This window comes from Dreissena polymorpha, chromosome 10 (genome assembly GCF_020536995.1).
Source record: "Dreissena polymorpha isolate Duluth1 chromosome 10, UMN_Dpol_1.0, whole genome shotgun sequence".
NCBI classification, from domain to species: domain Eukaryota; kingdom Metazoa; phylum Mollusca; class Bivalvia; order Myida; family Dreissenidae; genus Dreissena; species Dreissena polymorpha.
This window is the reverse complement of record NC_068364.1, coordinates 10,067,235-11,090,691: the sequence shown is the minus strand read 5'-3', so window position 1 is coordinate 11,090,691 and position 1,023,457 is coordinate 10,067,235. Positions and strand designations below refer to the sequence as shown.

At 36.2% G+C, this 1,023,457-nt stretch overlaps 11 protein-coding genes and 6 long non-coding RNA genes across 68 annotated transcripts; 11 read left to right on the top strand and 6 right to left on the bottom strand.

Annotated features, from left to right (window-relative positions):
• The first annotated feature begins 20,432 nt into the window (after window positions 1-20,432).
• On the top strand, window positions 20,433-31,636 carry LOC127847505 (uncharacterized). Its single transcript, XM_052379514.1, has 2 exons — window positions 20,433-20,727; window positions 31,039-31,636. Exons 1-2 carry the CDS (start codon window positions 20,463-20,465, stop codon window positions 31,251-31,253), a joined length of 480 nt encoding a protein of 159 aa, XP_052235474.1. The 5' UTR covers window positions 20,433-20,462; the 3' UTR covers window positions 31,254-31,636.
• Window positions 31,637-74,419: 42,783 nt separating this feature from the next.
• Window positions 74,420-454,382, bottom strand: LOC127847484 (sorbin and SH3 domain-containing protein 1-like). Of its 21 annotated transcripts, XM_052379427.1 has the most exons (34): window positions 454,318-454,382; window positions 453,846-453,977; window positions 357,854-358,005; window positions 345,454-345,533; window positions 324,788-324,874; window positions 323,086-323,217; window positions 318,395-319,681; window positions 302,723-302,779; window positions 295,061-295,278; window positions 294,241-294,835; window positions 289,722-289,775; window positions 249,026-249,082; window positions 240,003-240,205; window positions 232,746-232,821; window positions 223,904-223,954; window positions 220,849-220,920; window positions 217,190-217,672; window positions 209,063-209,113; window positions 208,208-208,301; window positions 198,655-198,705; window positions 191,359-191,473; window positions 182,359-182,460; window positions 166,625-166,668; window positions 157,553-157,689; window positions 136,771-137,094; window positions 136,245-136,271; window positions 122,303-122,412; window positions 119,394-119,479; window positions 101,304-101,327; window positions 90,616-90,759; window positions 90,065-90,290; window positions 87,439-87,607; window positions 83,409-83,880; window positions 74,420-74,615 (listed from the first exon to the last, which is right to left on the bottom strand). In XM_052379427.1, the coding sequence occupies exons 2-34, from the start codon at window positions 453,936-453,938 to the stop codon at window positions 74,444-74,446; spliced, it is 6,045 nt and encodes a 2,014-aa protein (XP_052235387.1). In that variant the 5' UTR covers window positions 453,939-453,977; window positions 454,318-454,382; the 3' UTR covers window positions 74,420-74,443. The 21 variants fall into 21 exon arrangements, with proteins under 21 accessions (XP_052235387.1, XP_052235393.1, XP_052235398.1 ...); XM_052379433.1 differs by lacking the exons at window positions 453,846-453,977; window positions 454,318-454,382 and adding an exon at window positions 396,257-396,314; XM_052379438.1 differs by lacking the exons at window positions 453,846-453,977; window positions 454,318-454,382 and adding an exon at window positions 365,202-365,385.
• On the bottom strand, window positions 203,900-204,741 carry LOC127847509 (uncharacterized). Its single transcript, XR_008033999.1, has 2 exons — window positions 204,613-204,741; window positions 203,900-204,456 (listed from the first exon to the last, which is right to left on the bottom strand). It is a non-coding gene; the product is annotated as an uncharacterized LOC127847509 (long non-coding RNA).
• LOC127847487 (rap1 GTPase-GDP dissociation stimulator 1-like) lies at window positions 453,979-566,167 on the top strand. 5 transcript variants are annotated; one of them, XM_052379458.1, is made up of 16 exons: window positions 453,979-454,000; window positions 490,383-490,484; window positions 493,803-493,919; window positions 497,277-497,405; window positions 517,856-518,002; window positions 520,433-520,561; window positions 523,865-523,990; window positions 535,883-536,035; window positions 539,483-539,614; window positions 542,164-542,245; window positions 542,303-542,355; window positions 557,288-557,413; window positions 558,103-558,192; window positions 559,530-559,706; window positions 560,093-560,221; window positions 562,249-566,167. In XM_052379458.1, the coding sequence occupies exons 3-16, from the start codon at window positions 493,823-493,825 to the stop codon at window positions 562,386-562,388; spliced, it is 1,710 nt and encodes a 569-aa protein (XP_052235418.1). In that variant the 5' UTR covers window positions 453,979-454,000; window positions 490,383-490,484; window positions 493,803-493,822; the 3' UTR covers window positions 562,389-566,167. The 5 variants fall into 5 exon arrangements, with proteins under 5 accessions (XP_052235418.1, XP_052235417.1, XP_052235415.1 ...); XM_052379457.1 differs by lacking the exon at window positions 453,979-454,000 and adding an exon at window positions 454,267-454,482; XM_052379456.1 differs by lacking the exon at window positions 453,979-454,000 and adding an exon at window positions 477,253-477,368.
• Window positions 462,272-463,287, top strand: LOC127847511 (uncharacterized). The gene is made up of 3 exons (XR_008034001.1): window positions 462,272-462,329; window positions 462,588-462,773; window positions 463,067-463,287. It is a non-coding gene; the product is annotated as an uncharacterized LOC127847511 (long non-coding RNA).
• Window positions 500,654-501,814, top strand: LOC127847512 (uncharacterized). Its single transcript, XR_008034002.1, has 2 exons — window positions 500,654-500,871; window positions 501,689-501,814. It is a non-coding gene; the product is annotated as an uncharacterized LOC127847512 (long non-coding RNA).
• On the top strand, window positions 503,101-503,723 carry LOC127847515 (uncharacterized). The gene is made up of 3 exons (XR_008034005.1): window positions 503,101-503,251; window positions 503,305-503,357; window positions 503,517-503,723. It is a non-coding gene; the product is annotated as an uncharacterized LOC127847515 (long non-coding RNA).
• Window positions 566,168-595,163: 28,996 nt separating the features above from the next.
• Window positions 595,164-619,231, bottom strand: LOC127847500 (voltage-dependent anion-selective channel protein 1-like). Its single transcript, XM_052379509.1, has 9 exons — window positions 619,139-619,231; window positions 615,762-615,836; window positions 611,319-611,453; window positions 610,606-610,726; window positions 608,404-608,514; window positions 600,485-600,601; window positions 600,052-600,202; window positions 597,848-597,905; window positions 595,164-595,753 (listed from the first exon to the last, which is right to left on the bottom strand). The coding sequence occupies exons 2-9, from the start codon at window positions 615,823-615,825 to the stop codon at window positions 595,668-595,670; spliced, it is 843 nt and encodes a 280-aa protein (XP_052235469.1). The 5' UTR covers window positions 615,826-615,836; window positions 619,139-619,231; the 3' UTR covers window positions 595,164-595,667.
• Window positions 613,631-614,037, bottom strand: LOC127847514 (uncharacterized). Its single transcript, XR_008034004.1, has 2 exons — window positions 613,893-614,037; window positions 613,631-613,736 (listed from the first exon to the last, which is right to left on the bottom strand). It is a non-coding gene; the product is annotated as an uncharacterized LOC127847514 (long non-coding RNA).
• A 25-nt stretch (window positions 619,232-619,256) lies between the features above and the next one.
• Window positions 619,257-639,864, top strand: LOC127847495 (sphingomyelin synthase-related protein 1-like). Of its 3 annotated transcripts, none has more exons than XM_052379482.1 (5): window positions 619,257-619,325; window positions 627,755-628,421; window positions 628,872-628,989; window positions 629,349-629,496; window positions 639,522-639,864. In XM_052379482.1, the coding sequence occupies exons 2-5, from the start codon at window positions 627,760-627,762 to the stop codon at window positions 639,848-639,850; spliced, it is 1,257 nt and encodes a 418-aa protein (XP_052235442.1). In that variant the 5' UTR covers window positions 619,257-619,325; window positions 627,755-627,759; the 3' UTR covers window positions 639,851-639,864. The 3 variants fall into 3 exon arrangements, with proteins under 3 accessions (XP_052235442.1, XP_052235443.1, XP_052235441.1); XM_052379483.1 differs by lacking the exon at window positions 619,257-619,325 and adding an exon at window positions 619,853-619,929; XM_052379481.1 differs by lacking the exon at window positions 619,257-619,325 and adding an exon at window positions 626,975-627,428.
• A 20,732-nt stretch (window positions 639,865-660,596) lies between these two features.
• On the top strand, window positions 660,597-678,120 carry LOC127847507 (PHD finger-like domain-containing protein 5A). The gene is made up of 4 exons (XM_052379515.1): window positions 660,597-660,714; window positions 669,149-669,172; window positions 672,988-673,154; window positions 676,448-678,120. Exons 1-4 carry the CDS (start codon window positions 660,663-660,665, stop codon window positions 676,535-676,537), a joined length of 333 nt encoding a protein of 110 aa, XP_052235475.1. The 5' UTR covers window positions 660,597-660,662; the 3' UTR covers window positions 676,538-678,120.
• Window positions 678,121-678,830: 710 nt separating this feature from the next.
• Window positions 678,831-681,175, top strand: LOC127847513 (uncharacterized). The gene is made up of 2 exons (XR_008034003.1): window positions 678,831-680,709; window positions 680,876-681,175. It is a non-coding gene; the product is annotated as an uncharacterized LOC127847513 (long non-coding RNA).
• Window positions 681,176-704,533: 23,358 nt separating this feature from the next.
• On the top strand, window positions 704,534-829,063 carry LOC127847496 (RNA binding protein fox-1 homolog 2-like). Of its 14 annotated transcripts, XM_052379491.1 has the most exons (13): window positions 704,534-704,941; window positions 776,971-777,014; window positions 783,314-783,385; window positions 795,009-795,224; window positions 801,348-801,506; window positions 803,941-803,994; window positions 808,599-808,691; window positions 812,885-812,948; window positions 814,116-814,127; window positions 815,066-815,243; window positions 823,869-824,033; window positions 824,459-824,537; window positions 825,112-829,063. In XM_052379491.1, the coding sequence occupies exons 3-13, from the start codon at window positions 783,317-783,319 to the stop codon at window positions 825,154-825,156; spliced, it is 1,134 nt and encodes a 377-aa protein (XP_052235451.1). In that variant the 5' UTR covers window positions 704,534-704,941; window positions 776,971-777,014; window positions 783,314-783,316; the 3' UTR covers window positions 825,157-829,063. The 14 variants fall into 14 exon arrangements, with proteins under 14 accessions (XP_052235451.1, XP_052235458.1, XP_052235449.1 ...); XM_052379498.1 differs by lacking the exon at window positions 783,314-783,385; XM_052379497.1 differs by lacking the exons at window positions 704,534-704,941; window positions 783,314-783,385 and adding an exon at window positions 771,164-771,331.
• A 4,147-nt stretch (window positions 829,064-833,210) lies between these two features.
• On the bottom strand, window positions 833,211-840,492 carry LOC127847494 (uncharacterized). Its single transcript, XM_052379479.1, has 2 exons — window positions 840,036-840,492; window positions 833,211-839,752 (listed from the first exon to the last, which is right to left on the bottom strand). The coding sequence occupies exon 2, from the start codon at window positions 836,998-837,000 to the stop codon at window positions 835,741-835,743; it is 1,260 nt and encodes a 419-aa protein (XP_052235439.1). The 5' UTR covers window positions 837,001-839,752; window positions 840,036-840,492; the 3' UTR covers window positions 833,211-835,740.
• A 1,329-nt stretch (window positions 840,493-841,821) lies between these two features.
• On the bottom strand, window positions 841,822-910,280 carry LOC127847498 (E3 ubiquitin-protein ligase MARCHF8-like). Of its 6 annotated transcripts, XM_052379502.1 has the most exons (7): window positions 910,160-910,226; window positions 908,969-908,991; window positions 904,466-904,516; window positions 901,080-901,202; window positions 868,075-868,810; window positions 851,875-852,144; window positions 841,822-846,081 (listed from the first exon to the last, which is right to left on the bottom strand). In XM_052379502.1, the coding sequence occupies exons 5-7, from the start codon at window positions 868,609-868,611 to the stop codon at window positions 845,662-845,664; spliced, it is 1,227 nt and encodes a 408-aa protein (XP_052235462.1). In that variant the 5' UTR covers window positions 868,612-868,810; window positions 901,080-901,202; window positions 904,466-904,516; window positions 908,969-908,991; window positions 910,160-910,226; the 3' UTR covers window positions 841,822-845,661. The 6 variants fall into 6 exon arrangements, with proteins under 6 accessions (XP_052235462.1, XP_052235463.1, XP_052235461.1 ...); XM_052379503.1 differs by lacking the exon at window positions 908,969-908,991 and having other exon boundaries at window positions 910,160-910,242; XM_052379501.1 differs by lacking the exons at window positions 908,969-908,991; window positions 910,160-910,226 and adding an exon at window positions 905,497-905,610.
• Window positions 910,281-916,858: 6,578 nt separating this feature from the next.
• On the top strand, window positions 916,859-959,822 carry LOC127847491 (heterogeneous nuclear ribonucleoprotein F-like). 6 transcript variants are annotated; one of them, XM_052379472.1, is made up of 14 exons: window positions 916,859-916,975; window positions 938,621-938,715; window positions 939,042-939,194; window positions 944,040-944,180; window positions 947,092-947,230; window positions 948,108-948,304; window positions 950,997-951,092; window positions 951,532-951,564; window positions 951,699-951,731; window positions 954,080-954,288; window positions 955,121-955,256; window positions 955,709-955,846; window positions 957,099-957,128; window positions 959,111-959,822. In XM_052379472.1, exons 2-14 carry the CDS (start codon window positions 938,634-938,636, stop codon window positions 959,224-959,226), a joined length of 1,503 nt encoding a protein of 500 aa, XP_052235432.1. In that variant the 5' UTR covers window positions 916,859-916,975; window positions 938,621-938,633; the 3' UTR covers window positions 959,227-959,822. The 6 variants fall into 6 exon arrangements, with proteins under 6 accessions (XP_052235432.1, XP_052235435.1, XP_052235436.1 ...); XM_052379473.1 differs by having other exon boundaries at window positions 916,886-916,940; XM_052379475.1 differs by lacking the exon at window positions 951,532-951,564.
• A 12,705-nt stretch (window positions 959,823-972,527) lies between these two features.
• On the top strand, window positions 972,528-1,018,585 carry LOC127847485 (nuclear valosin-containing protein-like). 3 transcript variants are annotated; one of them, XM_052379447.1, is made up of 25 exons: window positions 972,528-972,675; window positions 973,336-973,730; window positions 976,249-976,322; window positions 979,295-979,344; window positions 979,595-979,628; window positions 983,033-983,114; window positions 983,997-984,090; window positions 984,505-984,726; window positions 985,903-985,967; window positions 986,222-986,356; window positions 991,404-991,505; window positions 991,718-991,835; window positions 994,027-994,168; window positions 994,769-994,906; window positions 997,620-998,182; window positions 998,815-998,894; window positions 999,312-999,434; window positions 1,001,904-1,002,008; window positions 1,002,355-1,002,417; window positions 1,003,928-1,004,050; window positions 1,004,795-1,004,894; window positions 1,005,360-1,005,466; window positions 1,016,197-1,016,273; window positions 1,016,856-1,017,012; window positions 1,017,919-1,018,585. In XM_052379447.1, exons 2-25 carry the CDS (start codon window positions 973,347-973,349, stop codon window positions 1,017,979-1,017,981), a joined length of 3,201 nt encoding a protein of 1,066 aa, XP_052235407.1. In that variant the 5' UTR covers window positions 972,528-972,675; window positions 973,336-973,346; the 3' UTR covers window positions 1,017,982-1,018,585. The 3 variants fall into 3 exon arrangements, with proteins under 3 accessions (XP_052235407.1, XP_052235405.1, XP_052235406.1); XM_052379445.1 differs by having other exon boundaries at window positions 983,997-984,726; XM_052379446.1 differs by having other exon boundaries at window positions 972,554-972,601; window positions 983,997-984,726.
• Window positions 1,018,586-1,023,457: the final 4,872 nt, after the last annotated feature.

The following is a 1,023,457-nucleotide window of genomic DNA, read 5'->3' as shown; positions in this document are numbered from 1 at the left end:
CTTGCCTATTTGGAACGTTGGAAACATGTGTTTCAGCGATGAGTACAACGGAAAAATCAGTTTGTAAAGAGTCATGCTTTGTGCTGTTTCGCATCATACTATCATCAAAAAGACACTAAGTTTCAAAATTTTACAAATTTACAATTTTTTTGAACTGTGTTTATTTGCGTATCTGGAACGGTGTGAAAACATGTGTTTCAAGCGATGAGTTTAACGGTGAAGAAACAGTTTGAAAGATTCAAGCTTTGCTGTTTAGTATCATAATATGATCAAAAAGAAGTTAAGTTCAAATTTAACAAATTTGCAATTTTTTAACTATGTTTATTTGCTTATCTGACGAACGGTGAAAACATGTGTTTCAAGCGATGAGTAAAACGGTAAAGTAAGAAAAGTTTGAAAAGATTCATGCTTGCTGTTTTCGAAATATCATCAAAAACAAGCTCAGTTCAAATTTCACAAATTGCATTTTTTAAACTTGGTTATTTGCCTATTGGAACGTTGGAAAAATGTGTTTCAAGGATTAGTTCACGGTAAGAAAAGTTGTAAACATTCACGCTTTGCTGTTTTCCCATAAAATATATTCACAAAAGATTTTACAAGATTTGAGTACAACGGTAAGAACAGTTTGAAAAGATTCATGCTTTGCTTTTTTTCGCATCATAAAATCATCAAAAAAAGCTAACTTCAAATTTTACAAATTTGCAATTTTTGAACTTTGTTTATTTGCGTATCGGTGAAAACATGTTGTTCAAGCGATGAGTACAGCGGTAAGAACAGTTTGAAAAGATGATAGCTGTTTCGTAATTTTTTTAACTTGTTTATTTGCGTATCTGCCAACGGTGAAAACATGTGTTTCAAGCGATGAGTACAACGGTAAGAACAGTTTTGAAAAGATTCAAGCTTTGCTGTTTTCGCATCATAATATGATCAGAAAGAAGCTAAGTTCAAATTAACAAATTTGCAATTTTTGAAACTTTGTTTATTTGCGTATCTGGAACGGTGGTGAAAACATGTGTTTCAAGCGCTGATTACAACGGGAGAACAGTTTTGAAAAGATTCCTAGCTGTTTTCGCAGCATAATATCATTCATCAAAAAAAGCTAATTTCAAAATATAAAAATTTGCAATTTTTGAACTTTGTTTATTTGCATATCTGGACGGTGGAAAACATATGTGTTTCAAGCGATGAGTACAACGTTAGAAAAGTTTGATAAGATTCATGCTTTGCTGTTTTCGCATCATTGTATCATCAAAAAGTAGCGAAGTTCAATTTTACAAATTTGCAATTTTTATTTTTTTTTTTTGCGGATCTGGACCGGTGAAAACATGTGTTTCAAGCGATGAGTAACAACGGTAAGAAACGTTTGAAAAGATTCACGTTTTGCTGTTTCGCATCATAATATCTTTCAGAAAGAAGCTAAGTTCAAATTTTTACAAATTCAATTTTTGAACTTTGTTCATTGTGCGTATCTGGAACGTGTGAAAACATTTTTTTTTCAAGCGATGAGTACAACGGTTAGAACAGTTGAAAAGATTCACAATTTGCTGTTTTCGCATTATATATTCAAAGACGCTCTAAGTTTAAATTGTACAAATTTGCAATTTTTGAACTTTGTTTATTTGGGTATCTGGAACGGTGAACATGTGTTTCAAGCGATGAGTACAACGGTAAGAACAACAGTTGATAAGATTCATGCTTTGCTGTTTTCATAATATCATCAAAAACAAGGTCAGTTCAAATTTCAAAAATTTGCAATTTTTAAACTTTGGTTATTTGCGGATCTGGAACGTTGGAAACATGTGTTTCAGCGATAAGTACAACGGTTAGAACAGTTTAAAAGGATTCACGCTTTGCTGTTTTCGCATCATAATATCATCAAAAACAAGCTAAGTTCAAATTTTTCAAATTTGCAATTTTTGAACATTGTTTATTTGCCTATCTGGAACGGTGAAAACATGTGTTTTCAAGCGATGAGTACAACAGTAAGAACAGTTTGAAAAGATTCATGCTTTGCTGTTTTCATAATATCATCAAAAACAAGGTCAGTTCAAATTTCACAAATTTGCAATTTTTTAAACTTTGGTTATTTGCGGATCTGGAACGTTGGAAACATGTGTTTCGAGCGATGAGTTCAACCGTAAGAACAGTTTGTAAACAGTCACGCTTTGCTGTTTTCCCATAATAATATATTCAAAAAGACGCTAAGTTCAAATTTTACAATTTACACAATTTTTAACTTTGCTTATTTGCGTATCTGGAACAGTGTGAAAACATATGTTTAAAGCTATATGTACAACGGTAAGAACAGTATGAAAGATTCATGCTTTCTGTTTTCGCATCATAATATTGTAACAACCCAGTGCATAGTTCATTATTTAAGTGTTAATCAAAATTTACATTGAAACTAGTTACCTGAATTTCCTTGTCAACAGCATAATTGTTTCAGTGTTCATTCATTCATGTTGCATTTCCTAGCCTGGTCATATAATTAATAGTGCTGACCAATTTTATATGTTACAGACCAGCCACTAATATCACATGTTTAGGCTAGAATTAGTTTTCCTTCATACTCACGATTTTTACTCCATTGCTATTGTCAAAATGTTCCTATCGTTAAAGTACCTCTTCTCGAACCTCACCTCTTTTCGAACCCTTCATTTGTTTACATTTTATTCGCATGCGCGCATGCGCACTGCGTCACCGTTTTTGTGTATAAGTAATTTGTTTACGACGACTGGTACGTAGCGGCAAATCAACGAAAATGCGTCAAAAACAGTTAGAATAAGTAGAATAATCATAAAACACATAATATCATCGTATTTCTTTATGCTTTTTACATGTACAAGGATTTTCCTTTAAAAAAACTATAAAAACATGGTCTAATTTTTGTACTCAACTTTGCCTGACAATTTACACATTTGGCTGCTGCAATAAGTCACGTGACTATGGTCTTAACATGTGACTACTTTTATTTTTAATGGTGTACACTGAAGGGTTCGAAAGCAGGTACTCAATGTTTGGCGGCATAGATAGTTTTACATGATGTGGATGTGCTGGAAACTTGGAAAATCTGTTATCACAAGAGGATTTACATAGCAATTAAAGTTGCCAGCCATGTAGAAACAAGTTAGTTATCAAATAGAGTACTAATTAATATGTTTTCACTATTTCCAATATTATATTTGAGTCAAATTAACGTGTCAAAAATTAAGAGGTTTGAAGATGGACATTTGTCTCTTAAAGTTAATGTCATTATTTAAGAATTCATATAAAATAAGTAGCAGCTATCAAGTTTTAGTCCTATTGTGCACATTTCTGCCAATTTTTGACAGTTAGAATTGTTTAAATCAATTGCTTTTTGATTTAAAACTCTCACACTTGTTTCTTAGAAATATACGGCAGCCATCTTGATTTTTACCGTGCCCGTTGCTAAGCAACTTCTGTCAAGCCGACTTTTAAAGTCCTTAAACATCATTTTGTGTTTAATAATTTGTTAAAGTGCTGAAATGAATCCAATTCATGGCAGAAAACGTTCCTTTGAGGTATTATTATGTTGTTATATGTTTTGCATATTTTAAGTTGTTTTTACATTACAAATAGTCCATACTTATGAACATTCTATTTGAGCACCTGTTAAGAAGGCACATAGAATACTGTGTCAGGCACAATTTTTGTTGTTGCAGACACACTGTGTCATGTGTATGGCACACTGCGTCATGTGCATGACACAGGGGACAGTGTGTTACTGGAAAAGTATAAATACCTAAGATTTTCTGTGCCAAGGATTCAATTCCATTGATAGTACAACTCCATTCTGAATTTTTGTTAATAACTCTGGTGCCAAGTTAATATTTTAACACATTGCAAGTAAATATGCTCAGTACTACTTTACAGTAAATATTAAAGAATATATTTCATCATATGTGTAACTCTTTTAAGTTCCTTGCTGGACAATATATTAAATTGAAAAACTTAAGTCTGTGTTGACTTATTTTCATGGACAGAAATAACCATTATATTGAAAGTGAGCTACTAATTATACCTGATATAAGACATGCGCATACCAGATATAAGACTTGCGCCTGAACCAGGGCACAACTTTTGGTGGCAGCGGTGGGATTAGTATTAAATTATAACTAATCCAGTGATTTGAACCAAACGCGAAATAAGTTTTTGTAATTAAATAAAATTATAAAATTAAGTGCTCTGTATCACAAATCGAATAAGTAAATACATGACATTAATTTATTTTATGATGAAATTATACGCTACCAATGACTGTATTTAAAATGGGAACTTTCTTTTAAGTGTGACTGTTTAAGTGAGTGTGCTTGACTGAGCGAGAAATCTAGATCTATAAGTTAGCGATTCAACTTAATAGTGTAACAAAATGTCTGAGCCAAATCCAAGTGATAGCGACAGCGAAGTGTTCATTCGGCAAAGAACAAAGGAAGACTACGAAGACAGCGACAATGATTCTGTTCAGCCCAGACCTGAAAATGACATTGGAACACAAGAAAGAGATAAACAATAGAACAGCAACCCATAGTAACGTTAACCAGCAAATAGCCTGCCTGATGGACATGGTTAAAATTATGGCCAAAGACATTCAGGGTTTAAAGGAGTCAAACGGGCCAGAAATGAGGGGTCATGACAACTTTAACGATAATCGATCTAGACGGTGCAATCCTGCTGAAGATGTGAATCATCGTTATTCACGCAATGTAACAGATCACGACAATTTGCCTCAACAAGAATCACAGCAGGTCTTCAACTACTATGGTAGCACCCCATGTGAACAAGACTGTAGTGAACGACAACCCAATATAGTGAACTCGAGAGAGATTCACAATAGAAGATACCAGTATAACAGTGTCAATAACCCTGAAAATCAGTACAGTGTGAACAACCTCTGGAACCAACAGAATGAGGTGAATTCTGGAAACCGATACAGAGGTCCAGTACATGAAGCCAGCAGTTAATAGCGCAAAACCAAAGGGGACAAATGACGCCACATTACACAGAGTCCAGCTTACGTCAACCAAGAACACCGCATATCAGGATGCCACCATTCACCGGTAAAGAGGGCTGGGAAACATGGCGAGCACAGTTTGAAGCCATAGCAAATAGATATGGCTGGGATGAAGAAGAACGGCTAAACCAACTGTTACCTCGACTTGAAGGTGCTGCTGCACAGTTTGTCTTTTCACAGCTCTCCCCCCATGTGTTGAATCACTACCATGAACTTTTGAAGGAAATTGACAGTCGCTTTAGAGTCATTGAGACCCCAAGGACATTTGCAGCAAAATTTAGCCGTCGAAGCCAGCGTTCTGGTGAAACATTAGAGGAATTTGCAGCAGATCTAAAAAGACTGTATGACAAGGCACATAGTGGACGAGACAGGCGAACAAGAGACGAAGATCTAGTTCGGCGCTTTCTCGATGGTATCTATGATGAAGACATTAGGTTTGAAGTGGAGTTCAATAAAGAACCAAGAACAATTGAAGAAGCAGTCTACTTTGCTGTAAACTTGTTACAAATCAGAAATATGCATAAGGACTCTAGAAGAAATAGGTCTGGAGCCAGAAGAGTTAGTGATGATGGCGAATGCATGCAAGACACAAGTATAGAAGAAACCATAAGAAGGTCTTCCCATGATGTCAGTTACAAAACGCGTCCTTTTAAATCAAAGGAGGAGAAAGAAGCAGAATCTAAAATTATAGAAGATTTGAAAGCAAGAATAGAGCAACTTGAAGCACTGAGAATGAAGCCAAGAACCATAATAAAAAGAAAAGATGCAGAATGTTATAGCTGCCATGAAAAGGGACATTTTGCAAGGGAATGTCCAACAAAACAGAACAGAACAAGAGACACCAACAGCCCAATAGTAGATCCGACAAACAGCTCACCTTTAAACGCCAGGGGACCAGCTCTTGCGGCCAAAGGAAGGTCCGAGTAGAAAGTCAAGAGGATAAAGGCCAATTAGAAGTAAACCTTAACATGAGAAGAGCACCAGATGAGGTCGACATCGATAGAGGACTATGTGACCTCGGAGATGGGCTGTATGTGAAAGGCTTTGTGAATGAGAAGCCAATCATATTTACCTTGGATACAGGAGCTTCTAGAACAATTATCTCAACAAGGGTATACCAAAGATTACCAGAGGGAAGTAGACCCAGTCTTAGCAAGGGGGCAAGTTTGAAAGGGGCCTGTGGAGCTCCCATTGCGGAAATGGGAAAAGGCATGTTCAAACTTAGGCTTGGTAAGATGGAGAAACTTCAGGAGATTATTGTTGCTGAAATAGAAGATGATGCTCTTCTTGGATACGATGTTTTGGTGAACAAGAGTGGCAAACCAGCAGACATTTTACTAAGTAGAGAAATTATCATGTTAGAAGGGTATGAAATACCATGTATCAGCAAAGCTAAATGTAGTGAAGCTAGAAGGGTCACAGTAGCAGAAGATATAAACATTCCAGGAAATTCTGAAGCCCTTGTTGATGTGTTTGTAAATAGAATAGAATGGGATGATGATCTATCGGGTGACTTCTTAATTGAACCAAACCAAGCATTCAAAGAGGGATACCCATTAATCATGGCCGCAACTATGGTTGACATTAACCGTTCACCAACATGCAAGGTGAGGTTAATGAACCCATTTTCACAAGATGCGGATCTAAGAAGGGATGCAGAAATTGATGTGCAGAAAGAGTTGAAAGAGTAGTGAGTGTATTGGCGACAACAGAGAATAATCCAAACGAAAATGAGCCAGTTAGTGTGAGAAGAATCCAATTAAATCAGGTGAACACAGTGCCGGTCGTTGGAAGGTCATTTGATGAAGCTAGCGAAAATGAAGTACCAGGACATTTGAAAGACCTATATGCAAAGTCAACTGAAGGAAATACCCTTAAAGAAAGGCGTGTTGTTGCAGGGCTACTGAAGAAGTATGGCAAAACCTTTTCCCAGGATGAATGGGACATTGGGGTAACAAATGTAGCGGAACACACCATAGACACTGGTGATGCTAAACCTGTGAAACAGCATCCTCGTCGCGTAACATTAGCTTATGCAAGTGAAGAAAAGAAAGCCATTGAGGACCTTCTTCAGAAAGGTGTCATAAGACCAAGTATGTCTCTTTGGGCCTCACCTATTGTACTTGTCAAAAAGAAAAAAAAAGTGCTGTGAGACCATGTGTGGACTATAGGCGGGTTAATGCGCTTGTCAAACCTATTGGCTTTCCAATCCCAAGGGTCCAGGATTGTCTTGATTCTGTTGCAGGGTCAGCCCTTTTCAGTAGTTTTGACCTTACAAGTGGGTATTTTCAAATACCATTGAAAGAGGATGACATCCCGAAGAGCGCATTTGTTTGCAAGTTTGGCCACTTTGAAATGACACGCATGCCTTTTGGTCTCAACAATTCTAGCAGTACTTTCCAACGAACCATGGAGCTGGTGTTACAAGGGTTACAGTGGGAGATCTGCTTGGTATATGTTGATGATATCATTGTGTTTGGTGTCGACTTCCCGCAGCATCTCCAAAGGGTAGACCTGGTCCTGGATCGCATCACCAAAGCCGGCTTGAAACTACAACCAAGCAAATGTCACATGCTTCAAACTGAAGTGATATTTCTTGGTCATATAGTCACCAAAGATGGAGTTCTTCCAGACCCGACAAATGTGGCAAAAATAGCTGGCTGGCCAAGACCCACAGATGCGAAACAAGTCAAACAATTTGTTGCAACAGGATCATACTACTGGCGTTTCGTCAAGAATTTCTCAAAGCTAGCACGACCCTTGGTTGACCTGACCAAGAAAGATGCCAAGTTTGAATGGAATGCAAGCTGTGAAGACGCTTTCGCAAAGATCAAAGAGATACTTATGGGTCCGGAGATAATGGGTTATCCACTGAATGATGGTGGACCATTTACATTGAACACTGATGCCTCAGGATCAGGAATAGGTGCTGTTCTTTCCCAAATTCAGTCTGGACGAGACAAAGTGCTTTCCTATGGCAGCCGTAGTTTGAGCAAAGCTGAGAAAAATTATTGTATAACAGAGCAGGAGTTACTTGCTGTTGTGTACTTTGTACAATACTACAGACAATACCTGTTAGGGCGTCACTTTGTCGTTCGTACTGACCACCAGGCGTTGGTATGGCTTTTTAGCATGCGTGAACCGAGTGGTAAAATATCACGATGGTTGGAAATCTTGGCACCCTATGACTTTGAAGTAGTTTACAGACCTGGGAAAAGCCATGCGCATTGTGATGGTTTATCACGATGTCCGAATCCGCGGGACTGCCATTGCGACCAAGTTGTAATGGATGAACCATTGAAATGTGGACCCTGCTCCAAATGCAGAAGGAGGGCAGAATTGATGATGTCAAGTCAACACTCAACGGTTGAATCAGACCTGTCAAAAGGTAATGAAAACGCAGCCTTGGACAAAGCAAAAGAAAATAGTGGGGAAACCACAACAAATTGTCAAATCCGGGCAATCGGATCTGAAACAGAAAAGGAACAGAAAGCACCTGTGGCTGGAGGTTCAATATCAGTATGCTTCAAGTCGTGGGCTGGAAAGTATGCACCAGAAGACATAGCGAAACTCCAAGAAGTAGACGCAGACATCAGCCTCATACGCAGATCCATGCTTGAAGGGGTAAAACCAAAAGTGCATGAAGCAAATGAGTGTAGCCGTGAGACTCGCCACTATTTGGTACTGTGGGACAATTTAAAGCTAGTCAATGGTTCTCTCTACCGCTCCTTCAAGAAAGCTGATCAACAAGATGCACATCTGCAGTTAATTGTACCAAGAGTACTGCGAAAAGAAGTGATTCGAGACGCACATGACAGTGTCACTGCTGGACACATGGGCGTTAAGAGGACATACAATCGTATCACCCAAAGCTTCTACTGGTTTGAAATGAAGGCAGACATTGCATTGTACATCAAAGGGTGTGACATTTGTGAATCAGATAAGAAGCCACAAAAGACGCCAATAGCACCTATGGGTCACATCAAAGCAGGCGCACCATGGGACATACTAGCAGTTGATTTTCTGGGCCCTTTACCAAGGACCAAAAAGGGCAATAAGTATGTACTAGTGCTGACTGACCACTTCACCAAATATGTGGAGGATATTGCCGTCCCAAGTCAAACAGCTGATGAATGTGCAAACAAGATCCTCAATGAAGTGATCAACCGATGGGGAACACCTTTAGTTATTCACAGTGACCAAGGCTCAGCTTTTGAAAGCAGAATTTTTGCAGAACTTTGCAATCTACTTGCCATTAAGAAAACACGATCCAGTCCTCGCAACCCAAGAGGTAATGGGCAAGTAGAGCGCTTTAACCGGACACTTATGAAGATGGTCAAGGCCTACCTGGTTGACGAAGGCGATGACTGGGATTTATTCTTAGGATGCCTTGCTGGAGCATACAGAGCAACACCAAACCAGTCAACTGGAGTCACACCAAATATGCTGACTATGGGGCGGAAAATAAGGCTTCCAGCTGATGTGATATACGGTCATGCCAACGTATCGAATGCTATGCCTAAAACAGCTTGTGAAACAATTACTGAAATGCAAGAACACATGCACAAGGCCCATGCAATAGCCCGAAAACACCTAGACAGTGCTACCAAAAGAAGCAAAGAAATATATGATACACGTCTTGCATTCCACCATTATGATGTTGGAGATTTAATTTGGTTACTTCATGAAAATAGAAAAGTTGGAGTGTGTCCAAAATTAGAGAAAACCTATGATAGTCCTTTCCTTGTCACAGAGAAGATTTCAGAAGTTAATTTCACAGTCCAGTTAGATAAATCAGGCGTGAAGAAGTTGTTCCACCATAACAAGTTGAAGCCCTATTATGGAAATGCAGTTCCAAAGTGGATCACAGCTGTTTAAAAGCATTTGAAGAAATTAAGTGCATAGTTACGTGCAGTGTCTGACCAAAATTGTGCGAGTAAATGTGTGTATGTGCATTGTGGACGGATGTGTTGAAACAAAACTGTTTTTAGGACGTGGCGGTTATATATGCAAACACTATAATAATAGGAATAATAGCAATTAAAATACTTTAATTACAAGATAGGGACAGCCAGCAAGGAACAAACCTAAACCAATGTTATAATATATTGACTGATTTGCTGATGAATAACAACTGATTCATGCAGCAGCAATCCGGTGAACATAGTGAAATTTGTTTACTTGCAGGTCATGGAGTACGGACAGAAAGCAAGAAAGAGACCTCTCTTCTCATGTATACATTGCAAGAATAATATGACAACATATATAAATGAGAGATACAGAATGGTTGACCATGTGCAGAAGCACCATTTTGCACTTAGTGAAGCACAATTTTACTGTTCAATGTGCTTGTTTCGGTGTTCCACTAGAGAGGCTTTGGTAAAGCATGTCACAGACTATAGAAGACACGCGCTTATGTCAGCAATGCAAGGAGGTGGTGATCAAAGCAGGTTCCTGATAGAAAACCCTCACCCTAGGGTTGTGAAAGAGGGTGTGGACTATGAGGTGACTCAGCAAGGCTGCAGTGATTCCGGTGATCTGGTCAGTGTTAAAATGACACCGCAGCTTCTTGCCAGCCTACTGAATCGTGGTTCCAATGTGTCTGGAGAAGCTGTGGTTCCATCGCCTCTTGCTGCCAACCTACCTTACACCCCTACACGACCTGAATACAATAGGTGTGAAACGAGTACAGCGGTCACCGCGGAGCAAGACGATGTGGAACAGTTTGAAATGCTACAAGAGCTATTCCCTACGCCATATCCAGCCTCAACATCCCCCTACTTAATGCCCACATTTCCAGCCTATCAGCCTACACCAGTGTCTGCGAATACCACATCTGTGTTGGGAATGGGGTTTCCCAATTATGTGCCAACGCCAGTTTCATCTTCAATGGTAGGATGTCTGCCATCATTCACGACTCCTGCTCCTGCTGTCCCAGTGTCCATTTCCAGGCTGAGCACCCCACTATTGGATGAGCCAAGGCGCCTACCTGTGAAGACAGCAAGTACTCAGACAGAGGCAGAACCACGCCGTGAAGATAGTGTTCTTGCAACAGCGCTATTCCAAATAGAAAGGACTCTTGAAAGCTCTATTGGGAAACTTGTGTCTGCTGTTGAATGGAACAGCCGAGCAATAAAGAACTTGGAGACTACAGTGCGAAAGCAAGGCGAATCCAAACGAGGCAATGAAGATGGCTCTGCTGAAAAGGAAGCAAAACATGTTAAAAAATGAACATATATGTTTATTGGTAAACCAAGCCAACATAGTTGCCATAATCCATTTGTTGAAATCCTTTTGGGACATTTGGCATATTGCTCAGATAAAGTGTTCATTTTGTTTGTTTTTATGTGTTCAACCGAAAGTGTTCTACATGTTTATATATGACTGTTATTCTAAGGAACTTTACATATAACATTTTCATTAAATTGCCAATATGCTATTTATATGGCAACGGGAGTTTGCCATAAGAGACAGGGGGGTAATGTAACAACCCAGTGCATAGTTCATTATTTAAGTGTTAATCAAAATTTACATTGAAACTAGTTACCTGAATTTCCTTGTCAACAGCATAATTGTTTTCATTGTTCATTCATTCATGTTGCTTTTCCTAGCCTGGTCATATAATTAATAGTGCTGACCAATTTTATATGTTACAGACCAGCCACTAATATCACATGTTTAGGCTAGAATTAGTTTTCCTTCATACTCACGATTTTTACTCCATTGCTATTGTCAAAATTTGTCTCTTAAAGTTAATGTCATTATTTAAGAATTCATATAAAATAAGTAGCAGCTATCAAATTTTAGTCCTATTGTGCACATTTCTGCCAATTTTTGACAGTTAGAATTGTTTAAATCAATTGCTTTTTGATTTAAAACTCTCACACTTGTTTCTTAGAAATATACGACAGCCATCTTGATTTTTACCGTGCCCGTTGCTAAGCAACTTCTGTCAAGCCGACTTTTAAAGTCCTTAAACATCATTTTGTGTTTAATAATTTGTTAAAGTGCTGAAATGAATCCAATTCATGGCAGAAAACGTTCCTTTGAGGTATTATTATGTTGTTATATGTTTTTGCATATTTTAAAGTTGTTTTTACATTACAAATAGTCCATACTTATGAACATTCTATTTGAGCACCTGTTAAGAAGGCACATAGAATACTGTGTCAGGCACAATTTTTGTTGTTGCAGACACACTGTGTCATGTGTATGGCACACTGCGTCATGTGCATGACACAGGGGACAGTGTGTTACTGGAAAAGTATAAATACCTAAGATTTTCTGTGCCAAGGATTCAATTCCATTGATAGTACAACTCCATTCTGAATTTTTGTTAATAACTCTGGTGCCAAGTTTAATATTTTAACACATTGCAAGTAAATATGCTCAGTACTACTTTACAGTAAATATTAAAGAATATATTTCATTATATGTGTAACTCTTTTAAGTTCCTTGCTGGACAATATATTAAATTGAATAACTTAAGTCTGTGTTGACTTATTTTCATGGACAGAAATAACCATTATATTGAAAGTGAGCTACTAATTATACCTGATATAAGACATGCGCATACCTGATATAAGACATGCGCATACCTGATATAAGACATGCGCATACCTGATATAAGACATGCGCATACCTGATATAAGACATGCGCCTGAACCAGGGCACAACAATATCATCAAAAACAAGCTAAGTTCAAATTTTACAAATTTGCAATTTTTGAACTTTGTTTATTTGCGTATCGGTGAAAATATGTGTTTCAAGCGATGAGTACAGCGGTAAAAACAGTTTGAAAAGATTTATAGCTGTTTTCGCAACATAATATCATCAAAAAGAAGCTAAGTTCAAATTTTACAATTTGCAATTTGCAATTTTTGAACTTATTTGCAATTTTTGAACTGTTTATTTGCGTATCTGGAACGGTGAAAACATGTGTTTCAAGCGATGAGTACAACGGTAAAAACAGTTTGTAAAGATTCATGCTTCGCTGTTTTCGCAGCATAATATCATAAAAAGACACTAAGTTCAAATTTTACAAATTTGCAATTTTTTTATTTTTTTTTATTTGCGTATCTGGAACGGTGAAAACATGTGTTTCAAGCGATGAGTACAACGGTAAGAACAGTTTGAAAAGATTCATGCTTTGCTGTTTTCGAATCATAATATGATCAGAAAGAAGCTAAGTTCAAATTTTACAAATTTGCAATTTTTTAAGTTTGTTTATTTGCGTATCTGGAACGGTGAAAACATGTGTTTTAAGCGCTGAGTACAACGGTAAGAACAGTTTGAAAAGATTCATAGCTGTTTTCGCAGCATAATATAATCAAAAAGAAGCTAAGTTCAAATTATAAAAATTTGCAATTTTTGAACTTTGTTTATTTGCATATCTGGAACGGTGAAAACATGTGTTTCAAGCGATGAGTACAATGGTTAGAATAGTTTGATAAGATTCATGATTTGCTTTTTCGCATCATTATATCATCAAAAAGTAGCGAAGTTCAAATTTAACAAATTTGCATTTTTTTATTTTTTTTTTATTTGCGGATCTGGAACGGTGAAAACATGAGTTTCAAGCGATGAGTAACAACGGTAAAAACAGTTTGAAAAGATTCACGTTTTGCTGTTTTCACATCATAATATCTTCAGAAAGAAGCTAAGTTCAAATTTTACAAATTTACAATTTTTTAACTTTGTGTATTTGCGTATCTGGAACGGTGAAAACATGTGTTTCAAGCGATGAGCACAACGGTAAGAACAGTTTGATAAGATTCATGCTTTGCTGTTTGCGCATCATAATATCATCAAAAAGCAGTTAAGTTCAAATTTCACAAATTTGCAATTTTTAAACTTTGGTTATTTGCGTATCTTGAACGGTGAAATCATGTGTTTCAAGCGATGAGTACAACGGTAAGAACAGTTTGAAAAGATTCATGCTTTGCTGTTTTCGCATAATAATATCATCAAAAACAAGCTTAGTTCAAATTTTACAAATTTGCAATTTTTGAACTTTGTTTATTTGCCTATCTGGAACGCTAAAAACATGTGTTTCAAGCGATGAGTACAACGGTAACAACAGTTTAAAAAGATTCATGCTTTGCTGTTGTCGCATCATAATATCATCAAAAAGCAGTTTAGTTCAAATTTTACAAATTTGCAATTTATGAACTGTGTTTATTCGCGTTTCTGGAACGGTGATAACATGTGTATCAAGCGATGAGTACAACGGTAAGAACAGTTTGAAAAGATTCATGCTTTGCTGTTTTCGCATCATACATGTAATATCATCAAAAAGAAGCTAAGTTCAAATTTTACAAATTTGTTTTTTTTAACTTTGTTTATTTTAATAACTGAAACTGTGAAAACATGTGTAACAAATGATGAGAATAACGGAAAGAACAGTTTGAAAAGATTCACGCTTTGCTGTTTTCGCATCATAATATCATCGAAAAGAAACAAAGTTCAATTTTTACAAATTTGCAATTTTTGAACTTTATTAATTTGCGTATCTGTAACGGTGAAAACATGTGTTTCAAGCGATGAGTATAACGGTAAGAACAGTTTGAAAAGATTCACGCTTTGCTGTTTTCGCATCATTATATATTCAAAAAGTTTAAATTGTACAGGTTTGCAATTTTTGAACTTTTTATTTGCGTATCTGGAACGGTGAAAACATGTCTTTCAAGCGATGAGCACAACGGTAAGAACAGTTTGAAAAGATGCATGCTTTGCTGTTTGCGCATCATAATATCATCAAAAAGTAGCTCAGTTCAAATTTCACAAATTTGCAATTATTTAACTTTGGTTATTTGCGTATCTGGAACGGTAAAAACATGTGTTTCAAGCGATGAGTACAACGGTAAGAACCGTTTGCTGTTTATGCATCATAATATCATCAAAAACAAGCTAAATTCAAATTTTCCGAATTTGCAATTTTTGAACATTGTTTATTTGCGTATATGGAACGGTGAAAACATGTGTTTCAAGCGATGAGTACAACGGTAAGAACAGTTTGAAAAGATTCATGCTTTGCTGTTTTCATAATATCATCAAAAACAAGCTCAGTTCAAATTTCACAAATTTGCAATTTTTTAAACTTTGGATATTTGCCTATTTGGAACGTTGGAAACATGTGTTTCAAGCGATGAGTACAACGGTAAGAACAGTTTGTAAAGATTCATGCTTTGCTGTTTTCGCATCATAATATCATCGCAATGAAGCAAAGTTCAAATTCTACAAATTTGCAATTTTTGAACTTTGTTAATTTGCGTATCTGTAACGGTGAAAACATGTGTTTCAAGCGATGAGTACAACGGTAAGAACAGTTTGAAAAGATTCACGCTTTGCTGTTTTCGCAGCATAATATCATCAGAAAGAAGCTAAGTTCAAATTTTACAAATTTGCAATTTTTGAACTTTGTTTATTTGCGTTTCTGGAACGGTGAAAACATGTGTATCAAGCGATGAGTACAACGGTAAGAACAGTTTGAAAAGAATCATAGCTGTTTTCGCAACATAATATCATCAAAAAGAAGCTAAGTTCAAATAATAAAAATTTGCAATTTTTGAACTTTGTTTATTTGCATATCTGGAACGGTGAAAACATGTGTTTCAAGCGATGAGTACAACGGTTAGAACAGTTTGTAAAGATTCATGCTTTGCTGTTTTCGCAGCATAATATCATCAAAAAGACACTAAGTTCAAATTTTACAAATATGCAATTTTTGAACTTTGTTTATTTGCGGATCTGGAACGATGAAAACATGAAGCGCTGAGTAACAACGGTAAGAACAGTTTGAAAAGATTCACGTTTTGCTGTTTTCGCATCATAATATCATCAGAAAGAAGCAAAGTTAAAAATTTTATAAATTTACAATTTTTGAACTTTGTTTATTTGCGTTTCTGGAACGGTGAAAATATGTGTTTCAAGCGATGAGTACAACGGTAAGAACAGTTTGAAAAGATTCCTGCTTTACTGTTTTCGCATCATAATATCATCAAAAAGAAGCTAAGTTTAAATTGTACAAATTTGCAATTTTTGAACTGTGTTTATTTGCATATCTAAAACGGTGAACACATTTGTAACAACTGATGAGTACCACGGTAAGAACAGTTTAAAAAGATTCACGCTTTGCTGTTTTCGCATCATAATATCATCAGAAAGAAGCAAAGTTCAAATTTTATAAATTTACAAATTTTGAACTTTGTTTATTTGCGTTTCTGGAACGGTGAAAATATATGTTTCAAGCGATGAGTACAACGGTAAGAACAGTTTGAAAAGATTCACGTTTTGCTGTTTTCGCATCATAATATCATCAAAAAGAAGCTAAGTTCAAATTTTACAAATTTGCAATTTTTTAACTTTGTTTATTTGCGTATCTGTGACGGTGAAAACATGTGTTTCAAGCAATGAGTACAACGGTAAGAACAGTTTGAAAAGATTCACGCATTGCTGTTTTCGCATCATAATATCATCAGAAAGAAGCTAAGTTCAAATTTTACAAATTTGCATTTTTTTTTCAAGCGATGAGTACAACGGTAAGAACAGTTTCAAAAGATTCATGCTTTGCTGTTTTCGCATCATACATGTAATATCATCAAAAAGATGCTCAGTTGAAATTTTACAAATTTGCAATTTTTTAACTTTGTTTATTTGCATAACTGAAACTGTGAAAACATGTGTAACAAGTGATGAGTACAATGGTAAGAACAGTTTGAAAAGATTCACGCTTTGCTGTTTTCGCATCATAATATCATCGCAATGAAGCAAAGTTCAAATTCTACAAATTTGCAATTTTTGAACTTTGTGAATTTGCGTATCTGTAACGGTGAAAACATGTGTTTCAAGCGATGAGTACAACGGTAATAACAGTTTGAAAAGATTCACGCTTTGCTGTTTTCGCAGCATAATATCATCAGAAAGAAGCTAAGTTCAAATTTTACAAATTTGCAATTTTTGAACTTTGTTTATTTGCGTATCTGGAACGGTGAAAATATGTGTATCAAGCGATGAGTACAACGGTAAGAACAGTTTGAAATGATTCATGATTTGCTGTTATCGCATCATACATGTATTATCAACAAAAATAAGCTAAGTTCAAATTTTACAAATGTGCAATTTTTGAACGTTGTTTATTTGCATAACTGAAACTGTAAAAACATGTGTAACAAGTGATGAGTACAACGGTAAGAACAGTTTAAAAGGATTCACGCTTTGCTGTTTTCGCATCATAATATCATCGAAAAAGAGCAAAGTTCAAATTTTACAAATTTGCATTTTTTTTAACTTTGTTTATTTGCGTACCTGGAACGGTGAAAACATGTGTTTCAAGCGATGAGTACAACGGTAAGAACAGTTTGAAAAGATTCACGCTTTGCTGTTTTCGCATCATAATATCATCAAAAAGAAGCTAAGTTCAAATTTTATAAATTTGCAATTTTTGAACTTTGTTTATTTGCGTTTCTGGAACGGTGAAAACATGTGTTTCAAGCGATGAGTACAACGGTAAGAACAGTTTGAAAAGATTCATGCTTTGCTGTTTTCGCATCATTATATCATCAAAAAGTAGCGAAGTTCAAATTTTACAAATTTGCAATTTTTGAATTTTGTTTATTTGCGTATCTGGAACTGTGAAAACATGTGTTTCAAGAGATGAGTAACAACGGTAAGAACAGTTTGAAAAGATTCACGTTTTGCTGTTTTCGCATCATAATATCATCAGAAAGAAGATAAGTTCAAATTTTACAAATTTACAAATTTTGAACTTTGTTTATTTGCATATCTGGAACGGTGGAAAAAATTTGTAACAAGTGATGAGTACAACGGTAAGAACAGTTTGAAAAGATTCAAGCTTTGCTGTTTTCGCATCATAATATGATCAGAAGGAAGCTAAGTTCAAACTTTACAAATTTGCAATTTTTTAACTTTGTTTATTTGCGTATCTGGAACGGTGAAAACATGTGTTTCAAGCGATGAGTACACCGGTAAGAACAGTTTGAAAAGTTTCATGCTTTGCTGTTTTCGCATCATAATATCATCAAAAAGCAGTTAAATTCAAATTTTACAAATTTGCAATTTTTGAACTTTGTTTATTTGCGTTTCTGGAACGGTGAAAACATGTGTTTCAAGCGATGAGTACAACGGTAAGAACAGTTTGAAAAGATTCATGTTTTGCTATTTTCGCATCATAATATCATCAGAAAGAAGATAAGTTCAAATTTTACAAATTTGCAATTTTTGAACTTTGTTTATCTGCATAACTGAAACTGTAAAAACATGTGTAACAAGTGATGAGTACAACGGTAAGAACAGTTTAAAAGGATTCACGCTTTGCTGTTTTCGCATCATAATATCATCGAAAAAGAGCAAAGTTCAAATTTTACAAATTTGCATTTTTTTTAACTTTGTTTATTTGCGTACCTGGAACGGTGAAAACATGTGTTTCAAGCGATGAGTACAACGGTAAGAACAGTTTGAAAAGATTCACGCTTTGCTGTTTTCGCATCATAATATCATCAAAAAGAAGCTAAGTTCAAATTTTATAAATTTGCAATTTTTGAACTTTGTTTATTTGCGTTTCTGGAACGGTGAAAACATGTGTTTCAAGCGATGAGTACAACGGTAAGAACAGTTTGAAAAGATTCATGCTTTGCTGTTTTCGCATCATTATATCATCAAAAAGTAGCGAAGTTCAAATTTTACAAATTTGCAATTTTTGAATTTTGTTTATTTGCGTATCTGGAACTGTGAAAACATGTGTTTCAAGAGATGAGTAACAACGGTAAGAACAGTTTGAAAAGATTCACGTTTTGCTGTTTTCGCATCATAATATCATCAGAAAGAAGATAAGTTCAAATTTTACAAATTTACAAATTTTGAACTTTGTTTATTTGCATATCTGGAACGGTGGAAAAAAATTGTAACAAGTGATGAGTACAACGGTAAGAACAGTTTAAAAAGATTCAGGCTTTGCTGTTTTCGCATCATAATATCATTAAAAACAAGCTAAGTTCAAATTTTACAAATTTGCAATTTTTGAACTTTGTTTATTTGCGTTTCTGGAACGATGAAAACATGTGTTTCAAGCGATGAGTACAACGGTAAGAACAGTTTGAAAAGATTCATGCTTTGCTGTTTTCGCATCATTATATCATCAAAAAGTAGCGAAGTTCAAATTTTACAAATTTGCAATTTTTGAATTTTGTTTATTTGCGTATCTGGAACTGTGAATACATGTGTTTCAAGAGATGAGTAACAACGGTAAGAACAGTTTGAAAAGATTCATGTTTTGCTATTTTCGCATCATAATATCATCAGAAAGAAGATAAGTTCAAATTTTACAAATTTACAAATTTTGAACTTTGTTTATTTGCATATCTGGAACGGTGAAAAAATTTGTAACAAGTGATGAGTACAACGGTAAGAACAGTTTAAAAAGATTCACGCTTTGCTGTTTTCGCATCATAATATCATTAAAAACAAGCTAAGTTCAAACTTTACAAATCTGCAATGTTTGAACTTTGTTTATTTGCGTATCTGGAACGGTGAAAACATGTGTTTCAAGCGATGAGTACACCGGTAAGAACAGTTTTAAAAGTTTCATGCTTTGCTGTTTTCGCATCATAATATCATCAAAAAGCAGTTAAGTTCAAATTTTACAAATTTGCAATTTTTAAACTTTGTTTATTTGCGTATCTGAAACGGTGAAAACATGTGTTTCAAGCGATGAGTACAACGGTAAGAACAGTTTGAAAAGATTCATGCTTTGCTATTTTCGCATCATAATAGCATCAACAAGAAGCTAAGTTCATATTTTACTAATTAGCAATTTTTAAACTTTGTTTATTTGCGTATCTGGAACAGTGAAAACATGTGTTTCCAGCGATGAGTACAACAAAAAGAACAATTTCAAAAGATTCACGCTTTGCTGTTTTCGCATCATAATATCATCAAAAAGAAGCTCAGTTTAAATTTTACAAACTTGCAATTTTCGAACTTTTTTTATTTGCGTATAGATCTGTAACGGTGAAGACATGTGTTTCAAGCGATGAGTACAACGGTAAGAACAGTTTAAAAAGATTCATGCTTTGCTGTTTTCGCATCATAATATCATCGAAAAGAAGCAAAGTTCAAATTTTACAAATTTGCAATTTTTTTAACTTTGTTTATTTGCATAATAAAAATTAATTTATATAAAAAAATAATTTCATTTATTTGAAGTAGCGAATACATGTCTTCGGTAAAGAAAGGTTTAAATCTCGTGCGATTATAAGATACTAGCAGATGATAATAATCCATGACGAAATCGATTTAATAGTGACCTTCTGACGTCACTCATAGGTATATAAACCAGAGCACCATTCCTTCTCATTCTTTACGAAATAGCTGTCGCTGAAACAACTTGTGTATACACATTCATATATCTACAATGTCGGGTAGAGGCAAAGGCGTGCGGAGACGGACAGGAAATGCCATAGCGGGACGGGAACGAACAGTGGAAAAGGGGATGAGAGCGGCGGTCAATCCGGCACCGGCGGTGGAACCAATGGCCAGACGGCGTAGAAGGGCTGCAGCGGAAACGGTGCCGGTACGAGATCCGGCACCAACCCCGGTTCCTGGGCCAGAACCAGAGGCGGCAACCGCAGCAGCGCCACCTGCAAAGCCTCTACGCGCAGACGAGAGCGCCGGAAATGGTGAGATAATTGATTTTTGCGACTTTTTTTAGCACAGCCAATGGTCAACCACGTGGTCACAACGTGGTTGAGCACGAGGTGACGTACAATGCAAACGATTATTCATGTCTGTCTCAAATGAATAGCTTTTAGAGCATTTCTATATTGCCTAGACAAACATCGTATTTGTCGTGGAGAATACATAAATCTTGCATTATTGCTTAAGGGACCAGTTGAGCTAGCGGACTACACAAACGGCGGTTCTGTTTTAGTTTTGAATAATGGGTCGTTAGAAAGTCGTCCAAAAAAGGAGTGCAAAGATGTTATTAGTTCAATCGAACGTTGGTCAGATGCATTTATAATTTTCATGGATATATATTTATCTGCTCAATCTCAGAGGCTTTACGAAATGTTACACTATTTCTATACAATAAGAGTGTACAGCACGGCAGGGGGGAATGTCTTGGAGGGAATATGACCACCAGTTTCGGTCTAGACAGGCGGTCATGCCTTCTTCATGGTCGGCGCTCAATCAGGATTTGTGGCTTAGATGCATGTCATTTAGAGAAACGGGTGTATCACAAATGAAAACGGGACGGTACTTTTGTCGGGATTTTCTCAAAAGTTCATGTCGATTTGGTCATAGCTGTAAATTTGAACACGTGTGTGTCAACTGCGGTGGCAGTCACCCCTTCACTTCATGTTCTCCGGGGAATAGGGGGCATTCTGGTCTGTCAAATATATATCGCCAGCCAAACGTTCAAGGTCTAGAGGTCAGTCGCTTTCGCGATCAACCACGTGGTGCCCCAAGGTCAATGCCGTTTCATAGGCCCGGAAGGGGCGGCTTTGGTCGCTAATAGCAGGTAGCTCCATCGCCAATCAAATTAGAAGTTTAAGAGTCATGGCTAAAGAATTATAATTCAGTTGATAAACATGTACTTTTGTCAGGTTTCAAAGACGGCTTTAGGCTAAGCTATGAAGGCGAACGAAAGGCCAGATTTTCCAAAAACCTTAAATCTGCGGCTCAATATTCATCAGTAGTACAACAAAAAATTGAATTTTGACGAAGCAATTTATATGGTTCAGGATCTGGGTAAAAATTGTTTTTTGTTTAAAATGGACATAAAGAGTGCATTTAGATTGTTGCCAATCCATCCTTGTGACTTTGAATTGCTTGGATTTTATTTTAATGAGAAATACTATTTTGATAAATGTGCGGCTTTTGGTTGCAGTATTTCACCTAAATCGTTTGAAACGTTTTCGACATTTCTAGACTATGTTATCAAGGCCCGTTTAACAAACCGGTAGCTTTTGACTTCCTTTCTGGGCACATATCAGAACAGGGTTGTCTGTAGCGCCGTTAAATGTCGCATCGCCGTTATATGTCGCAGGCTACGAGATTTGTCGCAACGTTGACGATAAATGTCGCAAGGAACGATAAATGTCGCAAATCCTACTGACGATATATGTCGCAACTTTAACGATAAATGTCGCAAAAAATCTACCTGCCGATATATGTCGCAACATTAACGATAAATGTCGCACACCTTTGTAAGTCATGTAAAAAAATGAAAAGTTAAAGTAAAATGACTAAAACTTTTAGGTTAGATCTATTATACCCGACAAGGTTCATTTGGCCGACTTCCATCAGAATGGTCAGTTTTAAGTTAGTATTGTCCAAAATGGTCAGTTGCGGTCAGTTTTGTCCGAAATAGTCAGTTGTGGTCAATATTGACCCAATCAATTCCTATAATTCTTGGCTCGAGTGGCCAGTTGTTGATTTCCCTGTGCTAAATGGACTGCTGTTATCAAGATTGGCTAAAGGTTGTAAGATGTGATAAAACTGTAACATTATTACAGCTACACAAATTACGATAAAATTGTATTGAATATTGTATGGTAGTTACATGACTGTTGTTCATGTATCATTATATTGGAATGGCAACTCGTGTCAGATCATTTTTAGTCGTTCGCTTGCGAACAACTTAGTTTAATAGCAAGTTTTGCAACATTTTTTAACTATACGCGTCGCGGAAGAGTAAGTTTATGAATTATTAAAAAAACGTCCACTATATGCTACGTCAGTCAAGTGGTATTTTTGCGCAGCACAGGTCATTCCAAATCTGAGTCTATTAATACATCAGGTAAAATAAAACGACTGCTTGTCAACAATGGGATGTCGATATTACAATACACCATCTTGCGTCTTTTGCGTAACCTCGTTGATAGCGCTTGACTGATTATAACACCTTGCTTTCAATATATTTTGCTAAATAAATAAAAGAAACTTACTCCCAATGTTGTGCTATATATAGAGAGAGATATAAAGTCCATGATTTTGTGTTCGATTATTTATACGTGAAACAAAAAAAACGCATGGGTAATAATACACGTATTATAAAATCGTTATAGAAATATTAAGTAAATAATTTGAAAAATCCGAGCTTTTTAGAACGAACAATACTAGTTTTACAAAATAATCAATAAATAAACACTAAACGTTAGCCTGACTGTGTTTTGAATGTATAAGAAATACATACATTTACCATAATTAAGTGTGTACATGTACTTGTTAAAGTAATACACGCCTATTACTACTGACAGGCAATAATTTTCTTTCTGTTCAATCAACATTATGATCAATTTCCGCCCCTTCGCCAGCTTCCTAATTGATATTCGTGTATTATTCATAGAGGCCAAACAAAATACTTATTTTCATTATATGAACGCCATTACATTCAGATTATAACACAACGTGATGAAAATTGTATAACTGTACATTAAGTTCTAGATTGGCGGCTGTAGATATTATTATTCTTAATTTAACCCGATTAATCTAAACAATTGTGAAAATTTAGATAATAAAATATGCACCAGTTATTGGTCTATGTTGTAAAATTGCTGTATGATTGTATTAATAATTAAAAGTGGCCTAAAGGCAATTGACAACATTAACAACAACAATAATTACACTCGATATAAACCAGTTGAACGTTCTGACGTATAGTGCTTGTAGCCTTACATTTATTAATGTAAGCACTACGAGTATGACATACATGACATTCTCGGATAGGAGTTGTAATTATTTTAGCACATATCACAAAATTAAAGTGAAAAATGAGCTTTGCGCGATAAATATACATGTTATCATGTTTCACTCGAGAAAACTGAGTTCTTTGATAACTTCAATTCGAAGAATCCGAGGTTATTGTTTCAATATTATACTTTCAAATTACTCCCGGTCTGACGCTTCTATAACATCCGGCTAACAGCGACAAATCTTTTAGTGGATGTATGGATTTTATTTACGTGCCTGGTAACGGAAAATTGATATAATTGAGAGTAAACGATTTTATTTATGCTTCAATAAACTAGGATGTAAAAGATTTAGTTAGTTTTTGTCATCGCATTAACTTTCCATGCGTTTGATGTTTGGTAATGACGCTTTTACATCAATATGTGCTTAATAGTTGTTTTCATGTTAACGACTCAACTGAAACGTACGGGGAATGTGCGCATCACACGTTTTATGATGGTGAAATATTTTTTTCCATTAATGGTTTATTCCCTCCAAGCATTTAAAAGAGCAGAGTATTATAAGTTCATGATATTGCATACAAAACGCAATGAACAATTGGAGCTTGGGCAAGCCATTTTTGTCACCTTTAATGAAATGACTTAACATTGACAGACTCTATCTGGTTATTTAAGCGACACACATTCTAAAATAGGTTTATATTTGCAGCAATTCATTTTGAAATCCTTACTCGCAACGCGAGATTAAGTTCAAGTTCAAGAGTAAATTCGAAAGCCACCAACAACCCAACCTATAGAAAGAACAAGCGAATGCAAAAATCATTGTTACATATAGCAACCGATACCTTTCTGTTATTTGGAGCTAAGGACACCGCCATGTTCTTAAATGACTATGTACCGATTGATTAAAAACCAACATGATTTCATTGATATGATGTTTCACTTGATTTCCTACAATTATGCAATCATGCACAGGTTTTGACTTTATATGTTTGTGTGATATAAATAGGCATTAATTTTAGCTCGACATCTATACAGACGTTAAGCTGACAATGTATACAAGTGCATTATCAGCAAATTGTGTGCAAGCGTATAAGAAGATTGTTTTACCTATTCTTACTGCAAAATTGAAATAAATATTAATACGCCAGAAATTGAATCATTCAGTTGAATTTAAATTCGATGTTAGGATTTCATTACAGGGTATAATTTGTTTAACTGCTTGTTTTTTTGATACAGGATATAGGCGTTGGGGAAAATTGTTAAGGAATTTGAATAACATCCGTTTGTACAGTTGTTTTTAAGCGTTAATATATCAAGCGTGTTAACAGGGAGTTTTTTTTTGTTGAAAATGGATAAAGCGAAAAATACGGTGTTGTTGTTCGTTTTGTTTGTGAACGACATTAACATATTTAAACCAATGAAATCAATTAGAATTGTGGTGACTTATGTTGCGGATGCTTTTGTTTCGTAAATGTAATATGAATCCCACCAATATCTGAACGAGGTGTTTAGCCAGATTTTAATATGCATGTATCAATATAATATATTGATGATAATTTATCAATAGCTAAAGCGCACAAATACTATGTTTAATATGCAATAAAAGAATTGGATTACCGCACAATCATGAATCACCCATTCATATTTTAAATATGTATACGCGCGCGTTCTTTCCACACCTGTTTGAGTTCAGGTCATCACCGCCACCGCTCAGTTCATAACCGTCAGAGCACAGGTCATAACCACCAGCGCTCAGGTCATCACCACCAGCGTTCAGGTCATCACCGCTAGCTTTCAGGTAATCACCGTCCGCGTGTATGCAATCGTCAGCCTTCACGTCATCAGCGCCAGCGTTCAGGTCATCACCGCCAGTGTTCAGGTCATAACCGTCAGCGTTCAGGTCATCACCGCCAGCACTAAGGTCACCACCGCCAGCATTCAGGTCATAACCGCCAGCGCTCAGGTCATCTCCGCCAGCGCTCAGGTCATCAACGTCAGCGTTCAGGTCATCACCACCAGCGTTCATTATTATGTCCAAGTATTATTCGAGGGTAACGGCTTGTCAGACATATACTCCCATCCGGAATTATCAATATAGTGGCACTATTCCTAGACGACACTATCAAAATGTGCATATTATACAGCTGCGACATCGCTTGCAATGCTATTTGGTCACCGTATTCATATTCTGTAGACATCCGCAACAAATATTTTCATGGTTGCTCAAGTATTGAGTTCCACCAGTTTGCTCCACAAATCCTATTACCAAGTACGGGTGCTGGCCTCAAAAAGGTTGCTACGTCTTGTCTAAGCGTTTCTTCCGACGTATGTATCCCATATTGGTTAAGGTGATTGCCGTCAAGTTATCAAGCTGAGACGATTTTGTTGTAGGTATAATATTGTTTTCGATGTAACCGTTTCTTGTTGCTTGCACCAGTTGATGTACACGAATAGTGTGTGAGGTTGTTTACGTGACACCATTTATCTTCCGAACGGGCAGATTGTCCTGCTCGAGCAGATTCGGGGCCGCGATATTTAATTTGTAGATGTTTGTTTTCAAAGATCGCTTCTGTATCACTGCCCATATTCTCCTATTCAATAAATCTATTTTTCTTATAGCGTAACAGTCTCCAATATTATAAATCGGTGTTTTGTTTGCCATCTTGTGACATCTGTCATTTCGGCTATTACACTTTAGGTTTGCGATTTTGCGGCATCTCTTAGTTTCGTTACTAGCAGTTTGCGATTTTGCTTTGAATTTTTATTATAAGGATCCCTTCCATAGTAAAGTTCATGCGGTGACTTCGAATCCTTGCTCTACATTGTTTTTGGTCATTGTTTTATATACGTTGATACTCTGGTAACTGTTTTGCCCAGTTTAAACCAAAGCTATCAGCATGCGTGAAATCGTATGCAATCTTTTGCTTCAATGTTTTATGCATCATTTCAAGTTTACCCTGACTTTGAGGGTGATAAGAGCGAATTTTGCGAATCTTTTTATTGAGAACTTTCAACAACCGTTGTACTTCCCCATCGAGTTCACGTCCTCTTTCATGCTGAATTATTTTGGTTTTATCAAATTCTGCAAATATGCGACTCAAATGTTAAGTGATTACATCGGCTGATTTGCTAGGTATGGCTCGTAACCACACAAACCGACTTAATATATCCATTACGCTTAAAATGAATTTAAATGTTTCTTTATGTATATAAATGCATGTGTCTGCCATATTGACGATATAGATTTTAAGTATATCGTGCACAGAACTGCTGCACACATGCATTACAGGTGCTTTGTTCGAAGACGTTGCATTGCTCTTCTGATAATGTGGCAGTTTCTTCGCAGTGTAGATCGTTCTAAGGGTGTCTTTTCTGCAACCGGTACATGACACGCCCCGTCCGATACCACTTCGAACATTACCCTATACTCTGTATCGGACATTAGCACGCACGTCTTCCAGCCCTTTGCTAGCGCCATCACAATCAACAACAGCAAATATATCAACCTTTAATACAGCATTAATATTATGTTAGTGAACAATAATAAAATAAAACTCTGTTAACGGTTCTATTTTATTGCTTTTACTAAAATGTTTTATCAACGTTAAACTGTTGTAATATTTTAAGAATACCATTTTTCGAAAAATCGCAAAATTAGGGAATTCCAATCTCTATTATAAGACCTTAATCAAAAGCTCTGTTCACCAAGCTTGACATACAGGTACACTGCATGATATTATTCCAATTAAATCGTTATGGTTACGACGTCATTTCCCCGTCCGATCATATGAGACCTTAATTGTGCGTTCCCTTATTCCAGAGCAAACGAAACATATTTTCCCCATGCGGTAACACATGTAATAAGCATTTGGTAATACGATGGGTGGACACAGTGTCATGTAAATTTGTCAAGTACTTTGATAATGATTCAAAAACTCTAGATGCTTTGGGCCTGACCCTCGTACCCCGTTATCTCAACATTTTACAGTATTGTTTAAATTAAGGTATCGCGAGTCACTGCGCACTGAGTTTAAGGGCGAATACTCTACTGTTTGTGTCGGAGCAGAAGTCAGAATCTGTCTCCGGGTTGAACACTACCGATTGTTTCCATTGGCTTATTTAATACAGAGCGCGTGATTACGAATTGCGATGGCACGTGCGCTTCATTAAGATAGCCAATGAAAAAACTCTAAAGTATTTTAGTCCGGTGGCAGCATAATACTTCTGCACCGACAAATTCATTTAGAGTAGTCGCCTTTTAACGCTCGCGATACGTTTATTGGCGACGTCGACGTCTTTTTATTTGACATGGATGTCGCAACATTTCCGCTACAAAATTGAATAATTGCAATATATGCATTCAGTAATTAAAATATATTTCGCCATATATAAGTGATATTTCACCGTGGAATAGGAAGGCGATGCAAAGACGATCCTTTTTGCATTGAAGATTTCTCATTTTCGCATATAAACTTTATTACAGTATGTTGAATCCATATAGGAAATAAATAATGAAATCGGTCCTGGTCTCGATGTATTAAGGATAATACTAGTTGCGACAATCATACGTTTTTTGCTGAAACATATACTTTTCATGTTAAATGCATTTTATAATGACAATTAAACCATTAAGTAAATAGACGGGATGTATGTACCAATTTAAATATTTCGTTTAAAGACTATTGACAACGTCTTAAAGATACAAGAAAATGAACACCCGCAAATATTGCACCCGTGTCCTACGTTTTGAAGAAATTAAATGTTCGCATCGGATAACAAAACGTAATCTTAAGCGTCATTGTTTTTCATTTTTGTTATCGTCTTTCAAAATTAAAATGCCTTTGTTAACATTGAAAAAATGTCAAAATTCACCAACAAGGCTCATGCAAATCACGTTTACTTTATGTATATGACTTTGCAAAGCTTTTTTATAAAATCTGGTCCCGGTGCGATCCTGGTTCGATGATTCTATCCAAGAATATTTGCCTTCTATCGCTGATGCAAAGTTAGCAAAGCTGTCAGTATCCAGCAGAAATACCGAGGAATTCACATTTGTTTTACCCAGACGGTTCCTGTAAGACTGACCTAATTTAACCAAACTTGTCGAAACTGCCTTAAACCTAAAACAAAAACTTACGGGCACCTCGCTTTTCCGTTTTCCGATCAAGACAAAACAAGGATTTTTGTCATTTTTTAAAACAACTTAAAGTTTTTTGGTCTGAAATGAATAAATATGACCGCTTCGGTCGATCTTCACCGCAGCTGTCAATTATTGATAATACTGACCACAACTGATTCAATTCGGGCAATACTAACTAAAAAGTGGGGAAAGTCGGCCAAATGAACCTCGTCGGGTAATCTAGATCTAACCTGAAAGTGTTAGTCATTTTTACTTCAACTTTATATTTTTAACATGACATACACAGGTGTGCGACATTTATCGTAAATGTTGCGACATATATCGTCAGTTGAAATATTTGCGACATTTATCGTTAAAATTGCGACATATATCGTCAGTAGGATTTGCGACATTTATCGTTCCTTGCGACATTTATCGTCAGCGTTGCGACAAATCTCGTAGCCTGCGACGTATAAAGGCGATGCGACATTTAACGGCGCTACATTGTCTTCGGAATATGGAAATATTTACTGAAGCCATGCAAGAAATAGGCGTTCCATTAGCTAACGAGAAGACGGATGGACCGACGCACGTTTTAGTATTTTTAGGGCTCGAACTTGACACTGTTAATATGGTTGTTAGGATCCCCGCTGATAAAGTAAAAGAGGTTGTCGAAAAAATTCACGTTGTTCTTCACAGCAAAAAGGTTAAGTTGAAAGTAATGCAGTCTCTCATCGGCTCGTTAATTTTTTTTTTAACATTTTAACGGGGTTTCTGTTTTTCACGATCGATATTGGCTATCAAATGACGACATCCTGTTATTTACTGATAGTTCGGGTGTTATAGGTTTCGGTATCTGGTTTAACGGCCACTGGTGTCCAGAAAAGTGGCATGCAGATTGGGTTCGGAAAGGGCTAACTAAAGATATAACATTGCTGGCTGAATTGTTTCCTATAGTGGTAGCCACGGTCGTGTTCGGTAAACATATGACTAACAAGAAAATTCGCTTTCATTGTGACAATAAGGCCGTTGTTTACATTTTGAATACTATGTCGTCCAAGTCGGTTCGCGTTCTTGCTTTATTGAGAGTATTGACCATGCAAGGAATTTTTCACAATTGTGTATTTAAAGCGGACCATATTCCCGGTAGCAAAAACGATGTTGCAGATGCATTATCACGGTTTCAGCTAGAGCGCTTTCGGAGACTGGTCCCGTTGGCGGACACGGCAGCAACTCCAATGCCGGCCTATCTCTGGAATATATTCAATATAGAACTAACGAATTGGTACTCGCAGGCATTTCTAAAAACACGCAATTATCATATAAAACGGCGATATGTTCATTTAATAAATTCAGGGAGTTGTATAGATTAGCTGTAGTATGGCCAGCTCCATGTAGCCATGTAATATGTTTGTTACGTATTGTTTCGAGAAGCATTATTCACCGTCTTCTATAACAACATACATATCTGGGTTGTCATTTTATCATAGGATTAATGGTTGTTACTGCATTTCGGACATATTTGTTGTTAGCAAAATACTCCAGGGTTGTCGCAGGCAAAGGCCTGTCGTGGATAAAAGAGCCCCTATCACGATCTCTATGTTGGAAAAAATATGTTCAATTCTTCCAATGGTCGCTCATGATCATTACGAATCTTTATTGTTCAAGGCTATCTTTACATTGGCATTTGTTGGTTTATTAAGAATCAACGAATTAGTTTTTACACATAATGGCAATATGTCATTTTTGTTTGAAGACGTGCGGCTGGCCGCCGGTCAGCAGCAGGTTTTGATATGTTTAAGACAGTAAAAAACTAATCAGTTTGAAAATCCTATTTATTTGAGACTTCCTTGTGAAACAAATAAATTAATATGCCCAGTTTGCAACCTCAAACTATACTTTGGCATTCGGCCCGTAACATCGGGTCGGCTTTTTGAGCACAATAACTATAGACCAGTCACGCGTTATCAATTTTCAGCAGTTCTTAAAAAATGTTTAATTCAGTCTGGCTTTGATTGCAATGTCTTTAAATCACATAGTTTTAGAATAGGCAGAGCGACACATTTAACAAGAACAGGGGTGTCAAACGATCAAATTATGCGGATGGGCAGGTGGAACTCGAATGCGTATATGTCATATATTAGGTAACTGCTCCTGTATAAATATTATTTCAGAAGTTTGGATTACTGGAGATTCGATCCCCTATTGGGCCGGTCAGCGGGCGGAGTTGCAAGGGATGCCGGACCTTAACCTCCCGGGTGGGACACGAGTGGTTTGGATGGGCGTTTCCGGTATGGGGTGGGCAGACGCCGTACACCACATGCAGCTCCCCGCTCTATTCCGGATGCAACCGAAGGTACTTGTGGTCCACCTGGGGGTAATGATTTGATCCGGCATAACCTTCAGGTCTGTTTTAAACACATTCAAGATTCGATTGAATATTTACATCGGGCATTTCCGGCGAGCATTATCGTCTGGGCAAACATTTTGCCAACATTTAATTGGAGGGCTCCGGAAACAGAAAACAAGCAAATTGACAAAAAACGGAAACGCGTAAATTAATTTGGCCATAAAATGATGCGCGTTGTGGAAGGGCATGAGTTAAATATTGACATATATTTAAAAACACCTGGGTTTTTCAGAAATGATGGCGTTCATTTGTCTGACGTTGGGCTCGCCATGTACTTAGATTCAGTGCGCGAGTGTCTATTAAGCTTAGTCTAAAATACGTCATAGAATTTGGGGGAAAATAAATAAATTTATTGTTGTGGCGGAAATTCTATGTCTTGGAGGTGATCGGAAGTATTAAAGGTATAAATAATTAACTATAGGATAATAAACATATGTCTAGGGGAGGTAAACTTTGCATTTTGTTGTCATCCATCACGTAGTACTAGTCTGTGTGAGGATGGCAGGAATGCTTTCAAAATTATTTTCGGGATAGTATGGGTGTTCTGATACTCGCTCGATGGCACTGCGTGCTTAGGCGTACTTGGAATAGCTCTTTTTGGCTAAGGAAATTGTGGCATTGCGAATATTGTATTATAAGTTGCACTTGACAATCGCAGGTACTGCGTACCAAGAATTTAGTTGGCCGGTTGCGTTGGCCTTAGCAATTGCGCGTGTATAATGATATATATTTCCGAACCAGTCAGGTGTTCGTTGAAATAGGAATTGCATAAATAAATGTGAGCACGTTGCGGTGCTCTTGCAAAATAGCATAGAATGCGGTGCTTTATCTGGTGGCGGTGATTGCATAAACGAGAAGCTAAATTAATAGTGCAACTGGGTTGGGGGTTACCTTTAGGGCAGTACTTCCGGTCGCCTCCGCGACATGCCTCAGTTGTAGTGCTAGTCTATAGCTGAGGTGTTATTTACTCTGGTGCTAGTCTGGTGTAAATTATATTCCGCCATTTTGCCAATAAATTCCATTTATCTTTTTGTATTGTTCCTTTGATATATTGTATGGTTCAACAATAGAATATCAAATTGTGTTAACGTTATGTAACACATTTAAGAATTGTAATAAAAATGTTATTGACAAAGTTGACTTTTGTAAAACAAAAAACAAGCTAAGTTTAAATTTTACAAATTTGCAATTTTTGAATTGTGTTTATTTGCATATCTGGAACAGTGAAAACATGTGTAACAAGTGATGAGTACAACGGTAAAAACAGTATAAAAAGATTCACGCTTTGCTTTTTTCGCATCATAATATCATCAAAAACAAGCAAAGTTCAAATTTTACAAATTTGCAATTTTAAAAAATAGCAATTTTGGAACATTTTCATATTTACATATGTAACACGGTAAAAATTGTTAATTGTGTGTGTACTGATGAGAGGAAAGTAAATACAGCTTGATTTTACAAATTTGCAATTTTCTAATTATGATGCGAAAACAGCAATGCATTTATTAACGCAAAAATTAACATTTGCATTAAAAATTGCAAATTTGTAAAATTTGAACTTTGCTCCTTTTTGATGGAAAACTTTATTCAGATGCGAAAACGCAAAAAAGTAAAAAAACAAAAAACAAGCAAAGTTCAAATTTTACAAATTGACAAATTTAAAAAAAATAGTCATTTTTGAACATTTTTTTAATTTGCATATATAAAACGGTAAAAATTGTAAATTTTGTGTGTAGTGATGAGAGCAAAGTAAATACAGCTAGATTTTACAAATTTGCAATTTTCTAATTATGATCCGAAAACAGAAATGCATTTATTACCGCAAAAATTAACATTTTCATTAAAAATTGCAAATTTGTAAAATTTGAATTTTGCTCCTTTTTGATGGAAAACTTTATTGAGATGCGAAAACGCAAAAACAGTAAAAAAAAAAAAGCAAAGATCAAATTTTACAAATTTGCAAATAATAAAAAAAGTCATTTTTGAAACAAAATTTATGTGCATATGTAAAACGGTAAAAATTGTAAATTTTGTGTGTAGTGATGAGAGCAAATTAATACAGCTAGATTTTATAAATTTGCAATTTTCTAAGGATGATGCGAAAATAGCAATGCAATTAACATTTTTATTAAGAATTGCAAATTTGTAAAATTTGAACTTTGCTTCTTTCTGATGGAAAACTTTATTCAGATGCGAAAACGCAAAAAAGTAAAATACAAGCAAAGTTCAAATTTTACAAGTTTGCAATTTAAAAAAATATCATTTTTAAACATTTTTTTATTTGCATATGTAACACGGTAAAAATTGTTAATTGTGTCTGTACTGATGAGAGGAAAGTTAATACAGCTTGATTTTACAAATTTGCAATTTTCTAATTATGATGCGAAAACAACAATGCATTTATAAACGCCAAAATTAATATTTGCATTTAAAATTGCAAATTTGTAAAATTTGAACTTTGCTGCTTTTTGAAGGAAAACTTTATTCAGATGCGAAAACGCAAAAATTAAAAAAAAGCAAAGTTAAAATTTAACAAATTTGCAAATTAAAAAAAAAAGTCATTTTTGAACATTTTTTATTTGCATATGTAAACCGGTAAAAATTGTAAATTTTGTGTGAAGTGATGAGAGCAAAGTAAATACAGCTAGATTTTACAAATTTGCAATTTTTTAATTATGATGTGAAAACAGCAATGCATTTATTACGCAAAAATTAACATTTGCATTAAATATTGCAAATTTGTAAAATTTGATCTTTGCCTCTTTTTGATGGAAATCTTTACTCAGATGCGAAAACGCAAAAAAGTCAAAAACAAGCAAAGTTCGTATTTTACAAATTTGCACTGAAGAAGGTCATTTTTTAACATTTTTTTATTTGCATATGTAAAACGGTAAACATTGTAATTTTTTTGTGTGTAGTGATGAGAACAAAGTAAATACAGCTAGATTTTACAAATTTGCAATCTTCTAATTATGATGCGAAAATAGCATTGCATTTAATAAGGCAAAAATTAAAATTTGCATTAAAAATTGCAAATTTGTAAATTTGAACTTTGCTTCTTTTTGAAGGAAATCTTAATTCAGATGTGAAAACGCCAAAAAGTAAAAAAACAACAAGCAAAATTCAAATTTTACAAATTTGCAAATTAAAAAAAGAGTCATTTTTGAACATTGTTTATGTGCATATGTAAAACGGTAAAAATTGTAAATATTGTGTGTACTGATGAGAGCAAAGTAAATGCAGCTAGATTTTACAAATTTGCAATTGTCTAATTATGATGCGAAAACAGCAATGCATCTATTAACGCAAAAATTAACATTTGCATTAAAAATTGCAAATTTGTATAATTTGAACTTTGCTTCTTTTTGACGGAAAACTTTATTCAGATGCGAAGCAGTATGATGATAACAATATTATGTAGCAGTATGATGATTACAAAATTCTGTAGCAGTATGATGATTACAAAATTCTGTAGCAGTATGATCATTACAACATTCTGCAGCATTATGATGATTACAACATTCTGTAGCAGTAAGATGATTACATCATTCTGTAACAGTATGATGATTACAACGTTCTGTAGCAGTATGATAATTTAAACATTCTAAAGCAGTATGATGATTACAACATTATGTAGCAGTATGATGATTACAACATCTGTAGTAGTATGATAATGACAACATTCTGAAGCCTTAAGATCATTACAACATTCTGTAGCAGTATGATGATTACAACATTCTGTAGTAGTATGATGATTACAATATTATGTAGCAGTATGATGATTACAACATTCTGTACCCGTAAGATGATTACAACTTTCCGTAGCAGTATGATGATTACAACTTTCTGTAGAAGTATGATGATTACAACTTTCTGTAACAGTATGATGATTACAACTTTCTGTAACAGTATGATGATTACAACTTTCTGTAGCAGTATGATGATGGCAACTTTCTATAGCAGTATGATGACAACATTCTGTAGCAGTATGATGTTACAACATCCTGTAACAATATGATGATTACGACATTCTGAGGCCGTAAGATGATTACAGCTTTCTGTAGCAGTATGATGATTACAAAATTCTGTAGCAGTATGATGATTACATCTTTCTATAGCAGTTTGATGATTACATCATTCTGTAGCAGTATGATGATTACAACATTCTGCAGCAGAATGATGATTACAAATTTCTGTAGCGGTATGATGATTACAACATTCTGTAGCATACTGCTTCATACTGCATACTGATGATTACAACAATCGGTAATGGTATGATGATTACAACATTCTGTAGCAGTATGTAGATTACAACTTTCTATAGCGTAGCAGTATGATGATTTACAACAATCTGTAGCAGTATGTTAATTACAACATTCTGTAGCAGTATGATGATTACATCTTTCTATAGCAGTTTGATGATTTCATCATTTTGTAGCATTATGATGATTACCACATTTTGTAGCAGTAAGATGATTACAACATTCTGTAGCAGAATGATAATTACAACTTTCTGTAGCAGTATGATGATTACACTTTTTTTTAGAAGTATGATAATTAAAACATTCTGTAGCAGTATAATGATTGCAACATTCTGTAGCAGTATGATGATTACAACTTTCTGTAACAGTATTATGATTACAACTTTCTGTAGCAGTATGGTGATTACAACATCTGTAGTAGTATGATAATAACAACATTCTGAAGCCGTAAGATGATTACAACTTTCTGTAGCAGTATGATGATTACAACATTTTGTAGCAGTATGATATTTACAACTTTCTGTAGCAGTATGATGATTACAATTTCTGTAGCAGTATGATGATGGCAACTTTCTGCAGCAGTATGATGACAACATTCTGTAGCAGTATGATGATTACAATGTTCTGTAGCAGTATAATGATTATAACATTGTGTAGCAGTATGCTGATTGCATCTTTCTAAAGCAGTATGATGATTACAGCATTCTGTAGCAGTATGATGATTACAATTTTCTGTAGCAATATGATGATTACGACATTCTGCAGCAGTATGATTATTACAACTTTCTGTAGCAGTATGATAATTACAACTCTCTGTAGCAGTATGATGATGGCAATTTTCTGTAGCAGTATGATGACAACTTTCTGTAGCAGTTTGATGATTACAACTTTTTGTAGCAGTATGATAATTACAACTTTCTGTAGCAGTATGATGATTTCATCTTGCTATAGCAGTTTAAAGATTACATCTTTCTATAGCAGTATGATAATTACAACATTCTGTAGCAGAATGATGATTACAACATTCGGTAGCAGTATGATGATTACAACTTTCTGTAGCAGTATGATGATTACAACATTCTGTAGCAGTATGATGATTACAACATTCTGTAGCGTAGCAGTATGATGATAACAATAATTGTGTAGCAGAATGATGATTACATTTTTCTATAGCAGTATACTGATTACAACATTCTCTAGCAGTATGATGATTGCAACATTCTGTACAAGTACGATGGATGATTTTAACTTTCTGTAGCAGCATGATGATTACATCTTGCTGTAGAAGTATGATCATACTGCTACAGAATGTTGTAATGATCTAACGGCTTCAGAATGTTGTTATTATCATACTACTGCAGATGTTGTAATTATCATACTGCTACAGAATGTTGTAATCATCATACTGCTACAGAAAGTTGCAATCATCATTCTGATACAGAATGTTGTAATCATCTTACTGCCACATTATGTTGTAATAATCAAAGTTGTAATCATCTTACGGCTACAGAATGTCGTAATTATCAAATTGCTACAGAAAGTTGTAATCATCATGCTGCTACAGAATGTTGTCATCATACTGCTACAAAAAGTTGTAATCATCATACTGCTACAGAAAGTTGTAATTATCATACTGCTACAGAAAGTTGTAATCATCATACTGCTACAGAAAGTTGTAATCATCTTTCCGCTACAGATTGTTGTAATAATCATACTGCTACAGAATGTTGTAATCATCATACTGCTACAGAAAGTTGTAGTCATCTTACGGTTTCAGAACGTTGTTATTATCATACTACTACAGATGTTGTATTCATCATACTGCTACAGAATATTGCAATCATCATACTGCTTCGCTACAGAATGTTGTACTCATTATACAGCTTCGCTACAGAATGTTGTAATCATCATACTGCTACAGAATGTTGTAATCATCATACTGCTACAGAATGTTGTTATCATCATACTGCTACAGAATTGTGTTATCATCATACTGCTACAGAATGTTATAATCATCATACTGCTACAGAAAGTTATAATCATCCATCTTACTTGTACAGAATGTTGCCATTATCATACTGCTACAGAATGCTGTAATCATCATACTGCAACAGAAAGTTGTCATCATCATATTGCTTCGCTACATAAAGTTATAATCATCATACTGCTACAGAAAGTTGTAATTATCATACTGCTACAGAAAGTTGTAATCATCATACTTCTACAGAAAGTTGTAATCATCTTACGGCTACAGATTGTTGTAATAATCATACTGCTACAGAATGTTGTAATCATCATACTGCTACAGAAAGTTGTAATCATCTTACGGCTTCAAAACGTTGTTATAATCATACTACTGCAGATGTTGTAATCATCATACGGCTACAGAATATTGTAATCATCATACTGCTTCGCTACAGAATGTTGTAATCATCATACAGCTTCTGCTACAGAATGCTGTAATCATCTGACTGCTACAGAATGTTGTAATCATCATACTGCTACAGAATGTTGTAATTATCATACTGCTACAGAATTTTGTTATCATCATACTGCTACAGAATTTTGTTATCATCATACTGCTACAGAATGTTGTAATCATCATACTGCTACAGAAATTTATAATCATCCATCTTACTCGTACAGAATGTTGCAATCATCATACGGCTACAGAATGCTGTAATCATCATACTGCTACAGAAAGTTGTCATCATCATATTGCTTCGCTACATCAAGTTATAATCATCATACTGCTACAGAAAGTTGTAATTATCATACCGCTACAGAAAGTTGTAATCATCATACTTCTACAGAAAGTTGTAATCAATCTTACGGCTACAGATTGTTGTAATAATCATACTGCTACAGAATGTTGTAATCATCATACTGCTACAGAAAGTTGTAATCATCTTACGGCTTCAAAACGTTGTTATAATCATACCACTACAGATGTTGTAATCATCATACTGCTACAGAATATTGTAATCATCATACTGCTTCGCTACAGAATGTTGTAATCATCATACAGCTTCGCTACAGAATGTTGTAATCATCATACTGCTACAGAACGTTGTTATCATCATACTGCTACACTACAGAAAGTTGTAATCATCATACTGCTGCAGAATGTTGTAATCATCATACTGCTAAATAATTTTGTAATCATCATACTATTACCGAATGTTGTAATCATCATACTGCTTCAGAATTGTGTAATCATCATACTGCTACAGAAAGTTGAAATCATCTGACTGCAACAGAATGTTGTAATCATCATACTGCTACAGATTGTTGTAATCATCATACTGCTACAGAATTTTGTTATCATCATACTGCTACAGAAAGTTGTAATCATAATTCTGGTACAGAAAGTTGTAATCATCATACTGCTATAATATGTTGTAATGATCTTAAGGCTTCACAATGCTGTTATTATCATACTGCTTCAGATGTTGTAATCATCATACTGCTACAGAAAGTTGTAATCATCTTACTCCTACAGAAAATTGTAATCATCATACTGCTACAGAATGTTTTAATCATCATACTGCTACAGAAAGTTATAATCATCCATCTTACGTGTACAGAATGTTGCAATCATCATGCTGCTACAGAATGTTGTTATCATTATACTGCCACAGAATATTGTAATAATCATCATACTGCTACAGAAAGTTGTAATCATCATTCTGCTACAGAATGTTGTAATCATCTAACTGCTACATAATGTTGTAATCATCATAATGCTGCAGAATGTTGTAATCATCATACTTCTACAGAATGTTGTAATCATCATATTGCTACAGAATATTGTAATCATCATACTGCTTCGCTACAGAATGTTGTAATCAACATACAGCTTCGCTACAGAATGTTGTAATCATCATACTGCTACAAAATGTTGTAATCATCATACTGCTATGTTACAGAAAGTTGTAATCATCATATCGATTTAGAAAGTTGTAATCATCACACTGCTACAGAATGTTGTAATCTTCATACTGCTACATAATGTTGTGATCATCATACTGTCACCGAATGTTGTAATCATCATACTGCTACAGAATGTTGAAATCATCATACTGCTACAGAAAGTTGTTATCATCAGACTGCTACAGAATGTTGTAATCATCATACTGCTATAGAATGTTGTAATCATCATACTGCTATAGAAAGTTATAATCATCCAATTTACTTGTACAGAATTTTGCAATCATCAAACTGCTACAGAATGTTGTAATCATCATACTGCTACAGAAAGTTGTAATCATCATATTGCTACATAATGTTGTAATCATCTTACGGCTACAGAATGTTGTAATCATCATACTGCTACAGAACGTTGTAATCATCATACTGCTACAGAAAGTTGTAATCATCATACTGCTACAGAATGTTGTAATCATCATACGGCTACAGAATGTTGTCATCATACTGCTACAGAAAGTTGCCATCATCATACTGCTACAGAAAGTTGTAATCATCTTACGGCTTCAGAATGTTGTAATAATCATACTGCTACAGAATGTTGTAATCATTATACTTCTACAGAATGTTGTAATGATCTTACGGCTTCAGAATGTTGTTATTATCATACTACTACAGATACTGTAATCATCATACTGCTACAGAAAGTTGTTATCATAATACTGGTACAGAAAGTTTCTACAGAATGTTGTAATCATCTTAATGCTACAGAATGTTGTAATAATAAAATTTCTACAGAAAGTTGTAATCATCATACTGCTACAGAAATGTGCAATCATCATACTGCTACAGAATGTTGTAATCACCATGCTGCTACAGAATGTTGTAATCATCATACTGCTACAGAATGTTACAATCATCTATCTTACTTGTACAGAATGTTGCAATTTTCATACTGCCACAGAACGTTGTAATCATCATACTGCAACAGAATGTTGTAATCATCATACTGCTACAGAATGTTTTAATTTTCATACTGTTACAGAAAGTTGTAATCATCATACTGCTACAGAAAGTTGTAATCATCATTCTGCTACAGAATGTTGTAATCATCTTACTGCTACAGAATGTTGTAATCATCATATTGCTACAGATAGTTGTTATCCATGCAGCAGTAAGCAAGGGGATGAAGAATACACTACATCCACTTCCAATATGATCCCATTATAAAACTGTTAATTTTCAAAGCATTTTTCCTTGGACCAATTAGGGATACTTAAGATTTAGTGAAATTTAACCTTACAGGGAACTCATTGTTGTCCTATTTCAAGCTTCCTTTACATTTGCTTTGGGCTATTTGGACCATGCATGTGCAATTTATATTCATTCGAATCAGTGTTAAATGATTAAAAGGGCGATTGAAAGTGAATTGGACGCACCAGAGTCGGAAAGCATGTGTTTTTTTCCGATATCATTGTATGCGCCATCAATCAATACATCAGCAAAAGGCCAAAATAAATGAATGTGTGTGTATCTGTATTTTCTTGAGCACAAACTTTTTTAATGGATGCCCTTTTATTGAAGAAAAACATAACTTAAAGCTTATAAAATAAAGTAAATACTTATTAATTTCATTGGCAATTAAAATACTTAAAATAATGAATGGAATGATGATGAGAGGCATAATGTGCAGATTTTTAGCCCATACAAACCTGATACACACAATTAACACTTATGAAGACTCTTAATTGCTCCTTTGACAGTTTACAATACTATTTGATGTTATGGCACATACGTGTAGAAATGTATCAGTAGGTAGTAAATATACTGCATTTCCCGATGATATTAACAAAGGATCATACCAACCATTCATTTGTATCGATATTTGTGAAATATGTGAAAAAGTCACTTTAATTGCTGTTAAAGAACTTTTTGAAATGGAACCAATGGTATTAGTATGGCTGCAGACAGGGTGCAATAATTTGTTCCATTGCTGAATGTATTGTTGTGGTTTCTTGGAGACATCCCATATTACCGTAAATTCGCAACCCAATCATGCTCCTGCAGCAGACAAGTCAATTTTTTAAATTAAGCTATTCAATTCCGAGATAAACATTGAATGTATCTTATTGATTGCGTAAGTTTTTGGTTCCTTATTTAATTTAACTAATAAGAAAGCCAACATAAATAAGAAATTATGTTGGTACTATGTACTCATAGAGAAAATTAATACATGTCCCCGATTATTTATTTGTTTTCATTTTGCAAGATGTCCCACAAATTTGGTTGTTACCAAATCGTTACAAGACCCATTTTAGGTTGCAACTTTTATCAAAATTATGCAATAAAATTGCAATGTCATAGATTCACCGCAAGACTTATTGATAATAATGTTCCCCTACATTTTACAGCAAGTTTCAAGTTTTTTATTGGAAAATGCCTTTGACCATTTACATATTTAAGTTAACAAATTATGGTTGAAGTGCATCAGTACAATACAAAGAACATACATAATTGTACACATAGATAACTATGTAAAGTGTTCAAACATCATTTACAAAAGTAAATGTATTGACAATTATGTAAGAAGAAACAAGTAGTAAATAAACAATATATTAACGATTCCATACACCATTAATTTAAGAAGCAGCAAATACTTCTACTTTTTCATCACGGAGTTTCATTGCCTCAGTAATGAATCTTGCAACATTGTTAATTACTGTAGTATTTTGACAAGATAGTATATTTTTAAATTTGACTAAGTTTGGCCAGTTAGAACCAATACAATATTTTGTTCGTAGATCTTTATAGATGGAGCAAGTAAGAAAGAAGTGATATTCCGATTCAACAGTGTTTGCGTTACATAGTTTACATTTACGTTCAACTCTGGGTATGTTATTATATCTACCAGTCTCTATTTCTAATTTATGGGCGCTAAATCTGGATAACTGTTGTTTATTATTTCTATTATTAATGCAATCTAAATATTTTTCATAAGCGAATTCAGTCTTAAACATTTTGTAGTATTCTAATTTCGGTTGGCTATTAATTGTATCATGCCAATTTTGTATAAACTGATCTTTTATTCTTTAATTAATTTCATAAGAATAATTACAGTTGTCATTTAAGTTATTGTAAAATATACCATGTCCTAGTTGATCTAATTGTTGTTTTACAAATGTACACCACATATTTGTGTTATTATTATTATTCTCATTGTAAATATTACATTGTTCGTTATAAACCGTGTGCATCAAAGAGTTCGGGTTTTGCTTAATTTTAACCCAATAACTGAGTGCACGTTGTTTACATATTATAGAAAGAGGAAATCTGCCTAATTCACCCAAAACAGCAGCATTAGAAGTCTGTGAGCGTACACCAAGAATAGTTTTACAAAATTTGAAATTAAGTTTATCTACTTCTTTAATGTTGTAAATTCCCCATATTTCAGATCCATATAGAATAATTGGAACAACTAGGGAGTCAAATAGAGAGAGTTTTGTTTTAGTGCTAAGCTTCACTTTACTAAAAATTGACAATAAATGATTGTAAGCTTTTAAGGCTTGTTCATTATTTGCCTTAATAGCTTTAGATATATTACCAGTGTAGTGAAGTTTAAGGCCCAAGTAGCAGAATTCATCAACAATTTCGAGAGCCTGTTGATTAATAGTCCAACTGTACAAACATGTACTTTTCCTTTTTTCAAATATGCAAATTTTAGTTTTGTTTACATTTATTTTTAATCCCCATTTACAGGAGTATTGATAAATAGAATTTAATTGTAATTGTAGACTTTCTTGATTTGTAGTAAATAATGCAATATCATCAGCAAATAATAACATATAAATAGATAATAAACGAATATCTTTTTCGGTTAAATTATTAATATTAATACAATCATTTATATCATTAATGAATAAAATAAATAATAAAGGTGATAATGGTTCACCCTGTTTTACTCCTAACGTAACATCAAATAGCTCAGAATAAGACATATCTTTATGGTTTTTAACACATGATTTTACATTCTGATATATAGACTTGATCATTTTTAACATTTTACAGCTTATTCCTGCTTGTACTAATTTGACCCACAAAGCTTCATGTATAACAGTATCAAATGCTTTTTCATAATCAATAAAAACGCAATAGAGTTTTGATTTACTATTAATAATGTTCTGGATTATAGTGTGCAAGATAAAAATACAATCAATCGTGCCACGATTATCTCGAAACCCGAATTGAGATGTGTTAAACATATTGTTATTGTCGCACCAAGAATTAATTCGATTGCGCAATGTAAGTGAAAACGTCTTAGCTATAATATTTACTAATGTAATACCACGATAATTAGATGCAACACAGGATGTGATAAATTTCCGAATATTAGTTCTTGACATGCCTTCATTAGAAAATACTATTATCATTATTTTAAGCGCAATGACTTTATGAAAAGCATGGGCACATAATTACTTCACATTGTGAAAATGTCCACCGCTATAGGCGAGTTCCGTCAATGTTGAATCATTAGTGTCCTTTCACAATATACCGTAGGCGTGTTCCGTCAATGCAGGGACCTATACAAAGCAATATTAACTAGAAATGGCGCGGCAGAGGCCGACGCGTATCCCCACGCCGCATGTATGACCCCGGGGCTCCCCATGGTTGGTAATAAGTCCATGCAAAGTTGAGATTGACCGTATTGTCATAAGAGAAGTTCAGTATCAATTAGAAGTGAATCAGTGTAGAAATGAAGAAATTATAGTAAAAGACAATTTTGGGTTGGTGTGGCCTATTATGGGCGGGGCGCCCCAGGGTTGGTAAAGGGGCCATACATAGTTGAGATTGACCTTATTGTCCTAAGAGATGTTCAGTATCAATTTGAAGTAAATCGGTGTAGAAATGAAGAAATTATAGTAAAAGGCAATTTTGGGTGGGCGTGGCCTATGTGGGCGGGGCGCCCCATGGTTGGTAAAGGGGCAATGCATAGATGAGATTAACTGTATTGTCATAAGAGAGGTTCAGTATCAATTTGAAGTGAATCGGTGTAGAAATGAAGATAGTATTGTAAAACGCAATTTTGGGTGGGCGTGGCCTATGTGGGCGGGGCGCCCCAGGGTTGGTAAAGGGGCAATGCATAGATGAGATTAACTGTATTGTCATAAGAGAGGTTCAGTATCAATTTGAAGTGAATCGGTGTAGAAATGAAGAAATTATAGTAAAAGGCAATTTTGGGTGGGCGTGGCCTATGTGCGTGTGGCCTATTATGGGCGGGGCGCCCCAGGGTTGGTAATAGGGCCATACATAGTTGAGATTGACCGCATTGTCATAAGAGAAGTTTAGTATCAATTAGAAGTGAGTCGGTGTAGAAATGAAGAAATTATAGTAAAATATAATTTTGGGTGTGTGTGGCCTATTATGGGCGGGGCGCCCCAGGGTTGGTAATGGGGCCTTACATAGTTGAGATTGACTGTATTGTCATAAGAGATGTTCAGTATCAATTTGAAGTAAATCGGTGTAGAAATAAAGAAATTATAGTAAAAGGCAATTTTGGCTGGGCGTGGCCTATGTGGACGGGGCGCCCCAGGGTTGGTAATGGCGCCATGCATAGTTGAGATTGACCGTATTGTCATAAAAGAGGTTCGGTATCAATTTGAAGTGAATCGGTGTAGAAATGAAGAAATTATAGTAAAAGGCAATTTTGGGTGGGCGTGGCCTATGTGGGCGGGGCGCCCCAGGGTTGGTAATGGGGCCAGGCATAGATGAGATTAACTGTATTGTCATAAGAGAGGTTCAGTATCAATTTGAAGTAAATCGGTGTAGAAATGAACAAATTATAGTAAAGGCAATTTTGGGTGGGCGTGGCCTATGTGGGCGGGGCGCCCCATGGTTGGTAATGGCGCCATGCATAGTTGAGATTGACTGTATTGTCATAAAAGAGGTTCAGTATCAATTTGAAGTGAATCGGTGTAGAAATGAAGATAGTATTGTAAAACGCAATTTTGGGTGGGCGTGGCCTATGTGGGCGGGGCGCCCCAGGGTTGGTAAAGGGGCAATGCATAGATGAGATTAACTGTATTGTCATAAGAGAGGTTCAGTATCAATTTGAAGTGAATCGGTGTAGAAATGAAGAAATTATAGTAAAAGGCAATTTTGGGTGGGCGTGGCCTATGTGCGTGTGGCCTATTATGGGCGGGGCGCCCCAGGGTTGGTAATGGGGCCATACATAGTTGAGATTGACCGTATTGTCATAAGAGAAGTTCAGTATCAATTAGAAGTGAATCGGTGTAGAAATGAAGAAATTATAGTAAAATACAATTTTGGGTGTGTGTGGCCTATTATGGGCGGGGCGCCCCAGGGTTGGTTATGGGGCCTTATATAGTTGAGATTGACTGTATTGTTATAAGAGATGTTCAGTATCAATTTGAAGTAAATCGGTGTAGAAATGAAGAAATAATAGTAAAAGGCAATTTTGGGTGGGCGTGGCCTATGTGGACGGGGCGCCCCAGGGTTGGTATAATGGCGCCATGCATAGTTGAGATTGACCGTATTGTCATAAAAGAGGTTCAGTATCAATTTGAAGTGAATCGGTGTAGAAATGAAGAAATTATAGTAAAAGGCAATTTTGGGTGGGCGGTGGCCTATGTGGGCGGGGCGCCCCATGGTTGGTAATGGGGCCATGCATAGATGAGATTAACTGTATTGTCATAAGAGAGGTTCAGTATCAATTTGAAGTGAATCGGTGTAGAAATGAAGAAATTATAGTAAAAGGCAATTTTGGGTGGGCGTGGCCTATGTGGGCGTGGCGCCCCAGGGTTGGTAATGGGGCCATGCATAGCTGAGATTGACCGTATTGTCATAAGAGAGGTTCAGTATCAATTTGAAGTGAATCGGTGTAAAAATGAAGAAATTATAGTAAAAGGAAATTTTGGGTGGGCGTGGCCTATGTGGGCAAGCCCTAGGGTTGTTAATGGGGCCATGCAAAGCTGAGATTGACCGTATTGTCAAAAGAGAGGTTCAGTATCAATTTGAAGTGAATCGGTGTAGAAATGAAGAAATTATAGTAAAAGGCAATTTTGGGTGGGCGTGGCCTATGTGGCCGGGGCGCCCTAGGGTTGGTAATGGGGCCATGCATAGTTGAGATTGACCTTAGTGTCATAAGAGAGGCTCAGTATCAATTTGAAGTAAATCGGTGCAGAAATGAAGAAGTTTATGTAAAATAACATTAAAAATGAGTGAAAATCTCTGACCCGGCCCCGCCCCAACCCCCATAACTTTTGACCCAGGGGTCAGATAAAAATTCCGTCACTGTCACCGTCGCACATATGCTCATAGCTACCATGTATGTAAGTTTCAAGGTTCTAGTGCTAATAGTGTAGGAGGAGCAAGTGGCCAGAACGGACGGACGGACAGACGCACATCAATACAATATCCCCACTTTTTCTCCGAAAAACGTGGGGATAATAATAAATGGTTAAAAATTACTGTAACACAGTTTAAAAAACCTGACAGTGGACAGGCGATATTATTTCAGCGATATTTGAACAGTACAAATCGCGACTGTCAAGAAAAAATATCGAGTATCGCTTCGTGTGTCTAGTGTCGCGGTCTAAAATTAGACCGCGATACACGAGATTCGGATAATATGGGCGATATTTGAAAAATAAAATATCGTGCGTCGCCGCGACTGTCAAGAAAAAGATCAAGTATCGCTTCGTGTGTCTAGTGTCGCCCTTTGAACGCGACACTACACCCACGAAGCGATACTTGATCTTTTTCTTGACAGTCGCGGCGACGCACGATATTTTTCTTGAAAGTCGCGGCGATACTTGATCTTTTTCTTGACAGTCGCAGCGACGCACAATATATTTAACACTATATATTGCCTTTTTGGCTACCTACACAAGGGCGATATATCGTGTTAAATATATCGTGCGTCGCCGCGACTGTCAAGAAAAAGATCTTGCTTCGCCGCGAATGCCAAGAAAAAGATCAAGTATCGCTTCGTGTGTCTAGTGTCGCCCTTGATGAAAGAAGTGCGAGATTATAGATGGCACTATCCGGATTCCGTAGAAAACCGGTCTAAAGGCATGTGCGTAAAGTATTTCCCAGATATTAAGACAGTGAAGTCAGCATACCAGTCGTGATACACCGACTATCTCCGAATTTAAGAAATAAATCGTCTGCCGATCCAGAGTGTCAGCATACCTGTACCACGGGGGGGGGGGGGGGGGAGGGTGTTGAACAACGTTGATCACGTGACCGCAAAAGTAAATGCCGGTTGAAGAAACAGTCTGTTATCTTTCACATTTGAGTTGGGTTTTTTTCGGCGTAGCTGTATACACCAGCTTTTCACCTTACCTGACCTTTGTAACTGACCAATAAAATTCAAATAAAATTTCCCGCGGCTAGGTCAGAATGAATTCACTTCATTTATCCCATAGACTGATTTGAGCATACGACCAGAACATTTGAAACATGTCCGCGTCTTTGTGACACAATTTTATCTCTAATGAAAAGGCTTAATAGATCGAACAGTTTTACACTCAATCTCGACATTATTACAGTTTGTGCGTGCACCATTTATTTTCAGAGGATTGCCAGCGCGAGAACGTTTGTACTTAAAGGCTATGTTCTCATATTTAGTACTAACTTCCATATTCCTGTCAACATGTTAACATGTATAAGTATAAAGAGCAGTGGAAGCGAGGCCTCACTTTCATGCATTGCATTTCAACCTCGGGTCAGTTCGCGGTTAGTGTGTGTCAATGTCAGAGTTTATATACAGGTCATCGCTGCGTCTTCACGAAGAACAGCACAGAAAAAGACATTCGCTATCCTTAATCTCATTCATTGAACGCTTTACCTTACATAAACTCCAACCACAATCAACGCCGTATATCTTTTTAAAAGATATTTCTTGTTTCATATGATCGAAATTTCAGTTAAACAAAAGCGATAGCCTATAACACAGTATACTTAATACACGTTAATTTGATATGATTAGATTGTTTTCACTGTACCACTTTCCGAAGACACAACATTCTGAAATGCAATCCAAACGTTTATATGGTTTTATTGATTTTCTTGATAAAAAATGGTTTAAAGGGGCCTTTTCACGTTTTGGTAAATTGACAAAATTGAAAAGGTTGTTTCAGATTCGTAAATATTCGTTGTAGTAATGATATTTGTGAGAATAATACTGAACATTTACCATGCTCTAAAACATCCATTATATGCATGTTTTGACGATTTCAAAACCTGAAAATTATAAAGCGTTTCAACGCGAAACGATTGAATATTTTGGAGAATTCTTTTGTTGTCGTTATATTTTGTTAAACTACGAGGATTGCTTATATAAAGGATAAAATACAATCGTCATTGTGTGAGCACGGATTGCCGAGTGGTCTAGGCGGTAGACTTTTACTCCAGGACTCCAGGTGTCAGTGGTTTGAGCCCAGTTAAGGGTTACTTTTTTCTTTTTATCCCCGTCGAAATTTCGGAAGGGGATATAGTAATAGTCTCCGTCCGTCTGTCCGTCCGTCCGCCTGTCAGTCTAACAAAATTTACGTGATTCAAAATAATGTTGACAAAACTAAGACATTCACCTGTGGATAATAAACGGCAGTTCTTTTACTGACACATGTTTTCACAAGACACCTAACTAAATAACTTAAATTAAACTTAATACCGGTATATCAAATATAAATAGTATCGGTACCTGACTATGTCATCAAAATATTATAATAACAACACACACACAAACAAAACACTAAAACGCGTGTACATATTTATTTGACGCATTATATGTAATTCCATGCTTACATTCTTATAAACATACAAGCATAATAATTACATACTTACATACTTCCATCATTACATATATGGATATATCATTTAATACTTACAAACTTATATACTTTTATAATGACATACATGTACTTATATTTTAATGTTTACGTAGTTACATGCTTGCAAACTGAAATACTTGTATACATGCATATGTGCATGCATGCTCACATATTTACACAAATTCACGCTTACATACTTGCTTACTTTCCTCAATACTTACGCATCTACAAACCACAGGTGGTTAGCGTGTTGCTTTGATATTAATTAGTGAAAACATCATTTTGAATGATAAATAATCATATTATAACGAAAAATTATCTTTTCTGAAAAAAAAATTCACTATCAAATATATATATATATATATATATATATATATATATATATATATAACAAGGTATGCAACTCAAAATCTTGCAATATTTTTACAAATGCTGGGTCAACTTTTTAAAAATAACGCGATACACAACAAGCATGACCCAGTTGACAATGATCATGCAGTCTTGAAAACTGAAATCTTCACGGAGTAAAGGGCATCTTCCCTACAAAGTTCATGTACTTTGATACCATAATTCAATAAAACTTGTGAAAAAATATTATTACCGTTCTTGTCGTTACATTATGCATCAAGACTAACTGTCCAGCGCCGTTTAAAACCTTTGTTTACATACATTTCAACTAACTGACATTTTAAACAAACGAGTGATTTCATTGGTCCAATGCGGAGGTGTGTCTTTACAACTAGAGATTTCATTTATAAAGACTGCATGATCATTGTCAACTGGGTCATGCGAGTTGTGTATCGTGTTATTTCTTAAAAGTTGACCCATACATTTCCAGAAAGGAAATTCATTTCTGCGTTGAATAAGACACAGAGATCGTGAAAATCGCTGCAAAATATTATCATTTCAATACTTAGTATTTCTAGAAAATGGCATTTTTTGTAAGTTCTACTAAGCGAAACGAATAAGCACAAGGCAGCAGCTCACATGAAGTAAACCGAATGCCGAATGCATTAAGACGAATGCATTAGTAATACTGAATTCATACACGACGGAGAACCAGAGTTGTCGGTCGTTTACGGTAGTTTTCGTAAAAGGTAATATTTAGAACGGTGTTGTATTATATATCTACCAGATGAACAACTCTACCGGGCGCGCCCTCTACCGCGTCGTTTCGAACGCATTCTCCAATGTTCTTATACCATTTCCAACGCGGCAATGCGGTCTTGACAAGAGCGAGTGGAAGCTTCAAGAATTACCGAGATCCCCTTTATAGAACATTAATTTATTTCACAAACTTGAAATGCCATATAAGCAATAACTAAGCATTATTGAGTATGTATTATGTCACGTGTGCATGTAAAATAATTGAGAATTTTGGTACCCAATTCGTGTAACTTTACGAAATCCCCGTTCAAAATCGCGTATCTGTGTGTGTCAGAAACAAGTGAAAACCATTTTGTTATTATTTCAATAAAGACGTATCGATAAATGCTATTGTAAAAGAGTTATTATTATTGATATTAGTTAACCACGGATTCTAGATTACACGGATAAGAAACGGGACCGTTACGCCAAATATCTTGTCGTGTCTAAGTCACGTGACCGTGTCGTAACTATCGATCTTTTATCGAAGCGCCGAGGTTATAAATTTGATGTACTCACTCACGTATTTTGTTAAATTATAGTTTCATTTCTAGGCCGATTTTGACAAATTATATATCATTAGAAAGCTAACGTAACGTAGTTTTCAGATATATCATTATATATTGAGTTTTTCTTCTGATTTCGGCAGCCCGGCGAGTTATAACTTTAACTTTTGCAAATAACATACCGTTTTGGAGTTTTAGAATCTAGATTTACGGTTGACATGTTCGTACTTTATACCGATTTGTAGCGTTTATATTTGGAGTTCAGTTTTAAAAATAACATCTTGCTTAGGAGAATAGAATTCTGTATACGATAGAAAAAAAAATTGTTTAAAAACTAAAGTAATTAAGGAATGAAGGCGGGAAAATGTAGCGCGCGTTCCTAACGCTCTGAACTGATGCTACGGTCTTGGCGATTATGCTTTTGTTTAGATACCGGCCATTGAATTTCCTTTGCCATGATTATTATATTTTTTATGAAATATATTGAAATATTTTGTTCTAGAGACATATCCATAAAGCTAAGTATTAATGAAGCTTAATAAATTTACGATTTCAGCTCTTGATTATAACACAGAAAGGGTGTTAATTTTATGATGAAACAGCGTATACAAATGTATAGCGGACCCTCTTGATATTTTTCGGCTTTGCATACTTCAAATATAATGGGTGTCAAAACATTCATCGTTTGTTGTTTATTATCAAAAAGGTAATTATGTAAAATTATATGAAAGGTTATTAACCATAAATTATAAATTAATTAAAATTATTTAAAGATTCTTGAAAATCACGGTCAACTGTCTATGCATGTATATTGAAATATCTTTATAAGTTAACAGAGTTATAAATATATAGAATTCTAAATTAAAACACTGTATTATTTGTATTTTTCGGAAAGATTATTCATACACTCTTTATAGGACTACGAAATGACGGAGTTTTTTTACCGGTACCCGCTAAATACGTCAAATGTTAAGTATTAGATTTTTTAAATGTTTAAAATGTACATGTATAGGTATTAAGCACTTATAATTATTGTGATTTAGCTGGCTGACATCTATACAGTATTTAGTTTATGGCAATCTGTATGGGCAGATGACTATAAATGTTTTCAATACGCTACATATCTCATAAACGCAAAATTGAGTATTGGGCGTTACATTACTCCAAGAAATGACCACTAATACCACGAGAAGACATGGAGGTATCATAAAAAGTGTAATCTGACCAGACATTGCCACCTGTGGTTAGGGACCAATATACAAGTATAGGTCCCTGCTGTGGCGTATGACACCATAGTGTTATTTAGTATTGGTCGGCACAGTATCTGATCATAACGAGATAATTGGTTTGTGCTGAACACAGGGGCAATAAAACCACAGATCTATCAATAAACAAGATTATTGAGATATCTTTTTTTGAACACCGCGATAAAAATGCTCAAACCATGGACTCTAGAATACACGGATAAGAAACATGGCAACATTCTCAGAATCATCACTGCTATATGTGTAATCACCTAACAATTCGTCTAAAAATAATTTATATATTTGAGTTGAAGACGATGTACTGTTGTTTAAGTCTGAATAAACTATCTGTCTGCCTGTCTAAATCCAAGCCGTCATCGTCCCGGTGAAAAAATCTGATTTTCAATAGTTGGACATGATGCCCTGATGTCAAAATACGAAATGACCCGCGTAACACGGACCGTGATTTTCAAGAATCTTTAATAAATTGATAATTTAAGGTAAATAACATTTCAAATAATTATACATAATTACCTTGTTGATAATAAACAGCAAACGATGAATGTTTTTGACACCCATTTTATTTCAAGTATGCATGCAAAGCCGAATAATATCGAGAGGGTCCGCTATATACGCTGTTTCATCATAAATTTTACAACCTTTCTGTGTTATAAACAAGAGCTGAAATCGTTAATTTATTAAGATTCATTTATAATAAGCTTTATTGATATGTTTCGTGAACAAAATACTACAATATATTCCATAAAAAATATAATAAGATGGCAAAAGAAATTCAATGGCCGATTTCTAAACAAAAGCATAATCGCCAAGACCGTAGCATCAGTTCAGTGCGTTAGGAACGCGCGCTACATTTTCCCGCCTTCATTCCTTAATTACTTTGGTTTTTAAACAAATTTTTTTTCTATCGTATACAGAATTCTTTTCTCCTAAGCAAGATGTAATTTTTAAAACTGAACTCCAAATATAAACGCTACAAATTGGTATTAAGTACGAACATGTCAACCGTAAATCTAGATTCTAAAACTCCAAAACGGTATGATATTTGCAAAAGTTAAAGTTATAACTCGCCGGGCTGTCGAAATCAGAAGAAAAACTTAATATATATTGATATATCTGTTTACTGCGTAACGTAAGCTTTCTAATGATATATAATTTGTCAAAATCGGCCGAGAAATGAAACTATAATTTAACAAAAGACGTGAGTGGGTACATCAAAATGTATAACCTCGGCGCTTCGCTGTACGCTAATCGTAAAAGATCGATAGCCACGACACGTTAAAACGCGCGGTGGTAAAACATAAAATTTGTATTTCTTGTGTTTAACTCGCTATAAATCCATTAATAACAACAGGAATATACTAAAAGTTATATTTTTTGAAAGAGGAATTAATAAGCAACAAGATAACGTATAAACCAATAAAATCGGATGAATAGTTTTTGCATAAGATTGAATTTACTAAAGTAAGGGTCAAATACTCGATTCATCTCCTGTCAATATACACTCCGTGAGTTAACCAATAAATGCGGAAACTTCGGGGAAGTCGGTACCTGCGCGAGCGTCTGATATTGGTAGCCTTATTAATTTATAATAGCCTGACCGTATTCCATTTCGTACAACGCTAATTTTATATATGAAAATGTCCAAAAAAACTTACTGTGTTGTTTTTTTGCGCTTTAAATTACAGTAATTGATAAATGTCCCATAAGCAATGTTTAATATGATTAATATCACTTTTATACGCAATAACATGTGGGATTGAGGTACCCACCCGGCGTCAGAAAGCGCGTAAAACTTCACCGAATTCCCAGTTATAAAGCGCTATTTTGTGTCAAATACACGGGTAGGGGGGATGTTTCGGTAATTATTTTGTTAATAACACGGGTAAATACCGGTGAAGAGTTAATTTATTGCAAATACCACCATTACACGTAATAACGGGTTCGATTTCGGTAAGCGCGCAAGCGTTTGAGAGCGTGTTTAATGTACCGATTTACCCGTTATAAATAGATGATGTTCTCTTTAATCGTATATTTTTTTGCATTTGCAGAATAACTAAATGGCATCAACCCCTTTACAAGTGTAATATGGTGTTAAACAAGTCTATAAAATCATCCGGAATATCGCGTAAATCTATATGCAGTCTATAGGCAAAGAAGCCATTTTGGTGTTAGCTTGTCTAGGTTTTCTTCCCGCTGAGCCACGTGATTAAGTGGGCGGAGCGATCACTGATAAGGCGTCATGTCAATTGTTATTGTTTACATTTGGGATTTTCCGCGCATGCGCACTGACTGGTTGGCAAAAACACTAGTTACAGCAGGGACCTATACAAACATTTTGTGTATGGATATTGTTATTGTTCATCAGCGACCGAAAGTGTATTATAAGAGGCGCATTTAATCAATTATAAAACAATGCCATAAAAACGGAATACATTACAATCGTTAAATGTTGTGGTAATTTTCTTTTCCATAGAATTTCCGTTTCGTTTCCATTGAATTACAATATTAATAAATTTTAATATACAAATGGAAATAAAACCTGCATCTTCTGCAAATTGAACTGTCTTTGCATGTATATTGAAATCTCTTAACAAGTAATAAGGAGTGATGCATGTAACAATCTAGCATTTTATGATAAATATATATATATATTTATTTAATTTATTTTACGCAAATATTGTTTATCCATTGTGATTGCTTGGTTTCGTTATGGTGTAACGTGCATTGCAAGAACGTACAATCTTTACACTAAATTGCCGAGTTTACATTTGACGGTACCCGCGTTAAATACATCAATTGTGTAGCAGTAATATTGCACAATATTTTAAATTTAAAGTTATAAAGCACTGTATTATTATGATTAAACTGCCTAACATATAGATACACATGTTCCCGTTAATCCGTTTCGGACAAATATCTTCTTTTTTTAATATGTTAAATTATTTATTAAAGCAAATGTTACGTATTTTCGCTTTAATATTTGGCTTGCTCAATATGACTGCTCAATATGCCAAGAGATGACATGGAGGTATCATAAAGTCTGCCACATGTGGTCTATGCAGGGACCCAATTAAAGTGTAGGTCCCTATGTTATTGACACCGGCATGTTTTCTGTGTAATTGTCTGGGCAGTCTCCGATCATAACGAGATAATATGCTTGTGACGAACAACGGTGCAATTGACACGGTTAGAAATGCTGAAACAAAACTGTCAAATTTGGTGTGCGCCATTAAATCAAACAATAAGATTTATGAATTTATTTGTTGTGTAACAATGTAAGTTTGTACAGATCTATAATATTAAGGTTAAAATCAGTTACTATATGTTGCGAACAAAAAGCGATCTATTTGTTGTTTGTTTCATCCTTATTTGTGTTCTTTCATTAAATTTAATTTATTCTAAAAGAATTTCTATTCCTGAAATGTTGTATCTTAAATGGACGTGAAGATGCGTTTAGTAGAGATATTTGTGGTAACCACATACAGAGCTCGTAGATAGTGTTCCACTCCTGAGCTCGATTTTAGTAAAAACAAATAATAACAACAATATAATCGTTCCAAAAATGAATTTCCATGCATGCTTATGTTTTATTCAGACATAAATAGTAACATTATATTTGATACAGTTCATGATTATCAATAAAAACGATGATTATGTCAACCTTCTCTATATGTGCTTATATGAATTCCACCTCTTTTTGCCAACCAGTGTCTAAACTTTGCAGGTGCGTGTGACATCACCAGGGTTGGCATATTGACCGGTCAATTGAGTATTGACCGGGCCGGCGGTCAATACCCGGTTAAAACCGGTCAATACTGGTCATTACTGGTCTTTACTGGTCAATACTGGTCGATTGAAAATTGTAGCATTTAAACATCACAAAGGAGCCATTTTATATTAAATGAATAATTATTCTGTAATTGATAAACTCTTTTCTGAGTTATTTATTGTAAAAAAAATCTTAAAAGCTGTAAAAAGTTACTTCTTTATTATTTATGGAAACAGCCACAAATACATAAGGACTAAGGCAATACCTTTATCTCAGTGTATCACATCTGCTACTAAAGTATTATTACTATTGTAGGTACCATAGTATTTCACTTATCTATTGATATATCTATTTGATAAGCAGATGGACAAACAGAACTCTTGTGTATTCTAGGGTAATAAATCTGGCCTCTAAGCCTTAATTGGTAATAAAATGCATGCAGTGTTATGTCTCTGATATTGACAATTAAGCAAATCTGCCCTTAGGCTATTTCATATCACTCACACAAAAGGAGATTGCATTGTACTTAATAGTTACTTTTAACTTGTTTCCTTTCTGTATTAAGAGGGTTTTTTCCCTTTCATATTTAAAAGTTCAATTGGTATTCAAATGAATAAACAATCAAAGTTCTTGATTTTGCCAAAAAATAATGTTTTCTAATTGTGGGTCTACTCTTCTTTTAAATTATTTTTTCTTTTAATAATTATTTCTTAATATGTTTTTTATTTTTATATCAATGGAAAATGAAAGATTTTTTCACTATTTTGTTTAAAAAGTATTTAAAGAAATCAATGCAAAAATACATGACAAGTAAGGATCATGTCAAAAAGGTGCCATTTAAGGCCCTATCATCAGTTTTGGGTACCCTAACCTGTATAGGTGAGAAGACTGTAAGAAGACTGTAGGGACAGTGGGGCATGAGGAACAACTCATACACAGTAATTGACAGGTTCAGGTTCTTGTTGAATCAAGCACAGAATTATCTGAGCATTCATAATTCATTACAATTTTTAAAAAAGTTCAATCGACCAGAAAAATCCAATTGACCAACTTTGACTAATTTGCAAATTTTGAGAGATTGGCCTACAAATTGCATGAACAGGTATAAAATAGTGGGTATTAATAGCTTAAGACATTGTTGGCAACATGTCTGTTTAATTTATATTATCAATATTGTTTAATTAGGCATGGAATATAAATCAAAATTGGGGGTAAAGTTCAATCGACCAGTATTGACCAGTAATGACCACTTCGGGAGTATTGACCGGGGCGGTTTTAACCGGTTAAAACCGGCGGTTAAAACCGGGGGTGGTCGATTGGTGCCAACCCTGGACATCACGCTTTAACTCGTCTATAAACTATAACGAAAGTGGGTTACGATGATCACAGGAAGCAGTATCATAAATTTGCCCCCCCCTCCCCCCCCCCGAGCTTACCCCAGGGGTTCCAGATTGTTAAATGTACACCTATTGTGTATGGTTTGACTTTTCAACAACGAATATTGACAAAAATTCATAGTTTGAAAAAATAACCCTCGTATAGGTATTATATGTATCAAACCATACACAATAGGTGTACATTTAACAATCTGGAACCCCTGGGGTAAGCTCGGGGGGGGGGGGGGGGGGGGGGGGGGGGGTAACAGTTATCCTTTATGGATTTTCATGAAATTAAACCATAATAAAGAAAATTTTATTCTCTTTAATCTGATATATAAATTATTATAATACACTTAGTGAAAAACAATTAATTATGCTGTTAAAGGTTTTTCTATTTTTTGACCTAGTTTTTGACCCCAGATGACCCATATACAATCCCAACCCAGATTTCATCAAGACAAACATTCTGACCAAATTTTATAAAGATTGGATGAAAAATGTGACCTCTATTGTCTACACAAGTTTTTTCTATTATTTGACCTAGTGACCTAGTTTTTGACCCCAGATGACCCAAATACAATCCCAACCCTGATTTCTTCAAGATAAACATTCTGACCAAATTTCATAAAGATTGTATGAAAAATGTGACCTCTATTGTCTACACAAGGTTTTTCTATTATTTGACCTAGTGACCTAGTTTTTGACCCCAGATGACCCAAATACAATCCCAACCCAGATATCATCAAGATAAACATTCTGACCACATTTCATAAAGATTGGATGAAAACTGTGACCTCTACTGTCTACACAAGCAAATTGTTGACGGACGCACACACACACACACGCACGCAAGCACGCATATACGGACGCCGGACATCACACGGTCACATAAGCTCACCTTGTCACTTCGTGACAGGTGAGCTAAAAAGTCTATTGCACGCATGGACGCACGACGGAAACCACGCCATGACATTAACTCTTCCGGCCTTCGGCCAGTAGAGCTTATAAGGGTCATCGACTGTCCAAGGCCAATGCACATGTGAACTATCAAGCCCAATTCGTTGACGAGTTATGGATTGGAAACAAACTGGTCAACAGTCAAGTTACCATTACCGGATCAGTAGTGTAAGTAAGTTGTTCTGGTGAAAAGCAATAAATGTTTTTTGACTTCTTTTACACCAGTTTGATTAAATATTACCTTTGCTTACTGATTCAGCACATACCTTTTTTTCGCCGCAGAATTCATGCATGAACAGATCAGTTGTAGCCATAACGGATCACGTGACTGAAACCACTCAGGGGGGGCATCTAACACGCTATTTGAACTGTCCAAACATGAAATGTGTAATTTACAATGACCAAGTTACATTGCCAGTTATCAATTATATTAATTTTTTTTGTTATAAATTGTTTTCTGTATGTGATTTTGTATCCACACTTTACGCATGGTGTTCTTGTGTGAATTATCTGTTGAAAATCCTAAAAAAATCGACAGGATATGGGCATCTTATAAACAATGTAAATTGTTCGAATCATATCTAATCATCGATATTGAACATGGAACATAAGTAAAACATTACGATTGAGATCATTCATTGTAAGAATCATCAAGATTTGCATTTATTTTAATATAATATTTTATCAATACGCATATTATCACGCTTAATCCGTTATTGCCCTTATTCTTAATTTCATTTAAGGTGTTGCAAAATCTTAAACACAAATCAAAACTGGACTTTTGTAGGCAGAAAGACTACTAAATGGCCTTTAAATTAATGCGTAAACTTTCTACTTTCCAACAGAGTAATAGCATGTGGCCGTGAAAAATGTTCAACCTCAATTTGGAAACAAGACGGAAGGCAACAAAGTCGTATATACATGTCAGCAAAACATACCGAAATGTTTGACAAAGAGTAGCTCTGTTTACGACTCAAACAATGCGTTTTAAAGAACATTCCTTGAAGATGCTTTAGGCAGAATATCATCTAAAAATGTCAACTATTTATCGCGATATGCAGTCTTGAAACATCAAAGTGATCCTCTATGGGTAATGATCCAGTAATGGTTACTTGACTGTACCATCATTTAGACTGCTCAACCGACAGACAAACAGACCCCACATCCAGCAAAACAATATACCCCTTCTTTTTTAGAGGGGCATAATTACTGGAAAAACGCCCAGCAAATGGAGGATATATAAACTACATGATTTGGCTGATATATCTGGTCTCCGCATGAGCCAGGTAAAAATTGCTTGGCTGGATAAGCCCTTCTTAAAGCTTAAAAAAGAACACTCACACAATCAATGGCAACTGTTTATTCAAATAAACCAAACATTTGTTAAGTCCCCCATAAAATATTGAATACTGTGAAACATGTGTTCTTTCCCCAGTCAAATATTTGCTTAAGTTGTTAACATATCAACAGTTACTTAAAATTGATTATGAATCGGGATATACAATTCCTTGAAACTCAAATAAGGTCCCTGAAAGCAGACCTGATATTCCTGTATTAAAGGAACTTGTTCCCATATGCAAACCAGCAAACTAGCAACACTCCTCAGTTAAAAAATATTTAAAATAACAGTGTATTTATGGATAATCATCAGTAGATAAAATTATAAAATATTTGTAGATAATTTTGAATATTTGTGTATTATTGAGAGCGTTGAAAATATGCTTTTAATTTCAAAAAAATTGTGTGGTAAGCTTTTCCGCCTGGGTTTCAATCCCAGTGTTATGCACCTTTTTTGTTTGCTTGCATAATTATAAAAAAATATTCCAAAAATCCTATTGGTGTTCATAATTTTTTCAATGACATTTAAAAACAAGAGAGCCATGTTTCCTAAGGCACTTACCTGAGACTAGAAAGAACTAAGCTATTCTGAGGAGATGGAGTTAAGAATAAAAAAAGAGTTTTATAAAACATTTTTTTATTTCTAGGCACATTTTTATGTTTTAACTAGGATGAGATATCATTACAGCAAATGTTCTCAACCAGCTTCCTTAAGATTTGACTTGAAATAAGACTTCATGAGTGTTAACAATCATTTTCTTTCATTTGACCTAGAGACCTAGTGTTTTAACTCACATGACCCAGTTTCAAACTCGGTCGACATATTAATATTCATAATATTCTTACCAAGTTTCATGAAAATTGGACTAACTAGAGTCTTAACTATGTTTCACTATAGTCATATAATTAAAAGTGCCCCAACCATAGGTGAGCATGTTTTTTCAACAAACCAGAACCCTTTTCTAACTCGACCCAGATATCATTGTAACAAATGTTCTGACTAAGTGTCATTAACATTGGAAAACAATGTTTTGTTGACAAGGTTTTACTATAGCCATATAAGGAAAACGTCTCTTACCCTTTGCGGCTATGTTTCTCAATAAACAATAACCATTTTTGATCTCAGCCAAGCATAAGAACAAATGTTTTGACCGAGTTTCATGATGAATGGACTGTGAATGTGACTTTTACAGTGTTAACAAGTTTTAGAATAGCCATGTGAGGAAAACTGCCCAGGTATGGCGGCCATGTTTTTCAAAAGACCAGAACCATTTTAAAACTAGGCCATGATATCATTACAACAAATGTTCAGACAAAATTTTATGAAGATGAAGTACTATAAATTTACTTCAAGAGTTTAACAAGCTATTTCTTTAATTTGACCTAGTGACCTAGATTTTGACCTCACGTGACCTAGTTTCAAACTCGGCCAAGATATCATTGTAACAAATATTATGACCATTAAGTTTCATTAAGATCAAACAATAAATGCGGCCTCCAAAGTGTTAAGAAGGTAAATGTTGACAACGGACAACGCATACCGGACAAAAGACAATCAATAAAGCTCACCATGAGCACATTTTACTAAGGTGAGATAAAAATAGGAAAATAAAAGAACAAGTCCTTTTAACATTACCTGGCACTTATTTTCCTGCTTGATGTTATTTAAATGATTAACAATAACAAAAATGATTAAAGCACAACTATATAATTAAGTTTATAAGAAATAAATATGCATTTCTATTATATTTCATGAACTGACACAACCAGTATATAACACAAGAAATAATTAACCACAATAACTATTAAAACCCAACAAATAATAACTACCTGAACATAACTTTATGGAGAATGAGAAAAACTGCTTTCCAAATAAAATAGAACAAATAGAATTCTTTGTTCATGATCAGCAGACTCCACAACACAGTGTATTCTGGTACGCATAAACAAAACACAAGAAAAAGTGAGTCAAATATAATACGTCACCATGAAAATCAACAGTGACTAGAATATAATAGTTTATAAATGCTAAATTATAACAACGAGAAAACAATGATAACTAATAATTTTTCTGCAGGAACACCATAATCAAGCAAAGCCAACATCAGGCCATATTCAAATCTAGGTACCTATGATTTTGTTACTACTGTAGTCCCATGTAGCATTGTCCACATCATTATATGATAATTTATGCTTAATGCATCTTGTCATCTAATTATTCAAAACAAATATTGTATTCTGAGCTTCTTACACTTGCCAAACCAATGCACTAATTTACAATTTATCAAGAGGGCCATGATTGCCCTACATCTCACACAAGAGTTTAAAAGCATGAAACAAGCGCACCAAATGACACTTAACTACTAAAACTATTTATATATGGATCTTTAAGTTTCAGAGGAAGATTTTTATCATCTGTACAAACCTTGTATAGGGTGTGACCAGTATTTGAAGAGCAACCAAATACTTCTGCGAAATAGGAGACAACTGGACCTTGCGGTGTGAGATGACAAGATTTGTTTAACCCAGTTTGTAATACTCTTTGTGCAAGACCTCCATATCATATTGCCAACAAAATATGAAACCTCTTGGCCATTGATATTATGATTTGGATATTTATTTTTGTAGTGTCCATACGCCTTCACCATTGCGCATTCTTTACCTAAAAGGCAAGAGAACAATATAATAATATGATAACAAGAGCTCCGCAGTCAGAGACAGATGCCCCCCCCCAAAAGGGCCTTGACACCCATCACTCAATCCTTTGATGACATATCAAACGGAAACCAATTTAATACTTAATGTCACAGTGACCTTGACCCTTGAACTAGTGACCCCAATTTCAATAAGGGTCATCTATTGTCCAAGGCAAATGAACATATGAAGTATCAAGACAATCGGTCAATTCCTTAAAGAGTTATTGATCAAAAATGATTTGCAAACTTATTGTGACAGTAACCTTGACCTTTGACCTATTGACCCCAGTTTCAATAGGGGTCATCTACTGTCCAAGGCCAATGCACATGTAAAGTATCAAGTCAATTGGTCAATTCATGGAAGAGTTATTGATTGGAAACAATTTTCACACTTATTGTGACATTGACCTTAACCTTTGACCTATCGACACCAATTTCAATAAGGGTGATCTTCTGTCCAAGGCCAATTCACATGTGAAGTATCAAGCAAATCGGTCAAATCGTTGTCGAGTTATTGATTGGAAACGAACTGGTCTACCGACCAACCCACATCCAGCCAAACAAAATACCCCCTCTTCTTCGAAGGGGGGGGGGGGGGCATAAAAAAACAAGAGGGCCTGAAAGGCCCAAAGTCGCTCACCTGAGATTCAAAAGGATCTGACCTATTCTGTGCAGCCCAAGATGTCATTAGAACAAAATGTTCTTTCCAACTTTCATGACTAGTGAACACCCTGGCAGCCACCTTTTTCAACAGACCAGAACCATTTTTATACACATTTAAGATATCATTTAAACAAATATACTGACAAAGTTTCATGAAGATTCATAAGTCCATATATGAAAAAATGCCCCGCCCACTGGTGGTCATGTTTTTCAAGCAACTTGAACCATTTTCGAACTTGCCCAAAATATCATTGGGACAAATCTGACAAAGTTTCATGATGAACGTACAATATATACGGCTTCCAGAGTGTTAAAAAGGTTTAACTTTAGCTATATAAGGAAAAATGCCATGCCCCCTTGGCGGCCATGTTTTTCCACCAACCGGAACCATTATCGAACTCATCCAAGATATCATTGGAACAAATTATCTGACCAAGTTTCATGATGATCGGACAATAAATGTGGCCTCTAGAGTGTAAACAAGGTTTTACAAAAGCATGATATATAGCCATATTAGGAAAAATGCCCCGCCCCCTGGTGGCCATTTTTTTTAAGCAACCGAAACCATTTTCAAACTCATCCAAGATATCATTAGGAAAAATCTTCTGACCAAGTTTCATGAAGATCGGAAAATAAATGTGGCCTTTAGAGTGTTAACAAGGTTTTACTATAGCCATATAAGGAAAAATGCCCCGCCCCCTGGCGGCCATGTTTTTTAACCAACAGGCATCATTTTTTAACTTGTCCAAGATATTATTGGGATGAATCTTCTGACCAAGTTTCATGAAGATCGGACAATAAATGTGGACTCTAGAGTGTTAACAAGATTTTACTATAGCCATATATAGCCATATAAGAAAAAAATGCCCCGCCCCTTGGCAGCCATGTTTTTCAAGCAATCGTAACCATTTCTGAACTCATCCAAGATATCATACAGACAAATCTTCTGACCAAATTTCATGAAGATTGGACAATAAATGTGGCCTCTAGAGTGTTAAGGTTTTACTATAGCCATATAAGGAAAACTGCCCCGCCCCCTGGCGGCCATGTTTTTTCACCGATCTGACCATTTTCGAACTCGTCCGAGATATCAATGAAACCACTGTTTTGACCAAGTTTCATGATGATTGGGCAAAAATTGTGACTTCTAGAGTGTTCACAAGGTTTCTCTATAGCCATATAAGGAATACTGCCCCGCCCCCTGGCGGCCATGTTTTTCAACGGACCGGACAAAATGTTGACGACGCACGACGGACAAAAGGCGATCACAAAAGCTCACCATGAGCAAAAATGAAATTAACATTGTGTGATCACAATAGATCACCTTCAGCACTTCATGCCCAGGTGAGCTTAAAATACTTTCTACTTTTTGAATAAGCTCAGTACTATGTAAGCATTCATTTCCAAACAGTAATTTGGTGTATATTTATCTTACCTCTATTTTGTTAGGAAGTTAAACAGTTCACCTTTGAAATTGTATTAATTTAGGATATAAGGGCAATATGTTTCCATCTTAAATAAACAGTTTTAATACAATTAAACATAACTTAAAATTCCAATAAAAAGGGTAACATAAAGTTATGCAAAAAAACAACACAACTAATTATAACAATAACTAATACAGAGTTTTCCCAAAGACAAAAATTGCGGTTGGATTTAAACGTAAGTAGAATATATATGTATATGTACATTAAACATCTACAAATCACTTACTAAATTATATTTATGCATTATATAAATTATATTTATGCATTATAACAAATTGCCATTGTAAAATATTCATAAATTTCTTAATACAGTAAATTTACAAAGTAAACTCACATGTTTGAAACATGTGATACTATTGAAATGTTTGTTTTCATGTCATTACTTACTAGAGTACAATATAACTGTGTAGTAAAGCTCCATGACAGGATTAAAATTTGAATGAGAATTTTAGAGCATATTTGGCAATATGACTATTTGATGTTCCATTAGAGACTATCCAGAAAGCAGTACATGTATTTCACACTTCTTATTTAATAAGTAAAGTTTGTTCAGTGTCACAATACTGACATGTGTATCCTTTCCGCATACAGTCCAAGACCCAGTGTCTATACATGGCTCAGTACAGCACACATGACGCATAACTGACTACTTGGCAATGTTTATGTACTAAACTATGGTATCAGCCAACATACTACACTGTGTACATTCTAACACAAGCTGAATTCCACATAATTCATTGAAGAATTGATTAGGTGCCATATCTTTTGTACATAATGATGACTTCACTCACTTGGAAGCGTATTGTTTATTTGCAAACATTTACAACCCACACATGTACTACACATTTCACTTGGCACTTCTGGTTTGTTGTCTTGTTTTCTTCTGGAAGTTAAAAATGTAAAGAATGTCAGTAACCTCATTTGCAAGAAAAAACAACTTAAACAAGCTTTCTATATAAACATTTTGAAAGCATGTGCAAGAGGGACTAGTTTTTACAAAGCTATATGGGGATATAAGGATATCTCATCTACACTTTAACTTAAATGAAATGTCAGTTCAATTTCATACATAAAGTCCATAACATTTTTGTTGCAAGAGGGCCATGCACTGCCATGTAATTAAAACAAGACTGCCTGAAAGGCCCAAAGTCACTCACATGAGATTTGAAGGAACTGTACTGTTCTGTGCAGCCCAAGATGTCATTAGAACAATATGTTCTTACCAACTATCATGATTAGTGAACACCCTGGCAGCCACGTTTTTCAACAGACCAGAACCATTTTCATTCACATCCAAGATATCATTTAAACAAATATACTGACAAAGTTCCATGAAGATTCATAAGTCCATATAAGGAAGAATGCCCCACCCACTGGTGGCCATGTTTTTCAAGCAACTGGAACCACTTTTGAACTTGTCCAAAATATTATTGTGACAAATCTTCTGACAAAGTTTCATGATGATCGTACAATAAATATGGCTTCTAGAGTGTTAACAAGGTTTAAATATAGCTATTTAAGGAAAAATGCCGCGCCCCCTTGGCGGCCATGTTTTTCCACCAACCGGAACCATTTTCGAACTCATCCAAAATATCATTGGGACAAATTATCTGACCAAGTTTCATGATGATCGGACAATAAATGTGGCCTCTAGAGTGTTAACAAGGTTTTACTAAAGCATGATATATAGCCATATTAGGAAAAATGCCCTGCCCCTGGCAGCCATGATTTTCAACCAACCAGCATCATTTTTGAACTCGTCCAAGATATTATTGGGATGAATCTTCTGACTAAGTTTCATGAAGATCTGACAATAAATGTGGCCTCTAGAGTGTTAACAAGATTTTACTATAGCCATATAAGGAAAAATGCCCCGCCCCTTGGCAGCCATGTTTTTCAAGCAAACGTAACCATTTTCAAACTCATCCAAGATATCATTGAGACCAATCTTCTGACCAAATTTCATGAAGATTGGACAATAAATGTGGCCTCTATAGCCATATAAGGAAAACTGCCCCGCCCCCTGGCGGCCATGTTTTTGTACCGATCTGGACCATTTTCGAACTCATCAAAGATATCAATGAAACCAATGTTTTGACCAAGTTTCATGATGATTGGGCAAAAATTGTGACTTCTAGAGTGTTCACAAGGTTTCTCTATAGCCATATAAGGAATACCCTGGTGGCCATGTTTTTTAACGGACCGGAACCATTTTTGAACTCAACCAACATATAATTTAGACAAACATTTTGACAAAGTTAAATGAAGATTGGGCACCAAATGTGACTTCTACAGTGTTCACAAGGTTTTTCTTTTTTTTGACCTAGTGACCTAGTTTTTGATCCAGCATGACTCAGTTTCGCACTCAGTCGAGGTATCAATGGGACAAATGTTCTGACCACATTTCATAAAGATCAGACAATAAATGTGGCCTCTAGAGTGTTCACAAGGCAAAATGTTGACGACGGACGACACACCATGGACGCTGCACGACGGATAAAAAGCGATCACAAAAGCCCACCATGAGCACATTGTGCTCAGGTGAGCTAACAAGAGGCACATGGTGGCCATGGGGTCACTCACCTGAGAAGAAGTAACGTTAAGCAAGGGTTGTTAACGTTGTTTTATGAAAAGAAAGGGTTTGTTGTTTTGGCAGATATATAATTATATGCTTATAAGTATTTTTTTATGTTTGTTTATGTTTTTTAAATTAGACATTTGTTTCTAATTGCCACAAAGGTTTTTTTGGATAAAAGTGATATAAGGACAGTAATTTAATAATGAGCATAATCAGCAAAAGAAAATGGAAGTACATTTTTTTTTCAAAATATGTAGTCAAGCTTTGAGATCATGAGATAAGCATCTCAGCATCTTAGGATGTTTTACCGGATGACTAGTTACAACTTGTTTTTGCAAGAACAGCTTTAGATACCGAAAACAACTGTATTCTTTCAATAGATTGTATGTTCATGAAATAGTTTTTTCATAATTTAATACAATATGTTGAATTGTTATCATATATCAAAGTCGGTTATAAGAAAGTAAATGAGTATGAGAATATCTACTAGAAATTCAAAATTGATCTTTTTAGGAACCAAACATTTGACACTTAATCTTTCTTATAGCTAAAATATAGAAGTAAAAAAACACAAGAAATTTGAAAATTTATCATATCCGAACAACTGTCAAACTATTTGGAATTTAAATGCACAAAACAAGAGATGTGTTTGTCAGAAACACAATGCCCCCTACTGCGCCGCTTTGAATTTTTTTTTATAATCATTTGGCAGGTACAGATAATTATCTCCCTTTGAAGCTTATTACTTCCCTTGAATTTGTTTTTTGACCTTTGATCTTGAAGGATGACCTTGACCTTTCACCACTCAAAATGTGCAGCTCGATGAGATACACATGCATGCCAAATATCAAGTTGCTATCTGAAGCGACATAGAAGTTATGAGCATTTTTCGAAACCTAAACGCATTTAGTGTGACGGAAAGACAGACGGACGGTCCGATCGCTATATGCCCTCCTTCAGGGGCAAAATAAAAATCTGTAGCATAAATAGATCAATTTTGCAAAAACAACTTCCAAAACAACATTTCTATTTAACCAAACAGTGTTTGTGCATCTTAAAAATGTGATATTGTTTTTTTTTTATTACCCAATTGGTCACATTTTGGACAAAGTTTTTTTAATCTACCAGAACAATTTTCAAACTCACCTTGCAATGATAATTTTTATTGAAACAACAATAAAAACGGTTAAAATCACAAATCTTTGATAATCACACACAAACTACTGAATGACTGCAAACTACCTTAGTCTATCTTATCAATGGTGTCCATCTTACATCAAGACAAAGGTCTTTGATGTGTGAGCCCAGTTAATTGGGGCCAATTTCCAGGGAACTGTAAGCCTGTATTCAAGAAGGCATCAGTCAACAGTATTGTACTGCAACAATGCAAGCACAGGTATAAATGAGTTTTAAAGAGAGTAGGATAAGTGAATGAAAGGTCAAATAAGATTCATACCACTATGTTGACTTTCTGCAATCTAAAGAAAAAAATCTGAAGTAATGGCACTAATTAATTGGAGTAATGCAATAATTGTTATTAGATATTTGGGTTGTTGTTAATTTTTCTCAATCCATTACCAGTATACCATCACAATCATCATCATCATCATCATTGTGCACCAAAACCCTCATTGCAACTAGAGTGTCAACATGGTTTCAATTAAGCCATATAAGGAAAACTGCCCTGCCCCCTGATGGCCATGTTTTTGAACGAACCATAACTATTTGAGAACTCAGCTGAGTTATCATTAAAAGACTATTCTGACCAAGTTTCATGAAGATTGGACTATAAATGTGATTCCTAAAGTGTTAACAAGATTTTACTATAGCCATATAATGAAAACTGCCCCGCCTCCTGGCGGTCATGTTTTTCAATGGGCCGGAACCATTTTCAAACTCAGCCGAGTACAAATGTTCTGACCAAGTGACATGAAAATTGGACCATAAATGTGACTTTTAGAGGGTAAACAAGGTTTTACTATAGCCATATTAGGAAAACTTCCCTGCCCTCTGGCAACCATGTTTTTTAACGGACCGGAACCATTTTCAAACTCGGCCGAGCTATTATAAGAACCAATGTTCTGACCAATTTACATGCAGATTGGACCATCATGTGACTTCTAAAGTGTTAACAAGTTTTTTCTATAGCCATATAAGGAAAACTTCCCCGCCCCCCCCCTGCCGGCCATGTTTTTTAATGGACCGGAACCATTTTCGAACTCAGCCGAGCTATCATAAGAACAAATGTTCTGACCAATTTACATGCAGATTGGACCATAAATGTGACTACTAGAGTGTTAACAAGGTTTTACTATAGCCATATTAAGGAAAACTTCCCAGCCCCCCTGGCGGCCATGTTTTCAACCTTTCAAAACCATTTTCAAACTCAGCTGAGACATCATTAAGACAAAATTTAATGTTATGGCCCAGTTTCATAAAGATTGGACAATAAATGTGACTTCTAGAGTGTTAACAAGCTTTTTCTTTAATTTGACCTAGTGACATAGTTTTTGAGTTCACATAACAAAGTTTCGAACTCAACCAAGATATCATGGGGACAAATATTTGGACCAAGTTTCATGAAGATCAGACAATAAATGTGGCCTCTACAGTGTTAACAAGCCAAACATTTTATGACGGACAACGCACGACGGACAAAAGGTGATCCCAAAAACTCACCATGAGTACGTTGTGCTCAGGTGAGCTAAAGACAGATAAAACAGTCGTCTGAATGCACTGCACACATAACTGGCAGACCTTATCGTCGCTGTCGTTCTCAAACCTCGTAGCTCCAAAATTTTCAGAATATTTTTTTCGTCTTTTCCGAATATATTAAGTCTGGCACGTGTTTTGTGCTATATCTCGTAGCTCTACGCCAATCAGAGCCCTTGAAAAGGCCACATGACGAAATGTTGTAGAATGATTGTTGGCTTTTTTCCCGGCGAAAAGTCGTAGCGGCGCCATTTCACATATAGGTACGTCGTTTCGTTTGGACAAATTTGACAAAAACGTTTTTATAAAAAAAATTATTTGCAACTACGAGGTTTCCTATCAGGACGAATTGTCGTACCTCATAAAAATGACAAAACTGTGGTGACAAAATATTGTAGCTACCATGTCTGACTGTCAGTATGACTTATCAGTATGACTTACGCGTCTACGGCTTATACCGTATTTTGCAGCTTTATTTGTTTGGTATTTTTACAGAATTTCAATTTCTAAAACATTGTTATAAAAAAATGAGACGGTTTTTTCTTTCTCCTGAAAAGTTGGCATTTTGTAGCTACGAGATTTGAGAACGACAGCAACGTTATACTGTTACTCAGTTTATCCCTAAAACATGTTCTTCTGTTTGTCACATGGGCAAGACTATTGTTCAGATCATCCTATCTGAATCAATTTCATTCAGGTAATCCCATGGACAATGCTATAATTCAGTTATTATCCAATGGAACACCTGCACACATTAACAAAGCTCCAAAGGGAATAATTACATTTGCTGAAAACATTCTTAAATGTGTGTCCATTATACATTTAAGCTTTTATTGTCACTGAGTTGATACTGAAAACAATTTTATGGATTTATGATCTTATTTTTTTAAATCTGAAATTTCCATACAAATACACTTAGATTATATTTGTAATGACCATATTTTCTCATTTCTCCTTAAAACAAGAAAATATCTTAAAATCAAAATATTGTTAATGTGATTGATTAATTTAAAATTAAATGGTTTCAATATGATTAATATTGATAAGACACCACATTTGAACTAGTTACAGATTCATATCTACATACAGTACAGTCCACGCGTTTTCCCCAATTTCCCTCGCTACTCCGCAGGCACGCTTATGGAGAGAGAAGGAGTTTGCATGATTGGGGACTCCAAGGTTAACGATTGGCAAATTGATAAGCCGACGCGGCGACCCTCGGCGTTGGGCAACGAGGAGGAAACTAAGTGTTTAACGAGATAACGATCAATTTAACTTTGTTTGACTTCCTGATTTTCAAATAAAATTACATTTATTACAAGCACATATATATGCATTCGGCAAACAAGGATACATTGTAAATAACCGAAATAATAAATATTCGGTCCATTAGGAATCGGCAAAAAATGACTTGGCAAACTGGAAATTCGAAATTCGGCAATCCGGTACAAAGATGGGGACGATCACAGCTTCATTGCTTTATCCATCCGTTTAACCGATTTTAAACGCTTAGAGGTTAAACAACCTTCGACAGCTAATTGGTGTTAATCTGCTGTGTAATGTCAATAAAGGTGTGAAAAACTCGTGAGTCAGTGTTTATTACATGTATTCCCTATCAGAGCAGTACGTGTAAGAAAAATAAATGAAATAATTCAGACGATTTATTTACATGCAAACGCAGTGTAACTTTTAACAGATATTCACTTTAATTTTTACCCGTTATCAAAAAGTCCCCGGGAAGCACGTTTTTTTACATACTGCGTATGACACAATAAAATATTTTTTTGTACATGATCATATTGCATTCAATCTAAATTTAAATTCACTCGTCCAATGAAAGCTGTGTCCCATAATGCACTGTACTCTTTACACTTCTGAACAAGAGCTGTCTCCATCGGAAGACATATGCCCCTAAAAAACGCTTTTTCGCAACCTAAACACAGATTTCGAAACCTAAATGCGGACCCTAAGTTCAAGGTCAAAGGGGTCAAAATTTGTGTGCGTATGGAAAGGCCTTGTCCATATACACATGCATACCAAATATGAAGGTTACATCTTAAGCGACATAGAAGTTATGAGCATTTTTCGAAACCTAAACGCAAAAGTGCGACGGACTGACAGACGGACGGACGGACAGACGGACAGTGCGACTGCTATATGCCACCCTACCGGGATCACAAAAAAAGTTAAGTTTTGATATAGGACAATAACAATTTAACATGCACAACTTGGTAACACAAGGAAAAAAACTCAATTTTTTGATGATTCAAGGGCTGTAACTCAGGAGTGTCTTAGTCAATTTGGCTGATTATCAAACTTGACCTAGATCTTATGACCTTACACATTTTCATGAAGTGTGGCGGAGATCCTATGACATTTGCTCGAGTTATTGAGCGGAAACGAGAAAAAGACCAATTTTACGATGATTCAAGGGCCGTAACTCAGGAGTGCCTAAGTCAATTTGGCTAATTACCAAACTTGACCTAGATGTTATTGCCTTACACATTTTCATGAAGTTTGGTGAAGATCTGATGACAATTGATCGAGTTATTGAGCAGAAACAAGAAAAAAACAAATTTTACGATGATTCATGGGCGGTAACTCAAGAGTGTCTGGATCAATTTGGCTGATTATCGAACTTGACCTAGATGTTATTGCCTTACACATTGTCATGAAGTTTGGTGAAGATCTGATGACAATTGCTTGACTTATTGAGCGGAAACTAATCCGGACGGACTAACTAACTGACTAACTGACTGACTTACTAACCGACGGTGCGATTTTAATATGCCCCCAGAACCTATGTTCTGTGGGCATAAAAATGGCGTAGGCATGTGGTTGTGTTTATGAAATTCTTTTTTTTTATCGTCATAAATGTTTAAGATTAATTTTTCGTAAGTGATGTTGTAATTATATTGGATTATCGGATAAATGTGAACATTAGAAAAGCGGTGTGTATACAGTTATCCCTACCATTCGGTTTAGCCACAGTATTTAAACAATTTTTAATTACAATATTTTTATTTTTTGGCATGCACAGTAGCACACTGGTACCGCGGTGTTGTGCGGCGGTGTCCTGATAAGAACGGAAATTGTCTGCAGTTACCGACTAGGCTAAATTAATACACGCCGCGGGTATAAGCTAACTCGGCTGAATGCCGAAGATTTAAGCGAGTACACCTCGCCTTCCCCGCCGCAGAAGCACTCGCTTGCAGACAAAAGCCCCGCGGAGGGAGCAAGTTTTTTGGGGAAAACGCGTGGACTGTACTGTATATACTATAAAGATGCCTGTCTGTGACATGTCTAGCACACTGTGAATAATTATTTAATTATATAACAAGGGCTGTTTGTAAAACATGCATGCCCCCCATATGGGCTCTCCGTTGTAGTGACAGCCATTGTGTGAATATGTTTTTTGTCACTGTGACCTTAACCTTTGACCTAGTGACATGAAAATCAATAGGGGTCATCTGCGAGTCATGATCAATGTACCTATGAAGTTTCATGATCCTAGGCATAAGCGTTCTTGAGTTATCATCCGGAAACTTTTTTATTATTTCGAGTCACCGTGACCTTGACCTTTGACCTAGTGACCTGAAAATCATTAGGGGTTATTTGCCAGCCATTATCAATCTACCTACGAAGTTTCATGATCCTAGGCATAAGCGTTCTTGAGTTATCATCCGGAAACCATTTTAGTATTTCCGGTCACTGTAACCTTGACCTTTGACCTAGTGACCTGAAAATCAATAGGGGTCATCTGCGGGTCATGATCAATCTACCTATCAAGTTTCATGATCCTAGACCTAAGCGTTCTTGCGTCATCATCCGGAAACCATTTTACTATTTTGGGTCACTGTGACCTTGACCTTTGACCTAGTGACTTGAAAATCAATAGGGGTCATCTGCGAGTCATGATCAATCTACCTATCAAGTTTCATGATCCTAGGCCTAAGCGTTCTTGAGTTATCATCCGGAAACCATTTTACTATTTTGGTTCACCGTGACCTTGACCTTTGACCTAGTGACCTCAAAATCAACAGGGGTCATCTGCGAGTCATGATCAATGTACCTATGAAGTTTCATGATCCTAGGCCCAAGCGCTCTTGAGTTATCATCCGGAAACCACCTGGTGGACGGACCGACCGACCGACATGTGCAAAGCAATATACCCCCTCTTCTTCGAAGGGGGGCATAAAAAGCAGCATTGGTTTAACCTTTGATTTCTATCATGACCTTGAACATTTCAGGTAAGTTATTTTACAAATTGCATGATGAGTGATGAAGTTACAATTTGGACAATCTGTTTTAAGGCCTTATTTGACCTTTGACCTAGTGTTATCTAGACCTTTGACATAGGGAGTCTTATGATATTGGTCATTTGTGGTAAATTATTTTAAAATTGAATGATCACTGACAAAGTTACAGTATACAAAAAGCTCTGAGGTATGCACACATGTACACTTGACTATTGTGACTGCTTTATACAGCTTTTGCAATTGGGTTCAACAAATATTTAATGCATTAATTTTATTTAAATTAATTTAAACAAGATTCTCCACCAGCTATCTTAAAATGACAAGTAACATAAGTAGGTAATGAACTATACCATATGAACTGGGCTTTGGTTTAGCTACTGTGTGCGGATGACGTAGTTGCCAGGGAAAGTGCCAAACATGCCCGTGCGGCCGGATGTTCCGACATACCAGCCGTCATCGCAGCGCTCCATCACATACACCTCATCATTCTCCCACAGCTCCAGCTCATCCTCATTCTGGGGCTTGTACGCATAGATGGCACGATAGCTGCAATCAAGCACAGAAATGACTTAACATCAAACACACAGAATGGAGTAACAGATATCTGCAACACCAAACACACAGAATGGAGTAACAGATATCTGCAACACCAAACACACAGAATGGAGTAACAGATATCTGCAACACCAAACACACAGAATGGAGTAACAGATATCTGCAACTCCCAACATTATATGTGTATAATGAAGTAACAGATCATTGTTAAAACATCCAGCAGCATCATGAATAAGTAACAGATAGTTATAACACCCAACACAGAATAACTGAATGCTGCAATACCAAATGTACAAAATGGAGTAACAGACTGATGCAACATTCAGAACGTGTAACAGATTGTTGCAAACCTAACATACAGAATGGAGTAATATATTGCTGCACCATCCAACATTCAGAATGAATTTATGCAACTTCAACACAGAATGGAATAACTGATTCACAGAATTTACAAACAAGAATTTATAAGAGTTTTGTCACAGACAAAACATGGGAGGTTATAGCCTACCGGGTTTATGTTGTTGGAGTAAGGACAAAATCTCCAGAAGTTTTCTTAACCTAGCTTAAGTTCTTTTTAGTTATTGAAGAATGCAGATTTTAGTTTTAATTTAATTCTGTAACAACACAAAATGTTGGTCCAACTAAAAAAATATATAATATGCATTTGCCTTATACCAACTTAAATAAGTTTCATCAACATAGCTTTGAGTTCACAGAATCCAGATTTAAGATTTCACTAAATTCTGTGACCATAAAAAACACATTTTCTTTTTGCCTTACAAAAAACTGAAATTATATGCATATGGCCAAGATGAACCTCTATCCATATACTTAGTTTCATCAATCTAGCTTAAGCACTTTTTCAGTTAACACAGGATCTAGATTTTTTTGATGGACAGACAAACCGACGGGCTGACTAACATGCATATTCCCCATTTTTGGCTAAAATAATTTTTTTTAATGACTCAATTTGTTGGATTTTTTTTCGGAAATTTTTCTGATTTCGTCAATAATTTATTACTCTAAATTTATGGACTGTAAATGTTACAGCGCTTTTTTTTTTTATCAGACCTGACTTCTTCCCAGTTTTTGCTTTTCTGTGTCACTTCCATTATCCGTTTTTATGACTGGATTAAGGTCATAAAACCTTAGCAGGTGAATGCCCTAGGGCAATGGACTATATCAATTGCGTAACTGGGTAAATAACCATGTATATGGGTAATAAAAAATGGTTTAATCCCGAGAGATAACTGTGACAAACAAGGGCTGTTTGTAAAACATGCATGCCCCCCATATGGGCTCTCCGTTGTAGTGACTGCCATTGTGTATGTTTTTGTCACTGTGACCTTGACCTTTGACCTAGTGACCTGAATAGGGGTCATCTGCCAGTCATGATCGATGTACCTATGAAGTTTCATGATCCTAGTCATAAGTGTTCTTGAGTTATCATCCGGAAACCATTTTACTATTTCGGGTCACCGTGACCTTGACCTTTGACCTAGTGACCTGAAAATCAATAGGGGTCAACTGCGAGTCATGATCAATATACCTATAAAGTTTCATGATCCTAGGCATAAGCGTTCTTGAGTTATCATCCGGAAACCATTTTACTATTTCGGGTCACTGTGACCTTGACCTTTGACCTAGTGACCCGACAATCAATAGGGGTCATCTGCCAGCCATTATCAATCTACCTACGAAGTTTCATGATCCTAGGCCCAAGCGTTCTTGAGTTATCATCCGGAAACCACCTGGTGGACGGACCGACCGACAGACCGACCGACATGTGCAAAGCAATATACCCCCTCTTCTTCGAAGGGGGGCATAATAATAAACGCTTTAGAATGCAATGCACCCCTTTTACTATACAAACAATTGAAGGTGTTGGACTACAGCTGAAGAACAAACAAAGAACTCATAGTTTGCAGATTTTTATTAAAGTGCATTAATTGCAGGTTAATTATAATACTAGTATTGGTAAATAAAAAGCTCATCTTTGAACCAGTTGGTCAATAAAAGATTGTCGGTGTAACTTTCTGTACAAAAGAGCTTGAGAAATAATTTTTAATAAAATGCAAATACATGTAAAAGTAAATTGAACTATACAGCATGGTATTTAACAAGCACATGATATTAGTCGTTAATACATTTTACATATTGTAAACCCGCATCGGATCGTCAATGCAATCTTTTAAGTTTGTCTCTAAATTTTTGGACACCCGTATTTTTTTTAACTTTCATATCTACATTTTTGCAACAATTTAAAAAAAATATTTTTAAAAGTCTGAAAATTTAGAGAAATTGAGGTACATATTATCTATTACCCTAGCAACCACATTTTTTCTGGCAAAATAACTGAGGTAATGGGCATATTCCCTGTCCCCCTCTGTCCACATACCATGTTTCATAAAACAAGTTTGAGAACTTTTTAGATGGGCGCTTTAGCGCCCGTCTAAAGTGCTTAGTGTGAAATTCAGGTCGATACGACTAGGTATGATTAACCCAATACCCGCTTGCGTATCTGCGCAAGAAAGAGTTGTATAATTTATGCAAGAGGTTTGAGTTCTCCAATTATGTGTATTCACAAATGGCAACATTATATTAATATCGTGTTACATTCAATATTTTCGAACGGTGTTTTATAGAAAAGAATCAATAAACAATGATCGTATTGTACGTGTCGCGGAGGAGATTGTTTTTGAATGATTAAAATAGTCCACTTTCTGCTGCGTGTGCGTGACGTAGTATTTTCGCTCAGCTCATTCATAAATCTGAGGCTGGCGATAAACAAAGGGGAGTCCGTGTGAGAATAACGCAGTAGTATAAGGTTACGCTTGTTTATATTCACAGGTCTTAATTAATAATACGTTGACCACGAGTTCAACAATTATTACAGGGATACGATAGACAACATAAAAAAATGTTTCATTATCGCTGAAACTTAAAAAAACATTTAAATATAACAATAATATTCTCTAAAAAATGTAGTCTTGCTGTTTTGAAATAAGGTTTGGAATTTTGTTTTCTAAATAACTTAATTCAAAACAAAAGTTTAATTATAGTGTTTTTTACTTGTTAGTCGCATATTTACCGCATTATAATGTGTGTTATAATAGGCAAACCATACATTAGTAAAATTCAATCTGCCTTCGCACATAGAAGCAGGGACCTATAGGTGCTGCGTTTCCTTTGCTTACATCAGTTAGAGGTCAATTATTTAAGAAATAGCAATCACAAGGCTCCGACTTCAAAGGAATTGCGGAGCTTTCTTACATAATAAAAGTCGTAGTCGCATGGTATTTGCGTTTTGCGTCCTATTTGGTCACGTGGTTCTTTTTCCCGGTTGTTTTGGCATTCATGATATATGAAGCTATTAATAGATGCGTCTGTCGATAAACAAAGGAAAGTTTACGGGTTATAACAACGCAATAGGTTACGCTCTCGCATACAACTCAATGACGTAGTACAGGTCGTAAAATGAGAGATTCGGGAAAAAGTTGACGCTTATTTATATCAAAGACCCATATTATCTATAGGTCTTTGTTTATATTCTCAATTTATAAAACGTTGAACATAAGTTCAACAATAACTTCAGCGATACGATAGACAAAAAAAAGTTTCATAATTGCTAAACCTGAATATAACGAACAATTTATAATAATAATACGAATGCAATAGCAGAAGGTAAGTAGAAGGTTAAGCTTGTTTATATTCACAGTTCTCAATACATAGACAGTTGGATATGAGTTCATGAATTACTACAGGCATACTATAGGCAACCTCGAAAATGCTTTTTAATCGCTAAAACCGAAAACAACCTAATATATTATATTAAATATATTTATAACAATAAATGTCTTTTAAAAATGTAGTCGGCGTATACGCTGACTTTGAAATAAAATTAGCAATTTACTTTTCTAAATAATTAAATACAATTAAACAAAAGTTTAACTATTGTGTTGTGTTTTTCACTTGTAAGCTGCATATTCACCGCATGAAATGTGTGTTAGCATTGTCAAACCACACATTAGTGTGAGTAAAATAAAAAATATACTACGGGAGAGCACTTCATATGTGTCCTCATATGCCTTGTTATGAGTATCTTTCTTCACTATCGAAATATATCGTATGTTTATATTTGATTTAAACGCAGTTTTCTTTCGACACATTTAAATCACACGTCAATAGCGCCGTCATGCGAAAATGGGTCTTATGCGTTTCGGCAAGCGTTTGCTAAACCCAAAATGTGCTTTTGCGCAGTCAGGCCATAGGCGATGCTGTTCGCTTTAAAATCACTCAATATGTTATTTTTCTCCTTACCAGAAGGAGTGATAGCTGAGTGGGCTATTTATATGATGGGCGCATATGGAATAAGACCCATTTTCACATGAAGAGGGTCATTACAAATCTCATTGCGAATTGAAAATGCCACATTTAAGAACAATGCTTTTTGATACAAAATTGAATTGAAAATAGCAAACTTGTTAATAATGGCAGCCTATCCACACATTAAGGAATGATTTCCAGACGTGCTGACCAAGTACGGCAAACATTGTGGTATGATAATTAAACGATTTTCTCTTAATCGTGACACTATACTATTTCGCTAATGATTGTTTTCTCATCTTGGAGGCGAAAGTGAAATTCTGCGAGATGGATTGTAACGCGTAATTGTAACAGGGCCACAATTTGTGTCGTTTGAGCATACAGAGAGTAGTCCGGAATTCCTTACACTGAACAGTGCTACATCCTTTGAATTGAGCACATACGCAGTGATATAGCAAAAATTCAGAGGTTGTATCTCGAATCAGCTTATTAAATATTCGAAAATATTCATGCGTGTCTGTTGGCGTTATGTAAAAGTCACTAAGATGAAAACTGAAACAGCTACGCCTAAAAGCGCATGAGTGCTCTATACCTATGTTTATGTTAGCGTTGTTGACACCGTGTGAACTGCTCGGGTAATAAGTAAAGCATAAACAGCAATGTTTATATACTTTTATTCCTCCATATACAAGATACGAAGATTGTTGTATATTTTGAATTTGTATATGGTGTCAAAAATCAAAAGTTTTGTACACGGAACTTTCATTATGAATTTATATTCTTGGTGAGATAGTCATTTGATATAAGAAAAAAATATTCCTTTAATATGGTGACTGCAAATTTTCTTTATATTAAGTTATCATTACCATTTTCATCATACTTTCTATGCTTTCAGAACTTCCAAAAAGCATGTTGTTTTTATTTTGTCTTAGTTATTTCTATGAAATAATAAGGAGGATAAAAAGTGCACACAAAACTCGACCGTGCGCTATGACACACACTTTATAAAGTTGAATGGCGTGTGTTCATTTCAAACTTGCGATTGATTTTCAAAAATGAATTGCGTGTTGAATTATGCAATAGCGAACATCTTCAGTGCCTTCAGCGCTTTGATTTTAAATATAGCAGTAAGTACTTCATTTGTATATCGCGGTATCGAAGTCACATGCCCATAGTCAGCATACCGACCCATAAGCTCTACCAACTGTGTTAGCCTACAGAGCAGTTTTCTGGTCAAAATGTTATTTCAATTTTATTTCATTTTTTTAATTATTAACTTTACAATTTTATTGTAGTTGTATTTTGAATTTCTTTTCAAACAAACCACTCTGGTTAGAATACTAAATTCTTATCTGCAATGCCATTAACATTAAATGCCATATGTAAAATTAGAACTTTGTCACACATGACATATACCCCCACATGCTGCATTGACACAGACAATTTTGCATGCTGTCTTCACAAAACAAGGGAAGCTAATGTATGGTGATTTTTAAGAATTATCATGCCATTATCATTTATGGCCATTTTGACCTTTTGAACTCATGAATTCTTTTGCATGACACGCCGTACAATATCTGTGAACAAAATTAATGAACAGTCATTTAAAAATCTCACAATGAATGACATAGTTATGGCCCGGACAAGCTCATTTATGGCCATTTTTTACTTTTGAACTCCAAGTGTGACCTTGACCTTGGAGATATTGATGTTATTCTTTTGCATGACACACTGTCCAATGATTGTGAACAAATGTACCGAGTAATTTTAAAATCTCACAATAAATGACAAATTTTGGCACGGACAAGTTCATTTATTGCCATTTTTGACCTTTGAACTCAAAGTGTGGCCTTGACCTTAGAGATATCGACATAATTCTTTTGCATGACACACCGTCCAATGATGGTGAACAAAGGTGCCAAATGATTTTAACGTCTCACAATAAATGACAAAGTTATGGCCCGGACAAGCTCATTTATGGGCAACTCCAAGAGTGACCTTGACCTTGGAGATAGCGACGTACTTCTTTCGCACGACACACTGTCCCATGATAATGAACAAATGTACCAAGTCATTTTAAAATCTAACGATAAATGACATAGTTATGGTCTGGACAAACTTTCCGTTTAAAACGCAATAAGTGACCCTGTGACCTTGTTTTTGACCCGGCATGACCCATATTCAAACTTGACCTAGACATCATCTAGATACAACTTCTGACCAAGTTTGGTGAAGATCAGATGAAATTTTTGGGACAAACAGACCGACAGCCAAAGACAAAAAGTGACTCCTATATAGCCCCCATTACCAATGGTAATGGGGGTATAAACATAATTCTTTATGAAACTTAGCACAGAATACAAGATATATCTAAAACATAAATGTTGTGTAGTAACTTCACAGTTTAATTACATGATTGTGTTTATTTTAGTTCTTCAAAACATCACAAAATCTGAATTTGCATTTTATTTTCTTAAATTACACTTGAACAGAAAAGTATCAGATCAAGCATGATTGTGTACACACTGGGTCATACTGACCTATGAACTTTACACTTGAACAGCAAAGTATCAGATCAAGCATGATTGTGTACACACTGGGTCATACTGACCTATGAACTTTACACTTGAACAGCAAAGTATCAGATCAAGCATGATTGTGTACACACTGGGTCATACTGACCTATGAACTTTACACTTGAACAGAAAAGTATCAGATCAAGCATGATTGTGTACACACTGGGTCATACTGACCTATGAACTTTACACTTGAACAGCAAAGTATCAGATCAAGCATGATTGTGTACACACTGGGTCATACTGACCTATGATCAAGCATGATTGTGTACACACTGGGTCATACTGACCTATGAACTTTACAGAAAGCATTATGGGTTACTATGTAAAAGTATTTTCAATTTCAACACAAAATGTGACCATGACTTTTACTTTCTGTTTCAAGCATAACAACATGAAAGTGTTAAACACTTCTATTGCTATGGACAGTTTTCAGATCTACATACTGGTATCCAAGGGGTCCTGTGTGAAAGTCTTATACCATCACAAAGTAAGTAACCAGCACTAGTACAAAGTTGAATTGCAAACATTTGTGATGCCTTATGCAGCCAAGTAAAGGGTTGGCAGTAGCATAGTGACTTTAGGGTATATATGCAATCATCTTTGTAAAGTGTAACATCAATTCTATAGTATGCATTACATAGCAAACATGTCTTTCAGGGAAAGACCTATACATAGAGAAGTGTCGTAACCATAAACTTGTCCATATTTGAGACAGCTGTAGTAACGCCAATCTGATAAAACTAAATTGACCAATCATAGTATAAACTACATTCCAAGATCCACACCAGCTTGCATATAGCCAATGCCATGTTATTTAAATAACACCATGGTCTGTGGCGACACTATTTAGCTTTTAAAATATTGACACCTATTTGATCACCCGATATATCATTAGGACAAATGTCCTGATCAAGTTCCATTAAAATTGAGCTAAAAAATAGACTTCTAGAGTGTTAACAAGATTTCACCATAACCATGTAAGGAAAACTGCCCCGGACATGGCAGCCATGTTTTAAGACAACCCAAACTTGTTTAATTTGGCAGAGCAATCATTAGAACAAATGTCTTGACCAAGTATCAAAGATATTGGACTTAAAATGAGACTTCTAGAGTGTAAACAAGTTTTTTTTCTTTCATTTGACCAAGTGACCTAGTTTTTGATCTTACATCATCCAGTTTCAAACAAGGCCATGTTATCATTGGGACAAATGGGACAAACATTCATGAAGTTGTGACTTCTAGAGTGTTCCCAAGGCTTCAACAAAGTCATAAAAGGAAAACCGCCCAACCCCCTCGGGACCAGGTCTTGCCATGAAATTTTGTTCAAACTCAGATAAGACTTCATTAGAACAAATGTTCTGATTAAGTTTTATGATGATTCCAATATAAATTTGACTTCTAGAGCTTAAACAAGCTTTTTTTCTTTAATTTGATCTGGGTTTTTACTTCGTGGTGACACATTTTCAAACTCAGCTTAGATATAATAGGGACAAATGTTCCGACCCAGTTTCATGAGGCTTCAACAAAAAAAATGTGGCTTCTACAGTGGTAACAAGGTAAATGTTGACGACAGACAATGGGCAATCCACGCCAAAAAAATGACAAAATACAATCAATAAAGCTCAGCATGAGCCCCCTGTTGAGCTTTAAATACATTAAAAATTATAATGACATGCATTCATTATCAAAATAAGTAATTAACAAATAGAAAATATAATATAAAATTAGTTAATCATGACAAGAATCTTAAACCTTACACCTCCACATATTAGCCTGCCCTTGTAAAAGCTGGAAATTACATTATCAATTAATTGTTATGAACCAGTACAAAAGTTTGTACAACAATCCAACTGTCAGTGTGTGTGGCGAGCAAACCTACCTGGCCAAGGCAAGGTCCTCCTCCTGGTTATTGTTCCTGCAGTGGTCTTGCGCCCTCACATTAGGACTTGACACAGACTTGGCTGTAATTTGCATGGCAGGAACATTGTCTTTTCTGAAGTGTTGCTGGCTCTGAAAGCCTTCGTAACGTTTGCTTTGTGTTGGCAATGTAGAATATCCTCCATTCACTTGCCTTGACTGACTCTGACTGCCATTATGATGTCTATGAGGAGGGGCAGTGTTGTGCTGCCTCTGGGGTGCGTGATCATGGTGGCTGCTCGGTCCAAACTGATCCTCTGCTTTCTGTGGTGAAGTGGCCTGCTGACTGAATACTTGTTGCTTGTGGTTGCCCAAAAGACTGCCCGAAAGAATGGGCTGATCCTGGGGGGGCGACCTGAAGGCTCCAGGGGAGGGCTGGGGCGGAGGAGTGGGCGCTCCGTCGTAACTAAGGGGCGACAACATCTCAGGTGTGCCTGTCAATGACAAATATTTCCTGTTAACATTCTTTGGTTTTGTACATTTTTATTATGTATTGTTACATGATTTTATAGCAACTCCTAAGAAGTCTTAAGGTACCAGAGCTGACAGCAAGTGCCTAAAACAGTTGGCCATACCCATTTAAATAATGTGTTGCAATATGTTAAATACAACTTGTAGTTTTTCTTTTAAAATCATTATTAAAAAAATATGGATTGACAGTTGAAATAATTATAATATTGTTCGTATTATTGAAAACATGATCGCCCTTACATGCTCACTTATGTTCAGGGACACCTATTCATGAAAACTTGATCAGGTGATCTACTTTTTGACCCCACATGAGCCAGATTAAAACATGGCCTTCATATTGTCAAAGTGAACATTCCTCAAGTTCAATCACGAGTGAGTCATAAATGTGGCCCTAAAAAGGTAACTTTTTTTTACAATTGCCGAGTTTTTAGATGTATCTGACCCAGATTCAAATATTGCTTAAATATTGTTAAGACAAACATTCTAGCTTGCTTAATAAATGTTTCCCAGACTGTGGTAATTTTTTTTAAAGATTTCACCGAGTTTCTGATCACACATGACCCAGATTCGTACTTTGCCTAAATATTGTTGAGATAAACATACTGACCAAGTTTCACCAAGACTTTATCCTAAATTTGGCATATAGATTGGTAAAAATGTTTGTCTAAGATGACCTAGTTTCTGAACACACATGAGCTAGATTCAAATCTTAATAGATATTGTTAAGTTAAACATTCTGACAACAATAAATGTGGTGAGAAAAATGTTTTTGTTATATTTGACCTGGTTACCTAGCTTTGGGAATAATGGGAGTAAGATTTCAATTAATTTCAGATATTATCAAGATAATTATTCTGACAATGTTTCATCAAGATTGAGTCATAAATGATTTCCTTGAGTGGTAACAATTTTTTTTTAATTGATGTAGTGACCTAGTTTTTGAAGACAAAAGACCCACTTTGGACCTTGTCCTAGACATTGTCAAGATAAAAATTATTATTAAGTTTTATTAAGATACATTTGAGTCCTGAAAAAGGCTTCTAGTGTAGTAACAAGTTAAATGGTTGGTTGTTAAAGTAAAGTCATATTGCAAACAATCAAAACTGTGTTTTGTACTTAAATGACAAAACAAGTCTAGTTTTAAGTCAGAATTTCAAAAAACATAAAGTAACTGACAATAAGCATGACCACAAAGCAACACTTCTTACATCTCAAACTAACACTAACTTAAAATATTTACTTATATTTTGTAAAGTAAGAACAAGATATATCTTTAAACAAGAGATGTGTTTGTCAGAAACACAATGCCCCCTACTGCTCCGCGTTGAAGCCATATATTTGACCTTTGACCTTGAAGGATGACCCTGACCTTGACCTTTCACCACTCAAAATGTGCAGCTCCATGAGATACACATGCATGCCAAATAGCAAGATGCTATCCACAATATTGCAAAAGTTATGGGAAATGTTTAAGTTTTTGGACAGACGCACAGACTGACAGACAGACAGACGGACTGATGGACAGTTTAACTGCTATATGCCACCTTACCGGAGGCATAAAAAAGAAATTCATTGTATATCCTGACTTTGAAATAAAGGAAGACAATTTACTTTTTTTAGTTATTAAATAAGTAAATGAAATTAAATTGTTGTGTCCTTTTTTTATACTTAAAAGTCGCATATCAACTGCATGAAATGTTTGTCATGAAGTGCATGTACATAAAACTACATAATAGTGTTCTTAGATACAAATTTTACCACATGTGATCTCATAATATGTTTCCTAACATGGCTTATTATGAATGTATTTCTTCGTCATTAAAATATTTAATATTTGATTAAGACACAGTTTTCTGTCCAAACATATAAATAACACTGTCACATCCACATCATGCAAACAATGGTCTTATGGCATATGCCTCCAGCGTAGCTCAAGCCCAGCCTGCATACTTAAGCAGTCTTGTCAGGGGCTACGCTTCCTACTATAAAAGAGCATGCAATGTTTCACGGTATCTCCTCAGTATGCATATCCTGACAAGACTGCGCGGATGCGCAGGCTGAACTGGAGCATAATGTTGGCAGTGAATTGCATAAGTCCCATTTTCGCATGTGGGTCTTTACAAATCTCATTGCTTGTGTAAATGAAACATACTTTTCAATATAAAATTCCAGTCACACTGTGCTATTTATAGCAAACTGGCAAATGTCAGTAGCCTATTCTGGCTTGCAGGAAAGATTTTCAGACACACTGACTGTGTACATCATACATGTGTGGCTAGATAAATAAACAATATCCCTTATATCATGGACACTATTGTCTAACAATTTAAAACAAATTCATGGCTGTCCCAAAAACTTATGTTATTTGACTTTGTCTTCCCGACCATTTACTGACACTGAAATTCTTGGGGATGGAGTTTACGGGTAAAGCGTAATTTGACTGGGCCAAAATGAACAAGCAGAGAGTGGTCCGCATTTCCCTGAACTGATTAGAGTTCCACCCTATACTTCAAAGATGCGATGTTATTGCCAATGTTCCGGGGGATCATGCTAAAATCAGCCCATGGAATGAACGGATTGTATTCATTTGGGTCTGCTGGCATTATGTAAAGGTCATTTCAGGTGAAAAGCTGGGTTAAACAGCTATGCCTTAAAAGTACTACAGAATATGGCTTTCTAAACAAAGTATAACTTCTGTGACTCAAAATCACATAGAATGAAAACATTGCTTAATTTTTCTCAATTTGGAAGTAAGAATTCATAGTTGTTGATTCAACTTATTTTTAGTCACTTTTAATTTATAAGCTAATGCTGTATTAAAAATACTAATTAGACTTGTTTACTGTTTTCATATCCTTAAAGGGAAAGCTGGATTTTGATCATTATCCAGCCAACCTTGTGCTGTAACTAAATATTGACGTGCAACTCGGTGCTTAAAATGAATAAAAATGAAATACAAATAAATAAAATGATGCCTTTAATTTCAGGTGAACAATATTTTATTTAAATGTGGTTTGATTTATACTTATATCAATGCTTTTTGATACCAATACATTTATGCTAATAATTATTATGTTTTTCATTCTTGGTTAGTCTCTCACACTAAGCCTTAGGTTCACTCATATGTAAAGCAAATAAGGTTATGATGTAACGCTGAAATTTGGCTACTAATTTAGCGCCAACCTAGGTAAATCGTAAACAATCAGGAACTTGCGTATAAAGTCTTCAATAACTTTTTAATATTGACAATGCATCTACAGGATATATACCGAGATTAAATGCATATTAGTAGATCAGGATATTGTCAAATAAGTATGGGAAATGAACAAACCTTCAAAAGTTTGGACAAAAACATATACAAATCAGCAGTTGATCGCCATTTTGAACACCAGATAATAATTTTCTCACTTATGCCACACCAGTTACTTGCGTACGATTTACCCCCTGCTATTTTCTTATACTGCACTACACTTGTGATGCAGATATATCTGCACAATTGCCCTGGTTGCGTGGTGCCTTACCTCTGCCGGTCATGGGCGTGGTGATGACGGAGGGTGCTGGGGTGACCAGGGGGGTAGAGGGGGCACGAACCACGTCCACATATGCCACAGGGAAGATACCCTGCTTGTTGCCTGCACGACCCTCAAACCAGTTCTCGTCAACATGACGCAACAAAATCACAACCTCACCCTGACAACATAAATGATAGATTTAAAGTGTGTGTTTGTTTATATTTAAAAATGTTTAGTGGTTTTCATATGAATTAATATTTAATGGAAGTGTATACCGTAATTACTCTTTGTTTTCGGACACTTAAAAATAATTATTTTTGTTCGTGTCCGAAAACTTAGATACGATAAATATTCACAATAAACAGGTGTCCGAAAACTTAGAGTCGAAAATTGAAGTGTACGAAAATAGCGTCAATTGTATCAACGACTACCGGTATAGCACACGCTTGTAAAATACCATGCTGTATAGTATAAATAACAGTTATATATGTTTGCACTGCATTTTAAATAATTTTAAATGCCTAATTTATTTGAACGAAAATTACTACAAGGTTGTACTTTGACCAACGAGTTAAAAGACTAGCATGTGATGTACCGATACTCGCTAGTACGAACCTGTCATTAACACAATAAAAAAGCAAACTATGGATTCTTTGTTTGTTTATATCCGATAGTTGTTGTCTAATTGTTTGTAAAACTTGCAATAGGGTGCATCACACTTTGAAGCGTTTAGTGTTTGTCACAGTTATTTTACTGAGAAGGGGTAGTTCAATTGCAGTAGATATTTGAACTGTTAATTGGCACTACCCATGGTCATTGTCATAACGCTTAAGCTATCGGGCGAAACCACTGTTAAATACCGGTTAACAAGGTCATTTACCCAATAACGCAAATGTAATGGTCCGTTGCCCTCAGACATAAACCTGCTATGTTTTATGATGTTCATCCGGTTGTAAAACCCCATGATGAAGTGTTATTAGATATTAAAACAGGACCAAAATTCGCTAAAATAGCGCTGTAAAATATACTGTCCGAAAACTTAATGACATTAATTTTGGACGAAAACTCGAGTGTCCGAAAATTAAGTCATGAAAAATAATTATATTTGCTAAAAAAAAAAGGGTGTCCGAAAACTTAGAGTGTCCGAAAACATAGAGTAATTACGGTAAATAAGAAGATTATTTCTCACTGTTGTCTTCAACTTATTTTATTCATGCTGAACAGATATGTTATCAAGTGTTTAAGTTTACTTACAAAAATTGTCCAAGCTTAACAATAAATAAACAAGGGCTGTTTGTAAAACATGCATGCCCCCCATATGGGCTCTACGTTGTAGTGACAGCCATTGTGTGAATATGTTTTTTGTCACTGTGACCTTGACCTTTGACCTAGTGACCTAAAAATCCTGCAAATCAATAGGGGTCATCTGCGAGTCATTATCAATCTACCTATCAAGTTTCATGATCCTAGGCATAAGCGTTCTTGAGTTATCATCCGGAAACCATTTTACTATTTCGGGTCCCTGTGACCTTGACCTTTGACCTAGTGACCTGAAAATCAATAGGGGTCATCTGCCAGTCCTTATCAATCTACCTATGAAGTTTCATGATTCTAGGCATAAGCGTTCTTGAGTTATCATCCGGAAACCATTTTACTATTTCGGGTCACGGTGACCTTGACCTTTGACCTAGTGACCTGAAAATCAATAGGGGTCATCTGCCAGTCATTATCAATCTACCTATGAAGTTTCATGATTCTAGGCATAAGCGTTCTTGAGTTATCATCCGGAAACCATTTTACTATTTCGGGTCGCCGTGACCTTGACCTTTGACCTAGTGACCTGAAAATCAATAGGGGTCATCTGCGAGTCCTGATCAATCTACCTATCAAGTTTCATGATCCTAGGCATAAGCGTTCTTGAGTTATCATCCGGAAACCATTTTACTATTTCGGGTCACTGTGACCTTGACCTTTGACCTAGTGACCTCAAAATTAATAGGGGTCATCTGCGATTCATGATCAATATTCCTATGAAGTTTCATGATCCTAGGCCCAAGCGTTCTTGAGTTATCATCCGGTAACCACCTGGTGGACCGACCGACCGACATGAGCATAGCAATATACCCCCTACTCTTCGAAGGGGGGCATAATAAAATAAAAACAAGAGCTGTCTCCATAGGATGACATATGTCCCCAATAAACGCTTTGATAGAAGTTATTGAAATGCACTAAGTAACCACGTGACCTAGTTTTTGACCCATCATTACCCATATTCTAACTTTACCTAGATATCACTTAGACACAACTTCTGACCAAATTTGGTGAAGATCGGATGAAAACTACTTCAACTAGAGAGCAAACACCATACTTAATCCTTAAAATGCACTTAGTGACCACGTGACATAGTTTTTGACCCGGCATGACCCAAATTCGAACTTGACCTAGATATTGTATAGATACAACTTCTGACCAAGTATGGTAAAGATCGGATGAAAACTATTTGAATTAGAGAGCGGACACCAAAGTGTGACAGACTGACAGACAGACTGACGGACAGTGCGAAAACTATATTCCCCCTTTTCTTCGAAAGGGGCATACAAAATTATTTGTTTCCGAAAATAAAATCTCCATTAACCTTTCTCATTGAGAGTTCTACAGAAGTCTGTGCGGTGAAGTTGTATTTTGCTCGTGCCAGCCCCTCTGACTGCTGGGCAGCGCTGTTTGCCTCCTCTATGGAAGTCAAAATCTCCACATAATTCACAGGGAAGATGCCCACACAGCCATTTATCTCTCCTTCAAACCAGTTGGCATCCACCTTTCTAATCAGGTACAGAATGTCCCCCTTCCGAAATGTAAGTTCCCTGTAATATTTCCACAGTATAATTGTAGTGTAATGTCACTCTCATGCAAAATTGTATAAGAATTGGCCCGTGGAAGCCCTAAATATATAAAATATTTGTTGGTCTTAGGGTCTGTTCCAATCACTGTATTTGTTCAGGAACTGGTTTGAAACAGAGAAAATTTGTAATGCGTTAATTTTTAAAATTTTAACAGTGAAATAACTATTTTGATTTAGTGATTTTTCCTCTTAACAACCGATATGCATGACAGAAAACCTGATCTTTATTGACAACTACTACAGTATTCCCCTTGGAGTCCTGATAAGACACCATGTTAAGTGCTGACCTGTTATTTTGAGCTGTGAAGTTGAACAAGCCTTTTGCCTTTCCATGGATCTGAAAGCCACGTCTTCTCTCATCCGGGACCGCCCCGTATCGACCCGTAGGCTCCTCAAACCTGTCACTAGGGATCGGCGACTTCTGGGAGGGCCTGTAACAGGACACCAGAAGAGTCCTATCAGGACTGATAGATGAAACAAACATTGTGTCTATCAGGACTTTTAGATGGAAAACAGACTGTGCCAATCAGGACTGATAGATGAAACAAATATTGTGTCTATCAGGACTATTAGATGGAAAACAGATTGTGCCTATCAGGACAAGTAGATGGAAAACAGATTGTGCCTATCAGGACTGATAGATGAAACAAACATTGTGTCTATCAGGACTATTAGATGGGAAACAGATTGTGCCTATCAGGACAAGTAGATGGAAAACAGATTGTGCCTATCAGGACTGATAGATGAAACATGTCTATCAGGACTATTAGATGGAAAACAGATTGTGCCTATCAGGACAAGTAGATGGAAAACAGATTGTGCCTATCAGGACTGATAGATGAAACAAACATTGTGTCTATCAGGACTATTAGATGGGAAACAGATTGTGCCTATCAGGACTGATAGATGAAACAAACATTGTGTCTATCAGGACTATTAGATGGAAAACAGATTGTGCCTATCAGGACAAGTAGATGGAAAACAGATTGTGCCTATCAGGACTGGTAGATGAAACAAACATTGTGTCTATCAGGACTATTAGATGGAAAACAGATTGTGCCTATCAGGACTGATAGATGAAACAAACATTGTGTCTATCAGGACTATTAGATGGAAAACAGATTGTGCCTATCAGGACAAGTAGATGGAAAACAGAGTGTGCCTATCAGGACTGATAGATGAAGCAAACATTGTGTCTATCAGGACTATTAGATGGAAAACAGATTGTGCCTATCAGGACAAGTAGATGTAAAACAGAGTGTGCCTATCAGGACTGATACAGACCTGTTTACCCTACCAATTGCTTCTTAGTAGTATGGAGGGCATCTCTCGGTAGTTTGGGGCTGTTGTCAGTAGTTTTAAACTTTTCAATCATTTTGAGCATTAAAACACCATGACTGGGTGCATATCAGTTTAACGGTACATAAAGCATTTGATTAATTTACTTGCTAATAATAAAATCTGTTAAGTGATATTTTTTTGCTTTGATCTGTTACAGCCTGTGCCATTTGGATTGGGAAAATTAGCGCGATAAACCATAAAATTGGAAAAATAGCGCGAGAAACCATGAAATTTGGAGACATTAAGCATATGATTATAAGTAAAAAAAAAAAAAAAATTAAGTGCATGTTTGACAGCATTTTATATTATAAAGTGTTGCTTCAATGTCTTCTTAAAATGAAGACAATATATAGTTAATATATATCCACATGCATATTAAACTTGCAATAATCTATAGATTCTTAAATACACCATTTGATCATAAGCTCTTTAAGAGCAGCTATTAATTTAATTCAGTATTTTTTTAAATTAAATATCATAAGGGGAAAACATAAACAAATATTGACAAACATCCTTTAGTATTCTTGTTGTGTTAATGATGTATTAAATGGAGTAAAAATAATATATTTTATTTGTTTACCTTTCAATATTTTGCACTTGACAACCTCAGTTCAATGATATTTCATTTAACTGTACAGCGTAACAAACATAATAAAGCAGAATATGCATATGAATCTGATTATACACAGATCCACTAACATATAAATCAAATCATGTTTGTCTCTTTCCATTTTCGAACGATACTCATCTTATTATAATAAATGCTTTAACTTTGTGAGTAGACTAAACTCCAATTTTCCAACACCCGTTTCCGTGACGCACATTCACTGTGCAGATTTCTGATAAATATGTGTTTTTTTGTTTTTTTTAAAATCTCAAACGTAGTATGTTGCGTTAATTGACACACGCATTACATTATTCCCTAATGACCATATGATATTATCCGTTGTTAATTTGAATGGTATTTATTATTTTCGCCGTTTATCGCAATTTCTCGTCTGCTTGCCGCCATCTTGGACGTGTGTAAAAACAGGCGTGCTCAATCACGATACATCGACTATCGTCATTATTCTCCGCAATAGAGAGAGAGATGTGTATACTGGATAGCAACATCAAATCGTATATATTCGGCTAAATTTGCAAACCAATACGCAAGTCACTTCGGTGACGACTCGACAATCTCGATTGGCACTCGTTCCCCGGGAGGCTTGAATTTCAACGTTTTTTACTACGCAAGCGCCAAAATGATTATGATTGATAAATTAACCATTAAGACCGAAAATAAGCGATAGTACGATTTAAAACTGACATTTGACCATTTTGATCAATGGATCTGTAGTTTTTCAGTACAAATCCGTAGCGCATAGTTAAGCCAAATAATCGGTAGTAACTACAGCAAATCCGTAGAAGTTAACAGGTCTGCTGATAGATGAAGCAAACATTGTGTCTATCAGGACTATTAGAGGAAAAAAGATTGTGCCTATCAGGACTGATAGATGGAACAAATATTGTGTCTATCAGGACTATTAGATGGAAAACAGATAGTGCCTATCAGGACAAGTATATGGAAAACTGATTGTGCCTAAAAGGACTGATAGATGAAACAAATATTGTTAGACTATTAGATGGAAAACAGATTGTGCCTATCAGGACTGATAGATGAAACAAACATTGTGTCTATCAGGACTATCAGATGGAAAACAGATTGTGCCTATCAGGACAAGTAGATGGAAAACATATTGTGCCTATCAGGACTGATAGATGAAACAAATATTGTGAGACTATTAGATGGAAAACAGATTGTGCCTATCGGGACCAGTAGATGGAAAACAGATTGTGCCTATCCGGACTGTTAGATGGAACACATATTGTGTCTATCAGGACTATTAGATGGAAAACAGATTGTGCCTTTCAGGACTGTAAGATGGAAAACATATTGTACCTATCAGGGCTATTAGATGGAACAACAAGGGCTGTTTGTAAAACATGCATGCCCCCCTATATGGGCTAAAAGTTGTAGTAGCAGCCATTGTGTGAATACGTTTTTTGTCACTGTGAACGGTGGTGGTGGTGGTGGTGGTGGTGTAGTAGTAGTAGTAGTAGTAGTAGTAGTAGTAGTAGTAGTAGTAGTAGTAGTAATAGTAGTAGTAGTAGTAGTAGTAGTAGTAGTAGTAGTAGAAGTAGTAGTAGTAGTAGTAGTAGTAGTAGTAGTAGTAGTAAAAATAGTAGTAGTAGTGGCAGTAGTAGTAGAAGTAGTAATAGTAGACCATGGTAGAATAAGTGGTGGTGGTGGTGTGGTGGTGGTGGTGTAGTGGTGGAGTAGTAGTAGTAGTAGTAGTCGTCGTCGTCGTCGTAGTAGTAGTAGTAGTAGTAGTAGTAGTAGTAGTAGTAGTAGTAGTAGTAGTAGTAGTAGTAGTAGTAGAAGTAGTAGTAGTAGTAGTAGTAGTAGTAGTAGTAGTAGTAGTAGTAGTAGTAGTAGTAGTAGTAGTAGCAGTAGCAGCAGCAGTAGCAGCATTACAATACCAATACTTAAGAATGATCAAATGGGAAAAGGTAACCTAGCACTGGCAGTAAATATGGGTCTCATTTACAGGTCAGATTTGGAATCTCTGCTGTAAAATGAGATTTTGAATGAATTAAAGGGAGGCAAATCTGTAATAAAAAGAACATGCATAAACCGTAGTTGTTTCCCTTTTTTGAACCATGCTAAATCCTTATAATGCCTATTTCCAGTAACTGTGACCTTCACCTGTGACCTTGACCTTTGACCTAGTGACCTCAAAATCAATAGGGGTCATCTGCGAGTCATGATCAATGTACCTATGAAGTTTCATGATCCTAGCCCCAAGCGTTCTTGAGTTATCATCCGGAAACCACCTGGTGGACGGACCTACGGACCTACCGACCCACCGACCGACATGAGCAAAGCAATATACCCCCTCTTCTTCGAAGGGGGGCATAAAAATTGTGTCTATCAGGACTGATAGATGGAAAACAGAGTGTGCCTATCAGGGCTGTTAGATGGAACAAATATTGTGTCTATCAGGGCTGTAAGATGGAAAACAGAGTGTGCCTATCAGGGCTGTTAGATGGAACAAATATTGTGATGACACTCTGTATTGTGATGACACTCTGTATTGTGATGACACTCAAATATTGTGATAACACTCTGTTTTCCATCTAACAGCCCTGATAGATCAGAGCTGTTAGATGGAAAACAGAGTGTGCCTATCCCTGTTAGATGGAAAACAGAGTGTGCCTATCCCTGTTAGGTGGAAAACAGAGTGTGCCTATCAGGGCTGTTAGATGGATAACAAAATGTGCCTATCAGGACTGTTAGATGGAAAACAGATTGTGCCTATCAGGACTGATAGATGGAAAAATATTGTGTCAATCAGGACTATAAGATGGAAAACAGTGTGTGCCTATCCCTGTTAGAGAGAAAACAGATAGTGCCTATCAGGGCTGTTAGATGGAAAACAGACTATGCCTATCAGGACTGTTACATTTTTAGATGGAACAAATATTGTGTCTATCAGGACTATTAGGTGGAAAACAGATAGTACCTATCAGGGCTGTTAGATGGAAAACAGACTGCCTATCAGGACTGTTAGATGGAACAAATATTGTGTCCATCAGGCCTATTAGATGGAAAACAGAGTGGGCCTATCATGATGTTAGATCGAAAACAGATTGTGCATATCAGGACTGTTAGATGGAAAACAGATTGTGTCTATCAGGACTGTTAGATGGAAAACAGATTGTGCCTATCAGGGCATCATCTACTTAACATGATAGGCACTATCAGTTCTCCATCTACAAATTCTGATATACACAGTCTGTTTTCCATGAAACAGTTCTGATAGAAACAATCTGTTTTCCATCTAACTGTCCTGATAGGCTCAATCTGTTTTCCATCTACTGTTCCTTACAGGTTTAATCTGTTTTATCTCACCTGAAAACAGATAGTGCCTATATGGACTAGTAGATGGAAATCAAATATTGTTCCTTTTAGGTCTTTAAGATGGAAGACAGATTGTGCCTATCAGGACTTTGAGAGTGAAAACAGATTGTGCCTATCAGGACTGTTAGATGGAAAACAGATTGTTTCTATCAGGACTTTAAGACGGAAAACAGACTGTGCCTATCAGGAAAAGTAGATGGAAAACAGACTGTGACTATCAGGATAAGTAGATGGAAAACAGATTGTGACTATCAGGATAAGTAGATGGAAAACAGATTGTGCCTTTCAGGATAAGTAGATGGAAAATAGATTTTGCCTATCAGGACATTTAGATGGAAAACAGACTGTGCCAATCAGGACTGTTAGATGGAAAGCAGAGTATGCCTATCAGGACTGTTAGACGAAAAACATATCAAGACTTTTAGAAGGAAAAAAAGATTGCTCCTTTAAGAACTTTTAGATGGAAAACAGATTGTGCCTATCAGGACTTTGAGACGGAAAACATATTGTGCCTATCAGAACTGTTAGATGGAAAACAGATTGTAGATCTGTAGAAAACAGGATTAGTAGATGGAGAACCGATAGTGCCTATCATGTTAAGTAGATCGGAAACGGACTGTGCCTAGCATGTTAAATAGATGGAAAACAGATTGTGCCTATCAGGATAAGTACATGGAAAACATATTGTGCCTATCAGGACAGTTAGATGGAAAACAGATTGTGCCTATCAGGATAAGTACATGGAAAACATATTGTGCCTATCAGGACAGTTAGATGGAAAACACTCTGTGCCTATAAGGACTGTTAGATGGAGAACAGATTGTGCCTATCAGGACTGTTAGATGGAAAACAGATTGTGCCTATCAGGACTTTTAGATGGAAAACAGGATAGTGCCTATCAGGACTTTTAGATGGAAAATAGACTGTGTCTATCAGGATAAGTAGATGGAAATCAGATTGTGCCTATCAGGATAAGTAGATGGAAAACAGATTGTGCCTATAAGGATAAGTAGATCGACAACAGATTTTGCCTATCAGGACAGTAAGATGAAAAACAGACTGTGCCAATCAGGACTGTTAGATGGAAAACAGACTGTGCCTATCAGGATAAGTAGATGGAAATCAGATTGTGCCTATCAGGACTTTTAGATGGAAAAAAGATTGCTTCTTTTAGGACTTAAAGATGGAAAACAGATTGTGCCTATCAGGAATGTAAGATGGAAAACAGATTGTGCCTATCAGGACTGTTACATGGAAAACAGATAGTGCCTATATGGACTAGAAGATGGTAAACAGGTTGTGCCTATCAGGACTGTTAGATGGACAACAGAATGTGCCCATCAGGACTGTTAGATGGAGAACAGACTGTGCCTATCTGGACTGTTACATGGAAAACAGATTGTGCCTATCAGGACTGTTAGATGGAAACCATATAGTGCCAATCAGGGCTTTTAGATGGAAATCAGATTGTTCCTTTTAGGACTTTAAGGTGGAAAACAGATTGTGTCTGTCAGGACTGTGAGATGGAAAACAGATTGTTCCTATCAGGACTGTTAGATGGAAAACAGATAGTGCCTAATAGGACAAGTAGATGGTAAATAGGTTTCGCCTATCAGGACTGTTAGATGGACAACAGAATGTGCCCATCTGGACTGTTAGAAGGAAAACAGATTGTGCCTATCAGGTCTAATTGATTGAAAACTGACTGTGCTGACCAGGACTGATAGCTGAAAAAACAAATACTGTATATCAGGACTATGAGATGGAAAACATATGATGTATATGCCAATTTTTGCATTTTGTTTCATATTCATGGAGCAATTCAGGTGTTTCTGGTGCATCTTGGGTAAATTATATTTCATACACAAACAGTGTAAACATTGACTGAAAAATAGTCTCTTTTCCAGATAATGTGAAATTCATAATATATTTTTTATTGTCTAATTGTGTTAAATCATCTTTTGAACTTTAAACATAGTTAAATTGGTGAAAATTAGTAGGAAACAACAGTATATTTTCTAAATTATAAACATTACCACAAGAAGGCAATAAATTTGTTGTTTTTTTTCTTATCTATATTGTTTATATTTAAATTGAAATTACATTAACTTTTTATCCAGAATAGAGCCCATTATTGATTTTCGTCTTCACAAATAAATTAAAATGACTCTAATGCGTGTATCACCATTTACAGTACAAATTAATTTAATTTTAACATTAGAAACACTATGGTTATCAAAATAATGTCATAATAAAGTATAATGTGTGTCAAAAACAAAAAAGCAACAGTGCTAAATTTGGTAAGCTGTTAGTAAAAAAGGTAATTGTTCTTTTAGTGTTTTTGTGCATTCCATTCATGCATAATCATCATCTTTATCTGACTTTAACCTCATATTCTTGACAGTTGTCAGACCCTGTATACTTCCGATTATTATTGACCAGTGAGCCCATGTGGTAATCATATACAACTTCAATAAAGTCACAGTGTATAGCCAACTGCAAAGGGCAATAAAGCCTGATATATAGTCAGCTGATCTGAACAATGGCAGAACTCTGCATAAGAATGATCAGCTCACCTGAACTGTGTCAGCATACTGCATACAAATGACCTGAGCTGATCTAAACCATGGTTACACTGTGCAGTAGAATGATCAGTTTATCTGAACAATGGCCACACTGTCCATTAGAATGATAAGCTGATCTAAACCATGGCAACACTGAATTAGAATGATCATCTGATCTGAACCATGGCAACACTATGCATTAAAAAATCAAGATAAAACTGTGTATAAGAAACCATGGCAACACAGTGCATAAGAAACCATGGCAACACAGTGCATAAGAAACCATATCAACACTGTGCATGAGAAACCATAGCCACACAGTGCATATGAAACAATGGCAACACTGTGAATAAGAAACCAAAGCAACACATTATAGCTCAATATAATGTTCCAATTGCCATAGGAGGATTAATAGTAAAACACAAATTTATTGTGCACAACAAACTTATTAATTTATATACAAACAAAACTGACAAGAAATTTGGAAAGAAAGTAAACTGTTATTTATAAAATAAAAATCTTGATGTAAAGAAACTGCAAGTGGTAATGATGTTGTTATTTTACATGTAAGGGAACTAGTTTTCAATACAGCATAATCAAACTACTGCATGATACAAAACTATAAAGTACAGCCATAAGGACAGACAAGTGCAATATTTTATACCTCTGAATAGAGCACACACACATCAGTTCACATTCTCATACACATTAATTTTGTTTAAATTTATTGTATTTTTTTTAAATATAATCCAAGAGTCATAACTAAAGCATAATAAAACTAAAGCATTATAATACAAGTTAAACTAGAATTTGACAAAACAGCTACGAAATGTCTTTATGTGTATCATGATGTCATAGAATGTATAAGTTTAAAAATGGCCATAACTTTTGTTACTTTTATCATAGAAATAGAATTGCACATGCCAAATTTCATATCCTAAGGAAAAATGCCATCAAAATGAAACGCTTATTCCATCAAAAAAGTGGCAGAATGCCTCTGGACAAGTCATGTCTATGGAGAGCCGGAAAGATGGACATATAGGTCCATGGTGATTCCAGTATACTGCCCATATTTGTTATATTATCTTTTTTTTATAGGACAGTGTTAAACATCAATGGTAAAGCTAACACGTCATCTTAAGCAGTTTGGTTATCCTAGGTCATCCCCTGTACTGTGTGGATAAACCAAACTTGGGAAATACACTGCAGACAAACATCTGCTATTTAGCTGATATCAGGAGGTGATTGGTCTGCGATAGGAAAGCATTTACATAATTATTGAACACATTTATAAGGAAAATCTCTTACACTATTACATATTAACTGAGTAACAGGATATGACTGCTACCCCCCAAACTATAGGCTTGTTGGGGCATTGGGGAATAATGAGTTACAGGATATGACTTCTACCCCCTAAACTCTAGGCTTGTTGGGGCATTGGGAAATAATGATCTCTGACACTATTACATATTAACTGAGTTACAGGATATGACTTCTAACCCCCCTAACTATAGGCTTGTTGGGGTATTCGAAATAATGATCTCTGACACTATTACATATTAACTGAGTTTAACTGAGTTACAGGATATGACTTCTACCCCCCAAACTATAGGCTTGTTGGGGCATTGGATCTCTGACACTATTACATATTAACTGAGTTACAGGATATGACTTCTACCCCCCTAACTATAGGCTTGTTGGGGCATTCGGAATAATGATCTCTGACACTATTACATATTAACTGAGTTACAGGATATGACTTCTACCCCCCAAACTATAGGCTTGTTGGGGCATTGGGGAATAATGATCTTAAGTTTTATTTAAATCCTTACAGGCATGTTTAAGTTACAGAAATTAAACTCATAACCTTTGACCTTGGATTTTGACCTTGACCTGTGACAAAGGAGCATGTAAGTTCTTTGCAACACATTGTCTGGTCATGTGGATTAGTAATCCAAAGGAATATTCAATTCATTCCAGGGAAGTAAATTACAGAGCTAACACAAAATCTGAACCGACTGACCCAACCAACAATCCACGGACAAAGAGTGCAACAACAATATGCCCTCCTTTAGGGGCATAAAAAAATATATCAAGTCTTAAATGAAACAATTTCCCCAAACTGTGCAGGTATTATTTGAGTTTCATTATATATATTGACATGTATTGAACAAAACTCTTACAAAGTAACGATATAATTTACCTAGAAGGTCACTTATTATTAGAAACTACTAATTAAGCCTGGACTTAATACAATTATTTTGTGTAACACTGTCCCAGTTAGTTCCTATATATTTAATTTCACCTATCGACATCCAATTTAAATTGTATTGTTCCACAAAAATAACAATGCAAAGTTAGTTTGGGGCATTCAAACAGCACATAAAGCAGATATAGAGATGATATTTGTTGGATTCGGTGGAATATTGATTTTATTTCGAGTGATCAAAGGAAATAATATTTTCACGAGTGGCGAATTAAAATCAACATTCCACCGGATCCAACAAATTTTCTTTTTATTTTATGCTTTTTTTCACCATTTATTTACCCTGTCAAAGAGTTTAACTGGAGAATTTCGCTGGTATAATGACATCATTTCGTCGAAAAAATGACGTCATTTCACAGTAAAACAGTGAAAAAAAACGATAATTTTCACTGTTATTTTTCACTGTTTGAAACAGTGGAATATCAGTTTTATTTCACTGATATTTTTCTATAAACCACCGGTAAGCATAAAATAAAGCACAGTTGCTTCAACAAATTCTGGTTCATACCTAGTTGCAAAGATCAATGCATTTATTGCATACAAATTGACAAGTCTACTGTATTTATTTTCACAACTTTTTACTATTGGAAATCATTTAAAACAGTTTGTTATCACTACAAAGTTTAATTTAATGATTACTAATATTTTTTATTTCAAAATTTAACTTGCCTAAATGAGTTTCGGGAAATAAATATTAGTTCTTAAAATTTCAACCATCATGTTTTGTCAGCAATTTGTATTACCTACGGTAAGTCTGGTTTATCAACATTAAAGTGTTAGTGGTTGTGTTAGTGAGAACAGAAAATCCCATTCTAATATTATAGCAAAGAAGTTACTTACACTGTCCCTGGATGTTGGTTTGACCTAAGTGATACGAGGGAAAACACAATTACAACACATAATTATAACAAGAGTACCGCATAACAGGTGCCAACGCTCGGCTGCGGATGCATTTTTGAATAAATGAAAGCTTGTCAGAATATTACATTTTTTAGAGGTCACAGTGACCTTGACCTTTGACCTAGTGACCCAAAAATAGGTGTGGCGTGTAGAACTCATCAAGGTGCAGCTACATATGAAGTTTCAAAGTTGTATGTGGAAGCACTTTGATTTTAGAGCCAATTTTCAAAAGGTAAACAAAATGTTAAGGTTTTAGCACGACGTGGACGGCAGACGACACGACGACGGACACAACAACGGACATGACGAGATGGCTATGACAATACCTCGGATTTTCTCCAAAACAGCCTAGCTAAAAATCACATTCTAGATATGTATTTCTTTTACAATGACAATAAATGACAGACTGAACCCCCCCCCAACAAAAAACAACAACAACACAAAAAGCAACAACAAAAACACAACATCTAATAACTTTTTCCCCACTTACATTCTATAATTTCATGATATCTGTTTATCAACACTCAAAACTAGACTTTAATTAAGAAAGAAAACGTCTCTATAAACGCCTCCTATTAGTACTGATAAATCCTGTGAATTTCATCTTGTGGTTATTAAAAAACTTTAAAAAGGGTCAAAACTCTGCAAAATTTGTGTCTTTCACTCCTTCACATTGATAACAATAACAAAATGCTTCATGTTGATTTATTGAATCAATTTCGTAAGTTTAAGTCCAAGTAACTCTGCAACAAACACAGAAGAGCTGTCCCAAGACAAACTCAATTATTCCTCGGCTTAAATAGTATATGTATTTTTTCTGACAGTGACCTAATATAATGACTAGGGATGCAAAAGGTTACAAAAAACATTAACGGTTTAACCTTTTGCCATAACCAGTTATAAACCGGTTAACCGAAAAACCTTATATAGTAACAAGGGCTGTTTGTAAAACATGCATGCCCCCCATATGGGCTGTCAGTTGTAGTGGCAGCCATTGTGTGAATACGTTTTTTGTCACTGTGACCTTGACCTTTGACCTAGTGACCTGAAAGTCAATAGGGGTCATCTGCCAGTCATGATCAATGTACCTATTAAGTTTCATGATCCTAGGCCTAATTATTATTTAGTTATCATCAGGAAACCATTTTACTGTTTCGAGTCACTGTGACCTTTGACCTAGTGACCTGAAAATTAATAGGGGTCATCTGCCAGTCATGATCAATGTACCTATGAAGTTTCATGATCCTAGGCTTTAGCATTCTTGAGTTATCATCCGGAAACCATTTTACTATTTCGGGTCACTGTGACCTTGACCTTTGACCTAGTGACCTGAAAATCAATAGTGGTCATCTGCCAGTCATGATCAATGTACCTATGAAGATTCATGATCCTAGGCGTAAGCGTTCTTGCGTTATCATCCTGAAACGGTTTTTCTATTTCAAGTCACTGTGATCTTGACCTAGTGACCTGAAAATCAATAGGGATCATCTGCGAGTCATGATCAATGTACTTTGAAGTTTCATAATCCTAGGCGTAAGCGTTCTTGAGTTATCATCCGAAAACCATTTTACTACTTGAGTCACTGTGACCTTGACCTTTGACCTAGTGACCTCAAAATCAAAAGGGGTCATCTACAAGTCATGATCAATGAACCTATGAAGTTTCATGTTCCTAGGCCTAAGCGTTCTTGAGTTATCATCCGAAAACTATCTGGTGGTCGGACGGACAGACTGACATGTGCAAAACAATATATCCCCTCTTCTTCGAAGGGGGGCATAAAAATGTTAAATATACTTTAAACGTGTCATACCCCTCGTACGTGTACTATATAGAAACGAAAGTAATTTGAGATAGCTTGCGTTGATAACATATCAGTTTCTTTATAATATTTTATAACATTTATTTCAATAATTTTGTAAATGTAGCTTTGTTTTGTATTTATTTTCCTACGTAAACGCATGTAATTAAAAATTATACAACTACAAAATGTTCATTTGTACATGTCATTAATGTTTTCTTGGTTGGGCCGCTTATATTACGTTCGGGTCGTATTGCTCACAATAATGTTCTGTTTCTTGATTCGGTCTGTTTTAATTGCTTAAACTAAACTTTACATAATATAAATTTTATTTTAAATATTTAAGCTAGTGCAACACTATCCAACAGTTTCTACAAATCAGCAAACACACATGTCTATGCAGAACATGCACAACACGTGTTCAATTGGTCAAGAAAATCACTCTGTCCACTAGCTTGTTGCTGATGCAATTGCGAGCCTTGATAAAAGGACGACATGTTTTTGAGAACAATCGCTCCCATGGCACAGATGTCAATGGAATAGACAAAAGCTCCCAAACCATGTGCGCTATTGTTGGGAAACGTTTATTTTCTCACCACCAACGGGTCGCCATCGGGTAAACAATTCACTCGCATGATTGTTAACGCACCGTACCGCGCAACTTTAAAGCAATTGCATAAATGATTTAATGATTTTATTTTTATGTAACTTTTTTCTTGGTGTTAATAAATTAAATGAGTTTAATAAATTGCTTTTTTTAAATAAAACTTGCCTCAGATGGTAGTGGTGAGGTAAATTACTAATGAAAACATTAAATTATGATAAAACAAATATGACGTTAGCATGACAAGTTTAAAACTACTGAGGCAAATCTTGATAAAAATTTTACTAACAAACACTTTATTATCGCAAACAATCAGCGTTGGCTATTGGTTTACAAACATCAAAATAAGCCATCCAACTGAATTTTATCGCGAGCAAATAAAGGTGTCAATTACATCGTTGCTAATAGCCCCGTCTCCCCGCAATTTGCTAGCTAAATATTTAAGAGTGAAACATAACAATAATGACAATTATCAAAACTTACCCTCTGTTTGTAACCACAAAGGTCTGATTTATTACTTGATTTCTTTGTTGTTTTTTTACACATTATTTAATACCCTCGACGGTGCGGCATGTTGTTTTAACTGGGGCACCAGCACAAGTTTGCAGTATGTCGCACGCAAAACCGCACTAATTATTCCATGATTTTTTTTTAACCAGGTTAACCTTTTCCAGAAAATGTAACCAGATAACTGGTCGTTTTGGTAGATTAACAGGTAAATCTCTTGCATCCCTAATAATGACCATAAAGACATATGAAGGGTTGGGGTGAGACTAATGTATCTGATATAGAAATAGAAAGCAAAAACAATAGTTCCCCACTCATGTCTCAATATTTGAAGTTGAAAATATGTATCATTTGTGCAGTTAATGTAACTAAAAGATGAAAATTGTGGAATATAACATGAAATGTTACAATTCCAAGAATTTTTTTTTTCCTATTTCATTTAATTGAATTTAATTAACTGTGCATATACCATTTGCATATAAACTACCTACACAGAAAATTACAGCTCAATACCTTAGATGAAAGTAAAGTTATCAAATGAAAACACTTTGAATATTTTTAACAGTAACCTTGACCCCACTCTCCTAAAATACAACGCCTCACTAGATTAGTCTGTAACATACCTACAAGCAAAACTTGAGTTGTTCAGCACAAATTTTTATCTCCTTTTATCCCTTTTTAGCAACAGTGACCTTGACCTTAACCCAATTTGCTCCACATGCACCCCTTGTTAGGTCTGCATTATCATGCTAAAAGGCGAGTCACATTTATAGGTCTTGACCAGAAGTTGTAAACAAAGACCTTAAATACATAATAATAAAATTATATTTAGTTTGATTTCAATATCTGTGGTAGACAGAGATTTGCCGTTAGTGAACACAAACGTTAACCTGCACATTTACTGCAGGAGTTAAAAATATGACTTCTCAACAGTTTACTTTTACTTAGTAACCTATTTTTTTTACCAAATCTGCGCAAGTTTCAAAACTTGCTGATTAATAATTTTGACAAAGGATGGACACAACTTATTGCTTCTACAGTGATTACAAACAACAAAGGATAGACAAAAGGTGATTACAAAAGTTCCCCATAGCATGTATGTTAAGTAAAAACACTAATAATAAGACAGACAGTAGAATATTATCAAAAACTCCCTAAAAAGCCAGTTCAAAATGAGAGTATCCAGCTGAACAACTATTGTCATTATCAGTAATACTGCACGAGACAACAACAGTTATTTCACAAAAAACAGAGCAAGCTATAGCTTGTCACCATAGTGAAAAATACCACCTGCAAACAAGAGAGCTGTGGTGGCCCTCTGTCGCTCACCTGAGCAGTTTTAACATTCAGCAAGGGTTGTTCAAGTTGTTTTGTGAAAAGCAAGGGTTTGTTGTTTCGGCAGATAAAACATTTGTTACCTGTTGCAACAAAGCTATGTTTTGGATAAAAGTAATATGAGGACAGTTACTTAATAATGTACATCAGCACAATAAAATGGAAGTAATTTTTTTCACAAATTGTTGTCCAGCTTTGAGATCATTGGATAAGCATCTCAGCATCTTTGGCTGTTATAGGGGATGACTAGTTACAACCTGTTTTGCAAGAACAGCTTTAGATACTGAAAACAACTGTATTTTATCAATAGATTTAATGTTTATGAATAAGGTTTTTGCATGATTAAATACAATATGTTAAATTGTTATCATATAATATATAAGTTATAAAGAAGTAAATGAGTATGAGAATATGTACAAGCAATTCATCATTGGTCTTCTTTTAAGGTAAAAAACATTACTTGACCTATCATATTAGGAAAACTGCAACTTCCCTTGCAGCCATATTTTTCAACAAACTGTACCATTTTCGAACTCAGCTGAGCTATCATTAGAACAAATCTTCGGACCAAGTTCCATGAAGATTGCACTATTAATATGATTTCTAGAGCATTAAAAAGGTTTTACTATATCAATATAAGGAAAACTGCCCCGCCCCCTGTCGGCCATGTTTTATTTCAACAGACAGGAACCATTTTCAAATTCAGCCGAGCTATCATTAGAATGAATGTTCTGACCAAGTTTCATGAAGATTGGACAATAAATGTGACTTCTAGAGGGTTAACAAGGTTTTACTATAGCCATATAAGGAAAATTCTCCGCCCCCTGGCGGTCATGTTTTTCAACGGACCGGAACCATTTTCAAACTCAGCTGAAATATTTTAAGAACAAACCTTCTGACCAAGTTTCATGAACATTAGACTACAATTGGGACTCCTAAAGTTTTAACAAGGTTTTACTATAGCAATAAAAGGAAAACTGCCCCTCCCTCTGGTGGCCATATTTTCAAAGGAACGGAACCATTTAAGAACTCAGCAAAGATATTATTAGAACAAATGTTCTGACCAAGTTTCATGAAGATTAAGCTGGACTAAAAATAAAACTTCTAGAGTGTTAACAAGGTTTTGCTATAGCCATATAAGGAAAACTACCCCGCCCACTGGCGGTCATGTTTTCCAACTGACAGAAACCATTTTCGAACTCAGCTAAGATATTATTGGGACAAATGTTCTGACAAAGTTTCATGAAGATTGGACGATAAATGTGACTTATAGAGTGTTAACAAGCCTTTTCTTTCATTTGACCTATTGACCTAGTTTTTAACCTCACGTGGCCCAGTTTCAAACTCAACCAAGATATTATTGGGACAATTCTTTTGACCAAGTTTCATGAAGATCAGACAATATATGTGGCCTCTAGAGTGTTAACAAGGCAAAATGATGACGGAGGACGACGCACGATGGACAAAAGGTGATCCCAAAAGCTCACCATGAGCATGTTGTGCTCAGGTGAGCTAAAAAATGAGCAAAATCTTTTGCAATATTTAATAGAGGATAATAAGAAGAAGGCTCTGATGGCTCAAAGCGCTCACACAAGCTGAAATGGTACTATCAACAGTGGATCATTTGATGTTGTGACCAAGCATTATATACATATATGGGTGAGTCATGTTAAATTTCACCATTATCAGGTCATAAACTAGGAATCTAGAGTATTTTTATATTTTTTCTATGATGACCATGAATTTTGCCCTTAACATTGTCAAGATAAAATGCTGGTAAAGTTTCAGTAAGACTGATAAAAAAAAAAAGTGACCTCTTGAATGTTCACAACGTTTTATACAGATCTAACTAGTGACTAAATGTTTAATACAAACTTGAAACATTCTGATGAAGTTTCATCAAGAGTGATAAATACATGTGGCTTCTAGAGAGGTCACAAGTTTTTTTCTATGATTTGACCTTATGAGCCCACTTGACTCAAATCCAAAGTTGGCCTAGATATTGGAATTATACAGAGTCTGACCAAATTTCATCAAGAATGAATAATAAATACTAATTCTGACCATATTTCATCAACATTGAATCATAAATGTGGTTTCTAAAGTTGTAATTATATGGCACCGAGCTCAAAGTAGATGTTGCATGATGAACACGATTCAAGATATAGATTGATAAAAATAGCTTAAGTCCCAGTCCCATTTAGATGCCGGATCAACACGGATGATATCTGGCACAATCCGGCATGTAAACTGTGTAGCCGCCTTGTACCTCAGTGTAGATTCTTGTAGGTCCTGAAACATCTGGGAATGTCCTTGGAGCTCTGGGAGGCCACAGCAGTTTTGAATTGTGTTGATCCGTAACAATCCGGGACGATGGCAAAATCCGGGATGATCCGGGATACTCAGTGTAGCTGCCATTTAGGGTCCGGGGGCAGCTATATGAATGACTTGGTTGTCCTCGTGCGTCCTTAACAGTCCGGAACACATGTAAGTACAACACGTTGTAATTATATGGTATTTATTATATTCCTTCCATCTCGCTATGTGAGACACCAGGAACACAAAGTTCTGCATTATCAAGTTTATTGTTTCTGCCTCTCTCCTTGTCTCTTCCTGATTCTCTTGTACAAGGTCTTCAACATAGGCAGAGACTCCAGATTAAGCTCTGCTGCGTTTGAATTACAGAGTTCTTTCTCCTTTGCTGTTTTTTGTATTTTTTCATGCTCTTCATTTACAACATAGAGTTCTCCGTAAACCAATCAGCAATGTCAGCCCAATGTTCCTCTGAACGCACAAGGGTGGTGCTGATGCTTTTAGACCTACTAATGAAGCTGATGGCGATCTTGATCTGGACATTGAGCTTATTTCTTCTTCTTTCTGCTGTTCATCATAACTAGCCGATGGAGCTCGTATATGATCATTTGAGAACTGGAAGGCCCACTTTTACAGTACATTTCATTTTGGCTGTCATTTGAAGAGATCCGATTGAGAATGATGGAATCACCGTCTTTGTGTGTGTGTGCGCGTTTCGCAGTTTAGGAGGCCCTTCCGCGCCTTTGGCGTCATTATGTGAGTACTTGGAGTGACGGTGTCCCAGCACTCCTACCTAATTAATTTACTTCACAAGCAAATTTGTTTACCAATTTTGAATCATACCTGCAATTTCCAGCTATTTTTCCTGAAAGATTTTAACATTAGTGTTGTCTTGTGCTGTTGGTGGAAGCCGTAGTAACCGGAGTTATGCTGCTAGGAATTGGTATTGAACCTGGGTCACCTAGGTGAGAAGCGCTTGTTCAAACCACTACACTAACAGAACAGCTAGATTGATGGAATCACCTGCTTCTATATAAATTGTCGTCGGTCAGAGGCAAATCGTGTTTGTTCCATATCGCTGCTGGGTTTATCTGTGTTGTTGTCGTGTAGATCCGGGATGCTCTGTTTAGACGTGTTGGTCAGTGTTTATCAGGGGCTATTCGTATTATTGCATGTTGCTCCTGAGATTGGTCCATCTCTGCTTTAATGGGGTCGTGTTTAACCTATTGAGCTAAAAGAGCACTTTGCACAATGTCACATAATCAGGAACAATCTATGCACGTTTGAATGTTGTACATTGTTAATTACAGAGAGTAAGGGTAATTAGAAAGACAAGATTGTGTCTACTGACAACAGGACGGACAGATGTCTATGGTTAATCCAGTATACACACTGCTACCTTGTTGCAGGTGAATATAAAAAAAACACATCATTAATTCACTATTTTAATAATTCATGATGTGGCCCATAAACAGTACAAGAATAGTAAATATATAAAGCATATTAGGAAAACAACCAAAATTAAATATACAACATACCGTAATTACTCTATGTTTTCGGACACTCAAAGTTTTCGGACACCCCTGTTTTTAGCAAAAATAATTATTTTTCGTGACTCTTAATTTTCGGACACACGAGTTTTCGTCCATAATTAATGTCTCTAAGTTTTCGGACAGTATATTTTACAGCGCTATTTTACCAAATATCGGTCCTGTTTTCGATATCTAATGACACTTTGATTACAGGGTTTTACAACCGGATTAACATAATAAAACATTGCAGGTGCATGCCTGAGGGCAACGGACCATTACATTTGCGTTATAGGGTAAAAAACCTTGTAAACCGATATTAAACAATGGTTTCGCCCGATAGCATAAGCGTTATGACAATTACCAGGGGTAGGGCAAATTAGCAGTTCAATTATCTACCGCAATGGTACTACCCATTCTCAGTAAAATAACTGTGACAAATACTTAACGTTTCAAAGGTTGGTGCACCTTATTGCAAGTTTTACGAACAATGGAAGGTGTTAGACAAGAAATATCGGAAATGAAAAAAGAAAGAATTCATAGTTTGTTTTTTATTGCGTTAATTACAGGTTCGTACTAGCGAGTATCGGTACATCACATGCTCATCTTTGAACTTGTTGGTCAAAGTACAACCTTGTAGTAACTATCTGTCAAATAAATTAAGCATTTAAAATTATTAGAAATGCAGTACACATATATAACTGTAATTTATACTATACGGAATGGTATTTTACAAGTGCATGCTATTACCGGTAGTGGTTGATACAATTGACGCTATTTTCGGACACTTCAATTTTCGACACCTGTATTATGTGAATATTTTTCGTATCTAAGTTTTCGGACACGAACAAAATTAATTTTTTTAAGTGTCCGAAAAACATAGGGTAATTACTGTACATTTGAAAAAATGCAACTAAAACCTAATTTTTGACATGTTATTCTTGCACATTGTAGTGACAGCAACAACAGCAACCAGAGCTATATCAATGAAGGTGACAATTCCCCTCATATTGCTCTGATACAGATTATGGCGACAACAATATGCTCTATTTTAACTATTGAGCTCAAGTAGGAGGATCACCTCAAAGGTGCACATTTTTTCATAACATTTGGGTATAATTTGTGCTAAGTCTTTTAATGCATGAGTATGTAAGAGTTTTGACAAGCCTCTCATAAACATAATCGCTGTTTTGGACATACAACCTCAAATATGACCTAAAACTCCTAGGTTATTTGAAAATCCTTAAAATGCATGTGTACATTTGAGCTCTGATAAGCTCTTGTAACAAAATATTTGACCTTGGGTAGTGACTTTCAACATCGATAGACAAAAATAGGTCAAGCTAATGAAGAAGTGTCTGTTCATAAAATATATGTTTTATGTATGTTAAATCTATTCCAAGTTTTGAGCAATGGCAGAGTAAATATATTACTGCAATTATGTAAAAAAAATTACCTAAAATTGTGACCTTCATATCTGAATGACAGCTTGGGTCATGAACTAGTTATAATAACATTTTACTATGAGGACCATAATTTAACAAGAACGCCATGTCTGGCCGTGGGTTGATAAAATGAGTTAAAGGTACCATAATGCAGAATGTTATTGTTCTCAAATATTTCAAATAATGCAGTGACAACAAATGATTTTAATTGAAACGAGAGTGCCTGAAAGGCCCAAAGTTGCTCACCTGAGATACAAAGGAACTGACCTGTTCTGTGCAGCCCAAGTATTGTTCTGACTAAGTTTCATGAAGAGTGAACTATAAATGAATCTTTAAGAGTGCTAACAAAGTTTAACTATAGCAAGACAAGACAAGACAAGACAAAAGTTTATTTTGTAAATAAAGGCCACCGGCCCAAAATACAGCATACATAAGTAACAGCATGTTATTTTTTGAGTTGTGATACATCAAGTTTGAACATCAATTTTGATCTACATCTTTCTTTTTCATTATTTCAGTTACAAAAAAGGCTATGCTTTTAAGTTTACTTTCGTCAGAGATTTGCATAAGATTGCAAAAATTTAAGAAATTTTGTTCACCATTGTACCATGAAAAGATATACATTTGCCTTTCTTGGTTGAATTTTGGACATTTAAAAAATACATGAAACTCATCTTCAATACACATATTATTAAAAACGACTGAACAATATGTACATAATCGGTTTTCTCTTGAAATTCCTAAATGTCGACCAGTTTCAATAGCTAATTTATGGCTTGAACAACGGAATCTAGCAACTGACTTTCGAACATAAAATGGTATATCGATAAACAAATACTTTTCTGGGTTTAACATAGATTTGAACTGTTTGTAAGTATCGCATCTTGGTGAATTTCCAAGAGCTTCAAGCCAGTTCTGTGTATTACAATCAATCAATATTTGTTTAAATGACATTAAGAATAATTCCACATTTCCTATCTCTTGACTTATCCAAACAAAACCAAATCCATAACGGTACAAAATATTTTTTACAGATGTCACCCAATTAGTTCTTCCGATTTCGTCATGCCGCTTTAACATAATATAACAGTTTCTAGGATATCGATCCTCTGTCATACTTATCAATTTACACCAATATTTAACGCATTTTACATGATGTTCTATACAAAGAGGTAATCTACCACATTCTCCTAATACAATGCTATCATTTACAGATTTATTTACACCAAGGAAATATTTACAACACTCGATTTGTACTTTTTCGAGAATGTCTGAGAATTCTATTCCATATATCTCAGAGCCATATGTAAGTATGGGTTTAACCATTGAATCAAACAATTTAAAATATTCCGTGTATGAAAAATATCCAAAGTTTCTTTGGTATGATTTAATAGCAAAAATAGATTTTCGGGCTTGAGCTGCAAGTTTTTCTTTCGCTTTCCTCCATGATAATTTGGGTGTAAAAAGAAGACCCATGTATTTATATACAGATGTGACATTTACGGGATTATTTTTTAAGACCCAATGTTCGTATGCTCTTAGCGGACCTCCATTTCTAAAAACAATAATTTCAGTCTTTTGTTGATTAATTGTCATACCAGTATTATCACAAAATTCTGATATAGAGTTCAATTGTGATTGTAGCTCGATCGCGGTATCGGCGCAACTCGCAACGTCATCGGCAAAAAGAATGCAAATAATGTCTGAAATATCTTCGGTGATAAAAATACCCCTATGACCTTTAGATTTTAGAAAGGTAGACAACTCGTTCATGTATAAATTAAAAATTATAGTGCTGGTTACGTCCCCTTGCCTAGTGCCGATGTTACAATTGAAGTTTTGCGTGACATTTTTATCATTTACCCGTACACATCCGCGTAGATTTGAATACATCGATTTTAATACTTGAAAAAGCTTCCCCTTGACCCCATTTTTACACATAGTTGTAAATAGTTTATGAATAATCAAACTATCAAATGCTTTTTGGAAGTCTACGTATAGAACATAAAACCTACCACCAGGTTTACACGTATATTTTTGGACCATGCTTTGAAGAGTAAATAAATTATCAATGGTTGAATATCCCTTGCGAAAACCGGCTTGTGCTTCTTCTATTTTATTGTTAAAATCTGCCCATTTGCATAATCTGTTGTATACGATATTGGAGAATATTTTATACATTACATTAATTAATGATATACCTCTATAATTAGAGGGGTCATCTGTAGCGCCTGACTTATAAATCGGCACAATTATACTATCCCGCCAGATATTTGGAAAATGCCCTGTATTTAGAATCTTATTAAATAAATCTCGAAGTAAAGGACTTATCATATGCATCGTACTTTTATAAAATTCTGCCCCAAGGCCATCGGTCCCTTGCGATTTTCCATCTTAGAGTTTTGAAATACTTTTTATTATTTCTTCGTTCGTGATTTCTGAGTTTAAAATTTGATCTTGATCATCTTCAGTTTCGTTAACCTCTAGCTGTATATCAATTAGACTTGGTTGATTTTCTTTACAAAGAAGGCCTTTAAAATAATCGTACCATGCAAATGGATCTATATTACAAGAATCTTTGTTTTTCGTCTTATGACTACCTTTTATTAATTTCCAGAACAAATTTGGTTTAGTACGCGATGAAACCAATTCGTTTCTTTTCGTCGTTTGATACGCTTGTTTTTTGTCCGAGCACATATTTTTAAACCCTCTACGGAGTGATATATAGTATTGATAATCCGATGCATCATTACTTAAACGGAATCTTCGTAATGCTGCGTACTTCGTTTGTTTAGCTGCGTTGTATTCTCTATCCCACCACGGTTGATTTAATGAATTGTCATTTTTATTAAGATAGTGTGTTTTATAATTAGCCTTCATATCGGATGCAGCGTATTTGTACAAATTTAAAATTTTATCGATCGCTTCGTCAATATCCGTGCACGCGATTGCTTCAAATATTTGCGCATGCTGAATGTTGAAACTGTTTTCAAATACTCTTATGAAATTTTGCTTGTGTGCGTCTTTCCATTTATACTTTTCTATTTTTGGTAAGTGTTCGCTACCGTTATTAAAGTAATGTTGATTGCCGCAATTAGCACGAATAATTTTCTTTTTCCCCAAAACTATTTTAGAACTAATAGGCAAATGATCAGACTCATCCCTAATCTCCACACAAAAATAAGTAATATGAGAAAATAGCTCAGTGGATACAACATGGTAGTCAACAACACTAGCGCCATTATTTGTAAGACATGTAAAATTTCCTAAAAAATCATCGTAGCTACGCCCATTTAAAATATGCATACCTTGCGTACAACACAGTTCAACGAGTGTTTTCCCAAAATTGTTATATCGTTCTGAGTCTTTGTTATTACGTGGGCGATCAAAGGGATCCGTGTTATAATCAACCTCTATGTTAAAAATGTTATCCACATTATCATCAGGTATATAATCTAATAATTTTTTTGTGCGTGCGTTTAAATCTCCTGCTAGGTATATACATGCATCAGCATAAAGTACTCTTAAAGAAGAAATATTAGAGTCAATAATAGTGATACCATTATTCTCATTCATTCGCTCATAAATTGGTGAACCTTCTGGCGATACATAGGCTATATATAATATGATATCTTTTAAAGAGCTATACATAGAACTTTTGATATACAGAACAATACAATCCTGATAGTTATGACATATTTGTGAAATGAAACCTTCTTTTAACAGATCGTTTTTTACATACGCGGCTATTCCACCACTATTACGCCATGCATTAGTTACTTTTGTTCTCACATAGTCAAAACATGTATAATTTGCTAATAAATCACAAAATTCATTGTTTTTCTCACCCCATGTCTCTAATAAACCTATGATATCAAATGAAAGTAGATAATTTACAAAGTCACAATTATTTACAAGTTTCCTTAGACCACACACATTCCATGTTATAATGGTAATGTTTTCTGTTGGGCCTTGACCTCGATCCTATTCCACCCCGCCTGTTGCCCCAGCTTCGCTTTCGTCATCGGATCGTTCCGCCTCACTGCCCTCGCGATAATCCCCTCTCACCACATTCCGCTGGCTATTGTTCGTGCGTGTATGTTGTCTTCCACGGGTATTTCCAATTTTAGTAATTTCGCCGGTCACCTGGTACACCTCGTTATAAATAAATAGCCGTATAAGGATAACTTCCCAGCCCCCTGGTGGCCATGTAATTCAACAGACCATAACTATTTTCTAACTCATTCAAGATATCATTTAAAATAAATGTTTTGACCAAGTTTCATGTTGATTGGACAATAAATGAGACTTCTAGAGTGTTAACAAGTTTTTACCATAGCCATATAAAGAAGAATGCCCAGCCCCCTGGCGGCCATGTTTTTTAACCAACCGGAACCATTTTTGAACTTGTCCAAGATATCATTGGGACAAATCTTCTGACCAAGTATCATTAAGATCGGCAATAAATGTGGACTCAATAGAGTGTTAACAAGGTTTTACTATAGCCATTTAAGGAAAAATGCAACACCCCTGGCGGCCATGTTTTTCAAGCAACTGAAACTATTTTCAAACTCCTCCAAGATATCATTGGCACAAATCTTCTGCCCAAATTTCATGAATATCGGACAAAAAATGTGGTCTCTAGAGTGTTAACAAGGCAAATGTTAACACCCCAAAACGCACAACACACAAAAGGCGATCACAAAAGCTAACCACGCCATGAGCACATTGTGCTCAGGTGAGCTTCACCATATGTTAATGCTGAATTGCCCAAGTATTGTTTTTACTTATAAGTGTGATATTAACCTTACAAGTTTGAGACAACAGACAAGTTTTATTTATTTATTTCATGAAAAACAGTAATTTCAATGTACTCTATTGACGTATTAAATTTAATTTTAATCAATTTTTAACTAATAGTCATGCTATACTCTTGAAAATAAAAGGGCAGTGACTCCATAAATATCAAAGAAAGAGTTATGATTTTTGCACTCATCACTTCTTCTTAATTTTCATTACAAGAAGTTTCCTTGCAATCCATTTAATACTTTTAGTTGCCAATTGCACTACTAAACTATAATATGTAATAGACAGGTATCGTTTAACTAATTTCAGCTATTATCACAACACAATTATATTTCGATGATTCCGTAACAAGGCCTGCATTTATCTGTTCTATAGTGGTTACTACTGTTTGCATTTATGAAGCAGTCATTTTACATCTATTATCTTAAAATGATCTTTAAATTAGTTTAAACCTATTTTTTTAGCTCGATTTGCATAGAAAGCCTAAGGCTTATTTGAAACGCTCTTGAGTCTGTTTCCTGGGACTTGAACCAGTACTTGATCTTTAAATTAATCCCTTGATTTACAAAATTAACAAAACACTTAAAACATTATGATAGGTGTCAATATATTAGCAAAAATTTCGCTAATGAGAAACAATACAAACAGACTAGCGTTCTTACAGTAAGACTTTCAGTCATCTTATTGCTATCGAATCTTAACTAATAAGTGACAAGAATGTAATCTAGTATGAACACATGACCACTTAGTGGCCAGACTGTATTAAGCTGGATCCTGATTTATAGATGACACTTTGCAATTACGTACTCAACATGGATCATACCAATTAGTGCAATAATCCAGGGTTCACTGTCTCTACAATTATGACACTGGCTACATAAAATTTGGTTACTAGTTCATGAAATTCAAAAACATTTTAAGTGAATAAAACTTCATTTAAGACAATAAATAAACAATATTTCTAATATTTCTCTTGATTAGCAAAAAACTATATGAATTGTATGGATCTATCAAGTATCATGTTCAATCAGATAGATCTATGGTGCTTCACTACATACAAATACTACAAACACTATTATTTTCGATAGTAGGGGGTCGTGTTATCATATTTTTAACTAATGTATTATTTTTCTAGTAAACTTTGTACCAATAAAAAGATTTACTCCTCCCTTTCAATATTCTTAGGTAGCAGAGATAATAAATGGTCATTGTTTACTGAATTATGCATTTAACGCCTTGTATATTATAACTATTTTTAATGTTCCAATATTGATGAGTGAGTACTACAACATTTGAGTAAAAACAAAATGGTCTTGACCATGTAAAATATCAACTAAATATCCTTTACTATTTATAGTAGGTCAAAACAAAATGTTCATTAACACATTAATGATCAAAAGTATTTAAAGTCCACAGAACATTCAGTTCACAGGACATTCGGTGATTGCAGGACCGGACTGGGAATCATAGGACCGAAACATCATGTCACCGACTCATATTTATTGACATAAAAATAATTGGAAAAATGAAATGGAAAAATAAACGACACAACACTGAACAATGAACACTAACAAATCACAACACACTCACAGTATTCTTAAGAAAAATATTTAAACCAAATATTAGTTAAAAAACAAAGCAATTTCTCAATTGTAAATTCAATAATTGTATGATGGAATGCAAATTGCAGTTAAAACAAGACTATTTTCGAGCAATATGATCCCCTACCGGTGCAACTCCACCAATGTCAGATTATTTTTAATTTTTTATATTTGTTGCCATAGCAACCAGAATTTTTGACGTAGGAACAAAATGAAATGACGTGCATTATCTCTATATTGCCATCTATCCATGTTTCAAGATTCATGAACAAATATGAAGAACTTTTAAACATATCGCAGGATCCAGAAAAGTGTGACAGACTGACTGACTGACAGACACACAGAGCGCAAACCATAAGTCCCCTCCGGTTTCACCGGCAGGGGACAACAAATGTTTTTAGAAACGGATAGTCAAGTGTGACACTGACTGAAGAATAATAACAAATATTTTTACACAAAAGAAATCACATTTATACTTGTTAGGAATCAATGAAGTACCTAAAGCAACAGAACACATGTGGGATATCAATTACATAATTTAACAGACTAAGTTTTAAAAGCACAAAGCAATTATCCGTATTAAAAAAAAAATAATGACAAATTTTTTTTTGGTCGCCAAATTAGGTCCAATGGTCCGGCACATTTGGGAATGTCTGTAATCACTATTGTTTTCATGTTTCAAATTAAATTAACAGCAAGTAATCTCCACACAAAAGAAATGCACAAATGAATATTAGAACTGTACAAGTATTTTATGCAAGTCATTCAGGGATATACTTGAACTGCATAGGATGCATAAACTGATGAAACAGCGTCGCAGTTCCTTTTTTTAACAAACATAATATGATTTAAAAACTGGCTTGTAAGGAAAATTTGCTTGTTTCCTGTTTTAATGTTTTATGTCTGAAAACCCAAAGCAGGGAAAATTTGGAACCCAACTTAGACAAATGGTATCTCTTGTCAATGGTATCCCTTTCCATTTTAGCAGAAGATTTTTAAAGTTATTTTGCTATATAAATCTATATTAAATCATGTGATCCATGAGGCGTGGCCATTTTCAACCCCCAAGGGCACAAACTTAATAGATGTACACTAGATCATGTTACACAACAAACATGAAACTCCTATCCCCTGCCGTTTTAGAGATTTTTAAAGTTTTCATTTAACAAATTTATTTATAGCTCTAGCGACCTTGATATGCAATGGACTGGAACTTTGAAAGAGGATCACCCAAGGATCATTTCTGTGAAGTTTCATTAAAATCTGTCAAAGGTTTCAGGAGCAGAAGTTGTTAGAAGAAAAGGTTGACACAAACACGCATGCACCTAATACATAGGCAGACAAATGATCACAGTATCTAACTACAAATGGCGCAGAAGAGGCCGACGCGTATCCCCACGCTTCATGTTTGACGCAGGGGCGCCCCAGGGTTGGTAATGGGGCCGTGCATAGTTGAGATTTAACGTATTGTCATAAGAGATGTTCAGTATCAATTTGAAGTAAATCAGTGTAGAAATTAAGAAGTAAAATAACCTAAACAAATGAGTGAAAATCTCTGATCCGGCCCCACCCCAACCCCCATAACTTTTTACCCAGGGGTCAGATCAAAATTCCAAAAAGTGCACTGGCACACATATGCTCATAGCTACCATGTGTGTAAGTTTCAAGGTTCTAGTGCTAATAGTGTAAGAGGAGATAGTGGCCAGGACGGAAGGACAGACGGTGGAGATAACCACATAATCCCCACGCTTTTCTAAAAGCGTGGGGATAAAAAGCTCCACATGAGCACTGTGCTAATATGAGCTAAAAGCAACCATTTGACCTTAAGTTATTATCTGAATCGTGTAAGGGCCATGGGTGATGTGCATGATTAACAGACAAACCACATTAATTCCATGTATAAGATAAATTCCAATGATAAGAAATACTGTATGACATAAACGTATTTAATATCACACAGCTTTCAGCATCATTACCCAGCCAGAATATAACATTTTACTGTGGGTGGAGTAATACTTTTTTAAAGTAAGGAATAGGTGTGAAAGCTACAATTGCGACACACTTGTGATTATGGAGACATAGCTATACTTACAGGAGGAAGTCAGAGTGCTTGCGAGATTCAATGTCTGCCTGCTGCTGGGCCGCCTTCTTCCTTTTCTCCTCCTCAAAGATTTGCTCCTGAAAAATGGTATACATACTACATAATTTATAAGTCTTATTAGCATAAATTTGTGGATAACAATTACTTCCTGGCCATTAAAAAAGGAGCATAATTAATTTTCAAGATTCCAAAAATATTTAATGAGGTGATATTGCTGTTGAGTCGTTGGTTTATTCTATCAATACATTTCAACCCGCTTTCTAAGTCAACTGAGAACTGTGGTTACCTGCTTATAGCAGTCAGTCAAGATCCCCCCCCCCCCTTGACGATCATCATTAAAATATCCCGACTTTGAAATAAAGTTAGAAAAATATGTCTTAAATAATTAAATTAAACAAAAAGGTTTAAGAGGCTGTTGTTGTTTTTTGTCACTGGTAAGTTGCATATTCACCGCATGATATGTGTGTTATTAATTGCACATGTATTCAAGCAACACGTAAATGTTCATAAATAAAAATTATACTACGGGAAATCTTATCATTTGTGTCCTCACCTTGCTTATTATGAGTTTATTTTTTCACCATCGAAATATATGGTAATTTTATATTTGATTAACCCGCGGTTTTCTTTTGACACATTCATATCCTACTTTTAGAGCTGCATCATGCGAAAATCGGTCTTATGGCGTGTTGGCTAGCGAAGTTAAAGATGTATGCGCAGTCTGGTCAGGAGCTATATAAAACACACACAGTTTTTTGGTCTCATTAGGTATCTCCTGACCTACTGCAAGATGGGCAGGTTGGACCATAGCTAAGCTAAGCTAGCCGCATATGACATATGACCCATTTTTGCATGACATGGGTCTATAAAAATATCTTTGTTTCTTATAAATGGAACATCTTTGCACAATAATTTTCGATAGAAAATTGAAGTCAAACTGTGTTATTTATAGCAAACTGGCGAATTTTGGTAGCCTTTCAAGAACGATTTCAATACCAACTGAATGAGTAGGGCAAACATTTTGGTTAGATAATGAAACGATTTCCGTCTTTTTGTCGCAAAATGTGAACTAAATTAGACGGTAGCAATCAAAGTTTAACTTAGCACAAATTATCTAAACTAAATTTATATTTAGTCAAGAACCTGTGGTCTTATTTTCGGGTGCTGCCACCAGTCCATTTGCACAAATTTCCATGTAACTTGTACAACTAGCCGAGCTAGTAGAAATTAAATAAGTCATTTGTTTCTACTAATACAGTTTATTAACAAAGTATACACACTTTATTTCCAATATTTCCAACAAAAGTCCAACATTTAAAAATACACATCAAGTTAAAACATACTAAGTTTAATCTCGTATTTCTAAGTTCTATTTCTTAAATTTCAACCATTCCATTCTAAATCCAATTCCCCCCCCCCCCCCTTCACAAGTTTCCCCAGGCCTTTTATAGTCCCTGTCATAAAATAGCTGAGACGGCAGGGAAAGGTTACATCACTGCCGTGACAAAAATAGTGACAGCAGGGAAAAAGTAACATCACTGCTGGAACAACAATAGTGACTGCAGAGATAAAACTATCCATGTAAAATCATGGGATTTATATACAAGTTTAAACATTACTGGCAAACGGTCATGGTTTAATTGCCGGAAGATATGAGTCATTACCAGAAATTAAGAGGTATGTGAGTCACCACTCACAGGAGAGATGATGGCCTACACCTGGTATTTATCAGAATTGTGTGAAACCAGCAATTAGACTAGATCATAATAAAATGGCCAATATAAGCTTAGCAAAAAAATGCAACATTATCATGACACTATATTATTTCTGTAGTTTTTGTTTTCTCATCTTTAAAGCAATACTGTGTAATCAACGTTTATCGATAGTCAATTATGTCTTCCCTGGACGATTATCAAGTCAAAATGTGAAGCATTATTTAAACATATATCACACACAATAATATTGAAATTGATCAACAAATTAACAGTTTTGTTGTTTCCTTTTGAGTTTTAGCGAATATAGATAAATAAATTCCGATTGTCACGAATTTTCCCAAATAATTGCGTTTTACTTATCCTTATGAAACAATAATGTAATGGAATTTATATGCATATTAAAATAAAACATTTTTCTTTTAATATTTTTAATTTGCTTTGCACAATGAAATAATGGTTTTATTGATCACATAGTCAAATAGTATTTGAATTTTCTGTTTTTCTACCGTTGATCTGATAGCCTTATCTGCGCACGTGTATGTGTACTTTAGAGTTCATTCAGAAGTCCTGCTGCGTCTTCGCCAATGCATCTTTTGACCCTGTGACCTTTAAGGAGAGCTGTGTTACGCAATTATAACGTAACACGCAGTGGACTATTTTCATTAGGCAAAACTGTTATGTAAACAGTTTTTATTTATTTTCCGATCTGCGAATTCTTTCTCCGTGTGACCAGCATAATGCACTACTTTTAATTGCGTAAAGTATACCTCCGGGAATTATTTCATGGCGAAGATTGCCTTCAATCCTCGATTTGCGAGTGATTTTTGTGAACGGTAGTGATAGACGTACCGATTTTCAAAACAGAACCATAAACCCCAGTTGTTCTAGAGAACAACTAAAAACTGTTATACAAACTTGTATGCATTTTTAAAATGAACAAAAAGAAACAGGTTGAATGAAAGTATATTTTTTGTTAGCTTGTATGATTTTACCTTTAAAAATGTGGCAAGATTTTGTCTTTTTTTAATGAAGAAAACTATCCAACAAGCTTAAGTCTAGTTTTCACCATGACTAAACATACAAAGTAAAAGCAACTTGGTGCAATCAACACTCATAACTAACAAAGTTAGTGTTTCAGGCATTGGTACGGAACTCTGTTGTAGGAGAATTGTGTGGGCTACTTACAAGCCTGCGTCTCCTGTAGGCCTCCTCCTCCTCCTTACGACTGCGCTCACGTGAGCTTGGCCTGTGCTGCTGCCTGGCTCGAACCTCGTCCGTGGTCAGGTGACGGAACGCTGCAATAGGACAGACAGCCTTGCTAACACCACACCAGTACAAATATGTGATTTATTATAACATCTACACATGAAAAATACTAAAGGTGATAATATCAACACCTTAGATAGGCATATCAATGCCATGTTGTGTATACAGGGTTAAAAATAAATGAAAAATGAAGATAAACATTCTGACCAAGTTGTTATCAGTCATTAATGTGGCATTAACCCATGTATGCCTAGCGTCTAGAAAAAAGGCCTTGGCAAACAGCGTAGACCCGGCGTCTCATCTGGGTCTTCGCTATTTGCTTAAAATAATTTCTATAAGAAATGTTCTAAATATAGAAATAAATATACTAGACATCCCTAATTTTGGAAATAAAATTATCCAATTTATAAGGATGGGAGAGGCCACTAGGCATAAATGGGTTAAGAGTGTGTTTTTTTTAAAAAGATTTGATCTAGTTTTTAAAGATTTGACCTGGTGACCTAGGTTTTGGATGCATATGCACCAGATTCAGACTTGGCCAATATATTGTCAAGATCAACATTTTGACCACATTTCATCAAGATTGAATCAGACTAATGGATTCTAGAGTGATAACAAGGTTTAACTAAAATTAGAACTGGTGACCTCATTTTAGGATGCACATAATCCAGATTCGAATTCAGCCTAGATATTTTTAAGATAAACATTCAGAGCAAGTTTATCAACATTGAATTAAAAATGTAGCCCTTAAATTGTGTGCTATGAGCTTAACATTGATGCAAAATGACAGACAACAGACAAGAACTGATGCCTGACATAGGATTATCACAAAAGATCATTAATAGTACTTGGTACTTAGGTGAGTTAACAAGAGCTGTCAGAGGACAGCGCGCTCAACTATTCAAGTGCTTGACACTATAACGTAAGCCATCATGGGGAAATTGTTCATATTAAATAATTAATTAGACGATCTTTCAAAAATAAAACAAGATGTGTTTGTGAAACACAATGTCCCCCTATATGACGTTTGACCTTGAAGGATGGCCTTGACCTTGACCCTTCACCACTCAAAATGTGTAGCTCCTTGAGATACACACGCATTTCAAATATAAAATTGCTAGCTTCAATATTGCAGAAGTGACATTACATGAGCAATTTTGACCCATATATTTGACCTTGAAGGATGACCTTGACCTTTCACCACTCAAAATGTGCAGCTCCATGAGATACACATGCATGCCAAATATCAAGTTGCTATCTTCAATATTGCAAAAGTATTCATAAAATAAGCGATTTGGGCCACATATATTTGACCTCTGACCTTGAAGGATGACCTTGACCTTGATCTTTCACCACTCAAAATGTGCAGCTCCATGAGATACACATGCATGCCAAATACCAAGTTGCTATCTTCAATATTGCAAAAGTATTCATAAAATAAGCAATTTGGGCCACATATATTTGACCTCTGACCTTGAAAGATGACCTTGACCTTGACTTTTCACCACTCAAAATGTGCAGCTCCATGAGATACACATGCATGCCAAATATGAAGTTGCTATATTCAATATTGCATAAGAATTCATAAAATGAGCGATTTTGGCCACATATATTTGACCTCTGACCTTGAAGGATGACCTTGACATTTCACCACTCAAAATGTGCAGCTTCATGAGATACACATGCATGCCAAATATGCAAAATGTTAAAGTTGGCGCAAACCAACAGACCAACCAACCAACTAACCAACCAACCAACAGACAGGGCAAAAACAATATGTCCCCCACTACTATAGTGGGGGACATAAAAAGGAAAAAAAAAAAATAATTTTTTTTTTTTTTGGGGGGGGGGGGGGGACGGAGGGTTGAGAGGGGGGTAGAATGTGGGGTGGGGTCATTTATCAGACGATCTTTAAAAAAATAACAACAAAAAAACACATTTTTTTTGAGGGGGTAGGGGGGGGGAAGGGGGGTGAGAGGGGGCTATAATGTGGGGTGTGGTCATTTATAAGATGAATTTTCAAAAATAAAAAGAAAGGAAAAATAATTATTTTTTTTTTTTGGGGGGGGGGGGGAGGGATTCTGGGTTGGGGTGTGGAGTTTTGTTTGGGTGGAATCCATTGTGGTATTCAGGTAAGTGTTGTTTTGTCAAAGTATTAATAAAATCTGATCATAAATAAAGAAGTTATGGCAATTTAAGCAAAATGCTCAATTATCTAAGTATAAAAGGGGCCATAATTCTGTCAAAATGCTTGATACAGTTATCTGCTCTTGTTTATAGGTTGGGGTCATGTTGGTAGTCAAGTATGCAAAATATGAAAGCAATATGTCAATGGACACAGGAAATATTTGGGGTATTACGCAAACTTTAACATAGATTTAAATCTATCAATAATATGCATATTCTAAGTATAAAAGGGGCAATAATTCTGTCAAAATGCTTGATACAGTTGTCTGCTCTTGTTTGTAGGTTGGGGTCATAATGGTAAACAAGTATGCAAAATATGAAACCAATATGTCAAGGGACACAGGAAATATTTGGGGTAATACGCAAACTTTAACATAGATTTATCAATAATATGCATATTCTAAGTATAAAAGGGGCAATAATTCTGTCAAAATGCTTGATACAGTTGTCTGCTCTTGTTTGTAGGTTGGGGTCATGATGGTAAACAAGTATGCAAAATATGAAAGCAATATGTCTAGGGACACAGGAAATATTCGGGGTAGTACGCAAACTTTAACATTGGCGGCATATTCTAAGTGGAAAAGGGGCAATAATTATAAAAAATGCTTGATAGAGTTGTCTGCTCTTGTTTATAGGTTGGGGTCATGTTGGTTAACAAGTATGCAAAATATGAAAGCAATATGTCAAGGAACAATGAAAATAATTGGGGTAGTACAACAATTTTAACATTTGCACGCTAACGCAGACACCGGGTGAGTAGGATAGTTCCACTCCAGTATATATATTTCATATATAATAGTCGAGCTAAAAAGGATTTATGCATTAACATATAAACTTTTTCTCCTGTAATAAAATAAACTAGTGGAACAGATATTTGATTATCACAATTTTGGTTCTGTGCAGATGACTTTTAATATGTATCAGTCACAGTTTTGACAACAGCTGTCATCATTAATATATTGATAATTGTCATACTGGAGGTTGTTGAGAGAGAGGTAGTGTTTGTATTGGTTTTATCTGGACTTTTACAGAGGTGTTAATTCAGCATGTTTAATCTATTGTTCAAGATAATTGACATGTTATTCATAATTCATCCTCTCACAAATAAAACAATAGAGACAACCCGACTTACAAAACCTTCTAATGGCCAATCATCCATATATTAAGTTCATGAATTTAGTTTCTCCAATATTAACCAATTACATGTGTTTTTAATAAGTATCAATTTATTTAGGCTGGAGATCATTCCGTTCAAACTCTCTATATATTCTAGATACATCTACGATTTAGATTCTAAGTACTTTTAAGTAAAAACTTATCACAGTATCACCCTCTTGTGTTTGTAACTATTTTTTGGAACTATAAGTGCTTAATTGATAAGACAAAGTCAACATCGAGGGTTTGGCGCAAAACTATTGTAACTCACATTTTTAGAATTTTACAGGAGATCAAAAAAACATCCTTGTTTCCCTAATTTTCACTTCCTGATAAAAACCAGGCTAAAACTTGTAGTAAATAACTGTATTTAAACATAACAGTTAACAATTTGTTTAAATATTGATTCATTTAAATGTATTTGATTAATATCAAGATACAATACTGTTGCGTTAAAATTTATTCCTTTTTAGCCAATATAATTTGGTGCAAAACTATTGTATCTAAAGATACATTACTTTTGCACTAAGTTTTTATCTAAAATTGATGGTTTTGACATATCCAAGAAATATTGTAACTATAAAGGAAGATTTTTAATGGACATGTCCTTTTGTTTATAACCTTAATTTTATAATGTAATTATAAAGAAGGGAAGAAATCTTTTAATGACATTAAATTAAGTATACTTCGATGGACGGTTGGTTTCATTTCAACTGTTACAGTAGAAAATGCACACCATGACTGGCCAGGTACTTACAACTGACAAGACTGGTATCTTACAAAATAACATTCCATCAAAATAAACAAATTTAAATGAGTGTATTATGATAATAATATCAATAATCATTGATACAATGCCACATAACAGTTGCAAGTGAAAATAAACACTTAAGTCTTGATATGATAGGTATCTTTAATATTTACAAAAGTAGATTTACCTTAAGTACCTTTAATATAAAATTGAAATATGTTATTTCCTTAATCTTATTTTTTTTTATTTAGCAAAGATTTGTTTAATTCCCATTGTATGCCATTATACTAAAATGCCATAGTTATAATCAAATAATGTATAAAGACAGTCATTTAATTGCAGAACTTGTGAAATAATTGGCAATTGATATGTGAATTAAAAGTCTGCATTATGCAATTAAAACATGTTTTGTTATAATTACACACTATTCCTATATTTCTAATGTTTAGGTCCATAACTTCATTATAAACAAACAAAACAAAAAATCCAAAACATTAAAATGATACTTAATGCTAACATATAAACATTACTTCATCAGTAACTTTCATACAAAATTTTCATAAAGGAGGAGAAAGAAGAATGTATGTTGGACACCAATGGAATGGCATGAGCTTTGCAAAGCATTAAATGTGCCTTTTTCACGTTTTGGTAAATTGAAAAAATAAAAAAAAGTTGTTTCAGATTTGCAAATTTTCGTTATAGTTATGATATTTGGTGAGGAAACAGTAAAATTCGGAACAATTACGATGCTCTAAATTATCCATTATGCATCTTTTGACAATTTAAAAACCTGAAATTATAAAGCGTTGCAACAGGAAACAAATGAATAATTTGGAGAGTTCTGTTGTTGTTTTTATATTTTGTTAATCTACGAGGATTGCTTACGGTATATAAAATATCAAATACATCAATCATTGTATAAGCACAGATGGCCGAGTGGTCTTAGCGGTAGACGTTTACTCCAGGACTCCAGGGGTCAGTGATTCCAGCTCAGCTGAGGGTTACTGTTTTTTTTCTTCTATTTTTATTTCATTCTTGTTTTACTGGAGCTTTGTTGATCCAATGTTTACAATTATCAATATAAAGCATTTAATGACAATCTTCAATACATGCCAAAATCTGTGAAAAGGCCCCTTATGAGGTCTCTGTCTTTTTCCCATTTCAATTTGATTCAACAGAATCCTCCTTTGAATTTCTTGGTCGTTGCATCAGATTTAACTCATGAAACCATATCGGTACTGATACAACACCAATACCGTGTACATTTAACTTAATTGTACTAAATGTTATTTATCATAGTCAGCAATACCATACGTTGACTGATGTACCCGACCGTGTAAACTCAAACATCCTTAATGTTATTCATCATAGTCAGAAATATCATACCTTGACTAATGTACCCTTGTAAATTCAATCATCAAAATGTTATTTATCATAGTCAAATATGCCATACCTTGAATAATGTATCCGTTTAAATTCAAACATCCTGAGTGTTATTTTTCATAGTCAGATATACCACACCTTGACTTAATATGTACCTGTGTAAATTCAAACATCCTTAATGTTATTTACCATAGTCTGAAATATCATACCTTGACTGATGTACCCGTGTAAATTCAAACATCCTAAATGCTATTTATCATAGTCAGGAATACCATACCTTGACTAATGTACCCATGTGATTAAAATATCCTAAATGTTAGTTACCATACTCAGAAATACCGTAACTTGACTAATGTACCAGTGTAAATTCAAACATCCGAAATGTTTTTATTTATAGTCAGATATTCCATACCTTGACTCAGATGTACCCGTGTAAACTCAAACATCCCAAATGTTATTTATCATAGTCAGATATACCATACCTTGACAAATAAACCCGTGTTAATTGAAACATTCTAAATGTTATCTACCACTGTAAGGAATGCCATGATACCTTTACTAATGTACCCGTGTAAATTCTTACATTCTAAATGTTATTTATCATAGTCAGATATACCATACCTTGACTAATGTACCCGTTTAAATTCAAACATCCTTAATGTTATTTATCAAAGTCAGGAATACCATACCTTGACTAATTTACAAGTGTAAATTCAAACATCCTAAATGTTATGTACCATAATCAGAAATACCATACCTTGACTTATGTACCGGTGTAAATGTAAACATCCTAAATGTTATTTATCATAGTCAGATATACCATGCCTTGCTTTATAAACCTGTGTAAATGTAAACATCCTAAATGCTATTTACCACAGCCAGAAATACCATACCTTAAATAATGTACCATACCTTGACTGATGTTCCTGTGTAAAATTATCCTAAATGCTATTTATCATTGTCAGGAGTACCACACCTTGACTAATGTACCTGTGTAAGTTCAAACATCCTTAATGTTATTTACTATTATAGTCTGGAATACCACACCTTGACTGATGTACCCGTGTAAATTCAAACATCCTAAATGCTATTTATCATAGTCAGGAGTACCATACCTTAACAAATGTACCGGTGTTAAAATTCAAGCATCCTTAATGTAATTTATCATAGTCAGGAAAACCATACTTTGAAAAATGTACCGGTGTAAATTCAAACATCCTAAATGTTATTTATCATAGTCAGCAATACCATACGTTGACTAATGTACCCGTGTAAATTCAAAAATCCGAAATGTAATTTATCATAGCCAGCAATACTATACATTTACTCATGTACCCATGTAAATTTAAACATCTTAAATGTTACTTATCATAGTCAGAAATACCATACATTGACCAATGTACCCTTGTAAATTCAAACATCCTGTATGTTATTTATAATAGTCAGATATACCATACCTTGGCTAATATGTCCTGTGTAAATTCAAATATCCTTAATGTTATATCATAGTCAGATATACTATACCTTGACGAATGTACCCGTTTACATTCAAACATCCTAAATGTTATTTATCATAGTCAGGAATACCATACCTTGACTAATATACCCGTGTAAATTCAAACATCCTTAATGTTATTTATAGGGATGCAAGAAGTAAACCGGCTAACCGGTTAACCTTCTGAAACGACCAGTTAATCGTTTACATTTTCGGAAAAGGTTAACCTAGAAAAAAATATTTGATTATGTTGCTTTTTTCATGGAATAATTCGTACTTGTTTACTTTTTTCGTGTGGCATACTGCCAACTTGCGCTGGCGACTTGTAAGAACAACAGGCCGCACCATTGCCGGTAATAAATAACATGTCAACAAAGTAATAAAGCAATTAATCAATACCTTTGTGATAACAAATAGGGGGTACGTTTTGATAACTGATACTATTAGTCTTTTGACTCGCTAAAATTTAACTAGCGAACTGCGGTGAGTGGGATCTACCGGTATTAGCGAAGACGTAATTGCCACGTTTATTGAACTCGCAATAAAAAACAGTTGAGACTTTGGACGGCTTATTTTGATGTTTTGTTAACCAATATCCAACACTGATTGCTCGCGAAAATACCGTGTTTATAAGTAACAATTTTATGAAGAATTGCATTCGTAGTTACAATCTTTACGAGTTAAAAATTAATATCATTGTGATAATGTACGTCCAACAATACGACCATTACTGTCCGATGCAAGTTTTATTTAAGAAAGCAAATTATGAACTAATTAAATTATTAAACATCAAATAGAAATATTTTAAAAATAAACCCATTAAATTATGTATTCGTGTAATTGCGTAAAATTTGTGCGCTATGGTACGTTTACTAACATACGTAACTATCAGTATTCAAAATCATTATACTTAGTTACATCGCTATTTAATAAATGTACTGATTATATTAAATATTCAACATACATTTCGTTCAAAATTAATTTAATTTGCTTTTGTGTCCTTTATTTTATGCACATTTTTTATTGTAAAATGAAAATCAAACGATACAGCTTCGTCTACAAACGCTAAAATGCAAACAACAAAATACATTGTATGCAATTATCGAATAAGAAGAGGTGCGGATTCGTTGAACACACATAGCCCACTTTACGTCGCATTGAAAGGAAAAAAACATTTCTATATTAAGGCAATTTGAGTTTTAAATATTATAACAGAACGAACAAAGGAATACGCCATTTTTGTGAACGAAACGACGTAAACGTAATATAAGCGGCCCAACCAAAAATAAGTTAATAAAACATAAAAATGAACATTGTGTAGTTCTTTAATTTTTTACTCCTATGCATTTACACAGGAAAAATAAAAAAATATATAGCATACATTTATAAAATTATGAAAATAATTTGTATAGTACATTTTATTATCAAACTGGCATGTTATCAACACAAGCGATTTCAAATTTGAAATAACTTTTGTTTCTACGGAGTGGTTCGAGCTGTATGACATTTTTTACGTACTAAAAATTATTTAAACTACATAAGGCGTTTCGGTAACCGGTTAATGACCGGTTACTGAAAAAGATTAACCAGTTAATTATATTTGTAACCTCTCGTATCCCTAGTTATTTATACCATAATCAGAAATTCCATACCTTGACTAATGTACCGGTGTAAATTCAAACATCTTAAATGTTATTTATCATACTCAGATGTACCCGTGTAAATTCAAACATCCTTAATGCTATTTACTACAGTCAGAAATACTCTACCTTCAATAATGTTCCTGTGTAATTTCAAACATCCTAAATATTATTTACCATAGTCCGGAATACCATACCTTGACTAATGTACACGTGCAAATTCAAACATCCTAAATGTTATTTATCATTGTCAGAAATACTATACCTTGACTAATGTACCTGTGTCAATTCAAACATCCTAAATGTTATTAATCATATGGTCAGAAATACCATACCTTGACTAAAGTACCCGTGTAAATTCAAACATCCTAAATGCTATTTATCATAGTCAGGAGTACCATACCGTGACTTATGTAAATTCAAACATCCTTAATGTTATTTATCATAGTAAGAAATACCATACCTTGACTTATGTACCTGTGTAAATTTAAACATTCTTAATGTTATTTACCACAGTCAGATTTACCATACCTTGAATAATGTACTCGTGTAAATTCAAACATTCTTAATGTTTTCTACCACAGTCAGGAATACCATTCCTCGACTAATGTACCCGTGTAAATTCAAACATCCTAATAATGTAATTTATTATAGTCAGAAATACCATACCTAGCCTTATGTACCTGTATACATTAAAACATCAAAATGTTATTTATCATAGTCAGAAATGCCATACTTAAACTTATGTACCTGTGTAAATTCAAACATCGGTAATGTTATTTACACTGAAAATATATTGGAAATGCAGTAAAACTTGGTTCATTACTATTGTAACTCAAGTTACAATAGTTTTGCACAAAATATATTTATATGAAAATACATGCAAATTAATTTGCAAAACTATTGTATCTTGAGTAACAATAGTGTTGCAATAAAAAGGAAAATATATAACTACTGAGTATATATGTGCAACACTATTGTATCTATAGATACCATAGTATTGCAATATGACTTTTTGTTTGGATTCAAATATGTTATTGCAACACTAATGTATCTTGAAATACAATAGTGTTGCAATACATTCTTTACATATTTTAGATACAACATTTTTGCAGGATCACTATAAAATTGTACATGTTAATTATATAACTGTGATATTTTTTTTATGGATGCAGGGTATGAAAATATGTACAATTTTAGTGGAAAGTGGTTTTGAGAAAAAATCATAGTTACAATAGTTTTGCGCCAAACCCTCGACATGTAATTTGTGTACAACGAGGAAATATAATTTATATATCATCAAAGTTCTATCCAAGTTTTGACATAATATTGGATCTAAACAAATTTGCAAATTATAAAAAAAAAAACATCTAGGGGCAGTCCTCCAAATAATTTAGAATAGCATTGAACTAAATGAGAATTACAGTAAATGTTTACCGGATATAAAGATGTCTTATTAATTTAAAATGTATGAAGTGAAAAAAAGAACCTAAAAATCAATTTTTGTTTTTGAAAAATGTTTTCTCTATCACTTTTATCAAACCTGCATATATTAAAGGGGCCTTTTCACGTTTTGGTTAATTGACAAAATTGAAAAAAGTTGTTTAATATTCGCAAATTTTCGTTTTAGTTATGATATTTGTGAGGAAACAGTGATACTGTACACTTACCATGCTCTAAAAATAGCCTTTATATGCATCTTTTGACGATTTAAAAACTTGAAAATTATAAAACGTTGCAACGCAAAACGATTGAATAATTTGGAGAATTCTGTTGTTGTCGTTATATTTTGAGAAACTACGAGGATCGCTCATATGAAGAATAAAATACTTCATTACTTGTATAAGGAAGGATGGTCGAGTGGTCTAATGCAGAGACTTTTTACTCCTAGACTCCAGGGGTCAGTGGTTCGAGTCTACCCTTTTTTCTTTTTTTTTATTGTTTTCTTGATTTTTTACTTGAGCTTTTTAGATCCAATGTTTACTTTATCAATATAAAGCATTTAATGACAAACTTCAAAAAATGCAAAAATCTGTGAAAAGGCCCCTTTAAGATACAATTTCAAACAGCACTTAAATGTGGACAATCATTAGTTTTTACATTTAAATCATAGGTTTTTCAATAAAATATTCCAATATATAATCCAATAGTGACAAACAGATATTATACTATCATTTTCAGTATTGGTTCCCATCCCTAATAAATACATTATAAATAAAATAAAAATTCTGTATTTAATGTTGAGGTAAAGCATATTCTTTGGCTTTCTTTTGTAAATTTTTGCTGATCCCTTTAATTTCTATAAATATTGTAATTTTTGAACTTGTATGAGATATTGTTAGAACAAGCTAATTCCTTGAATTGATATCCCCCACCAATATCAAAATTTTGTGACATATGGACAGACTGAATGATGGAAAGAGAGAATGACGGACGAACAATAACACTTCTATATCCTTTCGCCTTTGGGGTGGTATAGCAAATGTTCTTACCAAGTTTAACTTTTTTTTAATTGGACCTAGTGACCTAGTTTTTGACCTCGTGTGACCCAGTATCAAACTTAGAAAGATTTGATTGGGATAAGTATTCAGACCAAGTTTCATTAAGATTGAACAATAAATGAGGCAAATAAAGCATTTACAAACCTTCATATAAAAAAAAAACTGCCCTGCCATGTTTTTAAATGGACAGGAACCATTTTTTTAAACTGGGCCCAGATATCATTAAAATAAATAAGCTGACCAAGTTTCATGAAAATTCCACTCCTAGAGTGTAAACAAGGTTCACAATAGCCAAATAAGGAAAACTGGTCCCTGGCTGTCATGTTTTTCAATGAACCACAACTATTTTCAAACCCGGCTGAGATTTCATTAGCACAAAAGATCTGACCAAAGTTCATTTAGATTGGACTAAACATTTGACTTCTAGAGAGTTAACAAGGTCTTACAAAAGTCATATAAGGAAAACTGCCCCACCACTTGGCGGCAATATTTTTTTAACCATTTTCGAACTCAGCCAAGCTATCAAAATTTTAATGTTCTGACCAAGTTTCATCAAAATTAGATTAAAATGTGACTATTAGATTGTTTGCAAGGTTTCAATTTAGCCATATTAGGAAAACTGCACCAACCCCCTAGCAGCCATTTTTTTGACAAAACACACACGTTTTTTTAAATTTGCAGAGCTATCATTAGAACAAATGTTCTGACAAGTTTTATGAAGATTGGACTAAAAATGGGACTAATAGAGTGCTCGCAAGGTTTCACTATAAACAAGCAAATTCGTTGAATTGATATCCCCCACCAATACGCTTCTGGACACAAAAGTGTTATATTTGACACTCAAAAAAGCATTTTTTCAAGATACAAAGGGCCATTACTCCGTTATTAACAGATGGTGTACAATGCCATTTGGTGTGCATCATCCTCTTATCCATAAATATACTCATACCAAGTTTCAATGAAATCCGCCAAAGCTCTTCCAAATATGGCTCCGGACACAAAAGTGCCGGACGGACGGAAAGACAGACAGAAAGAAGGACGGAAAGACAGACGGACGGACAACGCCAAAACAATATCCCTCCGCTTATGGCAGGGGATAACAATCAGGAAAACTTCCACTCCCAATAGCGACCAAGTTTTTTGACAAACCATGGCCATTTTTTTACTCAAATGAGACATCATAAGCATTTAATGTTCTGACCAAGTTTTATGAATATTAGACTATCTAATTACTTTTAATATTCACATGTGTTTTCTTTGATGTTATCTAGTCACATAGTTTTTTACCTCACAAACCCAGTTTCGAATTCAGATAAGATATCATTGGGACAAAGGTTCTTACCAAGTTTCATGAAGATTGGACAATCAATGTGGCCTACAGAGCGTTAACAAGGTAAATGTTGACCACGCACAATAAACAATGCACAACAAACAAAAGGCAGTCTAAATAGCTCACCATAAACAAGTAGTGCTCAGGTGAGCTCAATCTAGATTAAGACTTGTACAAGCAGATATGTGCATACATAGTGAGATACAAAAAGAAAACTGAAATAGCTGATTATATGTAACCAATTTTTGATCCATCTTCACTTTAAAAAAGTAATGTTGTTGGTTTTTATTTCAGTTTAAAGTAACATATATACTAACAAGAGCACTGCATAACGGGTGCCACGCTCGGCTACGGGTGCAGTTTTGAATAAATAAAAGATTGTCAGAATTTTTTATTTTTTTTGTCACAGTGACCTTGACTTTTGACCTAGTAACCCCAAAATGGGTGTGGCGTGTAGAACTCATCAAGGTGCATTTACATATGAAGTTTCAAAGTTGTAGGTGGAAGCACTTTGATTTTAGAGCCAATGATAAGGTTTAAGGACGACACGGATGGCGGAAGGCGGACGTCAGACGACGAGCTGGCTATGACAATACCTCAGGTTTTCTCCGAAAACGCCGAGCTAAAAATCAACAAATTGTTCGTAAAATAATTAGTAAAATACACTTAACCCATACAAAATCAGTGTTTCTGGGCTCTTAAACATCAATTTAATTTGTATAAAAGTAAGTAACTTTAAGAAAGGCAGGTGTTAACTATGATATACCATTTGTGTCAAAAGTAGGAAGGTATACATACAGGTATTAAAAGTTGCTAAAAGGCACACATTTTTGCCTACCAGTATATGCAGGTATATCCATAATATGCATATAGTCACAAATTTGTGCCTGTTAGCAACTTTAAGCAATAATCCATGCCTATAGTCACTTCATTTATTTTGTTTTTCTTGGTAAAGTTTTCCTTGATTTTAGTATTAACATAACAATCATTTTATTGTTTTCTTCCAATGTTGGACCTTTTTGTTAGTTATGTGTTAATACTACATGGAATGCAATTGACAGATAGTGGATAAATTTTTCATGTAGGGTCAAAAACTATTTTTAAATATATATTCTGACGCCATACATTTATGCCTGTAGGCGCAAAAGTATGGCTGTAGGAACATGAGTGTGCTAGACGGCATAAATTTAACCTGTAGGCATATCTAATTTCATCTGTTGTGTGTATATTTTGACCAAACATTAAGGAATGGTTTACATCAAGTATTTTAAGCAATAGAAATAACAGTGCAGCCATTCGTTAGTGTGATGTTAGTGGCCCGACGATCTGAGACTGGTGAGTGATATGGCTGCCATGGATATGCCTGGCTGCCATGGAGATGCAGGTTATGGTTTCTATGGTAACCAGGCAGATACTCACCCCAAAGGTCACTAGTCTCCTCCTCCACTGTTAAAAACATCACAGCATTGAAACACCAAATGAAACCAGGTTTACAAGTCGCTTATTCAGTTATCATTCAGTTACCATTACAATACAATTTTAATTTACTCATACATAAATTATTTGAAAAGAATCAACAGCTATTCAAGAGGGTAGTATATAAACCATTATTCAAGAACAATTCCAAAAACATTTGCCAATGAATTATCATAATGTGGGCAAAACTTCAGTAATTAAAGTATATACAAATATTTCTTTCATGGACCCGATTCGCATGCATTTTTAACCCAGCAAGGTCAGGTTTAAAACTAGCCATTTGGTGAGATTTAGAATCCAGAAAGACAATGGGTTTAACAGGAAAGGTACTTATTGAGGCTCTTGCTATTCATGCTATTAATAAACTGAATTCTAACAATTCAGAAACTCTAAAAATTCTGGCACTTTGACTTAAAAATTACAGCAACACAACAGCAAACACAATGCAAAAAAAAGTGAGACAAAGTACCTCCATTGACACGCATGGGTGGGTGACTTTTCACACCCAACTGGTCGGCAGCAGATTGCGAGCTTTTGTGCTTTGAGCTAGTAGATTTGGAGCTTGGAATAGAAACCTTCAATGTATTCCTGACAGGAGGTTTTGGTATATTGGTGGTTTTTATTGATCCATTTGTTGAGTACAAAGAATTTGTGTCTTCTGCTTTGATTGGTTGACAATATTCGTAAGGTGAAGAAACAATGCTTGCTATTGGCTGATGATTTATATCAGGTGATTTAATTGGATCATTTGAAGAGAGGGATGAGTCTAGGCTCTGTTCACCATGGTGTTTCTCTAAAACATGCAAAACAAGGCTTTGGAAGTATTGCAAGAAATACAAGAGTCCCCTACCGATGTTGATCCCTATTAATTAATGGTTGGTTGGGCATTAACTTCATGTTGCACTTTATCTTTACAAGTGCAATGTTAACTATTCACCTGACATTTGACCTCTGGTGAAAAACTATTGTGCACAAACCTCACATTGCTCTTCATGTGTATTCCGTTTTATGATTATATTTTATGTTCCTTTTAAGTAATTGCAGTATGATTATGTAATTCTGTTTGAAGTTAAAGTCACCAGACATTTGACCTCTGAAGTGTCATGCATAATCTCGTCTGCACTTTTAATAAGCATACAAAGTTTCGTGACTACAACTTGTGTTCTTTACAAGTTATTTCATATTTTTGCGGAAAGATGGTCATTAAAATAGAAAAGAGGAAGAGATGAACAGGAGACAAATGGCAACCCTATAGCCCAATTATCACATTTTTGTAGTCTTTGTGTTATTACAACATTAAATTTGTGGATGGACAGACTATCGGAGGGAAAACCTTCAGTCCCCTATGATGAAACACCAGTAGGGGACTCACAAGGAAGAATGAACTCTAAGCACGACATTAACATGCATGTGAATTCAATTTATAGACGCATTCCAACAACATTTATTCTTATTTCATACTTATCCAGAAGTAAGGGGATCCAGACATAAGCCCCCCAGGACAAAACCCCCCCAATGAAAAAATAAACATTTGGACAATTGCCCCCCAGTCGAAATGACAGGTAGGATATAAGCCCCCAGTGCTTATTTTGCATCTGGTCATTTGCCCCCAGTGCTTATTTTAGAAGAGGACATTTGCCCCCCAGTGCCTAATTTTCAATGACATTACTCGATTGAGCAGATAATCATGTCCAATTATCACCACCTGCTTACTCAAAACCTTTGAGATGATAATCCATTTAACCAATTACCACCACTGAAAGGCTTAAATAATGGAAGGGATAAATAAGAATATACCGTGTTAAAAAATAATAATTTTATTTTGCAATTATAAATACAATAGCAATTACAGTTGTACATACTTTAAAGCAGTTTATCACAAAAATGCAATTTATAACATCAAGTGTTTGAATATAGAGAATTATCATATATTATAAAGCACAAAAGAAGCAAATTTTTGGAAAGAATTAATATTCTATTATAACAATAAATCCATTTAATTATTATTGTAAATTGATAACACATTATATCATATTGACAAACAAGAAATTGTTGCTTGAATTAATTATTGCATTATATACGTTCTAACCCATTGAACCATTGAACATTTTTAATCAGTCTTACTGGAACAACTCATATAATATAATAGAATCAAATACATGATATTATTTGCACACTTTAGACATACTCTCATATTACACTCTTCAAAACTTACATTGGCATCAATACTTAAATTTGATCCATTGTCCAAGCGCCTGCAGAAATGCAGAGACAGTCTGTTTTCCCTCGGAGAACTGTTAACACAGACTCTTCAACTTATGTTGGTACTGTTTCATTTCCCTCCTCACCCGTTTCCTCACTTGATCACCCCGTCTCAACCGTTCAAGTTCTGTCAACACGTTCAAGTTCTGTCAACACGTTGATCTGATCCTTCTGAATGCTACTCATACAATACCACAGACTGGGGTTCTTCTGTCCTGCTAGATAGGCCAATCCATTGTTCCAAGACTCGCAAATATTGTTGGTATGTGACCCGTCATTCAGAGTCGCTTCATTCACATTCCACATATCAACTGGATACCTGGGATTGTTTGTTCGGGTAACTTTGATCACTCCTCTTGACCCCTGGGTTGACTGGTAAGGGCCACTTACATAATAAGTGTCAAAATATTCCAATATTTCACTGAGTCACAAGAGACTGAAGTTGGATTTGGTGTTAGTTCATATATGTGTTCACTTTAATTATCATTATTTGTACTAAATTATGATAATTATTATTGATAATCCTTTTGATTGATTAAATAAAAAAGCCTTTAATTTTCATTAACAAGTATATGATCAAAGCCACAAGCCTTTAACAAGCTGATAATCCTTTTGATTGACTAATTAAAGAACAAGGGACAAAATTGTCACAAAACCAGGTTTTCATTGTGAAAAAAAAATCTGATAAAGGGAGAAAACTCAAACTGAACTTTTGAAATGAACAAACAAAATTAACCCCCTTTGTAAGTTTGTTTTTAAAAAAAATCTATTTTTAGTCGTGGCGACCTTGACATTGGAGATATTGACGTGATTCTTTCGTGCGACACACCGTCCCATGATGGTGAACAAATGTGCCAAATGATTTTAAAATCTCACAATGAATGACACAGTTATGGCCAGGACAAGCTCATTTATGGCCATTTTTGACCTTTGAACTCAAAGTGTGACCTTGACCTTGGATATATCAACGTAATTATTTCGCGTGATACACCGTCCAATGATGGTGAACAAATGTGCCAAATGATTTTAAAATCTGACAATGAACGACATAGTTATGGCCCGGACAAGCTTGTTCCGCCCGCCTGCCAGCCCGCCAGCCAGCCCGCCAGCCAGCCAGCCCGCCCGCATTCGACAATCTAATAACCAGTTTTTTCCTTCGGAAAACCTGGTTAACAATAAAATTCTTTAAGATGTTTGTTTTACCTAAGATTAGGCAATTAAAGTGAGTTTCTGGACCTTTTTTATTTAAAATTATAACGATCCAAGTTTCTTTGATTGTATATTTATGAGATATGAAATTATACTGAATCCAAAAACAGATATATACTAGTCTAATGGAAACAACATATGCTATTAGCACTGGGGGGCAAATGTCCACTTATAAAATAAGCACTGGGGGGCAAATTCCAGATGCAAAATAAGCACTGGGGGGCTTATATCCTACCTGTCATTTCTACTGGGGGGCAATTGTCCAAATGTTCATTTTTTCATTGGGGGGAGGGGAGGGGTTGTCCTGGGGGGCTTATGTCCTACAATCAGAAGTAAGAGATTTGAAATAATAAATGCCTATATTACACATATCCAGGTGGGATATGTTCATAAAGACAACACCAGCATTAAGATTTTTTTCATTTGTAACGAATTATGATTGAATTCACATATGAACTAAAATAATATCAACTGAAATATTCATACCATGCATTTGAACATGATACAGAACAAAAACATCATTCAAACAAATATCAAGAAAGATTCGGTAGTTCCAGACAAACCAGGGATCAAAAATAAGTTTAAGCATAAACTGAAATTATTATGAATTTGAGATTTTAATTTACTAATGTACTATATTGTGAGCTCTGTGATAAAAAAATCATTTGAAACTTATTTTAATTACATATCAAGACAAATATTGTAATTATTGTTCTTAATAAAAATATAGTATAACATTTTGTAATTGCACATACATGAACTAGCAGTTTTGCAAAGATATCACTTTACAAATAATGCAACCTTAATAAATTGTGTTTAATTAAATCATTATATATTTGTTTCAAATACATGAACTAGACATTATTTAAATAATCTCATAAAAACAGCAAAACTATTGGGCAAGGCAAAAGGCTAAACAGAACCAATAACTAAAGGTGACACAGACATATGCAGGGAAGGCAAGATGGGTCACAAGGCATGCAAGGGCTGTGTTGGTCTCTTACCAACTGATCTCTTAATGTGGCCTACAGTTTTCTGCACTGCAACACTGTCCAGCAGCTTATTTCCATTATCATCAGGAGTTTTTTCACAATGGTACAGGGATGAACTATTTGTTTCCAAATAGTTTGGTAGTTTCTGTCCATCTCTTGCCTTGTTTGTGTATGTATCTTGCCTCAGTTTGCCTACAGAGACACTGTTGTCACTATACTGCTCTTGTTTCCATGGCAACAGTTTAGGTTTGCCATCTGAACCATGTGCTGATGCTTTTGTAGCTGGAGTTGGCACTGCTGAGGGGGTCAACTTTCTTGTCAATAAAGACTTGGGTTGTAAGTTACTAACAAAGTCAACACCCATCTGTCTTGCACAGGTTTCCTCATTAACATACTGTGCGATTTTTGGAACACTCTTGTTAATGTCATGATTAATCTGTGATTGTGAAATATTGCAACCCTGTGTTTCTAGTACAGGCTCCCACTTGTTGGGTGAGACAGCCTTATCAGACCCAACACAAGTTTCTGGTCTTGGCAAACTGGTTGCATCCTTGTGGTCTGCTGAGTTCCACATTGACTTCTTGCAACTGCTTGATGCCCATTCTTTTTCAATCTCCTGGAGGTAGTCCATTGTCATTTTGCTGACCTGGGATGGAGTCCTGGTCAATGTCTTTGGTTTGGAATATTTGTACAAGTCACATGTCTTCATCGTATCCTTAACAATTCCATCCACTGGGATATAATCATCGTAGCAATCATTCAAATAACCACAACTTCTTTCTCCAATTTCTTCTTTGAAAGAAAAGCCTTGATGTTTACTGTGATAACTTGGAGGGGGAGTCAATGGGACATTCATTTCCATGTGTTTGTTCTTGCTTGCTCCCAAGTTTCTTTCTGGTATATTTGGGGGCTGTTTCTGGTGCAGATCATGAGGTTTTACTTCAAATGTCCCTTTTTCCATATTTGATGAATACACTGGTTTTATCTGACCAAACTGCCCTGTCAAAGCTGGTGTTGATTCTGATTTCAATGAGTCAAAGAAGTTTTCTTTTGTGTATGTGAGATTGAGAGGAGGGCAGTCTGTCTCATCCTCACTGTCTTTGACAATGAATGTATCCGTGCTACTGGCACTATTCCGACGTTTATCAGTGTAGCTCTCTCTGTCAAACAATCGGTTTTCACCTTTTTCTAATGTGTTTGGTTTTAAATTAGTATTAATACCACTATTATTACCTGTTTTATCTATATGCAGGAACTGATTTATGATTATCCTTGGTTTTGTCTCAAACATTTTCCCTATAGCTGGTGCCTGGGGAACAGGACCATCTGATGCCTCCATCACAGTTTCCTCAGCCGTATTATGGTGAAAAGCCAGCAGGGATTTGGGATAAAACTGACTCTTACACATCTCATTATCCTGGGCAAGATGCCGCAAGTCTCGTACTTTGAATGCTGGAACAGTTTTTGACTCTGACAAGGAAACACTGGATGAAGGATGCTCAAATGAAAATTGCATAATGTCTTGCTTGCCTATTGGTGCTAGATACTGATCACTGATGCTCTTTTGTCTATCATGAGTTACTGGTCTGGCCACTGGAAAGTGTAGCTGATTATCTAAAAGGTCTGGAACTGTCTGACTACGAGTGATTCTACTGTTTCTCTGATCAGAAGGTGTGTCTATATTATCTGCACTGTAATAATTCAATGTAGTTTGTTCCCAAGCCTTCCCATCTGCTGCCACAGTATTGCTAAGGCCTCTGTCTACACTACTTCTTCTGACAGGACGTGGTGGTAGCTGCAATGGAAATTGTTCTCCAACATTTAAATGTGTCTCTGACTGAGGTTGAGCCTCTGAAATGGTTAGCTCTTCAAGTATTGTTTCTGCCATGCACTCATGAGACACTCTAGGTGATGGTGATCTTGACAATTCTGTGCACAGGTACTCCTTATTTGAAGCTGTTACTAAAAGTGAATTAGGCTGGAAAAATCTGAGTGAAGGCTCCGATGGATTAAAAAAAATAGCTTTACCTAACTGTGAACTATGGCTTTCAATCTGATGTACAGCTATATTTTCGTGGCTAATTATAGGTCTTTCAGTGACGGAATGCCTGGGACTCCTTCCAGATCTGTATCTATCCAGTGAGGTGACAATATAATTTCCATCTGCATCCTTTTGAATAAAAAAACTGTCATTTGATCTTCCACGTGATAACTTTCGAGCTGGGATGCCCTCATCCAATGAAACAGTGGCGTGATATTGAGGGTTTTCCAGTGAGTTGTAAATCTGAAGATTTGATTGCATTGGCCGTGCCACAGGATCTGAATTAGTGGTGACTCTGTTAGCAAAGTCATGTGGTCCTGAGAGGATTTTGGAGAATGCAGGACCTGGTGACAGCTTCCTAGCCGTCTGCCTTGGGACAGGGGTTACTTCTGCAACATTGGGCTTGGGTCTGGGCTCAGGTGGTTTTGGCTTTGAAAACTGAGCTCCAGTGGATGAATCCGACCGTTTATGACCTTGAGATTGAGCAGTGGAAAATGGTACTGACAGGTGCCGAACATGCAAGTTATCAGCTGATAACACCACATCCAAATCCTTTTTTTTCCATTTTCTTTCTTCCACTTTAATCTCAAAAGGATCTACTTGTTCAGGTATATTTGTTCCATAAATTGTAACTACCTTTGCAGTGACATGTGACATCTCACCAATGTAATCAGCAGATGCATTCTTTTGTTTTGGACATTTCTCTCCCTTATACATTTTGGCGTTCTGACTCTCAAAGAAACTTTTGGATTCATTTTTTTCTTTTTGATGCATTTTCTCTTCATCATTTTGCTCATACACTTTTTTCAGGTCATTCAGAGACTTCCCTTTTCTTTTCAATCCAAAATCTTTGGTTGGTTTCCACTGATAGACTGCCAACTTTTGAAGATCGTAGAAAAATTCCTCATTCTTCCTGGCTTTGCTGAGTTCCTGGTACAACCACTGTAGCTCTTCAACACTCTGCCCATCATACTTGGTATATAACTCACTAAAGTCCTCCCCGAAACGTATCAACTGACTTGCAGAAAGCTTTGTCTGATCTTCAATTGCTGCTATCCTTGCTAGCACAGAAAAGTGCTTCTGTAATTTTACAAATTTCTCAGATTTCCCACTGGAATGAAGCAATCCTGCAGTGTATGACTGATAGGTTAAAGGATCTATGCGAGTTTTGTCATTGCTTAAAGAACTTCTATTTAACTGAAGTTTTTTCGAAAAATCAAATGGAATTATAGGTCTTTCATCAGACAACAAGCCTTTGCCATGTTGAACTTCTTGGCCATTTCCCCTTTTCCCACTACTCTGTTGCTTTTTAAAATTGTCAACACCCTGGTCCTCTTCCCTGTCACTACTGTCAGTCCCATCACCACTGGATGGATATTTCCCACTCACTGGCTCTCTGATGCTATTCTCCTCATCAGCATCATAGTCCATGGGTGTTGGGGAGGCACTGGGTCTTCCAGAACACTGTATCACTAGTTCTGTCATTTTGTTCCGTTCCTGTGAAGCCAGTTTTTGTTTGTGCTTTTTCATTTGTTCCTTGTAATATAGCTCTTGATCAGTGGTCTGATGCAAGTCTCCAGCTCTTGGGGGGCATAGCCAGGCTTCCATACTCTTTCCAACAGCCATAACCCCTTGGGAGATCACAATCTCCTTCTGTCCAGTGTCAGAGAAATTCAACTCTTCATCTGAATCATCGGAAAGTTCTTGTTCCGACTCAAGATTAAGATTTTCGCTGTCCTTTTCCTTAATGTATTTATCATCCTGAATATAAGTATCACTGAAATCACCAAAATGTCCCTTTTCATCACATGAAACTTGTGTCGAGGTATTGGTCATAATGTTTTTATCATTATCATCAACAACATCAAATGAATTGTTGTTTGATTCTGCATTAATGAATTCATAATCTTTACTTTCAACATTTTCAGCATTAACAGCAGCAGCTTTGGCACCATTTTTAGAGTCACAAATGTCACCTTTATACTCCGAATTTTGCAAACCTATTTCCATATTCCCACTTAGCTGACCAGTTCCTTTCACTAGCAAACTTCTATTGAAATTCAAATCAATAACATTCTCTCGATCCAATTTTGAATCCATGCTATTTATATGGAATGACACTTGAACTGTACTATTGTTCTGATAATTACACATGTTATTAGCCTCTTTATCAGTAGAAACATCCTTTTGCTGGGATTTTAATCTCTCAAGGGACTTTGAACGTTGATGATCTATCTCCCTCCAGACAGTTTTATCAATGCCGGTATGATACTGCGGGGTGCCCTCTGTCCTAGCTAGGTTGCATCCAAACTTTGCATGTATCTCTGCAGTTGTGAAGGCGTCACTGAGCAGGCTGGCTGACTGTGGTGAGAGCTGCTCCTCCTCCACCAGGCGGCCGTAGTGCCTCTCCACGCGGCCCCGGTATTCCTCACGACGCTCCTGCTCATCTCTATCAAACAACTCATACCCCATGTCAACACTGATAGCACCAGACAATTGGCCTGGCTCCCTGTTAACACTTACATGGGAACCAGTTGTTAAACAGAGAGATTGGGGCCTAGTTTCCAGCTTTGCATCTTCAAGTGTCATGTCAAGTTTAGATATAAAACTATCATATAAAGACATGGCTGGCTTGTGATTTTTTATCTTAAGAGTTTAAAGATAATAATAATGAGTGGCGCGGCATGTAAATAATTTAAACTGATAATTAAACAATGTGATCTTATCTTCTTTTCATGCAAAAAGAAATCGTTACAGATCAGATATATTTAACATATTCAACTTTTGTTTCCAAAGATATCCTTTCAGTATGAAACAAGCTCAGAGTCAAACGGTGTGCCTGCACTGATCATTCACATATTTTTCACTTAACACAAAGCACACATAATTATCTATTGTTTTCAGAACTTAACATAGTGGCACTGCTGATGTCATCAGATAATTAGTCTCTGCTCTGCTGCTGCACTTGTGTACAAGAGTAGCAAAGACTCAAGCACATCAATGATCTTTACTCAATAGTAGTGGAATTTTGCAAATTGAATAGTAATGCCTTCCAGCTGATACCCTCAATGGCATGAATTCGGTTTGAAGTGCAGATCACATGAAGGGACAGGTATTGAGTTTAGGAATGCCTTGCAGCTGCTACCCTGGAAAGGCCTGAATTAGGTTTGCAGCTCAGGTCACATATACGGAGGGGCAGACAAGCACAACTAACTGAAAGTGTCAACCTACATGAGATCCACATGCAGACTGTAAAATAAACAAGATAAACAAGGTTAGTAAGTGTAAGAATCTCAATATATCGGCAACTATCTTAAACAAAGTGTTATTTATCACAATATTTTACAGATAAACACCTCAATAAAATAAAACAACAAGAGGACAATTGGCCCTAAGGTGCTCACCTGAGATTCAAAGGAGCTAAACAACTTAAATCTTACTACTTGACCATAAAAAGGTTTCACTATAGCCATGTAATGAAACTGCTACACTTCCAGGCGGCAATGTTTTTCAACAGACTAAAACACTTTTTTGAACTTAAACAAGATATAATTACAATAAATGTTCTTACTAATTTCCTGCAGATTTGACTTCAAATGTGACTTCTAGACTGTGAACAAGCTATTTCTTTCTTCTTCTTCTACTTAATTATACTGTGCAAGATCCCTCTCTGGGGCATTGTCGTAAAATAAACTATGTACACAAACTTAAAAGTAAATAACGCAAATAAATAAATAAATAAATAAATAACAAAAAATAAGCAGTCTAGTGGTTACATGCACTTTGATTCAACCCCTTCATTGAAAGTATCAAGGCTGCAAGCAGTAAATTTGTTCTTTAATTTGAACTTGTGACCAAGTATTTTACCTCACATGATCCAGTTTCAACTTGGCCAAGATATAATATTACAGAGAAAAGTTTCTATGACAACAAATGTGACTGCTGGAGTGTTAACAACGTTACACTACATCTATATTACAAATAAGAGGCCCCAAAGGGCCCTGGGTCGCTTACCTGAGAGACTTTGATGGAAAGAAACAAAGATTAAAACTCTTCAGCAAATATTTCAAATTATTAGAATGACAAGACTGACTTTAAAAATAAGGTGTTCCAAAGTATTTACAATAGGCCTATATAGAAAATTACCCCACCCACCCTGGCGGCCATGTTTTTAATACCCAGATTTTTTTAGATATATATATAAGAAAAATGCTTTCTACAAACATATAGAGAAAACTGCCCCATCCCCTGGCGGCAATGTTTTTCTACTGATCACGACCATTTTCAAATTCATCTGACATCAATAAAACCAATGTTTTGACCAAGTTTCATGATGATTGGCCAAAAAATGTGACTTTTATAGTGTTCACAGGCTTTTTCAGTATATAAATATAAGGAAAATGACCCCCCCCCCCCCCCCTGGCGATCATGTTACTAGATGGATCAAAACCATTTTTGAACTCAACCGTCATATCCAGGAAACAAGGGTTGTTAACGTTGTTTTGTGAAAAGAAAAGGTTTGCTGTTTCGGCAGATATATAAATATATGCGTTATCAGTAGTTTTGTGTGTGTGTGTGTTTAATTTTTTTTTTAAATAGACATTTGTTACCCGCTGCGACAAAGCTATTATTTTGGATAAAAGTAATATGAGGACAGTAATTTAATAATGAGCATCAGCAAAAGAAAATGGAAGTACATTTTTCAACAAATTGTTGTCCAAATTCTAGATCATTAGATAAGCATCTCAGCATCTTATAGGGGATGACTGTTTACAATCTGTTTAGCAAGAAAACTTTTAAACACTGAAAACAACCGTATTCGTTCAAGAGATTGTGTTTTTATAAAATATTTTTGCATAATTAAATAAAATATGTTGAATTGTTATCATAAATCAAAGTCAGTTATAAAAAAGTAAATGAGTACGAGGATATGTACAGCTACTAGAAATTCAATATTGATCTTCTTTTATAGTACAAAACATCACTTGATCTTTCTTATAGTTATAAATGTGTGCAAATATAGAAATAAACACACACAAGACATTTGAAAATGTATCATATCAAAACAACTACCAAACTATTTGTAATTTAAATGCACAAAAAATATGTAGCATAAATACATTATTCTTGCAAAAACAAATGCAAATCAACTTTTCTTCAAACAGTTGTTTGTACTTCTTAAAAAATGTGATAAGTTGTTGTTTTTTTTACTACCAAATTGTTCACATTTTTGACAAAGTGTTTTTAAACAACTGGAACAATTTTAGGACTCACCTTGCATTGATATTTCCAATTGAAACAACAATAAAACCTGCTAAAATAACAAATCTTTCATAATCACACACACACTACTGACTAACTGAAAATTGTTGGGGTAAAACATTTCAAGTTGTACTGTCTTATCCATCTTATGAATGGTTTCCATCTGACATCAACACAAAGCTCTTTGATGAAAGTGCCCAGTTAATTGGGGTCAATTTCCAGGAAATTTACACAATTACCACCTGGCAACAATGCAGGCACAGGTATAAATGAGTTTTATAGAGAGTAGCCTAGGATAAGTGAATAAAAAGTCAAATAAGATTCATATGTAACACTTCTTGTTGTTTTATTGGTTTTACCACTATGTTAAATTTCTGCAAAGATATAGATAACAATCATAAGTAATGGCAATAATAAATTTGAGTAATGCAATTATTATAATTAGATATTTGGGTTGTGGTAAATGTTTCTGAATCCATAACCAGTATCATCATACTCATCATCATCATCATCATCATCATCATCATACTCATCATACTCATCATCATCATCATACTCATCATCATCATCATCATCATTATCATCATCATCATCATCATCATTATCATTGTGCATAGACATCCCCATAAAACTAGAGTTTGGTTTTAATATAGTCATATTATGAAAACTGCCGCTACCCTGGCGGCCATGTTTTTCAACAAACCGTAACCATTTTCGAACTCAGCCAAGCTATCAATACAACAAATCTTAGGACCAAGTTCCATGAAGATTGGGCTATAAATGTGACTCCTAGAGTGTTAACAAGGTTTAACTATAGACATATAAGCAAAACTGCCCTGCCCCCCTGGCGGCCACGTTTTTTGACCGATTCGAACCATTTTCGAACTCAACCATCGTATCCAGGAAACATATGTTCTGACCAAATTTCATGAAGATTGGACCAAAATGTGACTTCTAGAGCGTTTACATGTTCCCTGGCGGCCATGCTTTTTAATGGACCGAAACCATTTTTGAACTCAACCAACATCTCATTAAGACAAACATTTTGACAAAGTTACATGAAGATTGGGCATCAAATGTGACTTCTACAGTGTTCACAAGGTTTTTCTTTTTTTTGACCTAGTGACCTAGTTTTTGACCCAGCATGACCCAGTTTCGAACTTGGTCGAGGTATCATTGGTACAAATGTTCTGACCAAGTTTCATGAAGATCGGACAATTAATGTGGCCTCTAGAGTATTCACAAGGCAAATGTTGACGACGGATGCACGACGGACGACAGACAAAAGGCGATCGCAAAAGCTCACCATGATCACGTTGTGCTCAGGTGAGCTAAAAACTGCCTCGCACCATGGCAGCCATGTTTATAAATGGACCAGAATCATTTTTATTATTAGAAAAAACAAGATATGTGTTTGTCAGAAACACTATGTCCCCTTCTGCGCCGCTTTGAAGCTATATATTTGACCTTTGACCTTGAAGGATGACCTTGACCTTTCACCACTCAACTTGTGCAGCTCCATGAGATACACATGCATGCCAAATATGAAGTTGCTATCTTTAATATTGCAAAAGTTATGGCAAAATGTTAAAGTTGGAGCAAACAAACAAATACACAAACCAACCAACCAACCAACAGACAGGGCAAAAACAATATGTCCCCCACTATATTGGTGATCACGTCTTATACAATTTGGACTAAAAATGTAACTTCTTAAGAGTGAACAATGTTTAACTATAGCCTTTTAAGTAAAATTGCCCTGTCAATGGACGGCCAGGTATTTCAACAAACTCAGCCAGTTATCATTAGAACAAATGTTTTGACCAAGTTTCATGAAGACTAGACCAGAAATATGACATCTAGAGTTTTTTACTATAACCTTATAAGGAAAACTTTCCCACACTCTGGTGGTCATGTTTTTCAACAAAATGGAATAATTTTGAAACTCAACCTAGATAGCTTAAGAACAAATGTTCTGACCAAGTTTCATGAATATTCTAGAATATATGTTACTTCTAGAGTGTTGACAAGGCTTTTATATGGCCATATATGGAAAACTGCTCCGCTCCTGGTGGCCGTGTTTTTCAATGAACTGGAAACATTTTCAAACTCAGTTTAGATTTCGTAAGAAAAAATGTTCTGACCAAGTTTCACAATGATTGGACATTAAAATGTGATCCTAGAGTGTTAGCAAGGTTTTACTAAAGAAATATCAGGAAAACAGCCCCACCCATGTGTCCCTGTTTTCCAACCAAACCAAACAATTGTCAAAATCAGCAGGGCCATATTTTGCCATTGACCTCTTAGTGTGACTTTTGACATCAGGTGTTCTGTTAACTGTCATCCTTCTCATTATAGTCATCATTTGGGGGTAAGGGATATTAAAACTGAAGAATTAAGGATGAAGTCAAGAGCCCAGACAAGCTGTATTATTCCTATATTTAATGTTTGATTGTTGACCTCTTTGTTCACCATTTACCTTTGACACATGGCACACATGTCATGCAAGTGTTACCTTGACTTATAAGCTAGGGATCAAGGTTTGTCAAATTAGCTGTTAAACCCAGCTTTTCATCTAGGATGACCTTAGTAAGCCTCCAATGACATTGAATACAATTTCTTTCTAGTATGCTAAAAACTCTTCGAAACAGAAAAAGCGCAATCTACAAACAGTTATTGCATTTACATTAATAGGTAATTCATTTGACTTTCTATTTCGTTCAGTATATGGTATGAAAAGGGATACACAGTTGTGTTTTGCAACAATTTAAAACCCGTGTTCAGCATGAAATAACTGTATTTCTATTAAAAAGGCCTGAGAGATGCAACAGTTTTACACTTAACTCTCAACATTCATACAGTTTGTGTGTGGCCCTTTATATTGAGAAGATTTTCAATGTCAGAGCGTTAGTACTTAAAGTCTATGTTCTCATATTAAGTAAATACTACCATTTTGCATTCTGTGAACTAGTATAGTCATATAAGTATAAATGTTCTCTATCCTGATATTCGCTTTGACCTAAATATTTTTAAATTGTTTTCGAAATTTACCGTTAAACAAGTAAAAGTATTAAGTTTTGAATAATCTGCTGTTCCAGCAGTGGACTGGTGACCTCACTTTAATGCAATACGTTCCCTCACCCAAGGTATCAAGGTCAGTTCCCCGTCAGTAAAAAGATTCTTTATATAAACTCTATTGTGTGAATTAGATGTACATGAATTTAATTTTGACCAGAATTACCTTAAATGAAGATATTATCGGAGATATTGTTATGATACGCCAATAATAGATTCTTGATATGCTTTCAACAATTTCTTGATAAGTATTATTTTTGATTAATTAAATAATAGTAATGCCACCATGTTAACCAATTAAGAATAGGCGCGATCATTCTCAATACTATTATCAAGGGCTGTTTGTAAAACATGCATGCCCCCATATGGGCTGTCAGTTGTAGTGGCAGCCATTGTGTGAATATTTTTTTTGTCACTGTGACCTTGACCTTTGACCTAGTGACCTGAAAATCAATAGGGGTCATCTGCGAGTCATGATCAATGTACCTATGAAGTTTCATGATCCTAGGCCTAATTATTCTTGAGTTATCATAAGGAAACCATTTTACTATTTCGGGTCACCGTGACCTTGACCTTTGACCTAGTGACCTGAAAATCAATAGTGGTCATCTGGGAGTCCTGATCAATGTACCTATGAAGTTTCATGATCCTAGGCATAAGCGTTCTTGAGTTATCATCCGGAAACCATTTTACTATTTCGGGTCACGGTGACCTTGACCTTTGACCTAGTGACCTGAAAATCAATAGGGGTCATCTGCAAGTCATGATCAATGTACCTATGAAGTTTCATGATCATCGGCATAAGCATTCTTGAGTTATCATCCGGAAACCATTTTTACTATTTCGGGTCACCATGACCTTGACCTTTGACCTAGTGACCTGAAAATCAATAGGGGTCATCTGCGAGTCATGATCAATGTACCTATGAAGATTCAAGATCCTAGGCCTAAGCGTTCTTGAGTTATCATCCGGAAACCATCTGGTGGACGAACGGACGGACATACATACAGACCGACCGACATGAGCAAAACAATAAACCCCCTCTTATTTAATGCTTTCTGGTGGTTTACAGAGAAATATCAGTGAATTAAAACTGATAATTTCACTGTTTCAAACAGTGAAAATTATCAGTGAGAATCATTGATAATTTTCATTGTTTACTGTGAATTGACGTCATTTTTTGACGAAATGATGTCATTATCCCAGCAAAATTGTTAAGTTAAACTTTTAAACAATGTATATAAACTGTGAAAAATGCATTAAATAAAAAGAAACTTTGTTGGATTTGGTGGATTATTGATTTTAATTCACTCATGATCATAGAAAATATTTTCTATGATCACTCGTGAATTAAAATCGATAATCCACCGGATCCAACAAATATCCTCTATTTCTTCGAAGGTGGGCATAATAATAGAATCAAATAACAATGTCTGGCAAACCAATAACAGGTTAATCAAAGAACGCTTATCTAAAAATGTCAAATATGTATTGATGATTAGCGTGAGGCTGTTTGACTTGTATGTTTTCATTTCATTTCCATTATTCTTTTGTATTTGTGTTATGTATTTGTTGATGTATGATCAATAATATCTAATAATGCAAGATGAGCCAAGAAATATGGCCCAAAACCATGTAATTGATTTGCATGTGATGCAGTTAAGAAATGCGCAGGAAAAGACATTCGCTATCTTTGATCTTATTGATATAACTCTTTATCTTTCACCAACACCAACCACAATCAACACTGTTATTTATTTTCCATGAACACTATCTTGTTGACCCAGGTGTTAACTTAAGAACAAAGACAAAAGTGCTATGCAGTTCACATGCTTGATTTTTATGTCCCCCACTATAGTAGTGGGGGACATATTGTTTTTGCCCTGTCTGTTGGTCTGTTGGTTGGTCTGTTGGTTGGTTTGCGCCAACTTTAACATTTTGCAATAACTTTTGCTATATTGAAGATAGCAACTTTATATTTGGCATGCATGTGTATCTCATGGAGCTGCACATTTTGAGTGGTGAAAGGTCAAGGTCAAGGTCATCCTTCAAGGTCAGAGGTCAAATATATGTGGCGAAAATCACCCATTTTATGAATACTTTTGCAATATTGAAGATAGCAACTTCATATTTGGCATGCATGTGTATCTCGTGGAGCTGCACATTTTGAGTGATGAAAGGTCAAGGTCAAGGTCATCCTTCAAGGTCAGAGGTCAAATATATGTGGCCCAAATCGCTTATTTTATGAATACTTTTGCAATATTGAAGATAGCAACTTGATATTTGGCATGCATGTGTATCTCATGGAGCTGCACATTTTGAGTGGTGAAAGGTCAAGGTCATCCTTCAAGGTCAGAGGTCAAATATATGTGGCCCAAATCGCTTATTTTATGATTACTTTTGCAATATTGAAGATAGCAACTTGATATTTGGCATGCATGTGTATCTCATGGAGCTGCACATTTTGAGTGGTGAAAGGTCAAGGTCATCCTTCAAGGTCAGAGGTCAAATATGTGACCCAAATCGCTTATTTTATGAATACTTTTGCAATATTGAAGATAGCAACTTGATATTTGGCATGCATGAGTATCTCATGGAGCTACATATTTTGAGTGGTGAAAGGTCAAGGTCAAGGTCATCCTTCAAGGTCAAATATATGGGTCAAAATTGCTCATGTAATGTTACTTCTGCAATATTGAAGCTAGCAATTTTATATTTGAAATGAGTGTGTATCTCAAGGAGCTGCACATTTTGAGTGGTGAAGGGTCAAGGTCAAGGTCATCCTTCAAGGTCAAACATCATATAGGGGGACATTGTGTTTCACAAACACATCTTGTTAAAATTGCATTTAACAATTTAAAACAATGACAAGGGACAATTGTCACAAAACCAGGTTTTCATTGTGAAAAAAAATCTGATAAAGGGAGACAACTCAAACTGAACTTTTGAAATGAACAAACAAAATTAACCCCCTGTGTAAGTTTGTTTTAAAATAAATCTATTTTTAGTCGTGGCGACCTTGACATTGGAGATATTGACGTGATTCTTTCGTGCGACACACCGTCCCATGATGGTGAACAAATGTGCCAAATGATTTTAAAATCTCATAATGAATGACATAGTTATAGCTCAGACAAGCTCATTTATGGCTATTTTTTACCTTTGAACTCAAAGTGTGACCTTGACCTTGGAGATATTGACGTAATTTTTTCGCGCGACACACCGTCTAATGATGGTTAACAAATGTGCCAAATGATTTTAAAATCTCACAATGAACAACAAAGTTATGGCCCGGACAAGCTTGTTTCGCCAGCCCGCCAGCCAGCCAGCCAGCCCGCCCGCATTCGCCAATCTAATAACCAGTTTTTTCCTTCGGAAAACCTGGTTAAAAACCTGGTTAAAAATGCCCTTGCCTGGTAAGACTAGAATTAGGCTAATCAAGCACTCCCAATAGCATTGTTAACCCAACTTGACAAGTGGAATAAAACATCCCTTATTAAAATAACAAACACTTTGAAAACAATTATATTTGATGGATTATTTACTGATTGATGATTAACCTTTTTTTACATTTTCAATATTTATCCCCACGCTTTTTGAAAAAAAGGTACGGATATTGTGGTTATCTCCGCCGTCCGTCCGTCCGTCCGTCTGTCTGTCCGTCCGTCCTGGCCACTATCTCCTCCTACACTAAAAGCACTAGAACCTTGAAACTTACACACATGGTAGCTATGAGCATATGTGCGACCCTGCACTATTTGGAATTTTGATCTGACCCCTGGGTCAAAAGTTATAGGGGTTGGGGTGGGGCCGCGTCAGAAATTATCACTCATTTTTTTAGGTTATTTTACATTTACTTCTTTATTTCTACACCGATTCACTTCAAATTGATACTGGACCTCTCTTATGACAATACGGTCAATCTCAACCATGCATGGCCCCATTCCCAACCCTGGGGCGCTCCGCCCGCATAGGCCACACCCACCAAAAATTTCCATTTACTATAATTTTTTCATTTCTACACGGATTCACTTCAAATTGATACTGAACTTTTGTTATGACATTAGGGTCAATCTCAACTATGCATGGCCCCAATCCCAACCCTGGGGCGCCCGCCCACATAGGCCACACCCACCAAAAAATTCCATTTACTATAATTTTTTCATTTCTACACGGATTCACTTCAAATTGATACTGAACTTCTCTTATGACATAAGGGTCAATCTCAACTATGCATGGCCCCATAACCAACCCTGGGGCCCCGCCCACATAGACCACACCCACCCAAAATTGCCTTTACTATAATTTCTTCATTTCTACACCGATTCACTTCAAATTGATATTGAACTTCTCTTATGACAATACAGTCAATCTCAACTATGCATGGCCCCATTACCAACCCTGGGGTGCCCCGCCCACATAGACCACACCCACCCAAAATTGCCTTTTACAATAATTTCTTCATTTCGACACCGATTCACTTCAAATTAATACTGAACCTCTCTTATGACAATACGGTCAATCTCAACTATGCATGGCCCCATAACCAACCCTGGGGCCCCGCCCACATAGACCACACCCACCCAAAATTGCCTTTTACTATAATTTCTTCTTTTCTACACCGATTCACTTCAAATTGATACTGAACTTCTCTTATGACAATATGGTCAATCTCAACTATGCATGGCCCCATTACTAACCCTGGGGCGCCCCGCCCACATAGGCCACGCCCACCCAAAATTGCCTTTTACTATAATTTCTTCATTTCTACACCGATTCACTTCTAATTGATACTGAACTTCTCTTATGACAATACGGTCAATCTCAACTATGCATGGCCCCATTACCAACCCTGGGGCGGCCCTGGGTCAAACATGCGGCGTGGGGATACGCGTCGGCCTCTGCCGCGCCATTTCTAGTTTTATAAGCCTTGAGTATTATGACTTTTTCATTTTCTTTGTCATGTCTGTGAACAAGTCCCTTAAAACTGTCTTATACATGATGGGGTTGAAGTAGAAACAAGCAAATTCGTTGAATTGATATCCCCCGCCTATATGCTTCTGGACACAAGAGTATTATATTTGACACTCAAACAAGCATTTTTTCAAGATACAAAGGGCCATAACTCCGTTATTAACAGATGGTGTACAATGCCATTTGGCGTGCATTATCCTCTTATCCATATATATACTCATACGAAGTTTCAATGAAATCCGCAAAAGCACTTCCAAGATATGGCTCTGGACACAAAAGTGACAGACGGACGGACAGCCGGACGGACAGCCGGACAACGCAAAAACAATATCCCTCCGCCTCTGGCGCGGTTTATATACTCATACCAAGTTTCAATGAAATCCACCAAAGCACTTCCAAGATATGGCTCATGACACAAAAGTGCCTATAGTAAAAAGCATTTTTTCAAGATACAAAGGGCCATAACTCTGTTTTTAACAGATGGTGTACAATGCCATTTGGCGTTATCATCCTCTTATGCATATATATACTCATACGAAGTTTCAATGAAATCCGCCTAAGCACTTCCAAGATATGGCTCCGGACACAAAAGTGCCGGACGGACGGACGGACAACGCCAAAACAATATCCCTCCGCCTCTGGCGGAGGATAATTAAGTCAAACAGACATAAATATGGGATAAACATTTACAACTGGTATGATGGGAAAGTGAATTGCTTAATGTCTACCACTTTGTGGGAGCTTATCAAAGCCAGAAGCTTAGATCTCAAAAATACATGCATGTATTTATTTCCATTCACTACATACAGCATGCAAAACAGTATCTTTCTAGTTCATGCATTTATTTTTTTTTCTCCATTATGCACTTTTTTGGCAAAATATAAACATTGGTGTTGTATCTGTATGGCTGTTTTATAGACAATAATTTTAAGTCTAAAACTGTCCTATGGTCATGAAATATGGTTTAAATGAGGGACCACAACCATGATCAATCTAGAACATCTCTGAATGCAGAATTCTTTTCACTAACATCTGTTTCACGACCATGACCACAAAGAAGTCATTCTAAATATCCAACTAAATATAAACACCAATGCCAACAGCTTATTTTATGTCTTTTAGTTTTTCATTTGCTAATATATAAGGTCAAGTTCAAGATTGTATTGTATGGGAGCAGTCGCCTATATTGAAGTGGTTCTTCGAAACCATTTCATGTACAATATATATGGAAACAGACAGAACATAAATTTTATCCTTTCATAAAAAATATTATACACATTGAAATACTAATGATATACTGTCAAAACAAAATCACTATTACTGAAACAATGATTGAACCATTTATGGGATAAAATGGTGGGGAAAAAGAGAACTGGAATAGCAAAACGAGGGTTTCTGAGTAGAACAGAAGGTTATATGACGTCATGAAGACTCACTTGACTTTTCAGGCGCAGGCTTTTGAAGTCCTTTATATGGGATTTCTCCTCCCTTCTGGATGCTTCTGTATGCGTCTGCAGCATCAACATCCGCTGTGTCTGCAGGCTCTGATATCAGACGACGGCGGCCCTCAGTGCTGCAGAGGTAAGCAAACTGCGTTAAAACAAACACCACCTTCTTGAAATATCATATGAGATCGTTGAAATTTTACATTAATCAGATTATGCTAGCAAGTACAGCCTTATTTCTTGCTGAAATTTCTTAACCCAAATACCACCATACCTTTCTCTACTCTGTTCCCTACAGAATTCCAGTATTCAAAATTGTGTTTAAAAAAGTCAAGAGGTGCAAAGGAACCCTAGACTGCGCACAAATATCATGGGGCATGCATTTAACAATCTTAGGAAAGGAACCTGATGTCACATATCAATTATAAAAGCTGTGTGCATTGTGGTATCAGTAAATTCTTTTAATTATTATGCAAAACAGCGTGGATATACACATACTAGTTACTGATTTCATTTCTGGCTTGTAATATATGCTCCACAAAAAATTAAAAAGCCGTGTAAGCATCTTATTTTCAACTACATTTTGACAAAACTATGCTCTTGCTACAGTGAACTATATGCACTAACAATGGTTACACATATTTGTGTCACCTGTAGACACTTGTATAACACTAGGGCCCACACCTGAGTTCAAGCATACCATTTTTTAAGACTTGACCTGGTAACATATTTTTTCATCCCACGTGACACAGATTCAAACAAGGCCTTGATATTTTTAAGATAAACATTCCTCCCATGTTTCATCAAGATAACGATTAATAAATTTGGCCTCTAGAGGTGTTACAAGGTTTTTCTCCGATTTGACCCAATGACATACGTTTTGGACACATGTCACCAAGATTTGCCTTTATATATACATGATAACAAGAGGGCCAAGATGGCCCTAGTTCGCTCACCTGAGAGGTGTCGGTTCATTCAATCTTTACCAAATGTCAAACTTGACCTGGATATTGTCCAGACAAACATCCTGGTCAAATTTCATCATTATTTCATCTGCGAGTCATGATCAATGTACCTATGAAGTATCATGATCCTAGGCGTAAGCATTAATGAGTTATCATCTAGAAACCTTTTTTCTAAGTTGAGTCACCGTGACCTTGACAGCCATTGTATGAATACATTTTTTGGCACTGTGACCTTGACCTTTGAACTAGTGACCTGATAATCAATAGGGGTCATCTGCGAGTCATGATCAATATACCTATGAAGTTTCATGAACCTAGGCATAAGCGTTCTTGAGTTATCATCCAGAAACCATTTTATTATTTCAGGTCACCTTGACCTTTGACCTAGTGACCTGAAAATCAATAGGGGTCATCTGCAAGTCATGATCATTGTACCTATGAAGTTTCATGATCCTAGGCATAAGCGTTCTTGAGTTATCATCCAGAAACCATTTTACTATTTCAGGTCATCATGACCTTGACCTTTGACCTAGTGACCTGAAAATCAATAGGGGTCATCTTCGAGTCATGATCAATGTACCTATGAAGTTTCATGATCCTAGGCATAAGCGTTCTTGAGTTATCATCTGGAAACCATTTTACTATTTCGGGTCACCGTGACCTTGACCTTTGACCTGAAAATCAATAGGGGTCATCTGCGAGTCATGATCAATGTACCTATGAAGTTTTATAATCCTAGGTCTAAGCGTTCTTGAGTTATCATCTGGAATCCATTTTACTAATTCAGGTCATCGTGACCTTGACCTTTGACCTAGTGACCTGAAAATCAATAGGGGTCATCTGCGAGTCATGATCAATGTATCTTTGAAGTTTCATGAGCCTAGGCATAAATGTTCTTGAGTTATTATCCGGAAACCATTTTACTATTTCGGGTCATCGTGACCTTGACCTTTGACCTAGTGACCTGAAAATCAATAGGGGTCATCTGCGAGTCATGATCAATGTACCTATGAAGTTTCATGATCCTTGGCATAAGCGCTCTTGAGTTATCATCCGGAAACCATCTGGTGGACGGACGGACCGACATGAGCAAAACAATATAACTCCTCTTCTTCAAAAGGGGGGGGGGGGGGCATAATGAGAAAACTGCCCCCCTCCCAGCAGCCATGTTATTCAACTGACCGGAACCATGTTTTCAACTCAACTCTCGTATCAAGAAAACAAATGTTCTGAGCAAATTTCATGAAAATCGGGCCAAAAATGTGACTTTTACTGTGTTCACATGTTTTCACTTTATACATATAGAGAAAAATGCCCCGCCCACTGGCGGCCATGTTTTTTTTCACCGATCCCGACCATTTTCAAACTCGTTCGAGATATCAATAAAATCAATGTTTTGACCAACTTTCATGATGATTGGGCAAAAATTGTGACTTCTAGAGTGTTTACAAGGTTTCTCTATAGCCAAATAGGGAAAACTGCCACTATTTACATATAGAGAAAACTGCCCTTTCCACTGGCGGCCATGTTTTATCACCAATCTCAACCATTTTCGAACTCGTCCGAGACATCAATTGAACCAATGTTTTGACCAACTTTAATGATGATTGGGCAAAAATTGTGACTTCTAGAGTGTTTACAAGGTTTCTCTATAGCCAAATAAGGAAAACTGCCCCGCCCACTGGCGGCCATGTTTTTCAACGGATCGGAACCACTTTTGAACTCAACCAAGATATCATTAAGACAAACATTTTGACAAAGTTACATGAAGATTGGGCATGAAATGTGACTTCTACAGTGTTTACAAGGTTTTTCTTTTTTTTGACCTAGTGACCTATTTTTTGACCCGGCACAACCCAGTTTCGAACTTGGCCGAGATTACATTAGGACAAAGCTTCTGACCAAGTTTCATGAAGATGGGACAAGAAATGTGGCCTATAGAGTGTTTACGAGCAAATGTTTACGGACGGACGGACGGACATACGACGGACAAAGACCAGTCACAAAAGCTCACCTGAGCAGAATAATTGGATAATAACATTTTTTTATGATTGGTCACAACCATGCTCAGGAATATTTCATCACCCATTGGGTCTTTTTGTAACTAAGGGCGAACATGAGTTGTCGTTCGTTCGGGACGGTATCGGGTAAAAAGGTGAACAAAACAAACGAAAACACGTTCTGCACCTCGGATCGCTGAAATCATAATATATACTGGTAATTTCAATTCAAATTTACTTATACAATTATATATTCATTGACTGATATACTCAAAGATCTAGTTTGTTTATATTTGAATTTTAATTCTGGCTTGTCATATAATTTCGCGACCCTAAACTTTGCATCAGTAAAAGTTTAGAAACTGTGATAATAGCTGTCTGCTAATAAAATTGTGCCTGTTGCATTATTCAATTGGTACCCAACATTTTTAGTGTGAGAGTTAGCTCACGCTAATGTTACAGAGTACATTTTGCAAATCAGTATGCGCCTAACTGCTTAACTACGCTATGGAAAGACAACCACTGCCTGTTGCAGACGACAGCAGTGGGTGTATACAGGGTCCCTGGTGTATATGACTGATAGTGTTTAACAGCTTTTAAGACGACATTGGCCAGTCAAGTGTTTATCATTGAAATCTGTACATCTTGGCTGCTTTCAGGGAAAACGGGACTTAATGCATGTCAAATAAGATTAGCCTGTGCACACTGATTAACATGTGCAATGCGCACAAGCTAATCAACGACGACATTTTACAACAGCGAACACCTACAGTGCCTTCAGCGCTTTGATTTCCTATGCTTTCAGCGCTTTGATTTCCTATGCGGTAAGGTATTTCAATGATTCATAGTCACTATAAATGTGTGTTTAGTTTTAATATTGGTTGATATCCTTCTGTCCATGTTGCACTTAACTATCAGTATTAGTTTCTGGAGACATTTATTTAACTACAATTTTCAAACCAGTTTAGTGTAAATTTCTTGATTTTTCTATTACTAAATTATGCTGTTTTGAACTGTTTTCTGGTTTAAATATTGTCTTTATAATACTGTGTGAGAGTGTTGTCATTGGTCATGGTTCAGTGTTGTGTTGTTTGTTTTAAATGTCCACTGACCAAGTTTATTAACCGAGTTCTTCTACAGATACAGCATCACATGATTATGTGGGGTTCACATTTAAATGTTAATGGATGTAAAAAATACCGTTATGTGGTACTTTGTTTTAATAACTTTTAAAAACAAATTTTCTTAAGAATTTTAACAGTTGAACTAGTGCATGAAAGACAGTTTTTGTATGCTACTTTTGGCAATGTGAAATACATCAGTATTACACTGCAACGCCGATATATCGCGGACCGTTATATCGCGCTGTCCAATATATCGCGCTTTGGCTATGGCTCCCAAAAATCCGACGAGCATGATCACTAAATGACATGTTTTAATCTGAGAATTCTCTAACTTAAGCAAAAAACCGGTTCTAGCTAGTATTAACACACAATATTTCGCGGCTTACTATGGTACGCAGTGAAGCGTGAAAAACTGTCAATTAGTGACAATGTTGTTTACACAAGGCTGGGGTTGTTTTTAACACTTAGGAAATATTCAATTAGTGTCATTGCAAAGGTAATAATGGCAGTATACTGGTATATAAATCGTTAAATTTCGGTTCTGGTCATGAATTTCTTTGTCCTGATAAAAAGCGCGCGAAAATTGGCGTGGGTGTATTTATTTGTAAATAAAAATTTTGTAGCCGGTACAACATTGCGATATTTTAATTTCCGTTAAAAGTTTCGTTGTAAATTTCAACAAAAGAACCGCGGTATCTCGCGAATTATGTGGAATTGACATTTCCCCTTAATAAAATATAATTAAAACACGCGGTATTGTTACCGTTACGCTAAGGGCAAATTCGAACCTATGCACAAAATATTTTATACGTTTTTCACGGCAAGAATTTTTTATTTTTGCTGATTCGCAGAGATCGTACATGAAAATAAAAAACATAATTTACATTTTGGTTTTATGATAAATACACAGATACTTATTAAGAAATGAAAACGTTTATTGTAGAATTGGTTTGCAATTATTACAATACAAATATGTAGCAGCACTGTATATAAAATGAAAACATTAGAGAAATTTGACAAGTTCACCACAATATAATTAAGTTAGACATTTCTCAAGTTATATCGCGCGCCGGATATATCGCGCTCGCGATCTTTGGACCCCACCAACCGCGATATATCGGCGTTGCAGTGTAATTTATTTACTAAGCCTGTGTTCTAGGCCAAAAATGTGATGTGTAACGCATTCATGTATATGGTTATGTTACACACAACGTGAAATGTTGGCACCGATTTCAGATGTATTAAATTATTTATTATAAAATCTTAAGATATCACCACAAAATTCAAGAAAAAGGGTCTTTTATGCACTGAATTTGTTTTGCAAATGTATTTCAATAACTTGAGATATGTGCAACAAATAAAGTTTTTTAAGGTGTGTTTACATTCTGACCAGCCCGTGTTTTGACCAAGTTTCATGATGATTGGGCAAAAAATGTGACTTCTTGACTGTTCACATGCTTTTTTTTACTATATAAATATAAGGACAACTGCCCTGTTCCCCCGGCAGCCATGTTTTTCAACAGACCGGAACCATTTTTGAACTTAACTCATGTATCTAGGAAACAAATGTTTTGACCAAATTCATGAAGATTGGACTAAAAATGTGACTTCTAGAGTGTTCACATGTTTTCACTATATACATATAGAGAAAACTGCCCCGCCGCTTGGCAGCCATGTTCTTTCACCGATCTGGACCATTTTTGATCTTGTCCGAGATATCAATAACACCAATGTTTTGACCAAGTTTTATGATGATTGGGCAAAAATTGTGACTTCTGGAGTGTTAACAAGGTTTTTCTATAGCCAAAGAAGGAAATCTGCCCCACCCACTGGCGGCCATGTTTATCAACGGACTGGAACCACTTTTGAACACAAGCAACATATCATTAAGACAAACATTCCGACAAAGTTATATGAAGATTTGGCATGAAATGTTACTTCTACAGTGTATACAAGGTTTTTCTTTTTTTTTACCTAGTGACCTAGTTTTTGACCAAGCATAACCCAGTTTTGAACTCGATCGAGGAATCATTTGGGACAAATCTTCTGACCAAGTTTCATGTAGATCGGACAAGAAATGTGGCCTCTAGAGTGTTAACAAACCAAATGTGGACGACGGACCCACGGATGGACAGGCAGACAACGGACAAAGACCTATTCAACAAGATGTGTTTGTGAAACACAATGTCCCCCTATATGACGTTTGACCTTGAAGGATGACCTTGACCTTGTGAAGGATGACCTTGACCTTTCACCACTCAAAATCTTCAATATTGCAAAAGTATTCATAAAATAAGCGATTTGGGCCACATATATTTGACCTCTGACCTTGAAGGATGACCTTGACCTTTTACCACTCAAAATGTGCAGCTCCATGAGATGCACATGCATGCCAAATATCAAGTTGCTTTCTTCAATATTGCAAAAGTATTTATAAAATAAGCGATTAGGGCCACATATATTTGACCTCTGACCTTGAAGGATGACCTTGACCTTTCACCACTCAAAATGTGCAGCTCCATGAGATACACATGCATGCCAAATATCAAGTTGCTATTTTCAATATTGCAAAAGTATTTATAAAATGAGCGATTTCGGCCACATACATTTGACCTTTGACCTTGAAGGATGACCTTGACCTTGACCTTTCACCACTCAAAATGTGCAGCTTCATGAGATACACATGCATGCCAAATATGAAGTTGCTATCTTCAATATAGCAAAAGTTATTGCAAAATGTTAAAGTTGGCGCAAACAGACCAACAGACCAGCAGACAGGGCAAAAACAATATGTCCCCCACTACTATAGTGGGGGGACATAAAAAGCTCACCTGAGCAATCAGGTGAGCTAAAAACCAACATTCTAATTAGCACCCAAGACATGGAGGTTTGTTCAATCAAAATTTAAAAAGTCATCATTGGATATATATGAATCACCTATGTCATGAGCTCTAAATAATTTAATTTAATGTATAATAAGACTTAAAAACAATGTTGTTAAAGCTGAAATCATATGCTTCTTTCAACTGTAATATTTCCATGAATGTAACATACGTGGTTTAAATATGATATATGTTCTTTTGGAAAATACATGAAAAGAAAATTGCTTAATAGATAAGTGTAAGGAGAAGGAAATTGTTCTTCACTGATTAAATAATTTATAGATTAAAAAAAACAAACACGGCTATTGTCAAGCAATATGGTCCCCTATCGGCTCCACCATTGTCAGAAATTCCACCATTTTCAGATTTTTTTATATTTATTTTTGGTTGCCATAGCAACCACAATTTTTGACGTAGGAACAAAATGAAATGACATGCATAATGTCCATATTGCCATCTATCCATGTTGCAAGTTTCATGAAAAAATATTAAGAAATTTTAAAGTTATCGCAGGATCCAGAAAAGTGTGACAGACAGACAGACAGACTAACAGATGCACAAAGCGCAAACCATAAGTCCCCTCCGGTGAAACCGGTAGGGGACAATAATACTGGTAAAATGTTTGCAGAAAATATATGTTTACACTTGAAAAATTAATTTTGGCTCAACAGCTTGAAAAACTATATATTGTACATTGAAAAGCTTCCAATAATAAATTGTTATGGATATGCCTATATTTTATAATTGTAATTTCAAAAGTAACAATAGCTATAAAGAACGTTAAAACAAAGAAAGAAAACAAATTAAAATCAAGAAAAAAATTGAACCAAAAACGACAGTTGGAAAAAATGAACATGTTTAGCACATGAAATAAATTTGCATATATTTGCAGTTTGACTGCAGAAATTGAAAACAAGTTACCTAGAAAATTTGTAATCAATATATAATTTGAACATAGTATCTTACAATATTCTATTGCAATGCTTTACTTTGCTAATCGATTAGTGAAACTTTCAAGATGGCAGACAATTGCAACGTTTCATTGACTTTTTAAGATTTTCATAAAGTAGCGAAGATTTTCCGTAAGTTACAGTTGATAGTCCCTGCCATAGGCTAACCAATCAGAAATCAATAAATAAAATACTGGGCCAATTCAGTACCAAGCACAAATTTCCTGAATTCCAAAGAAGCTTTAACATTATTCATTCTCAAATGATTGCGCACTAAAATGAATTTGTCCTTACACCACTGTCTAAAAAATACTGATCAGATTTAGATTGATCTCTAAATCGAACCTGGACAGCTAAAATCGAGATTTCCGAATTAATCCAGACAATGGACAACCCTGGATATTAATAGAAAAGATGTGTAGACTCAATTTAATTCAGATTGTTCAGCAAAACGTATCAGTATTTGTGATTTATAGTTAACAAGATTTTTTTTATTTGATTTGACATATATTTTGATGCCACATGACCGCCACAACTTGGACTAGACATCATAGGAATAAATTCCAAAAACAAGTTTCATGTTAATTGGACAATTAATCTAAGAACTAGAGAATATAAATAAGCTGACATTATTTTGGCTTAGTGACCTATTTTTGTTCTACCAAAAATCACCAGTTTCGATTTCAGCTGATGCATCATTAGGACAAAATTTGATGCTCTGACAAAGTTTCATAAAGATTGGGTAATACATGCATCTTATAGAGCATTAACAAGCTTGTTTGTCATCTTGTGACCTAGTTTTCCACCTAACATGATCACATTATAAATACACATGAAAAATCATGCGGACAGTTGTTCTGATCAATTTTTTAAAATTAATAATGGGTTATTAACAAACTCTAAAATGTGACCTAGTGATTTGGCTGTTTCAAACCAGACCCAAATGTTTATAAGTTAAATGAAGATTTGGTAAGAAATGTGACCTCTAGAATGTTATCATTTTAGAAATGTTACCCATTTGGCTGACATGCAAAAGGCAAGCACCAAAGCACACCATGACCGCAGAAAAAACATGCTCAGGTGGGCGAAAACCCCCACAAAAGATCCCAATCATATCCTACATCACTATTACTGCTACTTACTATGTGCTATACTGGCCTGGCAAGTCTGGGGGAGGGTTGTGAGCCTGAAATAAACAACAGAAGTGAGGCAGCCATCAATACAATGAAACCAACAGCAAACCACATTTAAGACCAATTATGCAGCTTTCAAAATTAATGTTATCCATATTACAACATAATTATCTTTAAACAAAATTCAATTTGCTACATAACTTCAAAAAACATTTAGTAAATCACTTCAATTGTGATTATTCGTCTGTTTTCTTTTTTTATTAATATCTGCAAATTTGTTCTTTATAAACTAAGCTATACCATGAACAATGTGTAAGCGATACAACCCTTCTAGTTTGTAGACTAATAAACAAGCATTTGCAAGCCACTTTGTAAAATTGAACAAAGTATGATTTACTTCGGAAAAGATTTGTTAAAGATAACTGCAATACTAAATGATGTACATGAGGTATGAATATATACAATTTTTAATAAACATTTGTTTTATGTTTTGAATATCAAGTCTTTTCAAATTACTAAATGACTGTGCTTTCATTTGTGTATAAAATAGTTAAAAAACAAACAAATTAAGGTAACCACAAGCTAACACTTACATAAAATAAAATATCTGGAAATAAATTAACCAAAAGAAACATGTTAACAGTTGTTAAAGAAGCAAGCAAACAGCCATGTCTCATATAATTGAATATTACATGCATGCTAAATAAAGAAGTAACGATGTCATAGTACTGTGTGCTGTATAAAACAGCATACACATGATGCACTGGGGTATAGTTAACATAAACAAGGGCTGTTTGTAAAACATGCATGCCCCCCATATGGGCTCTCCGTTGTAGTGACAGCCATTGTGTGAATATGTTTTTTGTCACTGTGACCTTGACCTTTGACCTAGTGACCTGAAAAGCAATAGGGGTCATCTGCAAGTCATGATCAATCTACCTATCAAGTTTCATGATCCTAGGCCTAAGCGTTCTTGAGTTATCATCCAGAAACCATTTTACTATTTCGGGTCACCATGACCTTGACCTTTGACCTAGTGACCTCAAAATCAATAGGGGTCATCTGCGAGTCATGATCAATGTACCTATGAAGTTTCATGATCCTAGGCATAAGCGTTCTTGAGTTATTATCCGGAAACCATTTTACTATTTGGGGTCACCATGACCTTGACCTTTGACCTCAAAATCAATAGGGGTCATGATCAATGTACCTATGAAGTTTCATGATCGTAGCCATTAGCGTTCTTGAGTTATCATCCGTAAACCATTTTACTATTTCAGGTCACCGTGACCTTGACCTTTGATATAGTGACCTGAAAATCAATAGGTGTCAACTGCGAGTCATGATCAATGTACCTATCAAGTTTCATGTTCCTAGGCATAAGCGTTCTTGAATTATCATCCGGAAACCATTTTACTATTTTGGGTCACCATGACCTTGACCTTTGACCTAGTGACCTGAAAATCAATAGGGGTCATCTGCCAGCCATTATAAATCTACCTACGAAGTTTCATGATCGTTTCATGATCCTAGGCATAAGCGTTCTTGAGTTATCATCCGGAAACCATTTTACTATTTCGGGTCACTGTGACCTTGACCTTTGACCTAGTGACCTGAAAATCAATAGGGGTCATCTGCGAGTCATGATCAATATACCTATCAAGTTTCATGATCCTAGGCCTAAGTGTTCTTGAGTTATCATCTGGAAACCATTTTACTATTTCGGGTCACCGTGACCTTGACCTTTGACCTAGTGACCTCAAAATCAATAGGGGTCATCTGCGAGTCATGATCAATGTACCTATGAAGTTTCATGATCCTAGGCCCAAGCGTTCTTGAGTTATCATCCGGAAACCACCTGGACCGACCAACCGACAGACTGACCGACATGTGCAAAGCAATATACCCCCTCTTCTTCGAAGGGGGGAATAATTAAGGCAGTTGGAATAATAAAACAAGCTGAGAATATGACTATCAATATCAGCAGGTGCAAACATTATTATTAGAACTGCTATTATGTTAACTGTAATGATAGATGGTGTCAAAGCACATTGGGCCATACTCTTTACATTCATGAATGTACCTTAAATAGTAATAATGACCATACATAAAAATGAAATGTATGAATGAAATAAATGATTGCACATGTATTAAGACTACAAAGAAGGTTTGCACATATAAATATTTTTTATTTAATGACACAAATTCAGGTCCTATTACCTGTGCAGTGTCATCTTCTGACAATATCTGCTTATAGTTCACTTATTACAGTATTTACAACTGTCCAAGTAAAACCAGCAATATTAAGAGTATCTGGCAATACACTGGAACAAGAAATATCTTTAAACAAGAAATATCTTTAAAAAGATATACGGCGTTGATGTTGAAACGCAATAGAAAATAAATACCTAGATTCTCATCCAAATTTTTGGGGAAATTGGGGCGGGTTGGTGTTTTTTTTTTATTTTTTGTTTTTTTTATTTCATTTTATGTGTCGGACCTATATATAAGTAATGAAATCTTCATGAATTTGTTGGTTTATATGCATAACGCCTATATGTATATATGTTTGTAAAATTATATAGAATAAAAGAAAAACATTATCAAAATTTGACTATTGTGTTTTATTTTACCCTTTTAATATCATGTTAAACATATTCTGACATTCAATAAAACATTGACTAGACAAAGTATAAAAGAAAATACAAATCTGTACCAGAATAGAATAAAATTTCTTAGGCAGCCGACAGCTTGAAATAATGTAACATTGGGTGACACATGTGTCAATTCTAATTAAATTCGGCCGATGAAGGCACAGACGATTTTCTGGTGGTCAACTTTCAACGATGGGGCTTGATCATACGAACCACAAATGAACTAATCGTACAGGTCCGCGAGAGTTAAAGTTTCTGCACATTTTGACACCCCATAATAATCTTTGACGGTTGTAAAGCCATTATTACAACTCAAAATAATAAACATTTTGTTGTTGTTCGCGTTCGATCACTAAAATTTAAGACGATGCTCGTGCGCCGTTAAAAATCAATAAGCGCCTCGGAGACATTGAGTTGCCGATTCGCGCTTCGCTATTTTCGGGGTGCGCCCTTTTTTCATACTTCAGCCGTTTCATCTTCAGTATTTTGCGGCTCGATTTTTTTTTACGGATTTTTTTTCAAATAAAAAACGTTCGGGCCGGATGATTTTCGAGGGGCGGGCGGGGATAAGAATCTAGGAATTAATTTTCTATGGCCTAATGTTTGCGACCAGTGAAAGGAGATGGAATTAATGAAGCGACCATGTATTTTAATGAAGGTAGTGAGTGATAATAAGATAATATATATTTTAATGTATTAACAAATAAAAATGAAGAACAAGAAGAGGTGAAATTGTATGTTTTATTGTCAATAAGTATTGTAATGACTAGGTTTTCATAATTGAACAAGTAATAAATTAGGTTCAATAGGAAAAGAAAACATATTCGCCACTGAAAAACTATGAACATAATATTGGAATAAAATAAAAGATAATGTGTCCGTATCCCCATCCGCATCCGCATATATGCATCCGCAAAAAAATAGAACAAGTTGAAATGCACAGCACTTATTCCATTCATCCGCATCCGCGTATCCTCACGCGCAAAAGGCGTCCGCAAAAGAATGCTCAAGTTAGCATTCTAATGCGGATGCGGACAAGATACGGACCGCATTTAGCACCATGAGGTGTCATCTAAAAAATCAACTGAAAAACTAATCGAATTCGTGAAAAATTACCCCAAATTATATAACCAACGCAGTTCTGCATATTGGGACTGATTTTACTTCAAATGTTTGGAAAAGCATAGCCAACACACAAGAAGATGTTTCATGTATTTACCATTTGTATTTTTTTACAGACAGAAGGATGATTTGTACCATACTGTGAAATCATTTATTTTCGCCAGCACGAAATTTCGTCATTTTTAGAAAAATGACGTTTTCGTCAGCACTTAAATTCGCCAATTCCTGACTTTGAAAAAAATTAAATGCATCAGTCAATATCCAATTTGTTTGTCCGAAATATATCGCGGTTGCGAAAAATCGTAGTGGGGAAAGAGGGAGGACACTTGAGAGTCACTTTTAGGAGGTGGGACCTGTTTGTCACATGTCAATATACTAGTCTTTTATAATCAGGTGATCAATAATTTGCCCCACATTAGTGTATCATTATTATGATAAGCGGATTAGTGGGACCGAATAACCGTTAACGAGTGTTTGAAACCCGGGTTTGAAACAGTGAAGCCAGTTGCCAATTGGTCTTATTTATTTATTATCATGGTCAAACTAATAACATTCTTACCTTTATCGGCGGAAAGTTGAGAAGGTGCGAAGATTATTGGTTAAAATTAGTGTCAGCAAACTATTTGGTCAGTTTTTAATAAAATTTCAAGAGTTTTGCATCGTAAATATTTGATAAGATAAAGAGCAATATTTTTCGGAAGTGTACAATTAACAGTGCATTATTGGACAGCGGTTTCATAGGGCAAAGTTCAGATTTAATGTAACAACCAATGGACGAGTGAGTTTAAATTAGATTGAACGCAATAGGATACAAAGCAATGTTTTATTGCGTCATACTCGGCCATTCGAAACACGTGCTTTCCGGGGATTTCCTAAAAATCGCGCAAACATTAAAGTGAATTTCTGAAAACAATTTCCCTACGTTTGGATGGAACTAATCGTCATGATTGCTAATTTCTCTTTACCTGTTACGTTTTCAATTGCTACAGTAACACTTATTTGAAACATGTATCGTAAAACTTGTAATAGATGTCAATGATTAAAAAGATCGATAGCCAATAAAATAGCACAGGCTATTTTTACACCTGTATTGTAGAAAAACGCAAACAACCAAACACAAATCAAAATGTTCGGTATTTATTTGTAATCAACGCGGAGAATGTATATACGGTAAGTAGATACATCATCATCTTTTAATTTTGTTTATTGTCTTTGTTCCAGATCTAATCCGGTGCGTGGAGGCTGTATAATCTTCTGCAACAATACTGAAAAACACAATACACACAATGGGTTATGAAGTTGTTAACAATTAGCGGTTATCATTACAATTCTACCTAAACGAAGTCAACGCAGTCGATACAGCTGTACTGCTTTCGCGTTTAAGAGCAATGTCACGTGCCAGTTAAGTACACTGTGTAATCTACCCCCTTTTGTGTCAAAACCGGATTTATCTTGATTACGTAAAAGACGGAGTATGTATGCGTTGATTACGTTGGATCTTAGTGCCTCATGCCTTTGGAAATTCAGTCTTAATTTGTTCAAATATGGGACATAATTGTTCGTTAGGATCTTGAATTTGTCAATCGGTCGACTGACGATATATACGAAAATTAATGCCCGACGATATATAATGGTTTCACAGTATATCTACTTAAATTCACGCTTGTCCTTCAAAATAATTATCTACTTATAATTTTCAGTTTCAACTACATATTTTTATCCCAATTAAGAAAGATACGCTCGACGCATGCGGATAAATGGAATATAGCGTCCATATTACAATTTTGCGGATATGGATGCGGATACGGATAAATGGAATACTAGCCTTATAATGTGTACAGATGTTAGTAGAATGTAAACATAAAAGACTCAATATTGCAAGCATCATAGTGATATGAATTTTTTGCAGAAAAACAGAACTTTATATAAAAAATGAATGAAACAAATTACTAAGAAACATATTAACACTAATAAACGCAAATATGGATTATAATAAATCAAAACAGATATACTTCCAACACCTATATATTTCCTTAGTATCGCGGGCTACCGCCCCAAACCCCCACTTGGTCGATAGTGGTAAACAACTGGGTACCGATAAAGTGCAATCTAGCCTGTTTTTGTAGTGTTTAGTGCAGCCCCTACGACATGTAAACAATAGATTCTTTTAATTGTACAGACATGTGATTAATGCTATATTGCTTTGTAAACTAAGGAGAAACGTTTCGATGTAATGTTTAGAGGATGTTTTGTATCATGACAGTTTTTATTTATTGTAATTTACATGTAATTTACAATATATTCATATTTCATTTTCAGTTCAAATGACATGCATCCAATGTTTTAATCTGGGAATCAGACTACCAATGTTTACGGTGATTTTCGTATTATTAGCCAATGAACAATTCGGGTTTATTCATTTCGGATCTATCATGATGAAGGTCATCTAAGGTCAAAAGTGACATTAAACAGCTACGCCAAAAAAGATATACGGTGTTGATTGTGGTTGGAGTTGGTGAAAGGTAAAGAGTTTGCTGAATCAGATCAAAGATAGCAAATGTCTGTTTCCATGCAGTTCTTAGCTGCATCGCACTGAGAACGGGATGTTACGCAGAGTTTTTGCGGCTTATTTGACATTATTACATATTGCCTATCATATATCTATAGATACTAAACAGAATAAGAAGGTCATGATGGCCCTGAATCGCTCACCTGACTAACCAAATACAATCCCAACCCAGATTTCATCAAGATAAACATTCTGACCAAATTTCATAAAGATTAGATGAAAACTGTGACCTCTATTGTCTACACAAGGTTTTTCTATCATTTGACCTAGTGACCTAGTTTTTGACCCCAGGTGACCCAAATACAATCCCAACCCAGATTTCATCAAGATAAAGATTCTGATCAAATTTTATAAAGATTGGTTAAAAACTGTTACCTCTATTGTCTACACAAGGTTTTTCTATTATTTGACCTTGTGACCTAGTTTTTGACCCCAGATGACCCAAAGACAATCCCAACCCAGATTTCATCAAGATAAACATTCTGACCAAATTTAATAAAAATAGGATGAAAACTGTGACCTCTATTGTTTGTACAAGGTTCTTCTATTATTTGACCAAGTGACCTAGTTTTTGACCTAGTTTTTGACCCCAGATGACCCAAATTCAATCCCAACCCAGATTTTATCAAGATAAACATTCTGAACAAATTTCATTAAGATTGGATGAAGACTGTGACCTCTTCTGTCTACACAAACAAATTGTTGATGGTTTTTCTATAATTTGACCTAGTGACCTAGTTTTTGACCTCAGATGACCCAAATACAATCCCAACTCAGATTTCATCAAGATAAACATTCTGACCAAATTTCAAAAAGATTGGATGAAAACTGCAACCTCTATTGTCTACACAAGGTTTTTCTATTATTTGACCTATTTTTTGACCTAGTGACCTAGTTTTTGACCCCAGGTGACCCAAATACAATCCCAACCCAGATTTCATCAAGATAAAGATTCTGATCAAATTTTATAAAGATTGGTTAAAAACTGTTACCTCTATTGTCTACACAAGGTACTGTGACCTCTATTGTTTATACAAGGTTCTTCTATTATTTGACCTAGTGACCTAGTTTTTGACCTAGTGACCTAGTTTTTGACCCCAGATGACCAAAATTCAATCCCAACCCAGATTTTATCAAGATAAACATTCTGACCAAATTTCATTAAGATTGGATGAAGACTGTGACCTCTTCTGTCTACACAAACAAATTGTTGATGGTTTTTCTATAATTTGACCTTGTGACCTAGTTTTTGACCTCAGATGACCCAAATACAATCCCACCTCAGATTTCATCAAGATAAACATTCTGACCAAATTTCAAAAAGATTGGATGAAAACTGCAACCTCTATTGTCTACACAAGGTTTTTCTATTATTTGACCTATTTTTTGACCTAGTGACCTAGTTTTTGACCCCCAGATGACCCAAATACAATCCCAACCCAGATTTAATCAAGACGAACATTCTGACCAAATTTCATAAAGATTGGATGAAAACTGTGACCTCTACTGTCTACACAATGTTTTTCTACTATTTGACCTAGTTTTTGAGCTAGTGACCTAGTTTTTGACCCCAGATGACCCAAATACAATGCCAACCCAGATTTCATCAAGATAAACATTCTGACCAAATTCAATAAAGATTGGATGAAAACTGTGACCTCTACTGTCTACACAAACAAATTGTTGACGGACACACAGACACGCACAAACGGACATCACACGGTCACATAAGCTCACCATGTCACTTCGTGACAGGTGAGCTAAAAACAAAAGAAGAATGGAAGTGAAATTAAAACATTTATGTCAACCGGCCACACGCGAAGTCTCCGTACATATTTTAAATATTTATACGCGCATTCATCGAACAAACCTGTTTTAGTGGTGTGTCGGACATTGCCATTTGATTTGATTATTAACAATATCCGGAATCATGGCGGTCATGCTTAACAAATTGTTGAAAACACATTAAGAATCTATGATTGACCTACCATAGTTATATCGCCAAATATCTTCATTAAGCTGCATATATCTGGTCTAAATACAATTCCAGTTCACCAAGTTAACGCAATATCGCCTATATTATGTAACGATCCGTTTACTGGCCACGAAATGACCCTGATACCATGCGGGTTGGAATGCAATGCATTAAAGTGAGGTTACAATTATACTGATAGAACAACGGCTTGTTTAAAACTTTATACTTTCACATATATAATGTTTAATTTCGTAAATAATTAAAAATGGTTTGGCCAAAACGAACAAGAGCTTTGTCACAGACGTGACGTATACCCCCACATACCGCATTGACACAGAATATTTTGCATTCTGTCTTCACAACCAAGAGAGGCTTATTTATGGCGATTTTTTAGAATTATTTTGCAATTATTATTTACGGCCATTTTAACCTTCAAACTCTTGAATTCTTTCGCATGACACGCCATCCAATGACTGTGAACAAAAGCCATTTTTGACCTTTGAACTCAAAGTGTGACCTTGACCTTTGAGGTATCAACATAATCATTTCGTGTGACACACCGTCCAATGATGGTCAACAAATGATTTTAAAATCTCACAATGAAGGACAAAGTTATGGCCCGGACAAGCTCATTTAAGGCCATTTTTTACCTTTGAACTCAGTGTGACCATGACCTTGGAAATATCGACGTAATTCTTTCGCGCGACACATCGTCCAATGATGGTTAACAAATGTGCTTAATGATTTTAAAATCTCAAAATGAATGACATAGTTATGGCACGGACAAACTCATATATGACCATTTTTGACCTTTGTACTAAAAATGTGACCTTGACCTTGGAGATAGCGACGTTATTCTTTCGCGCAACACACTGTCCTATGATAGTGAACAAAATGTGCCAAATGATTTTAAAATCTCACAATGAACGATATAGTTATGTCCCAGACATTTTTGACCTTTGAACTTGGAGTGACCTTGACCTTGGAGATATCAACATAATTCTTTCGCGCGACACACCGTCCAATAATGGTGAACAAATGTGCTGAATGACTTAAAAATCTCACGATAAACGACACAGTGATGGTCAGGACAAGCTCATTTATGGCCAATTTTGACCTTTGAACTCAAAGTGTGACCTTGACCTTGGAGATATCAACGTAATTCTTAGCGTGACACACCGTCTAATGATGGTGAACAAATGTGCCAAATGATTTTAAAATCCCACAATGAATGACATAGTAATGGCCCAGACAAGCTCATTTATGGCCATTTTTGACATTTGAACTCAAAGTGTGACCTTGACCTTGGAGATATCAACGTAATTCTTTCGCGCGACACACCGTGCAATGACTGTGAACAAATGTGCCAAATGATTTCAAAATCTCACAATGAACAACATGGTTATGGCCCGGACAAGCTAATTTTTTGCCATTTTTTACCTTTGAACTCAAAGTGTGACCTTGACCTTGGTGATATCAATGTAATTCTTTCGCGCGACACACTGTCCAATGATTGTTAACAAATGTGCCAAATGATTTTAAAATCTCACAATGAATGACATAGTAATGGCCCGGACAAGCTCATTTATGGCAATTTTTGACCTTTGAACTCAAAGTGTGACCTTGACCTTAGAGATATTGAGGTACTTCTTTCACATGACACACCGTCCAATGATGGTGAACAAATGTGCCAAATGATTTTTAAATCTCACAATGAATGACATAGTTATGGCCTGTCAAGCTAATTTTCGGCCATTTTTTACCTTTGAACTCAAAGTGTGACCTTGACCTTGGAGATATCAACATAATTCTTTCGTGCGACACACCGTCCAATGATGGTGAACAATTGTGCCAAATGATTTTAAAATTTCACAATAAACAACAAAGTTATTGCCCGGACAAGCAAAAAAAAAGAAGAAAAAAAAAGCTGCTTAACTTTTCTGTGAAGGTAGAGGTCAGGATAATAGAAGTATTTAACATAAATATTTGCAATCTATGCACATTAATATTTTTAACTCAAAATTATCACATCATGGAAACAAATGTTCTGACCAAATTTCATGAAGATTCAACGTGAAATTCTACTTCTCAACTGAAACCATACCTTTTCTTTGATTGAACTTAGTTACCTAGGTTTTCACCTCACATGACCCAGTTTCAAACACGCCAACGCTATCATAAGGAAACATATCCTGACTAAGTTTCATGAAGATTGGACAAAACATGTGATTTCTAGAGAGTAAGCAAGGTTTTACTACAGCCATATAGGGCTGTCACGATACGCCGTGAGCGTACCGCGGTATATAGTGGTACGGCAACACTGTATCGCGGTACGTACCGCGATATTTTATAGAATATGTATCTGTGAAGAAAACAGCAGAATAAAAAGTTTTACATACTTTATTAAACTCAATAATCAGAAAACACTGGTATCATAGTATGACTAGAAACTGTAAAAGAAACTGTAATAAACTTGATAGAAGTAGTCATTGTTATTGTTCGCGTCTTTTTCTAAAATGTCCGCCATGTTGCTTACAATAGCCGTGACTACGATCTGTGTAAATCAAACGCTTCAAGGGCATGTTCAAAATGCGGAGTCAGAGGGCCCAGTATTGAAAATCCGTAGCGTTCTGACTCTTCCTCGACTTATTCAGAATCTTAAGATAACATGATTCGGAAGTGCCATGCTTTGAACGATAGATATACTAAGGAAAGAAAATAAGAAATAGAATAAACATCTTTTGGATAATTATGAACTTATTTGCAAAGGAAATCTGTCCCTAATTCCAAAAAAGGTACGGACCCATACATCGCCGTATTTTAAACGTGAAAGTTAAACATCTACAAGTGGAAGCGCTTGCTTGACCTGGATATTAACGGATTATTTATTTAGCCCTTTTGAACCGCTTCTACATTTTTCAAAACGATATCTATATCAAAATAATTATGTAATGTATTTATATCTGTGCTAATATAATAATATTTAAAAAACCGGTGCGGCAACGCCGTACCGCGGTGCGATTTTTTTCACGACATGCACCGCGATATAACGGTATACCGGTGAATCGTGACAGCCCTACTGCCATAAAAAGGAAAACTGCCCAAACACTTTTTCTCAAAAACTCATATGCTTTGGAAATGTGAAAGTCATTTGCTTCACGACCTTTTGAGGACAGACTGACTCACAAACCGACAGACAGTGGTGACTCAAACAAACCTCCTCTCAAACTTTTTTGTGGGGATAAAATAAAAATCTGTACATATGAGGGATCATTATTATGATTATTATTGACTTAAATAGCTGTAAGAGAGATGGCAACAATTGATATTCAAGACATGACAGATGCAGAATATGGATCTAAACAGACAGGTGAATGGTATTCAAAGAAACTAGTCGCTATAATTCACGCCGGTAATGCGGATACTTTGATAACGGATGGCACTTTGATAACAGAGAACAATAAAAGCCACACGCAAGAGGTGAGTTTTTCATCTTTTTCGCATTTATTTTCTGTTAGGTGGGCTTTTGGCACGGAACTTTGTTTCGCCGATTTATGGTATAGCACTTCATATTGCGAAGAAACAAATTTGCGAAAAAAACGCTTGATTATATAAAAAAGACGATACAATTTCATCAAAAATCAGCATGAAGTGGATGATAAGTACATATTTCAACTAAATAAATAATACTTAGAAATAACTCAAAAACCTGTACTATTCGAATTACAAGATTAATATGTCTATTAATGTAACAGCATCTTAAATTTGTGGTTTACTGACATATGGGAGGAATTTTCAAATTTTACAGAGTCGGATGCCACATTTTCATGGACACTTAGTTAGCCAATCATCTCAATTACAATGGCACTTCTGTTAAAGCTTACCAGACACTTTTTTACAGATATAATACACAATTTTTAGTGAACCCGAAAGGCACAATTTGCTGTTGAATACTGTTAGAGAAAGCATTAATAATTAACAATTTCTGGATTTATATTAATAAAAACGAATCACCAAACATTTGCTTCATTTTTCTTATCCCTTTGGAATTTGAGCATGATTTTGTTTTTTATAGCATATTCAATTAAGACACGACTTCTCAGGGATTAAAATCTGACCATTATAGCGTGAAGTTTCAATTGATTGTTCTTATATCAATTGTAACGCTGAAGCTTATATACACTCCTGTTGATGTCTGCTTCATTGGCACTATACCAGTACTCTCGCCGGTCTACAACAGAGTGCCAGATTATCCGACGTGTCAGTTATCAAAGTGTCTACAACATCATGCATACCACCTTTTAAAACATGATCTGTCTTCATTCATATTTCATTGAACATCATCAAAATTTCAGTGCTTTAAGCACAGTAATTAATTTACATGCTGGAATAGCTAACACTTTGGTAAGAATAGTACCAATCAGGGGCGTAGCTGGGCTGATTTTCAGTGTATGCAAATGGCATGCTAGGGGGGTCTGGGGGCATGTTCCCCCTGAATTATTTTTTTATCTCTATGAAGCCGTACGTGCATTCTAGAGAGGTTTCAGATAATATTATAGTGCAAAATATGGCGTGATAAACTCGGATATGATACCATTTATCTTCGATTTTAAAACATGTGATTTTCCTTCAAGATTTTATTCCAGAATTATGGTGGGGTATGTCATTTAATGGATGTCTAAATAAAACCATGATATGGTATGGTATAAAATAGGACATAACACTTTTGGATGAAAGTAACTAAAGCTTAATTTGTATTGTTAAAACACAAATAAAAGAGACATTATAAATCTATATATCCATCTTTTAGCTAGCAACTATGTCTATCATATTTACTCAATAACTCTAGTCACTTTCATCTCGTCTTGTATTCTCTACCTATAGCAACAATACACGTAAACCTTAAACATTCTAATTAATGCAAGGTCTCCTGTATTACATGCATTACATTACACACGAAATAAAAGAGCCAAGCGCTCCTTTCGTCTTGCAAATACGGCAACGACCTCTTCCAGATCGATCTCTTGCTCTCGGTGTATATTCAACAGGGCAAGACCGAACATGCGCTCCGTTCCCATGGTGCTACGGAGGTATGTCTTCACCCGTCTCATTGTAGAAAAAGACCTCTCCGCTGTTTTTGTCGATACTGGCATGCAAAGCAGAACGAGAAGACATCTTCGAACATTGGGGTAGGAGTTTTCCGTTGCGGGGGTAAGCCCCGACTCAAGGGTTTTGAATGGCTCGGGAGATAAAATCTGCCACTTCGCCTTCCACCTTCTACACTCCCTGGCAAATGTTACATCATAGACCTCAAGGTCCGGCTGGAACTCGGTGAAAATCTCTTGAACAAGATTGTCGGTTAATTCGCTCACCTTCAATATAAAATCAAAGCACTGTAGGCGCTAAAGGCCTGGAGCTAGATTTAGTGTCCTTGGGAAGAAGTATTATCCGAATTTCTCCCTTTGTCCGAATGTATACGAATTGACCCTAGCGGTTGAGTGGAGAAGCTCAGAGACTGTAAGATTGTGTATATACTATAGTGTACAAAGACGGTGAAGGACTACACGATACTGGTGGCGAGATTCAACCAGTGCGCCTTGCAGTGAGTGTATACAGCTCTCGCGACGTTGGATTGGATGCGAGCTCCCCCCCTTCTGCTTCCCGGACATGTTCAACACATCATCATAACCTTGACCGCGCATTTTTTCTGAATGTTTACTCCAAGAGCTTGAAGGTTCTCGAGGAAGGCATTAACCAGAGCTCTGCACGTGGTAGACATGAACTCGGCAAACCCAACGAACTCCTCCTGGAGACATGCTTTCTCTGCATCGTAAAATCGAAGGCAGAGAGCCATTTGCTCCATAGTGGCAGCATCAGTGGCTTCGTCCGCAATAAATTCAAAGCAGAACGACTGTACTGGATGTTGGCTGGTCTGATTTTCCGTCGAAAAGATCTCTGTATGGGGCGACATCAAATAAGCAGCCATTCTTAAAATCGCCCGCTTCGTAAGCATTCCATTCGGATACATAGTACAAAACAACGATAAAGCCCAGTCGATAATTATTTTATTTATAGTCACCACCAAAAGAAACGTGACCTCGAAAATGATAGCTAAATCATGCGCATTATATGAAGTCGAAAAACAAACAAACTTTCAAGCAGTTTAAGTGGTTTCGATATGAAAACACATCTCTCTTATAGAAAATATGCCTAACCCGGGTTAGGCCTCACATTTTATTGCATTTTTCGATCACTTTAATTTTGTATTTTTTCCAAACAGCGTACGCACGTGCGTATTTGGGTATGCCCAGCTACGCCCCTGCCAATATAAATAAATGCATTTCAAGTTGAAGATAAACCTCGGATATCATAGTGCCCAATTTGTTGAGTGTCTCCATTATCTGACGTGCCCTTTATTGGGAATCAAAGTGTCTACAAAATCATCCATTATAACTTCATACTAAAATATCCTCTATCCACGTGTATATTTCATTGAGTACTATCCAAATTTCAGTATTTGAAGCACAGTATTTACTCTACATGCTGGAATAGCCAACACAGTATTGCAATATTTCTAAGTTTGTTTATTTTGTTAAAATGGGTACTGATCATCCAGTTTATGCTGTTTTCCAATGGAATATTCTCAAATGTTGGCAAAATCCTATAATTCTTCTTTGAAATTCTTCCCACATTATACAAAACAATATATTTATCAATCCCACCATGTAATGTGTCTCAAAAACTAATATTAAGAATATAAATTGAAAAAAAAAGAGGAACTTATATTTATTGCGTGGCTTTTGTTTTTCTCTGTTATCGAAGTGCCATCCGTTATCCAAGTATCCGCATTACCAGCGTGGTATTGATCTCATTCTCTGTATTTCTGTGTATGCTACAATTCTACAAATATAAAGTAAGGATTGTCGATTATTAGTCTCTCTTTTAACTGTAATTATTTACTTGTATAACAATATTCTTTTAAAGAAAAACAAACTTAATGTGTAAATTCGTGCATATTACCATAGGAAAGTTTAATAAAATGTTCTATTTATATGTCAAGTTACAGATTTGTCTCAACCACACAAGAAACAATATTCATGTTATACTTGCACACATGGCTGCCAAACAGCTGTTAAGCCTACAGAATGTAACCATTTCTGTGCATCCCGAAATTTTTAGCATGTTTATGTTTTTTAATTTCTAAAGTCTCAAACATTTCAAAACTTGAGATAATACTTATGCTAATGTGATTGTAGTATAGAAGATGTGCAGAAATGTTTACATTCTGAATGATTTAAATGTTAAAGAAGCTGCTAAAAGCCCCCAGTTCTATGGGCTTCACCATATTAGCTTCAAATACAAAATAAAAACACCACACACAATGTTTGTAAGAGACAGCTTTTTTCTACTGGGGAAGTGCTACCTTCTTAATTTTTCGTTTTATAGCTACGAGTGTCCTCTTGTCTTGTTTTTCTCGTTCTGCAGGGGACAATCCTGTATAACTTTTTGGTCGCTCAGAAAGATGCTAAACAGGAAATGTTCAAGTCATCACTGATCATGCTAACAAACAAACGCTACATGCTACAAAACATTTACATATCAACATACACTACATGCTAAAAACATATATATATCAAAATACGCTTCATGCTAAAAACATTTACATATTAACATACATTTCCTGGCTGGATTGGCATAACTGAGGTGATTAATTTCTTATTTGCAAAATATGCTTTATATAAACGAAATGCAAACATAGATATTGTAAAACATGTATGTCCCTTAACATGCACTGCAGATACACTGTCAATAAATGCAGTAGTTAAAAGATTGTTTAATATTGCACTGAACAAACCAGCATAATAAGTGTACTCGAGATATTTTGTTGACACAGTTTAATCTAATGAGATGCTGTGACCTTGACCTCTTACTAGTTGACCTCAAAATGTCCTGTCCTACCAAATAACCCCCATACTAACTTTGGGGATTGTTGGTCAGAGAGTTCTATAAAGCCTGTCCAAACAAAATAGTTTTTTGGACCAACCTTCCTGATATTGCATATATATTACAAGCACTTTTGAACATGAAATTTCTCCTATCAATCTCACAATCAATAGTGGTCTTCCTTTCCTATCAACCTCACAATCAATATTGGTCTTCCTTTCCTATCAACCTAACAATCAATAGTGGTCTTCCTCTCCTATCAACCTCACAATCAATAGTGGTCTTCCTTTCCTATCAACCACACAATCAATAGTGGTCTTCCTCTCCTATCAATCTCACAATCAATAGTGGTCTTCCTCTCCTATCAACCTCACAATCAATAGTGGTCTTCCTTCTCCTATCAACCTCACAATCAATAGTGGTCTTCTTTTCCTATCAACCTCACAATCAGTAGTGGTCTTCCTTTTCTATCAACCTCACAATCAATAGTGGTCTTCCTTTCCTATCATCCTCACAATCAATAGTGGTCTTCCTTTCCTATCAACCTCACAATCAATAGTGGTCTTCCCTCCAATCAACCTCACAATCAATAGTGGTCTTCCTCTCCTATCAACCTCACAATCAATAGTGGTCTTCCTTTCCTATCAACCTCACAATCAATAGTGGTCTTCCTTTCCTATCAACCTCACAATCAATAGTGGTCTTCCTTTCAACCTCACAATCAATAGTGGTCTTCCTTCCCTCCCAAGCATCTTAATCTGAATGAATTTAGATCAAGGCATTCTCTTGATATCTGAGAAAACAGAATAGCCTACATGCTGACTGACATTCAGACAGGTGTAAAGCATTAAAGTCCTTCTTTGAAGGTGGACACTGATAACAGTTTGATAAAAAAATTGTCTGAAGACTCATTGGAAACTACCTAAAACAAGAGGGCCTAAACAGCCCTGAGATACAAAGGAACTGACATGTTCTTTGCAGCCCAAGATATAATTAGAACAAATGTACTATAAATGACGCCATGTTTTTCAACAGACCAGAACCATTTTTCAACTCATCCAAGATATCATTACAAAAGGGCCTGAAAGGCCCAAAGTCGCTAACCTGAGATACAAAGGAACTAATCTGCTATTCTGCCCCAAGATATCATGAAAACAAATGTTCTGATCAAGTTTCATGAAGAGTGAACTATCAATGTAAATTTAAGAGTGCTAACAAGGTTTAGCTATAGCCATATTATGATAAACAAGCAAATTCGTTGAATTGATATCCCCCGCCAATATGCTTCTGGACACAAAAGTGTTATATTTGACACTCAAAAAAGCATTTTTTCAAGATACAAAGGGCCATAACTCCGTTATTAACAGATGGTGTACAATGCCATTTGGCATGCATAATCCTAGAGTCTATATATATACTCATAATAAGTTTCAATGAAATCCGCCAAAGCACTTCCAAGATATGGCTCCGGACAGACGGAAAGACGGACGGACAACGCCAAAAAAATATCCCTCCCCCGATGGTGGGGGATAATAACCAGTGGTCTGGTGGCAATATTTTTCAAACGACCGGAACTATTTTTGAACTGATCAAAGATATCATTAAAACAAATGTTCTGACCACGTGTTAACAAGATTTGACAATATATAAATGTGAGTTTTAAAGTGTTAACAAGTTTTAACTATAGCCAAATAAGGAACAATGTCCCGCCCCCTGGCGGCCATGTTTTTCAATCAACCGGAACCAATTTCGAACTCATCCAAGATATAATTGGGACAAATCTTCTGAAAAAAAATTCATGAAGATCGGACAATAAATGTGACCTCTAGAGTGTTATAAAGGTATTAATATCGCCATATAAGGAAAAATGCCCCTCCCCCTGACGGCGATGTTTTTCAAATTCGTCCAAGATATCATTGGTACAAAGCTTCTTACCAAATTTCATGAAGATTTGACAATAAATGTGGCCTCTAGGGTGTTAACAAGGTTTTACTATAGCCATATAAGGAAAAATGACCCGCCCCCTGGCGACCATGTTTTTCAACCAACCGGAACCAATTTCAATATCTTCCAAGATTTCATTGGCACAAATATTCTGACCAAATTTCATAAAGATCGTACAATAAATGTGGCTTATAGTGTGTTAACAAGGCAAATGTTGACGCTGCATGATGCACGACTGACAAAAGGTGAGCACAAAAGCTCAACATGAGCACATTGTGCTCAGGTGAGCTAAAATGTAGGCAAATCAACTAGGAAATCCCCTTTACAATGCTTTGCTGCAAAACACATCCTAATGCATTCTGAATCCTAATACAGCTGCAAGTTCAGGGCTGATCTCCAAACAAAAATTGAGAGAGAAATTTGGATTCACATAAAACCCTATTTGCTTTTATATCCTATTGCTTTTGTTTTTGTGAAGACAAAACAACTGTTAACAATATGGAAGGGGTGGTTTAAGCAAGAGAACAAAATTCGACAATAGACCCATGGACTTACTGAGCACAGGGAAAGATGAAGATAGTTGTGAACAGTTTGAACAAAGTCTTGCAATATTTTCTGAAATTATCTACGGTAAAAGTTTGTATATAATGTGCTGTCATGTATGATGCGAACCTAGTGGAAAATTAGGAAAACATATTTGGGAGTAAAAACAACCTTTAGGTCGAGTCTTAGATGTGTAGATTTGCAGTTATTTTTAAACAAAAGGACGCAATAAAAATCTTATCCAATTGAAATCAAAATACATGTCAGGTTTGCAGACTTTTATAAAACCAAAGTGCCATGGGTCTAACGGCAATCAAATGAGACAGAAAGGAACTAAATTGACAATCAAAATAATTCCAACAAAGAATGTTTATAAACATATTTAGACCTTAAAATATTTTTTGGGGGACAACTCTGTTGGAACAACCCAGTTATAGCCAGTAGATAGTTGTCTTCCCTGCAAAAGAGGCTGTCTCTAAAAAGTTCAATAGGTCACATTAAAATTATCAATAGATAAAATGGATATATTCCAATAACAGCTCCAGGTGAAATAAGATTCCTTTGAAAACAAGATGTGTTTGTGAAACACAATGCCCACCCCCCAATATATTTGACCTTTGACCTTGAAGGGTGACTTTGACCTTTCACCACTCAAAATGTGCAGCTCCATGACATACACATGAATGCCAAATATCAAGTTGCTATCTTCACAGTGCTTTCCACAGGATTTTTGTCAGGCACCGCGGGGCTGATAGGGGTGGTTAGGGAGGGGTGTCCCCTCCCGAAGTTAATTTTTTTTTAAATTTAACGTGTCAATTCACATTCTGTGGTGCGTTATAACTCAAAGAAAAACAGCGTCAAAAGATGTCATTTGGTGCACTATGACTCTTCAAGAAAATCCCCAAGTCATTTAAAAATATATATAATTTTTTATATTGTTTAATTGTTTTAAACCTTTTCCGTACATATAGTAAAATCCCGACTCGAACGATTCCCCAATACATCCGTTTCAACCCGACTCTATTACTGTACAGTATACTTACTATTATTTAAGTTTCTATTGATTAACCGATAATCCCATTTATTCCGTTTTTATAAATCACTTTCTGGTAAATATTTACGATAAAAGCTTTCAATTATTTCTTTAACACAAACCTTGCTATTTGTCTATAGTATCAAATAAATTTTAAGTGACTATTTATAGATTTGATGAAATATTGCCTCTGAACATGCGTCAATCCCCTGACGTGTTGTGTGCTTGTTAAAACGATACACGCACGTTTTCTATGCAAATGACGCTATGTTGTACATGCTGCATAATTTTTGCGCTCTTTTATATTGAGAAAAAGATTCAACACAAAATAAATTTGCACTGCTAATTTGAAGCAAGAATATTTTAACGTTGCGGTAACATTTACATTCGGAAGTGTGTTTCGGATTAAAAACGCGTTAACATCGACTTACGGGAATGGGTTTCGGATTACAAATTAAATTATTCCTATTTGAGATTTCAACAAATATTAACAGTTGCGTTATGAATTCAACAATAATTTGTTTAAACACTTAACGAGTTGAATAAATGTTTTGACGGAATTATGCATGAAATTCACGTTGTCCACGATGATTACGGCCGGTTGCCATCATCAGTCTTCTAAGTAGCGATTATTGGACAAAACATTTACAAGTGTGTGTAATTAATTCAACGAAAATTTGTTAAAGCGCATTACGTGTCGAATAAATGTCAGAAAAACGAGGTGAATCAGTTCTTTAAATGGACATGATGAAATATACATGTACTGGAATTAAATTGTTATCGCATAATTGTAACCGGGAGTTATTTGCACATCTTACTCGCTATAAGTAATTAACTGTTTACCACTTGCAATTTCTGGTTTTAATGATGAGTCATAGGTTACACTAGTTTACAGTAAAAAGGTGTGATGATGATGCCTGAAACCGTCTTTAATGCACTGTTCTACTTACCGGTTTTATATTACTTAAATGTTACAGCTTCTTGCTAATCAAGCTGCGATAAACTCTTACTTCGTGCCCAACGTCAATCAAAAATAATGGTCGATAGTTAACACCGCCCTCATAAGCATTCGCGTAACCGATGGGACGATGAACATCACAGTTTGACGACTGGAAAGTTACCTGATACATCCTTGTCAGCATTTAAATGACTGTGTAATGTGGCTAGAAAAATCGATACGCGCGTCATGCTATTCTCTAATCAGTGGATTATCCATTACCCCATGTGGTGTTTATGGCGATTACTTGTGAAAGCAGGTACCGAGTGCTCTTTTAAAATACATTGATCGGAAAATTTCAAGCGCCCCGGAGACTCTGATTTCGAAATTCAAGCGCCCCGGCGAGGGATCGTTAAATGCCCTGTGGAAAGCCCTGCTTCAATATTGCAAAAGTTATGGCCAAGTTCAAATCATCATCATCATCATCATCATCATCAAAATTAACTACAACATAACACTTTCAGAGTATCTCTTTCATGGTTGTAAGCATCTTTAGAAAGAAACAAAATTACTATGTTTTAAAAAGGTTGCACATAAGCCAAAATGACAAACTAGTGACGTATTGCAGCCATATTTTTCAACAAACTGGAAGCATTTACCGACTCAATTCATATAACGTTAAAAACACATTCTCAGCAAGTTTAATGAAGATAAGGCACAAAATGCAACTACAAGAGATTTAACTGGGTTTCAATATATCCATATACAGAAAACTTTACCTTCCCTGGTAGCCATGTTTGTGAAAATACCAAAACCATTTTTGAACTTGGCCCAGATATTATAAGATCAAATTTTTTGACCATCTTTCATGATGATTGAACCAACATGTGACTTTTAAAGTGTTAACAATTTTTCAATATAGCATTATCACGAAAATTGCCCCACCCACTTGTGGCCATGTTTCGCAATGGACTGGAACCAATTTCGATTACAGCTGAAGATTTGACTTAAAATGAAAATTTTAGACTGTTATCAAGCCATATTATTTTAGTCGTTTGAGCACGGCAAATTAGACACAAATTATTTTCCATTTAATGTAGATCCAATAGGCGGAGCTGTAAGAGAACTTTGTCCTGGTGCGCGCGTAAATCTGATCAGTCATTCAGCGTTGGGATTGACTGACTGATACACACATTAATGTTTCACTATGTAAACTTGTACCTTGAATATAAGCACAAGGCCTGGCTATTATTGTTATTTTCAGGAAAAAAATGGACTTAATTAATTTAATTATGGAACTTTTAGTAGAAGCGCGTGCGCAAAATATAAGATCAATAGAGCCTAGTTGAAGCAGTCAGGAAGAATATCTGTCTGTATCTCCCTCAACCTCTCATAAAAATGCAATTTAAACAGGTATTTATGAATAACAAAACATAAATTATGTCAATTACCTTATTTTTCACACATTTATCGTGCTTATATTCTTTAAATCACCATTAAATTCATAAAACATCCATCAAAAATACTCTTTTCTACATTGCCGGGGACCCTGCAATATTCAGGGGAGGTAAGAAAAGTCTCCGTAAATAAGCGCTTTGTTTTCCTGGGACTCAAAAGGGGGCATTCATAAATTAGATCGACGCATTACATTTTACAATAATAGACGTCCAATTAACACAATCATCATTGTTTATTGTTAAATTTAAGCTCTTTATTGCAGCGTCATTGTCTTTGTTTTCCACCACTTGATTAAGAACAAAATATACTTTTAAATAATTTTGTTATTGCGTTTTTATAACAAGTTGATATAAGCTTTGGGTATCTACAATTTCAAACATTGTCCTTGTTAAGCAAAACAGTCGTATCTCCTTCATTTCAATGAACAACAACAATATTCTCCTTATATCTGGACTCATACTCTGACTTCTAGAGTGTTAACAAGGTTTTACTATAGCCATATAAGGACAAGAAACCGTCGGAGACGGGTGATGCTCCCCAAAGGTTTTTTTTGTCACAATATTGCACTATATATTCAGATAAAAGGAAACGTCTTGAGGGGCATTACTATGGACAAAATAATACGATGGATGCTTTAGCAACTTAAAAATTTAAAAGGGCCATAACTCTCTAAATAAATCATCTTACCAGAACCCACTAATAACATGCGCATCTCCTCAAGGTAGTTAAGCTTCCCATAAAGCTTCATTGTATTCCAGTCAGTAGTTGGGGAGAAATAGCCCAGACAAGAATTGCACTATATGTACAGTTTATAGAAAATTTCAAAGCGCCATAACTCTGTGAAAAATCATCTGCCCATAACCGGCTAATAATATGCACATCTCCTGTTGGTAGTGAAGCTTCCCATGAAGTTTCATTGAATACCCGTAATAAGGTGCTGAGAAATAGCTCAGACAAGAATTGCACTATATGTACAATGGAAAATTTCAAAGGGCCATAACTCTGTGAAAAATCATCCGACAAGAACCAGCTGATAATATGCACATCTCCTCTTGGTAGTGAAGCTTCCCATTACGTTTCATTGAATTCCAGTCATTAGTTGCTGAGAAATAACCCGGACAAGAATTGCACTGTATGTACAGTTAATGGAAAATTTCAAAGGGCCATAACTCTTAGAAAAATCATCCGACCAGAACCGTCTGATAATATGCACATCTTCTCTTGATAGTGAAGCTTCCCATAAAGTTTAATTGAATTCCGGTCATTAATTGCTGAGAAAAAGCCCGAACAAAAATTGTGCACGGACGGACAGACACACGCACGGACAGACAAAGCGGCGACTATATGCTCCCCCCAAAAATTTTGGGGGAGCATAAAAACTGCCCCGCCCCCTGGCGGCTATGTTTTTCAACCGTTTTCGAACTCAGCTGAGATATTATTGGGACAAATGTTCTGACACAGTTTGATGAAGATTGGACAATAAATGTGACTTCTAGAGTGTAAACAAGCTTTTTCTTTAATTTGACCTAGTGACCTTGTTTTTGTCCTCAAGAGACCCAGTTTCAAACTCGACCAAGATATCATTTGGACAAATCTTCTGACCAAGTTTCCTGAAGATCAGACACTAAATGTGACCTCTAGAGTGTTAACAAGGTAAAATGTTGACATCGGACAAAAAATGATCTAAAAATTGTGCTCAGGTGAGCTAATAAAACAGAATTGGTTTATCTATTAACCTGTTGCCCATTACTGTCTTGTATAAAGTAAATTACACAGTAAAATCCAATCATCAATTAGATGCAAACTAAAATTTTAATACCAAAATAATTTTTCTCCAAACTAACTCTAATAAATTCACCTATCCTGTGTGCACAGAGCTATTGAATAGCTTTAGCGCCGTATGTGCTTATTACCCTATTGATCTGTTCTCTTGCTTCCTAACACAACTATGCCAGATGTGCACACATGCAAGCTGTTGAACACAGAAGCAGTATCCAGCCTAAGTGTAATTTACCCAACAGAATCAGAAATGCTTGACTGCTCATTTTCAAGTTAACAAAGAAATCAATTATTCAGTTTAAACAATCTAATTCAGTCCACACAACAATAAGACAAATGTCACCTACAAGCTGTGAATGAAGCTTTTCATACACTGGGCAGCATCAGAACTTCTATATACTTTGTCAGTTGTATTTATGTATAGACCCTTGATAATGTACAGGTTAATTACAGGTTTAGACATTAACCTTGTAAAAAATATATCTTATTTTAATTCAAAACCTGATAAATGAATAAACAAAACCAAACAAGAATAGCATTGACAATCACAAAATGAAGAATGTAAAGGTACCTTGTAATATGAGGACAGTACTGTTGCAAAATGATGCTTGAAATGATACTGATAAAAAACAAAAGTTTGAAATTGAATTTTTCAAAACATGAAGGTTGAAATACATTATTGGGATGATAGAATCACTCTCAAGATGCTCAAACCAGAAAACATGCACCTGTGATACTCACTACATGATGGAGTTAACATTAACTTGAGTTTAAAATAATCTTACCGATTTTGATTCCCGGAAAGCGATTGAAGAAAAACCTGGTTCATAATCTATGATACTACGGGGCTGGTTGCGATACACATCATGAGTTGACCTTGCATTAGCAGGTGACCATTCGCTGCAAGAAACATGGTGCAAAATTCATAATTTTAGACAACAAACTTAGCCAATCAATCGTGTTCACTAGCTTACAAATGAAATGCCTATTTGCTAATTTGTTTACTTTAAACAACAATAAACAACATTTACATTATTAATTACAATGTAAGTTGGTGAATTGGTTATAAAACCTTGCAGTGAACATACAGGGAACGCAGCATGGCAATATTTAATTTTGGTCATCAGCTGTTATTGCATAACAAAATTAGATAAGGTCACATGGACAGACAGAGGTATGCACAACTAGGCTTCTTGGGGAATGGGGCAGATTGATATCCTAGCTAGTTAAAAGCTGGTATCATCCAAACATGACCCACACATCTGGAGGACACTTAATCTTTTAAAAACTTTTTTTTCATTCAAACTTACATGCAAATGTCACAACACAAAACAAAAACATACTGAATTAGTAATACTATAAAAATATGAACAACTATCTGCATTTCATTTTGCTATAAAGTGACATGATGCCAGCTGTCAATCACTTTCTTCTTGGTAATCAGGGTGCAGGATCACATGACTTTGTGGGGTTCCCAATCAAACATTAATGGATGTAAACAAACCAGTAAGTTGTGCTTTAAAAAAACAACACTTTTTAAAACAATTTTTCTTAAGAACTTCAATTAGTGCATAAAAGACAGATTTTTATGCTGCTTATGGCAATGTGAAATACATTAGAATGACTTTATTTACTGTGTTCTTGTTAAAAAATTCCTTTTGTACTGCACAGTTTTGCTTCATGCAACATGAAATTTTGTCACCGATTTCAGACGTATTAAAGGATTTATTCTTATACCTTAACATATCGGAACAAACTGCAAGAAAAACAGTCTTTTATGCACTAAAAATTGTTGCAAATGTATTTCAATAACTTGAGATATTTGAAAAAATAAAGTTCTTAATTGTTTGTTTACATTCTGTCCAGCCTGTGTGTTAACCCCTGAAAACCCCGTTGATTCTGCACCCTGGAAATCAGATCAGCCAATCACTTAGGCTGTCGAATACACACAGTCCCCACATGAAGGTGTATACAAGAACTTCACTAAATGTCACAGATCAATACTGACGTATCTAAAGAACCTTTGCGCGTTTGACCTAGTGACCTGAAAATCAATAGGGGTCATCTGCCAGTTATGATCAATGTACCAATGAAGTTTTATGATCCTAGGCTTAAGCATTCTTGAGTTATCATTTGGAAACCATTTTACTGTTCATGTCACTGTGACCTTGACCTTTGACCTAGTGACCTGGAAATCTATAGGGGTCATCTACAAGTCATTATCAATGTACCTATAAAGTTTCATGATCCTAGGCGTAAGCATTCTTGAGTTATCATCCTCATACCATTTTACTGTTTCGAGTCACTGTGACCTTGACCTTTTACCTAGTGACCTGAAAATCAATAGGGGTCATCTGCCAGTCATGATCAATGTTCCTATGAAGTTCCATGATCCTAGGTGTAAGCATTCTTGCCTTATCATCCTGAAACCATTTTACTGTTTCGAGTAACTGTGACCTTGACCTTTGACCTAGTGAGCTGAAAATCAATAGAGGTCATCTGCCAGTCATGATCAATGTACCTATGAAGTTTCATGATCCTAGGCGTAAGCATTCTTGAGTTATCATCTGGAAACCATTTTACTGTTTTGAGTAACTGTGACCTTGACCTTTGACCTAGTGACCTGAAAATCAATAGGGGTCATTTTCCAGTAATGATCAATGTATCAATGAAGTTTCATGATCCTAGGCGTAAGGATTCTTGAGTTATCATCCGGAAACCATTTTACTATTTTGAGTCACTGTGACCTTGACCTTTGACCTAGTGACCTGAAAATCAATAGGGATCATCTGCCAGTCATGATCAATGTACCTATGAAGTTTCATGATCTTAGGCTTAAGCATTCTTGAGTTATCATCCGGAAACCATTTTACTATTTTGAGTCACTGTGACCTTGACCTTTGACCTAGTGACCTGAAAATCAATAGGGATCATCTGCCAGTCATGATCAATTTACATATGAAGTTTCATGATCCTAGGCCTAAGCGTTCTTGAGTTATCATCCGGAAAGCATCTGGTGGACGGACCGACCGACATGTGCAAAACAATCTAGCCCCTCTTCTTCGAAGGGGGGCATAAATATTAAAGCCAATGCTTTCCAAGAGGAAGAATGATGTGATAATGTACATAAAGTATAATTCTTGCATGCTAATAGTACAAATAATTTGCAGGAGTGTTTATTTGTGGCTAGATTTTAGCATCTTTAGGGAACAATAAATATTGGTAATTCTTTTCAGATAACACATTTTATTATAACATTTTCAATTACTTATATGGAATAATGTTTTGATGTTGAACATATATAACGCATAAGGTAGGTAAATAGCTTGTTTTGAAATTGCAAAACTATGCTAATCCATACATATACATGCATGAATGACCTGACAAGTTATATCGCGCGCCAGATATATCGTGATCTTGATCTTTGGACCCTGCGAAATACGTTATAATGGAGTTGCAGTGTATTTAACTTTGTCTTTAGACACTCACTTCAGACTCCAAGGAACTCAACTGGTCTGAGAACATAGTCTGCACAAGCTTTTCAAATAGTCTTGAAATGGAAACTGACCCAACACCAGGTATCCATGTTTTTGAACAACCCACGTTCATTTGCAAACTCAACCCAGATATCATAAAAACATTTGTTTCATGTTCTGAGTAAGTATTGTGATGTGTGGGCGACAAAAATTGACTTCTCAGTTTTTAAAATGGTATTACAATAGCCATATATATCAAAAACATCCCTGCAGAAATGTTTTTCAACGTATCTGAATAAAGCGCCATGGTATCAGTAGAACAAAGGTTCTTCTATGAAGAATGCGCAAACAAATGTGACTTCTAGATTCTAGATTGTTCACACAAAAAATTCTTTAATTTTACCTAGTTTTTGACCACACCAGACTTAGTATTGAACTAGGCCCTGATTATTAGGAACAAAGATTGGAAATTAATTTTGCCACTTTTGAGTGTTCAAAAGCTTTTTGTTTATTTTAACCTAGTGATTAAGTTTTGCCCCCACTTAATTTCTTACTCCAAATGACCCAGTTTTGTAATCGGCCAAGATTTCTGACTCAGTTTCATGAAGATTGGCGATAAATTTGGTCTTCAGATTGTTCAAAAGCTCTTTTTTTAAGTTGACCTAGAGACTTTGGGTTTAAGAGTACTATAGGGTATTTCTTCGATTATAAAACGGATTGACTATTAGACAGGGCCCCCACTTTTTTGTAAATTTTGCTGCATTTTGCATCGCCCTTCTTATAAGACTGGGTCAAAAATATCCAAAAAGAAACTTTTTTCTTTCAACAACGCCAGATTAACCATCAAATTATGCAATCCAACTTTTCCAGAACTGAGAACACTACGTAAATTCACCAAACCCAACTATAAACAGACAGAAACTGCCCTGAATCGGTTTCAAATTGTCCCTTCTTTGACAAAATAACAACTGTCAAACATTATTAAGAAGAAAAAATAAAACTGTTCACACCACTGTCCCTAACACATGCGTTGACACAGGTAAAAGGTTTGTTATCAACACTTTTTTATGCACCACACATTACTTTTCTTAAAATGCAATAGAGCAAAGATAATAAATGCAATAATTCCACCTAAATAAATTGCAGCTAAATATTATTCATATATGATCACCATTATATTGTAGTTCTTAAGCTGTTGAAGTCTCAGCTAAATGCTACAAGCAGGTAAAGGAGTGAAAATATTTCATAGTTACTGTTTTGATGTAGAGACAATGACAAAAGGCCTTTATTCTGACATATTGTTAACATCAATTACTTCTTTGATTTACCATTCACAGAAGGTTTAAGTTCATCAGAAAGTAAGAAAAAAATCTGTCAGGAAGTTTAAGGGTTTAGTCAATGCAATAACAATGAGGTTTTGAGGTTTGGAGTCCAGACCTTTTAATTGAGGTCTGGATTGCACCTCTTTTCATTGAGGTCTGGATTTCAAACCGTTTCATTGAGATCTGGAGTGCACACCATTTCATTAAGGTCTGGAGTGCACACCATTTCATAGATGTCTGGAGTGCACACAATTTCATTGAAGTCTGGATTTTACACTATTTCATTGAGGTCTGGAGTGCACACCATTTCATTGAGGTCTGGAGTGCACACCATTTCATTGAGGTCTGGATTTCACACTATTTAAATGAGGTCTGGATTTCACATCATTTCATTGAGGTCTTGAGTCCACACCAGTTCATTGAGGTCTGGAGTCCACAACATTTCAATGAGGTCTGGAGTCCAACACCATTTCATGGAAATTTGGATTTCACACCATTTCATTGAGGTCTGGAGTGCAAACCATTTGATTGAGGTCTGGAGTGAACACCATATCATTGAGGTCTGGAGACCACACCATTTTATAAAGGTCTTGATTTCACACGATTTCATTGAGGTCTGAAGTCCACCCCATTGAACGGAGGTCTGGTGTACACACCATTTCAGTGAGGTTTGGATTTCACACCATTTTATTGAGGTCTGAAGTCCATCCCATTTCATGGAGGTCTGGGGTACAAACCAGTTCATTGAGGTTTGGATTTCACACCATTTCATTGAGGTCTGGGGTCCACACCATTTCATTAAGGTTTGGATTTCACACCATTTCATTGAGGCCTGGATTGCATCCCATTTCATTGAGGGCTAGAGTCCACGCCATTTCATTGAGGTCTGGATTTCACACCATTTCACTGAGGTCTGGAGTCCATGCCATTTCATTGAGGTCTGGATTTCTAACCATTTTGTTGAGGTTTGAATTGCACACCAATTTATTGAGGTTTGGATTGCATTCACAGAATGTTTAAGTTCATTTGAAAGTAAGAACAATATCTGTTAGGAAGTTAAAGGTATTGAGTCCATGCCATTACATGGAGGTCTGAAGTCGACACCATTTTATTGAGGTCTTGACTGAAAACCATTTCATTGAGGTCTGGATTGAACACCATTTTATTGAGGTATGGAGTCCACACCATTTCATTGAGGTCTGGAGTCCACACCATTTCATTGAGGTCTGGAGTCCACACCATTTCACTGAGGTCTGGATTTCACACCATTTCATTGTGGTCTACAGTCAACACCATTTCATTGAGGTCTGGATTCCACATCGTTTCATGAGGTTTGGATTTCACAACCTTTCATTGATATCTGCATTCCACACCATTTCATTGAGGTCTGGAGTCCACAATATTTCATTGAGGTCTGGATTTCACACAATTTCATTGAGGTCCGGATTTCACACCATTTCATTGAGGTTTGGATTGCACACCATTTCATTGAGGTCTGGATTTCACACCATTTCATTCAGGTTTGGATTGCCCACCTTTCATTGAGGTCTGGATTTCACACCATTTCATTGAGGTTTGGATTGCACGCCATTTCATTGAGGTCTGGATTTCACACCATTTTATTGAGGTTTGGATTGCACACCATTTCTTTGAGGTCTGGATTTCACACCATTTTATTGAGTTTTGGATTGCACACCATTTCATTGAGGTCTGGATTTCACACCATTTTATTGAGGTTTGGATTGCACACCCTTTCATTGAGGTCTGGAGTTCATGCCATTTCATTGATGTCTGGAGTCCACACCATTATATTTAGGACTGGATTGCACCCCATTACATTGAGGATTGGAATGCAAAACATTTCATTGAGGTCAAGATTGCACATTATTTCATTGAAGTCTTTAGTCCAGACCATTTTTTGAGGTCTTGGTTGCACATTATTTCATTGAGGTCATTTGGCTCTGGAATACACACCATCTTAAGTCTGGATTCATATCCATGTCATTGAGGACTAGATTTCACACTATTTCATTGAGGTCAGGAGTGCAATACCATTTTAATTAGGTCTGGAGTCCACACATTTAAATAAATGTAATACTTCATGCAAGCACTTTGTAGGGGAAATCACAATTGTAAACATAACAATATTCTAATTTTATTAAACATAATTGTATGGCTTAATAAATCATTATTGTTATAAAAATTAGAACACAAATATTAAATTATATATTATTATAATTATAATAAAAATTATTAACAATAAAACACACACAATTGTTTAATGGGGCAGGGTGAACGACAGTACAAAACAACACAGTCAATAAATATACAAACCAAACATACCACTTTGTTAACTTTCTGTTCCGAAAAGAGGCAATAAAATAAATAAACATTTCATTTCAAGACTGTTAAAAATATAATGTTCATACTTTAAGTCATGTGGCTATGAACATGTGTTTTTTGTCCAACAAAATGTGAAGCACAACCTTATAAATTGTAAAATACATTATGAATGAGCATGGTAATACATAACACCCTCTATTATTGGCAGTTCTTGAGTAACTGAAACATGAATTGTAATTTAAATTTTGCTATTCACAATATAACAACAGAAATATTTATAACAAATTGTTCACATAATGTTACCTATTCCTCCATATTTTCAATTATCAGATGCTATGAGCTTAATATATATTGACAACTGCGTGTTTCTAATTTAAATTACATATTATCAAATTGTATGGTTAGACTATGGATAAACAATTCATGTATGAATTGGCTGTTCCAGGAAGGTTGACCCAAGAATAAATAATTCTTTTAGGTAAAATGTCTATTGTGTTAAGTGTGTTGTTTAAGCAGGAAATTGTTCATTTGCCTATAATACAAGACTTGCAGACTAGAATTTCTCTCCTGATGTTTCTGAAGTTCCAATGTTTTCTATATAATCACAAACATGATAAATTAATATGTCTCATTCATAGCATATAATCATTGTAATATTTGCAATGCAAGGTAAAAGGTGACATAATCATATTATTGAATCTAAAAACTTATCATCGAGCAGTGAAAGTTATTGCAGCATTGCATAGAAACACATATAAACATAAATCTATATTATTAAAAATAATTAACTATTTTCAGAAGACTGTAGGAACATTGGCAATATATACTTATCAAGCTTAAGTTATTATACAGATAAATGTGGTAACAAAATGTGTCTCAACAAAACATATATATAATTCATAACAAAATTGGGTGGGGTAACAACAAATTCAACACCTACTCCAAATATTGGATGAACTCTTCCAAATCACCGGGCAAGGAACCTATATCTCTGTAATTCAGGAGGCAGAGTAAAATATAATACTTAAACATGTTTGATATAACATTAAGTCAACTGTATACAAGTCAAACAAATAACAGGGTTATTCACAATAACAATTTATAAAACTGGTTTAAAATAAAATATACTTGTTTTTTTTTTTACAATTTAAACAATTCACATAGTTAATAAAAACAAACAAATTCATTTCATACTAAACTTGTTTATAAATAAGCATTATGCCTGAGTCCCAGGGGCAGCACATTTGGTCTTTGATATAAGCAAGTAAGAACAGGAACATGACAAGAATATAGAAGTATAAGGAACTGCAACACTTAGGATTAAAATTCAAATACAAAACTATTTTTCTGACCCTTATCAAAGTTTTTAAGCATACTTCTCTTTGCAAAATATCTACTTGTTTGTCTCATAAATAACTGCTCTTTGAAAGTTGTGCAAGTATTGCATGTACCAAAGGAGCACATAAGTGAGGAAAAACCTTTTCAATTACAGATTTGCATTGCCTTCATATCGCAATTCATCTGTACACATGAAGCTTTTCCTGATCAAATCCCATATTCATTTGTCACTGCTGTATATCAATTAACTATTTTTTAAAACAGACAAAAAGTATGGCCTCTGGTGAAAACAATAATATCAGTAATACTAATCATGCACTTTGTAAATGGAAGGGTAAGCAGGTGAAAACTAAATAAATAATATAAACAAGAGGCTCTGAAAGGCCCAAAGTCGCACACCTGAGATACAAAGGAATTGGCCTGTTCTGTGCAGCCTAAGATATCATAAGAACAAGTGTTCTGAGCAAGTTTCATGAAAATTGAACAATAAATATTACTTTAAAGGGGCCTTTTCACGTTTTGGTAAATTAACACAATTAAAAAAAGTTGTTTCAGATTCACAAATTTTCGTTATAGTTATGATATTTGTGAGGAAACAGTAATTCTGAACATTTACCATGCTCTAAAATAGCAATTATATGCATCATTTGATGATTTAAAAACCTGAAAATTATAAAGCGTTGCAACGCGAAAGGATTGAATAATGTGGAGAGTTCTGTTGTTGTCGTTATAATTTGTGAAACTATGAGGATTACTTATATAAAGAATAAAATAGTATAGTATAGTATATAGTATGAGCACGGATGGCCAAGTGGTCAAATTTGGTAGACTTTTACTCATGGACTCCAGGGGACAGTGGTTCCAACCCTGTTAAGGGTTACTTTTTATTTATTTTATTCTTGATTTTTTACTGGAGCTTTTTAGATCCAATGTTTACATTTATCAATATAAAGCATTTAACAACAAACTTCAATACATGCCAAAATCTGTGACAATGCCCCTTTAAGAGTATTAACAAGGTTTTACTATAGCCATATAAGGAAAAATGCCCCACTCCCTAGCGGCCATGTTTTTCAACAAACTGGAACCATTTTTTTAACTCATCCAACATATCATTAGAACAAATATTTTGACAATTAAGTGTCATGAAGATTTGACAATATATGTGATTTCCTATGATTGTTAACAAGGTTTTACTTTAATTAGCCATAATATGGAAAAATGCCCTGCCCCCTTGGCAGCAATGTTTTTCAACCAACCAGAACCATTTTCAAACTCGTCCAAGATATCATTGGGTCAAATCTTCTGACCAAGTTTCATGAAGATAGTTCAATAAATGAGGCCTCTAGAGTGTTAACAACGTTTTACTATAGGCATATAAGAAAAAAAGCCCTACCCCCTAGTGGCAATGTTTTTTAACCAACTTGAACCATTTTTGATCTCATCCAAGATATTATTGGAACAAATGTTCTTACAAAGTTTCAAAAAATGTGGGCTCTAAAGTGTTAACAAGGTTTTTCAATAGCCATATAAGGAAAATGCCCCACCCTGACAGCCATGTTTTTCAACCAACCAGAACTTTATTCAAAATTCTTCAAAGATATCATTGGGCAAAATCTTCCGACCAAGTTTCATGAAGATTGGACAATTTATGTGGCCTCTAGAGAAGTAACTAGGTAAATGTTGATGCTGCACAACCGGCGATCACACAAGCTCACCATGAGCATGTTGTGCTCAGGTATGCAAAAAAATCAAAGGGCAGTAACTGTCTGAAAGATTAATTGACAGAAACAACCTTACAATATACACATGAACCCTTAGTACAGAATGTCTTATTTGTAACAAAAGAGCAATAACTCCCAGACAAATTATTTGAGAAGCATGGCCACACAACATTCTCATGTCCCTCCTGTAAAGAGACTGCATACACAGTTCCATCAAATTCCTATCATCACTTTCTGAGACATTTCATGGAAACAAGAAATTTGTTAGAAAATATCCCATTTAAAATCAAAGAACAAACCTAAAACCATCTTTGCTGACATATCAGTAGGGGACTCACAAGTAAGCAATTCATACATCAACCAATAGAAATTTTCTATTGTATTGAAAAAATGTAAGCCTTACGTTTTTTAGTCAATCCATTGTTTTTCTGGCCTTTTAAACAACACAAAACAGCTGGAATAAAATCCGTTCTTTTGTTCCAACACCAACACCAAGATAGACACCTGAATCAATACTATCTCAGGTGGACTCACGCCCCCACAAACCAACACACTGCCATGAATGCTTTATAACTGTTGCCATAGCAACTCCACAAATCACTGAACGTCACTGTTTACTGCAGATATAATGGAGGACAGTCCTTAGGTGCTTTATTTTGATGCACCAGTAGGAAAAACTGAATATCCATTGCTTTCTATTATGTCTTCATCACTTTTGTTTGGTTACAAGAGAGCAGTAATTGCAATTTTTCCAAATAAAGACAGACCAAGAAATGCTGCTCCAAGTGTTTCTTTGATTTGAGAAAGACCGGATTGCTAAGGTGATAATTTAGCTACTGGCTTCCATGGAGTGTACAGTATTGATCTGCAGGTATTTCCTGTATCAGTCATCAAGTCTGCATTACCAGGCCACATGACTACAATGTATATTGGGAATTACACAAGAGACAACTGCAACTGTTTAATAACAGGAAAAGTGTTTATTTATGGAGCTTTAATAATGAAAGGACTGCGTTCTCCTGCAACAGTAATGAACAGATCCTTGGGAAAACTATGCTTCTGTTAATTCAGTTCAAGAAGTTTTTCAAAATTTCCAGACAAAATTCTATTTAATACATATTTCCTTACACAGGTGCATTAAAGTAGCAGGACAGATATCGTGCATATGCAACTACATAATTATCATGAGAAACAATGCATCCAAGTTTGAATATAGTACATTGAAAATGTTCCAAACTCTAGGAGAGATATGGTCAATGGACAGACAGACTGACTAATGTTACTTGCTTTTCAAGTATACTCTGTTCTACTACATCTCGTATGGGTATAATTACATGGCGAGAAAACATATAGCATCATACACTTGTGCATATAGACAAAGAATAACTCAAACTGAACAAACAAAGGTGACACATAGCAAACCACTCTTGAGTTTGACAGAGAGCCGAATGGGCTCAACCATATTAAACTTAATTAGGAATTATATTATTTTAAATGTTTGATACTGTATCATCCATGAACAGGGTGGCCACTTAAGTTCTGCAGTCAAATTCTCTCATTTTTCCTTGATTGGAATTTGAAATAGCATTAATTGGCGAATTATTGGTAAAGTAACAGTAAGCACATGTCCGAATTGATACTTTTAGTCATTTTTTATAACCAATTTTTTGGGGGGGGGGGAGGGGGGGGGGGGGGGGGGGGAACAAACATAACTAGAAATGGCGCGGAAGAGGCCGACGCGTATCCCCAAGCCGCATGTTTGACCCAGGGGCGCCCCAGGGTTGGTAATGGGGCAATGCATAGTTGAGATTGACCGTATTGTCATAAGAGAGGTTCAGTATCAATTTGAAGACAATCGGTGTAGAAATGAAGAAATTATAGTAAAATAACCTAAAACAATGGCTGTTTGTAAAACATTCATGCCCCCCATATGGGCTGTCAGTTGTAGTGGCAGCCATTGTGTGAATACGTTTTTTGGCACTGTGACCTTGACCTTTGACCTAGTCCTAAATATCAATAGGGGTCATCTACGTGTCATGATCAAATGTACCTATGAAGTTTCATGATCCTAGGCGTAAGCTTTCTTGAGTTATCATCCGAAAACCATTCTACTGTGTCAAGTCACTGTGACCTTGACCTTTGACCTAGTGACCTGTAAGCCAATAGGGGCCATCTGCTAGTCATGATCAATGTACCTATGAAGTTTCATGATCGTAGCCATTAGCGTTCTTGAGTTATCATCCAGAAACCATTTTACTATTTCGGGTCACCGTGACCTTGACCTTTGACCTGAAAATCAATAGGGGTCATCTGCCAGTCATGATCAATGTACCTATGAAGTTTCATGATCCTAGGCATAAGCGTTCTTGAGTTATCATCCGGAAACCATTTTACTATTTCGGTCACCGTGACCTTGATCTTTAACCCAGTGACCTGAAAATCAATAGGGGTTATATGCGAGTCATGATCAATGTACCTATGAAGTTTAATGATCTTAGGCATAAGCGTTCTTGAGTTATCATCCAGAAACCATTTTACTATTTCGGGTCACCGTGACCTTGACCTTTGACCTAGTGACCTGAAAATCAATAGGGGTCATCTGCGAGTCATAATCAATGTACCTATGAAGTCTCATGATCCTAGGCATAAGCATTCTTGAGTTATCATCGGGAAACCATTTTACTATTTTGGGTCACCGTGACCTTGACCTTTGACCTAGTGACCTCGAAATTAATAGGGGTCATCTGCGAGTCATGATCAATGTACCTATGAAGTTTCATGAACCTAGGCCTAACCGTTCTTGAGTTATCATCCAGAAACCATCTGGTGGACGGACATACGGACGGACCGACATGTGCAAAACAATATACCCCCTCTTCTTTGAAGGGGGGCATAACAAGAGCTGTCAGAGGACAGCGCGCTCGACTATTCCAGTGCTTGACAGTAAAACGTAAGCCATCATGGGGAAATTGTTCATATTCAATAATTTATTAGACGATCTTTCAAAAATAAAACAAGAGCGCCGCATGACGGAGCAATATACGCCCGATTCGTGTGCCATTGGAGATGATACACTGATGATTGATGTATTTGTTTTGGAAATAAGCAAAAAAAACAACAACAACTTATATAACTGATATATTCATATATATGCATTGATATCAATAAGTGTACACTTAGTCTCATTTGTTCTCTAAAACACAATATTTAAATCATAATTGTTTAGACCTACATAGGTATAGAATGGCAGTATTTCCTGTACTGATATTACTTATCTTGAAACTACTGACCAAGTTTGGTAAAGATCGGATGAATACAATTTGAATAAGAGTCCGGACAAAGTGGCGCTGTTGAAAATGGACTAATTGACCCTATGACCTAGTTTTTTACCTGGCATGACCCATATTCGAACTTGGCCTAGATATCAACTAGATGCAACTACTGACCAAGTTTGGTGAAGATAAGATTTATACAATTTGAATTAGAGTCCGGACAAAGTAAAATGCACTAATTGACCCTTTGACCTAGTTTTTGACCCAGCATGACCCATATTCGGACTTGACCTAGATATCAACTAGATGCAACTACTGACCAAGTTTGGTGAAGATCGGATGAATACAATTTGAATTAGAGTCCGGACAAAGTGGCGCTGTTGAAAATGCACTAATTGACCCTATGACCTAGTTTTTGACCCGGCATGACCCATATTCGAACTTGGCCTATATATCAAATAGATGCAACTGCTGACCAAGTTTGGTGAAGATCGGATGAATACAATTTGAAATAGAGTCCGGACAAAGTGGCCCCTTTGAAAATGCACTTATTGACCCTATGACCTAGTTTTTGACCCGGCATGACCCATATTCGAACTTGGCCTAGATATCAACTAGATGCAACTGCTGACCAAGTTTGGTGAAGATCGGATGAATACAATTTGAATTAGAGTCCGGACAAAGTGATGCCTTCCGCCCGCCGCCCGCCCGCCGCCCGCCCGCCCGCCAAGGGGTTTCACATAATACGTCCCGTATTTTATACGGGCGTATAAAAAAGGAAAAAATAAAATATTTGTGTGTGTGTGGGGGGGGGGGGGATTGAGAGGGGGTATAATGTGGGGTGTGGTCATTTATAAAACGATATTTCAAAAATAAAAAAAGGAAAAAAAAAATTGGGGGGGGGGGAGGGGGTAGGGTGGGTGAGAGGGGGGGGGGGGTATAATGTGGGGTGGGGTAATTTATTAGATGATGTTTAAAAAAAAAATGGGGGGGGGGGGGGGTACGGGGGGTGGGGGGTGAGAGGGGGGTATAATGTTGGGAGTGGTAATTTACTGTGAAACCATTTATTTTTGTCAGCACGAAATTTCGTCCTTTTTAAAAAAATGACTATTTCGTCAGCACTTAAATTCGTCCATTTCTGGTTTTGAAAAAAAAGCGTCCGATTTGTTTGTAATGTTTGTAATACGCGGTTGCGAAAAAATCGTGCTGGGGAAAGAGGGGTGACACTTGGTAGTCACTTGCAGTAGGTGGGCCTTGTTTGGCATTTGCCAATTAACAAGTCTGTTATTTCAGGTGATAGTAACTGTCCCTTATTATTTTATGTCATTGACACGTTCTTTGTTATGATTAGTGGATAAGTGGGACTGAATAACCGTTAACGAGTGTTTTAAACAACGAAGGTACGGGTTTTTTATGTATATGAACAAAAATAGTAGATGCAGTAAAAACCAAACAACCAAACACAAATCAAAATGTTCTTTATTAATTTGTAATAAAAGCGCAGAATATATTTCAGTCTGGTGTTGATCACACATCGTCATATTTTAATTGCGTTTAATAGAATTGTCTTTAATCCGGATTCGCTGCGTGTTGGCTGCATAATCTGCAATACCCCTGAAAAACACAATACACACAATGAGTAATAAAGTTGTTAACAATTAGTGCTAATCAACACTATTCTACCTAAACGAAGTCGACGCATTCGATACAGCCTTATTGCATTCGCGTTTTACAGGAAATGTCAGTTGTCAGTACACTGTATAATGTACACCCCTTTGTGTCAAAACCGGATTTAACTTGAGTGTGAATAGTCGACTGTTATATGTTCTTTGTATCAATACCATCTGGGTATCTGTACTATAAGTATACCAGTCTACAAACAAGGTGCGCGCTTCCGCATATGGGTATTCGGACGTTCAAAAAATTGACCTACGGTTTAGCATTCATGCCGTCGAACGCATTTAGCAATATAACTTGTTTTTTTTTTCACTATTTCTTTACTTGCAAAAAATACTAGTAGCTTATAACTTACCTTGCAATATTTTTTTACTCGCATTTTGTGAGTGTGCGAGTGTTAATTTCGAGCCCTGTGAACATGCGTGGATTCCGCTGGATTTAAGACGAAAATTAATGTCTGACGAATAATAATGGTTTCACAGTATTAGACGATGTTGAAAAAAAAACTGGGGGGGGGGGAGGTTGGGGGGGGGGGGAGTGATTCTGGATAGGGGCATGGGGTATTGTTTGGGTGGAATCCGTTGTGGTATTCAGGTAAGTGTTGTTTTGTCAAAGTAGTAATAAAAAGTGATCATAAATAAAGAGGTTATGGCAATTTAAGCAAAATGTTCAATTATCCAAGTGTAAAAGGGGCCATAATTATGTAAAAATGCTTGATACAGTGGTCTGCTCTTGTTAATAGGTTGGGGTCATGTTGGTAAACAAGTATGCAACATATAAAAGCAATATGTCAAAGGATATAGGAAATATTTGGGGTAGTACGCAAACTTTAACATAGATTTATCAATAATATGCATATTCTAAGTATAAAAGGGGCAATAATTATGACAAAATGCTTGTTAGAGTTGTCTGCTCTTGTTTATAGGTTGGGGTGATGTTGGTAAACAAGTATGCAAAATATCAAAGCAATATGTCAAGGGACAATGAAAATAAATGGGGTAGTAAGAAAACTTAAGCATTTGCTGCATATTATAAGTGGAAAAGGGGCCATAATAATGACAAAATGCTTGATAGAGTTGTCTGCTCTTATTTATAGGTTGGGGTCATGTTGGTAAACAAGTATGCAAAATATGAAAGCAATATGTCAAGGGACAATGAAAATAATTGGGGTAGTACGAAAACTTTAACATTTGCACGCTAACGGAACGGAACGGAAACGCCGACGCCGGGGTGAGTAGAATAGCTCCACTATATATATTTCATATATAATAGTCAAGCTAAAAATAAGTAAAAATCTTTGACCCGGCCCCACCACAACCCCCATAACTTTGGAGCCAGGGGTCAGATCAAAATTCAAAATAGTGCAAGGTTGCTCATATGCTCATAGCTACAATGTGTGTAAGTTTCAAGGTTCTAGTGCTAATAGTGTAGGAGGAGATAGTGGCCAGGAAGGACGGACAGACGGACAGACATACAGACAGACGGCGGAGATAACCACAATATCCCCACGCTATTCAAAAAGCGTGGGGATAATTAATGTAAAATCATTTTCAGCTTAGAATTTGTGTACACTTTTGTTCGAAATTCCCAGAATGTTTCTGTAATTTTGCCATTTGTTTGAATTCTCTCATTTTTTTCATACATAGCATTAGGTTGACTCAAGATTCCTGCATTCAATAGTCAATGGCCACCCTGAAATGTAACTGACATAGAACTATTACATTTCAATCAAGACTGACAACAGTCCAAATCATGCACATGCTTGTTGCAGAGCATACAAAGGTTACATATAAACAAATGGGACAGACCTTGTCAACAAAGAAATTGATAAGCCACATTTATGTTCCCCAGTGGAGGAAGGTGAGTGGCTGGGGAGATGGGGGTGGGGGAGACTGTATAGTATAGAGAGACTCCAAACTGGTCTTTTGCCTATCAATCATGTAACTAAAAAAAGGTAATAGCAAAATTATTGTTCAATATTTTACAGATAATGTTCAATGACATACACAAGAGGTCAACATTTATTAAATTCAATGATAAATTGAATATTGCAGAGCCATTTTTGTGTACAGTTCATTGCCACCTAGACAGGTACAGTCAACAGGATTATGGAGATGGGTGGGGTACACACGCATATGCAGGGAGGTCGAAATAACATGTACTGCAGTACAGCATACTTCAATATTTATCAAGTACAACTTTGTAAAAACACACTTAGTGGTACTTATAATCATGCTTTATAACATAGATTTTGAGTTGTGTGCATAATTGTGCATTTCCTTTCTTGGAAACGTATAATTTAAAAATTATTACATTATATATTTATAAATTGTGTAATGCATAAAGTTTACTAAATAAAACAGGATGTAATCTTGTAATATGTTCAGTAATTTCAAATTCGCCTATGACAAATTATTGCAATTTGGTAATAGTGTAATTGCACCAGAGTGAAAAGATGAATAGGTTTGAAAGGGTGACTTACAAAGCGCGGGCTGCCTTGCTGATGTTTGATGTGCTCTTGCTACGTTGCTTGGAGCGGTACTCCGGCTCAGATCGGTAGCCAGCATCAATGTCACCTGAACACAAGAATAACAGGGTCAATGTCACCTGATTTAGATCATAACAGGGTCAATGTCATCCAAACACAATACTAACAGGGTCAATGTCACCTGAACACAATAATAACAGGGTCAATTTCACCTAAACACAATAATAACAGGGTCAATGTAACCTTTAGTTTCAATGAAATCCGCCAAAGCACTTCCAAAATATGGCTCCAGACGGACAGACGGAAGGACAGACAACGCCAAAACTATATCCTTCCGTCTATGGCAGGGGATAATAATAACAATAAGGTAGAGATTATCTGCAAACAATGATGACAAGGTGGATTTTACCAGAGAACAAGAGATGTGTTTGTCAGAAACACAATGCCCCTTTCTGCGCCGCTTTGAAGCCACATATTTGACCTTTGACCTTGAAGGATGACCTTGACCTTTCACCACTCAAAATGTGCAGCTCCACAAGATACACATGCATGCCAAATATCAAGTAGCTATCTGATTCTGAAGCGACATAGAAGTTATGAGTGAACCCTTAACGCGAAACCTAAACGCAAAGTGTGAGGGAAGGACAGACGGACGGACGGTCTGATCACTATATGCCCTCCTTCAGGGGCATAAAAATGATGACATGGTGTCATGATTTGAAATCAACGTCGAAGAATCAAACCTTACACACTTCATGCTAGATGAGCCAACCTGTTAAATGAGTATTAATGCTGTTGTTTGATGCATTCTGTCAGTATCAACAACTGTCCCTTCAAAGGTTGACCTACCTTTCACTGAGCGAGCTGGCGCTTCATAGCTGGGCCTGTAGGAGTTCACATCTGCAAGAAAAACAGACTTCAGTCAATGTAAAACTGCCCTGAGCATTCAATTTGTTCACTTATAGAAAAGGAAATATTTTCACATGATGTGCTACATTTTTAACACATCATGTTTTCAGTGTGCACAATTTTTCGTATTCAACAATTCAGCAGCATTTAACCTTCCAATGTTATGAATTCAACTAACAAGCTTTTTTTTAATAAACATGGAAATATGCTTAACATTATCCAAAACAACATAATAACAAACAGACACAACTTAACCATTTTTATTTGAAGGTACAGTAAAATATTAAATTTATAAATACTGACACCCTTTATTAAAGTGTTTTCAGATATTATTTTATTGTTATATTTAGTAATAAATGGACTCCAATGTAAATAAGGCATTATGATACTGTTACAATTTTGGGGGGGGGGGGGGGGGTAAAGTTCATAACTTCACAACACAGTATATACACTCTACATTTTATTTACACACTACCAGAATAAATATATACACCAATAATGTTTATTTGTTAACTGTCTTCACAATCTAGGTAAAATCCATTCTCTCTCAAACTTCCACCAACTCTCTCAATTACTAGTACTTGTATCTTTACATCTATACGTTCAATTCTACTCTCTCCTTAGCTCCTCACTGAACCTGGCTTTTCATACAAATCTGCCCACCCTCCGAAGCAATTATACTCTTAAATTATATGTCATATTTGTTATATTTACAAAACTACTGTATTAATCTTATTATAAGACGTGAAAATTAACCGCAGATTTTCATTAAAGAGTTTGGACCAGTCCAAAAAATAAACTTGAAAATGTTCAAAGATTTGTTAGTGTAAATGTTAATTATTACAGTTGATAGGCACATGAAAATAACACTGACATGGTAAGAAGCTATTATTATGTATTAAATGTATTTTAACAAGAGATGTTTTTCAGAAACAAAATGCCACCTGTTGCGCCGCTTTAAAATAAAATTTCAATATATCATTTTGCAGGTTTAGAAATTATCTCCCTTTTAAAGCTTATTATTTCCCCTGGATTGTATTTTTTTACTTTTGACCTTGAAGGATGACCTTGACCTTTCTACACTCAAAATGTGCAGCTTCATGAGATACACATGCATGCCAAAAACAAAGTTGCTATCTTCAATATTGCAAAAGTTATGGCTAATGTTAAAGTTTTCTGACGGACATACAGACAGACAGACAAACGGACTGACAGTTAAACTGCTATATGCCACCCTACCGGGGGCATAAAAACTTACCTGAAATATACCTATTGTGCATAATTAAATTTGGAATCTGAAACGAATTGGTAAATTGTATTGTTCATATAATGTGAACAAGTTCTAGCTACAAATAAACAGTTTTAATGTATATCTGTTAATTCTTCATCATTCAAAAGCATGCACAAAATATACTCCATGTAATATCACATCAACATTGTGGAAAACGTGGACTTAAATATTTGATTGCTGATTCAGAAGCTTGTACAAAGGTGAGATTTTGTGGTTAAAAATGTGTAGTGGGTTTTTACAAACTGTGGCAAACCCTTTCTCTGAATAAACGAGACTATTGCCAAACAATATAGTCCCCTACCGGCTCCGTGCCATTGACAGAAATTCCACCATTGTCAGATTTTTTTTTCGTTGTTGCCATAGCAACCAGAATTTATGACGTAGGAACAAAATGAAATGACGTGCATAATGTCCAAATTGCCATCTATCCATGTTTCAAGTTTCATGAAAAAATATTAAGAACTTTTAAAGTTATCGCAGGATCCAGAAAACCACCATTTTCAGCAGTATTTCTAGTCTATTTGTTGCCATAGCAACCAGAATTTTTGACGTAGGAACAAAATAAAATGACGTGCATAATGTCCATATTGCCATCTATCCATGTTTCAAGTTTAATGAAAAAATATAAAGAACTTTTAAAGTTATCGCAGGATCCAGAAAAGTGTGACTGACTGACTGACTGACAGACAGACAGACAGACAGACAGACAGACATACAGAGCGCAAACCATAAGTCCCCTCCGGTGAAACCAGTAGGGGACAAAAACTATTTGTTTAAGCATCTACAGCGCTACTACAATTCATCACCTCTATGTTTCCAGCTGCCTGTTCTGATTGGATGAGACAATTAAAGAGATGAATTTGATTGACAGCTTGCATTATGTCAGTGACTTGCATATTAGAGATCATTGTCAAGGGCGGCACACACAATGACATAGAACTGTATAATTTGATGCTGGGTAAGTCAGGTTATTGTTTGTTGCACTACACAAGCGTGAATTGATACAACATGAAAGCAAGACAATGAAAGACACAGTAGAGAAAGGGAATTAAAGAGCGTGTTTAAAACTGGCCCATGGCTGCCTCATGATATATTTTTGAGTGACCTCTTATTGACTTTGAATGACTTACCCTCACAACAACCTACCATGATTGAGAACTAATTGTGTAGTCACAGTATAATGCAGTTATTTGCCATATGATGTTTTAGAAGTTAAATGATTTTTAAGAAAAGATGTGTTTGTCAGAAACACAATGCCCCTTACTGTGCCGCTTTGAAGCCATATATTTGACTTTGAAGGATGACCTTGATCTTTCACCACTCAAAATGTGCAGCTCCATGGGATACACATGCATGCCAAATATCAAGTTGCTATCTTCAATAGTGCAAAAGTTATGGGCAACATTTAAGTTTTCAGACGGACACACAGACTGACGGACTGACTGACAGTTCAAGTGCCATATGCCACCCTACCAGGGGCATAAAAATATGATGAAAGCACTTGAAACAATGTTATTACATTTTAGACATGTACTTTATCTACCATAATTAAAATTCCATAAATATCAAGCTCTATATGCAACAGTGTCCATTCTAGACCATGTGATTGCACGATTCACGCTATTTTTCTGAAGATTGCGTATATTTTAAGCATGTGTGCGACAAAATTTGAACGTTCAATATCAAGATCAAAGCAATATCAAATGCAATGGGTTGTTGTTTTGAAAAATCGATATTGGAAAATGAGAGCACACTCTTTGAAAGAGCGACAGAACTTGTAGGCAGTCAATACCTGCAGTAAAATCATGCAGACAACGCATGACATGATTGCCATAAGTGTGTGTATTTGTGAAAAATTGTGTGGGCTTTGTTATACCTAACTCAATTAATGCACAATATGGTAAGCACTTCACGATGATATTGTGTCCAGTAACTTAGAAAACTGATGATTAAAACCCGGTGTAATAATTGTGATAATTTTGCATTTCATGCATTATATTTTTAAAACATGTATTCGACACTTGACGCGTTTTAACAAATTATCGTTGAATTAATTACACATAACTGTAAACGTCTTCATTATTCTTGAAGGAGCGTTATTAAATTTATTATCCAAAACACGCTTCCGAATTTTAATGTTAACGCGACGTTAACAAATTATAGGTTCAAATACACTTCCCATGTATTTAATAGATTTCTTTGTATCGATATAAAGCAGGTGAAAATCATGCTGCATGTCACGTCATCCGCTCGGTGAGAGCGTATCAATTGTTGTAACAAAACTTTGTAGCGCTGAGCTCTGCATATCATGAAAGGCATGCATATCAGTAAATGTCTATTTTTTATTATTTAAAAGGATACAGAAATATCATGTGGTAACATATTTTACTTTTTTAGTCAAGAGAGTTCATTACTATGGAAAGTGCTGTTTAATTTAACAGTATTTCACTGACCTGACAGTATGTAATAATATTTAAGGTAAAACGATTAAACATTAAAACAAAGATGTTTAAAAATTGGTATTTGATAAATGCCCCCCTTCCCCCTTTTTCTGAAAAAAATCCCCTAATTTGTAAGTCAAGGGGGAATTTCCCCTCTACTTTTGGTTTTCTAGAATAGACACTGATGCAAGATTTTGAAAACTGATACTGTTATGAATCATGTTACAAATTACACTCTGTGAACTTGTATTTCACAGGTCTATATCTAGCTGTTAAAATTCCAATTTAATGCACTATCACTGATAAAGCTAGATTTCGGAATCAAAGTGTTGAAGGCACTCTATTGCATAGCATTGATACAGCTAAATTTTCAATTTTCAATATTTGCTTTTCAAAGTTTTAATAAAACACAACACATTTGAAGTGTCTGAATTTCAACAATTTGTGTGCACTGTTCAGCAACTAGAGCGTAGAATTATATGGTGATATAAATTATTTTTCGGCGTAAGCTGCATACGCCAGCTTTTCACCTTAGCCTGACCTTTGTAAGTGTCCAATAAAATTCCAATAAAATTTCCCGCAGCTAGGTACGAATGAATACACTTCATTTATTCCATTGGCTGATTTGAGTATACCACCAGAACATTGGAAACATATCCGCGTCTTTGTAACACTGTTTTACTGTATGAAACAATTTTATCTCGAATGAAAAGGCTTAATAGATAGAACAGTTTTACACTCAATTCTCGACATCAATACAGTTTGTGCGTACACCTTTTATTTTCAGAGTATTACCAGCGCAAGAGCATTTATACTTAAAAGGCTATGTTCTCATATTTAGTACTTACTTCCTTATTCCTGTCAACATGTTAACATGTAAAAGTATAAAGAGCAATGGAAGCGAGGCCTCACTTTAAAGCATTGCATTTCAACCCGCGAGGTATATCGGGTCAATTCGCGGACATTCAGAGTTTATATACAGGTCATCACCGGAGTTGGCGGCCAGTAAAATAATCGTTATATAATAAAGACGCTATCCGTGAACTAGGTGACCTGGAATTTTCTTTAGACCAGAAATATGTTAAATGAAGATATTCAGCAATATAATTATGGTATGTAAATAATAGATTCTTAATGTGTTTTCAACAATACAATGATAAATATTATTGTTGATAAATTTAACAATAATTATTCGTCCATATTGCCTAATGTACTAAAGTGATATTATGAGCATGTAACAGTTTATAGGTGTCTATTGCAACCGTTGATTATTTTTTATGTTTCTACTTCATATACACTTATATTAATTAATGCAGCATCATCATACTAAAACAATATACCAGAAAGAGAAAAATAATGCATTTGAATATCAACCGTACTTTCGTTTGACAACTGATCATAAGTTTACGAGTTGAACCTAAATTTAGTTTTAGTGCAGATTTGTTCATACGACACAAAGACACGAAATTGTTTTACGGATCATTTCAGCTTACAGGACTGGGTGGGTCACGTAAGAATATCGAATATAAAATATATTTTTATAAACAACTGGTAGCAAGGTGAGTTGCAGATAATTAATCAGTAACCACATTTTAACTAACTATTTTGACCTGTTAATTCTTTTCAGCTCAATTCAACAGTGCAAAATGCCCATAATATCACTTTAAGCATTAGCACGATGATAATTGATACTGTTAATAATCGAATCAAATAGCAATGCCCGACAAACCACTAAAACAGGTTTGTTCGAAGAACGCGCCTATAAATACGGATACTTCTCGTGTGGCCGGTTGACTCATATGTTTAAATTTCACTTCCATTCTTCTTTTGGTTTTCTGTTTTGTATCTATAGGTTTATGACCAGCAATATGTTATAATGTAAAATAAGCCGCGAAAACTCCCCGTAACATCCCGTACTGCGTGTGATGCAGCTAAGAACTGCACAGAAAAAGACATTCGCTATACTTGATCTCATTCATTAAACTATTTACGCCGTATATCTTTTTTAAAGATATTTCTTGTTTCAAATATCACCAACAAGTCTGTTTTGGTTCGATTTGCACAAGGTATAGCAATTATGTTGACAATTGTGTTATAACAACCAGTCAATATAAAATACAACTATGTGCAATCACCAAAAAATGGTTATGTTGTCTGAAAATTGAAATCCTGTTATCCTATAAATGCAATTACATGCTAGAAGTGCGCCTTTAAAACATGTGTATATTCATACCACTTAATCATACTATAATACACAATTTCACTATTGATAACATAATAAAAAAAAAAATCATGAGCAATACTGAACTCAAGAATATGTCATACAGCAATAGCGATACAGAAAATGCAAGAAATAGTACAGTAATGCTGCGTTTACACCAAGTTCCCAGCGACCACGGCAATCACGTTTTGGGCCACCATGGAGGAAACGGGATGAACGTGAGGCAACGTAGGGGAACGGAATAGCCAAACGTGACACAACGGGGTTGCCGTGCCAAAATTTTAAACTGTCAAAAAATTTGCCACGGCAGTCACGGCGGAAATGAGAAACGTGATAGAACTTGTTAAACGCAACACAACTTGACAGTACGTAGCAGGCCGTAACAGAACCTGAAAAGTGTCCGTACTCTGACGGGAATCCTTTTCATTCCCCGACATGTTAAGTTTCTATCACGTTGTGTTACGTTTTGTTACGCTTTGTCAAGATAACTACGGCAAGCTAGGATAATTGATAGCCGTTTTGCTACGTGTTTAATCCGACCCGTTAGGGTGTGTTGCGTTTTGCAGGCAGATGCGTTACGGCCAGTTGAGTTGTTGTACGGTCTGACACGATTCGTGCGGTCTGAAGCTGAGTATATAAAAGCCGTGCTTCTCAGGAAACTTTCATTTCAGTCTGAACACTCGATGAGCAAACATGCCACCAAGAAAGCGCCGAACAAAGGCTACCCCCCGAGCTGCAAACGACGTTCAAGTGGAGGAACAACCTGAAAGTACTTGCCTTCCACCAAATGCCTCAGAGTCAGTGCCAGTTTCAATCCAGGTGTAAGGGAGGAGCAATACTTCGTATCTTGTCTTGAGATGACTTGAGATATCCGTTCAAGGATCTCGTCGAATAGTTCTGGGGGCATCCTCAGATAATTCTGAAAGGTGTTGATATCTTCGTTGCGGAGTTCCCTGGTAAGAAATGCATCAAAGTGTCCCTGCTGCTGCCTTCTAGCTTCCGATAGCCATGGACGAACCCACAGGGACCTTGGCCTCCTTTTTCGTCTTTTCCCAGACTTTTTTGCTTCTTTCAGCTCTTTAAAACGCAAAGATTTTATTAATGCTGCAAATAAGCAGGCAAACATAAAATCATCCTCGTCGTTCACATACATGTCACTGGAATTATTTTGTTATAATAAATACTGTTGCTTGAGAGTTTTCTTTTATACCGGGAGCACAATCGTGCCCGAAACCTCTCGGATGTCCACGTTTGATCTGCACGGTACCTTGACAGAACGTGACAAATGAATGGCAAACGTGTACAACGTATCAGACCTGCATAACAAACGCAAACAACGTGCGGGAACTTAACAGAACGCATCGTACCTTGAAGCAACATTTATACATCCGTGGCAGACCGTGAATGAAAACTTAGCGCACCGTCGAAGGGCCACGTTTTCGCTTCGACGGCACGTCACGGATACCTTGATAAACCGTGAGGAAACTTAGCAAAACCTACCAAACCTTTGATTTAAGGTCAAAAATTGCAAAAGCCACACGGCGCGATACGTTTCGGACAAACTGGACTGCCGTGGTCGCCGGGAACATGGTGTAAATGCAGCATAAGCCTATATGTACTCACTTCATCCATAAAACCCCCCATAACATTTGGACTATATTTTGTGCATAACAATAAAAATCGAAAAACATATCTGAACACACAATCCATAGGCAGGCCATTTTTAGATACCTTTTTACAAACTATACTGTGAGAAAATTTCGCTTAACACAAAAAACTGGAAATAATAATAATGGACTTACATGTCATGTTTAGGTACCACTGTCAGACAGAACTTGAAGGATATTTGGATGTAAATACATAAAATAGTTTTTAAATAAACATGATTTTATGTAAATATCAATTTGAACAACACAGCCAAATATAGTAAGCTAAACATGAAACTTCCAAAGGATGTGAGTAGCAAACTGTTAAGCAGGTAAGAGGTGGTTAGTAATAATCCTTTAAACAGTGAGGTAGCAGAACAAAAGCTAGCACAGTTGGGTGTGGGTTTAGGAGTAAACACTGGATAAATTCTATTACATCTAAAACAGTGCTGAACTGCACACTGATACCTTCTGTTTCTACTGCTTTTGCAGGTACTGCCCGAAATTCAATGTCATCAAAAGTTTTAGTTTGCCTTCCACTGGAAAATTTTGCATCCCTTCGTACTGATTCAGAGACGTTAGTCAACGTGGACTTGGCTTTCTCATACTTTTCTGATTGAGACGTGGAGAGTTTTGAGCTGTTAGCAATTGCACTGGGCGATTTTGGATTTGTGCTCAAAAGCAATGATTTATCCACGCTTCCATTATGAGGCGAGGTGGTGAAGCTGTTGGGGAGAGTGGATGACGTGTATGTGTACTCTGACTGAGACTTGGGTGGCAGAGGCGAGGCAGGCGATCCCCCAGACATGGCCATGCTATCAGGTGATGCAATCTGAAAGAATGTTCTCGCCTCCTCTACCCTGCTGATGAACGTGCTGTCCCCGTCATCCTCAGAGTGCCACTGAGGCTCCGACCTCGAGGTCGAACAGACGCGCGAGTGTTCAGATGTCACTGCGGACACAACATGCAGTCATGCATTACATGCAAGAAAGAATCACCATATGGTGCCTTAATGGTCAAATAAACTGTTTGTGCTTCAAATTTATCAGAGGGTGAGGTTAACATGCATCCAAACAAGATACATGAATGCAAACAGGGAAATGTGCAATTGGTGGTAATCAACATGGACTCCCAATACCAACAAGCATTTTAATCAATTAACAGTTATTTTAATCAGATAGCTTCTGATCTTTGCTACTATTATAATTATATAAACATTTTTTTAATGAGGTCATTGACACAAGGAATGAAAAGCACATTTTTGCAAATCATATCAATACTCCAAACCCATGCAGCAGTCAATTTACCACAGAATTCAGTTAACTGAGGAGATTTTATATGACTAACATAAGTTGGTATACAAAACACAAAACCTTGTAAGACACATTCTGACACATCTAACAAGAAATAAAATAAATTGAATTTTATATAGTTTTACAAGGAGAATATTAAATAATAAAATTTGTTATGTTCACACAGCTACATGGGAGCAAACTGCAAACTCTTATCAAATACATTGTCAATTAAAATCTTTAATAAAATATTTGTTTCATCCAAAATCAAAACGACTACCAACAACTTAAAGGAACGTTGCCATTAACAGGGCTTTGAAAGGCAACTTCTTAAAAAAGAAATCTGATTTAACAAGGGCTGTTTGTAAAACATGCATGCCCCCCATATGGGCTGTCCGTTGTGGTGGCAGCCATTGTGTGAATACGATTTTTGTCACTGTGACCTTGACCTTTGACCTAGTGACCTGAAAATCAATAGGGGTCATCTGCAAGTCACGATCAATGTACCTAAGAAGTGTCATGATCCTAGGCAAAAGCGTTCTTGAGTTATCATCCGAAAATCATTTTACTATTTCGGGTCACCGTGACCTTGACCTTTTACCTTGTGACCTCAAAATCAATAGGGGTCATCTGCAAGTCATGATCAATCTACCTATGAAGTTTCATGATCCTCGGCGTATGCGTTATTGAGTTATCATCCGAAAACCATTTTACTATTTCGGGTCACCGTGACCTTGACCTTTGACCTAGTGACCTCAAAATCAATAGGGGTCATCTGCGAGTCATGATCAATCTACCCATGAAGTTTCATGATCCTAGGCATATGCGTTCTTTAGTTATCATCCGGAAACCATTTTACTATTTCGGGTCACCGTGACCTTGACCTTTGACCTAGTGACCTCAAAATCAATAGGGGTCATCTGCAAGTCATGATCAATCTACCCATGAAGTTTCATGATCCTATGCGTATGCGTTCTTGAGTTATCATTCAAAAACCATTTTACTATTTTTGGTCACCGTGACCTTGACCTTTGACCTAGTGACCTCAAAATCAATAGGGGTCATCTGCAAGTCATGATCAATGTACCTATGAAGTTTCATGATCCTAGGCCCAAGCGTTCTTGAGTTATCGTCTGACAACCACCTGGTGGACGGACCGACCGACCGACATGAGCAAAGCAATATACCCCCTCTTCTTCGAAGGAGGGCATAAAAAATAACAATGGCATATAATAATGGAAACAAAAAAAAACTAGGCCCAATTATTGAGTTATCATCAGGAAACCATTTTACTGTTTCAAGTCACTGTTACCTTGACCTTTGACCTAGTGACCTGAAAATGAATAGGAGTCATCTGCCAGTCATGATCAATGTACATATGAAGTTTTATGATCCTAGGCATAAACATTCTTGAGTTATCATCCGGAAACCATTTTACTGTTTCGGGTCACTGTGACCTTGACCTTTGACCTAGTGACCTGAAAATCAATAGCGGTCATCTGCCAGTCATGATCAATGTACCATGTTTTTTCATGATCCTAGGCGTAAGCATTCTTGAGTTATCATCCGGAAACCATTTTACTATTTTGAGTCACTGAGACCTTGACCATTGACCTAGTGATCTGAAAATCAATAGGAGTCATCTGCCAGTCATGATCAATGTTCCTATTACCTTTCATGATCCTAGGCATCAACATTATTGAGTTATCATCAGGAAACCATTTTACTGTTTCGAGTCACTGTGACCTTGACCTTTGACCTAGTGACCTAAAATCAATAGAGGTCATCTGCCAGTCATGATCAATGTACCTGTGAAGTTTCATGATCCTAGGCGTAAGCATTCTCGAGTTATCATCCAGAAACCATTTTACTGTTTCGTGTCACTGTGACCTTGACCTTTGACCTAGTGACCTGAAAATCAATAGGGGTCATTTGCCAGTAATGATCAACGTACCTATGAAGTTTCATGATCCTAGGCGTAAGCATTATTGAGTTATCATCCAAAACCATTTTACTATTTCAAGTCACTGTGACCTTGACCTTTGACCTAGTGACCTGAAAATCACTAGGGGTCATCTGGCAGTCATGATCAATGTACCTTTGAAGTTTCATGATCCTAGGCGTAAGCATTCTTGAGTTATCATCCGGAAACCATTTTACTGTTTTGAGTCACTGTGACCTTGACCTTTGACCTAGTGACCTGAAAATCAATAGAGGTCATTTGCCAGTCATGATCAATGCACCTATGATGTTTCATGATCCTAGGTGTAAGCATTCTTGAGTTATCATCTGGAAATAATTTACTATTTCAAGTCACTGTGACCTTGACCTTTGACCTAGTGACCTGAAAATCAATAGGGGTCATCTGCCAGTCATTATCAATGTACCTATGAAGTTTCATGATCCTAGGCAAAAGCATTCTTGCAGGCTTGGCGAAATTGAAAAAAATCTGCTGGTCATCTGGACAGGCATTTCAGAAAATGTGCCGGTCCGGAGAAAATTTTGTCGGACCGAAAAAAAACAACACAACTATGTTCATTAACATAAATAATGATGATCATCCAACAAATATGTAGGGTGAACAAGCCACATTGACTGTTCAAGAAGAGTACACATATATACTTTTAAGATAATAATTTTCTTGGAAATTTGAAGATATTTGGGACATTCAATTCCTGGTAAAAAGAGTTAAGACTGAAAGCTCATTTTTATTATTGATTTAAGAGTTTTGCTAGTTTTTAGGTAATTGTATGAAAGATGCAGGGTTAGACATGCAGCACAAGACAGTGTACAGGCACAAGGGTGGGTGGTGTAAGTTACATATGTAGGTCATACCGTCCACTGATCTAGTGTCCGACTTGTCTTCATCATCTGGGAACTGGTAGGTAGGCTTGTAGTTATTCACAGCTATACAAGAGAACAAACAGCTTTTAAATAGTTAAAACATACATGAGAACATCAACATGGTATTAATACAAACATTCTTTTTGTAGGATTTTTAAAATTTCAACTTGTTATTACAGATTTTTTTGTATAATATTAAACATAATACATAGGAAAAAGTCTCTGACAAGCATTTTATTTCAATATACTACTATTAAAGTTGAACTCATTTTACTTTCTATATTTGATTGCCAAACTGTTAAAAAATGAAAGATTATCTCCGTAAAACAAAAGTTGAAATAAAAGAACAACATGTAAGCCAAATTCGACAAATTAAGATAAATAACATTCATCTTTGTTATTTATTAATAAAAACAATCTCTTTACATAGATGCATATATATGTATATATTCTATATAAAGAATAGCAATACAGAATTCAGCAAGGATTGATTATGTAATTTTGATCCATTTGCAACATTTTAAAGGAAGGGGCTTATTTTAAAGATGAAACATGTTGAATTTCAATTCCTAAAAACTTATACATAACCTAACCTGGAAAATGAATTCCTAATAAGTAGCAATTTCCAAATGAACTGCTTTATATAACAAGAGCTGTCAAAGGACAGCGCGCTCGACTATTCGAGTGTTTGACAGTATAACGTAAGCCATCATGGGGAAATTGTTAATATTCTCTAATTTATTAAACGATGTTTCAAAAACAAAAAAAGGAAAAAAATAATATTTTTTTTTAGGTTAGGAGAGGGGGGGGGGTGTAGGGGGGTGGGGGGGGGGGTGAGAGGGGGGTATAATGTGGGGTGTGGTAATTTATTAGATTTTGTTTAAAAAAAATATTTGGGGGGGGGGGTGGGGGGGGGTAGGGGGTGAGAGGGGGGTATACTGTGGGGGTGGTAATTTATAAGATGATGTTTAAAAAAAAGAAAAGTTTTTTTGTTGTTTTTTTTTGGGGGGGGGGGGGTGGGGGGGAGGGGGGAGGGGGGGGGTGGGGGTGAGAGGGGGGTATAATGTGGGCTGTGGTAATTTATTAGATGATGTTTAAAAAGAAAAATTGGGGGGGGGAGGGGGTGGGTGGGGTAGGGGGGTGAGAGGGGGGTATAATGTGGGGTGTGGTAATTTATAAGTTGATGTTTAAAAAGGTTGGGGTGAGGTTGGGGGGGGGGGAGGGAATTCTGGTAGGGGCGTGGGGTATTGTTTGGGTGGAATCCATTGTGGTATTCAGGTAAGTGTTGTTTTGTCAAAGTAATAATAAAATGTGATTATAAATAAAGAAGTTATGGCAATATAAGCAAAATGTTCAATTATCTAAGTGTAAAAGGGGCCATAATTATGTTAAAATGCTTGATACAGTGGTCTGCTCTTGTTTATAGGTTGGGGTCATGTTGGTAAACAAGTATGCAACATATAAAAGCAATATGTCAAAGGATATAGGAAATATTTGGGGTAGTACGCAAACTTTAACATAGATTTATCAATATTATGCATATTCTAAGTATAAAAGGGGCAATAATTATGACAAAATGTTTGATAGAGTTGTCTGCTCTTGTTTATAGGTTGGGGTCATGTTGGTAAACAAGTATGCAAAATATAAAAGCAATATGTCAAGGGACAATGAAAATAAATGGGGTAGTACGAAAACTTTAACATTTGCTGCATATTCCAAGTGGAAAAGGGGCCATAATTATGACAAAATGCTTGATAGAGTTGCCTGCTCTTGTTTATAGGTTGGGGTCATGTTGGTAAACAAGTATGCAAATATGAAAGCAATATGTCAAGGGACAAAGAAAATATTTTGGGTAGTACGAAAACTTTAACATTTGCACACTAACACTAACACAAACGCCGACGCCGGGATGAGTAGGATAGCTCCATTATATACATTTCATATAAAATAGTCGAGCTAAAAACCAAATTGCTAGAATTCTGCATTTACATTTACATATATTGAATGTGTGTACCTATAAAAGTTGAATAAAGTTTGAAAACATAAACAATTCAAATCTTCAGTATATTGTAATGTAGGCAGGAGTTACTTTTCTCATATACAACTGAGAGGGATGGTTCTGTACAACATGCACAGCTTAAATAAATAGATAACATTTAATGTTCAACATTCAATCATTTATTAAAATAATTAAAAGACAGCGGAAATTATGGAGAACTCAGAATAAAAGTAACCAGGATCAGTAGCAAAAACTGAATGACCAATCATTGTTGGGAATCATTCTTAAAGTCACAGAAGAAAAGAATCAGATATAAAATTAATATGATTTATTAAATAGGGCAAACATATTACAAGAACAAACGTAACAATCTGAACTGAGGCAAACAAATGAATGTTTCATGCAGAAATGTGAAATTATAAATAAAGCCATAGTTGAGATGGAGGGCATGTTTAAAGTCTCTTAATTAAATCAGACTGCATGCTACAGCTGGGCAACAAGGCGGGCCTCTTAAATCAGACTGCATGCTACAGCTCAGCAACAAGGCGGGCCTCTTAAATCAGACTGCATGCTACAGCTGGGCAACAAGGCGGGCCTCTTAAATCAGACTGCATGCTACAGCTGGGCAACAAGGCGGGCCTCTTAAATCAGACTGCATGCTTCAGCTGGGCAACAAGGTGGGCCTCTTATATCAGACTGCATGCTTCAGCTGGGCAACAAGGCGGGCCTCTTAAATCAGACTGCATGCTACAACTGGGCAACAAGGCGGGCCTCTTAAATCAGACTGCATGCTTCAGCTGGGCAACAAGGCGGGCCTCTTAAATCAGACTGCATGCTACAGCTGGGCAACAAGGCGGGCCTCTTAAATCAGACTGCATGCTACAGCTGGGCAACAAGGCGGGGTTCTTAAATCAGACTGCATGCTTCAGCTGGGCAACAAGGCGGGCCTCTTAAATCAGACTGCATGCTACAACTGGGCAACAAGGCGGGCCTCTTAAATCAGACTGCATGCTACAGCTGGGCAACAAGGCGGACATGCATAAGCACCTGCAGTCTTAAACAAGCAATCCATCATGGCTGTTATTCCTTGAACTGTCACTGAAAACAACACTGAACAGTTGACAACATGGCATAGCAACACTACCCATAGCAACAGACTTAATTCTTTTCCATAGCCTCAACATGATATCCACAGTAAAGTTCACATGTACATGGATAACAACTGACCAGTAGACACCTGTCCATAATAACCTTCATGGATTTATATCTTAGCACTACATAAAAGCCCATGATTGCAGTAAGTAATCATCCTTTGATACACAAGCAATTGGAAGAGAAATCAATTTCTTTTAAGTGGTTTATCACAAAAATTGTCTGAGCAAATACTGTTAAAATTAACTCTTCAGGCATAATTTAACTTAAACACGTTTCAAAAATATTTAACTTCACATTTTGAAGCAGCAGTCATCTTCTATTTACTAAATATAATCAGCAATTGTTTTAATGAACATCTTACTGACCAACATGAAAGCAAGAATCTGTGTTTTTGACAAACACTGTGTTTGCCCCCCCCCCTTTTGATGGAGTTGGATAGCCAATTTCAGGTCTAGGTCAAGAAGTCAAGATTAGGTGATACATGGATAGGGAGTTGTAATAGGCAACAGCTGAATTAAAGTTGCAGCAACTATTGTTGGTTCTAGATAAACTAGTAAAATCTACTAAAGATGTCCACAACAAATGGTTTGCCTCAATACTGTTCACATTGGGAAAGGGTATATGTAGTGGCTTGAAATGGTCATATGCATCTATGTGTCAGTTTCCTAGTGTTATATCAAGCTGCTGTTGAAACGATTATAACTAGCAATCTTAAGTTCATATTCAGTCTGGGTGAAATTGAAGCCTTACATGGTAAACAGAAATTCAAATCATGTAATTAATAATCTAATCTTTGCAGTCTCATGACTAAGGACACAACAGATTGATAAGGTGTTTGTCTTTGCTCATAAAGTTTGACTTGTTTATCCCTCAACCCACATCTGAAGTGTTTAAAAGCAGAGTGTTATTGTTTTTTAAGTTATCATACCATGAAACAATTCTTCACAATGGCGACATATGAACAGGACCGAGCCAGTCTGATTGAGTTAGCTAAATTGTCTCAATCGGCATACCTCGCTGATTATCATTGATAACGGTAAAGGCAGCTTGGTTCCCGTCCTCTTTCAAATTTATCAAGAGGTTTGGGACAGGAACCAGACACGAAACTGCCAGGTGATATTTCAAACGCTGTGATGCTGGGAAAACCCAAAATATAGTTATTTTTAGATTTAATCAAGAATGTAACCCGCCTACCATTTTCGCTGAATGGGTCAAAATGTACCTTTAAAATAGTACATCTAAAATACTAAAATGCGGAGATGACCTTCACTCTACAAAGGATAGCTAGTTGAGACCACAGACAATAGCCCTTGCATGTGTGAGAGAGAGGGAGAGTGCTGAAGAAGGTAATTATGCTTGTAGAACACATACCAGTGTCACAATCTAATACGGAACAAACAAACACACAGTCATGGTAAGGAGGAATTGTTAACAATCAGCAAACAATATACACATTCTGAATGGAACATAGTTCATGATAAAACGATTGTATAAATAGCATTGCTCATTGCCATAGTTACTTGGTTGTTTTTTTGTTGGATTTTTTGTCAGTTGACATAGTCACGCGTTTTATTGGTGCTCTTAGTCCAGTTTACCAATAGAAATTTCACATACTATGTCAATTATCTTAAACCGCTCATTCAGCAGTTCTTGAGGGATTATAAACAGCAACCATGATCTCAAGTAGGACAGCTATAGTCATAAATAGTAAATAGCTAAAATGTCTCTGACGTCCTTGAAATGGTTGGATTTTTTAATACCGTAGGTTACCATTTACAGTGCAGAGTTTTTAATCTCCATGTTTCTAATTTAAAACAAGAGAAAAAATTGTCACAAAACCAGGTTTTCAATATAAAAAAAGTCTGATAAAGGGAGACAACTGCAATTCAAAATGTGCATTGCTACTGATTGTTCATCACAATTTCCCCCCTTGTTTCAAAATCAATCTGTTATTCGACCCCATGACCTAGTTTTTGACCCGGCATGGTCCATATTCAAACTTGACCTAGATATTGTCTAGATACAACTTCTGACCAAGGTTCGTAAAGATCGGATGAAAACTATTTGAATTAAAGAGTGGACAAGCTTATTCCGCCCGCCCGCCAGCCAGCCCGCCCGCATTCGCCAATCTAATAACCAGTTTTTCCTTTGGAAAACCTGGTTAAATATGAGTGCAATATACATTGATCCAACACTGTTTTGGCTGCAAACTTGAATATTTAAACAAAAAATGCCCATTTTTTATTTAGATGAAAAAGTTTCCACTTAAAAAAGCATGTTTTTTTAACCAAAAGTAAAAAGTCTTAAAGATAGTTGTCTCCCCTGCACTTCAAAGTTTTCATGCAGCATTCAAATGTAATGCCCAGGCTTTCCCCAAGAAAGAATGAAATGATGTACATGACGTATTATTTTGGCATTTTTTAAATCATTACAAAGGATTTACACAAAATATGGGCGGACTGTTTATTTGCCACCAGAAAATAATACAATTTCCTGACGAAAAAAACTTTGCAAGGCATAACGCTAACTCTGTTGAATAGAACAAGAGATGTGTTTGTCAGAAACACAATGCCCCCTATTGCGCTGCTTTGAAATAAATTTTCAATATATCATTTGCCAGGTTTAGAAATGATCTCCCTTTTAAAGCTTATTACTTGCCTTGGATTGTATTTTTTTTACTTTTGACCTTGAAGGATGACCTTGACATTGACCTTTCACCACTCAAAATGTGCAGCTTCATGAGATACACATGCATCCCAAATAACAACTTGCTATCTTCAATATTGCAAAAGTTATGGCCCATGTTAAAGTTTTCGGACGGACGCACAGACTGACAAACTGACAAACTGACAGACTTACAGACTGACAGACAGACTGACGGACAGTTCAACTGCTATATGCCACCCTACTGGCGGCATAAAAATAAGCTTTTCTATGCCCGGATTATTTGATTGGCACAAAGTTAAATGTCGGTCATTTTCGGTGTGATTATCTAGTTTTCTTTGCTTGAAATATTAGTCCCCATTTGGCATGAAAAAAGGCGGTGCACATCATACATGGTTGCCCGCTATACAAGATTACTTTTGGTAGATATCAAGTTTAAGAATTTTAAAACACACATTTATTAATAGTAAATATCCACAGTAAATGTTTCCAGAAATGAACATTTATTATACACTGATAGGCCTAGAAAACAAACATTATACAAAATCAGATTCATAATTAATGTTTGAAACCAAATGAAAACATCAAACATGAAAGAAATGTCTGTGCATCATATTGATTTCTAGGATGTACCAATATAAACTTGGTCATATGACCCAAAGATGTCAGAAACACATTGTGGACACTCACGATTTACAAACAGTGATATTTAACAGAAATTCAACCAAACTAAGATCATTACTTGTTCTTATTACACCAGCAGTAAACTTTGATTTTAAGTAATGCTTTTAAGATTGTCAAAACAACGTGAAAGAATCCAAAATGGAGAAAATCCCCATCATACAGCATATAGAGACACCTGATGGGAAAAATAGCCATCAACAAGATGGAATTACAACTTGTCTAGTGTTTAATCTTGTGTGATTTAGAAGTCATTAATAGCTATCTGATCATTTGTAAGTGAGATCTGAAAGCAGCAATTTATTGTTATATTGATGGGCATATTGATCTTTTTTACAAATCAGTAAATGGGCACAGTGGTCTGTCTAACATGGTGTTAATATCAAATCTGTCACAGATAAGCTCATGCTTTAAATTATACACACACGGTATTTGAAATAATCATTTTATACCTTAAAACAATCTTATAAAGACAAATATGTAGAAAAATATGACAACTGCAAGCTGAACTTAGTTCAAATAATAATGCCAGATATGAGTTTATCACTGCAAATCTGTAGTAGTAATTAGAATACAAGCAAATACATTAAGTGAGGTTTAAAATAACATACAAATACTAACAACTTGATATCTTAAAATCTCCAGACCACTTAGCAAGCCCAAGATCTATCCACCACTTAACAAGCCCAAGATATATCCACCACATAGCAAGCCCGAGATCTATCCACCATTTAGCAAGCCCAAGATCTATTGTCCACTTAGTAAGCCCAAGATCTAAAGACCACTTAGAAAGCCCGAGATCTATTGATGACTTAGAAAGCCTGAGATCTATTGACCACTTAGCAAGCCCAAGATCTATTGACCACTTAGCAAGCCTGAGAACTATCCACCACTTGGCAAGCCCAAGATCCATTGACCACTAAGCAAGCCAAATATCTATTGACCACTTAGCAAGCCCAAGATCTATCGACCACTAAGCAAGCTCAAGATCAATTGACCACTTAGTAAGCCAAAGATCTATTGACCGCTTAGCAAGCCTGAGATCTATTGACCACTTAGCAAGCCTGAGATCTATCCACCACTTAGCAAGCCCAAGATCTATTAACCTTTTAGCAAGACCAAGATCTATCCACCACTTAGCAATACCGAGATCTATCAACCACTTAGCAAGCCCAAGATCTACCAACCACTTAGCCAGCCCAAGATCTATCTACCATTTAGCCAGCCCAAGATCTATTGGCCACTTAGCCAGCCAAAGATCTATTGACCAACTAGCAAGCCCATGATCTATTGACCACTTAGCAAGCCCAAGATCTATCAACTACTTAGCAAGCCCAATTTCTATTGACCACTTAGCAAGCCCAAGGTCTATTGACCACTTTGCAAGCCAAAGATTTATTGACCACTTACCAAGCCAAACCTATATTGACCACTAAGCCAGCCAAAGATCTATTTACCACCCAGCAAGCCCAAGATCTATTGACCACTTAAGAAGCCCAAGATCTATTGACTACTTAGCAAGCAAAGGATCAATCAACCACTAAGCAAGCCCGATATTTATTGACCACTTAGCCAGCCCAAGATCTATTGACCACCTAGCAAGCCCAAGATCTATTGACCACTCAGCAAGCCCAAGATCTATTGACCACTTAGCAAGTTAAAGATATATCAACCAATTAGCAAGCCAAATAACTATTGAACAATTAGCAAGCCCAAGATCTATTGACCACTTTGCAAGCCCGAGATCTATTGACGACTTAGAAAGCCCAAGATCTATTGACCACTAAGCAAGCCCAAATTCTATTAACCAGTTAGCAAGCCTGAGATCTATCCATCATTTAGCAAACCTGAGATATATTGACCACTTAGTAAGCCTGAGATCTATCCACCACTTAGCAAGCCCAATATCTATTGACCACTTAGCAAGCCCAAGATCTATTGACCACTTTGCAATCCCAAGATCTATCCACCACTTAGCAAGCCCAAAATCTATCAACCACTAAGCAAGCCCAAGATCTATCAACCACTTAGCCAGTCCAAGATCTATTGACCATCTAGCAAGCCCCAGATCTATTGACCACTTAGCAAGCCAAAGATCTATAGACCACTTAGCAAGCCTGAGATATATTGACCACATAGCGAGCCTGAGATCTATTGACCACTTAGCAAGCCCGAGTTCTATCCACCACTTAGCAAGCCCAAGATCTATTGACCACTTAGCAAGCTCAAGATCTATTCACCACTTAGCAAGACTGAGATCTATCCACCACTTAGCAAGCTAAATATCTATCAACCACTTAGCCAGCCTAAGATCTATCTACCACTTAGCCAGCCCAAGATCTATTGACCACTTATCCAGCCAAAGATCTATTGACCACATAGCAAGCCCAAGATCTATTGACCACTTAGCAAGCCAAAGATCTATCAACCATTTAGCAAGCCCAAGATCTATTGACCACATAGCAAGCCCAAGGTCTATTGACCACTTAGCAAGCCAAAGATCTATTGACCACTTACCAAGCCAAAGCTTTATTGACCACTAAGCCAGCCCAAGATCTATTGACCACTTAGCAAGCCCAAGATCTTTTGACCACTTAGCAAGCCCAAGAGTTATCCACCACTAAGCAAGCCCAAGATCTATCGACCACTTAGCCAGTCCAAGATCTATTGACCACCTAGCAAGCCCAAGATCTATTGACCACTTAGCAAGCCAAAAGATCTATCAACCACTTAGCAAGCCCAAGATCTATTGACCACTTAGCAAGCCCAAGGTCTATTGACCACTTAGCAAGCCAAAGATCTATTGACCACTTACCAAGCCAAAGCTATATTGACCACTAAGCCAGCCCAAGATCTATTGACCACTTAGCAAGCCAAATATCTATTGACCACTTAGCAAGCCAAAGATCTATCAACCACTAAGCAAGCCAAGATTTATTGACCACTTAGCCAGCCCAAGATCTATTGACCACCTAGCAAGCCCAAGATCTATTGACCACTCAGCAAGCCCACGATCTATTGACCACTAAGCAAGCTAAACATCTATCAACCAATAAGCAAGCCAAATATCTATTGATCACTTAGCAAGCCCAAGATCTATGGACGCCTTGGCTAGCTGAGATCTATCAACCACTTAGCAAGCCCAAGATCAATCGACCACTAAGCCAGCTCAAGATCTATTTACCACTTATCCAGCCAGAGATATATCGACCACAAGGCTGAGATCAATTAACCACCTAGTAAGGCTAGAAATCTATTGATCATCTCGCAAGGCTGAGATTCATTGGCAACATAGCAAGGCTCAGATCTATTGATAACTTAGCAAGGCTGAGGCAAGGTCGCCGTGGTGTAATGGATATGGTGTCCGCCTTGCGACCGGGAGGTCACGGGTTCGATCCCCACCGTGGGAGCGTTCTTTAGATCTCCCCCAAAGACACCAAGTACTGGTTCTAGGCCCAGGAAACGGACTCGAGAGCGTTTATATAAGCCTAAGGCTTTCGACGCAATCGAGCTAAAATAAATAGGTTTAAACTAAGGCTGAGGCATATTGACCACTTGGCAAGGCTGATACATATTGACCATCTAGAAGCGTGTGACATATAGACCACTTGGCAAGGCTGAGACTTATTGACCACTTGGCAAGGCTGATACATATTGACCACCTAGAAGCGTGTGACATATAGACCACTAGAAAAAGGCTGAGACTTATTGACCACTTGGCAAGGCTGAGAATTATTTACCACCTAGAAGGGTGTGACATATAGACCACTTGGCAAGGCTGAGACTTATTGACCACTTGGCAAGGCTGAGACCTATTGACCACCTACAAGGGTGTGACATATAGACCACTTGGCAAGGCTGAGACTTATTGACCACTTGGCAAGGCTGAGAATTATTTACCACCTAGAAGGGTGTGACATATAAACCACTTGGCAAGGCTGAGACTTATTGACAACTTGGCAAGGCTGAGACCTATTTACCACCTAGCAAGGCTGAGCCATATTGACCACTTGGCAAGGGTAAGACCTATTGACCACTTGGCAATGCTCCGACCTATTGGCCACCTAGCAAGGCTGTAACCTTTTGACCACTTGGCAAGGCTGAAACCTATTGAACACTTGGAAAGACTGACATCTTTTGACCACTTGGCAAGGCTAAGACCTATGGACCAATAAGCTGAGACATATTTACCAATTGGCAAAGCTGAGACCTATTTAAACAAGGCTGATATCTAAAGACCAGTGGCAAGGCTGAGATATTCAGACCACATGGTAAGACTGAGGTCATAGACCACTTGGTAAGACTTGGATCTATAGACCACTTGGTAAGACTTGGATCTATAGACCACTTGGATAGACTGAGGTCATATACCTATTGGTAAGACTTGCATCTATCGACCACTTGGTAAGACTGAGGTCATTGACCACGTGGTAAGACTTGGATCTATAGACCACTTGGTAAGACTTAGGTCATTGACCACTTTGAAAGACTTGGATCTATATACCTCCTGGAAAACCTGAGATCTATAGAAAACTGTTTACTGTTGATATTTATGCAGCATCACTTGTCATTCCTTTTAAGTAATATCATAATATCAGTTGGCAAGGCTTTGACATGATATCTATAGAGCCCTTGGTTAGGCTTTTAAGTAAGTGAGATATATAGACTTTAAAGGCTTTCACATAAGATCTACTGACTACTTATTAAAGCTTTCACACCATATCTAGAGACCAATGGTCAAGGCTTTCACACAAGATCTAAGGACTAAATGTCAAGGCTTTCACATAGGATCTACTGACTACTTATTAAAGCTTTCACACCAGATCTAGAGAACAATGGTACATGCTTTCGCATTGGATCTTGTTACTACTTATTAAAGCTTTCACACCAGATATAGAGACCAATGGTCAAGGCTTTCACATAGGATCTACTGACTACTTATTAAAACTTTCACACCAGACCTAGAGACCAATTGTCAAGGCTTTCACATTAGATCTACTGACTACTTATTTAAGTTTTTACACCACATCTAGAGACCAATTGTCAAGGCTTTTACATTAGATCTACTGACTACTAATTAAAGCTTTCACACCAGATCTAGAGACCAATTGTCATGGCTTTCACATACGATCTACTGACTACTTATTAAAGCTTTCACACCAGATCTAGAGACCAATTGTTTAGGCTTTCACATTGGATCTACTGACTACTTATTAAAGCTTTCATACCAGATCTAGAGACCAATCGTCAATGCTTTCACATAAAATCTACAGACTCCTTGTCAACACTTTCACAGGAGATCTAACATTCACTTAACAAGGATTTCCCATGAGATCTATAGAACACTAAGCAAAGTTCTCCCAGCATAGCATCCCTAACTCCGACTCACCTTCTTTCTTGCTAGTGCCGTGCAGGCTCTTGTACATCTGCTTGTACCAGTCATGCTGCTTCTCCTCATCCACGTTCTGAAACACACCACATAATGTACTGGCAAGAGGCATACATTCAGACACTAGCACAGGGTGCGCTTAACAGATGCCTTGTTCATAATCAACTTATCAACTTTCTGTCACCATCACATATAGTACCTAACATCAAAAATATTATATTAGGCATTATAATCCAGACTCAATACTAGTATTTTCTGTTTCTATATCATATGATTAGCAGGACATTTGTTAATGTCACAGCATGCAGACATCTAGGCTCAAGCAAAAAGAAGAGTTTATGATATATGGTTAATGTTCTTTTTTTTTAGAGATTTTAAAATATTGACACTAATTTTTGTATGAAATGAAATATAAAGACATTTTACGCAATTTGTTTTCAATACATTATATTACATATTGTTACAATAAATAGTAACACAATCACATCGTGTGCGGGCCGTTATTTGTACCTAAGGGGCAAAAAAAAACCACTTTAAGCCGGGCCCATTGTTCATATCTTAAATGAATAAGATCAGGCAGCTTCAACTAAACAAAATGGCGTCTGCATTTAGTATTAGCCAACTGTGATCAATAAAATTAAGCCACAACTCAACGAAAGAATTGAACATAATTATAATGACACGTAGCCCACAATTTGGATAATACAAATATCGATTGAAACTGAACTCTTCTGTACATTAGATTGATGTCTTTATTTGAGCTATAACAGTATTCATCAAACAGCAAAATTTTATAGTAAAAGACACACTTACCTCCATGACAACTTGAATCCGATGCTTACAATAATAAAATAACAACAATGTGCTTCTGTTTTCTTTTGTTACATCCATTTATCTATATAGATTTGAAATGACACTTTTTAAGCGGTTGTATCAAATGCTAACCGCTGTCACCAAAAACACGATTTACGAAATTGAATGATTTGGAGCGATTTCAATAAATGTATTCCTATTAAAGCTTATAATTCTGCATGACACACACATAATCCGAAATACATTTTGGATTCATTGGATGCTTACAATATATTTAACTGCTAAATAAACTGTCCAAATTTTTATCCCTAATATCCAGAGAGTCTAGCTTAAACTAATATCCAGAGAGTCTAGCTAAAACTAATATCCAGAGAGCCTAGCTAAAACTGGTGTGTTTTGTGACATGAGATACAAAGGATCTGACCTGTTCTGAGCAGCCCAAGATATCACTAGAACAAATCTGTGACAAAGTTTCATGAGGAGTGAACTATAAATGTAACTTTTAGAGTGCTAACAAGTACTATAGCCATATATGAACAAATTCCCCACACACTATTTTCGAACTCATCCAAGATATCATTAAAACAAATATTCTGACTAAGTTTCATGAAGATTGGACAATAAATCTGAATTCTAGATTGTTAACAAGGTTTTACTATAGCCATATAAGGAAAATACCCCGCTCCCTGGTGGCTATGTTTTTCAACTTACTGAGTTTCATGAAGATTGGACTTAAAATGTGACTTCAAGAGGGTTAAAAAGGTTTTACTATAGCAATATAAGGAAAAATGCCCCGCCACCTGGCGGCTATGCTGTTCAACAGACGAGAACCATTGTTAACTCATTCAAGATATCATTAGAACAAGGTTTGATTAGGATTGGACAGCAAATGTGACTTCTAAACCGTTGTACTTTAGCTATTTAAGGAAATCTGCCCTGACCCTGGCAGCCATGTTTTACAACAGACCAGAACAATTTTCAAACTCGTCCAAGATATTATTGGGACCCTTGTTCTGACCAGGTTTTATGAAGATTGGTAAAAAAATGTGCCTTCTAGAAAGTTAACACCGTTTTACGATAGTCATATAAGGAAAAAAGCACTGCACCCTGGCGGACATGATTTTTAACAGACTGGACTAATTTTTGAATCCATCAAAAATATCATTTGAACTATTATTCAGACAAAGTTTCATGAAATCTGACTTCCTGAGTGGTACCGAGGTTTTATAAAAGCCATATAAGGCAAACTGCAACACCCCCTGGCAGCCATGTTTTTCAACAGACTTGAACTAATATCAAACTCATTCCAGACACCATAAGAACAAATATTTTGACCATGTTTCAAGAAGATTGAAATGTGATTTCTAGAGTGCTAGCAATGTTTTACTACAGCTGGATCAGGAAAACTGCCCCACATCCTAGAGGCCATAATTTTCAATGGAACAGAACCATTTTGGATCTCAGCTAAAATAAAATTAGAACAAATCTTCAGACAAAATTTCATGAAGATTGGACTGAAAATGTGACTTCTGGAGTGTTAAAAGTTGTGTTTTTTTAATTTGATCTAAATGTAGACACAATTTATAACCTATTGTGAACCAATTTCTAACTCTGCCAAGATTTGATTGAAACAAATGTTCTCACAAAGTCTCATGAATATAGGAAATACATGTTGCTAATAGTGTTAACAAGGTTTCACTATTGCCATATAGGACTAACAAGGTTTCACTATTGCCATACCGGGAAAACTGCCCCGCCGCCTTACAAATATGTTATTCAACTAACCCAAACCAGTTTTGAAATTTGGCTGAGAGCAAATGTTCGTAACAAGTTTCATTAACATCAGACAAAAAATGTGACCCCTAGAGTGCTAACAAAGTTTCACAATAGCCATATGAGGAAAATTGTCTTGCCCCTTTACTGCCATGTTTTTAAACAAACCAGAACCATTTTCTTATTCAGCTGAGATATCATTAAAAGTAATGTTCTGACTAAATTGTATGTGGATTGGACTAAAAATGTGGCTTCGATGAGTTAACAAGGTTTTCCTTTAATTTGACCAAGTGACTTTGTTTTTGACCTCACATGACTCAGTTTTAAACTCAGCCAAGATATCATTGGGACAAATATTCTTACATAGTTTCATGAAGATTGGACAACAAATGTGCCCTCCAGAGTGTTCACAGGGGATAGATTGATGACATATAATTCATGACTCATGATAGAATAGTGTTCCTCCTAGGGTAATTAGGCTGACCATGATACTACATTGTAGATATATCATAACCTCTCACAAAGCTTCACTAATTTTGACAAATCTTAAAGTATGGTTACCAAACTTGGTCTATGGAGTCATTTTAATATGGGGAATGTACATGTCTAAAGTTTTAATGAAATCCTTCATTCCATTTCTGAGAAACCAGCTTAGAAAATAATTTATCCCTGCATAATATAGTGCATATGCGAATTTCCAAAGGCAAATGGTCACAGCATGGCTCATGGGGTCATTTTAATAAAGGGAATAACAAGCCTCATGCAGCCTACATTCAATTTTAAGAGAGAAGTGATTTCTTCCTCAGCTTCAATTAGGGACAAGTGAGGCAACTTAAAAGAGATGTGGTTTTTGTATAGGGTTTAATCAACTCTTCACTTATTGTATTCCTCTCATTACGCATGCTCATCATCATTATGATAAATCAGAAACAATTTATAATCGGCAGTTTAGGGGAAAAACATATAAACAAACACATTTAAGTGTTAATGTTGTGCTATTATTGTATTTAACTGATTTCAATTTATATATTAATGGCAAATTTCTGGCTCAATGTAAATCACAAAATTAGTAGAAGTCATTTCTCCTTCATGTTATTAGAGGGCGAAGTTGATATGTCCATTAAGCAGTTATCTCCCACTTCTCCCTTGAATAAGTGTTGTAGGTTTGAAGAAATCCCTCAATTTATTTCTGAGAAACTAGCAAACCCAAACGTGGGTGAAAGCAAAATAGCTTTCTTTTTCTCCTTATTCAAGCTTAAATACTCATGACATTGGTGCATATTCGATGAAAATTGTTTTACTTGGAAAATGTTAACAAGTAAAAGGATTATTGTAGATAATTCAATCACTAAAATCAACAATTATATTGGTGATTTGGCTGATTTTAACTTTGGGTGGATATTATCCCAAAAACATTTTCAGAAAGTTTGGTGAAGCTCAGAGCAGGCTATACAATCCAACAAACAAATCAAAAAGAATATCAGATAAATCAATATCAATGTCAGAAAAAACAACGGCAATGAATTAGAGAGCAGACACCATGCTGAATGTGTAAAACGTACTAAGTGACCCAGTTACCTAGTTTATGACCCGGCATGACCCATATACGAACTTGACCTAGACATCATCTAGATAAAACTTCTGACCAAGTTTGGTGAAGATCGGATGAAAACTACTTGAATTAGAGAGTGAACACCGTGCTTAATGTTTAAAACGCACTAAGTGACCCCGTGACCTAGTTTTTGACCTGCCATGACCCATGTTCAAACTTGGCCTAGACATCATCTAGATACAACTTCTGACCAAGTTTGGTGAAGATTGGATGAAAACTACTTGAATTAGAGAGCGGAAAACATGCTGAATGTTTAAAACGCACTAAGTGACCCCGTGACCTAGTTTTTGACCCAGCAAGGCCCATGTTTCAACTTGGCCTAGACATCATGTAGATACAACTTCTGACATAGTTTGGTGAAGATCGGATGAAAACTACTTGAATAAGAGAGCGGACACGGACCGACAGACAGACTGACCGACCGACAGACAAGCTCACTCCTATATACCCCATATATAATAATTCAACAATACCTAGGATGGTTTGGCCGAGTTTTTTTCTTTGGCGGTCAAACAGAGCTAAACAAGAGCACCGCCTTGCGGGTGCAGACCGCTCATCTATTTTCTTTTTAAAGGTGAAGGGACTCTCATTTTCAATCACAAAGGAGGGAGGGGTGGAGTGAAGAGGGGTGTATAGTTTGGGGTTGTGGACATTTATTACATTATCTTCCAAAAAAGCGAAAAAAAAAAAGAAAAAAAAATCGGGGGCGGGGGGGGGGGGGGGGGGGGGGGGGGGGGGGGTGGGGGTGGGGGGAAGGGCGATGGGGGGGGGGGGGGGATTTTTTTGGGTGCCATGGTTGAACGGTATTTCAAACATAACCGTTTAAAAAAAAAATTGGGGGGGGGGGGGGGGTGGGGGTGGGGTATAGTGTGAGGGTGTGGTGGTAATTTGTGAGATGATCTTAAAAAAAAAAAAAAAAAAAAAATTAAAACAAAATAATTGGGGGGGGGGGGGGTTGTATAGTGTGAGGGTTGTGGTGGTCATTTGTGAGATGATCTTAAAAAAAAAAAAAAAAAAATAGGAGGGGAGGGGGGGAGGTGGGGGGGAGGGGGGGAGGGCACGGGGGACGGTTTGGGTGGAGTCTATTGTGGTATGTCAGGTAAGAGTAGTTTCGTCAAAGTATCAATCAAATCTAATCATAAATAAAGAAGTTATGGCAATTTTAGCAAAATTTAATAATTTGACCTTGAGAGTCAAGGTCATTCAAAGGTCAAGGTAAAATTCAACTTGCCAGGTACAGTAACCTCATGATAGCATGAAAGTATTTGAAGTTTGAAAGCAATAGCCTTGATACTTAAGAAGTAAAGTGGATTGAAACACAAAATTTAACCATATATTAAAAGTTACTAAGTCAAAAAAGGGCCATAATTCCGTAACAATGACAACCAGAGTTATGCAACTTGTCCTTTTACTGTACCCTTATGATAGTTTTTGAGTGTTCCAAGTATGAAAGCAATATCTATGATACTTTAGGGGTAAAGTGGACCAAAACATAAATCTTAACCAAATTTTCAATTTTCTAAGTATAAAGGGCCCATAATTCCGTCCAAATGCCAGTCAGAGTTACATAACTTTGCCTGCACGGTCCCCTTATGATAGTTAATAAGTGTTGCAAGTATGAAAGCAATAGCTTTGATACTGTAGGAATAAAGTGGACCTAAACACAAAACTTAATCAAATTTTCAATTTTCTAAGTATAAAAAAGGCACATAATTCTGTCAAAATGCCAGTCAGAGTTACATTACTTTGCCTGCACAGTCCCCTTATGAAAGTTAGTAAGTGTTGCAAGTATGAAAGCAATAGCTTTGATGCTTAAGGAATAAAATGGACCTAAACACAAAACTTAACCAAAATTTTCAATTTTCTAAGTATAAAAAGGGCACATAATTCTGTCAAAATGCATGCCAGAGTTATCTAACTTTGCCTGCCCAGTCCCCTCATGATAGTAAGTAAGTGTAACAAGTTTGAATGCAATAGCATTGATACTCACTGAGAAAAGTGGACCTAAACGCAAAACTTAACCAAAATTTTCAATTTTCTAAGTATAAAAAGGGCACATAATTCTGTCAAAATGCACGCCAGAGTTATCTAACTTTGCCTGCCCAGTCCCCTCATGATAGTAAGTAAGTGTACCAAGTTTGAATGCAATAGCATTGATACTTTCTGAGAAAAGTGGACCTAAACGCAAAACTTAACCGGACGCCAACGCCGACGCCAAGGTGATGACAATAGCTCATAATTTTTTTTCAAAAAATAGATGAGCTAAAAAAGGCCAGTTTAGGTGATTCAAGAGCAAAAATTCAACACTACAGAATCCTCTTTAAGATAATTCAAGGACCATAACTTAACCCAAAATAGTCCAGTTAAAGATCATTAAAGGGCAATAGCCTAACAATAAATATTTTACTTTAAGATAATTCAAGGGCTATAACTCATCACTAAAAAGTCCACGTTAAGATAATTAAAGGGATATCACTCAACACTAAAAAGTCCACTTTTAGATAATTCAAGGGCTATCACTCAACACTAAAAAATCCACTTTTAGATAATTCAAGTGATATCACTCAACACTAAAAAGTCCACTTTAAGATAATTCAAGGGATATCACTCAACACTAAAAAATCCACTGTAAGATAATTCAAGGGATATCCATCAACAATAAAGAGTCCACTATTAAATAATTCAAGGGCAATAACTAAACACTTAAAATATTCAAGTTTCAAATATAGGCCAAAATACAACACTATACAGGCAATTTTTAGATAATTAAAAAGGCATAACAAAACACTGCCAAGAGATGTGTTTGTCAGAAACACAATGCCCCCTATTGCGCCGCTTTGAAGCCATATATTTTACCTTTGACCTTGAAGGATGACCTTGACCTTTCACCAATCAAAATGTGCAGCTCCATGAGATACACATGCATGCCAAATATCAAGTTGCTATCTTCAATAATGCACAAGTTATTGCAAAAAACTTTAACCATGGTTAAAGTTTTGGGACACAGAAAGACAGACAGACAGACATATATTCAGTGCAGTTTGTTGGTTGTTTTGTACCTGTCTGAAGGACAGGGGCATGCCACTCTCCTGGTCGATTGGCCCAATGTCCTCATATCGCTTGGGGCTGCTGACCTTCATCTCATGTGTGCTGGGGCCCCTCTCCTCTGTGGGCACAGCGTAGAAGGTGTCAGTGTGCTTTACTCCACCTGCCAACGTCTCACTCTGACCCAAATAGATGGCACCCTTAGGGATCTTACCCTCTGAAACATACAAGCACACACATTAAGTCTATTGCTAGCCAAATAACATGATGCAAAAAGACATTTAAAACCAAATAATAATTGTATTATTCATAGAGAATATCAGTTAGTTTAGTGTTGCTTAAAGGTTGAAATCTCCATTGTGGAAGAAAATTCTAGTCCACTGTCCATGATTGAGGTCATTTGAATAGTGCAATGTAAGAGGTCAAAAGACTCTTGTGCACTCACTAGACCCAAAAAAAAACTTAACAATCTGAATTTGTGATTTTTGTGTAAAAGTTGACTTTTGACGAAGATTTTTTATCCCTTACATCATATCTATCATATAGGCAGAGACAATATTGGAACAAATGTTTTGCAAAAGTTTGATTATAAGGAAAACAAGAAGGCTTTTGTTTGGTTGACCGTTTTGAAATAATGAAATCAAAGTTTGGTACACATACTATCATGTCATACCAGGAAAGCTGCATCACCACATGGCAGCCAAGTTGTTTTTATTAAATCAGAAAATTTATCATATGATAAAATAAAGTTCTGAGCAAGTTGCATGATAATTGGATAAATATGATATTTCTTGCTGGTTCAAATATTTCAATAAAATTGTACAAATAAACTTCCCCCTCTCTGGCAGTAAATTTTTAAACGGACTGCAACCATTTTTCAACTCAACATGGCAATCAATAGAACAACATAATCTCTTTTGCAAGGTTTATGATGATTGGAAAAAAGAGCTGTCATCCAAAATGTGTTTAAATGTTTTCAAGTTGACATACTGATCTTGTTTTGAACCTGATCTTGTTTTTAACCCCAAATGACCAAATATAGAATTCAGCCGAGATATCATATAGACAAATTTAATGTTAATTGTTCTGACCAACTTTCAATATTGGCAAATAATGTGGCCTCTACAGTGTTCACAATATAAATTGTTTACAATAGATATAACTGCTCACAAAAAGACCATCTAAACAAGTTTTGATGATGAGATAAAACTATTTATTTTTTTACTTATTGAGTTATAACAGGACTTTAGTACATAACAGATAGAATGCAGGCATGTAATACAAATGTAATCTGTTGCAATCAGTTGTGGGAATACATCTTTGAATACAAGTACTTTATGACACATAAATATTTTATTTCTAGGAACATTATACAATTTTGTAAATTGAAAACATTTCCAACACAGAACTATGTATATGTACATATTTATACCCTATATTAATTTATAAGGGATAACTCTACTTCAACAACCCAATTAGGCAGTAGGTTGTTTCTCCTGAACAGTAAGCTGTCTATGCAAAATTTAATAGAGCACCTGTGAGTTATTTACAGATAAAATCCTGATATAACATGTATATAGAATAAAACAATCAAATAAGATCCAAAATTAAACAATTTGTTGTTTAACTGGTTGTAGTGCTTTTCTGTAAAAACAAGACTATTACCAAGCAATATATGTCCCCTACCGGCTCCACCATTGTCAGAAATATAAAATATACAAGAGGGCCAATATGGCCCTATTTCGCTCACCTGAGAGGTGTTGGTTCATTCAATCTTTACCAAATGTCAAACTTGACCTAGATATTGTCCAGACAAACATCCTGGTCAAGTTTCATCATTATTTCATCTGCGAGTCATGATCAATGTACTTATGAAGTTTCATGATCCTAGGCGTAAGCATTCTTGAGTTATCATCCGGAAACCATTTTTCTAAGTTGAGTCACTGTGACCTTGACAGCAATTGTGTGAATACATTTTTTGGCACTGTGACCTTGACCTTTGAACTAATGACCTGATAATCAATAGGGGTCATCTGCGAGTCATGATCAATATACCTATGAAGTTTCATGAACCTATGCATAAGCGCTCTTGAGTTATCATCCAGAAACCATTTTACTATTTCAGGTCACCGTTACCTTGATCTTTGACTTAGTGACCTGAAAATCAATAGGGGTCATCCGCGAGTCATGATCATTGTACCTATGAAGTTTCATGATCCTAGGCATAAGCGTTCTTGAGTTATCATCCAGAAACCATTTTACTATTTCAGGTCACCGTGACCTTGACCTTTGACCTAGTGACCTGAAAATCAATAGGGGTCATCTGCTAGTCATGATCATTGTACCTATGAAGTTTCATGATCCTAGGCATGAGCGTTCTTGAGTTATCATCCAGAAACCATTTTATTGCTTTGGGTCACTGTGACCTTGACCTTTGACCTAGTGACCTGAAAATCAATAGGGGTCATCTGCCAGTCATGATCAATGTATCTATGAAGTTTCATGATCCTAGGCATAAGCCTTCTTGAGTTATCATCTGGAAACCATTTTACTATTTCGGGTCATCATGACCTTGACCTTTGACCTAATGACCTGAAAATCAATAGGCGTCATCTGCGAGTCATGATAAATGTACTTATGAAGTTTCATGATCCTAGGCATAAGCGTTCTTGAGTTATCATCAGGAAACCATTTTACTATTTCGGGTCACCGTGACCTTGACCTTTGACCTAGTGACCTGAAAATCAATAGGGATCATCTGCAAGTCATGATCAATGTACCTATGAAGTTTCATGATCCTAGGCCTAAGCGTTCTTGAGTTATCATCCGGAAACCATTTGACTATTTCAGGTCATTGTGACCTTGACCTTTGACCTAGTGACCTGAAAATCAATAGGGCTTATCTGCGAGTCATGATCAATGTGTTTATGAAGTTTCATGATCCTAGGCATAAGCATTCTTGAGTTATCATCTGGAAACCATTTTACTGCATTGGGTCACTGTGACCTTGACCTTTGACCTAAAAATCAATAGGGGTCATCTGCAAGTCATGATCAATGTATCTATGAAGTTTCATGATCCTAGGCATAAGCGTTCTTGAGTTATCATCCGGAAACCAATTTACTATTTCGGGTCATCGTGACCTTGACCTTTGACCTAGTGACCTGAAAGTCAATAGGGGTTATCTGCGAGTCATGATCAATGTACCTATGAAGTTTCATGATCCTTTGCATAAGCGCTCTTCTTGAGTTATCATCTGGAAACCATCTGGTGAACAGACGGACCGACATGAGCAAAACAATATACCCCCTCTTCTTCGAATACAGGGGGGGGGGGGGCATAATGAGAAAACTGCCCCCCTCCCAGCAGCAATGTTATTCAACTGACCGGAACCATTTTTGAACTCAACTCTTATATCAAGGAAACAAATGTTCTCTGAGCAAATTTCATGAAAATTGGGCGAAAAATGTGACTTCTACTGTGTTCACGTTTTCACAATATACATTTAGAGAAAAATGCCCTGCCCACTGGCAGCCATGTTTTTTCACCGATCCCAACCATTTTCAAACTCGTCCGAGATATCAATAAAACCAATGTTTTGACCAACTTTCATGACGATTGGGCAAAAATTGTGACTTCTAGAGTGTTTACAAGGTTTCTCTATAGCCAAATATGGAAAAATGCCTCGCCCACTGGCAGCCATGTTTTTTAACAGATTGGAACCACTTTTGAACTCAACCAAGATATCATTAAGACAAACATTTTGACAAAGTAACATGAAGATTGGGCATAAAATGTGACTTCTACAGTGTTTACAAGGTTTTTCTTTTTTTTGGACCTAGTGACCTAGTTTTTGACCAGGCACAACCCAGTTTCAAACTTGGCCGAGGTTTCATTGGGACAAAGCTTCTGACCAAGTTTCATGAAGATGGGACAAGAAATGTGGCCTCTAGAGTGTTTACGAGCAAATGTTTACAGACGGACGGACGGCAAAGACCGGTCACAACAGCTCACCTGAGCAATCAGGTGAGCTAAAAATCATTTTTTATATATTTGTTGCCATCATAACCATAATTTTTGACGGAGAAACAAAATGAAATGACGTGCATAATGTCCATATTGCCATCTAACCATGTTTCAAGTTTCATGAAAAAATATTAAGCACTTTTAAAGTTATCGCAGGATCCAGAAAAGTGTGACAGACTCACAGACTGACGGAGTGACAGACACACAGAGCGCAAACCATAAGTCCCCTCCGGTGAAGCCGGTAGGGGACAATAATTATTCTACTAATCTTAAGTAATAGGACAATTTTAGTTATTCATTATCATTTGAAATTTAAGTTTGTGTTAATGTTTTGAATCAATAATCAGTATCATCATTATCATAATAATCATAACCATCATTATCATATTCATCCCTTACCTCTTCAACATTAAACTATGAAAGCTATAACATAAATAGTTGCAATAATCTCCAGAAGCAACATGATGTGTGTAAAAAAGTGCATTTAAGTCAAAACTACAAGCTAAACTTACACATACCCTTGCAGCAATAATTTTCAACAGACTGCAACATTTTTCTCACTCAGTTGACACATGATATGATATGAAATATTCTGAGCAAATGTCAAATTTTCGTGTTCAAAATGCGATTTTAAGAGTATTAAGGGAAACTGCCTCAGCCCCAGGTGACCATGTTTTTCAACAAACCTAAACCAATTTTTAACTGGGCCTAGTTATCATTAGAACAATCTTCTAAGCAAGTTTCATTATAATTGGACTAAAAATGTTACTTCTGCCCCGTCCAGGTAGGCCATGTTTTTTAAAGGACCAGAACCATTGAAACAATGTTCTGAGTGTGAAATAAAAATTAGACTTTCAGATCATTTACAGGATTTCACTATAGCCATAAAACGAAAACTGGAATCCCTGGCAGCCATGTTTTTCAATGCACCAAATCTATTTTCTAACTCAGCTGAGATGTCATTAAAATAAATTTTCTGAGCAAGTTTCATGACCATTAAAGTAACAAGAGCTGTCAGAAGACAGCGCGCTCGACTATTCGAGTGCTTGACAGTATGACGTAAGCCATCATGGGGTAATTGTTCAAATTATTCAATAAGGTCAAGGTAATAGTTCATGTATATTTTCCACAATCTATTGAACATTTGTAAAGACATAAAAACTATATAGATTTTATTTCAAGTTTGATAGCAATAGCTTGGCTGGGAAGTTTGGACGGTCCTTCAAAAATAAAGTAAATAAATAAAAAAGGATTTATTTTTTTTTTGGAGGGGGGGGGGGGGGGTAGGGGGGCTGAGAGGGGGGTATAATGTAGGGTGTGGTCATTTATGAGATGATCTTTCAAAAATAAAAAAAGGAAAAAATAAATATTTTTTTTTTGGGGGGGGGGGGAGGGGGGGGGGGAGGGGGGGGGGGGGGGGCAGGGATTCTGCGTATGGGCGTGGGGTATAGTTTGGGTGGAATCCATTGTGGTATTCAGGTAAGTGCTGTTTTGTCAAAGTATTAATAAAATCTGATCATAAATAAAGAAGTTATGGCAATGTAACTAAAGTAATATGCATATTGGAAATGGAAAAAGGGCAATAATTCTTACAAAATGCTTGATACAGTTGTCTGCACTTGTTTATAGATTGGGGTCATGTTGGTAAAGAAGTATGCAAAATATGAAAGCAATATGTCAAGGGACATTGAAAATATAAGAGGTGGTAAGCAAACTTTTAACAAAGATTTATCAATAATCTGCATATTCTGAGTGAAAAAAGGGCCATAATTCTTACAAAATGCTTCATACAGTTGTCTGCTCTTGTTTATAGATTGGGGTCATGTTGGTAAAGAAGTATGCAAAATATGAAAGCAACATGTCAATGGACATTGAAAATATTTGAGGTGGTACGCAAACTTTAACATAGATTTATCAATTATATGCATATTCTAAGTGAAAAAAGGGCCATAATTCTTACAAAATGCTTGATCCAGTGGTCTTCTCTTGTTTATAGGTTGGGGTCATGTTGGTAAAGAAGTATCCAAAATATGAAAGCAATATGTCAAGGGACATTGATAATATTTGGGATGGTAAGAAAACTTTTTGCACCCTAACGCTAACGGGAACAGGAACGGCGACGCCTGGGTGAGTAGGATAGCTCCACTATATATATTTCATATATAATAGTCGAGCTAAAAATGTGACTCCTATATAGTGTTAACAAGGTTTCACTGTAGAAATATATGGAAATCTGCCCCGCCTCATGACATCCATGATTTTCAATGGACAGGAGCAATTTTCGATCTCAGCTGAGATATCATTAGAATAAATGTTCTCAATAGGTTTCATCTTGATTGGACCAATACTTTGACTTCCAGATTATTTACAAGGTTTTAGTATAGCAGTTTAAGGCAAATTGCCAAGCTCCCTGGCGGCCATGTTTTTAAATGGACTGGAACCATGTTTGATCTCGGAAGAGATATTTTTAGAACAAATGTTGACAAGGTTTCATGAAGTTTAGACAAACAATTTTATTTCTAGACTGTTTACAAGCTTTTTCTGTAAGTTGACACAGTAATCCAGTTCTTGACCTTACATAATTCAGAAAAATCTTAATTGGACAATTACTGTGTGCTGAAGAGGGTTTAACAAGGCATATTGTGCTCAGGTGAGCTTCTAAGCACAAAGACAATATAACAGGTAAAACAAACTGTTGTCTTGAAATGTTACATTTCAAGATAAAATCATTGCAAACATAACATTTTTCTCAAACATAAATATACTTTGTAAATCATGTGTGCATAGTGACATTGATTTTACCTCATCTAAATGAGAAGCTAAAAGATTAACTGGCCTTAACATGAATTAGTATGTGGCATGATCTGCTGTGATTTATCACACCATGTAAGTGGGAGTGGATACATGATAGCAACTGATGTAATATATAGATAGTGTTCAAGTATATACTCACATTTCATTTCATTAAATGTGGCTAATTAAGTACAAGTTAAACTACACTTTAGTGAAATCCTAGTTCAAATAGCCATACAATTATCCAATTATCAAATGTAACATCATATAATTGTACATATATATATTATCATTCATCATCATTTCTAAAACCAAGTAAAATATGTAAATATTTATCATTTTGTAGCAAATACAATACAACATTCATGTATAGCCATGAATATATGAAAATCATGATAGTCACAGCCAGAAAAATGCCATGCATAAACATATAACACACATTTGCAAAAAACACTAACTACACACCTTTCAAAAATGGATTTTTTACAAAACATTGTTTTATTTATGATATAATCTCATCGTGCATGCGCCTACCATATTTCAGTGGCTCTCTGTACTATTTATCCCTAAATTAGTCTTGTCATCAGAATGTTCATCAGCAAGACTTGAGAAGTGAATTTTACATTAATACTTTTTTTGTCTTCAGGTTGAACTAGAGCTTTGTCACAGACGTGACGAATACCCCCACATGCCGCATTGACAAAGAATATTTATGAATATTTAATAATTATGTCAATTTAAAGCTTATTACTTCCCTTGGATTTGTTTTTTTGACCCGTTGACCTAGTTTTTTACCCGGATTGACCCATATTCTAACTTGACCTAGATATTGTCTAGATACAACTTCTGACCAAGTTTTGTAAAGATCGGATGAAAACTATTTGAATTAGAGAGCGGACACGAAAAGTGTGACAGACTGACAGACAGACAGTGCGAAAACTATATATCCCCTTTTTTAGCATAGGTGCGTTTACTATGCTTATGGTATATACCACATTTCGAAAATCCACATCGATCGGTTGCCCATTATGAAGCCTTACCTGATCAAAAATCAGACGAAATATCTATTTAATTTAGTATATGGTCATTCTTACAATTTTTTTTTTGGAAACGTTTTTCTAACGTTTTCTTCCAAGAATATTGCTGACACCGTTTTTAATGAATTTTTCTAAGACCGTTTTATGTCAAAAAATCTTCTTATAACCTAAAACAAATTTTGTTCGTAAAACAATTCTATCTGCACTATAAATCTCAATCTCCTACGCAGTGGCCTCCCTTATACTAGAAGTTACTGACCGGGCGAAGCAAGGGAAGTAACTGCTGTGAGGAGTTTCTATAAAAATCTGCATTCAGAAATCTGTATTCAGAACTCAATCTGTTGTGCACGTCTGCATCTAACACTTACCACAAGTTTTACGACAAATTCTTGACGCAGACGAATAGGGTAGCGTCTATTTTCATTTGTGAAAAGAATAGTTCGATACAGATCTGTCCGTGCTTAAATTTTGAAAGACTTAGGTAATTATTTTTCATAAGCGTTTCAAACACTGATGTAAATGGAAAGATTATCTATTTAAATAGTCGGTAATTGTTTGAAATTATTGATTTGAGAAATTCGCGGATGGCGATATCGAACTACATTATACCACGTGACGCCATTCTTCCCTGTATCTTGCACCTATGCTTTAAACGCCATCGGCGCTCTCGTTTCGAAAGGGGGCATAAAAACAGTAGACACCATGCTCAATGTTTAAAACGCACTAAGTGTCCCCGTGACCTAGTTTTTGATCCGGAATGGCCCATGTTAAAAGTTGGCCTAGAGATCATCTGGATAAAACTTCTGACCAAGTATGGTGTAGATTGGATGAAAACTACTTGAATTAGAGAGCGGACACCATGCTGAATGTTTAAAACGCACTAAGTGACCCCCTGACCTAGTTTTTGACCCGGCAAGGCCCATGTTCGCACTTGGCATAGACATTATCTAGATACAACTTCTGACAAAGTTTGGTGAAGATCGAGGAAAACTACTTGAATTAGAGAGCGGACACGGACCGACCGACAGACAGACCGACCAACCGACAAACATGTTCACTCCTATATACCCCCCTAAACTTCCTTTGTGGGATGTAAAACCCTCTACAAGCCAAGTATGAAGATTCATCAAGAGAAACATTGTTAAATGTTTGCTGACTGATTCTCATATGACTTATCTTACCCTCAGTGACCAAGACTGGCTCGCCCACAAACTCTATACCCTGCTGGTAGCCGTTCACTGAAAATGACAACATGCAGCTTCCAATACACATGGTAATAGTATATGCATACACAGTATGTAAAACGTATAGCTGGGTTAGTAACATGGGCTGGTCCTCATACAGGGCTTTTTTTCCAGATTTTGTGAAGCAGCCCTGGCCCCCTCACTTTGTGAACAAATGAGTCGCGAACTTTTCAAAATTGTGAAAAAAATAGTCGGTAACTTTTGAAAATTGTGAAAAAATGAGTTGCAAACTTGTAAAATTTGTGAAATTCAGGTGGTTAAGAATAAGTATAATACAAGAGGGCCATGATGGCCCTGAATCACTCACCTGACTCATTAAGATCAGATGAAAACTATGACCTCTATTGTCTACACAATGTTTTTCTATGATTTGACCTAGTGACCTAGTTCCTGACTCTAGATGACCCAAATACAATCCCAATCCAGATTTCATCAAGATAAACATTCTGACCACAGTTCATAAATATTGAATGAAAACTGTGACCTCTATTGTCAACACAAGGTTTTTCTATTTATTTGACCTAGATTTTTACCCCAGATGACCCAAATACAATCCCACCCAGATTTCATCAAGAATTCTGACCAAATTTCATAAAGGTTGGATGAAAACTGTGATCTCTAATGTCTCCACAAGGTTTTTCTATTATTTGACCTAGTGACCTAGTTTTTGACCCCAGATGACCCAAATAAAATCCCAACCCAGATTTCATCAAGATAAACATTCTGACCAAATTTCATAAAGATTGGATGAAAACTGTGACCTCTATTGTCTACAGAAGGTTGTTCTATTATTTGACCTAGTGACCTTGTTTTTGACCCCAGATGACCCAAATACAATGTACAATCCCAAAGCAGATTTCATCAAGATAAACATTTTGACCAAATTTCATCAAGATTGGATGCAAACTGTGACCTCTACTGTCTACACAAACAAATTGTTGACGGACGGACGCACGGACAAACGCAGGCACGCACAACGGACGCCGGACATCACACGATCACATAAGCTCACCGTGTCACTTCATGACAGGTGACCTAAAAATATGTGTCGGAGATAAACATGAACAGTTGTGGTTAAAATCCCATAGAAGCAAGGGCTGTTTGTAAAACATGCATGCCCCCCTATATGGGCTATAAGTTGTAGTAGCAGCCATTGAGTGAATACGTTTTTTGTCACTGTGAATGGTGGTGGTGGTGGTGGGTGGTGGTGTGTAGTAGTAGTAGTAGTAGTAGTAGTAGTAGTAGTGGTAGTAGTAGTAGTAAGTAGTAGTAGTAGTAGTAGTAGTAGTAATAGTAGTTGTAATAGTAGTAGTAGTAGTAGTAGTAGTAGTAGTAGTAGTAGTAGACGTAGTAGTAGTAGAAGTAGTAGTAGTAGTAGTGGTAGTAGTAGAAGTAGTAGTAGTTGTAGTAGTAGTAGTAGTGGTAGTAGTAGTAGTAGTAGTAGTAGTAGTGGTAAAAGTAGTAGTAGTAGTGGCAGTAGTAGTAGAAGTAGTAATAGTAGATGTGGTGGTGGTGGTGGTGGTGGTGCTGGTGGTGGTGGTGGTGGTGGTGGTGGTGGTGGTGGTAGTAGTAGTACTAGTAGTAGTAGTACTAGTAACAGTAGTAGAAGTAGTAGTAGTAGTAGTAGTAGTAGTAGTAGTAGTAGTAGTAGTAGTAGTAGTAGTAGTAGTAGTAGTAGTAGTAGTAGTAGTAGTGGTAGTAGTAGTAGAAGTAGTAGTAGTAGTAGTAGAAGTAGTAGTAGTAGTAGTAGTAGTAGTAGTAGTAGTAGTAGTAGTAGTAGTAGTAGTAGCAGTAGCAGTAGCAGAAGCAGTAGCAGCATTACAAGACCAATACTTAAGAATGATCAAATGGGAAAAGGTAACCTAGCACTGGCAGTAAATATGGGGCTCATTTACAGGTCAGATTTGGAATCTCTGCTGTAAAATGAGATTTTGAATGAATTAAAGGGAGGCAAATCTGTAATAAAAAGAACATGCATAAACCGTAGTTGTTTCCCTTGTTTGAACCATGCTAAATCCTTACAAGTTTGGAAAGAATTGGATGAAAAATTTGGACTTCATTGCATAAACACCATTTTCTCAATTCAAGGGGAGGTAATTCTGTACTTCATGGACCAATAATGCTCATTTTTTGTAGGGTTCGTGTCCTCATTGATATAAAGACACTGTGCAAATTTGGAAAGGATCGGACAAAAAATGTGGAAGATTTTTGAAAGTTTTCACAAAATAGGCAAAAACGAATAAACATGCAAAGTTCAACGAGCTCCTGCGGCCATGTTTTTTGACGAATCAAATTTCTTTGAACAACTTTTTCAGGGGAGCCTTCAAAGGTCAACCCTGTGAAATTTTTTGAAAATCTGATGAGCGGTTTCTGACAAGAAGATTTTTTAAGGTTTTTACCATATATGGTCATGGCGGCCATCTTGGTTATGTGATCAAATTTTTTTTAACAATTCTTTTGTCCCATGACCTAGGGATGCTCCACATGAAATTTAGTTGAAATTGGCTCAAAGGCTTAGTAGAAGAAGATGTTTACAAATTGTTTACAGACGGACGGACGCCGGACGCTGAGTGATCACAATAGCTCACCTCGAGCTATCGCTCAGGTGAGCTAAAAAGCATGTTTAATACTTACATCATAATGATATGTCTTTAAATAATGCATTAAAATCATATTTTCTTTGTCTCGACTCTTTCAACAAATAAGCACTTACAGTTAGATCAACAATATTCTGACAGGTAACCTCTATCTAAAACCATAAAAAAGCCTAACCCCTGTCAATATCTTGTCTCGCTTCATAAACTTATTTAAGAAATGTAAACCATTCATTATATTTTTTCAGATTTTACAAAGCATAAATATATACACTGATTGAACATTACTGCGCATCATGAAAATGCATTAAAATCAATGTTCATATAAATGTATCATAGTTATACTTTAGTTTAACCAATATTTACAATTGTAACAGATAAGATATACAATAACAAGTCTTCCTCTCGGTTATCAAATAGCATGTGCTTTCGTCAAAATTTCAAATGACTTTCCTCATAATTTAATCCATGTCCGTTTTACTATTGGATTGTAAAAACACTAACCCTTCTGTAGAAATCTTATGTTTCTTTATTGTAATCCCTACTTGCAATAACTCGGGATAATTTTATGTTTTTTAAATCTTATTAACATAGGAACGCGAGTTTCGCGACGCCATTTTGTTTGTTTAATGGTGACTTTGATCAGCCGCGCTTAAACTAATACATCGATTGCACCAGTTTCAAAATTTTAATCGATTCATGTTTGAAATGGATTTAAACAAGCGGCGCCAGTTAAACAATAAGTAAACAAAATGTTCGAATTTGGAATGAAAAACGGTGAATTGCACGTATTTTTAAATTGTGAAATGACTGTTATTGACAGTTTTTAGCACAAAAAGACCGTTTTTAAAAGTTTAAAACGCACATTTTTGTAAAAAATCGCGGGTGTTAGATTTGTGAATTGTTCGTGTCAAAATTGTGAAATGTCCATCCACGGCCAGTCTCAAATAAGGAAAAAAAGCCCTGTCATACACATACACAGACTGTACAGCTGGGCTAGTAATATGGACATCCATAGCGCTGGTCCTTATACACATACACAGACTGTACAGCTGGGTTAGTAACATGGACATCCATAGCGCTGATCCGAATAAACAGACTGTACAGCTGGGTGAGTAGCATGGACATCCATACGACTGGTCCTAATACACAGACTGTACAGCTGGGTGAGAAGCATGGACATCCATAGGACTGGTCCTAATAGACAGACTGTACAGCTGGGTGAGTAGCATGGACATCCATACGACTGGTCCTAATACACATACACAGACTGTACAGCTGGGTTAGTAACATGGACATCCATAGGACTGGTCCTAATAGACAGACTGTACAGCTGGGTGAGTAGCATGGACATCCATACGACTGGTCCTAATAGACAGACTGTACAGCTGGGTTAGTAGCATGGACATCCATACGACTGGTCCTAATAGACAGACTGTACAGCTGGGTGAGTAGCATGGACATCCATACGACTGGTCCTAATACACATACACAGACTGTACAGCTGAGTTAGTAACATGGACATCCATACGACTGGTCCTAATAGACAGACTGTACAGCTGGGTGAGTAGCATGGACATCCATACGACTGGTCCTAATAGACAGACTGTACAGCTGGGTGAGTAGCATGGACATCCATACGACTGGTCCTAATAGACAGACTGTACAGCTGGGTGAGTAGCATGGACATCCATAGGACTGGTCCTAATACACAGACTGTACAGCTGGGTGAGTAGCATGGACATCCATACGACTGGTCCTAATAGACAGACTGTACAGCTGGGTGAGTAGCATGGACATCCATACGACTGGTCCTAATACACATACACAGACTGTACAGCTGAGTTAGTAACATGGACATCCATACGACTGGTCCTAATAGACAGACTGTACAGCTGGGTGAGAAGCATGGACATCCATACGACTGGTCCTAATAGACAGACTGTACAGCTGGGTGAGTAGCATAGACATCCATACGACTGGTCCTAATACACAGACTGTACAGCTGGGTGAGTAGCATAGACATCCATACGACTGGTCCTAATAGACAGACTGTACAGCTGGGTGAGTAGCATGGACATCCATAGGACTGGTCCTAATACACAGACTGTACAGCTGGGTTAGTAGCATGGACATCCATACGACTGGTCCTAATACACAGACTGTACAGCTGGGTGAGTAGCATGGACATCCATACGACTGGTCCTAATAGACAGACTGTACAGCTGGGTGAGTAGCATGGACATCCATACGACTGGTCCTAATAGACAGACTGTACAGCTGGGTGAGTAGCATGGACATCCATACGACTGGTCCTAATAGACAGACTGTACAGCTGGGTGAGTAGCATGGACATCCATACGACTGGTCCTAATAGACAGACTGTACAGCTGGGTGAGTAGCATGGACATCCATACGACTGGTCCTAATAGACAGACTGTACAGCTGGGTTAGTAGCATGGACATCCATACGACTGGTCCTAATACACAGACTGTACAGCTGGGTGAGTAGCATGGACATCCATACGACTGGTCCTAATAGACAGACTGTACAGCTGGGTGAGTAGCATGGACATCCATACGACTGGTCCTAATAGACAGACTGTACAGCTGGGTGAGTAGCATGGACATCCATACGACTGGTCCTAATAGACAGACTGTACAGCTGAGTTAGTAACATGGACATCCATACGACTGGTCCTAATAGACAGACTGTACAGCTGGGTGAGTAGCATGGACATCCATACGACTGGTCCTAATAGACAGACTGTACAGCTGGGTGAGTAGCATGGACATCCATACGACTGGTCCTAATAGACAGACTGTACAGCTGGGTGAGTAGCATGGACATCCATAGGACTGGTCCTAATACACAGACTGTACAGCTGGGTGAGTAGCATGGACATCCATACGACTGGTCCTAATAGACAGACTGTACAGCTGGGTGAGTAGCATGGACATCCATACGACTGGTCCTAATACACATACACAGACTGTACAGCTGAGTTAGTAACATGGACATCCATACGACTGGTCCTAATAGACAGACTGTACAGCTGGGTGAGAAGCATGGACATCCATATGACTGGTCCTAATAGACAGACTGTACAGCTGGGTGAGTAGCATAGACATCCATACGACTGGTCCTAATACACAGACTGTACAGCTGGGTGAGTAGCATAGACATCCATACGACTGGTCCTAATAGACAGACTGTACAGCTGGGTGAGTAGCATGGACATCCATAGGACTGGTCCTAATACACAGACTGTACAGCTGGGTTAGTATCATGGACATCCATACGACTGGTCCTAATACACAGACTGTACAGCTGGGTGAGTAGCATGGACATCCATACGACTGGTCCTAATAGACAGACTGTACAGCTGGGTGAGTAGCATGGACATCCATACGACTGGTCCTAATAGACAGACTGTACAGCTGGGTGAGTAGCATGGACATCCATACGACTGGTCCTAATAGACAGACTGTACAGCTGGGTGAGTAGCATGGACATCCATACGACTGGTCCTAATAGACAGACTGTACAGCTGGGTGAGTAGCATGGACATCCATACGACTGGTCCTAATAGACATACTGTACAGCTGGGTTAGTAGCATGGACATCCATACGACTGGTCCTAATACACAGACTGTACAGCTGGGTGAGTAGCATGGACATCCATACGACTGGTCCTAATAGACAGACTGTACAGCTGGGTGAGTAGCATGGACATCCATACGACTGGTCCTAATAGACAGACTGTACAGCTGGGTGAGTAGCATGGACATCCATACGACTGGTCCTAATAGACAGACTGTACAGCTGAGTTAGTAACATGGACATCCATACGACTGGTCCTAATAGACAGACTGTACAGCTGGGTGAGAAGCATGGACATCCATACGACTGGTCCTAATAGACAGACTGTACAGCTGGGTGAGTAGCATAGACATCCATACGACTGGTCCTAATACACAGACTGTACAGCTGGGTGAGTAGCATAGACATCCATACGACTGGTCCTAATAGACAGACTGTACAGCTGGGTGAGTAGCATGGACATCCATAGGACTGGTCCTAATACACAGACTGTACAGCTGGGTTAGTAGCATGGACATCCATATGACTGGTCCTAATACACAGACTGTACAGCTGGGTGAGTAGCATGGACATCCATACGACTGGTCCTAATAGACAGACTGTACAGCTGGGTGAGTAGCATGGACATCCATACGACTGGTCCTAATAGACAGACTGTACAGCTGGGTGAGTAGCATGGACATCCATACGACTGGTCCTAATAGACAGACTGTACAGCTGGGTGAGTAGCATGGACATCCATACGACTGGTCCTAATAGACAGACTGTACAGCTGGGTGAGTAGCATGGACATCCATACGACTGGTCCTAATAGACAGACTGTACAGCTGGGTTAGTAGCATGGACATCCATACGACTGGTCCTAATACACAGACTGTACAGCTGGGTGAGTAGCATGGACATCCATACGACTGGTCCTAATAGACAGACTGTACAGCTGGGTGAGTAGCATGGACATCCATACGACTGGTCCTAATAGACAGACTGTACAGCTGGGTGAGTAGCATGGACATCCATACGACTGGTCCTAATAGACAGACTGTACAGCTGGGTGAGTAGCATGGACATCCATAGGACTGGTCCTAATACACAGACTGTACAGCTGGGTGAGTAGCATGGACATCCATACGACTGGTCCTAATAGACAGACTGTACAGCTGGGTGAGTAGCATGGACATCCATACGACTGGTCCTAATAGACAGACTGTACAGCTGGGTGAGTAGCATGGACATCCATACGACTGGTCCTAATAGACAGACTGTACAGCTGGGTGAGTAGCATGGACATCCATACGACTGGTCCTAATACACATACACAGACTGTACAGCTGGGTTAGTAACATGGACATCCATACGACTGGTCCTAATAGACAGACTGTACAGCTGGGTGAGTAGCACGGACATCCATACGACTGGTCCTAATAGACAGACTGTACAGCTGGGTGAATTGCACGGACATCCATACGACTGATCATAATACACAGACTGTACAGCTGGGTGAGTAGCATGGACATCCATAGGACTGGTTCTTATACACAGACTGTACAGCTGGGTTAGTAACATGGTCATCCATAGGACTGGTCCTAATACACACACACAGACTGTAAAGCAGTCGAGTTAATGATTGGAAAAGATTTTCCCACTTATTGTGACAGTGACCTTGACCGTGTGACTCCAAGTTTAATAGGGGTCATCTACTGTCTAAGGCCAATGCACATGTGAAGTATCATGCCAATCTGTCAATTCATTGAGGAGTTGTTGAAAAGAAACAATTTTCCAACTTATTGTTACAGTGACCTTGACCTTTGACCTAGTGACCTCAATTTCAATAGGGGTAATTTACTTTCCAAGGCCAATGCACATGTGAATTAAGAAGCCAATCAGTCAATTCTGTGATGAATAATGATTGGAAACGAACTGGTCTAACGACAGACCAACATCCAGCAAAACAATATACCCCCTCTTCCGAGAAGGGGGGCATACAAAGGCCCTGCCCCCTGGCGGTCATGTTTTCCAACAGACTGGAACCATTTTTGAACTCGTCCAAGATACAAATATACTGACCATGTTTCATTAAGATCAGACAATAAATGTGGCCTTCCAGAGAGTTAACAAGGCAAATGTTGACATTTCACAAAGCAGGACAGACTACGGATGACACACAAAAGGTTAATCAAGAACTGGTTACGTCTTCAGTCCAATTATGTAAACTGTCTAGTTGGTGTGTGCCTTCTACACATACAGCAACAATTTTAACTCTCCAACAACTGACTATATTAATGACATATATCCAAACAAGATTTATCATTGTTGTTTTTTGCATGTATTTCCGTTTACTTTATTTTATTTATTAAACAATTTGTTGAAAAAAAACACATAAAACTGCAATGCAACATTTTAGCATGCTTCTTAAATAGAAGACAATCTTAAACAACAAAAATTCAATTTAAACATTAAATTCCAGATCACAACAATAGCACACATTTGTATCAGATGATGTTTATATTCAACTCATTTATTCCTTAATTGGTTAAGCTGCTTATCGCAGTCCATCAAGCCTGGTCTTACGCAGCTCTGACACTGGGTCGAGGATTATCACACTTTGTTCAAAACAAGTTCAGCATATTATCCACTAGATCAAAAAAATATGTAACATGCTAAATTTTGTAACATACAATTTAAATATACAAGTAATGGTTTTAAACAAAAGTCTGTTTTGTGACTAAATGTTTTCACAACTAAATACTAAACAACCAGTAAAAGAACTTTCTGAAATCATGGCTCTCTTAAAGATTTTTTCAATTAAATATTTTGGTCATATTTGAGCAATTAAATACCCTTGAATGTAATCTTCTTTTAAATTGATTTATAATAGAATTATTACCTGTGATTAAACACCTTGAGTGGTGTTGCATTTTATTTAATCCAGATTGAATGTATTTTACTCATTTACAGCTACTAGATTCCAATAAGGATTGATAGAGAGATAATCACCATTGTATATTCACTCTTAAACATCAATCACACCATATTCATGTTATCTCAACACCTCAATAGAAACGTAAAATTTGACAATAAAATGGGCAAAGTTCAAAACAGTTTCCAATTTTTTTCTGTCCTTATAACTGCTTTACATCTCTTATATACAAGCTTATACAACATGTTCACTGCATACAGTTGTAAGGAAGCAGTAGTTGTAAGGAAGCAATGATCCAGTATCTTCTCACAGGCCTTAGACATGGAATAAACACTGGGTTTTGTATTAATAGTTAAAGTGTGCCAAAAATGTTCATGAGTTTTTGGTTTTGTCAGGTGCACTAAAATAATGTTATGTCCAGCGTAACAAAGCGTTCACTGGCATAGCTATATGCTTTTCATATGACTGGACATGACAGGAACTGGTGATTAAAAGTTTAAACGAACATGAAAGTTGATGCAGTATGTTAATACAGAGTTAAGAAATAAGTTAAAAGAGATTTTAGATGATCTTACATCCTGATTTTATAAAACATTTGCTATGACAACGCTTACTACAAGATGGCACTAGATCACTTGTGCCATTGGGCCATGCCAATTTCAAACCCTGGATATCATTTGAATGATATGTGTAAGGGACCACACTATGATGACAGATTTATGATGTTACATGCCCAAGATGACTAATCTTGGTAGTTTTGTTTCAGATAATATTTTATAATTTCACAATGTATATCACATGAACTCTGAATGGTTGCCATTTCTGACCCTAGTGTCATGAATAAAACAAACATTTATTCAAGGTCGCCATGACGTAGTGGATATGGTGTCCGCCTAGCAGGCAAACGGACTCAAGAGCGTTTCAAAAAAGCCCAAGGATTTCTATGCAATCAAGCTAAAATAAATAGGTTTAAACTAAACATATATTTAACCACACAACATTAAAATTTCATTACGATTTAGGATAGTAAGGTATCAGTAACTTCTAAGGTGTTAACAAGGTTTCAAAAATGCAGGAAAAGTGCTAATGACCTAGCACCCATGTTTTTCAACGGACCAGAACCATTTTCCAACTCCAACAAAATATCATTTAAGTAAATTGTGTTATTAAATTTTGTGAGAATTTTACAAACAAGAGGGCCATAAGCCCTAGTTTGCTCACCTGCCGACGTGAGTTACTAAACAAATCTTCACAGTTTTGTAATCTATGTATACTAAGTAAGAAGATGAATACTATTTTATTTTATTACAGATTTCGAAACCTAAACGCGGACCCCAAGTTCAAGGTCAAAGGGGTCAAAATTTGTGTGCGTATGGAAAGGCCTTTTCCATATACACATGCATACCAAACATGAAGGTTACATCTGAAGCGACATAGAAGTTATGAGCATTTTCGAAACATAAACGCAAAAGTGTGACAGAAGAACAGACAGACAGCCGGACAGTGCGATCACTATATGCCCTCCTTTGGGGGCATAAAAAACAATTAGCCGTATATTTTATATCAACCCATCTGTATATAATTCCACAAGTTAATTGTTTCATGTGACAAATTAATAATCTATAATGTATGTAAATTTATCAAAGGAGCTTTTATAAGGAATGTGATTGTTAATAATACTGTTCAATAACTTTAGTATCGCCTTGATGGAACCAACGTATTTTTACAATCGATTGTATTAAATTGTATCGTATTCTTTAATGACTATTCAGGCATTTCCCCAGGCAGTTTTAGCACAGCGGCCCCGCGGTTCTTGGACTTTCGCCGCGGCGCTTGATTTTCCTATCATGTTGTTGCGACGCTTGAAAATTTCACTAGCGCTTGCAAGCTATGGTCCGAATGTTGTCTGCATTCGGCCAAAACAAGCACGCGCTAATCATCTTTGTGGGCATAAAGATTAAGATAAGAGATTTAAACGTTTTACGGGTCTACTGTGGGGGTTTATAATAGTGTTTGTCCATTAATAATGGTTGATATCGATCGACGTTGCACGTTGCGTAATAGCAATTACATGTATGCTAAATTTGTTTGTTTGTTTTATTTTAACTCTTAACATCTATTTCATTGGTGTTTTAACCATAAACAATAACTTGTGTTTGTTGCGGTAATGTGTAATTGAGTTCATAATAACAATTAAATGGAGCCAAACGACTCATTTGATTGCTCCCGCCTTCTAAAAATGTTTCCACACTATTTTCTAATTAAAAACAGTTGTTAAAAAACTAATCCACTCTTGTGTGTATGACGTCCTCTGTATGCATTTTATCACATGATTAGCTGTCGGTACTGCTCCTTGGATAGAAGTGCCTTGCACATGGGTAGAAAGGGACACACTAAGCCGCCATCAGAAGACGACAAAGACCAACTCCCAGGCCAAAAAAAACAGGGTTAACCGACTGAGAAATCGGGTTTGGCAGCTTGAATAGATGGACTCTCTACAGAAAGGTACCAGGATGGCAGCCTTCACGAATTTGAGCTGGTTGATGAAGCAGAAAATTCCTCATACAACAAACTACCTCCCTCATAAGTATTTAGGTAATTTTTCACCTTCTCTTCCTTAGATAAACATCTTCAGCTGGTAGATGCTTGACTCGGCCGTCAAGAACACACTTACAAACAAACAAAAGATGCTTTTTTGCTTAAACGTCCTTTCCTATTTAATTTGAATCGATTTAAAAGATCTTATGCCAATTCGAGTAATTTACAAATCGTCACCATAGCGCAAAACAGTGATAAGTGACATTTTTTTCAAAAATGACTTTTTTGCATAAAATGATCTAAAATGATGTCATACATGTCCTAAATAAATATCAGAATGGTATTCCAGTTTAATTGGTACTTTTTAAGAAAATATCATACTGTATTATTTACACTCATAGTTCTGTTCGGTGCAGTATGTAAATAAGTTCACTTGTCTACTTACTGCACCAATGTTATTTTCATTTAAACTGCTTGGCATTGTGCGAGAAAGTCACAAGTGCACTTGTTCACTTTTTGCACCAAAATAAGATTGATTTCCAGCAAAGTTATTTGGTGTAATATAGTGATAAGTGTAATATATCAAGGCCAAATGATGATATCATAGCTAGAAACTATGCATTGAATCCCACTTAAAGGGACATTAACACATAGAAAAATGTTGGAAAATTAAAACAAAGCAATTGAACCATAAACTTTATTAAAATCAACTTGAACACCAAACTGTACATAAAATAACAACGGGGTCACCTAGAAATATCCAATTTTCATAATATTTGCATAATCATTGACACACTGATATTCTAATGTCAGGTACGTTATATTCATTTTAACACATCAATACATATAAATCACTTCGCACAGATTCAATTATTATTTATCATTATATTTGGTAGTTTGTGCTAAACAGATACCAGACTGTTATTTCATTTATTGTTAATCATTTGAATTTTTGTCGTCATTTTTTAAAATTTACTTAACAAGTTTTAAAAAGGGGTGTTTGTTAAATCATGCTGTTCATTTAAAGGATTATATAAATGACATTTGAACAACGTTGGTTTAAAAATCAAATTCAAACATACATTTTTACGAAAACATCATTAATATTTTCTTACAAGGAAAAATTAATATCTCAGCCAAAATCAAGTATGTTAACAACCTTTGTATTTTTAACGTACCTGACCATCAAACTTTCATAACGTACAATTCAAAGAATCTTTATAAGCATGCCTAATTCGTTTCATTGATATAAAAATGATAAAAATCTAATGGCTTAACTTGAAAAATCTTGAAATACACATGTACACGGAAAAACATAGATTTGAAAAACTCTTAAAGTCCAACAGATAAAGCGTTGTATCATGCAACGCGAAACAATATTTTGGGAAACAACGAGGATTGCTTATATAGCTATAAAATACATCCGCTCAAAACATGAACGGTGATGGTCGAGTGGTCTAGGCAGGAAGCTCTTATTCCAGGACTCCAGGGGTCAGTGGTTCGAGCCCTGTTGAGGTTTACTTTTTTTCCCTTTTTAAAAATGTATTCTTGTTTTTTTACAGGAGATTTTTAGTTCAAATGTTTAAATTAATCAATATAAAGCATTTAAAGCATTTAATGACAAGCTTCAATACATGCCAAAATCTGTTGGACGAACCCTTTAACGTGCTTGACAAGTCTATTTTGTTCTTATAGACAACATGCAATTACAACTAAGTCAACTACGTTTACATTTTCAAATAACAAACATTATGATTAAAACGTTCACATTTAATAAACACAACCATTTATGAGTTCAACAGTGGTTTATATACTGTTATACATACTTCTAAGAACTATTTTCGAGTCAATGTACGTGACACTTTTTGTCAAAACAATCAATTTTCACAAAACAAACTACATAAACTGCCTTTTGCTTTTGCTACAAGCAATTGGCTATTGAAAGTGGTGTCAAAAAACGTGTAATGGGCATCTTCAAGTTTAGACTGCCTTTTGCTTTTGCAGCAAGCAGTTGGCTCTTGGATTTCACGTACAAACTGTTCGAATTCAACATCTTGTACGTCTTCTCTTAACGGCCACTTTAACAAATCTCCTTTCCCTTGAGTTTCCTCCATGAATAAAACTGTCGCCTCCTGTTTATCATCATCAACCTTGAGAAGTTTCCCTGGGTAGACGATATCATCCAACTTTACAAGATAGTATGCGTCTTCAGTGCTCCAGCTAGGATTTGAAAAGGGCATGGGGGGGGCTTTTTGTCAAAAGGGCACTTTCAACGCGCAGTATTTTGTCAAAAGGGCACTTTCAACGCGCAGTATTTTGTCAAAAGGGCACTTTCAACGCGCAGTATTTTGTCAAAAGGGCACTTTCAAGTGCGCTTGAGTCTATGGAATGCTTCCTGTTGTTGCTGCATGTTCATTTATATGTTTTTAATAATTGTTAGAATACATTATTCCCATTATTATTAAACCATTCAATGTCTACAATGAGCAATAAATTAATAACAATGTAATAAGAGATTCATTACCGGTAATAATCATAATTTAATGTAAAAAAAAAATATATATAAAAAATTAAAGGGCAGGGGAGGGGGGCCCCTAAGCGGGGCAGGGCGGAGGTTCGGAGGGACAGGGCAGGGCACGAATTCAATTTAGACCTAGCTGGAGCTATGATCTTTGACTGGTTTGATCAATGGGGATTCATTTTTATCTGAGACTTTGGGCAACACATTTTCATCTGCGATATGTGAAGTGCCATTTCTGTCTGCGCACATTTCAGGTATGTTTAGCTTCTGTACTTTTTTCTGTTTTATCGATATTTCCTTCATGATCTATAAATTTCCGTTTAAGTGAACATTCACATAGGCTGGCTTCGTTACTTACATGTACATTGTGTTTTTCTGGTACAGTATATATTTTCCAGTGTCCACAGTATTTGCCTTTTGAACAGGCTTCACAGTAACATGAGACCTTTGCGGTATATAACTGATTGTGTGCAGCAAATAATGCATGCAACTTTATGGTTCCCGAAACAGAATTCGGGTTTTTCATCTCAAGTTCTTTGGCTGTGGTTTCATACTCAGTTCCATTATAAAACACAATCATACTCGATGCTTTCATGTCATGGACTAGTTTTTTTCAAGATCGTGACCAGCACTGTGGAATTATGGTTTGTGACATCAGAAACAACAAGAGCACCGCCTTGCGGGTGCAGACCGCTCATCTATTTTCTTTTTAAAGGTGAAGGGACTCTCATTTTCAATCACAAAGGAGGGAGGGGTGGAGTGAAGAGGGGTGCATTGTGTGGGGGTGTGGACATTTATTACACTATCTTCCAAAAATGCGAAAAAAAGGGAAAAAAAAAATTCGGGAATTCGGGTGGTGGGGGGGGGGGGGGTGGGGGGGATTTCAAACATAAAATAATAAAAATAAATATTTGTGTTTTTTAACCATTTCAACAAAAAAATTGGGGAGGGGGGGTGAGGTGGGGGGTATAGTGTGAGGGTGTGGTGGTAATTAGTGAGATGATCTTAAAAAAAAAAAATAAAAATAAAAATTGGGGGGGGGGGGATTCGGGTGGGGGGGGGGGGGGATTCTTGGGTGCGATGGTTGGACGGTATTTCAAACATAAAATAATCAAAATAAATAGTTTTGTTTTTTAACAGTTTAAAAAAATTAATTTGGGGAGGGGGTGTGGTGGGGGGGTATAGTGTGAGGGTGTGGTGGTCATTTGTGAGATGATCTTAAAAAAAAAAAAAAATAGTGGGGGGGGGGGATTCGGGGGGGGGGGGGTGGAGGGGGGGGAAGGGGGGGGGGGGCACGGGCGATGGTTTGGGTGGAGTCTATTGTGGTATGTCAGGTAAGGGTAATTTTGTCAAAGTATCAATCAAATCTAATCGTAAATAAAGAAGTTATGGCAATTTTAGCAAAATTTAATAATTTGACCTTGAGAGTCAAGGTCATTCAAAGGTCAAGGTAAAATTCAACCTGCCAGGTACAGTAACCTCATGATAGCATGAAAGTATTTGAAGTTTGAAAGCAATAGCCTTGATACTTAAGAAGTAAATTGGATCGAAACACAAAATTTAACCATATATTCAAAGTTACTAAGTCAAAAAAGGGCCATAATTCCGTAAAAATGACATCCAGAGTTATGCAACTTGTCCTTTTACTGTACCCTTATGACAGTTTGCGAGTGTTCCAAGTATAATGAAAGCAATATCTATGATACTTTAGGGGTAAAGTGGACCAAAACACAAAACTTAACCAAACTTTCAATTTTCTAAGTATAAAGGGCCCATAATTCCGTCCAAATGCCAGTCAGAGTTACATAACTTTGCCTGCACAGTTCCCTTACGATAGTTAATAAGTGTTGCAAGTATGAAAGCAATAGCTTTGATACTGTAGGAATAAAGTGGACCTAAACACAAAACATAACCAAATTTTCAATTTTTTTAGTATAAAAAGGGCACATTATTCTGTCAAAATGCCAGTCACAGTTACATTACTTTGCCTGCACAGTCCCCTTATGATAGTTAGTAAGTGTTTCAAGTATGAAAGCAATAGCTTTGATACTTAAGGAATAAAATGGACCTAAACACAAAACTTAACCAAAATTTTCATTTTTCTAAGTATAAAAAGGTCACATAATTCTGTCAAAATGCACGCCAGAGTTATCTTACTTTGCCTGCCTAGTCCCCTCATGATAGTTAGTAAGTGCACCAAGTTTGAAAGCAATAGCATTGATACTTTCTGAAAAAAGTGGACCTAAACGCAAAACTTAACCAAAATTTTCAATTTTCTAAGTATAAAAAGGGCACATAATTCAGTCAAAATGCACGCCAGAGTTATCTAACTTTGCCTGCCCAGTCCCCTCATGATAGTAAGTAAGTGTACCAAGTTTGAATGCAAAAGCATTGATACTTTCTGAGAAAAGTGGACCTAAACGCAAAACTTAACCGGACGCCGACGCAGACGCCGACGCCGACACCAAGGTGATGACAATAGCTCATTTTTTTTCAAAAAATAGATGAGCTAAAAATCAAATTCTTGTGTTTCAGCTCTTCTTCTTCTTTATAGTAAGCAACTACCGGATGCAGTGTAAATCCTGTGCTGTTCCAATAAGCGCTTTAAAATTCGTCGGCGCTGCTGCATGTAAAATTTTCTGCAAAATCCATATGGATCAATATTTCATTTCTTGGCAAGTTGGCTTTTAGATTTCTTATGGCAGTATATTGCGTCTTCACCCTAGAAACATGCTGCAATAAATCTCGGAACTGCAGTTGTGTATGTTTGATTATACTCTTCTTTTGTGTTCTTGGATGTAACTTTTTTCGTTTTCTTCTTCCCCTCTACTTCTACACGTTTCAACTCCTCAAACTCGACTTCTGTGTCATCCTGATTTTTATTGGTTAGCATATCAGTCATGTCCTGTTCAGATACTTTCTTGCTAACCGTTTCTGGGTTTGGTGAAATATCAATTCCTACAGAGTGAATGCTTATAAATTTCATAGCGTAATTTTTATGTTTGCTGCATGAACATGTATTCCAGGTTATCGGCTTTGTCAAAAGTATATAGTCGGGATGCAGGGTTTTCAGCACAGAACTTGTGTCGCTCAATGAAGTTGATCACCTCCCTTTTTATTCTTTCTCTTTCCAGGACTTTTCTTCTCTTTGGAATAGCCATCAATGCCTTTGCAGTGGCCCGTCTTAGTACTTTTCTCGAAAGCCCTGTTTCTTTACTAAGCGAGGAAATACATTTGTACTTTTTAAGGATATTGCCGCTCACAATATTTGCAATTGCCATGCCTGAAAGGACTTTCAGGCCTGCATGGTTACAAGCAGACCACTCTTCAGGCTAAATGTAACAGTCTAGTAAACCATAATATCTTACCTTATTCAGTTATTGCACAAAGAAAGTCCAGTGCAATATAGTAATAAGTGCACTTGTTACAGTATCGCACTACAAATATTTCAGTGTCAAATGAAGTTATGTGCAAATTCATCAAATATAATATTACTTGGTAGCAATATACTGAAATACATTTTATCTAATATATTTTTAGTTTAAAAACTGTATAAAAATGTTAACAATGTTAAAATCAAACCTCAATCTTTTATAACAATCAGTTTTTTTACTCTCCTGTAAAATTTTGAAATATGGACTTATCACTGTTTTACACTAAGGTGACGAAATTGTGTGTATTTCAGACTGCGAGAGGGGCTTCAGCACAATGAAAAGGGTAGACAGCTGTTATCGTCTGAACTTTGAAGTCTGTAATACTCAATGATCTGATGATGGTCAACATAAAACAACAAGACATTGAGAAAGTGGACCTAAGAGGAATGGTGTATGTCTTACACCAGGAGAAGCCACGATAAACATTTTTTTAAAGTTAACAATGTATATCTCTATACTAATGGTAAAATATGTATCGTTGTTGTTGTTGTTTTTCAATCATTTTGCGTTTGAATGCCTACTGTTATTTTGCTTGTTATTTAATATAACATGTATAATTTTTGACTTAAATTAAATAAATTGAGAACACTTAAATAAATTATAAAATAATATGTTGTGTTTTCATTGCTTTAAAGTATTGTAGATTTTGATTTAGATCATTCACAAAATAACTCTACACGCGAAAGGGAGCCCGCCCCCTTCCGCATCGACCCACCGCGCTGTCTCGCCGCTGTGCCTGACCAAAATCCTGGGGAAATGCCTGCTATTATATGTATTGTAATGTTATGTTGTTATACCTATAGTTACGTGATAGAGAAGGATGTGTGTATTTAAGCATGAAGACAATGTGCTTTTGTATAAGTCTGAATAAATTGTTGCTCTATCTGTCAGAATAAATGTGTTTTCTGACCTTGCTTCCTGCCTGGCACCATTTTGAATAGCTGAGATAGCATTAGAACAAAATTCTAATTCATGCTGATTGGGCAAACACATGTTACTTCTGAAGTGTTCACATGGTTTAACTACAGCTTTATAGGGAAAACTGCCCAGCCAAATGGTGGCCATGTTTTTCAAATGATAAAAAAAAGAATATTTTTCAAACTTAACAAATATTTTGAGCAAGTACAATAAAAAATGGAAAAAAAGTGACTTCTAGAGTGTTCAGAGTGTTTCACTGTAGCCATATAAGAAACATTTGCCAAGCCACTTGTGGCCATGTTTTTCAACTGACTGGAACCATTTCCATTTTCAGCTGAGATATCATTAGAACAAATGTACTGTGTAAGCTGAGATATCATTAGAACAAATGATCTTAGTATACTGAGATATTATTAGAACAAATGATCTGAGTAAACAAGAGCTGTCTCCATCGGAAGACATATGCCCCCCAATAAACACTTTTTTCGAAACCTAAACACAGATTTCGAAACCTAAACGCGGACCCCAAGTTCAAGGTCAAAGGGGTCAAAATTTGTGTGCGTATGAAAAGGCCTTTTCCATATACACATGCATACCAAACATGAAGGTTACATCTGAAGCGACATAGAAGTTATGAGCATTTTCGAAACCTAAACGCAAAAGTGTGACAGAAGGACAGACAGACAGCCGGACAGTGCGATCACTATATGCCCTCCTTTGGGGGCATAAAAAACAATTTGCTGTATATTTTATATCAACCCATCTGTATATAATTCCACAAGTTAATTGTTTCATGTGACAAATTAATAATCTATAATATATGTAAATTTATCAAAGGAGCTTTTATAAGGAATGTGATTGTTAATAATACTGTTCAATAACTTTAGTATCGCCTTGATGGAACCAACGTATTTTTACAATCGATTGTATCAAATTGTATTGTATTCTTTAATGACTATTATATGTATTGTAATGTTATGTTGTTATACCTATAGTTACGTGATAGAGAAGGATGTGTGTATTTAAGCATGAAGACAATGTGCTTTTGTATAAGTCTGAATAAATTGTTGCTCTATCTGTCAGAATAAATGTGTTTTCTGACCTTGCTTCCTGCCTGGCACCATTTTGAATAGCTGAGATAGCATTAGAACAAAATTCTAATTCATGCTGATTGGGCAAACACATGTTACTTCTGAAGTGTTCACATGGTTTAACTACAGCTTTATAGGGAAAACTGCCCAGCCAAATGGTGGCCATGTTTTTCAAATGATGAAAAAAAGAATATTTTTCAAACTTAACAAATATTTTGAGCAAGTAAAATAAAAAATGGAAAAAAGTGACTTCTAGAGTGTTCAGTGTGTTTCACTGTAGCCATATAAGAAACATTTGCCAAGCCACTTGTGGCCATGTTTTTCAACTGACTGGAACCATTTCCATTTTCAGCTGAGATATCATTAGAACAAATGTACTGTGTAAGCTGAGATATCATTAGAACCAATTATCTTAGTAAACTGAGATATTATTAGAACAAATGATCTGAGTAAACTGAGATATCATTAGAACAAAAGTTCTGAGTAAACTGAGATAGCATTTGAACAAATAATCTGAGAAAGCTGATATATCATTAGAACAAATGTCATGAGTAAGCTGAGATATCATTAGAACACATGTTATTAGTAAGCTGAGAAATCATTAGAACAAATGATCTGAGTAAGCTGAGATATCATAAGAACAAATGATCTGAGTAAGCTGATATATCATTAGAACAAATTATCTGAATAAACTGAGATATCATTAAAACAAATGATCTGAGTAAACTGAGATATCATTAGAACAAATTATCCGAGTAAACTGAGATATCATTAGAACAAATGTTCTGAGTAAACTGAGATATCATTAGAACAAATTATCCCAGTAAACTGAGATATCATAAGAACAAATGATCTGAGTAAACTGAGATATCATTAGAACAAATGATCTGAGTAAGCTGAGATATCATTAGAACAAATTATCTGAATAAACTGAGATATCATTAAAACAAATGATCTGAGTAAACTGAGATATCATTAGAACAAATTATCCGAGTAAACTGAGATATCATTAGAACAAATGTTCTGAGTAAACTGAGATATCATTAGAACAAATTATCCCAGTAAACTGAGATATCATAAGAACAAATGATCTGAGTAAACTGAGATATCATAAGAACAAATGATCTGAGTAAGCTGGGATATCATTAAAATAAATGTTCTGAGTAAACTGAGATATCAATTGAATAAATGTTCTGAGTAAACTGAGATATCATAAGAGCAAATGATCTGAGTAAACTGAGATATCATAAGAACAAATGATCTGAGTAAGCTGGGATATCATTAAAATAAATGTTCTGAGTAAACTGAGATATCAATTGAATAAATGTTCTGAGTAAACTGAGATATCATCAGGGAAAATGATATGAGTAAGCTAAGATTTCATTAGAACAAATGATCCAAATAAACTGAGATATCATTAGAACAAATGTTTTGAGTAAGCTGAAGACATTGAAACAATTTCACTTCTTGAATGTTCACAAGATTTTTTCAGATTTGATATATGTAAGCAAAAATCTTGCTTTATACAGAAATCATATCATCATTGTGGAGATCACAATATCTTTAAAAGACCGAAAAAGTGTTTTTTTCTTACATCAAAATCTAGCTTAAATTTTTTTAACTGCTGAACATCATTGTTTCAAACTGGCCAATATACAGTAACAAGCAACCGTCAGAGACGGGTGATGCTCCCCCAAAGTTTTTTTTTGTCACAATATTGCACTATATATTCAGATAAAAGGAAACGTCTTGAAGGCACAGTAGTTGGGGGGACAAAAAAAAATTTATAGAAAATTTCAAAGGGCCATAACTCTGTGAAAAATCATCCTACCAGAACCCGCTGATAATATGCACATCTCCTCTTGGTAGTGAAGCTTCCCATAAAGTTTCATTGAATTCCGGTCATTAGTTGCTGAGAAATAGCCCGGACAAGAATTGCACTATATGTACAGTTAATGGAAAATTTCAAAGGGCCATAACTCTGTGAAAAATCATCCGACCAAAACCCGCTGATAATATGCACATCTCCTCTTGGTAGTGAAGCTTCCCATAAAGTTTCATTGAATTCCGGTCATTAGTTGCTGAGAAATAGCCCGGACAAAAATTGTTCACGGATGGACACACGGACGGACACACAGACGGATGGACAGACAAAGCGGTGACTATATGCTCCCCCCAAAATAAATTTTGGGGGAGCATAACAACATGATCATAAGACTGACAGAAAGAAAGGATATTGTTGTCACCTTATAACATGAAGAATCAATCATTATATGGATAGGAAATAAAAGAACATTCAGGTAAAGATTGTCTTTACACCAATATACAAAGCACAGGCTAAGATGTCACATACAGTCAAAATGACAACAGAAGGAATTTAAAGGGGCAGCATCAGATTCACTGCTAACAAATTTAATAATTTTTTTATTTAAAACAAGCTACAGTGACACCAGACACCAGTGTCATGCACAATATGTCGTGTCCCAAATTTGAAATCAGGAAAATTAAGCAGAGAATAAGCGACTGTAGTAAAAAGGGAATAGAAAGCAGACGCTCAGAGCCCTAGCTTACTGTTCATTTTTAGTCTTACTAGGTGCAATGTCTGGTGAGTACATTGAAAAATATTATAAACCAGACCCCATGTGTATTTGTCATTCTATAAAGATATTATACACATCCTCGATAATAATAAATTAAAATCAGCTTTGTCACAGACGTGACGAATATCCCCACATGCCGCATTGACAAAGAATATTTTGCATGTTGTCTTCACATAAAACAGCGGACACAATGCTCAATGTTTAAAACGCACTAAACAACCCTGTGACCTAGTTTTTGACCCAGCATTACCCATGTTCAAACTTTACCTACAAATCGTCTAGATACAACTTCTGACCAAGTGTGGTGAAGCTCAGATGAAAAGTACTTGAATTAGAGAGCGGACACCATGCTTAATGTTTATATCGCGCACTAAGTGACCCTGTGACCTAGTTTTTGACCCAGCATGACCCATATTCGAACTTGACCTAGACATCATGTAGATATAACATCTGACCAAGTTTGGTGAAGATCGGATGAAAACAACTTGAATTAGAGAGCAGACACTTAATGCGCACCGACAGACAGACAAGCTCACTCCTATATACCCCCCTAAACTTCGTTTGTGGGGGTGAAACAAACCATACTTTCCGAAAACGACTGTTGAGATATGCACATGAAATAAAATATGCATATTGTTTGACTACAGAAAATGAAGACTAGTAACCAGTAACCTAGCAAATACGCAATCAATATATAATATGGTGGACATATTGTTTGAAAATATGATATTGCAGTGCTTTACTTTGCTAATAGATACTTTGAAATTTCAAGATGGCGGACATTTGTAACATTCTTAGAATTGTACGGATTTCGGAAAGTAGCGAAGAGGTTTCTTCAGTTATTGCTCATGTCAGTGCCAGCTGCTTACAAATCAGAAATCAATAAATTAAAGCCCGGGCAAAATCGGTATACTGAGCGCATATGTCCAGAATGCCGATGAGGCTATAACAATATTGGCTCTCAAATGATCACGCACTCGAATAATATGTCCCTATCCCCCCCCCCCTACAAAATAAACAGGCAATCAAATGATTCAGTAAAAAGGGTCAATATAACATAAAAGAGTGGAACAAATGACTATTTTAATATTAAGTATTAAATACAACTGAACAAATGTATCTAAATGTACATATTTATTCACCTGTAATTCATTGCAAATTACCAAGTGGTCCGCCATGATTGCAGAGGTCCACCGTGAGATTTGTTGCCGGATAACGCCTGCGCTCAAGTTCTTATCAACATATTTGATCGAGCCTGTCACGGCGCCATTCCTACATTCTACTGTGTGTCACGGCTACGAAAGTAGTTGCCACGCTGGGCTGAATCACGGTGATTCGTGGCAGAAGGGAGAAATTACGCTAAACGTAGTGTACTGGCAACATTGACCGCACAGGAGACTAGTCATTTTCACAATCAAACTCTTTTATTACTGTTATATTGTTTTTAAAAGCGATCAAAGTCAATGAATACTGCTTTTATTATGTATCATATAGATGAAAAGGCTGCATTAAACTATTTTATACAGCACCATAAAATACAAGATTTGAAAACCAACATCCCTCATATTATCAACTTAATTTTACTTAAATTACAAATCATCAACAAGGTATCCCTTCAATCATCCAAAAAATTAAGACATGTTGAATTTCACCCATGTATTATTAATTCACTTTATGAAAAAAATGTGTTCATCTAATAAAGCTAAATTTCTGGCTTCAAGAAGATTTATTAAATCGCCTTTTTTTAAGATGTTCGCAAGAACAGCTTAAGTTAATAGTGATGTTTTGAAAATCAGGGTGTAACTTTTCACCAAATCAAACTCAACCCGCATCTGCGCCTAGAAGAGCATACTAAAATTTGTGCATAATGAAAATAGTCCACTGCGTGTTACATTAAAATCACGAAACACAGCTCTCCTTAAAGGTCAAAGGGTACAGGTCAGCCAATAGATTCATTCGCAGAGACTCAGTGGGACATGTAAATGAACTCTAAAATACACACATACACAGCCCAGCAATGTAGAGAGGCTATTAATTACCAACCTTTATTACAGCTGATTACTTATGATCAACCGGAAAAAAAAGGAAAAACCCAATACCATTTCACTAACTGATCAATGCAATTGAACCATTATTTCATTATGTAAAGGAACACAAATAATATTAATTAAATAATAATACAAAGACAAGGGACAAAATTGTCACAAAACCAGGTTTCCAAAAAAAATAAATTTATAACTAGAGAGCTTTGTCACAGACGTAACGTATACATGAACTCACAGTGTGACCTTGACGTTGCAGATATCCACGTAATTCTTTCGCATTACACACCGTCCAATGATGGTGAACAAATGTGCCATATGATTTTAAAATCTCACAATGAAGGATATAGTTATAATGGCCCGGACAAGCTCATTTATGGCAATTTTTTAGCTTTGTGACCTTGACCTTGGAGATATTGACATAATTCTTTCGCATGACACACCGTCTGATGATGGTGAACAAATGTGCCATGATTTTAAAATCTCACAATGAATGACATATTTATGGCCTGGACAAGCTCATTTATGGCCATTTTTGACCTTTGATCTCAAAATGTGACCTTGACCTTGGAAATATTGATGTAATTCTTTCGCGCGATAGACCGTCCAATGATAGTGAACAAATGTGCCAAATGATTTTAAAATCTCACAATGAATGACATAGTTATTGCTCGGACAAGCTCATTTATGGCCATTTTTGACCTTTGAACTCAAAGTGTGATCTTGACCTTGGAGATATCAATGTAATTCTTTCGCGCCACACGCCGTCCAATGATGGTGAACAAATGTGCCCAATGATTATAAAATCTCACAATGAACAACATAGTTATTGCCCGGACAAGCTTGTTCCGCCCGCCTGCCTGCCAGCCCGCCGACATTCGCCAATCTAATGACCAGTTTTTTCCTTCAGAAAAGCTGGTTAAAAAATTTTAGTATCCATTTCATTATTGTTCCATAATAATAAGTAATACACTGTTAATTGTTAACAATCACGACAATCAGAAATAATTTATCCATATTCGCTTAAACTGAACAGAAAACAACAAAAAGGTTTCTTTTGATCATTTCCAATATTATTGTGTTTGATAAACTTTTAAATAATACTGATATTACTATTAAACCAGCTTTTTGCATTGATGGCAAACTTCATCTGTGAAAGACATAGTGGACTATCGATAAATGTTGATAACACTGTATAGCTTTCAAAATTCGGAAACAAAAAAACTCGTTCTTGCAAGACTGAATAGGCTAGCACAATTTTCCAGTTTGCGATAAATAACACAGTTTGACTTCAATTTTATTTTCAAAAGTGTATATTTTAATTATAATTATCAAATAAATTTTTAAAGAACCGCATCATGCGCAAAAATGTCTTATGGCATATGCAGCCAGCGTAGCTATAGTCCAGCCTGCACATTTCTCAGTCTGGTCATGAGGGGGGGGGGGGGGGGGGGGGGGGGGGTTTATAGGAGTTGCACCTTACTGTTTATACATGAAAATGAACAAATGGAAATAAATTCAATGAAGCATTTAATTTCAGGCAAAAATAATACTTTTTTTTAATGGTTTGCTTGAGAATTTAATACAATGCTCGTTGATACCAATACAATTAATATAATAATTATATTGTGCTTCATTCTTTGGTAGACTCAAGCAAAGAGACAGGTACACTAATGTAAAGAGCAAATTAGCTTATCATGTGGGTCGTCATCGTAGCACTTTAACTTAGCTACTAATTTTTCTTATTAGCGCCAACAGTTCAAACTGCCAATAAAGTTAGACCAGTCAATGGATTTGGTAGTTTTGGTCTTTGTTCACAGGTCTTTATTGGCAGGGTGATTGAAACTTTGCAAAATATGCTAGTAATCTTTTAACAGGTAACTTATTTACGTATGTGCTCTAGTGTTTAAATGTGAGAATACTAATACATGTATCATTGATTTGAGTCTTGCCTACAGCAAGATCACTAGCCACTCTCCTACAACTGTGTCCTTTGTCTAACAAACTAATAACCATAACGCGTTCATCCAACGTCAAGAACTTACGCTTGGATGCCATAATGGTTAACCTTAACTGACAATTTACTTATCTATAACCTATGCACGTCTTATAAGGGAGAAATGTAAGAAAGGAATTAATATCAAAATGTAAGTGTGTAATTGGCATCGTTATTATAACGAAACAGTAAGTTTCATTAATGAGTTGATGTAAGCCCCAAACTTTTCTTTGATATTTTTGGCAATTTGTACATTAATCGCGATCCACTAAAATAAAAAGGCAACTTCTTACACTTTCTGCAAACTGTCGAATGCATAAAAGAAGCAGGCCTCTACCTATTAGCAATGTGTGTTAAATAAACACAACGAGAGCGCCGATAGATTAAAAGCATAGGTGCAAGATACAGGGAAGTTGCTGCTTAAGTAAATGTTAAGGGAACAGTTGACTGAATGAAAAACTAAAAGGCTATCAAGAAGAAAAGTTATTTTTAAGATTAAGTACAAATAATGAAACAGGAAGTGAGGAAATATTGCAAATCTTCCTATAACAATTGGAACATCAGGAGCTACTCAGTTACAAAATGGTGTCACGTGGTATAATGTAGTTCGATATCGCCATCCGCGAATTTCTCAAATCAATAATTTCAAACAATTACCGACTATTTAAATAGATAATCTTTCCATTTACATAAGTGTTTGAAACGCTTATGAAAAATAATTACCCAAGCCTTTCAAAATTTAAGCACGGACAGATCTGTATCGAACTGTTCTTTTCACAAATGAAAATAGACGCTACCCTATTTGTCTGCGTCAAGAATTTGTCGTAAAAATTGTGGTAAGCGTTAGATGCACACGTGCACAACAGATTTAGTTCTGAATACAGATTTCTGAATGCAGATTTTTATAGAAACTCCTCACAGCAGTTACTTCCCTTGCTTCGCCCGGTCAGTAACTTCTAGTATAAGGGAGACCACTGCGTAGGAGATTGAGATTTATAGTGCAGATAGAATTGTTTTACGAACGAAATTTGTTTTAGGTTATAAGAAGATTTTTTGACATAAAACGGTCTTAGAAAAATTCACTAAAAACGGTGTCAGCAATATTCTTGGAAGAAAACGTTAGAAAAATGTTTGCAAATAAAAAATTGTAGAATGACCATATACTATATTAAATAGAAATTTCGTCTGATTTTTGATCAGGTAAGGCTTCATAATGGTCAACCGTATCATGTGCATTTTCGAAATGTAGTATAAACCTTAAGCTTAGGTGCGTTGCACCTATGCTAAAAGCTGCTATCCAGTTAAGTAAACTGTCATTTGCCAATATCTCCTTAGCGACCGACGAGTGCACTGGTAAGATGTTCATCACGAGACTATCACAGCAACATGGCAGCCATTGTTTTATTGAAAGTTGTGAAATCGTTTATTGTTAAGATTTAAGTGTTCGTTGTTAGCCTCGTTCAAGGAATACAATATTTTTTTATTTTGCAAACCGATGACAACATACAATGTTTTATAGATAATTCTGCAAAAAATATCTTACCATTTTATTAATAAGTTAATGTATGCTGTTTTGTCCAATCCAAATTATTCATTATAATATGTTATGATATATAAAACAATTTTGTTAGTCAATCGACTTTTGGAAATGTAAAATGTCGGTCGCTGGTCATTGAAGTGGTCGTTGTTAGCTATCAAAATCGACTTTTGGGAATGTAAAATGGCGGTCCGTGGTCGTTGTTTGAAGGCAGGCGTTATTCGCAGGTAAAATATATAGTAAAATCGTTCGGGGAAAATCAATGTGGTCATTATGGACAGGTGGTCGCTATTCAAAGGCGATAGCTCGGGAAGGTTTGACTGTAGTTCAAATTTCTTTTTTAAAGATAGCACAAGTATGTGGTTTAATAGTAAAGTAAGTAAATGGCAAAAGCAAGTATTTGTTTCCAAACTACAGCACACAGCCATCCAGGCCATTAATTACATATTCATGTCAAATAGCTTTAGTAATAAAACAAGACAATACAGTTATTTAAAGATGCATTTTATATTTGTTGAAAAATAACAGGTAGAACATTTTTTAATATCATAAATCTATCAATGTGATATTAGTGCAACATTTTTTTAATCTATAAGGTTGCGTTCACAATAAGCCCTGAAAATGGCTATTGTATAATGTTGTTATTTATTATGTCACTGTCAATGTGAGGTTGGGGGGGGATAGGGGATAAGGAAGCAACAACAGTGGTAAAAGTGTTTGAATCATGAAACAGTCCATTTATATGATTAGAGGTGCTAACTAGGTCCTGACCACCATGAAGTGAGAAGAAAATGATGGATAGGGGAGGGTCCTCAGGCAACAAATGTGCAACTATCAAAGAGTGTAGTAAGGGGCGTTGGTGCACAGACTGACGGACCGGCAGAAGAACCTACAGAACAGAACAATAAACATATGCCTTGATCTCAATAACACACTTATTGGATGATTAAAAGCAAACATTACTCATTTTTTTTAAACATTCACTTCAGGACTCACGCTGGGCTCAAATTTTAGGGAGAAGTGACTTCTACCTGGACACTGATTTAGGGAGAAGTGAGGAGACTCTAGGGAGAAGTGGAGAGACTCGGACACAAGGGTTAGCATGTAGGGCGTTACAACACACATATATGTGTATCACATTATTGAAGTATACCACTGTATATTTCTTTTGTGTATCTTAATTTTTCCAGCAGTTCTAATTAACCAAGTAATAATAGACACAACAGATAAATAACTAAAATTTTACTAGCTCTATATTCAATCCATTTTGATGTAAAAATCATATTATACAGACTAAAGTATTTCAAAGTTGAAAGATAATATGTTTATGAAGCAGTAGATAACATTAGCTTAATAAAACTGTCAGACCAGATAAATATTCATGTTTGAAATATGACATTTAACATATGCTTTCTAAATAATTATTTGTTATTTTTTATAGTCTTTCCAATTGCAATTTCATGTGAATACAATTCGAAATATGATAAACCACACCGTCCACATCACCCCATCTGTATTCTTCATTCTATTTCTTCGTTAAAGAACTTCGACATTAAATTATAATCGATGAAAAAATAATGTATCCGAAAACGACAGTCCGAAAAATTGTACGCGTTATGCACATGAAACAAATTGTGCATATATCGTTTGTCAGCAAAAAAAAAGAAAATCGGAAACCTAGCAAATACGTAATAATTAACAATTTAATTGACATATTGCTTTACAATAGGATAGTTTGTGGGTAAAAAACAACTTAATTATCACCTTTTAATTTCAAACGATAATCGGCAGAAAGGTGTAACATCAGCGACATAGATCTAATTATTTAATTATCATCCTTTTGTTAATTCAGATCGATAGTCGGTACAAATGTAAAGTGATCAACTTAGAAATATTTTTTTGGATTGTTAGGCTCCTTTTTATTTGTTTATCTTTAAATACGACGTTTGCCATCAGCCGCTAGTGTTGACAGACGACAATATCAACTGTATACACTGTAACTCCAATATAACGCGGATGACGGGGTCCAAGCCACGCAACAGCGTTATTAACGGACAGCGTTATAAGTTTTGAGCTTATTTATTTAAGGGGCTATAAAAACAGGTATAGTATAGCCTATAATATAGGTCCTGTGTATTGCCATGCTGTGTTGTCATCCGCAAATACATGCATATAAACCGAATCGAACGATAACAGTAAACATACCTCTTTTCTAATGTGCACATTTATCCGATAATCCAATATAATTACATCACTTACGAAAAAATAATGTTTAACATTTATGACACGAAATATGTTTACGAACTACGTAAACAAATTCATAATTATGCCAACGCCATTTTTCAGAAAAATTAGTACATTGCATTATGGGACACAGCTTTCATTGGACGAGCGAATTTAAATTTAGATTGAATGCAATATGATACCTGTACAAAGATATGTTTTATTGCGTTATACCCAGCATGTAAAAAACGTGCTTTCTGTGGACTTTCTGATAACGGGCAAAAATTGAAGTGCATCTCTGTTAACTATTACACTGCGTTAGCATGTAAATAAATCGTCAGGATTTTTAAATTTATTTTTTGTATACGTACTGAAACATTAAACACACACAAAGATATTTTTATTTATCAAGCATGTGTAGCATATAATAAATGATAACACACTTACATAGCCATAGTTTATACAATGAAATACAATACACGATACATACAAAACATAACCAGGTAATCGTTTTAAATAACTTTAATTTGATAATTATTCCGCTTGCACTTGCTTTATTGAAATTAGCGCACCGAACCGCTCTGATAGGGAATACATGTAATAAACACCGACTCACGAGTTTTCACACCTTTATTGGCATTACACAACAGATTAACACCAATTAGCTGTCGAGTGTCGTTTAACCTCTAATCGATTAAAATCAGTTAAACGGACGGAAAAAGCAATCAAGCTGTGATCTCCGGCTTCTTTGAATTTATGAAAATACTTGAAGTTGCATAACATGGATTTGAATCAATAGTGGAAGGTTGGAGAAAAAACGGGATCCAAGGACCCCCCGCGTTACATTGGACACAGCGTTATAACGGACCGCACTATATTGGAGTTACAGTGTATTTCCAAGTATACAGTGTCTGCGCATGAATGACCCAATATTATGTGTGAGCGAACTCAATGTTGATGGGCCAGCTACCATGTGACTTGAATGCTGACTTGACTGAATGCTGACTTGACCAATATCGATCGCCGATTAGATAAGTTCGGGGCGGGGTTAACCTCAAATTACCTGTCGCTCAATTGCGACACACTCCGGGCTGTGACAGTGTGTATTGGAAAATTGAGTCAGACCTTGACATTGAGAAAACCAGATGTAAACAAATTCCGATAAGAGGGAGACTGGAAGTCGCTTTTTATCTACAATTTCTTAAATTTTAGGCGGCGTTTGGCGTAAGAAAGCGACTTAGTCGCTCACGTCGCCCCCTAGCGCCAGCCCTGCACTTGTCACAATATTTATGTACTTTGGGCACATTCAAACAAAAGCATAAATTGTATCAAACTTTTGAGAAAGTTAATACATCAAAGAAACACCATTTAAATAGTATACATTCTTATTGTATGCATCTGCAGTGATTTTTTTTGCCCAAAATTACTGCCGATATTCGGCTGCTTCCCAATTGCAAAAAATGACGTTTTTTTTTTCCAAAAATCTGACCAAAATTTCCCAAAAAATGACCAAATTTTCCCAAAAAAGCCAATAAGATTACAATGTCATTTAGCGTTAATTTCGTAGAACGAGTGCCGATCGAGCTTGTCGAGTCTTCGCCAAATGACAACTGACTTACAAATGTTCGCGAATGTAGCCAAATACGATTTTACGTTGCTATCCACATATCTCTCTCTATATTGCGGAGGATACCGTCGATAGTCGATGTATCCCGATTGTTAACGCCTGTTTTTTACACACGTCCAAGATGGCGGCAAGCAGATGAGAAGTTTGCGATGAGCAGCGAAAATGATAAATAACACTTAAATTAACAGCGGACATCACATGGTTATGAGGAGATAATTCAATGTGTGTGTCAATTAACGCAAAATACTACGTTTGAGATGAACAACAACAAATATTTATTAGAAATCTTCACAGTGAATGTGTGTCACGGAAATATGTGTTGGGAAATTGGAGTTAGTTTACTCACAAAGTTAAAGCATTTAAGATGGGTATCGTTCGAAAATGGAAAGAGACAAACATGATTTGATTTATATGTTAGTGGATCTGTGTATAATCAGAGTTATATGCATATTCTGCTTTATTATGTTTGTCACGCTGTATTATATAGTTTGGTGAAATGGCATTGAACTGAGGATGTCAATTGTGCAAGATATTAAAAGGTAAACAAATGAAATGTATTATTTTAGCTCCATTTAATACAACATTAACACAGCAAGAACACTTAAGCATCTTTGTTAATATTTGTTAATGTTTTCACCATATCATATTTTACTTTAAAAAACATCCTGAATTAAATTCATTCTCTTAAAGAGATTATGATTAAATCATAATGGTACATATATATTGAAGAATCTATAGATTATTGCAAGTTTAAAATCCATGTGGAAGGATATTAACTAAACGTTGTAAGAAGACATGAATGCAACACTTTATAATACAAAAATGCTGTCAAACATGAACTTAGCAATTTTTATTCTGTTCTTATAATCATATTTATAATGTTTCCCAATTTCATGGTTTATCACGCTATTTTTCCCAATTTCATGGTTTATCGCGCTAATTTTCCCAATCCAAATGCCACAGGCTGTAACAAAAAAAAGCAAAAAAATCACTGATCTGTCAACCCTTCAACAACTTTAAATATATCTCACCTCTGGAAATGTAAATAATCCATTCAACAGTCTTGATAAAGTTGGAGCAAAATTAATCGATAAACTAGGCAAATTACAATACACTTGTTGCTATTTATACAATTTTTTTTAAAGGTCCATGATGTTTAATATTGCTCACTGCCATGTAACAAAAATGTTTGTTATTAATAAGTCACCAATATCACTTAACATAATCCTGACAGGTAAACAAGTGACACACACTTGCAATATTTCAACATCAAACTGACAACTCACTACTCCAAATAAATCTACCTGGTATATTTGCAACAGGACAATTTGCACTGACACTGTATATGGCTTCACACTTGATGTATTTCCTTCCAAAAAAGTTGGTTTTGCTCTAATCTCAAATAGGCACAGTTTCAATATAGGCATACTAAATACTACCTCAAAGCTGAAGAAGTTAAGTCCAATTTACTACAACCTTTCAGTCTAAACCCTACATAAGCATAATCTTATCTTCAGAGTAAAATTAATGCCCTAGCAGTTGTTAACTCATACCTATGTTTGTTTCTCAAAATAGCTTTGAGAGAGGCATTTTTAATACAGCAAATTACAATTCAATTAAAAAAGGGTAACTCTGTTCACTACCAACAAGATGAATGGGGGTTTAAATAGAAGAATGTAGACTTCTGTACTGACCAGATACTTGATCTGAGCAAACAAATCCACTTAGATGTAAAAGATAATAGAACCATTCATGTGCTAAGGTTGTTTGTGTTTGTTGTTATCTATGCCATAATAAAGTAAATGTTGAACCACCTTAAGATTATTATATAAGGCAGCCATACCTTGGGTATGTAGAGTTTGGAACATTATTTAAGTACTTATACCAAACTTTAAAACACTACAAATCACATGGTTTCTTAAAAGGACCTTTCCCTAAATCCAAAATATGGCTCATATTATGCAATAGGAATGAAATAAATACATAGACAATGAACAGGGACCATATTTTAAACACTTATAAAATCACATTTAAGTTTTATGTTTGTACCAGCACATATAAGCATAGTTTTAGTCTTCATTTTATAATTAATTAATACACTTGTTTTAAATACACATTAATCAAATTTCTATGTCAGGCGGAATAATACGAACTGTGAAGGGATCCAGACCCATTGTTTACAACTGCTGTGCAGTAAAGAAAGTGTCTACACCCTGAAGACCTCCCCGTACAATGATAGGAAAGTGTATACACCCTGAAGACCTCCCAGTACAATGATAGGAAAGTGTCTACACCCTGAAGACCTCCCAGTACAATGATAGAACAGTGTCTACACCCTGAAGACCTCCCCGTACAATGATAGGAAAGTGTCTACACCCTGAAGACCTCCCCGTACAATGATAGGAAAGTGTCTACACCCTGAAGACCTCCCAGTACAATGATAGGAAAGTGTCTACACCCTGAAGACCTCCCAGTACAATGATAGGAAAGTGTCTACACCCTGAAGACCTCCCCGTACAATGATAGGAAAGTGTCTACACCCTGAAGACCTCCCCGTACAATGATAGGAAAGTGTCTACACCCTGAAGACCTCCATGTACAATGATAGGTCTACACCCTGAAGACCTACCCGTGCAATGATAGGTCTACACCCTGAAGACCTCCATGTACAATGATAGGTCTACACCCTGAAGACCTACCCGTGCAATGATAGGTCTACACCCTGAAGACCTCCATGTACATTGATAGGTCTACACCCTGAAGACCTCCATGTACAATGATAGGTCTACACCCTGAAGACCTCCCCGTACAATGATAGGAAAGTGTCTACACCCTGAAGACCTCCCCGTACAATGATAGGTCTACACCCTGAAGACCTCCATGTACAATGATAGGTCTACACCCTGAAGACCTACCCGTGCAATGATAGGTCTACACCCTGAAGACCTCCCCGTACATTGATAGGTCTACACCCTGAAGACCTCCATGTACAATGATAGGTCTACACCCTGAAGACCTCCCCGTACAATGATAGGTCTACACCCTGAAGACCTCCCCGTACAATGATAGGTCTACACCCTGAAGACCTCCCTGTACAATGATAGGTCTATACCCTGAAGACCTCCCCGTACAATGATAGGTCTACACCCTGAAGACCTCCCCGTACAGTGATAGCAGCTTATTGTACTACTTTTGTATTGCTAACAATTGGCAAAACTATTTCTGATAAATTTAAATTCAAGTTATTTTTGAGAGCTTATTGGTCAATATGCAATTATATCACAATATTGAGTTTTAAAATCACAATTAATTTTCAGATATAATCAGATGTAATTATATTACAAAATTATTCTTCATTTAATAAAATCTTTTGTACATTAGTTAAGCAATTGCTAAAAACACAAATACTTTAGTTTACTAAGGGGAATGTTACAAATGGTGACAACTCTTTCATGAAAATGCAACTCATTTTCTTCATAAAATAACATTTCAATAATTTCATGAAAAACATGGCATTAAGTGTTACATTTCTATTCTAAACAAGCTATGTTTTATATGTATAACTGTTTGTAAAGTCTTCTTGTCCAAAGATATGCATGGCAAGCGTGCATGTGAGCTATATCACACACCTAACAAGAACATCAGTCTTAGTCTGCATTCAGAGTTTGCATTCAAATAGACAACAATCCATACTTAAGCAACAAAGTACAAACTGAACAAAATTGCACTACAATATCTATACGTAAAAAAAGATAAGAAAAATGAAATAATAAATCAGCTTATTGGATTTCACTGCAACTCTTTTATATTGCGGTTCATGGGATCGTGGATCGCAATATATCCGGATCGCAATATAACTTGTCAGGTCATTCATACATGTAAATGTATGGATAAGCATAGTATGGCAATCGCAAAAGACGCTATTTATCTACCTTATTGCATTACGTGTTATTTACACAATAACACACCGCAGAGCTGGGCCAGACGTCTATAATCAGCCTGCTGCGGGCATAACTGCCCTAAGGCCTTTGGCCTGAGGGCAATTGAGGGGCTAGGGCCGATTATAGACATCCGGCCCAGCTCTACAATATGTTATCGTTTATATTACATATCATTCTTTTTTGTTCCTTCACTTAAATTTATTACAGAACCAGCTTTCCGTATGTTTATTTTCATCTAATTGATTACGCAATTTATGACGTATCTCATGTGACATAATTTCTGTGACAAAACACACAAGTTTTACCTTGACTTTCTGGATTTTAGGGACAACAATTCGGACATACAGGGTTTTTATTAAACAGTGACATATTTTTAAGCATCAAACTAATCCAAATCATATTTTGGATTGTGTATTTGCCATGCATAATTTGAAGTTTCAACAATAGGAATTGCCCAGACAACTCATTTGATTTGTGTAAATCTCGTTTTTGGTGACAGTGGTTTGCATTCGATTCAATCGTTTAAACAAGAGGGCCTGAAAGGCTTAAAGTCGCTCACCTGAGATTTAAAGGAACTGACCTGTTCTGTGCAGCCCAAGATGTCAACTTTCATGAAGAGTGAAAAAAATATATATATGTATCTTACAAGGTTTTACTATAGCCATATAAGGATAAATTCCCCGCTCCCTGGCGGCCACCTATTTCAACAGACCAGAACAATTTTTGAACATATCCAAGATATCATTATGTTCTGACCAAGTTTCATGAAGATTGGACTATAAATCTGACTTTTAGAGTGTAACAAAGTTTTATTCATTGCCATATAAGGAGAAATGCCCCGCCCCCAACTGGCCATGTTTTTCAACCAACCGGACCGTTTTTCGAACTTGTCCAAGATATCATTGGGACAAATCTTCTGACCAAGTTTCATGAAGACCGGACAAATAATGTGGCCTCTAGAGTGTTAACAAGGTTTCACAAATGCCATCTAAGAAAAAATGCCCTGCCCCCTAGCAGCCATGTTTTTCAACCAACCGGAACTATTTTCAAACTCATCCAAGATATCATTAGGGCAATCTTCTAACCAAGTTTCATGATGACAGGACAATAAATGTGGCCTCTACAGTGTTAACAAGGTTTTACTTTAGCTATATATTGCCATTTTAGGAAAAATGCCCTACCTCCTGCCGGCCATGTTTTTCAAGCAATCAGAACCATTTTAGAACTCCAAGATATCATCAGGACAAATCTTCTGACTAAGTTTCATGATGATCTGACAAATGAATATTGCCTCTAGAGTGTAACAAGGTTTTATTAAAGCCATATAAGGAGAAATGTCCCGCCCCCCTGGTGGCCATGTTTTTCAACCAACGGAAACAATTTTCGAACTCGCCCAAGATATAATTGGTACAAATTTTCTGACCAAATTTCATGAAGATCGAGAATAAATGTAGCCTCTTGAGTGTTAACTAGGTTATACTTTAGCCATATATGGACTAAAACATGCCCCGCCCCCTTGTGGCCATGTTTGTCAACCAACTGGAACCAATATCAAACTTGTCCAAGATTTCATTGGCACAAATGTTCTGATCAAATGTCATGAAGATCGGACAATATTTTATTTGTTATAAGCATCAGATTAAAGTTGTCATCGAGGTATGTGTGTATTTTACTATAAATTTTGCTGTTTGATGAATCCTGTTAAAGCTCAAATAGAGGCATCAATCTTATGTTAAAAAGAGTTTCAGTTTTCATAGATATTTGTATTATCCAAATTGTGTGCCACGTGTCATTATAACTATGTTGGATTCTTTTGTCAAGTTGTACTGGCTTAATTTAATTGATCACAGTTGGCTAAGACTGAATGTGGACTGAATTTTGTTCAGTTGAAGTCACATGATCCGATTCTTTTCTTATATGAAAAATTGGCCCGGCTAAGGGGGCAGATATTATTTATATTGGACCACTAGATACAAATAACGTCCCGCTCGCGACGTCATTTTGTTACTATTTCGCTCGCGACGTCATTTTGTTACTATTTATAGTAACAATATGCACTATATCCATGTGTTATACTTTTGTTTAACATAAAAACAATATTCCATGTAAGTATTTAAAATGTGTATAATAAAATTAGTCATCCAAAAAGCATTGCCATTTTTTATTGTTAACGAAACGAAAGATCTAGCCGCAAATAAACTATCTTCGTACATTTCCTGTTAACCCTTTGTACTGATTAAGTTGCATGCTAAAGTTGGACCTCATGTAGCGCATGGGAGACAACTCACTCTTAAGATCTTAAATTTTGGATAAAAAAATTGTAGTGCAAACAAAGATGTGTTTGTCAGAAACACAATACCCCTATTGCGCCGCTTTGAAGCCATAAATTTGACCTTTGACCTTGAAGGATAACCTTGACCTTTCACCACTCAAAACTTGCAGCTCCATGAGATACACATGCATGCCAAATATCAAGTTGCTATCTTCAATATTGCAAAAGTTATGAAGAAGGTTAAAGTTTTGGTTAAAGTTTTTGAATTTGTTTTTTTTTTACCTTTGACCTTGAAGGATGACCTTGACCTTTCACCACTCAAAATATGCAGCTCCTGAGATACACATGCATGCCAAATATCAAGTTGCTATCTTGAATATTGCAAAAGTTTTGACCAAGGTTAAAGTTTTGGTTAAAGTTTGGGACACACACATACAATGACAGACAGGCCAAAAACAATATACCCCTGATCTTTCTATCCGGGGGCATAAAAACTCTGCAAACTTTTCTTCTTCTGAATTAAAAACATGAGTTTCATGCTGTAATTCACGCGTAAAGGTTTTTGAGATAGGTCAGTTTGATCTGTTTCATTTCCAGTTACTGCATACACCTTCATGTGGGGACTGAGTGTATTCAGCAGCCTGAGCACCACTTATATGATTTTCAAGAAGAAAGTAATTGACAGATGGCATCATGTCAATTCAAAGCAAATTCAAGGTGACATGTGAAATTAGCTTTGATGTTGGGCAAGTGGGGTTGTTTGTCGAACTACAAAAGCATGAATGTGGTGCGCAACGAATGTAAATAATCTTGACCAAACTGGATTTATGAATGTCGGATTACACAGAAAATTAAAGTGAGTGAAAAAAATGGTGTCCATGGCTGACTCGCGATATATTGGACAACGCTATATAATTATAAAAGACCGCGATATAACGGAATTGCAGTGTACTATAATAAGATGAGTTTCACACATATAATTCAGTTGGTCTAGAGGAGACTAACAGTTAGTTTGCCAAGTAGTGCGTTCAGTTACAGCGAACGTTCGCCAATGATGGTTCGTTTGCGATTCGGTCTTATTGAACGATAAGTTCGGCGCGAACGTTTCAAGATGGCGGCTCCCAGAAAATTGATTGCGATGTTGATGGCGGAAATCGCTAATAACACAGAAAGTACTTATCTAACAGATATTTCAAAAATAATAAAACCTATAATATTTTGATTATAATTATAAGTGGTGTGGATGCGATAGTGTTATTTTTCATTAGCGATCGAAATTTAGTGTAAGAGGTACATTGAATCAGTTATAAAACAAAGCCCTAAAATAGCGCAATACATTACAATCTTCAAATGTAGTTGTTATTTTCTTTTACATTGAATGAATTTTCGTTTCGTTTACATTTAATGAAAATATTAATAAATTGTAGCATTCAAATGGAAAAAAACACCTGCATATTTTGCGAATTGAACTGTCTTTGAATGCACATCTATATTGAAAACTTATTGTAGTGATAATGAGGGATACAAATCTGGCATTTTATTATACCATAATCTATACATTTATTTTACCCAAGTATTTTATATCCGTATTATGATCAAACGCGATTGCCTGTTTTCACGATGATGTTTCGAACACTGCAAAAACGCACGATCTTTACACGTTATAACATCGGAGTTTACATTTGCAGGTACCCGTTAAATACGATAATTGTGTAACAGTAAATTTCTACAATATTTTAAATGTATTTCATTATAAAACACTTTAGTGTTATGTTTAAACTGGTTAATATACATACTTAATAGTTCCTGTTAATCCATTTCGGACAAAGTCCTATTTTTTAAATATGTTCAAATGTTTTATTAAAGCAACTGTTAAGTGTTTGGCTTAATCAGGGACCTATACAAACAGGTATACAGGTCCCTGGCTTAATATGCCAAGAGATGACACGGAGGTATCATAAATTGTGTTTAATGACCAGACACATGTGGTTAAAGACCCCATACTGAGTCATACAAATATAGGTCCCTGGGTTTATGACACCCTGTTTTCTTAGTTATTGTCTGGACAGTATCCGATCATATCGAGATAATCGGTTTGTGATGAAGGGGCAATTAAACAATGGGTGGTTAAACATGCTGAAATAAGGAGTGTCAAAATTGGTGTGAACAATTAAATAAAAACATTTACATGTATCAAGAGGATTTAGTTAATCTCCAACAAGGTCAGTTTTTACGGACATATAGGTTCAAATAGTTTCTTTATGTTGATTACATAAAATCAATCAATTTGTTGTTTGTTTTCGTCCTTATTTGTGTTCATTCATTGATTTCTATTTAATCTGAAAGAATTTCAATTTCTGAGTATTTTGTTGTTCTTAAAAGGGTTTCGAATATGAGTGAAATCTTATCACGATGCGGATCATCAAACGCAAACAAAAGCAGAATGGCCGCAGTGTTGACGGCCAAAATTTGAGGATGCGCAAACGCGACGTCATTATCGGAATCCCCATAACCTCATATACACTTTGTTTATTGTTCAATTCATTTTTGTACTACAAAAAAAGGAAACAATATCGAAGTTACACTGAACAAATACAACATATTTATTTGTCCGCCATCTTGGTTTCGCTAGCGAACTATAGCGAACTACCTCCCAAGAGGGTTCGCTTCGGTTCGCGAACGTTCGCGGCGAACCGAGCGTTCAGTAGCGAACGTTCGCGACCGTTCGCGAACTATAGCGAACGTTCGCTGTAACTGAACGCACTAAAGGCCTCTTACCTTGACCCTGTTCAGGTCGTTTTGACCCTTGAAATGTTATTTCCTGTTCTTCATCTAGAAATTATTATTGAACATAAGCAAAATATTTTAGTATCAATCCGTCTGATAGAATACAGCCAAAGTTAAGATTAAAGGACATATCTATTGGTGAAAACATTACCTTTTCTAGTATATCAGCAAAAAATTTGATTTCTTTACATATCTTGTCTTTCACAAACCATACAATATATTAAATTCTACATATCCACAACATGCATGAAAAGGGCAAACTTTTATCACACGCACAAGGCAAATCACTTCACTTTATAATTATTGGATTGTTTAACAAAACAAGGGCTGTTTGTAAAACATGCATGCCCCCCATATGGGCTGTCAGTTGTAGTGGCAGCCATTGTGTGAATACGTTTTTTGTCACTGTGACCTTGACCTAATGTAAGTAATCATCCGGAAACCATTGTACTATTTCGAGTCACTGTGACCTTGACCTTTGACCTAGTGACCTGAAAATCAATAGGGGTTATCTGCCAGTCATGATCAAGGGGGGGGGGGGGGGGGGGGGGGGGGGGGTGTAGGGGGGGGGGGGGGGTAGGGGGAGTGAGAGGGGGGTAAAATGTGGTGTGTGGTAATTTAGATGTTTAAAAAAAAATTGGGTGGGGGGTGGGGGGTTGGGGGGTGAGAGGGGGGTATAATGTGGGGTGGGGTTATTTATAAAATGTTTCAACAAAAATGGGGGGGGGTGGGGGGGGGTAGGGGGGGTGGGGAGGTGAGAGGGGGTAATAATGTGGGGTGTGGTAATTTATAAGATGTTTAAAAAAAAAAATGGGGGGGGGGGTGGGGGGTAGGGGGGAGGGGGGTGGAGGGTGGTATCATGTGGTGGGGTGTGTATTTATAAGATGTTTAAAAAAAAAAAATTTATTTGGGGGGGGGTGGGGGGGGGTAGGGGGTGGGGGGTGGGGGTGAGAGGGGGTAATAATGTGGGGTGGGGTTATTTATTAGATGTTAAAAAAAAAAAAATGGTGTGGGGGGGGGGGGGGGGGGGGGGGCGGGGGGCGGAGGAGGGGGGGGTTAGGGGGGGAGTGCGATGGGGGGTTGGTTATAAGTGGGGTGTGGTCATAATTTAATAGATGTTTAAAAAAAAAAAAATGCGGGGGAGGTGGGGGGGATGGGGGGGGGGGGGGGGAAGGGGGGGGGTGGGGGTAGGGGGGGTATTTATGGTAGGGGGGTAGGTGGTATTAGGGGTGGGGGGTGGGGGTGGGGGGTATGGTGGTATACTGTGGGGTGTGGTATTTAAGATGTTTAAAAAAAAAAAATGGGGGGGGGGGGGGTGGGGGGTGGGTGGGGGGTAGGGGGGAGTGAGAGGGGGTATAATGTGGGGTGTGGTAATTTATTAGATGTTTAAAAAAAAAAAAAATTGGGGGGGGGGATGGGGGGGTATGGGGGGGGGGTGGGGGGGGGGTTAGGGGGGGTGGGGGTGAGAGGGGGCGTATAATGTGGGGTCTGTGGTCATTTATAAGATGTTTACAACAAAAAAATTGGGGGTGGGGGGGGGGGTAGGGGGGTGGGAAGGTGAGAGGGGGGGTACTAATAATGTGGGGTGTGTGGTAATTTATTAGATGTTTAAACAAAAAAAAAATTGGGCGGGGGATGGGGGGTAGGGGGGCGGGGGGTGAGAGGGGGGTATAATGTGCGGGTGGGGTTATTTATAATATGTTTAAAAAAAAATAGGGGGTGGTGGGGGGGGGTAGGTGAGAGGGGGTAATAATGTGGGGTGTGGGTAATTTATAAGATGTTCAAAAAAAAAATTGGGGGGGGAGGTGGGGGGGTAGGGGGTGGGTGGGGGTGAGAGGGGGTAATAATGTGGGGTGGGGTTATTTATGAGATGTTAAAAAAAAAAAATTGGGGGGGGGGGTGGGGGGTGGGGGGTGTGGGGGGGGGGGTAGGGGGAGTGAGAGGGGGTATAATGTGGGGTGTGGGTAATTTAATAGATGTTTAAAAAAAATTGGGGGGGTTGTGGGTTGGGGGGGGGGGTGGGGGGTAGGGGGGTATAATGTGGGGGTGTGGTAATTTATAAGATGTTTAAAAAAAATGGGGGGGTGGGGGGGGGGGGGGGGGGTGGGGGGGGTGGGTAGGGGGGGGGGGGGGGTAGGGGGGGGAGTGAGAGGGGGGTATAATGTGGGTGTGGTAATTATAGATGTTTAAAAAAAAATTGGGGGGGGGGGGTGTGGGGTGGGCGGGGGTGGGGTGGGGGGGGGTGGGTGGGGGGGGGTGGGGGGGGGTGGGGGGGGTAGGGGGGAGTAGGGGGGTATGTTTTAGTGGGTTGGGGGGGGGGGTATTAGGGGGGGGGGTGTTGGGTGGGGGCGGGGGGGGGTGGGGGGTGGGGGGTGGGGGGGTGAGAGGGGGGGTATTAATGGGTGTGGTTGGTTAATTTATAAGATGTTTTAAAAAAAAATGGGGGCTGGGGTGGGGTGGGGGGGTGGGGGGGTAGGGGGGTGGGGGGTAGGGGTGGGGTAGGGGGGGTGGGGGGTGTAGAGAGGGGGGATAATGTGGTTTGTGGTAATTTATAAGATGTTTAATAAAAAAAAAAAATTGGGGGGTGGGGGTGGGTGGGGTAGGGGATGTGGTTGGTAGGGGGGTGGGGGGTAGGGGGTGGGGGTGAGAGGGGGGTATAATGTGGGGTGTGGTAATTTATTTGATGTTTAAAAAAAAAAAAATTTGGGGGGTGGGGGGTAGGGGGGTGGGGGGTGGGGGTTAGGGGGGGGTGGGGGGGGTTGAGAGGGGGTATAATGTGGGTGTGTGGTAATTTATAAGATGTTTATAAAAAAAATTGGGGGGTTGGGGGGGTGGGCGGTGGGGGGGTAGGGGGTGAGAGGGGGGTATATAATGTGGGGTGGGGTAATTTATAAGATGTTTAACAAAAAAAAAATTGGGGGGGTGGGGGGTAGGGGGGTGGGGGGTGAGAGGGGTGGTAAAAATGTGGGGTGGGGTAATTTATAAGATGTTTAAAAAAAAATTGGGGGGTGGGGGGGTAAGGGGGGGGTAGGGGGAGTGAGAGGGGGGTATAATGTGGGGTGTGGTAATTTATTAGATGTATAAAAAAATGGGGGGTGGGGGTAAGGGGGGAGTGAGAGGGGGGTATAATGTGGGGTGGGGTTATTTATTAGATGTTTAAAAAAATGGGGGGTGGGGGGGTAGGGGGGGTGGGGGGTAGGGGGGTGAGAGGGGGGGTTTAATGTGGGGTGTGGTTATTTATTAGATGATGTTTAAAAAAAAATGGGGGGGGTGATATCCTCTATTCATTAAACATGAAATTTTAACTTATTGCATTTGTTTCCCCTGTATATAAGAAAGATATAATAGTGTATTACCTCCCCTGTCCTGCTTATATTTATATTAATCAACAAAATTAAACATTAACACAATATTTAATATACAAAAAAATCATATTCTGATAATATTTTTACTTATCCACTTTATTTTACTCAAAGGATTATGTTTCATTGGACTGATAATTATAGATTTAGGATTACAGACCAGTTGCTTCAGTTATATTGTTCAGAGTTCGCCCTGTTGGCCGTGTATGCATTCTTGAGTTATCATCCAAAAACCATTTTACTATTTCGGGTCACCGTGACCTTGACCTTTGACCTAGTGACCTCAAAATCAATAGGGGTCATCTGCGAGTCATGATCAATGTACCTATGAAGTTTCATGATCCTAGGCCCAAGCGTTCTTGAGTTATCATCTGACAACCACCTGGTGGACGGACCGACAGACCGAAATGAGCAAAGCAATATACCCCCTCTTCTTCGAAGGGAGGCATAAAAAACAATTTAATGACCAACATCTTAGTATTCTAACCCAAATATACATACAGTTTTATGTAGGATTTTTCTTTCAATTTAGCAATTTTGTTATTTATTTTCTTGATTAATATTTATTATATCTTCTGATTACCATGTATTGAGCGGTTAAGAAAACATATAAAACAATTTCAAAATTAAGACAATAAATTCAGCAATAAACGATTTACCTTCAAATATTCTTTAATTCCCATTAAAGCCATGTGAAAACTGTTTTAGGCAACTTTTTTTTTAAATGAAGAGAAAATGAGAGTATTTTTGTAAGTGTTGTTTTACCACTACAGTAGTGCCATTGTCAGCTTCACTTTGCAGAAAATTTAATGAAGTGGACCAATAAAAAGTTCAGAATATGAGTAACTTTGGATTATTTTAGTTGAAGTAACATTTTGAAATGCCATTACACCTGTTTTTTCCTCATTTTGGTTGTGTTTGTATTTATTTTCAAGCTTAGTAATGTTAGTGAAATAAAATACTTGGAGCGCTTGCCTGTGAAGTAATCAAGAGCCACATTTTTAATGTAAACAAAATGATCAATATCAAGAGATGCTCGTTATCAGGGAATCATACAAGAATATCAATACTGAAAATGTTTTCATAAATGTTAAAACTATGGTACATGCTTGGTTAGTTGGATAGTTGGCCCCTTGTAGGTTGCTCACCTCTGTTTTTCTGCAGCAGGGTGATATAAGGGTTCTGTGTGAGGGGTAGGCGACTGGGCTCCTCCTTTACGTGCACCATGCTGGTGGAGACATTCTGTGTGAGGGGTAGGCGACTGGGCTCCTCCTTTACGTGCACCATGCTGGTTGAGACATGAGCATCTCCTGAGCTAGGCTGGGGTGAAGAGGAGGTCTGGGACCAGGGGCCCGTTGGCTGGGGTGAAGAGGAGGTCTGGGACCAGGGGCCCGTTAACATTGACACGTTTCCTTTCCCTTCAATATGCTGTTGGTGTTGTAAGGGTAATGATGATACTCCTGATGAACTTTGCACACTAGATTGCGGTAGGAAGGTTGAGTCTATGCTAAAATTAGATCTACTGTTCTGTATACGAGATAACCCATGACTACCATTCTGTATTAGATCTGGTTGATATTTGACCAGGTTATCCAAGGGTTCAGTCTGCTGGACAGGGGAGGGGGGGTTGTAGAATAAAGCACTCTTGGGCTGGGACTGACTGTTTGGCTCAGTGCTCTCAGAGGGGGTCAATGAAGAAAGGTCCTCTGGTTTAGGCATCTTGACAGTTGCAGGACTGGAGACCTGCAGACAGTAGAACCAACTTCTAGTATGAAAGTAACCTAACTAATACTGCTGTCATAGCTTATTTTGTATTCTCTCTATTGAAAAATTGACTTACATTGACACGCAATTTCCAGAGCTCCCACATAAATAAATACATAAATGGATATATTCAAATTTATCATGGTAAAGATAATTTTATGTCAGTGCACATGCCATGTATGCCCTTGCTGGCAGTGTAGTTACCTGTGAGTGTTCTGGCGGTCGAGTAAAGTCAGGTTTGATGGGTCTGTAGCCTTTGGGTCCAAGGACAGTCAAGCCACCAGGGGTCCACTTCTGGGGCACTTCTTTGAGAGAAGGGCCATCTGACCCCACTCTAGAGCCTGAGTCTGACCCCACACTGTGGTGAGCATGTAGGGGATGGGGCTCTGGAGTGGAGAGGTTCAACCCTGGATTCCACATGGCTGAAACAGATTACAGTTTCCTTGTACTGCTAGTATCATACACAGTCTATACACACATGAGTAGCTATATATGTTCAATACTTTTGAAAAAAAGCAAGAAATTCTAATGAAAAGATTTTCTGAAAAAGTAAAGTAGAAATGTTTTTTTATTTGCAAAAGGCACTTACAATGCATAAGCTTGGAAACGCTTGAAAGCCATGGCATATGCACTGAGTAAGGTAAGAGGCATGTCTATCTATAACAAGCAAATTCGTTGAATTGATATCCCCCGCCAATATGCTTCTCGACACAAAAGTGTTTTATTTGACACTCAAAAAAGCATTTTTTCAAGATACAAAGGGCCATAACTCTGTTATTAACAGATGGTGTACAATTCAATTTTGTGTGCATCATCCTCTGATCCATTTATATATACTCATACCAAGTTTCAAAGAAATCCGCCAAAGCACTAGAGCTGCAACGATTCGATCCGATGCATCCAAAATCGGTTCCAAATGCGTCGATTCGATTATGATACCAAACCTAGCAATCGATTCGATTCTTTAACATATAGACATATATATATACATAGATACGTAAAGCTCGCTGTATTCTGACTATTTAATACGGGAAGGTGTAGGTTTTATCCTTACCTGTAATTACGACGCGCGCGATTGGCTGCTTATTACTTTTGTCATCCAATCAATAAGAGCGTTACGGTCTACTTTCGGAAAAAGCGTCAAAATGGCTGAACAAGTTGTGGCTGACGCATTTAAATTATCAGATGCGCCTAAGAAGCTAAAATCAAAAGTGTGGCAGTATTTTGGGTTACGGGATGGTAGCCCTCCCGATAAAGCAAAGTGTAAACTGTGCTTCACGGATGCAAACATAACGTTGATTTAGCAAGACTAAGAGGTTGCACAAGTGCAACTACGCAAGTTGCCAGCCAGAAAAGTAGTTCTGTTTCTGTTGGGAATTTGTTAAGTTTATTAGAGAATGTGCTTTGTCCTACAGGTAACAGGTGATGCTGTCACGGCACAATGGTAGACATGCTTGTAGTGGTTTTGGATATAAGTATAAAAGTGATAGTCCTTTCGCTCCACTGATTCAAGATGTTCTTATGATTATTTATTTAATTTTATATTATTGTGTATTCAACACAATCTTCTAGTCAGAAGTTTTTGATATTAAAATTGAGTCCTAATTTGCTATTCTTGTTTTATGGTAGCAGTACACGGTAGGAAGCAGAAATATGCGAAATGGCCCCGGTCAAAAAGTGAAATATTGGTAAAGGGTAGGTTTCATCGCCAAATTTGAGGATATAGGTCTTATTATACCCCAAAATTTCATAAAATCCTAAGAATATGACCATTTTCAAATGCGAAACTGTGGGGTCAGGACCTCTTGTTGTTGTTGTGTTCTTTGTTACTCGGGAAGGACAACTGCAGTAGGCATATTGTATTTTGGGTTCTTTTTAAGCTGGAATCTCTAGTAGGGTCAAGCTGTGAAGTATTGCGCGAAAACCACCTGGATACGTGGTATTTATTCATGGTTTGATCGGTTGTGCTATGTTTTGCGTGTAAAAAAAATCATTCCAAAAGCAGGCTATCATTACCTTTAATTCGTCCCCAGCCACTTTCGTACTCAGTTAAAAGTTGATTTTGAAGCCCCTGTTTGCGGCCTTGCCATTCTTTTCTTTTTGTCAATAGTATCACCTGTACAGGTTCCATATGCTCTTTTTTATCTTAAACGTAATTTTTAGACTACTTGTGTGCAGTGAATGTGTTTTTATGATTGCAGGTTCATTGTTTTCTGAATTGAGCGTGGTGGAGATCAATAATAGTGTTTGTCTACCGTGGTCTGCTACCTATTGAAATATTGACATAGTTTGAAAGACAATTGGCAGTTTCTTGCAAAATATTTCTTACAACTGTTAATTTAACACACTTTCAACAGTTTTTAAAACACTGTTGAACCAACCAAACTATATCAAACAAACACACAATTTGACAAATGCCCAAGATATCTAGGTATGCGACACTTTTGAACAGAAATATTTATTTTAAGGCAGAAGAGTGAATGTATGATAAATCTAGGTTTGAAGATGAATCAAATCGAAAAAATCGGTATCGGAGTGTCTGAAATCGAAATCGAATCGAGCTGTTGGTGAATCGTTGCAGCTCTACAAAGCACTTCCAAGATATGGCCCCGGACACGCAAAAAAGCATTTTTCAAGATACAAAGGGCCATAACTCTGTTATTAACAGATGGTGTACAACGCCATTTGGCGTACATCATCCTCTTATCCATATATATATACTCATACCAAGTTTCAATGAAATCCGCCAAAGCTCTTCCAAGATATGGCTCCGGACTGACGGATGGATGGAAAGACGGATGGACAGACGGGCGGACGAAAAATGCCAAAACAATATCCCTCCACCTATGGCGGGGGATAATAATAATATGCAGAACAAATGTGATTTAATGTTACCATAACATTGTTCTTTAATATTTGTTTTGCATTTGGTTGATGAGAAGTTCATATTACAAGAGGGCAATTATGGTGGCCCTTAAAATCTCAACGGTATTTAGTTGTTGAAGATTGCACCACATGACTAAATTTGAGGGCACATGTGACCCATATTCAAACTTGGCATTTATTATCAATATAAACATTGTAACAATTTTCAACATTGGATAGAAAAGAAGGCCAAAGTCTCTGAGGAACTATCCTGCAACACCAATTAACTGAACTGTTCTGAGCAGGTAATGTTCACAAGTTTCAAAATAGACTTAAAGACACACACCTTGAAATAAAAAACATGGCATAGTAAATTTAAGTATAAATAAGAATAATACTTTATCTATGCCAATTAGAATATATCTGGTGGTTACAAGGTATAAATCCGTCTCTTTTGCGCTTCAAAATTTAAAAATAATTGCGTTTGTCGAAATGGACGTATCAGTCTAGAAATCCTACTTTCGGTTTTCAAAGAGGTACCGTTTGAAAAATAATAAATTACTTGCTAACTAAGCTATATATTTAATTTTATCTATCTCAATTAGAATATATCTGTTTGTTACAAGGCAGAAATCCGTCTTTTTTGCGCTTTAAAATTTAAAAATAATCGCGTTTTCGAAATTGACGTAGAAAGTATAGAAATCCTTCTTTCGGTTTAAAATTTAAAAAAATTAATTACTTGCTAACTGGGCTATAAGTTTAATGACAATTTTGCACACTTTCTAATTGCATCTACATGTATTAATTAACATGTACTTCATTTCAAGGTGTGTGGCTTTAAGGAAAACTGCGCAGTCACCTAGCAGCAATTTTTTAACAAACAATAACATTCATCCAGATATAATTTTCACACAATTTGTCAATGTTCTGCGCAAGTTTCATGAAGAGTGGGTAAAAAATGGGACCTTAAGTGTTCAAACATTTTCATAGCCACATATGGAAAACTTCCCCCACTGCATGGCAACTATGATTTTCAATGGACATGAAATTCAGCAGAAAAGTCGTGCTCTGAACGTTTCAATTTTAATAAACAAGCAACTTAAACCAAATGACCTAGTTTTTGACCTCACATGATCTCATTCAAATGTGTTCAATATATCCAGCTTCATACAGATTTGGCAATAAATTAAGTCTAAGAATTGTTCGGTGAATATGGGCCCTAGTGACCTATCTTTAGACTTCTGGCTGTTGTGTCAAACAGTTCTGTGTGTTATATTGCTATGAAAATACCATGTGATAGTATTGTTGAAGTTTTCCAATATCACTACTCATTTAAACAATACATGCTCATACCATTTCTCATGTGTAATCAAAAGTTATCAGGAATATTCCATTTAATTCTTTGTTTACACTAATCCCTGCATTTATATTAAGAGAAGTGTATTAATTTGCTCCAGTTAGTTCTGCAAAATAATTGAACAGGAGATACTGTTAGCAGCTAACTGGCTCCTCAGTCCAAATTCTTCTTAGAACACTTTGAGCATTATAAGCTATTTTTTTCTATTCAATACTGTTTATGAGGACCATTTCCATACCATTTATGAAGACACATTCAATAAGCTAGAAATTAGCTAGAATGTAAAAGATACTATTTAGGCCATTGTTTTTCTGTGAAGCATGGGAGACAGATTTGTTTGAACAGTCCATATATCATTCAACATACATGTTTCATTGGCCCCCAAAACCAAATCTACAAAGTAAAGGGGCTATTGCATATCATAAAGATTTTGTTTGTTGAAATTAACCCATATCTTAAATAAATGTCGATAAACTAAGTTCAGATCACATTTAAACAAACGAAATCTGCAGTAAAGGATGAATTCTAAATTAATAACTTCTCAAACACATCAAACAATCAACATATCATGAACAACAAGACTATTGTCAAGCAATATGGTCCCCTACCTGTCAAACTCCACCATTGTCAGAATTTTTATTTTATTTTTCTATTTGTTTGACGTAGGAACACAATGAAATGGCGTGCATACTCTCCATATTGCCATCTATCCATGTTTCAAGTTTCATGAAAAAACAAGAAATGTGTTTGTCAGAAACACTATGTCCCCTTCTGCGCCGCTTTGAATTTATTTTTTTTGACCTTTGACCTTGAAGGATGACCTTGAACTTGACCTTTCACCACTCAAAATGTGCGGTTCCATGAGATACACATGCATGCCAAATATCAAGTTGCTATCTTCAATATTGCAAAAGTATTCATAAAATGAGCGATTTTGGCCACATATATTTGACCTCTGACCTTGAAGGATGACCTTGACCTTTCACCACTCAAAATGTGCAGCTCCATGAGAAACACATGCATACCAATTATCAAGTTGCTATCTTGAATATTGAAAAAGTTATTGCAAATGTTAAAGTTGGAGCAAACAGACCAACAGACCAACAGACAGACAGGGCAAAAACAATATGTCCCTCACTATAGTGGGTGGGGGACATAAATATGAAGAACTTTTCAAGTTATCGCAGGATCCAGAAAAGTGTGACAGACTGACTGACTGACGGACACACAGAGTGCAAACCATAAGTCCCCTCCGGTTTCACCGGTAGGGGACAAAAACTAAGAGCTTTGTCACAGAATATTTTGCATGTTGTCTTCACAAAATACAGCGGACACTATGATCAAGGGGTGTGATTGAGGTAAAATCAGAGGGGAGGAAAAATTCTGTAGACTGATTTTGACTATGCGAATGGTGCGCACAACCGAATGACAAACCGTAAAACAAACATTAAAATAAACAACTACTTGAACTTCATAACAATATTTCTTTATAAAAACCTGTTAAACTTCACATTAAACATACTGAGGATGCAAAGTAAACAGTATTTATTGTGATCATTAGTAGCAGTTTTTCAAGGTATTGAATTACAGTAAATGGACTAAATATAAAAAACACACTTGAGTGTTCTTCTTGTTTTAATGATGTATTATACCGAGTTAAATTAATGTATTTAATTTGTTTACCTTTCAATATCTTGAATTTCACATCTTCAGTTCAATGCTTTTTCAGTTAACTGAACAGCGTGACAAACACAATAATGCATATTAATCTGATTATACACAGATCCACTAACATATAAATCAAATCATGTTTGTCTATTTCCATGTTCGAACGATACTCTTCTAATTTGTTTTACTTCGCGAGTAGATGGAACTCCAATTTGCAAACACTGGTTACCGTGACACAAATTCACTGTGCACATTTCTAAACAAAATATGTGTTGCTTGAATCTAAAACGTAGTCTTTTTTGTTAACAAACACATTATATTATTCCTATCAAACTATATGATGTCAGTCGTCAATTCGATTGTTATTTATCATTTCAATAATCTTAATTTTCGCTTAACAACGACGCCATTTGCAAACGAATCCTCTTAGAAATACCAAACACATTTTAAGAAACCAATTTTAATTGGAAGATTGGGAAAAGACAGCCAATTATACCGCTCGTTTTAAAAATGCTTAGGCAGAATCTACCAGTGTAAAATGCAGAGAGATTTCGCGGGCCGCGGATATTTCGAGCCGCTTATGAAATACGTCCGTGGAATCGGTGGTACCCCCTCTCCCCCACATTTTTTAAAACAAATTAAATCGAATCACAGAAGTGACCCCCGGGAAAACCCGATCTGTGGAAATCCGCGAATCCGCGGAAATCCGCAGAAAAATCACACCCCTGATGATGAATGTTTAAAACGCACTAAGTGACCCCGTGACCTAGTTTTTGACCCGGCATGGCCCTTCTTTGAACATGACCTACACATCATCTAGATACAACTTCTGACCAAGTGTGGTGAAGATCAGATGAAAACTACTTGAATTATAGAGCGGACACCATGCTGAATGTGTAAAACGTACTAAGTGACCCCATGACCTAGGTTTTGATCTGGCATGGAACATGTTCGAACTTGGCCTAAAGATCATCCAGATAAAACTTCTGACCAAGATTGGTGAAGATCAGATGAAAACTACTTGAATTAGAGGGCGGACACCATGCTGAATGTTTTAAAACGCCATAAATGACCCAATGACCTACTGTTTGACCTGGCATGACCCATATTCAAACTTGACCTAGACATCATCTAGATCTTAAATGTAAGGTAGCAATATAAGGAAAAATACCCCACCCCTGGCGGCCATGTTTTTCAAACAACTTGAACCAATTTCGAACTCATCCAAGATATCATTGGGACTTATCTTCTGACCAAGTTTCAAGATGATTGGACAATAAATGTGATCTCTAGAGTGTTAACAAGGTTTTACTAAAGCCATATAAGGGAAATGCCCCGCCCCTTGGGGGCAATGTTTTTCACCCAACCGGAATCATTTTCAAACTCATCCAAGATATCATTAGGACAAATCCTCTGACTAAGTTTCAGATCGCACAATAAATGTGGCCTTTAAATTGTTAACAAGGTTTTACTTCAGCCATATTCGGAAAAATGCCTCGTCCCCTGGCAGCCATGTTTGTCAAGCAACCGTAACCATTTTCGAACTCGTCCAAGATATTGTTGAGACAAATCTTCTGACCAAATTTCATGAAGATTAGACAATAAATGTGGGCTCTATGGTGTTAACAAGGCAAATGTTAACTCCGCACAACGCACGACAGCCAAAAAGCGATCACAAAAGCTCACTATGAGCACATTGTGCTCAAGTGAGCTAAAAAGGTCTCAAAAAACGTAAATTATTTGTAGATAAATCATATCATGGTAGGGGTGATTGTGAAAAACGTGAAACTAATGGCCACCATAAAGCAAGTAAGGGAGACCTGATTAAGTCAGATGGTAGCTTTGCAGGGCGAGTGGCTTTTAGTTAAAAAAACGAGAGTTACCAAAGCCTGAAGATAAATTGTGAGTACAAGCAGTACCCTTTGGTTGCTTATCAAATCCTGGCCATATAGTAGTGGTAAAACCAGTGTCCTTACCTGAGTTATCAAAGCTGGAGAGACTTGAGTCTTTCCCATCATCACTTGGCTCTCCAGCTGTTAACAGAAACAAGAAGATCGCAATCCACAAATCTGTTAGCACTACAAATCAGATCTCTAGTTCTATCCATGATATGCTTTGTTCTTATTTGAACAAACTTTAGAATTCATAATGTGGAAATAAAATTTAAATTTCCATAATGAAACAACATTATTATCAATTAGTCCATTCCATGTTAAAACAAGATGGATTTACTTGACAAATATCAATAATGTAACAAAAAGAAATGTTTGATATTTATATTGGTTTCTATAAGACTTCCTTCATCCTATAGTTAATTCTTCTTTATATTTGTTTTAAAACATCTAACTGGCATTTCAAAAACACTCCATGACATATCAAACCTCCTTCAATAAAAGAAACCTTTCATAATTCATTTACAACATAAGTACATTTCAATATATGCTCATTCAAATTATTTAATACATAAACTTAAGTACAAGCTTCAGTTCAAGAGACAATGATATTTGATAACAATTACTATTTTTAACCAATATCCACAGTCTTTCTAATCACATAAACATCCCTTTCTGAATGAATGATCACAATCATAAACTTACTCCATATCTATACATGCATCTACCTACATTGCATATTTCATGCTTTACAACCATTCATTTAATATTAAACCTTCATGAAATTAGTGCTAATGAGTTGCCCACTACCATGCTGTTCACGCTCTACCTGGCTATAACAGGAATACATGCACGCTACATGTGAAACATGGCAGGTCTCAGTGCACTTCATCTCATATGCATCCAGTCTAATAAAATTATGTGTAATATTTCTGCATATTATGCAGCAGCACTTGCTTCACACAAATTTGACATTGTTATGTTATAACAGGTATAACAGTGTTTCACTGACATTAAAATAACCATAGGATATTATAAACTAAAATCAACATCATGTTTAATGACACAAACATTTCTTGTATGTTTTTGAGACAAAAGTGCATAAAAAAGTTTGGTGAATATTTTGATATTTATATACACATAACAAAGTGATTCGATATCAGGTAGAAAAGGAGTATATCAAATATTAGGATTGCAAAGATTCAGAAATTGTGGGGCAAAAAGATTAAAACATTTCAGCGAAGGCTTTTAGTATAAAAAGTTCTGTCAAGATGGTATGTTAATGCAGTAAGTCGAAAATCTTCATCAAATATTTGCCTACTTCAAAATATCAAACCAAATAGCTATGTCAACTAAGCACCAATACATCAGATATAAATCAGCAATAAAATTTTAAGATAAAATTAATTCCAAAACATAAATGTGCTATTTAAGAAGTAATGTTGAGTTTTAAGACAAAAACACATATGACAAGTTATTTAACTGATGTATTATAATGCAGTAAAATTACAGTTATTATTAAAGCGATTTTACAGCAATTTTTTTCCTTCTTTATAAAGTACCCAAAAACGGCACTTTCCCAAGTAGAAAAAAACTACAAACCCAATGGCTTGAACCTATGTTAATATAATATTGACAACTTGACAACATTTAGTTATCAATTTTAAAGTATTTGGGAGCAAAAAATCACATACACCAATTTCCCAATAAGAAGACTTCATGATGTAAATGTTCCCATTTTAGGGCTGTTCCAGAGAAGTCAGCAAACACAAGACCAACCAGCAGATCAGGGTTGTTCCAGAGAAGTCAGCAAACACAAGACCAACTAGCAGATCAGGGTTGTTCCAGAGAAGTCAGCAAACACAAGACCAACCAGCAGATCAGGGTTGTTCCAGAGAAGTCAGCAAACACAAGACCAACCAGCAGATCAGGATTGTTCCAGAGAAGTCAGCAAACACAAGACCAACCAGCATATCAGGGTTGTTCCAGAGAAGTCAGCAAACACAAGACCAACCAGCAGATCAGGGTTGCTCCAGAGAAGTCAACAAATACAAAACCAGCCAGAAGCACAGGGTTGTTCCAGAGAAGTCAACAAACACAAGACAAGCCAGCAGAACAGGGTTGTTCCAGAGCAGTCAGCAAACACAAGACCAGCCAGCACAACAGGGTTGTTCCAGAGAAGTCAGCAAACACAAGACAAGCTAGCACAATAAGGTTGTTCCAGAGAAGTCAACAAACACACGACCAGTCAGCACAACAGGGTTGTTCCAGAGAAGTCATCAAACACAAGACAAGCCAGTAGAACAGGGTTGTTCCAAAGCAGTCCGCAAACACAAGACAAGCCAGCAGAACAGGGTTGTTCCAAAGCAGTCGGCAAACTAAAGACCAGCAGGCAGAACACAGTTGTTCCAAAGAAGTCTGCAAACACAAGACAAGCCAGCAGAACAGGGTTGTTCCAAAACAGTCGGCAAACTAAAGACCAGCAGGCAGAACAAGATTGTTCCAAAGCAGTCAGCAAACACAAGACAAGCCAGCAGAACAGGGTTGTTCAAAAGCAGTCAGCAAACACAAGACCAGTCAGCAGAACAGGGTTGTTCCAGAGAAGTCAGCAAACACAAGACAAGCAAGCAGAACAGGGCTGTTCCAGAGAAGTCAGCAAAAACAAGACAAATCAGCAGAACAGGGTTTTTCCAGAGAAGTCATCAAACACAAGACCAACCAGCAGAACAGGGTTGTTCCAGAGAAGTCAGCAAACACAAGACCAGCCATCACAACAGGGTTGTTACAGAGAAGTCAGCAAACACAAGACAAACCAGCATATCAGGGTTGTTCCAGAGAAGTCAGCAAACACAAGACAAATCAGCAGAACAGGGTTGTTCCAGAGAAGTCAGCAAACACAAGACAAGCAAGCAGAACAGGGCTGTTCCAGAGAAGTCAGCAAAAACAAAACAAATCAGCAGAACAGGGTTGTTCCAGAGAAGTCATCAAACACAAGACCAACCAGCAGATCAGGGTTGTTCCAGAGAAGTCAGCAAACACAAGACCAGCCATCACAACAGGGTTGTTCCAGAGAAGTCAGCAAACACAAGACAAACCAGCACAACAGGGTTGTTCCAGAAAAGTCAGCAAACACAAGACCAACCAGCACAACAGGGTTGTTCCAGAGAAGTCAACAAACACAAGACCAGCCTGCACAACAGGGTTGTTCCAGAAAAGTCAGCCAATTCAAGGCCAGCCAGCAGAATAGGGTTGTTCCAAAGAAGTCCGCAAACATAGGACCAACCAGCACAAAGGGGTTGTTGCAGAGAAGTCAGCACATTCAAGACCAGCCAGCAGAACAGGGTTGTTCCAAAGAAGTCTGCAAACAAGTTTTAGAAGAGTGAACTAAACATTTTCAATTTGCAAAAAACATCTGGCAAAAAACGATTTTCATTTAATTTAAGTTATAATGGAAATTGAAATTATATTATAGATAAATATGAATTACATTACTTTCTGTATTTTTGTATTGCATTTGTTGGTAAAAAGCTACACACTATGTTTATAAATGGTATAGACTTTGAAGACTGTGATTTACAGCTATATAATGGCTCGTATTTTTTTAAATTGGCAACAATATTTTTCAAATGCCAAAAAAGGCAGTCAAAATAAAATTTTAACCTTGCAATAGCCCTTTATGCAAAAAAAAAGCAAGTTTTCTAGTGAAACTATAGTTCTAGCGCTAAAGTTTATTATTTAATGACATTTGTTTAGAAAAGAGGACATAAAGCCCTACTTCCCTCACATGACACAAGAAGAAAATAAAAATGTTTTGCACATATTTTTGTGTTGTGTAATAAGTGTGGTTTTTATGTAGGTTCTTTACTCATCATGACACAGATTTGATATGGTCTAAGTAAATATTATAAACAAGAGGGCCATGGTGGCCCTGGTATCGCACACCTGAGTAGAAGTAATGTTAAGCAAGGGTTGTTAACTTTGTTTTATGAAAAGAAATGTTTTGTTGTTTCTGCATATATATTTGTTTCCCATAGTTAAAAAGGTTTATTTTGAATAAAAATGTAAATGAGGACAGTAATATAATAATGAGCAAAAAAGACTTTTAAAGTGTTAACAAGATTTTACTGTAGCCATGTAATGAAAACTGCCCCGCCCCCTGGCAGCCATGTTTTTCAGCGGAACAGAACCATTTTCGAACTCAGACGAGCTGCTATTAAATAAATGTTGTGACTAAGATCCCTGAAGATTGGACCATAAATGTGACTTCTAGAGTGTCAACAAGGTTTTGCAATAGCCATTAAAGGAAAACTGCCCCGCCGCTTGGCAGTCATGTTTTTCAATAGACCGGAACAATTTTCAAACTCAGCTGTGACATCATTAAGACAAATTTTATGACCAAGTTTTTATGAAGAATGGAAACTAAATGTGACTTCCAGAGAGTAAACAAGCTTTTTCTTTAATTTGACTTAGAGTTGACCTCACATGACCCAGTTCGAACTCGGACAAAATATCATCGACAAATCTTTGGACCAAGTTTCATGAAGTTCAGACGAACAATGTGGCCTCTATAGAGTTAACACGTCAAAATGTTGACAACTGACAATGTACTATGGATAAAAGGTGATCCCAAACGCTCACCATGAGCATGTTGTACTCAGGTGAGCTAAAAATTCAAGTTTTTACTGTCTACATTAAAAAAGTTACCTCTAGTGTGATGCCGAATTTTACTAGAGGGGCATGATTTGAACAAACTAAGTAGAGGACCACCATTGGATGTTGCAATCCACAAAGTAAACCCCTTACAATTGCGGTTTCGTAGAATCAGATTTTTGAAATAAATAAACATTTGTTATACAAGTCTATATTAATCGTTTTAAACCCTTGGGACGTGGCCAGTTTTAACTAGAGCTTTGTCACAGACATGACGTATACTCCCACATGCTGCCTTGACACAGAATATTTTGCATGCTGTCTTCACAAAACAATAGAGGCTAATTTATGGCGATTTTTAAGAATTATTATGCCATTATCATTTATGGCCATTTTGACCTTTGATCTCTTGAATTTTTTTCGCATGACACGCTGTCCAATGACTGTAAACAAAATTAATGTACAGAGTCATTTTAAAATCTCACAATGAATGACATAGTTATGGCCCAGACAAGTTCAATTATGGCCATTTTTGACATTTGAACTCCAAGTGTGACCTTGGAGATATTGACATGATTCTTTCGCATGACACACTGTCCAATGATTGTGAACAAATGTGCCAAATGATTTTAAAATCTCACAATGCATGACATAGTTATGGCCCGGACAAGATCATTTATGGCCATTTTTGACCTTTGAACTCAAAGTGTGACCTTGACCTTTGAGATATCGACGTAATTCTTTCGCATGACACACCGTCCAATGATTGTGAACAAATGTAGCTAGTAATTTTAAAATCTCACAATGAATGACATAGTTATGGCCAGGACAAGATCATTTATGGCCATTTTTTACATTTGAACTCAAAGTGTGACCTTAACCTTGGAGATATCAACATAATTTTTTTACATGACACACCGTCCAATGATTGTGAACAAATGTACAGAGTAAATATTACATTCTCACATGCAATCACATAGTTATTGCCCGGACAAGATCATTTATGGCCATTTTTTACCTTTGAACTCAAAGTTTGACCTTGACCTTGGAGATATCAACATAGTTATTTCGCATGACACACCGTCCAATGATGGTGAACAAATGTGCCTAATGATTTTAAAATCTCACAATGAATGACAGTTATGGCCCTGACAAGCTCATTTATGGCCATTTTTGACCTTTGAACTCACATATGACCTTGACCTTGGAGATATCGAGGTAATTCTTTTGCATGACACACTGTCCAATGATGGTGAACATATGTGCTAAATGATTTAAAAGTCTCACAATAAATGACAAAGTAATGGCCTGGACAAGCTCATTTATGGGCAACTCCAAAAGTGACCTTGACCTTTGGGATATCGACGTACTTCTTTCGCATGACACACCGTCCCACGATTGTGAACAAATGTACCAAGTCATTTTAAAATCTAACGATAAATGACATAGTTATGGTACAGACAAACTTTCTGTTTAAAACGCACTTAGTGACCCCATGACCTAGTTTTTGACCCGGCATGAACCATATTCAAACTTGATCTAGACATCATCTAGATACAACTTCTGACCAAGTTTGGTGAAGATTCGATGAAATTTTCGGGACAGAGAGACCAACTGACAGACCGACCGACAAAGTGACTCCTATATAGCCCCATTACCAATGGTAATGGGTGTATAATAACAGGGGCATGATTGAAACAAACTTAGCAGATGACCAATATAAAACTTACATGCCACATTACAAACCTAATGGTCCTGCAGTTTCAGTTCACTTTTTAAAGTTTTGATTATATGCATATAGAAAGAAAACAAGTTAGCCCTAGGTTGTGGCCAATTTTGACTCCAAGGCCATAATTTTAACAAACTTTGCAGAGGACAAAATATAATGATACACACCAAATATTAAAAACCCTGACCCTTACACATTCAAATTTTGTTTTGTATAAATGTTAACTAAAAAAGTCTATATAATTATGTGACCCCAGGGAGTGGACAGTTTTGACCCCATGGGCATGATTTTAACAAACTAAGTCTATACAATTTTACAACATTTTTTTTCTATTAAACCCCTGACAATTATAGTTTAAGAGAAACATTTTAAGTCAAATGGTTAAGGAGGAGAAGTTGTTACAAGAAACAATTCATGCACCTCCCACCTCACATATGCACTAATGTATGACAGCATAACAGCTTCTTAAAAGCTCCTGTTGAGTTCAGGTGTGCTAACAATCTGTGAACTAGTCCCTTAAAAAGTCCATGCAAAAGCAGCAATATACATATAAGATTTGATTCCCATATGCTACTTATTCAAATTGTACAATTGAGGCTATTAATCCACCTGTTTATTAATATTTTTTATAAATATACCATTTGATTTGACTTACAAATAATCAACAACACCAAGATGACTCAAGTCTTTGAGAAGCTTAAAAATGGCCTGGCAGACCTATAACAGGATATTGCTTCTTGGATACTCTCCAGCAGTGAAAACCACAGACAGTCTATAAACCATTAACATGGCTGACACATGGATAACATCTTGGCAGCAAAAGTGAACAAAGAAGCACACTTTCATAGGAAAATCTCATTTGACTGATAAAAAGACACAGCCGATAATTACAGAACAATTTGATTAATTTGCTGGTATTTTGTAATATAAGTAGTGATTCACAATTTTGGCATTCCAAACTTATATTAAGATAGCAAATTGCCTTATCTTGTGTTTCATTATAATTATGCTCTATGCTAACTTCTTGAAAATAAAGACTACGGTCGCTCACCTGAGACTTAAGGGAACTGAACTGCTCTCAGCAATTTTTGAGATGTTTCTGAAACCATTTCCAAACTTGGCCAAAATATCAACTAGATAGTTTCAAAGGTTTTACTATAGCCATAAAAGGAAAAATGCCCAGCCCACTGGTAGCCATGATTTTCAACAGACGGGAACTATTTTGAAATTCACGCCTGATATTACTTCTATAAATATGAGGTCGATTTACATCGACCTCATATCGTTTAACGTTATTTTGCAATAGCATCGTTCCGACATGAATTCATGTCGGAAGCTTTAACGGCATCAAATTCATATAACATCACAGAATAATCATGCAATAAATTATTAAACATAAAATATAAACATTATTTTACTAATTGCATTAGAAAAATGTTTATACAAACTTACAAGTAATGATAGTCCAGACCTTAAAACACTACCACTGTTCAAATTCCATATTGTTGCCATATAGCACTGTGTAAATTGAAAGTTGCATAATGTTACCTCATTGGTCGGTTATAAATACATTGTTTCTCTATATATAGTATTCGATTTAGACGAAAATAATAATTTACGTGGAATGTCATATTAGTTTTCCATTAAAACTTTGATTTTGCTGTGTGTGTTTATGGACGTTATTAATTATGTTATACTTATTTTTGTATTTCATTAAGAATTAGAACGTGTAGCCCTTTTTGTTAACTGTTTTTAGCAAACGATTCGCGGCTTAATAAGACACGGAAAATAGTTAAAGCGACACTTTCATTTAAAGGTTTAATGTGAACAATATTAAATGAAACCTTTTTTGTATTAATATATTTTATTGACATGTTAAATTCGATACTTGAAAAGGTGTTTAGTCTTTAAAAAGATGTCGCTGATATTGTTAATTTCAATAACTGTTAATATGCTTAATGTTGTGTAAGAAATTGAATAGTTTCACTGAGTTTTATTCCCGCCTAAAATCCGATATCGTAAAACAGGCAACGGTTAAGAATAAGGTCTCAATAAGTTTAAGTATTCAGATCTGAATATCAGCAGCTGTGCCAGCTGGGAGCCCCGTTTTGGCTTTAACAACCGCAAGCGAAACAACATACTTTTTTAAGTCTTGCACTTAGACTCCATGATCACAAGTATAGGTCCCTGCTGTGGCGTATGACACCATAGTGTTATTTAGTATTGGTCGGCACAGTATCTGATCATAACGAGACAATTGGTTTGTGCTGAACACAGGGGCAATAAAACCACAGATCTCTCAATAAACAAGATTATTGAGATATCTTTTATTGAACACCGCGATAAAAATGCTCAAACCACGGACTCTAGATTACACGGATAAGAAACATGGCAACATTCTCAGAATCATCACTGCTATATGTGTAATCACCTAACAATTCGTCTAAAAATAATTTATATATTTGAGTTGAAGACGATGTACTGTTGTATAAGTCTGAATAAACTATCTGTTTGCCTGTCTAAATCAAAGCCGTCATCGTCCCAGTGAAAAAAAATCTGATTTTGAATAGTTGAACATGATGCCCTAATATCAAAATACGAAATGACCCGCGTAACACCGACCGTGATTTTCAAGAATCTTTAATAAATTGATAATTTAAGGTAAATAACATTTCATATAATTATACATAATTCCCTCGATGATAATTAACAGCAAACGATGAATGTTTTTGTGACACCCATTTTATTTCAAGTATGCATGCAAAGCCGAATAAAATCGAGAGGGTCCGCTATATACGCTGTTTCATCATAAATTTAACACCCTTTCTGTGTTATAAACAAGAGCTGAAATAGTTAATTTATTAAGATTTATTTATAATAAGCTTTATTGATATGTTTCGTGAACAAAATACTACAATATATCATAAAAAATATAATAATCATGGCAAAGGAAATTCAATGGCCGGTTTCTAAACAAAAGCATAATCGCCGAGACCGTAGCATCAGTTCAGTGCGTTAGGAACGCGCGCTACTTTCTTCCGCCTTCATTCCTTAATTACTTTCTTTTTTAAACAATTTTTTTCTATCGTATACAGAATTCTATTCTCCTAAGCAAGATGTAATTTTTAAAACTGAACTCCAAATATAAACGCTACAAATTGGTATTAAGTACGAACATGTCAACCGTAAATCTAGATTCTAAAACTCCAAAACGGTATGATATTTGAAAAAGTTGAAGTTATAACTCGCCGGGCTGTCAAAATCAGAAGAAAAACTTAATATATATTTATATATCTGTTTACTACGTAACGTAAGCTTTCTAATGATATATAATTTGTCAAAATCGGCAGAGAAATAAAACTATAATTCAACAAAAGACGTGAGTGGGTACATCAAAATGTATAACCTCGGCGCTTCGCTGTACGCTAATTGTACAAAATCGATAGCCACAATACGGTAAAACGCGCGGTGGTAAAACATAAAATGTTTATTTCTTGTGTTTATCTCGCTATAAATCCATTAATAACAACGTGAATATACTAAAACGTATATTTTTGAAAGAGGAATTAATAAGCAACAAGATAACGTATAAACCAATAAAATCGGATGAATAGTTTTTGCATAAGATTGAATTTACTACAGTAAGGGTCAAATACTCGATTCATCTCCTAACAATATACACTCCGTGATACAACTGGTAGTTTTAACACACACATATAGGTTCCATTTAATTAAAGAGTACAGAAAGCTAAAAAGTGATGTGGTTTGTTGTACAACAACAATTGGTTATGTGTAACCTATTCAAAAAATAATTTCGTTCAAGATAATTCAATGTAATTCTATAAACGACAAACACACGAAGTGTGTTGTGTATGTTTATTTTAAAAAATGTACATAAGTGGTTTAAAAGCACAATTTTTACACATTTAAGAGGTAATCGCTCACATATATGTCTAATTAATGATAATTTTATGCATTAGCAAAGATTTAACGAGAAATTCTCAAGTTTTAGTTGAACTCAATTTGCTATAGGAAAACGACGGTAGCCGTTTAGACGTAAGCGGGGTAGCTTACGTCTAATTATTTGGACTAGCCTGATATCATTAAAAATGTTCTGACCAAGTTTCATTAAGATTGGACTATAAATGTGACTTTTAGAGTGTCAACAAGTTTTTTTACTATAACCATAAAAGGAAAAATGCTAGCCTTCCTAAAAATTGGACTAAAAATCTGACTTCTAAAGTGTTAAATAGGTTTTACTATAGCCATATAAGGAAAAATGCCCCACCCCCTGACAGCCATATTTTTCAAAGAAACATAACCATTTTCTAAATCAGGTGAGCTATCATTTGAACAAATTTTTATTACCAAGTTTCATAAAGATTGGACTATAAATGTGACTTCTAGAGAGTTAACAAGGTGTAACTATAGCCATATAAAGAAAAATGAACCGCCAATAGTGGCCATTTTTTTCAACGGACAGGAACCATTTTAAAACACAGCAGAGCTATGATAAGAACGAATGTTCTGACCATGTTTTATAAAGATTAGACCATTAATTTAACTTTTAGGGACTTAACAAGCTAAATAGCCATATAATGAAAAATGCCCTGCCCCCTTGTGGCCATGTCTTTCAACAGACCGGAACCATTTTCGAACTCATCCAATATACCATTAGAACAAATCTTCTGATTAAGTTTCATGAAGACTGGACAATAGATGTGACTTCTATAGTGTTAACAAGGTTTAACTACAGCCATATTAGGAAAAATGCCCTGACCCCTGGCAGGCATGTTTTTCAACAAACCAGAACCATTTTTTAACATGTCCAAGATATCAATGGGACTAATCTTATGATACGTTTTATAAAGATCAGAAAAAAATGTGGCCTCTAGAGTGTTCACAAGGCAAATGTTAACGATGCACACCACACGACCGACCGACAAAAAAGGTGCTTACAAATGCTCATCATGAGCACATTGTGCCCAATAGAGCAAAACTCATGGTTGAATAGTCTGATTATGATACTAAAATCATCTTAGACCAACTGGGATATAAGTCGTTTGTTTACATTGAGCACAGTATGCAGCAACGGCACATTGGCTTATTTTCTTAACAGGTACCCATTTATACTCTGCAGGGTGGAGAGTAACAGCAAGCTTAGGATTAATTTTTTGCTTAGAAAAATTCTGTGGTCTGAGCAGTATTCTAACCAGGGACCTTCCAATTCCTAGACCAGCATCCTACCACTTGACGACCGTCCCACAATCAAACTCCAGTAACTCTATCAGGAGGGCAATGCTTGTTTTATCCACTACTTTTACATCCAAACACAAATAATAAATATACAATGACAAAAACTGGGAGAATCGTCTTAGAACAGTCTATGCAAAACAATGTGGGCTTTAACCGGATAAGACCATTTCTCATTATTATTTTAAGGTTGGTTATGAAATTATACACCCACATTTAACCCATCACCATCACATTTAATGAGGTCCAATTATTCATTAATTACTCAATTATGAACAAGTTGAAATCACATTGTGAAACAGCAGTTTCTTCTGCCAAACTAACTAATGATACACTTAATCGCTTCACAGACAGGAACACTGCAAACCAATTCAATTATTATGATGATTATGTGTTCACAATAAGAGTAGAAGCAGTACTGAAGCATTGATGACACTACCCTTAACTAAATATCAGAACTGTCCTACAGTGAACGTACATGATAAGGCAAATTTTGTTGAGATATTTAACTTCAACATAGTCTAAGACCTGGTTGAAATCTGAGTACCTAAAGAATTTTACTTTTTATGACATCATTAGAGTTACCCCTCTTAGAGCCTAACTGACCATTATTTTATGTTCACTTTTAGAGCACCATTTGAACTAGACTATCTGTTCAATGTATGACTAATGATATTAAAAAATGTTAATAATTTTGTTAAAGGATGATGATTAACTTACAGTGGTACTTGAACTAAATCCTTATATCTTATCCTTATAAGATCCCAATAGTATTGTTACACAAACAGATACCCAGTCTGTTAAACACACACAGAGACATAAGTGTATTTCCATGTAACCCAATACACATGTAAGTATAGTTCATATTTAGTGTTAACATTCTCCCACACATGTACAGATAACTTGCCTTCCAATTGCTATCATTTGTATTAAAGGCGTAGGACAGCTTAGTAAAAATACTCATAAAAACTCATGTTCAGCAGCTAGTTTCAGTTTGTCGTCTCTTGTCCTGGTTATTAATTATCCATCTGAAAAGACAATATTATGTGAGTTATACTTGATCCCAGTCCAGTGAATGGTTCCCTCTTTATCTGCAAACTGAGAAAGCAGGGCATCAGCTTGACAATTAGCCAATAGGCTTCTGGTCGTAATCAAGGGATCCAATACTGGCAATCAACTAAGGAAACACATGAACTATTAAAAGGTTGAAATATGTCAATAAAACTGCCTTGCCATTTGTTTATTTCTAAATTTGGTATGATTGGTCAGTATTGATTTTCTAAAGCAGTCCTGTGCCTGTGACTGCAGACGACAGATGCAGACAGTAAAAATGACCTTGTGAAGCTGCGGTCAATGCATCGTCATCTCAACAGAAAGTATCAAAATGACTTATTGAAAGATTTCCTTATGTGGTATTTAATATCGAAGACCGCAGGGTTTGTCTTTTTTTTTCATAATAAATCACATCTACAATAATGAGGAAAACAGCAATCAATTTAACCCATTTATGCCTAGCGTCTGAAAAAAAGACATTGCAAACAGCGAAGACCCAGATGAGACGCCGCATAATGCGGCTTCTCATCTGGGTCTGCGCTGTTTGCTTAAATGAATTTCTTTATGAAATATTCTAAATATAGAAATAAATATACTCGACACCCCTAATTTTGGAAATAAATTGGTCCAATTTAGAAGGATGGGAGAGTCCACTGGGCATAAATGGGTTAATAATTCAGATGACAACATTTGTGACAATGCATGTCCAAAACTATTAAGAGTAAATTTTAGGACAGCGATTAAAACAAGCCAAACATTTTTGTTCCTATTTTCAGATCGGACATGGAGCCAAAATGGTGGCAAGCCTCTCTATTGATGGACTTTGAATTGCCCAGCAGTTGGATCACTTTGGACTAACACACATTTATAAAAGCTAATTGAAACAATAACACCTTAAATATTGCAGCTGTAAAATCTATAAAGTTGTGTTTATTAATATAAAAAAAACTGTATTCTTATATTACATTCAATGCTATGCTATACTAATTTATCCTCCCTTATTAATATATTATTACAAATATACTGTAATTTTGATATTGATCTCCATGGCTGACAGCCTATAATTGTGTAACAATAAAAAACATGTAATTGTATAAAATAACTTGTTTTATCACATGCTATACCCTGTTTCCCATGTAATACAATCATTACATAATTTTTTATATTACACAATGTGTAATACAACATTTTAAAGCGTTTTCATTGGCTTAGTTTTCGTTTATTGACCAATCGCATCTTATTATTTTGCTGAAATGATGTTGCAACGTCACATGACGTCACGAAATGTAAAAACATTTGATTTATCATTTAAAAGGATGTGATAAAAAAGATCTGACACTCGTTGTCATATCATACCATACTTTATTTAACTTGTCCAGGAAATTTGTTAGTAAGCTCGTAAAAGGCTCGCTTACTAACAAAATTCCTAAACTCATTTAATAAAATATAGTATGATATGACAACGCATGCCAGAGCCTATATATATGACTAGAGGAAATTTCCCTCTTAGCAATATGTTAACAGATACATTGATCAGATGTTTGTCAGATTTGCCATGCCTTAAATTCATTAAATGTTTTTCTATTCATGTTGTAGCCTACACTACGTCTAGCGCGATTTCTGCCATCCACCTCACTCCAACCGTGGACAATTTTTCGTGAGCGTGGAAAATCACCACTATCGGAAGGTGTTTCCATCATGATAGATCGCGTCGACAGTGGCTGAACACCGCGGGCATTATCGGGAAATCGATCTCACGGTGGACCACCATGATTGCGGTGGACCACCGCGGCCTCGGTGGTTCGCGGTGAAATACAGGTAAATGTGAATGAACATGTATATTTCGATATTGCAGACCGTTTAATTTTTGCAAAGTTCTAGAATGTTTTGTTACGTTTGTATGTACATTTGTATACATTGTAACTTGATTGTTAACAATCGTCATTATTTTCTATTGTTTACCCTCGTTCCAGAATCATTTAACATGTCGTACATCGAGCGTGATGTACTTTATATTTGGTTTCTACAGTTTCTGCGTGAAGATTTATTTGTTGTTTATTTAAAAAATTGTTTGTTTTTGTTAAAATTTTGGAAATGCTTTCTCGTTTGTGCACGTATAGCTTGCGGTATGCGGACATACTGCCCCCGGACAATCGGCACCCAGTGTGGGGTTTTTTGCGGACAGTCGGCACCCTGTAAATTTTTATTTTTTTATCTTTAAATTTACTGCACTTGCTCACTGGAATGTTTTGGGGCCAAACTGCATATATAACAGATATAATTGTTGTGGCCTTATACTTAAAAGGTTACACAATGCTTACAATCACGATATGCTGAACAATTTAGAAGATTCCATAAGGCTAAAACATGTTTTAAAACTTGAGGAAACAACCAATCTGATGTGAGTGAAGCAACAAAACTCACTGATTATTTCAACTCTGCTACACTTCTAACTGCATAGATCATGCAGATATAACAATGCCATTGCAGGGTAACAACACATCACAACACCAAAACAGATATATGACAGATAACATAGATATAGATATCCAGAAGACCAGATCTAGGATCACCAGGTGCAAGGTGCTGCTCAAAAGTGGTCGGATGGAATATGGAAATATTTAAGTGACTATACCAAATAATTAAACAATACTGGGAATTTCTTAGTACTACACTTCTATGTAAATGTCTATTTATTCGCCTTTAAATATTGAAAACATATTTCATTTTTACAGATGTTCCCATTGTTTGTGTTGTCTGACCTTGAAAGGAATAAGGGGTGGGGAAGAGCAGGGCCCAGCAACCAGCTATTTCACTCTAGATTTGTTCCTATCTTAAACTGTAACTATCTCAGAGAGTACACAAGTACTCGGAAAAAAACATGACCAGTGCACCATCATGTCAATAAAGAGAATGTTTCATTGCAGCTGCTAATATAAGGGGTATCAGAGAAGGGTTTGTACAATGTCCCTATGCAGTCAGCAGGCAGGATTTGGCAAGGCCACACTCATTGTTGTTAGCTAATACCATCAGTATTCAGTCTCCTAACTCAATGCTTCATGCACTGTTACCTTTTCTTTGGAGGATCTGCTCATACTTGATCTGTATGGGTATGCATGTTTGACTTTGTGTTTTTAGGTTCACTGGCTGTCCGTTCTGTTCAGAGGTCAGTACTCCATGACCTTGACCAGCAGTTCTGCTTGAAGGTGAAGGAGCCTGCATAGGTTTCCAATCTTTCACAGGCACATGATACACAGGGCAATTAGAGCCCTTGGTTTCGTGCTCAGGGATTTCCTTAGGGGGGATGATGGGTTTCCAGATGTGCCGCGATTGAAGAGGAGAATCTGAAGGTCGCCAGGATGGCCCAGATTTCCCCCTACCTCCTTCCACATCACTAAAGCTGTAGTCATAATCCTTTTCAACCATCTCCCGCCTCGAGATAATTGGGGTTTCTTTACTTTTGTGCCTAAACGATGGCAATGTAGAATAACTTCCTGAATCAGGGGAGTTGGTAGGCTTGGATTGATAATCTTCTGACGTTCTCCTCTTTGAAGGCAAAGTACCATATGACCCACTGCCAAAAGACTGAGGAGCTGTCTTCTCTAAATCCTTCTTCTCCATGGCCTGCCAGAAGGTTTGCATGGCTTGCTTCCTGTCAGCCATCTGCTGCTTCTCAATGACCTCCTCTCCATCCACTTCCTGCTGACCAGCTCTCACATCCTTACCTGGATCCTGTATCGTCTGCTTTTCGTATACAGGCACATGTTTAATAGCCTCATTAATGACATTGTTAATGTCTCTCTCAAGGGTAAGCCTGCGGTGTTCAAGGTCAGCTTTCCTCTTTTCTTGCTCAGAACTGCTGGGCTGTGCAGATTCTAATTGGGTGTTTCCTCCAAATTCTTGAGTGGTGCTCTTTCCTGTCTGGTAATAGATTGGTATTGTTCTCTTTCCTTGACCTTGATCAAATGACTTCTGACCTTCAACCTGGGAAGGTAAGGTCATATGATGATGCAGTTTACCTGGTACTATTGGAACACTTCTTAAACTGTGAAGACTTTGAGTTAAACCTTCAAAGACTACTGGTATATCTCGAGGCAGGTCAGTTTGACCCGAGGCGAAATCTCTAGGAGGGGGGACGACATGTTGGAGTGTTGGCTTTGTTCTTGGGGAATCAAGGCTCTTGCTTTGTAACTGGGGAGAAGCAGGAGTATTGTTCTTTTTCTGGTCAGCTTCCATTCTTATAGGCAATGTCCAGCTATGGCTATCCTCAGTGCTGTATGTGTGGGAGCCATAGGATGGCGGGGGATAGTCTGGCGGCCTAGGTTTCCATGGCTGCTTGGAGTTGTGCTCAGCAGAGTCTAATAATAGAAAGATAGGCATGAAGTCTGACACTCTCACAAGTAAGAACTGCCATGCAAGTACTGCTGTCTAGATGTGTGTTTTAGGCCTACAGCAGCCAAATAGCGCCATCACACACCCCGATACAACCCAACAACATAGGAGTCTTCTGACATTTGCAATGTGGTAAAAAGTGCTAAATTGATATTTAACGCACACATCTTTAATTGGTACAATACTCTTCTTTTATCCATTTTTTTGGCTGTGTATGTCTTTATAAAAACTTATGTTAGCAATAGTTTGCTTTTCAAATGTTTGGTGGCACATGCTGGAAAGTTGGCAAGTTATTGTTAGGAGTATTACTAGTATGTTAAACAGGGAGCAAATGAATAAAGTGATTAAAACTGACACAAATGTTTTGCAAAATAACCCCTCTGATGACATACAAAAGAGCCATGATGGCCCTAAAGAGGTCTTTGAGAACAAGGTAAACTAACTGGTGAACCTTTGTATGGTGACCTAGTTTTGGAATACATATGAATTTACCTAGGTATTGTCAAAAATAATAATCTAATAATAAGTTCATCATGATTGAGTTAAAAATAAGACCTAAAGGTTTTCAAACAAGAGAGCCATGGACCCTTAGGCGCTCAACTGAGATGAAAGAGAACTGTGCTATTCTGAACTAGTGTTAAACAGTTTCACTATAGCGAAATATAATGAAAACTGACCCGCATCCTGGCTGCCAAGTTTTCTAATTCTGCCCAGATACCATGAGAACAAGTGTTCTTACCCAGTTTCATATAGATTGGACCATAAATTTGACTTCTAGAGTGTTATCAAATTTTCACGATAGACATATACAGAAAACTTCATGGCAGAAATGCTTTTCAACAGACCAGAACCATTTTCAAACCAAGCCCAGATATCATTTGAACAAATGTTCCTACCAAGTTTCATAAAGATTGAACTAAAAATGTTACTTCTACCGTGCTAACAAGATTTTACTTCAGGAACTATAGCCATATAAAAAAAACTGCCCCACCCCCATAGCGGCCTTGTTTTTCAATGGACCATTATCCATTTAGGCCAAAGACACCAGTTTCAAATTGATTGTACTAAAATTCTGACTTCTTCAGTGTTAACATTTTTTACAATAGCTACTACAGCCATATCAGTAAAACTACCTTGACCGATGGTATCCATGTTTTTTTTTACAGAACCCAACCATTTTCAAACTAGATTCAAAATTGACCAAGTTATTATCAAAGGTTAACATTCTAAAATAGTTTCATCATAAATGTGGATAAGGTTCTTCCTAAGATTTGACCTTGTGACTTAGTGTAATGATGCATGTGAGCCTCATTCAAGATTGAGTTGTTCAAAATAGCTCACCATTAGCACTTTGTGATCGGGTGAACTAAAACAATAACACGTGGAAAAACAGAGTTAAGATGAAACATGCAAGCAATGTAAAATCATATCCACAAGTTAACATGGATGCTCAGCACTGATAAGGTAGGATTCATGCAAAAATTATCCATGCTCATTCCTGCAAATCTGCTATTATATTAGAATGTCATCGTAATGTCCCAGTCCAGTCAACACAGCAATCAACAACAATTGTTAACAAATGGGGCAAGAAGTTGAACATTAATATAGGGACAGAATTATTGTCCAACAAATCCAAAAAGTATACATGGTTTATTTATCTTTCCAACCAAGTATTAGAAAAAAAATTCAATACGAAGACAGACAACAAACAGAGCAAGGAGACAACTGTTAAGGCAAAGATTTTGAGACCTGAAAGGCATAGATAACATAACCTTGATATTATATGTAATGCAGCACCCATCACACATCCAGATGAAAGACAACAGACATGGTATTTCCCAGACATAGAAGGCAAGACATGTTCACAAGACCTGAAAGAAGCGACGTGTAACATACTTGGCACACTGCAATTTCTCAAGCCTTCACACTGTGTAATTCTGGGATACCTGACAAGCCTTCACACTGTTTCAATCTGGAATACCTAATATGCCCAGATCACGGAGTTGCTTTTGTATCCGTTGAAATAATCGCAGACCTTTGGACTTTTTAAGAGGAGCCACTGGTTTATCTGCTCCCTTGTGAGCCACAGCTAGCTCCCCGCCCCCTTCCTCACTGCTAGGGGACATGTCACGCAGTGAAAGCCTCACACGACGCTCTGTCCGTGGGGAAAAGGGGGGCCTGGTTGCCATGGGCAGGTACTGATTCCTTACAACGCCATTTATACCTATGTCCTCCTCAATGTCTCGGGGTAAGAAAGGGGTTGGTTTGAAATACTTGGGTAGGCGGGGCCTAGAGGGGGGCGTTGATGTGCAGGAGGAAGGGGGTGTTGTCGAATAATAACCACGGTAACTAGGCGGGGTGAGTGGAGTATCTTCTGATGATTTACAGCTGGATGCAGATGAATGTTGCAATCTAGAAACTGTGCAAACACAAATAATTATGTGTTCGTTCTCAACCAAAAAATTACAAGTGATATCTTTTACTTGGTGATTCTCTAGGTAAGTATTAAATACCTAAGTTTCTAAATTATACACATCTGAAATTATGCACTTGCAAAGGGAACAAATGATACATATGCATCTGGCAAAAGGATTTCAGTAATTTAAGTTTGTTTTACACAAATATATTAACAAACACTACAAAGCATTCACAACTAAGATGTTTTTGAAAGCAATTCAGTATATAAACTATTGTATGCTAATGAACATTATAACTTCTAGCATAACTAAGCTATTAATATGTAAAGAAACAAATGTCTGAGAATTAGACTGGAATTGTTGTGTTTTCAAACTTTTGATTAATATCAAACACAAACATAAATATAGTTGTCGTCTGGCATAACAATTTACTCTGATCATAAAATTCTGGACTGTGGACTGCACAGCTTTTTATTGACCTGATATCACAAGATGTGAGGGGTCAGTAATGTGGGGGGTCAGTAATAAACAATTTAATGAATTAAGCATGCAGAGTACCACTCATTCGGAAGAATCAATGTAATAATATGAGAAAAGGTAGCTTTACTGTATCTTATGAAGTTTTCTAGTTTACTCCTGCGGCAACATTTAGCGTTAATTAAGTTTCATGAAAAGAAAATATTATGGGAAAATAATATTGATCATGTGACCTGGCTTAGGCAGTTAAAAACAAGTAATCTGTACGAGGTAAGATGCATATTTATATTACACTACTGCTATGCTCTCCGACAAAATGTGCAACATAATTATTTAATAAGAAAATATTATTCAAAATTGAATATTTCAGTTTATACCATTATATAACTAATAAGCATTTCACAGTACAAGCACAGGTGAAATGAATTTCATTTGTATTTAGAAGTCTTTGCACATGAGAGACCATGCACAATTACCGATGTGTTTGTATGCTGTCTTTGGTGACAATACTGGTATGCGCAGTACCGACTGAAAGCTTGTAGGACTGGATGGTGCTCTGCGGTTCCGAGTCTGCAGTAACGGACTGGCAGGGGCCGTGCGCGACCCCACTGAACAGAAACATTCACCATGAGGGATCCAGCACATTATTGGGAAACAGAATATTAAAACACATATAATAAACCTCTTCTGTGGCATATTAAGTTGTAATCGTTCTCAGCAATATAAGCACAATAACAGTCCTATTCACAAAAATAGTACATTTGACTGAACACAATACGTCTACATTGTCTAAGTTACCACAACACAGTACAATATTTAAAGAATGCCTTAGTCTAACACTCTATCAAGCCAGTATATATAGATATCAAAGCATATATAAAGGGAAACAACCTCTACAAACATCTATCTAAATAAGATTGGTGTAATCACATATTTAAACAAAAATTTCATTTAAATAAATTTATCCAAATGTTTACCCATTAAAAAATATCAAAATTACATTTAAAAAATGCAATTCTTTGTTATTTTAAACATTTATTGACAAATATAACATAACAAGCCAATTTGTTCTTCACACAGCATTTAAAAGCAGTTGAAACCCGATGGCTGGAATGCACGGCTGGATTGCGCTTGGGTCGAATTTCCATGTGGCTCAAACTCTCCTCAAACACTGTTTTTTTATTGCTATATATTCATATCAATTTCTGCCTGACAGCTCAAATTCCTAAGGGTCGAATTATCGGATGGCACGTAATGTTTTCACAGTCCTGGCCAAAATGTTCACACATTTTTTTGTTCATTTGGCTTGAACTTGCTTTGGGTCACATACAGCTGTTGATCAATTAGGAGCGCTTTATTAACTCTTTCCCCCATAAGAAGTAAAGTGAAAATGGCAATCAGCATAAAACCAGAACAGCCTGCGAGTAACTCGCGGTCTGTTTAGGTTTAATGCTCTTAGCTACAATATTGCAGTGTTTGTAGATGATGTATTACTATGGCTGGAATGGCAGCATCCCAATATGTACTATGTCAACTTGATGGAAGAGAAAACTTTGTATCTATACATCATGCCATTAAAAAAAGAAAAAAGCAAATAAACAAATATGTTGTGCTGTTTAATATTTCAGCAATTTGCATGTAATGCTTATGTATGTTTTGTTTCTTTGTGCTGTTCCTTAAATGTGCTTTGCAAAAATGGGCTGATATATTCTACATTTATAATATGATACTTGTTTGATTGTATTTGTAACTGTTTTAAAATATTGATAAATAAAAATATCAAGTTTATATTTGGTTTTTATTAATTGAAATGCAGAAAGTAGTACAGAGTTTAGGCAGTATGAATGTTGCTGTTGGTCGAGTCGTGTTCCAGCCATTGGGTTTCCACTGTATATCAACTGGAGATGTAAATCTATTGCAGATTCCTGTTAGTAAACATAAGTATATTACAAATAGATTGGTTCAAAATCCGAATGGCTCGAAACTTTGCTGTTGGTCGAGTCGAGTTCCAGCCATTGGGTTTCCAATGTATATTAATTTTAATAGCCTTAGATGCAGTTTACTACACAGATTCAATATAACTGTCGATGAATATAAGACTATACAAAATGACAAGAAAGAGATATAAGAAAGAGCTTTAAAAGATGAGTAATGATGTGTTGATGTGCTTCCTCTTACCAATATTTCTGTTTACTGTGACTGTCATGGGAGATGTCTGCTGGGAGAACAAGAACGGTTTGTAGGGCTGGCCTGACTTCTGATCACCTGCAAACAGTAAACAGTAAAAATAAGTCAATACATTTGGTACAGGATGACTGGTACAGGGCACATGATCAATAAACATGTAACAAGAAATGTTGCACAGCCAATGCATCTGGTACAAAACACCTGGTATGTGAAACACAGTCAATACACCTGGTACAGCACAGTCAATACACCTGGTATAGCAAAAATAGTTTATACAACTGGTACAGGACACACAGTCAATACACCTGGTACAGGACAGACAGTCAATACACCTGGTACAGGACACACAGTCAATACACCTGGTACAGGATACACTGTCAAGACACAAGTGACATGACAAACAGTCAATACAACTGGTACCGGATACATAGCCAATACACCTGGTATAGGACACACAGTCAATACACCTGTTACCAGACACACACAGTCATTAACCTGGTACAGCACACACAGTCAATACACCTGGTACAGCACACACAGTCAATACACCTGGTACAGCACACATAGTCATTAACCTGGTACAGCACACACAGTCATTAACCTGGTACAGCACACACAGTCATTAACCTGGTACAGCACACACAGTAATTAACCTGGTTTAGAACACACAGTCAATACACCTGGTACAGGACACACAGTCAATACACCTGGTATAGCACACACAGTCAATATACAAGATACAGGACACACTGTCAATATATCTGGTATATGAAACACGATTTAATAGGCCTGGTGCAGGGTAAACAGTCAAAACACCTGATACACGACTCACCGTCAATACACCTGGTACATAACACACAGTCGATACGCCTGGTATATGGCACACAGTCAATACACCTGGTATATGACACACAGTCAATACATCTGGTACAGGACACACAGTCAATACACCTGGTAAAGGACACACAGTCAATACACCTGGTATATGACACACAGTCAATACACCTGGTATAGGATACACAGTCAATACACCTGGTATATGGTACACAGTCAATACACCTGGAATATAAGACACTGAGTCAATAAGCCTTGTATATGGCACACAGTCAATACACCTGGTATATCGCACACAGTCAATACACCTGGTACAGGACACAGTCAATTCACCTTGTACAGGACACACAGTCAATACACCTGGTACAGGACACACAGTCAATACACCTGGTATAGGACACGAAGTCAATACACCTGGTACAGGACACCACAGTCAATAAACCCTTTACCTATTAGATACGTATTTTGACGCATTTATAGTCCCTAACAGTCAATACACCTGGTACAGGACTCGCAGTCAATACGCCTGGTATATGGCACACAGTCAATACACCTGGTACAGGACACACAGTCAATACACCTGTTACAGGACACAGTCAATACACCTGGTACAGGACACACAGTCAATACACCTGGTACAGGACACACAGTCAAAACACCTGGTATATGGCACACAGTCAATACACCTGGTACAGGACACACAGTCAATACACCTGGTACAGGACACACAGTCAAAACACTGGTATAGGGCACACAGTCAAAACACCTGGCAGAGGACACACAGTGAATACCCCTGGTATTTGACACACAGTCAAAACATCTGGTATATGGCACACAGTCAATACACCTGGTACAGGACACACAGTCAATACACCTGGTACAGGACACACAGTCAATACACCTGGTATATGGCACACAGTCAATACACCTGGTATAGGATACACAGTCAATACACCTGGTATATGACACACAGTCAATACACCTGGTACAGAACACACAGTCAATACACCTGGTACAAGACACACAGTCAATGCACCTGATACAGGTCACAGTCAATACACTTGGTACAGGATACACAGGCAATTCACCTGGTATATGATACATAATCAATATACCTGGTACATGACTCACAGTCAATAGACCTGGTACAGGACACACAGTCAATACACCTGGTATAGGATACACAGTCAATACACCTGGTATATGGTACACAGTCAATACACCTGGAATATAAGACACTGAGTCAATAAGCCTTGTATATGGCACACAGTCAATACACCTGGTATATCGCACACAGTCAATACACCTGGTACAGGACACAGTCAATTCACCTTGTACAGGACACACAGTCAATACACCTGGTACAGGACACACAGTCAATACACCTGGTATAGGACACGAAGTCAATACACCTGGTACAGGACACCACAGTCAATACACCTGGTACAGGACACACAGTCAAAACACTGGTATAGGGCACACAGTCAAAACACCTGGCAGAGGACACACAGTGAATACCCCTGGTATTTGACATACAGTCAAAACATCTGGTATATGGCACACAGTCAATACACCTGGTACAGGACACACAGTCAATACACCTGGTACAGGACACACAGTCAATACACCTGGTATATGGCACACAGTCAATACACCTGGTATAGGATACACAGTCAATACACCTGGTATATGACACACAGTCAATACACCTGGTACAGAACACACAGTCAATACACCTGGTACAAGACACACAGTCAATGCACCTGATACAGGTCACAGTCAATACACTTGGTACAGGATACACAGGCAATTCACCTGGTATATGATACATAATCAATATACCTGGTACATGACTCACAGTCAATAGACCTGGTACAGGACACACAGTCAATACACCTGGTATAGGATACACAGTCGATTCACCTATTATAGGACACACAGTCAATACACCTGGTAGAAGACACAAAGTCAATAAACCTGGTACAGGACAAACAGTCAATACACATGGTACATGACAAACAGTCAATACACCTGGTACATGACACAAAGTCAATACACCTGGTATTTGACAAACAGTCAATACACCTGGTACATGAATCACAGTCAATACACCTGTTACAACACACACAGTCAATAAACCTTGTACAGGACTCACAGACAATATACCTGGTTCATGATACACAGTCAATAAACCTGGTACAGGACTCACTGTCAATACACCTGATACAGGACTCATAGACAATATACCTGGTACACGACACACATTCAACTCACTTGGTACACGACACACACTCTATTCACCAGGTACAGGACAGACATTCCATACACCTGTACCAAATTGTATTGCTGTCAATAGCATAATTACAGCTCTACCAAGTTTTACTGTTGACAATAGTGGTATTTCATTTGTATTATGAGTTGCTGCTGACAAAAGCAGCAATACAAATGTACCAAGTTTTTCCATCAACAATGGCATCATTAGAACTGTAGAAAGTTTTTCTATTAACAATAGCAACATTATTGTTGAACCAAGTTTAACTGCTCACAAAAGTAGAATTAAAACTATACCAAGTGTTCTCTGCTCATAAGAGCAGCTTGACAGCTTTACCAAGTTTAGCTGCAGACAATTACAGCATTACAGTTGATTTAAAGTTTTAACTACTGACAATACTAGCACATTGCCACTGTATTAGGATAAACTCCTTACAAAAGCAGCATTACAATTATACTAAGTTTCTTTGATGACAAAAGCATCATTATAACTGTTAAGTTTTACTACTGAAAAAGTGTCATTAAAACTTAACCATGTTTTCCTTTTAAACAAGAGGGCCTAAAAGGCAAAAAGTCGCTTACCTGAGATACAAAGCAACTGACCTGTTTTGTGCAGCCCAAGATATCATTAGAACAAAATGTTCTGATCAAGTTTCATGAAGAGTGAACTATTATTGTAATTTTTGGAATGCTAACAATTTTTTACTATAGCTATTTAACGATAACTTCCCAGCCCCCAGGCCCCAATACTTTTCGGCAGACCAGAACTATTTTCGAACTCATCCAAGATATAATAAAAACAAATGTTCTGACCTAGTTTCATGAAGAATGGAAATAAATGTGACTTTTAGATATATAGTTAACATGTTTTTCAACCAACCTGAACCATATTATTGGGAAAAATCTTCTAACCAAGTTTCATGAAGATTCAAGCAACTGAAACCATTTTCAAACTTGTCCAAGATATCAATGGCATAAATTGTCTATCCAAGTTTCATGATGATCAGACAATAAATGTGGCCTCTAGAGTGTTAACAAGGTTTTACTATAACCATATCAGAAAAAATCCCCCCCCCCCCCACCAACCCAGCCATGTTGTTCAAAATACAAGAATTATTTTCAAATTAATCCAAGATATCATTAGAACAAATGTTTTGACCAAGTTTCATGAAGATTGGACTATAAATGTGGACTCTAGAGTGTTAACAAGTTTTTACTATAGCCATATAAGTTAAAATTCCCATCCCCTTGGCGGCAATGTTTTTCAAACAGCCAGAACCATTTTTAAAATCATCCAAGATATCTTTTGGATTAATCTTCTGACCACGTTTCATGAAGATTGGACCATAAATGTGGACTCTAGAGTGTTAACAAGTTGTTTTCTTTTAGTCATATATAGCCATATAAGGAAAAATGCCCTGCCCCCTGGTAGCCATGTTTTGCAAGTAACCATTTTCGAACTCATCAAAGATACGATAAGGACGAATCTTCTAACCAAGTTTCATCATGATTAGACAATAAATGTGGCCTCTGGAAAGTTAACAAGGTTTTACTATAGCCATATAAGGAAAAATGCCCCGCCCCTGGCAGCCATGTTTTCCAACCAACTGGAACTATTTTTGAACTTGTCCAAGATATAATTGGCACAAATCTTTTGACAATATTTCATGACAAGAGGGCCTGAAAGGCCCAGAGTCGCTCACCTGAGATAACAAGATATTATTGGAACAAATCTTCTGACCAAGTTTCATGAAGATCGGAAAATAAATGTGGCCTCTAGAGTGTTAACAAGGTTTTACTATAGCCATATAAGGAAAAATGCATCGCCCCCGTGGTGGCCATGTTTTTCAACCAACCGGCGTCATTTTTAAACTCGTCTAAGATATTATTGGGATGAATCTTCTGACCGAGTTTCATGAAGATCAGACAATAAATGTGGCCTCTAGAGTGTTAACAAGATTTTACTATAGCCATATATATAGCCATATTAGGAAAAATGCCCCGCCTCTTAGCCGCCATGTTTTTCAAGCAAAGGTAACCATTTTCGAACTCATCCAAGATATCAATAAGACAAATCTTCTGACCAAATTTCATGAAGATTGGACAATAAATGTGGCCTCTAGAGTGTTAACAAGGTTTTACTAAAGTCATATAAGGAAAAATACCCCACCCCCTGGCGGCCATGTTTTTTAACCAACCGGCATCATTTTCGAACCCGTCCAAGATATCATTGGGATGAATCTTCTGACCAAGTTTCATGAAGATTGGACAATAAATGTGGCCTCTAGAGTGTTAACAAGATTTTACTATGGCCATATACAGCCATAAAAGGAAAAATGCCCCGCCCCTTGGCAGCCATGTTTTTCAAGCAAAGGTTACCATTTTTGAACTCATCCAAGATATCATTGGGACAAATCTTCTTTGCAAGTTTCATGAAGATTGGAAAATAAATGTGGCCTCTAGAGTGTTAACAAGGTTTCACTATAGCCATATAAGGAAATATAGAGAAAACTGCCCCGCCCCCTGGCGGCCATGTTTTTTCACCGATCTAGACCATTTTTGAACTCGTACCAATGTTTTGACCAACTTTCATGATGATTGGGCAATAATTGTGACTTCTAGAGTGTTCACAAAGTTTCTCATAGCCATATAAGGAATACTGCCCCGCCCCGTGGCGGCAATGTTTTTTCAATGGACCGGAACCATTTTTGAACTCAACCAACATATCATTTAGACATTTTGATAAAGTTACATGAAGATTGGGCATCAAATGTGACTTCTACAGTGTTCACAAGATTTTTTTTTTTTTTACCGAGTGACCTAGTTTTTGACCCAGGATGACCCAGTATCGAACTCAGTCGAGGTATCAATGGGACAAATGTTCTGACCAAGTTTCATGAAGATCAGACAATAAATGTGGCCTCTGGAGTGTTCACAAGGCAAAATGTTGACGACGCACGACGGACGACTGACGATGCACGACGGACAAAAGGCGATCACAAAAGCTCACCATGAGCACGTTATGCTCAGTTGAGCTTAAAATCAGACAATAAATGTGGCCTTTAATGTGTTAACAAGACAAATTTTGAAGCCGCATGCAGCAGGACACAAAGGGGATAAAAGGCAATCACAAAAGCTCACCATGAGCACATTGTGCTCAGTTGAGCTGAAAAAGCGCATTACAACACAGGGGTGTGATTGGGGCAAAGTCAGAGGGGAGGAAAATTCAGTTGACTGATTTTGACTACGCGAATGGCGCGCATAACGCAATGACAAACATAAAAACAGACATTAAAATAAACAACTTTTTGAACTTCATAGCAATATTTCTTTATAAAAACCTGTTAAACTTCACATTAATCATACTGAGGATGCAAATTAAACAGTTAAGTAAGTATTTATTGTGATCAATAGCAGCAGTTTTTCAATGTATTGAATGACAGTTAATAGACTAAATATAAACAAACACACTTGAGTGTTCTTCTGGTGTTAATGATGTATTAACTGAGTTAAATTAATATATTTAATGTGTTTACCTTTCAATATCTTGCATTTTACATCTTCACTCAGTTCAAAGCTATTTCAGTTAACTGAACAGCGTGACATACATAATAACGCAGAATATGCATATAAATCTGATTATACACAGACCCACAGGCATATAAAAATCAAATCATGTTTGTCTATTTCCTTGTTCGAACGATACTCTCTAAATTGTTTTAGGCCTACTTTGCGAGTAGACTACACTCCAATTTGCAAACACTGGTTTCCGTGACACAAATTCAATTTCAGTGAGCACATTTCTTAACAAAATATGTGTTGCTTGTATCTAAAACGTAGTCTTTTTTTGACAAACACATTTAATTATTCCTATCAGACTAGGTGATGTCAGTCGTTTATTCGATTGCTATTTGTTATTTCAATTATCTTAATTTTCTCTTCACAACGGCACTATTTGCAAACAAATCATAGAACACATTTTAAGAACACGATTTTAATTGGAAGATTGGGAAACGACAGCCAATTATATGGCTCGTTTTAAAAATGCTTAGGCAGAATCTACCAGTGTAAAATGCGGAGAGATTTCGCGGGCTGCGGATATTTCGGGCCGCTTATGAAATAGGTCCGCGGAATCGGTGGTAGCCCCTTTCCCCCAAATTTTTTAAAACGAATTTACGCAAATCTCAGAAGTGACATCCGGGACAACCCGATCCGCGGAAATCCGCGGATCCGCGGAAAAATCACACCCCTGCAACAGTATGTTTTACTCTTGACAAAGTCAGTTCAAACGCTGAAAATAACAGCATAAAAACTGTGCCTAATTTAGTTGCTGACAATGTCAGAATCACAGCTGCACAAACTTCAACTGCCAATATTAATATAATTACAAATGTTTCAACTTAAACTTCTGAAAATAAAACACAACATGATCATTTTCCAATTTTAATTGCTGAAAACAGCATTTCAGCTGTACCTAGTTTAACGGATGGCAATATCAACTGAATCTCACATATAAATTTGTCAAGTGTGTTTTTACAATGCTGAATTAGATCATGTGTATGTGACTGTTCAATTGAAGCAGTCAAGCACAACAAACCCATCTTCCAGCACCGCTCCTCTGGCTCCCAGTCAGTTGAATACAAATCCATGTCTCCCCATGAACACAAATACCATGTTATCAGACAGAACAGCCCTCCTCTCTTGTACTGCCTTCATGCACAGTTCTCATTCCAACCACAAACAAATATTATGAAAGCTTTCCTTTCCTACAGGCCACAATAAATTACTAGCTATCACACACCTCTTAGTTTGTTAAGGAAATTTGATTTCATTCCAGGACTTTTCTTGCAATTTTTGTTTTTTGCACCCAAATGATGAGTCACGCAGGTAACATTCTTAGAAAGAATTTATAAACAAAGATATATTCCAAGTGTCTTTCCATTATTACATAGCCTGTCACTTTTGCTTTAGCCCAGAATAAATCCAGGTTTTGTTAGTTCTCCATTGTGCATACATAAAACTGCTTCACATAGATGCACATTAAATGTTTTTATTAGGTTTAAATTTTATCAGCCATAACTTCAACATGAATGCTTATAACTTGAAATTTTTTAGCTCACTTGAGCACAAAAATGTCATGGCGAGCTTTTGTGATCATCTTTTGTCTGTCGAGCGTCGTCTGTCGTGCATCATCTGTCGACAGTTGTCCGTCTTCAACATATTGCCTTGCTAACACTCTAGAGGCCAAATTTTTTGTCTGATCTTCATGAAACTTGGTCGAAAGCTTTGTCCCACTGATATCTTGGTCAAGTTCAAAGCTGGGTCACATGAGGTCAAAAACTCTGTCACTAGGTCAAATTAAAGTTAAGCTTGTAAACAATCTAGAAGTCATATTTATAGTCCAATCTTCATGAAACTTGGTCATAACATTTGTCTTGAACTCTCAGCTGAGTTTGAAAATGGTTCCGGTATGTTGAAAATCATGGCCACCAGGGAGCGAGGCAGTTTTCCTTATATGGCTATACATACCTTATATGGCTATATATACCTTGTTAATTTTCTAGAAGTCACATTTATAGTCCGATCTTCATGCAACTTGGTCAGAACATTTTTTCTGATGATCGTTGGGCTCAGATAAAAAATCGTTAAGATCTGTTGAAAAGCATTGCCGATAGGGGCGGGGCATTTTCCTTTATATTGCTATAGTAAAACCTTGTTAACATTCTAGGAGTCAAATTTATAGGCCAATCTTCATGAGAATATTTTTTCTAATGATAACTCTACTGAGTTCTAAAATGGTTACGGTTCATTGAAAAACATGGCCACCAAGGGGGCCAGGGCATTTTTCCTTATATAGCTTAATTAAAACCCTGTTAACACTCTAGTTGTAACGAAGATTTTTGTGAACAATGATGACCATGATGATGCTGATACTGATTATGATTCAGAAACATTAACAACAACCCAAATATCAAATGATAATAATCCATTACTCAAATTATTTATTGCCATTACTTCAGATTGTATTCTGTATTTTACAGAAATGCAACATGGTTGTAAAACCAGTAAAACAACATGAATTGTTTCATATTAATCTTATTTGACCTATCATTCACTTATCCTACTCTCAATAAATCTCATTTAACCTGTGAATACATTGTTGCAGTACCATAGTGTTGATTGATGCCTCCTTAAATAGCTATGTGATGATTGTGTAACAGGCTTACAGATCCTTGGTATTTGGCCCCCAATTAACTGGGCACTCACATCAAAGACCTTTGTCTTGATGTCAGATGGACATCATTGATAAGATGGACTGCTTATACAGTTTGCATTCAGTCAGTAGTTTGTGTGTGATAATCAAAACAGGTTTTGTTGTTGTTTGAATTGGAAATTTAATTGCAAGGCGAGTCTGAAAATTGGTCCAGTAGTTTAACGAGAGCGCCGATGGCGTTAAAAGCATAGGTGCAAGATACAGGGAAGAATGGCGTCACGTGGTATAATGTAGTTCGATATCGCCATCCGCGAATTTCTCAAATCAATAATTTCAAACAATTACCGACTATTTAAATAGATAATCTTTCCATTTACATCAGTTTCTGAAACGCTTATGAAAAATAATTACCCAAGCCTTTCAAAATTTAAGCACGGACAGATCTGTATCTTTTCACAAATGAAAATAGACGCTACCCTATTCGTCTGCGTCAAGAATTTGTCGTAAAACTTGTGGTAAGCGTTAGATGCAGACGTGCACAACAGATTGAGTTCTGAATACAGATTTCTGAATGCAGATTTTTATAGAAACTCCTCAAAGCAGTTACTTCCCTTGCTTCGCCCGGTCAGTAACTTCTAGTATAAGGGAGGCCACTGCGTAGGAGATTGAGATTTATAGTGCAGATAGAATTGTTTTACGAACGAAATTTGTTTTAGGTTATAAGAAGATTTTTTGACATAAAACGGTCTTAGAAAAATTCACTAAAAACGGTGTCAGCAATATTCTTGGAAGAAAACGTTAGAAAAACGTTTCCAAATTTTTTTTGTAAGAATCACCATATACTAAATTAAATAGATATTTCGTCTGATTTTTGATCAGGTAAGGCTTCATAATGGGTAACCATTCGATGTGGATTTTTGAAATGTGGTATATACCATAAGCATAGGTGCGTAAACGCACCTATGCTAAAAACACTGTCCAAAATGTGAACAATTGGGTGTCAGATGTTTGGTACCTTAAAAGAAGATCAATTTTTATTTTTTAGTAGATGTCATAATACTCATTTACTTCCATATTACCGCCTTTGATATATGATTACAATTCAACATATTTATTATGCAACAACTATTTCATGAACACTCAATCTATTAAAAAAATACAGTTGTTTTCGGTATATAAAGCTGTTCTGGCTAACTAGTTATCCCCTATAACATCCAAAAATGAGATGCTTAATTATCTCTAAATCTCAAAGCTGGACAACAATTTAATTACATCCATTTTCTTTTGATGATTATTCTAATCCAGAGCGGTCACCATAGGATAACATATGCCCCCAAAAAACGCTTTTTCGAAACCTAAACGCAGATTTGGAAACCTAACTCGGACCCTAAGTTCAAGGTCAAGGTCAAAGGGGTCAAAATTGAATGTGCGAATGGAAAGGCCTTGTCCATATACACATGCATACCAAATATTAAGGTTACATCTGAAGTGACATAGAAGTTATGAGCATTTTTCGAAACCTAAATGCAAAGTTTGACAGACGGACAGACAGACGGACGGATGGACGGACGGACAGATGGACAGACGGACAGAAAAGGGATCACTATATGCCCACCTTCAGGGGCATAAAAAATACTGTCCTCATATTACTTTATTCCAAAATAAACCTTTGTCACAATGGGAAACAAATGTCACTTTAAATAAACATAATCAAACACACACAAAAACTACTTATAACGCATGTTTGTATATATCTGCAACAACTGACTTTTTCTTTTCACAAAACAATGTTACAACCCTTGCTTAATGTTAATACTGCTCAGGTGAGCAATCCTAGTGCCACCACAGCCCTCTTGGTTACATTTCTTGTCAGACTATACATTGTCTGACCAAATGTTTGTGAAACAGTTACAAACAACAAATAGAAATGCCATATCTGACAAAGTACAAGACCTGGAAACCAGGATGTTAAACAATGTCATCATTTAGCACTTGAGACGCATTTGATAAACAGAAACAATTTAAACCATTTTACGTAATTCGCTTTTGATACTTTCATATGGTCAAAATACAAATAATATCAATATAAAATATAACTATTAATTACTCTATGATATATAAATAACAAACATTATTAAGTATTTCTGTTTTTTCTCAGAAAATAATAAATGTCTAGAAAAAAGTAATAAAATTCTACATACAGGTGTGTGATAAAACAGATAGAAACATAAATAGCTAAATTCTGGAAACGGTAAGTTTGCCATGCATAAAATGTATTGGAATGCATACTTGAGTCTATTCCTATACAAGCTGCTTGTTACATGGAGTTAACAGGGTGCAGAGATACAAACATGATTAAATGTTTATATAAGTTCTAACAATAATTTTATTTAAATATATTAATTAAATACTGTAAAGATACTCAAGGAATGTCAAATTATTATATATTATTTTTCCATCTGACAAAAACTTATTTTCAATGAAAACAAGTAAAGAACTTGTGCTCATAAAATGTTCATTACAGAAATGTACAGAAATGCCAATTAGATCATTTGATTTAAGTACACCAATATTATGGCTTAATATTACAATGTATCCTTGCTGACCTGTCAAAGGACAACACATTTACAATAACCAGTCAAAGTTCAACACATGTACAGTGATGGCTTAATAAGACAATGTATACTTACTGAACAGTCAAAGTTCAACACATGTACAGTGATGGCTAAATCTGACAATGTATACTTACTGAACAGTCAAAGTTCAACACATGTACAGTGATGGCTAAATCTGACAATGTATACTTACTGAACAGTCAAAGTTCAACACATAAGTTCAACACATGTACATTGATGGCCAAATATGACAATGTATACTTACTGAACAGTCAAAGTATAACACATGTACAGTAATGGTATGACAATGTGTACTTACTGACCAGTCAAAGTTCAACACATGTACATTGATGGCTAAAACACATGTACAGTGATGGCTAAATATGACAAAGTATACTTACTGACCAGTCAAAAGTCAACACATGTACATTGATGGCTAAATATGACAATGTGTGCTTACTGACCAGTCAAAGTTCAACACATGTACAGTGATGGCTAAATATGACAATGTATGCTTACTGACCAGTCAAAGTTCAACACATGTACATTGATGGCTAAATATTACAATGTATACATACTGACCAGTCAAAGTTCAACACATGTACATTCATTCATTAAATAATGTTACTAGCACAACATTGCATTGTTTTTTATTTTACAATAAATCCCAGTAATCATAGGTTCTTCTTGCTACAATAACTGACAAGTCACTGAACTTGGTATGCCATATAATGAATAGATTCATCTGTTCTGGAAAAGTTTTTTATCAATGATAATTCTTCTAATCAATACCTTACAATGAGTATAAGTCTCATAAATACATTTTTGCAGAAATGCATAATTAAGTTAAGTGACCAATAACAAAACAACATAACATTGTTAAATGTGTTAAAGCAATACATTTTTGACTAAAAAGACAATTAATGCCATCAGTCTAGAGCATTAAGACAATTAATGCCAGACATTTTGGATTGAACAGAAAATTTACACCATACATTTTGAACCAAGAGAGGATAGAGTCTTTCATCATAACTTATCTGGAGCACTGCATCAGAGGAAATATGGGAAGAACATTAGTCTGACCAACTAGAGTAAGGTGACTATGGGCCCTTCTCCATGAATAAGAAAGAAACCAATAGCAATAGTATTGAGAAACACATCATCTGTAGATGATTGTGCAGTGGTAATTTGGAAATAATTCTTATCTTAAGCTAAAGATGCCCCCACCACACATTAGGTACCCAAACATAGGGCTGCTTTAGCAGATACAACAAGCAAATTTGTTGAATTGATATCCCCCGCCATTATACTTCTGGACACAGACATGGCTCCGGACACACAAAAAAAGCATTTTTCAAAATACAAAGGGCCATAACTCCGTTATTATTCAATGGTGTACAATGCCATTTGGCGTGCATCATCCTCTTATCCATATATATACTCATACCAAGTTTCAATGAAATCTGTCAAAGCACTTCCAAGATATGGCTCCGGACACAAAAGTGTTGGACGGACGGAAGGACGGACGGACGGACAACGCCAAAACAATATCCCTCCGCCTATGGCAGTGGATAATGAAGAGCAAACAACAAAACATTTGAATTTGCCCACCAAAATTATCATATTATCTATTCAACTCAGGATAGTTAAAAGCTTTATTTCTTTTAGTATAGAATCATACATAATAATCATACGAATTGAACACTGAATAATGATTCCCTTCAAGCAAGAAAATGAAATACCATAAAAAAGGCAATCTAAAAGTAAAGATCTTAGAGTGAGTTGTCTCCCATGTGCTAAGAAGCTTTTATAACAGCATTCAAATTTTGTTTAATGAAAATGCACTACATTTTTTTAACCAGGGGTTAAGAGTGAGTTGTCTCCCATGACCAACAACGTATTTATTCAACTTTCAAATTTAATGCCCAGGCTTTCCCCAAAGAAGAATGACATGATGGACACAGGGGTGTGCTTGAGGTGAAGTCTGAGGGGAGGAATATTCTGTAGACTCATTTTGACTAAACAAATCGGGTGCATAATGAAATGACAAACCTTAAAACAGACATTTAAATAAACACCATCTTAAACGTATTAACAAGATTCGTTTATGAAAACCTCTTTAAATTCACATTTAATATATTATGCAAAGTCAACAGTATTAATTGTGATCAAAATGTAAGTGTGTTCCTATCCCTGTGAACGACGACGACAATCTTTCATGTGAGCTCAATGTCTTTAAATTCGAAATCAGGTCAACAATGTTACAGTGGGGGCATAAAAATCAATACAGACATGCTTTCCATGTGTATGGCGTGATGTTTTACATTGCCGCATTAATTTCGCACACTTTTTGTCGGGACAAAAGGTCAACATAAAATACATGATGATTGTTTATTTTAAGCTAGAATTTGTAAACGTCGCGTTAACATAAAGAAATCAGAAGTGTGTTTCGGATTACAAATAGATTTCCAGTTGATGTCGCGCGTGGGAAGTAAACACCACTAAAAATCGTTCAGCGCTGTTACCATATATAATTGCTTGATTATAAAATATATGAAATTTCTATATATAGCTTTATGATAATTCCATTTCTGGCAGTGTGGTATCGAATGAGCTGTAAACTTTACAAACTGCAGATCCTATTATAAGAATACATTGTGGGCAGTTTTTATTGAGTTACTTGAACTGGCATTTATAAGGTGCCCCCCCCCCCCTAAATTTTTCTCAACGCATTAACACGATTTGGAAAAATGGCCTCAGTGGGGACACCAGAACCGGATGTCCCGTTTAACCCGGAAAACTTTAACCCATGTAAATGATTTACATGAAGCCACAAATTGTTTACAAAATGTATGGTTTTTGGCCCCTAGGTACTGAAGATGGTACCAGCTGTGAATCAGTTGAGAGTGAATAACCCTTGTCATGATGATTTCAGTGGTTTATAGCAGTTTGTAGGCTTTGTCATACCAACCAAACTAATCAGTTCCCAGGGTGTACTCATCCAAGTGGCAAGTTACTTAAGAGACTGATGATGGAAACTAGGTGTAATCCTCTGGCAATTGTGCTGTTCATGCATAATGTTGTCTAAACATTTTTTCTATAAGTAAAACGCTTCAGCAAATTATCATGGAGATTATAAAGCACAGCTATAAATTGTATAATTCTAAAATTAGCATAATTAAATGTGTAATCCTAATCACACTTCCGAATTTTAATGTTGTCACGATGTTAACCAATTCTAGCTTCCAATCAACAGTGCTCATGTACACTTATCTTGAAGACTTTTCTAAGGCATCACTCTTCAGACTTCAATATCTCAGTTAAGACTTAAGATTTTGACTACAGTCTGTGCAAGCTCATGATACAAATATTCATCTACTATGACTGGACACTTTCCAATGTGGGGAAGGTAATGGTTTCATCTTTAACCAGTGGAAGTGTTAAAACTTTGTAATGACTGACTGGCCTGCAACATGCCATATGCGCATTTGCTTTCTTAAAATATCCATCTATATGGTTTTTAAAAATTAATTTTATGTTTTCATGCTGTAAGAAACCAATGATGAAATTAAACTAAAATTAGAATTATATTGCGTTTCCACTTTATCAGATACATTCTGGAAAATATATACAAGAGGGCCAAGATGGCCCTAGTTGGCTCACCTGAGAGGAGTCGGTTCATTCAATCTTTACCAAATGTCAAAACTTGACCTAGATATTGTCCATAAAAACATCCTGGTCAAGTTTCATCATTATTTCATCTGCGAGTCATGATCAATGTACCTATGAAGTTTCATGATCCTAGCCGTAAGCATTCTTGAGTTATCATCCGGAAACCATTTTTCTAAGTTGAGTCACCGAGACCTTGACAGCCATTGTGTGAATACGTTTTTTTGCACTGTGACCTTGACCTTTGACCTAGTGACCTGATAATCAATAGGGGTTATCTGCCAGTCATGATCAATATACCTATGAAGTTTCATGAACCTAGGCATAAGCCTTCTTGAGTTATCATCCAGAAACCATTTTACTATTTCAGGTCATCGTGATCTTGACCTTTGACCTAGTGACCTGAAAATCAATAGGGGTCATCTGCGAGTCATGATCATTGTACCTATGAAGTTTCATGATCCTAGGCATAAGCGCTCTTGAGTTATCTTCCGGAATCCATCTGGTGGACGGACGGACCGACATGAGCAAAACAAATATTGTTTTGTTTTCTTCGAAAGGGGGGGGGGCATAATGAGAAAACTGCCCCACTCCCAGCAGCCATGTTATTCAACTGACAGGAACCATTTTTGAACTCAACTCTCGTATCAAGGAAACAAATGTTCTGAGCAAGTTTCATGAAAATTGGGCCAAAAATGTGACTTCTACTGTGTTCACATGTTTTCACTATATACATATAGAGAAAAATGCCCCGCCCACTGGCGGCCATGTTTTTTCACCGATCCCGACCATTTTCAAACTCATCCGAGATATCAATAAAACCAATGTTTTGACCAACTTTTATGATGATTGGGCAAAAATTGTGCCTTCTAGAGTGTTTACAAGGTTTCTCTATAGCCAAATAGGGAAAACTGCCACTATATACATATAGCGAGAAAAATGCCCCGCCCACTGGCGGCCATGTTTTTTCACCGATCTCAACCATTTTCGAACTCGTCCGAGACATCAATTGAACCAATGTTTTGACCAACTTTCATGATGATTGGGAAAAAATTGTGACTTTTACAAGGTTTCTCTATAGCCAAATAAGGAAAACTGCCCCGCCCACTGGCGGCCATGTTTTTCAACGGATGGGAACCACTTTTGAACTCAACCAAGATATCATTAAGACAAACATTTTGACAAAGTTACATGAAGAACTTCGGGCATGAAATGTGACTTCTAAAGTGTTTACAAGGTTTTTCTTTTTTTTGACCTAGTGACCTAGTTTTTGACCCGGCACAACCCAGTTTCAAACTCGGCCGAGATTTCATTTGGACAAAGCTTCTGACCAAGTTTCATGAAGATGGGACAAGAAATGCTGCCTCTAGAGTGTTAACGAGCAAATGTTTACGGACGGAGGGACATACGACGGACAAAGACCGGTCACAAAAGCTCACCTGAGCAATCAGGTGAGCTAAAAATATAGGAGAAAGAATACTGATGGTTCATGCCAAACGTTACATCTTCTTGCCTTTTGGTGTTGTTTCTTAGATTTTTTATATTTAATTATACAAGTGTACTTAAATTATGTGACACAGAGGCGCAGCCAGTTTTTACCCCAGGGGCATAATTTGACCAACCTTGTAGAGGCCCAATAGATGATGATAAACACCTAATATTACATCTCTGAGCCTTGCAAATTCAGGAGATTAAAAAAGTTGGAACCATTTTTTTAAATCAGCCAAGATTAATTACAACATATATTTTGACCAAGTTCTATGAAGAATGAACAGTAAATATGACTTCTAGAGCGTTTAAAAGATTTAACTATAGTCATACAAGGAAAACTGAGTCCCCCCCCCCCCCTCTCCCCCTTCTGGCCATGTTTTTTAACAGACCGGAACCATTTTGGAACTCAGCTATCATTAGAACAAATGTTCTGACCATTTGAAGATTTGACTAAAACTGTGACTTATAGAGTGTAAACAGCTTTTTCTTTCATTTGTTTCAGTGACCTTTTTGACCTTACATGACCCAGTTTCAAAATAGCCCAAGACATCCAGTGATTTTTTTTGCTTTAATTTGTTACAGCCTGTGCCTTTTGAATTGGGAAAATTAGCGCGATAAACCGTGAAATTGGGAAAAATAGCGCGATAAACCATGAAATTGGGAAAAATGAAGCATTATAAATAGGATTATAAGTAACAGAAGTGATATTGTTTTTAAGTGCATGTTCAGGGAGTTTTCTAGAAAAGGAGTCTGGTCAAATTGTTGTTTTTTTTAATCAATAAATGTGGCAAGTTTGTTTTAATAAATAAAAGTGGCAAGTTTGGGTATGATTTATGGACAAAAATGACTAAATTCAAGTTTTGTAAGATGTTTAAAAAATAAAGTTGAGATCTAGATTTAAGAAATCATAATTAAGTTATATGAGACTTCTTTCTAAAAAAAAAAAAAAAAAAATTTATTATTTTTTTTTTTTTTTTTGGAAGTTGGGCTTTTTTGGGGAAATTTTGGTCAGAATTTTGGGAAAAAACGTGTATTTTTGCGATTGGGAAGCAGCCGAAATTCGGCTGTAAATTTGAGCAAAAAAAATCACTGACATCATTAGGACAAATCTTCTGACCAAGTTTCTGGAAGATTGGACAACAAAATAGTAGGGATGGCAACGAATACCGATATTGGTATTCGGATATTCGGTCATCCTTCCGAACGAATATTCGGATATTCGGTCAACATCTGTTAGAAAAAAATCAACTTTGTTTACCGTACCATTGCTCCATGAATTCTACTTTCGTTTTTACCGGAAGTTCCCCTTAAGTGACTAAATATTGACACAGCATTGCCGTCGCAAATTGTTAAAATTGAATGACGAAAACTGTTTTTAAACTTCTAATATTGTACATCAACAATAGAACGAGAAACATAATATTTACATGACGACAAAACAATTACATAACAAAACAGTTAGATCTATAAATAATTTAAGCTGAACTTAAACGTAGTATTTACATAGCGAACACGTGCTTTAATATTGTACATCAACAATAGAACGAGAAACATAATATTTACATGACAACAAAATAATTACATGACAAAACAGTAAGATCTATAAATAATTTAAACTGAACTTAAACGTATTATTTACATAGCGAACACATGCAAATAAAACACCGTTGCCACATTTAAAAGTCACTCGGATCGGCGTCACTGGGCACATGAACATTGTTCTTATTTAAAAACACGATTGCGTCGACCAGATCACTGGCGAGTCTATTTCTCCGCAATAGCACATGTAATCCGTTCACTTTCGGAAACACACTTTCTTAGGAGTACTCAAAAACGATGACATTGACGACTGTTTCTTAGAGTCCCCAGCATCATACGAAGATGCAGAAGATGGATGTTTGTTACTAATATGATTGAGAAGATTGGACGTCGTATCGCCCTGGATGTACGTAAGATTAACTCCACACAAGTTACACGTTGCCGACTTCTTATTGGATGATCTCGTGAAATACTTCCAAGCAGCGGAAGGTGTAGGTGGCACTTTGATTGGACAGAGATTTACTTTATGCGTGTAGCAATGATAATATTTTCAATTAAATGAGGGCGAAATACCAAAACATTTCTTTAAATATAATACCTGATTGAATATTGAGTAATTAATTAAAGTTTGGACCATACGATACGCAAATACTCATTAGAGGTTGAGTAAATTATTTTCTAACAGCTTTTTTGATTGGACAACGTGATTATAACCATACGATCTTTTTTGTTTTTCACACCAAGTCGGCACTTCCTTTACTTATTTAATCGTTGATCATGTTAAATGTAATTCGAGTTATTAGATCAAGACGGGTCGGTGTTTAAATTGTCATACGGTCTTATTTGTTTTTTTTACAACAAGTCGGCTTTTCCTTTACTCATTTAATCTTTGATAATTTTAAATGTAATTCGAGTCATTGGATCAAGTGCAGGTCGATGTTTTGATTGCCGATGCGATTTGAACCTATCATAATTTTGACACAAAGTGACTGTCTTTGTTAGGCAATTAGCGGGATTTATGACCGGTATACTGTCATCACCATAGCGACGAATTATCCGGACTAAACATTATGACACGAGGAACAACTTTTTTACAATGTTTGAAGCAAATTTCAGGAATACAAAGTCTTTGAAATTACTCGATGTTATTTGATTTTTTTCTTCCGAATATTCGATTCGGAAAATAGTATCCGAATATTCGGTCCGGGACCGAATATTCGGATATTCGGATATTCGTTGACATCCCTACAAAATAGACAATAAATGTGGCCTCTAAAGTGTTAACAAGGCAAATGTTGGCAAGGAACAACAGTCAAGCATCATTAACTAAATAAGACATAAAAAATGACATCCTAAGAGCAGAGTTTCTGGAAAAGTAGATTTAATTATTGTGTGAATGAAACAAATACTTTTTTCTTGAGAGTTAAAAATGTAAATGTTGACAAGGCAACAGATGACAGACCAGGAACGACTGACAAAACGTAATCACAATTAACGGCTCACATTTTGCTCAGATTAGCTGCAAATTGGTATGGGTGCACTTAAAAAGATAATGTCATACTGCTTAAATTGTACTATTCAGTGTATTGCATTGGGTTAAAAGATTTACAAAATTGTCAACGTAAGACACTCACATTCAATTCATAATTAGTTTTTGTATATTACCCGTTAATTTATTTCCATAGTAACAAAACATCTTGAATTATGAAGGTTTTTTCATGAGAAAGTATTGCTTTTCTGACAGAAAGTTTTGGCGACAAAAAAGCACACGCTTTCAATGAGGCATAGAATGGGTCTATCTTAAATGATGACCTGCAACTACAAAACAGAACCTTGAAAGAAAGGTGATGCTCAAAGCTATATACATACAATACTCATCACTTGCACAGAATTATTATACATACAATAGTCATCACTTATACAAACTTATATCATCACTCATATCAACATAGTACCTGGCCAACATTGTCATACACGAGAAAACAAGGATATAACCTTGACCCAACATGTGACCTCTGACCTACCCGAGTTGAGAGCCTCCAGTTCATGGTCAATGTGGTTGTGTATGTCACCATTCATAGCTCCCTTGGGATTGGAAGCCACTCTGAAACAAGACACAAGTAGTCAGATTACACTGATAGTTAACTACTTATATCTAGCAAGAAAAGATGCAACCTTTATATTTGTTAATGATGACAATCATTATTAAACTTTATTAAAGCTTGTATATGCGGATGTGCATTTTTCGGCGTGCTGTATTAAGCCAGCTTTTCACCTGATCTGACCTTTGTAAGTGTCCAATAATATTCAAACAAAATTTCCCGCGGCTAGGTACGAATGAATACACTTCATTTATTCAATTGGCTGATTTGAGTATAACACCAAAACATTGGAAACATATCCGCGTCTTTGTAACACTGTGATACTGCATGAAAATTTTTATCTCTAATGAAAAGGCTCAATAGATAGAACAGTTTTACAATCAATTCTCGACATAAATACAGTTTGTGCGCGCACCTTTTATTTTCAGAGAATTACCAGCGAAAAAGGGTTTATACTAAAGGCTATGTTCTCATATTTAGTACTTACTTCCATATTCATGTCAACATGTTAACATGTAAAAGTATAAAGAGCAGTGGAAGCGAGGCCTCACTTTAATGCATTGCATTTCAACCCGCGAGGTTTCGGGTCAATTTCGCGGCCAGTGTGTGAAAGACAGAGTTTATATACAGTTCATCACCGGAGTTCGCAGCCAGTAAAATAATCGTTATATAATAAAGACTCTATCCGTGAACTAGGTGACCTGGAATTTTCCTTATAATAGAAATATGTTAAATGAAGATATTCAGCAATATAATTAAGATATGTCAATAATAGATTATTAATGTGTTTACAACAATACAATGATAAATATTATTTAAGATTAATTTAACAATAATTATTCCACCATATTAACTATTGTATTAAGCATGAGCGCGATGATTCTCGAAACTGTTAATAATCGAATCATATAGCAATGTCCGACACACCACTAAAACAGGTTTGTTCGAAGAACGTGCTATAAATACGGATACTTCGCGTGATGCCGGTTGACTCGTATGTTTTAGTTTAACTTCCATTCTTCTTTTGGTTTTCTGTTTTGTATCTAAAGGTTTATGACCAGCTATATGTAATAATGTAAAATAAGCCACGAAAACTCCGCGTAACATCCCTTACTGCGTGTGATGCAGCTAAGAACTGCACAGAAAAAGACATTCGCTATCATTGATCTCATTCATTGAACTATCAACGCCGTTTATCTTTTTTAAAGATATTTCTTGTTTAAACTACCTGCACACAAAAAGCCATGAAGTAGATCTCTACCTATGACCTATGCACATAAATATCTCAACAAAAAATACATTGATAACTGTGAAAACTGGTCAGTATTAGCTTAATTACACATTTACCAAATTCTGCTCTTGGCACACGGTAAAACCACTGCTCACTGCACAAACACTTAGTATACAACATTCATTATCCTATGGAATTACAAGGTACATTATTACTAAGGGTAGAACAGGTGCTAACCCATGAACAAATTACAATTATCCCTCCTTAAATTATGGAAACCTTTAACAAGGCCAATCAACAAACCATCATTGCCAGATCAAGATAGACTAGAACTAGTAACTGAGACAATGCCATAATATGAAACATGTGTTTTGTGTTTACACTTCAGCAGTAGTTGAGCATGTGCTTTTCTGCATGATGCTAGTAGTTGGACCAGGAAAACATGAATGAGCCCAAGTCTAGAAAGACACCTGTGGGGCTGGCCACTGTGTTTAGATTTCAAGATTCTCTTAATGTGTTTGTGCTGTACAACATGTTGTACAGGTCCAGGTATATTAATGAATATCTTACACATAAATGATTTCCCCAAGTTCCTGAATATGATAATTTAAACCATAGCCGGTTGATCCAGTCTAATATACCTCAAACATATAAGAAACACCTATCTTACCATAAATCATAAACATTATACACATTGCTTGATATAAATATCTAGTAGGCAGCGTTGAGTGATTGAATTGTTTTGATTGTTTGACTGTAAAACATAATATTCTACCTGCCTGTGCCCCAGTCCCAACTAAACAAGGACAATATTTCCCATAGTCTCACTGCCAAAACAATTGTTCACCCCAGTTACCTTTAGTCCCCCTGTCTCAATTTTAGTTCCCCATTGTCACCTTTAGTCCCCCAAGTCTCACTTATAGTCCCCAATTGTCACCTTTAGTCCCCCCCCTGCCTCACCTGTAGCCCCCTGCCTCACTTAGTCTCCCCAGTCTCACCTATAGTCCCCCTGTGTCACTTATAGCCTCCCCTTGTCTCACCTATATTTCCCCCAGTCTCACCTATAGCCCCTTGCCACACCAATAGTCCCCCTGCCTCACCTGGAGTCAATCTGCCTCACCTATAGTCCCCCTATCTCACATATAGGCCTCCTGACTCTAACCTTTAGTCCCCCTTGTTTCATCTCTATTTCCCCTAGTCTCACCTATAGCCCCCTGCCTCACCAATAGTCCCCCTGCCTCACCTGAAGTCAACCTGCCTCACCTAAAGTCCCCCTGTCTCACCTTTAGGCCCTTCAGTCTCACCTTTATTCCCCCTAGTTTAATCTCTATTTCCCCTAGTCACACCTATAGCCCCCTGCCTCACCTGAAGTCAACCTGCCTCCCCTTTAGTCCCCCTGTCTCACATATAGGACCCCCTGTCTCACCTTTGTCACCCAAGTCTCATCTCTATTTCCCTTAGTCTCAACTATAGCCCCCTGCCTCACCCATTGTCTCCCTGCCTCCCTGAAGTCAGCCTGTCTCACCTTTAATCTAACCTGTCTCACCTTTAGTCCCCCTAGTCTCACCTCTATTTCCCTCAGTCTCACCTACCCTTGCCTCACCTATAGCCCCCCCCCCCCCTGCCTCACCTGCAGTCCCTCTGTCTCACCTATAGTTACCCAGTTGCACATATAGTCCTCCCTGTCTCACCTTTAGTCCCCTTAGTCTCATCACCTAAAGTACCCTCTACCTCACCTATTATCAGTGAAAGTCTCATCACCTAAAGTACCCTCTACCTCACCTATTATCATCACTGTCTCACCTCTATTTCCCTCAAACTCACCTATAGCCCCCCTGCCTCACCAATAGTCTGCCTGCCTCACACAAAGTTAACCTGTCTCACTTTAAGTCCCCCTGTCTCACCTATAGTCCCCTCTGTCTCACATCGAGTCCCCCTTTTCTTATCTATATTTCCCCCAGTCTCACCTGTAGCCCCCTGCCTCACCAAAAGTCCCCTGGCCTCACCTGAAGTAAGCCTGTCTCACCTATAGTCCCCCTGTCACACCTATAGTCCCCCTGTTTCACCTTTAGTCACATGAGTCTCATCTCTTATTTCCTCCAGTCTCACCTATAGCCCCCTGCCTCACCAATAGTCACCGGCCTCAAATGAAGTCAGCCTGTCCCACCTATATGCCACTCTGTCTCAACTTTAGTCCCCATAGTCACATCTCTATTTTCCCCAGTCTCACCTATAGCGCCCTACCTCACCAATAGTCTCCCTGCCTCACCTGAAGTCAACCTGCCCCACCTGAAGACAACCTATCTCACTCATAGTCCCCGTGTCTCACATATAGTCCCCCTGTCTCACCTTTTGTCCCCCTAGTCTCGCCTCTATATCCCTCAGTCTCACCTATAGTTCTGCATGCCTCACCTATAGTCCCCTCAGTCTCACCTATGGTCACCCCAGTCTCACCTATAGTCCCCTCAGTCTCACCTATAGTAACCCCAGTCTCACCTTTAGTCCCCTCATTCTCACCTATAGTCCTCCCAGTCTCACCTATAGTCCCCTAAGTCTCAACTATAGTCTCCTCAGTCTAGCCTATAGTCCCCTCAGTCTCATCTATAGTCCCCAAGTCTCACCTACAGTCTTCCTTGTCGCACCTAAAGTCTCCCCACTCTCACCTATAGTCCCTCCAGTCTCACCTATAGTCCCTCCAGTCTCACCTGTAGTCCCTCCAGTCTTACCTATAGTCTCCCCAGTCTCACCTATAGTCCCCCAGTCTCACTTATAGTCCCTACAGTCTTCCTTGTCGCACCTAAAGTCTCCCCACTCTCACCTATAGTCCCTCCAGTCTCAACTATAGTCCCTCCAGTCTCACCTGTAGTCCCTCCAGTCTTACCTATAGTCTCCCCAGTCTCACCTATAGTCCCCCAGTCTCACCTATAGTCCCTGACAGTCTCACATATAGTCTCCCCAGTCTCACCTATAGTCTCCCAAGTCTCACCTATAGTATCCCAGTCTCACCTATAGTCTCCCAAGTCTCACCTATATTCCCCCAGTCTCACCTATAGTCTCCCCAGACTCACATATCGTCTCCCAAGTCTCACCTAAAGTCTCCCCAGTCTCACCTATAGTCACCCAGTCTAACCTTTAGTCTCCCCAGTCTCACCTATAGTCCCCTCAGTCTCATCTATAGTCCCTCCAGTCTTACCTGTAGTCTAAAAGTCTCACATATAGTCACCCCAGTCTCACCTATAGTCCCCTCAGTCTCACCTATAGTCCCCAAGTCTCACCTATAGTCTACCTAGTCTCACCTATAGTCTTCCCTCTCTCATCTATAGTCCCTCCAGTCTCACCTATAGTCTCCCCAGACTCACATATCATCTCCCAAGTCTCACCTAAAGTCTCCCCAGTCTCACCTATAGTCACCCAGTCTAACCTTTAGTCTCCCCAGTCTCACCTATAGTCCCCTCAGTCTCATCTATAGTCCCTCCAGTCTTACCTGTAGTCTAAAAGTCTCACATATAGTCACCCCAGTCCCACCTATAGTCCCCTCAGTCTCACCTATAGTCCCCAAGTCTCACCTATAGTCTACCTAGTCTCACCTATAGTCTTCCCTCTCTCATCTATAGTCCCTCCAGTCTCACCTATAGTCCCTCCAGTCTCACCTATAGTCCCTCCAGTCTTACCTATAGTCTCCCAAGTCTCACCTATAGTCCCCCAGTCTCACCTTTTGTCCCCCTAGCCTCGCCTCTATATCCCTCAGTCTCACCTATAGTTCCCCATGCCTCACCTATAGTCACCTCAGTCTCACCTATAGTCACCCCATTTTATTATTTCGAGTCACTGTGACCTTGACCTTTGACCTAGTGACCTCAAAATCAATAGGGGTCATCTGCCAGTCATGATCAATGTATTTATGAAGTTTCATGATCCTAGGCCTAAGCGTTCTTGAGTTATCATCCGGAAACCATCTGGTGGACGAACGGACGGACCGACCGACATGTGCAAAACAATATACCCTTTCTTCGAAGGGGAGCATAAATATGAAATATAACACTTTTAAATCACAAAACACTGACTAGAACTGCCTAAACTTTGAACACAGTTTTGAAAACATGACTAGTACCAATAAAATCCTTGAGTAGAACAATTAAGAGTCAACAGTTGACACATTAGTGACAGTACAGGGTTGTCATTATTAACCGATTGCCGATCGAATTCATCGGTTAAAATCGCCAGAAAATCGGTTGTTTTTCCCGAATCTTTAAAATTGCGATCAGAAGTTTTGATCACGCAAACCGCCAATAATTGACGAGGAATAACCATAGTATAGTAGATAGACGCCCGGTCATTCAGTCAGTCCATTAACTCCGCCTAAGAGCTACTGTTTTCAATGAATTTCTCAGCGAGTGGCCAATATTGATATTTCCAGCGGTCAATCAAATTCTTCTTGGTAAGCACGTCAACCAATCAGTGCTCAGGCAGCCGAATACATGCCCAAATACACGCCGACCCCACGTGAAACTGTATCAAATAGCTGTACATTTCACAGATTATTACTGACCGTAGCTCAACGAATGTAGCACTGTAGAGCGTAATTAACTAGTTTTTTTAGTGAGAGAAAAGGTTTCAACATATTAAAAAATGCTCTTCGATTTTCTACCAAAATAAAAGATATTAGCGACCTCTGCCCTACAAATTTGTTATTCAGCATCTAAATATTAAAGTCCAAGCTTTCCCAGAGGAAGAATGACGTGACGTTATACATGAAGTCTAATTTTGGCATGATTTTCATCTGTACATGAAAAACACCAGAAATGTGTCTCTGTTGCTAGAATTTTCTAAATTTTCCGTGAATAATGAAATCTGAAAATGATTTAGGATAACACGTTTAAATATACGCACTTGAAAATACTTTAATTAAATAATGCATTTTGATATACAAATGGTCATAACGCATAATGTAATAAGTAGGTAAATAACGTGTTTTGAGATTGCCAACCAGGTCTACATGCATGAATGACCTGACAAGTTATATCACAATCTGGAATGAAAAGTAAAATTTAAAGAAAGACGCGTTTTTATTCTTAGAAATTCACTTTCACTTTCTCAAACTTTTCTGAAAGGAGGTACATGTAACAATTAAGATTGAGCCGTTGAGTTGTCATAATTACTAAATATAAACGGTTTTTAATGCTCTCAAATTGCATCACGTGATTCACGCATGTTCAATGGGAATTCCCCAATCCCACAATTCAATTTATATATGCACTTGTGTTAAATAGTGGACGACATTCATCGTCAATATTGGCCATAATTTGGTTTTGAAAAAAAGAAATCGTAATCAGGGGGGTTTTTTTACTAAGAAAGTGACGCCGATATTCGGCGTCTTCCCCTACCAGAATTTTTCCCCTCAAAATACAATTTCCCCACCAGAAATATCATTTTCACCAAAATATAATATTTTCTCTCAAAGAAATGTTTATTTTTCCTTTGGGCATTCGACAATTATCCAATTTGCACCATGTACAACGATCTTTCTCTCTCTCTCCAGAAGAACACAAAAAATCTGGGAATCCCAGTTATTCTAAATATAGCTCTTAAATAACGTTATGTAAACTGGGCAACTAATCGTAATAATCATGTGACTATTTAACTGGATACCGGTCTTGCGCGAGAAGGATGTTTCGTCAATAAATTACCAGAAACCAGTCGAATTTTCATATGGGCTATGTGCAAGCCAAGATATAAACGTGAAAACAGAAAAAAATGTCTCACAATTGGCGTTCTTACACAAACAAAATAAAACATTCGGACTCGGAAGATACTGAACGCATCGAGGCATTTTTTAAGAAAGAATCATCAAAAACCGTTATAACCCATCAGGATTCTGAGGTAATCAACATCGAACATTGTGAAAGTGAAAGTAGACAATCGGCAGCTGCCGCTCCTTTCCCTTCCAATACTGTAGCAGATCAAGATCGTCAACCCATTCATCATGAAATTGAAATCACAAAATTGACATCGTCCCCCGGCCCCGGTACAGAAATATAGTTGAAAACATTTCCCATAATTAGATCTACACCTGCAACTTAATTAAGGACTTTGACTTTAATACGTGGTAAATGTGTTTTAGAACAAAAAGGACGGAGACAAGCCTCTTTTGATGAGTTATAGACATTGAAATGAACAGTTTTTATTTTTTCCCCTAATATGTCTCTTTCGCACTCTTTTTTCCCCTTTCACCCAGCGTCCAGCGTCTTCCCCTTTCTCTAAAAAAAAACCCCTGGTAATAATACTGGATTATCTGGTAATGGATAGAATTGGAACATGCAATGATTTATCAATATAACATGTTTTTACATTGTACAGTATACTAAAAATGTGAAAATCTTATAATTGTCTATTCTTTCTAGACCTCATTTTAACTTTTTATGCTCTGAGAATAGCAGTATTTTGTCCCTAAAATGTCTAGAATTCGTTTGTGGTCGGTGGGCTTTGCCCCCTGACCCCCCTACCAGGGCCTTGCCCTTGACCTTGACCCCCGGCCGAATCGGTTACTATTCCAAAATAATCCTTTGTTTACATCATAATGACAACCCTGCAGTACCCATTCACATTTTTTTAATGCGCATATGCCAGATAGGTGATGTAGATGATATTTCAATGTCACCTATCTGACATATGCTCATTTGATATATTGCATAAAAACAGTGTGACAATACAACAAGAGGGCCAAGATGGCCCTAGTTTGCTCACCTGAGAAGAGTCGGTTCATTTAATCTTTACCAAATGTCAAACTAAACCTAGATATTGTTCAGACAAGCATCCTGGTCAAGTTTCAACATTTTTTCATCTGCGAGTCATGATCAATGTACCTATGAAGTTTCATGATCCTAGGCGTAAGCATTCTTGAGTTATCATCCGGAAACCATTTTTCTAAGTTGAGTCACCGTGACCTTGACAGCCATTGTGTGAATACGTTTTTTGGCACTGTGACCTTGACCTTTGACCTAGTGACCTGATAATCAAAAGAGGTCATCTGCGAGTCACGATCAATATACCTATGAAGTTTCATGAACCAAGGCATAAGCGTTCTTGAGTAATCATCCAGAAACCATTTTACTATTTCAGTTCACTGTGACCTTGACCTTTGACCTAGTGACCTGAAAATCAATAGGGGTCATCTGCAAGTCATGATCATTGTACCTATGAAGTTTCATGATCCTAGGCATAAGCGTTCTTGAGTTATCATCCAGAAACCATTTAACTGCTTTGGGTCACCATGACCTTGACCTTTGACCTAGTGACCTGAAAATCAATAGGGGTCATCTGCGAGTCATGATCAATGTATCTATGAAGTTTCATGAACCTAGGCATAAGCGTTCTTGAGTTATCATCCGGAAACCATTTTACTATTTGGGGTCATCGTGACCTTGACCGTTGACCAAGTGACCTGAAAATCAATAGGGGTCGCCTGCGAGTCATGATCAATGTACCTATGAAGTTTCATGATCCTTGGCATAAGCGCTCTTGAGTTATCATCTGGAAACCATCTGGTGGACAGACGGACCGACATGAGCAAAACAATATATCCCCTCTTCTTTGAATGGGGGGGGGGCATAATGAGAAAACTGCCCCACTCCCAGCAGCCATGTTAATCAACTGACCGAAACCATTTTTGAACTAAACTCTCATATCAAGGAAACAAATGTTCTGAGCAAATTTCATGAAAATTAGGCCAAAAATGTGACTTCTACTGTGTTCACATGTTTTCACTTTATACATATAGAGAAAAATGCCCCGCCCCCTGGCGGCCATGTTTTTTCACCGATCCCGACCATTTTCAAACTCGTTCCAGATATCAATTAAACCAATGTTTTGACCAACTTTCATGATGAATGGCCAAAAATTGTGACTTCTAGAGTGTTTACAAGGTTTCTCTATCGCCAAATAGGGAAAACTGCCACTATTTACATATAGAGAAAAATGCCCCGCCCACTGGCGGCCATGTTTTTTCACCGATCTTGATCATTTTCAAACTCGTCCGAGACATCAATTGAACAAATGTTTTGACCAACTTTCATGATGATTGGAAAAAAATTGTGACTTTTAGAGTGTTTACAAGGTTTCTCTATAGCCAAATAAGGAAAACAGCCCCGCCCACTGGCGGCCATGTTTTTCAACGGATCGGAACCACTTTTGAACTCAACCAAGATATCATTAAGACAAACATTTTGACAAAGTTACATGAAGATTGGGCATTAAATGTGACTTCTACAGTGTTTACAAGGTTTTTCTTTTTTTTTACCTAGTGACCTAGTTTTTGACCCGGCATAACCCAGTTTCGAACTTGGCCGAGATTTCATTGGGACAAAGCTTCTGACAAAGTTTCATGAAGATGGGACAAGAAATGTGGCCTCTAGAGTGTTTACGAGCAAATGTTAACGGACGGACGGATGGACGGACATTCGACGGACAAAGACCGGTCACAAAAGCTCACCTCAGCAGTCAGGTGAGCTAAAAAGTATTGAACAACAAATAGTTTCCATTACCCCATAAATACTGATCACAACTCAAATTTTCAACCGGTGCCCGCCATTTTTGTTGATAATCTCACTGTGTAACATAGTGGGTGGGATAAACATGATGAAAAACGCCGGAATAAGAAGAAGAACATTTAAATATAGGGGTTTATTATATGAACCTTCATTTGTAAGGTAAGATGAGATGATTAAACTTTAAAACTCGAAACCATGTTGTTTGTCTTCGTCAAATATTCGGTTCGGGAGGTAGCAAATAACAAATACAATTCGTCCACAGCTGTATTCGAGTAATTCGAATATTCGAATGTATCATTACAGCCCTACCTATAGTTATCCCAATCTCACCTATAGTCCCCTCAGTCTCACCTATAGTCTCCCCAGTCTCACCTATAGTCCCCTCAGTCTCACCTATAGTCCCCTCAGTCTAACCTATAGTCCCCTCAGTCTCACCTATAGTCCCCTCAGTCTCACCTATAGTCCCCCAGTCTCACCTATAGTCTTCCCAGTCTCACCTATAGTCTCCCCACTCTCACCTATAGTCCCTCTTTCCTCACCTATAGTCCCTCCAGTCTCACCTATAGTCCCTCTAATCTTACATATAGTCTCCCAAGTCTCACCTAGTCCCCTCAGTCTCACCTATAGTCCCTGACAGTCTCACCTATAGTCTCCCAAGTCTCACCTATAGTCTCCCAAGTCTCACCTATAGTCTCCTAGTCTCACCTATAGTCTCCCAAGTCTCACCTATAATCCCCCAGTCTCACCTACAGTCTCCCAAGTCTCACATATAGTCTCCAAAGTCTCACCTATAGTCTCCCCAGTCTCACCTATAGTCTCACCTATAGTCACCCAGTCTCTCCTATAGTCCCCTCAGTCTCACCTATAGTCACCTTTGTCCCACCGATAGTCACCTCAGTCTCTTCTATAGTCCCCTCAGTGTCACCTATATTCACCCCTAGTCTCACCAATAGTCCCCCCAGTCTCACCTATAGTCCCCCCAGTCTCACCTATAGTCCCCTCAGTCTCACCTATAGTCCCCCCAGTCTCACCTATACACCCCTCAGTCTCACCTATTATCCCCTCAGTATCATCTATCGTCCCCTCAGTCTCACGTATAGTCCCCCAGTCTCACCTAAAGGCTTCCCAGTCTCTCGTATAATCTCCCCACTCTCACCTATAGTCCCTCCAGTCTCACCTATAGTCCCTCCAGTCTTTCCTATAGTCTCCTCTATAGTCAACCCAGCCTCGCCTATAGTCCCTCCAGTCTTACCTATAGTCACCTCTATAGTCACCCCAGTCTCGCCTATAGTCCCCTCAGTCTCACCTATAGTCCCTCCAGTCTCACCTATAGTCCATCCAGCCTTACCTGTAGTCTCCCAAGTCTCACTTATAGTCTCCCCAGTCTCACCTATAGTCCCTGACAGTCTCACCTATAGTCTCCCAAGTCTCACCTATGTCCCCCAGTCTCACCTATAGTCTCCCCAGTCTCACATATAGTCTTCCCAGTGTCACCTATAGTCTTCCCAGTCTCACCTATAGTCACCCCAGTCTCACCTATGTCCCCCAGTCTCACCTATAGTCCCTCCAGTCTCACCTATAGCAGCGATTTTCCTTGTCCAATTGGGTAAAGTACCCGTACCGGTCCGATTGGGAAAAATTGAGTCGTGAAAACCTCAAAATTGGGAAAAATCGAGTCGTGAAATCCTGAAATTGGGAAAATCGCGTCGTGAAGTTTGGGTCTTATTGAATACATCATACAGTTCATACTTAATTGAACATACCCATTTAAATAATCATTTGCAGGCATGCCTTAATGACCATTAAGTTATAAAGTTTATATAAATAACAAAATATTATAAAGAACACACCAAATCAATTACTAGTTGTTTAAATCTCTTTTAAAGCAATGTCTCTCTCTTTCATTTTTGTGAAAATTTCAACAATCTTTGATGTTTGATCATCACTCAGTTGCTTGCATCCCTCCCTGCACAGCATCATTATTGCTGTCAATGTGTCCTGTGATAGATGGTTCCGATTGGTTTTTTGGCATAATATTTGCTATTATGACTCATTTCAAACTACGATAAGGTTACAAACCGACGTAAAACAGTACGCTGGCTGCCTGGCAAAAGAACCGGAAACAGTAACAACTCTATTGATTGAATGCGCTGAATAATAAAACCCGAAATTAATCGAGCGCGTGGTTACACACAACTAAACGATTTTCTTTGTTCGCTCGCCGAAAGTTGTTTTTTTTACGAAACTTTCTATCGTTTTGAGAAAAAATTGGGACGCTGATTGGGATTTTTCCAGATGCCGATTGGGAATTTGGGAATTTTCGCTCGATTGGGAAAGTACCGTTTTGGGAATTTGGGAATTTTCGTTCGATTGGGAAAGTACCGTTTACCGGTACTTTATAAAGAAGGAGGAAAATCGCTGTATAGTCTCCCCAGTCTCACAAATAGTCTTCCCAGTGTCACCTATAGTCTTCCCAGTCTCACCTATAGTCTCCCAAGTCTCACCTATAGTACCCCAGTCTCACTTATAGTCTCCCAATTCTCACCTATGCAGCTCCAGGATAAGTTGGTCTGAAGCAGTCTTCACCAGCCTCTGTACATCCTGGTGCTCAAGCCCAGATGTCCTCTGACCGTTTATGCTGTCCACGTAGTCTCCAACCTCGATACCCTCATTGCATGCCTTGCTGTTAGGGTTGATCTGAAAATACACAAACACTCATTAAGATTTCAAATCAAATAATAATGATTTTTAATAATACTGAAACAACAGAATCTGAAACCAAGGCGTATGTTTGCTAGTTGTAGAAACAAGAGCTGTCAGAGGACAGTGAGCTTGACTATTCGAGTGCTTGACATTATAACGTAAGCCATCATGGGGAAATTGTTCATATCCAATAATTTATTAGACGATCTTTAAAAAATAAAAAAAGGAAAAAAAAAAATATTTTTTTTTTTTGGGGGGGGGGGGGGGGGGGTGAGAGGGAGGTATAATGTGGGGTGTGGTAATTTATTAGATGTTTAAAAAAAAATGGGGGGGGGGGGGTAGGGGGGTGGTAGAGGGGTTGGGGGTGAGAGGGGGTATAATGTGGGGTGGAGTAATTTATTAGATGATGTTTTAAAAAAATTGGGGGGGGGGGGGTAGGGGGGTGGTAGGGGGGATGGGGGGTGAGAGGGGGGTATAATGTGGGGTGGGGTAATTTATTAGATGATGTTTAAAAAAAAATTGGGGGGGGTGGTGGGGGGGAAGAGATTCTCGGTAGGGGCGTGGGGTATTGTTTGGGTGGAATCCATTGTGGTATTCAGGTAAGTGTTGTTTTGTCAAAGTAATAATTAAATGTGATCATAAATAAAGAAGTTATGGCAATTTAAAAATGTTCAATTATCTAAGTGTAAAAGGGGCCATAATTATGTAAAAATGCTTGATACAGTGGTCTGCTCTTGTTTATAGGTTGGGGTCATGTTGGTAAAGAAGTATGCAAAATATAAAAGCAATATGTCAAGGGACAATGAAAATAAATGGGGTAGTACGAAAACTTTAACATTTGCTGCAAATTCTAAGTGGAAAAGGGGCCATAATTATGACAAAATGCTTGATAGAGTTGTCTGCTCTTGTTTATAGGTTGGGGTCTTGTTGGTAAACAAGTATACAAAATATGAAAGCAATATGTCAAGGGAAAATGAAAATAAATGGGGTAGTACGAAAACTTTAACATATTCTAAGTGGAAAAGGGGCCATAATTATGACAAAATGCTTGATAGAGTTGTCTGCTCATGTTTATAGGTTGGGGTCATGTTGGTAAACAAGTATGCAAACAAGGGCTGTTTGTAAAACATGCATGCCCCCCATATGGGCTGTCCGTTGTACTGGCAGCCATTGTGTGAATACGACTTTTGTCACTGTGACCTTGACCTTTGACCTAGTGACCTGAAAATCAATAGGGGTCATCTGCAAGTCACGATCAATGTACCTTTGAAATGTCATGATCCTAGGCAAAAGCGTTCTTGAGTTATCATCTGAAAATCATTTTACTATTTCGGGTAACCATGACCTTGACCTTTGACCTAGTGACCTCAAAATCAATAGGGGTCATCTGCGAGTCATGATCAATCTACCTATGAAGTTTCATGATCCTAGGCATATGCGTACTTGAGTAATCATCCGAAAATCATTTTACTATTTTGGGTCACTGTGACCTTGACCTTTGACCTAGTGACCTGAAAATCAATAGGGGTCATCTGCGAGTCATGATCAATCTACCTATAAAGTTTCATGATCCTAGGCATATGCGTTCTTGAATTATCATCCGAAAATCATTTTACTATTTTGGGTCATCGTGACCTTGACCTTTGACCTAGTGACCTCAAAATCAATAGGGGTCATCTGCGAGTCATGATCAATCTACCCATGAAGTTTCATGATCCTAGGCGTATGCGTTCTGGAGTTATCATCTGGAAACCATTTTACTATTTCGGGTCACCGTGACCTTGACCTTTGACCTCAAAATCAATAGGGGTCATCTGCAAGTCATGATCAATCTACCCATGAAGTTTCATGATCCTAGGCGTATGCGTTCTTGAGTTATCATCCGGAAACCATTTTACTATTTCGGGTCACCGTGACCTTGACCTTTGACCTAGTGACCTCAAAATCAATAGGTGTCATCTGCAAGTCATGATCAATGAACCTATGAAGTTTCATGATCCTAGGCCCAAGCGTTCTTGAGTTATCGTCTGACAACCACCTGGTGGACCGACCGACCGACTGACCTACCGACCGACCGACATGAGCAAAGCAATATACCCCCTCTTCTTCGAAGGGGGGCATAAATATGAAAGCAATATGTCAAGGGACAAAGAAAATATTTGGGGTAGTGCGAAAACTTTAACATTTGCACGCTAACGCTAACGCAGGCGCGGACGCCGGGGTGAGTAGGATAGCCCCACTATATATATTTCATATATAATAGTCGAGCTAAAAACTAGAGCTTTGTCACAGACGTGACATATACCCCCACGTGCCGCATTGACACAGACTATTTTGCATGCTGTCTTCACAAAACAAGAGAATCTAATTTATGGCAATTTTTAAGAATTGTGTGACCTTGACCTTGGAGAAATCGATGTAATTCTTCCGCGCGACACACCGTCCAATGATGGTGAACACATGTGCCAAATGATTTTAAAATCTCACAATGAACAACATAGTTATGGCCCGGACAAGCTCATTTCTGGCCATTTTTTACCTTTGAACTCAAAGTGTGACCTTGACCTTGGAGATATTGATGTAATACTTTCGCGCAACACACCGTCCAATGATGATGAACAAATGTGCCAAATTATTTTAAAATCTTACAATGAATGACATTCTTATGGCCAAGACAAGCTAATTTATGATCTTTGAACTCAAAGTGTGACCTTGACCTTGGAGTTATCGACGTAATTCTTTTGCGCTACACACCGTTTAATTATGGTGAACAAATTTTCCAAATGATTTTAAAATCTCACCATAAAAGATAAAGTTATGGCCCGGACAAGCATTTGACCTTTAAACTCCAAGTGTGTCCTTGACATTGGAGATATCAACATACTTTTTTCACATGACACACTGTCCCATGATAGTGAACAAATGTGCCAAGTCATTTAAAATCTAATGATAAATGACATAGTTATGGTCCGGCCTAACTTTCGTTTTAAACACACTAAGTGACCCTGTGACCTAGTTTTTGACCTGGCATGACCCATATTCAAACTTGACCTAGACATCATCTAGATACAACTTGTGACCAAGGTTGGTGAAGATCGGATGAAATTTCAGGACAGACCGACAGACAGACCGACAAAGTGACTCCTATATAGCCCCCATTACCAGTAATGGGGGTATAAATATATCAACAAAGTGTTTGAATTTTAAGACCAGCTAACTCATTTTATGCTTTTCATGAACTTCAAACAGCATTATGACAATCATGTGATAAGAACGTATTTATATAGTAGGTCTTCGAGTTAGTTTCCTACAAGGATGATTGCTTTTGATATTATTTAATACAGTAGGTGAGTAAATGTTGTCAACAGCAGCACATAGACAAACAGTCTGTTCAGCTGGAAACAGTTCAAGACGGATTTCATTGGCACTAATACACATGTAACTAGTTCTACTACAAAGTATGTCTGAAAAAATGTATTTCTCTATATAGAAACATTTCACAGCGGGATATTGTAAACTTCCGTATCACAATTAGTTCATCAAAAGTTTGATACAATTAGTATTTACCAGGCAAAATACAATAGGACAAATAATACTTGTGCAAGTATAAACATTTATTGCATTCAAATCCATTATTAAGCTCAAATATGAAAAATTGTCTTCACGAGTGAAAATAGAAAACAATTTTTTTTCTATCATTACGAGTGCATTTAAATCGATATTCCACCAAATCCAACCATTTTTCTTTTTATTGTATGCTACCAAATGATTATTTTTGTATTTTTGCCATGTCAGGCAATATAATTCCCCATTCGCCCCGACATATCATTACATGTATGTTCAAAGGAATCTAATCAGTATGTTTTCATAAACATTCAATGCAGAGTAGTTGCCCTTGGTAAAATTGGGGTTCACAATAGGGAAACCAAAGATATCTATAACAAGAGATGTGTTTGTCAGAATCACAATGCCCTTTTTTGCGCCGCTTTGAAGCCATAAATTTGACCTTTGACCTTGAACGATGACCTTGACCTTTAGCCACTCAAAATGTGCAGCTCCATGAGATACACATGCATGCCAAATATCAATTTGCTATCTTCAATATTCAAAACGTTATGACCAAACTTTAACGAAGGTTAAAGTTTTAGGAACGAAAAATACAATGATATTTGACCTTTGACCTTGAAGGATGACCTTGACCTTGACTTTTCACCACTCAAAATGTGCAGCTCCATGAGATACACATGCATGCCAAATATGAAGTTGCTATCTTCAATATTGCAAAAGTTATAAAAGTTTAACCAAGGTTAAAGTTTTGTGACACACACATACAATGACTGACTGACACAATGACAGACAGACGGACAGGCCAAAAACTATATATCCCCCGATCTTTCGATCTGGGGGCATAAAAATAGTTCCAGTAAAACAATAAGAATTATCAATAATTTTCACTGTTATTTTTCACTGTTTGAAACAGTGAAATATCAGTTTTAATTCACTAATATCTCTCTATAAACCATCAGAAAGCATAAAATAAATAAAATACAAAGATGATTCAACTTACTTCGATGCAAATAAGTGGAATAAAAGATGACCTAAATTCCAGCCTGAAAGGCATTATTCAGGATGAAATCCAATTTGAGTGTAAATCCGAGCACAATGAATGTATCCATCCAATGTAAGGATGAAAGCTTGAAAGGCAAAAAGCAAAAGATGGACACGCCCATTAAAGACACTGATCAATTGGACAGTGATTTAGACGATTTTTTGACAAGTGGTCAAATTAATTCAAATATTGAGAATTCCACCAAGTTGTTTGATCAGCTGACGAGTTTTTTGCGAACGTCTCTAAAGAAGGGGATGATATTGACGAAAAGTTGGCGAGAATAATGAACAAGGCTTTTACTAGCCAGCACAATGACGAAAACATTAATTTAAAGAGCTTCAAAACAGGCACAAGCAGCCAAGAAACGTCAAACCTTTACAAATTCCCATGGTTGACAAGATTTTGTGGGACCAATTAAAGACACACACTAGGTCCACTGACTATGAACTACAAAGGTTGCCTTTCATCATTGGCACAAATGGCAGTTCCCATGATAAAGGGAAACTTGTCTGAGGCTTTCAAGCTTCTCACATCAGCGTTTAAGGAAAACATCCATACCAGGCAGGAATGTAAAGTACAAGTTAATAGCAAAACTAGATTCAACAGCAGAACTGCTTTTTGCTGACAAGCTTGAAGAAACCATTAAGCAGCACACAAGGAGGCTTTTTTAGGCTATGCAAACCAAATATTTACAAAAAATATGTCGTTCAAAGAACATATACCATCAACAGGAGCAATACCAAGGAGCAGTACCAGAGATACCATCAGAGACCTCAGTTCCAGCGGAAAGGGGGACAATTCCAAAAGAAATAAATGTGGGTAACACTGTATGTCATCTTCGCAATACGACAGAAAACTTTGTAGCCGGTAAAACACAACATGCTATACAACAATTGCAAAATATTTACTTTTGATAAACGGATTTTAAATTCTATACATCACTATTTACCATTTACTGGTTACCATTTAATCTTGTAATTTATAAATATACAGGTAAACAAAATATTTCCATAAGGGCTCACACACCCAACCCTACCCTTCCATGTAAATATTCCTTATAAATTAAAAACCCTCACAACCTTTGACATCTGTAAAAACTGATCAGTTGGCTGCGGTTATGCGCAATCTCTGTGTGTGAGCCCTTAAGGAGTTTGCAGTCAATGAAATTGTAATCAACCTTCAACTTAGGTAAGCCTCTGTTAATCTCTCAATTATATAAGTAAGTGCTTGTTCAAATATGCAAAGTATGAATGTATCTAAAATATTCATTCTTAATACATTTGCTGTACTCTGTGTGTTCATGTCGTGGCCCAGAATAAGGTTTTCACAGTTGATTGTCCCAAATTAAAAATCTGGAAAATTAGGTCGAAGGGTCTGGGAACGCAGGTCCCCAATGAAGATAAAGGGCAGTGCCACCCCCCCCCCCCCCTCGAGCCCTCAATTTCTGGTGAATACTATGGGAGATATTATAAATCAGACCACCCGTAACACTGAATGTGTTTTTGTTATTCTATGTTTCTTTATTAAGGACGTCAAATATAAATTAAATCTGCGAAAAATGCTGTATATGAAAAGGACAATCAGAAAGATGTATGTGTTTTGAACATGAAATAAAATGTGCATATGATTTGGCTGTCAAGAAATGAAAAACATTTACCTAGCAAATACATAATCAATATATCATTTGCTTTACAACATGCTATTGAACTGCTTTACTTTGCTAATCCATCGCTAAGAATATTTCATGATGGCGGACATGTGCAAAGTTTCATTGACTGGTACGATTTTCAGAAAGAAGCGACAATTTTTCGTCAGTTACGGTTCATGTTTAGCCATCTGCTAGCCAATCAGAAATAAATACAATACCAGGAAAAATTGGTACCAAGCGCAAATTTCCAGAAAGACAATGAAGCTTTATCGAATAAGTTCATGTCATGCTCAATTGATCGCCCTTTCAAACGAATCCCCCCCCCCCCCCCACCCCCGTCTATGTATGACCTGTATGGATGGATATACAGACATGTCCAACAGATCTATTGCAGGATTTTGTCATGTAATAGATATCAGATACATGTTTCAAAATAAACAAACAGCTATGACAATCTTGATTATTAGTTTTCACTTGCTAACAATGTTGTTACTTACCAAACATAACGTTATATTTGCTACTTTGCTTATTGTTTTACAACATATTAGCTTAACTCATTAAGTATACAAACAACTTTCATTAAATCATATCACATTAACTCTGAAATGAGTCAACAAGGTAAATATGTCCATAAAGAATTATTCCAAGCAGTTCACAGATCACATGTTCATGTTCATCTTGTGCACAGAGTGCTTTCCCTGATGGGGGTACCATCACATGATGAGACAACTAACACCATCATTATCATACAGGCACACAGTAATGCTGACCACATGTTTGGCTGATTTAATGACTTCACAGCAGCCATCATCACTTTATAACCTAATTACTTACCTGCTACAGCTGCCTACTGTGCAGCTGAAATAATCCTTCCCAAGTAATTTAAGCTATATTTTAAACAATATTTGTATACCAGGTATACTAATTTAATACCTTCAAAGCACTGCAAAATCCAGCCTAATGCAGAACACACACAATTAAGATACTAAACAGCAACTTGGGAAATGAATATTCCTTTTCTTTCCAGCGAAATCAAAATACTAATACGAAAGTTTTCCCAAAGTAAAACCACAACGACTTGTAAGTTGTTCTTTTCCTAGCCTATTCTCCCCTTAGAGCTCTGTGCTGCAAAGAAGGCACCAATTGCAGGCAGCCACGTTGGACTGGTTTTTCTACCTTAGAATCATTGCACAGAATTCACCAGAACCAGTTGGATTTCTGTTTGCCCTCTTCAAATTAATTTCCATTAACACTTTGCCATCTAGTTCGTTTACATGTGAAATTAGATTTATTGTTTTTACTTCTGAGGGCATTATAAGACGTCTTATATCACTTTTGAAAAAGATTTGTATAAATGCGTAGCCATGAAAAGGTAATTTGATGTCATAATTATATAGATTTTACATCAGTAAAATTGAACATTACAGATTTATTGGGGAAATGTAATTGTGCTGGATAACTAAATGGCATGCAAACTTTTAACTCATATACATGCATCAATTACAGAAAAGAGAATCAAAATCCATCATATTTCAATAAATGGAAAATTGACATTAAATTCTTGAGCATGATATTTATGAACTTTTATTTAATAGATGACGTTTCATAAAGATTTATTGAGGAGTGTGCATTAATTGGTATTCAAATATCCAGTACATTTAATTTCCATATTATAAGAGAGCCATGATGGCCATTTAGTGCTACCCATAGTCTATGGGAAAACAATTACCCAAACTTGATCTGGTAACTTATTTTTAGAAAAAAAACATAACCCAGATTCAAACCTTGCCTTCAATTGTCAAGAAAAACATTCTGAACCAATATGTCCAAGATTAAAACGCTTTGACTAAATTTCATCTATGATTTGACCTAGTGACCAAGTTTTTGGACACACAAGATTCCAGATTAAAACTAGACCTCTATATTTTTAAGGTAAACATTCAAGTTATGATATGAGTAACAAGGAATATCTTTAAAAAGATATTCAGTGTTTATTCTGATTTTGAAAATAAAAGTTGAACATTTACATTTTGAGATAATTATAAGCAGAGTTTTATGTTTGCCTACCATAAGTTACCACGTATAACGCACAGTGTTTTACCGCTAAATGTCAAATTAAAAAGCTTGTGTGCCTTATACGTTGATACAAAGCTATTCTGGCTGCTAAACTGCGAAAAATTTGTTATGTAATCGTAAATAATCAAAATGGCCACCTTTTTTTTCCAGAAAACTACCACTCTATAATCTTACAGACTGAGGGGCCTTTGTTAAAACAACAATAAGTCAGTACCGGTTGATATGGACGGGTTAGAAAAAGTTTTGGTCAAAAATAAATTTGTTTGAATAAAATTGCAGACATTTCTTAGTTTGTGTTTTTAAACTTTGCATTGATTTGGCAAGGTTTCATATAATTTTTTCACAATATAAAAATGTTTGTGACTCATTTTTTTATTCATGTTTGTTGCTTCACAGGAAAAAGGCCATCTACGTCAGATTTTACTGTTCTTCAAGGTGATCTGGGAACTAAGATGTATTGTGTGAATGATCATGGCGTGAACATAGCCGTTACATTCTTACATCATGCTATACCTACAATGCCACCAAGACGTCACATTGCTGATGGCCAATGTATATATACATGAAGAGTAGGCATGACAGTTGCCCCAAAGTTTCATACTAGAAGTATCTGTAGCAAAACAAACTACAACTAAGTACAGTTGTATATATGTCCTGACTGTACTAGAAGGATGGAATTGCTAATACAGTTGTAGAAATATGCTTGATAAAGTAATAATTGATGTAGGACTATCCTATGTTTATATGTATTTTGTTCAAACAGGATTGATGCCTCATGGCAATCAAGATCATCAAAGATACTGCAAGTACCATACAGATACTGCAAGTACCATACAGATACTGCAAGTACAATACAGATACTGCAAGTACCATACAGATACTGCAAGTACCATACAGATACTACAAGTTCCATACAGATACTGCAAGTACCATACAGATACTGCAAGTACCATACAGATACTGCAAGTACCATACAGATACTGCAAGTACCATACAGATACTGCAAGTACCATACAGATACTGCAAGTACCATACAGATACTGCAAGTACCATACAGATACTGCAAGTACCATACAGATACTGCAAGTACCATACAGATACTGCAAGTACCATACAGATACTGCAAGTACCATACAGATACTGCAAGTACCATACAGATACTGCAAGTACCATACAGATACTGCAAGTACCATACAGATACTGCAAGTACCATACAGATACTGCAAGTACCATACAGATACTGCAAGTACCATACAGATGCCTACATTGGAAAGTTCACATTTTACCAAACTGATTCCATAAATTGTAGACAATCAAAGCAAAGGCGCTGACAGTGTGAATTGGCCTTAAAAATATAAACAAGAAATATCTTTTTTTTAAAGATATTGCAGGTATATAATTATCCTGACTTTGAAATAAAGGCAGACAATTTACTTTTCTTAAGTTATTATATTAAAAACAAAGGTTTAAGTATTGTATAAAGGTAGCATCATCCGCGCATGACATGTTTGTCGTGAAGTGCACGTATATTAAAGCACAAAATAGTGTACGTAGATACAAATTTACAACGTTTCTTCCTCATCGTAATGTTTGATATTTCACAGTTTTCTTTCCACATATTAAAATAACACTGCAAGATCCCCGTCATGCAAAAATTAGTCTTTTGGCAAATGCAGCCAGCTTAGCTCAAGCCAATCCTGCACACTTGTGCAGTCTGATCAGGATCTACAGTTTCAGCTTTAAAAAGCACACAAGGTTTCATGGTATCTCCTAAGTATGTTCCTTAGTAAGGACAAGACTGCACGGATGTGCAGGCTGGACTGGAGCTACGTTGGCAGGATATTGCATACGTTCCATTTTCGCATGATGCAGGTCTTAAATAATATCATTGCATCTTGTAAATGGAACATCAAACCAACATACTTTCTGATAGCAAATTGAAGTCTCACTGTGTTATTTATAGCAAACTGTAAAATGTCAGAAGCCAAGTCTGGCTTGCAGGAAAGATTTTTAGACAGACTGACTGTGTATGGCATGCATGTGTGGCTAGATAATTAAACGATTTCCCTTCTATAATGGACATTATACTAGTTCTTTAGTTTTGTCTCAAAGTGCAAGACAAATTGTATTTACCAATCGGTTTTTATTCATTTATTTAGCTAAAATTCATGTTATCTTGAAAGCAGCAACACTGTGTTATCAACATAAGGCCAAAAAATTTTATTAAAATGATTTTCTGATTTTTTGTCTAAAAGTGTCGGGCAGGCGAACGGAAAAAAACAACAACAAGAGGGACAAGATGGCCCTTGTTCGCTCACCTGAGAGGATTCGGTCCATTCAATCTCTACCAAATGTCAAACTTGACCTAGATATTGTCCAGACAAACATCCTGGTCTAGTTTCATCATTATTTCATCTGCGAGTCATGATCAATATACCTATGAAGTTTCATGATCCTAGGCGTAAGCATTCTTGAGTTATCATCCAGAAACCATTTTTCTAAGTTGAGTCACCGTGACCTTGACAGCCATTGTGTGATTACGTTATTTGGCACTGTGACCTTGACCTTTGACCTAGTGACCTGATAATCAATAGGGGTCATCTGCGAGTCATGATCAATATACCAATGAAGTTTCATGAACCAAGGCATAAGCGTTCTTGAGTTATCATCCAGAAACCATTTTACTATTTCAGGTCAACGTGACCTTGACCTTTGACCTAGTGACCTGAAAATCAATAGGAGTCATCTGCGAGTCATGATCATTGTACCTATGAAGTTTCATGATCCTAGGCATAAGCGTTCTTAAGTTATCATCCAGAAACCATTTTACTATTTCAGGTCACCCCGACCTTGACCTTTGACCTAGTGACCTGAAAATCAATAGGGGTCATCTTCGAGTCATGATCAATGTACCTATGAAGTTTCATGATCCTAGGCATAAGCGTTCTTGAGTTATCATCTGGAAACCATTTTACTATTTCCGGTCACCCTGACCTTGACCTTTGACCTAGTGACCTGAAAATCAATAGGAGTCATCTACGAGTCATGATCAATGTACCTATGCAGTTTCATGATCCTAGGCCTTAGCGTTCTTGAGATATCATCCGGAAACCATTTTACTATTTTGGGTCATCGTGACCTTGACCTTTGACCTAGTGACCTGAAAATCAATAGGGGTCATCTACGAGTTATGATCAATGTACCTATGAAGTTTCATGATCCTAGGCCTAAGCGTTCTTGAGTTATTATCTGGAAACCATTTTACTATTTCGGGTCATCGTGACCTTGACCTTTGACCTAGTGACCTGAAAATCAATAGGGGTTATCTGCGAGTCATGATCAATGTAGCTATAAAGTTTCATGATCCTAGGCATAAGCGTTCTTGAGTTATCATCTGGAAACCATTTTACTATTTCCGGTCACCCTGACCTTGACCTTTGACCTAGTGACCTGAAAATCAATTGGGGTCATCTGTGAGTCATGATCAATGTATCTATGAAGTTTCATGATCCTAGGCATAAGTGTTCTTGAGTTATCATCGGGAAACCATTTTACTATTTCGGGTCATCGTGACCTTAACCTTTGACCTAGTGACCTTAAAATCAATAGGAGTCATCTGCGAGTCATGATCAATGTAGCTATGAAGTTTCATGATCCTAGGCATAAGCGCTCTTGAGTTATCATCCGGAAACCATCTGGTGGACGGACCGACATGAGCAAAACAATATACCCCCTCTTCTTCGAAAGGGGGGGGGGGGCATAATGAGAAAACTGCCCCCCTTAGGAAAAATGCTCCGCCCCCGTGGTGGTCATGTTTTTCAACCAACCGGCATCATTTTTGAACTCATCCCAGATATTATTGGGATGAATCTTCTGACCAAATTTCATGAAGATTAGACAATAAATGTGGCCTCTAGAGTGTTAACAAGGTTTTACTAAAGCCATATATAGCCATATAAGAAAAATTCCCCGCCCCTGGTGGCCATGTTTTTAAAGCAACAAAAACATTTTTGAACTCATCCAAGATATCATTGGGACAAATCTTCAGACCAAGTTTCATGATGATCGGAAAATAAATGTGACCTCTAGAGTGTTAACAAGGTCATACATTTCAATATAATTTAAAATAAAACTTAGGAAGAACATGTGTCGAAAAATGTGAAATAAGCGAGATATTTAATTCTGAAATCTAAAATTTCTGTACAGTCAAATTCGCTAGAATGTATATCATGCCTGTACAATGTGAATCTTAATTTAGTTTAATGGTTGTTTTTAAATTCCTGCAGCGATGTCTATTCATTTGACACACGAACACTAACTCCGATCCTAATAAAAAGACGAATTCTTCTGTTATTGTAGGAAAATATGTACGAAATATCTTCGTCACCATCAGCTCGGGGCGCTAATTTGTCTTTGCTGCATTTTATGAAATTCGTCTTCAATATCTTACCTATTTTGTGTTATTGTAACATGTATTTATCAATATATTACAATTTAACACATATTAAAATCGTATAGTCTCGCTTTAATTGTTTGACAAAAGAATGCCATATTGAACAGAATCATCAAACAATAAAAAACATATTCAAAAGTTTGCTATCTTCCAGAATGTAAAACTATCATTTATAATTAATTCCACTTAATCTTCTTGTGCTTAAAACAAATATTTTAGAAGGGAGACAACTCTGTCAATTCAACATAATTTTTCATTTGCAGTTACTTCCCTTGACATGATAAACTATATAGTGTAGGGCTCCCATGGGTCAAAAATTGTCTTCGGGTCGGGTCGGCGAGTCAAAATTTGAAAGTATGGGTAATTTCGGGTCGGGTCGGGTATTTTTTTTTTTTTTTTTTTTGTAAACTACAATAAAACATTTATTTTCTTTAAGGCTAAACACATCAGATACATGTTATCAAATAACCGTTGTGAAATAAGACTAAATTACTTCACAAAAAAGTATTCTTTATGCAGAATTACCGCATTCTTTATAGTAATACATAAATTCATTATAATTTTAAGCTTGATAAAACCTCAATTATGGGATATATAAAGACAATGTTTAGCAAAATAAATTGTATATGAGTTGAAATAACTCTTTCAATAAAAAAACACTGCTATGATGTGCTTTCTCTATAAGAATGAAGGTGTATCTATTAGAATCAAAATGACTAGAGATCATGGGAATAGAGGTCTATCTTATTTCGATATTTGGTATTATTTTCTTTAAATTAAGCACACAAAATAAAAAGGCTAAATATAGACTGGTTAAAAACAAATCCTTCATAACTTTGTTACACTAATTGTGAAAAAATGTAACTTGATGTATCAAACTGTAAACAAGATCTTATCTCACCATATCAACCTTATTAAGACGTATATAAGATGAAAGATGACTAGAAAACTGGGGAAAGTGAATACTTTCTTAATTTAAATTATAACAAAACTTCAGTGTAAACAATTCTATACTAGTCAAATCCCTAAGTTCTTTTTCAAAAAGAGCAACATATCAACATTTTCATGCAGGATCTTTGCACACACACAATGTAACCAGCTGTGGAGAACACATGCTCACTGGCAACTGAAGTTGCTTGAGTAATTAAATACTTCTTGGCGATGTGTGCTAATTGTGGGTATTTCTTCTTGTTGGAATTCCACCATTGAAGTGGATTTTTGTCCAATTTGATACTTGGTTCAGCATGGTAACCATTCAGTTCAGTTGATACTTTATCAGAATCAGGAACACTAAAACAACGCTCATAACGGCCATTTTCGAACTCGTCCAAGAAATCAATAAAACCAATTTTTTGACCAACTTTCATGATGATTGGGCAAAAATTGTGACTTCTAGAGTGTTTACAAGGTTTCTCTATAGCCAAATAAGGAAAACTGCCCCGCCCACTGGCGGCCATGTTTTTCAACACACAGAAACCACTTTTGAACTCAATCAAGATATCATTAAGAAAAACATTTTGACAAAGTAACATGAAGATTGAACATAAAATGTGACTTCTACAATGTTTACAGGGTTTTTCTTTTTTTTTGACCTAGTGACCTAGTTTTTGACGCGGCACAACCCAGTTTCGAACTCGGCCGAGATTTTATTGGGGCAAAGCTTTTGACAAAGTTTCATGAAGATGGGACAAGAAATGTGGCCTCTAGATTGTTTACGAGCAGATGTTTACGGACAGACGGACACACGACGGACAAAGACCGGTCAGAAAAGCTCACCTGAGCAATCAGGTGAGCTAAAAAAGATGGGTGACCAAATATGCACTCATTTAAAAAATGTTATGGTATAAAGTTCTTTTTACTAAGCAACAACAGTGATTTTTATCAAACATGTTGATGTGCAAAATGATCATAATCAGACTGTAGGTCTTGATGTGCAGTTTTTAAATTAGTTTGAATTTTAAAAATATCTTAACTAGTTCAAAAGTTATGCAATTTTTTCAATTGTCAATAATAAACGTTTTGGTGATTTTTTGCTTAGCATTTTGGTCATAGTACCTGTGCGTTTTGCGGACTTCGTGCGTGGAACAAAATAAGGTTTTTTTTCTATCATTTGAATTTATTTTTTTGTTTTAATTGTCTCATTTGGTTGAAACTTGCCATCTCTATGGGTTTTTTTTTTCACAAGGAATCCATATGTTGCATTAAAAATACTTTATCTCAACAAACAACAAATAAGCTATTGATGTTTAAAAGAAACATATTTAGTTTATTGTCCAGTAAAAATCAATACCACAGACAAATACAAATAGCACAATAAAACGCTTTTCAGGGGTTTCACTGGCCCCAAAAAAGTTGTCGCCACTTTATCGCGGTGTGAAAACCGCCCGTAATTCAAACTTAATCAATAAGGACAATCATTTAAGGAACCTTGCTACATTAATGAATAATGGCATTTACTATATTTTTATTACTCTGAGAAGTATGTTAATACATAAATAACAATAAGTACCTTCATAAGTCTTAATATTAAAAGCTTTATTTTTATATAAATAACATTTTTTCCACTTGATAAACCAGATAACCAACATAATATAACGTTAATAATAATGTAACAGTATGCTGCATAAATGTTTCAGAATTATTTATTAAAACCTAGAATCACACAAATATATATCATCTGAAAGGAAAAATAAATCGAACATCAGAAAATAAAGTATCTCAATTCAAATTGTTAAAGAGTTTATACATTTGGTCATTTGTACATGATATACTTCTGTTTATTATCAAATTTCACAAATTCTAAAAACAACACCTTTTGTTAAAAGGTTTTCTGTTAGTTAATTGTGGTTGTTGATTTCCAGGTTCAATTAAATGAATATTTTTTTCACATCTATTTCTCGACAGAAAAGCCCAGGATAATTGCCACCATCTATTCTTGTTGTCTGAAATAACACAAAACATATTTGTACAAACTATATACAACAAATCAACACATAAATGTCACTATCTTTATATATGTCCGAATTTTAACATATCCAAAATATAGTACATCGAGTGAAGGACCTTCTTTTGATTTCAGAAATAGTTGGTATCTTAATTAAAATATATTGTTCCCAGAACATTTTAATAATGGAACTGTTAAACAAAAATGCATGTTGAAACAAGTATACATGTGTTTTTGTCATGGTATTGATTAAAGAAATAGCGTCCCTAATAATCGTTATAATTATTGATCTTCGTGACAGTTTATCCCAGGATAACATAATTGATAGTTCAATGTCATAAAGGAGCTGATAATTCGATAATAACCCCCATAAACTTGACTATTTTATTTGGACATTCATGGTTTGAAATAGTTTTAAAAACTGTTGATTTTGCGATTTTTTAACTTTTGGTACGAACCAGTTCAAAACAAAACCGAAGTTTCGTACCCATTGAAAATAACGAAAAAACACATATTATATGCACAAATTTGTCACGTAAAATATGGAATGTTTAAAGTTGATATGCATAAATGGGTTTCGCATTGCGAGCACCTGTTAAATTAAAATCGTTCTTTTCTTATTGCTTTCATAATAATTTTTAGTCATTTTAATACTATCAATTTTATAAAATTGTAAAGAAATAATAAAATATTTACTTACAAATCGATTCCATTCAGGATTTCATTTGACGGTTGCATAATTATTGGGAAATTAGCAGACTTTGCTGATGAAAGCGTTGTAGCGTTCTTCAACTTCTTGCACAAACAATGATGGCGTAGCTGTTGGTAAATTCCAGCACATGTACACTATGAAGGAGGTTCACATATTAATGTGGGTAATTAAAACTGGGTTTATAATGATGATTTATAACTCATTTGAACTTTTTCTAAAACCCGGCAAGCGTTTTGTGTTTAAAAGCCAGCTTTTGGCATCCGAAAAAAAAAAGATTATTATGTTATTTTTTATTTTTGTTTCTTAAAAAATTGGAGTCGGCAGGTCCGAAAATCATTTTATACAAAAATTCTGGCTTAAGGCGTGTATTATTAGTACATTTTGTCTTCCCCTGACGATTTACTGATCCAGCACTGACCCTTAAAGTCTTGGGGATGGAATTTACCAGTATAATTGTGAGATTGTTACATACTCTACTACAAAGATGGGGTGATGTTGGCAATGTTCCAGGGGATTATGCTCAAATCAGCAAATGGAATGAAGTGTATTTATTTGGGTCTGCTGGCCTGATTTAAAGGTCATTTCAGGCGAAAAGCTGGGTTGAACAGCTATGCAAAAAAGAATATTGTATCAGAAATTCTTTACAAGTTTCATATTATTACACCACAAAACTGCTTCTTCAGCTCAGAAGCAATTGAACTGTATTTGTACTAGTCATTTAAATGTTGTGCCATGTTGTATATCAGGCAATACAACTGCTCTACCACCCAGGCAGTCTCCAACATGTTCATGCCTACATTTGAATAACACAGTGAATCTAATCATAATGTAATTCTTAAGTCTCAAACTTGGAAACTTTGTTGAACATGGATCTTCTGGAAAAGCTCAGTATAAGTAGAACTTAACATCATCCCTTTCAGGACCATTAGAATCTGTTACCACAGAGCTCTTTATCTACCTGTAAACATAGTTCATATTTTGAAATGGCTCATGAAGCAGTAATTTTGGAGTCAAGTGGTGCTCTGTCAGGTAAGACTAAAATAGTCTCCCTATGATAATCTCACACTCCATTATCTGCCATTTCCGCTCCACTAACTTCCACATATTTCAGAAACCAAAATATCTGGGATAGGTTCTCTGAAATATTTTTTCAGGTTATTAGTAATATATTATCTACAGTTAAAGCAGTTAAATTGGACTTTAAAATGTATATGCTGTTTATCACAAAAAGTTGTGGGTCCATAATTAACAAATCATAAAATAAATAGCAATCATGTTTAACTATACTAAGGAGCAGTGAAATATTTTAAGACTTAGTCCACAAATAAAATGCTGTGTAGTCAAGCAATTTTTACTACTTTGAAACAACTTATAAAATTGCCACTTATGATATAATCTTTTTCGACCAAAGAACACGAAAAAAACCACACCATGAAAAGAAACAACAGGATAATCAAGAAACATGGCAACGCCACAAAACCAGGCTTTTAAAGATAAGCTATTTGGGGTGCTGGATCATGTAACTTTGAGGGGTTCACAATTGAAAGTCATTGGTTGTCAGAGTCTCCTTTGGGCTTTAAAAACTTGCAGCCACTTATTTTTGCCAAATTCAAAAAGTTGTTGCCACACTTAGGCTATATCAGGGCAATGAAGATCATATTATTATAAAACATTTGAGCACTTTACAGTGTGATTAATACATTCAGTTAATCATTTCATGTTCTTTGGTCGAAAAATAACTTGTAACAACACCTCAAAATCATCGCAATTATCACCATTAAATGCCATCGCAATTATCACCATTAAATTCCATCGCAATTATCACCATTAAATGCCATCGCAATTATCACCATTAAATGCCATCGCAATTATCACCATTTAATGCCACTTTGCAACAGTCAGCATTCTCTCAAAATCATCGCAATTATCACCATTAAATGCCACTTTGCAACAGTCAGCATTCTCCATTGATTTTTGCAGTATCACTTACATCACAAAAATCTATTGCATGACGAAATTAAATTAAATGTGGTGCTTTCCTTCAAATAACTTTTGAAAACAATTTTTCTTAAGAATTTTAACTAGTGCAAACCAAAGCAGGGGTGTGATTGAGGTTAAGTCTGAGGGGAGGAAAATTCTGTAGACTAATTTTGACTATGCAAATTACATGAATAACTCAATGGCAAACCTTAAAACAGACTTTTATATAAACATCATCTTAAACTTATTAACAAGATTTATTTATGAAAACCTTTTTAAATTCAAATTTAACATATTTATGCAAATCACCAATATTAATTGTGATCAAAATCCATGTGTGTTCTGATCCCTGTGAATGATGACAGCAATCTTTCAGTTAAGCAACAAGATCATTCCTGGCACACCAAGGGAACATACAACAGAACATTTCTAATATACCAAGGGGTGAAACAACAGGATCAATAGAACAAACAGAACATTTCTAATATACCAAGGGTTGAAACAACAGGATCAATAGAACAACAAGAGCATTCCTGAATGTCATGGGTTGAAACAACAGGATCAATAGAACAACAAGAACATCCATTAATACCATGGGTTGAAACAACAGGATCAATAGAACAAACAGAACATCCCTGAATACCATGGGTTGAAACAACAGGATCAATAGAACAACAAGAACATCCATGAATACCATGGGTTGAAACAACAGGATCAATAAAACAACAAGAACATTCCTGAATACCATGGGTTGAAACAACAGCATCAATAGAACAACAAGAACATACCTGAATACCATGGGTTGAAACAACAGGATCAAAAGAACAACAAGAACATTCCTGAATACAATGGGTTGAAACAACAGGTTCAATAGAGCAAACAGAACATAACTGAATACCATGGGTTGAAACAACAGGATCAATAGAGCAAACAGAACATCCCTGAATACCATGGGTTGAAACAACAGGATCAGTTGAACAAACAGAACATCCGTGAATACCATGGGTTGAAACAACAGGATCAATATAGCAAACAGAACATCACTGAATACCATGGGTTGAAACAACAGGGTCAATAGAACAACAAGAACATTCCTGAATACCATGGGTTGAAACAACAGGATCAATAGAACAACAAGAACATTCCTTAATACAATGGATTGAAACAACAGGTTCAATAGAGCAAACAGAACATAACTGAATATCATGGGTTGAAACAACAGGATCAATAGAGCAAACAGAACATCCCTGAATACCATGGGTTGAAACAACAGGATCAATAGAGCAAACAGAACATCCCTGAATACCATGGGCTGAAACAACAGGGTCAATAGAACAACAAGAACATTCCTGAATACCATGGGTTGAAACAACAGGTTCAATAGAGCAAACAGAGCATAACTGAATATCATGGGTTGAAACAACAGGATCAATAGAGCAAACAGAACATCCCTGAATACCATGGGTTGAAAAAAAAGGATCAATGAAAAAATGAACCCAAACATTTCCTGGCATTCTATGAACATACACTGAGAACTGCATTAAGAAACCCTATGGGTTGTATAGCTGAAGATAAGTTGACTTTAAAATAAAATTTATATCCAGTATCAGGTATAAATCAGGACTATATTCTGGGCACTATCAGGCAATCTTGAGCCAAACAGCTGTGGAGCTGATAACACTATCTCTCTGTTACATCCTTATTATGATGTCAGCCCTCTGTCAGAACAAGATTCCACAATTCATGAATGGAAAGATAAATTATGTTAGTTTTGTTATAAAATAATCATGAGTAATAAAAAAACTTGATCCCAATAAGAATATTTTGAAAAGCTCCATTAATATTTAAAAAAATAGCTCTGGTTAGCTGTTCTACAATTTAATAGACAATTAGTTTGAAATCCTCTTATTTCCACGAATTTCTTTGGTCCCAATTTGATTCATTTTTAAATTGAGTAACAAATTTATTGTTTAATTAGACCCCTGTTATATGCAGTTTTCACTATTTTGAACCCATTTTATGAGTCCAATCTACAGACTTCATGCTATTGATTAATTGCTAATTTGAAGTGATACTCTGTGCAATCATCTTTTATTAGATGTACTGTTAATATTAATAGGTTGCATTTGATATGGATTCATCTTGATTTCATTATTCACTACAATCCAAGCATGCCAGGGTACTGGGCAAAGTATTTTGCGAAGTAACAAATGGCTGTGAAAACTAATTAGTATTCATTTTCATAGATTAGCATTAATGAATTCAATTTAAAGGGGCCTTTTCACATTTTGGTAATTGACAAAATTAAAAAACAAGACGGCCTGCAAGGCCCCAAAGTCGCTCACCTGAGATATCAAGATAGTATTGGGACAAATCTTCTGATCAAGTTTCATGAAGATCGGAAAATAAATATGGCCTCTAGAGTGTTAACAAGGTTTTACTATAGCAATATAAGGAAAAATTCCCAGCCCCCTGGCAGCCATGTTTTTCAACTAACCGCCATCATTTTTGAACTCTTCTAAGATATTATCGGGATGAATCTTCTGACCAAGTTTCATGAAAATCGGACAATAAATGTGGCCTCTAGAGTGTTAACAAGATTTTGCTATAGCCATATAAGGAACAAGATACACTACGCGACCCGTGATTGTTGCCTAATTCATGGAGTCAAGGCGAACAGTTTGCTTTTTAAGTGGAAAATCACCGGGATTTCACATGATTCGTCACTCCGCCGTCGCGCGAGAGCAAGATAATCTCTACGCTGATTCCGCTCAATTTTGCGGTGATTTGCTGCAATTCGCCGTGAATATCGGTGACATCAATGATTCGCCAATTGATGCATATAAACCGAACCGTATCGATAACTGTATACATAACACTTTTCTAATGTTCACAATTATCAAATAGTCCAACATAATTGCAACATCACTTACGAAAAAATAATCTTAAACATTTATGTCAGTAAATATGTTTGAAAATTTTATTAACACAACCATATGACCACGCCATTTTTCAGAAGTGTAAAGAGTACAGTGCATAATGTGGAACACAGCTTTCATTGGATGAGCGTATTTAAATTTAGATTGAATGCAATACAATTAAAAAAACAACCTTGTATTGTGTCATACGCCTTTATGTAAAAAAAGTTTTCCTCCTGGAAATTGTGCTATTCATGCATAATTTTATCAAAACATTTTTTCGACACATAAGGCGTTGTAACAAATTAATATACAATTAAAAACAAATATACCATAAGTATAAATGTTCCGTTAAATTCCCAAATGAGAATAATAATTTATAATACGAAACACACTTCCGATGTTTTAATGTTAACATGACGTTAACAAATGCTTCCAATATAGTCATCATGTATATTTACTAACAAAAGAGCGCTAAAATTATGCGGCAATGCACAAGGTCAAGGTATACGAGTGTGCAAGTATTGATTTTTTTACACAAACTGCGTAGCGCAGAGAACATTGAATTCTGTTGATTTCAGTTAAATGTTTCTTTGGTATTTTTAAAACAATTATAGTTTTTTTTGTTTTTTTGTAACAGTTTTAACGCCAACAATTTGATATTTCTTTTATAGTCATTTCAAATCAAACACGCCGTATCCGTATCGTTCCTGATAGAAGTAAAACATAATACATTGACTTGTATAGTTTTTTTGTTGTGAGAGACTATCTGAGTAATCGCAGAATAATATATACAAACTTTTTTTTTGTCAATGCCCTTTGATCCATTCTCGCACTTAATTGGCAGCGCCATCCTGTTGTTTCTGTGATTGTCACATCTTTTCACAGTTTGAACACGTACAAAGAGTGCCAATTAGACACTAGAACAAACACTATCACCCGCTGGACAGTACACAAGAAATAATCAAATGTTGAGGGGTTTTTTTTGTTTTGGGCGTGAAAACCCAGAGGAATGCATGCACATTATACATCATCATCAAATTTATTGAACTCTGCGAACGCTAAGTGCTACGTTGATATACTCGTTTTTTTCAGCAAAACAAACACAATGTTTAATGGCTTTAATATATAGGCAATGTCATGATGTAATAACAACATATTATATAACACGATGTCATAATAACATGTACTTAAAAATAGAACAGTAATGTATTTCCTATTTCCGGCTTATCAAGCATTGAGAATGTATGTACAACGCTGGGAAAGTAATGCGAGTAACACTAGTTATCCGCATTGGAGCCTGAAACAGAAAAGAAATAAGTATAGCATAATTTAGTCCAAATAATTAGTCGTAATCTACCGATTACATTTAACCTTTAAATGAAAGTGTTACTTAAACAATTTTCCATGTCATAAGGCGCGAATATTTTGCTAAACACTGTTAACAAAAGGGCTACACGTTTTAATTCTTAATGAAATGCAAAAATAAGTATTAACATAATTAATAACGTCAATAAACACACACGGTAAGATCAAAGTTTAAATGGAAAACTTAAATCATATTTCTCGTAAAATACCAAATTATTAGTTTTGTCTAAATCAAATACCATGTATAGAGAAACAAGGTTTTTATAACCGACCAATGACGAAACACTATGCAACTTTCAATTTACAAAGTGCTACGCTACATGTATATGGCAACAATATGGAATTTGAAAAGTGGTAGTGTATTCGGGCCTGGAATATAATTGATTGTAAGTTTTAATAAACATTCTGCTAATGCAATTAGTTAAATAATGTTTACATGTTATGTTCAATAATTATTGCATGATCATTCTTCGCTGTTATATTTATTTGGAGCCGTTAAAGCTTCCGACATTACTTCATCAAGTTCATGTCGGAACGGGAGTATTTGAGCTAATACGCCCATTGTATACAACAACAACAAAAGCTTTATTATTGCAATGTATAAGGTAAGTGTATACATATCTGTTACATGTACATGTAATGTAGTGTAACCCTCAAAGAAAATCGCTTAAAAAGGTGAACCACAGCGGTTCGTGGTGATTTGCTGTGATTCGCGCTGATTGCGTCACAGCGAGATACATCGCGCGACGGTCACCGTGGAGTCGCCGAGACATCACCCAAATTTTCTTGTCGCTCGGAATCACCGCGATTTGTCACGTTGCATCAATTGCGGTGATGCGAGAATTGCGGCAAAAATAACAGGTTGCGTAGTGTATGTGTGCGTCAGAAACGAAATGCCCCCTACTGCGCCGCTTTGAAAAAAAATTTACATTTATCATTTGGCAGGTATAGAAATCATCTCCCTTTAAAGCTTATTACTTCCATTGGATTTTGTCCAATCCAACAGGGGGGGACAGTCAAAAATGACCGAGTCAGCATACATGCCAGAATTTGTTAGGTCCAAAGCGGGACATTCCATAAAAATTGTCGGGACATTTGACCAAAAAGCAGGACACCTAAAACGATCTATCATTCCACCTTTACTGTAGTCAGTATAGTACTAACAAAAACTCTTGATACTTTTAGTCAAGACCTAAAACATCTGATATGAGGCATGAAATCTAAAACATAACAATAACAGTTTTATTAAAAAAGACAATAGCAAACAACGAAGATAATATTCATCTTTTTAGAGTACAAAATCTGGAACATTACGACAACAATACTCATTATATTACTTTCAATGGCAAACATTAACGAAGGGGAGGCTATCCAGTACACTGAAAGTACGGGTTACAGTAAACTATCTAAGACAAGATGGGTTCCACTTTTACTGTTTGTTGCGATGTTTTTTTAAGAATGTATCCATGCGCAGTTTGTTACTTGTCAATTGTCGCGGCTTAATTGGAGTAAGGTCAAACTGTCATGCATAGCACCTCGTTGTTTTTAGCTTAATTGGAGTAGGTTCAAACTGTCATGCATAGCACCTCGTTGTTTTTATGACAATTACACTAGACAGGATGGGTATCACTTTTTGAACTGTTTGTTGCGATTTTGGTATATTGCACATTCGGATTATCCCGCTATTTTGGAACTAAACATTGAATGTAAAACACTCATTAATGACGTAGAGTTAATTTTACAAAACAATTACCGTTTCAAACAAAGACAAGACCAAAAACACATTTATTTCATTATAATACAACTATCGATAGCAATAAGCGACCACTATCTTGAATACCACCATGGTGTGAATGCCTGATAAAATCAATAATTAGCAGATAAATCGCTGATAAGGTGTCATAAACAACACTAATACACACCAGATTTAGAATCGGGTTGTTAATTGGGGGCAATAAAGGGATTAGCGGTGGTAAGTGTTAGCGAAACAGAGCTTGAATAGCGAATTTTATTGGGAACCTATAGACCTTACATCGTTTTTTACGAATGTCGAGACAAATCGTCTCATATCGGGACGTCGGGACATAGCGCCCAAAAGCGGGACTGTCCCGCCGAGATCGGGACGTCTGGCATGTATGCGAGTCAGATATCACAGACAACCAGGGCCTATGGTTTATCACAGAGATCATAGCCAGAGTTCATCATGTATCTATGGACATAAGTCCACAAGTATGTAATGAACCCTACCATTCACAAATTAGTACAGGAAAGAAATGATAATTATATCATTAAAAAAAAACGTTGACAAATCAATCAGTTGAGTTATAAATAATCAAAATAAAAAATCTGTATAGTACCTGTGAAAAGAACTTAAATTCTTGGTAAGGACATATATAATCTGAGATTTATAATTATATAAATTACTTCCCTTGAAAATAATTGTCTCTAACAAATCTCTATTTTTAGTAGCAAATAATTAAAAGCCACTACCTTGACTGTAGATTCACCACTCAAAATGTGCAGCTCCATGAGATACACATGCATGCCAAATATCAAGTTGCTATGTTCAATATTGAACAATTATCTCCCTTTAAAGCTTATTACTTCCCTTGGATTTGTTTTTTTGACCTTAGACCTTGAAAGATGACCTTGACCTTTTACCACGATGTGTTTGTCAGAAACACAAAAAAATATAATTTGGCAGGTCAGATAATTATGTTCATTTAAAGCTTTCCACTTCCCGTGGATTTGTTTTTTCGACCCCCAGACCTAGTTTTTGACCCGGCATAACCCATATTCGAACTTGACCTAGATATTGTCTAGATACAACTTCTGACTAAGTTTTGTAAAGATCGGATGAAAACTATTTGAATTAGAGAGTGGACACGAAAAGTGTGACAGACTGACAGACAGACTTACAGACAGAAGGACAGTGCAAAAACTATATACCCCCTTTTCTTCGAAAGGGGGCATAAAAATGCCCCACCCCTTGGAAGTCATGTTTTTCAAGCAAACATAATTATTATTAATTAATTAATTAAATATCATTGAGGCCAATCTTCTGACCAAATTTCATGAAGATTGGACAATAAATGTGGCCTCTAGAGTGTTAACAAGGTTTTACTAAAGCCATATATAGCCATATAAGGAAAATGCCCCGCCCCTGGTGGCCATGTTTTTCAGCAAACCAGAACCATTTTCAAACTCCTCCAAGATATCATTGGGACAAATCTTCTGTCCAAGTTTCATGAAGATTGGACAATAAATGTGGCCTCTAGCGTGTTAACAAGGTTTTACAATAGCCATATAAGGAAAAATGTCCCGCCCCTGGTGGCAATGTTTTTCAACCAACCAGAACCATTTTCCAACTTGTCCAAGATATCAATGGGACAAATCATCTGACGGAGATTCATGAAGACCAGACAATAAATATGACCACTAGTGTGTAAACAAGGCAAATGTTTACACCCCACAACGCACAATGTACAAAGGCAATCACATTGTGAGCTAAAAATCAGCTCATTATCTGAAAGCCTTGCGTAAAAAACCCTCTGGACAACAGTTACTATATGGATCACTTTTTTTAAGTCCAAGGCCCATTACTAAGCCAAAAATCAACAGACCAGAAGAAATTTCACACTTCATCTGTAAGTTATGTAGGTAGACTCACATGCCAAAAATCAACAGACCAGAAGGAATTTCACACTTCATCTGTTAGTTATGTAGGTAGACTCACATGCCAACAATCAACAGACCAGAAGGCATTTCACACTTCATCTGTAAGTTATGTAGGTAGACTCACATGCCAAAAATCAGCTCAATCAATATCAGGAAGGGTTGCTTAAAAACTCCAGAAAATGGTTATAATATAGAAAATTTCTAAGTCCATGGTCCATAACTTCCTAAAATACTCCCATTCAGACATGAACTTGATGAAGCAATGTCGGAAGCTTTAACGGCTCCAAATTAGTATAACAGCGCAGAAAGATCAAGCAATAATTATTGAACATGTAAACATTATTTAACTAATTGCATTAGAAGAATGTTTATTAAAACTTACAAGCAATTATATTCCAGGCCCAAATACACTACCACTGTTCCAATTCCATATTGTTGCCATATACATCTAGCACTGTGTAAATTGAAAGTTGCGTAGTGTTTCGTCATTGGTCGGTTATAAATACCTTGATTCTCTATACATGGTATTTGATTTAGACGAAACTAATAATTTGGTAATTTACGAGAAATATGATATAAGTTTTCCATTTAAACTTTGATCTTACCGTGTGTGTTTATTGACGTTATTAATTATGTTAATACTTATTTTTGCATTTCATTAAGAATTAAAACATGTAGCCCTTTTGTTTACAGCGTTTAGCAAAATATAATCGCGCCTTCAGACACGGAAAATTGTTTACGTGACACTTTCATTTAAAGGTTAAATGTAATCGGTAGATTACGTCTAATTATTTGGACTAAATTATGCGATACTTATTTATTTTCTGTTTCAGGCTCCAATGCGGATAACTCGTGTTACTCGCGTTACTTTCCGAGCGTTGTACATACATTCACAATGCTTGATATGCCGGAAATACATTACTGTTCTATTTTTAAGTACATGTTATTATGACATCGTGTTATATAATATGTTGTTATTACATCATTGCCTATATATTAAAACCATTAAACATTGTGTTTGTTTTGCTGAAAAAAAAACGAGTATATCAACGTAGCACTTAGCGTTCGCAGAGTTCAATAAATTTGATGATGATGTATAATGTGCATGCATTTCTCTGGGTTTTCACGCCCTAAACAAAAAAAAACCCTCAACATTTGATTATTTATTGTGTACTGCCCAGCGGGTGATAGTGTTTGTTCTAGTGTCTAATTAGCACTCTTTGTACATGTACAAACTGTGAAAACATGTGACAATCACAGAAACAACAGTATGGCGCTGCCAATTAAGTGCGAGAATGGATCAAAGGGCATTGACAAAAAATAACAGTTTGCATATATTTTTCAGCGTTTACTCAGATGGTCTCTCACAACAAAAAAAACTATAATTGTTTTAAAAATACCAAAGAAACATTTAACTGAAAGCAACAGAATTCAATGTTCTCTGCGCTACACAGTTTGTATAAAAAATCAATATTTGCACGCTCTTATACCTTGACCTTGTACATTGCCGCATAATTTTTGCGCTCTTTTGTCGGGAAATATACATGATGACTATATATTGGAAGCATTTGTAAACGTCGTGTTAACATTAAAACATCGGAAGTGTGTTTAAGATTATAAATTATTATTCACATTTGGGAATTTAACGGAACATTTTTACTCTTGGTATATTAGTTTTTAATTGAATATTAGGCCAGCATTTTTTTATTATCTGTTTTACGGGAGCAACCGACCCTATTTTTCGACAAATACAAACAAGAGGGCCATGATGGCCCTGCATCGCTCCACTGTTTTTTCTTTGCGAAAAAAACGTGTAATGCGCATGGGTTGAAATGTACTCAAGCACGTGACTTTCTCTTTCTATCCCTCGTCCCACTGGGCGCTTAAAGTTGGAAGGATGAGCATTTTTATATATGGAAAAAGTTACTACCGTGTTCACTAAACAGACAAAAAAGCCCGGGAATTGTTGCACAGGTCCTTTGCTTATAACGTAGGTACATTTATCTCTCCAAAAGATATTGTCGTTCTTTCTATTTCACATATTTTTAGATGCTGAAGATCAAATCTACGCATTTGATTTGAAACAGATTCACAAGAACCATAGGAATCAAAATTCCTTAACCCTTTACCAAACAACACATTTTGGACTTTCCCAATTTGAAAGAGGTTGCAGACGTCAATTGAATTAAAATGGAATATGAAGGAAATTATCAGGTAGGGTAGAAATAATTGTGATAAAAGGAGAAATTGCTCATCAACCCACACATCCCTAAGACCAACAAGCCTGAGAATATTATGATAATCTAAAGATTATTTCTTTATATTTATTAATGTATTTAATTAAGTAATACATTTGACTTCTAAGATCAATTCATAACTAATATTAAGAAAATTATAAAATGGTCAGAAATATATATGGATTGTTGAGCAATTGACAATCATTTCAACAATTCATGATCAGTCACGATTCACAAATGGAACAATGAATCATTAGTTATTAAAAAGCAGCATATACGATAGTTAAGAACATTGCACTTCATTAATTTCAACACCTTCTCTTCGATACAAAGTTTAAGTTTACCGTGCAGTATCATATATTGACTTTCCTTGAAATAATTATGTTCATGGAAGCTGTGTTTTTAAAATCAATAATATATTATTAAACTGGTTTTAACACTATGAAAAAGACACGAAATTAACATGTCATCCAAAATATTTTCATCCGGATATATGGTCACTTTCGACATATTTAAATATAACCCGACTTTTTTCAGTTTATAAGAAAAACATTCATAACACATGTTCTTACTTCAATGCCTTTGTAAGCAGTCACCATCTGACCTAAAATGGCACTAAATGACAGGGTTTTATCTCATGTTTACAAGATGTTGATGTTGTTGTTGGTCACAGCCAAACAGCCGCAGTAATCTCCACTGGTAAACGTCATATGTTCAGTTTTGTGACCCCTGGGGCCGGGTCAAATATGAGCCCAGGGGAATAATTTGAACAAATTTGGTAGAGGACTATAAGATATCACTACATACCAAATTTAGTAGCCCTAGGCTCTATAATTAAGAACAAGAAGATTTTTAAAGTTTGCACAAAAAAGGCCTTATTTAAGCATATGTTCATTTTTGTGACCCCTGGGGCACGGTCAAATTTGTTCCTAGGGGCATAATTTGAACAAACTAAGTAGAGAACAATTAGATGTCACTACCTACCGAATTTGGTAGAAATAGGCCCAATGGTTATGGACAAGAAGATTTTTATAGTTTGCACAAAATGGGCCCGATATAAGCATATGTTCAATTTTGTGACCCCTTGAGAACGATCAAATTTGATCCCAGGGGCTTAATTTGAACAAACTTGGTAGAGGACTATAAGATGTCATTACATACCAAATTTGGTAACCCTATGCCATACGGTTATGGACAAGAAGATTTTTAAAGTTTGCACAAAATAGGCCTTATATAAGCAAATTTTTGATTTTTTGACCCCCCAGGGCAGGGTCTAATTTGACCCCAGGGGCATAATTTGAACAAACTTGGTAGAGGACTTTTAGATGTCACTACATACCAAATTTGGTAGCCCTAGGCCCAATGGTTATGGACGAGAAGATTTGTAAAGTTTTCACAAAATAGGCCTTATATAAGCAAATTTTCAATTTTTTGACCCCCCGAGGCAGGGTCAAATTTGACCCTAGGGGCATAATTTGAACAAACTTGGTAGAGGACTATAAGATGTCACTACATACCAAATTTGGTAGCCCTTGGCCCAATGGTTATGGACAAGAAGATTTTTAAAGTTTTCACAAAATAGGCCTTATTTAAGCATATGTTCATTTTTGTGACCCCTGGGGAAAGGTCAAATTTGTTCCTAGGGGCATAATTTGAACAAACTAAGTAGAATACTATTAGATGTCACTACCTACTGAATTTGGTAGAAATAGGCCCAATGGTTATGGACAAGAAGATTTTTATAGTTTGCACAAAATGGGCCCGATATAAGCATATGTTCAATTTTGTGACCCCTTGGGAACGGTCAAATTTGATCCCAGGAGCTTAATTTGAACGAACTTGGTAGAGGACTATAAGATGTCATTACATACCAAATTTGGTAGCCCTATGTCATACGGTTATGGAGAAGATTTTTAAAGTTTGCACAAAATAGGCCTTATATAAGCAAATTTTTTATTTTTTGACCCCCCAGGGCAGGGTCAAATTTGACCCCAGGGGTATAATTTGAACAAACTTGGTAGAGGACTATTAGATGTCACTACATACCAAATTTGGTAGCCCTAGGCCCAATGGTTATGGACGAGAAGATTTGTAAAGTTTTCACAAAATAGGCCTTATATAAGCAAATTTTCAATTTTTTGACCCCCCGGGGCAGGGTCAAATTTGACCCCAGGGGCATAATTTGAACAAACTTGGTAGAGGACTATAAGATGTCACTACATACCAAATTTGGTAGCCCTTGGCCCAATGGTTATGGACAAGAAGATTTTTAAAGTTTTCACAAAATAGGCCTTATATAAGCAAATGTTCAATTTTTTGACCCCCGGGGCAGGGTCAAATTCGACCCCAGGGGCATAATTTGAACAAACTTGATATAGGACTATAAGATGTCACTACATACAAAATTTGGTAGCCCTAGGCCCAATGGTTATGGACAATAAGATTTTTAAAGTTTGCACAAAATAGGCCTTATATAAGCAAATTTTCAATTTTTTAAACCCCCGGGGCAGGGTCAAATTTGACCCCAGGGGCATAATTTTAACAAACTTGGTAGAGGACTATAAGATGTCACTATATAGCAAGTTTGGTAGCCCTAGGCCAATTGGTTATTGACAAGAAGATTTTTAAAGTTTGCACAAAATAGGCCTTGTATAAGCAAATTTTCAATTTTTTAACCCCCCGGGGCAGGGTCAAATTTAACCCCAGGGGCATAATTTGAACAAACTTGGTAAAGGACTATAAGATGTCACTACATGGCAAATTTGGTAGCCCTAGACCCAATGGTAATGAACAAGAAGATTTTTAAAGTTTGCAGAAAATAGGCCTTACATAAGCAAATTTTCAATTTTTTAACCCCCTGGGGCAGGGTCAAATTTGACCCCAGGGGCATAATTTGAACAAACTTGGTAGAGGACAATAAGATGTCACTACATACCAAATTTGGTAGCCCTATGCCATACGGTAATGGACAAGAAGATTTTTAAAGTTTGCACAAATAGGCTTATATAAGCAAATTTTCAATGTTTTGACCCCCGGGACAGGGTCAAATTTAACCCCAGGGGCATAATTTGAACAAACTTGGTAAAGGACTATAAGATGTCACTACATAGCAAATTTGGTAGCCCTAGGCCCAATGGTTACGGACAAGAAGATTTTTAAAGTTTGCACAAAATAGGCCTTATATAAGCAAATTTTCAATTTTTTGACCCCCCGGGCAGGGTCAAATTTGACCCCAGGGGCAAAATTTGAACAAACTTGGTAGAGGACTATAAGATGTCAATACATACCAAATTTGGTAGCCCTAGGCCTAATGGTTATGGACAAGAAGATTTATAAAGTTTGCACAAAATAGGCCTTATATAAGTAAATTTTCAATTTTTTTAATCCCAGGGGCAGGGTCAAATTTGACCCCAGGGGCATAATTTGAACAAATTTGAAAGAGGTTCACCACAGGAACATTTCTGAAAAATTTCATCAGATTTGGACCAGTAGTTTAGGAGAAGAAGATGTTTAAAGAAAAAGTTAACGCACTCACGCACGCACGCACGCACACACGGGCGCACGCACACACGACGGACACAGGACCATGACATAAGCCCCGCTGGCCTTTGGCCAGTGGAGCTAATAAAAATAAAACTCACTTTCGTTTTTTGTATATTAACATTTTACCCGCCGACCTAGTATTTTATCCAAAACTAGAAAAAAAAATTGCGCAGATTGCCGAAAGTGTTGTTCAAAATTTGTTTATAATATGGGTTGTTTCGTTGTGCCAATTCGACTTGTAAAGCGTCAGTGATTTTCATTGGCTATTGCAGCCAATACCACACGCTATTAGCCAATCGGTGAGTATTTAAAAAATGATTTTCATATTGCATTTCCGAAATTGCGGACATTAACATCAACGAGACAAATGTAGCATATTTTAAAATCATATTAATTAAAAATGGAGCAGAAACAATTTCAATTAGAAAAGATATCTTCAGAACACCATTGTTGACATCATGCCCATATTATGTGATACGAAATTCAAAATAATAATGAGTTTTTGCAGATGATGCAGAGGTGTCACCATGGATAACTTTCAGTGTGTTAAAAAGTTTTGGGTAGGTTTAATAAATATGCGTATTTATTGAAATGCATATCCTGTAATATTTTTATAGATAAAAATCAACATCCCGAAAATGTCCAAAAAGTACTACTTTACGTTTCTTTATAATGAACATGAGGACTGAACCACAGGTACTTGCATCAATAATCCCATTCCCCACCCACCCATATATATTCTTTATTTAGAAAAAAAGTATGCAACACAGCTTCTGAAGAAAATAACATTGGGTCCCGATGTTCGTATGTCCGTCAAAGTCACAAGAAAGTTTTATTTATTTTTCTTGACATTATTTTTCAAAAATGAGTTATTATTTAGCCAAAATATGATGTTCTATCAACTGTAAATAATGCTTTCATACTGCAAGATTTGTACTGCAAGGAATGCAAATAACTTTATCACACCTCAGGCTCTGTTGATAAATGTGCTCAATCGACTCAATATATGTATTTGTTCCAAGGGTTATTATTATCTTCACATTTATATAGCTCTCTCTGTTTATTATATATATCCAAAACATGTTATTGCTGTTTCTCCTTAAAATAAAACAGATAACACATTCCATAGAAATTTTCATTTGAACTTAAACTGTGAATAAGAGAGGAACAAAATAATATGTGCAAAAGTTTACACCATTTTATTTTGACAATACTGTGAGTCTTTTGCGAAATTTTTAAAATGAAATACTATTTTAAAATATACAATTACACAGTTCAAAAGGTGTGTTTTCTATATAATTAATCTTGCGAGTAAGTTATATACAGTCAGCAGAGTAATTCTACTAGAACATTTTGAATCCTTGCTACATGTGCTATTTAATTCTTTATACGGCTTTCACTTAAGAAAATGTTCAATGAAATAAATCTAGGTTTCTAGGTATATAATGTGTCTTTTACCTCAATATTTTGTTGGGGCTAATGTGAAGCCAATGGACATGATACAAAACCTACGAAGATTACCGCCATACAATGTCACATACAAAATAATTATCACCTAACCCATGCGTTTTGAGAGAATAATATTGTTTAACTCTTTATTATATAAGTAAACATTAAGCATGTGAAACAAGGACAGGTTATTTTTAACTCCATATGTATGATTTGATCACACCTAGAAGAAGAAAACACTAACATGTTACACACCAAATATTGAACCCCTGACCGTTGTGGTGTCTGTGTTGTTAGAGATTATCAAACACATTAATCTATATAAATCAGTTGACCCCTGAAGCGCAAACAGTTTTGACCACGGAGGCATGCTTTCAGGAAACTTAGCAAAGAACCACTATATGGTTGGCATGCAACGCAACAAAACAAAGGGCCTTGCGGTTTCAGAGAATGATTATATTATTTATATTTATAAGCAAAACAGTAACCCCTAGGGAGGGCAAATTTTCTGCATGATTAGAACAAACTTCAAAGAGAACCTCATAACGATGTTACACACCAAATATTGTAGTCATGCCTCTTGTGTTCACTTTACATATATAAACACTATAACTCTCTCTGAATATAAAATGAAATGCAGCACATGTTTTTATAAGTCTATAACTCACGGTTTCTTAAATGAAATATTCACATTTTATGTACTAAACACTGTATTATGTGAATTGGGAATAAGACATCAAACTGGGAATGGACATCATTTTGGTGATTTTCTCAAACAAAACTATTCATTTCATGATCTACATATATTTTTGTAATATATAATCTATAATTTAAGCTTAATAAGCAATTTTCCATGACTTTTTCATTAACAGTGATTGTATTTTTATCATTTAAAGTGTATTTTTAAACCGTGTCCACACAGTTTCATTTAATGAGGATTTTTTTTAAATTAATAAAAAATCCAGTTTTGAAGTAAAATCAAATTAAATGATGCTATTATATAAACAAGTATCTGTTTTAATTATAATTTGTCAAACAAGATATATACAACATATAAAACTGCATATTATGCACTTTTGATAAAACACAATTTATTCCCAAATTGATGTCTTATTCCCAATTCACATAATACAGTGTTCACTAGAACTTTCACTACACAAAGTTTGGAATAAGATCAATTCAAGCGATGTCTGATCAGGATCCAAAGTGTTCGCTTAACATCTTTAGAAGTACTGACTGAATGACAATTATGTTGAACAGTTTGGATCCTGATCAGACTGCTCTTTTGGAGCCAAAATGGTCGCAATCGCCCTAAGGTCCAATTTCCTGTGATGTGGCTCATTTTTTCTCATGATTGATACAAATTTCCCGTGATATGGCTCATTTTTTCTCATGATTGATACAAATTATCATGATATAAAGCACGTCTGTTGTATATTAAATAGTATTTTTTAGTGTGCATATTCCACCCATGGATGAAAGTTACAAAGTTGGCAATTATTTAAAGCTATTAAACAATTTAAAAAGTGTTCAATTCTTTTTATGTCCCCCACTATAGTAGTGGGGGACATATTGTTTTTGCCCTGTCTGTTGGTCTGTCTGTTGGTCTGTCTGTTTGTGCCAACTTTAACATTTTGCAATAACTTTTGCTATATTGAAGATAGCAACTTCATATTTGGCATGCATGTGTATCTCATGAAGCTGCACATTTTGAGTGGTGAAAGGTCAAGGTAAAGGTCATCCTTCAAGGTCAGAGGTCAAATATATGTGGCCAAAATCGCTCATTTCATGAATACTTTTGCAATATTGAAGATAGCAACTTGATATTTGGCATGCATGTGTATCTCATGGAGCTGCACATTTTGAGTGGTGAAAGGTCAAGGTCAAGGTCATCCTTCAAGGTCAGAGGTCAAATATATGTGGCCCAAATCGCTTATTTTATAAATACTTTTGCAATATTGAAGATAGCAACTTGATATTTGGCATGCATGTGCATCTCATGGAGCTGCACATTTTAAGTGGTGAAAGGTCAAGGTCATCCTTCAAGGTCAGAGGTCAAATATATGTGGCCCAAATCACTTATTTTATGAATACTTTTGCAATATTGAAGATAGCAACTTGATATTTGGCATGCATGTGTATCTCATGGAGCTGCACATTTTGAGTGGTGAAAGGTCACGGTCAAGGTCATCCTTCACAATGTCAAGGTCATCCTACAAGGTCAAACATCATATAGGGGGACATTGTGTTTCACAAACACATCTTGTTAATTTAAGTCAAATGCATGCTATATTTGTTATGAACATACATATGATTAACACTAAACAAAAGTTTAACGATCACTATAATACACTACACACCTGGCGAGGTTAATGGTCTCTATTGAAGCAATATAGTATAATACATGCGAAAGGTGCTTTTACATATAAATATATATAAAAATATGTTTACTATTATTATAAAAAGCTTCTGCAACAGTGTAATAAGATATATAAAACACTTAAAGGTTAATGTAAGTATACATAAGGTTAAATTGGCTTCATTTTAAATTTTCAAAAATAAAAAAAATTATCAGTTTAGACAGTTTTATTTTTATTTTTTTGGTAGACTGCTCACTTTTCATGATTTTATGTTTATTTTTATTTATCCCCCCCGACTCATTTTTTTTATAAAAATTTCCCGTAAAACAAATTTTAAAAAAATGCTGGCCTTAATTTGTTACAACGCTTTACGTGTCGAAAAAATGTTTTGATAATATTATGCATTAATAGCACAATTTCCAGGAGGAAAACTTTTTTTACATGAAGGCATATGACGCAATAAAACATTTTTTGTAAGATCATATTGCATTCAATCTAAATTTAAATACGCTCGTCCAATAAAGCTGTGTCCCACATTATGCACTGTAATCGTTACACTTCTGAAAAATGGCGTCGTCATATGGTTATGCACGGACTCTAGATGAGTCAATATACGCTCCGTGGGTTGTGTTTATGTAAATTCTCAAACATATTTACCGACATAAATGTTTAAGATTATTTTTTCGCAAGTGATGTTGTAATTATGTTGTATTATTTGATAATTGTGAACATTAGAAAAACATTATGTATACAGTTATCAATACGACTCGGTTTATATGCATGAATTGGCCAATCATCAATGTCACCGATATCCACTGCGATCACGGCAAAACGCGGCGAATCAACGCAAAATTGAGGGGAATCAGTGCGAAGATTATCTTGCTCTCGCGCGACGGCGGAGTGACGAATCACGTGAAATCGCGGTGATTTTCCACTAAAAAAGCAAACTTTCCGCCTTGACTCCGCGAATTAGGCAACAATCACGGGTCGCGTAGTGTAGGTTAACTCAGATACCAAAAATAGACTCAATATCAATATCTTAATCAATATCTTAATGCGTTGTGTAAAAAACAGCTGTAAAATAGGGGTAATAAAAATTGTTAACATTTAAATCATCCAGAAAAATTACAAAGCAAAGGCTACTTACACATGTAGCTCTCATATATAACTAAAAGCTTTATTCAAATTAGATAAAAAATATATAATTTGAAAATTTCCCAATTTCCCTGAATTCCCTAAGAAGAAAAAGGGGCATAATTCTGCTAAATTGCAGGTCAGAGATATAGGCATCAGTAAGTGACCTTGCATGATGATCCCAAAGTATGTAGTTTCAACAGAATATCTCTAACAGTTACATGGATATGTACTTGTTGCATGCAAACTTAAGCAAAAGTTTTCAAAGTACAAAGGGGCATAATCCTGGTAAAAGGCTGGTAAAAGTTATAGGTCTTTGTAAGTGACTATTTATAAATACCCTCAACAAATGCGGCAAGTTTTATCTCCAAATCTGTAGCGGACAAAGGCATATGCTGATATTGCATGCAAACGTTCACCTGTGAATTTCTAACAACAAAACGGAGCATAACTCTAAACTGCAGTTCATAGTATTTTAAGGATCCTTTGAGGATCCTTAAGACAAATGTTAAGCTTCAGTTGAATGAATATCTGTACTGGATACAGAGATATATGTATTGAATATATATACTGGATACAGCGATATGTATTGAATATCTGTACTGAATACAGAGATATCAATTGAATATCTGTACTGGATACAGAGATATCTATTGAATATCTATACTGGATACAGAGATATGTATTGAATATCTGTACTGAATACAGAGATATCAATTGAATATATGTACTGGATACAGAGATATGTATTGAATATCTGTACTGAATACAGAGATATGAATTGCATATCTGTACTGGATACAGAGATATGTATTGAATATCTGTACTGGATAAAGACATAATTATGAATTGAATATTTGTACTGGATACTGTGATATGTATTGGATATCTGTACTGGATAGAGAGATATGTATTTGTTTGCATCCATATCTTACCTAAATTTCATCTTGCATGCACACATTAACCCCAGTTTTATAAGCACAAAAGAGGACATACTTCTGTTAAAAAGCTGATATCAGTTATAGTTGTAGGTATGAGAATGTTCATAAAGACCCTGAACACATATATTAAGTTTTATTACAATATCTGTGATAGATTCATAAATATGGTGTATTTTCCAAATTAATTATACTTACCTTTACCATTGTTACTTCTCTAACCCCACGATCAATAAATCCACACAAATATCAGTACAAAAACACTTAAAGCTATATTAACAAACATTTTATAAAAAAGCTATTATTGATCTTATAATTTGTTGACACAAGACATCAAAATCCTTTAACTAAAATATTGCAATAAACAATTAAGTATGTGCACTGTCTCCTTATACAGGCAGCACTTGCTTCTGTTTCACATCAACACCACAGAGTTACTACAGCACATTACCCTTCAAAACTCCAACCATTTTGAGATCAAATCAGAAATGTCATAAAACACAAATTTGTCTTTTGCCCATCTCAAAAGCTTATCAGAGGCAAAAGAGGCCCCACTGTGAAGAGAAGGAGATTCTATCATCCCTTATCTCTGTATGAAGCAGCTTCACTTGAGTCACTTATCCAACACTTGCAAACAGGTCTGACTATCCCTTATTAAATCAATCTTGGAACCACAGCAAGAAAATAACAATCTTATATTTAACTGGGTTGATATCATTAGGTCAGTTGTGAAGCCGCAGACAAGATAAATTTTGCTGCATTTTGAATTTATTTCAGGAAAATGATGGCCTTAAATAAATTCTTTACAATAAACTTTCTGCCTAAAAGTGCTTACAGATGCTGCAAAATAAACTAAATTATGCATTAAATTATTTACTTGCCAGTGGATTTCAGCTTAAATTATGTCAAGTGTATTTGGCTGATATATTTCATGGAATAATGCTATTGTATAACAAAAACAAACAAGCAACGTTTATTTGCAAGCTCGTTATAACCAAAGTCTCATCAAGTTTGGTCAATGCAAACAAAGTTATTGACTGGAACCCCCTTTTTCTTATTTCTTTAATTTTAGTTACGATGACTGTTTTTCTTGACCTATCAACCCACAAATGCATTGCAAAGCTTTGCCTATATACACTTAGTCCGTGAAATACCTCAATGCAATTCAAGTTTTTTTATCAAAAACCTTTTTTCCTTTAAGGAACAGCGACCTTGACCTTTACCCAACTAGCACCTTCCACCAGATAAGTCTTCATGGAAGCTTACTAAAGCCAAAGCTTCAAAACAATAGGTCAATCCAAACTAGCTATTGAACATCAACAACCTGTTTGATGCAGCCCCAAGCACACACTGGTCACAACCTAGACTGTTTGTATTTAGGTCAGAATATGCTAAATAGTTTCCCTATATACTGTGAAACCATTTATTTTCGCCGGCACAAAATTTCGCCCTTTTCATAAAAATGACTATTTCGTCCGCTCTTAAATTCATCCATTTCTGGTTTAAAAAAAAAACGTCCGATTTGTTTGTAATATATGTAATACGCGGTTGCGAAAAAATCGTGCTGGGGAAAGAGAGGTGACACTTGGTAGTCACTTGCAGGAGGTGGGCCTTGTTTGGCATATGCCAATTAACAAGTCTGTTATTTTAGGTGATAGTAACTGTCCCTTATTATTTTATGTCATTGACACGTTCTTTGTTAAGATTAGCGGATAAGTGGGACTGAATAATCATTAACGAGTGTTTTAAACAACGAAGCCAATTGCCAATTAGTCTTTTTCCATTACTATCATGGTCAAACTTAATTTGTAACAAGCGCGGAATATATTTCAGTCAGGTGTTGATCACACATCGTCATATTTTAATTGCGTTTAATAGTTTTGTCTTTAATCCGGATTCGCCGCGTGTAGGCTGTATAATCTGCAACACCCCTGAAAAACACAATACACACAATGGGTAATAAAGTTGTTAACAATTAGCGCTTATCAACACTATTATACCTAAACGAAGTCTACGCATTTGATACAGCCTTATTTCATTTGTGTTTTACAGGAAATGTCAGTTGTCAGTACACTGTATAATGAACACCCCTTTGTGTCAAAACCGGATTTAACTTGAGTGTGAATAGTCGATTGTTTCATGTTCTTTGTATCAATACCATCTGTGTATCTGTATTATAAGTATACCAGTCAACAAACAAGGTGCGCGCTTCCGCATATGGGTATTCGGACGTTCAAAAAATTGACCTACGGTTTAGCGTTCACGCCGTCGAACGCATTAAGCAATATAACTCGTTTTTTTTTCACTATTTCTTTATTTGCAAAAAATACTAGTGGCTAATAACTTACCTTGCAATCTTTTTTTCTCGCATTTTGCGAGTGTGCGAGTGTTAATTTCGAGCCCTGTGTATATGCTTGCATAGATTTCGCTGGATTTAAATGCCTCATGCCTACGGTAATTCAGTCTTATTTGTTTCAAATATGGGACATGATTGTTCGTTAGGATCTTAAATTCGTCCATCGGTTGAAGGACGAAAAAGGCGAAAATTAATGTCCGACTAATAATAGTGGTTTCACAGTAATTCAATGTAAAAGCGACAACTTTGAGCAAAAATTAATGCAACATTTTGCACATAGAGACCCCCATAACAATACCTTTTCTTAAAGGCCATTCTAAGCGGAATTGATTTACGCAATAAAAAAGATAGGTCATGTTCAATCCAAGAAATAACTTGACACGAATCAAAATCGACTGTTTTTGCAACTTTTTTTTCGACCGTTTTTTAGTGGAATGTAACCTTTTTCAGTGCAAGACTTAACATTAGTCTCCAAGTTTATCATATTTCAGGGATTCGGTCGTGGACACCTATTTATGCCCTACCATTATCTCCGAAAGATAAAACCCAAACAATAGTTCGAGTCAACTATGATATTTTTTTAGAGAGTACAGCCCTACATGAAACGATTATTTAGTATATTGTAACCTACAGCCCTGCATTATCATTTTTATAGAGATAACTCTCTCCTACTTCTTGTACAGTACTTATACTAAACAGAGTTACGTTTTCTTATCTGCTTAAAATGCATTCAGCCAGAAGAGAAAAGGAGCTTTGATATCGTATTGCAATACATCTCAAGAAACAATTGTGAAATAAGAAAAGAAAATTATCAGTCTGTTGACAGACTAGTCACAACCAAGCCGCGCTTCATACACCAATCTAACAACCAGGGTTTTCAACCTCCCAAGACAGCCAACACAGCAATTCTTCTGCTTTGATGGGTAATTTTCATTATCTTTCGGTGAACTGATATAATTACAGGGTTGTCATTATTAATTGATTGCTCTTCAAATTAAACGGTTAAAATCTCCAGAAAATCTGTTGTTTTTCCCGAATCTTTAAAATTGCGATCGGAAGATTTGATCTCGCAAACCGACAATAATTGACGAGGAATAACCGTACAGCATTTTGACATGGGGTTGTTTTGACTAGCTACCGCAACACCAATAGCTTGCCGCATTTTGTAAAATTGCTTTTGATTGGTTTATCTCGTCGGCATACGGACAATCATGTAGCGCGGTAGAAATTAGTCAACATTTCTCAAAATGGCTGAACCAAAGAAGAAAATTAAGTCTTGAAGACTTAGGATTTATGCATAAACAGAAACTTGTTGAGATCGATTTGGATTTGCAAAACAGTTTATTTATTGTTCCTCTTTTGTTCAGATGCATGCGTATACATACCACACGATAATTCAGCCGCAGATCCAAAACTGCAAAAGCGTCGCACCTCGTGGAATAATTATGAACTGTGCGTTCTCAACCAATATATGCTGTTTCAGTGATAAACAAACTAAAACATGAAAAAAATATCATGCGGTGTTTATACTTGTTTCGAGAGTTTGTTTTGTTGAACAAAGTGTTTGTTTTTAAGTTGTGTTTTTGCATCGATTTTTGCAAGGCACTCTTGGGAGGAGGCGTTTTTCATTTCTTTGTTCTGTTGTTACAATATTCAAGGAAGAGGCTGGGGAGTCTGACCAAGAAGATGACAGCTTTTACTAACATGTACAGTATACTAAAAATATGAAAATCTTATTATTTCCCAGGCCCCCTATCAAGGCGTTGCCCTGGACCCACATGGGGCCCCTTGACCCCTGGCCTAATCTGTTACTATACCAAAATAATCCCCTGTTTTAAATCATAATGACAACCCTGTAATTACAGTGAAAACATAATTATTTGATGGTGTATATCTGTAATAGGTACACAGATATATGCAAAATCGAGCAAAAATCCCACTTTCATGCTGCCTGTCTGAATTACCTTCCTGACCAACCAAACAAAGTGGGTTAACAAGCAGCAGCAATATGATGCTAATTTTGTAACACATGACTTTATTAATCCATTTATGCCTAGTGGACTCTCCCATCCTTCTAAATTGGATCAATTTATTTCCAAAATTAAGGATGTCTAGTGTATTTATTTCTATCTTAAGAATATTTCTTACAGAAATTCCTTTAAGCAAACAGCGCAGACCCTGATGAGAGGACCATCATGCGGCGTCTCATCTGGGTTTACGCTGTTTGCCAAGGCCTTTTTTCTAGACACTAGGCATAAATGGGTTAAACCTTGAGTATTTGATTAGAAGCTTTATTGCAGTTTTATTGCAACTATGAACCTGACTCTACCTTCCCTATTTGCAATCCTATGCTAGGTCTCTGTGTTAAGTAGCTTTATTTTTATACTGGATATGGCCTATCTTGACTGTCCACTCTTATTAATAGAGCAATTAAAATTTCAAAACGCAATATGGACAAAGGTATTCATCTGAATATATCTTTTATTTTAACTTATTTGGCTACCATTATTTCAAATGTGCTGATTTTCCAAGGAAATAAACTATGACAAATAAACAAAACAAGAACATCAGTGAAACTGATGGATGCTCCCCAATGATGCTTTGTGAATATATATGTTAAATGTGTGGGAAAAAAGTGTGACCTTGAGAAAATCTATTATTATAGCCTCAGTGACCTTGACCTTGACCCCAGTGACCTCAAACCTCATCAAAAGGTAGAGGTCAATGCAAGGTACCTACCATGCCAAATATGTAAGAGATCGGTAAAATATTGAAGGCGCTATGAGAAACTGTAACAAAAGTATGACAGAAAAATATATTATAAGCCTTGGTGATCTTAACCCTGAGTCCATGGCAGTGACCTCAAACTTCATCAAAAGGTAGAGGTCCATGCAAGGTACCTACATGCCAAATATGTAAGAGAACGGTAAAATATAAAAGGCGCTATGAGAAACTGTAACAAAAGTGTGACGGAAAAAAACATATTGTTAGCCTCGGTGATCTTGACCCCAGTGACCTCAAACCTCATCAAAAGTTAGAAGTCCATGCAAGGGGCCTACATGCCAAATATGTAAGAGATCGTTAAATTATTGAAGGGGCTATGAGACACTGTAACAAAAGTGGGACAAAAAAGATCTTTTATTAGCCTCGGTGACCTTGACCTTGACCCCAGTGACCTCAAACCTCATCAAAAGGTAGAGGTCCATGCAAGGTACCTACATGCCAAATATGTAAGAGATCGGTAAAATATTGAAGGCGCTACGAGAAACTGTAACAAAAATGTGACTGAAATGTGACTGAAAAAATCTATTATTAGCCTTGGTGACCTTGACCTTGACCCCAGTGACCTCAAACTTCATCAAAAGGTAGTGGTCCATGCAAAGTACCTACATTCCAAATATGTAAGAGATCGGTAAAATATTGAAGGCTATAAACTGTAACTAAAGTGTGACAGAAGTTAGGACAAACTGGCAACTATATGGGCCCCATATATATATATGGGGAGCATAAAAACAAATGCAATAGTTGGAATAATAATAATAACAAGGGCTGTTTGTAAAACATGTATGCCCTGGTGGTGGTGGTGGTGGTGGTGGTGGTGGTGGTGGTGGTGGTGGTGGTGGTGGTGGTGGTGGTGGTGGTGGTGGTGGTGGTGGTGGTGGTGGTGGTGGTGGTGGTGGTGGTGGTGGTGGTGGTGGTGGTGGTGGTGGGGGTGGTGGTGGGGGTGGTGGTGGTGGTGGTGTTTATTGATACAATGCATTACAAAAATGCAGTTAGCCTTACATTTGGTAAAATTTAATATTACAAGGGAGGCAAATGCTGTAACAAAAAGAACATGCATAAACGGTAGTTGTTTCCCTTGTTTGAACCATGCTAAATCCTTAAAATGCCTATTTCCAGTAACTGTGACCTTTACCTGTGACCTTGACCTTTGACCTAGTGACCTCAAAATCAATAGGGGTCATCTGCGAGTCATGATCAATGTACCTATGAAGTTTCATGATCCTAGGCCCAAGCGTTCTTGAGTTATCATCTGACAACCACCTGGTGGACGGACCGACAGAACGACCGACTGACAGACTGACCGACATGAGCAAAGCAATATACCCCCTCTTCTTCGAAGGGGGGCATAATAATAAATATCTTGAAAAAGACAGAAGGCATTAATTTTGATGGGTGTTGGTGAAAGATAATCAGTTATATCAATGAGATCAAACATTGTGAATGCCTTATCTGCGAAGTTCTTAGCTGCATCACATTAAAATCAATAGACTTATCCCGGAAAAGCACGAGTTTAGAAAAACCCACTTATCACCCCGGTACAAACAACGCTGGTCCATAATATCAACCAATGATAGCTTACTTTAAATCCTAACGGTTGATACAGTGTGTGATTTTGAAAGGATTATAAATGGGTCAGCTTTATTTGTACCAGCAATTAAGTGGGTTTTTCCAAAAAGTAGTTTTTTCCGTGATACATGTATTACAGGGTGTTGTGCCTTATTTTGTATTGTTAGATATTTTTGATTACATGTATTTGTCTTAAGATACAATACTGACATACAAAAGAAGAATGAAATGAAATAAATTCATATAACTTAACCCGTCAACCACATATAATGTATAGTTAAATTGAAATAAAATTACATGCAAGTTCTTCCAACAGACCTGTTTGAGTGTTTTACCAGATTTCTGTATTCCGTTTTGATTAATAATAGTATCAGGAAACATCATGATCACATTAAATAAATTGGCAGATATGGCGTTATAATTGTTAAATTGTCAAAAAAACTATTTATCATCTTATTGTTTAACACACATTAAGTATATGTTATGTACATTACATGTGTGCGCAGTAATATCGCTGAATATCTTCAATATATTGCTGGTCAAAATACAAGTCCACTTTGACAGCGAACTGACCTTGATACCTTGCGGGTTGTAATGCAATGCATCAGAGTGAAGTCGCTAGAACGCAGGCTTGCTTAAAATTAATAACTTAACATGTTTAAAGGTAAATTTTGAACCCAATTTAAAATATTTAAGTAAAAACAAATGTCAGGATGGGATATTTCCCCAACACTTAAATGATATAAAATAAACTAGTATCAGAATGCTATAATGGTAGAAATTTCTAAGCACCAACACTCTAGCTCTGACAATCTGCACAAAATATAGAGGGGCACACACGAACTGTAATGATGGAGAGTTCAGTGTGAAACTGCTATATCTCTTTAGCTTTTTCATTAGAGATAATATAGTTTCACACTGAACACACAATTAATAATGTTGCAAAATTGAAGTCGTTTAATCCTCAAATTGGAAAATTGGCCACTTAAAACTGGTTATTAAAGGTCTTTAATTACTTGGTACATAATTGCACATAGCCATTAAAATAATTGTTCACAGGAAAGCCAAAAATGACCAATTTGTTCTTAAGCTGGTTATATAATAAGGAACAACAAGAGCTGTCAGAAGACAGCATGCTCGACTATTCGAGTTCTTGACAGTATAACGTAAGCCATCATGGGGAAATTGTTCATATTCAATAAGGTTAAGGTAATATAGTCATATTCTAAGTGGAAGACGACCATAATTGAGACATATTGATCGCTTATGTTTGAAAGACGTTGTTCTTTATAGACGATTCTGAGTGCAGGTATATTTTCCACAATCTATTGAACATTTGTAAAGACATAAAACAAAGTAATAAGATTTTATTTTAAGTTTGACAGCAATAGCTTGGGTGGGATGGTCCTTCAAAAATGAAATAAATAAATATTTGTTTTTTTTTTACCATGTTTATTTTGTTTCATATCTTTTTGGGTGTGGGGGATATGGGGTGGGGGTGGAGAGGGGGTATAATGTGGAGGGGGTGGTCATTTATTAGATTATCTTTCAAAAATAAGAAGGAAAAAATTGAAAAAAAAATGTTGTGTTTGTTTGGGGTGGGGGAATCTGGGGTGCGGCATGGGGGATGGTTTGGGTGGAGTCCATTGTGGTATATCAGGTAAGTGTTGGTTTGTCAAAGTATGAATCAAATCTGATCATAAATAAATAAGTTATGTCAATTTAAGCAAAATTTATTAATTTGACCTTGAGAGTCAAAGTCATTCAAAGGTCAAGGTCAAATTCAACTTGCCAGGTACATTACCCTCATGATAATAAGAAAGTTCTTAAAGTTTGAAGCAAAAGCCTTGATACTTAAGAAGAAAAGTGGATCTAAACACAAAATTTAACAAAATATTTAAAGTGACTAAGTCAAAAAAGGGCCATAATTCCGTAAAAATGCCAACAAGAGTTATGCAACTTTTCCTGTACAGTCCCCTTATGATATAGATTTACATAGATTTATCAATAATATGCATATTCTAAGTGAAAAAAGGGCCATACTTCTTACAAAATGCTTGATACAGTTGTCTGCTCTTGTTTATAGATTGGGGTCATGTTGGTAAAGAAGTATGCAAAATATTAAAGCAATATGTAAAGGGACATAGAAAATATTTGAGGTGGTACGCAAACTTTAACATTTTCACACTCACGCCGACTATATATATAGTCGAGCTAAAAATTAGCAACTGCATCAGAACAACTTTGAGTTGAGATCTACATGGATCTACATGCTGGGCTTGGTTTGACAAACACAGATGGATCTACATGCTGGGCTTGGTTTGACAAACAGAGATGGACCTACATGCTGGGCTTGGTTTGATAAACAGAGATGGACCTACATGCTGGGCTTTGTTTGACAAACACAGATGGACCTACATGCTGGGCTTGGTTTGACAAACACAGATGGACCTACATGCTGGGCTTGGTTTGACAAACAGAGATGGACCTATATGCTGGGCTTGGTTAGACAAACACAGATGGACCTACATGCTGGGCTTGGTTTGACAAACACAGATGGACCTACATGCTGGGCTTGGTTTGACAAACATAGATGAACCTACATGCTGGGCTTGGTTTGACAAACACAGATGGACCAACATGCTGGGCTTGGGTTGACAAACAGAGATGGACCTACATGCTGGGCTTGGTTTGACAAACAGAGAAGGACCTACATGCTGGGCTTGGTTTGGAATAGATAGGCAACCATCAACTGCAGAAGCACAATTGTAAATTCATTCTGCTGGACATATTCAGAATTAATGCTTTTATTTTGACACTTGGTCAACTTCAACTTTACTATTAAGTAAAAACAATGATCAGGTTAAAAAACGAGAACTACAATTGATGGAAAAATAAACCAGAAAAGAAACAGCTCTTTCAATTGCATATGTTCTGTTATAAAACTTGAATTACATGAGCGCGAGTTTACAAACAACTTTTTGTTGTAAATATAACTTCAAAGTACATTTTTGATTTATATCTGTGTATTTTGATATCTATAAATATCTCTACAGACCCGTGTTTTATTGTGTAAACTCTTCAAGATTTATGCCAATATTTTGCTACATAAAATCCTGAAAGAATGTTAACAAGCAGACTGAACAATAAGGTTAAGAATTTGAAAGACAAATATTGACCAAGACCATTTATGTTTGCATTAGCTTAATCGCTGTCAAACAGATCAACTGAGTTATAATTTTAAAACCTAGACTACCTGTATGCATCTTAGCTTATACAAAGAACTCATGTTATAAAAACTTCTTTTTAAAAAAATGTCGGTCCCAAAAAAACCTTTGGTCAGAATAGCCCATACATATAACTTAATTATAACGGTGATGTCTTGTAAATTCAAAATTTGTTGAAAACATAAAACATTTGCAAACACACATCACCAGCAATAAAACAAACTGCTGCAGTGTACTATTAACTGTTGTATGAAAACCACAAAGAAGTGTACTATCAACTTTTATATCAAAACCACAGACAAAAGTGTATTATTAACTATTGTATCAAAACCACAGACAAAAGTGTACTATCAACTGTTGTATCAAAACCACAGACAAAAGTGTACAATCAACTGCTGTATCAAAACCACAGACAAAAGTGTACAATCAAATATTGTATGAAACCACAGGCAGAAGATGTACTATCAACTGTTGTATAAAAAACACAGACACAAGTTTACTTTCAACTGTTTTCCCTCTGATTAATACTCCTTTAATTGATGTTTCTGCATAATGCCTTTAACAAAACAATGGAAATTATATGTTAACTACAATTTTACATCTTTTGACTGAACAATTTAAATAACAAAGAATTTTTTTTTAAACAGTTGAAAGTAAACTTGTGTCTGTGACCGCTGTTTTTTCGTTCAAATTTGGCTCCGGTAGGGGGACCAATTCCTAATGGAAAAACAGTACATATCCCCCCCTTGGTGCAAAAAGGTACCATGTGACATTGAAATGAGAGGGCACATAGTACCTTTTTGCACCAAGGCGGCGATATTTTTCCCAAATGAGACTCAAAAAAAATCTCAATTGAAGATTTCAAAAACAATATTTAAACAAGAAGGCCTTAAAGGCCCAAAGTCGCTCCCCTGAGAAAAAAGAAATGACCTGTTTTATGCAAACACTGCTATATTTGATCGTGATTAAACAGTTAATAGTATGTGGCTACTTGTAGTTTTGGTACAACAGCGGATAGTACACTCTTATATTTGTTTTTGATTAAACGGTTTATAACGTATGTGGCTACTTGTTGTTTTGGAGCAACAGTGGATATTACACTGCTACATTTGATTTTGATTAAACAGTTAATAGTATGCGGCTACTTGTTGTTTTGGTGCAACAGTGGATAGCACAATGCTGCCTGTGTTTGATGCAACAGCTTATAGTACACTGTTGTATGTGGCTTTCATTTAAACTGTTAAAAGTACACTGTAGTTTTGATGCAACAGTTAATAGAACAATCTTGCCTGTCGGGTTTTTATGCAACAGTTGATAGAACACTTCTACCTGTGGTTTTGATGAACAAAATGATACTTAACTTTTGTGTGTGGTTTTGATACAACAGTTGAAATTAGACTTTTGTCTGTGGTTTTGATACAACCGTTTAAATTAAGCTTTTGTCTGTGGTTTTGATAAAGCAGTTGAAGCTCAGTTGAATTATCCTAAGGGATATTAAATAATTATAACTCTTAATTAACGTTTCGGCATAATGCCTTTATCAAAACAATGGAAATTATATGTTAACTACATTTTTACGTCATTTGACTGCACAATTTAAATAACAAAGAAAATGTTTTAAAGTTATTTGTTTCAGAGTTAGGATCCATAGAAGGCATTCAAGAAATAAAAATTAAGTGTTATGTCCTTGTATTTGATCTATGTGAAGTAGTTACAGATAAAGTTTTGAGATTAATATAACGTAAATTAAATTTTTTAACTCGTCGAAGATATCAGTGGGACAAATCTTCTGACAAAGTTTCATGAAGATCCTACAATAAATGTGGCCGCTACAGCGTTACCAAGGCAAATATTCATGACGCACAGCGGAAGACAGACAATTGACAAAAGGTGATCACAAAAGTTCACCATGAGCAAAAAATATTATGCTCATAAAGATTGTCACCATGTGTGAAGATGATATTATCAAAACTAATTGAGTAAACTATATCAAGATATGATAACAACATTTGCACTCAGCAAGTGTCATTCAGATTGAACTAAAAATGTGACTAAAAGTATTCACAATGTTTCACTATAAACAAGAGATTGCCAAGCAATATGGTCCCCTACCGGTGAAACTCCACCATTGTCAAATTCCTGAGTAAGAGTTACTGCCCATTCTATAATATAATTAAGTTCTGAGATCACTTCCTTTCTGGCATTGGATTCCAAGGATTTAACCTACAGAAAAAAATGAAATTAACAAGCAAATTCATTGAATTGATATCCCCCGCCAATATACTTCTGGACACAAAAGTTTTCTGGATGGATGGACAACCTATGTTAGCTCTACCGATCGCCAAAATCGCCATTGGCGATAACAATTCCTGGCTGGCGATTACAAAAAAGATTTTCATAAAATTGGTGATTGAAAAAAATAGACCCTATGTTTTTCAAATCACCGAGCATATATTGAGTCCGTGTTCAAATGCACTATCTAAATGCCTGTTTTCAGGCCATATAAATCGCCAGTAAGATTACACAGATAACACCATTACCGGAAAGGCCCCAGGGGATAATGACAACACTTTGGTCGATAATCCACATGGCTAATGTCTTAATTTGTCACGTTTCACACTGCGATCAGACTTTTATCGAACATTGGGTTACTCGGCGATTTACGTGATAACTGAATCACTGAAGCGTGCCATGTAATGACCTATAGATGTTATGCTTCAACGTTATCAAATCGACCAGTACGGAATTGTCATTTAATAAGATGGGCGGAGTAATGACATTATTGACAACTAATTTCTCAAGAAACGCGATATTGATTGGCTAAAAAAGTATATAAGAGTAACTTCCCTTGACGGTCGCTATGCAACTTGAAAATGAAAGACCCATTTAGAAAGTGGAGTTGCAGATTCCGGAAAAAAAAGGATGCTTCGAACAAAAAAGGAAAGTCTAAGCAACAGATGCTAACACAATTCTCTAGAAAAGAAAGCAGACAGAATAATGTATACTCAGGAAATGACCAAATGTTAGGTTCGCGATTGGATGATGTCTCAAATAGTGCAGACGCGAATGCAGACCAATAACAGACCAACATGTGCAACATTAAAGACCAATATGTGCAGCATTATAAACCAATATGTCCAGTATTACAGACCAATGTGTGCAGCATAACAGACCAATATGTGCATCATCACTGACCAATATGTGCAGCATTATAGACCAATATGTGCAGCATTATAGACCAATATGTGCATCATCACTGACCAATATGTGCAGCATTATAGACCAATATGTGCAGCATCACAGATCAATATGAGCAGCATCACAGACCAATATGTGCAGCATTACAGACCAACATGTGCAGCATTACAGACCAATATGTGCAGCATTATAGACCAATAGGTGCATCATCACTGACCAATATGTGCAGCATTATAGACCAATATGTGCAGCATTACAGACCAATATGAGCAGCATTATAGACCAATATGTGCAGCATCACTGACCACTATATGCAGCATCACAGACCAATATGTGCAGCATCACACACCAATATATGCAGCATCACAGACCAATATGTGTAGCATCACACACCAATATGTGCAGCATCACGGACCAACATGTGCAGCATTATAGACCAACATGTGCAGCATCACAGACCAAAATGTGCAGCATCACAGACCAATATGAGCAGCATTATAGACCAATATGTGCAGCATTACAGACCAATATGAGCAGCATTATAGACCAATATGTGCAGCATCACTGACCACTATATGCAGCATCACAGACCAATATGTGCAGCATCACACACCAATATATGCAGCATTACAGACCAATATGTGTAGCATCACACACCAATATGTGCAGCATCACGGACCAACATGTGCAGCATTATAGACCAACATGTGCAGCATCACAGACCAAAATGTGCAGCATCACAGACCAATATGAGCAGCATTATAGACCAATATGTGCAGCATTACTGACCAATATGTGCAGCATTACAGACCAAAATGTGCAGTATTACAGACCAATAGGTGCAGCATTACAGACCAATATGTGCAGCATTATAGACCAATATGTGCATCATCACTGACCAATATGTGCAGCATCACAGACCAATATGTCCAACATTACAGACCAACATATGTAGCATTACAGACTAATATGTGCAGCATCACATACCAACATATGCATTACAGACCAACATGTGCAGCATTACAGACCAACATGTGCAGTATTACAGACCAACATGTGCAGCATTATAGACCAATATGTGAAGTATTACAGACCAATATATCCAGTATTACAGACCAAAATGTGCATCATCACTGACCAACATGTGCAGCATTACAGACCAACATGTGCAGCATCACAGACCAATATGTGCAGCATCAAAGATCAATATGTACATCATCACTGACCAATATGTGCAGCATTATTGACCAATATGTGCAGCACTACACATCAATATGTGCAACATTACAGATCAATATGAGCAGCATTATAGATAAATATGTGCAACATTACAGACCAACATGTGCAGCATTATAGACCAATATGTGAAGCATTACTGACCAATATGAGCAGCATTATAGACCAATATGTGCAGCATAACAGATCAATATGAGCAGCATTACAGACAAATATGTGCAGCATAATAGACCAATATGTGCAGCATTACAGACCAACATCTGCAGCATCACAGACCAACATGTGAAGCATTATAGACCAATATGTGCAGCATTATAGACCAATATGTGCAGCATCACAGACCAATATGTGCAGCATCACAGACCAATATGTGCAGCATTATGGATAAATATGAGCAGCATTACAGACCAATATGTGCAGCATTATAGACCAATATGTGAAGCATTACAACCAATATGTGCAGCATTATAGACCAATATGTGAAGCATTACAGATCAATATGTGCTGCATTATAGACCAATATGTGCTGCATTACATACCAACATGTGTAGCATCACAGACCAATATGTGCAGCATCACAGACCAATATGTGCAGCATCATAGATAAATATGTGCAGCATTATAGACCAATATGTGCAGCATTACAGAACAACATGTGCAGCATCACAGACCAATATGTGTAGCATCACAGACCAATATGTGGCAGCATTATAGATAAATATGTGCAGCATTAGAGACCAATATGTGCAGCATTATAGATCAATATGTGAAGCATTACAGACCAGTATGTGCAGCATTATAGACCATTATGAGCAGCATTACAGACCAACATGTGCAGCATCACAGACCAATATGTGAAGCATCATAGATAAATATGTGCAGCATTATAGACAATTAGTGCAGCATTACAGACCAACATGTGCAGCATCACAGACCAATATGTGAAGCATTACAGACCTACATGTGCAGCATTATAGACCAATATGTGCAGCATCACAGACCAATATGTCCAACATTTCAGACCAACATATAGCATTACAGACCAATATGTGCAGCATCACAGATCAACATGAGCAGCAGTACAGACTAACATGTGCAGCATTACAGACCAACATGTGCAGCATTACAGACCAACATGTGCAGCATTATAAACCAATATGTCCAGTATTACAGACCAATGTGTGCAGCATCACAGACCAAAATGTGCAGCATCACAGACCAACATGTGCAGCATTATAGACCAATATGTGCAGCATTATAGACCAATATGTGCATCATCACTGACCAATATGAGCAGCATCAGAGACCAACATGTGCAGCATCACAGACCAATATGAGCAGCATCACTGACCAAAATGAGCAGCATCACTGTCCAATATGTGCAGCATCACAGACCAATATGAGCAGCATCACTGACCAATATGAGCAACATCACAGACCAACATGTGCAGCATTACAGACCAACATGTGCAGCATTACAGACCAACATGTGCATCATCACTGACCAACATGTGCATCATCACTGACCAATATGAGCAGCATCACAGACCAACATGTGTAGCATTATAGACCAACATGTGCAGCATTACAGACCAATATGTGCAGCATTACAGACCAATATGTGCAGCATTACAGACCAATATGTGCAACATTACAGACCAATATGAGCAGCATCACAGACCAATATGTGCAGTAATGTAGACCAATATGTGCAGCATCACAGGCCAACATGTGCAGCATTACAGACCAATATGTGCAGCATTATAGACCAATATTTGTAGCATTACAGACCAATATGTGCAGCATTATAAACCAATATGTGAAGCATTACAGACCAATATGTGCAGCATTCAGACCAATATGAGCAGCATTACAGACCAATATGTGTAGCATTACAGACCAATATGAGCAGCATTACAGACCAAATGTGCAGCATTATAGACCAATATGTGCATCATCACTTACCAACATGTGCAGCATTACAGATCAACATGTGCAGCATTACAGAGCAATATGTGCATCATTAAAGACCAATATGTGCATTATTACAAACCAACATTTGCAGCATTACAGACCAATATATGCAGCATTACAGACCAATATGTGCAGTATTACAAACAAACATGTACATCCTTACAGACCAACATGTGCAGCATTATAGACCAATATGTGCAGCATCATACCTACTAGCCAACCAACGGACTGAAAAGTATACTGCCACAAACTTTTATTGCAGGAGTATTAGTACACTTGACAAATAGGATTGGTGTAACTGAGCACTGAATACATCAACAACCACCATGATGATTTTCAGGGAAAAACATCATCCCAGCTTGGTTAGAATATACTATGTAACCTAAGAATAACTACAGAAATACTGCACAAAAACAAGAGGAAGGACTGACATAGACAGATGCCAGCATTAATTTGAAATGATTCATACAGCCTTTTAAGCAAACAGAACAAGACATAACAAGGGACAAAATTGTCACAAAACCAGGTTTTCATTGTGAAAAAAAAATCTGATAAAGGGAGAAAACTCAAACTGAACTTTTGAAATGACCAAAAAAAATTAACCCCCTTTGTAAGTTTTTTTTTTTTTTTTAAATCTATTTTTAGTCGTGGCGACCTTGACATTGGAGATATTGACGTGAATCTTTCGTGGGACACACCGTCCCATGATGGTGAACAAATGTGCCAAATGATTTTAAAATCTCACAATGAATGACATAGTTATGGCCAGGACAAGCTCATTTATGGCCATTTTTGACCTTTGAACTCAAAGTGTGACCTTGACCTTGGAGATATCGACGTAATTATTTCGCGCGACACACCGTCCAATGATGGTGAACAAATGTGCCAAATGATTTTAAAATCTGACGATGAACGACATAGTTATGGCTCGGACAAGCTCATTTATGGCCATTTTTGACCTTTGAACTCAAAGTGTGACCTTGACCTTGGAGATATCGACGTAATTATTTCGCGCGACACACCGTCCAATGATGGTGAACAAATGTGCCAAATGATTTTAAAATCTGACAATGAACGACATAGTTATGGCCCGGACAAGCTTATTCCGCCAGCCCGCCAGCCCGCCAGCCAGCCAGCCAGCCCGCCAGCCAGCCAGCCCGCCAGCCCGCCCGCATTCGCCAATCTAATAACCAGTTTTTTCCTTCGGAAAACCTGGTTAAAAATGCTGGATCTTTCATTTTTAACCAACTGTTGCAGGGTAATTATTACCACACATCTCTGAAAGTTGGAACTTTTCTTCTTGTTTTCATAAAAGGAGCCACCTACAGATTCTTCATGAAATGTGAAACATACTGTTTGTTCAAAGCAAACTATATCACAATGACGGAAACATTCATGAAGCATTTGTATAAACAAGCAACTTTTATTGTACAAGGGCTGTTTGTGAAATATGCAAGCCCCCCATATGGGCTGTCAGTTGTAGTGGCAGCCATTGTGTGAATACATTTTTTGGCACTGTGACCTTGACCTTTGACCTAGTGACCTTAAAATCAATAGGGGTCATCTGCGAGTCATGATCAATGTACCTATGAAGTTTCATGATCCTAGGCAAAAGCTTTCTTGTGTTATCATCCGGAAACCATTTTTCTGTGTCAAGTCACCGTGACCTTGACCTTTGACCTAGTGACCTGAAAGTCAATAGGGGTCTTCTGCAAGTCATGATCAATGTACCTATGAAGTTTCATGATCCTTGGCGTAAGCATTCTTGAGTTGTTATCCGGAAACCATTTTTCTAAGTTGAGTCACCATGACCTTGACCTTTGACCTAGTGACCTGAAAATCAAAAGGGGTCATCTGGGAGTCATGATCAATGTACCTATGTAGTTTCATGATCCTAGGCATAAGTGTCCTTGAGTTATCATCCGAAAACCATTTTGCTATTTCGGGTCACCGTGACCTTGACCTAGTGACCTGAAAATCAATAGGGGTCATCTGCGAATCATGATCAATGTACCTATGAAGTTTCATGATCCTAGGCATAAGCGTTCTTGAGTTATCATCCGGAAACCATTTTACTATTTCTGGTCACTGTGACCTTTGACCTAGTGACCTGAAAACCAATAGGGGTCATCTGCGAGTCATGATCAATGTATCTATGAAGTTTCATGATCCTTGGCATAAGCGTTCTTGAGTTATCATCCAGAAACGATTTTACTATTTCAGGTCACCGTGGCCTTGACCTTTGACCTAGTGACCTGAAAATCAATAGGGGTCATCTGTGAGTCATGATCAATGTACCTATGAAGTTTCATGATCCTAGCTAGGCATAAGCGTTCTTGAGTTATCATCCGGAAACCATTTTACTATTTCGGGTCACCGTGACCTTGACCTTTGACCTAGTGACCTCAAAATCAATAGGGGTCATCTGCGAGTCATGATAAATGTACCTATGAAGTTTCATGATCCTAGGCATAAGCGTTCTTGAGTTATCATCCGGAACCCATTTTACTATTTCGGGCCACCGTGACCTTGACCTTTGAACTAGTGACCTCAAAATCAATAGGGGTCATCTGCGAGTCATGATCAATGTGCCTATGAAGTTTCATGATCCTAGGCCTAAGCGTTCTTGAGTTATCATCCAGAAACCATCTGGTGGACGAACATACGGACGGACCGACATGAGCAAAACAATATACCCCCTCTTCTTCGAAGGGGGGCATAACAAGGCATTTCCTATATAAGTAATAGTTTATGGTTAAACATTTGTTTGCTATTTGCGTATATAAAGCCAACTTTAGCCAAAGTCAATAATTAACTTTAAACAAAGAAAAAGCACCAGTTATTCATTTTTGAAAATAAATCAATATGTCTTACTTATTTATAAACAAGAGGGCCCAGGGCCCTGAGGCGCTCACCTTAGACCCAATGGAACAAGACTATTCTGAGAAAGTGCCAGCTGAATCATGAAGATTGGACCAAAAACGTTACTTCCAGAAAATTAACTTGCCTTTTTTTTCATTTGACCTTATTATCTTGTTTTTGAGCTTACATGACCCAGTTTCTTGTAGACGTGGGTAATAAAACACTAAAAAGTATTCACTAAAGCCATATCAGGAAAACTGACCCCCCCCCCCCCCCCCCCCCCCCAGCCATGCTTTCAACAAACAAGAATTATCTTAGATGACCTAGAAGTCATTAGAACTAGTATTCTGACTAAGTTTCATTTAGATTGCACTAAAAATGTGACTTCTAGAGTGTTAACAAGATTTCACTATAACTTTATAAGGAAAACTGCACCGCCCCATTGCAGCCATGTTTTTAAACGAACCATAACCATTTTCGAACACAGCCCGGCTATTATTCAAACAAATGTTCTGAAAAGTTTAAAAAAGACTGGACCATAAATGTGAACTCAAGAGAGTTAACAAGGTTTTACAATAGCCATTTAAGGACAACTGCCCTGCACCCTAGCAGCCATATATTTGAGTAAGGGATGCAAGAGGTTAACCCGTTAACCAATTAACCTACCGGAACAACAATTTGACTGGTTACATTTTCGGGAAAAGGTTAACCTGAAAAAAACATGAAAATGAATATTCATTGCATAATTCTTACGATTTTACGTTTTGCGTGCGACTGACTGCCCACTTACGCTGGCAACTAGTTAGAACAACATGCCCCACCATCGACGGTAATAAATACCGTGTCAACAAAAAAAGTAATAAAGCAATATATCATTACCTTTGTGGTTACAACAAGGAGTATGTTTTGATAATTGGCGCTATTGTTTTTTTTTACTCGCAAAAATGCAATTAACAATGCTGGGCGTGTGGGCAATTAGCGAAGACATTATGGACACATTTATCTAACTCAAGATAAAAATCAGTTAAAAAATTCGACCACTTATATTGATATTTTGTTAACAAATATCCAACACTGATTGCTCGCGAAAATCAAATGTTTATAAGTAACATTTTCAACAAGAAATGCATTCGTAGTTAAAAACTTGTCGAGTTGACGTCATATTTGTTTTATCAGATATAAAAATTATTATCAGTAATTTAATTTTTAAAACTCATATAATTAATAAATATCAATAAAAAAGTTATTTTTAGAAAATAAAATCATCAGGACGATTGTTCTCGATAACTTGTTACCAATGCTCGCAACTGAATCAGTCACAACCTACTGGACAAAGTCATTTTCTTGACCAAATGAACACTGTTGTTTTGTGCATGTTCTGCATATACATGTATGTTTGCGGATTTGTTTGAACTGTGAGACAGTTTTGCACTTGCTTAACAATTATTTTATAACATTTTAAAAGTAAATTAATTTAGATTAAGAAATTAAAACAATGATTCAAAAGATTGATAGCACATACATGAAATAATAATTTTCACTCCTGTATTGCACCAATAAATAGATAATCACACTTAAACTGTCCTATTCTACAGTAATTGTTAGTTTCTAATCGATTATACTTGAGCCATTATACAATCAGCACATCGGACTCCGCCGTATTTGAATGTCAAGAAAACGCTATAGACCAAAATGGAAGGTTGGAGAAAAAAAACGGGAGCAAAGACCCACCCTTGTTATATTGTATTCAGCGTTATAACAGAGCGCTTAATGATGGATTTACAGTGTATAGCACAAAGCAGTGCTGTCAATGTACCTGTAAGTGCCACATGCCTCCTAAGTATCGTTTGACCCAAAAATGTGTTGCTGACCTTCACAGCTAGGGAAAACAAAGATGTCAATGTCTTCTATTGATATAGGAATTTTCATTAAAATCAATATAATACTGATTAATATGCTTTACAAAACTAAACCAAAGAGCAATAACTCAATAAATTAAAGAAAGAGTTGTGTTTCTTGTACTTGGCACTTCCTCTATTGCCTATATCCTTATACAGTACACTCCACGCGTTTTCCCCAATTTCCCTCCATACTCCGCGGGTTTCGACCTGGAGGGAGATTAAGAAAATCCCGCTATACGCGGCGTTTGCATAATTTTGGACGCGGCGGTTAACGATCGGCAAAACTGATAAGCCAACGCGGCGGCCCTCGGCGTTGGCAACGCGGGGGAAACTCCGCGTTTTACGAGATAACGATCAATTTAATTTTGTTTGACTTCCTGATTTTCAAATAAAATTACATTTATTACAAGTACATACATGTACATGTAGTATAATATTTACAATAAAAAAAAACGACCAAGATAGATCGATCCCGACGTGGTTGTAGAAGTAGTTGTTGTATAGAAAACTCGTTGATTTACGACACACAAAACGTCGTCTTTTAACTAATACTTACCAATTAATATAAACACAGTTTGCAACATTATTTTTATTTTGATAATTTAATCCAAAGTTTTCATATTAGCAGGTGATTTTCTATACTGAACATGTATACAAATGACCAAGGACCCTAAAAATCTCGCAAATCTGTGTGAATTGACAGTTTGACGTAATCAAAGAAAAGCCGCTTCCTGTCTACAGGCATAATTTACTCAAGTAAACACGTTCAACGAATGCATAAGGAATGGTTTTAATTGTCGGAACAAAGTCAATTCTCTGCTCGCTAATGCATTGATTTTCTCTTTGTTTGTAGGTTATTCCATTGATTGCTAAAAGGTGGTAACTATTGAGTTGATAATTGCATTTAATATTCACAGTTGTATTCTTGTTGCGTCGACATTCTAAACAATGTTTACCAGTAATTATGGACCAAATCGGCAGAGTGACATTCACACATGTTAATCCCTTTTGTCAAAACACCGCAGACAGCAGTCTACACAATAGGTCAGTAGACAAGCTTTGCGTGTTTTCATAACGTCAAACACTTAAAATCCAGTTCCGCCCAGATGTCTTCTTTAATCAGTTTACTATACAATTAGTGTTAAAATAATTACTCTACTAAAATACCGTAACGATAAAGATTCGGCGTGTTCGATTTGAAATTATTTTAGAGGAAATATCAACTTTTTCGCGATATAATTTCGTTAATAAATACCAAAGAAACTTTTAACCGAAATCAACAAAATTCAATGTTCTCTGCGCTATAAAGTTTGTATAAAAAAATCAATACACGCACGCTTTGCAGGAGTATACATTGTACCTTGACCTTGTACATTGCAGCATAATTTTCGCGCGCTTTTGTCGGGAAATATACATGACTGTATATTGGAAGCATTTGTAAACGTCGTGTTAACAATTAAAAATCGGAGTGTGTTTCGGATTACGAATTATTATTCTCATTTGGAAATTTTACGGAACATTTATTCTTGTGTCATATGTGTTATGATTTAAATATTAATTTGTCAAATGTATTATATTAGACTAATTCATATCGTAGACGTACCTGTGAATTAAAAAACATAATTTTTATACGTATTAATTTTCTATACAATTATCTTTTTTATACATGTACTACAGTATTTAAACAATTTATTAGAACAATGTTTTTATTTTTTGGCATGCCCAGTAGCACACTGCTAACGCGGCGTTGCGCGGCGATCACTGATAAGAACGGAAAGTGTCTGCATTTACCGACTAGCCTAAAGTAATACACGCCGCGGGAATTAGCGAACGCGGCGTAACGCCGAGCGTTTTATCGAGTTCACCTCGCTCTTCCAACGCCGCGTGAACACTCGCTAGCAGAAAAAACCCGCGGAGGGAGCGCGTTTTTTGGGGAAAACGCGTGGAGTGTACTGTATGCAGTTCTATTTGGATCCCTTAATTTAGTACTTGTTTAGTTATGAGTTATTAAGTCTGCACAAGAAATAACTACCAAGGGCCAAAACTACAGAGAATGTCATAGCCACTGCACTCTGTACTAACCGAATGATCTCTGTATATTTATTAAGTTTTATCTTTATTTCTTAAATTGTAATGTAAATGCTTGGCATTTTGTCTTAAATCCATCTAGAGCTAGAATACCTTCCATACGTGCTACACACCATACCAACAATAAGCTAAGGGCAAGTACCACAAACAGATCTATTGATAAAAGAGTTGTGGTTCTTGTACTCTGCACTTCCTAACATCTCAATCTACACAGCTTTATTTTTTAACCTTTTATCCCAATGAAGTTATTTTCCGCAAAAAAAAAGACTGACAGCCAATAACAACTTAAGTTTTTATTCTTCTACTCTTTACTTCCCCTTTAAGCGCTATATTGTTTCTCTGCATTAAAATATGAATAATATTTACCAGCGCTTTTGGTTTGGATGCTGAAGTCTATAGAAACACCCCCTTCTAAATGTTTGTTTACAGTGCCTGTACAGTACCTGTACACATATTCCTCAGAGCTAATTTCACCAGACTCTAGGAGTGCCTGATTAGCAATGACATTATTATCTCCCAGGAATGTTTAGTCTACCAGTTTTGCAATAATTTTGTGTACAGCTCTCTGAGTGTGCCAGCTAGAGGAATGCTCCCCAAGTAATGGAGATTTTATTAAGATGCTAGTCTAAACTCCAACAACAACTTGTTTTTTGGAAAGTAGCTGTTTAACCCAGCTTTTTACCTTAAATGGCCTTTACTTAACGCCAGCAGACCCAAATGAATACATAGAGAATACTAGGTTAGCGTTGAATACAGAGAAGTTTATGTTGCGAGGCTTAGAGCGCCGGGAGCGCGAGCCTTGGCGAGCGCTTTCGGTGTTTGAGCCGAGCAACATAAACGTCTCTGTATTCAACGCTAATCCTAGTATTCTATTTATCCCATTTGATTTTTTTTCAACGTGACATTTAACATAACTAGATCTAATAACCTTAGCCTAACAATTATTTTAATTAATTCTTAAAAATCGCTTAAAATCTAACGAATGTAACAATGCGTAGTGATATTAATGTATTTGTTCTGGTAGGCAAAATAGTCTTAAAAAAAATTCACACACAAACTGTAAAACTAGTAAAAATATCACCATATGCCTCGATTCAATTTTACGCAGCATGCAAATTGTAACACGTTACGACCGCGAAAAGAAGATTTTACTTGAATATAATTCATTTTATTTTCGAAAGAAAATGATCAAAATCCAATATGGGGGCGATTGCTCCTGACAAAATGATGTTGATGTCAACATAGATTCTACATGTACACTATCGACAAGTAAATAGACAATTGCAGCGACTGACACTTAATTTTACTTAATATGCAGGGCAATACGTTTTTCGACTTCAGACGACGAATTTAAGGACGCGCAGACATGTTTTTTTTAATATAATGTTAAGGGTATGCCGTGTGTGATCCAATTCATCAATGGCCCCCTAAAATCATTTACCTGAGAACAGGGAACGACAAAAGTACAAACAAAAACAAAAACACGTTCGAACTAGTATCTTAACTTTAATTATCCTTTAAAATCCATCTAATAATCCATTTAACTCAATAATTGGCGATTTTGCATCTAGGGTCTTTAATATTTATTTTAGCATAGTTAAATAAAGACCCTTATGCCATCCTATCACTATTTTCAAATGAATTTATGAACTTGTTTAACTTTCTTATTCGTCACACGCTTCGTCATGTACTCTATGAACATTTTTAGCAAAGCATTTGCAGGGGTCAAAGTTGGATATTTTGAAAATCCTGAACTTAAAGCTGGGGGCCAGGGGGCCGCAGGGCCCTCGGTGGGTCCAGGGGACAAGGGGGCCAGAGGCCCCCAGAAGCTCCTGGATTCGACACATTTAAAGGGTGCCTGTACCTGTTCTGGTGATTCTATTTTCTTAAAAAAACAACATACACATATATTTAAAAATCTTCATGTATTTGATAAAGAACACAAAGTTAGTCAAAAGGCAATTCATTCACATGCACCCTCTGTCTGGCATGGACTCGACTGCAGGTGTTGCTTTTGAAGAACCAGATAAAACCTGTAACAGTGGTTACAAATTATATTTTTCACACATACTTTAAAAAAGTCAATAATACATGTTTAGTTAATGCAGAATCAAATGTCACCATTTATATTCACAGAATCATGCTGCCAGAAGCCTCCACATACACCTAAGAAAATTGGGTATGGTGGCTTCTGCTAAACAGTTAAAATTGAAAATTTCAGCATGGGTTCCCCTAGTTTTTATCCCTATCATTGTTTGAATGCTAAATAATTGTATCCTGGTGTGACCCAGATTTGACGATGTAACGGTTACATGAAGCAATATTTAGCAAATAATTTAAGAAATAATGAATGTTTAATAGCCCAAAATAATAATTTTAAACTCGGCTGTATTACTTTGAAATGATTCCAAGACAATAATCATCCATTTAATCGATAAAAATAGAACATCGTCGAATTAAGGTGTCGGCGAATTTGGATTATGGTAGGTTGCCCATATTTGTTTTACAAAAAGTAAAAAAAAAAACATTTCTTGCTGCTGGGCTCATATGTTGGGGACAATAAAACATTTTATTTAACTAAAAAAGACCTGTCCCAATCAGCAAAAATGGCGTATTTGATCGTATTTTCAATTACTGTTAAAATTCTTTTCCTGATTTATGCTTTATTCAAAGGTCAAAATGTTTAAAAAGCTCACAATCAATGAATCATACGTTATTAATAAAAAAAAATTGGCAAATTTGCTAGATCTATCTTGTCGAATTTTGATGCAAAACAACCTAAACAGTAAACTTTAGCAACAGAAAATACGACCAAATTCGGGGTGTTAGTTTAAAAAAATTAAAACCCTACCTGGTTGGTCTTGATGGTTCTTATATTCTTTATGTGATAAGGGCCCTCTGCGTGGAGACGCAATGCCTTCTTCCCACAAGACTGATAATTCAGGGTTTTCTTACAAACTTCTCAAACCGCTTTTCCACAAGCTTCCACTTTTCTCCACCAGTTCACTACCCGCCCGTAGACTACAGCGGGGAATGGCCACCCATTATAAACTGTACGCTGAAGTTTCTTTAGCTACCAACAGGCAAGTATCTCATTTCCATTTTTCTCAACTTAAGTCTTAACACAGCTTCCCATTCGGCATCAAATATACGCAAAAAGTACTCAAATTGATTTAAATCGGCAGCAATCTTTAATCTTTAATCAGATGTAATTGTTTATTTAATCCTCTACGATGTACGATTTGTTTTCACATCAGTAATTTGTCTCGATGACCGGTGTTAATGCCGACTGCGTATGAATTTTTCAGGTCAATAACACGGCGATGTATTGATGCACAGTCTACAGCTGAAAGCGGTTAATATCTGGGACAGCATGTCAGGAAAAAAATCAATACCGATAATTCGCATTGTTCATTAATTAAGCAACGATTAATAACACTTATCCTTTATGGATTTTCATGAAAGAAAAACCATAATAAAGAAAATTTTATTCTCTTTAATCTCATATATAAACAAGTTTGGAAAGAATTGGATGAAAAATTTGGACTTTATTGCATAAACACCATTTTCTCAATTCAAGGGGAGGTAATTCTGTACTTCATGGACCAATAATGCTCATTTTTTGTAGGGTTCGTGTCCTCATTGATATAAAGACACTGTGCAAATTTGGAAAGGATCGGACAAAAAATGTGGAAGATTTTTGAAAGTTTTCACAAAATAGGCAAAAACGAATAAACATGCAAAGGTCAACGAGCTCCTGCGGCCATGTTTTTTGACGAATCAAATTTCTTTGAACAACTTTTTCAGGGGAGCCTTTAAAGGTCATCCCTGTGAAATTTTTTGAAAATCTGATGAGCGGTTTCTGACAAAAAGATTTTTTAAGGTTTTTACCATATATGGTCATGGCGGCCATCTTGGTTATGTGATCAAATTTTTTTAACAATTCTTTTGTCCCATGACCTAGGGATGCTCCACATGAAATTTAGTTGAAATTGGCTCAATGGTTTAGTAGAAGAAGATGTTTACAAATTGTTTACAGACAGACGGACGGACGGCCGGACGCCGGACGCTGAGTGATCACAATAGCTCACCCCGAGCTATCGCTCAGGTGAGCTAAAAACTTGTCACGCGACAAAGCGACAATGGCGTCAAAATTGTGAATTTCAGAACGATGAGAGTTATTTTCATCTATTGTAAGATGCATTTGAAACATTTGAACCTTAAAATATTCCCCGATGCAGTAATTTATATTCATTTACCAATATACGTAGAAATGTATCCAAGAAAATTAGCTTTCTGTGATTAATAGCATGACATAAATATGTTACGGCTCTGGTTGACTTTCGATATGGGGTTGGCTTCAGCGTACAGGTATGTCAATACTATATAAACTGTACGCTGAAGTTTCTTTAGCTAATTGGAGAGACATCCCCCAGATCTTTGGCCACATCACTGCATCTGAGTAAAGGAAGAAAAATTGTTCAGTGTTAGGAATTCCAGACCTCTCTCTACATGTTCATACAACACATAGACACAAATTTTGACCCATTTACAATAACATGTTAAAATCCATCTTGCAAAATTTCAGGGTCAATAAATTGTCCCGGGACGACATAATGAACTATCGATAAATGTTGATAACACATTATTGCTTCTAAGATTAGTATACTGTCATAATAAGATGGAAATCTTTTAATTACCTAACCACAAATGTTTGCCATACTCTGTCAATCTAGAAATCGTTTTTGAAGCCCAAATAGGCTACCAAAATTTGAAAGTTTGCTTTCGCAAAGTATTGTGCTTAAATGTTCCATTTGCAAGAGGCAATGAGATTTTAAAACCTGTGTTATACGAAAATGGGTCAGGCGGCCAGGGTAGCTGTAGCCTGCCATTCTCGCAGTCTAGTGATACCTAATAGCCCCGTCACACCGGACTGGCGTGCTTAGGGCAACCTAAGACTGAGTTTCTGAAAATTTCTGATTGTCGTATTGAAGACGCCAATGACTTTTTCGGTAAAAATGCTGTTTTTCGCCTTCCCGTCACACCAGCGTCCTGGTTTATGGCGTTCTGCGCATCCTCACGGCGTCCTTAATACATCCCTGGCGACCTTACTGCGTTCGTACCACATCCTTACAACAACCAAAGCAGACCATACGGCATCTGAGCGGCATCCTTGGCATTCTTACTGCATTCTTATTGCAACCATAGTCATTCTGAGACCGCAATAGACGTACAAAGGACATATTAATATTGCAAAAAGGTCGCCGTACCGTCGCCATGCAGTCAATGATCATTTTTTTGTGGGTTTGAGCGGCAACCACACGACGTCCGTGGCGACTTTACAGCGACCCTACCACGTCCCTACTACGACTACTGTGTCCCGGACTTCGGCGATTACTTTGAACATGTTCAAAGTGGTTGCCATGGGCTCGCGTCCTTAGCATTTTTCAGCGTCCTCACTGCGCGCTATAAATATACTGCGTCCCTCATGCATCTATGGCGTCCTCACTGCGACCTGGGTAATGGGGGTATAATTAGACAACAAAATCTTGCGTGATTTTAAAGCAGACAGCCCAGCTCCTGACTAGCCTGCCTATGGGACTAGTAAGTAAATAAAACAAACAAGACTTTGACATTTGTTTTCAATTTAATTATTTAAAAAAATAATTTTTCTAACTTTATTTCAAAGTCAGTATATATGGGACTATCTTTTTCACAGAAATTTTTAGTTATAAGTTTCAGTCAGTCATTTGAAGATTAAAACTAAGTCAAAATTGCATTATGAGTCATGTTGAGTCAAAAGGACACTCCCTTATGAAAATGCAAACCATCTCTTTCTATATTTTTTTCTGAGCCAGATTGCAATGCTAACTATGGAATAAAAGATTTAAATACAGAAGAAAATAATCAATATGAAAACATGTACCGGTATAAATTCACCTCTCTCATGACAGCCATGGGAAACATTAAACGTTTAGCCTCAGTCCACGATGTACAACATGGTATTCAACTGCATTCTGGTAACATAGATTTAATACAAAATGCTTGTTTGTATTTTTTGTGCAAAAATATTCCATGTTAATTTCCCACCTCGATATCTGAACATTAATGAGCAAACGCAAGACTGGAAGAACAAGGTATACATGATTACTATGTCGTGCTTACGAAGCTGCCAATTTCGCGTTAGCGCTCAAATGGAAAAAATTGTGACAAAAAATAAATAAAAACCAGCTTTTTGTATCGCGTTAAATCTATGTTACCAGACCACATCTAGCATTGAAATTGTGGCTATTGCTATAAGGAACATTGATTTTTTATGTGTTAACTTTATTTTCCAAAATATTGAACAAACTATACATGTATTTTGTGTTTATGGGCTTTAAACACTTGTAAATGCATGTGTATTCAATTGAAAATATTTAATAGTGTAAATGATTCCTATTTCTTAAATATGTTCAAGAAAAATATGGAGCTCATGATCTACTTAACTTTGACAAAGTTTCAGGAAGATCAAGCACTGAATCATTACAATGTTCATTAGAGATTTCTTTAATTTGATCTAATAACATAGTGTTTTTATCCCATCTGACTCATTTGAAAATTTGGCGGAGATATAAGTTGGAAAAATATTCAAACACAGTTTGATTGACATTGTGTAATAAAATGGCGTATTGAGTACAGTCAATCTTGTATGAAGAGACCACAAAAGCGAGTAACCAAAAGTTTTGAATAAAATGGTCTTTTAAACAAGGGCTGTTTGTAAAACATGCATGCCCCCCATATGGGCTGTCCGTTGTAGTGGCAGCCATTGTGTGAATACGTTTTTTGTCACTGTGACCTTGACCTTTGACCTAGTGACCTGAAAATCAATAGGGGCCATCTGCTGGTTACGATCAATGTACCTATGAAGTGTCATGATCCTAGGCAAAAGCTTTCTTGAGTATTGATCCGAAAATCATTTTACTATTTCGGGTCACCGTGACCTTGACCTTTGACCTTGTGACCTCAAAATCAATAGGGGTCATCTGCGAGTCATGATCAATCTACCTATAAAGTTTCATGATCCTAGGCATATGCATTATTGAGTTATCATCCGAAAACCATTTTACTATTTCGGGTCACCGTGACCTTGACCTTTGACCTAGTGACCTCAAAATCAGTAGGGGCCATCTGCGATTCATGATCAATCTACCCATGAAGTTTCATGATCCTAGGCGTATGCGTTCTCGAGTTATCATCCGGAAACCATTTTACTATTTCGGGTCACCGTGACCTTGACCTTTGACCTAGTGACCTCAAAATCAATAGGGGTCATCTGCCAGTCATGATCAATCAACCCATGAAGTTTCATGATCCTAGGCGTATGCGTTCTTGAGTTATCATCCGGAAACCATTTTACTATTTCGGGTCACCGTGACCTTGACCTTTGACCTAGTGACCTCAAAATCAATAGGGGTCATCTGCAAGTCATGATCAATGTACCTATGAAGTTTCATGATCCTAGCCCCAAGCGTTCTTGAGTTATCATCCGGAAACCACCTGGTGGACGGACCGACCGACCGACCGACAGACCGACCGACCGACATGTGCAAAGCAATATACCCCCTCTTCTTCGAAGGGGGGCATAAAAATAAGACCCTTCTGAAAAACAAAGTAAAATCATCGTCAGTATAAAATTCATAGACTAATTCTGTGACACAACAATCTTGTTTAACATTTTAATTATATAAAATAATCCAGATATTAGTGTAGTTAAACATATCATTACCTTGCAATTTTATAACTAGTCATAATCCAACAAAACACTGTTGCCGTTTTTGACGATAAATGTGTTTAAAGAATTTCGTAAACACAAAAGTTCACCATTTTAAGAAATGTAAAGGAAGTTGGTATACAGGGTTCGACACTAAGGCACGTCCGACAGACATTGTCTAGTAAGATCAGTGGTCGGGCTAGTAAAACCGTACATTAAAAAAAGTATACTGATTCATAAAACTTTAACTAACTGCTGTAAATACCCTTTTCCTTAATGTGTAAAATTACTCTTGTATCCGTTATTTACATCAGAACAGAACTAGCGTATATAAATAAACGCAGAGCATTCACATGATTCATCGCTTTTTTTAGACGCGAAGAAAAGCTTGCCGCAGGAATTGCTTGTTTCCATTGGTCAAGTTGTCATGAATATTAATTATTTTCTGCAGTGTCGTAAAACTTTACAGCATGTTTTTACGACTTCTATCGAAAAATCGGTATCGTCAATCATGTAAACATTTTTGCGTAGCAGACAAGATAATGTAATTTAAAGAATGGCTTTGTTCAAGTTCGGATTTTCGTCCGACAAATCACATAAAAAAGAATCCGACAGTTAAACTGACAGGAAACATAAATATGAAGAAAAACGAAAACATCAACTTTATCCTATGGAAAATCAAGTCAGTTCCCATGGCATGAATTTGACGAATAAAAGCAAAAAAAAAATTAGTTTTATTTTATTGATTTATTCTATGCATCAAAATAACTTTCTCATGTTCATTGATTATTTACTGATAGATCCTGATTAAAACAGTAACGTGACACAATTGTGTTGTGTCATTTATGGTCTAGTAGACATCAGATTTGGGCTAGTACATTTTAAGAGGAGCTGGTCCGATGGTCTTGCTGTAAAAAAGTTAATGTCGAACCCTGGTATATCGGAACTACTTGGCCTTTCGCGAAAAGCCGATACAAATGTATTCATTATTTTAAAGCTTATGCAAAGTCATTACGACTGCAAATAATTGGAGCTGAACATGCATGAATAACATGTTCATTATTAGCACATCAGGTAGAGCACTTAACCGTTAACTCAGATTCAAAAGGCGGAGCTATGCACATGCTTTTACACAATTGACATGACGCTGCCTGTCAATCAAGTTCTTATCTAAGAACTGATCTACCAATCAGCGATCCATTAATCGGGCGCGTTAGTTAGCAACGAACTGTCCGCCATTTTCTAGACAAGCTATGTATAGGTTCACTTTTACTTTAGCGAGTTTCTTTTGTTTTCCTCTTAAAAAAAGTAGATTAAAAATGGTTAAACGGTGTCGATGTGGACTATGTAACTCGGACAATCGATATCCTGAAAGATTAGTTGGTGACATTTAATTTATATCGTTTCCAAAGCCGAAAAGAGATTTTAAGAAGTGTAAGAGATGTATAAATGCATGCGGTCGTCACCACGACCAACTGAACATCAACACTGTCAAAGACAATTATAATATATTTTTATGGGATATACTAGCAGATTTAAATAGTTATCGATCTGATTATCACATAATATTTCATGTTTTTTTAAATAGTTTTATCAGTTACTAGGTCATTAATATACAGAAGCGAGGTTCATCTGCATTACTTAAAGAGAAATAAAACCCAGCATGAAGCCTAATTTGTGCTGTGTTTTATATTTCTGATAGTTATGCACTTTATTGCCATTATACATGTTATTAGAAGGTGACACGTGATATATTATATTAATAACGGTATCTACACATGTGCAGACATGTGATGTCACCAATGAACGCTTTTAATCCACCTTTGAGATCGAATGCCTAGTTCTCATTTTTTCAACGAGTTTCGTTTAATTTGTTTGAAAAAAAAAGCGGAAATGAAATAAGGCAAAAACAGTGTGAATAGGTTTTATGTAACTCTGACATTCGGTATCCATAAGTAAGATTAATTAAATATATACCATTTCAAACGCGGAAATGCGGTCTTGACAAGAGCAAGTGGAAGCTTCAATGTGTAGAATTACAGAGATCACCCTTATGGAGCATTTATTTATTTTAAAAACTTGAAATGTTATGTTAGAAATAACTACGCCTTATTAAGTATGAATTATATCACGTGTGCTTGTAGAATAATAGAGAAGATTGGTACCAACTTTGCGTAACTTAACGAAATCCCCGCTATAAATCGAGTTTTGTGTGTGTCAGAAACAAGTGAAAACGATTATATGTTTCTATTTTAATAGAATCTAATTGATAAATGCCACATAATAAGATTTATTATTACTGAGATCACCAATAAATGCCAAACTTGGGAGAAGTCGGTACCTGCGCCAGCGTCTGATACAGGTAGCTTTACTGAATTCCCCTTCATACAGCGCTACTTTATATATGACATTGATAAATGTCCCAAAAGCAATGTTTAATATTATTAATATCACTTTTATACGTAATAACATGTGGGATTTTGGTAGACTCGGTGTCAGAAAGCGTGTAGAACTTCACCGAAATCCCAGTTTAAAGCGCTATTTCGTGTCAAATACACGAGTGGAAATGTTTTGTAAATAACATGGGTAAATGCCGTTGAAGAAGTGTTAATTCATTGCTAATACCAACATCACACGTAATAACAGGTTTGATTTCGGTCAGCGCGGAAGCATTTGAAAGCGTTATTCATGTACCGAAAAACCCGTTATAATTAGCTGATGTTCTCTATAAACGTATATTTTTTGCATTCGCAGAATAACTAAATGACACAAACCCCTTATACAAGTGTCATATGGTGTCAAAAAGTCCATAAAAATGATCCGGAATATCGCGTGAATATACATGCAGTATATAGGCAATGAAGCCATTTTGGTGTTAGCTTTTCTAGGTTTGCTACCCGCTGAGCCACGTGATTAAGTGGGCGGAGCGATCAAAGATAAGGCGTCATGTCAACTGGTTTAGCATGTTGAGAAAGACAAAGGAAGCCAATTTTATTGACGAGAAAATTTTGTTTTATGACTTCTTGACAGGAAGCGGCTTTCTTTTCGATTACGTCAAACTGACAATAAATTGGCGATCAAGTTTGTCCCTTAACGATCAACAGGTTTTACAACCACTTAGATGCTAAATCCAATATTTGGTCATCAAAATACTCAAATATCAGTGGTCGCTGGTTGCGTTAGACAAAAGTTGCTTAATGCAATATCAAAATAGAGTGAAAACACTCGATGGGTTTGAAATCTAACGCCAAAACAACATTGAGATGAATGTTCTGACCAAGTTTTATAAAGATTGGGCAATATAGGTGACCTCTAGATTGTTCCTAACCTTATTTAATTCAAACAGATGACCAAGTTTTTTTATGCCACCTCACCAAGTTTTAAACTCAACTGAGATAATTATCATAATGACTAATGTTCTTACCAAGTTGTGTGAAGATTGGGCAATGACCTCTAGAGTGTTTACACAGGTTTTTTAATTTAATATTGTAACTTAGTTTTTCATTGCACCTTTTGCCCTAAAATACAATCTTGAGATATGTCTATCCTATATTTCATCAAGCTTGGTCAAAGCAAACTGAAGTCATTTACCTGAAACGAGCTATTGACACTACCTGCTGGCCTGAAAAGTCATTTACCAGAAACCAGCTATTGACACTACCTGCTGGCCTGAAAACCCTCTTGCCTTACAACAAGGGTTTCAATTTTGTTGAAAACCTGGTAAGTAACTGAGGTAAACATTTTAGATAGAAAATATAGAAGCTGCATGCAGACATGGCCTATGTGTCATTTCTAAGCAGCCTTCATGAATGCATCAGACACATTCTTGGCTGTTGTGCACTACCTGGATGCCAAAATTCAAGGCGTATTTTTCTTGCTTGATGGCCATGATTTACGTTGCTTTTTTCCTTTAATGTGAGTGAACTCTTAATCATAAAATATTCCAATTATAAGACAGTGATAAACAGTAAATATATTCCTTAAACGATTTGTTCCAAAAGGAGTCTTTAGGGAAGTAATTGACAAAAAAAATCATAAAAAGTTGATGAACATGTGGTGCTCTTGAGTTTAGTTGTTGCATTACAGTCCAACTTATTCCTTGAACACTTTAGCTCTTGCATAAAAATGCATCAGAACCAACAAACATCAGCTACACCACATTCAACTCAACAGACATCAGCTTCACCACATTCAACTCAACAGACATCAGCTTCACCACATTCAACTCAACAAACAGCAGCTACACCACATTCAACTCAACAGACATCAGCTTCACCACATTCAAATCAACAAACAGCAGCTACACCACATTCAACTCAACAAACAGCAGCTACACCACATTCAACTCAAAAGACATCAGCTTCACCACATTCAACTCAACAAACATCAGCTACACCACATTCAACTCAACAAACATCAGCTGCACCACATTCAACTCAACAAACATCAGCTACACCACATTCAACTCAACAGACATCAGCTTCACCACATTCAACTCAACAAACATCAGCTTCACCACATTCAACTCAACAAACATCAGCTGCACCACATTCAACTCAACAGACATCAGCTTCACCACATTCAACTCAACAAACATCAGCTTCACCACATTCAACTCAACAAACATCAGCTGCACCACATTCAACTCAACAAACATCAGCTACACCACATTCAACTCAACAGACATCAGCTTCACCACATTCAACTCAACAAACATCAGCTTCACCACATTCAACTCAACAAACACTCAACAAACATCAGCTTCACCACATTCAACTCAACAAACATCAGCTTCACCACATTCAACTCAACAAACATCAGCTTCACCACATTCAACTCAACAAACATCAGCTTCACCACATTCAACTCAACAAACAAGAGGGCCAAGATGGCCCTAGTTCGCTCACCTGAGAGGAGTTGGTTCATTCAATCTTTACCTAATGTCAAACATGACCTAGATATTGACCAGACAAACATCCTGGTCAAGCTTCATCATTATTGAACCAAAGCTCTGGCGTAGGGAGTGTTTTTGTTTTTGTAAGATTTGAAATGGAGACCTATATTTTGAGTTGACCCCCCAAACATCAAACATCAAACTTTGCTTACAAGGATTTTGTATAATATAATGAAAATTTGGACAATCTAAGGGCAATAATTATGGCATTAATTATGTGATTTTGCTCATCATCAAAATTGACTGAGATCTTTCAGCAACTTTGATAAAAGAATGCTTGAGAAATGTGAATGCTAGAGTGTTTACAAACCAAATGTGGACGGACGGACAGCGCAGGTCACAGGGGTAAAACAAATTGTGCGAATGGAAAGGCCTTGTCCATACACACATGCATACCAAATATGAAGGTTATATCTCAAGGGACAAAGAAGTTATGAGCATTTTTCCAAACCTAAACGCAGATTTAGATGGAAAGGCCTTGTCTATATACACATGCATACCAAATATGAAGGTTATATCTCAAGGGACATAGAAGTTATGAGCATTTTTCGAAACCTAAATGCAGATTTTGAAACCTAAACGCGAACCCTAAGTTCAAGGTCAAGGTCACAGGGGTTAAAAATTGTGTGCGTATGGAAAGGCCTTGTCCATATACACATGCATACCAAATATGAAGGTTATATCTCAAGGGACATAGAAGTTATGAGCATTTTTTGAAACCTAAACGCAGATTTCAAAACCTAAACGCGGACCCTAAGTTCAAGATCAAGGTCACGGGGGTAAAAAATTGTGTGCGTATGGAAAGGCCTTGTCCATGTACACATGCATACCAAATATGAAGAAATATATCTCAAGGGACATAGAAGTTATGAGCATTTTTCGAAACCTAAACGCAGATTTTGAAACCTAAACGCAGACCCTAAGTTCAAGGTCAAGGTCACAGGGCTAAAAAATGTGTGTGTAAGGAAAGGCCTTGTCCATATACACATGCATACCAAATATGAAGGTTATATCTCAAGGGACATAGAAGTTATGAGCATTTTTGGAAACCTAAATGCAAAGTGTGACGGAAAGACGGACAGACAGACAGACGGATAGACGGACGGACAGTCCGATCACTATATGCCCCCTTTTCTTCAAAAGGGGGCATAAAAACATCCAAAAAACGCCTCGAATAACAATTAACACATAAATGAAACACAACTTCACTGTATTATTATAAAAACATTAATAATCAAAGGGGAGTAACTACTGTATTCTTAAATGCAACAAGAGTTGTCTCACATGTTACATGACCTTAATTCATGATTGTTTGCAAGCCTTTTAACTATATAAATATAAGGAAAACCGCCACGTCCCCCTGGCAACCATGTTTTTCAACAGACCGGAACCATTTTCAAACTTAACTCACGCATCTAGGAAACAAAAGGTCTGACAAAATTTCATGAAAATTGGGCCAAAAATGTGACTTCTAGAGTGTTGAGATGTTTTCACTATATACATAAAGAGAAAAATGCCCCGCCCACTGGCGGCCATGTTTTTTCACCGATCTCGACCATTTTCGAACTCGTCCGAGACATCAATTGAACCAATATTTTGACCAATTTTCATGATGATTGGGCAAAAATTGTGACTTCTAGAGTGTTTACAAGGTTTCTCTATAGCCAAATAAGGAAAACTGCCCCGCCCACTAGTGGCCATGTTTTTCAACGGATCGGAACCACTTTTGAACTCAACCAAGATATCATTAAGACAAACACTTTGACAAAGTTACATGAAAATTGGGCATGAAATGTGACTTCTACAGTGTTTACAAGTTTTTTTCTTTTTTTTTACCTAGTGACCTAGTTTTTGACCCGGCACAACCCAGTTTCGAACTCGGCCGAGATTTCATTGGGACAAAGCTCCTGACCAAGTTTCATGAAGATGGGACAATAAATGTGGCCTCTAGAGTGTTTACGAGCAAATGTTAACGGGCGGACGAACATATGACGGACAAAGACCGGTCACAAAAGCTCATCTGAGCAATCAGGTGAGCTAAAAAGGGCTGGTTAACAACTAATGTATGTTATTTTTCTGCAAAGCTGTTTTACCCAGCTTTTCACCTTAGCTGACCTTTGTAAGTGTCTAATGAATGTTAATATACAATTTCCCAGCAGTAGGCCTGAAATTTTTCAGAATAGAAAACATGCTATATACAAAGCATTACATTTACATTAATATGTGATTCAATTTACTGTTTATTTTTGGGAAGTATATGATATAAAAAGGGAGTGATACTATAAAAAAAATAATAGTGAGTTTTGCAACAATTTTAACTGCGCCGTCAGCATGACACAATATTATCTCTAATGAAAAGGCTTGAGGGATAAAACAGTTTCACACTCAACTGTAAACATCAATACAGTTTGTGTGTGTCCTATTATATTTAGAAATTGTGTCAGCACAAGAGGGTTTGTGCTTAGAGGCTCTCATATTTTGTATTGCAATTCTGCGAACTCGTATATTTTAGATCATATAAGTTTTGTTGTACCCTATCCTGATAATTATACGCTTTGACTAAAATATTTAAAATATTTTAAATTGTTTTCGAAATTGACCGTAAAACATGTAAATGTATAAAGCTTTATTTTCATACAGATAGTGATTTTATTAGTGACTTTAATAATGAGGAAGTGGATGTTAACAAACTTTGTTACTTTTCTTTGTTACTCAAAGTAATATGATAAAAAATAAAATGATAAAGAAATATTTACGTATGTCTAATTATTTACATTTTTCTTAGTTTTGTTTGAAATTTTACGTATGTTCTTTGGTCTGACAGAATAACCTTAGGTCTGAAAGAAAATTCTGACCAGTCAGACCAAATGTCTGACTGAAGGCTGTTGAGTTTCAGGAAGTCTGAGTGATGTAACAAGTTTTTTCAATACATAAAATGCGTTATTTGAAACACACTTCGAAATTTTCATGTCAACATGACGTTAACCAGTTGTAGCTTCGATTAAAAGGTGCTCAGGTATTTCATGTTGAAAATAACATCAGACATAACTTCAAGTTACAATGTAAGCAATAAACAGATGGGCTAATCAATTTCTACATTTTCATCAGTATTTTGGCTAGTATTCTTTGTTGTATTTTTTTACTCATAAATAATTCATGGTTTGCTGCATTTAAATCCCTGCATTTGCTTCCCACATCCTGGTAATGGCATTATTGGTTGTATCTGAACACTACACTGTAAGGTGATGGCTGGTGATGTGTGATTTAATCAACAGTGAAATGTTGTTGCTTTGATTTCATAAAAACCTTAAGGCTTATCAGGGGTGCTGCTGAATGAATGCAAAGGATTAAACTAGATTTCTACAGTTCAAAACAATAATATAAATGTATATGTACGGTATTACAACTGTATCGCACAATCAAATAAAGTCTGTAATAATGTACAGTAAAATGTCATAATTGTTAAATAAAAAATCACAAACCATGCCTGAATGCTAATATTAGGATGATTCACGTGGTGGAAAAACTTCATCTGTACTTATAACAACAGAGAGTTAGAAGACTGACTTCAGGCTGTATTACCTGGATCCTATGTAAAGTATGGAATATACATGTTGTGAAAGAAATCCAAATGCCTGCCGTGGGTTTCCCATTTTTCGGAAGCCCTGCAATTCATTCTAGATAATTTTAAAGAAGCGAATACCTAGGTACATGTAAACTCATTTTAAAGGAGTGAATACCTAGGTACATGTAAACTCATTTTAAAGGAGCGAATACCTAGGTACATGTAAACTCATTTTAAAGGAGCGAATACATAGGTACATGTAAACTCATTTTAAAGGAGCGAATAGCTAGGTACATGTAAACTCATTTTAAAGGAGCGAATAGCTAGGTACATGTAAACTCATTTTAAAGGAGCGAATACCTAGGTACATGTTAACTCATTTTAAAGGAGTGAATACCTAGGTACATGTAAACTCATTTTAAAGGAGCGAATACCTAGGTACATGTAAACTCATTTTAAAGGAGTGAATACCTAGGTACATGTAAACTCATTTTAAAGGAGCAAATACCTAGGTACATGTAAACTCATTTTAAAGGAGCGAATACCTAGGTACATGTTAACTCATTTTAAAAGGAGTGAATACCTAGGTACATGTAAACTCATTTTCTTAGGTAAGACTGTTCAAGAGCTGTTCAATATTGTTACAAAAATGTAACTAAAAATTAATATTTTTTTAACATCTGTTCTGAAAGTTTTCAAAACCATTTGTTCACAATGGTTCTTGACATTCTGAACGCATTATATAATTCAAACTGTTTGGATATATAGCTTGTAGTAATAGATATTTATTAAAAATACATTTAAAATAACAAGAGGGCCATGGGACCCTAAGGTGCTCACCTGAAACCCTATCCGGAACTAAACAGTAAACTATTCTGACAAGGTGGAGTTGAAAGTAATGAAAGTACTTTATGAAACAAAAATATTTAATTGTTCGCCAATTTTTATTTTTAAACTGGGCTGAGATATCATTAGAACAAATTTTCTAACCAAAAGTTTATACAGATTTGACAAAAAAGTGATTTTCTAGAGTATAAAGATGCTTTTATAAATTTGACCTAGTGACCAATCTTTTGAGCTCAAATTGAGAGCAAAGATTGGATTGGACAAATTTTTATTTTCTGACCAAGTTTTATAAAGATTTGCATATAAATGTGGCCATTAGAGCTTTAACAAGGCTACAGCCATATAAGAAAAACAGCCCCACCCCATGGTTTTCAACAGACCGGAAACATTTTTCAATTCATCCCAGATATCATTATAAAAATCTCCTGACCAAGCTACATAAAGATTTGAACATACATTTGACCTCTAGAGTGTTTACAAGGTTTCCATAAAGCCATATAAGAAAAACTGTCCCGCCCCCTGGACTCCATGTTTTTCAACAGACTAGAACCATTTTCTTACACGGCCAAGATATTATTATAACAAATGTTCTGACCAAGTTTCATGAAGATTTGACTAAAAATTAGACATCTAAAGTGTTAACAAGGTTTTACTATAGCCATACCAGTGCTTCCACTAGCTTTCAAAAGATGGAAGTCCTGACTTCCAAGCCTTAAATTTTGGATGTCCCAGACATAAAGTTGGAAGAACCACTTGCATTTCACTATTTTAGAAAACCCTACCAAATTTGTTTATCTCTCGAAACAAAATGCTCCAACTCTTACCATACAACCATATCTGATCAAAACGTGACAAATGTTAAAATGCACAGTTGAACTAAAAAGTTTAAATGTGCAGTGATTCAGATTGGAGTCGAAAATCTGCAATAAATTACCAATAAGAATCACTAATTGCCGATTATTTTTTAAGAATTCAGACAAAAATGTACAATTTAAATTATATTTTTGGGGACAGAATCGGTCATTGTTTTATATGAAAAATATGACAAATCTATCGGACATACAGTGCAGGGTACGAATCATGCATATCTATTAATGCATGAGTATGCCAATTATACACTTAAAAATTCTGAACGTAAACATGTAAAGAATGTAAACATTTTTGATCTTTGAAAAAGTTACAATATCTGTTTAAAAAAGTGGGCCTAAGGTTTCTTATGTTTTAGGACAAACTTGCCTATGAAAATTTCAGCACTTATGACTGCTGTCACATTAAGTTGATCAGATTTGCAAGTCACAGTGTTTCATTTATCCGCCCTTATGATCAAGGAAGTAAATCAAGAACATAGTGAAAATGAAAATTAGTTATCATTTAGAAATACCATGAATTCCTCTGAAACGTTCAAAACAGAATAATGGACCAATTATTTAAAAATCCTATTGTTCTATAAACATTACAAGAGGGCCATGATGGCCCTGAATCGCTCACCTGACTAACCAAATACAATCCCAACCCAAATTTCATCAAGATAAACATTGTGACCAAATTTCATTAAGATTAGATGAAAACTGTGACCGCTATTGTCTACACAAGGTTTTCTATTATTTGACCTAGTGACCTAGTTTTTGACCCCAGGTGACCCAAATACAATCCCAACCCAGATTTCATCAAGATAAACATTCTGATCAAATTTTATAAAGATTGGATGAAACTGTGACAGGGATTTCAATAGACGCAGAATCCTGCGTTTTGACGCGAGCAAATTAAAAATGACTCGTTTTTGACGCAACCCTTTTTTCTGCCGTGCGTCATGTTGACGCATCGAAAATTTGACCCGTGCGTCAGTCTCTCGAGTTCCATGGTAATAAATCCCGCTGTGCTCCTAATTGAAATTAATGTTTCAGTATTTGAAACTCGGAATACCCCGACGCTGTTTATCTTATCTCATCTCTTCCAATACACATGTCACCGTCTAAATAGTGCGTGCACACTAACTGGGTAATTTACAGCAGTGATTACGTGATAAATGATTGACCATCCAATAATTGCAGGGTTTTTTCAGACTTTGCAGACGGCACGGTTTAAAAAGTAGGCAAAAGTAATTAAAGAAAAAACAAAATTGATCTGTTTATTAATTACGTAGATCCACTAGTAAGTCCAGTTTGTTAATCCACTCATAATTACGAGTAACACCCATCTAAAATAAACTGGAATCACAGTTCACTTTTTATACTAACAAGTCATAAAACTACACATAAACTTTGAGAAAACACATTTCCTCGATTAGATATAAATTATCAGAGAAGAATTAAATTGCTACGTCATGACCTTCGACATTGTAAATGGCGGACATAATGTAAATTAACATTCAACCCGCGTTCAATTCAAAGCAGCAAGCTGGCGATTTAAATTGCAAGTAATGGAGATTCAATAATAGAGAAAGCATTAACTAGATTTAACAAACATTTGATAAGGTTTGTTAAACCAGATATCAACAATAAAAATTTGGATTATTAAAGTTAAACTACTACCGGTAAGGCATTCTTAATTGTACATATTTCGGACATGTATAGTTTTCGGATGAACAGTAATAGATATACTAGATGTTCCATGCATTTAGATTGTGTTTTGTTAGAAAAGCTATCATAGGGATGATGATAATATAATGACGATACATATGTGATGAAAAGGTGCTAACGGTACATATCTAAAGTTACTTAAATGTGTTAAAAGACTTAAATGTGTTATAAGGAAGTAGATTTTAATGTAGTCAATATAAATTGCCGCCTTAGAGTCTTTTGATGATTTTTGCTTTGGCAGACTCTCTTCAGATTTATTCTGAACGCGAATTAGTTCAGCGAATTTTAATGTACCAATTCATTAAAATTTGTTGTGTTATGTATCATGGTATTGTTATTTAATAAAGCAGTATAACTTTTTAAGATATTGTGTTACTCTTAGAGCATATTTTTATCAAAAAATTGAATTATACAGACAAAAACACAATTAATGCGCTTCAAAATTGACCCCAGCATTTTTCAATTTGACTCCTCAAAATTTCAGTCCAGGGGTCATTGACTCCTGGTTTTTAAAATCTATTGAAATCCCTGTGTGACCTCTATTGTCTACACAAGGTTTTTCTATTATTTGACCTAGTGACCTAGTTTTTGACCCCAGATGACCCAAATACAATTCCAACCCAGATTTCATCAAGATAAACATTCTGACCAAATTTCATAAAGATTGGATGAAAGCTGTGACCTCTATTGTCTATACAAGGTTTTTCTATTATTTGACCTAGTGACCTAGTTTTTGACCTAGTGACCTAGTTTTTGACCCCAAATGACCCAAATACAATCCCAACCCAGATTTCATCAAGATAAACATTCTGACCAAATTTCATAAAGATTGGATGAAAACTGTGACCTCTACTGTCTACACAAACAAATTGTTGACGGACACACGCACACACATACGGACGCCGGACTTCACACCGTCACATAAGCTCACCATGTCACTTCTTGACAGGTGAGCTAAAAAACAAGCTGATCCACTCTGCCAGTCATAAAATAGACAACCTTTTAAACATAATCTGATCAAATTACAATACACAATACTAACAGTAATCATGGTCAATTTGATAATGATTTCATGGATAATGAATGTGATTATATTTATATTCTTATTCTAATCTTATTTATTTTAGATAGATATATATTGTACAAATACAATACACCAGCTGTGTTGCATTTAAATAGTCTATTATCCAGCATGTTAAATATTTATTATTGATAAACAGATAGTGTGCCATAACATTTCATATAGACTGAACAGCTCCTGGATTAACATTCTTGACAGAACTAACACATACATTAATCTAAGTGGATTTTTGATCAGCATGCAATATCTATCATGTAAATTATAATGTGACACTTACTGTATGTAACCTGTATTTCGTTTTTTTAGATGTTTTCACATGAGTGATGCTGGTGTTTTATGTAAAGAAAACTAATTACCCAGGTAGATTAATTGAACATGTAAACCTATGCTAAATAGGATTATTGGGGTAACAACCTGTCAACCAAATAATTCAAACACAGATTATCTTGTAACATGAAAATATATAATACTTTAATTAACAATATTTATTTTTACACAAGAGGGCCAAAGGTCCCAGGGCGCTTGTCTCAGACCTGAAGGAACTTAATGGTTTTCAGCAGGTTACATATAGTGTTCACTGTGTTTCAAAATAAAACTGCCCAAGCACCTGGAAGTCATGTTAAAAAAAAATCATTCTTTTTCATAAGTACATATATTATAATTACACATTTTTTATAATACTCTTAGCAAGTTTCATGATGAGTGGGTTACACATTTGATTTCTAGAGTGTTCATATGGTTTAACTATAGCCATATAAGAAAAACTGCACAAGACAGCCTTGTTTTTCAATACCCTAGATTCATATGTCCCTTGGCTGAGAAAATCATTAGAACGAAATCTAGTTTTTGACCTTACATGACAAAGTTTCAAACTCCGCCAAGATAGCTATGGGAGAAATCTTTAGCGTAAGTTTTATGAAGATTGGGCCATAAATGTGGCTTAGAGACTGTTCACAAACTTGTTCTCTTATTCTACTAAGTGACATAGTTTTTTACAACACATGACCCAGTTTTTTGTTGAGATATAACTAGAAATTTAAACTTTCATTCCAATGAGGCAAAAAATGTTGCTTCTAGAATGTTCAAAAGCTTTTCTTTACTTTGACCTAGAAACCTTGTTTTTGACCCAACATAAATCTGTTTTGTACACAAAACATAATCTGGAAAAACCTTCTGACCAAGTTTCATGAAGATATGGCAGTAAATGTGGCCTCTACTATGTTCACAAACATTCTCTTTAATTTGACCTAATGACCTAGTTTTTGATCCCAATGGATATTTTATTTGACCTTGTGAACCAATTTTTCACTCCATTGAGTCTCAGTTGGGAATAATGTTCTGAAAATTTTTCATAAAGATTGGACAATAAATGTGAGCTCTAGAGAGTTCACAAGCTTTTTCTTTAATTTGCCCTCATGACCTAGATTTTGACACATGCATTACAGTTTTTATCTCAGCAGAGATATCATATTGACAAATGTTCTGAGCAAGTAACATTAAGATTGGGCAATTTCTGTGACCTCTAGAGTGTTCATGAGATTGTTCTAAATCATAGAAAGAAAGCTGCCCAGCACTCTGTCAATTGGTTTTTCAACGGACAGGCCACGTTTTTAAACTTGGCCCAGATATTATTAGAAACAAGAAATATCTTTAAAAAAGATATACGGCGTTGATAGTTCAATGAATGAGATCAAGCATAGCGAATGTCCTTTTCTGTGCAGTTCTTAGCTGCATCACACGTAGTACGGGATGTTACGCGGAGTTTTCGCGGCTTATTTTACATTATTACATATTGCTGGTCATAAACCTATTGATACAAAACAGAAAACCAAAAGAAGAATGGAAGTGAAATTAAAACATATGAGTCAACCGGCCACACGCGAAGTATCCGCATTTATAGGCGCGTTCTTCGAACAAACCTGTTTTAGTGGTTTGTCAGGCATTGCTATTTGATTCGATTATTAACAGTATCAAGAATCATCACGCTCATGCTTAAAACATTAGTCAATATGGTGGAATTATTATTGTTAAATTAATCAAAAATAATATTTATCATTGTATTGTTGAAAACACATTAAGAATCTATTCAGTCTTCGAATTAGCCTACAAGCCCGAAGCCTGAGTCGATTCTTGGGCCGTTCGGTCGATCCTAAATGCTTATAAAATAGCCCGACCGGTCGATTAAATATTTGAGCGTTATATCAATAACCTGATTTATACGCGTTTTTAAGAGGCACGATTAAATTCTCTATTTAAATGACTAAAATGACGTTATACGTTTTACAGAATTACATGAACACATGCGGCTGCCATTTTTTTTTTAACTGTTGTGTAAACATCCGGGTATGTTGCTATTTAAAGTAATGATGACGCCCAATCGAGATGAGATTATTCAAACTCTCATTCGCACATCGGTCACTTCGTAATGTTTTAAAATAATGACCAATCTAGAAGCATATTTAATTTTAGAAGCGTTTTTCGAAAATGTAAATATAATTCATGAAAAATGGACGAAGTAATTTTTCAATAAAAATAAAAGAGTCTGTAAGGGATATTGTACGCATTGGGTTACAAACAAATTGATCCTTATTACAGTTAGATTTCCATGTGTTTTAATCAATTATTCTTGCGTATTAAAAAACTTTTTTTCAACTAATTATTAATAATTGTAGTACTTTTGTTTATTCTGTAATCTCGTTCTGCTACGTGACCTACTTAGCTACTTATAATCTGTTTACGAATATACAATACTTTTCACGGTTGACACATGCTTATCAAAACATCGGGAGTAAATTAAAGAAGCAGACATTGTCATTTGGTAGATTAGGCAATTAACACACACAGTGGCCTTTTTGTTCTGAAGCCACATGCCGACAATTCGGAAATTCACCGACGATTGTCCTAGTAATAATACGATAATAATCAATTTGCTTTTAAATAAAACCAAACACCGGTCAAACTGATTAATGGAATCATTGAATGAGAACATGTGTAATAATAAAGTTACAATAAACAGCATAATCATCTGGTGCATTTTGTATAAAATGCATTTCAACAGGAAACAGAATATCCTTTATTACTGTAATCACATGCATCTGTTGTTACTAATGGAAGTAGATTTTCTGATTGTTCATAACTATTTTGGTGTTCCTATATCATGTTGCTATCAAACATGTCTTCGGGCTATTCAAAATTCCATCTGATTAGCCTGAAGGGCTATTTTGCTAAAAAAATTAGCGTGAAGACTGAATATATTATTGACATACCATAATTATATTCATACATGCCAGAATTTTTTAGGTCCAAAGCGGGACATTCCATAAAAAATTGTCGGGACATTTGACCAAAAAGCAGGACACCTAAAACGATCTATCATTCCACCTTTACTGTAGTCAGTATAGTTCTAACAAAAACTCTTGATACTTTTATTCAAGACATAAAACATCTGATATGAAGCATGAAATATAAAACATAACAATAACTGTTTTATTAATTAAGACAATAGCAAACAACGAAGATAATATTCATCTTTTTAGAGTACAAAATCTGGAACATTACGACAACAATACTCATTATAGATTACGCATGCGCAATTCATTTCCTTCTATATTACATATAAAATGGTTGAAGTTCGATATCAATTTTTACCATGATCAAGCAATGACCCACTATATCATCATACATCATTGGAAAGATAAATGCATAATCTTTTGAAAAAAATGGATGTTATTAAATTCTATACTTTGTAACTCAAAATATTCACCTTAGAATAGGCAAACCGGTTTTGACAGCTGTGCAGACGACCATTTTGGGCTCAAATAGTATGACCTACTTTCAAAGCCGGGAACCATCAACAGAAAAAGTAGAGCACAAAAATGGCTTTTTTTCTTATTGCTTACAAATATACCTTCAAATTGATACCAAAACATTCCATTTGCAATGTATTTTACAGATCCTATGCAGCATGCACTGAACAATGTGTGCTAAGTATCAAACTGGCTGCATGTAACCCTGCAAACAGGAGTTCCGGTCTGGGGTTATGTGACCTATATTACTTTCAATGGCAAACATTAACGCAGGGGAGGCTATCCAGTACACTGAAAGTACGGGTTACAGTAAACTTACTTTTCAATTGTCGCGGCTTAATTGGAGTAGGGTCAAACTGTCATGCATAGCACCTCGTTGTTTTTAGCTTAATTGGAGTAGGGTCAAAATGTCATGCATAGCACCTCTTTGTTTTTATTACAATCTCAACCAATTACACTAGACAGGATGGGTATCACTTATTGGACTGTTTGTTGCGATTTTGGTATATTGCACATTCGGATTATCCCGCTATTTTGGAACTAAACATTGAATATAAAACACTCATTAATGACGTAGAGTTAATTTTACAAAACAATTGTTTTGTAAACCGTTTCAAACAAAGACAAAAACAAACACATTTTCAACATTTATTTCATAATAATACAACTATCAATAGCAATAAGTGACCACTATCTTGAAGACCACCATGGTGTGAATGCCTGATAAAATCAATAATTAGCCGATAAATCGCTGATAAGGTGTCATAAACAACACTGGTACACACGAGAAGTAGAATTGGATTGTTAATTAGGGGCAATAAAGGGATTAGCGGTGGTAAGTGTTAGCGAAACAGAGCTTGAATAGCGAATTTTATTGGGAACCTATAGACCTTACATCGTTTTTTACGAATGTCGGGACAAATCGTCTCATATCGGGACGCGGGACAAAGGGCCCAAAAGCGGGACTGTCCCGCCGAGATCGGGACGTCTGGCATGTATGATTATATTGCTGAATATCTTCATTTAACATATTTCTGGTCTAAAGAAAATTCCAGGTCACATAGTTCACAGATAGCGTCTTTATTATATAACGATTATTTTACTGGCCGCGAACTCCGGTGATGACCTGTATATAAACTCACATTCACACACTGGCCGCGAATTGACCCGATACCTCGCGGGTTGAAATGCAATGCATAAAAGTAAGGCCTCGCTTCCACTGCTCTTTATACTTTTACATGTTAACATGTTGACAGGAATATGGAAGTAAGTACTAAATATGAGAACATAGCCTTTAAGTATAAACGCTTTTGCCCTGGCAATCCTCTGAAAATAAAAGGTGCACGCACAAACTGTATTGATGTCGAGAATTGAGTGTAAAACTGTTCTATCTATTAAGCCTTTTCATTAGAGATAAAATTGTTTCATGCAGTAAAACAGTGTTACAAAGACGCGGATATGTTTCCAATTTTCTGGTGGTATACTCAAATCAGCCAATGGAATAAATGAAGTGTATTCATTCATACCTAGCTGCGGGAAATTTTATTTGAATTTTATTGGACACTTACAAAGGTCAGGTAAGGTGAAAAGCTGGCTTAACCCTTTCCCTGATAGACCTCTTATCTGATCTGCTACTCCAGGCCAATACCAGTCCTGCTGTTCTGATAACAGTGACTCCATATACAGCTGATAAGCCTGACTACACCATCTCAATAGGGTTATTGGGAAAATAATGGAAACATTCTCAACTGTAACACCTGTCTTGTTTAGGCTTAATTTTCACTTAGTTTCTTGCATTTCACATCATTTGTGTCAATGTAAATATTGTAGAGAAATAAATTCTCATTCCAACCATATAAATTTTAAGTCTGTATTCTTATAAAAAATACGAGGATATAAGTTATAACAAGTAATACAAGCGTATGCGAATGCAACAAGAAGTGCAGTGAGAACCCCACCTTAAAATATTGAATTGTAACATTAAGAGATTAATCTTTTGATTTGTCGGCATTTTGTTTTTATTTCAGACTCCATGCAGTTTTCAGATCATAATCTCTGTGCTTTATTACCCGAACTCGTTAGTTTCTGGACACGTGTGCTACTGAAAAAAGCCACCGGGATTGCGTTTTATGGCCCAAACAAGCCCAAAGTGTCTAGTATCCCGTGTGTTTTATCCCTAAATGTTAGATAAGCACATGCATTATTAATTATTATGTTGGTCAGTACAAAAGGCCTACTGAAAACCGCCGACTGCGTCTTTGTTTTATTGCTCAATCAAGCAGCGATAATCCAATATCCTGTGTATTACAAAAACACCAACTTTAGATTAGCACGTGTCGTCTGTCAAAACCATGATTTTATATGTCAGTAAATATATTGAAGTAATTCTCGTAAATGATCTCGGAAACGGGACTTGCTTTAAACATTTATCATCACGATATTAATTTTAATAAGATAAATGAGAACCAAATAAACATACACAGACAACATAAAATATAAATAATTATGACAAATTAAATGGAAAAAACGTTGGTCTATTTTCGAAAATCACTTTTACTTTCTCCCAATTTCCAGAAAATGACTTGTACATATTGCATAAAATCTAAATATAGATGACGCTGTTAATTGGTCGTTGTAAAAGAATATTCATGAACTGTACACGGCACTTTGCGTGCAATCAGATACAGTACAATAATTGTTGCAATATTGAAGGAACTAACATATGAAAATGATACAGCGTTTATTACTTTTATTTTATTCAGGAAAATGTCAAAATCATTTGCGAGATGCCCCAATACTTAAATGGAAATTCACTACGAAGCTTTTACGTTGCTGTCTGCGCTACGCAGTTTTTGTTATAAATAAATACACCCACGCCTATTTTCGCGCTCTTTTTGTCCAAACAAAGACCTGACACGAAAATATCATGGGCATATACATGTATTTATTTCTGGCTACAATTTGTAACAGAACAATAACTGTACACGATGCGCGCACACCACATTATGTTATTTACGCTAATTTGAATACCATTGTCCCGATTGGACACCTATTTCATCAAATCTTTAAATAGAAACATATGCCGAAATTTATTTGACACTTTAGAAAAATGTCGGATGTTTGTGTTTATGAGTTTTCTTGAGCACTTTTGTCGTTAATATCAATCAGAATTTGCATTTGAAAATGGACATTGGGAATATACGGGATTATCGGGTAATGGATAGACACGGCCAAATTCGCATGTATGCGGTAATCGATAGAGACGGTAATAAACGCATGTATCGGGGAATCGATAGACTCGGGATTATACGCATCTATCGGGGAAAGGGTTAATACAGCTACCCCGAAAAAAGAACAGCTTTAATTAAAATTATACGTGTTTTTCGGCTATTGGTTCTCTTCAGCTAATGACCCTACACCACAGTATTAGAGTATTCCGGGTTACCCTTTTCTATCAATCAAAATTATAACAGCTTAAAGCCTTGTCAGAAGAAAAATACCCCTTCATTTCAACCATGTTCATATGAGTTTCTACATATTTGACAAGATGGCCGCATTTTTATAACAACACTGTACAGATTGGTCGGGATTTAACAATACCCTAAGCCCCAGGGCTCCTGTTGCAATTTAAAAAAAATCCCAGAATCCAACAATATAGAAAAGTGGTGCTAAAATCTTTCAATTTGCGGAAAAAAAAGTGGTGAAAACGGATTTTCTATTATTTCTCGCTAAACAATGGCATAAGCGACTTTACACAAAACAAGCATCTGTGTGAGCGCATCTTAAACATGTATACTTAGTAACTTGGCGACATATCTCCATAGATCAAGCGAGTCAACCATAGCTCCTCCTCTTGGTGGAGTCTATCAGGCAGAAATGAGTGTATTATTCAATCAGAACAAAGTATTTGCCAAGCATTTAAAGCATGCCTGTGTGGCTTACATGGTACAATAAGAAGTGTCGTCATAATCAAAACATTTTTCAAAGCTAATAGGTTAGTATGGTCAGATGTTATGTATACATGTGTTCCGCAGAAACACTTAGTCATGCTTGATAATTAATTTGCAATTAACAAGTAAGGGAATTAACAGGGCTCTCGAAAGAGCTTAATTAAGCGTATTTGTAAGCATAAATTTGACAAAGGAAGCTTTACACAAACCATTCAATAAACCATGTGATGTACATTTTGAATGATTGTATGATGCAATGAAACATTGCTTTGTATTGAGTGGCATTTAATCTTAATTTAAATTCACTTGTCATTATAATTTTATCTGAACAATGCCTGATACCACGTATATACCGTTACCTGCTTTGCGCACTTTCAATTGGAAAACTCCGGTCCCATATGTCACTGTATGCTTCACTTTAAAAAAAAAGCAACTTTTGTGTTTAAGAAATTATAAAACACATTAATTGTCAATATTTGCCAGAATTTAATATTAATTAAAAAAATAAATAAATATATATACTAGAAAAGCGATAAGTATTCAGTTTTTAGAATGGTATATATAGTCTACATGCATCTTTTGGCAAATGACATGATGACAACACAACACAGCAATATACATGTATGAGCCCATTAAACAGTCCAGGGACCTTGCTTGAATTTATACATCAGAGTCGGTGGGGCCCTTAACATTTTTCCATCAGTTTATTTTTTCAGTTACTGCAACTAGACATTCTTAAGATAATAGGGATATCAACTTTGCCGAATAGCCAATTCACAATTCTTCTGTCAAATATTTCTTCCTCATTAAGGCTACTATTCCATCTGTCTGTATCCGCATCCGCATATCCGCAACCGCAAAAAAATAGAACAAGTTGAAATGCACAGCGCCTATTCCATTCATCCGCATATCCGCATGCCAAAAGGCGTCCGCAAAAGAACGCTCAAGTGAGCATTCTAATGCGGATGCGGACAAGATACGGACGGCATTTAGCACGATGACGGAAGATGTCATCTCAAAAATCAACTGAAAAACTAATCGAATTCCTAAAAAATTACCCGGAATTATATAACCAACGCAGTTCTGCATATCAGGACTCTGATTTTACTTCAACTGTTTGGAAAAGCATAGCCAACACACAAGAAGAAGATGTTTCATGTATTTACCATTTGTATTCTTTTACAGACAGAATGATGATTTGTACCATATATCTACTTAAATTCATGCTTGTCCTTCATAATAATTATCTAAATTATAATTTTCAGTTTCAACTACATATTTTTATCCCAAAAAAGAAAGATACGTTCAACATATGCGGATAAGGCGTAAAAAAAATATTGTTTGTTTCCGGTGGCCCGACCCTACCTCATTTTTTGCCGCCGATCCTAATCTTTTTTGAGCCCAAAATTTGAAGAAAAAAATCGGACCATATATTTTTTAACTTTCAACATAAACAAGCGCCCAGCGCCAGCTCGTTGTTCGCTGCATTTGCGAAAATATTGAGAATTTGGCTCAAGCAAAGTCTGATTTGCGAAAATGCTTAAATCTCGTAAAATTTCATTGAAAACATCCGCCATTTAAATCCAGACTGGTTTTCTATATTTTTCTCTTTGTTTCAATGAAAGTGTTCGCAATTCGAACAGTTAACGAAACCCGGTCTGTACCAGAACATGAGACATCGATTGACCTTATTGTTATTGAAGCGCACGTGGTAACTGGTCAATCAACATTGAGTTCGCTCACACATAATATTGGGTCAATCATGCGTAGACACTGTATACTTGGAATACACAGTTGATTTTGTCGTCTGCCAACAATTTAACGGCCGATGGCAAACATCGTATTTTAAGATAAACGAATGAAAAGAAGCGTAACAATAAATAAATTATTTCTAAGTTGATCACTTAACACCTTTCTAGCGACTATCGATTTGCCGATTATCCTTTGAAATTAAAAGGTGATAATTAAGTTGTTTTTTACCCACAAACTATGCTATTGTAAAGCAATATGTCAACCAAATTGTATATTAATTACGTATTTGCTAGGTAACTGTTTTTCATTTTCTGCAGTAGCAATATGCACATTTTATTTAATGTGCAAAACGTGTACAATTTTTCGGACTGTCGTTTTCAGATACATTATTTTTCGTCAATTATAATTTCATAAATTTATTTTTGAAGTTCTTTATAGAAGAAATAGAATGACGAATACACATGCGGTGATACGGACGGTTAGTTTATAATATTTCGAATTGTATTCACATGAAATTGCAATTGGAAAGACTATACAAAATAACCATTAGTAAGGGCTCTGGGTGGGGTGGGGGGGGCTCTGCCCTTTATTCCTGTTGGGTTCCTGTGGCTGCGGTTCCAAGACCCCCGGCCTAATTTTCAAAATTTCAAAGTTGGGACAATCGGGCTTACTGTGACTTGTAGTAGTTATGCCTTTAATTGGTCATAAAATGGACTATTAAAGCCGTTGCCAGAAGTCAACATTAAACTCGGAAACAAGGAAAGCAACAAATGCAATATTAATGATCAGCTAGTTTTATTTCATAAAATTATTTAAATACAGCCATATAGCACTACATACATCATCAAATTTATTGTGCATACAGCTGTACACAATAAAATGACAAGAAGATGCACCATATACGACATTTTCTAAAAAAAAAATATTTTAAAAAATAAAATTATTTGCCTACCTACCTACCCTAATTTTTTTGGCCATGTAAGTGGAAACAAACACTTTTTTTAGGCCTAAATGGAATATAGCGTCCATATTACGATTTTGCGGATACGGATGCGGATATGGATGCGGATAGATGGAATACTAGCCTAAGCCGGCCTTAAGGCTGAGCGTTGTTGTCATAGAAAATCTATTTTAGCAAATGAGAGCACATGCTTTGAAGGAGCATTCATAGGCAGACAATACCTGTAGCAAAAACATGCAGACCTCACGTGATGTTATTGCCTTTTAAAGTGTGTGGTTTTGTGGCAATTTGTTGGCTTTGTTATACCTACCACTCTCATTGGTCCCTACGGTGAATATGTAGTAAAAACAAGAGGACCAGGGGACCATGGTCGCTCACCTGAGACTTCAGGAAACTTAACTACTCTCAGCAGCTTTTGAGATGTTTCTGAAACCATTTTTCAAATACGGCCAAAATATCAACTAGAGTTAACAAAGTTTTACTGTAGCCACATAAGGAAAAATGCCCTACCCCCTGACGGCCATATTTTTTTATAAACCATAACCATTTTAGAACTCAGCCTAGCTATCATTAAAACAAATGTTCTGACCAAGTTTCATAAAGATTGGACCATAAATGTGACTTCTAGAGAGTTAACGAGGGCTTACTTAGTGTTTGTTTTTCTTCTTTAAATTATTAAGGAACGGAAAAAGGCACTTTCAAAATGTGGAAAAAACTAAAAATTTCCCAATTTTTGACAGAAAAAATTCCAATTGAAGGCTTCCAACAACAACAAAATTGTAAATAAAATGCAACATTTAGTTAATTTCCCTATGCAGCTCTATGGCTTGAACCTAAGTAAATATGATTATGACAACTTGACAACACTTAGTTATCATTTTTAAAGTATTTGTTAGCATAAACACCAAATACAACAATTTCCCTATCTGAAGACTTCACGTAAGGAATTTTCTCAATTTCAGGTTTTATTTGTGCTATTTTTTCCCAATTGGGCTGCTACAGGTTCTTTTCCCAATTGGGAAAGAAAATCGCTGTTACAATAGCCATATAAGGAAGATTGGACCAAACATGTGACTTTTAGAGTGCTAACAAGGTTTTACTGTAGCCATATACAGAAAAATGCCCCCCCTCCCTGGTGGCCATATTTTCCGACGAACCATAACCATTTTTCAACTCAGCCAAACCAACATTAGAACAAATGTTCTGACAAAGTTTCATAGAGATTGGACCATAAATGTGACTTTTAGAGTATTAACAAGGTTTTGATTAAGCAATATAAGTAAAAATGCCATGTTTTTCAAGAGACAGGAACCATATTCAAACTCATAAAAGATATCATGATAAGAACAACTAGAAATGGCGCGGCAGAGGCCGACGCGTATCCCCACGCCGCATGTTTGACCCAAGGGCGCCCCAGGGTTGATCATGGGGCCATGCATAGTTGAGATTGACTGTATTGTCATAAGAGAAGTTCAGTATCAATTAGAAGTGAATGGGTGTAAAAATAAAGAAGTTATAGTAAAAGGCAATTTTGGGAGGGTGTGGCCTATGTGGGCGGGGTGCCCCAGGGTTGGTAATGGGGCCATGCATAGTTGAGATTGACCGTATTGTCATAAGAGAGGTTCAGTATCAATTTGAAGTGAATCAGTGTATTAATGAAGAAATTATAGTAAAAGGCAATTTTGGGCGGGTGTGGTCTATGTGGGCGTGGCGCCCCAGGGTTGGCAACGGGGCCATGCATAGTTGAGTTTGACCGTTTTGTCATAAGAGAGGTTCAGTATCAATTTGAAGTGAATCAGTGTAGAAATGAAGAAGTTAATGTAAAATAACCTAAATTTTTTTTATAGTAAATGGATTTTTTTGGTGGGTGTGGCCTATGTGGGCGGGCGCCCCAGGGTTGGGATTGGGGCCATGCATAGTTGAGATTGACCCTAATGTCATAACAAAAGTTCAGTATCAATTTGAAGTGAATCCGTGTAGAAATGAAAAAATTATAGTAAATGGAAATTTTTGGTGGGTGTGGCCTATGTGGGCGGGGCGCCCCAGGGTTGGGAATAGGGCCATGCATGGTTGAGATTGACCGTATTGTCATAGGTGAGGTCCAGTATCAATTTGAAGTGAATCGGTGTAGAAATAAAGAAGTAAATGTAAAATAACCTAAAAAAATGAGTGATAATTTCTGACGCGGCCCCACCCCAACCCCTATAACTTTTGACCCAGGGGTCAGATCAAAATTCCAAATAGTGCACCGTCGCACATATGCTCATAGCTACCATGTGTGTAAATTTCAAGGTTCTAGTGCTTTTAGTGTAGGAGGAGATAGTGGCCAGGACGGACGGACAGACGGACGGACGGACGGACGGCGGAGATCACCACAATATCCCCACCTTTTTTTCAAAAAGCGTGGGGATAAATATTCAGAACAAATTTTATGAAAATTGGACAATACATTTTTTACTTCTACAGTGTTAACAAAGTTTTACTATAGCCATTTAAGAAAAATTTGCACCCCTTGGTGGCATTGATGATGTTTTTCAACCATCCGAAACCATTTTTGAATACATCATTGGGACTACTAACAAAGTTTCATGAAGATAGGACAATGAATGTGGCCTCTAGAATGTTAACAAGGCAAATGTTGATGATGCACAATGGACACTCAGTGGTCACAAAAGGTCACCATGAGCACATTCTGCTCAGATAAGCTCATAAAAACAAAAATGACATCAACCCTTAAAGGGGCCTTTTCACGTTTTGGTAAATTGACAAACATTAAAAAGAGTTGTTTCAGATTCGCAAATTTTCATTTTAGTTATGATATTTGTGAGGAAATAGTAATACTGAACATTTACCATGCTCTAAAATATTGATTATATGCATCTTTTGATGATTTGAAAACCTGAAAATTATAAAGCGTTGCAATGCGAAACGATTTAATAATTTGAAAAGTTCTGTTGTTGTCCTTATATTTTGGTAAACTACTAGGATTGCTTATATAGGTAAAAAATACATCCGCTCATAGCATGAGCACGGATGATCGAGTGGTCTAAGCAGGAGACTTTTTACTCCAGGACTCATGGGGTCAGTGGTTCGAGCCCTGTTGAGTTCCTTTTTTTTTCTTTTTTAATTGTATTCTTGCTTTTTTAACTAGAGATGTTAGGTACAATGTTTAAATTTATCAATATAAAGCATTTAAGCTTCGATACTTGCCAAAATCTGAGAAAAGGCCCCTTTAATTTTATTAGTATAGATATGCTTATTATTTCCAAAAATAAATACCAAACACTATTGATATAATTATATTGCAACATAGGGTATGATCACTACAATCGTTAAAATTTAACTAACCTTTGCGATCCTTATCGGTTTATTAAATTCCCTCCCTCCCTGGATTCGAAATCCCCAGGGTAAACCTCCTTTAAGTGTCACTTTAAATGCCATCCTCAATCAACTGTACCGCCATCAAATACACCTGGTTGACTGAAAGGAGTTTAAAAACAAGGGTGGATATTATTTCCGACATTAATATATTAGCGAGGCAAACTATAGCGACTTTCTGCATATGAACACGTATTTATGCTATTTACCAACACAAATTATTGAAACTGATTGATATTGATGTGAATTTTGTCTTCATTACAAATGTAAATACTACGTTCGTATATGACCCAATTTCGATCTGGTTTACTATGACATTCGCAACGGTTAAAGCGGATCCTCTTGTATTCATTTAACTGATTTGTAATATTTTTATATATCAACACTAACTGATATCGAAATGATTGCATATGACACTTATCTAAAGCGCTACAATATGTACATTTTATCAAGAAGACTTATTAATAGAATATCTGCTGTTGCCAACACCGCTTTTATACATCCGGTGTCATGGCTGCCTAAGCATGGGTTTGACAGTTCGTTTGTCTAATACTGTATTGCCATTTTAAACTAACACCAGTTACTGATACGAATTATCTGAAAATGGGTGAGAATCTTATCTTTATCTTATCTTTTCCTGTCTTCCAGAGAGAAAAAGCATGTACAATACAAGAACATCTTGCAATTTATCGAATCACATAATCATCAATGTCTTAGTATTAGGTTTAAAAGAAAGTGATAGCCCAAATATTACTTATTTACAGGCAAAAGCCCGTTCCCAAGCAATATGAGTATATTGCTAATAGCATGTCTATCCGTAGTGTCGGCCCACTTAATGAATACATACGAATTTACAATGTGAACAAATGCAAAAACACGCATGTGATATATGTCAATCGATAGTTAAATGTGTATTCTTGGACATAACAATGAAAATTGCATTGATTTAAATCAGCAACGTTTTGACAAAATACTGGCTAGACTTTGCTCCCTGTAGTAATCTACCTTGTGTGTCATCTTTGTGTCTTCTAGGGACTTTCAATAGCTCTTACAGCTAGTTGATCTCTTTAAACTACTTCAATTTTAATATCTGGTCTGAATTTTGTTTGTTGTAAATGTCACAAGTTATTTAAATTTGCTAAAATTAATACACTTCTGATATATCAAAATGCTTTTAAAACCATAATTTGTCTATTTGAGTCTTGAACGAATTTATGGTATCACATTTCACAATGTCTTGTTCCAAACTGAGATTGTGCGATGTCCAAAAGAATGGTGGGGAACTGACTAATGCGCTTTCGGTTTTGCAAGTTTTAAACAATGGTTCTTGTCCCACTATTTTCAGCATAATCGAAAATTTATCCAGCATCAATATCATCAATTTTACAGATGATCTCATCTTAAATACTTGAATCATATCGAATCTTTTCCGTCAAAAGTCCATTGAAGAAAGATTTAATTCAGCCAAACGATCTTGAAATGATAGTTCACGGATTTCAGGTACTAATCTGGTGGCCCTTTGCTGTGCATTTTTGTCCCCTACCGGTTTCACCGGCGGGGACTTATGGTTTGCGCTCTGTGCGTCTGTCTTTGAGTCTGTCTGTGAGTCTGTCTGTCACACTTTTCTGGATCCTGGGATAACTTTGAAAGTTCTTCATATTATTTAATGAAACTTGAAACATGGTCAGATGACAATATGGAGATTATGCACGTCTTTTCATTGTGTTCCTACGTCAAGAATTCTGGTTGCTATGGCAACAAATTTAAAAAAAATATGACAATGGTGGAGCCGGTAGGGGACATAATACTGTTTGGCAATAGTCTTGTCAATTATTTGTTTACATTTCTTAGTGTGAGGATAGTAAACCAAGTCCCCATTGTCCATATGAGATCTAATGAGCAACTTGTAGTGTGTCAAAAACAAGGATATGTTCATATGGGTGAATTTTCTCAATTATTCTGTTGACTTTATTAACTGTGCTACTAATGTGACTCTCAAAATTCAATTTCGTCTACTGAATGTAATAACTAGGGTAACTGACATTTTGTGAATTGTTCAGGAATGCATATTTTCAGACATTTTCCAAAATACAGTAAGAGCACTTACGTTATTTTTTGCGCTCAAAATATTTCAGTGTTGAAATTATGGTAACTGCTCCTTTCTTAATTTTTTTATTGTTTTAAAAAAGGCATATCAATTTGGAGTTTTGTTTCGTTTTTCAAGTGTTATTATAATACTAATCAGAAAATTTGAATACGGAAAAATGTGTATTATTTTAATAAAACATTTTTTTGCTTCTCCTGAAAATTTAACAAAATGTCAGTTACGCTACTTTTTACATTCAGAAAATGACATGTGTTTGTTAGGTCAATTTTGAAAATTTGATAAAAACATTATTTTTACCAAAAAGGTTGACTTAATATTTTAACAGTTGATGTATGTCACCTAAATATACACAAATGGAAAAAAGTAAAAATGTATAAAAATGTCAGTTACATGACTTATAACATTCAGTAGGCGATTTGTTATTGAAGAGTATACCAAGGTCCTTCTCAGAATCATCTCTGGTTAGATTTTGAGCATTTCCATCACCATCCAATATGTTATAGTTGAAATAAAATTTCTCATTTCCGTATGGCACAATTTTACATGTGCTAATGTTGAAATTTAACAACCAGTCCTTACTCCATTTGCAAAATTGATCAATATCTTCCTGAAGGTGTTGTTGTTCATTTATCGATTCAATACCCTGATAAATTTTGCAATCATCTGCAAACATCTTACACAAACAGCCAACCACAAAATCATTGCAAATCATTGATAAAGATAATGAAAAGTACTAGCCCAAGAATAAAACCCTGAGGAATCCCAGACAAAACACTCTGTCAACTGGATTTCTGTCCATCAATAACTACTCTTTGCTTCCAGTTATATAAAAAATATGTAGGCCAATTCAAAATGGAGCCTGAAATGCCATATCCTTTTACTTTTTTCAGAAGTCTCTTGTGTGGTACACTGTCGAACGCCTTCCTAAAATCTAAATATATAGTGTCAACTTGAAGGTTATTATCTAGCAGACATGGCGAAAGCCCGTCGGCCATTGCCGACGAACATTTAAAAAGGTCAACAGTGAAATGCAAAATCGTCGGCCTTACTGGCCGGCGATTTTTGCTTCAAAAGAGAATTGGAATGCAGTCTACTCGCGAGAAAAAATACATCTAAACAGTTACAGGATTATCGTTTGAAAATGCACAAAAAAAGACAAACATGATTCGATTTATATGCAAGTGAATCTGTGTTTAATCAGATTCATGTGCATATTCTGCTATATTATGTTTGCCACTGTATACAGTTTACTGTAATGGCATGTTAGTGAAATGGGTATTTTAAGGTAAACTTATTTAATATATTAATTATTCTTAGCTAAATACATTGACAACACTCAGGTATATATGTTGAAAACGTAAATATATCCACAAACTGAAACTTATAACACGCTTAATTTATTTCCCCAAATCAAGTTTTGATGCTTATGTTTGCGCTTTTGTGAATTTACTTTGCCATGCCGAGACAAATGGCTCTATGCGTTCCCCGGTCAAACACTTACAATTGAGACCTGTGAAAAGTTCTACTGGCCTGTGAATTTGTTCGCCTGATAGGCCAGTCTGGCCTGTAAATTGTTACGGTCTTTCGCCATGTCTGATCTAGGGATCCGTCCAGTCCTCCAATACAGCTAGCAATTGTAACACAGTATTTCTATTTTTTCGAAATCCAAATTGACAGTCTGACATTAGATTATGGGTAGTCAAATGCTGAATGATATAGAGTTTTATTTTCTCAAGAATTTTGCAAACAACAGAAGTTAAAAATACTGGACGATAATTTCCTGGTTCACATTTGTCACCTTTCTTAAGTATGCAAGTTACATTAGCTAGTTTCCTCTCACTGGGCAATGTACCAGTAGATATTGATTTCTGTAATAGTTCACTGAGGGGTTTCATGTACATTTGTCTCATAGTATTGGCCCTTCTGATTGGTTGCTAAGATTTGTTACTATGCGCATGTGCTTGTTCTAAAAAAAAAAGTAACTTAATGGAAAAACGTAACTCTTGCTTAAAATATTTTTACATTTTATTCAAAAATAAGCAGCATATAAAACATTTGAGAAAGCTATTATTAATCCATAAACAAACTAACATAATTGTGTGTTACGTAATTAAAAATCATAGCAACTCCCTGGAATAAACATGATCTACTTTCCAACCAACACTTGGAATCATAAGAATGATCATCGTAATAGTCATGGATAACCATCAAATAAATTACAACTTCTAAAAATTGAAGAAAACATTTTCAGCAATTCCTAAAGGTTTTATGTTAAAGCACAATACTTTGAGGAGCACAGATACTATGAGAGTAAGGGATATGGTCATTTCACCTCTAGTTGCAACTAGCCTAGATTTACACCTTTGTTTTTGTCACATTACCTGACCGAGATTTCTTTCTGTGCATGCACAATCTTTGGAAAATGTAAATGAATTGTTTGCCTAAACAATTTTGAAAAATAATGCATTTGAAACAGGTAAAAAGTGTGAATAAAAATCAATTAGCCAAAGCTAGGTTTGCAATAAAGAACAAAAGTAGGAGCCAAATTTTAGCGTTGCAATGACTACCCACATCATGAGCTACCTGTACATAACAACATTCTTATTACCATATATGTATTGATATCAACAAGCATTGTATTAAATTATCATGCAAACCACATTTAAATAAAATATGTAATATTTTTCACCTGAAGTTGAATGCTTTAATTTAATTATTTTTATTTTCACTTTTATTCATTTTTATGAATTGACAGTAAAGGGTAACTCCTCTATGCCCCCCACCCACCCCGCCCTCCGCCTCAGTAATATTTTTTACAAATGTATTTGTCAAACAAAAGAGTCTGGTGCTTTTAGGCTTTTTAAAAATATATCCACTGCCATATATTAAACATAAATTGACATTTTTTTTCTATAGTTTTATAAATGGGTCAATACACTACGCGACCCGTGATTTTTGCCGCGATTCTCGCATCACCGCAATCGATGCTACGTGACAAATTGCGTGATTCCGAGCGACAAAAAAATTTGGGTGATGTCTCGGCGACCTTCGCGCGATGTATCTCGCTGTTACGCAATCAGTGCGAATCACCGCAAATCACCGTGAACCGCCGTGGTTCACCTTTTTAAGAGATTTACATTAAGGGTTACACTACATCACATGTTCATGTAACATATATGTATACACTTACATTATACATTGCAATAATAAAGCTTTTGTTGTTGTTGTATGCAATGGGCGTATTAGCTAAAATACTCCTGTTCCGACATGAACGTGATGAAGTAATGTCGGAAGCTTTAATGGCTCCAAATTAATATAACAGCGCAGAAGAATGATCATGCAATAATTATTTAACATAACATGTAAACATTATTTAACTAATTGCATTAGCAGAATGTTTATTAAAACTTACAATCAATTATATTCCAGGCCCGAATACACTACCACTGTTCAAATTCCATATTGTTGCAATATACATGTAGCGTAGCACTGTGTAAATTGAAAGTTGCATAGTGTTTCGTCATTGGTCGGTTATAAATACCTTGTTTTTTTACATGTTATTTGATTTCGACGAAACTAATAATTTGGTAATTTACGAGAAATACGATATAAATTTTCAATTTAAACTTTGATCTTACCGTGTGTGTTTATTGACGTTATTAATTATGTTAATACTTATTTTTGCATTTCATCAAGAATTATAACGTGTAGCCCTTTTGTTAACAGTGTTAAGCAAAATATTCGCGCCTTAAGACACGGAAAATTGTTTAAGTAATACTTTTATTTAAAGGTTAAATGTAATCGGTAGATTACATCTAATTATTTGGACTAAAATATGCTATACTTATTTATTTTCTGTTTAAGGCTCCAATGCGGATAACTCGTGTTACTCGCGTTACTTTCCGAGCTTTGTACATACATTCACAATGCTTGATAAGCCGGAAATCGGAAATACATTACTGTTCTATTTTTAAGTACATGCATTTCTCTGGGTTTTCACGCCAAAAACAAAAAACCCTCAACATTTGATTATTTAGTGTGTACTGTCCAGCGGGTGATAGTGTTTGTTCAAGTGTCTAATTGGCACTCTTTGTACGTGTTCAAACTGTGAAAAGATGTGACAATCACAGAAACAACAGGATGGCGCTGCCAATTAAGTGCGATAGTGGATCAAAGGGCATTGACAAAAAATAACAGTTTGGATATATTTTTCGGCCTTTACTCAGATGGTCTCTCACAACAAAAAAAAATGTATTATGTTTTACTTCTATCAGTAACGATACGGATACGGCGTGTTTGATTTGAATGGACTTAAAAAGAAATATCAAATTGTTGGCGATATAACTGTTTTAAAAATACCAAAGAAACATTTAACCGAAATCAACAGAATTCAATGTTCTCTGCGCTACGCAGTTTGTAAAAAAAAAAATCAATACTTGCACACTCGTATACCTTGACCTTGTACATTGCCGCATAATTTTCGCGCTCTTTTGTCTGGAAATAAACATGGTGACTATATTTAAAGCATTTGTAAACGTCGTGTTAACATTAAAACATCGGAAGTGTGTTTCGGATTATAAATTTTTATTCTCATTTGGGAATTTAATGGAAAATTTATACTTATGGTATATTTGTTTTGAATTGTATATTAATTTGTTACAACGCTTTACGTGTGAAAAAAATGTTTTGATAATATTATGCATTAATAGCACAATTTCCAGGAGGAAAACGTTTTTTACATGAAGGCGTATGACGCAATAAAACGTTGTTTTTTTGTAAGATCGTATTGTATCAATCTAAATTTAAATACGCTCGTCCAATGAAAGCTGTGTCCCACATTATGCGCTGTACTCTTTACACTTCTGAAAAATGGCGTAGTCGCCCTTGTCAAATAAAAACGCACTTTTTACCAAAACACACATTTAGCGCACTTAAAAGTGCGTTAATTGTGTGTTTTTTGTTAATATGTGCGTTTTCAGTGTTCAAAAATGCATATAAGTGCGCTTTTTGTGCGTTTTTTCTATTCAAGTGCGTTATATTAGTGAAAAAGTGCGTTTTTTGTGTGTTTTCTTCATCTGTAAGTGCGCTTTTGAGTGTAGATGTGAGCAAAATGTGTGCTTTTTATCTAAGAAGTGCGTCTTTTATTTAGGAAGTGCGTCTTTTATCTAAGAAGTGTGTTTTAAGGTTTACAGATGTGGGTTTTTTCTCACAAAAGTGCGTTTTTCTATTTTGATGTGCGTCTTTTTTAAGCATAAGTTAGTCTTTTATTTCATAAGTGCGTTTTTATCATATGATCTGTTTTAAAAGGATGTATCTAAAAAGACACATGTTTAACACACTTCTTAAAAAGTGCGTCTTTAACAACCGTTTAGCAAATGTTGTACAGAAATTGAACAAGAAACAAAATTGTTGAAGGCTCTAACAATTTATTTACATCAAATGATTAAACATAGACATATATCTCAGTTACCTGTAATAATATAAGGGGCAGTTTGAATAATTACTGGTTGTCCATATTAACCAGTTTAATGTTTACATACTTTATCATACAATTTCAATGCATACCTATTGCTTACGTTTTAATCTCAAACATTTCTAAAAATTTCCACCTAAATCAGACTGTGCGTAACTAATTAAAAATATTGAAAGTGTCAAAAGTATTATGTGGGCTTGATAGTATCAATTATATTTCCTCAACATAAATAAGTATTTGAACTTTCTTATACTGATATTTATACCCTAATACAATTAATGTCTACCACATTGACCATATACATACATTTTAAAGGCAATTAAAATAATATTTATACCATTAATATTATTTGCTAAAACCATTCAGCATGTTATATTTAAATATTTACAATTAAATATAATGTGTTAAGGGTGCTGTGTATTATTCAATCAATATTTTGGTGTTGAAATTACTGCCTTATCAGTATTTCTCAAATTATGCAATTTTTGGCTTAGACACAGCATGGTATCAGATAAGAGAATAGCCAGTCCCTATCAGTCCTCCATCTAAGCCTAACTAAGGGGTGTTGATATACTTTTGATTTGTTCAGGCACCATCTATTTGAGAACCACAGATAGGAAGTTATTTTTTGAAAACAAGCAGCATCAGCAACTGACTTTAAGCTAGAATTAAGTCTTATTATTCTAGTGTAAAATGTCTTGAAATACTTTCAGCATGAAGTATTGTGTGATGAAAAAAATGTGTATTTACTACAATGTGTAAATCAACAATAAAGGAGATCAAAAGTGGGTGGTTAAAGACATATAAAGTGATATGGTCTGGTTCAACAACTGCCTGTATTTTTGGAATACTGAAGAACAGTCTGTTGTAACAGGTTCGTATTTTCAATTCTGCATTCCTTTTTTATTTAGTTTATTGAATTAATTATGATCATTTTCATATTTATGTATTGTCACTGGGAAATGTAAATGGATGAGTAAATGTAATGCAATTTTAAAAGAAAAACAACACCATTTGAATTATTATGGCTGTATTTTATGGTTATTGTCATCTTAAAGTTATTTATACCTATTTTTGGTCATTAATGAACAGATTTTTCCCCCATATTAAATGAGAACTTTTAAATTAAAAGGTTAAACCCCATGGAAAGAATGTGCATCATCGCATCGCCTGCCAAAAAAAGGAGCAAAAGAGAGACTACCTGATGTATGGACTTGAATACCAGGTTTTACCCTGCACAAGCTGGCCGACATGAGGAGAACAGGAGTGGGAAAACCGCGCCCTCTCCTTGACCAAGAAAAGCTGGATTTGTTTAGAGGTAAAACTATACAGGGTACTGGTTATTGCATTTTAAAGGAGTCACACTTCCGACCAGTCCACACAGCAAAATGAGACCACGTATCTTGGTACATTTTCGAACAGTATTTTCTATCAAACGTATTTATTTATGAAAAGCGTTAAGTCACATGTGATCAGGGGTTTAAAATTGCAAAATAAACAACCAAAAACAACAAGCAAACAAACTAGTTTTGATTTAAATTTATAATTTTTATAGCAACAAGATTACCATAACAGCAATTTTCAACACTTACATTATAAAATATCTTTCAGGACCTGATCAAATGAGATCATGCACGAGACGCATCGCGCAAAGGCCATGACAGTATAATAGTTGCAAAGAAGTTTGACCGCCTGGTGGCAGACTTGGAGAGAAAGATGAGAGCTGCACTCCGCTGCCTCAAAGAAATGCTGAAAGGCCTTGATTGATATGCATCTTTCTTATGTATATAGCTGTTCGTGTGTATATACTGTACATGTTATTATAGTATGCTATTATTTTTTTTTTATTTATAATCAAATTATGTTTATATTTATTTCATCAAATTGCCATTGATATTTAATTACTCATGTATGTTAAAAAATGTTGGTGTACATTAAAGTATAAAATTGAATTATCTTGTAATTATTAAAATACAAAAATATATATGTTTATATAATTATTGGTTTTTATTGCATATCTGAATTAAAAAAAACTTTTAACAGCATATAATTTAATCAACTGTTAAGGCAAAAGATGCACCTTTAACGCACATATGTGCTTTCTGTAAGTGCGTTTTTTGCTGCCATTCATGTGCATTAATTGTGCGTTTTGTGTGGGTTATAACTGCGCTTAACGTGCGTTAAATGTGCGCTTTTTGTGAGTTAAATGTGCGCTTTTTTATTTAAAAAGTGCACATTTAACGCACATAAAAGCGCACATTTAACACACATGTGCGCTTTTATGTGGGTTATAACTGCGCTTTTCGTGAGTTAAATGTGCGCTTTTTAAATAAAAAAGCGCACATTTAACTCACAAAAACGCACATTTAACGCACTTAAAAGCGCACATTTTACACACATAAATGGCAGTCAAAAACGCACTTATAAAAAGCGCACGTTTAACGCACATTTAACGCACATAAAAGCGCACTCTAACACACATGTGCGCTTTTATGTGGGTTATAACTGCGCTTTTTGTGAGTTAAATGTGAGCTTTTTAAATAAAAAAAGCGCACACTTAACTCACAAAAAGCGCACATTTAATGCACTTTAAAGCGCACATTTTACACACATAAATGGTAGTCAAAAACGCACTTATATAAAAAGCGCACGTTTAACGCACATAAAAGCGCACATTGAACACACTTATAAAAAGCACACGTTTAACGCACATAAAGCGCACATTTATCCACAAAAAGCGCACATTTTCTTGTTTGTTTGTTTTTGTTAAAAACTCACTTGGTAAGAAAAAGCGCACAAAAAACGCAGTGCCAATACCGCCACGTTTAACACACGCAAAACGTACGTAAAACGTACATTTCACACACTTTTTTGAGAAGGGTGACATATGGTTGTTTCAATGAAATTCTCAAACATATTTACCGACATAAATGTTCAAGATTATTTTTTTGATGTTGGATTATCGGATAATTGTGAACATTAGAAGCGTTATGTACCGTATTTTACCATGTATAGCGCGCTACCATGTATAACGCGCATGCGATTTTTTAAAGCCAAAATGGAGAAAAAAAAGAATTCAAGACCAAAAACCTGAAAATTTGGCCGAAAATGGCCGCCATTCTCATATTGCGCAATCATTTAATCTGAGTTTTTCGGGCGCTTAATTTTTTGTTTTAAAGTAGGGAGCGTTTATACGATCAGGAGCATGGGTTGCATAGCACTATATTTTCGACAATTTTTAAGATTATTCTCTCGAGAACACCGTTATGTCCTTATTGCCGCTGCGCATGTTTTTTCAAGACCCCTGCGCGTTAAATTCGAACCACTATTACCTATTCCTCACATTTGAACAGTGTAACACTTTCATTACCTGCCGCTCACAACATCGTATGACATCTTCTTCTGCAGACCCGCAACATCTCAATGTCCAATTTTACGCAAATCGTCCGTGGATCCCATTTTATTTTTCATCGACTTAAATATTTCCCCATTAAGAGATGCTCCCCAATAAATCCAGTTTGATCCGGTATTTCACGCCTTCACTGCGTCTAGTTTATAAGTATTTATAGTAAGACAAACAATACACCCGAACGCTCAATTCCATACAGTTGGCGTTATCCGCGTAAAGCCATTTGACAAATATCATTTGTTTGTCTCTATTGAAAGAAAATAAAACGAGTCTATATCTCTATTGTTGGTTTGTAACCTACGAAGTATACTCGCACAGTAGCATATTTATGCAGAGATCGGAAAATCATTGATAAATGTATTCGTCGTTTCAATGCTTAGGGCCTAGTAATTTCGGCAAATCGGAACTCAACTTACGTAAAACACTTGCTCAATTAACCGTTGAACTCCACCTCCGTTCTCTGCAAAAGGTTCGAAGGCGGAGCTTTGCACGTGCTAATATTAAATTGGACGATTGCCATTGAGGAACAAACACAAGATTGGTTCGGCATGTTGATTGCTAGACAAAGGAAGCCAATTTTGTCGGCGAGAAACTTGTCGCTTTATTGCTTCAGACAGGAAGCGGCTTTCCTTTGATAACGTCAAACTGTCAATTCACATAGAGTGCAAATTTTCGGAAATGCTAACATTAAACTTTGGATTAAATTATCAAAATAAAGCAAAAGCGAAGTTGAGAAATATTATTGAAATAATTAGCCTCAGTTCAAATAAGACGTTTTGCGTTGTAAATCAACGAGTTTTCATGACAACAAAAACTTTAACAAACAATACCGCGGCGCACGGGGATCGATATACCTTGATTTTTTTTAATGAACAATCAATGAAGAAGTGTGAAAACACCAACAAAGACATTTTTTTCATCTTTTAATTTTTGTCAAAACTATTACTACCCCGTTCATTCCTAACCTTTCCCGCTATTTGTTGTTTCGACAACGGCCTCTTCAGTCTATAACATTATAGGGTGTAGTTTTTTTGCAATAACAAAAATGGCGGCAATTGTGAAGATTTACGATTACGAAATGGATTTTTTGCAATTTAGCAACCAGGAAAGCGTTGTGTCAATGTATTACGCGCACTGAATTTTTATTTTGAAATTTGAAGGCAAAAAACTGCGCGCTATGCATGGTAAAATACGGTACATGTATAAAGTTATCGATACGATTCGGTTTCTATGCATGAATTGGTGAGTCATCGTTGTCACTGCGATCACGACGAATTGCGGCGAATCGCAGCGAATCACCACAACATTGAGGGGATTTAGCGCGAAGATTATCTTGCTCTCACGCGACGTCGGAGTGACGAGTCACGTGAAATCGCGGTGATTTTCCACCCAAAAAGCAAAATGCCCGCCTTGACTTCGCAAATTAGGCAAAAATCAGGGGTCGCGTAGTGTACTTTCCCTGTGTGTGCATTAATTCCGATGTCAATGTTTCATTATAAAATACTACATGTACTGAGTTGCACGTTTTTATTTAGTTACAGCGCAAGGTCTTTTGCAACACGCATGCTTTCCATGCGTGGAAGTAGATAGACTACAGCAAAAAAAATCGCTCTTATTAAAACATGGGTTTTACATAGCTTATATGTATAATAAGAATTGATCATATGCTCACACTGCATAAGTAAACAGAAGAGAACCAATCTAATTTGCTCTATAGTACTGAATTTTCAACTAAGCAATGAACCAGGCCTTGTAAAAAAAGGTGAGCGAACTAGGGCCATCTTGGCCCTCTTGTTTTATTTCTTTTTGGTCTTGGTGTTCAACATAGGGTTCTTGAGCCAATCGGCAATGTCAACCCTCTGTTCCTCTGAAAGGACAAGGGAAGTTTCCTTTTTCTTTTAAGCATCAGTTGCAATGGGTGGTGCAGATGCTTGTTGATCTATTTATGAAGCTGATGACGATCTTCATCTGGACCTCAAGCTTGTTATCCCCACGCTTTTTGAAAAGCGTGGGGATATTGTGGTTATCTCCGCCGTCTGTCTGTCCGTCAGTCCTGGCCACTATTATCTCCTACACTATTAGCCATAGAACCTTGAAACTTACACACATGGTAGCTATGAGCATATGTGAGACGGTGCACTTTTCAAAATTTTGTTCTCACCCCTGGGTCAAAAGTTATGGGGGTTGGGGTGGGGCCGGGTCAGAGATTTTCACTTATTTTTATGCCCCCGGTATGGTGCATTGGTCATAACTTTTGCAATATTGAAGATAGCAACTTGATATTTGGCATGCATGTGTATCTCATGGAGCTGCACATTTTGAGTGGTGAAAGGATAAGGTCAAGGTCATCCTTGAAGGTCAAAGGTCAAAAAAATAAATCCAAGGCAAGTAATAAGCTTTAAAGGGAGGTACAGGGTTCTAAGCCAACCTGGAAATCAGGGAAAACCTAGAAAAAGACTTTAACTTTTTCCAGTCAGGAAAAAGTCAGGGAGTTTGGGGAAAGTTTATGAAATCAGGGGAAAATCAGGGAATTTTGTTTGATCAGACTTTCCTGACTTGTGTCGAAAAGTCCCTACAATTAAAACAAAAAATCGATTCATCTGCATGGCTATGGTGGCTTTGTAGTATACATGTAGCTTAGTGTACTACATTAGGGTGGAGCTTAAAAAACATAAAAAAAAAATAAGACATATTTTTGCCCATCTCACCCTCCAAATCAGTTTGATATCATATAAAAACACTCAAAATTTATAAAATGGTAAACAAGAGCTGTCAGAGGACAGCGCGCTCGACTATTAGAGTGCTTGACATTATAACGTAAGCCATCATGGGGAAATTGTTCATATTCAATAATTTATGAGACGATCTTTCAAAAATAAAAAAATAAAACAAAATTTTTTTTTGGGGGGGGGGGTTGAGAGGGGGTATAATGTGGGGTGTTGTCATTTATTAGACAATCTTTAAAAAATAAAAAAAGGAGATATTTATTAGATGATTTTTTAAAGAAAAAAAAATTGGGGGGGGGGAGGGGGGGTGAGAGGGGGGGTATAATGTGGGGTGTGGTAATTTATAAGATGATGTTTAAAAAAAAATCAGTTTTATATCATATAAAAACACTCAAAATTTATAAAATGGTAAACAAGAGCTGTCAGAGGACAGCGCGCTCTACTATTAGAGTGCTTGACATTATAACGTAAGCCATCATGGGGAAATTGTTCATATTCAATAATTTATGAGACGATCTTTCAAAAATAAAAAAATAAAACAATTTTTTGGGGGGGGGGGGGGTTGAGAGGGGGTATAATGTGGGGTGTTGTCATTTATTAGACACTCTTTAAAAAATAAAAAAAGAAGATATTTATTAGATGATTTTTTAAAGAAAAAAAAATTGGGGGGGGAGGGGGGGGTGAGAGGGGGGTATAATGTGGGGTGTGGTAATTTATAAGATGATGTTTAAAAAAAAATGGGGGGGGGGTAGGGGGGGTGAGAGGGGGGGTATAATGTGGGGTGGGGTAATTTATTAGATGATGTTTAAAAAAAATTGGGAGGGGGGGGGTGGGGGGTGAGAGGGGGGTATAATGTGGGACGGGGTAATTTATTAGATGATGTTTAAAAAAAAACATTGGGGGGGAGGGATTCTGGGTAGGGGCGTGGGGTATTGTTTGGGTGGAATCCATTGTGGTATTCAGGTAAGTGTTGTTTTGTCAAAGTAATAATAAAATGTGATCATAAATAAAGAAGTTATGGCAATTTAAGGCCAAAAAGAAAAATAGTTGTGTTTCAGGTCACCTCCTGAAAAAAAGTAGGGTCGGTAGGTAGGAAAAACTTATTATTATTTAAAATTCTTTTTATTTTTCATGTTTTCCATAAATCAGTGTAAAGTGTTGAACACTGTTATAATATCTAAATATAGCAGTTCGGATCAGATATATCAAATATTTGTTGTTAGATATTTCACACGATGTTAACTCTTTACCATCTGAAGGTGAAAATTTTCATTTTGCTGCAGACTACTTTTAGTTTTTTAAAAATGTGAAGAACCTTTTATATGTAAATAGTTCTAAAAAGTAATGTTGCAAAAGGAGGTTGTACTTTTGATAAGCAATTTCTTTTTTTGCCACAATGCTTTTTGAAAGTTGTCTGCTGTATCAAATATTAAGGCACATAACTGTGGCGATAGGTGGAAAGGAGTGAACTCATCTTTGTGACTTCAATCCAAAATGCAAATTTCTTGTGTTTTAATAGTCTTTGGGTACACAAATTCAACAGAATATATCAAATTTTGACAAGACAAGATGAGCTACAGGTGGACATGCTTTTTATTATGTTGCATGAGTATTATTGCTTTTGAAAGTGAATAAAGGTATATATCTAATAAATATATATATTGAATAAGAATTTTAAGACTTTGTTCCGGCATGATGAAAACATTCAAATTGACGGACAAAATGGACGACGCCATGTTTACAATCAAACGGAACGCCGGATATCGATTTTGCGGGTAAAAAAGGCTGGTCCCCCGATTGCACAATGTGTTTAATATAAAGCGTTCGCAGCGACGGGATGTTATTTTGCAGGTCACAATACAAAAATTATGGTAATCGCCGAATTCGACCGGACGGAGATGGAAAAAAATCGCCGAACTCGGAACTCGACGGGGAAAAATTAACAAAAAAGGCAAATATTGGATAACAAGTTTTTGGGTCGGCCCCAAAAAGATAGGGTCGGTCGGGTTTTCTTTTTGGCCTAAGCAAAATGTTCAATTATCTAAGTGTAAAAGGGGCCATAATTATGTCAAAATGCTTGATACAGTGGTCTGCTCTTGTTTATAGGTTAGGGTCATGTTGGTAAACAAGTTTGCAACATATAAAAGCAATATGTCAAAGGATATAGGAAATATTTGGGGTAGTACGCAAACTTTAACATAGATTTATCAATAATATGCATATTCTAAGTATAAAAGGGTCAATAATTATGACAAAATGCTTGATAGAATTGTCTGCTCGTGTTTATAGGTTGGGGTGATGTTCGTAAACAAGTATTCAAAATATAAAAGCAATATGTCAAGGGACAATGAAAATAAATGAGGTAGTACGAAAACTTTAACATTTGCTGCATATTCTAAGTGGAAAAGGTGCCATAATTATGACAAAATGCTTGATAGAGTTGTCTGCTCTTGTTTATAAATTGGGGTCATGTTGGTAAACAAGTATGCAAAATATGAAAGCAATATGTCAAGGGACAATAAAAATAATTGGGGTAGTACGAAAACTTTAACATTTGCACGCTAACGGTAACGCAGACTGTCACTTTCATATATAATAGTCGAGCTAAAAAGCAACAAATTTCACAACGTTTATGAGTTTCTCTCTGAATTTATTTTCAATAACAAAGTCAAAGTTTGTACTTTCAACATAACAATAGTGAATTCTTGTCCAGTTTTGAAAACAAATTATAATCGCAGTCTAACAACATCCAGGGAAATCTAGATTATGTTGCATTCATGGCTGCCCAGACAGAGTTTGCTTCCTGCTATCGGGATACAACCTACGATGGTCTTCAACAACTTGAAGAAGGAATTACAGCTGAGTTTCATCACATGTTAAAGACCCACTGTACACCTAAATGAGAGCCACTCCACGCTCAGCTTGGTCATTGACACTTTAAAGGACTCTACTTAATCGCAGGCCTGCCTGAAATCATCTCTGTCCTGCCACAAGTCTGGATCAACTGCGAAAAATCCAAGTGGAAGTTCGAGCAATTTGATCAGTTTCATTGACTTTGCTGTGACAGTCTTCCAAGTTTGTGTCCTTAAATGAAGTCAGATCAACAGTTCGTCGCTTGGAATGATCAAACTCATGGAAATCATTCTGGATGGCTTTAAACATCAGTTTCTTTGTAGAAGAACTGACACGACTATCAAAGAAGGCCAAGCCAACAAGTTCCTGTGATAAGTATCACAAGTGTTTGGAAAACTTTTGTGCAATTGACTTTGCAATAACTGAATGGATTGATGAATATGCAAGTAGTGACTTCAAAAGCAGCAGGTCACTGTATGGAGGGCATGATGCCAGAGGTAGTCTTGGCAGACTCTGTTTAAGGTGATTGTTGGCAAATTCAAAGGTGCTTTCTCGCATGTCTTCAACAAGACCAGCAACATGATCATCTGCGATGCACGTTTCAAACTTGTCTGTGTCAATGAATCCCCAGTATTCCTGGAAACGTTTGAAATGTGGAACTTCTGGAGAAGCTGTGGCTCCCATACATATTTTTAACACTGCACCAATTTTCAGTTCTATAATGTGGTGCCTACAAACCAGCAATAGGAGCTCTTTTTCAAGCTTCTGCTCAAGAAGGACACATGCTCCAGCAATTCATCCTGTATTTGAGCTGGTGGTGTCAAAGCACATAGCCCGGATCCTATCCGCTATGCCCCAATCTTAAATGACTCCAAAGACAGCAGAAGCCTGAGCCACACCTGTTCAAGATGGAAGCTTGGCAACTGTAAGAAGCTGAGACATGCCTTGTCCTGAAACCAATATAGGGAGACGATCAACCTTCTCCTTCCCAATTAGATCAGGAATCAGTGTCCTATCCCAATGAACAACAAGAGGAGTGTAACCCTGAAACTTGGCCTTAATGTTTGCAGCTCTTTGGCTTCTGCATTCAACTCTATTTCGGCTTATCGGGTCTTTGTTTAGAGCAAGTTCATCAATGTTTTGCCCCAAGCTTTTTGCTGTTTCTGCTACTACAAATATAGCCTTGTGGTCAGACACTTTGTGCGGTCTAGAGCAGCTGCAAGTTCTGGAGTGACAGGTTTTCGCCCCCATTTTCTTTTCAGTGTATGACTTGTTACTCGCTGGGCTAACAAGAAATCCTTCTCTTCTTGTAATACCAATGTTGTGGTCAGAGCATCAGCATGAGCAACATCAAAAAGATCTTCAAGCCTGGAAACAAAGGCCATCTCTCTTGCAAGTTGTGTTGGTGACTTTCTAGCTTTGTTCTGTTTTAGAAGTCGCCATTCTTTAAAAGTCTGCTCAAGTTAGGCTTGGCAGTGTTGATGATCCCTCATAGGGATTTTTGCTTTATTCCAGAACTGAGCTATTTTCTTGACATCTGACGATTGTCTTATTGTCTCCTTAACATCAATATGGTGATGAAGGAAGTAACCAAGAGCCATATGCAAGGACAGCAATTTGCTTCCTGTTAACTCAGATACAGAGGCACCAAGGAGATACAATGCAGTCTAAGACCTTGTTGCTTTTGCCATGGATGAAATTTTCAAAGATATCTTGAATCTGAATAAAAAAAAATAATGGCATTGTTAAGACCATTTGGAAAAAAATTGCAAAATTGTATTTTACTATTCGGATACCTCCCATTTATACACACTAGACAGGACCTTGTCTCACTTCAAATAGCAAATCTGACCATTTACATCTAATAAATTATTTTTAGTTACTGATCGATTTGGGGTGTAGAATGTTGTTTATCTCATATTAATATTTCTGATTTAAAGCTTTTCAAACAAAAATTAATTTCATTATTTACTTGCCAAAATGTCATGATTGAGGTTAGGCTGGACACCAGGTTTCACATCAATTGCCAAGCATCAACATAACAGAAATCAACTTAAAACATTTCATACAGATGAATTAAGGCCACGACTTTTTTTTTTATTGGTTTACAAAAATTATTTTGAAAATGGTCCATCGGGCGGTCGAAAAAAAAAAAAAAAAAAACATCATTGGAAAAATAAGTTAATACTAATAACATCAGAACAAAGACATCATATCTTTTATAACCTTAACACAGAGACGAAAAATCAAATTATGCAATGAAACACATCTATATCTTCAAATGAAATGAGTCACCTAAAAGCACCTTTTGTAACATCAGGCAATTTTAAACACTCCATTCAATGACATGCGTACTTCTCCAATTAAAACGAAAAACTGCGCTTCATTTCCGTAATTCGATGCGCACCATTACGCAATGCGATGCCCGTTGCATAAATCTTATATAAGATAAACTACTCATACACAAAGTATGTGTTTGCTCTTATTCGACTTATGACATCGTCCATGAAAAAAAAATCGAGGTAGATCGATCCCCGGGTCGTCGCGGTAATGTTTGTTAAAGTTGTTGTTGTCATGAATACGATTTTTATATGTGCTGAATTGTAAAATATTGATACAAATATGTTATTATAACACACAATATGCAAGAAAAATGATACATTTAAGACGAATTTCATAAAATACAGCAAATACAAATTAGCGCCCCGAGCCGATTGTGACGAAGATAATTCGTAATTATTTTCCTACAATAACCGATGCATTCGTCTTTTTAGTAAGTGTTCGTGTGTCGTATGAATCGATATCGCTGCAGGAATTTCAAATGAACCGTTAAACTAAATTTAGACTCACATCGTACATGCATGATATACATGCTGGCGAATTCGGCTGTACAGCCTTTTTCGATTTCAGAATTAAATATCTGGCTTATTCAGCATTTTTCGACACATGTTCTTCTTAACTTTTATTTTAGTTTATATTGAAATATATGTATAATAAGTTTTTAACACATTTTATATTAGTTAATAAATATTTGACAAGATCGTATATACCCGCTTTAATATAATAAACATGTTAAAGCGGGTATATACGATTTTTATATGTGCTGAATTGTAAAATATTGATACAAATATGTTATTATAACACACAATATGCAAGAAAAATGATACATTTAAGACGAATTTCATAAAATACAGCAAATACAAATTAGCGCCCCGAGCCGATTGTGACGAAGATAATTCGTAATTATTTTCCTACAACAACCGATGCATTCGTCTTTTTAGTAAGTGTTCGAGTGTCGTATGAATCGATATCGCTGCAGGAATTTCAAATGAACCGTTAAACTAAATTAAGATTCACATCGTACATGCATGATATACATGCTGGCGAATTCGGCTGTACAGCCTTTTTCGATTTCAGAATTAAATATCTGGCTTATTTAGCATTTTTCGACACATGTTCTTCTTAACTTTTATTTTAGTTTATATTGAAATATATATATAATGAGTTTTTTACACATTTTTTATAAATTCATAAATATTTGACAAAATCGTATATACCCGCTTTAAACAATATAGTTGCGTCACAGACTCGGAAATAAATTTTGATGCGGTCGACATTTTACTGACGCTGATTTTCCTATTGTCTGTAATTAAATAAATTTTGAGAAGTGCCCATAAAAGGACTGGTACATACTGTGTCACATTAAAAAATATCCCGATCTCTGTAATATATGTGAACCAATCGTTGATTGTACTTACTTGATTTTATTCGCAACCGTACTCAAACCGGATCGTTTTTTTTCTCGTTTCGCTCGTTTTTCAGTGCGGTCGGGAATAAAATATATATAAAAAAGACGATTTTCCGATTTTATTTTTTTTCCCATTTTCCAAAAATTACGGTCGGCGGTTTTGTAAACCAAGAAATATAAAAGTCGTGGCCTAAATAACAACATGTCACATTAATGATTCAAGCAACTATGCTGCAGTAACCACTGTAACACTTTAAGTCAGCATACAAGCCTGGAAAAACCAACAATAATAAACATCTAGATTATTGGTACTTGGTATTAATCTTTAATGATGGATAGTTGTGATGTGAATATGAAAATGCCAATTTTGATTGGCGTTTTAAGAATGGGCTTTTATTTTATTGCAAGAATTAGTATTTAGGCACTTAGCAGACAAAAAAGGTTGTGCATCACCGGCATGTTTAGATTCCTAGAAATTTCACAACCATTGAGCTACCTCTAAATATTGTTCTATTGTGGTCATAGTTTAACAGATTTGTTTTTTCATACATATGAACGAAATAAGAGGATGAGAAGATCATGTTTCAAAAGTTAAAAAATAAGCTCCACCCTAGTACTACATGTATTACCTATATATATTTATTGAGGGTGTCTAAAACAAGAAATAGGTCGAAATTATGATCCTGGAATTTTTATTTTCCATCAGGGAAAAATCAGGAAAAAATCAGGGAATTTTGTTCATACAAAAAGCTGGGAACCCTGAGGTAAGTAAATAACCTGCCAAATGATATTAAAATTTTTTTAATAAATCAAAGCGGCTTAGGAGGGGGCATTGTGTTTATTCATCCTTCAAGGTCAAAGGTAAAAAACAAATCCAAGGAAAGTAATAAGCTTTAAAGGGAGGTAAGTAATGAACCTGCCAAATGATTTTTTTTTTTTTAAATAAATCAAAGCGGGGCAGGAGGGGGCATTGTGTTTCTGACAAACACATCTTTTTTAAATATTATTTTACATTAACTTCTTCATTTCTACACTGATTCACTTCCAATTGATACTGGACATCTCTTATGACAATACGGTCAATCTCAACTATGCATGGCCCAATTACCAACCCTGGGGTTGCCCCTGGGTCAAACATACGGCGTGGGGATACGCGTCAGCCTCTGCCGCGCCATTTCTAGTTTCGTCTTGTTTCTGCTGTTCTTCATTTGAAGCGGATAGTCTTGTAAAGATCGTTTGGGAACTGAAAAGCCCACTCTTTCCATACATACCATGTTGGCTGGCATTTTTACGTTTTAGCTATGTATACAAAATACAAGGTTACACCTTCAAGGTCGGATTGCAGTGGAATCATGGTATGTGGGTGTGTGCATTTTGGAGCTCATGAGCCCATTCCTCGTCTGAAGCTGCATTATGTGAGTACTTGGAGTGTGTCCCATCAATCCAACCTAATAAATTTACTTTGTTAACAAAATTTTCAACTTATTTTGAATCATAGTATGATACCTGCAATTTCCAGCTAATTTTTTTTTACTGAAAGAGTTCATTATTAGTAAGGTCATGTGCTGTTGGGGGAAGCCAGAGGATGTGGAGGAAAATCCACCTGTCCATTATGGTGGCAACCAACCAAACTTACATGCTTCCTGGAATGGGTATTGAACCAGGGTTGCTTCATGAGAAGCACGAGTACCAACTATTGCGCTAACCAGAAACCTAAATTGATGGAATCACCGAAAATAAACATTTTTAGCTCACCTGAGCACAATGTGCTCATGGTGAGCTTTTGTGATGGCCTTTTGTTCGTCGTGCGATGTCAACATTTGCCTTGTTAACACTCAAGAGGCCACATTTATTGTCCAATCTTCATGATATTTGGTAAGAATATTTGTCTCAAAGATATCATAGACAAGTTCCAAAGTTCCAGTTGGTTGAAAAACGTGGCCACCATGAGGGAGCGGTACACTTTTTCTTAAATGGCTATAGTAAAACCTTGTTAACTTTCTAGAAGCCACATTTATTGCCCGAATTTCATAAAACTTGGTCAGAAGATTTGTCCCAATAATATCTTGACTGTGTGGGCACAGTGTTGACAACGTCTTGCTGCTGAGACTGTCCATGTTGGTACGGTTTGGTCTGTGTGAATACTGTGTTGTTACCGGGATGATGGCCTTTGAAAGACTGCTGTCGCTTAAAAATGCCACGGATTGTCCTGGATCTTGATCCGTGAGGATGGGGGACTGTCATGTCCATCGGTGCTTAAATGGGATTGGGTCTAAGGCAAATATAGCAATCACGCACAACAGTATTTTAAGCAGTAACACACAAAATTAGCAAAATAAGGGTATCACTTTGACTAAAAAGTCCACAAGTCTCTTCATGGAACTCCATGAAGAGAATTTAAATCATAGCGAATGTTTGCACCAATATTTGTCATAATTTGAATGATACCGTTTACTGGTTCCATATGAATACCAAAATCTAAAAAGGATCATGTAGCGACATGGTTGATTACACAAAACGGCATTTTGAAACTTGTGAAATGGAAGTTCATTCTAAACTTTACTGAGTCTTAATTGCCAATCTTATTTCTTGCCAACATAATTTACAGGCTCTTAGTGTTTTGATTTAAATAAAGAGTCCAGTCAGTTCTGTCCCTAAAGAATTTCCCAGGTTATCTATGACAACTGCAACACCACAGTAACATTAAAGTTATGGAGTTTTTTTAAATAGGATGTTTTTATGAACCATTGAAATTGTATCTTAACTGTGGATTGATATATTGGCAACTTTCAATCCTTAACATTTGAAAATAAAAAGTATCAATACTGTAATAAAGTGAGTACAAAATCACATCAATACCTTTGCTTAGAGAAATCCCATTTGTTCATCATGTTTAACAAAATTCAGTTACACTAACAGCCTTCTGTTATTGATCTATTCTTTTTTTCCTCTTTTTACAATAGAAATAACTTGTGTAATTAAGTCACTCACATACTCTGCAACTGGGAAGCATCTTTCCTCTTGTGGTGGCCGTGTATTGGAGAAATTAGTTGTGTCATATTTAGAGGTCCATTGTTTTATCTAAGTCTGCAACAGCAGACATTAAATAAAATTGTTAGAATTTGTTGCATGGCTTTTGATCTTGGATACATACTATGGCATCAGAAAGTGATCCAGGTAAATTTAATTTCATTGCAATTGCGATTTTTTTATTTGAAAATGTTGAGTGTAAATTCATTATGATTTTGGTATTGTGTGACATATTTAGTATAATTCTGATTAAGTTGTATACATATACTGATAGTTTTATCTAAAAGTTATGTCATGAAATAATTAAATACACACAGCTGTTATGTGAAAAGTTGAGACATATGTTCGAAGATTAAATTCATTATGTGTCATTATATAATAAATAACAATGAATGAAACTTTAAGGCCATATCAGATACATGTACCTACATATACATGAAAGCAAATGCCCAGTTAATATCTGAGTATCTAGTCTGAGCCTGGATGCCATGTATAACAAGTAGCCATCTATTTCTTGTCATAGTAGTTTCCACATTGGGATGGGTGATGAAATAAAAATACGTCTGCTAGGTTTGCTTGTTGTTCATAGTTTGTTAATGGGTAGGTATGATGGAAACAAATGTGTGTGGGGGGTGGGGGGGGGCATACAAGATCATAAAATTTAATGATGTTATTTCAATAAAGAACATGCATGTATGACAAAGACATGGTCTTTGATATGAACATCAACATAAAACAGGATTCCTCTTGGCATTTATCGCAACTTGACATTGCCATTTAAATAACGATCATCAAAGACACAAAGACTATTCTGTTTCCGAATGGCTTTTTATAAGTAAGCATCTTGACCAGACCCTACTCCAAACGGAAACAACGGAAAAAGCTTTAAAAAAAAATTATATAAAAAAAAGCTTTTGGGTCAGGCAGCAGCAATCACACCCACAACAATTATGTTTGCCATGTTTCTTTTTTATACGCCCGTATAAAATACGGGACGTATTATGTGAAACCCCTTGGCGGCGGGCGGGCGGGCGGCGGGCGGCGGGCGGAAGGCATCACTTTGTCCGGACTCTAATTCAAATTGTATTCATCCGATCTTCACCAAACTTGGTCAGCAGTTGCATCTAGTTGATATCTAGGCCAAGTTCGAATATGGGTCATGCCGGGTCAAAAACTAGGTCATAGGGTCAATAAGTGCATTTTCAAAGGGGCCACTTTGTCCGGACTCTATTTCAAATTGTATTCATCCGATCTTCACCAAACTTGGTCAGCAGTTGCATCTAGTTGATATATAGGCCAAGTTCGAATATGGGTCATGCCGGGTCAAAAACTAGGTCATAGGGTCAATTAGTGCATTTTCAACGGCGCCACTTTGTCCGGACTCTAATTCAAATTGTATTCATCCGATCTTCACCAAACTTGGTCAGAAGTTGTATCTAGACAATATCTAGGTCAAGTTCGAATATGGGTCATGCTGGGTCAAAAACTAGGTCACAGGGTCACTTAGTGCATTTCAAGCATTTAGCATGGTGTCCACTCTCTAATTGAAGTAGTTTTCATCCAATCTTCACCAAACTTGGTCAGAAGTTGTATCTAGACAGTATTTAGGTCAAGTTGGAATATGGGTCATTCCAGGTCAAAAACTAGGTCACAGGGTCACTTAAACCATTTCAAGCATTTAGCAAGTGCTCTCTAATTGAAGTAGTTTTCATCCGATCTTCACCAACTTTGGTCAGAAGTTGTGTCTAGACAATATCTACATGTAGGTCAAGTTCAAATATGGGTCTTGCCAGGTTAAAAACTAGGTCACGAGGTCCCGTAGTGCATTTCAAGCATTTAGCATGGTGTCTGCTCTCTAATTGAAGTAGTTTTCATCAGATCTTCACCAACTTTGGTCAGAAGTTGTGTCTAGATGATATGTAGGTCAAGTTCAAATATGGGTCATGGTAAAGTTATCAAGTTGTCCAAAGTCTTAAAACGGGCGTATCTTGTGACAGTTTGGCACTCTTGTTTGACTTGAAATTTTTATTCTGGTCTTAATTTTTAATATAAAATCTCTTTTGTGATGTATTTGGAACATATTTTGTATAATTTTATTATTTACATGGTCAAGTTCCTGGTCAAATATTTTTATACCCCCACAAACGAAGTTTAGGGGGTTATATAGGAGAGAACTTGTCGGTCGGTCTGTCTGTCGGTCCGTATTAAGTGTCCGCTCTCTAATTCAAGTAGTTTTCATCCGATCTTCACCAAACTTGGTCAGAAGTTGTATCTACATGATGTCTAGGCCAAGTTCCAACATGGGCCTTGCCGGGTCAAAAACTAGGTCACGGGGGTCACTTAGTGCGTTTTAAACATTCAGAATGTTGTCCGCTCTCTAATTCAAGTAGTTTTCATCCGATCTTCACCAAACTTGGTCAGAAGTTGTATCTAGATGATCTTAAGGCCAAGTTCGAACATGGGCCTTGCATTGTCAAAAACTAGGTCACGGGGTCACTTAGTGCGTTTTAAACCTCACCATGTTGTCCGCTCTCTAATTCAAGTAGTTTTCATCCAATCCTCACCAAACTTGGTCACAAGTTTTATCTAAATGATCTCTAGGACAAGTTTGAACATGGGCCATTCCGGGCCTAAAACTAGGTCATGGGGTCATTGAGTGCGTTTTTTAACATTTAGCATGGTGTCCGCTCTCTAATTCAAGTAGTTTACATCCGATCTTCACCAAACTTGGTCAGAAGTTTTATGGAGATGATCTTAAGGCCAAGTTAGAACATGGGCCTTTCTGGGTCAAAAACTAGGTCAAGGGGTCACTTAGTGCGTTTTAAAAATTGAGCATGGTGTCCGCTGTTTTTTGTGAAGACGACATGCAAAATATTATGTGTCAATGCCGCATGTGAGGGTATTCGTCACGTCTGTGACAAAGCTCTAGTTATATTTGAAACTATTTAGTTATTTAACATGTGACAAATTGATATTGTAATGACCCTGTCCGGTCATTATACGCCTATTTGCTTAAGTTTTATACTTACGTGGAATGCAGTTTCCAGAGTGATACTACTAATAATTATACTAATATTAATGATGACGAGGATGATAATAATGATGATGATGATGATAATAATAATAATAATTGCACTTACCTCGTTTTTCACGTAAGGCTGGCTATGCCCATTGTTTACATCACTTTAACACTATAATCCATTTCTTTTCCATTACTTTTCCATTATAACGAATTATAAAGTGCATGAATAGAACACCAAGTATGACATTAACTGTTTCCATTTGTTCCTGTTGTTTATAGACACGCCATATTTATGCATTTGTATGTAAATGTTATGAATAAATCTGACCTGTCATGGCCGCTAAGACGCCGAATTTGCCAGCATCATGGTGGATTCTGACAGCTCAGGCTGACAGATTGTGATTGGTTTATTTTACGAGCTGTCAGAATCCTATTGGCTGATTGGGATGATGCTGGAAGGCTGTCATATGGTCATTGGTCAGTTAAGGTCACGTGGGCACTTTTGAGAAAGTATATAAGGGCGGTAGATTTCAAAATTGTCAGCACAACTTCCATCTTGGTAGCTCCACTTGACTGGGCAGTAAAGTGAGTAAAACATCTTGGGTAACTATCAATAACTTGAATCGTATTTTCGAGAAAGTGTCCACCCAAACTTTCCTATATTTGAAAGAACATTTTTAACCTACTAAATAAACATATTATTTAAACTGCCACCAGTCTTGTTGAATATAATACACTGAAAACCCAATAAACCCATCCTGACAGACGCCACAATTGGTGTCAGAGAAGTGAGATCGTTCAGTGCCGAAGGACGATTTTACAAACCTGCCTGAAGTTATAGTAAATTCCAATGTGATGAGGTCATTGAATGAATATATGACGTAGTATTTACTAAGCGCTCGCTGAAGTGGTTTAAAGTGGCATATCCCTCGATAATTTAAAATATTTTGTCCGTAATTCGCGAATCGCAATAATATAAAAAAGTTAAATATTTTGTGTGTTATTTCTGCAATAACATACATACTGCGTGTATTTAAAGCCTGTGTACAAGGAACATTTAATAAATATTGTGTTTAATAGAAATCTATAAATCTTTCACTATTCCTATAAAATAAGTGCAAATTAAAAATATGGCTAGCGAAAGTTCGGATTCCGAGGTTGTGTTAAATTTGAGAAATTTAGAAAATGGTGAATTCGAAACTAGGAACAGTAAGCTTCAGTAACTTCTCCCATGTCTACTGGTCGCCATCGTCGACGTCAGCGAGCAACACCTGTCCGGCGTGTACGTCGGACAGTGATTCCGAGACAGGGTCCAGTCCCGTGCGCCGATATGGCCGAGCGCAAAATCTCAATTTCAACAACGTAGGTGTTGACCGTTGTAACAACTGGAGGGCATCCGAACGTGTCCCCCATCTTAAGCCAGAGCCATACAGCGGTGAAGAGCCTTGGGAGAGTTATATTTCCCATTTTGAGGATTGCGCCGAGCTTGGTGTTTGGAGCCAGAGGAGCCGTGTCTTATTCCTAGCATCCAGTCTTCGAGGTTAGGCGCGGCAGTTTTACATGAGCCTGGACGAGTACGAGCGCCGCGATTATTGTATGTTGGTAAAACGTATGAAACAACGATTTGGCAGCAGTGCACATGAATCAAAGTACCTTGGCATGTTGGAGAATAGACAGCGCCGGCCTGGAGAAAGCATCATCTCTCTTTGTGACGACATCAGACAACTCACAAAGAAAGCGTACAGCCAGTTGAACACGCAATCACAGGACATTGTTGCTTTAAATCAATTGTACAAAATAATTTCACCTGAAATGAAGTGTCGCTGTATCGACAACAACTGTTCCAGTATTCACAAGGCCGCTGCTGTGATCGATAAATATGAGTTGATCCTCGGGGATAGTCAACAAAGATCCAGCCGTGTTCGAGCCGTAGACACCAACGGCATAGACCGGAAGTTGTCGGATCTCATTAAGGGTCTGGACTCCCGCCTGGAGCATCTTGAAAGCGTGTCTTTGGCAAGATCAACGCAAACCGTCACCCAAAACAAAGAGCGAGGCGCGTAAGTGTTTCAAGTGCCGCTCGGAAACGCATCTCTTCCGGGATTGTCCCCAGCGTGAACGTCAATCATTTGGCGAAGAATCTCGAATTGTTCCTGCAAATTTGAATCAGGGAATCGGCTCGCGGTAGACCCAGTAGGCCTTGCGTCAACTGAATCCAATCAAAATCGGCCTGCTGGAAATGTAATTCGCACCGGTTGTTTTTCTGATAAAGTTTGGGACAATGGTTTTACGTGTCTGGAAAACTTGATGTTCAAGAAGTAGAATTTTTTATTGACTCCGGTGCAACATGCTCCATCATATCAAGTACTGTTTATGAAAATATACCTAAGGTTTCAAAACACTTCATGGGTCAAGCTAGGCTCAAAATTTATGGAGAAGTCACTTCTCCCTAAAGCCAAAATAGGGAGAATTGGTAACATATTTGGGAGAAATGGTACATTTTGGTCATAGATCTTAGTTTTACGTATATTTTGCAGCAACTTAGTGGTTTCTGTTCAGCTTTCAATCAACTCTTCACTTGTTTTATACAATAAGACATTTTAAGTGTATAAAACCAACATTTTCCTTATTTCTCATTGATTGTTGATTATAATTGAACTTTTAATTACTTTTTTTCCTTAACAGGTGTATCTAAGAAACTTCAATTGTAACAAGCCAGTAATGTTCAGAATCTTTTTACTTCCTTGTTAATTTTAAGCAATTCAATATTAAATCAAATTCATATTTTGTTAGAAATATTTGTTTTAAATTAAAAATTCATTTAAAATCTCATTTTACAGCAGAGATTCCGAATCTGACCTGTATTTATTGCCAGTGCTAGGTTACATCTTCCCATTTGATCATTCCTTAGTATTATTTAATGGGCTATTTAACATAGCTAAATCATAGTTATTGGTTGCCAGCAGAAGGCAATTAATCAAGGCATCATCTATTAACAATTTCAAGAAGTGTAATAGCTCCAGGCTGTTTCTTTTGAATGTTCAACTTAGCATGACAGGGTTTTTTTACCTTATATAACAGACGCCGAATATCGGCGTTTTCCCCCACCAAACTAGGCTGGGTTTTTTTCCCTTTCCGGTCCAAAAAATTCCCCCCAACAAATTTAATATAAAGATATGTCTCGTGATTATAATATTTCAATTCTTTTTTACTTTAATCTTGTCAAACGTACTAAATTATGAAAAAAAAACAATGAATATAGTGCAAACATATACAAATGTTATAATGAGAGAGAAAGTATTTTTCCCCCAAAGTAGAAAATCACGCGTAAAATTTCCCCCACATTAGGGCTAAAGGCCCCATCCCCAACAACCCCCAAAAAAACCTGCATGACCTGTACATGGGGCACTAATGGCTGAGAATCCTCCTGTGTCCAATTCTCCACATCAAATAGATTTTAAACGGTCAATGTTTGGCACAATGTAAATCATTAAAAGGAGGAGAAGTCACTTCGCCTTCATGAAATTAATGTGCAAAGTGAAGATTAATTTGGTGAAGGAATCGCCCATTTCGCCCACTCGCGAGACCCCTGCACTTATTAACTTCATTTGCAACCCCTGTATTCGATCCTGGTTCAAATCAAATTAACTGTCATGGCCAAACTGTTTTAGAAGTTACACTAAATGGTTTTAATTTCATCATTGATGTCTTAGTTTGTGACATTGCGCAAGATGGCATATTAGGCCAGGATTTTCTCTTGAAGTATGTTGAAATTATTGATTACAAAAGCGGTAAACTGATTACCCATTTTAATGAGATCCCGTGTTTTGTGGGCTCTGAAAAATCTGTTTCATGTCGCGTTATTGTGCGCCGGACAATTGTAATTCCTGCAAATTATGCAGCTTTTGTATCAGTCGGCATTTCTAATAAAGATAAACTGACAAAATACTCCCTGGCAGAACCTATTTGCTCTGCAAATCCCCACTGTTTTATGTTGCCTGGTGTGTTAACTACACATGATAGTGACATTAAAATTAATTATGTAAACTGTTCCGACAGTCCTGTAACTTTACACGAAAATCAAACAGTTGGCACATGCGAACCGTACATTGATCAAGAATTGTTTGATAAAGTTCAAATTCGATCAGTGACACCAACCAGTGAAAATAAAGTTGAAAACCCCACTAGAACTAATTTGCCGGAGCATTTAAAAGATCTTTATGATAGAAGTTCTACATTTTTAAACAAAGAAGAGTGTCATCAGTTAGCAATACTATTATTAAAATACAGTTCAGTTTTTGCAAAACATTCTAGTGACTTTGGAAAATGTGACCGTGTACAACATTGAATTAATACTGGTCAGGCCCTACCAATTAAACAACCATTGCGACGATTACCATTGGCAAAACAGGAAGGTTTGCAAATTGAAATGGCGACAGAGGACCGAGAAAAGACGGCATTTGCCACATCACTGGGATTGTACCAGTGGGTGTGTATGCCATTTGGCCGTGCAAATTCCCCATCAACCTTTCAACGTTGCATGAAGGATGTTTTACGCGGTTTGCAGTGGGTGGAGCTAGTCCTGTACATGGATGATATTACATTGCCAGCTAACACTGTCTCTGAAGGCCTTGAAAGTTTGTCCCATATTTTCGACAGACTCAGTGATGCCAATCTAAATTTAAAGCCATCCAAATGTGCTTTCTTTCAAAAGAAAATAACTTTTTTAGGCCACATAGTGTCTAAGGAAGGAGTTTCCACTGACCCGGAGAAAATAAAAGCAGTCCAAAGTTGGCCAGTCCCAAAGTCAGCCAAAGAAGTGCGAATTTTTCTTGGTCTTGCCTCATATTATAGATTTTTTGTTGAAGGTACCCGGATGTTGTCCATGGCTTGTTCCAATAATTTCAGTCCATGGCAGTCCTGTGATGATTGTGTCGTGATTTTACTTTTCTGACAGTGATGTTTTAAATCTGTAACAATACATTTAATTATAAGTTATTAAGAAAATTAATAGCTCAGCGTATGAACTATTTGAATATTTTATTTCGAACCAAACAATAATAAACAATTCATTCACTTTAAAATTAATTAATTTGTGTAACACAAGAAACTCGATAAATAACTTAAAAGTAAACAGATTGACAATAAATTTATACTTCACCGTGTACGGCAATGTTCATCATTTCACTTGGACGACTTTGAATATAATACTAAGAAGTGAAACTCTAGTTACTTCAGAAGTATTGCATTTTTATTATACTGAAACTACACGTGTTTGTAACTTTGGAACGAATGTTTTCCAGAAAATTCATTTGTGACGTAATTTCCGGTGTAATAGGCTACACCTAACTGATAATTTAACCGTATACGGCGTCTGGACATTGACTGACATATATTGTCGCATGAAAGCAAATAGTTTTTGTTATGTGAACTAGATTTGTTTTGATGTACAAATGTGTTGTATTTTATTATTATGCCCCCCTTCGAAGAAGAGGGGGTTTATTGCTTTGCACATGTCGGTTGGTCTGGCGGTCCGTCGACCAGGTGGTTTGCGGATGATAACTCAAGAACGCTGAGGCCTAGGATCATGAAACTTCATAGGTACATTGATCATGACTCGCAGATGACCCCTATTGATTTTGAGGTCACTAGGTCAGGAGTCAAGGTCACTGTGACCCCAAATAGTAAAATGGTTTCCGGATGATAATTCAAAAACGCTTATGCCTAGGATCATGAAACTTGATAGGTAGATTGATCATGACTCGCAGATGACCCCTATTGATTTTCAGGTCACTAGGTCAAAGGTCAAGGTCACGGTGACCCGAAAAAGTAAAATGGTTTCGGGATGATTACTCAAGAACGCTTATGCCTAGGATCATGAAACTTGATAGGTACATTGATCATGACTCGCAGATGACCCCTATTGATTTTGAGGTCACTAGGTCAAAGGTCAAGGTCACGGTGACCCGAAATAGTAAAATGGTTTCCCGATGATAACTCAAGAACGCTTATGAATAGGATCATGAAACTTGATAGGTAGATTAATCATGACTCGCAGATGACCCCATATTGATTTTTAGGTCACTAGGTCAAAGGTCAAGGTCACAGTGACCCGAAATAGTAAATGGTTTCCGGATGATAACTCAAGAATGCTTACGCCTAGGATCATGAAACTTGATAGGTAGATTGACCATGACTCGCAGATGACCCTTATTGATTTTCAGGTCACTAGGTCAAAGGTCAAGGTCACGGTGACCCGAAATAGTAAAATGGTTTCCGGATGATAACTCAAGAACGCTTATGCCTAGGATCATGAAACTTGATAGGTAGATTGATCATGACTCGCAGATGACCCCTATTGATTTTCAGGTCACAAGGTCAAAGGTCAAGGTCACGGTGACCCGAAATAGTAAAATGGTTTCCGGATGATAACTCAAGAACGCTTATGCCTAGGATCATGAAACTTCATAGGTACATTGATCATGACTGGCAGATGACCCCTATTGATTTTCAGGTTAAAGGTCAAGGTCACGGTGACCCGAAATAGTAAAATGGTTTCTGGATGATTACTCAAGAATGCTTATGCCTAGGATCATGAAATTTAATAGGTAGATTGATCATGACTCGCAGATGACCCCTATTGATTTTGAGGTCACTCGGTCAAAGGTCAAGGTCACGGTGACCCGAAATAGTAAAATGGTTTCAGGATGATAACTCAAGAACGCTTATGCCTAGGATCATGAAACTTGATAGGTACATTGATCATGACTGGCAGATGACCCCTATTGATTTTCAGGTCACTAGGTCAAAGGTCAAGGTCACAGTGACCCGAAATAGTAAAATGGTTTCCCGATGATAACTCAAGAACGCATATGGCTAGGATCATGAAACTTCATAGGTACATTGATCATGACTCGCAGATGACCCCTATTGATTTTCAGGTCACTAGGTCAAAGGTCAAGTTCACAGTGACAAAAAACATATTTACAAAATGGCTATCACTACAACTGAGAGCCCATATGGGGGGCATGCATGTTTTACAAACAGCCCTTGTTTATTTGATAATTATTGACTTAACTGAGTGTTTATGTATTCAGTACAGTATATCATTATTCTAACGTAAACTGAAACAGAGGAGTAACGTAACATGTATTATTACGTGTTATACGTGTTTTTAAATCTTGATAATAGTTAAAGTATTATTAGTAATTTGTAAAGGTATTAACAAATTATTATGAATTTAAAGTTGGAATGTTACGTACCTTTTTTTAAAACTTATAGTGTTATTACTGTTCCAGTCAAAACAAATATTTTGATTGTCCGTGCACTGCAAGCTTAACTATGGATTTACCGTAATTACGTTACTGGGTTAGTAATTAATTGTGAAGGTAAATCAGAGAATGGTTGTGTAGTGTGCAACCATTTGATGCAAAGTGGAGCCTTTTAAGATATGAGTATCTTAATGAAACTTATTTACCGCGTGTCAATAAGTACGGTGTAATGGTATGTTGTGGAAGTTATGCACTGGATAATAACTTTTTTTTTACCCATTGTTTCTAATGTGTTAGTTCGTTTTGTTAATTAATGTTAATACTTAAATACGTTTGTATTGCAGTATATATATGATAAATGTCAGCAATTTTTGCTTTTGAGCTATCCTATAATACCAAAAATTCGGGAGAATTTTAATTTTTAAGGTGGGGCGAGTGTTATGACCCAGTCTGGTCATTATACGCCTATTTGCTTAAGGGTTATACTTAAGTGGAAGGCAGTTTCCAGAGTGATACTACTAATAATTATACTTATATTAATGATGACGAAGATGATAATAATGATGATGATGATGATAATAATAATAATAATTGCACTTACCTCGTTTTTCACGTAAGGCTGGCTATGTCCATTGTTTACATCACTTTAACGCTATAATCCATTTCGTTTCCATTACTTTTCCATTATAACGAATTATAAAGTGCATGAATAGAACACCAAGTATGACATTAACTGTTTCCATTTGTTCCTGTTGTTTATAGACACGCCATATTTATGCATTTGTATGTAAATGTTATGAATAAATCTGACCTGTCATGGCCGCTAGGATGCCGAATTTGCCAGCATCATGGTGGATTCTGACAGATTGTGATTGGTTTATTTTACGAGCTGTCAGAATCCTATTGGCTGATTGGGATGATGCTGGCAGACTGTCATATGGTCATTGGTCAGATAAGGTCACGTGGGCACTTTTGAGAAAGTATATAAGGGCGGTAGATTTCAAAATTGTCAGCACAACTTCCATCTTGGTAGCTCCACTTGACTGGGCAGTAAAGTGAGTAAAACATCTTGGGTAACTATCAATAACTTGAAACCTATTTCCGAGAAAGTGTCCACCCAAACTTGTCTTTATTTGAAAGAACATTTTTAACCTACTAAATAAACATATTATTTAAACTGCCACCAGTCTTGTTGAATATAATACACTGAAAACCCAATAAACCCATCCTGACGGACGCCACAATATGTTTCCAAACTTGAGAACATTTCTATGGATAGCTGGAATCTTCAGGTTTGCAAGCCTTTGTACACTTTTTCCTGCTTAACTTTTGATTTCTGTGTTTTCATATTTGCAGCATTTGCTAAAAAGTTTACATCCAACAGCTTGTGTTTTCAGAAAGACCTTTGATAAAAAGTTTACATCAAGCACTTTTTTTTTTTCAGATGCAACAATGGCTAGAGAGTTTACATCCAGCACTTTGTTTTTTTCAGATGCAACAATTGCTTGAGAGTTTACATCCAGCACTTTGTGTATTCAGATAAAACCTTTGCTTGAGAGTTTGCATCCAACACTCTGTGTTTTCAGATGCAACAATTGCTAGAGAGTTTACATTCAGCACTTTGTTTTTTTTCAGCTGCAGTCATTGCTAGAGAGTTTGCATCCAACTCTTTGTTTTTTTTTTCAGCTGCAGCCATTGCTAGAGATTTTGCATCCAACACTTTGTGTTTTCAGATGCAACCATTGCTAGAAAGTTTACATCCAACACTTTGTGTTTTCAGATGAAACCTTTGCTATAGAGTTTACATCCATCTCTTTGTGCTTTCAGATGCAACCATTGCTAGAGAGTTTATATCCAGCACTTTGTGTTTTCAGATGAAACGTTTGCTAGAGAGTTTACATCCATCACTTTGTGTTTTCAGATGAAATTTTGCTAGAGAATTTACATCCATCACTTTGTGCTTTCAGATGCAACCATTGCTAGAGAGTTTATATCCAGCACTTTGTTTTTTCAGGTACAACTATTGCTAGAGAGTTTGCATCCAACACTTTGGTTTTTTTCAGCTGCAGCCATTGCTAGATGAGAGTTTGCATCCAACACTTTGTGTTTTCAGATGCAACCATTGCTAGAAAGTTTACATCCAACACTTTGTGTTTTCAGATGAAACCTTTGCTAGAGAGTTTACATCCATCGCTTTGTGCTTTCAGATGCAACCATTGCTAGAGAGTTTATATCCAACACTTTGTGTTTTCAGATGAAACGTTTGCTAGAGAGTTTACATCCAGCACTTTGTGTATTCAGATGAAACCTTTGCTTGAAAGTTTACATCCATCTCTTTGTGTTTTCAGACGCATCCATTGCTAGAGAGTTTACATCCAGCACTTTGTGTATTCAGATGAAACCTTCGCTTGAAAGTTTACATTCATCACTTTGGGTTTTAAGATGAAGCGTTCGCTTGAAAGTTTACATCCAGCACTTTGTATATTCAGATGAAACCTTTGTTTGAAAGTTTACATCCATCACTTTGTGTTTTAAGACGCATCCATTGCTAGAGAGTTTACATCCAGCACTTTGTGTATTCAGATGAAACCTTCGCTTGAAAGTTAATATTCATCACTTTGGGTTTTAAGATGAAGCGTTCGCTTGAAAGTTTACATCCAGCACTTTGTATATTCAGATGAAACCTTTGTTTGAAAGTTTACATCCAGCACTTTTTATTTTAAGATGAAACCTTTGTTAAAGAGTTTACATCCACCACTTTGTGTATTCAGATGAATATTTCGCACTTTATGTTTTCAGACGCATCCAAAAACTAGTGTTTCAGATAAAATCATTCAAGATTTTGTATACAACAGCTTCTATTTTCAGATTTGCAACCATTGCTAGAGAGTTTAAAGATAGTGGATGATGCAAACACAACAGACAAGGCTCTTAGTGATATACTAAAAAGGTTTACAGACTCTAAAAATGGTAAGAATTTCTTTAAGTATAAAACATGGGAATGAAATTAATTAATATGTGTACCCAAGTCAGATAAATATACATAATCAGTGCACATTTGATTGATTATAAGTTTGATCCATAAGTAATATTACATAACTTTTGTGCTTTCACTTTTGCAGCCATGACAGCAAATTTTTAGGAGGTTGTCTGTAATACATTTTTCTGTTCATCCTCATATCAGAATGCAAAGTGTATTTCCAGATATAATGTCACTTCTGTTGTGTATGTTTTTGTTGCAAAATGTGCTGTTACTATGGTTGTTGTTGCAGTGTTTTAATTTCACGATTTTGGGAATGGAGCCGGGTCCCTTTGAAATTGGAAAATTCACATTGTTATGACTCAAATTCGGAAATCAGTGTTTTTGTTTTTCACCAGCAAATACTTTTGAGGTCCATAAACGCTGCTAATTACTATTATGCTATATGAAAACTTCCAACAACAAAAAGTGCCATACAAAGGTTTATTACAATAGGAAGACCCTTAAACAACTAACACTGGTGTAAAAGCGTTAAAATACAAACATTCTGCAACTTTTTTGCGACTAAAAATTGTTTCACGAATGTCATCTTGTTTCATTGTACAGATGATTTTGAGTCAGGATCGAATTCAATTGGTTTGTGTTAATATACATAATTTGGAGCGCACTTGCCTTTTAGGTCCAAGCGCTATTACAATGGACAACAGACAACTTCTAAGTCATGTTAAAACTCCATTCTTTCTTTGACGCAGTTCCATTCAGTTATATATTGCTGCACATAAACTTTCATTTTGCAAGCTATCTTTTCTTTTTTCTTGCTAATTGCTTCGAGCTGGACGTCCTTGGACGTGAGGTCAGCTAATTAATAACGTAATGATCATTAATAAAAACTACGTCATGCTTCCGACGCTGCCTGAAGCCAAATTTGCCTTGGCACATACATTTTTGGATATCTTTGGGGGAAATTCAAATTGAATATATTGTCCCACAAAAATAAAAACAAGCGTTTTGTATTTTGTTAAATCATTGTTACCAGACCACATCTAGCATAGAAAGTTTGGCTATTGCTCCAAGGAACACTAATTTCTTTATGTGTTAAATTTAATGTAAGAAGTATTTATTTATTTTGAGTGTTTATTGATTTTTAAAATTGAGAATAAAAGTGATTTTAATATAACGTTTACTAAGGTTTATATAATTGGATGGGAGAAAAACTTGATGCTGAGACTTATAAATTCTATTTTTTGGAAACCTATTCTGAATCTTTTGATCCCATTAAGGGAAAAATATTTATCACATGCCATACCCTGTTTCCCATGTAATATAACCATTGCATATATTTTTATCTTACACATGTGTAATATACTTTTTAAGCGTTTTCATTGGCTTATTTTTCCTTGGATTGACCAATCGCATTTTGTTATTTTGCTCAAATGATGTTGCAACGTCAAATAACGTCACGAAATGTAAACAACATTCGGGATTTATCATTATTTTTGCGTAAATATTTATTTAATTTGCCAATTTAAAAGCATGTGATAAAAAAGATCTGACACTCGTTGTCATATCATACCATATTTTATTAAACTCGTCCAGGAAATTCGTTAGTAAGCTCGCCAAAGGCTCGCTTAAAAAAATTCCTGAACTCGTTTAATAAAATATGGTATGATATGACAACTCATGCCAGATCCTATATACATCATTTTTATGCCCCCGAAGGAGGACATATAGTGATCGGACTGTCCGTCCGTCTGTCCGTCACACTTTGCGCTTAGGTTTCGAAAAATGCTCATAACTTCTATGTCGCTTCAGATAGCAATTTCATATTTGACATGCATGTGTATATGGACAAGACCTTTCCAAACACACACAAATTTTGACCCCTGTGACCTTGACCTTGAACTTAGGGTCCGCGTTTAGGTTTCGAAATCTGCATTTAGGTTTCGAAAAAAGCTCATAACTTCTATCAAGCGTTTATAGGGGGCATAAGTCATCCTATGGTGACAGCTCTTGTTTTTGTTTGGAATTGATTCCTCTACTGGACCCAAATTGAACGAAAAAAACAGGGTGTTGAAGTACAGCCCATAATAATGTTAAGGTGGGTAATCTGGAATAACCTTAATCATATCTGTTTTTCAGCCAGTATGTTCATAGAAATTAACTTGTATGCATGTTTTCTCTTAAACTTTTCAACTTACATCATTCATCCATGCAGGCCTTGTTCCTCTTGATACAAACTTGTGCATGTGCTTTTTTGTCTCCTGCCGGTTTCACCGGAGGGGACTTATGGTTTGCCCTTTGTGTGTCTGTCAGTCCGTGGCCCGTATTCACCAACCGATTCTTAGACTTAAGGATACAGAAAAGACTTAGAACCAAGAAAAATGTGTTCAGTGTTTGACTATATACAGGCCTCCACTGGTGATTATGTCATTAACAAATGTTCCATATGAAGAATAATATAGATAGAGGTGTTTACTGCAGAGTTTGACTCAATATTAAAGAAATTCTTGAATGTTCTAATTTAAAGAATTTTCTTTATTCTTAGACTTAAGTCAAAGAATTGTTTGGTGAATACGGGCCCGTGTGTCAGTCAGTCCGTGAGTCTGTCACACTTTTCTGGACCCTGCGATAACTTTTTAAGTTCTTAATATTTTTTCATGAAACTTGAAACATGGATAGATGGCAATATGGAAACTTATCACGTCATTTCATTTTGTTCCTATGTCAAAAATTCTGGTTGCTATGGCAACAATTTTTTTTTTAAATAATCTGACAATGGCGAAGCCGGTAGGGGACATATATTGCTTGGCAATAGTCTTGTTTATAATCCTACATTAAAAAAATACTGAAGTTATTACCTCTTTGTCAAGTAAGGACATCTTAGCAAAGTTAAAAATGGTTCTGAGTTAAACAAAAAGTCGGAAGCCACATTAATAATACCAACATCTCAAAGTTGTTCAAAACCGTGCAGTTCCTTTGGGTCTCAGGTGACAGACCAAGGACCTTGGACCCCTTTTTATGCCCCCGGATCGAAAGATCGGGGGGTATATTGTTTTTGTCCTGTCTGTCTGTCATTCATTGTGTGTGTCCCAAAACTTTAACCTTGGTTAAAGTTTTGCAATAACTTTTGCATTATTGAAGATAGCAACTTGATATTTGGCATGCATGTGTATCTCATGGAGCTGCACATTTTGAGTGGTGAAAGGTCAAGGTCATCCTTCAAGGTCAAAGGTCAAATATATGGCTTTAAAGCGGCACAATAGGGGGCATTGTGTTTCTGACAAACACATCTCTTGTTGTTGTTGAAGTGGATGAGGTTGCGATCACAATGACAGGGGAGGGTCTGCTGGACAGTCTGCTGCCCCTTGCCAGCACAGCCCACATCACCAAGGTAGCTGAGATCCTTGCAGAGGTTGCAAAAACAGGTGGGTACTGCCTCACACTCACTGTACAATCACCTTAGTTGGCAGTTGACTTAGTTTTGCAGATTTTGTGACCCAAACATAGTGCCAATACAAACCCTCTGTTGAAATGTATCTTATAATAATTTTAGAAAACAGTTGATGCTTTATATCCTATTTTAAGTCAGTTTGGAAACAATCATGGTTTCTAGGCCTTGAAATATGAAATTCATAGTTGCATGATATCTTGAGAATGACCTGAACTTAGGCCATCGTAACTGGTTATTCAGAAAAAAGAAAAACATGTTTCACGTTTGAAGTCAGGTCAGGTCAAGGGTAGTTTCTAAAAGTCAATTAATCAGTATGCTGTATAGTCTTGAGGGAACAGAAGACAATGGTTGATTTAGTGATAAATTGATGGAATGTAAAATTTGTTCAATCGTCAAATTTTCCACCATCATAAGATGATGTGTTGCGAGTAGCACCTGTCTCCCCCTCAAAGGTCAAGGTTTCACTCAGTGGGTAAGGTCCAATTTGGAGTAATTGGAAAATTTCAGCTTGAAGATTACCGACTTACTCATTACCTTGCCATATATTGAATGACTTTGAAATAACTGTGCTCAACAATAATCTTCACACCTAATTTAGCCTTAAGTAGATGGATTTTGAAGTTACTTAATAAAAATGCAATCCTTCATAAGACGAGACAATAAGTCTCATTTATTAATTCTTCCTACCTCAATGGTTGAGGCAACGCTGAAGAGTTAAAAGATCTAATTTTGTCATAAAGCAACTTGGTGGGACTGGAATTTTGTCATGCATTATGCTACTTTGATTAACCACATATGACAACCGTGAGGATACAGCAATTGGAAACAACTGTCTTTCAAAGGTGAAGGTCACACTAAGAGGTCATAAGTCAACTTTGTCAATAAAATAGCTTTAATATTCTGTTGCCGCCATAACTTTTGCATAGTACATGTATGATGGGTTATTAAATCACTTGGTTGAAATGCAATTCATGTTACAACAAAGTTTTACGTGTTGGATTCTTCACTTCAAATGTCAAGGTTGCACTTCAAAGAACAAATCTTGTCTTAAAAGAGCATATTCAGACTGTAACTTTGTCATTCAACTTTCTTTTAAAGAAAACCATGAGGACATTGTATTTCAAGTGTTAAACCTGTCTCCCTACCCCAGAGGTCAGGGACACATTTAGAAGTCAAAGGTAAATTTAAAAACTATAAAATAACTTGTCCAGGCTGTTAATTTGTCGTTGTTCGTAAAATTTTGAGGCATTTTACCAGAAATGTCTACCATGAGGAGACTGAGTTATGTCAATCTCAACTGTCTCATAACCTCATAAGTCAAGGTCACGAGTAGAGGTCAAAAGTCAAATTTGGCCAATGTGGGGGCATTCATGCCCTATGTATTCAATCCCATACATATTTTGTTCTTTCAGGTCTATCCCTTTGTTTTCTTACTAATGTGTGCCTTCTGTTAGGTTAAATTTTATTAACTGGTGTCCATGAGCACTGAAGTGCCATCCTGGTCATCTTGTTAAAGCATAATTGGTTGTTTGGCAGTTTTTAAATGAAAGCATGTGGACATGATGTTGATCACACTAAGCCTGTGTCCCTAGTTCACAGGTCAACTATTATCATAAAAATAATCTCCCTACTTTACTCAAAAGATATTTATTTTATAATTTGTATGTCCCCCACCACTATAGTGGGGGACATATTAGTTTTGCCCTGTCTGTTGGTTTGTTTGTTTGTGTGTTTGTTTGTTTGTTTGCCCCAACTTTAACATTTGCAATAACTTTTGCAATATTGAGGATATCAACTTGATATTTGGCATGCATGTGTATCTCATGGAGCTGCACATTTTGAGTGGTGAAAGGTCAAGGTCAAGGTCATCCTTCAAGGTCAAAGGTCAAATATATAGCATCAAAGCGGCGCAAAAGGGGACAGTGTGTAATGTGTTATAGCAAAGGTCCCTTTCTCAAAGGCTAATAATACACTTACAGGTCAAATGTTCGAAATGTGTGTAATATTGTTTTAATTATAAACCATTTAAATTTGTTGACATAAAAAAAAATGATTTCAGAATTTTGACATATTCTAGTGTTTTCCTTTTTCAATTGGTGATAAATAAAAAGCATTAACAAATGCATTGATGTTAAAACATTGTCTATTTAATTCTTTATCTGCAGAGATTTGATGGCTGCTTAAATATTACAGGCAAATTAAAGGGAGCTTTTCACAGATTTTGGCATGTTTTGGAGTTTGTCATTAAATGCTTTATTTTGATAAATTTAAACATTGGAAATAAAAAACATTGCATCTAAAAAGCTCCTGTAAAAAAAAAAAAAAAAATAAGAAAAAAAAGTAACCCTCAACTGGGCTCGAACCACTGAATCCTGGAGTAAAAGTCTAACCTTCACTCAACTCAGCCATACATGCTCATACAATGAATGATGTATTTTATACTTGATATAAGCAATCCTCGTAGTGTCACAAAATATGACGACAACAACAGAACTATCCAAATTATTTAATCATTTCGCGTTGCAACACTTTATAATTTTCAGTTTTTTAAATCGTCAAAAGATGCATATAATGGATATGGATATTTTAGAGCATGGTTAATGTTCAGTATTACTGTTTTCTCATAAATATCATAACTACAATGAAAATTGGCAAATCTGAAACATTTTTTTTTATTTTGTCAATTTACCAAAGCATGAAAAGGTCCCTTTAATGTCCATGATATCATTTTATGCCATTTAGTGTTGATGAAAGTTGTTATTCCCCCATTAACTCCGATTAAGAACAATGGTGTAACAGTTTATTAATATGCAAGCTTCATGTTCCATTTCATTTAGTGTTTGGACACTTTTTGTCTTTGTCCTACATTTGAAGTGGAGGGTATTGGAGGCATCTTTAATTTTTTGCTCGGCTGTTTACGGAGAAAACCTGTGGTTTGTCATAGCCAGCTCGTCGTCTGCCGTCCAGCGTCTGCTGTCCTACGTCCGTGTCGTGCTTAAACCTTAACATTGGCTCTAAAATCAAAGCTTCCACCTACAACATTGAAACTTCATATGTAGCTGCACCTTGATGAGTTTTACATGCCACACCCATTTTTGGGTCACTTGGTCAAATGTCAAGGCCACTGTGACTTTTAATATTCTTCTGACAAGCTTTCATATATTCAAAACTGCACCCACAGCCGAGCGTTGGCACCCGCTATGCGGTGCTCTTGTTATATTTTGCATTATTGAATATTAATTTGACATGAAGAAAATTCTATTCTGATGGGATAAATCAGGTATATTGCAATTAAAAGCTAGTTTCAAGCATTGTTCATTTTTTATTGCAGAATCAATCCGAGAGCCATGCGTGGAGAAAGGTTTTGTCCCACTGCTCTTGAGAGTACTAGAGGAGCAGACAGATGTGGCCAGTATGACACAGGCCTGTAGGGCCATGGGAAATGTTTGCTTTGATAATGGTAGGTCCTGTAGTATGACACAGGCCTGTAGGGCCCTGGGAAATGTTTGCTTTGATAATGGTAGGTCCTGTAGTGTGACACAGGCCTGTAGGGCCCTGGGCAATGTTTGCTTTGATAATGGTAGGTCCTGTAGTATGACACAAGCCTGTAGAGCCCTGGGCAATGTTTGCTTTGATAATGGTAGGTCCTGTAGTATAACAGGCCTGTAGGGCCTTGGGCAATGTTTGCTTTGATAATGGTAGTTCCTGTAGTATGACAGGCCTGTAGGGCCCTGGGCAATGTTTGCTTTGATAATGGTAGGTCCTGTAGTATGACACAGGCCTGTAGGATCCTGGGCAATGTTTGCTTTGATAATGGTAGGTCCTGTAGTATGACAAAGGCCTGTAGGGCCCTGGGCAATGTTTGCTTTGATAATGGTAGGTACTGTAGTATGACACAGGCCTGTAGGATCCTGGGCAATGTTTGCTTTGATAATGGTAGGTCCTGTAGTATGACAAAGGCCTGTAGGGCCCTGGGCAATGTTTGCTTTGATAATGGTAGGTCCTGTAGTATGACACAGGCCTGTAGGGCCCTGGGCAATGTTTGCTTTGATAATGGTAGGTACTGTAGTATGACACAGGCCTGTAGGGCCCTGGGCAATGTTTGCTTTGATAATGGTAGGTCCTGTAGTATGACACAGGCCTGTAGGGCCCTGGGCAATGTTTGCTTTGATAATGGTAGGTCCTGAAGTATGACACAGGTCTTTATGGCTATGTTTGCTTTGATAATGGTGTGTCCTGTAGTATGAATGACACAGGTTTGTAAGTCCCTGGGCAATATTTGGTTTGATAATGGTATGTCCTGTAGTATGGCACAGGTCTGTAAGTCCCAGGGCAATGTTTGCTTTGATAATGGTAGGTCCTGTAGTATGACACAGGCCTGTAGGGCCCTGGGCAATGTTTGTTTTGATAATGGTAGGTCCTGTAGTATGACACAGGCCTGTAAGTCCCTGAGCAATATTTGTTTTGATAACAGTTGGTCATGTAGTATGACAAAGGTCTGTATGGCAATATATGCTTTGGTATTGGTAGGTCCTGTAATATGACTAAGTCTGTATGGCTGTATTTGCTGTGATAATGATAGGTCATGTAGTATGGCACTGGTCTGAATGGCAATGTTTGCTTTGATACTGGTAGGTCCTGTTGTATGATAAAGGTCTGTATGGCAATATTTGCTTTGATAATGGTAGGTTCTGTAGTCTGACCCAGGTCTGTATGGCAATATTTGGTTTGATAATGGTACATCATGTAGTATGAAGCAGGTCTGTATGGCAATATTTTGTTTGATAATGAAATGTCCTGAAGTATGACACAGGTCTGTATGGTAATTTTTGTTTTGATAATGGTAGGTCCTGTAATATGACACTGGTCTGTATGGCAATATTTGTTTTGATAATGGTTTGCCTGTAGTTTGACACTGGTCTGTATGGCAATATTTGTTTTTAGCTCACCTGAGCGATAGCTCGGGGTGAGCTATTGTGATCACTCAGCGTCCGGCGTCCGTCCGTCCGTCTGTCTGTAAACAATTTGTAAACATCTTCTTCTACTAAACCATTGAGCCAATTTCAACTAAATTTCATGTGGAGCATCCCTAGGTCATGGGACAAAAGAATTGTTAAAAACAATTTGATCACATAACCAAGATGGCCGCCATGACCATATATGGTAAAAACCTTAAAAAATCTTCTTGTCAGAAACCGCTCATCAGATTTTCAAAAAATTTCACAGGGATGACCTTTGAAGGCTCCCCTGAAAAAGTTGTTCAATGAAATTTGATTCGTCAAAAAACATGGCCGCAGGAGCTTGTTGAACTTTGCATGTTTATTCGTTTTTGCCTATTTTGTGAAAACTTTCAAAAATCTTCCACATTTTTTATGTCCCCCACTATAGTAGTGGGGGACATATTGTTTTTGCCCTATCTGTCTGTTGGTCTGTTGGTCTGTCTGTCTGTTTGCGCCAACTTTAACATTTTGCAATAACTTTTGCTATATTGAAGATAGCAACTTCATATTTGGCATGCATGTGTATCTCATGAAGCTGCACATTTTGAGTGGTGAAAGGTCAAGGTCATGGTCATCCTTCAAGGTCAGAGGTCAAATATATGTGGCCAAAATCGCTCATTTTATGAATACTTTTGCAATATTGATGATAGCAACTTGATATTTGGCATGCATGTGTATCTCATGGAGCTGCACATTTTGAGTGGTGAAAGGTCAAGGTCATCCTTCAAGGTCAGAGGTCAAATAAATGTGGCCCTAATCGCTTATTTTATAAATACTTTTGCAATATTGAAGATAGCAACTTGATATTTGGCATGCATGTGCATGTCATGGAGCTGCACATTTTGAGTGGTGAAAGGTCAAGGTCAAGGTCATCCTTCAAGGTCAGAGATCAAATATATGTGGCCCAAATCGCTTATTTTATGAATACTTTTGCAATATTGAAGATAGCAACTTGATATTTGGCATGCATGTGTATCTCATGGAGCTGCACATTTTGAGTGGTGAAAGGTCAAGGTCATCCTTCACAATGTCAAGGTCATCCTACAAGGTCAAACATCATATAGGGGGACATTGTGTTTCACAAACACATCTTGTTGTCCGATCCTTTCCAAATTTGCACAGTGTCTTTATGTCTTATAGGACACGAACCCTACAAAAAATGAGCATTATTGGTCCATAAAGTACAGAATTACCTCCCCTTGAATTGAGAAGGTGTGTTTATGCAATAAAGTCCAAATTTTTCATCCAATTCTTTGCAAACTTGTTTATATATCAGATTAAAGAGAATAAAATTTTCTTTATTATGGTTTTTCTTTCATGAAAATCCATAAAGGATAAGTGTTATTAATCGTTGCTTAATTAATGAACAATGCGAATTATCGGTATTGATTTTTTTCCTGACATGCCGTCCCAGATATTAACCGCTTTCAGCTGTAGACTGTGCATCAATACATCGCCGTGTTATTGACCTGAAAAATTCATACGCAGTCGGCATTAACACCGGTCATCGAGACAAATTACTGATGTGAAAACAAATCGTACATCGTAGAGGATTAAATAAACAATTACATCTGATTAAAGATTAAAGATTGCTGCCGATTTAAATCAATTTGAGTACTTTTTGCGTATATTTGATGCCGAATGGGAAGCTGTGTTTAGACTTAAGTTGAGAAAAATGGCAACGAGATACTTGCCTGTTGATAGCTAAAGAAACTTCAGCGTACAGTTTATAATGGGTGGCCATTCCCAGCTGTAGTCTACGGGCGGGTAGTGAACTGGTTGAGAAAAGTGGAAGCTTGTGGAAAAGCGGTTTGAGAAGTTTGTAAGAAAACCCTGAATTATCAGTCTTGTGGGAAGAAGGCATTGCGTCTCCACGCAGAGGGCCCTTATCACATAAAGAATATAAGAACCATCAAGACCAACCAGGTAGGGTTTTTATTTTTTTAAACTAACACCCCGGATTCGGTCGTATTTTCTGTTGCTAAAGTTTACTGTTTAGGTTGTTTTGCATAAAAAATCGGCCAGATAAATCTAGCAAATTTGCCAATTTTTTTTATTAATAACGTATGATTCATTGATTGTGAGCTTTTAAAACATTTTGACCTTTAAATAAAGCATAAATCAGGAAAAGAATTTTAACAGTAATTGAAAATACGATCAAATACGCCATTTTTGCTGACTGGGACAGGTCTTTTTTAGTTAAATAAAATGTTTTATTGTCCCCAACATATGAGCCCAGCAGCAAGAAATGTTGTTTTTTTTACTTTTTGTAAAACAAATATGGGCAACCTACCGTAATCCAAATTCGCCGACACCTTAATTCGACGATGTTCTATTTTTATCGATTAAATGGATGATTATTGTCTTGGAATCATTTCAAAGTAATACAGCCGAGTTTAAAATTATTATTTTGTGCTATTAAACATAAATTATTTCTTAAATTATTTGCTAAATATTGCTTCATGTAACCGTTACATCGTCAAATTTGGGTCACACCAGGATACAATTATTTAGCATTCAAACAATGATTGGGATAAAAACTAGGGAAACCCATGCTGAAATTTTCAATTTTAACTCTTTAGCAGAAGCCACCATACCCAATTTTCTTAGGTGTATGTGGAGGCTTCTGGCAGCATGATTCTGTGAATATAAATGGTGACATTTGATTCTGCATTAATTAAACATGTATTATTGACTTTTTTAAAGTATGTGTGAAAAATATAATTTGTAACCACTGTTACAGGTTTTATCTGGTTCTTCAAAAGCAACACCTGCAGTCGAGTCCATGCCAGACAGAGGGTGCATGTGAATGAATTGCCTTTTGACTAAGTTTTGTGTGTTCCTTATCAAATACATGAAGATTTTTAAATATATGTGTATGTTGTTTTTTTAAGAAAATAGAATCACCAGAACAGGTACAGGCACCCTTTAAATGTGTCGAATCCAGGAGCTTCTGGGGGCCTCTGGCCCCCTTGTCCCCTGGCCCCACCGAGGGCCCTGCGGCCCCCTGGCCCCCAGCTTTAAGTTCAGGATTTTCAAAATATCCAACTTTGACCCCTGCAAATGCTTTGCTAAAACTTTGGCTACAGTTTCTAAAATTTGGCTACACAAAATTCCATTTGGCTAAAATGTTGGCCACAGAAATTTTTGGGTAAGAGGAGCCCTGTTTGGATTGTATTTGGGTCAACTGGGGTCAGCAACTAGGCACTAGGTCAAATAATAGAAAAACCTTGTGTAGACTATAGAGGTCACAGTTTTCATCAGATTTTATTGAAATATAGTCAGAATGTTTGTCTTGTTAAAATCTGGATTGGGATTGACTTTGGGTCATCTAGGGTCAAAAAACTAGGTCAGATTAAAAAAACAAACTTTTGTAGACAGTAGAGGTCACAGTTTTCATTAAATCTTTATGAAATTTGGCCAGAATATTAATCTTGATGAAATCTGGGTTGGGATTGTATTAGGGTCATCTGGGGTCAAAAACTAGGTCAAATCATAGAAAAACTTTGTGAAGACAATAGAGGTCATAGTTTTCATATGATCTTAATGAAATATGGTCAGAATGTTTATCTTGATAATATCTGATTTTGGATCGTATATGGGTCATCTGGGGTCAAAAATTAGGTCACCGGGCAAATTCTAGTAAAACCTTGTGTAGATGAAAGAGGTCACAGTTTTCATCACGTCTTAATGAAATTTTGTCAGAATGTATTAATTAATAAAACTTGGCTTGGGATCGTATATGGGTCTAATAAAATTTAAGTTCATGAAGCAAGGTTAGTCAGGTGAGCGATTCAGGGCCATCATGGCCCTCTTGTGATAATGGTAGGTCCTGTAGTATGACACTGGTCTGTATGGCAATATTTGTTTTGATGATGGTAGGTCCTGTAGTATGACACAGTTCATTGTGGCTATATTTGCTGTGACAATGGTAAGTACTGTAGTATGACACAGGTAACTGTGGCTATATTAGCTGTGATTATGGTACTTCTTGTTGTATGACCCAGGTCTGTATGGTAATATTTGTTTTGAAAATGGTAGGTCCTATAGTATGACACTGGTCTGTATGGCAATATTTGTCTTGATAATGGTAGGTCCTGTAGTATGACACAGTTCATTGTAGCTATATTTGCTGTGACAATGGTAGGTACTGTAGTATGACACAGGTAACTGTGGCTATATTAGCTGTGATTATGGTACTTCTTGTTGTATGACCCAGGTCTGTATGGTAATATTTGTTTTTATAATGGTAGGTCCTGTAGTATGACACTGGTCTGTATGGCAATATTTGTTTTGATAATGGTAGGTCCTGTAGTATGACACTGGTCTGTATGGCAATATTTGTCTTGATAATGGTAGGTCCTGTAGTATGACACTGGTCTGTATGGCAATATTTGTTTTGATAATGGTAGGTCCTGTAGTATGACACTGGTCTTAATGGTAATATTTGTTTTGATAATGGTAGGTCCTGTAGTATGACACTGGTCTGTATGGCAATATTTGTCTTGATAATGGTAGGTCCTGTAGTATGACACTGGTCTGTATGGCAATATTTGTTTTGGTACTGGTAGGTCCTGTAGTATGACACTGGTCTGTATGGCAATATTTGTTTTGATAATGGTAGGTCCTGTAGTATGACACTGGTCTGTATGGCAATATTTGTCTTGATAATGGTAGGTCCTGTAGTATGACACTGGTCTGTATGGCAATATTTGTTTTGATACTGGTAGGTCCTGTTGTATGATAAAGGTCTGTATGGTAATATTTGCTTTGATAATGGTAGGTCCTGTAGTATGACACTGGTCTGTATGGTAATATTTGCTTTGATAATGGTAGGTCCTGTTGTATGATAAAGGTCTGTATGGTAATATTTGCTTTGATAATGGTAGGTCCTGTAGTATGACACAGGTCTGTATGGCAATATTTGTCTTGATAATGGTAGGTCCTGTAGTATGACACTGGTCTGTATGGCAATATTTGTTCTGATAATGGTAGGTCCTGTAGTTTTACACTGGTCTGTATGGCAATATTTGTTTTCCTGTAGTATGACACAGTTCATTGTGGCAATATTTGCTGTGACAATGGTACGTACTGTAGTATGACACAGGTAACTGTGGCTATATTAGCTGTGATAATGGTACGTCCTGTAGTATGACACAGGTCACTGTGGCTATATTTGCTGTGACAATGGTACGTCCTGTAGTATGGCACAGGTCACTGTTGCTATATTAGCTGTGATAATGGTACGTCCTGTAGTATGACACAGGTCACTGTGGCTATATTTGCTGTGAAAATGATAGGTCCTGTAGTATGACACAGGTCACTGTGGCTATTTTTGCTGTGACAATGATAGGTCCTGTAGTATGACACAGGTCATTGTTGCTATATTTGCTTTGACAATGATAGGTCCTGTAGTATGACACAGGTCACTGTGGCATATTTACTTGGCCAATGGTCGGTCCTGTAGTATGACACAGGTCATTGTTGCTTTATTTGCTGTGACAATGATAGGTCCTGTAGTATGACACAGGTCATTGTTGCTATATTTGCTGTGACGATGATAGGTCCTGTTGTATGACACAGGTCACTGTGGCTATATTAGCTGTGATAATGGTAGGTCCTGTAGTATGACACAGGTCACTGAGGCTATACACTTCAATACCGTTATTTCGAAGTCGTCGGGACCGTTAAAAAAACTTCGGATTAACGATAATTTGAAATAAACATTTGACATACGACTTCTTTGATTCTGTAATAATAAAACGTTGTTGAATTCGCATGGTACGGCTACACGCTACTATTAATAATTGTTTTACTTAAAAACGTAAACTAGTCAGATGGCAATAGATTTCTACTTGTAACAAACGAATGAATAAAACGATTCTTGTTCTTCTTTTTATGTTCTCTCTAAGTACAGAACATATTAAATATAATGAATATGCACTTATTATCAGAACATATAAAATATAACGAATTGCACAAATTATCAGACCATATTAAATATAACGAATAGCACAAATTGTCATACATGTAAATACAGATGAATACATTTTCGGAAATGTATTAACATTTTTTGAAAATAAGATAAAATTAGATGTCTCTCTGAACACTGGACTTAGCAGCACTAAACTGGACGCGTGTAACATATTTCTCCAATGTGTCAAGGACGTTGAAGCACTCACTTCCGCCCGTGTTTTCTCGCAGAAGGTAGAGTTTATATAAGATGAATTTCATTGGACCACATTTACTCAGACCTAACGTGACACGTTTATTTGTTACTAAAGAATGCAAAACTACATAAATAGTAATTGCCGGCTTTTGACGACATTATAAAATTAACGTCTACGCGCAGACGACAAAGGAGTAATTATCAGCTTTTGACGCGCCACGCCCTGAAGACAAAGGTGTGAAATTTTGCTAATCGTTTTGCAGCTTTGACTTCAGATTAAAGATTGATGATTAGGTGCGAATTATATTGTCGGGACCGACAGAATCACTTCGAATTAACGATTTTTTCAGTTTAACGAAGTTCGGATTAACAATGAAATTTTACATTAAACAAAGAAGAACCAAATTCGGGACCGGAAAAATACTTCGAAATAACGGTGACTTCGGATTATCGGTGTTCGAAATAACGGTGTTGAAGTGTATTTGCTGTGATAATGGTAGGTCCTGTAGTATGACACAGGTCACTGTGGCTATATTTGCTGTGATAATGGTAGGTCCTGTAGTATGACACTGTTCATTGTGGCTATATTTGCTGTGATAATGGTAGGTCCTGTAGTATGACACAGGTCACTGTGGCAATATTTGCTTTGATAATGGTAGGTCCTGTAGTATGACACTGGTCTGTATGGCAATATTTATGCCCCCCTTCGAAGAAGAGGGGGTATATTGCTTTGCTCATGTCGGTCTGTCGGTCTGTCCGTCCACCAGGTGGTTGTCAAACGATAACTCAAGAACGCTTGGGCCTAGGATCATGAAACTTCATAGGTACATTGATCATGACTCGCAGATGACCCCTATTGATTTTGAGGTCACTAGGTCAAAGGTCAAGGTCACGGTGACCTGATAAAGTAAAATGGTTTTTGAATGATAACTCAAGAACACATACGCCTAGGATCATGAAACTTCATGGGTAGATTGATCATGACTCGAAGATGACCCCTATTGATTCTGAGGTCACTAGGTCAAAGGTCAAGGTCACGGTGACCCGAAATAGTAAAATGGTTTCCGGATGATAACTCAAGAATGCATACGCCTAGGATCATGAAACTTCATTGGTAGATTGATCATGACTGGCAGATGACCCCTATTGATTTTGAGGTCACTAGGTCAAAGGTCAAGGTCACGGTGACCCGAAATAGTAAAATGGTTTTCGGATGATAACTCAAGAACGCATATGCCAAAGATCATGAAACTTGATAGGTAGATTGATCATGACTTGCAGATGACCCCTATTGATTTTGAGGTCAGAAGGTCAAAGGTCAAGGTCACGGTGACCCGAAATAGTAAAATGGTGTCCGGATGATAACTCAAGAATGCTTATGGCTAGGAGCATGAAACTTCATAGGTACATTGATCATGACTGGCAGATGACCCCTATTGATTTTCAGGTCACCAGGTCAAAGGTCAAGGTCACAGTGACAAAAAACATATTCACACAATGGCTCTCACTACAACGGAGAGCCCATATGGGGGGCATGCATGTTTTACAAACAGCCCTTGTTATTTTGATAATGGTAGGTCCTGTAGTATGACACAGTTCATTGTGGCTATATTTGCTGTGACAATGGTACGTACTGTAGTATGACACAAGTAACTGTGGCTATATTAGCTGTGATAAAGGTACGTCCTGTAGTATGACACAGGTCACTGTGGCTATATTTGCTGTGATAATGGTAGGTCCTGTAGTATGACACAGGTCACTGTGGCTATATTTGCTGTGTTAATGGTAGGTCCTGTAGTATGACACAGGTCACTGTGGCTATATTTGCTCTGACAAAGGTAGGTCCTGTAGTATGACACATGTTATTGTTGCTATATTTGCTGTGACAATGATAGGTCCTGTAGTATGACACAGGTCACTGTGGCTATATTTGCTGTGACAATGATAGGTCCTGTAGTATGACACAGGTCACTGTGGCTATATTAGCTGTGATAACGGTAGGTCCTGTAGTATGACACAAGTTTGTATGGCAATATTTGTTTTGATAATGGTAGGTCTTGTAGTATGATACAGGCCACTGTGGCTATAATTTTGAGATTTGTAAGAAGGCAACTGATAGTTGATGTATTCTGATTGTAAAATTTAGTTTTTTACACAGTTTCTCTGATTGTACTTGATTTAGCTCCACTATATGACATATCTGACTAAAGGAGTACCTGGTTAGTAAGATTTGAATTCAGGTGCTCTTATTGCACTGTAAAATATATCTGTCCAGCTCACGACTGTGCATGGCAAAAATCAATTGGAAGTTGAGTACTATGTTAATGCAAATATACTGCCCAGCAGATGGTTCAATTTAACAAGCAGACACACAGATCACTGTTAATGGATGGTCTCCATAACCCTGTTTTATTCACTGGAACCTAACCTTACATGCAAATAACCTAGAAGCTTGCTGAAGGCTGGGAAATAAAGTTACCTTTCATGTTATGAATTTGAAGGTCTTTTGTTCTTTGTAAAAAAAACACTTCCCGCTTTTTTCTTGGTTTCTTTCAACTTTGGCTGTATCAATAACCAATAACTTTGGAATCATTTACACCCAAATTTCATGAAAGTATAATGTACAGAAAAATTTAGCTTAATAAACAAATAAACATTTATGTTTCAGATATTAACACTTACATTCTTTTCCAAGGTTCCTTGATAACTTAATTGAGAAAACAACAACATTTGTTTTGGATAAACATTCTGGTGACTCAACAGAAAACAATTCAAAATAAGGAATAATCAAAGCGCTGAAGGCACTGAAGTTGTTTGCTATTGCATAATCTTGCATGCAACTCACTTTTTCCAAATCAGGTTATAGCTTTTGTTTGAAATAATCACAACCCGTTAATATGTATAAAGAGTGTGTCTAAGGGCACAGGTCAGATGCTGTGCACTGTTTATCATCCTATTTATATGTTATAGAGATAACTTAGACAAAATAACAACAGCATGTCCTTTTTTAGACGTTCTGAAAGCATGGAAACTATGATGAAAATTGTATAATGAGAACCAGTTAATACAAATGAAATTTGCATTCACCATCATATTAAATGAACATTGTTGAAATATTGAATATCTATCACACATTAGAAGATAATTTCATGATGGAAATTCCCTTTTCAAAACTTTTTTGACACCATAATTTTTTATACAATATCAAAATGTACAATTAGACCTTAATTAAATGGCCTTACATAACGCCAGCAGACACGAATGAATATATTCAAATATTTCATAGGCTGATTTGAGAAAAATCCTCTGAACTTTGGCTACATCACTGTGTCTGTGCACAGCATAAAGGATGTAAAACTGTTCAGTGTAAGGAATTCCAGACTTCTCTCTGCATGTTCAAACAACACATAGACACAAATTGTGGCCCAGTTACAATTACCCGTTAAAATCCATCTAGCAGAATTTCAGGGTCAGTAATCGGTCACTAAATCATCAGGGTAAGAAATATTTGACTATTAGTATTAATAAACACAGTTTTGCTTTCAAGATGAGAAAACAAACACTACCGAAATAGTTTATGGTCACCATAAAAGGAAAATACTTTCATTATTTAACCACAAATCTTTTCCATACTCGGTCAGCAAGTCTGGACATCGTTCCTGAACGCCTGAAAAGGCTAACCTATTTTGCCAGTTTGATATATTTGCTATTTTGAAGTCAGTTTCATATTGAAAAGTGTTGTGCTAAAATGTGCCATTTACAATACGCAATAAGATTTTTAAAGACCCACGTCGTGCTAAAATGGGTCTTATGCCATATGCGCCCATCATAGCTACAGCCAACCCAGCTTGTGCATCTTTCAGTCTGGTCAGGAGATACATAATGAGACCATAAAACCTTGAATGATTTTACGCCATTGGACCCATTTTCGCATGACGCGGCTATGAAAGTTTGATTTGAATGTGTCGAAAGAATACTATGCGTTAATCAAATATTAATGTAAGATATAATTCAATGGTGAAGAAAGAAAACTGCTTGTTAATCAAATATTAACATAATATGATATATTTAGATAGTGAAGAAATAAACTCATGCAGTGAATATGCAAAGATGTGAGATGTAAACACAACAGTTAAACTTTTGTTTTCAATTAAATTATTTAGCAACATAAATTTTCAAACTTTATTTCAAAGTCAGCATTTACGCCAAATATCTCTTTGAAAAAAATTATTGTTATATAAAGTAGTTATTTTTATTCGGTTTTAGCGATTAAAAAGCATTTTTGTTGTTGTCTATAGTTGTAGTTATTGGTGAACTCATGTTTAACATTTTATAGATTGAGAACTGTGAATATAAAGAAACTTTACCCTTTTGTTATCACCAGTGCAATTAAGAATACAGGAGAAATATCCGCTTCAGAACAAAAGAACGTTTCCTAAACATATCAGATGTAACCCCAGCTGTACTAGCAAGCACTATCAACTAGGATGCGCAACAGACGCATGATAGTGTATTGGACTCTCCATATCCCTTGTTGATCAGCAGTAGTTTTATTTTCCCTTATCAATTAATAGCCTAAGATTTTGAATGACCTGTGCTGCGCAAAATGCCATGTGATTAAGACGCAGAAAATGGTGGACTATTTTAATAATTCATAAATATTCTCTTCCGCGACACATATAATTAAAAAATTGTTTAATGGGGTTTTCTATATACGCTCCATTCAAAAATATTCCATTTAACACGATATTTACATTATGTGTCAATTTGTGAATGAATATAGTGGAAGAACTGAAACATGTGACATAAATGGCAAACTCTTTCTGGGTGCGGATGCGGCAGTTATCAGGTTTTGGGGTATTTAGCAAATCTGGCTTGCAAAACATGGTATTAATCTTAGTTTTTCGCAAGCGAATAACTAAAAACCTCTTGCAAATAATAACAATGCTTTCTCTAAGAAATCCAAGGTGGCAATTTTTGGAAGATTTTTGTACACAGATAATGTAGCCAATGTTCTGGGGGATTTCTATCAAATCAGCCAAATAAAAATATTAGAATGTATTAATTTGTGTCCGCTTGCATTATGTAAAGGTCATTTAAGGTGAAAAGCTGGGTGAATTAAACAGCTACACCAAATTACCTGAAGCACATCTTGGTTATGGCCCTTGACTCGTCAAAGCCAAAATTTGTCAAATTCACCTCCGCTATCTCACTGGATGGCAATGTTTGTGGCCTATATAACCTCAACCAAGTTCAATAACCAGCCAGATTGCCTTAAGCATTTCCAAATTATGGCACTTGAATATTAAAAAATAGGCCAAATTAACCCTTAAACACAATATCTTTAATCATGCCTTCAAACGTGGTCACAATTTTTGAGGGCATTTGATCATGGCCAGCTATGATAACCAACCAGATTGCCTGAAGCACTTATGAATTATGCACACATGCAAATGACTCATGCACAACATTGATCCATTTTTTCGTGTGTGTTTATAATCCATACAAGTATACAGTTTTGCGATCAAATACAGTTTTAGGATGTAGTTACATATGCAAGTGTCTATTACACCTAAACTGCTCTGTAACACTCAGATATACAAATGCTACAAATGGAGAAGTCCACATTCATAAATGTTAACAAAAATAATTGTACATGGCTTAGGTCTGCTTTTTTTCCAATCATTTACAAAAATAAGCAAATATTCAATTAGCCTTGTGTATTTGAAATTGAATTTCAAAGAGGCTGATCATTTCTCACTAAACAATTATTAAAATCATTCTATTGTCATGCAACTTGATCTCATTAATCCACATACTTAATTGCTTGGAAGAACAAAGACTTTCTAGACTTGCTGAAAGTACACTTACTATACTTGTTTTAAAAAGCATGTACAATTCCTTGGCATAAGAGATAAGGGCCCACAAATCACATTCAGTTCATTTTCTTGTTAGTGATGGATACACATTTAAATATAATGATAATCAGTTGTGAACATGCCTGAGTGTTTTTCAGCTTAAGGCTGCTGGTAAGAGAGCTGCAAATTAGCCAGAGAGCTTACAGACTGATTGCCCATCATGTGTTAATCTACTGTGTCAGATAAACTGAAATGAACTATATTTTCTCATTCTTTAAAAAACTGCAGGTAAGATAGTGTGCCTCTGTTATTGATTCAGTGAAAGTGTTCTTCAGAATTTGTTATAGAAATGATCAGTAATGAGAATGTCAGATACAGCTGAACTTTGATATCAGTATAAACCAAAGTATGACTTAAAATTAAAACAAATACTAATTAAAACAATACAAATACAAGTATTGGATTCAAATGAAGAATAAATCCTGCTTCTAAAATAACGTAAGTATTTATATAATGTACTTAAAGCCAGAGCTGATGTTTTGTTTTAAAATGCTAGCACCTGTGAAAACCAGTTGTAAAATGTTTGCAATTTTCATTTTTGATTGCATCATGCCACAAATGTTCACCCTTCAATAGAAATATGTGCAAAATAGATTGAGGATTTGAAGCCTCTTGGACAGAAAATTAATGTTCAAGTTGAATTATGTATTTTATATAGATTAGTATATAGATATAAGTATTAGGGAATATGTTTAAACTTCAGCATACAAGCTGGAATGTCAACTATTGCGTATTTGAGGTCGTGTATTGAGATTACATCTCATTATACCCCCACAAACAAAGTTTAGGGGGGTTTATAGGAGTGAGCTTGTCGGTCGGTCCGTATTAAGTGTCCGCTCTCTAATTATACCCCCACAAACAAAGTTTAGGGAGGTATATAGGAGTGAGCTTGTCTGTCAGTCGGTCTGTCGGTCGATCTGTCAGTCAGTATTAAGTGTCCGCTCTCTAATTCAAGTTGTTTTTATCCGATCTTCACCAAACTTGGTCAGATGTTGTATCTTGATGATGTCTAGGTCAAGTTCGAATATGGGTCATGTTGGGACAAAAACTAGGTCACGGGGTCAGTTAGTGCGTTTTAAACATTAAGCATGGTGTCTGCTTTCTAATTCAAGTAGTTTTCATCCGAGCTTCACCAAACTTGGTCAGAAGTTGTATTTAGATGATGTCTAGGCCAAGTTCGAACATGGGTCATGGCAGGTCAAAAACTTGGTCCCGGGGTCACTTAGTGCGTTTTAAACATTGAGCATGGTGTCGGCTCTCTAATTCAAGTAGTTTTCATCTGATCTTCACCACACTTGGTCAGAAGTTGTATCTAGATGATGTGTAGGTCAAGTTCGAACATGGGCCATGCCGGGTCAATAACTAGGTCACGGGGTCACTTAGTGATGTTAAACATTTAGCATGCTGTCTGTTGTTTTTTGTGAAGACAACATGCAAAATATTCTGTGTCAATGCAGCATGTGGGAGTATTCGTCACGTCTGTGACAAAGCTCTAGTTCAACTTGTTTTTATCCGATCTTCACCAAACTTGGTCAAAAGTTGTATCTTGATGATGTCTAGGTCAAGTTCGAATATGGGTCATGTCGGGTAAAAAACTAGGTCACTGGGTCACTTAGTGCATTTTAAACATCAAGCATGGTATCCGCTCTCTAATTCAAGTAGTTTTCATCCGAGCTTCACCAAAATTGGTCAGAAGTTGTATCTAGATGATGTCTAGGCCAAGTTTGAACATGGGTCATGGCAGGTCAAAAACTAGGTCACGGGGTCACCTACTGCATTTTAAACCAGGTTTTCCGAAGGAAAAAACTGGTTATTAGATTGGCGAATGCGGGCGGGCTGGCTGGCGGGCGGGCTGGCGGAATAAGCTTGTCCGGGCCATAACTATGTCGTTCATTGTCAGATTTTAAAATCATTTGGCACATTTGTTCACCATCATTGGACGGTGTGTCACACGAAATAATTACGTCGATATCTCCAAGGTCAAGGTCACACTTTGAGTTCAAAGGTCAAAAATGGCCATAAATGAGCTTGTCCGAGCCATAAGTATGTCGTTCATCGTCAGATTTTAAAATCATTTGGCACATTTGTTCACCATCATTGGACGGTGTGTCGCGCGAAATAATTGCGTCGATATCTCCAAGGTCAAGGTCACACTTTGAGTTCAAAGGTCAAAAATGGCCATAAATGAGCTTGTCCTGGCCATAACTATGTCATTCATTGTGAGATTTTAAAATCATTTGGCACATTTGTTCACCATCATGGGACGGTGTGTCCCACGAAAGAATCACGTCAATATCTCCAATGTCAAGGTCGCCACGACTAAAAATAGATTTAAAAAAAAAAAAACTTACAAAGGGGGTTAATTTTTTTTGTTCATTTCAAAAGTTCAGTTTGAGTTTTCTCCCTTTATCTGATTTTTTTTTCACAATGAAAACCTGGTTTTGTGACAATTTTGTCCCTTGTTGAGCATGTTGTCCGCTCTCTCATTCAAGTAGTTTTCATCCGAGCTTCACCAAACTTGGTCAGATGTTGTGTCTTGATGATTTCTAGGTCAAGTTCGAATATGGGTCATGCCGGATCAAAAACTAGGTCATGGGGTCACTTAGTGCCTTTTAAACATTGAGCATGGTGTCCGCTCTCTAATTCAAATAGTTTTCATCTGAGCTTCACCAAACTTGGTCAGAAGTTGTATCTAGATGATGTCTAGGCCAAGTTTGAACATGGGTCATTGCAGGTCAAAAACTAGGTCCCGGGGTCACTTAGTGCATTTTAAACATTGAGCATGGTGTCTGCTCTCTAATTCAAGTAGTTTTCGTCTGATCTTCACCACACTTGGTCAGAAGTTGTATCTAGATGATGTGTAGGTCAGGTTCAAACATGGGCCATGCTGGGTCAAAAACTAGGTCACAGGGTCACTTGGTGATTTTAAACATTTAGCATGGTGTCCGCTGTTTTTTGTGAAGACAACATGCAAAATATTCTGTGTCAATGTGGCATGTGCGGGTATTCGTCACGTCTGTGACAAAGCTCTAGTTTTGGATTATTTTAATAAAGGAATGCTTATTAGGGATATGAATTGGGTTCCAGTGAATGCTTGTTCAGATCTTGACTTAAGTGTCCATGCAACTGTTGTGATCCACCCATCTCTGTCTTGCGTGAGAATAATGCATATGGACAAAATTCAGTGTCTCACAGTTAACTCTATAAACAACAAAGCAAGTATGTCACAGAAACAAAGCATTAATAGCTGACCAACATTTACCTGATACCTGTGATCTCTGTAAGCTAAATTGAATGATTGTGAAATTTTGATTTAAAAGTTAGCCTTTATACAAAGAGGCAGTATGTGCGTGATGTACGTTATTATGTTTGAAAGATCTTTGAGATTCAGTTTCATTTTTACACTGTTAACAAGAAGTATGCCATAGTGACAAACTGATATTTGCATGCGATATGTATGCAAGTTTGTTGAAAAACAAAGCTTCCCAAGAACCAGGAGTGGGTCTTGGCAATTTTCCTTATATGGCTATATATTTGGATTTTCACGAGGGCCTTTAAGCTCAATGGCACCATTGTGTCTCAATTTACAAATCAGGGTTATCCATTTGGCTGAATTTCCAAAAATAGTGTGTGGTATTCTGGTATCTCTTTTCTGCACATTTTTTCATGCGAAAAGTCCATTGATTTGGGAAAAACTAATTTAATATAACTTTTTATAATTATTCAAATTAAAAGAACATTTTCAAATAGTTTCAAGTTATAATTTGTTATATGTAATTGAACTAAATTGCGATATAATAATCATTAGCCACTTCTTTCTAAAAAAATAAAAAATTATTTAATAAATTTTGTTTCGAAATGGAAAGTTATTCACAAATTCAGTTTGGGAATGGGTCCATTAAATGTACCCTTAGATACACAAGAAAAAGGCCTGTCTGGAGTAATGTAGAAATTAAATTATAAGATCAACGCCATTGATAACCATTGGTGTATGCTCCTGTGCATTAACATGTTCCTGAGGAAAAGCCTGCCAGAAACCTTGTAAATACTAGCTGTCACATTTTTTCCAATCTTCATGAAATTTGCTTTGAATATTTGTTCAATGTTCATCTTTACCCAGTTCAAAAATGGTTTTGGTCCATTGAAACACATAACCATCAGGCAATTAGATGTATTAATTGAAGTCGTGTAAACACTCTAAAAGTCTCACATTTTGCCCAATCAGCATTTCAGAATGCGCATAATTAAATTTGTATTCCGAAACACTCTTCCCAATTTAATTTTTACTCGACGTTATCACATTCTTCAAATAAACTGCAAATGTACAGTGTGTTTTAATCCTTTCTCTCCAGAAAAGCGCGCGCAAATTATTCCCTACATGTACAACGTCACGTCAAACGCATGGAAAGCGTGCGTGTATTAAATTTCTGTTAAATGTTTCGTGGTAAATTTTAATAGAATGATATCGCGAAGAATGTGTGAGTGTTGTGAAAACACGCTTAGCGGTTTTACTGACCCTGTGTAGACTGCGATGTTTTAACAAAAGGGATTAAAATGTGCGAAAGCAGTTGCCGATTTTGCGAGTTTGAAGTAGGTGTTGTGTAACCAGTTGGATTTGCTAATTGTACGTAACAAACTTATTGCAAACATCAACACAATGAGCGATTTCATTTTCATGATGTAGACTGTAGTAAAGGGTTTGCTCTTCGAATTTTCAACTTTGAAAAAATATGATATGTTTGCATTCATTGCACATTTATTTTGCCGGTCACAAGGACCGACATTCTGGTTAAACCTGCCGGACCAAATGAAAATTTGCCGGTCAGGACCGACGGACCGGCAATTTCGCCAAGCCTGTAATAACTGTTTCAGTAACTGATACATCAGAATATGACATTTCAATGAATTGTTGGCTGTCAATAAATTGCAGGAATGATTCAATCAGACAATCTCTAGGAGTCTGATTCCATGGAAGCTACTAAAGTCTATTTGTGCAAAATCAGGAAAATGCCTAGACAATTTGAGCAGTTTTATGTTGGAAAAAAAAGACATACTTCAACACTTTTGTGACCGGTCTTTGTCCGTCTTCCGTCCGTCCGTCCGTCGTCCACATTTGGTTTGTAAACACTCTAGAGGCCACATTTCATGTCCGATCTTCATGAAACTTGGTCAGAAGATTTGTCTCAATGATATCTCGATCAAGTTCGAAACTGGGTCATGCTGGGTCAAAAACTAGGTCACTAGGTTAAAAAAAAAGAAAAACCTTGTAAACACTGTAGAAGTCACATTTCATGCCCAATCTTCATGTTACTTTGTCAAAATGTCTGCCTTAATGATATGTTGGTCGAGTTCAAAAGTGGTTCCGGTCCGTTGAAAAACATGGCCGCCAGTGGGCATGGCAGTTTTCTCTATTTGGCTATAGAGAAACCTTGTAAACACTCTAGAAGTCACAATTTTTGCCCAATCATCATGAAAGTTGGTCAAAACATTGGTTTTATTGATATCTCAGACGAGGTCGAAAATGGTCCAGATCGGTGAAAAAACATGGCCGCCAGTGGGCGGGGCATTTTTCTCTATATGTATATAGTGAAAACATGTGAACACTCTAGTAGTCACATTTTTGGCCCAATTTTCATGAAATTTGGTCAGAACATTTGTTTCCTTGATATGAGAGTTGAGTTCGAAAATGGTCAGTTGAATAACATGGCTGCCAGGGGGCGGGGCAGTTTTCCTTATTTGGCTATATAGAAACTTTGTAAACACTCTAGAAGTCACAATTTTTGCCCAATCATCATGAAAGTTGGTCAAAATATTGGTTTTATTGATATCTCGAAAGAGTTCGAAAATGGTCCAGATTGGTGAAAAAACATGGCCGCCAGTGGGCGGGGCATTTTTCTCTATATGTATATAGTGAAAACATGTGAACACTCTAGAAGTCACATTTTTGGCCCAATTTTCATGAAATTTGGTCAGAACATTTGTTTCCTTGATATGAGAGTTGAGTTCGAAAATGGTTCCGGTCAGTTGAATAACATGGCAGCCGGGGGGGGGGGGCAGTTTTCTTATATTTATATAGTAAAAAAAGCTTGTGAACACTCTAGAAGTCACAATTTTTGCCCAATCATAATGAAACTTGGTACAAAGATTGGTTTTTATATATATATCACATAATTAATGCCATAATTATTGCCCTTAGATTGTCCAAATTTCCATTATATTATACAAAATCCTTGTAAACACTCTAGAGGTCACAATTTTGTTTCAGATTTTATGAATCTTGGTCATAATATTTATTTTTGTTAGCAAAGTTTGATGTTTGGTAAGGGGGGGGGGTCAACTCAAAATATAGGTCACCAGGTCAAATCTTACAAAAACAAAAACACTCCATATGCCAGAGTTTTAGATCAATAATGATGAAACTTGACCAGGATGTTTGTCTGGACAATATCTAGGTCAAGTTTGACGTTTGGTAAAGATTGAATGAACCGACTCCTCTCAGATGAGCGAACTAGGGCCATCTTTGCCCTCTTGTTGTTTTATTGGTGTTTAAAGTTCGACTTTTAATCGCAAAAAATATTTATTGAAAGTTTCTTTTGGTCATTATGTAAGGGCGCTGATGAAGGGTACATAACATTGACCTGCAATTTAGCATAGTTTTGCATAATAATACCTATAATTGGTACTTAATGAATGCATGTTAAATTTTGCAAGGACATGCATGTTTGCATTTTTTACCACAAGCTTACATGACAGTGTATGTGTATTCATACATATTATGTATAGCATGTCAAGTATTTGAAAGTGACACCATGTGTACTTGCAGACCTAGGGCGGAGTGCTGTAGAGAAGTATGATGGCATCAAGACACTGCTATCCTTGCTTCAGGCCCAGCTCTCCAGCAAGCACGAGGGAGCTGACAAGCTACGCATCATCGCCTGTGGATTCCTCCTCAATCTCACCAACTCTAATGGTGATAACCTTGTAGTGAAGGAAAAGAGACTGGTGCTAGGAATTAATCTTTAGATGAGTTAGACGCAGGACTTACTGATTGATAAGACCCAAGACTGACTGATAGATCAGGCACATGACTGACTGATAGATCAATTACAAGACTGACTGATAGATCAGGCACAAGACTGACAGATAAATCAGGCACAAGACTGACTGATAGATAAGGCACAAGACTGACTGATAGATCAGGCACTAGACTGACTGATTGATCAGGCACAAGACTGACTGATAGATCAGGCACAAGACTGACTGATATATCAGGCACAAGACTGACTGATAGATCAGGCACAAGACTGACTGATAGATCAGGCACACGACTGACTGATTGATCAGGCACTAGACTGACTGATAGATCAGGCACAAGACTGACTGATAGATCAGCCACAAGACTGACTGATATATCAGGCACAAGACTGACTGATAGATCAGGCACAAGACTGACTGATAGATCAGGCACAAGACTGACTGATAGATGAGGCACAAGACTGACTGATAGATCAGGCACAAAACTGACTGATAGATCAGGCACAGGACTGGCTGATAGATCAGGCTCTAGACTGACTGATAGATCAGGCACAAGACTGACTGATAGATCAGGCACAAGACTGACTGATAGATCAGGCACAATACTGACTGATAGATCAGGCACATAACTGACTGATAGATCGTGCACAAGACTGACTGATTGATCGGGCACAAGACTGACTGATAGATCAGCCACAAGACTGACTGATAGATCAGGCACAATACTGACTGATAGATCAGGCACATAACTGACTGATAGATCGTGCACTAGACTGACTGATTGATCGGGCACAAGACTGACTGATAGATCAGCCACAAGACTGACTGATAGATCAGGCACAAGACTGACTGATAGATCAGGCACAAGACTGACTGATAGATCAGGCACAAGACTGACTGATAGATCAGGCACAAGACTGACTGATAGATCAGGCACAAAACTGACTGATAGATCAGGCACAGGACTGACTGATAGATCAGGCTCTAGACTGACTGATAGATCAGGCACAAGACTGACTGATAGATCAGGCACAAGACTGACTGATAGATCAGGCACAAGACTGACTGATAGATCAGCCACAAGACTGACTGATATATCAGGCACAATACTGACTGATAGATCAGGCACATAACTGACTGATAGATCGTGCACAAGACTGACTGATAGATCAAGCACAAGACTGACTGATAGATCAGGCACATGACTGACTGATAGATCAGGTACAAGACTGACTGATAGATCAGGTACAAGACTGACGGATAGATCAGGCACAAGACTGATTGATAGACCAGGCACAAGACTGACTGATAGATCAATTACAAGACTGACTGATAGATCAGGCACAAGACTGACTGATAGATCAGGCGCACAAGACTGACTGATTGATCAGGCAAAAGACTGACTGATTGATCAGGCACAAGACTGACTGATTGATCAGGCACAAAACTGACTGATAGATCAGGCACAAGACTGACTGATAGATCAGGCACAAGACTGACTGATAGATCAGGAACAAGACTGACTGATAGATCAGGCACAAGACTGACTGAGATATGGCACAAGACTGACTGATAGATCAGGCACATGACTGACTGATAGATCAATTACAAGACTGACATATAGATCAATTACAAGACTAACAGGTAGATCAGGCACAAGACTGACTGATATATCAGGCACATGACTGACTGATAGATCAGGCACAAGACTGACTGATAGATCAGGCACATGACTGACAGATAAATCAATTACATGACTGACCTATCTTATGACATTCTTTTTGTAAAATGATTTTGTCAACATGAAGATATATCATGCTATACATTGTTTTTTCCCTGACCGGTTTCACCGGATGGGACTTATGGTTTGTCAGTCTGTCTGTCTGTATGTCACACTTTTCTGGATCCTGCGATAACGTTAAAAGTTCTTCATATTTTTTCATGAAACTTGAAACATGGATATATGGCAATATGGACATTACGCACGTCATTTCATGTTGTTCCTACATCAAAAATAATGGTTACTATGGCAATAAATAGACTAGAAATACTGCTGAAAATGGCGGTTTTCTGGATCCTGCGATAACTTTAAAAGTTCTTCATATTTTTCATGAAACTTGAAACATGGATAGATGGCAATATGGACATTATGCACGTCATTTCATTTTGTTCCTACGTCAAAAACTCTGGTTGCTATGGCAACAAATATATATAAAAAAACTGACAATGGTGGAATTTCTGACAATGGCGGAGCCGGTGCTTTGCAATAGTCTTGTTGAAGTTATATGTCAAAAGTTATTTCTTGTTTAATAAAGCACTGAAATATAATGTAATGTGAATGTCTGTGTGATTTCCCTGCCATCAGATGTGCTACAGCAGGCAGCTCTGGAGGGAGGAGCTCTGGAGGTGATGTCCAAGTACCTGCAGCATTGCCAGGATGAGGGGGGACTTTGTAACATGGTCCTTGTCACAATTGCCAGCCTCACTGACTCAGGTAAGCTTTTTAGCTCATCTGTGCACAGGGTGAGGGTTTGGGACTGCCTTTTTCTATCTCATCTATCATGCTTTAACTTTAAATCATTCCTTTCTGCTAAATATGTTGGTCACTAGAGCTTTAAATAGATTTTTAAAACTAAATCTTAAAGAATCTTTCTATGAAACCACAATGGTAATGGATTTGATATTTAGTGTTTGACATCGTAAATTGGTCCTCTACTAAGATAGTTGAATTCATGCCCCATGGATCAAAACTGGCTATGCCCAAGGGTTCACATGATTTGTATTGTCACAAGGGTGGCATTAATTGTTTATCTTTTTATCTTTAATCTCCTCTAAAGCAGCAAGTGTGAGAGGTTCAATGTTCAGTGTTTGGTGTGTAAGATGTTATGGTGGTCCACTATCAAGTTGACTCAAATCATGACCCTGTGGTCAAAAATTTACTCCACATTGGTAATTACTTATTTTCCTTATATGTATTAGGTGATTAAATATAAAATCTCGTAAAGCACACGGCTAAAAGGTTTTTTACTTTGCATGTTACACCTTATGGTGGTCCTCTGCCAAGAATCTTCAAATTAAGCCCTAGGAGTTAAAATTTGCGCAGCCATGGGGGCTACTTGCTTTCCTTGTTTGTATATAGCGAAACAATTAAAATCTTTCAAGGTTAAGGCCCTAAGGTTAGGTATTCAGCATGTTATTTTGTGTGGTGATCTTTTATCAAGTTTGTTTAAAGCCCCAGGGATCAATTCTTGGACATAACCCACTTGACCGCTGACCAGGTCCATTGATTTTTGTGTCAGTCAAGTGAAAATTCCAAGGAACAGTATTGTGGGTCAATCTTGCAAGTCACTTAAACTACATGTAATTATTATTTCTGGGTCGGAAATAGGCGGCGATACATTTATTTTAATAACTGTTCTACGTTATTTTTAGGCCGCAACACCCAAACATCAACTGCAAAATTAGGGTGAAGTTAGCAACAAAAAGTTGAACAGTAAATGAAACAAATTTCCAACCCTAATGGAAAATAACCAATCCTGACCTCGTTTTGATGTCTCTAAGCAATGAGGAATTTGATTTCGAGCCTGCAATTGCTGACTGACTTTTATGTGCATTTCATAAAATTGTTACAAACATGCAATCAAATATCAAGCACTAATTTACAAGTATGGTTTTTAACAGGTAAACTATCTGTTAATGAACCAATCCTGACAAGAAATTCAAAAGTGTATCACTCTGCAATTTAGAATAGATGCATGGAATCAGATGTGGCTTAGGCTTCAGGTAGCAGTGGAATTACTGCTGCAATAGTCGTTTCATATAAAGAAGACTCAGGAATTGGGACAGAAAGGTCACCTACTTGTTGTACTACACAGGTCTTATTGCTAGTTTGACATTGCCATTTCATTTCATTTATTCACATATTTGTGTGGAATTTTTTTTATCACAAGTGCTATACCTAAATTATTTCCAGACTTCCTTGAAGAGCTTACCTGACACATCTGAATGTCAGTGACTGAGAAACTCAGAACGATAAAGAGATGTTTGGAATCTTGTGTTATTTTGTTGTAAGACATAAAATGTCAATGAAAACAAAATAAAGTGTTTGTTTTGTTATTTTTGTTTAATTATTGAATACACAAATCATTACAAATGTTACATAATTATGCCCCCCTTTCGAAGAAAAGGGGGTATATTGTTTTGCACATGTCAGTTGGTTGGTCCGTCGGTCCGTCCACCAGATGGTTTCCGGATGATAACTCAAGAACGCTTAGGCCTATGATCATGAAACTTCATAGGTACATTTATCATGACTCGCAGATGACCCCTATTGATTTTCAGGTCACTAGGTCAAAGGTCAAGGTCACAGTGACTCGAAATAGTTCAATGGTTTCCGGATGATAACTCAAGAATGCTAAGGCCTAGGATCATGAAACTTCATAGGTACATTGACCATGACTGGCAGATGACCCCTGTAGATTTTCAGGTCACTAGGTCAAAGGTCAAGGTCACAGTGACTCGAAATAGTAAAATGGTTTCCGGATGATAACCCAAGAATGCTTATGCCTAGGATCATGACACTTCATAGGTAAATTGATCATGACTGGCAGATGACCCCTGTAGATTTTCAGGTCACTTGGTCAAATGTCAAGGTCACAGTGACTCCAAATAGTAAAATGGTTTCCGGATGATAACCCAAGAACGCTTATGCCTAGGATCATGACACTTCATAGGTAAATTGATCATGACTGGCAGATGACCCCTATTGATTTTCAGGTCACAAGGTCAAAGGTCAAGGTCACAGTGACTTGAAACAGTAAAATGGTTTCTGGATGATAACTCAAGAATGCTTACGCCTAGGATCATGAAACATCATAGGTACACTGATAATGACTGGCAGATGATTTTCAGGTCACTAGGTCAAAGGTCAAGGTCACAGTGACTCGAAATAGTAAAATGGTTTCTGGATAACTCAAGAATGCTTACGCCTAGGATCATGAAACTGCATAGGTACATGGATTATGACTGGCAGATGACCCCTGTTAATTTTCAGGTCACTAGGTCAAAAGTCAAGGTCACAGTGATAGAAAACGTAATCACACAATGGCTGCCACTACAACTGACAGCCTATATGGGGGGAATGCATGTTTTACAAACAGCCCTGGTTATTATTTAAATTTGGGCTAGTTAAAATTGATATAGGCTATTGAAATTTCCAAGCTAGTAGCCCAACTGGGCTAGACTAGTGCCTAAACAAAGTTAATGGTAAGACTGGGTATCAAAACTTTCCTCATGGGTCACACATTGGTCACCATCTGAGTCGGCATCGTCATTATATGGATTAGGTATATGTGCAACATCTCCATATCACTTTTTCATCTACAGGTATTCAATTGAAACTTCAAACATGTGTTTGTGGTCATAGTGAGGTCTAGGATTAAGTCTGACATGCATTTTACATGTGTATCTCGCCAATTAGAACAAATATGGTAATTTAGTATTACAGCTGCTTAATATGGGCTTCAATGTGCCTCCACTCTTCCTTAAGAAATTTGTTCAAATTATGCCCCTGTGTTTGAAACTGGCCACTGATGGAGACCCATCGTGGCGTTTGTGTCTGACATTTTTAGGAAATGTTTGTAAAAATTCTAGCCTGATCATGCAATGTGTCAGACAGACCCTTCTGCATTTTGGAGAAGTCTGAAAGTGAAATTATTATTCTTTCAGCTCTTGTTTTGTTAGTTGTCATATTTAGTGATAATTATTGTCAGTTTATTATCAATGTTATTATTTTAAGAACGATGTAAGGAGAAATTGGTGGCATGTAACCTGTGCTCAAGTCTAGTCACATTCCTGTGTTCGCCGATGGGAGATGAGAACTATGAGTCAGTCTTGGACATCCTGATAGCAGTTGCAGAATGGGGTCAGTCTATATATATTCTCGTTTACATTCCATAGAGTAAATTAACATATGGATTGAAACATTTAAAAATCATAAATAAATAAAATCGACATGCATTTTATCTTGTTTGCAATACATTATTGCTATTTCTTACTTTCATTTGTGCCTTAACATACATCTTTCCCGACTTTTAATGTACATATTTGTTTCCCGCTCTGTTTAGATCACCTTAGCACAAAGTGTGTAAGGTATCTATTGTTACCACCCTTTGTTTGGGGGCCATCTTCATGCAGAGAGCATCGTCAACTTTTATTTTGTACAATATGTTTATGCCCCATTTCCAAGAAAAGGGGGTATATAGTTTTCGCACTGTACGTCTGTCTGTCACACTTTTCGTGTCCGCTCGCTAATTCAAAAAGTTTTCATCCGATCTTTACGAAACTTGGTCAGAAGTTGTATCTAGACAATATCTAAGTCAAGTTCGAATATGGATCATACCGGGTCAAAAACTAGGTCATGGGGTGGAAAAAACTAATCCAATGGAAGTAATAAGCTTTAAATGGACATAATTATCTGACCTGCCAAATTACGGTATATATTTTTGTTAAATAAATCAAAGCGGCGCAGTAGGCGGCATTGTGTTTCTGACAAACACATCGTGGTAAAAGGTCATAGTCATCCTTCAAGGACTAAGGTCAAAAATACAAATCCAAGGGAAGTAATAAGCTTTAAAGGGAGAAAATTATTCAAAATTGAACATAGCAACTTGATATTTGGCATGCATGTGTATTTCATGGAGCTGCACATTTTGAGTGGTGAATCTACAGTCACGGTAGTGACTTTTAATTATTTGCTACTAAAAATAGAGATTTGTTAGAGACAATTATTTTCAAGGGAAGTAATTTATATAATTATAAATCTCAGATTATATATTTCCTTACCAAGAATTTAAGTTCTATTCACAGTTACTGTACAGATCTTTTATTTTGATTATTTATAACTCAAATGATTGATTTGTTAAAGGTTTTTTTTAAATGACAAATTATCATTTCTTTCCTGTACTAATTTGTGAATGGTAGGGTTCATTACATACCTGTGGACTTATGTCCATAGATACATGATGAACTCTGGCTATGATCTATTGGATAAACCACAGGCCTTGGTTGTCAGTGATATGTCTGACTTGGTCATTTTTGATTGTCTATAGACCCCCCCCCCCCAACCCCGCCGGTTGGACAAAATCAAAGGGAAGTAATAAGCTTTAAAGGGAGATGATTTCCATACCTGACAAATGATAAATAGAAATTTAATTTCAAAGTGGCGCAGTAGGGGGCATTGTGTTTCTGACGAACACGTATCTTGTTCATTATATCATGATGAAACTTGATCAGAATGTTTATGTGGACAATATGGAGGCCGAGTTTTGGTTAAGTGCATCTGAACAATACGTAGAGTTCGAATCTGGGTCTTTTGCTTTTAAAACTTAGGTAACCAGGTAAAATCTTCGAACAACCTGGTTCTCTCTATGAAGACCACAGTTATGACTCAATCTTGATGGAACTTTGTCAAAATGTTTATCTTGACAATATCTTGTGTAACTTAAAATCTGGGTAAGGTGCATTAAAAACTAAGTCAGCTTGTAAAATCTTAGAAAACCTTGTTACCCTTCTAGTCATAAATTAAGCTCATGTAATATGTATATTTAATGTAGGATTGGCGCAGTTACTCCTCTTTGACTGCAATTGTGTTCAGTTTATTTATGTGTTTCAGGTGAGCTTTTGTGACCGGTCTTTGTCCATTGTATGTCCGTCCGTCCGTCTGTCCGTAAACATTTGCTTGTAAACACTCTATAGACCACATTTCTTGTCCCATCTTCATAAAACTTGGTCAGAAGCTTTGTCCCATTTAAATCTCGGCCGAGTTTGAAACTGGGTTGTGCCGGATCAAAAACTAGGTCACTAGGTCAAAAAAAAAGAAAAACCTTGTAAACACTGTAGAAGTCACATTTCATGCCAAATCTTCATGTAACTTTGTCATATTGTTTGTCTTAATGATATCTTGGTTGAGTTCAAAAGTGGTTCCGATCCCTTAAAAAACATGGCCGCCAGTTGGCAGTTTTCCTTATTTGGCTATAGAGAAACCTTGTAAACACTCTAGAAGTCACAATTATTGCCCAATCATCATGAAAGTTGGTCAAAACATTGATTCAATTGATGTCTCGGACGAGTTTGAAAATGGTCGAGATCGGTGAAAAAACATGGCCATCAGTGGGCGGGGCATTTTTCTCTATATGTATATAGTGGCAGTTTTCCCTATTTGGCTATAGAGAAACCTTGTAAACACTCTAGAAGTCACAATTTTTGCCCAATCATCATGAAAGTTGGTCAAAACATTGGTTTTATTGATATCTCGGATGAGTTTGAAAATGGTTCGGATCGGTGAAAAAACATGGCCGCCAGTGGGCGGGGCATTTTTCTCGATATGTATATAGTGAAAACATGTGAACACAGTAAAAGTCACATTTTTGACCCAATTTTCATGAAATTTGCTCAGAACATTTGTTTCCTTGATACGAGAGTTGAGTTCAAAAATGGTTCCGGTCAGTTGAATAACATGGCTACTTGGAGGGGGGCAGTTTTCTCATTATGCCCCCCCCCCCCCTTTTGAAGAAGAGGGGTTTTATTGTTTTGCTTATGTCGGTCCGTCCGTCAACCAGATGGTTTCTGGATGATAACTCAAGAGCGCTTATGCCAAGGATCATGAAACTTCATAGGTACATTGATCATGACTCGCAGATAATCCCTATTGATTTTCAGGTCACTAGGTCAAAGGTCAAGGTCACGATGACCCGAAATAGTAAAATGGTTTCCGGATGATAACTCAAGAACGCTTATGCCTAGGATCATGAAACTTCATAGATACATTGATCATGACTGGCAGATGACCCCTATTGATTTTCAGGTCACTAGGTCAAAGGTCAAGGTCACGGTGACCCAAAGCAGTAAAATGGTTTCCGGATGATAACTCAAGAACGCTTATGCTTAGGATCATGAAACTTCATTGGTACATTGATCATGACTTGCAGATGACCCCTATTGATTTTCAGGTGACTAGGTCAAAGGTCAAGGTCATGGTGACCCGAAATAGTAAAATGGTTTCCAGATGATAACTCAAGAACGCTTATGCCTAGGATCATGAAACTTCATAGGTACAATGATCATGACTTGCAGATGACCCCTATTGATTTTCAGGTCACTAGGTCAAAGGTCAAGGTCACGGTGACCTGAAATAGTAAAATGGTTTCTGGATGATAACTCAAGAACGCTTATGCCTAGGATCATGAAACTTGATAGGTATATTGATCATGACTCACAGATTACCCCTATTGATTATCAGGTCACTAGGTCAAAGGTCAAGGTCACAGTGCCAAAAAACGTATTCACACAATGGCTGTCAAGGTCACGGTGACTCAACTTAGAAAAATGGTTTCCGGATAATAACTCAAGAATGCTTACGCCTAGGATCATGAAACTTCATAGGTACATTGATCATGACTTGCAGATGAAATAATGATGAAACTTGACCAGGATGTCTGTACAATATCTAGGTCAAGTTTGACATTTGGTAAAGATTGAATGAACCGACTCCTCTCAGGTGAGCGAACTAGGGCCATCTTGGCCCTCTTGTTTAGCTCACCTGAGCACAACGTGCTCATGGTGAGCTTTTGTGATCGCTCTTTGTCCGTCGTCCGTTGTGCGGCGTCAACATTTGCCTTGTTAACTCTCTAGAGGCCACATTTATATCCAATCTTCATGAAATTTGGTCAGAAGATTGGTTTCAATGATATCTTGGATGAGTTCGAAAATGGTTACGTTTGCTTGAAAAACATGGCTGCCAAGGGGCGGGGCATTTTTCCTTATATGGCTATAGTAAGACCTTGTTAACACTCTAGAGGCCACATTTATTGTCTGATCTTCATAAAACTTGGTCAGAAGATTCATCCCTATAATATCTTGGACGAGTTCGAAAATGATGCCGATTGGTTGAAATACATGGCCGCCAGGGGGCGGGGCATTTTTCCTAATATGGCTATAGTAAAACCTTGTTAACACTCTAGAGGCCACATTTATTTTCCAATCTTTATGAAACTTGCTCAGAAGATTTGTCCCACTGATATCTTGCATGAGTTCAAAAATGGTAACCTTTGCTTGAAAAACATGGCTGCCAAGGGGCGGGGCAATTTTCCTTATATCGCTATAATTAAATCTTGTTAACACTCTAGAGGCCGCATTTATTGTCCAATCTTTATGAAACTTGGTCAGAAGATTCATCCCAATAATATCTTGGATGAGTTTGAAAATGATGCCGGTTGGTTTAAAAACATGGCCGCCAGGGGGCGGGGCATTTTTCCTTATATGGCTATATATAGTAAAACCTTGTTAACACTCTAGAGGCCACATTTATTGTCCAATCTTGATGAAATATGGTCAGAAGATTTGTCTTAATGATATCTTGGATGTGTTCGAAAATGGTTACGTTTGCTTGAAAAACATGGCCGCCAAGGGGCGAGGCATTTTTCCTTATATGGCTATATAAGGCTATAGTCAAATCTTGTTAAAACTCTATAGAGGCCACATTTATAGTCTAATCTTCATGAAACTCGGTCAGAAGATTCATCCCAATAATATCTTGGATGAGGTCAAAAATGATGCCGGTTGGTTGAAAAACATCGCCACCATGGGGGCAGGGCTATTTTCCTTATATGGCTATAGTAAAACCTTGTTAACACTCTAGAGGTCACATTTATTTTCCGATCATCATGAAACTTGGTCAGAAGATTTGTCCCAATGATGTCTTGGATGAGTTCGAAAATGTTTTTGGTTGCTTTGAAAACATGGCCACCAGGGGCGGGGCATTTTTCCTTATATGGCTATATATGGCTATAGTAAAACCTTGTTAACACTCTAGAGGCCACATTTATTTCCAATCTTCAGGGATCATATTTTCCCGCAACATCAATCGGTCCGGATTTAAATGGGGAAAAAGTGTCCGAAAATTTATATCCAAAATCATGACAAATTACGTTAAAATATATACCATTGATTTTGCTATTCATGAAGATGGTATAATAAATGTACAAGTTTAATTCCCTTAGGCATTATTTTTAAACGGAACATACGAGTTTTCTCGTTTTGTTTTATCATTTGCTATTTCATTGACATTTGTTGTTTCGTGTGCTGTTTTATCTGACTGTTTTTCATCGTTGTCAATATTATTAGTCTGTGTAAATCTATACCGATGTTTTAAATCGTTGTCAACTCGATAATAGCTTACAAACATGCATTGAACCAAACAAATGTCTGTGGGTAGGTTTGTTACTGACAATAACAAAACCAAATAGTTAAGAAATAATTCATGTACGTTATAGATTGTAGTCGAATAACCCACGGCTGATAGTTAAGATGCGTAGGGATTAAATGATTTGAAACCACGCATCTAAACTTTCGGTCGTGGGTTATTCAACAACAGACAATAAAGAACACGAATTATTTCAATTCTAACACGATATTTACTGAAGATTTATACAATGTATATTATTTTTATTGTGTACTATTTTATGTGAAGTTCCGCCCATAAAAATAACTTTCGGCTGTTCTGTCGATCAGATCCGCGACTTTTATTTATTTATTGCCGAATTATTACGCTGGTGGAAAATGTATCGGCATATTTTGTTTAATTACAGAGCGTGCTTTCAGTGTATAAGGTCCGCCCATAATTATTGCAGAATATCCGATTTTCTTCTTTGTTTATATGACAGTTTACTGTATCATGCATGAAATGCACAATTTCCACGAGGATAACATCGAGGTTTGTATCTCCGATTTAACTGTCAACGATTTTATCCTGGACGAGTACACCTTACGGACCGATTGTGCTAGGTATAAGCCAGTGAAATTATCGATTGATATTGACACGGGGTTATTCAAGCGTGACTAATACACAGCCGCGAAAATCTTCGCTGCTTGGGGCCATACTCTGATACTAGTCAGCTGACATGCAATAATCTGGTCCTGACCGGTTTAGAGACTGCAGCGAATGGTTTATCACACCTAATCGAGATAAGAATGTAATTAGGGTGTGCACTGTGTAATCGATTTCATGACATGGGAATTTTAGCAAACAGAATCAGACCGACTGTTTGGGATTTTCAATCGGTCTTTCATGACCTCAATCAGTCTAGGACCGACAAAACCGACAAAAGTATGATCCCTGCCAATCTTCATGAAATTTGGTCAGAAGATTGGTCTCAATGATATCTTGGATGGTCCGTGTATATACCGTCTTTTCCTTTTTCGTTTTACATTCGAAACAACGAAACACGAAAATCAACGCATATAAGTTCATATTCAGATTTTCTAATAACCGAAACTTAAACAAAATACGAAAACAAAATTAACTTCTTTAAATCGTTTTTCGTTGTACTTATTATAAAACAAAAAACGAAATTGATTCCCCTGTTCCTATTTCGTTTCAAATCATATAACAAAAATAAATGTTTGAAAATTGGAACGGATTGTATGATCCCGTTTACCGTTCTTAGTTTGAAAGAACGGTATACGAAAAACGAGTGGCGTTTGCGGGATGTGCTGCTGTCTTGGGGAGGTAACTCATTAGTGGCTTTTTGCGCGTATTTTTCTCCCTTACATAAGACTTAATCACTTATTTCCATCAGCATGCCTTCCTACGTGCTTTTTTTCGTGGAGGTAAAAACACGCCCGTAAGGGACAGAGACGTGGATATTTTCCGTTGTTTTTCCAGGTATTGTTTTTTTCCAATTTGAAATGATCATAATCTTGACATCGAAAGGTTTTCCAAAGGAAAGGAATTTCATGCCGATCCAGCCGATTCGATAGGGCTATAATTAGCCTCTTATGACACTTCTTGTTCTTTGCCCCTATGCTATGTAAATTCAGTACTTATTTTACAAAAAAAAAAAAACTCGTTTTAATCCTATTATCATGGGGGGTTCCTTACATTTTAAGAGCTGCAATACCCGGTCCCCTGAGTCCCATATTCCTATTTTAATTACCCGTTAGACCCGCATGACATTTAAAAGACACAATAATCGGCGGCGGCTGCTAAAATGTCCCTATGTTTTACTTTTAACGTCACCTTACATAATAGAATGTCAAAGTTGTATTAGTACAGCCACTATTGAAAGAAAGAACAGGACAAAGGAAAATAAATATATAAAAATGTTTTAATCTTATGGAACGGTAAAGTGCAAGGTGTCTAATATATAATTTCCAATTCGTTCAATTAATAACAAATACATGTTGCATTTAACAACTGCATTGTGATATGTCTAGTGATTTTAGCTCTAAAACAAGAGTTATAACCAAACACCTTATATGAAACCGCTTTGCGCTTGAAGAAAATGAAATTAACTTAAATATAATTAATAAATGTACCAATTTAATAATTTATTAAACAACATATTTAATGTTCCTAAAAGAGCACCCAAGATTAAGCTAATGCTAACAAGATATGTACATTCCAATGATATTATAACGCCGCTTAATCTTTTTTCCTTTAAATGTTATGTTACTTAAAGAAGGCAAATATCATGCGTCACGGCTATAGAATCTACTTGCACTCGTTGAAATGTTCCGTTTATGACCTTGGTTGTCTGCTAAAATGAAACTCGAATGCCATTATAGAAAAGTGTTTACATTTGTAACAATACGTGTATGATTTGCTGAGTCAATGATATATATGAGGAGCGCACCATCAAGCGTTCGCTTGCATGATCTGTTAAAGTACATTTATTAGTCGAAAAGTGTATTATTTTATTCGTTTTGTACACATCCAGTTCATTTTAACAGTCCTTCACAAATTGGACAAAATCTGTACACCAAACAAAAAACGTTATTAAAAATAAATAAATAAATTTGTAGCAACGTCAGAGTTGTAACTTATAAAATAAAATCCATTGACATAATGTTCTATACTTAGCGTTGATTTTTCTGTTATTTGAATGATGTGTTCTCGCAAAGAGTTTCAAATAATTTTATAATTGTTATAAGCAAATTTTCTTTATTCTATAAAGGGAGCACCAAATATAATCATGCTGATAAAATTTAAAAAGAACTCAGTGCGTGAACCGATAGCTTTTATAGCAACATAAATTGTTACATTCAGGACCTGTGTCGCACCCTACATTTGCAACTTGTTGCAAATCACTGGTTCGATGCAAGAACTGCATGGACACCTGGTATGAGAGCCCACCGCCAGCCAGTTAGCCGAAGTGTATGAGCCAGGACGGCACACAGCGTGCCATGACAGGGCTTTATGAGGCCGTGCATGCTCTTAGGAATAATTCACCATACTAATTGAATGTACATGTGTATATGTTTAGCAATAATGTGGATTTTTATGTCCCCCACTATAGTAGTGGGGGACATATTGTTTTTGCCCTGTCTGTTGGTCTGTCTGTTGGTCTGTTTGCGCCAACTTTAACATTTTGCAATAACTTTTCTTATATTGAAGATAGCAACTTCATATTTAGCATGCATGTGTATCTCATGAAGCTGCACATTTTGAGTGGTGAAAGGTCAAGGTCGTCCTTCAAGGTCAGAGGTCAAATATATGTGGCCAAAATCGCTCATTTTATGAATACTTTTGCAATATTTAAGATAGCAACTTGATATTTGGCATGCATGTGTATCTCATGGAACTGCACATTTTAAGTGGTGAAAGGTCATGGTCAAGGTCATCCTTCAAGGTCAGAGGTCAAATATATGTGGCCCAAATCGCTTATTTTATAAATACTTTTGCAATATTGAAGATAGCAACTTGATATTTGGCATGCATGTGCATCTCATGGAGTTGCACATTTTGAGTGGTGAAAGGTCAAGGTCAAGGTCATCCTTCAAGGTCAGAGGTCAAATATATGTGGCCCAAATCACTTATTTTATGAATACTTTTGCAATATTGAAGATAGCAACTTAATTTTTGGCATGCATGTGTATCTCATGGAGCTGCACACTTTTGAGTGGTGAAAGGTCAAGGTCATCCTTCACAAGGTCAAGGTCATCCTTCAAGGTCAAACATCATATAGGGGGACATTGTGTTTCACAAACACATCTTGTTATTTCATTTCTTAAACAGATATGAATACAGTGTAGTAAATAATTTGATTGTTGTTTATTACTTGAAGAGAAAGGCTACGCCGAACAAAGATATTTTATTGTGAAATGCTTATTGTAATGCATTTTATACATTAAATCAAATCCAATGACTTGAAACAAAAGCGGGCATTTATATTGGTATCGTTATATAACTTTACTGTTGATCTATTCATTATTCCATTAGACTAGCTAAAAAGAGCTGTGCCAAGACTCGTCTATTCTTCCTCTATAATACATGTAATAGTGAACATTTTATTATTCAAAATAATAGTTTCAAAGGGAGAAAACTGCGCACTAAGATTAATCATGAGTTATCATCCAAATAAAGCTGCGCAGCGCCCCTCGTTTTCCGTGTATCGTTTTATCAAAACAAGAACGATAAATGAGAGCAGGCGCTTTGTTTCAATTTTCAAATATTGAATTTTTTGTAATTTAAATTGAAACGAAATAGGAATAGACATACACGTTTAGTGTTTTGTTTTGTAATTAGTAAAACGAAAAACGATATAAATAAGTCGATATGTTCTTTGTTTTTTGTATTTGTTTCGGTTATAAGAAAATCGGAATATGAACTAATATGCGTTTATTTTCATGTTTCGTGTTGTCGAATGCAAAACGAAAAACCAAAAGACGGTATGTACATGGACCTTGGATGAGTTCAAAAATAATTATGTTTGCTCGAAAAAATGGCTTCCAAGGGGCGGGGCATTTTTCCTTATATGGCTATAGTTAAATCTCGTTAACTCTCTAGAGGCCACATTTACTGTCCGATCTTCATGAAACTTGGTCAGAAGATTCATCCCGATAATATCTTGGACGAGTTCAAATATGATGCCGGTTGGTTGAAAAACATGGCTGCCAGGGGGCGGGGCATTTTTCCTTATATGGCTATAATAAAACCTTGTTAACACTCTAGAGGCCACATTTATTTTCAGATCTTTGTGAAACTTGGTCAGAGGATTTGTCCCAATAATATCTTGTTATCTCAGGTGAGCGACTTTGGGCCTTTCAGGCCCTCTTGTTGAAGAAGACAGTATGTAGCAGTGCTGCTGTCTGTAAGTCTGTGCAAAGTTTACTGCTTCTGCCATAATTTTGCAATATATTGATGTGTTTTGAAATACCTTCAGACATTTGTCTTTCATCATAAGGTTACATGTTGCGTGTTGCACCTGTCCCACCTTCTCAAATGTCAATTTCACACTTAGAGCTTAACGGTCAAAGTTGGCCTTTAAAAAGCTTAACAATTCTTTACTCAACTTTAACTTTGACATGTTTTGAGGGATTTTATAATATCTTGGCACAAAAGGAAATCAACATAAGGTGACATGTGACGTCTTGTAACGGTCTCCTTACTGATAAAAATCAAAAGTTTTGCTATACAACAGCTTTAACATTCCTTTCTCCACCATAATTTTGCCATATATGTTGGATTTTGAAATAATTTTCACAAATGCAATACATCATAAGGCAACAAGTTTCATGTTAAACTTTTTTCCCACTTAAAAGGTAATGTTTGCTCTTAACAGTTCAAAGATAAATTTCGGCCATATAACAGCTTATTCAGAGTGTAACTTTGTCTAATGCTGTTTTAACTTCTACAAATGGCAGCCATTAGGAGAGTGCGATTTTGGTGTGAAAACGTCTGCCTATGTATAAGTCAATGTCACACTTCGAATCAAAAGTAAAAATAATTGCACTAAATATCCTGTCTCAGCCATAACTTTTCCATATATTGATGGATTTAAAAATAACTATGCACAAATGAAATTCATTATAAGACAATATGTTGTGTGTTACACTTGTTTTTCTTACTTGAAGGTAAAGGTCACACTTCAAAGATCAAATTTTGCTGCAACTTTTTGACGGGGTCACTTAGTGCATTTCAAGGATTTAGCATGGTTTCCGCTCTCTAACTGAAGAAGTTTTCATCCCATCTTCACCAAATTTGGTAAGAAGTTGTATCTAGACAATATCTAGGTCAAGTACGAATATGGGTTATGCCGGGTCAAAAACAAGGTCAGGAGGTCACATTTCATGCATTAAGCATGGTGTCCGCTCTCTTATTGAAGTAGTTTTTATCCGATCTTTATCACATTTGGTCAGAAGTTGTATCTTGACAATATCTAGGTCATGTTCGAATATTGGTCATGCCGGGTCAAAAACTAGGTCATGGGGTCACTTAGTGTATTTTAATCATTGAGCATGGTGCCTGCTCTCTAATTGAAGTAGTTTTCATCCGATCTTCACCAAATTTGGTCAGAAGTTGTGTCTAAATGATATCTAGGTCATGTTAAAATATGGGTCATGTGGGGTCAAAAACTAGGTCACGAGGCCACTTAGTGCATTTAGCATGGTTTCTGCTCTCTTATTCAAGTAGTTTTCATCAGATCTTCACCAAATTTGGTCAGAAGTTGTGTCTACATGATATCTAGGTCAAGATCAAAAATGGGTCATACTGGGTCAAAAACTAGGTCACGAGGTCACTTAGAGCATTTCAAGCATTTAAAATGGTGTCCGCTCTCTAATTGAATGAGTTTTCATCCCATCTTCACCAAATTTAGTCAAAATTTGTGTCTAGATGATGTCCAAAACCTTCTAACGGGCGTATCTTGTGACAGTTTGGCACTCTTGTGTGTGACTGCTAAAGCACCATCATGTTTTTTGTGCTAAAGTACACCCTAATGTTTTGTGACTGCTAAGTACACCCTCATGTTGGCTGCAGATGAGGTGAAGGACGTGCTGGCGAGGACGGAGCTGTGTTCTCACCTGATACAGCTCGCTCAAACAAATGTGCAGGAGAACGCTGAGTACAGCGAGGACAATCTACAGAAGGTCAAGATGGCATCTGACCTGCTCATTCTTCTGCTCACTGGAGGCAAGTATTTGATAAATCATCATAATAGGCAAAGAATACATTTCCAAATGCAAGTGTTGGGCTTATTTGCTTGTTTTCATATCAATTTGTGTAAATTTTACAAAGGTGATAAAAAAATTGGGCTTATTTAGGGCACATACTTTTCTGGAAAACACCTGCAGCCGTATGTATAAAAAATTAAACCACACGGTAACCGCAAGATCACAGCATTTTCTGAGTCTCTGTTGTTTGTATAAAAAAAAGGACATTGCCATTAACCACCCTGCCACGGTTTAAGACACAGCAATAACAATTGTTTTGACGAATTTTGATGAAATGACTTTGAAACAACTGTCCTTACTGACTGACGACGAACTGTGCTGAAAGCATGGGTTTTCTTCCCATAGCTTACACAGACTTGAAGACCTCCTGGACCCTATTTTGCGACAACAGACGCGACAAAATGGGTCTCTGTCAACACGACAGCAGCTACTTATAACTCTACGAGTCTTGGCCACTGTGAAACATAGCTACTGTTTCTCGGATTATTACGCTGTCATTGATGCTATTTTGCTCTTAGTTTATGTATGTTTATTTTCTTAAAGTCAGTGATGACATCAAATTATCTTTCGATCGTTTTCACGTCATTTACATGTAAAGTGTTGCATTATTGGTTATTTTACAACAGAAAGTTAAAAAAAAATGTAAATGGTTAGGTAACCACGCAATAACCATCGTTTATGCAAAGGGAAATATTTGGGGGTAACCTAACCATGTAAATAACTGTGGTAATCTAATTATTACAGTTTATATTAACCACTGTTTATGCAATCCACCGCTGGCAATATGGGCTTTGTTTTGGAGATCATGTCAATGTGGACTTAGTCAATGAACTTATGTTGATATGGACTTTGGTTTGGAAATCATGGAAGTATGGTCTTTGTTTCGTAAATCATGGCAATATAGGCTTTGTCTGAGAAATCATGGCAATATAGGTTTGTCTGGGAAATCATCGCATTCTGACCTTGTTTGGGGGATGGTTACAATACAGGTTTTATGAGGGAAATTATGACAATATGGGCTTTGTTTGGGGATCATGGAAATATGGGCTTTGTTAAGGAACTCATGGCAATATGGGCTTTGTCTAGGAAATCATGGCAACATGGACTTTGTCTGAGAAATCATGGCAATATAGGCTTTGTCTGAGAAATCATGACAATATAGGCTTTGTCTGGGAACTCATGGCAATATAGGCTTTGTCTGGGAATTCTTGCAATATAGGCTTTGTTTGGGATCATGGAAATTTGGGCTTTGTTAATGAACTCGTGGCAATATGGGCTTTGTCTAGGAAATCATGGCAATATGGACTTTGTCTGGGAATCATGGCAATATGGATAATTTTGAGAAGTCCTGGTAATATAGACTTTGTTTGGGAATCATGGCAATATTGACTTGTCTGAGAAATCATAGCAATATGGGATTTGTATAGGAGATCATGGCAAAATGGGCTTTGTCTTGGAACTCTTTGAAATATGGACTTTGTCTTGGAACTCATTGCATTTTGGACTGTGTTAGGGCTTATTGACTATCTGGGCTTTGTCTTGGAAATCATGGCACTATGGGCTCAGTCTGGAAGGTCAAGGCATTATGGGCTTAGTCTGATTGATTATGGGAACATGGGCTTAGTCTGGGAAACCATTGCAACATAGGCTTTGTTTGGGAAATGATTGCATTAAATATTTTGTCTGGAAAATCATGGCAATATGGGCTTTATCTGGGAAATCATTGCAATATGGGCTTAGTTTGGGAGATCAGGGCATTATTGGCTTAGTCTGATAGGTAATGGCAATAAGGGCTTAGTCTGTGAAAGTATGATAATGTTTTCTTTGTCTGTGAAATCATGGCAATATATGCTTTGCTTGGGAAATCATTGTAAAATAGGCTGTATTTGTAAAATAATTAAAATATAGTCTTTATCTGGGAAATGATGACGTATTCGAACTCATGGGAATATGTGCTTCATTTGATAAATTATGGCAACATGGGCTTTGTCTGGGAAATCATGGCAATATGGACTTTGTTTGGGAAAACATGGAAATATGGGCTAAGTCATGACAAAATCACACAGAATTGATTTAGCCATGAACAGCAGTCATTTTCAACAATGTTCATGAAAAGATTTAATATATTATTTAATAAGTCTATTAAGAGCATAACAGTGATCAAATTCATTGTAAAATATTCACACACAAACACAATTTCAGTATACTATTTAGGTGGCAGATAAAATCATTGAAATGTATATTAAGTGCAGTTGAATTGTGACTGAACAATTAGTCAGGGGACGGACCCAATTATTCATATTAACCATATGATAGTATCTTTTCTAAATGATACAAAACATCCTTCAATAATTTTTATATAATAGGGTTTGGTTTGACCAAAAATCACAGACTAATATTTGTACAAGTTTATAATATAGATGTGTATACAAGACCCCCTGCTTTTATGTATCTATTGCATGATGGATTTTTTATGTACAAGACTACTAAAATTCTCTATACATCAACAATACCTAAAGATGTTTTCAAAGTATAAAGTGTTTGATTTGGCAGTACATTGGAATATGTTTATGTTCATAAAGCAAATAATTATGGTAAAATAATCAAAACTACCCATTCAATCAAGTATTATGCGCTTTAACGCGTTATCTAATCTCATAGGGGGTAGAGGTGAGATTTGGTTTATATTTATTCTCCAACCACCCATGTCAGTCTAAAATGTTTTCAGGACATTCAAAAATTGCGGGGTCTCTTTGATTTTTTGTTCTATTATAATCTTTAAGAGGTTTACCCATAATGGGAGCATTTGACAGTAAAAGTGTGATTAACTATTGTTGATGTGAATAAATGTTTGAAAAATACCAAGTTTCCCTGTGTCAATTATTGACATTCTAATGATGTTACTATTTACGTGCTATCACTGTTTTAGATTGTTGACATGTTTGATAATTTGACAAGTTTATCAATGCATGTTTCATTAAATTGTTATTTGTCAATAGAATTTATTTTAATATGATCTGCTAAAATGCAATTTGACCCATGTCAAGCAAGGAGAGGTAAGTAATTCAGATGATTCTAACACATACATATACATGAATAATGTTGACTGCACTTTGTCTGGTTTTCAGATAATAATGTGTACATGTATATCATATAATTTAATATGATATAATAATATAATAATAATATAATAAATATTTTACATCAGAGCAGTGCTGAATGCAAGCACAATCAGATACCTTATTTGCACATGCTTGTTGAGAAAACCCCTGTCCCAGAATTGATGGGACTGCAATTTTTATTTGTTAATACTTTTTGGTTTCAACACTATTAAAGGACCTGTAACACATTTCAGAAAATATTGCTTTTGATATAAGGCACTGTGACAGTGATTGTTTTCTTGTAGAGAAAAGCATGGAGATGTTATTTGGTGGTGGCAAGGGTGAGATATTCAAAGAGTCCCTGAATTGGCTGGACTCTGACCATGAACACCTGCAGCTGTCTGGGGCCCTGGCGGTTGGAAACTTTGCCAGGAGTGGTAAGCTTCAGTGCAATAGTGGATTGTGTGAACACTGTGGGTGCTGCTATCATATCACCTGTGAGTTTCTCAGTATGGGTCATTGATAGCAGTTATCACAATGCTGAAAGCACTGCAAATGTTTAGCTATTGTATAACATTGGACACATGTCATTTTTCAAACATAAATTATCACTTTTAAATCGAAGGTTTAAATAATAGAAAGCACATTCTAGATTAAAGAGATGGTGACTAAATGTAAATGTCAGGAATGTGTGTGCACTTTTTAGTACCGTATTGGTGCCAAAGAGATAACTTGGTTTAAATAGCACAAACAGGCCATTTTTAGGCTGTCTGACAAAAAACGAATATACATTACTTGCAATCACAAATAAATGAATATGTTGTGTAATATCAGATTCCTTTTACACAAGGAATGCAAGTTTATAAAAAAAATCTTCTTTACAAATTATGTGTGCATTAAGATTAATTATGTAGTCATACTTTCTTACTATCATGAGGGTACTGTACCTGGCAAGTTGAATTCGACCTTGACCTTTGAATGACCTTGAATCTCAAGGTCAAATAAATAAATTTTGGTTTAATTGCCATAACCTCTTTATTTAGGATCAGATTTGATTCATACTTTGACAAAACAACACTTACCTGACATACCACAATGGACTCCACCTAAACCATCCCCCACGTCCCACCCCAGAATTCCCCCCCCCCCCCAAAAAAAAAATTATAATAATAAAAAATTTCCTTTTTTATGCCCCTGAAGGAGGGCATATAGTGATCGCACTGTCCGTCCGTCCATCTGTCTGTCCGTCACACTTTGCGTTTAGGTTTCGAAAAATGCTCATAACTTCTATGTCGCTTCAGATGTAACCTTCATATTTGGTATGCATGTGTACATGTATATGGACAAGGCCTTTTCATATGCACACAAAATTTTGACCCCTTTTGAACTTAGGGTCCGCATTTAGGTTTCCAAATCGGCCTTTAGGTTTTGAAAAATGCTCATAACTTCTGTCAAACCGTTTATCGGGGGCATATGTCATCCTTGTTTTTTTCTTATTTTTGAAATATCATCTAAAAAATGACCACACCCCAACATTATTCCCCCTCTCCCCCACTCTCCACCCCCCCACTCACAAAAAAAATGTTTATGCCCCCTGATCGGAGGTATATTGTTTTTGGCCTGTCTGTCTGTCTGTCATTGTATGTGTCTGTCATTGTATGTGTCACAAAATTTTTACCTTGGTCATAACTTTTGCAATATTGATGATAGCAACTTGATATTTGGCATGCATGTGTATCTCATCGAGCTGCACATTTTGATTGGTGAAAGGTCAAGGTCATTCTTTAAGGTTAAAGGTCACAAAAAAATTAAAGTTGCGCATTAGGGGGCATTGGGTTTCTAACAAACACATCTCTTGGTGTTTTTTTTTTTTAAATGGTAAAAAAAACATAAATAATTATTTTTAAAATTTTATTTTTGAAAGACCGGCCAATCATCCAATTATAATATATCATTGCTTTACAAGGTAAAAAAAAAAGATTGCGCATTAGGGGGCATTGGGTTTCTAACAAACAATCTCTTGGTGTTGTTTTTTTTAAACAGGGTAAAAAAAACAAAAATCTTTTTTTTAGCGAGGCTGTTTTCGGAGAAAACCCGAGCTATTGTCATAGCCAGCTCGTCCGACATAGGCGTCGTGCTCAATCCTTAACATTGGCTCTAAAATCAAAGTGCTTCCACCTACAACTTTGAAACTTTATATGTAGATGCACCTTGATGAGTTCTACACGCCACACCCATTTTGGGTCACTAGGTCAAAGGTCAAGGTCACTGTGACCTCTAAAAAAAAAAAAAAAAAAATTCTGACAAGCTTTCGCAGCCGAGCGTGGCACCGTTATGCGGTGCTCTTGTTAATATTTTATTTTTGAAAGACCGTCCAACCATCCCATCCAAGCTATTGCTATCAAACTTAAAATAAAATCTTTTAGTTTGTTTTATGTCTTAACAAATGTTCAATAAATTGTGGAAAATATACCTGAACTCAGAATCGCTTATAATGTACCACTTCTTTAAAACATAAGCGATCAATATGTTTCAATTATTAATTTATATTCAGAAATTAATTAGTCTTATGGTCCTCTTCCAGTTAGAATATGACTATATTACAATGTACCTTGACCTTATTAAATATGAACAATTTCCCCATGATGGCTTACGTTATACTGTCAAGCACTTGAAAAGTCGCGATTGCTGTCTTCTGACAGCTCTTGTTTTACTAATACAATTGCATTTGTTATGATATTAATGATATTAATAATTTCTAAAATTTGATCATTCTCTTATTATAATCATGGACACCTGATAAAATTTCTCTTAATAATTTACAAAAAAAGTCAATTATTATACCTCATTGCTTTGCAAGGTAAACAAAAAGATTATTGTGTTTTGGCAGGGGAGCACAAGCATGGTTGTACTTTGAAGCAAAAACCTAGATCTCAAATGTCAACATTAGTGCACATGGACCTTGTAATTATATGTGTATTTCCAGATGAGCATTGCAGGTTCCTGGTGGAGCATGGTGTGATACAGCGACTTCTCAGACTTCTCAAACCTACTTATGGGGAGGCAAAGTGTACCCTGGAGCATGCAGCACTCAGTGCCCTTAGAAACCTTGCAATACCAGGTAGGTGTACGCTGGAGCATGCAGCACTCAGTGCCCTTAGAAACCTTGCAATACCAGGTAGGTGTACAGTACAGTAGAGCATGCAGCCCTCAGTGCCCTTAGAAATCTTGCAATATCAGGTAGGTGTACAATGGAGCATGTAGCACTCAGTGCCCTTAGAAACCTTGCAATACCAGGTAGGTGTACATTGGAGCATGTAGCACTCAGTGCCCTTAGAAACCTTGCAATACCAGGTAGGTGTACAGTGGAGCATGTAGCACTCAGTGCCCTTAGAAACCGTGCAATACCAGGTAGGTGTACAGTGGAGCATGTAGCACTCAGTGCCCTTAGAAACCATGTAATACCAGGTAGGTGTAGAGTGGAGGATGTAGAACTCAGTGCCCTTAGGAACCTTGCAATACGAGGTATGTATACAGTGGAGCATACAGCACTCATTGCCCTTAGAAACATTGAAATACCAGGTAGGTGTACACGGGAGCATTCAGAACTCAATGCACTTATAAACCTTGCAATGCCAGGTAGATGTACATTGGAGCATGAATCACTCAGTGCCCTTAGAAACCTTGCAATACCAGGTAGGTGTACATTGGAGCACGAATCACTCAGTGCTCTTAGAAACCATGTAATACCAGGTAGGTGTAGAGTGGAGGATGTAGAACTCAATGCCCTTAGGAACCTTGCAATATGAGGTAGGTATACAGTGGAGCATACAGCACTCAGTGCCCTTAGAAACCTTGCAATACCAGGTATGTGTACAGTGAAGCATGCAGCACTCAGTGCCCTTAGAAACCTTCCAATACCTGGTAGGTGTACAGTGGAGCATGTAGCACTCAGTGCCCTTAGAAACCTTGCAATGACAGGTATGTGTACAATGGAGCATACAGCACTCAGTGCCCTTAAAAACCTTCCAATACCAGGTAGGTGTACAGTGGAGCATGTAGCACTCAGTGCCCTTAGAAACCTTGCAATACCAGGTAGGTGTACATTGAAGTATGTAGCACTCAGTGCCCTTAGAAACCTTGCAATACCAGGTAGGTGTACAGTGGAGCATACAGCACCCAGTGCCCTTAGAAACCTTGCAATACCAGGTAGGTGTACAGTGGAGCATGTAGCGCTCAGTGCCCTTAGAAACCTTGCAATACCAGGTAGGTGTACAGTGAAGCATACAGCACTCAGTGCCCTTAGAAACCTTGAAATACCAGGTAGGTGTACAGTGGAGCATACAGCACTCAGTGCCCTTAGAAACCTTGCATTACCAGGTAGGTGTACAGTGAAGCACACAGCACTCAAGGCCCTTCGAAACCTTGCAATACCAGGTAGGTGTACAGTGCAGCATGTAGCACTCAGTGCCCTTAGAAACCTTTAATACCTGGTAGGTGTACAGTGCAGCATGTAGCACTCAGTGCCCTTAGAAACCTTGTAATACCAGGTAGGTGTACAGTGGAGCATACAGCACTCAATGCCCTTAGAAACCTTACAATACCAGGTAGATGTACAGTGGAGCATACAGCACTCAGTTCCCTTAGAAACCGTGCATTACCAGGTTGGTGTACATTGGAGCATGCAGCACTCAGTGCCCTTAGAAACCTTGCAATACCAGGTGGGTGTACAGAGGAGCATGAGCACTCAGTGCCCCTAGAAACCTTGCAATACCAGGAAGGTGTACATTGGAGCATACAACACTCAGTGCCCTTGGGAACTTGAAATGCCCGGAAGGTATACACTGGAGCATGCAGCACTGAGTGCCCTTAGAAACCTTGCAATGAGAGTTAGGTGAACAGTGGAACATGCATCACTCAGTGTCCTTAGGAACATTGCCATACCAGGTAGATGTACAGTGGAGCATGAATCACTCAGTGCCCTTAGAAACCTTGCAATACCAGGTAGGTGTACATTGGAGCATGCAGCACTCAGTGCCCTTAGAAACCTTGCAATACCAGGTAGGTGTACTGTGGAGAATGTAGCACTCAGTGCCCTTAGAAACCTTGCAATAACAGGTAGGTGTACAGTGGAGCATACAGCAATCGGTGCCCTTAGAATTCTTGCAATACCAGGTAGGTGTACAGTTGGGCATGTAGCACTCATTGCCCTAAGAAACCTTGCAATACCAAAAAGGTACAGTTGAGTATATAGCACTCAGTGGCCTTACAAACTTTGCAATACCAGGTAGTTGTACCTTGCATTACCAGGAAGGTGTACATTGGAGCATACAACACTCAGTGCCCTTAGGAACTTGCAATGCCAGGTAGGTGTACACTGGAGCATGCAGAACTCAGTGCCCTTAGAAACCTTGCAATAAGAGTTATGTGTACATTGGAACATGCATCACTCAGTGTCCTTAGGAACCTTGCAATACCAGGTAGATATGCAGTGGAGCATGAATAACTCAGTGCCCTTAGAAACCTTGCAATACCAGGTAGGTGTACATAGGAGCATGCAGCACTCAGTGCCCTTAGAAACCTTGCAATACCAGGTAGGTGTACAGTGGAGCATGTAGCACTCAGTGCCCTTAAAAACATTGCAATACCAGGTAGGTGTACAGTGGAGCATACAGCACTAATTGGCCTTAGAAACCTTGCAATAACAGGTAGGTATACAGTGGAGCATACAGCACGCGGTGCCCTTAGAAACCTTGCAATACCATGTAGGTGTACAGTTGGGCATGTAGCACTCATTGCCCTTAGAAACCTTGCAATACCAGGTAGGTACAGTTGAGCATATAGCACTCAGTTGCCTTACAAACTTTGCAATACCAGGTAGATGTACTTTGCAATACCAGGAAGGTGTACATTGAAGCTTGCAAGACTCAGTGCCCTTAGGAACTTCCAATGCCAGGTAGGTGTACACTGGAGCATGCATCACTCAGTGCCCTTAGCAACTTTGCAATGAGAGTTAGGTGTACAGTGGAGCATGAATCACTCAGTGCCCTTAGACACCTTGCAATACCAGGTAGGTGTGCAGTGGAACATGCATCACTAAGTGTCTTTAGGAACCTTGCAATACCAGGTAGGTGTAAAGTGGAGCATGAATCACTCAGTGCCCTTAGAAACCTTGCAATACCAGGTAGGTGTACAGTGGAACATGCAGCACTCAGTGCCCTTAGAAACCTTGCAATAAGAGTTAGGTGTACATTGAAACATGCATCACTTAGTGTCCTTAGGAACCTTGCAATACCAGGTAGATATACAGTGGAGTATGAATCACTCAGTGCCCTTAGAAACCTTGCAATACCAGGTAGGTGTACATAGGAGCATGCAACACTCAGTGCCCTTAGAAACCTTGCAATACCAGGTAGGTGTACAGTTGAGCATGTAGCACTCAGTGCCCTTAGAAACATTGCAATACCAGGTAGGTGTACAGTGGAGCATACAGCACTAAGTGGCCTTAGAAACCTTGCAATAACAGGTAGGTATACAGTGGAGCATACAGCACGCGGTGCCCTTAGAAACCTTGCAATACCATGTAGGTGTACAGTTGGGCATGTAGCACTCATTGCCCTTAGAAACCTTGCAATACCAGGTAGGTACAGTTGAGCATATAGCACTCAGTGGCCTTACAAACTTTGCAATACCAGGTAGATGTACTTTGCAATACCAGGAAGGTGTACATTGAAGCTTGCAAGACTCAGTGCCCTTAGGAACTTCCAATGCCAGGTAGGTGTACACTGGAGCATGCATCACTCAGTGCCCTTAGCAACTTTGCAATGAGAGTTAGGTGTACAGTGGAGCATGAATCACTCAGTGCCCTTAGACACCTTGCAATACCAGGTAGGTGTGCAGTGGAACATGCATCACTCAGTGTCCTTAGGAACCTTGCAATACCAGGTAGGTGTACAGTGGTGCATGAATCACTCAGTGCCCTTAAAAACCTTGCAATACCAGGTAGGTGTACAGTGGAACATGCAGCACTAAGTGCCCTTAGAAACCTTGCAATACCAGGTAGGTGTGCATTTGTGCATGCAGCACTCAGTTGCCTTAGAAACCATGCAATACCAGGTAGGTGTGCAGTGGAACATGCATCACTCAGTGTCCTTAGGAACCTTGCAATACCAGGTAGGTGTACACTGGAGCATGCAACACTCAGTGCCCTTAGAAACCTTGCAATGACATGTAGGTGTACAGTGGAGCATGAATCAATCAGTGCCCTTTAAAACCTTGCAATACCAGGTATGTGTACAGTTGAACATGCATCACTCAGTGCCCTTAGAAACCGTGCAATACCAGGTAGGTGTACAGATGAGCATGTAGCACTCAGTGCCATTAGAAACCTTGCAATACCAGTTAGGTGTTCAGTGTAGCATGCAGCACTCAGTGCCCTTAGGAACCTTGCAATACAAGGCAGGTGTACATTTGACCATGCATCATTCAGTGCCCTTAGAAACATTGAAAGACCAGGTTGGTGTACAGTGGATCATGTAGCACTCAGTGGCCTTAGAAACCTTGCAATGCCAGGTAGGTGTACAGTGGATCATGTAGCACTCAGTGGCCTTAGAAACCTTGCAATACCAGGTAGGTGTAGAGTGGAGCATGAAGCACTCAGTTCCCTTAGGAACCTTGCAATACGAGGTAGGTATACAGTGGAGCATACAGCACTCAGTGCCCTTAGAAACCTTGCAATACCAGGTAGGTGTAGAGTGAAGCATGCAGCACTCAGTGCCCTTAGAAACTTTGCAATACCAGGTACGTGTACATTGGAGCATGTAGCACTCAGTGCCCTTAGAAACCTTGCAATACCAGGTAGTGGTACAGTCGAGCATGCAGCACTCGGTGCCCTTAGAAACCTTGCAATGACAGGTATGTGTACATTGGAGCATGCAGCACTCAGTGCCCTTAGAAACCTTCTAATACCAGGTAGGTGTACAGTGGAGCATGGAGCACTCAGTGCCCTTAGAAACCTTGCAATACCAGGTAGGTGTACATTGGAGCATGTAGCACTCAGTGCCCTTAGAAACCTTGCAATACCAGGTAGGTGTACAGTGGAGCATGTAGCACTCAGTGCCCTTAGAAACATTGCAATACCAGGTAGGTGTACAGTGGAGCATACAGCACTAATTGGCCTTAGAAACCTTGCAATAACAGGTAGGTATACAGTGGAGCATACAGCACTCAGTGCCCTTAGAAACCTTACAATACCAGGTAGTTGTACAGTGGAGCATACAGCACTCGGTGCTCTTAGAAACCTTGCAATGACAGGTAGGTGTACATTGGAGAATGCAGCACTCAGTGCCCTTAGAAACCTTGCAATACCAGGTAGGTGTACAGTGGAGCATGTAGCACTCAGTGCCCTTAGAAATCTTGCAATACCAGGTAGGTGTACAGTGGAGCATACAGCACTAAGTGGCCTTAGAAACCTTGCAATATCTAATAGGTGTACATTGGAGCATACAGCACTTGGTGCCCTTAGCAACCTTGCAATACCAGGTAGGTGTACAGTTGGGCATGTAGCACTCATTGCCCTTAGAAACCTTGCAATACCAGGTAGGTACAGTTGAGCATATAGCACTCAGTTGCCTTACAAACTTTGCAATACCAGGTAGATGTACCTTGCAATACCAGGAAGGTGTACATTAGAGCATACAACACTCAGTGCCCTTAGGAACTTGCAATGCCAGGTAGTTGTACACTGGAGCATGCAGCACTCAGTGCCCTTAGAAACCTTGCAATGAGAGTTAGGTGTACAGTGGAGCATGAATCACTGAATGCCCTTAGACACCTTGCAATACCAGGTAGTTGTGCAGTGGAACATGCATCACTCAGTGTCCTTAGGAACCTTGCAATACCAGGTAGGTGTACAGTTGAGCATACAGCACTAAGTGCCCTTAGAAACCTTGCATTACCAGGTAAGTGTACAGTGGAACATACAGCACTCAGTGCCCTTAGAAACCTTGCAATACCAGGTATGTGTACAGTGGAGCATACAGCACTCAGTGCCCTTAGAAACCTTCCAATACCAGGTAGGTGTACAGTGGAGCATGTAGCACTCATTGCCCTTAGAAACCTTGCAATACCAGGTAGGTGTACATAGGAGCATACAGCACTTAGTGCCCTTAGAAACCTTGCAATACCAGGAACCTTATAATATTAGGTAGGTGTACACTGGAGCATACAGCACTCAGTGCCCTTAGAAACTGTGCATTACCAGGTAGGTGTACAGTGGAGCATACAGCACTCAGTGCCCTTAGAAACCTTCCAATACCAGGTAGGTGTACACTGAAGCATGCAGCACTCAGTGCCCTTAGAAACCTCGCAACACCAGGTAGATGTTCAGTAGAGCATGTAGCAATCAGTACCCTTAAAAACCTTCTTATACCAGGTAGGTGTACAGTGGAGTATGTAGCAATCAGTGCCCTTAGAAACCTTGCAATACCAGGTAGGTGTACAGTGGAGCATACAACACTAAGTGGCCTTAGAAACCTTGCAATACCAGGTAGGTGTACAGTGGAGCATACAGCACTCAGTGCCCTTAGAAACCTTGCAATACCAGGTAGGTTTACAGTTGGGCATGTAGCACTCATTGCCCTTAGAAACCATCCAATACCAGGTAGGTGTACAGTGGAGCATACGGCACTCAGTTCCCTTAGAAACCTTCCAATACCAGGTAGGTGTTCATTGGAGCATACAGCACTCAGTGCCCTTAGAAACCTTGCAATACCAGGTAGGTGTACATTGGAGCATACAGTACTCAGTGCCCTTAGAAACCATCCAGGTAGGTGTACACTGGAGCATACAGCACTAAGTGGCCTTAGAAACCTTGCAATACCAGGTAGGTGTACAGTGGAGCATACAGCACTCAGTGCCCTTAGAAACTTTGCATTACCAGGTAGGTGAACAGTGGAGCATACAGCACTCAGTGCCCTTAGAAACCTTGCAATACCAGGTATGTGTACAATGGAGCATACAGCACTCAGTGCCCTTAGAAACCTTCCAATACCAGGTAGGTGTACAGTGGAGCATGTAGCACTCATTGCCCTTAGAAACCTTGCAATATCAGAAAGGTGTACAGTGGAGCATACAGCACTCAGTGTAACCTTGTGGTTAAATTTTTTATTCAATTGGCTGCTGGTAGGTGTACACTGGAGCATACAGCACCCAGTGCCCTTAGAAACCGTGCATTACAAGGTAGGTGTACAATGGAGCATACAGCACTCAGTTCCCTTAGAAACCGTGCAATACCAGGTAGGTGTACAATGGAGCATACAGCACTCAGTGCCCTTAGAAACTTTCCAATACCAGGTAGGTGTACACTGGAGCATGCAGCACTCAGTGCCCTTAGAAACCTCGCAACACCAGGTAGGTGTACATTGGAGCATGCAGCACCCAGTGCCCTTAGAAACTTTCCAATACCAGGTAGGTGTACACTGGAGCATGCAGCACTCAGTGCCCTTAGAAACCTCGCAACACCAGGTAGGTGTACAGTAGAGCATGTAGCACTCAGTGCCCTTAGAAACCTTCCAATACCAGGTAGGTGTACAGTGGAGCATGCAGCACTCAGTGCCCTTAGAAACCTTGCAATACCAGGTAAGTGTACAGTGGAGCATGCAGCACTCAGTGCCCCTAGAAACCTTGCAATACCAGATAGGTGTACAGTGGAGCATACAGCACTCAGTGCCCTTAGAAACCTTCTAATACCAGGTAGGTGAACAGTGGAGCATACAGCACTCAGTGCCGTTAGAAACCTTGCAATACCAGGTAGTGGTTCAGTGGAGCATGCAGCACTCGGTGCCCTTAGAAACCTTGCAATACCTGGTAGGTGTACAGTGGAGCATGTAGCACTCAGTGCCCTTAGAAACCTTGCAATACCAGGTAGGTGTACAGTGGAGCATACAGCACTAAGGTGCCTTAGAATCCTTGCAATACCAGGTAGGTGTACAGTGGAGCATACAGCACTCAGTGCCCTTAGAAACCTTGCAATACCTGGTAGGTTTACAGTTAGGCATGTAGCACTCATTGCCCTTAGAAACCTTCCAATACCAGGTAGGTGTACATTGGAGCATACATCACTCAGTGCCCTTTGAAACCTTGCAATACCAGGTAGGTGTACATTGGAGCATACAGCACTCAGTGCCCTTAGAAACCTCGCAACACCAGGTAGATGTTCAGTAGTGCATGTAGCAATCAGTGCCCTTAGAAACCTTCCAATACCAGGTAGGTGTACAGTGGAGCATACAGCACTCAGTGCCCTTAGAAACCTTCCAATACCAGGTAGGTGTACATTGGAGCATACAGCACTCAGTGCCCTTTGAAACCTTGCAATACCAGGTAGGTGTACATTGGAGCATACAGTACTCAGTGCCCTTAGAAACCACCCAATACCAGGTAGGTGTTCACTGGAGCAAACAGCACTAAGTGGCCTTAGAAACCTTGCAATACCAGGTTGGTGTACAGTGGAGCATACAGCACCCAGTGCCCTTAGAAACCTTGCAATACCAGGTAGGTGTACAGTGGAGCATACAGCACTCAGTGCCCTTTGGAACCTTGCAATACCAGGTAGGTGTACAGTCGAGCATACAGCACTAAGTGGCCTTCGAAACCTTGCAATACCAGGTAGGTGTACAGTGGAGCATACAGCACTCAGTGCCCTTAGAAACCTTCCAATACCAGGTAGGTGTACAGTGGAGCATATATCACTCAGTGCCCTTAGAAACCTTCCAATACCAGGTAGGTGTACAGTGGAGCATACAGCACTCAAAGCCATTAGAAACAGTGCATTACCAGGTAGGTGTACAGTGGAGCATGTAGCAATCAGTGCCCTTACAAACCTTTCAATACCAGGTAGGTGTACACTGGAGCATGCAGGACTCAGTGCCCTTAGAAACCTTGCAACACCAGGTAGGTGTACAGTGGAGCATGTAGCACTCAGTGCCCTTAGAAACCTTCCAATACCAGGTAGGTGTACAGTGGCGCATGCAGCACTCAGTGCCCATAGAAACCTTTCAATACCAGGTAGGTTCACAGTGGAGCATGCAGCACTCAGTGTCCCTAGAAACCTTGCAATACCAGATAGGTGTACAGTGGAGCATACAGCACTCAGTGCCCTTAGAAACCTTCCAATACCAGGTAGGTGTACAGTGGAGCATACATCAGATAGTGCCCATAGAAACCTTGCAATACCAGGTAGTGGTACAGCAGAGCATGCAGCACTCGGTGCCCTTAGAAGCCTTGCAATGACAGGTAGGTGTACAGTGGAGCATGCAGCACTCAGTGCCCTTAGAAACCTTGCAATACCAGGTAGGTGTACAGTGGAGCATGTAGCACTCATTGCCCTTAGAAACCTTGCAATACCAGGTAGGTGTACAGTGGAGCATACAGCACTCAGTGCCCTTAGAAACCTTGCAATACCAGGTAGGTGTACAGTGGAGCATACAGCACTAAGTGGCCTTAGAAACCTTGCAATGCCAGGTAAGTACACAGTGGAGCATACAGCACTAGGTGCCCTTAGGAACCTTGCAATACCAGGTTGGTTTGCAGTGGAGCATACAGCACTATGTGGCCTTAGAATCCTTGCAATACCAGGTAGGTGTACAGTGGAGCATGTAGCACTCATTGCCCTTAGAAACCTTCCAATACCAGGTAGGTGTACAGTGGAGCATACAGCACTCAGTGCCCTTAGAAACCTTGCAATACCAGGTAGGTGTACAGTGGAGCATACAGCACTAGGTGCCCTTAGGAACCTTGCAATACCAGGTTGGTTTGCAGTGGAGCATACAGCACTATGTGGCCTTAGAATCCTTGCAACACCAGGTAGGTGTACAGTGGAGCATACAGCACTCAGTGCCCTTAGAAACCTTCCAATACCAGGTAGGTGTACAGTGGAGCATACAGCACTCAGTGCCCATAGAAACCTTCCAATGCCACGTAGGTGTACAGTGGAGCAAACGGCACTCAGTGCCCTTAGAAACCTTGCAATACCAGGTCGGTGTACATTGGATAATACAGCACTCAGTGCCCTTGGAAACTTTGCAATGCCAGGTAGGTGTACTTTGGAGCATGATAAGAGCTTTAATCTTGTTTGTTTCACGGTTGGTGTTGGTATTTTTCAGATAATTGATGTTTAATATCTATTGTTTCAAATCAAACATGTTTGAATTTTTTTTTGCATCTCAACCATGTTTGCTATATTATTGCATGTAAACCATGTTTTTTTTAACAGTAAATGGCTAAAACTCACTTTGCTCGAATTTCTTGTTGGCAACAACTCCCCTCAAAGCAGCACTTTTTTGTATTCCTATATAATTAAATTAATTTCTGTTTGCTGGAATTCACGATTCTCGAAATATCAGCTGGCTTGATTTGTTTTCACAGTCTCAGTTACAATTTTCACACGTTCTTTTGTTTGTTTGCCTTGAACTCGCTTCGGGTTGCATAAAGCTGTTAAGCGATTAGGAGCGATTGATGAAAGGCACCCATGTTAATTCATTTGAGTAATAGATGACGAAGAGGCGACACAAAACCCACCACCAAAGTAGTTGGCGAAGTAAGCCATGGTAGCGATAAATGAATCCAGAAATATCTCTAGGAGTGCCAAGACTCACAGCATGTACAATGTCAACTTGATGGAATAAATAACATTGTATCTCCACAACAACTCATTAACAATTCTCTTTCTTTTTGAATGTTACATTTTGTATAGAAAATAATTTATATTCTGCATATTTGTTACAAAAATTAATAGGTGTTAACAGTTTTGTGCATGCGATTGCCATGTATCAGTTATAATTTTAATAACAGCTGTTATCAATTAAGGATATGAAAGTTTTGAAAACTCGCATACAGATTAGTGTTGTTCATCTTTAAATTCTCAGTTTGCATGTTGCAGAGGTGCATTTTGTCCCATTTGGCAAATCTCAAAAATTAATTCAGTTACAATGATGAATTAGTTAATCCTTTAATTGATACTTATGACAAGACCTGCAAGGTGACTGACAGTGAGTATCAGCAATGATACTATCACAGTTTGATCACATCAGCAGTCACTGATTCAAACATAAACTACCTCTTTCAACTAAGAAAGGTGGCCTTAAGCAGGCTTATTTTAGCTGTTCAGGGCAGGGTCCATACAGTATATCCACAAATATGCCCCAGTTCAGTAGTGACCATTCTGAATGATTATACAGTTGTATTATTTTATGTGTAATGGTTATTAGTGAAGAGGAAATTTTTAGCTCACCTGATTGCTCAGGTGAGCTTTTGTGACCGGTCTTTGTCTGTCGTATGTCCGTCCGTTAACATTTGCTCGTAAACACTTTAGAGGCCACATTTCTTGTCCCATCTTCATGAAACTTGGTCAGAAGTTTAATCCCAATGAAATCTCGGCCGAGTTCGAAACTGGGTTGTGCCGGGTCAAAAACTAGGTCACTAGGTCAAAAAAAAGAAAAACCTTGTAAAAATGTAGAAGTCACATTTCATGCCAAATCTTCATGTAACTTTGTCAAAATGTTTGTCTTAATGATATCTTGGTTGAGTTCAAAAGAGGTTCTGATCCGTTGAAAAACATGGCCGCCAGTGGGCGTGGCAGTTTTCCTTATTTGGCTATAGAGAAACCTTGTAAACACTCTAGAAGTCACAATTTTTGCCCAATCATCATGAAAGTTGGTCAAAACATTGGTTCAATTGATGTCTCAGACGAGTTCGAAAATGGTCGAGATCAGTGAAAAAACATGGCCGCCAGTGGGCGGGGCATTTTTCTCTATATGTATATAGTGGCAGTTTTCCCTATTTGGCTATAGAGAAACCTTGTAAACACTCTAGAAGTCACAATTTTTGCCCAATCATCATGAAAGTTGGTCAAAACATTGGTTTTATTGTTATCTCAGACGAGTTTGAAAATGGTCCCGATGGGTGAAAAAACATGGCCGCCAGTGGGCGGGGCATTTTTCTCTATATGTATATAGTGAAAACATGTGAACACTCTAGAAGTCACATTTTTGGCCCAATATGCATGAAATTTGGTCAGAACATTTGTTTCCTTAATATGAGAGTTGAGTTCGAAAATGGTTCCCGTCAGTTGAATAACATGGCTGCTGGGGGGGGGGGGGGCAGTTTTCCTTATTTGGCTATAGATAAACCTTGTAAACACTCTAGAAGTCACAATTTTTGCCCAATCATCATGGAAGTTGGTCAAAAGATTGGTTTTATTGATATCACGGACAATTTCGAAAATGGTCCAGATCGGTGAAAAAACATGGCCGCCAGTGGGCGGGGCATTTTTCTCTATATGTATATAGTGAAACATATGAACACTCTAGAAGTCACATTTTTGGCCCAATTTTCATGAAATTTGGTCAGAATATTTGTTTCCTTGATATGAGAGCTGAGTTCGAAAATGGTTCCGGTCAGTTGAATAACATGGCTGCCAGGGGGGCAGTTTTCTTATATTTATATAGTAAAAAAAGCTTGTGAACACGGTAGAAATCACCTTTTTTGCCCAATCATCATGAAACTTGGTTCAGAGATTGGTTTTATATATATCACATAATGAATGCCATAAGTATTGCCCTCAGATTGTCCAAATTTTCATTATATTATACAAAATCCTTGTAAACACTCTTGAGGTCACAATTTTGTTTCAGATTTTATGAATCCTGGTCATAATATTTATTTTTGTAAGCAAAGTTTGATGTTTGGTAAGGGGGGTCAACTCAAAATATAGGTCACCAGGTCAAATCTTACAAAAACAAAAACACTCTATATGCCAGAGTTTTGATTCAATAATGATGAAACTTGACCAGGATGTTTGTCTGGACAATATCTAGGTCAAGTTTGACGTTTGGTAAAGATTGAATGAATCGACTCCTCTCAGGTGAGCGAACTAGGGCCATCTTGGCCCTCTTGTTTTATGTATTGTTAAAACTCGACCATGCATCCTTGTATTATTGCAGATCAACCATGTTTTTTTGAATTGTTGCAACTCAGCCATATTTGTATGAATTGTTGCAACTCAGTCATGTTTTTATGAATTGTTTCAACACAACCATACTTGTATGCATTGTTGCAGCACAACCATACTTGTATGTATTGTTGCAGCACAACCATATGTGTATGTATTGTTGCAGCACAACCATACTTGTATGTATTGTTGCAACTCAACCATGTTTGTATGTATTGTTGCAGCTCAACCATGTTTTTAGCTCATCTATTTTTTGAAAAAAAAATATGAGCTATTGTCATCACCTTGGCGTCGGCGTCGGCGTTGGCGTCGGCGTCCGGTTAAGTTTTGCGTTTAGGTCCACTTTTCTCAGAAAGTATCAATGCTATTGCATTCAAACTTGGTACACTTACTTACTATCATGAGGGGACTGGGCAGGCAAAGTAAGATAACTCTGGCCTGCATTTTGACAGAATTATGTGCCCTTTTTATACTTAGAAAATTGAAAATTTTGGTTAAGTTTTGCGTTTAGGTCCACTTTTCTCAGAAAGTATCAATGCTATTGCATTCAAACTTGGTACACTTACTTACTATCATGAGGGGACTGGGCAGGCAAAGTGATGTAACTCTGGCATGCATTTTTACAGAATTATGTGCCCTTTTTATACTTAGAAAATTGAAAATTTTGGTTAAGTTTTGCATTTAGGTCCTTTTTTCTCAGAAAGTATCAATGCTATTGCATTCAAACTTGGTACACTTACTTACTATCATGAGGAGACTGGGCTGGCAAAGTTAGATAACTCTGGCGTGCATTTTGACAGAATTATGTGCCCTTTTTATACTTAGAAAATTGAAAATTTTGGTTAAGTTTTGTGTTTAGGTCCATTTTATTCCTTAAGTATCAAAGCTATTGCTTTCATACTTGCAACACTTACTAACTATCATAAGGGGACTGTGCAGGCAAAGTTATTTAACTCTGACTGGCATTTGGACGGAATTATGGGCCCTTTTTACTTAGAAAATTGAAAATTTGGTTAAGATTTGTGTTTTGGTCCACTTTACCCCTAAAGTATCATAGACATTGCTTTCATACTTGGAACACTCACAATCTATCATAAGGGTACAGTAAAAGGACAAGTTGCATAACTCTGGTTGTCATTGTTACGGAATTATGGCCCTTTTTTGACTTAGTAACTTTGAATATATGGTTACATTTTGTGTTTCGATCCACTTTACTTCTTAAGTATCAAGGCTATTGCTTTCAAACTTCAAATACTTTCATGCTATCATGAGGTTACTGTACCTGGCAAGTTGAATTTTACCTTGACCTTTGAATGACCTTGACTCTCAAGGTCAAATTATTAAATTTTGCTAAAATTGCCATAACATCTTTATTTATGATTAGATTTGATTGATACTTTGACAAAACTACTCTTACCTGACATACCACAATAGACTCCACCCAAACCATCCCCAATGCCCTCCCCCAGCCCCCCTCTCCCCCTCCCCCCCCCCCCTAATTTTTTTTTTTTTTTAAGATCATCTCACAAATGACCACCACACCCTCACACTATACCCCCACCCCACCCCACCCCCCCCCCCCCCAATTTATTTTTTTTTTTTTTTTTTTTTTTTTTTAAGATCATCTCATAAATTACCACCACACCCTCACACTATACCCCCCCCCCCCCCAATTTTTTTTTTTTAAATGGTTATGTTTGAAATACCGTCCAACAATCGCACCCCAAAAATGTCCACAACCCCACACTATACACCCCTCTTCACTACACCCCTCCCTCCTTTGTGATTGAAAATGAGAGTCCCTTCACCTTTAAAAAGAAAATAGATGAGCGGTCTGCACCCGCAAGGCGGTGCTCTTGTTATGTATTGTTGTAACTCAACCAGCTGTGTATGTATTGTTGCAGCTCAACCATGTTTGTATGTATTGTTGTAACTCAACCATGTTTGTATGTATTGTTGCAGCTCAACCATGTGTGTATGTATTGTTGTAACTCAAACATATTTGTATGTATTGTTCAGCTCAACCATGTTTGTATGTATTGTTGTAACTCGACCATCTTTGTATGTATTTTTGCAGCTCAACCATGTTTTTATATTGTTGCAGCTGGGAACAAGACATCACTGATCAAAGCTGGAGTTATTGATGCAGTTTTGGTGTGTGTTGACTCAGAAATGCTGGCTGTCATCTTTAAAATACTTGGTGTGCTACGAATGCTAGTTGATGGACAAGGTGAGTACATTGTCAAGACACATAATGGACTGTTTCAACATGCTTTTAACATTTTAATGTGTGCAATTACATCTTATTAAGATACTAGTCCAATTTAGTTTTAGTTTTTATTATGTCCCCCAGTCTATACTGTGGGACATAATGTTTTTGCTCTGTTTGTTGGTTTGTTTGCATCAAACTTTAACATTGGCCATAACTTTTACCATATTGAAGATAGCAACTTGATATTTGGGGTGCATGTGTATCTCATGGAGCTGCACATTTTGAGTGGTGAAAGGTCAAGGTCATCCTTTAAGGTCAAAGGTCAAATATAGGGGGGGGGGGGGGGGGGGGGCGTGTTTCACAAACACATCTTGTTTTATCTTAAGATTGCTCATGGATTGAAAATAAGTGTCCTGTAGATTCCTTTTATGTTCTTGACATGATGTTTTAAAGAGATATGTTAAATGAGCCAGCGGGGCTGAGGTGGTTGTTCATGAAATAATTCCTAGAGCCTCTCTCTACCTCAGAGTCAATTAGGGCTGTTGTCCGTTACTGGCAAACCTGTATGTTACTTGTATGCACTTAGTAGTGGAAACTCAGCTATCTGAGGAAGGCTTGAGTTGGTAAACTGAAATACTGTTTAAAACAGCAGCAAACTGACCTGTATTTCCCACTGTCACACTACATGTGCTTGATATGTATTACAGAGGAGGCAGCCCTGCGTCTGGGTCAGGACCGAGAGTTCATCACTCGCCTGGTGGAGTGGAGTGCGTGTGAACAACACCCTGGGGTCAAAGGTTACAACTCATAAAGTTGGCATTTCATTATTTATTTGATGAATTAGGTTCTGTTCTTGATCAGTACTGATCTTAACATCTTTTAATATGTGTAACAAATATTTGCATACTTTATGAATGCAATTAAATGTTATAGTTCTGTTTTTATGTTTATTATATTTAACATCCACATTCCTCTAGGTTTTAACCTCTGCAAAGGCCAGAAACAGGTTTTATAAAAATAGAGCATCTTTACTGTTATGTTTTTTTATTTCATTGTTTATTATTAAATTTCAAGGGACATGGTGTTGATGTTTTTAACAGTCTTTGTAAAATAGTTCTAGCCCTTTATCCAATATTGCCATGACTTAAATTTTTAACAATAAAAGTGTCTGGACTTGTGACAGGGTAATACAGAATAAGCATTGTACATTCAAGACTTGAAAAATGAACATTTACATCAATAAAAGCATGCATGTTTGGAAAGTATCTTTTCTCAACTAGAAAAAATGATCAAAAGAGACAGATTTTACCTTTTGTGTATAGTAAAGCTAAAAACTCTACAAAGAGCTATTATAAATATATACCTACAAGTGAAGAGGAAATTGTACAAATCATGTGTCTGCAAGGATTCTCAGCTGAACAGAAAATTGCTCATACATAATAGTCATTTGATATTAACAATTGAAGATAAACAAATATGAACACTAATAACAGCTAGCATTCAGTGGAAATGGGTTGGCCTTTCTTTTGAAAAATGCTAGTTTAAATTATACAATATTTATTTTTTTAAAGTACCAAAGATTGTACTGAGAGCAGCAATACAGTGACGATTGATTGGTATTTCCTTAAAACCCTTTCTGTATATAACATAAAAGTAATGAACACATCATTAAGGAAAAACAATGTGTATTGATACTGTATTTTTATGATAATTTGTGTTAACCTAACTGTAGATTTGTTTTTGTGTTGCTTGTGTATACTTATTAAAAAATATCGCTGTCGATTAACTTACATGTACTAAAATCTGTTTCATCTGTTTTATTTAACATAGTTAATTATTTGATTTGTTTTATTATGCAGTTTTTAAAACAAGTTATTGTGTTTTTATGATCATGTAACTAGGTTTTTCAAAATGAGGTTGACGGTTAATTAACAATAAAAACAGACTTTCCTAAATGTTTGTCTAATAGTTTTACTTTAACATGATATCAAAAAGTATAAAAATGTGTTGAAAATTTGCTTTACAAAACCATCTATGATGAATTTAATAAAATGTGAAAGTCTTGCATTTTTCCTGATCATACACATGTTTATGAGACGTTTCATAAGTCAGTATCTGTGATGGTCCTGCTCAGGTGAGGCAACGCGGCTGTTGGCCTGGTTAATAAAGAACAGCAGGGCAGAGGAGGTGATGCGCAACATCATCCGGGCTGACGGCATCCCACACCTGGTCTCCATGACAACATCAGAACACGTAGTCATGCAGAACGAAGCTCTAGTCAGCCTCACCTTGATTGTTACCATGGTTCTAGGTAAAAATAGGTTTCATTGTATGTTTTGTTCTTATTATGTGTTATTTGTACAAATGAGAAGAAATAAAATGTGGTTATTGTTTAAGAAAATCTCTTTTGAATGGCAGCTAATGACATCAAACTTCCCTTTGCATGTCTTAAATGTTGATTATAACTATTTGAATGCCATTGAACACATTAATTTACATTTCCCATGTTTATCATTAATTGAAATACAGCTTCATAAAGGGTTATTTGATATTTGCACTTATCACTTTTAAAAGCTGCACAGTCATCAAGGTTAACATGATACTTTGTGTATTACTTAGACCACCTGTTAAACACAACAACTAACACTTATTTTCAAATGGTTTGTTGATACCGCTTACTGTATATGTGGTGCACAGCGGATGCTGCATTGCCAATGAAGGAGGCAGACCTGTCTGAGACAATCTGCAGTTTGCTACAGGACCAGCACACTCTGCCAGAGATCCTGTGTAACACTCTCACCCTTGTCAGAACCATCCTCACATCTGGTATGTCTACAGCATGGTATACCATCTAAACATAATCAGCCTTATTAGGCATTTTTGAGTTATGGCCCTTGAAAAATCTACTGTGAAAATTGTTGATGGCTTTGTCCTGTGTCCAACACTTTTAATCTGAGCCTCGCCAAACTTCATGTAAATTGATGTGATATTGTTGAAACCAAATGCCCCAATAATTGATGAGTTATGGCTTTTAAATTATCTCTAATTTGCCATTATTTATAATCAATATTGTAAAAACTAATTTTAAAATGCAGCCCAAAATGGCCCAAATAATTGTTATGTATTTTAAATTATCTCAAATTTGCCTAATTCAAAATTCAACTGTTTAGTTGAAATCTTGTTAATGTATAATGTATCTTAAGTCTAAGATAGCTCTTATTGAACAATGATATTCACTCATCAGCCCTTCATTAAACCCTCGAGACTAGTAGGTCGGAGGCAACTCACTCTGGCCTCTTAAGTCTTTCCATCTGTCAGTTGGACTGTAACTTTACCCTTGCATGATTTTAAAATAACGTGGCATTCATGTTCACCATTATGTGAATGCATGTCAGGGGAGGGTGTGACCTGGCTGCCTTCAAGGTCAAGATCAAAAATCAAAATACAGCACTGTCAGTGATAGCTCTTGTTGACAATAGAACTTTACCATACACAGTCAAGGGTATTGGTAATAAATATCAACATTACTGCTCACTTTTTGTTGTTAGTATATAATGTTTCTTTCCACACATTTTAATTATGTTTCTGTTTCTTTCCTATATAACTTGCCCAGATCTTAGTCTGTACCCCTTTCCCATCATACTTGAGAGATACTCAGTAGTACACTGCTGTGTTGTTACAGCTAGCCCTGCTGGGGACCAAACCCTTCCATGTCGCCTGCTCGCCTGTACAGGGCTGCTTCCCTACATTGGCAGTAGGGCTCAGTGTTGTTTATGTCTTGCATGAGTGAATCTCAGGTGTATATTTAAGCCTTGCTGTTGTCATGGATGATGTCATTATAGTATTCTTGTGCTAGTCAATGTTTTTATTTCATACTTAAATAGTTCCTTATGTTTTTTTATTAACACGGTTTTAATAGGTATTGTATTCTGTGAAACAAGCTTTAATTAAGAAAATGACACACTTAAATGTAATTTAATCTTAGTTTTCTAGTTTGATGTTTGCTATTGAATGTTAAATAATTAAATCCTGTAAACGCTTGTCCTGTCTTATTATACCTGGACATCTCTTGCAATGTTTGGATATATCATGCAGTCTTGTTGATACGAAACCGAGGCAAATTTGTTTCATTGAGAACATTCTAATGCTGCCCAGTTTGCAGGTACTGGCTTGCAGCACTTCCATAAGCATTGTCAGTTCTGCTTGAAACTGACAGACCAGATAAGTAAGAGTGCACATGTGTTGGAGGGACATAAAAGGCAGTGCACATTTGTTGAATTGGTAGTAGGAGGCAATACATGGCTGGGGAATACATGGGAAATTATAACAAAACCAGCTTGAAGTTTCTACTGTGTGGATTGATTTAGTGATGCTTTTATTATTGATTTAGTGATGCTTTTATGATTGATTTCAATTAGCATGCTTATTCCAGTCTCATCTGTTTGAGATTCAGTAAACATACTTGTTTTCAATTATTGGTATGAAGGATTTACATCACTAACCTATAAAGATGTACTGTCATGTTAGAATCTCCTGTTTAAACGTTTATGATTCAACATTGTAAATAATGTAAATAAGTGACAGTGTATGTCTTCCTTCACATGCTATGAAACATTGTTTATAAAATATTATATAAAAAACAAAATTACATAGAATGCTTTGGTATACATAACAATATGGAATTTTTTTACTTTAACAGGTTTAATTTGTTAGATATATCATCAAAATTATGCTTAACAAACTTTTGTTTTCATTTTGAAGACATTTTATTGAATAGTTCTTCAAGATTTACTAGATGGAAGACTATAAGCCTGTACCGGTATATTGTATCTGCTTGTCTGTGTTGATTGTAGAGCACTTGCGAGATGACATGTTGTCGTCCAGTGCGTGTGACGCAATGCGGGTGTTGATGGACCATTCTGATGAGAAGGTGAGACAGGCTGCCTCCACTGTGGCCCCACTGCTGGAGGATACCACTGAGGGAGAGAGATGACACCCCCCCAACATAACGACAGGCTTGTGCACACAGAAGAATATAGAACAGTTCACCAACTAACCTGGGCATTAAACATTACTGGTCAGGATATACCCAAAAGACCTTTGCAACAGGACAAGGTGCTGTTTTGGTCAATTCCAAATTTATTATAACAATAAGATAGTAAGAGAGACTTGTTCACACGTAAGCTAATGATTAAATACATCAAATGATCTTTTTTTGAAAATCACAAATCTTTTAAACCAGTCCCTTTAATTTTATATGTTGCCTACTTGTAAAATGATTAATTTATAATGTTATTTTTTCTGCTCATAGAAGAAAAAACAACAACTGTGTACCTACCAAATATATACATTAACAACAACATTGCCCTTAATTTGCATTGTATGATTTATAGATAAGAGCAAAAATATTATTTGCTTACAATAATTTTTAATTTTACAATGAATTAGTAGGTTACTCTTATTCGTGGTATTTGATTACTGACAGAAGTTTTAATGAAATGAGGAATATAATAGGTCTTTTTCAAATATTTTTTATTTAAACTCTTTTACTGTTGTTGACAATCAAACCAGTGTTACCTTTATTGTCAGTGTACTTTTGTTACAGAAAGTGTTCAATAAAGGAGATTTCCAATTAATATTGTTATTTACCTTTTTTTAAACAATTTAAATTTGTCAACAAATTATTAACATACTTTTGAAAGTCTAATGCATTTAAGTGCTGTATGAGATTAGGAGTGTACACCACTTTTTTAAATCAATTGTTTGAGTGTTTAAATACTTTCTAATAATATTGTTATCATTTGTTCAGGCCTGTTGTTGATTAGGATATACAAGAACTTGTTGTCTGACTTAAAACTCTGTAACTGTTGTTTCCATATGGTAACTGTTAAGATCACTGTGTGAAAAAATAATAAATTTCGAAAATGAAGCCCTGCATCAAACACGTTTAGTGGCATAAAATGAGGAAATATTGTTTGGAGAGTAAGTATAATAACAGGTTGGAAAATACAGAATGCTCTATCTCATCTGACTTTTTAATGGATGACCTTAATGTTTGCCACAACACAGATTTCATAGATAGCTTCAATGTGACCACGTTTGATCTGTTGAACCAATGTTGTTAAATGTGGAACTTGTTTAGCTTGCATGACATAAACATGCTAATGGTGAACTCCTTTTGAGCCTTGTCAATATTTTACGGTGAACTCACTAGTCCAAATATATTTCCTGATCTTTATGCAACTTGCTCAGAACATTTCTCCCAATGATAACTCAGCTGAGCCACATTGAAAACTAGTTTATGGTGGGATAAAAACTAGTTCACAAGTTATGGTTGAAGAAAAACCATATAAACACCCTTTAAATTACATTTTTATGCAAATAAAAAATAAACAAAAATAGATTCTCTCAATGATATATTAATACAGTTCAAAAATGGTTCCGCTTTAATTAAATGCTAGCTGAAAGGAAATATCACAGTGGTTAACCACCATGAAGTATGGTATTATTAAAAACTAAGTTTGTAAAACATTTTTACCATCATATTATTGGCACATGTCTTATAATATAAACTTGGTGTCTATCTGCTCTCCGAGCTCTCTTGTTACCTTTAGTGACTCATTGCAAATGCATATTTGTTTTGCCTGGTAAACAAAGATTCACATTTTCAATATCTATCTATTGTAAGATATTGCACATTAGAAGGAAGTGGATGTTATGCTGAATATTTTGTCCTGTTTGTTGATATATTAGTAGTATTAGCGGGTAAAACACTTAACAAGAATGTTTGAATTCAATAAATAGCTGTTTTAATATATGGATACAAAAGATGTACACTCACATATTTGGGGGTTTTTATGCCCCGGAAGGTGGGCATATAGTGATTGCATTTCCGTCTGTCTGTCTGTCCATCACACTTTTGCGTTTAGGTTTCAAAAAATTGTCATAACTTCTATGTCGCTTCAGATGCAACCTTCAAATTTGGTATGCATGTGTATATAGACAAAGCCTTTCCATACGCACACACATTTTGACCCCCTTTACCTTGAACTTAGGGTCCGCGTTTAGGTTTCGAAATCTGCGTTTAGGTTTCGAAAAAGCGTTTTTCAGGGGCATATGTCTTCCTATATAGACAGCTATTGTTTATGATTATGTTTATCTCCATTGTATTTCAAGTTATAAAAACTTTATACATGATAAGCATTATAGCAGAAGCATTTGTTAGGTAAAGTAGTTGTTGTGAGACATATTCATCAAAATAATGTGTTAGTTATTTAAGGAACCCTAGTGCTTTATATCATATTAATGGTTAATCAGACACAAGGCAAGGATCTACATTTCAAATACTAAGGTCATTCCTAAACTTCACCTGATGTTTGACATGCATGCCATTGTCGTTATTTCTTATTTTAGCACGATCACAACCCATGCACTCCCAGCAATGGCTAAATGTTTTGCGATGACTTTCTATAACTTGCAACAGAAATGTCAATACACTGCTAGCTAATGAGCTTGCATAGAAGATTGCCCACATTTAACCATATAACATCACAGTTATTAAACATCACAGAACAATTGGAACTCTGATACGTAATATGAAACAATTATGGAAGTAAATATTAAAACTGTACAGTCAATGGCATGTTTCCTCTCTTAGTTAAGTGTTAGGTTTTGACTTGCTCAGTAGAGCGCCGGACTTAACCGGTTGAAATCCTTTCTACTGGCATTCTTCCCCTATCTCTGATTACAAGAGAGCCATTGGTAGTTACTGGCATACATGCAGTCCACATGGCTGTCCTCCACACTCATTATTACCATACATGCACTCCATAATATATGCTGAAACAGTGGCCTCATGATGCCTTTAATGTGCTTAAGCTGAATTGTTAAGGGCTTATTTTCGTACAATAAGGATCCAATATTTAAGCATAATATTTGCTCAAATTAAAACGTGTAGTATTCTTACTGATGGATAAAGTGTCTCTAACATTAAGCTGTTTCACTCAGTTTATGTCTCTTTGTGAATAATTATATTGTTTTGATTTGATGGATTAGTGTTAACCCTTAAAAGGGTTGTTTTTTGGTTTCTTCATTTTCAGAAGTTATACTGGCTTAATGGCAGTCAGTAAACCTATACTCTCTTTTCCAGGCAAAGGTTAGTAAATCTAAGTGATTTACCAATACTAAGTGTGATATGTTTGCTAGTAAATAACATCTGCCCAACTTAAATCAGAAGTGGGAGAAATGGCATTACCATTATTTAATGACCAATCCACAAGTTATGTGGTTGGATTGGGATAGAAAACTCTTGATCCCCAGTTTGACAGAGAGGCGCTGTTATGTATCCAGGCTAACATGTACATGTTTTTATGTGTGGGAACAACCACAAGTATATACCTATATACGGCATTCAAATTCTCTTTTTCGAGATCAAAAATAAACCTGACAAAGTTCTGCTTGTTGAACATGTCATGAAAGTCACAATGGCTGGACTTATATTTTCTGGTCACTGTGTCCTCAAGTCATCAAGGGTTCAACAAATCAAACCAATACAAATGGAGAGTCCTTTTGTTGTCACAAAAACATTTTAGGATTAAAGTAACCATTCATGGTGACAACCATTTTATGAAATCCATCTTGTTGTTTGTTACATTCTGTATGATTCTTCTAATTTTTTGTGGTGCTTTGCCATTGCTACCACTATTATGTGTATTTATTTGCATTTATTGGCAGATTAGCATTGTATATGTTGAATACATTGTCTTAAAAGAATTGTTTGTAGTTTTTTATAATGCAGCGTTTATTTAACATAGTTATGTTTAACATTTTCAGAACGCTACAATTTGTCATTCTAGTGATGAATACAGAGGTAAGGAAGTTTCCCATTAAGTTAAATATAATTATCGCCTTTTGTTGCAAAAAGTGTGCTAAATGACTTCCAGAGCATGAAAGCTCCCCTTTAGGTTTCATAAAATCAAGTTCATGCGTAAATCTTCGGTGAAGAAAGCAAGATTGACTGAAAAAGCAGGAAATGTAGCTATATCCTCTATAGAAATTGTGTGGCGAAAAAAAGTAAACATCGTCTTGTTTAATGCACTCTCAATAGCAGCTTACTCAGTTTTATAGAAGTAGAGGGTTGTTCATCAACACATAATTGTTACGAACATGTCTAAATAATTTTTTTATGTATTGTTTAACGCAAAGAAACATCTTCAATACGATTGGTACATAAAGCTCATGTACATAAAGCACCAGGACCTGACAGCTGGGCCGGTTGCAGGTGACTGTATGCCTTATACTGGCACTGAGCCCAGATTTCCTGTCAACATGACAATTTCAGAGTACCTTAAGTGAAAAACAAAAGGTCTGCTATGTGAAACACTGGAAAGGGAAAAAAATGAGATGGTGAGGTTAACAACTAGAGTTTTCAATCCTGTGAAGTTTCATCAAAATTTGATCATGAATAACAGATTTAAAGAATTGCAAACATGGTTTGTTGTGTGAAAAAGTAAAAAGACAAACATATGTACTCACAAATCCTGTGGTGTTTTGTCATATCTGATCAGGGAGTATAGAGAATGTTTGATGTCAGGTCTTGTTATCATGTGCTTTTTAATGACCAAAATGTTTACCCAAACATGTTGATAAACACTTGAAGTTCTTTACTAATGTGACAGCATTTGAGCACAATCCTGAATTGCTCATTCAACGAAAATAAAAAGCTATTTAAATGTTCAAACTGTTTTCTTAAACATGTTTAATTTAATAATATTTGTATGGCGGTATAATATGATAAACACTGTATTGACTGTTATAAATATCCATCTTTCTAGCGTTCCAAAGTATTTCCCTAACAAGAAATATCTTTAAAAAAGATATACGGCTTTGATTGTGGTTGGAGTTGGTGAAAGGTAGAGTTCAATGAATGAGATCAAAGATAGCGAATGTCTTTTTCTGTGCAGTTCTTAGCTGCATCACACGCAGTACGGGAAGTTACGCGGAGTTTTCGTGGCTTATTTTACATTATTACATATTGCTTGTCATAATAAACCTATAGATACAAAACAGAAAACCAAAAGAAGAATGGAAGTGAAAGTAAACATATGAGTCAACCGGCCACACGGTAAGTATCCGTACATATTTTAAATATGTATACGTACGTTCTTCGAACAAACCTGTTTTAGTGGTTTGTCGGGCATTGTCATTTGATTCGATTATTAACAGTATCGAGAATCATCGCGCTCATGCTTAATACGTTAGTCAATATGGTGGAATAATTCTTGTTAAATTAATCCAAAAAAATATTTATCATGGTATTGTTGAAAACTGATTAAGAATCTATTATTGACATACCATAATTATATTGCTGAATATCTTCAGTTAACATATTTTTTGGTCTAAAGAAAATTCCAGTTCACCTAGTTCACGCGATAGTGTCTATATTATATGACGATTATTTTACTGGCCGCAAACTGACCCTGATACATTGCGAGTTGGAATGCAATACATTTAAGTGGGGCCACGCTTCCACTACTGGAACGACGGCTTAATTAAAACTTTATACTTTTACATGTTAAATGTTCAATTTCGAAAACAATTTAAAATGGTTTGGCCAAAACGAATAATGGGATAGGGAAAAAGATACTTTTATGAACTTAAATATACTAGTACACAGACAGGAATATGGAAGTAATTACTAAATATGAGAATATAGCCTTTAAGTACAAACGCTTTGACGCTTGCAATCCTCTGAAAATAAAAGGTGCACGCACAAACTGTATTGATGTCGAGAGTTTAGTGTAAAACTGTTCTATCTGCCTTTTCATTAGAGATAAAATTGTTTTATGCTGAACACGCAGTAAAACAGTGTTACAAAGACGCAGTCATGTTTCCAATGTTCTGGTGGTATGCTCAAATCAGCCAATGGAATAAATGAGCCGCGGGAAATTTTATTTGAATTTTATTGGACACTTACAAAGGTCAGGTAAGGTTAAAAGCGACGTTAAACAGCTGTGCCGAAAAAAATGATTGTATAGCACTAGAGGCGCTAATTTATTTTATTTAATGTAAAGTGATGAAATACTGAATATTATTGTGGAAAGTTCTCATTAGGCTTATAACGGACTTGTTTTTTTTTTTTTAAATAATTTATTTGATGCATGTTATGTCATTGGTTATCATAGTAAATACTAGAGTAGCCCTGGGTTATATCGGACACCTCCAGGAAAAAGAAAGCGTAATCTCGATGACTCACTATTCGAAGCGGAATGCTATTGTTTTCTTGGTACGATAGCTCTCATGCAACAGTATGGGGTGTTCAAATGTATTTTTAAACTTTTAGTCAACCAATGAGATTGGGCCGCCCTGAGATTGCACTTTATAAATATCAACGCATTAGGGTAAAACCGGACGTCCCAAGGCTTGTATCGGACACCTTTAAAAGCTTAAATCGGACAGTTGTTGGTTGTATGTATTTCCGTTTTTGGGCTTAATTGTGATGTTATTTAAGCTGTGAAAAGTCTATACATCGGTGAATTTGTATTTTGTATTGATACTTTATGTACATATTTGCAAATTTATGGCATATTTACATCGCATATCTTTTCATTGTTTGGGCATATCTGAAAAGTGCGCATATACACGATATACATTGTTATTTATTTGTATTTTAGTTAATGATCTGTTTCTTCCAATGTCGCTATTTTGCAACGAAGCCATAATGGTTCTTGAGCTCATCTAATAAAACTATAGAAAACAGACCTCAGTTCTATAGGTCTTGCCAAAGTTTGATGTCCGATGAACCCCGATACCATTTTTCGAAGCATTTACTACCTGGGGATTGTCGGACAGTTTTTCTTTTTTTTTTACAATACACGTAATGTTTGTAACAGTTTTATTATGTTTTTCAGAAGATAAATATATCCGTTCAAATATTTCGTTTTCTCACAACGGTATTCATACATTTCACAGCGTACCGTTACTTGTTAAATGACCGTTTTAAATGTTCCCGATTCTCGGATTTTCGCCAAGGTGAAGAGATGTCCCTCCAAACAAACTCGCATCTTCCAATCAAAATCGCCGATTTATTCTATCATCCAATCGGATGATTGGTTACATAATACTATGAAAACGTATTTATATAATGTAAAAACAAAGCTCAAACGGTTGAATGCGAGGTCGTTTTGTATGTAAATATTCGACTATTTGTGGTTGTCCGATAAACCCTGCGTGTCCGATATAACCCAGGGTTACTCTAGTAATCAAAAACAAGTAAAGATACCAAGCAGTATTGTTAATAATACAGTAAAAAAGCCACACATATTTATTTTCACTCTATATTGTATTTGAAATTGTTAACTTATAACTTATTGAAACTGTCAGATTGCATATGGATTTTCAAAATGAAATAGTGCCCAAAGTTTGCCTTTGTACTTTCAGAGACGTAGATATCTACATCTTTAGTACTTTTGATACACGGCTGTTAACTACGCGTGCCACCTCTTTTTACAGATGCATTAATGAGCAAATGCAACTTCCGAGGTGGCGCTCAGGCCCGGATGTTATGAAATTTAATGGATAATTTTACAGGGTGACTAGGTTTTATATGTTTTTCAACATATTTCGCATTATTTTTAAAATCGTGCAATGTAGTGCGATTCAGCGAAGATTAATTCATCCAAACATGTACAGAAACATATATTCTCAACCCATTTAAAAACGTGAGAACCTTTATAAGTTGTGACATGGTGGAGTTTTATAAAGCATTTCGATGAGTTTTTCCTGTGTGACGAGAAAATTTCCCCCCAATTAAATCGCTAACGGCATCAAACGATTACGTACAACATACATTAGATGCTGCATGCACAACAATATTGGCTTTTTGCCGACGTAGTAGATAATTTTGCATTTTTCCAAAAGAGATTGAGCCAATGCTTAGGAGATGGCGCTAATACTAGAAGGTGGCGCCAATTCAGGCTGTATCAATTAACAGTCGCATCGCAATGAAATTATCACATGACGTACATTTTATAGATAATGTTATTTTTTATATTTAATTTATTTTTCAGGACACAAATACATTCTATAATAAATAAGATGTAGTTTATTAAATATTTAAGTGATCAACCCAATTAAGAAGTCACAAACATGAATAAAACATATTGTACGAGATATACCAAAAATGTGTAATACTCAATAAAACCAATCAATTAATGTTCAACAATATCAAAATAATTCCTCGACAGCAATATTTGTATACAGTTTGAAAACTGACGAAATGAATATAAGATAATACTTCTTCTCGAAACGATGATTTGTGTCCCTTAGTCCAAATGCTTAATTTACTAAAAGGCCAAGGTAAACGAATCTTAATTAGGCTCATATATTTTGTTTTTCCCACTATTAACTACAAAAAAATGAAGATAGCTCGGTCTTTTTCCATTAACTTTTTTGTATAATACATGTTAAATGTTCTTATCTTATAAAGACGAACATTAAAACCCATCACGACATTCTAAGAAAACTACTTTTTCCAATTAAAAACTTTCCAAGTACTGGCTCTATGCCCAGGAAACAGACTCGAGAGCGTTTATATAAGTCTCAGGCTTTCGATGCAATCTAGCTAAATAGATAGGTTTAAACTAATTAAAAACGCACGCAATCTGTAAACATAATAGAAACCATAACATAAAATATTTCACTTTAAAATAGCTATAAATGTGCATTGGCGCCACCTCCTAATCTGAGCGCCACCTCTTTGGCATTGGCTCTATCTCTTTTTGAAAAATGCAAATGTATCGATTAGATCGGCTAGAAGCCGATGTTTTGTGCACGCACTAACTTGTACAGGTTCAAATCAATCGTTTTATGTAATGAGCGATTTAATTGGAAGGGAATTTGGCTCGTCACACAGGCAAAATACATCGATTTGCTTTTACGAATTCTACCATGCCACAACTTATAAAGGTCCTCACGTTTCCAAATGGGTTGTGATTGTGTGTTTCTTTACATCTTTGAATGAATGTATAATCGCTGAATCGCACTACATTGGCTGATGTTTTAAAATAATACGAAATATTATGTTGAAAAAAACATATAAAACTTAGAACCCTGTAAAATTATCCGTTAAATTTAACAAGAAATATCTTTAAAAAAAGATATACGGCGTTGATTGTGGTTGGAGTTTATGAAAGGTAAAGAGTTCAATGAATGAGATCAAGGATAGCGAATGTCTTTTTCTGTGCAGTTCTTAGCTGCATCACACGCAGTACGGGATGTTACGCGGAGTTTTTGCGGCTTATTTTACATTATTACATATTGCTGGTCATAAACCTATAGATACAAAACAGAAAACCGAAAGAATAATGGAAGTGAAATTAAAACATATGAGTCAACCGGCCACACGCGAAGTATCCGTACATATTTTAAATATTTATGCGCGCGTTCTTCGAACAAACTTGTTTTAGTGGTTTGTCGGGCATTGCTATTTGATTCGAGTATTAACAGTATCGAGAATCATCGCGCTCATGCTTAATACATTAGTCAATATGGTGGAATAATTCTTGTTAAATTAATTAAAAATAATATTTATTATGGAATTGTTGAAAACACATTAATAATCTATTATTGACATACCATAATTATATCGCTGGATATCTTCATTTAACATCTTTCTGGTCTAAAGAAAATTCCAGTTCACCTCGTTCACGCTATAGCGTCTTTATTATATAACGCAGCGATGACCTGTATATAAACTTTGACATTCACACACACTAACCGCGAACTGACGAAGGTGTAGAATCTACGCACAAATTGTATTGATGTGATGAGTTGAGTGTAAAACTATTATATCTATCATGCCTTTTCATAAGAGATAAAATTGTTTCATGCTGAACACGCAGTAAAACAGTGTTAGAAAGACGCGGCCATGTTTCCAATGTTCTGGTGGTATTCTCAAATCAGTCAATGGACTAAATAAAGTGTATTCATTCGTGGGTAGCCGCGGGCATTTTTATGAATGTAACCTAAAGGTCACCTAAGGTCAAAAGTGACGTTAAACAACTACACCGAAAAACATCTGGGCCTGAGCGCCACCTCGTAAGTAGCATTGGCTCATTTATTTATGCATCTCAAAAATGAGGTGGCGCGCGTGATTAACGGCCGTGTGATAGCACAACTAAGAACTGTCAAAAGTGTCTTTACTGGTGCAAGGACGTTAACCGCTGCTGTCGCAAACCCGCTACCTCATCTAAGAACCATTCTTCAAACGGCTATTATTGTTATGTTGAACTTGATTAATACTAACTAAATCTAATTTCCCAATAAAGACATTTAAATGTTAATGCATTATCAAGTGGAATCTATGTACCATACTGCGCAATTTGGTGTCCCGCATTGAGTCCATGTTTATGAAACGAACCACTCTGAACGGTAGCAAGGAATTATGGCTGCCTGCAAAACACGATCGGATTTGCAGTTACACTTTGTAAGTCACGTGAAATTAGTTGATTTCTTGATTGCAAGCCTCTGTTTTCATAAAATGTAGTTTTCATCAAAAACTAAGTATCAATTCTAAGAACTTGGTACAGTATCTGCAGTTATCTAATCAAAGCGATGGAGGCACTGAAGATGTTCGCTATTGCATAATTTAACACGCAATTCATTTTAGAAAATCAATCGCAAGTTTAAAATGAACACACGCCATTCAACTTTATAAAGTGTGTGTCATAGCGCACGGGTCGAATTTTGTGTGCACTTTTTATCATCCTTATTATTTCATAGAAATAACTAAGACAAAATAAAAACAACATGCTTTTTTGGAAGTTCTGAAAGCATAGAAAGTACGATGAAAATGGTTATGAGAACTTAATATAAAGAAAATTTGCAGTCACCATCATATTAACGGAATATTTTTCTAATATCAAATGACTATCTCACCAAGAATATAAATTCATAATGAAAGTTCCGTGTACAAAACTTTTGATTTTTGACACCATATACAAGTTCTAAATATACAATAATCTTCGTATATTGTATATGGAGGAATAAAAGTATATAAACATTGCTGTTTATGCTTTACTTGTTACCCGAGCAGTTCACACGGTGTCAACAACGCTAACATAAACATAGGTATAGAGCACTAACGCATGAATATTTTCGAATATTTAATAAGCTGATTCGAGATACAACCTCTGAATTTTTGCTACATCACTGCGTATTTGCTCAATTCAAAGGATGTAGCACTGTTCAGTGTAAGGAATTCCGGACTTCTCACTGTATGCTCAAACGACACAAATTGTGGCCCTGTTGCAATTAAGCGTTACAATCCATCTCGCAGAATTTCACTTTCGCCTCCAAGATGAGAAAACAATCATTAGCGAAATAGTATAGTGTCACGATAAGAGAAAATCGTTTAATTATCATACCACAATGTTTGCCGTACTTGGTCAGCACGTCTGGAAATCATTCCTTAATGTGTGGATAGGCTGCCATTATTAACAAGTTTGCTATTTTGAATTCAATTTTGTATCAAAAAGCATTGTTCTTAAATGTGGCATTTTCAATTCGCAATGAGATTTGTAATGACCCTCGTCATGCGAAAATGGGTCTTATTCCATATGCGCCCATCATATAAATAGCCCACTCAGCTATCTCTCCTTCTAGTAAGGAGAAACATAACATATTGAGTGAATTAAAAGCATCGCCTTTGGCCTGACTGCGCAAAAGCACAAGTTGGGTTTAACAAACGCTTGCCGAAACGCATAAGACCCATTTTCGCATGACGGCGCTATTGACGTGTGATTTAAATGTGTCGAAAGAAAACTGCGTTTAAATCAAATATAAACATACGATATATTTCGATAGTGAAGAAAGATACTCATAACAAGGCATATGAGGACACATATGAAGTGCTCTCCCGTAGTATATTTTTTATTTACTCACACTAATGTGTGGTTTGACAATGCTAACACACATTTCATGTGGTGAATATGCAGTTTACAAGTGAAAAACACAACACAATAGTTAAACTTTTGTTTAATTGTATTTAATTATTTAGAAAAGTAAATTGCTAACTTTATTTCAAAGTCAGCGTATACGCCGACTACATTTTTAAAAGACATTTATTGTTATAAATATATTTAATATAATATATTTAGTTGTTTTCGGTTTTAGCGATTATAAAGCATTTTCGAGGTTGCCTATAGTATGCCTGTTGTAATTGATGAACTCATATCCAACTGTCTATGTATTGAGAACTGTGAATATAACCAAGCTAAACCTTCTACTAACCTTCTACTTTTGCGTTACTAGCACCCGTAAATACAAAAGATCGCCGCTATCTGTTCAGAACCAAAGAACGTTTTTAGCATAGGTGCGTTTACGCACCTATGCTTATGGTATATACCACATTTCGAAAATCCACATCGATCGGTTGCCCATTATGAAGCCTTACCTGATCAAAAATCAGACGAAATATATATTTAATTTAGTATATGGTCATTCTTACAATTATTTTTTTTGAAACGTTTTTCTAACGTTTTCTTCCAAGAATATGGCTGACACCGTTTTAAGTGAATTTTTCTAAGACCGTTTTATGTCAAAAAATCTTCTTATAACCTAAAACAAATTTCGTTCGTAAAACAATTCTATCTGCACTATAAATCTCAATCTCGTACGCAGTGGCCTCCCTTATACTAGAAGTTACTGACCGGGCGAAGCAAGGGAAGTAACTGCTGTGAGGAGTTTCTATAAAAATCTGCATTCAGAAATCTGTATTCAGAACTCAATCTGTTGTGCACGTCTGCATCTAACGCTTACCACAAGTTTTACGACAAATTCTTGACGCAGACGAATAGGGTAGCGTCTATTTTCATTTGTGAAAAGAATAGTTCGATACAGATCTGTCCATGCTTAAATTTTGAAAGGCTTGGGTAATTATTTTTCATAAGCGTTTCAAACACTGATGTAAATGGAAAGATTATCTATTTAAATAGTCGGTAATTGTTTGAAATTATTGATTTGAGAAATTCGCGGATGGCGATATCGAACTACATTATACCACGTGACGCCATTCTTCCCTGTATCTTGCACCTATGCTTTTAACGCCATCGGCGCTCTCGTTAGAAATACCCGCTGTAGTAGCATGAACGAGGTTATTGTTTGTTATATTCGGGTTTAGCGATCATGAAGCATTTTTTTGTTTTTGTCTATCGTATCGCAGAAGTTATTGTTGAACTTATGTTCAACGTTTTATAAATTGAGAATATAAATAAGCGTCAACTTTTTCCCGTATCTCTCAATTTACGACCTGTACTACGTCATTGAGTTGTAAGTGAGAGCGTAACCTATTGCGTTGTTATAACCCGTAAACTTTCCTTTGTTTATCGACAGGCGCATCTATTAATAGCCTCATATCATGAATGCCAAAACACCCGCGAAAAAAAGAACCACGTGACCAAATAGGACGCTAAACGCAAATACCATGCGACTACGACTTTCATTATCGCTCCGCAATTCCTTTGAAGCCGGAGCCTTGTGGTTGCTATTACGTAAAGAATTGACCTCTAACTGAAGTAAGCAAAGGAAACGCAGCACCCAATTGACCCATTCCGTCTATGTGCGAAGGCAGATTGAATTTTACTAATGTATGGTTTGCCTATTATAACACACATTATAATGCGGTAAATATGCGACTAACAAGTAAAAAACACTATTATTAAACTTTTGTTTTGAATTAAGTTATTTAGAAACCACAATTCCAAACCTTATTTCAAAACAGCAAGACTACATTTTTTAGAGAATATTCTTGTTATATTTAAATGTTTTTTAACAGTTTCAGCGATAATGAAACATTTTTTATGTTGTCTATCGTATCCCTGTAATAATTGTTGAACTCGTGGTCAACGTATTATTAATTGAGACCTGTGAATATAAACAAGCGTAACCTTATACTAGTGCGTTATTCTCACCCGGACTCCCCTTTGTTTATCGCCAGCCGCAGAGTTATGAATGAGCTGAGCGAAAATACTACGTCACGCAGACGCAGCAGAAAGTGGACTATTTTAATCATTCATAAACAATCTCTTCCGCGACACGTACAATACGATCATTGTTTATTGATTCTTTTCTATAAAACACCGTTCGAAAATATTGAATGTAACACGATATTAATATAATGTTTACATTTGTGAATACATATAATTGGAGAACTCAAACCTCTTGCATAAATTATACAACTCTTTCTTGCGCGGATACGCAAGCGGGTATTGGATTAATCATACCTAGGCCGTATCGACCTGAATTTCACATTAAGCACTTTAGACGGTCGCTAAAGCGACCATCTAAAAACAATGGTTTGTTACTTTAACTGTTTGTCTGCCTATATCTTTTCTAATTCATACTGCAATAAAAGAAAAGTTTTTAGAAAGATTCATTATTTTCGTTTTTTACTTATAATACTATTATTAATGTTATTATGTATTTTGATGCCTTTCATATGAAGAATATTACATATAGAGTTGTGTTTTTTTTCATGCAGGCCTTCCTCCCTACCCGATCATCGATCGATTATGTTCCCTCTATATTCAACTTCTCTCCAGCCAGAAAGACCACTCCAAAACGCTAAGAGAGAATTGAGCAAAAACCTAGAAGACGAATTTTACTACCATTAGCAACAGTTGAATTCTTTTGTACTGTAGAAACATGAAGTGAAGGCCTGGCGACCGAACAGTTTTCACGAGATAAAACAGCCTTTGCACTGCTGGGTTTGGGAAGTTACTTTCCCGCTTACATTGAAATATGATTTTGTTGCATTGTCGCACTGTTTTATTTTATTTTACGCATCAGATATGAATTTAATTTAATTCAAATCCATTTTGTATCATGGTAGCTTAAACTTAAATTCCATCAGCTTTTCGAGCTATATGCATACACGTATAACTTAATAATATTATTATCAAAATGAAAACTAAATTGATTACTTCCTGAAATATATGACTGCATTATATTAGCCACTGTCTTACTTTGGACTTTTGATTTTGTTGAAAACACAATCACAGGTCAAAATCCGCTTGTACAGAAGTTTGAAGAACTGCCGCAGGACTAAATTGGCATTCAAAAGGAATACAAACTCCTGCTACACAAAACTATCAGACTCAAGAGAAAATCCGATGCTTGCTTGCTTATTCATCTTTGAAAATAGCAATGTTAAGGCCTACACAGGGCTGCCATCCATAGCTGCCTTTCTTAGGGTGTGTACCCATTGACATGGGTGTGTACACCCCAGCGACGCCAACGCCATTGCCAAGCGCAGATATATTGTCATCAATTTTGGATAGATTAAATTCAGTAGATATGAAACTCTCTCACTTTGATCAGATACATCAAACAGTGACCGGCTTAGTTTCACGAATAGACAAAATAGAGCAACGGATAAACAATTTTAAAAGCCGCATCAAGGATTTAGACAAATCGTGTGATTTTAGTGACAGTCCTTTTGGTAATCTAAAAAAGCAGACTGAGGATGACTCGATATTAAAATCCACAAACAACTTACAAAGTCGCAAGTGTTCAGTGGACCTGAATAATTCAAAATTACAAGCAGAAATAACGGACCTCAAGTGCAGGAGTATGCGGAAAAATGTGCTGTTCTTCCAAATTCCAGAGGAGGAATGTGACCGAAAGATATTGGACTTCATTTAAACCAAACTTCACGTGCAAAACGCTCGATCCGAATTAAAGTTCTACAGGGCACATCGTGTATGCCGATACGAGCCGAAAAAAGTGCGCCCTAAGTTGGCGTAATACCCAGACAAGGAGAGAGTCCGAAAGGACTCAAAGCAACTTAAAGGTACCCCTTTCGGAATATCCGAACAGTATCCAAAGAAGGTAATTGATGTTCGGCGAAGGCTAATACCAATCATGAAAAAGGCACGAGTCGAAGGCAAGTATGCGTTCCTTAAAATTGACAAACTATACATAAACAAACAAGTGTATGTAGAATAGGACGGTCGTGAGGATGTCGTTAAAATTGTCACGTGGAATGTGGAAGGACTAAGTGCACATAAATGTTCCTATTTAGTAAGTTTACATCTTTTCTTTCCAATCATGACATTAAATGTTTTACTGACACCTAGACAAATAAAGACTCAACAATAAAAGGCTACAGCAAACCTTTTCATTCTTATAAACAATTGCAACATCGTAGAGAGAAGCGCTCTTGTGGTGGTATTGTTATTTATATTAAAGAATCTGTTCGTAAAGGTGTAAAAAATATTGATTGCATTGTTTGGCTTAAATTGGATAAGTTTAATTATTATAATTATTATTGAATATGATGTATACCAATGTGTTGTATATTTGCACCCGAAAATTCCCCTGTTCATTCTTTGCATACTTATGGTATTTTTAAAACTATTGAATGTGATATTATTTTTATCAAACCAAAGGAAAAGTATTTTTAGCGGCAGACACAAACTCGCGAACGGGAGATCAAACATATTACATCGAAAATTATAGGTATATAAGCGATACTGATTTTGTTTCTGACCCATATATGGAAACCCTAATCTCGCGTTCAAATTGTGACCCGGTTACGAATCGATTTCGATATGCATAACAATATAACACATCCGCATGTCATTACTCCTATTCATTATCAACTGGCGGGCCGAACGTTTTTAATTTATAAACGACGGTCTAACGTAATTACAGTTTAAGACACGAAAAACAGCTTACGTTACACATTACTTTAGTTTAGTTTAGTTTTTGGTTTAGTTAACTATTCTAAACTCATGTCATAAATACATGAAAAAATATCGGGTAGTTCAATACGCAGACATGCATAATGAAACAGAATTTCATAGTCAGATGTAAACTTTATTCTGCTAAATTATTTTCATTGCTGTATGGGAAAAGATGCGTCGGGAGACTGCTGCGAACGGAGATAAAGAACCAAATGAAACGCGTAAGGTTGACCGCGATAACATTATTCGCTACGACTTGTAAGATTAACTGGAGAATATTTAGGAAATATTTGCAAACATAAAACTTCTTTAAATGTCTACAATAATAGATTGTGCATGTACTTTTATGATACTATTATGCATATTTAACAAAATATCAAGTGGATGTTGAGACCGTTATGACAGTGTATATATGTTCAACAGTCGTTAGGTTCACGCCTTTCAACGGATTACCGTCCAGGTATTATTATAAGTGTTCGTGACCAATATTGTATATAAAGCCTTATTTATAGTAAATGAAGCGTTCTTTGTGTTAAATTTGAGCACAATTTTATTTATTAAAAGTCATATTCATTTCACATTATCAATAACTGCAACAAAGAAATAAAACAAAAGTAATATATGCTCTTCAGATTCGCAATATGATGCAAGCAGACCATTTTATTATGGAATTGTTTTTAAGGAAAATTAGCGTATTCTATCGACACTCGACATGGTTATGCTGAACGAGTATTTAAGCTTATTAAAAGCACACATGTTTACGTTGCAACCTGTGCTGTCTAGCATAGATATTTCGTGCACCCCGTCTTATAAAAAAAATGGACGGGATGACCCGGGCTCATGGAGCCCATCATAATCGGGTGCTGTCGTGGTACCCCGATACTGTATACTAACACTCTCTCTCTCTCTAGTTCTAATTCTTTATTAATTTCTGTCTCTGTTTTCTCTTTCCATCTCTCAATCCCCGTTCTAACAGTTCTAACTCTTTCCCCTGTACTCTCGCTCCCCCCTCTATCCCCTACCTCCTCTCTTTCTCTCTCGCTCACTCACAGACACCCTCCTTTCTCTCAATCATTATCTCTTGCTCTCGTTCCCTCCTCACCCTTTCTTAATCCCTAATATTTCTCATTTAATTATCTTCTTCTGACTTTATATAGATTATTGTCTCCTCCTTACTTTTAGCTCTGTCCCTCTATTCGCTCCCTCTCGGTCTATGTCTTTCTCTCTGCATGCATTTTTATGTCCCCCACTATAGTAGTGGGGGACATATTGTTTTTGCCCTGTCTGTTGGTTGGTCTGTTGGTGTGTTGGTTGGTGTGTTGGTTGGTCTGTTTGCGCCAACTTTAACATTTTGCAATAACTTTTGCTATATTGAATATAGCAACTTGATATTTGGCTTGCACGTTTACTCATGGAGCTGCACATTTTGAGTGGTGAAAGGTCAAGGTCAAGGTCATCCTTCAATGTCAGAGGTCAAATATATGTGGCCAAAATCGCTCATTTTATGAATACTTTTGCAATATTGAAAATAGCAACTTGATATTTGGCATGCATGTGTATCTCATGGAGCTACACATTTTGAGTGGTGAAAGTTCAAGGTCAAGGTCATCCTTCAAGGTCAGAGGTTAAATATATGTGTCCAAAATCGCTCATTTTATGAATACTTTTGCAATATTGAAGATAGCAACTTGATATTTGGCATGCATGTGTATCTCATGGAGCTGCACATTTTGAGTGGTGAAAGTTCAAGGTCAAGGTCATCCTTCAAGGTCAGAGGTCAAATATATGTGGCCCAAATCACTTATTTTATAAATACTTTTGCAATATTGAAGATAGCAACTTGATATTTGGCATGCATGTGCATCTCATGGAGCTGCACTTTTTGAGTGGTGAAAGGTCAAGGTCAAGGTCATCCTTCAAGGTCAGAGGTCAAATATATGTGGCCCAAATTGCTTATTTTATGAATACTTTTGCAATATCGAAGATAGCAACTTGATATTTGGCATGCATGTGTATCTCATGGAGCTGCACATTTTGAGTGGTGAAAGGTCAAGGTCATCCTTCAAAAGGTCAAGGTCATCCTTCAAGGTCAAACGTCATATAGGGGGACATTGTGTTTCACAAACGCATCTTGTCTTTGGGGATGGATTTCCTCATTCTAAATTCCACACTAACGTAATAAGGATGTATTCGTACACGTAATTAAACCAATGTAGTCATCGTAACTGTAATGTCCAGCCGTCAGTCATAATTATGCTAACCTTCGGTTAACCCCGCCCTACACCAATCAGCATCTAGCGTTCCAGACGCAGCGTGTGTGACGCGTGGCCGGGGTTTAGCTCGTAAGGATTCTCAAATAGAACGCCGGACTGTATGTACATGTATTTCTCTGTGTGTGTGTGTGTGTGTGTGTGTGTGTGTGTGTGTGTGTGTGTGTGTGTGTGTGTGTGTGTGTGTGTGTGTGTGTGTGTGTGTGTGTGTGTGTGTGTGTGTGTGTGTGTGTGTGTGTGTGTGTGTGTGTGTGTGTGTGTGTGTGTGTGTGTGTGTGTGTGTGTGTGTGTGTGTGTGTGTGTGTGTGTGTGTGTGTGTGTGTGTGTGTGTGTGTGTGTGTGTGTGTGTGTGTGTGTGTGTGTGTGTGTGTGTGTGTGTGTGTGTGTGTGTGTGTGTGTGTGTGTGTGTGTGTGTGTGTGTGTGTGTGTGTGTGTGTGTGTGTGTGTGTGTGTGTGTGTGTGTGTGTGTGTGTGTGTGTGTGTGTGTGTGTGTGTGTGTGTGCGTGTTAATAAATATATAAACAAACTCCGTCTTTATCACCATCCCTATACGGGTCTGAAACATTACATTGGCGACGAGGATTAATGTGTTAACATGGCTCTTCCGGGTTTTGATAGATTTTCAGTGTCTAGTGACAGCCATTCCGTTGGAATACGATGGGACAAATATGTTAACAAATTAGAAAACTTGTTCGTTCGATTGAGCATCGATTCAAAAAAGCGAAGGAAGGCGTTGTTACTACATTATGCAGGTGACGAGGTGTATGACATTTACGAGACTTTGGATTTAGAAGGCGACGATTCAAATTACGATGAGACGAAAGCGGCGCTAAAACGACATTTTTCGTCAAATACAAACACGGAATTCGAGAAATTCGAATTTCGAAACCTGAAGCAGCAGCAAGGTGAATCGTTAGATCAATTCACGACACGTCTCCGTCAAAAAGCAACGAATTGTGGCTTCGCTAACAACGATGATGAAATAAAAAGCCAATTTATCCAAGGTGTATTGTCACAGAAACTGAGAATCAAATGTCTCGAGTCTTCCCACAAGCCTCTGTCCGATCTGTTGAAAATTGCAAGAACGATGGATTTAGCCAAAGCCCAAGCAGAAAGTATGTCTCGCGACCAGCATAGATCACATCATGGATCACATGAGCATGTAGATAAAATCACAGACGACCAACGACGACGTCAAAGCCGAATCCGTCTGAGCGGAATACACATACAACCACACATCGCCAAGAAAACTCAAGTCAGATACGTAGGGCATCGTCTTGCAGAAATTGTGGTGGACCGTATCCACACCAGAACGGTCGCTGCCCGGCAATCGGATCTAAGTGTAACTACTGTCACAAGGATAACCACTTCATTGCAGTGTGCAGAAAAAGGCTACAATCAGGCCAACGACAAGTGCGGGAGATTAATGCAGAGCTGGATTCCGAGTCCCTGGGCCGAGACTCGAACTCGGAAGAGGAGTACCTATACGGATTATCTGTAAACGCTATCGGCAATAAAAAGTTACCACTCCTAAAACTTACAATACAAGGTGTTAAAACAAATGTACTGGTAGATACCGGAAGTAGCATCAATGTGGTGTCCGAGTCAATTCTGTCAAAAATGACACCGCGTCCGAAACCCCGAAAAGCTCAAATAAAAGCATACGCATTCGGTCAAAATATATCTCTGCCGGTTCAGAACACATACACACTCACCATCGAGTCAGACAAGAAATTCGCGACAGCGGTGTTCCATACCATAAAAGACACATCAGAAACTTTAATAAGCTAAGAAAAAGCCGTCAAACTCGGTATAGTTCCGGTCATAAATTCGGTAAAATGTTGTGACTACGCGGAACTCTGCGACAAGTACAAATCCGTATTCACAGGTCTCGGAAAATTGAAAGACAAAAAATGAAATTCCATATCGACGAAAATGTTGTGCCGTCAAGCCAGCCGGCTAGACGGATCCCGTTCCACGTTCGTGAGCAAGTCGAACAAGAGCTCAATCGGTTAGAGGAGCTGGACGTCATCGAGAAAGTCGACGGACCAACGCCGTGGGTGTCAAACCTAGTGGTAGCTCCAAAGCCGAATGCACCCAAGGAAATTCGTCTATGTGTCGACATGCGCAAAGCCAATCTTGCACTAAAACGAGAACGTCATGTGACGCCAACTATCGACGACATAGTATCAGAATTAAACGGCTCAACGGTGTTCTCTAAGGTGGATCTGTTCAAGGGATTCCACCAGCTGGAACTCTCCGAAGAATCAAGAAATATGACAGTGTTTGCTAGCCATGTAGGCCTACGGCGCTACAAACGTCTTAACTTTGGAGTAAGCGTTGCGCCAGAAATATTTCAGAACGAAATCCGACAGGCTCTACAAGGTTTGAAGAAAACGTTAAATATCAGTGACGACATAATCGTGCACGGCAAAACACGACAAGAACACGACACAAATCTGGAAGCGCTTCTGCAAAGATTGCAGGAGAAGGGTCTCACCCTCAATAGACGAAAGTGTGAATTCGGACAATCAAAACTCAAATTTTACGGATACATATTTTCCGACTATGGAATCTCTCCAGATCCAGAAAAAGTCGCGGCAATCCAGAACATTGACAGGCCGGAAAATCAAGCAGAAATCAGGTCGTTTCTCGGCATGACAAATTATGTTTCGCAATTTATCCGCGATTACTCAACAATATCCGAACCGTTAAGACGCCTCACTCAAGATAAGGTCGCGTTTGAGAGGACAAATAAGCAAGAGACCGCGTTTAGACAGCTCCAAAACGCACTATCAAGTGATCAAGTCATAACCTACTTCGATCCTTCTAAGGACACAGAATTATGGGTAGACGTCAGTCCTGTCGGTGTTTCTGGAATACTAATTCAGGACAGTAAGATAATTGCATACGGAAGTAGGTCACTCACCCCAGTCGAACAGCGCTACAGCCAAACAGAACGAGAAGCTCTCGCCTGTGTTTGGGGATGCCAACATTTCCATTTATACTTGTTTGGCAGCGATCATCGGTGTCTGGAGTCCATTTTTAACAACACAAAGCAGATCCAGTCAGCCCGTCTTGAACGATGGCGTTTAAGATTGACCACCTACAATTTCAAAGTGAAGTACCGTGCTGGAAACCAAATGATCGCCGACTACTGCTCCAGACATCCGATTCAAAAATTCAAAGCAGACAACGTAGCAGAAGGATATGTTAATTTCCTCGCGAGCAATTCAGTGCCAAAATCGTTAACCCTCTCAGAGGTCGCGCGTGCCACCCAGACAGACTGTGTGATTCAGTGTGTAATTCAAGCTGTTAAATGCAACACTTGGGACAAACAAAATTGCTCGCAGACAGACAGCTATCGCCGTTATCTAAATGTTCGCGAAGAACTGACCGTGGTATCACTCTCAGATGGACATATTTTATTGCGTGGCACCCGATTGTGTATCCCAGAATCATTGCAGCATAAGGCCATTAACCTGGCACACGAGGGTCACCAGGGTCGAGTCCGTTGTAAATCATTGCTGCGTGAAACCTGTTGGTTCCCATTCATGGAATAACTCATAGACGACAAATGCAAACAGTGTATACCCTGCATGTCCGCATCAAACGAAACAGTACAAGAACCAGTTAAGCCAAGCCCGTTGCCTAAGCGTCAGTGGGATGAAATTTCGGTTGATTTCTGTGGCCCAATGCCCTCTGGGGAATACTTTATGGTAGTTATTTGTGACTACTGTAGATACCCATTGGTCGAAAAACTCAACAGCGTAGCTGCACAAGCCGTCATCCCATTGCTAGAGAGAATCTTTGGACTGTTTTCCATACCAAACGTCGTCAAAACCGACAACGGATCGCCGTTCAACAGCCATACATTCTCAGAATTTGCCGCTCAGCTCGGGTTCAAACACAGAAAGATAACACCCCTTCACCCAAAAGCCAACGGTACAGCAGAGGCTTTTAAGAAACCTCTAGTTAAATGTATGAAAACAGCACTGGCGTCCGGACAAAACTACAAATCAGAACTTACCAATTTTCTTATGAACTACAGAAGCACCCCGCACCCAAGCACAGGATTTTCACCATTTGAACTAATGTTCAACCGCAAAATGAAAACAAAACTTCCGCAATTTTCGGTACCGCCAAGTCGTAACCGAAAATATGTCGAGGAACGTGACACGAAAGTCAAGCAGAAAAACAAATACTACGCCGATAAACGGAATAAAGCAAAAGCATCTGCTTTACGGCCAGGAGACAAGGTTCTGGTCAAACAGCAGGTGCGAAACAAACTCGATACACCGTTTTCGCCAGTTCCCGGAAGTGTCGTGTCGCGCAAGGGTTCCATGGTTACGGTTCGACATAAGGATCGAATCCTAACACGCGACGCCTCTCACCTCAAGCCTGTGCTGGCTTTACCGCCATCTCACGATGACATCGTACGCCAGGAAATAGCCGTCCATCAACCCGTACAACAACCTCTCAGACGTTCGAGTCGTGAAAGAAAGCCGCCGCGAAAATACGACAATGACTAACAAACAGCGAAATGTGCCGCATGGTACTACAGTATGTGTGAGAAAAACGTGCGCGCTAGTGTATTATTCATGAATGGATTTATTAATAATGCTCATTTAAATACAGACCGGACTATAAATACACGTTTAATAACTGCATGCATATGATCAAATCTGCGCCTTGTATACATATGTGTGTAATTAAAGTGATACAGGTAATAATAAACCCTGTATATCATAATATTATTGTGAAACAAATGTGCCAACAACGATCTGCTGCAACTATATTTTATAATTGGTTGAAAAATGCCTAAGATTTGCTATAAACCATTAAGTCTGTTCTCATAACTTGCCAGAGAAAATCAACAAAATTTATTGCAGAAAACCTGTTCGCACATTTGTTAGTAATTAGTGCTTAATCGCATTTTCACATCGGATAATAGTTTTATCAGCGCCGTTCCCGTAAATTCAAGACAATCTGACCGAAAGCTGACCTATGTCATCAAGGAAATTAACTTTCTATCTCGGATCAGCCGCCAGCTCGTGGATTAATGATTGTTTTCCCAACAAGACTATCAACGTGTTAAATTAGTTCCATTATACTCTTGTTTTGATAAACAATTTGATAGCATGAGATATGCAGTTCGAAAATATTTTGTTTTTCACAGGAAGGAAAGGACACTCTCCAGACACTCTACTTTTTAATCTAAATTTACTTTATGTAATAATTTGAAATATGCATTTTGTTATTTTGAAGATAGAAGGGATGTAATGTCCAGCCGTCAGTCATCATTATGCTAACCTTCGGTTAACCCCGCCCTACACCAATCAGCATCTAGCGTTGCAGACGCAGCGTGTGTGGCGCGTGGCCGGGGTTCGCTCGTAAGGATTCTCAAATAGAACGCTGGACTGTATGTACATGTATTTCTGTGTGTGTGTGTGTGTGTGTGTGTGTGTGTGTGTGTGTGTGTGTGTGCGTGTTAATAAATATATAAACAAACTCCGTCTTTATCACCATCCCTATACGGGTCTGAAACATTACAGTAACGATATTGTTTTTTTTGTAATTCATAACGACCAGTGTCATCATCAGTGATAATCTTGGTGAGGGCACACAATGGAATTGTGAAAGGGTGTGGTACGAGTAAATTGGGGACCCTCTGTCGGTGCGCGTAAGCTAAGTCCTCATATATTGCGCCGCGCTCTATACCTGATTTTTTGAGAGCCCGTTATTTCTAGTCCCGACTTCAAAGCCACATTGAAGAATACACATTGTCTCGTACAGACCATGAGCAGTTCCAACAGACAAAGAAGTCTCGTGACCATGAGAATTGACTATATGCGGATTGTTGCATAGTGTAACTAGATACAGACTATAGATAGCTGCATGCTTTGATAACCTGACTATTATACTGTACAGTGAGCTGATAAGCTTGAGCTTGAGCCACCAACGTAGTGACATCATTAAATAGTATAGAGCACATAAGTGTATGTTATTACTAAGAGTATCATATGAGTGAAATAATACATTGAACATAAGTTCAATGACAATTACACATAACATCAACAAATGAAACACGGAAAACAGTCTCGTGAGCATTATCACCAAGTACCTGTGGATTAGAAACCAGTCTCGACAGCATGAACACCGAGTACCTGAAAAACAAAGGACAATCTCGCTGGGCTGTGGAAACCTGTCCCGTGAGCATCAGCACCGCCTTACTGTGAAATAGAAACCAGTATGAGCACAGTGTTCCTTTAGGATAGAAACAAGCTCGTGTGTACACCGCGCCCATCTGGAAGATAAACTCATTAAAAGGGCGTCAAAATGCAAGAACTCCCTTAGGGCAACTACCTGTGACATGTTAAAAATGCAGATGCTCTGCTTTCGTCCGATGTCATGGCTTTAAAGTCGTAAAATCAATATATTCATTATTCATAGTACCACGTTTAATTACAGGCATTTAAAAAAAAATATTTGATAGATTTGTGACTTAATGGTTGTATCACTGTTGGCACAGACTGATCGTGGTTGCCTTTTTGTTCAGTGGTCGTAGCTCGATTGGAAACTTTCAAATAAAAAAATGGAACGAGGCCAAAATTATTTTAGTTAAAACTTATTTATCCTTGCTCGATTTGATCGAAAGCCTAAGGCTTATTTAAACGCTCTTGAGTCCGTTTTTTCTTTCACTAAGAACCAGTACCTGGTTTCTTTGGGGGAGGTCGAATGAACGCTCCCACATTAGGGATCGAACCTTTGACCTCCCGGTCGCTAGGTGGACATCATTTCCAATACACCACGGCGACCTTTTTTAATGTGCACAATTGCATTTGCGATGCTTCCCAAATATGTTTACGTGTTATCATACACCTGACGGAATAAACTCATTAACTTCCAACATTTCCCAAATTAGCATGTCCATGACAAATTACACAAGTTTAGCCTCGCCGACATTGAGACTTTTGAATTAGCATTTGCGTTGTGTTTGCAATAGAGTAACATTATTTTGTACTGCATAATTGTGTTTACGATGTTGCTTACATATGCATTAATTTCACATCACTTTCGCACTATACCTACAACACATCTTCAGAATACATCATGCAATTAATGAATTTCGCCATGGTACACTTGACAATATTATAGCTATAATTGTTTGCAATAGTTTGTCCCAAAAAATTCAATATGTCCCACATCTCAAACGCGACACACTCAACATGCAACTCATGAAGCATCCGAATATTTGCTTTCCTCGTCCAGTTTATCATTAAATGCACCATTTCACTGTGTAAAACGTCGATCTACTTTAACAGAGCCATAATATAACCATTCTCCATGTAAACCAGGTGATATACGTATATTACGCGTTTGTACGGGGTTTGTTAACATTTATGTTATTTATCGGATGATTTAAATGTTATTTAAAATACATATAACCGGTGTTTATATCGAGGAAGAGGCAAAGAATAAAGCGCAAGATAGCTAGAGAGTGCTGTGCTGCATTTGTGGAGTAAATAAGTGTCTCAGGATTTCGTGTTTATGTATTAAAAAAGCATCAGCAGAATGTAAGAGCTAGGCGAGTCCATTTAGATTCTTTAATCGTGAGTTTACATCATAAAACAATAAAGTATTTTATTTTCTTTCTTCTTTTTATCAACAGGCAATACTGTGATTTGAAAATAATGCATGTACAAAAAATACATTACATCAAACTGTCATATTTGTAAAAAAAAGTAAGTACTTTCTTGAATAAATGTGTGATTGTGAAATAAAAATAGAAATTTGAGTTTGGATTTAAGAATTGTTCGCAGATGCAACGTGGACTGGTGGCAGCAAATTGACCGCTGTTTTTCCAAACCAATCCATGTTTTTAGACATGTGCTGAATGACCGGAAAAGGAGAAAACGGTTACAGTATCATTGCGATCGATCGTAAGAACTACGAGAGGCTCATGATTCGCAATAGACGTGCGTGTGTGCATGGTTCTAGTATAATCATTATTCGCAAAATACAATACATATGTGGATGACTGCCAAGGCTCTTAAAATACATGTTTTAAAAACAAAACATCAATTAAACAGATGTACACTGAATCTTATTTATTATCAATGCAAGTTATATTTAATTCATATTTTAAACGGGGGTAATCCCTTTTCATTTTCAGCTCACAACATCATAATTCCTTCAAATTACATGTTTATCATGACCAAACATGTTGATAGTATTGTTCTATCATATGACACGTGTCTTTATTGCTAGACCACTATTTCTAAAGAATATCAAATATTCGGTTTGCGCAATAATTTAAACATTTACAGATGTTGAAATAAAAAATAGAGAGAGAGAAAATAAAGAGTTTCTCAGACTGAGCAGGTGGCAAGTGCTCTCCCAAAGCTATCTTATGATATGGTACTATTTGTATGAATATTTTATGACGGACGATCTGCATGCTTGAGGGTTAAAGGGGCCTTTTCACAGATTTTGGCATTTTTTAACTTATTCATTAAATGCTTTATATTGATAAATGTAAACATTGGATCTTAAAAACTCCAGTAAAAAATCAAGAACAAAATTAAAAAAAGGAAAAGAACATTGCCCGGAGCAGGTTTCGAACCAGTGACCCCTGGAGTCCTGCCAGAGTCCTGAAGTAAAAACGCTTTGCCTACTGAGCTATTCCGCCGAGTACACACTTTATATAAGCAATCTTCGTAGTTATACAAAATTTAACGACAAAAAACAGAACTCTCCAAATTATTCAATCGTTTCGCGTTGCAACGCTTTATAATTTTTAGGTTTTATAATCGTCAAAAGATGCATATAATGGCTATATTGGAGCATGGTAAATGTTCAGTATTACTGTTTCCTCACAAATATCATAACTAAAACGAAAATTTGAGAATCTGAAACAACTTTTTTCAATTTTGTCAATTTACCAAAGCGTGAAAAGATCCCTTTAAAATATATTTTTGACAGGAGCATAGAACTGCGAAAATATGTTATATTATGCTAAAAATATAGCTTAACAAAACATACACGTAATAAATTTTGACAAAAATAATATTTTAATGAGCTAATGTCAAGATATATACATGTATTCTTTTAAGTGGCAATGCCCATGCATTCTTCTGGTTGAAACAAAACAAAATGCGATGAAATTTACATTTAAACGTTCCTTACAATGATTAATGTATAACAATGCGAAATAGAACGCGCAAATACCAATCTTACAACATGAGTGGTTGAAGTATAATGTTTATAACTAGCAGGGTAATCAAGCAGAACGGCTAGATTGATTTTTATGTTCGGTTACGGGAACCACGTGTTGTCTTAATTACTGCAGGCAATTTATTGATTATGAGAATTGTTCAATAAAAAAGTAACAACCGGAAACAGAATGCGCGGCATCATGGGGAGTTTACTCGGTGCATCATGTTAATTTATAATGCATAACAATATAACACATTTGCATGTCATTACTTCTATTCATTATCAACTGGCGAGCCGAACGTTTTAAATTAATTAAAGATGGTCTAACGTTAGAATAGTTTAAGACACGAAAAACAGCTTACGTTACACATTACTTTGGTTTAGTTTAGTTTTTGGTTTAGTTAACTATTCTATGTCATAAATACATGACTATTGACTAATATCGGGTAGTTCAATACGCAGACATGCATAATGAAACAGGATTTCATAGTCAGATGTAAACTTTATTCTGCTAAATTATGTTTATTGCTGTATGGGAAAAGATGCGTCGGGTGACTGCTGCGAACGGAGATAAAGAACCTAATGAAACGCATAAGGTTGACCGTGATAACATTATTCGTTACGACTTGTAAGATTAACTTGAGAATATTTAGGAAATATTTGCAAACATAAAACTTCTTCAAATTTCTACAATAATAGATTGTGCATGTACTTATATAATGCTATTTTGCATAGTCTACAAAATATTTTGCATAGTCTACAAAATATCAAGTGGATGTTGAGATCGTTATGACAGTATATATATTTTCAGCAGTCATTAGGTTCACGCCTTTCAACGGATTACCGTCCAGGTATTATTATAAGTGTTCGTGACCAATATTGTATTTAAAGCCTTATTTAAAGTAAAGAAAGCGTTCCTTGTGTTATATTTGGGACAATTTTATCATTTATTATAAGTCATATAAATATCACATTATCAATAACTGCGTCACAGAAATAAAACAAAAGAAAAACATGTTCTGCAGATTCGCAATATGATGCAAGCAGACCATTTTATTATGGAATTGTTTTTAAGGAAAATTAGCGTATTCTCTCGACACTCGACATGGTTATGCTGAATGAGTATATAAGCTTATTGAAAGCACACATGTTTACGCTGCAATATGTGCTGTATAGCATAGATATTTCGTGCATACCGTCTTATAAATGGACGGGATGACCCGGGTTTGTGGAGCCCATCATAATCGGGTGCCGGTCGTGGTACCCCGATGATGTATACTAACACACTCTCTCTATTTCTAATTCTATATTGATGTCTGTCTCTGTTTTCTCTTTCCATCTCTCACTCCCCGTTTTAACAGTTCTCTTTCATGTGTACCCTCGCCCCCCCCCCCCATCTATCCCCTACCTCCTCTCTTACTCTCACGCTCATTCACAGACACTCCTTTCCACTGGGGGCTGACGAGGTCAAAACGTAGTCCGTTTTGCTACGACGTCGGGTGTATGTTTTACTACGAAAACTTGTTTTAATACACTACTTAATCAGGCGAGTTTCATCTTTTCTGGTGTTTATGGATTAGAGAACGGAACATCCAGTTATGGTAGGTACTTATTTTCAATAACAAACTAATAACACATGTGCGTAGTTGCAACCTTTAAGTTTTTTTTTAGCTAAAATCGAAATATTTTGATTTGAAGCAATGCATAAGGTGGTTATTCTGTTAAAATAGCAAATTACGGTAACTTAAATTAAATAAAACTACATGTTACTTTGATTCAGTGTACATTACACATTTTGAAGTACAAAACAGGTTACGAACATGTATTTTAATAACAAAATGTATTCAAATGCTTTGTTTCGAAGGAAATTACAAGTCGCTTTATGTATAGGTTTCGCACAGAGTATGTATTGGTTGCGCAACGAAGTACAAATATAATGTATATAGGTTGCTCAACGAAGTTTCTGTATCCATTTCAGGACATATCACATGCAGTTTGCAGTTACTGCAGACTGCCATTTCCCAGTGTAAAAGATGCCGTGCTTCACTGTGCGCATGAACATCCAAACGAAAAGGTTGAACCCGGTGAAAGCCTGCTGAGTCCCGGCAGAGCCCCGGTATACCGTCACTACGCCGGCACTCACCGGGGCTATACCGGCATCAGACCCTGGCAGAGCTGCGGCAACGCCCCGGTTTAACCGGGTCTCCACCGGGAAAGTATTCAAATGTGTAATACCTCCGGGATGAACCAGGAGTTACCTGGAAGGACCGGCAATGACCGGCAATGACCGGCTTGGCACTGGAAACAACCGGGACTGCACCGGGAACAACCGGGACGGCACCGTCAGAGCACCGGTTTACTAATGTAACGTAGCTATAAAGGGACTCTGCCGGCATTCACCGGGGCGTTGCCGTAGCTCTGCCGGGGTGTGTTTGGGCACCGGTGGAGCTAAGGTGCCGCCCCGGTTGTTCCCGGTGCCACGCCGGTCGTTGCCGGTCTTACCCTGTGACTCCCGGAGGTATTAAACATTTAAATACTTTCCCGGTGGAGCCCCGGTTGTACCCGGTCGTCCCCGGTTCATCCCGGTGGAGCACCGGTTTATCCCGGTAGGGCCCCGGTTCATCCCGTTAGATGCCTGATCACGCACTGGGGCTCCGCCGGCATCATAGTGAGACTGGGCCTTAACCGCATTGTAACACGAGGTAAATTTACCGGCCGTCATGTACGCAGTAAACAATAACCTGCGACAGAAACCCACTGCCACACCTTTACAACAATATATTGATTACCGGTATGCATTTGCGGATTTGTGCCATTGGGGTCTTTCTTTCCACACCTTACGGCTGTTACAGGTGTGGATTTTACAGGTAAAATCATGTATACGAACATGAAATTCATCTCAAAATTAGTTGACGATAACCGATTTTTAAGAAAATCGCTTTGATATATACAATGTAAAAATCAAAATCCGTATGAGATAAATAATGATCGAAGTTGGGACATGGGATTTACTTTGACAAAAGCAGAGTTTCGAGATAAGAGAATTGGGGATAACGAGAATCGAATGTTATTTGATAAAGAGTACCGTATGCTGAAAACCTATCGTCGGTCTCTATCAAAATGAACGTATAAGGGATTGTCACAAGGTGAAGATGCGTCATTTTTATTGAGACCGACGACATTAGGTTCTCGACTCTCAACTGTCATCTTATATATGGATTTTCGATTTTAATCGTTTCCTTTGGCCTAGTCGTGAATTTAATTATATCATAATAATGTGCATTGCCATGTCGACTGTGCGCTTCGGATCATGTTGTGCCGTTGTTACTACCTCTTCCTCAAAGGAAACATCCAGCCACTCCATGACTCTGTATTAAAAAAACAACTTTTCTTTATTTTGCCTTTGAGAGATAACCAATACGTCTTCTGTGAGAAACGCATACACGCTAAAGCGTTGTCGTAACGAGGCATATACGTATACTGTCAGAGACATGATCATGCCTAATAATAATATTTAGCCTTTATTTCTAAACACACCAGTGGCTTAACGATACATAGATCAATATGGAAATTAAACACAGTTGTAAACCTTAATTGCATTTTTTTAAAGTTAAACCTGACTTCGGTTTGATAAAATCCGCGGTATATTTCATGTTAAACCGCATAAACCAGACACATCTTGGATTATAATTTGATGTAACAGACCTATGAAATGTCATTGTGCTTGAATTCAGAGTTTTGTTATTAGAAAAGCATAATCTTGCATGTTTTAAACACAATTTTCGACTTATCCGTTCTCGATGTCATGTGTATTTAAACAATGTTTTCGTAGTAAAACATATACCCGACCTCGTCGGCCCCCAGTGCTTTCTCTTAATCATCATCTCTTGCTCTCGTTCCTCTCTCAGACCTTTCTTCAGACGTAAACATTATTCTGCTTATTATTTTCATTGCTGTATGGGAAAAGATGCTTCGGGAGACTGCTGCGAATGGAAATTAAAGAACCTAATGAAAAGCGTAGACAATTAAAAATAAATTACATGGGTGTTTGCATTTTTTGTTGCCGTTCGATTTGTTTGCCTACGTCAACAAGTCGAATTTCATTTCCTGTGACTGTAATATTTAATACGTTCAAAGAGCAAACAACTGTAGTGCCTCCAGCGCTTTGATTAAACATTGAATTTAGTTATGTATGTTATACTATCAATTCGGGAAGTTCAACAGAAGATATTAAGTAGGGCACAACTCCCATGCTTATGAGTAATATGACCTACATTTTATGACATGCATAATTCCGGGCGTATGCTACAATATTGTGTAAAGAATTTTTTTCTTATACTTTTTACACTTCAGCACAAAACTAAGCAGTATGATGTGGACTAGTACACAACAGTAATTTGATATATTTACTTCTCCAAATATCAAATCCATAATTTGTTAGTTGACAATTAGTATCATCTTAAATTAGTCTTATATTATGATTAACTCAAGATCAGTACAACTGTACTTTGTAGAAAATTGAAAACAAGAAAGAAACACATACAACATGGGTATATTTGCTTTGAATAAAACAGAAATCGTTCCCAACCAACGGCAGTGGAACCTTAACGTACAGAACTTTAACAATGTGTAACACTTCTTATTTGTCCATGATACTTCAATACACTTATACACAGCTATCACTAATGTACACTGAAATAAAAAAAACATTACAAATAAATGGATACACTTCTGTATAAAAAGACTGACAGCATAATGACTGCTGATCATGCAAACATCCACAACATTGGAGTGACTTAAACCCTGTGGGTGCAGTCACAGTTCATTTGGTAAATGCTTGGTATTCATCAAAATTGTGTGACTATTGCAAATGAACTAATCTATGGCATATTAGAAAGCACGAAGCATAAAACAAAATTACTCAAAAAACATATACACACAACAGTTACAAAAGCAACATGAATCTCTGGTCTGTTCACACAAAGTCCCACTGCCATCACTTCAAAGTGTTGGGTTATCACTAGATGTTGTATTGGGGAGTTACAGGTCAAACTCCAGTCCCATGCCGATCTGACGACCCCCAGCTGATAGCCCTTCCAACATGGTGGACAGGGTCAGCTTCACTCCTATAAAACAATACACATACGTTTTCAATTTAAAGTAAATACATAAGAAAATAGTCAGCAATAACTCACAGGTGTAACAAAGAACACTATAAAAATTGCACTGGTCCACCTACTAATGTAACCCATTATAATCCTGTTAAATGAACAACCTCAAAATATAAAGTATACTTTAAACAATGTCATATTACTGGTACATATACTCAGTTTAAAACCAAAACCAGGGCATTTTTTCCTTCTTAGCTAATTGCCGTTTTTCACAAATTTGACAATTTTGCAAATCATATTTTCACAATTTAAAGAAGTTTGTGACTAATATTTTCATATTTTTGAAGATAGCGACTCAATTTTCACAATTTTTAACAGTTTGCAACTAATTTTTTCACAGTTTTGAACAGTTCGCGACCCACTTTTGCAAAAAATTAGGGGGCCCAAGTCTTCTTTTGTAAAACATTTTGTTAAATAAAGTTACCCATAAAAAATCAGTGTTTCTTCAAGCAATAGCCAGCCCAAAATTTCAATGCTAAATGTGGTATGGTAACATGGATTTAATGAGATACAAAATTATTGTTTTAATTTTTTGAGAGATAATATATACCATGTGAATTTTCCCGTGACAATATCCGAAAATTTACAAGCGAACGCGACTCCGCCAGCATCTGAAGCACGACCTAGTTGCCCGAGCTGCCTGATGCCAATCTCACACAATAAATAAAAAACGAACATTTTGTATCTCGTTAAATCTATGTTACAAGACCACATCTAGCATTGAAATATTGGCTGTTGTTATAAGGAACTCTGATTTTTTTTCCCTCCAAAATATGTTATGAAATATTTGTTGACTTTGAATGTTTATGGGGCTTTCAGTAGATGCCATTTTTAAAATTTAAACAAGTGATCTTGACCGACTAGCCTTTAATAGAATCCAACTTTGTTTTTTTCAGATTTTATATATTGTGACCTTCTTTTTGTTGTTGCACAAACCCCAGATTCAACATAGGCCTAGATGTTGTAAAGTTCAACATTCTGACTTAATTGCATTAAGAATGAGTCATAAATGTGGCCTCTAGAGCAGTAACAACGTCATTTTCAGATTTGACCAAGTAACTACTTGGCCCAGATACAAACTCGATATGGTCAAGATTAATAGTCAGACCATGTTTGATTGTGTCATAAATGTACCCTGCAGAGTGGTATTCGTTTTTTGTTTAGATTGTTGAGACCTGGTGCATAATTTTATTAAACACATAATGAAGATTAAAATTCTGCCTAGATATTATCAAGATAAACACACTGTACATGTTTCATCACAATTAAGTCATAAACGTTGCCTCGTGAGCAAAAACAAGGTTTTTCCAAGATTCGACCATTTGACCCAGTTTATTGACACACATGACCCATAGTTAAACTTGGCCTTAATACTGTCCAGAAAAACATTATTGACAAGTTTCAATAGTGGATGAAATATGTGGCCTCGTAAGTGGTAACAAGCAAACAGTTGACAATGCACAATGCCCACAGCATGATTGGGTGATCAAAATAGCTCACTTTAAGCACTAAGAGTAAGAGAACTCATTTTGGGTCTATTAAATGATAATGTTTGATTGAGATCAGATGGAAACTGTTTGACTAAAAAGAAGTAGAAACATCAGGCCTTCAAATCCTCTCATGGGTATGAAAGTAGTCCATATTCCAATTGCAAAATATGCATATTGCTTTTATTGAGTTACTTCGACTGTTGCGTGCTATCTATAGGGTGCCTACCAACCCACCCTAAAATGGGATTCTAGTCTAACCCGGAAAACTTTCACAATAATGGCAATTATTGTTTTGTATTTCATCGTTGAACTTATGATTAAGCAAAAAGAATTTTTCCCAACTTAGGACAATTTTAGGGCATGAATTTACCAATTTAACTCAGGTACTTTTATCAAAAATTCCTGACTGTATGAGATTGAAGTGCACTATCATCACATTTCCTTGAGCAATTTGCCCACTATCAAATACCAGATTTGCTTACACAATTAAAACAAATTCGATGAACCATGCCTTTCAGACTGGTTACAGGTTAACACCAGCTATTTCCTGGGTGCCTACCTGATCTGATGTTCTGCGAGTATCCCAAGCCCACCTGTCCCTTGTTGTTAACCTTGGCCTGAAATGACAAAGCAAGTCCAAACATATGGAGTATATAGATCAGAGAAGATCCTATCAGGGGTGTCAATTGTCCCAAATTTGAAATCCGGAAAATTAAGCCGAGAGTCTGAGGCCTTAGGATAAAGGGAAGAGAGGCCCCCCCCCCCCCCCGAGCCCTAGCTTATTGTTCTTTTTTTATAGTCTTTCTAGGTGCAATTTCTGGTGAGTACAATGCGAAATATTATAAACCAAACCATCCGTAACACCGCATGTGTATTTGTCATTCTAAACAAATGATATTAAAAACTTCAAAATTAAATTAAAATCGACAAACCATACCGTATCCGAAAACGACTGTCCGAAAACATGTCCCGATACATCATTTGCAAATGAAATAAAATATGCATATCGTTTGACTGCAAAAAATGAAAACCAGTAACCAGTAACCTAGCAAATACGCAGTCAATATATAATTTGATTAACATATTGTTTTAAAATATGATATTGCAGTGCTTTACTTTGTTACTGCTTATGTCAGTGCCAGCCGCTTACCAATCAGATATCAATAATTAAATCGGTACCAAGCGCAAATGTCCGAAATGCCGACGATGCTATAACAATATTCGTTCTGAAATGATCCCGCACTAAAAGAATTTTGTCCCTACCCCCACCCCCCTTAAACAAACTCATCGAATTTACATTCACCTCAAAATCAACCCTGGACGAATTTACATTCACCTCAAAATCAACCCTGGACGGCTCAAATCCGGATTTCCGGAATAATCCGGAAAATTGACACCCCTGCCTATGTATAAAAAGCAACAGAAACATTTCTGCATTTGTTATAATAAAGTGATAATGAACTCTTTTCCTGTAAGCCAGAATTTTTCACACAGCATGTTTGTGATTTTAGATTAAATGAAAATCAAGCCAATGATTAGGGAAGAGCTAAAAGATCTGTAACTGTTCAAAATCAACAAATCCTTCGTAAAATAAAGTTTACCCATAAAAAACAAGTGTTCCTTATCCCGAAAGCCAAAATTTTAACATAGATTTGGTGTGATAACATTGATTTAACAAGATGCAAAATGCTTGTTTTTTGTGTGTGAACGTCACGGATAGCCATTTACGATTGACATAGTTCTCATGAATAATTCATATGTTAATAAAGGGACCTTTTCACATTTTGATAAATTGACAAAATTGTAATTTGTTTCAGATTTGCACATTTTTGTTGTAAGTATATTTTTGCTAGGAAACAATAATACTGAACTTTTACCATGCTCTTAAATATCCAACATATGCATCTTTTGACAATTTAAAATTATAAAGCATTATACACATGCAAAACGATTTTATATTTTGGAAAGTTCTGTTATAAACGTTATATTTTGTGACATTGTGAGGATTGTTAATATTACAAATAAAATTCCATAATATTTTTGTCAGAATGGATGGTCGAGTGGTCTCAGCGCTATACTTTTACTCCTAGGGTCAGTGGTTTGGTGTGGATTACTTTTTTTCTTTCTTTAATTTTATTTTGGTTTTATACTGGAACTCTTTAGTTCCAATGTTTAAATTTATCAATTTAAAGAATTTAATGACTAACTTCAAAACCTGTCAAAATCTGTGAAAAGATCAAAATTGCTCAAAATCGACAAATACTTGGAACAATTAAGTTCACCCATAAAAAAATCAGGGTTCCTTATAGCAATAGCCAAAATTCAGCACTAGATTTGGTTTGGTTACATTGATTTAACAAGATACAAAATGCTAATTTTTATTTGAAGCACAGATGAATTTTGGAATTAGATGACAGCAGCTGCAGATTTCTGGGATAGCTTGCATAAAATTTAATTATGCAAATAACACAAACTGAATGAATCATATCCTGACCCGAGATCATCCGTAAAATGAAACAAGATGACATTTTGAAACAATTTTGAGATGCTAAAAAGTTGCAGAATGTTTGTATTATAAGGTTTTTACACTTATGTTACTTGTTTTAGGATCTTCCTATTGTAATTAACCTTCATATGGCACTTTTTGTTGTTGAAAGTTTTAATATAGAGTACAAGTTTTGGGCAGTGTTTACAGATCTTTACATTGTTGATGCCCATATCTGTCTACTGCACAGTGAGAGACTTCAGGCCACGTAGACTTACACTGATGCTGGAGTCCTTGTCCAGGGTGTACTTGCCCGCCAGACCGAGGCTGGTTGCATTCGTCCCCTGCGTCCACGACATCTGGATGCCTAGGTCAAGGTCGCGGTTCACCTTGTGAAAGATGGAGCTCTGAAACTCCTGAAGGTCATTTCTGAAACATAAACATGTCATTCAACAAGATCTCCTGTGTGGAGTAAAAAACTTATAACAACTCTGTATTACATATTGACCAAAACAAATGATCTACAATAAAATACAATTCATTTGATAATTCAGCCAATACATACATTTATAGAATAATGTTTATAATCAAAGCAACGAGTCTGGAAAAATCTTCTTGCATCACGTTTGAATAAATGACTTAATATCTGAAATTCTAAAAATTGTTTAATGCAAAGCAAAATTTTGCACTTAAAATGTGCTTTGTACTTACACATTGGCATTAAGAGTGAAGTCATCCGCAGAATAACCAAGGGCGAAGTTGTTTTTAGAGAGTTTACTTTTGCTAGTATCAAACGCCATCTGGTAGCCAGCAAGGAAGTTGTTGTACCTAGAGCAGACGGAGCGTCTCATGAATTACATTCTGCAATTTTTTTTCCTCGAACGGTATTTTTTCGCGATAATTTTTCCCAATAGTGATGGTACCCATAATTTTACCAAAAGGGCCAAAAAATCGCTTATAACATTATAAACTGGCCAGACATGACATGAAATAAAACAAAAACACATACAACTTGATTAAAACTGAACATTAGTAATGAAATGTCATTTACAAACAAATCTAGAGTGTTTAACATAAACATAGAGATGGATTTAAATACAGGGTTAAATTACTTTTTTAAGTTTGAATGTGTAGAAATTCTTTAACACAAATATTTTATCTTATCTAGAACTTATCTATCCAAACTGAGAACACATTTACCACAACTAATATTCAAACAAACAAATTGTACATGAATCTTAACTGGAGCACTGCTATACTTGTCTTCAGGACTTCTTGCTTTTAAATTTGCTACCACAGTGACAGTGACTGGATTTTGGCAATAAAAAAACCTACACTTAAACCTGTATGCACCTGATGTGCAGCCAAGTCAATGGACATTTAATAAAGAGATTATTTAACATAACATGTCCCCATGACCTTGACCTTTCATTTAAAAATCATATTTCTTTCAGGACTGACCAGCTTACTTACTTTATTGATCCAAGTTTGTAACAGTTCTTTAGAATGTTTGCAGAATAAGTTTATGTTGCACAACTCTGTTACTTGTACCAAGTTATTTCAAAATCCATCAACCAAAGAAATATATCAAAGACAGGAAGTTCCGCAAAGACGCACAGAAAGAGTGACTGCTACATGCTGCCTTCTTCGAAGAGGGCTTGTTGGTTCCAACCAGTTTGGTACATCCAAAGTTGAAAGGAACCACGAAAATGTTTCCAAAAATATGTCATTTTTAGAGAAAATGTCCAAGGCAGTAACTTGGTAAAACAAGAGCACCGCCTTGCGGGTGCAGACAGCTCATCTATTTTTCTTTTTAAAGGTGTAGGGACCTATCTCAATTTCAATCACAAAGGATGGAGGTGTGGAGTGAAGAGGGGTGTATAGTGTGGGTGTGTGGTCATTTATTACATTATCTTCCAAAAATGAAAAAAAAAAAAAATTTTTTTTTTTTGGGGGGGGGGGGGGGGGGGGGGATTCTTGGGTGGGATGGTTGGACGGTATTTCAAAAATAAAATAATAACTAGTGACCTGAAAATCAATAGGGGTCATCTGCGAGTCATGATCAATGTACCTATGAAGTGTCATGATCCTAGGCAAAAGCGTTCTTGAGTTATCATCCGGAAACAATTTTACTGTTTCGGGTCACTGTGACCTTGACCTTTGACCAAGTGACCTGAAAATCAATATGGGTCATCTGCAAGTCATGATCAATGTACCTATGAAGTTTCATGATCCTAGGCGTAAGTGTTCTTGAGTTATCATCCGGAAACCATTTAACTATTTCGGGTCACTGTGACCTTGACCTTTGACCTCAAAATCAATAGGGGTCATCTGCCAGTCATGATCAATCTACCCATGAAGTTTCATGATCCTAGGCATATGTGTTCTTGAGTTATCATCTGGAAACCATTTTACTATTTCGGGTCACCATGACCTTTACCTTTGACCTACTGACCTCAAAATCAATAGGGGTCATCTGCGAGTCATGATCTATCTACCTATGTAGTTTCATGATCCAAGGCATATGCATTCTTGAGCAGTGCTCCAGCTAGGCCTAAATCAAAGGGCGCCGCGCCCTGCCCTCCCGAACCTCCGCCCTGCCCCCCCCCCCCCAAAAAAAAAAAAAAAAAAAAATTTTTTTTTTTTTTTACATATGATTATTCATAAATCTCTTATTACATTGTAATTACTTTAATCCTCATTGTAGACATTATACTGAATGGTTTAATAATAATGGGAATAATACAATTATTTATAACATATAAATTCACATGCAATAGGAAGCATTCCAGAAACACCTGCGCGCTCGTACGTGCCCTTTTCACAAAATACTGCGCGTCAAAAGTGCCCTTTTGACAAAATACTGCACGTCGAAAGTGCCCTTTTGACAAAAAAGCCCCCCTGCCCTTTTCAAATCCTAGCTGGAGCACTGCTTGAGTGATCATCCGGAAACCATTTTACTATTTCGGGTCACAGTGACCTTGACCTTTGACCTAGTGACCTCAAAATCAATAGGGGTCATCTGTGAGTCATGATCAATGTACCTATGAAGTTTCATGATCCTAAGCGTTCTTGAGTTATCATCCGGAAACCACCTGGTGGACGGACCGACCGACAGACCAACCGACCAACATGGGCAAAGCAATATACCCATTCTTCTTCGAAGGGGGGCATAAAAATATATATTTGTGTTTTTTAACCATGTTTGAAAAAAACAAGAGATGTGTTTGTCAGAAACACAATGCCCCCTATTTCGCCGCTTTGAAATTATTATTATATTAATTTTTTTACCTTTGACCTTGAAGGATGACCTTGACCTTGAACTTCCACCACTCAAAATGTGCAGCTTTATGAGAAGGCTGCTTTGAAATATTTTATTTTTTTACCTTTGATTTTTTAAATATTTTGTTTGACCTTTGACCTTGAAGGATGACCTTGACCTTGAAGGATGACCTTGAACCTACACCACTAAAAAATGTGCAGCTTCATGATAACGCCGCTTTGATTTTTTTTACCTTTGACCTTGAAGGATGACCTTGACCTTGAAGAATGACCTTGACCTTGAACTTCCACCACTCAAAATGTGCAGCTTTATGAGAACACTGCTTTGAATTATATTTTTTTTTACCTTGAAGGATGACATTGACCTTGAACTTCCACCACTCAAAATGTGCAGCTTCATGAGATACACATGCATGCCCAATATCAAGTTGCTATCTTCAATATTAGAAAGTTATGGCCAATGTTAAAGTTTTCGGACGGACAGACGCCATATATTTGACATTTGACCTTGAAGGATGACCTTCACCTTTCACCACTCAAAATGTTCAGCTCCATAAAATACACATGCATGCCAAATATCAAGTTGCTATCTTCAATATTGAAAAAGTTATGGCCAATGTTCAAGTTTTCGGACAGACACCATAAATTTGACATTTGACCTTGAAGGATGACCTTGACCTTTCACCACTCAAAATGTGCAGCTCCATGAGATACACATGCATGCCAATTATCAAGTTGCTATTTTAAAAAGTGAAAAAGGTATGGCCAATGTTAAAGTTTTTTTCGGACTGACAGACAGACTGACTGACATACTGATGGACAGTTCAACTGGTATATGCCATGATTTTTTTGACGTGGTGGTGGTGGGGGGGGGGGGGGGGGTATAGTGTGAGGGTGTGGTGGTCATTTATTAGATGATCTATAATAAAATAAAAAAAATACGGGGGGATTTGGGGGATGGTTTGGACAGAGTCAATAGTGGTATGTTAGGTAAGAGTTGTTTTGTCAAAGTATCAATTGAATCTAATCATAAATAAAGAAGTTATGGCAATTTTAGCAAAATTTTATAATTTGACATTGAGATTCAAGGTCATTCAAAGGTCAAGGTAAAATTCAACTTGCCAGGTACAGTACCCTCATTATAGCATGAAAGTATTTAAAGTTTAAAAGCAATAGCCTTGATACTTTAGAATTAAAGTGAATCTAAACACAAAATGTAACCATATATTCAAAGTTAGTAAGTCAAAAAAGGGCCATAATTGGGTAAAAATGACAACCAGAGTTATGCAACTTGTCCTTTAATGTCCCCTTATGATAGTTTCCGAGTGTTCCAAGTATGAAAGCAATATCTATGATACTTTAGGGGTTAAGTGGACCAAAACACAATCTAAACCAAATTTTCAAGTATAAAGGGCCCATAATTCTGTCAAAATGCCAGTCAGAGTTACATAACTTTGCCTGCACAGTCCCCTTACGATCGTAAGTAAGTGTTCCAAGTATGAAAGCAATGGCTTTGATACTTTAGGAAAAAAGTGGACCTAAACACAAAACTTAACCAAATTTTCAATTTTCTAAGTATAAAAAGGGCACATAATTCCGTCAAAATGCCAGTCAGAGTTACATAACTTTGCCTGCATAGTCCCCTTACGATAGTTAGTAAGTGTTGCAAGTATGAAAGCAATAGCTTTGATACTTAAGGAATAAAATGGACCTTAAAACAAAACTTAACCAAAATTTTCAATTTTCTAAGTATAACAAGATGTGTTTGTGAAACACAATGTCCCCCTATATGACGTTTGACCTTGTAGGATGACCTTGACCTTGACCCTTTACCACTTAAAATGTGCAGCTCCATGAGATACACATGCATTTCAAATATAAAATTGCTAGCTTCAATATTGCAGAAGTTCTATTACATGAGCAGTTTTGACCCATATATTTGACCTTGAAGGATGACCTTGACCTTGACCTTTCACCACTCAAAATGTGCAGCTCCATGAGATACACATGCATGCCAAATATCAAGTTGCTATCTTCAATATTGCAAAAGTTTTCATAAAATTAGCGATTTGGGCCACATATATTTGACCTCTGACCTTGAAGGATGACCTTGACCTTTCACCACTCAAAATGTGCAGCTCCATGAGATACACATGCATGCCAAATATCAAGTTGCTATCTTCAATATTGCAAAAGTACTCATAAAATGAGCGATTTTGGCCACATATATTTGACATCTGACCTTGAAGGATGACCTTGACCTTTCACCACTCAAATTGTGCAGCTCCATGAGATACACATGCATGCCAAATATCAAGTTGCTATCTTGAATATTGAAATACTGCAAAAGTGTACATTAAATGAGCGATTTTGACCCATATATTTGACCTTTGACCTTGAAGGATGACCTTGACCTTCACCTTTCACCACTCAAAATGTGCAGCTCCATGAGATACATATGCATGCCAAATATCAAATTCCTATCTTCAATATTGCAAAAGTTATTGCAAATGTTAAAGTTGGCGCAAACCAACCAACCAACCAACCAACAGACCAACAGACAGGGCAAAAACAATATGTCCCCCACTACTATAGTGGGGGACATAAAAAGGGCACATAATTCTGTCAAAATGCAAGCCAGAATTATCTAACTTTGCCTGCCCAGTCCCCATCATGATAGTAAGTAAGTGTACCAAGTTTGAATGCAACAGCATTGATACTTTATGAGAAAAGTTTACCTAAACGCAAAACTTAACCGGAAGCCGACGCCAAGGTGATGACAATAGATCATAATTTTTTTTCTGAAACAAGTGGGCCATTAGGCCCTTAGGCGCTCACCTGAAAGCCAAAGGAACTAGACTATTCTGAAAAAAAAATGCAAGCTGATTCATGAAGATTATTTTGGACCAAAAAAGTGACTTTTAACATGTTTTTTTTTTATTTGACCTTGTGACCTAGTTTTTGAGCTCATATGACCTGGCTTCAATTTCTGGCAAAATTTCATTGGGACAAATGTTCTGACCAAGTTTCATGAAGATTGGCCAATAAATGTGGCTAATATAGTGTCAACAAGTTTTCACTATAGCCATATAAGGACAACTGACCCCCCCCCCTGGCGGCCATGTTTTTCAACGAACCATAACCATTTTCAAACTCACTCGAGCTATTGTAACAAATGTTCTGATCAAGTTTCATAAAGATTGGATAATAAATGTGACTTCTAGAGTGTTAACAAGGTTTTGTAGTAAATACTCGTCCAAGATATTATTGGGACACATGTTTTGACCAAGTTTCATGAAGATTGGACTAAAAATGTGATTTCTAGAGTGTTAACAAGGTTTTACTATAGCCATATAAGGAAAACTGCCCACTCCCTAGCGGCCATGTTTTTCAACCAACCGGAACCATTTTCGAACTCGTCCAAGATATTATTGGCACACATGTTCTGACAAAAGTTTCATGAAGATTGGACAAAAAATGTGACTTCTAGAGTGTTAACAAGGTTTTACAATAACCATATAAGGAAAACTGCCACGCCCCCTGGCGGCCATGTTTTTCATCCAACAGGAACAATTTTTGAACTTGTACAAGATTTTATTGGGACACATGTTCCCACCAAGTTTTATGCAGATTGGACAAAAAATGTGATTTCTAGCGTGTTAACAAGGTTTTACTATAGCCATATAAGGAAAACTGCCACGCCCCCTGGCGGCCATGTTTTTCAACCAACCGGAACCATTTTCGAACTCGTCCAAGATATTATTGAGACACATGTTCTCACCAAGTTTCATGAAGGTTGGACAATAAATGTGACCTTTAGAGTGTTAACAAGGTAAATGTTGACGCACAACGGACAAAAGGCGATCACAATAGCTCACCAAGAGCACGTTGTGCTCAGGTGAGCTAAAAATAGATGAGCTAAAAAAGGAGTCATGTAGGTAGACTCACACACCAAAAATAAGTTCAGAATCCTATTGCATTTAGGAAAAAAGTCAGTGAATTATTACACTGTAACTCCAATATAACGCGGATGACGGGGTCCAAGCCACGCAACAGCGTTAAAAACGGACAGCATTATAAGTTTTGAGCTAATTTATTTACGGGGGCTATAAAAACAGGTAAAGTATAGCCTATAATATAGGTCTTGTGTATTGTCATGCTGTGTTGTCATCCGCAAATACATGCATATAAACTGAATTGAACGATAACAGTATACATACCGCTTTTCTAATGTGCACATTTATCCGATAATCAAATATAATTACAACATCACTTACGAAAAAATAATGTAAAACATTTATGACAAGAAATATGTTTACGAATTTCGTAAACTAATTCATATGCCTACGCCATTTTTCAGAAAAATTAGTACAGGGCATTATGAGACACAGCTTTCATTGGACAAGCGAATTAAATTTAGATTGAATGCAATACGATACATGTACAAAGAAATATTTTATTGCGTCATACGCAGCATGTAAAAAACGTGCTTTCCGTGGATTTCTGATAACGGGCACAAATTTAAGTGCATCTCTGTTACCTATTACACTGCATTAACATGTAAATAAAACGCAGGATTTTTTCATTTCTTTTTCATATACGTACTGAAACATTAAACACACACACAGATATTTTTATTTATCAAGCATGTGTAGCATATAATAAACAATAACACACACAGGCATAGTTTATACAATGAAATACAATACACGATCAATACAAAACATAAACAGGTAATCGTTTTAAATAACTTTAATTTGATAATAATTCCCCTTGCACTTGCCTTATTGAAATTAGCGCACTGAACCGCTCTGATAGGGAATACATGTAATAAACACGGACTAGCCAGTTTTCACACCTTTATTGACATTACACAACAGATTAACACCAATAAGCTGTCGAGTGTCGTTTAACCTCTAATCGATAAAAATCAGTTAAACGGACGGATAAAGCAATCAAGCTGTGATCGCCGGCTTCTTTGAATTTTCTGAGAGTTGCATAACATGGATTTGAGTCAGAAATGGAAGGTTGGAGAAAAAACGTGATCCAAGGACCCCCCCCCCCCCCCCCCCCCCCGCGTTATATTGGACACAGCGTTATAACGGACCGCACTATATTGGAGTTACAGTGTATTCAAAATACAAATATGGAGCACAAGTTCACATGCTGGTTTATATATTTGTAAAGTTTCATTCAGCAAACGTTTAAAAAAAATTTGGACTGTGAATCTTTAATTTCCCCCCTCCCCCAATAAAAGGGGGCATACAAATGACTGGAGGATGTTCATAGGTTTTTAGTATTTCATCATCCAATCTAGAAGCATTTAATAATTATTTTTAGTTACTTACGCAAGAACAAGAGCAGCATTAATGGTTGGTCCTGCAAAGTCGAAGTTACAGTCACTAGTTAAGTTGAGATGGTCATTCTTGTAACCCATCTTCACTACACCAGATTTCTTACTGAAAGAAAACAAACATTTTTGTTCTTGAGCCATTTATGACAACCAGTCACATAGAGAACCTTTATACTTTAATCAAAATTGTTTAGGCTTTGTTCACAAATATTAGAAAAAATTCACACATTTTATTCATAATTTAATAGTTGCATGAGTGGCTAAATGAAATTGTCAAGTGTTACACTTCACATGGTATTGCACATTCAAAACAAGAGGGCCATGATGGCCCTGAAACACTCACCAGAGTTTGAACAAAAACAATTGTCGAAATTTGACCTGGTGACCTCCTTTTTTTAACAAATGCAAACAAGATTCAAACCTGACCTCAGTACTAAAATTGACCACACACACTGTCACACAACATGACGCCCGACATAGTATGATCACAATGACAGTGATTTTTTTCACCCAATTGGGAACGGGTTCGGTACCCATGCCATTGGGAATTTTTCGCTTCGTGTAATCACCAAATTGGGAAAAAACAAGTCGCGAAATCTTCAAATTGGGAAAAATCAAGTTGTGAATTGTACCAATTGGAGAATGGTATTAATATGATTTTGTTTAACTTTTGTCAGCTTTAAATGACACAGGAAATCAACATTAACTTTCATTCACAGTCTTGCACAAACAACAACATGCTATCAGAACACAGATTGGTACAGAGTTCTCTGTTTTTATCTCCTTTAAATATATCAAGAATGGTGTCTTTCTGGGCTGATGAGAGTCCAGACACCCGCAGGCTGCAAAGCCTTATCTGAGCACTAAGTGCTTATTTTTGTTGCAGTGTACAGAGGGGAATTGGTGGACGAAACAGATGCCAAACTTTTTACGATATTTAAAACATTTAAGTAATTTAAAATATTTACCGGTAGCACCTTTTCATCACGTATTTATCATCACTATATTATCATTATTCCTATGACTGCTTTTGTAACAAAACACAACCTTAATGCATGGGGCATCTAGTACATCTATTACTGTTTATCCGAATACTATACATATCCGAAATATGTACACTTAAGTTGCCTTACCTGTTTAACTTTAATAATCCAAATTTTCCATGTTGTTATCTGGTTTAAAAAACCTTATCAAACGTTTGTTAAATCCAGTAAATGCTTTCTCAATTATTGAATCACCATTACTTGTAATTTGAATCGACAGCTTTGAATTGAACGCCGGTTGAATGTTACACTTACAATACGTCCCCCATTTGCAGTGTCGAAGGTCATGACGTAGCAATTTAATACTACTCGGATAATTTATATCTAATCAAGGAAATGTGTTTTCTCAATGTCTATTGTGTAGTTTTAGGACTTGTGAGTATAAAAATGATAACATACACGTTTTTAATGTACGAATAAACGTTAAATGTTTAAACCAGTCATTGATTGAGAAGTCAAATCGGCCAAAAAATATAACGGTCTCGAAATACGTCAAGTTGGCATTTTCGGGGATTGTTTACTCAATTTTGATTGGGATTTTTTTGTATTTTTTCGGCAATTGGGACGGGTCTGGTTCATTTTGGGAATGGGTCCGTAGGTCATTGGGAACGGGTCCGTTTACCGGACCTGTCCAAAGAAGGAAAAAAACACTGCAATGAGCTACAGACACATTTTTTTCAAAAGCAAGTCTATTCTTCGTTCTCTAACCTAACATAAGAGTGTGCTGGTGAATACTGGCTCTAGACTTATCACACACCACAAACACATATCAAGCCAGTCTGCACAAGAACAACCTTGTAAAAATAATTGAGCAATTTACATTACTAGTACTTAACAAAGGTCCTCAATTGACAAATCAACAGGCTTTGATTGACAATGTGTTTACCTTAGTCCATTCAAAGACAAAAGACATTCAGAAGGAATGGACTTCATAAATTAATAGAGAAGTTTTGTACAGAAAATTTTTACTTTACACAGTGTTTGTATGTGATTGACATGAGAAGTCCTGGTTATAAATATACAGGAATTGTTCAATTAATGGAGATGAAAAACATACAATTTCATTTCTAGATACTAAAATAAATTCATTAATATGAGTTTGAAATGGATATTTAGATATTTTTTAGAAGAAATAATCTATGTGAATTACGTACGATGTCTGTGGCTCAAAAGACGTATCAAAGGTCAGCTTCAAGCCCTTAGCAAGCTGATCTTCAACAGTGACCTCTGTGGACAGTTTGTTTTCAGTGGTCCAAGTCTCCTTGAATGTCAGACCTACAGTCAAATATGAACTAAAGTATAATTGTGAACTTAAATGCATACATCACACAGTCACAAAAGTTTCAAGTTACAACGTGAATACCATATCCTGTCCACAACTCAACAGTTTTACTGATACCAAGACATTCATCAGAATCAATATTAGGCTTGATCACATGAGTTCTTGAAAACTAACTTCATCATTATAACTCAAATATTACTACTCCTATAGTATACTCTATAACTGAATAAAGCACACTTAAATCAAAATTACATATTTCCGAAAATCAAAAAGGACCCACCCCATTCTCAAAATGGTAAAAAAACTGTCTTAAGGTCCAAATTTGATTTTACATAAATTTATCATAAATGCAGTCATAAGTCAATATTGTTTCCTTCAAAAATTGATTAAAATTACAGCATAGACTGATGAGATGGTTCATGAAAAAAAAAATTCGAGGAAGAATGATCACCCTGTCATCGCAGTAATGGTTGTGGTTTAAGAGATACAGCATAGTTAAGAACTAATTGTAAAACAAGTTTGAAAACGATGAACGACAAGAAATCATATTCATGAATATTATCAATATCTTCACGTGCCACTTACCATATTCATCATATTTGTATTCAGTGTTAAGCTCTCCTGACAGCCTGTCAGTCTCCTTGCTGTGACTGCCCTTAGTTGTGAACTTCACGCCATTGTCTGTCTTCGTCTTCACCTCAACCTTGTGGAAACCAAAGTCTGCCAAAAAGCAAAACACATGTCACTTGACTTAACACTGACATTGAGACCATTTACAAAACTGTCATATTGAACTTGGTAGGGAAAAAAACAAACTTTTAACAAGGGCTGTTTGTAAAACATGCATGCCCCCCATATGGGCTATAAGTTGTAGTAGCAGCCATTGTCTGAATACGTTTTTTGTCACTGTGATCAAAGGTGGGTAGTGGTGGTGGGTGGTGGAACATTGGCCACCGCCACCGCCACCACCACCACTGGTAAAATTTAAATAAATTGCAAGGAAGGCAAATGCTGTAACAAAAAGAACATGCATAAACGGTAGTTGTTTCCCTTGTTTGAACCATGCTAAATCCTTAAAATGCCTATTTCCAGTAACTGTGACCTTCACCTGTGACCTTGACCTTTGACCAAGTGACCTCAAAATCAATAGGGGTCATCTGCGAGTCATGGTCAATGTTCCTATGAAGTTTCATGATCCTAGGCCTAAGCGTTCTTGAGTTATCATCTGACAACCACCTGGTGGACGGACCGACCGACAGACCGACCGACATGAGCGAAGCAATATACCCCCTCTTCTTCGAAGGGGGGCATAATTATGTTGTACCGGTAGTTAGTCTTGTAAGAGCTTATTTTACACAAGAAGTTAACTGCATCCTGGTCGTTGAATAAGGTAGTAAGTCATGTAAGAGCTTATCTAACACAAGGGCTGTTTGTAAAACATGCATGCCCCCCATATGGGCTGTCCGTTGTACTGGCAGCCATTGTGTGGATAAGAATTTTGTCACTGTGACCTTGACTTTTGACCTAGTGACCTGAAAATCAATAGGGGTCATCTGCAAGTCACGATCAATGTACCTATGAAGTGTCATGATCCTAGGCAAAAGCGTTCTTGAGTTATCATCCGAAAATCATTTTACTATTTCGGGTCACCGTGACCTTGACCTTTGACCTAGTGACCTGAAAATCAATAGGGGTCATCTGCGAGTCATGATCAATGTACCTATGAAGTTTCATGATCCTACGCATATGCGTTCTTGAATTATCATCCGAAAATCATTTTACTATTTCGATCACCGTGACCTTGACCTTTGACCTAGTGACCTCAAAATCAATAGGGTTCATCTGCGAGTCATGATCAATCTACCCATGAAGTTTCATGATCCTAGGCGTATGCGTTCTTGAGTTATCATCCGGAAACGATTTTACTATTTCGGGTCACCGTGACCTTGACCTTTAACCTAGTGACCTCAAAATCAATAGGGGTCATCTGCGAGTCACGATCAATCTACCCATGAGGTTTCATGATCCTAGGCGTATGCGTTCTTGAGTTATCATCCGGAAACCATTTTACTATTTCGGGTCACCGTGACCTTTGACCTAGTGACCTCAAAATCAATAGGGGTCATCTGCAAGTCATGATCAATGTACAGTACACTCCACGCGTTTTCCCCAATTTCCCTCCATACTCCGCGGGTTTCGACCTGGAGGGAGATTAAGAAAATCCCGCTAGACGCGGCGTTTGCATGATTTTGGACGCGGCGGTTAACGATCGGCAAAACTGATAAGCCGACGCGGCGGCCCTCCGCATTGGCAACGCGGGGGAAACTCCGCGTTTTACGAGATAACGATCAATTTTATTTTGTTGATTCCTGATTTTCAAATAAAATTACATTTATTACAATTACATACATGTACATGTAGTATAATATTTACAATTAAAAACAAGAGTGCCAAACTGTCACAAGATACGCCCGTTCGGAGGTTTTGGACACCATGCTTAATGCTTGAAATGCACTAAGTGACCTCGAGACCTAGTTATTGACCCGGCATGACCCATATTTGAACTTGACCTAGATATCATTTAGATGTAACATCTGACTAAATTTGGTGAAGATCAAATGAAAACTACTTCAATTAGAGAGCGGGCACCATGCTAAATGCTTGAAATTCATTATGTGTCCGATCGTGACCTCGTTTTTGACCCGGCATGACCCATATTCGAATTTGATCTACATATCATCTAGACTCAACTTCTGACCAAATTAGGTGATGATCAGATGCAAACTACTTCAATTAGAGAGCGGACACCATGCTAAATGCTTGAAATGCACTAAGTAACCTTGTGACCTAGTTTTTGACCCGGCATGACCCATATTCGAACTTGACCTAGATATCAACTAGATGCAACTACTGACCAAGTTTGGTGAAGATCGGATGAATACAATTTGAATTAGAGTCCGGACAAAGTGGCGCCGTTGAAAATGCACTAATTGACCCTATGACCTAGTTTTTGACCCGGCATGACCCATATTCGAACTTGGCCTATATATCAACTAGATGCAACTGCTGACCAAGTTTGGTGAAGATCGGATGAATACAATTTGAAATAGAGTCCGGACAAAGTGGCCCCTTTGAAAATGCACTTATTGACCCTATGACCTAGTTTTTGACCCGGCATGACCCATATTCGAACTTGGCCTAGATATCAACTAGATGCAACTGCTGACCAAGTTTGGTGAAGATCGGATGAATACAATTTGAATTAGAGTCCGGACAAAGTAATGCCTTCCGCCCGCCGCCCGCCGCCAAGGGGTTTCACATAATACGTCCCGTATTTTATACGGGCGTATAAAAACAACCAAGATAGATCGATCCCGACGTGGTCGTAGAAGAAGTTGTTGTTGTATAGAAAACTCGTTGATTTACGACACACAAAACGTCGTCTTTTAATTAATACTTACCAATTAATATAAACACAGTTTGCAATATTGTTTTTATTTTGATAATTTAATCCAAAGTTTTCATGTTAGCAGGTGATTTTCTATACTGAACATGTATACAAATGACCAAGGACCTTAAAAATCTCGCAAATCTGTGTGAATTGACAGTTTGACGTAATCAAAGAAAAGCCGCTTCCTGTCTAAAGGCATAACTTACTCAAGTAAACACGTTCAACGAATGCATAAGGAATGGTTTTAATTGGCGGAACAAAGTCAATTCTCTGCTCGCTAATGCATTGATTTTCTCTTTGTTTGTAGGTTATTCCATTGATTGCTAAAAGGTGGTAACTATTGAGTTGATAATTGCATTTAATATTCACAGTTGTATTCTTGTTGCGTCGACATTCTAAACAATGTTTACCAGTAATTATGGACCAAATCGGCAGAGTGACATTCACACATGTTAATCCCTTTTGTCAAAACACCGCAGACAGCAGTCTACACAATAGGTCAGTAGACAAGCTTTGCGTGTTTTCATAACGTCAAACAGTTAAAATCCAGTTCCGCCCAGATGTCTTCTTTAATCCGTTTATAATACAATTAGTGTTAAAATAATTACTCTACTAAAATACCGTAACGATAAAGATTCGGCGTGTTAGATTTGAAATTATTTTAGAGGAAATATCAACTTATTCGCGATATAATTTCGTGAATAAATACCAAAGAAACTTTTAACCGAAATCAACAAAATTCAATGTTCTCTGCGCTACAAAGTTTGTATAAAAAAATCAATACACGCACGCTTTGCAGGAGTATACATTGTACCTTGACCTTGTACATTGCAGCATAATTTTCGCGCGCTTTTGTCGGGAAATCTAATGATGACTGTATATTGGAAGCATTTGTAAACGTCGTGTTAACAACTAAAAATCGTAGTGTGTTTCGGATTACAAATTATTATTCTCATTTGGAAATTTTACGGAACATTTATTCTTGTGTCATATGTGTTTTGATTTAAATATTAATTTGTCAAATGTATTATATTAGACTATTTCATATTGTAGACGTACCTGTGAATTAAAAAACAATTTTAATACGTATTAATTTTCTATACAATTATCTTTTTTATACATGTACTACAGTATTTAAACAATTTATTATAACAATGTTTTTATTTTTTGGCATGCCCAGTAGCACACTGCTAACGCGGCGTTGCGCGGCGATCACTGATAAGAACGGAAAGTGTCTGCATTTACCGACTAGCCTAAAGTAATACACGCCGCGGGAATTAGCGAACGCGGCGTAACGCCGAGCGTTTTATCGAGTTCACCTCGCTCTTCCAACGCCGCGTGAACACTCGCTAGCAGAAAAAAACCCGCGGAGGGAGCGCGTTTTTGGGGGAAAACGCGTGGAGTGTACTGTACCTATGAAGTTTCATGATCCTAGGCCCAAGCGTTGAGTTATCGTCTGACAACCACCTGGTGGACGGACCGACCGACCTACAGACCGACATGAGCAAAGCAATATACCCCCTCTTCTTCGAAGGGGGGCATAATAACTACTACCAATGAAGCTATATATGACTTACTGAATCCTTTGCTAAAGAGGTCTTTAGCTGCCTTTCCAAGATCTGCGTATGTTGGTGGAGCCATCTTTGAACAAGCTGGAAAACACATGAAAGGAAATCTGTCATAAATTGTGTAATTAACAATCAATAAAAATCCAGAAAATTTGAGATGGCAACAGGATCTGTTCAGGGAATGTGTTTTGTACTCGGATTTTTAACTTTCACTCAAAAATAAGCATAAAACAAGCAAATTCGTTGAACTGATATTCCCTGTCCAATAAACTTAGTTTATGGATGGGTGCAAAACCCTTGATATACAATATAATCATTAAGTGTAGGGTAATAATAAATATGTAATAATTAAGTTTAGGGTACAGCGATTTTCCTCCTTCTTTATAAAGTACCGGTAAACGGCACTTTCCCAATTACGAAAAAAATACAAATTTCCCAATTGCTGTCCTTAAATTCCCAATTAAAGGTAAAAAAAAAAAAAAAAAAATTTTTTTTTTTTAAGCAACATTTAGTTAGTTTCCCTTTGCAGCTCTATAGCTTGAACCTAGGTTTATATAATATTGACAGCTTGAAAACACTTGGTTATCAATTTTAAAGTATTTGGGAGCAAAAAATCAAATACACCAATTTCCCAATTTGAGGTTTTCACGACTCGATTTTTCCCAATTTTGAGGTTTTCACGACTCGATTTTTCCCAATTGGACCGGTACGGGTACTTTTCCCAATTGGACAAGGAAAATCGCTGGGGTAATTGATATTATGACATGCAATTCTCTTCATTGATATCTACACACCCATTAAGTTTCAAGTTGAAATCTTGTAGCGTATTTGAGATATAGCCTTGAACAGTTACATCATTATACAGTCTCAATGTTGCTGACTAAAAGTGTTGCTATTGATTAGGTCCCAGTACAACAATCTTTTGCACATGGTGATATTATATATAGCTTCAGTTGAAAACAATGTCTAACAGATGTAGAATATTTACACTGTTCCAAATTTTAACGAACAAGAGATGTGTTCCTCAGAAACACAATGCCCCCTACTGCGCTGCTTTGAAATAAAAAAAATAATTTGACCTTGAAGGATGACCTTTACCTTGAACTTCCACCACTGGAAATGTGCAGCTTCATGAGATACACATGCATGCCAAATATCAAGTTGCTATCTTCAATATTGCAAAAGTTATGGCCAACATTAAAGTTTTTTTTTGGACGGACGGACAGACTGACATACTGACGGACAGTTCAACTGCTATATGCCACCCTACTGGGAGCATAAAAATATCATCGTGATAGTGTGTTGAATCATTGTCGTGTTTTTTAAGGGTGCATGCAATGAATAACTTCCGTAGGTTGCAATTGAGGTAAATTTAATGTGTTTTTGAAGTTTATGGAATACTTGCCCCTTTTTGTCACGAAAGACGTCAGTTCAGTGAAGTGCAATGATCAGCTCAGAGCTCCAGACAAGGGCCGTACAGCCGTAAATACACCTTTTTCATGAAGATTTACGCATTTATTTTTATAAACTGGACGTACAATAACGACTTTAATATCCATTTTACGCAATTACGAAAAAAATCTGGCCGTACCGATACGTCTGTGTCAGCGCGGCGTGATTTGTTGGTCTCTAATCTTACGGCGCTTTTCGTTAATTTAAATTACCGATAAGTTGCAGACTGGGTTCATATCGAAATGTCTATTCTGTCGCGTGATTTCCTGTAACTTGTAAATCCGTCAAAAACAATATGTCTGCGCGCAATGGAATGCCGGCTTAACCGAGAGCGGTTCAAAACAACACTTTGTTGTCATATAATGACTACATACGGTGTCGTCTAACCATCCTGACATTAAATCGGTAAACCCAGAAAAAGACATTATCGCCCCAATATTAAACAATTTGATTGTATCAGTGGCTTAAAACGTTAGAAAACACGATGCAAAACGGACGAGACAGTGAAATAAGTGTTCATTTACTTAGCTTACTAGCTGGCTTGTGTTTTCTTGTCAAGAAAAATGAAGAAATAGTATAAGTCATGCGTTTTAATGTGTAGTTGTATTTGCATCATAATTCAGAATGGAAAACCTAATACAATAACTGTTTAAGAAGCTACATATATTAATTATAATTGCTGCAAATGTTTCTGTAAAGTCAGTTATACACCCTTCAATATCCAAGAACACGGGTAGTACAGTACTACCTGTATTTTTGGATATGGTAGTACAGGTACTAATTGATTTTAAGCGTTACTCCTTGTCTTTCTGTCAGTGGCAGGACCATTACTAATTTCACAAATCCTTATCTGGAGCTCTGATCAGCTGCAGAGAATTGGGGTTGTTTTAATGAAGGGTTGCATATGGAGTCCCAGAGCTGTCATAACAAACACTATAAAAGGCTCTGGGAGTCCGTTTATATGTATCATGGACGAACTATCTTTCAAACCTCTTTAATTTTTCACACGTCAAAAAAAGTGATGATATAAGATTGAAAATAGTGAAACATATTAATAGGAACTCTTTTTGATAAATAACTTGTTTCAACATGGCTGGCAACTTTCATTGTTATGTTAATCCTCTGTTGATAACAGTTTTTTTGCAAGTTTCCAGCACCATCCGATCACATAAAACTATCAATGCCGCCCAAACAACGAGTACCTGCTTTCGAACCCTTCTGTTCAGTGTACACCGAGGCATTAAAAATAAATAAGCCCCATGATTTGACCATGGTCATGTGACTTTTTACAGCAGGCTGAGCAGCAATTTTGTGTAAATTGTCGAGCAAAGTTGAGATTGAAAATAAGACCATGTTTTTATAAGTTTTTTCAATGAAAATCATTACATATGTAAAAAGCATTAAGGAATACAATGATTTTTACGTGTTTTATGATTAATCTACTTATTCTACAGGTTTTTAACACCTTTTTGTTGATTTGCCGCTACATGCGTGTCGGCGTAAACAAATTACTTACACACAAAAAACGCGCATGGGTATGAAATGTAAAAAAATGAAGGGTTCGAAAAGAGGGGAGATTCAAGAAGAGGTATTTGAACGATACCTAGTCAACTGCTACAACGTCATTATACATTTGTACATAGTCCGATCAAAGATTAAAAAACTTATGTATTTTAAATGTGCATGCTGTTCATTAAGCAATAAGCTCCATTTATACCTAATACCGCACATGGTAAAACGAAACTTGGAAACCCAAGGCTAATGGTAATCGGCCGAGTGACGAAATGTCATACGACTTTGCCGTTTATTAACGACTAATTGAGGTAAACGACAAACTTGTTCGATGTATGAAAATATGTATTAAATGCCCCTTAATTAAGATGAACAAATCATAACACAAAAATCTTAATACGCAGTTCATATTTAGTTTTTACCAACAACAGTAGTCCTCCGCTCCTGTGTTATCCAAGGTCACCGATTGTGGTACGGGGTACACACTTTACTTTTCAAGGAAACTTTTCGATAAACCAATACCGTAGATTAGTTCCAGAGGTTACACTGTAACAAATACTATGATTGAAGTCATGTGACAAGTCCATTTATTAAGTTATTTCATAATAGGTAAAAAAACATGCATAACTTTGGTTGGTTAAAATAATTCATAGCTTTTTTTTATATATTATTTTGCGTCTTTCGTTTTGCTTAGTGAAATCGATTCAGAGTTTATATTTGACTTAGTTTAATAAAAGCAATGTATTTTCGGGTTTGCTGTATCATTTTTCGGATACGTACATATTGGGATAAACAGCCAATATTGGCTTATGTGGTACCTGAAAATGAATGTCATCTGTGTTAAGATATAAATACATGTCAAGAGGAATATGTCAAACTTTATGAACTTACTTGATTTACTTTAGGAAAGGATATCAGGTGTCTCCACGTGTGTTGTGTTGGTCAACTCGGTGTCAAACCACTTTACTTTAAAGTCTTTAGAATCTCTTATATTAATTCCAATATTTTCTCTAATCCAACACAGGAATGACAGAGTGCACTGTTTCATTTGCGTAATAATACAGAGACCAAGCTTATCACAATTCCTTCAATAATAAGGCAGAATTAACATGACACTTTATTAGTTTTTAGCAACTTAAATTTCTGACTAAAATATGATATTTTCCTACTTTTATTTTAATACATTTTACTCCAAAGAAAAACAGGAGAAAAGGTAACACTTGTTTGGATTGGTCAACAATCCTTGTATATTTACTTAACGAAAATAAGAACCAGAGTTACCATCCAAAAGAGAGTAAACTGCATTTTGTGTATTTGATCAGACTGTTTAAGGATATGGAAGGGAATGTTGCTAAATGATATTTGCATATTGCTTAATGACATTTCAATTTTTGTATATTGCTTAATTACAAATCCATTACAATTACAATTGTATGTTGGTGTTGACAAATGCTTTGTTCATTGTTATCCCTGCCGAAAAAAACATTCGGAGGGGATGTAGTAATTGTCTGTCCGTCTGCGAGTCCGTCTGTGCGTCTGTCTTTCCGTCTTTCCGTTCGAAAATTTGTCCAGAGCATAACTCCAAATCTATTAAAAGGATTCACTTTAAACTTAGAATATAACTCTATCTACCTAAGTTTATGAATTATCACCCTTTATTTAATTTCAAAGTAAATTTTTGTCTGGAGCATAACTCTAAATCTACTGAAGGGATTTACTTGAAACTAAAAATATAAACAGATGGCATTTAGGAGAAGTGCAGTGAACATGAACCATAACTCTTTCGGCAGTAGTTTTTGAATTATCTCCCTTTATATATATATATATTTTTTGTATTTATATTTTATTTATTTATAATTTCAAGTTATATTTAATTTAATTTCATAGTAAATATTTTAGCTTTTCAATTTTTAATATCTCCCTTTATCTAATTTTACAATAATATTTTAATTTGAACACTGAAGTATTCACTGTAAAATGAGTAGATGAGTTTAAGGAAAAATACAGTGATCAAGAACAGTTACTCTTTATAGTCTTCTTTTTTAATTTCCTCCCTTTTTTTCATTTCCATATATTTAATTCTCTACAGCATAACTCCAACACTATATAACTAATTGATCCTTGAACTGTAAATATATGACACAGGTGCCATGTTTTACAAATATTATTTTACTCTCTAAAACAGATGTTGTCATACACATTTCGGCGGGGATTTGGCACTACTGTGACAAGCTCCTGTTCTATTTGTTGCCTTACATAATGGACCTACAGCGCACCTTTTTGCTCATTTACGACACTTGGTGGTACCTTCTTGTAGCTTAATTCGTTATTAAGTTGTTATTTGAAAAATGCATATCACATATTCTCTTGTGTATAATAGAAAAACGCACCAATTTAGTGTCATGTTTATTCAAGTTCGTATCGCTTTATAGTTTGTACATGACAACTTTTCACCAGTAATTACAGTAGCAATTGCATTAATAATTACAGTAGCAATTCAACAAGACAAAAGAAATAAGCACTTAACATGTTGCAAGGCATGATACAACATGAAGTTAGTCAAATGCAACATAACGATTTGTTGTATAATATATGTAATTCATATCAAATGGAGAACCAAAAATATTGGGATCATAGAACTCCAAGCTACTTATCAAATTATTAAACCACTTTGCTATTTCAGTAGAAAAAGCCCTGTCTATTGGAGCTAGGATTTAGCAATCTCCACCCAGAGTTGTCATTCCATGCTCTCACATATATCTCTGCACTCACAAGAAAATCAGAGATCTGGAAGGATTTTTTGAAGTATTATATTATGAAAAGTGGTATCATTTTCTTTTATATTTTGAATAAAGTGTGTAAGTTTAGGTTTATAATAAAAAAAATAATTACCTACCATAATTACTCTAAGTTTTTGGATACTCTAAATTTTCGGACATCCTCTTTTTTTAGCCAAAATAATTATTGTCCCCTACTGGTGAAACCGAAGGGTACTTATGGTTTGGGCTCCGTCTGTCAGTCTGTCTGTCTGTCCGTCACACTTTTCTTGATCCTGCGATAACTTTAAAAGTTCTTCATATTTTTTCATGAAACTTGAAATATGGATAGATGGCAATATGGAGATTATGCACGTCATTTCATTTTGTTCCTACATCAAAAATTCTGGTTGTTATGGCAACAAATAAATAAAAAAAATACTGACAATGGTGGAGTTTCACCGGTAGGGGGACAAAATTGCTTGGCAATTTCTTGTTTTTGGTGACTTCATTTTTGGACATGCATGTTTTTGTCTATATTTAATGACTCTTAATTTTCCAACAGTATATTTTACAGCGCTATTTTACCAGATTGTGTACCTGTCATTGTTTGCTTATCTTTTGACACTTAGATTGTTGATTTTTACAACCAGATTAAGGTCATAAAACCTGGCAGATGCATGCCTGAAGGCAATTTATGATAATATTTGCGTAATTGGATAAATAACCATTTATACAGGTAGAAAACAATCAATTCACCTAACAGCATTTGAAATGATATGTTCCTAATAAGGAAGCAGCATGTTTAATGTTTTTACGTTTTGTTCTGTATCATTCGGGGCGAAAGTTTGCAAAGCTGTGAAGTTGTATTTATTTTAAAGTAGAAAAAGAAGAGTAAACCACAATAAAGCTATTGTGAATTTATTTATTGCATTTATTTCAATATAATTATAATTTTCGGACACTTAATTATTTAATGTCTATACATTTTTGGACACATATCGTTTTTAGCTCACATGAGCACAACATGCTCATGGTGAGCTTTTGTGATAGCCTTTTGTCCATCGTCAGTCGTCCGTCGTGCGCCATCAACATTTGCCTTGTTAACACTCTAGAGGCCACATTTATTGTCTAATCTTGATGAAATTTGGTCAGAAGATTGGTCTCAATGATATCTTGGATGAGTTCGAAAATGGTAACGTTTGCTTGAAAAACATGGCTGCCAAGGGGCGGGGCAATTTTAACCAGGTTTTCCAAAGGAAAAAACTGGTTATTAGATTGGCGAATGTCGGCTGGCGGGCGGAACAAGCTTGGCGAATGTCGGCAGGCGGGCTGGCGGGCGGAACAAGCTTGTCCGGGCAATAACTTTTTCGTTCATTGTGAGATTTTAAAATCATTTGGCACATTTGTTCACCATCATTAGAAGGTGTGTCACGTGAAAGAATTACGTCGATATCTCCAAGGTCAAGGTCACACTTTGAGTTCAAAGGTCAAAAAAGGCCATAAATGAGCTTGTCCAGGCCATAACTATGTCATTCATTGTGAGCTTTTAAAATCATTTGGCACATTTGTTCATCATCATTGGACGGTGTGTCGCACGAAAGAATCACGTCAATATCTCCAATGTCAAGGTCGCCATGACTAAAAATAGATTTATTTTGAAACAAACTTACAAAGGGGGTTAATTTTGTTTGTTCATTTCAAAAGTTCAGTTTGAGTTGTCTCCCTTTATCAGATTTATTTTTCACAATGAAAGCCTGGTTTTGTGACAATTTTGTCCCTTGTTCCTTATATGGCTATATATGGCTATAGCAAAATCTTGTTAACACTCTAGAGGCCACATTTATTGTCTGATCTTCATGAAACTTGGTCAGAAAATTCATCCCAATAATATCTTGGACGAGTTCGAAAATGATGCGGGTTGGTTGAAAAACATGGCAGCCAGGGGGCAGGGCATTTTTCCTTATATGGCTATAGTAAAACCTTGTTAACACTCTAGAGGTCACATTTATTTTCAGCTCATTATGAAACTTGGTCATAAGATTTGTCCCAATGATATATTGGATGAGTTTGAAATTGGTTATGGTTGCTTTAAAAACATGGCTACCAGGGGCGGGGCATTTTTCCTTATATGGCTATATATGGCTTTAGTAAAACCTTGCTAACACTCTAGAGGCCACATTTACTGCCCAATCTTCATGAAATTTGGTCAGAAGATTGGTCTAAATGATATCTTGGATGAGTTCGAAAATGGTTATGTTTGCTTGAAAAACATGGCTGCCAAGGGGCGGGGCATTTTTCCTTACATGGCTATAGTAAAATCTTGTTAACACTCTAGATGCCATATTTACTGTCCGATCTTCATGAAACTTGGTCAGATGATTCATCCCAATAATATCTTGGACGACTTCAAAAATGATGCCGGTTTGTTGAAAAACATGGCTGCCAGGGGGCGGGGCATTTTTCCTTATATGGCTATAGTTAAACCTTGTTAACACTCTAGAGGCCACATTTATTTTCCAATCTTCATTAAATTTGGTCAGATTATTTGTCCCAATATCTTGTTATCTCAGGTGAGCGACTTTGGGCCTTTCAGGCCCTCTTGTTGAATATTTTCAGTATCTTAATTTTTGAACACGAACAAAATATTTTTAAGTGTTCGAAATCTAAGAGTAATTATGGTTAATTAAAAAAAAAAAGGTAATAATAACAATTGGAAAATTGTTGTACCACGTGGCTCGGCTATCATCACGTGGTTGATTATAACAGCAGTGATTTGAGTTAGCTATGCTGGTTCCAGTCAAATCTCTGCGTGGAGGTTGATGATTTAGGAAAAATTACAATGATGTGGTGACCCCAACAGTTTTGACAGTTGCGCACTAACTTGCGATCAATGTCAAAACAAAAGAATGCCTCTTGTGGACTTTGTGAACCTCATGTGGCTCACTGGCTAACAACCTGCAATCACCACAGGTCAAGTGTACGTTTTGATATTGAGCAGACCACAGCTGTGACTGGGAATCATGTGATGGGCGTTAGTCTATTGTACATGAGTTAATTTTCATAACACAATATTTCTAGACCAACACAAACATATAGAATGATAAACGCAACTGTTACCCACAATAGTCAGCAGACAACCTGAGTTGCCAACAACAGTAATATGAAAATATTCATGCTCTGCTAAAATAATTCACTGAAAAATGTATTTAATCGCTGGTTTATCCTTTGGCCCGCTGTGGTTGGTTCATGTAATTCTCAACGAGGCGACCGGGGTTCAATGCCCTTTCGCTTAGCATGTGAGTTTGGTTGGTGGTTGCCATACCAGAAAGGTTGGATTTCTTGCGGGTACACTGCTTTCCCCCCTCTGCACATTACTTCATCAAAACAGAAAATATTTTAGTCTAAATTGAATAGCTTAAATATCAGCTATAATTAATATTCTTCCCATCTTGTGTGAGTGTAGTAAGTTAACCCTTTACCACTTAGATACGTATTTTGACACATTTGTTGTCCCTTAGAAAGTTATATTTAATTTAAGACCTTTCTTACTCGATTCAAGTTTTTAAGGCTTCATCTCCAACCCTTAGATACTGATGAACAGCAAACAGACTGCGAGTTACACGCAGACTGTTCTGGTTTTATGCTGTTTGCACATAGTCATAGTCATTTTCACTTTGCTTTTAAGTGGGAAAAGGTTTATAAGGTAGTGCTGGACTCAATGCAAATCTTCACATAACAGCCATTGTTTGCCCACTTGGGAAAAGTACCATCACCAGCCAATTTGGGAAAAATTTGCACAAAAACCCCTTAAACCTTTGCTCACAATACTTTAAAATTGATAACTTGGTGTTTTTAAGTTGTCATTATTATATTTACTTAGGTTCAAGCCAAAGAGCTGCATAGGGAAACTAAATAAATGTTTCATTTAAAAAAAATAAAAATATTTTGGAAACCTTCCGTTGGGAATTTTTTCAACAGCAATTGGGAAATTTGTGTATTTTCCAAATTGGGAAAGTGCAGTTTTCTGGTACTTCATAAAGAAGGAAAAAAAATGCTGCATAGGGTGCAGAAGCTTCAAGCAATAGAAGCACGTCCATTCGCTTTCTGATATGGTGTTTTTCTCATCAACAACTGTCCATAGTGCAATAAATCTTCATGATGAACGCACAGAGCGCATACATACAAAAACAAACACTGTGCACTCGTGCACACACGTATAATTACACACAGACGCGCACACGCACACATGTGCACGCATAAGTATCGTGAAATAACCAACTGGTCGTAAGTCAAAGTGTCTGTTTGTTTTGCAAGTTACAAATAAATGGTTATATATATTAATTAACTATTCTACACAAATATATCCCTAACGGAGGGTAAAATCAGCAAAACTAGTTTGGATATTATTGTTTCAACACAAGTAGTCAACACCTGGAAGTTATCGTACACCTGCCAGAGTTGTCTCCCTGTATAATAATGTTGAATGCCTATTTCTTATTGTTTCCCTGTGATATAATAATGCAGGTCATGCACAGAACAATAAATGAAGCAACAAGAAGATGGCCACATGAACAATTTAACAGAAATAATGCACTGGTCATTTACTCGCAAAAATATAGGATAAATATACATCTATTGAACATAATAGTCAACTATGCATTCAATATTGAATAATTGTTGGAAAAAGCATTAAGATGCAAGAAGGAGGGAGTAATTTTGTAAAAACTGAAACAAAGTTATTTGCCATTGTAATTTTGTAGCATGCATGTGCTGGCGGATGTTCCCTTTCATGTAAGGAAGTATTGCTGTATAATATTTGTTATTGATTGTACTGGAACAGTTTAGCTATTTATTTATTTATTTATTTTTTTTTTGGGGGGGGGGGGGGTTGTCAGACAGAGGTTTGAGACAAATATGTCGTTGTTTTTCATTGGGAAACAGCCAAATGTCCGCGATACTAAATGTAAACAGGAGATCAAAAACCCAGATTGGGAAAGGTTCAAATAAAGTTAATTGTAATTTTTTTTATTTCACACATACTTTTTTTACTTGGATTTGAAGGCTAGCACAGTATGTGGTACACTTTTCTCACTGAGGCGATAGTGTTCTCTGTGTACTCACAGCTTATGTGAGTTTGAATGGTGGTCATCTTACCAAAGTGATTGAGGTTATTCCCATCAATGAGTTTCCCCCCACAGCACATGACCACACTTCCAGATGCAAAGGCTTATAGGGAAAGGAACCTTACATAGCACGAGTAAAATCACACTAGGAACCTTACATAGCACGAGTAAAATCACACTAGGAACCTTACATAGCACAAGTAAAATCACACAAGGAACCTTACATAGCATGAGTAAAATCACACTAGGAACCTTACATAGCACGAGTAAAATCACACTAGGAACCTTACATAGCACGAGTAAAATCACACAAGGAACCTTACATAGCACGAGTAAAATCACACTAGGACAAGGAACCTTACATAGCACGAGTAAAATCACACTAGGACAAGGAACCTTACATAGCACGAGTAAAATCACACTAGGACAAGGAACCTTACATAGCACTAGTAAAATCACACTAGGACAAGGAACCTTACATAGCACGAGTAAAATCACACTAGGAACCTTACATAGCACGAGTAAAATCACACTAGGAACCTTACATAGCACGAGTAAAATCACACTAGCAACCTTACAAAGCACAAGTAAAATCACACTAGGACAAGTAAAAGTGGGGGAACTTTTCTTAAAAGATGGATGCTTTATAAAATATTCGTGCCCTTTGAAGCTAAATAAGCGGAGTGCAGGTAAACATTTTTTTAAATGCACACAAAGTTACAGAAGTATTCTATGTGAAGATTTTACACACCATGGTGCTAGTTTTCCACAGACAAGACAGAAACCATGAATGGGTAATTCTGCAACAATGATTGACAAAGTCAAGTAAAGTAAGCATTTCATAAACTGTTTTTTTAAAAGGGAACAGGAAACAAGCAGTCAAAAATCAAACTTTGCAAAGAGCAGGCTTGATATTCCTGACCAATACTAGATAAGTTTGTAATATTATTTTTTCTTTCATTTGCTGTGTGGGATCTCTTATTAAAATGCTGATTTCAATGACACATTTTATATTGTGCACTATTTAGATTGTTATGGTCTGTTTATCTGTCAAGGAGTTTGCCACTTTTATTGTTCCCACCCTAATCCAACAACACACTCCTTTTCATAGGGTCTTTATCTTTTTTCAATTAATGTTCTTGATGTTCTTTTTAAGGCATAATGGAAAATCAAGATGTACTAAGTTGGACTTGTAAAGATGTTGGAGACTGGTTGAAAGAAAACGGTTTTGAAAAATATGCTGGGGAATTTAGTGTACATAAAATAGATGGCTTAGTATTACTGATGATGGACGAAGCTGATCTACGACAACCACCTTTGCAATTAGAAATACTAGGAGATGTTAAGAAGCTTTTTTCCTGTATTCAAAAACTTAAAAGAGGGCATTATAATGGAAGAGATCATTCTTTGTCTACACACTATGATTCAGTGGATGGGACATCATTGAATAGTGCTTGCTGCTCCTCGCATCACAGACCTGCTGTGCAGAGAATGCTAAGTAGTGACACCGGCACTGATGATGAAACGATCGACAAGGAAATAGAAAGAATTGCTAGCAAAAACGGAAGCTATACCCAGAACAGTGATCCAGAGATTTTTAAAACATTGTTGAGTTTTATCTACGTGTTTGTTGTGTTTCTTCTGACAGCATTTATCATGACTGTAGTCCATGACAGAGTGCCAGATCCTCAGAAGTATCCACCACTACCTGACATTTTCCTTGACAACATGCCGTACGTGCCTTGGGCATTTGAAGTCTGCGAGATGATTGGAGTAGTCATGTTCAGTATTTGGGCCATTATTTTATTCTTCCATAAGCACAGGTAATATGTGTTTTGAAATTTATTTATTTGTCTGTTGCTATTCATGTTGGAACACTGAATTGTGCCGAGTGCATTGGGAGCAATATCTGCACTTTCATTTATTAAATATTGATAAATAAATACATTTTATATTTATTATGCAATTTGTCATCATAAAAGTATTATAAATGTACACCTATAATGTATGCTTGATTGCATTGACATGCATAGGCTTAGGACCCTCCCTGTTTCCTGGTTAGAATCAGCACTTTATGCCTTTTGAAAGATCCTAAAGTTCCCGGTACAAGATGGACACCATTTCAACCTCACCATTGCAGCTGTGTATGTATTGCTTGATCGGTCATTGTCAGCTCGGGTACTACTTAAAAGTGCCCCAGGTACTCTTAAGTATACTACAATGTAGCCTGGGTACAGAAAATATACTATTATATGTATTGCATGTATGTCTAGGTTCATCCTGATGCGTCGCATGTTCTCCATGCTGGGTACAACATTCCTGCTGCGCTGTGTCACTATGCTCATTACCTCCCTCTCTGTACCTGGCATCCATCTGCAGTGTGGACAGAAGGTGATACTCCACAACATCAAGGGCTGTACTTTCTATTACACCTTGAGAAAAATATTCCAAATACATTATTCAATTACAGTAAATTGAAATGATACCAAATTGGCTAATTAATAATTATATAGTTTCTCATCGTGTAATAGATTTGGAGTTATTTAAAGAAGCACAGTATGTTATTACCAGTCATACTGTTAATTATGTATTCCATATGCATCATGTGTTTTGAACAATATACATGTATGTACTTCTTACAAATAAAATAGTGTTCAGTTAAAATAACATTTTCTTTCATATTAGCATGAATTGTGTTTTTTTTATGTGAACACAATTTCCATGATATATTTTATAACTTGTGCCTACAGTTTGGGACCTGGTATTCCAAGATGACACGGACCTTTGAGATCTGGTCTGGCTTTGGGATGTCCATACAGGGAGTCAAGTCATGTGGAGACTACATGTTTAGTGGACACACTTCATGTATCACACTCCTCAACTTCTTTATTACTGAATGTAAGTATTCCTGTATAATTCCTCTGAACAGTTATGTGCAGTAAAAGTTAAATGTATGTGAGTGTATGTATCCTTTGTTAGTGTTCACAACTTCTGCATCACAGAGTGTAAGTATCCTTTGTTAGTCTTCATAACTTCCGTATCACTCAGTGTGAGCATCCTTTATGAGTCTTCACAACTTCTGTATCATATAGTGTAAGTATCCTTTGTTAGACTTCACAACTTCTGTATAACAGAGTGTAAGTATCCTTTGTTAGTCTTCATAACTTCCGTATCACTCAGTGTGAGCATCCTTTATGAGTCTTCACAACTTCTGTATCATATAGTGTAAGTATCCTTTGTTAGACTTCACAACTTCTGTATAACAGAGTGTAAGTATCCTTTGTTAGTCTTCATAACTTCCGTATCACTCAGTGTGAGCATCCTTTATGAGTCTTCACAACTTCTGTATCATATAGTGTAAGTATCTTTTGTTAGACTTCACAACTTCTGTATCACAGAGTGTAAGTATCCTTTGTTAGACTTCACAACTTCTGTATAACAGAGTGTAAGTATCCTTTGTTAGTCTTCACAACTTCTGTATCACAGAGAGTAATTATCATTTGTTATTCTTCACAACTTCTTTATCACATAGTGTAAGTATCCTTTGTTAGACTTCACATCATCTGTATAACAGAGTGTAAGTATCCTTTGTTAGTCTTCACAACTTCTGTATCACAGATTGCAAGTATCCTTTGTTAGACTTCACAACTTCTGTATCACAGATTGTTATTATCATTTGTTATTCTTCACAACTTATGTATCACAGAGTGTAAGTATCCTTTGTTAGTCTTCACATTTTCTGTATCACAGAGTGTTAGTATCCTTTGTTAGTCTTCGCTACTTCTGTATCACAGAATGTAACAAGACTATAGTCCCCTACCGGCTCCACCATTGTCAGAATTTCCATCATTGTCGGAATTTTGTTGTTGTTGCCATAGCAACCAGAATTTTTGACGTAGGAACAAAATGAAATGACGTGCGTAATGTCCATATAGCCATCTATCCATGTTTTAAGTTTCATGAAAAATATTAAGAACTTTTAAAGTTATCGCAAGATCCAGAAAACCACCATTTTCAGCAGTATTTTTAGTCTATTTGTTGCCATAGCAACCATAATTTTTGACATAGAAACAAAATGAAATGACGTGCATAATGTCCATATTGCCATCTATCAATGTTTCAAGTTTCATGAAAAAATATTAAGAACTTTTAAAGTTATCGCAGGATCCAGAAAAGTGTGACGGACTGACAGACTGACAGACAGAGCACAAACCATAAGTCCCCTCCGGTGAAACAATTATCCCAACTTCTGTAGCACACAGTGTTATTATCATATGCTTATCTTTATAACTTCTGTATCACAGAGTGTAAGTATCCTTTTTTAGTCTTCATAACTTCAGTATCACAGAGTGTAATTATTTTTATGCCCCCCTTCGAAGAAGAGAGGGTATATTGTTTTGCACATGTCGGTCGGTCCGTCGGTCGGTCGGTCCATCCACCAGATGGTTTCCGGATGATAACTCAAGAACGCTTAGGCCTATAATCATGTTACTTCATAGGTACATTGATCATGACTGGCAGATGACCCCTATTGATTTTCAGGTCACTAGGTCAAAGGTCAAGGTCACAATGACTCTAAATAGTAAAATGGTTTCCGTATGATAACTCAATAATGCTTAGGCCTAATATCGTGAAACTTCATAGGTACATTGATCATGACTGGCAGATGACCCCTATTGATTTTCAGGTCACTAGGTCAAAGGTCAAGGTCACAGTGACTTGAAATAGTAAAATGGTTTCCGGATGCAGGGGTTTTTCAGCACTGTCTGTGCCTCCGGGAAACGGAGGCATTCCCAAAGCAAATGGACCCGTTCCCAATCGAATTATGATTGCATTTTTCCCAATTCCAAAAAATAAAATCTTCCAAAATCGTAAAAAGTAAACATAATTTATATCGAAAGAGTGACTTTTCTTCATTCACGACGTAATAAAGCCTTTAGTGACACAGATTTTTTGGTGTATTTGCCGGATGCATTTACTCTCAGCGATGACGTTCGAACTGTTCCGCATTATACAAGAGTATATAGAGCCGCATAATACACATTCTATACCATATCTGTAGACGCTTATTTTCAATCATGGCTTCGCACAATAGTAAATATTACATTAAAAAAACACAAAAAATAGACGCTAAAGGATGTGTAACGATATCATAGATGTTTTCGAAACGCTCAGAATCTTCCAAAATTACTGCCGCAAGTAACCCTGAACAGGCAGGCTCGGACGATACGCAGAAAAAGGTAACAGCAACAGAAGTAATGCCAGGGCCGTCAATCACAAAATCGGCAACTGAATGCTCAGAGCCTTGTAAGAAAGTTGTAGTTCAATCGTCATTTAATACATTAAAGTATGAAATGAAATACCCATGGCTCTATTTTAGCTCGGCCAAAAATGTTGCTGTAACTTGTGTTTGGGCAGTGTTTGTTTTGCATGTGTTTATATAAAGAAAATTGTTAAACCACAGACTTATTTAAGCATGATTAGTTTAATTGAGTCGTTTCACGAAACAAAAATTCCCAAAATGGGCAATTTTGTCGATAAAAAATTCCCAATTTGGTCAGACTCTTTTTCCCAAAGTAGGCAAAAAAACCACTGGGATGATAACTTAAGAATGCTTACGCCTAGGATCATGAAACTTTAAAGGTACATTGTTCATGACTGGCAAATGACCCCTATTGATTTTCAGGTCACTAGGTCAAAGGTCAAGGTCACAGTGATTGGAAACAGTTAAATGGTTTCCGTATGATAACTCAAGAATGCTAACGCCTAGGATCATGAAACTTCATAGGTACATTGATCATGACTGGCAGATGACCCCTATTGATTTTCAGGTCACTAGGTCAAAAGTCAAGGTCACTGACTCGAAACAGTAAAATGGTTTCCGGATGGTAACTCAAGAATGCTTATCTTGAGAATGAAACTTCATAGTTTACTTCATAGGTACATTAATAATGACTGGCAGATGACCCCTATTGATTTTCAGATCACTAGGTCAAAGGTCAAGGTCACAGTGACTTGAAACAGTAAAATGGTTTCCTCATGATAGCTCAATAATAATTTGGCCTAGGATCATGAAACTTCATAGGTACATTGATCATGACTGGCAGATGACCACTATTGATTTTCAGGTCACAAGGTAAAAGGTCAAGGTCACAGTGACAAAATACGTATTCACACAATGGCTGCCACTACAACTGACAGCCCATATAGGGGGCATGCATGTTTTACAAACAGCCCTTGTTTTATAATACTTGTCAACTTCAGTATCACAGAGTGTCATTATCATTTGTTTGTCTTCACCACTTCTGTATCACATATTTTAAGTATCCTTTAATAGTCTTCACGACTTCAGTATCACAGATTGTAAGTATCCTTTGTGATATTTGACAACTTCAGCATCACAGAGTGTAATAATGATTTGTTAGTCTTCACAATTTCTGTATCACAGATTGTAAGTATCCTTTGTTTGTCTTTACAACTTCTGTATCACTGATTGTAAGTATCCTTTATGATACTTGAAAACTTCAGTATCACAGCGTGTAATTATAATTTGTTAGACTTAACAACTTCAGTATCACTGAGTGTAAGTATTAGGGATGGCAAAATTATTCGAATATTCGATTGAATGGTCAGCATTCGAATAATAAAAATGATATTCGCATTTTTTTCCAAACGTAATTTCACCAATATTTAATGACCTGCGAACCGCTTACTAAAAAGCAACCGAAATCACCTGGGAGTAACATGTTTGACGTGACGTTCTTTGTGTCAAACTGATAACGCGTCCCGTATCAGTGTTGATTGCGCAATTCAATATACACGCTCTAAGAAAGGCCCCGACTGTTGTTTGCCAATGGGTTGCCAATTAACGGTTTCAATTGACTGGCGAATAATAATTAAGTTTTGTGATCACAGTATGTACAGCCATTAAAATGTGTGAATTACTCAAATGAAATCGCGCAATGCAATATACTTACTATAAGAAAGGGCCCGAACTGTTGTTTGTCAATTAGGTACCAATTAAGGGCTTCAATTTACTGGCGAATAATAATTTAGTTTTTGTGATCACAGTTTGAACAGACATTTAAATATTTGAATTACTCAAAAGTAACAGATGATATAAATTAAACAATCATCAAGGAATCATAATTCAAATCTGAAAATGCCACCAGCCCTTTCTGCAGTATGGAATACTTTACACGGTCTGTGGATAAGAAGACCACAACGTGTAATGTGTGTAAACTTAGTTTTACATGTGCGCGGTCTGCTACAAATCTGTGGAATCATTAAAAAATAAAATTCTATGACACAATGTTTTTCATTCTATTTGTGCCCGATCACAGTATCGGTCATAGTATTAGTCGACAGCGATACAATTATTCGATAGCAACGTTAATGAACAGCCTCGTATTTAGCAAACGGATATAACTTACAAACCAATGGAAATTAACACATAACAAGGAAAAATCAATCCAGCCGTTTTATGCGAATATTTCGAATATTCGATTGAATGAATTTGCGAACATTCGAATACCGATATTGGTATTCGATGCCATCCCTAGTAAGTATCCTTTGTTAGTCTGCACAACTTCTGTATCGCAGCAGTTTTGAGACAAACCTGGAATGAGGGGGCATTTTAGCCCTATGTACACATGTCTTATTTTTACAGGTATTATTGTTGTTTTATTATGCTCCCCGAAATATTTTCGGTGGAGCATATAGTTGCCAGTCTGTAGTTCCATACTTCCGTCCTTCTGTCACACTTTTGTTACAGTTTCTCATAGAACCTTCAAAACTTTACCGATCTCTTTCAAATTTGACATGTAGGTACCTTGCATGGACCTCTACCTTTTGATGAGGTTTGAGGTCACTGGGGTCAAGGTCAAGGTCACCGAGGCTAATAATAGATTTTTCTGTCACACTTCTGTTAAAGTTTCTCATACCACCTTCAATACTTTACCGATCTCTTTCATATTTGGCATGTAGGTACCTTGCATGGACCTATACCTTTTGATGACGTTTTAGGTCACTGGGGTCAAGGTCACTGAGGCTAATTATAGATTTTTCCGTCACACTTTTGTTACAGTTTCTCATAGCACCTTCAATACTTTACCGATCTCTTTCATATTTGGCATGTAGGTACCTTGCATGGACCTCTACCTTTTGATGAGGTTTGAGGTCACTGGGGTCAAGGTCACTGAGGCTAATAATAGATTTTTCAGTCACACTTTTGTTACAGTTTCTCATAGCACCTTTAATACTTTACCGATCTCTTTCATATTTGGCATGTAGGTACCTTGCATGGACCTCTACCTTTTGATGAGGTTTGAGGTCACTGGGGTCAAGGTCACTGAGGCTAATAATAGATTTTTCCATCACACTTTTGTTACAGTTTCTCATAGCACCTTTAATACTTTACCGATCACTTTCATATTTGGCATGTAGGTACCTGGCATGGACCTCTACCTTTTGATGAGGTTTGAGGTCACTGGAGTCAAGGTCACTGAGGCTCATCATAGATTTCTCTGTCACGCTTTTGTTACAGTTTCTCATAGCACCTTCAATACTTTACTGATCACTTTCATATTTGGTATGTAGGTACCTTGCATGGACCTCTACCTTTTGATGAGGTTTGAGGTCACTGGGCTCAAGGTCACTGAGGCTATTAATATATATTCCGTCACACTTTTGTAACAGTTTCTCATAGCACCTTCAATACTTTACCGATCTCTTTCATATTTGGCATGTAGGTACTTTGCATGGGCCTCTACCTTTTGATGAGGTTTGAGGTCACTGGGGTCAAGGTCAAGGTCACCGAGGCTAATAATTTTTTTTTAGGTGGTTATTAATACATAAACTGACAAAGAACATCATCGGGGAGCGTCCATCAGTTTCACTGATATTCTTGTTTTTATTAGCTCACCTGAGCACAACGTGCTCATGGTGAGCTATTGTGATCGCCTTTTGTCCGTCGTGCTTTCTGCGTCGTGCGTCATCAACATTTACCTTGTTAACACTCTAGAGGCCACATTTATTGTCCAATCTTCATGAAACTTACTCAGAACATGTGTCCAAATAATATCTTGGACAAGTTCGAAAATGGTTCCGGTTCATTGAAAAACATGGCTGCCAGGGGGCGTGGCAGTTTGCTATAGTAAAACCTTGTTAACAATCTAGAAGTCACATTTATTGTCCGATCTTCATGAAACTTTGTCAGAACATGTGTCCCAATAATATCTTGGACAAGTTCGAAAATGGTTCCGGTTGGTTGAAAAACATGGCCATCAGGGGGCGTGGCAGTTTTCCTTATATGGCTATAGTAAAACCTTGTTAACACTCTAGAAGTCACATTTTTAGTCCAATCTTCATGAAACTTGGTCAAAACATGTGTCCTAATAATATCTTGGACGAGTTCGAAAATGGTTCCTGTTGAATGAAAAACATGGCCACCATGGGGCGGGCAGTTTTCCTTATATGGCTTTACTGTATGGTAAAACCTTGTTAACACTCTAGAAGTCACATTTATTGTCCGATCTTCATGAAACTTTGTCAGAACATGTGTCCCAATAATATCTTGGACGAGTTCGAAAATGATTCCGGTTGGTTGAAAAACATGGCCGCCAGGAGGTGTGGCAGTTTTCCTTATATGGCTATAGTAAAACCTTGTTAACACACTAGAAGTCACAATTTTAGTCCATTCTTCATGAAACTTTGTCAGAACATGTGTGCCAATAATATCTTGGAGGAGTTCGAAAATGGTTCCGGTTGGTTGAAAAACATGGCCGCCAGGGGGCGTGGCAGTTTTCCTTATATGGCTATAGTAAAACCTTGTTAACACTCTAGAAGTCACATTTTTAGACCAATCTTCATGAAACTTGGTCACATTTTTAGACCAATCTTCATGAAACTTGGTCAAAACATGTGTCCAAATAAGATCTTGGACGAGTTCGAAAATGGTTCCAGTCGAATGAAAAACATGGCCACCATGGGGCGGGGCAGTTTTCCTTATATGGCTTTACTGTATGGTAAAACCTTGTTAACACTCTAGAAGTCACATTTGTGGTCCAATGCTCATGAAACTTTGTCAGAATATTTGGACTAATAATATCTGGGCTAAGTTTAAAAATGGTTGAGATCAGTTAAAAAACATGGTTGCAAGGGGGCGTGGCATTTTTCCTTAAATGGCTATTTACTACAAAACCTTGTTAACACTCTAGAAGTCACATTTATTATCCAATCTTTATGAAACTTGATCTGAACATTTGTTCTAACAATAGCTTGAGTGAGTTTGAAAATGGTTATGGTTTGTTGAAAAACATGGCCGCCAGGGGGGGGGGGGGCAGTTGTCCTTATATGGCTTAAGTGAAAACTTGTAGACACTATGTTAGCCACATTTATTGGCCAATCTTCATGAAACTTGGTCAGAACATTTATCCCAATGAAATTTTGCCAGAGATTGAAGCTGGGTCATATGAGCTCAAAAACTAGGTCACAAGGTCAAATATAAAACAAACATGTTAAAAGTCACTTTTTTGGTCCAAAATAATCTTCATGAATCAGCTTGCATTTTTTTCAGAACAGTCTAGTTCCTTTGGCTTTCAGGTGAGCGCCTTAGGGCCTGATGGCCCTCTTGTATATTATTGCGATGTAATTGTAATGTTTTGTAAAGAAAGAAACTGACGGTTAAATATGAAATTGATAGTTCAAAAATATCATCCACCTCCAAAAATAAATTAACATTATTTCATGTTTGTTTTGGGTGGGTGAAGTGTGGGTTTGAATATATTATGCTTGCTCACTTCAACCCTATGAGTGCTATGAGTTGTTTGTTTTAATTAACACTGAAGACAATTTATTATTTATTTTTATTTGAATACATGTATTCATAATTCATAATTTACACAATTGTACGACAACTTCTAGTGTCCCCCACCACTATAGTGGGGGACATATTGTTTTTGCCCTTTCTGTTGGTTGGTCTGTTGGTTGGTTTGTGTGTTTGTTTGTGCAAACTTTAACATTTGCAATAACTTTTGCAATATTGAAGATAGCAACTTCATATTTGGCATGCATGTGTATCTCATAGAGCTGCACATTTTGAGTGGTGAAAGGTCAAGGTCATCCTTCAAGGTCAAAGGTCAAATATATGGGTCAAAATCGCTAATTTAATGTACACTTTTGCAGTATTGAAGATAGCAGCTTGATATTTGGCATGCATGTGTATCTCATGGAGCTGCACATTGTGAGTGGTGAAAGGTCAAGGTCATCATTCAAGGTCAAAGGTCAAATATATGGGGACATAGTGTTTCACAAACACATCGCTTGTTAGTTCCTACAGTTGGTTTAGTTTATATTTGGTCAGTTTAGACCAGTGGTCTTGTGTTAAAAAAGTTAACTTTGAAACCTGAGAATATAAAATTTAATTCGATTGAATGTCAATCTCTTAATGTAATTATTCCATTATAGGTACGTTCTTCAGGGTACATGACAATGTTGATAGAGACCTTATGCTATACTCATGCTACATCTACACGTGTATTTCAGATACCTCCCGACGTCTATATCAGGGTACATGATGATGTTGATAGAGACCTTATGCTATACTCATGCTACATCTACACGTGTATTTCAGATACCTCACGACTACTCATGCTACATCTACACGTGTATTTCAGATACCTCCCTACGTCTATATCAGGGTACATGATGATGTTGATAGAGACCTTATGCTATACTCATGCTACATCTACATGTGTATTTCAGATACCTCCCTACGTCTATATCAGGGTACTTTATGATGTTGATAGAGACCTTATGCTATACTCATGCTACATCTACTCGTGTATTTCAGATACCTCACGACTACTCATGCTACATCTACATGTGTATTTCAGATACCTCCCGACTACTCATGCTACATCTACATGTGTATTTCAGATACCTCACGACTACTCATGCTACATCTACACGTGTATTTCAGATACCTCCCTACGTCTATATCAGGGTACTTGATGATGTTGATAGAGACCTTATGCTATACTCATGCTACATCTACTCGTGTATTTCAGATACCTCCCGACGTCTATATCAGGGTACTTGATGATGTTAATAGAGACCTTATGCTATACTCATGCTACATCTACATGTGTATTCCAGATACCTCCCAACTACTCATGCTACATCTACACGTGTATTTCAGATACCTCCCGATGTCTATATCAGGGAACATGATGATGTTGATCGAGACCTTATGCTATACTCATGCTACATCTACACGTGTATTTCAGATACCTCCCGACGTCTCCATCAGGTACATGATGATGTTGATAGAGACCTTATGCTATACTCATGCTACATCTACTCGTGTATTTCAGATACCTCCCGACTACTCATGCTACATCTACATGTGTATTTCAGATACCTCCCTACGTCTCTATCAGGGTACTTGATGATGTTGATAGAGACCTTATGCTATACTCATGCTACATCTACACGTGTATTTCAGATACCTCCCGACTACTCATGCTACATCTACATGTGTATTTCAGATACCTCCCTACGTCTATATCAGGGTACATGATGATGTTGATAGAGACCTTATGCTATACTCATGCTACATCTACACGTGTATTTCAGATACCTCCCGATGTCTCTATCAGGGTACTTGATGATGTTGATAGAAACCTTATGCTATACTCATGCTACATCTACACGTGTATTTTAGATACCTCCCGACGTCTATATCAGGGTACTTGATGATGTTGATAGAGTCCTTATGCTATACTCATGCTACATCTACACGTGTATTTCAGATGCTATACTCATGCTACATCTACACGTGTATTTCAGATGCTATACTCATGCTACATCTACACGTGTATTTCAGATGCTATACTCATGCTACATCTACACGTGTATTTCAGATACCTCCCGACGTCTCTATCAGCTGCACACGTTCACGTGGGTTGCCAATCTGTTTGCCATATTTTTCCTGCTGGCTGCACACGAGCACTACTCCATCGATGTTTTCATTGCCTTCTACATCACCAGTCGTCTCTTCCTCTACTACCACACTCTCGCGAATAATCGCTCTCTCATGGCACGGGACAAATATCGCCGACGCATCTGGTTTCCTCTGTTCTCATATTTTGAGTCAAAGTGTGATGGAATCGTGCCAAATACATATGAATGGCCTTTTCCTTATCCTAAATCTTGTGTACACTATTTTGAGAAGAAGCAAAAACGGCATTGAAACTAGATTATTGTATTGAAGTATGGTTATTGAACAAATTGCATTGGCTATTCAACTGAATAGTTAAAGGTATACTGTTCACCCAAGTGTCGTGTTGGTGTCTGTGAAATGCAGTGGTTAAGGTAAACACTCAACTTGTCCATTTCACTGTTTCCACTAGAGGTTTTCAGATGAAATTTCACACGTGTTTGGGTTCATTGTGTGAGGTAACAGAATGAGTTCCATGACGCTGACATGCAATTTAGCAGAATTTTGCCCCCTTGTTTTGCTAAGCATTGTGGTCACTGTTAAAATCCAACATCTGCATATCATTGACTCTTAGTACTACATGTAATTAATTGAAACTTCACTCATGTGTTTGGGGTCATAACTCTCAGGTTCAATTTAGCAGAATTAGGCCCCTTTTTTCTCAGAGTTTCAGTTTGTGTGAGATTTCTTAGCAAGTGCCATACCACTGACGTAAAATGTTGCAGAATTATGCTCCTTTATCTGTTACAAAATTCTTTTTAATGTTTGCATGCAAGTACTTTTTATCTCTATATTTTTTACTTATAAAAGCCTGTTTTTCATGCAAGCTGAAGTTCAAGTTTAAGTGAAACAAGTACATATCTCGGTAACTAAGACAGTTGTTCCATGTAAACTTCACACATGTCTTTTGGAGGTCAACGACCAACAACCAAGCCCCATTACTCTAAACTGCAATTAAGCAGAATTATGCGTCTTATTATAATTTTTATACTTTGGAAATTCAAGAAAGTGTTTTTTACAACAACTCCTATCTCTTACTGACATGGAGACCTAGCATGGGGCTGCACATTTGGCTTGTTTGGTCATGGTAAAGGTCATTATTTCTAAAAATAGATAACAAATGAGAAATCAATAACTTCAGATAGGATGGAGATATTATGCTGAAATTGTGTGTATGTTTGTTACAGGCTGATCTAGCAAAGGTTGCATTTGGGGCTAGTGGGTCAAGGTCACTTCTACTGTTAACAGAAAGAGTGCTCAATTACTTGAGTTTGAGTGCAGTTATATGGCGGTAATTTTGTTTGAAGGTAGTCTCTATGCAGACATAGGTTTGTCGCGCATTTGGGGAAGGTTGTATCAAGGCCATTGTTACTTATAATAGGAAAATGGTTTCTGCTCAACGACTTTAGTTTGGAATAAGTTATTGTCTTGTTATTGTGTGCGTGTGTAGATAACATGAAGCTTACACCTTGCTTTCGAAGGTAATACAATTCAACTAAACTAATTGGTAAAAAGTTTAATATCTACTTATGCAGCATGGTCTTATTTCTTGTTTTTATTTTTAAATTTTCAGCCTTTAGTTTAAATATACTAAATAACTACTGCAGAGATACAACATCAAATATGTCTTTCAATGTTGTCAATATATCAGGTGACTGACAAAAATTGTACACTCCACTATCAAAATGCAAGAATTGTCAAGCATACTTTGGACAGCTCTTCTTTTATTTTTGTGAAGTTCAAACAAATGAAATTTATGTATCAGTTGCCATTTGTACATTTGATATTTATGAATAAACAATGTTTTCAAAATATTGTCATTATTATAAACCAGGTCTCAAGGTCAAGGTTGTGTGAAGGTCACAGTTCAAGGTCATTTGTAAAATATAAGAAACCAGCCAACTCTTTGTCTTTTTTATTATTAAGGTTACAATTCAAGGTCAGAGGTAAAATTGTTTTAGCATCTCAATGTTTTATGTGTTGTTTTTAAATGGCAGATGTTTCAAACATACCAAGATTGAGTGGCCAACACAATAGCCAAGACTTGAGGTCAAAAGTCACCTTCTAAATGCAAATGAAGGTGAAATAAGACATTTATCATATGAGACATGTTTTAATCTCTAGTAGAAAAAAACACACACTATTTAATGGGTATATGTTTGTAAAAATGGCACTCTTAGTTTAATATTAATTCAATGTATAGTAGAGTTTAATTTGCATCAAACTCTTTTTAAATATTCAGTTGTGAATTATCCACTGAGTTTTCTTGGTTTCTCACCTTTTTGTGTTTTTGTTTTTGCATGATTTTTTTTAACTAAACTCATTTTTATTTGTGTGTCGTTAATTTCCATTTATTTCTTTGCGAGACTGACCCATGAATTAAAGATCCTGATGAAAATTAATTGCTTATGTTCAACTTTTTAAGACCGAATAAGCCAAGGAACAAAGGACATTTACATGTATATCCAATCAATTCTGTGTTTGTTTCGTAATCCTATTGCTATACCAAGAAGAGTACATTACACTACCGGTATGTACTAGGTTTTTACACCTGACATTTCTAATTCAATAAATCTATATCAGCATCTTACATTTTGCTTTGGTATATAAGCGCACCCAAGTGAGTGTATTTTTCTGGATTGTTGTACTTTTATTAGCAAACACATGGCGGATCAAAAACAAAAAAAGCAATTATCTTGTATACTGTTAATTTGGTGTAGAGTTTTTAATTCAAATAGAAAAACATACAAACCAGTGCATTTGCTTATTAATAACAAACACATGTTAAGTATATTATTTTAAATATTAGTTTAACCAATTTTTAAGCAGCATTTAAATGAAACAACAAACTAAAACTTATTGCATACACCATATTTTTCTGATTTTTTTTTCATTAAAAAAAACTAAGCTTATTAAACAAAAAATACATGTTAAGTTTTTTATTTGTCATAACTGCTGTTGTCAATAAATAATATTTTAACATAATTAAAGTAAGATTGTCATAAGTTGAGTCATGATTGTAACTTCATTAGGCTAATTTGTCATTGTCTTTGTCACTCAAACGCTTGTTAAAGGTCATTCAGTCCATATAATATATATTTTATTAAATTATCGCTTAATAACACTGGTTAAAGTAATTGGCATGTCATAAGCCTGTTTCTTTTACTTTATAACAATATGATATTTAAATATACATGGAAATGCAGGGCTTGCCACTTAAAAGAGACATCCCAGCCCATTTTATCGCAGGCGACAGACCAATTATATAAACTCTTTTTTTTTCAAAATTCACAAATTTATGTGTCTGCAAAATAGCCTTTTAAAAAAATCATGCTGTTGAAGGTACTATTTTGCACCATGTTGTAAATTTGATAGCTGGAATGTTAAGTGAGATGTTTGTTTGGAAGCATGTGTTGTTTTATGATGATTAACAAAAATGAATTTAAAGCTGTTTTTGTGATTCAAGTGGATATTTTGTCAGTATTGTCCTATCCGTTGTATCAGTATTTATGCATATGGTACTTACTTTTAAGTGAATGTAATAATATTTATTTTTGCTTTCTTTATATATACATGCATGATTTTGATAAGTGCAGGTGCCAAAATATAGTTGTGTTATTTTTGTTGTACATTGAAAGGTTAGTGTATGCTTGAGATTTTATGTGACTAATATATTCAACTGATGTTTGTTCTAAATACAGTAGTATATTATAATTTTCATATGCAAAATAAAATGTACATTTATTATGTCAATAGCATTGTGTATGTAACTGACAATGAAAAAACATTAATTTACTTCATTTCATGTGCCGAGTTGTAAAATAGCCTTGTGTTAAGTAATTGAGTATTAAAGTAATATTATGCTAGTCTGTATTTTATTGTCATTGCACAATTAATGTAATGCTGGTCTGTCTTTTATGCTCATGTCTTTTGTACTTTGATTGTTTGCTATTCATTCTTTTTTGGTCTTTCCTAAAGGTACAGTTTGTATTATATTTGCTAAATATTTTTCTCAATAAACAGTTGGTATATTTTTACTGTGAACTGCATTTGATTGTATTATTACTTTAGCGTCTTAAATAAACAGGTTTGCAATTTTAATAAACAATTAATAAAAGTGTTTGTATTTTAGGTTAATTGTTAGGGTAAACTTATGCCACTTCAGCATTTACCTCCATTTTGGAATCATTCTCTCAGTTAACTCCAAATACGCCAAGTACTAACTGTAACAAGAAAAAAGGCTTGAGAGTGTATTCATAAGCCTAAGCAATCAAGCTAAAATTGAATTAATCAAAAAACAAAGTATGTATAGGCTATTTTCCAGTGGCAGCTAGCATGGTGTTAAAATCCAAACACAACGTTACATTTTGAAACAAAAACAAGCCGAATTCCTTCGTGTATGTAGCTCACCTTAGCATGAAGTGCTCATGGTGAGCTATTGTGATGACCTTAATGTCCAGCATTGTTTGTTGTCCACTGTAAGCTTGCTTTCGCTATAGCGGCCACATTTTCCTTTCGATCTTGATGAAATTTACGTTGAGGTAACATGGTCAAATCTTAAAAAACATTGTTAACACTCGAGAGGCCTCATATATAAGTCAATCTTAATAAAACTTGGCTAGAATAGTTATCTTGACATTTATATGCCAAGTTTTAATGTGGGTCATGTTCATCCAATAACTAGATAAAATCTTGGTAAAACCTTGTCGTTGTAACGGCCACATTTTTAACTCCATCATCATGAAACTTGGTTAGAATGTTTATCTTTAGACGGGGTTGAATGACCCATATTTCAACATGGCTTTGATATTGACAACTGACCTAGTTTTATCAAGATTACAAAATAAATGTTTACTCTAGATTGGTCACAAGGTTTTTCCAAGATATGACCTGGTTATCTATGTTTTGGACGTGATGTTACCTAGATTCGAACTCGAATAATCTTGACAATTGTCAAGTTCGAGTTTATCTATTGTCAAGATAAAAATTAAGACCAAGTTTTATTGAGATGGAGTATACATGTGGCATTTAGATTGGTAACAAAGTTTTTATGTCCCCCACTATTGTAGTGGGGGACATATTGTTTTTGCCCTGTCCGTTGGTTGGTCTGTTGGTCTGTTGGTTGGTCTGTTTGCGCCAACTTTAACATTTTGCAATAACTTTTGCTATATTGAATATAGCAACTTGATATTTGGCATGCATGTGTATCTCATGGAGCTGCACATTTTGAGTGGTAAAAGGTCAAGGTCATCCTTCAAGGTCAGAGGTCAAATATATGTGGCCCAAATCACTTATTTTATAAATACTTTTGCAATATTGAAGATAGCAACTTGATATTTGGCATGCATTTGTATCTCATGGAGCTGCACATTATGAGTGGTGAAAGTTCAAGGTCATCCTTCAAGGTCAGAGGTCAAATATATGTGGCCCAAATCACTTATTTTATAAATACTTTTGCAATATTGAAGATAGCAACTTGATATTTGGCATGCATGTGCATCTCGTGGAGCTGCACATTTTGAGTGGTGAAAGGTCAAGGTCATCCTTCAAGGTCAGAGGTCAAATATATGTGGCCCAAATCGCTTATTTTATGAATACTTTTGCAATATTGAAGATAGCAACTTGATATTTGGCATGCATGTTTATCTCATGGAGCTGCACATTTTGAGTGGTGAAAGGTCAAGGTCATCCTTCACAAGGTCAAGGCCATCCTTCAAGGTCAAATGTAATATAGGGGGACATTGTGTTTCACAAACGCATCTTGTTTTAGATCTGACCTGGTGACCTGATTCGTACAGAGCCTAGATAATCTGATGGTGACCTGATTCGTACAGAGCCTAGATAATCTGATGGTGACCTGATTCGTTCAGAGCCTAGATAATCTGATGGTGACATGATTCGTTCAGAGCCTAGATAATCTGATGGTGACCTGATTCTTACAGAGCCTAGATAATCTGAAGATAAACATTCTGACCAAGTTCCATTATAGATTGAGTCATTTATGTGGCTTTTAAAGTGGTAATAAGATTTTTTCAAGATTTAACCTTGTGACCTAGTTTTTGGACACTCATAAGTAAAGATTTGAACTAGGCGTAGATATTGTCAAGTTAACCATTCTGACCAAGTTTCATAAAGCTAATAATACTGTGCGGCATTTAGAGAAGTAACTACTAGTATCTAAAGTTGATGACGCTCAATACAAAATGACAAAAGACGAATGAAAGTGACCACAATATCTCCTGCTCATGCGAGCTAAATAGTGACTTAAGCTAGAAGTATCATTTGAGCAGAATGCAGTCCACATCATATAGAGCGCCACAAGAGGACGTCTTCGCGTTTCTGTTAGGCCTTTGTCTTGCGACACTGCTAAAGGAACCTACAATTTCTTCCCTGATATATTTAATTTAAAAAAAAATGCATCTCTGGAGTGATTTTTTTTTGGAATGTTTTGACAACAATCAGACATAATTATATTCTGTGCTGTTTCAAGCTGTTTATGTTGTGTGTGTTTTTTTCCAGGATTTGATTTGCAACATATGTACAATGTATAAGTCCATTTCCTGTTTCCGTTCTTCACTAAAGAACTTTCTCATTTAATCAGATGACTTTAATCAAGGTAAAGTGGTAATTTTATCATATTCCTAGCAAAAGGTTAAAAAAATGTGCATTAATTGAATATTTAGCAACTTTGAAATAATTTTTCTATGAACACAGTTTGTTTCTAAGTTAGAGAGAAAACAAGTTTTGTATGTAAAAAATGCCTGTTATATTTAAACGCATGTTAATAGATATGAATGTTCACAATTTTGAATATAAGCTTTTTGATATTTATTGCTTTTGGGGCTTTATATTTTTCACCTTTGAGAACAAGTTGACGCTTAAGGCTTACATTATGCTACGCCACTGACCTTAATTCACAGTATCAAACGAGTTTGAAATGTTACTTCAGCTCGATTGGTCATTGTCAGCTCGGGTATTACTTACATGTACCCCGGGTACAGTAAATTTACTATAACGTACCCGGAAATTAATCAGTCGTTGTCGGCTTTAAAAAAAATTAATTATGTTCATACTTATGTCAATTTTCTGTTAAATTGCCTTTTTATTATAGAAACTCATACTCAAAAGGCATGTTGATTCAGTTTTTTTTTAAAGAAGTTTGTGTCGCAATTTCGGTAATTGGTAGCACGTTTTACGACATCTGATTCTAGGCGGGAATAAAACTCGGGTACAGTCTAATATTTTCCGGGTAAGTTGTAGTATATTTACCGTACCCGGGGTACATGTAAGTATACTTACATGTACCCGGGGTACATGTTAGTAGTACCCGAGCCGGCAATGACCAATCAAGCATTACTTCAGTGTACGGTACTAAAGTTTACACAAAATTGATTTTCACTTTCTTTCAAAGTTCAATCATTTTTTTACCTATGAAAGACAAGCATGGGAAACAATTAAGTTCCTAACCACCTTACTTTGACTTTAAATCTAGATGTTTATTTTGTTACACATCTACATGTAGAGCACCAAACAGAAAAATATCATTTTATAATACCATGTTGAGAGCATAACATTTCTAAGCTATGTAGTAATATATTTTTGTAATCATATTGTTGATTACTATCAGCCATTTAATGTAAACTAAAGGGTATTCTTTAGGCATATCAAACAGGAGATTTGTAAAGTCCTAATTGAAAAGTCTAGGATTCTTCTGGTTATATGCTAAATCAGACTTAGTGCATCAAATGTTGTGCACAAAGCTTTCAAAATGGAAGCCATGTGATACAATATTTTTTCAACATAATCGGGTGGGTCTCTCAACAGACCTTTTTATATAGGAGTCACTTTGTCGGTCTGTCCCGAAAATTTCATCCGATCTTCACCAAACTTGGTAAGAAGTTGTATCTAGATGATGTCTAGGTCAAGTTTGAATATGGGTCATTCTGGGTCAAAAACTAGGTCACAAGGTCACCTAGTGCGTTTTTAACCGAAAGTTTGTCCGGACCATAACTATGTCATTTATTGTTAGATATTAAAATGACTTGGTACATTTGTTCACTATCATTGGATGGTGTGTCGCGCAAAAGAATTACGTCGATATCTCCAAGGTCAAGGTCAAACATTGAGTTAAAAGGTCAAATGCTTGTCTGGACCATAACTTTGTCGTTTATTGTGAGATTTTAAAATCATTTGGCACATTTGTTCACCATCATTGGACGGTGTGTCGCGCGAAAGAATTACGTCGATATCTCCGAGGTCAAGGTCACACTTTGAGTTCAAAGGTTAAAAATGGCCATAAATGAGCTTGTCCGGGCCAGAACTATGTCGTTCATTGTGACATTTTAAAATCATTTGGCACATTTGTTCACCACCATTGGATGATGTGTCGCGCGAAAGAATTACGTAGATATCTCAAAGGTCAAGGTCACACTTTGAGTTCAAAGGTCAAAAATGCCCATAAATGCGCTTGTCCGGGCCATATCTATGTCGTTCATTGTGAAATTTTTAAATCATTTGGCACATTTGTTCACCATCATTGGACGGTGTGTCGCGCGAAAGAATTACGTAGATATCTCCAAGGCCAAGGTCACACTTTGAGTTCAAAGGTCAAAAATGGCCATAAATGAGCTTGTCCGGGCCATAACTATGTCGTTCATTGTGAGATTTTTAAAATCATTTGGCACATTTGTTCAGCATCATTGGACGGTGTGTCGCACGAAAGAATTATGTAGATATCTCCAAGGCCAAGGTCACACTTTGAGTTCAAAGGTCAAAAATGGCCATAAATGAGCTTGTCCGGGCCATAACTATGTCGTTCATTGTGAGATTTTTAAAATCATTTGGCACATTTGTTCACCATCATTGGACGGTGTGTCGCGCGAAAGAATTACGATTACGTAGATATCTCAAAGGTCAATGTCACACTGTGAGTTTAATTGTCAAAAATGGCCATAAATGATCTTGTCCGGGCCATAACTATGTCATTCATTGTGAGATTTTAAAATTACACGTTACATTTGTTCACAATCATTGGGCGATGTGTCATGCGAAAGAATTACGTCGATATCTTCAAGGTAAGGTCACACTTGGAGTTCATAAGTCAAAAATGGCCATAAATGAGCTTGTCCGGGCCATAACTATGTCATTCATTGTGAGATTTTAAAATGACTCTGTACATTAATTTTACTCACAGTCATTGGACAGCGTGTCATGCGAAGGAATTCAAGAGTTCAAAGGTCAAAATGGCCATAAATGATAATGGCATAATTCTTAAAAATCGCCATAAATTAGATTCTCTTGTTTTGTAAAGACAGTATGCAAAATAGTCTGTGTTCAATGCGACACGTGGGGGTATAGGTCACGTTTGTGACAAAGCTCTAGTTATATAAGTCTTGATGAGGTCATTGAAGTCATCAGGAGGCCTGACACGAGGGAGAAGTTGATTAGACACACAGAGAACTAAATGGTTACTTCGGATACGGCGACCTGAAAATTGCAAGGATTTGCAGAGATTCCAAAGATATGAAAACTGTATTGTCAATTTCGAGATAGAAAAAATCTTTTACTCGATAGAAACTAAACTTAGTAATAGTGACAGTGGTATTACTGATGATGAGTCGGCGAATCTAGAGAGTTTGAAGCATCCTTGCCTGTGAAAATGGACTCTTCACAAATGATTGTTATTGATGGGCGTTTTTCATTCGCCATCTTTTGGAAGTTTGAACAGACATTCAACGATATCTACCGCAGTTACTATTGTTATCTTATAGAGACGTATCAAAGACACATCAAAGTTGTTTTGATTACCGTAATACAATAATAGACCAGATACCAAAGACTCAACTCTATTTCGTCGAACAAGGGAAAATAAGCCACACATGTACAGTTTTTGTTGGAAACACCTCTTTGCATGAAGAAACAAGTGTCCTTAAACAACCAAGAAACTAATAGTTAATTGTTAAACTTTAAAAGTTAATTGAAATTTAAGGTGACTGTTCAGTCAGTGAATGCATAGACGTAATACATGCACAAGGTGATGTAGATATCATGACCGTCCAGCTTTGAAGAAAAATGCCCCTTTACCCAGATAGGCCAACACAGCGACGACCTTAATTTGGATTCTTCTGTTACATCAATTCCATATACCGGCTTCAAATGAAAAGTTCATCAAATAAAATACTTTTAAGATGAGGTTAAATATCAGCAGATCACAACAATAAAGCTGTGGGATATTGAGACAACACGATTATTAATAGGAGAGGTACTTTTACACAATCTACTGTCGTCAGCAGCTGGAGCGTTCGCGTCGCGACCGAGGCGAGAGTCACCCGCTGAAGATTTTCCCACCTGTACATATTTCTTTATAGAGGGGAACTTCTGCGGGCGGCTCTGCTAATCCAGCAGTCCACCACCCTCGAGCCTGGCATCTTCTTCACTGCTACGGTCGCTGTCTCCTCGAAGATGCAGCGATCTAGTCAACCGCTGTTAATCGACGGGGGTACACTGTCTCCCGGACCTTGAATATCGGGGGCCCAAGCCAATCTGTATGCAAGGGTCAAAGAGGATAGTGTGGCTTTCACAAGAGGGACGAGAGCAGTGGGACAGCGAACTTACCAGTGTGGAGGACGGGGGATTGATGCACCCCAGAACATCGAGGGAGTGGCCTTATGGAGGGACCCCAGGGGCGGCGGTACTCAGTACGCTCAACGCACTGGGGAAACCGTTTCGGGAATCGAGGCGACGGCTGTTGACCGTAGAAGTGGCCATAAAGGCGGCGCAGCGCGTGAGGATAAGAGAGAGTGTCCTTTGATTGTCTCAGGTCGGACCATAATCACTCCGTGAAGGAGGAGGAAGGACCTGTAAATAAACTCTTAATACACACACACACACACAATCTACCGTTGCTCTATGCGTTAACGGGCTGATGTGCTACGAAACCAAGTTTGCGTTAAATTGGAAGACTGGTGTTATCAAGCTTTGCCAGCAGATACCCTCTTATCGAAAAATATGTGAGGATTACCTGGCATAATCTAGCTATGACACTTTAAAAGTATTCATTGGGAAGCTATGAAAGCAAGCTTCATTGTTTGTATAAAACATAGTGTGTGTACAGTATCGTCAAAGGATTTTGTATATTAAGAGATATTACAAAATATATTCCAGTGCCAATATTTCAATATTTGTACCTGCAAGGGTCTAGGAATTTCATATAGTATGCACATGTAGCTATCGTAACAGGGGCGTATTTAATACATTTGTAAGAGCGGTGGATAAATCGTCGCTGCGAACGACACAATACTTTGTGTTTCACCAAAGTCCAATTGTAGAAGTACATCCGACCCTTATTGGTTCTTATGGCGATCCGTCAACTTTCATGTGTACGTATCATCAAGAGGGGCCTGTAACTAGCCCATTATCGGCTGTGTTGATAGCATCAATGGCTACTTAATCCCAATATTTCGTTTTAATTAGTGGTAAGTTTAAAAGAATAAATATTTTTATTTAATTTTGATGATGTGGAAAACTGAACTAAAATTGTTATAATCACATGATATGATTGGCAGTGTTGATAGATAGATGTGTATTTCCCGCAAAGTGAAAATGTCTACATGCAACCATGTAGTTATTAATTATTTTTCATTTTTATGAGATAAAATTTAATCAAAATGCTTATCTGGGTGGTATGGGTTTAATCCATGTTTGCCTAGTGGACTCTCCCATCCTTCTAAATTGGATCAATTTATGTCCAAAATTAGGGATGTCTAGTATATTTATTTCTATATTTAGAATATTTCTTACACAAATTCCATTAAGCAAACAGTGCAGAACCTGATGAGACGCCGCATCATGCGGTGTCTCATCTGGGTCTACGCTGTTTGCCAAGGTCTTTTTTCTAGACGCTAGGCATAAATGGGTTAAGTTCGCAATGAATATTCCTTAAACAAGGGTAGATCATTCAGTTTTCCGTATTGTATTGACATGACCCAACCAGCTCATTGTTCATTCCTAGCAAAGCTGTATTTTACTTTTTCAGGGCTCCATTATGACGGAGTATAATAATCAAAGCGCTGGAGGCACTGGAGTTGTTCGCTATTGCATAATTTAAGACGCAACTCATTTTTCAAAAATAATCGCAAGTTTGAAATGAACACACGCCATTCAAGCTTATAAAGAGTGTGTCATAACGCACGGGTCGAGATTCGTGTGCACTTTTTATCATCCTAGTTATTTCATAGAGATAACTTAGACAAAATAACAACAACATGACCCTTTTTGGACGTTCCGAAAGCATAGAAAGCATGATAAAAATGGTAATGAGAACCGAATATAAAGACAATTTTCAATCACAATCATATTAAATGAATATTGTTGGAATATCGAATACCTATCTCACTAAGAATATAATTTCATGATGTAAATTCCCTGTACAAAACTTTTGATTTTTTTACACCATATACAAATTGAAAATATACAATAAGATAATTGATGAAAATAAGTAAAAAATAAATCTGCGAGCAATACTTTTTAGTAAGTTTTTACTCACGAATTAGGTAGTCATAAAGACAGCCCCGTTGACCCGTACTTTGTTGTTTATGCATTCCTTGTTACCCTAGCAGTTCACACGGTGTCAACAACTCTGACCGAAACATAGGTATGGAGCACTAATGTGCTTTTTTAGCGTAGCTGTTTTACCCATATATTCACCATATATGACTTTTACATAACGCCAGCAGACACGCATGAATATTTTCGAATATTTCATAGGCTGATTCGAGATAAAAACTCTGAACTTCGGCTTCATCACTGTGTCTGTGCTCAGCGCAAAGGATGTAGCACTGTTCAGTGTGAGGAATTCCGGACTACTCTCTGTATGTTCAAACGACACAAATAGTAGCCCAGTTACAATTACGCGTTAAAATCCATCTCGCAGAATTTCAGGGTCAGTACTCGTTCACTAAATCGTCCGGGGAATATAATTGACTATCGATAAACACAGTTATGCTTTCAATATGAGAAAACAAACATTACCGAAACAGTATAGTGTCAAAATAGAGGAAAATCGTTTAATTATCCAATCACAATGTTTGCCGTACTCAGTCAGCACGTCAGGAAATCGTTCCTGAACGCCTGGATAGGCTGCCCTTATTTACAAGTTTGCTATTTTGAATTCAATTTTGTATCGAAAAGCATTGTGCTAAAATGTGCCATTTACAATTCGCAATCAGATTTTTAATGACCCTCGTCATGCAAAATGGGTCTTATTCTATATGCGCCCATCATATAAATATAGCCCACTCAGCCTGCGCATCTCTCAGTCTGGTCAGGAGATACATAATGATACCATAACAAACGGAATGATTTTATAGCGAACAGCATTGCCTCTGACCAGACTACGCACATGCACATGTTGGGTTTAAGATACGCTGGCCGAAATGCATAAGACCCATTTTCGCATGACGCGGCTATGAAAGTGTTATTTAAATGTGCCGAAAGAAAACTGTGTTTAAATCAAATATTAACATACGGTATTTTTCGATAGTGAAAAAATAGTATAATTTTTATCCACTTACACTAATGTGTGGTTTAACAATGATAACACACATTTCATGCGGTGAATATTCGACTTAAATAACAGAAAAAAAACAACACAATACAGTTAAACTTTTGTTTTCAATTTATTTAGAAACGTAAATTGCAAACTTTATTTCAAAGTCAGCATTTACGCCGACTACATTTTAAAAATATATTTCTTGTTATATTTAGTTGTTGTTTTTTTAATATACGATTTAAGCGAGTATGAAGCAATTTTGAGGTTGTCTAAAGTATACCTGAAGTAATTGGTGAGAAATGTGAATATAAACAAGCTTAACCTTCTACTAATGCGTTGTTAGCATCCGTAAATACAAAAGATCGCCGCTATCTGTTGAGAACAAAAGAACGTTTCCCAGAAATATCAAATTTTACCCCGCTGTAGAAGCATTAACGAGGTTACGAAACAGATAAGTATTGTTATATTTAATTGTTTTTTTTATATTCAGTTTAAGTGATTATGAAGGATTTTTGTTGTTTTCTATCGTATCCCTGAAGTTATTGTTGAACTCATGTTTAATGTTTTATAAATTGAGAATATAAACGAGCGTAACCTTATACTATTGCGTTATTTTCACGAATCTATTAATAGCCTCAGATTATGAATGATCTGTACTACGTCATTAAGACGCAGCAGATAGTGGACTATTTTAATCATTCATAAACAATCTCTTCCGCTACACGTATAATACAAACATTGTTTATTGATTCTTTTCTAAAAAAGCTCCGTTCAAAAATATTCCATTTAACACGATATTTACATAATGTTTCCATTTGTGAATGAATATAGTTGAAGAAAGCAAACCTCTTGCATGAATTATGCAACTCTTTCTCGCGCGGATACGGGTTGTAGGCGGGTAGAAGGCTTTCCGTAGATAGCAGCGAAATTTTCGACAACAACATTAGCTTTTCGCTTAAGGATGTATTAGCTCACCTGATCACAGAGTGCTCGAAGTGCGATATTGTGATAAACCTTAGTCCAATGCGCCTTACCATAAAGCATAATAGCGGAAACAATAGCGATTTACCGGCTAATACGCAAAAAGATAATCTTACGGATCATACCAGGACTTGACTTTTCAAAATGCAGGAGATAACGAGAATCGCAGGTGGAAATGTCAACATACGGTAACCACGTACTTTTGCCAATTACCGTTGTTCGCGGAACACGATGGTATGTCAGCTAATGGCGGGCGTCGGATTACGATATGAAAGCAGATGGGCGAACAGAAATTATATATATAGTGGTATAATGTCCAGTTTAAAAGTATGCTTTCCTGAAACTTGTTGATAATCGTCTGTCATCGGTAACCAATGTATTATGTCAATATAATTTATTATTCAATATACTCTTTCCGTTATATTTGCGAGTGCATGTCATATATATAAATAGTAATATTAGAGGAGAACATAAAAGAAGTAAACCACCAGAGTCTTCTATGCCGTTAATGATCTGATGAGTGCAATATATATCGTATTGCATGAATGCCATTATGAACTGTTAGTTTCAAAATAAATGTTTTGTTAGTGCATTTCTTGATGTAGTTTCTATTTACAGTCTGCCAAAACATGGTTCTGTTGACTTTGTCGACCACACTTCTTTCACATCTCTATAACGATTACATTTAAACTTAAAATATGTTATCACTATAATATGTACATGCCCGGCATTTTGTATAGTTGGACACGATTAACATGACACTGGTGAACACTAGAAGCTTATAAAAAGAAAATAATCAAAGTTACCTTTTCTCTTGAGTGTTAATTATGATATCGGGCCTATGTTGGGCCGATATCATACTTTGAACTGTGGAGTTATAAGTATTTTTATAACAACGGGCCGACATCGGGCCGACATTGTCCTATAAACATAAATTGAATAATATGCGACCTTATCAAACGTTATTAAACCAGATGGATTCACTAAAATGGAAAATTGCAAAAAGTTCTCATCTCTTAACAAAATATTTTATGTTTAACATAAATGTCGGTCCGATGTCGGCCCAACATCGGCAAACCTCTGCCGATATTCCATCATTTAGCCGATATCGGGCCGATATGGGCATGTTTGCTGGGTTAAATACTATGCTAAGCTAGATTACTACTTATAATACTTCTTTGTGTAATACGGTAAATACGAATCATTGTTGGCGTTAGTTATGTTAAAAACAGTTTAGAAATAGAAAAAAAAGAAACGACCGTTTTACAATTTATTTAGCATTAATCATAGCAGACACGGGCATGCACACTGAAATTATTTTATTTTATTCTTCAGGAGGATTGGCTCTGCATCTTTGGGTTTAGCCAAACTGGCGACTCGAGCGAGGACGAAAAGTCCGAGTCAACATTACTTGGCAGTGTACCCGAATCTGCATGCGAGGAAATGATGGAGTCATATTGTTAGCGGCTGCAAGCGGAGAAACAACGGAGTCATTTCTGCCGTTGGACGAAGATCCGATTCTACCTACATACATGTATAAATGTGATCTAGATTCAGTATTTGCAAATACGGACAGTTCGATCGTGTCTGCGGCAGAATTGGTTGTGAGCACAACGTCCCTTTAACTACATAAATACTCAAAATAAAAAAAATATTTCGTAAAATATTTCGTAAAATAAAACCCATAAACAATTAATGTTCCTTATGACAATAGCCAAATTTTCTACGCTAGATGTGGTCTGGAAAAATAGATTTACAGAGATACACAAATGCTTTTTTTTGTTTTGTTTACCAATGGCTGGTTGGGTTATTAGTTCAGCACTCGTAGAACCATCAAAATCACTAATTGCAATTGAACACATGACAAAGCGTTTTGCCACCTTCAAACTGAGTTACGGTATACATGTACGGTATACATGTCAACGCTAGCTTAACACAAATGACTATGAATATTGAGGACATCGACAAGCTAACACTCAAGGTGGGTCCAACTGTCCCGCACTCTGAGGATTATTGTCAATTGCACATAATCCTTTAACCGACTAGAACGTTCATGTGATCTTGATGAACTTCGCGAAGGTGTGGGAGTTGGCATTGCCGTTGTTGATTATGGCAAGCGAAATGCACATTAATTCCTTAAACAACGGTTTAACAGTTAACCCTTTGAACCCGGGTTCAAAGTGTCGTTTGCACATTAATTCCTTAAACCCGGGTTCAAGACTTTGAACCGCCAAGACTTTGAACCGCGGTTTAAAGTGTGTCTACAAATAGATACAAATCTGTTATCTGAGACAACGGAGGGCTGAAACCACAATTAGAAGGTAAATGCCGCGACTTCATTGGCCATCTCTTAACTATAGGGTTAAGAGACTTTGAACTGCGGTTCAAAGTCTTAAACTGCGGTTAAGAGGCGCGGTATACACATTAATTATTTAACAGTTAATTATATAGTTAAGAAACTTTGAACCTGAGTTCAACGTGCCGTTTGCACATTAATTCCTCTCTTAACTATAGGGTTTAGAGACTTTGAACTGCGGTTCAAAGTCTTAAACTGCAGTTTAAAGTCTTAAACTGCGGTTCAAAGTCTTAAACTTGGGTTAAGACGCGCGGAATGCACATTACTTATTTAACAGTTAACTATAGGGTTAAGAGACTTTAAACCCGAGTTCAAAGTGCCGTTTGCACATTTATTCCTTAAACCCGAGTTCAAGAGTTTGAACCGCGGTTCAAAGTGTGTCTAAAGATAGATACAAATCTCTTATCTACATTAGTCAGAGACAACTAATCAGCGGAGCTTAATCCACAATTATTAGGCAAATGTCAAGATTTCATTGGTCGTTGCTTAACTAAATAGTTAAGAGACTTTAAACCGCGGTTCAAAGTCTTGAACCCGAGTTTAAGGAATTAATGTGCAAACGGCACTTTGAACCCGGGTTCAAAGTCTCTTAAATATATAGTTAACTGTTAAACCGTGGTTTGGGGAATTAATGTGCATTTCGCTTGCCATAGTTGGTGATGTTGTTAAGTCGCACTTCTTGATTCAGCCCGGCTTTAACTTCCTCCTGCCAGTGAAGAGCGACGTGAACAATGGTATGGTTAGCTTGAGGGTATACTATCAGTTGCATTGATGGTCCTGTCATAAGAGGTAAAGTCTGATGTTAATGTGTTAAATGTACTTTACATGTGCCTATTAAGAAGGTATTGTCTTAAGTAAATTACATGCTACTCTGTGGCGGGGAATGGTAACTGCGCTGATAAAAGAGATGGGGTTCGCGCTTTGGACAGCCACAAGAGTAAGAACAGAAGTTATCATGGTTCTGAGTTTTCAAGGGCGGCTGTATCACAGTCCACTGAAGGGGTCACATTTGTCGAGAACGTTGCCATTCGTTGATTTCCCCGAGAAACGTATGAATGTAGCACAGAGTATCTTTATACCATTATTTTTGCAGCGAGCATTTTTATTGTGACAGGTCAAATATTTTTTCACATCCAAGCGGTTCAAGGCTTTGATTCCAGCGAGGTAGCTTTGGCAACCAGTATTTGCCATGGCATTCACTAACGCTTTCTTAAGTTTTATATGGGAAACTGTATTCGTATCCAAGAGATGTGTTGTCATCAAGTGCACTTTCTGATAAGAGCTTTATTTGTGGTTGTGGTTTTGATGCAAGTCTTATCCATTTATCAGATAAGTCATCGGTTATGTGGTGGTGTAAAACAAGAACGTTGCCATTGGAGCACGAATCATAATCAGTGGTTTATCAAAATGAATCGAAAACGGTACGGCACTTTCATATTCAGTAGATTGTCTCTTTGGTGAGGGTCTGCACATTAATGAAAGATGGTGTGAGCGTTTGCATTTCGTGTATGTTTGTTCATTTGCTGAGCATACTTTTTTTTACAGAACTAGGGCTCGTACAGCATGGCTACCCTTACCGCAATAGGAGCATAGGTTGCACTGATCAGGATTCTATAGTTTTCTTGATTTTTATCGTGCAAGCAAGTTTTGTTACGAAGGTATGGACAATCATTCCTTTTTTTATGTACTTTAGGAGACAAACAAAAACTAAAATACCAGTGTCGGAGGATGTCTTAAAATTCGTTACTAGGAGTTAGAATGAACTATATTGTAAACAGAGTTTCAAATTTGACTATTAAGCTGTCGAGCGTTCTTTAGATGTAGCTGTCCAAAGTTAATGCATAAAAAAATCCTTGTAACGGAGGTTAAAATGTGGTGTGCTTGTTGAAATATAACCACAAATAAAATAAACTAATACTGTTGGATGTGAATTGTGTGTTTATCTTTTAAAAGCAATATAGTGCTTATTCTTATATTAGAACTACTACTGAATGGGTATTTGTTTTTGAGAGAATGTACATCTAACTTTGACATAGTTTTGGGAAAGATTAAACATTTTAGAACTTTGTTTGTTGTTTGATGTTTTGATAAACATATCTTGCTATGTTAACCCCTATTTTGCATTTATTATTAGGTAAAGTTATTGACTTTGAAAATTTGATAACATATTAATATACAACTTTGTTGCAATAATTTTTGAGACCATTACGCTATGATGGGCAATTGTAACGGATGTTATGAGTTTTCATGTTCGAATGGCCATAAACTTAATCTATATAAAATGTGCAAATATAAACAATTTCAGCATCAAATGTATTTGAAACATATTACAACATGTTAGACTAGAATCAAATGGTAATAATTACACCATAACTAAGGTTTTCAAAGAACTTTTTATATTCTGAATCAAACGTTTGTAACATTTAACATCTTAAACTATCAATAAACTTAAAAACAACATTTGAAAACTGTAACAATGTTTATCAGTTGAACGAATAACATCATCTTACGTCGTCATATTGTTTTGCAAACAAATCAAACCATATAATGCAGAGTAACAGATTTCAAAATCAACACAAACAAGTGGTAACTTCCGCCACACAGCACATTATTGTGAATGTTAAACATAATTAATCAGAAACAACACTTCCCTTGGATCAATCTTTACAGCAAATACTAGTTAGGAATGATGCCTAATAAAAGATATCCTAAACAATGCTATAATATTTAATATCAATAGATAACGCCGGGCGTACTTGCTGGGCAACAAATGTAACATCCTAAATATTTAGATATGGTTTCGGGTTCGTCTGGATCTCTCGGGATGTTGGAAACGTAGATTTATTTGTATGCAATTTTCGACAGCGTATAATGGATTGCGTCACCCAAAATTGGCACAATGATATTAGCAATGCATCTAGAGGTAACCATTATAAGAACTATAAATCTCTACTTAACACCAAAAGGTATTTGCAGCTGGAAATTCCGCTACAATATCAGATAGCCTTTGCCAAGTTTAGGTGCTCTAATCACACATTAAATATTGAACTTGGTAGGCAGTTGCATTTTGCAAATGATTTGAGAATTTGTAATTTTGGTTTATACGAGAATAATTTGTCTATTTTGTCTGTGAATACCATTCGTTTTTTTCAATGCAGTAAATATTACCAGAGACGTAGATAACATGTTATCTATATCTCTGATATGACGTTGCCCGTAGAGAATTTCTATATAACTGGTATATGGGTGGAAATACTGTACATGACTTAATAATCTGATGAGCAAAACAGATAATAACACACTATTGAAAATATGTTTGTATATGTATCTTCTTTTGAACAAAATTGAATACGCTGATATATTTTTAATGTTACATGAACACAATGTAATATGTTGATATATTTTATAATTAAGATGTTGTGTTCGCAACTACAAACATGTGTTATCTGTTGTATCAAATACTGTGTATTTTGGGCCAACGGCCTTTATTTACTTAATTAACTAAGTTGAGTTGAGTTGAATCAATCATACATGAATATTGAGTACTGGCTCTAGGATTTGTATCGTTCATCTAAAATGATGGATATATCTGAAATATAGTATGAATTAAATTATAATGGGCAATTCAAAAATGGATAGTCATATTCCTGTATGAACGAGTCGTGACTCGAACATATTAAGTAAGGGTTTGAAAACACCTGCAAACGTTTTAACGTTTGTGTTGCCAATATTTTGTCTTGTTTCTGCTGTTCTTTTGTGTGTGTGTTTTCGCCCCGCCATTAAGGTTGAGCTTTTATACCGTCAATCAAATTAAATAGCTGTTTTAAAAAATGCGCCTTTTCGAATTGTATATACTATTTAGCATTTTAAATCTCGGTCGCCGCAATCTTGTTTACATGTTAACTTCGCCCCGGCGTAATGAACTCCAGATATTTCATTCAGGGACCAATACTTATAGGTCCCTGATTCATTGAAACTTTTTGAAAATATATAGCAGAAGCATCAACACCATACTAAACTATTTTAAAGCATTGTGATATAATGTTTCAAAAATCTAAATTGAGCCTATTAAATTACTGCAGTGCTGTCACCATATAAAACACAAATGTTAATTCGTCTACTTGTAACCAACAATTATAGTCGATGACGATTTATTTACTTCGTAATTAAATTCAAACATGGCGAAGCATCACCCGGATTTAATATTTTGCCGAAAACAACCCGGTGTTGGTAAGCAATTGTGTGTTCTGTATGTGCTATTCCACCCCAAATACATTGCTGATACATTTTTGAAATTAATAAATCGTTAATACAATATTCGATGAATTAAAATGCCGCTGCTTTTAGTTGGTATCGTTTTTCGAAAGTGTACACCGGAGAGGGTGGGGTACATGTGGCCAACGTTTTCAGTCACAATATTATATAGCCTTCAATTACCTTGAGTCGAGCGGTTAAGGAAACAAGTAAAATAAATTCAAAAAATGTCTCGATAAACGATGTTTCTTTAAAGGTTGATTTAATTCCCATTAAATTCGTGTCAAAATTGTTTATTTACAGCGTGTTTAACCATGCAAAGCTGATAGTTCCATAGTCCATACACACCCGCAAATTACATACACTACGCGCGTTGTTTACCTTGAGGCAAGACGTAACATCCAAAAGCAAGAGTACAAGATTGCAATAGGCATGAGGTCAACAAAACTTCGAAAATTCAATCCACTGAACAAATTTATAGAAACTGAAAGATTTATTGAACTTTTTTTGTAACTTCTATATACAATTTAACAAGTTTCTGTTTTATCTGTCGATCTTCTGTTGAGAAACATTGACACGAAAAAGTGCTCAGAAATTGCAAAAAAAAACAACGTTCGCAATTTGTTCAAATAAATTTTCGGCATAAATGTTACTTTTAAATGATTTGATAAAATTTAGTTCCGGCTACCATAACTTTAAATGTCGCTTTTTATGATTTTTGACTGGGGCAACTTTATAGTTATGGACCAACCCCAGTAGGAAAGTCAACCAAAAATTCCCGAAAAGTTGACAGTTAACAAAGACCGGTCAAGAACAGTTTTTAAATGCAGTTATTGGCCCAAATCAACCACTTGATCGGAATGATTGACATTTTTCACCTTTAGCTGATATATTCTTTCACAAAATACATGTTGTATCTTAAACATTTAAAATTTATATATTCTGCTCTTACATATTGAGAAAAACAGCGATGTGACAGACTTTCTTGAAATGCGAATCTCCCGAGATTTCACGGTCATATGACGTTTTTTCTATTTTTAGTAACATACCATGTGCTCAAGTGTTTTCAAATTCAGAATGACATTTCCCGGTATTTCAGATTATTCTGGCTTGTTTTGTAAACAAATTGTAGTGTAAATACAAACTCAAAGTAAATATTATTTAAAACTACCTGATTCACACTGAAATCAGTCTTATAATCCACCAGACCTAAGTTGTTAATCACAAATAATAGATTTCAGAAAACGAAAGTAATGTTTACAATTTCAGCATACAATGTCAAGGTCGATCCGAAAGTATCCAAATGAAAACTCGTCACGTGACAAAGCGACAATGGCGTCAAAATTGTGATTTTCAGACCGATGAGAGTTATTTTCATCTATTGTAAGATGCATTTGAAACATTTGAACCTAAAATATTCCTCGATGCAGTAATTTAAATTCATTCACCAATATATGTAGAAATGTATCCAATAAATGAGCATTCTTTGATTTATAGCGTGACATAAATATGTTACGACTCTGGTTGACTTTTGATACGGGGTTGGCTTCAGCGTATAGGTATGTCAATACTTTATAAACTGTACGCTGAAGTTTCTTTAGCTAGATAAAAATATATCATCCCATCGGGACAGGGTTTACCCACTGAACCTGTGTATGTCGTCATGTTATCTATTTTTGCGATACAAACCTGCAAGACCTAATTGTCAAATCTGTCAGAAAACATCTCTTGCTGCCAGTATGAATGGATTTTTGGTACTTCATTTTGAATGATAAATAATAAAATTATAACGAAAAATCAACTTTTCTGAAGAAAAAAAAAAATTCACTTTCAAATATATATATATATATATATAAAAATATATATATATATATATATATATATATATATATATATATATATAACAAGGTATTCAACTGAAAATCATCCGAAAATGGGATGCATCGCTTTAAACAGTCATAACTTCATCAATTGTGCAGCAATTTTCACAAACTCGGTCTCATTCAACGCAGAAATGAATATCATTTCTGGAAATGTACATATCTTGCAAGATTTTTTACAAATGCTGGGTCTAATTTTAAGAAATAACACAATAAACAACTCGCGTGACCTACTCGTTGTAGATCGGACTTGATCTAAGATTGAAATCTTCACAGAGTAAAGGGCATTTTCTATAAAGAGCTTATAGAAAAATAAAATGACAAATACAAATTCGGTGATACGGATGGTGTGGTTTATAATATCCCGAGATTTCACCAGAAATTGCAATAAGAAAGACTATTAATAAAGTACAATTAGTAACAGCTCTGTTTGTGTGTGTGTGGGGGGGTCTGCCCTTTATTACCGTTTGGTTCTTGCAGCCCAAGACTACCGGCCTATTTTTCCAGATTGCAAATTTGGGACAAATTGGCACCGCTGTTAAATGTACATGTATAAAATAAATTATGTTTGTACTTTGACAAGTACCATAATCAATATTTACAATATTGAAAACTGCATGTTATATTATGCTATGTGATATGCCCTTGTTGTCATTAAAGAAATATAAAAAAATTGATAGTATATATCATTATTCAGGGGGTTTTTTTACTAAGAAAGTGACGCCGATAATCGGCGTCTTCCCCTACCAGAATTTTTCCCCTAAAACTACCATTTCCCCTCCAAAAATATAATTTTTCACCAAAATATAATATTTTACCATAAAAAAAATGTTTTTTTCTTTCTTTTGGGAAGTCGACACTTATCCTATTTGTACCATGTACAACGATCTCGCTCTCTCTCTCTCTCTCTCCCGATGAACACTAAAATCTGGGAATCCCAGTGATTCTAAATATAGCTCTTAAATTACGTCATGGAAACCGGGCAACTTATCGTATTAATCATGCGACTATTTTACTGGATTCCGGTCTTGCGCGAGAAGGGTGATTCGTCAATTAATTACCGGAAACCAGTCGAGTTTTCATCCGGGTTATGCGAAAGCCAAGATGGGTATAAACGTTAAAACAGAAAAAAAAGTCTCACAATTGGCGTTCATATACGAACAAAATAAAACGTTCGGACTCGGAAAATATTAATTGCGTTGACGCATTTTTTAAGAATGAATCATCAAAAACCGTTGAAACCCAGCAGGATTCAGAGGTACATGTAATCAATATTGATTAATACTGTCGGAATATTGTGAAAGTGAAAGTAGACAATCGGCAGCTGTCGCACCTTTCCCTTCCAATACTGTAGCAGATCTAGATCGTCAATTGAAATCACAATATTGAAATCGTTCCCCGGCCCCAGTTGAAAACATTTCCCATTATAAGATCTACCCCTGCAACTTTATTTAGGACTTTGACTTTAATATCATACTTGTTCATGTGTTTAAGAACAAAAAGGTCAGAGACATGCCTCTTTTTCTAAAAAAAAACCCTGAAGTCTGTAGGGGAGTTATAGACATTGAAATGAACAGTTTTTATTTTTTCCCCAAATATATCTCTTTCGCGCTCGATTTTCCCCTTTAACCCAGCGTCCAGCGTCTTCCCCTTTTTCTAAAAAAAACCCCTGTTATTTCAAAACTAGTTTTCGTGCACCGATAAACAAAAACTGGTTGGCTCAAAGAAATTTTGCGCCAGCGCAAACCCTGCATTTTTCGGTGTGACGTCATGATACTACATGTAGGTTACCCACGCGAGTAGTGAATGCTATTGCACTTTTTGCAGTGTGTATGGAAATATTGGCTTTGTGTGGTTTACCACGCTGTAGATAAACAAATTTGACATGGATTAAACTGCAATTAAATAAACCTTCAATTGGGATTTTTTGGACAGCAATTGGGAATTTTTTAGTTTTTTCACCTTTGACAAAGTGCCGTTCTCCGGTACTTTATAAAGAGGGAAAAAAATAATTGCTGTAATGGTTTGATGTTGCATTGTCTGCATTAATTCCGAAATTCGTAGAGCTGCAACGATGCGATCCAATGCATCGAAAATCAGTTTTTAATGCGTCGATTCAATTACGATACCAAACCTACCAAATTCGATTCGATTCTTTAACATATAGACTTAGATACGTAAAGCGCGCTGTACTCTGACTATTTGATACAGGAAGGTATAGGTTTTATCTTTACCTGTAATTACGACGCGCGCGATTGGTTACTTATCACTTTAGTCATCCAATCAATAAGCGCGTTATGGTCTACTTTGGAAAAAGGGTCAAAATGGCTGAACAAGTTGTGGCCGACAAATGGAAATTATCAGATGCGTCTAAGAAGCTAAAATCAAAAGTGTTGCAGTATTTTGGGTTTCGGGATGGTAGCCCTCCCGATAAAGCTAAGTGTAAACTGTGCTTCCCTAAGTCCGGCTCAACGACTAATCTAATGCAACATGTCAAACGCAAACATAACACTGATTAAGCAGGAGGTAGGGTCCTCGGATGTTTCGCCCCCAAGACGTTTCCGCCCTGGTCGATTCGCACCTGGTCGTTTCGTCCCCATATTAGCGGAACACTAGGTGTTGAGTAGTTTAATTGGTGACCATTATATAATCATCAAAGAAAGTACCCTGAAGCATAAGTCTTAAATTAATAATGTATTTCATTCCCTCATTATGTAATTGTGATAAAACAGGTGTTAGTTATGGTAGCTATAGCGCTTACCATTTGTAGAAAACGAAATGTGAAAACATTTGGAGATCCGTATTAAAAAAATTAACAGTGCTGCTATATATTGTTATGTAAATAATTACGACTCATTCAGTTTATAAATGTGCTTTGCTGTAATTTATTATTGTGTGCTATGTATACTCGAATAGACTATGTGTTCTGTTCTATTATTTTCAAAAAATATTCATGTAGTGCAATTTCATATTTAATACAATACAATGTATGGAAATAAAGCATTTGGTTTCTTGTATGCGTGATATTCTATTAGTATTAAAATATTTATTAAATTCAATTTAAAATGACTTTGTAAATGGAAATAATATTAAGAAAGTGATGATATATTATAATGTTAAAGTCGTAAGACAAAATTAAACATCTTAACTGCGATAAGTTCCATTTATTAACTTGACAGCTTACGAACAAAGTGGTGCTTGGGCAACAATCAATTACTGACACCCGCCTTCGATTGTCAATAAATAAACAAATCAGTTTTCTTTTAAAGTGCTCCCTAAATGGATATTTGATTAACAGTCTGAACAGGTGTGATAAACATGCCATTCAATGCGGACAGCTTATTTGTTAGGACATTGCCGCTAATCCGATGTTGTTGCGTAATGTTATTTTAACTATCAGATAAAGACCGTCGTGTATTCGCTTACAGTAAAAATGATTTTATAAAATGTTTTTTTTTTAGGGTTATTATTATTATTTATTTATTAATAATGAAATGATAAATCAACTTGTTCTATTATGTACTTGATTTACTAATAAAACGATACACATTTACTTATTATAAAAAAGTTATTATATAATCCATCACTACCTGCGTGCTTGCGGAAAACTATACGGACCGCCAGACATGGAGTAATGTACGCTGTCGAACTCACCTACCTGCGTGCCTGCGGAAAACTACTGAAATATCGAATGTGTTCATCGCGTTCTTTTAAATTGTAATTTTATGCCAAATAAATAAACAAATAGACTCTACGGACATTTCTTCGTGTTGTCATACGCGGTTATGTTTATGTACTTCATAAACTATATAAATAAAGAATGCTTTCATTGTCGTTTTATGTAACTAAACTACTGAATTATCGTATGTGTTCGTCGCGATGTTTTACACTGTTATTCTACGTTATTTTATGCCAAATAAATAAACAAATAGACACTACGGACTTTTCTTTGTGTTGCTTATACGCTGTTGTGTTTATGTACTTCATAAAACATATAAATAAAGAATGCTTTCATTGTCGTTTTAGGTAACTAAACTACTGAAATATCGTATGTGTTCATCACGTTGTTTTACACTGTTATTCTACGTTATTGTATGTCAAATGAATAAATAGGTCAGAAAAATTATTTCTTTTCAGTTTTTTGTTACTACTCTATAGAGTCTAGACTATAAGTTTAATCATTGACGTGATGAATATCCTCTTATTATAAATTATATAATGGTCACCAATAAAACTACTCAACAACTAGTGTTCCGCTAGTATGGGGGCGAAACGACCAGGTGCGAAACGACCAGGGCGGAAACGTCTTGGGGGCGAAATAACTAGGGTGCGAAAAAACTTGGGCGCGAAACGTCTGTAAATCGGAGGTAGCACCAGTGCAACTACTCAAGTCGCCAGCCTTATTATTATTTATTTATTTATTATATTATTGTGTAGACAACACAATCTTCTAGTCAGAAGTTTATTGATATTAATATTGAGTTCCTAATTTGCTATTCTTTATTATGTGTTTTATTGAAATATTGACATAGTTTGTCAGAAAATTGGCAGTTTCTTGCTAAATATTTCTTACAAATGTTAATTTAACCCACTTTCAACAGTTTTTAAAACACTGTTGAACCAACCAAACTATATCTAACAAACACAAATGCCCAAGATATCTTGGTATGCAACACATTTGAACAGAAACATTTATTTGGAGGCAGAAGAGTGAATATATGATAAAACTAGGTTGAAAGATGAATTAAATCGAAACAATCGGTATCGGACTGTCTTAAATCGAAATCGAATCGAGCTGTTGGTGAATTGTTGCAGCTCTAAAATTCTGTTACTTACCTGTTTTCTTTAATCGTTTTCGATAATCGGTCACCCGTGGATAGTTTTTGCGACCATAGTCCATAACTTAAAATGTTTCTCTTGTAATTTTCTGATATTGCATGACATAAAGTTATGCCCAAAACCCCAACTGTACTTTAAAATTCAGAACTTTTTAAAAAACCTGTAGACAGAATAAATTCAATAATTGAGGGATTATGAACTTCCACACTTAAGTGTTTTGTTGTTCCATTTAATGTATGGAACTAAGTTTTATTAATAAATTTAATTTGTTCACCTTTCAATATCTTGCATATCACATTTTCAGTAAAAAGTACCGCTTGACAAACAGAATATGTACATGAATCTCATTAACACTGATCAACTAACGTATTAAACCAATCATGTTTGTCTTTTTCCTTTTTCAAAACCAAACTCATCTACTTGTAAAATGTTTTTATTTGTGAATAGGCTGAACTTTAATTTGCAAAATACTCGTTTCCGTGACATACATTCACTGTGTAATATTTCTAATAAATATTTGTTGCTGGTATGTAAAACTTTTTCTCCATCGTCAATTGACAAACCCATTTCAATAATCTCTACAGACTTACCATCATGTCTTGTTTATTCTATTGTTATTTGTCATTTTTTGTGGAGAATCGTAATTGATCCTCTCAATTGTCCACCTTCTTGAGGTATGCAACACGTATGCAAAGCAACATATGATCGTATATGTCTGTCTACATTTGGGGACCAATAATTAAGTATAGTTTCGTTTGGGAACAACTTGACACGTTCTGTTGGCACTCATGCTTTGGAATAATGCTTTATAACCTTTTAAATCTTATTGAGTTAATTATAAAAGTTCATCATTTTTTGGAAATTTGTGGTCAGATATTGGGGGAAAAACTTTTTGTCATTGGGAAACAGTCTAATATCTTGGTAATTTTTAGCAAAAAAATCACTTAGATTATGTATATCAGTGCTTTGATAAATATCCTTTTTCTGTAAGCTGTTTATTTTTGTCCCCTACCGGTTTCACCGGAGGGGACTAGTGGTTTGCGCTCTGTGCGTCTGTCTGTCTGTCACACTTTTCTGGATCCTGAGATATTACTTTAAAAGTTCTTCATATTTTTTCATGAAACTTGACACATGGATAGATGGCAATATGGAAATTATGCACATCATTTCATTTTGTTTTTACGTAAAAAATTCTGGTTGCTATGGCACCAAATATATATTAAAAAATCTGTCAATGGTGGAGCCGGTAGGGGACATACATTGCTTGGCAATAGTCTTGTTATTATATTTTTTTATTAAGAAAATTTTCTGCAAAATTTAATAATAACTTTAACTTACATACATGCAAGATAAATCAATTTGTGTTATCCAAATAATTATTTAAAAGAAAACTATGTGAGTTTTACCTCTTTTACTGTGATTACAGTGTTTTGAGGTTTTAGTATACCCCAAGGGAAAAAAGCACACACTATTTGTCAAGAAGGGGTGTGGTGGAAAAGGAATTCAGGTTGTTTGGCTGCACACTTTTACAAAAGATGACTATATCTAGTCCAGTTCCATTGTTGTTATTAAACATAAAGTTTGTAACTGATTTCCAGCTAAATACCATGTTTGTAAAGAGATGAATATTGTAAAATATAACAAAGTAGCATGCTTGATTAGTACAGTTATTATCCTTTATTTATTTTCAGCCATTGGCAGACTTTGTGAAAAATGTAAGTAGTTTTATATTCTCATTTTCTGCATATTTTATTATGTTGTTTGTGTCAATAATTTATTTTCAATCAAAATGTATTCTGTATTTTCCTGACTTTATTATTCCATTCTACATGTATCATTTGATTACATTTTATCTTATATAAGCTCATTTTAAACTTAATCTCTGGAATTGAAATACTTTTATGTCCTTAGCTTTACATTGTATCTATGTTGACAGTTTGACGTCACTCAGATTGGGAGATAATTTTATTGACATGAACAGCTATGCTCCTGCTCGGCCTAAATGTAAGGGCGCTGCATCTTGCTGCCGCAAAGTCCCACTCTGTCCCTTGCCTCTTGTTTTCCCCACACCCCCACCCAATGTGCTCAGGGTGAGCTTTTGCGATCATCTTTGTTTGTCATGCGTTGTCAATTGTGTGGGGTCAATATTTACACTCGATTCCACATGAATTGTCCAATCTTCATGAAATTTGATCAGAACATTTATCTAAATCATATCTCGGGAGAGTGTGAAAGTAGGTGGCATGAGGTCAAAAACTAGGTCACAAGGTCAAAGTAAAGAAAAAGCTTGTGAACACTCAATCTTAGTTTTAGTCCAATCGTCATGAAATTTGGTCAGGACATTTATTCTAATGATAGTTTGGTTGATTTTCCTTGTATGGCTGTAATGAAATATTGTAAGCATTATGTACTATGTATTGTCCAATAGTCTGAAACTTGGTCTGACCATTTGTGTCATATCTTGGCTGAGTTGGTGAATGGTTCTGGTTTGTTGGAATACATGGCCACCATTGGGTGGGGCAGTTTTCCTTATATGGCTTAATTGAAACCTCGTGAACACTCTAGAAGCCATGTTTTACATTTAATCTTCATGAAACTTGTTCAGAACATTTGTTTTTAGCTCACCTGAGCACAACGTGCTCAAGGTGAGCTTTTGTGATCGCCTTTTGTCCGTCGTGCGTCGTCCGTCATCAACATTTGCTGTGTGAACAAGCCAGAGGCCACATTTATTGTCTGATCTTCATGAAACTTGGTCAGAACATTTGTCCCATTGATACATCGACTGAGTTCGAAACTGGGTCATGCTGGGTCAAAAACTAGGTCACTAGGTCAAAAAAAAGAAAAACCTTGTGAACACTGTAGAAGTCACATTTGATGCCCAATCTTCATGTTACTTTGTCTTAATGAAATGTTGGTTGAGTTCAAAAATGGTTCAGGTCTTGAAAAACATTGCCACCAGGGGGCGGGGCAGTATTCCTTATATGGCTATAGAGAAACCTTGTGAACACTCTATAAGTCACAATTTTTGCCCAATCATCATGAAACTTGGTCAAAACATTGGTTTCATTGATATCTCGGACGAGTTCGAAAATGGTCTAGATCGGTGAAAAAACATGGCCGTCAGGGGTCTGGGCAGTTTTCTCTATATGTATATCTAGTGAAAATATGTGAACAGTCTAGTTGTGATAAGCCATAATGTTAAAGAAAGATAACCTGTACATACTTTCTAATAGTTAACTCCCTTGTATAAACCTGGGACTTCTTTTATAAAATGTGGTGTACATAAAGACAGAAGTTTGCATGCAATTTAATAAACCTATTGTTTCTATGTCATAAAATAACTGTACATGTTCTATTGCACTGTAGAGCCTTATCTTTGATCTTTACTGATAAGCCAAGTTAACCTACTGTATTTGGTGTATTGATTGAACATCTTCTAAGATCAATTGGATTGGGAAAATCAATAATCTCAGCAGAAAAGTGTGCTATAAAACTGTTTCCATGGCAACCTTGTTATTTGGCATTTTCTAAATTAGAAAGACTCTTTTGATTGAAATAATTTTGTAAATTCCTCTTATTTTTTACGTGTGAGTCACTGGAGTTATCCACTCTCCATAAATTGTGTTCTTTAGATTAAGTTAGACTTATTTTATAAACTAAATGTTTTAAGCAACTTCTAGACTAACAGTAACTTATATTTATATCAGTTATTTTGACAGATTGTTAACTTCTTTTTACATTCATTAAGGTATTTGCTGTATTTGTTCATTTTGAACGATGCATAGATTCTTTAGACTATAGTTAGTTATTTTCATTAAAGCTGCTTTGGTTTTCACTTATAGATTAATTCTTTGAGTGTATTCAGGCATATCTGACTGGACGCCTTTAGTTAATTGAATTACAACCAGTCAGTGGTGTCATCCGGACCGGAAATAAGCGTTCTTTAATTTGACTCAATAAATATTTCCGTATTACATAAGTGCTCACAAAGTAACATAACTCGTAACCGTCCTGTGACCGGTTCACTTGCGTAAGCGAAAGAGACCGCACAACCACAGTTGTTTATAGTGAAACATTGTGAATAATTTGAGTCACATTTTTAGTTTAATCTGAATGATACTTGCTGATCTTCACACATGGTGACAATCTTTATGAGCATAATATTTTTTGCTCATGGTGAACTTTTGTGTTCACCTTTTGTCACTTGTCTGTCTTCTGTTGTGCGTCATGAATATTTGCCTTGTTAACACTGTAGAGGCCACATTTATTGTTGGATCTTCATGAAACTTTGTCAGAAGATTTGTCCCAATAATATCTTGGACGAGTTCAAAAATGGTTCCTGTTGTCTGTTGAAAAACATTTCCGCCATGGGGCCATTTGTTGTTCATTCTTCATGAAACTTGGTTGGTACATTTGTTCTGTTGATATCTTGGGCTGCAAAGAACAGGTCATTTCTTTTTATCTCAGGTGAGGGACTATGGGCCTTTCAGGCCCTCTTGTTATGATAGCTTGGTCGAGTTTGAAAATGGTTGTCAAAAAACATAGCTGCCAGGGGCAGGGCAGTTTTTCTTATAAGGCTATATTGAAACCTTGCAAAAACTGTAGAAGTTGCATTTTAGCATAATGTTTATGAAACTTGGTATGATATCTTGTCCCAGTTTGAAAATGGTTCAGGTTTGTTGAAAAAAAAATGGCCACCAGGGGGCGGGGATGTTTTCCTTCTTTGGCTAGAGTGAAACCTTCTGCATGCTCTATCTGCCACATGTATTGTTCAGTCTTAATGGAAGGGCCCCATATTTGAACAGAAAAAAAACACTGCATTGTTGGTAAGAGAGGATGTGTCAAATGCAAGATATATTGACATAAAACCTACATGACTCTGGTATGTATGTATAACCCATGCGTTTCTTAATAGACGTGGCTGAAAAGGTGTCAGCCAGTGGTCAGCTAAGAGGTCATCTTAGGAGAACATTTTGCTGAAAGAAGGCTAATATCGCTTTTGTTTCAATAGCCCTTATTTTCAAGTCAATCAGTTTACAAACAATACCTCCCATTTAAATTCCAGCAAACACAATTTATTTATTCACCCTCGTTTAAAATCACAATGTTTTGTTTAGAAAAATATTTACAATTTTCGTAGAAAGTGTATAAACATTTTATATGATATTTTGTTTGTGGTGTTTAAATATATTAGGACTTTCATGCACACTTGAATGCGTTGACTTGTTAATTTTGTTTTCTTTTTGCTTCCTTGTTTATTCAATTAACAATTTAGGTAATTAAATGAGCTGGATTTACAATGGCCATTTTTTCAGTGATTTCAAATAGTTTAATAGTGCACCTAAAGACAAGATGTATGACTTCTTGACTACTGCTGATTTCTCCTTAAATGCTAGTAAAGAAGTGACTTCTCCCTGAAATTTGACCCAAGGCCAACCACTGGTATGCATCTGTGACCTATGGAACTTTTTAAGCGGTTCAACTTTCTTCAAACCTTTCTTTATTACTAGCACTTTAAACTACTTGCCAGGTGATGGGAAGTGTGTTATCTGTGACTCGTATGTGCGCCCTTCTACGCTGGTGCGTATCTGTGACGAATGCAACTACGGCTCGTACCAAGGTCGCTGCGTCATCTGTGGAGGACCAGGCGTGTCAGATGCATACTACTGTAAAGAGTGCACCATCATGGAGAAAGATGTGAGTACACAATCTAGTGTGTGGCATGAAAAGTTATAACTTTGTGGTGCAAAGCAATTCCACATTTCTCAAGACACGAAATTAAAACTTGAAATACATGAACATCATGAATAAGATAAGTAAGATGCATTGCATGCTTGATGATCCACTAATTCCTGAGTAATTATCCCTTCACAATTGCTGGAAACGAGCAGTTAAAGGGTTATTAGAATGGTTTGTAAAAAAGCTCTTCTTAACCAGATTTTTAAAGAAATTGAAAATCATGGTTATTAGATGGAGAGTGTCTGGATGGGCAGGAAATTGTTACTGTGAAACCATTATTATTCGTTAGGCATTAATTTTCATCTATTTTGTCAGTTGACAGAGTGACAAATTTAAAATCCTAACAAATAATTATGCCCAATAATTAAACAAAATTAAGACTGAATTACCGTAGGCATGAGACATTAAAATCCAATGTAATCCACGCATACATACTTCGTCCGTTTCGTAGTCAAGATAAATCCGGTTTTTACACAAAGAGGTGCACATTAAACAGTGTACTCTACTCAATAACTTTAGTTTGGATGGAGTTGTCAGAGATCAAAGTCACTTCTAAAACTAGAACAAATTTTCCCTCAATAGCATGAGTTTTTATATGGGTATTGTTCTGAAATGTTGTATGTAAGAAGCTTACATGCAGACCTAGCTTTTGATTGCATTTTGGACCTGATAGATCAAGGTCAATGTCAGTGTTGTGTAAAAAAAAAATGTTTTCCGCGTAATAACTTGAATTTGGATGGAGATATTGTGCTGAAATTTTTTGTACATTTTGGTCAGAATGTATATCTGGGTTGGGATTGTATTTGGGTCATCTGGGGTCAAAAACTAGGTCACTAGGTCAAAAACTAGGTCAAATAGTAGAAAAACCTTGTGTAGACAGTAGAGGTCACATTTTCATCCAATCTTTATGAAATTTGGTCAGAATGTTTATCTTGATAAAATCTGGGTCTGGTATTTGGGTCATCTGGGGTCAAAAAGTAGGTCACTAGGTAAAAAACTAGGTCAAATAATAGAAAAACTTTGTGTAGACAATAGAGGTCGCAGTTTTCATCCAATCTATATGAAATTTGTTCAGAATGTTTATATTGATGAAATCTGGGTTGGGATTGTATTTGGGTCATCTGAGGTAAAAAATTAGGTCACTAGGTCAAATAATAGAAAAACCGTCAACAATTTGTTTGTGTAGACAGTAGAGGTCACAGTTTTCATCCAATCTTTATGAAATTTGGTCAGAATGTTTATCTTGATGAAATCTGGGTTGGTATTGTATTTGGTTCATCTGGGGTCAAAAACTAGGTCACTAGGTCAAAAACTAGGTCACTAGGTCAAATAATAGAAAAACCTTGTATAGACAATAGAGGTCACAGTTTTCATCCAATCTTTATGAAATTTGGTCAGAATGTTTATCTTGATAAAATCTGGGTTGGGATTGTATTTGGGTCATCTGGGGTCAAAAACCAGGTCACTAGGTCAAATAATAGAAAAACCTTGTGTAGACAATAGAGGTCTCAGTTTTCATCAATCTGTATCAAATTTGATCAGAATGTTTATCTTGATGAAATCTGAGTTGGAATTGTATTTGGGTCACCTGGGGTCAAAAACTAGGTCACTAGGTCAAATAATAGAAAAACCTTGTGTAGACAATAGAGGTCACAGTTTTCATCTAATCTTTATGAAATTTGGTCAGAATGTTTATCTTGATGAAATCTGGGTTGGGATTGTATTTGGTTAGTCAGGTGAGCGATTCAGGGCCATCATGGCCCTCTTGTATTCATAAAAGGAAGTAAAATTTGTGTAAAGTTGTCACAAACATCAGTCTCAATAACATGAAAATTCTAACCCCATAAAAGCATTGATGTGTTTTAAATTTTAATGAAGCATATGTTACATTTAAAGGGTTATTTTTCATGCAACATTAAAACAACCTTTGCAATATAAGGTGGTATATAGTTTTCGCACTGTCCGTCAGTCTGTCAGTCCGTCTGTTTGTCAGTCTGTCATTCTGTCACACTTTTCGTGATGCTCTCTAATTCAAATAGTTTTCATACGATCTTAACGAAACTTGGTCAGAAGTTGTATCTAGACAATATCTAGGTCAAGTTCGAATATAGGTCATGCTGGGTCAAAAACTAGGTCGTGGGGGCCAAAAAAACAAATCCAAGGGAAGAAATAAGCTTTGACATAATTATCTGACCTGCCAAATTATATATTTTTGTTAAATAAATCAAAGCAGCGCAGTAGGCGGAATTGTGTTTCTGACAAACACATCGTGGTAAAAGGTCAAGGTCATCCTTCAAGGTCTAAGGTCAAAAATACAAATCCAAGGGAAGTAATAAGCTTTAAAGGGAGATAATTATTCAATATTGAACAAAGCAACTTGATACTTGGCATGCATGTGTATCTCATGGAGCTGCACATTTTGAGGTGATTCTACAGTCACGGTAGTGGCTTTTAATTATTTGCTACTAAAAAATAGAGATTTGTTAGAGACAATTATTTTCAAGGGAAGTAATTTACCTTAATTAATCCATACCAAGAATTTAAGTTCTTTTCACAGTTACTGTACAGATTTTTTATTTTGATTATTTATAACTCAAATGATTGATTTGTCGAAGGGTTTTTTAAATTTTTTATTTCAAAGCGGCGCAGTAGGGGGCATTGTGTTTCTGACGAACACATCTCTTGTCAATAAGACAGTGATCCCACCTGGATTCAAAACAGCCGGGGTGGACATTTCTTAAAAAAGAGCACTTTCACACGCACTCTTATTCTTTTGAAACCTTATGACATAAATTATCTCAGGCCTCTAAAATCTGCAAGCAGTTTGCAACTTGGACATCAACAGAGTGTGGTGAGATCAAGAGTCTTTGAACTGACTGTTGACTTTGGGGCAATTTGTTTGGGAGTTGTAGAAAACCTGTAGCATGATGCTTTTGAAAAAGGTGTCATTTAATACTATCTTATTTGAACAAAAACAAGCACTGTAGAGGATAAATAAATTAAAATTCTCATGAGAAAATTAAAATTCTCATGAGAATTTTAAGTCTCATATCAGATACCTGAAAGTATCTGGATAAGAACAAACGCAGAGCAGTTTAAAGGGCAGTGTGGCGCATCTGAATACAGCATAACAATATTATGCTAGCTGGAGCATAGCTAGGAGTTCTGTATGCATACAAAGTTGGTGTTTGCTTAAATATGCTATCTGGTTTGAATCAAAAGTAGATAAATCACACGTTTTTATTTTCCAGAGAGATGGGTGTCCAAAAATTGTGAATCTTGGTAGTGCAAAAACAGACTTGTTCTATGAAAGAAAGAAGTATGGATTCAAGAAAAGATGAACGGATGCACAAACCTCACAGTTTGACTGGAGCACAAACGATTAACATTTAGAACTGGTGGTCTTTCTTGAACATCCTTTACCATTTTACCAGTTGTACATACTATGAACCGTCTCATTACCACACCAAATAACAGAAGTGGTGTCTTAAAGAAGTCATCATACCATTTAGCATATGCCTCACTTCACATCATTTTGTTCCAGATTTTAAATAATATGTTTTACAATTACTCTTTGATTTATACTGTTTTTAAGATACACTTCAACACCGTTATTTCGAAGTCGTCGGGACCGTTAAAAAAACTTCGGATTAACGATAATTCGAAATAAACATTTTACAGAAGACTTCTTTGATTCTGTAAAAATACAACATTATGGAATTCGCATGGTTCGGTTACACGCTTACTTAAAAGCGTAAACTAGTCGGATAACAATAGATTTCACTTGTAACAAACGGAGGAATAAAACGAATCTTTTTCTTGTTTTTAATTTTGTCTAATTACAGAACATATAAAATATAACGAATAGAACAAATTATCAGACATACATATATATGAATACATTTTCGGAAATGAATTAATATTTTTTGTAACTAATACGCGATGTCTCTCTTAACTCCGGCGTTCGCACAGACGACAAAGGTGTAATTATCGGCTTTTGACGCACCACGACAAAGGTGTGAAAATACACTCAGTAGTTTGCAGTTTTGACTTCGGATTAAAGATTGAAAATTTGGTGCGAATTATAGTGTTGGGACCGACTGAATCACTTCGAAATAACGATTTCTTCGGTTTAACGAAGTTCGGATTAACAATGAAATTTTACATTAAACAAAGAAGACCCAAAATCGGGACCCAAAAAATACTTCGAAATAACGGTGACTTCGGATTATCGGTGTTCGAAATAACGGTGTTGAAGTGTATGTAAATCAAGTTTATTTTGTTGAAAATAATACATGTATATAAAATGCAAAAATATGTGTCTAAAAATTATTTTGCATAATGTTTGGTTCCAATAAATATTTTATTAAGATTTTTAACCAGGTTTTCCGAAGGAAAAAACTGGTTATTAGATTGGCGAATGTCGGCGGGTGGGCTGGCGGGCGGGTGGAACAAGCTTGTCTGGGCCATAACTTTGTCATTCATTGTGAGATTTTAAAATCATTGGGCACATTTGTTCACCATCATTAGACGGTGTGTCGCGTGAAATAATTACTTCGATATCTCCAAGGTCAAGGTCACACTTTGAGTTCAAAGGTCAAAAATGGCCATTAATGAGCTTGTCCGAGCCATAACTATGTCATTCATTGTGAGATTTTAAAATCATTTGACACATTTGTTCACCATCATTGGACGTTGTGTCACACAAAAGAATTACGTCAATATCTTCACGGTCAAGGTCGCCACGACTAAAAATAGATTTATTTTCAAACAAGGGGGGTAACTTTGAACAATCAGTTTAATTTGAGTTGTCTCCCTTTATCATATTTTTTTTTTTCAAATTGAAAACCTGGTTTTGTGACAATTTTGTCCCTTGTTCAGTTATGTATCAGAATAATGCTACAAATATATAGTATTGAAACAAGTTGGGTAGTCAGTATATTAATTTGTATCCAGCTTTGTGTGCCCCTCGCATGAAAAATCATTAAAAGTTTTCATTCTGGGCCCATTTGCTCAAAACCTCAATGGCAAATTAAAAATAACAACTTTGAATTTTCATGTTGTGTAGTTTATGTACAAAAAAAAGATGTGAATGTTAAAACTTAACTTTTATCTACAAGTTTATTGTTAACATATAGGTATGCATACTATGCTCGCAGTTCTCATGGTGAGCAATTATGGAAAGTGGCTCTCCAGCCTCATGTATTGACAACAAATTGATTATAATGATTCACTGAAATTGTTATGCCCCTGGATCGAATGATCGAATGATCGGGGGTATATTGTTTTTGGCCTGTCTGTCTGTCATTCGGAGGAAAACTTAAATCTTGGTTAAACTTTTGCAATAATGAATAACTTTTGCAATATTGAAAATAGCAACTTGATATTTTGCATGCATGTGTATCTCATGGAGCTGCACATTTTGAGTGGTGAAAGTTCAAGGTCATCCTTCAAGGTCAAAGGTCAAATATATGGCTTCAAAGCGGCGTCCAAACTTTAACTGTGGTCATAACTTTTGCAATATTGAAGATAGCAACTTGATATTTGGCATGCATGTGTATCTCATGGAACTGCACATTGAGTGCTGAAAGGTCAAGGTCATCTTTCAAGGTCAAAGGTCAAATATATTCAGCTTTTAAACTGAAAGACTCAAAAAAAAGTTTTTCGTATATAACGTTGTATTGTTTTGCTCTGACAAATTTGTTGAATCTTAAGCTTACCTGAGCTTTTGTGATTGCCTTTTGTCCGTCGTGTGTCATGCGATGTCAACATTTACCTGTGAACACTATAGGCCACATGTATTGTTGTATCTTCATGAAACCTGTACAGAAATTTGTCCAAATGATATTGTGACTGAGTTTGAAATTGGTTCGGTCCGTTGAAATACATGGCCTCCAGGGGGCGGGGCAGTTTTCCATATATGGCCATAGTAAAACCTTGTTAACACTCTCAAAGTCTTATTTACAATCCAATCTAGTAAACTAGGTCAAAACATTTGTTCTAATTATGAGTGCAAATTTTTTTCCTGTCTGTTGAAAGACAAGGCCACCACATGCAGGGCAGTGTTCATTATATGGCTATAGTGGCTTTTGTAGAAGTCACATTTTTAGTCCAAAAATCCATGAAATATCGTAGGAACACGTGTTCTAAGGATACACAGGCCGCATTCGAAAATGGTTCCCGTCAATTGAAAAAGTATGGCCGCCAGGAGATGGGGCAGTTTTCCTTATATGGCTATACCTTGTTAACACTTTAGAAGTATTATTTTAATCCAGTCTTCATGAAACTTGGTCAGGACATTTCTTCTAAATATATCTCTGTTTAGTTTCTGGTCCATTAAAAAACAGTCACCATGGTAGGGCAGTTTTCATAATATGGCCATAGTAGTTATAGTAAAACCTTGTTAACACTGTAGAAGTCACATTTTTAGTCCAATCTTTATTGGTAGCAACATTTATTCTAAGAATATCATGGCAGAGTTCTAAAATGGTTGCAGTCCGTTAAAAAGCCGCCAGGGGACAGGGCAGTTTTTTATATGGCTATAGTAAAACATTGTCAACACTCGAGTTTAATGTAAAAATACTATTCAGGTGAGCAACCAGGACTAGCATAGCCCTCTTGTTCTGAAAAATGTGCATGTAAAATTGTGCAGTAAACCTATAATATAAAGATTGTTGAAATCTTGCCTCTGTGATCGAATTTGAAACTATCAAAGGGGTGTGTCAACTGTTTTACATGGACTCCTAGAAATATTAGTGAAACTGCAAAGCCCTCAGCTTTCATGTTTGGTATGTGACAAGTGATAGTGATCCTTACAAAGTTTGTTCAAATCATATCCTTGGGGTCAAATCGGCCACACCTCAGGAGTCAGTTGTTTGATAGTGACTATATAACAAAATAACTTTAAAAATCTCTTGAATTACAAGGTACTGAGCTTAAATATATATGGCATGTAAAATTATATAATGGAACTCTTAAGTTTTATAATGTACTGGTATAATGAAACTCCAAGAATATTATTAGGAGAATAGATCATATTAAAACCTGTTTGACTTGTATTTAAAGCAACTGACAAATTATCTATATAATGCAGGAAATTGATGACAACTGTGGTCACCGATAAATGCAAAACATTTGGGGGTCCAAAATGAGTTAAGGCGTGCCAAACCTCAACTACTGTGAAACCATTTATTTTTGTCAACATTAAATTTCATAATTAAAAAAAAAATGACCATTTTGTCAGCACTTTAATTTGCCAATTTCTGATTTAGAAATTTATAAAAAAACATGCATCAGTAAATATACAATTTGTTTGTTGTACATGTCCCGCGATAAATTATGATGCCAGGGGCCGGGGCATTTTTCCTTATATGGCTATAGTAAAACCTTGTTAACACTCTAGCGGCAACATTTATTGTCTGATCATGATGAAACTTGGTCAGAAGATTTGTCCCAATGAAAGCTTGGAGGAGTTTGAAAAAGGTTCGGGTTGCTTGAAAAACATGGCTGCCAGGTGGGCGGGGCAATTTTCCTTATATGGTTAAAGTAAAACCCTGTTTACACTCTAGTGGCAACATTTATTGTCTGATCATGATGAAACTTGGTCAGAAGATTTGTCCCAATGAAATCTTGGAGGAGTTTGAAAAAGGTTCGGGTTGCTTGAAAAACATGGCTGCCAGGTGGGCGGGGCAATTTTCCTTATATGGCTATAGTAAAACCTTGTTAACACTCTAGTGGCAACATTTATTGTCTGATCATTATGAAACTTGGTCAGAAGATTTGTCCCAATGAAAGCTTGGAGGAGTTTGAAAAAGGTTCGGGTTGCTTGAAAAACATGGCTGCCAGGTGGGCGGGGCAATTTTCCGTATATGGTTAAAGTTAAACCTTGTTAACACTCTAGAGGCCGCATTTATTGTCTATTCTTCATGAAATTTGGTCAGATGATTTGACCCAATGATATCTCGGACGAGTTTGAAATGGTTTTGGTTGGTTTTTAATGTCCCTTTATTCTCTCTCATACTGGTAAATGGGTAAAATGTAGGATCGAATAAACATTATGTATGCAGACCTGTTTACTTCTATGGATTCGCCGTAGTTACTACGGATTCTTTTGCTAAAGTACGCACTACGGATTTGTACTGAAAAACTACGGATCCATCGCTCAAAATGGTCAAATTTGGGTTTTTAATCGTACTTTCGCTTATTTTCGGTCATTGTCGGTAATTCATCAATCATAATCATTTTGGCGCTTGCGTAGTAAGAAATGATAAAATTCAACCCGGGACAATGCATAATTTTAGTGACCCGGATGTTGGCATTTTAAACATGGCGAGTTCTTCCAAACAGCGTGAACACTAAGCAGAATCAGACGGCGATATTGACACTCCAAAGAGTTGCTAAAACAAACTCTCGAAAGTACAAAGAAAACTATAGAGAATACTGGCCATGCCTCGGGCCGTCCTAAAAAGGAAACACGTTCACTGTTCAACATGTAACGTTGATTTTTCGTGCGCTCATGGAGGAAAAAATGACTGCAAGCGACACATTGACTCGCAGAGCTACATTAATTGGAAGATCAAATCTTCAAATAAAGACATTTCCACTATGATGCAAGGATCTAGCTTCGAGAAGGACCTGAAAACCACCAATGCAGAGGTTATTATGTGCGAGTTAATTTCAGAGAACAACTTGTCTCTATCAACGGAGAAGACCTTGAATAAAACGCTGTAAGTTATGTTTCCCGATTTGGAAATCGCTCAAAGTAGGTTATAATTAAAAAAAACATGCATAAAGTTTATTTTATGAGGTACAGCTCTTTTTACAATTGGTATAAGCTATTTGAAACAAACTACAGCTTCAATCTCTATCATCTATGTGCATGTCGTACCCAGTCTTTTTTGGTACCAATTAATTTAGCATCTTAATGGCTCTCAATAAATGGTCTCAAACTGTATGTAGTGGTTATGGTTTGAACTTGTTTCCAATCAGAGAAAGCTGATACATGTTAGAGGAACAGTCAATTTGATCTCATCAACTCATCATTTGAGACAGTTCTTCAACAATTATAAAAGATTATTACTATCACTGAGGTAGGGCAATCCTCTGACAACCCTGGGACTAACAAACTCAACACAGGTCTACATGGCATCCAATGCTCAGCATAACAGAGACACACTCAAAAGACTGAAAGGGGCATACTACAGATCATTGAAAGAATAGTGCATTTTGATGTTATTTTAAGGCCAGTGGCATCATGATCATATATGTCATATATAATGAACATGTATTTGTGCTAATTAGCCCATTCCCTGAGGAATTAGTAATTGGTTAATCAGACACCAGGTTCATTAATTTGTGTTCAGTTTTTGTTCATTTTAAAGTTGAGTGTAACATTGTATCATGTATGTAAAAGTTAGTTTTTTTTAAGATGTGAAATTTGTTGTGTTACAAGTGCAGTGAGCACAATGTGAAACCTTTTGTTATAGTGTTGTTTAGAAGGGCAGTGTGCACATCCACTAAATAATAACAATATAACGTGATAAACAGATGAAATTAATAGAAAGTAAATTCATCTAATGCTTTATGTACCGTTTAATTGATATGTGACCCAGTCATGCTGTTTTAATGCTCTAAATGATTGAAAAAATTAAAACTACTGACAACAGCCCAAAACTACTGAGAGATGCCCTCCAAACTACTGAGAAGCAATCGGTAGGGTAAACTGGTCGGTGTATGAATGAATATCTGGACTGTCAAAATAATGTAGGACTGACAATTTTGTCCGGTTGTCAAAATAACGTTGCAATGAATGTCCGGGTAGTCAAAACAAGGTAGGAACAAATGTCTGCTTTGTCTAAATTAGCATAGGAACCATTTTCCGTGGGAACGAAAGTCCAGCGCTTAATACCTATACGTTTTAAATATTAAAAAAAAAGCTAAATATTTAACGCATTTAGTGGTTACCGGTAAAAGAAATCTCCGTCATTAAGTTGAGCATAGTACTATAAAGAGTGTACAGAACAATAAAATCAAAAACGGCATTTACGTTAACCACAACAGGGTTAAATAATGTTGACGAAAAATACAAACATTAGTGCTTTATTATATTTTTGTCACTTATAATCACATATAAAGAGTTATCCATATGCATGCATAGACAGTTCAGTTGCACCACGTCCATTTGTTTTCACTTGTCTATAGAATTCTTTAATATGGTCATTCACTTTAAAAGACAATTTATTGAATTAAATCAAAATAAACATAACATTTAATTAGTGTAATGTTTTTTCGCCGTTTGTAGTGCCTTGTCTTATGGATGTTCACACCTCTTATACGCTAGATCGTTCATGAAAAATATTACACACCAACAAACCCATACCTTTGAGAATTATAGTTAAACAGTTCTATGTTTTGTATTATAAAGCTAATCAATACCTTTGTTTTGTTTAATTATCAATGCTTAGTGTTCAGACCACCTTTACGCTGATGATCATGGGTAGATGAAATACAATTTATAAATATACACTTACAATTTATAAATATACACTAATGGTACTATATTGTATGTCGTTGAATTATTATTAAGGTGTTAAAAAGTTTAATGTTTAAATTATAATTACTTATACATTAATTGACTAAACACATGCTTGTATGCATATGTTTGAAGTCATTATGACAACTGTCAGTGCTCATGAAAATCCCGAATGTAAACAATAACAATCAACTGGTATATAATCAACAATATTCTCCACCAAAGAAAGTTACACGTTCAGCCTTGTTCTGTAATTTCACCTGTCACGTGATATCAAAATATAGCAACAGTGGTAGTTTTGTGAAACTGGTCTATTATCTTCGTGTAAAATTAATTTGCTGTTTTCTCTGGCTAACATTTTATAAAGCTAAGACATGAATTAAAATTTACAAAAACATGTATTTAAAATGTTTTCTTATGAACCAATAAATTTAAGGTATAATTTAAAATATGGAGTTCAGTATTTCAAGAGCAATTATGCTCCAGGGAGATAAGGCTGCCTGTGCCAAATCATTGACAAAGTCGAGGTCTTCTAACAGATACTGTTTCCATCGACAGAGTAGAAGCGGAATGGAATTCAGTGGACACTCTGGAAACAGTTGGAAAACCTCGACTTTGCCAATGACTTGGCTCTTCTCTCCCACACCCAACAACAGATGCAGGTAAAGACAAACATGGTAGTTAGATTGGGCCTCACCATCAACAGAGTGAAGAGCAAGGTGTTCAGGACCAACCCATCCAACAACACACCCATCACAGTCCAAGGCGAGGAGCTGGAGGAGGTGGACAGCTTTACCTAGCACGAGCAGCCTTCCATCAACTGAAGAACATATGGGGATCTAGCGATATTGGCATCACCACCAAGATTAGGCTCTTCAATACAATCGTGAAGCCACTACTCCTCTTCGGAGCAGAGACCTGGAGAACCACTGTCACCACCATAAAGAAAATACAGGTCTTCATCAACACCTGCCTCAGGAAGATCCTTAAGATCTGCTGGCCAGACAAGATCTCAAACGAAGAATTATGGAGAAGAACAAAGCAGCAGCCAGTTAAAGAAGACATCCTTCAGAGACGTTGGCGGTGGATAGGCCACACCCTTCGCAAGCCTGCATCCAATATGACAAGGCAATCTCTCACATGGAACCCCCAAGGGAAAAGGAGGAGAGGGCGGCCTAGAAATACCTGGCGCTGTGACCTGAATGCAGATGCTAAGCAGATGGGCCAAACATGGGGGCAGCTGGAGAGACTCGCCCAGAACCGAGACGCTTGGAGGAAGCTGGCTGGTCCCAGATGAGACTACAGGCGAAGATGAGATGAGATGATAAACCCATGATCAAAGGGTCCCCAGATATGGGAAAAAGGGCAGAACTCTGGAAAAATAGCGCTGTAAAATATAATGTCGGAAAATTAAGAGTCGTGAAAAATATTTATTTTGGCTAAAAAAGGGGGTGTCCGAAAATTTAGACACTCCGAAAACTTTGAAGAAGTAAGGTTTATCATTTTGAAATTGCAATAAAGGTGTAGGTCTTATATAAACAGAGTTTATTTTAATAAATAATATAATAATTTACTTTCATTGATTATGTTTCATTAATTAAAAGCATAATTGTTATTTATAATTATTTCATAACAAGAAATGTTCATGGAAAGGTTTGGATTCTCAATATGGTTATATTATGGGATGGCAACGGCTATTCGATTAACTGGTTATTCATTTCTTAAGGAGGTTAACCGGTTACAAAATTAATATTCGGTTACTCTTGCAGAAAACACAATTTTTGTTGAACGCAATAAATGCTCAAATTCTAGTTTTGTTTTACTTCATTTCACTGTATTGGCTAATGCGCTTATCTTATCGCAAATTATCGGCAATATCCACCCCTTGATGCCCCCCTGTGGATCAAAAGCGATTAGAGTTGTAAACTATCGGGGTGCAGCGGATTAATGGGTAGGCACACGAGCAATTAGCAGCTACATGTACTCCGCATTGTGTTTGTTTAGCACTATACATTCTATTGTGTTTTAATTATTCAATAAAGCTGGAAACTGTGATTACACCCGATCACTGTTGTTTTAACAAGTATTGCAAACTTAAACGCCCTTATAAAGACATTGAGTATAAACAGGCCTTAACAACAGAGGTTTGGAAACCACTATGCCCATTGCAAAATATATTTACGCTAATTGACAATTGTTATTAATCAGCAAACTGATAATGCACGTTATTATTAATAATATTACAACAAAGAAATATCACAGTTCACCGACAAGCATGTACAAAATGACTTGAGTATTAGATTCAAAATGTATAATATTAAATTTAGAATTTGAATTCCCAATTTAAAGGACCAACAAAATTGGTAAAGAAACAGTATTTAAGTGATAAAATAGTTAAAGTAAATAGGTTACAAGACAACAAGACAGAGTGTATTTGCATATACATGTAATTGTTTATAAATGTATACGTTTTTCGGATTTTTTTTATGTATGTGGTACAACGACAGTCGATTAACCGGTTAACTGCTCGAATATCGAAACAGGTTAACCGGTTACGGATTTGCTTAGGTTGGCCATCCCTAGTTATATTGTAGAAGTTTATTCCTGTTTTCTGTACATAAATATATTAAGATACTTGTTGAGGAATATATATTTGAGATAATATTTTTAATATCTTTGTAAAGAGTGAATAGGTTAACTTAAATGCGGTTGAATACCCTGAAAAATAAGAAAACACAAACCAGTCAATATTTATTCATAAGGGTCTCATTAATAAAAATTCTCTAATTATTCTTTTAAAGGAAAGTGTTGTTTTTTTCAAATTTAGAACACACATCATTATGATAATAATGATTTTATTTCACCCAAACAAGTCAAATTGATTTTGTTTCACCACCAGACAGTAGGGATGAGCTGATATCAAAATCATATTAATTATTGACAATATTTCTTGACAGTGGTGTCTGTTATTCTAGTATCACTAGAGTAAATATTGATCAAAGTTTTCAGTTGTCACAGCCCACACTAATAATGTTACAGAAAATGAATTATTTATTTATTTGTGTAGTCAATTTTCTTTGGATATTAAAGCATGACAACTACTCATAGAATAGTTGAAGCTGCATTACCCATTTGTCAGTGTTGATGCTGCCTTTGTCATCTGTGAACTACTCTGATTAAGTTAAAGGTGCATCATGTCCATATCACTGTTCTATGCCAGGTAATAAATGGAATTTTACATGTGTTCAGGGTCATTGTGTAAGGTCACTGACCAAGCTCCATAACTCTGAATGGCAATTTAGCCGAAGTATGTCCCTTTTTGTACTTGGAAAAATTGCATGCAACTACTCTGTATATATAAATCCAATACAGATATTTCAGTAACTTTTACATATGTGTTTAGAGTCTTAAATAACACTAACTGACCATGACATTTAACTGTGACCAGCTTTTAAGACGGATATTATGCTCCCTTGTGAACTAACAAAAGTCTGGTTCATGTTTCCAGGGAAGATTAAAATATGCTTGGTGCAACATGTTCACCTCTGCAACCAGTTCAGATATTCAATTCAAAGTGTTCCAGATGATCATTTTAGGTCACTGATCAAGACTTAATAACTGCAAACTATAATTGAGCTGAATTATGTCCCATATTGTACGTAGAAAATTTAGGATTACTTATGCATGCAACATATCCATATATATGCACTACAAATATTGAAATAAAACTTCCAAATGTGTTGAGAGGCATTATAGGTCATCAGTAACTGATCAAAATATATAATTGTGACTAGCCCTTTAGCAAGATTATGCCGCACTTTGAAATTAAACAATTAGGTTAAGATTTACATGCAATATGATAATCAGAAGTAGGTTTGGATGCAACAAGTACATTACTCTTTATTACTACAGATATTTAATAGAAACTTCACCCACCTTGTCAGGATAAATATGAGTTAAATGATCAAGAATCATAACTTTGACCTGCAATTTATGGAATTTTGCATTTTTTGTCCTTAGAAAATTTGGTTTATTATTTGTATGCTGTGACTCAGTGTCTTGACATCGTCTACGGTTAATCAATTAAATATCAATTTATGTTGTATAAGTAATTAAATATTGTCACTGATCTACAATTAGGGCCTATACCCTGACCTGCAATTTAGAAGATTATGTTAGTGTTTGTGTTTGCTAATCAATAACTTCTGTTTGCAAGGACCAACTTAATGAAACTTTGAATGTAAGATTTGCATTTGAAGCCACAGGTGGTTAGCGTTTGGCTATGATATTAATTAGTGAAATTATCATTTTGATTGATAAATAATCATATTATAACGAAAAATCAACTTTTCTGACAAAAAATATTTCACTATCAAATATTTATATAACAAGATATACTCAAAACCACCCGAAAACGGGGTGCATCGCTTTGAACAGCCATAACTTCATCAATTGTGCAGCGATTTTCACAATCTTGGTCTTATTCAACGCAGAAATGAATTTCCTGTCTGGAAATGTACATGTCTTGCAATATTTAAAAAAATGCTGGGTCAACTTTTAAGAAATAACACAATACACAACTTGCGTGACCTACTTGACGCCGATCAGACAGACAGCTTTCAATATGCTTTTTGCTCACCAGAGCACATAGTAATTGTTTGGTGGACAATGTGCTCAGTCAACTTTTAGCTCTTCACCACATGTTTCTTCAAATCTTGATGAACCTTGGTCACATTGTTAATCTTGATAATACCTAGGCCAAGTTTGAATCTATGTCATGTGTGTCCAAAAACTAGGTTACCAGATAAAAAATTAGAAACACCTTGTTGCAACTCTGGAGGCCACATTAATGGCTTAATCTTAATGAAACTTTGCTAAAACTTTGCCTTAATGTTCCTCTTGACAATACCTAGGCTGAAGTTGAATCTGGGTCAAATGTGTTTCAAAAACTAGGTCAACAGTTCAGAGCTTTGAAAAATCTTGTTACCTCTGTAGAAAAAATATTTTAAACTCAATCTGATGAAAGTTGGTAAAAACAATTTTTGGAGCATTTCAAAGCTGTGTTTCAAGGTTGGTCACTTTCTTTCAAGAATTCAAGCACCAGATGAGATCTTACCACTCTAGAGGCCACATGTTTACTAAATCTTGACGAAACTTGGTCAGAATGTTTATCTTGACAAAATATAGTCCCAGCTAGTATCTGGGTCACAACAATATGTAGGTCAGGCCTATCTAAAAGCTGTGGCACCTTGTCAAATCTTAGAAAAAAACTCTACCACTCTAAACGCCACATTTATGACTCAATCTTGGTAAAACATAGTCATATGTTTATCTTAACATTTTCTAGTCCGAAAAAGCATCTGGATCTGGTTTGTTAAAAAACAAGGTATCCAGGTCAAATCTTAGAAAAATGTGTTACCTCTCTACAGGCCACATTTCTGTAAAAACTTGATGAAACTTTGTCTTAATGTATATCTCAACAATATTTGGGCCAACTTATAATCTGGGTAAGATGCATTCAAAAACTAGTTCACCAGGTCAAATCAGAAAAACCTAGTTACCACACTTACATTTGTGACACAAGCTTGATGAAACTTGGTCTAGATGTTTATCTTGACAATATATAGGCTAAATTATAATCTTGGTCACATGAGTTCAAACATTAGTGCACCAGGCAAAATCTTAATTTTTTTTTATAGAACATAGATTGAAGACTCAAGTTAATGAAGCTTTGTTAAAATGTTTACCAGTATCTTGGCATTTTCTAGGCCGAGTTCCAATCTGGATAATGTGCATTAAAGAACTAGGGCACTAGGGCAAATTTAAGAAAAACTTTGTTTCCGATCTAGAGGCCATATTTATGACTCAATTTTGATGAAACTTGGTCAGAATCTTATCTAGACAATATTTAGGCTGTGTTTGAATCTTGGTTATGTGTGTCCAAAAACTTGGTCACCAAGTGGAGTCTTAGAAAAACATTTTTACCACTCAAGTCTTCAGCAATTGGTGTCAATGAACCCAAGTGAGCGCTTATGGTCCATTGTGATAAATAAACCATTTAGTAACCAATATGCACCCAAGCCATTGCCAGATAACTTTTTTTCTCCAGAATGAGTTTTGTGATTACATCTACAGTTATTATGTATATTTTGGTGTTAACATTTGCTCCTAATGACCAAATGTACACTTGCCTAGAATTGCATAGTGACGATGATTTTACTCTTTCTATTTTCTTGTAATTTTTACCAGACTTATGAAGTGAACATACACAAAATGGCAAATTTTCATTAATTTATATTAATTATACAATTTATACCATAAATTTAGATTCATTTCATTACACAAGTTTAAATCATTGTGATAAAAGGAGACAATCCTACATGTATTTAAAATGGAAGGTCAGCATTCCTCCACAATGGTCTTTTCAATTAAGACCCTTTTATTAAGAGACCACTTTTGGTTACTGTAATAAGTTTTTGTCCCTTACGGGTTTTAGTCAATAATTTATGACTCTACAATTTTGGACACTTTACAGTGATACTTTACCAGATTTCTTAGCCTATCTGGTCCATCATGCATTTTTATGGCCGGATTAAGGTCATAAAACCTACCAGGTGAATGCCTTCGGGCAATTGACCATATCAATTTCGTAATTGGTTAAATAATCATGTATAGTGGCAATAAAAAATTGTTTCACCTTAGAGAGATAACTGTGAAAAATAATAAACGCATCAGAATGTAATGCATCCCAATTACTATACAAACAATTGAAGGCGTAAGACTACGACTGACGAACAAACAAAGAATTAATAGTTTGCAGATTTTTATTTAAGTGCATTAATTACAGGTTCATACTAGAGTATCGGTAAATAAAAAAGCTCATCTTTCAACCCTTTGGTCAAAAAAAGAGCATTGGAGTAACGTTCTGTACAAAAGAGCATGAGAAATTATTTTTAGTAAAGTGCAAATATATGTTAAAGTAAATTATACTGTATGGCGTGTTATTTTACAAGCACGTGATATTAGTCGTTCATACAACAGACGTTTTACATATTGCAAACCCGTATCTGTCCCGCAAGTGTCCGAAATCTTAGGATAATAAAGTTACTCCCTTGAGAGGTCTCTTAATAAAAGATTGACTGTAGTTAAATTGGACCTTAATATATAAAATATCAAAGCGCTGAAGGTACTGAAGTTGTTCGCTGTTGCATAATCTTAGACGCAACTCATTTTTCAAAATTATCATATAATTTTTTAAATCGCAAGTTTGAAATGAACACAACCCATTCCAATTGATAAAGAGTGTGTCTTAATGCACAGGTCGAGAGATGTGTGTGCTCTGTTTATCATCATATTTATGTTATAGAGATAACCTCAACAAAATAACAACATGTCTCTTTTTAAGACGTTCTGAAACAATTAAAAATATGATGAAAATGGAATAATGAGAACTAGTTTATACAAAACAAGACTATTGCCAAGCATAAAGTCCCCTACCGGCTCCACCATTGTCAGAAATTTCACCATTTTCAGAATATTTTTTTGTTTGTTTCCATAGCAACCACAATTTTTGACATAGGAACAAAATGAAATGACGTGCATAATGTCCATATTGCCATCTATCCATGTTCCAAGTTTCATGAAAAAATATTAGGAACTTTTACAGTTATCGCAGGATCCAGAAAAAATACCATTTTCAGCACTATTTCTAGTCTATTTGTTGCCATAGCAACCACAATTTTTGACGTAAGAACAAAATGAAATGACGTGCATAATGTCCATATTGCCGTCTATCCATGTTGCAAGTTTCATGAAAAAATATTCAGAACTTTAAAAGTTATCGCAGGATCCAGAAAAAAACACCATTTTCAGCACTATTTCTAGTCTATTTGTTGCCATAGCAACCACAATTTTTGACAGAGGAACACAATGAAATTACGTACATAATGTCCATATTGCCGTCTATCCATGTTGCAAGATTCATGAAAAAATATTAAGAGCTTTTAAAGTTATCGCAGGATCCCGAAAAAACACCATTATCAGCACTATATCTAGTCTATTTGTTGCCATAGCAACCACAATTTTTAACGTAGGAACAAAATGAAATGACGTGCATAATGTCCACATTGCCATCTATCCATGTTCCAAGTGTCATGAAAAAATATTAAGAACTTTAAAAGTTATCGCAGGATCCAGAAAAAAACACCATTTTCAGCACTATTTCTAGTCTATTTGTTGCCATAGCAACCACAATTTTTGACGTAGGAAAAAAAGGAAATGACGTGCATAATGTCCATATTGCCATCTATCCATGTTCCAAGTTTCAAGAAAAAATATTCAGAACTTTTAAAGTTATCGCAGGATCCAGAAAAGTGTGACGGACGGACGGAGACAAAACCATAAGTCTCCTCCGGTGAAACCGGTAGGGGCCTAATAAAATTTGCAATCACCATCATTTTAAATGAATATTGTGGAAAAATCAAATACCTATTACACAAAGAATATAATGTCATGATGGAAATTCCCTTTTCAAAACTTTTTTTTCACACCATATACAATTCAAATAAACAATAACAATATTGATGAAAAAATAAATAAATCGATCAATCTGCGAGCAGTACTTTTTACTCACGAATTAGGTAGTCATAAAGACAGCGATGTTGACCCGTACTTAGCTGTTTATGCATTACTTGTTGCCCTAGGAGTTCACACGGTGTCAACCAGTCTCCGACATTAACATCGGTATAGAACATTCATTCGATTTTTCGGAATAGCCGTTTTACCCAGCAGGCAAAAATTAATACATTTGAATATTTTATTGGCTGAAAGGAAAATCCTCTGAAATTTGGCTGCATCACTGTGTCTGTGCACATCGTAAAGGATGCAACACTGTTCAATGTACGGAAATACGGACTACTCTCTGCATGTTCAAACAACACATAGACACAAATTGTGGCCCAGTTACAATTATGCATTAAAATCCATCTCGCAGAATTTTTAGGGTCTGAACTCCGTCACTAAATTGTCAGGGGTAGACATAATTAACAATCGATAAACACAGTTTTGCTTTCAATATGAGAAAAAACACTACCAAAATGGTATAGTGTCATGTTAAGAGGAAAATCATTAAATTGTCTAATCACAAATGTTTACCGTACTCAGTCTAAGTACATATGGAAATTGTTCCTGAACACCTGAATAGGCTACCCTTATTTGCCAGTTTGCTGTTTCTGCTTTTTTGAGTTCAATTTTATATCGAAGTGCATTGTGCTAAAATAAACAGTTTACAACACGCAATAAGATTTAAAAAGACCTGCGTCATGCGGAAATGGGTCTTATGTCATATGCGCCCATCATAGCTATTGTCCACTCAGCCTGCGCATGTCTCAATCTGGTCAGGAGATGCATAATGAGACCATTAAACCTTGAGTGATTTTATAGCATCGTCTCTGACCAGACTACGCAAATGCACAGCCTGGCTTGAGCTACGCGGGCCAAAACGCCATTAGACCCATTTTCGCATGACGCGGTTATAAAAGTGTGATTTGAATGTTTCGAAAGGAAACTGCGCATTACATATTAACACATGATATATTTCGAATGTGGAGAAATAAACTCATGTAAGGACACATATGATGTGTACTCCTGTAGTATAATTTTTATCTACTAACACTTATGTGTGGTTTGACTATAATAACAGACATTTCATGCTGTGAATATGCGACTAACAAGTGAAAAAACACACACAATTGTTTACCGGTAACTTTTGTTTTTCAATTTAATTATTTAGTAACATAAATTTCAAACTTAATTTCAAAGTCAGCATGTTCGCCGAATATCTTTTTAAAGGATATTTCTTATTATATTTAGGTGTTTTTTTATGTAAGGTTTTATCAATTATAAAGCATTTTTGTCGTTGTCTATATTAAACCTGTAATTATTGGTGAACTCATGTTCAACGTTTTATAAATTGGGAACTGTGATTATAAACAAACTAAACCTTATGATATTGCATTGTTAGCACCCGTGAATACAAAAAGATCGCTGCTATCTGTTGAGAACAAAAGAACGTTTCCATGACATATCAAATTTACCCCCCCCCCTGTAGTAGCAAGCGCTATAAACAAGGTTACGAAACAAACGCGTGATAGTGTATTGAACTCTCCATATCCCTTGTTGATCTGCAGTAGTTTTACATACATGCCATAAATTTTCAGAACAATTCCGGGACATTGATCTCAATTTTCCGGGAGATTGGCCAATTTTCCGGGACATATACATATAGCAATATATAGAGACATATATGCATATTTGATGCGCATTTTTTTCACATCGTAAATTGCTAAGTTCGAAAGCCTACAGTATCCGAAATACACTAGATCTTTTAACATCAAATTAAACATTTCCCGCATCTATTAATAGCCTCAGATCATGAATTACCTGTGTTGAGCAAAAAAAAACACGTCATTTAGACACAGCAGATAGTGGACTATTTTAATCATTCATAAACATTCTCTTCTGCGACACTTTTATACAAACATTGTTTATTGATTCTTTTCTCTATGCTTCGTTAAAAAATATTCCATTTAACACGATAACATTATGTTTCCATTTGTGAATGAATATAGTTGAAGAACTCAAATCACTTACATAAATTATACAACTCTTTCTCTGCGCGGATGCGGAAGATGCGGCAGTTATCAGGTTTATTATAGTAACGAAAACTGGCTTAAAACTTATGGTATTAACCTTAGTTGTTCGCAAGCAAACAACTAATAAAACTGTATGATAATATATTTGACATGTCACTTTTTACTGATGGTGTGTGCTGTTAAAATATGTACATATGAGAGACTGTCCAAAAGTTCATGGACAATGTATTATTTTCTTGTTATGGTAAACATATTTGTATGAAAATATGTATATTAAATATTTCCTGTGACTTATTAAAATATTTCAAAAGCATTTGATTTGTTTAATGTATCAAATTCATTAAAAATACTTAAATTATATACATGAGATGGAGCTCTACAGATCGCCGATTCTTCTCAAAACAATCACTATTACATGATGTATTACTTTTTGTGGGAAAACAATGTCCATTTACCCAAAATTGACATGATTTTATTTTCTAACATGTGTGATGCAATTTGTTGTACATACACTGTATTATATGTGTGTAATGTTGTTGTGAAAGAGAAATTTTCACAGTTTGGTAAAATGGGGATTTTCAAAATAATTGTCATAGACTCAAAAAAATGTACACATTATGTTTAAACAAGCAAAATTACACTCTGAATAGAGAAATGTTGGAAATATTGATTCATATTTGGAGATCGATAAAATAGTAAAAGGCTTGTTATGCTTTTCCTTGATAATTTGGAAACAAGGTTGAGTACTTCATTGCCTTGATGTTTTGTTGCTCCATACTTAAGCCTGCACACTACATACACTGCACACACTTTGCTACCAGAGGTCCCAGGTTCAAATCAATGGAAAGGCAATTATTTTTATTCAACTTTTTTTCTTTTGATATTGTTATTAGATATTACTATTCAAACCAAAGATTTGTTGGTAAATATATGTAATTACATTTTTCAAAAATACAAAGAGCTGTGAACAAGTGCCTTTAATCTGTTCAGTATAAATTAACTTATAAAACCTTTCCCTGAAATTTTTGACTGCTCCTCTATAACTGCTGTCCATTGTTAGTTATAAAGAATAAACAACATACAAAATTTAATAGCATAATACTTTTATTGTATTCATGCTGTTTCTGTAAACATACAAGTTTGTTCTTCTATGAATAGTATGGTAATGATAATAATAGCAACTAGAAATGGCGTGGCAGAACGTCAACGCGTATCCCCACACTGCATGTTTGACCCAGGGGCGCCCCAGGTTTGGTAATGGGGCCATGCATAGTTGAGATAGACCGTATTGTCATAAGAGATGTTCAGTATCAATTTGAAATAAATGGGTGTAGAAATGAAAAAGTTAATGTAAAGTAACCTTAAAATATGAGTGAAAATCTCTGACCCGGCCCCTCCCCAACCCCCATAACTTTTGACCCAAGGGTCAGATCAAAATTCCAAATAGTGCACTGTGGCACATACCGTATGCTCATACCTACCATGTGTGTAAGTTTTTAAGGTTCTAGTGCTAATAGTGTATGAGGATATAGTGGCCAGGACGGACAGACGGATGGAAGAACAGACGGCAGAGATAACCACATAATAGATTTCAAAATCAAAACGCGGACCCTAAGTTCAAGGTCAAGGTCACAGTGGTAAAATTTTTCATGCCCATGGAAAGGTGTTGTCCAGATACACATGCGTACCAAATATGAAAGCAATATTTGAAGGGACACAGCAGGTATGTGCCTTTTTCGAATCACGGGTCGCAGATTTCAAAACCTGAACGCTGACCTCAAGTTCAAGGTCAAGGTCACAGGGTTTAAAAATGTTATGGGCATGGAAAGGTGTTGTCCAGATACACATGCCTAACAAATATGAAAGCAATATCTGAAGGGACACAGTAGTTATGAGTCTTTTTTGAATCGCGGTTGCAGATTTAGAAACCTGAAAACTGGCCCAAAGTTCAAGGTCAAGGTCACAGGGGTCAAACATTTTATGCGCATGGAATGGTGTTATCCAGATACATATGCATACCAAATATGAAAGCAATATCTGAAGGGACACAGTAGTTATGAGCCTTTTTCGAATCGCGATCGCAGATTTTGTAACCTGAAAACTGACCCCATGTTCAAGGTCAAGGTCACAGGGTCAAAAGTTTTATGCGCATGGAAAGGTGTTGTCCAGATACACATCCATACCAAATATGAAAGCAATAGCTGAAGGGACACAGTAGTTATGAGCCTTTTTCGAATCGCAAAAAAAGTGTGTGCGCATGGATAGGTGTTGTCTAAATACACATGCATACCAAATATGAAAGCATTATCTGATGGGACACAGTAGTTATGAGCCTTTTTCGAATCGCGGTCGCAGATTTTGAAACCTGAAAACTGACCCCTAGTTCAAGGTCAAGGTCACAGGGGTAAAAAATTGTTCGCGCATGGATAGGTGTTGTCTAGATACACATGCATATCAAAAATGAAAGCAATATCTGAAGGGCACAGTAGTTATGAGCCTTTTTCGAATCGCGGTCGCAGGAAAATCTCTGACCCGGCCCCACCCCAACCCCCATAACTTTTGACCCAGGGTCAGATCAAAATTCTGTCGCTGTCACCGTCGCACATATGCTCATACCTACCATGTGTGTAAGTTTCAAGGTTCTAGTGCTAATAGTGTAGGAGGAGCAGGTGGTCAGGACGGACGGAAGACGGAGATAACCACAATATCCCCATTTTTTCTCCGAAAAGCGTGAGGAAAATAATAATATTTTTGTGCAAAAATAATAATAACACTTGAAAAATGCTATTTTTGACGATGCTAACAGCATCGTCCAAGGTATCATAATCGTAAAAAAAATTCTCACAATGGCGACCTATGTAAAAGACCGAGCTAGTCCGATTGAGATAACTCGATTTTTCAGTTACTTCCCTTTTGCATTCGCCACTGCGTATGAGATTGCTCGTCATTGATTACATTCTCCTAGCAGAGTTGTCGTTCGTGTTTCAATATTCAACAATGGCCGCCCCAATGAGAGTCTCGAGTCAAAATTTTCTTACTGCATAAATTGGCTTGTTTCGCTATTTAGAAGCTGTCATTTATGATATATGAATTATTTATTCACTAAATCTCTGCTAATGACAACAAAGGATGGAATTCAAAGGATATATTCGATGTGAATGGATCACTTTCTATGGCTTCGCCCATGAGAGACTTGATAACACTCGTGTCAAAACTTTCTTACAGCTTAAATCGGCTTGTTTCGCTATTTAGTAATGCAACAATTAATGGAATTCGAAGGATATTTTCAATGTGAATGAAGCACTTTCTGGATCTCGACAGTTTGACAAGGCAAAACTGGCATACTGATGATACTGGTATTTTTAGTTATCATTTTAAGTCACATTTTGCTTTATAAATTTTGTTTAAGCATTTTGCGACTTATTGAATGGCTATGATACCCGATATCAACATGTCATATGGGATTTGCATATCACCAAGCTGTCCTGAAATACAACATTGAATACAAACTCTTTACTCAAATTACTGGTAAGTATGAATTCTTTCTTCTTTCTATTTAAGTAGTTGATGTCATTACAGTCCAAATAATTAGACGTAATTTACCGTTTAGTCCATGTTTATTGACCTCATATTTATAGGATTAGATATTATGTTAAAAGGGGCCTTTTTACAGATTTTGACATGTTTTGAAGTAAGTCATTAAATGCTTTATATTGATAAATGTAAACATTGGATATTAAAAGCTCCAGTTAAAAATCCAGAATAAAATTCTTTAAAAAAAAGTAGTCCGCAGCAGGGCTCGAACCAGTGACCCCCTTAGTCCTGGAGTAAAAACGCATTAGCCTGCTCGACTATTCTGCCAAGTATAAATGGTTGACGTATTTTATACCTAGTATAAGCAATCTTCGTAGTTTCACACAATTAAACAACAACAACATAACTCTCCAAATTATTCAATCGTTTCGCGTTGCAACGCTTTATAATTTTTAAATCGTTAAAAGATGCATATAATGGCTATATTAGACCATGGTAAATGTTCAGTAATACTGTTTCCTAAAATAACATAACTAAAACGAAAATTTGCAAATCCGATACAACTTTTTTCAATTTTTGTCAATTTACCAAAACGTGAAAAGATCCCTTTAAAGTTAAATGAACCATATCCCAGTAAAAGAGACATTGAAGCGATTGTGGCCAGTTTAGATCCGGTTCAGCCTGCAGTTGCTTGAAAGCTGTTTGCTTAAGAGCGGTTTTCTGACAATGACAAATAGTTTAATTGGATACTGATTCGACTGCCCTTTTCCTGTGACCTGGCTAATTAAATTCAGAAGCCTGGTAACAGTTTAACGTTAATGTTACCAATGTGTCAGACCAGGGCCTGGATTTTGAAATCTAGGACATGCATGGTCAGAAGATGTCATTAAAGATTATACATTTTTTCAAACACATACAAATGCATACAAATATAAATAGTAAAATGCACTAAGTCAGAAGGCATTTGACTTCGGCTGGTGCCTTGGCACACCAGGTGTTTCGGTTGAAATAGTTTAATGGACTCACTACTTGGATGTGTAGTTACATTATTTACAGTATATCAAACAGTATTTAGCATGAACCAATGATTTTTTCAAACATAAATTATTGATGTAAAATGCTTGAAGGAATAATATTTAAGGTTTAACTCTTTCAGTGCTGGAACCGAATTTTGAAGGTCTTTGCAAACAGTTGGAACGTGGCGTCTCATCTGGATCCAAACTGTTTGCTATTCTGATAGTATTCTTTGAAAAAAATTGAAGAAAATGCTAATTTTAGAAATTCAGCAGACAACATTTTAGCAGACTACAAATTTCCCAGAATGCAAAGGGTTAAGAAGGCATTTTTTTTTTGTTTAAAGGATATCTTTATTATATTTTTCATGAATTTTTGTTAACAAGGGATATTGCATTTTTAAAAAATGTGATTAATTTTCTGACAAAAAACTGGTACCATGAGTAGCATGAAACAATAGTTTTTTAAAAATTTGTAATTGATGAAAAATGATTGCAAAAATAATATCTAAGGTCATATAAAGCATTTTTATGACCCCCTTCGAAGAAGAGGGGGTTTATTGCTTTGCACATGTCGGTCAGTCTGTCGGTCTGTCGCTCCGTCCACCAGGTGGTTTTCCGGATGATAACTCAAGAACGCTTGGGCCTAGGATCATGAAACTTCATAGGTACACTGATCATGACTCGCAGATGACCCCTATTGATTTTCAGGTCACTAGGTCAAAGGTCAAGGTCACATTGACAAAAAACATAGTCACACAATGGCTGTCACTACAATGGAGAGCCCATATGGGGACATGCATGTTTTACAAACAGCCCTTGTTTATTTTATTTTAATAGGTTACTCTGAAAATTCTATTTTTCATGATTTTTTTTTGCAACAAGGTGTTATGAAATTTAAAAAATGTTACGGGATTTTTAGACCAAAACTGTACTATGATAATACTATGATGCACTTCGCCAAAACATTTATAATTATATTGTTTATTCTTGAAAATGTATTTCCCCTATTCACTAAAAATAACACTTTTGATCAGAAAATTCATATATAATGATGTTTACTTTTATTTTCAAGAATCATAATGCCTCTTTTTAGTTGTATTTAGCCACAAGTTTTCGTCAGCCACTTAAGGGTTATGTGTTGCCTTTCTTTTACTAAATGCAAAATAATTCTACGCTTTGAGACATTCATAAAATATTTTATGTCTTTACAACACCGACAGGCTAATAAATTTATATATCAAGTACTTCCATACTAACAGGACCATTCTAGGCGGGCAACCTAGCAACCTTGATTTGTTCATATCTTCCTATCAATCTGTTATATGTGTTATGAGTCATTTGTTCGGAGAACATTTAATGTTTGTTATAACTTTTAAATAATTCAATGTTCAAAGTGATATTGTTATTGACCGATAAACCAACATACTGATTAAAAGGGAATATTTTATTAATTAATTGCATTTTATCTTACATGAGAAATATTTGCCTAAATGTTTTTCAAACTATAGAGAAATCTATATACAATTAATAATTGACGATGTTTAACAAAAAAAAGTAATAGTAAAATGGTTTCCGGATGATAACTCAAGAACGCTTATGCCTAGGATCATGAAACTTCATAAGTACATTGATCATGACTCGAAGATGACCCCTATTAATTTTCAGGTCACTAGGTCAAAGGTCAAGGTCACAGTGACCCGAAATAGTAAAATGGTTTCCGGATGATAACTCAAGAACGCTTATGCCTAGGATCGTGAAACTTAATAGGTAGATTGATCATGACTCGCATTTGACCACTTTTGATTTTCAGGTCACTATATCAAAGGTCAAGGTCACGGTGACCTGAAATAGTAAAATGGTTTCCTGATAAAAACTCAAGAACACTTATGCCTAGGATCATGAAACTTCATGTGTAGATTGATCATGACTCGCAGATGACCACTATTGATTTTGAGGTCACTAGGTCAAGGTCAAGGTCACGGTGACCCGAAATAGTAAAATGGTTTCCGGATGATAACTCAAGAACGCTTATGCCAAGGATCATGAAACTTCATAGGTTCATTGATCATGACTCACAATGAACACTATTGATTTTCAGGTCACTAGGTCAAAGGTCAAGTTCACAGTGACCCGAAAAAGTAAAATGGTTTCCGGATGATAACTCAGAACGCTTATGCCTAGGATCATGAAATTTCATAGATACATTGATCATGACTCGTATATGACCCCTTTTGAGGTCACTAGGTAAAAAGTCAAGGTCACAGTGACCCGAAATAGTTAAATGGTTTCCGGATGATAACTCAAGAACGCTTATGCCTAGGATTATGAAACTTCATAAATACATTAATCATGACTCGCAGATGATCCCTATTTAATTTCAGGTCACTATGTCAAAGTTCAAGGTCACGGTGACCGGAAATTGTAAAATGGTTTCAGGATGATAACTCAAGAACGTTTATGCCTAGGATCATGAAACTATATAGGTACATTGATCATGACTCGCAGATGACCCCTAATGATTTTCAGGTCACTAGGTCAAAGGTCAAGGTCACAGTGACTCAACTTTAAAAAATGGTTTCCAAATGATAAGTCAAGAATGCTTACGCCTATGATCATGAAACTTCTGAGGTACATTGACTTGCAGATGACCCCTATTTACTTTCAGGTTACTAGGTCCAAGGTCACGGTGACTTGACTCAGTAAAATGGTTTCTGGATGATAACACAAGAAAGCTTACAACTAGGATCATGAAACTTCATAGGTACATTGATCATGACTCGCAGATGACCCCTATTGATGTTCAGGTCATTAGGTCAAAGGTCAAGGTCACAGTGAGTCAAAACAGTTAAATGATTTCCGGATGATAACTCAAGAATGCTTACGTCTAGGATCATAAAACTTCATAGGTACATTGATTATGACTTGCAGATTACCCCTATTGATGTTTAGGTCACTAGGTCAAATGTCAAGGTCAAAGTGACCCAAAGCAGTAAAATAGTATCCAGATGATATCTCAAAAATGCTTACGCCTAGGACCATTAAACTTTATAGGTACATTGATCATGACTGGTATATAACCCTTATTGATTTTCAGATCTCTTGGTCAAAGGTCAAGGTCACAGTTACTCATCACAGTAAAAAGGTTTCCTGATGATAACTCAAGAATAGTAAGGCCTATGATCATGAAACTTCATAGGTAAATTGATCATGACTGGCAGATAATCGCTAATGATTTTCAGGTCACTAGGTCAAATGTCAAGGTCACAGTTACAAAAATTGTATTCACACAATGGCTACCACTACAACTGACAGCCCATATGGGGGCATGCATGTTTTACAAACAGCCCTTGTTTGTCTTATGTTGGTAAATGTTCATCTCTGTCAATTCTAGGTTAAGTTTGAAAGTAGTTCATTTGTGGTCCAAACTAGGTCAACAAACCAAATCACAGAAAAGGTAAGTGAACACTCCAGAGGTCACATTTTCTTCCAGATCTTCATGAAAATTGGACAGAATTGAATGTTATCTCGATGAAATAAAGTTTCAGTTTGAAAGTTGGTAGTTTGTCAAAAACTAGGTCATTAGGTCAAAATATAGAAAACTTCTTTTACCTATCTACAGGTCACATTATCTTCCTGATTTTCATGAAAATCGCTTACAATGTCCATCTTAATCAAATCAAAAGCTGAATTTGCAAGTTGGTCCTGGCAGGCTAAAGCTAGGTTACAACTTAGTAAAATCATACACAAGTTTTTGACACTATAGAAGGAGTTTTGGGTGAGCGATACAGGGCTATCTTGTTTTAGAACAGCCTGTAGTAAGAAAGGGAAGGTATTGTATTTGTTTCAAAAGTTACATTTTATTGTTATTGGAAGTAACTGAGCAATTATATGATGTCATAGTTTTGGTTATTTTGCTCACTTGTTATGATGTGACAAGGTGAGCTTTTGTTATCACTCTTTGTTGTATTTTATCCAAAGTTTATTGTGAACACATAAGATATCATTTTACAATGTTTAAATTTGGGTGTCACCTCTTTGCCAGATTCTTATGAAACTAGTCACCTCTATGTCATTTTTGGTTTCATATTCTATCAAAAATTAGGGAACTAGGTAAAATATAAGAAAAGGTCTGTTAATACTTTAGTGGTCACATTCTCTCTCTGATCCACTTGTAAATTGGTTAGAACATTATTTTAAATGCTTTCAAAGTCAAGCATGAAAGTAGCATATTTAACATTTAGGTCACAAGGTCTAGTCTCAGTGATTAACAGGTCACGTTCCAAAGTGGGTCATGTGCTTCCAAGCATTTGATCAATAACTAAAATCATTAAAATCCATGTTAAAACTTACATTTTTTACCTGATCTTCATGGCAGTTGATCAGAATGTTCAAATAAATAAAAGTAGGATCTCGGTAACAAGACTCAACTAGATCGGATGGACGCAAATAGTTTGTTCATACTCACAATGCCTTTTTTTTCTAGATCTTCATGAAAAATTAGTTAACACCACTAGGAAACAATCAGTTTCAGGTGAGCCACATTGTGCTGTTAAAGCTATCTATGTATAGTATAGATTGTTACAAAACCTTGTTTATCAATAAAATAAATGAAAAAATGGCTTTCTAAAACTTGTAGTCTTGGATGATATATTCATCAACTTGTTATCTACGACAATCTTTTGAGAAGAAAAACAAAGTTTGATTATTATTATACCCCAACATACTGTGAATTGGGGCACAGGAATTCTCAATTATGGTCCTCGAAAAATAATGGGTTAGCATATTGTTGCTGTTTTATCCAGTTGTCTGGACCATTTCTCCCAAAAGAATTTTAAGTTCAAATATGAGATATTTAGGTAAATAAATTTCATTGAAGGGATGCAGTGTCCAAGAACGAAAACGATTGCACCACAACCATTAACTAGTGACCTGCGGATAAATGACAAGCAATAAAAATTATAGCTAAAGAAACTTCAGCGTATAGTTTATATAGTATTGACAGACCTGTATAAAGTCGCGCCAGTCAAAAATCATAAAAAGCGACATTTAAAGTTATGGTAGCCAGAACTATAAAAATTACACAATTGCGGTGATGTAGATTAACTTAAATGGATGCTTATTTATGTTATGCTTTCCGGTGATATTTACAGAAATATCAGTGAAATAAACTGGTATTTCACTTTTTTAAACAGTAAAAAATAACAGTGAAAATATCGATATTTTTCGCATTTTTTCAGGGAAAATCGATATGCCACCGAATCCAACAAATATCCTCTATATATCCATCCTCTTCAAAAGCATCCTCAAACCAGTACTTTCACTACTTTGATTTAAATCATGTTGTTTTCTCTAACAAGCATACAGCCTATTTTCAGTTATTTGCATAATTGACTCACAGCAGGGCAATACTTCTACTGCTTTAGTTCAATTATTTATTGGTTACTACAACTTTTAATGTGAATAGGTCATTGTTGATAACTTCAAAAGATTCAATACACGACTGATATAAGCCGACGACAATCGAGTTTGCATTGATTAAAATCGCATTTGCGCGTCACTGAAGCGGGACATGTCACCTGCGCGCGAGGTGAATTGAACCATGACATTTCATCCGGGTATTCTGCATGAAGAAGTCAACAACAGCAGTCGAGTTGAATAAAATTAAAGATACCAACATTTTAAATTTATCATAAGAGATATGTTAACGGAGTATATGTTTATCAATTTTACATTTATGTGTCGTGAAAAACGATGTAAACTGTGCAAAACCTATTAGGCTAATGAAAACACTTTTTTGTCGAAAATTGTGTTTCACAAGTTCGACTGACAGTTTTGTTTAACATTATGCATGTCAATGAACTTACCTTATATCCTGTTGGAAGTAACAAAATGGGCACATTTCAATTAATTGGCGCACAGTCATTTCCTCAAAAGTTTCTTCAAATGGACAATTCGACGGTCATGAAATTAGCTTTGGCAGAAGGAACAGAAGATTCCAACAAAGAGAACGAGGTATTTAATAATGTTGATAATTCATCATTGTATTTTATTATTGTCTTTATGCAATTACAATTTTGCTTGTTGTGAAGTTGTTAATCTTAAGAGTAACACAATATGGACTGCTTGCATAAATGCTTTAAATAATAAATTATCTTCCTAACATAATGTAAGGCAAAAGATTTTGTTCTAAAGATCTACCATTCAGATTGCACTGGTTTGATTCAACTATTAAAATTGTATATCACAAACTAAATGAAACAATTTTGGAATGACGGCTACACGCACCGTATGTTAAATATAATGTTAAAAATGTTAACTGATATTATTCTCAACCAAAGATTAAATGGTCTTGTCATCCATTTCGTGTTGTAAAGTAGTGCACAAGCCACTAATCAGTCTTTCATGTTATACAAGGTGTGACCAGTGTCTTCTGAAATTAAGTGCATCTGTCATTTCCACAGCCCACATGTTTCCCACTGTGCTAGAGGGTCCATGGCCTAGGAATTGAATAATGGAAACAAAACTGCTGTTGACATCTAATCGCTTTGTTCAGGCTACTTAACTTTGTGTGTTTGCTCGCATTATGGCTAGGAAATGGCTTTCATTGCTGAAAGAAGAAAGAAAGAAAAAAAACATTTTGAGTTTGTGATCATTTATATTTGGATGTCTCGTGTAAAAACTTCTTGACTACCAGTCTTTCATTACTAACGTAAGTAGATGTTGAAAAATATTGAAAAATATTAATGTAGCATGTTCAATTTTCAAAAAAATAAATGAAACATTTATTTTATGTGTAATTATATGTTGGCCCAAATCTGCCACTTATGCATGGTATATCGATGGTATTTTTAAAAAGTAAACCAATTTCAATGAATCAAGTTAGGTTCAATATGCATACCCAATGATATTTTGGGAACAATTTTACTATTTTATATAGGGAAAAAACGTGGTATTGATGGTCTAAATTGTGGAAAAATTTACCATGAAAGTGGCTAATCAACCATCTTTCTAAACATGCTCTAACTGGTTGGAAATAATTATAATAAAAATATTTTCCATGTAATCTGTTTTCCAAAGAAACTTCTATTTAGTTAAGGCAAAAAACAACATTTGTTTACAGTAATGGTAGTAAGTTAAAGTTTACACGGTGGCAGTCTGCAAAATTAACCCCTCGTCTGATCCCCAATGCGAGGAAATCTCGGCTCTGGCGATATAAAAATTGAATAAAGATTGCCTAAATTGCAATGAAAAAAATCCGAGAAGATAAACCAATAAATAATCAATTTACGCATTTCAGGTGTAATTCTTACAGTGACACCGCTTGGTTACTACCCTTAGTTTTCTATCTGTCGAAATACTTTTGGTAGACTGAACTTGCATTCTACGCCGATAAATGAAAAAATAGTGCGAGGGTTTTGATAAATTAAGTAAAATTAAAAAGTGTGTGATTAATAACTTTGAAATTACAAAATAACCGTAACGGTCTTTGTCATTGATAGGAATAAGATAGATACCAGTGAGCACCGGCTTTGTATTTATACTGTAAATTAATTCAAATTTTTTCTAGCTATGAACAATTTCCTCTGGCTATGCCATTTTCAAAAGTTCATAGCCACATTGGCTATGAAGACAAAAAAGTTAGTTTTGCAGACTGCACGGAGGTCATTTTATAACTTTTTAAAGGGATATGGTTTTGTAAAGTCATTAATCAGGAAGCATATTAAGCTTTTTCGGCGTAGCTGTATTAAGCCAGCTTTTCACCTTACCTGACCTTTGTAAGTGTCCAATAAAATTCAAATAAAATTTCCCGCAGCTAGGTACGAATGAATACACTTCATTTATTCCATTGGCTGATTTAAGTATACCACCAGAACATTGGAAACATATCCGTGTCTTTGTTACACTGTTCTACTGCATGAAACAATTTTATCTCTAAGGAAAAGGCTTAATAGATAGAACAGTTTTACACTCAATTCTCGACATCAATACAGTTTGTGCGTGCACCTTTTATTTTCCAGCGCAATAGCGTTTATACTCAAAGGCTATGTTCGCATATTTAGTACTTACTTCCATATTCCTGTCAACATGTAAACATGTAAAAGTATCAGGGAATAATCTACATGTGCGTCCCGCGTCTATGACGCACCAATATCGAAATAGACGCATCGTTTTGAAATATGTGCGTCCACTCGGACGCATTGCTAAACTGTATCCGTTAACGCATTGTACAATAAGTACAAACCATCTTGTGTACGAGTCAAAAGTGTAGCAATGAACGCTGAGTTTAACCTAATGAGGCTTGAAGACTCCAGCAAGTCTTCTGATTGGCTCTAACCGAGCCGCTGATGTATAATACGAACCAATTAGAATCGACCTTTAAAATAGAATGTGTTATGATATTTTCTCGAGTCCCCGAATGAAAACCTGTAACTTTGTGTAACTTAGTCATAAATAATACAGAAAAAATGCCTCCGAAATAAGGTGTTGAAGCTTAATCCAAAACAAACAAATCTTAGAACTTTAATAATGGTAGGTCAACGGCTCGCAATTCGGACGTAAACAATAATATTATCAAGCTCGCAATTCGGATATTAACAATAATATTACCATCGAATTGAATCAAGTTGAAATGTTATAACAGTTTACATTCATGTAACAGATAATGTTATAGCCTATGTTAAGGCAAACAAGATAGTGATAACTCTGAATTTGTTTTTTTTTTTGGTTTCAACAAGTTTTTGAGATTATTAAAGTTTAATGCAAGTATGTAGTTATTGAGCTAGTGTGATTTAGACATATTTTCTTCACTACTTGGTATCTTTTAAAATTTGGGACCCTTCTTTTTCAAGGTGGACTCATTAATTTTGGCCTGGTACTCATTGGTCTAAAATCTGCGAGTTCAGGGACCCATAGATAGTAAATTCTAGATTATTCCCTGAGTATAAAGAGCAGTGGAAGCGAGGCCTCACTTTAATGGATTGCATTTCAACCCGCGAGGTATCGAGTTTACATACAGGTCATCACCGGAGTTTGCGGCCAGTAAAATAATCGTTATATAAAAAGACGCTATCCGTGAACTAGGTGACCTGGAATTTTCTTTAGACCAGAAATATGTTAAATGAAGATATTCAGCAATATAATTATTAGTCTTGTTTATAAGATGCGCAAAGAATTTAGAGATGCTTTTTATATGGGCTAAATTCTTTGGAACGTCTTATCGGGGAAAAGTAAAAAATGTGTTGGAAACCAGAAAGTTTAAATTTTCATCGATTTGCGTAAAATTGCAAAATAACATTACCAACTCATTCAGTTTTAGTTCAGAAGTCCATTTTACCTCAAATATCGTCGAATTGAAGTTGGAAAGGCATAAATTCTTCAGTTAAACTTCTGCTTAAATCGCAAACCAATCACTGACCTGTAGCCATGTCATGAAACTGATTTGAATATGAACCGAAGGCATTACGGTGTAACGTGTACGCGTAATTTTATTTAACATGAGCTTTTAACACCGACTTTTACCTAACTAGATCTAGCATGCTAATCTTTGTCGATTTAATAAGCATATGTTCAAAACAGATATGGTGCAGTTTCTATTCACTGTTATAAGTTTCAGCAAGTTTTTATGCATGTCTTTTTCGCACCTCTGTCTGTGTTGTTTTATTAACCAGGTTTTCCGAAGGAAAAAACTGGTTATTAGATTGGCGAATGCGGGCGGGCGGAACAAGCTTGTCCGGGCCATAACTATGTCGTTCATTGTCATATTTTAAAATCATTTGGCACATTTGTTCACCATCATTGGACGGTGTGTCGCGCGAAATAATTACGTCGATATCTCCAAGGTCAAGGTCACACTTTGAGTTCAAAGGTCAAAATTGGCAATAAATGAGCTTGTCTGGGCCATAACTATGTCATTCATTGTGAGATTTTACAATTATTTGGCACATTTGTTCACCATCATGGGACGGTGTGTCGCACGAAAGAATCACGTCAATATCTCCAATGTCAAGGTCACCACAACTTAAAATAGATTTATTTTGAAACAAACTTACAAAGGGGGTTAATTTTGTTTGTTCATTTCAAAAGTTCAGTTTGAGTTGTCTCCCTTAATCAGATTTTTTTTCACAATGAAAACCTGGTTTTGTGACAATTTTGTCCCTTGTTATTACTTACATCCTACGTTAAATAGGAGGACGGTATACTGTACGATCTGTATCAAAATTATTTGTTTACAGTATAAAAATAAAAGATGTAATTTATTTCAGAACTTTTTAATTGTCAATTTAGAAAAAAAAACAATGCTAAATTAATCCAGAAAAGTATAACATCGGTTAACTATGTAACGCTCTGCACCACAACAGACGAACGCAAACTGTATTTTACGCTGTTTATTCTCCCACTTTAAACCAGATGCTTTACATCGAGGTCGTGTTATCGATTTATATCTACACAGCGAGCGAATCGAGAGATATTGAAAAATTTAATAGTGGTTGGATTTAAATTGATCAGGCGTGCAAAATTCAAAGTGTCATTACATAATTTCTACATTATCGAGAAATGAATTATCTACACAGGTATGTAAATATTATTGCAATCCATTGATATTAAGTGTCTTATATCGGGGCTTGAATGTTGCACACAAAATCCTTGCGCAACAATATAGACAAAGAACGAAAAATTCCCACCATTAATTTGGTCTTTCCCCCTTTGTACGCTCCAAATATTACCCATATAAAAAGTAGCTTAATATTTAAGAGCGTCTATTTGGACTATATAATTATGGTATGTCAATAATAGATTCTTAATGTGTTTTCAACAATACAATGATAAATGTTATTTTTGATTAATTTAACAATAATTATTCCACCATATTGACTAATGTATTAAGCATGGGCGCGATGATTCTCGATACTGTTAATAATCGAATCAAATGGCAATGCCCGACAAACCACTAAAACAGGTTTGTTCGAAGAACGCGCCTATAAATACGGATACTTCGCGTGTGGCCGGTTGACTCGTATGTTTTAATTTCACTTCCATTCTTCTTTTGGTTTTCTGTTTTGTTTCTATAGGTTTATGACCAGCAATATGTAATAATGTAAAATAAGCCGCGAAAACTCCGCGTAACATCCCGTACTGTGTGTGATGCAGCTAAGAACTGCACAGAAATAGACATTCGCTATCCGTGATCTCATTCATTGAACTATCAACGCCGTATATCTTTTTTAAAGATATTTCTTGTTCTTATTTATTTTGTTTTCATCCCAGGGCTTTTCATCAGAAAATAGGGAAGAGGCCCTAGCCTTCCAAATAGGGAATTTCATGCGCTATAACTGCTCATTTTGGAAAGACCGTGTTTTTTAAAGTTTTTGAAACAGGGTCTTTTACATTGTGCAGAAGTATTAAAAGACACATTATGGTGCATTCTTAATCATATTAGAGCTCATTGCTTTCAATTTGGGAGATGCCCAATATGTCTTATAAATTTTTTTTAATTTTTTTTTTCAATTTGGGAAATTCCTCTATCAATTTTGGGAAAAAAAGACCTTAAATTTTAAATTGGGAAGTAGCCGAATTTTTGCCTCTGTTATACAATTGTGAAAAGCTCTGCATCCAGCCTTCAATATAAAGCAGCAGTGAAGGTTATTATGGTGTTGCTATGTATAAATACTCCTTAATGATTTGAAGATGGTTTGTAGAGCACTATCAGGTTTTTTTTTACTAAGAAAGTGACGCCAATAGTCGGCGTCTTCCTCTACCAGAATTATTTCCCCTCAAAATACAATTTCCCCTCCAAGAATATCATTTTTCACTAAAACATATCTTTTTTAGCATTTATTTAAGCTTTATATCGAAAATTGTTAATTTTGATTGCTTAATTATCCATCGCAATACTAGCTCATTTGCGGTGGTCGCGAAATCACGTTAAAATAGAAATAAGCGTCTATGGAGTTGGATTAGAATGTGTAGTTTGCGGTTCCTATTAATTTTTGCAAAGTCATGCAGAACATTTCGCACTTTATCGCTGTAAATTTTGGTAGAAGAATCCTCAAACTAAACGTGCTTACATCTGAGTCGTTAAGCGCATGCTATATAACGAAATGGATAAAGGGAAGTCACTCTAAATGTCATTAGTGTTTGTTAACGTTTTTTTATGATTTTGACAGAAACTTCTTTATTGTAAATTAATTGGGAAAAATGTCATCTAGATTTGATTGGGAATGGGGCCGTTTTTTTGCTTTGGGAATGCCTCCATTTCTGGAGGCGCAGACAGTGGTGAAAAACCCTTGAAATCAGAGAAGATGAGTTAATGACATTGATTAAAACAGTTTTTATTTTTCCCAAAATATGTCTCTTTCGCACTCTATTTTCCCCTTTCACCCAGCGTCCAGCGTCTTCCCCTTTTTAAAAAAACAACCCCTTGAAGTCTATAAAACTGATGCTCTACATTCTGGAATGAAATAATGTGTTAGTTAAGCCATGATATGTATTTATTTATCAAATCAAATGTTCACTTTCGTGGTTAATTTGCAGTTTTCCTTATTCAATGTTATCATAAAGTATTTAATGGAAAAAATGTATTCAAGTACATGATGATTCCATTTTTATGCAAATAACACAATTATTTGATGTTATCATGACACAATTCTGGTCCTCAAATTGCGTATGCGCTGTATGATGCATAGGTACCTCAGTGTTGTGTTATGTAACAACATTTTGGGGGCCCTTGAGTCAAAACAGTTTAAAAAATGTTTTTAAATCGCCGGATCAAGTTTTCAGTGTTCTTTATATAAACATCTGTAATCTTCAATAAAATCCACAATTTTTGCAATTCTTAGTTGGATAGGGTGGCGGATTAAGGGAGTCGCAAAATCAGACTTTGCACCAGTATGCTAATATGAAGTAATTTATTGATAAACACTGGCATAAAAGAAAAATTACAATAAGTCCTTGACACATGTGCATGAAACAATTTATATTAAACAATAATTTCTAGCTCATAATATAAGTGCATGCTAGAAATAGAGCCAACCTCATCAAGTGCATATAATTTGCAGACTGCTTAAACAAATGATGTTATAAATAATTTTTCATACTGGTTTGTTCCTAGCAAGACTAGATCAAACTTTTGACAAAGTAAATATTGTTAACTGGTAATACATAAAAATCAATAACTGTATTCTTTCCAGGGAAACCAGAGCTGCAGTAATATTGTCTACAAGCAGTTGCCTTGATTATCTAGTAACTTATATTTATGCCAATATACAGTTCAGCCAACGCGGAACAAACATAATCCGCGGCTACGCCACGGCCAGATTATTAGAACGCGGCCGCCGAATCGTGTGTTCACGCGGCGTATTGCCGTGGCACTCGGCATTGATCCGCGCAACGACGCTGAGTCTGTATTAACCTCGCGTACTTTCGCGGAGTAAATCCGCCGCATACGTACGCGGCGGATCGAGTGCAAAGATAATCACATACGTGTACATATGTGTAGCGTAGTAACCAAGATTTACGCTAGTTTCATAATTATTATTTTCACGTTTTAATAAGCGATATGACACGTAATGCACTTTAACAAATTATCGTTGAATTAATTACGCACAACTGTAAATGTTTCGTTCGATTCTCAAATTATCATTATTAAATTTGTAATTCGAAACACACTACCGAATTGTAATGCTAACGCGACCTTTGGCAAATTCTAGCGTCAAATACACAGTGCTAAAATATCCTTTGTCTCATAAAAAGCGCGCGAAAATTATGCAGACATGTAGAACGTCAGTTGGAAAGTGAGGGTGTATTTTGTGTTGAACATCACGTCAGGCGTAAATTGCGTGTTATGTGGAAAAAAAACGCCCCGATTAGACGTTATTTCATCATCTCTTTAAATAGTAACAAATGCCAAAATGTATTTGATACTTAAGAAATATGGAGAATGTTTGTGTATCGTAAATATTTACCAGCATTTGCTTTGAAACTGGAATATACGGGATTATCGGGTAATTAGTAGCGATATTAACTGTATAATATGAACATAATGAAAAGAGTTTATATACGCATATTCAAACAATAGTTATAAAAAGCTGATCATTTACAAAACAACAAAAACGCCTTCACTGTCTTGATTATTGATGTTGCTTCAAACTGCTAATTGTCTCAGCTTAAATATAATAGCAAAAACAGCATTCAATTAATGTATAAATCTACCATATGCTGGAGCCTTGACCACTTGTATGTGTGAAAACATAATTACGTGACCTTGTTTATGTGTGAAATACATACACTACGGGCGGGAAACAAACTTAATTAGCCAGACACATTAACTATGCTTACATGTATATGCTCATACAATCCGTGCACAATTTAAAATTAAAATAATTATGATTTTAAATATTATTATAGTTGTTCTTTTAAAATTTGTTAACTACATGTAACTAATAATTTTGAAAAGATTTTTTATTTTATTATGCGCATCGACTCGGCTTCATGTCGCGAATCGCGGCATGCCTCGGCAGACAGATGCAAAGCTTCGCGGCGAAATGTGACTTGCCGCCGCATACTGACGCGGCTTCAACGACTGACGCGGCATCGACTCGTTTCGCCTTGCCGCCGCGGATCGCGTAATAAGTTTGTTCCGCGTTGGCTGTACTGTATCTGTGTATTTATATAGGTTTATATTCCATTTGATTATACACCACTAATAATAAGCCTTTTATGTGCATTTAAATGTTATGAAATAAAATTAAGTTTCTCGTCACATATTCAGTGTTGCTTTAACTCACCCAAAACTTCAGAGTACACAGTTTAAGGTTTAATCTTGATAAATGAATTAATTGATTTATTTTACCATTATCAGTGATGTTAAAAATGTTCTTGTTTCTGTGAAATCTCTGAATATTACAGACACCCATATCATTTATACTTCAAGTACAAAAGACACACAGATTAAATGTAGGTATTTTTTATGTTTAATTATATTTAACTGAATATTTATTATGTAAGTTTGTTTTATGAATCTAGGCAGTTTAATTACAGAGCATTAAATTTTTTATTTTTTTATAAGTTTATATAATGAATCGACTAAGTATTCCAAATTTTAAAATAATCATGTACATTTCACATATATGTGTTATCTCAAATTTAATCTTGACAATTTTTCATACACATTATGAGCATTAATTTGAGTTGGGTATATGTAAATTTCGTATAAATGAACCAATAAAAATGAAACCTTAGTTCATGGTTGGTAACACAGCTTCTGTTGAATATCAGGTTTGGGGTAATTGAAGTACACTTGACATTGTAGTATATAATGTAATGTTATGTAAGATAAGTTTGCATTTCATTCTTGCAAAATTTCACTTGTAAAGTTATAGCAGCAAACACCTGAGTTTCTGAATAAAAATAACAACAAGATTAACAAACAAAATTGAGATTTAACAAACTGAAAAAAATCCAATAAACCCCCACACAAGTTCATCAACCCTGCCCGTGCTGAAGTCAACTCTTACTCATCTAAAGCGAGGTTATCCTACTAAGTATGGAGGAGAAGTACATGCACTGGTGCATGGTAACTGTTGTAAAGAAAGAATTGGAAATACACATAAAGTCAAATAGATCACAACTAGTCTATCAACTTAATGTAAGACCAGTATTTACATTCATGTCTATAAATGGACCTTCTGATAGAATAATTTTACCATGTAAAACAGTTTGTCTTAACTCTGAAAATTCAATCAACATTTTAAATAATACCCATTAATATTATGTTGTAAAGCGTGTACAGACTTTTGCTCATTATGAAAAACATAAAGCACTTTCATGTTATAGAGGCATCAAATCCAAATTGTTATTGCTTGTACCATTGAACATTATAGTGTCAGTAAAAATGTACAAGTCTGTATTAAGCTTGGTTTATATCTTATTGAGAATAATTCACAAGGAAAGAACACAATTCATCACGGTTGATATTAAGAGATGGTAGTTTGTGACTCTGAGTGTGCAAGAATGGCTTTTGAAATGTCAATACATTCCTGTTGTTTTTGTATTGAAATCCTTGAAGTGCTTTTGCTGTTATAATACATTAAATGGCCATAAAATCTGGGCATAACTTGGTATTGTTAGGTGTCAAGTTGGTGCAATTATTTGCTTCAATTTCAGCCAACTGAGGCTTGCCCTTATGACCCAAGGAACTGTTCATTCATCACTGTTTGAAAAAGCTAATTATTTCCTTTCAATCATGAAAAGTAACACAATTGCAATTATTTTCCCATAAAATTTCATTGAATGTTTCAATTTAGATGAAAAGCGATACCTCTCATTTGGTACATTAGACAAGAACAAAGTTGGATATGTTTGTGCTGGCTTTATTGACATTGTAGGTATTATTTGGCTTACAAGAGTCTTTGTGAAGCAAGTACACAAACCATCATTGTTCAGAGCATAATCAAATATTTGGACTTGTTCAGATTTGTTGGTTTTAATAAGGGTATTAGTCAAGAGTCAATTACCTGATTATTACTTAAATGAAGTGTATGTGTAATAATTAATATCTCCATGTTTGAAGTCTTAAAGGAATTGCACAGATATTATCCAGGCTTTACTTGAGTTGTGTTCTGAGAAAACTGGGCATAATGCATGTGCGTAAAATGTCGTCCCAGATTAGCCTGTGCTGTCCACATGGGCTAATCAGGGATGACACTTTCCGCCTAAATTGGATTTTTGCTAAGAAGAGACTTCATTTAAACGAAAAATGTCATAAAAGCAGAAAGTGGCGTCCCTGATTAGAATGTGCGGACTGCACAGGTTAATTTGAGATGACACTTTACGCACATGCATAATGCCAAGTTTTCTCAGAAAGCAACTCACTTTATTATGAATAATTATTGAGTAATTGTGAGTCAAATTAAAAAAATAATTAGTGATATTGCCTCCTTTGTGCGCTGCTCATGCTGGGGGGCTAAAAACCAAAAGCAATTTGTTGAATAGTGTTTTTTTTAATGGAAGTTATTTAATGAAAGACAGGGTAAATAATCTGATGACTACATGTCAGCTATTAAGGAAATGCCTTATCTATTAAAATTTCATTAATACAGAAAATAAAAAAAAGTACAAATTTTTTTTGCAAAAGCTATGCTTTAAATTGTTAAAGCATTTATCAGGCATAAAAATTTGGCCTTGAAATAACAAATTGTGGCACAACTCATAAGATGAACAAATAATTATTGTGACTGCAAGGACTGCCAGGCCTTGCAAATATTGTAATGACTTATCAAGGTACTTGAGTGGCTCACAATGGGAATCAAACATACCTAACTTACAATAGAAATGCTAAATCCTTAATGTGATAAGAGAGCTGCAAAATATTTTCTTTTCTAAATCTTGTTTAAAGGGAATTATGGACACAATCATGGGCCTTTCCATTGTTACTTGATCTCGTTATTTATAAATGGTATTTGGAGAGATTTTATTTTCAAATGCTATTAAAAATTGTCAATGTAGTGGCTTTATAATGATATTTGAGTTTGATAATAACTGTTCTTGACTACCTATAAAGTATGTTTTCTGTTAAATCCAATGTATGTGGTGACATATTTATTTAAATTAAGAATTGATAATAAAGAACATCATTTTAGCACTGTTCAAAATCAGCATGTGCAAAAACAAAAACATTCCACAGGGTACCAGATAACTTTTCAATTTGAACCTCACCAGATTTAACTTAGCTCACCAGAGTTTACCAGACATTGTACCCTAAATCCACGAATACGCTTTCTTTTTAACTGCCGAATTTTTCTTCAAGTAGGGGGTGCGTATTTTATTCAAGTTTAGAGCAGAACAAAATTTTCCTGTGAAAATTTTCAACTTAATCGTTGTTATTCGCTGCGTGGCAGCCATTTTGAACTACACCATTACATCAAAGGGGGGCAATAGGAATCACGCTGTCGTTCGCCAATTGAGTCATTTGCGAAAATATTGAGAATTTGGCTCAATAAAAATCTTATTTGCAAAAATGCGGAAATCTAGTAAAATTTCGTTCAAAACATCCGCCATTTATGTCAGACTGGTTTTCTTTATTTGTCTCTTTGTTTCAATGAAAGTGTTCGCAATTCGAACAATAAACGAAACCCGATGTGTACCCGATTATGAGACATCGCTTGACCTTATTGTTATTGAAGTGCACATGGTAGCTGGCCAATCAACATTGAGCTCGCTTACACATAAAATGACGTTGTTGCATGAAACTTGAGAACGGGTGGAGCTATCGGATAATATTGGGTCATTCATGAGCAGACACTGTATACTTTGAAGACACTGTTAATATTGTCGTCTGCCTACAAAATAGCGACTGAACGCTTAGTTGTATAAAGAGATTAGCAAATGAAAAAAACAACGTGACAATACCCGTAAATAAATATTTCTAAGCTGACCACTTTTTATCTTTCTACCGAATATTTACCATATCTGAAGTAAAGAGTGGTAATTAAATAATCAGTTCTATGACGCTAATATTACACCTTTCTGCCGATTGCTGAATTAAATTGAAAGGTGATAATTAATTTGTTTTTTACTCCCAAACTGGTTTAATTGTATATAAAGTTTAATTAAAGTATCGAGTTTGTAACACTTCGGAAGAGTAATTCATCTAGACTACTATAAAAACGGAAGTAACCACTTTGTCTACTTATTATTTTATTATTATTATAATTATTATCGTCCTGAATATTGTCAAATGGAATTAAGTGTTTAAAATACAGCGTCTCTGTTTCTTTCTTTTGCAATTATGACTGCTTGACCCGGGTGTCAGCAGGTGGCCCGTGTGTTTGGTAACAATCAACGGTAATATAAACAATAGACAGCGATATTTATTATGAAACTGTCATGACTACAGCACGATAACACATCGTTATCAATATACCAGGGTATTACTGTGAAACAGATGGTTGATAACGCCAAATTGATTTGCTATTTTCACAACACAAAAATATATTGACACATTTTTTCGGAAATGGCCGATTTCGGACACTGATTTTTTAAGTGCGTATTTTACTCTGATTTTCAATTTTTACCGATAAATTTTGACCAAACTCTGGGGTTCCTATTATACACCAGGGGCATTATATTCGCGGAGTTACGGTATTTTTTAACCATTCAAAGTTTAATGCACCCAGGTAGGATGCAGTGCTTTCTGCAGGAATCTTTTCAGATGCCCTGAGGCCGTTAGGGGTGGATTGGGAGGGCAGCCGTGGCCCCTCCATACATAAATGTTTTTTTAAGCATTTATTTTTGACGTTATTGTGTGCGTTATGACTTTTCAAGAAAACCCCCAAGCTATAAAGTCATTCGTAACATCATTTTTAGAAAAATAGTTTTTACCCTTTCAGGCATAGTTATGCATAATCCCAACTTGATTGGTTCCACAATACATCCCTATCAACCAGACTAAATTACTGCATACTAACTTTTTTCCGGTGCTGTTAATTACCCGATTATTGGGGGCTCAAGAATTTAATAATCACAAACATTCGCCATTTTTATTAAGTATCAAATTAATTTAAGCATAAGTGACTATTTAAAGATTTGACTAAATAACATCGAATTGGGACGGGGATTTTCCAACTGAACATGCGTTATCGCCTGACATGCTTTTCTCAATTTTATGCAACAATAAATTTATCAACACTAGACATTGTACATGTCAGCATAATTTTTGTGTGCTTTTTATTGAAACAAAGAAACACACTATACATGAAGTGCTGTTTATTTAAAGCTAGCATTTAAGTGCGATAATATTAAAATATGGTAGATATTTCGGATTACAAATTTAGTTACGCTCATTTAAGAATATAACAAAACATTAATAGCAGTATGTGATTAATTCAACAATTAAATGCTTTACAAGTCAAATAAATGTTGTTACCACATTATGCATTAAATGCACAATTTCCATGAGGATTACACCTGGTTGCCATAATCAGTCTTCTAAGTAACTCACACAGATTTCATCGTGGAGATTTACACTGTAGGGACCAATGGGTTTGATAGAATAACAAAGCCAACAAACCATCACAAAATGGAAATTACAGCACTTGTCCTCTGCAAGATTTTATTGCAGATGTTGACTGCCTGCGAGTGCTGTCGCTCATGCAAAGTGTGCGCTTTATTTTCCAATACATGGACATCCGCCTTTAGGTGGGCTTAAGTTGGAAAACTCAAAATAATCGGCAAAGTCGATACCACTGTGATTTTAAGAAGGGCTAGGTGCAGACAAATACTTAAAGCCTAAAATTTCAAGCGCCCCGCTGACTGTGATTTTGAAATTCAAGCTCCCAGGCGAGGGACCATTTACTTGCCTGTGCAATGCTCTGGGATGGCATATAGAAGTCGCACTGTCTGTACCTCTGTCCGGCATTATGGAGTTTTCATTTTATCGCTTTCAGAAATTCACCTGATTTTTCGATTGATTTGGAAGTTCAGAAACTACCATGGGGAAACGCTTTATTCTGTGTTAAGTAATTTAATACTTTAACTGAAGGAGTTTGCTTTCAAGTTTTCTGTTATACATGTTGAATTGTTCAAGTATATTTATAATTAAATATGACATACCTGTTATGTCTCGTGCTGTTAGAGTCATGCTTTTGAACTTCTCACTACCAGCGTTTTTTTTCCTTTTTTGAACGGGTCCGGTAAACGGCCCTGTTCCCAATCGGGACCGGACCTGGTCCCAAAATCGCCGACGGACCCATCCCAATTTAGAAAACGGTCTTATCCCAAATAGTTTATATAAAAACGGCCTCGTATCGATTCGAAAATCCCAAATTTGACGCTTAATACAAATGCCAAATATAGTGTTTCTTAACCTTTTTAATTGATAACTGCAGACGCTCTTAAATTCGATCGAGACGACCAGAACAAATGGCTTCCTGTTTCGCTGTGGTGAACGTTGTAACAAATTGCAGTGAAAAGTTGCTGCAGCAAACCCTTATAAATATAAACACATCTGCTATGTTCAGTCACTCAACTTCAGTGACTTAATTATTTGAATTTGTTTGTTCACGTTCGAACATGCAACTATCAGCAGATACCGTTGAAGCATGTTCAATTTCAAGCAACATCGGGAAACATGACGTAAGATTTGTTATGCATTATCTTCATTAAATGGGCATATGGAGTCAGACGGTAATTCCTGATATCTGGAAAACCAGTTCTTATTATTTTTTTTAAATAAACTGGTATTTGTTATACAGACTTATGATCTAACCTATCCCAGAATGCCATTGATAGTGTATAAAAGCATTGTTTACTACATAAAATAGATTCCAGTTGATGTATTTGTATGATTTTTGATATTTCCCAAATTGATGGATTTCACGACGCGAAAATTCCCAATTTGAAGGATTTCGCGACTCAAAAATTCCCAATTTCTAGGGGACAGGACCTGTTCCCAAACAGGTGAAAAAAAACGCTGACTACCAACTGAGCATTTCTCACGCTTTTAATCAGTTTTTGGCAAAATGGAATATAATTTAATCAGTTTTTGGTATAATGGTATATAATTGTTAATTCCAGACCTTTTAGCCATTTTTAAGCCAATCACCTGAGTGTGTGCAACTTTTATATTCAATTACTAGGTACTAGTTTTCAGGGAAAATTGTTGGAAGTCTGTTTTTAGAACGGTGTAAAGTATAGCAACGAAAGTGACTACATCGGTATGGCAGCGGTGTCATTTACAATGTTGTTATGTCTAGTTTGCTGATGTTTGTTGCTACAGTATTGTCAGACCAAATCGCTTGCAATTTAAGCTGCTATTATCCAAATCAGTTTTTCTACTGAAAGACTTGATTGGTGCATGACCAACTGCCCAATTCAATCAAACTAAACTTAAATGCTAAAATTGGACTAAGTAAGACATATTTCGTTTTTAAATAGAATTGTGTGTGATATTCAAAATATATAGTTCAGTTAACAAGAAACAATAATAAGCATAAATTTAAAGTTTGCTTTCACATAGCTAGACTATTCAACAAAGCTATCTACAAGCATGTATAAAAGTTGGCCGTATCAAGTTTCAACTATTGTAACTTGAACAAATGTGTCTTTCACTGTGCAGCCTAGACCACTATGACTTGATGTGCAGGCCTAGACGGCTATGACTATGTTCAGGCCTAGACTACGATGACTTGATTTGCAGGCCTAGACCACTATGACTTGATGTGTGGAGTCTAGACCACTATTACTTGATGTGCCGGCCTAGAACACTATGACTTGTTGTGCTGGCCTAGACCACTATGACCTAATGTGCAGCACTGTGACTCACTGTGGAGCCTAGACCACTATATCTTGATGTGCAGGCCTAGACCACTATGACTTGATGTGCAGGCTTAGACCACTGTGACATGATGTGCAGGCCTAGACCACTATGACTTGATGTGCAGGCTTAGACCACTGTGACTTGATGTGCAGGCCTAGAATACTATGACTTGATGTGCAGGCTTGTCCACTATGACTTGATGTGCAGCACTGTGACTCACTGTGGAGTCTACAACACTGACTTGATGTGCAGACCTAGACCACTGTGACTTGATGTGCAGGCTTAGACCACTATGAATTGATGTGCAGGCTTAGACCACTATGACTTGATGTGCAGCACTGTGACTCACTGTGGAGTCTAGACCACTGTGACTTGATGTGCAGACCTAGACCACTGTGACCTGATGTGCAGGCTTAGACCACTATGAATTGATGTGCAGGCTTAGACCACTGTGACTTGATGTGCAGGCCTAGACCACTATGACTTGATGTGCAGCACTGTGACTCACTGTGGAGCCTAGACCACTATGACCTGATGTGACGCACTGTGACTCACTGAGGAGCCTAGACCACTATGACTTGATGGCAGCCAGGCCTAGACCACTATGACTTGCTGTGCAGCACATTGACTCACTGTGGAGCCTAGACCACTATGACTTGATTTGCAGCACTGTGACGCACTGTGGAGCCTAGACCAATATGACTTGATGTGCAGCACAGTGACCCACTGTGGAGCTTAGACCACTATGACTTGATGTGCAGCACTGTGACTCACTGTGGAACCTAGACCACTATGACGTGATGTGCAGCACTGTGACTCACTGTTGAGCCTAGACCACTATGACTTTATGTGCAGCACTGTGACTCACTGTGGAGCCTAGACCACTATGACTTGATGGCACACAGGCCTAGATCACTATCACTTGATGTGCAGCACTGTGACTCACTGTGGAGCCTAGACCACTATGACTTGATGGCAGCCAGGCCTAGACCACTATGACTTGATGTGCAGCACTGTGACTCACTGTGGAGCCTAGACCACTATGACTTGATGTGCAGCACTGTGACTTACTGTGGAGTCTAGACCACTATGACTTGATGTGCAGCACTGTGACTTACTGTGGAGCCTAGACCAGTCCACTATGACTTGATGGCAGCCAGGCCTAGAACACTATGACTTGATGTGCAGCACTGTGACTCACTGTGGAGCCTCGACCACTATGACTGTACGTGCAGGCCTAGACCACTATGACTTGATGTGCAGGCCTAGACCACTATAACTTGATGTGCAGCACTGTGACTCCCTGTGTAGCCTAGACCACTATGACTTGATGTGCAGGCTTAGACCACTGTGACTTGATGTGCAGACCTAGACCACTATGACCTGATGTGCAGCACTTTGACACACTGTGGAGCCTAGACCACTATGACTTGATATGCAGGCCTAGACCACTATGACTTGATGTGTAGCACTGTGACTTACTGTGGAGCCTAGACCACTATGACTTGATGCCCATGCAGTGCTCCAGCTAGGATTTGAAAAGGGCAGGGGGGGCTATTTTGTCAAAATGGCACTTTAAACGCTCAGTATTTTGTCAAAAGGGCACTTTCGAGCGCGCAGGTGTTTCTGGAATGCTTCCTGTTGCATGTTTATTTAGATGTTATTAATAATTTTTAGAATATATTATTCCCATTATTATTAAACCATTCAAATATAATGTCTACAATGAGGAATAAATCAATTACAATGTCATGAGAGATTTATTAATTATCATGTGTAAAAAAGGGCCTACTTGAGCACTGCTGCATGCCTAGACCACTATGACTTGATGTGCAGCAAGGCCTAGACCACTATGACTTGATATGCAGCACTGTGACTCACAGTGGAGCCTAGACTATTATGGCTTGATGTGCAGGCCTATACCACTATGACTTGATGTGCAGGCCTAGACCACTATGACTTGATGTGCAGGCCTAGACCACTATGACTTGATGTGCAGACCTATACCACTATGACTTGATGTGCAGACCTAGACCACTATGGCTTGATGTGCAGCACTGTGACTCACTATGGAGTCTAGACCACTATGGCTTGATGTGCAGACCTAGAACACTGTGACTTGATGTGCAGGCTTAGACCACTGTGACTTGATGTGCAGGCCTAGACCACTATGACTTGATGTGCAGGCTTAGACCTCTATGACTTGATATGCAGGCTTAGACCACTGTGACTTGATGTGCTGGCCTAGACCACTTTTGCTTGATGTGCAGACCTAGACCACTATGACTTGATGTGCAGGCTTAGACCACTGTGACTTGATGTGCAGGCCTAGACCACTATGGCTTTATGTGCAGGCCTAGACCACTATGACTTGATGTGCTGGCTTAGACCACTGTGACTTGATGTGCAGGTCTAGACCACTATGGCTTGATGTGCAGGCCTGGACCACTATGACTTGATGTGCAGGCTTAGACCACTATGATTTGATGTGCAGGCTTAGACCACTGTGACTTGATGTGCAGGCCTAGACCACTGTGACTTGATGTGCAGGCTAAGACCACTGTGACTTGATGTGCAGGCTTAGACCACTGTGACTTGATGTGCAGGCCTAGACCACTATGGCTTGATGTGCAGGCTTAGACCTCTATGGCTTGATGTGCAGACCTAGACCACTATGGCTTGATGTGCAGACCTAGACCACTGTGACATGATGTGCAGGCTTAGACCACTATGTCTTGATATGCAGGCCTAGACCACTGTGACATGATGTGCAGGCCTAGACCACTATGGCTTGATGTGCAGACCTAGACCACTGTGACTTGATGTGCAGGCCTAGACCACTATGACTTGATGTGCAGACCTAGACCACTGTGAAATGATGTGCAGGCTGAGACCACTATGGCTTGATGAGCAGGCCTAGACCACTATGCCTTGATGTGCAGACCTAGACCACTATGACTTGATGTGCAGGCCTAGACCACTGTGATTTGATGTGCAGGTCTAGACCACTATGGCTTGATGTGCAGGCCTAGACCACTATGACTTGATGTGCAGGCTTAGACCACTATGACTTTATGTGCAGGCTTAGACCACTGTGACTTGATGTGCAGGCCTAGACCACTATGACTTGATGTGCAGGCCTTGACCACTATGTCTTGATGTGCAGGCCTAGACCACTTTGGCTTGATGTGCAGACCTAGACCACTGTGACATGATGTGCAGGCCTCGACCACTATTGCTTGCTGTGCAGACCTAGACCACTTTGGCTTGATGTGCAGACCTAGACCACACTGACATGATGTGCAGGCCTAGACCACTATGGCTTGCTGTGCAGACCTAGACCACTATGACTTGATGTGCAGACCTAGACCACTATGACTTGATGTGCAGGTCTAGACCAGTATGACTTGATGTGCAGACCTAGACCACTATGACTGTATGTGCAGGCCTAGACCACAATGACTTGATGAGCATGCCTAGACCACTATGACTTGATGTGCAGGCTTAGACCACTATAACTTTAAGTGCAGGCTTAGACCACTATGGCTTGATGTGCAGGCCTAGACCAATATGACTTGATGTGCAGGCTTAGACCACTATAACGTTATGTGCAGGCTTAGACCACTATGGCTTGATGTGCAGGCCTAGACCAATATGACTTGATGTACAGACCTAGACCACTATGACTTGATATGCAGCACTGTGACTCACAGTGGAGCTTAGACCACTATGATTTGATGTGCAGGCTTAGACCACTGAGACTTGATGTGCAGGCTTAGACCACTATGACTTGATGTGCAGGCTTAGACCACTATGGCTTGATGTGCAGGCCTAGACCACTGTGACTTGATGTGCAGGCCTAGACCACTATGACTTGATGTGCAGCATAGACCACTATGACTTGATGTGCAGGCCTAGACCACTATGACATGATGTGCAGGCTTAGACCACTATGACTTGATGTGCAGCCTAGACCACTATGGCTTGATGTGCCGGTCTAGACCACTATGACTTGATGTGCAGGTCTAGACCACTATGACTTGATATGCAGGCTTAGACCACTATGACTTGATGTGCAGACCTAGACCACTATGACTTGATGTGCAGGCCTAGACCATTATGACTTGATGTGCAGACCTAGACCACTATGACTGTATGTGCAGACCTAGACCACTATGACTTGATGAGCAGGCCTAGACCACTATGACTTGATGTGCAGGCTTAGACCACTATAACTTTATGTGCAGGCTTAGCCCACTATGACTTGATGTGCAGCCTAGACCACTATGGCTTGATGTGCAGGTCTAGACCACTATGACTTGATGTGAAGGTCTAGACCACTATGACTTGATGTGCAGGCTTAGACCACTGTGACTTGATGTGCAGGCCTAGACCACTGTGACTTGATGTGCAGGCCTAGACCACTGTGACTTGATGTGCAGGCCTAGACCACTATAACTTGATGTGCAGCCTAGACCACTATGACTTGATGTGCAGGCCTAGACCACTATGACATGATGTGCAGGCTTAGACCACTATGACTTGATGTGCAGACCTAGACCACTGTGACATGATGTGCAGGCCTAGACCACTATGGCTTGATGTGCAGGTCTAGACCACTATGGCTTGATGTGCAGGCCTAGACCACTATGGCTTGATGTGCAGGCTTAGACCACTATGACTTGATGTGCAGGCCTAGACCACTATGACTTGATGAGCAGGCCTTGACCACTGTGACTTTATGTGCAGGCTTAGACCACTGTGACTTGATGTGCAGACCTAGACCACTGCGACATAATGTGCATGCCTAGACCACCATGGCTTGATGTGCAGGCTGAGACCACTGTGACTTGAAGTGCATGCCTAGACCACTATGACTTGATGTGCAGCACTTCACAATATTTTATTTTTCGGCATAGCTGTTAAACCCAGCTTTTTACCTTAAATTACCTTTTACATAATGTCGCAAAATTTAAACTTCGACGGTAGCGCAATCTAAGTTAAACTTTGCACAAATTAACTCGACTTAATTTTTATTTAGTCAAGAACCTGTGGTCTTAATTGCGGTTGCTGCCACCAGTCCATTTGGACAAATTCCCATGTAACTTCTACAACTTGCCGAGCCAGTAGAAATTAAAATAAGTCATTAGTTTTCTACCACTACAGTTTATTTACAAACGTATATACACTTTATTTCCAACATTTCCAACAAAAGTCAAACATTCAAAAATATGCATCATGTTAAAACATGCCAAGTTTAATTTCCTATTTTCTAAGTTATATTTCTCAAATTTCAACCAATTCCATTTCTAAACATTCTAAATCTAATTTCATTTCCCCCCCCCCCCCCCCTCGTTTTTTTTTCTTTTATAGTCCCTGTCATTAAATAGCTGAGAGGGCAGGGAAAGGTTACATCACGGACGTCAAATTGCCGCCACGAAAAAGTTACATCATTGCCGCCAGGAAATAGTTACATCACAGCCGCCACAACAATAGTGACTGCAGAGATAAACTATCCATGTAAAATCAATGGGTTACTGGCAAACGGTCATGGTTTAATTGCTGGAAGATATGGGTCATTACCATTAATTAAGAGGTACTCACAGGAGAGATATTGGCCTACACCTGGTAATTATCAAAAATATGTGAGACCAGCAGTTATAAGACTTTATCATAATTAAATGGCCAATATAAGCTTATTAAAAAAATGCAACAATAACGCCAGCAGACCCGAATGAATACACTTTATTTATTCCATATGCTAATTATCACCCACAACTTTGGCAACATCACCACATCTTTGTAGTATAAGATGTAGCACTGTTTAGTGTAGGGAGATGCGGACCCTTATTTTGGCCCAGTTACAATTGCCGTTTACTGGTAAAGGCAAATCGTTTAAAGAAACATAACTACTCAAAATCAACGAATATTTTTTTAAATATTGCGTAAAATAAATTTAACCCGTACAAAATCAGTGTTTCTAATAGCAATAGCCAAATTTCAATGCTAGATGTGGTCTGGTAACATAGATTTAAAGCTAAACTAAGTGCTCTTTTTTACTTGTGTGTGTCACAATATATTTCATGTTAATTTTCCGCCATGATATCTTAACAAGAGCAAGCGTGAGACAAGCTTCGAGCAGGGTTTGCTCGTAAATATTCAGAAATCAAAGCCAGAAATTCATAATAAACCATGTGAGGACACATATGATGTGATAAATTGTATCTTTGAACACTATTATGTGGTTTAATATCCACGCACTTCATAACAAACATTTAATGCGATGTATATGCAACTATTAAGCGAAAAAAGAACACAACAATACTGAACCCTTTGTTTTTAAATAACTTTGAAACAACAATTTTCCACTTTGATTTCGAAGTCGGGATATACGCCTAATATATTTTAAAAAGATATTTCTTGTACAAATTAAGGGTGTTAACCTATATTTCCAAACGTGAAAAATACACTGAACAACTGTAAAAGTTACCTGCTTTAAATATGTTTGCTGAATTCAAGTTGGTTGGGATCAGAGTTGTTAACATATGTGAAAAGATCAATACACAAGATTACAATACACATAAAATTGGGTCACATTTTATTGTTTAATACAAGTTGTTTAATTGTTTCTTGATAGTAAAATTGAATATAAAATGAACGTATTACCAGGAAACAGCCATTACAATTGCAACAATTGAAGATTTTCTTTTTAACAATAGTTTGTCAGTGTTTACTGTATCCTGATGTCTCTAAATAGGCAATAAACTCTTTGGTTTGAATTGGCAAATATTTGGACATAGTAACAATTGTTTGTCACTGTTTATGACTAGAGAAAGTTAATAAAACATTCCTGAGCCCGCTATACAAGCTTTGCAACGTAAGGCAACATTTAGAGATTGGTCTGAATTGTGAGAGGCAATGTTTGCTTTGATGATTTGCACAGATTAGCTGGCTGAGGATGGTATAATCCCACATGATCATATCTATAAGTACAAGATATTTTAATTAATGAGTCAGAAATTTTTGCAGTTTTTGTGTTATTGTTGAAATGATAAAATATTAACGTTTAATTCTTTGAAAAGAAATATTGTCAATTTAATACAAATTATAACAAATATTAAGGGAAAAAATGGTTACAAAACGTAATAATTTTCATTACTACTTAAATGTACATAGTGGGGGGCATATGGTATAACACTCCTCCGTCCCTATGTTAAAAACCCATCTTTAACTACTGGGTGCATCTTGATAAAATTTTCACATTGCATGAGGTCAGGTTGCATGACCTAAGACCTTCAGACTGTGTAGATGGTTTTAAAGACATGAATTTTGGCTGCCTTTTGTTTTTGGCAGACTTCACCCCAGGAAACCCGATACCTTGCGGGTCGTGTAATACCATAGGGGACAGTGCTGTGCATTTTGGCATGAACTTACATAGGGTAAGTAAATTGGAAAAATTAAAAATTTCAAAGTACAATTTGAAACAACTGTGTATTAACATTGGTAACAAAGGTATAGGCCTACATGTAGAAAAAATCCTGACAAATTTGCTTAAAAAATGAGCGAAATGTGGCTCCCTGAAGTAGAATATCGGACAAAACGGGCCATGTTCAGGCATTTAGGGGAGAAAAAACTGCTTTAATTTGCAAGCCACTACAATAATTAAAGGATGTATACAAACTTTCACATGTCTGCAATAACCTCTCAGCAGGGTTTCTCCAGAAAACTATTTATTGTGGAGAAATTTGCGTTTTAAATGACCATGTTATGAAAACATTGATACCATCTGGGGAAGACCAAGAAACCATATGTGGGCAGTGACTTTATAATTCTTTTTCAGCCATGTTGTTGCAATTTCTTTGCTTTGTAGAGGCCTTCAGAAAGTGTATGTGGGCACATATGCATTCAATTGTACTTTTAATGCCTTATATATGATCAATAGTGCCTTTTCAACACTCTCGACTTTTATTTCTTTTTACCCACATCATTTTGGAAAATATAAAGAAAGACTTGACTGCTTTGTCGCATGCATTAATTGGTTAGGTACATAAAAATGATGTCTTAATAAGTGTTTATGGGGTTTTTATGTATAATATTTTTGTGGCGTGTTCTGAGACTTTTGGTGCTAATTCGGCAAGTTTCATAATCATAAAAACTCATTTGAAATGAAGTCGCTAAACTTGCGCTTAATTTTGTTATGATTGCCTTAAGTTTTCTGTGATTTTACTGTTAAGCGTATTTAAGAAACGGCACAGACTGGCCTTGGAAAGAATTGTCTATCAAACAAAATAATAGTTGATTTTGACCTTTTAATTTCAATGAGCTGACGTGTTACTCCCTTTTTAACAAATTTGGCCATTGCTAGTTTATAGCCGCAAACAAGACTTCAACACATGACGTTGATACCGATTTTATACATTTAACCACACAAAGTACAGTTGATTAAAAGAATAACACTTACCTTGTTCACAGACAAGTTTAATCATTGTTATGAATTCTTGAAGGATATTTGCTGGAAAACTTAACAGATATGTTATTAAATGATTACACTTTTAGTCATTTATTAAAACATAAGTGTTAAAATTTTAACGTAATTCGTTATGTGTTCGATAACTGGTTCGTCCACCATATTGTCAATAATAACCGCAAGGGGAGTTAGACAGTAAAGATAGATGGTAAGATATTTGACCTTCTTGAGAAGAAGTTTGATAAGTTATTAATACCACACCGCCAGAAAACACTAAGCATGTTTGCTAAATGCATGTGATATATTAAAAGGATGAAATGCAAAACTGTGCAAAAGCAACTTTTCCTGTCTATCCCACTTGCAGATGTAATAATGCAAGTTGCCAACCAAAATGGGACAAATAAAAGCTCATATTACAGCTAGTTGCTGTAACAAATTTACAATCACAAGCAGTCTTTGATTTTGCGCAATGACAATGATAGAGTTTAGAGTAACAATAGCTCTCATGTTGATATAGTATGTTTGAATGTTGAAGACATTTTACCTATACTCTCTTTATTACAGTATGCATTTTTAACCAGGTTTTCGGAAGGAAAAAACTGGTTATTAGATTGGCGAATGCGGGCGGGCTGGCTGGCTGGCTGGCTGGCGGGCTGGCTGGCTGGCGGGCTGGCGGAATAAGCTTGTCCGGGCCATAACTATGTCGTTCATTGTCAGATTTTAAAATCATTTGGCACATTTGTTCACCATCATTGGACGGTGTGTCGCGCGAAATAATTACGTCAATATCTCCAAGGTCAAGGTCACACTTTGAGTTCAAAGGTCAAAAATGGCCATAAATGAGCTTGTCCGAGCCATAACTATGTCGTTCATCGTCAGATTTTAAAATCATTTGGCACATTTGTTCACCATCATTGGACGGTGTGTCGCGCGAAATAATTACGTCGATATCTCCAAGGTCAAGGTCACACTTTGAGTTCAAAGGTCAAAAATGGCCATAAATGAGCTTGTCCTGGCCATAACTATGTCATTCATTGTGAGATTTTAAAATCATTTGGCACATTTGTTCACCATCATGGGACGGTGTGTCCCACGAAAGAATCACGTCAATATCTCCAATGTCAAGGTCGCCACGACTAAAAATAGATTTAAAAAAAAAAAAAAAACTTACAAAGGGGGTTAATTTTTTTTGGTCATTTCAAAAGTTCAGTTTGAGTTTTCTCCCTTTATCAGATTTTTTTTCGCAATGAAAACCTGGTTTTGTGACAATTTTGTCCCTTGTTAATAATTTATATTCCATTCCACCTGTGATCTTAACGGTATGTGTTGCGAAAAATTCATTGATGCATCTACATATGAGGTTTTTAGAACCCAGGAAGGGCCAATGTAATGTTTCTTTATCAGAGAACACAGTGACCTTTGACCTAATTGCCAAATAATGTAGTGTGATAATGTAAAACTCATTTAGGTCAGGTGTATCTACATAGGAAGTCTGAAGATTGCAGATGGAAGCATTTTTGTTCTGAATACAACATTAAAGTTTTCTATTAGAGGTTGAAGTGACATTGACATTTGACCTTGTGATCTGTCACTTGATTTGACCTGTAAAACTCATAGAGGTGCATCAATATATGAATTTTGAAGGCTGTAGGTGGAAGCACTTGTACAGTTATAAAGTGATAAAGTTTTCTATAAGAGATTTAAGTGACATTGACCTATTACCTACTGACCTAAAAGACGGTGGGGTGTATATATAAAGCTAAAAAGGTTGCATCAACATATGAAGTTTGAATGTTGTATGTTCATTTGTTCAAAATTTATTTCATGAAAATAAATCGGGCGGACAAACGGAAAAAAAAATCGTGAGGGACGTAACATACTGGGACAGAGACGGTCGGGACAAACTGATTCCTATATAGCCCCCCAAACAGACTTTGTTGCGGTATAATAATGTGTGTTACTATAGGCCTCTACAAAGCAAAAATATTGCATTAAAATGGCGGAAAATTTGGTTTTTTGTCACGAAAAAGAATTATAAAGTCACTGCCCACATATGGTTTCCTGGTCTTCCCCAGATGGTATCAATGATTTCCCAACAGGGTCATTAAAAACACAAATTTCTCCACAATAAATAGTTTTCTGGAGAAACCCTGCTGAGAGGTTATGGTAGACATGTGAATGTTTGTATAAATCCTTTTATAATGGTAGTGGCTTGCAAATTAAAGCAGTTTTTTTTCTCCCTTAAATGCCTGAACATGGCCCGTTTTGTCCAATCTTCTACTTCAGGGAGCCACATTTCGCTCATTTGTTTAAGAAAAATTGTCAGGATTTTTTCTACATGTAGGCCAATACCTTTGTTATCAATGTTAATACACAGTTGTTTCAAATTGGGCTTTGAAAAATTTAATTTTTCCAATTTAATTACACTATGTAAGTTCATGCCAAAATGCACAGCACTGTCCCCTATGGTATTACACGACCTGCAAGGTATCGGGTTTCCTGGGTTGGACTTATAGCCGTTGGTATGTTTGGACACTATAGAATATATAGTCCCAGGGTCTTCCCCAGGCCATTTAAGCGCCCCTTGCCGGGGCGCTTGAATTTCGAAATCAGAGTCCCCGGGGCGCTTGAAATTTTCCGATCAGTGTATTCTTCAGTAAAAGAAAGTGGAGAATGTCCAAAAAAATCAAGGTTTCCCTATCTTTGTATCAATATTCCCTGTTTTAAAAGAGCACTCGGTACCTACTTTCACAAGTAATCGCCATAAACACCACATGGGGTAATGGATAATCCACTGATAAGAGAATAGCATGACGCGCGTATCGATTATTCTAGCCACATTACACGGTCATTTAAATGCTGACAAGGATGTATCTGGTAACTTTCCAGTCGTCAAACTGTGAAGTTCATCGTCCAATCGGTTACGCGAATGCTTATGAGGGCGGGGTTAACTATCGACCATTATTTTTGATTGACGTCGGGCATGAAGAAAGAGTTTATCGCAGCTTGATTAGCAAGAAGTTGTACCATTTGAGTAATATAAAACCGGTAATTAGTACAGTACAGAACATTAAAGACGGTTTCGGGCATCATCATCACACCTTTTTACTGTAAACAAGTGTTACCGATGACTCATAATTAATACGAGAAATTAATTGCAAGTGGTAAACAATTAATTATTATAGCGAGTAAGTTGTGCAAATGACTCCCAGTTACAATTATGTGATAACAATTAATTTAATTCCAGTACATGTATATTTCGACATGTCCATTTATAGAACTGATTCACCTCGTTTTTCTGACATTTATTCGACACGTAATGCGCTTTAACAAATTTTCGTTGAATTAATTACGCACACTTGTAAATGTTTCGTCCGATAATCGATAGTTAGAAGACTGATGATGGCAACGGGCCGTGATCCTCTTGGACATTGTGAATTTATGCATAATTCCGTCAAAACATTTATTCGACTCGTAAAGTGTGTAAACAAATTATCGTTGAATTTATAACGCAACGGTTAATATTTGTTGAAATCTCAAATGGGAATAATTAAATTTGTAATCCGAAACCCATTACCGTAAGTCGATGTTAACGCGTTTTTAATCCGAAACACACTTCCGAATGTAAATGTTACCGCAACGTTAAATATTTTTGCTTCAAATTAGCAGTGCAAATTTATTTTGTGTCGAATCTTTTTCTCAATTTAAAAGAGCGCGAAAATTATGCAGCATGTACAACCTCGCGTCTATTGCATACAAATGGCGTGTATTGAGCGTTTTAACAAGCACACAACAGGTCAGGGGATTGACGCATATTCAGAGGCAATATTTCATCAAATCTATAAATAGTCACTTAAAAAATGGCAAGGTTTGTGTTAAAGAAATAACTGAAAGCTTTTATTGTAAATATTTACCAGAAAGAGATTGATAAAAACGGAATAAACGGGATTATCGGGTTATAAATAGAAACTTGAAAAATAGTAAGTATACAGTAATAGAGTCGGGTTGAAACGGATGTATTGGGGAATCGTTCGAGTCGGGATTTAACTATTTGTGCGGAAAAGTTTTACAACAATTAAACAATATAAAAAAATATATTTTTAAATGACTGGGGGATTTTTTTTAAGAGTCATAGCGCACTAAATGACGTCTTTTGACGCTGTTTTTTTTTTAGTTATAACGCACCACAGAACGTGAATTGACACGTTGAATTAAAAAAAATCAACGTAGGGAGGGGCACCTCTCCTGAACCCACCCCCGGGGCGCCTGAACAAATTCCTGGGGAAGGCACTGAGTCCCCTGACACATGTTTTTGTCCCCTACCAGTTTCTACGGAGGGGACTTATGGTTTTCGCTCTGTGCGTCCGTCTGTCCGTCAGTCAGTCACACTTTTCTGGATCCTGCGATAACTTTTAAAGTTCTTAATATTTTTGCATGAAACTTAAAACATGGATAGATGGCAATATGGACATTATGCACGTCATTTCATTTCGTTCCTACGTCAAAAATTCTGGTTGCTATGGCAACAAATAGACTAGAAATACTGCTGAAAATGGTGGTTTTCTGGATCCTGCGATAACTTTAAGTTCCTAATATTTTTTCATGAAACTTGAAACATGGATAGATGGCAATATGGACATTATGCACGTCATTTCATTTTGTTCCTACATCAAAAATTCTGGTTGCTATGGCAACAAATATATTTAAAAATTCTGAAAATGGTGCAATTTCTGACAATGGTGGAGCCGGTAGGGACTTATATTGCTTGGCAATAGTCTTGTTTCAATTCCTCTTTATCTACGGGTTTGATTTTGTTGAAACTATCACAGATTAATGGCCTTGATGTGCAGATGGTTGTTAAGAAATGAAATTTTGGCTGTGGTGAGTTTTGGCAGAATGATGGCACTTTTTCTTTATTTCCACTATCGAGTATTTAGTCGCAATCTTGTATATTTTTACTTCCCTTTTAAATACTAGGTAAATCTTGCTCAATCTTTTAGTTTAATAACATTAATTTGTATAATGATTATCAAGAAAGGAATTTTGTCTGAATTATGGCTGTTTGTATTTTTGTCCACTGTAGAAAATATAGTTTTTTTTAATCTAAGTCCATCCATTTCTAGTTGTACTTTTAAATGGTTCTAGTTGTACTTTGAAAAAAATAACAATGTATTGTGAGACCAATTAATTAGTATTTTGATCAGTATCATTTGCCGTGGTTTCATAAAATGTGTAACAATGATTTGCTATCTGTGTCATACTATATTGTTTGAATGTTTACAAAAGCGTCCATTGGAAAAATGGTCCATTGACAGATAGCAGTACATAATAAAGAACTTCATGTCATGGGTCATTTGTTGATGTCCTGGGCTCAGATTTCTGAGCAGTTGTGGGAGATAATGAGCTCCTTCTGGTAGATTTAAACAATGGATGGAGAGATTATGAGTCTTATCTATGGAGATAAACTGTTAGTCTTGACTCTTGGCTACCTTTTTGTCTATATAAATATATATGATCAATTTTGTTTAAAACTGATGATGCGAGAAATTGTTCAAATTTTATAAGAAAATTCGATGGATATTGATCAAGTTGCTGATGCAGAGATGAAAGTTTACAGAACTTACAATGTGTCTGTAAGGCCACGACTTTTATATTTCTTGGTTTACAAAACTGCCGACCCTAATTTTTGGAAAATGGCAACAACAAAAAATCGGAAAATCGTCTTTTTAAATATATTTTATTCCCGACCGCACTGAAAAACGAGCGAAACGAGAAAAAAAACGATCCGGTTTGAGTACGGTTGCGAATAAAATCAAGTTAATACAATCAACAACTGGTTCACATATATTGCAGAGATCGGGATATTTTTCAATGTGACACGTTATGTACCTGTCCTTTTATGGGCACTTCTCAAAACTTATTTCTGGTAAAAATTACAGACATTAGGAAAATCAGCGTCAGTAAAATTTCGACCCCATTAAATTTATTTCCGAGTCTGTGACACAACTATATTGTTTACGATGTTAATTATATTAAACAAACCTGATATTATATTAGATAAAGAAGTACTACCTTGCAATTTGATAATTAGTATAAATAATCCAATAAAACACTGCCATTATTTACGATATATGTGTTTAGGAATTTTGTAAACACGTCCGCCATAGTTAGGAATTGTACAGAAAGTTTGTAAATTGGAACAAATCGGTATATATCGGAAAATCATAGATAAATGTATTGGCTGTTTCAATGCTTAGGATCGAGTTATTTCGGAACTCAACTTGTGAAAAACACTTGCTCAATTAACCGTTAAACTCCACCTCCGTTCTCTGCAAAAGATTCGAAGGCGGAGCTATGCACGTGCTATTATTAAATTGGAGGATTGCCATTGAGAAACAAACACATAATTGGTTCAACTTGTTGATTGCTACACAAAGGAAGCCAATTTTGTCGGCGAGAAATTTGTAGTTTTATTGCTTTCAGACAAGAAGCGGCTTTCCTTTGATGACGTCAAACTGTCAATTCACACCAACTGCAAGATTTCGGAAGACTTTAACTAATTCTTTGTTTACAATTCCAGTAAAAAAGCACTAGCTTACATTAAACTTTGGATTAAATTATCAAAATAAAGCAAAAGCAAAGTTGAAAAATATGATTTAATAATACCCGTCACAATGTTTGTATAGGTCTCTGGTTCAAATAAGACGTTTTGCTAGAAAATCAACGAGTTTTCATGACGACAACAACTTTAACAAACATTACTGCGACGCCGCCGGGATCGATCTACCTCGATTTGTTTTCATGGACGATCATATAAGTCGAGTAAGAGCAAACAAATAATTTGTGTAAGAGTAGTTTATCTTATATAATATTTATGCAACGGGCATCGCATTGCGACTTGCGTACTGGTGCGCATTGAATTACGGAAATGAAGCGAAGTTTTTGTTTTAATGGGATTCTACGCATGTCATGTAATGGTGCGATTAAAATTGCCTGATGTTACAAAAGGTGCTTTTGGGACTCATTTCATTTGAGGATATAGATGTGTTTCTTTGCATAATTTGATATGTCGTCTCTGTGTTAAGGTTATAAAAGGTATGTTGTCTTTGTTCTGATGTTATAAGTATTAACTTTTTTTCCAATGTTTTTTTTTTCGACCGCCTGATGGACCATTTTCCAAAAAAAAATTGTAAACCAATAAATAAAAAAGTCATGGCCTAGTATGACCTTTGCTCTCAGGACTTTTCTTTACATCATACCTTGTGTTTTGTTTTACAGAAGTTTTGAATTAATTCATAATTTCATCTCCTGAGTTGAAGAAATTGTCTACACAACGTAACTTGTAACTGTTTAATGAGTTGACTCTGATTGGTAGTAGCATTATTTCACTGAAAGGTATTATAACTCTACAGTCACCATCATCACTACAAAACCCACCACAACCCTCAAGGAGTGGATGTTAAAATGTTTGAAAAGAAGTTGAGGTACTAAAAAAATATTAAGTTACAATCATTCACTACCATTAGATACCACCCAGTTCACGGTTGCAAAAATGACTGATAGACTTTGACAAGTGCGTTCTTGTTCACCCTCACATGTATTATAACTGGGGATATTTTAATTAACTGCTGTCACATTACTTTTTCCCCACATTTCCCCCTTATTGATTAGGGAATGTTCGGCAATTTCTGGTCTAAAACAACAGACATTTTGTGCTTGGTATGAAATGACATTTTTACCCTGTGATAGTGCTTAATGTGAAAATGTGTTTTTATTTAAATTTGAATTTAAATAAAAAATGTACTTTATGTGACAGGTATAATGTGAAAACATGTCTGGGTGTGTGTTTTATCTTGCAATAGGATTTTACTTTATTTATTTTAATTAAACACTTAGCCAGTTTCCTTGTACTTGTTTGCTATATTATTAACTGCGATGCGATACAAAAGCATGTTAAGCATGTAACTTACAATTAAATTTAAATCTGCATTTATGCATTTATATATTTATATGCGACTTAAAGAAAATATGCATAAACACTAATTGTTATTTGCACATGTTACATTAAGCATGTATTCAGGCGGAATGATACAATGTTCATACATTCCATGACCATGTTACATTTAGCATGTATTCAGGCGGAACGATACAATGTACATATATATTAAGCATGTATTCAGGCGGAAAGATACAATGTACATACATTCCATGACCATGTTACATTAAGCATGTATTCAGGCGGAATGATACAATGTACATACATTCCATGACCATGTTTTACAATGATACAATGTACATACATTCCATGACCATGTTTTACAATGATACAATGTACATACATTCCATGACCATGTTTTACAATGATACAATGTACATACATTCCATGACCATGTTTTACAATGATACAATGTACCGTATTTTTCGGGGTATAAGTCGCGACTTTTTTACAGGCAAAGGTAACATGCGTCGTATGCCCCGGAGCGTCTTATGTATGTACAAAATCGATTTTACCAAAGTCAGAATGTCAAATTTTTAAGTCAGAATTGCATAAATGCGCAAGTTTGATAACCATTGCCGGTAATTTGTTTCGCTGTTTTTGTAACACAATTTTATTTTACACCTAGTCGGTTACACACTACTAACGAAACTATTGGGGTACTATACAGTACCGTAACGTAAAAAAAATAAAGTACAACAAACAAACATAATATCAAAGCAGAGTATACAACAATAAGTATACAATCAGATACGACACAATAAAAAATTCACATCATTTATTCGCCATGGTCGTCGACATCAGAGAATCCGTCAGCGATGTCTGCAGTATGCATTACAAGCGTTTATTGGTATGCCTGCGATACCACATGTCTGCAAACCTGAGATCTCAAATACCCTTTAACCATCTGCGATAGATGAACGAACATAATCTCTCCATGGGAGATGATGTCCCCAGTGTGGATTAAAAGCGTTTATTGGTAAGCCTGGTACACCACACGTCTGCACACTTGCATTAAGATTATCATGATAAGAATATTAGCCCTTCTCGTAACAGGCCTCATTTTAATTTTCATCATAAAAATGCTCGTGTTACCAATTTGAGAATGCCGGTATACTTTATGCTACAAAAGTTTTGCAAACAATACACATTAAAACAAACAAACATCGCTATACTATTTTAATAAAATGGTACATTTATTTTTTATGAAACAGCAAATGCCGCATTTATAGCCTGCATTTATAGCCTAAATGCAGTTTATTACACAATAATTGTTTTTTATTTTGTTTTGTTGTATTATCAAATGCGCTTATTTAAATTCGTATTTCCAATTTTATTGCTAACGCCATGTTTACGCTAGTCACATCTATAGCTCATGTACTTTTCTTTGTTCTGTTAGAAAGCGCGCGAAAATTAGCGTGGGTGTATACACTGTTGAAGAAAAACTGTGTAGTGAAGAGAATGCTGTATCTTTGACGTTACACTCATGAAGGTAGTTTATTATTGAAACAGAAAATGTTGAAAATGTTCTGTGCACTGATTTACAGGAAAATCTGGTCAAGACTAGATTTAATTTTGGTAATTGTGAAAACATGATCAACAGTGTTTACACTGCGATGTTTTGACAAAACAGATACAAATGTGGGAATGCAACGGCTTGCAGACAGGGTCAAATATTACCCGTAATACATTGCTCTGAATGACGTTTTTGTTTAAATTAATACGTTCAAATAAATTTAATGGAAAAAAATATATAAATACAATGAGCATGTGAGAGAACAAATGCCAGCATCGTTTTTAAGATGAATTTTCTATCTGAAATAAAACATAAAAGAGGATTAAACATTTAATGGATAAACATGTGTGACTGCATTTTTTGGAATATTTAATGATAATTTATGTGCGTGACGTTTACACTATAGCGTCTTATGTATGGACAAAAATAAAATAATGTAAAAAAAAAGGGGGAAGCGTCTTACATTCCGGTGCAACATATAACCCGAAAAATACCGTACAGACATTCCATGACCATGGTTTACCTCTACGACAGGGGTTTTCATTTTGCATTTTGACATGGGCAACTTATCAATTTCTCTTTGTTGTATTAAAAGGTCATATTTCAGCTGTGTTTATCTAAATTTATCCTTGATTGTTTTACTTTTGGTGAAAAACATATGTAAAATAGCTAAAACTTATTCATTGTACTAGTAATTTGCAAAAATTTAATGTTGCACAATGTCAATCAATCATTGTTATAATATTGTTTATTTTTGTTAATGATTTTGCTCATAGTTATACATCCAGATTTAATGACATTATTATATTATTTGAATAACATGTACCGGTACCTGCTTTTGTGTACAGTATTATACAGAATCCTTGCTATTCCAAGTAAGCACACTACAAAAGTCCCAAAATCGCTTTGTATAAGTTATTTAGTTAGCATTGATTATGGATGTTAAGACAATTTAGTTGAATTACAATAATATATATTTTTATGTCCCCCAGTCTTATAACACTGGGGGACATATTGTTTTTTTCCCTGTCTGTTTGTTGCTTTGCGTCAAACTTTAACATTGGCCATAACTTTTGCAATATTGAAGATAGCAACTTGATATTTGGCCTCCATGTGTTTTTCATGGAGCTGCACATTTTGAGTGGTGAAAGGTCAAGGTCATCCTTCAAGGTCAAATATGGGGGGGGGACATAATGTTTCACAAACACATCTTGTTTTTAACGGATTTGTTCTTTGAATGTCCAGGCATGATTTGCTGGCGTAATCTTAGTATCAAACCATAATATCAATGCATGAAACACACTTTTGACCAGTCAAATAACCAACAATTAATTGGTATATTTTTAGCTCACCCTCAAGCAGAGCTTTGAGGATATATTTTTGTCCATTGTCTGTTAGTGCATGAGTGAGGTTCTTAACCTATTTTTTTCGAATAACCTCCTAAACCCTTTGACAGAGTTTAGGGAAACTTGGCCATGCCCCATGCAGCAGTTTTTTTTGCCCAAAACGGAAATCTACCAGAACTGTACCAATTGGGAAAAATAAGCGCAAAAAAACTGAAATTGGGAAAATTTCTGTTGTGAAATTTTCAGATTGGCTATTATGGGTCTTTTTAGCGAGGCTGTTTTCGGAGAAAACCCGAGCTATTGTCATAGCCAGCTTGTCGTCCGCCGTCCGCCGTAGGCGTTGTGCTAAAACCTTAACATTGGTCATAACTTTTTAAATATTGAAGATAGCACCTTGATATTTGGCATGCATGTGTATCTCGTGGAGCTGCACATTTTGAGTGGTAAAATTTCAAAGTGAACATCATCCTTCAAGGTCTAGGGTTGAAAAAACAAAGTCAAGGGAAGTAATAAGCTTTAAATGGACATAGTTATCTGACCTGCCCACGTATATTTTTTTGTTAAATAAATCAAAGCGGCGTAGTAGGCGGCATTGTGTTTCTGACAAACACATTGTGGTAAAAGGTCAAGGTAAAGGTCATCCTTTACGGTCTATGGTAAAAAATACAGATTTAAGGGAAGTAATAAGCTTTAAAAAGGGAGAAAATTATTCAATATTGAACATAGCCACTTAATATATTTGGCATGCATGTGTATCTCATGGAGCTGCACATTTTGAGTGGTGAATCTTCAGTCACGGTAGTGGCTTTTAATTATTTGCTACTAAAAATAAAGATTTGTTACAGACAATTATTTTCAAGGGAAGTAATTTATATAATTATAAATCTCATATTATATATTTCCTTACCAAGAATTGAAGTTCTTTTCACAGTTACTGTACAGATTTATTATTTTGATTATTTATAACCCAAATGATTGATTTGTCAATTTTTTTTTTAATGATATTTTTTTAATGATATAATTATAATTTCTTTCATGTTCATTACATACCTGTGGACTTATGTCCATAGATACATGATCAACTCTGGCTATGATTTCTTTGATAAACCACAGACCTTGGTTGTCAGTGATGTCTGACATGGTCATAATTGACTGTGAGACCCTCCCCCCCCCCCTTTCCCGGTTGGATTGGACAAAATTCAAGGGAAGTAATAACCTTTAAAGGGAGATGATTTCTATACCTGCCAAATGATAAATATAAATGTTATTTCAATGCCGCGCAGTAGGGGGCATTGTGTTTCTGACAAACACATCTCTTGTTGGGTCACTAGGTCAAAGGTCAAGGTCACTGTGACCTTTAAAAAAAAATAAAAAAATCTGACAAGCTTTCGCAGCCGAGCGTGGCACCTGTTAATTACTTGGTATTAATTGCTATTAATTGGTATTAATTTAATTTATACATTTGCAGGTAATGCATATGAGGAACTATATTGGCGCAATTTTCTTCCGTTTGGGAAATTTTCTAATGGCAATTGGGAAATTTGTTGTTTTTCCTCAATTGGGAAAGTATCTTTTACGGGTACTTTATAACGAAGGAAAAAATCACTGCCCATGGGCCGCATGATTTTTATAGGCTAATATAGCAAAATAACTTTAAAATCATTTTTCTTAAACAAAAAGAGGTGATATATTTGGCATATAAATTCATATTGTTTGGTCATTTAAAAAATGCATTTTGCTAGTTGTATTTGTATTTTGAATTTAAACTTTTAATGGGGGTTTTAAAAAATCACATCATTACAATGGGTGCATTGAAATTTTAAAATGTATTATAGCCTCTGAGCTGTTTTCACAATAGAAAAAACATTACTATGGCCGCTATCCATATGTTAATTAGCCTTTTTAATTAAAATGCATAGGTTTTAGAACAGTAAAGTAACATACTATACAATTGTACAACATATTCGACCAATATCTATCATTATAGTAACCATAAAAAATAATTGAGAATATGACTAGACTCCTTTTATATGAATATCCTGGATAATTTAATATCTGGACGTGAAAATAACTGCAAACTGGAATAATAATTTTTGCATTTATAAAATTGATTCTGAAACTTAAGTCCTGAAGGTTTGGTGTTTGGCATGGAACATACTTTCATTCTTACGTTACAGTGTAAAACTATTGTCTATTTAGATTCCCGGAGTTAAAAATGTATTTTAAAAATGGAATCTTCGAAAAAATTCTCTGAAACCACAAGGGTCAGGCAGTGATTTGTTTGGCTTTATATTTTACAGCCTGTGCCTTTATCTAAAACATATTCTCCATCGTTAATTGACACGCCCATTTCATTTATCCCTACTAACTATATGATCTCCCTTGTTAATTTGATTGATAATTGTCATTTTAGAGAGTTTTTGCTCATTTGTCCGCTGTCTTGGATGATGATATATTCAACAGGTTTGCGTAGCAACATACAATTGTATATGTCTGGCTAAATGAATAAACCAAGAGTTAAGTTTGTTGTTGTTCGACATGCTTAATTGGCACTTTTGCTACCAAATTATTGCTGTACAACATTTCTTATCTAAGTTTATTGGAAAAGTTTGACATTTCAGGGGGGAAATTTGGTCATATTTTGGGGAAAATGTTATTGGTTGCCATTGGGAAACAGAAAAATATGGGAGGTCATTTTGGGCAACAGAAATCACTGTCGGGTTTAATATGTTTATGTGTAACTTCCTCTAGTGGTCCTCTAACTATGCTGGTTCAAATCATTTGTTCAAATAAAGACCCCAAGGGGCACATGATTTATGTGGACTTTTTCAGTAAATAACTTCTTCTTCTTTTGAACAGCTAGGCTCAGGGGTTTAATATTTTGTGTGTAACATTGTATGTTGGTCCTTTGGAGAGTTTGTTAAAATCATGCCCTGAATTTAAAATTGGCCCCTGCACTGGGGGGTAACTTGTTTTTCTTATTTGTATAAAGTCAAAACTTAAAAACCTGAAAACGCAAGGCTGCAAGGTTTGATATTTTGGATGTAATATTGTATGGTCACAGGTCCTCTACCAAATTCGTTCAAATCATGCTCCTCATGGGGTCAAAACTTGCCACACCAAGGGGTCCCATTATTTATAGAGACTTTAATGTAAATAACTTTAATGAACAATTTTATTTGTTTTAACGCTTTCAGGGGTGTCGATTTTTTCCGAATTAATCCAGAAATCCGGATTTGAGCTGTCCAGGGTCAATTTTTAAATTAATATAAATCTGATGAGCTTGTTTAAGGGGGGGGGGGGGGGGTAGGGACAAATGCTTTAAAGATCATTTGGGAATTAATATTGTTATATCCTCGTCGGCATTCCGGACAGTAGCTAAGCTTGGTACCGATTTTGCCCGGTCTTTTATTTTTATTTATTGATTTCTGATTGGTCAGCAGTTGGCACTGACATGACTAGTAACTGAGGAAGCCTCATCACTGCTCTCTGAAAACGGTACAATTCTACGAACGTTGCAAATTTCCGCCATCTTGAAATTTTAAATAATCTTATTAGCAAAGTAAAGCACTGCAATATAATTTTTGAAAACAATATGTAAAACATATTATACATTGATTGCGTATTTTCTAGATTACTGACGTTACTGGTTTTCATTTCCTACAGTCAAGTGATATGCATATTTTATTTCATGTGCAAAAGACGTATATCAACATGTTTTTGGACAGTCGTTTTCTGATACGGTATGGTTCGTCGTTTTTAATTTATTTTCGACGTTTTTTGTAACATTTTTATTGAATGACGAATACACATGCGGTGTTACAGATGGTCTGGTTGATAATATTTTGCATTTTTCTCATCAGAAATCGCACCTAGAAAGACTTAAAAAAACAAACAATAAGCTAGGGCTCAGGTTAATCCTCAGGCTCTCGGTTTAATTTTCAGGATTTCAAATTTGGGACAAATGACACCCCTGACTGTCTCATTAACAAACATGTATGTTATGAGGAATCAAAACATTTATGAACACATTAATCCTGCAAGAGTGTTTTTATATGTATGTTATTGTTGATTAGTACTTAACATTAATTGATGGGGATTTCACTTGTGGCTTGGTTTAGTTTTTTAACTTATTTATGTAAGCTTCATTGCATAGAAATTCTGAAGTTTGTTAAAACAATTTTGGCTCTGTTAGCTGGGTAAATCCAGTACTTGATGTTTTAGTGACTGATTTTGAAGACTCACTTAATTGGCACATCCACCTAATTCACTTTTACTACTAGATTTGTTGACAAACAACAACATTATTTGCAAATGTATTAATGGATTTTCCCATGTATATGTATTGTAGGTAATGTTTGAAAAAACAACAATTTTTTGTGAAAGACAAAATTATATTAGTATTATTATCATACTACTGAGTTTTTTCAAGCTATTTTAGTGTTTTTTCAGCTTTAGTTGATCCTTTGGAATATCGTACAATTTTAAATGTGCTTGACAAGTATTTTGTTTCTACTGTTTTTAGGCAAAGGAAGAAACATGTATTAACTTTATTTCGGTCCCTGACAGACATGACCTCTTAACCATTTCTTGGTTTATTAGCAGGCAAAGAATAATAAACGATTTTAAAAATCTGAAATGTCAGCCTTTAATTTGCACGCTCTCATTAGGTCTCCATTGTTTGCCAGAGTTGAATCAGAAACACTCCAGTTGCAGATCTAATGAGGATTTATAATATTTCAACATGTTTTATTGATTTTGCTATAATTCTCATTCTTCATTGATTTTCTCTCCCATGAGATGTCCTTACCAACTGGAAAATAGAGACATTTTGAATCAAGTAATATTTTCGAACAGATGACACTATTATTTGGCTGATACATTTCCCATCAACCAGGTATATTGATATTATGTAACATTACAGTTACTTTTGTTGGATGAACTTTAACATGATACACATTTAAATAGCTTCATTTATCAAGCATTGTTGGTCAATAACATCATTTTGAACTAAATATCCATTTCCTAAATCCAGTCACTAAAATGCAGGCAAATGCTACAAAATTAGTCAGCCACATTTGCAATTGAGATTTTTAATTCAGTTGAAGTTGAAAGTTGATACAAATGGCCATTGTAGCCATTACTTGGCTCATAGGCTGATCGCAGCCTGATATCCCCTATATTAAGATAATGGATTGGTCGCTCAATTGTCGTGGCTTTAAACACACCTGAGTGAGACAAGAGTAGTTAAAGCAGCCTGCGTAGAAGGTAGAAGCCTGAATGTTACTTGAGATAACTCCGACCCATGTCAACAATAGCCATGCTTTCACTTTGGTGACAATATTGATGCACTGAGCACTCAATTATTGTGTGTGTGTTTGTGCGTATGGATATAATTTGAACGTACATACATACGAACGGAAACATCTGGAATCAGAATTTTTTTATTGGATGTGTACGAGACGGCAACATGTTGTTGACAGCACAATTTCTACCTGTGAGTATATTGTGGTGTTTAAATACAAAAATGATGGTAAATCAAATTGCTTTCATGGTTAATAAATGAAACAAAGAAGATGATGTTGTGATGCGATTATTTTGATTACTTTTCAATATTAATACCATTTAACCTTACACCTTTTATTATCAATATCCATGTTTATAAGCTAATTTGAAATGTTTAACATCCATCAAATACACACTCCATCTGGGTCAACTGTATATAGTGTTGTATATAGTTAGGTTTGCATCAGTTATGATTGTTGTTATTACTATTTTTTAAGTGTATATAACATAGCAAAATACTTAAAGAGTCAAATGTAATATTAATGAACCAGGAATGTATGAATGTTTCAAACTTGTATTATTGTATTTGAACTTTTCTTCTGTTTTAATAAATAACATGGAAACAACTTATTTTAAATGAAATTGTTAACAAAAAATTATAAAATACAAAAACAAACACATTTGACTGGGAAAACTTTAGAATTCTTAATTTCCAGTTAATTTTGATACACTGCTTTTGTGTTACTCAGTAGTTTTCAAAGCCAAAGTACTACATCAGTCAATAATACTTTTGCATAAAAAGTAACAGAACAAAGCCCATGTCCAAAAACACATTAAAGAACTTAAATTGTGCATATATTGTTTCTAACAAAAAAAATACAAAAAAAATGGATTTAAATATTTTAAATAATAACAACTATACTGATTAAACCATGTTTGTACCAAGTAAGTAAATATATTCCAATAAGCACCTTAAGCATGTTGAAAGTAACAAAGTTTTTTGGGGATATACATGAATCATTATGTTAGTTGGTTGGTCTTCATGCTGCATGTGTATTTTTGCGTCCCAAAATTTTCTTTTAGTTTTAAACTGCCAACCTGTGATATTATTTTCACAGTTATAAACCTTAGAATGTCTGGAAGTTTTGGATACTTACATAATTTTACATAATGATATTTGTGTCATGAACTTAAGTCACTGAGTTTTCTGCTGTTCAACATGAAACTGCATGGAGATGTTGTTTCTGCTATGTAGGAGTTTAAGATGTTATTTTCTTGTTTTTTCACAGTATTCTTTGCAGAGTTATATGCCTTTGAACTAAGAAAAACTTTGGATACTTGACATGATTTTACATGACTTTTTTGTGAGTATTTTGTGTCGAGATTTAATCTTTCAGTTGTCTGCTTAAAATGAACATGAAACTTTATAGAGATTTTGATTTAACAAGTGCAAGAGATAAGTTTTGTTCATTACTATATTCTTTGCACAGTTATGTTCCTTTGAATTAAGGCAAGTATACTTATGTTATTGTTTATGTGTGTATGAGTCTCTCAGTGCTCTGTGTATCATGCACGTTGCTTTATTCTAAGCGGAGTTCTTTGCTCTTGAACATAGGCAAATTTTGGATACTTTTATTATTTTAGTTTTGTACTTTGTGTTGTCAACAGTTTTTTGTGTACTAAAATGAAACTTTATTGGAGTGTTGTTAATACATAATATGGTAGTGCAAAATGTTAATTGTGTGTCCAGGTTTTTTTTCCCTTCTTTGTGACCCGCCGATCATCGGCCCTTTCCCCTCCGATTTTTTGTTCCCCTCAGCTGGTAAATTTTCCCCTAGATTTCATTTTCCCCTCCCAAAAAGGCAATTAATGCAATGAATATGAAGCTTTTGGTCTTTGTTAGTGATCAATGTGAAGTAGAAACAAAACAATTTTGAGATTAATTTTTATTATGACTTATATTGGGCACTAGCATGAAATGAGCCATTGCCATGATATTTGTCATCTTTTATGACCTCCAGGTTAATTAATTTATTTCTTAAATGCCAAAACACTTTTCAGTGAATTTCTTCGTCTTTCTTTCATTAGAACTGATGAATACTATCATGTATTAAATTATTTAATTATTTGTGTAATAAAATAGTAACAAGTACTAATGTTAGGGTTGTTCTTGCAGTGGACAATGATGATCATAGAAATAATTGTGGAATATATTGCGGCTGCTGCTGATGATGATGATGACCATGAGTCTAATGCAGACTGATGAAATAAACACAAACAATATTAAAGATTCCAATCTCATTAAGTTTTGTCCGATTGAATTTGAGTATAAATAACAGCTTGCATATTTAGATGTAAGCCCCAGATCACTCCAATTACATCTGCATGGAGTATTGAAATTAAGGACATGTTTGTAGAGCTGTCTTGCTATCAAATTTAATTAATCTTATCTAAAATCATGATTATGCATTGTTTAGTTAAAACAAATTAACTCTGCTATTGTTTATCAAATGCCCAGTGTTCCTTATCTACAAAGTTTGATTCAATATCAATGTTTGCTTCACATTTCCTCAATAGTGTTGGCTTTCTTCATGTATTCTTTCAGACTTACAATTCTTATTATGTGAAAAATTGCCTGCTCCACTCATGATTTCATGACCAATAAGCTAACTGTGTTCTGATTCTGTTGCCTCAATTGACCTCTTTATTTTAATTCTAGATGCCGTATTAAGAATATAATTTCTTTGTTTTATGCGTGGCCACATTTTAACCAAAATGGTACTTGTGAAACCTGAACACAAACTTTAGACGTATGAAAGTCAGGGCTATAACTTCTCCAGTATGTCAATACTTTATCATATGCAGGACTGGAGTGAAGAGGCTGTAAATTTATGCTACATGTTATAATGGAGGGTTGTAAATTGACTTGATCAACAAGGGACAGGGGTACCTGCAATAATCAACAGCTTGTGATGTTGACAGCTTATATCTTTTAACGGTACATTTTATGGATTGAAGTTCTTTAAAACAGGAATGAAATGAAATATCCCAATTTGAGTTTTTGGCATAATTTATGAAGTTTCTAGATGAGAGCAACAGATATTATGTAATACAAGCAGGTTGACCCCCTACACACACACACACGCACGCACGCACGCGCACGCACTCAAGCACGCACTTTGGAACGCATTTATTTTGGGGGTTTAAGGCATAATGGAAAATAATGTATACCTAATGTTTACCTTAAAGGTTCAGGAGACTGATCTATGCTTGGATTGATAGTTGGTATTTTCTGTCTTGCCCTATCAGTTACCTCCCTTACATTTTATGATACCACTTGTTATGTTTGTGTTTAAAATGTATATCTGTATACATGTCTTGAACATAAAACTATAAAAGCCAAGGTACGATATGGTTTACTGGTCGTTTAAAAGGTGCACAGTTTTCAGGGTAAAATTATAGTTGTTCTCGAATGCTTTGAGCTTTTATGATTACATAAGTAAAGCTCAAAGTTGTTCCTGATATGGGCTTTTTTCATGTAAAAATATATGCACGGGTGAAAGTTTTTCGGAATTCCGATATTTGGATCACCGCCAAGGCCATTTTTCCAAATCACGTAAATCCGTTTGGGGGGGGGGGGGGGGGGGGGGGGGGTAGGCACCCTATTGATGGCAGACGCCAGTTCAAGTAACTCAATAAAAAACGCCCACAATGTATTCTTATTAACAGATCTGTCGTACTGCAAGATGTCTCCTTCGATACCACACTGTCTGAATTGGAATTACCATGAATCTATAAATAGATATTCCACATATATATATTATAATCAACCAATTGTAACAGCGCTGAACAAATTTTTTACTGTGTTTAATACTCACATGCAACACATCTATTTGTATCTAAACTCACTTCCGATTTTTAGCTCACCTGAGCACAACGTGCTCATGGTGAGCTTTTGTGATCGCTTTTTGTCCGTTGTTCGTTGTGCGTTGTGCGGCGTCAACATTTGCCTTGTTAACTCTCTAGAGGCCACATTTATTGTCCAATCTTCATGAAATTTGGTCAGAAGATTGGTTTTCCTTATATGGCTATATTATAATGGCTATAGTAAAATCTTGTTAACACTAGAGGCCACATTTATTGTCTGATCTTCATCAAACTTGGTCAGAAGATTCATCCCAATAATATCTTGGACGAGTTCGAAAATTATGCCAGTTGGTTGAAAAACATTGCCGCCAGGGGGCGGGGCATTTTTCCTTATATGGCTATAGTATAACCTTGTTAACACTCTAGAGGCCACATTTATTTTCCGATCTTCATGAAACTTGCTCAGAAGATTTGTCCCACTGATATCTTGGATGAGTTAAAAAATGGTAACCTTTGCTTGAAAAACATGGCTGCCAAGGGGCGGGGCATTTTTCCTTATATTGCTATATATGGCTATAGTAAAATCTTGTTAACACTCTAGAGGCCACATTTATTGTCCAATCTTAATGAAACTTGGTCAGAAGATTCATCCCAATAATATCTTGGATGAGTTCAAAAATGATGCCGGTTGGTTGAAAAACATGGCCGCATGGGGGCAGGCATTTTTCCTTAAATGGCTATAGTAAAACCTTGTTAACACTCTAGAGGCCACATTTACTGTCCAATCTTGATGAAATATGGTCAGAAGATTTGTCTTAATGATATCTTGGATGAGTTTGAAAATGGTTACGTTTGCATGAAAAACATGGCAGCTAAGGGGCGGGGCATTTTTCCTTATATGGCTATATAAGGCTATAGTAAAATCTTGTTAACACTCTTGAGGCCACATTTATAGTCTGATCTTCATGAAACATGGTCAGAAGATTCATCCCAATAATATCTTGGACGAGTTCAAAAATGATGCCGGTTGGTTGAAAAACATGGCCACCACGGGGGCGGGGCTATTTTCCTTATATGGCTATAGTAAAACCTTGTTAACACTAGAGGTCACATTTATTTTCCGATCATTATGAAACTTGGTCAGAAGATTTGTCCCAATGATATCTTGGATGAGTTCGAAAATGGTTTTGGTTGCTTAAAAAACATGGCCACAAGGGGCGGGGCATTTTTCCTTAAATGGCTATATATGGCTATAGTAAAACCTTGTTAACACTCTAGAGGCCACATTTAGTGTCCAATCTTAATGAAATTTGATCAGAAGATTGGTCTCAATGATATCTTGGATGAGTTCGAAAATAATTATGTTTGCTTGAAAAAAATGGCTTCCAAGGGGCGGGGCATTTTTCCTTATATGGCTATAGTAAAATCTTGTTAACACTCTAGAGGCCACATTTACTGTCCGATCTTCATGAAACTTGGTCAGAAGATTCATCCCGATAATATCTTGGACGAGTTTAAAAATGATGCCGGTTGGTTGACAAACATGGCTGCCAGGGGGCGGGGCATTTTTCCTTATATGGCTATGGTAAAACTTTGTTAACACTCTAGAGGCCACATTTATTTTCCGATCTTCGTGAAACTTTGTCAAAAGATTTGTCCCAATAATATCTTGTTATCTCAGGTGAGCGACATTGGGCCTTTCAGGCCCTCTTGTTTTATGTTAACGCGATGTGATAAACAAATTCTAGCTTCAAATAAACCATCCTCAAGTATTTTACGTTTACCCTTTGTTCCAACTAAAAGCGTGCAAAATTTATGTGGCAATGTATAACGTGACGCCATACGCATGGAAAGCGTGCTTGTATTGATTTTTGGATAAAAACTTTGTAGCGCAGAGAAAATTGAGATCTGCTGATTTCGGTAAAAAGTTTCCTTGTTCTTTTTAATGAAATTATATTGCAAATTATTTGGCATTGGTAGTTTCTTTAAATTAATTTGAAATTAAACATGTCATATCTTTATCGTTACGGTCTTAAAGTTGAGTCATTATTGAAACAGCTATTGTACTATATACTGATTGAAGAGAATATCCGGAAAAAACTGGATTAAGTAATATAATGGAGACAATAAGATGGTCTTTTGAAGTATCATGAGAAGTACATTAACTTACTTTAAAAGGATTCTAATTGGCTAAATTTCTGGAACTTCACGGGGCTTGCCCCCTGTGACCCCCACCAGGGCTTTGCCCTGCACCCACCAGCGGCCCCCCCTTTGCCCCCCCTGCAAAATTTTCTAGTTTTCAGACATTTTCAACTTTCACCCATGTATATGTCTCACGCATGTCTGTATAACTGAGTTCACTCAACTAAATACATCATAACAAACAAAATACCTATTATCATCAACATCCATTACATGGCTTTTGTTTAAAAAACATTATCAAACCGAAAGCCAAGGTTTTAAATAAACAATTCAATCTATCTTCTGGAGGTTCCAGAGATAGTCAGTGTAATATGATTGGTTCATTAGACACAAGATGACACTCTCAGAGGATAGTCGATAATGTATTTTTATGCCCCCGGATCGAATGATCGGGGGCATATTGTTTTTGGCCTGTCTGTCTGTCATTCTGTCCCAAAACTTTAACCTTGGTTAACTTTTGCAATATTGAAGATAGCAACTTGATATTTGGCATGCATGCAGGGGTGGCGAAATCAAATGTCCGAGTTGCCCGAGTCGTACATTTGCTTGTCTGGGCAACTGATTTTTTTCAATTAAGTTGTCCGTGGACAACCAGTTTTTTAAAAGTCGGGTCCAGGTATACAAAAAAAATACATTGTATTAAAGCTGTAATTAAGTTTTACAAAACCGGATTTTGACATGCGATTACATTGTCAGTGCTATTTGCGGAGCAATCAAGTTTTAATACGGGCACTCTCCTGCGCAGTGATCTCCCTAATTCTATAAGAGACCAGGAGCATGCCGCATTTTAAACATTCGGCCCGACTGTTAGACAGTGTACAGACTGGTTTCTTTATTTTTACAATCAGACGGAAATAAAAAGTATCAAAGTAAGATAATCAAAACACGGTCTACCTTGTTATTTAAGACGACTTTAATGGTAAAAAATGGAACTTTTTTTTTTCAATCTTCAACAACGGAGCAGAAACCCGAAGCTTTGAGCAGTCCACCTCCCAAAAAAACTAAGAAAGATTATGATAAAAAATATTATCTAAGTAAACGCACCAGAACTTTTCAAGAAACTTGGCTAACAGATTTTCAATGATTACACATGTACCAGTGGATGATAATCAAATTGCTACCAGTAGCGGAGCCTCAGTCTGATGAGGTCCACATATTGGACTTGTTTAATTTGTTAAGATTACGATGTACTATGTTCAACACATGTTTTAATTACACTAGCTTTGCAAGATGAAAAGTTTTAGAAAGTCTTTATATTGTTTATAATATACTGCTATAATGAATGTACTATTGAAATACAACTATAAACAAAACTAGAAAATCATACTCATTTTGGTATATTCCACAGTGTTTTACATTAATCAATAAATGCGTTTATAATTTATATAAACATTAACGGACAAGTGTTGTTCAGCAACGGACAAGTTAAATTTCCTAAATGGTTGTCCGTGGACAAGTTTAGTTTTTTGAGATTTCGCCACCCCTGGCATGTGTATCTCATAAAGCTGCACATTTTGAGTGGTGAAAGGTCAAGGTCATCCTTCAAGGTCAAAAGTCAAAAAATACAATCCAAGGGAAGTAATAAGCTTTAAAAGGGAGATAATTTCTAAACCTGCTAGATCATATATTGAAATTTTATTTCAAAGCGGTGCAATAGGGGGCATTGTGTTTCTGACAAACACATCTCTTGTTGAATTTGGAATGCCTTAATTACTCTTTAAGTTTTCAGATTGTTATGCCCCCAGATAGAACGATCGGGGTATATTGTTTTTGGCCTGTCTGTCTGTCATTCTGTCACTCTGTCCCAAAACTTTAACCTTGGTTAAAGTTTTGCGATAACTTTTGCAATATTGAAGATAGCAACTTCCATGCATGTGTATCTCATTGAGCTGCGCATTTTGAGTGGTGAAAGGTCAAGGTCATCCTTCAAGGTCAAAAGTCAAAAAATACAATCAATGCCTGTGTATCTCATGGAACTGCACATTATGAGTGATGAAAGGTCAAGGTCATCCTTCAAGGCCAAAGGTTAAGGTCAAAGGTCAAATATTGAAGATAGCAACTTGATATTTGGCATGCATGTGTATCTCATGGAGCTGCACATTTTGAGTGGTGAAAGGTCACAGTCATCCCTCAAGGTCAAAGGTCAAATATTTGGGTGGGGGCATTGTGTTTCACAAACACAGCTCTTGTTTATTTGAGAATGGGGCCGAATACTGGCTCCGATTTTCAAAAAAACAACAACACATACAACAACACATATAGCAGTTGAACTGTCAGTCTGTTTGTCTGTCTGTCTGTTTGTCTGTGTGTCTGTCCGAAAACTTAACATTGGCTATAACTTTTGCAATATTGAAGATAGCAACTTGATATTTGGCATGCATGTGTATCTCATGAAGCTGCACATTTTGAGTGGTGAAAGGTCAAGGTCATCCTTCAAGGTCAAAAGTAAAAAAATACATAAAAGGGCAGTAATAAGCTTTAAAAGGGATATAATTTATAAACCTGCCAAATGATATTTTAAAATTTTATTTCAGAGGGCGCGACAAACACATCTCTTGTTTTTAGCTCATCTTTTTTTTGAAAAAAAAAATTAGCTATTGTCATCACCTTGGCGTCGGCGTCCGGTTAAGTTTTGCGTTTAGGTACACTTTTCTCATAAAGTATCTATGCTATTGCATTCAAACTTGGTACTCTTACTTACTATCGTGAGGGGACTGGGCAGGCAAAGTTAGATAATTCTGGCTTGCATTTTGACAGAATTATGTGCCCTTTTTATACTTTGAAAATTGAAAATTTTGGTTAAGTTTTGTGTTTAGGTCCATTTTATTCCTTAAGTATCAAAGCTATTGCTTTCATACTTGCAACACTTACTAACTATCATAAGGGGACTGTGCAGGCAAAGTTATGTAACTCTGACTGGCATTTTGACAGAATTATGTGCCCTTTCTATACTTAGAAAAATGAAAATTTGGTTAAGTTTTGTGTTTAGGTCCACTTTTTTCCTAAAGTATCAAAGCCATTGCTTTCATACTTGCAACACTTACTAACTATCGTAAGGGGACTGTGCAGCTAAAGTAATGTAACTCTGACTGGCATTTTGACGGAATTATGTGCCCTTTTTATACTTAGAAAAATGAAAATTTGGTTAAGTTTTGTGTTTAGGTCCACTTTTTTCCTAAAGTATCAAAGCCATTACTTTCATACTTGCAACACTTACTAACTTTCGTAAGGGGACTGTGCAGGCAAAGTTATGTAACTCTGACTGGCATTTTAACGGAATTATGTGCCCTTTTTATACTTAGAAAATTGAAAATTTGGTTAAATTTTGGGTTTAGGTCCACTTTTTTCCTTAAGTATCAAAGCCATTGCTTTCATACTTGCAACACTTACTAACTATCGTAAGGGGACTGTGCAGGCAAAGTTATGTAACTCTGACTGGCATTTTGACAGAATTATGTGCCCTTTTTATACTTAGAAAATGGAAAATTTGGTTAAGTTTTGTGTTTAGGTCCATTTTTTTCCTAAAGTATCAAAGCCATTGCTGACTGGCATTTTGACGGAATTATGGGCCCTTTATACTTGAAAATTTGGTTAAGTTTTGTGTTTTTGTCCACTTTTCCCCTAAAGTATCATAGATATTGCTTTCATACTTGGAACACTCGCAAACTATCATAAGGGGACAGTAAAGGACAAGTTGCATAACTCTGGTTGTCATTTTTACGGAATTTTGGCCTTTTTTGACTTAGTAACTTTGAATATATGATTACATTTTGTGTTTAGATCCACTTTACTTCTAAAGTATCAAGGCTATTGCTTTTGAACTTTAAATACTTTCATGCTATCATAAGGGTACTGTACCTGGCAAGTTGAATTTTACCTTGACCTTTGAATGACCTTAACTCTCAAGGTCAAATTATTAAATTTTGCTAAAATTGCGATAACTTCTTTATTTATGATTAGATTCGATTGATACTTTAACAAAACAACTGTTACCTGACATACCACAATTGACTCCGTCTAAACCATCCCCCCCCCCCTCCATTATTTTTTTTTAATTAAAGATCATCTTATAAATGACCACCACACCCTCACACTATACCACCCACCCCCACCCCAAAAAAATAATTTTTATGCCCCCCAGTAGGGTGGCATATAGCAGTTGAACTGTCCGTCAGTGTCAGTCAGTCTGTCTGTCAGTCCGAAAAAAAACTTTAACATTGGCCATAACTTTTTCACTTTTTAAGATAGCAACTTGATATTTGGCATGCACGTGTATCTCATGGAGCTGCACATTTTGAGTGGTGAAATGTCAAGGCCATCCTTCAAGTTCAAATGTCAATTTTATGGTGTCTGTCCGTCCGAAAACGTTAACATTGGCCATAACTCTTTCAATATTGAAGATAGCAACTTGATATTTGGCATGCATGTGTATCTCATGGAGCTGAACATTTTGAGTGGTGAAAGGTGAAGGTGAAGGTCATCCTTCAAGGTCAAATGTCAAATATATGGTGTCTGTCCGTCCGAAAACTTAAACATTGGCCATAACTTTTTAAAATTGAAGATAGCAACTTGATATTTGGCATGCATGTATATCTCATGAAGCTGCACATTTTGAGTGGTGGAAGTTCAAGGTCAAGGTCATCCTTAGAGGGCAAAAACATAAATAAAAAAATTTCAAAGCGGCGTTCTCATGAAGCTGCACATTTTGAGTGGTGGAAGTTTAAGGTCAAGGTCATCCTTCAAGGTCAAGGTCATCCTTCAAGGTCAAAGGTCATTTTTTTATATAAAAATTCAAAGCGGCGTTCTCATGAAGCTGCACATTTTGAGTGGTGGAAGTTCAAGGTCAAGGTCATTCTTCAAGGTCAAGGTCATCCTACAAGGTCAAAGGTCAAAAAAAAAATAATTTCAAAGTGGCGTTATCGTGAAGCTGCACATTTTGCGTGGTGGAAGTTCAAGGTCAAGGTCATCCTTCAAGGTCAAGATCATCCTTCAAGGTCAAAGGTCAATAAATATTTCAAAGCAGCCTTCTCATAAAGCTGCACATTTTGAGTGGTGGAAGCTCAAGGTCAAGGTCATCCTTCAAGGTCAAAGGTAAAAAAAAAAAAAAAAAATTGTTTAAAGCAGCGCAATAGGGGGCATTATGTTTATGACAAACACATCTCTTGTTTTTTTCAAACATGGTTAAAAAACACAAATATTTTTTTTATTATTTTATTTTTTAAATACCATCCAACCATCCCACCCAAGAATCCCCCCCCCCCCCAAAAAAAATAATTAATTTTTTTTTTGCATTTTTGGAAGATAATGTAATAAATGACCACACCCCCCACACTATACACCCATCTCCACTCCACCCCTCCCTCCTTTGTGATTGAAATTGAGATAGGTCCCTACACCTTTAAAAAGAAAAATAGATGAGTGGTCTGCACCCGCAAGGCGGTGCTCTTGTTTTTTACATATGTTTGTCATTTGGAGACAGCACGTCATGTTTATGCATAAAAACTGTCTCTAGCTCAATGACCAAGGTCACAATCAGGCCACACCCAAATTATAATTTACACGCCACTGATGTTCAATTTAAAAAAATACGGTTATTTTTGGACTGTTACTTCATCATGCTATTTCAATTTGCACCATGGAGCGTCGCGCTTATTTTGTGCAGCTCGTGGACAAGGGTCAAGGTCAAAGATCAAGCATGTGCATACATAATTACAATAAGTAGACTATTCATTTAACTTCTAAATTTGTTTGTTTATTGTTTTTACCATGGAAACAAATTAATTCATTCAAAAATATAAATTAATCAAACAGGGTTCACGCTGTCGATCACCATTGGTGCCAATGGTGACAAAATAAATATTCTGGCAACTAATTTTCGCAAATGGCGATTTTTCGAAAATCCGCATTTTTTCTGCTTAATATTTCCTTCCAATGACATAAGAAGCTCTGTTTACCAGCTGCTTTAAGGCAGTCGTTATGCAATCGATTTCCGTGATGTAAGCGACACTGCTGAAATCAATGGAGCATGCGACTGTCGCAAAGCGGCATGCAATGGTGATAATTGTGATTATCTGGGGTGTTGTTATTAATTATCTTAATTGGTCGGTAGTTTTATTGCTTCAGATATAAGGCAACATTGAAATATACCGACTTTGCGCTTAAATGTGAAGTGTTTGTCACAGTGTTCGAAGCCGATTCAAGACCGTTAGGTTGACAACAATGACAATCAAAAAGGTAAGTATCGAATGTTTTTAGAAAAATCTGGGTAATTACATGTATAGAAAATAATTAAACATTTTACAGGTATTGGTTCTATTTAAACGTGACATAATATTTCTGTTTTACTCATCAAATTGCAAGTTCAGAGTGTATAAGGACTTCTAGAAAGTGAACATTAGATTCTGATAATGTTTAGACTCATTCAAAAATGCAAACGGTCCCCCGCTAACATTCACCAGGTAACAAACAAAAACCCAACAAAGACAGTTGTTAATCAGAATTTCCTTTCCTTCAATATGATTTCCAACACACAATCTATGCTGTGTGAACTCTTTATATCCTCAAAACTAATCAATTCATTCACTACTGGATGTACTGTTTTAACAAAGATGAACATAGTTAAGCACATCAATTTGACATTTGATATACACAAATGCTTGTTTTATTTGACTGTTGTGCTATGGGCTCTATGTAGTAGGTCATATGCTAGCACACATTTATATTATTTATATACTACACATTAATTGATTATTATTAGTATTATTTAAATATTATATTTCCCTTTTTGTATTTTCAGATTACCAGAAAGCTGCTGAAGCACCCAAACTGTGGCAACATATTTAGGCTGCTAAGAAGGTGTCAATCAACAAGACTTACAACTGATTGAATGTGCCTTTATTAAATGAAAAATGTTAAATGTGTTGTTATTATTAATAATACTGTTATTAAATCAATGCATTTAACATACTGTAAAATGCATAGTTTTTGTTTGTATTATAATAATATGATCTTCATTGCTCAAATGTAGCCCCAGTGTGGCGACAACTTTTTAAATTTGGCGAAAGTAAGTGGCGACAACTTTTTAAAGCCCAGAGGGAACCCTGATCATATACTTGATTCCATAACTTTCCCTTATAATGAATTGGGCATAATTGAATGAGTTGAAATCCATGTTTACTTTCATCAGTAAGAGTTATCAGAAGCATCATGTGTAGATGTTCTTAAAAGCTTCTTATATAATGGAATAATTCCTTTCAATTCAGCAGTCTTCATTTTTCTAATGATAGCTTTGTAACAAATGACAGTGGAAATGGCAGTGAAATTGCAGCACATACAATCTTGCCTTCATATAGACTTCACAATCAATAAGTGAACTGAAGAAGGCTAGATAACATTGTGGTATATTATAATGACCTCTTCTATTGTGGTCAGACCTAAAAATGGAACATTTTATAGCCTTTATAGTGCTTAACAGCATTATTGTTTAGGTCTTTGCGTTTAGAGTTTTAACATGTGACCCCTTAAAAAGACAAATGTCAGATGAAGTGAATACAGTTTGTGTATTGATCATGTTTCACATTCAATCAAACAAAACACTAAAATTAGTTTGTTTTTCCATTTTCAAAACAAAAACAAAATACAAAAAAACGAATTGATTTCTTTATAGCATCTTTCAAAATGGAATTATAAAAGTAAACTTGCTTACATGAACTTGTGTGTGAAAACGTAGCTTGGTATGGCTAGGGGCAATATAGCAGTGTTTTAATTGCGATTTTTATTTAACTTAAGAAGATCTATTTGAGCATAAAGATTTGAGCATAAAGAATTTGTTCCCAGCTTATGATTGAATATAGTTGCCTTCCAACGATGTCATATAATGATGTCATCATGGCACAAAACTACATTAAATATTCATTTTAACTTTATATCATCTATACAAACAATACCAATTTAGAATGTTCTATGGAAATTAGTGACCAACAGAGTGGTACAGTTTAGCTATGTTTATGTTGACTTATACAATACTTTCCGACTGCAGACTTAAAGGGACCGTCAACCACGAATGACGAAAAAAGAAAAGTTCTAAAATACTGTATTTTTTTACAATTATTAGTTTATATTGATTAAAATATTACGACTGGTATATTACATTACTTGAAAGAAGTTGTTAAGTTTTAATAATTTCATATATTTGGTAATAAAATTTTACTGGATACGTGTACCAGATAATAACGCAAGTAGATTGATCATCATCGTCACGTGGTAAACCCAGGAATGCAAATTGTGCATGCGTAGTGAATTGTATATATTTTATATATAAAATGATCAATCTTCTTGCATTATTTACAGTGTTTATTGCGTTATGTCACCTATTTTCGTAATGTACTTTCGATTTCACATCACACAATTTTATTTCCAAATATACTGAAAATATGAACTTTTTTCAAGTAATGTAATATACCAGTCGTGATATTTTAATCAATATAAAGTAATAATTGTAAAAAATGGTATTTTAGAACTTTTCTTTTTTCATCATTCGTGGTTGACGGTCCCTTTAAGTCTGTGTCATACAGAGTTAAAAAAACACTAGATAGCTGATGTGAGCAACCTTGTAGTTGTTACCCATCCATAAACAAAATTTATTTGGAAGGGATATCAATTCAATGCATTTGCTTGTTTTACTCTGAATCAAATAACTTGTTTGACTTAATTTTGGATGAACATTTTCATACAAAATTAAACACATTCAAAAAGCCCTTAAAAAACAAGCAACTGTTATAATTAAGATCTTTAAAATAGTGTTGTACTAAAAGTGTAACAATGTAGTGTAACTAACAATGTTTTAAATATTTTTGTGCTATCGCAAATATAAAGTTACATTATTAATACTCATTAAACCTGTATCTTAATTTACCATTTTGATTTATTGAGACATTACCATGTGACCTTTGTAACATTTATATAAGCAGTGAGTGAATCATGTTTTACAAGGATACATGTCATTTCTGTACAAGGACAATGGGACATTCGTGTAAAAGCTGTTTCATGTACATTGTATTTGTTTGAGTTGTTCAAATCTTTTATAATTGAAAGTTTTTTTTAGCTCACCTGACATGGTGAGCTTATGTGACCGTGTGATGTCCGGCATCCGTTGTGCGTGCGTGTGTGCGTGCGTCTGTCAACAATTTGTTTGTGGACAGTAGAGGTCACAGTTTTCATCCAATCTTTATGAAATTTGGTCAGAATGTTTATCTTGATGAAATCTGGGTTGGGATTGTATTTGGGTCATCTGGGATAAAAACTAGGTCACTAGGTCAAATAATAGAAAAACCTTGTGTAGACAATAGAGGTCACAGTTTTCATACAATCTTTATGAAATTTGGTCAGAATGTTTATCTTGATGAAATCTGGGTTGGGATTGTATTTGGGTCATTTGGGGTCAAAAACTAGGTCACTAGGTCAAATAATAGAAAAACCTTGTGTAGACAATAGAGGTCACAGTTTTCATTAGATGTTTATGAAATTTGGTCAGAATGTTTATCTTAATAATATCTGATTTTGGATCGTATATGGGTCATCTGGGGTCAAAAATTAGGTCACCGGGCCAATTCTAGTAAAACCTTGTGTAGATGAAAGAGGTCACAGTTTTCATCATGTCTTAATGAAATTTTGTCAGAATGTATTAATTAATGAAATCTGGCTTGGGATTGTATATGGGTCTGATAGTATTTAAGTTGATGTAGCAGGGTTAGTCAGGTGAGCGATTCAGGGCCATCATGGCCCTCTTGTTATTTTTAGATGCAATTCTGTAGAAAGTACAAATAACACTTTTACAAAGAGCGAAACAATAGAAGGTTTTTGCATTTTTTTTCTCTAACTATCAGGATCTAAAAACATCAAGTTACTATACAAAGTCAGGAGTGTATGATATGCGCAGTGGTTAATACAACCATGGTCAACATGGCAACCCGTGTTCTGTTTCTGCTGCCGGCCAGTATGAGCTTGGTTGATGGTCACCAAACTGGACAAAAGTAGGGTTTTGTCAGGGTTTCCCCACATCACTAAACCTCACTAAAAATAATTGTCTCCTTAACTTTTGTTAGTGTATAAAGTTAATAAGGTAGATAAGATAGACACACTCCAGGTCTTCTCATAATGGGGCCTAGAAAAGACTGCCAGAAACTCAACAGCTTTCTGTGAGACATTTGGTCTGACTGGTCTTGAGTTTTCTGTCAGACCTTAGGTTATTCTGTCAGACCAAAGAAATATCGTTAAATAAAAAAGATGCCAAAGAAGAAAAACATAAAAAATACAGAAACATTGTTTTATTATCATTTGAATCAAAATCATATTGTTTGGAGTAGCATTTTATTCTGTCAACATTCAATTCAACATTTATTCCTCATTCTGAAAATCACTACCCTAGTCACTGTCCCTATCACATCTATTTAAAAGGTGAATGTCATCTTCAATGTCCTCAGATTCATCTTCTTTTTATTCCCCCAGTAGGGTGGCATATAGCAGTTGAACTGTCCATCAGTCAGTGAGTCTGTCCGTCCGTCCGAAAACTTTAACGTTGGCAATAACTTTTGCAATATTGAAGATAGCAACTTGATATTTGGCATGCATGTGTATCTCATGAAACTGCACATTTTGAGTGGTGGAAGTTCAAGGTCAAGGTCATCCTTCAAGGTCAAAAGTCAAAAAAACAAAATCAAGGGAAGTAATTAGCTTTAAAGGGAGATAATTTCTAAACCTGCCGAATGATATATTGAAATTTTATATATAATAATATGAAACCATACAACTGAAGCTCAGGTCGGACCTCAAAGACCTCGTGAAGAGGCCGGTAGGACCTGTAAATAAACTCTGATTTAAAAAAAAAAAAAATACAACTGAAGCATAATCAAAATTACATTTTATGGTTAAGTCAAGCACACAATTATACTTTTGGGCATTTAAGTATCTTAGGTACCTTAAAGTTACCTGTGAATCTACAGTCACAGTAGTGGCTTATAATTATTTGCTACTAAAAATAGAGATATTGTTAGAGACAATTATTTTCAAGGGAAGTAATTTATATACTTATAAATCTCAGATTATATATTTCCTTATCAAGAATTTAAGTTCTTTTCACAGTTACTGTACTGATTTTGTATTTTGTTTATTTATAACTTAAATGATTGATTTGTCAAAGGTTTTGTTTTATGATATAATTATCATTTCTTTCCTGTATTATTTTGTGAATGGTATGTTTCATTACTTACCTATGGAATTAGTCTATAGATACATGATGAACTGTGGCTATGATCTGTTTGATAAACCACATGCCTTGGTAGTCAGCCATGTCTGATTTGGTCATTTTTGTCTGTCTACAGACACCCCCCCCCCCCTCCCTGCAGTAAGGTGTTATACAGTCTTGGCATTAATTTTTTTAAGGCACTAGCCCGGTTGGGCTACCAGCTTTGAAATTTCACTAGCCCGAATCAATTTTAACTAGCCTGAATTAAAAGTTACAATTCTGTTACATTTATAACTACATGTATGTTTGTATTGAAGAAACATAGAACAATAAAGATTAAACAAATACACACTTGATTCTGTTTTTATTCACAGTTAATGTCTGACAAAAAAAATAAAACAATGTCAACAGACATCTCCATTCAATCATGGTCATTGTCTGAGTCTCCGACATCCAGGTCTGACACATTATGTATGCTCCTTAAGGCGGCCTGAAAAAAAACACAATGTTATAACATGATATAAATTTTCCAAACAAATATCTGAATAAAGTAAATAAAATGTCAAACTAGCAATAATATCTGTGCATAAGAAGTAGCACAAGAAGGCAACTTTTCTTCCCAAACTTCTGAGTATTCTAAATCTAAAACGACATTTGTAGCAGTAGTTCTATCGCCTAAGCCACATATGGTTTATCGCCGATTTGCCGATTTTACCAGCATCTAAAATGCAGTATAATACGCCTCTGAATTTACTTTCAGGATTTGTACCTTGACAGATAAACTTTATCTAGGCTGTACAAAAAAACTATACTTGCAAAGTGCATGATATTTAATTGCTTTTTTTTAACATTATGTATGACATGCACATACCAGCAAGTCAGCAATGCTGGCGCATAATCAAATTCCTTGGAGACATCAAAACAAAGCAAAGACCGATTATTTTTCCATGACGTTTGGAATTATTTTCGTTTCGTTGTTCATATTTTGTGTTGCTTCCTTCATTCTCATTTTGCGGTTGAAGTTTGTGCGATGCGCACTCAAAATAACACAGAAAATACATTAAAATAAATGAATGCCGCAAGTTCTACATCAAGTAGTTAAAATTGTTATAGCGTCTCGCGAGATCGTCTTACAACACTGTTCGATAAGCGTCTAATCAATAAGTGCACAAGGGAAACAACCCATGCAGTTTTGAATTAGCGTCTATATGAAGCTATTTCGGACTTGTTACTAAGTTCGGACATGAAAAAAAGCACTCGACCCATCAGGCTACCGGCTTGGAATTTTAACTCGACGGACGCAAAAATCACTAGACCCGGTCGAGCGGGTTACGGCCAAGACTGGTTATATAGTAGTTGAACTGTCAGTCTGTGTGTCCATCGGAAAACTTTAACATTAGCCATTAACTTTTGCAATGTTGAAGATAGCAACTTGATATTTGGCATGCATGTGTATCTCATAAAGCTGCACATTTTGAGTGGTGAAAGGTCAAGGACATCCTTCAATGTCAAAGGTCAAAAAACAAAATCCAAGGGAAGTAATAAGTTTTAAAGGGAGATGATTTCTATACCTGCCAAATTATAAATAGAAATTTTATTTCAAAGAGGGGCTGTAGGGGGCATTGTGTTTCTGACGAACACATCTCTTGTTGTTTTGTCAAGACTGTGATTGTTGGCAGCATGTGCAAAGGAAAGAAGAGATACGATTCACTGTAAATTTGCTTAGGAAGTAGAAAACAGATGCTTCAATGCAAGACTGGTAACTATAATGCTTATGAACACATCTTCAAAATTCAATAAAAATCACCATTCCATGAAAATATTTTAATTTGCTCCTACCTGTACTGTTCCTTGTCTTGGACATGTTTGATTGTTTTCATCACCTTTAACAAATGTTTTCTTTTTTTTATGCCCCCGGATCCAATGATGGCATAATTTATTGTTTTTGGCCTTTCTTGTCATCCTGTCCCAAAACTTTAACCTTGGTTAAAGTTTTGCGATAACTTTTGCAATATTGAAGATAGCAACTTGATGTATGCATGCGTATCTCATGAAGCTGCACATTTTGAGTGGTGAAAGGTCAAGGTCATCCTTCAAGGTCAAAAGTAAAAAAATACAATCCAAGGGAAGTAATAAGATTTAAAAGGGAGATAATTTTTAAACCTGCCAAATCTGACAAACACATCTCTTGTTTTAGGTTTGATTTCACACCCTACCGATAATATTCCAGACAGACCTTGCATGTCATTATACCCCAATTACCATTGGAAATGGGGGCTATATAGGAGACACTTTATTGATCAGTCTGTCCCGAAAATTTCTTCAGATCTTAACCAAACTTGGTCAGAAGTAGTATCTAGATGATGTCTAGGTCAAGTTTGAATATGGGTCATGCCGGGTCAAAAACTAGGTTGCGGGGTAACTTAGTGCCTTTTAAACCAAAAGTTTGTCCATACCATGTCATTTATTAGCTCATCTATTTTTTGAAAAAAAATTATGAGCTATTGTCATCACCTTGGCAACGGCGTCTGTGTCGGCGTCAGCGTCGGCGTCCTTACTATCATGAGGGTACTGTACCTGGCAAGTTGAATTTTACCTTGACCTTTGAATGACCTTGACTCTCAAGGTCAAATAATTAAATTTTGCAAAAATTGCCATGACTTCGTTATTTATGATCAGATTTGATTGAAAAAAACAACCAATTTTTTTATTTTTTTTGTGAAAGATCATCTTATAAATGACCACACCCTCACACTATACCCCCCCCCCCCCCCACGATCCCACCCAACCCCCCCCCCCCCCTAATTTTTTTTTTGAAACATGGTTAAAAAACAAAATTATTATTTTTATTATTTTATTTTTGAAAGACCTATCCCACTCAAGAATCCCCCCCCCCCCCCAAAAAAAATAAATAATTATTTGTATTTTGTTTTTGCATTTTTATTTCTGATTTTTGGAAGATAATGTAATAAATTACCACACCCCCACACTATACACCCCTCTCCACCCGACCCATCCATCTTTTTTGATTGAAGTATTGAGATAGTTCCCTTCACCTTTAAAAATAAAAATAGATGAGTGGTCTGCACCCACAAGGCGGTGCTCTTGTAGTTAGATTTTAAAATGACTTTGTACATTTTGTTCACCATCATGGGACGGTGTGTCATGCGAAAGAAGTATGTCGATATCTCCAAGGTCAAGGTCACACTTGGAGTTGCCCATAAATGAGCTTGTCAGGGCCTTAACTTTGTCATTTATCATGAAACTTTAAAATCATTTGGCACATTTGTTCACCATCATTGGACAATGAGTCATGCGAAGAATTACGTCGATATCTCCAAGGTCAAGGTCACAATTTGAGTTTAAAAGTAAAAAATGGCCATAAATGAGCTTGTCCAGGCCATAACTATGTCGTTCATTGTGAGATTTAAAAATCATTTGGCACATTTGTTAACCATCATTGGATGGTGTGTCATGTGAAATAATTACGTTGATATCTCCAAGGTCAAGGTCACACTTGGAGTTCAAAAGTCAAAAATGGCCATAAATGAGCTTGTCTGGGCCATAACTATGTCATTCATTGTGAGATTTTAAAATGACTCTGTACTTTAATTTTGTTCACAGTGATTGGACGGCATGTAGTGTTTTTCCCAGGCCATTTTAGCGTGGCGAAAAGCCACGCCGCCCTCCCGGATCGCCACGCTGCCCTTTTCAAAGGCAAATTTCGCCACGCGCCTTTTTTTTCAAAGGTATATTTCGCCAAGCGCCCTTATCGATAGCATCTCTATTGCCTTACGATCTTACTTGATCCACAAAATCAGCTTCCTTGATTGTGTGACGCTTACGACTGTGCTTGATTTACTCGAGAGACGTCAACGTCTGATCGACTATATTAATTGAGCAGATTTAATCTATAACAGTGCTCGATTTATAGGTAGGTCTAACTGACTGCTCCAAAGCTGTGAATTAGTCATGCGTGAATAACCCCGTGTCAGTATCAATAATGCCGGAGGCTATGTTATACCAAGCGCACTTTTCGCTCGGCAATGTATTACTTCGGAGACTTTTGATGAAAAACTCGATGTTATTCTCTCGGCAATTGTGCATTGCATGCATTATTTAGTTATATCAAAACATATATTTTTCCGCATAATTACATTTAAAATCACAAACAAATTTATTCTTTATCGTTTTCGTCTTAAGATCATTAGGTCTAATTATTGAAATAATTACTGAGACGTATACTAATTAAACAATATGCAAATCGCGTATACGATTTAACGTTGCTATGCGCACCTGTCGCTTACATCATTTGACATTTTATCAACATGGCGGACTATACAGAATTGAATTGTGACTCGGCAAAAATGGCAAATCGTGTCGTAAACGATCGAATTAACGATGGAGATTATACATTTAGAAGGAATTAATGAAATGTCTGTGATAATCAACGATGCATAAAAATGTTTTAGATAGCAACAACATTATTTATTTATTTGTAAACTACTCGGTGGATGTATGTCACGGAAACGAGTGTTTGCATATTGTTAGCGATCAATTTACTCGCAATGCTATTTTAAATATCAGTCGAGATTATTGTTAGAAAATGGGATAAGACAAACATGGTTTCATTTATATGTTAGTGGATCTGTGTATAATCAGATTCATATGCATATATTGCTTTATTATGTTTGTCGTGCTGTACAGTTTATTGAAACAGCATGGAACTTAAATGTACATTGCAAGGTAAATATATTAATATAAATCATAGTAAGTTAAATACATCTATGACCATTACATGTGCTTGTTTATATGTTATTTTTTCCACAACTGCTTCTGATGCGATTACATGTTTCCCCGTAATTCAGGTATTCAGGGAACGTTTTTGCCTTTTTTTGCCTAAACTGCGCGTTAAAATGCCCTTTTTTAAAAGTAATGCGCCATGCCCCTTTGCCCTCCTGGGAAAAACACTAGCATGTCATGCGAAAGAAGTCAAGAGTTCAAAGGTCAAAATGGCCATAAATGATAATGGCATAATAATTCTTAAAAATCGCATTTAAATGAGCTTCTCTTGAATTGTGAAGACAGCATGCAAAATATTCTGTCAATGCAGCATGTGGAGGTATACGTCACGTCTGTGACAAAGCTCTAGTTTTACCAGTTTCTGTCTTCCTGGTCTTTCTGTCTTTCAACAAATTAACGAGGGAGAGCTTATACTCGTGTTTGTTCCACTTCCTAATCGTCAGCTGCATGCTGTTTGGGATTTTCAGGCTTTGACATATTCACATATCACCTAATTATGGATAAACAACATTTAATTTAAAATAAAAAACACGAAAACAAATTCACCTGGCTAAACAAAATCACCGTTACAGTCTGTGCGTGTTTGTTTAAATCTGATTACCCGCTGTTGTTTTGTTTTCTCTTAAGAGTTGCGAATTTAACTGGTATATGTACAGAGCCTGACTTGACACATACAACTATTGACTTGTTGCTAAGATGCCGGGAACCAAGATATTTATTTGTTGACTTCCATAAGGAGTTCGGATTACCCCGATTTTCACGGAGATTCTTTTGAACCGATCAAAAACGGATTAGGTACAATCAGCAAGCCCAATGGTATTTGATGTTCGACGAAATGCGTAGTCCACGATTGTTCCATATATGCTTTCAGGAAGTCGGCTAGAGTGCTGAAGGACCTTGTAAACTTAAAAATACACACTCTGTGAAAATCATTATAAACATACAAATGAAGTGCTCAGTGAGGTTTTAATTTATAACAGAGTGGTAATCATATGATTTTTTGCCGTTTTAGACCTTTAATTACTTTTTTTTTTATTTTAAATGCTGCTCACTTTCCAGCCATATCAGTAAGAAAGAGATAACTGTTTATTTCGTCTTAAAATTCTCTTAACTTAACTCGCTCCAAAGTTTTCAGTTGAGCTGTAATTTGGTCATCCCTGTAAGAAATTTCGCACCGAGTAAAGTTAAGATAAGAGTGAATATTAATACGAAATAAAGGCTAGTAACTTTCTTGATGATATGGCTCGAAAGTGAGTGTGATTTAAAAAATATAAGTAATAATGGGTATAAAACGGTGAAAAATACCTGTTTCGGCATGGATGTCGCCATCTTGACTATAACGTTATTACCCCCTCTGTCATAATGTTATTTACGAGATTAATTGAAAGCAACTCAAGATTGTGATAAGTAAAAGTATCATACAAGCAACTTAAATACTATTCAAAATGTCAATGGTCTTCCATGTTTGGAAGGCCTTCTCTGTCTTGTTCGTACAAAATGATGTTGTATATTCTATAAGCAAAGTACTTGGCCCCTTTTTCAATCTAGGAAGTTAATGTGTTTTTTATGTCCCCATTAAAATATGTATTTCAACCTTGTTTCACACCATGTAAAGAGCACTTTTTCCCTTGATGTGAACCCTAGACAGGTCTACTTGGATCACACCCTATCCATTGTCAAGAAAACTTTGTCACTTCAGGTCAAACTCTATTGCAGCAATTAACAATGTGGTCAAAAAGTGACAGTGACACACAGGCAAATGTTTCTTTTTTGATAGAGAATGCTGTTGGGGATATTACCGTATATACCATAGTGGAGTTTCTTTTGTTTGTTTAGTTGTTTTTTTTTCCGCAGTTTTCAACAGTATTTCAGTCATGTCACAGTGGACAACTCTCACTTTCTGGGCTAGCTGGTTTACCAGTACTATGTGCACCTAATAGTGTTAGCTTACATTGTAACCTGATTTTTTTTTAAAAGCACATTTTTTTTAAAAAGCTGAATGGTTTGTACTTTAAATGCAACATCCAGTCATGTGTTCAGAATTATTTATTCATGATTGTAAATTGCCTTAAACATTTTATGATAATGCATTTTGCAATTGAGAAAGTTCAATATCTGTCATCAGTTTCAATCTGAGTACATAAAAATCTTTAAACATAAGTAGCAGTTATTAATAAATTGCTTAAGCAATGCCTATGTCAGCAATATTTTTTACAGAAATTGATAAATGTCTTGCAACTCACTTGTTTCCATGGTAATGGAATATCATATGTCGATCACTGATTCATAGTTAGTTAAGAATGCTGTATTTTGCATTATGGTTTTGTGTTGATGTATATCCTCTATAATATTTAATAGATTTTTGAATAATTCATCAATTTTTTTATTTATTTATTATTGTCTCATCCACATGTACTTCATTACAAAACATAATAACTACAACATTATAAAATAAGTACATATGGCCATTCATAATAGAATTATAGGAGACAGTACATCACATAGGCAATATAAATACAATGCTAATATCGCCTGAAATCTATCAACATTTAAGACATTTGCTTAATATTTGACGTGATGCAAGATTAATTACATATCTACAAGATAAAACATTTAAAAAGACAGGTTCATTCCTTTAAAATACATGTTCATAAGATGCATTACATATCAATATAACTATCATCATCAACAGCCATGACAATGTTAAGTTTTATTTGAAGGACAGTATTTCTTCTTAAAAAAAAAATACTGATAAATAAAATATTAAAATAACTATTTAAAGGTGTTAAACTTATTTCTTATTCAAACTGCGAGCTATTTACCAATATTGTTGGCTGTAATTAAGTGATTTGAGAGGATAAGATGAGCAATGGATAATTTTACTTCATTATTTACTTCATTATAAGCATGACTGTTTGCGTGCCAGAGGGGGTAGTAGGACAGTTTTCATATTAGGTTTTATGGTACAGTGTCTAGTAAATGTCCAATGGCCTGGGGGTGGTGATACAAACTGTACACTAGGACACAAACACTCACTTTATTACAGGTGCTGCATGTAGTTGGTAGTTTTGACTGCGGATATTGAAGTTACAAGTGACATTAAGCAGAAAGGCTTGGTATTTTGATACTGTTGTTTCAACAAACATTAGTCTGGATTTGTCAGGACACTGCAGAATTGTTGCAGCTTTTCAGACAGCAAAAAGTTTTGCACTTGTGACATGACATTTGTCATATTTATGGCAGATATATTCTGGAAGTATGAAATGAGAGGCTAAGTTTACGGATTGGGATACTGTTTTGCAATTGCCTGGAATTCTTACCTTTGAAAAGTGACTCGTCTTTGGAGAAAGTCTAAAATGTTTTTGGTATGTTGGTTAGTTGGTTTAGTGTGGTATTGTTATTGAAATAATCAAGGAAATAATAGATTGTATGGCAGCAAAGTTTAAAAATTATGTACCTAAAGCCCTAGCTAGAATAAAAAGCTAATCAGAATCAATCCCAATGTTTTCAGAGCATGTGCATAAAACTTCGAAAAATTCGATCAAATTAAGAAAAAAAAGCTGTCTAGCATACAAGCTCTGAAGTCTCCATAGTTCAAGGTAGAGCATTCATTCAGAGGTCCTGGTTCGATATCTGCAATGAGCAAAGTTTTTATTCAATGCTTTTACTTGCTAACAGAATATGTTTCCAAATATTTAAGTGTCATGAATTAAATTTATGAAATTACTCTTTTTTGTAATACAATGTTAAAAATAGTCCAGTCTTTCCCCCATTCAAATTTCTCCCCATCTTCCATGTTATAGAAAACAGTTTTCCAAAGTTTAGGTGAGATATTCCTTCCTGATCTATGTATGTTGCATAGAAATAGTGTTTGTTTCACTATGAATTTATTATGAACTTTCCATCATTTCCACCTATTTAAACATATCTTAGTTGCACAATGTACCGTTAATACTCCGAAATTACTCTGAAAATTTAGATACAATTTTTTTTTTTTAAGTACGAGTGTCCGAAAATGTAGAGACATGAATGTTATTTTTGTTTGTTATAAAGCCACACACCTTGAAATGAAAGTAAATTTACGTATAAATGAGGAATCTATTTCATCTATGCCAATTAGAATATACATGGTGGTAACAAGGTAGAAATCCGTCTTTTTTGCGCTTTAAAACTTTAAAATAATTGCGTTTGTTGAAATGGACTTATACGTCTAGAAATCCTACTTTCGGTTTTAAAAGCGGTACTGTTTGAAAAATTATAAATTACTTGCTAAATAGGCTATAGATTTAATTTTATCTATGCCAATTAGAATTATCTGGTGGTCACAAGGTAGAAATCTGTCTTTTTTGCGCTTTAAAACTTAAAATAAGTTGCGTTTGTCTAAACTGGACGTTTATGTATAGAAATCCTACTTTCGGTTTTAAAATAAAAAAAAAGAATACATTGCTTGCTAACTAGGCTATAGATCTAATGACAATTGTGCACACTTTCAAATTGCATCTATATTTATTGATTAACATGTAGTTCATTTCAAGGTGTGTGGCTTTAATTATTATAATGAAATAAAACCAATAATAAATGTGCAATAATTTGATTGTGATGTAATCTCCTTTCTCTGCTTTAAATAAAATACAACTTCACTTGTTTGCAATCTTTTACCTGCAATGGTATATAAAAACATTATAAAAAGCAACCATACCGCTTCCTGAATATGATATCATTTCAAATGCTGTTGGGTGAAACCATTGTTTATTACCATTTTACATGGTAATCTATCCAATAACTCAATTGTAATGTTCCCATGCCCTCAGGGCACTCTATGCTAGGTTGTATGATGGTTGTAAAACTCCATGATCAAAGGGTCCCAGATAAACGAAAACAGTGTAGAAATCTAGTAAACTAGCGCTGTAAAATATAATGTCCGAAAAATTGGAGTTATTAATTATGGACGAAAACACGTAGGTCCCAAAATACAGAAACTTCAAATAATTATTTGGGCTAAAAAAGGGGGTGTCCGAAAACTTAGTGTCCGAAAACTTGAGTAATTTCGGTAACTATTTTTTTAATTGAAACTATGTTATTGTCCCCAATCCGGTTTCACCGGAGGGGACCTATGTTTTGCGCTATGTTTTGTCTGTCTGTCAGTCAGTCACACTGTTCTGGATCCTGCGATAAGTTCTTAATATTTTATCATGAAACTTGAAACATGGATAGATGGCAATATGGACATTATGCACGTTATTTCATTTTGTTCCTACGTCAAAAATTCAGGTTGCTAAGGTAACAAATAGACTATAAATACTGCTGAAAATGGTGGTTTTCGGGATCCTGCGATAACTTTTAAAGTTCTTCATATTTTTTCATGAAACTTGACAAATGGATAGACGGCAATATGGACATTATGCACGTCATTTCATTTTGTTCCTAAGTCAAAAATTCTGGTTGCTATGGCAACAAATAAAAATTTTATAAAATTCTGACATTGGTGGAATTTCTGACAATGGTGGAGCCCGACATATATTGCTTGGCAAAAGTCTTGTTCTGAATGTCATTCCTTTGTTGAGCAATATAAAATGAGCAACATAAACAAATGATTTATTATGTGTAATTTTTAGTTGTAAGCAGTTTATAATAAGAAATGGAGTACCGGTATCTTTCATGTATTAATGCAATTTATAGTCTATTAGCTTTATGCAATGCCCTTTACCACATAGATACGTATTTTCACGAATTTGAAATCCCATAGAAAATTCAATTTAATAAAAGACCTTTTTTACTAGAGTCAATTTTTAAAGGCGTCATTTCATACCCTTAGATACTGATGAGCAGCAAGCAGCATAAAACCTTAACAGACTGCGAGTTAATCGCAGGCTGTACTGGTTTTATGCTTTTTGCACATTGCCATTTTCACTTTGCTTTTGAGTGGGAAAGGGGTATAGCGCGTGTTTTTCCAGAGATGTTGCTACCCGGATGTTGGCAGATGATATCGATAACGTTTACAATAAGTATTATGTTTCGCAACTCTCCATGAAAGTTTGCATGGAAAACAGATTGAGGGTTGGCAACTTAAAATGTCTGAGAATGCTTTATTGTTCTGTAAATCTTTCTTGAACTTTGATTGTGCATGCAGAATACAATTACTTTAGGAAAATGGAAAGACAAATAATAAAATCACAATGTTGTATTATAGTTCTAATACCTTGAAAGAAAATATGTGATAATTAATAACTGAATACAGGAATTCTACCACTACAATATATTTAAGTTTGGTCTTTATCATTTTAAAATTTGTTGCTCTTAGACATTGTTAATTTTAGCATCCGATGCATTAAAAGTCAGCAAAAGCAATAACAATTAACTCTTGAATTCATGCATCTACACTTGATGAAAAATAAAGTACCATTGAAAGTAGTAAGAGCTTATATTTTGATTGAGCAGTTTGTTGAGGTGACCCTGGTCTGGGGTTGCTGGCATTGCACCAGCAGATAGGACACTTTACAGTGGGTCTGTCTGCCTGGCAGGAAAGTCTTGTTGTGATTGGATTTTGCAAGTTTATTTGATCTTTCAGCGCCTGAGATTGTGTGTGATCTGAGTGCACCAGCACTCCTTTCTTGTTAACTTACTAGACTCACAAACGTTGGAATTTTAATTAAAACAGCAATTTGCATGTTTTTTTATTAATTAAATATATTAAAAAAATTAGGTCTTGTGTTGTGGAGGGGGAACCAGAAAACCAGGAGGAAACCCCACCTGTCTGGTAAGGTGACCACACAAAAAGCAAAATGCCTTCTGTGGATTGTTTTGTTAAAACAGGCCCTTAGAATGGTAAAAATATCTTTAAGTAAGGGACTAAAATATATACCAGAATTTTTTCAATGTCATAAGCTTATAGAAGTTTAGCTTAAAATTAAGCAATAAATGCTAAGAAATGTCAAAAGAATGTAGAATATATTTTTGTGTACAAGTTTATCCATGATCATGTTTGCGTGGCATTGAATTCTATCTTTTTTGCATACTGGCATTGTAAACTCTTTGACAACAATGTTACTTAATTCATCACTCCAATATGACAATATATTCATCACTCCAATATGATAATGATTGGAAAAGTAAGCATTTCTTTTTGGACTTCATTGTGGGTTTTCATTAGTTATAAAATTATCATATTTCTGGACAATGCTTCTGTGTGCCTCTGTGTTTCTATAGAAAGTTGCCATGTTTCCTGTCCCCACGTCTTGTCCTGGCCTTGTTGATAATATAGGTCTTAATGTGTCATAGTAAGTCCCAGTCGAGAGAGGCAAGAATGCTGACCAGGACAGCTCCTGGGTGATTTCAACCAATGACACGGCAATCAAAAGTCATCAGCAAATTGAAATCATTGATTTGTTGTGGCTGTTTGACAGCTGATTTGTATTATGAAGCCCTTTGACTTAAGCTTTTGTGTGCATTATAACCTCAATTAATTAAGTTTTGATGTTTTCTGCAAATGTACAATGCTGGGTTCATTGTCTGATTTAATTGTGCTTTATTAATGATTGTTGGATTTGAAAGGGTAAGTTAATCAGTCTTGGCTTTTGATATTTCATTGACAATCAAGTCTCCATGCTCCCATGTAGAAACTCATTTATGCATTTATTGTTCAAAACTAGCCAGTGTGTATTTAGTTTTACAAAGATTTCACAGTTTTACTATTTTTATATTAAATGTATAATGGTTACTACATTTAAAAAAGCTTGGCTTTTTGTATGAAAGACTTTCAGTGATGGAAACTAATAAAAATGTCATTAGAGTAATATTGCTGTTGACACAAATATGCTTCAACTAAACAATAATATATTAAGTTTAAAGGTTTAACTAATAAAAGAATAAAGAACATGAATACAGTGTTTCCTTGACCTTAATATAACTTCAAAAAACTTAACTAAAAGAAATGTTTATATACTGTACAGCTGAACATAAACATTAATACCTAATTAAAAGTAACAATTATATAAAGGTACTTATAGTTGTCATTAATAATTTTAATGTGGAAAGGACATAGTGACAAAATGTTCTATTGATGCTTATAAAATACAAGCATAGAAACATGTGTTAAAATTTAAAACTATTGGAATTTTTTTCAGATGGGATGATTAAAAAATAATACAAAAAAGGATAACAAAAATCATTAATGTTTTACGGATTTAAAAAATAATTTTATACTGAAATAATATTGAAAAAGAAAAACGTATGTTAAACATGTAGTATGATTGCAAAATAAAAAAAAAATAACTAAAATGTTTTTGGTGATTAACAATAATCATTTAATACTGCAGCAATATTGGTAAAGGAAAACACAATATTGTCATAAACAGTGTTTGCATTAAACATTAATTTCTAATTGCAAGCATTGAGTGTTTGCAACTCAAAAGCATTTAAATGTTTGAGATAAAACACTTCCTGAAGTTGTAATTAGTTTTAATTTTCTTAATAGTGCACTAAGAATAAAATATTTGAAAGGGAGTAAACTCCTTTCTGAGAACAATATATCATGCCTTAGTTGTTTCTCTTGCTTATAATAAAACAAGCAATGCAGTGTTTTTTCACCATTTTGGGGATGGGGCTGGGTCCCTTTGGATTGGGAAATATCATGTCTTTTTTACTTAGATTGGGAAATAAATGTTGTGGATTTTATGCTTAAAATACTTTAAAATTGATCATACAAGTGATTTAAATACATGTATTATATTTTCTAAGTTTCAACTGTTTCCTGGATTTGGAGATAATTGACATGTTTAGACTTACTAAAAATATATTTATTTTACCGGACCCAAATTTAAAGGAAAAAAAACCCACTGCAATTGGTACTGTGTATCCATCTCCATAATTTAATAAATGTCTCTCCACATTTCATTTTTATGGTAGTATTTTTTTCAGGTAAAATGCTTTAATTGACCAGTAAAAGCATTATTTTTATATCACATACTTTTGTATATATATTATTTAATAAAATGAACTATTGCAGATCGTTAGTGGTGTTTTCTTCTCTAACGGAGGGACGCAGCCAAGGTAGGTGGCAGATTGGAGATGTGTTGCATCTCGTTTGCATGAGGAATGACCATGTCCACACAATTTCATGTTGAATATATTGCATGACATTCTGATTTCAACAACTTGTTTTATACTTGGTTTTGGTTTAGAGGCTTGAATTGGTATAAAATGTTTGAAATTTTCTTTCACGTTATGATTTTATGCTATTTACGGTTGACTAGAAAACTGTGTGCTAAAACTGGCATGGCCTACCTATAACTACAAAAAACATAATTGGTTTCCGGGCTCCATGTTTGCTTTTGAATGATTCCACTGCTAGCCTTTTTTGTAGTCAGAAGTTCTAGATATTATCCTAGTCTTACACTAATACCTAGGATGTATTCAATGTTTTACCCTAAAATGTATGCAATTATTAAACAAATGTTACAGCACTGTGATGCTTGTTATGTATGATTTTGTTATTTTATCATTCTTAACTTTCACTGTGTTTAGATTGTCAACCTCACCTAGATTCTATTTTTAGAAAATTTTGTGTCAATTACTGCATAGCACCTGTCAAAACATGGAATCGTCATCTGCTAATATATGCACTAAGTTTAATTGTTAAACACATTTGCAATAGAAAACATTGAGTTTAAATGAAATCTTAATTATTTGGATGGAATGTACCCAATTTTTGAGCCAGGACAGAAAATATTCCCTGTAAATGATGCAGATGATTGGGAAAACATTGATAGGGATCTTTGGGTATGTTATATCAAATAAACAGTTAAATACTCTTCAATTAAATTTTTCTATTTCATATCTGTGTTTATTTAGTTCCATGTTCGAATTTGATGCTGTTGAGTTGTTCATGCTGCATGCCATTCAGTAGTTTTTAATCCTGTACACAACATTTAATGTCTGTCTTTGAAAGCAAAGGCATATCAGCCTATTAATGGATGATCAGAGTAAATAAGTTTCTGGCATATCAAATTTTCACTCTGAGAGTAGTAAATCAAGAAGGACCAGGATGGGATAATGCACAGAAGCTACCTTGCTAGCATGTTACTCATCCTCAAGTCTATGGGCTTATCAGAAACCAGACCAGAAACTTAATCTATGAAAGGGGTTCAATGCTGGATTCCATCAACTTGTTCAATTCTGCTGTTCATCTTATTTGGTTATTTTTACACCATATAAATACTTTTTTTAAAGAAAAGTCTTTGTTAAAAAAATCTGTAAATTTTGTGTGTTAAAACTGTGTTTTCAATAACATGGTTATTGAATAGATGTGGAATAAGAGATTAAACATGAACCTTGGTAGAATCCCATGGGCTCAGTGTTCCAGTGACTGTGCTAATGGTCCAAATGATAAGTGAAGCTTACTTATAGATTATACATTGGCACAAACAACTTCTTCCACAATAAAAGAAATAATTGTGGAAGGGGCGAGGGGCTTAATGTTATAAATTGGTATACTATATGACTCCCGTGGGGTACCCCAGTTTGTGCAAGAGCCAGGGTATGGTTTCTGTACATTTGATTGGAGGGCGAATGATAACTTGTGACCTGAGATGCCTAAATTTACACCAGATGCACGCCTATCCTTCATAATCGAACTGAATATCATAGTTGTTGTATAGTAGATGTGTTGTGTTTTTTATTGTTGATAAGCCATTTGTTTCTCAATGCTGGAAGAGGACAGTTACTTGGGATTAGCATATGATCCTGCCAACATGTCTGTCATGTGGTCCACCGGAGCTTTAGGAGCTAAACAGCTGGTAAAGTTACATTTACTTCTCACAAAGTCCTTTCAAACAAAGCTTCTTAACCATCTTGGCAGACATATTGAATTTTCTGTGAAAAATGTCTTAAACTATATAAAATGTTGCAACTTTGAATTTTAACATGAAAGGAATATAAAGAAAAATAATGGTTTCATTTCTTAATTATTTTACCTCAAGTTAAATTACTTTCTTAGCAAAAAAAATTAAGTCTATAAGGTTTGTTGTAAAAGGAGTAAACTAAAGTGACATGTTAAACGTTCTTCAACAAATGCCTTTGAAACATTACATTTTACTTTGTGTTTTAATATGTTTTAAATAATGTACTTCACTTTATGTTTATTTGTTGTAATCATTACTTATCTATGACCATCTATGCTAGTTTAACTGAACACTGGATTAACTTCTGTGCCTGTCAGAATCATTGTAACCAGAAAATGCATGACTTAGCTACTTCTTGTGAACTGATCAAAATCAAATTTGTGCGCTACAGTTTCCTGTTTTTTCTTGGATGACTAAATACTTTGTTATTCAGAAACACATCACTTACACTATGCGACCCGTGATTTTTGCATACATCTCGCATCACTGCGATCGATGCAACGTGACAAAACGTGGTGATTCCGAGCAAAAAGACAATTTGGGTGATGTCTTGGAGATTCCACACAGACCGGCGCGCGGTGTATCTCGCAATCTGCGAACTGCCGTGATTCACCTTTTTTCGCAACGATCACAGCTTCATTGCTTTATCCGTCCATTTAACCGATTTTAATCGCTTAGAGGTTTCTTTCGACAGCTAATTGTTGTAAATCTGTTGTGTAATGTCAATAAAGGAGTGAAAAACTCGCGAGTCAGTGTTTATAACATGTATTCCCTATCAGAGCAGTACGTGTAAGAAAAATAAATAAAATAATTTAGACGATTTATTTACATGCTAATGCAGTGTAACTGTTAACAGATATTCACTTTCATTTTTACCCGTCATCAGAAAGTCCCCGGGAAGCACGTTTTTTACATGACTGCGTATGTTGCAATAAAACATTTTTTTGTACATGATCGTATTGCATTCAATCTAAATTTAGATTCGCTCGTCCAATGAAAGCTGTGTCCCATAATGCACTGTACTCTTTACATTTCTGAAAAATGGCGTAGGAATATGGTTGCATTTATGAAATTCTTAAACATATTTATCGTCATAAATGTTTAAGATTATTTTTTTCATAAGTGATGTTGTAATTGTATTGGATTATCGGATAAATTAGAACATTTGAAAAGCGGTATGTATACAGTTATCGATACGATTCAGTTTATATGCATGAATTGGCGAATCACCGATGTCACCTATATCCACTGCGATCACGGCGAATCGCTGCGAATCACCACAAAATTGCGGGGAATCAACGGAAAGATTATCTTGCACTCGCGCGACGGCGGAGTGACGAATCACGTGAAATCTCAGTTAGTTTCCATTCAAAAATCAAACTGTCCACCGTGACTCTTTGAATTAGGCAAAAATCACGGGTGGCGTAGTGTAACCATTCACTCTTCTGCTTATTTTGTGTGAATTTGTTATTTGTACTAAAAAGAAATCATTTTTTGGATCTTTTTATTTAAAATTTAGAAAATGTTTTTGACTGATGTAAACATTATTAATGTAACCTTTATAAGACATAATTACTATTTTTTAACAGTTTTGTACAAATAATTTAAGTGAATAATAATAATATAATAATTACTGAGTATTACACGTTTAGGAATGGGAAGTTAACAGTATTTTTATGTCCCCCACCCACTATAGTGGGGGACATATTGTTTTTGCCCTGTCTGTCTGTTGGTCTGTTTGCTCCAACTTTAACATTTGCAATATCTTTTTCAATATTCAAGATAGCAACTTCATATTTGGTATGCATGTGTATCGCATGGAGCTGCACATTTTGAGTGGTGACAGGTCATGGTCAAGGTCATCCTTCAAGGTCAGAGGTCAAATATATGTGGCCAAAATCGCTCATTTTATGAATACTTTTGCAATATCGAATACTGTAAACGTATAGAAATTCGTCGGTATGAAATTTCGTGGTTTAATAAAAAACAACTAATTCGTTGACACGTAATTTCGTGGATTTCAAATTTTTTGGGAAGACTGACCGTCATAATAATTTAACTTTTATTAAAACAACAAGAGTAACAACGAAGCATAATCTGCTAATCTGTGTTGACAGCAAGACTTGAGATATTAATGTGCACTGAAGCATGAAAGTGTTGCCGATAATTGTCAATAAGAGCGATAAAGCGGCGCACTTGTTTGTCCCCGCTCGCTAATTGCCATCAATGTTGTTTCGACAATATTTGCAATTCTCAGCGCAATCGATCAGCTAGTAGTAACAATTAAGTAATAAGGTCCCCAAAATAACGTGTGAAAACCGTTGTCACTTTTAACTTTAATTGGCACTAACTGACATATGTGATACATCTGCAAACTGTTAATTTGACAACGTCACGTCAAAGAGAACAATCGTTGATGTACAGTTTAAATACCGTGCTTGATTTAAAAAGTATTATTACCCAAACACTTATCAAGAAAACGACATATTGTATTAACTAGCAAAGCTCAATCAAACAATGTCTCTTTCAAAATGGTTGAAAACGGGAACAGTTCAGACACGTACTCCTACTATAGCACAATTGCCCGACATGACATTCCGAAATGTCTGATTTCGTATTAAAAATGTATAAATAATCGTTGGTACTTGAATTAGTGGTTCAGCGGACCAACGAAATCCACGAAAATTCGTACCACACAAAATTTAATGGTTTTACAGTATAGCAACTTGATATTTGGCATGCATGTGTATCTCATGGAGCTGCACATTTTGAGTGGTGAAAGGTCAAGGTCATCCTTCAAGGTCAAAGGTCAAAAAAAAAATCAAAGCGGCGCAGAAGGGGACATAGTGTTTCTGATAAACACATGCCGCACATTTTGATTGGTGGAAGCTCAAGGTCACGGTCATCCTTCAAGGTCAAAGGTCAAAAAAAAATTCAAAACGGCGCAGAAGGGGACATAGTGTTTCTGACAAACACATTTCTTGTTAAATGATGCACAAGCATGATTGTGGGTCTTTTTTGTTTAAAATTATGAAAGAAATATTATTTCCCCTTGGTTGTTGTGTAGAACAGTAGCACTGTACTGCATACATTGTGTGCATGCTAATGTACTATAAACCTTTCTTTTGTTCTTGCTACTGATGAAACAATTTATTTAAAATCTGTACTTAACGATAAATCCATCAGTATTCCTAATTTTATTTCTTAAAAACGTGAAAAAACTAAAACTTACACATGATTACTGTTATATCAAGAGTTCAAGTGTGTATATGCTGGCTACTATTACAATACATCGTTTGTAAGTACTGCATTATTAGTACCTTCTCATATTTATCCTGAAAATACTGGGAGAAGAGTTTTACATAGAGATGGAAGGAGAATTTGTCAATTGGCCATAGCCTGACAGATACTTGCAGAATATTGGTTTCCATGGTAACAGAGTTGGAAAATCACAGCTGAGGCAGAATAGGGGATCTTGTTTTAGATCAATTGAAGCTCTGAAAAGACTGCCATTTAGAAATGGCGAGTCTACTGAACATGTATCTGACATTGTTAGGGCAAAATAAAAAGCTTGGAATTCCTACAATTAGCAACTCAGCTTCCTCTCTGCAACTGCAGGTCAGTTTGTTTTCTGATATTCATAGATGTTTATGAATGTTAGTAAGCCTTCATTCTGTGTTACTATGTGTTTAAATTGTTTGTTTGTTCTGTAACATTTTTCGTTACATAATGCAATATGATATTTATCTGAACTATTTTGACATCAATGGCAAGTTTCTTGAAATGTTACTTTCCCTGTTATTTATTCACAGTTTCTTCAGTTGCAGCCTGTTTATAATTTAAATGTAAAAAGTCAATGCTTTTATATAACTTATATCCAAATTGTATAACTACTTCTTAGCCAAGTTTAACATTCATCATTATTTGTAATCTTCACGTAGTTCCTCTTGCCTCTTGAAAATAATACTGCAATAAGCTATGACTATGTGTAATAACAGCAAGAATCCTTGGCTCCTAATAGGCCATTGGGCAGTACATGTAAGTGGAGAATTTGACACTTGGTGAGCCCCTGTGGTTGCCAGCTGTGGATAGTCAGTCTGATAGTAACTGGCATGTGGCATTACATAACTTGCATATCTTCTGTGTACTGATTGGTTTTCCTGATAAGCCATCTCTGGCTTTTTGTAAGCTCTGATTAATTCACTGAACAGAATTTGTTTAGTTACCAATGTGTTGACATGTAATTAATTGTCATTCCTACTGCATATGATATAATACTCAGTTAGTGTGATACTTTTGAAAATTGAATATTATTTAATGATCATTTGTTCATAAATTTGTGTTGAAAGTGTCTGATAGATACTGTTTGGAAATAAAGCTTCACTTTAAAGTAAGACTGTAACATAAGTGATTTGGTGGCTAGAAATGGAGGGTATGTTGATTCCACAGGGTATGGTGCCTTTGCTGCCTGGCTCGGCTAATGGACACAGCCTCCTGCAGCCTGCTACCAGCTTCATGCAGGTATATTCACATTGTTAACAGTGTCTTGTCCCGTCTCTATGGCTCAATCTGGGTCTACATGTATGTGTAAACAAACAAGCATCCTTGTGGAGGTAATAACATCTGAATTTCCTTAGAGTTCATAGCAGCTTTCCACTTTGTTTGGCAGAGTTTGGTTATCTTGGAATGCTTGGATGTTGTTCCTAATTTACTGCTAAGTATTGATTAAATGTTTCCCATGGAGATGAAATTGCATTTTTGAGTTCTAATATTCCAGTGCTATTTGCTCATAATTTTGGAAATCAGCTTCCATCATCCATACAGACTCAGTTGATGGAATGCTCTCTCTGTTAAACTATGGAGGCTTGGAGTAGTATCAGGGCTGCTTTGCACTGGTATAGATTGCTATGTTGTGGCCCTGCATCAATTTTGGGTCCTGTATTATTCATAAACTGATAACTTAAGAAGCTGACATTTAATTAAAGGCAGACCTCGTTAACTCTGGATGTTTCTCAGTTATAAATATTGGATGAGTTTTGGTGGATCACAAGACAGTCTCTATCATCTATGTGTGGTAAAGTGTTTCCTGACATATGCTACTGTAACCAGCCAAATTTTGCATTATATATAAATCCTGGGGGAATATCCACATTGATTTGGGCATAAATAAACACATGTTCATTAATTAAACCAAAGCTATACTTCTTTCTCTAAAATTTGGTCATGTTTACATAGGGTATGCTGCAAATAGTAAAATTTTCTTTTGAGCTGCAGTTTCAAATGTTTCATTTAGTCCCATTGTAATGCATGTTTTGAATCGCTATTTAATGAAAATGGATAGTTACCCAGCTGATTCCGAAGACAAGGTAAGTTTGGTTATTCTAGAAATATGATTTTTAGGTCATTGTTTGCTGTCAAATAACCAGCGGCTAAAAGTTGAGATGCATAGGCAAGAGTGATTTGACAGCATTTATCCCAACTTTCGGCCTTGTTGTTAGCTCACCTGAGCACAACGTTGTGCGACGTCAACATTTGCCTTGTTCACTCTCTATAGGCCACATTTATTTTCCGATCTTCATGAAACTTGCTCAGAAGATTTGTTCCACTGATATCTTTGATGAGTTCAAAAATGGTAACCTTTGCATGAAAAACATGGCTGCCAAGGGGTGGGCATTTTTCCTTATACGGCTATATATGGCTATAGTAAAATCTTGATAACAATCTTGAGGCCACAGGGCTTAACACTAAGGCACGTCCGAACGACATTCACTGCTTGTACCTAGGTCCGTGCTAGCCAATGTCCCAGTAACATGCCCGACCGGTCGTGTGTATTTTGGGCGGGATTATGTGTTCTATATCAATAAACTGCGTTTTAAATAAGCTTTTGAAAGATGCAAATATCTTAATACAGTATGATCAGATGACAATTAAATCCCAGAGTGAAGTCGGAGACTACAAACAGATCGTAACTCGAAATAGATTTAGAACCCCCTGATTGCAATCAAAAAGAGGCTGACAATTCAGAAAATCCCCGAAGGTTTTCCTGGTAAAACACGTCGGTACCTATTTTTAAACGGAATTCCGCTAGATACGGTTTTGATTGGTTTCCTCGAAGTGACGTGTTTTCTCGATAAAAATACGCTTTAAACTAAAAGCCGGGATCGCCCAGTATTGTCCGGGATCGATGAAGGTATAAAACACGACATTAACACAAAGATAATATAAAATTATTATTTATTTATCAATTTTAAATAAGTTTAATTTGTTTGATCGATTAGAAGTGTTTTGACAATCTTTTTTACGCATTTCAATTAGCAAAACTAATATTAATGGTCGATCCCGGCTTTTAGTAGAGAATTAACCTTGTACAATTGTTACGACTACCGTAACACGTTATTTGTTATTTTGCAACACCTAAGATTCACTTACCGTTTGTTGTCAGACGGCAACCACAGCAATCTATGTAAAAAGGTTTTAACGTTCATGTCGTTGTTTAAGTTTGGCTTTACGGGTGGGGATGGGGGTTCCTCGGATAAGAAAAGAAAAGGGAAGGAGGAACGTAAGAGAAAGTATGAGGGAAAAAAAAACAAGGAAATTTCTCCCAAAATGGCGTGAAGGTTACAAATAGATGTCTTAAGTAGATGAATATTAAATTCATTAGCATTAGTAAGGCAAGCTAATAAGAATGATTGAATCATACTTGCGCATCTCCACGCACAAGAAAATACAAGTTAAATGATAAATATAAAGGTTTTGATAATACTTTGGTCGGGGCACATGAAAGATTGGTCAGGGCTAGTAGGTTCTGCATTTACTAGCCCGAATGGGCTAGCTGAAAAAAAAGTTAGTGTTAAGCCCTGGGCCACATTTATTGTCCAATCTTCATGAAACTTGGTCAGAAGATTCATCCCAATGATATCTTGGACGAGTTCGAAAATAATGCCGGTTGGTTGAAAAACATGGCCGCCAGGGGGCGGGGCATTTTTCCTTATATGGCTATAGTAAAACCTTGTTAACACTCTAGAGGCCACATTTACTGTCCAATCTTGATGAAATATGGTCAGAAGATTTGTCTTAATGATATCTTGGATGAGTTGGAAACGGTTACGTTTGCTTGAAAAACATGGCCGCCAAGGAGCGGGGATTTTACCTTATATGGCTATATATGGCTATAGTAAAATCTTGTTAACACTCTAGAGGCCACATTTATTGTCCAATCTTCATGAAACTTGGTCAGAAGATTCATCCCAATGATATCTTGGATGAGTTCGAAAATAATGTTGGTTGGTTGAAAAACATGGCCGCCAGGGGGCGGGGCATTTTTCCTTATATGGCTATAGTAAAACATTGTTAAAACACTAGAGGCCACATTTATTGTCCAATCTTGATGAAATATGGTCAGAAGATTTGTCTTAATGATATCTTGGATGAGTTCGAAAATGGTTACGTTTGCTTGAAAAACATGGCCGCCAAGGGGCGGGTCATTTTTCCTTATATTGCTATATATTGCTATAGTAAAATCTTGTTAACACTCTAGAGGCCACATTTATAGTCCGATCTTCATGAAACTCGGTCAGAAGATTCATCCCAGTAATATCTTGGAAGAGTTCAAAAATGATGCCGGTTGGTTGAAAAACATGGCTGCCAGGGGGCGGGGCATTTTTCCTTATATGGCTTAAGTAAAACCTTGTTAACACTCTAGAGGTCACATTTATTTTCCGATCTTCGTAAAACTTGGTCAGAAGATTTGTCCCAATAATATCTTGTTATCTCAGGTGAGCGACTTTGGGCCTTTCAGGCCCTCTTGTTCCTTTTATGGCTATAGTAAAACCTTGTTAACACTCTAGAGGCCACATTTATTTTCCGATCTTCGTGAAACTTGTTCAGAAGATTTGTCCCAATAATATCTTGTTATCTCAGGTGAGCGACTTTGGGCCTTTCAGGTTAACCCATAAAAATCAGTGTTCCTTATGGCAATAGACAAAAATTTCAACGCTAGAAGTGGTATGGTAACATAGATTTAATGAGATAACAATGCTCGTGTTGTTTTTTTTGCAACAATATATTCCATGTAAATTTTCCGCCACGATATCTGAACATTTACCAGCAAACTCGAGACTGGCTTCAGTCACTGAAGTCAAGAAAACATTGCAAATGTCCGGCATCTTGAAATAGTTTAAGTGATCGATAAGCAAAGGAAACCACTGCAGTGCTCCAGCTAGGATTTAAAAAGGGCAGGGGGGCTTTTTTGTAAAAAGGGCACTTTCGACGCGCAGTATATTGTCAATAGGGCACTTTCGAGCGCGCGGGCTTTTCCAGAATGATTCCTGTTGCATGTTAATTTATATGTTATTAATAATTGTTAGAATATATTATTCCCATTATTATTAAACCATTTAAATATAATGTCTACAATGAGAAATAAATTAATTACTTGTCATGTTAAAAGAGATTTATTAATTATCAAATGTAAAAAAAAAAAATTTTTTTTTTTAAGGGCAGGGGGGGCCCTAGGAAGGGCAGGGCGGAGGTTCGGAAGGGCAGGGCGGAGGTTCGGGAGGGCAGGGCGGGGCGCCCTCAAATTTAGGCCTAGCTGGAGCACTGCACTGCAATATCATGGTGTAAAGCAATATTTTAACCAAATTATATATTTATTACGTATTAGTTAGGTAACTGTTTTTTTTCGGATACAGTATTTTTCGTCCAGTTGAATTTTATTTTCAACGTTCTTTATAAAAAACTATAGAATGACAAATACACATGCAGTACAGATGGTCTGGTAAATAATAGTTCGCATTGTTTTTAGCTGAACTTGCAACTAGAAAGACTAAAATAAAGTACTCTGGTGGGGGGGGGATCAGTTGCCCAAGACCTCGGCCTGATTTTCTGGATTTCAAATTTGACACCCCTGTTGTTGAGTGCATGATGATAGATCATTTAAGAACGAATATTGTTATAGCTGCCAGGGAAATCCAGAAATAAGCGCTGGATATAGATTTTGCCCAGTATTTTTCTATTGATTTCTGATTGGTCAGGGGATGGCAGACATGAACAGTAACTTCGCTACGTTCTATAAATTTTACAACTTAATGAAATGTGCAAATGTCCATCTTGTTTTGTTAGGTAACTGGTTTTCATTTTCTGCATTGCAGTCACCAGAACTTACAACTAGAAAGACTTTTAAAAAAGTACAATACATTATGGTTGAGGGGTGGGTGGTTGGCACTGCCTTTTATTCCTTTAAGGACCTGTTGCCCCAGACCCCCGGCCTAATTTCCCGGATTTCAAATTTGGGACAGTCGATACCCTGTACCTTAAGATTCGCAACTGTTCTTGATAAAAAACATGATTTTCTCACTGCATTAGATCAACTGTTTGTTTTGCTTGGAATGTGTTAGCTCTGCCTATTATACTATTATTATTTCAGAATAACACATAGTTGATTTCCATCTTTGTTATATGTAAGTTTGTGCATGCTGTGTTAGAATTAATAATAATTTTCTTTTAGGGAATGATTTGAAATATTATCGTCATACACAGAGCAAAGTAGTAAAATCTTTTTTGTCAAACTTTAGTTTTTCAGCATATCAATGCAAAACAGGATTAACGAATTTTCCCTCGTATAGCGCGCTCCCATGTATAGCGCGCAGGCTGTTGTATAAATGCAAAAATGGAGAATTTTTTTTTAATGACAATAAAAACCACCAACTGGGACCGAAAATGGCCGCCATTTTACTATTGCGCAATCAAATAATCCGGGGCATTGGAAAGCTTAATTACCGGTAAGCATTCAAAATAGGAAGCACCATTATGATTAGGAGCATGGGTTGCATAGCACTATACTTTTCTGACAATTGTGTAATTTTCTAGCAACAGATTAACAGTCCGCGTGCATTTCGTGTAAAACGTGAGAAAATAAGAATTCATGTACATCATGTCATTCTTCCTCGGGGAAAGCATGAGCTTTAAATTTGAATGTTGAATAAAACTTTGTGACGCATGGGAGACAGTTGTTGAGACATGTCAGTATTGACGTAACAACTGTTAATCTGTTATGTTGGACAAGTTTTGTTATTGTTTGTGGCGTTACACAGGCGTGAATGTTATGAACAATGAATGCGCTATAAACCTGGACCAAACTGGAAAACACTTAAGAAGTCCCTGTTCACACCTACGGTTACCTGCAAAAATGACCAAATACCTTAACCAGTCCAACGTAAGCTGCCAATGTAGAATTGCACAAACACAGACAAATAAATGTTCGCATACTTTATTCCAACATTTTATTTTATTGTTAATAACAAATGCGACACCGTTCATATCTGCCGTTACCGACTTTTTGTTTCGACAACGGCCCCTTCAGTCTGTAAGATTATAGGGTGTAGTTTTCTGGAATACAAAAATGGTGGCTATTATGATTATCTACAATTACGAAATGTATTATTCGCAATTTAACAGCAAGGAAAGCGTTGAATCAATGTATTACGCGCATCAACTTTTTAATTTGAAATTTGGAGGTAAAAAACTGCGCGCTATACAAAGGATTGTACGGTACTCAGGGGTGTGATTTTTCTGCAATTTCCGTTGTCGGGTTGTCTGGGGAACATTCTAGTAAAACAATTAGGGAGTCATTTCCTGTGGTTTCTCGAATCTTCCAATTAAAATGTGTTTCATATTACTTTGCTGATTCGTTTGCAAATGGCGCCTTTGTAAAGCGAAAATTAAGATTTTTTAAAGAACGAACGAATCTCACAAAATCTCAGAGATTGAAAAATTATTGAAAACAAATTTAAATGAGAAAGCGAAGAAACAACACTTGATATAAATTCGATAGCGATTCCACTTTCTGAATGGGTATGGAAGATCGACTGTCTTCAGGTAAGGCTAAACTCATGCGAACAAATCTTTAACATTGGATCTCGTGGTAAACTGTGGTTAATTGAACACTGTAACATTGTTGACCTTATTTCAAATTAAAAGACATTGAGCTCAAACAAAAGGTTGCAGTCATTGTTAATTTGATTTTTGATCACAATTAATAATAATACTGGTGACTGCATAATATGTTAAATGTGGATTAAAACAGGTTTTCATAAATACATATTGTTAATAAATTTAAGATGGTGTTTATTTAAATGTCTGTTTAAAGGTTTGTCATGGTTTTATGCTAGCGATTCGCGTAGTCAAAATCAGTCTACAGAATTGTCCTCCCCTCTGACTTGGTCTGTTTGCGTCAAACTTAAACATTTGCCATAACTTTTGCAATATTTAAGATACATGTAGCAACTTGATATTTGGCATGCATGTGTATCTCATGGAGCTGCACATTTTGAGTGGTGAAAGGTCAAGGTCATCCTTCAATGTCAAAGGTCAAATATATGGGGGGCATAGTGTTTCATAAACACATCTTGTTTCCTATTTGCATTAGTATGCTGAATTCAAACTTATTATATTTCAAACAAAATCGTTTCCAAAGAATTACTTTTCAGAAAATTAAATCAAAGCGCTGAAGGCAGTGCAGTTGTTTAAATAATCAAATTCAAAATAATGGTTAAAATTGTTGTTGTTTGTCACTTGTTGGTCACATATTCACAGCATATCCACCGCATGAAATGTGTGTTATTAAGTGTATGTATATTCAAACCCATTTAAATGTTTGTAAATGAAAATTATACTACACTGTAACAGGAGATCACATCATTAGTGTCCTAACATGGCTTATTATGAGTTGATTTTTTTCACCATCTAAATAAATGGTATTGTAATATTCGATTAGCATTTAAGTTTTCTTTCGACACATTCTTATTGCACTCTCAATGCCGTATCATGCAAACATGGGTCTAATGGCATTTTAGCCAGCGTAGCTCAAGCCCAGTGTGCGCAATTGCACAGTCTGGTCAAGAGCTGCGCTGTCAGCTAAAAATCGGGCAAGGTTTGGTGGTCCCATAGGGTATCACTTGACCAGTCTGTGAGGTGCTTAGGCTGGGCTATAGCTACACTAGGAGCTAGCATAAGGCATTAGACCCGTTTTCGCATGACACGACAGGTTTTGCTATAACCTGTACCCTGTATCCTGTAAGGAGAGCTGTGTTTCGGGAGTATAACTACATGTATAACACAGTGGACTATTTTTATTATGAAAAACAAGTATACTCTTCCACCAACTCCTTATCCAGAATGAAAGTTGAGTGTAAAACTATTGTATCTCACAGAAAGTACTAAACAGATACATGAGTTTGCTTTAATCCTCGATTTTTGAGTGATTAGATAAACAATATTACTTTTGCAGACTAATTTTCAGAAACCTACAATTAACTTTATTTGTTTGCAATTGAACAACTAATAAGTCCCTTAGTGCTGCTAAGGATTTCATTATACATGTACTGTGACTGTGCCTAACCAAACATAATACAGATGCTGCACTTTGGTAAGAGATAATCCTTCACACTTATGCAGTCTTGTCTGCAACAGAATGCTAATAAGTGACCTGATAAACAATGCCCTTGAGTTATGTTGTATGCGACTTACTATGCTCCAGTAATGTTGAAATGGATATTCCTTGAAGTACAGAATAGTAACCGTCATATTTCAGCAAGTTTGTAATTTTGAAAAAAAATTCCTCTACTTTGCAACCTTACAGTTATAAACCCCATTTGAACAAGAATTTGATGGTTTACTAGCATGTAGATTTACATGTAAATCTCCATATTTAGTGGGCAATTCAGCAAAGAGTTACCAAATTTCATAAATGGTCATTTACTGTTATTTCCATGATTATTGTGTTAGGGAAAATGTCACACTCATGGTACATGACTATAATTCTTATCATGCTGGATCTGACATAGTGCTGTGAAATGTCAGATGCATCAACTTCCCAACTAGAAAGGCATTTTAGCTCTTTATTATTGTTAATTCATAAGCAATTCATGTGTACAGTACCTAATTGAATGGGAAATAATTGTGTTGGGCTGTTTACTGGCAAATGGAAGTGATCTCAATTTGTATATTCACATAATTGAATTAGTTTCTAATGGCCCTTGCTAATGAAGACTGGCATTTATTTTTGTTTGTTTAATAAAAATACAAAACTACATATTCATTGCTAGTTATTTCTGTGGAGTTAGCAAACATCATGTGGGTAAGGAAATTTTATAAAATTAGTGTGTAGCCATTCTGCTACATCTCTGGTCTTAATTATGAAGCATGTATTTTGTAGTGGTACTGAAAGGTGTTGTTGAATTCTTTGAAAATGGTGAATTACTATTTTAAATATTCATCTTCAACTCTGTTCAATCTGTATTGAACACAAACAAAGATTGTGTCTTTTCCAGTTATGATTGTCAAGGCTCAAATGTCTTGCAAAAGTTTTATTTTTAATATGGAAAAATAAAAAAAAGCGCTTCATGTTTCTAGTTGAGTAAATATTTTGATTTAAAACGCATTTTTTTTTATATGGTATTGTAAAATGTAGGAATGTATAAAAAATATTTGATATTTCATCTATACAATCTTGGGTTATTTAGTCATCCCACTATACAAGTCTTTCTTTGTTTCTGAGACATGTGCAAGGATGTGACAATAAGTGGAAGGGGAAATCGGCCCTTCAACTTGCCTTGAGGATGTTGCTTGTTATGTGCCTAAGCTTTCAAAGTTCTCTAGATCTTGGAAGATCTCTTTGGGTTTTTATGTATTTTATCAAACCAGAACATTTTTATGTTTCAATACGTAAATATGGAATTAATGACTGTTCCAAAACTATCACAGCTGGTAAGTTCAATTTAAATGTGCAATGCATTTATAAACACTAAATGATTTAATTGGTAATTTTTTAGCTCGGCTGTTTTCGGAGAAAACCCGAGGTATAGTCATAGCCAACTCGTTGTCTGCAGTCCGCCGTGATAAAACCTTAACATTGGCTCTAAAATCAAAGTGCTTCCACCTACAGCATTGAAACTTCATATGTAAATGCACCTTGATGAGTTCTACACGTCACACCCATTTTTAGGTCACTAGGTGGTCATGGTCACTGTGACCTCTAAAAAAAAATAATAAAAAATTCTGACAAGCTTTCATTTATTCAAAACTGCATCCGCAGCAAAGTGTTGGCACCCGTTATGCGGTGCTCTTGTTATCCCCCGCCAGAGGCGGAGGGATATTGTTTTGGCGTTGTCCGGCTGTCCGTCCGTCCGGCACTTTTGTGTCCGGAGCCATATCTTGGAAGTGCTTTGGCGGATTTCATTGAAACTTCGTGTAAGTATATATATGCATAAGAGGATGATGCACACCAAATGGCATTGTACACCATCTGTTAAAAACAGAGTTATGGCCCTTTGTATCTTGAAAAAATGCTTTTTACTATAGGCACTTTTGTGTCCGGAGCCATATCTTGGAAGTGCTTTTGCGGATTTCATTGAAACTTGGTATGAGTATATATATGCATAAGAGGATGATGCACGCCAAATGGCATTGTACACCATCTGTTAAAAACAGAGTTATGGCCCTTTGTATTTTGAAAAAATGCTTTTTACTATAGGCACTTTTGTGTCCGGAGCCATATCTTGGAAGTGCTTTGGCGGATTTCATTGAAACTTGGTATGAGTACATATATGCATAAGAGGTTGATGCACGCCAAATGGCATTGTATACAATCTGTTAAAAACAGAGTTATGGCCCTTTGTATCTTGAAAAAATGCTTTTTTCTATAGGCACTTTTGTGTCCGGAGCCATATCTTGGAAGTGCTTTGGCGGATTTCATTGAAACTTGGTATGAGTATATATCCCGCGCCAGAGGAGGAGGGATATTGTTTGGGCGTTGTCCGGCTGTCCGTCCGTCTGTCACTTTTTTGTCCGGAGCCATATCTTGGAAGTGCTTTGGCGTATTTCATTGAAACTTCGTATGAGTATATATATGGATAAGAGGATAATGCATGCCAAATGGCATTGTACACCATCTGTTAATAACAGAGTTATGGCCCTTTGTATCTTGAAAAAATGCTTGTTTGTGTGTCAAATATAATACTCTTGTGTCCAGAAGCATATAGGCGGGGGATATCAATTCAACGAATTTGCTTGTTTTATTCTTAAAATTGATGGTATGTTATTACTGTGTAAACACATATTTTTGCATGATTAACATACATAACATTGTATGTCTGTTGTCAAAATGTGTGAGATGAAGTGATGGGACAGCATCAATAGTTTGTCACTGCTTTATGGAAGTGTGTGTACCATGGGCTGTATAATAGTGTTTTGTTGTTTGTAACATATTTAGATGTTTTCGCACAGATTTCAACTTGCTTGTTTACATTGGCATGTAGGGTTAATTTGTATCTAGTGAATGTGGACAGTTGTGTACGTGTCATTCTAGAGGTGCCAGACCACTATACTGTGTGTGCACCTTGCATGGTTATACATGTATACTAAAATTTATCTTTTATATATAGTAAGATAGTGCCAATATTTGGAATCATCATATTAATGAAAACCAATTTTTTTTACTTTGAAGTAATAACTTTTTGTATTGAGCAAGTCATTTAAGGCTCTATTTTCCAAAATTCAATATTGAACTAAAAATAAAATAATGTTTATGTTTTACAAATACAGATGTCTGTATCACTGATGTAAAGAGCTGCTCAAATATTCATTAATTTAATAAGAAAAATAAATTGGCAGGAAAGACATTGTAGATTTAAAAGAATGTGACTGCGACAGTGCTGTAATATTTGTTTTACTGTAATCAAGCAGGACTGTTAGAAGTGGCCATGTCAGTGTAATTATGTCATTATGATCTCTTGCAGGTAAATCAGGATTTCTTCAACCAACATAATATATAAGCTTTTAGAGGTTATGTGAATTGTACATACTGTTTTATTGGGCGATAGAAGTAAAAACAGCTGTTACTTTTCACAAATTCTGGGAAAGATAAAAATTCTGTTTGAAAATCAACAACAGAAGCTTTCAATCTGAGGACTTGTTTTCATTTTTACAGACATTCATTGTCCCTGCTTCAGACTGCATTCAAAGACCAACTGCATCGATACAGTGACAACTACGTACACCATACATATTCACAAAATGCAGAACTGATGACTGATGAGCACATGCAATATTTGCTGGCACTTAGACCATCTCTCTTTCCTTTCAGCATATGGTTCAGAACCAATTACAGCCGACGTACCAGTATGCACAGACTCCTGGCCTGGAGGAGTACCAGCCTGTCATGGTGCAGACCTCCGTCGCCTCCCTCCCCGCAGAGTTCAAGACAGACCAGCAGGTCTTCTCCTCCATCACCAACAACAGCACCGTCATGGCCAACGGAAGTGTTGAGCAGCAGACGGTAAGGACCCGGGCAAACTTAAATGTACGTAAGTTTTATAAGTCTCCGCATGGACTGAGGTGAGGGGTTGACCACCTAACACATATCATGTAGGTTATGGCATGCTTTATTTCATATATTTCACCCAACAGCATCAACTTTTGTTTAACATGCCTGGAAACTTAATGAAAAAGTAAAGTTTATCTGGAAAGGTTGTACTAATGGTGATTACAATATTTCTGACTGCCTTGGTTTTGTTGTTGTGGTACTGAAGTATGCAATATTTTAAGAGCTGTTTTGGTAAAACAGATCCAACAAAAATCAGGTGTTTATCAATAGAAAACAAGTCTGAATATTAATTGTCATCCACTTTTTTTCTGTACTATGATACAGGCTTCAACGAGCTGTGGTATTTGGGTGAATATTATTTGTTTATGGAATACAAATTGGGGTACAAGTGTCATGAGTACTGTGTAAAATGGGAATTCCAGAAAATGCTCAATTTATCACGTCTAACACCTGCAATTTTTTTGCTCAAGTGTCAAAGGACCTGTACCAGCCTAATTGTGAAAAATTAGTGCGAAAAACCCATAAATTGGAAAAATTCGCGTGGTGAAATCTCAGGGGTGTCATTTTACCGAGGATCGGGTTGTCCAGTATTCATTTTCGCGATGCACATAAATTTTATATTGAGCTCAAATGAAAGATTGGCGTTATCGTTCACAGGGATCGGAACACACATTGATTTTGATCACAATTAATATTGGTGACTTCCCATAATATGTTAAAATGTGAATTCAAAAAGGTTTTCATACATAAATCTTGCTAATACGTCAGCGCTTCCGTTAGCTTTTAAAAGTTGGAAGTCCTGACTTCCAAGCCTAAAATTTGTGGACGTCCCAGACATACATTTTGAAGTCCCACTTTTATTTCAGAATTTTAATATATGTACATGTTCCAACTCTATCCATTACCTGATAATCCAGTATTATTACGATTGCTATTTTCAAAACCTAAGTACTGCCAATATTAACGTCTGCAAATGTCCGCCCAAGTGCATATACAAATTAAATTGTGGGATGGGGGTACTCCCATTGAACATGCGTTAATCACGTGACGCGATTTGAGAGCATAGAGCACTGGTCATATTTAGTAATAACGACAAATCAACAACTGAATTTAAAATGTTACATGTATCTTCTTTCAGAAAAGTTTGCGTAGGTGAAAGCGAATTTCGGGGTATAAAAACGCGTCTTTCTTAAAATTTTACCGAGTACACTTCATTTCAATATAACTTGTCAGGTCATTCATGCATGTAGACCAATATGTATGCATAGTTTGGCAATCTCAAAACACTTTATTTAACTACTTATTGCATTATCTGTTATGGCCGTTGATACAACAAAATACATTATTCAATTTTAGTATTTTCAAATGCGTATAATTATACCCCCACAAACGAAGTTTAGGGGGGTATATAGGAGTGAACTTGTCTGTCGGTCAGTCGGTCTGTCGGTCTGTCTGTCGGTCTGTATTAAGTGTCCGCTCTCTAATTCAAGTAGTTTTCATCCGATCTTCACCAAACCTGGTCAGAAGTTGTATCTACATGATGTCTAGGCCAAGTTCAAACATGGGCCTTGCCGGGTCAAAAACTAGGTCATGGGGTCACTTAGTGCGTTTTAAACATTCAGCATGTTGTCCGCTCTCTAATTCAAGTAGTTTTCATCAGATCTTCACCAAACTTGTTCAGAAGTTGTATCTCGATAATCTTAAAGCCAAGTTCAAACATGGGCCTTGCCGGGTCAAAAACTAGGTCACAGGGTCACTTTGTGCGTTTTTTTAACATTCAGCATGGTGTCCTCTCTCTTATTCAAGTAGTTTTCATCCGATCTTCATCAAACATGGTCAGATGTTTTATCTAGATGATCTGAAGGCCAAGTTCGAACATGGGTCATGCCAGATCAAAAACTAGGTCACAGGGTCACTTAGTAAGTTTTACACATTGAGTATGGTGTCCGCTCTCTATTTCAAGTAGTTTAAATCCGATCTTCACCACACTTGGTCAGAAGTTGTAACTAGATGATGTGTAGGTCAAGTTCGAACATGGGCCATGCCGGGTCAAACACTAGGTAACGGGGTCACTTAGTGCGTTTTAAAGCTCACCATGTTTTAAGCTCTCTAATTCAAGTAGTTTTTATCCAATCTTCACCAAAATTGGTCAGAAGTTGTATCTTGATAATGTCTAGGGCAAGTTTGAATATGGGTCATGCCAGGTCAAAAACAAGGTCATGGGGTCACTTATACAGTGTGTTTTAAACATCACAATGTTGTCCGCTCTCTAATTCAAGTAGTTTTCATCCAATCTTCACCAAACTTGGTCAGAAGTTGTATCTAGATGATGTCTAGGTAAAGTTTGAATTTGGGTCATGTCGGGTCAAAAACTATGTTAGGGTCACTTAGTGCGTTTTAAACATTCAGCATGTTGTCCGCTCTCTAATTCAAGTAGTTTTCATCAGATCTTCACCAAACTTGGTCAGAAGTTGTATCTAGATAATCTTAAAGCCAAGTTTGAACATGGGCCTTGCCAGGTCAAAAACTAGGTCACGGGGTCACTTTGTGCGTTTTTTAACATTCAGCATGGTGTCCTCTCTCTTATTCAAGTAGTTTTCATCCGATCTTCACCAAACTTGGTCAGAAGTTTTATCTAGATGATCTGAAGGCCAAGTTCGAACATGGGTCATGCCAGATCAAAAACTAGGTTACAGGGTCACTTAGTACGTTTTACACATTGAGCATGGTGTCCGCTCTCTATTTCAAGTAGTTTAAATCCGATCTTCACCACACGTGGTCAGAAGTTGTAACTAGATGATGTGTAGGTCAAGTTCGAACATGGGTCAAAAACTAGGTCACGGGGTCACTTAGTGCGTTTTAAAGCTCACCATGTTGTCCACTCTCTAATTCAAGTAGTTTTTATACAATCTTCACCAAAATTGGTCAGAAGTTGTATCTTGATAATGTCTAGGGCAAGTTTGAATATGGGTCATGCAGGGTCAAAAACAAGGTCACGGGGTCACTTATACAATGTGTTTTAAACATCACAATGTTGTCCGCTCTCTCTTCAATAATTCAAGTAGTTTTCATCCAATCTTCACCAAACTTGGTCAGAAGTTGTATCTAGATGATGTCTAGGTCAAGTTTGAATATGGGTCATGCCGGGTCAAAAACTAGGTCACGGGGTATCTTAGTGCGTTTAAAACCTCACCATGTTGTCCGCTCTCTAATTCACGTAGTTTTCATCCAATCCTCACCAAACTTGGTCACAAGTTTAATCTAAATGATCTCTAGGACAAGTTTGAACATGGGCCATTCTGGGCCTAAAACTAGGTCACGGGGTTACTTAGTGCGTTTTTTAACATTCAGCATGGTGTCCGCTCTCTAATTCAAGTAGATTACATCCGATCTTCACCAAACTTGGTCAGAAGTTTTATGGAGATGATCTTAAGGCCAAGTTAGAACATGGGCCTTTCTGGGTAAAAAACTAGGTCAAGGGGTCACTTAGTGCGTTTTAAAAATTGAGCTTGGTGTCCGCTGTTTTTTGTGAAGACGACATGCAAAATATGTGTCAATGCGGCATGTGGGGTTATTCGTCACGTCTGTGACAAATCTCTAGTTAAACGTTTTATCCAAAATCATTTCCAGATTTTATTAATCACGTAAAGTTAAGAAAATTCTACAAGCAAATAAACATTTCTAGTGTATTGTGTGAACAGATGAAAATTATGCAAAATTTAGACTTCATGTACAACATCATGTCATTCTTCCTTGGGGAAAGCGAAGACTTAAATATTTTATTGCTGAATAAAAACTTTGTAGCACAGAGGTCGCTAATATTATTGTATACAGCTTCACGTGGGGTCGGCGTGTATTCTGCTGCCTGAGCGCTGATTGGCTGATGCGCTTACCAAGAAGAATTTGATTGACAGCTGGAAAAATCAATATTGGCCACTCGCTGAGAAATTGATTGATAACAGTAGCTCTTAGGCGAAGTTAACGGTCTGAATAACCCGATTTACTGTTGACATTGGTTCGTGTTGTGTATTAGAAAATAGCGTACAGGCGGATTATCGGACGTCCAAAGGACTTCCGCCATTTGCATAATGGATGTACGACTACCGCTTTCGGGCATAATTTACGCCCGGACGTAAAGTAACGAAAGCGCTGTAATACGTTAAAGATGGTGTTTAAATGTCTGTATTAAGGTTTGTCATTGCATTATGCATGCATTTTGCATAGTCAAAATCAGTCTACAGAATATTCCTCCCCTCAGACTTCACCTAAATCACACCCTGATATTGGAAAATTGGTGCAATTATATTTTTTGTTAACAAAGACTTTGAAATTGAGAATAGGTGTTGTCAATATAAATATTATAATTATAAATGTTCAACCCATACAGCTGCATAGGGAAATTTACTAAATGTTGCATTTTATTAAAAAAATCAAATAATTTTTGTTTACTAACAAATACTTAAAAATTTAGAATAAGTGTTGTCAATATGTGAATATTGTAATTACCTAGTTCCAGCACATACAGCTGCTTAGGGAAATTTACTAAATGTTGCATTTTATTTTAAAAAAAATCTTTCTTTGTTTTTTGAAACCTTCAAGTGGAATTTTTTCGGGAGACAATGTGGATATTTTTTCCCTGATTGGAAAAGTGCAGTTTTCCTGTACTTTATAAAGAATGAAAACAATTGCAGAATACAATAATTGATAATTAAATTTGTTAAGGTTAGAATGTGAAGGAAGCATAGTGTGATTATTCAGACACTTGTATTTTCCAGCTGTTTTCCTATATAGTTAGTGTGAAACATTCATTATGTGTAAAAGAATGCATATGTCTTTCTTTGTTTATGAACAAAGGAGATCTTTAAAGTGAAGTTGTCTTCTACAATCCTTACCAATTATTTGTACAACACACCCTTTCCACCCTATCCATTAAGTCCTTAATTATACTAATTTATAGAGGAGAAATCAAATGCTGGCTGTATTGACGAAGTGTGCCATTCTTCAAAATAATGTTGTCCATAGCCACTAACTCCCATATAATCCACCTAACAGATACTTTGTTATTGACCCGATGATACAGGATACAGGATGTTTGGTTAGAGGCTATATCTGTGTATTACACATCCTGGCATAGTGATATTACATTAGCATCTGCAGTCCACAGCCATATGTTGACATTGAGCCTGGATCAATACTGACACCTCCCTCCTTGGGGTTGAAGAGGCATTGTTCTGTGTTGGGCACTAACACAAGTACATGCTTTTGTACAAAAGTCCAGGAGGCTTTGTTCCTGGTGGATACATGCTGGATGTGTTGTGGATTACTAATAGCAAGCTGTTTTGTGTAACTAACTGTCTTTAAAATTGCCATGCAACTAACTTCATACAAGTGGCATTGTAACTGACATGCACTTGTTCTATCATCTCACTGAACTTACCAGTTTCTTTGTGTATACTTTTGACTTCATTGTTTCATAAGATGATTTTAATGGTGGTAAGTGTCTTCACTTCTATTATTCCATATAATTATATTCTCTATCAATCAAGTACAACCTATGTAACCCAACACACAATACATGTTATTTAACACTGGTGTGGGAATGTAACCATGAATTGTAGTGAGGTGCAATTCACTTAGTTGCTTAGTGCTTACTCCTTGATAAAATAAATTATATGCTGATACATATTGATATCCAAGTTCTCACTTTGCTTTTGTCTTAAAAATACTGTCACCTCTTGGTTGAATCAATTTTGTTTTTAAAATAGGACTATTTTGAATCTGTCATACAAAAACATTTAAAGTGTTTTACAATAAAAAATTAAAAATAAAACAAATGTTTACTATAGTTTTAAATTTTGTTTATGTTACCTTAATAAATATTAACAAAATTGTATTGAAACAGGATTAGTTGATGTAAGGGAAATGCAAGTAAATTTATGTAAAGATGTTAAATATTTGTATTAATAATCACATATTTTGCCCTGATAACTGCTTATGAATTAGCCATAATTACTAATGCTTCAGTGTGCCACTTAAGTGCTGAAGCTACTGTTAAGGCTACAGTTATAATGAAAGCGTGTGTTGTTTTGCTTGCAACAGCAGACAGATCTAGTCAAGGAGGATGGTCAGCAGAGTCCAGTGGACGTGGGTGGCAAGGGCGACGCTGCCTCCCCGGGCGCAGCACAGGGGCCCAAAAGATTACATGTGTCAAACATACCCTTCCGCTTCAGGGAGGCCGACCTCAGAAATCTCCTTGGGGTGAGTTACACAGATGCTTAATAGCATTTCTCTACCAGTGGTGCGATTTTTAATTCTTTGAACAGATTTTCTTACTTTTAATTTGCTAATTCAACAGTGCAGGTCTACACTGGTTTATTTGATCACTGATTAATAATTGAATATATACTATCCTCAATATTTTGCTATTTGAAAAAAACAAGTTGTGTAACCTAACCTTAAAAAATGTCATTATTATGTTGTTTCATGGAACACTCTTTTGTTCTTAATTTATTATTCACTGGTATGTATCATCAAGTGCAGTACTATTTATAGGATTTGAATGCATGCATTCGGAATGTTGTTCTTTTTAAAGAAATTAATGGGTCTTAGTTATTTCTTGTCCAATTTATATTTTTGTATTGGACCATAAGAAACACTTTATGAAAAATAAAACAAGTGTTAAGTTTTATTTACATATGGCAGCCAAAAAAATATATAAACAGCTGACTAACATACATCTTCAGGGATTTCAATAGACGCAGAATCCTGCTTTTTGACGCGAGCAAATTAAAAATGACTCATTTTTTACCCAACCCTTTTTTCTGCCGTGCTTCATTTTGACGCGTCGAAAATTTGACCCGTGCGTCAGTCAGTTAACATCTTTAGTTCCATGGTAATAAATCCCGCTGTGCTCCTAATTGAAATTAATGTTTCAGTATTTGAAACTTGGTCTATAATCGAGGGAATACCCCGGGCGTTGTTTATCTTATCTCATCTCCTCCCATACACATGTCACCGTCTAAATAGTGCGTGCCTACAAACTGGGTAATTAGCAGCAATGATTACGTGATAATTGATTGGCCATCCAATAATTGCAGGTTTTTTGTGCAGACTAAGCAGACGGCACGGTTAAAGAAAGTCGGCAAAATTAATTAAAGTAAAAACAAAATTGATCAAAGGTCTATTATTAAGTAGATCCACTAGTAAGTCCAGCGAGTTTTGTCAGTTTGTTCACGGAGCGTATATTAATTCTAGAGTCCGTGGTTTGTTAATCCACCGATAATTAACACCCATCTTAATATAAACTGGAATCACAGCTCATTTTTTATACTAACAAGTAATAATACTACACATAAACATTGAAAAAACACATTTTCTCGATTAGATATCAATTATCCGAATAGAATTAAATTGCTGCGTCATGACCTTCGACATTGTAAATGGCGGACATAACATTCAACCCGCGTTCAATTCAAAGCTGGCGATTCAAATTGCAAGTAATGGCGATTAAATAATGGAGAAAGCATTAACTGGATTTAACAAACATTTATTAGGTTTGTTAAACCCGATAACAACAAGAAAAATTTGGATTATTAAAGTAAAACCACTACAGGTAAGGCATTCCTAAGTGTACATATTTCGGGCATGTATAGTATTCAATAAAACAGTAATAGATATACTAGATGTTCCATGCATTTAGATTGTGTTTTGTTAGAAAAGCTATCATAGGGATGATGATAATATAATGACGATAAATATGTGATGAAAAGGTTCTACCGGTACATATCTTAAATTACTTAAATGTGTTAAAAGACTTAAATCTGTTATAAGGAAGTAGATTTAATGTACCAATTCATTAAAATATGTTGTTTAATGTATCATGGTATTGCTATTTAATAAAGCAGTATAACTTTTTAAGATATTGTGTTACTCTTAGAGCATATTTTTATCTAAAAAATTGAATAATACAGACACAAACACAATTAACGCGCTTCAAAATTGACCCCAACATTTTTCAATTTGACTCAAAATTTCAGTCCAGGGGTCATTGACTCCTGGTTTTTAAAATCTATTGAAACCCCTGATCTCAATTAGATAGTGAACCATTTTTACACACCCACAAGTTCTACCTCTAGTGCTCATTGGGAGGTTTTAGGAAACTGTGATGTTTATAGTCTGTTAGTGTGTGCATGAGTTAAAGTACCATTCTACTAAAACTTTTATACATATTTACACAGTTAAAAAATTGCTGACTATATTTGGTGATATTTAACCCCCCCCCCCTCTCCCAACAAAAATATATATATTTTTTAAATAAATTTGATAATTCAAACTGATATTTACCAAAACTAGTATGTTAACCATATGTTTCTATTTGATAATATTAAGCACAGATTTGAATGCCTTACCATGATTCTTCTAACTTGTATATCTATTTACCTGCGCATTAGATGTCTCACTTTTTACTCAGAAGAGTTAAAGGGGCACCAATACAGCGAAAGTAAGAAGAGGAATCTTGCCTATTTTGTTTTTGTGATTTAAGTGACATAATTATGCAAAACACAGTGCAGAAAAAAGCAGTGCAAGTGGCTCAACAGTATGATATTTTGTATCAATATTCAAATTTGATTTAATATTATTGTTTGATGTTATATATTGGGAAGTGTTTAATGAGATTTTTAATTTCCTTCAGCAATATGGCTCAATCTTGGATGTTGAAATCATCTTCAATGAGCGTGGTTCAAAGGTAGGCCCTTGTTTACACTTAAAAAAAGTAATGTGCTTAAAATGAAATAAAAACATAACAAAGAGCGTTATTTTTTGGGTTACATAATGAAATAGTTGAATTCACATCCAAAATGTGTTGTCAATCAAGCTGGTCTAATATTTATCAAAAACTACATGCAGCAAATCCATTGCGCAATAGCAGGGTGTTTCCTGTCTTGACCATTGAAACTTTGGCAAAGAATATGGAAAATAATCTTAATGTGATATAGATTATTGCTGCAAATATTTTAAGAGATATGAAGAGAGTATACATGTATTAACATTGGTATAAGAAATATTTAGATTTTCCCTACACTGCTTTGACTCCCTATGAAGAAGGTGTCATATACCAGGAGCACTGGTAGTGTCTGTAAAAATGTTCCTGACTTGGGCATAATATTGCCATGTATTGACCAAATTTAAAATTGCCTAGCACAAACTAAATCCATCTTATGAAGACATGTTGTGTGTAACACACATCTCCCTACATCAAAGGTTAATGCTTAAGGGTCGCCATATAATATCTTAAACATTCCTGTCTCTGCCATAATTTTGCAATATATTTTTGGATTTTGTAAATAACTTGGCACAAATTAAAAATAATAATTAAATTTGTGTACAACGCGTAACACTTGTCTCCTGCCTTAAAGGTCAAGATAACATTAAGAGGTCAACATTTAGGGGTCAAAGTCTGCTTGGCCATTTAATTGCTTAACAATTCATGTCTTTGCCATAACTGGTCGATATGTTGACAGATTATGAAATAATTTGCTGATGATGTGTCAGGTGTATCTCTCATCTCCCTGCCTTAAATATTAAGATTTTAGGGACATGAGTGTAATATGGCGGCTATGCTCTATGGACACATGTTTTGTCCGTCTCTGTACAATCTTCCAGAGAATCCAGATCAATTATCTTCCAGTTTAATGTCTGATTTTCTTGAATTTCTCTGTATTTGTTATTAATTCCATCTGGCCATGTTAGATTGACAACCTAATAATGTTCCATTTCGCCTAATGACATTGATATGAATTTTGGTAGAATGATTTCTAATTTTAATGGCTCGGTCCTGTTAATATTATGTAATTCCAAGTAATCTTAAGTAATAGTACTTTTTCACTTGAAAATAATGACATATTTTCACTGTATGAGGTTAAATGAAAGCTTTTGGTAATTACCTTTATTTAAAAAATATTTTCATAAGCTTTTAAATTTATGTTTGTTTATTGGTTAAACATGTAACTAATGTTTATAATATGTACTATTGATGGTGTCAGAATTGACAGCTTTTTGAATCACTTGATTCATCTTATGACCATTACTACGCATTTATTTATCTGATCTGCAATTAACAGTAACAATCTAATAAAAAAAGTAAAAACCAAAAAGAGAAAAAAGAGTATGATTAATTGTTATATTTAATGTGGGTATTTATTTGAAGCTTTTATATAATTTAATGTGAAAGTGAAAGAAGCCTAGAATATGTTTTTTGAATGATATTGCAGTAGTCTAGGAGTAGTAAATCACTGTAATAAATATGAATATATAATAAATAATACTAGATGTTTGAGGGAAACATGCCAAAATACAGCAATCACCCTATGTGTCATTTGTTGTGAGCCTGATCTGCCAGTTGTGTATGACATGTACATATATCTCAGGCTGTATTCAGTATTTGTCACTCCCCCTTTGTGTGTGTTGACATTGTGTCTGTCAGAAAGGTGACCTATTGTGAGAGAATGATACAGAGTCATGAACATATTTATGTTCTAATACTGCTGATACTGATATTTATGATGATGCTGATGATGATCGTATGTTTTACAATTATGTTAGGTGCAGTATTTACAATATTTTTATGATGATGCAATGATGATGATTATGATTGATGATGATAATGATGCCTTATTTTTATGCCCTCTTTCAAATAAAAGGGGGTATATAGTTTTCGCACTGTCCGTCAGTCTGTCTGTCAGTCTGTCTGTCAGTCTGTCACACTTTTCGTGTCCGCTCTCTAAATCAAATAGTTTTCATCCGACCTTTACGAAACTTGGTCAGAAGTTGTATCTAGACAATATCTAGGTCAAGTTCGAATATGGGTCATGCCGGGTCAAAAACTAGGTCACAGGGTCAAAAAAACAAATTCAAGGGAAGTAATAAGCTTTAAATGGACATAATTATCTGACCTGCCAAATTATATTTTTTTATGCCCCCCTTCGAAGAAGAGGGGGTATATTGTTTTGCACATGTCGGTCGGTCGGTCCGTCCACCGATGGTTGCCAGATGATAACTCAAGAACGCTTAGGCCTAGGATCATGAAACTTCATAGGTACATTGATCATGACTGGCAGATGACCCCTGTTTATTTTCAGGTCACTAGGTCAAAGGTCAAGGTCACAGTGACTCGAAACAGTAAAACGGTTTCCGGATGAAAACTCAAAAATGCTTAAGCCTAGGTTCATGAAACTTCATAGGTACATTGATCATGACTGGCAGATGATCCCTATTGATTTTCAGGTCACTAGGTCAAAGGTCAAGGTCACAGTGACTCGAAACAGTAAAATGGTTTCCGGATGATAACTCAAGAATGCTTACGCCGAGGATCATGAAACTTCATAGGAACATTGATCATGACTGGCAGATGACCCCTATTGATTTTTAGGTCACTAGGTCAAAGGTCACTGCAACTCGAAACAGTAAAATGGTTTCCGAATGATAACTCAAGATTGCTTACGCCTAGGATCATGAAACTTCATAGGTACATTGATAATGACTGGCAGATGACCCCTATTAATTTTCAAGTCACTAGGTCAAAGGTCAAGGTCACAGTGACTCGAAATAGTTAAATGGATTCCGGATGATAACTCAAGAATGCTTACGCCTAGGATCATGAAACTTCATAGGTACATTGATCATGACTTGCAGATGACCTCTATTAATTTTTAGGTCACTAGGACAAAGGTCAAGTTCACAGTGACTCGAAACAGTAAAATGGTTTCCTGATGATAACTCAAGAATATTTAGGCCTAGGATCATGAAACTTCATAGGTAAATTGATCATGACTGGCAGATGACCCCTATTGATTTTCAGGTGACTAGGTCAAAGGTCAAGGTCACAGTGACAAAAAACATATTCACAAAATGGCTGCCACTACAACTGACAGCCCATATTTCATTTATTGTATGTGTGTCCAAAAACTTTAACCTTGGTTAAAGTTTGATAACTTTTGCAATATTGAAGATAGCAACTTCATATTTGGCATGCATGTGTATCTCACTGAGCTGCACATTTTGAGTGGTGAAAAGTCAAGGTCAATGTCATTTTTCAAGGTCAAAGGTCAAATATCATTGTATTTTTATTTCCTAAAACTTTAACCCATCTATGCCTAGTGGACTCTCCCATCCAGCTAAATTGGATCCATTTATCATGACTGGCAGATGACCCCTATTGATTTTCTGATCACTAGGTCAAAGGTAAAGGTCACAGTGACAACAAACGTATTCACACAATGGCTTCCACTACAACTGACAGCCCATATGGGGGGCATGCATGTTTTACAAACAGCCCTTGTTGTTAAATCAATCAAAGCGGCGCAGTAGGCGGCATTGTGTTCTGACAAACACATCGTGGTAAAAGGTCAAGGTCATCCTTCAAGGTCTAAGATCAAAAATACAAACCCAAGGGAAGTAATAAGCTTTAAAGGGAGATAATTATTCAATATTGAACATAGCAACTTGATATTTGGCATGCATGTGTATCTCATGGAGCTGCACATTTTAAATGGTGAATCTACAGTCACGGTAGTGGCTTTTAATTATTTGCTACTAAAAATTGAGATTTGTTAGAGACAATTATTTTTCAAGGGAAGTAATTTATATAATTATAAATCTCATATATTTCCTTACCAAGAATTTAAGTTTTTTTCACAGCTACTGAACAGATTTTTTATTTTGATTATTTATAACTCAAATGTTTGATTTGTCAAAGTTTTTTTTTAATGATATAATTATCATTTCTTTCCTGTACTAATTTGTGAATGGTAGGGTTCATTACATACCTGTGGACTTATGTTGTCCATAGATACATGATAAACTCTGACTGTCTACAGACCCCCCCCCACGGTTAGATTGGACAAAATCCAAGGGAAGTAATAAGCTTAAGAGGGTATTGTGTTTCTGACGAACACATCTCTTGTTGTTATCTGAAATCATGTTGTGTCTGTTTTGTTGGAGTTCTTCTGATATGAACTACACAACTGTGTGAAAAAATGCGAGTGTGTGTGTATATGTATATGTTGGCTGTCTCAACGCATGTAGATCGTGTCGCTTACCTAGCACTGGCATGACACGTCCGATACCAACCAATAAGTCTCTATCTACTGTTTGGTACGCATAGTCCATATCTGTGACAGCGGATGTGGCTAGAACAATATGTCTTCAATGTATACTGTATTAAATTCAGGCATGTGTTATATGTTTCATTTAAATGATTGAACATTGACTATTATGAAGATATGTGTATTGACATTGATTCGTTTGCACGAATTTTAATGCATGTTCCTTATTTTTTCTTGGTGCATGTAGGGATTTGGTTTCGTAACTTTCCAAAATAGCGCGGAGGCAGACAGAGCTCGCGAAAAACTGAACGGAACAGTGGTAGAGGGACGCAAAGTTGAGGTGCATGTTTATTTCTTATTTTGTCGTAGCACAATACACTTTAAAAGTAAGATCTTCCATACCTCATATCTCCTGTGCAGTTTAAAGAAATGCCTGTCTCATGTTGTAAGTGTCTGTTGTATTGCCTTGTTTTGTATGGAAACTATATGCCGCTCATTGATTTCAAACTATAATGTCAGTGGAATTTTTATACCTTTCTTTTCATTATTATGATCACCTAGGCAACTGTATGGGTGCATTTTGCGTTGTCAAGTCACCACATGATATATATAGATTTTTCTCTTGCCCAAACTGCCTTCATTGTTCCAGTCTGTTTTGTGAACTAGTAATGCTGTATTTTTCTAGTGATGATCCAATTTAAACAGTGTGCATTTTGGTTTTGGAGTAGATGTTTTTGTTTTCTATATCCATGGCTGCTATTTTGGCAAAAGTTTTATCCCATTTGTTCAAAGATTTAAGAATGCGCTGTCAGACTGGAATATGGCATGCAAACAATCACATGATCATCATATGACTTTTATTTTACATGTTCATGTGACTTTATGATATGTATTTGGAAGTGACAGGATGATCATGTGGCAAAACCATTGAACCTCTTTGTGGCATTTCTTCATTCTGTGCTTTGATAGCTGATTGTTAACTGCTCAATAAGGTACAATACCAACAACACTTACAATTGGTTTTATTTGTAAGGCAATACACTCACACCCTAAGTACTCTGGTACAATCTTCTAGATCAACCACTAGGTAGGTGGACATGTGATTTGCAACATTCAAGATTTTATTAATGAATGTCTCTGCTGGGTACTTCAAACAGTATTGCACACGCAAAATGAAAAAAAAACATATGTAAAGGAAAACTGTTTATGAGAACAGAACTATACTCCTGTTGAATTTGTCATAGTTTCATTGTAAAAGGTTATTTATTCCTACTGATGCTCATTTTCTTGTTAAATTTGCTTAGAAAGTAAGCCAACAAATCATAATCGGATCAAAATTATTCAACATGCTTTATGCCAATGACTGTGGAATAAAAAATAATAATTGTATTTCTCTCATTACATGCACAATAAGCAAAATCGATTTGGACAGAATTATTGAGTCATTTCCACCAAGCCAAAATGCTTGTAGATCATTTAATCAACCCATGATACTGATGGGAGTCTCTGTGTAATAAACTTGCATTGCTGGCCTCCCATGGGTCACCATATTTCATGAGTATAATATAGTCTGGCATGCTGCTGGAGCCAACATAGTCTGCGTGACATGATTACTCACTGTCCAAATATATTTCAAAAGAATAATTTTTTGCTGTTTAGAGATGCTTGGTAATAGCTTAAAAAACAAACAGAATAGTATTAAAATGTTGTATTTACTAAATACTGGCTTTGTCTTTGAAAAGTCAGCATTGTATATACATCTGCAATTCTTGTACTTGCCTGAGGGAGTTGTGTTCTGTGGTCCACCATTCCTTAGTATTAGCATTCTACCAAACCTCATACTGCACATGCTTAGTCTCATTCCTTATGTGTACTTGTTAAAATGCGTGTGATGTATTAATGGTTGGAAGTACCCAGGCAGAGTATCCTATTAGATTATTTTTTTATCTGTGATAATAATTCATAACTGGACAACCAGTTTGTTTCTGAATGGCAACATAATAGTAAGTGAAAATTATAAAAGGTTGCAGTAAGAAGTACAGAAGAATGAGTTGTTAAAAATCAATATGGTTTCAACTCAATTATTGAGACCAGCTGTTGCTGGTCCTATAGGTAGTAGAAACAATGTTGATTTTAACAACTCAGATCCAACATTATTGGGTATTATTGTGGATAAATGCTTGCCCACTGTCTGACATTTTGGTAATTTACATTGTGGAAAGATGTCATAATATAACATATAATTAAAAAACAGTTTGTGTCTAAATTCTTTATTTTAATTTGTCTGTTGGATTACATTTGGCTACCCAATTACTTCTGGTAGAAAATTCTGACACAAGGCACATTTTGTAAAAAAATTATAACTGTGAAGATCCTAAAGTAAAATCAATACACAGGCTGTAAGTCTACTGGAAGAATGTAATCTTTCAAGCAAATCTCATTTTGAGAGAAAAGCATGATGTTGATGGAGGAAGACTAGAGAGATTTATATCTTGTGTGTTAGAGTTGGCAAGCATTTAACAGCTGCTGTGAACTGGGAACATGTACACAATCAAACCCATTGGTATTTCTAGGGAATGAACACATAGCTAAAAATAAAATATTGTTTTATTTTGTCTTAAAGTTTGCTTTAACTATGTCTGTTTTGATGTTTATGCTTATTTAAGTTACACATATTTGAAAAAGGCCTCAAATGTTAAGTTGTCTATTTAGACAGCATGTTGTAAATGGATTCCTTGTTCACACCAGCTCCACTGTATTAAAACAAGAAATCACTTACCAGCAAGATTTGCATTTAAATTATTGTTAAGAAACTTGTAAAAAGCAAATTTAGCAATGTTCTTGATCTGTTGCTTATTCAATCAGAGCATATGTCAAGTGCAGGAAGCAGAGTTGTAGGAGACACATCTGCCCATGTTGTAACCTTTCTGAAGTGTTATCACTTTCAACAAATTATAAAGTTATCCTTGCAAAACATTGAAATATAAAAAAAAAGAAACAATGTCAACATTTACTGAACAGTCTCTATAATTCTGTAGACTGTTGCTTGGTTGGATTCTCCAAAACAAATTTACCAGATTTGTAAATTTTATATAAAAGTAATTTTTATGTCCCCCACTATAGAAGTGGGGGACATATTGTTTTTGCCCTGTCTGTTGGTTGGTCTGTTGGTTGGTTGGTTTGTGCCAACTTTAACATTTGCAATAACTTTTGCAATATTGAAGATAGCAACTTGATATTTGGCATGCATATGTATCTCATGGAGCTGCACATTTTGAGTGGTGAAACGTCAAGGTCAAGGTCATCCTTCAAGGTCAAAGGTCAAATATATGGGTCAAAATCGCTCATTTAATGTACACTTTTGCAGTTTTTCAATATTCAAGATAGCAACTTGATATTTGGCATGCATGTGTATCTCATGGAGCTGCACATTTTGAGTGGTGAAAGGTCAAGGTCAAGATCATCCTTCAAGGTCAGATGTCAAATATATGTGGCCAAAATCGCTCATTTTATGAGTACTTTTGCAATATTGAAGATAGCAACTTGATATTTAACATGCATGTGTATCTCATGGAGCTGCACATTTTGAGTGGTGAAAGGTCAAGGTCATCCTTCAAGGTCAGAGGTCAAATATATGTGGCCCAAATCGCTAATTTTATGAATACTTTTGCAATATTGAAGAAAGCAACTTGATATTTGGCATGCATGCGTATCTCATGGAGCTGCACATTTTGAGTGGTGAAAGGTCAAGGTCAAGGTCATCCTTCAAGGTCAAATATATGGGTCAAAATTGCTCATGTAATGTCACTTCTGCAATATTGAAGCTAGCAATTTTATATTTGAAATGCATGTGTATCTCATGGAGCTGCACATTTTGAGTGGTGAAGGGTCAAGGTCAAGGTCATCCTACAAGGTCAAACGTCATATAGGGGGACATTGTGTTTCACAAACGCATCTTGTTGTCATTGCTTAAACTTTTTGTTAATCTGCCTTTGAGACCAAATTTAAACAGAGAGAATAGGTCAATTAGAATTATTTAAGTGTTATTTATATACATTTTCAATTAGTAATAATATTTGGTTTCAAGATAACCCATTCTGTAAATACAAATGCAGTGAATCCATCACATCTTAGTGTTTTGGAGAGTTGAACATGCTATTGGGATGGAATCCAAGAGTTATGTTTCTGTGTTGCTGACAACAGACCTGGCTGTACATTGTTTATGATAAAATTCATATGACCCATGGGCATTATCTGGTCCCACCTTTTATTTAACGTGTCTGTATAATGCAGACAATTATTTCAAAAACTGAAATACAAACAAGAAGAATATCTTCATATTGGGTGTTCTGAAAATGCAGTACAAATATAGGAAATTTTACATTTCCTGAAAATAGATGTTGTAAGACATAACACTGGATTCTGGTCCCTGGCTATGCCAATGTTGCACATGTGTGTATGTCATGTTTGTATACTCATAGTATGATTTGTATGACCTATTTTGCTAATTTTGTCTTGCCCTCCTTCGTTCAGGTGAACAATGCTACCGCACGTGTTATGACCAAAAAAACTGCTGTCGCCCCCACTATACAAAATGGTAAGATCTCGGCATTAAAGCATTTAATCATACTTCTTGTTTCGTAACCTTATTTGAATAAGTTTCTTTTGTTTTGACCAAGTCTGAAATTACTTCTGAGTCACCCTAGACTGGTGAAATGAGTTTCAATTTAAACCGATAAATGTAACAAAATGCAATTTATTGTTGTGTAAGGGTAGCTGTTATTAAAGATGGGTCAAAATCTGCCCAGCTAATTACATCCCTGAGATGTTCTTCATGTACAGTTTGGACAAATGAAAGATTACCTCTGGGAATCAGACAGACTTAGCCTTCCAGATAAATTTGAAAAACATTAAATATTTTGTAAGCTTTGTTAGGTATGGAATGTTTGGTTTATGGTGAATTTATAGAATGCTCAGTTAAGAAATGTTCTGGCAGTAAATACAAGTGAAGGTACTACCCTAGGATGTAAGGGGTATTCTAGTTTTGGAAGGAACAAACAAGTAGCTGGGCAGGTTCATGTAGGCATGCAAGGCATGCTTGTTGGAAGTGAGGAAGCAAGAATGTCTGGCACTTTTGTAAATTGGGAAGGCCATAAATCTTGATTACACCTGAATATTTTTGTTCTCTGAGATTTGTTTATTGGAAGTAAGCCAGAACCCATATGATTGCACCAGAACCATCTAGCTTGGGGGGGGGGGCATTTATGTAAGCAGATAAGTTTTAATAATATAAACTTATCAGTATTTGGCTGATGGGGCTTATCACCTGGAATCAAAGCCTACCAGTAGCCCCCTATCTTCTCATTTTAGCTTGGCTATCAAGCACAAGACCATCTGATAAGGAACACATTTCTGCCATCATTTGCTTGATGTTGTAGTTTGCTTTCTTAGGATATTGAAACTTGCTCAATTTTAGTTATATTTTTAAGAACTTTTTTTACCTGTGCAAATAAGTACAATTCTTAGGGGTTTCCTCGCACAACTATTTTCTAAGCAACCTTTAAACCATTTGTCTGACAGCTTAACTGGCTTAAGATATATGGTAGAGTTTTAGATTGTTTGTGTTTGTGAGGCTACTTATTGGTTTTGTAACTCAAATATTAAAGAATAGATCAACAACTAGAGGTTTTATTATCTATAAACAAAGACTATTGCTTTAACAATTAACTCTAATTTTGTCTTCATTTATTTCTGTTTTGTTTAGAAACCGGATACTGTAAGAAGTTTACTTTCTTCTACTATAACGCTTGGTATCCTTTATCTGCCATTTCTTTCACATATCAGCATCCAATGTTGACTGCTTTGTTCCTACAATCAATCTGTCAAATACTCAGTGAACATAAAACACCAGATATCAGATTTGCTTGATTCTATATGTTGATGCTGTGCTAAACTAGCAGACATCTTAGGCCTATCATCTGATCAGTATTCTGTCTACAGTCATAGCCATAATTGCCTAATATTCTGAAACGTTTGTGGCTGCCCATGGGAGCTAGACACATTGATTTTTGACTGCCGTCTTCAACCATTCGCATGGGAATGTTCCTTAATAAACAGACAAGCCATCTTAAAATGACCAGCCATGTAACCAAGAATCTTGTGCATGTATTATGGAGTTGGAAAGTTACTTAAACTTTTGCATATGTAGACAGAACCTTGAGTCATTGTTTGGGAGAAGGGTGGACTGTGCATAACCAGTGAAACTTGGTGCCTGAAGCTTTTAACCAGTATTGTCTCCGGTCTAGGCACTTTGTTGTCAACTTGCTTGATTCTCCCATCAGCAAGCTGAATTATGACCGAACAAGCATTTACTCTGTGTGCGTAGACACCATAATGACTTTAGATTTCTAATTTTCCTCCCTATTTAATACTGTGTTCTAAAGGCAAAACTGGGAATGTACCGAATGGTTTAAATGTTGCATTCAAATGGTCATGCATTGCATCAATGTGCAAAATATGTTATGCCCTATTTCAATAATAACTTGCCTGAGTCTTAAAGTTTATTTATATTCCAGTAATTTATTGTATGCATTTAAACTACCATGACTGTTTATGATGTTTGCTGCAATTTTGATATATTTATATACATATATATTTACCCCTTCCTGTTGGCTCTGTGGGCCATTGAGAATGTGTTGGTGGTTTTGCTTGTAGTCATATCCCCAGTGTCGGCGGCTGCATTACGAGGCATGGCCCTTACCCGGGGTCGCCCGACCGCCCTGACCGCCCGGGGTGTGAGCATGTACAACCCAGCGGCCGCCGCCCAGCTGCAGGCTGCAGCCCTCAGACAGGCCACCCCCCTCCAGGCTGCCACTGCCTTGCCCTATGCCACGTAAGTACCAGCAGACCACATGCACTGTGCTGCACAAGAGGACTCACACAACTGTGGTTTTGAAATCATGGTATGACAGTTCTTGTAACCAAGCATTAAATACTTTATATTTGGCATGAAAAGAAAGGGGCACAAGAATAAGCATTATTGAGTTCATGATTATATCCATCTAAGAGTCAGTATCAATATGTAAAGTTCTGAAAAGGATTTTTACCTACAAATTGGCTATTTGTAAGGATAAGTTTTCGTATACCACTAATTGATATTGAAAGTACTCAGTGTAGCTGTTTGTCTGCACCTAGTGTTCTGTCAAGTACTGTTAAACAGGGCAGGCTGATCGGAGATCAATATCGCTTCATCCCCTACAACATTCCATGGGAAACTGCCAAATTTATTGATTTGTGTGTATTGTATAAATATTTGTATCAGTCAGTTGTTCAAACCTTCTTGATGTGCATATCATTCAAAATTATTTCATTATGTACTTATTGTTAGCACAGAGTGCTGATTGCGATCTATTCCTGTGATCTGCATTGTGTTTTGTAAATTTTTAGATTGTTATTGCACTAGAGACCATATTTTGTATTCAATGTTGATGAAACTTGCTAAGAATGTTCATTTTGAAAATATCTTGACCGAGCTTGAATATGAGTAACACGTGTCCAAAAACTAGGTCACAAGCACATTTTTGAAAAATATAAAACTCTGGAGGCCAAATCTATGTCAACTTTAATGAAACTTGATTCAAATGTTTATCTTATCAATATATAGACAGTGTTTGAATCTGGGTAAAATCTAAGAAATTCCTTATTATCCTATAGAGGACATATTTATGACTCAATCTTGATGAAACTTTACAATATCTGGGCTAAATTTGAATCTTTTTCAGGTGTGTCGGAAAACTAGATCATTATGTCAGATCTTTAAAATATAACTATAGAGGCAACATTTATGACAAAACTTGGTGAAAATGTTTCTCTGGGCAATATCTAGACTGAGTTTGAAACAGGGTCATTTCATCTAAAGACTTGGTCAAAAGGTCAACTCTTAGAAAAAACCTTGTTATCACTGTACAGTCCACATTTATGACTCGCTCTTGATCAAATTTGGTCAGATCGTTTAGATCATGAAGTCGATTTTGAATCTTATGCACTTGCTTCCAAAAACTTAATCACCAGTTTAAAATCTTGTACTTGACCTTGTTAACACTCTTGAGGCCATGCTTATGATCTTTAATATGGATGAAAATTAGTAAGAATGATTTTTCTTGACGATATCTTTGCTGATTATGAGTCTTGTGCGTCTAAAAATTAAGTCACCAGGTCAAATCTTAGAAAACCTTGTTTCCACTAAAGAAGCCACATTTGTGTCTCAAACTTGAGTGAGCGCTTCATGCCATCAATGTACAGTCACTATGTGTAGTCACCATTTTGTTAAGTAGCTGTGATCAGTCACTCACCATTATGTTTGTAGCTGTGTTCACTGATGATTTTTTTTAAAGTTTTTGTGTTCAGTCTTTGCAGATGGTGTTCAATAGCTGTGTTCCATCACTAAAAATTGCATTTATGAGATGTATTCAGTCTCTAACCATTTTGTGTTTTGTTTTTACCATGCAGTCAGAGGCTACAGTAAGTCACTGGTTGTGTTGTTGTGAATTCTCATCTGCAGTTAGCTCCATTTCAATCCATTCTGCATGATAGCATCCATTTCTTAACATTAAACTCAGAATCATTATTTGTTCTTTTAGAAAACATAGATTAATTAATTTATGTGTTTCCTCAAAACCTTTGACAGTTTTACATTTGTTATCAAGTTGACAAAACTAGATCTCTGACTGATGCCATAAGGCAAGTAAGTATTTGTGTACAGCTGATTTAAAACATTTTTGAGGGGCCACAATTATGGGTGGAAATTGTGAACCTCAAAATCAGTTATTTAAAAAAACCTAAAAATATATAATAAAATATTATATACATTTTAGCTTTAATATTTATGAAGCCCTTTCCTTTCACGTAAAGCCAAAGCCCTTTACATTGGAAGGAGCCATATCCGCATTTCAGTCATACCAGTTTAAAATATTTCCCATCGTGCAAATTATAGAATATGATGTGAAACTTTTACAACGAACATATGCAATTATTAAACACACATATGAAAGTTGGAACACGCAAATAGTTAAAAATTATACAACACAAATATCAGAATTATACCAAATACATATCATAATATTGCATACATATATGAACTTTTAGAACATATATATGAAAATATAGAACATAAATATGAAATTATACAACATATATATGTTATGCCATGCATATATAGAATTTTACCATATATTTATGACATGATACAACATTTATATATACAAATATACCACACAAACATGGAAATATAGAACATGTATATTCAAATATATCACATAAAAATGGACACATTGAATTTTGCAATGTTTTTCATGCTTTAGTTTGTATACATGTATATTTTACATGGTAAAGTAATGATATATGTCTGTGATTAATGCTGATGTGTTTGTGTTTGTTTCAACTAAGATGTTTTTTGTTTTGTATATACCGGTAAATATTCCATTCTTCTACATCTTTGTGTTGTCAGTGGTATAAGTATCATGCTACCATGATGTTCATTGAAAAAGCATCACAAAGTGCAAAGTGTTTGAGCCACTTTGGGTGCAGTGCTGTGTACCATTTCTGCATATGTGTGGTGCTCCTGAGCCACTTTGGGTGCAGTGCTGAGTACCATTTTTGCATATGTGGGGTGCTCCACTTTGGGTGCAGTGCTGTGTACCATTTCTGCATATGTGTGGTGCTCCTGAGCCACTTAGGGTGCAGTGCTGTGTACCATTTCTGCATATGTGGGGTGCTCCCGAGCCACTTTGGGTGCAGTGCTGTGTACCATTTCTGCATATGTGGGGTGCTCCTGTGAGCCACTTTGGGGTACCATTTCTGCCCCATATGTGTGGTGCTCCACTTTGGGTGCAGGGCTGTGTACCATTTCTGCATATGTGGGGTGCTCCTTTGAGCCACTTTGGGTGCAGTGCTGTGTACCATTTCTGCCCAATATGTGTGGTGTTCCACTTTGGCTGCAGTGCTGTGTACCATTTCTGCCCCATATGTGTGGTGCTGCACTTTGGGTGCAGTGCTGTGTACCATTTCTGCCCCATATGTGTGGTGCTCCACTTTGGGTGCAGTGCTGTGTACCATTTCTGCTACATATGTGTGGTGCTCCACTTTGGGTGAATTGCTGTGTATCATTTCTGCCCCATATGTATGGTGCTCCTGAGCCACTTTGGGTGCAGTGCTGTGTACCATTTCTGCTACATATGTGGGGTGCTCCACTTCGGGTGCAGTCCTGTGTACCATTTCTGCCCCATATGTGTGGTGCTCCACTTTGGGTGCAGTGCTGTGTACCATTTCTGCCCCATATGTGTGGTGCTGCACTTTGGGTGCAGTGCTGTGTTCCATTTCTGCTACATATGTGGGATGCTCCACTTTGGGTGCAGTGCTGTGTACCATTTCTGCTACATATGTGGGGTGCTCCACTTTGGGTGCAGTGCTGTGTACCACTTCTGCTACATATGTGGGGTGCTCCACTTTGGGTGCAGTGCTGTGTACCATTTCTGCTACATATGTGGGGTGCTCCACTTTGGGTGCAGTGCTGTGTACCATTTCTGCTACATATGTGGGATGCTCCACTTTGGGTGCAGTGCTGTGTACCATTTCTGCCCCATATGTGTGGTGCTCCACTTTGGGTGCAGTGCGGTGTACCATTTCTGCTACATATGTTGGGTGCTCCACTTCGGGTGCAGTGCTGTGTACCATTTCTGCTACATATGTGGGGTGCTCCACTTTGGGTGCATTGCTGTGTACCATTTCTGCTACATATGTGGGATGCTCCACTTTGGGAGCAGTGCTGTGTACCATTTTTGCTACATATGTGGGGTGCTCCACTTTGGGTGCAGTGCTGTGTACCATTTCTGCTACATATGTGGGTTCCTCCACTTTGGGTGCAGTGCTGTGTACCATTTCTGCTACATATGTGGGTTGCTCCACTTTGGGTGCAGTGCTGTGTACCATTTCTGCCCCATATGTGTGATGCTCCACTTTGGGTGCAGTGCTGTGTACCATTTCTGTCCCAAATGTGTGGTGCTCCTGAGCCACTTTGAGTGCAGTGCTGTGCACCATTTCTGCTACATATGTGGGGTGCTCCACTTTGGGTGCAGTGCTGTGTACCATTTCTGCCCCATATGTGTGGTGCTCCACTTTGGGTGCAGTGCTGTGTACCATTTCTGCCCCATATGTGTGGTGCTGCACTTTGGGTGAAGTGATGTGTACCATTTCTGCTACATATGTGGGATGCTCCACTTTGGGTGCAGTGCTGTGTACCATTTCTGCTACATATGTGGGGTGCTCCACTTCAGGTGCAGTGCTGTGTACCATTTCTGCTACATATGTGGGGTGCTCCACTTTGGGTGCAGTGCTGTGTACCATTTCTGCCCCATATGTGTGGTGCTCCACTTTGGGTGCAGTGCTGTGTACCATTTCTGCCCCATATGTGTGGTGCTGCACTTTGGGTGCAGTGATGTGTACCATTTCTGCTACATATGTGTGGTGCTCCACTTTGGGTGCAGTGCTGTGTACCATTTCTGCTACATATGTGGGGTGCTCCACTTTGGGTGCAGTGCTGTGTACCATTTCTGCTACATATGTGGGGTGCTCCACTATGGGTGCAGTGCTGTGTTCCATTTCTGCTACATATGTGGGGTGCTCCACTTTGGATGCAGTGTTGTGTACCATTTCTGCTACATATGTAGGGTGCTCCACTATGTGTGCAGTGCTGTGTACCATTTCTGCTACATATGTGGGGTGCTCCACTTTGGGTGCAGTGCTGTGTACCATTTCTGCTACATATGTGGGATGCTCCACTTTGAGTGCAGTGTTGTGTACCATTTCTGCTACATATGTGGGATGCTCCACTTTGGGTGCAGTGCTGTGTACCATTTCTGCTACATATGTGGGATGCTCCACTTTGGGTGCAGTGCTGTGCACCATTTCTGCTACATATGTGGGGTGCTCCACTATGGGTGCAGTGCTGTGTACCATTTCTGCTACATATGTGGGGTGCTCCACTATGGGTGCAGTGCTGTGTACCATTTCTGCTACATATGTGGGGTGCTCCACTTTGGGTGCAGTGCTGTGTACCATTTCTGCTACATATGTGGGGTGCTCCACTTTGAGTGCAGTGCTGTGTACCATTCTGCTACATATGTGGGGTGCTCCACTATGGGTGCAGTGCTGTGTTCCATTTCTGCTACATATGTGGGGTGCTCCACTTTGGATGCAGTGCTGTGTACCATTTCTGCTACATATGTAGGGTGCTCCATTATGGGTGCAGTGCTGTGTACCATTTCTGCTACATATGTGGGGTGCTCCACTTTGGGTGCAGTGCTGTGTACCATTTCTGCTACATATGTGGGGTGCTCCACTTTGGGTGCAGTGTTGTGTACCATTTCTGCTACATATGTGGGATGCTCCACTTTGGGTGCAGTGCTGTGTACCATTTCTGCTACATATGTGGGATGCTCCACTTTGGGTGCAGTGCTGTGTACCATTTCTGCTACATATGTGGGATGCTCCACTTTGGGTGCAGTGCTGTGTACCATTTCTGCTACATATGTGGGATGCTCCACTTTGGGTGCAGTGCTGTGTACCATTTCTGCTACATATGTTGGGTGCTCCACTATGGGTGCAGTGCTGTGTACCATTTCTACTACATATGTGGGATGCTCCACTTTGGATGCAGTGCTGTTTACCATTTCTGCTACATATGTGGGATGCTCCACTTTGGGTGCAGTGCTGTGTACCATTTCTGCTACATATGTGGGATGCTCCACTTTGGGTGCAGTGCTGTGTACCATTTCTGCTACATATGTGGGGTGCTCCACGTTGGGTGCAGTGCTGTGTACCATTTCTGCTACATATGTGGGGTGCTCCACTTTGGGTGCAGTGCTGTGTACCATTTCTGCTACATATGTGGGATGCTCCACTTTGGGTGCAGTGCTGTGTTCCATTTTTGCTACTTACTGTGAAACCATTTATTTTCGACAGCACAAAATTTCGTCATTTTTATAAAAATGACGATTTTGTCAGCACTTAAATTCGCCGATTTCTGATTTTGAATTTTTTTAAAATGCGTCAGTCAATATCCGATTTGTGTGTAATACATATTCGCGATCAATCGCAGTTGCCAAAAATCGTGGTACGAATGCGGGAACACATTTGAGAATCACTGCAGGAGGTGGGGCCTGTTTGTCACATGCCAATTAACTAGTCTTTTGTTATCAAGGGACAGTAATGGACCCTCTTAATGTATGCCATTCACACGTTCATTGTAATGATTAGCGGACAAGTGGGATCGAATAACCGTTAACGAGTGTTTGTAACAACGAAGCCAATTGCCAATTAGTCTTATTCTATCAAATAGCAAATCAAACTAGTCACTTTTGTTTATTTTCTTGGGTATGTGTTCTAGTTGGTATGATTTTTATTAAAATGCTGTCAATACCGTTTAAAAACTATTTGTGTTATACTAAAGAGGTTCCAGATTGTTAAGTGTTTTTTTTTCAGATAAAATGCTTTTTTATACTGATATCAACATTAAAATTATAAACTCTATGTGTGTGTTTGTTCTTAAAAAGTAAACTACCGGTATATAAATCAATAATGTCAATAATTTAAAAATAAATAAATTGATACATATAAAATAGTAATAAGTGTGGTTAAACGCAAACAATCAAACAACAAACAGCAATTAAAATATTCTTTATTAATTTGTGATAAATACCCATGTTGATCACACATCGTCATCTTTTCATTTGGTTTATTGTCATTCATCGGCATTTGCTGCGTGATGGCTTATATGCAACACCCCTGAAAAACACAATGCACCTAATGGGTAATAAAGTTATAAACAATTAGCGCTAATTCATTACCATTCTACATAGACGAAGTCAATGCATTCGATACAGTTGTACTGCACACGCGTTTTAAAGAAGTGTAACGTGTCAGTTTAGTACCTTATGTAATCAACATCCCTTTGTGTCAAAACCGGATTAATCTTGATTACCAAACAGCAGTGAATGTGTGCATGGATTATGTTGGAATTTAATGCCTTATGTCTACAGTAAAGTTTTAAAATATTGTTCAACTTAGTGTTTGTTTTTGTTCAAACATAGAGCATGATTGTTCGTTAGGATCTTAAATTCGCAGACCGTTCGACTGACGAAATTTATGAAAATTAATGCCTGGCGATTAATAATGGTTTCACAGTATGTGGGGTGCTCCACTTTGGGTGCAGTGCTGTGTACCATTTCTGCTACATATGTGGGGTGCTCCACTTTGGGTGCAGTGCTGTGTACCATTTCTGCTACATATGTGGGGTGCTCCTGCAGTATAATACCAGCAGATATGGCATATTACAACCAATTGTCTGTGGGTTTTATTTTATGCATAAACTGTTATAACAAATAATAAATCACCTTCAACTTTGGGTAAATATGTCAGGTATTTGGTAACTATTTTCAAATACCTGTTCCGTGGAATTAATCTCAATTTCAGAAGGTTATGTTGTTATTTTTCCTATGCTCCTGCTGTGGATATCATATTTTGTGTAAGGTTCAAGCCTTGAACTGTTCACTCATTTCCTATGATGATGCCAAAATCTGAGTCATCTTCAATAATTCTAAAACATGGTCATTTCCCATATTTCCCAGAGGTTTTGGACTTGAAAGTTCCAACATAGACGAAGAGTTTCCTAGATTGATAACCCCAATATTGCCTCCTGGCCATCCAACAGAGGCTAATAATATGAAACTCACTATTCTTGCTTTCTAAATGAATATATGATTGATAGTCAAATAGAATATGTTCCAAAAACACTCACAATATTTAACTGTAAGGGAAAAAGGAATTATGCCATTTTGATGTGTGTAGTGTTTTATGAACTTCCTTGTTGTAAGTATATTGTTTTCATACATAATATTATCTAGTTGGTTATTTAATTTTAAGCCTTTTTTTCCAGTTGCAACATACATAAACAGTATAAAACTTATAGTGTATTTTTTTTTTTACCTCTATACATTGGTTTCCATCCCTGATTTCAAACTGTACTTCAAATACGTTTCCATATGTGTTTAGACTTGAATCATTTTAATTTTATCTTAGTTTTCTAATACTTCCTGCCTGATAAATTTAAACAATTTTGATGTATGTGACCATTTATAACATAAAACAGAGGCAGATGAAAGTAAAGTAAAAAGAGCTGTTTGAATCAAGGTGTTATTTAGTTATAAATATGAGCACTTAATTATTTAGTAAGCGTTAATAGTAGCAGAAATAGCCAATGGCTTCTTTAATCTCTAATTGGCCATTACAATCTCATATTGGTAACATATATGTATGAAAATCTTTTTTTTTAATTAAGTAAAGCAGACTTTTAGACTTGCTGAGGTAATTATTTGTCAATGTCATGCATTTTGGGTACTCATTAAGATTCATTAGTGCTGCTCTTGCATAACCCCAGTTAGTATGTTCATGTGTATGTTTGCAGTATGCAGTATGCCCAGGTTGACCCCAATTTCCTTGCCACATATGCAGCTGCTGACGGGCGGTACCAGCTGGTCACCTCTCAGCCCCTCACAGCTGGTCTGCCCCTCTCTGCAGCCCGCTATGCCATGCCAGCCATGGCCACAGGGGTCACATACGCACCTGCAGGGTTTGTACCATCTCTCACTTGTTTGTAGGTCACCTGAGTAAAAAAGTGGTGGCATTAAAAGTTTCATTTAGTTTCAATAGTTGTAATTTTGGAAAATCCTTCTCTTATCCGTAATTACAAAACAAGCTGACCCATGAACCAATAATATTTTTATTCAAACCATCACAGATGAAATGGTTTGTGCTTTCAAAAGGATTTTACATGGTTTTAACCCCCCAGATTTGTGGAGTTTCAAGAAACAGATTTATTCCGTGGAAAGACTATTTTAATGTTTTCATGCTATTGTACTTGCGATGGCATATGTAGATGCGTTTGAGTTTATGTTTGGTTATACTTTCATTAATCAAGCTGTACATGCTATGAGTCCTGTTAATGATAGAGAGAACTAAGTGTTCCTGAACTCATGTACCATATGATGCTTACAGTTACGGTAGTCGAGAGCTGGCTGCAGCCACATCAGATCCTCTACTGGGTCATAGTATTGGGCCTGTACCAGGATATGGGGTGAGTCTTCTACACCCTACATTTTACATAGGACATACATGTAAATAGGCCTTGGAAGAAGTTTCCTGTGCCCTGGATAGAAGACCCTGACTTTGCCACAAACATTTTAACTCCCCAGCTGTTGTTAAAGCATTAATTTCCACTTCATTAAAATGTTGTCAGCGGTGACACACGTGTAATGACATAAAAGTGTTAATCTTTGATGCAAGTGGGAGTATTGTTTGTAGCACTACAAAAGCGTGGTGTATGATAAATGTGCCTATATCTGGACCAAACTGGATTGAGTTACGAACGTTGGATTACACAGAATATTGAAGTGTGTGAACAAAAATTGGGGTCCCAAGCCAATTTGCAAAATATTGGACATCTTGATATAACAGAGTTGCAGTGTAGTTTATTACAGTTGTTGTAAACACAATAAGGTGTCTTCATCTATTTCAAATGATTAACATTGAACATTTTGTTCTCAAGTATATATATATTCTATGTATTGTTAAAATACACAGTGTAACATATTTGTATTTATTTTCTTCCTGCTTGTGTTTTATTCAAGTTAAATATTTGTCCACTTCAGGCTACAGTGTACAGAAGCGCATACCAGAGATTTACACCATACTGATTGGCTGACACAAGTCACATGATCTGATTGACTTGCCTATGTTAATGCAGCATGCTGGTCATGTGATCTTCGGGATCTGTGTTCGTACAGAGGATCAACTGTTACAACAGAAGTGAAGAAATAGGACTTCAGAAAACCTTCTGTTCTGCTATTCTGAGTATTATTATTGCAACTTAAGAGATTTTGAAACAGGAGGTGTTCAGTGCAATTGTTTTTCATATTTACAGTGCTTGAAAGGTGCTCTAGGTTACAGAAAATGAATTATTTATTAATTTGTTGCACTGTTTAATGATATTTTGAAGCAAAATCTGCCATGTTTTAGAACATTCTTGCATTAGATACAGACTAAACAAAGTCCTTAAGTAGGCATTCAAGCATCAACTGTTATTTAAAAGGTTAAATCTGAAGTTGCACCATTTAGCTTTCTCCAAAACAAAATAACGACATCTTAAAATGCAACCAACGGAATATAAAAGAACTTAATTGACTTATTTTCAACAGCAATAAAGTTTGGGCAGGCTTTTGTTGAGAGAAAAAATCAAAAGTGAAATGTACTTATTACCAAGTTCTTCCATTTTTCCTTGACGCTATTGTTGTGCCTGTATTTTCTTGTCTGACAATACTCAAATGGCATGCTTGATTCAGAACAAACTTCTAGTCACATGATTGTATTTATGAAAAATGTACCTCGTTTGTGAAACATGCATTTCTTTGTCATTTTGATCATCTTTACTTTCCTTTTATTCCTTGTATTCAATATTTTTTTAGCAAACAAGATAAGTGACATTTAAGTTTATTTCTTATGTTAACTGTAAGATGGAATGTTGTTTTGATTCAAACAGTATTTGTATATGAATGCAAAATATTTCTCTCAGCTTTAGAAGGCTAAATAAACTCAAAAACTTAAATGCAGTCAGGGTAGGGTACTGTTTGGAAAATAAGCAGAATAAAAAAATGTATTTCATTCAGTTTTTAAATTAAGCATAAAAACCATAGAAGTTTTTGAAGATTTCCCCTGTATGTGATACTTGTGATTTAGTGTACTCCTTGTCTCCACAAAGTCCTGTCACTGAGATTGGTGCGTAAAGCATTTAAACTTGGACAGTCAGTGGATATTGTTTTTCTTAATGGGATTGCAATTATTTTAATTTGATTTATTTATGTTATACATTCTGCAATAGATCTTACATTTTAAGGATTTTACTACTTGTAATTTTTTTTTATCTAGTCTAAAATGGCTTAGTTCCAACAATTATTATACACGTTGGTATCATTTCGTATTTTTACAGCAATAGTTAAAATCAATGAGTCTATGCTTCATATCTGTCTACATGTGTAATCAAACATTACAAAACATTTCAATCTGTTTACAAACAGTGTAAAGAGATGAAAAATTAACAGCAGCTATTAACAGCTGTTAGTATTGTTAATAAAAACCTTTCTTGCCAAAATATCTTGCCGCGATATTCAATACGTCTGCCAGTGTCTGTTTTGTGAATTCATGTAAATGTATACATCTGAAGTATTTTGTGTGTTATTTTATTTGTTGGTTTTTGTTGATTGTTTTTCTTACAATGATGGCTATTGTTAGCCTGCTACATTGTTCTATGAATCTCTCAATGATGTCTATGTAAGTGCTATGCGTGGCTGTGTGTTTCTGTCTGAAGCTACTGGACAGCCAGTGCAACACACTCCAGATCTCCACTTAGTGTTATGCCATCAGATTCTTCAGGATCTTCAAACTACGCACTTAATGTCAATATACATTTGTTTCCACATTCAATTTATTTTGTACTCCATCCTATTTTCAATTACTGCCTTTGTAAATTAAGTGAATACTTTTTGTTGGATACCCTTTCTTTAGTTGGCTGCTTTATGGTGATATCATGAAAATACGCATACAGGTATCTTTCAGTAAGTATTTAGACATACTGAAGATAAATTCGTTTTTTACTACATTCTTTGATTACTTCCCCTCAGGTTTTTCCCATCAGTGCAGCATGGATTGTGTTGGATGTTCGACAGTTAGAAACATCCGGACCAACGTGTGCAATGCTTTGTAGCAGCAAGTTTCTTAAATTATACTCAACATCTACTTGTGGAATTTTTAGTTTTGTTTTGAAATTAATAAGAGAAATTAGTTTGGAAGGTAAACATTCTGATATAGTTTGCCTATTACACCTAAGAATACTTTCCATGTGTAGCAAGCATTAAGAATGTCTTTCTTTGTGAGATATTATAACAGCTCTCTGTGTTGTGTATAGGTCCATTCCCTTGTCACACTCTAGCAAAAATTTGGGCAGGGGAAAAAGTGTGTTGATTCGCTGGTCAATTAATGGAACATGTTTATGCTATTTACTGTATGCCAGTTTTAACTGCGCCCCTCAGCATTATGAAATTGCAATTTTTTCTTGTGCAAATAACTTGTCTTATTGTTGTCATACTTTCTAAACTGAGTCATTGATAATCAAAATATAATTTATTTCATAAATACACGATTTTGATATAATCAACAACACATGTGTTTGTTTTGACTCTTTTTTTTTCTTAGAAATATCTTCTATGTTTTACTTCTAGTAATAACATTGCATGAAAACTTGATCTTCATGGCATGCAGCAGTGAACATCCCAAACATGTGTTATTAACTAAAATTGCTTAAAAATGCCAATATATGTGTGTCCTTATTTATGTCATGTTAAACAATTGAATGTCTTAGTTATCATAATGTTTTGCTCTCATTTATGTACAACTATGTGTATTGGAAATTGTATGTTGGTATGCTGTTTGCATTTGTTACACCATGTTATTTACTGTTATATGCGCCACTGTATTGGCTTTGTTAACGCACTTGCATTTTCCTTGTAGTGCACATTTTAAAACATCACTTTCTGGATTACTTTGCAGTTGAATCAAGCTGACTTTTAGCTTCTATAGTTGCTATTTAATTATTATTTACTGTATATTCATGTAGTATTGTTCGAAACTGGATGTTTCACTTGTTCAAGTGATATGTTGAAAATATTTATTGTTTACTGCTTGCTCTCAACTGCAATAGTAACTTCAGAAAGTAGAGGATGGTAGTATGGAATGAGAATTTACTTGGAATGACCATAAGAAATGCTCTATGCCAACATGTATAGACCAAGGCTGCATGCAAGAGACATAATCCTTGGGGGTCTTATTTCTCACCCAGGTGTTTGAATGGCATGAGTTTGCAGGATGAGAGATTAGTGTACCACTTTGTTGATTGCTAATCAGTGTATTTCTTGTTGAATGTATATATAACTTCCTATTAACATACATAGTCTGCTTAGTTTTGTGTTGTGCTTTGTATTTAGTAAGTAGTTTGAAATGTAATCCCCAGAAACGCTGTGTGCAGTCTTTACTTCATTTTTAATTTGTAATTATTATACTCGCGCAAATGGAGTTCAAAGGGGGGATATTGGATTCATTTGTATATTTGTGTTGGTTAGTCTTTCTTCATAACATGTTGAATTTGTAAAGTTAGCTACATCCCCCCATTTAACAAACTATTGAATTAAGCTAAAAAAACGTTAATGAAAAGATGTCATCACCATGAAGTCAAGATGTGTAATACACTCTTTTCAAGCATTATCATTTACAAAGTCTTGAGGTATTTGCCCTTGAACATAATTGACATAGCAGTGAGGGGGTATTAGTTACATATGTGACAACTCTAGTTACATACAATTATGTCTCTTTATTATTCAGCATCAGCTATAAACAATAGCCTTCATAATTTTGTAAGATATAAATCTCGGCTTTATCCAAGTATAACTATTGAATTGACAGAAGAACTATAATAATGTGTTAATTAAATCTAATTTGATGTTTCTGTTTTCTGCACTGGCTGTTGATGTACCTGCAATAAACTGTTGTATATAAGCTTACTGACTTCTCAAGTCCCTCTGGGCCCTGTTGCTTGACACATCTGTCCGTTACCACTCACAGGTGGATATGTAAACATGTTTGTTTATCTATTTGTTCAGGATATTTTAATGCATGAAATTATAGCCTATAACAGTTTGGGGATTAACTCTACACCATGTTGCTGTAAGCATATCTGTCGTGGATATAGATTGGTTTGGTTGTGACAAGATTTACTGAAGGTTGCTGACATTCCATTGAAAGTCTTTTGTTGAGATTTCTTCAAGAAAAACTACATATAACCAACAAATGAAAGCATATAAACGCTTAAAGTGTTCACCTTCTAAATAAGACAATTGTGAAAGTCTTAAAACTGTCGGTGCACTTGTTACTATAGCAGCATGGTGTATGAGTTGGTCATTTGGAGAATTGGAATGCTGCATGTTGTCCCACAGACTTCTCTACCCCAGGGAACTGTTCACATGTAACCCTTCCATTATAACCCTACACTGCCTTACCCCTGGGAACCACTCTCATGTGACTGCTGTTAACACCCTACACTGCAGTTCATGTAGTGAGCGCTTTCGCGTCCATTTGAACAGATAATTCATTAAAAAAAAAACAGAATCATATGAAGTGTGAATTATAGATTTCATGATCCATGTGATGTGCCAGTATCTTGACAAAGTGTTTATACCAATATTGAAGCTTTAAGGATACCTTATCATCTGTCTTCCGCGAGTGTGTGAGGTGCCTACATTAACTTTTTCATCTGAAGACTTCTAAAAACCTTAACAGATTTTTACAAAAGGTAAGAGGAGAACACCATGGGTGACCCTCTTTCAATTTTGGTCAGCTCCTTACAGTCCATCAAATATGTAAGTAGGTCACCAAGGCTTAAATATATTTTTAAAATGATAACTGCATTAATTTTCCTCCATCAAACCTCAAGTTTCAGGATTTATATATTTAGTGTGAAAAACATCTAACTGTCCACTAACTTTTCATGCCCCTGGGGTATAGCATTAACATTCCCCAGGGGTCACATGATTTAGAAAGACTAGTGCTGCAAAATTACTTGACAACCAAGACCAAGAGTAGTCTTATTTGCCGTCTAACATTGTTAGGTGGTCTTATGCCCAATTTGTTCTGATCATGTCACAAGGGTTAAAACAGCCCCGGAGCTCGCGTGTTTCCTTTACATATATTTTATCAACACAGTTTAAGAGAGTATATAAAAATCATGGTCACTATGAGGTAGCAAAGACTGCATTCAGGTGATTAAATTTATAATTTTTACAAAATAGGATATACATTTTTGTAGGGTCACTTAATATATAAGAATATAAAATAAATTTTTTAAATAATACTTGATTTGCAGACTGCTAAAGCGATCTCTCCGGCAAGATCTGTACTTGATGAAAGAGTTGTCTGTCCCTAATTCATTTTAAAGTTCATCACCATTGAGAAAAGACAGTGGGATATAGTTCGGAAATCGAAATCAGACATTTTGGTACTCCGTAGTTTGTCCTAGGTTTGTGATAAAAGTAAACTAATTACGTTATCAATATTTTAAAAACCATGTTAACCATAATTGTGCAACCAATTTGACCAACGCCTTTGAGCACATAATTGCCTTTGTTATGCTCTCTTAAACAATGTGATGCGAGTCTGTATCAGATGAATCTCAATTGTCAGAAATTTTTAAGAAATCATGCTGTACTTGGAGTATAAAATGTAATTTTCTGATTCTAGATCCAAAGCGAACATTGTTTTAGTGAAAAGTAGATATGGTAGAAAAAAATGCTCACAGCTCAGGTTTAACACAATACATGTAAATACTAAAAGAATACAGAATGTATTTACATCGTTATGTATCATAAGTGTTTTGGTTAGAAAGTGGTCAGTGCGAAAGCATTGCAATAAAACAATGAAAACGGCACAAAACATTTTATTTGGGCACTGCCATTACAATTTACTTACTGATAACGCAGTGGTATATAATACTTTAGTGAAGTAAAGAACATGTTCAGCCCAGAGCAGTCATACTTGTCAACCCAGAGCAGTCATACTTGTCAGCCCAGAGCAGTCATACTTGTCAACCCAGAGCAGTCATACTTGTCAGCCCAGAGCAGTCATACTTGTCAGCCCAGAGCAGTCATACTTGTCAACCCAGAGCAGTCATACTTGTCAGCCCAGAGCAGTCATACTTGTCAGCTCAGGGCCCGTATTCACCAACCGATTCTTAGACTTAAGAATAAAGAATAGACTTGGAACCAAGAAAAATGTGTTCAGTGTTTGAATATATACAGGCCTCCACTGGTGATTGTGTCATTAACAAAATGTTCTATATGAAGAATAAATAGACAGAGATGTTTACTGCAGAGTTTGACTAAAAATTAGAGAAATTCTTAAATATTCTAATTTAAAGAATTGTCTTTATTCTTAGACTTAAGTCTAAGAATTGTTTGGTGAATACGGGCCCAGAGCAGTCATACTTGTCAACCCAGAGCAGTCATACTTGTCAACCTAGAACAGTCATACTTGTCAACCCAGAACAGTCATACTTGTCAGCCCAGAGCAGTCATACTTGTCAACCCAGAGCAGTCATACTTGTCAGCCCAGAGCAGTCATACTTGTCAACCCAGAGCAGTCATACTTGTCAGCCCAGATCAGTCATACTTGTCAGCCCAGAGCAGTCATACTTGTCAACCCAGAGCAGTCATACTTGTCAACCCAGAGCAGTCATACTTGTTCTGTTCCTTGAAACTCTCAGAGAATGCTACATAATCTAAAAAAAAGCAACTGCAAACAATCTGTGTAATGATGTTTGAAAGTTTATTAACAACAATACAACACTGTTATCAAGACACTCCTAAATGTACAATATGAACAAGTTCAAATAGTTAACTACAATGAACATGGTTGCCTTGAGGGGGGGGGGGGACAACAATACATGCCTCTGTTACTCACAAAATATCAACATTGTCTTTCACTTAAAAGACAATTATTTTAATATTTATTGGAATGTACATTTCATGATTTTATTTTATCTGGGTACATTTGAGTCCTGAAATATCAACGAAACATGACTCGTATGATATCTGCATTTCTACTAAAATTATGCACAAAGGGAAGCAATTGAAACATACCTACTTTTCAAAAGTTTTTTCCCTTGCAAGTTCATTCCCATAGATAATTGTTGTTTGTTTAAGTTTAAACAAGAGGGGCATTATGGCACTTGAGCATTCACACGTGTTCACAAACATTAATTGTTGATGACTCGACCAGACCAAAGGGTGCAAACTTAGAAAGCACACAATAGGGTAGACCTTAATGAATAATATACTACTCAAAATTTGCCAAGGATCACTTTTTATAGTATCTGTAATTTGAAGTTTACTCAGTCAGCGTCACGCATCAATGATAAATCAATACATAAAAATACATGTATTATCAAAAACACACATTCTAAAAACAAAATCTGCAAAATAATTTAAATTAAATAAAATTAAATTGAAGATAATGTGAAAATAAAAAGTGATCCTTAGCAAATTTTGAGTAGTATAAGCGAGTTCATAGAGCACCGATAACACAAATTGTTCAAGGCATCTTGACAGTGAGGTTAGTATACTATTGCTGCATACTCTAAGCAGTCTGCTTATGGTTGTCATTTGTTTACTGCCCCAATTATTAAGCCGGATTTTAATTGAACATGAGACAACGGATCATTCAGCCGGATTTAATTTGACAGCAAGATAACGGATCAAACCCGTAAAACTGAAATTACACAATACCAAAAACTTACAAAATGCATGACAAAATAATCCGTAAAATAACAGCGTTACACAACTATTAAAAATGTAATCTTAGGCCTTTAGCATTATACAAGTATTGCATAGATGTACATAAGATTTTACTGTCCATCACTATGAGCATTTAGAATTCAAAACAATAAAAGGCAGTACTGAACGTTTAAGGAATGATGGATTTAGTTGAGTTATTCAAATAATTACAACCAAATAACAGCATATCACATCAATGTTGCAATAACTACATTTAACTTACACAAGGGTGAGACCAATTAGATTTGACTAGATATAGACTAGAGGTATGCATGGCGTTGTAGATGGCTGTAAAATGATACAAAACATTGGTAAATAAAATAAACTGCTGCGCCATGAGCGCATGATACGCCCGTCGTTCGCCAATGAAGTAGTAAGGTAATAAATAACCCTTTGAATCATTTTTTTACTTCAGTTTATTTAATGAAATCACGAAATTTTGACGAACAAAGTCGCATAACTCTGGAACGACAATTCAGAATTCCGTCAAAAATGAAAGGGGATCAGGGTTTATGAATATTAAGATTGTGTTAAAATTTGAAAAAAATCCATCGAAGGATATTTGAGCTACGGTAGGACATTCAATGAAATCACGAAATTTTGACGAACAAAGTCCCATAACTCTGGAACGACAATTCAGAATTCCGTCAAAAACGAAAGGGGATCAGGGTTTATCAATATTAAGATTGGGTTGAAATTTGAAAAAAATCCATCGAAGGATATTTGAGCTACAGTAGGACATTCAATGAAATCACGAAATTTTGACGAACAAAGTCCCATAACTCTGGAACGACAATTCAGAATTCCGTCAAAAACGAAAGGGGATCAGGGTTTATCAATATTAAGATTGTGTTAAAATTTGAAGAAAATCTGTCAAAGGATATTTGACGTAGCGTACGACATTAACAGACGGACGGACGGACGGACGGACAGACGGACGGACAGACGGACGGACAGACGGACGGACAGACGGACGGACAGACGGACGCGGGGTATACCATAATACGTCCCGTCATAGACGGGCGTATAAAAAGGAACGGGATCTATCATGTTTTACACATATGATGAGTTACATAAGATTCAAGCGGAGAGTTTACACTGAACAAATGATAATCCGAAACACAAAAATGGAACGAATCGTTAGAGTACGAACAAACAAAAAATCTTATCAGCAAAATAGTAAGAAAATCGCTGAACAGTCTAATAAAAATAGTTTGTATAATAATCAAATACATAAAAATGTATCAAAATATGCTCTTTCTATTTGTTTACCTGGACAATGAAGCTTGCAAAGGGGTTTTTTAATTTAAGAAAAACGTGACCAAACGATTTCTTGTAAAAATTATAGCGTTGGAAAAATCGGTCAGGTTACATACAACTAATAATCAAGCTAAGGAACAACACACTCCCCGTCTGATATCATGAAGATATCACTATCAATTTACAACTTTTGTCTAACATAAAAAAGTATCAAAGATCCCAAGAAAAGAAAAATATAGCAAAAATACACTCAACCTTGAATAATAGGTACACAAAGGTTGTACATGAATATAACATCAATTATTAAACATAAAGCTTAGCAATTAAAACATAACACTGTTTTACACACAAAATTCAGTCAATCAACCGCACCACTTGCGTTATAGGTCTTATGTATTTTGCTGACTGTCCGTCTCTATGATGCAACCTCACTTCAAGTGACCTCACTATTTCGTCGGTTCCGGGGAAAACTCGCTCTACTACCGCCATTGGCCACTGGTTTCTCTCCGAACTCTCCTTCAGCAACATGACATCTCCCGGTTTGACATCATCCCGAAGCTCGAGCCACTTTCGTCGACCCTGAGGGCTACTTAAATAATCTTTTTGCCAACGCTTCCAAAACATGTTAGAAAGTATTTGAACATGTTTCCACTGAGAAGCGTAGATTTCTCTGATGTCCGTAGAAGTTGTCAGAGGTGGCAGGTGTCCAGATTTCTGTGTCAGCAACATCCATGGGGTTATCAGGACTGGGTCGAGCGGATCGTAGGTGATTGGCCCAATCGGTCGACTATTTAGCACAGCACACACTTCACACATCAATGTACACAACACTTCGTGTGTGAGTTTTTGACCTTGGGTATTCAAAAGCATTGCATTAAGAATAATTCGAGTTAGTCCAATAATACGCTCCCAACATCCTCCCTTGTGCGAAGCGTGTGGGGTGTTCAAGATCCAGGCGACTTCCTTATCCTTGAGAAATGCTTTTATGGGTGGGTCTTCAACACAAATTGCATCAGCTTTAATGTCCTTCAAAGCACCAACAAAATTGGTTCCACGATCAGATCGAAATTCTTTCACAGGTCCCCGCACAGAGATGAATCGTCGTAGAGCGTTTATAAAGGCTGAGCTACTCATGTCCTCGATCACTTCTATATGAGATGCTCAGGTGAATAAGCAAACAAATATGATGGCCCATCGTTTGCTCTCTGCAACCCCTCCTCTGGTACGCCGTGTCACAACTGGCCATGGTCCGAAGGTATCCACACCAACGTATGTGAATGGAGGTCCTGGGGTAAGTCTATCTTCAGGAAGGTTGGCCATCTGTTGATTCACAAAGTTGCCACGCAAGCGCCTGCAAGTAACGCACTGGTATATGATGCTGGATACTAAACGTTTCACCCCGACTATCCAATAGCAATGGTTTCTTATGGCTGCCTCTGTATAAAGTCTACCCTGATGGTGAACTAAAACATGAAAATGATTTACAAGCAGACCAGCAATGTGTGATTTTCAAAGACTTCCAACTAGAGAATTTCTGAATGTTTCAGTTATGTCACGATTAATGTCTGTTTTTGAAACCTTCACAAGAGGTCAAATTTCGCTATCCTTGCCTTCATCTACCAGGGTGAATGTGTCGGGAGAACGTGTTTCATTCGGAAGTGTCTTCGGTCCTCTAATCCACATACTTGCATCCGATTTCTTGGCAGGTGTCGCACAACGTGTGGCGAGATCTGCTGGGTTGTTTGATGTATGTACATAGTTCCACTGGTGGACATTAGTGCGTTTCAAGATGATTTGTACTCTGTTGGCTACGTATGTGTAAAATCTTCTAGACTGATTGTTCAAATACCCGAGAACAACTCTGCTGTCAGAATGAAAAATGAATCTCTCCATGGGATAATCAAGATGCTCCGAGATAATTTCTGCTACCTCAGTGGCCAAGACTGCTGCACACAACTCTAAGCGTGGAATGGTTGTGTTTGCAGGTGCCAACCTTGATTTTCCGAGCACAAACCCTGTTTCAGTTGCAGTCATCACAAAACAGACAGCCGATATTGCTTTTTCAGACGCATCTGAATAAATGTGTAGTGCATCCTCTGCGGTAAAATTGGTCATGGTGTACATACGTGGAATGGCTATGTCATTCAATGAGGTTAATGAGTTTTTCCATTGTTCCCATTTTCCTTCTAAGTGTCTTGGCAACGGCTCATCCCAATCTGACGATGTGGCCTCATTCATGATTTCCCGTACCAAGATTTTTCCTTCTATTGTCACAGGCGCAAGAAATCCTAGCGGGTCAAAAATGCTGTTGACTGTGGCAACTACTTCTCGCCTTGTGAATGGTCTTTCAGCAATGTTGATCTTAAACTCAAATGTATCGGCATTGGTATTCCATTTCAAACCTAGACTAGCCTGATCGGGCATTTCATCTGTAGAGATGTCAAAGGATGTCATGTCAATTGCGAGGTCTTCTACTGGGAAACTGCTTATCACGACTCTAGAATTAGAGGCTATCTTATACAGTCTAATACTGCTTCTACTCAAGGTTTCTTGCGTTCTTTTAATCAAGTCAATGGCTTCTTCTTCCTTTAAATGTGATGTCAAGGCATCGTCTACATAGAAGTCCCTGTTTACAAAGGTTCTCACATCTTCATCTGCAGTCTCGACAGCTTTTCTGAGGCAGTAGGTGGCTATAGCTGGCGAAGGGCTGTTCCCAAAGACATGAACCGTCATTCGGTATTCTATTAGCTCTTTCTTTGGATTGTTGTCTTTGTGCCAAAAGAAACGAAGCAAATCACGGTGTTCCTTGTTGACCTTGAAGCAATAGAACATCTGCTGCACGTCGCACATGACAGCTACAGCATTACATCTGAAACGCAGAAGTACACCAAGCAGACTATTCGTGCAGTTTGGTCCAGTCAAGAGAATGTTGTTCAGTGTTCAATTTCCATTAAATACTGCAGATGAATCAAACACTCCTCGGACCTTGATTGGCTTGAGCGGGTGAATGATATACCCCAAAGAAAGGTAGATACCAGCGTTATGTGTCTTCATTCAGTGGTGGGGCCTCTTCTACTGCGCCAGAATCTAGTATCTGTTGCATGAACTTGTGCATTTGCTCTTGTTTCACTGGATTTTTCTGTAGTGAAGCCCATAGGCTGGTAGCTCTCTTATAAACACTTAGCTTGTTATTTGGGAGCTTTTCTCTGGGATTCTTTAGTGGCAACGGAGCTGTCCAATGACCATCTCTAATGTCTATTGTATTGTCCATGATTTGAAGGAACATCTGGTCATCTTGGGACAGTCCAACTTGATCATCAGCTTTAGTGACCTTGAAAATATCATCACTTGTGTTGATTTTCTCACTTACTTTCAAAGCATTCGGGCAAGGGCACAACAAAGTTGTTCTGTCTGCGTTCAACACTTGAGTCTTGAATGTTCTTATGTTCTTACAAGTCTCGTTCATATGCAACTGGCCCAAACACACTTCGCCAATAAAAACCCAACCAAGTGGTAGTTTTTGTGCAAATGGCAATTGCTTCTGATCATCTAGCACTTGTTCCAGAACATGATGTGCTTCTGGGATATCTCTGCAAATCAGTAGCCCTATGTGCGGATTCTCCATGAGTTCAGAGAACTTGTCCTTGATTGGCTTCAGGTGGGAAAGCAATGCAGCAACTTCCGGTGTGGGTATTTCAGATATGTCACTAGGAATTTCACACTCAACTAAGTTCTTGACTTCTAACTGACAAGAGTCATCAATTGCACAGACCATGAGATTCAAAACACTTCTAGATAAGATACTTGTCTTTCCTGCGCAAGATGAAAGTGTGTATCGCTGTCTCGCATCTGCAATTCTAAGCTCATCTAATAGTTCCGAGCTTGCAAGGGATCGGTTGCTTTGATCATCATGTACGGCGTATGTATAAATGTATCTGTCTGGCTCTTCGGGCTTGAATACTTTCAGGGCCCTCAATCTATTAAATCTGCCGCCGAAATTTGGCGGCAGTCCCCCACCTGAAAAGTATACTTTTTTCCCCTTTTTGGGGGAAAATTCCCCCTAAAAAAAAAAATTTTTTTTTTTTTTTTTTTAATAGAAAGATGTGTCTCATGATTATTATATCTCAATTCTTTTTCAATTTAATCTTTGCAAACATACTAAATTATGAAAAATGCAATGAATATAGTGCAAACATGTACAAATGTAATAATGAGAGAGTAAGTAAAAAAATCCCCCAAAAAGGGAAACGCCGCGAAAATTCCCCCTCCTAAGGGCTGCGGACCCCTTCTCCCAAAGTAGTGTGCGGGCGCTGACTTTCACCAAAACTGTTTTGGAACATGACCTTTTCGCCGCACACAGCAGTACATTTCGAAACAATTTTGCTTTCTTGCTCCCCGCCGTGGCTTCTCATGGTTGTTGTGTCATTATGAACATGAAGAGCAGTTGGATGACCTTTGTCGCATACTCGACACGTAACAATGGCCTTGCAATCTTTGCCATGTGACTGTTTGAATTGCAACATCTGAAACAAATCTTTTTCTCCCATAGAATTTGCTTGCGTTCTTCACATGGTTTTTGACGGAAGGCCCTGCATGCATTCAACGGATGCCCCTTGCCATGGATGGCACATTCGTGCACTGATGGGACAGGCACTTGAACTCGAGGTGTTTCAACATCAGTTTTCCTTGTTAAGAGGTGATGTTGCGTCCTTGTGCTGGATGGAACGCTTTTGGCGTCAAACCTCTGGCTTTGTTTGTCACTGATCACTAATGCTGGATCATTGAACCTTCCTGCCATACTTTCAAGAAACTCTGTAAACACTGTAAATGGCGGATATGCAACGCAGTTAGTCTCTTTGTAATTCGCTGCCTTGTTGATCCATTTTGACTGAATAGTGACTGGCAATTTCTGTATCATTGGATTTAAGCCCATTGGAGTGTTGAAGTGCCCTAGCAATGTAACAAACTCATGACGTGTCATCAAATAATTAACCTCATTAACCCAGTCCAACAAGTCATAAAGCTTTGAATAACCCTGGTTGCCTGTAATCCTTTCGATTGAGAACAATCGTCTGTTCAACGAATCAAGAATCATTTCAGATCTGCCAAATCTGTCGTTTAACCGTTTCCATAGTTGGTTCCGCGCTCTTTCTGCGTTTTGGCAAGAGTTTCGGATAGATATGGCCTGGGGTGACGACTTGTCACCTAAATATTTTACCAACAAGTCCAACAGTTCGCTTTGTGACAGTTCAAGTTCTTCAACTAATGACATGAATTGTTTTTTCCAATGAAGATAGTTCTCAGGCTTATCATTGAATTTCACAAATCGTGATAAAAGTTCTTTCTTTAGAAGGAAATTTGAAAATTGCAATGTTTCTTTCAGCGTCTCTTGCTTACATGTAAAATTAGGCACTAATTGCCTCACGAATGTCTCTGTACGGTTACATTTTTCTTCTTCTAACTGAATATCACGATCTTCAAAATCGCCTGAGTTCTCCAACACTTCTTGAATTTTTAACTCTTTTTCCGCAGTGAGAATGTCTCTTTTAATTTTTTAATTTTGCACGTTGGTTCTCAAGTTCTAATTCAAGTTCTCTTAATTCTGCTTCTTTCCAATTGTTTCTGTATTCTATTATAATAATTTACCAACATTTCTGCAATTTAAAAGTTAAGACCATAGAAACAAGGGACCATAAACATAGTAAATTGTACACAATTCATTATCACCAGAGCTATTAAATTAATTAATAAATCACCTGTTATTTCGTTTTAATAAAAGAGTCCAGCTGTTTTCTCTTAATGATTCCTTTACAGCAGACATTCATAGTAGTTAGGCCCCATAAAATGTGAAGATTCAAAGATAGCGAAAGAAGAATCTACACAACCCTGGATTCTGATTAGTAAAAATATTGAAGGTAATAGGAACTGCATCAACATCTTTGACATTGACATGTTTACAAAAGTCCACATACAAACACAAGCAGATAACTCTTCCATACACATAAAACGTAACAATGTGCTTTGCAATGACAACAGCTTTATTTTCCCCATTAAAGTCAAACATACAATTATAACCTACAACATTGTTATGCATATAAGCAATTCATATATATTAGCTACATATCTATGTAGCTTAGATTGAATATGGAAAGTTTAAATCCCATTTGACAGAGCTAAGAGAACTATAAAGAATAAAGATCCGCATTAAAGAAGTAGCAGAGTGCTGCACCCTATGATTCCCCTCCCTGTGGTGTGCTCAACCCTGTCCCTTGCTGTGTTGACACTTAGACCTGGTTACCACTGGAAGAGGAATTTTAAGATGTAATATATCTTTTAATACAAGAGTTCCGCGGTCGGAGATGACCGCATTGAAGCCGGATTTTTGATTTAAATGACAGGAAAGTACCTTTCGTGTTTTTGTCAATGCAATACTCTAGGTACAAGCATACCAAAGTTATAACATGGAATAAGAACTTTAACATTTTTACCTACCAAAGTTATAAGAACTTTAACATTTTTACATTCAAGGTCACAGTGACCTTGACCTTAGAATGAATGACCTTGAAATGACCAGTGGTCATCTAAGTGTGCTTGCAAACCTTCATGTCAAGTTTGAAGACTATGTCCAAGCATACCAAAGTTATAACAATTTTAACATTTTAACATTTAAGGTCACAGTGACCTTGACCTTCAAATGAATGACATTGAAATGACCAGTGGTCATCTTCTAGTACTGGCCAATCTTTATTTCAAGTTTCAAGACTCTAGGTACAAGCATACCAAAGTTATAACATGAAATAAGAACTTTAACATTTTTACATTCAAGGTCACAGTGACCTTGACCTTCAAATGAATGACCTTGAAATGTCCAGTGGTTACTTACTAGTTCTGGCCAACCTTCATGTCAAGTTTCAAGACTCTAGGTCCAAGCATACCTAAGTTATAACAACTTTAACATTTTTACATTCAAGGTCACAGTGACCTTGACCTTCAAATGAATGACCTTGAAATGTCCAGTGGTTACTTACTAGTTCTGGCCAACCTTCATGTCAAGTTTCAAGACTCTAGGTCCAAGCATACCAAAGTTATAACAACTTTAACATTTTTATATTGAAGGTCACAGTGACCTTCACCTTCAAATGAATGACCTTGAAATGACCAGTGGTCATCTGTTAATCCTGGCCAACCTTCATGTCAAGTTTGAAGACTCTAGGTCCAAGCATACCAAAGTTATACCATGAAATAAGAACTTTAACATTTTTACATTCAAGGTCACAGTGACCTTGACCTTCAAATGAATGACCTTGAAATGACCAGTGGTTACTAACTAGTTATGGCCAACCTTCATGTCAAGTTTCAAGACTCTAGGTCCAAGCATACCAAAGTTATAACAACTTTAACATTTTTTATATTGAAGGTCACAGTGACCTTGACCTTCAAATGAATGACCTTGAAATGACCAGTGGTCATCTGTTAATCCTGGCCAACCTTCATGTCAAGTTTGAAGACTCTAGGTCCAAGCATACCAAAGTTATACCATGAAATAAGAACTTTAACATTTTCGAGCACGCCGCCCGCCCGCCCGCCCGCCCGCCCCCCCGCCCCCCCCGCCCGCCCGACAACATCAATCTATAAGCCGAGATTTTTTCGAAAAAAATCCGGCTAATAATCTTACTGAATGTTTTATAGATCCAATTTCCCTTCCTTTATGTTTCATCAATACGGAGTTCAAATTCATTGGCATAAATGTATAATTTACCACAATTTCTCAGAACTTGTTTTGCAGCAATGCACTCATTAATATACTGGGTTGTCATGGAAATTACAATCAATACTACAATACTCACAAAGGAAAATATTTTCCTTGTAGTTATGGAGAAATTATCAACTATAACAAGCAACACACATGTCTGGATATTGGTGTCTATATAAGAGCAATTTCCTTGCATTATCAACTCTTCTCAATGTATTGTTGATAAATTTGTAATAAAAAACAACACACATAACCTGTGTGTTCATAAGAAGTGGTGAAAATAAAAAAATATTATATAGCCTATTTATTATTTTGAATATGTTAAAGCACCATTTATGATAGGAAATTGAGACAATTATAAAAGCTTTAAGAATATTTAAACACAAAATTACTCAAAATATCACAGCAGAACTCAACAACCACTGACACAATGAAACAAGAGGGCCTGAAAGGCCCAAAGTCGCTCACCTGAGATAACAAGATATTATTGGGACTAATCTTCTGACCAAGTTTCACGAAGATCGGAAAACAAATGTGGCCTCTAGAGTGTTAACAAGGTTTTACTATAGCCATATAAGGAAAAATGCCCCGCCCCCTGGCAGCCATGTTTTTCAACCAACCAGCATCATTTTTTAACTCATTCATGATATTATCGGGATCAATCTTCTGACTAAGTTTCATGAAGATCGGACAGTAAATGTGGCCTCTAGAGTGTTAACAAGATTTTACTATAGCCATATAAGGAAAAATGCCCCGCCCCTTGGAAGCCATTTTTTTTTCAAGCAAACATAATTATTTTCGAACTCATCCAAGATATCATTGAGACCAATCTTCTGACCAAATTTCATGAAGATTGGACAATAAATGTGGCCCCTAGAGTGTTAACAAGGTTTTACTATAGCCATATAAGGAAAAATGACCCGCCCCTGGTGGCCATGTTTTTAAAGCAACCAAAACCATTTTCGAACTCATCCAAATTATAATTGGGACAAATCTTCTGACCAAGTTTCATGATGATCGGAAAATAAATGTGACCTCTAGAGTGTTAACAAAATTTAGATTTTACTATTCTCATATAAGGAAAATAGCCCCGCCCCTGTGGTGGCCATGTTGTTCAACCAACCGGCATCATTTTTGAACTCGTTCAAGATATTATTGGGATGAATCTTCTGACCGAGTTTCATGGAGATCGGACTATAAATGTGGCCTCTAGAGTGTTAACAAGATTTTACAAAAGCCTTATATAGCCATATAAGGAAAAATGCCCCGACCCTTGGCGGCCATGTTATTCAAGCAAACGTAATCATTTTCGAACTCATCCAAGATATCATTAAGACAAATCTTCTGACCATATTTCATCAAGATTGGACAATAAATGTGGCCTCTAGAGTGTTAACAAGGTTTTACTATAGCCATATAAGGAAAAATGCTCCGCCCCCTTGTGGCCATGTTTTTCAACCAACCGGCATCATTTTCGAACTCGTCCAAGATATTATTGGGATGAATCTTCTGACCAAGTTTCATTAAGATTGGACAATAAATGTGGCCTCAAGAGTGTTAACAAGATTTTACTATAGCCATATATAGCCATATAAGGAAAAATATCCCGCCCCTTGGCAGCCATGTTTTTCAAGCAAAGGTTACCATTATGAACTCATCAAAGATATCAGTAAGACAAATCTTCTGAGCAAGTTTCATGAAGATCGGAAAATAAATGTGGCCTCTAGAGTGTTAACAACGTTTTACTATAGCCATATTAGGAAAAATGCCCCGCCCCCTGGCGGCCATGTTTTTCAACCAACCAGCATCATTTTCGAACTCGTCCAAGATATTATTGGATGAATCTTCTGACCAAGTTTCATGAAGATCAGACAATGAATGTGGCCTCTAGAGTGTTAACAAGATTTTACTATAGCCATATATAGCCATATAAGGAAAAATGCCCCGCCCCTTGGCAGCCATGTTTTTCAAGCAAATGAACCATTTTCGAACTCATCCAAGATATCATTGAAACCAATCTTCTGACCAAATTTCATGAAGATTGGATAATAAATGTGGCCTCTAGAGAGTGAACAAGGCAAATGTTGACGTCGCACAACGGACAAAGCACGACGGACAACGCACGACGGACGACGTACAAAAGGCGATCACAAAAGCACACCATGAGCACGTTGTGCTCAGGTGAGCTAAAAAGATGTGAATGTTAAATACATTCACTATAAATAATAATTTGTGTTCATGCCATATATTAAACATTTATGTGTTAAGCAGGTAAACCGTCATAAAATGCAAATTTACTTTCTATGTTCTATACTAAGTACATGCAACAAAAATTATAAGCAAATAACATGCACAAGTTCTTAAAATAATAATGTTAATTCAATAAGAAGCTGCAAATAAAATAATGAGCACAGTAAAAGTTATGAATTAATCTATTGTACCTCCAAACATTTCTATATCGGACATAATAGTTTCATGATTGACAACTAAGTTCTTCAACACACTTTCAGTGACTTCATTCTACATGCATAATGCGGGATAAACATTTACAGTAAATTTGCAATATATTGACCTATATTTAAGCACATTTGAAAATCAATTTATGACAGGTGTACTTATTGTAGTTTATGAATGTGTACACTATATTTAACATTATAACTTTAAAAAACAAACAGATTCTAATGTCCTTGATTCAAGTATACGATTTTCATTATACAATTTATGGAGTTTACACATTTCACCTCAGGCAATCAAAACCGACTGAGTTGCATTCAAACAATTCTATCCAGACACAAACAGACCTGTACATAACTGGAGGTAAAGAATACAAAATAAAACCATCAGTCATTACACTGCTGAAATTATGCATGTACGATAATTGTATACAGTCTAGTTTATCACAGATCAGAGCAATTACCATTTGTCAGCAAACAACCAGCATTAAAACGTACCATTTTTCTTGCAACAAAAAACAACGGCATAGCACATTTCATTTTGTTGAAAGAAGACCCTGTAATGTGTGATGCAAAGTAGTTAAATTATGCACTAAATGACCAAGCAATATTAAAATGTCAACACAATTTCCAAATTAAAACTTCAATTAAAAATCCCCATTCTTTTAAAACAAAGTTTGTAATGATATCCTGCATCAATCAGTCATAAAATTTAACGACTTACAACTAAACACCAGGACACAATACAATATTTAAAAAAATTACTCATGTTTAGAATTTCAAGTCTTTTATCACAACAAAAGCACGTGACTTTTAGACTCCAACTGCCTGTCAGTCAGACAACTATAACAAACATTCAGAATGCAATTTGCAAATGTCAGACTCTCTGACAAGCATAGGATAATTTAAAGGTATCAGGATTATTTACAGATTTGCCAGATGTCTGACAAGATTTAAACTCGAAATGACAATTTAATAAGTCTGACAATCCATTTGGAGGTTTAAGGGAGTGTGAAAAACTTAGTAACTGTCTCTGCAAAAGTTGGTAAGCTCTAGAAAAAGTCAATAAAGGTACACAAGGTCTAGGCATAATTTCCAGAAAACTGGCCCTCATATGTATTTTTTAATATTCACATTACCGGTAAGTATTAATTTGTAGTTCACTGGCAAGTTAAATGGGATTTGGTCCAGAAAGGGTTCAGTTTACCACACCTTGTGTCAAGTCATGGTTTGTGGACTTGCCCTTAGACTGTAGTAAGATCAACAAATAGTAAGCGTGGTTGCAGTCGCAACCATAACACATCATCAAACATTTTCTGTCTCCTGCACAATAGTGAACACGTCAAAGTTTGTCTGTCTGCCCTCCTCCATGATGGCCTGTTTTTGATGTATCTTGAGCACGCCCTCATGGTTGGTCCTCCAGCGGTGGCCCTCCGACACAGAGCTGATCAGGATCACCTTGTTGTACATGCGCCACTTCTTGCACAGGCTCAGGTACATCTTGCACTGCACGTACATGAAGACCACCCCACCTGTGAAGCCGATGGCCACCACAATCAGTTTGGTCCAGAAGGGCCAGAGCAGGGAGCCCGCCTCCACCTCCTCTGTGGTGCGGTCTATGAGCACGTACAGAGACCACACCACGCACGTGATGGCTATCACATGAAACGTCACGCTGCACACGACCTTACGACGCTCCTGGGGGGTCATCTCCAGCTTCTCCCACTGAAACGCCAACACTGACATGAAACTAAACACATCAGGCTTCAAAACTAGAGATTTGTCACAAAGGTAGGTGCATAACTCAGGAATAATTTATCCATGGAGAGGAAAAGTGTGTTGAAATTTATTAATTTCATAGCATGGAAATATTGCACAAATTTTCATATTCCCATCTTATTGCTTGAAGCATGTGGAAGTAGTTTGCTACAAAACTTATAATGCAGGCAGACAGGCCTAGGAGACAGATTGCCTCAAATACATCCCATTCCAGACAGAGTGCCTCAAATTGACCCCTTTCCAGACAGAGTGCCTCAAATTTACCCCTTTCCAAACAGAGAGCCTCAAATTTACCCCTTTCCAGGCAGAGTGCCTCAAATACACCCCTTTCCAGAAAGAGTGCCTCAAATTTACCCCTTTCCAGACAGAGTGCCTCAAATTTACCCCTTTCCAGACAGAGTACCTCAAATTTACCCCTTTCCAGACAGAGTGCCTCAAAAACACCCCTTTCCAGACAGAGTGCCTCAAATTTACCCCTTTCCAGACAGAGTGCCTCAAATTTACCCCTTTCCAGACAGAGTGCCTCAAATACCTCTTTCCAGACAGAGTGCCTCAAATACACCCCTTTCCAGACAGAGTGCCTCAAATTAACCCCTTTCCAGACAGAGTGCCTCAAATTTACCCCTTTCCAGACAGAGTGCCTCAAATTTACCCCTTTCCAGACAGAGTGCCTCAAATATACCCCTTTCCAGACAGAGTGCCTCAAATTTACCCCTTTCCAGACAGAGTGCCTCAAATTTACCCCTTTCCGGACAGAGTGCCTCAAATTTACCCCTTTCCAGACAGAGTGCCTCAAATATACCCCTTTCCAGACAGAGTGCCTCAAATTTACCCCTTTCCAGACAGAGTGCCTCAAATTTACCCCTTTCCAGACAGAGTGAAAAATATACCCCTTTCCAGACAGACCGACTCACACATACCCCTTTCCAGACAGAGTGCCTCAAATTTACCCCTTTCCAGACAGAGTGACTCAAATATACCCCTTTCCAGACAGACCGACTCACACATACCCCTTTCCAGACAGAGTGCCTCAAATTTACCCCTTTCCAGACAGAGTGACTCAAATATACCCCTTTCCAGACAGAGTGACTCAAATATACCTATTTCCAGACAGAGTGACTCAAATAAACCCCTTTCCAGACAGAGTGCCTCAAATTTACCCCTTTCCAGACAGAGTGCCTCAAATTTACCCCTTTCCAGACAGAGTGCCTCAAATTTACCCCTTTCCAGACAGAGTGCCTCAAATATACCCCTTTCCAGACAGAGTGCCTCAAATTTACCCCTTTCCAGACAGAGTGCCTCAAATTTACCCCTTTCAAGACAGAGTGCCTCAAATATACCCCTTTCCAGACAGAGTGAAAAATATACCCCTTTCCAGACAGACCGACTCACACATACCCCTTTCCAGACAGAGTGCCTCAAATTTACCCCTTTCCAGACAGAGTGAAAAATATACCCCTTTCCAGACAGACCGACTCACACATACCCCTTTCCAGACAGAGTGCCTCAAATTTACCCCTTTCCAGACAGAGTGACTCAAATATACCCCTTTCCAGACAGAGTGACTCAAATATACCTATTTCCAGACAGAGTGACTCAAATAAACCCCTTTCCAGACAGAGTGACTCAAATATACCCCTTTCCAGACAGAGTAACTCAAATATAACCCTTTCCAGACAGCATGACTCAAATATACCCTTTTCTGGACAGAGTGCCTCAAATATACCCCTTTTGTTTTAAAGAAGTTGTACTTTATAGATACTTCTGAGTTCAGGTTTATTTTCCAGAATCTATTGAACATTTGTAAAGACATAAAACAAACTAATACGATTTTATTTCAAGTTTGATAGCAATAGCTTGCGTGGGATGGTTGGACGGTCCTTCAAAAATGAAATAAACAAATATTTGTGTTTTTTTTAACCATGTTTAAAAAAAACACACAAGAGGGCCAGGATGGCCCTGTATCGCTCCACTGCTGAAAAAAGGCTGAAACAAATATTCTCTGCATGTGCAAATACTTAAATATAGGCCCTATTAAAGCACATGTACACTTTTGTGACCCCCTGGGCTTGGTCAAATTTAACCCCAGGGGCATAATTTGAGCAAACTTTGTAGAGGACTACTATATCTCACTACATGTACATACAAAATATGGTAGCCCTAGGTCTTAGAGTTAAGGATAAGAATATTTTTAAAGTTTTCACAAAATAAGCAAGATATAAGCGAATATAATGTTCAATTTTGTGACCTGTGGGTCAGGCTCAAATTTGACCCAAAGGGCATAATTTGAACAAACTTGGTAGAAGACTATAAGATGTTACTGCATACCAAATTTGGTAGCCATAGCCTGAATGGTTTTCAACAAGAGGATTTTTAAAGATTTCACAAAATAGGCGCTTTATAAGCGTTTATTCAATTTTGTGACCCCCCAGGGCAGGGTCAAAGTTGACCCCAGAGGCATTATTTGAACAAATTTGGTAGAGGTTTATTAGATGTCACTACATACCAAATTTGGTAGCCCTAGGCCCAATGGTTATGGACAAAAAGATTTTTAAAGTTTTCACAACATAGGCCCCATATAAGCGTATGCTCAGTTTATTGACCCCCCGGGCATACTTTGAACAAACTTAGTAGAGAACTATTAGATGTCACTACATACCAAATTTGGTAGCTCTATGCCTTATGGTTAAGGACAAGTAGATTTTAAAGTTTTCACAAAATAGGCACTATATAAGCATATAATTGATTTTGTGGCCCCCAGGGCAGGGTCAAATTTGACTCCTGGGGCATAATTTGAACAAACTAAGTGGAGGACTATACAATGTCACTACATACCAAATTGTGTAGCCCTAGGCATTATGGTTATGGACAAGAAAATTTTTCACACATTATATAAGCATATGTTCAATTTTGTGACCCCAGGGGCAGGTTCATATTTGACCCCAGGGATAAAATTTGAACAAATTTGGTAGAGGACTATAAGATGTCACTACATACCAAATTTGATAGCCCTAGGCTGGATGGTTATGGACAGAAGACTTTTGAAGTTTTCACAAAATAGGCCTTATATAAGCACATGTTCAATTTTGTGATCCCCCGGGGCAGGGTCTAATTTGACCCCAGGGGCATAATTTGAACAAACTTGGTAGAGAACTATAAGATTTCACTACATACCAAATTTGGTAGCCTTAGGGCCAATGTTTATGGACAAGAGATTTTTAAAGTTTTCACAAAATAGGCCTTATATAAGCATATGTTCAATTTTGTGACCCCCGGGGCAGGGTCAAATTTGACCCCAGGGGCATAATTTGAAGAAATTTGGTAGAGGACTATTAGATGCCTCTACATACCAAATTTGATAGCCATAGGCCCAATGGTTATGGACGATAGGATTTTGAAAGTTTTCACAAAATAGGCTTTATATAAGCATATGTTCATTTTGTGACCCCCGGGGCAGGGTCAAATTTGACTCCCAGGGGCATAATTTGAAAAAATTTGGTAGAGGACTATTAGATGTCTCTACATACCAAATTTGATAGACCTAGGCCCAATGGTTATGGACAAGAAAATTTTGAAAGTTTTCACAAAAAAGGCCTTATATAAGCATATGTTCATTTTGTTACCCCCGGGGCAGGGTCAAAGTTGACCCCAGGGGCATAATTTGAAGAAATTTGGTAGAGGACTATTAGATGTCTCTACATACCAAATTTGATAGCCCTAGGCCCAATGGTTATGGACGAAAAGATTTTGAAAGTTTTTCACAAAATTGGCCTTTTATAAGCATATGTTTAATTTTGTGACCCCTGGGGCAGGGTCATATTTGAACCCAGGGGCATTATTTAAACAAATTTGGTAGAGGACTATTAGTTGTCTCTTCATACCAAATTTGATAGCCCTAGGCCCAATGGTTATGGACGAGAAGATTTTGAAAGTTTTCACAAAATAGGCCTTATATAAGCATATGTTCATTTTGTTACCCCCGGGGCAGGGTCAAAGTTGACCCCAGGGGCATAATTTGAAGAAATTTGGTAGAGGACTATTAGATGTCTCTACATACCAAATTTGATAGACCTAGGCCCAATGGTTATGGAAGAGAAGATTTTGAAAGTTTTCACAAAATAGGCCTTATATAAGCATATGTTCAATTTTGTGACCCCCGGGGTCGGATCAAATTTGTCCCCAGGGGCATAATTTGAAGAAATTTGGTAGAGGACTATTAGATGTCTCTACATTCCAAATTTGATAGCCCTAGGCCCAATGATGGTTATGGAAGAGAAGATTTTGAAAGTTTTCACAAAATAGGCCTTATATAAGCAAATTTACATTTTTGTGACCCCCGGGGCAGGGTCAAATTTGACCCCAGGGGCATAATTTGAACAAATTTGAAAGAAGTTCACCCCAGGAACATTCCTGAGAAATTTCATCATTATTTAACCAGTAGTTTAGGAGAAGAAGATGTTTTAAGGAAAAGTTAACACACGCACGCACGCACGACAGACACAGGACCATGACATAAGCTCCGCTGGCCTCTGCCCAGTGGAGCTAAAAATTCTTTTTGGGTGGGGGTGGGGGGGGTGGAGAGCGGGGTATAATGTAGGGGTGGGGTCATTTATTAATTATCTTTCAAAAATATGAAAAAAAAGGAAAACAAAATATTATTTTTTGGGGGGGAGGCGGGATTCTGTGGTGGTGCGTGAGGGATGGTTTGGGTCCATTGTGGTATATCAGGTAAGTGTTCTTTTGTCAAAGTATCAATCAAATCTGATCATAAATAAAGAAGTTATGGCAATTTAAGCAAAATTTATTAATTTGACCTTGAGAGTCAAGGTCATTCAAAGGTCAAGGTCAAATTCAACTTGCCAGGCACAGTACCCTTATGATAATAAGAAAGTATTTGCAGTTTGAAAGCAATAGCCTCGATACTTTAGAAATAAAGTGGATGTAAACACAAAATTTAACAAAATATTAAAAGTAACTAAGTCAAAAAATGGCCATAATTCCGTTAAAATGCCAACAAGAGTTATGCAACTTTTCCTGTACTGTCCCCTTATAATAGTTAGCGAGTGTTCCAAGTCTGAAAGCAAAAGCTACAATACTTTAGGAGTCAAATTGACCAAAACACAAAACTTAACCAAAAGTTCAATTATCTAAGTATAAAAGGGGCCATAATTCTGTCAAAATGCCAGTCAGAGTAACATAACTTTGCCTGCACAGTCCCCTTATTATATTTAGTAAGTTTTGCAAGTATGAAAGCAATCGCTTTGATACTTTAGGAATAAAGTGGACCTAAACACAAAACTTAACAAAATTTTCAATTTTCTAAGTGGAAAATATTTGAGGTGGTACGCAAACTTTAACATAGATTTATCAACAATATGCATATTCTAAGCGAAAAAATGGCCATAATTCTTACAAAATGCTTGATACAGTTGTCTGCTCTTGTTAATAGATTCGGGTCATGTTGGTAAAGAAGTATGCAAAATATAAAAGCAATATGTCAAGGGACAAGTGGTACGCAAACTTTAACATTCACGTGCACGCTCACGCCGATGCCAAGGTGAGTAGGGTTACTAGGGTAGCTCCACTATATATATTTCATATAAAATAGTCGAGCTAAAAAACTAATTTTTGACAAGGTTTCCAAATAGATATTTAAGGAAAACTGCCTGACCCATTGACAGTCATATTTTTCAATGGACCTTAAAACAAATGTTGAATGTGAAAGAAGTATGTACACACCTCTCGGAATGGTTTTGTTTTCTTCGTCATCTGGTACTCAAAGTGGCAGAGCTCACAGGAAAGTTTGTCAGAGCTCTTGATCCACTTTTGTAGGCAGGCCTGATGTACGAACTTCAGGCTGCCAGAGCAGAGGCAGGGTGCCACCAAAGGGGAGTCCTTTAGGATCTCACAGCTGTCACACTGGCAGATCCGACATGCGTCCATGTTGGACAGCGAAGAGTCACAGCGCTCTGTTGGCATTGGCGTTGGTGAGTTCGGGTGCAAAGTCTCCTGTGAATTAAAATATTTGTATGCAGCTGATATCCGAAAACGTTGTGACAAAAAATGTTCATTAAAGTGGTTCTCCTTTTGTTTTATAATTTTCAATATATTTATTTTTGTGTCAGTTGGATTAGTTTTTTTATCCGCATTAACCATTGAAAAATTGGCACTCACAATAAAAATTGCTCATTATGAGAAACTCTCCTTTTTAAGCTAAAAAACTGTTGCCAGATGAGAAATGTCTTTGTACAATGTTTTGCTTGATTTGTGTACTATTGCCTGCAAAAAGATTAAAGGTCAGTGAATATTTACCATTTATATTATCTTTCCACAAAATTAATGAAAAGTCAGCATTAAGAACACCTCGCTATTAAGACCACTTTTCAAAAGTCCCAAAAGTGGTCTTAAAAGGGAGGTTTCACTGTAGCATTTACATGGAAGCTAGCTACCTATGCTATTTGAGACGTAGAAAAAAGATTTTAAGGTTTAACTGTTTTGCTTTAATAAATGTGTTTTTTACTTTTAAAGAAAGTCTTTAATTCTCAAGGTGTAAATTTCCATGTCTTCATTCAATACAAAAAGTATCATGATGTGTAAACTTTAAAGTGTCTAACCACTATAACACAGGAAACTGGAAACATTCATTGCCTGCTAATCATGACATAACTACACGCAATAGTTAGAATCCCATTGACTAAGGAGTAACAGCCCCTTCAAACCTGCTGAACCTTCTAGCCCCAATCTCAAGCTCACTTGCTCTCGGGCCTTGACAGCAATTGAGAAAGGTGAAAATATCCATTTTTAATTCAATTTGTTTTTTCTGAGCTTCATTATTACATTTACCAAATTAATCTTGTTGAAAGACAAGATAAATAATGACACTTTTGGGAATGTCCAACTTACAGGAGACTCAGTACAATTAGTGTATAAGCTGATAACACATTCAGAAATATGCTGAGAAAAGTCATATCCACAAGGCTTAACATTTCAAGATTCCCATTAAAACACAAACTCAGTGAATGTAAAAACAGCAAGGTCTCATTAAACGAGGACTAGTGATTCAATTCTTCAGTTGGGAGACCACAGTTCCTACTTTATCATCTTTACCCAATCACACAGAAAATAATGTGACTCGTCTTAGAAAAGAATAAACCCTTGGGCTGACTTTAATAAATTGTTTGTTTGGAGTTACCCGACCGACTCACTGAAATTCCTGCGACTCAATTTTTTTTAAGCCTTCCATGAGTCTTTTTTTTTTTCATTCACGAAAAACTGGCCATCGATCTTATTTCGGTTTGCTCGTTTTTTTCTTTCTGCTCATTTATCTTTGATCCTAAAACGCTTGATTTAGGTGCGCTTCGTATTTTATCGTCAATTTCTACACGGTTGTTGAAACATGGCCTCGTCGAAGTCATTTTTGGAAGACGATGAAATAACTTTCTGCGTTTCTGTCAATTTGCAAAGCAGAGATACTAAAAAACTAGTTGTATCAAATTTAATTAGAAAATTTTCCAATCAGATAACTTGGCGATGTTTTTAAAATTTCAACAGTAGACAATGAGATTCCAAAAAATTGTTCAGATAATTTTGAGAAATTGACTACAATGTCAATTTTGTCGAGACCGTCGGCTTCGGTTGTGGAACAGTACCGACCTGGTGTGCACAATCAAATCTCTGTTCTGACAGACTTTGATAAAACACTAAAATATGTTTTCATCAACCTTGCAAACAATGAAATTGAACAACCATCCACTTCTACAGTTGAACAAAATGCATTTGTCATTCTGATGAGTCAGAAAAAACGTTTGCCATCCAAACTTTTCTGTGGATAAGGATCGCTTCACAGGTTTGTAATTGACATTTTACCAGGAAATCTTTGAATTCTTTGTGTTTTAATAAACTCTTTAAGTTTATTACATGTATTTATGATCTATTAGTTCTGATACATGTCTTGTATTATTATGAATATTTAATTAGTCTACCACTTGATCATTCAATAATGACTTATGTTACACCAAATTGACAGTGTTTTTCTGACATGGATAATACCTGCATTGGGTTACCTCTGTGAATAAACAGACCAGTTCACTGAAAAAATAACAGGATACATATTAATACGGCTGACATTTTGGCTTCAACAACTGTTTTTGACCATACAAGCATGGAACATGTTTAAATTAGTTTTGTGAGTAGATACACGACTCGCACATGGCTAAAAAGATCTGATTGGACAGTTAACCTAGTCATCAATTATTCAATACTTCAAGCAGTTATCTCGTCAAATTTCACCACTGTATGGTACAGTAAAATTTCTAATGATATCAAAGTATTATATAAATGTCAGTATGAAATGGAAAACTTGTATTTCTATTTGTAGAACAAGATGTGTTTGTGAAACACAATGTCCCCCTATATGACGTTTGACCTTGAAGGATGACCTTGACCTTGACCCTTCACCACTCAAAATGTGCAGCTCCATGAGATACACATGCATTTCAAATATAAAATAGCTAGCTTTAATATTACAGAAGTGACATTACATGAGCAATTTTACCCATATATTTGACCTTGAAGGATGACCTTGACCTTTCACAACTCAAAATGTGCAGCTCCATGAGATACACATGCATGCCAAATATCAAGTTGCTATCTTCAATATTGCAAAAGTATTCCTAAAATAAGCGATTTGGGCCACATATATTTGACCTCTGACCTTGAAGGATGACCTTGACCTTTCACCACTCAAAATGTGCAGATCCATGAGATACACATGCATGCCTAATATCAAGTTGCTATCTTCAATATTGCAAAAGTATTCATAAAATGAGCGATTTTGGCCACATATATTTGACCTCTGACCTTGAAGGATGACCTTGACCTTTCACCACTCAAAATGTGCAGCTCCATGAGATACACATGCATGCCAAATATCAAGTTGCTATATTCAATATAGCAAAAGTTATTGCAAAATATTAAAGTTGGCGCAAACAGACCAACCAACCAACCAACCAACAGAATAACCAACCAACAGACAGGGCAAAAACAATATGTCCCCCACTACTATAGTGGGGGACATAAAAAGATCAAATGTACAATACTGTTGTCGATCAATTCACTGCCGTTGAAGCTAGTTTCCCCAAGACCATGTCGGAGGAAGACGAAAAGAGACATCTTGGGATAATTGTCGATTGTCTATCGTACATAGATGGTAGTCATCACAAGCTAGAGAAAGCGGGCATAGCCATTCCAAAGAGGTTTGTATGCACATCTGACATGTCAGACCATTGAACTTAAAGAAATTATTTGATATAATGGACAATGTTTCACTTTTTTTTTGGTTAATAAAATGGATTGAATACTATACAGCATGTATTAAATATTAAAGAGTTACCTTTTTGAAAATAAACAAAAATAATATTAAAGAAATAATAAAAACTACATTTAAAAGAATAGGAATGATTATTGGTTCTTAAAATATTGATGTCAGTTGATTTCATAGATGACAAATTTGTTTTGTTTTTTTAAAGATATTAAACAGAAAAGTCAAACAAAAAGTTTCAATGTCAGATCATGAAAAGTATTATATTAATTTTGTGACACAGTGATCAGATACGCATACACCTTTTAATAGTATGCAAATAAATAGAAACGGTTGTCAACCTGTCAGATAGGCAACTGTTGTCTTTTATTTCAATTTCGCAGAGTACACTGGGTACAACAATTACAAGAAGAAGCGCAAGGCTGCCCCGCAGTTGAGTTCTTCCCAACTGAAACGCCATTCAGCTCTTATGTTACGACTGACCACAGCAGGATTCGCTCAGTCTTGGGGAACACTTAAAACTGATTTAGAAAGTTTGGCAGAAGCTGTGGATTCCTATGCGTCCTATTTGGAAACTCAAAATGACAAGCAAAAGTATAGACAATCCCTGTCACAACCAGTCAGGCAGTTCGGTGATCATGCTGTAGTCCAGACATTGTATGCATGCAATGGGCCGATTAAACCATGTTACACTCTACTTGACCAGGTTTTAAAGGAAACTGAAGAATATACCCCAATATACTTTGATGAGACTATTCATATTAATGAGCCTTTCAAAGACCACGTCCAGAGACACAGATACATCAAAGATATGGCTTTATCATTTGAGATTGACAGTCTGACGTACTGTCCAGGAGCTAGCTTGACACAAACAGTGTTTGTCTGGAGAGTTCTTCATGAAAGGTCCCCGTCTGAGATGATGTCATCTGCAGCCCGTATACACAAAAAACTGGAAAGTAAAATCGGGGAATATCATACACGTGAAATGAAAAGGGAGTTCAGCTTAATGTATGGGAACATTGCTGCCATAAAACCGCATGTGTTAAGAGCAATATACTCGGAATTATCACTCGATGCATCCGTCAATCAAAATGTGCCCCTTGACAACAGATTTCAACATGCCATACTGAATGATGATCCAGAGATGCTCGTAGATTTAAGGTCACTGAATAAAGGAAGACCTGATGAAACATTCAGTGTATTCTTTGATCAGTTAGAAAAAGAGATAGAGTCAATCACAGCTGCAGATGAACGCAGGCATAATATTGAACATTTCAGCGAGTACATATCAGTTCGTGATCTGATTGAACAAACTGCCAAAGAATGTCCGCAGGGAACTGCAATTCCAAGTGAGAGCACTGTTTTGTTTGCTTTTGTTCCTAAAAATGCCTACATAAACACCGCCAAACTGTACAAAGGAAGAATAAACTTGCAGCACAAGATTCAACTAAGACAACTGCTACAGCCCATATTGATGAACATTACTGTGCTGCTATTTTCAAGTATATGAAACAATATGCAGTCATGAACAGAGACCTGACCAGCTTTGTTTGCCTTGATGATAAATCCAAACTTGATTTTGGGGAGCCAGGTATGGCCTTGTTAAGTGGTGTTCGTGGTAAAAAAACACTGGTACCAGTCAGCTCAGCTCTGGGGTCATTGGACCATGACATCAGTTCTAAAGGCTCTTTAACTCCATCTGTTTGTCTTGTTGTCGATATCCCTGAGCAATGTGATGAGAGTTTCTATCGCGGCCAGGTTCATGTGACCTTAAAGGATTCCATATTCGAGCCATCTTCGCCGTTTCGCCATGCAGTTGAGTTACGCGACATCCTGCAGTCTCCACAAGGTATCAGCCCCAAACCATACCTGTTCATGTGCACAGACGGAGGTCCAGACCACCGTACTACCTATGGTGCAGTGAAGCTTTCCTTAATAATTCTTTTCAAGACTCTTGACCTTGACATACTGATTGCAGCTAGAACAGCCCCTGGGCACTCTTGGGCCAACCCAGCCGAGCGGATTATGAGTTTATTGAACTTGGCGTATCAGAATGTAGCACTACACCGCGACAAAATGCCATCTGACTTTGAACAAATGTTGAGAAGCTGTAGTTCTATGGTTGACATCAGGAAAAAGTCCGCAAAAGAAGTAAAGCTGCAGGATGAATGGACCAAGTCATTACAATCAATGATGTCCTTGTTGAATGATCGCACCAAATTGGTGCTGTTGAAGGAAAAACACTTTGAGACTGGTGTTCCTGCAGCTGCTGAAGACATCAAAGGTTTGAATCCCAAATCAGGCAATACGTGGACCCAGAGTTGATGATCGGAAAGTATACAAAGAATGATCTGAAGAAGCTGGCTCAGTACCACCAGTTCATGGCGCTTCACTGCAGGGAAAGGAACTACATTTTCCAGGTATTAATTTTAATTCATTGTTAATACATTTTTTTACAGTATCATTTCCCTTAATGCACTTAAAAGTAATTTTTCCAAAGGTGTAGTTACAGATATAAATTTGAAGAGTTAAGAGCATTCTTGATATTATGTCCAAAAATACATTTACTAAATGTCAAGGTAATTTATTTTGCTAAAAGGTACCCAATATACTTGAGTGGCATCATACACACATGTGAATGGCTATATTAATTACTGTTTTTGTTTGACGCAGCTCAATTATCCTTTTTTTTTATCTGTTGAATATGAAAACAAAATTTATTGTACTAGTCTTCCATTTCAGTCATATATATGATGGTAATGTATTAAAATTATTCATTGTGTGTATCTTATTCTTCCATAATTCAAAGGTTACCCATAAACATGTGCAGTAGCTCAGATTTGCTAACAGGGATTTTAATTTTCATGCAGGACTCAATTTCTAGTTGAATATGTATACAAATTATATATATTAATTAAAATTTAAGTACTTCTGTATACAAGTCAATAGTTGTTTTACAAAATGAATCTTTTATCAAATACATCTGGAAATGAGACCTGCATGTAATTGAAATTGTCAGTATCCAGGGCCCTCAATCTGTCAAATCCACGGCCGAAATTCGGCCGCATTCCCCCCCTAAAAAGTATACTTTTTTCCCCTTTTTTTGGGGAAAAATTCCCCATAAAAAAAAAAAAATAATCTTTTTTTTTCTTTTTTTATTGATAGATGTCTCATGATTATTATATCTCAATTCTATTTTAATTTAATCTTGTCAAACATACTAATTATGAAATAAGCAATGAATATAGTGCAAACATGTACAAATGTAATAATTAGATAGTAAGTAAAAAATCCCCCAAAAAGGGAAACGCCGTGAAAATTCCCCCTGCTATGGGTAGCGACCTGCTTCCCCTAAAATGGATTGAGGGCCCTGGTATCATATATACTATTAGTTTGCCAAATTAATTACACAATTGTTGAAAACTAAGGTGGTGGTTTTATTCCAAGCTAGTAACTGCTGGACTGTGTATGTATTGTCCCTTCTGTGTCTTTCAATAAATATTTGTGAAAGTGTAGGAATTAACCTTTATACTCTTTCTGCCATTAACACTGTATTATGTGAATTGAGAATAAGACATCAAACTGGGAATGGACATCAGGTTGGTGATTTTCTCAATCAAAACTATTCATTTCATGACCTACATATATTTTTGTAATATATTATCTATAATTTAAGCTTAATAAGAAATTTTCCATGACTTTTTCATTAACAGTGATTGAATTTGTTTCATTTAAAGTGTATTTTTAAACCGTGTCCATGCGCGGCATGGACACAGTTTCATTTCATGAGGATTTTTTTTTTAATGAATAAAAAATCCAGTTTTTAAGTAAAATCAATTTAAATGATGCTATTATATATGCAAGTATATGTTTTAATTATAATTTGTAAAACAAGATAAATGCAACATATAAAACTGCATATTATGCACTTTTGATAAAACACAATTTATTCCCAAATTGATGTCTTATTCCCAATTCACATAATACAGTGTTCATTGTACTTTCTGTAACACTCTTCACACTTGTTCCCTTCATATAGCCGGCTTTTAATTGATGCACTGCATGCTTGACTATTACTCACTAACCATCATAAAACAAATTGTTTGATAGAATAAAAAAAAGAGTACTATAAAACAGTTTCCTGTATTAAGTTAAATATACCAAGTAAGATATCTAAAGACGGTTTTAATTGTATAACAATTTTCTTGAAATTTAGAAAATGTGTTCTTAATATTGATTGAATAGATGAGCCAGCGCCTTATACCATAGCCACAAAAAACTAGGCAAGCTTTTAGGCACCAATATAATAAATTAAGTATTCATTTATAAAATTTTAAATATGTTCTCTCAGGTTCGAAAGTGTGACAACCGTAATTGCTGCACTGCTGTTCGAGCCCAGTCTGGGGAAGTTCCCTCCTTCCTCCCTGATCCTATGCTGAAGCCAGACAAGGAGCACTACAAACCACTTGTTGATGTTCTCGGCTGTGAGACAACCGAAGCTGACATGCCATCTGGGAACATCATGACTGTAGCTAAAACAGCGGAGGAGCTCCAGGTTTGCTTTTATCACAAACTTCAAAAAGTTACCCAGAAAAAATTAAGACGTGTCAGAGATCACAAATCGGGAAATTTAATTATTTGCACAAATTTCATACAAGAAATTTATGCTGTCAGAAATTGATAAATATAAAAGATTTTAACTTTCATATTTATTTCTAATATTTATGCTACATTAAATAACGTTGTGAATCGATTTAAAACTTCTTCATACTAAATGACTGCCTTAAATATAACATTTTGTTTTTAGGGTTGTCCCAATACAGAGCTTGTGGTGCAGAATGTACGCAGCACTGTTTCATGCTTCGAGTGTGACAAGCCGCAGTGTATCTACATGTATAGCAAAAAGGCCCTCACGACAAGGGAGGAAAGGTGCCTGAAATGCCTGCTTGAGAAATACACATACAGCTGTGGTTCAGTCATAACACCTGATGGTATAACAGTTACACATGTATATTGAATTTTTTAAACATTGAATATTTAACCTTTTTTATCTAGTAATATTAATACAAAGTAATTTCTGGCTGGAAAATTGTAATGCAGGGTTATGTGCAAACAATGAGTGTCAAGCATTGTTGTATCTCACCAGCTCTGCTGAAATTCTACCTACATATGCTTACATTTTCTATATATTATAAATTAATGCATACAAGACAACAGTCTGAAATTCTAATATTTTTACTTTCAAAGTATTATTAAGAAAAGCATTAAAGACAACAAACTAATATAACTTTTTAACTTTTATTGAACAATTTATTTGTAGGTGATTCACTGCAAGGGAAGATATTTGTTAGCCTTCAACTGGGCTGTAGGTCCCCCATTGAGAAGACGTACTACTCTTCACACTTGGCCATCAATAAAGACTTGTGTTTTCATTGTGGCACAAGTGAAAACACAGCACGTGATGAGGAGGACGTTGCAGCTTACCGTGTGGTGTTCCCAATTTGCAACCCATGCAAGGCTCTGGGAAAAGAGACTGTTAAAAGACTTCCAAAGAAAAAGTGACAATATGTACATGTACATCTGACAGTGTTAAACATGAAAAATAAATTTTCATAGAAGTCGGTTTGCCTTTTAATTATGAACAACATGTCCTTAAATACACCAAATACCCTATAGGGTTTATCATATTTGTATCATTTAATACCATATAGCAAAAAAAAACAAAAAAAAAAAACCTACCTACCTACCCACCTTCAGAAATCTGGGTCGGGTAACTCCAAACAAACAATTTTTTAAGGTCAGCCTTACAAGCACATTTTACAAAGCATGATGTTGACAATATTCATTTGCACTTTCAAAGCAAGAAATCTTGGAGAAAAACAAATTGACAAGATGAAATGTCATTCTCAAATATTGAATGGTTGTTCCTTATCTAGAGCAAACAGGCATTTTGTTTTCACATATTGGAGAAATTTTCAATTGAACAATCGGTTTGTCAAATTTGAAGTACTGTGAGACCATTTATTTTCGCAGCACAAAATGTTGTCATTTTTATAAAAATGATGTTTTCGTCAGCACTTAAATTCGCCAATTCCTGACTTTGCAAAAAAAATTAAAAATGCTTCAGTCAATATCCGATTTGTTTGTAAAACATGTTCGAAATATAAAACGGATGCGATAAATCGTAGTGGAGAAGGAGGGAGGACACTTGGGAGTCACTTGCAGGAGGTGGGGCCTGTTTGTCACATGTCAATATACTAGTCTTTTGTTATCAGGTGTTCAGTAATTGGCCCCCATTAGGTGTATAATTATTATGATAAGCGGATTAGTGGGACCGAATAAACGTAAACGAGTGTTTGAAACAGTGAAGCCAATTGCCAATAATTATTGGTCTTATTCATTTATTATCATGGCCAAACTCATATCAATCTTACCTTTATCGGCACAAATTAGAAAAGGTGCGAAGATTATTGGTTAAAATTAGTGTTCGCAAACTATTTGGTCAGTTTTCAATAGAGTTTCCAGAGTTTTGCATCGTAAATATTTGATAATTTAAGTACAATAATTTGTCTGAAATGTCACTTAATAATTTCAATGAATTTAGCAAATTTAAATTAATACACTAACTCCAATATAACGCGGATGACGGGGTCCAAGTCCCGATAAATGTGTTTAAAAATTTCATAAACACAAACATACGCCATTTTTCGGGAGTGTAAAATTAACAGTGCATAATGGGACAGCGGTTTCATAGGGCAAAGTTCAGATTTAATTGTAACAACCAATGGACAAGTGAGTTTAAATTAGATTGAATGCAATAGGATACAAAGCAATGTTTTATTGTGTCATACTCAGTCATTCGAAAAAGTGCTTCCCGGTGATTTCCTGAAAATCACGCAAAAATAAAAGTGAATTTCTGTAAACAATTACCCTACGTTTGGATGGAACTAATCGTCATGATAGCTAATAATACTAATATCTCTTTACCTGTTACGTTTTCAATTGCTACAAGTAACAATGATTTGAAACATGTATTGTAAAACTTGTCAACGCTGTCAATGATTAAAAAGATTAATAGCCCATAAACGAAGCACAAGCTATTTTCACACCTGTATTGTAGTTAAACGCAAACTACCAAACACAAATCAATATGTTCTGTATTAATTTGTAATCAATGCGGAGAATATATATAAGTCAGGTGTTGATCACACATCATCATCTTTTAATTTCGTTTATTGTCTTTGAACTGGATCCGCTGCGTGGAGGCTGTATAATCTGCTACAACATTGAAAAACACAATACACACAATGAGTAATAAAGTTGTTAACAATTAGCGCTAATCATTACTATTCTACCAACACGAAGTCAACGCAGTCGATACAGCTGAACTGCACTCACGTTTTAGAGCAATGTCATGTGTCAGTTAAGAACACTGTGTAATCTACACCCTTTTGTGTCAAAACCGGATTTATCTTGATTATGAAACAGACGGTTACTAAGTGCATGTTGCTCATATTTAAACTTTTATACTGATCAATTATATTTGGGGTTTATGTTCTAGGTTTTGGGTTTCACAGAGCTCCAGATAAGGGTCGTATTTTCGTAATTACGAATTATTTTCAAGTCCGTTACGCATTTATTTTAAAATCTTGTCGTACCATTAAGAATTACAAAATCAAGTTACGAATATTATTTTTACATCGGTTCGTATCAATTTTTATTGAGTTCTTTTCGTGTATTAAAGATCTTTGCGGTGCTTATATAGAATGGTTATCGGGTTTGTTTAACAAAGCGCATTTTTTCCAACAAAAGCGGCGTATACAGACTATCTGTCAAAAAACAATGGCGGCGCCCAGAGCGTCTTAAAAAACTGCAAAGCGTGCAAAAACACGCTTTTAACATATTGTACGCAAAGTGAGCCGAAGTTAAATGTTTAGAAAGACGTTATAGAAAAGATCTTATACGATGTTGTATGTTCAGTTGGTGACACAGTCGGAAAAGCTAAACAAAAAAGCGAGACACGACGGGTCCAAACTTAAACACACAAAAAAACATTGAACGAGTGGAAGGGACAAGTCCCGTAGCTAATCGTTGAAAAGATTGAAGGGGAGACCCGTTTTAATTGTGAAATATGTAAAAATTCATCTAAGGCATGCCATCTAAGCACAGTATGGGCATATGAAGGTATTTGAAAAATAAAATTGTATAATACTGAAAAGACACTGTTGAACTCGTATTAATAAAGTTGCTAGTATGTTTATTTTGATTTTTTTGCATGAAAATAACCATTATTATTTATTTTTAGGTCATTTAGAAAAAATAAGAATTATTTTCCAAAACTTAGTAGTAACGTTAAGAATAAAATTTCAGAGTTAAGAATTCTTTTTGAAAAACTGGTAGTAATTTAAGAATTTCACAAAACCTTATCTGGAGCTCTGGTTTCATGTTCTAGGTTTTGAGTTTTATATTCTAGGTTTTGAGGTTTAAGTTATAGGTTTTGGGTTTTATGTTCTAGATGTTTGGGTTTATTTTCTAGGTTTAACGGTAACTCTGTGCTTTAACAGCCTGGGGAAAAGCCGAATTAATAAAGTTTACGTATTTAAATACAAATATTTGTTCTTCATTTTTGTTTGCTCAGTTTCTGTATGAAATTTATTATACATCATTTATGTTCGACTTGGACGTATTAATAAAAACAGGTACAACTAAAAACACTAATGATTATGTAACAACATACGAAGCTTTGTAAGACCACATCATCCAGGGTGCAGGATCAACAGGGTTAACAGGGGTTTACACACAGGCTTGACAGAATGTAAAAACACCAGTAAGAACTTATTTTTTGCAAATATCTTAAGTTATAAAAATACATTTGCAAAAATCTTAAGTGCATAAAAGACAGTTTTGATTGAAATTGAAGTCTGAAATTTGGGCCAACATTTTGACAGGAGAGAAAAGATGTAAACATAACTGTGTACATGAATTCTGTTCACATCAAATTTTCGGTCATGAACACAGGCTTATTAAATAAAGTAATTCTGATGTTTTTCACATTGCCTTAATAAGCAACAAGAGGACCATGATGGCCCTGCATCGCTCCACTGTTTTTTCTTTGTGAAAAAACGTGTAATGCGCATGGGTTGAAATGTACTCAAGCATGTAACTTTCTCTTTCTATCCCTCGTCCCACTGGGAGCTTAAAGTTGGAAGGATGAGCATTTTTATATATGGAAAAAGTTACTACCGTGTTAACTAAACAGACAAAAAAGCCTGGGAATTGTTGCACAGGTCCTTTGCTTATAACGTAGGTACATTTATCTCTCCAAAAGATATTGTCGTTCTTTCTTTTTCACATATTTTTAGATGCTGAAGATCAAATCTACGCATTTGATTTGAAACAGATTCACAAGACCCATAGGAATCAAAATTCCTTAACCCTTTACCAAACAACACATTTTGGACTTTCCCAATTTGAAAGAGGTTGCAGACGTCAATTGAATTAAAATGGAATATGAAGAAAATTATCAGGTAGGGTAGAAATAATTGTGATAAAAGGAGAAATTGCTCATCAACCCACACATCCCTAAGACCAACAAGCCTGAGAATATTATGATAATTTAAAGATTATTTCTTTATATTTATAAATGTATTTAATTAAGTAATACATTTGACTTCTAAGATCAATTCATAACTTATATTAAGAAAATTATAAAATGGTCAGAAATATATATGGATTGTTCAGCAATTGACAATCATTTCAACAATTCATGATCAGTCATGATTCACAAATGGAACAATGAATCATTAGTTATTAAAAAGCAGCATATGCGATAGTTAAGAACATTGCACTTCATTAATTTTAACACCTTCTCTTCGATACAAAGTTTGAGTTTACAGTGCAGTATCATATATTGACTTTCCTTGAAATAATTATGTTCGTGGAAGCTGTGTTTTTAAAATCAATAATATATTATTAAACTGGTTTTAACACTATAAAAAAGACATGAAATTAACATGTCATCCAAAATATATTCATCCGGATATATGGTCACTTTTCGACATAATTAAATAAAACCCGACTTTTTTCAGTTTATAAGAAATGATTCATAACACATGTTCTTACTTCAATGCCTTTGTAAGCAGTCACCATCTGACCTAAAATGGCACTAAATGACAGGGTTTTATCTCATGTTTACAAGATGTTGATGTTGTTGTTGGTCACAGCCAAACAGCCGCAGTAATCTCCACTGGTAAACGTCATATGTTCAGTTTTGTGACCCCTGGGGCCCGGTCAAATTTGAGCCCAGGGGAATAATTTGAACAAATTTGGTAGAGGACTATAAGATATCACTACATACCAAATTTAGTAGCCCTAGGCTCTATAATTAAGAACAAGAAGATTTTTAAAGTTTGCACAAAAAGGCCTTATTTAAGCATATGTTCATTTTTGTGACCCCTGGGGCAAGGTCAAATTTGTTCCTAGGGGCATAATTTGAACAAACTAAGTAGAGAACTATTAGATGTCACTACCTACCGAATTTGGTAGAAATAGGCCCAATGGTTATGGACAAGAAGATTTTTATAGTTTGCACAAAATGGGCCCGATATAAGCATATGTTCAATTTTGTGACCCCTGGGGAACGGTCAAATTTGATCCCGGGGGCTTAATTTGAACAAACTTGGTAGAGGACTATAAGATGTCATTACATACCAAATTTGGTAGCCCTATGCCATAGGGTTATGGACAAGAAGATTTTTAAAGTTTGCAGAAAATAGGCCTAATATAAGCAAATTTTTGATTTTTTGACCCCCCCAGGGCAGGGTCAAATTTGACCCCAGGGGCATAATTTGAACAAACTTGGTAGAGGACTATTAGATGTCACTACATACCAAATTTGGTAGCCCTCAGCCCAATGGTTATGGACGAGAAGATTTTTAAAGTTTTCACCAAAAAGGCCTTATATAAGCAAATTTTCAATTTTTTAAACCCCCGGGACAGGGTCAAATTTGACCCCAGGGGCATAATTTGAACAAACTTGGTAGAGGACTATAAGAGGTCACTACATGGCAAATTTGGTAGCCCTAGACCCAATGGTAATGGACAAGAAGATTTTTAAAGTTTGCAGAAAATAGGCCTTACATAAGCAAATTTTCAATTTTTTAACCCCCCGGGGCTGGGTCAAATTTGACCCCAGGGGCATAATTTGAACAAACTTGGTAGAGGACAATAAGATGTCACTACATACCAAATTTGGTAGCCCTATGCCATACGGTTATGGACAAGAAGATTTTTAAAGTTTGCACAAATAAGCCTTATATAAGCAAATTTTCAATGTTTTGACCCCCCGGGGCAGGGTCAAATTTAACCCCAGGGGCATAATTTGAACAAACTTGGTAGAGGACTATAAGATGTCACTACATAGCAAATTTGGAAGCATTAGGCCCAATGGTTACGGACAAGAAGATTTTTAAAGTTTGCATAAAATAGGCCTTATTTAAGCAATTTTTTGACCCCCCGGGGCAGGGTCAAATTTGACCCCAGGGGCATAATTTTAACAAACTTGGTAGAGGACTATAAGATGTCAATACATACCAAATTTGGTAGCCCTAGAATGGTTATGGACAAGAAGATTTATAAAGTTTGCACAAAATAGGCCTTATATAAGCAAATTTTCAATCCCCGGGGCAGGGTCAAATTTGACCCCAGGGGCATAATTTGAACAAATTTGAAAGAGGTTCACCACAGGAACATTCCTGAGAAATTTCATCAGATTTGGACCAGTAGTTTAGGAGAAGAAGATGTTTAAAGAAAAAGTTAACGCACGGACGCACACACGACGGACACAGGACCATGACAAAAGCCCCGCTGGCCTTTGGCCATTGGAGCTAAAAATTGCAAATGTTAAAATTCTTAAGAAAAAATGTTTTAAAAAGTTATTTGAAAACAAGTGTTCCGCGGTCGGAGACATATGCCCCCCAAACAGGGCTTTGAACAAGTTACCCCAATTTCAATAGGGTTCATCTACTGTCCAAGGCAAATGCACATGTGAAGTATCAAGCCAATCGGTCAATTTGTTGACGAGTTATTGATTGGAAACAATTTTCACACTTAGTGTGATAGTGGCCTTGACCTTTGACCTAGTGACCCCAATTTCAATAGGCGTCATCTACTGTCCAAGGCCAATGCATATGTGAAGTATCAAGCCAATAGGTCAATTAGTTGACGAGTTATTGATTGGAAACGATGTTCACACTGAGTGTGATAGTGACCTTGACCTTTGACCTAGTGACCCCAATTTCAATAGGGGTCATCCACTGTCCAAGGCCAATGCACAAGTGAAATATCAAGCCAATCGGTCAATTCATTGACAAGTTATGGATCGGAAACAAACACAAAACAGACAGACAGACCGACCGACATCCAGAAAAACAATATACCGCTTCTTCTTCGAAGAGGGGCATAAAAATGCACCACTTACCGGTGTGTTTACATCCATTAACATTTAATTGTAAACCCCACAAAGTCACGTGATCTTGCACCCTGTCATCTATATACAGAAATATCACACACACACACACACAAATTGCCTTTAAAATGTTGTCAATGTTATGTAAACAAACCTGTGTCTCGGTGTCTTTCTTTCTAATAGACATAGGCTTGCCTTTCTTCTTGCCACTCCGGCGACTGTTAGTATTCTTGTCAGCAGCAACAACAACAGCAGCAGCAGTGTTGCTAGTGTTTTTGGTATCTGATGACGGGGACTGCTCTGATTCTGCCGGAGTCCCAGAATGTTCAAGTGCAACCGACAGGTCCGACGGTGTACTGATGTCATCTGACATAAAGTCTGAATTTGTGTCCTGAAGTATCACTGTTTTAGCCTCAATGTGGGGGCTGCTGTCCTGTCCCCAGGCCACCAGTACTGGCCTTGGACCCTCCAGGGGTGCAGGGAACTCATGCCCTTCACCCGCGCTTGGGCAGGCACTAGACAGGTCACTGTCCTCAGTACCACAGTTCACATCAGATCCCTTCTTCACTATATCCCCTGACAGATGGCCCCTTGGGGTCACACTGTCCACATCCCCATCAAGTCCTCCCATAGTTTCCATGGCAACAGCTGACAGTGTATTGGGCACAATAGCTATCTGTGTGACTGGCATTATCCCATTCTACCACTGGCTGGAATTAAACGCTTTTTCTCATGTGTCCACAGCATTGTTGCTGTGTACAAATTTGTTACCTTATATATACTGGTACGCTCACAAAAAGGCTGATGACTTTATTCAGCCAACAATAAAGTTGCCAGCAAAAATCCAATATAGCGGGCCAGGTATTAGTCTGCAGGCAGTACAGGTGGGCCTGAAAACACACAGAACTCTTCCTATTGGTATACACATACAAATGAAATATTCATCCAGTTATGGCGAGGTCATTATGAGGCAATCAATACCAATACTTGTAGCATACAAGCCCACAAAAGTTACTTCACAATTTTTATGTTCATTTTTCACACAAACATCTAAATAAATGGCGCAGAAAACCTGAAATAATCAGGTCTCCAATACTTGTCAATAGGCAGGTGGAAATAGAATGTCAGTAGAAGGCTTATATATTTCATCTTGTTAATACCACACATAGTAACTGTTGTAGAAATGATTTTGCGAAGTTGCACTTGTTTTTATATGTTTTGTTACAAACCAATGCTCTGCTATTTTTCATTAGAAAAATAATAACTTCATATTTCATGCAATCAAGTTTGTATCTGAATTTTTGTTATGATCAATACAATTTTAATAATTATTGCACAGAAGTGAAGTATTGATTTTATTTCACTCTTGAAGTGCTCACTTTAAAAATTGAAATTAGTGATGGTCATTAATAATAAAAATTTTAACAAGGGACAAAATTGTCACAAAACCAGGTTTTCATTGTGAAAAAAAAATCTGATAAAGGGAGAAAACTCAAACTGAACTTTTGAAATGACCAAAAATAATTAACCCCCTTTGTAAGTTTTTTTTTTTTTTTTAAATCTATTTTTAGTCGTGGCGACCTTGACATTGGAGATATTGACGTGATTCTTTCGTGGGACACACCGTCCCATGATGGTGAACAAATGTGCCAAATGATTTTAAAATCTCACAATGAATGACATAGTTATGGCCAGGACAAGCTTATTTATGGCCATTTTTGACCTTTGAACTCAAAGTGTGACCTTGACCTTGGAGATATCGACGTAATTATTTCGCGCGACACACCGTCCAATGATGGTGAACAAATGTGCCAAATGATTTTAAAATCTGACGATGAACGACATAGTTATGGGTCGGACAAGCTCATTTATGGCCATTTTTGACCTTTGAACTCAAAGTGTGACCTTGACCTTGGAGATATGGACGTAATTATTTCGCGCGACACACCGTCCAATGATGGTGAACAAATGTGCCAAATGATTTTAAAATCTGACAATGAACGACATAGTTATGGCCCGGACAAGCTTATTCCGCCAGCCCGCCAGCCAGCCAGCCAGCCCGCCAGCCAGCCAGCCCGCCAGCCAGCCAGCCCGCCCGCATTCGCCAATCTAATAACCAGTTTTTTCCTTCGGAAAACCTGGTTAATAAGCAATAGAAATTACATTTGAAAGTTACAATATTTGATTCAATAATGCCGATGCGGAATTCAGCAATATCGTTTAATTAGTAAACCTATGTAATTTCAAAACAAGAGATGTGTTTGTCGGAAACACAATGCCCCCTACTGCGCCGCTTTTATTTATTATATTTTTTTATCATTTGGCAGGTACAGATAATTATCTCCCTTTCAAGCTTATTACTTCCCTTGGATTAGTTTTTTTTACCTTTGACCTTGAAGGATGACCTTGACCTTTCACCACTCAAAATGTGCAGCTCCATGAGATACACGTGCATGCAAAATATCAAGTTTCTATCTTCAATATTGCAAGGTTAAAGTTTTGGGACAGACAGACAGACAGGCCAAAAACAATATACCCTTGATCTTTAATCCCGGGGCATAACAAATATCAAATTAATCAATATTATTTTGAAGATTATAGTACCTCTATATCAATTTTGAAATGGCATTTAATATAATATTTTGATGGTACAAATTTAACTTCCCAATAAATTACTAATTGTTTCAATCGACCATACACGCCCATTGATAATTTAAAAAGATATCGCCTAGGTCTTTGTGGCAAGTATGCCAAGGACTAACAATTTATTATTTAACTGCAGATTTTACTTTATTGTTAGAGTCCAAATGATGTGGACAATTTTCGTAAGCATTTCAAAATTAAGCATTTTTAGCGTTTTAAGCAATTAATTTCTTTAAGTTGTTATCCCCACGCTTTTCCGAGAAAAAGTGGGGATTATGTGGTTATCTCCGCCGTCCGTCTTGGCCACTATCTCCTCCTACACTATTAGCACTAGAACCTTGAAACTTACACACATGGTAGCTATGAGCATATGTGTGATGGTGACAGTGACGGAATTTTGATCTGATGCCTGGGTCAAAAGTTATGGGGTTTGGGGTGGCGCCGGGTCAGAGATTTTCCTGCAACTGCGATTCATTTTTCTAATGTTAATGAATCTGTGAAAAAAATGAAACATGCCTATTCAGGGGAGGGGGGGGGGGGGGGGGGGGGTAGGTGTATCAGGAGCCTACAGGGTTTAAGTGAGGTTAGTTGGAACTTACTTCAATTATGGCGTCGTGTTTGAGTTTTTTGTGAAGGAGTAGTGGATATTTTCACCTGGTAAGCCACTTAATATTTATATTTCTTTTAAATGATTACGCCATTTCAGCTGTGTGTTTGTGCTTCCCTAGGTTTCGTAGACGTCAGAATAAACAAGAGCCATCAAAGGTCAAGGTAATATAGTCATATTCTAAGTGGAAGAGGACCAAAATTGAAACATATTAATCGCTTATGTTTTAAAGAAGTTGTACTTTATAGACCATTCTGAGTTCAGGTATATTTTCCACAATCTATTGAACATTTGTAAAACATAAAACAAACTTATAAGATTTTATTTCAAATTTGATAGCAATAGCTTGGGTGGGATGGTTGGACGGTCCTTCAAAAATAAAATAAATAAATAAATATATATATTTTTTTAAACATGTTTACAAAAAAAATAATTCTTTTTGGGTGGTGGGATGGGGATGGGGATGGAGAGGGGGGTATAATGTGGGGCCGTGGTCATTAATTAAATGAGCTTTCAAAAATAAAATAAACAAGAGCTGTCGGAAGGACAGCATGCTCAACTTTTCTCAGGCTTGATAGCATAATAAATGCTTGATATTGAAGCAAAAGGAGTATCAAGAAAGACAGCATTTGGCTATTTGCATTAGTGACAGTAAATAAAAAATGAAGTTACGTTAAAATCAACTGTAGACATCATTTACAATTTAATATTATTTATTTCTTTTTTTTTTAAATGCAACATATTTTGTATATTTTTTTTTTTTAATATCATGTAGATCAGGGGACAAAAAAAATTCTAAACTGCAGGACTAGTGCATAACATTTTTCACTTGTCCTGCAAACACATGCACTCGTCCTTCAAATATGTGTGAAATATTTGCCAAGGGCTGATAAGTGATATGACTTATAAAGTTTCCGATATCACTGCTAAAATGCTACTTTCTCAGTTATTCATGCCAGCTGATCACCAGCTTAAACCGTACTTTGCGGTTAAATAATTCTTTAAAAATCAAAATGTACAGTGAATGCAGTTGGATGGTTACCTGTCAACATGGACACACAAATTTTACACCAAAAAGCCAATATTCACTCGGGACAAAGTGTTTTTGACCTTGAAAGTTAAGGTCATTTAAAGGTCAAGTTCAATTTCAACTTGCCAGGTACAGTACCCTCATGATAGTTAGAAAGTTTGAAAGCAATAGCCTTGATACTTTAGAAGTAAAGTGCATCTAAACACAAAATTAAACAAAATATTCTAAGTTACTAAGTCAAAAAAGGGCCATAATTTCTAGAATAGACACTGCATTGCCTAATTTCGATCACTTTGTTCACATTTAGAACACGGCTCTCGTGATGACGTCACACACATGCACTCAACGTATTTTGTTTAACTAACATAACTACGCTTGAAAATAAATACAGACATGATTAAAATAAGGAAAAAATAAGTATAATTGCATTTCAAAATCTTCCTTAAACTGAAGGAATCCCAATGTATGCCTATTCCATTATTTTTTGGGGCACATTAATTGCAGACCACTGCACTAGTGTTAACACAACACATTCATGTATTTGATTTATTTTAAAGAAAATTTGTTTATTTTTTCATGATTCCCAGAAAATGTTGCATGGAACAAACTGTGCGCTCACATCACAAAAATAGTTGCCATGACAATATACACATGTTCAGTGGGTAAACCATGTCCTTATTGGATGCAAATTTTATCAAATCTGTATAGTAACTGATATGCCCAAACTTTATTTGAACAAATTGCGAACGTTGTTTTTTTTAAATTCTTGAGCACTTTTTTCGTGTCAAAGTTGCTCAAAAGAAGATCTACTGATAGAACAAAAACTTGTTAAATTGTAAATAAAAAAGTTTAATTAACCTTTCAGTTTCTATAAATATTGTCAAGTGACCCAAAATGACGCTGCCCCATTTTGTTTTGCCTCTATTTGATACATAAGCTACATCTGTTGATGTCATAAAATAACCAATTGTATGTTATACACAATTTACTACATTTGTGGTTCCTTATGTGGCAAATAGCTGTTTCAAAGTTAAGATATGGTTGATTGGTTTGCAATTGATGTATTTTTATGTATTTTTCTTAATGCAAAACTTATGAACACTTAACACCCAATTGAAATAATATGTTAAGGGTATCGGGTCGTTTCGCCCTCAAACATGTTCGCCCTAGGTCACTCTGAGTCGTTTTGCCCCGGGTCGTTTTGCCCTTACAAGTGGGTCATTTCTCCCTTATTTTAGTTTGAACTAGATCTTTGCCACAGACGTGACGAAACCCCCCCACATGTCTCATTGACACAGAATATTTTGCATGTTTTCTTCACAAAAAACAGCGAACACCATGCAAAATGTTTAAAACGCAATAAGTGACCCCGTGACCTAGTTTTTGACCCGGCATGGCCCATGTTCGAACTTGACCTACACATCATATAGATACACCTTTTGACCAAGCGTGGTGAAGATCGGATGAAAATTACTTGAATTAGAGAGCGGACACCATGCTGAATGTGTATAACGTACTAAGTGACCCTGTGACCTAGTTTTTGACCCGGCATTGCCCATATTCGAACTTGACCTAGACATCATCTGGATAAACTTCTACCCAAGTTTGGTGAAGATGAGATAAAGACTATTTGAATTAGAGAGCACCAAGCTGAATGTGTTAAATGCACTAAGTTAAACCGTGACCTAGTTTTTGACCCGGCAAGGCCCATGTTCAAACTTGGCCTTAAGATCATCTAGATAACAAGAGCTGTCACCATGAATGATTTATGCTCCCTATAAACGCTTGGTAGAAGTAATGAGCTTTTTTCGAAACCAAAACGCAGATCTCGAAACCTAAACGTGGACCCTAAGTTCAAGGTCAAGGTCACATGCCAAATATGAAATTGCTATCTGAAGCGACATAGAAGTTATGAATTTTTTCGAAAACTTAACGCAAAGTGTGAAGGACAGACGGACAGACAGTTGAGATTAACAGTATTGTCATAAGAGATGTTCAGTATCAATTTGAAGTAAATCGGTGTAGAAATGAAGAAGTTAATGTAAAAGGCAATTTTGGGTGGGCGTGGTCTATGTGGGCGGGGCGCCCCAGGGTTGGTTATGGGGCCATGCATAGTTGAGATTGACCGTATTGTCATAAGAGATGTTCAGAATCAATTTGAAGTAAATCGGTGTAGAAATGAAGAAATTATAGTAAAAGGCAATTTTGGGTGGGTGTGGTCTATGTGGACGGGGGCGCCCCCCCTAAGGGTTGGTAATGGGGCCATACATAGTTGAGATTGACCGTATTATCATAAGAGATGTTCAGTATCAATTTGAAGAAAATCGGTATAGAAATGAAAAAGTTATCGTAAAAGGCAATTTTGGGTGGGCGTGGTCTATGTGGGCGGGGCGCCCCTGGGTTGGAAATGGGGCCATGCATAGTTGAGATTGACCGTATTGTCATAAGAGATGTTCAGTATCAATTTGAAGTAAATCGGTGTAGAAATGAAGAAGTTAATGGAAAAGGTAATTTTGGGTGGGCGTGGTCTATGTGGGCGAGGCGCCCCAGGGTTGGTAATGGGGCCATGCATAGTTGATATTGACCGTATTGTCATAAGAGATGTTCGGTATCAATTTGAAGTAAATCGGTGTAGAAATGAAGAAGTTAATGTAAAGTAACATAAAAAAAATGAGTGAAAATCTCTGACCTGGCCCCATCCCAACCCCCATAACTTTTTACCCAGGGGTCAGATGGACGGACGGCATATATCCACAATATCCCCATGCTTTTCAAAAAGCGTGGAGATAAGGCCAAAACAAAATAATGTTGTGGTTAAGGTTACGGGCAAAAAAATATTAGGGTAGGTAGGTAGGAAAAACATTATTTTTTTATTTTATTTTGTTGAACGGCTTTTTCCAATACATACATAGGCAATCTAGCACAAAAACCATTTAACTGCTGATAAGGATGAATGGCCAATACATGGCTTCAACTTGTCTGTAGCCTTACATTGACTTTTTATCCATATCAAAAAGAAACTTCAGAAAACTTTTTATATAAAGAAAAATACAGTAAATGTTGATGAATAATAACCCGAAAATACTTTGAAAAACATAGCTTAATTACTAAGGCTAACACCTTTTTGATAGTCATACCTAAACTGAAGGCTTTAAAAGCCCTGAACTCAGGAGCATGGTCGCACTTTTTATGTAAAACATTAAATAAAATTGACGAAGAAGATGATTTCTAAATTGTGTCGCAGAAGCTCTATGCATTTAATACGTAAAGCGCCTCCCCGTTGAGTCTGAGTGAGTGAACTAGGGCTGGCCCAAAATTTCTCTGAGTCAACTTGTTTCCGTCTTTCGGTGCGCAAAAACTGGTTTTGAAATAATTATATACTTTCAACTTGCTTATACCGTAAAAATCCAGTCATAAGTCGAGATTTTTTACCTCAAAAATTTGATTAAATTTACAGTCTCGACTTATGAAAAAAAATGATGACATTCTACCAAGATCGATCCCCGCGGTAATGGTTAAAGTTGTTGTTGTTGTTGTTGTATAGAAAACTTGTTGAAAAAGGACACACAAAAAGTCGTCTTTTAATTGATACTTACCAATTAATATAACCACAGTTTGCCGCAAAATTTCCCGTTTTTATTTTCATAATTTAATCCAAAGTTTTCATGTTAGCAGGTGTTTTTTTACAACTGAACGTGTAAACAAAAGTTCACGTCATTTTTAAAGTCTAGCGAGAATTGGCAACCTGTGTGAATTGACAGTTTGACGTCATCAAAGGAAAGCCGCTTCCCTTTCAAGAAGCCATAAAGCATCACCCTTCTCACCAATAAAATAAGATTCCTTTAATTTGTAATGCGACATGTGTAACCAATCGCGAGTTTGTTATTCACTGGTAATCATTTAATTATGTTTGAGCACATGCATAGCTCCGCCTTTTTAACTGTTATGTAGAACAAAGGTGGAGTTAGCGGTCTATTGGTTATGTCAATCATTGTTATAAAAACCTGTTTTAACCATGAAGTAATCAATTGTTTTGATAGATTAAAGGTACAAAGATTTGATTACAGTGATCACAGTGTGTCATCGGATTATAAGTTTGTGGATTATTACTAGCATGGACAATTTAGTGCAAACTTTATAATAATAATTTATTAATTTGACTAACGCATTTGATTTGTGAAAATGCCTGGAAAACGCAAACGTCATGTGTATGACAATGCGTTTAAAATACGTGTGATAGAATTTGCAGAGCAATCAAATAATAATAGTTCTGCTGAACGCGAGTTTGGTGTTTCGTATGTCGTTGTTGTGTAAATTACAATGTACATGTATATACGTTCTGGTTTCCTATGTTGTTGTCTTTGTTTTTATGTGGTTCATAATGATTTGCTTGTCTATATTTTTATATATTATTTTCGATTTCCTAAATAAATATCGTATTGATTATATTGAACAAAGTACATAATACACGTTTCCGCTATGTCTACGTCGCACAGGGCTATACTGACATCATGGTCTATGTATAGAATAAAAACTTCCCGTACATTTAAAATGGCGTCTGTTTATGAAATTCGTGGACGGACAATTTTTGACTCGACTTATGACTTGGACATATACAAAATCTCCGATTTTTGTATCATTTTTTACCCCCCGACTTATGAGCGGGTTTTTACGGTATTTCTTTTTAACGACAACAAGGGCATAGTACATATCTTAATTTAACATACAGTTTTCAATATAGAAATAATTAGTATGGTACTTGTCAAAGTACAAACATAAGTTATTTTATAGATGTACATTTAACAGTGGTGTCGATGGTCCCAAATTTGAAATCCTGAGAATTAGGCTGGGGGTATTGGAACCGCAGCCGCAGGAACCCAACAGGAATTAAGGGCAGTGCCCCTCCACCCCATTAAAAGTCCATACTAATTGTGCTTTTTTATAGTCTTTCCAATTGTATTTTCAGGTGAATACAATCTGAAATATTATAAACCACACCGTCGTATCACTGCATGTGTATTCGTCATTCTATTTCTTCTTTAAAGAACTTCGAAAATAAATTATAATGGACGAAAAACATAATGTATCCGAAAACGACAGTCCGAAAAATTGTACGCGTTTTGCACATAAAATAGAATGTGCATATCGTTTTTGACAGCAGAAAATGAACACCAGAAACCTTGCAAATATCGAATTGGGTTGATAAATTGCTTTACACTAGCACATTTTGTGGGTAAAAACAACTTAATTAACACCTTTTAATTTCAAACGTTAATCGGCAGAAAGGTGTAACATCATCGAGATAGAACGAATTATATAATTATCATCCTTTAATCGATGGATTGATAGTCAGGAGAAAGGTGTACAGTGATCAGCTTAAAAATAATTTGTTTATTGTTACGCTTCTTTTCATTTGTTTATCTTTAAATACGATGTTTGCCATCGGTCGCTATATTGTTTGCGGACGACAGTATCAACTGTGTATTCCGAGTATACAGTGTCTGCGCATGAATGACCCAATATTATTTGTGAGCAAACTCAATGCTGATTGGCCAGCTAACACGTGCACTTCAATAACAGTAAGGTCAAGCGATGTCTAATGCTCTGGTGCAGACTAGTTTTCGTTTTTTGTTGAAATTGCGAACACTTTCATTGATAAAAAGAGAAAATATTGTAAACCAGTATGTATTTAAATGGCGGATGTTTTCATTGAAATTTTACGAGATTTTAGCATGTTCGCAAATCAGATTTTTCTTGAGCCGAATTCTCAATACTTTTGCAAATGGCTGAAATGGCGAACGACAGTGCAAGCCTCACCGGACGAGGCTAACGGTGCGCTCGTAAAACGCACTCCGTTAAAAAAGTCGGCGTGGCTAAAAAACGTTCATCCGGAGTCCTGTAGGCTATAGTTTTAATTTTATCGCGTTTTTTTTCTTTTGGCTTTTAATTTTGAATAAAATGTTGTAGGGTCGCAGCAAAATAATAGGCTCGGTCGGGTAAACGTAACCACAACATTATTTTGTTTTGGCCTAAATATAAAAATAAATCAGAATAAACATAAACTAGAGAGCGGACACCATGCTAAATCCTTGAAATGCACTAGGTGACCCCGTGACCTAGTTTTAGACCCTGCATGACCCATATTTAAACTTGACCTAGATATTGTCTTGATACAACTTCTGACCAAGTTTGGTAAAGATCAGATGAAAACTACTTCAATTAGAGAGCGGACACCATGCTAAATCATAGAAATGCACTAAGTGACCCCGTGACCAAGTTTTTGACCCGGCATGACCCATATTTGAACTTTTTTTTTTTTTTTTTTTTTTTCTCATTTATTTTTCACATTTCTTTACATTGTAGTTTACATCCATAATTACTAGAATACGGAAAAACATAAGAAAGTGTATGATAATAATGTACATTTTGAACTATAACATATCAAATATTTAGCGTATGCGTGATTATATTTTAAAAATTGTTTACATTGCCAATGTTAGATAAAGAGCTTTGTGATTTATAGCAAAAACATAAAACTAATAATTTATGTTTACTAAACATAGAGGTTTTATATCTAGAAAAAGTAAAGAAAATATTTTACAACAAGATTTGTTTCAATGGAATTGTTGTAAGTATTTGTTATTGTTTTTAGAAGGATTTTTTTTTTATTAAATTGTTTTGCCATAAAATTTGTCTGGGTAGCATTATTTGTGGTTTGTAGAATGTATGATTCACCTAAATTGAATCCATTTTTTTTGGTGTTGTTCATATTTATTTTTTACAAGGGCAATCTCAGATTCAATTTTTATTCTCGTGTTTAGGTATTCAATAAAGTGAGGAAAGATTGGTATGCATTTTTTGTATTTCATTTTAAATATAAACGATTTTAATAGTATCACAATAAAGTTAAAAACATCAGAGTGTAGTTTTTTCTCAGTGCATCCAAAGAAAGCATGAGTTTTATTTATTTCAATTAATATGTTTTGACTGGCAAGAAACGTTTCCATCTTTTTCCATATTATTTGAATGTGTTGACACTCCCAAAATAAGTGGTCTATTGTTTCAATATGTGATTGACAGAAATCACATAATGTGCTGTTGCTTAGTTTGCATTTAAAAAGATATGTGTTTGTGGGGACGATTCGCATGATAAATTTATATTGAAAGCTGCGTAAAGACATGTCGATGGTTGAAATGTGGGGAACAATATGGATTTTTTTCCAAGTGGTTGAGTCTATATCGGTAAAATTCGTGTTCCATTTGTTTTCAAGAATGTCATTGTCCTCGTTTTGTAACTGAATATTGTATATGAATTTATTAGGATATTTTGTTTTGATTATTGCTTTTGACAACGTTTCGTCTGGTTGATTGATATCGAGGTCATGAATGCTTTCTTCAGTTTTATATTCTTTTGGGATTGATGTGATTAGGGTATTGAATTTCATAAAATCATTGTTATTGATGTCGTAGAGGTATTTAATGTTTTCAAAATTATACATGGTTTTATTTCTAAAGTCAAAAAGTTGATATACGTATTTTATCCCTCTGTCATACCAATCGCGATAAAATAATGTTTTTCCGTTTGCTGTTATTGACTTGTTATTCCATATTATTTCCTTTTTGATGCGTTTTTGTGAATGTCGTGACTTGTATATTGTATTTGCTGCAGACCACGATGTAATGACGTCGTGGAAAAAGGTGTTACCTCCGCTTATTTCTGTTATAGTTTTTTCACTAAGTTCGCTTTCAAAAATTAGTTCGTTTCCATATTTATTTAATATCAAGTCCCATAAAAGTTTCCATTTACCACAGTTTTCTGAGTCTAAATATCTTTTTATCCAGCTACTTTTTATTGAAGTTAAGAATTTATTAATGTTTGTAAGGTTTAAACCACCACTTTCATACTTTTTATATAAAGTTTTTCTTTTAATTTTGTCCGGCTTGTTGTCCCATATAAAGTTAAATATACTGTTTGTTATACTATTCAGTATTGAGCTCGATGGGTTCGGTAAAACTGAAAATGGGTAGATTAATTTTGGCAACGCAAAAGTTTTAATGACAGTAATTTTGCCCATTAAGGTAAGTTTCCTGTGTTGCCATTGTTTTAAACATGTGTTAAACTCATTTAGCTTTGGGATTAGATTATTTTGTAAATTCAACTCACTTTGGTTACAAAAAGTAATTCCTAAAGTTTTTGCTTCTTGAGATGTCCAAATAAAAGGTCTTTCATTGCAGAATTTGATGTTGGTTTTGTTCAAGGATCCAGTTCGTAATATCGTTGATTTCGCGGTATTAAGGTTTAGGCCTGATATCTTTTTGAATTCATTTAGGGTTTCCACCAATGCTCTAAATGATTGCTCGCATCCATTGATGAAAAAAGTTGCGTCATCGGCGAAGAAGGTTTGTTTTATTTCTTTTCCCAATACATTTATTCCTTTAATTTTGCTATTTTGCTCAATGTAGTTTGACAATAGTTGCAAGCATATAATAAATAATGTGGATGATAATGGACAGCCTTGTCTGACTCCTTTTTTTATTTCAAAACTATCTGAAAGATGCCCATTGTTTATGATTAGACTTTTTATGTTAGTGTAAAATACTTCGACCCATTTAATCAGGCTTGACCCAAAATTCAATTTCTTAAGACATTTTAGTATAAATGAATGGTTAAGGCTATCAAAAGCTTTTTCAAAATCTGCAAAAAATAACAGTCCAGGTTTTTGTTTTACATTTAAGTGTTCTATTACATCAAATATCAAACGGACATTTTCTCCAATGTATCGATTTTTCATAAATCCGGTTTGGTCAAAGGATATAATTTCAGGTAGGCATTTTTTAATTCGGTTCGCGATGGTTTTTGTAGCAATTTTATAGTCTGTATTTAATAAACTTATAGGTCTCCAGTTTGCGAGATAATCTAAATTTTTTCCTGCTTTAGGTAGAAGTGTGATAATACTTTGTTTTTGCAACTCAGTAAGTTCGCCTTTACCAAACGAATAATTTATTGAATTTATAAAATAGGGCTTCAGCGTGTTCCAAAACATTTTATAAAACTCGACTGTTAGGCCATCTGAACCTGGGCTTTTGTTGTTACTCATTTCTAACAGTGCGATTCCGCATTCATATTCGTTAAGTTTTCCTTCACACAATTGTTTGCTTTCGTTGGTTAATGTTTTAATTTCAGTGCTGAAAAAAATGTTGTTATCATCTTTTTCTTCTGGTAAATCATTTTTAAACAGGTTTTTATAGTATCTTACTTCGGCTTCCATGATTTCATCCTTTGTTTTAAGTGTTTTACCATTTTCGAGAAGTGTATTAATTGCTTTTCTTTCGGCATTTCTCTTCTCTAGGTTTGCAAAATAGGCTGTATTATGTTCATTGTTTTCTATTTTGATAGCTTTAGCTCTAAGTATTGAACCATTTATTTTTGTTTCATAAATTTGTTCTAGTTTCAGTTGTTTTTGTTTGATTAATTCTGAAAGCTCGTCGTTATTGTTATTTATATTATTATTATTATTATTATTATTATTATTATTATTATTGCAAACCATTTGTTTTTCGATCAGGCGAATCTCCTCTTCCAATGTGTTTTCTTCTATTTGGGTTTGTTTCTTTTTGTAGGACGTATATTTAATAGTTTCATTTCGTACAGTACCTTTTATAATTTCCCAAATTGTATTTGGATTTGAGTCTGGGTTAGCATTTACCACATCGTTTATACTTATCTTAATCTTTTCTTGATATTCAATATCTAATAGAGTTATTTAATTTGAAATAACCTGGGCCTTTTCCTAAAAGAGATTCGTTGATTGATAAATATACTAGAGAATGGTCGGTTTTATATCCAGGTTTTATGCTACATATATTGATTAAGTTACATAAGTTTTCAGATATCAGGAAATAATCAAGTCTACAATGTATTGGTGGTTTTGTATTTGAATGCCAGGTATATTGTAATTTTTCTGGGTGTTTAGTTCTCCAGATATCTGTTAGTTCGCATGTCGATATTATATTTAGAAGAATATTTCTGCATTTTGAGTGTGTTTTATTACTTCCATTCTTCTTATCTATATTTGTGTTCAAGACAGTATTAAAGTCTCCACCTACGATGTATGATTTTTCATTATGCTTGAGCAGGTAATTTTGTAGTGTATTAAAAAGTGTTATGTCGTCAGAATTTGGTCCGTAAACGTTAATTAATGTGATAATTTTATTTTGAATTTTAATATCGGCAGAAAGTAATCGACCCTCTATAATTTCTGTGCTTTGGATAATTTCTATATTGCTTTTAGGATGAATAAAAATCCCAACCCCTTCGCTGTTTGTTTTATTTCCACTATAAACGAATTTCCCGGGCCAATCCTGTTTCCATTTTTCAAAATTATCTTTTGATAAGTGGGTCTCCTGTAGCATGTATATTGAGTGATTTAAACCTTTAAGCCATTCAAAAATGTGTAATCTTTTGTTTTTATTGCTTAAACCGCGAACATTAACTGTTGATATTAAGGATTCCATCGATGATTGTTTATATAGTGTGCATAGTTTTTATGGCAAAACAATTGTTGTGTGAACGCATATTGCGTTTTTATATTGAGATAGAAAGAAATCATTTTGTATTGTGGTCGTAAAAACGTAGATCGTCTTATTGTGTAAAAACATTATTTACTAGTGCAAAATGTCATGTTTAAAATTACACATGAAATGTTTGCAAATTATTGGACGTAGTTCAATAGTAATATGAGATGGATGTAGAAAAGATTTGTATCAAAAAGTAAAAAACAAAAAAAAAAAAAAAATGATAACGTAGAAAAGGAACGTTAATACACAAATTAACACGATAAATGTGACAAATAGAACAACAATAGAAAACGACTATGCATACACGTTTTAAGTATCCCTTTGTCCATGACAAAATGCGAAAAACAAAAGTGGACAAAGAGATCATAACGTGTTCTGCTAAAATGCATGCCTATCTTTACCTATTTTCACACCATTTTCTTGGTAGGGATTTTTGTAACAATTGTTTGCTCTAATTGTTTTATTCCAAGAAAAAAAAATGTATAGGTAGTTAGAGTTTTCTTGATAGTTTATAATTAAGGCATGTAAATTATATGTTTTATAAGCCTCATTTGACGCTATGCCATGTTTTAATTTACATAACGTAAATTACATTGTTTGTTGCACTAATAATCATGTAAAAGAAAGGTAGTTAATTTGAATGTTCGTATAAGTAAACAATTTATTTATAATTAAATCTAGATTTCAAATTAAATTTAATGAATATAAAAATATGAAAGTACTTTGGATATTTGCTGTTACAGACATATTATAAACATACAACATCAGGTTTTTTAACATCGTTGTTCTTGATAAACTTTATCATATATTGTAGTGCATTTAATTACAATGGTATATTAGTGCGCATTTTTTAGAGCGCTTGTTGTTTTTAATACATAACATAAGTTTCTAACAATAAATGTTACATTATGGCTACGCCGCATGTAAAGTGTCAACTTATTTATAGAGATAAAATAGTTGTATTTACATAACGTAAATTACATATATTGTTGCACTAATAATCATGTAAAAGAAAGGTAGTTAATTTGAATGTTCGTATAAGTAAACAATTTATTTATAATTAAATCTAGATTTCAAATTAAATTTAATTAATATTAATTAATTATTAATATTAATATATTTGAACTTGACCTAGATATTGTCTTGATACAACCTCTGACTAAGTTTGGTAAAGATCAGATGAAAACTACTTCAATTAGAGAGCGGACACCATGCTGAATCCTTGAAATGCACAAAGTGACCCTGTGACCTAGTTTTTGACCCGGCATGACCCATATTTGAACTTGACCTAGAAATTGTCTAGATACAACTTCTGACCAAGTTTGGTAAAGATCGGATGAAAACTATTTGAATTAGAGAGTGGACACGAAAAGTGTGGCAGACTGACAGACAGTGCGAAAACTATATACCCCCTTTTCTTCGAAAAAGGGGGCATAATTATTCTTACCAAGTTTGGTGAAGATCGGATAAAAACTACTTGAATTAGAGAGCGGACACCATGCTGAATGTTAAAAAACGCACTAAGTTTACCCGTGACCTAGTTTTTGGCCCGGCATGGCCCATGTTCAAACTTGGCCTAGAGATCATCTGGATAAAACTTCTGACCAAATTTGGTGAAGATTGGATGAAAACTACTTGAATTAGAGAGCGGACAACATGCTGAATGTTTAAAACGCACTTAGTGACCCCGTGACCTAGTTTTTGCCCCGGCAAGGCCTAGACATAATCAAGATACTACTGCTGACAAAGTTTGAAGAAGATCGGCTGAAAACTACTTGAATAAGAGAGTGGACACAGACCCACCGACAGACTGACTGACCGACAGACAGACTGTTCACTCCTATATACCCCTTAAACTTCGTTTGTGGGGGTATTATTACAATTAAAGCAAATTAATTAACATGCAAATTATCTTTAATTGAATAATTTATTAAAGTAGGTTGTATGTAACACCTATCACACCTCTTAGGCTCTTACACACAGCTATATCACCTGTGAAATATACCAACTACAAGTGTGAGACGTTAATTGTGACAACCATATATTCAGATAATTAAAAAAATAATATTTGATGTGTAACATGTATTTGTAATGTCTTGTTGCTGTAGTTAGTAACTCAACACAATCTTGTGCTTTAGAAATGTGCAGCGTAAGGAATAACAAACTTTTTTTTCTTGTCTACACTCTAAGCAGTACCGTAAAAAACCAGTCATAAGTCGAGATATTTTTCCTCAAAAATTTGATTAAATTAACAGTCTTGACTTTTGAGGTCGTCCATGAAAAAAAATGATGACATTCTACCAAGATCGATCCCCGCGGTAATGATTAAAGTTGTTGTTGTTGTTGTATAGAAAACTTGTTGAAATACGACACACGAAATGTCGTCTTTTAACTGATACTTACCAATTAATATAACCACAGTTTGCCGCAACATTTCCCTTGTTTTTATTTTCATAATGTAATCCAAAGTTTTCATGTAAGCAGGTGTTTTTTTACAACTGAACGTGTAAACAAAAGATTGAGTCATTTTAAAGTCAAGCGAGAATTGGCAACCTGTGTGCATTGACAGTTTGACATCATCAAAGCAAAGCCGCTTCCTGTCACGAAGCCATAAAGCATCATCCTTCTCGCCGATAAAATAAGATTCCTTTCATTTGTGAAGCGACATGTTTAACCAATCGTGAGTTTGTTATTCACTGGTAATAGTCCAATTATGTTTGAGCACGTGCATAGCTCCACATTTGAAACCGTTATGTAGAACATAGGTCGAGTTAGCGGTTTATTGGTTATGTCAATCATTGTTATAAAAACGTGTTTTACCGAGGAAGTAATCAATTGTTTTGATAGTCAGATTAAAAGTACAAAGATTTGATTACAGTGATCACAGTGTGTCATCGGATCATAAGTTTGTGGATTATTACTAGCGTGGACAAATTAGTGCAAACTTCACAATAATTATTTATTAATTTGACTTACACATTTGATTTGTGAAAATGCCTGGAAAACGCAAACGCCATGCGTATCACAATGCCTTTAAAATACGCGTGATAGAATTTGCAGAGCAATCAAAGAATAATCGTGCTGCTGAACGCGAGTTTGGTGTTTTGTATGTCGTTGTTGTGTAAATTACGATGTACATGTATATACGTTCTGGTTTCCTATGTTGTTGTCTTTGTTTTTATGTGGTTCATTATGATTTGCTAGTCTATATTCAGTGCTTTCCACAGGATTTTTGTCAGGCGCCCCGGGGCTGATAGGGGTGGTTTGGGAGGGGTGTTCCCTCCCAACGTTGATTTTTTTAAAATTTAACGTGTCAATTCACATTCTGTGGTGCGTTATAATCAAAGAAAAACAGCGTAAAAAAACATCATTTGGTGCGCTATGACTCTTCAAGAAAATCCCCCAGTCATTTAAAAATATATATAGTTTGTTATATTGTTTAATTGTTTTAAAACTTTCCTGCACAGATAGTAAAATCCCGACTCGAACGATTCACCAATACATCCGTTTCAACCCGACTCTATTACTGTATACTTACTACAGTCTTCGAAATTAGCTTTGAAAAGTTACATGCCAGTCGGGCCAGTTACTTAAGAATTTTTACATGCCCAACATATTTTTTACATGCCCAAACTTTTTTAACCAAAATTATAACAAATCACAACATTTTAACACTTACATGCTACACATAGTAAAGCAGAACATTTGTTTCAATAGTAGTGAATACAATTAAAGTTAATCAATCAATAGAATTAAGACGGTCGATAGTTACACCAGTGCTCTTGAAAAGAGCGTTTTCTGGGGTCATCGTACCATTTTTTGGCTTCCTTATTCTCTAAATCATTGTCAATTTTCTATTTTGGAAGTGCTTTATCGGGCTTAGCCCCATCAACATACCTAAGATACTTCCTCTATGTCGACAATGACATTTGTTTACATTAACAAAAACGGAAGGGTATTACTTGATTGAAATGATCGATTCAAAAAGCATCTTCTTGATTAATGTCTAGAGAAACCGTCGATAAGAACCGAATGTGACCGAACTGCATCGGTCAAAAACAATAACAATGACGTGTGCAAGCAGGTGCATGTTGTTAAACCAATCGAATTTCATTGTTTTACAACTTACGGCAAGGTGTTTGTTCGCAAAATTGAAAAATAGATCTGCAAATATCAAGATCCGCTTACGATTTTTTTTATAAACTGTCAATTGGCTTCAATAATTTACATGCCCGGCGGGCCACAAACGTGAATTTTTGTATGTGCCCGGCAGTAATTTTACTCGCCACGGGCGATCGGGCATGTGCTAATTTCGAAGACTGTTACTACTTTTCAAGTTTCTATTTATTACCCGATAATCCCGTTTATTCCGTTTTTATAAATCACTTTCTTGTAAATATTTACGATAAAAGCTGTCAATTATTTCTTTAACACAAACCTTGCCATTTTTCTATAGTATCAAATAAATTTTAAGTGACAATTTTTAGATTTGATGAAATATTGCCTCTGAACATGCGTCAATCCCCTGCGACGTGTTGTGTGCTCAATACACGCACGCTTTCTATGCAAATGACGCGACATTGTACATGCTGCATAATTTTCGTGCTCTTTTTGAGAAAACGATTTGACACATTATAAATTTGCACTGCTAATTTGAAGCAAGAATATTTTAACTTTGTGGTAACATTTACATTCGGAAGTGTGTTTCGGATTAAAAACGCGTTAACATCGACTTACAGGAATGGGTTTCGGATTACAAATTTAATTATTCCCATCTGAGATTTCAACAAATATAATTAGTTGCGTTATGAATTCAACAATAATTTGTTTAAACACTTTATGAGTCAAATAAATGTTTTGACGGAATTATGCATTAAATTCATGTTGTCCACGAAGATTACGGCCGGTCGCCATCATCAGTCTTCTAAGTATCGATTATCAGACGAAACATTTACAAGTGTCCGTAATTAACTCAACGAAAATTTGTTAAAGCGCATTACGTGTCGAATAAATGTCACAAAAACAAGGTGAATCAGTTCAATAAATGGACATGATGAAATATGCATGTACTGGAATTAAATTGTTATCGCATAATTGTAACCAGGAATTATTTGCACAACTTACTCGCCATAAGTAATTAATTGTTTACCACTTGCAATTAATTTCTCGTATTAATTATGAGTCCAGGGTTGTTTTTTTTGACAAAGGGGAAGACGCTGGACGCTGGCTGAAAGGGGAAAATAGAGGGCGAAAGAGACATATTTGGGGAAAAATAAAAACTGTTTTAATCAATGTCTATAACTCATCTACTCTGATTTCAGGTTTTTTTTACCACTGTCTGCGTCTCCGGAAAATGGAGGCATTCCCAAAGCAAAACAAGATGCGTTTGTGAAACACAATGTCCCCCTATATGACGTTTGACCTTGAAGGATGACCTTGACCTTGTGAAGGATGACCTTGACCTTTCACCACTCAAAATGTGCAGCTCCATGAGATACACATGCATGCCAAATATCAAGTTGCTATCTTCAATATTGCAAAAGTATTCATAAAATAAGCGATTTGGGCCACATATATTTGACCTCTGACCTTGAAGGATGACCTTGACCTTGACCTTTCACCACTCAAAATGTGCAGCTCCATGAGATGCACATGCATGCCAAATATCAAGTTGCTATCTTCAATATTGAAAAAGTATTTAAAAAATAAGTGATTTGGGCCACATATATTTGACCTCTGACCTTGAAGGATGACCTTGACCTTTCATCACTCAAAATGTGCAGCTCCATGAGATACACATGCATGCCAAATATCAAGTTGCTATCTTCAATATTGCAAAAGTATTCATAAAATGAGCGATTTTGGCCACATATATTTGACCTCTGAACTTGAAGGATGACCTTGACCTTTCACCACTCAAAATGTGCAGCTCCATGAGATACACATGCATGCCAAATATCAAGTTGCTATATTCAATATAGCAAAAGTTATTGCAAAATGTTAAAGTTGGCGCAAACAGACCAACCAACAGACCAACCAACAGACCAACAGACCAACCAACAGACAGGGCAAAAACAATATGTCCCCCACTACTATAGTGGGGGACATAAAAAACGGCCCCATTCCCAATCAAATCTAGATAACAAATTTCCAAATTACAATAAAGAAGTTTTCTGTCAAAATCATTAAAACTAGAGGGTTAACAAGATTTTACTATATAAGGAAAAATGCCCCGCCGCTTGGAAGCCATTTTTTTCAAGCAAACATAATTATTTTTGTACTCATCCAAGATATCATTGAGACTAATCTTCTGACCAAATTTCATGAAGATTGGACAATAATTGTGGCCTCTAGAGAGTTAACAAGGTTTTACTATAGCCATATATATAGCCATATAAGGAAAAATGCCCCGCCCCTGGTGGCCATGTTTTTAAAGCAACCAAAACCATTTTCGAGCTCATCCAAGATATCATTGGGACAAATCTTCTGACTAAGTTTCATGATGATCGGAAAATAAATGTGATCTCTAGAGTGTTAACAAGGTTTTACTATAGCCATATAAGGAAAATAGCCCCGTGGTGGCCATGTTTTTCAACCAACCGGCATCATTTTTGAACTCGTCCAAGATATTATTGGGATAAATCTTCTGACCGAGTTTCATATAGATCGGACTATAAATGTGGCCTCTAGAGTGATAACAAGATTTTACTATAGCCTTATAGTGCCATTTAAGGAAAAATGCCCCGCCCCTTGACAGCCATGTTTGTCAAGCAAACGTAACTATTTTCGAACTCATCCAAGATATCATTGAAACCAATCTTCTGACCAAATTTCATGAAGATTGGACAATAAATGTGGCCTCTAGAGAGTTAACAAGGCAAATGTAGACGCCCCACAACACACAAGGACGGGCAAAAAGCGATCACAAAAGCTCACCATGAGCACATTGTGCTCAGGTGAGCTAAAAACGTTAACAAACACAAATGACATTTAGAGTGACTTCCCTTTATCCATTACGTTATATAGCATGCCCTTAACAACTCAGATGTAAGCACGTTTAGTTTGAGGATTCTTCTACCAACACTGACAGCGATAAAGTGGGAAATGTTCCGCATTACTTTGCAAAAATTAACAGGAACCGCAAACTACATATTCTAATCCAACTCCGTAGACGCTTATTTCTATTTTAACGTGTTTTAGCGACCACCGTAAATGAGCTAGTATTGCGATGGATAATTAAGCAATCAAAATTATCAATATTCGGTTTAAAACTGGAATAAATGCTAAACAACGATATATTTTGGTGAAAAATGATATTATTGGAGGGGAAATTGTATTTTGTGGGGAAAAAATTCTGGTAGGGGAAGAAGCCGACTATCGGCGTCACTTTCTTAGTAAAAAAAAACAGGAGTCATTGGTAACACCTGTTTACAGTAAAAAGGTGTGATGATGATGCCCGAAACTCAGAGCTCCAGATAACTTTTCTGAGTAATTGGGTAAATACCCACTGATTTTTTTTTGTGCCTGGGATACGATATTTCCCTTTTTACAGCTTCGCGGTTTTGACATTTTTACAACAATAACACGTAGTTACATAGACGCTTTCTTCCGTACATATTATCGTGCTGAAGGTTACACTGAAAGCGCTTAGACGAAGCGGAAAGAATCTGCGTATTTCAGACCCGGGTATTTCCGGGACATAATTATTTACTCGTTACGCAGAGGACAAATATGATATGTGTACAGTCCAACCCCTACTTCCAGTCACCCCTCATCGCCGGTCACCCCGTGTAGGCGGCCAGTCTGTGCTGCAACCGTCGATAAACACTATATAATGCACCCCTCTTAAGCGGTAACCCCGTTTCTCCGGCCAGCGGCCAGCAATTTTGCATCCCAAATGTTAAATTCCCCCCATATGAGTGGTCACGCGCAAGTAAGTCAGTCATGTACATTGGCAAAATTACACAGACGCAACGGCGAAAAAATCGATACGTACTTCCAGTCTGCGGTTTAGGCTCTGTAGTACTGAAGCGTAATGTGTGATAAACATTTTGACAGCCAGTTTGCAAATTGCAATTAATTAGCGGCGGATTATCAGGTTATCGGGTTAAAAGCAATATGCGACCGTGCAAATATCACCTATTATTACTGGAAAGGAGATTCTAAATTTATAATTTATTATATGTAGCTCATACTATTTCAAGCACACATTTATGACAATTATCGGCTAATTAAAAGTTAAAAAGAACAAAAAAACTTTTAACCGAAATCAACTGATCTACATGTTCTCTGTGCTACAAAGTTTTTATCCAAAAATCAATACACGCATGCTTTCGAACCATGGGTATGGCGTGACAGTGTACATTGGTGCATAATTTTCGTGCGCTTTTGCCGGGACAAAGGAAATACACGATGCTAGAATTTGTAAACGTCTCGTTAACATTAAACAATCAGGAGTGTGTTTCGGATTACAAATTATTATTCTCATTTGGGAATATAAAAAAACATTTATATTTGTTTTATATTTACAATGATTTCAATATTAATTTTGATAAAACCCTTTACGCGACGAAAAAATGTTTTTATAATATTATGCATGAAAAGCACGATTACCAGGAGGATTACACCCGGATGCTATTATCAGTCTCTTAAGTAACTGGCCATGATTTTATCGTGAAGGAGATCACTGTTGGGACCAATTCGTGCGGTAGGTATTCAAAGCCATAAAACTGCAATAAACCGATTAAATTATCGATTTATAGTGACACCGGAGTTATTCACGCATAACTGATTCACAACTGTTCCCATCTTAAGTGCATTGGGGCCATACAATCATGAGAATGATTCTTTTTCATTGACTTGATTCTGATGATGATGATATTGATGATGATAAGAAAGATGAATAGAATATTTTTTGAATGAAAATGTTGTCTTATTGCTGATTTTAGAAAGGAAGAAATAAAATTATTTTAAATCTATACATTGTTTAGTACATGTACACATATTTACCATTTTGTTTATACAAAAATTGAACAGTTGGCCATGCACTCATCAACTCCAGACTCCCTATGACCCAACCCCCTCTTAAGAGGCCACCCCGCTTAAGCAGCCAATTTGGCTGTTTCCCTTGACTGGCTGCTTAAGAGGGGTTGGACTGTAATCTGCAATTTCAATTGCGTTTTGGTACACAGAGTTTTATTTTTCTATGCGTAATCGGCAATTTTACATTGGGTATTTACGCAAATACGCACCTTATCTGTAGCTCTGCCGAAACTGTCTTTAATATACTGTACTGTACTAGTTACCGGTTTTATTAGCTCCACTGGCCAGAGGCCAGCAAGGCTTATGTCATGGTCCTGTGTCCTTCTTGCGTGGGTGCGTTAACTTTTTCTTTAAACATCTTCTCCTAAACTACAAGTCCAATTCTGATAAAACTTCTCACAAATGTTCTTGGGGTGAACCCCTTTCAAATTTGTTAAAATTATGCCCCTGGGGTCAAATTTGACCCCACCTTGGGGGTCAATAAATTGAACATATGCTTATATAAAGCCTATTTTGTGCAAACTTTAAAATCTCTTGTCCATAACCATTGGGCCTAGTGCTACCAGATTCGGTATGTAGTGACATCTAATAGTTCTCTACTTAGTTTGTTCAAATTATGCCCCTGGGGTCAAATTTGACCCTGCCCCGGGGGTCACAAAAATGAACATACGCTTAAATAAGGCCTATTTTGTGCAAACTTTAAAAATCTTCTTGTCCATAACCGTAGGGCCTAGGGCTACCAAATTCGGTATGTAGTGACATCTAATAGTTCTCTACTTAGTTTGTTCAAATTATGCCCCTGGGGTCAAATTTGACCCTGCCCTGGGGGTCACAAAAATGAACATGCGCTTAAATAAGGCCTATTTTGTGCAAACTTTAAAAAATCTTCTTGTCCATAACCGTATGGCATAGGGCTACCAAATTTGGTATGTAGTCCTCTACCAAGTTTGTTCAAATTAAGCCCCTGGGATCAAATTTGACCGTTCCCCAGGGGCCACAAAATTGAACATATGCTTATATTGGGCCTATTTTGTGCAAACTTGTCCATAACCAGGGTTGTCATTATTAACCGATTGCCGATCGAATTCATCGGTTAAAATCGCCACAAAAATCGGTTGTTTTTCCCGAATCTTTAAAATTGCGATCGGAAGTTTTGATCATGCAAACCGACAAAAATTGACAAGGAATAACCATACTATAGTAGACAACGCCCTGTCATTCAGTCAGTCCATTAACTCCGCCTAAGAGCTACTGTTTTCAATGAATTTCTCAGCGAGTTGCCAATATTGATTTTTCCGTCAATCAAATTCTTCTTGGTAAGCACGTCAACCAATCAGTGCTCAGGCAGCTGAATACACGCAGACCCCACGTGAAATTGTATCAAATAGCTGTACATTTCACAGATTATTACTGACCGTATCTCAACGAATGTTGCACGTAGAGCGTAATTAACTAGTTTTTTTAGTTAGAGAAAAGGTTTCCACATATTAAAAAATGCTCTTCGATTTTCTACCAAAATAAAAGATATTAGCGACCTCTGCGCTACGAAGTTGTTATTCAGCATCTAAATATTAAAGTCCACGCTTCCCCGAGGAAGAATGACGTGATGTTATACATGAAGTCTAACTTTGGCATGATTTTCATCTGTACATGAAAAACACGAGAAATGTGTCTCTGTTGCTAGAATTTTCTTAATTTTCTATGAATAATGAGATCTGAAAATGATTTCGGATAACACATTTAATTATACGCATTTGTAAAATACTTCAATTAAATAATGCATTTTGGTTTACAAATGGTCATTACACATAATGTAATAAGTAGGTAAATAACGTGTTTTGAGATTGCCAAACTATGCATACATATACAGTAAAAACCCAGTCATAAGTCTGCCCGCTCATAAGTCGGGGGTAAAAAATGATATGAAAATCAGAGATTTTGAATATGTCCAAGTCATAAGTCGAGTCAGAAATTGTCCGTCCACGAATTTCATAAACAGACGCCATTTTAAATGTACGGGAAGTTTTTATTCTATACAGTACACTCCACGCGTTTTCCCCAAAAAACGCGCTCCCTCCGTGGGTTTTTTCTGCTAGCGAGTGTTCACGCGGCGTTGGAAGAGCGAGGTGAACTCGATAAAACGCTCGGCGTTACGCCGCGTTCGCTAATTCCCGCGGCGTGTATTACTTTAGGCTAGTCGGTAAATGCAGACACCTTCCGTTCTTATCAGTGATCGCCGCGCAACGCCGCGTTAGCAGTGTGCTACTGGGCATGCCAAAAAATAAAAACATTGTTATAATAAATTGTTTAAATACTGTAGTACATGTATAAAAAGATAATTGTATAGAAAATTAATACGTATAAAAATTATGTTTTTTAATTCACAGGTACGTCTACAATATGAATTAGTCTAATATAATACATTTGACAAATTAATATTTAAATCATAACACATACGACACAAGAATAAATGTTCCGTAAAATTTCCAAATGAGAATAATAATTAGTAATCCGAAACACACTACGATTTTTAATTGTTAACACGACGTTTACAAATGCTTCCAATATACAGTCATGTATATTTCCCGACAAAAGCGCGCGAAAATTATGCTGCAATGTACAAGGTCAAGGTACAATGTATACTCCTGCAAAGCGTGCGTGTATTGATTTTTTTGATACAAACTTTGTAGCGCAGAGAACATTGTTGATTTCGGTTAAAAGTTTCTTTGGTATTTATTAACGAAATTATATCGCAAATAAGTTGATATTTCCTCTAAAATAATTTCAAATCGAACACGCCGAATCTTTATCGTTACGGTATTTTAGTAGAGTAATTATTTTAACACTAATTGTACTGTAAACTGATTACAGAAGACATCTGGATTTTAAGTGATTGACGTTATGAAAACACGCAAAGCTTGTCTACTGACCTATTGTGTAGACTGCTGTATTCGGTGTTTTGACAAAAGGGATTAACATGTGTGAATGTCACTCTGCCGATTTCGTCCATAATTACTGGTAAACATTGTTTAGAATGTCGACGCAACAAGAATACAACTGTGAATATTAAATGCAATTATCAACTCAATAGTTACCACCTTTTAGCAATCAATGGAATAACCTACAAACAAAGAGAAAATCAATGCATTAGCGAGCAGAGAATAGACTTTGTTCCGACAATTAAAACCATTCCTTATGCATTCGTTGAACGTGTTTACTTGAGTAAGTTATGGCTTTAGACAGGAAGCGGCTTTTCTTTGATTACGTCAAACTGTCAATTCACACAGATTTGCGAGATTTTTAGGGTCCTTGGTCATTTGTATACATGTTCATTATAGAAAATCACCTGCTAACATGAAAACTTTGGATTAAATTATCAAAATAAAAACAATGTTGCAAACTGTGTTTATATTAATTGGTAAGTATTAGTTAAAAGACGACGTTTTGTGTGTCGTAAATCAACGAGTTTTCTATACAACCACAACTACTTCTACAACCACGTCGGGATCGATCTATCTTGGTTGTTTTTTTTAATTGTAAATATTATACTACATGTACATGTATGTACTTGTAATAAATGTAATTTTATTTGAAAATCAGGAAGTCAAACAAAATTAAATTGATCGTTATCTCGTAAAACGCGGAGTTTCCCCCGCGTTGCCAACGCCGAGGGCCGCCGCGTCGGTTTATCAGTTTTGCCGATCGTTAACCGCCGCGTCCAAAATCATGCAAACGCCGCGTATAGCGGGATTTTCTTAATCTCCCTCCAGGTCGAAACCCGCGGAGTATGGAGGGAAATTGGGGAAAACGCGTGGAGTGTACTGTACATACACCATGACGTCATTATAGCCCTGTGCGATGTAGACATAGTGGGCACGTGTTTTATGTACGGTACTTTGTGTAATATAATCAATACAATATATATTTAGGAAATCGAAAATAATAGATAAAAAATATAGACAAACAAAGCATTATGAACCACATAAAAACAAAATCAACAACATAGGAAACCAAGACCTATATACATGTACATTGTAATTTACACAACAACGACATACGAAACCATAAAGTCACGTTCAGCAGCACTATTATTATTTGATTGCTCTGCAAATTCTATCACGCGTATTTTAAATGCATTGTCATACGCATGGCGTTTGCGTTTTCCAGGCATTTTCATACATCAAATGTGTTAGTCAAATTAATAAATTATTATTATAAAGTTTGCACTAAACTGTCCACGCTAGTAATAAACCACAAACTTTTAATCCGATGCCACACTGTGATCACTGTAATCAAATCTTTGCACTTTTAATCTGACTATCAAAACAATTGATTACGTCCTCGGTAAAACACGTTTTTATTACAACTATTGACATAACCAATAGACCGCTAACTCCGCCTTTGTTCTACATAACACTTAAAAAGGCGGAGCTATGCACGTGCTCAAACATAATTGGACGATGACTCGCGATTGTTTAAACATGTCGCTTCACAAATTAAAGGAATCTTATTTTATCGGCTAGAAGGGTGATGCTTTATGGCTTCTTGACAGGAAGCGGCTTTCCTTTGATGACGTCAAACTGTCAGTTCACACATGTTGCCAATTATCGCTTGACTTTAAAAATGACCTGATCTTTTGTTTACGCATTCAGTTATAAAAAACACCTGCTAACATGAAGACTTTGGATTAAATTATGAAAATATAAACAATAGAAATGTTGCAAACTGTGGTTATATTAATTGGTAAGTATCAGTTAAAAGACAACATTTCATGTGTCGTAAATTCACGAGTTTTTATAAAAAAAACAAAAACAATTGCGGCGGGGATCAATCTTCGTCGAATTTCATTAATTTTTTTCATGGTTGACCTCATAAGTCGATACCGTAATTTTAATAAAATTTTGGAGGTAAAAAATCTTGACTTATGACTGCGTTTTTACGGTAGGTCTACATGCATGAATGACCTGACAAGTTATATCACGATCCGGAATGAAAAGTACTCGGTAAAATTTAAAGAAAGGCGCGTTTTTATTCTCAGAAATTCACTTTCACTTTCGCAAACTTGTCTGAAAGGAGGTACCGTATATGTAATAGTTTAGATTGAGTGGTTGACTTGTCGTAATTACTAAAAATAAACGGTTCTCAATGCTCTCAAATCGCGTCACATTATTCACGCATGTTCAATGGGAATGCCCCAATCCCACAATTCAATTTGTATATGCACTTGCGTTAAATGGTAGACAACATTCATTTAACGCAATTTGGTTTTGAAAAAAAAGAAATCGTAATAATACTGGATTATCGGGTAATGGATAGAATTGGAACATGCAAAGATCTATCAATATAATATGTTTTTACATTGTACAGTATACTGTAAATGTGAAAATCTTAATATTCTTTTTAGACCTCATTTTAACTTTTTATGCTCTGAGAATAGCAGTATTTTGTCCCTAAAATGTCTAGAAATCGTTTTCGGTCAGGGGGCTTCGCCTTGACCTTGACCCCCCGCCAAATCGGTTACTTTTCCAAAATAATCCTTCGTTTACATGTACAATCATAATGACAACCCTGTCCATAACGGTTGGGCCTATTTCTACCAAATTTGGTATGTATTAAAATCTTAAAGTTCTCTACCAAATTTTTTCAAATTATGCCCCTGGGTCGAATTTGACCCTGCCCCAGGGGTCACAAAAATGAACATATGCATAAATAAGGCGTATTTTGTGCAAACTTTAAACATCTTCTTGTTCATAATTATAGAGCCTATGGCTACAAAATGTGGTATGTAGTGACATCTAATAGTCCTCTACCAAATTTGTTCAAATTATTCCCCTGGGCTCAAATTTGACCCTGCCCCTGGGGTCACAAAACTGAATATGCTTACATAAAGCCTCTTTTGTGCAAACTTTAAAAATCTTCCTGTCCATAACCATTGGGCCTAGGGCTACCAAATTTGGTATGTAGTGACATCTTATAGTTCATGCGCATTGCATGCTTTTTTGCATAAAAAAACAGTGGAGCGATACAGGGCCATCATGGCCCTCTTGTATTACGTAAATGGTACAACTTCTTGCTAATCAAGCTGCTATAAACTCTTACTTCGTGCCTGACGTCAATCAAAAATAATGGTAGCTAGTTAACCCCGCCCTCATAAGCATTCGCGTAACTGATTGGACGATGAACATCACAGTTTGACGACTGGAATGTTACCTGATACATCCTCGTCAGCATTTAAATGACTGTGTAATATGGCTAGAATAATCGATATGCGCGTCATGCTGTTCTCTTATCGGTAGATTATCCATTACCCCATGTGGTGTTTATGGCGATTACTTGTGAAAGTAGGTACCGAGTGCTCTTAAAAAAACAAGGAATATTGATACTGATAGAGATAGAGATTTTTTTGACAATCTCCACTTTCTTTTACTGAAAAATACACTGATCCTGATCGGAAAATTTTAAGAACCACGGAGACTCTGATTTTGGAAATTCAAGCGTCCAGGCAAGGGATCGTTAAATGGCCTGTGGAAAGCCCTGATATTATTTTTGATTTCCTAAATATATATATCGTATTGATTATATTAAACAAAGTACATAATACACGTTTCCGCTATGTCTACGTCGCACAGTGCTATAATGACGTCATGGTCTATGTATAGAATAAAAACTTCCTGTACATTTAAAATGGCGTCTGTTTATGAAATTCCTGGACAGTTTCTGACTCGACTTATGACTTGGACATATTAAAAATCTCCGATTTTCATATCATTTTTTACCCCCGATTTATGAGCGGGTAGACTTATGACTAGGGCTGTAACAAATACACTAGGTGACGAATACGATACGTATCACGAATACAGGGTGGCGAATACGAATTTATTCGCGAATATGAATTAAAATGAACAAAAGTAATACAGACAGCTTCACATGACATTATATAGTATGAAACTATGAGTATCTGTCAATTTGATTAATTGAATATCATTGCATACCGAAAATATGAAATATAACACTGTGAAATAACAAAACACTGACTAGCACTGCTTAAACTTTGAACACAGTTTTGAAACTTTTGAGAAAACATGACTAGTACCAATTAAATCCTTGAGTAGAACAATTAAGAGTCAACAGTTGACACATAAGTGACAGTACCCATTCAAATTTTTTTAGTTGATAAGTTGCACAATCATTGTCGTAAAGATAAACAAAAAAGGAATTCCATCTGCTAATCCTTTGTTTGTATGTTTGAGCATCAATTCACCCGTATTAACCTAGATAAACATTAAACAGTGATTTTTTTCAGCCAATTGGGAACGGGTCCTGTACACATGCCATTGGGAATTTTTGGCGTCGTGATCGTGAAATCACCAAATTGGGAAAATCGAGTCGCGAAATCTTCCCAATTGAGGAATGGTATTTTATTTACTTTGTTTAACTTTTGTCAGCTTTAAATGACACAGGAAAGCATCATCAACTTTTATCCACAGTCACGCACAAACAACAACATGCTATCGGAACACAGATTGTGTTATAATTAGTTGCATTATTTTACTCTTTCAAAGTGCTGAATACAAGATGTGCATTGATGATTATGAATCAACACACAAGTATGAAGAAAACAGCACAATAAACAACCCTCTTACGGCATTCATTGTGCATGAAAGTGCTTAATATAAATTGTATTTACATACGCTACCCATCCATCCCACAATTAAAATAAAAAAAAATTTTTTTGGAGAAGGGGGGGGGGGGTAATTTTTGGTATTATACATTTAATATTAATTTTGTCTTCTAAATAAAACATAATAATTACCCTTTTATCAAATTCCAGTTGAAACAACAAAACACACCTTTAAAAAAAAAAAATTTGACAATCACCACATTGTTCCCAAATGACATCAATTAAACCGATCCCTCAAAATAGTCAGCAAGCAGTCAATGCTGGCAGTAGAAATCTAAGGTATTTGATGGGGCCGATTTCCAGTAGTTAAAACTGTCAACTTGTAACACTCTCAGCAGGTGGCAAATTGCCAAAAGGCATTGATCAATACTACGTAACCGGCAACATGCAGTACTGTCAGATAAAGCATTAATACATTTGCTCCATAGAGGATGCAATGTGTGAAAACTATCGGAGATTTGACATTATTAGATTATTCAGATTATTATTATTATGTATTTTAATCCAGTGTGAGGAAATATATTGTGTTTACTGGAATTTAAATGGGAGGTTGCTTTACAGGTATTGTTTGAGGATTTACTTTGAATAGCGACTTCAATGATTTTTATTTTTTTTAGATAACCAATTGATGTTATACATAATTTTGAAGGGAATTACAGCACAAGTACAAAAATGAAAAAAAAATGAAAATCGGTTGAACGTAAGTGGAGTTATCCCCCTTTGAAAATTTCAAAAAATGTGATTTTTCTGCTAAAAACACATTTCAAGCTATTTAATTAGTTCTTTGGTGAGAACTTAGTGATTATATGTATAGTTTTGAAAGGTATGACATAACAAGTACAACACTGTAAAAAAAAAGAAAATCGGTTGACTATTAGCGGAGTTATCTCCCTTTGAAAATTGAAAAAAAAGGCGATTTTTCATGTAAAAAACACATTTTGAGTGTTGAAATTATTAATGTGATATTATGATGCAGAATACAAGTTGTCTGCTGATTAATGTTAAATATGTGAATGTCAAAGTAAGAAAATAATTTATTTTATGCTTTCAGGTGGTTTATAGAAAAATATCAGTGAAATAAAACTGGTATTTCACTGTTTGAAACAGTGAAAAATGTCGATATTTTTCACTGTTTTATTGTGAAATGACGTCATTTTTTCAACGAAATGACGTCATAAATCCAGCGAAATTATACATTTTAACTCTTTTACAATGTAAATAAACGGTGAAAAAAGCATAAAATGAAAAGAAAATTTGTTGGATTCGATGGCATATCCATTTTAATTCACTCGTGATCATAAAAAATACATATTTTATATGATCACTCGTGAAATAAAATCGATATTCCACCGAATCCAACAAATATCCTCTATATAAACAATCACATTTGCCATAAACAATAATGGCAAACTACAGTCAAACACAACATGTCTGTAAAATCACACACTGACAAAAAAAAATGTACAACATAAATGCAAGTATTCTGACTTAAAACATGTGGTAATAGCTCCCCTTCTGTTATGTTAATGTCGTTCACTAATCATTAAACAGCATGTCAAGATGCATTTGTCTCACCACCTTTCTTATATTCTAAACACGGATCAAAACGTCACCATCCTGGAACTCCTCTTCTAGCCTTGCCGTGTATATATCGTCATCATCCTCATATTTCAGGTTGAACCATTCCGGAAAGCCAGGAACCTATTGAACAGTGGAAAAAAAAATTAACATATTTATTTTAAACACATTGAAAGAAAACATGTATTCGTATGTGTGCTCTTGTTAGCTCACTTATTACTATTTTATTACATGAAATTGATTTATTATACAAATACTTATGCTGTAATGTTATATGTTACGTTATTTATATTGTATTAGTTATGGTCGCCGTGGCGTAATGGATATGGTGTCCACCTAGTGACAATGAGGTCATGGGTTCGATCCCCACTGTGGGAGCGTTCTTTAGATCTCCCCCATAGACACCAAGTACGGGTTCTAGTCCCAGGAAATGGACTCCAGAGCATTTCAAATAAGCCTTAGGCTTTCTATGCATTCGAGCTTAAATAAATAGGTTAAAACTAAAAATTAAACTATATTGTAACACAAAGTTGTCAGTCCAAATGAAGTTTTATGTAAAGCACAGACACATGTTGTTGTTTTGATTTTTAAGAATACCTGAGAGATAACTGTTCCATTGTACCATTTGTACTGTCCATTTTCTTCTATAAATCTGTGCATTATATTTCTACCAACCAAGTCATGTAGCGTTTCAGATGCAGGAATTTCCTTTGCTTTGTTCATTAGTATAATTACTTTTTCTTTTAGTTTATCGACAGATAAGCTTATTCTTTTTCCATTAATGGTTGAGCTCATTTTGTAAATATCTTCACTACATTGTTGTTTAAAAACATTCTTTCTAAATCTTAGTTGAACTTTTAAAGCTTTTTCTTGTTCAGTTTTGGATTTAATTTTATAAAGGGCATCTTCCATCTGTTGTTCATTCTGCCATAACCCGTAAAAAGTCATATCAAGTGTTTCTTTTTCTAGTTTAGCAATTCTCCTCCTTTCCATATCTTCTTTCTTTTTGAAATCTTCTAGCTGCTTTTCAAGGCGTTTTGCATGTATATTTTCTTCTCTTTGCTTGAATTTATTTTTTTCATTTTTTACCTCCTTGCGACTTTGTGTTATGATTTCATGAGCATTGCTATGTTCAGCAAGCCATTCTGATGTTTTGTTAAGTGAAAATGTAATGTGTGATTCCATAGTTTTTGTATTAATGTTGGGTTTGCAAGACAGCAGATGATCTACATAAGAAAAAACACGTTCTGGGAATTTATTGTGTTTATCTACACTCTTAGTTTGTATGAGATTTAGGTTGACCAATGCACCACCAGGAAGATGTTCTTTATAATGATTTTTGATTAATTGAGCGAATGCAGGTAACATAACACTGAGTATAACAATAACATGCTTATCAATTTCAGAACTTTCCAAGAGGTATTTATATATTTTATCTTCTTTAACAGGCACATCATCATACAACATCATTTTTCCACAAATAAAATCCTCAATGTGTGATGAGGCATGTTTAAGGTAATCAGCAAGTATAATCAAACGATTATTAAACATAGATATACTAATTTCATTGTTTTCAAGCACATTCCAAAATGGTGTTGTAATAAGTTTTGAAACAAGGCCGAGAGCCTTACAACCTGCTACAAAAAAATCTTCTTTTAAATCATGTAATACAGATGCCAACAGTAAATTAAGGTTTGGTGTTTTATCCAAAAATTCACACATATGATTTAAAAAGTAATAAATTTGTCCAGCATTTGTGAAAAGAATATTAAATCGGTTGCCTTTTAAAGGCTGCAATGGAAATGACATTTTTTCTTTTTTTAAAGTGTCACTCAGAAAAGTTAAAAAGTTACTATGGCAACCGTTCTTTGCATCACCCCGTCTTGCAAATGCTTTGCAAGATATATGAATAAGCCGTATTGTACCTGGCTGAGAAGGTTTATCAAAATGTTTATTTAGTATAGGAATGTCATTGTTGAAATGTAATTTTTCTGTTTCTAATAATGTTTTTTGAGCAGTTTCAGCTAAATGAACAAGAGTGTGGAGTCCACAAAAAAAATTATTCATTTTAGAATATGCAATTTTTTCTTCTTCACAAAATGAATCAAAATTATTAAATACTTCTGGTAATATAGAATTTCTGTAATCTTTAAGTAATTCATTGAATTTTTTTTCAGTAGATGCACGATCGGACATAGTATTTTTTATATTGAATAATATTTTGTTTCCAACACCATCAGAAGAAACACTCTCTATATCTTTGAGTATGTTTTTAAATGTATCTTAAGTGTCATCACTTGACTTTGTTGCCATTTCTTGCAAACCGAGAAGAGTGTAACAACCATCATCATCTCTTGTTGCAAATGCTCCCCATTTAGTGCCATATTTTGAAGTTTCATCACTATGCAAGGTTGTATTTTCTTTTGTTACTAAATCTGCCATTTGTTTTTTTGATATTAATCCACGTTCAATCGACCAATTATGAATTGTTCCAACAGATGGCAATTTATTTGGCTGAATATTTACTAAATTAAGAACTGCTGACATTACTTGTCCAATTTGTTCAAATGCTACATTGCAATTTAATAATGAATATACACATAAATGAGCATCAGTGATGTAAGTTTTACTTTCTTCATAAAAAATGATTGCCTCTTTAGTCTTTTTAAGTTTACAGTTCTCAACTTCCAATTCAGATAGTCTTTCATTTAATTCTTTTATTTGTTTGTTTTTGTCTTTAACTTGTTTTTCAAGTCCTGCTATTGTCATGTGTTTGGTTATCATATCATCTTCAGTGTAAATTCTTTCATCATAATTTAATTTCTGACATTACTCTCTCCAATAAATCTCCCTACTTGATGTTCTTTTTAATTGTCTGTTTCTGTCTTGTATTATCCTTGATTGTTCATCTAAATTGAGACATAAATTTGTGTTCTCTTCAATCACAGTCTCCAATTCATCTTTCATCTGCAAATTCTCAGAATTTTTTTCTCCCAGTTCACTTGCTATACTTAATACAACAGTGGATAGTGTTTCTGTTGATTTCGGATCATTAATTGGACAGATCTGGCTAAGAGGTTTTAAGTTAATGTGTGCATCTGATTTGACTTGATTTTCAGGACATGTGTATTTGGTATCCATGAATCTATTTAAATTTTCTTTTCCTTTGACTCGCGCTTTATTTTTGTTCAAATGTTGATATTTGCTATATAATCGTTCTAGAGATTTCATAATAGCACATCTGTTAGTATTTTCTTGTTGTTCCATTAACAAAACTTTGCATGTTTCACTCATGCCTCTGTTTTTGATCATGGCGATCACCTCTGCATTGGTAACTCCAGACATTTTTTTTCTGAAATTGCATTTTAAAAATAAAAAATACTTACATGTGTATCATCAATCCTGGCTGCAAGCTTCTGGTATGTGCAACAATTGAACTGTAAAATATGGAAACAACACAACAAGAAATATAACATTTCAAAACATTCAAATACAGGGACCCATTGGTTGTATTTATTTTAATTAAAAGAAAATACATTTTTTTTTGGATTCCACTTTCAATAAATTAATTATACATTTATTTATTTGAATCAGTACAACAACTACTAAAGATACAATTATACAAAAAAATGAAAAGTAATAAGATAAATATTGATGCATTATAATTAGAATTGCAATGTCAATGTGTCCCGGTTAAAACATATAATAATCAGTATCATGTTCATGCATCATGCAAACAGTTCTTTCCAATCACTTCAACTTCTCAAAATAACATTACTGTCCATTTAAAACTGATGTAATGTATCATGCTTTCAACATTTTCAAATTAAAAAAAAATGCACATCACCAGCAGAGCTGCATTATCATGTACACATTAAATCATGATAGTTTTTTAATGTCTAACAAGTTTATAGTGCAATACAAAGAACCTTCAAATCACCATCAATAATTCCCAAAAAGGTAACAAGTTTTTAATGTTAAGTCACATAATAAGTAAGATGTACTTGCCAAACACTGAAAGTTGAAACATGTCAAAGCTGTCAAATATCAAAATTCTATTTAAATTTGCAAATAAATAACACAAACGTTATTGCTACCTACTCAAATTATGTTTGTCTTTTGGTGTCAGTGAATTTGCATTACTTAAATCATGAAAAATAGAAGTTAAGTAGTAAATTATTTATCTCGGTCGAAATTTCGGGCACCTGTTTTGTTTACTTTCGTTTTCAATATTACAACTTCCGGTTTATAAACAGATCGACCTTGACTTTGTAAAAGCAAAACAAATAAAATGCGCAGACGACAACTAGGTCAGTGTTTCTTGTTTCGAAATGAAAACAGATTCGTCTTCAATAAAATAAAATAAAATCGATGACAACGAAATTACAAAAAGGAAAAATATGCATTTAAAGTTCACCTGAGCCCTTTTTTTGTAAAATTTTTAAAGAAAATATTGTTTAATCTTCAATTTTGCAAGTTGTTTATGTGCGCACGTCTGTTTACAACAGAAATGATGTAATGTCTACCCACAATTCCCAAAATCCGATCATTCAGGAAGCGGAAAATACGACACCTATGAAAACAAAAATGGCGGATTTTGAACGTTGAAATTCAAAACTATGATGGAAACTTTCGTTATAATCGTCATTAATTTATTATTAAAATAATTTATAACTACACTACGCGGCCCGCGATTTTTGCCTAAATCACCGATCACCGCGTTTGGGCCAACGTGGCAAATCGTGGTGATTCGCCGCAAATCGCGGTGATTCACCGTGATGACACTCTACGGGTGATTCGCGGTGATTCCGCCGTGATTTCACTGCGACCATAGCGCGATAAAGATCAGCTGTTGAATCATCACAAAACACCGCAAATCGCCGTGATTGGCGTTGACTACTATATTTAAATTTCAACTTATTAACTCATATCAGTATTATTGACAATCACATTATATCGCGAAAATGTATTCCAATATGAAAGTAAACACCGTACTTGCACAATGTCGAATCCTGATTCCAAACAATATCTTTATTTGTTAAAATAACAATTGTACAGTACGGCTCACGCAAAACCAACAAAGTTCGCGGCTACATTATTCTTTTGTTCTCGAAATTTCTCCGCAGCCACAATGAGTATTCACTCCTAATCATGCCGAGGCCGTCGGCGATAATTCGCGGATATAAGAAACGGGTACAGAAAATAACCTGATATTTTTTCTTCTACGCGATTGTTTTAACATTTCGTCAGCTTCTCTGCATACTTCATACAATTACCATCAGATGTCATCTGTCAATGATTGTGTAGGTCAGTAACCTTATCGAAGAAATTTACATAGTTTAATCTCGGAAACGAGAATTGCTTTAAACGTTGAAATAAACGATATATATTTGCATAAAACTTGCTAAAATACACAGACGACAAAAATATAAAAAACGCCGACCATTTGAATAAAATCAAATGGTTTATTTGTAAAATGAATACTTTCACTTCGTCCCGATTTTCAGAAAATGACTTTTACATGTGCATCTAAATTTAAATTTACACATTGCTTCAGATGATGTACGCGTCTCCAATCCCGATTGGGCTGCTAGATCTATTTAATAAAATAGTAGCGAGTAAAATTCATTTGATGGAACAATAGCAAACGTTTGTCAGCTATTTCTCGAGCAATGTTGAAAGGCATATACTTTTGGAAATGGAAGCCGTGATAATTTGGAATAATCGTTATTTTAAATGTTTCAAACATTGTTTGTTACACTTAAAATTAGGCGGTGAATCGTTTGATTTGGTGGCATTCTGTTTCATTTCGGACCTCGTGCAACTTTTCAGATCATAATCTCTGTGCTTTATTACTCGAACCTGTTAGTTTCTGACCACGTGTGCTACTGAAAGTAACCATCGCGCTGTGTATTATGGTCCGTGGAAGTTGCAAGGACCCGTGTTGATGATCCCTAAATGTTAGATAAGCATGTGCACTATCGATTAATGTTTATTGGTCGTTGAAGAATATTATGATCTGTACACGGCATTTGTGTGTAGTGAGTATACAATGCGTTTCAATAACGAAGGAACTGGAACAGCGTGACGGTTACAATACAGCGTGTTTTAATTATATTTTATTTAGAGGAAATGTCAATGCCATTAGTATTTCGCGAGGTACCCCGATAATTAAGTTGAAATTCACAACGAAACTTTTAATTGAAATTAAAATTAATGATATCAATGTTTTACCCACTATGAAATGTTTATTTACAATTCTAACACGGCACTTGACTTGTTTGCTATAGACAAAGAAGGAAATCAAGCGTGGGTTATTCTGAAATAACTTATGGGCGGAGCTTAATGTTTCGAAAATAGTTCCGTATAAATAAAGAAAATATTGCAGTAAAATGCACGTGCTAAAACCCGCTCTAAAAGAAATGTAATAATGTAGCATGTATATAAGTGTAATGAAACAACTAATTGTATATTTGGTGATTATTGGCATAACCACGCCTACAAAGAATGTTATTTGTTTGGAAACGTAATTCAGAAAACATTTATAGCATGTCAGCTTTTCAGTAGCATCAATAAACGGGACGTCATTAAGATTCTACGATTGTTGTTTTCAATGAAAGTGACGTCATTTGCGAAATATTTGTAAATGAAAACGACGTCATATGTTTGTATAATTCAATGACGTCACTAAATAGTGAACTTTGTACTAAGAAGTGCGGAGTATTGAAAAATATAGTTCACGTCCTAAAACTTGAACCAAATCAATAAGAATCGTGTTAGAATTGAAATAATATTTTTCTATGATGGTTTGTTGTCGAATAACCCACAGTAAGTTGTATAGATGCGTGTTATCGAATCACTCGTGCTTCGCACTTGTGATTTAATTCCTACGCATCTATACTCCTTACTGTGGGTTATTCGACAACAAACCATGATAGAAAAATATTATTTCTTAAATAAATACACACACGCCAATTTTCGCGCGCTTTTTATCAGAACAAAGGAATTAATTTAATTCATTTGCACTATGTATTTGTGGCTAGAATTTGTAACCGAAAATAGCTGTACACGACGCGTGTAAACCGTGTCAGGTGATTTACGGATGTACAATACAACTGATCTGATTGGGCGCTTATTTCATCAAAATTTTAAATAGAAACATATGCCGAAATTCATTTGATAATTTCGAACGTTTGTGTATGACATTCTTTGGGACTCTTCTTGTCAATATTAACCAGAATTCGCTTTTAAAATGGAAATCGGGCATATGCTGGATTATCGAGTAATGGATAAAGACGGAAGAAGTTGCATGTATGTGATTGAGACAGTTGAAACGTATGTATCGGGGAATGGAGAGACTCGGAAAAATACGATGATTACATTACAATCAGTTATGAGTTCTTTATGGCTTCAAACTGTTAACTGCATAATCAAAAACGCAATTATCACTCCTCCAGGTGCGGTATCATACAGCTAGGTGGGAACACTGTTTTGTTTTATACGCAGCTTTTAAAAAGACAAAAAAAAACTGTCAGGGACATGGGTGTGAAATACATGTTGACATTTTAAAAAGGATACTCAATTATATCTGCCAACAATGCTAATAACCCCATATTGCTATAATTTCTGTGAAGATTATATATGTACATGTAACGTAGGAAAATTGTTCTTCACCATAATGTTGACCGGGAACGCGGTGAATCGCGGTGAATCACCGCGGAGATTATACTTATCGCATTCGCGGTGATCATGCTCGATCTAGCGTGATGAAACGCTCAAGATTGCGGTGTTTTTTCACTCAAAATAAATAATGACCACCGCGTGTCGGTGATTTAGGCAAAAATCACGGGCCGCGTAGTGTATTCTTAAACACAAGAAAAATATCTTACCTTGCTAAAAATGTAATTTCCTGCTGAAAATTAAATGTGTTTTATACATGTTATGGCAATTTACAAACATGCTGTTCACCACACAATCAGAAGGGGAGCTATTTTTAGACGCAAACGTTGAAGTCGCTACTTTGAAATGAGGGCAAAATGAATTTCGCTTATCTCTTTAAAAAAGGCCATATAAGCAGATGGCGTTTTCGGGGATTGTTAACTCTATTTTGATTGGGATTTTTTGTTTTGTTTTTCGGAAATTGGGACGGGTCCGGTTCATTTTGGGAACAGCTCTGTAAGTCATTGGGAACGGGTCCGTTTACCGGACCCGTCCAAAAAAGGAAAAAAAAACACTGCATTAAACAACCATTGGAAGATTTTTAAATTCAATGTCGTAAATATTCAACCGGTGCCCGCTATTTTTGTTGATAATCTCACTGTGTAACATAGTGGGTGGGGTAAACATGATGAAAAACGCCAGAAAAAGGAGAAAAACATTTCAATATAGGGGTTTATTGTATGAAAATTCATTTGTATTGTAAGATAAGATGAATAAACATAAACTTTCAAACTCGAAACCACGTTGTTTGTATTCATCAAATATTTGGTTCGAAAGGTGGCGAATAATGAATACGAATAGTCCACAGTCGTTGGTTTTTACGGTATACTTTGAATATCGATTTTGTTCTTTTTGTATGTATTGGTGACTTGTTTACCATAAACTATATAGAATATCAGACACATAACTCCACATTGTTGTGTGCAAATTATATGGTAAACATTGAAGGAAACAATACAGAAGATAGAAGAAGATTTCCAGTCATGTGCTTCTTATTATCCCCTTATCCCCAGGGTGAAACGACTAACGGGCGAACAGGTATTAGGGCAAAACGACCCGGATTCTCTGTTAAGCCTAAGGTACATAGTTTATTGCGGCATTGTTTATTAAGAAATTATTTTAGTTGTTTCCTTAACCGTTCGACTCACGGTTATTGGAGGAAACTATATTGTGTAAATGGGTTGTTTTGACAAATGCAGTGAAATGGATTTACACGTGCGAAGTTTTGACAAGAGGCAATATAGATCAGGGTGATTGGCGGCTTTTGCCTTCGAAAAGAGGCGAAATGGCCCTTCAGAGCCAAACAAAACACAACACACTTAATAAACTCCTGAAAAGACACAGAGAAATTGTATCTTTACCTGCGGAATTGACAACCAACTTTGTATAGTGATATTATTGATTGTTTTCTTACTTCCTGAAAGGTCAAGGTTCGGAAGCGCCATCTACAAATCTATAGACACGTCAATGGGCTAGCAAATACTGAAACAAAGAGACTATTGCAAAGCTCTCTGTAAAATCCTTGCAACCAAACCTAAAAGAGAAAGTTAACCCGCCATATCTTGTGTGTGTCTTACGTTTACGACACAAAGAAGATGATTAGCGGTTTGTTCTTAAGGTTTTAGATAGGGTTTAAAAAATCGACCCAAATTTTAACAATATTTACAAAAGGCCAATGGAAGCGAGACAATTCACCCCCAAGACAATTCACCCCCAGGAGACAACTCACCCCCTTGACAATTCACCCCTGCTCCCTGGACAATTCAGCCCCAGATAGTTTCTCATTATGTATTATGTATATTAATAATACGTGCATTTTCACGTCGCACAAAACCATAGTAAGATGATAACAAGAACTATCACAAAACTACTGAAAATACAGGAGAAGATGACTACACATACCATAGTTAGTTGTATTTATTTAAAATTAACAATCATAAAAAATGCAATAAATTATATTTACAATAAACATGTGACATTTTAATAACAGAACAAATTACGTGTTTATTTCGCAACAAAAAAATATGGTAAATGACATGCAAAGTATACATCATAACAAAAATTCATACATACACATTAAATTCGATTTTGTTATTAATTAAAGCACTATATTCTTAACATTTTGATAATGTATACAATATATGTAATTTTCATTTAAATACAAACAAAACCGAAGCAATTTACATATTTTAACTACATCTACTACATCTACATCGGTACGTACGTTGACCAGTCAAACTTGACAATTACTCAACGGGTAGTGGCGCTTAATACAAAAGTAAAAAGATGGATAGAAAAGATAGATTATATATAAAATACGAGAGGTGATACAAATTAAATACAATACTATAGTATATTTTCAGAGTATATAATGTTAGAAGAGATAATACAGATAAAGAACACAATACTACATATTTAAATTAGGAATAATAAGAATCTATACGTGGTAAAGGGAAGGAAAAATAGAGATAATCCCAGCTGGTTGTATGAGTGAAACCCCTTGTTAGAAATGCAGCGTCGCTAGCTCTCTCTTGAAGGATACCAAAGAGGGGGCCTCAGCTACTGTGGCTGGTAGTCTGTTCCACACTGGGATATGGTTCTGGGAAAGAAAGTGAACTTAAAGATATCTGATGTTGTTGAGAAGTGTTTGTATGCCAAGCTATGCATGTTCCGACGTGTTCGCACTGGTGCTTCTGATAGGAAGACATGACTTGGTATGTCGACAAGTTCATGTATAATCTTGTACAGAATCACAAGCTGGAGTTTCGTGCGTCTGTCATCAAGAGACTCCCATTGAAGTAGATGCAGCATATCCGTTAAGCTGCTGGTATTGCGATAACGGTTGGTGGCGAAACGTGCTGCTCTTCTTTGGACCATTTCAATTTTCTTTACTTGTTCTTTTGTGTGAGGGTTCAAGATTGCTATGCAGTATTCTAAGTGGGGTAGGACTAGTGTCTTATAAGCATTGACTTTTGTGGCTAGAAGACTGTGCCGAAGATTTCTACGTAGGAAGCCCAGCATGTTGTTAGCTTTCTTGGTGGTTCGGTCAATATGGGTGTTCAAAGACAGCGTAGAGTAAATGTCCACACCAAGGTATTTTGCTGTTTTGTCCACGGTTAGGGTTGTTCCTTTCAATACGTATGTGTGTTCTATTGGACGGCGCTTCCGGGTGACTCTTAGTACACTGCATTTCTGTGGATGGAACTCCATACCCCATGTTTGTTCCCATTCAGATAGGGTTTGTAGGTCGTTCTGAATGATGTCACAGTCCTCTTTGGCCCTGATTTGGCGATACACAATGCAGTCATCAGCGAACAGCCTTGTAGATGACTTAAGTCCGTCTGGTAGGTCGTTGATGAAGATGAGAAATAACAGCGGCCCAAGGACAGTACCCTGGGGCACGCCGATAACGACCGGAACCTGATCGGAGGTGGCACCCTCCACAATGACCTGCTGCGAACGGTTGGACAGGAATGATGAAATCCATCTGTGGGTGCTTCCTCGGATGCCGTAGTGGCCCAATTTTTTTAGAAGGCGCTGGTGTGGGACCCGGTCGAACGCTTTGCTAAAGTCAAGCACGACCATGTCGGTCTGGATGCCTTCGTCAAGTGAGTACGCGAGCTCGTGACTTAGCGTAAGTAGCTGGGTCTCACAGCTTCGACGTGCTCTGAAGCCATGTTGGCAGTTGGAGAGGATGTTATGCTGGTCTAGGTGCTTTAAAGTTGTGCTGACAATGACGTGTTCCAGGAGTTTACAGCAGAGACTGGTCAAAGATACGGGTCGGTAGTTGCTGGCCTCATATCTTGAGCTCTTCTTGAAGATGGCTGTGACATTGGCTTGGCGCCAATCTTCTGGGACCTTGTCTTGCTGTAGTGACTCGTTGAAAACCAACGTCAGGATAGGTGCAAGCTCTGCAGAGCATTCTTTTAGTATCCGAGCTGGTATCTGGTCTGGCCCTGTTGCTTTGTTAGGGTTACTTTTGTCAAGGAGTTTCCTAACTCCTTCTATTGTCACCACAATGTCACTCATGGATGGAAATGATTGTTCTGTTGGTTCTGGTACATGGGTCTGGTCTTCTCTAGTGAAGACAGAAGAGTATTGGCGATTTAGGATGTCGGCCTTATCCTTGGCTTCGTTGAAGAGCCGACCATTGTCTTTCAATGGCGTTATTCCTGTTCTATCTTTTCTTAGTGATTTACTATATGTCTAGAATCTTTTTTGTTTACTTGGTTGGCTTGTATCTGAATCTTCAATCTATATAATGTTATTTATATATTCCCAATTCCTTTCTACTTTCTGTGCTTGTCTTATTGATTCTATATACTTTCTTAGGTCACTTTCACTTTTAGTTCTTCTCATTCTTGTGTATAGGCGTACTAGATGGAAACGAGAAGGCCAAATACAATACTAATTTCTTACCCAATCAAAGCGCTAAAGGCACTGTAGTTATTCGCTCTTTGAATGAAACTAGTTAAGGAGTCGACAACATTAATAGATAGACGACATGCATGGGCCATGTTTAATGGTTACATTTGTATCAATTGGACGGACACATGGTAGTTAATCTAACTGAAAATGCGGCATGAACAAAGCCACTAAGTTTTCTTAACACAGATAAAATATCTATACATGTTTGCACATTTGGTCTGTTTCTTAAATATGAAGGTATATATTTACATCTTAAATTTGAGTATAAGTTGCATTCAAGTACAAATTGATATTCGTCTTGTAGACGGTTACATGCAATACATGTCCTTTGCTCAACAGGTGTAGGATTGGATGTAGACCCTTTTCCAATAGACTCACACAAAGCGACAGGTACACTCATGTATAGAGCAAATTAGCTAAAGATGTGGGTCGTCATCGTAATGCTAAAAACATGGCTTTTACTTTATTCCTCAGCGCCAACACACGTCGAATATCTTTAAAAAAATTATTTATTGTTTAAACTAAGCTTCATCGTTATAAGCATGCATTGAGTTTGTGTGAATCCTGTATAAAATTATTAGAGAATATAAATCAATATCATTTTTCTCCTTGGTGTTTTTGGCAAAATCTCACCACTGAAGCAATAAAAGGTAAATTACATTGCTGTTTGTATTTTGTATAGCAGTTCGATCGGCCTACGTTAAAAAGTCGAACGTTATGTCCTGTGCTTGTAATCTTAAATACATTCAAAGAGCGAATAACTACAGTGCCTTTAGCGCTTTGATTGGGTAAGAAATTAGTATTTGTATTTGGCCTTCTCGTTTCCATCTAGTGTTCACGCATTTTCCTCGGGCTGCCCAGGTAAAGTATGCGCATATTATATTTGTATAGCATAGTTTTCTTCTCTTAGTAAAATCCGAGTAAAATCATATTTTTCATAATCAAATTTAATCTAATACCGGTGGTGTGTTATAAGTATATGGCAGGCTAGTTGATCGTTGTCAGCCATGTATTTGAATACATCATAAGTGCAACACATGTTATTACATCAGTATAACATCTAATATAATTAAAGTTTTTTGCCATTAAATTCACCCGATCACATATAAATACAGATGCTTATCATGAGTTGCAAATAGGCGTAAAGATACTGCCTCCAACACAAGCAGACTACGGGAAGTAAGCGGGTGCCTTTTCAGGGGTGATGGAGGTTTCGTCACAATGCAGTTTCGTCACACTGATATTATGAAGGAGGGTAGTGGAGGTTTCGTCACACTGATATATTGTATAGAATAAAATGATATTGCAATTGAATATGATGTTGTTAATAAATATATTGGGATATATGCTTCTTTATGTTATTTTTTAGCGTTATTGCGTGCATATTATCCTTTTTTCTACCATAATATCAACTTTTTGTGTGCGCGTAATATATGAATAAAACACATATTTGTGGAGCACATGAAACACGTCCACACCCTATCGACTACCAATCTACGATTATGAGATATTTCAATTATTGATTACTTAATAGTGCAAACATATTAATTAGCGCATTGCAAACAATCAATTAGCGACACACGCATTTAATTGGCAATTAAAGAAGTTGACTCAGGAAAACCATCAGAGAAAACTGCTAGAGTCATGATGTACCATTCATCTATGGAAGGCTCTGATGGGAATGTACGATGTTGTATTATTTAGATTTTTTAGATGTACACAAATTCAGTGATATGAAAATCATCATAGTGTAAAATTGCATTATTTTGTTTTTCTAAATTGCCAAATTTACATATTTGAATTATGTAGTTTCATTAAATATGACACTAGTTTAATTGTTACTTGTTAGAAACTATTTAGTTAGGTTGATGTTTTATAATGAATGGATCCAAGAGCGACCGTGAAAGGCTTCGTGTTCCACTGGAATTAACGTGCGTACAGGAAGGTGGTGAATGAGGGTCTCGCAACAGCTTATGCGGCAAAGGGCGACAAGTTCCTTAACTTGAGGAAACTCATGTCCTTGCCGTATCTGCCGAGCGAACACATCACTCCTGCCTTCGAACAGATGATGCTACAGGTTGAAGAGGTACTAATATTTTTATAACTTACCTCATTGTTATTTACTTAACACATGTGGTATTTACATGTATTATTCGCTTAATTTCTTCAATGGTCCTCTATTGTTAATAACTTAATATATAATAAAAATACAATAATTAAACTGTAATGTACGCATATGTCATAAATTTTGCTTATTCCAGGTTGGCAGTCCTCTTTTGAATGTCGTCAATTACGTTGAGCGCACGTGGATCCGGGGATCAATGTGGAAGCCGGAGAACTGGAGCGTCTATAGACAAACAGTTAGGACTAACAACGAAGTTGAAGGTATGCTTTTATTCAAAGAACAATTTATGTTATTCTTTATTTTTTTCATTTTACGTAACGTAATAAACAACATCGTTTACAGCATTTTTATTTCGCCTAACATTATAAACAACAGTGTTCACAAACTTTGCTCAATAAATAAACATTATTTCAGGGTGGCATCGAAGAATCAATACGCGAGCCGGGCGTGCTGACCTTGGATTCTACATGCTCGTCCCCCTTTTCCTTTTATAAATATGTAAATATTTATGTTTGGTGTAATATTGTTTGCAAATAAATGTGTGTTGTGTAAAGGTAAGTATATTATTATACCGTTTATTGAGTAGAGTTGTATTTGATTATATCTTTATGTTTTATATGTAAATATTTATGTTTGGTGTAAGATTGTTTGCAAATAAATTTGTGTTGTGTAAAGGTAAGTATACTATTATACCGTTTATTGAGTAGAGTTGTATGTTAATGTATTGTGTAATATTGTGTTGTATGTGAATAAATGGATTTTTGTGAATCATTAACAACATTGTGTTATGTAATTTAATTGCAACATTTTAAATACTTCAATTTATCTAAATGTATTTAATTTAACAACAAAAAAACATGTTGTTTTAACTTAGAAGAAAGGTGTCAATCAAAGGTGCTAAAGATTCCCGGTATTATTCACACCTATATATTACCATTGTGACGAACCCTCTACCTGTTTTCTACAGTAAATTCAGTGTGACGAAACTGCAGTGTGACGAAACCTCCGTAAACCCTTTCCAGCGTGGGTGCATCAGGGTTATCATCCGGCTCCCCCCCCACACACACACAGCACTAGACAACACCAAAATTAAAAAAAAATATTTTTCAGTAAAAAACACAACTAACTGGAGGTTGCAGTTTTCATTAAAAATTCGCCTCAACTTTCGTGAGTAAAATAGAACATTAGGTAGAAGTGCTGGGGTACATAAGGATACATAAGGCAGCTTCAGACGCGGAATAACCCCATAAACTTCGAAATACATACCCACAAGTTTTTTGCCAGTAAATATTAATAGCAGTTTGATAGCCTGCTTCGTTCTTTGTTTCGTAGGTACTGTACATATTTAAGATCTTCTTTATATGGCTGTTATATCGATATTGTAGATGCTCTTATGTTTAATGATTTTCCTATGATATTATTTCAGCTCCTTCGGATTTGTTTTTGAGAGATTTTGGATTTAAATTATATTTTGTATGATGATTTTTCACATGTGACAGAACAATACCAAAGACATTTGCTGTTTTAATTACGTGGCTATAGATCTTACGAGGAAGCTAATTTGGCCGCCATTTTAAACGGAGTTGAAAGTGAGAAGCTGTCTTGCTCCCTGCCATCTCTACCAGTAAGCAAACAAAATAGTTTTATTAAAATAATTGTACTGTAATTTATGTAAAAATATAAACATACTAATTGTTGTATATATTTTACAATAAATATGTATTTACCTATTGTAATTTCTGACATACAATTCCGCGGCAATGCACGCGTTGTTATTGTACACAATGGTTTTAATTATTTAATACAAGAATTATAACATTACTCGTAAATGTTTTTTTATGCCCCTGGATCGAATGATCGGGGGCATATAGGCCAGTTCATTGTTATTGTTTTGATTCCCGATTTTCGCGCATGCGCAATGCACTGGTAGTCAAAAAGCATTGCTTACAGCTAACGCAAAGCATATGGATAACGAGACTTGTTTAGTCAATACATCGAAAAGAAACTAAAAAAACAACACCTAAATAATATTTAAAAAATATAATAGTCAGTGCCAAAAGAATGCATTAACACATTTATTTGCATTTTAAAAGAACGCGTCATTAGCATAAAAGTAATTAAGATTGTCTGAAGACTGAACGACAGACAATTCGACGCAACAAAGAGCTCTATGCATTAGCCGTATAATTATTTGCAGAAAAGCTTCAATAAAAATAATGATACATCTAATTATAAAATTATAATTATCAATTGCATGCGTAAACTAGAATAATAAAAAATTAGTGATAGCCAGAATGTGTCAGTGTTTCATTGAAAATAAACGTACTACAAAGCCCTATTAAAAGCGAAGTTCATAACGGTATTTACATGTAATTTTAATTTGGATGGGTGTTGTTCAGAGAATGACTTGAAGAATATTAACATTTTACTGAAAAACACAACCTCACATGATGCAAATTGAACTGTGTATTCATGTATTTTGTAAACTCGTTACTAGTGATCGAGTATGAGTGACAATTATCTAACATTTAACACACACGCACAAACACACACACACACACACACACACACACACACACACACACACACACACACACACACACACACACACACACACACACACACACACACACACACACACACACACACACACACACAACATAATATATATACATATATAATATAATATTAAACATTGTTTCATTATTATTTACCCCCATTGATGTCAAACGTAATTTCTTGTTTTATGATGTATTTCGTGCATTGCCGTAACATTACATCTTCATACTGAATGACGTATTTATAATTAACCGATGCCCGCTAAATACGTTAAATATTTTTTATTTACATTTTATAATTCATAAATACTTTATTTTTTTATAAATAAAACGGGCCTTTTTCTTTACCGTGTTCAATTTCTGATAATCTATAGACTTCAAATTTGTACAATAATTATGTAACATATCTAATTTAAGCAACTGTTAAGTATGTCGGTGGTAAATTTATTCAACCAAATGACTAGTTACTTAATACCACCAGAATGAAGACATGGTGGCATCATCAATTGCGTTTAATGACCAGACTGTCATCTGCCACCTAGTGTGATTTATGACACCATGTTGTTAGTTAGGTCTGGACAATATCTGATCAAAACGAGATAATCGGATTAGGCAGAACAAAGGGGCAATAAAACACCGGTATACAAAGGCTTAAACGATTTTAAGATAGATGCAAACAATCAAATGAAAACTATTGCATTTAATTTAATTAAATGTTTATTTAATGTGTCAACATGTTAGTTTTCCCGGACCAGGGTAAAGGTCCCTGCCCAGACATTATGGTTAATTTGTAAATGTTTTTTATTTGGATTTGATCTATTTATTCATTGTGTTCAATCTTATTTGTTTCAGTAACATAGAACAACTTGTTGGCATGTTGAAAAATAAAATCAAAATATAATCGTTTAAATTTAACCGATCACGCTCTATTTCTCCCCATTGATTGTATCTTTCTTTTGACTACCAATATAGCCCGGATGTAAACACGCAGGTGCGCGTGACGTCACGCGTGAACTGGTCTATTGTTTTTGGCCTGTCATTCTGTCCCAAAACTTTAACCTTGGTTAAAGTTTTGCGATAACTTTTGCAATATTGAAGATAGCAACTTGATATTTGGCATGCATGGGTATCTAATGAAGCTGCACGTTTTGAGTGGTGAAAGGTCAAGGTCATCCTTCAAGGTCAAAAGAAAAAAAAATAGGCCTAAATAAAAAACATGTTTGTTTCAGGATACCTGACCGACTGTGTCGGTTTACCCCCGACTGCAATTTTTTTATCCAAAAAAAAAAAGTAAAAAATCGCGTTTTACACTATTCGGCCTTGATTTAGATCACACATGTATTGATTAAAATAATGACGTTCAAAACAATGCATTACCGGTAATTATGGACCGAATCAGCAGAGTTGCATTCACACATGTTAATCTCTTGTCTAAACACCGCTGTCGGAAATTCATAACGTTGACGTTTATCCGCTAATATGCACGCGACGTCATATTCACTATCGACATCACTTTTTATGTTGTGCATATATGCAAGTTCGTATGTATAGGATCTTGCATGAGTGGTCGTTTTGTATTGAATTTATTCAACGAGTCATCTTAATAAAGATAAAAACGAGGCTTGCCAAGTTTTTATCTTTATTTAGATGACGATTTTAATAGAGCTGCAACGATTCGATCCGATTCATCGAAAATCGATTCAAAATGATTCGATTACGATACCAAACCTACCAAATTCGATTCAATTCTTTAACATATATACATATATATACATAGATACGTAAAGCACGCTGTATTCTGACTATTGATACGGGAAGGTGAAGGTTTTATGTTTACCTGTAATTACGACCCGCGCGATTGGTTGCTCATTACTTTAGTCATCCAATCAATAAGCGCATTACGGTCTACTTTCGGAAAAAGCGTCAAAATGGCTGAACAAGTTGTTGCCGACAAATTGAAATTATAAGATGCGCCTAAGAAGCTCAAATCAAAAGTGTGGTAGTATTTTGTGTTTCGGGATGGTAGCCCTACCGATAAAGCAAAGTGTAAACTGTGCTTCACGGATGTGGCGTACGCAAAGTCCGGCTCAACCACTAATCTAATGCAACATGTCAAACGCAAACATAACGTTGATTTAGCAAGACTAAGAGGTAGCACAAGTGCAACCAGCGCTTCCGTTAGTGGACGTCCGGGTGTAAATTACGCCCGAAAACAGCAGTTGTACGTCCAGTCCGATAATTCGCATGTACGCTATTTTCTAATACACAACACGTACAAATGTCAACAGTAAATCGGGTAATTCAGACCGTTAACTCCGCCTTAGAGCTACTGTTTTCACAGCGAGTGGCCAATATTGATTTTTCCCTGCTGTCAATCAATGTCTTCTTGGTAAGCGCATCAGCCAATCAGTGCTCAGGCAACCGAATACACGCAGACCCCATGTGAAGCTGTATACAATAGCATTAGCGACCTCTGCGTTACGATGTGCATATTCAGCAATCAAATTTTTGAGTCCACACTTGAGGTACATGAAGTCTAATTTTCGCATGATTTTCATATGTACACGAAATACACAAGAAATGTTGATTTGTTGCTAGAATTTTCGTAACTTTCCGTGAATAATAAAATCTGGAAATGATTTCGGAAAACACGTTTGTTTATAGACCAGTTGAATGTTATTGTTTACATTCGGGATATTCCGCGATTTTCTTTGTCCAATTGGGAAAAGTACCCGTACCGGTCCAATTGGGAAAAATCGAGTCGTGAAAACCTCAAAATTGGGAAAAATCGAGTCGTGAAAACCTCAAATTGGAAAATTGGTGTATTTGATTTTTTGCTCCCAAATACTTTAAAATTGATAACCAAGTGTTTTCAAGCTGTCAATATTATATTAACCTAGGTTCAAGCTATAGAGCTGCAAAGGGAAACTAACTAAATGTTGCTTTTAAAAAGCCTTTACCTTTAATTGGGAATTTAAGGACAGCAATTGGGAAATTTGTATTTTTTTCGTAATTGGGAAAGTGCCGTTTACCGGTACTTTATAAAGAAGGAGGAAAATCGCTGGGCTGGTTGGCAAAAAACACTGGTTACAGTAACGTAAAACATGTATACATGTCGTTTGTTTAGTCAATAAAACGATACAAACATCCGAAATAAACACTTAAACTCTCAAATAATAGTGCAAAAATATAATATTTAGTACCAATAAATGTATTTTCATAAATATAATTTCCTCTGTATAAAAATACGAATTAGTTATTAACATCAGAGTAAACGTGGTCGGAAGACTAAAAACTGGCAATCCAACAAAACAAAACAATAAATATTCTTTCATTTTCTTTGTGATTGTAAGATTTTGGTAAATTATATTTCAAAGATAATAACACATACATTAATTTAATTATAATTATAAGTGGTGTAGATATTGTTATTGTTCATAAGCGAGCGAAAGTGTAAGACGGCCATTTAATCAATTATAAAACAAAGCCCTAAAAGCGGAATACATTACAATTTATAAACATTGTAGTAATTTTATTTTCCATTGAATGAATTACCGTTTCGTTTCCATCGAATGACAATATCATAAAGTTTAGCATACATATGAAAAACAAGAACTGCATATTAAGCAAATTTAACTGTCTTTGCGTGCACTCTCTTTACTGGTGATAAGGAGTGATAACAATCTAGCATTTTATGATAAATAAATCTATAAATTAATTTATTTTACGCAAGTATTTTTTACCCTTTTGTTGTTAGCTTGTTTTCATGATGTCATTTCGTACACTACAGAAACGTACAATCTTAACACGTAATAGCCGAGTTTACATTTGCCGGTACTCGTTAAATACGTTAATTGTGTAGCAATGAAATTGCACAATATTTTTAAATTATAGTTATTAACACTCTATTATTATGATTAAACAGGCTAATATATACATACACTAACAGTGCTCCAGCTAGAATTTGAAAAGGGCAGGGTGGCTATTCTGTCAAAAGGGCACTTTCGACGCGCAGTATGTTGTGAAAAGGGCACGTTCGAGCGCGGGTGTTTCTGGAATGCTTTCTATTGCATGTGTTAATTTATATGTTATAAATAATTGTATTATTCCCATTATTATTAAACCATTCAAATATAATGTCTACAATGAGGATTAAACTAATTACAATGTAACAAGAGATTTATGAATTATCATATGTAAAAAAAAACAAAAAACAAAATTTTTTTTTTTTTTGAGGGGGGGGGGGGGGCAGGGCGGAGGTTCGGGGGGGCAGGGCGGAGGTTCGGGAGGGCAGGGCGCGGCGCCCTTCGATTTAGGCCTAGCTGGAGCACTGCACTAATTCCTGTTAATCCATTTCGAACAAATATCTTCATTTTTTTAAATATGTTAAATATTTTATAAAAGCAACTGTTTTGTATTTTGGCTTTACAATTTTTCTTAGATGATCGCTCAATTTGCCAAGAGATGACATGGAGGTATCATAAATTGTGTTTAATGACCAGACACTTGTATGCCACATGTGGTTTATGCAGGGGCCCAAGAATAGGTCCCTGGATTTATGACACCCTGTGTTCTTTGTAATTGTTTGGACAGTATCCGATCATAACGAGATAATCGCTTTATGATGAACAAATGTGCAATAAAACACCGGGTTAAAAACGCTGAAACAAAGAGTGTCAAAATTTGTGTGAATAATTAAATAAAAACAATTACATTTATCAAGAGAATTTATTTAATGTGTAACAAGGCAAGTATTTACAGGCATAAATGTTCAAATCGGTTACTATATGTTGCGTACATAAAGTCGATCTATTTGCTGTTTGTTTACATCGTTATTTTTGTTCGTTCATTAAATTTGATTTATTCTGAAAGAATTTCAATATCAGATAAAAAAATTATCTAAAAAATGGTCGCGAAGATGTGCCAAGTAGAGATTTTTATGGTAACCGCATACCGCGCTCGTATATTGTGTTCCACTCCAGAGTTCGTTTATCAGTAAAAACAAATAATAACAACATTATAATCGTTCCAAAAATGCATTTCCTTGCACGCTTATGTTTTATTCAGACATAGTTAGTAAAATTATATTTGATATAGTGCATGATTATCAATAAAAACGATGATTATTTCAACCTTCTCTATATGCGCTTATATGAATTTCACCTCTTTTTGCCAACCAGTGGGCGGAGTCTAATATTTGCAGGTGCGCGTGACGTCACTCGTCAACTGGTCTCTACGCATTTGAAAATAAACAGTCTGCAAAATTAACCCATCGCCTGATCTGAAGACAGTATAAAAATAAACCGACAAATAATAAATTCACGAAAATTCGTTCGTGTGCGCGATAATTTGAGAGCGAATTTAATAGTCGGCATTCCGTAAATTTTCAGTACTGATTTTCCCTGGTATTTTATTTATTTATTTCCGAATTGTTAGCAGATGGTACAGACATGAACTGCAACTGACGAAATATCTTCGCTAGTTTCCAAAAATCGTATGAGTCAAATGTCGGCCATCTTGAAATATTTTAAGTGTCGATTAGCAAAGTAAAGTAGTGCAATAGCATATTGTAAAGCAATATGTTAACCAAATTATATATTGCTTACGTATTTTATTAGTAATTGGTTTTCATTTTCTGCAGTCAAACGATGTGCACAGATTAGTTCATGTGCAAAACACGTACATTTTTTCGGACAGTCGTTTTCGGATACAGTATTTGTCGTCGATCATAATTTACATGTAACATTTTAAATTCAGTCGTTGATTTGTCATAATTACTAAATATGAACAGTGCTCTATTTTCTCAAATCGCTTCATGTGATTAAGGCATGTTCAATGGGAATTCCCCCATCCCACAATTCAACTTGCGTAAAATGGCGGACGTCAATATTGTCCGTATTTTGGTTTTGAAAATAGAAATCGTTATTAAACTGGATTATCGGGTAATACATGTGTAGATAGAGTTGGAACATGTACGTTTATTTAAAGTCTAAAATGAAATCAGGACTTCAAAATTTATGTCTGGGACGTCCAAAATTTTAGGCTTGGAAGTCAGGACTTCCAACTTTTAAAAGCTAACGGAAGCGCTGTGCAACTACTGAAGTCTCGAGCCAGAAAAGTAGTTCTATTTCTGTTGGAATTTTGTTAAGTTTGTTAGAGAATGTGATTTGTCCTACAGGTAACAGGTGATGCTGTCATGTCACAATGGTAGACATGCTTATTGCGGTTTGGGGTAAAAGTATTATGTGAAAATACTACACTGTAACTCCAATATAATGCATATGCATATATGCATATAAACCGAATCGAACGATAACAGTATACATACCATTTTTCTAATGTGCACATTTATCCGATAATCCAATATAATTACATCACTAACGAAAAAATAATGCTTAACATTTATGACAAGAAAAATGTTTACGAACTTCGTATCCAAATTCATATGCCTACGCCATTTTTCAGAAAAATTAGTACAGTGCATTATGGGACACAGCTTTCATTGGACGAGCGAATTTAAATTTAGATTGAATGCAATACGATACATGTACAAAGAAGTGTTTTATTGCGTCATACGCAGCATGTAAAAAACGTGCTTTCCGTGGACTTTCTGATAACGGGCAAAAATTTAAGTGCATCTCTGTTAACTATTACACTGCGTTAGCATGTAAATAAATCGTCAAGATTTTTAAATTTATTTTTCGTAAACGGACTGAAACATTAAACACACACAAAGATATTTTTATTTATCAAGCATGAGTAGTATATAATAAACGATAACACACTTACACAGCCATGAGTTTATACAATAAAATACAATACACGATAAATACAAAACATAAACAGGTAATCATTTTAAATAACTTTAATTTGATAATTATTCTGCTTGCACTTGCCTTATTGAAATTAGCGCACCGAACCGCTCTGATAGGAAATACATGTTATAAACACAGACTCGCGAGTTTTCACACCTTAATTGACATTACACAACAGATTAACACCAATTAGCTGTCGAGTGTCGTCTAATCGATTAAAATCAGTTAAACGGACGGATAAAGCAATCAAGCTGTGATAGCCGGCTTCTTTGAATTTATGAAAATACATGAAGTTGCATAACATGGATTTGAATCAGTATGGAAGGTTGGAGAAAAAACGGGATCCAAGGACCCCCCGCGTTATATTGGACACAGCGTTATAACGGACCGCACTATATTGGAGTTACAGTGTACCATTCAACTGATTCCAGATATGTTCTTATGATTATTAATTTATTTTTTATATTATTGTGTAATCAACACAATCTTCTAGTCAGAAGTTTTTATATTAAAATTCCTAATTTGCTTTTCCTTTTATTATGTGTTTTATTGAAATCACATTTGAACAGAAATGTTAATTTTGAGGCATAAGAGTGAATATATGATAAAACTAGGTTTGAAGATGAATCGAATCGAAAAAATCGGTATCGGAGTGTCTGAAATCGAAATCGAATCGAGCTGTTGGTGAATCGTTGCAGCTCTAGATTTTAATAAATACAATACAAAATGCCCACGAATCTAAGATTCTATTTATAACATGACCAACAAATTTTCTTTTTATTTTAATATGCTATTTTCATTGTTTGTTCACATTGTAAAAGAGTTTAACTGAAGAAATTCGCTGGAATAATGACGTCATTTCGTCAAAAAATGACGTCATTTCAGAGTTATATAACTAGTGTAATAACACCCGTGTAATAAACAAAATTGAGCATTACGTTATTTCACCCCTGGAGCGTAGGTCATGTTATAATAACGTTAATGAAAAGGTCGAACCTAACGCACGATTCCGTAGTTTATTAACACTATACGATCATACGCCAGATTTTGACGCCGTGACTAAAAGCAAAATGCAACTCAACAAACTCATTTCGTTGCGTGCAGCTCAGCGTCGAATAATAGCGAAACAGTTTGAGAAACTCGAAGAAATTTCTTCAACCTCCGAGTCACAGAAACTGCTGGACATCATTCAAGAGAAAACTCATACGATCAGAGGATTGAATGAAAAGATCATCAACCATGCAGACCTCTGAGATATAGAAACTGAACTATTCGACAGTGAGGATTATTCCATTGAACTTGAAATGTGGATACCTTAGATATCAAGAAAAAATCAAGACATTAAGTGAGACAGCAGTTGAACAACGAGATGAAAATCAAAATCATTTCACGACGGGTGAAGTACGGCATTCAACGCAACCGGAAGAGGAATCTTCTCTAGAACGTGTTCCAACCCAAACATATAATAGAGCGAATAACTTTACTGCGTCTACGAAACTCCCGAAACTGACGTTGCCTACTTTCAGTCAGGGCTCCCTCTGGCCAAAAAATTTCTGTAGCCAACATTTTAGCCAAATGGATTTTTTTGTAGCCAAATTTAAGAAACTGTAGCCAAAGTTTTAGCAAAGCATTCGGAACCGCCTGTTGTAAGTATAGGCTACAGAAGTGTAAAAGAAGAAACTAAAAAAAGAAGCTTTAATATGTTTATTACTATAATCATCATGTGTGCATAACAAAAAAAACAACAGTTTACAACAAAACATTTATAGATATACACACAACTCAAGCACATGTTCATAAAATAATTACATGATAAATTCACAGTACATGAGCATATGATATCCTGAACATATATTTTAGCAAAAGGCCATAATCCGCCTCGACTTCAATCCAGCCCAAATCTTGAAAGCACGTTTGAAATCAAACTTTTCCATTGGTGGGCTGTCTATGGACAACATCAACAAGTTCTCCAAGTTTTCAATTTCAATAGAATTTCTGAGAGATGTTTTTATTAGATTTTGTTTACTAAACCCCCTCTCACAGTCAGCTGTTGCCACAGGAGCTAACAGTAGTCTGCAGGCTAATTCAGCACTGCCTGGATAGGTTTCTTTGTTTCTGATGGCAAAATTGCATGCAGTAGTAATGTCCTTTACAGACTTGTTGCCACTAAAAAAACTGGCCCTGCAGAGTTTTGAAAGTTTTCAATTCCTGTTTTGTTCCCTCATGGCCGAAAGAAGTCATAGCTGACACTGCAGCTGCTTCACTTTTGGACATTGCTGCAGCCTGCGCATTTGTCATGGATGTTTTCAGACTAGACGCTTGTGAGGCCTCTTTGTGATCTGAAATAAACAAAATCAAATATGCTAAATTTCAAAACAAAAAGCTCATTTTGAAAAGTGTCAATATATATTTATTATGAACATAAATTATTATTTTTATTTTTAATATATTATTAATAATATAAAAAATATTCTTGTATATACATTTTAACATTAATGATTGTCATTCTTTTTTATTACCTTTTGATTTTTCGTGTTTTGAAATGTTGTCTTTTTTAAACATACTACACCCAGATAGGAATGAATTTGATTTTTGAAACTGTATGCATATTTTGCAATACATCGTTTTTGATTTTGCATTATAATCTAACCACATGAATTCCGAAAGCCAAACATCTTTGAATGATCTATTATCAGATTTGATTTTTTTTTGAGACCGGGTCATTAGAGTCAGAGTCCAAAGGACGTTTATTGCCTATGGTCGCCATTATGGCAGTCACAATTTCCGACACTTTCGCCGTAAATGTCAAGGGTTTTATTCCCCTTCATCTATCGTCATTCACAATTGTAACGCATTTAGCCTTTAATCATTACAAACATTACGAACTTCTCGAAATTAAAATCAATTATCAACTTCTTTACTTAAGTTCATTATGTAACTAAGTTGATAATTCGCTAACGGCTTTTACTCAAATTGATTGAAATCGACAGCAATCTTTAATCAGATGTAATTGTTTATTTAAGCCGATAAGATCAACGGTTACACAAATTTTTGTTTTCACACCGGTCAGTTTCCTTTGTCTCGCTATCCGGTTCTGACAGGTGTTAATGCAGACTGCGTATCAATTTTGCGGGTTAATAACACGGCGATGTATAAAGGTACAGTCTACAGCTGTACAGCTGAAAGAGTTTACTAATTGTGATGGCATTTATCAAGAAAATAATGGTTTGGCGAAAACGTCCAGCGAACGATTTTTTTCCTGACAAAAATCGTTCGCCGGATGTTTTCGCCAAACGAATTTTTTATTCGCCGAATTTGCTAAATTTTCGCCATTGGCGAATCTGGCAAACGGCAGCGAGAGCCCTTTTCAGTGGTAACATAAGCGAGTGGCAAACATTTTGGGACTCATTTGACTCAGCGGTGCACCAGAACCCAACACTTACGGATGTACAGAAGTTTTCTTATCTTCGATCCTTAATCGAAGGGAGCGCAGCTATGGCGATCGGTGGATTTCCGTTGAGAGGCAGAAACTTCCAGAATGCGATCGAACTATTGCGGGAACGCTAGGGGCAGAGGCACAAAATCATTTATAACTTCATGACATTATTATTAGAACTTCCGCCACCCCCGCAATTCTGTACATAGTATTGTGAATTTCATGACAAAATGGAAACCTATATCCGGGGTCTAGAGTCACTGGGACAGTCACAAAGTCATTCCTGTTTGCATTTAGGCGCTTCTGTGCTCGCAAATCAACACCAAAAATTATGATTCTGATAACGGCACGACATTCACAGCTGCTGCTAGACATTTGAATAATTTGTGTGAATCTGCGGTAGTGCGTGACGAATTCAACAACCGATTAATCAATTGGAAATTAATTCCTACAAGAGCCCCTTGGTTTGGGGGTTGGTGGGAAAAAATGATCGGTCTCACCAAAAATGTAATAAAGAAAGTACTTGGTAAAGTATGTGACATATGAAACACTACATACTATTGGCGTCTTGGCATTAATTTTTTTTAGGCACTAGCCCGGTTGGGCTACCAGCTTTGAAATTTCACTAGCCCAAATCAATTTTAACTAGCCCAAATTAAAAGTTATAATTCTGTTACATTTGTAAATATGTTTGTATTGATGAAACATAGAACAATAAAGATTAAACAAATAAACACTTGATTCTGTTTTTATTCACAGTTAATATCTTACAAAAAAATTAACACAAGGTCTCCTGACATCTCCATTCCATCATGGTCATTGTCCGAGTCTCCGACATCCAGGTCTGACATATCATGTATGCTCCTTAAGGTGGCCTGAACAATTGTATAACATGCAGAGCTCCAGATAAGGTTTTGTTCTTAAGTTACTACCAGATTTTCAAAAAGAATTCTTAACTCTGAAATTTTATTCTTAAAGTTACTACTAAGTTTTGGAAAATAATTCTTAACTTTTTTAAATGACCAAAAAATAAATAATGGGTATTTTCATGCAGAAAATCAAAATAAACATACTTGCAACTTTATTATAATACAATAGTTTCAATAATGTTAACTTGATACATGTATTACATTTAATAACCTTGACCTTTCCATGTCATTTCAATTATTTGCCATATTAAAGATATCTACAGACACACTTTGACTTATGTTCAGCACAATTAGTACCATGGATATTATACAAATGTAATAACATTAAGGCTATTCTGATGAGTCATAACTGGGTATTATCATGTTTAACAGTGTCCATTCATAGTTTAAACTTTAACAGGTTTTAGCCTTTTTTCTAGGCTTGTAGTCCTCTTTCACCCTCCGCCACCTTGTAACTGCTGGAACAGGATCAAAGTGTTGAATATCTGGCCCAAGCATTTTTATTTTCAGAAGGATATCTAGCTTTTCTGGTTTCAGAGAGGACCTGTACTTAACTTTAAGACGATTCTGCACACTAAAACTTCGCTCACATTCAACACTTGATACACACATGACAACAGCGATTGATACTAATAAAGATAGATTTGGTAACAAGGCCCTGTGATGTAGGATTATCTTCTTACAAAGTTTCTTTGTGCTGTACCCACTATATGCACCTTTGATCATACCCTCTAATCTAGGCCACTCTGTCTGAAGTTTATTCTGGTCTAACAGAGCAGGGATCTCTGTTCTTCTTTCAACTTTATTGTTGATATCTTTGTCAATTACAACAGTCTCTTTAGCATAGCCATAGAACTGATCTAAGCTACTTAAAGACTTCAGGCATTTATCACGTGGTGTGTCCTTCACTGTATCTGGTTCTAAAACCTTAGAAAGGTCAGAAAATGCATCACCATCTTCTTTTCTCAGTCTACTTCTGATGTTCTTCTTCAAGCTGTCAATGTAACTTCTTCTCTTATTGTAAAATTCACTATCCATTGTAGATTTTTACTGTAGAGTATCAGTACTGTACATTGCTTTACCATCTTCAACAGTGATTCTCCCTTTCATATCTAATAGGGAAGGGCCATCTGTAGATGCTAAAATCTCCAGTTTATTAATGGTTCCATCAATCTGGGCTTGGACCTCTGAGAATGCAAGACTTGCCTTTTGAAATTCGCAACTTAATACAGCCAGCTCATCATAGACTTCTAGGATAAATGCAGTCACAAGGGCAGTTTTGTAATTGTTAAAGTATTTGTACAAGTGCTTAGCTACAGGATTTTTCTCCTCCGCAAAGTGACTTAAGCAAGCGAGTACAGAACCATAATTTTTGAATACAGCTTTCACAGCATTTCTCAATCCAAGCCATCTAATATCATGGGGCTGTTTGACTGACAGAGTTGGCTCTTCTAATACATCTTGAATCTCCCTTTAATACTGTACTTCTAACTGAAGAACTAGACATAAAAAGTACAGGTCACTAATTTTATTTTTAAATTTTCTGAGATGGTCATCATATTTCATTGAATCTACACAGGCCAAATTCAAGCGGTGAGTAACACAATGTGTCATTGTACAAAATGGGGAGTATTTAGATTTCAGTTAAACTGCAACTCCTGTTTTTCTACCCGTCATTACTGCAGCACCGTCTGTGGATAGACTTGAACATTTAGATAAAGGTATACCCAACATTTTGAATTCTTCTGCAATGCAATTTATAATAGTGTAACTTTTACCATCTCTCAAATAACTATTGAACAAAAATTTGGTCACTTCCTCTCCATTTTTCTCGTACCTTACACAGACTGAGAGATGTTTTATGTCAGTACTTTCATCAAGCATTATCGCATATGTGGGTGAACTGTTTATTTCTGATACTAAGTCCTTGGTAATAACAAAACTTATAGACTCTTGAATAGCATTTATAGTGTCCCAACTTAAGTTTTTATACTGCACATTTACACCATTAATTCTTTGCAATTGTAACAAACTGTTAACTTTTTTTGATGGCATCTCCTCTTTTGCTACAGAATAAACAGTATTAAACAAAACTATGTCCTTTTTCGGGAAAAGTGGCGACACAGAACTTTTCCCATCGTCTTCGTCACTGCTGCTAATCATGTTTTGTGACCTGCAAAAAAAGAGAGAAAAACATGCAGCCTAGACCTGTTGAGGTTATTCGAACCTGATACCATTTTCTTACAAGTTAAATTATTACCACTTAATATGTAGGTTTGTTCAAGAAGATCAAATATTCACATTTCAAGTTTATAAAGTCTCAACATAATGGACCCCGTTCAAGTTATTTTGACTTCTTTCCAATTACTAAATGATATTAATCAGTATTCTACTTATTGTCGGTATGAAAAAAAAATACTCCCAATCTAATATTTTGTTATTATTTATTTTTCATGCCCACAATAAATAAAAAAATAAAAATACTACATTTGTTGTTTGCCTAAGTAAGCGCAAGCAGTCATGTGATCATTACAACTACTGTGCTTTCTTACAGTTGAAATCTGGATATCAGCCGAGCCTGAAACAAGTTTTATATACATGTACCAGTTAAAATGCAAAACACTTCTTTTGGTTGGAAATGAACCTACACATACAAAGCAACAGTAAGATATCATTAGCAACCTGGTCAGTAATTTATTACAAGCATAATGTATTAAAATATAGACATCCAGGTCCAATAGTAGAGGTATGTTCATTTTTGTTTGATCTCTGACTCAGTTTCAAAAATTGTAAACACTTATTTTGATATGACCATGGGAATATTTATGCCCCCCTTCGAAGAAGAGGGGGTACTGTAAACGTATAGAAATTCGTCGGTATGAAATTTCGTGGTTTAATAAAAAACAACTAATTCGTTGACACGTAATTTCGTGGATTTCAATTAAAAAACAACTAATTCGTTGACACGTAATTTCGTGGATTTCAAATAAAAAACAACTTACCGTCATAATTATTAAAGTTTTAATAAAACAACCAGAGTAATAACGAAGCATAATCTGCTTATCTGTGTTGACAGCAAGACTCGAGGTTAATGTGCACTGAAGCGTGAAAGTGTTTCCGATAATTGTCGATAAGAGCGATAAAGCGGAGCACTTGTGGGTCCCCACTCGCTAATTGCCATCAATGTTGTTTTAACAATATTTGTAAATCACAGCGCAATAGGTCCCCTAGTCGTAACAATTGAGTAATAAAGTCCCCAAAATACAGGTGTGAAAACTGTAATGTCTCTTTTAAGTTTAATTGGCACTAATTGACATATGTGATAAATCTTCAAACTGTTAATTTGACGATGTCCCGTAAAAGAGGATAGTCGTTGATGTACAGTTTATATACCGTGCTTGATTATAAAAGCATTATCATCCAAACACTAATCAAGAAAACAACATATCGCATTAACTTGCGTTCAAACAATGTCTCTTTCAAAATGGTTGAAAACGGGAACAGTACCGACACGTTCTCCTACTATGGCAAGATTGCCCGACCCTGCAAAGGCTCTGTCTACGACTGAAGCTTTATTAACACAGGCCGCTAACGATGCAGTAGAAGAAATGGTCATTGGACGTAAACGGAAGCGTGGGGAGTACGCTTCTTACTGTGACGAAACCAGGGCAAAAATTGCGCGTTACGTTTATTAACCATGATGAATAAAACGTATATTTACAATGATGAATAAAAATGAAAAACTCGCACGACTTTAGTGTTTTATTAATGCACTGGATGGCGAACAAATTGATATTTTATATAAACACACTACTTGTTATTCATACTGATTAATCATTAACATCGTAGTTCTTATCATACTAAGTAATCATAAACATCTTAGTTCAAACATATTTTATTTACAACAAATTCGTGGAAAATAACAACAACATTTACAATGTTGAAATACTTTAATTAGTAGAGATAAAAGTGTAATGTGACCTACTGATGTGAAGTTACTATTACAAAAAACAAATATCTCGGACAACCGACAACAAAAGAAAATGGCGGAAATGCCATTCAAAAAAGACCGATTTCGGATTAAAATATATAAAAAATCGTTGGTACTTGAATTCGTGGTTCGGCGGAACCACGAAATCCACGAAAATTAGTACCACACGAACTTTAATGATTTTACAGTATATTGCTTTGCTCATGTCGGTCGGTCGGTCGGTCCGTCCACCAGGTGGTTGTCAGACGATAACTCAAGAACGCTTGGGCCTAGGATCATGATTCATAGGTACTTTGATCATGACTCGCAGATGACCCCTATTGATTTTGAGGTCACTAGGTCAAAGGTCAAGGTCACGGTGACCCGAAATAGTAAAATGGTTTTTGAATGATAGCTCAAGAACGCATACACCTAGGATCATGAAACTTCATGGGTAGATTGATCATGACACTAAGATGACCCCTATTGATTTTTAGGTCACTAGGTCAAAGGTCAAGGTCACGGTGACCCGAAATAGTAAAATGGTTTCCAGATGATAACTCAAGAATGCATACGCCTAGGATCATGAAACTTCATTGGTAGATTGATCATGACTCGCAGATGACCCCTATTGATTTTGAGGTCACTAGGTCAAAGGTCAAGGTCACGGTGACCCGAAATAGTAAAATGGTTTTCGGATGATAACTCAAGAACGCATATGCCAAGGATCATGAAATTTGATAGGTAGATTGATCATGACTCGCAGATGACCCCTATTGATTTTGAGGTCACAAGGTCAAAGGTCAAGGTCACGGTGACCCGAAATAGTAAAATGGTGTCCGGATGATAACTCAAGAATGCTTATGGCTAGGATCATTAAACTTCATAGGTACATTGATCATGACTGGCAGATGACCCCTATTGATTTTCAGGTCACTAGTTTATAAATGCCTTCATATGCCCAAACTGTGTTCAGATTGCATGTCTTCGATGCATTTTTACATGTTTGACAATTCAGACGGATGTCCCCTTCAATATTGTCCACGATAAGCCACGGGAATTGGGTCTTCCACAAGTCCAATGTTTTGCGTTTTATTTTGGACCCGTCGTGGCGTGATTTTTTGTCTTTTCCAACTGTGTTGGCTACCAAACATACATCATATAATATTTTGTCAATTATGTCTTTCTTAACATTAAATGTGGGCTCAATGGGTGTACAATACGTTAACAGCGTGTTTTGTTGCACGCTTTGCAATTTTTTTTGGGGTTGTCCTCTTAGCGCAGCCATTTGTTTTTACACACGGCGTTGACGGCGTGATTCGTTCTTTATTCAATGAGCGTCTACCAGATGTATTGATCAACACAGATCAAGGTTACAAACCAATAAACATTTACGAATACAAGACAGACTGTACACGCCGCTTTTATTAAAAAAAACATGATACGAACCAATGTAAAAATAATATTCGTAACTTTATTTTGTAATTCCTAATGGTACGACCAGATTTAAAAAAAATATGTAACGGACTTGAAAATAATTCGTAATTAAGAAAATACGACCCTATCTGGAGCACTGACATGATATAAATTTTCCAAACACATATCTGAATGAAGTAAATAAAATGTCAAACTAGCAATAATACCTGTGCATAAGACGTAGCACAAGGAGGCAACTTTCCTGCCCAAACTTCTGAGTATTCTAAATCTAAAACCACATTTGTAGCAGTAGTTCTATTGCCTCAGCCACATATGGTTTGTCGCCGATTGTACCAGCATATAAAAAGCAGTATAATACACCTTTGAATTAACTGTCAGGATTTGTTCCTTGACAGATAAACTTGATCTGTAAAAAACTATACTTGTAAGTTAGTGCATGATATTTAATTGCATATTTTTTTACATTACGGTAAAAACGCCGTCATAAGTCGAGATTTTTTACCTCCAAAATTTGATTAAAAAACCAGTATCGACTTATGAGGTGGTCCATGAAAAAAATAATGAAATTCCATGAAAAAAACAATGAAATTCGACGAAGATTGATCCCTGCGGCAATAGTTGTTGTTGTTGTATAAAAAAAATCGTTGATTTACGACTAACAAAACGTCGTATTTAACTGATACTTACCAATTAATATAATCACAGTTTGCAATTACTTTTGTTTTTATTTTGATAATTTAATCCAAAGTCTTCATGTAAGCAGGTGTTGTTTTTTTACTGTTCATGTAAACACGAATCAAGGACATCCTTTAAAGTCTCGCGAAAATTCGCAATATGTGTGAATCGACAGTTTGACGTCATCAAAGGAAAGCCGTTTCCTGTCAAGAAGCCATAAAGAACACCTTTCTCGCCGACAAAATTGGATTCCTTTGTTTAGAGAAGCGATATGCTTAACCAATCGCGTGTTTGTAACTTGCTTGCAATCGTCCCATTATGCTTGAGCACGTGTATAGCTCCGCCTTTGAAACTGTTTCAGAGAAAAAGGTGGAGTTAGCGGTCTCTTGGGTATGTCAATCATTGTTATAAAAACACGTTTTACCGAGACACTAATAAATTGTTTTGACAGTCAGATTAAAAGTACAAAGATTGGATTACAGTGATAATATTGTTTCATCGGATTAAAAGCGGAAAATAGTTTGTGGATAATTACTAGCGTGGATTATCGAGTGCAACCATTTATTAATTAGATAAACAAAAACACAACTGGACTTACGATAAATCTTTGAAAATGCCTGGCAAACGCAAACGCCAGGCTTATGACAATGCATCTAAAATACGTGTGGTAGAGTTTGTGGAGAATTTAGATAATAACAGTGCTGCTGAACGTGAGTTTGGTATAAGTGAGAAACTAGTGCGTGATTGGCGTACGAATAAGGACACAATTGTGAGTGGACCTAACAAACAGAAACGGCGTGTCGTCATGTGCAATGTATAGAATACTACCGCAACTTCATGTACATTTAAAATGGCGTCCGTTTATGAAATTCGTAAACAGAAAATTTCTGACTCTACTTATGAAGCTAACATACTCAAAATCTCTAATTTTGGTACCAATGTATACCCCCCGACTTATGAGCCGGGTAGACTTATGACTGCGTTTTTACGGTATGTATGACATGCGCATAACAGTAAGTCAGCAATGCAGGCGCATAATCAAATTTCTCAATACTTGGAGACATCAAAACGAAGCCAAGACTGATTATTTTTCCATGACATTTGGAATTTTCGTTTTGTTGTTCATATTTTGTGTTGCTACCTTCATTCTCATTTTGCGGTTGATGTTTGTGTGATTCGCCCTCAAAATAACACAGAAAATAAATTAAAATAAATGTATCGCCGCAAGTTCTCCACCAAGTAATAATAATTGTTATAGCGTCTCGCGAGATCGACTTACAACACTGTTCAATAAGCGTCTAATCAATAAGTGCTCAAGGGAAATAACCAATGCAGTCTTGAATAAGCGTCTATGTGAAGCTATTTCGGACTCGTTACTAAGTTCGGACACGAAAAAAGCACTCGACCCATCGGGCTACCGGCTTAGAATTTTCACTCGACCGACGCAAAAATCATTCAACCCTGTAGACGGTCGAGCGGGTTACGGCCAAGACTGCTATTGTCACTGAAGCAGAAGCCGTTTTCAATGACAGACCCCTTACTTACGTCCTTTCCAGCCAGGACAGCCGGAAACACTGACGCCTGCCCATCTATATGGAAGACGAATAACGTCACTTCCTGTCGAGCCTGCGACATTGCCAGCAGATTATCGCATCAATCGTTCGTCGCATGTGAAGCAAGGTACTCGACAAGTGCAACTCATACAGAACTTCCGCGAAAGATGGCGACGTGAATACCTGACGGCACTCAGAGAAAGAAGTCAAGTACGGGGAAATAACAACCAGACGATATCCGTAGGCGACGTCATACAGATTCAAGATGACTTCCGGAGGACGCAGTGGCGCTTGGCCGTTGTGGAGGAACTCGTGCCGGGAAATGACGGACTTGTTTGCTTGGCGAAATTTAAAAACAAAAAATGGACTCACTCATCGATCAATTGTGAAACTGTATAAGCAGAGACTTACGTTAATTTAATAATACTTGTTAAACAATTATTTACACATTATTTCATGTTAATTTAATAATACTTGTTAAACAATTATTTACACATTATTTCATGTTTCATTTTACTGTTGTTAGAATTTATATCATTTCGAGGCCCGGAATATGTCGGGAATTCATAACGTTGACGTTTATCCGCTAATATGCACGCGACGTCATGTTCACTATCGACTAGGGCTGTCACGATACGCCGTGAGCGTTCCGCGGTATATCGTGGTACGGCAACACTGTATCGCGGTTCATACCGCGATATTTTACAGAATATGTATCTGTGAAGAAAACAGCAGAATAACAAGTTTTACAAACTTTATTTAACTCAATAATCCGATAACACTGGTATCATAGTATGACTAGAAACTGTAAAAGAAACTGTAATAAACTTGATAGAAGTAGTCATTGTTATTGTTCGCGTCTTTTTCTAAAATGTCAGCCATGTTGTTTACAATAGCTGTGACTACAATCTGTGTAAATCGAACGCTTCAAGGGTTGTTCAAAATGCGGAGTCAGCGGGCCCAGTATTGAAAATCCGTAGCGTTCTGACTCTTCCTCGACTTTCAGAATCTTAAGATAACATGATTCGGAAGTGCCATGCTTTGAATGATCGATATACTAAAGAAAGAAAATAAGAAATAAAATAAACATCTTTTGGATAATTATGAACTTATTTGCAAAGGAAATCTGTCCCTAATTCCAAAAAAGGTACGGACCCATACATCGCCGTATTTTAAACGTGAAAGTTAAACATCTACAAGTGGAAGCGCTTGCTTGACCTGGATATTAACGGATTATTTATTTAGCCCTTTTGAACCGCTTCTACATTTTTCAAAACGATATCTATATCAAAATAATTATGTAATGTATTTATATCTGTGCTAATATAATAATATTAAAAAAAACCGGTGCGGCAACGCCGTACCGCGGTGCGATTTTTTTCAAGACATAATAATTTTAAAGCGGCTCAATAGGGGGCATTGTGTTTCTGACGGACACATCTCTTGTTGTATTTTTTACTTTTATTATTATTGCCAGCTGGTATTGTGCTATTAACCTTTTATTAAATGTATATTTATTTAAATTACATTAAAATATAGCAATTTTAAGTGTTGAATAGTTGGTCAAAAGATCATCTAAAATTCCCCTTTTCGCCCAAAACGACGCGAAATTCCGCCCTCTAAGGGCCCCGGTCCCAATCCCCCAAAGTGTAGCAAGGGCCCTGGCTTTACGTGTCGAAAAAAATGTTTTGATAATATTATGCATTAAAAGCACAATTTCCAGGAGGATAACACCCGTTGGCTATCATCAGTCTCTTACGTAACTTGCTATATATGACTGAAGAGCAGTAGTAAAATCTGCGTATTAAACCTCTGTAAAGCCTTTATGAACTTAAGTTAAATCATTAAACATTATTTTGATGTGTAGCTAGAATACATGTTTCTTATCATTTCTAGACACAAGCATACCATGGATGATGATGGAAATGTTGTTCGACTGCGTGGACTGCCCTGGTCATCCTCGCCAGATGATATTTACAGTTTTTTTGGAGGTTTGTTTAAACTATAATAGCTATGCTAGCATTAACTAGTAAATGATAGAAACAATTAAAATTTGTGAAAGGTATCATCAAAGAACAAATTTTCTTGTATATTCTAGAACTACTACAGTGTTTTTTGTATAGTTCAAAATTGGGGCCAGTATTTAGCCCCATTCTTAAGTAAAAAAGTATATGTTTTTCCCAAATTGGGGCTAAAAATTCCCAATTGGTGTTTTTGTTTTATTTAAGATCTCAACATTTAGTTCATCTCCCATTCCAAAATTGTGGGAAAAAAACCACTATAATTTCATGTGGAAAATCTAATATATCTTTCACAGACTCTGTGAACATTGTACCAGACGGTGTGCACTTCACATTTTCGCGAGAAGGTCGGCCAAGTGGTGAGTGCTTTGTGGAAGTCGTTAGCGAGCAGGATGTAGAGAAGGCTCTGGAGAGACACAAAGATCACATGGGCCAGAGATATATAGAAGGTAATCATTGGATAGATACAAAGATCACATGGGCCCTCTTCCTAATACCCTGCAAGTATGTGTATGTTCTATTTTAAGACCGGATTCTTACCGGGTATTTGCTTTGATTCTATGAAGGACACAGTTGATAAATTATGGAACAATATTTACATAGATGCTACAGAAATATACAAACACCACCCAAATATAACAGTTCCAAAAATGTTCTTTTTTCTATGATTTTTTTCCTTTTTGGATTATTTCTACACTGCAGGGTAAAATGATAAAATATTGAAATAAGGTTTATGAAATCCGGTTGATTCTTATGATTTGTAAAAACAATCCGGTGACTTTTTGCAGGCTGTCAAGCGGTCATACTTTTTCCTACTTTTTCCTACTATTTCCTACTTTTTCATCAGGATCCTACTTTTTCCTATTTTTTTACCAAATCTTCCTACTATTCCTACTTTTTCATTTTCAATGGAGAATTATTTTTTTTAAAGAGTTAATTTAGTAAACTTGCAGGATGAATGAATCTATGGCATGACTGTATCCCTGTTCATGTGCATTCATCTAGATGAGACCTGACAACCCATGCTGACTGTCTGCTAGCACCTCTTCAGGAGCATAAATATTTATTTCTTATGTAACTTTTAAAATTATTGACAAGTTTTTTTTTGAAGTAACAATAGTGCCTTGTTTACTTCCTTAGCATTTGTACACTGCAGACTTCACTACCTTACACAGTTCCCAGTGATGCAAGAGCTGAGGGAACCCATTGTTTATTCCAGTTTTATTTTGTTTCCATTGACAACAATTTGACCAAACCTTATGCATGTTTACATGATATTGCTGTTTGGAATGTAGAGATATAGAGATACATGTATTGTATGAGTGGTTATGTAATATGGAATTTATTACACAAGTTATTGGAAAAAAGATAAAACTGATGCTTTGCCGAGTTTTCATCATTTACAAATATAATGTAATAAATTCTGTATGACATGACAACGGATATGATGTTCTATTGCTATCATAGGTACATCATGTTTAGTAATTAAAGATAAATGCACAGAGCCTAAATGCCCTGATACATTTTTATGCTCCCGGTAGGGTGGCATATTGCAGTTGTACTGTCAGTCCGTTTGTTTGTCTGTCTGTCTGTGTGTGTGTGTCCGTCCGAAAACTTTAATATGGGCCATAACTTTTGCAATATTGAAGATAGCAACTTGATATTTGGCATGCATGTGTATCTCATGAAGCTGCACATTTTGAGTGGTGAAAGGTGAAGGTCCTCCTTCAAGGTCAAAAGTTAAAAAATACAATCCAAGGGAAGTAATAAGCTTTAAAAGGGAGATAATTTCTAAACCTGCCAAATGATATATTGAAATTTTATTTCAAAGCTGCGCAATAGTGGGCATTGTGTTTCGGACAAACACAATTTTTGTCTAATGATGCCATTGCTAGTGAGGTAACTTCAAGGTGTTAAAGCGAAGTATTAAAATTATTAAACGGCATTATTACACTCCCGCAAAGTCATCAATAATGTAAAAGCCATTATTTGAAACTGGAATAAACAATGTAGTGCAACTGTTTCATTGCCCAATCAATGCTGTCATTAAAGATGTCAGGTGATAAGGTCCTATCTCCAGTTGCATACCGGTAATCTGCTCTGCAATTACCAGTCATTTTGAATGTAACTTAAGTCATTATAACTGCACCCTATTGTCAATTTAAAGGTTTAACAATGTAGCTGTAGCAGAGCATTTACACTGCTTTATATACTAATATTAATCTTGTACAACAAGTTGGTGTATCACTAAATAAACTTGGTCTTCTGCTTAAGGATATAACATGCACAATATAATTACCATTTTTATATCGATACACAGAAGACCTCTAACAACTTATTTGATGATACACCAAAATGAACAGCATCTAATTACATGTATACTTCTTTATCAGGGTAGCTTTGCTTGAAACTTAATTATCATAGATACACTATAAGTGCTAAAATTCCTAGTGGGAAAACAAAGTTTAACCCTTCATGGATGGAGAAGTTGGACAACAGTGGAAAAACACTGGGATCATGGTGCAAGAGAGATACCGGCAATGAGTTTGCAAGATATTGTACTGTCTGAATGAAGTCCATCTTGTAGTAATTCTGGTGCTAATCAACTTATAAGTCATGCAGATGGATAAAAACATGAAATACATGCATGATAATTCACAAAAGCGTTTGTTTGGAAGTGCCCAAAAGCCAAGCAGCTCTCAGGGTTGTGGGGATAAATCTATCTGTATGCAAGTACATCCATCACACAAGGAACAGGTACAAAAGGCTGAAATCTTCTGGGCCCTTAAGGTAGCTTCAAGTGGGTATCCATACAGAACATGTGATGGCACTCCTGCTCTGTTTCAAGCTATGTTTCCTGGACCTGTGTCTAAAAAATAAGTATTATGTATTCCTACTTTTGAGGGAAAAGTTCCTACTTTTTCCTACTTTTTTCCTACTTTTCTTGCAAAAGTAGTTCCTATTTTTTTCCTACTTTTTGAAAAAAGGTCACTTGACAGCCTGTTTTTGTGTCTTACATTTTGCCATAAAAAAAAGCAAAAAATATACTAGAGATGCCATCTTTTTAGATTGTCATCTTTAATTTAATTATTTAAAAACCATTTAAAATTAATCTTATTAATTATAAAGTTTATTTTTATGCCCCCAATGGGAGGCATATAGTTTTCGCACTCGCTCTCGAATTCAAGTAGTTTTCATCCGATCTTCACCAAACTTGGTCTGAAGTTGTATCTAGATTATGTCTAGGCCAAGTTCGAAGATGGGTCATGCCGGGTCAAAAACTAGGTCACGGGGTCACGTAGTGTGTTTTAAACATTCAGCATTGTGTCTGCTCTCTAATTCAAGTATTTTCCTCAGATCTTCACCAAACTTAACCAAAAGTTGTATCTAGATGATGTCTGGGCCAAGTTAGAACATTGGTCATGCCGGGTCAAAAACTAGGTCAGGGGGTCACTTAGTGCGTTTTAAACATTCAGCATGGTGTCCGCTCTCTAATTCAAGTAGTTTTCATCCAATCTTCACCAAAATTGGTCAGAAGTAAAGATGATAAAAGTACCGGTACTTGTATCATTATACACAAATTAGTGGCATGTTATTGTTTAATAGATAATTTGTCTGTTCAAGTCCATAAAATGAGTGAGATTTGAAATTATTACACTTCTTTTACTTTAAAGTTTACAAAAAGTCGATAAACATGTATTTTTGTCGTCAGTGTATTGACACAACATAACTAATCAATTTGATTCTTGAAATTTCGACTTCAAGAGTCATTACTCTTGGGATTTGATTCTTAGTGAAAGCTTTTATGTATTTTTCATGTAAGTATGGTACTTCAAAGACGTTATCTGAATATCCTAGACACCCTGCTAGAAATCGCTGGATCATTTGATAATTACAACTCTGTTCTTTTGCTAAAATTCTCAATGTATCAAAAGACGATGTAATAAATAAAGGTTAAATTTGTTATGTGTAAATTCTGCATATTACTGACCTATTTTGGAAAAAAATGTTTGATGAATAGAATTAAAAAGGTATTTTGACTTCTTTTGAAAAGATGGGGTTTGATGGCAAGCTCTATTTTACAGTTCATTATGGAACTACACTGTAACTCCAATATAACGCTGATGACAGGGTCCAAGCCACGCAACAGCGTTATAAACGGATCCGCGTTATAAGTTTTGAGTTCATTTATTGCAGGGGGCTATAAAAACAGGTATAGTATAGCCTATAATATAGGTCCTGTGTATTGCAATGCTGTGTTGTCATCCGCAAATACATGCATATAAACCGAATCATATCGATAACAGTATACATACCGCTTTTCTAATGTGCACATTTATCCGATTATCCAATCAAGTTACAACATCACTTAAAAAATAATAATCTTGAACATTTATGACGATAAATATGTTTATGAATTTCACAAACACAACTATATGCATACGCCATTTTCAGAAGTGTAACGAGAACAGTGCTTTATGGGGCAAAGCTTTCATTGCACGAGTGAATTTAAATTTAGATTGAATGCAATACGATACATGTACAAAAAATTTTTTTATTGCATTATACACCGTCATGCAAAAAACGTGCTTTCCGGGGACTTTCTGATACCGGGAAAAAATGAAAGTGAATCTCTGTTACCAATTACCCTGCCTTAGCATGTATATAAATTGTCTGGATTATTTAATTAATTTCTTGTACACAAACTGAAAGATTAAATGACTATATACTAGAATGATAATGAAATGACAGAAAAACTTGTTTTATACTGTGGCACACAGTGCGCAGTATATTTCAAAGCCACTCCTTTAATATAGTCAAACTGCAATCGTATCAAAGTAAATATGTTTTTATTGTTTTGAATGACTTTAATTTATAATTATCCCGCTTGCACTTAACTTATTGAAATTAGCGCACCAAACCGCTCTGATAGGGAACACACGTAATAAACACTGACACGCGAGTTTTTCACACTGACATTACACAACAGATTAACACCAATTAGCCGTCGGTGTTGTTTAACCTTGAAGAGATTAAAATCGGTTCAACGGACGGTTGAATAAATCAATGAAGATGTGATCACCGCCATCTTTAAATTGTCTGAAAATACGTGAAGTTGCATAACATGGATTTGAATCAGAAATGGAAGGTTGGAGAAAAAACAGGATCCGAGACCCACCCGCGTTATATTGCATTCAGCGTTATAACGGAGAGCGTTATATTTGAGTTACAGTGTATTTTCTGCTATAAAATTTAAGAAATCAATGCTATATAATGCAGTGTTTTACTTGCAGTTTTTCATTCAAAACGAAGTGAAATGGACTGGGTAGTAAAACGTTCTGGCAGAAATCAGCCCGAGTCCAAAGAGGCAGTCTTGCGTTTGCGTGGCTTACCTTTTGGATGCTCAAAGGAAGAGATTATGCAGTTCTTTTCAGGTACCTTGAATTAATAGATCACTGATTTAGTTCTTAAAATGTCTTTTTAACAAATAGTGATATTGAGTTCCAGTTTGGTGATTGGGTTTAGGAGATATGTATGTTTACCTCAGATATTCAGTGTGTATTTTGGTCAACTGGTAACTATGATTTTGTAGAAAGGAATCTGTAATGTTTTGAAATGTTGTTATGTTAAGACATACAAATAGGAGCAATTGTTACTAAATTTCAGGGAAACCACAGGGTAGACACGACATGATTGTACCTTTTCATGTTGGAAAATCTTGTATTGCAGTTGAACTATAATACCTAAAATTTGGTTATTTAATGACTGACAGAAAATTGTAGGTCAGAATGCAGACGTGTTTATAGTCTTCACTCCTACTTAAGATAAGTACATCTATGTATGACAAAAAAAATTACTGAATCGAGAACATTTCTGTAACAGGTTTCAGTTTAATATTTCATGCATGACATTTATATGATGGACAATTCATTGGGAATATTAACTCTTTATACGCCAATTTAAAAAATGGGGCTTAGCATGGGATCACTGGACGGTACGTAGCAGGCGGCATCAAGGAAAAATGATGTCCCATCGATATTTCAAAAAGTTTGAATTAGATCATTTTTGAAACTTCTTTTTAATGTTTGTGGGCATCTCAACCAAAATTAAAGAACCAGCAAAATGGAAGACTCAAGAATTATTGATGAAGCACTCAAAAATTATTGATGAAGCAATAAAGGTTTATAATTCAGCGCTTCCGTTAGTGGACTTCCGGGCGTAAATTACGCCCGAAAACGGCAGTCTTACATCCATTATGCAAATGGTTGAAATCCCTTGGACGTCCGATAATCCGCATGTACGCTATTTTCTAATACACAACACGTACAAATGTTAACAGTAAATCGGGTTATTCAGACCGTTAACTCCGCCTAAAAGCTATTGTTTTCAATGAATTTCTCAGCGAGTGGCCAATATTGATTTTTCAAGCCGTCAATCAAATTCTTCTTGGTAAGCGCATCAGCCAATCAGTGCTCAGGCAGCTGAATACACGTCGACCTCATGTGAAGCTGTATACAATAATATTAGCGACCTCTGCGCTACAAAGTTTTTATTCAGCAATTAAATATAAATAATTAAGTCCACGCTTTCCCCGAGGAAGAATGACGTGATGTTGTACATGAAGTCTAATTTTCGAATGATTTTCATCTGTACTCGAAATACTCGAGAAATGTTTATTTGTTGCTAGAATTTTCTTAACTTGACAATAAACGCATGTTCAATGGGAATTCCCCTTCCCACAATTCAACTTGCGTAAAATGGTGGACGTTTGCCGACGTCAATATATGCTGTATTTTGGTTTTGAAAATAGAAATTGTAATAATACTGGATTATTGGGTAATGGATAGAGTTGGAACATGTACGTATATTAAAATTCTGAAATAAAAGTGGGACTTCAAAATTTATGTCTGGGACGTCCACAATTTTAGGTTTGGAAGTCAGGACTTCCAACTTTTTTAAGCTAACGGAAGCGCTGGATCATTATTGCTCTTGAATTGTAACAAATTTGCAAAATAAACCTTGTTCACTCTCTAACTCAACAGTTTTGATCTTATCTACAAACTTGTACAATGTTAATTGGCATAATATTTCAAACAAGCTTGAAAACAATCCTGATCGCCTTTTGTACTTCTGAGTTATGGCCCTTAAATTATTCAAAATTTTCCAAACTGATGTAGTCCTATAAATGGTCTCATTTCAATAACTTAAATTGGCATGAACAGAAACTCATGAATCTTTAGATATAGTAAGCTTGAATAGAAACCTAGCTCAAAATTGGATTTGGGGCTCATCAGCAAGGGATTGCATATGAGACAGTTGTATAAAGGTCAAGGTCTCTGTTTTGTTAATTAGGACAACAGTTTTTACTCAATAGCTTTTGTTTGAATAGATGCTAAAATTGTATGTGAAGATAGCATACATGCATGGCAGGGCCCTGTTTATTGTTGTCTTCATTATATTCTTTGCTATCATTTCAACAGGAAATTAATACATCCTGAAAAGATTAATGGTATGCATACCTTTAAACGGGCTTATTTTGTGACAAGTTTGCCTTCTTGTGTTGAGAAATTTGAAACTTTAAAATAGTAAATAGTTAGAGTTTTATCGCATTTTGAAATTACTGATTCCTTAATTTGCGAATTCAACTCTGATATGATTATGCAGAAAAAGCATATAAGTAGGTTATCTATCCTAAATGGCAGAGTTTTTATACTTGAATATAGAACAAAAAGATGATGAAAATGTTGGGACAAAACTTTCAAAAAGAATGATCAAGAAATTCAAAGAATGATGAAGAATTGCAAAACAATTGTATTATTGTTTTCACAAGCTACAGTGTATTCCTTGAAGGTGGTCATCAAGTGTAAATTTGCCAGACATATGATTTTAAAAGAAAAGTGTATTGAAATATTGTGTGATTTATCATGGCGTCAATTAAGTAGGGTACCTACAGGGTGATGGAAAATACCCATAATACAAAAAATACTGTTACAAATAATCATTTGTGTGAGTTTTCTTGTATGAATTTATTGTCTGATAAAAAATAAGCATGGGAATAAACTTATATGTATGCTTGGTGTTTTGGAAGTCAATTTAAAATCTGTATCAGCAAAAGTGCATGATTTATTTTTTAATGATATTTACAAAAAAGATTATAATTTAAATATCAGAGTTTATGGTTAAAAAAGGACATCGGCAGTCATGGTAATATTGACATTCATATGGGTAATTGTATAATTTATGTTATGTAATACTGTTTTGGGATTTTCCAGGTTCAACAGTGTAAATTCTTGTTTACTATGGGATGCTTGTTTAATGATTGTATATTTTGGGCTGGGTGTTTAGGATTGGAGATTGTCCCCAATGGGATTATGCTACAAGAGGATCGACAGGGGCGAGCTACTGGGGAGGCTTACGTACAATTTGCAAGCTCTGACTGCGCGGAGAAGGCTTTACTCAAACACAAAGAAAGAATTGGGCACAGGTGGGATGTGGAGGGTCCCTTAAGGGGCAGTTATTCTTGAGTTTGAGTTAGGGAGGTGGTGCAAGCAAGGGTTAGCTCCCTTTGGGCACGGTGGGACCACGGGCGGACGGTAGGGTGGTTTGGGGCTCCACTCAAAGGCTATGGCGGTATCACTTTCATTAACTCTTTATCTTTACATCTACTGTCTCAGTCTGTAATGCAGGGCTGTTGATGATGACTCAATGTGCAAGAAATTAACTGATTTGCATGGAGGATTACTGTCTTATAGTTGAATGGTTGAAACAAAAACTGCAAAGCGAAATAATTGGAAGGTAATTCAAGACCGTTTTTTTTTTTATTAAAAGAAAGCAAGTTATTACAAACTGCATGAATGTAAGTTCCCTAAAACTTTGGATGTTTTGGTAAACTGCATTTAATGCAACACTTGGAGCACTTTTCGACATGTTCTGACTGAGGCTGTTGAGACGTTTTCTGCATGTGAAGCATGATTTTAAAATCAAGAGATCATTGTATTGTTCTATGAAAGAATAAACAGCCCTGTATCTTTGATTTACTCTTAGAAATACATAAATTTATATTTTTAAATTGCAAAAAAAAACAACAACAGCTCTGTATCTTTTGTAAATATGTAAATAAATACTTGTAAATGGTCTTAAAACAAATTATTTAGAGTGCATTCCTAATTATATCACAGTAATTGGTAAGTATAGTTAGTTGAATAGTAATTAAAATATAGCAAACACGTACATTGTATAACAAGTCATCATTTTATATGCAACAGACATAACAATTGTTTATTTTTGTGTGTTTGAAATATGCACATAAAACTAAAAATAGAATAGTTGTCTTAATGTGATATTCCTGAACATTTTTGTAGGTACATAGAGATTTTCAAGAGCAGTCTTAACGAGGCGTCTGCGTGTATAGGTTACGGCCCCAAGCCCCGGTCTCTACTGGCCCCCAGTATGGGAGGAGCCATGCGTCCTGGCCCCTACAACCGCAATGTGGCCATGGGCGGCGGGGTGGGAATGGGTGTGGGATATGGGCGCGGGCGAGGAGGTCGCAATCTCAAAGGTGAGATGCTTGTGTCACATGTAGATATTATCTTCAGATAAGTAGCTGGTGCTGTACAATCAAAGTCATACAACAAGTTATATTTAAAAATGAATGTTAATACAAAACTTAAGTTATGTATGCTTCTTCCAAAAATGTTTGTTAAAATGTTTCGTATGAAGTCAAGAGCAGAAGGTAAAGTGTTGTCTCATGAATGAGTAAGGTTACAAATGAGCAGAGTGCAATGTTAGTGTTACTTGACTCAGGAGCACTGATGATCACAAACCATGTTACACAAACTAATGTTGGTTTGATTGTGTTGATAAGTATTTTTTTTAATTCTTTATTTAAAATGATAAAATATTCTTAACCCTCCAAAGGTTAGTTTCATAGTTTCATTATTGGAACCAACGTTCACTCAAAAATGTTATTGTCTTCATTGACTGTAGGAGATAATGCTAAAAATTTGTAGTAATAAATAATTTATGAGACAACTCGTGGGTTTATGTGTCCATTTCTGCATGGAAATTCAACCAAGCAAACACTGCTTTCTCAAGATTGTTACAATGTTACAGGTTTCTATAACTGTATGAAGGTTGAAGCCTTATAGAGAGATGTTGTGTGTTTGCAGGTTTCTATAACTGTATGAAGGTTGAAGCCTTGTAGAGACATGTTGTGTGTTTGCAGGTTTCTATAACTGTATGAAGGTTGAAGCCTTATAGAGAGAAGTTGTGTGTTTGCAGGTTTCTATAATGTATGAAGGTTGAAGCCTTATAGAGAGATGTTGTGTGTTTGTTGCAGGTTTCTATAACTGTATGAAGGTTGAAGCCTTATAGAGAGATGTTGTGTGTTTGCAGGTTTCTATAATGTATGAAGGTTGAAGCCTTATAGAGAGATGTTGTGTGTTTGCAGGTTTCTATAATGTATGAAGGTTGAAGCCTTATAGAGAGATGTTGTGTGTTTTCAGGTTTCTATAACTGTATGAAGGTTGAAGCCTTATAGAGAGATGTTGTGTGTTTGCAGGTTTCTATACAGGGTTTTTTTTCCACTTTTTGGGAAGATAGCCCATGGCTTTGGAATTTTATCGGCATTTTCATGAAATTGGGAAAATAAATTCATTAGCCTTTTTTTTCCACACGAAAAGTCCACTAATTAGGGAAATACTAAATTTGATTTAACTCTTTACAATCATTCAAATTAAAAGAAAAAAATCATATAAAACTTTGTTAGATGTAATTGAATTTAAATTGAGATAAAATACACATAAGACTTCTTTCTAAAAAAAAAAAAAAAAAAAAAAAAATTTTTTTTTTTTTTTTTTTTTAATTGGGAATTTTTTGCCACATTTTGGGAAAAAAGTATACTTTTTGGGATTGGGAACATAGCCGAATTTCGGCTATAAAATCGGGCCAAACAAACCCTGCTATAACTGTATGAAGGTTGAAGCCTTGTAGAGAGATGTTGTGTGTTTGCAGGTTTCTATAACTGTATGAAGGTTGAAGCCTTATAGAGAGAAGTTGTGTGTTTGAAGGTTTCTATAACTGTATGAAGGTTAAAAGCCTTACAGAGAGATGTTGTGTGTTTGCAGGTTTCTATAACTGTATGAAGGTTGAAGCCTTATAGAGAGATGTTGTGTGATTGCAGGTTTCTATAACTGTATGAAGGTTGAAGCCTTATAGAGAGATGTTGTGTGTTTGCAGGTTTCTATAACTGTATGAAGGTTGAAGCCTTACAGAGAGATGTTGTGTGATTGCAGGTTTCTATAACTGTATGAAGGTTGAAGCCTTATAGAGAGATGTTGTGTGTTTGCAGGTTTCTATAACTGTATGAAGGTTGAAGCCTTATAGAGAGATGTTGTGTGTTTGTTGCAGGTTTCTATAACTGTATGAAGGTTGAAGCCTTATAGAGAGATGTTGTGTGTTTGCAGGTTTCTATAACTGTATGAAGGTTGAAGCCTTATAGAGAGATGTTGTGTGTTTGCCGGTTTCTATTACTGTATGAAGGTTGAAGCCTTATAGAGAGATGTTGTGTGTTTGCAGGTTTCTATAACTGTATGAAGGTTGAAGCCTTATAGAGAGATGTTGTGTGTTTGCAGGTTTCTATAACCGTATGAAGGTTGAAGCCTTATAGAGAGATGTTGTGTGTTTGTTGCAGGTTTCTATAACTGTATGAAGGTTGAAGCCTTATAGAGAGATGTTGTGTGTTTGCAGGTTTCTATAACTGTATGAAGGTTAAAGCCTTACAGAGAGATGTTGTGTGTTTTCAGGTTTCTATAACTGTATGAAGGTTGAAGCCTTATAGAGAGATGTTGTGTGTTTGCAGGTTTCTATAACTGTATGAAGGTTGAAGCCTTATAGAGAGATGTTGTGTGTTTGCAGGTTTCTATAACTGTATGAAGGTTGAAGCCTTATAGAGAGATGTTGTGTGTTTGCAGGTTTCTATAACTGTATGAAGGTTGAAGCCTTATAGAGAGATGTTGTGTGTTTGCAGGTTTCTATAACTGTATGAAGGTTGAAGCCTTATAGAGAGATGTTGTGTGTTTGCAGGTTTCTATAACTGTATGAAGGTTGAAGCCTTATAGAGAGATGTTGTGTGTTTGCAGGTTTCTATAATGTATGAAGGTTGAAGCCTTATAGAGAGATGTTGTGTGTTTGCAGGTTTCTATAACTGTATGAAGGTTGAAGCCTTATAGAGAGATGTTGTGTGTTTGCAGGTTTCTATGAGGATGACTATGAGGATGACATGGGTTTTGCAGGCAACATGGGCGGCGGTGGCGGAGGGCGCATGGGGATGGGCAATATGGCTGGAGGTACACTCAGCCCTAGGGCACGCAGTGATCACAAAGAATCTTAAGTCACATGTTATCATTATGATTAAATTTGTAACTTTCTTTGGCTTTTATCATTTTACCAATTACAATTATAGTACATAGAAGTTCGTTAAAAATTAGTCATTATACAAATAAGAGGAATTTCATCAGCTTGCCCATCTGCTTATAAAAGCCCAGATAAATGTTTATGATTCTATTTGAGCACCTGCTTTGAAGTTTGATGTAGCATAAATTATTCACATAATAGTTTGTTGGTCAGCTATCAGTAACTACAGCATTAAATTGGTCATTACATGCTGAATGGAATTATATTATATTGTGAATTGATTAAGACATTGTTTTTCTCTGGCTAATCGTTGAATGTAATGATTTTACAATTTTGTTTCAAAACCATACAATTTTTGTGATTTGATTTTAGTTCAGGAGTACAGGCAAGATTTCAGTTCCAAGGGTAATTAACATTCAAATACAATATCTAAGCACCAGTATATAACCAAATTTGACTAAATCAAATGACTTGAAATTCCAATTTAATTTGATTTTACCATTTTTGTTCGCCTTAAAGTTGTTGTAATTTGATTTTAGTTCAGGAGTACAGACAAGATTTCAGTTCCAAGGGTAATAATTACTTAATACAAATACAGTAAACTAATTACCAGTAATATATACACTTGAATATAAATACAATAACAAAACTCCAGTCATAAACTTTACTCTATTAAAGAAATGCCATTTGTATGCCCCTGGTAGGGTGGCATGTTGCAGTCGGGCTGTCTGTCCGTCCGTCTGTCCCGCGCTCCATTTTCCGGAAATGCCTTCAGATATTGACCTGATATTTGGTGTTTAAGTTTGCCTACATGGCTTACATATGAAGTGTGAGTTTTTCGTTAAGGTCCATTGATTTTTGGCAAAGTTATGGCCTTGGGCTAAACAATTCTGTCCGTCTGTCTATCTGGAATTCCTTTTTCCTTAAGTTTTTTTTTACGAAACTTTTCAGATATTTAGCTGATTTTTGGTATGTGAGTCTACCTATGTGACACCGGATGAAGTGTGAGTTTTGTTCTGGTCCATAGATTTTTTGCTAAATGATTGGCTTTTTAATTTTCTCTATAAAAACTGTTTTTCTGGAGTGTTTTTTTAGGAAACAATGTTGGATATTTAGCTGATTTAGGTATATGAGTCTTCCTACATGACTTACAGATGAAGTGTGAGTTTCGTTCTTCAGGAATTAAACACTTGGATTTTTTTTTTACAAAACGTGTTCATATACTGTCCAAGAGAAATGACGTGCATAATGTCCATATTGCCATCTATCCATGTTTTAAGTTTCATGAAAAAATATGAAGAACTTTTAAAATTATCGCAGGATCCAGAAAAGTGTGACAGACAGACGCACAGAGCGCAAACCATAAGTCCCCTCCGGTGAAACCGGTAGGGGACAATAATTTATGCCAAGATCTTTCCCTCATTATCCTGTTTAAACTCAACAAGAGCACAGCAGCTATATCCCAATTTAAAACATATTAACAAAGTTACCGTCCATTCAAATTGACAATGTTTCGGGCTATTTTGTTCCTACATCAAAAATTATGGTTGCTATGGCAACAAATAGACTAATAAATATTGCTGAAAATGGTGAAAATGGCTAAAATTGTCTGATATTGAAGATAGCAACTTGATATTTGGCATGCAAGTGTACCTCATGGAGCTGCACATTTTGAGTGGTGAAAAGTCAAGGTCATCCTTCAAGGTCAAAGTTCAAATATATGGGTTAAAATCGCTCATTTAATATACACTTTTGCAATTTTGAACATAGCAACTGGGCAACTTGCTATTTGGCATGCATGTGTACCTCTTGGAGCTGCACATTTTGAGTGGTGAAAGGTCAAGGTCATCCTTCAATGTCAAAGGTCAAATATATGGGTCAAAATTGCTCATTTAATGTACACTTTTGCAATATTGAACATAGCAACTTGGCAACTTGCCAGTAATCATAAGTAAGCCAGGATACCTACTGGTGGGCATTGTGTTTCACAAACACATCGTTTTTCAAATTAATAAATGTTCATATTAATGTCAATATTTTGTAAAATGGCCTCTAAATTATCAAAACTCTTGCTCAAAAAAGAATGTTCACGCAGGTGTTGTTCAAAGAGATTTATTTTTTGTATTCCGTAGCGCGTTTTACTACATATTTTGGGAAGGAATAAAACTTGGGTACAGTCTAAATTTGCCATGTATGTTAAAGTATATTTTCCGTGCCTGGGGTACATTTCAGTATACTGAAGAGTAACATTTAAGTAGTACCCGAGCAGACTGTGACCAATCTACCGTTATAAGAAATGTTTCACAGTAAAAATTGAGGGGGCAGGGTGGGATCTATGGGACGGAGGACGCTGTGTCCTTCCATTTAAGCCTAGCTGGAGCACTGTGATGCTTTTGGTGTCCTTCACATGATTGTTATGCTCCCCCAAAATTTATTTTGGTGGGGGAGCATATAGTCGCTGCTTCGTCTGTCCTTCCGTGTCCGTCCGTGCACAATTTTTGTCCGGGCTATTTCTCAGCAACTAATGACCGGAATTCAATGAAACTTTATGGGAAGCTTCACTACCAAGAGGAGATGTGCATATTATCAGCGGGTTCTGGTCGGATGATTTTTCACAGAGTTATGGCCCTTTGAAATTTTCTATATAAAAATTCTTGTCCCCCCAACTACTGTGCCCTCAAGACGTTTCCTTTTATCTAAATATATAGTGCAATATTGTGACAAAAAAAAACTTTGGGGAGCATCACCAGTCTCTGACGGTTTCTTGTTGTAGTATCGTTTGTCAGACTTTTGCTATTGTCTTTTTCGATTATGTTACAAAAGCAGGACCTTTTGGCTGTAGATTGTTCTTTGCTTGTAAAGAATGTAAATTTGCACTGTGCGAGATGTTGCTCAGAACCATTACACGTAATCTATCCAGCCGGTATGGGCATGAATCGCCGCGGTAACATGCGACAGCCGAGGATCATGGGAGGTGGAGCGGGGCGGATGCCGTCGGGTGGAGGTCCCAACATGGGCATGGGGGGAGGTGGTTTGCAGGCCATGGGAGGAAGCTATGTCAGCAAGACTGGACACTCTGTGCACATGAGGGGCCTGCCCTTCCAGGCTGATGAACAGGATGTGGCTGATGTATGTATGCCTCACACTGACTGATCTAGTGTTTAGTGAATTGGCTTATTACCAGTTTGCAAGATATGAAGATTGCAGATGAAGTCATTCATAAAAGTTTTATATATTTATGTTAAAAAGTTGGTCACAAAAGCCCAAATTCTTATGTGTTTTTTTCATGAAAATGTGACTAGCCTGTTTATGAGTCTGAGAATCTGAGCAAGCGGCTTAAAAAGTTACCAGTCTGGGCTTGTGGTAATTTCAATCACCTTTGAAAGATGCTGAAATCATAAGATAAGTTATTATGAATATACTTTTAGTGATAAATTTTGGATTGTATATGTTTATTTTGAAATTTAATGCAGTTAAACCAGTTAACCTTTCAGCTGACATTTACTATATTCTTGTTTCATTGGAACTTTGTGGTAACAGTGGGCTGGCTCTTCTCACATTTTTAATTGTGACCAATACTTTGATGGACAGAGTGATGGACAATTCAATTTACTTCTAGTGTGACTGATTAGGCTGAGAGAAAAAGATAGCATATTTTGATTATACATTTTATTGTGGACTGTAGACATTCCTTCAACCTTGCGCTATTTTGTGGCAGCTGTTTATTATGCATTCAGGGGTTTTATTCAGTTTTGAAGTAAATGAAAGATTGAAAAAGTATGAAGCAAATATATATTTACATTCTCTATTTCTTTAATCGTTTCAGTAATATAAGCTTGTGGTTAAGGCATATTTTTATAAGTTACCTGTCTTCCAGGTTTCAATGAAACCCCTGAATATTGTTTAATTTGTTTACCACATTTAAGTTTGACCTGGAGCCATGTTTGTACCGGTATTTTAGTTCTTCTCTCCGCTGGTGCCGGTGAAGGTGGAGTTTGACTACAATGCAGCAGGCAAGCCCACAGGGGAGGCCAATGTGGATTTCTCCACCCACGCGGAGGCCAAGGAGGCCATGAAGAAGCACAAGGCTAACATGCGTACGTGAACAAAGGCTTCATGTACAATTACCAGAGAGAATATGGGAGTTTGTCAGTCGGTTGATTTGTCTGCATTAAAAAAAATCAGTATATGGAGCGAGCTTCTTCCATATTTCTCAAATCATTAAATTAAACCGTGTTTATCATCATGAATTTTATGTTCAAGATGTTGGTAGCTGGCAAAGGGTAGTGGTGGTATTAGTCATGTTTGTGACAAAGCTCTGGTTATGATGTCATTTCAGTTTTTAAAATAGCATTATCATTGATTTGATAAAATGCATTTTTAGGCAAACCCGAGTTGAAATAATGTGAAGAGGCACAAATAATAAAAACTGCTTAAAAATATTAAATGAAAAAAGCAAGATTGATTTTGATATATTCCAATTTATTTTCAGAACATGTCACATTTATATTCTAGTTTGACATCCTGCATGTTTTCCTCTTTCTCGCAGAGCACCGGTACATAGAGCTGTTCCTGAACTCTGTGCCTGGTAACCGTAGTGATGGCATGTATCCGGGGGACGGGTTTGATGGGGACGAGGACATGGACATGATGGGGGGCATGCAGGGCAACATGATGATGAGGAAAGGTGAGACACCTAACAATCTTGATATTGTAAGAGGTTTCTCCTTTTCTGTTGGGCTGAGTTGGTATAGTGCAGGACTGTCCATAAGGGGTTAGTTTAAACCTGTTCATTATTATTTATCAGGTTTTCAACAAAGTTTTAAATCCTGCCTATTAGATTGGGTTATGGGCATCTGCAATCAGATGGCTTCAGTTGAATATCTTATGTTGGACAAATAGTCACAGAGGACCAATACTCAAACATTCTGTATAATTGAAATATTTGCGGTCTTGTGAAATTAGTAAACAATTGATTGCAGCGAAACCAATTCTTGGATTGAAGTACATTTTCAACTGTTTCTAAAAAGTATTATAAAATACAGCTGTTTTACAAGTTTTATTTCAAACTTTGCTTGGGATCCTGCTTACCAGTGGCATGCTCACAAACTCAATATGTTGAAGTCCAGTGATGGGTCCAGAATTTCTTTGTAATAAATAAAACAAATAGCACATAATAACTCTGCATTATTATCAGTTTTCAAGGTTAACCTAACAAAAATGGCAATTAGGAAATTTAGTGCATCATATATTTTCATGGATAAATGCATATATTATCTTAGTAATTGTTATTGAAAATGTCGTCTTCTGTTATTGGTCCTCCATCTAGAAATTAGGGCGTAACTTCAGGCTTCCATGTGAGACCTCATTTAAATCTCGAATTTACCTCATAACATGTAGGAAGTTAATGAAGTCAACAGAAAAAACATTAATCTAGATTCAGTTATAGTTTCATTTCATTACAATGCGTATAAACAATATCAGATAGATGTATGTATTTTGCTATCGGCCCTGGACCAGTATAGAAGTTGTCTGATAGAGGCATGGAAAATGGCTAACTGCTCAGAAACAGTGAGTCTGCTAACAGACCTGCATCCTATGACTGATATGGTGTTTTGTTGTTTGTGTTTGGTTACTCAGCCCACAATGTATCATCCAGATTCTAGTCACAGAAATGTTGGTTTTGCCAGAATTTATTGCACAATTCCTTTACTTACCAGCGGCATGACAACATTCCACTGTGCAGTCTAGCTCTTCAGTTTATTTGCATTTAGAAGACTGGGTTTACCTCTTAGTCTTTAAACAACATTTTTTATGTGTATGTCTTGTTCTTTTCATAGAGTTTTGAGGTGCATAAAAAATTATTTGAAGTTCTGGATGAATAAGCTTAGGTGTCTTGTTAAATAATGCTTACATGTACTATTGTTATCAACATACAGTCAACCTATGTGCTTTAGGAGCAGGGGATGGTAAAAGTCTGTTCAAGATTCATTCTTTTATGTTGCAACCTTTTGCTTCTGTTATTGTCCCCTACCGGTTTCACCGGAGGGGACTTATGGTTTGCGCTCTGTCTGTCAGTCAGTCACACTTTTCTGGATCCTGCGATAACTTTAAAAGTTCTTAATATTTTTTCATGAAACTTGAAACATGGATAGATGGCAATATGGACATTATGCACGTCATTTCATTTTGTTCCTACGTCAAAAATTCTGGTTGCTATGGCAACAAATAGACTAGAAATACTGCTGAGATGGTGGTTACAAATAGACTAGAAATACTGCTGAAAATGGTGGTTTCTGGATCCTGCGATAACTTTAAAAGTTCTTAATATTTTTTCATGAAACTTGAAACATGGATAGATGGCAATATGGACATTATGCACGTCATTTCATTGTGTTTCTACATCAAAAATTCTGGTTGCTATGGCAACAAATTAAAAAAAAATCTGAAAATGGTGGAATTTCTGACAATGGTGGAGCCGGTAGGGGACTATATTGCTTGGCAATAGTCTTGTTAAATGTTGGAATTTTGTGTTGACTGTTAAATATTGTAGATTGTTATCGTTATATAACCTATCAAGACAATTTTTCGGTACTGCTTAATTTTTTAAGGTGTTAGTATTGCTTATTGTCCTCTACTGGTTTTACTGGAGGGGACTTATGGTTTGCGCTCTGTCCATCTGTTAGTCCGTCACACTTTTCTGGATCCTGCGATAACTGTAAAAGTTCTTAATATTTTTTCATGAAACTTGAAACATGGATAGATGGCAATATGGACATTATGCACGTCATTTCATTGTGTTTCTACATCAAAAATTCTGGTTGCTATGGCAACAAATAAAAAGAAATCAAAAAAAATCTGAAAATGGTGGAATTTCTGACAATGGTGGAGCCGGTAGGGGACTATATTGCTTGGCAATAGTCTTGTTAAATGTTGGAATTTTGTGTTGATTGTTAAATATTGTAGATTGTTATTGTTATATTACCTTTCAAGACAATTTTTCGGTACTGCTTAATTTTTTAAGGTGTTAGTATTGCTTATTGTCCCCTACTGGTTTCACCGGAGGGGACTTATGGTTTGCGCTCTGTCCGTCCGTCACACTTTTCTGGATCCTGCGATAACTTTTAAAGTTCTTAATATTTTTTCATGAAACTTGAAACATGGATAGATGGCAATATGGACATTATGCACGTCATTTCATTTTGTTCCTATGTCAAAAATTCTGGTTGCTATGGCAACAAAAAGACTAGAAATACTGCTGAAAATGGTGGTGTTCTGTATCCTGCGATAACTTTTAAAGTTCTTAATATTTTTTCATGAAACTTTAAACATGGATAGATGGCAATATGGACATTATGCACGTCATTCTATTTTGTTTCTACGTCAAAAATTCTGGTTGCTATGGCAACAACAACAAAAAAAATCAATGGTGGAATTTCTGACAATGGTGGAGCCGGTAGGGAACATGTATTGCTTGGCAATAGTCTTGTTCGAAATACTTCTCAAATATTGCTCACAAAATGTCAAGCTCTTGAATTTGTTATTTTAGTATACCAGAGTAAAAGGGGTAATAGTGATGTCTAGTCTTGTCCAATGGTGACATATGTTTCCCCTATGATCTCCACTTTGAAGTATTTTCATTCTGTTTTGCAAATCAATCCAGAAAGGATGGTCAAGGTAACACCTGAAGGTTAAATGTTTTAACCTCTTTTTGTAAATTAATTAAAAGGTACTATGTCTCCTGTGCCATTTATTTTTGATTAAGCTTGTCTCAAATACTAATCACATTCAGCCATTGTACAGCTGGGCATGATGAAGTCACACCCACAAGGTCATGGCGACACTTGAAGCTTAAAAGGATCACAGTTGTGGAAATGGCTGTTGTTTTGACATACTAGTAGATGCACTGTTGAATATAATCATGTTATTTGGTGTCTCTATGTAATTGCAGGAAACATGGGTGGCGGTTTTGGTGGCAACATGAAAATGGAAGGTGGCTTCAACAGCATGGGAGGGGGAATGGGCATGCGTAACCGAATGAACAATCCAAACTACACAGCATTCTGATGACCCATACAGAAGATAGTATCAACGGGACTTGAATATTGAAACAGAATTCCAGAAAGTTTTTATTTGAAAGTCTGTGTTTACTATGCAGTTTTAGCCTTATACCAAGTAGGAATCAATGACAATGAGCTATGTGCACATTTAATTATGAAGAAATTGGTTAGAACAGTACTCACAATAATAACAGCGTTTTCAATTTTTCAATATCATGTGGGGGTTTTGCAAGCTCATATTGAAGTAAGCTTGCTGCAAAAAATGTACGCATATAAAATATTATACAGTTAATTGTTAGGTGTGTCAATAAAACAAGTGATTATGAAGTTGACCTCAAATTAACTTTGTTTATGAGTGAAAACCTATCTGATTCTGTTATAGATGCTGTACGCAGTTTTATGAAAAATGGTAAACAAATTAGCAATTTGTTTTTGGTACTTTGAAAAGCCATAAATTGAAATAGACATTTTTGACATTTGTCATATTGTTTTTACTATCAATTCATCTGAGCATCCTTTGTGAATATGACTTGACATTGTTTATCTCATTTGTAATATGTGTAATACCATTTAGACATGGAAAATAACACAATAATAAACTAAGCTGTCTCTTTCTTGCTGAATTTTTATCTAGATTTTCAACAGAGTTGAAATTCGTTATTATATTGAATCATGTAGGGCGGATGGGCAGACAGGCGGTGTCAAACAGACGGTTTTCTGTAATACCTTTATACTATTTTTTTATGCCCCAGGTAGAGTGGCATATAGACCAGTTGACGAGTGATTTCACGCATCTGCAAAGTTCAGACTGGTTGGCAAAAAGAGGTGTATTCATATTAGCGCATATAGAAAAAGTTGACAATCAGTTTATATTAGCAATAATTCAATACATTTAATATTAATTAACACATTGATGTCTGTATAAAACATTAGCGTAAAAGAGAATGTGTTTTTATCCCCTACCAGTTTCACCGGAGGGAACTTGTGGTTTGCGCTCTGAGTCTGTCACACTTTTCTGGATCCTGCGATAACTTTAAAAGTTCTTAATATTTTTTCATGAAACTTGAGACATGCATTGATGGCAATATGGACATAATGCACGTCATTTCATTTTGTTCCTACATCAAAAATTCTGGTTGCTATGGCAACAAATAAACATATAATAAAAATTCTGAAAATGGTGGAGCAGGTAGGAGACCTATATTGCTTGGCATTAGTCTTGTTTTAATTATTATACTGTTATTGTTTTTATTTACAATGAAATACGTACTGATTACGCTGTTCTTTCTAGGTATTATGTACTAACCAAAAATCAATCCACACAATTTCCCAACCACACATCCACACATTTTAGCGTCACTTTTTCTATAAGGAAACCCTAAAAAATCAACAACTTTTAGAATTCATTAAAGGTAAGAACTAAAACAAATAAAGATGAAAAAAATCAACTGTAACTGTAATGATATTTGTCTGGGAAAACGAAGATATGTTGCATCAATCTTAAACTCGTTTGAATATTTGTATTAGGGTGTTTAATTGCCCCTGTTTTTCAGCACAAAGCGATTATCTTGTATACCTATCTCGTAGGTATGATATATCTATTGTATACCGGTAGTTCCCTGTTTTGATCATATATCGTCCAAACTAACATAATAGTGTCATAAACCACGGGTGGCAACCTGATCATTTAAGACAATTTATGATACCAACATGTTTTCTCTTGGTAGTAGAATTGAGCAGTCATCTGGTTGAGTAATTTCTCGCCAAAATACTCAATTGTTGCTCCAATAAGATATATGTACAAATTTAAGTCTATTGTCCATATAATATAATACGAAACTAAATACTGTTTAGATACTAGCCCGTTAAATTGATAAAAATTAAGTGTTTTATAATTATAAAATTAACTTCCATTGAAAGTAATTAGCGGGGACCTGTTAATTAAAACTTGATCATTACTTTTAATGAGTCTATATTTTTGCAATGTACGAACCACATCATTAAAACATGCACTTAGTTTGACCTGCGAGATCACTCATATTAACTAGTAAAAAAGATTCCAATATAGATGAATATAAGATGTACCGGTATACACTTTTCAATTGTCATCATGCTCAGTTTTGTTTTCCAGTTGTATGTTAATATTCATCAATATTGTCACTCGGACAAGGTTACACAAAATTATATGTCAAAGAAAATGACCATTTCGTGTAAGAACTGTCATGTAATTCTCTTTGTAAATTATTTACAGTTTGTTTATGGCTTTGTTGTATGGTTGATTCAATGCACCTCGTACACTTTCGATCGCTCATGAAGAAGTAAACACACTGACATGCCCATAAAATTGATAAATATAATTATATGATTTATTATGCCTTTCGAAGAAGAGGGGGTATATTGCTTTGCTCATGTCGGTCGGTCTGTCGGTCGGTCGGTCCGTCCACCAGGTGGTTGTCAGACGATAACTCGAGAACGCTTGGGCCTAGGATCATGAAACTTCATAGGTACATTGATCATGACTCGCAGATGACCCCTATTGATTTTGAGGTCACTAGGTCAAAGGTCAAGGTCACGGTGACCCGAAATAGTGAAATGTTTTTTTAATGATAACTCAAGAACGCATATGCCTAGGATCAGGAAACTTCATGGCTAGATTGATCATGACTCGAAGATGACCCCTATTGATTTTGAGGTCACTAGGTCAAAGGTCAAGGTTACGGTGACCCGAAATAGTAAAATGGTTTTCGGATGATAACTCAAGAACGCATATGCCAAAGATCATGAAACTTGATAGATAGATTGATCATGACTTGCAGATGACCCCTATTGATTTTGAGGTCACAAGGTCCAAGGTCACGGTGACCCGAAATAGTAAAATGGTGTTCGGATGATAACTCAAGAATGCTTATGGCTAGGATCATGAAACTTCATAGGTACATTGATCATGACTGGCAGATGACCCCTATTGATTTTCAGGTCACTAGGTCAAAGGTCAAGGTCACAGTGACAAAAAACATATTCACACAATGGCTCTCACTACAACAGAGAGCCCATATGGGGGGCATGCATGTTTTACAAACAGCCCTTGTTATTATTGTAATTTAATTTATTTAAGTCTGCAAAAAAACATTTCAGTGTTTACTCTTCAGACCACCTTTACTCTGATGCTAATTACTAAGTCGGTTTTGAACGAAACACTGACAGGAGTGTTAATGTGGTACGATCCATTGATTTGTGGCGAAGTTTGACTTCGAGCTTTTTACCAATCTAGAGACCACATTTGTCATCCAATCTTAATAAAACTTGGTCAGAATGTTTATGTGGACAATATCTAGGCCGAGTTCAAATCTGGGTATACTGTGTCCAATAAAGAGCTCACCAGCTGAAATCCTAGAAAACCTTGTAACCATTTTAGTTGTCACATTCATTACTCAATCTTGATGAAACTATGTCGGACTGTTTATCTTAATAGTAAAGCGTATGTTAGTAAGTGACACAAGAACGCACATTTACTGGTGAACCTGCTTATTCAGGAAATGTGTTAACAAGTGTTTTAACTAACCGCCGTGGTATGACTGAAATATTGCTAAACTTACAAACAATTGCTGAATACAATGAATGCACATGGAACAGTTACATTGAAAACCAAAAAAACAGATACATTAATACCTGACACGTGTTCTGAGTAAGCACTGGCAAGTGATAAAAGATAGATACATATGAGTTGTTTTGTCAATATGGTTTCGATTCAAAATACCAATAAACGCAACAAATGTGTTATATTCAATAACGAGTTTAAGAGAAATATTTTAAATATACTTCAAAATCCAATTTGAAAGGAGCCTTAGATCAAATTCATAATTTCATGATAGCTCATCAATCAACTACTGCAACTTGGCTGAGAATCAGAATCACAAGCTTCGGGTTGTTTGATTCTTTCTTTGAATTAGATCAGCCATAAAAAAAAACTTAACTATATTACATGTGTATATTTGTTGATAAACCTATCTAAAGTTATTGTTTAAAAAAAGTTATATTTGTGTGCATTTTGAGTTGAATCCCAAGCCGGTTGCTGCCATAGTGGATATATGTGTATATTACTATGCCCCCTCCCCAGTAAGTCCGGCATATCGTTTTCCAGGGTTTTTTCAGAGCTTCGAAAGGTACTAAAAATCAGCTATGACTTGTAGATAAAGAGTCGTGTTTCTTTTGGGTCCATTGATTTCGGCGAAGTAACGTACCATGGAATTTTTCGTTTTACAGAGGGTTTTTTACGCAATGAGCTTATGTTTGGTTTGTGAGTCTACTAACATGACTTACAGGTGGAGTATGAGTTTCTTTCCATTCCATTTCTTTTTGGAGAAGTTATGGGCCTTGGACTTAAAAGTTTTCTCTATAATAACCGTTTTCCGTTGTTGTTTTTAATAGGGTTCGCACAGACCTTGAAAAGTGCTTGAAAATCAAGGTTTATCTTGAAAAGTGCTTATAAACGATCGGAGTGCTTAAAAGTGCTTTTTTTCAACCATGGCCTTGAAAATTGCTTAGAAAGTGCTTGAATTTGGCTGGAAAAGTGCTTTAAAATGAAATAACCACAATTAAAAGTGTTAAAAACAGATTCATTATTTCCAAGCTTTCAGATAATTTCACGTCATATCGATCCGATGATATTGATCGCTTCTTCTATCTGACCCACGGCAATTTTCGCGCGCTTTTTATCAAAACAAAGAAATTCATTTATTTCATGTAGAAGTTGTAACCTAAAATAGCTGTACACGATGCGTGCAAACCCTAGGATAGGTGCCCCCCCCCCCCCCGGAGAACTGCCCCCTCGAAGATTTCTCGCTGGGCGAAGAACTGCCCCCTCACTGTTTTTTAATGGGCGGAGAACTGCCCCCTCACTGTTTTTTAGTGGGCGGGGAACTGCCCTCCTGCTGAAAAATAGGGGGGGCGGAGAAGTGCCCTCCTGTCAGAATTGAAGACCCGGAGAAGTGCCCCCTAAATAAAGAAATTGCGCGGCGAGTAAAGTCGATATATAGATCGAGTATTACAATGACAAAACACGCCAATAACTTTCTTGCTAATATGGTTAGAAAGTAAGCGAAATTTATGCAATTAATAAAAGGTATAGAACAGCGGATAATACCTGCATCGGCATCGACGTCGCCATATTGATAATAACGTGATTTTCCCCTTTTTGCTATTAAAAAGTCATCGCGGCTGAATTATTTGATATTTTCCCCGTCAGTAAAATAAACAATTTGTATGCAATTTATTACAACCTTATGCAAGCTGAAAACAATAATTTATTTGTATATTTTCTCCAATAACGGATTTCGACGGTTCAATTTAATAAACCCGTATGCGGCTTTCTTCAAAGGTAACAAGTACTCAACAATTAAAGTCCGCCCGGTCTACCAATTAAAAGATTAAAAGATCGGGGTGCTTATCGTTAACGGTAACACGTTCGCAGCCTGCCTAATTAGCTGCAAATTAAAGCAAACTGAAACCGATTTTGTTTTTGAAAATGCACGACATGCTTTGCTCGAAATGCAAACTGTTTCCGTCAAATGTATAAAATGCAACATAGACTGTCAAATCACTATAACCATTTCATCAATTATGGAGTTCATTAGAAGTCAGAGTGGCACTGTTAAGTTATGATATGGAGGTTTCTCGCACACAAAGAAGAAGGAAACCAAGTCGACGATTCGATAGGAATGTTCTCAGCGACGAAGTGAGAACTGCAAGGGAACTGTCACTTCCGACAATCCAGTAAGTTAATTATTAATAATTATAAATAAACTGTATTAGTATACGAAAAGTTCATAACTTAATGAATCCAAAACGACCCTTTTAGCTATTATAATATTAAAGAATAGTGCATTTATTGCAGTAAGTCATTAATTGAAAATTATTCCATTCAAGTCTAGTGACGCATTGAGTTGCAAACGTATATAAGTATGTACATTTATTCTCATTTAATGTTTAATTTGTTTAGCCATTAATTAATTAATATTTAAAATTAATATAAATACCTCATCGTGGTTGAGCCATGTGTACGAATCAATCCAACTAGATTGGAATGAACGCTGTTCTGGCTTTTCTTCCCGATGAACGCTTAGGAAAAGCAAAATTTCGAGGCTGACTAGGAATGCTCATTTTGAAAATTAAACAATTACGTATATGATATTGTTTCAATGAATTCTAATCAAATAATAACTGTTATTCTTAGAGAACAAACATATTTTCAATCAAATAAATGTTTTTAACGCGTATATTTACTCAAAATTGTTTTAAGTGGCGGTTACCTTTAAATTAAAGCGAACAAATAAAATTAAGAATAGCCTGTCCTTAATCAAAACACCGACAGTGCAATCACGGAAAAGAACAATAAAACGATTAACACGATGACATTTACCCGGGCCCCTGGTTTATGACACCTTACAAGCGATATGGACACATCACTATTGGCAACCTCGGAGCAGACGGAAAGGGGACACATGGCTTCTGCACTGACGGCGCGTGATTACAAAAATACTGGTTTTGGGGAGGCGTTTTGGGGGGATTTTACGCCTTATTTATATAACGATGACTAGCCGAAATATTGGGGAGGCGGCTGCCTCCCCTGCCTCCCCATTATCTACGCCTATGCACAGTGAGATGAACACCGCAGTGAGTGGCGTTTGTTTAAGTACACGGTGCCTGTACGAAGGGTAAAAATACATATTTTCACGTCTTGTCAATGAGTCCGAAGTCGTAGTATTTTTCCAGATGTATGACAGTTCCGATCTGTTTATACTAGCAGGTACTGGATCGGTGCGGGTTTTATAATGTAAGGGAGGTAACTACTACTCATCTGTCGCCAATTGGTCTACTTTGTTGTTTTTTGTATGCATTATGCCATTACGGTGCTGACAAGTTGAAATATGCCAGTGAATAAGTGCATTTTTAAGAAAGGGTTGCTTTTGAAGAACCCATGGGTTATTGACAACGCCAATTCTAAGTATGCAGAACAGATATAGAGATGGCTAGTATGGGGGAATCCGCGTTGTAAAGCCACCAGAAGAGTGAACATTTAAAATACATATAAAATACAAATAACGGGTTTTGTTTTGGTATGTGTAATGCCTTTGGTCAATTACGTTACTATATCATAATGAAATATCTTACTTTTGATTAAAACAGTTGTTACGGTATCAGGGTAGTGCATACTGTTGTAAGTCACAAAGAATGTTAAGCAAGAAGGGACCAATTTAGCGAAAAATGTCAGTATTGGACACTAAAATAATATACATTTTTCAGTATGTCGGACTAAAAAAGTGCTTGAATTTGGTTTTTCCCCTTGAAAAGTGCTTAAAAAGTGCTTGAATTTCATTCAAGAAAATCTGTATGAACCCTGTTAAAAGAAAATTGTCATAAACTGTCATATTTTGAGCTTGATTAAATGAGTCTACCTTCATGACTTACAGATGAATCGTGTATTCCATCCATAGATTGTTGGCAAAATTATGGGTCTTGGACAATTTCCTCTTAAGTACCTTCAGTGCGACTTCAAAGCGCAGTAACGGAAGGGGGCATTGCGTTCACAAAAGCAGGTCTTGTTATAATTAGAAATACCTTATATTACAAAAAATTTATTACAAGAAAACTTGCGTTTAATGTACAACATAACAGAAACTTGTATAAAACCAGACATCGTCCACAGGGCAAGGATGCCCTTACATGTATTTCACTATTGTCTCAAAGTTTACTGATGGCAAATACAAGCTGTTTTACGGTCAAGTTTTACTGGACCTCTAAGTGTGACGTTGACCTTTGAGGTAGGTAGAAGTGTGATACATGCGACGCCTCTTCTCATGTTGGTCATATAGTGGTAAGTTGTTGTATGGCCATGTTTTTACCTTGGACCTCTTAATTAGACATTGTCCTTTTCTTTAGAAAAACAAATGTTACACGAGACGTGCAACATGTTGTCTTATGATGGCTTATAATGGTGCAGAATTTTTTAAATATGCATTAAAATGAAGCATGTCATTTTGCCAAAAGTGTTGCACAATGCATGCGATTAAAAATTGCCCAGCATTCTACAAAAGATGCGATGTATGTGGTAAAGAGGGACATTTTAAGGCTTCAAGATATTGTAGAGGATGTGCAACAACTCGAGGTCATTGGCAGCACAGTGGTGGCACTAGGCCAAGCCGTGGCTATGGTCGTGGTCGAGCTAACGTTCGTGTAGACTACGCAGACGAAGACGATATATCTTATATGTTCGAACAATATACATCCATACATGATGTTTACACAGTACACAATGGCGATGAAACGAGTAACAAAGAGTAGACAATAAACATGAAGGTCAACAACAAACATTTGCGTTCGGAGATAGACAGTGGTGCACAATGCAACGTGCACTCGAGACAAATCGCTGAGAAATTGTGTGCGGAATTCCCAATATTAAAGAGTTGTGCTCGCATAATTTGTGTAAGCAGAACACGGACCAAGGCATTGGAAAAAAAATTAACCATGCGAATACAATAACATGAAGCGCAATTTAACATTCCAAGTGATTGATGGACAAATAAACTTAAATTTGTTGGGCAGTGAAACTAGGCCTCATCATGAGAGTAAACAGTACCCAGATGGAAATAGAGCAACTGATAAAAAAATTCAGTGCTAGAACAGAGGGGGTAATCACGTGATGATCTAAAGGAAGTCAAGATGGCGACGTCCGTGCCGAAACATGTATTTTTCGCAGTTTTATACCCTGTGATCTAGGTGATCAAATTGGTTGTTTGCCATGGGAGTATGACAACAAGATCAATGAGATAGTGACACTTGTTGTACATGCACCTCGTTCAGTTCGAGTAGCTATATGGTGTGAATTGAAAGAGCAGTTAGACCATCTTAAGCGATACATAATAATATTAAAAAAACACAGAGCCGATAGAATGGGCGAAGAGCTGGTGTGCGTGGAAAAAAAGAATGGCTAAGTTCGCATATGTATTGATCCAACTGATTTGAACAAGGCGATCATGCGTGAACACTATCCGATGAACAAAATTGATGAAGTCGGTTGCAACAAAATTGCATGGAAGCTAATATTTCACTACAGTGTGTGCGAACATGGGTTATTTTCAGTTGAAATTAACTGAGAAGAGCTCAAAACTCACAACATTTAATACACCATACAGTCGATACCGATACCTTAGAATGCCAATGGACGTACGATGTTCCAGTGAGAAATAGACAAACATTTTTGAGCAATCAACGGTGTAGAGATCGTTGTTGACGATAATCTGGTCCATGAAAATACCATAGAGGAACATAATTTGAGGCTACGAGCTGTACTGGAAAAAGCAAGAAGATTAATCTAAAACTCAACAAAGAGAAGTGCGTATTATCACAGCCTGAAGTGAGTTACGTTGGTCACAAACTGACAGGAGAGGGGCTCAAACCGACAGAGGAACGCATTTCGACAATAGTAAAAATGAAAGAGCCCGAGAACAAGATTTAATTGATTACTATACTATGAATGCTTTCCTATGTTGCTAAATTATTCCTGGATTGCGTGAACTGAATGCTTCTCTTCGAGACTTAAAAAATAAGTAAAATTGGCATTGGACAAAAAAGCGAAACAATGAAGGACGCGCTGACGTCAGCAGAAGTTTTACGTTACTTTCACGTATCAAAACCGGTTACGTTAACCGTGGACGCATCTACGAGAGGTTTAGGAGCTGCAATAATTCAAAGTAATGGGGTAGTAACATAGGCATCTCGTGCTCTCAAATCAGCAGAACAGAAGTATGCTCAAATAGAAAAAATGTTAGCGGTAGTATTTGGCTGGGAGCGATTTCACAAACTACTGTACTGATCACAGTGGAATCCGATCATAAACCACTTGAAAGCATACTGAAGAAACCCATTTGTACAGCACCATTACGGATACAAAGAATGGTGCTGAAGTTACAGCCATATGAATTCAAGTTGATTCATAAGAAAGGGAAGAAAATGGGTCTTGCAGATTGCCTGAGCAGAATGCCATTAAATGAAGAAGAGAAACAAACAATATATGATGAGCTGACGGTACTCATGGCAGAAACATTTGCATGTACAAATCATGAAAAGATGGCAAATGCAACAGCAGATGAAGGACAGCTAAAGATAGCAAAACAAATAATCATATGAGAAACCAGAAACGCACAATGAATTTCAGGAGGAAGCAAAACCATTTTGGGAATTTAGAGATGAATTGTCAGTGTACACGGGCGTTTTGCACAGAGGTAAGCGTGTCTGCGTTCCAATGAGTCTCAGGTTCGTAGTTTCTTTTCATCGTTCCTCAAAAAGTTGTAGCTCTGTTGCTCTGCTCTCTTTCCTACCATTGAGTAATTAAATGGTTATTAAATTGAATGCGTTTTAATTCCCTTTTATTATTGTTTAATTTGAATTGCAATGATATGAGGTTAAATTTTATTTACACTTAAATGTATCAAGAATATTGCTGGGCCAAGTGTGAGGTTTAGCGCACTAAAACCGGTTTAACCCCCCAATGCTTTGCATTTACCGTTCTAACGCGGTGACCCCAGCTTTATTCTTTTATGTGTTATGTTGTTTTGTATTGTGCTGTTTTGTGCTGTCTTGTACTGTTTTGGCGATTGGTCACTTGCCTTAAATAAAGGACCAACTAATTGTATATAATGAGAATTCAATACTGCTCCAGCAGCTGGAGTTTCACTTCGTTATACATGTACTGAAACAATAAGAGCTATACACGAGTCACATCTTGGAATTGTGAATTGCAAATATTGGCCTGGTATGAATAATAAAATAGAAGATGTAGTACGCAACTACAGTGTATGTTTGACATGCAAAAACACGCCAGCGAAATAGCAAATAATTATGCAACCAGAATTACCATGGAGACTGGTACAGACTTAATTTGGCACAGACTTATTTGAAGTTGATAGTTTTCATTACATGATCATGGCAGATTATTACTCAAACTTCACCGAAGTATCCCCTTTGCAACACGATACAAGAACAAGTACAATAGTGAAACAAATGAAAGCTAACATTGCAAGATATGGCATCATGGACACGCTTTTAAGCGACAACGGTCCACAACTTTCAAGTCAAGATTTCAAACAATTCGTGAATTTATGCAAAATTTTACACGTTACATCAACTTGATCCACTATATCAGCAATCAAACGGTTTGGCTGAGCGAGCCGTTCAAACGGTGAAGCATCTCACAAAGAAATGCTTTGAGACAGGTCATGATATTTACTTGTGCTTGGTAGAATTGCGTAACACTCCGCGAGATGATGAAGTATGTTCGCCGATGCAGAGGCTTATGAGTAGGAGAGCAAGAACCCTCATACCGATATCGAACGGACTGCGGAAACCCCAAGCTGACCAAACAGGAAAGATTGCGTCATTAAATTTGAATGATTATGATGTAAATAGAAATTCTCCTACGGCAGGCACGCAAAGGTAAATGAAGACCTGAAGCCAAATGATGCCGTACGAATCAAAACACCAACAGGATGGAGACCTTCAGAATATGTGCGAAAATCGCCATATCCTCGTTCGCACATCGTTAAGGCTGGCGAAAGTGGACGTGAGTATCGGCGTAACAGGTCTATGCTCATCAAAACCAAAGAGTCCCCAGTGACGGTCAGTGACTCCCCACATGTCATTTAAACATACGATGAAACAATACCAAAATTACCGATGGTTTCCAGAGATTTGCAACAGAACGGTAGATAATTGTCTATGAGCAACAGAGATTTAGCAAGGGAGGACAGGAATTTGCCAACAAACGGAAGAAAGTTGCAAAGAGAGCAGCTACCGGTGCAACACCATTCAGCACAGTAGCAAAACAACGCGATATAACAAATCCATACGCATTCATGACGAGCAGTGAAAACCCCGAGTACGTGGTGAAAGGGGCCCATACTATCATATCCGCGGATATGTTTCATATACGGTATTTAGTCACACGCCACCAAGGTCACAATGTACCAAAAGATTTCCTACACAAATTCAATGTAAAAGCAATAACTTTAACAAAAAATAAAGTCAAACTTTTGCGCGTAGACACCCCCATAACCATACCTTTTCTTAAAGAGCATTCCAAGCCGCAATGCTTTAAACAATAAAAAAGATAGGTAATCCAGTATGTAAGAAAGAACTCATTGCGAATCAGCGGTCACTGTTTTATGGCCATCTTTTTACCGGCATCTCTCAATTCTATACATAGATGGTTACGTCACTACGTCATTGTCACCTCTATACTAGACGCATCACATTTCCCTGGTTTGGGGAATTATGCTTCCGCCAAAGTAGTTCTGCGTAGGAATGAAAATTTAAATGATGAAAGAAAATCGTTTTTTATTGTGTGTTAAAAACGGAATGTTGTTTAAAGAAATGTTATTTAATTATGTTTTAATGTGATATTGAATGTCTATTAAGACTGATAGCGATTATATGGACCCCGTTGGAAATAAGTTTTGTACGATCTTTCGTCAAAACTTTACGGGTTATCCAGTGCACTTTTATATCTATATTTCAATATAATTTAATTTTGACCAATAAGTGTGATAAAGTGTAATAGAATATAAACCACACACACACATATATATATATATATATATATATATATATATATATATATATATATATATATATATATATATATATATATATATATATATATACGTGTTTATATGTGTGTGTATATGTATGTATGTTTGTGTATATATATATATATATATATATATATATATATATATATATACGTGTTTATATGTGTGTGTATATGTATGTATGTTTGTGTATATATATATATATATATATATATATATATATATATATATATATATATATATATATATGTATGTATGTATTATTATCTATGATGGTGACTATCTGTGGTATTTCTGATTTGTTAATAACTGTTCATGTGGATTGTAGTATTATGTTATGTGCACAAATAAAATTATTATTATTATTATCACTTTCACTTTTCACTTGTAAAAGAAGTGCTACCCACAACTCCTTTCGCGATAGTACACAGGTCAGTAAGACCGGTGTGTACACAATGGGCATCTCTCCAGTTGATGATGGTTTCCCGCCAACTGTCAAAGTCTCATGTAGTCTCCAACCTAAAATCAAAACAGTGAATTTGTAGTATGTTTTCCCTACCACATGAACACAGAAATATTCAAAAATAAAGTCATGGCAAGTGCCCGTACAGAGAATTGTGTCTTCAAATAAATGAAGATTTTGTTTTTAGAGGGTATTGAACACCAAAAGTATTTAGTATATTGTAACCTATAATCAAACCCAATTTACATGAGGGAGAAACAGGCATGACATTTTGTGTCAGTGTTTTGCTGCCCATTTTGATAACGATATGTAGTTTTATGCTTCTGTATAAATAAAGATACTTATCAAGGTTAGAACAATTAGGTTTAATTATTGTGTGTTGTTGTTTGACTATTCGTATATCAGCTGTTTCCATTAATTTAAGAACTTGATTCGGATCAGAAATAATTTCGGATATGAAAACACGATCACAATAAACAGAGACGTAGATCTACGTCTCTGCAATAAACGATGATATTCAGCTTTGTTTAACTTATACATATTTAGACTTCCGCGAATATGGGAGAAAATGCTAATAATAATGCTCTTTTAGTCCTCGAAATTACACTATGTTTGCTATATATATACATTTGTCTTAGTTGAGTCGAATAGATGAAACGTTTATTTCAAAGTGAGATATATTTGCTGAAATGTCTCAATGGCGTAGGATCAATATTAAATTGGAAATTGAAATATTTATTTAATTAATTTAAGTCACCTGGTTTTAATAGTCTTAATAATCAGAGTAAATAACTTTTTTTGTAAAGGTATAGAAGCCACTTACATAACCATTACAATGCCTTTAATGACTTAATAATAATTTTTCAAATTAAGTTTAGCATATTATATGTTAATTGTTTCCGGATAACATGGTAAGTACTGGTTACAAACACATACCTTGTAACTACTGTACACAGATCTTCAGGAAATAAAAGTTTCATGTGCTTTTGACTAGTTGTTCATTTTTTAGGCCAAAAAGCTATGGCAAAGAAGAAACGCTTACGACAACAGTTGACAGCAAATAGGGAGACTGTCAACAAAGACGTTAAGACTGTGTCAGGAGGTCTGGCTACACCCATCAAACCTGTGAACATTTTACCACCAGGGCCATTAAAAAAGTCTGAAAACAATGTTCAATCATGTACCAGTGCTGCAAGTGGAACATCAAGAATGGAATACATGAATACATATGATGATGTGTTAAAGGTTCCTCATTCAACTCAACCTGAAACTCCTTCATCTGTTAGCCATGGGAAACCACCTAGCATTGAAGTTATAGATGAAGACATAGAAACCCCACAGCAGACCCAGGTGGTGTTAGGAAAAAGACTCAAGGATCCCAAATTAATTTCAAGAATAATAGAGGTATACATGTAATTTATTGATGTAGCAAGATCTTATTTGCATCAAGATAAACATTTAAATTTGATTAAGACGATAAACCACAAAATCTCTACAAGATACTTGTGATTGTCCCATTCTAATATGTAGACTAGGGGCGATCCTCGTTCAAGGCTACAATAATTTTACAATCTGGCATTTCTTGTTCATATTGTTTTCAGCATTTTACCAGTTGGCATTTCCATCTACAGATTTGCTAACAGTATGCTTCAACCCAGGTTAAGCACCCACAAAATATTTATATTGACTTAAATTGTCATCAAATCTGCAGATGAAACAGCTATTTAAATAAATGAATTAGAGTACCTAGAAAGAAACAAATTTACATACAAGGAGCAACACATTAAAACATGATAATGAAATAACCTGTATGAATGATCCAATTCTGGAAATTATCTCAAAATGTTTTACACAAAATTGCCAATCTAAATTTTGACTCACTGAAAGGTTTTTTGTTTAATTGTCAATTATAGGGTTGTGTCAATAACAAAGTAGTGCACCAATTTTGTCTTGAGACATGTGACATCATCACGTTGGAACTATTGACCTTTATATTACAAATGATATTTTATATGTATAAATGTCATTTGATTGTTAAATTTTCGTTGAAATGATTTCAAAATGTAGTTAAGACTATTTTGCTCAGAATGACAGACAAAGTATTGTCTAATCAATTAATAGATCAAAAAGCTTGTATGAACGCATCTATATAATCAGTTTGTAATCAGAATGTGTATTATATCATAAACTCATGATAACAAGAGACAATTATGTAATCAACATGGCATACAAAGAAGTGCAGTTATACACTGGTTATTGTCTCAACAGCTATGACACTGAAACATAATTACTCAGTGGTAAAACAATATTTATGAGAATTAAACAAAGTAAACTAAACTTGATTTGAGACAGCACATATATTACATTGTTAATGCTTTTTTTTCTATGCGTAAATACGCAAATAAGCCTCTTATCTGGAGATCTGAATACAAGCATAAAAACATTGATAATTTTTTATGTGTTTGCAGCATTTTTTTGTTATATTTAATAATTTGTTATTTTAATGTAATTACATGCCTGTTATCACCTTTTGTTTGATATCAACAAAGATTTATTGCCTTTAAATTGCAGGGGTAAGTTAACAGATAATTTGTGCTAATCTGTTTATGAATTAATGTACTGTACGCCTGTCAATAATTGCAGTTTGTTACCTTAAAGAGTTCAATAAGTGTAACCACACTTAATCAATTAAAAAGCAATTTAGGTCCCAAAATCTTTGGTGGAGACTTTATCAATACTAACAAAGGGGTGTGAGCATTTTATGTTTGTTACCCTATTCAAAATTGGGTTCATGTGATAGGTATACTTGTAAGCTTCATGTTTATATTTATGCCCCCCTTCGAAGAAGAGGGGGTATATTGTTTTGCACATGTCGGTCGGTCCGTCCACCAGATGGTTTCCGGATGATAACTCAAGAACGCTTAGGCCTATAATCATGAAACTTAATAGGTACATTGATTATGACTGGCAGATGACCCCTATTGATTTTCAGGTCACTAGGTCAAAGGTCAAGGTCACTGACCCGTAATAGTAAAATGGTTTCCGGATGATAACTCAAGAATGCTTAGGCCTAGGATCATGAAACTTCATAGGTACATTGATCATGGCTGGCAGATGACCCCTGTTGATTTTCAGGTCACTAGGTTAAAGGTCAAGGTCAGAGTGACTCAACATAGTAAAATGGTTTCCGGATGATAACTCAAGAATGCTTACGCCTAGGATCATGAAACTTCATAGGAACATTGATCATAACTTGCAGATCACCCCTATTGATTTTCAGGTCACTAGATCAGAGGTCAAGGTCACAGTGACTCGAAACAGTAAAATGGTGTCCGGATGATTACTCAAGAATGCTTACGCCTAGGATCATGAAACTTCATAGGTACATTGATCATGACTGACAGATGACCCCTATTGATTTTCAGGTCACTAGGTCAAAGGTCAAGGTCACAGTGACTCGAAATAGTAAAGTGGTTTTCGGATGATAACTCAAGAATGCTTACGCCTAGGATCGTGAAACTTCATTGGTACATTGATCATGACTGGCAGATGACCCCTATTGATTTTCAGGTCACTAGGTCAAAGGTCAAGGTCACAGTGACTCGAAATAGTAAAATGGTTTCCTGATAACTCGAGAATAATTAGGCCTAGGATCATGAAACTTCATAGGTACAACGATCATGACTTGCAGATGACCCCTATTGATTTTCAGGTCACAAGGTCAAAGTTCAAGGTCACAGTGACATAAAACGTATTAACACAATTGCTGCCACTACAACTGACAGCCCATATGGGGGGCATGCATGTTTTACAAACAGCCCTTGTTTCAACATGTGGTGCTGGTTTTGGTATTTATACAAATTAAATCAGTTTCTTAAGAACTTAGATTCTAAAGTCATTACTTTCTTTTCTTTTGATACAGTATCTTGAGAATCGCACAAACAAAAAAGCCATTTCCTTTTGTGCCATGACAGACTATCTTCAAAGCAAGTACCTGTAAGTAGTCGAATATTTTGAACTGCATTAGTTATAGATCATTTTTAACTCACCTGAACACATAGAGTTCATGGGCAGTTATTAGGATACCACAAAGTCATTCGCCATCATAGGTGCAATCCTTGAATAACTTATTTTCCTTAATCCCTTGATCCTACAAAATTTCAGAGGAATTATACCAGAGTAGCACTCTTTCAAAGATGTTCAAATTGTTCCAGCCCATGATATATGAAGGTCACCAGAGCTAAAAAAATATTCGAAAAATTGACAAGTTTTTTAACTAGGTTTTCCGAAGGAAAAAACTGGTTATTAGATTGGCGAATGCGGGCGGGCTGGCTGGCTGGCAGGCTGGCCGGCGGAACAAGCTTGTCCGGGCCATTACTATGTCGTTCATTGTCAGATTTTAAAATCATTTGGCACATTTGTTCACCATCATTGGACGGTGTGTCGCGCGAAATAATTACGTCGATATCTCCAAGGTCAAGGTCACACTTTGAGTTCAAAGGTCAAAAATGGCCATAAATGAGCTTGTCCTGGCCATAACTATGTCATTCATTGTGAGATTTTAAAATCATTTGGCACATTTGTTCACCATCATGGGACGGTGTGTCGCACGAAAGAATCACGTCAATATCTCCAATGTCAAGGTCGCCACGACTAAAAATAGATTTTTTTTTTTTTTAAACTTACAAAGAGGGTTAATTTTGTTTGTTCATTTCAAAAGTTCAGTTTGAGTTTTCTCCCTTTATCAGATTTTTTTTTCACAATGAAAACCTGGTTTTGTGACAATTTTGTCCCTTGTTTTTTTTTTAAATCACAAGAGTCAATACTTAATGTGTAACAACTTCTCGTGGTCCTCTACAAAATGTGTTCAAATTATGGCCTTTGGGTCAAAAGTGGTCTCGCCTCATGTAACACATAATTTATTTTGACTGAGAAATAGCAAAGTGAATACATATATTCTCTGAAACACCAAGACCTAGAGGTGTAATATATGGCATGTGGCATATATGGTGGTCTTCTACCAAGTTTTTCGAATCATGCCCCTAGGTTTAAAACTGGTTATGCCCTGGGGCAATCTTGTTTCCCTTGTAGACATGTTATCAAGTTATATCAACACAGTTCAGAGTGTAAATAATGTCACCATGAAGTAGCATAGGTTTCATTCAGGTGATTGAATTATAACATAATAATTTTAAATTAAAAAACACAATAATATTAAATGATTACAAAAAGGGAAAAAGTAATAATTATATATTATTACAATGTGAACAGAATATATTAAAATTTGAAATATAGCCATCTAGCTGTTTTAACACATTATATATTATTTTTTAGTGCACCATATACAGAAAACAGGTGACTAGGGCCACTATCAATATCTTTATTAGCCATTTGAAATAAAATACATAGTTAAATAAGGTCTACCTTTGAATATTCAGCATAATATTTCAACTGAAATGGACAATTAAATTAAAGAGAATTACTTGTATGTATAAAATCTCTCTTAAACAAAGCCCCAAGGCTTGGTATTTTGTATGGAACATATTATGCTGGTTTTGTACCTAGTTTAAAAAAAATGTCTCTTGGGTCAAAATCCATCATGAGTTTCTTGCTTCCCTTTTTTAGCTGATCTGAGCACATAGGCTGTCTGTCAGTCTGATCAAATTGGCCCTGACCCAGGGGTAACATTTTTCATTTTATAAATATTGTGGAAGCTTTATGAAATTCAAGGCCCAGAGGTTTGTTATTTGGCATGTTACATCTTATAGTGTTCCTCTGCTAAAGTTCAATAATGCCCCTAAAAACTTGCCGCAACCAGGGGTTACATGATTTGCAGATAACTTATAAAATCTTATTCCCTGTAACTGAAAGGATAAGGTGTTCAATATTTGGTATTAGAAATTTTATGGTGAGTTTCTACTTTGTTTAAATCATGCCTATGGGTTCCAAATCCCCTGGTAGGATATAGCAGTTGGACTTTCAGTCCGGCATTTGATTTCCAGAGTTTTTCCTTAATGATTTATGTCATTTTATGATATGTGCTTGATTTTTGGTATGTGAGTCTACCTGCATGAGTTACAAATCAAGTTGATTTTTGGCAAAGTTATGGGCCTTGGACTAAGAAACTCTACCATAACAGCTTTCTAGACTGTTTTGCTTCAAGCTTGCAGATAAAATCTGATTTTGGTGTTGGTAGTCTAGTCATGACTTACAGATCAAGTTTGAGTTTTGTTCCTTCCCATTGATTATTGAAAAAGTTAAGGGTCTTGGACTTAGGAATTTTCTGTAAAATAATACTTTTCCTGAAAAATGATCTGTAATGCTTCGGATACTAACCTTATTTTTGGTGTGTGAGTCTACCTACATGAACTACAGATCAAGTTCGAGTTTTGCTCTGGTTCATTGAATTTTGATGAAGTAACATGCCTTGAACTTAACAGTTTTGTCTTATACAACATTTGTTTGGATTTTTTACAAAACGCTTTAAGGTATTTACTTGAAATTTGGTGTGTCAGTCTACCTACATGACTTTCAAATCAAGGTTCATTTTTTTTTTTACATATGTGGAGTTTTGAGACAAAAGTATAATGAGGGGCCGTATGTGCTCTATGGAAAAATATCTTGTTTCATATGTTCATAGTAACAAATTTAATTTTTAAAGTGTAAAACATCTAGATAAAACTATGTTTACGCAAACATCACAAAATCTGCGCATAACATGTCTCAGGTGAGTGATCTATCGCTCCTAGGTCTTTTTGTAATTTAAACCATTCTTGAAGGTCCTGGTTTACGAGTGATCTATCGCTACTAGGTCTTTTTGTAATTTAAACCATTCTTGAAGGTCCTGGTTTACGAAGTAGTTAAAGGAGTCTGTTAATTAAGTTATACATGATTTAATGTATGAACACCGCAATTTGTATGGTTCAATAAATAAATTATACAATAATAATATATTGATACTGCTTCAGGGAATACAGACGGAAAAAGAGAGCAGCATTCAAGATATATGTTGAGAAAGGTTTGTTCTTTAATAATTACTTGAGCAGTATATATATTCTACTGTGTTAGTCAATGGATACATATGATACATTCATTTTTTGACTATTCTCCATTATTCCATTATATCCACGATTTCTACTTTCAAAAGCAAATTATGGCCAATATGATGTAAATTGTGTTTCAGAATTGTAAGACTGCGTTTTTGTCATAATTTATGCCCAGAAACATGTTTCAGCATACTGTAAAAAGCTGCTTTTTTATGTTTTCAGCCTACTCTATGTGGGCATCAGAGAATCTTGAAAGGTTAGTTTAGGAAGATCAAAGTAGCACTTTCAGACAGCAAAATATTACCTTGTATAACAGAACTTTTTCTGACAACTTTTGCAAATGAATAAAATGTGAGGCATCAACATTTATTGTAAAGTTTAAAAAAAAGAATTTATCGGGCCTCATTTGTATAGAACTTTACATTTGTTATTGGTGATTCAGTATCAGCTGTTTTTAATGTCTTGTGCATAGTTTTTGTAGTATGAATAAAATAATGATGTATGTATGTGTACCTATTCAGGATTTTCCCCCATGGGGTTTGAGCACAGTTGTATCACTTTTACTCAATTTCCATTCCTTGTTGCTACAAGGCTTGAAACAAGCAAAACTCAGCGAAATGACGCAATAGAAATTCATTAAGAGCTAACATCAGCACAATGACACTAGAACATTATTATGCATCTAGCATAAGCCCAATGGCACTCTAGAACATCACTAAGCATCTAACATCAGCCCAATGACACTAGAACATCATTAAGCATCTAACATCAGCCCAATGACACTCTGGAACTTCATTAAGCATCAAACATCAGCCCAATTGCACTCTAGAACTTAATTAAGCATCTAATATCAGCCCAATGACACTAGAACATCATTAAGCATCTAACATCAGCCCAATGACAACATAGAACATCATAAAGCATCTTACATCAGCCTAATGACACTCTTAAACATTATTAAGCATCTAACATCAGCCCAATGACACTCTAGAAGATCATTTAGCAGCTTATATCAGCCCCATTACACTCTAGAACTTTATTAAGTATCTAAAATCAGCCCCATTACACTTTAGAACTTTATTAAGCATCTAACATCAGCCCAATGACACTAGAACAGCATTAAGCATCTTACATCAGCCCAATGACACTCTAGAACATCATTAAGCATCTAACATCAGCCCAATGATACTCTAGAACATCATGAAACATCTAACATCAGCCCAATGACACTAGAACATCATTAAGCATCTAACATCAGCCCAATGATACTCTAGAACATCATGAAACATCTAACATCAGCCCAATGGCACTCTAGAACATCATTATGCATCTAACATCAGCCCAATGCCACTAGAACATCATAAAGAATCTAACATCAGCCCAATGATACTCTAGAACATCATTAAGCATCTAACATCAGCCCAATTGCACTCTAGAACATTATTAAGCATCTTGCATCAGCCCAATGACACTATAACATCATAAAGAATCTTATATCAGCCTAATGACACTCTAGGACATCATTAAGAATCCAGCATCAGCCCAATGACACTAGAACATCATAAAGCATCTTATATCAGCCTAATGACACTCTAGAACATCATTAAGAATCCAGCATCAGCCCAATGACACTAGAACATCATTAAACATCTAACATCAGCCCAATGACACTCTAGAACTTCATTAAGCATCTAACATCAGCTCATTGACACTCAGAACTTCATTAAGCATCTTGCATCAGCCCAATGACACTCTAGAACATCATTAAGCATCTAACATCAGCCCAATGACACTCTAGAACTTCATTAAGCATCTAACATCAGCCCAATGACACTCTAGAACTTTATTAAGCATCTAACATCAGCTCATTGACACTCAGAACTTCATTAAGCATCTTGCATCAACCCAATGACTCTCTAGAACTTCATTAAGCATCTAACATCAGCTCATTGACACTCAGAACATCATTAAGCATCTTGCATCAGCCCAATGACACTCTAGAACATCATTAAGCATTTAACATCAGCCCAATGACACTCTAGAACTTCATTAAGCATCTAACATCAGCCCAATGACACTCTAGAACTTCATTAAGCATCTAACATCAGCTCATTGACACTCAGAACTTCATTAAGCATCTTCCATCAGCCCAATGACACTCTAGAACATCATTAAGCATCTAACATCAGCCCAATGACACTCTAGAACTTCATTAAGCATCTAACATCAGCTCATTGACACTCAGAACTTCATTTAGCATCTAATATCAGCCTAATGACACTCTAGAACATCATTAAGCATCGTACATCAGCCCAATGACACTCTAGAACATCATTTAGCATCTAACATCAGCCCAATGGCACTCTAAAACATCATTTAACATCTATCATCAGCCCAATGACACTAGAACATCATGAAGCATCTTACATCAGCCTTATTACACTAGAACATCATTAAGCAACAAACATCAGCCCAATTACACTCTAGGACATCATTAAGCATCTAACATCAGCCCGATGACACTCTAGAACATCATTAAACATCCAGCATCAGCCCAATGTCACTCGAACATCATTAAGCATCTAACATCAGCCCAATGACACTCTAGAACTTCATTAAGCATCTAACATCAGCCCAATGACACTCTAGAACATCATTAAGCATCTTGCATCAGCCCAATGACAGTAGAACATCATAAAGCATCTTATATCAGCCTAATGACACTCTAGAACATCATTAAACATCCAGCATCAGCCCAATGACACTCTAGAACATCATTTAACATCTAACATCAGCTCAATGACACTCAGAACTTCATTAAGCATCTAATATCAGCCTAATGACACTCTAGAACATCATTAAGCATCTTACATCAGCCCAATGACACTCTAGAACTTCATTAAGCATCTAACATCAGCCCAATGACACTCAAGAACATTATTATTAAAGAGTCTAACCCATGCAATGACACTCTAGAACGTTATTAAGGGTCTTACATCAGCTCAATGTTACTCTAGAATTTCATTTAAGCATCTAACATCAGCCCAATTATACTAGAACATCATTAAGCACCAAACTGGTGCTGACTTAAAGCTCATTCACAGCAGAAGACTTTTAAGGAAGGAATTTTATTTTAAATGCTGTCTTCTTATGCCCCCAAATCGAATGATCGGGTATATTGTTTTTGGCCTGTCTCAATGTATGAGTATGTCACTGTGTGTCCCAAAACTTTAACCAAAACTTAAACATTGGTCATAACTTTTGCAATATGGAAGATAGCAACTTGATATTTGGATTGCATGTGTATCTCATGGAGCTGCACATTTTGAGTGGTGAAAGGTCAAGGTCATCATTCAAGGTCAAAGATCATATATATGGCTTCAAAGCGGAGCATTAGGGGTCATTGTGTTTCTGACAAACACATCTCTTGTTTGTCATGTATTTGCTCTGGTGAAGTATTGTTGATTTTGATTTAGTAGACAGAAAAGTGAAAAGACACATGGCATGGATTGCCACCTACCCTACCCCCCCCCCCTCCCCCTCCCCCTTTATGAAGGTTATTGCCCCTTTGCCTAGGTAAACACATGTACTCATGGATACAGTCCTGCTATTCTTCTACTTGCTACCGTGTGTTGGGTGTATTTATGGTGTCTTTCACAGTGAGAACTCCACGAGTGAATCCGACACGGACATCTGTGACCCTTCAGTAGGGGATGGTCCTGACGTTCTCAAAGAGTACAAGGTAGTCAGCGCTGATTTGGCTTGATTTATACTAGTATAGTCGAGATGACTCAACTTGCGCGGACCAACAAAAAAAGTTCAAACCATCAAAAGTCTAGGCACACAATTTCTAAAATAATATGTTACTTACATTTGCAACAGATTCACATCTCCAGTGTAAGAGTATTCATACTGCCTAAACTCTGTATTACTTCAAGCTCATTAAATGATATGAAACAAATATTTACTAAGTATTTTTATTAATAAATATTTAAAAACATTCGCAAATTCATCAACCAAATATAATATAACTTGATATAAGATCAGCTCTTTTTTACGAAGCACATGTAGTTTGTACGTGTACATGTAAGAAATAGCACTAAGATGCATAACATGCCTACGCATATTTTGCTCAAATTAACAATGATAAAAAGTTTGCAACAGCTGTGACATTAATTATAGTGTTAAATTAATTTATCAACCAAATTCGATTTACATAAGTATGCGACTTAAAAGCCAGTTGGAGTCAAACAAACAAAAGGAGATGTGAAAATTGAGCAGACCCCACATTTCAGCCAAGCGAGTTTGAGCCATCAGCTTTAAACTGTAATAGTAAAATAACTTGTTAGTGATATTACCTAATATAATTATTATCTAAGTTTTAAAGTCTTAAATTTAACCTTAACACGTCTAATACAACAATTCGAAAAAAATAAAATTATAAAGTAACATAGGTTTGATAAACTATTAAATTTAAGAAATGTTTGCCAATTTTTCTTTTTAAACACAAACAAATATGATTCATTTGGAACAAATGGTAATTATTTATATTATCTTGTTCCTGTTGCTTATGAAACACTGTGTTAAACTCATTATTGTTCACTCAACATGACTATATTTACAGGATACAAATGCCATGAACAGCATGATGTCTAACATGTACAAGAGCAGCCCATCGCATTCAGGGGCTAACAACCCTGATGACCGTGGAACCAAACGTAAGCATGAGGAGGACGTGAATGATGGCTCAGATAAAGACATAGAGAAGATTATTTATCCAAGTCCCAATGCTTTAGAACGGAACTTAAGTTCCACGGGATTAGTTGGACCCAGGAGAACTAAGTTTGATAAGTACTTCATTGACAGAAAGGGGGAAAGTTTAGATGAGGGAACTAAGGGAGATAATTTGACACCAGTAACAAGGGAGACAACTATACAAAAGTTTTTAGGAGCTCTGCCATCTCGAACTTCTTACAGTGCTTTTGTGAACTCTAAAAAAGATTCTAGTCGAAAATCAGGTACTCTTTACAGAGTATTCGTTGATAACAAAAATGGATATGATTTCAATCACTCGCACAGTGGGATCACAGATGACAATGTCGGAGTAACTGATGTACCACCTTCCTCTCCAGAACCAGCTGTGAAGCAGGTGGAAAACACCACCAATCAGAACATCCCTGATCCACGAACGGCCAGGAATCAGCCAATAAGAAGTAAAGAAATTCTGACTGAGACACAGATTGCAGATGAAACATTTGACAAAGTGAAATCACTATCAAAGACACCAAAGAAAGTAAGAAAATCTACAAAACCTGACGAAAAGGAAATGGAAGCTGGTAAAAATTCCAAAAAAGGTAAATAATAGAAAGCTAAATATCAATAAAGTTGTAGAAAAAATATTTTCAATAATTATTATCAAATTGTATTTTCCCCTCATCTAAGAAGCTGGACTTATATTTTATTATGCCCCAGTTTGAAGAAGAGGGGGTCTTTTGTTTTGCAAATGTTGGTACGTCTGTCGTTAGGTCCGTCCACCAAATGGTTTCCGGATGATAACTCAAGAACGCTTGGGCCTAGGATCATGAAACTTCATAGGTACATTGATCATGACTGGCAGATGACCCCTATAGATTTTCAGGTCACTAGATAAAAGGTCAAGGTCACAGTGACTCTAAACAGTAAAATGGTTTTTGGATGATAACTCAATAATGCTTAGGCCTAGGATCATGAAACTTCATAGGTACATTGATCATGACTGGCAGATGACCCCTATTGATTTTCAGGTCACTAGGTCAAAGGTCAAGGTCACAGTGACTCTAAACAGTAAAATGGTTTCCGGATGATATCTCAAGAACGCTTAGGCCTAGGATCATGAAACTTCATAGGTACATTGATCATGACTGGCAGATGACCCCTATTGATTTTCAGGTCACTAGGTCAAAGGTCAAGGTCACAGTGACTAAACAGTAAAATGGTTTCCGGATGATAACTCAAGAACCCTTAGGCCTAAGATCATGAAACTTCATAGGTTCATTGATCATGACTGGCAGATGACCCCTATTGATTTTCAGGTCACTAGGTCAAAGGTCTAGGTCACAGTGACCTGAAGCATTAAAATGGTTTCTTAGGTATTAACACAATGGATGCCACTACAACTGACAGCTCATTTGGGGGGCATGCGTGTTTAACAAACAGCCTTTGTTATCATTTATCTGCATCTGTCCTTTGGTTTGTTTGTCAGATGTATGGTCATTCTGTCTGTGTGTAGACAAGCATTATTGAGTAAGAATCATGTTAGTTGGTTTGCTGTATACTTGTGAGGGAAAGCAGACACCTGTCAATGTTGAGGTCAACCAGTCAGAGATCACTGGCACATAGGCTTGTGACATGCAGGTCATGTTCACATGATGTATAGAGAATGCTTTGACCTATTAACATTAGTGTACTGGAGGGAAGGATCATCTCTGTCGTTTTTGTGAAGAAGAGATGGGTGGTGGCATACATGTTTATCATGTGTCTTTATTTTTCAGACATTGAGCTGCAAAAATCCACTGTGACCTTTGCAGACGTTGGTGGCAATGATAAATCTTTGACAGTAAGTTAACGAGTCATTAATTGTTATATGATAGCTGTTAAAGGATCTTATTGTGATGTGATATTTCAATTTGTTACTAAACATATGATGTGAACTTTATGTGTAACACTTTTATATGGTATGAGATCTCTTTGGTGAATTCTGTAATGTGAAATTTTCCATGTGATATCTGTGATGTGATATCTCTTTCTTGATTTATGACATGGGATATTTCTGAAATGATATGTGAGGGGATATTTGTGATGTGATTTCAGGAGATCTGCAAGCTGTTAGTGCACATGCGCCACCCCGAGGTGTACCAGCAGCTGGGTGTGACCCCTCCCCGGGGATTCCTGCTGCACGGGCCCCCTGGCTGTGGCAAGACACTTCTAGCCAATGCCATAGCGGGGGTAGGTAGTGTCATAGTATGGCTGGGTGGTGTGTACAAATAAGAATAGTCTTTTACTTTAGCAGGATTACATCGAAAGCCTAAGGCTTATTGAAACATTATGAAGTCTATTTCCTGGATAGAGCCAGTACTTAGTGTTTATTTGGGATAACTAAAGAACGCTTCCTCAGTGGAGATTGAACCTGTGACCTCCTGGTTGTTAAGCGGACACCATGTCCACTACGCCACAGAGACCTGTAAATATTGACCCTTCCTCAGGGATTCCTGCTGCACTTGCCCTTGGAGTGTGGCAATACACTGCTAACTTATATCATAGCTGGGGTGGAAAGTGTTTCAGAATGATTCTTAAGAATTTAGAATCAGGCTATTTCATGACAAATCTGTTTGGTAACTAGGCAAATTTAAATAGTAAAAAGAAATGTAGTTATGGACCCAACTACCTATTTTTCATTTTAAATTCAGTATATCATGTGGTTTATTAAAGGATACAGTGGTAATTCAAGTTGTACTGCTTTGTTAGCCCTAAATTTATTGTATTGTCTGCTATATATTTGCTGCAATGTTTTACTTTTCTTTACATGCTTTAGAAACGGCAGGGCTATATAAACCATTGATAGTGCAATCCCTGAAAGCATGCTGTAAGTTCTCTCTGAAATACATACAAGACTTATGGTTTGAAATATAAGCTCTCTCTTGAATACATACAAGACATATGGTCCGAAATATAAGCTCTCTCTGGAATACATACAAGACTTATGGTCTGAAATATAAGCTCTCTATGGAATACATACAAGACTTATGGTTTGAAATATAAGCTCTCTCTTGAATACATAAAAGACTTATGGTCTGAAATGTAAGCTCTGTCTGGAATACATACAAGACTTATGGTCTGAAATGTAAGCTCTGTCTGGAATACATACAAGACTTGTGGTCTGAAATGTAAGCTCTGTCTGGAATACATACAAGACTTATGGTCTGAAATGTAAGCTCTGTCTGGAATACATACAAGACTTATGGTCTGAAATATAAGCTCTGTCTGGAAAATATACAAGACTTATGGTCTGAAATGTAAGCTCTGTCTGGAATACATACAAGACTTATGGTCTGAAATATAAGCTCTCTCTGGAATACATACAAGACTTATGGTCTGAAATATAAGCTCTCTCTGTAATGCATACAAGATTATGGTCTGAAATATATACTATCTCTTGAATACATACAAGACTTATGGTCTGAAATGTAAGCTCTGTCTGGAATACATACAAGACTAATGGTCTGAAATATAAGCTCTCTCTCTTGAATACATACAAGACTTATGGTCTGAAATATAAGCTCTCTCTGGTATTCATACAAGACTTATGGTCTGAAATATAAGCTCTCTCTGGAATACATACAAGACTTATGGTCTGAAATATAAGCTCTCTCTGGAATACATACAAGACTTATGGTGTGAAATATAAGCTCTGTCTGGAATACATACAAGACTTATGGTCTGAAATATAAGCTCTCTCTGGAATACATACAAGACTTATGGTCTGAAATATAAGCTCTCTCTGGAATACATACAAGACTTATGGTCTGAAATATAAGCTCTTTCTGGAATACATACAAGACTTATGGTCTGAAATATAAGCTCTCTCTGGAATACATACAAGACTTATGGTCTGAAATATAAGCTCTCTCTGGAATACATACAATATAAAGAAGTGAAACTCCAGCTGCTGGAGCAGTATTGAATTTACAAGACTTATGGTCTGAAATATAAGCTCTGTCTGGAATACATACAATACTTATTGGTCTGAAATATAAGCTCTGCCTGGAATACATACAAGACTTATGGTCTGAAATAAAAGCTCTCTCTGGAATACATACAAGACTTATGGTCTGAAATGTAAGCTCTCTCTGGAATACATACAAGACTTTAGGTCTGAAATATAAGCTCTCTCTGGAATACATACAAGACTTATGGTCTGAAATGTAAGCTCTGTCTGGAATACATACAAGACTTATGGTCTGAAATATAAGCTCTGTCTGGAATGCATACAAGACTTATGGTCTGAAATATAAGCTCTCTCTGGAATACATAAAAGACTTATGGTCTGAAATATAAGCTCTCTCTGGAATACATACAAGACTTATGGTCTGAAATATAAGCCCTCTCTGGAATACATACAAGACATATGGTCTGAAATATAAGCTCTCTCTGGAATACATACAAGACTTACGGTCTGAAATATTAGCTATCTCTGAAATACATACAAGACTTATGGTCTTAAATATAAGCTCTCTCTGGAATACATGCAAGACTTACGGTCTGACATATAAGCTATCTCTGGAATACATACAAGACTAATGGTCTGAAATATAAGCTCTCTCTGGATTTACATACAAGACTTATGGTCTGAAATATAAGCTCTGTCTTGAATACATACAAGACTTAAGGTCTGAAATATAAGCTATCTCTGGAATACATACAAGACTTATGGTCTGAAATATAAGCTCTCTCTGGAATACATACAAGACTTATGGTCTGAAATATAAGCTCTCTCTGGAATACATACAAGACTTATGGTCTGAAATATAAGCTCTCTCTGGAATACATACAAGACTTATGGTCTGAAATATAAGCTCTGTCTGGAATACATACAAGACTTATGGTCTGAAATATAAGCTCTGTCTTGAATACATACAAGACTTATGGTCTGAAATGTAAGCTCTCTCTGGAAGACATACAAGACTTATGGTCTGAAATATAAGCTATCTCTGGAATACATGCAAGACTTACGGTCTGACATAAAAGCTATCTCTGGAATACATACAAGACTAATGGTCTGAAATATAAGCTCTCTCTGGATTTACATACAAGACTTATGGTCTGAAATATAAGCTCTCTCTGGAAGACATACAAGACTTATGGTCTGAAATATAAGCTATCTCTGGAATACATACAAGACTTATGGTCTGAAATATAAGCTCTCTCTGGAATACATACAAGACTTATGGTCTGAAATATAAGCTCTCTCTGGAATACATACAAGACTTATGGTCTGAAATATAAGCTTTGTCTGGAATACATACAAGACTTATGGTCTGAAATATAAGCTTTCTCTGGAATACATACAATATAAAGAAGTGAAACTCCAGCTGCTGGAGCAGTATTGAATTTACAAGACTTATGGTCTGAAATATAAGCTCTGTCTGGAATACATACAATACTTATTGGTCTGAAATATAAGCTCTGCCTGGAATACATACAAGACTTATGGTCTGAAATAAAAGCTCTCTCTGGAATACATACAAGACTTATGGTCTGAAATGTAAGCTCTCTCTGGAATACATACAAGACTTATGGTCTGAAATATAAGCTCTCTCTGGAATACATACAAGACTTATGGTCTGAAATGTAAGCTCTGTCTGGAATACATACAAGACTTATGGTCTGAAATATAAGCTCTGTCTGGAATGCATACAAGACTTATGGTCTGAAATATAAGCTCTCTCTGGAATACATAAAAGACTTATGGTCTGAAATATAAGCTCTCTCTGGAATACATACAAGACTTATGGTCTGAAATATAAGCCCTCTCTGGAAGACATACAAGACTTAAGGTCTGAAATATAAGCTCTCTGTGGAATACATACAAGACTTACGGTCTGAAATATTAGCTATCTCTGAAATACATACAAGACTTATGGTCTTAAATATAAGCTCTCTCTGGAATACATGCAAGACTTACGGTCTGACATATAAGCTATCTCTGGAATACATACAAGACTAATGGTCTGAAATATAAGCTCTCTCTGGATTTACATACAAGACTTATGGTCTGAAATATAAGCTCTCTCTGGAATACATACAAGACTTAAGGTCTGAAATATAAGCTATCTCTGGAATACATACAAGACTTATGGTCTGAAATATAAGCTCTCTCTGGAATACATACAAGACTTATGGTCTGAAATATAAGCTCTCTCTGGAATACATACAAGACTTATGGTCTGAAATATAAGCTCTCTCTGGTATTCATACAAGACTTATGGTCTGAAATATAAGCTCTCTCTGGAATACATACAAGACTTATGGTGTGAAATATAAGCTCTCTCTGGAATACATACAAGACTTCTGGTCTGAAATATAAGCTCTCTCTGGAATACATACAAGACTTATGGTGTGAAATATAAGCTCTCTCTGGAATACATACAAGACTTATGGTCTGAAATATAAGCTCTCTCTGGAATACATTCAAGACTTATGGTCCAAAATATAAGCTCTCTCTGGAATACATACAAGACTTATGGTCTGAAATAAAAGCTCTCTCTGGAATACATACAAGACTTATGGTCTGAAATATAAGCTCTCTCTTGAATACATACAAGACTTATGGTCTGAAATATAAGCTCTCTCTGGAATACATACAAGACTTATGGTCTGAAATATAAGCTCTCTCTTGAATACATACAAGACTTATGGTCTGAAATGTAAGCTCTCTCTGGAATGCATACAAGACTTATGGTCTGAAATATAAGCTCTCTCTTGAATACATACAAGACTTATGGTCTGAAATGTAAGCTCTCTCTGGAATACATACAAGATTATGGTCTGAAATATAAGCTCTCTCTGGAATACATACAAGACTTACGGTCTGAAATATAAGCTCTCTCTGGAATACATACAAGACTTATGGTCTGAAGTATAAGCTCCCTCTGAAATACATACAAGACTTATGGTCTGAAATATAAGCTCTCTCTGGAATACATACAAGACTTATGGTCTGAAATATAAGCTCTCTCTTGAATACATACAAGACTTATGGTTTGAAATATAAGCTCTCTCTGGAATACATACAAGACTTATGGTTTGAAATATAAGCTCTCTCTGGAATACATACAAGACTTATGGTCTGAAATATTAGCTCTCTCTGGAATACATACAAGACTTATGGTCTGAAATATAAGCTCTCTCTGGAATGCATACAAGACTTATGGTCTGAAATATAAGCTCTGTCTGGAATACATACAAGACTTATGGTCTGCAATGCTTCTCACAGGAGCTGGATTTGCCCATACTGAAGCTGGCGGCCACTGAGATCGTGTCTGGTGTGTCAGGGGACTCGGAAGCCAAAATACGGGACTTGTTTGAGAAAGCACAGGTAGTCATTGCTATGGAATAATGTAATATTTGATAAATGTTCAATGTTTTTGGGATGCTAATTTTGTGAATTTGATGATACAATTTTACATCTATCTTGTTCTGTTGAACATGCTTGCATGTTCTTATTTATTGTGCATGTTCCCACAGTAATATTGATATTGACCTGTCAACTCTTTGCACAGCCTACAAGTTACCTGTGTATATTTCCAGCAAAATGCTCCCTGCATTATGTTCATAGATGAGATTGACTCCATCACGCCAAAGAGAGAGACTGCCTCCAAGGATATGGAGAGACGTATAGTGGCTCAACTCCTAGCTTGCATGGATGGTACATAAATAGCCATTTTACTGGCATGGTTTAATTGCTGTTACCATACATATGTTAGAGATTGTCTGATCTTTCAGTCTACAAGTGTAAGAGATGATGCTCTCAATGTAATTATCATGACATCTGATTTTATAATATTCGGAAATAATATTCTGAAAATAAGCCATTGTTGCTTCATAATTAATTATGCCTCCCTTCAAAGAAGAGGGGTATATAGTTTTGCTGGATGTCGGTCGGTGGGTCTGTCTGTCGGTCTTTCTTTCGATAGACCAGTTCGTTTCCGATCAATAACTTGTCATCGAATTGTCTGATTGGCTTGATACTTCACATGTGCATTGGCCTTGGACAATAGACGACCCCTATTGAAATTGGGTCACTAGGTCAAGGTCAAGGTCATTGTCACAATAAGTGTGAAAAATCGTTTCCAATCAATAACTTGTCAACGAATGACCGATTGGTTTGATACTTCACTTTTGCATTGCACTTGGACAGTAGATGAACACACACTATTGAATTTGGGTTCACTATTTTTAAAGGTCAAGGTCATTGTCACAATAAGTGTGAAAATCTTTTTTGATAAATAACTCGTCAATGAAGGTCACTGTCACAACAGGGCTTTTTTCTTGATTTGGGGAAAGGGCCTGGCCTTCCATTTTTTGGGAAAAATATTGACAAAATTGAAAGGGGAAGAAATTTCTCAAAGCTTGAAATTTGGGGAAAAGTGCACGATATTAAAGAAATTGTCTCAGGGGAAGGGGTCTTTCTCTTAGGAGAAGGGGCCTTTATAAGGCCCTTGATAAAGAAGGAAAAAAAAACTGCACAATAAGTGTGAAAATTGTTTCAGATCAATAACTTGTCAACGCATTGACTGATTGGCTTGATACTTCACATGTGCATTGGGCTTTGACAGTAGATGACCCTTATACAAATTGGGGTCACTAGTTCAAAAGTCAAGGTCACTGTGACATTAAGTGTTAAATTGGTTTCCGTTCAATTTGTCATCAAAAGATTGAGTGATGGGTGTCAATTCCCTGTTTTGGGGGGCATCTGTCTCAAACCCTGGAGCTCTTGTTCAAACAGTTTTCATCCAATCTTAATTGATTTTTATAAAAAATGATTGAGTTTAAAAGCCTGAGCAGAAAGTACAAAATGTGAGCTATTAAAGTGGCTCTACGTCTTGTGTCTGTGGTCATGCATGTGTAGTCTACTTTTAGCCCTTTACAACTCAAGAAGCCTCATTTTTGACTCAATTATGAGGAAAATTGGTCAGAATGTTAATATTGACAAAATGTAGGACAAGTTTCAATCTCATTTAGAATTTCTGTGCAGAAAAAATCCAGGATGAGTTTTATTTGGGTCAAGAAAGGGTAAAAACTAGGTCATTAAATCGAATTCTAGAAAAATAGTATAACCTCTATAGAAACAACAAAATAACTAAACTTTAATGCTTAATGATGAAACAGAGTGGTTATCTTGACAATATTTGGTCCAAGTTTCAATATGCTTCAAGAACTAGGTCACCAGGGCAAGTCTTATAAAAATCTTGTTCCAACTCTAGAAGCCACATTTATGTATAAATCTTGAGAAAGAATTGTCTGAATGTATCTCTTGAGTCAAAGATTGAATCTGGGTCAGGTAGAGTCAAGCATGAAGTCACTAGGCCAAATCATAGAAAAGGCATGTTCCTACTATAGAAGCCACATCAATGACTCAATTTTGATAAAACTGTGTCAAAATGTTTTGTAGTCACAATGACAAGGCATAGTTTGTATCAAAGTTTGTCAAACAGGGTCAATAACTAGGCTACCAATTAGGTTGTCAATTTTGTGTAAAACATTTAAATCACTATAAGCCACATGTTTGACTATATCTTGATAAAACTTGGTCTCAATATCTATATCAATTTTAAAATCTGTGATAATTTGGGTCAAAAGATATTTCACCAGGTCAATGTTAGAAAAAAACTTGTTAGAGTCCAAAAACTTGATCAGCTGTTGTAGTCATAGAAAGACCTTATTAATACCATAATTGTGTTATTTGTGAACTAATCAAAATAAAAGTAAAGTGGTGGAACAATTTTCAAAGATTGTACTTGGTTACTTCACGTGACCCAGTTTAGAAAATGGCAAGGCGATTCGTGCAATCTTGTTTACTGTACCACAATGTCATGCATTGCCTGGCCATGTTTCAGACCTGAACGCAAACCCCAGCTGTCATGTGCTGGTCATAGGGGCCACTAACCGCGCTGACTCTCTCGACCCAGCACTGCGCCGCGCAGGCAGGTTTGACCGCGAGATCTCACTGGGGATCCCGGACGAGCAGGCAAGACTGAAGTGAGTGGGGGCTGTGTGGTAGGGTATTGAGCTCTGCAGCCTGTTGATTAAAATGGCATGTTAATTTTACTGATTTAAATAAGTTTTAGAAGCGACAACAATACCAAACATTCAGAAATTATGAAAACATACCTTTTGGTTCACAAGAAGTAGGTTACAGGATACTGCAGGTGCTTTGTCATTGACTGACATGAATGCTCATATTGCTGTTACAGGATACTGCAGGTGCTTTGTCATGGACTGACATGAATGCTCATATTGCTGTTACAGGATACTGCAGGTGCTTTGATATGGAATGACATGAATGTTCATATTGCTGTGACAGGATACTGCAGGTGCTTTGTTAAGGACTGACCTGAATGTTCATATTGCTTTTACAGGATACTGCAGGTGCTTTGTTATGGACTGACATGAATGCTCATATTGCTGTAGCAGGATACTGCAGGTGCTTTGTCATGGATTGACAAGAATGCTCATATTGCTGTTACAGGATACTGCAGGTGCTTTGTCATTGTCTGACAAGAATGCTCATATTGCTGTTAAATGATACTGCAGGTGCTTTGTCATGGACTGACATGAATGCTCTTATTGCTGTTACAGGATACTGCAGGTGCTGTGTAGGGGGTTGAGGCTAGAGGCTGGGTTTGACTTCCAGTGCCTGGCCCACACCACTCCTGGCTATGTGGGTGCAGACCTCATGGCCCTCACGAGGGAGGCTGCTATCACAGCAGTAAACAGGTGAACAACAAACAACTATTGAATTGTGTTTCAATAAATTGAGATTTTTTAGGTTGTTGCAACTTATTCTATTCAATTGTAGTTCTTTAAATTCCGTTATGGAATTGTAGTTCTTTAAATTCTATTATGCAATTTAAATTTCTTTATGAAATTGTTGGGGTTGTTATTGCTTTATATAGCTTTATGCAGCTGTCTTACTTGTAGACATGGTTAGACTCATTATGTGTTTGCAATATTTGGGTCTGTACATGGAAATTTTTTTTACTATTTCCCTGGATAGCAATCTGTTAAGTTTTTCCTTTAATGTAAAAACAATGTTGATCATATACCCAACATTGTTATCATGGTCATTATTATTTAAATCAGAATTTAAATTGTACTATTGATTCAATAATACTCAAAATGCGACTCGTAAAATTATCTCTTTTGAGTATCTGAAACCACTCAAACTTGATGTGCGACTTACACAGATGCTGAAATATACACCATTCGTAGGATATCTCAGCTCAGTTTGGAAAGGGCTCGGATTCGTTTAAAAACACGGCGCCAGAGGACAAGGCAGTTTTCTGGCTGTATTGAAGCCTTGTGAATACTCAAGCAGATGTAAAATTGTGTGCCCAATCATCATTTCTCTGTAATTTTTGATAATGATATATGGGCCAAGTTTGAAAAGTTTTTAAAAACATTCTTGCAAGAGGCGGAGCTTTTTTGCTTATATGGTTAAATTGAAACCATGTGAATACTCTAGAATTAACATTTTTTAACAATCTTAATGATAATCATTTAGAACATTTGTTATAATAATATTTTTGCGGAAATTGATAATGGTTCCTCTCAAGTAAAAATTCCTTGTATGGCATAGTAAATAAACTGCTGCGCCATGAGCGCATGATACGCCCGTCGTTCGCCAATGAAGTAGTAAGGTAATAAATAACCCTTTGAATCATTTTTTTACTTCAGTTTATTTAATGAAATCACGAAATTTTGACGAACAAAGTCGCATAACTCTGGAACGACAATTCAGAATTCCGTCAAAAATGAAAGGGGATCAGGGTTTATGAATATTAAGATTGTGTTAAAATTTGAAAAAAATCCATCGAAGGATATTTGAGCTACGGTAGGACATTCAATGAAATCACGAAATTTTGACGAACAAAGTCCCATAACTCTGGAACGACAATTCAGAATTCCGTCAAAAACGAAAGGGGATCAGGGTTTATCAATATTAAGATTGTGTTGAAATTTGAAAAAAATCCATCGAAGGATATTTGAGCTACAGTAGGACATTCAATGAAATAACGAAATTTTGACGAACAAAGTCCCATAACTCTGGAACGACAATTCAGAATTCCGTCAAAAACGAAAGGGGATCAGGGTTTATCAATATTAAGATTGTGTTAAAATTTGAAGAAAATCTGTCAAAGGATATTTGACGTAGCGTACGACATTAACAGACGGACGGACGGACGGACGGACGGACAGACGGACGGACAGACGGACGGACAGACGGACGGACAGACGGACGGACAGACGGACGCGGGGTATACCATAATACGTCCCGTCATAGACGGGCGTATAAAAACTCAATCTACAGGTCACATATGCTGCCAATTTTTATTAAACATGCAGAGAATATTCCTCCAAATGATTTGAGTGCTGAGCTCAAAAATGGTTCTGGTCTGCTGAAAAAAATTGCCACCAGGGGGAGAGGGAGATTAGCTTTTATGGCTAAAGTTAAACCTTGTAAACACTTTATAAGTCATATTTGTTTGCCAATCATAATGGAACTTTCTCAGATCATTTGTTTTAATGGTATCTGGTCAGAGTTAAAAAATGATTCCAGCCCATTGAAAAACATGGCCGCAGGGTGTGGGGAGTTGATGTGGTTTAATAAAATCTTGTAAACACTGTAGAGGTCACATGAATTGTCCAATCAGATATAAACTCTTGAAGTCACATTTTTTGCCAAATCTTCATGAACAATGCCTGAACATTTGATTTCTCCAAAAAGTGAGATATGATTTCAGTATTGAAAACATAGCAGTGCCTCTTTTCCTTATTTGGCTATAGTGAAACCATTTAAACTCCCTAGAAATCTAATTTGTAACCCATTTATCATACAACTTGCTAAGAACATAAAAGTGTGTTGTTATAATATCTGGGCTGAGTCAAAGGATCATGGTTTGTTCAACAACATTGCCACCAGTTTGCTGGGCATTTTATCGTGAAACTACATGCTAAGAACACTTCAGTCTTGCGATCTCAGATTAGTGCTTTAGAGCCTTTGGCTCTCTTGTTAAATGATTCACCAAAAACTTTAATCATTTTGAGGGTGTAGTGGGTAAAAATGGTCTCCCTAGCTCAAAGGTCAAGGTCACAATTACAGGTAAATGGTACAGTGTAAATTGCAAATTCCTGGCGAATAAGTATTTCTGAACAGTAACTTAATCATTCATAATGTATAATAATTTTTATTTTATAAAAAATGTTTAAAATGTTGAGAAGGTGTGTCACCCCTTGGGAAAAGGTCAAGGTCTCACTTAAGGCCAAAGGTTAACATGTGCATGGTGCAGTTTGTTAAATCATTTAACGCATGTTGGGAATTGGCTTGACAGGTTGACTAGTTTATTTCAAGTTATTATGGAATTAAGAAAATAAAGAAAACTAAAGTCTTCTTATGTTGTTCTTAAATGGGATTTCTGTTTTATTGTAGAGTGTTTCAAGCTCTGCGTGCACAGCCCCAGACAGGCAGTGATGTCCTGACTCCTGTCTCCAGCGCGTCTAACACAACACTGCCAAGTGTTACTCACTCTGCTAAGACTACCCATACACTTTACACATCCTCTGTTGTGGAGGCTGGCACTGATGACACCAGGCAGGCTGTTAGGGAGGGGAAAATAGACTCAGTTGACGAAGGCTTAGAAAGAAAAAATTGTTTAGATCTTAGAAATTATGGTGTTCCAAAAGAAAGCATCAATGCTCAACGTACTGACAATACATATTTTGGGGTTCAGAGTTTTGAGGGGATGGACGCAAGAGATGCAAGCAAGGTCAGTATGGAGCAAAGCACTGGAGCTTTGAGTGATACAGGAGCTTGTGTTGCTGGTTCTGCTGCTAATAATTTACATGATTTTCCTAAGGAAGGAGTAAAGATACAGGAGCTATCAAAAGTGTTGGACATTACCAGTGAAAGCTACAGTATTGTGGCAGCAGTAGATAAAACGTCATCGGCTGGTAATACCCTGTCCACTCCCAAAGAATCTGAACTGCAATCAGGTAGTACAAATGAAAGTACAAACTATGTAACCAGAATGTATTGAGAATATTTATTTAAAGTTAATAAGAAGCAGCTCTGCTACTTAGGCAATATCTCTGATATAGCCTTATTTGTTATTTAATATAGGAAATTGATGATAAGCGAAATGAAATTGTCATATTGGGAATTATGGATCTTTTTAATTGCTTGGTACAAATTGCACAAACCAATTCAAATTCTCATTTACATGCATTTTGACTTAAATTGTTCAGTTTCAGTGCTCATTTTTCCTGTTTCACTTGCAGATAATCCACTTTTGGAAAGAAATTTTCTTTCCTTTTGGAAATTTTTCAGACAGCAATTGGGAATTTTGAACAATTATTTAGTTCTTTGTCTATAAAAAAAGTCAGTCAATTTTTGTATTCATAATGTCACAGCTTTTCCCCAATAAATGCTTTACAACATTCCCCCATGTTAAGTGATGTTATTGAGGCATGTTCAATTGCTGTCCTGTTTGAAGGTGCACACTGAAACCGATTGTTCATCATGTTGTCTGATAATATTATGACCTTTTTCTGTGCTGACCTGGTTTAAACAAAACTGACTGCCCAAAGTTCGCCATGTTTTCTGATTCTATTGAGACCTGTTTCAGTGTTGTCCTGGCTGAAGGAGCACCCCCCTCTCACAGAGTCCCAGCTGAGAGATCTCTACATCACCATGACAGATTTCCAGGTAAACATCATCACTTGGCTTGGCTGGTTAGCCAAGTGGTTAACATACTTCACACCCAGCTAGCACAAGTTCAGTTCCTACTGCCAGCATATGTGAGTGTGATGGTATGTGAGTGTGATGGTATCACAAAACACAACAGGTTGTGTTTCCTCATGGTACTCTTATTCTATTCCCTCCGCTCCCGTATTAAAATAGTTTTAGGTAAACTTAACAGCTGGAAGTTGAAGCTATAATTCAAATCCAGTTAATAAATCAGGAGTCTTGTGACACACTCTATTTCCTCTCAAAATATAACCTCAGGCTTAGAAGGACCTTATACATTGCAAAACTCTCACACACACAACTTGCGAATTCCTTTTCTCAATATGATGCTCATTCACTATGAGCTGTACAAGAGAGGTTTCCTCTGTTATATAGGAGGCCCTGAAGTGTGTTCAGCCATCTGCCAAGCGCGAGGGGTTTGCAACAGTTCCGGATGTTACATGGGATGATATCGGTGCCCTGCAAGACGTCAGGGAAGAGCTGCAGCTAGCGATACTGGTAAAGTAACCTTGTGCCTTCAGAATTCATAATGATGCCCCCTTCCTTAAAGAAGTGGGGGTATATTGCTCTACACCTGTTGCTTGGCCGGTAGGTAGGTAGGTAAGTCTTGACAACCTTACATGCAAATAAGTATAGTGGTCACTTCTAAAAGACACCTATTGATTTGTGGCCACCAAGTCAAATGTCAAGGTCACAGGGTTTGGTAACAGAAAATTTACTTCCGAACTCTGTTTTAAACCACTGTTACCTATGATCATGAAAATTGGTATATTGTTTACATGGTAGGTAAAGACCATGCATTTTGATTTTGTGGTTAGAACGTCAAAGGTCTAGTTCACATGATGAGCTTGTTTAAAGAAATTGGTTTTATAATGATATCAAGAGAATGCCTTGACATATGATTATCAAAATGTGTGTGCTGGTTACTTGAAAGTAAAGAATAACCACAGTTGATTCTGAGGTCAACAGGTCAATGTCATAAGGGCTTGTGACAGAAAAATAGTTTCCACTCAATATTTTAAGAATGCTCTCCCCTACTGTCATGCAAATTGATGGAAAGTATGTCTCTTAAAATTTAGGTCATCACATCAATGACACAAGTGATTGTATCATGAACTTGTATTTTGCATGATATCTAGAGAAATCTTAGGATCACATAAATTAGTCTGCTGGTTAGAATTTATGAAGGATGACCCATAATGATTACTTCTTACTACTCAAGACGCCACATTTTAGACTCAATATTGATAAAACTTGGTAAAAATATTTGTATGGACAAAATCAAGAATAAGTTTAGGTCATGTGTCTTCAAAACCTTGTTCACCATGTTAAATCTGAGAAACACCAACCAACACGACTAGTTACCATTCAAGTCATAAATTAAGTTTATGTTACATGTGTGATGACTCTTATTAAGATTCAATTCAGCAATGATGCTGTTTCTCCACTGCAATATTATTTGTGATAGTAGAGTTTTCTTTTGTTTATCATTTTTGTGGTATTGTTATTCAAGGTTTGATTGATTTAAGCTTCCCAGAGCAAGAAGTGATCAGCGTTAGCTATTGTGATCAATTTATGTAATGCATTATGTGGTGTATATTGCACATTGTCAACTTTAAGCTTGTTACAAATCTAGAGGCCATATTTTACATCCAATCTTAATGAAATTGGTCAGAAAGGCCAGATTTATTATTCAATTTTGATGAATTTTTATACGCCCGTTTTAAAAAAACGTGACGTATTATAGTTTCACCTTGGCGGAGGGCGGGCGGCGTCCACAGCAGTTTCCGCTCTCTTATTCAAATAGTTTTCATTTGATCTTCACCAAACTTGGTCAGAAGTTTTGTCTAGACAATATCTAGGTCAAGTTCGAATATGGGTTATGCTGGATCAAAAGCTAGGTCACAGGGTCACTTAGTGCATTTCAAGCATTTAGCATGGTTTCCGCTCTCTAATTGAAGTAGTTTTTATACGATCTTCACCAAACTTGGTCAGAAGTTGTATCTGGACAATATCTAGGTCAAGTTCGAATATGGGTCATGCCGGGTCAAAAACTAGGTCACAGGGTCACTTAGTGCATTTCAAGCATTTAGCATGGTGTCCACTCTGTAATATAAGTAGTTTTCATCCGATAATCACCATACTTGGTCAGAAGTTGTATCTAGACAATATCTAGGTCAAGTTCGAATATGGGTCATACAGGGTCAAAAACAAGGTCACAGGATCACTTAGTGCATTTCAAGCATTTAGCATGGTGTCCGCTCTCTAATTGAAGCAGTTTTCATCCAATCTTCACCAAATTTGGTCAGAAGTTGTGTCTAGACATTTTCTAGGTCAAGTTCAAATATGGGTCATGCCGGGTAGAAAACTAGATCATGATCACTTAGTGCATTTCAAGCATTTAGCATCATGGTGTCCGCTCTCTAATTGAAGTAGTTTTCATCTGATCTTCACCAAATTTGGTCAGAAGTTGTGTCTAGATGATATGTAGGTCAAGTTCAAATATGGGTCATGGTAAAGTTATCAAGTTGTCCAAAACGTTCAAACGGGGGTATCTTGTGACAGTTTGGCACTCTTGTTTTTAATAATATTTATATTGATAATATCTAGGCCAAGTTTGAATCTGGGTCATGTGCATAGAAAAACTTGCTAACCTGGTAAAATCTATATAAAACTTGTTTCCACTCTATAGGCCACATTTATGACTAAGTCTTGGAGAAACTTGGTCAGAATGTTTATCTTGACAAAATGAAGGCCATGTCTGAATCTGTGTCAAGTGTCGTCTAAAACTAAATCACCAGGTCTATTCTTCTACATTTGGTATCTGTGAATGAAGGTGAGCAATAAAGGACTATCATGGCCTTCTTGTTTTATAAAGGAACCATTATGTATGATGCTGGTAAAAAAATAATCTGATATTTGCTAATGTAAGAACCTGACTGAGCTTGTCCTCATGTGTGCCTGCAGGCTCCAGTACGACACCCCGAGCAGTTCCAGAGTCTTGGTCTGACGAGAGCACAAGGCGTGCTGCTTGCCGGGCCACCAGGATGTGGAAAAACTCTCTTAGCAAAGGTAGTTTATTCTTTTAAAGTATTCCATAGGAAGTCCACATAAGAACTGAACTAAGAATATAATTTAAGACTTTCTGCAAGATATTCAAAATTAGCAAATCGCAGAAAGAATAGAATCTTAAGGCATTAATGTGAAAATTATGAAGTTTAAATAAAATGAACTGCTACATTTACAATAGCATATACTGAGCATTTATTAATCCCCTGTCATGAATGAACATATTTCATATGTTTTTTTAATCCATAGAATTTTGTCTCCTCTTCATATTTGTTATTTTCCAGAAAGCATGTGACAAGTATTTTGAATGTGTTAAGGTATCTTTGCATCTGTGTTTTTGACCTTGCAGGCGGTGGCCAACGAGTCTGGGATCAACTTTATCTCTGTGAAGGGACCAGAACTGCTCAACATGGTATGTGGGAGCCTATAGATATGTTAATTAACAGGAAATTAGTTACCATCCACAGCTTTATTGTCTTTTATTCAGTCGCACTGTATTATTTGCATCGTTGCATATGCTGTATGATCATGATTTTTATAATCACATCATTGCATTTTCTGTATGATCATGATTTGTATTATCACATCATTGCATTTTCTGTATGATCATGATTTGTATAATCACATCATTGCATTTTCTGTATGATCATGATTTGTATAATCACATCATTGCATTTTCTGTATGATCATGATTTGTATAATCACATCATTGCATTTTCTGTATGATCATGATTTGTATAATCACATCATTGCATTTTCTGTATGATCATGATTAGTATGATCACATCATTGCTTTTTCTGTATGATCATGATTTGTATGATCACATCTTTTGATGCCCAAGGCATCTTCTGAGATGCAGCATAGGTAACAGTATGGTTCACTTCAACTAACTCAATAAATGGATCAAATGTTTTTTTTTTTTATTGGTAACAAATAAAGCAAGCAAAAGCAAACATGTCTCTTTAGCAAAGAACAGTGCTCCAGTCTCTAGATTGACAATTTCCAAAACAGTGACAGAAACAAGAATCAAATGAAGAGAATTTTAATCATTTACCAATGTTTGCTGCATTATTTGAACGTTACCATTAATTACTTAATTGTACCAACATCTCAAGAGGAGCGTGTATCAAAAGAGATTGGTACTTTTCAGTTTTATTATGTGGAAATAAGAACACATTATTTTCTTTTATTTCTGTTACAACTCATGTACTACCATAAATGCAAAGATAATGAATGTATGTATAATTATAAACCAAATTGCGTTATCGATATTAATGTTCACAAGGGTGAACATTTTATTAAAATGATTAAAAAAAATATTAAAAAAAAAAATTCAGGGTAGCAACTTTGAATCTCTGATAATCTTTACTTGTTTGGTAATATTTTTTTAAACTTTGGTTTTGGATGTAAAATGCCATGGCAATAATATATTTGCAAAGAAACAACTGAAAATCGCAATGTTGTATTACATATTTTAAAACATTATTCTTCACAAATAGAACTATTTAAAGACATCTGATGTAAACAAGTTTTCAGTAGGCATTTCTTTCTATAGCTAAGCTTTTCTAGGACTTTGTTACAATTGTGTTTATGCCTTTATATATAATTACAGTTTAAATGTCATTAATTATTAAACTATGGGTTATATTAGACTCACCATAGACATCTGTGTATGTCCCAAGACACAATCTTGTTTGATTTAGCACTTCTACACTTATTAAGGCACGACATTCAAACTTGCATGCAAAGTTTCTTATGATATTGAGATGAGGTTGTGCAAGTGCATGTTTTACCATTCTTTATTCAAAATCGTTAAGTAATACCCCTTTTTATCTTGGAATTACTAAAGCATGATTTTAATAACCTATTACACAATGAGACATTAGTTGTTGCAGCGTGATTTACTCTGGTCTGTTTTCAGTACGTTGGTGAGAGCGAGAGAGCAGTGCGTACTGTCTTCCAGCGGGCACGTAACTCCGCCCCTTGCGTGATATTCTTTGATGAACTGGATGCACTCTGCCCAAAGCGATCTGGGCACTCTGAGGTTTGCTTGGCCTCACATAATAGTAAAAAACCTACTAAAAATCTAATTACTTCCAGAAGTTTAATTTTGCAAATATATTTAACAATGGACAATTACGAGCCAAAATAAATAAAATTCTGTCAATAATGACCATTTGTGTTTTGTTTACGGAAAAATTCTCTGTTAACCCAAAATGATGTATTTCATCTAAAATCAAGACTGCTTGCTACAAGTCTGTGAAACTTCCATGGACGTTATCTATGAACACTCAACACACTCACATCACCTTTATGACCTTGACATAGACCTTCTTTTGGACCTTGACTTACTCAAATGAGCCATTGATTCATTTCTGATAATGATTCCACTGTGGGCATAAGTGTTTATCAAATGGATCTTCTTGTTTTGTGTTCAAAATTTTGCAATTTCTAAAAAATACTAAAAACAGACTTCATTCTTCTTAATATAGCTGTATGTTTTACAGACATGAACACGTGTACTTATATAGCTGTATGTTTTAGCAACACATACAGATTCCACTGATTTATTTAAATGGATTTATGTTCCTATTTTGTTTCCAAAAAATATTTGCACATTGTTAGAACAACACTGTTTGGATCACTTTGATACTTAAAGCAAACCATCATGGACAGGATGTTTCAGCTGTATTGAACATGACGTTATTTTGGACAAGGTGTTCTTAAGTGAAATATTTAAGGTTTGATTTCAAGGACTATTGTTCAAGTCTACAGATTGTGTTGCTAGGGCAACTCCAGTGCGCGGGTGGTGAACCAGCTGCTGACAGAGATGGATGGCCTGGAGGAGCGCAGACAGGTCTACATCATGGCCGCCACCAACAGGCCAGGTACCTCTGGGCGAGGCTGAGAGATAATCTTCCTTAGACATGGGCATTGGCTGGCAATTTGTTTATTTCTGTGTCAGTCGGCATACTTTGTCATTTCTGGTTAGATTGTTAAGTGAAAACTTGAGTTTTTTCACAAAAAAGTTTTTATGCCCCCAGGTGTCATATTGTCACACCATTCCGCCCCATGGTCAGGTCAGTGTCATATTGTCACACCATTCCGCTCCATGGTCAGGTCAGTGTTATATTCTCACATCATTCTGCCTCATGGTTAGATAAGGTTACATAGTTTCAGTCTGTTGATCTCTCAAATACCTATTGCATAAATGTCTTTCTATTGACCAATACATTTTAGAAAGCACATCATTGGTGAGCATCAATCAGTCCACCATATTTATTGGTTATTTTTTGTGTAATTTGTATGTGAATGTAAACAATCAATTATGTAAACACTGTCCTGTTTTTCAGACATTATTGACCCAGCAGTTCTGCGACCAGGGCGTCTGGACAAGACACTGTATGTTGGACTGCCCTGTTTGGAGGATAGACTGGATATCCTGAACTGTATCACAAAGGTATGATATGCTGAACTGTATCACAAAGGTATGATATGCTGAACTTTATCACAAAGGTTATGATATGCTGAACTCTATCACTAAGGTTATGATATGCTGAACTGCATCACTAAGGTATGATATGCTGAACTGTATCACAAAGGTTATGATATGCTGAACTGTATCACTAAGGTATGATATGCTGAACTGTATCACAAAGGTATGATATCCTGAACTGTATCACAAAGGTATGATATGCTGAACTGAATCACAAATGTTATGATATGCTGAACTGTATCACAAAGGTTATGATATGCTGAACTGTATCACTAAGGTATGATATCCTGAACTGTATCACAAATGGTATGATATTCTGAGCTGTATCACTAAGGTATGATATCCTGAACTGTATCACAAAGGTATGATATGCTGAACTGTATCACAAAGGTTATGATATGCTGAACTGTATCACAAAGGTTATGATATGCTGAACTGTATCACAAAGGTTATGATATGCTGAACTGTATCACAAAGGTATGATATGCTGAACTGTATCACAAAGGTTATGATATGCTGAACTGTATCACTAAGGTTATGATATGCTGAACTGTATCACTAAGGTATGATATGCTGAACTGTATCACTAAGGTTATGATATGCTGAACTGTATCACTAAGGTTATGATATGCTGGACTGTATCACAAAGGTTATGATATGCTGAACTGTATCACTAAGGTTATGATATGCTAAACTGTATCATAAAGGTTATGATATGCTGAACTGTATGACAAAGGTTATGATATGCTGAACTGTATCACTAAGGTATGATATGCTGAACTGTATCATAAAGGTTATGATATGCTGAACTGTATCATAAAGGTTATGATACGCTGAACTGTATCACAAAGGTTATGATATGCTGAACTGTATCACTAAGGTATGATATGCTGAACTGTATCACTAAGGTATGATATGCTGAACTGTATCACTAAGGTTATGATATGCTGAACTGTATCACTAAGGTATGATATGCTGAACTGTATCACTAAGGCTATGATATGCTGAACTGTATCACTAAGGTTATGATATGCTGAACTGTATCACTAAGGTTATGATATGCTGAACTGTATCACAAAGGTTATGATATGCTGAACTGTATCACTAAGGTTATGATATGCTGAACTGTATGACAAAGGTTATGATATGCTGAACTGTATCACTAAGGTTATGATATGCTGAACTGTATCACAAAGGTTATGATATGCTGAACTGTATCATAAAGGTTATGATATGCTGAACTGTATCACAAAGGTTATAATATACTGAACTGTATCACAAAGGTATGATATGCTGAACTGTATCACAAAGGTTATGATATGCTGAACTGTATCACTAAGGTTATGATATGCTGAACTGTATGACAAAGGTTATGATATGCTGAACTGTATCACTAAGGTTATGATATGCTGAACTGTATCACAAAGGTTATGATATGCTGAACTGTATCATAAAGGTTTTAATATGCTGAACTGTATCACTAAGGTTATGATATGCTGAACTGTATGACAAAGGTATGATATGCTGAACTGTATCACAAAGGTTATGATATGCTGAACTGTATCACAAAGGTATGATATGCTGAACTGTATCACAAAGGTTATGATATGCTGAACTGTATTACTAAGGTTATGATATGCTGAACTGTATCACAAAGGTTATGATATGCTGAACTGTATCACAAAGGTATGATATCCTGAACTGTATCACAAAGGTATGATATGCTGAACTGTATCACAAAGGTTATGATATGCTGAACTGTATCACTAAGGTTATGATATGCTGAACTGTATCACTAAGGTATGATATGCTGAACTGTATCACAAAGGTTATGATATGCTGAACTGTATCACTAAGGTTATGATATGCTGAACTGTATCACAAAGGTTATGATATGCTGAACTGTATCACTAAGGTATGATATGCTGAACTGTATCACTAAGGTATGATATGCTGAACTGTATCACTAAGGTTATGATATGCTGAACTGTATCACTAAGGTTATGATATGCTGAACTGTATCACTAAGGTTATGATATGATGTACTTTATGATGTACTGTATCACTAAGGTATGATATCCTGAACTGTATCACTTTGGTATGATATCATGAAGTGCATCACTAAGGTCTGATATCCTGAAGTGTATAACTGTGGTATGATATCCTGAAGTGTATAATTATGGTATGATATCCTGAAGTGTATCACTAAGGTATGATATCCTGAACCAAATCACTAAGGTATGATATCCTGAACCATATCACTAAGGTATAATATCCTGAACTGTATCACTAAGATAAGATATGCTGAACTCTATCACAAAGGTATGATATCCTTAAATGTATCACTAAGGTATGATATGCTGAACTGTATCACTAAGGTATGATATCCTGAAATGTATCACTAGGGTATGATATCCTGAATTGTATCACCTAGGTGTGATACCCTAAACACTTTATCTTTATTGAATGATATCCTTACTTGTATTACTATGGTATGATATCATGAAATGTATCACTTAGGTGTGATATCCTGAACTGTATCACTAGGGTATGATATCCTGAACCATATCACTTTCGTATAAATCATAAACCATATCACTAAGGTATGATATCCTGAAGTGTATCACGAAGGTATGACATTCTGAACTGTATCACTAAGGTATGATATCCTGAACCATATCACTTAGGTATGATATCCTGAACCATATCACTTAGGTATGATATCATTAACCATATCACTAAGGTATGATATCATGAACTGTAATACTAAGGTATTATATCATGAAGTCTATCACTAAGGTATGATATGCTGAACTGTATCATTATGGTATGATATTCTGAACTGTATAACTAAGGTATGATATCATGAACTGTATCACTTAGGTGTGATGTCCTAAACCGTATCACTAAGGTATGATATCATGAACTGTATCATTATGGTATGATATTCTGAACCGTATCACTAAGATATGATATCCTGAACTGTATCACTTAGGTATACAGTGAACCCGCGTTTATCCGGACACGTCCGTTCCGGCAGAAATTTCTGGATTAACAAATCTTCCGGATTATCGAACCAGTGCCGTTTCAAAAGTTAAATATTTACCTTATGACATATTGTAATCCTTATGTTTATGTACATTTACATACTTATTTCGCATCAAGAAGTAAATTTTCTTGTTACGCAGACATTTATTTAGTTTCAAAAATCAAATGTTAAACAATGTAAATACAAAAACGCATAACCGAATTTTAGTACAAGTACACACATGACGTAAAGCTTTGTAAATGTTACAATCACACAGTAAGCGTTGATAGCTATGTATTGAATCAATATGTCGTTGCTGTATACACTTTCCATGAAGACTGCGTGTATCTCGTGTTAAATTTTCTGAATTAGCATGTCATTTTAAGTGTTTAACAGTTTTGTGATGACGGTCCGATTGTAATCAGCGTCTTAATTGGTCACGTGTTCAGCTCATCAAAGACATTAAAGAAAATTAAACATCAAACCAAGTGTGTCATTTAAGATGCATTGTGTACTGCCGACATCAATTTAAGTTTAAAGTCGGAGACAAATCATGTTTAGTCACGCCTATTAGCTATCACGCCTAAACACAATAATATTTCACGACTCGGTGATCGCGCTTTTGTTTAAACGACGTTTGTCAATTAAGTATAATACAACAATACTTCACGCCTCAGTGATTGCGCTTTTGTTTATACGGCTGGTGGGCGATTAAGGTGTCATGTTGGGAAGCATACGGATTGACAAGACATAATTACTGCTAAATACACAGATGGATGTCGCAAAATCTACGTCCGGATCCGGAACGCGAGATTCGGGACTTAACAGGGTAAAAAACTGCATAATAAATCTGTTCAGATTGACTTTCGTCCGGATCGCGAGATTTCCGGACTATCGAATTCCGGATTAACACGGGTTCACTGTAAATCATAAACCATATCACTAAGGTATGATATCCTGAAGTGTATCACAAAGGTATGATATCCTGAACTGTATCAGTAAGGAATGATATCCTGAACTCTATCACTAAGGTATGATATCCTGAACCATATCACTTAGGTATGATATCATGAACCATATTACTAAGGTATGATATCCTGAACTGTAATACTAAGGTATGATATCCTGAAGTGTATCACTAAGGTATGATATGCTGAACTGTATCACTTTGGTATGATATCATGAACTGTATCACTTAGGTATGATATCCTGAACTGTATAACTAAGGTATGGTATCCTGAACCGTATCACCAAGATATGATATCATGAACCATATCACTAAGGTATGATATTCTGAACTGTATCACTAAGGTATAATATCCTGATTCATATCACTTAGGTATGATATCATGAACCATATCACTAAGGTATGATATCCTGAACTGTAATACTAAGGTATTATATCCTGAAGTGTATCACTAAAGTATGATGCGCTGAACTGTCTCACTTTGGCATGATATCCTGAATTGATCACTAAGGTATGATATCCTGAACTTTATCACATTGGTATGATAACCTAAACTGTATCACTATTGTATGATATCCTGAACTGTGCCACTATTGTATAATATCATGAACCATAAAACTAAGGTATGATATCATGAAATGTGCCAATATGGTAGGATATTCTGAATTGTATCACTAAGGTATGATATCCTGAACCATATCACTAAGGTTTGCTATCGTGAACCATATCACTGAAGTATGATATCCTGAAGTGTATCACTAAGGTATGAAATAAATTATAGGGAATATAGGAATGCCCTTTGTCTATCCAGGTGTCAGACTGAAGGTCAGTCCCCGAGTCTTTGTGTAACACTTTCGTGTGACCACTCCTTATCTCTTATAACCTCTGATAGATGTTTATGAAACTTGCTTCAAATAAGGACATTGAGCTGATGTGCACAAATCATGAGTCAGTTATGCTAGCTCAAAGCCAAGCCGTACTTGTCAAAAATTTGAGCTTTTATTGTGATGTCTGATCTGTATGTCCTATTGCCTCAAATATTCAAGTATAAAGAGTTGCTAAAGGCACGAGTCATGCCTCTTAAGGTGAAGGTCAAGGGCAAATGTTTGAGCCTCCATTCTTTAGTCGGCTCCATGTCTCCTATACCCTTTGAAGGATTTTCATGAAATCTTAAGGTGAATTCATCTGACCCAAGGTCAAGATGATATGTCAAGGCCAAAAGTTAAACCCTGTATTAGAGTCCTCTCCATATATCCTATATCACTTGAAGGATTTTCATGAAACTTGGCTAAATGATTTAGGTAATTGGCAGAAAGCAATTAGCAGAAGGGATTGGTCAGTTACACCTACTCAAGGCGGCACTTTGAAGTCCCACGTTTGAGCCATCATTTTTGTATCTGTTCATTATCTCCTGTACCTTTTGAAGTTTTTTTTTAGCTCACCTGTCACGAAGTGACATGGTGAGCTTATGTGACCATGTGATGTCTGGCGTCCGTATGTGTGTGCGTGCGTGCGTCTGTCCATCAACAATTTGTTTGTGTAGACAGTAGAGGTCACAGTTTTCATCCAATCTTTATATAATTTGGTCAGAATGTTTATCTTGATGAAATCTGGGTTGGGATTGTATTTAGGTCATCTGGGGTCAAAAACTAGGTCACTAGGTCAAAACTAGGTCACATAATAGGTCAAATAATAGAAAAACCTTGTGTAGACTATAGAGGTCGCAGTTTTTATCCAATCTTTATGAAATTTGGTCAGAATGTTTATCTTGATGAAATCTGGGTTGGGATTGTATTTGGGTCATCTGGGGTCAAAAACTAGGTTACTAGGTCAAAAACTAGGTCAAATAATAGAAAAACCTTGTGTAGACAGTAGAGGTCACAGTTTTCATCCAATCTTTATGAAATTTGGTCAGAATGTTTATCTTGATAAAATCTGGGTTGGGATTGTATTTGGGTCATCTGGGGTCAAAAACTAGGTCAAATAATAGAAAAACCTTGTGAAGACAGTAGAGGTCACAGTTTTCATCCAATAATAATGAAATTTGGTCAGAATGTTTATCTTGATAAAATCTGGGTTGGGATTGTATTTGGGTCATCTGGGGTCAAAAACTAGGTCACTAGGTCAAAAACTAGGTCAAATAATAGAAAAACCTTGTGTAGACAATAGAGGTCGCAGTTTTCATCCAATCTTTATGAAATTTGGTCAGAATGTTTATCTTGATAAAATCTGGGTTGGGATTGTATTTGGGTCATCTGAGGTCAAAAACTAGGTCACTAGGTCAAATAATAGAAAACCTGTCAACAATTTGTTTGTGTTGACAATAGAGGTCACAGTTTTCATCCAATCTTTATATAATTTGGTCAAGATGTTTTTCTTGATGAAATCTGGGTTGGGATTGTATTTGGGTCATCTGGGGTCAAAAACTAGGTCACTAGGTCAAAAACTAGGTCACTAGGTAAAATAATAGAAAAACCTTGTATAGACAATAGAGGTCACAGTTTTCATCCAATCTTTATGAAATTTGGTCAGAATGTTTATCTTGATGAAATCTGGGTTGGGATTGTATTTGGGTCATCTGTGGTCAAAAACTTGGTCACTAGGTCAAAAACTAGGTCACTAGGTAAAATAATAGAAAAACCTTGTATAGACAATAGAGGTCAAAGTTTTCATCCAATCTTTATGAAATTTGGTCAGAATGTTTATCTTGATGAAATCTGGGTTGGGATTGTATTGGATCATCTGGGGTCAAAAACTAGGTCACTATGTCAAATAATAGAAAAACCTTGTGTAGACAAAAGATGTCACAGTTTTCATCCAATCTTTATAAAATTTGTTCAGGATGTTTATCTTGATAAAATCTGGGTTGGGATTGTATTTGGGTCACCTGGGGTCAAAAACTAGGTCACTAGGTCAAAAACTAGAAAAACTTTGTGAAGACAGTAGAGGTCACAGTTTCCATCCAATCTTTATGAAATTTGGTCAGAAAGTTTATCTTGATAAAATCTGGGTTGGGATTGTATTTGGGTCATCTGGGGTCAAAAACTAGGTCACTAGGTCAAAAACTAGGTCAAATAATAGAAAAACCTTGTGTTGACAATATAGGTTGCAGTTTTCATCCAATCTTTATGAAATTTGGTCAGAATGTTTATCTTGATAAAATCTGGGTTGGGATTGTATTTGGGTCATCTGAGGTCAAAAACTAGGTCACTAGGTCAAATAATAGAAAACCTGTCAACAATTTGTTTGTGTTGACAATAGAGGTCACAGTTTTCATCCAATCTTTATATAATTTGGTCAAGATGTTTTTCTTGATGAAATCTGGGTTGGGATTGTATTTGGGTCATCTGGGGTCAAAATCTAGGTCACTAGGTCAAAAACTAGGTCACTAGGTAAAATAATAGAAAAACCTTGTATAGACAATAGAGGTCACAGTTTTCATCCAATCTTTATGAAATTTGGTCAGAATGTTTATCTTGATGAAATCTGGGTTGGGATTGTATTTGGGTCATCTGTGGTCAAAAACTAGGTCACTAGGTCAAAAACTAGGTCACTAGGTAAAATAATAGAAAAACCTTGTATAGACAATAGAGGTCAAAGTTTTCATCCAATCTTTATGAAATTTGGTCAGAATGTTTATCTTGATGAAATCTGGGTTGGGATTGTATTGGATCATCTGGGGTCAAAAACTAGGTCACTATGTCAAATAATAGAAAAACCTTGTGTAGACAAAAGATGTCACAGTTTTCATCCAATCTTTATAAAATTTGTTCAGGATGTTTATCTTGATAAAATCTGGGTTGGGATTGTATTTGGGTCACCTGGGGTCAAAAACTAGGTCACTAGGTCAAAAACTAGAAAAACTTTGTGAAGACAGTAGAGGTCACAGTTTTCATCCAATCTTTATGAAATTTGGTCAGAAAGTTTATCTTGATAAAATCTGGGTTGGGATTGTATTTGGGTCATCTGGGGTCAAAAACTAGGTCACTAGGTCAAAAACTAGGTCAAATAATAGAAAAACCTTGTGTAGACAATATAGGTTGCAGTTTTCATCCAATCTTTATGAAGTTTGGTCAGAATGTTTATCTTGATAAAATCTGGGTTGGGATTGTATTTGGGTCATCTGAGGTCAAAAACTAGGTCACTAGGTCAAATAATAGAAAACCTGTCAGCAATTTGTTTGTGTTGACAATAGAGGTCACAGTTTTCATCCAATCTTTATATAATTTGGTCAAAATGTTTTTCTTGATGAAATATGGGTTGGGATTGTATTTGGGTCATCTGGAGTCAAAAACTAGGTCACTAGGTCAAAAACTAGGTCACTAGGTAAATAATAGAAAAACCTTGTATAGACAATAGAGGTCACAGTTTTCATCCAATCTTTATGAAATTTGGTCAGAATGTTTATCTTGATGAAATCTGGGTTGGGATTGTATTTGGGTCATCTGGGGTAAAAAACTAGGTCACTAGGTCAAAAACAAGGTCACTAGGTCAAAAACTAGGTCACTAGGTAAAATAATAGAAAAACCTTGTATAGACAATAGAGGTCACAGTTTTCATCCAATCTTTATAAAATTTGTTCAGGATGTTTATCTTGATGAAATCTCGGTTGGGATTGTATTTGGGTCACCTGGGGTCAAAAACTAGGTACTAGGTCATATAATAGAAAAAACATGTGTAAACAATAGAGGTCACAGTTTTCATCTAATCTTTATGAAATTTGGTCTGAATGTTTATCTTGATGAAATCTGGGATGGGATTGTATTTGGTTAGTCAGGTGAGCGATTCAGGGCCATAATGGCCCTCTTGTTTTAACTTGTTGCAATGATTAGGTTATTGAGACGATGTAGACAAGTCATGTGTCAGTCATGCTAGCTCTAAGTCAAGGTCACACTTGAGATAAATAGTTTAGCCTTCATATTTTGCCTGCATGATTTATATCTACCATATGATATGGGCCATATCAATTGGAGGATATTCATCTAATGCTAATCTCATTCAGAAAATGCTCTGAAGTCATGAGTCAATCATGATGGCTCAAAGTAAAAGTCACCATTTCAATGGCAATCTTGGTGGGGTTATTTCTGTCTCTTGCACTTACTTGTTTAGTAAGCGTGGTGTGCTTTGTGACACTAATGCCCATATTGCATGTTAGAAATTTGGCATTAGGTGACACATCTGACTCTCGGAGTTTAAGTTGTTTATAATGGTGGTTAACCATTTACCACTTAGATACGTATTTTGATGCATTTGTAGTCTCTTAGAAAGCTAAATTTAATTAAAGACCTTTTTCTCAAGATTCGAGTTTTAAAGGCTTCATTTCCAACCCTTAGATACTGATGAGCAGCAAACAGCATAAAACCTGAACAGACTGTGAGTTACTCACAGGCAAATTCTGGTTTTATGCTGTTTGCATATATCCATTTTCACTTTGATTCTGAGTCGGAAAGGGTTAAAATTGTAATGAAATACAGTCCAAATTATTTCTTAAATAATATTGTAAATGGATTTCGTCTTGATCATATATTGTTATTTTGACATTGTCTTTTCTCACACTTCTGTATAAAATGTTATTAGCGAGGCTGTTTTCAGAGAAAACCCGAGCTATTGTCATAGCCAGCTCTTCCGCCGTCCGACGTCCGCCTTAGGCGTCTTGCTTAAACCTTAACATTGGCTCTAAAATCAAAGTGCTTCCATCTACAACTTTGAAACTTCATATGTAGATGCACCTTGATGAGTTCTACACGCCACACCCATTTTTGGGTTACTAGGTCAAAGGTCAAGGTCACTGTGACCTCTAATATCAATCTTTAACATAGGCTCTAAAATCAAAGTGCTTCCACCTACAACTTTGAAACTTCATATGTGGTTGCACCTTGATGAGTTCTACATGCCACACCCATTTTTGGGTCACTAGGTCAAAGGTCAAGGTCACTGTGACCTCTAATATAAAACTTTAACAAAAACCTTAACATTGCCTCTAAAATCAAAGTGCTTCCACCTACAACTTTGAAACTTCATATGTAGATGCACCTTAATGAGTTTTACACGCCACACCCATTTTTGGGTCACTAGGTCAAAGGTCAAGAGCACTGTGACCTCTAATATCAAACTTTAACAAAGGCTCTAAAATCAAAGTGCTTCCACCTACAACTTTGAAACTTCATATGAAGTTGCATCTTGATGAGTACTATATGCCACACCCATTTTTGGGCACTAGGTCAAAGGTCAAGGTCACTGTGACCTCTAATATAAAACTTTAACAAAAACCTTAACATTGCCTCTAAAATCAAAGTGCTTCCACCTACAACTTTGAAACTTCATATGTAGATGCACCTTGATGACTTCTACACGCCACACCCATTTTGGGTCACTAGGTCAAAGGTCAAGGTCACTGTGACCTCTAAAAAAAAAAATCTGACAAGCTTTCGCAGCCGAGCGTGGCACCCGTTATGCGGTGCTCTTGTTTTTAGTAACAACCCATTGGTTTAACATTTTTATCCAAAGCTTGAAGCTTATTGAGACACTATAAGGTATTGAACCATACTTGGAGTCTGTGGAAAAGACCTTGATAATGCTGCTAGATTGAGGATCAAACTTGAACCCTTTGATCGCCAGGCAGACTGCTCCATGATTTTAAATGTTTGTATAGTGATGTTATTTTCTCTTGAGAGTGATTGCCATGTGTTTGATATTCAGAACGGTACCAGGCCTCAGCTGGGTTCAGACGTTTGTCTCTCAGAAATAGCGGCCGACCAGAGGTGTAACTGCTACACGTATGTATCAAATAAGATGTTACTGATACATGTTCGTATCAAATTATTTGTAAGTGGTACACCAATGTATTAAATTATGTGTAACTTTTACATTTTTGTATCAGATGAGTTGTAACTGCAACACATATTTGTTTAATTAGCTGTTACTGCACTATGTATGTAAATAATCATTGTTATTTTTACATGTATAATGTATATACTATATTGGTCATTAGATGTAATTGTTACAGATATATATACTACATGTGGTCATTTGATGTAACTGTTACAGATATATATATACTACATGTGGTCACTAGATGTAACTTTAACAGGTATATATACTACATGTGGTCATTAGATGTAATTGTTACAGGTATATATACTTTATGTGGTCATTAGATGTAACTGTAACAGGTATATATACTACATGTGATCATCACACGTCACTGCGAGAAAAGTGTTCATTTAATATTTAGATAGTTTCAACTACTTAAAAATAACAATGATCAAATGCAGTCTTGATTATGTTAAAAGATTATAATTTGATAAATTGTATGTACTTTCGATTGTGATGTGCATGTTCTTGTATGTTGATTGTAGCGGTGCTGATTTGGCAGCCTTGGTACGTGAGGCGTCCATAGTGGCCCTGAAGGCAGCCATTTTGAGGCAGATGACACAACCCAGTGAGACGATCATTGTGAGGAAAGAGCACTTCCAGGCAGCCTTCAGGAAGGTCAAACCTTCAGTGTCAGCAAAGGTCAGATTGCGTTTGGCATCAACATATCAAATTTAGTGTTAACCTATTTATGTAAGCTCCATTGCATTCAAAGCCTAGGCTTATTGAGATACTATAGAGTCTGTTTCCTGTGTAGAACCAGTACTTGCTGTCTTTGGAGAAGATCTTGAGAACAGTCCATCATTTGGTATCAAACCTGGGACCTCCCAATAGCTATAAGGATAACATATCCACCACATCTCTAACATATAGATAGATAGATTTATTTCGGCAAGGAATGCCTACATGGGCATTTACAACATGTACAAAATATAAAAATATCACATACATGAAGATAAATATACCATGACATACACACTAACACCAAGGATAACACAAAAATGAGTAAACCCATATTTCCATTGTGGTCCTTTGTGCTGGTGGCAGGACATAGAGTGGCACTTATAAAAATGGAGAATACATAACATTTATGGAAGATAGGATCAATGTTGATAACAATTGATGACTAGAAATGATTCCTTAATCCAAAAAAACAAATAATACACATAAAAAGTTACATATTTTCTAATAAATGAGTTTTTAAAGACGACTTAAAAACGTACATGTTTTATAATTATTATTTCATTTTCAACAGGGCATGTAAGTCTCTGATGGTTATTCTATTACTGTATATAAATATGAAATGAAGCTTGTAGGTATGTTAGGTCATTTTTCTTTCTAAATGTCATTTTGATGTCCTTAATATGGTCATCTATCCTCTTAGAAAAATATTTTATAAAACGCAGTCATGAGAACAGAAGAAACTGGCTAACCCAATGCATGGGAAAGAGATGCATGTATTATGAAGTTAAAATACTGGTAAATACTTTTGCAAAACACAAAACCATTGCATTTCCATGAATACAAAGATATTTTGTTGTTTTTCAGGATCATGAAAGGTATCTCTCAATGCGGACCAATTTACAGGCAGACGGGGACCCAGTTACCTAGGGAACCATGTCTGGGAGACTGAATCTGTACTACTAGCTATGGACTCTGGACATCTACCCGCTCCTCTGTCTGGTGTTAAGAATTTGTAGTATTCTTGGATAAAAAATGAGAATGATGTGCGACTAAGAAAAAACTGATTATGTGTCTTGCTCTTACAGTGACACTTCAAAAAGCATGGTGGCTTCAAAAGTAATAGACAAATGCCTTCCTAAGAGCAGTGATTGTAAACAGACATTACTATCTGTATTATAACTGGTTTAAAACTGTGTATGTTAGTATACGATTTGTTTATAAGAAAAACATTTGCCACTTTTCTGTACCTTTATTACTGTTACAACAGACTTTATTACATCCATCACAGCATCCAAAAGTGTTATATTTGTTACATGTATGTAACATCAAATATTTGCCCTCTACAAACCAGCAGTGTTCTCAAATGCTGACCCTTATGTCACAGCATGCCACAAAGGGTTCACATTATGAATATAGAATTATGTTTCAAAATAACTTTCTAAAATACTTTCCTCTTAAACCAAAAGGCTCAAAGGATTAATGTTTGTAATTGTATAATTGCATTATGGTTCTCTAAAAATTTGTAAGAAAATCCCTTATGTCAAGTTGTCTGCACCCCATTGTCTTATTTTAAATATCACAACTTGCTACATATTTATACATGTGGTGTTGGGAGGGTGAGTGTGTATTTTAAGTTCACCTGAGCATAATGTGCTCATGGTGAGCTTTTGTGATCGCCTTTGGTCCATTGTCAACATTTGCCTTGTTAATACTTTAGAGGCAATATTTATTTCTGATCTTAATGAAACTTGGTCAGAAGATTTGTCGTAATGATATCTTGAACTAGTTTGGAAATGGTTTCTGTTAGTTTAAAAAACATGGCCACCAGGGGGGCTTATACTCGCATCAATAAGGATACACAACTGATATCCTGCATCAATAAGGATACAGGCCTTTTACCTTGCTTCAATAAGGATACATGATGTATACCTTGCATCAATAAGGATACATGACTTAACCCTGCATCAATAAGGATACTGGACTTTTACCCTGCATCAGTAAGGATACAGGACTTATACCCTGCAACAATAAGAATGTTCAACAACAGAAATATATTAATTCCTGTGCTTTCTTTCTTTGTTAAAGTTTCAGTATGTTTGTTGAATATAATCAAATGTAGCAAACATGGTAAAAACTACAATAATTGTGCGCGATAATACAACCATAAACTCAACATGTAATATCCAACAATTAAACGTATGGACGGCACAAACAAAATAAAGATAAGAGGAAACTACTTTTTATGCCGTATATTGAGTAGAAATGGTCCTATTATTGAGTGTTTACAAAAATCCGACCAAGTTCAGCACGGGTTAGAAGCTCATCACATTAAGAAAGCATCCTTGTTCAAGTTTGTAAACCAGTCGAAAGAACCTACAATATAATGCAGCAGTCTATTTCTGTACCTTTGATGAATTTTTTAATGTCTCTTTTAAGACATCATAAAGAGGTAAATTTCTTTCCACTTAAAGAAGAATTCCTTCACATGCGCAATTTATATATTCAATGTTGGGGTTATTAGTTCAAATTACATTATGTCTGTAAAGGCAAATTAAAATATATTTTCGCAATTTAAACTTTTTGTAATAAAATGTATACACTGCTTATAGTTTAAGTATGTTTCACTGGCCTGAAAGTTCTTCTTGAAACTTGAATGAAGAATATTTTTGTTCTGTTCTTTTTAGCTCCCCTGAGCACAACATGCTCCATGCTGAGCTTTTGTTTAACTTTTCAACAAGTATGCTAATGTAACACATACCACACATACCTTAAATTTAGGAATATGGACGTACTTGTTCAATAGTATCCATGTGGTGTGAAATTAACTTTGTATACAAAATTAATTTATATGTTGGCAAAAGTTGCATGCTTACAATTAAATATTGAAACAGGGCCTTTTGATTTTTTGATCGAACAATGTCATGTGAATGCTTGCTTTGTAAACCTATTGATAGTTTGAAACATAATTTGTCTTCCAGAATGACAACTCTGCTGAGAGGTTGCAAAATGTAACTTTCGCCTCGCTAACATGATACCTGCAGACCACACTTTATTTGTATAAACATACTGTTCATGAACTGGAATGTGTAGCTAATATTTGTGCAAAAAAAATCTCTAAAGCACTTTAAAAAACGGTACTCCTCTTCTAGGTTATTAGTTTAACATATTGAATTAAATTTGAAGATAATGTTTTGATAATCAATTAAGATGAAATCAAAGTTGAAATAGGTTGAGCAAAGAAACCTGGTTGAATTTACAGAAAACTGTAAAAGATATGGAGTCCATTTTACTAAAAGAACTAGTAGAAATGAACATCACAAACACTAACTTGAAAATAAAAAAAATCCAACAAGAGATAAAAACTGACGAAAACTGGGGAGATATAAAAACATAATGTTCTAGCACAATATGCTTTCTGCCAACGTTTTAACAAATCAGCACAAGACACTGACATGTGTTGGCCCCATCCCTCCACAAAACACCACACACACACAGTTATAAATACTTCTTCTTTCATCAAAAACTTTCCCTACACTATTCATGATGACAAATCAGAACATTTATGTTGTTCTTCGCAATTGCTTTAACGAGTGTGGTATTCAAATCAATATTTTTGTTCAAGCACCATACTGTACCAGTTGAAGTACATTGACAATGCTATCCTAAACATTTTCCAACCTGTGGTCGTGCAAGTAAATACAATAATTCTACTGTTAATGTAACAATTGATGCCTGTTATTACTTTTAAACAAGTCCTCAAAATCCATGTTTTTTTCCCAGCAGAAATCAGTTTATAAACATACAAACATTATGGCGACAGTGTGAAATGGAATTCAGGTTTTGAGACTGTTTTTTTTTAAACATGCAATAAAATAATCATTAAATTTTAGCTCCCCTGTGGTTAATAGGAAAATATCAGTGATTTAACCTGGTAATTCAATGATAAAATCAGTGAAAAATACAAGTTATACAGTGAAATAATGTCTTTATTATTTGGATTATGTTGTTATCAACTCCATGATATTACAGTGTATCCCGATTAACCCTTTATAAATGTCAACAAACAGTGTAAAAACATATAATAACAAGAGGGCTACGGGCCCTAAGACGCTCAACTGAGAACCAAAGGAACTAGACTATTTTGGAAAAAAAGCCCGCGGATTCATGAAGATAAATAATAGACTTCTAGAGTATTAACATGTTTTTTGTTAGCTCACCTGAACACAACCATTCTATACATAGATGGTGTCGTCACTACGTTATTGTCACCTCTATACTAAGACGCATCACATTCCCCTGTTTTGGGGAATTATATGCTTCCGCCAAAGTAGTTCTGCGTAGGAATAAAAATTGTTTTTATTGTGTGTTTAAAACGGAATGTTGTTTAAGGAAATGTTATTTAATTACGTTTAAATGTTATTTTGAATCTCTATTAAGACTGATAGCTATTATCAGAAGCACGATCACCTGACCTATTTTCGCTTTAACTTTTTACTCGTAAAAGAAGTGCTACCCACAATTCCTTTCGCGTTGGTACACAGGTCAGTAAGACCGGTGTGTACACAATGGAGCGCAACAACTCAATGTTGAGCTTTTGTGTTCAACATTTGCCCGTCATTTGGTGTGCATCATCAACATTTGCCTTCTTAACACTCTAGATGACACATTTATTGTCTGATCTCAATGAAACGTGGTTAGATTATTGGTCGCAATTATATCTTGGGTGAATTGTAAAACACTCTAGAGGCCACATTTATTGTCTGATCTTCCTGAAACTTGGTCAGATTTGTCCCTTTGATAAATTGGAAGTTTGAAAATCCTTTTGGTAGGTTGAAAAACATGGCGGCAAGAGGGCGGGGCATTTTTCCTTATATGGCTGTAGTAAAACCTTGTTAACACCACACATTTATTGTCGGATCCTAATGAAACTTGGTCAGAACATTTGTCCCAATGATACCTGGATGATTTCGGAAATCGTTCCCGGTAGTTGACAAACATGGCAGACGGGGCATTTTTTTCCTATATGGCTATAGAAGGTATAGGCTTATTGTCGGATCTTCATAAAATATTTATCCCAAAGAAATCTGGGAAGAGTTTGAAAATGGTTCGGTTGGTTAAAAAACATGGCCACCCGGTAGCGAGGCATTTTTCCTTATATGGTTATAGTAAAATCTTGTTAACACTAGAGGCCACATATATTATCCGATAGGATTTGTCTCAATAATATCAAGGACGAGTTCTAAAATGGTTCCAGTTGGTTGAAAAATATTGCCCCCAAGGGGCGGTGCATTTGTCCTTATATGGCTATAGTTAACACAATAGAAATCACTTATTTTGTCAAATCTTCATGAAACTTTGTCAGAACATTTGTGCTATGATATCTTGAGCGAAACGGTTTTGGTTTCCTTTAATGGCTATAGTTAAACCTTGTTAAAACTCTAAGTAACATTTTTAGTCCAGTCTTTATTGAATTTGGTCAGAACGTATTTTGTAATGATATCTTGGATGAGTTGGAAAATGGTTCTGGTCTGTTGAAAAGCATGGCTGCCAGGTGGCGGGCATTTTTCCTTATATTGCTGTAGTAAAACCTTGTAAACACTATAAGTCACATTTATAGTTCAATCTTCATAAAACTTGGTCTGAACAATTGTTCAAGTGATATCTTTGGCTGCACAGAACAGGTCAATTCCTTTGTAGCTCAGGTAAGCAACTTTGGGCTTTAAAGGCCCTCTTGTTATAATTTGACCTTACATGATTACATGACCCTGTTACAATCTCAGTCAAGCAGTTGAACAAATGTTTCTGATCAAGTTTCATGAAGATTGGCAAATAAATGTAGCTTATACAGCTTCAACAAGTTTTCACTACAGACATATAAAGAAAATTGGAGGCCATGTCTTTCAACAAACTAGAAGAATTTTCTAACTTAACCAAGAAGTAATTTGAGTAAGTGTTCTGACTAAGTTTCATTTAAAATGAACTTAAAATTTGCAATGTTTGAAATTTCCTTGTTAAATGTAGTGTCAGCCTATATGGATACAGAACAAACCAGTTCTTCGCAACTGTTTGCAAAGTAGGTATACAGAGTATTGCAAAGATGTATAGTGGGTAATGTAGAACGATGTGTACGGAGTATTTTAATGTAGGTATCTGTATTCATTGTTTTCATTTTAAAGCGTTATATCAATAGTTTTTCCCAAACTTGATATTTTATTTCATCGATTATGTATCATTTAGAAAAACACCATTGTCAATTTTTGCATGCGTAACTACTTAAGTAAATATTTTGAAACTATGATAGGAAACACCCAGTATCATGAATAGTTTCACATTCTTGATCAAATTTAGGGATAAGTCAGACTTATTTGAAGTGTAATACCCATTCAAATAAAGTATTAAAAAC

Coding starts and splice junctions, on each gene's coding strand:
- LOC127847505 (XM_052379514.1), top strand. CDS start 20,463: ATGTCGGGTAGAGGCAAAGGCGTGCGGAGACGGACAGGAAATGCCATA. Junction 20,728..31,038: donor AGACGAGAGCGCCGGAAATG/GTGAGATAATTG, acceptor ATATTATTTCAG/AAGTTTGGATTACTGGAGAT.
- LOC127847484 (XM_052379422.1), bottom strand. CDS start 145,430: ATGTCTTTATATGATAGTTTTATATCTAAACTTGACATGACACTTGAA. Junction 119,480..122,302: donor CCTACAGGAGACGCAGGCTT/GTAAGTAGCCCA, acceptor ACCATTTTTCAG/GAGCAAATCTTTGAGGAGGA. Junction 90,291..90,615: donor TTCACAGCTCAAAATAACAG/GTCAGCACTTAA, acceptor GAAATATTACAG/GGAACTTACATTTCGGAAGG.
- LOC127847487 (XM_052379455.1), top strand. CDS start 477,347: ATGGCATCAGAAAGTGATCCAG. Junction 520,562..523,864: donor TGCCAGCCTCACTGACTCAG/GTAAGCTTTTTA, acceptor TATTATTTTAAG/AACGATGTAAGGAGAAATTG. Junction 523,991..535,882: donor GATAGCAGTTGCAGAATGGG/GTCAGTCTATAT, acceptor TGTTGGCTGCAG/ATGAGGTGAAGGACGTGCTG.
- LOC127847500 (XM_052379509.1), bottom strand. CDS start 615,825: ATGGCTCCACCAACATACGCAGATCTTGGAAAGGCAGCTAAAGACCTC. Junction 597,906..600,051: donor ACAAGGACTCCAGCATCAGT/GTAAGTCTACGT, acceptor TTGTCATTTCAG/GCCAAGGTTAACAACAAGGG. Junction 595,754..597,847: donor CTCGCAGAACATCAGATCAG/GTAGGCACCCAG, acceptor ATTGTTTTATAG/GAGTGAAGCTGACCCTGTCC.
- LOC127847495 (XM_052379482.1), top strand. CDS start 627,760: ATGGAAAATCAAGATGTACTAAGTTGGACTTGTAAAGATGTTGGAGAC. Junction 628,990..629,348: donor ATCTGCAGTGTGGACAGAAG/GTGATACTCCAC, acceptor TTGTGCCTACAG/TTTGGGACCTGGTATTCCAA. Junction 629,497..639,521: donor CAACTTCTTTATTACTGAAT/GTAAGTATTCCT, acceptor CGTGTATTTCAG/ATACCTCCCGACGTCTCTAT.
- LOC127847507 (XM_052379515.1), top strand. CDS start 660,663: ATGGCGAAGCATCACCCGGATTTAATATTTTGCCGAAAACAACCCGGT. Junction 660,715..669,148: donor CCGAAAACAACCCGGTGTTG/GTAAGCAATTGT, acceptor ATTTATTTTCAG/CCATTGGCAGACTTTGTGAA. Junction 669,173..672,987: donor TGGCAGACTTTGTGAAAAAT/GTAAGTAGTTTT, acceptor ACTACTTGCCAG/GTGATGGGAAGTGTGTTATC.
- LOC127847496 (XM_052379484.1), top strand. CDS start 704,774: ATGCATGTCAATGAACTTACCTTATATCCTGTTGGAAGTAACAAAATG. Junction 808,692..812,884: donor TAGAGGGACGCAAAGTTGAG/GTGCATGTTTAT, acceptor TCCTTCGTTCAG/GTGAACAATGCTACCGCACG. Junction 815,244..823,868: donor ACTGCCTTGCCCTATGCCAC/GTAAGTACCAGC, acceptor GTATGTTTGCAG/TATGCAGTATGCCCAGGTTG.
- LOC127847494 (XM_052379479.1), bottom strand. CDS start 837,000: ATGTGCGACGTGCAGCAGATGTTCTATTGCTTCAAGGTCAACAAGGAA.
- LOC127847498 (XM_052379500.1), bottom strand. CDS start 868,611: ATGCCAGTCACACAGATAGCTATTGTGCCCAATACACTGTCAGCTGTT. Junction 852,145..868,074: donor AGAAAGACACCGAGACACAG/GTTTGTTTACAT, acceptor TTTAATTCACAG/GAGACTTTGCACCCGAACTC. Junction 846,082..851,874: donor AAACAAAACCATTCCGAGAG/GTGTGTACATAC, acceptor TTGGCGTTTCAG/TGGGAGAAGCTGGAGATGAC.
- LOC127847491 (XM_052379472.1), top strand. CDS start 938,634: ATGGATGATGATGGAAATGTTGTTCGACTGCGTGGACTGCCCTGGTCA. Junction 954,289..955,120: donor ATGAACAGGATGTGGCTGAT/GTATGTATGCCT, acceptor CCGGTATTTTAG/TTCTTCTCTCCGCTGGTGCC. Junction 957,129..959,110: donor TGCTTTAGGAGCAGGGGATG/GTAAAAGTCTGT, acceptor ATGTAATTGCAG/GAAACATGGGTGGCGGTTTT.
- LOC127847485 (XM_052379445.1), top strand. CDS start 973,347: ATGGCAAAGAAGAAACGCTTACGACAACAGTTGACAGCAAATAGGGAG. Junction 991,506..991,717: donor ACTTGTTTGAGAAAGCACAG/GTAGTCATTGCT, acceptor GTATATTTCCAG/CAAAATGCTCCCTGCATTAT. Junction 1,004,895..1,005,359: donor GGCCGCCACCAACAGGCCAG/GTACCTCTGGGC, acceptor CCTGTTTTTCAG/ACATTATTGACCCAGCAGTT.